Source organism: Ischnura elegans, chromosome 12, assembly GCF_921293095.1.
Source record: "Ischnura elegans chromosome 12, ioIscEleg1.1, whole genome shotgun sequence".
Lineage (NCBI taxonomy): Eukaryota > Metazoa > Arthropoda > Insecta > Odonata > Coenagrionidae > Ischnura > Ischnura elegans.
The window spans coordinates 28417815-29501055 of NC_060257.1; the positions used below are offsets into that span (position 1 = coordinate 28417815).

Genomic DNA, 1083241 nt, shown 5'->3' on the forward strand with positions numbered 1-1083241 from the left:
ATGAGGTAAATGGCAATGCGGAAATTTTAAAATGGAAGTGTTGGTCTGAAAGGTGCCGGATAAAATGAAAGTTCGAGAAAATGCTTTCCCCCGAAAACCCTTTTGTGATCCCGAAGTACATGTATAAATAAGGACCGCGTCCGCCGTATTGCAGGTCGTTCATTGGCTTCAGACTCCTGGATGGACCCCATAGCCTCGTCACTCATTCTACCTTCATTAGCGCCCAACCCTTTCCCCTCGCACCAAAATCCATCACGTTGGATGTACCCTCCGCATAAAATTTGGAGACTGAGGAAGACCGCTGTGTTCCATTCTATCCGATAGGGCTCCGAAAAGAGAAAGCATCTATGCCATTTATTTTTTTATCATCACCACGGCTCCCTTTTGTCTCTCGCCAGCCATATTAAAAGTAGTAGGTATGCTTTCTTTCCCTCCACCCACTTTTGCAGCGCTATCCTGTTGCTTGTACGGATAAAAATAACATTCGTGAGAAAAAGTGATACGTTATCAGCAGATCGCGTGGAAATTTTGCTTTTCCTGAGTGCGCTCCGCGAAATAACAATCGGGGAAATGGGGTGATGCAAGTATTAACGGCGTATTGTTGAAGAAAAAAATCGAGCTTGTAGTTTTCATTCTCATGCCGTTTTAATTCACAGCCGTTCCACATCAGCCACTTTGATCATTCTTATTACTATGTAATAACTATTCACCGCCTCACCAAACCATATCTGCAGGGATAAACCTTAAACAAAGTGTGTCAAACCCCACTGACTTTTCAACAACAACTATATGAAACTTTTTAATATTAATTCTACCAATGTTTTTATTTAAATATTTTATTTATTTTAATAAAAGCTGGTAGCACTTTTCAACAATATTTTAATGTGTAAGACGCGTTTCGGTTTTCACAGCCATCCTCTGGTACAAAACTTGTTGAACTTTTTATTAACGTTCACGTGAATTATGAGATTGGCCATATTCTCCTTGCACGAAATGCTTTTCTTAGGAGTCACGGACATGACTATTCATGGCAGGCTCTTTTTAATACTCAATTTTCCTTTTAGGAAAATACAGGCTGAAACTTACCATTAGATCTCGATGCTATTGGTGAACTGATCCTTAGTGTGATCGCGAAAATTCTCTTTGCGGTTTTTTTTACATCATTAATAAATTTCAATACGTGCGCCCTTAGTCATTCGACAAGAGAGAAACCCGGTGTCGAAATTACCCTTCTCCTAACGAAAGGCGCCAAAAGAACCACGGAATAACGTCCCATCCGACGGACAAAGTGCTGTACCATAGGTGGATCCAGGGGGGAGGGGGCACGGGGGCACGTGCCCCCCCCCCCCCCCACAGACCCTTAAAAATATGCAAGATTTTTAATACGGTCCCATTATCATTTCGTTCGTTTTGTATAACGAGGTATCCTTGTGCCCCCCCCTGAACAAAATCATGGATACGGCCTTTCTTGTGCCCCTCCCAGAAAGAAATCCTGGATCCGCCCCTGTGCTGTACTTTAAGTGTTCACCTCAAGACAATGAATCAGGGATCGGGCAGCATCTGATAAATCTCCGGCTTCGTTCAGATTACGATTGTTCCAGCAATAGTTGGAACTATCATGCATTCACACAACGATTGTTAAAACCTGTGCTGTCCTCCGTGCTGAAATCTTAAGTGAACGAGAAATTGACAATTAGCAAAGCTGTTGAGGTATGCAGTGTCAAGATATGTCAGACGAATAATTTTTCTTCCGCCTAAATTATTTCTTGTTTGGACAAATTCATGAAAAAAAGAGCGAAGGAGCTTCACGAACTTTTCGTCCTTCTATTGTCGCTTTATCTTCCGGTGCCGCAGCACCTAACCTTCTTAAAGTGGCAACGCTCGGAACTACAGTAACTATTATCAGGGCATGCATTCACACAGCTAGTTCGGCCAACTATCGTTAGGACGATCGCTCGGACGATCGTAATCTGATCGAGGCATCTGCGACCCTATCCCTACTAACTTCGTATGAATTACTGAAATGGCACCAGTCTTTTATGATAAACCTGTATCTTATTTCGGGCTATTATCGCACGAGAGATAAAGCGACAATTGGATCCCTGTCATCAGTTACGGAGGAGTCTTCCCGCATCTAACCTGGCTCAAATCTACAAATAAGTTGCGTGCACCGTGACAGTTCCGTCATAATGCGGGGAAGCTCCTACCCCACTCAAACCGTTCCCCGCGCACTGCAAAGTGAAATCCCGCGACACCCTGAGGGTAAAGTCAAGACCAACGCCACCTGGGAGCTGAAGACGGTTTCACAAAGTACAGCCAATCCCGGAAAAGCACATCACGTTCGCGGGATCCATCGCAGTCTACTAAACGAACAGTAGAGTGAAAGAAAGCCGACTCCAGCCGGCATTAGTCGAAGCAAGAGGAAGTTTAGTGATCAAGGGATGGATATTGCCGAGTATGATGGAGGTCATAGACGCTGATTGGAAATAGTACATCAACTCCAGGATATGTTTAATCTAAAGAGCCTCGAAAAATGAAGACCGAATATATTTAAAAATTCCCAGTAATTTCTGTCCAGCAAAACGCAATGAGTACAGCGTGATTCAGGAGGAATCTGCAATAGAAAGTTCAGTGATCACTGGATAAGTTTGCTGAGTATAAATTAGAACCTTCTAGCTGCGGATTGCTAGTACTACAGTATCTCGAATATAATCTGAGGTTTTAGGCGAGATGGAGTGGAAACGGAACATGATGAAGCAGGAGCAATTTCCACAATTTTAAATTTATTGGTACTACCGGTGTGATACATGATAGGTACCTGATGATGCTGTAAGCGAAACCGGTAGGTAGTACCAATGAATTGTGGAAATTGCTCCTGCTTCTTCATTACAGTATCTCGAGGCGGAATTAAGGTACAAGATCGAGACATATATGCTGGTTATATGGGGAAAATCCCCAACATTGAGAGAAATGTAATACAATTGCTAGGGTGAAATATGACATTCAGTAGGGTCGCTATAAAATACTTATTTTTAAAAAGGAAAAGCAGAATTGGTGATAAAAATATTTATTTAAACCATTGTATTCGAAGTTCCTTTTACCAAACGCAAAGGTAGTGAAAAAAAGATAGCAGACTTTGACATACAGAAAGCAAAGCCCTTAGTCGAGGGATGAGGAAATTTAACGATCACCGTATGCATATTGGCGAGTTTGAGGTGAAGGTCATAGTCGCGGATTGGCAATAAAGACACTAACTCAATAGGAAATCTATCCAAGCTTAAGATTTTGTCATATGTGCTATTGATATCGCAAAAGGTGATATGGCATGCAGTAGCATTCGTAAATGCAAAAATAGGAAATACCGATCATCTCGATTATATTTAAAATTTCCCATCTATTTTCCTCCAGCGGAACGCGAGTAAAATATTATTAATTAAATCTACTGAAATTCTGGGTGGCTCTCTCAGAACTAGAACTTTAAATATTAAAGGATAAATCAGATACTTCCAGAGAGAAGACGAAGATTATTCCAGGAAACAGGAAGATAGCGATCAAAGGTTAGGATGTTGATACGTATGACGGTAAATACCGAAGGCGCAAGATACGAATGAAATAGAATCATCTCCAGAGAGAGATTAAAATAACCGATAGGATAAAAAATACGTTTTATATAAATTACAGTGAAATACAATTAACTTTAGAAAAAATCAAAGTTGATGGAACAACTAAATCCAGATCCACCGCCCCAATCCAGGAAAATAACGTTCACGCGTAGTTCACGGGAATCGTCTTTCAATTGCATTTCCGAGTATTTACTGGAACGAAATGAACCCAAATCCAGGAAACATAGTGGAGACAAGGGGGCTTTTAGCACTACTCATATGCGTATATTGCTGAGTGTGGTGGGGAATATCCTAGTCCCCGATTGGTAATGAGAGGATCTATAACACAATCTCATAAGGAGAGTTCATGAGCTAGTGAAATTTACTCATCCCACAATTGTTTTTAATATGCCGCAGGTAAAAAGGTGAAGACTGATGCCTCACATTATTCAATACCAACACCTACAACAATAAATAGAATCTGACCAAATCCATAGCTCAATATTGGGCCTTGTGACTTTTATTACAATCATTTATGAAGTAAAATTCAGTCCATTTACTTTTACGAATGGACTTTATGAGATATCTATGGTAATAACTACAATAGGTAATTTCACACTTCGATATAAAACTCCACTACCAACCATGGCTTCGACATTCTACTTCATTTCCAAGGTCAATTTTTTGCCTTGAAAATGACATAGAATCTCGTAAACATAATCGGTAGTGGATTTGTAAATTTAAGTGCAGAAAGTACCATTCGCAGATTTTACCACGGTTGTATCGCATTTCCACCTAGTTAACCAATGAAACTATTCTATACGGTATTTTTAAAATTGTGTTACATTTATCGAAAGGTCTCGTCCAAAATTATATAAATATTTGAAATGTTTATTTCTAATTCACTACAATATGGAATCAAATCAATAGGCAAAATGAAACATTGAAACATTACTTTTTCGACTTCACCAGGAACTTTTAATGAACAAGCCCAAGTTCAAATAGGCAAACAGTCAGATGACCTTGCATATGGCTATTTAATAGTCAAAATTCGGGTAGGTTCATTAAAAGTTTTTGGAGCAACCCTCAAAAGTTTCATATTCAATTTCCGGTTCCGTATGACAATAACATCAATAGCGTAGCGTACCTTCCCGATTTCCCAAAAATAATAATGGATAAAATTTATCCAATGAGTCTCCATCAATAATTTTTTTTAAACTCCCTCAAAAAAGTGACAAACAGAAAATATGTCAATCAGTTTCTAATCCTACGCCAGAGAAAGTATCTCCGAAAGTGACCAATGATAACGACAATATTATATTTCATAACGTAGTAACGGGTTATACTTTCAAATGCAGGAGTAACATAAAGCAGGCACTACCAGAAGTCAGGCGGAAACAAAAGTTTAGCAACTAACGGATGCCGAGAATGTATAACCTGCTGAAGTAAAAATTCCCAGGCCAGGAGACTTCGTATTCATGTATGCTATGAGAAGATGGAGATGAAAGTTATACATCGCTAGAAAAGCATTGTAAATACTAAATACATACATACTAGATATACTCATAAGATAGTTTCCATTTTTTTCTATCATAGATGAAAGTATCCCATCTCATTGAAGACTTCATATGTAAATCACCGTCAAATAGCATCAAATCGAGGAAAGGGTTGCACGTAAATCGATTGAATAACGGAAAAAAATTCACTAAAACAAGGAAAAACTTATAACGGAAAACAAATTCACCCCGCCAATGTAGGAAACTTACATAATCCAATGTAATGCAATCCAAAACGGGCGATGTTAATGATATTATGTAGCGATCGGCGTCACCTGAGCACCCGTCACCTGGGCAGAAAAAATAAAGACCAAGGAGTACGGCGTCATATTCAAAACCCACGAATTGTATCAGAGTTCTACATTGGTATCTACACAATACCCTGCTACCCATCTGTTTGGTGCTCGGCGGAGGGTTATCAATCATCAGCATGTAAGACGATTCCCACATGCACACCACACGGTCATAAAAATGTTACGCATACTGATAAATTATACTTTCACATTCATGCAAAGCCAGAACTTGCCAGATACTGATAAAGGTAATCTGCCTAGGAGGCAAGAAAATGCTAAGCATGTTGTTAGGAATACTAGGAAAATATAGAAACATGTATTGAGGAATACAGAAGTCAGTAGGCTACACTGCAAGGTAACTAACAAATTTGTAAGTCATAGTGCTGCCGTTTAACAGTCTCTCATCCATCGCGGAAAAAATTATATTCTGAATGTATCTGTTAAATAACCACGTAGCTGCCGCGAAGAAAGCGCTACAACAGAGAGCCTATCACATTATTCTTCCTACTCACCAGAATTACTATAAACTGATAAAATGCAGAGTGCTTCATTTCGTACAAGAACTTCTTAGGGTAAAACATAGCATTAACTATCAGACAGACATCAAAGATATTTGCCTTTAAAGTAGGAATATTAATTTTGCAAAAAAAACGCTACTTATGTAAATAACCATCAAATAATACAGTTAAACGCCAGTTAAAAAATTTTCACAGTAAATTATACCTAAGTAGAATATAAACTGAGCAATGAACTGTTTAAACAGCCATCGACAGAATCACCCCGCTCATTTAGGAAATGCATGCCTCATTAAGGGTAAACGTAGGATTAAGCTACACTCCGGAGCACTGGAGTGAAGAAAATCTGACTGCTATCAGCCCAGGCAAGAGGAAGTTGAGCGATCAACGGGTAGATATCAAGGAGTTCTACGAAGAAGATACTAGACGAGGAGTGGTATCTACGCCTCCGCACCTCAGGAGGACATAATCTTTCTGGAATTTCAAAATATGCTAAATATATCCCGAATATTCTCGATCTATATATGGAATTAAGATTCTTGAAATAACAGAAATGTACCCAAAAAAAATTAGCGACGATGTTAATTATACTGCACAAAAAAATGTAGCATGCTACTCGTCCAATTCCCTTGGTAAAAGAAGGTAGACAACGGCAAAAAATATCACAGTAAGGGGGAAAAATGTTTTGAGTCAATGGATAGAAGACACAGATATGGTCCAAGTTTACGGGGGAGATGAGAATTGTGAAATTAAATAGCTTTCTTAAATAAGGAAGGAAGTACATAAGTGGTTATAAATTTCCAACCAAACCCAAAAGAAATATCCCAAATGAATCCGTAACATTTGCGTAGAAATGTAATTAATTCAGTACTATTTGCATATTAAACTTCCTCGGTAACAAAAAACTAAGGGGCACGTACATTCATCGCACATTGCCAGTGTATTTTTATTCCAGGGTTTAGACAAGAAATGGTCCACGGAGCCCTATTGCATTATCATAAATCCAGCTAAGCGCAAGATAAAACATTTTCAGAGTAAATTAGGCATAAGAACATGCTGTTATTTGACAGTTTTGTACATTATTAGGAGATATTTTCATACGAGTCTTCCTTAAAAGTTTACAATCGCGAACTAACCCATAAGATCCTAAAATAAAATAAATTGCCGTATAATACAATCCTGTGCAACAGAGAGCCAGTGAAAATCTTAAAGTAACAGCTTAGCTAATATACAGTAACAACCACGATCAGCTTTGATTTAAACCAAGGGTGAGATAACAGTTTGACAAACAATCAAGTGATGTATTATGGCCAAACACTGCAATAAATTATTGTAAATTTCTAACCAAAGAGTTTAAGAAAGCATTACCAGATTAAATCAAACATTCAGTAATTTCATAATTTGAAAGATTAAATGAGGACATTTTTCCTGATATTTTATACTTATAAGTTGGTTACCGAGAAGTTGTTCATTCAAAGGAAAAAAAAGATAAATTGTCATGTGAGAAAAATTGTTTCTTGAGAAATATAATAAAATCTCAAATTAGCATCTTAGATAACCCATATTGCGCAGTTATCTGTAATTAGAACGTGGAATATGAATCAATTTAAGCAAAAATGGAGAAAAGGAGCATGGCTGATTGAATTATTGTATATTATTAACCAAATTGTCTGAAGAAAAATTTCTCTATCGATCAGAAACGAAAACGTGTTTTTGTATCATAATATCGGACATTAATTCGGAGGATAATTTCCTTACGTTTATTTCTTAAAAATGACAACCGTAAATTAATAATGACAAATAAAAATGAAGACAACTAACAATGTTAGAAAAGTCTGAGAAACAACGGGCCACCATAAATCTCTAATTGATACCAGTGATTTCATAAATAGCCAATCACATGCATATGTGCATTTATTTCCAATTATTGAACTAGCCATCACAGAAAATATTTTCAGTGATTTGCTATAGAAAATTAGGTAATTTCATTATTTCGATCAATAAATGGCCATCTTTATTCAATTGTATAATTTTCTCAGAAGATAGTAGCCGTGAACTAATTTAATCGGCAGGAAAAATTAAGTAGCTTGTCATAAACTTATAATAGATATAACTTATCATAACTCATAATAACAAATCATAACATCGCATGCAATAGAGAGTCACTAAGAATAAAATCTACGATTACATTAACCTGTGATTTAAACGTTGGTACAGTAACGCTTCGATCACTAATCAAGTGAAGGATTATTTCTTTCCCAAACCCATTATTTCGCAATCATCGACTAAGTTTCAAAACCTGAGGGTAAGGAAGATTCATTGAACTAATGAACTACCTATCAAAGATTTGAAACCCTAGACACTATTCTAAGGACGAAATATGCGTCTGAAAAGCATACCTGTATGTCAGATTTCGATGCGTATGGAGTCACTCTTCAAACATTCCTCGGGAATTTCGTTATTAAACTCCATTTCCCGCGGCTAGAAATGAATCGAAAAACTTTTACAGCCTTTAGAGAAATACTTCATGAAAAAAACATCGCCAAAACCCACATCCGAGATAGTTATCAAAGACCTCAATCTGTGAAATTCTCATTTACGAGGCAAACTGCATTTCTGGGAATTCGTGAATACAACTTGGACGCGAACGTAGATAAGGTTACCACTCAAAGTGCTCACAAAGTTCAAAGGTGCGTTCGTAATTGGTGGGAACTACCAACAAGCGAGATAATCTGGACCACTAGGAAAGAGTGGGAGGTTATGACATGACTGTGCCGTAAAAGTACAAAGATAAATAAATAGGCGAGTAAATTAAGCCCCTACGTTCCTCCTGAACTATGAAATGACATTCAAAATAAATATCCTACTCTATCTTTTCTAAATTACAGTAGATTCCGATAATTTTGGCGATTGGATGTTTGTTTTAGACGCTGTTTTGGGAAAAAAAACTCCTAGAATTGAACCCAAATAGCTCGCTACATAATTTTTATTCTTTTCGTTTGTGAGAGTGTTTGAACGATAAAGAGATTCATGTATCTCGCATTTTTCGATCCGTCTCCTGCACATCGAGCGATTCGGGACGGAAGAGTCGACGGGCTTAACCTATAACGACAGGCAAGTTAATGACGTCACTGACTCTTGCCGAGCGGCTCACCGCTTTTCCTCGGCCTCGCGCATTCGTCTCACGTGGTTCCTTTTCACATAATAACCCAGCGAACGATTATTTCCTTCAAGGATCGGGTTTCTCTGAATATACTGAGCATACCAACATTTTTTATCATTTTATTTCCTTTCTTTCTATCTCTATGATTCTTGGTTTATTTGGGTTAATTTTAAGTTTCAGCTTTAATAAAGTGTAATGTAATATTAGAAGTATTTGACTTAATTCCCTCTCAAAGTCCGTCGCTAGAGCCTTTTCATCTACGAAGCGAATATCATGTATTTGTTTCCAATTTCTTTTCATTCAACTTGACTATTCTTTCATTTCAGACATTAAGCCTTCTATGTAAAGGGTTCCTATTTCAGTTTCCAATATTTCTAACCTAGAGTGGCTGAGAGGTAAAAACATTCTAAAAAGGTTTTCTGCAAGTAACTTAGAAGGATATATTTTCGAATGTGTTACTTTCCGTAAATGACAGATTTCACTGTCGTTAGTTTTGTATCAATCACTATATCCTTCCACCACGTCAGGCCGAACTCTGTTAACTTACCAGAGAGTTGAATTTCGACATTTCCAGGAATTCATCAAGGCTCTTTATCCACATGGCTTGGTGATTGGCAAGGGACTTTTCGGGCGAACGATCCGTAATTATCGCACACGTTGATCAGGAACAGGATCTGAGGGAGACGCAAGGAGGCGAGTTCCGGGAAACCATGGCAGCGAGAAGTGTGGTTAGAAGTGTCGACAAGTTCGCCAGGAACTGCTTAGCGGGAGCGATTGGTGCCAAAGCAACAAGAGATGAGAACAGCACTCCAACCGCTAACATACTCTATTGCCAACACTTTTTTGACTCATCTACGAGGGCATGTTGAAAAGTAAAATATTTTTCATGTTATGGAAAATAAATTTATTCTCAACTTAACGTCCTTCATTTAAAATGTTAGCATTTACCTATTTCTCCTACCATTCGCCTTGAGATTTGAGGAAGAGATTGGTGAAGTGCTATGTGTGGAGTTCATATACGGATCTGAGATTTGGACGATGGGGAGGAGAGACAAGGACAGGATTTGGATGTGAGATTTGGGTTTGAGATGTGGGTTTGGAGGATGATGGAGGGAATACGGTTGACGGATCAAGTAAGGAATGAGCAAGTATTGAATAGGATGGATGGGGAAAGAACATTGATGGATAAAATAAATAAAAGGAAGGGTAACAAGCTGGGAAATGTAATGAGAGGGGATGGCATTTTGAAGGTAGCCTTGGAGGGAACGGTGGGAGGGATCAGAAGAAGGGGAAGGAAAAGGCTGAAGTTTATAGATAACTTAAAAATAGGAAAATATATAGATTTCAAAGAAATGGCCGGTGATAGGAAAGAATGGAGACAGCATTGGCGGAAGGGACCTACCGGAAGATCACCAGAAGATGACAATGATTTGTCTTGACGATCAATTACTTTTTGCATTATTTTAACCAGCATTTTAATACCGGCGTCGTACCACTCTCCCGCCGCGTAGCGAAGCCAACTGACAACTGCTTCTTTCACTTCTTCATCTGGCGAGAATTTCTTTCACCCAAGGTGTTATTTGAAGGCGAGAACCAAGGGGTAGTCTCTGGGAGGAATCTTCGTGCTGTAAGGAGTGTATTCGATGATATCCCAACACAATTTATGGAGTAGGTTGGCCTTAAAATATTCAAACTTTCCTAACTGCAGAAACGGATGTAAATTTGAATGTTTTTTTACCAATGTAATGATACAATATTTCAAATTTTGGAAGCTAAAGGCCTGGTTAGACGATATTTTAACACGTACGGGTTAATGTATAAATGTATGAACGCGAGAATGAACGCCAAAATTCACTGTGTAACCATCCAACTAGTGCGAATGTATGCACAGAAAATAGAACCTGTTCTAATTTGGTTCATGCATTCGTACATGTTCCGTTCCGGTCCACCAAAATCATTCACGCAAACGTACATTAACCTGTACGAGTTAATGTACCGTGTAACCAGGCCTTTAGAATCGTAAAATAAAGTATGGTATGGCATTTGGAGAGGAGAGAAGAGAAGGAGAAGAAGAATTTGGAGATAGGAGGATATAACCTTTACCTGAAGATGTAACTATGTTAAGAAACCCGGGTCGTATGCCTTTTTAAATATACAAGTGAATTTAATTACAAAGAGAGAGGGCAATTTTCCACTAATTTATTTAATAATATACGACGGTTTTCGACCGTCAGGTCATTTTCAAGTATAATGCACTGGAATTATGGAAAGGTTTCACACAATTAAGTAGTTATCAACTAAATTCCATTTTTATTATCAAATCAGTGGCTTTCGCTTCAGCTGTCGACTTCGACGTGTAATCCAGGCTATAAAAGTTGCGATCAATCGACCCATCCCAGGAAGAGACCCAGTTCGGGAGGAACTGGAGTGTGAAACGATTAAGATCAAAGAAGAGCCTCATGTCTTGCGATCCTTCAGTTTCAAGTCTTCTCCTCTCCTTCGCTCCAATATTCTTGGCGGTTATCCTCCTCTCCTCTGCGGTAAACAGGTGAAGGAGAGAACTGGTAACGCACCGACCTTCGCAATAAAGTTGCTGGTTTTCGATACGAACAAGGAGACATTATTGAAAAACAGGTAGTAAAACAACTAGTTAAAATGAAGATGAAATTCGCCACGAAAATATCATGTGGCTTAGCCGTGATTCGAACCCAGACCTTCCGATTGCCAGTCAAGAATGCTACCAGTTTCACCACCAAGCCATCTTCAGGTTCGAATCCTGGATAAATCAAATCATTCTTACATGGCGAATTTCATCCCCAGTATATACCCAGGCCTATCAGGCCCATCCCTAGTATATACAGGGTACACGTAAAACTTTACACAAGAGATGGCAAGAGAAACGAAACGAAAATGTTTCGTTTCGAGCCGGAGCGAAACGAAAATTCAAGACCTGGGTTTAGTTTCGTTCCCACACGAAATTAAAATCACCAAGAAGTTTAGTTTCGACCCGGGACAGTGGCGCCGACTCCATGGGGCCTGAGGGGGCCCGAGCCCCCTCAAAGATTCGTTTGGGGGGGCGGAGCCCCCCTTCAAGAAAATAATTAAGGTATATTATGCTTTGTGAAATCACAAAAATATATTGGTAATTTTTTTTCCCATGTTTGACGATAGTTACCTTTTAAAATAAATTCAACAATGTGTTAAAACAAATAATTATAAGGTTAAGCAGGTTAACTGAATCAGGTGGTGTGAATTATGACAGCTTTTCGGCGCTGCGACACACTTTGAATTTAACCTCTTCCCGGGGAAAAACCTCCGATATGGGCCCCCCCAATATTTTTTATAAGTCGGCGCCCCTGACCCGGGACGAAACTTTACTCCCGGGAATGAAACTAAATTAATCTAAACTCCGTTGCTCATAGTTAGATTTAGATCCCAGAGATTTATTGGAGGGGGATAAGAGGGAATAGTTTTGACCCATTACGTTTGACATGCGTGCAGAGCGTGCGAGATTAAAAATCGAATGACCAGATTGCGTTCACCGTTATCCTGTTAGTAGTAAAAATATGAGTGCCCCATGCATCTAATGGCGGTAGGCCGAACCTCTACTCCATTCAACCATACTTCGTGCTCGGTGTGTGGGTCGAAACTAAACTGTTCGAAGGTGAAGCACGAGGTCCCTTCGGTGTGAAATATTTTTTTATAATAATAATAATAATAATATAATTTTATTCCACTCATATTCAAATCCACATATTGAGTGTTAAAAGATCACTTTGTATGTGTTCATATTGATCATCAACATTATTAACAGAATAACTTACCGTGAAAATGACACTTACGTGTTGAAACCATGGTCGGTTGCTGAGTTGTGACATTAAAAGTGTGGAAATTACCATTGTGTTCTTCTTTTTACCATGGATATAAAGAACTTCCACAAAATCGAGCCGGATACGATTTTATACGTCTATAGATTATATCAAAGCTAATTCAAGTTTTGAATAACTGCCTTAAAAATCACTTACTTCACGCGGAAATTCGGTCCACTCTGCCGTCGGCGATTTAAGTGTCATCTTCCATTATGAATTCTGTAATAATGAAATGCTCAATCCTTCCACAAGTATTGCGGTAAAACACACACCAATTGCCGTGGGAAAAGTTGCCCTGGAGCGGAAATCAAACCATATACCCTTGGGTTGGCAATTAATGTGAATTTTACCCTGGCAGGAATAATTACATCCGAGCGCGGCTTTAGCTCTTGACATTAAAATATTCTCCTTGTACGGATTGTGTTTATAAAGTTCCAATTAACCGCTTTTATCCATTTAGGTATTGCTCGTAAATGTTTTTATTAGTAGGCACTGTACACACTGACTTTTTACGCAGTCACGTGCATGGGTGGAAAGTAGGATGGCAAGTGAAACGAAATGAAAGTCAAAACCAGTAAAATTTAAATAATTCGTTCCCGAGAGCGATGTGTAGAAACGAAAAGAAATGGATTTAAATCCGGGGAGCTAAACTATGCGTCGAAACTAAATCGTAGTCAAAATTACTTCGGGTCGTAACTAAACTAAAACTCTGGGACGAACGAAACGCAGATAATGTTAGAAATTAGAATTATGTAAAAATTAGATCTAGTAATGGTGTCGTTGTCACTGAGTGCCAGGACATTGTAAACGCATTTAATTCACATTTTGGTAAAGTAATTCAAGCATTGACCCATAACAATTATTTTGAAAGTGATACGAATAAATACAAAGGAATGTTCCCAACCTCCAATTTAATTGACTCACTGTTTTTTGTTCCTACTGATGCGAAAGAGATAAGTAGCATTATTAAGGAATTAAAGTCTAAAAAATCGAAAGGTGTTGACAATATTTCTGCACAAATTATTAAAGCAGTAAATGCAAATATTCCGGAGGTCCTTGCCCATATTGCTAATTTAAGTATGTATACTAGAATATTTCCTAAACAATAAAAAACTGCAATAGTGATACCAATATTTAAAAAAGGTGATAAAATGAACGTCAATAATTACAGACCAATATCCTTATTAACTGTATTTGCTAAAATAATAGAAAAAGTTGCTATAGTCAGACTTCTTAAATTTCTGAATCAGCATAGTTTTTTCAATAAAATCCAATTTGGGTTTATGAGTGGTAAGAGCACAGAAGATGCATTATTAAAATTCTGTTCAGAGCTGAACGACGGACTGAATAAGAACTGTAGAGTTGATGGCTTGTTTGTAGACATTAGCAAAGCCTTCGACTCCATTAATCATAAGATTATAATGAATCGATTATGGGAAGCGGGTATACGTTGAACCGTAAATGGTTGGTTTCAAAGTTATCTTTGTGATCGAGATCAATGTGTACGTCTCAAAAATTGCTACAGTGAAAAGATCCGACTCATCTGTGGTGTGCCACAGGGTTCTGTGTTGGGACCCATACTGTTTTTAATATATGTAAACAATTTATGTGCTGGCAGGTTTAAAGGTCAATTAACGTCGTTCGTAGATGACACTGCACTAACAACTTGTTGACCAAAACCGTTTCCCCTCCCTCTCCCCCACACCTAATTCCATATGCCCCCACCTCCTATCTTGGCCGGGGTATATATACCGAGAGAGTACTGGGTTTTTTCACCTTGAAAATGACACGTGTTGAAACCATGGTCGGTTGCTGAGTTGTGACATTAAAAGTGTGGAAATTACTATTGTGTTCTTCTTTTTATCATGGATATTATCTATAGAATTGACCAATTTCCAATACTATGAAATTTTTAATTATCTTTGTTCCAGTTGATTAAAATTTTGTTATCTTGTAGTCAACGTCAAGCAGAAAAATGAAGGACTTGTTTTATTTGCACCTCGTCGGTTTCGAAGCTGAAAGCTTTGTGAAATCATCGAGGGCACTTTCCCAGGGAATAATACTTGATAGCAGAAACGATGGAGTCGAAGGATGAGCACTATTAATCCCACAGTATCTTATATACTCCTGCCTTATACTTCCATCTCTCCCTACAGTATCCCACGTTCTGTGAAGGAGGCGGTTAAGTTTCGAGAGGGCGTAGGTCATCGCCCAGGGAATCAATCTTCTGAAGCACACAGAGAGACACTTGCCCCGCGATTCCAGCCAGAAAAGGGAAAAAAGTTGTCAATGGAATATGGTTGTTTTATATTCAACACACGAAAATATGGCACATTAAAGAATTCACACGTTATATTACATATTTTTTGATTAAGTCTAATCATTATTTAATTACATGCCCAGCCACAATATTTGGTTTTAAAATCAATGCTGACCAGTGGCGTAACTAGAAATGTGCTTTGTGGGGGGGATGAGACGACCTGGGGCGGCGACCCCCCCCCCCCCCCCTCCCAGGCAACGGGAACGGGGTCCGGGAAAACTTTTGAATAGTCTGGAAATATAGTTTAAATCATTTTGACACTCAAAATATAACTTTAAGCAGATGCATTTATTGCATGTCAAAACTAAACAATAGTTGGCGCTGGGGGGGAGAATCTATCCCCAATAGTTACGCCACTGATGCTGACCCTCTGAGCTTTAAACGCGGATGCGAAGCTGATGGACGGAAGGAGAAATTTCTCGTGAGAATTTTACTCTTCCCCTACATATCCCAACGCCCCTCTTAAAATTTTTCATGGCTGTTTCTCACGTATACTCGGTATGTAGGGAGTCTATTTTGGTTTATGATACTCACCTGAGAATTATGCGGTCTATGTACAAACAATTCATGAAAATCTCTTTTGAAGAAAATTTACAAGTAATAAGCGCTATTAGTCACTCTTAATATTTCTGTTGATGGAAGTTGATGAGTGTGGTAGCCCAGTGGATTCGATACCTCCACTGCAAAAATGCTCAACAATCGCCCACCGAATCAAATCCGCTCATCTAGTAGCCCAACAATACGAATCCGCTAAGCTGGCAGTAGCCGGAGTATAAACGTTTACCTCCGATTCCCGGCCATTGTTAGCTGAGTGTATTCGTATTGTTGGGCTACTAGATGAGCGGATTTAATTAGGTGGGTGATTGTTGAGCGTTTGTGCGGTTGAGATATCGGATTGAGCCATTAGATGCTGATCGAAGGTTCCCAGATTGAAATCTAGGGTCTTCGAACGCCTACAAATAAAATCGTCCAATGGCCGTGTGGTCCAGGAAAAAGAACTTGTCTCTCTTCCCTGAATATTTGAAAATCACATACCTCTATCTAAATATGGGGTGAACCATTTCTATCCAAACCAGCTTTCAAGTTGGCTCAATGATTGAAAAATGAGAGCATTACTCTCACAAGTATACTTATTGTCATTATAATTCATTTTAAATAGTAAAATATTTAGTGAAATTGCTGTGGTTACGAGCGAAATTTTCTTTAAAATCAAGGCTCGCGTTTTTAACTCCGTAATGGTGTTTTTTCCTGATTTTTTATCTTCTCTTGGAAATTCTTTGAGGAATATCTTCCATGTCTGCTTTATAACGGCTTGTGAGTTTTGTTGTTTTAGCCAGGATTCATTTAAACATTCACAGTATGATGGATGATTCATCGCTGAATTAATTTCTTTTTTTTAAACGAAAAAAATTTGTTGCAACGGATAGCAGACATATGGTCTCGAAACAGTCCTAGAATTGGAGATTATTTTGAGAGTTTTTTTCCTCAGGCTAAGAAATTGAATGATTTATTATTATTTCATTTAAAAAATATTAAGTATCAAATAACTGACTATAATTCCACCGGAATAAGCGTGAAAAAACTATCATTAGGCATTGTGATGTGTCACTTAAAACTATCAACGAATATCTGATTGAGGTACAGATAGATTGGTATGCATATCCATTTGGTGCTGCCCTCAACGGAGTCCAAATGTACCACTGCGCGGTGTATAATCTAATCTCTTGTTGTCACAGTCGGAATTCCATCACGGTCTCGCGCAGAGACAAGAGCAAACTTTGGATGGCTGCGAGCGATAGAAACTTATCATCCATCATGGTTATTGGGCTATCGGTGCAGATAAACACATGTACGTGTGTAAACAACCTTTGGCTGGAGGTCTTCATTCGGATCGCGTTCCGATGGTCAGGATACTACTATCAATAGATGTCCAAAAGCGAGGACCAGCTGATCGCCATCTATTTATATTATCTAAGTCTATTTTTATTGCCTATGTTTGAGCCAGATCACAGCGTTCTGAAATGGCACAGAGGTGACTAACATAGAAATTATACCCCTAACGACGTGAAATTTTGTGCTTATTGTACTTTTAGGTCGCTGATTTTAAATACGAATTCAAAATTATTTGAAAAATTTCCCCAAAATAAAATTTCCTTTTAGCCTGAGGTCTTCAATATGAGTCTGACCACAGTGGTCTGATATGCCACAATGTTGGCTAACATATAAGTAATACCCCAATCTATATTAAATTTTATATATAAGGCTCTTTGAGGTCGCTGATTACAACTATGGAGTAAAAATAAATACTTCCCATAAATATAATGGTTGACTCACATTATTTAAATCCTAAATATTGAAAAGTTAATTAGTTTTCCGTCAGCTTGAAGAGTTATTTAGGGTTATTTCGGATTTATGAGGGAGAAGCGTAATACCGCAGAAAATTTTACGCCAAAAATATATTTATCCACTCATTAACCGTAAACAAGAAAGAAATTGCATACTCAGGTATGAGTTAATTACAGTTATTATTGCGTATTTGGCAAGAGGTACTACGTATACTGATGAAAGTTGGAGAAGGATATTAATAGGTAAATACAAATATTGACAGACAATTACTTCTCCATTAGCTAAAATGAGGATTAAAAGCCAGTTTAGAACTGTTTATGGTGAAATGTTTGATCTCAGACATAAAAATCTACGCAATTTTTTCCGGACGTTGTACGTATTGACTACGTATTTTTTGCTCCGGAAAGTACTGTCGGTCTATGAAAAGTAACAATGTTTGATTTGTAATAATGTTAACGCAAAAAATGATTCTCAAGAATTATTAAATTGTATTTTATTAAATAAAAATACACTAATTGAATATTATGAAATGTATGCAATATTATCATAGATTTCATAATTTAACCAAATGAAAACGTGTTGCTTGCCTATGCTTCACATGACTTAATACTTGAATATGGACGCAGACGTATACAATCAATCACTCCGCGATTCAGCTCACCACCGACTAAGTCACAGACGCGCCATTGGAACTTCCGGAACTTCTACGCCTGGAAGTGGAAGTTCCATAAATGCTGATCAATGGACCCAAAAATTGCTGCTTGGCCTGAGTCCGGTGAACAAGCCCGTAAATGATTAAGGGTGGGATTAGTGTTGCATACCTGTAGCCCGAGTCTTGAAATGTTCGTTACTCACCGAACATAAATCGATGTCTTCGTTATCACCAAAAACTTCTTTAGCGTCATAGTGAATTTCGGCATCAACGAATCGCGGAGCAAGTCCTTAATTTTTTCGTTATTAGCACACCGAATGATCTTCGTTCCGTTATTCCCGCTAGTTCTGCAGCGACGCCAGTGGATTTATACCAAACTAAAGCAAATGACTGCTGTTATGCAATCGTGCATGGTTACTTTTATTTCAAAAGGAATGCATGACCTTTGTGAAGAATGCATGTAAGGCCTTAGCTCTTCCACTAAACCCAAAGTTGCCTCTTTATTAAGGCGAAATATTTGGATTAAATAATCTTCGGGAAGATAGTACGGATTTTTCGGGTCCCTTAAATACCTCTCTCGCCTACACAAACGCCTTTCCTCTTCATAAGCTCCTAGCATCAAAATAACACGTCTCAAGGCTGCCATATTCTTGTTAACAAACGATATTATTTATTTCGTTAGGCTATGAACGATAACTCTTCGTTGTTCGTCGCGTAAACGAAGCAAAACATTCAATCAAAAACTTTCATTAGCAACGAAAATTTTAATGACTCGCGCGTTTGGGCTAACGAACAACTCATAACGAATGAGATCATCATAACGATGGATTTCATTCGTTTAGACGAAACGAAAGATTCAAGACTCAGGCAACTAGTGTGGTATCACACCGTGCCACACACCCTGGGGATGACATGCACGGTAGATGTACTTGAATTGTTCACATGACAAGAATTGAAAAATCTGATTCAAATCATAAAGTTCACGCACGTGTACCGCTCTCTTTGAACGATATGAATTGAAAACTGTGATTCAAATCATACAGTTCGTGCCCATTCCGCTCACCGCTCACTCTGAACGATGTGAGTTGAAAATTTTAATTCAAATCGTAGACTTCATGCTTACATCGCCTATGTCGTTCATTAATACAAAGGTGAATACAAAGTTGGACACACAATTACTTCTCAATTAGATAAGATGAGGGTTAAAATCCAATTATGATTGAGTACTGTTGATGTTGCGAAGAAAATTTTGATCTCAGAGACAAAAATCTGCTCTGTATTTGCACCAAAATATAAGGTATATGTGAGAAGTAACAATGTTTGAATTTGCGGGTTTCCACAGTGGATAAATCATCCGCCTTGACCAGGACAGAAAATGAATTGAAAACTGTGACTCAAATCATAAAATTCGTGCCCGTACAAGTCATGTCGTTCATGAATGAACCGTTCACTTTGAACGATTCATTCGTGAGGCGGACTAGCCTATCGTGGGAGGACGTTGGGCGGTAGAGGTCTTTTATTCGAGCGCTGCGTCCATAGCTCACAGGCAAGCCTTATCCCTTCCATTTTCCCTTCCCAGCCCTGCTATAAGCCCTCCCACATCCCAGGGCAACCCGGCGACCGCCAACAAAGGCCTTTGTCTCCCTGCGGAAATAGCGAATGTGTATCTTTCTCGCGTGCCTTCGCTTTAAACTCTCTCCCCACCTGCATTTTCCATAGCCTGTGAAACTCCAGGAAAAACCGTTTTTCCACACTCATATCGTCCTCCCCACGTTTCCACACTGTTTCTGGCCCGCTTTTAGTTGCGCGACTTCCTGCAAGAGCGTGCTTTCCTCCTTTTTACATCCAGAGCAAGGAGTAATTCGGCTTCACAATCCTACTGAGATTGGATCGATGTAGCCGCTTTCCTCTTAATCTCACAGCCTACTGAAAAGGTTACGAAAGAGGGGCACAGGATATAGATGACTAAGTTCTACTAACACGTAGGTATCTCAGAAATAGCAACTTTTCAGGAGAGCAAAAAAAAAACGAATTATTAAACTTTCTAATTGTGCGCTAAAATTAAAAACCCAAAAATTCATAAAACTGAAAAAGAAGCATACACTTGCCAACAAAGAGTAGTTTTTTGCTTGAATTTATTTTTAATGGTATTACACTTTGTTTAAGATGTTTACACCTGTGTCAAACCGGCCAACTTTTGAGATACGTGTTGTTAGAACTTAGCCATCGATATGTAGCAATCTATTAAATTATGGTCTTAACTTATTAGTATCCTAGGAGGAGAAACGATTAAGTGCTGTACATGGTGGGTGGGAAGACAGAGTTAGAGGGTAAAATGTTAGGTAAACGAGGGAGAGGAAGGAAAAGAAAAGGATCTTTAGATAGAATGAAAGGGAGTAGGCTTTATTGTAAATTGTAGAGGGAAGTGGTTTATGGGGAGAGAGGCTCCCAGAATCCTTCTCAAGTACTCCATGGAAACCTACCTTACTCGGTAGAATATTTTAATAATAATAATTAACTTATGGCATTAACTTAATAGTATCCTATTAACTTTTGGCCTTAACTTATGTGACTTATGGCCTTACTGAACAAGTTTGTTCTCTGAAGCCGACTCTGACCCCAGAGTATTGTAATCACATATTCACATACCAACCATAGCTCCGAAATTTCACCATAAGGGGTGTTAAGCCAGCTTCGTGCCATTGCGGGAAGAATATGTTGATGGGTTGACTTATCACGATGCGTTCCGGGTTATTTAAATGTATTGGAACTACGTAAATCGGTAGAGGTATTGAGATTGAAAATTTGAGTCAATTTGGGTGGGTTATGATTCCTGCCTGACAACTGCTCCCTTAACTTCAATTGTGATGCTTATTTCGTATATCATCTCTCCAAATAGTACCACAACACTAAGGGCAACACCTTTCGTAAGTATATATCTCTGTAAAGGCAATCATTCTAAGGTTTTCCTGCCCATCTTGTCTGATAGCAATAATTCATAGTAAGAGGAGTGACTCGCAGTGCTTTAAATAATACTTAGATTTTAGGTTTGTTTAAATGTAGAGGAAAGATGCAGCTGGGTAGAGGTGTTGATATTGAAAATGTGTGCCAATTTGGGTGAGTTGCCTTTGGTTTTAAACATCTTTAAAAATTTCATGTTTAAAATATTACTTTACCTAATCAAACACTACAATACGTTCATTCACATTAAGTAACGAACGGCAACTTAAATCATACTACCAAATGCCTATGGTAAAATTTGGAATGAAGATGTCGCGCCTAAATGTCGAGAATCTTCATCAACCGTCCTGAACGCTCTGAAAAAATTAAAAGAATTCTCGCCATTCGTCCTCGTGTTAGGGCGTTGACCGGCTGATTGAAAATTTGCTGATTATGGGTGGTTTAGAAAGTAAGTACATAGATAATGAATAAACACCTCCTAAGTCCACGAGATAGAAAGAATGGCATAATCTATAATAATAACTTAAGCAATTAATGCTAAAATAAGAACTGGTCATTTATTTCTAACTTTCTCCGCCAAAACTTCTATAACCACTTCCAAAAAATCCAAATTCAAGCTCAATAATTTACAGGCGCATTAAAATCAGCAAGAACTTATGCATTAAAAAAAGCACGAAATACTAAAGCCATGTGTAACATTACTAGTTTAACAATTCTTAAAAAAGCGGGGCAATCTATAGAAAACTCCCTTGAAATCGACCTATAACAGTGATCTAAATAGTGTGGGTCAGAACGACCTAAACTTTTGACATGGGCGTATAAAATCGTTTCAGGCTTGATTTGGTGGTAGTTCGATATATCCATGCTGAAAGAACACAAATGGTAATTTTTAAACTTTTTAATTCCAAAACTTAACTACCGATCCAGGTTTCAACCCAACGTTTGCCGTTACTTATTTATCCATTCCATTCAACGAATATTTTGAATATGTTGCCATTTTCGGTCTAATTGAACGACAAATGACATGATGTGTTGAAACCTGGGTCGGTTGTTGAGTTTTGGAATTAAAAAGTGTAGACAATACATTTGTGTTTTTTCATCACAGATATCTGACATGGGGACACATTTCTAAGGTCAAATTTGCATTTTTTTAAACTACGTTACTTATTTATCCGTTGCATCAGAAACAGAGTGAGAGAATGGCAAAAAGAAATATGCATCTTTCCCGACTGCTTTGAACTTCTTATATGAATGTTCATTAGACTGAAACTCGAGGAAAAACCTTTCTCTACCCGTCTGTCCTATGTTTCTAAACGCTATTTCTGATCCGCTTTTAGTTTCGCGACTTCCTGCAAGCACTTCCTTCACACACCTTTCGAATCCATCTACACCCGGAGAGCTAGAGGCGATTTCGTGCCATAATGTTATTTTCATAATTGATTTGGCGAAGCCATTTTCCTCCTAAATTCGCATCCAACTGTAAAACGTATTTCTACCCTTTTACAACATCAAAACTTATGTAACTCATTTCATTTATCGTTCTTCGCGTCATCTTGTCCTTCGTTGGTAAAATATTTCAAAATCCTAACGAAAAGATTGTTTCTCTATGGAAACGAGGCTTGCATGATGACAGCAACAGAGAAGTCAAGAATTGGAAATATTGGAAAAGTGGTTCCACCGAAGAATGATGAAAATAAAATGGATCGAGCAAGTTAACAATGAAGAAGTGCTAAGAAGAGTGGGAGAAAAGAGAGATCTTCTTAAAATCTTAATGAGAAGACACTAAGAATGAGGGATAACTTATTTGGCCACATTATTAGGCAAGATGACCTGCAGAAAACAATCGTAGAAGGACAGGTGGAATGAAAGACGGGCAAGGGACGGCCTCGACTGAGTTACATAGGACAGGTTATATAAGATGTAAAAGAGAAGAAATACGTAGCTATGAAAAGGCTAGCGGATAGGAGAAAGGAGAGCTGCGTCAAACCAATCTTAAGATTGTTGACTAATAATTATAATGAATGCAAAAATGTAAAATAGTGGTCATATTTGTATGAAGAGCTTTAATGTCGCGGGGGGTGGGTGGAGTGCAGTAACGGAACTCCTATGAAGTCATCGCGTCCGCCTGCACTCTTATCCCTCCCTGACACATCACTCTCTTGTTATCAATTTGTCCTTTGGACCCCCGTATTGATATAAATATGGGGTACCCAAAGGACAAGGCACCCCCTTCTTGCCATACCTCTCCCTGGGTCTGCGCCCTCGCAAGACCCGTATCATCCCCTGTTCCTAGCCGGTCTGCGCCCTCGCTAGACCCGCACCTTCCACTATTCCTTTCCGGTCTGCGCCCTCGCAAGACCCGAAGATCCTCCTCCCAACCACCGGGCTCAGACTTTGCTGTAAGATGTGAGTATGTGTAATAAACTTCGGCCAACAAATAAGTACTTATTATTTATTCCTTAATGTCACGACGACATTAAATTACCTTCTGAAAAAATTGCAGAACGACAGTTGAAAAACTTTTGTTCTCACATCGTCGCTTCCGTGAGACCTTATACCGCATTCCTTAGCTAACTTCTGAAAAAACCGGTGCTTGTGTATATTATTATTTTTCTTCCAACACTTCTACACGTAGTTTCCTTCCGTACCACTTTTCGTTCAGTGGCCGCCTTCCGGTACTTTCCCATTTTACTTCCACCTACATCTGCGGATAATGAGGTTAATTTCTCCTCACAGATTCCAACAAAGGACCTGTTTTCAGAATCTTTTTTCTTCGCGATCTCGCAGCCTACCGCAAAGTTTTAACCTGTATCTTACCTTGGCTACTTACTGTACTTACTCAGTCTATATTTCCTTGTATATCATTGCATGTATTTTATGCTCTTGAAGAAACTAAGTACATTTATCCTATTAAACTGGTTTTGCGTGATCCTCCGTAACTACTTCGTTATTGTGATCAAATGTTATTATTAAATTCCGGTCTGAACTACAGTCGAGTGCTATGGCTCTTGAAGGAGTGTATAACATAGATATTAATTAACTTCTTTGATAGCAGAAGTAGAGTACCAGAATTTATATGTCTATGATATGTAATAAAAATTTTCACATTCACTTTTTACGCGCCTTACATAATATAATTCATATGAAACCCGGAAAATAAGCACACAAATACTGCTTTACGCAATTAATAGAGTACCAAAATTACCACGTCGAATTTATCAGCACATAATGTAACGCTTTCCTTTAAAAATAATCGTGCAAGTGGCGGTTTTCTTTCGGACTACTACAGCTACCATGACGAATGTTTCCAACGTATTTTCCCATATCATTGGATGGTAGGTGCAGAATATAAGCCCGAGATATTATCTTAATTACAAGGTGATACCATTTAAAAAATTGTGGAATTTATACCCTCCATACAGTTATCGAAAGGCAGCAGGAAATTTGGAGTTATTAACTAAGGTAGTAAATAACTACCAATTTCTATTGACTCATATTTAGAAATTAAGCCATTCTTTAACACACTTGAAAATCCGTACGATGTTCAAATCCTGTGTTTCCACTTCAGGGTAACAGGGAACTTCCGCGTTCCCTAATGTATCTTGCTGCAAAGGAAGTAATGCGCCCAGGTGTAGCGGTCCATACTGTTTATTTTGAGAAAATAAAATACCGAGAAAGAGACTAACGTAGGTGTTAAGCCAGAGCTTTGAATGATCGCTAAAGGTTAATAAACGCCTCCCATAATAAGGAAGTATGTGTCGAAAACATGGGAATGAAATTTTTTATACCTACCTAACCAAGAGAGCCATGAGAGAAATTTAACCGTTTTTTCCAAGAACTAAAAAACGGGGGAGGAAATAGAAAATGGCGAATACCAGGAAAATATTATTATAACATACTTATTGTTAAATTCTCATCATCCTCACTGGTCAACAATCCTAATATTGGTTTGACGCAGCTCTCCACTCAAACCTCCTATCACCTAATCTTTTCACACCTAAGTATTTTTTCTCTTTCACATCCTTCTTTACCCGTTCCATATATTTTATTCGAGGTCTTCCTTTTCCGTTCTTGCCATCTACTTGTCCCTCGACGATTTTTTTCATCAGACCATCGTGTTTCATGGTGTCGCCTATAAGGTTGTTCCGTCTTCTTATTAAGGTTTTCATGAGGCTTCTCTTCTCTCCTGCTCTTCTTAGGATTTCCTCATTTCTAACCCGGTCGATCCCTTTCATCCTCATCATTCTTCTGTAGCACCACATTTCGAAAGCCTCTATCCTTGCTTTCTCCACTGCAGTCTCTGAACACTGAATAAACTCAGCACTTACCGCCACCATTTATTTCTATTTAACTTTTTCCGAGAGCTCCTAGGATAGTTTATTAAATGAGAAAATAAATAAATACGATCATAGAAATTTCCCCCTTTAAAAGAAAATATTTTGCTAAAGATTTTTCTGTATCTCCCCTGCTAAAGACATTTCCTTGTTCTATATACCGTGCTTGCACTATCGAAATATCCCAAAGGTAACCTTACCTACAGACTATTGCCTAAGACACCACCTAAACCTTCACAATGCGACTCACGTAGTGCTGTGAAAAATAAGATGAAGCAATGAAATAAAATAAAAAATATAGTAAAATCTGGTTTATTGGATTACATATATACCGGTGTACATTTCTCAAATCAAGCGCCTACATATTTCGTAATAATGCATGCTGGGCGTTGAAATATGTATAACAAAGAACATTATTTGGCAATTAATATAAAAGGTCGACTCTCATAAATTTGCTACACCATAAAACTATAAGGATACTAAGTATTTATCTGAAATAATAAGCGTACGTAATAAATTACACGTATTGCTCTTAACCTACACGCGTAAGAACGTGTGGTTATACGGGCAAGAGGTATATTCTTTTTCCTTGGGCCACTTCATCCTGCGAAATTGTCTCTGCTGGAGTATACGAAGTCTTCTTTTGGCTTTAAAATGGGAAAGCGTAATATTAGAAGCTAACTAATTGGTGTATAATATTTGGCTGAAATTAAAAAAGAAGAATACTTTAGAATTGATATACGATGTCAATTATCATAAATTTGCGACACAATTATTAGGGAATTGCAAGAATTTTCAGTATTAATCTGAAATTATAAGCCTGTATGTTAAATTATACATATTTCTCTTAACCCATAGCCCTGGGTGCGTATAAGAATGCTTTTTTATACGGGAAAAGGCGAAATTCGTTTTTACGAAGCCATTCTACCCTGCGAAATTGTCTTTTTTGGAGTGTTCGAAGTCTTCTTCTGGGTAATAAATCGGATATCATTTGACAGGAAGTAAAATACACAACATTCAATGCAATCACGCTCACTTTGTTTATTACTATCTCAATGATTCAAAACCGAAGAGCAGATTGTAAAGGTTAAGTTAGAGCTCGCCACAGACTAATCAACAGGCGTATGAAACGCACTAGCATATGATAGAGAGGAAAGTTCCTTTCTCAGAGCTACCTAGAATATTTTATTTCAGGAGTGTCAAAAGGCTTTACACGGGATTTGAACTGGGACACTTCGGTCGATAGCTAAATGCTCAACCCTTAGGGCTACCACCTTACTTTAATGAATATAAATGGTCAATTCAAAAATGAATATTTGGCAATAAACTAAAATTTGAAATGCATTGTGTATCTTCCGCATTGGGACAGCATCAACGGGTTAGAAGGGAAAGAAGAATCCTTCAGAGTTGCAGCAAAATTTTAAAACTCAATTTTCAACCGTATGAGATAACGGCTTTTTTTCGCCATTCGCAAGTTTCCTTGCTTACACAACGGTGATGTACTGAAGTGATAGCGTGTGAATAAGCAGCGAAGTGAGCAATGCTTGAACATGAAGGCGGCAAAACGAATTGCAAAGGAGAGCCGTACGGTAAGGTACACAGAGGAGAATCACGGCCAGCTCAGAGGAGGGAAAATAATAATTTTGCCGGCACAAGACGCTCTCAGAAGAGAAGTTTTTTAAAAAAATTCAAGAGACACATAAAAACTTTTTTTTCTTCTTCTTTAAACGTACGTGGGCTCTTCTTGATAAACGCCGCCCCTGAAAATTTTTCTCCGGGGACAGCGTCGTTTTTCGTCCAACAAAAGAGGAAGGAGTCGCTGGTGTTCCCGAAAGAAGAAGGCAGGACAAGCCTTTTCGTGCACCGCGGTTCCCATTCACGTTGCCAGAGGAACAAGGGACCTCTTTTCCTGCTTTCCCAAAAGAAATGCACATCGCTTGTGCGCAAATAATTCCGCCGGGTTGAAGTTACATTTTGTGGAGGAAAAAGGTGATTGGACAAGAACGCAGTAAACTCCATGCGACGAAAGGTTAAGCGTCAACTGCTCTCCGTGACCCTTTTTCTTTTAAGAAAACTGAAAATATTGCGGCTGGAGTAACAGTGGCGTTTTTAGAAAAATCGAGCGAAAATAATTTCATGACTTCATACCGACGAAAAAATAATGCTTTTAGTCCATTTTCTATTTGTTTATTTTCCGACCGAGGTTTCGGAAATTTAAATTGTAATTATCGAGGTACATACTTTATCCGCTCTTTTGGTAAAATATTCTTTGTTACTTTACCCAATTATCTTAAAAGAAAAAAGCTCATGGAAGCAAGTGACAGTGACCTTCCGTCGATTTGTAGATTACTTTTTGAGAGCAGACTTTGAAGCAGTTATTGGTTACCCTTTCTTTTCGTGGGTTTAATCTACTATTATCATGCCCATCAGATTATTTTATAAACAGTGCCTTTGTTTGGTGTAATAATTTGATACTTTTAGAAATATTAATTGAAGATGACTTTATTCTTTAACCTTTTTTTCCTTGACCTTTCCCCTTCCTTATCATTAATTATTTTTCGCTCACTTTTCCGAAAAAATAATCTTGTACATGTATCACCCTTTTATAGTAGCTCCAGAAGAATGCGAGTTACTTCAGTAATTGTTTTTCCTATCCCTCATGACCTTTCTTAAATCTTCTTACCCCTCTTTTTTAATTCTTTTATCCATCATCCTTCTCAAATTACCGCCACCATTGACTCGCCTTTAAGACCAGTTACTATATACGGCTGCTGCTCATATTTGTTTGTTCGTTAATAATCTAAATTTCCACCAAAAGTGTAGAGAAAAAGTAAACATATTCATATCACTTAGACATAGTGACCACCACGTGAATCTTAAAGAAGAAAGTAAAAATTCAGTATGGATGAAAGGAAAAATAACCGTCTGGTTAAAAGGTTAACAATTAACTGCCATTATGACCGACTTTCTCGAAGAAACAAAGATTTTTTTCAAGTAAACGGGTGAAAAATGATTTTGTAATGAACATGTAGGATAAATGTAAACTTCAAGGAATAAAATTATGTTCCTTTAAAATAATTTTTAAAAATCAAACCATTACACTAAAGCAAAGGTACATTTTATACAAAAAGGTTAAATGCATGAGAATAGTAGGTCAACCAAATGAAAACGGGGTAACCAGTGACTGCTTAAAATTCTGTTTTTCTCACATAGTAAACTACAAATTAGGGGATGGATTAACCGTGAACTCCATCCATGAGCCTTTTCCTTTAATATAAATGGATAATGTCACAAAGAATATTTTACCAAAAGAGCGGATTAAACATTTCCATAACTAACATTGAAAGAAAACTAAAATAATTTCAAGTAATTCAAATGATGGAAGGTGCACTTCTTCTGAAATCTTAAAGATTGACTGCATTTCTGACTACTTTTCTTATTTAAGATACACGGTAGAAAAGTGTTGATGGAGTGATAAAAATATTTTTCTCTAAAATATGATAGAAAATATTTTTATTGGAAATAATACTAATAATCCAATTATGATACCAAAGCCAAGTTATTTGCTGCACGGCAGTGTTATTGGTCATGGGAATGAAATAACTTAATAATACGAAAATTGATCACTAAAGAAACTTAAAAGACTACGGAGTAAAGTGTACACTGTACAGTTGTGAATAGAAAATTCAAAAAGAAGTCCAACTTATAACGCCACTGCAAGATGACACTATAAATGGAAGGTTAATTAATCATGTGAATAGCAGTTTTACTCAATAAGATGAAATAGTTTCCACCAATTGCGTAAAGTTCCGCTTTTCCCACGGAGTTAACTCCGAAGTGACTAAAGATCAACCGTCAACGTCTTTCATGCCACCATGTCTCATTAAAGGAATGCTAAAAATAAGTCTGGATATAATAACTAAGAATATCATTTTCAAAATAGCGAGTAAAAATATTCAATGAATGTAACTCCAAGAACGAAATTTACATTAAATTTAACGTGAAAATCGGGGAAAATCATTTTCTTAATAACTTGCATTAAAAAATATTAATCTGTCGCTGGTAAATATGATCATCTTTTACGTAACTCGATCCGACGTGATACACAAGAAGGAAATAGAGTGACGTCCAAGGTTTATTTGTAATGCTTACATAATTGGAAATTAGAAACAAATTACACGAGCATCGCTTACTTTAGCTGTAATGTGAATTAATATTCCAAAATTATGGGCTTCGATATTCAAACTGAAAACAAGTCTATTAATAGGCACTATGTAGAATATTATTTGATAATGATTTATTATCAAGCCTTTCGCTGCTCATAAGGCTCTTTCAAATCATCTGATAAACAGACTTTTTCATCGCCATCAAATTTCACGAACACAAAAATAATTTTGTAAGTCACACCACCCTAGGGATTCACCTTTATTTGTTTTTATAATTCCATGATCATCCATAGAAATGGCGAATAATATTCAAGGTGAATAAAATTAAATAAGTGGAAATCGGGAGGTCATGAGGAACAAGTACCGCTTTTTACACATGTGTCTATTCAATAAAGGAAAAGCAGTTGTCTCTCCTTTCATGTAAAATATTCAGTCATAGAGTAAATAACTATGTATGGTTTTCGAAATAATAAGGTGCTATATCAGTTGATCAATAGTCTTTCATTGCATATATTTTAATCTACAGAGCGAAAATTAGTCGTTCTACGTTAACCGAAATTAAACAAAAACCTCATTTGAGTAAGAGTGTCACCACAAAACACTTGGAAAAAAGGAATCTCCAGGTTTATTTCCTAATACGGACTAATAATAATCACTATATACTGCACTATACACTCTATACTACATACTCTATATACTACACACCATCTTTTATTATAACAGTTTGAATAAAACCTGTCTCATATATAACGGGAAAACTGTTATTTTTGTACGGAGGTATGCTGTATACTTCACAAATAATTTGTGAAAATCGACATTGTAATATCCTTAAAGTTTTCTTCGGTTTTCAACCGGGTTAGGGTATGAATGTTGTAGGCCGACGTTTCGTTAGGAGACTTTCCCAGCATCTTCAGGGATTTGTGATGTTCGGAAAGTGTCCCAGCGAAACGTCGACCTACAATATGCAGACCCTAATCCGATGGGTAAACTAGGAAGAATTCATTCACGTCATTCACCAAGAAAATTTCAGATCCCTAAATGCTGAGCTAAAATCAACCTTCATTCACCTCTTCACCTGTCTACCAGTAAGCATTATTTCCATGAAGATACAAGCCTGGAATCATACAATCACTAATCCTGCTCTCTAGATAAGTCTATACAGTTTAAGTATTCTATTTTGAAAAAATTCTCGGTTAAAAATTCAAAATTCTTGGGAGAAGAGCTACTTCCAGAAGTTCACCAAATTTAGGAGTCAATTCGATTGGTGGTTGCGATTGTTTTATCTCACTTCAAACTACGAGAAAAATTTTCCAAGTTATACTTCACATACGCTTCTTTCGCGACTGTGGGTTTTTTTTAATTAATGAAAAAAATCAACACTTAATCGAGGGAATAATGAGGCCAAATAAGTTTAGTATACTGATTAATGGCATGGAAATTTATTAGAAATTTCACTCTATAGCTTAATAATCACATTCTTCGTCCTAGTGATTAAGTTCTTGCTTTTACCTAAAGGAGAGCCCTTGTATTCCCTCGACTAATAATGAAGAGGGTGTATAATCATCTTCCGCTCTCAAGAGAATTCGCGCTACCTTCGACGGATAATTAAAATCCAAAAATTAATATCAAAAATGGCTCGTCCAACATATCAAAGAGTAATTAATTGGTGACATTTTACCGCCACAACGATTTTATTTTTGCTTCGAAATTGGAAATATGTAGATGCAAAAAAAATTAAACCAAATTTTTCCCATCTTTTCATATGAGATTTAAACATACATATTTTTTGCAAACACATGTAAATTGCCAACGACGTAGATGACATTTTTAGGAAACAAATATGTATTTGGTATCTGATTGGTAAAGACGAAGGAACTGGTTATTTGCAGCCGTAACTATTTAAAAGAAATCATGTCGCACAATGTTAAACTTCACACCGAGGGGAAGTGAAACACGTCTACAAATAACACTACAGGGAGAGCCATATTGGAAATGAAATTTCATTCTAAATATTGTAAAATTAGAATTATATATAGGACCTGAATAAAAATATCTTAAGAGGAGTAAATGAAAAGCAGTGGATTACATACGGCAGAACGGTTTTTACAACACGCTTAGTTCACGTAAAATATGACTGGTGAGGATATCAGGGGGAGAAAATTGAAGCTTAATTACAATAAGAAGCTTAATTAAATCGATTGTTGATAAAGAAACTTCCGGGAGACGCATTCTGACAACACGCTGACATATAAGTAATACGCGCCATGACAAAATTTCTAAATCTCCATAAAGTTGACTTTACCACGGCAAATAGGAGTCTCGTCAATCCACCTCTTCATGACCGTAAACAAGTGAATGCGAACATGCGTCAATTAATTACATTTTTGATCTCACCTGGCGCTAACTCCCACAGTTAATCGCTAATATGTTTATTTTAATGATATTATTGGGTTAGTATCGTGATAATCCATCATTAGGTTTCCCATTCAGCCCATTCATCACGTGTGATTAAGAAAAATTTATTAAATTTGCATGCTTAGCAGATATTACCAAGCTTGAAAATCAAATTTTGGTTGATTTTATTGGCTACTAAAGGCTTCATAATAAAATAACTCCATTAAAAGGCATGGTAGAGTAATGAATATGAATATTAAACGGTAACCACTAAATTGCTTATCCTTGCCTCATCAGATGGTTAATTAACCCTGGCCTTAAAAATAAACTATGATATATACTACAAGATAACTATCTTTCATTCGCTTAATGAAAAACGTATTCAAAAAGTTAATTTTATAATGCAACATACATCAATTACCAATAAATAGCTGTGAGCTTACATTCTTTTTTATCTCCTGATAGAGCATACAAGATTTCCACCTCCAACGTTTTATCATTAACAAACTCGTCGCAGATACAGAATAAATTGATTGTCAGGCAGCAACTTACAATCGCGTATATTACCCACTTTCACTCGTTCAATGGTATTAGGCTCGACTATGTGGAAGTTAATACTCGAAAATGAAAAGGAGATTTTGTTGATTTCCTCGAAACATGTTGGAACATGTCGTACGGACGAAATAAATCAGTGGAAACCCACTTTCACACTCCCGCAGTCTTCGTCTCTGAAGAAGAATTATCGAATTCTCAACCTTTTCTATCATAAATTAGCTGATAAATATTTTTGTATATATTTGACAATATCTGCAGAGGCAATCACGATTTGAGGATCAACTATGCTTCTACTAAACAAGTTTGACGAAAAACAATATTTATCAGTTCTTTATGAATAGTCATGCTCTTCAATATACGATTAACTAGTCCTTTATGGATTTTTTTCTGCCCCCGTTTAGTTTCAATGAAGAAAGAACCTGCCGTAGTATATTCCAAGTCTTTGTCTCGATAGTCCTCGCGCAAAATGCTTACAACTTTTTCCAATGCCTCGCTCTATGACACACGAAAAAAACAGACCGTAACTATCAAAGTTCCTCGAAAATTACCATCAATTTAGGTTATTACAAAAGAAATTCCACTAAAGAATATACACGGAACTCCATGGAACCACTTCCCTCCCGACTCGTTGGCCGTGTTAATTCTTTGAAAAGGACTTATACCGCGATGTGGAATTAAAATCGAATACTATCTTTAAGAATCCAAATATTCCTATTTCCATTCGTAATAAATACCCATATTTTGGGTAAAATAATTCTCCACAAATGTATTGTTTTGATAGAAGACAAATTCTAAAGGGTGAAAACAGGACGATATAGCTCATACACGAACACAAAATGTTTATTTACATAGGTATGGGAATAAGCTTATCCACGAAACAATGAAGGTTGAATTTTTTCTAGGCCTTCCTCAGACAATCAAATCTACTACAATTCCCATCTTATTTTTTTGGCATTCTCATACAAGCTGGTGAGTTTCCTTCCGCCAAACGCTTATTAAATCGCCGTGAATGGTAGCATTGAGATTCGGGAGATTATGGTCTCCGTTTTGATTAAACGCGATTAAATTCAATCTCCATCTTAGCCAGTCACCTTACATACATTTTGCCTGTCAGGAATCACCATAAGCAAACAAGAAATTGCTTCATTAGAGAACTGAAGCGACGTCGGAACACAGTTAATGGTTTTTAAAAATAATTTTCCCAAAAATAAAAGAAGGCTATTAAAGATTGAATGCGTGAGAATATATTTTCTGCAGACTTAACACCACGAACGCCTAATCAGATCGTCGTTTTTTTGTATTTCAAGTTTTCCAAAGCGTGACTAGTCACATTGAAAACGTTTTCCACGCTTAACGCCATTATGCAGATGATTCTCGCCCACCAGGAGATTGCTCAAGATAAGGGCACACTGAGCCCAATGGAGGAGAGTTGATAAAATTTTTCTCAAGGAACTCCCGGCGCGAGCATATTGCCCCAACGTCGATAAAGGAACGGAATCGCCTCTAAGTGGGAGAAGAAAAAGTTTCAGCCTTTTTTTTATTTTTCAAACCTTATAATCTCCGGAAATTTTCGGGCGGTATAAAATACTCTTATTGGGTCGAACGAGAACCGTTCTTTTTTGTGAAACTTGCGTGCTTTGCCCAAACGTTGGTATTAAGGAGATTGCCTCGTCACTTACGAAAGCACTCTTGAGCGATCAATTGGCTGAGTTCCACTCCTTACCGTTTCAATCATTCCACTTCCAACTCGTGATCCGTACCGCGGGTTACCAACGGATATTGACGAAATTTAAGACGCGGGGTTAAAAAGGTTTCTGCGCGAGACAAAAATTAGGGATGCAGGAGAGCTAAGCATAAACTCCTTGGGCAACCAGGCAACAGTGGGACTCATTTTGGAATACAATTTCTTGTGAAAATATTATAATTTGTTGCTATCCTTACTAGTCTTTACCCTTCTAAATTAATAGAAAATTCAACGAGAAATTATAACATGTGAGCACTGTGGATTGTAACATTTTCTGAACATATGGCGTTTTTCCCAATCCTCCCTCATTCCGGAAGGAAAGGGACGGTTATTTGGTAGGAATGGGACACTAATTTATGCGTGCAAAAATTGCAAGAAAAAATAAATGACTGATCCAAAATACATAAATAATAGATATTGTAGTTATTTCTGAACATTACACGATTGTAGCAGTGGTAAATTTAAACAAGGATTCCACTCTCTCCGTGGATTTAAACTAAATTGGAGAATTCAGAGTAAGACTAATATATTTTTCTCTATGAAACTAGGGTCTTCTTGCTGAGGGAGAAAAATTTTAAATTGGCTCCCCTTTTTCGCACGAATTTTACATCATATCCATCATCATACTCATTTATACAACCTTTCTTTGTGTAATACTAAAGAGGAAAAACCATTTCACATATCAGATTACTTTGAAAAATTACTAAGTCCCCGTTCTTGGAAGCAAATGCTATCATTTTACATCTTCATTATGCATATTTTGATGAATTCTTTACTCTTGCTATCTCCCTCGCTCTTTTGACTTCATCAAAAACCATCTTTACAGCTTCCAGAATGGTGCGATTTGGCACTGTTACCATGTCTGGATTTTTTCACCGGTACCATTTTGGGATCACCTATGAGGTATAATTACCTAATACTAAGAATTGAAATACCTTATAAAATAATACTTTGAAAAAATAGAAGTGCTTTGGAGGGGTGGGACACTGTCCAACTCAAAATTGGTGTGAAACCAATATCCTGTTCTTTACTCACATTATAAGAAGTAAGCCAGGAGCAATATTGGGATGAAATGCAGCTACTGCTTCCCATACATGTGAGAAAAGCAAGAGCTGAAAAACTCAAATCAAGAGAGAGACATTTGAACTGTCCCATATCTCCCTTGTTTCCCTAAATGTAATTCAAACAAGGACGAAACGAGTCATATAGACCCACGCGCCATCCTCAAAATCAAATTTATATGTATACGTATGAGTATACTCATTGATTACCCCGATCCTCTTACGCTTCGCGAATATGTGTATTATATTATTGTTAAATATAATTATATAAAATTTCGTAATTCTTCACGGAAAACTTTTAAATGGATGCTACACTTAGGAGAGCGATTTTGGCCCATTGCTACTTTCTAAATTGAGGTAATTTTTTCTCCCTATGTTCTTTTGTTCCCATTCCCAAACACTTATTTGCAAAAATAATAACAAAAATATATTAGAACGAGCGTGCTGCGCCCGCTCCCAGCGGGCTTCCCCCGCTCTTTTCAATGCAGGTCCACAGAGGGAGAGGCGCGTTTCTAATTTTAAAATGTAGAAAAAAAAGGCCGGGTCTTATGTAAAAATTTAATTGGAATGTTCATGTACAAATTGAGGTCAGAGGACTTCTTTAAACACAACATTGTAAGTAATTACACTATCCTCTGTTAATACTTGTTTAGCGTTTTCCTTAATATTTACAAAAATATTAAGGAAAGCGCTACATTTACAAAAATATTAGGGCCAGAAAAAGAGAGACAGAAAATGGTTCGCCATAGACTGAGTACGTGTTAAGTCCAAGACCTTTCTGTGTTAACTTGAAAAAATATGCCGAAAAGAAAGAAAGAAAAAGTAAATTGGTATCAAATAAATATCCTGAAATAAATGTTTGCTCTGCAACATGGAGCAAGTGCGTGACGTCAAGATGGCGGATAGCATCATCCCCTATGAGAAATATCAAGGGCCAATTTTTAAAACCAATTTTAGGAAACAAAAGCAATATTTAGGAAGTAAGATATGCCGTCGCACGTTCTCTGATAAATTCTGTGCATTTTGGTACCTCGTTTGTAGAGTTTGGTTGCGTATAAGTTGAGAAAAAGGTATCTATTCAGCAGAAATATATATACGGAGATGATAAATATTTGAAGCCTCTTTATTTCATTTGTGCAATGCAAGAAAGGAATACACAGAATGCTAAAAGGAAATCAGAAAATGGAGTACGTTTCAAGGATGAGCTGAGATAAGAATTACTTATGAGAGTTTTGAAGTTTGAAGCCTGAGTGTGGGAATATATTCCACGATTATGCTAGAAGTGTATATTACTCTATGAAAAAGCAAACAATATCAATTTTTGTGTACACAATAGATGTAGATCATGCAACTTTAATATGAATTACAGAATTCTTATTCTCTGCGATCTCATTTTCCATCGCATTAAAAAAAAGTTCAGTAGGTATTTTCTCGGTACCTCGTTCCCATATTCATCGCGGCAATGCACGCACAACTTTCCTCCAGATGATTTGAAACAAATAATTTCCCAAGCATCATCCTGATTCCGATTTCCTCCTTTCAGTCGCTTTTCAAAATAATTGGCATATTTTGAGCCGTTTTCCTCGTACGAATTACACACCCTCATACGTATTTTACGTATAACATGTTCTTTCTAAAATACACAAGAACAAATATTTATCACCGAAAAAATTTCCACCATCGGCATTTAAATTTTGTGAAAACACGCAATAATACGCAGAGTACCTATATTTTATCCATTAATTTCAAATTTTCGTTTGTTTTGATTGAAAAAAATCTTTAAAAATTCAAGATTTTTTACAGGTGGAAAATACACATCAATGCTAATTAGCACGTCTACTCTCAGTACTGCGAGACATTTTTGTACAATTCCTTCGATAGCCGATTTTATTTTTCAAATAATCATTGTTCCTCAGGCAAATATGCACATGGTAACTATGGATCTGGATTCAAAACGATAAAGTTCTAATTATCTACATTCACAACTATAGGCATATGCATCAGAAAGGTGAATTTTGCTCTATTCCATTGTTTGTCGCATGGTCACTTCATATTATTTTGCGCAAAAAAATAAAAAGCAATGGAATCAAATAACTGAAAATTTAATTACAGTCTTAGAATACTGTAGAATTATGAAAGAAACCTTCATCAAAGAAACAGAAAGGCATTCATTGCTATTCGTTACCCACCATTAGTGTATTTCTAATATACTAATTATTTGGTTTTAGAAATCCCAGTTTAGACGAATGTCAATGGTCAATTTTAACCTCGTATCAAAAAAGCCAGATTGGCGCCCATGCGATGCCACTCCACGTGACGTCACAGGGGCCCAGATGCTATAAGGGTGGTCAGGAGTTTTACATCGCCTGAGATTACCAATGCATGCATATGGCACAGAGCTCAGGGAAACCTCTCTTAATAATCACGTATTAAAATTCCCTACGGTCGGAAAGTTATCTTCGTTTGATAGGGCATTAATAATCCTTATTTAAGCCAAGCGCTGCTTGCAAGCAGCCTGCAACGTAGCGGCGCTCATAGCCTCGGATCAAGGCGGCCTCACACAGCGGCAGCCTAAACCAGAATTACGTCACACGGGCTTTTACCAGCATTCATACTTAACCGTTACGTTTTCGCGCGCTTAAATATTTTCACTCTTCATTTAATCGCGAAAAATATATATCGTCATTTAAAAATCTAAGCCAAGCGCTACCTGCTAGCAGGGTACGCTGCTACCGGCTAGCAGCCTGTATCTTGGCGGCGTTCATAGCCTCGCACCCAGGTGGCCTCACACAGCAGCAGCAAGACGTCACACGGGCTTTTCCCAGCATTCATACTTAGCCGTCGAGTTTTCGCGCGCTTGAAAATTTTCACTTTTCATTCAATAACGAAAAATAGATATCGTCATTTAAAAAGGTAAAAGCGTAAAATATCTACTCCGTGAGTAAAAATATTTCGATTTAGGCAATCACCCTAGGCAAATAATAGGAAACCACCCTATTAAGCGTTAGGATGCGTCGACGGCTGGGTCATTCTGCACCACTACTCAATCGTTTGATTAAAATAGTATAATAAAGGGATCGTCACTGCATAATTTATTAACATAAAATGGAAAGGAACATTTAAATTTTATTAATCAGACCTATTTCCTTGAGAAAAAAGTGGTATGGTATTTGGAGGAGGCGACCGACAGCTTAGGTCATTTGCGCCATGAGAGAAGGGTAGGTAAGGAAGAGTGGAGAGAAACCCGGCGTCGGCATTAGCCTGCTCTTAACGGAAGGCGCCAAGGGGACCACGGTTTACGTCCCATCCGACGGTCGGAGTGTTTACCTTGAAATGTTCTCCACGCTACATTAAGCAGGGATCGGGTAGTATCTGAAAAGACTCTGCCACCGCCGGGCTTTGAACCCGAGCCCACGGTGTGGGAAGCCAACACTCTAACCACCACACAACCCGATCCCCGAGAAAAAAGTTCTACTATTTAAATTCGTAGGGTTTTAACACAGTAGAATAGCGCAGGCGAAGAGGGCTTTCTACAAAAAGAAGAATCTTCTTACAGCTGAAAATACCAGCATAGAAGTAAGGAAACAATTCATCAGATGCTACATATGGAGTATGTTTCTCTATGGAAGCGAGGCTTGGACGTTGACAGCAGCAGACAGCATTCGAAATGTGGTGCTACCGAAGAATGATGAAGATAAAATGGATCGACCGTGTGAGTAACCAGGAAGTGCTAAGGAGAGTGGGAGAAAAGAGAAGCCTCCTAAAAACCTTATGCAGAAGAAGGGACAACTTAGTTGGCCACATTTTGAGGCACGATGGTCTGATGAAGACAATCGTTGGAGGACAAGTGGAAGGGAAAAAGGTCAAGGGACGGCCTCGAATGAGTTATATAGGACAGGTTATAAAGGATGTAAAAGAGAATAAATATGTAGCTATGAAGAGATTAGCGGATAGGAGAGAGAAATGGAGAGCTGCGTCAAACCAATCTTAGGATTGTTGACTAATGATGATGATGATGATGAGGGTTTTCTCCTAGAAGGGATTCAAGGTCTCCCCCTATATTTAACCGTATCCGCGCGAAACGATATTTTGTCACAATCCGTCAGGATATGTCGGATACTTGGAGGGCACCTACACTCATCACACTGAGGGGCTTGCTTCTCTCCTGTAAAGAGAAAGGCATGTGTCAAAGGGCTATTCTCTATTCTCAACCGTATGATTACTACTTCTCCCCTTCATTCATTTGATGGAAAATTTAAATACAATTTTTACTGTACTATGCATTGGTAAAGCAAATTGATCCAGAAAATAGCTGAATTAAAAGAGGTTGAGCATTTGAGGTTACTTTCACCTAACTCATATGTATAACTCTAAACAAAGACAATAGGAAAGTAAATACCAGTCACCCTACTAATTATAGCGAAGCATCATAGTGTAAGAAGTTAGAGGCCACGACGAATTGTCTCATTAAAATATGAAAATAGTTTAATAGAGAGTGATAGTGGATATTTAAACTTAGATAGTTTCATAAAAATACGAGTAAATTTGTAGCGCCCATTTTTGTTCTTATATTGCCAATTACCTATGATTGCGGATTTATTCTGAAAATTATAGTCTCCAACACATGCTTAGATTATGTACTTTGTCAGGGTGGTGGACGAAAATAGATCACTATCTAAGATACGTAAGCATGATATTTTCTTGCATAACAGAAAAATTGTCCCGGATATCAACTGTAAAAGCATCTTCTTCAAAATTTTAAGGATCCATCAAGTCAATAGCTTAAAATTATGATAAGTATGCAACTTAGGAAAATTTCAGCAAAAAAATAAGAGTAAATAGGTAGCGCTAGATAGGGTTCTTAATGTATCAATAAATACACCTTTGGTTGCGGTTTATTTTCAAAATTATCCTCACATCCTATTGCATAAATACTGGATATATCCATGGCGGTTGGCTAAATTTTGGATAACTCACCATTTCAAATAAGAAAGCAAGATATTTTCGTGGTCAGTGATAGAAATATCCTGAAAATCCATACACTAAAGTATCCTTATTGAAAGTTTAGCCAGCCACCCAGTCACCATCCTAAAATTCATAATCCACTCCGACATATTTGTCAGTAACTACCGAAAGCCAATCCGAAGTGCGACCCACGCTGATATTTTGGACTCATTTCACGTCAATTCTAACAACAATTGACCCTTGACCTCTCGGATTTTGAAACCAATCGTATGATATTTTGGTCCATGAAACAAAGCGATGTAAAATGAATAATTATGAGGAAATCCAAAATAAAATTCATAAAAAAGCGTTCTTTTTACTTTTGAGTTGGCATATAAAAAGCTGAAAATAATATTTTAGATATATTTTAACTGAGTTGGGTTATAAAAGTGCCTGATCACTCATGCGATATATGAGGAGGATTTTTAGTACCTGCCTGTAAAAAATGCATTGAATCCATTTCTTCGTGTTTGATTGAGTAGATGCAAAAAAACTGGATAAGAGGGAATTGATATCTTCGTGTAGTGTCAATTCTGATCACGAACACCAAAGTGAATCAACAGAGGGATCATTTTCAAATGAAATTTGAAAACGAATACTCAAGGTAACTTCACATTTTATTCAAAATGTATTTATTTAGTGACATACTTTTATTTCTAAAAGCAAAATTATTGAGGAAAGCGTGCACGCGAGTGATAAATGTTTAAAATTTTAAATTATACAAATGATGTGCTCTATTTTACACCAGCGCGTTTGAAAGAAAAGATACGGTTTGAATTTTTTGGGTGCGGCGGTAATTCAGACATGAGCGCTTAAAACTTGTCACACAAATACAATAATCTTGCATACTGTATGATTGTTATTGTGTACTATTGCAATCATGTACTGCAGAGTTAGAAAGCTTAGGCACTTTAGGTTGGTATGAGTAACAAAAGTAAGACGTTTTCGTGTAAATTTAAAACTATAATCTTTTTGTGATTAATTTAATAACGTGATTAATCCACAACTGGCCAGAAAAAAAGGACTTTTAGTACTGTTATTTCTTGAAATTAGTTCTGAAAATTAGCATTTCTTAATACTCTTACGCCCATGCAAGTAGCCACAAAATTGCTTCTGAAGTGCTTGGGGGTTTGCGTATTGCCAATATTGATGTTTTGTTGTAAATTCGTACGCATCAGGAAGCCATTAAGTTCATTAAATCAGCTATATATTTCGTTTGCACAATACTGAAAGATTAATTCATCATTACTATTGGGTAGAAATGATAAGGTTAAGCTGAATTGAAAAAAGCAGTGGGAGAAAATCGATGAAAGAGGTCTCCTTAACAGATGTATCGCAGGTAGTCGCCAAATGGGAAACTATTTTATGGGACTGAAGCCCATAAAGCCGTTGTACACGAGCATGCTTACGGCAGTACTTGTCTAAGCATGGAAAATGGTTTACTGCTACAGTACGTATGTCATATTGTCAAAGAAATTACCCTTTTAATTTTCATGATACGTACTATGAAAATCACAATAAAAGTACCATAAACTCTCGTCACCACACATTTTTTTTATTGTTGACAACTAAATGCTGTAACAGACGTTTGCTTTGATTCTGTGAAATTTAGCACAAGTGGAGTAATATAAATTGGAAAGTTTTTTTTATCTCTCCTTAGCTGGCCTCGGTGGCGGCGGGCTAGAATCCTCGCCTGACCAACAGAAGTCGTAAGTTCGAATCCCACTTGAGTAGGTCACTACCCCTTTCCAGGGCGTGAATGTTCTTGTACTTTTAAATTCTAAATATTTAGAAAACCCAGACATAAAGGATTTCTTTGTTTTCACTGTTTTCGATGACAAAGGAAAAAATTGAAATAAATAAATAATGTCAGCTGAAAAATATAACGATCTTATTTTCTTATTATGTTTTTGATATCTATGGTAGTAATATTTTGATATTTCCTTCGATTAATTATAACAATAATGACCAATCGATTCGGCGATCGAGTCGGCGAAGATAATGACTAATATCAAACTATCTCTTCATTCAAGAAGGTTTTCGCCAAGCTCCAACTTCCACGTACTGGGGATAATATAGGTATAACATGCACCTGAGTCTCTGGGATAAAGATCTCGAGTTTTCTCGAAGCAGAAGTGGACTCAAAAACTGGGAAAAGTGTCAGCTAAAAAATATTACGGGTTCATTATTCATATTCTCTCTACCCTATTTTTTCTAAACCTCTGCGAAAGGAGCCACTTGATAATTCTTTCATTTAATGATAGCAATAATATCCTATCGTGTAGAGTTGGCTGTGATCAGAAATAATGCCAAGCCGTCTCTTCCTTCAAGACAAGTTTGGGGGAGAATATAGGTCTATACTATGCACTCTTAGAGTCGCTGGGACAAAGATCTGGAGTTGTCCCGCACACCAAATCAAATGAACCCGCAAAAGAGAATATGAGATTGGGAGGCGGGAAAGTTCGAGACAGAACGTGTAAGGAGAGAAAGTTTCGGGGCAAGAAACTTTGATGACGGAAGGCAAGCCCCCAACTACGCCCACGCCAGGAAAAGTAAGCATCGCGAGCTGACCTATCCGGCAAGAGACCAATGAGGTGGGAGGAAGCTATAGAACGACCGACCATGACTCTACGATCGTATCAAGTCACTCCAGAATGAAACTCAATGGGCGAACCTTACTCAAACTTAGACCAAGGGCCACATGAATATCAAAACATGCGCCGGTAACAGCTCATTGAACTTAGACCATCTGATTTCCAGTCGATTCAAGCGTATAAAAATAAATATATACAAATTTTGGCGCTATATGATACATTAGTAAGGAGGATACGAGAATTTCTGAGAGATCGTAAACAAAAAATAGTTCTTGACAGAATTAACTCTGATGTTGTTAAAGTGACATCAGGTGTCCCACAAGGAAGCGTAATTGGCCCCCTCTTGTTCATTATATACATTAATGACCTCTACTTCCGATTTGACATTAAAATATATTTATTTGCTGAAGATAATGTCATCAATCGCGAAATTAGTGGTCATTATGTCTTTGAAATTATATTTGCACCACGTTCATGCGAGGAGCCAAGAGTGGGTACTACAACTTCATCTGAGCAAATGCACGGCGGTACATTTCTTCCAAAGATCGTCCAACTTTTCCCATTTATATGTTGTGAATGGTGTTAACATAATGGCGACGTATGAATTTATATAACTGGGTGTTGCGATAACTTCAAACCTATTAAGGGGAAGACATAAACGAAATATTTATGGCAGAGTCCGGAAAAGCTAGATTTGTCAAGAGTGTTGTGAAAAGGTGTTGTGATGAAGAAGACAGAGAGAGGTGCTATTTTGTACTCGTCAGGCCACACCTTGAACACGTAGTAAGCGTATGGAGTTCAACGCAGATAGACTTAACCCTTGAACTTATTAAAATACGAATAAAAGTTGTAGGATTCTTCAAAGCTGCTACGAGGAAACAGAATGCTTTCTCGCAGATTTAACGAATCAGGCTGAGGGAAATGTATAAATTCTCAACTCAATAATGCTTATTATGATTTTATTATATTATTATTATAAATGTTTATTATGATTTAAAGGTAAATTTTATTTTGGGGATAATAAGGTAAATATTTCCATGTTATATAATTACAGTATTTATTATTCTGAGTAGGAATATTTACGAAATAATTATTTAATGATATTTCTAACGTTAAAGGCTTATAAAAATATAAAAACAGAGTAATAAAATAAATATTTTCAAAAACGATAAAGGGGCTTTTAATATGACGCACCAACATGGTAATTGTGATAAAAATATGAGACCCTAAGAGACAAACGTTTGTTTCAGTGGGATTACAACGATGCCGTATCTAAAAATTTAGCACAAAGAACGATTCTTAATTTGAACCCGAACTATTCATCTTGAGCCAATAATTATTTTCATTCTCCTAAGATTTAAGATATCCAGCATAAATTGGCATTTGAACATATTTTTTGCAACAGTTTAGATAATTTACCAGAGAGATGAAAGTGGCTAGGCACAGTAAATAGTAAAAAATTCTTTCCTTACTATGAGATAAAGACTAAAACGTAAACCCAATGACTAAATAAACCTCCCTGATGCCCCAGAAAAATATTTTTATCATTCTTCCCTATAATATTAAATAAACATAAATAATTTTGAATGCTTCCCCTCCACTACTGGAAAAATAAAGATCACTGCGTGAAAGAAAGAGCTTTCATAATAACAATCGGGTCATTTCTTTCTAATACACTACCTCAACTTCCCTCGCTGCAGTATTGTGAAGCGTTTGATGTACCGTTCATCACGATTAGGGTTTCATTCATTCTATTACATTCTCTCAAATTTCATGGAAAATAGCACGTTTTAGACCGCATGTAACCAGTTAATTATACGTTTGGCATTCCTAAAGATACACCGATAACTTCACTATGCTAAATTTAGAAGATTATCTTTCGTCTTCCTCTTTGACACCTTACAGTCTTAAAAGGCCGTCCAGTCCAGTCCAGGGTGGTCATCAAACAACTTTTTTCGAAATTCAAAGTTCGACATACGTCAAAATGTAGACCGAGGTACCAAATGAACAGAGAAAAAATTTTGTTCCTCTAGGTTGACATCCTACGGTTGCACCAAGGTCATTTATATGGAGCGCAGGCAACCCGCAACACATGCCTTCTTTTTACGCTGCTTCGGTATAAATGTCGTGATTTTAATGGTTTTTTTCGGGCGATTCTGCACCATTCATGTCTGAAATTGTGGACATTAGCCACAAAGATCGAATAGTCACGTTTTTTATACAATAACTGGTCTTAAAATGCAAAGACACGTAAAAAACTTTGAAAACTACTTCATTAATAGCATATATTTTAATTTTCTGAACTTGCATGGGCATGATCGCACTAACATGACCCTTCCACTTAATAGAACAATATCTTTCCCCTCTCCCATCCTAAGGTAAGGATCTCCTCATCTCCCTATGTCCCATCCTCCTGTCTGTCCCATCCTATCTGTCTCATCCTTTGAACTAATCCTTCAAATTTGAACACCCTTCAAATCTTATGACTTACTAGCTAAGATGTAATCTTTTTTGGATCCAAACTTTGACATAATTTTCCTTGATTGTATTTTATGGCGTTTCCATCCCTTTCCTCCGCTGAGCTCGTGCTCTCTGAAGCCTCTGCGACCGTTTTCACGGGTCCAGGTATATTATTTTAAGATCAACTTAATTTATTCGGTTCAATAAGTACGTGAAAATTAATTTTTCAATAACTTGATAGATAGCGCTTTTCATTTATTATTTCATTAATTAAATATCCTTATCTTATTTTATTTTATTTACGTATCTTATTTTTAATACCGTCTATATTTAATCAGCCCTTTCTTCAGTTTCTTCATTAGTTTCTTAATAACGAGTTCTAAAGATAAAAGTGTTGAGCATGGGATTTTAAAGTAGCCACTCATTTCATTAAAAATACCTTTCGTAAATTTCTCACTATTTAAATATCAATATTTATGAGTAATGACATGTCCTTGGAAATGATAAAACATGCATGCAGATTTTCGGGAGTAATATTAAGTAAATACTGATACAATATGCCTATCAGGTGACACTTTAACACAAGAAAAATAAATAGAGAAAAGTGAAAAATGTCCACGAAGATCGTGAATATAACCCTCGAGTGGGCGCGCTGGCGTATACAGTAGTCATCGAAAACCAACGCTTTCAACGTTGTACGCACATTCTGGTCTAGAATGGCCTGGTGCATTATTATAATGCCATTTTGACTGTCTATAACGTGAGGTTTTCAAGCACAAAGTATTGTAGCAAATATTTTTAGAACGGCAAGAGGCAACCGTGGCGTTTAAATTACGCCGCGCGACCGGCCGTGTACCACCTGTACCACCTGTTTATTATATCGATATCGCCTATAAATGTACAAGCTTGAACTTATTTCGACGAATAAAGATAAATTTCAACGAAAATCGGGTATCATCATATAAATACATACATCGTGGAGTCCAATGGCAGATCTATGTGGTGGCTATGGGGGCTATTGTCACCCATGATAACACTCGATTTTGTTAAATTCTTCTTTTATTTTTATTTAAAAAAATATTTTTTATTGCATTTTTTTTACAAGTTTTCCCTTAACCCTTCCGTTTCTGAGCGTAGAAAACTTACGCATGACTGTGTTGGGTGTCTTAGGGACCCCATTTATAATTCATAAATTATATGTATTTTATGATCTTTCTTGGAGTTTAGGTCAATGTAAAACAAGACAACGTTTTGATTTATTTAAAATCATCCTCAGGGCTATGAAAGAGAAAACATGATATAAAATACAAAGATGACAACGATATACAATTTTTTACATAAAAATGTCACTATATATATTGTCGGAGTGACTCGCGGAACTTCGGTTTCGCGGAAAAGGGTATCACCATTATCGCGAGCCGGCTATTCTCCTCCCCCTGTGACGAGGCCGACTAGTCACTCACTCAACCCCTCCCCCACCCCGGGCAATGACCTTCCTATCAATTCGAGCGGTACCTGCAACCTTTGCTCCTCAGGATTTACTTATATTGAGGCGCCGTCCTCCGGCCAGGACCTTGTTCCTTCCTTCCCTTGCTCGGTCGCGGGTCGCTGTCCGACCTCCTCCGAGCATCCTCCCTTCCCCGGTCGCGGGTCGCTATACCGACCTCCTCCGAGCATCCTCCCTTCCCCGGTCGCGGGTCGCTGTCCGACCTCCTCCGGACTTCCTTCCTGCCTTCCCAGCCTCGCCAGGAGCCGTCGTACCGTCCGCACCCGAGTCGCCGTCCGTCCCAGGTCTCGTCTGCCGCCGAATTCATGTGAGTCCTCAATTCCCCCTTATCCGCTGTGCCTGATCGTCCAGTGTATCTGAATATTAAAAACTCCTGAATTAATCCACTGTCTAGTTATTGAGAATACGCTCCCCACCAATAATGTTGCGACCGCCAACCACGCGACAATATATATAAGAACAGAATAGAATACACAAAAAATTTTGACATACCTCTTAACTTTGTACATATTTATTGATGTTCTGTTACTAAGGTATTGCCACACCCAGTCAAGAATAGAAGAGGAAAAAAAATAATAATATAAATTAGATGTTGCATTTTAGTCAACGCGCCCGGTCGCGTACAAATATCAGGCGCGCCCGATCGAGGGTTAATACCATAATGTCATTTACTATCCACCGAGATCAATGACGTACACTGCTTAACCCTTCCATGACTGTGCGGGGTTCAGTTACCCCAAATTATGTAAATGTGCAACGATTTTCTGTTTTTTATTTGTCCCTTTGATATTTTCTGTATTTTAGCTCGACCGCTTTGTCGCTATTTCGGTGACGAATGATATTTTTACATTTAAATTGTTTTCAAAAACTTCAATTTTTATTGGTGGGGTGACTGAGTTATCCCGAAGGAATAAAAAAAACTTGTTTATTAAATGAGTGCAGGGATAACAGTTGAAACCAATAAATTTTATTGTACTATAATTTCAATAATGCTAATATTCTACATGATGGCACATTTTGCACTTGTTTTTTCATTTCAAGTTAGTCAATTTACAGCTACAATAGCAAAATATGAAAGATTGCTGCCATATCGCACAAAATCAATGTAAAAACCTAAATGTAGCCTACAATGTATTTATAAATTACACAAATCAAGATATTATATTATTAAAAAAAAAGCTATGGTGTTGAATATCAGGAAAGACTAAAATACAACATATAATTTATGAATTATAAATGGGGTACCTGAAATAACCTATATAGACTTTCGCGTAAGTTTTCCAGGCACAGTCACGGGAGGGTAAAGGGAAAATGAGTAAAAAATAAAATTTTAAAAATGTAAAAATATAACAACATAAAAATATTTTGAAGATACGGGTAATATCTTTCGGGTAATACACCGCGTGGGTCCATTGTTCTCGGACGACAGTTTCGCCGGCGTTACAGTCGGCTTCTTCAGGTCAGTGAAGTAATGATGCAGTGGATTGGCCGCCTTATATATCTGTCCGTAGAGGCTAGGTCATCTGTGATTGGCTGTCGCTGCTGTGTCTTTTTCCACGCAAAACTCGTTTCCAGGCATGCGGAAGGGGATAGCCGTCTTCCCTATTGAAATTATCTTGAGTCTTGCTTATTTCGATGGCTTCCCGTATCAGGCGTGGAAAATATCTCCTTTCTTCGGAAATAAGCTTCGCTTCGTCAAAATTGATGTTATGGGTAGGGCCTGTCCATATGTGCTCTGCTATGGCAGAAAGTCTGGCTGTACGGGCTCCCCAAGATCCACAAGGCGGGCGTCCCTCTTCGCCCCATTGTTAGTGCCGTGGACTCACCCACGCACAAATTGGCAAGATACCTCGCGAGTCTCCTGAAACCCTTCACCGGTACGACGTCGACCTTCGTAAGGAACTCACCGCATTTCGTGCAGATCTGCAAGGACACGGAGACCACAGAGACTGATCTCCTAGTGAGTTTCGACGTGGAGTCCCTTTTTACAAGCATACCAGTGGAAAAGGCGGTGCAGGCTGTGCGAGCACTCGTATCGGAAGGATTACCGCACGACATCCCGAAGATGGTGGAGTTTTGTTTAAAGAACTCATATTTCCTTTGGAATGGGAAATTTTATGAACAAAAGAAAGGTGCGGCCATGGGATCTCCTCTCTCGTCAGTCATCGCCAACCTCTATATGGAAAAGTTCGAGGAGCAGGCGCTGAGTACCTATAGGGTTGTACCTAAACTCTTCCTAAGATACGTAGACGACACTTTCGTCATTTGGCAGCACGGAGAGAAAGAGCTGTATCTATTCCTACAGCATTTAAACCAGCAAGACGACTCCATCAAGTTTACGATGGAGATAGAAAAAGACAATTGCCTACCATTCTTAGACGTCCTCGTGAAGAAGAATACCAACGGGAGACTAGGCCATGAGGTCTACAGGAAAAAGACCCATACGGAGCGGTACCTACAATATTCTTCACACCACCATCCATTGCAGAAGAGCTCTGTAATCAGGACCCTATTCCACCGAGCCCTAACTATTTGTGACGACAATTCCCTAGATAAGGAGAAAAAACACCTGAGGAAAGTAATGGAGAAAAATGGATACCACCGAGATATCATCCGGAGGGAAGAAAGGAAAGCGAATATGGCCCTTTTAAGGACCGGTGACCAACCTGCAGAAGAAAAATCGAAACCTGCCGCTTTCGCAATGATCCCCTATGTTGCAGGAACCACAGAGAGGATTTCACGCGTTCTCGGCAAACGCAATGTAATCACAAGGTTCAATTGCGTCTCCAAGACCAGAAGCCTTCTCGTCAGAGTAAAAGACCGAGTTCCTACGCAGTCGAGTGTATGAAGTCAAGTGCAGCTGTGGGAGTAGCTACATAGGCCAGACCTCCAGATCCCTCAAGTGCCGCCTAATGGAGCATCAAAGGGCAACTAGAAACAGACAATTTCGACTTTCTGCCATAGCAGAGCACATATGGACAGGCCCTACCCATAACATCAATTTTGACGAAGCGAAGCTTATTTCCGAAGAAAGGAGATATTTTCCACGCCTGATACGGGAAGCCATCGAAATAAGCAAGACTCAAGATAATTTCAATAGGGAAGACGGCTATCCCCTTCCGCATGCCTGGAAACGAGTTTTGCGTGGAAAAAGACACAGCAGCGACAGCCAATCACAGATGACCTAGCCTCTACGGACAGATATATAAGGCGGCCAATCCACTGTATCATTACTTCACTGACATGAAGAAGCCGACTGTAACGCCGGCGAAACTGTCGTCCGAGAACAATGGACCCACACGGTGTATTACCCGAAAGAGACGTATCTTCATACTCATCGACCCGCGGAAGCCTGCATAAGGGATAAAAATATTTTTTATGAAAAGAAAAGAAGAATTTAAGCAAAGAATGGCGTACGGCCCCTGATAAAAAAGTTAAAATAAGTTTTAAAAGAACAGTTGAGACATCAAAAACGAAAAACAAGGTGAGCATGTAAGGTGATATTTGCTTTCGCTAAGAAACAAGTCTAGTACATTTTGACCAGAAAGTATTATTTTGGTAATCATCTCATAAGCATATTGGCAAATCTATTACCTAGATTACATTTTACAACCGTTGAGCATTCACGCCCGATACTGTGTTAAACATTCGTCATCGTAACGAAAATGAAATCCCACGAAAAATAAGGCTTTTTTCAACGATAGGTATTAGGGCGCTGCTTTATACGCTGGAATACTTTTGCGATCCATGGATAGTACATGGGAACGTAAATATTGGATGGAGTAACGATACAAAATAAAAAGAGGAAAGAAAAGACACAAGAGTTAAATTTTTATAATATCCGAAACGTGCAGGCTTTGATTTATTGACAATAGTAAGTTTTATGTTGCTCTGCATATTAATGGAGCCCTTCTACTGTAAGCTTCGGGGATATAATTCCGGAATTTACATTAGAAATTACATATAACAGGGACGTTGTTCGAGGAATGAGATAACGTAACATATACGGAACAAAAATTTCATCGCAAACACGAAAATATTCCTCCTCGATGTAGTCTCCTTGCCTATCCCACACCCGTGTGCTCCCTGGTCACCGTCTGCGCTCTAATGGCTTACCCTGTCTTCACCCTCATTCCTTTCGCTTCAAATGCACCAATATGTACACTCTATCCTCCCTCCCTCTCCATATGCTAAACTCTTCTTCCCTCAGCCCTACCTCAGCTCAACCCTTTCACCCCGTGACCTTTGGGGAGTTTCGCATAGTTTAGTGCGTTTGACCTTTGGTCGAGATCTCGGCAGGGGGCCTTTGAAATTTCGCTGTTTGCTCGCTACCTGCGTCTGCATAAGGAGCATGGTATGGGTGATAAAAAAAATCTCGATTGTGACGGGACGACATTGAATTCTCTTTTAAAAAATTACTTAGTGACGCGATATTTTGAGCTCAAAGCGCATACAGTCAAACCTCGATACACGAGAACTGGATAAGGGAGAGACTCCAATATTATCATTATTATTATCACATATTGCTGCAAGTAGACTATTACCTGGTAGCAGCATTGGATTTGCACACATAATAAATCTACCTATCTAATAACAAAGTAAGAAACATAAAAGACACCTATAGTAAAAATAATACATTAATTCTAATATCATACAACCAGCAATTGAACATTGACCCAAATAACCCAATTTCAAACACTCCATAAAATAATTTAATCCTAATATCATCTCGACTTTGGTTTCGTATTTTGCAAAAATGTTTGGGCTTTCAACCATGACTTCCAATTTTCTCTAACTGGGGGCCAAAGCGTTTGGTTTCATAGCTAAAATTGTGATAAATTAAGCTAATTAATGGCTTATGGGATATCTTAAATAGTTTCCAACAACTTTTTTAAGATTCTTTTTACACTACAATTACATCCCTATGTCCTATTTTGAATCCTGCCGCTTGAACGGCGGTTTAATATACGTGAATTGCCATGAGAAAAAATTTCTTAGGACTGGAAATCAAACCAAGGTCCCTCAGCTTTTTGGGCCGCTGCGTAGATAGCTACGTTATCCAGAGCCCTGAACTCTGCGCTGTGGCCCGGAAAGCCAAAAGTCCGTGGTTCGATTCCCGGCATAGGGTTATTTTTTTCTCGAGACAATCCATATATATTACTACAATTTCATGGTTACGCATAATATACAACCTTGAGGGAAATTTATAGCATCATGTATTGACGTATTTTAAGAGAAGGACTTTAAATGCCAAATTCCTCGCCATCCACGAGCAGATTCTGGCCTGGACATTAATCTGAAGCCAAATCGAGGGTATGGGAGTAACACTCGTGGTAACAGAACGCCCGGCCGAAGTCTTTTTTACATCATTTGAGATTCTTCTGGCACACACAAGCGACGGAGAGGTTAGGAAGAGTGAGAGGTAACAGACGAGACTACTGTTTCCAATTTCCTCCACTTTGGCAGCACTCAAAGGGAGTTGGGGCTTCAGTTTTTAGCGGAGAAGGGTTGTCATTATTAAAGTATTCTACCGATCACGGTAGGTTTCCATGGAGTACTTGAGAAGAACTCTGGGAGCCTCCCTTTCCATTAAGCACTTCCCTCTCAACTCCACAATAAATCCTATCTCCATTTCATTCTATCTAAAAATCCTATTCTTTTCCTTCCTCGTTTTCCCTAGTTTACCTAACATTCTACCCTCGAACACTGTTTTCAACATCCCCTCCCCGCTAAGTACTCGCTCCATCCATACCTTATGTCTCCTCCGTATCTCTCTACAAGCTGCCTTTACTCATCCACCAATGCCAGCACTTCGTCGTTCCTCTTCCTCTCTATCCACTTCACGTCATCTATACTTCACCGCACCCACATCTCGAATGCCTCGAGTCTTCTCTCGTCCTCCTTCCTAAGTGACCACGCTTATGCACCGTAAAGCGCTACACAGCGTGATTTGGGTCACAGGTCCCAACATACCAATGACTAATTCCGTCATTGTCTTCAGGGGTTGAATGTCGGGACAAGTTCTTGCCGATATTTATACCCTTGAGAGCCGTTTAAGTGTACTTTTAGTAATCCGTTTTTGACCGGTGTAATTTATAGTGGTTGATGACACCCTTCCACGTATTACTGTATACTCCTGACAGCAGGGGCGCAGCTAATAATTAAGGCTCGGGGGAGTTTTAGGCGCAACTAATACTAGGGTGTCCAGGGTAAGCGGGAGGTGCGGGGGCCCTCACCAGAAAATTTTAGGATAAATAGTGAGTTTTACGGCTTTCTTAGGGATATTGTATAAATTCTTACTCTTTACTATAATTAATATTGTTGCAATTAAGTAAAATGGATTTAACTAAAATTTATATGAGATCTGGGGGGTTTATCCCCCAAAACCCCCACCCCCTCGCTGCGCCACTGCCTGACAGCATCCCACGTGAATGCCGCCACGTTTACATTGGGGAAACAGGCCGCACCATGGAAAAAAGACTGACGGAACATGAAAGATGAATACTCCTGTTCCACCCGCTAAAATCTCAGGCAGGCAGAGAGTTGCCTAGATCTCGGTCACAGAGTGGATTTCAAAAGCACGAAAGTTCTACGCCGCACGGACAATAATTGGGGCCGAATTGTCAGAGAAGAAATACATATCAACCTAGAAAAAAAGAACATCAACAGAGACTAAGGCTTCCCACTAAGGAATACGTGGAAGGGTGTCATCAACCACTATAAACCACACCGATCGAGAACGAAGTAATAAAGACACACTTAAACGGCTCTCAAGGGTATAAATACCGGCAAGAACTTGGCTCGACATTCAATCCCTAAAGAAGATGGCGGACTTTGTGATCGAAACGTTGAAACCTGTGACCCAAATCTACACCCGGTGATAAACCCGAGAACTATTCCTGCAGAGCGTGAAAATCGGGAAAATCTCAAATTCTACATCGGGTTAAATTGGTTTTAGGAGCGGGTAAGGGTTTGCGGATGAGTCTATAGAAATAAGGGAGGAGTCGGCAGGGATCGAATGTCGGTGGAAGGGTCGCAAAGGGGAAAGGATATTTTGAGAGGCGTCGCGGCCCAAGTGTCCTAAAGGACTCTTCTAAGGGCGGTCCAATGCATGAAGGACACTTCATCGCTTCCCCTTTTTCATTCCTCGCTCTTAGATGACTTTTTTTTACACTCAAAAAGTTTCCCCTTTCGTCGATTCCTTTCTTTTTCGATTTTTTCTTTCCCTTTGCGCTTCGATTGTGTCATTTTTTGTTGAGGAAACATGATAAATTCACATAGGAGACCTCATTCTATCCCCTGGAAGGATTATATCTGTCACACCTTCGGTCGCATTTTATAAGGTTTCCAAAAATGTCCGCTGCGCGGTGATGTGTGCAATGCGATCCACTTGCAAGTAATATTTTACAGTATATTGTTTTTAGTTGCGAGGAATAGCATTGAAAAGTATGGAATTTGATAGATCAAACCATCATGTGTATAAATTTTGGTCAATACCCCTCATTATAACTTATTACCCCGTGAAACGCGGATCTGCCCATCAGCGCTACGAGTGGCGACTTTTGTAAACTCATTTAAATGTGCGGTGGTTGACAACTTATTTAGAGGCCGACTTGAGGATCCTCTATTGTATTAATCGTAAGAGGAACGTACGTAGTTCTGCCTCTGTTTCCTCTCAGTTTCTTGTTTATTATTTTACTCATGATAACCTTGACAAAAAGACTGAACAACCTTATAGGCCACATCTTGAGACACGATGGCCTGATGAAGATAATCGTTGAGGGACAAGTAGAAGGAAAGAACGGAAAAGGAAGACCTCGAAAAAAATATATGGAACAGGTAAAGAAAGATACGAAAGAGAAGAAATACGTAGGTGTGGAAAGATTGGATAATAAAAGAATTGAGTGGAGAGCAGCTTCAAAATAGTTTAAGGATTGTGACCACTGGTGAAGACTTGATGATGATATTTGCAACTTGCAGTCTGTGATTTATTGAGCACAGACACAAGAAAAGTTTACTCTTACTATCTTATTAAAAAATAAAAATAATATATGCCTGTTGATGATGTTATTTCCAGGTGTGTCCCGTGTTCTTAATGGGTTTCGTTGCCGTTGTTGGTCACATTTTCTGAGAGAGTAAAAAGTGGCCACAACGGCCACGAAACGTCGGGCTAACGGCTATAAATGACCCGTGAAGGTTTCAATGAAGAAATTATACAGCTGGAGGCAGTGGCGTAGTCAGGAATTTCGTTCGGGGGGGGGTCCAAAACCAAGGGTGAAAATTTATGAAAAACAGGGTACTAAGTGGAGGGTTTTTAACTAAATTTAACACATTTTATATTCGAAAAAACTTCATTTGCTGAAGAAATATTTGTAAATTCATGATTTTTCAATATTTTTTCTTTCATGAAAGAAAATAACTGTTTTTAAATTTCTGGGGGAGGTCCGGACCCCCCGGCCCCCCTCGCTACGCCACTGGCTGGAGGTTTCCATCACATTTCAGTTTTGCGATGAGTATATTTGTTCCGTATATGTTACGCTATCCTTGAACGACAACTTACCAAAAGTTATTTCCAATAAATTCAACTAAATTCTCTCCCGGCAAGCTAACAACGGAAGGGCTCCATTCATGCATTGAAAACTGCACTGTACATGACGCTACTCAATGTGGGGGAAAATGAAATGTACAGTGCTCAATAAATCACAGATTACAAGTTGCAAATATCATCATCGGTGGCCAACAATCCTTAAGGTTGATATGATGCAGCTCTACACTCAATTCTCCTATCAGCTAATTCTTCACACCTACGTTTTTCTTCTCTTTCGCATCCTTCTTTACCCATTCCATATAATTTGTTCGTAATCTTCCTTTTCCGTTCGTGCCATCTTCTTGTCCTTCCGCGATTGCCTTCATAATGCTATCATATCTCAAAATATGGCCTATAAGCTCATTCCGTCTTCTTATCAAGATTTTTATGAAACTTCTCTCTGTCTACTCTTCTTAAGACTTCCTCGTTACTTACCTACTCGGTCAATAAATTTGATCCCCATCATTGTACCGTACCACAACATTTCGAATTCCATTGATTTCTCCTCGGCTGACATTGTCCATGTCCCACTTCCGTAGCAAAGCGAACTCAATATTTAAGTTCTGCAGCCGGTTATTTTCCGTCTTTCATTCATTTTCCGCCAAAATTTGCGCACACGTGGCTAAAATAAAATTAATAGCCTAACTCTAAAGTCACTGGACTTTTATGTTTTTCCTCTCATTAACTGCAGCAATGCGGTGCCGGAACGTTGATAGTATGATACCTACCTATTGCTCTGTTGCGAAGCAATACAATGAATGAGATAATAAAACAAAAGGATAAAAATAATAAAATTAGATTACGGTGTATTTACATCTGTTATTTTACAATTTGTACAACCCTATTATTACCTCATTTCATTAAAATCACTAATTTAATTCAATGATATTATGGTTTCGTTTCCCTACGCTACTTCATTGCCTTGTTAGTTAGCATAATTCAACCAAATTTTCGGTGCGAAATAAATCAATAAATAATTTACACATAAACTTTTATTATTTTGACCACGGGTTTCGACTAGAATATAATCGTAAGTAAAAATAGGTAGAGAAAGGTACATAAAATAGAATATTATAGGCTATCCCTGCTAGTGTGCAAAATAAATCACTAAGTAAGTAATATTTCACAAAAACTTTTATTGTTCCCACCCAGGGTTTCGACTATTGTATAGATATCATCAAGGATATTAATCATATAATCATTACTACCTTAATAATGACTGTATACCAGCCGAAACCCAGGGGTCGGAACAATAGAAGTTTTTGTGGAAAATTGCAAAGTGATTCATTTCGCACTATAGATATGTAGTTCCATCATGTGAAGCATCAGCACTTGATACATGCCAATTTCTAGTGACTGGTCTCACATCATGACGTGCTGCGAAAAATCGGCGAAAGTCAGATATTTTGGTCGCTAACACACACGGATGGAAATAATTGCGGAAGGTGGAAACTTTTTTGTTTTCAAAGATGCGAACTCAAGGTCAAAATCCCCACGGTGACATTGTGGTTTGGCCGCTGGGTTTTTTAATAATCTCCTACCGAAAACTTCAAGAGACTTCAGGCGAAAACAGGAGAAGGAACTAATATATTTTAAATTAAGATTCGCTGTCGTCATCATGAAAGAACAAATTTATTCGTGAAGCGATGGTACTAGTGGAAACATGATGAAAAACCCCAAAATGAGATATACGCTGAGAGCTCAATAATATTGCTTTCCAAATTATGTTTTTGAAAAAGAACACTTTCTGTGCAATTAATAGGAAGGATGCTGCTGATAAAATGTCATAACTCAAGCAGATAACCGAGGGAAATAGTTTTGTAGCTATATTCAAAAACTAAAGACGAGAGGCAAGTGTAGGCTGTAGAAAATAACACGCTAAACTGATGAATCTAGTACCAAGCATTTTAAATTTGTTAACTTATATCATTTCAAATGTTAAAAAATAAAAACAATAGGATATTACATTAAAGAAATTTGATTGGGATTATAGATCGTAAGCAAACTTTTGATCAAAATTAGCTCAAAATCAAGGCTTTGCGACCCCAACAGATAGACGAAGAGTCATAGAGCATTTAGAGATTCTTAGCACGCTTTATTGGCATAAACATAGAGGAACTGGCGGCCTCGGTGGCGGCGGGGTAACGTTCTCGCCTGCCAAACAAGAGGCCGCGGGTTCGAGTCCCGCCTGGGTAGGTTTCACGGGTCCAGGGCATGGTCGTTTGTGTCCGTTTACTCGTTACATTTGTTGAACACCCCGGTGTAAAATGGCCAATAAGAGCTGTATCCGGTGGTTTGAGAATAAAATGAAAAAATAAATAAAATTCGAATCAAGTGCATATAATCTTATTTCACAAAACGGTCTCCAAGAATTTATCTTGAGGTGACTATAACCTCGTACTGAAATTTTTGGAAAGAGAACGTTCAGAGAACATTGAAAATTGAATGTAAGAACCCATATTCTAATCACACTAAATCTACAATAGTGTTTGGCAGGGAGTATCTTTTCCCAGGATGTAACACAAGACATAAATCATTGGTCTACATAATATTGCACTAAATTTGAAAAGGAATGGATATAATGAAAATTATTTGATATAACAAGGAAATATTATGATATAAGAAGGAAAATATATCATTGTTATTTGAAAGAAGAATAAGTGGGATATGATGAAGGAACATTAAAAAGAAAGAAGGTGAAGAAGGATATAACGAAAAAGAACCACAGGAAATAAGAAGATTGGCAGAGAAAAGTATTAACTTGAGGACTTAAGTATAGCAATTATTTGGATTATAATCACTCACACAGATATTTTACCAGGTTATTTTTTACAATTGAAAGTAGAGCCCGTCCCATGATAAGTCACATCCGTACATACGTTCAGGGAAAGTGTTGCAGTACATATCCACGCGTGAGATCCATTCCGATACTAAGTGCAGCGTTTCCCATATATGTTAGGCGAGTTAGGATGGGAATCTTTACAGGAGGGTAGACCAAAATGGAGTCTAAATTTACCTTGTGAATTCGGTGAAGACATTTTCCCATACGGCGTTAAATATATCCTTCGTTTACCATCGTTCTATGGTGGATGTGGTAACGGGAATAAAATAAAAGAATTAGACTGAAAACAGAGAGATTTAAATTGGCATTCTTTCCTCAAAAATTCAAGAATAGCAAGGGTGTCTTGAATAAAAAAATTAATGGCGTCCTCGCTAGTAAAACTCATTGCCTATTTCTATTTTTCCATTGTTTTAACCTTTCTTAGATATCCTAGAGGAATAACTAACCGTTGCTTTGGTAAGTTTTGCCTTTTCTAGAACGTGATAGCATGTTTTGTTTAATGCGTAAATATTGTATGACCATGTGGAGTGCATGCGGGGATCATCTTGCCTGCTGCATAATGGTGAATTTCAAGAATTTCTGGTGAAACACTCTAGAGATGGCTCGCAAAGTATTATGTAAATTTAGGTGTTATTATAACAACATGTTGTCTAACTTAAAACCCAATTCTATTCCCTAGTACTCTCACAGCTTCTTCCTACTCCTTCACAGTTTCCATATCACCCTTAATACAACGCGTTATCTTCCTGCCCCTCTCTTACACCACCGTAGCCACCTAAACAACTTCATGTCATTATAAAAATATTCTATCGATTAACCCTTTCTCACCCAGAGCTGCTTCTAGAATAAATTAGATTTCAAGACTTCTCATTGTAAAGTTTTCTACTCAATCATTATTACTGTGGCAGCTAAATAGTTTGCCATCAAACTCTACAGAACAAAAGAACACTTATTGTTAGACTTATCTCCAGCCAAATTACGTAAAAGACAAAGGTTTGAACTCTTTCCGTGCATGATAAGCAAAGATATCGTTGTGCCCAATAACTTTATTTAAGAGCTTACAACATGTGTCCTGATTGCCTTGCAATCACAATCAGGTACTGGAGTACCTTATGATGACTGCAAGGCAATTAAGTACCACATGATGATTGATAGGCAATCGAAGCACTTGTTTTGAGCTCTTAACCCTCCAGGGGGAGCGCTGGCGTATAAAGTACGCCAATCTTCGAAACCAAAGGATTTTGACATTTAAGTTCTGTTCATTCTGGTCCAAAATTGCCTCATGTATTCTTAAAATGTACTTCAACTATCTATAGTGCGTGTTTTCAAAGCACTAAGTATTGTAGCTAATTTATTTTTAGATCCGTATGCGGAACGTCGGTGGCGTACAAAGTAAGGCGCGAGACCGGCCGTGTACCTCGTGCTTCGCTTTTCTTGAGTGGCCTCGTGTATTCTTACAATGCCATTTTTCCTCTCTACACCGTGAGATTTTAAAGCATGAGGTACTGTTGCAATTTTATTTTAGATCAGCAAGAGGAATCCGACACCCGTGGTGTACAAATTACGCCGCGCGACCAGCCGTGTACCACCTGTGTACCTTTATATCTGTATAACCTATAAATGTTCAAGCTTGGACTTATTTCTACAAATAAAGATAAATTTTAACAAAACTCGAGTGTTATCATATGCATGTATCGTGGACAAAGTACGCCACGCGCCCGGTCGTGTAAAAATATCAGGCGCGCCCGCTCGAGGATAAAATTTGTGGGCAGTACGCTACCTTTTTTTATCATTCGATATGCTGTTCCACGATATCGGACAAAGTTGACCTCTTTCCACTTACTTGGCAACACCAAACTGTTGCCAAGCAAAATTAACACTCCGTTTACTATACCTTTTCTGCCGTGGGACCGCTACACCCAAATTTCGCCGGCCGTGTCGCGAAATCATCGCGGAGACAAGCAGCTTAAAGCGTTTCGTCGGGAGAGTGGAGCGTATTCTTATCTCCGGAGGCAGCAGACTCATTAACGCCATCAGCCTAATGATTTCGTCGGAGTGGGGGAGGGTCAAAAACGCGTCCTTTTCAAAGCATAATCATCCCCGCCTCCCTTTACACCTCTCTGTATCCTTCTCAACTCCCTCGCCATGCTTCCTTTAAAACCTGTTTCGTCTGTTTATCGCAAAAAGGTTGGATTATCTCGAGGCGCCGTTCCCGTGTTTTTAGCGCGGTCAGAGTACCGCCATCTTAGCTTGACAATATTTGGACTTGAATAAGTTCAACAGATTCAGGCTTCAATTGGTGGAAGTTAGACATATTGAAACAAATGAAAGATCGTAGCACATATACCAGAACGTAGGACGTAAAGAACGTATGTCTTGTACCAGATGATGGCTCAGTGAGCCGAAACGCGTTGTACGCATTAAAACAATCTTGTGGAAAAAGCATTTTAAAATCTTTGAGATCTTTAATTCATTTAAATTTGGACCTGACTGATATTTTGAGTTGGCTAACTTTTGTCCTGCAAATGCGCTATGTTTAATGAAAATTCTTCCTTAATCACCAGTATTTAGCCTGTGATTTCCATCGGAGTTTTCTCATCATTCGTGGTAGTAGTATTAATGTATAAACTTTGTGTTGAGATAGTCACTTTACTGGAGGGGATATCCTTGAAAATATACTTTTGCGCTGTAATTTTTAGATTTTAATTTGCTATAATAATATTAAATACCAGAATAAATGCAGGGAAATGACACGTTTACTCTCGTAAAATTTTATTTTCAGCCAAGGTGGTGGCAGAATGTAGGTTACAGTGGTTAATGATAATAATTTTTCCTCAGGAAAATATGTTTAAGAAATAACTTCGCGAAGTCTACCAATAAAGTAATTGAAGAAGGTTTACTGTGGGTGTCCCATAGATTATTTTAATGTATTAACAAGTTATGACCAAAAACTTCACCCCGACGCGACGTACGCATGAACCCTACCCATTCCTACCCAAGCACCCTGCCACACTTCTCTCCACGATGGGAACCAGTTATGTCCCCTCCAATATAATTCAACCTCCTTTGTTTTTCGTCAGAAACGTGAAGATGAGATATTTCTTATACTTTTATTGCCGTTTCTTAAATTATTACTGCCATATTCCGACGACTATGGAAAACTCGCAACAATAAAGAAAAGTCTTTCGCACAAAGAAAGTGGTAGATTTCATTTTAGTGATAACCTCTTCAGCCACAGCTTGCACTTCTTAAACACGACCAAATACACAGGAGGTGTAAGGAATGCAATATTTCCACGCTGGATAAATATTTTCCATGAAAAACTAGGGGGGTATCTACCCAGATAGCACAACCATTTGTATACAAATGGTAAATCTTCTGTAACCTTACAAATTGTACCGATTTTTGTAATACAACTGTATTACAGTTGTATTCAAACGTCTTGTATACAGATGATTTGTAATACAAAGGCAAAATACAAGGGAATTTGTAATACGATTGTAATAGAGGACATTTGACACTGTATTACAATTGTAATACGATTGTAATAGAGGACATTTGACACTGTATTACAATTGTAATACAAATGTATTACCACAAATGTGCTGTCTGGGTATGTACTATAAAACCCACTCCCGACCACTGTCTGACTGGCTGATTTATACAAATATTTCGGGTGAAATAGACGAGATACGACAAAAGTTATAGGTTCGACCTCTTTAAAATCGTCTAAAAACCTCGATACTCCCAATTTGCCATCTATTACATGGTTACCAACTGCTTCTATGCCTCTACTTTTTTACAGGTGTTATGGGGGTCAATAAATCGATGGTAATGGGGAATTTGGACATCGCGGAGAAGCCTGTTAATGGCACCGAATGACATTGTGGCAGCCAGTAGAGCTCACACCTTGAAACAGTCAAAAAGCCTGCGCGCCAAGAACTTTGGTATTCCTAGACTCCAATTTCAGTAGATCAGATGTTATGGAAAACAACGATTCTTTAAGGCACAAACGGCAGACAAAATTTTTCAAAACTAGCAGAGTGACCATAAATGGCCGCGAGCGAAAGGGAGTTTTTACATAAGTATAAATATGTCTATATTTTTATAACATATATATTATTTTCGTACATATTATATATTTCATATTAAATGATAATATGTATGAATTTTCTCGTATGTCATAATTTGTCTATATTTTTTGCCGTTAAATTATTGGTAAATTTTTATGAACACCACAAATTCTTGAACTGAGTTTTGCAATAATTTTTGGGCCAATGAAGCTTTTCCTCCTTTTATTTATTTATGTGACTGCTATACGTATTTTCATGTGTTATTTGTTATAAACCGATATACCCTCCTGCTAATTCGATGGCTGAGTCTGCAACCTATCACAGCTATATCTCGGCAGCGCTTGAATATTCGTAGCAAAAAGGAAAGGATTTCCACGTGCCAATGAAGCTGCTAGCGGGGCAGTATATAAAGAGACATATATACACAGATCTGAGGTGTTGAAGTTGTTTCGGGTTTCCCACCGGGTGAGGTTCCTCATCTCTGCCGACGTTTTGATGGCCGTGTCGTCCATCGTCATCAGGGCTTGTCTTCGAGTTGAGTGCTTCGGTGAATCTCTTCCCCGTGGAGGCGTGTGAAGAAAGACCAAGGTTTTCCCGGCGTATGATGATGTTGAAGTTGTTTCGGGTTTCCCACCGGGTGAGGTTCTCCGTCTCTGCCGACAGCTGAGGTCACTTGCGCTATGAGGGACAAGTAGTGGAGGAACGTTGGAGAGAAACCCGGCGTCGGCTTAAGCCTGCTCTTTATGAAAGATGCCTAGAGGAACACAGCTTAACGTTCCACCTTACCGACGAATTATTGCACTTCAAGAATCCTCCACGCAACAACTTAGCAGGAACCATCTGAAATATCTCTGCCACCGCCAGGATAAGAACCAGAGCCCACTGCGTGGGAAGCCAGCCCTCAAGCTACCATACCAAGCCGAACCCATAAATTAACAATTAGTGACCGCAGTAAACAATTAAAGGCCCTGGTTAGCATTAGCATAGAGAAATGCTCACTGGGCCATAAAGCTTACCAGAGATATGATCCCGGGTCCCCAAGATGTGAAGCCGACACACTACGTACCACACTAACATGATTCCCAAGAGAAACATTTTTTGGAAATTTACCCGCAAAACGAAGTGATTCTGGATATTCATGCAATAAAATGCATTCATCCTTGGATTATAACTCTGAAAACGGCTTGAATCCAGCCAGTTTCAATCGCTTTAGTCGCTTCAGGGCTGAAAATGAGTCATAATTTTCCCAATTCCCGTTTTTGCGATCAAAATTTCAAGCCATCAAAAACGAAATTTGGTTTGTAATAACCAGAGGCAAAACTAATGAAGTTGATTTATCCACGAACGATTTTTTAAAGGCCTTGCGACGAAGAGACGAAAAGGGCATGCAAGCATAGATTTTGATTTCGCTTAACAGTGAGTATCACATCGTACGACCTTGAACTCGATTAGGGCCACGGAAAACGAGGGAAGGGGAGTTTTTTATTGCGAAAAAAATCCAGAAAACCGATCAAAGGAAAAAAATACAATTTCAGATTTGCATGGAGTTAAGAGTTTCGGGATCACACCTTTGATCTACGTTACTAGCAGACTTTTCACTTGATTTAATAACAATTCCGTTTCCGTACGCCTAATTTTAGAGTATTATCAAAAGATAATCTTGTCAAATAAAAAAATGCTTTTATAAAAAATAGATTTTCCTGAAAAATTCTACAGAAGAGTAAAAAATTTCGTACAGGATGTTCATGAAAATTTTTCTTTAAAAGAGATGATTTAAAATAGATGATGAGGCAAAAGCTGGGAATGCGTTCGGGGAAGATTGATGGCATGGCCAGATTTATGATAACTAGTTACCGTTATCCAGAACTTTCGTAAACTTAACTTGTTAATGATATAATTTTTGGTTTTTTCTTGGCTAACAATAAAGTTTTCTCTGGTTTCGCACCGGGTAAGTTCCTGCATGTATGATACTGATCTGAGCTTGTTAATGTCTGATATTTTAAGTAAAGCATTGTAGCTCTGAATAACGTTCAGTATGAAATTTCATTATGCAAAATTTCGTTAACAAGGGTTTCAATGTTTTGTAGAACTTAATTATACATTAAAGAACCAGCCTTTGGTGGGTTAATCAGGGTTGCTATACGACGAATTTCGTCTTCATTTCCACAAAATTAATCACAACATAAAATGCATTAGGTACCAGGCGGTATAGCGAGAACTTATGTAAAACTAAGTTCTCGCTGTTTATAAAATGAAAATAGAACGTAATTGTGAAAAAATGGTTATCAACGAATCATTCAAAGCATTGTCCATCGCTATCTAAAACTTTTGCCTATCATTGTGGCCGAGCTCGAATACCGTAACGCTAAAAGTGCACTTCTTTTAAGGCTACCCGTGAATCAAGCCATTTTTTTATTTCTTCAAATTAGCGCAAATGCTGAGCAGTCAGACTACGTGCCATGGAACGGAACAAGTAATTATTGGACTGCGCAACGACTGGGAAATGTAGCGGGTGGGTAATGACACCATTTGAGCGTTTCGAAATAGGTTTTAACGGGTTTGGTTTCGAGCGTTTTCATACTGTAAAATCACTTTGTCGAATCATAATGAACTCAAGTTCGTTGCTATTGCACAAAACGGCTTGGTGGGTAACTCCTAATTCACAAGCAAGCTCCTCTTGAGTTTAGCATGGATCTTTATCGAGTAATGCCTCCAATTCAGCGTCTTCCAATGTTTTTAGTCTTCCTTCAGACGGACGGTCGTCAACATTGAAATTACCACCTTTGGAGCGACGGAACCAATCACGGCACGTTGTTTCACTTTCATCACTTGCATCTTCGTAAACATTTTGGAGCTCTAGATGCGCTTCAGTCACCGTTTTCTTGGAGTAAAAGAAGAAAATAAACCGTTCCCGCAAATGACGGTTGCTTGGCATAAACTCAGACATATTCACGCAACATTTAGGATATGATGGTATTACAAACTCACCATTTTCGTATAGCGGCTTGTTTGCCTATTGTCTAAGTTTGGTTCATGACGTTTCCAGTATGTCAATATCGACCAGAAATTAATGCTAGAGTCATCTATTAAAAACAGCAGGAACTTAGTTGCGCTAATACCTAATATTTGTAGGTCACTTTTAACCCGCCGCGTTAAGAATGGGTGAGAAAAAACTACCCCGTATCGGGAATCGAACCATGGACACTAGGTTATCCGGGTCACTTCGCAGAAAAGCACGCTATGCAGGTTATTTAATTCCTATATCAATTTCACCGAGGTTGAACGGTGCTTGGTGTTAGGTCTTTGCGCTCCATCAACCATGTCAACGCGAGGGAATATGGGAGCGGAAAGCCGCGGTTCGATCCCCGTTCCAGGGGTATTTTTTTCTCATGTCAATTAATGCGAATGAAACGTAATCCCCTTTCTGAAATCTGTAAATCTATCCCCACCGATGTGTGACGTACTACATGATGAGTAACAATATCTTGAGTTCAGCAAACATAATTAATAATACACATGTTTGTTGATGACTGGTTTCCTGGTGACCTCCGCGTCGATTCATTTTTAATGGGCTACAGTTTTGGGCGCATCAAATTGCATCCTGCTAATAAAAATTATTAGCATACCGTAAGACCCGAAGACGGGAGCTGGAACGCGCCCGAAACTGTCGTCCTCCAAAAATTAGTCGACACGGAATTAACCTGGATACCAATCATAAATTTAATCACCGTTGAAGCCTCCGTAATGACAAATGCGTAGTTTTTTTATACTGCCATATATGTAGCCATAATTTACATGCAAGTCTACAATAGGCTATCTTCGTTTCGCAACCAAGCGATGGCATTGCTTTTTGCAGAATTATTAATAGAAACAATCTTTATTTACTTAAAATATTGTCAGCAAAAGCCAAGGAAGCTTCAAAGCATATTAAATCTAAAGAACCCCGTATTGACATTCGTTAAGAGGGATCTCGAAGGCATCATTTCCTTACGACCAATTGCATATCGCCTTTTTTCGAGACAAATAGTCGTTTGATACTCAAACCACCATTTTTTATATTATGAGAAGTAGGCTTTGCTAAAATATTTACCAGAACCTCAAATACGAATAAATAATTTTGATTGGCTCTAGGAAACTCCTTTAGAGCCAATATAAGTACATAGACACTAGGACTGTATCGTTACTGTATAAAAAAATCATATAATACTCGGTATAAATTTGATAAGCAGGAAAACGAAGATAAAAAATTATTGTTCCAATTCAAATACCATATTTCACCAAAATTGAATGAAAACAAACATTTGTTTAATATTTCAAATATCGTATAAATATAAAATATTTAGATATGAGAAAATATTTAGAAATATTTTCAATTTTCAGAGGTAAATGTCAAAAAGAAACTATGTACCTACTATGCATATGTATCCTGGTGATTTAATGATTATAGCATAAGCTATGCACGAGTAATACGTGCCGAAATAACACGATCCAGAGTGATGCGTCACCTTAAGAAAAGCCACCTTCTACTCTGTTTATCTTAACTCTGAGAACGAAGCCTATCGCCACCAATGTCAATCCACATGAAAAGGTGATAATTCCACATAAATATTGCTCTTTTCCTCACCCATAACGTCAATGAATGAAGTACCCACTACGTTGAAACTTCGTCCAACAATGCATGTTTACTTGGAGTTCGATGCATTGGAAACATTGCGTTGTTTACTCAACTCCTACCACGTGGCCCGACGCTAATGAACGTCTAATTGGTACCTTAATTTGAATGTTCCAGGCAATTACACATCTTCTTTTACGCAATTAGCAATGGAGAGTAATTTGGGAGAGTTTCCTCATCCATATCAGCATAAGATGTCCGTATTTACAATTTCTATGGAGCAGTTGGAAAATTTATGACTTGCAAATGATAATTGCAAATAAATTTTCGTTTTTCCAGATAGCAATGGAAAAACAAAAGGCAGTTTCATGCTGACGTGTGACTGAAGAATAATTAATTATATCATGCGTGTAAAACACTTGCCAAATGCTGCATACGTCGTCCTTTGTGTATCTCTTTACTCCAGTCATTAGGTATATAAAAGAAATCGAATTATGAGTAACTGTTCACATAAATTTCAAGTGCTTTCCGTAAAACGAATAGATATTACATTCCAAACCTACGTACCAGTCAATGAACTTAGTCGAGAACACTTTTTGTTATAACTTTCTGACCAGTATATATAATACTGTAGTTGATTTCATAGAAAATATGAGATTTTTTTAGCTAAAACCATTTTTTTTCAGGTAAAAACTAAGAGTAGACGAAAATCGATTAAAATAATTAGAAAATTTATTCATTCAGACACCCGATAAAAAAATCCCAGTATTTTAGATGAAACTACTTTTGAAAAGCAAAAAATCAACCTTTCCACCGAGCTCTACGCTTAGCACTTAGAACACTAGGATGTTCCTCCATAAGCCCTGAAATCTAGTTTCAACAAACTAGATCAAAAAAGCCTCTTGAGGTAATCCATTAATGTGCTAACTAATTTTAATATATATAAGACGATAAACTTGAAAACCATACACATATAGCCCATATTATCTTAGATTTAGTGGAAGGGTAATTAATGAATTTTTTCCAGATTTACGAATATGCAGTACTGACTCATTGTATGGTAAACAAAAAAAATTCTTTTCTAAAATAAATCATATTATTATGCTTGCGTCGCTCTTTGTAACATGATTTGAATTTTTGTAATGCGCGATATTAATGAAAAACATGACATCGTAGTTATAATTCTCTTTGGCATCCTCATTTTTTTAATGTTGCTTGAGGTATATCTGTATTTAGTGATTTTTTGCTTTTCAGCTAATGAATGTCATTGCTAAATATAAGGCCATGTATCCACACAGAGATAGCGTTTTTACTGGTTGTTCAAAACATGTATTTCATTATGAGTTACAAAGGTTTTATCGTATTTATATTGAAAATTGTTATAATTGCAACCTGGTTGTAAATATGTAAAAAAAATAATTACGTACCCTCCCATTTATTACAAGGTAATGAAAAGTATACTCAATTCACATTAGTTTGTACTTGAGTGTAATGTTATATTAAGGTTTTATTATGAGTTCAAATATTTTTATGTGGCCTAGCATGAAGATGGAACCCAAGGTGCGTATAATAGGATACGCACCTTGGATGGGACCTACTTTATTCAGACATGTTGGCTAAGAATAATAACTTTCTAAATGGACCTCTGCTATCAACCAAGAATAACATTATACAAATAAAAAGAAGACAGAAAATATTATTCTCTTCTTGACGTGTGTATGATTTTTCTAACACGATGTCGTTCTGCCTACCGTTCGAAGCTGTGAATTTAATTTTTCATTGCACTTATGCACTTCCGAACGATTCTATGAATATTTCGGAAAATTCAGAAAAATGCATGATAGAAATACGCACTAATAAAGTCACACCCATCATGAAAATTGTTGTCTCACGAAAATCATTAGGAGATAACACGTGTCATCTTCAGGATAAACAATATCTAAACTGACCGATTAACATGATAAGTAAAAGATAATAGATAGCAGTAATAATGAGTGCTGGCGATTAAAGTACCTACTTTATGGAAAGAATATGTTGAAAATAGATAAAATATTTTATGAAGCGTAGTATGTATATTTTGTATATTGTTGTATATTTGACTACTTACCGCGAATGAATTTCCTTAGAACTCGAGTACCATATATAGTTCAGGCATCCCTCCGTCGAAGCGTCGATGGTAGACATTACTTACATCTTCATGCTCATTACCGAAGAATAATGCTTGCAAAGCCGAAAACATGAAAACTGGTTACATGACAACCCGTCAGCAATCAACACTGATCAGACCTGAGGATTATAACGCATGAAATTGACATTCGATCTCATTGTATAAACGAGAAAATGGCGGAGGGTACAATGACAATTATGGCCACGGATGAGCTACTTAAACAACTGAAAGAATGGCATAAATATCTTCATTGATACTGCGGCAGAGAAAATATGCCTATCCAATAAAATTTATCATTCTGTATTTTATGCATATTTTAATTTTTTTCCCAATTTTTTTCTGAAAAAACGTGCTTTTAATCATTTAATTCTTTCCATTCCACCAAAATATTTTCGCATCTCCATGGTAAATGTATTATTTTAAATATGAGGCTTCTTGCGAAAGAATGTGTTTTGTATTCATTCAGAACCCTTTCTTATTGTGTACTGCTATTTTTAAATGTTTAAAAGAATTGATGATTAACATTTCTCAAATACTCCACAACAGAATTAGCCAAAAATTTTATTTCATAACCTATGAGATAACTGTATTACTACTTCAAAAATAAATTAAGTGGTACCTTATAAATTGATTTTTAGAAAATATTTGAACTTTCACTTTAATTTTTAAGGTGACAAAGATACTGAGAGCAATTAAAATGTTCATACTCATTTTATTGAATAAAACATTTCATGAGTCTGACGACTCAAACGTAACAACTTAAATTTTTTATAGTAGAGAAAAAATATCGTCGAAAAAACATTTTTTGTTGCACGACTAACTTTAAAATCTAAAAAGGGAACCCAATATTTGCTACTAATAGCTGCATATTATATTTCAACATTTACATACATTTTTATGGTTACAAAGAAACTGAAAACAATTAAAATTCTCATACTCATAGAACATAATATTTCATGAGTCTAGCGACTCGGCCGCAACAATTTACATTTCGTATAATAGAGGAAATATATCGTCTAAAAAAACATTTTTTGTTGCGCAATTAGCTTAAAAAGTTTTGAGGGAGCCCAATATTTGCTACTAATAGCTGCAGCGCGTGCTTGAGTTCAGCGCACGAATAGCATAGTTCATACAGGTAGGCTAATTTGCGTAGGAAACCTAATTTCAAGCATTATTGAGATAGTTCTGAGTATCGGTCCTTCTAACGCAGTGGTGGTACTGGAAATTGATCATAGAGGCGCGAGAAGGTCAAGGATGGATACAAACGTTATCCAGTGGTTTCGGCATTCACTTAAAATTAATATATATTTACTAGGTAACCCGTTTGAAAATTTCGAATTTTAACGCTATCAGAGAATAAGTTTGTTGAGGAAACGGTAAAATTGCGTTTTGAAATAGAAAAGGTGTACCATAAAGTACTTTATTTACGCTGATTTTTCTTGTAAAAATATACAAAGCATATGGAAATCTATAAGTTTTACTTGGGTCGATTTACCAGATGGAATTTTATATCAGGCAAGTCTCGATTTTGTTGATGGTGCACTTGAAAATAAGTACAAGTGATTGAAAATATTGCCTTCTTTAATCAAAGCCTTCTCAAATCATTGAAAATGAAGGAATATCTTAGAAAGTGGATAGAACACCCACTACTTTAAAGTTAGTCCCCTGAACAAACATTTTTCTAGGAATTTATTCTTCGAAAAATATTTTAATATTGTGACCAATCCGGTGTTCGCTCCGGCACTGCTAGCGCCAGCGGTCGGAATAGGAACAAGGAGCAGTTCACGAAACCTGGGGAAGACGAACGGCGGACAGAGAGGCAGACGGAGAAGGTGCACGCGGACGGACGGAGGAGAGGTTATTCACGGAGGAGTCGGGCACCTGAACGCCTCCCGGGATTTTGTTCTTTCCTCCTGTTGTTCAGGCTTATAAGAGTCTGGTTGCTTGTATTTAGTGTGGAATTTAATATAACCAAATTGAAAAGTGGAGTCTCTTTCATTCCACAATCTTTCTCACCAACGACCGCAGGCAACCCACGAACCCAACCCGAGAGAGAGAGAGAGGAGTCTGGTTACATTTGGCGCCCAACTCGCGGCCGAAACCGGTACGTTTCTAAATCTTTATTTTGTGAAATCTTCTTTAATTTACTGTGAAAACGGCACGAAATTTTGGCTCATCGGTGGTGTAGGCACCAATTAGCATAGGATTTGAATGTCCCATCCAAATGCTACCTTTTTCCACGGCCCAAACCCATAACCTGTAGTGAAGTCTCCCTGACGGGCCTCTGGGAGTGAAGTAATTGTTTTACCTATCCTTTTTATTTTGGTGGGGTAAATTAGATTAGGCTGAGATTCGTGCGTAGTCGTGCCGTTCCGTTAGTGTTATTCAGTGCTGGCAATGGCCACGTATCGGGGAAGAAGGGAGGAATCATCGGACGATGATACTTTTAGTTCACCGCACCAAATCAGTACGGCGTTAAAAAAGATGTCACTTGAAGACCACGTGTCTACCCCCGTGGTCACGGGCACGCGCGTCGAGGACGGGCAACAGGCCATCCACGCACAAGGCGTAGACCGCGAACTAAAAGATTTACTCGTAAGTATATTGAATAATCAGACCACATTAATCCGGGGTATCAGGGATGAAGTGATAAGAAGTTCTGATAGAGTCACGTCCGAAATGGTCTCGCAAAGTGAGAGGTTGCACGGTATTAGCATGCGATTGAATGAGACGGACCGTGGGAATGTAGTAGAGGGAGAGAATAGGAACGAGATAGGACGGAATTTGAATCAGCCCTTATTTGTGCCTCCACCGAACTGTCTCTCTAGACCCACGTTTCGAGCCCGGCATTTTGAGCATCCCGTAAGTTTTATTCGCAAAGTTGAGGAATATATATGTTTTTATTCCATTCCTACGCGGCAAAGTGTGATTCTGGCAACAAATATGCTTGAGGGAGCCGCGAAAGACTGGGTAGATACGCTATATCCTCCGCTAGAAGATTTTCATGATTTCAAAACGAGGTTTTTGGAACGATTTTGGAATCGGGAAGCTCAATTTCAGCATAAATTAAAGCTGTTAACTGGATCATTCGACATACATCGACATGGCCGAATGTCTGATTATTTTATGGAACAGGTTAGAGCTGCTAAACTTTGTGAACCGCCGATGGAGGACGACGAAATCATTTATTCTGTCGCAAGGAATTTCCACCCCACAATTCAAAATTTGATATACACGGCAGGAGAGTTGACCATTAATAAAATGAGGGATCTCTTAAGCTATTATGATACCACAAGTGCAATGCAACGCGAGGGGCCACGTGGGTCGGACGGCCATCAGCCATATCGTGGATCACTTCAAACGAGCGAGGCTCATTCAAATCCATCCCGCAATTGGTATAATACGCGAATGGGCGAGGGTGCGAGGGGAAACAACCGTTTCACCGCTCGCGAGGACGACCCAAACCGCCCGCGCGGTGAAACTGGGTGTGTTCCTCGGCAGAATGACATTTCAACACGGGGTAGGGGCGTGAGGGACCCTGTAGATTTAAACTTAACCCGTTTGGATTGCCCCGATCCCCAATGCCAAACGATGACTTAAAGGCGGATCTACCAACCGTGCTATCTTTTCAGCTGGAGGGAGACCCCTACAATGATTTAATATGGGAGAGAGAACGCGAACCTGAAGTGCTTAAATGTCCTACGATGGAAGTTGAATGCTATGGAACGAACGTAGAAGCTTTGTTAGACACGGGTAGTTCGATCTCCGCAATATCAGAGGAGTTATGGGTGGAACTCTCGTCAAAAAGAAACGACATTCCTCTCTTTCCCATGTGTAAGTCGCACATAATTTGCGCGAACGGTAAAAAATCGATGCCGATTCGAAAACAGGTGTTACTCCCATTGCGGATTGAAAACCGAGAAATCGAAGTTGTTTGTTTAGTAATCAATCACTTGATACGACCTTTAATTTTGGGAGTAGATTTTTTGTCCAAGTTTCGCGTTGGAATTGATTTCCAGGATAATGGGGTAGACATTAAAATCCCGTCTGACGAGTTCGCAGAAGCATGCGCCGTAAAAACTGCCGAATCATTTAAGGAAAAGCTCAACGTCATCCAAGACGAAGGGATGCCGCTGAATACGAAAAATCCGAAGCCTAGCGGGGACGACCGTGTTGAAGGAACGCTCAATGAACTCCTCGAGGAGTTCGAAAATCTATTTTCAGAAAAACCGGGGTTGGTTCCCAATGGTGAACGTGGAAATAAATTTGCATTTGTGGTAGTTGATGTTTTTTCGAAATATGTTCAGGTGTATCCCATCAACAAGCCCAATACCAACTCTTGTTTAAGGTGCCTTAAAGATAAGTACTTTGCATTGTGTGGTCGGCCTAAGTGTGTTCTTAGCGACCATGGGACGCAGTTCACAAGTGCCAAATGGAAGGACGAGTTGAAGGTCGTGGGAGTAGATGTTGCCTTTTCGTCTATACGCCACCCGATATCGAACCCGTGTGAGCGGATAATGAGGGAGCTGTCGAGAGTTTTTAGAACGTATTGCAGTGATAATCATGTGAATTGGCAAGCAGTGGTCCCGTTCATAAACAAATGGTTTAATGAAGTAACTCATGAGAGCACGGGTACAACCCCGTTTGCCTTGCATTTTGGCAGGCAACCGCGGCGCGATTTCAGCGAACTGTTAGTCATTCCAGAAACAAATGTTTTTACCCACGAGGCATTAGTCGCGTGTGCTTTCCGAAAATTGAAGGCCGCCGGTTCGAAAAGGAGAAACGCTCAAAGAGGGAGGACACACCGTTTTTGTGAGGGTGATCGCGTTTTATTGCGATGCCCAAGAGCCTCTGACACGAAGTTGAAGCTATTTCACAAGTTCTTTCACCTGTACACTGGGCTATACAGAATTGCGCGCATTGTTGGTGGGAATGCAAGTGAACTTACAAATGAAGAAGGGGATAAAATAGGGATTTTTAATTTTTACAATTTGAAACCGTACATCGTCGAGGAAAAATAAAACGAGAAGTTTATTTTTTTTGCTATTACCCTCATGTTAAAGCATTTTTTTTAATTCCAGTGATCAACAAAAGAGTAAATTTATTTTGGTCTAGAAATTTCCCTTTTGTTGAGGGAGCCATGTGACCAATTCGGTGTTCGCTCCGGCACTGCTAGCGCCAGCGGTCGGAATAGGAACAAGGAGCAGTTCACGAAACCTGGGGAAGACGAACGGCGGACAGAGAGGCAGACGGAGAAGGTGCACGCGGACGGACGGAGGAGAGGTTATTCACGGAGGAGTCGGGCACCTGAACGCCTCCCGGGATTTTGTTCTTTCCTCCTGTTGTTCAGGCTTATAAGAGTCTGGTTGCTTGTATTTAGTGTGGAATTTAATATAACCAAATTGAAAAGTGGAGTCTCTTTCATTCCACAATCTTTCTCACCAACGACCGCAGGCAACCCACGAACCCAACCCGAGAGAGAGAGAGAGGAGTCTGGTTACAATATACTCTCATACTTAACATAGAAATTCATAGCATCTGTTTTATTTATCACAATTACATCCGAAAACAGCACAATGAGGCCTTTACATAGGGATTTTTAACAATCGACAACAGACGATCACACACACCCATGTCCTGGAAGTGGCAGCGGAAACGAGACTCCAGGGCGGGCTCGCAGGTTACACTCCTGGGGCAGGGTCTATAAGCGCGAGCTTTTCACCTCTGCATCCTGAAGGGGGGAGGACGGGAAGGAGAAAGGAAGGAGGCGCCGCCGCGATAGGAGCCCGACAACGCCTCCTGGGAGTGGATAGGGAAGGAAGGGATGGGACGAGGAATCCCGCACCGTCACAAAGGCGAAATTTTTAAAACCATCAGCGAAACCAGGCAAAGCCATTAATATTCTAAGGACCTTGGAGGATTATTCTATGAGGAAGAATAATCCAACGATCAGATCGTTAGATTCCTGGAAATGGCAATCTGCCCAAACGGGACTCGAACCCGCGACCTTCGGGGTTGGTGAGGACTTATCCCTGCCGCCACCGAGGTCGACAAAAGTGCCGCCCGAACAGAGACTTGAACCCTGGACCCTTACATTAAAAGCCTAATGCTCTACGGTCTGAGCTATCCGGACCCTTGAAACTTCTTAAAACAATGTCATGATAAACTCCTACTCTTATGGATATAAAAATTTTGTACAATTCTCCCATGTACAATCACTATGTGCATTTCGTACAATTTTCATTTTTTGTAGTCAAATCCCGTTCATAATATTTTTCAATACTTTCAACGCGATATTTTTATTTATTCGCGATACAAGTTATCTTTTACGTTCCTTGGGAAAAAATAGGATTTAATTTATCAAAAATTTCTTCTAGAATTTCAAATCACACAGGCCCGTCTATCCTTCCATCTAGGAGTCTCCTCTTCAATTCACACTGAGGCCACACCCTTTCATTCTACGTAAAAATATTATTCTATTCCTTCCTCTCCCTCGTTTACCCAACACTCTACCCTCCAACACTGTTTACAACACCTCTTCCCTTCTCAAAACTTCTACCATCCAAAGCCTCTATTTTATAATCGCACATTTTCATCGATATGTTAATCGTTTCATTCGTCGATTCATAACAAATTAATCTCCTTAAAAATCCATAGATTTTAATAAAATTTCGACATTGCTGGATACATACAAAAACCGTTTTCGTGGTATCTGTAGAAAGCATTCTAAAAAATTGCGTTGTCATAGCTCAGTGACTTAGGAGGTTGGAGTACCTAAGGGAAAAATGCTTAGAATTGTCTCCCCTGCAACCTCCTGAAATATTAATGTTTCAGATTCCTCCCTAAACTCTGTAGAACTTAGATGTAGATAAAAATGAAAAACGGAATTTGCGAATGAAACAGATTAAATGGTTCTTCAATTTTGACACTTTGATGTATATCTTTTAAATTGTGCCACATAGACATGACAGAGACGTCAATCTCGTACTATCCGTATGGAAATGGATAATTCCCGAGTTGTCACCAGATGTCACCTCTGCTTTTCCCCTTAATGCAATGAATTCCACGGAAGTTCACACTCAATAACGCAACGACCGACGCCCGATTCGAGAACGAGCACAGTCATGCTGATAGGTGGTAGCTTCGTCCCCAAGCGTCACATATTGAGCACTATTTGAATCCACTCAAAGTGAATTTCCAGTCCAATTTAACACAAGAATCTACATAGTGAAAGAAATAAAAAGGTGTGATTCAAAGGGACAGCCGGGGTCGATCACGCCATACGTCAGTAAAAAAGTGTCTTACAGGATGAATGCGCAACACAAGTTATATAATTTATGTCAAAATATCAACGAAAAAAACTGCAGAATCTATGAAAACTAGGAATGGGTGATATTGAAAATTTAGTATCGGAAAACAAGAATTATTGAAATGCGATCACCATCATCACTGGTCATTGACCATTGGTCAACAATCCTAAGATTGGCTTGACGCAGCTCTCCACTCTATTCTCTTCTCAGCAAATCTTTTCACACCCGCGTGTTTTTTTTCTTTCGAATCCTTCTTTACCTGTTCCATATATTTTTTTCGAGGCGTTCCTTTTCCGTTCTTGCCATCCACTTTTACCCCGAAGATTGTCTTCTTTAGGCCATCATGTCTCAAGATATGGACAATAAGGTTGTTCCGTCTTCTTACAGCTCACAACAAAAAGGCTTTGTTAATGCATTGAAGAATGTATTATACATGGCTCTGCTCAATGCGGAGCAAAATATAACTTAACAGCGCTCAATAAATCACAGACTGCATGGCAATCTAGCTTGAAAATCACGTAGAACACGTCGAAACCAGTCGAAAAATATTGAAATTCTTTGGAAAGTACTAATTGATTTTATTTTATATTATTTTATCACAGACTACAAGTTGCAAATATCATCATCACCATTAAACAACCTTTAGATTGGTTTGACGCAACTCTCTCCTCAATTTTCTTCACAGCAAATCTTTTCAAACCTACGTATTTCTTCTTTTTCACATCCTTCTTTGCCTGTCCATATATTTTGTTCGAGGTCTTTCTTTTCCATTATTGCCATCCGTCGAGGATAGTCTTCCTTAGGCCATACTGTCTCAAGATGTGACCTATAAGGTTGTTCCGTCTTCTTTTTGTGGTTTTCATGAGGCTTCTCTTCTCTCTTACTCATCTTAGGACTTCCTCATTACTTACTCGGTAAGATTGATCGTCGTCATTGTTCTGTGGCACCCACTTCGAAGGCGTCTATCCTTGCTTTCTCCGGTACAATCGATAACCAGCGGAATGTGAAATTAATATCGTGACGATTAGCATTGACTAAATAGGCCCGTTAAAAATATCACATCCATATTACATCGAGATAAATCACCCAATAGGATCAACTGGCCATCTTACCTGTACCATTATTTTCATCAGAAAACTATACATTGCCACGGATGATAAATATTACCGAAAATATCACTGCAGGATCTAAGAAAACTAGGCCTGGGTGAAATTATTGAAATATCAATATTGGAAAACAAGAATTTTTTAGTATAATTAACAAGAAAAATATGAAATTAGTATCGTGACGATAACCTTTGCCTAAATAGGGCCAGTAAAAATTTCAGATCACATCCATATTATATCGAGATATATCACCACTGACCTGCTCAACTGTACCATGATTTGCATCAAGAAACGATGCATTAATACGAATCCAAACTCAATATCGGATCCCAGATATACTGCTATCATTCTTTCCGATATTTCGATTGATTTCCCAGGCCAAGCCGTGAACGGTCACATCAGACGTATACAAGCAAAATGTTTTTACCGCGAGCTCTCTGAGAGCCTTTTCGGAATTACCGCGACACAGAATGCTCTAGAAAAAATAATCGGTTCAAAAAATTTTCCCGTGGAATGATCGAGCATTAATATAACGAGTAAAGTGAAGAGGGACTTTGTATGAATGTCTCTGGTTGACCGTGAGATGCAATCGATGCGACTAAAGCCAGAGCTCTTATATACATGTATTTCCTGGCCCGGTGCCATAATTGCTCATCGTCCCAAGTCACGCGTCCGCGTCGGAGCTGCTATCGCCAGGAAAGTCGGATGATTTATGAAGAGAGCATCGGGAAACGACTTGAATGGCATTAAATGCATGTTTAGCCTACTTATAGAAAACGTGTCCCCGGTTTGATGTGAAAAAAAGGATTAAAATTGCTCAGTTCGATAAGTACCGGCAGGCTCTATTTCACTTACATCATTAGTTGAATGAAATTGAAAACCTCTAGTAATAAATTATTTATTTTGTGAGATAAATGTTGATATTGGAATAAAATTATGGTAAATAGATGATTTATTGCACTTGGAGCTTCAGGAGGAATCTGCAATACTTCAGGACGTTCTAGGGTAGACATTTGAAGAAATTTTTTTCATTAACATAGGGTCGCAACTCCTTAGTTACCGAGCTATGGCAATACAAACATTTTTTAAAATATACTCTGCAGTTACCATGCAAACTGTTTTTCTTACGTATCCAGCGTTTTCTACATTTTATTTAACACTCTGGATTTTATGGACATTGAATCATTTATGTTGGACGTAAATAATGCGATAATAACAGCATGAAAAAATTAATCACAAAACGGGTGAGATTGCGTAATTGATTTTTTGATACTCGCTCAAATTTCACGAGCAATTAAGCTCAAAGATTAATTGTTTCAGATAATCATAATCGCATATCTTCGTGATTTTTTCATGTTTCTCTTCACACTTAGTTTTGAATCACTCTGTCGCAAATTGGAGTAACATCCTCAAAGTAATCCATTATTCGTTTTGTAAATCTTATAGACGAATTGTAGTTTGTTTTGACTTAATTATCTTAATTCTGGAAGACCTTCCAATGACTAAGTTGTTCTTTTAGTAACAGATGGTTCCTAACATTATCAAACTGCGTCTTACAACCAAACCTCTAATACCACCTCTCGATCAATTGGTTGGGGAAATAAACCATGTGCAAAACTAAGACACAACATAGCAAGGAATATAAATAAAACGGAGCAAATAAAATTACGCTATAGTTCACCCACTCTGATTCACTCACGAAGGTTGATTTGGATAAGCTAGGTTAGAGCTCACCCCAGACTAATCCACAGGTGTTTGAATATCACACTTAGGATGGGAGAGCCACTTCCTGTCCCTTGGTCACCTCTCACTTGGAGCATTTTGTTCTGAGGTGTCCGAAGGCTTCACCAAGGACTTGAACCCCAAACCCTTCGGTAAGCATCCAAGCGTTCAACCCATTAGACTACTATTATCTCCACACTAAATTCAATACTGATAAAACTAACATTTCTAGCATTTTACAACTCTCTCTATGGTCCCTAGCCTTGCCACACCTCAAAAAAGGGCAGTTTACGAACGTCATCTGCTCAGGACATAAAAGAAAAGTTACTCAGGAATATCTGACTATCACACTACTGTCACAAGCTCGGCGGCACCAAACATAATCCGTTTAAATTTCATGGATCCATAACAATTATAATTACCGAGTTTGAAGACAAATATCGTTTGTTCATTTAACATTACACTTGGTGCTATTCAGTGATATTGACTGTCCTTAAATAATAATTCTCCACTCTTCGTAGTCTATACCGACATATCAAGGGTTTTTGTAACGTCATTATCCAAGGACACCCAATATTCGTACTCAAAAGCACTAACTGGACCTTTTAATAGAAATTAACTCGTATAGATGTGACGTGAAAAAATCAAGCATGATTTTATAGGATCTTTCTCGATAGAATTATTTCGACATAATACGTGAAAACTACTCCCGGACGTAAATATGTATTATTATGAGCGTATTTACAATATGATTACGCAAAATATTCGTAATTACATTGGACTGGGATCTATGAAGCGTATAGTAGCAAAGGCTTTCGGACGAAAAAGTTGCCACTTTATTCTAGTTATGCCGAACCTAGGGTAGGCGGTAAGAATTCCAGCTCCGGAGCTGCATGAAAAAATTTTAATTAATTAAATAGCAATAAAATAATGAAGTTGCTTAGTTGAACAGATTGGTATCACACAGGAATTAAAACCTAAGGTTGGTATGAGTAGGTAACAGTAGATTTAAAGCTAAACTAAGCCGTGGTGGAGGGAATGTCAAATATTCTGGGTAGGAGAGGCCAGTAACATCGCCTAAGAGATTATTTTCGCGAACCCTAATTGATGGCAAGAACTTTGCAGGGATAATTTCTCCCTTTATACAAGGTCTGCTAAAAATACGCAAACCTTTTGAATTGCATAGCCACAGCTAGTTTCTATCTTATCCACTGGGCGGGATCGTGTTTGTAGGTGTAGGCTCTTAGGTGGTGTAGGTATAACAGTGCAGCTCTTCGTAGATATCATAGTTGGTTTCTTAGCCACGTGGTTATTTGTGAATTGTATTTTTTTTTCTTGGGGAGGATTTTTCAAAATGACTGACTTTAACGAGCATAGAGTAAACATGAAAATTCGTATAAAACTATGTAAATCTGCTAGAGATACTTTTGATATACTCAAGACGGATTACGTCAAAGTTGCTTGGGACATTTTTAATTGCATATATACGTTTAAAAGCTTGTAGAAATTCGATTGAAAATAATGGGCGTCCGGGACTCGAACATGCACAGTTATCTTAAATAAAACTACGTTATAAATGCATGCATTACTCATTTAGTATCATCATGGATCGACATGAATCGATTTGCAGTTCGATATAAAAATATCGTGACCTTCATTTTCATTTGTATTCTTTGCAACACATCCCCTGCCAATTCCCTTTCTTCCATCCCTTCCATCTGGATGCGTCACCAAGGCAACGTTTTGCTCCACGCTGATAAGCCTCTTTAGACCCACCCATCCCTGCAACGAGAAGTGCGATATCGAGGGCTATTAAAAAGCTGAATGATGGCGAGAACCCATACCAGATCGCTCCAACATCTGGAGGCTGTTATTGTGGAAAAAAATATATGAATGAAAAAGCAAATGGGCGAGGAATATATGAAGTTCACCCTTTTTCCGTACAGGCGGCGTTGAAAAGCTCTAATGCTCTTGGGAGTGCAAAACGAGGTAGGATTTGCTATTCGCTCAAACGACCCCCGAAGATACGGAAATGTTTTCTCTTTTCGCTCCGCGCTATTCATTTTTTATTTTAAGTTTAACGAGGCGTTCTCAGATGTCACCACCATATAGGAGGCGACTTTATATTCGGAAAAGATATTTCGCATACTAGCGTGTCCCGTTTTCATTTGATTCGTCGTATTTTCGTAATGCTCAAAGGGCTGACGCCTTCGCAAGGACCATTTGCTCGGGGTTTTTTCAATTTTTTCGCTTTTCAATAATCTGAGCGGGAAAAACTGACTTAATTCGATTCAATGAACTGATTTACACTGGAAAGAACCTTTTCTCGAATGTTCGCTGGCTCTCAAAAACCAAGTATTCAGATAAGCCTTGTCATGAAAAAGATGACGGTTTTGGATAGGGGACTCATAACGGTTTCCCATTTTGATAACGTTTTGGTGCAAGCTTCATAGATGGCACCTTTGTCGGGAAAATTACTCTACTTATAATGCGATCGGATACGATCAGTTGTCACAATGACCAGCTAAAGATCATTGACTAATAACAGCGAAAAATCCAAAGAAAATAGTTTATTGATGAAATTTCTTATTCAACGTTACGATTCAAATCTAAAAAGAAAGGGAGAGAAATATTTTTGTTTTTTTTTTCTTAACATGAAGAGTAAATAAAAATGTCATTTGTAGTATAATCATGCATATTGTTTAATAATTCAGCTGAAATACATTGGATTTCTTACTATGGTTTTATTATCTGAATCATACTTCGCATGAATGAAACTACGAATAATTTGGGATGCAACCTCAATCAAATCTTTTTTTATTCTTTTGGCGTTCTGGGTACATAATTAATATTTTTAGGTTAGCTGCGTCGAAGTTGAGTTCTGATGACGTTTCGTGGCCTATGCTGGTCACATCTTCAGATCAGTCTGAGTGCCGATAGATATAAATATTCCACGGCATAACCGCGCCGAAGGCACGAATAAAAGCTGTACCGGTGAGCCTTGGCTCACCCCAACCAGTAAGTTTACAATAATATTTACAATGACGCACATGTTCCGTTTTTTAGTGTGTACTGATGTTTGTGAGTTAGAGAAGCTTAAAACTAGAATTTGATAATTCTTTATGCAATTAAAATTCAAGAGAGCATCCTGTATGATGTACATATTTTTTCCATTAATTGGAATAATTTTTAAAAAATATTTCCCCTTTTTTAGTCACTTTTTTGCCTTTTTAATATTTGCATTATTATTTACTGATATACAAGAATTAGCGACATTTTTTTTCTTTTTTTATCTAGTTTCATTTTATTATTTTTTTAGTTTTATAAAATTAATGTTATTAATTGAAACAAAATTCGATGGAGAAACCTATGATTAAAAGGAGGCAAAAGCATAGAAAAGACTGGCCCGCCATATATCCCATCCTCATGGTAGTCTAACGTCTTTAATTCGTGTAAGATTTCACTTTTTCCCGGCGTATGATGGCGGTGAATTCTTCTCGGGTTTCCATCCGGGTGAGCTCCATCCCCATCGCTGCCGACGTTTCGATAGAATCCTCTCTTTTCTTCGTCTTTTCTCTCGATCTTTCTCCGCCAATCAGAACGACCCAACATAACGACCGAGGATATATAAACCTGGCACTTTCCTACTGGCATCATCGGCCCTGATGACGATAGAAAAGGATTCTATCGAAACGTCGGCAGCGATGGAGATGGAGCTCACCCGGATGGAAACCCGAGAAGAATTCACCGTCTTTAATTCGTCTTTATTTTTCAAGTGAATTTAGGACAACATTGTCTTTTCTTGCAATTACCATTGTACCCTACCGGTGGCTCGACCAATCAGCGTCGAGGACCTCGATTTTTGGCGTTCTGTTTTGCGTATAATTCTTTTCCACGTAGTGCTTAAGGTGTGTCCATCATCTTTATTGATGTTTTCTGTTGATTTTTCGATCTACAATAGCTTCATGAATGATACGATGAAAATAAAATCGTTCTTTTGCCAGGACCTTTGATTCCTCCCTCAGGATTTTATGAGTTGCAAACGATTGCGATGATCCATATCATTGGAGTTGATTGGCGAGGAGAGGCAGCTTTTAGATGAGATACGGAGGAGACGGAAGGTATGGATGGAGGGAATACTTAGCGGGGAGGGGATGTTGAAAAAGGTGTTAGAGGGTAGAATGTTAGGGAAATGAGGGAAGGGAAGGAAAAGAATAGGATTTTTAGATAGATTAAAAGGGAGTAGGCCTTACAGCGAATTGAATAAGGTAGCGCTGGAAGGGAAGGGAGGCTCCCAGATCGCTTCTTTAGTACTCCACGGAAACCTATCTTAATCGGTAGAATACTATAATAATAATATCATTTCCATCTATCGGCACTCAGACCTGATCTGAAGATGTGACCAGCATAGGCCACGTAATGTCATCAGAACACAACTTCGACGCAGCTAACCAGAAAAGCAATGGAGAGAAATGCAATCCAGCGCTACGAAAACCTCAAGCAGAAATACAAAATTAAAGGTTGAAGACGTTGCCTTGGCTATCACTTGCACTTCTCGATAATCGTGTCCACCACTACCGTATTCTTCTTTTTTTATATACACCTCAAACTCCCCATCTAGAAATTTTTCAATATTTCAAATTTTCCTTATTACCTGCATGAAAGAGCTTCTACGTCCTTTTGAAAGGGTTTATCCTCGTAGGACGCGGCTAAAAATGTTTTTAATGGATAATAATGCGGAGATGTTCCTTTTCGTCCCTCGTAAAACCAGAGATACTAAGGCATAAGAAGAATGAATAATATGAGTGTCATAAGCTTTTAGTATGAAATAGGAACGCCCGTTAGGCCATAGAAAAATCGCGGCATGTGATACGTAGAAAAGGGCCGTAATTATAGAAAAGGTCAGAAGAAAAACCCGGGTAAGATCGATTTTCTACCGTAAGAAAAGTCGAAATACCATGCACATTACGCATGGAAACTATACATTAGAAGCTACAACTGGAGCATATATATTTACAGCAGAGAAGCATTGACGCTAACAATAACATTGGGTGACAGCCATTAGAAATGTGACTTGTTTTCGATCAACTTTCGGCCTTTGGATTAGAAAATATTAACGGTCGCCTTCTTAATCTCGTCACGGGAAAAATATTTGATTGGTGCACTTCATGGTTTTTTATAGAGAGAACAACATCATTACATTACAAATAGCTTTTTCAAATTAATATTTACCCATACATGCTCATTTGCCAATAGGGTAGTTTCCTTCATCAAAGAAAACGAAAGGCATTCATTTGCGATTCGTTACCAACAATTATTGCATTCATAATATATAAATTATTTGGTTTTAGAAATCCCAGTGAAGTGAAGACGAATGTTAATGGTCAATTTTAACCTCATTTGAAAAAGGCCAGATTGGAGGCCATACGATGCCACACCACGTGACGTCACAGGGATCTAGATTCTATACGAGTTGATAGGAGTTTTAAATCGTCTGAGATTACCAATGCATGCATTAGGCACAGAGCTCTGGGAAACATTTCTTAATAATGAACTATTAAAATTACCTTTGATAGGGTATTATTAATCCTTATTTAAGCCAAGCACTACCTGCTATATAGCAGGGTACTCTACGCTACCGCCATGCTCGGCAGCCAGCAGCCTGCATCGTAGCGGCGTTCATAGCCTCGCACCCAGGTGGCCTAGCACAGCAGCAGCCAGGCGCCACACGGTCTTTTCCCAGCATTCATTCTTAGCCGTCGGGTTTTCGCGCCCTTGAAAATATTCACTTTGCATTTAATCGCAAAAAATAGATATTGTCATTTAAAAATCTAAAATCGTGACATTACTCGAGGAGTAATGATCTTTCGGTTTAGGCAATAGAAAAATAATAGGAAACCACCCTATTCTTGGCATTTACTCATTCTCGTGAAAACATTAAAGTGGACATATACAGCATTCTTTACGTATTTCCTTCACATCATTATGTTCCTAAGCATCTCACCGTTGATTTAATCTAGTCTATCATTTTCCCTTCTCGCTCACCGTATCCATCACTACCTTATTAGTCTTCCTTTCTGTACAACTCAAAATCTCGGTCTAAAAAATCTTCATTACTTTAAATAAGGCCAGGAATAAAAATTTCCCCCACCCCCAAATAGTGACCGGCTCAAGGAAAGCCAGCAGACACGAGATATAAGGGAAGATAGAGAGTTTGGGTACGTTATTACTATAAATATTACGCACAGGATTCTCCACTCCCGCGATTCCATTGTCTCCCACCGGTCGCCGCAAATAATGACGCTCCAGTCGCTAGGATACTGGTCAATATACGTATTAGCCCGCAAGAAATATGCTACGCGGAGAATGTAATCGTTTATTGCTAAAAATTAAGCTAAATATGTATTCATTTAATCTCAATTAATTAATATTACGCCCAATTTTATAACTAATAGTTAAAAAACGCATTTTAGAATTTAAAAGTGAAATATATTTCCTCCAAAAATAGTGATTCTTTTGTCAAGTAGTTACGGTGCTCGATTAGCATGAAAAATTTTCAAGTGCGATTCTCACCTTTAGTACTTTTTTCATAATTTACTTTTACTTTTGCAGAAGCCTGCTTTCCACAATAACTTTCATGATTTTCACTGAAAATTTTAATGATGTGCGAGGATATATTTTTGTGAACATGAGGCATCTAATGCTTTTCCATTTCTTCGGTTTGAAGCTTCCTTTGATTTATTTTATTTTCGCATCGCAACACGACGCATTTTTCATAAACACACGCACTTGATTTTTCATTATGCTGCAATATGATATTATGGACTCATTCATACAATTCAAGCCTAATTTTGGAATAGGATTTCGTTATTGATTGAAATTTCAGTAAGTACTCAGCAGAGTACAAAAAAAACATAACCGGAAAGCTAGATGCTTTACCCACAAGAATTGATAATTATTCTTGAAACATGACCTCTCCCTGACAAGATGGTTGGCCATCACCAACTCCGGGGGAAGAGACCTTTCCCTCCCCGGCTGGACGTCTCTGGATTTCAACGGTTCTTTTCCACCGATTCGAAAATTGTAAGAATGAGTCCACAATACCGTATTGAAACATAAAGTGAAACAAGTACATGTGTCACTTAAAATGCGTCTCGCTGCGATACGGAAATAAAATATTTCAAAGAAAACTTCGGTGAGAAAAAAATGGGAAAAAAATCATATGCCGCATGAATACAAAAAGATTTTCCTCGCACAGGAATATAATTCTCGGTGAAAATCATTAAAATACTTGATAATGAGTAGAAATGGGTAAAATGTTTGTGAAAGGAAAGGTTATTTAGATAGAATGAAGGGGGTGGGACTTACTTAGAATTGATTAGGGAAATCCAAGTTGGAAGTGGAGAGGGCCGGTTCTATCAATTCTAAAAGGCTACGCATAAGCCTACCTTCATCATTATCATTAGTTAACAATCCATTTCTCTCTCCTATCCACTGGCTTTTTCATAGCGACGTATTTCTTTTCTTTGACATCCTATATAACCCTATGTAACTCATTCGGGGCCGTCCCTTACCCTTTTTCCCTTCCACATGCCCGTCTACGATTGTTTTCATCAGGCCATCATACCTAATACTGCAGCCGTAACATATTTATCCCGTCTGCTCGTTTTGGTTTTAGAAAAATTCTCTTTTCGCCTACTCTTCTTAGCGCGTCCTCGTCCCTCACTCGTTCGATCCTCTTTTTCTTCATCATTCTTCGGTAGCACCACATTTCGAATGCTTACACTCTTGACTTCTCGGGCCTTATTTAGAAATGATGAGGGAACTCCAAGATGGGAATGGATACGGTCGATGTACTTCTAAATTACTCTGTGCAAACCTACCTCAACCGGTAGAATACTTAAATAGTAATTCACGGTTCGCATCCAAGAACCCACCAGACACCAACAGAGTGGGCTAGTGGGAGAGACTATATGTTCAGACGTTGAGCCACGCATGGTATCTCCATATTGCAAAACAGAGGTTATGAGAATATTCTGGGTAGGGGAGGAAGGAACAATGGAATAGGAAGAGAATGCAGAGATGAATAGGATAGAAGGGAAGGCGAGCAAGTGCGTCTGGCGGCATATGCGCACTGGATTCGCAGGGGCGATATTGCCCAGCGGGACCCCGACATCCCGAAGACATATACGCGGCCATGAATTCGTAATCCTCCTGATATGACTACAACCACGAATTCCGCATATCACGTGATCCTCGAGGCCATGGCATAGAGGAAGGGAGCAAGCGGAGAGGTCAAACGGGAAGTTACCATTGTTACCGTGTATTGTTGATAATAAGCTATTATAGGGCCAATTGTTGATAAATAAGAACCGAAGTTTTGTTACTTCAAAGATAATTGATGTGCCCATACGCCAATGGTTGCGTTCAAAGAAAATAACGGCGCGGAACCAGATGATATTAGAGTAGAATATAACTTTATTGTCCTTAAATTCATTGGCCATGAATTTGTAATCCTCCCAATATGACTACAACCACGAAGCCCGCATTCCGCGGGACCCTTGAGGCCATGGCACAGAGGAAGGGAGCAAACATAGAGGGCAAAAAGGGGAAGTTACCATTGTTACCTTGTATTGTTGATAATAATCAATTATTGCACTCCTCAGGCTATTTTTAATTCTCATATGTGGCGGGGCACACCCAAAAAAAATCAACAAAAGTTGCAATGGCCTGCGAGAGCTTTAACCCATTATAATCCAATGCTCCTTCCAAGTAACATCAAAAATGTGTACATTTTCAGCTCCACCCAGGAAAGATTTGAACTACGTGTTCTTTTGTGCATGTGAAGTTTAATGCCAAAATATGCAGCTGCCACAATATGTGATGATTGAGTAGAAAATTTTCACATTTTTAAAACGAGAAGATTTGAAATTTTATTTCTTCCAGATGCAGCTCTGGGTTAGAAAGGGTTAACCAAGATATATTATCTTTCGTGAAATTTTGCGGGTTGAGCTAAAACATTACTCGAAAATATCCTGTTTGACCAATCTTATTTCGTGACATATTAATGCTTCAAAACATTCGCCATCATATTGAAATTTTCAAGTCCGGTAGAGTAGATCCTGATAAATATATGTGTTCATCTCAAATTTTAAAAGTTCTCCTTATGCACTATGCCACGAGCAGGACCGTATTTTCCTGTAGGCTATTTACACTTCAGCCAAGGTCGAGAGGGTACGAGATCAAGAGGGGCTTGCATTCGAATTTTTGCAAAATTAAAATTACGATATTCTAAAAAAACAGTTAACTCTATTATTTATTATTTATAATGGTTACAGACAATCACAACATTTAAAACATTGGTATACATTTATATATTCATGGCATTCATTCCTATACATGACTCATTTTATCATCACTCGTGTGATTTTGTTTCTCAATGGAAGCGAGGGTCGCACGTTGACAGCAGCAGAGAAGTCAAGAGTGGAAGCGTTCGAAATGTGGTGCTATCGAAGAATGACGAAGATAAAATGGATCGACCGTGTAAGTAATGAGGAAGTGTTAAGGAGTGTGGGAAAAAAGAGAGGCCTTCTAAAAACCTTAAGTAGAAGAATAGGTAACGCAGTTGGCCACATAATGAGGTCTGATGAAAACAATCGTAGAAGGACAGGTGAAAGGGAAGAAGGGCAATGGATTGAGTTACATGGCAGTGGTTATAAAGGATGTTGAAGAGAAGAAATTCGTCGCAATGAAAAGGCTAGCGCATAGGATAGAGGAATGGTGAGCTGCGTCAAACCAATCTTAAGCCTGAATCACACGATCATTTTTTTTCGTCGCGAAAGTGATCACTATAGCGATCACTGCGCAAAATGATCGTCGCCGGCAATTGTTTTTTGCGACCGCGATCGCAATGAGGATTCCCTTTGCTATTTTTCATCACTCGTCCGGTCGCTTTTTCCATAGCTAAAACCGTCACTAAAGCCCCATATCAGCCAATCGGAACGCATTCCCCTATGGAGCGATTGCAGCGCAACGTTTGACAATTGTGGGAACGACATAAATAAACAAACACGCTATATAATTTCGTGATGTGGGTCCTATGACAACGAGCTGTGATATTGGAAATGATGCGAAAAGCGACGGCGGGAGTGGCCGTGTGATTCAGAGAAATGATCACTAGAGCGATTGCTTTTCGCGACGGGAAAAGTGATCTCGATGGTGATCACTTTCGCGACGGAAAAAAATGATCGTGTGATCCAGGCTTTAGTATTGTTGATTAATAATGAATGATGATCAAGTAATTTACAAACTTAAAAATGGGAGGAGAAAGAGCCACATATGTGGAAAAGCCTATGGAGTCTTTTCATTTAAATCCGTCCTTGTCACAAGTTAAACTTTTCTATATGAGATGCAAGGAATTACCGACTGGGCTCTATATCATATTGGTCATTCCACCCAAATTTGTGATTGCCCCATGCTTAAACAAAAATTTGGCAAATCGCCTTCAATTGACTAGCAAAGAAAATCGTAAATCTTCAGGTTATCCTACGGTTAAAAAATGTTTGCAATGTTGTAAAAACGATTTTTTTCGAAAGCGTCTCCGCATTAGACGTGAAGAAAATATAAAGGAAAGCATTGGCTCCTTTTAAATATCTTGGATTGAGAACTATTATTAATGTAAAGTATCTTAAAAAACAAATTTTAAGCAATTTTATGAATTTCATAATGAATTCAAATTTTTTATTAATTTTTGCAATGTGGGGAAGTAAGCTACGCCTCCGATTTTTCTCATATTTTCATGGGCGTTAAACACAACCATCATCTACCACATGAAAATTTATTGATTGGGGTGATATTTCATTTTAGAAAGAAACACATGTATTCTTATAATTTCTAGGTAATAACGTAAGTTTGATGTAAGTTTTGCGTCACATTAAAGCATAATACGTATGGTAAGGCCAAAGTGATTCGTCATCTAAAACGCTTACATTGAGCACAATAAACACAAGTTGGAAATTCTTCTGCTTATTCAAGAAAAAAGGTTGGGATAACAATTGACCTTACTGACGAATAAAATAGTAATCATATTAGGATTTCAGACTAACTGAAAAGGAAATAAGACGAGGTTATTGCGTACAATTAGCCACAAACGGGTAATTTTCATCGGAAGAGCAATCTGATAGACCATCAAAGGCAGTGGACGTGTCGAATGCTTTTTGGCGATGGCTATCCGGGATTTGAATTTCGCCTTTTGTTTATTCCTTTTTGTGTACCTTTCACTTTTGTCAACTGGACCCACACAGCAGGAAAACTGCCTCCGAACTCATTAGATGCAAAGGTCTGATGATGTAAAAGTTCGCACAGAGCCACCAAACAAAGATTTAATGGCTCTAATGACTTCTATTTTTTAAGTTTGCGCGTTTAAATGTTCCTACCATTCTCTGTCACGTAACTAGTTGTGGTATTTGTTAGCCGGTGAAATTTATTTAATTATCATTCTATTCAGCCAGTATTACTCCATAACTCATAGAACTTTATCCATCACTCGTGTTTTTAGTGTACTCGTATTTACCGCTATTGCCAGCCTAAGGATGGACTGTTGATAGATAATAAAATAGGGTAGAGAAGATTTGGTTTTATTACCATGTACCAGTTTTGTTACTGTTACTGTTACTGCTGCTATTTATTGTTGGCATTACTTTTTTCACATTTGATTGGTTAAACAAGAACGGCCTTATAAATCGCGAAAATTTATTTAAATGGCAAAAACCTTGTTTTTAATTTCTAATATTTGTAAGCAATATTGGTGTGTTATATTTTATCTCTATTACTTTGGCCATTTGTGGTGAAAAGTATTGGTAACATGTTTGAATTTCAATGTAATTTCTCGAATCTGCATTTGATTCTTTGTGGACTTTTCGTATTTCTGTCATAAGAAGCAAAGGTGAAAGTTTTATGCATGAGAAATTATAGGCTTTAGATGCGCGGTAATAAATTCATGGAGCTTCTCGACTATTTGAAATAATAACGTTGAGAAATCAAAAAAAATCACGGGAAAATAGGGGGAGTATTAAGAATTTTTTGTGCTAGTTAACCTGTGCTTCGCGTGTTGTTTCTAACGCAAAGAGTGACCGTTAACGAAAGAGCCATCAAATGATTTAATCGGCGCTAATGTGAAAGTTTCCTGATGGTAGTACTTCCATCGTAAATCGTTGAACTCGCGTCCCGTTTTTGTTATCTGAAGCAGTTAAAACGAGGATATTTGCGCACTTTGCAGACGACGTCGGAAAAAAACGAAACAAAGTGAGTGAAAAATGTTTTACTTTCTCGATGGAGTTAGTGCTCTACTATCCGCTGGGCTCCCGCTGTTCTCCCCGTCGGCTACCTGCCGGTTTATTGAGATGGAATCCTCGATATTGAGTCTGGAACCGTAAACGATGGCTCGGTGAATGTGTCCGTTGCGTGCGGGACTTGAAATGCATTAGTACCGGTCGAATCGCACTATCCATTCCTTGAATAAGAGTGCAATTATCAAGTTTTCAATAAAACCCCTCGGCGCGTTGCAGAGCTTCCCTGAACCTCTCACAGCGGCGCTAGTGTCTCTTCGACGTATTGCCACGGTGCACGGATAATGGCTGCGTTTAATTGTCGTCTCCTGTTGGTTAGACCCGAATGCAATTGTTGCTTCCAATAAATTTCTATTCCATCTACTCCTTATTACCCTATACTACATACTTCACGTTTAACTATATAGTAATCCTATGTCAACGGAAACTTTTCGTAAGGTGCTGTTTGAAGTTGCCATGGAGATCGCAATATGTAACAAAATTCGTTGAACATTTAAGGAAGTGAAGTTCTTTTTTAAATGCAAACAATATCATTTATCTCACAATAAAAGATTCCATTTTCAATCACTGTTAAAATCTATGATGAACTAACCGATAATCGTACAATGCTACTTCAGAAAATACACCTTTACGCTATTACGAGACGTGATAATCATAATGGTGCCATTACAATCGTGTCATAATATTCTTATATTAACCTTAAGTCATAATTCAATCTCACTATCCCATCCTAGGCTACGTGTGCAATTACCAAGTTTTCAATAAAATCCCTCGGCGCGAAGCAGAGCTGTTCCGCTGAATCTCTCACGGCGGCGCTAGTGTCTCTTAAACGTAATTGCCATGGTGCACGGATAGTGGTTGCGTTCATTGTCGTCTCGTGTTGTGAGACTACAATGCAATTGTTGCTTCTATGACATTCCCATTGTATCTACATCTACATGGAGGAAGTATCTATTTATTAGGCATCAAATTGAAAATCTAAATTCGTCACAATTTATATTCATTAAAACAACGATTCATGATCAATTTATTAGAAAACTATAAAGGTACGAGTTAGAAATAAGTTGGAATTGAGTGACATTTTAACCGTATTCTACTTTTAATTGGAGCCTGTTTTATCCTTTTAACACTAGACCAAAGGAAACTACCTGGTTTATGAAAATTCTATTATTATCATCAAAACTACTTTTGTAGATGATCGTTCAATGTTAGGGTTTCGTGAGTTAGGGAAAATGATTTTCAGCATTTAGTCAGAATGTCTTAGCAACCGACGCATGGAACACATATATTTTTTCATAGCATAAAACTAAAATTAGGGAGATGTAGTAGGAAAAAAATTAATTGTTTCATTTTTGAAAGTCAAGTTTAAAGTGTAAATTCTAGTAAATAATTTTAGATTTTAGATAAATTTAGTAAATGTATTTTTCCAGCAATGAGGCCAGGAAATCAATTAGGTAGTTTAATAATAACAATAAAGTAATATACTCTAACAGAAAAATCCAAATTTAATATCACTATCCCTTTCTCAATTGCGATTCCAACTATCAAGTTTTCGATAAAATCCTCGAGAGTGTTTCAGAGATTTCCCGTGCCTCTCGCCGTGGCGCTGGATGTTGTCTGTTCACCATATTGCCACGGAGCGCGGAGAGTGGCGAACTTCATTGTCGACGTCTCCGGTTTGTTACTCTGGAATGCCATCGTTGCTTTCGATAAATTTCAAATGCATCTACGTTGAAACATGCTTGTTTCATCTACCTCTATATACTACCCCTCAAGCCGCCACGATAGGCATGTGGCGGGGAGTGTTAGGACACCAGCCGCTTGCAAATAAAAAGGATATTCTCCAACGAAAATCCGCTTAGTATAAATTTAAGCCCTTTGGAAATCTTCCAGAATAAATCAATACGTCATCTTTTACAAACTAGTCGCCTTGTCAGAATTTCCGGTATTTTATCTACGCACAAACTCCCCAACATAAATGACTTTGTTTCCCACTTAGTTACCAATTTCAAGTCTAGCCTGAAGGGCACCAAAAACACAGACAGACATCTGGAATCATGATCCAAATATTCCAACGACACATACACTGCCTCATCAAATTACTCTTCTATGAGTCTTTTCTATGACTTGACCTTCTTCTAATCTTAGGTTTCATTTTTCATGAATTCGATTCCAACGATCAATACTTGTTTGTAATTTAAAAAAATAAAGAACTAAAAACATATATATAATACAATGAAAATCTTTTGCTAAATAAAGCAATGTAGCAAAGATTAATATTTAAAAAATACATAAAAAAGATAAGGATATTGCAAAAAAATAATAAAATATTAAAAAATAATATCAAAAAATATATAATATTAATAAATAAACAAAAATATTTATATAATGTAATAACATCATTAATGTTGTATCAATGTAATGGCTACAATAAATGCCAATATATCTGTTTTTATATTTTTTTAAATAATTTTCTATTTCACACGAACAACACAATACACCAACAACAACACGTGCGCCATTTTTAAATTGATCATTGTAAACTGGCTGGTTGCGGTGAGCCAAGGCTCACCGTTACAGCTTTAAATCGCGCCTTCGTGACTACTTTCGGGGGAAAAATGAGTTCGTATACCTAACCGTTCGGCAAAATATCTCTCTTAATTTATCCTTTCTGTCGGACCTAGAAATATAGTGGGGTTCTAATATGAAGTTCTCCGTGTCGCCCTGAAAGATGTCTATTTCTCAAGCAATATAAGACTAGCGTGCAGCATCCGAATCTCTAGCGGTTCCCATCATAATTCGTTATCATTTGTGTAACGCTTTCAGGACGCAAACGTATGGTCAGTAATTGCTCGGCATTTTCTTATGTGAGAATTTTAAAAAATTGAGATCAAGGTAAAAATGATAACTCGGGCCTCCGGTATACACGCTAAATGTTTTATAATAATAATTTCATTTATTTTTGTGAGAACCAGGACCATGAGAAATTAATTGTACATCAATTTTGGCGGTTGCTTTCGGGAAATGCTGCGTTGGTAACATTATCTGCTCAACGTCTCACTCCTCCTACTGGGAGCGTTTTCAAGAGAATAAACAACATTGATAATGGAAGCTGTGAAAATCTTCATATAAAAAACTGTAGATCACTGTTTCAAGTTTAGAATCGATATATTCATAAAAGAAAAGAAAAAATACAAATTCAAACAAATGCATCCTGTGCCGTCCTCCGGTAGTATGAAGACAATTCGATATAACAATATAGTCAACAAAAGAGAAAGATCACACTGTCATATAAAAGAAATGATCCGCTTCATAGGCAATAAAGAAAAGAAATCGTTCAAATCCCAAACTCAATTACTCATTAATTCGCATTTGTAACAATAAAAAAATTATGCAAAGAATGAATACAAAAAAGAGGACATGATTCAACACGACGTTATTGAGGCATAAAATTTTAGATACAGGAAATAATTATGAAAAACTGTTCTCTCTTCGCTCTACTAATTTCAAGACGATTTTTTCAGTGTTAAGCTAATTATACTGTCACCAAAAAGGCAATGAGAATGGCTGTGAGGGAACGATCCGTCCTTTTAATATAAAGTTTCATTCTGAGTGTGACTATTTTCCATCTAGAGCTTACGATAAATTTAACAATCGCAGATTTACATCTCCATCTGCGTTACACCCTTTGAGCGGCCTCTAGGATGCTTGGCAGGAGATGATCAATCAATCACCACCACGCAGCAGGTAAGAGAATACCCACATGCAAAACACATGGTCATAAAACATTATTCATAATAACATAAAATACGTGAAAATTCATGCAAAAATGAAGTTCCCAACGGTTTTTAAATCCTATTTTAAAACTACACTACGTCCGAACAATAGAAAATTAAATACACGTAATGAGTCGTCTTAGTGAGTGATGACATTAATTTTATTAATCTAGACACCAGTGCTGACCCACGATATTACGAGCAAAGAATGACACCCTAAATCGCTTCGTTTTGTAGAATAAATCCTTTGTTTCAATTGCCTAAAACGTGAAGGAAGGAAAGTTGGAAGAAATTATATCACAATAGAAAAAAAATTGGAAAAAAAGGCTCGCAACGATTTTACAATAAACTTTTATGTGAACGAATGCATTTTTATGATTTTCTATCGTTACCCGACCTTATTACGATCGCAGCGCTTCCTTCGGATTTTGGTGTTCATTTTTTTAGCTTATCTCCATATTTTAAATTCTGATTAAAAATCGAGATATAGTTCTAAAAAATCGCAATAAAATTTTTTGAATAATGCATTGTCATCTGGTTCTAAGTTATCCTGAAATATTAAGTTTGATAGAATCGGAACTCGCGGCTGAGCTTAAAGCCACCGAGTGCGTCCACCGGGTTGCGGATGGTGGGTCGACCTTTAGATATAGAGGTTAGCTGCGAGATAAGCGAGTTCTCTCGTCGAATAAGCAGTCGTGGACAAAAAGCGGCGGTATTCTGAGGGGGTATTGGGCTACCCTTGGGTTAGGTAGGCCATTTAAAAGATACCAAAACCTGTGAAAATACCGTGACTTGGCGACTGGGGGCCGCCAATAATTATGCCTCTCATCACCCGGGGGAGAGGGCAGCAGCTCTTCTTCACATGTGCGAAGGTGGAGACCATACTGGTCGGTACAGCGACACACATTCCACTACGGGCGTGGTAACATTTACTTTAACGGCTGTAGTACTGCGATGTGGAAGGCAAGGGGAAACCACCACATTATCATCCCGAGGAGTCGCAGCTACTCCACTCAATTTATATAATGACATGATGGAATTCTCTCGGGTAAAATATTCCGGAGGTAAACTAGTCCCCCATTCGGATCTCCGGGCGGGGACTACTCGAGAGGGTACATCAGTCAAACGAGATAGAATGTTACGGATAGGAACATGGAACGTCAGATCACTTCGTACCTGCGGTAAGCTAGAGAACTTGAAGGTGGAGATGCGAAGAATGAACCTCGATGTATTAGGCAGCAGCGAAATGAAGTGGCCCCAGGAAGGAGACTTTTGGAGTGGAAGCTACAGAATGATACACACGGGATCGCTAAATGGTAATGCTTGAGTAGGCATAATGCTTAGAAAGAGCGCCGGGATGCGTATTAAAAGCTACCTGCAGTTTAATGAAAGGATAATGATGGTGAAGATAGATACTAAACCCGTAGCTACTGTAGTGGTACAGGTTTACATGCCTACGTCAGATTATGAAGACGAAGAAGTAGAAGATGTCTACCAAGATATAGCGGAAGTTATCAAGCAGGTAAGAGGGGAAGAAAATCTTATTATTTTAGGGGACTGGAACGCTGTCGTCGGCGAAGGTCAAGACGGAATAATAACTGGGAAATATGGGTTGGGTAACCGAAATGAAAGAGGAGAAAGGCTACTTGAATTCTGCAAGGAGCACAGGCTAGTGCTTGCCAACACTTTATTCAAAAATCCCCTGCGAAGAAGATACACGTGGAAGATGCCAGGAGACCGTAGAAGATTCCAAATCGACTACATTCTAGTGAAACAAAGATTCAGGAACCAGGTGAAGGACTGCAAAAGCTATCCAGGGGCAGATATCGATAGTGACCATAATTTAGTTATGATGAAATGCCACCTTAAATTTAAAAAGTTGAAGAAAGCCGTGAAAAACATATGGCAGGTTGAAAATTTGAGGGAGGTTCAGCATCAACTGGCTTTTAAAGAGGCTGTAGAAAATAAAATAGGGGAGGATCCGACCAACAAACCAATGGAAGAGAGTTGGAAAACCATTAGAAGTGGTCTGCAGGCGGCAGCTGAGGAAGTTCTTGGTAAAAGAAGAGTCGCTATGAAAAAACCATGGATCACGCAGGAAGTATTAGATCTCATTGAAGAAAGAAGAAAATACAAGGCTGCGAAAACAGAGGAAGGACAGAATCGTTACAAGAGGATAAAGAACGAAATATGTCGTAAAGCGCGGAAGGCTAGAGAAAAGTGGATGAAAAGCATTTGCGAAGACGTGCAAAACAATCTTAAACATGGAAAAGTAGAGGCCGCTTATAGGATAGTGAGGAGCCACTTTAAGGAAAGGGGCGTAAGATGTAATACCCTTAGGTTCAAAAACGGAGAACTATTGATTGAAAACGAAGAAAAAGGGAAGAGATGGAAGGAATATCTGGAAGATTTGTACAAAGAAAGTCGCCTCAGATCGAATGCTATCGAAAACGAGAGGGAAATGGATGCCGATGACATGGGAGCCCCAATTTTAAGATCGGAATTTGATGCGGCTATAAGAGACCTCAGGATAAATAAAGCGTCTGGCATTGATGACATTCCTGCAGAACTAATCAAAAATTCAGGAGAGAAGACGTTGAGCCAGCTATACAAAATCATTAGTGAAATGTATACGACAGGTGAGATACCAAAGGATTTCGAGAGGAACATTATAATCCCTATTCCTAAGAAGAAACGAGCGGAGAAGTGCGAAGATTTTAGGACCATAAGCCTTACTACACATGCATCAAAGATACTGACAAGGATCATCTATAGAAGAATAGAACGAAAAGCAGAAGAGTACTTGGATGAGGACCACTTTGGATTCAGGAAAAACAAAGGCACAGGGGAAGCAATATTGGCCCTAAGACTGCTCATAGAAAAGAGAATGGAAAAGAACAAGCCAACATTCGTTGCGTTTGTGGACTTAGAGAAAGCATTTGATAACGTGGATTGGAGCACAATGCTTGGAATCCTAAAGGAAATTGGGGTTCTTTATAATGACAGAAGAATCATCCACAGTTTATACAAGAACCAAATAGCCGTGATAAAATCAGGGCCCAGCTGTGAAGAAGCAAGAATTAAGAAAGGAGTGCGACAAGGCTGTACATTGTCACCCGTAATTTTCAACGTTTACATTGAAAAAGCCATTAAGGAAATCAAAGAAAAGGCATTGGGAGTGAATATCCATGGAGAAAAAATAAGCATGCTAAGATTTGCCGATGACATAGCCGTTATAGCAGAAACAGAGAAGGATTTGAAAAATATTCTGGTTAATATGGGTAGGGTAAAGAGTAGATATCAACTGAAAATAAGCACGAAGAAAACCAAGATCTTAGTGTGCAGCAGAAGAGAAGAAGTCAAGACCAACATTAAAATAGGGAGGCAAAAACTGATAGAAGTGGATGAATTCTGTTATTTGGGAAGCAAGATAACTAGTGACGGGAGAAGCGAGAAAGAAATTATCAGCAGAATAGCCCAGGCGAAGAGAGCATTCCACCAAAAGAGAGACCTGCTTACAGCGGGAAGCTTAAATATGGATGTAAAGAAACAATTTATAAGAACCTACATCTGGAGTATGCTCCTATACGGAAGTGAGGCATGGACAATGACCGCAGCGGAGAAAGCAAGGATAGAGGCCTTTGAAATGTGGTGCTACAGAAGAATGATGAAAATCAAATGGATCGACCGAGTTAGTAACGAGGGAGTGCTAAGAAGGGTAGGAGAGAAGAGAAGCCTCATGAAAGCCTTAATAAGAAGACAGAACAACCTTATAGGCCACATCTTGAGACATGATGGCCTGATGAAGACAATCGTCGAAGGACAGGTGGAAGGCAAGAATGGAAAAGGAAGACCTCGAACAAAATATATGGAACAAGTAAAGAGAGATGTGAAAGAGAAGAAATACGTAGGAGTGAAAAGATTAGCTGATAGGAGAACTGAGTGGAGAGCTGCGTCAAACCAATCCTAGGATTGTTGACCAGTGATGATGATGATGATGATGAGAATCGGAAAGCGATTAAAGTCGAAATTTTTCAATAAAAATTTATGTAAGCAAATTTATTGTTATGATTTTCTATCATTCTCCATCCTTTTTAACGATCGCAGCGCCGCCACCGCATTTTGGTGGTCATTTTTTAAACAAAATTCCATATTTAATGTAAAATTTTGATTAAAAATCGAGATACAGTTCAAAAAATCATAATAAAAGTGTTAACATAAAGCTTTGACATATAATTCTATGTTATCTTGAAATATTCAGGTTATTAGCTAATCGGAAAGTGGATAAAAGTTGAAATTTTTCAATAAACGTTGATGTAAACAAATTTTTATAATGATTTTATATCATTCTCGTTCCTTTAAACGATCGCATCGGTGCCATTGGATTAAGGCGGTCATTTTTTAAACTAATCTTCTCATTTAACTTTAAATTCTGAATAAAAATCAAGATAAAAAGTTATAAATAAAAACTAAAATTTGTAATACAAGTGCTAGACAGTTAGATTGTCACCTGGTTCTGAATTACCCTGAAATTTTCAGTTCTATAGCAAATTGGAAAGTGGTTAAAAATCAAATTGCAAGATTAGACGAACAAGACGACAAACAACAAAGAGAGTCTATAAAAACGGGATAATAATAAAGTAGGGTAAGTCGATGAGCAGTGAGGTATAATATAAACATGCCAAAATTCCCAAGCACTGAAAATAAATGCACATTTTAGGGAATATGGGTAAAATCTTTTTTCCCACTGGACGCATGCCATTTCCAATTTATGGCTTTGGAGAGGAATTCCTTTGCCTGCGGACACCATATTTAAAACTCCAGCTAGGGGCAATGACGACCTTGATCTATTATTCCCTCTCTCCCGTGCCAAAATGTCACGCGCCGTAATAAGTAACGGAAAATAGTACGCTGCCGACATATTTCTGGGCGTATCTGATCGCTTCAAAACATAACCCGAAGCTATGCAAAGCATATTGATACTGCAAACGCTGGCAATATGAAAAAAATAAAACCGGAATATTAATTCAAAAATACTGTATCATTACTGGAGGAAGCGTGTTGGCCCATTAGATAGAGCCATAGGCCTCGGGTTCAAAGGACCTCGGGTTCAAATTCCTTTCGACATACCCTCACAAAAAAACCTACAAGAATGTTAAAATACGAGGGATGTCCCGAAAATAGTACCCGTTAGTACCGAGTGAAGCGCTGGTGAGTGTAGTAGCCGCTGGACATGTTCTAAAGGCCTTTTTGCACGGGGCACGGAATTGCGCAGGTTTGAAGTGCATTAATTTCTAAAATGGCGTGGAATTGCGCGAATCCATGAAGGAAATTAGAATAGGGACTATTTTGCCATTTCACGTATACGCATTCTCGCACGTGTTCTGGAAATTCAACGCTTTACACGACGCAATTTCGACTGCGCCTTCGTACACACGTCGGACTGTGCAAGTGCGTGCCCCGTGTAAAACAGAGAAAACACGTTCAATTTCAGCTGCCTGTGTGCATAGTTACGCCTCACTGGTACTGACTGTATTCTCTCTGTGAGCGTTTATGGTGTTAAAAAAAAGAGAAAACACAACAAGTTGTGAAATTAGAGCTGTGATTAGATTCCTCAACGCAGGAAATTCTAAACCTTGCGATATTCATCGCCAACAGGGTGGTTTCCTATTTTTTTTTTATTGCCTAAATCGAAAGATGACTAAAGATTACTCCTGGAGTACGTATTTCAAGCTTTTAGATTTTAAATGACGATATCTATTTTTCGCGATGAAATGAAAAGTGAAAATTTTCAAGCGCGCGAAAACGTGACGGCCAAGTATGAATGCTGGGAAAAGCCCGTGAGACGTATTTCTGGTTCCAGCTGCCGCCGTGTGAGGCCACCTTGGTGCGTGGCTATGAGCACCGCTATGATGCAGGCTACTAGCAGGTAGCACAGTACCATGCTAGCAGGTAGCGCTTGGCTTGAATAAGGATTATTAATACCCTAACAAACGAAGGAAACTTCCCGACGTTAGGCAATTTTAATAGGTGATTATCAAGAAATGTTTCCCTGAGCTCTGTGCCACATGCATGTATTGGTAATCTCAGGCGATGTAAAACTCTTATCTACTCGTATGGAAACTAGGTCCCTGTGACGTCTCGTGGAGTGGCATTGCATGGTCGCCAAACTGGCGTTTTTCAAATGCGGTTAAAATTGACCGTTGCCATTCGTCTTAACTGGGATTTCTAAAACAAAGTAATTAGTATATTATGAATACACAAATGGTGGGTAACGAATCGCAATCAATGCCTTTCGTTTTCTTTGATGAAGGAAACTACCCTATTGAAGGAGGTGTATGGAGACACTGTGATGGATGAGTGATCTGGTCGGCGCTGGTATCGTGATTTCAGCTTGGGCAGAGGGAACACCCATGATGGCGGGCGTTCCGGACGGCCATCAGGCATTACGGACGAACTGGCTGGCTTCAATTGACGAATTCTTGAAGGCCGCGGAACAAGTGATGAGATCAGTGAAAATTTCCGTAATGATTCACGAACAATTTTTTTATAATAGTTTCAAAAGAAACTGTGACTGCATGCCTCAAAACTCTGGCGGCTGACTTGTACGAAACTGGGATACAAAAACTCGTCATACGTTAATACAGATACTTATATTTGCGTGGTGAATATGTGGAGAACTAGTTTAAAGTATTTTCTTCACAAATAAAAAATTAATATCAGGTAAAATGTACCATTTTTTTATTCCAACACGGTTACTACTTTACGGATGCCCCTAGAAGATAGTTTGAGGCGCGACTTCGTGAAATTTCTTCATTTTTAATTAAACGCCTGGTACATTTTCATATATATCTATATAGACACATTATCTATGTGAAATCTACAAGTTTTTTTTATTCCACTTCAAGCATGACGCAGCCCAGCGACTCACCCTTCGGTCAATAGCCCAATGCTCTACCCACTGAGCGGCTACGACGAAGGACTATTCCAATTTACGTAGATCAAGTGATGAAGGATGCAGATAGACGATAAAATACCTTTGATATAAAAATACTAGCACGGAAGTCCAAAATGGACGTGGTGCAGCAAAAACAGGCCCGTGCGGGGCCCCCGGGACACCGGGACGTATCCCGGTGGGCTCTGCGGCCTGGAAATCTTTGGCTGCCTCCTGTTTCGAAACTGACAAATTTTACTGTCAGAATATAAATATTGAACCACTAACCTGATTCCAGTGATGTCTTGTTTAACAGAATAATTAACAACGTCTTGAGTAAAGAAAATTATAATTTGAACTGATATGATTCAATCTCAAGATGGTAAGGATTAAAATTTCAAAATTAACTTATTATATTCCACACCCCCAGAACCCCTGGTAGTCCTCCCCCTGCAAAATGCTGGCGCCCTCTGGCCATGGCCGTCCACCGCACTAAGAAGGGGTCCAGCACGGGCCTGAGCAAAAATATGAAGTAAATCAAACGCACACACCATTTGACCAACGTATGCAAAAGTAATGAAAATGAGAAGAATGGTAAAAACATATGAGTGGGTGAGAAGCTAAGGGGTACAAGTGATTTATTTTTTATAAAAGTTAGGTACAGGAATTAGCTACAGAAAACAAACGAGATCAATTAGACGCTTCGTAGTGCATTTTATTTTCCACTCGATGTCAGCACAGATGAGAGACCCACTCGTATCCCTTGGCAACCAAGTTTTAGTGTATTTCTTCTGACAATTAACTTTACCTAATTTTGGTTTTAAGGTTTTCGCAGTGATTAGATGTACTATTACATTCCATTTTTCGGGTGTACGTCTGCGTGCTTAACATTGAACTCGACGTTTCGTTCCTCCTGCTTGGAACGTCGTCAGACGACGAAACGTCGAGTTCAATATTAAGCGCGCAGCAGTATACCCAAAAATGGAATGCAATAGTGTAAATTACCTAACTCTGTTGAGAAAAAAATCACTTGTACCCCTTCGCTTCTCACCCAATCATGCATTCTAAATATCATAATATCAATAGAGCACAATCTAAACAACCATACTGTGAGACATGCACACAATTATAAGAATATTGGGAGATAGAAACGTCTATGGATGGCCTTGATTGAGGCTCAGAGCAGGGGATGAAGGATATAAAAAAGAAATAAATCGAATGATAAGCTTATTGGAGAAACGATTGGAGAGCAGCATTATCTAGCACACTTCTATCAAGAGCTTATTATTAAAGCGACGCATTTATATGCAATTCTGATCCAAAACAAGAGTGCGTTAGTACAGATCTAAGTTAAGTAAACTAAAACTCAGATCCAGCACGGAACATAGATAAATTCACGGAATTAAGGTAAAATTAGTAATTTTACACTGCTCATTCGGGATAAATATTGAAGTTATTGAAATATTGAAAGCTACCGAAAATGTTTGGTCATTTCCAAATGCAGAATAATATTGAATTTTGCGAATAACACGTATGAAAGAGAATGCAAACATTTACCGAACATTAATGGAACCGATATCTCCACCGACGTGTAAAATAATTGCTTTTTGTAGTTTACTCAAATAGATGCAATTTTGATCAGAACAACAGTACTATGGTATAGATCCAGGGGCGGATCTAGGATTGGTACACGGGAGGTTGGGCTATGTGTGGAGCCTGGGGGTAACCTCCCATCAGTAGTGGGGGTCCGAAAAAAATTACCATAATATCTAATGTCAATTGGATACCAAAGGGGGGCTATTGGCCCCCTTAGCTCCTCTCAGTATCCGCCCCTGTATGAATCTAATTTAATAAAACTACAACATAGTTCAAGAACGTAATTTGGATAAATTCACGGAATTAATAATTTTACAGTCCTCACTAAAGATTAATATACAAATAATGACCTATTGAAATTATTTTGACATTATTAAAAGCAGAATATTATTTAATTTCGCTGAGCAACAGGCTTGAAGAGAGAGAGAAAATTTTCTGTGCGTCATAGTGATAGTTATTTCCACCGTTGTGTAAAATAATTGTTTATATAAACGGAATGATTTCACCTCGTTTTGGCTACTGAAACATTGAATGAACTCGATCACAATATTTTTACTGCTCACTCTAAACTCTATCCTGAATACCATAGAGAAAGTTCAATATGGAGGCTACTTGATTGAGGTTGAAAACTGGGAAAAGAATAATAAAAATAAGCCACGGCATCGTAAACGGAAATAATTCCATCAATATGCGTACCAATTTGAGGAAAAACGAAAAGAGAGGGAATACGTCCCCAGTATGAGACGAGAGATAAATCTCCCGTTGAATATCTGATTGGACCATTTCCAATTTCTTGCGTAAGTTGATAGTGAATACAGCGATTGATATTGGCTCAAAACGGATTGTCGTTCCATTATCCCGCTAATCAAGACAGTCCAATGCTATACAAATTAACAAACCCTCCAATTAATTTATTTGATACTCAATATCATGCACTTCATCTTTTCCAAAAATTTCTCCGTTTTTCGACGAGTACAATCAAAAGATGTATTTTAACAGGATTTTGGGCGTATTCTCAGGTTTTTTAACTCTCTTCCAACGTTTCTCCTTTCATTATAGAAAATATTTCAGGGTAAAAATAAAATAATAGTCCTAACTCCGGCGGAACCTCTAGCATGAGTAGGAGAAACTTAACCAAAACATGTATTTACCCTTATTATTTTATTGCCTGTTGGAAAATATGAATACATAAATTTGGTGATGTATGTATTTCCTATGTATTTGTGATACTGGGTGTATCGATACCTTTGATCGATACTATCGATTGTTGATTGTCGGTGCGGTCTGGTTGGTAACCAGTATATAAGTTGGTGTTCTTGGGGTTTAACTGTTTCTTTTCTCGCTTGTGTCACGTCGATGACTGTTTAACTAATAAACGCAAAGTCACGCAAAGTCTATATATAAATCATTCAACATAGCCAGATTCCGAAAACAGCTGCATTAAAGAGCTCTGAACCTGATTTTTTTTTAAAGAGAATCAAAATAACAAAAGTGGCTGATGATTCCAAAGCACAAACCTAATTATATTGCTTCTATTTTTAAAAACAAACGCAATTTTAATGGGTGAAGTTAATGTTAAAGGACAAGAATAGTCACCTGTTTGACGTGAAGTAATATTACAACATAAAACTTCGATACCAAAACAACGTTTTTTTCATCAAACTAAAAATAGTAAAATACATTTGAGCCTGACAAAGTCGCTAAATGATTTGCTTCATATGCGAAAAAAAACACTTGGCATTATGTTCCATTGTAGGTCATTACATTTTAATCGATATTAAATAAAAATAGTGGGCTAATATCAGGGATATAGTGGATCAAGAACGCAAATTTTTTAATTGTTCATACAGCAACTTGTATGGAGACTCAGTAAGACTCGTGGAATTATTTTTATTCACGAGAAAAACGATTTTTTTATTTAAAAAATGTATGATTCGATAGTATTTTCCTTCATTTAAGATATTGATAAAATCTTTTAATTGATCCATTTTTCATATAGAGAAGCACAATGTACGATGCCATTATCTGAAGTCTTTTGATAATTAAAGAAGAAATTTCAATGTAACAAACGAACTCCATTATCTCAATTATCGCAACGCCGCCATCGGATTTTGGAGGCAATTTTGTAAACTAATCTCTAGATGTAATTTTGAGTTGTGAATAAATCGAGTCAAAGTTCCAATCGTTGCAAAACTGTTAGAATATTACAATGTCATCTGGTTCTGAGTTACCCTGAAAATTTCACCTTGATTCACCCAGCTTATCGTAATCAGAAAATGGGCTAAAATTAAAGATATGATTTGACCCGGACAAGACGGCAAACAACAAAGTGAGTTTAGGGAAACGTTGTAAAAACAAACCTATTAATGCTATTTGTACTTCATTACCCTCAAGCGAGGAGCTTCCTCACACTTCTCGAGCGAGTACAAGGAAAACATTTTTTCATATCATTTACAGCTATGGCCTTGCATTCACGTTTTTTCCCCAACTGCAACGGATTCGCCCACCAATTTTTAATTGTTGGCATTTTATTACCGTTTTTATCGCGGTCGCCATATCTAAGAAATAAAGTAATTTCGCGACTTAGCGCGTGTTATTCATATATGTATATATATGGTATATATTCATATATTTATCCCATGGTTAATTACATTTTGTATCAAACTGCGAAGTTTCAACGGCATCTGATGATGAGCCTTGGGTACCTTCCCTTGTGAGATAAAGATTGAACTTATGGTAGTTAGAGCGACATCAAGCCAAGTGATGTACTCGAAACTGTACCAATTATTCACGCAAAAGGGCCACCGAAATTTTTTATGCAAAAGAAAGCAATTTTAGGAAAAGATATGAGTGCAATTTCGCACCTCAGCATAATATGAACCTCAAAATTGATTTTTTAAAAGGTATTTACACTAGCCAACTAAACTAGTTTCAACACTGCTTCGAACCTTTGCACACTGAACTCTTGACGGCACACCTTGACTTAATATTCACAATCTGTGGTAAATCAAAGTGATAAATCCTAAATAAATATATTTATTTATGAACAAAATATATGTAAGACGCATGTAGAAGCCGGGAAACTGAATATATTTGCGTAATAAAGGCGAAGTAGGTGTGTTGGTTTTCACTTTGCGATGTTGGTACCAGGAACTCCCAGCCGCCTTACATGTTTCAGACAGTTTTTCGCAAATATCTTTCTTGTTTTATGGTAAACTTATACTTTTTCGTGCACATTTAGATTTTTCACAAAATTTTGCTTTTAATGAGTGCCGTTTCAACAACTTCTTGTCGGAAAGGGCTTCACTAGCACGAAAAAAATCCATAAGAGCCCATGCTAAATTATCTTAATTTTACAATCAAATATCTCAAAAACGGCAAATTGGAATCCCTTTTTCTCTGGACCATAAAAAGTGCAACTTTAAAAAAATATGTGGCCAAAGTTTCATTAAATTCTTGCTACTTTTACCGAGGGGCCCTAACTACCTTAATAGTTTTCACCCTCGTGATCCTGTATTCGCATTTTTGGTATTGTGCGTGGTCAAGGATCCTATGAAACAAGCTTAAGGGATAGGTTTATCCTAATCCCCGGCTCGGTGTACCTTCGAACAGCAGCGTTATGACTCACCTCCTTACTCCACATTCTCCATTGATCGACGAGGGCTGATTTATCATTTCCGGGACAAGCAGGGAAAATTTCCCCATCCCTGTTTTTTTTTGCTTTTCGTTCATCTCACTTTTCACCATCCTCAGTCGTCCACGTTTTGGCCACTGTGTCTATATAAATCGTGCGCCACCCAAACGTTATTCTTTTTTATATTTTTTCTCTCTCTCTCTCGGCGACCACAAAGGAAACACGCCTCCTCGCCTTCGGCTAAACACTTCAATCCCGGAAGTCATCTCTCCACGGAACTGGCAGCCTTTCGATCGATTCCTCCGCCTGTACCACATGTACACGCTCTCATTCCGCTCGAGGCATGAGGGTGGGATGCTATTTTTTACACCTCAAAAGCGTCACTTCCACTTGGACACAACGCGGAAATCGACCGGTGCGAAAAATGATCATTTTTTTCTACACTCTTTTACCCATGTTTTCCTCTGAGTTACTTCATTTTCATCCTAGAAATGTGATGATGAAGTACAACTAGTGTGAGTTGGTACAATTTTTCTAATGTGTCCACCACTAAGTTCTTTTCTCCCAAGCTACCTTCCCATGTTTTCCTCTGAGTTACTTCAGGTTCATCCTTCTCACGAGACGATGAATTACAATTAGTATGAGTAGGTAACATTTTTAAAAAAGCGTCGACACTAAGTTAATTTTTCTCCAAACATTCTTCCCATGTTTTCTTTCGAGTTACTTCAGGTTCATCTTGGCCTTTTGGCGATGAAGTACGATAGATATGAGTAGGTTATATTTTTTCAATATCCTCAGTCCCATGGTCATATCGACATATTTCTGGTTAATTAGAGGTTAACAAACAACATTATCGATTTTAGTGATCATGCTTCTGTACGATGTTGTCATCTGTCAGGACGCACTGAACTAGTTGCAACAACGACATTTCACTTAGCCAAGCGTTCGACAAATTAAAATGTTGCTGAACTGTATCCAATACCCCAGGTCCGAGGGGTTTAAATGTGCCGACTCTTGAGCTAAATTTTTCCTCAAGCTATCAACGAAAGAAGATTGGAATGGTTTCAGCCTGGTACATAGTAACATAACTAATCTCATCAATATCCATGACAATAAGTGAACTATTCTAACCAATCATTACTCTAACCGAGTATAAATCATAAAATCAGCCTCGGAGACTTAGCCAGTCTTAAGTACTATCACTTATGGTCATGCTGAGTAGATTCTACCATTTTAAGTTGTAGCGAACTATCATTTGCTCTTCTAATGATCCAAACCCCAAAATTACGCCAATTTACGCCAAGCTAAGCTGTTTTGATTGACTTCACTTACGTTGAGGCCTACTCTTTTTCCTAATTCAACCATTTTTCGTCTCCCTAGCAACGGTTGTGTTCAACTGATATTATTTTTACCATATCCAAATTAAGGAAAAATGTAGAGATCACTAGTAGCAGAAAACCTTTTCAGGTTCCCCCTATTACAAGTATTTTATCCCGGACGAAATAAGACTCTCTGAATAAAATAAGAATAAGGAGGGCAATTCTTGCTCGGAGGCGATTGTGGGATTATTTTTTTTTTTACTTAAAAAGGTCACTTGCACTTGAACACAACGCACAAATCGAACGGTACGAAAAAATTAATCCTTTTTCTCTCTTTTACCAATGTTTTCCATCGAGCCACTTCCGTTTCATCTTTGCCACAAGGCGATGAAGTACAATTGAGATGAGAAGGTGACGTTTTTTCAAATGTATTGAAATAAAAACTTGAAATTTTCCACGTTTATTAAATTTCTTCGGACCAAGGTTTTGATATTACTACATCATCTTTAAGGTACAAAATGGTTTTTAGTGCGTGCAATTTATAAAATTTTTAACTGTAGTGGCGGAAATTAAGAGGAGGGAGGAGGTGGAGGAGATGAAATAACCTGAAGAAGAAAGTGAACGGAATTGAGAGGAGAGTTAGACAGAGGATTTTTTCAGTAAATTGCAAAACTCAAAATTTTCATCCATCAGGACCAAACTTAAAATTTATTGGAAAAATGGGGATTGAGCTTCTACGGCCTCGAGAGATTAAAGAGGAAAAGGAATTTCTCAATTGGCCGAATAATTCTCCCTGCTCGTCCACCTTGCAAGTCGAGAAAATTTTACTGCGTTGGTGTGCGGGAAGGGGGAGAAATTCCCCGCAGGGACCAAACACCAGCCTCTCAACCGGAAAGCCCAAAAAACACACACACTCACACAATCACTCACACAAACATACACAACAAGATCCTTTGTGGGGGCTGTAGGGACCTACGCTAAGGATTCTTGCTCCACAGAAAACCGGGAATCTTCACAGGATGGGCCTGTTAAAGTGATCCGTAGAAACACTTGCACTCAATTAGCAATCACTCACCTGTGGATGGCTTCAATGTTCCGGGAGAAAAAAGGTTTGCTCCAAAAGAGCGTCGTCGGGGGGGTTCGGCAAGGGGACGAGGAAAACACACGTATACGTATTTCGGCTACAAAGTAGCCCTCTTCAGCGTGCTGAAGGAAGAACCAAATGCACTTACAACACGAGGCTGAAAGTGAAGGGGACGGGAGGACAACCAATAAATATAACTAAGAATAAGAAGGGGGGAGGGTTGAAGATGGAGGGGCCAGTGGGGAGGATGAAAACAGTATTGGGTGTTAAACGGAAGATGGGAAAAAATCTTATCCTTTCCTTCCTTCTTTAAAATTTATTAATGTAAAATAAAACCAATCCTTCTCTACGGACCTGAACGATGGGTTATCGACAAAAGTGCGGAAAAAGATCGGGTCACCTTTTAAAAATAATGAGGTAAGGCCAACATTTTAACTCACAGCATACAATGGAACATGGAGAATAAAACATAATACGGTATCTTTTTAACTCACCAGCACATTAGAGGAAAACGGACACAAAAGTGATGACATTAAGAAGAGAATTGCTTAGGCAAAGGAGGCTTTCATGAACAGGAGGAATCTTATGAGAGGATCATCATGTAAGAGTTTAAAGAAAAGGTTACTGAAGAGTCTGATCTAGACTGTAGCGATTTGCGGTGCGGAGACATGGACACATAGGAAGGAGGGCGAGAGAAGATTGGAGGCATTCGAGATGTGTGTGCGGTGAAGAATGGAGAAGGTGAAGTGAACGGAGAGGAGGTGAAACGACGAAGTGCGGAGGTGAGGAGAGGCAGCTTATTGATGAGATACGGAGGAGACAGAAGGTATGGATGGAGGTAGTACTTAGCGGGGAGGGGATGTTGAAAACAGTGATATAAGGCAGAATTTTAGGTAAACAAGGGTGAGGAAGAAAGAGAATAGGATTCTTAGATACAATGAAAGGGAATGGGCTTTATTGTGAGTTGAAGAGGGAAAATCCATAAAAGCGATGGAGGCTCCCAGAAAGCTTCTTGGAAAGGACTTCTTGGAAACTTACCTTAATCAGTGGAATATTTTAATAATAAAACGTTGTAGCTGAATCAAAGAGACGGAGATTGCGGTGGTTAGGGCATGTCATGACACGAGAACAAGACACCATATTAAAACAAGTCTGGATAGGAAACCCTGATGTAGGACGACCTCTGGTAGGACCAAAAAAAGATGGAAAGAAGAAGTGATCATTTACATGAGGAGAATGAGAGTCAGCGAGGAGGAGGGTGAAGATCGGAAGAATTGGAGGCACAAGTTAGCAAGGGCAAATACCACCTTTTGTACAAATGGCCATGGGAGTAAGAGTAAGAAAGTAAGCACGGTAACATTATTTAAATAAACTCTTTAGTTCATTATCCCCATGCAATTAACGAAATAAAATTGGAATAAAGCCTTGATACACAGCAACTTAGCTAATCTTATCAAGATCCATGACAATAAGTTAAGGACTCCACCAATCATTACTCAAACAGAATATCCTATATAGGATCTCGAATTGAATTCGAAAAGAACTTTTATCACTGTATATGGTCCGTTAATACTGCGCTGTCAGCGATAAATGAGTTATGATTTTAAACTTTGAATCAACGGCTTTTGACAGAAAATACAATCTTAATCTCAAATTTCACTATTTACCCATTAATTTGACATAAAAGTTTCGATTATTCCATGCCGATTTCGTGCTCGAGGTATATCGACTCCACACATATTTTTATTTTAAACTTAAAAAAAATGTTTAAAGACCCATGAAATCCATAACCTAATCAAAGAAACGAAACATAAGCAGGCAAGGCATTAAAAATAAATCTAAGGAGTATGAAATACTATTAATATTGTCTTTAAAGAAGTTTCGTAAACTGCGTGCCATTATTCAGTACCAGACGTCATGATTGTTACAACTGGTAAAAAAAACTATCTTGCCTGAATTGTATTCATTTGTTTTGTATACTTTTGCAAGAAAACAAGAATCAATTTAGTACTTTATGAAATATCTTCTTCTCTATTTAAAACCAAATTACACCGTTTTCTTCACACATTTATTCCCTGATAGCGTGCAAGTTTGACATTTTCGCAGGGATTACCTAGTCAATTATAAAAGCGAGATACAGCGATTCAAAAAAATTACCTGCATGAAATTCAATCTCTCGACCTTAACTCTGTAAGGTTCAAGGATCATATTCTTAAACAGAGCAATTTTTCTTACTTTATGTGCAATGTAATCGTTTGTATTTTGTTTATTTATTTTTGTTGTTCCGTTGTGTGTATCTTTTTTTTCTTAACGTATTGTTGAAGTTGTTGATTGATGTTTTCCTTTATGAAGGACTTTCTCCATCTCGTTTCTGATTAAGTATTATTAAAAATGATCAACTTGAATATCCTGTCGTCTTAATAAACCTAAGAAAATCAAGACATATACGTCCCACATTTTTTTAAATCTCTCAAAATCAAAAGAAAAGGTTGTAATAATTAGTTGTATTGAAGAATAGACTTTTGGCTTCTAGTTTTACATTCTTATTGGATATCCTTTACATATTTTAGTTTCCACATTGTTAAAACCTTTCATTTGAAATTCTGTTATTGAAGTGGAAATTTGATACTTTATAATAAATAAATGAGGAGGTCAATTATAACAGGACTTTCGGTTTATATGTGTACCAAGCCTGGGGAGTTAGCACGAAAAACTCCACATTTTTGCTTTAATTTTCACAATATTAGTGTTTTTATGTCAAGGGATACATGCGTCCCTATGGAAGATAATGGAGCGAGAAATTGTATTATTTCATGCCCCAGACTATATCTCAGAAACAATTAGAGATATCGTTTTCATTATTTTTTTTTGGAATCTATAATTTATATATTACCCTAATTACGTATTATGTTATGCAATCTAAAGGCAGCAATCTTAATGGACCTTAAAAGGTTAAGTAACCGAGGATTCTTCGTTAAACGCCTGTTAGGTACACAAGTTATGCTGCCCCGCCCCGGGTGTCCGGTGAAAACCCAGTTCGAAAATGGGCAGAGAGAAGGCACAGTCGACGCGTCCCGTAACTCTGCTCTGGAGCCTAATGCGAGACCGGTCGGTCGCGCTCAAATTTACTCGGCTTGAAATGATTCCAGGGAAGAGAGAGAGAGGAAGAGAAACGTACGTAAAGGCCGAACACTCTCTGTGGGAACCGTCCCTAATGGAGCCCCAATATTCGCTCCATGAAATTTGCTGGGTCTAATCACGGAATCGGCCGAGGATTTAAACTCGTCCGTGGAGCGAATGATCACGCCCCGCGGCACGACTGGACAAACTCGCGTTGTTCTGCAGTCCTGGGACCGTTCTATCAGCAGCCTAACCTTCTAATTATCTCTCTCCCTACTCCCGAGATTCGCACTAAATTTCGCTATATAAGAGGTAGATAAATAAATGGAGAAAATATGCATTGTAATGGGGCATTGTCCCAAAAGTATAACCAGTAATATAAAACATTCAAATTGGTCACATTTCACGGGGAACACAACAAAAATACTTATTAACTATATAATTAAATACACTTCGTCTCCCAAAACAACTACCATAATCCCCTGCTCCTACTCTCAGCTCACAACCAGCCGAAACCGCATTTTTTGTCTTTTCGGCTAGTGTTTAGCTGAAATAACTTATTGAATAGCCCACCGCTATTCAAAAAGCCATTTTTATATTCATTTTCCTTTACACGGGGTGTTTCAGGAGGAATTTTCAATACTTCATGAATTGGCAAGAAAGACAATTTTAAGCATTATCTCTTTTTTAACATGGGAATGACACAGAGCTATGACAACGAAAACATTTCTTTGAATGCACTTTGCATTTACCATGAAACCGGTTTTTCTTGGGCATCTATTCTTTACGATATTTAATTTAATACTCTGAAATTTTAAGTATTAAAGATGGACGAAAATGTGCGATTATAATTTAAGGAAACAATTCATCAATAAATGGGTGAGATTGCCTAATTGTACTCGTTCAAAGCTATCACTTATTTTTTAGCTCAAAGATTATTTGTTTCAGAAAACTATAATCATACATTTTCGTCAACCCTCAATTATTTAATTTCCATAAAAATTCTAAGTATAAAATAAAATGTCGAAATGACTGGATACCAAAGAAAAACCGTTTTTATGGTAACTGCATAGTGCATCCAAAAACAATTTACGTAGCCTTAGCTCAATAACTAAGGAGTTGCTACCCCATTTTTATGGACAAAAGTGCTTAAAATTGTCTCCCCTACCACCTCCCGAAATATTTTAGATTCCTCCTGAAACCACCTGCGTAAATATATCACATTCTGACTCACAGTACCTATCATCGAGTAAAAACAAATCTAAAACGTACTGTGACAATATAAGAACCTAAAATTTCGCCTTATCATTAAACAAAAATTTGCCAATTTTCCAGCACTCAAAGATATCCTTATAGACTATTCGAACTCTGGTCTATAAGGCGACTCATTCTTATTCGCTCATACACCGTACTGATCGTGAAAGTGGCGTACTTTTAATATTTTTTTAAAACTGAAACGCTACGCCAAATTACGTTTGGGACTGAATATGATTTCAAAAGCCAACATCTCACTCGGAAAACCGTCTCGACCACCTTGGACTTCGGCCAATTGGGCAATGGAAAATGTGAAAGCACTTTCACGAGGTCATTAAAGACTGTTTTGGTCTTTTTACGAGCTCTAGTATATCAAAGGTGATTAAGCCCTTTCTCATTTTTTTACAATTTTTTCACGAAAATTATTGCGCAATCGTATTGAGTAGGCTTGGCTCGAGGGATTTTTTTCCATATCTCATAGTCACAATCCCAATTTAAACTCCGATTTACTAATATTGGCATAAAGTATTGATGGCTCGAAAAATGTGATATTATGAGTAGGCCATATTGTAAAATAATATTACATTGAGTTTTGTTTTTAGAATCTATGGAGAATATTTGCAAATGTAAGGCTTCCCACAACGACGGACCAAGTTTTTCAACCAAGTGAAGTTGATAAAATGAATTAAAATATCTGTACGGCCAGTCTTAAGTAGCGGTTTAATAAATGTAATGTAAGACTCCCCACAAAGACGGACATTTTTCGATCGGGTGAAGTTGATAAAATAAATTAAAATACCTGCACGGGTTGCCTGAAGTATCGATATAATAAACGTATTTATTTTACTTACTCTTACTCTCTTACTCCTGTGGCCATTGTAAACCTAAGTGGTCTTTGGCCTCACCAACCATGCGCCTCCATGCACTTCTGTCTTCTGCCAGCTCTATGTCTGCTCCCATTCTTCTCAAGTCCTTCGTCACCTCGTCAATCCATCGCATCCTTGGTCTTCCTAGCGGTCTCCTACCCTCTGGCTTGCCTCTTAACACTTGTCTTATCATTTCTCTCTCATTTCTGCGTTGAATGTGGCCCAGCCACCTCAACCTCCTACTTTTTACTACGCCCACAATATCTGGCTCCCTATACAATTCTTTCAATTCTCTATTCTTCCTTATTCTATATGTATCTCCTTCTTTTATCGATCCAAATATCCTTCTCAATATCTTATTTTCGAAAGTACTGAGGCTCTTCTGAGATTTTTTGGTGAATGCCTACGTTTCTGATCCATATATAACTACAGGTTGTACTATGGTTTTATACATTCTTATTTTAGTGGTTTTTGATAGAATTTTGCTTTTAAATAATTTGATTAGGCTCCAGTATGATCTTTCAGCAGCTGCGAGCCTGTTTCGAATTTCTATGTCTTCTCTATTATTGTTTGCTATTGTTACTCCTAGATATTTAAAGGTATCAGTTCTCTGGAACCTGTAGTTTAAGACTTCTAAGTAGTCTTCTTCATCGTCTTGTCTACTAATTTTCATGTAGTTGGTTTTACTTTCATTTATTTGTAAGCCTACTTTTCTTGCTTCCCTTATTAGTATTTCTGTCAGAGCTTGAAGATCATTTTTGTTTTCAGCTACAACGGCTACGTCATCTGCAAACGCTAGAAGGTTTATTTTATCAGGAATTCTTGCCCCTCCTTACTTGCCTTCGGAAATTACGAATATATTTTACATTCGTAATTTCCGAATGGTAATTTTTTGTTATTATTCTCATCCATTCCAGTTCATGGCGTATATTATAGTATGTCACTTGGCACTTCCAGGAATTTTATTTGTGTGCCATAAGGCTTCACCTGGGGTTTTGAATTCGGGACCCCTTGATGAGAATCCAAGCGCTCTACCCACTTTACCACTAAATACAGTAGATTCCGATTAATTGGGACATATCGGAACTTATGCACTTTGCCCCAATTAAGCGGATGCCGCGATTAGGCGAACTATCCTGTATAAGGGCATAAAAAAACGTTGAAATGATAGAAAGAAGGCTAAACAGTGTTTATAATGCAATGTGAGTTTATTAAACTATTAATTTGATTAATAAATCAGCGAGTTTAGTTTATGTATTATCATTTTTAAGAATTATAACAATTTAGTTAAAAATATTTTTCACAGCCTCGGGCGACGTTGAATGAATGTCTTTTACTAAGTCCTATTAAAGAAAAGTCCTATCCTCTTGCGAATAGTATAACAACAAGAGCTTTCAAAATAGGGCAAGAATAGGAACATTTGTGAAAAATAAGAGTAAATCATAGGAGGAAAATTTAAAAAAATTGTATTCTGAAAACAAAAATTTTAATTTCGTCGCGAGTTTAGAGTCTATGTCGCCGACTATGCCCCAATAAAACGGCATCCTGTCCCAATTAAGCGGAGAATACCGTGGGATATTCCTCTATTGAGTTCTGCTCTTCAAGATCTGCCCCAATTAAGCGGCTGCCCCAAGTAACCGGTGGGCCCATTAAATGGAATCTAGTGTACTAGATTACAGCGAAACCTCAGTAAGTGAACGCCTCTGACAACGAACAATTCGGATAACGGCCAAAATTTTCGCTAAAAATTTGCCTCGGATAGCGAACAAAATTTCGGCTTATCGAACAGATGTGTAGCGGCCATGTTTGTGTTCGGTGCTGTTCGATCTCGAATGGATACAACGTAATACAATGTCTACAATAGTAAGTCTACAAGTAATACAATGTAATAAAATACCTATATAGCCTGTAACTTTCATATAATAGCGAGTCACTGGAGCTAGGACCCAATTATTCCTATTTCCTTTCTTTCTTATGGGGAAAATTGTTTCGGATAGCGAACAGTTCGGATAACAACCAGCTTTCTGGAACGGATTGTGGTCGTTATCCGAGGTTGTACTGTATCATAATATAACGGTGCGGTTTCGGTGATTCATAGGTAGATAGTATGGATATGGTAGCAGATATTTTTCAGAGGCTGCCCGATCTCTGATTGAGAAACTTGACGAGGCCACCTTAAGTGCAGCATTCCGTCCGTCGGATGGGACGTTAAGCCGTGGTCCTCTTGGCGCCTCAGACAAGGAGAAGGCTACTGTCGACGCTGGGTTTCTCTCTTGCCGAGTGACTAATGGCGAGCATATTGAAATTTATTAATTACTGGATGACCCGGTGAGCCTCATATCATCTTTATCTATCCATGTATATAAAAATCAATTGCAATAAGTTCTTACCGTTAAACTCGAAAAGGGCTTAACTAATTTGGCCAATTTTTGTAATAAAATATTTGTGGAATTCAAAACACTTGATGCTCCTTCCGTCTTTCAACCACGTTCATCTGGTCATTAGGTTCCAGATAATTATGTCAACAAATAAGTACCTACCTACAATTTTTTCGGTCAGTACCGTTTGAAGCCTATCACTATTAAATGCGGTTATTAACTAGAACTTCCTTATAATTCAAATTAATAAAATATCTTCATTTACATTAAATACGACACAGTTACAATGCAGTTCATCAATTTAATGCTTTCTGATAAACTATTTTTTTCTCGGTGTTTCAATATACAAGGATGGCGAAGTAATTTGAAAACAACAGTTATATTTTTGAATATTGGCCAATAACGGTTACGAATCATTTCCCTTTCAAGAAACTAATAATCGTAATTGATCTAGTGGTGGCACCAATTGTGGAAATTTTACTTTTTCACCAGCACAACATAAGCCAACAGATATATCGTTGTATCTTAACGTCTTACAATAATGACAAACTGTTTTTATTTCCTCAATTGCTACTGATTTATCGGAACAATAATCTACAACCCGATCGTAGTTGAAAGCTACTCGTTCCAGGATAACGGGAGCATTGCGTCTTAATCGATTAATTTCATTATGTCGCGCTCGCCGTTGCTATCTTTAATGCTCACGAACTCGTTGCATTCTAAGACTATGCGCTTCATTTTCAGTCAATCTATAGCGTAATTCTGCCATACCAATACGACTATTATTATTATCTTTCTCTCCCTGGTCTTAAGTAGATACGGTTAGCACCTAAGGTAGCTCGTAGAACATTTGATTGAAGTTTGGTCGCCATCTCCGTAGCATTATAAATAATCAAAGAAAAGAAAGTTCTCGCACACTTAGCGGAAAATAGTGTCGCTATATCAAACTAGATACACGAATGACTATCTTAACATAAACAATAAACGGTTAGTAACAGAATTTGCCCTAAGTAAGTGAAAAAAATGTATTCGCGCACTAAATTTATGAATATATAATGTCAAATGAACTTCTTAACGACTAAATGAAACGATTTAATTTGTGAACAAACGTAGAAAGAGATGTCAAACTTCATTAACAACACTGCCGGCATCAAGGGTCGTAAGACGAAAATACTCAAATTTCAGCATTTTTATGATTTTTTTAATTCACCGTAATCCACGTGTAAAACGCGGAACCGCAACTATATCTGACCATTATCATTAATTTAAATGTCTAAAAGAAAAAAGATCTGCAGGTATACGTAAGGACCTTAACTTGTATTTCTTATGGAAATGGTTCATGGCCCACTCCTAGACCTCATGGGCTTTGCTTCATAATATTCTCACCTTTTAAACCTTTCCTGGACTTTCACGAATGTTTCAAACCAAAATTAGCCAAATCGGTCCAGCCGCACTCGAGTTTTAACGAGACTAATGCACAGCAATTCATTTTTATTATATAGAAGATGTAAAAAAAACTGTTTGAGACGACAAATTCGAAAAATAAAAAAACGTAAACTGCCAGAATTTTTTTTTTATTCTACACTACGCTTAAAACCGCACAATCCTTTGATGATAACCCTTTATATCGACATGAAAAAACACAATCCGCAATTCACTTCAGTTAAAGTACATAGTAATTTCCGAATAGTTCGAATTCAGTGCAATATCGCAGGAAACCAACGAATTTAGAAGATAAATATTTTCACCAAAACGACTTTCAATACGTTGCTCACTGGAGACCCCTAGCCTGAAGGACTAGTTTCTATTCCAAGAGCAGTTGGCTTAATTTCAGGCACCAAAATTCGTGAAGCGAAGTTGAAATAATTCAGAGATATTAAACGTGAAAAAATTTCCACGATGCACCAATGCTCAGCGGCCATTTACAGACAAAATAAAATCGATATAGGGGAAAAACGTGATCAGAAGTCTCGATATAAAATTCTTTTCCCCAGAAATGGCTCCTACTTGGGTGGCTTATGACACAAAAATATATATCTACTGTTTCACACGCAGAATAACAATGCCCAAGGTTGTATCTATGGCACGAGTCTGACCTTACCGACCCCAGCTCCCTTATTCAATTCCAGGCCCGACTGAAAACCCAGACAGAACGTTCCTTTCAATTCCATTCTCGCAACCCTATGTCGTCCCAATGCTGTCTTCCAAAAGCCACCCTCATCAACCTATCCCATACTCCACCAAGCCTCGCTCCCACAATAGTGTATTGCAGGGGTGTCAAAACGGCAAAAGGTTTTCAGGTTCGACAGAGATTCAGAATTTATGGGCTCTGGCACCGTGTCAGAGAATATGTGTAGCAGGACGACAGAATGGAAAAATATATATTCCTATGTGAGAAAGGCCGGTTTCTTAACTTGGGTATTTCTCGATCACAGATTCAGGGACATCAATGCGTGGAATGTATCCGAAATCATTATCTCCGTTGAGGATTTATAACACTAAATATCAGAAAAAGCGTCCCTATACGCCATAAAACATATTATCTGGTGAAAACTATTTATTACACGATTATAGCCCACTTATTACCCAAAATTTACAATTATTTCTTAACCCTTTGAGTGCCATGGGTTTTTTGATGGGTACTCCCAGAAGTGCCATGGGTATTTTGCTAATTTTGTAGACCTTTATTAAAAACTTAATAATTTGCTTATTTATTACTAATTTTGCACAATTCTTTTTGTATTTGGCAGACAATTCATTCATCTAAATCAAAATAAAAAAATATTGGCAGTTTTGTTTCGTAATGCTCAATTGTTGTTGTTAAATTTTAAATTTAACGAGATTGAATTATTTAATTTTTCACTTTTGACCCAAAAATGGACAAACAAAATCCTTTTAATATGAACCAAACAAAAATAAATATGAAATACCATTGTTTTTCTATAAAATAGTCACATAATCGCAAAGAAAATTGCTCAAATTTTCAGTAAATATCTTTTTTATTTTTCCAATGATAGTTGCATAAAATTCAGGGGTAATTGGGTATTTCTTGAAAACATCTTTCCAAACCAAGGGATTGAGCGAGAATTAGCGGACCAGCCCGAAAAAAATGTATGTCTTCTAGTGATTTGATTTCCATAAACACCGTAATAAAAGACCTCATTACCTCCACTCTAACTGGACACAATTTTTGCATTCTCGAATTCGGTGAGAGTCTATTATGTGAAGCCTAAACCTGTTTAGACCTAAAAGAGTACCTGTTGGCCTCCTTTACAACCATGTTCCAGAATGTGATGGCAAAGAAGAGGTTGAATTACACAATTGGAGGAGAGTTTGGTGGCGGTAGACGTTTGGGCCCCGGTTTTTCAAGAATTCAAAATTTGGAGTCTGGGGTAAATCACAATTGCCCTGAATTTCAACGAATTCTGGAGTGTGTTCACAGCTTCCACTTCCACTGTAAAGTTCATCAGAACTATTACTATCATCACTAAAGTCAATTATTACCGGTGTCTTCTTAGCAAAGAGTATCACACTTTCATCTGGGTCTGATAACATTCCCCTTCACTCTTGTTTCGACGAGAATGGGCGCTGTCCCCACTTCGCACAGAACTGTTGTCATGATCACTTAGCTAATTTATATATTCAACTAATCTGTCATCGTCAACACCAGACGCTAACTCAGTTCTCGATGTTGACGCTATTTACTAAACCATAAGGCTACTTCAATTTCGAAGAGGTAAATTGCGACTACAATCCCGCTCGTCGCAGGATGAAACTGGCCACGCAAACAAAACTGTGAGCTTTACATATGTGGGGTAATTTCATTGAGTAAATGACAGAAAAAGACGGCACTTAACGAATTCTTTTGAGCTTTACACATGTGGGGTAATTTCATTGAGTAAATGACAGCAAAAGACGGCACACAACGAATTCTTTAGAGCTTTACATATGTGGGGTAATTTCATTGAGTAAATGACAGCTAAAGACGGCACACAACGAATTCTTTTATGTTCACCGTCATCATATTTCAATTACTACTGCCTTTGATACCATGAAAACGAGGTTGGAAATCGGAGTCAAATTGACGACCCGGTGCACCGGGTCGACAATGTGACTCCGATTTCCAACCTCCGCGGTGCCCCAGTTGACCGGTACACAAGCTGTGATTGATTGCACGGTATCAATTACATACTTAGTACCTTACCTTCTCTCTTTCGGTGCTAAATATAAAAAACATGATTGAAATGGTACATTCAGCAACAAATTATATATTTCGAAGTAATAGAGCATAGATAAAAACCTCATGTCTTCCAGTAACGATCATATATCGCTCGCGCTCTGAAAAAAATAAGACGCGCTTCGCAGTGGATAAAATGTTTCAAATAAGTTAAAAGGAAATAGGAACTAGCCAAAAATAACACCACTGATAGATATACAAAGTACAAGGTATATTAAATGAAAGCCAGTTGATTTTAGGCGACAAACAATGCGGCTTATGAAGTGTAATACCAGGAAGCTGTTTCGTAAGAAACAAAAATGGCGCTCAGAAATTTCCATCCGTCATATGGTCACAAAAATTTACAAATATGGTGATAATTGCAATTAAAAATTCAAATTATAATGAAACATGGTAAAAAATAAACTGTTCTGGTGTTATATGCTATAAAAAGTATCAATTGAATGAAAAAAACATTGTTTTAACAGGGTTCATTGTCAACAACGATATATCGTCGTTGGCACTTCTGGCATATTCTGCAAACGACGATATATCGTTGCGTGGCACTCAAAGGGTTAAGGCAGGTATTAGAGCGAAATTAGGTCAAATATTTTCATTTCCGAAGTGGAGAAAGCGTTGTTTCACGCATATTATGGTTTTCTCTACTGTTCATAGCACTACTGATATTGTCTCTACTTTGACAATTAGTAATCAGGTAAATACTGTTAATTCTTGTAAGTTCTGAGGACTTCATGTCGATTGTAACCTGAAATGGAATGTTCATGTCACACTCATGATAAAAAAGCTAAATTCTGTGTTCTACCTGCTATCAATTTTAAGACATTCTGTAAGCCAAAAGATTTTGATAACCTTATACCATGGATTATTTTATTCAAGAGTTTCGTATGGTATTGTGTTGTGGGGACAGCCTACTCACCTTCACAGTGTACTGCTGAAAATACAAAAAAAGATGGTGAGAGTGATGTGTTGTAAAAGTTACTATGCCCATTGTCGCCCTCTATTTAAAAGTTTAAAATTATTATCCGCCCCTTTTGTTTATATTTATCATAGCGTATTACTTGTGAAACAAAATAGTTGCAGATTTGAATTGAATAGTAAAATACACATGTATGGCACAAGGCAATGTAACAACCTACATGTTAAGCCAAATAATTTGTCTATGGCATCCAATGGTCCAAGGTCTATGTGTGTGAAATTATACAATAACCTACCAGAACACATTAAAAAAGAAATGAGGATACCTGTTTAAAAAAAAAACGGTCCATGAATATCTGGTTGATAAATGTTTTTATAGCGTTAAAGAATACTTGGTGCCAAATTTGTAATATATACTTTCTTTTTGTAATTTATATAAGATTTCTTGCATATTGCCTTATTCTATGCATATACCAGTAGCCACTGTGTAATGTGTCTCTTGGATGAATAAATCTTATCTTATCTTATCTTATTATGTTTTTTTTCTTATTAGGATAATTACCCAATAAGCACTAAGTTAACTAAGATATAGTCTACAGTAAGGGCCAAGGCAAGGTAATCATTGGTACAAATCTCTAATAAATATAACCTTGGTGCTGTACTTTACTGCATTAGCGTAATAACATAAAGAAATCACTAGTAGGATTCACCATAGTTTCTTTTTTAGAAATACCTTTCCCAAAACCCATCTGGGCGACTTCATGCATAATCATATTGCTATTAGATGAAAGGCTTTATTTATTTTTAAATTAGAATACAATCAATTTTTACGGACATTAAGCACTAAGCAAGCAGCCAAAACTAGTTCCCAATGCCCAACCATTGTTTAAGTGAGGTATCTATTATTTTAAGTATAGCCAAAAATGTCAAAACAGGAATGTTCCGTAATAATTTATGACCTAAAACGTAAGTATATGATGTTTTCTAATCGCATCGACGTTCAATGAAGCAGAAAAGCCGAGTGGAATGACTCGAGCTTGATGTAGTACTTCCGAAGGGTTTTGGAGGTCTAATGGATTAATCGAGTAAGTAATGAGGATTAGCTAATAAGAGTGGGAGGAAAGAGAAGTCTACAAAAAACCCTAATAAAACGGGAAAATATTACTAGTTACTACACAGTTGACAACTCTTTCCTATAATGCAAGTAACCTTTTCTGTCTGCCGGGCATCAAATACCATATCATGCCTAAATGTTTGCATAATTTTGAAGAAAAAATTATTCCTTGACTACCCCTCCAGAAAAGAGAATTTTTTTTTTCATTTCACACACCACCGAAAACAGCACTGTTCGGCCCTTACATCGGGGTTGATAACAGTTAACAATCACAAACATCCATGCCCTGGATAAGGGTAACTTACCCAGGCGGGACTCGAAACCGCGACCTTCGGGTTGGCGGGCGAGGCGACTTTACCCCTTCGCCACCGAGGCCGGATCAGATTAGCTCAGTGGCGTAACTATGGGGGGATGAGGGGATAGATCCCACCCCCCAAAGCCTCAAAGGAATACAAAAATTATTTAAAACTATTGTCTACTTTTGACATGTTATAGCTGTATCTACTTGTAGTTAAATCTTTAGTGCCAAAATTACGTAAAATGTATTTCCACGTATGTCATTTTTCAAACATTTTCCCGAACCATGCCTGGAGGGGGGGTCAACAACCTAGTCCATCCCATTCCCCGCTAAGCATATTCCAAATTACGCCACTGACGTAATTGATAAGGGTGTGTTATATACTGTCCCACGACAATGTGCTCATAATTTGCTCCATCTCCACAGTTTCAAACCAAATGCGGCCTTGAACGATCTCCAAGTTCATTTTTTCGGCTAAATCCCAATTTCGTGTGCACCGTACCTCCTCTCGAATTGGTTCTGGTCCCACAAAACCAGAGTTAGACGCCCACCCACACCCAGGAGGCGACGGGGCAATCGCGTGGGAGGTGCGGTGCCCCATAGGACGGGCGTGGGAGTGTGAAGCTGATTCGAGACTGCCGCATCCAATTAGGCGCCACCGTGTACGCTCCGAATAACCGATATTTTCAAATTCACTCCCCGTGCGACCACCGATTCTACGACCTCGATCCGATCGAAAACCAGCTTCCTATTCTACATTCCCTACTCGAAGGTGGCGATGCGAGGCTTCGATGCTGCCAAATTGTAAGTCAAATTCGATAATATCGACAATCGATGTTCTAATCATATGCCCCGTTCAGATTGCGATTGTCCGAGGGATCGTCCTAACGATAGTTGGCAGAACTAGCTGTGCGGATGCATGTCCGGACAATAGTTCACGTAGCTCCTAACGTTGCCACTTTACGATGGTTAGGCGCTGGGAGACCGGAAGAGGCAGAGTCCTCTGGATGGCAGTTTGCTACACTACTCAATGGAGATGGAGGTACCCACGAATTCTTAGTAAACCGTTTTATAAGGAAACATGCATTTGTATACCGATGCTAAAGTTCTCAGAATCTTTTTCGGCATAGGATCGTCATGGTACAGCTTGGCGTTATTTTGGTTGGAATTCATTATACATTCACGGCATGAAATCGACAATCGACAGGTTTTATATCGATGGCTAAGCTCTAACAAAATGCATCTCAAATTCGGCCGGTTTGAGACAGCTTTCTAAAACATTTAAAAAAATTTAAAAAAACATTTAAAATAACATTTTTAAAAAAATTCTAGCAAAAAACAACTCTTTGTTATCAAATGAATGCTTCTTTTTCAGTTTTATGAACTTTTGGCTTTTAATTTCATTGTTCAAGTAAAAAAATAATCGTTTTTTTTTTGCTCTCCTGAAAAGTTGCAATTTTTGAGATACGTGTTGTTAAAACTTAGCCATCATTAACTTGGATGAGGCCTCAAAAGAATAAAATTTTAAAAAAATATTTCATGGATTCGTGAAAATTCTCAAATATCAAGTGACGGACAAGAGATTTTCCAAGCCCGCACGTATCAACGTGGGTGATAACAGCGTGGGCCGAGGATCTTGTCCGGAAAAGGATAGTGATAAAACTTGACATCCGCGATCAAAATTAAATGAATGATTGTATCTTCCATCAAAAAATTTGATTCTTCTCATGTTCGGTCTGTATGAGAAGATACATCGTAGGCGATTGATTAACGATGTACAAATACCGACACGTGAAAACAAGGGAAAAATTCCAATCTCTTCAAATCATAAATCCAATGTTCTTCCATACCTCTCCGCAACCGTTCCATAATTATCTTATACTAATTGGATTATCTGATTACAAGCGTTGATTTGAATGAGAAGTTATTCCCGAAAAGAAATGATCGACTAGCAGCCAAATTTTCTCTTCTAATAAATATTTTCTCCTCTTAAAAGTCAAGTGAGTCCACTAACAAAAAATATTGATAATCCTCGGAATAGGGTGGTTTCCTATTATTTTTTTATTGCCTAAATCAAAAGATTATTACTCCTGGAGTACGTATTTCACGCTTTTAGATTTTTAAATGACAACATCTATTTTTCGCGATTAAATGAAAAGTGAAAAATTTCAAGCGCGCGAAAACGCGAGGCATAAGTATGAATGCCGGGAAATCTCTCCGTACGTCGTATTTCTGGTTCCCCCTCCCGCCCGGTGAGGTGACCTTGAGGCGAGTTGAGCGCTGATACGTCGCAGGCTGCTAGCGGGTAGCTGAGTACCCTGCTGGCTGGTAGCGCTTGTCTTAAATAAGGATTATTAATACCTTATCAAACGAGGAAAACTTTCCGACCTTAGCCAGTTTTAATAAGTGATTATTAAGACATGTTTCCCTGAGCTCTGCGCCTCATGTATGCATTGGTAACCTCAGACGATGTATAACTCCTATCTTCTCCTATAGAAACTAGGTCCCTGTGACGTCACGTGGAGTGGCATCGCATGGGCGCCAATCTGGTCCTTTTCAAATGAGGATAAAAATGGACCAATGCCATTCGTTTAAACCGGCATTTCTAAAACGAAATAATTTGTATATTATGAATACACTAATGGTGAGTAACGAATCGCAATTATTGCCTTCTGTTTTCTTTGATGAAGGAAACTACCCTATTGCGGCACAAATGACAGTCATTCATTTATATCGCAACCTCTATAAAATTTTAAAAGAATGCGACACTGACTAGTCGCCATTAAATGCGCACGAACGGAAGCAGTAAATACGTTTGCCAGCAATCACATAATCGATATACGAGGGAGGATTTTTTTCAACCTCCGATAGTTGAGCAAAAACACTATACAAGCGAAAGGCGGATACTGCGAAGGCACGGCAATTGTGCCCAAGTCATTTCTGACCGTAAGTTGTTAGCTTAAGGTTAGTAGCGATCTCATTAACCACACTGTCTCAATTGATTCTCTCATCAAGGGTGCACTGCGGAGCGACAGCCAGAAAACTCGACGAATGGCTTCATCATTGACATGTCTTGACCTTCATGCGGATAAAAGAGAATTTTTCTTTAATGCAATGTGGATAGTGTGTGAAAAAAATTGAAAATTTACGTCCATTACTATTAAAAACAAACGGAGATACATGCTGTATTCTGGAAGTATTCTGATCCATGACAACGCCAGTCACCTCAGCGCTGATGCAGCCCAACTGCTCCTAGAGCAATTTCCATGGGACATATTCAATCACCCACCGTGAAAATCCGACCTAGTGGCGACTTCTATCTTTACGCTGAAATGAAGATGTGGCTAGATGGGAAGCGTTTTCAAACGGGCAATGAGCTTCAGGACAAAGGCATAATTTATTGCAAGTCATTTGCGACAACATCCTATGAAGAAGGTGTAGTAAAGCTTTTCCACAGGCACGACCATATCCTCAATCGCCGAGGCGAATATGTCGAAAGGATGCCACAAGTGTGCTCAACATTTAGCAATGAAATAAATTTTAATCAATCACTTCGTCTTCTGACTATGACCCATCGTAGGTTGAAAAAAACGGCCCTCGCAGTTTACCAAAATATCTCAGATTAATGTGGGAATGAGCAAAATAGCAATTAAAATAAAGAGACAAGCCTATGAGCATATGTAAATTACGTAGCATCAATTTCAAATTCGATCCGTTATAACGGCGTAACTGTCTTCATATTTATTGAAATTTATTTTCAGGTATTGCAGATGCATTCAGTGATTAATGTGTATCCATTTGACTTGATACGGTTGTGCAACCAGTGCGACTATTATATTCATTCTAAGAGACTTAAGGATGATTGCAGAGATAGACAGCCCTCATTAACCTTGTGCCTGAGCCTAAAACTCCATACATAAAGAAAGCTGAGATGCATTTAAGGTTTTGCTTGAAGTTCCACGCAGCAAAAAGAAGATAGCGTAACGTTTTCTTAAGCGTCCTCATGCATTCGGAAAACCGATAACCGACATAATCCAATACAAATGAGACAAACATGTCATGCCAATACACTTAAATTCAAAACCGCTTATGAGAAAGCACCCCTACCTCTCAACGGGTCGCATTGGGTCTCTTTTGGTGATGTATATACTCCTATTTCACCCTTGCTACAACATTGAAATTTTCGGATAAAATCGAGTGGTCTTTTTTTAATATTTTACCTTCTCTTACATATAAAAAAATTACATTTGAGAAAATAATGAAATAGCAATTTTCAAATGTTTGACATGGACAGATGTTGATCAGTGTCTACTCTAGATATCCTGAAAAATCCAAGAAAAGAGTATAATTTCAATGCCACCAATCCGTCGCTAAAATATTTCGGTCGAACAGGAAGCATGCCTCCTCTAACGAATAGAATGTATGTGAATTTTTTCGTACATAGATAGTGGCGACACATACATTGACAGGATATTTTTCCCACCACTGTCAATATAATACCTCAAAGAGACATTCGTTATTACAATGTGATTATATTCTTTTAATTAACCCCGTTAGCCGCTTAGAACTCATGCGAGTCATCTCCGGAAATCGTTTAGATGGGAATGATATTGGGCAAGAGAGCGTATTACTTGAATTTACGAACTGTCTTTTCCGCAATGCCCTGAGAGCTTCCCTTCTCTTTGAAGAATTTTCTTCGCTTGGGCTATTCTTTATTAGTTCATCGTGATCACTCATCCAAACAAGTAGCAGAACTTCTTCTCCTCTTCAAGTTAATATTTTCCTAGTTTCAGGTTGGTCTTTTCCTCTTCTCTTTTATTGCACACCTATACTAACTTGTATATATTTTCAGCATGCATCTAATGATTATGAATTACTTCAGCGTTTATCTGGTATGATTCTAACATAATAATAAAGTGGATATTTTTTAATACTTGCTTGTACCTCAAATTACAAAAATGTCAGTAATTTTTCTCAGGATGTTTGTACTTTAGATTCAGGTTAATTTTTTCAAACGTATATCCTACGTATCCTGGCAATTTCAAAATGATGACTTAAGTTTCCAGCTATCCCGAAGGCTGCGCGCTAGGCTTAGATTGCTGGAGCAAATGAGAATAGATATCAAAATGAATGACACAGAGAATATCGTATTAGAACCGTACTATACTTTCCAGGTCCCACATAAATTCCCGATAAATTAAGAGAGATATTTAGCCGAACGGATGGATAAGGGAAATAGTTTTTCTCACGAACAATAAAGGAGTTTAATAAATGCTAAGTGGAACTTTGTCATAGAAATTCCTTTAAATTTGTAAATGGCTGGTGTCCTAATACCATACGCTTGTTGAGGCGAATAGCAGGGTAGTATATGAATGAAGATGAAGTTTTTAAGAAGACATTCGTCGAGGAAAAATACGAAATAGTACCATTGGAGTAGAAGTTATTGCATCCTCTTAGCTCCGAGATTTTTTCTAAGTGTGTCTGTACGCCATCAGGAGTCAAAGATAAGCTTAACGGTTTACTAATACACTGCATAAAAAATTGAATTTATACGCAGTCACGTGCATGGGTTTAAATTTCTGCACAACAATGATGATGTTCACCATGAAAAAGTATTTTGCTTTAGGAGTTCACTCGCAGAAGATGGATTTGTGAAGTAATTAGCCTGCACGACTTACCGGCAATCGGGAGATCTGGGTTCGAAACCCTGCTAACCTAAATATTACTTCATCACGAACGTCATCCATGGTGTATTATCTACTATATAGCAGGCTACCCGGCCTTGCTCGGGAAGGACAGTACTAGTGGCGTAGCCAGGAATTTTTTTCGGGGGGGAGTCCAAAACCTGGACGAAATTTAAAAAAAAAACAGGGTACTAATTGTAGGCTGAGTGTTTTAAACTTATTTTAACAATTTTCATAATGAAAAAAAATTCATTTTTCAAAGAAATCTTTTGTAAATTCCTGATTTTTCAATGATTTATTTTCTTTTGCGATGCAAAGTAAGTGTGCTTTTATATTTTGGGGGTTGAGGGGTCCAGGCCCCCGCGCCTCGCTACGCCACTGGACAGAACCCAGAGAAGTGGGAAATATGGAACATGGGATTCATGATCACATTTCCTCAGGCTGGATTCTCAGGTAAAGGAACAAAGCATCTATAATGACGGTATCACTAAGTGTGTCCCTACGCGCGCAGTCCAAAAATGTCGTGTGAACCCCTACCCCGGCAAAAAGGTTTGCACCAAGAGGATTAATAGTTAAGTGTAGTATTTTTTGAGTTATGTTTACACTTTGAGGGTGTAAATAGGTGTGCATACACGGCAGGATGTCATATCAGAGTAAACGTATGACGTGACGTAACACACAGTAATGGGAAAACGACCCAAAGGACGCGTTGGAAGCAGCTAAAAGTAATACTACGGGCTTAATAAGTATGAGACGCACCTCTCCACTAACATTGGTTGCAATCCGTTCATCCGTAAGGAAACGTTTAACGGACAAACAAACAGATATCCTCTTTTACATACATAGAAGAAGACGATGTTCAACGGGCTGCTGATTTAATACAATACGAATTCAAATCTCATCTCCGGAAAACTCTCGGATCGGAATAATTATGGCCAATGGGGGGAGGGTGGAGCGCGGCACATCAATTCAAATGACGATCTGTCATTTCCGCTTTCCCGAAAAGCCAAAACATCACCGCTAATATTTTCGACGCTAACACGACCAAACCCTCCCCGCGAAACGCATACTCGACGGACTAAGCGTCCAGTCCCATTTCAATTAAAGGTTAATCCAGCGTGAGGAACGCGATCGGAGCGGGCCGGAACCGTGCATCGCGGTTCAACGGTCAATAATCCACAATCCACCCTAGTCTCCAATTGGACTCGCTCCATTTAATATTTCTCGGTAGCGATTGATCCGTCCTCGGTCCACTGAGACATTAAGACTTCCCCGAGGCAAGGGGGTCCCTGTAAGGGCGGCATCTAAACGGCCCGAATATGTCACAGTTCACGAAGGGAAGGGGTTTAACCCTGTCAGTCATATAATCCATTAAAATAGACGTGACTTTCAGGGGATTTAAGCCTCCCAATTTGCAAATAATTGGGTGGTTTCCTATTAATTTTTTATTGCATAAATCGAAATATTATTTGTACGTTTTTCACGCTTTTAGATTTTTAAATGACGATATCTAGTTTTCGCGATTAAATGAAAAGTGAAAAATTTCAAGCACGCAAAAACGCGACGGCTAAGTAGGAATGATGAGAAAACTCCGCGTGACGTCGTTCTGGTTCACGCTGCCGCAAGTGAGGTGACCTTGGGGCGAGGCTTTGAGCGCTGAAACGACGCAGGATGCTAGCAAGTAGCAGAGTACCCTGCTAGCTGGTACCGCTTGGCTTAAATAAGGATTATTAATACCTTAGTAAACGAAGAAAACTTTCCGACCTTAGCCAGTTTTAATAGGTGATTATTAAGACATGTTTCCCTGAGCTCTGTGCCTCATGCATGCATTGGTAATCTCAGACGATGTAAAACTCCTATCTACTCGTATAGAAACTACGTCCCTGTGACGTCACGTGGAGTGGCATCGCATGGGCGCCAATCTGGCCTTTTTCAAATGAGGATAAAATTGACCATTGCCATTCGTCTAAACCGGTATTTCTAAAACCAAATAATTTGTATATTATGAATACACTAATGGTGGGTAACGAATCGCAATCAATGCCTATCGTTTTCTTTGATGAAGGAAACTACCCTATTATGAACATAGACCATAAAATTTATTTCGCAAAAGATATCCAATCTTTCTTCGCAGTGTTCATGACACCACAATTTGCTGGCCTCGATGGCGTCAGGGTAAAGTCCTCGCCTGCCGAACAGAAGGTCGCGGGTTCGAGTACCGAGTAATTTTTTCACATCTACGTATTTCTTCTCTTTCACATCTTTCTTTACCCGTCACACACGTATGTATTTCATTCGAGGTCTTCATTTTCCGTTATTGCCATCTACTTGTTCCTCGACTATTGTCTATATTAGGCAAGTATGTCTCAAGATATGGCCTATAAGCCCGTTCTGTCTTCTTGTCAAGGTTTCTGTGAAGCTCCTCTTCTCTCTAACTCTTCTTCGGACTTCCTCAATACTCATTCGGACGATCCATTTCATCCTCATCAATATTCTGTAGCACTAAAATTTCAAAGGTCTCTCTACCCTTGATTTCTCCGCTGCTGCCATTGTCAATGCCTCACTTCCGTAGAGAAGCTTACTCCAAATGTAAGTTCTGATTCTTATTTTAAGGATAGAAAATAAAAAGTTTTTACCATCATCATAATCAACAGTCATCAGTCCTAAGATCGGTTTGACTCAGCTCTCCACTTAAGTCTCCTATCGGCTAATTTTTTAACATCTACATAATGCTTTTGCTAGATGTCTTTCGTCATCCTTGGCCACCTCTGCCTATCTTCCCTCTCATTTGCTCTTCAACGTATAGTTTCATTTGATCATGTTGTCTCATAATTTGGTAGATTAAATTGTCCCGTCATTTTCGATGTGTTTACAAAAGAACGTATAAAATCATTTCAGGCTTGATTTTTTGGAATATTGTTATATCCATGATAAAAGCACAAATTGTAATTTCCACACTTTTAATTAAACACTTAACGACCGACCATGGTTTCGACACTTGTGTCATTTTCAAGGCTTGAACCTTGGTTACCTTGAAAATGATATAAAGTATTGAAACCATGGTCGGTCTTTAAGTATTAAATTAAATACTGTATATGTCTGAATATAGTCCCCCCTTTTTTTCCAAAAATGCCCATGGTAAAAGTAAAGGGGGGGGACTATATTCAAAGGCATTTTTTTAACTTTTCCCGAAACTGAATCCTCAAAATTAGGGGGGGGACTATATTTAGAGGGGGACTATATTCGGAGAAATACGGTAGTGTGGAAATTACCATTATGTTTTATCATGGATTTACAGAAGACTTTTTTCCCTCCCACTCTTCTTAGAAACCTCAGCATTACTCACACGATCTATCAATTGTTTATCATTTTTCTGTAACCGTAAGTCTTTTCTATTTATCCGTGGCTTTCCTATCCTATTCCTCCCTTCCACCTTTCCTTCAACGATAATTTTCATAAGAAGAATGATCGCAGGCTTTCCCCGCGTATAGAATCGAGGAAGGTTACTCGGGAATTCCACCGGGTTAGGTTCTCCAGCGCCATCTCTGCCCAACTCCATCTGCATGACGCCCTGATGACGATTGACAACTCGCACATCGAAACGTCGGCAGAGATGGAGTTGGAGAACCCGACCCGGTGGAATTCCCGAGTAACCTTCCACGAATTTTCATTAGGTTATTGAGTTTCATGATATGACCGATAAAATGATCGCGCCTTCTACCTAAGGTTTTCAAAAGATTTGTCTTCAACTTTTCTCGGTATTTCCGCATTACTCATAAGTGCTATTCATTTTATTTTCACCATTCTTGTATGACACGACTTTTCGAAAAGTTACAACCTTGATTTTTTTGCTGCTCTCACCGTCCATACCTCACTATCACAAAGAAGCATGCTCCAATCGACAGTTAATGAACGCACGATTCGAAGCTGTACCGCCAGAGTCAAGAATCACCTCAATCAGCCAATTTGCATAAATAAATCAAAAAAGTTTACATGATTCCTGTTACTCAGTAGTAGTAAAATATTTTCGTGAAATAGAAAACTGGTAAAAACGATTTGCTTAAGAAATTAAGTGATTTTAGGTAGTCGTTTCATTCATGAGAAACATTAGAGCATTTTTATTATTTTTTCTTATTTCCGACTAATTAATTCCTTGTGATTTAAATGTCCAAGGAGCATCATTTTTTTTAATGGAAGTCTTACAACATCAAAGGGCATAAAACTACACACTTCACTATGGAAATTACAAAATTTTTAAAGTAAATAAATAATTATAATAATAAATAATAATTTTATCACGAAATTATAAGTCTTAAAATTATATTTATTAGTTATAAGTAACAACTTTAATTAATTTTAATCTTATTATTAGTAAACAGACATAAAAATAGACAAACAAATGATAACGCTACATACTATTTTTATAGTTTCAGCAATAACAATTTACGATTAATTTTCTAGTTCTTTAGCAATGTTATAGCGATTTTATTCGTTAATTAATACCGACAGATCTGTTCACCTCCAGAAGTTAGATTTAAACAAATGAAGAATTGCCTCTTATTGTGTCATACAGTGCAACATATCAGCTCAATTACCTGGTATGATGATGAATTAAACCCTGAATTATATCCTGTAACTTCGTTCTAGACATTCCCACCAAAATTCCAGGGGGCTGGTTGCAGGTTATTATGCAGATGTATGCATTTATCTCTCCACCAGACTAGTCTCCTGCATTGTTTCCAGCCTGCGAAAGTGCTACGCATATTGAATCACTTCCTCGAGCAAACTCCCGAGTTCAACTGGGTCCAAACGTCAGAGCCTCCTGCTTTCTCGGTCGCGAATTAGGTGCGCGTCCTAATGACGAGAAAGACGACCTCACCAACATAATGCGCTGCGTCAAGAAGCATCCAGTTTCCGCCGGGTAGTTAGAGGACAAGAACTTCTGGCGCGAGTCAAACAAACAGAAACTCGAGCGTGTAAATAGATAGTTCTTTTTTTACTCCATCCAAGAACGCAGAGTAGAATAAGAAGTCCGTAGGAGAAATGAGGGAAGGTATGGCAAATATAATGCTTCACTTTCAGCCTCATATGGTACTTATACTTTCACCTCCTCTTAAAACTGATTAAAAATTATCATACCACTAAATATGTCACCAAATTGGACAAATACAGGAAAAATTGAGGCATATATTCAAAAATTCAAGGACTGGATGGGCTTTAGAATGAGTATTCAGACAATGTATTTTAACCTAGTTTAAAGTATTGCGGGACTAGCCGCGGTGATAACTTTTACGGGAGTCACCCGCAATGAACAATCGTGCGAAAGATCCACAGAGAAAAAAAATCATCCACCTTGACCGGAAATGTCCACAAATATCCACAGGGAAGAATGACGCCTCGGTAGCTTAACTGGCTAAAGCACTATACCGGTCAAGGTGGATGATTTTTTCTCTGTGGACCTTTCGCAATATTTTAACCTTCCTAGCAGCAACTCCTAACATTTCTATCGTAATAATAAAATGCAATGAGTGTTAATGTGTAATTTTGGTGTATTTTTGATAAATTTGGCACATGGAGTTTAATTACTGTTTGAAATGCTTAAATCAAATCTTCAAAATACTTGAAATATTAGTTTCCCCTCCCATTTAAATGATAACCCTTTGACACAGTTTCCCAACAAATATGGTCAACCCCAGAATTATGACTCGGAGAAAAATCTTCACAAAAGGAGGACACAAAACTCCTTCCCATTTATACAAATAAAACAAGTTAATAAATAGCGTGTAAAAACAATATCATCGGGTGATTAATTGTTTAGCGCAACCACTTTAAGGGAAGGGAATCCCGGGAAGTGACAGTAGATAAAATATGAGTTAGTGATGCGATATTAACCCAAGCCTCCAAAAGGGCTGGTGCCGTAGACCACTCGTCCACGCTACATATTGTGATAATAAGCAAACTTAACTATTCTTGTATTAAGCGCTTACAGTGGAATATTTCAGTTGATTAAATGGAGCATGAGAGAAAAATAATTAAAATGCCTGATCATTGAATAATTTTTGCAAACAATACTTTGTTAGTTGCACCAATATTTCAAGCAGATACGACAAAAGGAAGTGTGTTAAAATCAATTGCAAGATTCCATCTTTGAAACACAAAAAGCAGACAAAGCAAGTTAATAAAAATCTTGTAGAAATAAGTGCGAATGAAAAAAACAAATCTTTCAAATTAAGCTTTTCTCTCGTAAATAAAAGAAAACCCAAAATTCTGCTGCCACTTTTCATGAGTTGGTGACGTCATTAGGATTTTGGTTCATATACATATTCAGGGAGAGTCTTTCATAACGGGACGATATTGCTCGGAAGACTGTTGAATGATGTAAATTATGTAGGTAAAATTATGTGATTCACTATCAGTGTTTTCGTGTCTTTACGTAGATAAGGTATTATTCAATCGAAAAAGAGTTAATAAGTGTAATAAATCAAAAGAGGATCACTTAGTCACTAAGGCGACCCGCAACGATTTTCGCTGGAGACCAGTGTTTACTCTAAAAATTGCTTGATTCGCGTGAAATTGGTAGTTTCCACATCAAATACATTTCAAAAACAAATGAGCAAGCGTTTAATAGGGTAGTTTCCTTCATCAAAGAAAACGAAAGGCATTGACTGCGATTCGTTACCCACCATTAGTGTATTCATAATACACAAATTATTTGGTTTTTGAAATACCGGTTTAGACGAATGGCAAGGGTCAAATTTTATCTCATTTGAAAAAGGCCAGATTGGCGCCCATGCGATTCCACTCCGCATGACGTCACAGGGACCTAGTTTCTACACGAGAGGATAGGAGTTATACATCGTCTGAGGTTACCAATGCATGCATGAGGCACAGAGCTCAGGGAAACATGTCTTAATAATCACCTATTAAAACTGGCTAGGTTCGGAAAGTTTTCTTCGTTTGATAAGGTATTAATAAACCTTTTTTAAGCCAAGCGCTACCATCCAGCAAGGTACTCAGCTATCCGCTAGCATCCTGCGACGTATCAGCGCTAAGCCTCGCCTCAAGGTCACCTCACCGGGCGGGAGGGGGAACCAGAAATACGACGTACGGAGATATTTCCCGGCATTCATACTTAAGCGTCGCGTTTTCGCGCGCTTGAAATTTTTCACTTTTCATTTAATCGCGAAAAATAGATGTTGTGATTTAAAAATCTAAAAGCGTGAAATACGTACTCCGGGAGTAATAATCTTTCGATTAAAGCAATAAAAAAATAATAGGAAACCACCCTATTGTGTCAAACCTGGCATATTTCCGACCCTAACTTAGGTTTATTACCCAATTTATCTCATTTTAAAATTTTAGCATTGCGTGGCATTTATCATTTCGAATGAGTAAAACGTTATCTAGCTATTAAATGCAAACGGATTTGCATTAAATTAAATACGTTGATAATGTTTTTTATGCATTCACATGCTAAATTTTACTATTTTTCCCAAGGAACTTGCGCTAGGACAACGAATTAAATTTAAAATCTTAATCTAAACTTCAAATTTCAAAACCAGTAACCTTTATTTAAAGAAGAGCTAAGTGTTTCACGATTTTAATCTAATTTTCAGGTTCATTGAATCCACATATCAGTGCTGCCCGTGAACCTGATATAATCAATTCTTCACCACCTCACCGGCTCAAGAGGTTTTAGTAATGGACTAAAGCATTAATTTTGGCGCCATCTGATGTTATAATAGTCGAGAGAAATCGCAACCATAGATTAAAGACGCGATCAAATCAGGAGTCCCTTGCAGAAATGAAAAGTTGGGCTCACGTTGACTTATCACCCAAGGTTCATCATGTATCGATTGCTCTTAACAAAGAAATGAATAATCCATTACGCCAACCACCTTGGCCAGAACGAAAAGAAAGTGAGAGAGACTGATATTCTTGATTGTTTACCAAAATTTACGTGGCCACAGATACTGATCTTCAAAAGTGAGAGAAAATTATTGTAAAATTGATTGATAACAGCCCGGAGGCGAAATTGATTGAAGGAAAATTTATGGGCGCTAGACCGACGTTAATGCTAATATCGCTCTAATTTTCCTGCCGCGAAATCTAATCTCGAGCTCACCTATTAAAATAATCTTCAGCTGAAGTTACTAAATCATTGGCTATAAATAAAAGCTAAAAAAAAGGAAATGGAGATTAGAAAATCCATAAGTTACGCCATGTCCACTTCAATCAAAAAGTAATGGGGCCCATGTATTACGTACACCAATATGCTGTTTCATACTCCATATTCATATTCATTTACTCTAAAATAAATTTAAATCGTCCAATTGTCACTAGATCATGATTATTTACGTACGGTAGCACTGTACCACTATATATACTCATGAAAAGAGCATGGTTATGTTCCAGTTCAAACTAATATTATAGAATCAAATTCTTCAAAGGAGGAATTTTAATTTGCTGAGCACTCATCGCAAGAAAAATTAAAATGTTACTACATTTAGACTCACAGCAATTGTTAATCACAGACAAAATAACTGATCATCATCGTTGGGGGTCGAGGAATTTTTATGCGTAGGGCTTTCTGGGAAGCTGTCTGTTCGCTCTCGTTGGACAACACAATATGTATTACCCACTTGATGACGAGTCACTTGATACTCTTCGGGATTCCTTTGGAACGGCATGATATATATACCAAACAGTAAAGTTGTGATGCACAGATTTAAATATAAATTCATTCCCTGAGTTTCAAGACCTTACATTCAACTTTACTTAATAACTATCACCAAAATTGGCTGAACCGGCTCATACAGCCTCCGGTATTTGATTGATATACAATGACCTGAAATGCACACATTGGGTCAAATTTACCAAGAAAAGGTTATTTGACTTAGCCGAGATTCGATCCCGGATTTCCCTAAGCTATGCAAATGATTTCTTACGACCAAATTAAGCCTTATTGTAAATTTAGACCCATGCGGGTGACTGCGTAGAGAAACCAGTTGTTAGGTACATACAGTAATTTGGACAATTATAAGAATTTCAAGTATTCTCAACCCGTTGTACTGAAATGGAAAAATTTTAATGCTATATTTATTCCGGAGCGCATATTTCAGACGAAGGTTTGAATGCGTGTGAGATGTTGGTGTGGCGAAGAATGGAGAAGGTGAGGTGGACGGAGAGGAGGAGGAACGACGAAGTGCTTTACATGGTGGGTGAGGAGAGGCAGCTTACAGATGAGATACGGAGGGGATAGAAGGAATGGATGCAGCGAGTACTTAGCGGGGAGGGGATGTTGAAGATGGTGTTGGCGGGTAGAATGTTGGGAGAACGATGGAGATGAAGGAAGAGAATAGGATTTTAAGATAGAATTAAATGCAAATGGAGTGGATCGCACTCTCAATAGAAGATATCTACCGATTCGATCGATGGATATTTCTTCCTCATAGGAAAATCCACTAGGATTGGTAGAAAATTAATTGCATATGTATGCTTGGTTTCGCTAATAGTAGGGCCTCCTTCGCTTCTATAGCGTTGGGGTGTTTTTCTCTCGTCCCCTCACTTCCGCTCCTATCCCTTCCCAGAGGCGTCGGCGGACTCCCATCGCGGCGGCGCACAGTGGTCCCAAATCGAAAAAAGCTGGCCAAAAGTCGTTTTTTCGAAAATTTTCAAGGAATTTTTGAACCTTATTTTCGGATTCTACAGGATATGGTCTACAAAATACACTACTAAGTTAGTATTTTTGTTCATCAGAGCGGCTGCAGTGATCCGTCAAACATGGAGCATTCACCGTAAAAATCACAGTTGCGTGAAATCGGTCGATTTTGAGGAAGTTCAGCGTCATGCAGGACAACCTTTACGCGATATATTTGGCCAAAAACATTTTTAACTACAAATATAAACATTATTACATAGTGGGACATAAATTTTATTCGGATTTTACTATGTTTACTATTTTATATATATGTAACTTTTGGTGTTTTTTACCCAAATTTTCAAATAAAATGTACAATATCGTTTAGAAAGGCACGTGAATGCACGGTGTCTTTTGCACCAATACAAAGGGAAAAGTATATGCAACGCAGTAGTGAAGAAAATTTTTGCTACTAGTTGCTACTCCGACCTCAGCATTGATTTAACTATAATGATGCAATGCGCTGACGCGGGCGGCGGCCTGGCTGGCGCGTGGTAGGGCTCGAGGAAATCCAGTATTTATGGGTGTTATTCAACATTGTTGGATATTTTATTTCTACAAAAAATATTTACCCTATGAATAAACATCTCTTGTCATACGTAGAACGTTTTATCATTAATAGTTTCCATTTGACCTTACCTTTTATTTACGCGTGCCCATGCTCTCATAAAAATTGCTTAAGGACTCGAGCGGAAGGATATATTTATGGAACGAAAGTTCACAGCTGTGCTTATAGTAATCCTCAAAAACATGAATGCATTCAAAACAAAAAAGAATCCCTCAAATGCTACTCCACCCTTTCCTCCGTTAGACGGGTTAGTTTTCGCCCTCACGCGGCACATTGTCCCTCTGTCGCCTCCTTAGCGGCCTCCTCAACCACATGCAGGGCAAACGACGGCCGAAAAGGCCTAGGCTATTGATTGCGCCCATCGGGAAAACGACACCACCGCTCTCCGTACATTTGTTATGAATTGCACTTTGGCCACCGGGGATGAGCGGAGTAAGCCTTTTCACCTTTCAAATGTGATATTTACTAGAAAATATAGATAATAGCATCGCGAACCTCACACTGTGGAACCCCTAAATTACTTCTAGACATCGCTTGCCCGAAATTTTCTCGCCAAAACTCAGTTTTACTCAGATTTTGCCAAACGAAAGACGTGAAAGTTAGTTTCCTCAAGCGTGAAGATCGAGTCTTGAAAAAGTCGAGTATCCTCGAACTTTTTAAAGAAGACTTGTGGGGTTAAAGAAGAGTGCCCATAGTGTTTTAGTTCGATAACTCTGAAAATTTTCACGCGTCTTGAGATGCATGAAAAATTTCTTGAAAGTGGAAAAGGGTCCGTATCGTTTAAAAACCAATACTTATTGGATTGCTGGAGCAACAAGATAGAGTTAGATGAGGACGTTAATTCAAAAGTTATCCTAAAAAAATTGCGGAGAAGTGTTTTTTCTCTCAAATTATCTTCGCCGGTGGAAGGAAAGAAAAAGAAATGACAGGTTTTTTAGAAGAAAGTTCGCTGACTGCCTAAATGAGAAGTTGAAATTTCCTCCGCCTTTATTTAAACAATTTGAGAAGTCCAGTGAAAGGGCCTAGAGATGGAAAACGGAGGATCTTAGAGCTAGCACATCGCCAGTAGAGCATCCATGAGTTATCGAAGCAAAGGTGATGAGTTCGTGGCGAAAATAATAAATGAGGTGACAACAACCACTCTATCAAGAGCGCGGCGAGTGTTATCAAAATGGAGAGCCAAGGATGTGAGGCAAAGTAAAATCTCCCACGAAGAAGCCCTTTCCATGATCGTTTCTGGTAATTTCACGAAACATCAGTACTTGCTCCTCCGACGGACATCTAAAGAAGCTGCCCTTCCTATTGTCCACTTGTCCGAGGAGGCAATGGAGGCGAGGAATAAGGACATAAGAAGATTCAGGGAGCACCATGCAAGGAAATTTTCCTGGATAGCAACGAATGAAGACCTGTTTAAAAGATTACTCCTAACTTCAGATGCAATGATATAAAGTATTTCTAAGGCTCAAAGAAGGAAATTACTTCAATTACTAGTCGAGGTAAAGAGTTTATTAATCCTGGAAGAATTGAGTGGATGACGACTGTGATGAGGATTTGTCGGATAGTGATCATGAATGTATTTAATTTTTTTTCGTAACAATGACTGAGAAAGATAAGGAGAAATGTTAACTTATTTTTTTGATAATTAAAGAAGCCCAAATTAATGGAAAATCTCATTTAATTTTTCGTACCAAATCATGTGCTCGTTAAATTGATGCCTCACTTCGTAAAGAGCTTATTGCAAGCGTATCAATAAATTTGGCGTTTAACTTGAGTTATTGGAGTTATGAAATATTGTTTATAACATTTTAATGATTGTAATAATGCCTCCGTTGAAACTTGTGAAATACGGAACCCCGTTTAAAATTGCTTCCAAATCCATTGGCACGTTACAAGGAACTATAAAATTGTCTACTTAATTAGAATTAGATATTATAATTTTTAAACAATTAATGCAGTACAATAATATTAATAATATACTTATAATATAAATTTCCAATTAATATTAACTTATTTTTCGTATCAAATACGATCAAACAAATGAGAAAGTAGAAAATGTTCTCTTGGTTCATTCAAAATAAGTTGTTCAAAATTTGGCCAAAAATAAACAATGCAGTCATTTTATATGCATTTATGTATGTTTTAAATAACTAATTCAGTTATATGATATGTATAATTTTAATTTACTATCACCAGTATAATCTCAAATTCCAATGTTAAAAAAATTAATTGTTTAAACAAAATGTGAAATAGCAATAAAATTATTGCAAATACATAAAAAATAGTTATAAATTCAGAATAAGCGGGTCAAAAACAATAATAATAGACCTTTAGGTCAAATATATACATAATAACAACGGCGTAATTAATTTTGGCCAGCTTTTTTCGATTTGGGACCACTGTGCGGCGCCTCTATCCTTTTTCCTTCCTCTCCAGCCCCTCCCCGGGTGATCGGGCGTATAAGCCACTGGCTTGGTTCCCGGCCCCGGTGTGTTGTATTCCTAAGAGGGTTCACCTAGAACCCTCATAGTCTCTGTCAATAGAAGATATCTACCGATTCGATCGATGGATTTTTCTTCCTCATAGGAAAATCCACTAGGTTTGGCAGTATATTAATTGCGTTACGCTTGGTTTCGCTGTTAGTAGGGCCCGCCCGCCTTGTGACGGTGCGGTATTCCTCGTCCCTTCCCTTCCTTCCCTATCCCCTCATCGGAGGCGTCGCGACGCGTCGGGCTCTCATCGCGGCGGCGCCTCCTTCCTTTTTCCTTCCCGTCCTTCCCCTCCTGCGGGCAGAGGAAAAAAGCTAGCGCTCAGAATCCCTGCCCCAGGAGTGTAACCCGCGAGACCGCCCTAGGGGTCTCGTTTCCATTGTCAATAGAAGATTGAAGTATATGAAGGAAGGTGAGGCTGCCAAAATGCTTCTTAAATACTCCATGGAAACCTACCTTAATAATTAGAATTGTATAATAATAGTATTTCAAAACTTATTTTCTATGAAAGTGACCTTTCATCCTTCTTAAAGCCTTGTACTGATAACCCTTCGTGAACGAATAAAAAATTTTCCATAGGAGTTTGATAAGTTCGCCACGGACTGAATAGACGACATAGACCAAGTCTCAACTTCCTTGAAAGATTGAAGACAATTTCAATAGTCAGAAGCATTATTCTCAATAAAAAATATGCAAGAATTTAGAAACACAATAACGTAAACGGATGAATAAAATGAGATTGACAGTTTTTATGCTGTTCATCGATGCCAATTATACCGTAAGTTCGTTTCATTTTCAACAGATGGATGCACCATTGATTAATTAATTTATTCATTGAGAATACTTGAAGTGATAGCCATGGTAGCTTTGGTAGTGGCTGGTTACAAAACTTTATTGAAAAGCCTTGTTTTTATGGCCATACGTCATTTGTTGCACCTTTTTATTTGTCAAAAACAGTAGGTTTTCATTATAAAAATATATGCTTTAAAGTTAGCAATAAATGTTATTCAACTCATTAATAAAGAAGAGCAAAGCCCATTTTTATTGAAATACACATCGATATAAATATATTTTTGATGCTAATGTTTTTAAAAAAAATTCGAATTTAGTAAAAATGGCTGGATTTTTCAGTAGGGCTTTAAAATTAGCGAGCACATAATATATTATAAGCACATAATATTATTGAATGCATCAAGATTTTTTCCCTATGCTAAATATATATTTAGAGCTTATGACCATAAATGGGTTTTATGATGGTATTTATGAGAGGGCAGCCAGTGAGGGCCGATATATCGGCAGTAAAAGGGTTTCCCTACAATAACTGCCTGCACACTTAAGGGATCGACGATATAAATACTGCCACGTAACTCAAATAGGTCCGTAGTTTTATTTTTGGTTAATTGTCAGAATTTTTCATTGTGAGTAAACTTGATTTAGCAACCGTGACAAATCAACACAATATCAAATAAGGTGCGGAAAAAATCATCTTTGCCAACTACCACTTATCTGGCAACTTCAGTCATATTTCCAAGCACATTTCGCGTAATTTCAAATACGCAAGTGCAATGCGCTGCTGAAAGATCATACTGGAGCCTAATCAAATTATTTAAAAGCGAAATTCTATCAAAAACCACTGAAATAAGAATGTATAAAACCATAGTACAACCTGTAGTTATACATGGATCAGAAACGTGGGCATTCACCAAAAAATCTCAGAAGATCCTCAGTACTTTCGAAAATAAGATATTGAGAAGGATATTTGGACCGATAAAAGAAGGAGATACATGGAGGATAAGGAAGAATAGAGAATTGAAAGAATTGTATAGGGAGCCAGATATTGTGGGCGTAGTAAAAAGTAGGAGGTTGAGGTGGCTGGGCCACATTCAACGCAGAAATTAGAGAGAAATGATAAGACAAGTGTTAAGAGGCAAGCCAGAGGGTAGGAGACCGCTAGGAAGACCAAGGATGCGATGGATTGACGAGGTGACGAAGGACTTGAGAAGAATGGGAGCAGACATAGAGCTGGCAGAAGACAGAAGTGCATGGAGGCGCATGGTTGGTGAGGCCAAAGACCACTTAGGTTTACAATGGCCACAGGAGTAAGAGTAAGTAAGTGCAATGCGCTGTTTGAATAGAAATGCCGATCATCATTTTAGTCTGTACCGAAATCTAATCTACTCTGAAAAAAGGTATTAATGCTTAGACCTATTCCTGAAAATCCTCCACGGGCATTAAAGGTGATATAGGATGATCATTGATCATAAAATTTATTATGAAAAAAAAATTGCAACCGTTCCCGGTAGTTAAAAATACGCAATAGTTTCATTAGGCAAGTCATAATGTATTTAATCTACCTCACTCACGACTGATTGTCACCAGATCATGATTATCGACGGATTGGGTGTCCCACCTTTTCGACATTTTTTCAATGCTCTGGATTTTTAAATAATTTAGGTTAGAATAAAACCAGTGATTACAATTTTCTTACACAATTAATCTTCGAACTTAATTAAACGAGAGATTTGAGCGAGTATCAACAATACTGTTGCATAATCTTACCCATTTTGAGAAAGTTTCACACAGTTATAATAGCACATTTTCTTCCAACCTAAATTATATAATGCCTTTTAATAATCCAGATTATTAAATGAAATGTCGAAAAGGCTAAAAATACCAAATATTCCCAAAATTCATGGTGCATCCAGAAAAGTTTTTTTCGTTGCTATAGCTCAGTAACTAAGGAAGTGCGGACCCCATGTTTATGGACACGAAAATTCTTAAAATAGTCTCTCCTGCCACCTGCTATAGTCTTGCATATTTCTCGTAAAACACCCAGTATACCCATGAAAAGAGAATAATTGTGCTCCAGTTTAAACTAATATTATGGGACCATATTTTTCATGGAAAAGGTGGAATAATATTGGCAAACTACGATGATTCTGCTTGTTATCCGACACTCCCATGGCGAATTACGCCTTTCCCGTAACGATCCTTCGTTTGAGGGGAGAGAACACATATCAAAACATATCGAGCGTGAAAAGTTTACCGAAAAAATAAATTTCCAAATTCCAGCTTGGTCGTCAACATGTTTTAGCGTCCAATGAAAGCCATGGGTCAAATTTGGGAAAAGATTTACTTATCAAAAATGATTACAGCGAGTACTCGCACAAAAATGAGGGAAGATTAATTTTACGGAAACGGAAAAAAGCGGAAAGCATTCCACTTCCCAGTTCGAAAATATTTTTCTTTCATTATGCGGAGCACATCAAAATAAACATTATGAAATAAAACCCTCTCTCACAGACAGCACTGCTAATATACTTTCGGTAAAGCGTGGGAACACTTGGCCTGTAGAATTTTTTTGTACCTCTCGGATCAAAGCGTTTATACAATAATATAATAAAGATCTAATTAATATGTTGCTGATTTAAATTTAGATACTGATGTACCAACAACCATGATCTGAATTGGCATTCCAAGGGCTCTACCAGTGGCTATAGCGTCTTATTTTAACTGCATTTATCCATAAGCTACATTAATTTCATTGCGTTTACTGTAACCCATAAAATATCAGAAGTCTAAGCAAATTACACCAGCTCATTTTCCCACAGAAATGCACTGCGAAAATTTAAAAAAAATTGTTCATGATTAATCACAAGCCTTAACTTAAATGTATAGATAAGCTTCTCATAGATACATATACGCTTTTTCCTGTATTCAACCAAATAGGGTAAGTTATTAGCCCCTTATCTTAACTACAACCTCCTAATTTTTACTAACTTCACTTCATCAACGATTTAACTGGAAGGCTGGTTTAAACAGAAGAGGTTAGAGCTCATTCCATATTTTTACTTTACATTTCTAGGAAAGAGAGGCAAATTCCTCTCCCAGAGTAACCCCCACCAAAAGAATAGTAATTTATAGTTTCAAAATTCTGATTTGAACCCAGTACCTTTTCCTCAAGTGAGCTACACGGTTTATACACTAGTCTCATCACCAACATGCACCAGAGGATTAAAATTTACTTCCATTAATATGCACTATGCAAAATGTACGCTACATATTACACATTCTACTATATCCTACGAATGACAGCAATTTACCTACAGACAGTGGCGGATACATATGGGGGGCGCAGGGGGCACGCCCCCCCCCCTTGCGGGGCCGTCTTTATTGCCGAATATTGCAGAACCACAATATTGACTTTTTCATATCATAAGTTGGCATTGTCTTGTATATGTGTGTAATCAGTTTAAATCTTACTTTCTTAATCTTTGCAAGTAACTTGATTATTTTTCATTAATATAAAAGTATAGGTAGCTCAAAGTACCTTTTCGCCACCCCCTTTAGTGTTTTCTGTATCCGCTACTGCCTGCGGACCTAGAAAATGCAAAAAATGCTGTTAGGAATAATAGAAAAATTCAGATGCATGTATTAAGGAAAATATAAATTATTAAGCTAAAATACTTGTCAACCAACCAATTTCTAAATAAAATCATAAAAAATCGCCACAATCATAATAAACCATTGGATGCAAGAGCTCCTCAGGTGAAAATGCATACGATGTGACGTCAGAGGCATAGCTAGATGTTAGGACCAACTGCGTCAATGGTAACGGGTAAAAAGGAACCTTCCTACGTGTTTACGTACACTATCAAAGCCTGCAGCCCTATGCATTAATTTATTATCACCATTCTGTGATTAACCACGCGTAATATTAAAATAAAAATCCAGGCAAGCAAATAAACCTACGACTGACTGAGTTAATGCATTTGGGTAATTCACGCTTCAACCGTCTACTTTACACTTTAAGTTCATTAACCGAATACGATCCCTCCCAATTAAGCTAAGCGTTAGCTACTTAAGGTCTACGGTTACCGTGGTTGACAGAATAATCCAGGCAGCCGGTTATTTTACCGTCATTCCCTTATTTATCCACGTTTAAATTTTTATTTTCGAAAGAAAACATGGTGACATCAAACCGATGCTACAAAAACGAACATGATACACATGATGAGTTTGACACGGCGTACTTGACTGAACGTTTCAAGCATGACTTGTCGTTTAATTGCAATCAAACACGGACGAATTAGCACCCCCGATCTACATTACAGGTCATCAACCTTGTTTTAGGTTTGACACACTTCTTATGCACTATATAACTGCCGAAAATTCACCGCATCGTATCACTCAATTTCTACATTCTGAGATGAGATCGAATATAATCTGCGATTCGAATTTGTCGATAATAATGTGCCAATTAAAATGAATATGCATAATTATCTTGTTAACACGCAGTTTTGATTAGTTTCGTTGGTCTCACGGCGGTTAATGAGGATAATAATTCAGGACTATTTGAAATACAAAAAAGGCCTTTTCCGACAGATTTTTGACGCTTCCATTTCTGGCACAAATATTTCAAAGAAAGATAAAATAATGCCTCTACTCCTTACGACCTTGCATACAATGGGCTCTAGATGACGTATAAGCTTCAATTCTTGGTATCTTCCCGCCTTGAAGGCTTGCATATAACTTGCATCAAGTCAATAATATCAATCTCACTATTATTTCTTTCAAATGCGCTATTTTAAAAAATATGTAACTTTTCCACTAGACCTCTATGGTCTTCATTATTTTTCTACGGATAGCTTTCATCTATTTCTTGCAAAAATAGTCTTTGATTGCAAATTTTCCTCCATTTTAGCTGTAACTCATATAAAAACTAGCACCGATCTGATAATATTTCATTTATTAATAATAATATGCGAAAAAACAGCAACGTTCCACAGATAATTAAATAACACCATCGATTTCGACGAAGTTCGTATCATCATGTTGAATCTTGTGAGGACAATTGTCAGGTTGTGTAATTAATATATCAGTCGACCAGAAAAAGCCATAATAATCTCAATAGTTATTTCATATGTTTTGAAAGGACCGGTTAAATTTGCAAGAAAAGTTAACTCTTCGTATTACAGTCACGAAAAGGTCACATCAATGCTACTCACATTCTGCTAAATAATGATAAGAAAATTACATCAGGGGCACAGATTACCGTGCACAGCAGGCAAACAAAAATGTCCTCAAGCTTCCGCGGTAAAAAATAAAAATAAACAATAAAAACAACAGCGATTTCTTTCGAATTTCCCGGAGAACATGAGTGCAAGGGCTGGAGTCCATTAATTCTGCATTATCTCCGACTCGGCTACACATCTGCAGCAAAAGTCTGCGACAACTTCCTCCTGGATATACGCGGCAGCTTGTTAAACAAGCCACATAGAAACTTTTTCAGGAGACCATATTCCATTTTTCATTGGCTTTAGAGCTGTATCTATATCCTGGGCAATTTTTATACCCAGAGAAGGACGCTTTATCCCTGTTTTTGTGAAAAGTGCAGCGTAGTAAGGTTCATTCTTAGAAAACCTTTTTTTATCTCCTCCATTATTTTTATTCTCATACAATTATTTGTTTACTCTTACATTGCGAGTTGCATCTTACTGCATACCTCCTAGAGAAATATAAGTATCCTTCCGTTTAATCTGATAATGATTTTTCATGCAAGAAAGTCGTTTTACTTTACTTCTACAGGAGAAAGCACTCGGATATTACGGCTGCTGAGAATTTTTTTTATTCATTCAGGGCTACCCAAAATAACATTAACGCTAATGGCTTATGTTAGGGAAGGTACATTTCTCGCATAGTCATATTTTGTCTTGAATCGGTGTTTAAAATAGCAGTATAATGCTCGACTGTGTAATGCCTGCATTATTATATTCTTCGGGGGTCTAAGGTTTAAAACTTCCAACCGAAAAGAATAAAGATGTAAATGTGTTCACAAATATTTACAGACAAATGTAGTTGCATTTTTCTACAATAATTTTAATGAGTACGACGCGTTTTAGCTCACAGAGCCATCAACTGGTACTAGGAGTGGCGTAGCCAGGAATTTCGTTCGTGGGGGTCCAAAACCAGGGGGGTGGGAATTTTTATATAAGAGGGTACTAAGTAGAGGATTTTGAACAAATTTTAACACTTTTCATAATCGAAAAAACTTCATTTTTTTGAAGAAATATTTCATAAATTCATGATTTTTCAATAATTTTTCTTTTATGACGGAAAATAATTGTGTTTTTATACTTCGGAGAGGGTTCCGGACCCCCCGGCTACGTCACTGCCTGATACAAGACACTATATTACATGACATTATCACATTTATACATTTGAGGAAGAATTGGGGTAAGATTTCACAGGTTCGAGAAAGGGGTGGGTAATAGGCTTACAGTGGGGAGACAGAATAAAATTAACTGAAGATAAACGGAAAAACCCTGGGGATGAAGGAGGACTCTAGTAATGGCTGTAGAAGAAGGACTCTGGGAACAGAACCACAGAAACGAGAAAACCAAGGGGGTGGAGAAGAATAGAAATGATATGAGACATTAAATACCATGATATAAAATTTTATAATGACATGCTTCTCTTTCACCCTACCCTGTCCTTGAAATACTTTCACGGTGGTAGAGTGTGGTATTTGGAGGAGGCGACCGACAGCAGAGGTTATTTGCGCCATGAGGAAAGGGTATGGAAGGAAGGGTGGAGAGAAACCCGGCGAGGGCATTATCCTGCTATTAACGAAAGGCGCCAAGGGGACCACGGCTTAACGTCCCATCCGGCGGACGGAGTGTTGCGCTTAAAATGTCCTCCACGCAACATTATAGCAGGGATCGGGCGTTCTCTAAAAATTCTCTGCCACCACCGGGATTGTCATGATGTGTCATAACTAGACAATATCTTTAAATATTTTTTTATTTCTCTGAGGCTTCGGGGAGGGTCTATCCCCTTTTCTCCCATAGTTACGCCTCTGCTCTGGTATACACTATATACCTGAACTGCCTACTTTTAACCATCTTTTGATGTAACCACAAAAATACTACAAAGAGTAAAGGTGGGATTTCATCTGCTGGGTGTGATATATTCTTGAATTAATTAAGTACGGATTATAATTTACTATCTCTGAGCAGAGCATCAAATCAGTGAAGAACATTACCATTCGGTACAGTTCAAGAACGCCTCACATCTAACTGTTAAGGCACGGCGTTCAATGCAATACGCTGATATAGGTAGCTCCGCATAAAAGAAACACTTCTTTAAGAAAATATCAAATCAGGGTTGAAGTTTTTCAAATTACTTTTTTTAATTTAATATACAAACGGAAAAAAACACGAAAAAAGAATTAACATTCCATTTTCATTTTGCGATTGAGATTTTTCTAAAACTCCACCCTAAAAAATCACTACCCTTACTTTATTCCTCACAAAGAAAAATTTGGTGCACAATATTTCAATTTGAGAGCTATTGCAGGTGCCAGTTCATAGAAAATATTACCGATAGTAACAATAAATGGACTTTTAGGAAAAGAAGATATGAAAGACATATCTTCTTTTGATATATCTAAGACATATCAAAGACATAATCATATGGAATTTGAAAGTAAAATCGTCGAATTAATCGTCGAAAACATTGTACATTTCGGATTTATGACACAACTCAATAATTCAGGTATTTCGTCAACGAAGTGATTTTTTTATAAAAACAAGAAAATACGGATTCATTATGTAACATAATTCATTCACATGATCAATACCGCTTTCTTAATAAGTGAGAAATTTAACGGGGACAAAAAGAGGCAAAGGTGATCTAATTAAGCTCGAAATGAAGATTGTGATGCGTCGAGAAAGATAGAAGCTGATGAAACAAATTACAAGGAGAATATGAAAGCGAAACGTTTGAATTCAAATTCCAATTTAAGCAATCAAAGCAGAGGAATAAGGAATTAGCAAAATGATCGGTACTTCCTCGACCGCCTTACAATCACTTAATGAGTAAATTCGAAATACTGAACGTTATATCTCACGTAAACCAAATATTCTCGTCCTCCTTCAGCCAAAACATTTGCTCATTCGAATTCTGGAACGACGATCGCCGTCTGATATCACATTTGAGGGAAGAACGGAAATTTAACTTCATGAAAATGACTGTTGATTCCTGGGATTTTCTCGACCGCAAAGAAAATGGTTGTCGACTTGAGGTGTATCCCGCAAGCGACTGAAAATTAACTGGATTGTCTCGAACGATTTCAACATCTTCGCGAGCGATTTGAGGCAATTGAAGAAAGTTTCTCTTCCCGTAAGAGACGAAATTAGAAGCACTTCACGCACGAAGACGAACAGTAATGAGATTTGGAAATGCTTAACTTGTTTAAAGGCTGCTAACGACCCTGCCGGAGCGCTAGATTTAATTTCATGGCTTTTGGATGCTACGAATTGTAACCCAATCACATTGTTTACTTCCTTGTTTTTCACATCAAACTTCCTTCGTCACAGTTCAACTACATACTTGAGATTCTACCCAGTTATTTTATTTTACTTTTATCGTAAAAAAGTGGTACCGAGGATATCGCAAATATGATATCGCGAATGTGATCAATCAAGTAAGCAATCAACTAAAATTTACCTGAAAGAGATTTCTTCGAGATTATATAAGGCGAAAATATTTTACATAGGTATGGCAGTCACATTTATTCTTCCTACTCATGGTCACCAAACTGTAAAAAAACCGGATCTAAGTTTCTACTATAATTTCATCCGGCAGCCATTTTTTTCCTATATCTTCCGCCAATTCAACTTACTTTTATTCGGTCTTCTTTCAATAAGTATTATTTGAAACTACGCAGAAATTTCTTACAGCAATTCTCCGTCGACTTATCAATCGAAAGATACAATTTAGAGAACTATTAACTCCTCTTTCCAAATAAAATTTAATTGCATAAAAATGGTTCAGGGTACGTTTCGGAGCAGTTTCACACAGAATACTATACATTTATTGTTTATTTAACTATCAATAATAATTTTTATCAATTTTTACAAGTAAAAAATATTTAAAATCATTAAGTCACCAAGCAACGACCCGTTTCTGTCTTTCAGAATAAGTGGAATTTATGTGAAACATTGGGACAATATACGAGGATAAAATATGACTTTCTGAAAACAAGAAAAAAATAGGTTTCGATGTGAATCTTGCCACAAAAATATTTAAAATGCTATTTTGAGAAAAACGATTATTTCTAATCTATAACAAAAAGAGAAGGAAACCAAAATATCTTCCAAAAAAAGTGAAATGCAAAATTGTCGTCAAAAAATGTAAATCACGCGGTGATAAATTATTTTACGACGTCCCAAAATGAAAGATTGGATGATGGATGATCCTCGCGTGACGTGAATTTCGAACCACATCGTTTAGTAACTTCAGAAAAGATTTTGTGGCTGCTACCCTTTAAAGAATGAGGTTCAAATATCGATAAGGCCTTACGCACAGAATAATAATTATTATTATTGTTAAAGTATTCTACCGATGAAGGTAGGTTTCCATGGAATATTTCATAAGCATTATGGCAGTCTCTCCTTCTTTCGTGTAATTCCCTCTTAAATTCTCAGCAAGGCCTCCTCCCTTTCATTATATTTAAAAATAAGATTTTTTTCCTACCCTATGCTTACCAAAAATTCTACCCTGTAACACTGTTGTCAGCATCCCCAACCCGCTCAGTACTCGCTCCATCCATACTTACTGTCTCCTTCGTATCTCATCCAGAAACTGCCGATCCTCACCCTCCATATCCAGCACTTCGTCCTTCCTCTTCCTCTCCGTCCACTTCACCTTCTCCACACCCACATTCGAACATCTCCAGTCTTCTCTCACCCTCCTCCTAAAGTGTAAACGTTTCCGCACCGTACAACGCTACACTCCACATCAAACTCTTCGCTAATCTTTTCTTTAAACTCTTAAAATACCATCCTCTCAAAAAGCAGCATAATAATTTCGGTATCTCAAACTTACGGTTAAAATATTTTAAGGTGAAACTTTCACAACCGCACGTTTCAAAACACATACTTTCGTATATGTTATCAAATGATATTTCGCCATTCACCAATTCTATCGAAGTGAATACTCCTGTATGTAATCAACTAATCACCTCACCTATTTTCTCCACATTGACTATTGCTCTCCTGTGCACCATAATATTACTGAAGAGCTTAATGTTGAGCTAAAGCGTCGACTGAACATGTATGTGAGGTTAATTTTTAGCCTCAAGAAAGATAGCCATATTTACCCCGATTTTGCCAGGCTTATATGGCTGAAGGCCAAAACCAAAAGAAAATATTTGCTTGGTTCATATATACTTTGTCTTTTTCAAAATCAGCAACCAGGTTATCTGAGGCAATTTATTTCCTCCTAGAGCAAAAGGGGCTAATGCTGTCACCCGAATAGCTCCTGATCACGAGATTCCCCCTCTACACAGTACTACTACTTACGAAAACTCCTCCTGTGTTACCAGAGCAAGGTTTTGGAATAGTATTACTAAAAATAAACTGCGCTCAATCAAGCCGGTAATCTCAGCGTGGCCCACGTGTGTCAGGAGGAATCGCAGGGAGGAGGTCGCAATCGCACGATTGAGAATTGGGCACTGCGCTCTCACCCACTCGTACCTCTTCACCGAAGAGAGAATTCCACCCCTATGTGATGTGTGCGACTCTCCCATTACTGTGAGACATCTCCTGACAGAATGTGAGAAATACCGCTCTGTGCGCCATCGGCTGAACATCGGAGGAGACCTAGGGCACATCCTAGGAGACGACCCTGATAGTGTCAGCCGAGTGATAAAGTTTTTCATAGAGACCGGGCTAATTAACAGTGTTTAAATTCCAACCTTTTTATAATCTGACAACCCCTTTATTTCAGAACTTTTATGAATGTTAAAATGTTTTTTTAATGCAATTTTTAAAAATTTTTGTTTTTATAGATTGTCAGAGGTGCAAATGACCTTTGTTGTCGAGGCACCCTAAACACATGTACTACTACTACTACTAAGTATGCAAAACCTCATTGACGGATTACTGTTATTGTTCATAATAATGTAACTGCAATGAGAATCGACGTACATCTACACCAACGTAATACAGTCTCTTTCCCGCCCCCCTTACCCAACTATTAGTAAGACTACCCCGATGGTGTTGAAGTACGTGAAGATGGTACTTTGCCGTGAAAACCGGGTCGTATATTAAAATTTTTTCTGCAGAATTACAGCGTTTCATTTATTCTACCTCTATGATGGATGAGAGGCAGCTTCTGGATGAGATACGGCGGAAGGTATGGATGGATGGAGTACTTAGCGGGGAGGGGATTTTGATGTGATGTAGGGAATGTTTTTGTTGGCTTGGAGGGTAGAATGTTGGGTAAACGAGAGAGAGGAAGGAAGGGAATAGGATTTTAGAGAGAATGAGAAAGGTAGGCCTTATTGCGAAATGAAGAGGGAATTACTACTACATGAAGGAAGGGGAGGCTAACAGAATGCTTCTTAAGTGCTCCATGGATTCCTACCTTGATCGATAGAGTACATTTTATAATAAAAATAATAACATGATGGAAAAATTCCATCGAGTAACTAAGAAAATCGATTCCTTGAACTTTACGAGTGAATCGATGGTAATTTATAAATAAACTACCTATGACGTGAGTTGCATGATTCGGTTTCTTTAAAAAACCAAGCGCCTGATTGGAGACGAAGGCCTTCCTAGTTACGTTACCACAAGCCGGAAGTCAATGATGGTCAGGGATGAACCCTGCTTCACCGTCCACGGAGTAGATTTCCAAGCGGTCCACGGAAATACATTGAAGTCCACACGGGGTACATAATGTGTTCGCAACAGAGTTGGCAATGGGCGTTGAGTATCGTGTCGAGGCTTTGAGAGAAGACACAGAGAACCTAATATGGAGTAGAACCCGAGAGACCCCCACCTATTCTGCAACCCGACCAATCTCGGCTTTTTCAGGGAATTTATTTGACCCGCCACCGCAGACGTTGGAAATTACATTTAGATAACAAACAAAAAGTAAATCAAATGGCCGCTTTCCACCAATAATTTTGAAAGCACATTAATCATTACTTATAAATCAGCTACCAATAACATATTATGTATAGCTCAGCTAGTTTTAAAAACATAACATCTTCATTACTGCCATTTTCACTAAGCTATTATGACTCTTATTCTTAGTGTCATATTTCTACTGACCATGGTATGTTATTAGGTAAAATGCATCGTTCAAATTATTGTTGTATTGTTTTTGTTGTTCTAAGGTATAATTTCCATGATGTATTTGTATATCTGAGTACCCATGAGCCATAATTTAAGTTTAAGTCATACACAGGTCCCCTTTTGATACCAATAATCATCTCCATATTTAAGAATGAAATATTAAGCCATTCAAATATGAAAACTTTTATGGATAATAAATTCAATTCAATTAAGTGCCCGACTGGAGGCGAAAAGCTTTCTAACTACTTTACCGCAAGCCAGAGGTCAATGACAGCCTGGGATGAACCCTACTTCACCAACCAGGGAATGGTTTTCCTCGTGGTCAACGGAGAGTCATTGAAGTCTACATGGGTACGTAATGTGTTTGCCTCGGAGTGCCAGAAAAGGCTTGAGCGTAAACAATGGCGAACAGACACAAAAGAAAGGGATCCAACGTACGAACGTGGGAAATGAAAAGACCTTGCGGCACCCACGGAATCCTTCTATCTGCTTACACCGGACGCTCCAATTAATTCTCCATGGAGTGGAAAGCTGGCCGACGAATTCAGAGAAGGTAAATAACTAATCGGTATCGAGGGAGGAAAGGAAAGCTTTACCCATACAGAGAGACCATTCGGCGAAAAGTGAAGGTTTCCCTGAAAGAGTGGCACGGTGGCGCCGCTAGGCGGCAGCGTCGTGTAACCGCTGGAGAACAAATGCCGGACGTAATCCGAAGTGAAAGTTGAGCTCAAGAATACTTAAATAGAGCGGAGGTCCGTCAAGTGGACAATATATACCGCAAAGGTTAAGAGTATTGAGGCAACGGGAGAGGGAATTAGCCTTAGTTTCAATTCTTTCTTAGAGGTCTTTCCTAAAAAACCAAAGAAAAAAAGGATTAATGTGAAGGTTGAGAAAAGCATGTAGGATAACTTATCGTATACACCATAAAACGTTGCATGGTGACTGAATTCGGGTGACCAAAAAAAAGTATCGAAATGATATCGGTTTTTTTGTTATTTTGTTTCAATCCGTTGATAAGGAGAGCAAAAAAACTTGTTATGCAATAAATTTGTATTATGTTTTCCTTAGGAATTGTTCGAGGGAGTTTACAAATTTATTAAGTATCGAAATTTTATCTGGCTTAATGTAATTTTGGTTCCAATTAGGTCTAATATAATTTATAGCTTCGGCTAAAAATAGCGACTTTCACGGGTAAAAAAACACACGTATGCCTACATTTAGGGTCATGACGCTTGGTTGGACGGAGTTTCCACTTGTAAGAGGATTCTACAATATTTAGGCTGTTTTGAGTCATCAAATAGGTCTTTTTCCGATGAAATATGTACTACTTACAGGAAGGTTTGATGGTTCCACGCGAATTATACGTAATTGCCTACTTTATAGAGACGTGGCCGTTGGGTGGATGTGTTCCACTCCAATCACAAAGTCTGATAACATTTCGACACCTCATGATATTTTAAATATCTCGGACTGACCCAAATGATCAGTACTTGCTTTCGCACACCAAAAACAATAAATTGAGTTCCTTAGCAAAAATGTTTGAGAATATTGAGTTTAAAGCGATTATAACAACATTTTTTCTACGTGGCATTGTTCGTTAGTAAACAAGCCATGATTAATTTGTCTTTTCACAATTTACATTGTACATTTGCTGCCTTATCTCTCTTCTCTTTACGTTTTAGGTGATTATTCTTCCTCCCCAAATTTTCCTTTCCCTATTTCAGTTCTGCTTTTTTGTTTGAAAATTTTAGTTCAATCAATTTTTCGATGCTCTTTGATGTAAAAAGATATATTGTTCATACTGAAACAAGCCATCGAGAAATTGACTTTTTTCAATCAAATTTAAAATTTCTTAGCTCATCTTCTAATCTTTTTGCTTTATCTTCTTCGTCTTCTTTTCCACTTTTCCTATTTCACTACTGCTTCTTTTGTTTGCAAAAACAAACTTGTTTTTACGATTTTCTATCATTTTTCTATCTATCAGTGATCGCAGCGCCGCAATCGGATTTTGGTTGCCATTGGTTTGAAATAATCCTTACCTATATTTAATATGACACGAATTGATATATAGGAAATAGAATTAAGTGTTCAGGCAAATTATTAGGGTTTCCAACAGTTTTAGTGGGGGTCCATTCTATGACTTTTTGTCAATCTCGTCCATTACCCCAAATATTTGTATGAGTTAGTCAGTGAGTGAATAGCCAGAAGTGGGTTCTATAGTACGCCAATATTTGAGAAAAAATATGTCTAATTTAAGTAACGGTTAATATTATTATGAAACGTTACCGACGTAATTTTCTTCCCCTTGACGACCATCTGTATTGTTTATGTTGTTTGACCTATCTTTCTAAGTTTAGTCACCAAATAAATTCTTTGTTATAGTCGTTAAAACGTTCAATAAGCTTCATCTCACCTCCTAAGTCCTCAATCTAAGTCCTAAGAAAGTCCTCAATCGTTTTCGGCCATTATTAATAATATAAAACTCATTACGTGCAAAATATTTGGGAATCATTTTCAATGAAAAGAGAAATATATCACATCATACCACATCCACATCCCCATGCACTTTCAATAAGCAAGTTATTTTTGATTTCACCATCAAAACATTCACTAGAAATACTTTATTTGGCAAAAACCAAAGTTTGCTGGGTCAGGTTTATCAATGGGTAGTTTTTACTCTGCACTCTTATAAATATAAACATCACTTGAATAATTTTGCTACTTTTTCTTGGATCCCCACCATTGCCGAAATCATAGCATAACGAACTCCGCAATAAACTGCATAAAAAGAAATGAATTTAGTTTTCGAAATCGTTTATAAAGACCCATTGCACGTAATCTCTAACATATGAGTGTTTGAAGTTAATGAGGTACACAAAAAAATTCTGCGCACCACGGAATAAAAAATTAATAAACACACATAATTATGTTCCGAGAATTATGGCTTTAAAAATCATCAACGATATTATTAATTATATTTCAGTAATTTTCATTACAATGTTCCCGTAATAATAGATGATGGGAAAATACATTACATAGAAAATGTAACATGTATGATAACAATAATGGGAGTTTGTTGCATATAAAGATTTTTTCGTCGATTCCACGTAGGTAGCATGAATTTGAAAGATTGAGCGGCGATATTGACTCCTCACTTTCGAACTGTGAAGGGTGGACTGAGGGAGAGAAGGAGAGACCGGATGTAAACTGCGACTAACCTCATCGGACGTCATCGGAAACGGACTTGCTAAGGGACTTGGAAACGGACTGGGTCGCCTGATAAGAGGGTCGAATCGCACGCGATGAAAGGCTTAGTGGTCGATCAGGATTCCCCAGAGACTAAACAACCACTGATTCCGCCCCTACTGTATACATACATGGACTTCATCGCCATTAAGGAAAACCACACAACTACAGATCACTCAATTACACAGCACCCTTAAGGTTGATTCTGATTGGAAAGGATATATCTCAACCCAGACTAAGCCACAGAGGTGAAAATTTCACACATTCAGGGTAGGATATCACACATTTCAAATTTCGGTAAAAATTTTCGTGAAATAAAACAAATTATTTTATATTATTCAATTTCAAAAATTGGAGGAAGTGTGAGGATTGACGGAGAGACAAAATACACATATCCTACAGTGGCTGCAACACCTTCAACTAAAAATGAAATTTCGTTATACCGAATACGTAAATTAAAACTTAGCAACAAGAAAAATTAATAATTTTGCCAAAAATCCAGGGCTGAATACATGGGAAATTTTCCTGTTGGTGCACGTGAAGGCCTGTAGGCTTGGCCCGGTGTGTATAACAACACAGGCCCCAACTAATTCAAAGTATTTCCATTTTGCGCCCTGAGTACTAACATCCTATACGGTTTTAGTTATGTTTGTTTAAGTAGCGTGGCAACCGTATGATAGATAAAACTCTCGCCATGCTCTTACGCTGCAAGGTGAATCTATTGTAACCTCAAAATAAAATAATGGATTACGTAAAATAAGTGAAAGTGCATGAAGAAAATGTTGATGCAATCCTTCAACTTGAGATCAACTATCCCTATGATGAAAAAAATATTGATACTCACAATCATCTCTAAAAATTGCCATAAAAATCTTCCTTCAATATGAACTTTGAATGCATTCAAGGAAAATGGGAAACCAAACAAGGAAAGTACTGCAACGAATTCTTCGGGAGGTAAAACTTACAAATCCATCAATGTCAAGAAGTCCCCGTATAATACAGGAAGAAAGACAAATATCGCGTTTCGGAAATTCTTACTTAAAATCTCCATCTACGACGAGCCTTAGAAGCACCCACAAACTTCCTCACAGCCTTCGAGCGTGAGGCGAAGGCAATATTGAGAGTGGTGGATTACGCTAGCCATAAAATTTCTCTTTACATACTCGCAGGAAATCTTTGGAAAATACGGAAAATATCTTTGGTTTCTTCGATTATCTTTCCATATAAGAATCGTGTTTTTTTACAACAGATAGAAATATAACTAACTGTGTTTCACACAGGTGTCCTACCGAATCCATTAGGCTAAAAATATTTTCAATTCTTTACTTAAGCTAAAAGCAGAATGTAGAGCGTATATACTTCTTATTCAAAGCTAGGCATACCTATAAAAATAAAAATTAAAGGTATTATCGTACACGCAATTCAATAGTCACTATATAAAATACAATAGTTTTTTAAATCATTACATCTCGATTTAATGTTCGATACCTTAAAATCGTTTTTATGAAGAGTGGCTGATTTTTCGATGCCTGTTAAGGTTGATTTATTTTCACGTGACAATTCACGTGTTCATTCTGACAGAAAAATATGACCGCGATTTTTTGGAGGCATTGTTGTCTAGTGGATGATGCACTTGGGTGTTAATCTAAGAGTCCCATGTTCATATCCCGTATTCTAGGCGTTCCTTAATTCACTGCCTGTTAAAAATAGAACCAGGAAAAACTATCCCCATCCCTCGCTAGCAAGCTACATCACCTCTATGCCAAATTGATATTTTTGGTGCTGGTTTTGGTGCGAGTACGTTGAATAATACGGCTATTGATACAACAACTGCACATTATAAAATGTGAAAATTAAACAAATTTAAAATTTAATAAGTTCGCAGGAAAGCAAAAATGAAATAGCCTCCTGGTCATGATGCCATTTCATTGCCACACGGATGGGAAATAAGGATGATCTTTAAATCGCGGAAAATGTTACAAACTTGCATGACCATTTTGATTATAAGCTCTCCATAACTGTCCTTGTTATTTTTTTTATCTTAACTCATTTATTGCTCTAGGAGTTTTAACTCCTTAGGAACAGAAATTGTTAAGGTGGTGAGCAATACAATTAACATAGTAAACTGGAATTAACATAGTAAAACTGGAAAATAATAATTTATTTTTCTAACAGAAAACGAACATTAAACATACCAAGAAATAAATAACAAAACCTTAAAAAAGGAAATTTAGCTTAACAAATGAAACAAGAACTAGATTACTACTTCTAACACAACAATAGGTATTAATCACATCATTGAGGAGATAAATGATTATTAAATTACATGATCAGTGTTCATGGGTAGCAAGGAAGTAGGTGGGTGACAATCTTTTTCTTAAATATTTCCAGTGATGCAATGTCTTTTACATGTTTCGGCAAACCGTTCCACAGCTTAGAGGCAACAACAGTAAATGACTTCTGAACTGTAGCTGTGCGGAACTGTGAGGCATACAAAAAACAGGGGTCTTGTCTTGTAACAACATTAGTGATTTTGCAACTGGGGAGAAAAAGATCCTTTAAATACAGAGGGCTACCATGTTTAAAGACATTAAATATAAAACAAGCCATGCTATATTTTCTCCTTGATTTAAGATCAAACCAGGATAGCTTTTTAAAATAAGGTGTAATGTGTTCATCTCGCCGTAAATTATAGATGAATCTCACACAGGAGTTCAACAGACGTTGTTGCTTGATATTCAACTCCTCAGTTAAGTCATTGTACACAAGACTACAGTAATCTAAGTGAGGGAGAATGAGTGCGGTGACTAGTTTCTTTTTTAGCTGAAGTGGCAGTAAATTTCTATGGATTTTTAATAGATGTAGAATTGCATTTATTTTGTTGGATATCCTCATCGTGTGTTCTTTCCAAGAAAGATTCATGGTTAATGTCAGCCCCAATTTTTTCACACTGTTCAGAACGCTATGCTTACTTCCTCGACCATTATCGTTGGCAGTTCTGTGAAATTTAAATTCGATACTATCTTGCTGTTGCCAATGATAATGGATTTAGTTTTTATAGAGTTAAACACGAGGAAATTTAGCTTAGAAATTTAAAAACTTGTTAAGGAGAGGCTCAGAACTGACCAATAATTTCTTATGCAAGCCTTTAACAATGCATACGTAGATCAACAGTATGATAGTTCAGTCTTTGGTTTGGATAGCTCAAAATTCCCCTATCCAAACCTAAAGGCCTGTTTACACGATACATTAGCACCCACGAGTTAATGTCTTGTTGCGTGAATGATTTTCGTGGACCGGAACGGAACATGTACAAATGCACGAACCAAATAAGAACAGGTTCCATTTTCCGTTCAGGCATTAGCACAAGTTGGTTGGTTACACGGTGCAATTTTCTTGTCCATAATCGCGTTCATACATTTAGGCAATAACTCGTGCAGGTTAGTGTACCGTGTAAACAGGCCTTATGATCCGGTTGAATCGCCTAATAAATGAGTTTTTATAGTCGAAATACTTACTCCTACATTCATTAGTTCTAAATGAAGCTAATAACTGGGAAAAAGTCAGCACTTTTCCAAATATTTATAAAGGTTGCTGTGAATTTCTCTCAGGCTTCAAACCGAGTGAGGCCCGCATCAACCAGCCCTGAGGACGATAAAAAGCATTCCATCAAAACGTCGTCAGAAATGGAGTGTCTAACCCGAAGGGAAGACCAAGATAGATTCACAGCTTCCATTCTCCGGGAAATAATTTAATCCTTCTTAATACAGGACCGCAACTTCCTCAGGGTACCAAGATTCGCTCCCAGAAAAGAGTGCTAGAACGAGGAACCTTAAATGCTCGTATCCCCAGAACACACGATCCACGGCAAGTGACGTCAATGACTGAAGCAAATGAATGTATCGGTTGTCGCATCAACGCACTTCAGAAACAAGCTGTGAGATGAATTCAGTGCTGACGCATGAAATCAATATTGTTGGAGTCGGCTTAAGTGTGAGCATATTGGATTACATAACTGTTGATACAAATCTGAACATTAAAAAATGTGAAAAAAAAACACGATTCACGTAGTTCAAACAAGTTCGTAAGGAAACAGAAATGAAATTGTTACCTGATGCACTATTGCATTCCATTTTCACCCCCATCGGTATAAAACCTCTTTATTAAATCGCGGACAATCAGAAAAAACGTCCATGGTCATTTCTGTTACACAGTTTTCAAAATATTTCTTTGTAATAATGGAGTCAAAAATGACAAATGCCGTGTTATACAAGCCTTCGACAACATAGATCAACAGCATAAAAGTCATTCTAAACAGTTAACTGAAAAGTCAATTGATTAAATTCTAATATGAAATTCAAATACCCGTGGTCTAGTACGTGGTGAACTCGAACCTAACCTACCAAACACCAACCACCTGGGAACTTGGAGCATTCGGTACATTGCCAATGTTGATACAGGTTTGTAACTTTTTCGGGTACCAAAGTTCACTCGCATAAATGCGCGTATCCCTAGAAGATGCGATCGGCGGGAAAATGACGTCATTGAGTGAAGTAAATGAATGCATCGGTCGTCGCGTCAACGCACTTCACAAACGAGCTATGAGGTGACTACAGTGCTGACGCATGAACGCCCAACGGGAAAACACGGTGTTGCGCCTCACAGATGGCGTTGGGGAGCCAGGCGGACAGTTCGAATTTGCATATTCCCATGGCCGGCCGATTTATTTATGAAGACAAGTTTTTTTTACCCTATCCACTCCCTCACGCCGCCGTTAATTCTGCAGCATCGCAGCTGTCGAAAATTTATGCACGAAAGAGATGAGAAAAGAGAAAGAGGAAAAAATTCGATAAGGAACTACCCTGGAATTATCCGCCATTTGTTTCGCAAAGGGGGGTCCCAAATACATCTCTCCAAATCCAGTGCGTAAATCCTCATTGACTGAAAGTGGTGAACCCACTAGCGTCGGAGAAATTTTCGCCGATTCCAAACATATAAAACTTGAGTAACGATGTTTTCATTTATCGTAAAATTTACTTCTCCGAAACCCCAAAAAATATAAGAAGTAAGCAAGTAAACAGTGATAAATAAAAGCGAACAAACTATGTATAAATCCACCAATTTATTTTTGTGGTACTACTAGTTTCGACGCAGCGGCGTCATCATCAGGTACTGATGCAGGTACCTGATGATGACGCCGCTGCGTCGAAACTAGTGGTACCACATAAATAAATTGGTGGATTTATACATAGTTTATTCGCTTTTATTTATTAGAATGAACCTCCACAAAGTTGAGCCTGTTACGATAGAGATTAAGTAAACAGTGCGTTAAATTCACTATAAAATCTACAATTTTCGCTACCCGTATCAAACAGCCGTAGCGCAGTTTTATCTTACTAAACATAGTCTATAACCGTATTTTACATCTCAACCAGTAGCCTGTGTTTCAGTTAATTCGACTTCAACAAGTATTTTCGATTTCAAAGAGTTTTATTCGTTCTCCATTGAAAAACAATACTCCTTATACATCCATATTCATTCCACCCATAGAGAAATGCAAATTTATGTTCTATTCGGAAAACAACAAGGAAAATGTGGAAACGAGGTAATTTTCCTAAGTCATCATTTTAGGATTAGAAACTCATTGACCAACTATCCTTGGTAACACCCGAAAGAGAACTTTGAAAAACCCTAAATTTTCCCGAAAAAAATGCTTACTTCGATAATTCATAGATAGTTTCAATAGTTTTTGATCACCTTTGGGATAAAACTTTCACTAACTCACTTCTACTGTACGGTATTCCATTTGGAGGTTTCATGGTTGGATAACTACACCTTATACCACTTCTTTCCTTAAATAGAGCTAAGTAAACTTTAATTTTAGAAAAGAAGTGGTATGGTTGTATTAGCTTATTTATCTAAACAAGCTTTATTTAAAAAAAAAGAAGTGGTATAATATAAGGTTATATAACAAAGAAACCTCCAAATATCTCCAACTCTTCCTTACTTCCTTATCTCCGAAAATTATTGAAAAATAATTTGAAGAGGTAGAAGACACGTCCGATTCCTCAGCACCCTCTAAGAAAGCCGAGAGCCACAAATTTCTGTTGTCTTTTGTTTGGTTCTTTGATTTGAGCGGTGACCGGAGGTGATTTGTGTTTTTCATTTTTTTGGAAAGATAACCAAGTTTTTTAGCACATCCTTCTTGACCAGTGTTTGTCAAAATACCTATTGCTATGAGTTGAACTGTAACAATAAAAGTTATCGTGCCACTAAAGTTCCACATTTTAATACATTAATCTTCAAACGAAGTTTGGTCATTTTTTTTAGGTTAATGCCTCCCATCTGCCCACTGAAATTGGTATGTCCCTAAAAATTTAAGAATGATAATTATGAAAAAACTATTGTATCTCCTACCTAACTCTGAGGAAGGTGGTAATGTGCCACCGAAAATTTAATACTGTGAGTGTTTTTTATCTTTTTCTGTGTCCTGTGACACTGCCCAACCTGGGGAATTTTTATGTTATTTACCTCTTCGTGGAACATTCCGAAGTAATTATAAAAAAACAATATTCAAAGTATTCAAAGTCCTCATATTTTCAAAGAAACTTGCTCCAACTGTTCCGGACGTTCTTACCTCTGAAAATTGAAGCGGTAGGTGACACGTTCAATCCTTCTCCGCTTTCATATTCCCACAAGGTACCCAACAAAACGTTAAGTTCTTCCGCAGAAGGTGACAAGATGGTTCGACGACTGTTTGGAATCTTTTCATTCACTGCACCGCACGGCACGAGGTTCAAAAGGCCGACTAGCGCGACTCAAAACTTTCAGGGGGGGGTCCTCAATCGAAAAGCCCCGGGAGAACCATTCCGCTTCCTTTAACACTAATCTTGGGAGCCGCAGTAAATCCAATCATATCTGATCCCGTGATTTAAGGAAGCAAGGGAAGCTGTCTCTCCGCAAGGGCCAATCCCGATGCAGTCGGAGAAAGATCGCGAGGTTTCCTTCAACATATCCCCCACGGGCGTCTACCGCGGATCCCGCAGAAGAAGAAAATGAGCTTTACGAGTCGTAAATCTCGAATTCCGTGCGTATTCCAACGTTCAGCCTTTGTCGGAAGAAAATAGAGTAAAAACTTTCGGATTGCCACGGATTGAAATGGAAAAAAAGAACATTAGTTTGGTGGAGCAGGCTTTAAAAGGGGGACTATTTATGACTGCGATACGTTGTCTCTGACATGAAAGTACAAATGCAGTCGAACCTAGATAAGTTGAAATTGCCTGGGGAAGCAAAAAAATCTTAAAGAATAACAGACATTTCGAATTAGGAAAAGTATCTACAAAAATGCCTAGATGCAGCAAAATACGCACGGAGAGTACTTTTCCTAGCTACCCATGTACTTCTGAGTGGTTAATTTTTCATGTTTTGCCTGTTTCTTAATATTTATTCTAATAATTCAACTAAAATAGCACAATAGCGGAATATTTTTTTAATAGAATCGGAAATGAATTCATGACTATATCTCAGCTTCCTCTGATTCATGTACCTACTTCTCGGAATATAAAAACTAGATGGTGAAGCATTGCCTGATATAGAAGAGTCATAAATGACACGAGGAATTAATAAATAAACACTTTTCAATAGGAACTCCTCACTGTATTAACTAACCCTGCTATATTCATTCCCCTTTCTTCTCTGTTCGACCATTATTCTTCCCTCTAACACGAATCTTGAAATACTCAGTGACAAAATTATTTTCAGAATTCTTCCGGATACCTCCTTCAACGTCAACGGTGATAAAACCATCACCACCCAAAGAAGCGAAAGCAAAACAATAAATGTTAAGAACATCAAATAAAATGGCATAGATTAATTTTACAAGCGTAAGTTTGGAAGCTTGGTAGCCTAGTGGGTAGAGCACCAGCCTACCGATCAAGGGATCTCGGAATCAAAAAGAAAGGAATTGGCCCCCCGAAGAAGTTCACACGCCCGTACCCGAGTCCGGGTGAGCTCTACCCCGACCTAATGAATCCAACTATCGGATTGAATCACTGAGTGGAATTTATTTTATCCCAACCGTTTTGCATACCGTCGCATAATTAAAGGTTAAAATTGACTTTAGGGATATAATTTTACTTTGTTATAACACGTTAAATTTTTGTTAGCACTCAAAATGTCCGAATTATCAGACCACGAGGGTATTCAGACAATTTCTTTTATAATGGCCAGTTTTCAATTTTCACCTTATTTAGCACATATTTAAGGGATAATCACGCGAATATTCATACTTTATCAGTATTTATCCCAGGCCGGTAATTTGCTTAGGCTGTTTTCGTGAATCCAAACACGAAGCCGTGTCTTCATTATTATCATTATAGTATTCTGCCGATTAAGGTAGGTTTCCATGGAGTACTAAAGAAGTGATCTGGGAGCCTCCCTTTCCTTCCAGCGCTACCTTCTTCTATTCACTGTAAGGCCTACTCCCTTTCAATCTATCTAAAAATCCTATTCTTTTCCTTCCCCTCCCTCGCTTCCCCAACATTCTACCCTCTAACACCATTTTCAACATCCCCTCACCGCTAAGGATTCGCTCCATCCATACATTCTGTCTCCTCCGTACCTCATCTAAAAGCTGCCTCTCCTCGACAACCATATCCAGCACTTCGTCGTTCCTTTTCCTCTCCGTCCATTTCACCTTCTCCATTCATTTCCATACCCACATCTCGAATGCCTCCAATCTTCTCTCGTCTTCTTTCCTCAGTGTCCACGTTTCCGCACCGTAGAGCGCTACACTCCAGATCAAACTCTTCACTAACCTTTTCTTTAAACTCTTACACAACGATCCTCTCAGAAGCTCCTTCCTGTTCATGAACGCCTCCTTCGCTAATGCAATTCTCTTCCTAATGTCCCTACTACTGTATCCGTTTGCCTCTAACGTACTGCCTAAATAGTTGAACTGCTCAACCTGCTCAAGTTTTTCACCACCCACTTTTATCTTACGTATCTTCATGACTCCTCAAAAAACTAGTCTCAAAAAACTTCCATAAGAAGAGACGAAGAGATCTCTTCTGCCTACCCTGAAATTTTCAAAAGGATAGCGTAAGTTTTACGCCACTGATTTGACACTGAAAATGACCGTTCCAGAGGACAGGTAAGTTTCCCTTAATGAGAATTGGAGACAAAGGAGGTATTTTGAAAACCTTGAAAAGAATATGGTGTAACTTAATCGGCCAGATCCTAGTACAGTAATGAAAATTATCACTATTGGACAAATGGAAGGGAAGAACGGTAAAGAAAGGCTTTTAATTAGATGCATAGAGAGAAGGTAATAAACGAATTATTTAAAAGCAGAAGAATTATTTGGGCGACGAAATATTAGCTGATTAGATAATTACGAGTGTATATTTGCGTAAAACCAATCTTCGTACTGTCGTACCTCTTTATGATGATGAGCATATGTTTCATGAAATTTTAAGTTTTCAAAGCTTTCCAAAGCTACTATGCATTTTTTAAGAAGTTATAACGTTTAAAGTTTTTTTAAAAAATTAACATGTTAATTTTCCATGTTTGCTAATAAATTCAAATCTTATTCACATTGATTACCATAAATCACAGTTCGGAAAGTTTCCCAGAAGTACTTAAATATGCTCAAACATTTCAATCAATACATTAAACCACACAAGAACTAACCTTACTTCAAATCTCAAAAAATATTAAAGAAATAACCTTTAACGACCAATATCACGGAGATCAAATTTCCAGTGTAGGGTTATAAAGAAAAAGGAATAAATGAAAACCTTAGTTTCCCGTAGTATTGGACTAGGTGGACAAAAACCTTCTATACTTTCGATAGCTACAGTGAAGTCATGTTTTCAACGTTGTAAACAAAATCAAATTGTATTTACATTTTATTTTACTGACATGTATTCATAAACCACGCTACGTGCAATTTTCCGGGCATACTTTTCTACAGTCAAGCATTTAAATCGATAAATGGAACCACACAAGGATAAATCCCACTCCACATCTCAAAAAAGATTTAAGAAATAATCTATGACGACCCAGGCCACGGAGATTAAGTCTTCAGTGTAACGCTATAAAGAAAAATGCCTTAATCCAACCCTATTTTCTCGTAACATTGGGCTGGGGTACAAAAGATTAGCTCCATTATTTTATTTCAAAGGACACCGCTGAAGAAATTGTAACATAGACTCGAAAAATAAGCACGGAATGGGGCTAAAAAAGAATAAAATGCGAGCCCGCGATACTCATAGGTTACCCTTTCTTGGAATAAATATGTACATATACCTCGGAACAGAATACCTTTACTAGCAGTTCACGTTCGTTCCTTTGATCATTTTGGAGTATATCCTAAGTACCACCGCAGGGGTTCCACGCTACTAAACAAATATAATAAATTTTAATTTTTGCCTCACAGAAGAAGTAACTGGATAAAATTTTAGACCCGACCAACACAAAACTGCGTCGACAGTAGCATTACAATCGCGGTTAAGAGCAGCCACGGGGCAAAAGATAGGGTATCCCTTGTCCTTTATGCCGACCACGAGTCACGTTCAAATTTCATTTGAACCACGGCGAGTCGCATAAGGATGGACAAACGGTTGCCCGGCGACCACGTGGAGTGGGAGCACCGACGGCGTAGACAGCGCCCCTAGCGCCTCGGGTCGGAGATAACTCGCTTTGCTTCCATTATGGAAGCTTCTTTCCGTTCCCACATGCTGGAGACATATTCGCAGGGTGAAATTTTTCCTAAAGTTTTTCTTTCTTTATTCAAAATAGAATGAAATACATTCTCCTGTTAATTAAATTGTTTTAAAAACGTACATGGATTTTTTTTTTATGTTACGACCAATACTTTCGACTCAAAAATAACGAAATTATAAACTAAGTATTGATTTTAAGTGTACCGGGACTAGTCACGGTGATAATTTTTACGGGAGTCACTCGCAATGCACAAATTGTGCGAAAAATCGACAGAGAAAAAATCATTCGCCTTGACCAGGATTCGAACCCGGATCCCCCCGATTTTGGATCGAGTACTTCAGCCAATTAAGCTACCGAGGCGTCACTCTTCCTGTGGATATTTGTGGACCGACCGGAAATCGGGGGATCCGGGTTCGAATCCTGGTCAAGGCGAATGATTTTTTTCTCTGTGGATTTTTCGCATAAAAACTAAGTATTGTTCAACCACTGCATTGACTGGCTTGAAAAGCTAACAGATGAATTTATATGATCTCAGGTCTCCAAATTTCGTATAAATGGACCAGTTGTTCAACTTCAGTGCAATTGAGATGCATTGACGGAACTATGCAACTAGACCCACCTAGCTGAGAATGATATCATGAACTGGCGGACTCAGGGAATTAAATTTATCCAAATGTATAGAAAAATAACTATAATATTGCGTATCCACGTATTTTACGTCTTTTTGCGTGTTTTAATCTAATGAAGACTTTAATCGAAGAAATTTTTTTCTGTAACGTTTCATTGTAATCCTGAACCATAGTGAAGGAAACTAAATATAGCTAGCAGTAAAGAATTAAAGCAAAGTCATTTGCTTCATGAACAAACAATTTTATAACTTTGCGGTTACCACATCAAAATAGAAAAGACCGTATTTTGTAATGACAATGTGGATTGAAAGGTCTAAAGTAATAAAACGGTGAGATTTTGTAAAACTGCTGGCACCACAAAATAAAAAATGAATCATGGGTTGGGCAGATCTCCCTCCCTCTCCAGCGAGCGAAAGCGAGTATATCATAGAAAATCTCTCCGTCGGAGGATTATTGATTAACGCATTCATGATTCTCCATCACTATTAGGCGGCTTTATTGAATCACAAGTGAAATACCTATATGTGAAGGGAACAAGCGTTTATACGCACCCCACGTTTCTATAACAACGCCTGGACTTATATAGACCACCAACTAAGAACAAATTTTACGGATCAATTGGCGGCCAAACAATCGCTAAAGCAACAATTGAAATAATGCTTCCATCCCAGCATGGGTTTATTTGAATTCCCCCACCTACTGCGCAGTCAAATGACTCCCTCATCGAATGGATTCATAAACGCTCCCTTTGACCGAAGCAAGGGACGATGAGAATGGGGGAAATGTGAGGTTTTGAATGGGTATATGAGAATCGAGAGAATAGCAGAAATAAGTATAAAGAGGGGAAAAGTGCGTGTGTAGCCTGAAGCACACAAACCTGACCTCTCCATAGTCCTCTCTCTCTCTATCTCATTGAACTCCACAGGATTTCGCCGCATACCGCCCAATTCGAAATTTCTCCCTTCCATTGTTTCTCTCGCTCTTCCAATGGGAGCCTTTTGTCCCATTTGACCGCCTCTGCGGTCGCGGCGCTTTCCTTCAGCGGTCGAAAAAGGCCCGGTCGAGGGGCTTTTCTAGGGCTCCATTCTGATAGCCGAGACCGGAGAGTTGGTCAGTTTCCCTCCTTGTCAACCCCATTTTACGCTTCGCCCCATTTGACCGAACGGAGTCGCCACAAACCTCGGCTTAGCCCTGGGTTATTCATCTTCGAGAGCCCCTTAAAACGGGCTCGACCTATGAATGAGACAATGGGCGCAAAAGAGGATGGGGGAATGAGATATGTAGGCATATAAAAGGAATCTACAATCCTTTTCCAAGGCGTGAAATTTTGTACGGAAAATCCATTCTCAAATCCGGCGTGTGGGGGGTGGGGGGGCAAAGCCATTCCGAGAGGTCTGAGAAAGATATCACCACACCGCCACACCTACGCGCGCATCACTAATGCGGTCATCCTGCTAACCACAATTGCTGCCGAGATGGTGGCCGCGTTTGCACAGAAATACAAGGATAAGCAGACAAGGAGGTCTCGCTAGACCGCATTGGGTCATATTTAATAGCCAAGGTAAACTCGGGCTTTGATGGGTCGAAATACTCTCTGGTCGAGAACGGATACAATAGGCGGGATAATACAACTCCGAGACAAATGAAGGAGGAAATCATCTGGAGGCATTCCTGTTTTCAGCAGTCGACTACGTCTGAGGTCTGAGGTGTGGTCTCTGCGGAGGATATTGTCCGGCTAGGCACAGAATGGCGAGCTTAGACTAGAGAGAGAACCGACTAAAACGAAGTCCACGGTATCTTAAATGATGACTCGTGTAATGATCTCAGAACATCACGATGATTACAATAAGGATTCTCCAGTCAGCCCCAAGATGTGTTATCATCCACCGTGATCCGAATATCACTTTTTTATGGAAAATAAAAAAAATTTCTAAGGTTTGCTAATATATTTGAAAAAGCAAGTCCCGGGTTTAATAACACGGTTACATCGTCAGGTCTGACGTCATCTTCATCTCACCTGACGAAGTAACCATGTTATGAAACCTGGGACGTGTTTTTTTAATATATTATTGAACCTTAGATAGTTTATTCTTTATATTTTCCATATGAACTCCACTCCATTTTATGCTAAAAAAACTGATATTCAGATTGCTCTACCCGTCAGAGACGCGAGGTGCGACTTTATAAAAACCCAATTTTGGGCGATGGGTGATAATAGGTAGAGGCTGCCTGGAGAACCCTCTATTGCAGTACTCGTGATGTTCTGAGACTCGAGTCACCATTATAGATACCGCGAACTTCGTTGTAGTCGATTCTCTCTCTAGCCCAAGCTCGCCGTTCATCAAAAGTATAAGCTCGAACGTGATGGAACGGCTCAATATTAGCAATTATAACACTTCGTGACGTCCACAATTTACGTAAAAAAATACGACCGGTTTTTGCTATCAAGCCATTATCAAGTACATAAACAACAATCTTGTTTTTTAACTTGATAATGTTTATGTACTTGATAATGGCTTGATAGCCATAATGGAAAGGTTTGACAAATTTAAGCTTGAAATCATCAGTGAACATTCAAGCAACATTTTTACAGTGTGGCAATGTTAAATTATAAAATGCACTCTATTTAATAAATTTAGCATTACGGTCCCGCTGAGCCACTCTTTGCTAATGAGCAGGAGCCTTTTTATCTGTATAAATTATCAGTATAGTTATAAAACATCTCTAGCGACATTATTTATGTGCATAGTAACCATTCCTTTGTCCCCCTCTTCACTTCCTTTATAGATTCTGTCTTTTTTAAATTACCATCTTATTGAATAGTTGGAGAATCGAAACACTTAAAACCTTATAGTCCTTGTGTGTATTCTATTTTAGAACTCGTAACAGGAGGCAGATAATGTCCGACTAGGCACAAAACGGCGAGCTTGGGCTAGAGAGAGAATCGACTACAACGAAGTTCGCGGTATCTATAATGGTGACTCGAGTCTCAGAACATCACGAGTACTGCAATAGAGGGTTCTCCAGGCAGCCTCTACCTATTATCACCCATCGCCCAAAATTGGGTTTTTATAAAGTCGCACCTCGCGTCTCTGACGGGTAGAGCAATCTGAATATCAGTTTTTTTAGCATAAAATAAAAAATTGTATAATGCAGCAAATTTTATAGCGTTTACATCAAAAGTATAAGCTCGAACGTGATGGAACGGCTCAATATTAGCAATTATAACACTTCGTGACGTCCACAATTTACGTAAAAAAATACGACCGGTTTTTGCTATCAAGCCATTATCAAGTACATAAACAACAATCTTGTTTTTTAACTTGATAATGTTTATGTACTTGATAATGGCTTGATAGCCGAAAGCGATTTCAACTCTTTAACCCTTTATCACCCAATGTTGCTTCTAAGCAACATCGAAAACGTTTAAACTTTTAGCTCTATTCAGGAAATATCTAAACTACCCATTATTTTGTAGAGTAAATTTTAACGATGAAAAGGTTAGCTGCCACGATAATAATCATTGAGAGTAAAATTCTCAAGTTTTCAAAATGATTTCTCCCAGAATCAGTTCTGGGTTATAAAGGGATGAATAGATTGTGGAAATAATAGAACTTTTCAATGACTCAAACAAATTACATTGATCAAAATTGCATGAGAACAACATTTTTTTATAATACGGCAGTTTAAAATTAAATTCACTCTATTTTATTAATTTAACGTTACGATATTGCTATGCTACTCTTGGTTTATCAGTAGGTGTCTTTTATCATTTACCAGTAGAAATATTACATATCTCTATGAACATTATTTATGTGCATAGCAACCATTCCTTCGTCCCTCTCTTAACTTCCCTTATAAATTCCATCATTTTTATATCACCATCTTATTGAATAGTTTGGGATTCTAAACACTTAAAACCTTAAATCCCTTGTGTGTGTAATATCTCAGAACTTGGAAAAGAAGGCAGATATTGTCCAGCTAGATACATAATGGCGAGCTTTAACTAGAGAGAGAACCCAAATCAACGAATTCCTTGATATCTTTAACGGTGGCTCGTGTATTGATCTCAGAACATCACGAACATTATAATAAAGGATTCCTCAGTCAGTCCCTAGATGTGTTATCATTCGCCGCGCATTTAAATGTGTTTACAAAAGTCGCCACTCGCGTCTCTAACGGGTAAAACGAACGACACTTTTTTATAATAATTTACGAGGGTGGTTTCATAATTCTGTGAATGTTTTAATAAAACATATTTTTTCGGCATAAAAGTGTTTTATTATTAAAGACGCCTTTTAGCCCGATAAAATTAGTCCAACGTTTTTCCAGTTCTTTCATTTCTTCTAAATCATAGAATTTATAAATGCCCTCAAAATTTGATTTCGGTTCAGTGATGTCCTCTTGGTTTGGTCCAACTCTCTCACCGCCAAGCCACTTTCTTCATATTTGGAAATATAAAGTAGTCGCAGCGACTTATATTTGGAGAATATTCTGAGTGGGTTGGCAGTTCGTAGCCTAATTTATGGATTTTTGCCATGGTGAATAAACACATGCGCACTCGTAGCTTATCTTCACGGAACAGCTCTTTCTTCGTATTTTATATCGCAAATCAATGATTATAGCATATTATGTCAATAACATTGAAATAAATTACACAATCAAACAACATTTTTTATAATACGGTTGTATTGCACATAGTTTGACAAGGTTGAAAAATATCGGACAAGAGTTGTAATTATCAGTGTTCCATTGTGACAGAATTGTAAACAGTGATTGTAAACAGAATTATAAATCACGCTATCGATAAATTATATCATACCTAAGTTAATCATGCCTCGTTTCCATGAAGCAACATATACTCCATGTCCGCATCTGATGAATTGTATTATTGCTTATGCTTGGTTTTTCTTGGTTTTGCTTATTACTTATTGAAACAAATTATGTTTATAACATTGAAATAAATTGCACGGTCAAACAAAAATTTTAATAATGTGGCAATTTTACATTAAATCCAACTATACAATTAACTTCACATCATGATTTTGCTGAGCCGCTCGGGGATTATTAGCAGTTCCCCAACATAATTGTCGGTAGAGTTATTGCGTATCTCTAGCAACATTAATTGTATGCATAGAAACTATTCGATCGAACTTCCATCGTAGAGTATATCTTTTTCAAATCATTACTTCTATAATGAATAGTTTGGGAACAAAACACTTAAACTTCTACAGCCCTATTGGGTGTAATTTCTGGGAAATATATATAACGATATACAAAAGTCGCCAATCACGTAGTGCGGTAGAGCAGTACGAATTTCATGGAGCAATAAGCTATAATCATGGCTGTTAGCCAAACTGTATGTTCGTGATAATTTGAGATATTATATTAAAAACTTTCCAATGCTATTTCCAGCGATTTTTAATATGATATAGTAAATATTTATGATAAATGGATCCAGTGGCTTAGCAAAGGGGGGGTTTGGGGGATAAACTCCCCCTCCCCCCCCCCCAGAGCTCAGAGAAATTTTTAAGTTTACTCCATTTTACATATTTGGATTAATATTATTTATAGAATAGTGTAAGGATTAATAAAATATACCTTCGAAAGCCGTAAAACTCACTATTTTAAACAATTTACCTTAAATTATTACGGAGGCTTCCGCGGTTATTTATTTGGTGATGGTCTTCCGGGTTTACACCGCGTTGATACATGTTTTGCGGACGACAGTTTCGGGCGCGTTCCAGCTCCCGTCTTCGGGTCCAAATGATTCTGCAAATCATTTGGACCCGAAGACGGGAGCTGGAACGCGCCCGAAACTGTCGTCCGCAAAACATGTATCAACGCGGTGTAAACCCGGAAAACCATCACCAATTTACCTTAAACATTTTCTGGAGGAGGACCCCTGCATCCCCTGCTTAACCTGACCTACTTACTCCATCACCCCCGACCCCCCAATATTTATTGCGACCAAACCCCCCCTAACCTGAATTCCTAACTGCACCCCTGAATGGAACCATATGCATTAATCACCGAACTTCGCAAATTTTTGAAAACCGATTAAAATGCACGCAAAATGACAAAATAAATCAAGCCACTTCTATATAGTCCCCATAAGGAGTATGCATACGCTAGACTAAGAGGCGAAAATTGCCACCGTCTACCCAGCGTGAGAGTATAAAAACAACCAAAATGTCAAACCAAAGCAGTACATGCAACATATAACTTTGTACGCAGTTACGCGCTCATTCAAACAGTTCGCCAATAATTTTCCTTCTTCTTCTTTTTCCTCTCTTTTTACTTATTTTTTCAATTAAAAATTTTTAATGGCGAATTTCGACCAAGGTATATAAAATTATCAGTCTCTACAGCCAATTCAATGCTATTTATAGAATAAATATATGGCTCTTTCGAGGTAAACTTTACATAAAAAATGCAATATCCTACGTGTCTAGAAACATGAACACAAAGTTTGTAGCCATCCATTCAGTCCTTAATTGGCTACTTCGAACAAAAAAAGTTCAATCGTTCCATGCAATAATAAACAGGCGTATGATTGTAACTATCTACTAAAGTAGTTAACAAAAACCTTCATTTTCCATGGCCAAAGCGTCTATATGCTTGATGAAAAGTCTTACCCGCTTATTAAGAAGATTTATACCATCCAACGCTCGTAGTGGAGTTCATTATGTGAGAATACTAGGAGGGGCAGGTGATTAAGAAATACGCGGCGTGTAAAGGCGTCTAGGACACTCCCCAACGTCATAATTTTCCCACATAGAGCAAGGATGCAGCGATGTGCGGGAAAGAGAGGAAAAAATGTTTGATTTGCATCTAAATTCGATTCGGGCCCCGCTGCCGCGACGATTTGACTGCTTTACGACTTCACTCCCGGGTCCGGAGTTAGCAGAGGCAAAGTTCTGCAGTTCCTCCGCCAGTCGAGGGATACGATTTATTCCGCAGAACGAAAACTTTCAGGGTCGCGCATAAACATTGGTAAGTTGCAGCGCTGGAAAAATTGCATAATTATCAGCCATGGCGCGAACAGCAGAGATTTTGTTCAATATTACGAGGGTGCTTACCTCTCTTTAGTCTGATCATTTTCGGTTGCGAATTATTGGCGTAAAACCTATACTATTTTTGCAGCACTAGAAATATTGAATGATTATGAGTCATATCACGACCTGCAGAGAATTTTGTTCCATATTTCGAGGGTGCTTACCTCTCTTTAGTCTGATCATTTTCGGTTGCGAATTATTGGCGTAAAACCTATACTATTTTTGCAGCACTAGAAATATTGAATGATTATGAGTCATATCACGACCTGCAGAGAATTTTGTTCCATATTTCGAGGGTGCATACCTCTCTTTAGTCAGGTCTTTTTCGGTGACGGATTATTAGCGTAAAACCTATATTATTGTTGCAGAACTGGGAAAATTGCATGATTATCAGCCATGGCGCGACCTGCAGAGAATTTTGTTCAATATTACGAGGGTGCTTGCCTCTCTTTAGTCAGGTCTTCTTCGGTGACGGATCATTTGCGCAAAAGCTATATTATTGTTGCAGCACTTAAACAATTGCATGATAATCAGCCATGGTGCGACCTGCAGAGAATTTTGTTCAATATTACGAGGGTGATTACCTCTCTTTAGTCGGGTATTTTTCGGTGACGGAATATTTGCGTAAAACCTATATTATTGTTGCACCACTGGAAAAATTGTATGATTATCAGCCATGTCGCGACCTGCAGAGAATTTGGTTCAATATTACGAGTGTGCTAATCTCTATCTAGCCAGGTTTTTATTTTGGAAAAATGTTTGAACATTAGTCATGAGATACCATTAAATTGAGTAAAAGAAGTAAATTTTCCTCGGGAGCCGGTAGGGTTAAAATATTAAGTAAGTTTGGGCCTTCTATAGAACTATATGACACATCATATTAACTAGTCGATATCAATATGACTTTTGGACTGACTCATATTGTGCACTGAAGAGAAGGTACCGGACTCTTTTTAAAGATAATTTCACACGCTCTGGGTAAAAAATATGCTATCATACGCCGCGGCGTATATTCATTAAATTAAAAATATAGTCATTAAATGCAATTGCATTGGGAAAAAGTAGAAATTTCTCTGTGTGAGATAGTCGGGTTAAAACATATTTCGCAAATTTGATGATAATGAAATTTATATTACACTAGCTGACCCGGCGAACTTCGTACCGCCTAACAATCAATGAACTTACAGTTTACTTACACCATTTATAAATCAAGAGCGACTGTATCGTTTTTAATCATGTTTAATTTATTATAATAAAATAAGGATACAAATTCAATAAAACTACGTAAATGAGTACCAAAATTGCTTGTCAGAAAGACATTTTCTTTATTGAATCTACAAAGGGTGAATCGGAGCACGTTTACGCGGATTTTTTTCAACAAATTTTCTTACGTTTTAGCTTAAGAAATTTTGGGCATTGTGGTTTAATAAATCAGTTCATGAAATAAAAAGTATACGCATTCAGTTGTTGGCTATTTGCGTTATTAGCTGTAAAAAAATGTTTTTAGGTCCAAGTCTGTTGCATACACTTGACCCATTCAGGGGGCAGGTTGACACGACCCCAGACCGACGCTTGACTGATGCTAAAAATCGTGCAAGAAAAGCCCCTATGAAGCAGCATTCGCATTAAATGACTTAAGGCGCGCCAGTTTTAGTATCTCTGTTTGGAAAAAATGCACTGCGTAAACGTACTGCATGCGTAAACGCACCGCGGTGAGCCCTACACATTCGGGTTTAATGTCTTGCGTCAAGCACCTTCTGAGAAACAACAGTTTTTGTTTTGTTATCAGGCGCAAGATGAAGCAGATGAAGCTAAATAAATATAGCGAAGCAAATTAGTGACGCAGCGACCCCCCCCCCCCAAGAGCTTAGAGAATTTTTTTATTAAAGATTTTGTTATTAATATTTGGGGGACGGATGACTAACAAACAAAACATATTTAACTATTCACACAGCCACAAAACCCAATATTTTGAACCATTTATCTTAAAAAATGTCTGGGGGAAGTGCCCCCACACTTCCCGCTTACCTTAGCGAGTTTTCTATACCCTACAGACCCGTGGTATTAGCTGAGCCCAAAACCCCCTATCCTAGCTACGCACTTGAAGCGAAGGAAGAAATACAGAGGATGGTTTATCGACTCGTGAATATAGCACGCTAAATTGACCATGAGAAAATCATGGGTTTTCATTAGCACATGAGCACAAACAACACAAAAACTGAAAGAATGACCATGCGATTTTTTAATCGTTATCACGAATGCAACACGAATTGGAAATTGAATACGTTTAAGCTCAAAAGGGCATATGAGTTGAGATCATGGAATCTACGGAATGAGGACTTCCTAACCTTTGAATTTTCCTTTGAGTAAAGTTGCGTGAATCACATTCATCACCAATTTTTTTAATGATCAAACACGTTCCGTTGGATAGTTATGGTTGGTTTAGGCTTCGAAAGATCATGAGCACAGAAACTACATTTTTCTGTAAATCGTGCCTTGGTAAGCCAGGTACGTCCAAGGACTTAAAATATTCAGATAGATAGTTGGTGATTTCGTCTTCGTTTGTTACACATTTAAAAGATTCGAATCCATGCAGAGTACGAACTATTTGAATTTACCTCGTTTTAGTCATCCACATCTTCGTTCTTGCTCGCTCAATCAACCATCTTTGATTCTTTTGGTGATCAATCATATTCTGGAACTCTTTGTTGATGAGCTCACCTTCCGCTGAAACTAATTTGCAATCATTCCAAGGAAATGAGTTAAAACTACTTGATTCCTCGACAGGAACACGGACATTACCGTTTGTCAACAATTGCTTGGAGATTTGTTTACAAACACGGTAGTGAAGTGTCAACTCGAGCTGGGCCACGGCTGGGCTTACAATCAGCTCGAATTAAATTTTTAAAATATAATTTCAATTTAATTAATATTTTGAATATATTTAGTAATTAAAATGTTATATTGTTACTAAATTCAGTTATTAAAGTGGTAAAAACAAAACAAATTATTTAATTTGTAGTTTTGACCGATTTATCAATTATTGTGTTACTATAACTCCTAAAGCATGCCCATAGGGAAGAGATGAATTTTTTTTTGAAATTATCCTTTTTTAATGGCCTATATGTTAATCCCGCCTGAGACGAATCCAAAGAACCAAATCTCATTGAAATCGGTGCAGCCGTTCTCGAGTTGTAAGTGTTCTAACTAACACGATTTTCGACTTTCTTTTAAATATATAATGACATTTTTTTTACTTTTACGTCCATAAGCCAAATACCCCCACCTATCACAGTTTAGGCTGCGAATTGTGATGAATCAGTCAGTCAGTGAGTGAAGTTGTAGCCTTATATATGCATTTAATTAGACTAACTACTCGATATTACGAATAGCAATAAGACAATTGGAATGACACATATTTTTTACCAATCACGTCTACTTAAGTATAGTTTATCTCCTTGAACCACTACCTGGCCGTCAGGATCACAATCTATCACTATCTCTTCTCATGATCTATTTGACTCTTCAGGCGACTGACTACCTGGCTCTCAGAATGAACTATTGCACTCCAGCCGGGCTGTCGGAAAAACATCAGTGCGTTGATTCCTCTCCGAGACCAAATAAGAAGGTTCGTTTATTTGCCGGCCACTTCGCCGAAAAATCCATATCAGCCTCACTCCCTCATCCTGAAGTGGCCAGCACTCGAAATGACCCCGGCTTCCCTAACGCCGCTTCAAGGGGGAAAAAACCGATGGACCCTGTTTACGAAACCAATCAGAAAGGCTCGCGAAGCGTACAGGTGAGAGGTCCGTGGACCAGCGCAAATGCAAGGGGAAAGAGTGTGGAACGAAAATACGATGAATAACTCCTTCTATATCTATCCGCACGGATTACCACTGCACATAGATCAAAGTATTCGCGAGATATTTGAAAATGTATCCTCAAAGTATGCAATACTTGGAAAACCTGAGTATGTAGTCCACATGCACAAAACAGGATAATTTTATGCCCAAGATCAATAGATCACGTTCGACCGATCATCATGAAATTTATCGCACTAGCGTTTTTTCCAAGCTTTTAATATCATTTATTTTTTTGTAACTGGTCCTCACTAACCTCAAAGGTCAATCATCATGGTTTTCACGCTAAGCACAGAGTTTGGTGCAGTGGATTTGTTTTTCATCTTTTACAAAGTAATCCCTTACAAGATAAAGAGAGATATCATGTTTTTATCGGATGGCTAAATAAATTCAGCCTTCAATTCTTCCAATCGATTTTTTTATGCTTCGTGTCTGTCTGAAACTGATGTTTCATTTTTTTTAATTGCTCGTTTTTCTTCGAAACCACTAATAACAGAGTTCTTCAGCAACCAATTTGAATAACAGTGATTGTGGCTTTTATTACCAGCTAATATCATTTTCATGCACTGAATTGTTGAGGCCTTTACTTTGAAGAATTCCATTATATGGTTGGAAGGAAATTACTTTGCTTTTCTACAAAACACACACTTTATTGCCGACTAGTTTCGGTTACACTCTACCATTTTCAAGACTGCATTTTCAATTTCCTTCCAACCAATATCATTTTCATTCGAATCTTGTTTTGTAATGTAGGTTTATATGAATAACTATTCTTTACTACCCAACCGATTAGTGTTATTTCATATATCCTGAGGTAGAGAAATATACACAAGCAGGATACACGTCTGTCGGTTTTTTTCAGAATTTATGTACATAAAAATAGTGCATATTAACATTATGTGTGAACATTATCCCTTTAAACACGTGTATATAAATAATTTATGTGGAAAATTACCCATATGCACGCAGTACTGCGTAACTGTATTGCGTGCTCCAAATTCAAGGGTTTTAAACTGTTCAACGCTTTACCCAAGGAATTTAAGAGTTTTTTTAAATCTAGGACATTACACTTCATTAAATCTATTTAAAATGTTTGATTTCATTAATGACAGAATTAAACATTTTTATAGTGTGTTTTTTGCTAGCTTGTGCTACACTTTGCTGATCCGTCCTTTTTCATGTACTAGATTGCTGGACCTATAGAATTATACCGTAATAATAATTACTAGGTAACCCTTGAGAAAATTGTTCACTTTCACGCTATCCATGCGTGCATTTCGTACTATTTTCATTTTTTTTCAATCCCATACATAATAATTCTTGAATACTTTAAACATGATATTTTTATTTGTTCGTGATCTTTTCAGTTACTTACCCACGATGTCTCTTTTAGAGAGCATTCAACATTCTTCACAATCTTAGATTTAATTTTTTAAATTTTTGCATGATTATGTTACGTTTCTTTGGTTTAGTTATGGATATATACCGGGTTTTAAACGGGTTTAGAATTAAAAAGATTTGTGGAGTAGATATATATACCTCGAGTGAGTCATCGACATGAAAAAATCGAAACTTTGAAGTGAAAATAATGGGTAAATAGTGAAATTTTAGATTGATATCGTGTTAACCGCCAAAGGCCGGTGATTCAACGCTTAAAATGAAACGTAATTTATCACTGTAGGTTCAGTATTACCTGAGTATATACGTAATGACAGAAAAAAACGTTTTTGTAATAATATATATGATTATTAATATTAAATACTAATCCCGGTTTGAAAATCCAATCAAGAAGCCACGTGGCGTAGGAGAAATGGAAGGCTTGACTGGGTCAGAGGCAGAGATGGACGAGGAAAAGAGAGTGGAGGTAGTGAAAACACGTTGGTGGCGCGGGAGATTGACTTTGACGGGAGACGTTAAGAGCAGGGCCGGTGTACATTTCCCCCACGCCAGATATATCGATTATTTGGCAAATTTCGCAGCGATGAAGCCCCCTTGCTGACGCCGATTCGTCAGGGGAAAAATAAAAAAGAAGACGGGATCCTTTTCAAGAGCCCCGAGATTTTAGGCGAATTGAAAGTTTTCGAGAAAAATAGAGACCGGAAAAATGCATTTCCGGGTTATCTAATGGCGCAATCAGGTAAAAATAAAAGCCAAAATAAAATTCGCATCGATAAAACTAAAATATTTTTAATAAACACGCTATTAATGCTTCCTTATTTCGCACTTCATGTAAGGAAGCATTTGGTAGTCCTTTAGCCCTCACTTTTAGAACATAAAATTATGAAAATAATGTTAAAATGGATTTAAAAAATTAATTTGAAATTCAAATTTTTATTGATACTAAAAATAAAATAACAAATTTAAAAATATCTTTTTTCCAAAAAAACAGTATGAATTGCACTAAAAAGTAAGCTTTTCATCACCCGGGGAATGAATCGTGCGTGCTGTTAAGGTTTATCAAAAATTAGTGTGGAAGATCCTAATATGCGAGTCTACGATTTTTACTGCATTTTACACTTAGTTTGGAAAATTGTGCATTTTAATCTTGATTAATTTACTTTATTTTATTCTTTTTTATTAGAGTACAAATGTGAATTTTAAATTTATTTTTTAATCCAATATTATTTCATTTTCATAATTTTATTTTTATGAATGCGAGACCAATAAAGATACTAAAAACTTCCTCATGTAAAGTGCGAAATAGCAAATCATAAAACGATGTAAGATGCGGGGAGTTAACTAGTAAACAACATTTAAAAAATACATAGTAAAAAATAAACTTTCCTATATTTCAAACCTGTCATCTTCCGGTCGAGAGACAGCCGCATTAACCAATTCACCAGATGACACATATTACGTTTGGGAAGAATGAAATAGTTATTACCCTGAACCTGAGCGATCAATACAAATGTAAGTAGTCAAAAAAGGTGGATCATACCCCTTCTGAAAACCTAGGAAAAAGGCGTAGTCATCTGGACCTGAATCGTGCATAAAATTTCAAGCCGAGCTAAGAATGAGAAGTGGATTAAAATTAAATAACAAGTTTCCATCGATTAAACAGACAAACAGACGAAGCAAGTTAAGAAATAGCGACTGAAATGGGGATGCAATAGTGGCGTGGAAATGAACCGATGATCAAAACCCTATGAAAAAAGTCTGCGTAGACTGGGAAATGACCACACACTTGCCGCTTACAAGACCTCGAGCTATTGGAAGACTTTTCGAAATATCTTACCGACGAATCTATTTCCAAGAAAAATTTTTGGAGGCGTACTTTTAAAAAATGCCAAACCAGAACGTCCGATGGAAGACTAAGTTTTGGCTAAGCACCAGCCTAACTCCCTCAACTAAAACTTCAGATTGAATCACTGGGTAAGTGTATAAACATTTATTTGGGATTTCCCCGCGCTGAAGTTTTAAGTGGACAAACATTTCTTTTCCTCCGCCCGGAAACCTCGTCTGGACATCTGATTCCATCCACAGTTGCCCGTTAGCGCATTCTTAAACTATATCAAGGGGGGGAATGAATCTGAAACAGAAGATGTATTGACGCTCAACTGAGGCAAGGAGAAGATGCCCAGTAATTTCCCGATAGGAGAGGAAACATTTGCAACTTAAAACTTTTACCAGGTGTGATATATCTAATCTCATGTTCTTATTAAAAACGGTGAATGGCATTATAGACAGCCTAAATCTTCTGGGTAAGGTTAGCATTGAGATACCTTGTGGAACACGTTACAGAACAATCTTTACCAGAAAATACAAACCTGTGTTCTATGCTTATAGCAGTGACTCCTCAAGACTCTGTCGTCTTAGCGGAGATGCAGCATCACATGTAAACGTTTTCGGAAATGGTGCTGTCAGGTTCGAGAGTGAAATTCTTAAATTATTGGCTTGATATTAATTTATTCAAACGATATAATAATTTTAGGATCGTTATGCATGACTGTTATTTTTTTAAACTATACATCGCATGCTGATTTCAGCTTTTTAGCATTTGTTGTGATCTACATAAAATTTCTGGGTATATTTTGACAGATTTTCATGTTAATTAGCATGTTAATTAATTAAAATAAAAATGGTGGATCCGTTGACTATAGATAAATTAAACCAAAACGCAGGAAAAATACAGGGAAACAAATACATAAAAAACGCAGGGAAACACCAAAAAAATAAAAATAGACATCAACCTTGAAAGTTTTAACAAACTTACTAAATAAATATGTGCTAACGAACTGAGGAAGGAGAGGTGTATTAAAAATGAGGAAAACCGTCTCATATGCAAAGAATGCTCGTAGGCTATCCCGGCGAATAGAATTGTGGAAGGTTACACGGGATTTCTATCGGCCATCTTAGGCCGAGATGGAGTTGGAGAACCTGACCCGGTGGAAATCCCGTGTAACCTTCCACAATTATATGCAAAGGTTTGAACAGTACAGACCGGCCGACGGGCACGAAATAATAAAGAATTTCAACGCCCCTGAAGCTAACGATCGATAAAGAAAAGCTATCGTAGGTTGCTGGGAAGTAGATTGTGAATACCCAATAGTCAGGGACCAAAAGTGGCCGGTGCATCAAGTGGAAGCCGTCCGCGTTGGTGCAGTTTTAATGACGGGCGCAACCCGTCAAGGCAGTAAAGCCATCGCTCAAGTCGGGATAGAGCCTGCAATGAGTGCAAGTAAAAAAATATTGGCTCCTTTCGCTGAAACTTTACGCATGAAAATAAATGTTAGCCCATATTTGAATCCCCGGTCATCCAAACAAACCGTCAGGTGGAAGCAATAAATACGTGAAACTTCTTTTGAGATTCTTCCAAGTCAAATTGGGCTAATATTTCTTCACCTTCTGCCAGAGAGCTCGTCAGAGCTCATGGTGATGGTGCATAATTCATAGTTAGAACTATATTGGTGCAAAACTAAGGCGATAATCATAAGCTTTGACTGGTTCTCCGGCATATTAAGTGAAAACGTAATTCAGTTCAAACCATGACACTGGGAATCCCTAAATAAGTTTTACACGTGGACAATAAGGGCGAATATTTTAAAGCTGAAGGCAGAACATGATTTTTCATGATATTTATGGGAACTACATTTTTGGGATAATCTTTGACACGCTTGAGTATCTAAGGAAACAGCAAGTTTTTCATTCACAAATCAGTATCTAAGGAAAGGTTGGAGAGCTTAAAATGGCTATAACGGTCTTATAATAAGGAGTGAACAGTCAATAACTGCCTATGGGCACGAATTATTAGGGAATTTCTAGACCCCTTGGAGGCACCGATCGATACAGAAAAGCTATCGCAGGACGCTTGGGCGTAGATCGTGTATCCCAGATATTCAGGTACCAAAAGCGGCTGGTGCTGCAAGAGGAATACCGTCTCCGATGGTGAAGTTTTAATGGGCACAACCCGTCAAGTTGCGAGCAGTGAGGCTGAGATGACCACGTGCTGGTATGACTGCCCCCTTACGATGAATTCAAACGCCTGCGAATTAATATAAGCTTACACCTAAATCCTCATTCATGCAAACCACCCTTTAGATCGAAGCACAGAGTAAGAATTTAAAACTTTTTTGGGATTTTTCCGCGTCTCAGTGGCCATATTTTTATTCTTTTTTATTAGAGATCTCGTCATAGCTCAGATTCATGGTGCATCTGTCATAGCTAGAACTATATTCACGAAAAACTTGGTGAGAATTAGAAGCTTTTACTGGTTTTCCGGAATAAAGAAAAACGTATTTCACTTCAAACATAGACGGGCTAATCTCATTATAAGTTTTACACGTGAGATAACTAGTGCCAGGGTTTTATGGTCGTAGCCAGGGCGTAATTTTTCATACTAACCATAGGAAATATATCATCGATCATTATTGACCAACTAAGAAAGGAATGGAGAGCTAAAAATGGCCATAATAGGTTAGTTTCCTTCATCAAAAAAACGAAAGGCATTGATTGCGATTGGTTATCCACCATTAGTGTATTCATAATATACAAATTATTTGGTTTTAGAAATCAGTTTAGACGAGTGTTAATGGTCAATTTTAACCTCATTTAAAAAAGTCAGATTGGCGGCCATGCAATGCCACTCCACGTGACGTCACAGAGACCCAGATGCTATACGAGTAGTCTGGAGTTTTACATCGTTTGAGATTTCCAATGCATGCATGAGGCACAGAGATCAGGGAGACATCTCTCAATAATCACTTATTAAAATTGCCTATGGTCGGAAAGTTTCCTTCGCTTGATAGGGTATTTATAATCCTTATTTAAGCCAAGCGCTACCTGCTAATAGCCTGAGCGTATCGGCGCTCATAGCCTCGCACCAAGGCGGTCTCACACAGCGGCATTCGACACCAGAATTACGTCACACGGGCTTTTCCCAGCATTCATGCTTAACCGTCGCGTTTTCGCGCACTCGAATATTTTCACTTTTCATTTAATCGCGAAAAACATACATCATTGTTTAAAAATCTAAAAGCGTGAAATACTTACTCCAGGAGTAATAATCTTTCGATATAGGCAATTACAAAAAATGGTAAATCACCCTATTACCTTATGCACAGGTCTGAACATCACACAACGGCCGATGGGCAGGAAATAATTGGGAATTTCAAGGCCCCTTGCAGCTAACGATCGATAGAAAAACCTAGACAGAGGACGCTGAGGCGTAGATCGTGGATCCCCGATATTCAGGGACCAAAAGTGGCCGGTGCAGCAAGTGGAAGCCGTCCGCGTTGGTGCAGTTTTAATGACGGGCGCAACCCGTCAAGGCAGCAAAGCCATCGCTCAAGTCGCGAGCAGCGAGGCTGCGATGACTGCGGAGCAAATATTTGCCTCGCCTCAACGAGGGTGTACTTGCGCAAGGCCCTTTGCGCCCTTGCTAAAAGGCGGGGGTTGGGGAGAGGAGCAGGGGAGAAACAGGAGGGGTTTAAGTCCCCTTAGGGTATATTTGCGGAACCCCCAGAGAAAGAGAGTTCCCCGAAAAGGGTGAGAAGGGTTTGGAAAAGATGGTGTGAAAAAAAATTGAGAATTGAAAAAAGTAGTTGGGCAGTTTTTTTGTATTTTTTGTTCTTTTTGTGGCAGGTCCAACAGGAAACTTTTCGAAAGGTTGGAGAGGGTAGGTTTTTTTTTCATTCCTGCGGGCAAGAGAGCAGGAGTAAAGAAGACCGATAAAAAAAAGAGAGACGAAATGCGATTGGCCTCATTTGATCGGAAAACGACACCTTTCGGGTTTTCTCTCGTAAGCCCCTTAACATCACGTTCCATTGCCGGGTTCTTTTTAAGATGAGAAACGCCAGGCGAAGAGGCGGAGGAAATCCTTTTCGAAGCTGGCGCAAAATGCAAAGCGAGTGGTACAAGTTTAGGGACATAGAAAAATCACCTATTCATAAAAAATTCAGTCCAAATGAGTTTAACCTTACAGTATGCCATACAGGGTGCGTTCACGTAAAACGCTGGTTACAAGCACCTGAAAACCGGCAGGTTGTTTCCGGCGCGGCGTTAACAAGCGCAGGCAATTATTGTCGCCTTGCACGCAAATAAACTGGAAACAAGTTCTAGTCCTCAGTTTTCGAGATGTCTTCGTCAAATGATGATGAGGTTTTTTTTATTAGAAAACATTGAATTTAAGCTAGTCAGCAAGATAGTACAGGTGCATGATATACTAGATATCGAACGAAAGAATTTAGACGAGTGCTCGTACCACCATCTCTTTCCTCAGTTGAAGCATGAAATAGCAAGATTCTTTGCATACACGAGAATAGAATCAGAGAAATTTTGCTACATTCTAGAAAGAATTAACGGAAGTTTTAAGAACTGGGGAAATTGAAAAGCAGCCAATATATATCCAGAGGAGTGCCTGGTTGTTTACTTTACCCTTTCTAACCCTGAGCTGCTTCTAATAGAAAAATCAAACATCAATATATTTCATTTTCAAAACTTCAAAATTTAGCACTCAATCGCAATTATCGTGCCCGCTAAATATTTCGTCATTAAAATTTTCGACAAAAAATTATGCGTGATTCAGATGTTTCCTGAATAAAGCAAAAAATTCAAACATTTTTGATGTTGCCTAGAAGCAACAGTGGGTTATGATAGGTTAACCTTCGGTCTGGCGAAATGGATCTAACAGGCGCAGCGTAAGTGTTTTTATCATTTCTCCGTGCCACTAGGGGGCGTAGACCCTTTATACACATAGTATTTGTTTGTTTTGACACTTTCTATGCAGCCCTTTGCTTTTCGCATTTATGCCGACGGATCAGTGCTGAGGAAAATAGACGCTCCGAAACGGCTTTGAAAGAAAATATGAAATCCTGAGAAATAAAAAATGAAATCCTGTGAAATATTCTTTCTTGCATCGGAGGATAGGGGATTCAAAATATCTGCCTAAAGTTCGTTTTTGAACCCTTCCCACGTTACCGAAAGACTTTCATGAGAAAGTTAGATACCATTGAATTGTAAGGATCTTCTTCATTTTGCATTTTTGCCACGTATTACTGTTTATGTCTTTCTCCATGTATACGTATATTTTTTCAATGCAACGTCATGCATTAACTTGGGTAAAACCTATCTATGTACCACCCGAGTGCATGGTCAACTTATAATTTTATTTTTAATAGAATAATTATAGTAATAATAATAACTGCATCTCGAAACCTGCATCGGCATAAGTTATGGGAGGAGATAAGATAAGGGAATTCGTTTTTCTCCCGAACCATTAAGGACTTTAAAAAATGCTATTCGTAATTTCCTTAGAGCACTTCCTTTTTATTCGTAAATTGCTGGTGTCCTAACACCCCCTTTTAGGCGGTTTGCGGGGTAATATATCGATGTAGATTTATTTAGCATGGTAAAACAAAATAATGACACTATAAAGCAAAATAAAACCATTATAGCTAAATAAGTTATAAAAAACACTGATCTTATAGAATTCGTATGCTAAAATTCATTTCATATCATAATAATTAATAGCCTAAAGAGCACGTTAAATTGCCCCTTGCTGGATCTGTCCGGGGCCGTAAGACGGTATGTGATGGGGTGTATTCATACAATGAAAGATGACAAGAAAGTGTTGGACTACACTAAAAATGGTGCTATAAACTTTAGGTGTACCAATGAGCCATGATAAGAGTATATAATGTTTTTTCAAATATGTGCCTGTCAGGCACATCGCGCCTGAACTCAGCAATTTCAATCTGGCGCCTGACGAAAGGTTGAGGTAACACTCATTCTAACACAGTTGGAGTCTGCCGTGGTTGTAGGCGCTGGAAATAATGTTTCAAATATTCTAGTTCAAGTCCGAACAAGCTTTGTCTCTGAACAGACTAATATGAAACAACGCAAGCTTTTACTATTCGCCTTTTACTACTAGCCTATTCGCGCTTTCCGGCGCCGGCAACTGGCGTTCTACGTAAACGCACCCGAAGTTGAGACGTCAAGGCATGGAATAAAGCACAAGTGAAGCGAGAACATTGAAATAATAAGCCAAACCTTTTCAATAAAAAGGTATCATCAGTAGCTCTCCTCAGTTGTCCTGTACACATTGAGAAACAGGCCATTGGCTTCGAGAGCATCGGAAACTATTTTTTCCTGGTTGAGTGGTTTTTCATGTTTTTCATTTCATGATAGTGGCTTGCAAATGTATTACTATATATATTTATACATAGATGCTTTACCATATTGGGATGGAAACATTTTTTTAAACTCATTAATATCTCGCTAACTTCAAAAATTGTTAAGTAGGTGTTTCCGCGACTAGGCCATTCACAAAAAATACTTTTCGTACGTGGTATTAAAACGTTTTGCGCATATTAGCAATATCTTCAAAAGTTACAGATAAATATAAGGGAGCAGAAAATATGGTTGCCAAAATCCTAGCTTTTGAAGGTAACTTATTCTCCTATTATTTGAAACGACCTCTGTAATATTCACACGTAACTAACGTGATTTGACTTTATTAATGGCATTGGTTAGGAAATAACTCAAAATTTTGTCTCGCTTGAGTTAACCACCCTTGAATTTAAGTTTTAAAAGCATTACATCAGTTTTAAGATTACACAGTCAAAATCAAAGTATGGTTAGATAAAATAATTTTAAATCACCGCATTATATTTTATAGTTAAAGTAAATATGAAGTTTGAGACAATTGAGTAAGTACAATAGTACCAGTCCATGGATAGGAAGATAATAATAATAATTTTTTTCACTCCTGCATTTTGATTTTACAGCTGAATAACAAGGTAACAATGAGAAGGAGGTTTAGATGGTCTCCAAGGTCATAGGACCAGAATTGAGCCACCATCAAATAACAAAATTGTATGCCGAAAAAAATGCAGTAAATATTACATAAGTGTTTTAAAGAAATAACATAAAAATTAAGGTTCAATCATTTCTTGTGAGAAAATCCAGTCTTTGGCAAGTCTTAACATATTACTTGAGCATTTAATTTTTTCATTTTAGCGGGAAGTAAATGAAATAACTTTGAAAATAACGTTTATATAATGTTAACCTCGGTCTGTTTGCTACTACAAATGACTCACTCCTTAAATTATATTTGTATTTATCACATCCACTCGGCATATCGCCACTTCTGGCATAAAACAATTTTAGGACTTTGAATAAATACTAATGCCTTCGTGGCAACAATTTTATGGCCACAAACAACGTAAATGAGTTTCATAAGAATTTTCGGACAATATTATCCGAATTATTTTTTTGAAAATTTATCTATAAGTAGCGAACGGTAATTAGATTAATTATTATCAAATCACTCTACCCATTAAGGTAGGTTTGCATGGAGTATTTAAGAAGTATCTTGGCCATCTCATTCCCTTCATGGACCTCCGTTTTCATGAACGCTAAAAATCGACCAGGATCATGAATTTCTACTACATTCGCACCAGGGAAACAGATATAGTAACGTTTATTCTAGAAAAAAAATATTTAGTAATAGTTTTATTAGGATGAAAGGTAGTAGACAGGATCATAAAATGGTTGCAGAACAGAAAGATTTACAATTTCATTTTTTCCACGAAATTCCATAGATCGAAAAAATTTCAAGACCCCAAAGGATGAAATAATTATTCTGGGCAGAAAAATTGCAGTTAATTTTCATTATGATTTATCGGCTTATATTTCGCTATCGGCTTATATTCAGCAGATATGCAGTTTCATGGATATGTCATTGCTCAAAGTAAACCGTTCAAAGACAAAACTTCTTAATATCCCTTTTTTTATAAAAATTAGCCATCTTATGATAACATAATAGACTTAGTACAGCATATTGCGCCTTCTAATTATCAAGTATGACCTGCCCGTGACGCTAACATGAACCGAATAACGGGTGTCGAAAAAGGGATAAAATCCTAAACCTGATATCCTTTTGTTAAAATGTTCACTGTTAATTGGCGTCACGGCTCTATGTGAAATATTACGCAAATAAATAAATAGGTTATGCTCTTCAAATCTTAACTCAAGGCTGGTTACCAGAAAACATTCTGAGTTACTTGCTAATATATTTTTTAGTGAAGTCATATCACGTCAGTAATATGAAAATAACACAGAGGTCGCTTAAAATAATTGGGGAAAAATTTACCTTAAAAACCTAAAAATGCATATACCACATTTTCTGCGCCATTATTTTGCTCTGAAACTTCTCAGGATATTGTTTATCAGGACAAAACTTCTTATTAACGGGTTTGAAAAGTATTTTTTTGGGAATGGCATAGTCGCGAAACTTCCCCCAGAACACCGTTAGAAGGCGCCTCGATATTTATATGTAAAAATTAATGTTATAATCCCTTCGTTAACCTACTTTTATTATATAAAACAACATGCTCAGGAGATGCACAATTGAGGAGAGTATGCGTTCTAAAAGACGATAATTTTGTTTCATCGAGGATTTTTTTCAACACAATTCTACTTATCGAACAATTAATTGAGCACGTTTGCCGATAAAGCGTAGCAAACATCATTTACACGCACAAACAATTTGGACGACATTACTATGATACTTTCATGTGTACACGCATTTATGTATGTATACTGCCGTGAGAATGATCCACACAGAAATTGGCATTTAGATAAAGAAATCTCCTTCCTGCAGGCCATCAACCACTTTCTTCTCTATTTATTATCCTTTGGAATAAAAACCTATTCTGGCGTAGAAATTGGAGTACTTCAGCAACGGGGCACTGTAAACGATTTATAAGGTTTTCGAACATTTTTCTTCATGCTGCTTCGTTGTATATAAATATTTCGATAAGTTTATTGCATTAAAAAATTGATATAGTGTTTAACGTACGCCACAAGAAACCTTATTTTGAACTAATTTATTTCTCATAGTCAATACAATCAACTTACTTACAAATAAATTTTTCCAAATTCCGCCGAACAATTCTTTCGTGCCCTTAGGCAACCCAATACTCGCACAATCTGTGCTCGGACGTTACAGCTGCAATTATTTTCGCAATGTATTCGTTTAAGCATCAATCAAGACTCATTTCCTATCCTCTTTCTCGCTCAATCCGCATCGATACAAGGTAACGCCACGCGCGGACGTCAGGCGCGGGCACAGATGACGTCGCGTTTTCAATCAACCGAAAAATAATTATATTTAAAGACTCACATGCAAGTTAAAAAAAAACATAATCCATCCGCGATATTTTCGATGAGTATATTTTTAGCTCGGGACCTTTTTATGCCGGCAGTTTGAAAATTGTTCCCCATTGGATACTATAGTTTTCTTGATACATCAAATCATACCTTTATGACCTTAGACCCCCATTATGACCTTTGGAGGACAAAGAAATCGACAATAATGATAAAGAACTGCAAAACTGAATTGTGCACCTTTTAAAACCTATGGTTCGACATGTTGGTTGTCAATATGACCCACCATTTACCTCTATGACCTTTGACCTCATTATTAGCCTTGGAGGTCAAATAGTGGATAAGACGAGTATTTGGACAATACCAATGACTTGGACACCCTTTAAAACCCATGGATCAATAACTGATGGTATCCAATTTTGACTGTGACCTTACTAGGTCAACAGTTGAATTTTCGTGAACAAAAGAGTTATTTTCAGTTTCCTCGTGTTCAAAAACCTAATAATTGACATCTTGGTCAATTAAAATCATACTTTTCCCATCTCCATTTTTTTAACATTGAAACCCTATAAGGCTAATTCAAAATTTTGGTATGGGCCCACATTATGGGGTCAAAAAATCAAAATTGTAAAATTTTGCTTGCACTCAACAAAACTTAGGATCCTTCCCCATAAGTATGCCAATTTTCAAGAATATTGCTGGAGGGAAAGTTACTAAAATTAGAGGTCAAAAATGACACACGACCCTTGGGACAGCATGTATACCTCCTAAATTTCACAACTGCAAAATGGAACGAGAACCAGCCAGCGCGTTGAGAGATATGTTGCAAATTTTCAAAAAAATATTTAAGGATATTACTGAGTATTGAGGGCTTATCTTTGGCTTGGGATTCAAAAAAATGTAGTGGTACACCTAGAACCATCTATTTACAAAGCACGTAAACTAACATTGAAATTTTAATGAGAATTGATCTTTTGAAGCGAAAATCAATTCCAGTGGCCTGATTCCAGTGAAAAATATCTCCACCTAAGAACTAAACATGTTCGTAGATTAAATTAAAAAAATCAATTAATAAAAAAATGCTGAAAAAATTACTAATGGCCATAAAACTGTGATGTAAAAGGCTCGACGTTGTATGAGCATCTATAAAGCTTCCACATGCCGAAATATTCTCTCGGGAGGAATATTTTAGAATAAACAGTTAAGAAACTATTGTATTGCAACAATTGCTACCCGAATAGATCTTCCAATTGGGTTTTTAAAAAATGAGGTAAAGAAATAACATTTTCTCCTACCGAGCTACGGAATATAATACTCAAAATCTCGGATAGTTACAGGGAATATAACTCCGTATTGTGGAGGAACTTCCGAATATCCCCGAGGGATGGATAATTGGAAAATGACATTTATACTTTATTAACCTCTTTCTTAATCTTCATAATCAGAATATTCTCCAATATATTTATTTAAAAATCTTAGAAAATTATACCTCGTAAACTTATTAGCATCAAAAATTATAAATCTACGCGAAAAGAAAACGGGATAAGCTCACCTTATAATATCTTTCATAGGCTTCATATCACCAATAATCCCAATGGCATCAGGAGCACAACCTTTGTCGAGCGCGGAGTACCTCAAAAAATAAAACAAAACATTGGACAACCTGCTTCCCGACTCTTTTTCTTTATTTTTAGATACCAACTCCTTTGGCAATTTGCAATGCTTCGAAACACCGCCGCTTGTAATCTTGGACGTTGAAATCACCTTTTGTACACATTATTCACAGGCTACCGGCTTATTTCACACGTGAAGTAACGACTACTCATCCGATAAATGGATCTCCTCCGGTCTCCAGGCCACAAAATGCGAAACGGCGGTAGAAAGATAGTAACAGGAGATTTGAATCAGTGACTAGATAAGCTAGAAACATAGAGAAAGTTGATGAAATTTGCTTTGCGGGTCTAGGTTCATAATTACACACCGTGAGATTCAGTCTTCTGGATGAACGGTGCTCTAAAGGAATGTGTGATTGGCTAGAATCCAACAATGAGCCGTAGTTTCAGAGAAGCTGTTTCCATGTTTTCAATTTGGTTCGCCTACTCATCAGCTTACTAAGCAGTTGTTTTGATGATTGGCTCGCTCAAAAATGCTTTATAATTGATGACTGCACTACAGTGTTAATGCTGTATGTTGTTATTTTTATTGGGCTCAGATTCATACAACTATCTTCCGAGAGATTATAAATAATGAATTTGATTTGAGAAGCCTCCTAAAAACATTAAGCAGAAGAAGGGACAACTTAGTTGGCCACATTTTGAGGCACGATGGTCTGATGAAGACAATCGTTGAAGGACAAGTGGAAGGGAAAAAGGGCAAGGGACGGCCCCGAATGAGTTATATCGGACAGGTTATAAAGGATGTAAAATAGAATAAATATGTAGCTATGAAGAGATTAGCGGATAGGAGAGAGAAATGGAGAGCTGCGTCAAACCAATCTTAGGATTGTTGACTAATGATGATGATGATGAACATGATTTGGATAAATGAATTTCCGAAGGATCGATTAGAATCATTTAAATAAGATATTGCATCATTTACATTTAATTTGGAATTTCTTACTTAACTAATATCAATTCCTATTCAATACCTTCCAAAAACATTTAGTATTTTTTGCTTTTCCTGACCTCTAAACTTAATATCTAAATTTGAATCTTGGAAAGTCGGTGCTTAAATTGAAATGCGTATTTTGCTGGCGTTTAGGTCAGGTTTAGGACATTAGCCCTATGGAGTTTAATTAGCAGAAATATAAAAAAAAGCACAAAGGTCCTATTATTGTTTTTTACGGCCACTACTGTCAGTTTCTTCTTAATTCTTTGAGGACACTGATTTAATTACACAGCAGTCAGGCTTCTCACTTACGTCAATACCTTTCTCCTCACTGAACTCCTTATAAGCAATCACAATTACAGAACTACTGGAAAAGGTTGTATTAGAATCTATGGATTGCATTACTACTACACATCCTTTTTGTCGTCATAATTCATCTTTTACATCAACCGAATTCTTTCAATAATATGCGATTCCGGGCCTGACTGAACGACACCATTAATTCATGCAAATGAATCACACTATACTAGGATATTTAAATTTCAGCCCTAGGAGACAGCCCAGAGTAAAACATTACGAGCGTATTTAAGTATAATTATAACATTTTCCGTATTTTTCACCAGAATCGATACTTAACGTGATATCGTCAACATTTTAGGAAGACATATATTACTGGCCAACCTGTGTTGCTAGACCTTATCACGAATACTACAAAAATAAGAGATTAAATTCCTTTCAGAAATCTTTCTCGGGTTCTCCATCAATTCAGGAAAGCTATTTAGGACCAAATAAGACATAAAGATTATATTTATATTCTTGTTTCTATTTATTTCCAAAATAATACGACTTATCGCCGAAGAAAATAGGATATATGTCACTTCCATTGGATACAATATTTCGGTAAAGGGATGGCACTGGAAATGACTGACCAAAAGCCGTGTTTTACCATTAGATGTTACGTGGTCAGTCGCCATGGAGGTACATACATTAAAGTCTGACGCATGTCGGGCAGTGTTGTAAGGGATTTAAAAGGATTAACTCGAAAATCACATAATATTTATACGGGATAGGTGTTCTCTACTCTAGTTCCTTCATCATAAACCTCAATAACCCTTAAAACACGAAATAAAACCTTTTTAAAGAGCCAACTGATCCCTTTCCCTTGATATTTTACTCAACGCTCTCTTTTTCTATGCATTGGATGATTTTTAGGTGCTAAATCCGCTAAATCTGTTGAAACAACAGAAGGCGATAAAAATCAATCAGAAGAGCTGTAAAATCTGAGCTATTAAATTGAACAGAACACTTTGAGGGTGAAACTTCTTCTGTGATCTACTGAAGAACATTTCTGCCACTTTATAACATTGTGCATTGCATAAGATATAGGTATATATCACAAAGAGACTCATTTAAACAAAAAAATAGTTTAATTCTCGCATGGTATCGGGAGAGAGAAATGTGAATAAAATATATTTTAATCGCACAAGGTTTTGCAAATAAAATATGCCAAATTCTTAAGGCCTGGTTACACGGTACATTAACACGTTAAAGTTAATGTACGTTTGCGTGATTGATTTTGGTGGACAGGAACGGAGCATGTACGAATGCATGAACCACATTAGATCAGATTCTATTTTCTGTGCATGCATTTGCACAAGTTAGGCGGTTATACGGTGCCTTTTGGCGTCCATTCTCGCGTTCATACATTTAGACATTAACCCGTAAGTGTTAATGTATCGTGTAACCAGGCCTTTACCCAAAAATAGGCTGAATTGCTATCAGTTTAAGTTAATTGCTATCAGGCTTAGATTCATTTTTAACGTGATTGTATTTTTCAACCATTTCCATCTTAATTCTGTTACACGGTCTAATTAATATCTTCAATGAGTTAATATTTACTTGCAAACTATCCACACGGGCTTCAACTAAGGATTCTAAACACTAAATCAATAACTAATTACGAAATTTTCGAGGTAAAAAATTAAGACTCAGGCATTGACTAATATTAAAACGTTGAAAAACAAGAAATTATCTGAATTTACAGTGATACAATGATATTCACATGAATCATTCTAATTATTAGTGCAAAACGTATTGAAAAACATAATCTAAAGGTTTTTAAGCGGCCTTAAATCGATATTTGGAAAGCATGTTATTTTTTCTTTTCGAAAAGGAGGTAAAACGGCCCAAGAAACACTTAGCGTACACCATTTTTATTCAGGGAAATTTAAATTCACGCGTCAAGTCACTCGCATCATAATTCATTTCGAGAAATGTTATCAGTGTTGGATGATACACACTTTTCACTTGCACGCCGGAGAAAAAAAACTCAACTTTATCCTTGACGCACAACTGAAACAGACTCTTTCCTTCTAAATTTCTTTTTCGATGATTTAAAAATGCAGAAGATTCCCTACATCCTCCGAAAATTCAATCGCATGGGCGGTTGTTCATTTTGACGAATTTATGAGCGGGTGATGACGTATTCGCTTATGATTTAGACGAACTCACTCCCGCTGTCTCATAATACAATAATATTAATTATCACATTTATAATATTCAGAAGGATTCAATTCTGCAAGGATATCGTAATCAGAGCTGAGAAGTAACCTCATATACTTGCCGCTAATACCAATGACAATAGCCGCTACATTTTTACTACACTGGCTATGAGCAGTGGTGAATCCAAGGATAGGGACAAGGGGGGCTAGGTGGTGGACCTGAGGCTAACTTCTCAGCAGTAGTACGGGTCCGGGAGGTTACGAAAATTTTCAGAATTTCGAGGCATGTAACAACATTTTAAGGTTGTCTCATTTCGCATTTTTCCAAAGAATTAAATTATTGATTTGTAATGGTGAGCTCATTCCCAACCAAGCCACATGCGTGTGAATTTCAGACACCCAAAGTAAAGGGTCCAGTCACTTTGCGTGATCAACCTCGCACATCGAAGAATATATTTGGGGCGGAGGAAGACTTCACTCGATTGAGGAACCTGGGAATATTTGGCCAGAAGCCCAATGCTCCACCCACGGCGCCATAATTCTCCACTATACAATAGATCAGCATTAACAAAATCTAATCAAAACGAAGACTTCTAATTTCATTTCTATAATTGAAGACTTATCAGCCAGCTTGCAAATCATTAAACCTCCCATTTGTCGAATGCATATAAATAAATAAGTGATTACATTAGTAATTTCTAGAGAAAATTATTATTCGTATTTTTTCCTATATTTAAATACGTATGCTTTTGTAGGTTATTACTTTTTTGCAAACCAAAAAAAAAACAAATTGTGAAAATGTGTACCTATGTATATAGTTTCGGAATGTGCATATAATGTATAATTTGGGTATGTTCACATTACTATACCCTTATTTGAATACCTAAGAATTTTTATATTGGCATGTAATATGCGTGGACGTGATAAAAATATTTTGTCCATTGTCTACAGCTCGTAAGAATACCTAACAAACATAATTGTAATCCTGTTTCATGGGATACTTCGAGCAATCAAATTTTTTTAAATCTGTTTTGTTATCTATACTTCTTTTCGCCCTACATATTCATGTTGATGTTCTATTACATTTTTAAGCAAGGCATACTCATTGAGTAATAAAATCTTATGAAAAGTTAAGGATTTGATGAGCTTTTGAGGGCCCTACACATAGGCGGATCTAGGGGGGGCACTCAATGAGTATAACTTGCTTAAAAAGGTAATAGTACATCAGCATGAATATGTAGGTTAAAAAAAATATGCTAGATTTTTAATACGGTCCCATTATCATTGCGTTCGTTTTGTATTACGAGGTATCCTTGTGCCCCCCCCCCCCAGAAATAAATCCTAGATCCGCCCCTGGCCCTACAGATGACATAGATTTCATAAAAAACCTACATCAACGGTAGATTGATTTCTATGGAGTATAAGGATATAATATTCCCAAAACGGATGGTAATAAAGAACCACCACGCCGGGTAAACTCATTCCACTAACAGCATCATTTTTCGACACCATCCATATTTGATCATTCATGAAGCGAATTTGTAAACCGGAAGCGGGGTGTCACGTTCCTACGTCATCGGGATCTACAGTCGCTTCAGTCTTATTTTCGACCGACGGGCCACTGACTCCGTACGACGTGCAAATGCATTCATCGAGGTAGATATCCAATCAATAGGAAGCGAAAAAATGGGGAAAAAATGCGATGAGATGAGGTCACTTCTCAAAAATTCAGCGTAGGTCGAACGATGTGAAAAAATTGGCTATATCATGCATTAAAAGACGTGTATGTATAGCGATTGGCATGAAAATTGCAGAACCTAATACGAAACATCAAAACAACTCACGAAAAGTACAAACAAATCCCAATAATGATAATATTTTACGCCAGAAAATATCAATATAAATAAAAAAATTTGTGCCATACGCAAACATTCAAACAATATTAGGACTGAATTTTTACTCGAATGTTTTTTTAAGATTACCTCAGCTTACATCGCACACTAATTTCTCAATTTTTCGTCACGTGAAAACATTCGTTGAGTCTGACGGAGATGAGGATAGCTTCTGGATCAATATTTAAATTTGGGTCAAAATATCGATTCAAGATCCGATTAATCGAACCGATTAAATTTTCCGAAATTATCGCAAATATTCATTCAGTTCCTAAATTGAAAAATAGATTCTTTCTGAAGTGCTGGATGTTGTCATCATCAATTAATATTCTAAGCAAGTATACCACTTTGATTGCATAGTAATTGCAGTTCTAAATTTTAAATGCATGTTTAGAAAATTTAATAGCACTTACGTTGATTTTTCACGAATTTAAAAATTTAATCTGAGAATTTAAAAAAATAAATGTGCCATTGAACACCTAAAAAACTGAGGAAGGGCGGAAATTCATACATAAAGTCGAAATTACATGGCTTCGGCGGGCTTGTAATACTTCTTTCACGGTTTTCCAGTAAATTGTAAGTAATTACGGAATATTTATCTCTGCAGATTAAATATGCCATTAATAGCTCTTAAATTAATTCTCAAGCAATTTCAAGAAAATAAGGGCCTGAAAATTATCTTATAACATGCCTGCCAGTTAGGAATGGCATGTTCAAATACTGACCACATACATCTGAGTAAGAGAAGTGGGAAAATCACCATTTGGCTCAAATTAAGATACTCACTGATTCATCCTGACTGTTAGCATGGATATCCAAGGGTAGTATTCACCCCTAGCATAACATACACGGGCGTGCAATAGGGTAGTTTCCTTCATCAAAGAAAACGAAAGGCATCGATTGCGATTCGTTACCCACCATTAGTGTATTCATAATATACAAATTATTTGGTTTTAGAAATCCCAGTTTAGACGAATGGCAATGGTCAATTTTAACCTCATTCGAAATAGGCCAGATTGGCGCCCATGCGATGCCACTCCACGTGACGTCACAGGGACCTAGTTTCTATACGAGTAAATGGGAGTTTTACGTCGTCTGACATTACCAATACATGCATATGCATGAGGCACAGAGCTCAGGGAAACATTTCTTAATAATCACCTATTAAAACTTCCTATGGTGGGAAAGTTTCCTTCTTTTTAATAAGGCATTAATAATCCTTATTTAAGCCAAGCGCTTCCTGTTAGCAGGGTTCTCTGCCACCTGCTAGCAGCCTGCATCGCAGCGGTGCACCTCGCCCCAAGGTCACCTTACAAGGCGACAGAGAGAACCATAATGACGTCACACTGGCTTTTCCCAGCATTCATACTTAGCCGTCGCGTTTTCGCGCGCTTGAAATTTTTCACTTTTCATTTAACCGCGAATAATAGATCACGTCAATTAAAAATCTAAAAGCTTGAAATGCGTACACCAGGAGAAATCATCTTTCGATTTAGGCAATAAAAAATAATAGGAAACCACCCTATTCCACATATTCAGGGTTGGTGGGCAAATTCCTCCACCTCGGCTACGATACACTTTGCCCTATTGATTGGGAGTGACTGGGACTGTTCTAACCAGGACTTGAACCAGTGACCATCCGATCAATAACATAACTCCCTACCCTTTGGGTCACCATGCTCTCCGATGGTGTAGATTAAAAACTTATGTATTCCTTAACGCATGTTTTTGAGTATTATTCCCTGAAATTTCCTCATATTTCTATCTTAACTTAATATCCTAATTCCAAATATTTCTAAGAGTAAATTTTCCAGATTCAAATTGCCTTCATTAGCAGGATATAATATATTATTTGTCATATGGGGTGTACATGACGCGTAGTGTATGTTGGTGGAAATAAATTTTAATCCTCTGTTTTATGCTGGTTATAGTTTACTCCCAGCCAAACACCTATTAAGGTGTTTGGTAGGGGGTGAACTATATTCAGACATATTCTGGCTTGCAGAGTAATATATCGATGAATATGGGTGCCGGAATCCCATGATAAGTGTTCCCAACGGTTTATTTATTGCTATTAATTTCTATAAACTAACTTTTGACGTGCATAACAATGTGAACCTGTATGTGTAATTGATATTTTATATATTGTCTACTGATCACACAAAAGCCTAAAAAACAGACTTGCAATCCAGTTCCGTATTGCACTAGTCCTCGAACAATTACTATTACTCAATTAATTACAAATGCATAAATAACAATTACAATTACTCGAATAATTTCTATGTTGTTCTATTAAAGCATCTATATCCTTCTTTTCGCCGTTTCATGGTCATTTGCCATTAAAATTTACGCTATTCATACCCAAATGAGTATGAATGGCTTAAAAATTTACAAAATCTCACCCGAAACGACGATTGCAAATTTCATTTCTAACAGCGTGGACCTGTCAGCCAACGTGTAAATCATTTAACCTCCCACATTTTTTGAATATATTCATCAATAATACGAGAGAAAGATTATAATTTATATTTTTCCTATGTTGAAATTCACATACTTATGTAATTGAATACCTTTTGTGAAAAGCAAAAACAAATTGTGCAATTTTGTATGTACGTAATCTCAAAACTTGTCCATAATTTACAATTTTTCCATTGGTATACTCTTGTATGAACACCAAAGAATGTTCCTATTGGCACATAATATACATCTCTTACGTGAAAATATTAATTTATCTTGTCTACTATTCGAACGAGCACCTATCAAAGCGACTTATTGTAATCTTCTCCAATAGGACACTGGACGTCGAGCTATCCCATTCAATTTCATTCTATTAAATAATCCATATCCTTCTTTTCGCCCTGCATATTCATGGTCATGTTCCATTAACTTTTTAAGCTATTCATACTCAAATGAGTAATAAAATCTTACGAAAAGTTAATGATTTTATAAGCTTTAGAGGCTCTGGATGCCACAGATTACATTAAAAAACTACCTCAACCGATAGATTGATTTATATCGAGTATAATTTTATAAAGTTCCCAAAACGATTCAGGACCTATACGTCACAACTTCGAGCATCACGCAAGAAGCAAGCCCAGGAGAGAGAAAAAATCGTCCGGTAACGGCACGCTGGCTCCAGATTATACCACCGGAATGATTCCCCGTTCATCCTCCCCGAGAGAACCGGTGCCGAAAAATAAATTGTAAAAAAAAAGAACAACTTTTTGGCGGAATAAGAGAGGGATAGAGAGAGGTAGAAAGGAAGCAAAATAAAAACTAAGGGAAAAAAATGCCAAGTCTCGGATGGTTACTGCTATAAAAAAAAGTATGAAACCTCTCGCAAATATGACCGAATAAAAAAATGTTACGAATATTCTTTTTCGATCCGAAAGAGGTGAAAAAAAATGCAGAAGACCACATCAAACGGCAAACGGTAGAGGAGGGGAGGGTTGGGAGTATTCCACCCGGAAGATAGGACTCGTAAGGTTAGGATGTGCACGACGGCCTGAGAGTGAGGGAGGAGGAATAAACAAAACAAATACGTAAAGCGAAGGGGGTACACGAAAATGAAACTAGAGCGCAACGAAATCAGAGGCTAGCGACCGGAGGAGATTCGAGGTTTTCCGGGAATGAATTATTTTTTGCCCTGCCGGAAGCATGAGACAAGGAGTGACACATCAACAAATTGAAAACAAAATACAACCAAAACTTTTGGCATGACCTCCGACATGCCAGGCCGGGATAAAAATAAGAAAAGATAGTCTCTACGTAGGTATCAGTCCCTTATTTGGGATTTTAAGATCATCCTGAGAATACCAATATTCCTTAAGTTTGAAATATAAAATAATGAATCTAATTTTCATTTCAGATACTAAAAAAATACTTCAAATACTCATTTTGTCATTCATTTGTGCCTGTTCAAACCACACGTTTAACCTGCACCAACACTAATTGACTTGTATACTGAAAAAAATACCGTTATCACATAAATATAAGTAAAAACTTTAGTCAGCTTCACATATGAACACAGGGGAGTCTGTATGGAAGGCAAGCGTATGCCTTGCCCCATGGCCTCGGGGGCAATAAGGAAGGAATGCAAGGACGTCAGGGTGGCCAACTCAATAAGCTGTTTATCTAAATTTCGCTCTCGGTCACGAGACTATTGAAATTTTACTGGTTTTGACTTTCGTTTAGTTTCGATTGCCATCCCTGGTTAAACCACATCCCGAAGTTCTATTTGAGAAGATGCTTGGTAGTATCACTGGATAACAGGCCTGACCGGTAATAGGGAAGTCCGGGTAGGAAACCCGGCTATACCAAATATTTTTTCATACCGAACTTCAACTTTGGTGATTATAAATGTAAATTCATAATCACATATTCATAAAATTTTGATTTATTCTTTATAGCTTATTACTTACTGCCTCATTATAACTTATTGGTTACATAAAGAAAATTGTATTCGTATCTCTTATATTTCTTTAGTAGTTTGTTCTTATCATCATATAACTTAACAAGATACAAAGGAAGGCTGCGCGTTTCGTCAAAAACCGCTACGGGCGTACAGACAGTGTTACCCAGATGTTAAGCGAATTAGGCTGGGAGCCGTTGGAGACTCGGAGGCTGCGCGCTAGGCTTAGATTGCTTGAGCAATTGAGAATGGATATATTTAAGAGCGACACAGAGAACATAATCTTAGAGCCACACTATATTTCCAGGTCCGACAGAAGCGATAAATTAAGAGAGATTTTTAGCCGAACGGATAGACATAAGAATTCGTTTTTCCCCCGAACAATAAAGGACTTTAATAAACGCTTGTCCCAACCTCGTTAGAGCACTTCTTCTTTTTTTTTAATAGCTGTAAACGGCTGGTGTCCTAACACCCCCTGCCACACGCCTTTTAGGCGGCTTGCGGGGTATTATGTAGATGTAGATGTAGATGAACACTAGAACCGCTGAACTTTCCGACCCCACCAAAACCGCGGCATGGGGCTTTTTTGTCCCATTGACAAAATACGTTGATCCTATCATGTTTAAGGATAATTGACGGTTTTTTGTGGTTTGTTTGAACAAAACACGTGTTTAGGTAGTGTTTAAAACGTTTTATTAAGTATGACTAGGAATACAGTAAACTTATTTTGACGTGTTGGTTTCAAGCTCAGACCTGCAGACGCGCCAGGCAGAGGTGACGCGGCAGGCGCTGCGTGAGTAGGCGGCCGGCGCAGTGCACAGATTATTCCCTTCTGCGCTTCTAACTGGCAGAATAACGGTATCTGTGCATCGATCCCCTTCGTAATAAACTGTCATTATGCTAAATAGAAAATAAGAGTACGAAAAAAGCTGAAATTGTATGTTTTCCCCATATGAGACAATAAAGTCCCATCCCGCGGTTCTAGGTAAATCGTCGTTTTCCTCGCGAACCAAACATTGCACAATACTTTCAATATAACCATTTGAAAGAGCATAAAAAATGAGTAAAAGTCAGTAAATTTCAAAGGGATCAAACCAGTAGTACATGAAATGCAAACATTTGCAAAGGGCGATTGGGCAAAAAAGCCCCGTCCGCGGTTTTAGTGTTAAAGCTATTCCTAAAACTTCTTTATCATTGGTTCTGCTCTCTGTGGTTAGACGCTTGGTAATTGATGGGCTGTGATGCTACGCATGGTTATTTTTCTGGAACTAATTATAATATTTTGTGCATATACACATGTAAAATTTGTGTATGATATGTTTTTTCCTTCTTCTATGTTTATATTTACTATATGATTTGGTACGAGTAAACTGTTTTTTGTTGTTAGAGGACATAAGTCCTAGAACAATAAATATCTTTCTAAACTCTAAATAAATTTTTCCATCCGTGCGCACGACTGCGTACAAATTTACTGATTTCATGCAGTGATTTACACAAAATGTAGACTACTCTGATAAATACTGGACGTAATATTCGTGCTTTGATTGCCAAAGAGCGTTATTCTTACTGTCCTTTCAGTTAAAGTTATAATTTCAAGAATTTTAACTGGTATTCCTTAGTTCAATTTATTCTCAGAATAAGTTTCACGAAGCTCTACAATCTGCTTAAAGCGTTTCACCGTGTCAGAGGAATACTCGTGGCTGGAAAAGGTATCAGAGGACTCCATAGAGGCGTGGTTGGGTAGTATATCGGGATCGGAGGATAGAGTTGGTGGGAAGAAAGGGCCAGCCCAACCCTAAAATAAAAGAGGCCCATAAAACGAAACGGACGAGGTAGGTGTGAAGGATGGGACACCGTGTGGAAGATCTAGGAGGTTGACGTGACGAAAGCTATCGTATAAAAAAGGGTTTAAAACACAACGGGAAAGAGAAGGGAACGATAGAAAAGTATCCCTGGGTTAAGGGGGCACACTTCCTTGGCGGAAAGCCTAGCGCTTGAAAAGTAAAAGAAACAATACTCTATTGGAATGTTATTACATTCTATTGGTATTATATTTATGCATTTGAACTGTGACTTTGCATTTATCATTTTAATATACACGAAAGAATTTTTCCACCCCCACCTTCTCAAGTGTTTGCAAGTGTGTAATTTTGTATTTATAATGGTACGGTTAATTTCTTGGTTTAGTCTTGATAATGCTGCAGTGCAGCGAAACATGTCGACTGTAGTTTAATAAAAAATTTTATGTGGAAAGTGCAAAGTGTTTCACTTCATATCTCAAGAAAGATCGCACTCACGCATATATTTAGATTTGCCGATAACGCCGCAAAAATATGAGAGAAAAATCCCGAAATTCCCATAAGTATTTTGAATGGAGCAGCTTTGAAATTATAAATGCATATTCCTTATTTTCGAAGACAAAATATCAATATTTATTTTTAGCTATTACGTAATACTTAGATTCTTAATGAGGAAACTGGAGTGTATGACAAAAAAGTGGAGGAAAACTTCATAGAGTTCAGCTTAATTTTTCTCAATGCTAACGTCAACGACAAATTCATCTCAACAGCTCAAAATCATTCTTATTTCATAATTAACTGATAAATTTAAGTGCACCGTTGCAAATATTAAGTAACGAAAAGGGAAATCATTATGTTCTTCGGCGATGCTTTTTCCCAAGTTGGTGAACTCTCTCGGGTATCACCAACAAGAAAAAAATTAAATTTTATAGAACCCAAGGCGTTAATCTCGGGATAAAAAGTATGAGGTTGAAATAGATATCTCCTATTTGGGTAGCCGAGTTACCAAAGAGGGCCGAAGCAAGATTGAAGGAGCAAGGAGGATAGCACAAACAAACATGGGATCCTTCATAAAAGGAGAATCCATTTCAATTCGGGCGTTTATTTTGGGTCATTTTTTTCTGGCTGTTGGTAGCGGTAGCTAACCAGAGTTAGCAAAGAAACTAGCAATCCTTGTAAGGACTGATATACTATCTTCATATGGCACGCTAATAGTAGCTGTATCTAAGCGTTAAAGACGAAAGAACAGGAAAAACACTGTTGGAAATATAAACTAGAAGTTGAATGAAGGATGCAGTTAATAAGGACCTACATGTGAACGATTCTTTTATTTAAAAAATGTGGCAAGAAACACGCAGACATCAGCAGAGAAGTCGGAGATGGACGTGGTGCTGAACAATGATAAAAATTAAATGAACTGATCTTGTCAGTGATGAGGAAATACTGAACTTTCTAAGAACGAGAAAAATGGGAATCCTAGTGAAAACCTTCGAGAGAATTCGGGATAGCCTAATGGACCACATGATGACACATGACGATGTGATGCGGACATTCAATTGAGGTCAAGTAGAAGGAAAGAAAGGCTAGGAAATGCATCTGAAGAGGCATTACGAAAAGGTTACTTGACTGAAGTTTATTTTACCTGAGTTGGGTGAGATAAGATAGCCCCATCTTCTCCCAACCCGGGGCTCTCAATACAAAGTTTTAGGCATACTACGGCACACCGAAATGGTGGCACTCAGTCCGGTAAAATTCTGGTTCATCCAGCGAATTACAGTAAAGCCTTTCGGGCATCGTGGTTTTTTGCTGTCGCCGGGAAACCCCGGTTTTGACCAAATGCTGATAAAGGATATAAGCGAGACAATAAAGAAATAATTATATAGATAAAAAAAGAAATTAATAAATTATTAGTTTAAACAAGATTTAAATTAGTTAAAAGAAAATGATAAAAAAGTGCGTAAAACTTTGAAAGATAATAAAAAGCTAAAATCTAAAGGTGCAGAAAGGCCTAAAAAAATAAGTGTTACGAAAAAGTCCAAATATTAGATGATAGGAAAATTGAGTGAAAAGATGTTCGAAAAATTCCAATATTGTAAACAGTTGATAATTAAGGCGCACTGACAGATTCATGCCCTCAAACACAAATGCTCTTCCCGGTATCTGAGTGCGTTTAAAATAATTAGATCATCACATTTTTTTACAAACAGCTTGAAAAAACTTTTCAATTAAGTTTCCTTAATTGTGAGAGTTTAAACAATTGTTCTAACTCAGGAGGCACGACGAAAAATTAACGCTTCCGATTCGCTTCATCAACATTTCTTAAAGCACATGTAGACGAGAATAATTTGCGAGAAACACGTTCACCTTAAGGTATCTGAGGGCAAAATGTATCATCATCGGATTTTACCGTATAACGTACCGTATCGTTCCCTATTTGAATATTCATGACTCTCCCTCAGTACCAGTCCATAAAAGTCTCAAACTCTTCCTCCCCTACCCCCTCCACCTCCCTCAGCCAACCCCTTAAGCATTATACCCTGCCGAACATTAGGGTCCAACCCTGACTTCTCCTATTGGGAGCCTTACATGGCGCAAACGGCTTTAACGACCCTGGTTACATACTGCGTTCCATTTTAGGGAGAGAGGAGTCGAGAGAGATTCCTTCCTGTCTGTTCTTCCATCCCGATGTCGTCTGAACCCTTCAATATCCCTACCTCTACATCCCCATATCCTTTCCGACAAACGATCCTAGCCCTAAATCCATCCTTGAACGTAAGGATTGCTCATGAACTAAGTTACCTGAAATTCGGTGATTTTTTTATTCCGTACCAACTTCTTCGTTTCCTTACCATATTTCAGCAAGCTTCGTAGCCTGTAGTAATTACGTATCAGTGTAAAAAATATGTTTCTCACCCCAGCGAGTTAGACTTTTCTTATGTTTCACCGTATCCTAATATCTTAGTTTTCTTAGTGCTAATTTTCAGCTGATATCTACCCTTTATTCTATTTATATTTCCCAGTGTTTTTCATTCCCTTCTGTCTCCGCCGATGACACAGTAGCAGTATAAAAAAAAAACTTGAAAAAGACTCTAGTAAAAATGTGTAGGATAACAGGAAGGCATGAGCTGAAAATTAGCACAGTGAAAATTAAGATATTAGTATGCTGCAAAAGAGATGCAGTCAAGGTCTACAATAAAATAGGCAAACAAAAACTGGTGGAGGATTTGGAATTGGGAAACAAAAACAGATGCGAGGGAATTCTGTCAATTGGAAAAGAAAATTACTAATGATAGAAGAAGCAAGAAAGTATTATCTGTAGTAGAGTCCAGACGAAGGGAGCATTCAACAATAGAAAGATCCACTAACAGATCGTATATTTAAACACAGAAGCAAGAAAATAATTCATCAGCACTTATTTCTGGAGTATGCCTATCTATATAAGTAAGGCATGAACAATAACAGCATCGGATAAATAAAGAATGAAGGCATATGGGAATCCAGTTGATGTAGTGGCTAGACTGTTGGCTTCCCACCCCGTGTGCTAGGGTTCAAATCCCGGCGGTGGCAGATAATTTTCAGAGACCTTCCTATCCATGTTTGAATGACCATGGAGGACATTTCAAGCGCGACAATCCTTCCGTCGCATGGGACGTTAAGCCTTGGTCCCCTAGGCGTCTTCCGTTAAGGCAGACTAAAGTCGACGCCGGGTTTCTCTCCACCCTTCATGCCATATCCTTCCATCATTGTACAAATGACCTAAACTGTCGGTCGTTCCTTTCCATTACCAAATTAAGACTTTTGAAATGTGGTCCACGTAAAGATAAATAAAGATGGTCCAGTAACGCATAAATGTGATAAAAATCAAATGGATTGACCGAATACGTAATGAGGAAGTCCTAAGAAGAGTTAAAGAGAGAATAGAATCCTCAAGAAAAGCTTGATAAGAAGACGGAGCAACATTATATGTCGTACCTTGAGACATGATAACCTGATGAAGACATTAGTCGAAGAACAATTGGATGGAGAGAATAGAAAAGGAATATCACGAATAAAATATTTGTAGTAGTTTTAAGAGGATGTGAAAGAGAAGAAATACGTAGGTGTGAGATGATAACCGAACCGAATGGAGAATTGAGCGGATAGCTGCGTCAAACCAGTCCAAGATTTGTCTACCAGTAATGATGATGAGAGAGTTTGGGCGAATCATGACATGTTTATTTCCATCTGCATATATTAAAGGAAGTCTAAAATCGTGTTAGTTACACCATTTATAACTCGAGAACGGCTGTACCGATTTTAGCTTAGTTTGCACTTTGGTTTTAGTTGTCATTCCTATCTTCTTTACGCAACGGACTTGGACTTGAAAATATTTTTTTTTACGGTTAAAAGCACAAATAAGCCAAAAGCTGAAAGCATGGGAGTTTGACAATTAACTGCATTATAAGGTCACAATATCTGAAATTTCCTAATTTTAAACATAAAAAATTGGAAAATTCATTGAAAAACTGTTTATTGATTATTAGGCGGTACGATGTTCGCCGGGTCAGCTAGTTACTTGGTATAAAAATAGATCACTTCACCAGAGATAAGGCGAATGATATATTTTCATTAAGGTCTTCAGCCAATAATTGTATAGCGTTAAAAAAGAATTCTCACTAATTTCGGCATATATTTCTAAGTTTTCATCGAAAATATTTTTGTGTAAAAAAAAAACACGTCTTAAGACGATTTCGGCAATTAAACGCTCAAAAGCCAACATTTGATTCCGACAATCTGGCTATTGAATACATCGTTGATAAACTTAACCACAAAAAGGCACACGCGTGTGCACATCGCGATTTTAAAGAAACACGTCTTTAGACTATGTCGACAATTAAACGCTCAAAAACCAACATTTGATTCCGACAATGTGGCTATTGAATACATCGTTGATAAACGTAACCACAAAAAGGCACACGATTTTAAAGAAACACGTCTTTAGACTATGTCGACAATTAAACGCTCAAAAACCAACATTTGATTACGACAATGTGGCTATTGAATACATCCTTGATAAACTTGACCACAAAAAAGGCACACGATTTTAAAGAAACACGTCTTTAGACTATGTGGACAATTAAACGCTCAAAAACCAACATTTGATTACGACCATGTGGCTATTGAATACACCCTTGATAAACTTGACTACAAAAAAGGCACACGTTTCTAAAATTTTGAGTTCACTTCTAGACGTAATTTGAATGAAAATAAATTTTACATGATTTACTCAACGTCTCAAACACGGGCAACTAGTACCATCTTGTCTGCTTTTCCCGTGACATGTGACCTGAATTCTTCGATGCTTCTCGACTTCCTCGAAAGTACGAAATTACTACGTGATGAGGGTTGCGATATCTTCTGGATACAATTTTCTAGTCGCACGTCAATGAGATTTCGCAACTCTCCTGCTCCTTAGCAGTCGAAGTTTCCCGGAGTTCTACCGCAATATTTTTGTCGCTTTTGTGGATGACGCTTGGATGCGTTTGGATCACCTATTTTCAAGTCTAAAATAACCCCGGGCTTCACCATCGAACATGAATCGAGCTCTGAAAATAACTGTTGCTAGTAGGCGTAACGTCGTCGACATTCTGACTTGTCGAGCCCTCAAAATCTGGATCACAGCAACTTTACTTCACTTGGTGTAACTATGGAGGTCAAAACTCATAAAAGAGCTACACAAGAATTGCCATAAGAAAATTTTCCTTTGAACCTTAGCCATTCTGGGCCCTGCTATCCAGGTTCCAGATATCACATTACAACTTCACCGAGGGTCAAAGTACTATGTGTTAATTATGGTTACGAGATGGTACTAGATGAAGCATTACACCTCAAAAAAGAGCGTCTGTTGCAACAAAACAGCTTATAATGGCGTACTTCCACCAAAGTTCGTTGAGAAAAGGTCAAGCAATTCTTATTAAAGGCATTAACACAAAGTAAGGGAACTGGTTTTGTCTAAATAGAGATATATAAACTGATTTAAGTCCTCTAAAACCGACTGATACACGGCTTGTGCTCCGAATTAAAATATGTACCATTAGCTGCTATGGCTGCTATAACTTAAGTTACGCCAAGTTAAGCTGTCGTATATCCCAGCTAGCTGAACCTCAGCAAATTTCCATTCTCTCACCAATCTCATGTAGGAGTTCATACGTGTAATAAACATCACATTACAGCACTCTGACTATAGGGAAAGAAGCTTAATGATATAAATTATGGCTATATGAAAATGGGTAAAAATTTTAAGCACCCGAAATTTGTAAACAAGTAATTTTCAATTAAAAATATAGTGGTTGCAATTTCATTTATCTCATAGCTAACCATATTATATTCAATAAAAAATAGTACACCCCTATGAAAAATAATTTCAAACTGTCGCTCCTATACGCAGAGTTGAAACCGTTTTCTGCGTTGCTAAGTGATGCATTAAGAAAGAGAATCATATTATAAGCCTTTACTCCTGCCGTCAAATTCCAATACGTAATAATATATTTGCTTATCCTTGTTGAGGATATATATTATATATAATTCGAACTAATTATGAATAATTCATCCTCGATAAGGATGAGTAAGGTTCTCTCTTTTTTGATGTGTTGTATTTTATCTAGTATCACTTAATTGCCCTAAAAAAACACCTAGTTCAAGGCCTTTACTCATACCGTCAAACTCGAATATGCAGTAATATCATTGCTTATCCTTGATGAGGATGAATTATTACACTCTCTGCAGTATTTGCCTATCTTCGAAAGGTTAACTGATTGTTATCAACATAGAAATTTGCGTGAGCCCATTTTGAACTCCTATTTCAAATCTCTTTATAAAAATATTATGTTGGACTTAATAAATTATGATCAAATAAACTAATTTGAAATAATTTCAGATAGAAAAGTAATTAATTATTATTATTATCGTCATATTATCTCGTGTTTGGCTAAATGATAGCAAAAGAGATGATAACACTGAATCTGAAAATGGTGACCCGCAATCAGAAATTCCTCGGAATACTTCTTTATATTGCAGCATGTACATTCAAGTTATAACGCCGCTATAATAACTAAATAATTAAAAATATTATTTGAGGGGCAATTTTATTAATAAAAATTTCATTGAAACAAATTTTCAATTCAAACCGGTAATTCGTTTTGAAAACGAAAAAAGCCGAGTAGCTGGGGAATGACGTCCTAGAATGAAGTTTACAAGAGCGTCACCCCACGCGTCCAGAAGTAAAAGACCTCATCAGCATGACAGAGGAAGGCGAATACCCTCTTGAGAGCCTCAATAAACCTGCCGGAGGGCCATAGACGGAAAATACTGGGACGAATGTCAAAGGTAGGCGTGGATGCAAGAGTTGCGCAGATGCACCTTGAACCTGTTTTAAAAACTAAAATTAAAATTTTCTTTCATATTAAACATTATTTAAAATTTATACATAGCAAGCAGAACCAAATCAATGGTCGTAATTCTGATTTATTTCCGTGCTGTTAATTTAGCACCACGGAAATAAATGCGGATGAAGCTAGAAAACGCACTCAAAACTTGTTTCTGTTACACCGAAATATCTTTCCGGAAAACTGTAATATACGACGCATTTCTTTTTTATAAATGCGATGTTAAAGAATCCAACCATATTACGTCCTCAAGAATCTTTTTCATTTTTCTTTAAATTAATGCTCTTTGTGAATCAGAAACTTTATTTTTAGTTTTCATCCTTTGTTTTCCAGGCTGAAGACCAGTTAGTATATTATTAAAATAGATTGCACGGCATTTGAAAACAATTGTTCATTTTGATCCAATAAAATGTAACAATTAACAAATTAACTGCATTTTTGCCAATACCATGTATTAATCAAAAAATTAACTGTCGCATAATATACACAGTAAAACGTACAATATCATCAATATATATTGCAATAGTATTTCAAAATAGATACGGGAAATAAAGCCAAAGATACGACAAAAAAACATACATGACATAAAAATAGTATTTAAACCGTGAAGTACACAAAATACAACAGGAAAAGTAATTCAGTTTTCACTCGCATAAATTGTTAACAAGCAAGCAATATATAAAAGTAGTAATAAAATTTAAAATAATAATCACCTGCTATCATCGGTTAAATGTATTCAATCAATGAAATTAAAGAAACAGGGAAACTATTGCAAACTAATACACGCGGCGTAATCAATTAATGCAATGCCATCAATTTAGATGAAAACTGATTGTGATTTGTAAATGGAGGCCAAGTTCTTCGAACACTGCTTAAATTTTGAGTTAAACCAAAATAATATGGAAGAAGGTAGCGAGGTAGGGAATTCATATACACTCCCATATTAAAGGGTAATGCCTTCTCCTTGCTAAAAAGAAAAGGTTTTCTTTAAACTTTTAGCTATAGTCGAAACTCAAAAAAACATAATACCTCCCTTAATATTCCCTTTACACTAGTTTATAAAAAATTATGACTGCAAATTCACTAGGCCGAGTAATTTAAAGTAAGGTCATTTTATTCCAATTAAGATAATTTCATACAAGGGAAACAAACTATCATTACAAAAGTCATGTGTGTCCATTAAACGGCGGGTGACGAAGGAAAATGTTCACAATTGTCGACATAAAAATCATTCCCATGGTAACTTGAGGTTAAAACTTGGATAGGTACCAAATAATAATTATGATTGGGAAAAAAACCCTGAACTGGAAATGGAGCTACGGACTTTTAGCTTTCATCCATATCTACTACTACTCAACCAGCCACCTCAAGGGTGTTTGGCAGGGGGTGGTCATTGATGATCAATCACCAACATGAAACATGCAAGAGGATATCCACATGCACTACACACATGTGTGCATAAGACACATAAGCTACTAAATACTGCTTATGAAGGCAATCTGCCTATGAATCTATGGCATACAAAATATACTGTTAGAAATATTCAGAAACACGAAACAAGGACAACATAAGTTAATAAGCAACACTACCATTCAAATAATCTATTTCTATAAGTCCTAACACTGCCGTTACATTCTTTTAGAGATGTGAAAAAAGTCTAAATTTATTTGTTTTACATTTCTCTAATTTTATTTTTATGATCTGATCTACCGTAGTATGTCGACCTCCGTAAGATATGGTTAACTTCGTGGGATAATTAACTGCTCTTGAATTTATATAATAGGTTTAGTCTGGTTTTCAATCGATTTTCAATTTTTTTACGGTCTGACAGTTTTCCCGTTTCGAGTTGGTTTAAGAGGTAAGTAACATTAATAGACTACCGTAACGGCTTTTCAAGTACCTAGCTGCTCTAGTGTATGTAGTTCTTACTCCGTTTTGAAGCCTGTTTTATGAATATCCCAAACACTGGCAGCTTATCTATCTCTCCAAATATTGGCATTTTTTCGGGCCATTGAGTAGACCACTACGTAATCCATGTCCAATCCGCTACGTAATTTTACCCTAGTCCTATTTCCGGTCAACAGAAGTTCATTTCCCTGGGAAAATAATGAGTATTTCACCGCCGTTTGCATAGCAGGATTCAAATACATAACATTACAGCCTTGCCTATATTTTCCCAAACATCGTATTTGATTTACCAAAATCACCATATTCTCGCGTGTAAAATTTGTATTTTTGAGTCGCTGAAACATTTCAACGAGGATCAACAATGCATAACCATTGATTTTCAAGACGAAAGAGCCAGTTTAAAATAATTCAAAAAATTACCAAAATGATCGCCGAACGGGATTCATGCGTCTCCGTGTTTGTTTTTGGAGAAATAGACACAAGTTCATTGAACTCCCTATAGCTTCATCGAGAAAAGGTTGAGAAAACAATGGATCTTTGTGTTAAATAATATAAAAATTACATTTAAATTTTGGACTGAATTAAAAGGAAATGAAATAAGGTCAACCCGAGCAATTTGCCGAAAAAGGCGATAATTTACATCAAAAGAGCAAACTGATAGAATAATAAACGCAGTGCACGTGTCGTATGCCGTTCGGGTAATGGCTGTCAGGGAGTTAACTCTCAGGTTGAGAAAGTACTTTTGTACACATTAGATCTTATATCTAATGAAATAATGGGTCGCAAGTTGTCAAGAAAAAAACGCGAGGCTCCAAATATTTCTACATTTCTCTAAATTTGCGCTTTTAATTTTTTATATTTTAATTAAATAAAAAATTGCCAAATGTCTACTGAATATACTACCTACCCCTCAACTAGTTAACGTACGTGATTTCGAGTAATTTATCTAGTAAAAGATCAAAATACGACCGAACGGCCGATGAAATCATAAGGATAGATTTGTTTTTTCCGCACATGCTTATTGAAAAACACCAATGCGATCATGGTTTTGAAATGGATAATAGCCTGATGATCCTCTTCAATATCGAGGTCAAAGTGGAGTTCTCCAATAAATATGGTAGGGAAAACAAAATTATTCTTATGATTTCATAATGATTATTAATATCGACGCAGGCAGCCCTATAATAACGCAATTAAATATGGCCGATACCAAAGGGATTGAAGCGAAATCTTTTGTATAGGATCATAGTCTGATAATGAAGATTCTCTTCAAAACCTAGGAGGCAGTGGATTTTCGTAATATGCATGTGCGAGAAAACAAATCTATTTTTATGACTTCATAATTCTCACGATTAAGATTCAATGCAGGTGACCCTGGAAGAAGGTAATGATATACGACGATTCTATAGGGATTTAAGCGCAATCCTTTGCAAAAGAGCATAGCCTGATGATGAATATTGTCTACAAAACATAGGTCGCAGTGGAGTTTTTTCTTAATTAATAGTAATATTTTTCATATCAAAAGAAAGTAAAATATATTAAATAATATTTTTCATAAGAAAATTAAATAAAGACAAAGGCCTACTCGATATAAATACCTTTCCCTAAACTTGCTAATTTTAGTATCATCGATCAATTGATCTGGAAAAAGATAATAAATACGAACGCCTTGAAATCATAAGAAAAGATTTGTTTTTCCACAAATGCATATGCTAATTTTAGCAAAAACAAATGTGGAAAAAAGCTTATGTTATGATTTCAGAATGATTAGTAAATAAGACGTAAAGCATACAGATTGAAGCGTAAACTTTTGCAATGAGTCATAGCCGTATGATGATGATACTATTCAAAATCTAGGTCGCAGTGAAGTTTTGCAATAAACAGGCGTGGAAAAATAGACTCATTCTCATGATTTCACAATGATTAGTGTCCTCTCCCCGGTCACCCTAAGAATAAGGCAATTAAATACGACCGATTACAGAGGGAATGAAGCCCAATCTTTTGCAAAGGAACATAGCCTGATGATGAGAATCGTCTTCAAAACATAGGCCGCAGGGTAGTTCTATTTGCACGTTAAATTTTTCATATTTGAAAAAAATAAAATCTAGGAAAAAATCCACTCAACATATGTACCTAACCCTAAAATTGTTTAATTAAGTAACATCGAGAAATTCATCTTGAAAAACACCAAAATACGAACGTTCTGAAATCATAAGAATAGATTTTTATTTTGACACATATGCTAAGTTTAGAAAAAAAATATATGTGGATAAACAAAGCTGTTCTTACGATTTCAGAATGATAAGTCAATATCAAAAAGTCACGCCTGGAATATCGAAATAAAATACTGCCCTTTCTAGAGGCAGAGAGTCGTAATCTGAAGTGTTGTGACACTCAGTTGCCGCAAAGAATAACCTACTTAGAGCACATCCCAATTTCTTTTCACCTTATTCGCACCCCTTTTCGGAGGTCGCCACCACACGGACAGAGTAGGGTACTGCACTTTTCGGCGCCACCGCCCATCCCCTGCAGGGGCCGGAAATCCCTGCGGAATTCCGCACCCTAATCCTAATCTCCTTAATTGGGTGGCGGCCCCCTCGCTCCGCCCTTATCTCCCCTCAAGCCCTCTTAGTCTCCCACCGCTTCGGCACGGATACCGACATTAGGGAGCATTAGTCCTCGTCGGATCGCGAGACCACCACCACCGAGACGAGTTCGCAGGTGAGGAGGCGTGGAGGAAGGCAATGAGGAACAAACCCGCGAATTTAGGTTAGCCGAGTTTCTCTCCTTGATTTGCGATCGTGGTTTTTGCAAAAAAAAAAAACGAAGGCCGACCAACCATTTGGGCTAATTACGAGTACAAGAAAGAAGGAACGGCTGAAACACTTACCACACTACTGCTGCCAAGGATTTTCGCGCACTGGGAAAACCCTTGCAAGAAAGTGGGAACCCTTGCAAGGGGGGATCCTTGCTTACACCTTTGGTGTATGATATTGTTGTAGTCTCAAAAAACTTAATCTGAAGAAACATATCTTTCGTTAGGAGGACGTTCTAAAATATAAATAAATGTAAGAAATCACTCTATAAGGAGCTGGATTGAATTGAAACAATTCTAAATGTGATGCAAAGAAAATAAAGTCGCTACTTTATCTCCATCATAATTTGTGTTTTGCATACTTGTTATTAACAGGATACATGCAGCGTAAATTCTTTAGCACAATTTCACATTTGATTTCGCAGATGAACAAAGGGCTAGTGTTGAATAAAACCCGCAAATTAAGGTTAGCCGAGTTTCTCTCCTTGATTTGCGACCGTGGTTTTTGCATAAAAATACGAAGACAGACCAACCATTTGGGCTAATTACGAGTACAAGAAAGAAGAAACGGCTGAAACACTTACCGCACTACCACTGCCAAGGATTTTCGCGCACTGAAGAAACCCTTGCAAGAAAAGTGGGAAACCTTGTAAGGAGGAATCCTTGCTTACACCTTTGGTGTATGATATTGTTGTAGTCTCAAAAAACTGCAACAGAAAAACATATCTTTCGTCAGGAGGACGTTCAAAAATATAAATGAATGTAAGATATCACTTTATTAGGAACTGGATTGAATTGAAACACAATTTATTTATTTATTTATTTATTTATTATGTTTAATGTTCGCCCAACATGTACATAATTATAGGGCGAACAATACATGATTATAACTACAAAAAATAGAAAATAAATTGGTCACAGCCACAAAAAAAGTAACAATCATGATAACAAATGGTAAAAATATTAACTAAATACTATCACAGTCGCGAAACATATTCTTAACATCTTTTAAAAAGCAGTTTTTCTTTTGATACAGGTCTAAATCATTGAAGGTTTTGTTATATAGTACACAGATCCTTCGTATTGGCGTATTGGAACAATAATTTGTTTTAACCTTAGATATGTAAAATGTTCTTTTGAACCGGCTATTAACATTTGGTACTATTATTTTTATTTCCTTAAGCAATTCATAACATTGACCCTTATTAATGACATCATGCAGAAATAGCAGGTCGTTTATGGTTCTTCTATTTTGCAGGGTATGGAGACCAAATACTCTTAACAAATCACTATAACAGACATAATTCTCGAAAAGCGGATACACATGATATAATACAAAATATAGAAATCTTAAAAATCTCTTTTGAACTTGCTCTAGCAGTACAATATGTTTCTTTAAATAGGGATTCCAAATAACTGACCCATATTCCAACTTACTTCTTACATAAGAGTAATACAATGTCTTAAGTACCATCTCAGAGTCAAAATATTTTGACATACGGTGTATAAAGCCCAAAAGTTTACATGCAGTTATGCTAATATTCAATATATGTGTGGTGAAATACATTTTGCTATCAAAGGTGACCCCTAGATCCTTCCATTCGTTAGTCCTATTCAATTTGGATTCTTCCATATGGTAATTGCATTTGATTACATTTTTTCTCCGTGAAAAAGATAAAACAAAACACTTATCAACATTAAAAAATAGACCATTTTCATGAGACCAGGTGACTAGACTGTTTAAATCTGACTGTATCTGGAGACAATGTTGTAAGTTGTTCACCTTTCTATATATTTTAACATCATCTGCAAACATTAGGCATCTTGAATGATGGATACATTGTGGCAAGTCATTAACAAATATCAAAAACAGAAGTGGACCCAGGTTCGAGCCTTGAGGCACACCAGATACAACAGAGTATTTGTCAGACACCACGTTTCGATACACTACGTATTGTTTTCTTTCATTTAGAAATGAACTCAAAAGAGTTAACAAAGAGCCTGCAATGCCAATACTTTTCAGTTTGCTTAGCAATATGTTATGTTGTACAGTATCAAAGGCTTTTTTAAAGTCTAGGTAGACTGCATCCACCTGAGAACCGCTATCCATGGAATTCATAACATAATCAGTTAAGATAGCTAGGTTGGTCGTTACTGACCTATTAGCTATAAAGCCGTGTTGTGTATCACTTATCCGATTTTTTAATAGAAAGTTAATACGCTTACATAAAATACCCTCAAATATTTTTGAAAAAACAGACAATATACTTATAGGCCTATAATTTTTTATGTCGTTTCGTTCTCCCTTTTTAAAAATAGGACACACCTTGGCACAATTCTAAATGTGATCGCGATTTCTTTCGCTATATTAAATTGAAGCTTGATTTTCAAAATTCCAGTTACCAACATGGTGTGAATAATGAATTATTTTCATACATTAGGGGCTTCTGGAGCAGTTGTTTCGATTTTTGTTCTGTAAATGGATATTACATAGAGAGGTGCATCTTTTCATTGGTAAAAATTGAAGCGATGGATTTTGTGTATCTGAAAAATTAGAGACAAAGCGATTCCTAACCAAACTTTGATGAATAGAATTGTGCCGTTTAATAAATCATGAATTCAATTGCACCTACCCTTAAAAATTATCATCAGGCAGCTTTTCGTAACAACTCAAGTTATTGTGAGGCAGGTGCAATCGCATTACAGAAGTATATATATAAAGCCATCGCCTAAGCATCACTAATTTTTGAGTGCATTAATCTTAGTATGAAATTTATACGTGATAAATTAAGAGCGAAACTTGTGGAATCACAATGAAGGAATACAATGAGGAACAAAATCCGCGAATTTAGATTACTCGGCTCTTATAATTGTGACTTTTTTTGCAGAGGGAAAAGAAGATACCACAACCACTTGGGCTAATTACGAGGGAAAAGGAAAAGGATAGGGTTGAGACACTTGTTATCACCACAACTTGCTATCAAATTTCACGCACTGAGGGAATTATTGAAAGAATATTCTCACTCTATATATATATATATATATGTATAATCTTGTTCAATACTCAGAAGCCTGGATTTTAAGGAACATTTCTTTCGACAGGAAGAAACGGACCTTCTGCCGGCTTCGGTGGCGGCGTGGCAAAGTCCTGGCCTGCAAACCAAGAGTTTGTGGGTCCGAGTCACGCCTGGGTAAGTTGTCCCTATCCATGGTTGTTCGATATTAAATATCAAAAATGCATAATGCTGAGCAGGATACAATCGCGTTTCATAATACGAAAAAAGGGAAATTCAGGGATAAAATACCTCTATAATACTTGAATACTTGATTCACTACTTAGTGAATACGTTACCTAGTACATGGTGCTGGAACGCCGTTCCGGTACTGTTTAAAAAAAAGACAGAATAGTCAAATAACACTTTGATCTATTTTGTTGCCCCAAAATTTCTAATAAATACATTCATAACCAAAACAAAAAATATTGTAACAAAATTTAAATGATAACTAGCATTAAAAAACGCACAAGGTAATATTTCACTTTTTAAAAAAGTCTAGAAAATTGCGTTGCGGCACTGCTAATTTTGATATGACGTCACCGACGCTAACCCTTGAGCGCTAACTTTGTGGTATTAGTTTACTCCTAATTTCACAAATAATAAGGAGGGAAATGAGGAAAAAACTGTGCATTTAAATCACTCTTATTGATTTCCCTCCTGGATTGCGACCCTAGGTTTATCAAAAAAAGAAGAGAGACTAAACATTTCGGCTAATTGCGACGGCAAGGAAAGGAATGGTTGAAACACTTACCACAACTGCCAATAATGTCGCGCACTCAGGGAATTCTTGCAAGAAAGACCCTCGTTTCCGTAGCTTGTCTTCTTTGAAGTTCAAAACAAAAGGGAAGGGAGAATATATCTTTCTTGAAGTAGAAACCTGCAAATGGAAATCACTAATTAATCTCAGAAAAAGCGTCATATTTAATTGCATCTCTTAATTAGCAAAGTAATTGTATTAACTGCGTATTTACAGACTAAGGAAGACTACTTGATTGAAGAGCATAGTTTCTATGAAAAGAATATAGGAAAGCAACTAAGGTCAATTGGGAAGATAGTTAAGGAAAGAACAGTTGAAATACCCCCTATGACGGATGGAAGGCCATTCAACAACTCATTAACGGCAGAGAATATCCAACACAAAACAAGCACCTCTGGGTGAGAAAACACGGCTACATTTCTTTGTGTCTCTGTTGATGGTAAGTGTAAAACCAAGTTGAATTCCAAATTTTGTAGTTTGATTCAGAGACGGCGCTGCGACGCCGTTTTTGGTAGTTATGTATGTTACTAAGGGAGTCCACAAAGAGGGAACCTATAAAAAAGAAAATACTAGCATCTGCAGCTAAAAAGGTTTATCGTAATGTTTATTAAATAAATTAATGTGATCAAGAATATTAATTTCAATAGTAAGATTCTTCCTCCATTATATTATCTTTCCAAAAAAATATTTCAAAATGATTTTGTACAATCAGATTGATAAACCATGCCCCAGTTAACCCCGAGCAACTTATAGCATAGTGAAAATTTTCCCAAAATCCAGCTCCTAAATTATTAATCCCCGAATCTGCCACAGGAAAACGTTAAAAATAATAATCCTAGCTTATTACTCTGGTTTAGTATATATTCTCATCCATCGCATTTGGATCCTCCGTTAAAAGAAAGGTTTAATTCACGATAAATTGGTGGTTTTGTTGATTTAAACTCATTTTTCGCGATGTCATTGACCCGTTGGGATCGTCTGACGAATAAAAAAATTGAAAAAGAATTCGACATGCGCTGGAATTCAATGAAAATACTATCGGAGAAGGGCTGTCATCGAATCAAGTGAGCACTGCTTATCCACTTCATCGCAGCGAAATATTTTGTACGCGCTCGACACACGGAACGTCATCAGGCTCGCATTATTACGTACGTATTTTTTTCTGCGGGCTACAAAGATTAAAGAAAAAATAACGCGGATTTCCGATCGGCGCTACTGAGCGGTTTGCACTCCAATGATTCGATTCGATGATAAATAAATATAAAAAAACAAATTCCGTGCAAAAATAAAATCCGCGCGGTTTAGATTCGAAATTTTCAAGTGCTTTCGGGGAATGTTTGTCGGTCGGATGATGGATCTCTCATTTTGTTGTTCATACTTATTGAACGGGATTTCCAATCCGAAAACGCGTGGTCCTCCTGATTTTTGACGGGACAATTTCGATAGCAGGGGGATGATGAAAATAATTCGGAATCTGCTTTGAATTCTCGTTTTTCACCAGAAAGATTTGCATTAATCTTTGCTAATTGCAGGATGCACTGAGTACCTCATTGAACATATCGTTCGCCCATGGTGGATTGGGCAAAAAAAAAGTTGATTCTGTACACTAGGTGTTAACGAATCACGAACATGTCATTGAAGCCATCAAGTTATTACGTTAATACGTATGTACACAAGTGAATTTATGTTTGCATCTATACTACCAGTCCATTATTTGTTTGGCACAGCCAAAAGGTTTTTACAACAAACAACGTTGCACAGTATAAACAAGATAACCAAAAAATTTCGCATAATCCGCTCAATCTCAGATTGTCATCGATTGAGCATCGAATGGCATTGGTATTTGCAGAGTGTCTGGATAAAAATGTAAATTCCTCACTATCAATTTAAAAAAGTAGACATACATTGGCCAGAAAGTAAATTTAAATTAGAATTATATTCCTTTTTGATGACAATGCGAAGGTGGCAAAACAAATTAAGGTTTTATTCAATTTTGCGGATAATACCAAATTTAATTTTTTTTACCATGTCCGCATAGGCGGATTTAGGGGGATAAGGGGGCACGTGCCCCTCCCCCCCCCCCAGACTCTTAAAAAAGGCATGATATTTTTAATACAAATATTAATAAATTTTATATTATGATACATAAGTTATATACATTTATATATTAATAACTTTTATGTTAAAATTAAGAGTATATTTCGAAGAGAAATTGTTTTAATGTCAAATATGAGAAGACCGTTTGCCAACCAGATCCCGGTCCCCCCCGAAAAAAATTCTGGATCCGTCCTTGTAAGCCTGCATTTCATAATGACAACTATCAAAACGGAGATACTTTCGATTATTTCAAACACAGCACCGCAAAGTCAAAAAAAATAAATTCAAAAATTTTAACTCTTCATTCCTAAATTATGTTCTCAACAGAATACAAAAGATTCTAAGTATGGAATAATTGGTACCATAAGTCTGAAGTAGTGAATATTCAAATTGACAAAATTTCACATTCATATTTTTTTTCTTAACATTTTAAACCTCATTCATGTGGTTACTATACCCTTCCTGTCCTTAAAAAAGTAAATGAGCATGTCATACATTTTAAAGCCTTATTTTTGAAAAAATATTTCCTATATTCAGAAGCCTAGAATTTTGTTTACAACAACTTCATTATTGAGAAGACATTAAGCTCATTTCAAAACTAGACTTTGCTTCGTATAAGTAGTAAATGTGCAGTATTCGGCATCCTGAAGATATATTATGAGATTAAATAATTGTTATAGAAATTAGTGAAAATATTATATCAAAACTCAAAAATAATACACCAAAAGACTTCATTAACAACATCTAACAACAGTATGCAAAAAATTGAAAGCTTCAAATAACGCCAGAAAAAAGTATTTGGATGTATTATTTTTATTTTCTACGAATGAAATTATTTTAAAAAACACATGTATAGAGTTCTAAACAGTGAGTGTACATTTCTGAGCTACTTGAAATTTCAGTATTTTAGCACTTCATCTAGATTTTTATTCAAACCGTGTTTATTTTAATATTTTCGGTAAGTAATTTTCCCGAAAAAGTTTTAAAGAAAAGCCCTCCATACAATTTCAAATTTCCTTTTCCATACTGGATTGATGACAGGTTTTTTTCTCCACAAGCGGAAAATTCACGCATTCGAACATATTCAACCAAACGTAATGACAATGTTTCGCTTCTGCTATCGTCGACGACATACATTGAGGTTAAAAAGCAAATAAGATTAGAGAATTTTGATAATTCCATAATTTAATATTTCAACTTACTATTTGTAATGTATTTTGAGCCGACCACAACGCCATTTTTAAGTAACTTCCGTAACGTTAAATTAATTTCAGTATCATTTGCTAATGGCTCAAAAAGTAGTACGGCAACGAATCTCAGTTTCAGTTTTAGAGCTATTCTTATAGTCTAACCATCATTATTAGTATTTAAATCAAATTCACATGCCTAGTCTAGCAGCAATATATATTTTTCTATTCAAATACAGCATTCACTTGCTAATAACTAATGTGGCTAAGAATATCAGCATCATTTTCAGAGCAATACTTATGATAAAAACAACATAATCAGTTTTTTTTATCGAAATAACATGCATATTCTATCAGCAATAAGCATTTTTCTACAATGAGACAAGTACTGCCATTAGTTCTTTCATAAAATTGGATGTTTCAATGTCAATTTCCAGAAAATATAACTTAGTAACCATATTCTTTGTATCCGACAAACGACGAAGAACAAATTGAAATTTACATAAAAATGGCATCTTCGTAGCTCGCAACAAACTCCCACAATCAAATTTTCATGTACTATAAGTATTTTGGCAGGGTATTTTCTCGATAATACTTCATAGAATATATCTCCAAAGCCACAAGTTAAAAACCCCATTCAACAAATACTTCGAAAAACTGGCTGCATTTTCAATTTTAATCCAGTTTTTTTTCCTTCGTTTTGCTCCTACACGGCAGGACGACTGGTCACTCAGCGGCATTGAAAGCTGGGCTTCGACAGTACAACGCAGGTACCGACTGACCTCGTGAGCGAAAGAAAAATAAAAAAAATTGAACGGTCAAAAGCGTAGCGATCCGATTCCTGTGGAGCGTCAAACAATGCAACCGGGTCACGTGACCCCGTCCCCGGAAAAACCCTTTGTTCACGGGGTAGGTAGTCATCCTAATCCATCAGGCATTAGTCCTCCTCCAACCTATCCGTCCATTCCTCTCACTCCTAACTCTTCTATTCGGCTGGAAAACGACACACAATCCACGCACCAATGCTCTCTATGGCCTTCACTTATCGACTTCTCTCCACGTCGCTCTTCAAGCCTCGATGACCTCATCTCCAGCGACCCCAGTCCTTGTGTGTAACTCCACGAACCAAAAATCTCGTAGGCTCACTGTGACAGCGATTTGGTCTCTCCGTATGGGCAACATCATCACAGATTCTTAAGATACTTTTATAACTAAAGCACGAATTATTTGTCCACAACTCAGAGAGAAAAAGACGCCACAATATTCTCTAATTTGTAGAGAAAAACTAATGAACTTCCAAGAATATTACTAATATCCTAGATATATATAGATCTCATTTAGAAATAGTTTTAAGTAAGACATTCGAAAGTCCATGGAATATTCGCAATATTCTACTAATTAATACATAGCTTTAATATATAGCTTTATTAAAGTACTTTAGAAATATTCTTAAATAAGGCATTCGAAAGGCCAGAGTTTTTTATTTGTTATATTAATTTGACATAATAATCTTTATTTACATTTTTTTAACAAATATTTATTAGTATTTCAAACAATTATTCAGTTTATGATTAGCATTTCAGAATAAAATGCAGTTGTTGATAACAATTACTTTTTAAATATTTCGACTTCTCTCCACGTCGCTCTTAAGCCCTGATGACCTTAATTCCAGCGACCCCCACCCTTTGCATGTAACTCCACGAACCAAAAGTCTCGTAGGCTCACTGTGACAGCAATTCCGTCGCCCAATACAGGCAATATCATCACCTATTCTTACGATTATTTTATACGTAAAGCACGGAAAATTAGTCCATAACTCAGAGAGAGAAAGTCGCCAAAATATTCTCTAATAATTAGAAAAAAAATCATATGAACTTCCAAGGATATTCGTAATATCCAAAGCCTAATTACATCTCATTCAGAAATATCTTAAATAACGCATTCGAAAGGCCATAGAATATTCGAAATATTCTACTTATTAATAGATATAATTAAGAAATTATCTGAAATAAGGCATTCGAAAGGCCAGAGTTTTTTAGTTGTGATATTAATTTGACATAATAATCTTTATTTACATTTTTTAATAAAAATCTATTATTATTTCAAGCAATTATTCAGTCTATGATTAGAATTTCAGAAGAAAATGCAGTTGTTTATTAAAATTATTTCTATAGTATATCGAGTTTTCTCTACGTCACTTTTCAATCCCCGATGACTATATCTTGACCTCCCACTCCGTGTGTGCCCACTCCACGAACCATAAGTCTAGCAAGCTCACTGTGACAGCGATTTTCTCTCTCAATAACGGACAACATCAATACCAATTCTTACGATTATTTTATACTTAAAGCAAGTAAAATCAGTCAACAACTCTGGGAGATAAATTCGCCGAAATAGTCGCTAATTTTTTTTAACCTCTCAAAATTCAGTCGTACTTCTGATAATATTCGCAATATTCTAGGCAGTGGTAAATCTTTAAACCTTCGAAAGGCCTGACTTATTGAGTTGTCATACGAATTTGGGAGAATAATCTTTATTATTATTTTTCAAAATTACATTACATTACTTCACCATCTAAAGTAGTCTTGCAGGCTCACTGTAATAGCGATTCGGTCGCTCCATATGGTCACCATCGCCACTGATTCTTAGGATAATTTTATAAACAAATCAAGGAAAATTACTCCACAACACAGGGAGAGAAAGTCACCAAAATATTCGCAACTATGTTGAAAAAAAAATTCTCGACATTTAAAGGCAAGTCTGAAAATATTCTCAATTTTCTATCTCTAAATATGTCTTAATTAGTAATATTCCAAAATGGGACCTTTTGCAATGAGTGTCGTAATGAATTTCAGAGAAGCTGTACTATCATTTTTTTAATCAAAACATTATTAGCATTATAATTAATTATTCAGATTTTTTACTAGTATTTCCGAGGAAAATGCAGTTTTTAATATGAATTTTTTTTTATATTTTACACAAACCTGATAAGCATAAATGTGCTGCGTCGAGAAAATCTTTGTTAAATATGAGTGTAAATTGTATGATTTCATTATCCACAAGCATCCTTATTTGCGTCATTAGATTACCCGTAGAGTATCTAGATTTGCCACCATAAGAGTTGCATCCTAACGGCAGCAAAAAGAGAAACGTAAGTTGAGAATGATGAATCTAAATAGAGTGTTATTCCTGTCTCCAAAGACGAACGATCCTAATGCGTCATCAAACTTGTGCCTTATTTCTGATACTAATCTACCAATTTGAAATGAGAAATGGGAACAATATTGGAATGCTGACCCCATTAAAATACAGTGACCTACTATTTTATGATCAAACAAAACAGGAACATGAGGATTAGTGTGACAAAGTAGCAATAAATATGCGATTCACTATGACGGAGCAATCTCCAAATGTGCTCCCGGAACCTCAAAACGGGATTTCCTCGAGAGTTCTAGAGTAAGCTACAAAATTTTGCTACAAACTACAAAAGCTACAAACAAAGCTACAAAAGTTTGCCATTCTACCATATCTCTATCACATATATTCAGTCTTAAGAGTTTCATTAAGCCATTGGACGGGAAATATTTCAACTGTATCGATAGCAAAGACGATAAAATGTTTAAAGTACAATTCGCAGGCTCAGTAGGTAAATAGATAATTAAAAATTTGACTAAAATTTTAATTATCTATTATGTTTACACGGATACGGACAGCGCTTAAATGTACCTGAAACCATGTATTCTCATTTTTTACGGTTCATGCCTTGCAGAAGAAATTATATGAATTTTTTAACCTCTTAACAATTTGAAATTAAAAATATACCAAAAAGTCATACCATATCGTAAAATTTCAGTTACCTAATTTAATTTTGTAGGAGGCGGAACCGTACTCCTAACTTTATTTCTGATATTAAGTGAACAAACGGTGTTTAGATGTACTTCAAGGAATTTAAGATTCCAAAAAATCTTTCAAAAGCTCAAAGAGCATACTACGTACGAAAGTTTGTAAATTTTCAATGGCTGATGAGGATGAAATTATGCAAATAATCCAAACAAATTCCTCAAGAAGAGCTAAGTTAAACTGTCAACTTATGAAATATAGCTAGCCATCATAACGCCCGAAATAATGACAAGATATTTTAAGTTGCACGTAAAATCTAAGATAACATGTATTCAAGAAAAACGTGATGGAGGGATCATAACACTAAAGGTAACAATAAATGGTCAAACTTTTCACTGCTATCTGTGCTATTTCGCAGAAGTTGCCAAAATCAACTCCTGGAATGGTATTTTCACCCTGGAAAAACTGTCTCTGTATAAAAGTACTCATAAGAAGTTATTCATATAATAAATTCATGAAAAAAATCGTAAAAATTTCGAACACTGAGAAAGGAAACTCTGGAAATGAGGAAACTTGAGGAAACTATAATTGCTGCCACCGGGGGAAGCATTTTCAATGAAGGAGAAAAGAAATCAGAAGTGATGAGGAAGTCACGGTATCAATAAAAGAAGGTAACTACCGGAGGAATCAGCACAAAGGACTCTGTGTAGAATCCCTAAAAAGGAAATTAAGAACTCTCTACAAGGAAATCAAAGGAATCATCAACTATCATTGAGATTAGAAAAAAAGGAAGGTCCAATTATAGGATTACGGATTTGTAAATACGGAAAATCGTGGATTTGTTACAAAAAAATATAAGAAAAATTCCCCGAGAGATCAGATAATACAGAAGGAAATATTAACGAAACCAAAATGTACAGCTACCTTATCCGAAATTCTGGAGAAAATAACCTGTAATATGAACGTATCATCTCAATACATTACTTCAGTTCGATATGGGAAAGACATTGTTGAGACGACATTGACAACGTAGTAAGTACAAAAGTCTTTTAAAGGTTACAGAATGAAAAACACGGGAAAATAGCATAGCTATTCATGTTTCAATAACTGTACGTTTACCTTGTTGCTATACTTATAAAATTATTGAAACCACATTTTAATGAGAATAGAGTATAATGGCCAGTAAAAATATCGCTGTATTCGAAAAATTTGATATGGAAAAAAGATTTCCAAGGCATCATTAACGACGAAGTAACTTCAATAGACTACAGAAGGAAAGACACGGGACTGTTACATAAGACTTCAATAATCAGTTCATCAGAATTCATCAGATTTCAATAATGCTATGTTTACTTTGTGGCTATACTTGGAAAATTATGGGATACGTATTTAGAACAGAGGGGGGGTAAAAAAGATGCAAAGTTGGATATAATCACTAGGATCACTAAATAATCTCTTAAAATCGTGAGCGTAAGTTCATTTACAAATTTTAAAAATATATAGTTCATTCATCTCTTATTCAGGATACATATCCTTCAATCGAGTATTTTATGATGATATCATAAACAGTGACAAAATTTACTTTGAGTGAAATTTGTTACAAGGAATATTTATCGGAATGGATTGAAGAATACATTGTACCCCTCTCCCCATTAGCAAGCAGGAATGACATAGCTGGACGACAATTAAAGCAATTGGTTTTAAAGGAACGTACACCCATCCCATCCACTTGTTTTTTCTCAGTAATGCTCCATACCCATAAAAACTATAGCCTAAATAATGATCTAGTTACCCTAAATAATACCCCACATACATAGAACCTAGATATATTAGATGGGAGATTAATATAAGATATTGTATGATACAAATATACAGATTTACCAAGAAAAAAGGAAAAAAATCAATATCTGGGAACGCGGAGTGTTGAATTTATTTAACCTTAACGAGCAAAAAAGGTATCATTAGAATGCGTCAGTTTTCGAATGCTTTTATATTTATCTTAGCTGATTAATGCAAGGAAAAACTTCCGGAGGGTGGGTTAGAAAAAAGTTCTCCATGCGTAAAAATTACTTGGCATTTACAAACGGAATTTATCATGATTTTTTGCAGAGAAAAAATATTAAAACGAACGCAAAGGGGTAGGAGATCAATTAAGCCACGAAGAAATTTCACAGAAAAATATATTGAGCATGTAACGTCTGTTTATCTTATCTTCTCCTCGGGTAATATGACAAAATATTTTGAACTACATGCACGATATCCCACTCACATGAAGCGCAGTAATTACACAAGATAGATTGAGATTAGATATCACATGAACAAAATTACATACATATACTAAGGCGAAAATAATAAATCAATGCTTGGTAATGCGGTAGCTCGATTACAATCAGAAAAATCAGCCGTGAAAATTCGATAATTTTTCTGGATCTATAGATAGTAAAAATATTACGGTAATATTCCGATCTCTTAGGACCATCGAAATGTCTCATCGACCAGCATGGAAATTTGACACCAGAGTATAAACCCAATTTGTATATTAATCAAGTCGTCTGATCAGACAGAATCATATATCATATCAGACCTGATTAGATTACCCCCTCACCGAGATGAAAATCAGCTCATTTCCTGATCAAAATTTTATATGAAGCCGGAACTAATTAGATCAGACTCAAATTTTTGGTCAGGCGTGAACTAGTCGGATCAGATATATGTACCAAATATTTCAGATTTATTTGCATATAAAATTACTCTTTTTTATCTCATTCGAAATACTTCGCTCACCCAAAAAATTTTAAATAAATCCCAGTTGAAATAATATTCAATAGTTTTGAATATATACTGACCAAATCAAATACATCCGTGTATACTGGGAGGTGGCCAGAAATTAGCTTTAGGGTGTGCTTGGGAGGTATGAGGTTGGCCTATACTCGTAATTTTTTGTCAATTCGTAGGCATCGGAAAACTTTTTACTAATTAAGCTGTTAATTTTCGAATGATGCTGAAATTTATGGCTTTCACCTTTAGTTTTTATCACTGTTTGTGATAGATTTTATCACTGTTTGCACTGAGCTCAAAGGGCCGGAAATAAGTGTAATCATGCAACTCTGTCTTTTCTTCGCCACAAAATAACTATGATTTTCATTCTCCAGTTTCATACTCTGATTCTCGCCCTTTGCCCTTTTCCAAAATAGTTTTTTTTTCAATGTGATTCGGTGGCAGAGTCTAGGAGATATAACTAGATGAAAATAAAAATGAAGTGCCAGAGACTAGTGAATTCCTCAGTGGATGCATTGTGGATGGTCGCCTCTTTAGGGATGATAGGGTATAAAGCCCTTATAGCCACCCCCCCTGGCGTTCGTGCGTGCATATGAATTTCATCGGGCAGACGTCTTCTCATATTGAAAAATGCCGAGTCTCCGTAACAATGTTTCCGATCATACCTACAAACAGTGGCGTAACTATGAGGGGGATAGATCCCCCCAAAGCCTCAGAGAAATAAAAAAAATATTTAAAACTATTGTCTAGTTTTGACATTTAATAACTGCGTCTCCTAAAAGTTAATTTTTAGTGCGAAAATGATGTGAAATTTATTTCCAGGCAGTGGCGCAGCGAGGGGGGGGTTTTTGGGGTTAACCCCCCCCCCCCCCAGAGCTCACAGAAATTTTTATGTTAAATCTATTTTTATTAATTGGATTAATATTGCTTATAGAATAGTGTGAGGATTAATAAAATATCCCTCAGATGGTCGAAAAATCAACATTTTGAACCATTTATCTTAATTTTTTCCGGAGGAAGCCCTCCGCAGTCCGCACCTCCCGCTTACCCTGGTGGGTATGCAATACCCCAAGCACCCCAGTGTTAGTTGCGCCTAAAACCCCCCCTAGCCTTAATTCCTAGCTGCGCCCCTGTTTCCAGGCATGTTATTTTTCAAAAATTTTCCCCAACGGGGGTGGGGGATCGCCACCCCAGGCTATCCCATTCCCCCCCCAAAGCATAGTCCTAGTTACACCACTGCCTGCAAACACACTCCAGTTTCCTTACAATTCTAGATTAGCGATACGTCTGCACATGAATTGTGAACTGCTCTTTTAGATTACGTGATTAAACCTGAAATCAGAATGAAGGAAGATTAGATATGTTTTTTATGAATCTTTAATGGAGCCCCAGACTCGTGCGACACTCAATGCCATTTTCAAATATCTCGAAAATGACACGGAGGGTCGCAACCATGGTCGGCAGCGGAGTTAGATATTGAAGAGAGAAAATTACCAATTTTTATTAATATTTTATCTTGGATACATCGCATTTCCACCACGTCCAGCCTGAAACGATTTCATAAAGTGGCATATTTAGTACTGCTATCGAAATTCTAGTGAAGGAACCACGTACTAAATCACGTAAAGAGAGATAGCTATATTCTTCAAGTCTATATTGCCTCTTAAAAGTCCGGAATGAATAACACGGCAAGGAGACAATTGAAGCAATTTATTTTGAAGGAATGTACAATTTACATCCTTCCAGACAAATAATATTTTCTAAAGAGCTCCTGTTGTTCATAAATTCTTTTCCGAGTCACCCACGGTGATGATGGTGGTGGTAAAGTCCATGCCTGACAGACTGGAGGTCACGGATTCGAATCCCACCTGGATAAGTTATCACTATCCAGGGCATGATTTTTGTTCGCTAAATTTTTAACATGTTAATAACCCCGATGTGAAGAGCCGTATAGAGCTGTTTTCGGTGGTATGGAAATTGACAAATAAATAAACTAAATACTGATCTAAATCAGCTACGCTAAGTAATATCCCAATTAAATGGATGTCAGTCCCTTGTACGAGGGACAATTTTATTAAAACCATGTTTCATTGGGTCTCCGAAAATAGGATCTGTTCCTGTGAAACAATGTGTCATGAAATGTTTAATTAAATCTATTTGAAAATTAATTTCATTGCATAAATTCATTTTTATATTTGCTATTTTCATTAATTTATTCATTACAAGGAATTTGTTCATGAAATATTATCGAAATTATTAAAAACTAGAAAATTAGACAGGCAAAATTGTTAAGCGCTTCCCAGAATAACCAACCTCAATCCAGTTACAACTGTGTCACTGACATAAATAAGCTATATTTTTCCAGTTATCCAATTATTATTTGGAATTCATTTCTAAATCAATTTAAAAACTTCCGAAAAACCAACGCTTGACCGTTCCTAGCCTAATTATTATTTCATCACTCATTCCGAAAATATTTTAATTTGATTAATTCACATTGATTAACGAGTCAATAACAGGATTAACCCAATAATGGTAAACCGCAGCCCGCAATAGGGTACCCTACGATCAAACACGCATCTACAAAATGCACATTGTATTTTATAATAAAATCAGTTGGTCATTTTCAAAAATAAGCCAATTTACCAATTTCCCGTTAGCTCTAAATTAAATCGTACAAAATGCATGAATTTTTTTTAATTCCATATGATCATTCATAATAAATAAAATTAACTTTCAACACCGATTGCATTTTCCTCGTCAATACAGTTTGAAACAAAAAGGGCATTAATTTATACTAGAGGAAAAAATAACGCTACCTAATCAGTTTAAAAAATATATTATTTGATTCATTCACAAACATAAAAATGATGAATGAAGACCATCAATGTTATTGTTGTATTTTTGATGACTTAGCAAATGTGCATACTTATAATCATCTCAGGTCAACCATATTTGAGGTAGTATTTTACCTTAATTTTTCCAAAAGCTGATAGTATCCATGCCGCGGAACATATATTTCCTTATTCCTTTACAACTTTCCACGCGGAACGCACCAAATCTATGTCCTCTTCTCAAGATCTATCCATTAATCTTTCTTTCAAAAGATGTATCAAATAATAAAACCTGGATATAAACAATCGGTAAATTGCCTCAAATTCTATACAGTATGTCCAGTATAGTTTAAATCAGTCTTATCATTAGCACTACATTTTCATTGGATACATGAAATATAGCCACTGAAAAGGCTTCTAAAAATTTTCTTTTCTACCGCATTTTATTACTCGTGTACCCATATCTCGATTAATGCACACGGTATACACTGTGATAAGATTTATACTCACTTTCACACCTTTTTACAAAACAGGTTTTGGATATTTTACAGAGAACATATACTTTTCGCTTCAATCACGCACTCTTTTTCTGTTTATATTCTCATTCTTGATTTATTGCATTATTCTTCATTAACTTATTATGACAAACTAAGGATACATAGCCTTTTTCTATACTTCGATCGCCATCAAAGAGTTGTTCCTTAATAGATAGAGGAGATGTGCAGAACGAAACAGATTTCAGAGCAACACAGTGACATCATATGACTAAATAAAAACACAATAATGTCAATCAGGAAATATCAGTTGATATTGTGGAGCCCCTCCTGGAGAAAACTTGTCGGCAACCATGGAAACATGCACAATGATAAGATTCAAATATATTGAAGAATTAAAGAGAATAATGACTCTTCGCACTCTAGAGTCGATCGATAAACCAATTCCCATCTGCATATCGGCGTGGCAAAGCTCAACTCCATACCTCTGATGATACAAGAAAAGAAATTTAATTTTAAAAACAGAAAGCTATCGAATTTTTTCCCAATGACCACGCCCACACACGTGATTAAACCTACGCGGACATCCAATATCACGTGAGGTGATACGGAAAGACATTAGCGAACTAAAGCAACAATAGCAGGCTGAAAGAGGAAAACTTTTTGCATCGTCTCTTTCATGTACATAGACGCAAGACTAATTGATCATCTGAAGCAGATCATCATCAATAGAAAATTGGCATGACGCAGTTCGCAAATTTTATTATAACATTTTGCTACACGTGTTTCCATTGTTATACAATCATAATCAGATATTATCTTTCGATTGAGTAACAATCGAAAAACGTGTTTTAATATGTTATAATAAAATTTGTAGGCATTAGGATATCTTAGTTGATCATTATATCGTGTTGTTCCACGACATCTCTCCGCAAAATGTTTACTTTATCTTTTATCAATTACCTAATAATTTAGCACGTATCTTATCCGATTCCTTCCTTTAATGTTCTTTCCTTCCCCCTATTCCTCAATTATAATTGATTTAGTTCACTCACGTATTTGATATTGTCTAATTTTATCAAGTATTCTTTACATTTATGATTATCAAAATAGACTACTTATTAGGTCAGGTTCAATATAGCATTTTGAGAATCATCCCGGCCTGTCCCCCACTCCCAAGATGAACTTCCCTCTTTAATTCTTTCTAAGTCCGGCCTCGGTGGCGGCGGGGTTAGGTCTTTTCCTGCTATTCTAGGGGACATTGGGTTCGAATCTCGTCTTAATGGATTTCCTCCCATTCAGGGCATGGATGAATGTGCGTATCCATATACTCAATTGTAAGAAAGAACTTTATTGCCCTAAATTCGGTAGAGAAATAAATACAACATATAGATAAAAATATTAATAATAATTTTTATTATCAGCACTATTATCATAGTTATTCATCATCATTAGTCAACAATCCTAAGATTGGTTTGACGCAGCTCTCTTTCCTCTCTCCTATCGAATAACCTTTTCATAGCTACGTATTTCTTCTCTTCAACATCCTTTATAACCACTGCTATGAAACTCATAACTCATTCCGTTGCCCTTCTTCCCTTACACCTGTCCTTCTACGATTGTTTTCATCAGGCCATCGAGTCCCATTATGTGGCCAACTACGTTGTCCGTCTTCTGCTTAAGGTTTTTAGAAGACTTCTCTTTTCTTCCATTATTCATAAAACTTCCTCGTGAATTATTATTATTACTAACGCCGTTTCAATCTATTTAATAATCCTTTCCTCATCCTCCTTTTTCCTTGCTTGGCTGATATTCTTCCTTTTTCAACACCCCACCTCCACTTAATAATCGCGTCATCCCAACCCCCAGTATCCACGGTATCTCCTCAGGAATTTCCTCTCCACGCCCACATTGCCCAGAACTTCCTCGTGCCTTAGCCTACCCGCCCACTTTACCGTCCCCATCTTCCTCCACATACATGTCCCGATTGACTCCATTTTTCCCTCGTCCTCCATCCTCAGCATCCAATCTTACGCAATGCAAAGCGTTACACATCAGATCAGGCTCTTCAATAGCTTTTTCTCAACACTCTCGTATTCTGATCATCTCCTAAGCCTTTCTTACACATAAGTGACTCCTCCGCTAACGTAAATCTCTTCCTGATATGTACACTATCTTCAATTAACCACCGAAGAATCTATCTATGTTACCCTCTTGTAAATAAATAGGCACGTTACCTATTCATGTAAAAGAGGATAACTACTATTATACTCTTACTATTATCTATAATAGGTACGTATGCTATTGATTATCAGTTAATGCATCATGGTATCAGTGACATACACCGCTATTAGGGTGAAAATAGGTTACTCAGAATTTGGATAATATAATGCATGTAATATAAATAGCCCTGGATTCTTAATACACACTTCTGAGCCAAAAGTAGCGCCATTTTCATGTAAGTAGCCTTATATTTATTTATTTATTTATTTATTTCACACACCACCGAAAACAGCACTGTACGGCCTTTACATCGGGGTTGCTAACATTTAACAATCACAACCAACCATGCCCTGGATAACGGTAACTTACCCAGGCGGGACTCGAACCCGCGACCTTCGGTTTGGCAGGCGAGGACTTTACCCCGCCGCCACCGAGGCCGGCATTATATGACTTCAACTAGGACAATAATTTTTAATTACTCAAAACTTGGAGAGGTGATAAGCGAAAATTTCATTGCTGTCACGATTAATACCGAACGACTCATCTAGTACAACTTTTTGTAAAATTCCAAATACATATTTCTCTACTAATCAGAATTCTTCCCGTGTGGGTGTCGTCATTAAAGCCTGTTTTAGTATTCTCAAAAGTATCCTCCGGAAAATCAATCTCGAAAACCTAGCTTTCGATCGTCAATAGATGAAGAACAATTAGATGAGCCCGTTATTCATGTACGTGAAAGGTACTTCATTTCTCAGTCAAATATATGAATAAATAATGAGGTGACTTCGTTTGATAGTGTATTAAACTGGGAAAATAATTAATGCAACTCCTGATCATTTAGTGTCACATACGCATATATTTTTACTTTTCTTGAATGCTAGTCAAATAATGACATCGGAGCTATAAATATCTATAATTTTAATTATAGATATTAATAGCTCCGTTGTCATGTGGACCAGCTAATTAACTTCTTCAGAACAGAGACTTTTATTTGAGAAACTGGGAAGTCAACCGTTGGCCTTGGAATATAAAATTATGTTATATTTTTCATGTTCAAAGGCCCATTCGCAGATTTTCCGTCAGATTCTTAATTAAAATTCCCTATCCTCTAGAAGGTAATAAGTTTGAAGCCATGAAGAGGACCAAAATTATTTTGTTGACAGGTATATTTAGATTTTTTAGAGGAGGGCTTTCTACAAAAAGAAGAATCTTCTTACAGCTGAGAAAACAAGCATAGAAGTAAGGAAACTATTCATCAGATGCTGCATATGGACATTTTTCTCTATGGGAGCGAGGTTTAGACGTTAACAGCAGTAGAAAAGTCAATGGCGGAAGCATTCGAATTGTGGTGCCACCGAAGAATGATGAAGATAAAATGAATCGACATGTAAGTAATGAGGAAGCATAATGAGACGAATGGGAGAATAGAAAAGTCTTCTGAATATCTTAAGGAGAAGATGCGACAACTTAGTGGGCCACATTATGAGGTATGATGGCCTAATGAAAACAATCGTAAAAGGACATGTGGAAGGGAAGAAGGGCAAAGGATGGCCCCGAATGAGTTACTTCGGGCAGGTTATATAGGATGTAAAAGAGAAGAAATACGTCACTATGAAAAGGCTAGCGGCTGAGAGAGAGAGGAATTGAGAGCTGCGTCAAACCAGCCTTAGGATTGTTGACTAATGATGATGATGATATATGTTCAGAGTTGAATTCATAAGTATAATAATTTGACCAACGCTCAAGAAAAAATATAAATAAATATGCCGTAAAGAATGATTTTCATTTAAAATGCTTTTCCCGTGGCGAAATCTATTCTTAGTTGGAATGGAAAGACTTTATTTTAAAGCGCCATCAAACAAGTAACTTTTTACTCAGTCGCATGCACACCAAGGATGAAATTCGCCATGAAAAATCATTTGGCTTAGGCGGGATTGGAACCCGAATTTCCTGGTTATCCTGATACTCCTGAATCGCTTACTAAACCACTGTCAGAGAAATAAACCCTATTTTGAGGCGATTCCGCGACGTACGTATTTCTAAGACCTGCATGAAATAAGTAAACCCGCACGGTGGAAGTCCATGATGTCATCAGCTTGTGTATGCGATAGGGTTAAAACCGCTGGAAAAAATGTTAAACCTTGAAAAAAAACGTGGGTCTCTGCATTTTTCAAACTCTATCACAGTTGCGTCAAACCCAATTGATAGTCGAGTCACCATCGATTGTCAAAAAAATTATTGCATTACCAAATTATAACTCATGGACTGGGGATAAACGTGAATATACGGACACCTTCCTTTCCTGAAATGTTGGCGTATTTGAAATTATCTGGGAAGGACTTGCTTGTTTGCCTTCGTGTTTACTCGATCTCGTAACAGCTCCTCCTAGCGCCACGATTCCTCGGGTGGTGGAAAGAGGAAGTACATATAACGAGAGCGCGGAGAGATGGAGCAGGAAAATCAGTCGATGGCGGTAATTGGGCTGATTCGAATCATTGCCTCATCCCCTGCCCCTACGCCTACACTCCAATCACCACCCTCCCCACCCCCATTCAATTTTCCTTTCACTCCTGGAAAAAAACTACGGGTTGATGGATGCATCTGTCTAGAGCGCACATTCTGCGCGTATTAGTCCAGTAAAGATGTCAAATTTGGCATCGGTGGGGACGGGGCTAAGTCCTCGCATAACATACCGAAGGTCGCGGGTTCGAGTCTCGGCTGGATAGGTTGCCCCTTCCAGGACATAGGTGTATGTGATCGTCTATTCTTGATTGTTTAAACTCCCAATGTAAAGGCCTTAATGTGCTGTTTCCGGGGGTAATTGAGATAAATAAATAAAAATGGCCTTGCTGGGTAAGTTTTGAGGCAGATTTGATTTCTTCTCCACCAGCTATTTTCTTAGGTACAGTATTCGAATCGAAGATTTTTCAACAAGATTTCGTGAACCACCATTTAGCACAAAAAAAAACAAAATTTGTAACTTAAATGCCCTTTTTAGAACTTGGAATCTGTTAACTTTTAAGGAAAATGTTCTTGGTTCAAAATTGAAGTAAATACATAAAATTTACCACAATTTTTATCACTAATATCTGCTTGTTTAATTATTAACGGAGAAGTTTACCTACTATCTTCTACTAAAAAATGCCCACTATCAAATCTGGTCTAAAGAGTTGGACGGAGAAAAAACTTCTAAGGTTCTTCTTTACATTACTTTATTTACAATTCTTCAATACATTACTTTTCGAAGGAAAATACTCCGTTGAAAACGTTCGTAACTCTGTTTAATACGTTCTGCGTTCATCGCCACGTTATGTCAATACTTGAAAATCGAGCTAATATCGCGCAAAGTGACGACATGAATCTATGGGACGGATCAGTGCCTCCTTCGGATAATCCCCATGGTTTAACCCACGGGAAATACAATCAGGAGGCCATAGTCCGTTCAATAGAAGCTTAATTCATATTACCACCTTGGGCGTATTTAAATCGGTATTCAAAAAGTCCGCAACAAGGTAATACCATGAATTACCATGAGAAAAAATTCCCCTGGACCGGGAATGGAACCATGGACCTTTGGCTTACGGAGGCCCATGCTCAGACCACTACGCTATCCAAGTTCCTTACTTCCCATGGCAATTGTACCGAGGCTCATGCTACTAGATGTTGGTAATACCTGTTTACAGATCCTTAATATTTTTTTCAATATTTGCATTTGAGGGCTTGTAATCACAATAAACATCATTCAAAACTTATGAATTTGATACGTTATCTCATCACGAATATAAACATCGGTTAACCAAATGATAGCTTATTTCCTCGTCCGTTTTTCCTACTAGAAGCTTGAATCACACGAGCATTTTTATCTATCCCTTTCGAGGGACAGCTCCAGAAATCGTTCCAATGATGGCGAAAAAATTATCGTTTCACGCGATGCTTCCAGGGATGGAAATCTTTTTCTAGCGCTGAAGCCACTGAGGTCATAACAGGAGGTACGAAGTTGCCATATATCATTATGAATATGAGCGGGTGAGAAGCTTAGGGGTACAAGTGATTTATTTTTTCTATACAGTGTTAGGTACATAAATTAGGGAAATAGAAAACAAACCAGATCAATAAGATGTTTAGTAGTGCATTTGATTCTCCACCCGATGTCAGCGCAAAACAGAGACTCGCTCGTATCCCTAGGCAACCAAGTTTTTGTGTATTTCTTCTAACTATTAATTTTACCTAACTCTGTTGAGAAAAATATCACTTGTGAACAGCCTTGCTGAAAGCTTATTTTCCCATCCGTTTTTCGGATCGCTCTGTTGTGCTTATGTGAAAGGTCGTTACATAGTCTGGTTAGTGTAACTGACCTCTTAGATAAACTCGGATGGGAATCCCTGTCGGACCGTAGATTGAAAAATAGACTAAACCTTTTAGATAAATTCAAGAGCAGTGTCTTTTCTGACGAAGTTAACCATATCTTGCGGACGCCAACGTACTACGGAAGATCAGATCATCATACAAATAAAATAAGAGAGATAGCTTGCAGAACAGACAGATTCCGAATGTCATTTTTTCCACGATCAATAAGAGATTATAACGGCAGCAATAGAACTCGTAAATAGATTGCATGACTTGTAGTGTAGCCTACTAACCTATGTAAAACTTAATGCATGTTTCTGAATTTCTATTCTATATTCTATTTCTAACAGCATATAGTAGTATAGTTTGTTATTATACGGGACGTTTCTTGGACGGTGTGGTGTGCATGTGGGAGTCCAAATGCATGCTGGTGATTGATCACCCCCTGCCAAACACCCTAGAGGTGGCTCGCAGGGTATTATGTAGATGTAGATGTAGATCGGTGGGGACGGGGTTAAGTCCTCGCATAACATACCGAAGGTCGCGGGTTCGAGTCTCGGCTGGATAGGTTGCCCCTTCCAGGACATAGGTGTATGTGATCGTCTATTCTTGATTGTTTAAACTCCCAATGTAAAGGCCTTAATGTGCTGTTTTCGGGGGTAATTGAGATAAATAAATAAAAAGGGCCTTGCTGGGTAAGTTTTGAGGCAATTTGATTTCTTCTCCAACATCTATTTTCTTAGGTATTCGAATCGCAGGTTTTTCAACAAGATTTCGTGAAGCACCATTTAGCAAAAAAAAGCCAAAATTTGTAACTCAACAGCCTTTTTTTATAACTTGGAACTTTTCAACATTTAAGGAAAACGTTCTTAGTTCAAAATTGAAGTACATAAAATTTCTCACAATTCGTATCACTAATATCTGCTTGTTTAATTATTAACGGAGAAATTTGCCTAACATCGCCTGCTAAAAAATGCCTTCCGTCAAATCTAGTCTAAAGAGTTGAACGGAGATAAAAATCCTAAGGTAAAACATTCTTCAATACATTACTTTGAAAAGGAAAATACTCCGTTTAAAACGTTCTGCGTTCATCGTCAAACTATGTCAATACTTGAAAATCTAGCTAAAATTCAAAGTGACGGTATGAATCTATGGGACGGATCAGGGCCTCCTTCAGATAATTATAATCCCCATGGTTTGGTCCACGGTAAATACAATCAAGAGGCCATAGTCCGTTCAATAGGAGCCTGATTCACATTACAACCGAGGGCGCATTTAAATCTATATTCAAAAACTACGCAACAAGGTAATACCTGTTTACAGATCCTTAATACTTATTTTCAATATTTGCATTTGAGGCCTTGTACTAACAATAAATATCATTCAAAACTTATTAATTTGATACGTTATCTCATCACGAATATAAATATCGGTTAGCCAAATGATAGCATATTTCCTCATCCGTTTTTATGATTAATTTACACTCATTTTTTTGTCCCTCCAGAGCGATAGCTTAAGCGATCCCTCCAATGATGGCGAAAAAAGTATCGTTTTACGCGATGCTTCCAGGGATGGAAAACCCATTCCTTCTTTTCCCACCACTCGGTGCGTATCTTTTTCCATCGCTGAAGCCACTGAGGTCATAACAGGAGGTACGAAGTTGCCATATATCATTATGAATATGAGCGGGTGAGAAGCTTATGGGTACGAGTGATTTCTTTTTTCTATACAGTGTTAGGTACAGAAATTAGGGAAACAGAAAACAAACCAGATCTATTAGATCTTTAGTAGTGCATTTGATTCTCCACCCGATGTCAGCGCAAAACAGAGACTCGCTCGTATCCCTAGGCAACCAAGTTTTTGTGTATTTCTTCCAACAATTAATTTTACCTAACTCTGTTGAGAAAAATATCATTTGTATCCCTTGGCTTCTCACCCTCTCATATAAATGGTAGTGAACAGCCTTGGTGATAGCTTAATTTCCCATCCGTTTCTCGGATCAATTTGTCGTCATCGACACGAGAGACGACTTTGGAAAAACCATTTAACTGCGCGATGGGTGGGTGACAACCAGGGACTTAGATGAGGCGAAAAAAACATTTGACTGACTAATATAGAATCCTCTATGGCTATATTCGTGATTTCTGAATCTCAACCAGTATCATCAATAAAAGAATAATTAAATTTCAACCAAGTTGCGCTTAAATCTTTCGTTATGGAGGAGAAATTAGGAGGTTATAGGAGTAGGGAGAGGACACTGAGATGCCACGATGGAAAGGGTTACAGAGAGGGAGATTGGGGTAAGGTCGTTGAACTGGCAGTCGATGAGGTAAAGGACGGGCCCGGGGAAAATTCGTTTCCCGGCTGGATATAATGAGGGCTGAGGGGGAAACCTCCTTTTCTTCCGCTTCCTCAACACACTCTCTCAGGGCCCACCAAATTGGTGGCTTTAAAAAAGAAAGTAGGGATCGAAAAGTAGGTTGGGGGGTTTTGCGTACCCAAAGTGTGATGCTGTGCTCTTTCGGCCAACGGGCTTCCCTGCGAGTGGCTCCGACTCTCTTTGTCTGTTCATCATCCCGGTTATTTTTCGCTCCTGGACTCGGCGGTGGATTGGTGGGTGCGATGACTTTAGCGCGGTCTGGTTCCCCGAAGTTGCAAAAGGGTCTTTTGTGCATCACGTCGCAATTAAGCTTCAAATCACTCCTTCTGATCTCCACCTTCATTATTGCTTTCCTTTCCTCAGTTCCTCATCGCCATTGTCGGCAGCGGCGATGATGTGCGTAGGAAAGAAATTATATTCATCATCGCTTGAAGCTAGTTGGTTTCTAGCACCAGTCCAACCACGAATATTGCTGCATTCCTTAAGCGGTACATAGACAAGTAACCCAGGCGAATCCATTTTCCCTTTTGGCTGGTTACATTCTAGCACCAGTCGAAACACGAATTTTACTGCGCTCCTTAAGCGGTAGATGTCACGTATCTTAGAAAATACCTAGTGAAATTATGGTGTCAGATTTTCTATCTTAAATGGAAATGTTTGTGTCTTTTTGTATTTGTTATTTAAATATCTGTATTTTACTCCAAACATATGTACAAAAGTATGGACTCCACGACTATTATAACGCTCCTCGGAGGCTGCGCGCTAGTCTTAGATTGTTAGAGCAATTTAGAATAGATATCTTAATGAGTGACGAAGAGCTAAATAATATTTCCAGGTCCGACGTAAGCGATAAACTAAGAGAGATGTTTTACCAAACGCATAGATATGGGGATAGATAGAAAATTTCAACAAAAAGAGATTGCAGCGCCACTATATTTTTCGGAATTTTTTAATCTATAGTGCATCACTATGTCTCTAATTATACATGTTTGCTTTGATTGCAAGAATTTCGCTTTCATATTGAATTAATTCTTGTATTGACGCAGAAATGTTTCAGATATTGCATTAATTTTCCTACACTCGAGTAAAGCAGATTTCAATATTAATTAAACACGTTTATGGAAAAAAATTTCATGGACTACTGAATAATTCTAATTAATTTTACCCTTTTAAAGAGCTTTATAAAAGCACTTGCGCCACCATAAAAGAGAGCGTTGTAATTTTGCGATAAATTTCATGCATTTTTCAATATTTCAGTAACTTCAAGTATTTTATTTATTTCATGCAAGGAGAAATCCCTCTGAGAATATTTTGACTTGCCTTCATTTGGCAGTAATTTTAATTTAAATGACATTTACACCGTAATCTTTCTAAAAATTACTAGTTAAACCATAATACAGAATGGAGATAAATTTTGACGACACTCCAACGCTGGTTTCGGGTGATTACCAGTGGTGCAATGGTGCTGAAACACCGTTCCGGCATTGGTTAAGGAAAGACATAATAGTCAAATAACACTTTTCTCAAATTCTTTCCCTCAAAATTTCTTATATATACATTTGTAAAAAAACAAAAACTTTTGAAATAAAATGTAAACAATAACTTGTAATAAAAAACACACACAGAGTAATATTTCTATTCTAAAAAAAGTTAAGGAAAGTCCGTTCCGGCACTGCTAATTTTGCCATGACGTCACTGGTGATTACTGATTTAGTATCATAGTTTTGCTCTACTTTGTTTGTTTATTAACCTCGGATTTTACTTACTATGGATGTTGAAATAAATAATTACATTGGAAAAAATTATCTCTGCTTTATATAGTAATCGAAACATACAAATGATGTACGATATGGATGGTAATTTGGTTCATGAACCACTACTATCACTCCTCCGCTATCTTACTGCGGTTAAAAATATTAAACTACTTTCGGAAAATTACCAGTAGCTTGAACTTGACTAATATGTTAGAATCCCACCACATTAGGCCTGAAACAATCATCTATATCTGTCGATGGATTAGGATTATAACGGCATATTTTAAAATGTTCGCGAATACGGCTATTTCTTCCATTTTCTGGTGAAATTGCCCGAGTTCAGTGACTGCATGCAATGAGTGAATGATTAACCTCTTATGATCGCTCCCTCCTTTTTTAATCAAAGCCGCCGGTAACAGGTTATTATGCGGGAAGAGGTTTCTCTGCACCGCGCGGGGTGATTTACTGAGGTCAAAGGCGAAGGAATAAAAAGAAAAGCGAGGAAACGAGGGAGTAGGTCGGGTTACTGGGCAGGAGGATTTTGGAGTGGATCGAAGCATTAAATTCGCCCATAAACAAGTGGTTGCATCGGGCGAAATTGAGGTCATCTGGCCCACATGAGCATACTGGAAAAGGGGTTTTATGAGGAGGTGGAGGAGGGTTGGAGGGGCAAAATTTTTTTTTAAGTACAGCTGCGAGGGATATGGAATGAGGATTAATCGTAAAAAGACAAAGGTTAGGCTGTTTTGTAAGGCATCGCTAGGTAGGAATGTAATACTCAAGGTAAAGGTAGGTGGGGAAAGCCTTAGATTGAAAGGAGCCATTACCTCATATTCAAAATTTAAATTCATCAAAAGAATACGGAAGGTTAGTTAAGGTCTATAAGGTTAGTTAAGACGAAAAGCAATTCTTCCTCTTTGAACCATTCTCACGTAAGCTCATACGCATAAAATGCGAAAGGAAAATTCATCCACATAGTATCATGATTTTTTGAGGTCATCATAGTCCCTAATCATTGACTCCATCAGGAAAAACAGCTCGTAGTGGGCATGAATCGTTTACAAGAGCATTGAAATCAACGAACCACGAGAGGCTAATGAGCGATGTTGAAGGACATCAGAGTGACGGGGCCCGCACGGTGGAAGTCCATGACGTCATCAGCTTATCTGCGATAGGGTTGACACCGTAGGAAAAAATTGTTGAACGTTGAAAAATACGTGAGTCTTTGCATTTTTCAAATTCTATCACAGTTGCATCAAATCAAATTGACAGTCGAGTCACCATCGATTGTCAAAAAACTTCGTGCATTAGCAAATTATGACTCATAGACTGGGGATGAATGTGAATATATGTGACTCATAGACGTACTGACTGGGCTAAGCATGAATAGGTAGAGAAATATCACGTGTGACAAAGACCCGCAGGTAGAGAAATTTAACTATTTGGGCAGCACATTAGAGCAGCGCTTCCCAACCGGTGGTACGCGTACCTCTTGGGAGTATGCGACGAAACAGTCGGGGGTTCGCCGAAAATAATGGGTAATGGCGGACGCTAAGAACAATGTATCTCTTAACCAAGAAATATGTATACATATTATATGGGGCATTTAAAACAAAGTTTCTATTTATACAATTATTCATGAAAGTGTCACCGGCCCGCTGCGTAATTATATAATAAAATGTGCACGTTACATTTTTGGGGGTACACTATTAGTTATATACATATAGAGGGGTACTATAGAGGAAGAGAATTTCATTAGCAAAGGAAGCGTTCATGAACAGGGTTGAGCTCATGAGAGGATCGTTATGTAACAGTTTAAAGAAAAGGTTAGTAAAAAGTTTGATCTGCAGTGTTGCGCTATAAGGTGCGGTTATTGGACACTCATGAAGAAGGACGAGAGAAGACTGGAGACGTTCGATATGTTGAGAAGGTGAAGTGGACGGAGAGTAGGAGGAACGACGAAGGGCTAGACATGGTGGGTGAGAAGTGGCAGCTTCTAGATGTGATACGTAAGAGACAGAAGGTATGGCTGGAGCGAGAGCTAAACGGGGAGGGGGTGTAGGAAACAGTGTTGAGAGGGTAAAATGTTGGATAAGCGAGGGAGACATAGGAAGAGAATAGGATTTTTTGATGGAATGAGAGCGAGTAGGCCGCATTATGAATTGAAGAAGGATGTCTATGAAAGGAGGGGTGGCAGCTAGAATACTTCTTATGGACTCCTTGCAAACCTACCTTAATCGGTGGAATACTTTAATAACAATTGCCTATCTAAACGAAAAAAAATTGTTAAAAACTAACAAGCTGGTATATTAGGAAGTAGTTTTGTTGAATATGCTTAAACTTTGATGCAAAGAATTCTTGCACCTACAATTCAAAAAGCACTTGAATAATTTTATCGGACGTTCTTGAAAAATGTTATCGAAAATTTCGACATTTCACAAATTGATTAATTGGTACGAAAGATTTTTGTAAAAAAATAACGGCATAAATACGATACGTTTCAGAGTTTGGTAACTTACATCAAAGTTTTGATTAATTTTACGGGAAAACTTGCTTGTTTGGCGACAATTATCAAATTTCATTGTTTGGTTTGATAGAATCTACTTATCGTTTTGCGCAATCTATGGAACGGACTATTGTTCCTGTTTTATTTATACCAATACACAATTGCAATTGAAAGATTCCTAAACAGACCTGACTTAAAATATGGTTGAATCAGGCGAAATTGAGGTCATCTGGCCCACATGAACATACTGGAAAATGGATTACAGGAGGAGTTGGGGGATAGTTTTTTTTAACAAGCCTATCGAGTAGGAACGGCTTGGATAGCAGGGGTGGGGATGTAGGATGGAAATCCTATCCGGTGCCAGACCGATTGCCGAGTTCACTAAAATGTGTGGGGTGAAGGCAGAGTACAATCCCTTTGGAATCCGCCTGCATTGCTGGATTTTGTTTTTATTCTTGGCCCGCCAACTTCGGCTTATCCAGACCAAAAATGCGAAGTAGTGTAGGTGTCAGTGTGAGGTAGAAGTGTGATGTCTCCGTGGTGATGGATAACGGTGCAGTAAAATTGGTGATTGTTCATATTGTTGAGATTTTGATAACAGTACTTAGATGTATTTCAGTGCTTACACTGCTAATATTGGTGTTGTCGTAAAACTTATCTGATCATTTAAGATAATTAATTAATTGGAAATAACTTTATTTCAAAATCACTGTGAAACAGCGGACTGCTTTCATAAAGCTTTATAAAAAATATTTTTATTGTAATAATTTAATTGGTTCTTTTTTCAGGTACATTTAATTGATATGCTGTATGATACTTTCTCAACTTAAGGCGAGGGAAATGAACTTTTAAATCAAACAAATAAACGTGACCATGAATCTTTCACGTTTGGGCAACGATACGAGATACGACAAATGTCCTAGAATTTTGATAAATGAAGAGAAAACTTAGTGCATGCCCACAGTAATTACTGTGCTTTTAATTGCTCTTAATTTATCATTGTATCATTATGTTCCACAACATCTCGCCGAACACCGTTGAATACATCCTAGAATTTTTGTTGCAACTTTTGGCCCAAATTTAATTGGTATCCAAAAATGCCCTTAGCGCGACGATGAATCCATTTTTTCTTAGCAATTTATTATTTCAAATCGATAGAAACAGCTTTTAAAATTATAGATCGGATTGATCACCCCATCAAAAATATAAAGTTAAATTAATAGTCCTTATTATAGCTTATCTATCCATAAAATTCGGATTGCTCTGCCTATCAGCGACGCAAGTGGTGACTTAAGTAAACCCATTTCAATGAGCGGCGGATGACGACATATCTAGTACCTTACAGGAGAATCCTATATTGTAATATTCGTGATTAGGTGGCTCACCTGATGCCTAATTCAATAAGGGCCCCACGTGTATCGAAATTTTCTAAGTGTGTCGCCACCTATTTGAATACCCTCTTATACTGTGAATTGCTACACAATTTTTGGTCTTAAAGTAAATTTTCAAGATTGCTATTGCTCGAAAATTACAACAGCCTACTGAATAGGCACCTGACTGCTACAACGTGCAACAACAAAAATAATTTTCCTCTCGATATTCACGATCGCTTTTGTAAATTTTAATTTAAATCATATTTAACTTCATTTTGATATTTAAACCTTTTTGTAGATTATTGTAGAATACTAAAAAAACTTGAACTTAATAAATTACCGCGAATTGACGCCTATTTTCATAGTTTATTTATGTTTATTATGAAATGCTAAAAAAAGTTAACGCAATAAGTACGTGGGTGCCAAAATCACTCTTTACAGTTTTCATGTTAGTAATTTCCTGTCTACTGCTTTCTAGTTCTTCTCATCTCTCTTCGCATGACTTCATCAAATGCTGGCCCCGATAACTTTCTCAATTTCGCAAAACACTAACATTTTTCTTGTATTCTATTGGAGGGTTAGGTACTACTGATGGGAAGGTATATGTCTATTTTTAGTATCTAACGATATGATCGTTGGATCCTTCTTCCTCATAGAATGGCCCTCCAAGAACGTTAGAATATTAATGGCTTTGCCTGGTTTCGATAGGGTAGGACCCGCCCGCCTTTGTGACGGTGCGGGATTCCTCGTCCCTTCCCTTCCTTCCCTATCCACTCCCAGGAGGCGTCGTCGGGCTCCTAACGCGGCGGCGCCTCCTTCCTTTCTCCTTCCTGTCCTCCCCCCTTCTGGGTGCAGAGGAGAAAAGCTCGCGCTTACAGTCCCTGCCCCAGGAGTGTAACCTGCGAGCCCGCCCTGGAGTCTCGTTTCCAATGTTTATTTTTAGTGAAGAATTCTCGGGATCGCCACCGAGATAGGAATTGCATAACTGCCGACGATTCGATACCCGAGTCGGCCATCGTCCTCAGGGCTGTGAGTGTCGAGTGAGAAATTTAACTTGCTTAGTGACTGTGTACTTAGTGACTTAGAACCCATACTTAAATTGCGTAGGCAACTGTTTCCGCACAGTTGAAGCTCTTCAAACGTTCTAAATGGCACACGATAATACCCATCCCAAACCTGACTCGTCCCGTTGATTATGTTCTAAGTTGTGCTGTATTCCATGATGTGGTTATTGAGCGTTCTATTTCGTTAGTTAACTTTCTAGTGTTGGGGTTATTAAATCGACGAATTTATTTTGAGGAGTTTCTCATCTTATTGTTGGTTTTATTTCCCTGAAAACTATGCCTGTTACTCACGGTGAAACCCGTTTTATAAAACTAGACACGATTTAAGGAGTTTTAAAACTGAGGCGATGGCAGAGGATCCTATGAAACAGTTAAGTTTCCATGGTGTCATAATCGAAAATAACGTAAACAAATGCACTTACAATTAGTAAAATCCCACACACTGCTACTGAAACCATTGCATAGGGCTTCAATTTTAGTCCTGGGGATGCCGAGGGGGATAATATATGGCGATTTGATTGAACGCGGGAGGAATTGAAGGTTAAAATTTTACATCAATGGTTTTAATAGGAAAGGAATGGAATTTGACTATGTGTTTTCCTTTACGTTATGAATATGTCATTCCACGAAGTCAATCTTAGTAATTCTAAATTCCTCCGGCTCCATCACCTCTCGCCAAATAGCGTTTGCTCAGGGACTTAAATCGGTCTTTCCTATTAACCTTCTAAATCCAAAATGGTTACTTCACGGAGTTTGGAAGTTTATTTCAAATATCCGTGGCTTAGGATCACAGAATCACTCATTGCTCTCCTAGATCTTCATCTGTCAACATAACTGTTTCCCGATATAGACCATCACGGCACTGAAGTGTAAACTTGGGAAATAAACACTCCAATGGCCGTAACAAGGTGTGTACCTACCTAACAAGGGTGTGTACCTAGTGTAGCTACCGCACCATCTTCAGATTAGACTAAGTGGAGTCACTTAAGTTAAGTCTTTAATGTCGACAAGGCAAAATGCCCACAAAAAGTAGAGGCATGATTTTTTGTCGAAATTTGTCGAACTCGTTCACCCCAAACATTTGTATGTGTGAACGAGTCAGTCGGTGAGTGGTCGTATATGGGTTTTATTGTCCATACTCATTCACCTTAATGGCCATTTATACCCTATATGGCATTCAGCCTCGCCACCCTCTGCCTCCAACTCTTTCTAATTTATGCATCCACCTCGCTGACTCCCATTTTCCCCATATCAATCAGCAACTCATCCTTCCATCTTCTTCTCTGTCTTCCTGGAGGTCGTCTTCCATCAGGGTTTTCTGCCCAGACTGTTTTACTCGGGCCTCTTGCTCTCTTCGTGTTATGTGCCCTGCCCATCGCAATCTTTACTTCAGCTACGACGTCTGGTGAGTCGAAAAGGTCCCTGATCTATAGATAATTTTATTATTTTTTATTTCTCCTTGACATTTGGATCACTCTCTCAATCAGCGACGCGGGTGGCGACTTTAAGAAAGCTCACTTAAATGCGCAGTGATGAAGGGGCGCAGCTAGGAATTAAGGCTGGGGGGGGGGGGTTTAGGTACAACTAATACCAGGGTGTGTGGGGTATGCACTAGGCTGGTGCGAAAAAACTCAAGTTACAAATTTCGTGTCGTAATAGCGCGGAAAAGTTGCGATACGTTAGTACAAGAAAAACAAAAAAAGAATTATTAAAATCGGACGTCATCTTCCGATCCCGCAAAGCACCTGAAAAAATGACGAAAATGAAAAAAAAATGTTTTTTTTTTTCGTTGTAAAAAAATGAAATAAAATTAATATCTTTTAACGCCACAGCAAAAAATGGTTACAAATAGCATAGGTTATTATTAATATATGCATATTTATGGTTTTAAACTGTTATTACCGATCGCACCAGATCATTAAAAATGTATAAATTTTGCAATTTTGCCGGTTTTTCAGAGTTTGTAATAATTACTTAAGGTAATATTTTAGGCTAAAATACATGTTTGATTATGCAGCTCTTCCTTTGTTTATATATGATTTAATTATATTTAAACAATCCAGAACTCACCGCGGAGAGGTGGCTGCACTTTGAGTTCTACCCACACCCTCCATCCATCCAACTAATGAGGGTTACTGCTATTTATAATAATAAAATCTTTTGTCCTTCTTTTAAATTTTAGCTTGTGAAAACTACTTTGTACTGCGATTTTGTGGTGAAGTCGGGCATAATGGACCTTGATTTGAATATAGCCCAAATAAATCCATTTCTGGATGGATAGCCACAAAGCTTAAGGAATGCCTCTGTTACCAATTTCACACACGGCTCCATTGCTTGCCTGTGATGTAGGAAGTTATAATATCCCAATCTTGTTTATCACCAGATTCAATGAAGGAAGCTATTTCTTCATTAGCAATTATTCTCATAAGAAGAAGTGGAGTAGATAGTTTGACTACATTGGGTGCTTTCCATTCATGTGACTCACGAGTCGACTTGTGTCGACTCACGGAAACTGTTTAAAACTCTCCTATTCCTGTGCGTTACCGTTTGTTGACTTGTGTCACAACAGTCGGCGACACACACAGAATGGAACACGAAAACCGCGACCCAAGTCGACTTGTGTCAATGAATGGAAAGCACCTATTCCAGGCAATCAATTCTATACAGTCATTTATTTCGAAGTTCATGGCAGGAGTAATGAAGTTTACGATAGGTTTGCTTTTATTTAAGTCTGTCTGGCCTTAAATACTCTTTTTAGCCCTAGCTCTCTAATGTGCCTTCTGTAATCAAAAACCATCGCCATCAATACGTTCTCTGCGTGGTCAAATTTAGAGTTCCATTCAATAACAGGGAAAACTACTTTCTTTTAATATTCAGGTATGTATCGAGAGGTTTCCATTGCTCTGTCCACACGAGTCATCGAGCATGTAAAATTGGTCCAGGATCATGGTTTGGTAAGTCATTTGGAAATTCAGCACTTGTGATTGCTTGTCTAATGTCAATAAGGTATCTTTTGTCCTTGCTCAAAATTTATCTATCAACTTGTAGAATTTCACATTGAATTGCTTGGAAATGCAGAATTGGAAGCTTTCCATTACCATTCAGATTAGTCCAATTGGCCCACTAAATGATTTTTGGCCACTTGTTTCACCATCTAAATACTGAAAAATATAACAAAAGTAATTCAATGAAATGAAGTAAACCAACTGCCCACTGCAGCGAAGGTCCAATGTTTCCTACGAGCTTTCTAATAGTGCACCTTTCCATCTAATGTTGATGTTCGTGCCATCACAGCAAACTAACCCTAAGTACTCTAATGATACTCCTTGATCAGAGAGATAAGATAATATGGAGATCACTATATCTTTAGCAGACCCGGAGCTTGGAGAAGCATGACTCAAATACACAAAATCCGGTTTTTTTATTAGAGACTGGTGATCCGCTTTAACTGTCCGGCAGTACTCTTTCAATTCAATAATTTCTATTACTATGGTATTGTATATCCTTCCGTCAAAGTATAGCCCGTGTAGCTCACCTAGATCAAGATGGATTTGCTGTATATCGCTAATAATATTTCTCTTTTCCCTTCTAATTCTACATCAGTCAATGAACTTAGAAGTATATTCTTCAGTTATAACACCATTGTCTACAAATACACTTGATGCTATAGCAGCAGCTGCACGGTGAGATACCCCGTATTGATCACAATGAAAAGCTGTAGTTTATAAATTTACCCTAATTTGCCATGGTGGTTTATATTTTTTTGGGTGTACTAGGCATGTGATCTTCCTGGTCAACAAATTTCTCCTTGATTGTTGAACTTTGCGTTGCGTCATTTAAAACCTCAACATCTTCACTTTCGGTTTCAATAGGGTTAACATGCTGCCTTTTTAAGGTGCAATTTTGCCTTTCAATTCTAGTGGCCAGTTTTATTGTCATTTTGATCTAAAGGACTATTTAAAACTTCGCAAAAATTATCCTTAAGTAATTATTACAAAACTCTGAAAAACCGGCAATATTGCAAAATGTATACATTTTTAATGATCTGGTGTGATCGGTAATAACAGTTTAAAACCATAAATATGCATATATTAATAATAAACTATGCTATTTGTAACCATTTTTTGCTGTTGCGTTAAAAGATATTAATTTTATTTCATTTTTTTACAACGAAAAAAAAAACATTTTTTTTTCATTTTCGTCATTTTTTCAGGTGCTTTGCGGGATCGGAAGATGACGCCCGATTTTAATAATTCTTTTTTTGTTTTTCTTGTACTAACGTATCGCAACTTTTCCGCGCTATTACGACACGAAATTTGTAACTTGAGTTTTTTTGCACCACCCTAGTATGCACTACCCACCAGGATAAGCGGTAAGTACGAGATTAATAAATTGCGGAATTTTAAGATAAACGGTTCAAAATGGTGAGTTTTACAGCTTTCTGAGGGATATTTTATTAATCCTGACACTATTCTATAAGTAATATCAATCCAATTAAGTAAAATGGATTAAAATTAAAAATTTCTCTGAGCTCTGGGAGGGGGGGGTTTAACCCCCAAACCCCCACCCCCCCTCGCTGCGCCACTGCAGTGATGGACATCACATTTAGTGGCCTATTAGAGAATCATCTATTGCAAAATGTGTGTTGTACGTATTGAAAATCGCACTCATAGAGTTCATATTTCTAGAGAGTGTAGAATATTTATGATCGCACTTAAAAGTTCTTTCACACATTTCTCTTCACGCTTTTTCGTTCATCTTCTTTTTCCTCGTTCGGACTTGATCTCGCGCCTGCCCCTTCACCTTTTCTTCCGACCTCCCTATCGCGCTGATACTCCACCACCACGTTAAAAAAAAGAAGTCCCCATCTCCTCTGACTCGACGGTAGTTTTCTCCTCTCGGTCGCCGGAATATCCGACCCAATTAGCGAAGGGCAGAAAGGCCGAGGTGAAGAGAGAGAGAAGCAGAGAGAATGCTCTCGATGCGATAAAAAGACGCATACAAATGGTTAATGAAACGGAGCAAATCGCTACGAAGTTTCCGAACACGTTGGTGCATTAATTAAGGAACCGACTCATATCGATGCACGTCGTCGAAGCGAACGGTCACGGAATTCGTTCCTCTTTTGTTTTTTTCTTAACTTTTTTCCCATTCGTTTCGTTCATTTTTTTTGCTTAATTCTCCCATCCATCAACTTCAAAAAAATTTAAACTCCAACTGCCTTCTATCTGCGATAAGCCGAGGCAATGAATGCGGTTGAAGATGTTGGAGGAATGCTAACGTAACACCAGCAACATTCCAGTCATCCAAAGTCTTTTAAGTCCTTGCTCTGTTTCAAGGGATAGAAACCTATCCCTTATTTATTAACCTTACTAGCGAAATATAATTGATGCCCGGTATTGTGATCGCAAAATACATACATATCGAGTTCATGACTCAAATAAATATCCAGGAATGGGTAAAAATTTTAGAAAATAAACCAGATCTTTGATATGGTTAATTTTCAAAATTTGTACTCAGTTTGGAATTATAGTCACTATTTAAAAATTAAAACTAGTTACGGTGACTAGTCCCGCCGGCCTCGGTTAAGGTAGGGTAAAGTCCTCGCCTGCCAAACCGTAGGTCGTGGGTTCGAATCCCACCTGGGTAGGTGGTCCCTATCAAGGGCATGGATGTTTATGTTATGTATTGTTAATCATCCGTTGTAATAGCCTTAAAGTGCTGTTGACGGGGAAGTTGGAAATAAATGAATAAAAATAAATAGTTCTGATACATATAATATCCTTATATTAATTTTTTAGGAATTTTGTTATTTCTTCTAATTTATGATATTATAAATAGGTAAATGTACATTAATTCATAGAATAGTGTTTTTCCTTCCTTCAACCTAATCAAATATTAGTACCCAGCGTTATCAAATAATAATTTTTTCTTACCTCTATTTCACGCGGTATGCTCCTATACGGAAGTGAGGCATGGACAATGACCGCAGCGGAGAAAGCAAGGATAGAGGCCTTCGAAATGTGGTGCTACAGAAGAATGATGAAAATCAAATGGATCGACCGAGTTAGTAACGAGGAAGTCCTAAGAAGGGTATGAGAGAAGAGAAGCCTCATGAAAACCTTAATAAGAAGACGGAACAACCTTATAGGCCACATCTTGAGACATGATGGCCTGATGAAGACAATCGTCGAAGGGCAAGTGGAAGGCAAGAATGGAAAAGGAAGACCTCGAACAAAATATATGGAACAAGTAAAGAGAGATGTGAAAGAGAAGAAATACGTAGGTGTGAAACGATTAGCTGATAGGAGAACTGAGTGGAGAGCTGCGTCAAACCAATCCTAGGATTGTTGACCAGTGATGATGATGAAGTAAATATAAAGCTGTCATTGGTGATCTCACGTGCTTTCACGAAGTGTTGGCCATGATATGCAGATTATTTATAATAGAGAAGGTAACGAACAACACCCGGTATTCATGAGTAGAGAATACAAGTAACATCTACAATTTTGAAAATGTAATGATAATATGATGTTGAATGTAATCGTAACTGGTGACTCCGTCATTTTTTTCTCTACCTACCAAGCCCCGTTTTTCAAGACACTACATGAAGCTCTAGGTGAAAGGTATTTCTATCATTCCAGGAAAATATTACCCAAATACTGTTACAAAACGAAATAATGGATTTCTGCACTGTCATTGAGCAAAACAGCGTGAGTAAATTTATTGCGAAAGGTTGAATTTACGATGAAATTACAAATTTTTATGAAAGCGGGTGTGCCTCAATATGAGTTAGTGGAAGTCCTATTTAGTCTAAACCATCCGACTGCTTTTATTACAGCAGTGAATTCAAATTTTTTACTTGCTTTGTAATAAAAAAGCACGGATTTTAGTGGTATTTCTCGGAAGATATGAATTTCTAAGCTTATTTTTGGAAATGAAACTGATACTTTATTGCTGCGTCGAGTCTCAAATATGAAATTAAAACTTAAGTTTATATAACACTTTATTTTAACTGTATAAATCTAAGTTATTACTTTCATTCCATACGCCTCTTCTCTTGGAAATATTTTCGTAAGTTAATATTTGACACCAACGCGTGGCTATGTAGCCTTTCTAGAATTGTTAATGAAATTCTTCATTTATTTGTTACGTATTACCCGCTCTTCACTGGTTATCTTTCCTAATGGGAAAAATCTAACCCGTAGCGTTGCTGCATAGATATTATTCCATACTCGAATTATTTATACATTTCTTGCAAATAGTTAAATCCTTTAATAATCATGTGTCACTTAAAAAAGCATATACACGATAGTCTGTCTCAAGCTTTATTTAAATGAAAGATGTTTTTAATCCATGATTTCATGGGAAAAATAATACCCAAGTTTATCACGGTTATTCCTGAAGCAGTTTCGCCTGAAACTAGCATTTTATGAGATATCTTTTGTCCAGCAACTCCTAAAAAAAAATTAAAACATTAATTATTCCATCCCGAAATATTTTGGTGAAATCTTTTCTATTATTTCTACGTTATAATTAAACACGGAAAAAAGTCTGCGATGCTCTATCAACCAATCAACGATTCAGAATTTTTGTTACCAAGGAAATGAAAGAGACGCCACAAAAAATTGTCGCTTTAATATTTCAACCAAACCTACCCTAAAAGCTGAGAGCACGATTTAACCCTTTCATAGCACAGGCTAAGCCATCCGTGCAGATGTAACTTGTCCAATAAAAGTCACAGTATCAATTGAATTATTTGGCGGAAAAGGATCCACATATTCCATGGTCATTGCAAATTGAAATAAAAGAGAGATTAAAAACACTTATAAAGTTTACAACCAGCCTTTTCCGCCATGTGTAATACCAGCTTTCCGCCCTTTTAGAGTGGTGTTTTTTAAAATCAAATGCATTTCGCGATTTCCATGCGTCAGTAACCTCCACAATATATAAATGAAAGTCTCGCACGTATTCAATTTATAGCGGATACTAACACAGTTGGCCACAACGGAAAGACGTGCAGCATGGGATAGAGGATAGATATATATATGTAGTTTTTTCATGGCGCTGGATGCATCAAATATTTTTTCCCCAATTCCATGTTTTCATTCACGCTTTTATCCTCGCGCTCCGGACGCCTGTAAAGCATACTGTCATGCACAACATTTTTGACGCGAAATCTATGCTCTTTTTTTTTTTAATAATATCATTCGTCTTTTTTTCCGACGAAAGGCACCGCCGGAACAGGACCCGTGAACGCTGTTTTAAACACACGCGCCGCTGCGGTCTGCTTCAGGGATCATGTGCCTATATTTTTTACGCGCAACCAGCGTCCGTGACACGGCCATTTTCAACAGGTTACCCCCGTGAAGTACGGTCATGAAACGCGAAACATATGCATGCTCACATGCAGTGAAGTCTCTCGCGGAGACTTATATATGGATATCAAACGCCCCCTCCCATGGTGGCCACCTCTGGAAACGACTGGATTATTCAAAAATTCTCTCCCTTTTTTAACCGGAAGGATATTGAGGGCTTCTTCACAGTGTTTCTCAGGATAAACCTCTCCATTATGCGTTTCAATTCCGTCACTAGGAAAATAGAGCACAAGACCATTTTCGCCATTTCATCTCACCTACAATAATCTATGGTTTCTAAACTGTACATGGTAATTACGTGATAGTTTAACTGCCATTTAAATTATCAATCCATATACCTTTTTCCGCCACTACTTTCAAACAAACTTTATCTCACCTGCAGTTATATGTAGCTGCAATAACTGTACATTTTAACTGCATATAAGGATATTTTAGTAAATAGTGAGTTTATGGTTTTTCTTTCCTCAAGTATATTAACTACTATCATCACATTTTACCACAAATGAGCTACTTAAAGAAAAATTTATCTGTGACCGAAAAATTTAAAAGGACAATAATTTAGTGTTCTAGTAATGGATTATAGGTCACTTAATATTAATACCGTAATACCGTCACTTCGTGGATAAATTGAAATAAAACGCTTATTAATCCCATAAAAAATCTATTAGGGCTCCAAGAATGATCACGATATCTAAAATTTTAGATAATTTGGTAACTGTACATTTTAATAATGTGATAGTCCAGTAGCCATCAAAATTATCAATCCATAGACGTTTATCGCAACTAATACTAATCTCAGGCAATTTTTATCCCATCTGCGATTATATGCCATTGGGATAACAATACATTTTAACTGTAAGATATTTTAATTGCTAGTGAATTTATGATTTTTCCGTCCTCAAGTATGTTAACAACTACCACTTTATTTTACCAGTAACGAGCTACTTAAAAATAACTTTGACCTAATTATTTTAACTACAATTAATTTTTGTTTTCTAGTTATCGATGACAGGTTGCTAAATATTAAGAATCACCGGTACTTTGCGGATAAATTCGAATGAAACACTTCTCAGTCCAATTTAAAATTCTTTCGCGCTCGTAGAACAATTACGACGCTCATATTTCTCGTTCATTCAACCGATATGATAGTGAGTGTATCTTATCAGTTTCACACGCGAAACTTCTCATAAAGCGTCTAAATTCGTTCACGAGGAAAATGGAGAACAAGACTTTTTCGGCCATTTAGCGTTCTTTTTTAAAAGTTACGTCATTTTTCTTTTGATTCTAAAAGTAAATTCAGGTCAATTATATCTCACCTGCAATTATATGTAGTTCCTGAACTGTACATTGCAATTAAGAGAATCAGTAACCATATAAATTTTTTATGTACATTAGTAAACAACTACCACTTTATTTACCAGTAATGAGCTACTTAAAACAAACACTAACTTAGACCGAAAATTTTAAAAGCACAATCAAATACTATTTAATTAATCGAGGTGTATTTGAATTTATACGGGAAGTAGCATAGTTACTTTCCGGATAAATTCAAATAAAATGCTTCTCACTCCCACTAAAAGTCTATCAAGACTCCAAGAACGATTACGATACCCAAAATTGAAGGTCATGAAATTGCGGTTTTTCCACCATCAAATATATGAACAACTACCATTACATTTTTCCAGTTATGAGCTCCTTAAAGAACCAAGTCACTGTGACTGAATATTTAAAAAGTGCCCTTAATTATTATATAATCGATCGATTACGGATAGATTAAAATTAAGTAAGCCAATTAAATAATTAATTAGCAAATAGCTTGAATAGAAACGATGCTTGCTCCCGTTACATTCCTTAAGCTCTCCAAGAACGGGAATGTTATTTCAAATTTTCTTATAGGAAGGATAATGAAGACTTCCTCAATGTGCTTCTCACGCTAAACCACCCTTATATAGAGCATAAAACGCTTATCAAGCTATTATTATCGTCAAAATTTTCAGTCCTTAATTTCGGCCACTTTAATTCTTACTTTCGACATCTCATTAACTATGTAGTTGAACGTTTAATGATTCTATTAATTGGCACACCTTAAATTCTATTTTCTCCTCCTAATTTAGTGACACAGAAAAGCAAGTTTCTCCTTGAAGAATCGCTGGCTGTTCCCCAAATTTTAATTTCAGCTTTCTATTTTCTTTAGCACTTGCTTAATTAATTTAAGTCAATATGTGTACCATTTTCTTCCTCACCATTCTATCGTTTTTTTCGGTGTTTAATCGGTAGATGATAGAAATCACGTAAATCGGCTTAATTAAAATTTCCAAGCCGATTTACGTGATTTCTATCATCTACCGCTTAAACACCGAAAAAAAACGATACCGTTTCCTATGGCTGATTGTTGATTGATTAATATAGTAATTAGTATATAATGATTTTAATACAGTGTCTTGAACCAGAGGATGGCTCTGTGAACCGAAACGCGTCGTACGCATTAAAATATTGTGGAAAAGTGCTACCAGCTTTTATTTAAATGAATTGAAGCTCAAATAAGAAAGATATAACGACTAAATCAAATCTCCTGGTTGGAAAAAAAACTCAAATACAATACGATGCTTCCAGAGCGGTAAAAGAGTTCAGACATACGTTTTAAGATTCTACACAAGTAAGTACCGAAGAGGTCAAGAGCAGATGAAACCAATATGAAACTGTTACAGGTACTCGATCTCTCTTATCGCTTAATTTTTTAACGCTTGAATTCATGAGGTGAGAGTCGGAGGTCAGAGGAAAGCAGCTCTTATTTCAATAGACGTGGGAAAGAGTTAATGTGAAACTTTGGCTAGTATTTCGTTAGAATAATGAAAGTTTTTGTGACAACGCAAATTAGATCTAATGTTAAAGTCCACGTCATGTTATCGCGTCAAAATGCATTATTATAGGCAAACGCGATCGGAAATGTCGCGTCAACATCCGTTACGCCATAAAATTGTAGTAAATTACGTAGGCACATACGTAACTAGAGAATAATAAGGAATGAAAAAACTCAAATGGCCGTACGATATGAAGAAAGGTTTCTCGGGTTTTCCACCGGGTAATAAGCTTCATGTCTCCCGAAGTTTCGAAAAGCGGCTTTCCTTCCATTCTCAGGGGATCTTTGAAACCCCCCCCCCCCCCCCAGAGGACGAAAGGCACAGTGGCGCAGCGAGGGGGGTTTTTGGGGGATAAACTCCCCCCCCAGAGCTCAGAGAAATTTTTAAGTTTAACCCATTTTACTTACTTGGATTGATATTACTAATATAATAGAGTAAGGATGAATAAAATATCCCTCAGAAAGCCGTAAAATTCACCATTTTGAACCATTTATCTTTAAAATTCCGCAATTTATTTATCTCACACCTACCGATTATCCTGGTTGGTATACCATACCCCCACACTACCCGGTGTTAGTTGCACCTAAAACCCCCAGCCTTAATTCCTAGATGCGCCCCTGGAAAGGAAAGTCGATTTTCGAAATTTCAGGAGACATTGAGCAAATTACCCGGAAGAAACCCCGAGAAACCGTTCTGCATTTGATACGCCGGGAGAATCTAAGGAGGGATAATACCTCCCAATACTCGTCCTTGGAAATATTTATCACTGTGTTCATCTACATCTACATCTACATAATACCCCGCAAGCCGCCTAAAAGGCGTATGGCAGGGGGTGTTAGGACACCAGCCGTTTACAGCTAAAAAAAATTAAGTGCTCAAACGAAGTTGGGACTAGCGTTTATTAAAGTCCTTTATGGTTCGGGGGAAAAACGAATTCGCATATCTATGCGTTCGGCAAAACATCTCTCTTAATTTATCACTTCTATCGGACCTGGAAATATAGTGTGGCTCTAATATTATGTTCTCTGTGTCGCTCTTAAAGATATCCATTCTCAATTGTTCAAGCAATCTAAGCCTAGCGCGCAGCCTCCGAGTCTCCAACGGCTCCCAGCCTAATTCGCTTAACATCTGGGTAACACTGTCTGTACGCCCGTAGCAGTTTTTGACGAAACGCGGAAACATGTTAGTGTGCGGGAAGGGGGATTAACATTCTACATTATAATACTGTTCTTATTATATACTTATACTTATTTATTAAACTGTAATTACACAATTTTGGTTCTCAATAAACAAAAATTATTATTTTTTTTTTTGCATGTAGAAAATGTACGTTTTTTGGAGATTGGTCCACGTACGTGGTTGACTGCTTCGCGGTTATTATATTTAGCGGGAAGAAAATATTTTTTCAGTTATCATTTCTGACCACTACCTTAAAATATGTTGTTATGAGGTCACCATTTACTCTAGTGCCACCTTATTCCTGGAAGCAGTAAGGAAATAACTTCTCCGTACATTTTGCGTGTGTTTTTCTATGAGTGAGAATACTTTAATCTTGTTGTCGCGAATTTCGGAGGTACTTTGCGAATGTAAATGGCTCTTATCTGCTTCGTTTACATTTTAAGTTTCTCAAGCATTCGCAAATCGCGCCAGTTTGATTCGCCCCTTTTGATTATCCTCTCCCCAGCGCCATCAATAATTCTCCTCGGGTACACTCTGGTGAGTGCCGTCGCCAAAGTGATTTCGTGAGCCCTTTTCGAAAGCGGATCAAATGAATTCCTCGGCCGTGAGTTTCCGTTCGTGCACTTCGTGCTTTCATTGGGATTTATTGGGAGAGGATTGAAGGTCGCAAGTAAATCAAAGGTCCATTTCTCTCTCGACTGGAGGTTTGAATGGATCGTAGTCGAAGCGAAACGAAATAGTATTAGAGCTCGCTCACCGATTTTATTTTATCGTCGGTTTTGATGTAGTTAGACAAATGGAGATACTTGCATTTGCTCGTTTTTTAATCCATCACCTTCTCCTCGAGCTACAGATAAAAAAATCATCGGCTTCGACCCTTTCCCAGATAAGTTGATGACGTCACGAACTCGTCGCTCGGTATAATTTCGTCACGTCATCAACATTTTAAGAACAATTATGAAAAAATTGTGTACTGTGGGTCAAAAAAGTTGCCCAACGAAAGGAGCAGCGCCACTTATGGAATTTCACAAATCTCAGCATGAGGCGATGACGTCACGAACTCATGCTCGGCACGAGTTCGTGACGTCATCGCCGTTTCTCCATTTCTCAGCCTCGCGCATCGTTATAAAAACTCGCAAATGTGACGAAAAAGGAGCTAACATCTTAAGATTCGCGGTGCGCGACTGTGTATTTTTTTTATGGAGATTTTTGGGATTTATAGAAAGCATTAGCATCGATGAAATAAATAACATCACGATAAAATAATCAAATTTGGTTTTTACATAGTTTCCGTTCGATTTTATCACTCTCTCGTGGTAGTAAAAGGTGTGCGAATTTCCAGAGAGTATTTTTAAGGAGGTACTTACATCAGCACCTTACGGGAACACTTTAATAAATCGCTAATGTAACGAATAAGACGCTAACACCTTAAGGTTCGATGTGCGCGACTTTCGATATTCCACAGAGCAAGCGTAAAGGTCGCGGTTACGTAGCATGCCCTTCATATCACTTGCAACGCATTTCTCTCACGTGCCCCTAATGGGTTAGCTCTCCTTTTTATGATTTCCTTCGTTTCGAGGAGGCCCTTCTACTACTCCACGCGTGCATAAATCTTGTTCTTTCCATCTTCGAAATATTACGACGCCTCTTTCGTACCGTTAGTAGAGTGTGCTGTTCTCCGTCATGTTATTTTTTTTCGCGTGCATTAAAAATTCTTCCTTCATCCTTCCTCTTACTTCCCATTCGCTCCCATGTTTGTTCCTTTGCCGCAGTGCCAAAAAAAATCGCAACGAACATTCATTCAGCCAGCGCGCAACTATGAAAGAGGAAATGAAGCATTCCGGTAGAGAGGAGGGGGCTTTGAGATTAACCAAGGATTTGTTTTTTTTTTACTTTTACGATCCGCGCGCAACCTGAGATTTTCCCCGGTTTAAATATGAAAAAAAAGAAGGAAAGGAAAATTGCGTCTCGTAGGAAAACAGTGCGTTGAAGAGGCCAATCTGGGAACGGAGAGGAAGCTTTTAGGTGGAGACACTTTTCCGCTCGGAGTAGAAAAATGAAATCGGAACAAGGTGATGCTCCGTCCTAATTAACCGCCGAAAATCCTTCCGGAGATGCAATACGTGTACACCAAATTCATTCGTCACCCTCATTACGCCACCGTACAATGAGTCGCGAAGAGATATTAATTTGCGTGCGTCTCTGATAACCTTCGGAAACGAATGGCTCGCTCGACAATATTTTGTTGTTGTCGGTTGCGATATAGTTTGAAAAAAGAAGGGACCCGCATTTTTCCTTCTATGCCTTCTAAAGAAAAATTGACGGCCTTGACCCTCTTGCAGATTGGTTGATGACGTCACGGACTCCTTCCGGGTAGATAGATCTCCATGGCTCAACTACTCCTCAGCTTCGCGTCGCTCATCCGTCTCCCACCTCGCGAGCTATTCACGGAGAAAAATAGACGGCCATGACCCTCTTACAGATAGGTTGATGACGTCATGAACTCATGCCGGGCAGATCACCATGGCTCATCTACCCCTCGGCTTCGCTTGGTCCGTTATTGCTCACGACAAAGATCACAATTGTGCATAAATGATGCGAGGGAAATTGTATATAGCTACTTCACTAAACCAGTACTCCAACCCAAAGATTGGTTGAAAATAGCAATGAAAAATGTCGGACACAATTGATTTTTAATCCAAACGGAAAGCTCGTAGCCTACTGCTCAAACAATTCGCGGCTAAAAATCAACGGATGCATTTCCTTCAGCAGATAGGTTGATGGCGTCATAAACTCGTACCGAGCTGATAACCGCGTCTAATGTACTCCTCGGCCTCGCTTGGCTCGTTGTTGTTCACATTCTTGTGAGCGATTCCTTCCCTCAACGAGCTGTTTTCCTTGAACTAAAATATGGTCTGATGACGTCACAAACTCGTAGAAAGTGGGCGGCAACTTCCGCACTTTTGCATCTTAAAATTAGGAGAGAACATCTGAATGTGGAAAATTTTTTCTTCTCAAATTTACCCTCTCTTGTACCAACCGAATTATTTTTATAAACTGCTATTTCGGGTCTGAATAGAGTTCTTTACCAGGCAGCACGAAACATTGGACCAAGGATTTTGATGAGCATTATGTTTAGCTTCTTCAGAGATATTGGCTATTGGACACCCCGAATATAAGTCGAAGATCAAGGTGGCCCGGGGAAAAGAACTGGCTCCTGTACCCTGAATTAAATGGGTGAAATTCTCACGCCTGTTGTTAAGTCTAGGGCGAACTCTACCATAACCTATCCAAATCAACCTTCGGATCAAATCACTCACAATCAGTGTTTTTCTGGGTATAGATGGACGAAGGTCTTAAACAATGGTAGTGCAGGAAGTAGGCCTGGTTTGTTGAAGCTTAATTTATGTTGCACCTTATGGCGCAGTTTATCGCTTTCAAGAAACCCCACAGCTCGGTAACGATTGCAGAGCGATCGATTTATTCTCAATATTTACAATATAATGTTTGTAGTCGTATAAATATCATTTGAAAGGTATTCGATATATCATGTCATCATAAGCATAATTTCGTTTAAAATCCGTAAAATCCGTAATTCGTGATATCTTCTTCGTCAGCGATCCGATTGGCGACTTAAAACTCATTTTAATGCGCGGCGGTTGACATCACATCTGGCGCTGCAATCAATGATCCTCTACTGTGATATTCGAGGTGTTGAACCTCTCCAAAAAAAACGAAAACATAGCAAATAGCCATAACGATACGCTTACGAATGCGCGGCTTTGAAATCGTAACTTAAGAAGTCAGTCGTTTGAGAGCCATTTTTAGTGCTGACGTTAGCGTGGTTCATAACGGCTTCTCTTAGCTTCAGACCCCTGAAGCATTATTATACAGAAGTTATTATCAGAGCTACTTTAAAAGCATTTTACAAATGTATTTTTTATTTTATTTTAATAAAATATCAAAAATCTGTGTTTAAAATAAAAAAAATACAAGATACATTCTGGACGTGTATTTTGAATACCAAATTCAAATTACAAATGTATTTGATGTGTCACCCAGGCTTACCTATAATGATTGGATTTTGGTGACTATTTTTTTAACTGAGCTATCCTGAAAATTTTAGTGCTGTAGCTAATAAGGAAGTAGTCGAAACTTGAGTTGCAAGATTTTGCCCGAAAGGAAAAAACAAAGAAGAGCGCGAGTACAGTAATAATAATAACGTGGTATAAATACCCGGTTTATCACCCGAAAATTATTTTGAAATGAAGCTGATGATGGAATGGATTCATTTAAATTCGTTCCTGTGAACGAGACACGCAGTAAATCGAAAAAACTGGGTTGATGGGCGTACTTACTTCCTTTCGCATTCTTCCCCATTGCATTCGCAATTTCCGTTATCCCATCTAAACTCCCTCCTATAACATGGGGTCCGAAATCACTAACCGACTTCACTTCGCATACGAAATGGAACGGGTGTGACGCGAGGAATATAAATTAGACGCCGCGCCATTTAAAACCGAACTGAATTGTGGGAATGCCCGACACGAATCAGCAGTCTTGTGGTTTCACATTGGAGTTATTTCTAGAAGGATTTGCTTTTCTCTCTCTCTTCTTATTTATACTCCATTTCGGAAAGGTAACAGTCCAAGATATCGACGATTTTCGAGTGATACATCGGGTAGTTTTACCACGTATTGTTATATTCTCGCTTTCTTCTGTTTTTCCTTTCGGGCAAAATCTTGCAACTCAAGTTTCGACCACTTTCTTATTAGATACAGCACTAAAATTTTCAAGATAAGTTATTCCCAAAAATAGTCACCAAAATCCAATCATCATTGGTGGAGCTGCGCATTATTTCAAATACATTCGTAATTTGTCTTTGGTATTTAAAATACACGTCCTGAATGTATCTTACATTTGCAAATACAGATTTTTGGTATTTACCCATTATAAAATAAAAAATACATTTAAAAATATTTTTGAAGTAGCTCTGATAACACTTTTGTAACGTAATGCTTCAGAGATTACTTTGTTTTTCCTTACAATCGTTTTCTTCATGTTTGCAACTATCCATAACCCATAACGTGCCAAGGCAGGATATATTTTTTTAAGATCTATCAGTTTCCAAACAAATGTATTCTGTATTTCCATTGGTATTTAAAATACTATTTGTAGTTTATTTTTCAAATACCCAAGTCAAAGGTAGTTTTTATTTTGCATTTCAAATAGATTTGGAGCGGTATTCTGCGATTCAAATAGTCCTCGGCCTTTAAATACAGGTTTAAAATTTCGTGACAAAATTTTTCTCCTCCCTACACATCCATAATAAAATATGAAAAACAAATAGTTATTTCCACACAGCTTTGACTTTCCATTACTAATATATTTGGAGCGGTGTTCTGTATTTCAAATATTCCTCGGCTTGTATGTTGCCCAGTCCTAATTATAGTTATGATAAAGTCTCTTCTTAACAAGTTACTGAAAATGTCTGCCACAGCCCAGTAAGATAGTGATCGACCTCTGCACAAGGGCTATTGTGTTGCCTTTTGTTGCTTATTTTTTGTCGAAATTTCGACACCTGGCCGAAATTAATAACTTTAACAATTTCCGATGAAAATGAAACATCAAGTGCTCCTATTTACGGATAATTTAGTAATCAACCGTGCTGTATGCATGCAAGTAAACATTTACTAGCCTCTTACATAAAACTGAATATCACTAAATAAACCAATAGAAGCAGAATCTGGGGTCAAATTGCTTTTACAAAATACAATTAAACGATCTTCAGGTTTAAACTTCATACACCTTTTAGACGTTAACACATTCGAAGAATGCTCCTTTGAATAAGATTGTAAATTATTCATTTGAATAGTTTTAAAACACAAAACATCAGATGTAGGAAAACTCTCCAAGCCACCAATGCTCATAGAAACATTATTAGGTATCCTTGCAAGGCAAATGGTGAGCCAATAAGACCCTTGTGCATCCAGCGGACTAACATACTCCCAGATAATTTAATAATCATCCGTGTTGTATACATACAAGTACACATTCACATTATATTTACCGCAAAAATAATCTTGGAAAAATCTCTCACCTAAATTTTGCATAATAAATGCCCACCACCAAATAATAACGACACTTTTACACCCTCACTCGGGAGTAAATGTATTATTCCCTTCCAAATGAAAAAGAAAATTGATAACAGCAGGTCAAGAAAAATAATTCCGTAACCAAAGTAGCAACCCGGAAATAAACGCGCGCATTAGACGGGTCATTTGGAGGAGAATCACAGTCGTGAAAGAGGAACGTAGATGCCTTGAGTGTACTTCCTAGAACGAGAATACAGATGAATGGCGTTCTTATGTAAAGAAGTTAAGTACAGACTGGTTATGAGCACAGTGTTTTACGACACTAGCACGTGGACCCTGAGGAAGGATGATGAGAATAGGCCCTCTGGAGTTTAAGATGCTGTCATTTAGGGAAATGGCGGAAGTGACGCGGAGGCAAACGAACGAGGAGGTGCTATGGTTCATATGAGCAGGGGCGACACTACTAAAGAACGTTATATAGCAGGCCCGCCTGTTGAAATAAGCAAATGTGGAGCTATTTCTGCAGAAAATTATGACGAACAGGAAACGTGCATTTCTCGTGCTCTTATTGATTTACAGGAAGCGTACACGAAGAATGCAGTATGAGATCACAAATGACAAAACGACCTCGCTTTCATCCACGGATTTATTTTCTTGGCACGACATGTTTCAACCTCAGGGGTCATTTTCAAGTACTTGAAAGGTGCTTTTTATACTCATATTTATATATCTTAAGGTGCCTTTTCAGGTAATGTTGGTGGTTGCTTTCGGGATATGCGGCGTAGGTAACATAATCTGCTCGACGTTTCACTCCTCCCACTGGGAGCGTTTTCAAGATAAGGGGCTCCCAGAAAAATCCATTGATAAAAGAAGCTGTGAAAATCTTCATACGAAAATTACATTTTCAGGTTCTTGAAAATGTCCTCTTGAGGCTGAAATATGTCGTACCAAGAAAATAAATCTGAGGAAGAAAACGAAGTCGTTCTGTCATTTGCGAACTTCGACTTCCACAAATTTGAGCCGGAAACCATTTAATGCAGTATGAGATATACAATCGTGAGCCATGAGAACGCGAAGGGTACACGAAACGTAAAGCAAATGCGCGAAACGTAGACAGGTTACTCTGGAACTAAACGTAATCATTCGTGGACAAGACGTAAAGGCGTGTCGTTCTTGGATTCGGAAGGAAATCTAAATCTACCTATTACCCTGCGAGCTACCTACAGAGGTGTTTGGCAGGGAGTGAACCATCACCAACATACACCAACCATAAAACCATCCATGGGGATTAAAGTTTACTTCCACGAACATGCACGCTACATATCTCTCCATTGATTTTCAACTTAGCTGCGTCGAAGAGGAGTTCTGATGACGTTTCTTCGTGGCCTATGCTGGTCACATCTTCAGATCAGGTTCGTGTGCCGAAGATAGAAATGGCCCGCTATATATATATATATATACCATCCTCAAGGTGACCTACGGGTGGCTCGATCAATCAGCGTCGAGGACCGTGATTTTTGGCCTTCTGTTTTGCGTTAAGCCTGAATCAAACGATCAGTTTATCCGTCATTCCCTAGTGATCACTATCGCGATCACTAGAGTGATCACTCGGAAACGATCGTCGCCGGCAATTGAATCTTCATCACGATCGCGATGAATATTCCCATCACTATTTTTCATCACTCAACCGGTCGCATTGTCCGTCACTAAAACCATTACTAAAACCCCATATCAGCCAATCGGAACGCATGCCCGTATGTAGCGATTGCAGCGCAACGTTTGACAATCGTGGGAACGACATACGTAAAAATAAATACGTTATATATATTTTCGTTATGCGGGTCCTATGACAACGAGCTGTGATATCGAAAGTGATGCGAAAGACGACGGCAGGAGGGATCGTGTGATTCAGAAAAATGATCTCTTGAGCGATCACAATTCCCGTCGCGAAAAGCGATCGCTCCAGTGATCACTTTTCGTGACGAAAGAAAATGATCGTGTGATTCAGGCTTAAGTCTTCTCCAGATAGTATTTAAGGTGTGTTCATCAACTCTATTGAAGTTTTCTGCTGATATTTCGACTTACAATAGCCTCACGAATGATGCAAGGAGAAAGCAATGGTTCTTTGGCCAGGACCTTTAATTCCTCAATCATGATCTTATGTCCGGGATTATTGATCGCATGTTCTGCTACTGCAGATTGCTCAAAATGTTTATTTTTAAGAGCCCTTCGGCGTTCGGTCGGTCGAGCGGAGATGGCTCTTTTAGTTTGCCCGACGTATTTTTGTCCCCAGCTGCGTGGGATCTCATACACTCCTTCATGTTTTAAATCAGGGATTGCGACTTTGCATTAAGGAGGAAGTTGGCCTATATCCATGATAAAATATGAAACATCAATAGTAAATTCCACACTTTAATACACAACTCCACTATCGAACATGGTCAGTGGCGGATCCAGGATAGGGACAAGGGGGGGGGGGCTAAATGGGGGATGACCTACCGACAGAAGTGGGGGACAGAACAAAATTACAATTCCCTCTAGTATAAATTGGATGCCCAAGGGGGGCCTACAGCCCCCTAGATCCGCCACTGAACATGGTTACGACATCTAAAGGTCATCCTCAAGATTGAAAAATAAACTCTCACGTGTATTTATACCATAGTCAAGGTAAGGGAAAGTGACATATGAAAGTGGCGTTACAGGCAAGGTAGGGGGTGCAGAAAGACTTAATCCGCGAACCGAATAAAATACAAAGGAAGGCTGCGCGTTTCGTCAAGAACTGCTACGGGCGTACAGACAGTGTTACCCAGATGTTAAGCGAATTAGGCTGGGAGCCGTTGGAGACTCGGAGGCTGCGCGCTAGGCTTAGATTGCTTGAACAATTGAGAATGGATATCTTTAAGAGAGACACAGAGAACATATTATTAGAACCACACTATATCTCCAGGTCCGATAGAAGCGATACATTAAGAGAGATGTTTTGCCGAACGGATAGATATGGGAATTCGTTTTTCCCCCGAACCATAAAGGACTTTAATAAACGCTAGTCCCAGCCTCGTTAGAGCACTTCTTTTTTTTATAGTTGTAAACGGCTGGTGTCCTAACACCCCCTGCCACACGCCTTTTAGGCGGCTCGCGGGGTGTTATGTAGATGTAGATGAATGGGTGCAAAAACGAAGGCCGATGACGTATTGAGAACAACAAAAAATGGGTTGGGGTGAAGTCCAAGGTTTATTCGTCATAGGGACATTTAACTTCAATGAAGATGAGTCAAGACAGAATAAAGCACCGGTTAAAAGTCCACCGGACTATCGACAATTACAAAGTTTTATATTTAATCACAAACCTCGAATACTTTGTAAGTGTATATTATCTGGCGCAGAAAGGTTTACCATGAAAAACAAAGGAAAGTGGTGCGATTTATCAAATGCTGATTAAAGTAAATACAGAGAGCGTCTCATGACTTTAACACGAATAAGTCTAGGGAGCCGTTAGAGGCTAGGAGGCAACGTGTTAGGCTTGTATTCCTTGAGCAATAAAGATCAGAGGCCAAAACGACTAGGGCAATATAATCTTTGAACCGCCCTATATTTTTAGGTACGACGAAAAATATGAAATTAGAGATATTTTCCGAGCGGATATGTAAATTTTGTATCTACTGTATTTATATCTAGGAGTTAGACTCAATAATGATCTATCGTGGAATAAACATATTCGAGAAATAACCTGTCAAGCTAATCGTAAAATGGGTTTTGTTAAAAGAATATTAGGAAAGTGCGACGACAAAGTGAGAGAAATTAGCTACTTTTCCCTCATTAGACCACATTTGGAATACGCTGCCAGTGTTTGGGACCCTCATGAAAAAGGCTTAATAACAGAGTTAGAACGCGTGCAAAGAAGAGCTGCCAGGTATGTGAAAGGTCGTTACGATAGTCTTGTTAGTGTAACTGACCTATTAGATAAACTCGGATGGGAATCTCTGTTGGACCGTAGATTGACAAATAGACTAAACCATTAAAATAAATTCAAAAGCAGTGTCTTTTCTGACGAAGTTAACCATATCTTACGGACGCCAACATACTACGGAAGATCAGATCATATAAATAAAATAAGAGAGATAGATTGTAGAACAGACAGATTCCGAATGTCATTTTTTCCACGATCAATAAGAGATTATAACGGCAGCAATAGAACGCGTAAATAGATTGCATGACTTGTAGTGTAGCCTACTAACCTATGTAAAACTTAATGCATTTTTCTTAATTCTATTATTATTTCTAACAGCATATAGTAGTATAGTTTGTTATTATACGGGACGTTTTTTGGACGATGTGGTATGCATGTGGGAGTCCAAATGCATGCTGCATGCTAGTGATTGATCACCCCCTGCCAAACACCCTAGAGGTGGCTCGCAGGGTATTATGTAGATGTAGATGTAAATTAAATCGTTGTTCTGCCAAAAGATAAAGGAATTAACGTTTTACTGGAACCTAGATCTATGTACATATGCTACCTACAGAGCTGTTTGACGAATTTGGAGCTTTTAGACCCAGTTAGTAGAGAATATTGGACTATATATTTAATGGTCTCGGGTTCTAATCCCAGGTAAATAATTCAGACCACCCCATTTCCTCCAAGCGCGTGATGGCAATGGGACTGGTGGGTTGGGTGTGTTTTTGAGAATAAATTCGACTAGTTGTATCACCTTGTATTTCAATTAAATTTCATGGTCGCCAAAAGTATAGCAATAAACTGGAATTAATTAATGAGATATAGGTCACTTGAGTATACGCAAGAGTTAAGGTAAAAAGTGGAATAAATGCTAGGTAAGTCACCACCTGCAAGACATGACCCCTGGTGTAACTAAATTAGGGTTAAAAATAAGCTCTTATAAAAAAAAAATTTTTAAAAACCAGCCTTTATATTTAGATTACAGGGGATGAGCAACGTTTATATATGACACAAAGCAAAAAAACTCAGTGACCCCGAAAAACCAAAAGTGACGTATTAAAAAAGTCACTATATTTATTAAATTTTCAGTGAATGGTAAGCCCCCTATGTTTCAAAATGCCACCCCTATGCTTTTAAATGCCTACCCTTATGTTAAAAATGCCACGAAACACGAAAATCGACCATTTGGAACTTCTTAGATCAAAAACATGTTTTGGGGGGGGTTGACTGGGGGGTGGTTAAAGGGGGGTTGGAGAGAAAAAGTTATATTTTCATGTATTGTCATCGGAAATGAAGAAGTGTGCAAAATTTCAGCATTTTTGCTTCACAGGAAGTGAGTCAAATTTGAGTTACAAGATTTGTACCAGACAAACAAACAGACAAACAAACAGACAGGTTGGTGAGTTGATATAAAGACTGTAATGACCAGAAATACCGATACATCACCAAGTTATCGTAAAGGAATTAAAATTTTCCGACAATCTTGAGTACTTAAAGTGACTACATTTGTCACGAGCATTTAACTACTTGTGTACTACTTGAGAAATAACGTCATATTTTCCATGCCCAATCGCTCATTCACTCAGTCGTTCAAAGTTAATTCCGAATAGGTGAGGTAGAGCTCGCCCAAAACTAAGCTAGAGGCGTGTGAAGTTCATGCACGACGAAAGCAGAGTAATAATCATGAATAAGAAAACTTTATGCGATGTTAATCACAATCTACAACAAATTACCCTAACCGAAACAAAATAAGGGTGTTTGGACACCTATCACGAATTGCAAGTAAACAGTGGTTTGTATTCTTTTTTCGTTTACTTTACCGGAGGCCATTCCGCAATTTCCTCTCGAATCCGTAAACGTTCACTTTTTCTTCCTTAAACGAAACCTTCCAACTCCCCTGACGCTGAAGCACCAGCTCTCCCTCCCAAATTTCCCATCATTCCGCGCGAACCGCGAATAGAGTGATGTGCCGCAGGGGTGGTGAAGGAGAGGGGTGTATGGCAGGGAGTGTGTTGTACGCGAACAGCAGATTCAGGGCCAGCAATCCATTTCGCGAAGCATTTTTCCCCGCAAGCAGTTTAGCAGTTTCCCTTCGCGAGTCAGCCGGGCGGAAGGATACAGATGGCTGGAATGGGATGAGGAATATAACGGAGAGTGGGGAATATAAAAAAAGGATGACGGCGTGTAGGCGGAAAATACAGGAATATTTTTAAAGAGAAAGGAAGTGTTGCGACTTCAATTGGTGGAACCACATACATACAGTGCTACATAACTCACTTTGTGATGTTTCACAAAACTTTACTATCATAGTATTATTAAGGTTTTATACAGCATTAGCAATACCTTTATAATGACTATCAGTAAATTAATACTTATGATACGAATAATTAGTATTACTTTATGACCTTGGTAATTACTATCTAGAAGATGAAACCAAGGATCGGAATAATAAAGTTTTTTGGAACATTACAAAGTGATTTATTTTGTACTAAAGAAAGTTATCTTGAGCATGCGAGATAAAACAACAAATCGCCACAATTTATAATTATTAATACACGACTATTTGACTGTATGATCTTAGGTTTTCCCGGCGTATCAGGTACAGAAAAGATTCTTGGGTATTCCACTGGACTGCATGTTTCCCAACATTTCGAAGAACGACTCGCTGTTTATCCTCGGGGGATCTTCTGATTGCTTGAAGGCATTGGGAGGCATGGAAAACATTAACCGGTGGAAAACCCGAGAAAATTTTCTGCAACTATTTGAATATTAGTGACATCTCAGAAATGACCGACGGAGACACTTTTAGGAGTTTTAATCAGTGATGCCAATAGATACTAAAAGAAAGTCAAAACCAGTAAAATTTCAATAGCTTCGTTCCAAGAAGCTAAATGCAGAAACGAAGCGAAATGTAGACTTGGAGATGTAGACTTGTCGTAAGCATATTAACGGCGTGGATCGGGTAGGAAACAATAAGAAATGGGCAGTACGATACGAAATGCAGAGAGGCATGCCCTGCCGTGAGGGACAGCCGGGGAGAGTTACACTGCATTAGCGATCCCTACAATAAGGGAGGTGTACTTAGGCTCTATCCGGGTAGCAATAAAAATGTTGAAAAATTTGTGTTGGTAGTCGAGGAATGACGAATGATGATGGTAAAGTAAACGAAAAAAAGAATACTAACCACTGTTTACTTGCAATTCGTGAAAGGTGTTCAAACACCCTTATTTTGTTTCGGTTAGGGTAATTTGTTTTAGATTGTGATTAACCTCGAGTTTAATTATTCATGATTATTACTCTGCTTTCGTCGTGCATGAACTTCACACGCCTCTAGCTTAGTTTTGGGCGAGCTCTACCTCACCTATTCGGAATTAACTTCGATCGACTGAGTGAATGAGCGATTGGGTATGGAAAATATGACGTTATTTTTTAAGTAGTACACAAGTAGTTAAATGCTCGTGACATATGTACACATTGTAAGTACTGAAGATTGTCGGATTATTTTAATTCCTTTACGATAACTTGGTGATGTATCTGTATTTCTGCCCATTTTTAACCCTAATTTAGTTTCACCAGGGGTCATGTCTTGCAGGTGGTGACTTACCTTGCATTTATTCCACTTTTTACCTTAACTTTTGCGCACACTCAATGACCAAAAGTTAAAAATCGTTTTTTTTTCGCAGTTGGCGTATAAAACGTTTAAAAACGTTCCCGCAGTCTAACGGTAAATCAGACACGAGCTCGTTTGCCGGACACAGGCCAGGCACAAAGGACAACGGCACATGGTCAGGCCAGAAACTGGAAGAGTGCTTAGAACACGAACGTGATAGCATGCAAATAAAACTATTATTAAGAAACAGAGAATTAGGGAAAGCAAAATACGAGGTCGGAAGGATACAGATGTAATAATAATATTTAATGGTTAAATAAAATCTAATTATGGATATCGAGGCGGAGCGTGGTAGACCATCGTAGAGAGAGCGTCCAGCTACTGATCTTGAGGTACCAGGTTCTGACGTTGGGATAGATACAGATTGCTGGAATGGGATGAGGAATATAACTGAGAGTGGGGAATACTTAAAAAAAAAAAAGGACGCCTGTGGAGAGACGGCGTGTAGGCGAAAAATGTAAGAATATAATAATAATATATAATTTATTCCATTTACAATCAAATATTACATTTTAGAACATACTTAAATATTTTGGAATATATAGGTACCCCTTTTAGTAGTTTTGGGGCTACCATCATAAACTTTTTACATAGGTCTGGTACTAGCACACATGAGAAGTAAAATTTCTTTGTATTCAGTTATTTGTTCTATTGCCGATTGCATTCATTATTACAAAACGTATTTCAAATATTTGGACAAGGATAACTATTTTTCTTATTTTTCTTATATAAACGCATAATTACATACATAGAATATACAATATACCTTTTATTGTAAACTTTTTAACCCACCTTTCTTAGTAGAAACTCTACTTCCTCACACATCATAAGCCATTTTTTAACTGCGGATTTAAATCCCCATCTTTTTTCCGAGTTTGCTACATTACTCGGCAACATGCTAAACAATTTAGGCCCTAAGTAATTGTATGACTGTCGATAAATTTCGGTCGTCGGCCTAGGTATATGGAAGTTTCTCCAAGCTCTAATGTCATAGTTTTGTGGTCGGGCCTTTTCACCACTACGGTTATAGAATATTCTAAGGACTTTATAAATGAATAAATGCCTTAGTGGGAGGACATCTAATTTTTTGAATAGAGGAAATGAGTGGCTTTTCCTATACGATCGTGTTATAACCCTGATAACCCTTTTTTGCGCCACTATCAATGGTTTAATGTTGATAAAATATGCTCCACCCCAGCAGGCTATTCCGTATTGCAATCTTGAATTAACGAGAGCATAATATACCATTTTTAACACTGATTCAGGGCATATGTATCTGAGGAAGTAGAATTTTCTTACAATACTAATCATTTCTGATTTTAATTTATTTATGTGAGACTTCCATTTACAATTTTGGTCAAAATATATACCTAAATATTTTATGTGACTAACCTGTTCGATCAAAATACATTTATCACAGGAAGTAACATTATCTTTTATACAATTTGCACATTGATAGTATAGTTTACTTTTGTTTGAGGTAGATTTACTCATGCTAAACATAATATATTTCGTTTTTTCACTTAACAACATATAATTAGCCGAAAACCACATATTGAGTGTTAATAGATCACTTTGTATGTGTTCATATAGATCATCAACACTATTAACAGAGTAACTTAGTGCAGTGTCATCTGCGAATGACGTTAATTGACCTTTAAACCTGCCAGCACATAAATTGTTTACATATATTAAAAACAGTATGGGTCCCAACACAGAACCCTGTGGGACACCACAGGTGAGTCGAATCTTTTCACTGTAGCAATTTTTGAGACGCACACATTGATCTCGATCACAAAGATAACTTTGAAACCAATCATATGCGGTTCCACGTATACCCGCTTCCCATAATCGATTCATTAGTATTTTATGATTAATGGAGTCGAAGGCTTTGGTAATGTCTACAAATAAGCCAGCAACTCTACAGTTCTTATTCAGTCCGTCGTTCAGCTCTGAACAGAATTTTAATAATGCATCCTCTGTACTCTTACCACTCATAAATCCAAATTGGTTTTTATTGAAAAAACTATGCTGATTTAGAAATTTAAGAAGTCTGACTTTAACAACTTTTTCTATTATTTTAGCAAATACAGATAATAGGGATATTGGTCTGTAATTATTTACGTTCATTTTATCACCTTTTTTAAAAATTGGTATCACTATTGCAGTTTTTAATTGTTTAGGAAATATTCCAGTATACATACTTAGATTAGCAATATGGGCAAGGACCTCCGAAATATTTGCATTTACTTCTTTTATAACTTGTGTGGAAATATTATCAACACCTTTAGATTTTTTAGACTTTAATTCCTTAATAATGCTGCTAATTTCTTTCGCATCAGTAGGAACAAAAAACAGTGAGTTAATTGAATTGGAGGTTGAGAATATTTCTTTGTATTTATTCGTATTACTTTCAAAATAATTGTTCTGGGTCAATTCTTGAATTAATTTACCATAATGTGAACTAAATTCGTTTACAATGTCCTGGCACTTAGTGACAACGATACCATTACTAGTTCTAATTTTTACACAATTCTCATTTCCTTGCTTTCCTCCCGTGAGTGAATCTAAAATGCGCCATTGTGCAGCGGTATTATTGACATTACTATCAAATAGGTCCCTGTAATACTTTTCTTTGCGCTTTTTAATATCATATTCTAATCTTTGCGTGTACGATACGTAGTACCTATTTAGCTTTTCATTTTCAGGGTGTTTCCTCATTTTTTTATACAGAAAATTTCGCCTAGAAATTCTCCCGCACAAAGCGTAAGTCATCCATGGCCTCTTCATTCCTCCCGATCTGTTACTGTCTGACACGTATTCAGCTTTTTCAATGCAGCATTTCAATTTATTTATAAATATTTCATAGGCTTCATTGACATTTTGTTGTGAATAAATATCATTCCAGTCACATCTTAGCAAACTATTATTTAGATGGTTAAAGTTTATCCGGCAATGGCTTCGATAAACTCGTTCGTATATATTAATGGGTACATTAATATTTAAAGAACATGATACAGCATGATGGTCTGTTAAACCCCAATCGTCCGCTCTTCCCTCATACTTATAGTTATCTCTACTTCTGCAAAAAATGTGATCTATACATGTACTACCCGTTTTGCTAATTCTAGTTGGTACTCGAATAAGCTGGTCCAGTCCATGACTAGCCATAAGGGTTTGATATTCAAAGGAAATATCGTTGGGTTGTAATATACATAAATTAATATCACCAATTACAATTAAATTCCTCTCACTAGAGATGGTTAATACATTCTCCAATTCACTCAAAAAATGTTCAACAGGATTAAAATTAAGTCTATATACACCAATAATGCTTATCCAAGAAGAATCATTTATCCCTACTGATATTTTAACCATATCAGCAGTTTTTAATTCACCCAGATCAATAGAAGAACACTCATAAGTATCTGCTACATATGCAATAACTCCTCCAGCCCTATAGTTATTGTTACACACATCAAAACTCCGATAGCCAGTTATTTGATACATAGATACTTCAGTGTCATTGACCCAAATTTCTGTCAAAACAATTACAGCGGGTTTTATATCGAGATTAATTAGTTGAAATACAAATTTATCAAAATTAGCTTAGACTTCTTATATTTTGATGCAAGACAAGGAACCTGCCACCATTAAATTCACTATCATTAACAGTACTCTGCATTTTGTTAGTAAAGATAGGTTGAAGACATACATAACTCACTCACAGAATGCTTACAGTTTCTCCAGGTCATCAGAGGATTTCAGAGTGATTACTTGATCATTCTCCTTCTTCCTCATGAGTATTGTTCCATGCCTTAGCCATAAATATTTGTATCCCTTTTCTTTCTTCGCAAGACGCGCAGCAGCGAAGAGTCTCCTCCGACCTGGACTCAGGCTCTCGTTTATGTACACCGGAGTATCGGTCGCCAAGCCCAGGTGCCGTGTGGAGAAGGTCCTTTTCACTCGCCTCTTTTGAAGAATTTCTTCTTTTGTATACCTACGGACGAATTTGACTATGATACCTCTCGTTCCGCCTTCGTGTCCCTTCTTTCCCAATCGGTGGCATGTGTTCACCATATCGTCGGTTATTTTAACACCAAGGGCGTCCCCCACACTTTTCACGATTTCTAAGGTATTTTCATTTGGTTGCTGGGGAATGCCGTGTATTTCAAGGTCATTAACGCGAGAATATTTTTTAAGGGAAAGGAGATATTGAGTATGTAAGATAAAAAAACGCATAACCACAATTTATAATTATCAATGCACAAATATTTGACACCGACTGCAATCTAAGATGGAACTGATGGAGACATTTTGCGGAGTTTTCATACCTTTCTACCCTTCTTTTAATACCCTTTGATTCTTACCAAGAAATAATGCTTTTAGACGATTACACACTTCAAATAACTTATATAGATATTAGATATTTTAGATTAGTTAGTCTCTTTTAGTACCCTAGGATGATTGTAAAACAATTGAAACACGTGTAGTAAGTACTCTGTAAATAAATTGTGGGCAATACCATATCTTTATTTGACTTTATTTACGCACTTGTTTATTTTACGACTTAGGTTTCTACAATTTAGCTAGTCATTATCAAGGTTAGACCGAGAATCTTGGAACTTGGCAGTAAAGGACCATGGGTCGAGTTTTGGGGCGGTTAGACCCCCTCAACTTAAATGGCAATTTTTCCGAAAAAAGTTCGTAACATATACATTCAAGTGCAATGTAAGCAAAAACATCAAAAATTTAAATAAGTTCAATACATCTCTGTGTTGTTTCTTCTTAGATAGTACTTAAATGCTGTTTTCAGAGGCTAATTTAAACTAATTTTCCAGGTGAGGACTACCCCCCCCCCCCGAATAACTCGGGGTATTCCATAGCCCCTGGACCCCCGACAGGTTTGCAGGCCTTCCCCCAAACAAAAACTCTTAACTCCGCAAATGTAAAGGACCTCAAGATAAAAACAACCTAAATTGTCGAAACCTACAGTCTAATAATATCAATCCAGAGCATATCAAATATTAGGAGTTCTCTTAAACCAATTTCTAGATTGATACACGGTCTGAGGTTTCACTGGTGGAATATTTCACCTACGTATCTGGATGATATTAAATCTCTTTACGCCAATATAAGTTTTAGTTAACGCAAGTCGTTTTTGAAAACTTTTATTTTATGCTTGCTTTAAAATTTCTAATACATTGTTCGGTGAATTAATTATCCCGCGTAGAAAGGACCAAAGGAATTGGAATACTGCTTGTACCTTTTTAACTCTCATCCACAAAAGAAGGGTAACTCCATGGGTTAAATGTCGCGGAGAATGAGTTGTTTTATATTGCAGGATTAACATCTTATATCCTCTCTATATACATGTTTTTCCTCATTTTCCGCCTTCACATCACATCGGATGCCATTTTATTTCCTCCTCTTTGGAAACGGAAAATGATCTTCTGAACTCTGAAGTAGACAGCCAATCATCCAAACCGGGAAATATTTAGTGAAATATGATACAAAAGCAGTCGACCATATACATGAAGTTGATGGCGCGTGAATTAAATTGTTGGAAGTTATGCGTGCGAAAATAAAATAAAGGCACTTTGTACTTTCCATCCTATTTTCATATTCTGCAACCGATTTCGACGTGTTCTGCGTCATTTTCAAGCTAGACTGCCGGGGCAGTCTAGCTTGAAAATTTTTTTAGCAATTTGAAAATACTTTCTTTTAAATCTTGAAAATACTTTTAGTCAATTCCAAGCTTTCTTATTTTCATGCATAGGTTTCGAAAATTTAGCTTGTTATTATCACGGCCCTTCACATGGGCGGAGTTTTATGTCGGGGCCTGCAAGCCAGACTGCCATGACAGTCTAGCTTGAAAATGACGCAGAACACGTTGAAACCGGTTGCAGAATATTAAAATAGTGTGGAAAGTACCACGTGGCTTAATTTTATTTTAGCCCATATGCATACATATTTTTTTCCGCTTTAGCTCACTTTTTCACGGAACTTAGCATTTCTATGCCTTCCATCTGTCATTATGTTTACAGTTACCACTATTTTGATGGAAAATGAACATCTGAAGAGGACCCAGAAAAACTTCACCGGGAAAAACCACATCCAAACTGAAAAACTTCGCGATGCCTTGTATATTACCATAATTTGCATTTCAAGCATTAAATATGTCTCGATGTGAGTTTGCTCTCGCTTGCTCTCACATTTTCCGCGAGATTCAACTCGCATTTTGGAACGCTGCTCCGGCGGGTATTGTACCACCATTACAGCAATCATGAGTGCGCCCTTAGCATGAGAATAGCATTGACAATATGGAATTAACTTGACTAAAGTATAAGGTACCAGTGTATACCTTTCCAATGTAAGTAAAGGATAAATTGAGGAGAGAAAGGCTGCTACTGAGCGTGTACATTGTTAAAAAAAATTAGGTAGAATAAAAATAAAACACATGAAAACAATCAGGTTACAACTGACCTCGGATAGAGTGTATATATACTGAAAAAGTTTCGAAGAACGGCATTCGGAAGATCCCCTGAGGATGATCAGCAAGTCGCGGATCGAAACGTCGGGAGACATGGACGACATCAACCGGTGGAAAACCCGAGAAACTTTTCTGCAACTTATACGCCGGGAAAACCTAAGATCATACACATGAAAAAAATTTCTCTAAAACATCAATTTCAACTAATTCTAGAAATTTCATAACAAATCGGCTTTGCATAGCTCCGGCACATGAATGCAACTTTACTCAACAGGCAATGCGCGATTATAACACGGTCTTAAATACTGACTGTGGAGTGCTTTGGCAGATCCAGGAATTTTTTCTGGGGAAGGCACAAGGGTCTCACAGATCTTTTCATATTTGAGATTAAAACAAAATATAACAAATACTGTAGAACATATATTCTTTATTTTGATATGAAATTTATGAATATGAAATTATATGATTGAGGCTCCATAAAAAACTGACTAAAACGAACGTAATGACAACCGCATTAAATCTTTTTCCTATTTTTAAGCGTTTCAGCAAACGCTATAGCTGCGCTGGCAGGATTAAATGTAAATTACTCGCAGTGGGGCCACCCATGCCAGATATGTCGAATCGTAGGAGCGGTAGGGCCACCCAAATAGATCGAAGGGTAGGAGCCAGAAGAAAGGTAGTCCAAGTGATGGTGTCACGCAACAATCACTGTTGGAATGGAAACGGGGAACCTTACCAACTATCTCTTCCCTGAAAACATGGAGTACAACCGAATGAGCCCCTGAAACTCATCGAACGGGACCCGTAAGCAAAAAGAAGGTGTCATTCACGGCAGCGAGGTCGGCAAGGTCCTCGGGGTCGTCAATATGCGAAACCCTTGCGGAGATTTATCATCAGCATCGTCCAAGAAAGAAGACCAAGAAAATGGAGAAAAAGAAGGCATCATTGTGAGTTTCAGAAGGAAGTCCATGAAGGGAGGGTATACTAACAGAATGCTTTTTAAAAACTCCATGGAAACCTACCGTAATCGGTTGAATACTTAAATAATAGATAATGATGATTCGGTGAGAATTAGGAAGCTGGAGCCCCATCACGCGAAAGGCAGACACGTAGCCAGGGAGGTTTGGGGGATTCAGCCCCTCCCAAATTTTTCCCCTGAAGCGACTGCCAGTCATACATGCCGTTATGACACAACTAGCCGAGGTACATTTATTCTTGGGCTATCTCTCCACTGTCAATGCTGTGAACCTAGGTGAGATGGTCTCAGACCCAAAATTTGCTCAAAATTGGAAAAAAATACTACCGAATCATATTGGCAAAATGGCGCATGTGTAGCATTGTCAGTGTAATGCGATGTTTGTGTGAAAGGAAACTTAAAAAATTATTCATTTTTTAACACATTGTAAACAGATAAAAATTTAATCATTAATGTAAAAAGTATTTTTTTATATTCTTTTTCCATTTAAATAATATTTTTAACCAATCTGGTTACTTCCTTTTGATTATTTACCAATGCATCAGTGTCCGCTGCTGCGAACTTTATTTAACTTTCATATATCTAATTAACTTTCACATTTTTTAATTAAAAACAGTACAATTCTAAATAATGAGCTATGATTAAAAGAAGGTAAAAACATACAAAATACTCAGAGAAGAGGAAATGATTAGGCAGCGTAGCATTATTTTGCAAGTGCCAGAATAATTTGGGTTTATGTTTGTGTATAAAATTTTTATGCACCCCCGTAACAAATTTCTGCGTGCGTGCCTGTGCGAAGGGGAGATGAAGCAGGGGCGGTCTAGAGTGAACAGGGGCCCTCGGCTGAGGCTCATGATGGGACCCCCCCCTTATAATTTTAGGAAATTGCACGCCCGGAAATGGATGGCTCTTTAAAATTAGATAATAGAAATAAAAATAGCAATTTCGTACAAAAATTTATGAAAAGTAAAAATGTCACAGCTTATAAAATTTAATAATGTATTAGGGTTCTATTGCCTATGTTGTGAATTTATTCCTTGAAACTTCACCAAAATATAAAAACTCTAAATTAACCTTTTCGAATAACCAACCCTTTCAAAAAAGCATCAGATTCTCTCTATATTTCTGACACCTTTATTTTATTTATTTTTCAAAGAAAGCTTTTCTAAAGAGTATAATGTAAATATAGCAATTAATGAAAACATAGATTTTTATAATTGAAAAATAACTTAGGTTATAGTAAACTGAGTCTTTTTATAATTATAAAGTTTTTATGAACTCGCTTTGTTGTTTGTTATCTTGCACGGGCCAAATCTTGCAAATCAATCTTAACCCACTTTCCGATTAGCTATCAAGCTGAAATGTTCAGGATAAGTAAGAATCAGATGAAAATGTAATAAACTAACACTTTTATTATGATTTTAACAATACATCGATTGCTATTCATACTTTAAATTTAAATATGGAAATTATTTTTAAAAAATGGCCACCAAAATCATATGGCGGCGCTACGACCATTTTAAGGACCGAGAATTGAAGTGAGCCATAACAACAAACTTGTTCACATCAAAGTTCACTGAAAAATTTATTGAACAAAATTTACTGATAAAATAAGGAGGAGGAGCTAAAATAACAATAGAAGACAGTAAAGGTAGGAAATTTGCAATGTAATTATAGAAAATTCAAATTCTTCATCGGTTGTGTACAAATGAACAATTTCGCGGTGAAAAATATGTTTTTGTAATCACTTTAAACTCAGTATTCCCTTTTTTCGCAATTACTACATAATGAAACTATACTCACGTATGCATTCCGCCGGCTTGTATCAAAATTAAGCAGGTGGATGGACCAATAATGTGTAATTCTGTGGATATTTATGATTCTGTATCGTTTCTTCCGTCACCAAATTTGAAATTTAATGTAATTTTTTAGTTACTTCGCGATAAAAACGGCGCTTTTTATGAAAATTTATATTTATTTTTATTATTTTATAATGACTAGTTCGCTTACAACGTTAGAGGCGAAGTTGCGGGGGGGGCCTAAAGTTCGGGGCCCTCGGCGATCGCCGACCAGCCGACCTGGACAGGCTCAGTGGCGCAGCGATATTTTAAAAATTATATTAAATATAATTTTAAAAAATATCGTTGGGGGGTTTTGGGGGATAAACCCCCTCCCCAGAGCTCAGAGAAATTTTTAAGTTTAATCCATTTTACTTAATTGGATTCATATTACTAATATAATAGTGTAAGGATTAATAAAATATCCCTCAGAAAACCGTAAAACTCACCATTTTGAACCATTTATCTTAAAATTCCGCAATTAATTAATCTCGCACCTACCGATTATCCTGGTGGGTATACCATACCCCCACACAACCCGGTGCTAGTTGCATCCAAACCACCCCCCCCCCCCCCCCCCCCCCCCCCCGCAGCCTTAATTTCTAGCTGCGCCCCTGGCCAGGCCGACCCGGAATGAGAGAGATGAGAGTCTATAGGGGATGTACGAAGCAAGAGGAGTAGGGTGGGAATCGTTTTGGGGTAGTAAATGAGTCCATTTGCCACTGGCAGCCCTTCCAGTAAAACCCTTCCACGTCGAGTGCGGGGCAGGTGTCAGAAAGGTGGCCCCAAAATGAGAAGGGAGCAATGGGTGGAGGGAAAGAAAAATGGCGGGATGTGCGGGAGAAAACGGCGGAACAGCTGAGAAGCGACCTGCGCGGATGGTTTTAGACATCGCGAACGATGGAGAGGAACGAAAGACGTCAAAAACATGTGATCGCCCGCCGGCCACCCGTGCGTCAAAATATTTCCTTCTTCTCCTTCCCCAATAGCATTACATACTTGGCATTGTTGTATCCGCCGAAGAATAAAAGATACAGTGTCCGGCGTGATACGGTGGAAATCTTTGATATTCAGCTTAGTAAAACCACTTGTCTATTTCCACACACTTTTATATGATAATGGCACGAGTTGCCGAAACCATGGTCGGTTTAAATAAAAGTGTGTGGAAACAGACAAGTGGTTATAATAAGCTGAACGCCTAAAAATAAGTGAATAATACGTGTCATCAGAAAATAACAGGAGTTTGATGTCTTTGAAAAAATATTAATTCATTTATTCGAGTATTTATAAATTTAGTTTAAAGTATACCGGGACTAGCCGCGGTGATAACTTTTTACGGGAGTCACCCGCAATGCACAATCGTGCGAAAGTTCCACAGAGAAAAAAATCATTCGCCTTGACCGGGATTCGAACCCGGATCCCCCGATTTCCGGTCGAGTGCTTTAGCCAGTTAAGCTACCGAGGCGTCATTCTTCCCTGAAGCTAAAGCACTCGACCGGAAATCGGGGGATCCGGGTTCGAATCCCGGTCAAGGCGAATGATTTTTTTTCTCTGTGGAACTTTCGCACGATATTTATATATTTATTTATTCATTTGTCTATTTGTGTACTTATTTTATTCGTCTACTTTAATGTTGTTGCATTCAAAATAGTCCCCTTTGTATACTATGCGCTTGTGCGAACGCTTGTTCCATTCCTCGAAACACTTTAGACTCTCAAATTAGACATTTCGGATAGCCTTTAGCTATGTCGGCGATTTCTTCCTAAAACGATGGGCCTTCAGTGTTCTCTTTAATCTTGCAACCAGGAAAGACATACACGAAGCCCTCTCTGGCGAATATGGACGCTGGAGCATCGTTACAGTGTTGTTTTTGGACAAAAATTCACGAACAAGCAATGAAGTGTGAGTTAAAAATCGCCGAGCTCATAAAAACAAGTCTAACCTTAGAAGGTACCACAAACAAAATAAACAATAAAAAGAGCTCCAGGGGCATGTATACCAACATAATTAATTAAAAATTTACCATCGTACTCTTCAAAATCGCGAGAAATTAAAATAAATTACGGGAACATTAATTATCCCGTTATTTTCTGAACACACCTTGTACAAGATCTCTCAGGGTGGATGCACCATGGCATAAAGGAAAGGACGATGTTAAAACTCCGAAGTAAAACAACAACTGGAAATTGAAACTGTTAACACTTATAAAATATTTATAAATAGGTGGATACATAATATTTAATTCCTAATACATCTCCGACATGAGTCATTGAAATTAATTGGAAAATGAATTTCTGTTCAAATTAAAAAACATGAAAACAAACGCAATCGTTGAGAAGAAAGAACTGGTAATTTCCCGGCGAATGGCCTTAATAAGGTTTCTCGGGTTTTCAGCCAGGTGAGAGTCTTCGTTTTTTTTCAATGTCTGAAACGTTCCTCATCATCAGGGAATAACGCTGGTTCCATGACCGTGGCACAGTGGGCTACAATCGAAAAAAGCTGGCCAAAAACTAAAAAATAATTTTTTTAGCTAAGAAGTTGAAACTTCGCCTACATTTTGTCAGTTAAATTGTGCGTAACTTTCCAGATTATATATTTCCTGAACCTTGACGATAAAAATATATTAGAGGTCAAAGTTGAAAAAATTTAGCGAAAAACAACCACACTCGATTTTTTCTGAAAGTAGCCAACTTTATCGTCGTGCAGTATTTCATGAATATTTTTATCGGCAAAAATGTCATACCATATTAATTAACACATCTTTTTCTTACACATGGCGGTTTTTTTTTAGATTTTTTTCATCATCAATCATACATATGTGACAAAATGGCGGAGCCTGTTTTCAGTCAAATGTTTACAAAACGTAGAGAAAAAGTAGATACTACCGCCAAGTGACTTATACCACGTCGTTCTATGAAGCTTTGTGAATCTAAAATAAAATCCTGCACCAACTTGTAACTCCGAATTTAACATCGTTTATCGAGCGTGTGGCCGACTCCGATCTTGGCCAGCGGCGCCGGAGTATGGCGATGCGGCAAGCGTGTGGATGCGATATGGCCACATTCACTTTTATACCTGGATAATAGTGATAGAAAATAATAACCAGAAAGTAAAATTAATGAATATTACTACGAATGACTCTTATTATGCAATCGCCGGGCATTGCAAGATGTACACTGAAAGGCTCCTTTGTTTGAGTGCATTCCTTATACTACTACGGAGAATGGACTTACATCGTGTGCTTAACGTAGGGAAACGGACTCTTTAATTCACAAACAAACTCTCATATAGGCAAGAGCCGTCCATGATCCATGGCCTCCAATTCCCAGCCTCCCATACCTATTTAAAGGCCTACCAACAAGGGTCGCATTATAGCACTGCCGCAAACGTTTTTCGATTCTAGCCCACTGTGCGTGGTCTGAATTTATAAGTACTTGCATCGCAGTTGTGGTCTCTTCCTTCAGTTTGGCGCCGATTTTAGTCTTCCGGCGACTTAACAGTTACCAGGAATATCGCCCAAGTGATGCTCAGCGGGTACCCGGTTTCAGGGGCACAGCTAGGAATTAAGGCTGGGGGGGAGGGTTAAGGTGCAACTAATACCGGGGTGTGTGGGGTATGAAATACCCACCAGGATATGCGGTAGGTGCGAGTTAACAAATTGCGCAATTTTAAGATAAATGGTTCAAAATGGTGAGTTTTACGGCTTTCTGATGGACATTTTATTAATCCTTACGCTATTCTATTAGTAATATCAATCCAATTAAGTAAAATGGATTAAACTTAAAAATTTCTCTGAGCTCTGGGGGGGGGGGAGGGGGGTTTATCCCCCAAAACCCCCCCTCGCTGCGCCACTGCCCGGTTTATCTGTTGAAATGCCTGTTTTCTAATCGGAATACGATTTCATCTTTAGATAATTTCCCAATGATTGAATCTTCGGCAGAGTATTTCTGCTTCATCAATACGGATGTCTATTTTGCGTGCCATTCAACTCTCGGCAATGCCCAACTTGGTGGGTTGGGCTAGACGTAAGTGGTGATTATGTTCCTTGAGTCGCGGTTGTTGTTGTGGCCAGTCACACCAATACCACAGGGCACGCTGTAGACTATAGGTGCCTTGAGCCCGATTGGCTCCTCTGCTCGTGTGAGCAAGTTTTAAATTTTATTAACCGAACTTATTAAATTAGCTTGTGGATATCGTCGGCTATGCAATGGAAACTTGAAGCTTATACGTAGTGGAAGGGCTCCATATTATCAATAATAGACACTTCGTTACTTCCACAATATATTAGTAAAAATTTTAATTTATTAATATTTTAATTTCTATTTTGTATCTGGTTTAGGCTGTTACATCATTTTCAAATACAGAAAATATTTTTTATGTATAAAAAAACCTGACGTGACCCACCTTGACCCTGAAAAGCCTGACCCTACCTTATTTTTTTATTTTCTGTAATTAATAATGGTGTAAAAGCCGAAACCGGTCACAAAATAGAATTTTTATAAATATTTGGTGGAAGTAACAAAGTGTCTGCTATTTATAGTATCGACTATCGTCGAATATAGTAAATCGGACCATCACGTAGAATAGGATTTTACCTCATGCCAAATACTAGTCTCTTGCGTTGCGCTCTTTCGCCCATTTTCTTCAAATGTGGAACTAAATTATATAAATTCTGCTTCGTGTTCAATTAAGAAACCAAACGTACGTATAGAGCGTCGAGTTCCTTGCTCAAGAAGCTTAGGTAAACCGCATTCAGAAATTTGTCCACTGATTTAAAAGGAATAGATCTCAGGGTATAATTTTGAATAAACAGTAATGGCCGGTAACTGATTTCCGTAATTTTTTATCTAACAGGTTAAAGTTTACATGTAAGCACATAACGTTTAATTCTAGCATAAATTATTTTAACATTCACTCATTATGGCCGAATTGAACTTCCCCTAGTTAATTCAAATCTGCAATACCTTCCACTCTCACACTTATCTCTTAAAGCGCTCGGTATCTAATTTTATTGCCTCCGTCCTTTAATTTCTTTCGCCATCACTGGATTTAAAATCTCATTAAGTTGTGAGAAAAATAAAAAAAAACACTGCTTTGACTCAGCCGTTTATTAAAACAAGGTTTCCAAGCCAAAAAATCTCGATTGTCACGGCTACCATTTTTTGCCGATCCTGAGAGGGATTGAAATACATAAAGATCCTTCCTTTTCTTTAATTGATTCGTCGTAATTTTTCGGCCAGAAGACATTAAACCTTCCTTGATGTGGGGCGTGGCAATCTCATGACGTCACTCGCACATCGTCATGGAGATTTGCAGTATTACCCTTCCTCTCCCTTTTCCATGCAGGTAATTGGAGGTCAAATTGGGTCACTGATGGCGTCACGAAAAACTCGAGTGAGTTGAAACTTTCGTTTTTAATTTACGACTCGACGATCGTTAGTGAAAGAATATTTTTGGATAATAATATGAATGTCGATTTTTCTAATAAAAAAATGGGGACGTGCTGAAGCCTACTAAAAAAATAGAATGATGGGTATAGTGATGTGCAAATCGAAGAGACTCACACGTTATCAAGTTCACAATCTGGCGAAGTCTGCGAACACCCAATATAAAAATTCTCAAAAGACGAGGTGGCTCAGGGAAAGGGACGGAAAACCTCTTCCTGAATGTGCGAAATACACGCATCTGCGACTTAGTCCGTGGCGAATTATACCCTCACCCACCCAAACCGGCCTTCGGGTTGAATCATTGAGTGAGCAAATGAATTCCTGAATATAACTAATGATTTCAGGCTTAACTTTGTGAAACCTTTACATCATGGAAAATGAAAGAATAACTTTTTCAGGTTCACTACTATAATTGAAAAAGAACGATCCGGTTTTCATAACTTGGTTTTGGTGCCACCTGACAACATTACCATGTTATGAAACGCGGGTCGTTCTTTTTCGTATTCATCAGTGAACGTAACAAAGTTTATTCTTTCGTTCCCCATCTTTCAGGTGAGGAAATGCATTCCTGAATCATCGATAAAATTGCGTAATAGGCACGTTAATTCTGAAAATAAATTGATCACCGTAAAATCACTGAAATGGAATGAAAACTCAATTTTTAAATCTTTTACTTCACGTAAGTATAGGAACCCGTGTCCCTAACGGCCCTGGGTAGTTTGCAACTGAATATTTGTGGTTGTGGATGAAGATAGGGGAAACTTCCGTGTAATTTGCGAGAGTAAAACCCACTATTATATAGATATCATGGCAGGGTGAATTGAATGGGGCGGGTTAAAAGATAGCCGACCGTCATTTTTCGACCCAACAGGATTGGTAAAAATTTTCAGGAACCATATCAGTTTAACTAGAGTTATACTTATGATGTGATTTAACATTTAAATACATAGACTTAATAGGTACTCATATGATGAAACTGGTTGTTAAACAATTACAAATACTTATGGATCTAATCACGCTTTAAAATGTGACATCTTAACTTTGTGACACTTTCAACTATGGAAAATTAAAGAATTAACATTTTTAGGTTCACTAATATACTTATCTACCTATCAAAGTTTATTATTTCGTTTTCCAGAATACCCGAATCATCAACAAAATTATGCAATACTCACGTTAATTCTAGAAATAAATTGGTCACGAAACAATCACGGAAATGGAAAGGAAACTCAATAGTTAAATTTAGGGATGGTCGGATCGGATACCTCGGATCCAAAGATCCGCGGATATTGCCCTTCATCGGATACATCGGATCCACAGTCGCGGAAGACATAGGATCTGGATCCGAAATTTTTAATGATAGCTTCAGTGAATGTAACGCGCAATGAGGGTGGAAAGAGTTCCGATTCTATCTTTGATTGCGCCGTCGCATGCGATTCTTGTCCTACTCATATACCGTTTTGTTTGAAAGCTCTCGCAGAGGTTACAGAGGAAAATAAAGTTAGCAAAATAAGACTGGCACATAGTATGAATCTTCCCAAGAGATTGAACAACCATCGGGGGAATCTCAGCGACAGGAATTTGAAAATGCATTTGGATCCGAAAATATCCGATCCTAAAGATTCGGCCCCGAAAGTCTAGGATGCGATCCGAATCCGGATCCGATAAAAATCCTGGATCCGTCCATCCCTAGTTAAATCTTTTACTTCACTCAAACACAGGGAGCACATGTACCTCCCGGCAGGGGTACTTCTCAACGAAACATCGTGGTTTTGAGTGAAGACAGGGAGCACTTCAATGTAACACGCAAAAGTACAACCCACTATGTAGGTATCGTTTGTGTCATGAGTATTCGTACAGGTAAATACAAGTGTTTGGTAAATACAATATCATTGTTAAAGTATTCTACCGATAAGATAGGTCTCCATGGAGTACTTGAGAGGCATTCTGGGAAAATCCCCTCTCTTTAAGCACTTTCCTTCAGAATAAGGCCTACTCCCTTTCATCCTACCAAATAATCATCATTGTTCTCACATTTCACGTTCCTACATTTATTGCTGCCTTCTTGTTCTCCATATTCTTGGTCTTTTTTGCTTCTTTCTTGATTGCTGCTTCTGGTAATGATAATTCTCTGCAAGGATTTCGCATTTTGACGGCCCCGACGACTTTGCCGACCTCGCTACCGTGAACGACACCCCCCGGGTAGGTTTCTCATATCCAAGACATAGTTGTTCATGTACGTTTAATTGTTAAAATTTGTTGAAAACTCCGATATACAATGTCCAATATGAGCTGTTACTGGTGGTTTAGGAGTAAAATAAAATTAAAAAATACAAAAAATAAAATGAAGAGAACTGACAGTGTTTTGTTGTGTTACGGGTTGCATACATGCAGGCACATCTTTGAAGTTGAGAGAAAGGTGGTGAATACATAAGGTTGGGTTGTAATAAAATATGGATAAAAACTTTCCATGATTTTGAAATGTTATTGTAAAGGGTCTGTATACTGTATAAATTTTGCCCTAATGAAACAATAATATAATGGCTTTAGGTATCGTTTCATGCATCATATGAGGATGAATAGCACCTCTGCAACAGTCATCTGATACACAAGTGGAAGAGGAAGTTATTAAAAGACGAGGTGAATGTACTGGAGGTCATGAGGAATATGATTTCTCCGTTTTATTCCCTTCCTCTTCCTCCTACGACAAGAGTCCCAGCAGTCGTATGATTACGACGTGAAGGATGTCGCCCCGGGTCCGTCCCTAATGTCACCAGGGGTCTTTATCCACCCCCACTCTTCCCCAAAGTGCGTGTCCTTTTTACGTTGCGCAGCTGCTCGCTCATTTGGATAATGTCTCCCGTCATCCCTTGCGTCTGGAGTGGGAAGATCCAACAGTCCTCTCTTCAAGCAACGGTCGTAAACTTACTTCCACAACCCCTTAGTCCGCATCTCCTCGTTCTCGTACTACGCCACGGAGATGTTACGATTTCGCGCACGAAACACGAAATGCGCAACAATGAATTACCCTCCCACACATCTTACAAGGGAAATCCCTCAAGTGTCACCGCCATATCTAGTTCAAATTTAGCTAGGTAATAGAAAATGGATACCCATCATATACAGTTTTTGTTTCGGCTGCCTATGCTCAATATTTTGCGAGATTTTAGCGACGGAAAGTAAATTAAAACGCCTGAATAGATGCAACCCGTAACAAAACACTGTCAGTTCTCTTCATTTTATTTTAATATATTTTTTTATTTTATTTTAATATATTTATTTATTCTATTTTACTCTCAAACCACCAAACACAGCTCATATTGGCCATTTTATATCAGATTTTTCAACAAATTTTAACAATTAAACGTGCGTGAATAACTATGTCCCGGATAGGAGAAACCTACCCGGGGGGGACTCGAACTCGCAACCTCTAGTTTTCAGGTGAGGAATTTAACCCCGCCGCCACCAAGAAACGGAGTATAAGCAGCCATTGTTGCGCTGTTGCATACAACTAGGCGTTTCCCTGGTAATTTCCATCGCTGATATCTCGAAGAGCATTGAGCGTTGGCACCTGAAATAAAAACTACACCTCATGGAAATCCATTTCCTAACACCTATAAAAATTTTAACTAAATCTGGCGGTGGCATTTGAGGAACTTCTCTAGTTAGACAAAAATTTCACACCGCATTTTTAAATGTAGAATTATGTTAAAGTTTTTAGATAAGGCTTCAGGTGCCAATACCCACTTAAAAAGAACTAGTACACCGCTATTTACGATAAAGCAGTACAAGCAGAGACGGAGACTGATTTTAAGAAGACATGATGAATATGGCAAATACAGAGGTCAAACCACGACCACGGCATCCCTACGAAATAGATTGACAAACCGAATTTTTATTGCGTAAAATGGTTTTTATGCGCAAAAGGACAACTCAACTATATTTCAGCGCTAAATGAACTCGGTAACTTGCTTTAACTTCAATGAAGAGTTTTCACCATCCGTGCACTCAATAGAAATCAGGGCTGATTAATAGGCTCAGGGCTTTAAAGAAGGAGGCTTCACGAAAGGAACATGGGACACAGCAGGCTGGCATAAAAAGTTACGGCGGGCTGGTGGGCAGACATTAGCTAAAAATCTAAGAAAACTAAGATAATAGTATGAAAAAAGAGAGAAAAATGAGACTAACATCATTCTAGAAAAACAAAAGTTTGAAGATACAAAAGAGTTTTGCTGCCTAGGAAGCCGAAAGCACGGCGGTGAACGAAGCAAGAAATGAATAGTCAGTAGAACATAACAGATGAAGCGACCATTCTATAAAAAAGAATCCAATTACAGCTGAGAATATAAGCACATATACGTAAGGAAGCAATTTATCAGTTGCTAGGAATGGAGCATGTTTCTGAATGAGAGCGAGGCTTGGATGTTGACAGTAGCAAAGAAGTCAAGAGTTGACTCATTCAAAACTTGTGCAACCGAAGAATGATGATGATTTAATATATCAACTCAGTAACTAATGACAAAGTGCTAAGAAGAGTTGGAGGAAAGAGATGTCTTCCAAAAACTCTAAGAATAAGATGGGACAACGTAGTTGGCTACATCATGAGGCATGGACGTACCCAGCGGGGGGGAAGAGGGGGCAGCTGCCCCACCCCCCCTAGAAGCAAAAGTAAATTTCGTTCAAAACGAAATTTTTGGACAAATTTTCTTTGGATCAAAGAAAAGTGATATTTGTATAAAACATTTAATTAAAATAAAAATATTTTTCCGAGCAAATTATTTTAAAAATAATAAAGTGCTGATTTGGTTTCATAACCTTTTCTGTGTTACAATTTTAACGACCACGGCTTGCCCCCTTCTAGGTTTGAGCCTGAGTACACCTTTGTAATTAGGAGTGATGAACTGATTAAACCAATCGTCGAAGGACAGGAGGGACGATGAACGGCCCTGAATGTGATACACAGGACAGGACAGTAAATGATTCTAACAATAGTAACAATAATAATAATAGGGTGGTTTCCTATTATTTTTTTATTGCCTAAATCGAAAGATTATTACATCTGGAGTACGTATTTGACGCTTTTAGAATTTTAAATGACGATATCTATTTTTCGCGATTAAATGAAAAGTGAAAATTTTCAAGCGCGCGAAAACGCGACGCGTAAGTATGAATGCCGGGAAATCTCTCCGTGTGACATATTTCTGGTTCCCGCTGCCCCCCTGTGAGGTGACCTTGAGGCGAGGCTTAGCGCTGATACGACGCCGGCTGCTAGCGGGTAGCTGAGTACCCTGCTGGCTGGTAGCGCTTGGCTTACATAAGGATTATTAATACCTTATCAAATGAAGAAAACTTTCTGACCTTAGCCAGTTTTAATAAGTGATTATTAAGACGTGTTTCTCTGAGCTCTTCGCCTCATGCATGCATTGGTAACCTCAGACGATGTATAACTCCTATCTGCTCGTATAGAAACTAGGTCCCTGTGACGTCACGTGGAGTGGCATCGCATGGACGCCAATCTGGCCCTTTTCAAATGAGGATATATTTGATCCTTGCCATTCGTCTAAACCGGTATTTCTAAAACGAAATAATTTGTATATTATGAACACAGTAATGGTGGGTAACGAATCGCAATCAATGCCTTTCGTTTCCTTTGATGAAGGAAACCACCCTATTTCGTCTTTATTTTTCAAGCGAATTTAGGACAACATTGTCCTCTCTCACAATTTACTTGACAATCACAATCATCCATGCCCTGGATGGTGGTAAATCCACCCAGGCGGGATTCGAACGCGCGACCTCTAGGTTAGCAGTCGGGGACCCCGGCGCCACCGAGGCCGGCAAAGAGAAATTCTAAAGAGAAAAGAAAGACGTACGTTACTGTGGAAAGGCTAGCACAATTGAGAGCAGAGTGGAAAGCTGCGTCAAACTAGCCTAAAGATTGGTGACTAATGATTATGATGGTTTAAGATTTACTATACCCTAAAACGATTTTATACTTATGTAATATTATGAATAGAGACAACCTTTAATACATACTATGCCGGTGTTAATCACTCCGTGCTTCATCATCCGAACACTGATTTGGACAGGTGAGAGTAGAGCTCACCCTAACCTAACCTAATAGTCTGTGAATATCAAAAATGTCATTGCTCCTGAATTCCTTCCCCTGTGCCACCACGCAGCCCGAGGATTTATAATGGGAAGTGTACAAAGGTTTAACACGAGATTTGAACCGGGGACGTTTCGCTCAATGGACGAACATTATCCACAAAGCCACCAAGTGAAATAAGTAATTGTGAAATAAGTGTTGGGAACAAATATTTTCAACGAACGGTCGTCATCATACTTCCACATCCCGAAACTCGAAATACGCAACAATGAATAACACAGCTCACATGACAACAGAGTGATCTAGATAGCCAATATCTGTAAACAAAAGAACAGCATGGACTTACAAGTGGGATGTCTTGTGAAACTCAGCTCTTTAAATGATATCTTAGCCGCGGGTGACAGGTATGCTCAAGTTGACGCTATATTTTTAGACTTCAAAAAGGTATTCAAGAAGATTCCGCATTTAGCCTCGCACCAAGGTGGCCTCACACGCCGGCAGCCGGAACCAGAATGACTTCACACTGGCTTTACCCAGCATTCTGACTTAGCCAGCGCGTTTGAAAATGGTCACTTTTCATTTAACCGCGAAAAAAATATTTCGTCATTTAAAAATCTAAAAGCATGAGATACGTACTCCAGGTGTAATAATCTTTCGATTTAGGCAATTTAAAAAAAAATAGAAAACCACCCTATCCTCTATGACAACGAGAGTAAACTAAAAAGAGAATCGTGTAATGCATATAGAAAGGTCGTAAGCGTCTTCGCTCCCGCTTTTTCTTCCTGAATACTTGTGTTTGCAAAATGTGTCTAATTGATTTTTGAAGTAATGGTACCTGTCGTTTCTCCCGATTTATCTTCGTAAGTACTTATCCGGGACAATTGTGTTTATTATTTACGTGTTAAATTGATATGTGAATTAAAAGTGGATGTTTCACTATCTTTCCCTCAAGGAGACCATTCTCTTCAACCTGCAGACCTTCCCTCAAATTCCTCCAAGAGAGACGAGGAATGGCGAAGAAAGAAAAATATCGTCAAGTTCCTTTTTCCTCTCACTACCCCTTCCCTCGTAAATCCTTACAACGGCGTATCTCATTCGCGAAAGGAGGAAAAAACCCTTAATTTTATCAAAGGAGGAAAAAGGCTCGGAAAGACTGCTTCATAGAACCCAACCCGCTCCCTCATCTCCTTCCCTTAATTCTTTTCTTCTCCTTTCCCTCCACCTCCCATCGCCGAAGCAGCAATTGGCAAAAGATGGCCCCCACCAATTCCATCCCCCTTCTTGAATATTCACGAAATTTAAATGAGCAGAATAAAATGCGGAAAAATTAATTTAGACTCACCCTCTCTCTTTCATCCTGCGAAAAAAAATCCCTTCCTACAGAGGGATTGGCTTTCCAAGGGGAAGCGAGGCATTATGGGGAGGATATGTTAGAGCCATTCCTCTTGAGAAGGTGCAGGAGAATTTTACTAATTAACTATGTTATTAATGCGTCAAGGCTTGGCGTTCCTCCTTTCTCTCCTTCAATTGGAACAAATTTGTGGTCATACCCTTGACGAAGGCTCGTTACTCATTTAGATTTCAGCTCAAGGACGGACTGAGCCAGATATTTGTTTCAACACTACATCATTGGGTTCATCACCTCAGAACCTCACCAAATTTCCGGGTCAGAAAGAAACGATAAAATTAGAGAGATATTTTGCGTGCGCAATTCTGCGCGATCGCCAAAACCGGCTAATAGCAAACAGGAAGAGTAACATTCTGTACCACGAATTATTCTGAGAGCCATAGTGACTCGGAGGCTACTTTCTAGGCTCAGATTTCTTGAACTATTACGAACAGATAGACTATTTCATGCAGCGACACAGAAAGCATTATCTTAGATCATCACTATGCTTCTAAGTACTACATAACCGATAAAATAAATAAAGAAACTATGCCCATTGGATAGGTAAACGAATTCGTTTTTTCCCCAAACGATAAAAGACTTGGATAAATTTCGAGGTGAGACTCAGGCAGTCAAATCACCTTCACACGCACCCTTTCATATGTAAACGTTAGGTGTCCCAATAGGGTAAATCTTATTTTTCTAATTTCTTTCAGGAAACCCTTTCATTTTATGCCAACTGGTTTAAAAGAATATGCTGTAAAATATTATTGCAAATGGATAACGGGAAGACGTGCTGCATCGCACTCAAAGTTGAGAAATTTTGGAATATTTGGCTGTTTTTCGGATATGAATGGCGATTAGAAGGCGCTGGTATTTTTCAACTGATTTTCTATGGTAATCAACGATACATTGGATATTAAATATGCTGCACCGACAATATTTTCCAATTGTGACGTGCGGTTGCATAGATAAGGTCCCAAGAGTGAGCGACTACCATCCCAGGCAGACATTTTGGGTGTCGCGCGGGTTGCATACGCTCAATATTTGTTCATCGTTCTCAATCATCGTGAAACCATAAAACTCTTTAGAAAAACTTTAAACTTCATCAATATAACCTTGAATGCTATACTTATCACTGTTTATTGCCCAAACGGGCTGGTATTTGGGCTTAGTGATTTATTCTCCAAAGGTTTTGAAATATTTAAAAGAGGAACATTAGTGCCCGAAGATTTCCCGAAGTTTTCGTCGAAGACACTATTTAAACTATTCAGGCTGCACGCATATTGAGGCGGCTTGCGGCTTATTAAGTAGATTTAAATTCTTACTGAACGCAATACGAACCAAGGTACGGGTTTTTTCTAATCTTCGGGAGCAAGGAATTTGAAAATACGTGTTAATTAATTGAAATTCTATGGTGTCGCACATAAAACTCATACGATTATTTTCACCGCTTCGCATATTTACAAGTAATTAACAATATAAACTTTGATAAATATTATTTAAATTAACTATATAATCTTTCAAGCTATTGTATAAAAAATAGCTATATACTATATTAACTCTTAGGCTTGCAAAACTTCAAACTTAATGATTAATTTATTTAACTTAAAATAAACATTTTTGGTGTCGGACGTAGAGCGCACAAACTTCACTTTGACTAGAGTCACTTCATCATTAGATACCTATTTATATTGTTGAGTTTTACACCAAAAATAGAAATCTGAGATAGATACCAGGAAATTATAGTTTATATGAAATCAAATTTATTTTCACAATTACATATTTTTATTCCTGAAAATAGTTTTGTACGGTATCAGACGTTATTCGTGCCAATATTTTTCAGTTTAATAAGGTATAACGTGAAAATTCTCATTTCAATGATGATTCCACTTTATATTTACGATAATATTCAGGATATATAATTCTTTATATTCTGATATATAGATCCTTATTTTGGCTTGAACAAAGCATTTACTCGATTTTCATTAATGTGTTATTTCATTATAATTTATTTTTAATGAGTTATTTTCAAAGTCAACTTTAAGCACTTAAATTTGTGCGACTCTGATGAAATTTGGCACCAATGCCGAAGACGGTTGTAAGTTATCTTGAGTATGAACCATATTTTTTAATTTTACCTTTTCGACCAATAATTTGAATCGAACAGCAAATTTCGATTTGGCCTATCGGAGTTTCCATGCTAAATAATTCAGGAAGTGTGATTTTCTAGGTGAAAATGTCATTTTCTAGGTTTTGGGGCATGGGAAAAACAGTAAAAATCTTTTTTTACGCGAAAAATGCAACGATGATCCTTATAAGGCCATGTGGGTGGTCACCCACACAGTCACTGGAGTTTTAAGAAGAGAAGAGAAACAAATAGGGTGTCCAACTATAAATTTGGAAGTGTGACCACCATTTTTGCTATTTTTACAGCTGTAATTTCATTAAAAATCAACTTAGAAAGTAAAAGGAAGGCATTTTGTGTTACATGTTTCATTTAAATATTTATTTTTGCCATCACTTGTGCGAGCGGGATGAAATTGCTTCAGTGGCCACGAGAGGCCCGCTGGTTTCCGAACCACCCCTGCTTCACAAGGAAGGTGAAGCGTTCTTTATCTGTGAAACACATCTATCCCCATCAATGGCGCAAGGAGAGTTTGATCGCATTTCTAGGGCAGAAAAAGAAACAACTTTATGTCGAAGAGCACTTCCTGCAAGGACATAAAAATGGAGGATCGATACGGAGAGATGGGGAAAAAATTAAAAAGAGCGCGAGCGAATGAGGAAGTGAGGAACGAGTCTGAAAAAAAAACACGCACGCGTGCGCGAGTTTATGCATGCATACACGTCCGAGTGTTTCGCGTACGCTACCGATTTCTATCGCACGAGAATAACGCTGCTCTCTTTTTTTTGCTGCTTTCGTCATAGTTGAATATTCCGCCGGAAGAGGCGCTCACTCGCGAGCGAACACACGTGTTGACTTTGCTCGGTAGTGTGCAAATGACGTGTAGGGGTGAAAAGAAATCTAAAGAGGAGTGAGGTAGAGAAAGAAATAGAGGTTTTGGACTGAAACTGGCTTGCGACGAGGTATGAGAGTGACTTGAGTGACGTCCTCTGACGGCCGCGCATTAAAATATGAGCGGAATCCGATAGCGAAGCGATAAGGTAATCTCGTATGAATAAAGCCAGATGGAAGCTGGATTATATCACCAGGACATGTTCACAATGGATCAGCTTCGCTTTGGAGCAAGAAATTAGTTCCAGACTGCTAAAAAAAATTTCATCAAGCACTGCAGCCAAGCGTGAAAATGTATGCACTTATTTGGATGAGTACTTCATGTAGGTTCATTTTGGAAGCAAAAATTAACAAGTTTAATGTATATTTAAGGTCATTAAGGGCATTTAAAAGTGTATGATGATAGCGAAATAAAAGGTGACACACGAAAGTGGAAATATTCGAAACGTGGTCCCTCTAAGGCATGATGAAAACCAAATAGCCTGATAGATTGAATAGTGAGTAAATCCTAAGGCCCCTTTCAGACGCAACGGCTTTTCGCCGGCCGCCGTCCACGGCACCGCGCCGTGAAATTCAGGCAGCTTTCAGACGAGACGACTTTCCGCCGGTCGCCGTTCACGGCGCGGCGCGCTTTTAAATACAGAGAACAGTACGGCAAGCAATCGGCACGGCCATCAGCGACATTTATTCAATAGTTCTTGAGTCGTTATCATGAATAGGAGCGAATTTTAAAATAATAATATAAATTATTATTTTAATTGTTTATCTATACTGCTGATATAAATTTTATCTATGCTGCTTATATATAAAATTTAGTTTAGGGAACCTCGATACAAATATGAAATCTGTAACTAGCCAATGAGTAACTCATTTGATTGGTTATTATTATTTAATTTCTTTTTAAAATTATTTATTTAAGCATTATTTTTCATAAAATTGCTTTTAGACAAAGGAAACATAAAATTTCATTACTAAAGAAAGATAATGTATTGGATCCTAACACTTTCATGTGAGCTGGGGAGTGCATCATAGTGATTTTTTCATTCAGTCCGATTTTAGAATTTTTTATTGTTTACTTCTCAAAACAATATCTATCAGAAATTCTTTCCAGTACTTTCAAATGATTAAAAAAATCAATCAGGAAGAAAAAAAATACAAAGAATTTTTACAAAATACATAAAATATTGATAAAGTTGAAACCTTTCGCTGCATCCCAAATCCCAAAACACTATACCACTTCTCTCACAGAATAAGTTGACTGGTTTGACGGCGTAGAATTAAGTGATGTCGGAGAATGAATTGATCCTGCTAGAGGAGAAGAAACTGCTCGCAACTGCTGTATCCTCTCCAGAATGTTCAATACCTCGATTTGGTAGTTAACTGTTTCCGCATCCTTGAGGTTATGCATGCTTGGTAGAGTTCCTTTAAAAAAGTTTAAATTACTAGGCTCCTCTTTTCCTCAGGCTCCACTTTTATGTCCATGTAGGATTATAAAAAAAGGATCACCGAGTTACCTCGAGATATTTACACCACATATGCAACAAAACCTATAGAGAGTGATACCAAAAGGAGAAAGCGACCACCCGCGACGCCACAGTTCGGAGCTTTCAGCTGTCCACGGGGAATACCGTGCTCGACGGACGTTGGAAAGTGAAATTTTTGCAAGTTAATTACGTATAAGATATAGTTTAATTTGCCACCTTCAATTTACATTTCATATAACCTAATTTCTTCGTTATAATTATCGATATTTATCGTCGATACGATACAAATTGTAGGACTGTTTTTCGTCGAAATTTTGTGTTTATTTGGGATTATAAAAAAAGGATCACCGTTCTATCTCAAGATATATACATTAAATTACATCAAACGTTTTAGAGTGTCCATCAAGAGAAATTAAAATTCGACCATTAGAATCAACTAACAATAAAAATCGATGTTTTTGCCGCGCGCGCAGGCCGCGGCAGCTCCCCGATCGTATGGAATGTCTAGACTCGGTGTAATTTACAATTGATATGTACATAAAGTCATATAGACTATTTTTGCGTACATCGTTAGTCTTATTATTTACTTAATAGAATACACATATTTTAGCCTTTTTTCTCTATTTCTCCATTTAAATGAATGATTAGCTCTAGATAGGTTGATAGCTGTTGGACATATCGCACACGTAATTGCATGACTTGGATTTGGTAGAAAAGCGTCAACGTCCACTATAAAATCTCCCATCTCGCTCAAAAACACAATTTAAAATATGGGAACGATGAAATATTATTCATGTCCGCATTTCTTCGCCGATCACGCTACTCTGAATTCTATAGAACTACGCGGCGGACGGCATAAGTCGACGCGTCTGAACAGTCCAATACACCACAGTGTTTATTTCACGCCGTGGACGGCGTACGCCGGGCCGGATTGAAATGGGAGCCGTGGATACCACGGCGGCCGTCCACGGCGGCCGTCCACGGCGTCGTGTCGTCCACGGCGTGATTCGACTCGTCTGAAGACACCCATTGCTCACTATGGTTATTTAAAGGCATTGTGCCGTGCCGTGGACGGCAGCCGGCGAAAAGCCGTCACGTCTGAAAGGGGCCTAAGAAGAGTGGGATAAGACGGAATCCTTTCAAAAAAATATAAAATATTATGCACTAAAGGATTTTAATTTCTCCTGGTGAATTATATTGATGAATTCTTCTCGGAATTGTGAAATTGGAATTTCAATGACAATGAGTAACAATGAAAGTTGAAAATTAAACTTGAAAATGGGAGACAAGTCGTCTTCCGAAACGTCGGTCTATACGACTTAGTTAGCCTGGTTGAAAACCCGAGAAGAATTCATTAATATGTATTATACACTATATTGGGCTCACCTTGAGAAGTGGTGGTCTGACGACGACAATCCTTGAAGAAGAAGTCGAAAAGAAAAAGGCATATAAAGGGCTTATGAGATGAACAGATCAAGTAATTGAGGACTGAAGTACAATAAAAGCTTCAACATGAAAGCATTGGTTGGAATAAGAATTGAGAACTTTGTCATAACGATCTGAACATATTAAAAAAATCATGATAACCATTATTCTGCTCAAGCCAATCGTAAAATTCGAGTTTATGACGACCAGTATCGGTTCTTCAATAGATTAAAAAATAAATATAGATTTATTTACGCTTTTCATACTTACCTTAAATGGTTTGTGAGATATATATATCGTATAAAAGACGGGTTTAAGGTAGAAACAACATCTAATTTTAAAAAATACTATTACGTTCCAACGAGTACAAAATATTTATTTATCGCTGAAATTTGAATGGAGAAAATAAATTGGTTGCTGTTAACTTTAAACTATATTTTTATATCCTATGATTTCATAAAAGTAGTGTAATCAAAGATTTTGAACTCAAATGTTATGCAATAAAAGTACAATTCGCGCAACGCACCAAAAGATTCGACTTCCAGCTATGAACAGCGACAGCGATTCGTAAATTCAGAAATTCCGGAAAGCAATAAAAAAGGAGATAATAAGTGGACGAGATGGGGAAACACCAAAAGATAATACTACCCCAACAGATGCGCAAAAACCCTTAAAGTACAGTGCAGTGCTTGGGAGCCCAAACGCTATAGAACAGCATAGGATACCGTCGAAACATTCGCCTCGCAAAATCAAAACGTGGCGTAGTCATATTTTACGAACAAGCAAGGAACAGCAGCCAGATATGGTGGGGAAAAAACAGAAGCGATAGCGAAGCGATCTTTCTGTTGGAAGCTTAGGGGAGCGAATGAAATACCAGAATACGGAAAAAACAAGCTGTTTGAGATGAATTAGAAAAACAAGTAGTGCGTCAGGCAAGCACGTATTTTCCGGGAGACATTAACAATTCAATGTTAGTAAACCCAACGGTAGTATGGTAAACTACTACGGCATAACAGGTGACCTCGGTCTCCTGGGCCAACATGGAACGTGCGCTATATTGATCCATGAAAAAATTTTGCCTAAATTGGTTTATAACCGGATAAATAAATTTAATATAATGATCAATGCAGCATTCAATAGTCACGACTTAACATTTCTTCACTTCATTTCATAGTTTAAATTTTCTTTCTGGCACTGAAAGACTTAATCCGCGAACTTAATATAACACAAAGGTATGCTCATAGATTCGTGTAAACTGCTTGGAAATTAGTTTAGGAGCCCCTAGAGACTTGTAGGCTGCGTGCTATGCTCAGATTGCTCGAGCTATTGAGAACATATATCTTTCAAAGCTACTTGCTAACATACTTAATTAAATACGCATGATCCCTAACTTAATTTTTTAGATTTTGGTACTTCGTTATCTATATACTCTCTTAAGCCTGAATCACACGATCATTTTTTTTCGTCGCGAAATTAATCACTATCGAGATCACTTTTCCCGTCGCGAAAAGCAATCGCTCTAGTGATCATTTTTCTGAATCACACGGTCACTCCCGCCGTCGCTTTTTGCATCATTTCCAATATCACAGCTCGTTGTCATAGGACCCTCATTACGAAATTATATAGCGTGTTTGTTTATTTATGCCGTTCCCACATTTGTCAAACGTGGCGCTGCAATCACACCATACGGTCATGCGATCTGATTGGCTGATATGGGGTTTTAGTGACGGTTTTAGCGGCGGAAAAAGCGACCGGACGAGTGATGAAAAATAGCGATGGGAATCCACATCGCGATCGCGAAAAACAATTGCCGCCGACGATCATTTTGCGCAGTGCTCGCGATAGTGATCACTTTCGCGACGAAAAAAAATGATCGTGTGATTCAGGCTTTATATGCAAATTATTGATATAATATCCTCTCGAAAATAGCTATCCAGCCAGTGGCCCATGTAAATATAGTACGCATGCACACAAAGGGTCTAAATCCAAATGGTGGCCAAACTTGTACACCCCTTGCCATCGCCTACTCTGATATTGAACTCCCTCTCCTTCTTCACAGGTAGCTCAAGTCAAGAATCGAAGGAGTGGATGAGCGGCACCGTGTTTTGTAAAGTGAAACTGTATGCTTGCGTATGAGTGATAATTACCTTCGTAAATGTGCGTAATTAAAATTGAGGTAAGCTGATTCAAGAAATTTATCTATTTCGTATCCAATTTCGTTGGAACACTGCAACGCCAGCTATTTACTAATGATTTTTGTTATTATGACCACAATAGGCTTGTTAGTACAAACTTGCCGGCACCAAAATGCTGCGCACAGTCACAGTTTTAGGTTAGGCGAAGACCTGCCAATAAAATGCATATACTATCCGATTGTGAAGATATTTAGGTATGTTGCTCCTATGGTTGTCTTTAGTAACCCAGGGAAATATTTTGATGACACATAAAGTTGTTTCTTCATAGTGATCCTTAGCCATATAGCTACTCTGGGTGGTAACGAGGCCAGAATCTAAAGTTGTTCAATTTCTACGAGTGACCTCAATAAAAAGGAAGAATCCTCGGGCAAACGCATATTTATGGATGTGAGAACGTTTAAATAATCTATACAATAACATTTCCTAATTACTTTTATGATATTTCATGTAATTTACAGAAAGTAGGCGTCCATATTGAATTTCCGATTGCCACTCGTCTGATTCCGTCATTGGGCTTATTCCGACCGGCTTCAAAAATAAACGAATACGTCGATTAAATTTTAACAAGCTTAAACTACATATTTTTGACGATTCGACAGCAAAAAGGAGTGCGGGTTCCCTGCAAGAGAGACCTTTATGATTAAGAATGACCCTTGATTAAGAATGTGACGTTTTTTATTAAGAATATCGTTTTTTCAACGATCGATAATAGACGGTAGCGTTAGGACTTGCAATTAGTAATATGTTTGTTGACTTGAAGTGTAGCCTACTAACTTATGTATTCCTTAAAGCATGTTTCTGAATTTTCCTAGTATATCTAACACCATGTATTGCCTTTTATAGCTTCATAGGTTGCCTTCATGAGTAGTTAACAAGTTTTAACTTTGCATGAATGCGAAAGTATAATTTGTTAGAATGTGTAACACATTTATGACCGTGTGGTGTGCATGTGGGAATCCTCCTGCTATTGGCATGCTGGCGATCTATCACCCCCTGCCAAACACCCTACAGGTGGCTCGGAGGGTATCATGTAGATGCAGATATGCTCAGAATGTTAGTGTGTAGCCATATTGGCAAAGGTGTGCGGAAATCGGTTTGCCAAAAATTTCTATCCGGTTTATTTTCTGACATCTTCCTTTTTTCCAAGGGAAGCATCCTGGTTCAACATCATCATTAACATGATAATTGAAAACGAAGAAAACAAAACACTGGCGAGCAATGGGCAATGCGGGAATTTCTATGATCGGTACGCGTTCGATGAACGTAACAATCATTGAAAATTATCCCAACAAAGTACCATGAGCAAAAATAATACCAGCCAACATACACGGGCGAGCTTTTATCCTATAGTCTCATGCAATTTCCTGCCTGTCCACCTATGCGCCATTTGATCTTTCATTAATTGATGAATTATAGATGACTCGCCGAAACGTAAAGCAGGCATTGAATAATGGATCGATAAAGCAGATTTTATTCCAAATAATGGAAGTGAAATAAAAAATAAACGCGGAATATCCATTCCGTGAAGGGAGAAGTCAAAAAAAGACAACACGAGGTGCATCGCATGGCCTTAGTAGCGATGTCAAACGACCCTGACGTAATGGAGCAATCCATAGAGTTCTCCCGCTCGACTCTTGCTTACGTTTTTTTAAATTCCTTTGTTTTAAGTAAAGGCTCATCAAAACTCAAAAATAAAAAATGTGAATTTTTTACGGCAGCATTAAATTTCGTGAAAGGGTGTTTATTGGTACCCTAGGGGTCGTATCGTTAACAATTGAGCGAATCGATAATACTACCGACCGTGGCCATAGAATGTATGGCTGAACTGAAACTGTTATATTTTGACGAAAATTTTCACAAGAGGCCAAGATATAACGAAACCCCAATTAATTCCCGTTTTTACCACCCCAATAGACTGCCAAAAAAGAGAGACCGAATTCGTCCACATAACCATTTTTCTGCGGTGGAATTTAAAAAAAACCGCGAGTGGATGCAATTACGCGATGATAAAATAATAAAATATTTCATCGACGAGATGAGATATCTCTTTTGTTTTATGGGCAGACCAAAAATGTTTAAGGGATCATATTTCGTGGTCATAAGTACCAATAATGCATTCAAGAGGGCACTTAGCCGGCCATTATTAGAATAAACGAACATGCATAGGTTCTAAACCAAAAATTAAATCTATTGCAATGACTAAGCGCGCTTCATAATGGATGGTACCAAATCCATTTCGATATGTTGACGGTGATCTATTTATTTTTTCATAAATACGCACCAATGAGCCCCATTCTTACCAATTTCCTACCGGCCTCGGTGGCGGAGGGGTAACGTCCTCGCCTGCCAAACTAAAGGTCGCGGGTTTGAGTCCCGCCTGGGTAGGTTTCCCCTGTCCAGGGCATGGTTGTTCGTGTACGTTTACTTGTTAAAGTTGTTGAAGACCCCGATTTATGGCCAATATGAGCTGTATTCGGTGGATTGAGAATAAAATAAAATTAAAATAAAAAATTTCATACTTCCACTTAAGTTGACTCTCATTAATATATTTCCTATGGTGTTTCACGAAGATTTTGCATTTTTCAAACAGCCCTTCTTATGTTTCATCTCGTAAAAAATGAATCAGAGTAGGTGCATGGATATTTTCTTCATAAAAATTTTGAAACTACCATTCTCATCATATTCATAATATTTCAAAGATTTCACAAAATTAAATCATAATAAAGATTATAATCGCAACAAGGATATTTTTAATCGACCATTGCAGTCGTGAGTTTCTGAGTATGTCACTGCTGATTTCTGCCACAACCCTAGGCAAACAACTTCACAAATGTTCACTTCATCTCTTAAAGAAAATTGTACGATAACAGGATCAACATACATAAGTATATCGATGGTTAAGTTCTAACAACACGTATCTCAAATTCGACCGGTTTGAGATAGGTATCTTAAAAAAGTGTAGTTACATTTAAAAAAATAAAATAAAAGCAAAAAACAACTATTTGTTCGCAAATGAATGCTCCTTGTTCATTTTTATAAACTTCTGTTTTTTAATTTCAGTGTACAAGTTAATGAAATTAGTCGTTTTATTTATCTCCTGAAAAGTTGCTATTTTTTGATACGTGCTGTTAGAACTTCCCCCCCCCCTTTTCCCTTTTCCAACAAACTCCTTCCCCACTCATTTTCTCCTCTGCGGCACTACCACCTTCTCATGTTCTTGCCAAAGCAAAGCGAGTTTTCTGTGCAATAACCCCAGCCGAAATCATTATAAAACTAAGCGTCCTGATAGCGCAAATGGTAATGCACCCGACCGGCAACAAGAAGGTTCTGGGTTCGAGCCCCAGTCAGGCCGCATTTTTACCCTCTGATTTTTGGCTTCTTCCATCTACCACATCACCGACTATGTATGTTAACCTGTTGAGGAGAGTAGTATTCACAATATATAAAAAATGTGTAAGATTGATGGTTCATAAACGGTTTGAAAATTTTAATTCATTATAAGCTTAATTAATTATTTTAATTTCATATAAAAAGCAGAGTCGATATACATGAACTTTTCTAAATTAAGTTATCATCTCCCCGTTTCCATCAACGATTCCCGTAGGGTAAGATTGAAAGACAATGAAGAAGATGATACACGAGAATCATTAGTTATTCGAATGCTTTGTTGACCGACTTGATTTTTTTTGCGTCTACAATGACAGAATGTTCACGTCACGGCTATGAAAATAATTCCAATGAAGCCATTCAAAACGCGTGATTTTGGTTAGCCATGATGTCGTGCCTCAGGCATTTTTCATATTCGACGAGATATACCGGAATCCTACCAAATACAGAAAATTATTTTTTTGAATGCTGGACTTAATTGGGGATTTCGTGACTTTTGTTAATCATCCCATTGTTTAGAAGACCATTAAAAATGCATTTTTTTTATTTATCTCGTCTGTATTCCGCTAATTACCGGAGACACTGAAGCCAAAATTTTGGCGGCCTCAAAATAACGGCTTTCGCTGGTCAGGGCGAATTTTTACGTCATTTTAAGTATAGCTCTAGCAGAAAATAAATTGGGAAATATTGTAACGATTGATCGTCAAGACCATAGCAACGATTTATGAAATAGTGTCACCACAACTAATAGGGGGAGACAGGTAATTTCCATTTTTATTAGGTTCAATCGTAAACTTATTGGAAAAAAGAAAAAGTTTTTTCAAAACCGTTGGGTAAGAGTGCTGAGGAAAGACGTGGATTCCTATTTGAATAGGGTAGTTTCCTTAATCAAAGAAAGCTAAAGGCATTGATTGCGATCCTTTACCCACCATTAGTGTATTTATAATATACTAATTATTTGGTTTTAGAAATCCCAGTATAGACTAATGTTATAGGTAAATCTTAACCTCACATGAATAAAGCCATATTGGCGCCCATACGATGCCACTCCACGTGACGTCACAGAGACCTATATGTTATATGAGTAGTCAAGAGTTTTACATCGTCTGAGATTACCAATGCATGCAAGAGACACAGAGCTCAGGGAAACATCTCTTAATAATCATCCATTAAAAGTGCATAAGGGGGAAAGTTTCCTTCGTTTGATAGCGTATTAATAATCCTTATTTAAGCCAAGCGCTACCTGCTAGCAGCCTGCATCGTAGCGGTGGCCATAGCCTTGCACCAAGGTGGCCTAACACAGCGGCAGACGGGCACAAGTCACACGGGCTTTTCCCAGCATTCGCACTTAGCCGTCGCGTTTTGGCGCGCTCGAAAATTTTCACTTTTCATTCAATCGCGAAAAATAGACATCGTCATTTAAAAATCTAAAAGCGTGAAATGCGTACTCCAGGAGAATGCGTACTTGCCTAATCTTTCGATTTAGGCAATTTAAAAATACACAATAAAAATTTATGGCACTTTTTCTCACAATTTATTTAATACGACCCGTTAAACACCAATTATATCCACTGCTGGTACAGGTACGTTGACGATGTGTTTGCCGTATGGACTGGCACTATGAGGCAACTGGACATATTTTTGAATAAACTGAATACACAAACCAAAAACATGAAGTTCTCACGTGAAAAAGAATCCGACCATAGTATCAACTTTCTAGATATCACTATTTCAACCACGGAGAAAGGCTACGACTTCAAAATCTACAGGAAAGAGAGTACCACCGACCATGTCATTCCCTCCGACTCCCGCCATCACCCCTCTCATAATTTAGCCGCCTTTCATTCCACGTTAAACAGAGCACTCAACATCCCCCTCTCTGCCGAGAACCTCGCCATGGAAATAAAAACCATCAAACACATTGCAGTAAAAAACGGATACGAAGAAAGTGTCATCGATAAATTGTTCAGGAATAAATGCTCCCTCCGGGCACAGAAACTTCCATTCTACCATCCAAAAATCTACCATTCATCCAATCATAATGAGCCTAAAAAATGCTGGTGCAAACTCAGTTACTACGGACATATTTCACAGGCAACCTCTTTCCCAGAAAATAATTTAAAATTGCTTGTTTTAACACATCTAATTTTAGGGCGTTATTATGCAATGCGAAAGATAAAATTGAAATAAATGATAGAAGTGGCATTTACAGACTCAAGTGCAGTGACTGTGAGACCTGTTACATAGGCCAGACTGGACGTTCGTTCCGAGTAAGAACAGAGGAACACCGAAGGCATTTAAGAAACGGGGAGATAGACAAATCGCATTACGCGAAACACCTATGTGAGAGTGACCACAGGAGCGATTTTGTTCCGGAAATTCTCCACCATGAGGAAAAGGGAAGAAGGATGGACTGCTTGGAGGAGTTGGAGATTAGGAAACACATCAGGAATGGAATTTTAGCAAATGAAAATATTTTTGTCAACTATTTCCCCCTCTTGGAAATACCCCTGAAGTTGGATAACGCTCCAACCCCATCGCAACCCTACCCTACCAACACGTAATAGCAACGAATAAACAACAAAATAACTATAGAAATATCGATTTCTGTACCTGAAGATGTCACCTCTGCGACGAAACCGGTCGTCTTAAATAAATTGTATGACTAAGTACCATAACTTTGTATTGTGTACAATGGATTTTCACAAAGTAAATCCTGAAACAATCGAGTTTCATTTAAAAATAATAGGAAACCACCCTATTGTAGCGCTAAACGATGCGTATACGTGGATGCCTGGGAAGGAGGACGAGAAAAGTTAGGAAGCTTTCTAGATTTGGGTTTGGAGAAGAATGGAAAGGGTGAAGTGGTACTAGAGGAAGAGGAACAACAAAGTGCTATACATGGTGGGTTAGAAAGCCTATATATGAAATACGAAGGAGACTATGGTTTTGGATCGAGCGAGTACTACGGTGGGATAGGATGTTATAATTCGTGTTCAAGAAGGAAGAATATTAAGATATACAATTAGTAGGGGTGAAGATTTATAGATATAATAAAAGGCATGCCTTATTACATATTGAAGAGGGATTAGCAATGTGATAATGGGGACAGGCAAGGCAGATTCGCAAAATACATACTTAAAACTACCTTAACCTCTATATTTAATAAAAAAAATATTAACCCTTTTCCATATCAATTCAAAATCATTGGATATTAAAAATATCGACGAGAATAATGACTGTTATTACTGATGGGAAAAAATGCCGTAAATATTTTTCGCGGAAATTTTCCATTGTGATGAAAGCCGATTTTCAGATATTGTAAAAATTATGTGGTAGAAAAGAAAGCCCTTGAGAATGCACAAAACGATGACCTAGATCTGGAATTAAGTCAAAATATTTCGGATATTTAAGCCTGCTTTCCGTGTGGGATCGCATTTCTAGAAATAAAAAAATGACTCAAATCGTGTCTCTTTTATGGCTTGACAATATTTTCTCTGAGGATTTTCCGTAAATTTTGCCATTAAAAAAAAATATTGCAAAACACAGATCGCACGTCAATCTACACTCAAATAAACTAGTATTTTCCTGCCGAACCCAACACACCAAAGGATTTCCACGTTCAGCAACTTAATACGCACTACTTTGAAGTCTCCAGGAATTCTTTTCATACGAATTTCAATTTTTTTATCATTTTTAAACGGAGACTCTCTAGACGAAGTGCAGCCCACGTACCTATGTCACGTATGGAACCCTTGGAACTCTATAAAACTAGAAAAAAAATGAAATAGTTCTCGACTGGATCGAAACTGATCAAAAGCGGCAGGTAGGAGGAATAAAAATGAAACTCGAAAGAGGTACAAGAGGGTCGTGATTGCAAGGATTTTATTTGATGAACACGACGACGAGGAGAATTTTAAAAAAATATAAAAATAAGGTAAAAAAACACACGGACGACAGTGGGGAGGTAAAAACACCCAAAGAGAAGATGGGCGATTCGATGCGTTGCCGAAATCGGTGGATAGGTGGAGAATTATCGACAGAAAAGGGGTAGAAAAAAATAGGAAGGTAAGTTAAGGTCAAATCGAGAGGTCGGCCTCCACAGAGAGACCCAATCAAGTTTCGAAAAAAATGATTCGGATAAAATATAAAGAAGAAGTCCGGCGAGATAAAAAAAATACTCGCGAAAAAAAATGAGACCAGGGTTGACCTCTGCGACACTTAATCGTACGAAATTAACCGAAGTTCCAGCGGGCGACGCCAGGTGGCACAAAGGGAAACCGACGCAAAAGGAGACCACTTCAATCACTTGATGACGCCGCCCCGGAGGTCAAACCTTCGACAAAAGACGCGGACTTCGTCAGAGGTGGGCACAAAGGTTTGACGTTAGGGGTTAGAGGGACTTGCGCGACGAGGGCAGAGCTCAGAAGTCAAGTGCAAACAGACCATGGGTAGCCACCCAAGCATCAGGCTGAAGTTCCTTGACTTTTTTTCTGATTTTGAAGACTATTTACACAGTCTTCCAGACTGTACCATTATATTGATTAAACGTCATCTAAATTTCATCTCGAGGCTATCGCAGCGCTAGATTGCAATTGTCTCCATGATTTTCGGGTTAGCTGCGTCGAAGGTATCTCCAAGATGACGTTTCGTGGCCTATTTTATTTATTCAAAAAGACCACATACAGCAATATTGCCAATTTATAGTGGCCCAACGACAAGAAAATATATAAAAAGAAAAGAAAATACATATAATGTAACGGGAATCAGATACATAAAATATGCCGAGAATTAAATCCTTGAAACTAAAGAATACTAGTACGTAAAGGTAAAGGGAATCGGAGCAGTGGTAAGAAATGGGAAATGTTGCAATTGATGTTCAGTGAGGTAAGGTAGAGCCAAGTTAGAAAAGACATTCGGGGATAGGGAAAAGGGATACATACTCGGAGGAAGGGAATTAAGAAGTGAGGGTAGGCGGAAAAATAGTGAGCAATGAATGAGTGATAAACTGGGAACTGGTTTGTGGAGCAGTGAGTGGGTGCGCGCAGGGCAGGAGGGTACTCGGAAATTAAGAAAAGAAAGGAGTTCAGGACAGTCTGTGATTGAGTTTAGGATATTGTAGATAAATTTAAGGTCACTTTTAAGGCGTAGAAAAGGAAGATTGTGAATGGAGAGAGAAGTTAGAATGGTGTTAGTGGGCATATTACACATGGGAGACACTCTATATTTTACTATATTTGAGAAGAAGTTGGTAAGAGATTGAAAGAGACATTTGACAGAGCTGACATCGCCCAAATAGGAGAACAATGGGTTATCACAGGAAGGAAAATCGTTGAAAAATAACAACGAGGAGCTAGTGGTTCTTTAATTTCCGAGTATCTGTACAATAGGCCTAAAAGGGTCATGGCTTTAGATTTGACTGTTTGTATTTGCTCGGAGAAATTTGGTTTAGTATCAATTAGTACGCCCAGATCCTTATGGATATGCTAGCCACATCTTCAGATCAGGTGCGAGAGCCGACAGATGGAAATGGCCGTTTATACACATTGTTTCAGTGGGAATCCGTAATACTTCAGGAGGTGGTAGGTGAGACAATTTTAAGAATTTTTTGTCTTAAAAACATGGAGTCGCAATTCCTTAGTTACTGAGCTAAGGCGACGCAAACATTTTTTGGATGCACTTTGTAGTAACCATGATAACGGTTTTTCTTGGGTACCCAGCTCTTTGAAAATTTTATTTAACATACTGGATTTTTTAGGTAATCAAATAATTAAGATTGGACGGAAATTTCGCAATTGTAATTGCCTGAAAATAATAATCTCAAAATGGGTGGTATCGCGGAATCGTATTTTTGATACTCGCTCAAAATCTCAAATCTTAATTTTTTAGACAACTATAATTGAAAATTTTCGTCCAAACTTAATTATTTAATGTGCTTAAGGATATAGAGTTATAAATAAAATTTCAAAAGGGCTGAGTATCCAAGAAAAACCGTTTTCATGGTAACTGCAATGTGCATCCAAAAAAAATGTTTGAACTGCTATAGCTTAGTAACTGAGGAGTTGCGACCTCATTTTTGTGGACAAAAATGATTGAAATTGTCTCCCCTGCCACCTCTTGAAATATTGCAGTTTCCATCTTAAACACCCTGTGCATACCGTCCTCAGAGTGGCCAACCAGTGGAAGGGACCAATCACCGTAGAAGACCCCGATTTTGGCGTGCTTTGGCGTCTTTTCCAAGTGGTATTCAGTCTATTACAATCATCTCTATTGAAATTGTCAGCTACTTTTTCAATTTCAGTAGCAGTATCAGTAGCCTTCCGGGTGATGAGAGAGAAATAATGCTTTTCTTTGGCTAGAAATTTTGCTTTGTCAATCATAATCTGATGGCTAGTATAAGTGTACGCATGTTCCGACACTGCTGGTTGTTCAAACTGCTTCTTTTTTAGTGCCTTATGTTAATCAGACCTGATGTCATGAAGATGAGGCCAGCATTAGGCACGAAACGTCATCTTGGAAATAACTTCGATGCAGCTAACACTGAAGCCTTGAAGAGAACTACACTTCGTCTTTTAACAAAAGTATAACTGACGCCCAATGGGCTGGAAGGCGAGAAACCTGGCGCAAACCCCAAAACTATTTCTTTGCAAAGAATATTTTTTGGTTTATATTAATGATAAATGTCCAGAGAATATGTCTGACCAATAATTGTTAACTTACATGCATTTGTATTCATAAATCGCATCGGAAATAACTGTTAAGACTTTAATGACGGATGAAGTTTCGGAACACAATGAATAGAAAAGTACCTATCACCATAAGCGGATTTATGGAGATCTCGGGGGTGCGTGCCTACCTCCAGTCACTTCAAAAATAGACAAAACTTTTTATACGGTTATCATTGCGTACGTTTTATTTTGGGTATTACAGAGCCTCAATCATTTAATTTAATATTAATAACTTTCATATAAAAATAAATACAATATTTTCTACAGTAATTGTTGTATTTTGTTTTTTAATCTCAAATATGAGAAGACCTGCCAGAACCCCCCTCCACCCAGAAAAAATCCTGGATTCGCCCCTGCCTATAGCGACACTTTAAAAGTAAATTTTTACCCGGAAATTGATTAGTGCATATCATAGAAGCCCTATAATGGCCTCGGTCACCTGTTTTTTGTCATTTCCGATTGTGATAGAGTTTGAATAAATTAGAAATAAATTTCGCAGAACGGATAGATACAGGCATTCGTTATTTCCCCAATCAATTATGGACTAGAATAAATACTACGTGGAACTCAGTAGTCAGTATTTCCCTCGCGCTGATCCTTTTCGTTTAATTATTTTTGTAAACGTTTGGTGACCCAAAACCCGCTAACAAACGCCTACTAAGATGGCTTGGGGGTAGTCTGTAAATAATTCTGCAAGGGGGCGTTAATCACTAGTAAAATTATAAAAACCTGTACAATTCATTCAATAATAAATTATATGTATTCCTGTGAAGTGTCAAGCTAGTTGTATTCCTCATATTTATTATGCGACACTATGGGAGAATAAGCCTCTTCGTTTTCCTGAAAATGTTATTCTTGCCCTCCAATCCCGTCTCCCTTTTAATATTTTCCTAAAACTACGGTTTTTTCTCAACTTTCTTCACTTAGTTAACTCATTTACTCCTAATTTTACGACAAAATTTAATTGATCATTATTTTATAATGGTTATTAAATAAGCATGATTTTTAAAGTAAACCATAATTACCAAATATAAAAATTAGTACTGATACCGATAAGGATGGTATCGTAACGAAAATCAGATCGTCGGCGAATGCAATACCTCGAATATACCGAGTTATATACCGGACAGAATACCTGTAATATACCAAAGTTGGTTAGATTGCTTCCGACAAAGGGGGTGAGATCTGATTTCTTGATTTTTGCAACACAAGAAAATCAAATGATTGAATTAAAAGTCAAGTCTTCCGAAAGATCTTGATCAAAAGACGGAACGTCATGAGGCTACGGAGGTGACAGAAGGTATTGATGGAGCGAGTACTCAGCGGGGAGGGTAGGTTGAAAACAGTGATAGAGGGTAGAATGTTAGGTAAGCGAGGGAGAGAAAGGAAGAGAATAGGATTTCTAAGTAAATGAAAGGAAGTAGGTCTTTCAAGCTAGATCTAAGGTTTCCGCGACGTTTCTCCATGTGAGTCTCAGCTTCCGGGCATTCCTCCGGGTTGTGTTGTCCACATTTGACGACGGTTTCTCCAGCCATCCTGCTAGCATCAAAGCAGGCTGGAGAAACTGTCGTCACCTATGGACAACTCAACGCGGAAGAACGCCCGAAAGTCGAGACTCACAGGTAGTAGGTCTTATTGTGAATTGAATAGGGGAAGTCCACAAAGGGAGGGGAGACAGACAGAATACTTCTTAACTGCTCCATGCAAACCAACCTTAATCGTGAGAATATTTTTTTAATAACGCTTGAATCTTCGGATTTTTAATCAAATGATTCAATTAAAAGTGAAGTCTTCAGGAAAAAAATCTTGAGCAGAAGGCGGAACGTCATGATTGGTCAGATCGTGAGACAAGAATCTTATATTATTGGGCTGGGGTTTAGGCACACCCCACCTTCACACGCTCAGCCTGGCAACGGGGAACAGAGGCTGCCCGGAGGCGAGGACGCTGATGAAATTTGAATATCACACGGTGCCACCGCCTTTTGCTCCCATGCTCCGCGTCGCAGGGAGTGAGAGGGGTGCAAACACAGCGGGGGAGGGTTTTTCGGAGCCCGCATGGCCTCGGGAACGTTAATGGGAATTGCGGATATGGGCTTCCCTCCCTCCCGTCTCCACGGCAACCATGAGACCGTGAAACAAACGCACAGCGCCGCCCGATTCACGCCACAACGGATGGCGGGAAAAGAGGGTTTCTGGTCGGTAGATGGCGGGAAAAAATAATAATAAGGGAAAAAGAGAGAGGAGGACGCAAAAAAAATAACAAGTCGCCCCTAGATATTACGAAGTTAGCGGAACCAAATAATCGGAGGGGAGAGAAGAATGTTTTGTCATTCGTTCCCACGGAAAAAAGGAAGGATGGTATGGTAACGAAAAACACGTCGTCATCGAATGTAATACCTCCGAAGTTCGAGGCAGATTGCTTCCGAGACAAAATGTGAGGAATGGATTTATTAGTTTTACGAGAAAAGGAAATTCTATGATTAAATTAAAAAGTAGATCTTTGAAAACCCTCCAGCAGACGACGGAATACTAGAATTTGTCAAAACATGAGATAAGACAGTCTGATGAAGACGGGGTTGTTCACTCGTATCTCAAATAGTATACTATATTTTAAAAATTCGGAATACGAATGGAAAGATGAGATATTACGAAAGTTAACTTAGCCATTCATTTAGATATACTTAGTCTAATAAACTATAAATTAAAACCGAAAAAGTTTATGTCTATTTTTTTCTGAATTGGTGACGTCATTAGAGTTCTGTTTCTATAATGAAAAGGTTTCACAAAGTTAAGGCTGAAGTTATCAGGCAAATAAATTTATTACTTTTTGGATACGAAATCTTATGGCTAAATTAAAAGGTAGATATCCTGAATAAACCTCAAGTAGAAGACGGAATATCAAAATTTGTCAAAACATGAGACAAGACAACACTGATGAAGACATAGTTCTGTCCGTCGAATCTCAAATCCTCTCGCATTAAAACAATTCGGTATATTAGTAAAAAGATTAGCTATTACAAGAAATAACTCAGCCATTCATTCTGTTAGGGTCTAATAAATTAAATATAAAAATCGCTTAAGTATCTGTTCACTTTTTTTTAGTTGGTTATGTTATCAGTTCTCAGGTTCATTTACCCGTTCAGAGAAAAATCTTTCGTTAAGGGAATAGTAACAAAAAGAGTATGGTAACAAAAAACACATCTTCATCGAATGTAATGCCTCCGAAGTTGGGCAGATTGCTTCCGAGACAAAACGTGAGGCATGAATTTATTAGTTTTACGAGACAAGGAAATTGTATGACTAAATTAAAAGGCAGGTCTTCTGAAAACCCTCGAGCAGAAGACGGAATATCAGAATTTGTCAAAACATGAGACACCATAGCCTGATGAAGACATTGGGGTCTCTCCCTCAAATCTCAAAACTTATCCCATTAAAATAATTCGGTATATGAATGGAAAGATTAGCCACTACGAAAAATAACTGAGCCATTCATTATGCTTTGGTCTAATAAATTAAGAATAAAAATCGCGAATGTTGCAGCCCACTTTTTGTGAGTTGGTGACGTCATTAAGGTTAAAATTCATTTACGCGATCAGGGAGAACCTTCAGGGTACATAGGGTCTTTAGGGAAGAGAACTATAAAATATCACATTGATCGGCCGAGAGAATAATTAGGACGTTATCTTATAAGAGAAAGAAAGTTATCAGAAAAGAAGTGTTCTGAAAACGCCAGGCGGAAGACGAGACATTTAAATCACATAATCCATAGCGTACTGTGGTCTGATGACTTCAAATAATCGGCTCAAGAGAATTAGGTGAGACTTCATCTCAGAGGGGTAAGGGTAAAAAAGACTGAAGAGGATGTTTCATATTCCCTGGGTCCCGTTCGTCAACGGCTATCCTATTGCTATACTCGTAATGATCGGGCCACAAAGATTGTTCAGAAGGCCCACGCCCCTCGAGGCTCCCCCTTCTGAGTTGCGGCCTCACCAAATTCTCCTTCACATCAATCATCGAAAGGCAAAAGAACGCCAATTACGGCGAAGACTGGTCTCCATTTACAAATTGCATACGTAAATAGGAAATATTAGCTTTTACGAGAGTTGAGTGGATAATAGCATGAAAATTTTTCAATATTTTTAAGCGATGATGATGCATGGGGATAAATTGATTAAATATTTGAAAAAAAAACTTCCATGATTAAGGTAGGGTAGAGTCAACTTTTTACCTGCAGAATTAAAGAAAAATACACAAATATTTTGGGCAATAATACGTAACTACAGTATTCAAAAAAGTACATCATAAGTAACATCAACCTCTTCACTTCCACAAAAAAGAATTAACCAATTATAAAGTGCGCACTATCACCTATTTTCTTCACCCGATCGCGCTGAACGTCAGCTACAGCCGACGAGCATTTTCATACGCAAAATACCTAATGTCGGGCATAGCCGAACGGCCGAATGTCGTTTGCGTAGAAGAATTCGCGCCGGAAGGTCAAGACGCGGTAAAGGGAAGTGACCACGGATGAGGCAATGGTCGGAAGTTCTCTCAACTTTCTAGATTTTTACCAGCTTACCAGCATCTCCTGCTATTGGTTCTTAAACCATTAACAGGAGGGATGATCTCTGCATTCTCTGCGGGTTTTCACCGCGTCCGTTGGGTTTTGGTGACAACAGTTTCGCTGAAATTACAGTCAGCGTCATCAGGTCGAAGGTGAAGTAACTCGGAAAATTTCCGCCTTATATAGGCCTCTTCATCCCGCTGCTGCTCTCTCATTGGTCGGTGGTTGTCCATCTCTCATTGCTGGTCTCCCATTGGTTGGTGGTCGGAGAATCCTTTAAGTTTTCTGGGAACAATTTATCGATGTAACAGCAAAAAAAATTAATAGAGGCTTCAAGTAATCAACAAATACCGCTTCAAATGGGTACCTTAATTGAAATCAAATCTCTGGGATTTGGTCTGGGATGAATTCAGAATGACGACAAGAACGTAAAGGATTTTTTTTTACTTTGGACATCCATTGTTCCACTTCTCCAAGCACATTATGCATCGGTAGCGCAGTGACAGAGGCTGTCTCTCATCCCCGTTCATAGATGGCAGGCAGGGCGTGATGCTCTCGAAAAATGTCAGATATGCAAACTGAAAATCAATGTCATCAACCCCCCCACCGGAGGTTATACACGTGTTACCAGCCATCTAATGCGTGCGAAGCCCGAGGCATGCGACAAGAACGCGCGGAATGTGAGCAAAATGTATGTATGTATCGCTGACGGGAGGAATTCCGGCTTGCCATGAAAGTTATGAAGTCTTGAAATTACATAGCATCGATCGAATTTCCACATTTCGGGTGGCGAGAACATTTTATATGGAGTGAACCAGTCTTACTTCGGGCGCAAAAAATTCGAGGTGCATTAAATTAGGAAAAACTCTTTTTATTGTGTTCGCCAAGTAAAATACATTCATTCACAGCAGGCACGTGACCATGGGGGTATTTAGGGGCTTGAAAAAGACCCCACTCCCGAAATTTTTCCTCTTGTAATAAATCTGCTACCTGCGATGCATCTACTGAGGACACCACTAATCTAGAGATGTAGAATGTATAATGTTTAATGTACATGTATTTTTGATGGCCTGCAAACATCTGTGAACAAAGTTATGCATTGTTTGTGTTTTTTACAAGCGCAACTGACTGTCAAGTTATATTTCTTGGTGCAACTACACCTCAGAACTTGCCTTAAGACAATAAATTATTTTATATAACTATTATACGATACATAACCTCGTACATATTTTTCAAAGGATTAATTTACAAATGAGATTCATTCAAGCATCATACAATCCAAACCCAAATTCGCATGATCATTCACCGTGTATGACGGAACAATTCGCGAATGAACCTTCATGCGCATGATAATTCAGTGAAAATTAGAAAATGTTCTATTTTGCTCGCATGATCCTGTGAATGATCACGTGATCATTCAGCATGATCATTCGCATGATCATTCACCGTGTATAGCGACCTTACTGATTGAAGGCTCCCGGCTTCACATCCCGGCTGAAGCGTTAGCACTACCCCTCACAAACATTCACGAATTGCGGTGGACTGGTGAAAGGAACTGTCCCTTATCCTGAATTTGTCCCCGTATGAGTGATAACGCATACCTATGGTTTCATCTGATTAAGCTCTATCCTCACCTAACTAACTAAGAATTCCAGTTGAATCACTAATAAGAGAGAGAGTGAAGAAATTTAATTGGCTATATAATCTCTGACGTTATTCACTCCATTGGTTGAGAGCAGATTTTTCATTAAAATGGCTGGCCAATAGACCGTTCAAATGACAGTTACGTTGAGACTAACCACATCAGTGAAATGTTATCAAGACTTGAAATAATATATCCTCGACCAAATTTCCCGCTTTCGATCACGAACAGAATGTGGATAAAAAGGTTGAGAAACCATTGAAAGACTCATTAATATTTATACATCATTTAAAAATTATAGAAATGGAAATTGAATAATGTTGCTAAAGATATGTAGCAACTCTGCAGATAAATTATAAAAGGCCCCTGCTGATTAGCCAAGAATGGCTTAGCAGGACTATAATGTTAAATAAATTGAATAGTGTACGTTTAATATTAAACTGCCACATTATAAAAAAGTTGTTATACTTTGCAATTTTTATCAATGCTACATAATTTGTTAAAATCATTAATTTTCTGTGTTATACATTAAATAAATAACAACAACGCCGACACAGTCCAAATGTGATTAAAACAACGCACGTTACCATCTCTTGAAATGAAGACACCACAACGTCAACACCGATGTCATCAATCCAAAGTACAGTGCTGAATACTTTAAGCTCAATTACAGAATTACATTCCAATAATTATAACTTTGGGGACATTCTATGAAAAAATTCGGAGAAGGATAATTCTATTAGGAACGAAAAAAATACATTTTTCAATTCTCAATTATAGAATAATGTTCGGATAAGTATAACCTTACGAAAATTCCGTTAAAAAAGTTTCAAAAAATAATAACATTTCATTTATAAACGAAAAATAACGTTGGAAAAATTGATAATCCCTTACGTGTGAATTGGATCGTTTTTTAATCTTCGCGTTCCTCTTCATCGATATTTCAATTTAGTGAGGGAAAATAAAAAATTATAATTATACACAAAATATTTCCTTTCATCGCACGATACGAAATTCCAAAATGACCTCCACCTGAAAGGGCGAGGATATTGGGAAATTTCACGACGCTGTCATCAGCCGTTTTTTTCATAACCTTCCGTAGTTTTATCCATATAGATATTGCCGAGTACCAAATAGTTCTGACTGAAAGTCGTAGGACTCAGAATAAGGATCTCTATCGTCAGGGTTGATTCACCCAAAGAATACACTCTGAGTCTTAATAACTGTCATTTAATAAAAGTACTTGTAGCCGAATTAGGACAATCTCAAAGGCAGACTGTTTAAGTGAAGAATGCGGGGGTGGTTGCACGGTCAGATAAGATGATGATATGGATGGACCCGAACTTGCATCGTCTTTTAGTCAGTTTTATAGATGGAATCTAGTTATTGATTTTTCACCCACTTCCCATTGTCAGATCGGCTTGAAATCTTTCACATTCGGTTGCTTTTCATGACAACGTAATATTTAATAATCAGGAATTTTAAATGTTTTTCTATTGTGTTCTAATTAATTAACTCAATTCCCATATGGAAAATAGTTTTAAACTTTCTCAATAGATGGTATTAATGATAAACTTTTGGGCAGAAATTTCTTAAACAGCTCTGGCTAAATCTATTGCATGATTTAGCACTTAAAAAATGGTAAGTAATAACTGGTCAATATTAGACAGCACAAATATTGGCCTCACGCCTTCGAGTTTTTTTATTATATTGTTCATATTGTTCCACGCGCTTCGGTAAATTTCCAATTGGAGTTAAGGAAACTCAATAGAGAATTGGTCACCATATTTACCAGAAAAGAAAATTAGGTGTAATTAAAAGAAGACCAAGGTTATGCGACTTTGTAAACCAACGCGAGCTGGGATTGAGAGACTCAAGATAAAAGTAGGTGGGCAGCTAGAGCAGATAGAGCCATTCAACTATTTGGCCCACACTTTAAAAGAAAACGAATACAGCAGTAAGGACATCAGGAATTCAATTAATCGTTAGAAAAGTGGGAGCTACGAAAAAAATAGCTGAGAAAATTGATGTGTAAGAGTTAAATAAAAGTTTAGTGAAGAATTTGAACTGGTTAAATTGATTGCGTGATACGCCACTAAAAGTAAAAAATAAAATACAACAATTTTTTTTAAACCGTATAAAATACACTAAAAAGTCTTTTTTAAACCCAAAGATGGTGAAAGAGTTCAAGACTCGGACATGGGTGCTAATTAGGTTTAGATATCAATATTCTAATCCAATAATTACTCGCCTATTAGGCTCTTGCATATTATCATTTCTGATAAACCTAATCAACGCCCACCCGTTATTCTCCGAGTGACGAAAAGCTTATTTTTCACTTGTAAGTACCTCCTATAATACGTCTGACAAATTCGCGCTCATTTTATATTTTTTATTCTATTTTTAATTATTGAAGCTATTGGGGAATGCGCTTCATTAAGTTACAAGGATATTTCCGCGCATTCCCAATTTTAAAAAATAAAAAATATACCATAAAGAGACAAAAGGTGATGAAAATTCTCCCATCACAAACCAGGGTGGCTGATTTTCGGCTAATATCCCATGCAAAATGCCACGAGGGGTTGGGTAAGCGATAAACGCACGGTATTAAAGCAAGAAAACAGAAAGCGAAAGGTATAGTAGCAAGGAATAGAAAGTAGCATGGGATGTTGTTTACGGTGAAATTAGCACGGCTCTATCGCCAAAATGACAACATATGCGCAAAACCGCCATACACTACAACGGATGAGTGAAAGGCATGCCTACGTTTAATGGGATACTTAAAGACGGGGAAGGAAAGGAGAATCTTATCCAGGATGCGATGGCGGGAAGGCGATAAGAATTTTATTCAACACTGTGAAATGGGGGATGAAATATGCAAAGCACGGAAGTGGATTCGCCTTGTACACAAGAGCATAAATATTTAACAGTATTTAATAACAGGAGGAACCTGCAATACATCAGGAAGTGGTAGCGGAGAAATTTTTAAGCACTGTTCATACTGCCATTAATGGAACAATGACACAGGGGAGATATCAGTAATGCCCTGAAAGTAAATGTATTGAAGAGCGCTCAAGGCCGGGAAGAAACTAATGCCAGCATTGAAACCCTAACATCAACATTATTACGGGAAAAAGAAAAATTTGGCACATGCATAGTTTCCCGCCTATCCAAGGAAAAAAATTCATGCATAATAGGTTAGTTTCCTTCATCAAAGAAAACGAAAGGTATTGATTGCGATTCGTTACCCAACAGTAGTGTATTCATAATATACTAATTATTTGGTTTTAGAAATCCTAGTTAAGACGAATGTTAATGGTCAATTTTAACCTCATTTGAAAAAGGCTATATTGGCGCCCATGCGATGCCACTCCACGTGATTTCACATGGACCTAAATGCTATACGAGTGGTCAGGAGTTTTACATCGCCTGAGATTACCAATGCATGAATGAGGCACAGAGCTCAGGGAAACATCTCTTAATAATCACTTATTAAAATATCCTTTTGCCGGAAAGTTTTCTTCGTTTGATAGGGTATTAATAGTCCTTATTTAAGCCAAGCGCTACCTGCTAGCAGGGTACTCTGCTACCTGCTAGCAAGCAGCCTGCATCGTAGCGCCACTCACAGCCTCGCACCAAGGTGGCCTCACACGGCGGCAGCCGGAATCAGAATTTCACACGGGCTTTTCCCAGAATTCATACCTAGCCGTCGCGTTTTCGCCCGTTTGAAATCTTTCACTTTTCATTTAATCGCGAAAAATAGATATTGTCATTAAAAAATCTAAAAGCGTGAGATTCTTACTCCAGGAGGAATTATCTTTCGATTTAATAAAAAAGAAAGAAGAAACTACCTTATTCCCGATTTTCCAGGAAAATATTTTCAAATTCCAGGATAATCTTAGGTGATTACTGCGATTGATAAGAACTCTCAGCTTGCTCCTCCATCAAATCCAAATTATTTTCATGAAGGATATATAATCGATGTCATGAACAATTTTGAGACGGAATAGAAGATCACCATAAACCTATCCTCATCTTTCACAGGGAAAGACTAATAACAGGGAAAAAACAAAAATGTAAAATATCGTCTTACGTAATGGCACATTTTATTATTTCGCTATTCATGCAGACACGATTTTCTATTGAATATGTCAGACGTTATCGGTTCGGCGTACTAAAATTTTCCATTCGACCTACGACTGCGGTGATAAATCGTGAACGTCTCTATATTCGACATTCACTCCGCAAAAAATCCAGAAATCGGCTGAGTAAACACGCCATATAATCTAATCAGTCCATTATCGACCAAAAAGTCGCCAAGATTAAGACTGCGATTCGTCCATCAACAGAAAGGTCGTAGAACTCTAAGCCCAGATCCTGATCTACCGCACGTAAATTTCATCTTGTTAACAACGACTCAAAACAACAGAACGAAAAGTAATATGGTGATGGAAAAGATAAGACTGCGGAGAATTGGGGTTAAAATTCAATAGGGAAGTATGATATCTTATTTTATCGACCAAAGAGCAGTGGCGAAGCTTGAAAGGTTATCTGAAAGGCGGTGACTGCCCAATACGAATTCGATAAAACATTTATTGTGAAAATACGCTTATCCGTCTATTTTATGCTGTACTCGACGGATAAGAAACAATGACCATTGGAAATGCTGACCATAGCTGACTCTACAGGGTGTCCCATTTATCTTGACCACCTGAAATAACTTTTTGTCCAGATGAAAATTCAAAAATGTGTCAAGCAAATGTTCATTAGCCGTCAGGGGGACATTAATCAGCATGATTGCCTTCCTTCTAGCTTTGTTATTTACAAAGATATGAACAGCGGCATGCCTTTCAATTCATTTCATCTTCTATAGACTTATTCAAAAATGTAGCACAGTGAACCATTTACATAAACACAACGTTATGAAAACATAAGAAACTCGTCCACTTACCGGAGTTAGCAAGAAACTATGAGAGCTCAAGGGGAGCTCTTCGAGGATACAACCACCGGGGCCGGGAACCCAAGGCCGAGCCTTGATCACCCGGGGAGGGGCTGGATGGGAAGGAAAAAGGATAGAGGCGCCGTCGCGATCGGAGCCCGCCGACGCCTCCGGGGAAAGGATAGGAATGGAAGGGAGAGGACGAGGGAAAAACACCCCAGCGCTATAGAAGCGAAGGGGGCCCTACCTAGCGAAACCAAGCATACGCAATTTCTCTACCACCATCCCGGGGAGATTTTCCTATGAGGAAGACCGGAGTTAGCAGTAAACAAATGGCAAGCAAGTCTTTAGGAGGTGAAATGAATTGCCGAATAAAAAATATAGGCTGCCATTTAAAAATGACATACCGCTGTTCATATCTTTGTAAATAACAAAGCTACAAGGAAGGCAATCATGCTGATTAATGTCCCGCAGACGGCTAATGAGCATTTGCTTGACACATTTTTGAATTTGCGTCTGGACAAAAAGTTATTTCAGGTGGTCAAGATAAATGGGACACCCGGTATATAACTATAGCTGGCCTATACAAATTTAGTTCTACTAACCTTAGAGTACGCATCTCTTGTTTGGGAGCCACATTATAAAGGAGAGGTGACGAACTTGGAGAAAGTGCAGAGAAATGCTGACAGATACACTAAGGGCCGCTTTTATAATGTCTGGTTAACGCTAACCATGAGATGACACAACCTTCAACTTGACCAACGTAGGAAGTAGAAAGTTCCTTCTAGTTTCTCCGTAATCTCAGACTTCATGCTAACCGAAACTTTCTACAATCGCCAGGCAAACAAGGAAGGCAGTACCATCTGATGATTAGGGCTAACCAGGCATTATAAAACCGGCTATAAGTATTTCGACCAGAAAGTTATCATGTTAAGGTGTACGTAGAGCTAACCACGCCCTAATCCACAGGTGGATCAGACACACTGACCGTTTGAAAAGCTGACCAGAAAAAAATAACACGCTTTTAGTTATTCTACCCGAATATCGGTATATTTAGGTGAAGGTAGAGCTTGCCCCTCATTACCCCCCAGAGGACATTCCGCAGTTTTAGGGCAAGGGGTCCACCTCTTTCCCCTGCACTATCTCGCAGTTCGAGGATTTTGTGTTTTGGGGATTTCCGAAGGCTTCGCACCAGGGACCTGAGCCTGGGACCCTTCGATAAGCTGCCAAACGCTCTACCCACTAGCCCGCAACGCTCCCACGATACATATTTAATACTCTTCTAATGTAAGCAGTTGGCGTAATTAGCCGTGTTGATACAATCCCGGCCAACAAATATCATTATTAGCAAGCGGCCTTTCTACTAACTTGGCTTTGATGGCACTTTTAGAGCTGGAATTAGAAAATAAAATAGAACGCTCCCCAGGAAATAAAATATCACTTATCTTTGTGGATGCGAACTGTTAGCTAATCACCCAAGCGATAAAAGCGTACAAACTCAGTATCTTTAACTCTTCGTGGAGGAATGCAAGGAAGTGGAAGTAACAATATTGAAGCAGTGGTTATAAATCTCAGAGGAATATTCAGAGAATTTGACTTTGGTAGCTGGAAACATGGAGAAAAAGCAACACTTAAATGCACTGTGGCCCTCTTAACGAGCATGAAGGCCCCGCGATTCCTTAAAATAAAAACTGCGTTCTTACCGCAAGCCAAGATAACATAACTAATGTGGCAACTTAGTGGCAATGTTCATGTTCTTGAGTTATCATCAAACGCTCACATAAGCTCTTTGTCCATTTAAATGGATTAAATGAAGTGTCATTGCTACACTCGACGGAAAAGAAACAATTACCATTGGAACTGCTAACCATAGAATATGACACATTCACTAAGGCTCGGTTTTATAATGTCTGGTTAACGCTTACCATGAGATGATACAATCGTCAACTTGACCTATTGAGGAAGTTGAAAGTTCCTTATAGCTTCTCCATAAGATCAGACTCCATGCTAACCAGAACTTTCTACAACCGCCAGACAAATTGGAAGGCAGTATATTTATTGAAATGTATTATTTATAATTGATATATAATATATTAGAAACATTTTGAAAAATATAAATGAGATTGTTGGAAACGCTTCCACTAGTTCAAATATTCGTATTAAAAACAATTAATTTTACACGGTAGTTATCGGTATGGCCTAAGGAGTAAGCATAAGAACCCATGTATCACTCTTCAACAGGGCCGGATCCAGGATTTTTCTGGGGGGTTGGGCAAAAGGGTCTGAAAGGTCTTCACATATTTGACTTTAAAAACAAAATACCTCAATTAGTATAGAAAATATTCTCTTTATTTTTATATGAAAGTATTTAATATTTATTTATATAATAGAGGCTCCATAATACACAAAATAAAACGAACGTAATGATAGCCGTACTAAATATTTTGACTTGGCGGGTTAATTTCGAATGATCACGGCGACTGCAGTAAGACAGCGCCACCGCAGGTTACTCATCTCATAGGAAGAGCACTAGACAAAAATGAATCTCGATGCTCGCGCCATCTCTCAGGGAAAGAATAAACTACATGGAATAGTGGCGGGTTTCAAAAGCGACTCCGCAGTACAGATACTTTTTCTAGTTTCATTAAAGTTCCATTTTAGCTTTTTTTGGCTTCATATTTAAATTCCACTTCAACAAGCAGTCTGACGGAAACGTGAATAACTTCTTTAAAATAAGATCATTTGTGTAAAGTTGAAATTGTAGGAACATTCTCGTTCTTTCAGAGCATTATAAATATCCTTACACATTACGACAAATATAATACAAGAAATAAAACTCAAGATATTTATTTAGATTCATTATCATAGATTTTTTTGGACGGCAAGGATTTAAGGACATTGACCCACAGTGCAGCGTAACGTATAAATCACACCCACAATTTCAGCATTGAAGTAGCCATTGATGACGACAATTTTTCGCATAGTTCAATCGGATTATGCAGTGAAGATGATATAGTGGTTAGAGGATAGTGGAAGATGATATAGGTGGTTCAGAAAATTCCCTACAGCAGCTCATCTTCTAGACAGCACGCTTCCGGAAAAAAATGATCTAGATATTCATTTTTTCTGCCTCCTCACAGCGAGCAGAATGAATTATTCCTTACTAAGGCGGCACATGACTTACGAAAATACTGTCCATTTTTCCACGCAAACAATGCCTACGGGTGATATCTGTACTCCATTAATCATGCTCCAGCCAATTCGACGCGAGAGACTTCGACCGCAGGGGCTCAGATGATGTATTTGAACCCATTACGCAAGCAGTAGGATTGCCCCCAGTGTACTCATGCCAAATGGCGAAAGAGGGACATCTTCCCAACCTACTGGAGACTAACATCCGACACAAAACTAAGTACACTGGAGTCTGAAGATCGATAAAAAAACGACCCACTTCTCTAACTACAAAACAAATAGCATCTAACAATCATTTGCATATTCTAACTTTTAAAAATATTGCGTTAATTGTGTATAAGAATAATATTATAATGATTGGTTACCTTCTAAGGGAGACAAAGTAGTCAACGTCAATTTCAGACAATTTAAATATTTTACCAAAATTGTATTCTCAATATGGAATGAAAAAAAGGCCTGTTCAAATACAAACCCTGTTGAACCAATTATCTTAAGATATTCGAAATGTCAAAAGTATAAATGAAGTGAAAAAATAAAGGAATAGCTGTTGAAATAAATTATCAGATGAAACAAGTGTATATTATACGATACATTTTTAAAAAATGATGTAATAATAAACTTAATCAATTTGACTAGGGACATCAAAATGACAGTTCAACACAGCAGATGAGCTTTGTAAAAACTGGCATTCGCTAACAAATCCTAACGAACTTGTCGGACGGCAAAAATTTTAACGATTATTTATAAAGGATTCATCATTAATGAATACACGAAATTCATTTGTTTATACATAGAGTTTGTAATATGTTATTCTGCATCGATCATGTATTGTTTGATGTTAAATGTCAAATGTCAGTAAAAATATCTTTATTAATATTCATTATTTGCAAAATATGCGAACTACTCCACGATTTGTTTGACGAAGCACTCCGCTTAGTTATCCCATCAGTTAGCCTTTTCATACTTACGTAAAGATATTATGATTTTTGCGATGTGATGAAGTGTTTCCAAGCTTTAATAAAATAATAGGTATTTTTATTCGAGTCAGAAAGTAAAAAAGTTACTGATTTTAGGAAAACTTCAAGAAACATAAGATACCAAGCTTTTTACACATTCTAAGACAACAATCAAGCAAATTATTGGTAATCATAAGCACCAGATAAGTACATTCATACTGTCTTGATAATCAAAACGTATAACTTATAATATCCTATCTAATAATTAAAATTTCTCAGCGCTGAATCCAAAAATGCCCTTAACGCTCCTCTGCCATTTCCTGAATGTATTTGCCAATCGCAAATTCGTAATTTGTAAATAGTCAAACAGTTTTCTCGCTCTTTAAGTTTATTGTACCGTCAATTGTGATAGAATTTGAAAATTATTTTGTTTCTTTAAATAATTTTTTAGCCACGTATTTTCCGTCTTCCGACAAATTGCCGACCTTTCAGGCCATCCGCGATGAGAAATCGACGACCTCTAAGCAGATAAGTGGATGACATCACATGATCCTGCCCAGATGGTCATCGCTTATCAGCTACTCGTATCGTCCTCGCTTGGTTCAACTCTCGCGTTTTATATCATAAGCATTTCCTTAACTTGCTCCGTCGCCTATTTCAATGGTAGAATATTGTAATTGACTTTTAATCTACTTCCCATTGTAGGATTGGCTTGAGATTTTGCACGTTAGCTTGCTTCTGATGCCAAAACAATATTTATATACAAATGATTATATATAAATTTGAAATTTTGTTTCAATGCGCTCAAATTAAATAAATATTAATTATATTCCCACATGGAAAATTAATTAAAACTTTTCTCAAAAGATGGCGTTAAGTTTCTTCTAAAAATTTTGACATTCAAAGTTGTCGGAGGAAACGAGTTCACTCCCAGTCAATTCTGAATTTTTCTTTTTCACCGTTCTGCTGGCTCTTTAAACACTCATTTCTAGTAAACATAATCAGTAACCTTAATTTATTTTCTTTTTTTCGCTTTATTCTCCGGGTGATAAAAGCTTATTTTTTACTTTTTGTACTGTTTTTTTTAAACTGTTATTTCAATCTTTTTCATTATAATTTTAAACGCAACAAGTAATGGGTGACTGGGAGAGTATTTTTTTCGTCATGACTTATCCTTATCCTGTAATCTAGCAAATCTACAAATGAATGTAATTTCTGACCTGAGTTAACGTACCCATTCCTAAATTATTAAAATTTTGCATTTCGAAACTTTGTGATCAAGCTTAAAATTACGATTTTAATCATTAAAAAAACATATAGAGAGGAAGATTTTAAATCTATCCCGGATTTTGCTATGTAAAACTACATTTGGGATGGATTATTTCCTTTCCAACCGCATGACGCATTCCATTTTTAAGCCGGAGCGAGGTCGGGCAAAAGTGTTGCCTCTTTACGAAGACGAATGGCCAGATGGAAGGGGTCATATGTTCCATAGTCCTGACCCTAGGGGGCGCTCCTGCCCTTCTCATCCTCCATGCACCTCACCCCTAAACCCCAAGGCACTCCATCCCGAAATTTCGGTACATTATGGAGATTCGGTCCAAGTGATTTGGCTCATTGCGATGAACCGGTTCTTTCAATCGATCTTCAGGCGGTTGGTACACAAAACGACGCACATAAATGTAATAACAATATAACCCAAAACATGGTCTTATAACTGATTCCTAATAATGTAAAGTGGCATTCTTAATTTTGCTTAGCAAGTATCTTCATCTATTTGTCATACCGAGCAATATATTGGAGTTAGTCCCTATACCGTCTACGTCTACATGATATCCTGCGAGCCACGTCAATGGTATTTGGCAGGGGGTGAGTATATACCAACATGCAGCATGCAATATGCTACGTCTAAGAATGTAAAAACAGACCACAATACAATGGCAAATACAGATCATCAGACCTTCTTTCTCTGTTCCCGCTTCGTAGTCCTTCGCGCACGACGAGGTCGAGTGATCTTTTTCATTGTTTCACCCCCCGCCTTTCTGTTTCTAAACGTTCTTTTCTATTCAGACTTCCTTCTTCCATTAACTCCTATGCCAATTGTGTTCCAAATTTTGATCCTTTTTTTCATCCCTCATCCAACTTGCACCTTCACTATCGTAATTTTCCCCCTATTCCTCGCACCACTCGATGACTATTCTTTGTTATATATTTGTAAATGCTGTTAAATATTTTTGTTATTGTTGTTTACGTTGCTTAATATTATGAAATTGTTTATCCAGTCCTCTGTAATTGGCCTCGTGCTGTTTTTGGATTACCTAAATAAATAAATACAGCAGGCGGTGTGAGCTACATCAAGAAGGGACTATAGGAAATAGCGGGTTGAAAATTTTGTAGTAAATCCTTTTAAGTCGATGGGCTTGGATAATACATATTAAAGTTAATAACCAAAAAATAATAAAATGGAACCTACACCCATATGTATTAAATAATTCTTCAATTATACTTAATCGCCAAATTAATCGCAATTAGTTGTCTTGCCGCACACTCTTTTCTGGTTTTTACATTTGAAAATTCTCATTTTAAGATTTTAATCTACTTCCCATGGAAAGGGTAACCTCGCCATTTCAGATCAGATTAGCAATTTGCACATCCTTGTTCCTGACGACAATACAGTACTCCATAAACAGACATTTGAAATTTTTTCCATTGCGCTCAAATTAATTAACTAGATATACATATGGAAAATACTTTTAAATTTTCTCAATAGATAGCGTTAGTTTCTTCTAGATCTTTTGACACTCAAATTTTTCATAGGAAACCCACCTAGACCTGGACATTGGGAGCCCACTCCCCACATTTAGAGTGAGGATATCCTTTTTTATGTATCCCGAGACATTTTAAAAGAGATGAAGATTTGAAAAATATTATGAGGTTTCAAGGAGAAACGAAAGAAGTCCAATTTCTGTGAAAATTTCAAAATATCCTCCTCAAATCGTAAATCATCAACTGACGGGGATCGGGTTGGCGTGGTGGCTGCCCGATCCTTTCTTGAATGCTATGTGGAGGATATTTCAAGCGCAACACTCCGTCCGTCGGATGGGACGTTAAGCCGTGGTCCCCTTGGTGCCTTTTGTTAGTAGAAGGCTAATGCCGACGCCGGGTTTCTCTCCACCCCTTTTTACCTACCATTCCCTCGTGGCGCAAATGACCTTTGCTGTCGGTCGCTTCCTCCAAGTACCATACCATCGACTGACTTAAAATTACTTGGTCTACATGACTACGCTAGTGACAATGAAATTCGACATTTATTTTGAGCCTCACACACTTAGCTTAAGATGCTTCGCAAAAACCTTTTATTTATTTTATTTTTATTTATTTTATTTTCATCGCCTCGAAAACATCTCGCTTAAGGCCTTTTATATCGGAGGAAATTACATGAAACAACGACTAACACACACAGCCATTTCCTGGGAAGGGGCCTACCCAGGCGGGACTCGAACCCGCGACCTTCGGTTTGGCAGGCGAGGACTTAACCCCGCCGCCTCTGAGGCCGGAAAATAATTTTACTTTTTCTAATTGCCAAATTCCTCGCACAGTTAGTGCATTCATCACATCGTGCTTATATTTGTTTAATTGAAAATTATGATTCGATTCATTGGGTTTTTGTTCATGATTCGATCATTTTTAAGGATTCTTTCATTTTTATCATGATTCGTTCATGAACGACTCAAATCCACCCTACGCCTTATAACCCTCTTATCCTTCCTCGCCCGAGAGAAAAATTAGTCCTGCCCTTCCACCTCACATATCCCTCTGCCCCTGGCTCCCATATTCTGCCCTGCTGTATCCCTGGCAACCTTGCTAATGGGATCCTCTGACCACCATTTTGGTCGACCTTGACCCTACACCCTCTTAATTCTGTTAAATCCCTGTAAATACACAGTCGTCGACTTCTGAAGCTAAGCTAATGGAAATAACGTAGTTAAGCTTGCAGGATCATGTGGCTGGGTTGGGAATGGATAATACGTAAAGTAAAAATAGGTAAGTGCCAATATTAAGTACTAAAGTAATACTGATAAAATACAAAAATAAGCAAAGAGGAAATTTATATTCAGAACTTTTTCCCACGGTTATTCCAGCAGCAACCTCAGTGTAATCGTAAAAATTACTCTTTATTGTGAAAAACAAATGAAAACTTTATTAAAAACTACTAATTATTTTTTTTCTTCCTTCACAGGAAATACCGCACGATAATACAACACTATTTTAAATGCCAATTGATGGAGTACGATTAGAAGGGGATATTTCGAAAATTTCAACGAAATGACACTTCCTTCGCCTCCCGTTAAAACCTCAAAAAATTGTCCAACTGTTGCTCACTTTTAGAATATTCTAGGATTCATAAAATAGGACGTGCTTATACAAATGAAAAGAGTTTGGGAACTTCCAACGTATGACGGGATAAGCTGGGTAAAAATCTCGAAAACTTTGCTTTCTCTATTGCTTCTACTCACCTTAATACAAATATTTTTTCATATTTTGCAAAAAAAAAAAGTGTTACGGTCATGAAGGCATCCATTTACGGTCAATAATAGTCAATGACATGATGCACAATGTCAAAATTTATACTTCAATGGATTTATTCAAACTGATGCATAATCAAGCTTTATGAGTCAACCGTGGCGTGATTTTCAAGTAGATTACTCTATTTGAGTTAAATTACAGCGTTCATCGTCAAATAACTTAAAAATAATGGTTATGTTTTATATTAATTGTTATTCTTTTGGTATGGTGAACTTGATGGTGCAACGAAACAGGAGTAGATACATATTAGCCAACTTTAACATTTCCAAACAGCAATAAATTAAAAAATAAATCAACTTGTTAAAAGGGTTGTTAAACTTGAAATTGCTTAGGCTACGTACATAGTGAGCAGTCAATATGCAGTAAACTCTTGCTCTCATCTAGAATGCCCTAGAATAAAGAGTCCAAAACAGGTTCGGCTTTTGAGGAAAGGGTGAGACTTAAGTTTATGATTTCATACATCCTTTGCACAAAAGAAGATTTTTTTACGATTGGCTAGCATTATTTCTCCCAAGATGTAAGATGCGTCTCATTACGCAGTCAAATTGAGTAGTTAAAATAGAAATTAGGTTAGGTTAGGTCCAAATTACGTACTTAATACGCAGTAAAAACTTGCTCTAAACAATGAAGGGTATAGATGGAGGAGAGGTGTGGAAGAACTCCATGGGGAATGGGTGGAGAAAACCCCGAGGAGTGACGTCAAAACTTGGGTAAAAATCCCGTAAACTTTGCTGAAGGGGTCGTTTTGAAGGAGGAAGGGATGATGTTTGCAGTCACCCATCCCCCATGAGAGTCGTGAGGGGTTGTCCTGGGGACAAAATTGAGTGTAAGGGTCTCACCCCACACACCCTCGTCTCCCCATTACCCTAACCAACCGCACCTGAAGGGGAGGGGGATGAAGAGAACGAACGTGGTACGGCAATAAGGGGAGAAGACTAAGGTCGTCGTCGTGGTCAGGCGCCCATTAGCGAGGTTACAAGGGGTTATGCGACGCGTAAGCAGGGCAAGGGGGCTCATCTGCATGTTAGCCAGTGAGCCGCCGCGAAGAAGGGGGAGTAGCAAAGGTTGTCACGACAACCGATAAATATGTGTCGCTGCCGACCCCAAAATAAGCATTAACAGGACGCATACCTCCGTGTCGACCGGTCGAATTATGTCAATTCTGGTGACGAATTGCTTAGCCAAACCTCACACCATCTTATTACGCTTTTCTCCAAACACTTTTCATACCTAATATCCAAAATCTAATTCTCAAAGCCGATTTAAAACTAATGCACAGTATTTACAACTCTGCCATAGACTATCCTGAACTTATCTCCAATTTTTAATCAGTAAGAGGATGCACGCATCCCGATCTAGCAGTCGCATTTCGTCAAATCTGGTAACTCAATACTTGATCAAAACTCACACCATCTTATCACACTGTTTTGTCTACCCTTTCCATAGTTAAAATCCCAATTCTCACCATCAAAACCGATTAGAAACCAATACACAGCATTCTTAACTCTGCTAATGACTGTACTCAACTAATCTCCAATTTAAACTTTTAAGTTCCACGTAGACCCACTCGCGCGCACTCTTTACTATGTATGCCTATTCCCTGATTGTCCCTGTATGGGCGTACTTAGAGAGGGGCAGCTGCCCCCCCCCCTCCCCCCCCCCCCACCCCCCGAAAGCAAAAATCGCAAATGTCTTTAAGGAAAATAATATGTTTTCAAGCAAATAATTTCAAAAACTAATAAAGAGCTGTTACAGTTTCCTTAAAATTTTGATTTCATTCACCTTTTCGGTGCTTAAATCTTACCTACAACTTAAACAACTATGGCTTGCCCCCCCCCCCCTAGTTTTGATCCTGGATACGTCCTTGTATACCTGTCCAAACTTTCTTTCCTCCTCCACCTCTCTTCCCGCATAAATTCTCTTCCAGACCACATTTATCCGTTCTCACTTTTACCGACCGGGCTCATTCCCATCCGAATGGAAATTCTTAAAATTATAATCATTTTCCTTAAATGTATTTCTATTAATGAAACTTTATTTTGTTCGGATGTATTTGCATTTTTAATGTTTATTTTATCGTGCAACTGTATACTGACAAGTAAGATGTGTGTGGGTTATTTACTAAATAAAAAAGTTAGTGTTACTGACCTATTATAACAACTCTGATGGGAATCACTGACAGAATGTAGATTGACAACTAAACTAAACTTATTATGTAAATTCAAAAGCAGTTTTATTTTCCGACGCAGTTAGTCATGTCTTACGAACGCCAACATAGGGAAAGTTGCCTAAATCGTACCATTTCCCAAATCGTACTACCACCCTAGAAATTAATGTATTAGACTTATATGAAAATAAATGGCTGTATTTTGAACTTCCTGCATTCCTAAGCACATCACACTTCAGTTGTTACCACCGGTGTAGTAGCAAGTCTGAGCTGAGGAAATTAATGTCTCTCTTCTGCTATTTATTTCGTCTTTTCACAATAATATTGGAAACAGATAAGTCGTATTCACATAGCTTTAGTTACAATTTATATTCCTGGTGTCTATTGTGTTTCATTTAGCGGCACTACCATCTACATCTACATCTACATAATACCCTGCGAGCCACCTCTAGGGTGTTTGGCAGGGGGTGATCAATCACCAACATGCAGCATGCATTTGGACTCCCACATGCACACCACACCGTCTAAAAAAAAAATGTCCCGTACTCTAACAAACTATACTACTATATGCTGTTAGAAATAATAATTGAATTAAGAAACATGCCTTAATTTTTACATATGTTAGTAAGCAACACTACAAGTCATGCAATCTACTTACGAGTTCTATTGCTGCCGTTAAGGCCTGGTTACACGGTGCATTAACCCGTACGGGTTAATGTATGAATGCGTGTCTGTTTGCATGTCTGAATTCATGGACGTTTGCGTGAACGAGGAGCATGAATGAGCGGTTACACGGTACATGCGTTCGCACAAGTTTTCACACATTTTCTCGTAACGCGAAGCGTTTAGTTTTTATTTATTCCCTTTACAGTGCGCAAAATTTAAATGTGAAAACAGTATCATTAGGTAGGAAGCAGACGATACCTACCAGAAAATAATTCCCTTTTCGTTGTTTCCTATAGGACCAGGAAATTTCACATACTGGTAATATATTTGCGCTGCCGTGTAAACAGTGGTTTTCATTGTAGTTGCCGAACATATGTTTCATTTCGTGACAGTAATATTTATTTATATTTAATATTTATCGTTATCGCTCGCTTAATGCTATATCTCAATAGCACTCTATTTATTTCAAACCGTTATCAAAGTTAATACTTAGGCTGAAAATTTGTAGTCGCATCTTGTTTTTAAGCCGTGTTTACTAGACATTTTTCTGTCATCTGTTTCACTGAGTGTAGATGATGTATGAGAGTAGATATTTTTAATAGTTTGTTCTACTTTTGTCTGGGACGGTTATAAAGTTAAGAAGATATTTGCTGTTGATGGAAAAGATGTTAGTTTAGAGGTCTTGTCGATTTATGAACTTGCGTAATGTGAGTCGTATTTTTGTGGTGGGCCAGCGCATTCCTACCTCGGGCGTAAAAAATGTAGAATTGTCGTTAATTCGTATGGTATAAATTATGTTTAAATGTGTTCTATAAGTCGTATGATAGCCGTTGTATTTCACAAATGTCGTGTTGAAAACTCTGTGACAACCTCATTGATAGTTTTGTTCCGGCATAATACAACCAATAAGATACCATAGGCATAAACTTGGTATGTCCGGCATACATAGAGGGATAATCTATACGAATATTAGTGTTGATGCAAATGGTGAGTTTGTGGTAGGATTCAAGCACTTACGATACAGTACAAATGAACAAATACGCGTAAAGAGTTACTGAATAGCCAAGACGGCCGTGGAATAGCCCTGCAGATGACAACTAAATGTGTCGTTTCCCACCAGGTGGCTCTGTTATCAACTTGTGCGAATGCATGAACGAAATTAGAACAGGTTCTATTTTCCGTTCACGCGTTCATGCATTTGTACATTTTGGGGTGGTTACACGGTGAATTTTTCCGTTCATTCTCGCGTTCATACATTTAGACATTAACCCGTACGGGTTAATGCACCGTGTAACCAGGCCTTTATAATCTCTTATTGATCGTGGTAAAAATGACATTCGGAATCTGTCTGTTCTACAATCTATCTCTCTTATTATATTCATATGATCTAATCTTCCGATACCGTACTGCCGATTTTCATCATAAAATATATACGAAAATAATACGAAATCATCATCAAAAAAGATCATACGAAATATTCACCTAACGGTTTGAATATAAAATATGTTTTAAATGCCGACGGGATTTTAATGATTGCCTCTTATCAATTCCTTTACCATATATAATTTACTTGACTATCATGATCAGAAATATACCCTCAAAAAAATTATTTTGCTAAAATTTCCAATTTTAAATAAGTAGATTCGTTCATTTTGCGGAGAGCTCAGTTATTGGAATTGGACAAAGTACCAGGAATAGCAGCACCACAAATCACTGCTCACTTTAATGAATGATTCTCCTCGGTGATCGCAATCACAGTTAAGAACCGTCACTGATGAGTAGCGGTCACAGGTTAACGAAGTGATTGGAATATCACAGTTCCGATCATCACTAAAATCAAGTCCTACAACCTTCACTATGACAGTGACTTTAATGTAAGCGAGAATATTATTCAAGCTAGAAGTGAATACCGATTATTTGGCCCAACAGACACTGCTGGGCGCAGTCAAAAATTGTCTTAATAGACAAATGAACTCCCGCCACGGAAATCTTTAGTAAAAGGCGAAAGATTTTTTCGAACTGACTAGAGTTCTGTCTTTCTTAATTTTAAAACAAGAAAAATTGAAGTCCGCTTTCTAATTGACGACAAAAGTCATAGCGAGAGTTAGTAAATTCTTGCAGTTATTCCAAAGAGGCTTGATAAATGAGACATTTAGGTTACATACATGGATAACGGTCTAACGGAACATCAAAACTGATGTTATACAGTGGGAATAATATCATATCAACAGTAATACATTGGATGATTAGCAATAATATGTCAAAGTTTTCTTGACAGCCATCTGTCGTCGAAAAAGGTAAGCAGCCTTTCCCAAACCACTCACAAGGAGAAAGCGTTTACGATAGGGAAAGAGGGCCGGTAGACAGGTATGGTGGCAGGCATACCCCCGGGGTGAAGGATATGCTACTGCAACAATGGACGTTGAAAGGAGAGGGGAAGAACCAATACTCGATGTCTGCACGCAGTTGGCGACCATTTTGTACTTTGAGCCACAAATACGTGATAACCTACGTGCCAACACTAAGGTACATCTACATCTACACAATACCCTGCGAACCACATCTAGGGTATTTGGCAGGAGGTGATCAATCACCAGCATGTAGCATGCAATTGGACTCCCACATGCACACCACACGGTCCAAAAAACGTCACGCATACTAACAAATTATACTACCATATGGTGTTAGAAATAATAATAAAAGTAAGAAACATGCATTAAGTTTTACATAGGTTAGTAGGCTACACTACTAGTCATGCAATCTATTTATGAGTTCTATCGCCGCCGTTATAATCTCTTATTGATCGTGGAAAAAAAGACGCTCTGAACCCGTCTGCTCCACAATCCATCTCTCCCACCTTATTCATATGATCTGATCTTCCGTATCTACTATGGTACATGGCAGAGGGTGAGTATTAGAGTACTCATTTCCTCCCAAGTTAAAAATTACTCAAGCAAAAAATATTTCTATTCTCCATGAACATAGAACTTTAAGGATATAACATCCCTTAAAATTGTATTACATTTTCTATAAAAGCTTGTCTTTGTGATCATACCAGTGTGGTATGATCACGTGTTTAGGCAGTGGAAATGATTTCATATAAAATGGCGGTCGCTCCCTAAACACACCACGTCTCTCTCTACGCTATGGCTTTTCTTTTATCGAGAGTCGAGAGAAATGAAGGAAGGGAAGATAAAAGAAAAGGTGAAAAGGATTTTTTTGTAAATTGACCCCTTGAGGACATGAAATGTGCCTTGAATAAAATACAGGGAAGGAAAAATTAGATTAAATGAACATTGTAGGAAATACAAAATTCCAAAAAATATATTTCTGCGCTAGTGCCGAGGAGAAGTTGGTAGGAGTTTGCTTCGTGGTGTTAATATTGCAGTTGATGGAAGAGAGGCGTCTTTATCGATGGAAGCAGAGCACGAATTAGTGCATGTTATTTTGCAATTTCAAGCTTCATTGCTTGGTTTAACGCCAATAGATGTTAGGTTGCAAGCCTTTCAAATACTTGAAGCCAACACTCAATCCAACAACCCTTCCAATAAAGGGAAGAGAATGGTCAGTAAAAAGTGGTGCTATGGAACAGGGGCGCAGCTAGGAATCAAGTCTGGGGGGGGTTAGGTGCAACTAATACCGGGGTATGTGGGTTATGGAATACCCATCAGGATAAGCTGTAAGTGCAAAATTAATGAATTGCGGAATTTTAAAGATAAATTGTTCAAAATGGTGAGTTTTTACGGCTTTCTAATGGATATTTCATTCATCCTTACACTATTCTATTAGAAATAAATCTAATTAAGTAAAATGGATTAAACTTTAAAATTTCTCTGAGCTCTGGGGGGGGTTTTATCCCCCAAAACCCTCGCTACGCCACTGCTATGGATTTCTTACATGCAGCCCAAGACTAAGTCTACGGCAGCCCGAGAATATATCGTTTCGTAGAGTCATAGGATTCACCAAAGTGATTGTATACCATTTTTGACGCCCTTGGGACAATTGTTAATGACAATATTAGCTAAACGGTTTCCGTATTAAATATGGATGAAACAGACTTTCAAACTGTTCAAAGGATATAAGTAAAAGTTTTTGTCGAAAAGGGAAAGCGAAAGGTTGGTGCGATTTCCAGCGCAGAAAAAGGTGTCAACACCACTGTTGTATGCTGCACGAACACCAATTGATTTTATGTGAGAAATATTAATAAAAGCTTCATTGAAAAGACTATTCCAAAGCATAAACACATCTCCAAAAGACTTTAAATTTTGTTTCAAGTATTACAGATTTTTTTTAATCTAGCGGAAAAACTGCATCTTTTATTTATGTCAAAGATATGCCTTATTTTTTTCGCCTCATTCCCTAAGTTCCACGTATTTTAAAGGATCTAAAAATAACCTAGAAAACTTGCCTCTCTGTCTCTCATTGACGTTGAAGCATTATGTCCTAATTTTGGCTTCCGGTGGTGCTATTTGGGAAACTTGTTGCCTAAATCGCACTGTTTGCGAAGGTTTGAAAATTAATTTTTATACATGTATTCAATTTGGAATTAATTGTCCCCAAAAATTGTGGGATAAGTATAAATACCTCCCTATATGAATCAGCATTAAAAACTTCTATTGCGTCACTTATTTTCCAGTAAAATCTTTTTTTTCCATAACTGGAGCGATTTATACAACTTTCCCCTACTACATTTGTTCATATCATAAAAATGAAATATCTCATGTATCTGTTCTGAGTGTTTCTATAGTGTGAAGAGGGGATCGGGTTGGTGTGGTGGCTAGAGTGTTGACTTCCCACCCGGCGGGCTCGGGGATAAATCCCGGCAGTGGCAGAGAATTTTCAGAGACTGCCCGATCCCTGCTTGCGTGTTGTGTGGAGGACATTTCAAGCGCAACACTCCGTCCGTCGGATGGGACGTTAAGCCGTGGTCCCCTTGGCGCCTTTTGTTAAGAGCAGGCTAACGCCGACGCCGGGTTTCTCTCCACCCTTCCTTCCACACCCTTCCCTCATGGCGAAAATGACCTCAGCTGTCGGTCGCCTCCTCCAAATACCATACCATACCTATAGTGTGAAGAACAGATACATTCAGAATTTCATTATTTCCGCGATCGATAAGAGACTCTAACGGCATTTAAGGACTTAAAAATAGAATAGTTGTCTGGTAGCGTATCTTACTAACTTATGTACTCCTTAACGTATGTTTCTGAATTTCCCTAATATTTCTAATAACATGTTTTGCTTTCTCTAGCTTCATAGGCAGAGTGCCCTCATAAGTAGGGTATAGATTAGTCCCATAGCTTATGATTCATATGAAGCGTATATGCTGCACAGTGCATTTTCCTGGAAGTCAATTTAAATCATCTGGTGCATGTTGCGATTTCACTTAGTCATACCACAAACTATTGATTTTTGATGAAAAATATCGAAATACATATCGGAGAAAAAGACTACCAGTTGAATCCAAGAAGAACAGAAGGGGCCGAAGGAAAACAGCATGAAGAAGATGCGACAGAGAGAAAGATCTGTGGAGACAGAATATTGGAATTGGAGGAGTACCACGGTGGAAGAGAAGAAAAAAAAACCAAGTAGTTCTTCGAAAGGAAAATGGTCTATCCTGAAGATATAGAAGTGAACTGGAGGAAAAGAAGAGGGAATTAAAATTGATTCGCGGTTTCTTTATTGCCTTAACGGAGGCAAGGATGAGAAATTTCATGCAATTATTACTTCAAGTGGAATATTATTTCATGGACTAGAAGTAGCAAAGCAGTCGATATGCTTACAATTAGTAACAAGTTGGAAAGGGCTTTTTCAATTCGTGAGCCAAGAGAAATAATGTTAAAGCACATGCTTCCGCTTGGGTAGAAAATAAATTAAATACGTCAGTACTTGCACTCACGAATCGGGAGCAGTGACATCGTGGCAAAATTAGCAGTGCCGGAAAGCACTTTCCTTAACTTTTTAGGCGTGTGTGTCTGTGTTTTTATAGCTAGTTATTATTTACGTTTTATTACGATTTTTTATTTTGGTTGCGAATGTATATATTAGAAATTTTTCAGGCACCAAAATTTATAAAAGTGTTATTTGAGTATTATGCCTTTTGTTAACCAGTGCCGGAACGGCATTCCTGCGCGCTCCAGCACCATCACACTACTGATTGAAATAGAAAAACTAATATACTTAGTATGAGATATACATACAAATAACAACTTCATTTATGTGCTATATGTGCCAAAAACGATTTATCAAGCCAATTGAATCGGATGTGAGCCATTAATGATGAATTAATTCCTACTGGGTTCAGCTTCCGCAACTATCTACCAACCTCGTACGCAAAAATTAATATGAAATACACCATTAAAGTCTGTCTCAATGGTAGAATGACACACAAGGGGAGTGCGATATTAAGGAAAAGATAAAAATATGCAATTATGTTCCAAGGATAATTATAAAGATTAAATAAACTAATGCATGATCAATAAAGAGCTAATACAGATGAGCGGTGAAAAGAATGAGACAATGCCTTAAATGGCAAGTTCCGATCCTCAGAAATGCTGCCTTTCTTTTCACTCCACATTCCCACCCGCTCCTTCCGTAATAACCACCTACTACACCAACCTGAATTCCGTCTTTCTCTCTCTCAAAGATCACTTTTTTACAGACTTCCTACCTCTTTCGATACCATTTCGACTACTCACCCTTCCCTGGATCTTTCCATGCCCATCAGATCATTCAAGAGGCAGCTTCGAAAAGCCTTCCCTTCTCCTGAATCCCTTTTTTTTCTTTTGCATATCCTTTTTATAGTTTTTTTTAATGGTTTATATTTGTTAAAGCTACAGATTTTATGTTGTCTATTCAATGTAAAGGCCATTTTGGCTGTTTTGAATAATTCAATAAATAAATAAAAGTAGATATAAATCTCCAATAAATCCTGCTATATGTTGAGACCAATTACTTTCCATAGTGAAAAAGTACTCTTTTGCAACCAGCCAATTTTTATCATTTACACGTAATATACGTAATGCTCGGTTATCAGCAATCTGTGACCCATAAATCTCACCAGTAATCATTCACATATGAAATAATTATATAAGTTACTGGCCGGTTTTCACCTTTAACTAGCAATATTTTTAAATTGATTAGCAGCTCATTACTTCTTGCCGGTTGACTCAGCAATTAACTAGTTTAATTATATAACCAGTTTTACATTTTACCACTTACTAGAGAAAACTGACCATAAAGTAATGAATTTTACCAGTAAACAAAGGAACTCAAATATTTTCCAACCAGTTCCGTTCATTAATTAGGCGCACATTTTTATACGTAAGTAGAGATGTAAATACCATTACCAGATGATAGGTTTTCACTTTCATGGGTAAGAAATTTCATAATTTCTAGAGTAGTACGAAAAGGCTTTTTAATAGAGACTTTCACCACGCTTTTTAATGAGTTGAGTGGGTTGGGATGGCAGTAAAAACGGGGAGAACTCCAAATTTCCATCCAGGGGCGTCATCAAACTCACGTTTTACGACTCTTTCAAGGACTCTGCTTTCGAAAATTCCACTCGGCTCGGAAGAATTACTTTCTGCTCAAGCATCTCTCGCAAGCATCGTCAAGATGGCATTTGAGAACGCATTATTCCGTCCTTATCCGAGTAAGTAGAGACCTTCGGACGCGTAAAGGTGAGTTCACGTGAAAGCAAGAACGCAGATCTTCACACTCATCATTCCTACCCGTAGTTGGTACTGCGGGCGTGGTAAATCATAACACCCCTTGATGAAAAAGGCATTATAGAGACAATTTTCACAATTATTGGCCTTTTACAATTACATCCGATGGCATATCACAATTTTAAGGGAAGGGAGGGCAGTTCCTTTCTCTGGGCTACCTCGCACTTCGAGTATTACGTTTGGGGGACTTCCACACAGATTGATTTCCTTGATTGCAAGGAGTAAACGGTGTCTACGTGGGGCATACACGAAGAAGCTTCGAAGTCGGGAAGAAAGAACACTTAAGTGCTTACCGAAATAACAAATATGATAAAAGTAATTTTGCTAAACACTTAATATGTAACTGCCAAAGGAGTCATTTTAAAAAGAATATTTTAAGATCATACAATGACCTTGTAAATTAGATACTAGAGAGCAATTGGAAAATTTATAAAAATTATTGAAAACCAGGACAACGCACTGATAAATGAATATCTTTACCCCCATCCTTTTCCCCTATCCTGGCGTCCGTTTCAAAATACCTCTTTTCCTCCGTTAGGTAACTAGGTTAAAATATCTTGTATGATGTTTGGCACGATGCGTTGGAAGTTCTTACTATTAGTAAAATTAGTCATTGCAATATTTACCCTGAGTTTTATTATGACACAACGCGTTTCGTCGTTACAAACTACATTTTCAAGTGTAACAAGTCTTAAGACCAGTCCCAAGACATATATTAAAGGAGGAACTCTAAAGACTTGTTACACTTGATAATGTTGTTTGTAACGACGAAATGCATTGTGTCATGATAAAACTCAGTGGAAATATTGCAATGTTTAATATTACTAATAGGTTACAATAATAAAATAAGTAATACATAATAATTTACGCCTGATGATAACGATTACTCATCGAAACCCGGGTCACACTATGTCAAAAAGTAGTGGTATAAGTAAAAGTTTACTATTCAAGATAACTTATAATGGAAATAATAATAAAAAAATAATAAAAACAATTATTCAAAGAAATGAATAATAAAAAAGAGAAAAATTAATAATAATAAAAATAACCATAAAAAAGAGAAAACATTAAAAACCATAATAAAAATAGCAAAGTATCTTCTATGTAATCTTAACATATATTTCTATGTAGCCTAAACTTATTATTACATCTACATCTACATAATACCCTGCGAGCCACCTCTAGGGTGTTTGGCACGGGGTGATCAATCACCAGCGTGGAGCATGCATTGGACTCCCACATGCACACCACACGGTCCAAAAAACGTCACGTATACTAACAAATTATACTACCACATGCTGTTAGAAATAAAAATAAAGTTAAGAAACATGCATTATTATATGTATTCAAAATTATTCTTCAATGTAATCATTTCAAAGTATTGTTAATGCACCTCAATTATTATAGTTATAAGTTTCTGCTCACACAAACAGAACACTACCGCCGCAACATAAACACTTGCGCACAAAATTATTCCATTGTCAGCTGGCTGGTTAGGGTGAACTGGTTCATCGGGACAGCGGCGCATCATTTAATGCGTGGTTAAGAAAGATATAGTGAATTTATTTCCTGACGAGCCAGATCCGTTATTTCAGCGCAAGAGGTTAAAGAAAGCCGTATCAAAACGGAGAGCGACCCCCTTCGTGTCCTGACCTCTTGACTCCATTTCGGGGCGTGGGTATCGAACTGATTGGCCGCGTCGATTCGGCCAAGTCAGCCCCCCGGCAGTTACCGGATACCCTTGTCTGACTAATGGCGCCCAAGATTTCTGCTCCTCCGGATCTTCGCCTCCCGATCGCCCCGGAATTCCATGGAAATCCTGAATGCGTTACAGGGGACTCCCGAGGCGGATGATTAGGCTTCGAGGGTGGGTAAGGGTACCAACATTGGGGGGGGAGTGCCTTCCGACCCCATATATGTAGGTGGATTCACTGCCCTATTCCGTGGGCGAGGGTGAGAGGTCTGGGCTCAATGTCTTGACCCCCACGAGTGTACTTGTGACCGAATGCTTATCTCCCTTGTTAACACCGTCCTCACCTCAAGCCAATACTGTCTTAAGCCATTTCCGCCTAGAAAACTTTCTACTTTCCATTGAGAATATATTTAGGCACGTTGCTCCAATGGTATTCTTAAGTAATCCAGTGAAACATTCAGGTGATACATCAACTTGTTTCTTCAGAATGACCCATAGCCATATATCTACACTAGGTGGTAACGAGGTCAGAATCTAATATAGTTCAATTTCTACGAGTGACCTTGATATAGAGGATGAATCAAGCATATTTTCTAATGAATGATAGTTAACATAATCTATGCAATGCCATTTCCTGTTTACTATGATACTTACAGGGGCGGATCCAGGATTTTTTCTGGGGGAGGGGGCACAGGGATATTATTAATAGATTTAAAACAAAATACAATTACTGTAGAAAATATTCTCTTTATTTTTATATGAAAGTTATTAATATTAAATTAAATGATTGATGCTCCGTTAAACACTAAATAAAACGAACGTAATGACAACTTTATTAAAAATCTTTTCTATTTTTTAAGCGTCTGGGGGGGCAAGTGCCCCGATACTTGCCCTTAATTTACTGACAGTAGTCGTAAATTAAGACTCTTTCCGTAAGAGACCTTATTTCTACCGGCTTCAGAAAGAAAATAATAAAAGATTAATGTTTTTGCAAGCTTCAGCAACATATTTGTGACAATTCGACAGCAGAAAGGAGAGCATTATATGCTCAGAATGGTAGTATGTAGCCATATGGCTACGATGAGCTGAAATGGGTTAAGGAGGTAGGTTTATGACTACTCGATACAAAACAAATACTTTTCGCATACAAATATTGGCGGCGTCATTACTTGATAATTGAAAATTCAAGCTCCAATTACGATGGTCGGGAGCACTATCCACAACCAGAGATTTTTATCATAAGCCGTAAATATTTCTAATGGGGAGTCGGAACTCCACCCGGGAGAAAAAAGTAAATGTTTCTGAAATATTAAGAAAGATATGTCGAGATGGTAAATTAAAACTTTGGGCCGATTCTGATGTGAAGGTTATATTAAAAGTTATTTACCAATTTTTAAAAACATTTCAACATAACAACAAAATAAAAGGACATTTCGTTTTATTTTTAGATATTTATTTACATAAAGTACTAGCTACAAAATAACCAGAAATCAAGTCTCTATGACTAGTTGGTGGGGAGATAAAAAGGCATGATATGATTTAATACACGCGGTTTTGGCAAAAATTCAAATCAACAATTTAATGCGCGCAAAAAAATATTATTTTACATTATTTTTGCAAAAAGGTCTCAGGGTAGTTATTTTGATATGAATATAGACACATGCAGAAATTTTCACCAAAATATTGGCGGCGTGTCCCTTAGGGACAAATTGAGGGGTAAATTGACGTGAAATGACCCACGTATTATTTCAGAAATATTTAGCCATCAAGAAAACGGATACAGAAGTAGGGGCATCATAAAGAGAAATGCGTTAGCTAAGGAAGCATTCATGAAAACGAACGCTTATGGGAGGAACGCTTTGCAAGAGTTTAAAGAAATGGTTGGTGAAGAGGTTGATCTGGAGCGCACAGTAGGCTGAAATCGAAAAAAGACGGCCAAAAATATTTTTTTTTCACTTCTAAATTTAGAAAAAACGATTATATTTACTAATGATAATATCAGATATAGAATTATCAGTGACCACAATGCTGAAATAATTTTATTTCTATGTAAGAAATGCCATGTGTCGCGCTCATTCTGCGCATCCTAATGTACATTTTACTTATTGTAATCCAAGTAAGAGCCTACATTTGGAGTATGCTGGGGCTATGCTAGGACTATGGATGTGAGGCATGGACAATGACCGCATCGGAGAAAGCAAGGATAGAGGCCTTTGAAATGTGGTGCTACAGAAGAATGATGAGGATCAAATGGATCGACCGAGTTAGTAATGAGGAAGTCCTAAGAAGAGTAGGAGAGAAGAGAAACCTCGTGAAAACCTCAATAAGAAGACGGAACAACCTTGTAGGCCACATCTTGAGACACGGTGGCCTGATGAAGACAATCGTCGACATGTGGATGGCAAGAACGGAAAAGGAAGACCTCGAACAAAATATATGGAACAGGTAAAGAAAGATGCGAAAGAGAAGAAATACGAGGGTCTGAAAAGATTAGCTGATAGGAAAATTGAGTGGAGAGCTGCGTCAAACCAATCTCGGGATAGTTGACCAGTGATGATGGTGATGATGACGAAGTATACAGCGAAAGAGAGGAGGCTTGGACAAATGTTAAAGTAGGAAAACAGAATATTTAAAAGGTTAAAGAGTTTTGTTACCTATGAAGACGAATTACCAACGATGGACGAGTAGATAACAAGAACGGAAAAGGAAGACCTCGAATGAAATATATGGAACAGGTAAAGAAAGATGTGAAAGAGAATAAATACGTAGGTGCGAAAAGATGAGCTGATAGGAGAATTGAGTGGAGAGCTGCGTCAAACCAATATTAGGATTGTTGAATGGTGATGATGATAATCCAAATGCCTTGCATGAAATAAGACCATGTAGGAAAGAACAATACTGGGTCATAATAAGGGGCACTATAACAACCCTATTTAAACGACCCTACAGTGGTTATATGGAAATTATTTTGCTGTGGGCAGCTTTTAATTACTAATATGCCTAAAATATATTAAAGTGTATTTAAATAGCGCGTTTATCTCTACTTAAAAACTATATTCTTTCTTCGGTCACAGTTTCTCTTCACCAGCCTCCCGCTTATAAAACCAACGTTTAGCACCTGATGGATCTGAAATTTTCATATAAAATATACTACAGCATAAAAAGTATAATCGTGACTCGAGAATAACGGTTTGGCGACGAAACGCGTCGTACCAAAATAACCAGTGAAAATTTATAAAGGTAGTTTTTTTTCCAAACCACCGAATACAGCTCATATCGGCCATTTTATATCGGGGTATTCAACAAATTTAACAATTTAACGTACACGAATAACCTTTTCCTGGATAGGGGAAACCTACCCAGGCGGGACTCGAACCCGCGACTTCTTGTTTGGCAGGCGAGGAATTTGCCCCGCCGCCACCGATTTTTCATTCTGCATGAATTTTCACTAAGTGAAAGCCGAATCTATCGATTTAAGCAATGTTCTCCAATTTTGGATTAAAAAGGCCCGGCGACCATGCGATTTCTTAAAAGGTACCCCTAAACACATAACACATAGATCGATGAGAATTGATGGGATGAGAAACACATAGATCGATGCACAGAATTATTTAGTTTTCTTTTTTCTCTTAAAATGTTTTAGTAGAGATTTGCGCTTTAAATTAAACTCAATATTGGAAAATATTATGAAGTTTATAGCAACATAATTAACATAGCGCTTGCCGTCATGAGAACTGTCCTAGGGTAGTCTCAGGCGTTATTCCAACATGAAAAACACAGAAGTCCGTTCAGAGGATTTTTAAGTTTAATACTGTTAGCAAGTATGCTACTGAGAGAAGATCCCAGCCTCGTCCGCAGAAGTTCGCTCAGTGCAGGATTATTCATTAATTTTCAAAATATGAAATCAGTTTTCCTCAATCACGAGGAATAGCATTGAAAAGTTATGAATTCGATTGATAATATAATCGCAAATAATGATGCCTGGTAACAGCCCTAATTATAAGTTTATTTCCTCAAGAAGTTCCGATCGCTAAACCGTTAGCGTCACGAGTGGCAGAACCTGTAAACTCATTTAAATGCATAGTGGGTAACAGCGCATCTATCGGCTGGCCGAAGGATCCTCTAATGAATGTACGAAGACAAGAGAGTCGACAAATTTCATTGAGAGAAAAAACAATCGACTTAGTGAGATCATGATCGCGTGCGAACGTACGGAGGACATTATAGGCGGAAAAATGATTTTTCTGAGAGAGAGAAAAAGGTTTTTTCCAAACTTTTATTTTTGAACAAAAAGTACATTGATGTCAGGATAATCCCTCGGTATCAGACCAGATCACTTCCGGATTACCGAGAAAGCCGAATTACTGGAAATTATTAATGATGGAGCAATTAAACGGCAGGAGCTGTGTTTTATTGCATAAATAAATGTAGAGAATATATTGTATTGTTCACTACTTCAGTGAATGCTCGCAATTGAAGTGTTAACGTAAAGTAAAATTACATTGATCACTTTACCCCTCCCTTTCCATCGCGAGAAAACTGTTCATGCATATCTCCCCTCTCAGTAATCGCTACTTCCCCTATTTTCTGAGTTAGACTAGGCTCACCTGCGAAGTAGACTACATCTGCAATTACACTGCGAATCACCTCAAGGGTGTTTGGCAGGGGGTGATCAGTCACCAACGTGCGACAGGATTCCCACATGCACACTACACGGTCAAAAAAAAGTGACGTATACTATGAAATTATACTACCACATTCGTGCTAAGGCAAACCTTCCCGACAACTCATTAAGGTAATCCGCCAATAAAGCTCGAACATACAAAACATGCTGTTAGAAATAATAATAATAAAATTCAGAAACATGCATTAAGGAGTACATAAGTTGATAGGCTGCGCTACAAGTCATCTAATCTCTTTGCTAGTTTTAACGCTTTTGTTTTAGTCTCTTATATATCGTGGAAAAAAGGACATTCTGAATCTATCTGTTCTACAGTCTATCATATAAATTATTACAGAAAGGCCTCTTTCTGTCATTCCGTATATTCTCCATTATTACTGCACCCAGAGATAAACAATGTATCATTTTAAAAGTTGAATCACCGGCTTTGAACGAAAAATACAATCTCTATCTCAAATTTCACTATTTACCCATTTATTTGACTTAAATTTTTCGATTTTTCCATGTCGATTACTCGCTCGAGATACATCGACTTCGCACATTTTTTTATTCTAAACTTAAAAAAAAAAAGTTTAAAAACCCATTAAAATCATAACTAAATCAAAGAAACATTATGTAAGGATGCAAAAAAATCAACAATAAATATAAGTGAAAGTATGAAATTATCGCACGGATTACCTATATTATTTTATTTGTGTGTTCTGATCTACCGCAGTATATTGGCAGGGGTGCTGACTTACAAACAATATTGGGGGGGCCCAAACCGGGGATCTTGCCCCGGGAAATATTATAAGTAGTGAGTTTTAACTTTTTTAGGCATTTTAGAAGAGTCATAAGATCAACATTAGAGCCCTGATAACTCGAATCTCGATATCTAGACACTCCGAGGAAAATCAGCAAGCCTGACACATTTTTTCCTCACACCCATAACGAATTTTTGAGGGGGCTCGGGCCCCCTCAAGCCCCATGGAGTCGGCGCCACTGTATATTGGCGTTCGTAAGATATTACTCGAAATTACCGAGCTACCCGCTTGGTAGCTGCCTGTATAAAACTCCGGATTACTGGTAGGACCGGAGAAGTGACGTGCCGGATTATAGAGGAAGTACTTTACTCAATTCAAGAGATTACGCGCACGTGCGAATGGATGCCGGGATTAAAATAGAAAGCAAGAGGGCGATAGGCGATAATCTCAAGGACGAAGCTCACGAGAGGTGAAGATAGGAATTCCAGCGTTTGAAGGCGACGGAGCAACGTAATGAATGCTTGCCCAATGCAAGGTCACACGGCCTGCCATGCCGATGAAATCAATTATGAATTCTTATGAACGGCGTGTTGAAAGCTTTTGCGATTCGCAAACGACAAACCAACCACCACTAAAATCGAAGCAGTGGATTGATGATTTCTCTCCCGTATACTATACTTAATATCAAGTTGGTCTTTTTTCGAGGAGTACAGCGTATTTGAAACCATTCAAATTCGATAGATGTATTTTGACTCCACGAATTACTCGATCAAAATCTACAAGCCAGGGCATCGACGTGATAAAGTGCCCACGTTCCATTACATCATTTTTTAATTGTGGGGCATCGTTTATCAATATTAAGGCAAAGTCTACAATATGTTCTATTCAGAAAGTCATGCTTGAAAAAATATCTATTTCAAGTTTTTTTTCAATCACGAGGAATTGCATTGAAACGTTAAAAATTCGATAGATTATATCATAGCGAAAAATAATTCTTGGTAGCAACCCTAACTATGAGTTTATTTCCTCGTGAAATTCGGATCGTCGTCAGCGTTATGGGATGAAAAATTAGTAATTGTACAGCATTACGTTACTAAAGGAGCGGCAGTAACCATTCAGACTTATTTAGAAATACTGCAAAATCACCTTCGCCCTGCAATCAGGAGTAAACGAAGAATGTTTCTGACTTCCGGAATATTGCTATGGCATGGCAAAGCCTGACCGTATACAATACCATTCAGCGGTTGACGATTCGAGCTACCCTAGTTACCAAATTTTGATGTCTTATTCATCAACCTCATTCACCACGCCTCGCTCTTAGAGATTGAGATTTGTGGGTATGCATTTACAGCAATTTACAATGGTGTAAACACTATAAACTGCGACAAAAAGGGCATATTTTTGTCAACTAAGCGGCGCGATTGATTTTGATTCCGGAGCAGTGGCGGATCCAGGATAGGGACTAGGGATAAGAGGGTCCTCAAGAGTAACTTACCAGCAGAAGAGGGGTCCGAACAAAATTACCATTTTATCTAGTGTAAGTTGGATACCTATCCAAGAGGGGGAGCTATAGCCCACCCTATCCCCTCTCCGCCACTGGTTCGAGGGTAGGAGCTTGATGGAGATAACTTCATCTTCCATGGAAGGTCTGTAAATATTGTATTTTTATAAGCGGAAACTGTTCATCGTTGGCTTGAACAGAAAATAAAAATAATAATGACTAATCCTCTTTCACGTTTCCTAGTCTCTACGAATGAATCCAATACGGCGATACGGTGCGGATAAGGCCGTAACGAGCGATGCGGGAGAGTTCTGGAGGTTCAAACACCCTAAAATGCTTGGGAGATAGTCTTATATGCTCCCTATTCAACCAAACCCCCCCGAAATATACTCGCTAACCAAGAGAACCTCTCCCCCGAAAAATATTTTCAGCTACGGCCTTGGGGACGGAGAAAAAATAGGCTGATACATACTCGAAAAAAACTTGATTAGTTATCAATAATGGTGAATTTATTTTTTTATCAATCATAATGTACCTACGCACATACGTTTATTATTTTACACACGTATGATAAGGTACACTCATTCTTCAAAAAGACCCAATGGGTTAGAATGCTCAGTTAGATTCCTATCGCTTAGCCACTAGAGAATACATCGACTGATTAAAGCTAACTACAGTCTGATGGCTTAATCGTGAAACCACGATGAGGGATCTTGCCCTTGTTCAAAGAGAGGTAAAGATAATTCCGGCTAGATGGCGATAAAGCGACTTAACTGAGAGGATAATAAAGAATGGTTTTAGAAATTATTATCAGTTTTCGAGGAAGAGTCTCAACATTTGTGGCAACATCGCGAGAACGAATGGAATGAGATAAGGAAAATCACACACTTCTCAAGAGACACAAGACCTTAGCGCAGATATCACCAGACGCATTCAAAACAATCGATGTTATTCCGCGAAATATATTATCTGCGTTGACTTCCGTCCATTGCAATTTTGACGCAATCAGCAACGCCACATTACCAACCAAGGACCTTACCTCAGAATATAATCGCTATTACCCGAGAATAAAATTTCGCAGGCCAGAGTTTTGACGAATATTATTCTAAATTGAACCGATCTTGGCGAATAGACAGTGCCAGTGTTCAAAAATTTCTTGAAGTTGTGTGAAAAATGAAAGGAAGATCCATAATGAGTCCTGATAGTCAAAGAAGCGTGGTCATTCTAATTGGACACCATCGTATAATAATACGAGCTATTGCAAGGCCATAGACAAAAATTTCACGGGGGGTCATTTAAGAAACATAATTCACTATTTTCTCCTAGTGACTCAAACGAAACAGGCAAAAAAATTAGGAATAGGTTTCGAAAATAGTAGTGGCGGCGGGGATAATTACTCGCTTATCATACAGAAGGTCGAGGGTTCGAATCCCGCCAGGATAGGCTAGGCTATGGATGTGTATGATCGTCTGTTGCTATTTGTTGAAACCCACCGGAGTAAAAGCCTCATTGCATTGTTTTCGAGGGTAATTAAGATAAATAAGAATTAAATAAAACATACAAAAGACATTTGAGTGTCAAAAATTCTCCCCAACCCCAATAAAGCACGAACGATTAAAGTCTACTTTTCATGATAGAGAAAGCAACAGCTGATGAGCTTGAGAAAGTAAGAAAGACCTTACGTCGTCTATTTTTTTCGAGAACTTGCATCCATAACAACTTTGAAGATACTTCGAAATTCCCATCAAGGTTGTCGGCTGCGAGAGGTGGAGGTCGAGCTATGCATAATGACGCCATAATGTCTCAAAGACAAACTACCTCACCTAAGACGCGTGTCGTGCAAATGCATACGAAACTCTACATTATCTCTACAAGCGGAGGGAATGCGCTGCATCATGGAGGGTAAAGGCCGTTTTGCTCGGTGCACGTAATTTCGTAGGTTAGAAGTGCATTAATTTCTCATTATGGCGTGAAATTGCGCGAATGCATGAACGAAATTAGAACAGGGCTAATTTTGCCATATCACGCCCAAGCATTCTCGCATGCGTTCCAGCAATTCACCGTTTTACACGACGCAATTTTGACTGCGACTTCGTACACACGTCAGATTGCGCAATTACGTGCCACGTGTAAAACGACCTTAAAGCCTTCTTAACAACAACTTAACTTTGCGTAACTACCCTAGAGGCACCAAAAGGATTATATCTGTATATCTTTAAGATTTCGAAATACATCTGTATACAGCTTTGCAAATCTGTATGTTATACATATTTTATACATGCCTGATGATCCATGGTCCTTGTTGAGTATCAGAATCTTTAAAATACACATAATATCCTTACGGCGTAACCAGGGATCATCATACATGTATAAGATATGTTTAATATACAGATTTACGACGAGATACACGTATTTATAAATTATAATCTATTTAAAATCCATATTATGGCAGCAGATATGATACGTATAATATCTAGATACTATCTGCGAAGTAGAGGACATTTTCATGTATTTTATGCAGATATAATAGGTATACAGTGTCTACTATGATACGTATTAAATCTAGATATAATCCTTTTGGTGCCACTAGGGTATGTAGTTGTAAACTTCTGGTGAGGGTCTGATAGTTCAAGACAACTTCAATCGGCTTCACTTGACTCGAATTTAAATATCCCGGGAGTAGCCTTTCAAACTTCCACAAAGGGATCCACTCGGTAGCTCGTCTGGCTAAAGCACTCGGAAATTATTTTATTAACTTAATTCAATTCCTAGGCAAGAAATATTTTCACCCTTCATGTAATTAACCCATTAGTGCACAGCGTCCGATATATAGGACGCGCGTATTTAATTTTTTCTGGGCTCTAATTGACTTGCGCTACATTTTGACACTATATTAAGTTCAAATGGATGGATCTGCCTTCACCGCCCCGCTAATATTTTAGTTGACTCCTTGAATTTATCGACTTGAGAAGCATTTATGTGACACATGGCATTGAAAGAATTTTCAGTCACCCGCACGGGGTAAGTAAATTATTTGTTACTGTAGTATTTTGCTCAATATGTTGATAACTTTTATCTCATTTTTCTTCTAAAGGTTGATCTTTTTATTTTCTGTATTATCAAGTTTTTCCGTACTATTTTGAATCTGTAATCAACACTGAAAACTGACCGTTCGATATATCGGCAGGGCTGTATTAATTAAACTATTGATTTTAAAAATTTTAAAACTGCAGAAATAAGTTAAAATGAACCTTATTAACCGGAATAATCACTTTTGAAATGAATATTTGACAAAAATAGCGTTATGCACTAATGGGTTAAAGTAAACGAGAGTACGTTCTGTGTTCGGGTATACATATTTCTAACATTAAATATTTTCACATATGCATGTTGATAAATTATTTCATCTGGGGGGGAGTAGAGCAGGGGCGGATTCAGCATCAAATTTGAGGGGGGGGGGTCATGACCTGGGTCCGGGCAGCATGGCATACCCCCGTGGGAAGAGAGGGGCGTTCTCCCGAGTAATTTTTTCAATAAGTACTCTTTTACGCATTTTGAAGCCTAAAATTTCACTTTTATTCTTAACTACAGATGAAATTGAACAATTGTGGACATTTAGCGATACAAAAACTAAATTCATAAAAATTTAGACAAAATTTAGGGAGGTCATGTTTTTTAACGTTGGGTCAGAAAGGATCAGGCCCTTCCAAAATCCGCTATTGGATTAGAGGAGACAAGAATCGATTTAACAGCTCTTACCCTTCGAAAGAGTATTCCCTTCACAAGTTTTTGCCTTTGCGCGAATGTGGGAGTATAAATTGTCAGTATGCGTAATGTTTTTTGGACCGTGTGGCGTGCATGTGGAAATACAATAGCATGCTGCATGCTGATGATTGATCACCCCCTGCCAAGCACCCTAGAGGTGGCCACAAGGTATGATATAGATGCAGATGAAGATGTGAAAAAAATTGATGGCTGGATCCGCCCCAAGAGTGGCATACTTCAAGAACATTTCGCGGCTAGTGCGACCGAGCAGAAAACTCCACCGCTTCAAGCTATTTTCAACTTTATTTAATATCTAACGTGAAAATGAGTAGACATAACAGAGGCACGAGTGAAAAACTGGAAAGAATTCACTTCCCACCAGCCGTTCGAACCACTTTGGAAACATGGCATTTTAATTGTCGCAAAGTTCATTGGTTGCTACGACTCGTAAATAATTTGTTTACACAGCAACAATCCTGCGTATTTTCCGGCGGAGCGAAGAAAAACATTGTCACACGAGCAAACCAAGGCATTTGAAGTTGGAAATTAAAAAGAGGTAGGTGTAATTTTTATACATCTAATAATTATGTTCAATTTGAATGATTACCATACTAGAAAAAGTCCCACCGCGCAACGACAGCAGTGCGAGAATCAAAGAGTGGTAATGGCAAGGTGACGGGACGAGGAAAACGTGGCACGACATAGGCCGATTCCCACTGAATAGTGCATACCTGACCAAAACGTATGATTTGATATCCACAGTAGAGATATTGCTTGCGCTTAAGTTACTAGTAACATACGGGTACTTCGACAAAAGAAAAATAAGCGAAGGGAACACAACTTTAGCTGACACATGCTTATTAGCTTTATATAATACGCTATAAGACTGCTCATAAAACGGACATACAATTAACAAGAGATAAATGTAGATTATCTACATACCGTTATGGTAAGAAATATTTTTTTGATGCTTAGTAAAAGTTTCATAAAAACCATGTTCTGTTTATTTGGGTTTCAACTGTCAGTCTGTTACAAACAGAAAAATAGTTTCAGTCAAATTCATGAGCAATGGTCACTTTCCACGGATAAATTTAGTTGTAATGAACGTCAGCGGATATTCTAATATTTTACTTCTACTACACCGATAATTAGCAATGCAATCAGAAAATATAACATGTGTTTGTAGCTTCAAAACAGAGCGTTAAAATTGTTTTGAACATTTTGTCATTAGCACTAAGCCGTTCTGTTCACAACAATAACATTTCATCAATGTTAACAAATGTTCAAATATCTAACATGAGATTTGTTGAAAGAACATAACCAGTGTACGTAGCCAACGCATTTCTTATGCATCGAAAGTATCATCACGTATTCACTTGTAAGGTCTGGTTACACTATATATTAACCCAACGAGTTAATGTCTAATTTTAAGAACGGAATTGGAGTACCGATACTTAACATTTATGGAAGCATAAACTAAAAAAGAATGGGTTTTTTCTGTAAGCATTCGAATTAGTAGGGTGGTAAGGCGTAGAATGTTTTCGTTTATTCACGCGTTCATACATTTACGTGTTACTTCGTACGAGACAATGTACCTTGTAATCGGGCCTTTAAGGAATCATGCGAAATATTCTCTCCACCCTATTGAGCTAAAAACGTAGTTTCTCATATTTATTTTCAAACATTGAATCTCAAATAAAAAATCATAGCGATTTCAACATGTCTACCAATTAACGTGAAATCGCAAAAGATAATAATTCCATCCAATTGTTATAGAAACTTACGCCTAAGATTACTCAATGATTCAACACAAAAGTTGCTAGGTTCGGTGGGTATCGAATAAGCCCATAAAAAATGCAAAAGCGAGTAAAATTCACTTAATCAGGGAGGGTGTCCAATTCCTTCCCCTGGAACACTTCGAGGATTTAAATTCAGCGATGTTCGGAGGCTTCATCCGGTAATCGATCCCGGGGCCCTTCGATCAGTAGCCTTACCCTAAAGACTACCACGCTCCCTGGTACGCCTACTAGACGATAAATAAATATCATAATCGCCTTTCAACGGTTATTTCTGTATCAACAATTATGAAATGCTAGTTCAGCAAATATGGGAAATCGTGACAATAATTTTGATAGAGAAAATACAAAAATTAACGTACCATCACTCTTGGCAGCTGACCGATGTATGGACCGGGTTCAAGCGCAGGAACCCCCTAAACAAAAAATATTCGTTGCGAGGGCATACCCAAGACCAGAACGAGGGGGGGGTGGCAAGCCATAGTTGTTCAGTAGTAATATTTAAGTACGGGAAAGATGAATAAAACTAACATTTTTTTAGAAAACTATAACAGCGATTTATTATTTTTTAAATTATTTGCTAGATAAAATATATTTTATTTACATTTCTAATGCTAATGTCATTTTTCGTGGATTAAAAGAAAATTTGTTAAAATCTTTCGTTCCAATCCACTCCTGATTTTCCTTAAAGACTTTTGCAATTTTTGCTTCCAGGCTGGGGCGGGGGGCAGCTGCCCCCTCTTGCCCCTCGCTGGGTACGCCCATGCCTCGTTGAGCGAGGCAACACATAGGAATTACCCGGTCCCCTTCACTCTGAACTTGTGAAATTTACTCGCCCCTGCCTTAGTTTGGGGTGAGCTTTACTATCATCTACCCTAACCAACCTACGGGTTAAATTACTAGAAGAATGAAAAGAGTCAGGGGAAAGAGGGCAATACTTTTTGAACCCCAGATACAGGGTTGTAGCCAGGTTTATAGGCTAGGGGGTTGTCAGGTCGGGCAACAAGTATACGTTACTGGGGGGGGATGTAAAATGAATACAATTGTTATATGCTTGCAGTTCAAGTTGATCAGGTCGGCCGAAAATTCTCCCAGAAATATTCACGGCAAGCATGACTTCCTATCAGAGGCACAAATTCAAGGAAAATCCCCAAACGAAGTATAACACTATAGAGTGCCCTCCAGAAGTAGCCATTCATGGGCACGCGGTAATATTTGCTTCCCCCCTCAAGTCTCCTATTTACCTTTAAAAACGCTGAGAATATTTCTGGGGGACCGTGGACCCTAACCATGGACCTGCGTGCCAGATTGGATGGAAGTAGGTAGTTTCTCTTATGATAGAAACTACAAATGTTTATTTACATACTTCAATATATAACTCAACTACCGAATATGGTTTCGACATGATATGCCATTTTTCCTTGAAAATAGCATAGCTAGTCGAAACTATGGTCGATAGTTGAGTTTTGCATTAACGTGTGGAAATTACAATTCGTAGTTTTTATGATGGATATATCGCACTTCCACCAAGTTAAGCCTGAATCGATTTTATAGTTTCTCCCAGGCGAACTACCTACCTACTTTCCTCTTATATGGCGACCCGACACAACCGCCTCGCACCGAAATGAAGTTTATTATCAACGCCACCCTCTACATTACTACAGCCGTCTCTCACATCACATTTCCGTGACATTTCACGAAAGAAATTCGCAAACATTCGCAAGAACGCAAGCAACTTCTAATTGTATTTTCACAAGCTTCGTCACGCTGTAGAGCATGCCTAGAGTAGTTTGACCCACTACTGTAAGCGGAAAAACAACCGCCGCAAACGTAACAGACATAACTGATTAATCGCCATCGCGTAGGCAAAACAGGAACTGAACATAATTTTGTCACTGCATTCAACATGTTTATATAAATATAAGGCAAGGAAATAGCGCAGTTAGAAAATAAGGGTGGAAGGAGAGTTCCTGAAATTTCGCATTTCACCTAGCGCGATTTTTTGGAAGCATCCATTATCATGCAGACAACTAAAAACATTACTGCCGCGTACACGTGTTGTTTTATTAACTTTACATTAAAGCAATGACAGAGATTCGGGAAAAGATGGCATGGAAGCCAAAGATTTTGCAAGTAAGGCAGGGGAATCATAAATCTGTGATCAAGTTACATTTTTAAAGTCCTTCCATCATCGTCACTGATTTCTTTCTGGGGGGGGCTCAAGCAAGGTCGTATCCAGGATTTTGTTCTGGGGGGGATACCAAGGATACCTCGTAATACAAAACGAACGCAATGATAATGGGACCGTATTAAAAATTTTGTGCATTTTCTAGGGGTGTGGGGGGGGCACGTTCCCCCGTGCCCCCTCCCCTAGATCCGTCTGTGTTTACATCCGTTGCAAAATGAGTTCTAAAATGTTTTTCGGCAACGTGTAATAACCTTTTTCGATACAGAGTGAGGAATCACTTCGCTGTGAATGTCTCACGGTCTTTCCACCGGGTTAGGCACTCCCATGGCAACAAATCAGCGCCGGTGGGAAGCCCGACAGACATTCATAGCCACAATTCCTCAGGAAAGAATCAAAGCATTGTCTCACATTAAAGCAGGAAATCAGAAAACCAATTCAAAGTACACCAGTGAAAAAATGTATAGCGACAGAGACGACAGGAGTCCCATGGTCATAAAAGGGACAAAGCTAGCACCCACAAGCTTCAAATAACAAAAACCCCATGAGGTCTCCCAAGCACTAACAATAAGCTGTAAAAACAAACCTGGGAAGCGGGAAGTAAGGGACTCCCCACAGTGCGAGGAAGACAATGTGAAAGGTAATACTTTAAGGGGGGGATTACCCTTTCTCCTGCGCAAGACAGTAGGCAGAACTTTTTCGGGGGTGTTTGTTTAGTGGTAGTGGAGAAGAATAAGAGAAGAAAGAGAATTGTGGAACACTTCAGGCCATAGAATTGCACAGTGGATATGCCATGTTATTTGACAAAGCCTTTAAGTGAGGAATACAATTAAGAGAAAGGTAGCTGGCAAAGTACCCGAGAAAGGTCCGGCGATAAGTACTTGGGACAGATAAAGAAAGAAATAAGAAAAAACAACATCAAGGAACTAGTTTGGGAAATGAATATATGGAGGGCTGCTGTATACCAATTAAAGGATTTATAATTATTTTTTAAGTATTCTACCGATTAAGGTAGGTTTCCATGGAGTACTTAGGAGGCATCCATCCTTCCTATCCTGCATGTACTTCCCTCTTCAATTCACAAATAAGGCCTTCTCCCTCTCATTCTATCTAAAAATTCCTATTATCTTCCTTCCTCTCCCTCGTTTACCTAACATTCTACCCTCTGACAATGTTTCCAACATCCCCTCCCCGCTAAGTACTACCCCCATCCATACCTTCTGTCTCTTCCGTATCCAGAAGCCGCCTCTACTCACCCACCATGCCCAGCACTTCGTCGTTCCTCCTCTCCGTCCATCTTCACCAGTCTTCGGAGAAGGCTGGAGAAGGGCCGAAAATTACAATTTATATACGTGGAGTAGGTACAGAGTACCGGTGTTACAATTTATATACGTGGAGTAGGTACAGAGTACCGGTGTACCAAATGCTGTATTTCTCGAAAATTAAGGGAGGGTCGAACCTCTTGACAACCCCGGGGGAAAAAGGGGAGCTCAAGCAACAAGGCCAGGGGCATACTTCCACCGTAGGTTAGGAGAAAGGTCTACAATGAGAATACCAACCCCGGCCGTGGAGTGACGCAAGCCACTTCAAACGAATTATTAGGGACACACTTAATCGTAACTTACTTCTGGCACGATAGCCATAAGCAAATTTCGCGTTAAGGGTAAGGGTTTTGGAAGGGGCACTTTCAAGGTGGATTAATCTGGCGAGGGTTAACGAAAGACAGTATCTCCGAAACATTTTAGAAGGGTACCAACCCCTGCTCACTACGGCCTGCTCCTCTGTAACCACATACAATGAAACTATGCAAAACAGGACAGGCCTATTTTCTTGATAATCAGGCAACTCTGTGAAACCATTACAAGTCTAATTGAAAGCTTCATTTTTATCTCAAAAATCACGCATACAGGTGGATATTGAATTGGCTAACGAAATACGATATTACTAAATATACCTATATCAATATAGAAAAACCTATTTCATCGAGATATGTGTGTAATCTTTTTTCCACATAGATAATTCAAAAAAGTAATTTTAATTCAATTTAATGTTGGTTACTCTATTTTTTTAGTGAGCCTGGGAGCTCCAATTTCCAAGGTTTTAGGCCATTCCAGGAACTCATCGGCATACCATATGCGCTTTTTATTCAATGACACAAAATCTAGGAGTTACAATCAAGTAAATGTCACGACTACACCACTTCAGAAATTCTAGCTTCCACAAACATATTAGGTACTTTTACTGCTAAGAAACCACAATGAACTCACACTTCTCCAATTTGCTATCAAGCGTTACGAAATCGATCCCATACCATACAAATGTAGCCGTTTGCTAATGAATTAATGGCCACTTGAAAATGTTGAAACAAGGAGGGGGGGCTTTAAATAGTTTGGAAAAGTACTGTAGTTTATTGAACAAATGTCTTTGTGAACTCCCTCGCGGTTAGTTCAGCCATCATAAATTCGTAACAATATAATTCCTAACTCCTATCTAGCAATAAGCGGGGATCTACGAATTTATATCCCAAAATTAACATAAAATTACCCTCATGTTTGTACATTCAAACAAGATCTCAATTGCAACTGATGCCGGGGTAACGTACACAGCACCAGTCATGAAAAAATGGCACGGGATTACACTGGGAAAATTGTTGGTAGATGACACAAATTGACTTAAGGACAATTTGAATCTCAAACAGAAATTAAGAACAGATGCAAAACAAGCTTTTAATTTTGTCCAACCGATACACGCCATGAAATCAGTAACTTTACACATCAATCAGCTCTCATCAGCGGCGGTTTCAGCATCAAATTTGGGGGGGATCATTACCTTGGTCCGGGGAGTATGGAATAGGTACCCCCACGAGAGAAGGGCGTTTTTAGAAAGTGCTACGATCTATATAATTGGATCTTGCTCTACGATAAATACGAATAAAACTTCTCTCGCGATTTTAACTTGTACCTTTGCAATTGCCTATACATTCCCTTTACTCCTTTAAGGGATATAAAAACGATTCAAAATTAAAGAACTTTGATAATTTTTGGGAGGTCACGACCCCTCTGTCTTCCGTCTGAATCCGCCCCTCGCATTCAGTTAATTCATAACATTAATACGATATTTAGGGAATTCGCAACTAGAAATACATCCACTAAAGATAGAACTCACTTAAAGTTATAATAATTTTCCGCTTCCTCCTCATGTTGGTCCAACCATTTTTTTCCAAAGTGAACGATTAATATCGTCATCTGCGATTATAACGATATAACTTTTTATGAACCACCAAGAGCTTTTTATGATGCACCCGTAATATTTTTATAGATAATATATTGAATCGGCAGTGCAATAATTAAACTTCAAAAATTCGAAAGCAATTTTCATCATTAAATGAAAACCTACTATCGAAATAGTAATCTCGTAAGAAGATCGAGTCTCGCCTGTCCCAGGAACATCAGTCATTGCCATTTACCGTCGACGGATCGTTGAGCGATTTATTAGTAGATTTCGGAAAGGACACATTCTTCCCCTGCATTATCGTCATTCTTAACTGTGAGATAACCAAGTTCTGTTTCATCGTCAATAAAATCCTACACGGATTTAACAAGGACCATGGTAAGAGTATTTCTGCGATTGAAGGGTGTGAACTTAGTTACAATTTTTACAACTCATTTTGACTTCGTGAAATTCATCCTTAATTTATGTCATCTGCTTCTGTTTATTGGTAATCCACGTGCTCGTGCATATGTTATCAGGATTCTCTTTACGTTACTTTCATCAGTGATTAGTTGGTTACAACAGTCGTAACTTTGTTAAAGGCGAATCCGGCGAAAAGATAAGCGCGGCATGTGTTCGCAAAGACATTCCTTCGGAGGCTTGATGACTGGCGACAGCTACAGGCTTTTGTCTCAACTAAGTAGACTTCTCTGTGACGTTACCTTGTGGCGCACCGTGCAGCGTACAAAGGTTTGCCGGCGACAGGTAAGGTAATTCGTAATCGGACGTGTGTAGTGGTCGCAATTCCGTCGCTCGTCGTGCCAGCGGCAGCAACCTTGAGAAACAGGTGAGAGTGATAAATTGAAGAGAGTATGGCCTTAGGAGGTAAGATTCTGCGTGCAAATGGGAAAGGAATTTGGTCGAGAAGCGTTTTTCCGAGAGTAGTAGTGCTGAAAACATTTTTCAGTGCTGATAACCACTCTATTCCACACGTTGCATGTTTGTGTGCAGTACGGGATCCCCACGCGCTTCTCGGGTAATAGTTTTTTGTGAATTTTTAAAGTAGATTTCTCACTGACATTGTTCAATTGCTAGAGGGTACACGTTGTGGTGAAGTGCTTCCTTTTCTCGTATTAACGCAACATGGAAGGGAGGGCAAAGGTCGTTCTTAGCTGTTGATCCCTCGCGAGTATCTGAGAGAGCCGTAGAGTTCGTAACTAGTGCGATAAGTTGCGATGTTAGCATTTCGGAACGCGCTCCTTCCCATCGGGGCCGTTTCTGTTTAATATTCTCTGATTTAACTGGTTCGCATGGCGAGAAGAAATATATAAGGAGCTGCGTTGATCATATTTGTTGTAAAAGCACTGTCATTGCCATCACTGGAATGTCGTTCACGCTTTAAATTCTGCAAACTCATCTTTTTGAATGAGAATGCTTTATCTGCTGTTTTTCGCCTGTCATTCTATTTCGTTCCAAAACTGCCGTTTCTCTTGCAAAGAGAACGATCTTGATATGCAGAAGATTGAAGGATGTACTTTCTGTAAATTCACTCATTTCTATTATCTTTCCTTTGTAGGATAACATGGTGTCGTCCAATACTACTGAAGAGAGTGATGGGAAGGTGGAGAATACGAAGCCAACAGAGTTGCCTGCGGGAAACTATACCTTGGTTTCGTGGGACTTGGACACCACTGGCAGCAGGCTGGTGGATGAGATATGCCAGATAGGAGCGTACACGCCCACCTCCTCTTTCTCTCAGTATGTGATGCCGTATCGGGATCTGACTCAAGCTGCACGTCGCCGACACAACATCCGTATCATTACTATTGGACGCTTTCGTATGCTGAAGGACGTCAAAAGAGGGAGAGTGTTGAAGACGAAGAGTGAGGTGTCAGCCCTTACAGATTTCATCCAGTGGTTGAGCGAGGCGAAAGGTGATAAAGATGGGGTTGTGCTCCTCAAGCATGAAAATAGGAAAATCATGACTCCTCTTTTACTTGAAGCCCTGGGTAAATATAATTTGATGGATGATTTCCGTAAGGTTGTGGTTGGGTTTGCCGATGGATATGCTTTCGCTGAGAACAAGTGTGCCAAGAGCGTGCGTTACTTTACGCTCCGCACTCTCACCAGCATTCTTCTGCACCGAGATGATCAGGAGTTAGATCATGCGCATAACCGTGCCCAGGCAATTTATGAAGTTGCTACCAATGTCGCGGGGCTAGAAAACTTGGACGCTATCAAAGATCCGGAGAAAGGGCCGAAAAACCTAGCAATTTTGGTCGATGCATTGCGTCCATTCACGTTGACTGTATCAGAGGAAGAAAATTCTTTGGTTAACCTAAGGGCTACGGTAGTTCGTCAAGATTCTTTTCGTCCAGTATTCGCAGCAATGCTCAGTCGGAATAGTAGGGAGAGGCAGCGAGCTTTTAACCTTCGCAACATTCTTGTTGGAGCGGGATTGAACTATGAATCTACTCGACTAGCTCACGAGAAAAGCGGGGTAGAGGGTGTGAAAACGTTAGTGTCAGAAGCTGTTCAGGCCAAAGTGAAGGACCTGGATGACCTTGTCAGGATTTTGATGGAGCACTTTGCACCCGAGGATTATCCTAAATCAGTGCCCACTGAGAAAATTGTGAGGAATGGTAACCGGAGGGATAGCTCAGGTAAAAGGGTTCGGGTGAAGAGTGAATCAAAGGGGAAGAAAATTCAGAATGGGGAGGTAACAGTGGGATCGATTGGTGAAATAGGAGCTGGAGATGCACCTTCAGACACCACCTTGGATACAACCGCCAGTTCCCCTTGCAAACTTGTTACCAGTTCCACACAAAGCGGAGATAGTTCACCTCCACCATTAGAAAATGAAGTAGCCTCTGCTGATTCAAGTACTCATTAAGATTTTTTGTTTCCCAGTGGACATTTTTGTTTTCTTTGGCAAGATCAATGATACACTTGTGCCAATTTTGTTTATTTTGTAAAGATGTTGAGTTTTCGTTTGCTGGTGCTGTTTTGTTGATTTTTTCCTCAGAATATGCTTAAAGTACTGTATTATTTCTCTGCAATATTATCTACATTACCTGGCATAAGCACACTTGTGGTTACATTTCTATTGGAAGCTGACTGATAAACCACATTGTAAGTTTGTTAAATAAACTTGTCAAATAAGATTTGCGTTGTTGTAACTTCACTTTCTCTCGCCGTGCCTTAACCTTGTAATATATAAATTTCAATTGAGTTACGTGCAAATCTTTGGTGAAGCTGGATGGTTCTGTTGGGGTCGTTGGAGTTACTATCGGTGCGTTGCTGTCGTGTTCGTGAAGGAAGGGTAAGCATGGGAAAGGTTATCATGACTTTAAGTACTTGGAGAACATAGCCTCATATTTTTTTACTTAAGGTTGATTTCTCCCTGGTAAGTTCGGGTGAGATATTGAGTACGATTGCGAGGAAGAATTTCATTGAAACATTCGAGTGCAGCGCCTAGGAAATTTTCATTTAGAAACAAATGAGTCGTGGTCGCCGTCGGTTTGAAGAGAGAAAAACAGCTGTGAATTATCTGCGTTGGGGGTTCAGAAATATGTTTCTTTCATTCTTCAAGAAATCCAAGAGTATCATTAGTGGCTTGGGTTCAGATGACGTGAATGAAACTGCGGTTCCTACTGTTCAAAATACAGAAGGTGATACCCCGCCGTTAGATGTGAAGTTACAAGATCTGAAAGACACTATTTATGGTAAGCATGTCGAGGAAGCCAGTGACTTCCAATGCTCTGTGGTGTTAATCATGTGTCTTTTTTTATTTCTACCAGATTTTATTAGAAATATTCGAGACCCTGAAAAGCCAGCCACTCTTGAAGACTTACACGTTGTTAGTGAAGATTGTGTTCAGGTATGTCATCAGATCTGCCATAGATCATTATAAAATCAATGCCGTTAATGAGTATTTTCAATTTCCTTTGCTTATATTTTTATAGATTTCTAAAGTTATGGACAGCAATGCAGTTTACGTCCGGATTGAATTTAATCCAACTGTACCACACTGTTCTTTGGCAACATTAATTGGCCTCTGCATAAGGGTCAAACTCTTTCGAAATTTGACTGAACGCTATAAACTGGACATCTACATTAAGAAAGGAACTCATTCTACTGAGGAAGAAAGTGGGTATTAGATAAATTATGAATTAGCTCGACTGTTTTTATGATGTGTATCTTTAACTAGAATGCAGAGCACAATTTTCGGAGTGCATATAAGTAATTTCAGTCGTTTTTATTTCCAGTCAACAAGCAAATCAATGATAAAGAGCGAATTGCTGCTGCAATGGAGAACCCAAATTTGAGAGATCTGGTGGAGGGCTGCATTAAAGAAGAAGAATGAAGAGATCGATGAATCAGTTGTGTTTATTATGGTATTTGGCTTTGCTGTGTAACTTATGAGTTTCAAAGAGAGAGCTTTATATCAAACCTAAACAATTATGATGATACACGGTGAAATGGTGATTTCATTAACTAAGGCAATATTTATATATTATGTTGGATAGCTTGAAGTCATAAATCGTATTCTTCTCTTGCATTCCAGGTTTATTGGGCCTTTTTGGTGGGCATTGGAGATTTCTCCGTCCTGAGTGTTTAGTGTTAATGATGGTGAAGAAGTTGAATTTTGGGAGCTTTTTCAAAAGCAGTCTCAACTGTGGATTAAATAATCTGTGCCCGCAGACTGATTCTATTCTGCAGCAGTCAACCGGAAAAACGGGAAGAGAATGCTGTGAACCTTTTGAGACTGATGAAAAAAATCGCTCTTATTCATGCACAAGGCGAGGAGGTATTATTTGGGAATGTGTTCGTCATTAGTTGTCGACGTATTTACCATTCATTTTCATGCATGCGGTCCAAACTGTGAGGTGATGTGTTAACTTCATCGGTTCCCATTATTTTCACAGACATGGTAGAGTATTTTTTTACTTAGTACTAGTCCTCTGAGATTTTCGTTGATTGTTTTAAAGTCTATTCTGTATTAGTTAATTTCTCCGTGTTATTGCAATGATATCATTTTTATGGTCAAATCGTTGGGGTTAGTTTTCAAGCCTCATGATGAAGCCTCAATTCCGACTACTGGTTCGATAACTCATCAAGATCACTAATGCATCTTAAGTCGTTCATTCACTTTTGCCCTATGTCCCTTGCCTTTGGTTTAGTTTTTCCTCTCATAATTCTACAAACATTTATGTTTTAAGTTAACATCTTGGAATGAAATGAAAAAATAAATGCTCTGTAAATATCTTTTAACTATTCATTATTGGGTTTATCATATGTTTCATTTCATAGAACTTATTCTATGCTGCACTCCATGTGGCAATAAACTTGTACATAATGGCGGTGGTTCTTTGAAAAATGTCATCTTCACCTGTTAATTAAATCAGCATAAAAGACATCAGTCGTTATTTAGGCTAACTACTTAAATAGCTGAAGTAATGATAGCAGACTCGATCTCTACTTCCATGTTTATTTCCTCAGGACATGATCTTAGAATAATCCATTATCTACATTGTATTTTATAGACAGGCAGTTCTGGTAAGTTATATTCATCTGAACATTTTAATCTTATATTGTATGCATTCAGAGGAGCCAATTTTTTTTCTGAGTTTTTGCTAACTTTTGGAGGCTCATGTGAACTTTACACCGAATAATGTGTTTGGATTTTAAGGTCGTATGAAAATTCAAATTATAGTTCATGATACATATATAAAAAATTAATTGGTGGGTATTGAAGGATCACATGATTGTGAGATGAGAATTATGATCAAATACGCCAATTGTTCTGCTGAGAGAGGGTGATGAATTGAAGTAAGAATTGATGTTGCTCTAATATGGTGCTGTTGGTTGTGGCAAGCTTTCCTCAAATTGTCTGACCAGCTATCATTTTGCTAAATCAGATGTGCAAAGTTTTTAATTATTGTGTGAATTTAATGATAGCTGGCTTTAAGATTTATTCCATTTATTGTGATCAATTGAATGCCTTTCCCTCCCTAGGACAAACCTTATATACTCCACTCATCCAATTTTTCATCACTCAAATTTGTACTGAAATTAGATACTCTTCAAAAGTAGAATATTTATTTTTTTAATAAAAATATGGTGTATTTGTTAAAAGAACATTACCATCATCAGTGTATATATTTGAATAAAGTCAATGGCTTGTCAGTTGTATTTAATTATTTTGTTTATTTTCCTATGAAGAATAAATTACCTAAAATAATGGTGAAATTTGAATCTCATTTTAGGGTTAATAGGGAAGTAACTTGAAAAGAGCTTTTTGTATTGCTATTAGATGCCCCACTTACATCCAATGCGATGAATATCCCACTCATCACATACAAGCAGGCCACCCAGCATTGCTTAGCAAGGATAGTACTCGGAGAAGTGGGTAACTTGGGATTCATGGTCACATAGCAGGATTTTCGTTTTCCCTTTGAGCTTGTCAAGAGGTGTGCCTTCCTGGCAGGATGTCCAACCACAGAAGTTGTATGATGTGAAAACAAATGGTAATGAGAAAAGAAAGTGTCAGATGTAACTGAAAGTAGCACATTGGGGTTCTATAGCATAAGATTCACCTATGTGCTAACTTTGGTTGAAATCCTTGCAGCCGTATGGAACTGTGTGGCCGACAGACAGACATCCTCTTTTATAAATAGATAATGGGGGCTCCATGTTTGTAAATGCATAAGTGTGTAATTGTATATGATTTGTGATTTTGGCACTTGAGGTAGGCCTACAGTGAACTGTTTAAATCAAGGCTTATTTTAAGCAACCTGTCCCCACCCTTATGGTTTAATGAAACCTGATTCTTCTATTCATCTCTGCTAGGCTGGAATATATTCATTCTATTAAAATGTGTACAATGAGGTTTTTTCTACATGTATGCCAAAGAATCATGCAAGTTGTGTTTCTTGACTTCAATTCCAGGAAAGTGCACGTGGGGTGTATAATACCCTATGGTTCTTCTTTATTTAATAAGAACCTTATTAGTATTAATTTAATTCAGTGAGCCTATTTAAAGAAGAACAGCATAACTGTATTGTTCCAAGGAAAGAGAAAAAAAATATTTGCTTTTGGGTGTCAATGACAATCCACGTTCCTTCTAATTTTGCATTTTGCCACGTGCCGTCTCCTGGGTTAAGAAGTCCTCTGTCTTCTTTTTTTTCAAAATATGTAGTTGTTAAGAGGTTCCTCTCTAAGTTCCTAGTCCCTCTCCAGTTTAATGCATGGGGCACACAGTTTTGTAACGTAGGGTCAATGTCTTCTTTTATGCATGTTCTATCAGTTCTGCAGAATATGATTTCCAGATGCTTTATCATGTAAATTTTCCAAACTGCCCATCAAAATTTTGATTTTAAAAATGAGATTTCCAAATCTTTTTTATTTCAATTTTCTCTTTTATTATTTACTAATTTCTGTGATTTTTAGTGTTCTACAACTCTTCAAGATATTCTATTCATCTCTGTGACCCTTATGACGTTGCATCTGACATCCTGTTCCTTGATGTGGTCCTTCACTATTCCAGAGTCAATTTCTATTTTTGGTGCGGCTGATAAAATTGTCTCATGGTTTTCAAAAGACTTCTCTTCTACTCTTATTAGAACTTCCATGTTTCTCACGCAATCTATCCCTTTAATGTTCTACAGCATCACATATCAAAAGCTTTTTACCTTGACTTCTCTCCTGCTGTCATCATCCATGCCTCACTATTATGAAGACTGTCTTACTAAATGCCTCCTGTCTTCAGCACATTTTCAGCTGTATGAAGACTCGCATATTTTAAGAATGTCCTCTTCACTCAGGCTTTTCTTCTGACTATTTCCTTCTTGCTTTTTCCATGATTATTCACTCGGCTACTCTGTTAACAGAACTCCTTAACCTACTCAAGTAAATGGTTTTCTAATTTTATGTTGGTCTTTGCCTCTTCTCTTTTACTGCAGACTTTTCTTTTTTTTGCATTGATTTTCACCTTATATATGGTCATTTTGTTTCTTTGGTCCATAGAATCTTCTTCAGGTCTGTCTTTGCTTGGACTGCTATGTCATAGACAAATCGCTGTATGCTATAGTATTTTTTACTGTAGATGTCCACTCATGGCACTTTCTCTTTTATTTCATTGATAGCTTTCTCAATGGAGACATTGAAAATTGTTGGAGACAGAGCACACCCCTTGTCTCACTCCTTTCCTTTTTCTTGCTTCTTCATAGCTGAATTGAGATTCAATCACAGCTACTAAGTTTTTACATTAAGTATGGATAATCTCCGTTATAAAACACTCCAATTTGTTTCAGGATTATGAGCATTGAATTCCAATGATATTTGGCCATCACTAAATTATGGTCACAGCTACTTTAAGGACCATGGTAACTTGTATTCATTGATTTTTTTTTTGCTTTGCCTCTCATCTAAGTTTTGACCAGGCAGTCCATCACTTGGATCCTAAATCCTATATGGTCCATCTAATCAAAAGACATTTATTGTATAGTTATTTCATCTGTTGCTTACTTCTCAACTATCCTGCAACATATGTTATGTACTAGATATCTGGTTTCTGAACCTTCACACAGAAAGGGTCTTGGAAAGTAGCTGATGTCACCAGGGGCGGATCCAGGATTTTTTTCTGGGAGGGGCACAAGGATACCTCGTAATACAAAACGAACGCAATGATAATGGGACCGTATTAAACATCTTGCATATTTTTGAGGGTCTGGGGGGGGCACGTGCCCCTGTGCCCCCCCTGGATCCGCCTATGGATGTCACCATAAGCCACTCCTGTCCTGTGACCTTGGGCACATAACAGCAATCTTTTTCCCCCTCTATCCAGTAGAGGATACAGAAAAAACTCAAAGAGGGGTGCAAAATATATTTTGAGTTACTTCAACTTTTATCGTCATGAAACTTAAGTCACATGCAAATTTTAAGAAAGTTTTATTTAAACTGATACACATTTATACAAGACAGTGCCAATGCAGGCAGCCCCACAAGGGAGGGGGGTGCACCCCTTACATGTATCTGCCTATAACCTACAAGCTTATTGTTTATTTAGCCGGATACTTGATGACATCAGCAATTGAATTTTTTTTGCTTTGCTTCTCATCCAAGTTTTGACCAGGCGGTACAAACCAAATAAGCCGACTCCTTCACCCATTGGTTTCTTGACATCCAAATGGTAAGCATGAAATTTAATGGATCACATGATTTAAGCAGTTTTTCTAGTTTTTTTTTCAATCTATATTTTGAAACTTCAACATTAATTTATGTTAGCATAAAAAAGCTATTTTAACTTAAATGAACACTGGATATCGAATATATTTTTAAATATCAATAAATTTCCTCGTAAAATTCTACCTGGAAAATTATTGAAAAAAATCTTTATGACATACTCGCCAAAGGTATGTTTATAGTAATTATATATTCATAATTTCAAATATACTCGGAATGTCTCATTGCCGTCAAATTATACTGTCGCAGGATAGAGAATATGGGAACTTATATTTCACAGGGCTCTCTTATCTTCCCTAAATTTCAAGATTCTACGCTTACCTCCTATTTTAAGTGTTTTTTGCATTTTTAGCTAAGATAATCTACGACTAAACGAAGTTATGAAATATTTCGCAACCTTTCACACATGATAGTGACTCGTATATCGCGCGTCGCTCTCAGAATCGTCTCTGATGACAATCGCAATCCGCAGTCATCGTAAGCTTAGCCAGCTGTAAACATACTGCCTAGTGAATTTGAGGGGTTGTCAAAGTTTGGATCAACTGCGCAGTGTCAACCGCTCCTATAATTATTAGTATCCTAGTCCATCATTAAAAATTGTCCTCCCAATAATTCTACCGTACTTCGTGGAATGCAATTGTGGTAGTAATGCTACCTAGATGAGGTGAGAATCACTCTTCACACCACTGCCCTGCATATCTGAAGACCCGTGAAGTTGTTTGTTTTATCTAATTTTTACGGTTACAGGACTGTTTAAGTTTGAATAACGGCCAAATATGGACTATTTACTGCCTTTTCACGCGTAATTTTTACATATCTCATCGTTGTACCATGTTTCGCAAGAAACCGAATATTCCTCCTAGGCCTCTTCCCCCTACAACAGATCAAATAGAAGAGGATTTGGATAAAGTGTCTGTCGATGATGTCGTATTTGCCCTTTTTGAACAGGTGAAATCAAAAGGTAATCGTTTGATTTACTACTATGGTGTCATATGTCAAGGATATCTATAAAAATGTTGGTAAATATCTTCAATGAACATTCCCAGATGCACGAGGCAGTGAGGAGGTGAAAGAAGAAATTGCTGATATCCAGATAAAGAGTACGGATGCGGACACGGTTTATCGTCAAGTGAAACGTCTGGTGGAAGCTAATAAAGACTTAAAGAATCTGCTTGTGGTGCTGACTGATAAAAGTGCCGCTTTGCAATCTAGTAAGATAAGTCTTAAAGAAATGGAAGACGAGATAAGGCATCAATCTTTGGAAGCTTTGAAATAAATGGTCGATCACATGCTCAGTGGTTAACGTTGTTTTCATGTTATCATCATTTACTGACAATGCAAAAGAAATCCTGAGAAAGGTATGGAAAACTTACGCTGGAAAACAAAGAATCGACTGGATAGAAAGGTCTGTACCATGGACGTGGGGTTATCCTTCCAGAACAGGAGGTATTTCCTTGTTTGATCCATATCGTTATTATTGGAAACGAGAAAATGATCTTAGTCTATGGAGACAACCTTCCTCCTTGTTGCATACTTGCAGTGAGACCAAATTTTGCTCTTTTTTTCCAATATTTAAAATACCCAAAAGCATAATATGCAATACTTCAGGCTCGTCTTTTCTGCATCTCCCCAGGCCCTTCATTCTCTGCACTACTGAAACCCTTCGAGTGCTACCTATGCTAAGGTAACTAAAACATTTTCTCAAAAATGAGGCACTGAATGGACCATATTACCAGTTTATCCATGGTTCCAGATCTGAAGATTTGTTTTGCTTGGGAAGTAGTCTGCAATTCTAGTCTGAGACCCAAGGGTTTTTAAATATAAAATATTTATGAATAGGAGGGCCCAGAAGACCACTGCCAGCTTGATCCAGAATTCTTATTTCCACATAAGGATGTAGTGGCAGAAGGGCCTGCAAGGCATTAGAAATGGAAACTTCCAAAGTAAAACATGCTTTGAACCTAACACCTGAATAGAGAGCCAAGGTATTCAAATTTGAATACTGGCCGACTGATAGACTTTCGGTAGAGAAGGCACGAGCTACCCAAGTAAGATACGCATAAGGTCGGATCTCATCTCTCTGGCCTGCTGGGTGTATTTACCCAAGCAGCAGACAGCGTCCATTGGGTAGCTAAATAAGGTAGATATATCCTAAATATGTAGTTGTTACACAACAATATTTTGGCAATGTCACACAAATATCCTATTTTTAACATCCATGACAAGTTGTAAAAATAACATCGCAAAGATATTCAAACTATAATACCTGTTATATTAAAGAAAAATTATTCCAAACAGTATCCATATGTAGCATATGTTCTGTTTCGAATTGAAGAGCACGAATGTTTTGCTTGTCTGCCTGGGGATTACCAAAATTCATTATAAGCAAACCCATTATGTACACATTAGAAGTTGTGAAGATATCTAAGAGAAGTCTTAACCCTCTTAGTGCTATCCTTCTTCCTGGGGTACTGGCGAGAAATGCGGAGTGTATTTTCATAAAATGTGGCAACTAGGAAAAAAAACAATACAAAGCTATTTTATTACATATCCATAAGCAGTTTTATTATTATTGGGGTTAAACTGGTTAATATGGGAAAAATATTCTTGTGTTTACTGAAATAAATATAGCTATGTAATAAGTAATAGCAAATTAAATAATGTGTAAGTAATAAATTAAATAATATGTAAGAGCCGATACGTCGGCCCACTGCACTTTTCGCCTGAGCAGCAAAAGTCGATATATCGGCCCGCCGCACTAAAAGGGTTAGTACGAACCTCTATGTCCTCTGTTGGACATTGCTGCAGCGTTTTTTGGCAGAACCTTTGGACATTTGATGGATATCCATATGTTAATTGGATTAACATCAATATTGCATGGATGTCATTCGATAACGCCGACAATGTTGTCTGGATATTGATTGCTGCTTGGGTAGTTCAAGTGAGCTTTTTGGTGCCTTCGCTGGTCTTAGACCTGTTATCATCACATTTTCCAGTTTGAAGAGCCAATTCCCTTGAAACCAATGGTGGATCAATCATCAACCAATGGGAGAAGCTAAGGGGGCTATAGCTGCTCCCTTGGTCATCCAATTTACATTAGATAGAATGGACATTTTCTTCAGACTCCCACTACTACTGGGTAATTACTCAATTACTACACACACTCAATTACACAATTAATACACACATCAAAAAATCTATTAGTTGAGGAGTAACGCATCCTCTTATTAAATGATAAGCTTTCATTGATAATTACTCCCAAGAGATGGGGAATAACAGGATTCAAGGAATATGAAATTGGTCATGGAAGATTCCAAGGATAGTAACTATGGTATCAGAGAAAATTTTTATCACGACCAGCTAATCAAAATAACCACCATGCCGTCAGCTGGTCGAGGGCTTGCCTGTTTGACATTGAAGATGGCAGTAAAATTGTCCTAGGATATACATCGGTTCCATATAAAATTATTTTAATAATTGTTACGAGAAAATTAAGGTACTGAGATCACACTGCACGTAACTTAATCACCATGTTTTCTTACCTCCGTTAAATTAGCTTCTGAGGCGGTATGTGGCATTGTTTGTGATGCACAGGGTGTAATTGGTTTTTATTTTTTGTATCCACTTCACTGTGCTACCAGAAATACTTGAATCCCATTAAAATTGAATTATGTATGTGTTTGAGCTAGTAGTGGAGAATAGATCATCATTAACCCTTATGCGTCGGACGTCAGGTGGAGCCGACGGGCATTTTCATATGCAGGACACCTGACGTCAGGTATGGCTGTCGCAGGTTTTTCAACGCAAATGACCAGATGTTGGCCCTGGCCGAATGTAGGGAAGGGAAGTGACCGCTTAGGTAGCTATTGTCAGATGCATGCAGGCCTGGCCTGAGACCTAGCTTAGCGAGTCCTTAGGGCCACTCCTCGGCAATTAAGCCCAACCCTTCCACTCATTTATGATCATCCTCAGCATAGGAATGCATTGCGAAGTGGTTGTATTTTCGATAGTATTTTGTTGCATACTACAATTTTTTTATACTTAGAAATGGATTCTTCATTTTGTTCAGTGCGTGAGCAATTTTTAAGCAAAATTTTAGTGTTAAAAATAACGGACCTCCGGACTTATAGCCTTTTTACCTTGCATTTACTAACTTTTTTGTAATTAACGCTAGAAATCTATTAAAAATCCTGCAATGCTTGAGGAATGCTAGTAATTCTTTTAGAAGAGTAAATTATTGAAATTCAAATATAACGTTTGGATGAAAAATACACTGGTAACGTAATGAGTTGACCGCAGATTCGTGCTATGATAGAGTAAGAGGGTCTAGTCCAGTGACCGGCGTAAGGGACGGGCACACGTTGAGCTGGTTCCCAAATCTGAGGGACGAAAATACCAGGATAACACCATCCCAAAAAAGAGCTCCATACAGAGAAGTTTAAAATATTCTCATTCTACACATAGCACGGAAAACGTTTTCCAATTGTAGGCATCGGCAGGAAAGAGTTAAGACCCATTTACTAAGCTTCCCTTTCCTTTTCCCTTTGAATGCAAAGCTATAATTAATTCATCAAATGGCAGTGTTCACACATTAGCATACACTGTTTGTTCATCCACAACCTTCTTTTCATGAATAATATTAAATCAGATGAAGCAGATACAAACAAAATGGCATTAATAATCGACTGAACAAGGTCTTTCACGATCAAAAAATATTTATTATGCTTGGTAAAATTTTCCGCAACAATAAATGATCAAAAATAATAAAATGGAATGTAAATCTGCACATAATATAAGTGTATAACACAAATATAAAAATTCAATATAATTCAGTATTTCAATGATTTGATGCGTCACAACATGACAAACTTAATACTAAAGGAATTAAACTTTTGAAGCCAAAATGGCATTTTAGCTGCAATTAATACTGTGAAAATTTGATCAAATTTTTGCATTTGATGCTAAAAATATCAATTTCCTGGCATTTAATCTCTCATGAAGTCACAATAAAACAAAAATAATGCATCAGGTAAGAAACTTGGAAGCCCAAATGAAATGTGATGCATTAAATACAGTGAAAAATAAATACATATTCCGTAAATAAAAATCTAGACCAAATATTATTTCTGGCGTATTGTTCGATAAAATACAGTAAAACCCTCATCCACCTAGAAGTACATTTGTTGTTCTTGCTGTAAGATAGCACCCAGCATTACAATGCTGTTAATACACTAATACATTGGAGCTTGCATAAAGTAGGGATCTCTCATTAGGTCACAAAGTGCACATGGAGCTGTAATAAAAATAAAGTGTTTCAATTAAACAAAAGCATATGACATAACAATTAAAAATTTATCGAGAGCCTTTTGTTATGAGACAGGGCGGGGTATATGTCAATGAATGGAAATTATTGATAAATGACAGACTTCATGTTCATGTATTGGCCTTGGTATAAGATTACAATAGCAGAAACTGCATATGATAGAGTGCTTAACTTCCTAAAAGTTATTATATTCCAATCTCAACTTTCTAGGGGGAACCCTTATCTCTTGCGAGCCTGCGGTGTTGCCTTAGCTGCCCTATCGTGGCTATGCATGCCAAGATTCTGAATTTAGCTGGTTGCTTAAGTTCTATATCTAAAATACTGCACAAAAATATTATTTATTTCTGATAAGTATGACATTTAGGGGAGACGACCCACATCTAAGGTCATTGGCAAAAGAAAGAGCGGGGAGAGAGCTGAAAAGAGCTTACGCGTGCTCTTATAAATGGCTGCCAAGTAGAGTAGCATAGCTTACCATCCCATTAGATAAAAAGAATGACATACTTAATTCAGCATTCAACTAGGAATATTTGACTCCTCCAGAAAATATCCAACGCAAACAAGTTTTGAACATAGACAACACAGACAATATACAAGAATTGCCATGAGAAAAAATTCCCCTGGACTGGGAATCGAACCACGGACCTTTGGCATTCCGGGCCACTGCGCAGACCACTACGCTATCCAGGTTCTTTAATTCTAATGGCAATTATACCGAGGCTCAAGACTTGAGGGCCTAACAGCTAGTACCATGAGCCTCGGTATAATTGCCATGAGAATTAAAGAACCTGGATAGCGTAGTGGTCTGCGCAGTGGCCCGGAAAGCTAAAGGTCCGTGGTTCGATTCCCGGTCCAAGGGAATTTTTTCTCATGGCAATTCTTGTATATTTCTCCGCCATTCACGCGGCTGGTTTAGAAATATTACAAACACAGACAAGTTGAGAATGATTGGAAGCAAATGCCAAACCCACCATATCAACTCTCGTCAAGGTTGCACAATTATCAATTTTTCCAGGAAAAAAATTTGGAATTATAAATAGAGGATTAGGAAGAATAGAGGAATAATGGAGGCATTACCATGCCTGAGACTACTGGTTGATAAAATGATCCAGATATGCAAGCCATTTTATGTAACCTTCATGGACTTAGAAAAGGCATTCGATAATGTCAAATGGAATAAAATTTTGAACATGATGGAGAAACTTGGACTAGACTATATCAACAGAAGAGACCATGTGGTCAATATATAAGCACACTAGGAGGAAGAAATATAGAGGCTAAAAGAAATGAAGGGTTCCCACAAGAATGTAATCTCTCACCATTCAATATGTACACGGAGGAAGTGATGAAAGACATGGAGGAACAAGGAATCATGAGGATCAAGGTTAATGGAAAAGAAATATACATGCAGCGATTTGCAGATAACATCACAGGCAACGAGGAATACCTTAACGACTTGATGATTAAAATTGAATAAAGCATGAAAATAAAAAGGAAGAAAACAAAGATACTTCTGTGCAGAAGAAAGAAAACTTTAGCCAACATTCGCCTCAAAGGAAAGATATTTGAGCAAGTGGAGTCATTCACCTAACTTGCACCATTACCTGGGGCAGTAGAAGTATGACACACGTCAAGGAGGAATGGCTAAGCTAAGGTGACTTTCATTGCAAAGAGGTCCCTACTATACTAAAAAGAGTATCAGACTGGAGATCAAGAAGCAGTATGTGAAAACATTCATGTGGGCAATGGCACTCTTTGGTTCAGAAGCTTGGACCATCAGAAAAAGTGATCACAAAGGATTAGAGGACTTTGAGACCTGGAGCAGGATCCTGAAGATAAAATTGACGGATAGGGAGAGAAATGAGGAGGTACATATATAGAAGAATAGGATACTATAGATAACTGTACACCACAGAAGAACATGGTGGATTGGTCACGTAATAAGACACAGCAGTTACGTAGAAAACATGATGGAAAAGTCCCAAGAGGAAGACCAAGGGACAAGTACCTAGGAGAGTTCAAGGAGGACAAAGGGAAGAGCTTAAGAGGACGTTAAGCAACTAGCTTGGAATAGGGAGAAATGGAGGGTTAGGATTGCAATACTATGTAAGCATGCATGTATGGTATGGGCTCACCAAGGCAACCACCTTTCCTTACACCCATGTGCCCCAATTAGGGGACATCTTTCCTAACAATGGCTCACAACATCAAATTCAATCCATAAATTGAAAATGCATTGAAATTCAATGCATCAAATTCTAAACATAAAAATAGAGAGAAACCCACAAAAAAGGAAGTAAGATGGTTATGAGATTAGAATTAACACCCTGATTTGGATCTCAAATATCCTTACATGAGAAGGATCTCCAGAAAATATAGCAGGACTACAATACCAAGCTTCGTCATCACCACTAATGATACCTTAAGTCAAAGAAAAATCATTTAACAATTCAAGTCACGAAGCCTTACTTTTTCATGAATGTTTTTCAATGACATGCCAACTGCTTCATCATAAGAGTTTATGAAGTAGTTAAAGCAAGTTGAAGTAAGTTAAAGCAAGGGGTTATCAGGTTTTGGAATTGAAGAAGCTAATTTAAAACCTTGGAAATGATGGGATAAGATGGAATATAATTTTTCATTCAGTATTTTCCTGGAGGGATTAGTCTAAAAAGAAGCATACATAAAAAAGTTGTATTATGGGAGTGGGGACTAATGGGGAGTCAATCGATGTGTGTTTCAATGATTACAGAATGAATATACTTTTGATGATATCTAATATGTGATCGATAATTGACAGTCATTCAGCCATAGTTTAATAAATATGCATACATACCCAGCCTTACAGCTTTATTATTCTCCTTATACCAGGATTCCTTCTTAAAAGCCAACTGAGCTGAATAAAACTGATTGTTTTAGGTGAGGTGTGGATGAACAGGAATGCATTTTGATCATCATGAAGTAGTTCTGATAACAGTTTTTGTTCATGAATTAATAGTGGGATGCCTACCTCTACAGATCACGTTTCCCAGAGATGACACTTTCCACTGCACTGTGGCTTTTAATTCCAACAGCACAATATGGTCAAGTAAAGCATTATATTTCAGTGAGTTGGAAGCCACGGGGCACAAGTGATTTCTCTTTTCTATACAGAGTTAGGTATAGAAAACGAACGGGATTAATTAGATACTTAGTAGTGCATTTGATTTTCCACTCAATGTCAGCACAGAACAGAGACTCACTTGTTTCCCTCGGCAACCAGGTTTTTGTGTATTTATTCTAACAATTAACCCTTAACCAGTGACGTGCAATTCTTGTTACACTACCAGTGACCGCAATAAATCAAAAATTCATAAAATATTGCTACGCCATTTTTATCGTTTTGTTTAATTTTTCTTTGAATGCCCAACTATTTTAAAACTCGTATTAAAATTTTTACACTCCCGATTCCAACCAATTTGTCATAAAAAATTGCTATTTGAAGCAGGATCAAAAAACTGATGCCAAAAACACTTGAGTTATACATTTATGTATCAATATTTTGCCAGATTCAAAAAAGGCCTTAAATGTTAAAGTTGGAAGGCTAAGTAGTAAGTAGCCATGAAATTTATCCCACTTATTCCTTTTCTTGATGCATTCTTAGTAAGTGACGTGCGGTCTCACAGACCGCTAATCGAGTTCAATTGCAAATTTACAGAAATTAATAGAAGGAATGTTAAATTTTAAGAGTGGGATGTCCTTGTTATGCAAAAATATGAAGCTAACGAGAATTGTAGATATTTTGAAATCTTAATTTTGAAAATATTCATAATTTTAGAAACGCAGCTCAATCTCAGACCCCACGTCACCAGTTAAGGGTTAATTTTACCTAACTCTGTTGAGAAAAAAATCACTTGTACCCTTCTGGCTTCCAACCCACTCATTTAGAACATTATTTTTTTTGCTATACTAGCATATACAAGATTGTGCACTCGGGAGGATTTTCATTGCCCGAGTTCAAAATTGTTAGTTTAGGGGGCTAGTGAAAATGCATTTTTTGGGGAGTATCACAATATAAGAAATAAAATAAAATATGAAAAAGAATGGACAAGGAGAGGCACCTCTTATTATGCATACAAAATTAAAATAAATATGTGATAGCCAGTAAGTCCAACAAAAAAGCTGCCTAATAGTGAAGATAGATTTAAAGGACATTCCCAGTTAAAAGTTAAAGCAGGGGTCTGGAACGGTGAAAGCCATTAAATTAAAAGGAAATGGGCAAATCACATAGTCAATCAATCTTATTTCCAGCAATGAATTTTGATTCCACCTTTACCTTTGACCTCAGACTAATTTTTAGAAACTCACAGCCTGCAGTGTAGCCACTAGTAAGTACACTGTAGCATGAGCATTCATATAGTAGGGGTTTAAGTTGAAATCGCCCCAGACCAAGAAACATAATTGGAAATAAGGAACTAAATGAGTAAATTACACTATTAAAAATCAAAATATAATGCCTACACCTAAATTTAACATTTCATTAAGGACTGAATATGCTTGTACTGAAGCAAACAAATTTCACAAGCAGGGGTCAAATCAATTCTCCCATTTTCATTTTCCCTGATTTCAATTCTAAATATTATCTTTAATTCATCTCACTTTATAATATCATTAGCAAACAGTGATACCGTGAGATTTCATAAAAAAAACTGCAGCAAGGTACATATATTGTAACGATGTCAAGCGGTGGTAGAAATTAAGTTTAGTAGCACAAAATCTATTACAAGTAGTCCCAGAGTTGTAGACAGCCAAACTTTTTTCATTCCATACTTAAGTTGGACTCCTTTGTCTACAGTAAATGATATAGTTAAAAATTAATGGGAAAATAACAAGCAGCATCGGAAGAAAGAAATGGGGATCTTGACAAAACATTGGATTGACTGCTTTAGTCATTTTAAAATAAGGAACATTAGGAATAAATGTAAGCAATACGTGAGACATCTAGTGATAATAGAGCTGCATAATTTATAAAATACTGTTAGTGCTTAAGTTATGGAAAAATCCAACATGAGGTAATTTTCAGAGACCAATCTCGTTCATGACTAAGGGATTAGATGCAGTTTCTCCAGGAAAAATGTTGAGCATAATTTCTTTTCTCACGTCTACAAGGAAGCACACTCATTTCAGTGATTTTAATTAACAATTCACAGGAAAAGTAATTACTATAGAACAAAAAAATTATATTCAAATAAAGGGTCTAATGCCCGTGACGGGAAAAACTGACAGGTATGTTGGACCTAAATTTGCAAACGTGAATCCCACGAAGTCCTAATTAAAGGAAATCTCTGTACAAAAAGATACTGCATTAAACATTGGCAAACTATTCAATGACGCAGACTTGGCTGAAATTCTCCCAGAAAATAAAACTAGAAATTTTACTGAGATGCACGTATGAAAAAGCAAATTCCTAGAAGTTTAAAATAAAGTCTTGTAACCAAATGAAAGATTTTCCTCGAAAAATCAATGCAGACCAATCTTGACCATAGAGAAAAGGAAAAAGAAGGCAAACAATACTTCACTACTCTTCATATATCTTTACATGTATTTAAAATGAGTTTCCATCATTACATTGAAAGATATATAGATATATATAACAAAGCAACACTGAGTACATATATGTATCATAATAAGGCACTGAGTTGTATATTCTTTACCATCAAAACACTATTACACGTAAAAGTAATAGGGTATCAACATGACAGTTCACTAACAAAACTTTGAGTAAAAGTAAATGGACGGACAACTACATACACTTAAGGTTTACTAAAAATGAGAGGTTAAACGGACTAGTCCTTTCATTTTGTGTATACAAATATTCACAATTATTGACAGTTAGTATCAAATTACTCATACATACTCATAAGAGTAAATAATTTACATAATATTTCCATCACCTCACCTCAAGACTGGTAAATAATCCAAGAAAAATTAATTAAACCACCACCAAAAACATTGGCAAGAAAATAGGTACATAACAGTCTAGAAAATAGAGAAATTGTGTGAGATGATGACGGAAAGACCACAACCAATTATAGCAGCTATTCAAGCAATATGTGCGTTCACAAGGTTAGTGTAGATAATACCAATTATAATGATCCAAAGCCTACTTTTTAAAAAAGACTGCTAAATAGTACGTTGAATAAAAATAGTGCGCACAGCATATTTTATATCACATGATGAGTCTCATAAAACAATAACTGTTCTTTAGAGCAGAAATGTATAGCATTGTATATACTAAATAAATGCTAGAAGAATATATCAAGTATTGTGATATGAAAAACCGTGATACCTAAAAAAATTCCATTTTTACACTCAGTAAAATGTTTTTGAAAATAGGGAATTTTTTTAAAAGATATTTATGTCAAAGTTGGCCATAAATCTCATAAAAGTATGAATTTAAAAAAAATTGGTACACACTCTTTTCCTCTTTCTGTCATAAAGCCTTCATAACATCTTGAAATCAAACTCCCAATAAGGCCATCTTTAATCCATATGGAAAACCAATTACTATTTCCCAGAGTAAAATTAAGTACTGTTTGATTGCTGTTAGAGTGAGCATATTCCCATGTGTAGGCATGAGTTTGAGAATTTTAACGCCAGAATACAATTTTCAGTAAGCTATCTCATGGTTTCTCTTTATGATCTGCATGTAAGGAAAAGGTGTTGATTTCGCTTAAGAAATTAACTATACGTCACAAAAAATTTTAATACTGTTTAAATGATATTTTTAATCATTTCATCCGAGGATATTTAATTCGCATATCATTTCACCTATCTCTACATTATTTGCAACTGAAACATCTAGCAATTATGAAAAAACCATTTCCTTGTCTGATACAACATCACATTGTTCACTTAACGAGTGGTGTCATTTGTAGCATTAGGTTAATATGAATGAACATACAACTGAATAAAACAAAATCTTCAAGAAGAATAACTGACCAAATGATGACTCAAAATTGTCAACATCCAAGTATTAGAGATCTCACTGATTGTGCTTTTGTAGCACGTATAAGCAAACTAACTTCTATGACAATTGACTGATATCAAATCTGTACTAGAATTAATGCATTAATTATTTTAACTTATTTCTGTGATACCGGCATAACAGATACTGGTTTAATCCCTGAGTCACAACCATCTTAGTAAAATGAATACTCTGAAAATCTGGATAGTATAACAGTCATGCCTTTAACAGTGCTTGGGGCACCTTGGTCATTCTATTTAATTTTCCACATTTAGTCGTCCTGTATATGTGCGATCCTAAACAACGGGTATATGGTATTTGGAGGAGGCGACCGACAGCTGAGGGCCATTTGAGAGTAGGGGTAGGTAAGGAAGGGTGGAGAGAAACCCGGCATCGGCATTAGCCTGCTCTTAACGAAAGGTGCCAAGGGGACGACGGCTTAACGTCCCATCTGACGGACGGAGTGTTGCACTTGAAGTGTCCTCCACACAACATTCAAGCAGGGATCGGGCAGTCTCTGAAAATTCTCTGCCACTGCCGGGATTTGAACCCGAGCCCGCCGGGTGGGAAGCCAACACTCTAGCCACCACACCAACACGATCCCCCTCCTAAACAACAACCTGAAAATTATATCATTAACACCTTCCTCAGAGGAAATGAAAACAAAACAACATAAGTGGTGAGGTTGATGTTGGCAAAAAAATCTCATCGACTGCAAAATACAATGGCATATCTGTTTACACACTAAATATACTGTTTTCTTTTTCATTTGCCCGCAAAAAGAATAGGGGACTATTTTTTAACCAACAAAAATAGCAGCCAATACAAGCAGTGGTGTCGTTCCATTCAGAACCATATAGCAATAACTTTCAACTGATCAGTGGGAAAAAGTGATTCCCTATTAAAACACACAAATATAATGATGATAAAATAATTAAATTGAGCAACAAATTGGCTGAAGTGATTGGCCAGAGACAAGAATAGAATTGTCAATTTAAGTTATAAGGGAGTATATCTCCTAAACCAGTTTTTAAATAGATTAACAGGGAGGAGAATACATGTTAAAGTGCCAAGACCTAAGCTAAGAGTGAAGGACGTTCGTATGATGAATGCTTAAGTGAACCAAACCGTTCCCTCTTGGCCTATACCCTGACAGTATAATACCTTGCTTCTCTCCATTGATAATTGCGTAAATAATCAAAAAGCCCGCATTGGAGATATATTTCCTTCCCACTTTATTTGGTATTTGAATTTCCTGTATTTGGATAAAATAATAATGCCTCTTCTTCTCTGACCTCCAGCCAGGACTAAAGTATGCCTGATATTGCCCACAAATTCATGCCTGATACGGTTAAAAATATTTCATAATTAAAAGATTACCCAAGGTAGCGGAGTGTAAAAAAATAGGGTTGCTAACAATAAGAAATTAAAACTTAGCAATCTGAAGACAATACTATCTCAATATTCCAAATACTTATTATAAAAGAAATAACTTCATTTAAGCTGACCCACAGAAAACTTGCACAAAAAAGGCATGACTGTAATTATAATTTACTCTATGAGAATTTTAACATAACTTGATGCCTGAAGTAATGAATCCAAGGGTGGAAAGTGTGCAAGCCATCAATTAGCAACCAGCAACTGTAACAAAGAATTTCTAGAAGTAATTACGTTCATTTTCTTTTGATTTTATTCAATAAGGTAATGTGATTATTGCTTCCAAATGACGAATAAAAATTCTTTTGTAATGCCAAAATCCCATGGAAGGCCAATACATTCCATTTTAAGTCACCTCTCTTTGTGATCCCAGAAGTTAATTAATAAGGGATATTAATCAAATTTAAATTACTGCCTATCTTTGAATTTCAGCGTGAGTAGAAAATTTTTTGAGCAGCAGTCCTAGTGATGTAAGAATAGAGCAATAGCAGTTTCACCCGTACTACAATAGAAACTTGTGCCAAACACTCTGACTTACTGAGTGAAAGAAATTCTTTCATATTCAAACAAAAATCTTTCTTCTAGACAAATTATCTGCTTGAGGGGTTTATTTTCAAAATAGGAAATATTTCACTTCAAGAGAAGCACATGAAAAAAAAACCTATTGCAATAGACTTCTGGAAAGATTTTCCATCGGTATTAGGAATACCAAAAATTGCAGAAATACATATACAATTTGGGAATTGTACATATAATTCTCACAGTTACCTAAATAAGTTATCCTGAATAATATAATACCCCCAGTATAAAGTGAAAAGAGAGTGATAATTCATTTGTAACTGGACCCAAAATCAGTGGACAGGGCACCTCATTGAAATTACAAGTACGGCAATGATCTGTAAGTCATATTAGTCAGATGCAGCCAATATGTACTGTCATGTCTAACTTATTTTCTATGCTTAAATCCTGGTTCTCAAAATACTCTTGAAAATATGAGATTAGGATAGCTCATGGATGTCCTGAATTACCTAAGGCAGTCAGATACTAAAGAAGTTTAGTGAAAAGGAAAAAAATGGCAACGTGTGTATAAATGTTTACATCAATATGATGAATTTGAGATTTAAATGTGTTCCTGAAAAATAGCACCAAAAGAACCACTTCCCTGAAGAATAATAATTATTACTTCTATTTTTAAAAATAGACCTTCAGACTATGAAATTTGAAATAACTACTATTAGAAAAGTCCATTTAAAAAACACCTTACTAAAAATATTCAGTTGTAACAATTACAATTGGTTAATCATTAATTAAATATTAGCAAAATGAAACTTAAAAAAGCAACAAACATGATATGCAAAAAACGATGTACCAACGTTACCCCAAAAGAAGTATTATCAATACACCAGAGACCCTGCCATAAAAAATTTTAGGCCGTGTTCCAATACAGATAGGTCATCTCGGCATGTGCTTCAATCATTAAAACTGGAACTAGTAATAACAGCACTTGCAAAGCAAACTAAAAAACTACCACTTGCATGTCTATTCAATAGCATATATCACATGATAGTGACACTCATGCAGCAAATGAATGGCGATACTCATAGCCATTGAAGCTGATGCCATAAGTATGGAAAATGTGAACTGCATGAAAGATCAAATCTGTTTGCCGAGGACATTTCAGCCAGCGCTCAACAGAAGAGAGCAGAAAGCTTTTTGCGTGAATGGCACATCCAACTCCCATTTAGCCACAACATCATTCATAACACTCCAAGCTACTTTACTTCACTATTATTGCCATTACCATCGAAGGTTTGGTTCCCATTAATTTGAGTCTTATGGCTGCCAAACTTTACAATTTTTGAGACCAATAAATCTCAAGATCCAAGCATGGAATAATTACAACTCCTCAAAAAGAGAAAAATCTTCAAAATGTCATGATGTATGACACACATAGCGATTCAATAAAATTCTATGATAATTTGGAACACGGCCTCAATAGGGAGTAACTCGTGAGAGGAGTTACTTCACAGTAGAAAGAAGACATCTTCATGATGTGACACAAAATTATAACAGTGTCAAAAATTAAATATTTCATTAAAATTCCATGATGAATTGGAACACGGCCTCAGTATGAAGTACAGAAGAACTTTGATTGCCCGTCGTAGTAGAGGGAAAGGCCCAAAAAGGATATTTAAAAAATACTGAAAATCCATTCTTGATCATTACCTTAGGATATTTTTTACTTTGATGCTTGTGCCATGCTTTCTCTGCATCTTCAGTATAAGTCGTTTTGAGCTGGGTAAGGGTATGAAAGGGAGAAGGTTGTTACAAGATACCAAAATTCAATTTCCCTGAAGATAGTCTTCATTTCCCTTGACGTTTTCACATTCTCCTTTCAAAAATTGTATTAAATTTTTTCAGGGTAGGAGCCAATATTATGTACGCAAAATTCTTTTCAATGCATGAGAAAATTCTTTGTAGAACTTACTTCTTTCTAATGAACACATAATAAAGCATTAACTTGTTAACTTAATATCAGTCAAATAAGGCTCACAAGCAAGAGGAGCATAGCAGTCTAACAGATAGTGTGCGCGGCTCCTGATTGAAGGGTCCCAGGTTATAAACCCGGGTGAAGACTTTAGACAACCCCACATTAAATCCTCAAAGTGCAAGGTGACCCTGGGAAAAGAACTGGGCTCCTTACTTGAATGGTGAGATATTCACATGCCTCAGGCTTAGTCTGGGATGAGCTCTAACCTCACTTTCCGAAAACCACCTTTGGGTTGAGTCACTGAGTGAGTGGTAGTGCAAAATTCACAAAAGGAAGGCCCTCAGCCAGCCGACACCACTCTAGCTTCTTACGATATTACAATTTGAGCATCAAGATATAGGTTTTCCCTGACAGCATGGATGAAATTCCCTCACTTTTCCCTCATAACCTGACCTGTAACAACCCTGGAGAATGGAGGTGGGCAGGTAAGGCAGACAAGGGTAGAGTTTTGGAGGATATTGGCCAAGGAAGTGATACACAAATAACCCGGTGAACGGTCGATCAAATGATGGACAATCTAAGTTCTAATGTACCATGTGAGAGGTGTTAATACACAGCAGAGAGAAGACATCTTCGTGTGATGTAACACTCATAGCAACTGCGTCCCAAATACTGTTAGTGCACCACGACACTGAAGAGGACCTCAGTCGAAGGAGAAATCTGGCAGGAAGCAGAAGCTTCGGATTCGGGAGCATAACTTGCCTCGGGGCGGTTTGTATTTGAGGTGTTCCTCCACCATCTGGCACGGGCAGCGTGCCACGAGGCAGTGCCTGGGCGCTATTGGGGGGAATTGCTCATTGGGAGGGGCAGTGGAAGATTGGCCGGACGAGGATGGATTGGGATTCCGCCCCGTCTTGATGACATCGCCTCCCGGCACCGGCACAGCCACCGGCTCAGCTCGCGGCTTGCACCTTATGCCAAGATCCAGCTGGTTGCGGAGGAAAGCCTTGGACCATCTTTGAGAGTACCTGAGCAGCAACATTTCCGCCCGCTCCTGTATCGGAAGAGGAAGATGCACGCGTGGTGGCAGATGGGGAACGGAATGGATTTTGATGGTGAGGAACGGGTGGCCGAGGATTTCGGAAACGAAAAAAGCGGATGGACAGAGAGTTACCAATCGAATACCGACATAACATACCAATCAAAATGCATTAATGATTAATGAGTGAACGCAACAATTGGAATTTCTATTGCATCTGTGTATGAAGGCCTGGTTACGCAGTACATCAACCTGTACGAGTTAATATCTCAATGCATGACCGGATGAATGAACGCAAAGATACACAGTGTACTTGTGCGTATGCACAAACAGAAAACAGAACCTGCTCTAATTTGGTAAATGCATTCGCACATGTTCAGTTCCAGCAAAATCATTCATGCATACAGTCAATAACTTGTACGGGCTGATGTATCACATAATAGGAGATCATGAGAACCCTTAGCACATTCAATGTGGGATGTTGTTTTTGAAATTGCCTTAAAATCTGGTCCAATGTTTTTATTATTCCATAAACACCGCACAAAATGAACAGAGTAAATTAACTGAAGGATGAACCTGGAAAAAGGATCCAGATATGAGATTCTTCGATGGAGAGAACATATATATGTACCCATATGAATGAATGTCAAGTGACACAGTTTATGTGTTGAAATAGACACAGATCATGTAAATAGATGTGGTTGGTATTGAATGTGTTAAAAGTTTTCTCAGAAGATTCACATCTTAGCAAACTACTTGATATTTAATAAATCTAAATGAATAAGATTCATATCCTTTCCAACATATTTTGTCTATAGAAAATAGATCCAACTATTTACATTGCTGATGAATGGCCAATGCCAATCATCACTCAACATAATAAACTTGAGTTGCCATCACAGCACAGAAAAATATATTATTTGCAGGCCTTAGTATTTAAAAGTTATAGAAAATTCATCAATAAGCCCATAATAAACCACAAAGACTGAGGATAAAATGAACAGCATGCATTTGAGAGCAAAAGTATATCCAAGCCAACATCTTAAATGCAGAAAAGCAAGCAAAAAATTGAAAAATCAGCAAAATGTATTCTACATGCAACAGGCAAAGCAAAAGAAAAACTTAGGTATGCAGGAAATAAATTAACGCATAATATATATACAAGCCAAATAGTGTGTCCAAAAGGGTGCCTTGCAGACTATTAAAAATGCACTAAATCAACATTTTCCTTTGATTATGTACAAAAAACTAAGTATCAACAAAGGAAGGTCACTAACATATTTCTAATAAATGTATGTATATGTACTATGATAACCATAAAATCTTTTCAAACTCAGTGCTGACAACAATTTCACCTCATTAACCCTATAAAAACTTATAACAATGAGGAATTCTTAAACATTAACAGTTACCAGCATTATACCATTATATAAATAATTGCATAAAATGCTGGATCCAATATTACAACCAACACTGATACATTTGCAAAATGAACACATTTCAATCACTTGGTTGATATTTTGAAAACACTGAAGTCCAAAAGTCAATTCACAGAAGTTGGGCGCACAGCATGTCCAAATTAAAATTTCACTTTTTTCAGAATCCAGAAAAAAATTGTTTAAAAAAATGTTGATCACAATAACTGATATTTACCAACCAGTTTAAGATAATTTACGTCAACTCACTATCGTTAATTTTACTACGTAATTACAGAACAATTTAATCACATTGGTGAATGAATAACATGTTCAAATCGAAGAGGTATGGGTAAGATAGTCCCAAAGATATATTTTAGTAGTTTTGAAATACCATTAGAAAATTTCAGTAGATTAATAATTATTATGCATAAAACTTATGATAATAGCAAAAACCATTGGAGCCTAACAACAACAAATTAACGCACTGGGAAGATATAAAATTTTAAAAATGTAAGACTCTCATATTAAATACCACAAAAAAACAAACAGAAAAATATCAATCCAACCCCTTCAATTGAACCACAAAAAACTTAGGCTATCCATCACAATAAGCATTTAAACCCACGTTACAAGTGCACACGTAACAAGATCAAACAGATGGCACATAAGTTGAAGAATTAAATATTTTAATCAATTATGAGGAACAAATTCTCATAAATTAATACCCACATTCAAGGAAACATGAGCATAGGAAAACATAAAAAACTGAACCTATTTAAAAGTGAAAATCAGATTGCTTCTACTACATTACATCACGTTTACAATTACATACCTCCTACACATTCAACAAACCTTATTGCAATTTTACCAACCATATGCCATACAGTGTAGGATAATAGAAACTTATATGATACCAACGAATAATTTACTCTCCACAAATAGAAATTTTTCGGAAAAAGTTCATCATATTTCACATAAATTGCCATTTTCAAATAATAATATAACAGCTTTTGCAGAAAAATGTTACACTAAAACATTAAGGCACACATTTTCATTCATTATGAGAGACTGTCATAAGCAAGTCCTAAAATACTCACGAATCGATGAAAATATTTCAATGAACCAATTAAAGTATTTTTTATTACTTTCAAAACGTAACATCACTTAATGAATGAGAGTTTAATGAAGGGATTTCAATGCTGAAAATGGTTCACAGAGAAATTAAGAGAATTTTGATGCTGTAAAAAGGAAATCAACATGACATCCAAGAGTAACATACTAAGTAGTTCACACTGGTATCAGTAAAACAGAAACCAACATAATTAAAAATAAACACTAGTTGGAGTTGATAAAATGGTTAGCTCTACAGCAATGAACTGAATTGACATTTGTTACCACACGATATTTCCAAAATTTAACATTTACTTGACATTTAAAATGCACACCAAGGTTTCTCTACCTTTCACTACAATAAACAGTTCAGTGGAATGCTTCTGTTCAGCCATCTAAACCACAGACCATTCTTAATATAAAATAATCAGATCTAATCTAATGAGTTACTATAATCAATGCACTGAATATAAAACTGGCTAGGCATTTCCTAAATTTAAAATGCATGTTAGATAGTATTGTCAGCAGATCAGGAATTAATTGTGCATATGATTACACATTTCACGATAATTTCATCTAATTAACGAGAATTGTACATCAAACTTCTATAAAAATGTGTATCAAATAACAAAACTGTTAGAAGAAAAATATAGAATGGTGCTGAGGAATGCAGACTAACTGTGAAATATTTTTAACTCTCCTGAGAATCAATGTATTGGAAAATAGTAAGGATAAAGTAAAAAAATAGCAGGAAATAATCATCTAGTGTTAAGTCTGAAGCATGCTTCTCTATTGTAATGAGGCAATTCCTCATAAAGTAAAAATGGATCAAAAAATTCAGAAAAATGGGTTTATTGATTTTTCATTCTATGACAATAGACAATTAAAAAAAGAAGAGAATGAGCTCATTGCTTACGAATAAGGTTCAGGGAAACACAGGAAAGGAAGACTTGGGACAAAATACATGGAGCAGATGATAAAGGATATAGAAGGGAAGAATCATGAATTTGTTCAAGATTAGCCACTAGGAAAGCTTGGAATGTAGGCTTTCACAGTGAGATTCATTGATGTCAATGGCTTTCGGGAGCAGCTGCGTATTGCGCTTTGTCACGCAAGCCAGACGTGAAAGACAATCAATAGCCAATAGGAAAACTAAAAGGAGAGCTATGTCAAACCAATCTTTGGATTGCTGACTGGTAATGACTGATGATATAATTCACTTCTTTGGAGCAGAAAAATTTTTTACAGGAACAGAATGAGAAATTACCTTTTGGGCAGGCAATTTATAGCAATTTGGTAGACTTGAACATGACTGCAATCTGCAGGAGGATACAGAGTGGCAGCACTTGGGTAAAGAAGAAGGGTTAGAAACAGAGATTAGCTAGGGAGTGAGGTTAATGAGGATTAGCGCAAGGAATAATGAAAATCAGTGGATAGATAATCGCATAATGCAAATCTACTGCACAAAATGAAAAAGCAACTCCATAACAAAATACAATAGATGAAAAATTAAGAAAAGAAAATCAGCTCCTATTAAAACTGTGACAGCTACATATTGATGCAAAAGGTAACAAAATTTGTGTCGGATGGAAAATGCGTAGTGAGAATTACAGATAGACCAATCTCCGAAAGGCTGTCATAATATCTATTTAGCACTCAGTCATTCAGTAAATTAGATGCCTTACACGATAGTACACCATGAGAATACCAATCAATAGAGGCTAAATAACTCTTATTTGGGATAAAAACATTGAAAAGGCAGATACAAACATGCTAAAAAAGTCTTATTTGGAATTCTTTCTTCGTGCTCTTAGACGATGTTAGCAGAGAAGCTGAGAAAACAAATCATGTAGTTAAAGGAAGTAAATAAACGGTAATTCATCCTGTACACCTATAATTGCCAACCCTTACTCTTATCACTACTAGATCCTTAGAATACAAATGCAGTACGAATTATCACTGCAGTACCTCCAAATCTGAAAGCATCATCTAAACTAAGTTTCAACAATAATACTGAGTATATCATTGATTTTCAATCGAAAAATATGTTTCAAAATGGTAGTAATAGTGTATATGAGTATCTCTGCTCTTCTATACCTAAATGAATGCTTAGAAAGATTTTACAATAGATTGAACTCATTACATGCCTCTGTTAACTGAACTATTATATGCTGATCAATATTATATTTTCATTATATACCACAGCACCAAACCTTATTTTTTTCTTTTTAATCAAGGAAATATAAATGTATAAATTGTAATTGCCTCATTTAGCTACATCATTAGTAATATGAACTTCAAGGGAAAAACAACTACAACTAATATTGCTATTACAACCTTTAACTTCACAATTTATGCTTTTTTTTATGCCTTGTAACTATGAGGTAAAATGACATGAATTGGTTAGCACCATTATGTAACAAATAGCAGTAAGTTGCCAGAAATATAGAAGTTGCCACGGCATATTTCACAAAAGTTTACACATCACAATTTCACTTCAACAACCAACAATCATACGGAAGATAAACAAATCATGTCCGATAAATATGAAGAATAAGGACAAATTAATATTCCGAAGAAGATATTTCTGCTGCTGAAACCCTAATTAATATAAATTATGTAAAAATACAAAGCTTATTTATCTCCTGACAAAGATATGTGCAGAAGTCCTTGGCATATGAACAAGATACATTCTAAGACCTTGTTTGCTAGTTCCAAAATGTAAGCAAGGCAACAAGCTCAAAAAGTAAGTTCCTCGACACCACACCGCATTGCTTCAGCCAACCTCAACGCAGTGGTGTAGCCAGGAATTTCCTTTGGAAGGGGCTCCAAAATTAGTGGAAATTTTTTTGAAAAATGGAATACTAAATAGAGGGTTTTAAACTAATTTTTAACACTTTTCATAGTAAAAAAAAACTTCATCTGTCAAAGATATCTTTTGAAAATTCATGATTTTTCAATATTGTTTTCTTTTATGGAGCAAAGTAATGTAGTCTTTTTATATTTCGGAGGAGGGGGGGGGGGGGTAGGGAGGGGGGATCCGGACCTCCCCCCTGGCTACACCACTGCCTCAAAGGCACCAAAATCCGAAATTTCAGGCACGCTGCCATTTTTTTCACGTTCATATCCCATAAAGTTCCTAAGTTGAATGTTTGTTATTAGAGGACTTAATGTATTCATGAAATAAAATCATTCCTCAAGCACTTACATACATAACTCAATGGATTGTAATAATTTTGCCACAATAGGTGGTGCTATCATTTAAATCTATCAATTAGTATGAATCCAACAGACAGTTAGGTCAAATCAGTGCAGCGGATATACTCGCTAACGAAAGAAGAATAATGGCAACTCTGCACTTTTCTGAGCAGGAACATGAAATCATGTGCTAGTATAAATTGAAGCCAAAGAGCTTCCTTTTACTTTTAACTCAGCTGCAGATTATAGAAGAACACACAAACTTTTGTATTTTCTTTCTTCCATCATCATGATTTGATAATTTAACCAAATTACACCTGAGTCTATTCATAATATTTATCAGCTACAGAATTGATCATCTCAGACAATTATAAAAATATCTACATGGCACCTTCAATCCAGTATCAAAAAAGAAAGAGGAAAATGCAAGTTTTTGAAATTCTTGAATCTAGAAGTTGAACATCCACATGTGCAACCGTAAAACATGTCCCTCCAACACTCATCAAATACCAAAGGCATAGTGAAAAATCAGCATTCTAACTTATGTCGACTCATCATGTTAAAAGCAGTCACTATCCTAAAGATAGTATTAATTATATCCCTCACTTAAAATATCATAAGTAAATAGTAAAAATTTAAGGACTGTTTATATGAATTGATGTTAAATCTAGATTATTGAGGAATAGGAATGTGATTTAGAAAGTTAAAATAAAACTTATAACATAATATCAAAACCTTCTGAAACAAAGGTTTTTTTACCTAATGCAGAAGCTCACACAACATACCATTGTTAATGACACAAAATTTAAGACTAGATGTTAAGAGTTATCTCAACCCCAAAAGAACTATTTTACACAGATTTTGGCCAACATTCCTTACTTTAGGCAAGGAAAAAATCTGGCTGAGGGGCTCAGAATAATAGCATATTTGTAGAATTAATATCTGAATACTTAGCCTCATAAGGCACCTTATTATTACAGGCTACCTGCTACATAGAATATAATAAAAAATGAGAGCTTAGAACAAGCTTGAACGACCCCATTTATAATGGCAACAGATGTTATTGTTGACAAAAAATGAGTCCCCATGAAACACACGTTAAGAGATAAGTTGGTACCAATGGTCAAGGTTTAATTTTTTTTTAATGATACTAAATTGATCCAAGACAAAAATCATTTGGAAGGAATCTGAGATCATCTGCTCGCAGTTGATCTTTGTATTTTTTGGTACAACTGTACAACATATTGGACAAATATCCTACACGAATAACATTTCAGGCTATTACCAAACAATACAGAGATCACACGAGGAAAGACACAGAAACCAACGAACAAATGCGGACTTTGGTCACGATGGTCTTGAGCAAAAAATCTATCCCATGCATCATTTCAACTACTCCAAGCAAGAGCCCTTCTTCTATGGCGTACTAATGGGTGAAATTATTTTTAGGACGGGAGGCACAAAACCACAACATGTACACAGCATCGCAACTCATTCCAGAGATGGATAGACCTCTAGGAGGGGAGGAGCATGCAAGCGATGCTAAGGACGGAAGAAAGAAGAGGATTTCACGGCCACGAGGTACAGCAGGGACAAACTGCCGCGGCCAAAGCACCATGCGGTCCTCCCGTGCCACGGCTGTGGGAGGGAGACTTCTGCTTGAACTGTAACAAGCCCTCAATATACTGGCAGGGACAGAGTGCCGAGGAGAGGTGGCGAACACGAGGTGGATTACCAGGGCCGAGCCAATCGGTTCCCACGCCTCCTCCTCCGCCTCCTACGAGCTCGCCAGCGTCCAACGTCCAGTCAAGGCGTCTCCGGAGGAAGTCCTTGGCCCACCTCTGGGAGTAGCGCAGCAAGAGACGTTCGCCTCGCTCCTAAGGTGTGCGACAGTCCCAATGACCGATTGGGGGCGGGGTACTCCATTCAGAGGGGACGTACCACCGCAATACCACCCAAAATCAACTTACAACACTATAGAGTTACAAAAATTCTGCAGAGCGGAAAAATTCATGAGAAACAACATATGCTCTTTCTAAAGACCTGGTGACATGGCACACTGACACACAATCGTTCACAATTTCAATGCTGACCATGTAAAAGTCCAAACTATCCCCAGGTGCGGCTTAAATTTTTTAAATGCAAAACGCATGCATGGATGCCAAAAGAGCTGGGAAAAATAATGAAAAATTTTCATTGCTGTAATTCGTTAGCTATGCAATTTTTTATTTATGACGAGATATCACGTCATCAGCACCGGGGTACAGTGCACCATGACGTCATATCATGTCATGCCACACTAAAGGTGTTAATCTGAGAATGCATGAACGATTTTGGTAGACCAGAACGGAATATGTACGAATGCAGTAACCGAATTAGAACAGATTCTATTTTGAATTAACACAAGTAGGGTGGTTACACAGTACATTTTTTTGTTCATTCTTGAATTCACACATTTAGACGTCAATCCCTTTGAATTCTCAAAAAGGTCCAACCATTCTGTATTCATGGACACCTTCAGGCTTTCACAGGGATGACACTCCAAATTAAAAATAAAATTTACTAAATTCGTCAGACTACTTCAATAATTTCTCCGACTTTTTAAAGTCATCTGATGTGGAATATTGATCAAAATGCAAAATATCATCCCGAGAGATATAAAAAATGAACCCTAGAGCAAATATATGGCACATCATGAACTTCAACACTAATCAAGAATCATTTGAACCACCTTTCGGGCATGGCAAGCTCATATATTGAAAGTATACTAAGGGATAAGTTGATGGGAGAAAACACTCCAATTGCCTCAAACATCAAAGATGACTTTTCCAGATTTACCTTTTATTGGCAACTGAAAAAATAAGTATTATGCGGGTTAAAGTCTTGATTCAGTGGTAGGCCACTTAAAGTTTATTCAAGGGTCATACATGAGTGAGGTAGCTTTATCTGCAATATTTTCAATGGAGAAGTAGAGGCAAGTTAAAAAAAAAACCTATAAACCTATATTTGAGTGTCCATAATGATAAATGTTAAGGATGCTCAAAAAGTTTCACCAAATAGGAAATCATCAAGAAAGTAGAAAATTTTGAATTCTAACAGAATACCTATCAGTCTGCATCAATTGCTTGTTTCCCCAAGAAAACGTAAATGAATAAGTTTTACGAAATGTGGCTCCCAAAGAATGGACGTACGACAAGAAGGTCAAAAACACATGCACATTGATTTTTTTGAGCAGGGATAAAGGCAATAAATGATAATTTAGAGCCATTTGAAGCTTCAACATGTGAAAACAGATGGAATATGGATCTGATAAAACACATCGGAATTTACCAAGAAAAGCATTTAAAAATAATGATTCTGCAGGTTTTATTAGATGAACATAATTGATTCCTAGCCATTACTGAATTTTTACGGCTTCCAAGCTCCTCTGAGAATGATATAAACAAACTGGAAACATCTTTACAGCCAAACACACCAGGCCCTGAAGATTGGGGATCAGTGATCCATATCTGTAGGTCAACTAAAGAATTTCTCACTGAGGAAATTCATTTAAGCATGATACGAAAAGCAAGGTGAATTGCATTCCCTCTGCAGAATGTTCAAACTTCAGTAACATTATAGGAGATGTAAGTGAACCAATACAGAAAATAAGCTTTATACAGGCATGCCCCGAGTTACGTAAGAGATGCGTTCCGGCAGACTATGCGTAAGTCGAAATTTACGTAAGTCGAACCTTTGCGTTGGCGCTTCAGAGATTGCTGTATAACACGTTGTATCGTACAGGAATGAGCGCAACCACATACGCCACCACATCCATCGCTAGAACTGCAAATTTTCACGTTGATTGCTGACTTGGGATTTATAAGCGATTTTTCTACAGAAATTAATGAAATTTCCTTCGAGGAATGACAAAAATGGGTCACTTTGTTATTTTTAGCACGTAAAAAACTCTATAACTATTCGATATTTTTTCTACCATAGGTTGTACGAGCGAATATCTACTTCTTCGCGCTCGCATTCGAAAATTAACGTAATCATTTGAAATACGGTTATCGCTTACGTAAGTACGGATTTACGTAAGTCGAGACATACGTAACTCGGGGGATGCCTGTACTAGAAATAAACATTGAGCTAACTTAACTTTGACCGCACCTTAAAGCTATAGGTGCTTGGAACATGCGTGATTGGAATTAGTGACAGTGTGGTAAGGTTGACTTTTGTAAAGCATTGAATGATTTTTCAGTCATTATTGGAGTCAAACCAGATCAATTTCATGATCATATATACAATTTGTGCCACCATTATTTCCTAACACCTCTTCCAGACATTCTACCATCCAATTGTCATCCACAATAAGAAGAGACAGTTTGAAATAAACACTAGCCATCATTATGGTTAATATCAAGATAGTAGGATTCATTTTATTTTTCTGGTTTTTAACGCAATGATATGCACTCATGAAACTTCATAACTACAAATACCACTAAAAAATATCAAGGCTGTAATGAGCTGGGGGGGAGTGGGGTAGGAGTTCAAAACCCCAACAAAATGCTAGAAATATAGTTTAACATGAACTGCTTCCCACTAAACCTTCCCCAAAATGTATCCTTTCTCCGCATAATACCCTTGAAAAAAATGTCTGGCCACAGCCTAGCAAAAAATCACATTTACTTTTTGCATTATATCAATATACATTCAAAAGTTGGTTGAAAAACATAGGACTTAAAATTTTCCCAAGAAATTTTTGGCTAAAATAAAAGGACAGTAAAGGGCAATAAAAGGCAATTGAAAAAAATTGAAATGAAAAGGAAAAATTTATAAATCTTAGCAGTGAAAAAAATTATGAATACCCCTTGATTGAGTTATTTTTAATGTTAAATGAAGAACTGGCCAAAATGAAGAAATAAATGAAGGTTGCCCGAGACTTCAACACAGGGAAAGCCTAGCCAATGAGGTAGTTCACTCAGACCAGATATCACGATGCATTAGAAGATTTTGGCAGATTGAGAGAAAGATGTGTTATGATGGAAAAGTTCTACCCAAATCAGCAATACTTTCAGCAAAGTTTGAATTTAAAAAATATACGAGAAGCTACTAACTTTTCATGAGTTAATGACCTCATAAAAGTTCCATTTCATCAACAAATTCAAGGAGAGCCACTTGGCAAGGGAAGGAATTTCTGTGTACAGCAATGAACCATATGAGGGCAATGAGCTGAGAAACAGCAGAGAAGTGGTGACCCCATCGGCATGAGCAAGTGACATCATCAACTTATCTTCTAAAGGATTAATGCCATAAACTTTGGCTCTGTGAATAGGCTAGAAGGATGACATTTGAAAAATGGAAAAATATGGGACACCTCATTTTTAAATTCTGTCACAATTGAATTTTTAAAATAATAGGTGAACAAACCAAATTTTCGGAGAATTTTGTTCTCTAAAATAAAAAATTGTTGTGTTTTGAATGGAATGATTCCGGTCTATCCTCCTTTCCCATCACTGCCATTCCCTACCCACCCCCACACTGCAAAAATGGTGTATGCAATGCCCAGAAACCTAACCCCTATTCAGACCAGTCATTCACTCACCTCCCAGTTGTTTCTTCCACTTCCTCATCCTTCCCACCCCCTCCACATTTTGCATTATTGTCATCTTGATAATATATTCTCGGGTTTAGAACCGGGTAAGGTTATTTAAGGCCAACATTTCGATAAGAAATTCCCTCATCATCATCAGGGCTATGACTCACTGCAGAGTTTCTGATAAAAACATTGGCCTTTAACCTTACCTGGTGCCAAACCTAACAAGATTTTATCAATAGCATTAGCTGGGAAAGCCTACAATCTTTTATATTGTCATCTTGATAATGACTCTTGAAGTCAAAACCCAGGGCAGTAATAAAGAAATATCTATGGAGCTCAACTAAGTGATTTTGTTCAATAAATGTATCATGACGTGGTTCCACACAGTAAAGCCTTAGAATATGATACAGTAGACTCTCATTACTATGAAGTTCATGGGACCAAAAAACCGGAGGTTTGTAAAAAAATTTCTTTTCGGAATCATCGCAAAAAACATACCTCACCAAAATTTCTTGTCTCATCAATCTCTCATACTTATAGTCGCATTGTGGCATAGCTTTAGAGTCATGTGTATGATAAACTCAATTAAATCACGCACAAATATATATAAAAAAACATTCGTTTGTTTTTAACAATAGAAGAATTTGTTGGAATGAGGGTGATTGTCATTAATCCCAGCACTTCCTCAATCATAACATATCATTTATAAACAACTAAATAACATTTTACTGTGATTAAACTGTGTTTAAGTTGAGTGACTTAAACGTAACGCAATGATTACAACATCACACAGAGTATATCTAACTAAATGCAGTTCCTTATCCATGGAACTTCATAATAAAGTTCTTTTTGTAACTGCTGGGATCGGGACTGAAGTTCGTAATTTCGTAGTAACAAAATTTTCGTAATAACATTTCTTTTACTATAGATTGGATTAGACTTTTCATCAGGGCCAACAATTTGCTCCATAAAAACGAGGAATTCGTAATACCATTGTTCATATTAACAAGAGTCTACTATATAAGGGCAGATTATTTTTTAGAGTTCCCAAAGAGCCCGTTAAAAGGTCTTAAAAATCTGTACAACAAGAAATAAGCCATTCTCTTTAGGAAAAAATTATACCTATTTTCGTGGAAGATAACCTACCACCAGGCAGGAATTTAAATTAGTAAAATGCAACCATTAGATCACTAACTCCAATATGCCCACACTTAAAAATAATCCTTACACTTAGCGTATTATGAATCACTGGGTGTTGCATCTGATGTCATACTGCTACAAATGATGAACAATGAAGGATTAGATTGTCTGAAAGAGTTGTTAAAGATTGAAAATTCTACACTTATTTGGTCTATCCATTGAGCTTGGTTCGAATGCCTGGTCCATGGTAAACTAAAAAAAGGTGAGTCGTTGTGCATATGGTGATGAAGTCATTGGAGTATATTTACAATCTGGTATCCATGAGTGTGTACCAACGGTTTCATAGCCAAGGAGTGCTATTTACTTTCAAAAGAAAATAGAGTTCATTTATTTTTCCTTCAGATTCCTGCATTATATTAGATTCAGAACTGATAGTGAAAGCTACTTTGCAAACGCAGAATGTGCTCGAGGAAAGTAACACTTGAATTGAAAAAAAACATGTTTATGCCTCCTTAGTCTAGACTTGAAACAGGATAAGAGAATGTAGTGATGAAATTTTCTCTAAATATTGTCTATTACAACAAATAACATCCGGAAATAATAAATCAAGAAATTGCTATGTAAATTACATTATATTGAAGAATAATATGCCTACAGTGAACATAAAGTGAATAACATTCTAATGGTTATTTGTTAAATTTTTCATGGTGCAGGTTGTGGTTGCACATATGAATAAGGGACCTCCTTTGATCAGCATTTTAATTCTTGTTAAATTTATTACATATATTGAATTTTTTTGCAGAGAAAAAATTAGAATACATATTTCATTTTAGTTTTACTTAAAGGGGTCTTATTTTAACCACACGAACGACCAACCTTAAATTATTAGTACCATGGCCTGGTATATCAAGAAATAACAAGCCTACGTAACTCTTGTGAAAATAATGCAGTGTAAAACCAAAAAAGGGTAAATTGATCAATTAAGCCAAGTGTTGATCATTATGCGTTTTAAGAGCAGAGTGTCTTGGTGCATATTAATAGAATCGCTAAGCATAAGCTTAGTTTTAAAAACCTATGAACAGAAGTTGAAGAAAAATCACAGAGCTTAATTGTTGAAGCAAAATTAGGTATTACATACTATGTGGAAGCAAAAAGTTTAGGAAGCTTCTGACACATAACCCTCATTCGTAACATGACATACAACCTTCAGTCAAATTATATAAAGAAAATTTTGCAAAGGGCACTTACATTAGAAATTTTAACCGAAAGAAAACAGAATTTTTAATTCTTAAATTGGTGTATCAAGATACTGATATTCTTCTTATAATTAAATGTCTCCTAATGCTAAAGCATTAGAAAAGACAGGCAAAACAAATAGACAAAGAAAATGAGCTCATAATATAAACTAACTCCCAAAAGAATACAAATAGAATATCTATTTTTAAATACTTTTGATATCCATGGTGTCCAGCAATATAGTTTTTGGATAAACCCACATCACAGTTTGAAATATACATCAACATTTTATCCTACTATTAGATTCTATACAACTTCTACCCCAATGATGGTCACAATGGCCTATTTAAGGAACAACTCTTCTTTCTCTCTTATATATCAACAACATACGTTTTCAACAGTGGCTCTGTGTTCCTCTATGCTATGAGACTTTTTAGACTGCAATAATGGGCCATAAGAATATTTAAGAAAACACTCCAGGGTGAAGCAGCTGACGGCCACATTTCAAATCCCATGGAATCCTAACCCTACCAAGACAATATATTTTTTTAACTACAATTCCAGAGTGTCAGTATAGAAGCTTTATTGGCATATAAATCAATGATAATGTGCATAGTTATAACCTCAAAGCCTCAAAATATTTTAGGCAGGTTTACCATAGTCTCACCCTATACAGCAATAATCCTGCAAAAGTTGGTGTGAGACTGTTTAACTACCTGGCACAATGGTTGAGAGAAACTTATTCATAGTAAATAATGAATTAAAATTATATTGAATAAAAAAATTGCATTTAAATATGAATGAACCAATATCTGGCAAAATATTCGCTCTATTGCACTGATGAATTATGTCTTCAAAATGTGATATCTGACAGCTATTTGTGTGTTTACTTAAGTATTGGTAACTATTATTGTGCAAGCATAAATATGACTTGTTCTATACATGCCACGATATAAATATTATTACATGCTATAATAAAATATTATTACTATACTGCAAGAGAGAAAGAGAAATTCACTAATTCCAAGAAGAAATCTCCAGTAGAGGAAATGAAACTTTTAGAATGTTTTTTTTTTTAATGTGATGTGGGTTTACCATTGAAAACATCAGTGGACAAGGGAACAATTGAATTAATTTAAGGCTAATTAAAGATTCAGCCAGTCAATTGTCTATAACCATAGAAAAAAGTTGAGACAGCTACCCCCACCTGACACGATGCGTGGCAATTAACAATAATCAAAGGCAATGAAAGTACTCATTAAAAATAAAGGATATAAACATAGTAACCAACCAAATAGGCTGTTTCCAATTCACTTTTTGTTTGAGATGTTGTCAATGGATTAACATTTAACAAATAAAACCATAAAATGACATCATTTAAATAAATTTAACAATTGCCATGGCAATGTATAAGATTGTATAAAATTTTGAAACAGGTTTATACAATTTTTTCATAGGGGTTATGATTCTTTGAGCACATATACTCCTGAATCCTTAATTTTCTCAAATGAATGCTTTCAAAGCCATAGGTCACCTCAGTGGGGCTTTAGATGGTTATTCATTTACAGTTTTTGGCCAAGGTCCCATACACCCAATAAGGCAATACCATTACTGGGGGTATTGTATAGAAAATTTAGTTCCTTGAAGCATTGTTTTTCCTATTAGCCCTCAAAGGCATGAGAAAATGATGTATGTAGTCAGAAACCCAAACTATACAGAGCAGAGTTGAGTAAAATAAACACGGCTAAATGTTAAGTCTAGAGCAAATTATTCAGCTTCTCTTATTATGCATCAGCAATCATGCAAGTTTGGCTATGCTAGTGCCCAGTGGCGTAACTAGGCATATGCTTTAGGGGGGGTGGGATGGCCTGGGGTGGCCACCCCTCCCCCCCTCAGGCAAAATCTGGTAAAAGTTTTGAAAAACGACATGCCTGGAAATACATTTTACATCATTTTGGCACTTAAAATTTAACTTTAAGCAGATGCAGTTATTATACGTCAAAACTAGACAATAGTTTTAAATATTTTTTTAACTTGTCTAGTAATACTAGGCTTTGAGGGGGGGATGTATCATCTCATCCCCCCCATAGTTACACCACTGCTAGTGCCAGTGCTTTACTCATGAGTTTTCCATATGAAGACCCACTGAGAACTAAAACTTGGTTTAATAGCTTAATGAAGCTAAAAATTAATGGGGAATTTGCAAGGTTTTTCTACAGCCTATTTAACCCACACATGTTATTGATAAACAATATTTTTCCTTATGAATGATTTTCTTTCCAACGAGCGACCTGTATTAATTGATCAGAGGTATATAAAAAGCACAACATAGTTTCAAACACAGCTTTCCACATGCCACATTGAAATACAGGTGTGTGACATCAGAGCTGCCAATGGGTTCCTTCCTGGTTCACAGCAACGCATTCTGAGTGAAGGGTACCAGAGTTCTAAGAGCTGTGCAAGACTTTTCTATTGTTCCACCGCTAAGTCAAAAACAGATAATGCCAACAAATTGGCCACAATTGCAAAAAATATTTTTGATTTAATCTGTCCAGTGTAAAATAAGACGAACTTCATATAGATGCTTGTTCTGTCATCATGTAACTTGTAACTAAGATGTAAGCTTTCAAAGTCAAGTCACTTGAACACTGAAACTGACAGAGAGTCATATGTGAGAGAGCAACATGGAAAATATTCAACTGAAGATTTGTCATTTGATAAAGATAGTGAACTGGTCACCTATAAATACTGACAAAGCCAACGTGTTAAACTCCCACTTTGAAAACACTACAGTATATACTCCGAGTAATTTAGACATTCCATACAATTTAATGCAAGAAATAACTATTCAACGTGATAGGATTACTAAACAATTACAATCAATAAAAATAATAAATCTCACGAGTCCAGAGGGAAACCCACATGCGTCCTTGAGGAGGTGTCTGAGATCGTGCTGTTCACAGAGATAATATCGATAAAGTCATTTTCTGAAGGAAAGATACTACACCCTGGAAAATTGAAAACGTTGTACTCATATTCAAAAAGGAAAACAGACATGACTCGGGGAACTATTGATACATTTCATTAACATCGATTATAGGCAAGATTCTTGAACATATCAGTGTGTGTTGGAATTTCCCAGAGAGTGGTAAATTCCAACATGGCTGTCAGCACAGCTTCTGGAAAGCTAGAAGATGCAAAATACAGCTCGCACTCTTTATTTATGATATTCCTAAATCTAGTGATTCCAAAAGACAAGTTGATGCATTATTCCAAGATTTTCAGAAATACAATTGAACACACATTGAGCATTTGGAATCAGGCACAGAAAGACTTAATTCGTGAGCTTGATATCATTCAAAGGAAAGTTTCACGATACATTAAAGCTGTCGACAGAAAGCTGCTACAGAAAGCATTATAAAGATTTTAAACTAATAAGGCAGGGAGCCACTCCAATCAGAGGCTATGCTCTAGGCTTAGATTGGTTTAGTAATTAAGAATAGACGACTTTCAGAGCAACACAGAGAAAATCATATTAGAACCTCACTATGCTTCCAGGTCTGACAGAAACAATAAATTAAGAGAAATATTTTACCCAATAGATAGGTATAGGATTTTATTTTTGCCCAAAAAACAATTAAGGACTTTAACCTTTCGTCAGGCACAATATTGGAATTCCTGAGTTCAGACGCAATGTGCCTGACAGGCACAGATGTGTAAAAACATCATTAACTCTTAGTACGGCTCAGTAGTACACATTTAAAGTTTAAAGCACCTTAATTAGTGTAGTCAAACACTTACATGATGCCTTATTTGCTATGTATTTACCCATTACTATACCGTCATACGGCCCCGGACCAATCCAGCAAGATGCGATTAAACGTGCTCTTTTGGCTATTAAGTATTACTACATGTAAGGCATTTTAGCATGTGAATCCTATAAGATCGGTGTTTTTTATTTTGATATCTTATTTATCTAATAATGCCTTTATTTTGCTTTACCGTGTCATTATTTTGCTTAATTATGCTGAATAATCCACTATTGATTTGTCGGCATAAATACGAAATGCAAATGGATGCATAAAGTATGTCAAAACAAACAGCTATTATAAGTACCACGAGTCTATGCTGCCTAGTGACACCAAGAAATGAGAGAACACTCTTATTGAGCCTGTCAGATCCATTGCGCTCGACTAGGGTTAATACATTCTAAGAGGAACTTCATAAATGGATTTCCTTTCAATCTGTAATTGCTGATGATCTAATACCCCTGGCCACACACCCATAGAGGCATCTTGCATGGTAACATGTAAATAAAGTTTTTAACTGCACATGAAATCTGCTTTACTTGAAGAATCCCTCATGACAAGATGCTATAATGCATAATCAATGACATTCTTCAGTGGCATGAAATAAAAATTTCTATTACAACTCTCTATACCTTTATACTAGAGATGTGCGAATAGTATCCGCGAATACTCGAATACCTCGAATACTAGAAAGTATTCGATATTCGAGATCTCGAATAGTTATGCCAAAGGTACCGTCTCGAATACCTCGAATACTTTGAATTTCGCGTCATACACTGTCGCTCGCACGTCGTTGGTAGTTGACTCGGAAAAATGAGAACTCTAGTCGTTTAGTGCATGAAGCGCCGTTTTAGGAAAGCTGACGAAATACATCAAATTCGCGGGTTTGAGCGGTGATAAGAGATCGACGTGGGGAACCGAAATTGATCGGATGAAAAAAAATCCGAAAATCCTAGGTTTCCCCCATCAGGAGAGCCTCAGTTCCGTGGGATAGCAACATTGGCGCATTTCCCACGATCCGCTATCCCCCTCCATTCAGCGTTCGCCCCACCCTCTCCGACGATTTCCTCTTCCCCATAATCAAACAAAAGGTCCCGGCTCGTGCAGGGATCGTATTACGAAGACCTCAGCTTTGAAAAAAATATCAAGTTACCGGAAAATAATAGAATCGCGTTTCACCATTCCCTCTTTCTCCCCACTGACCATTTTCCCGCATCCATCATTTGATAAAATGAGAAAATGTGTTTGCCATGTGTCCTTTGTGGCTAATAACGACAGGCACTTATTTTGAATCTTCCCCAGGAGATGAAACTACCATAGGGAGGAACTCAGTGCCGTGGGATAGTGACATTGGCGCATTTCCCACGATCTGCTATCTCCCTCCATTCAGCATTCGCCTCACCCACTCGTGAGGATTGCCTCTTCTCCGAGCTCGCGCAGGGATTGTATTACAAAGACCTTAGCTTCGAAAAAATATCAAGTTACGCGAGAAAAATAAAACCGTGTCTCGCGCCCACCCCCTTTTCTCACCCACTGACCTTTTTCTACCTACCTGCTTCGAATTTCCCCCTTTCTGGAGGTCAACTGCTGCATGAGTCATCTACTAGCCCGAAAGGTGTCTAACAATGACTTTCGGCAATTATTATTACACCTTTATTGGATTGAAATATTAGTAATGTGCGCGTAATTTAAAAAAGTATAAGACCAAACACGACATATTTCTGACTTTATTTAAGCATTTTACGCAGGAAAATAAATACCGGGAAGAAGAAGAAATACGACGGAGGCTTAGCATTTTGGCGTAATGCTCAAATAGGGTGGTTTCCTATTATTTTTTTATTGCCTTAATCGAAATATTAATACTCCTGAAGTACGTATTTAACGCTTTTAGAGTTTTATAAGACGATATCTATTTTTCGCGATTAAATTAAAAGTGAAAATTTTCAAGCGCGCGAAAACGCGACGGGTAAGTATGGATGCCGGGAAAAACTCCGCGTGACGTCGTTCTGGTTCACGCTGCCGCAAGTGAGGTGACCTTGGGGCGAGGCTCTGAGCGCTATTACGACGCAGGATGCTAGCAGGTAGCCGAGTACCATGCTAGCTGGTAGCGCTTGGCTTAAATAATGATTATTAATACCTTATCAAACAGACTGTGTGATTATTAAGACATGTTTCCCTGAGCTCTGTGCCTCATGCATGCATTGGTAACCTCAGACGATGTAAAACTCCGATCCTCTCGTGTAGAAACTAAGTCCCTGTGATGTCACGTGGAGTGGCATCGCATAGGCGCCAATCTGGCCTTTTTCAAATGAGGTAAAATTGACCATTGCCATTGGTCTAAACCGGTATTTCTAGAACAAAATAATTTGTATATTTTGAATACAGTAATGGTGGGTAACGAATCACAATCAATGCCTTTCGTTTTCTTTAATGAAGGAAACTACCCTATTGTTTACATAAAATTAAAATATTCCATTAATCAGCTAAATTCCTGTTTGAATCCTTTAACGGCAATCACAATTACTCGCCAAAATCTTGGGTTTCCTGCTGCATAGGCGACCTAGTCAAACATTTTCACATTCATCGTTTAGTATTCGAGGTATTCGAATATTCGAGCAATGATTTGATATTCGAATTCGATATTCGAATTCGAGAAATCTACTATTCGACCCATCCCTACTTTATACATTATGAGAGGATAAGTGATTGTAGTCCGTCACAACAATAACAAGGCATTAAGAAATGCCAGTTAATAAAAAACTGAAAACATAACAGGCCAAAAGTAAGTTAATTAAAATCATGCTTCCAGCACAAAATATTAATGACTTCACTTCATTAAACTTCAATGACTAACATACCTAACCTTTTTTCCACACTAGTAAAGCATAATTACAGAATTATGTACCTGTTTTCTGGAAATTCTTGTAGTCCTGCTCCCTTGAATAATGATGTCGTGATCTTCAATATCCATTCTTGTCTGAAAATCTCGTTGTTGTTGGTGCCTTTGTTGCTCTGCAGTCTCCTCCTGCTGTGCTCTGCTACCTGATTCGCCACCATCCCCTTCCTCAGAGGCAATCACTTCCTGCAACTTCCTCTGTTGGTGCACCAAATAATAAGGAGAGCATTACAGAAAAGTCACAATGAAGAGCCTCTTGATGAACAAACACAATAACTTTCCCCTAACTTCTCACATGAGATTGTACAAAACGCAAATCTTTAGAGTAAACACATTGGTCGCGCTCAGCAGATACTCACCGGGATCAAGAGATCCCTCACCGGTGAGCGACTGGTCGTTGCGATCTGCTGAACGGTTGCTGAGCAGTGATCACGTCACGTGACCACATAGCAGAAACATTCAAAATGGGCCGTAATGCGATTCCTGTAGAAGCGCAGGCGATTTTCATTGCAGGAGACTATGATACTGTGAACAATTTGTTCAGTTTAATTCAACGCGAGACGAGAATCTTTAGAAGAAATCCCTAAGCCGTACGCCTCAGAAGAAATAAGCCGCGGAATGAAAATTATCACGAAAGGATAGTCCCTCATTTTCAGGATGATAGCTTACATGACAAACCTGAAGCCAGTTTTACTTGTTTTTCTTCAGTATCCTGAATTTCATATGTCATTCCTCCGTACGCATATCTTTTTGCAACTATAGCACCAGAAGACGTGCTAGTACTGGGCGCGGCCATATTGATTCTCAACATGTTCAAATCAGTGATCGGTGATTTTTCTCGCGTGGAAAAAATGGCGTCTGATCAGTAAAACCGGTGACCTACCAGAGGGGGTTCAGCAGGAATTGTCTCACCGGTTCCACAACTGTTGAGTCTGCTGAACGCGACCATTGATTTGTGCTTGATTGCATTGGATCAGTTGCAAAAAATAACACGCTTAATTATTTTTACTTAAGACTAGCAGAAAAATAGCCTAGAATTACAGTGAAACAATAAAATCCTTAAATACTACCAGCAATTAAACTACACCTTGCTGAATAAACATTACATTATATTCATCCTTTTAAACAAAAAATAAACCTACAGATGAAAGGGAAAGAAAATTTATATAAGAATAAATAAACATTCCCATCCATTCTCCCATAATATCAAAATTAAAAAATGGGAAAGTTGCCAAATACTTATCATGAGCTGGCAACGTGCTTGGAACAACAATTCAATTACTCCTTGAAAGGCTACTTAGGTCTCCTAATGGGTGATTGTTGACATTGCTGCCTAAATTTTGAGAATGGTTCCCACCCTTAAGATGGGAATCGATTCGGTTCTTTAAACGTTAGCAGCAATGTCACCAGCAAAGAAACGTTGGCAGCAACAGGTGGGAAACCCAAGTAGCCTTCCATGCGATTGGAAAACACAAGAAAATGGTTCAATTACCTGTTCAGGGAGAACTGCTCATTTAGGAAAGAAATCGGTCACAAGAGTGTAAACAATAATGGACCATATGAGATTAAGGCAGAGGAGTAGCAGAGAAGAGACAGCTTGATTGACAAGAGTTTGTAAAGCCATCACCATATCTAGGAAAGGGCTAAGGCAGAAGATGTTAGACCAAAAATAGCTTGAGAAGTAGGCAACGAATCGAGAAATGGAAAAAATAAGGTTCTCTTGATATTTTAAACTAGGGTGTCCACTGTGTAGCAGTAAAAAAATTCCATGAGAGTTCCAGGTCATCCAAGGGAATGGCTTTGTTTTTCACGGTACTATTCATTCCTAAACATATGTAGGCATTTTTGGGTAAGCAATGCTAGTGGGGTAGAAAAAAACAGCAGGAATAGTTGCCAAGTCATTTCAATGCTGTAAGTAACACCTTGAGATGATAGAAACACATGAGAACATGCAAGTGAACACAATTAGATGAGGCTCAATAAATCGTCAACATATTCTTTAAAACTTTCAACTCAATTTTAACACTTGAGGAAAAAACAGCTCGGGCATTGTCACACTGTCCTGAGGGGCTTAATGGGAATTTCAATGCGTGAAATTTTCGTCATAAAAATTTTGATACTTCCCCATATGATAACAGAGGTTGCCATAAATTTTCTGCCTCCAGTTCATCATTTAGTGACATGCTCAAAATGATGACAAAATCAAGCTTCCACTCTGACCATTATTTTGCTGTCGCAAGGCAAACCAGTTGCAAGTTAAGGAAAAAGAAGGAACAATCTTATTCCTCCATTAAATAGCACCATTACGAAATAAAAGTGGTACCTAAAGTTGAATATGGAAATTAAGGGGCTTAATCCTCATCCCTCGCACATAACGAGCACCCCATACGGCGAATGATTTTCCTGGAATTATGAGCACTCACTTGCTTTCATTGTATGAGCAGTAAGTATATGATAAAGAGAAGAATATTAAGTAAGCGACTATGCAACATAAAATTCTTGAAATAGAAAGTCAATAGAAGAAGAGATCCCATTGAAGGGATTTAAATTTCTGGGATAATCAGAACAAATATCGAATAAAAATAATATTATTTTTTGCTTTGAGTGCACCGCAAGAATTCAACACATTAGTTTTCGCTGGAAATAATATGCATCAAAAATTGATTAATCCAGGATGTTTGCAGAGTTCCCTGACACTTTCCAGAAGGCCAAAATTCCCTGAGTATACCAGGTTTACCCAGTTTTAAGGCCTGGTTACACGATGCATTAACCCGTACGGGTTAATGTCTAAATGTATGAACGCGAGAATGAACGGAAAAATTCACCGTGTAACCACCCCAAAATGTACAAATGCATGAACGCGTGAACGGAAAATAGAACCTGTTCTAATTTCGTTCATGCATTCGCACAAGTTGATAACAGAGCCACCTGGTGGGAAACAAAGGAAACGACACAATCAGTAGTCATCTGCAGGGCTATTCAGTATGATTCAGTAACTCTTTTCGCGTATTTGTACTGTATCGTACGTGCTTGAATCCTACCACAAACTCACCATTTGCATCTACACTAATATTCACACAGAATATCCCTGTATGTATGCCGGACATACCAAGATTATGTCTATGGTAACTCATTGGTAGTATTATGCCGGAACAAAACAATCGATGAGGTTATAACAGAGTTTTCAACACGACATTTGTGAAATACAACGGCTATCATACGACTAATAGAACACATTTAAACATAATTTATATCATACGAATAAACGACAATTCTACCTTTTATACGTCCGGGGTGGGAATGCACTGGACCACCACAAAAACACGACTAACATTAGCAAATTCATAAATCGACCAGATCTCTAAACCAACATCTTTTCCATCAACAGGAAATATCTTCTTAACTTTATAACCATCCCCGACAAAAGTAGAACAAAGTATTAAAAATATCTACTCTCATACATCATCTACACTCAGTGAAACAGATGACAGAAAAATGTCTAGTAAACACGACTTAAAAACAAGATGCGTCTACAAATTTTCAGCCTAAGCATTAACTTTGATAACGGTTTGAAATAAATAGAGTACTATTGAGATATAGCATTAAGCGAGCGATAACGATAAATATTAAATATAAATAAATATTACTGGCACGAAATGAAACAACTTCGGCAACTACAATGAACACCACTGTTTACACAGCAGCGCAAATATATTACCAGTATGTGAAGTTTCCTGGTCCTACAGGAAACAACGAAAAGGGAATTATTTTCTGGTAGGTATCGTCTGATTCCTACCTAATGATACTGTTTACACATTTAAATTTTGCGCACTGTAAAGGGAATAAACAAAAAGTAAACGCCTCGCGATACGAGAAAATGTGTGAAAACTTGTGCGAACGCACATACCGTGTAACCGCTCATTCATGCTTCTTGTTCACGCAAACGTCCATGAATTCAGACATGCAAACAGACACGCATTCATACATTAACCCGTACGGGTTAATGAACCGTGTAACCAGGCCTTTATAGTTTAGCGGACACCCACTAAACAATCACAATGGACAATAAAAAAAAATCTTGGATGAATTAGCTCATTGCAAATGAAATAAAAATGACCTTGAGAGTGGTAAAGCATACAGAGACCATGGCCCAAGAGTGAGCCAAGAGTACAATTGCCTCAACACGCATATCCCTAAGTTCCACTTATTAGCCCAAAAGTTTTGGAACCAAGAATAGTAAATAAATGTACTTACTATACATTCAGCTGTATCAAAATAGATGAAGCACAAGTTTACTTTATGGCATGAGAGTTTCCCACGGTCATCTAGTCCCAGCAGGATTTTGTGCCGGAGTAATTGCTTGTTGACTTGTGCTAAGCACCGCTCCAAATTGTGATTGAGCTGAGAAAAGAAAAATTATAATAAGTGTAACAATATTTGTTATCCACAATACAATGATTATTAATAAAAATAAATCAAAGTCAACAAGTACAAATTACCTAGACAATATTATATATTAATGAATTAAATAAGCTATTAATACATATGACTTAACAGAACATTAACCTGTTTCTATTTCACTAGAAAAAACCTATTTTTTAATTAACCTAAATTTTCTCAAATTAAAAAATAAATATCATTGGCTTGATACAAATCACTAAAGGAGATGTATTAGCCACAAAATTCTCAAAATACCAAATAAGGCTTCTAATGACTTACAATTGTTGAATGCTGAATGATAACTATAAATAAGTTGCATTACGATTAATGATTTATATGCTGACTCCATTAAGTTCTTTATAGCTTCATAAGGCATCAGGAAGAAAATTTAAACAACCAGTTTAAAGTCTGATAGAATGCTGCATTCAGCTCAAGTTTCACTTGCAAACAATCATGTAAAAACAACATGATTAGGGGATAAAAATTAATTTATCTTGAGGAAGCGTAGGAAGTTATTTCCATTTATACATTACATAAGTAACCCAAATATATTCTGATGGCATATACTTGCCCCACAGTATAAAAATAAATTTATAGATTTATAAGTAACCCAATACCTTTTGTAACCATGAAAATTATTTAAGGTAATAAGACAGAGCCAATATTTACACTGTCACCCCCAAGGAGACAGAGAAGACACAAAGCCTGGGCAATTTAAGATCATTATAATGCAGAATTTGGTTGATTTCTGATATATGATAACCTACAACAAAACGGGTGTAGAAAGATCTCCACAAGAAATTAAAAAGGCATGATAAAAATATAAGCAAATCATAAACAATTCACTGGGCCAGTAACACAAAAGCTGGAGAATCATGTTAATGACTACCATTTTTTCTCAGCCAGAATGAATAGGTCTAAAGAGTCGTTTCATACTTAATCTGGTGGAATCCTAAACATATTAGTACATTAAAGGTTACTGGCAATCTTTAACTTCACTTAATGATTGGTTTCAACATAGAGTACATTATTTTAAGGTGACTTCTTCCCAAAACATTTTGTTTAAATACTCTGAAGGGCATGGGTCCCCAAATTTTTTTGTACCACGCCCCCCCCCCCACTACCCATATCAGCTTTCCATTTTGCAATACCCTATTTCCACGGTGCCGTACATACCAACCCCTACTTGTACAAGTACTTGTACTCGTACAAGTATGTTCCTACTTGATACGGTGAGTAGGTAGATTTTTTTGTTCACTGTTGAATGCGGTAACGCAGAATGGAAAGATTCAATAATTGTACGTATGATGAAAATTAAAACAAGTATTACATGAAAAACTGACTGACCGTTGCGTCTGACAGTAACTGCTATGGAGGGGGACGGTTTTGAGAACCTTGAACTATTGTGTGTTTTGTAGTTTTAAAAACCGTAACCTTCTTTGATAAAGTTTACAACTTTATTGAAACTTTACAAAAACAATTATGAAAACTTAGAAAGACTTTATTTCAAAGATCTGTGGAAATTATTTTTGTAATTTTTTAATTTATTTCATTTGGGTGTTACCCCCCCCCCCCCCCCCCCCGGACTTTCTCCACGCCCCCCAGTTTGGGAACCCCTGCTGTAGGGGAAAAGACTGAGGGCATAAAGGGAAGGAGGGGGATGAGAAGTTCTCCGTCCCTCCTCTTTTCCCTCAGGCTCTTCCCCTCAACAGCATTTAAACAAAATGCTATGAGAATAAGAGATGTGAAATTAATACTAAATGTATAGAAACCATCCACATATTAAAGTACATATTTGCAGGAAATTTCGAGAAGATTTTAACTTACTACAATTACTAGGGCCACTCAAACCCGAAATATCAATTCATAAAAAGAATTTAGTGGATGGAAGAGAAAAATAAAATACAACAAAAAAAAAGAATTTTCCCTATCAAGCCATGCACTCTAAGTGTAAAGTAAAAGAAGTTGCCACCCATTTTTCAGGAGTTGGTGACACCATGAGAGTTCTGGTTCACTTTCTTGCTGAGAGTGAACCTTTCATTGAGAAACGGAATCATTCGCACAATTGAAAACAACAACAAACCACCCAAGACCTTCAATCATTTTTAAACTTGAATCACACGATCACTTACTCCATCCCTTCTGAGGGACAGCTTCAGCGATCACTCCACTGATGGCAGAAAAAAATGACCGTTTCACGTGATAATTTTCAGCGATGGCTCGAGGTATGGAAATTCCAACCCTTTTTTCCATCACTCCGCACATCACTTTTTCCATCAATGAAACAATCACTGGCACAGTCTTTCAAACAATCAGAATGTATGGCCGCTAAAAGGCATTGTAACACCATTCATGGCTTTTAATTGAATGCATTGCAAATAGAGATGGGTCGAATAGCAGATTTCTCGAACTCAAATATGGAATTCGAATATAAAATCATAGCTCGAATATTCGAATATGTACTAGAATTGTGCAAAGCCTATTAAACGTACGTTACTTCTTCTATTTCACTTGATGAATGTATAAATAAAAAGGTACACAGTGGAACCTCGATCCATCGTTTTTCAAGGGGAAGGACGAAAAAAACGATGAATGCGGGAATGTTTGACTAGGTTGCCTATGCAGCAGGAAACCCAAGATTTTGGCGAGTAATTGTGATTTCCTTTTAAGGATTCAAACCGGAATTTAGCTGATTAATGGAATATTTATTTTTATGGAAACAATTTGGGCATATAGTTGATTCAACTAACATCTCCTTCAAATTTCCCAAGTGGACACACCACCTCACGAAAAAATAATTGCATGCGATCTCGGCATTTACACTGCTACAATGTATTTCTGTCTGATGTATGCATTCATATCAACCAAACGCCATTTCAGCGGCACGCCCATCTGATACTCGGCTTCATCCAACTTCTAATTTCAACTGTTTAGGCTGCTTTACCCCCACTCCTACTGTTATGTGCTAGCGGACAATCCGAGGCGTTTCGCAACATACACGCACTTCTCCACCAGATTTTCTTCTTCTTCAATCATTTTCAGTCCATCTTTGGATGTTCTCACGAGATAAGCAGATGAATTCGAATTGCTAGCAGGGAGAAACCAAATATCCTAAGAAAATATCCCTTCGTCTGTGACAAGAGAGATTTATAGCATAGCTCATAAATTTTGACTTGATAGATGTTTTCGGAAAAAAATACTGCATCAACTTCCGAGAATCTCAGCTGCGAGGATATCGAGTTTCGCTAAGTCTCCGTCGTATTTTGATATTTTTTCCTTGCGTAAAATGCTTAAATAAAGTCAGAAATACGTTATGTTTCGTCTTATTCTTTTTTAAATTACACGCGCATTACTGATATTTCCATCCAATAAAGGTGTAATATCAATTGCCGAAAGTCATTGTTAGACACCTTTTGGGCTAATAGATGACTTATGCAGCAGTTGACCTCCAGAAATGGGGAACTTCGAAGCAGGTAGGCAGAAAAGGTCAGTGGGGGATAAAGAGGGAAGGGTGAAACACGATTCTATTATTCTCCTGTAACTTGATATTTTCTTTGAGCTTTTGATTTATGGTCTTCGTAATACAAACCCTGCGCAAGCTGGGGCCTTTTATTTGATTTCGGATAGGAGGAAAGCGTGGGAGGAGGGGCCGAAGGCTGATAGATGGATGGGGTCGCGGATTTTGGGAATTGTGCTACGTAGTTACTATCCCGCGGCACTGAGGTTGTCTTGGTGGGGGAAAACGGGGATTTTTGGATTTTTTCACCTCATCATTTTTGGTTCCCCACGTAGAACTCTTTTCACCGCTCTGATCCGCGAATTTGATGTGGTTTGTCAACTTGCTTAAAACAGTGTATGACGCAAAATTCAAAGTATTCGAGGTATTCAAGATTATTAATTAAACATAATTATTTGAGATCTCGAATATCGAATACTTTCTAGTATTCGAGGTATTCAAGTATTCACCGATATTATTCACACATCTCGAGTTGCAAATAAGGAGAGTGAAAGAATAAGCAATGAAAAAAGTGATGGTAGTAATGACCACATGATTCAGAAAATGATGGAACAAGGGTCACTTTTTGGTCCCTAAAACCCATCGCTAGAGCTATCATTTGGAAAAAATGATCGTATGATTCAGGCTTTGGAGAGGATTTAAGTTCCAAAGCACTAGTTTTTTGGAACTTAATGACTCAAATGACAGTTTCAAGTAGTGTGCTTTCTACAGAATGAATTAATTCGAAGCATTAATTCAAATTTGGGTATATTTCTAAAGGTAGATTCATCTTTGAGCTTTCCTTATTACAGATGCATACCCTCAGCCTTCTGGTATCATGGCGATTTTTTAGCTTTATGTATCATGATATAAAATATTTCCGATGCCATGGATGAGATATTTCTCATTCTTTTCCCTGACCCCTTCACATAAATATGGTCATAGCTCATTTACCTTGTCAATATCTCTGGAGCTGTAACGTGTTCCCTGTTTATCAGGGCAACTAGATGGAAAATACATACATATTCCAAAATATTTGCCAGCAATTACATGATGCAATGAAACAATGTAATACTCGGTATCTCGGTAATAACTTGAGAAAATTTGGATATGACTCGTCTCCTCCCACTGTCCCAATACACATACAAATCATCACACATCATACAATAGAGATGATTTGGATTCAAGCTGAGCCAATTTGAAAACATGTCATTCAAGGCTGCTCACATCATCTGCTTATGAAATATGCCGTAAATGGGTTGAACTAAGACTTGTGAATCTAATGTAGAAGTGACACGAAGGGATGAACGCTAGGAATAAAATAATTATGGAGCATGTATGAAGTATTTTTTTAATAAGAAAGATTTACAAACATTCATTTTTCATTGTGAATAACTCATGCTCCCATTCATCATAAAAAATTAATAAGACTTAATAACAGCAAGTTTTCACTTATCCAGGTTAACCAATATTACAAAGAGTTTCAAAAGAAAATGGCTTCCCTACCTTTATTTTCAGCCACATGCACAGGAAAATAGCAGCAGCATTCAGCAAAAGCCAAAGTATCCCAAGACCAAATAATGTGAGGCCGGTGATTCCAGAAAAAAGCAATGCTAATAGAACAGCAAACGCAAAACATATCCAAGCAACCAGCACACGTTTGTAACATGCGTTGTATGCATGGAAACGAACATCATTTGTGAGGGTCTCCATAGCACTAACATAGTCCTCAACCGTGAGCTGTAAAATAAAAATGTTAAATTTTCACATATCCTTCGTAAAATTAACAAAAATGTTGCATTCAAATTATTAAAATGACAAATTTATAACAAAATAGGGGTAAAACAAATATTTTCAAAACAAGTTATAAGTTATTTCTGCAAATTATAAATCCTGTTTCTTTCAAGAAGATAAGAAAAAAGCATAAAATTTAGTTATTTTTTAATGCTGTGAACCATTATTCCTAGAGCCACATGACACACTAATTTACGGAAAATGAATTTGAAAATAAACATACAACCAGTATCTGAATAAAAAATATTACTATCCTCTATATTATTTCTACTGTATAGATACCTTTTTCTCAACTTATACGCAACCGAACTACAAATTAGGTACCAAAATGCACAGAATTTATCAGAGAGCATGCAACGGCATTTCTTACTTCCTAAATATTGCTATTGTTTCCTAAAATTGGTTTTTAAATAATTAAAAAAAAAACAAAATAAAAACAAAACCAGTAAATATTCCTGACCTTAACGGCGCACAAACTGACACATTTGTTCATTTGCAACAATATCTCGCATTCTTTTAATAACTTTTATCAAAATGCGGCTGATTCCACATTCAAGTCTCCTGTTGATATGTAAGTATGAGTCATCATGTGCGTTTAATAGAGGATAGTTTGGCTTGTTTTCATCTTTTTACAATGTTCCTTTTGCAACAATGGTAACAATTGCCATTGCATCTTTACTTAAATTTAATTTCTGACCTTTTCTTAAGTATTCTTCATATTTATCATTTTGGTTTAATCAATGGCAAATCCAGAGATGATCGGATGCTTCACCACTGTTCATGTTACTTTATGAAACGACTAAGAGGTGTAACAGCTACAGCAAATTCCCATCAACTCATTTCTAAGGGACTAAGAAATTCTGATATCTTAAACCTTCCTGGGAAGGTGGAGCAACTGAAAAAACTAAGGCAAAGCTCATTGAAGTCAGAAGGGAGCTACCTCTGGAACTATAAGAGGATGTCCATCTTCCATACTTTCGTCCACAAATTGCTGTCATGAACCCAGAAATTCTGAACCAGGGAAATTCTTCAATGCTTCTATTTTTCCAGCATCAAAATTCAATTTCTTACTAAAATGAAAGGTTAACAACAGTTAACCCATTGAAGTATTAATGTGAGGGATACCTTTGGAATATGTATAAAACAAAAATAAATAATGCCGTCATAGATTTCATTTACACTCTTAATGATAAATCCACTGAATGTTAATATACTTACCGTTAACCCTTGAGCCATTAATTCTTCGGGGACTAATTCTGGGCGAAATTGTGCAGGTGTTATCCATGGCCACTTGGTATTAACAGGCAACAAGGTGACAATTATATCTCCATTAACTGTGAATTTAAAAAAATAATAATCTTTATTTTAAACAAATAATTTAACTTTTTAAACCAGGTTCCCAATGGATGATAAATGTTCCTAATGAGAAATTAAAAACTACGAAATCAAACTTGAATAATGAGGAATTTCAATGCAGAAATCAAAATTTAATTTAGTCCTACATAGTTATAATAGTTTCCACTTGAATTAGGCTTCAGGTTGCCAATACTGGATGACATCCAAACCATAGCAGTAAGTCTTTTCTGCTAATGAGCAAAGTTTAAGTACGAAACTCATTAAGTTCCCAGCTCAGCTCAACAATGATTACCTCAAATTTTAATAAAGAGGATAGGTATAAAATTAAAAAAAAAAAACAGGAAGTATTTTATCAAGCTGAATATGGAAAAACTTGTCAATCAAAAAGAATTCAAGGAACAACATATTCTTCTTGCAATGAGAGCTTTAATCAAAACGGTAATCAACCTAAGTAGAGAAGTCAGGGATAACAAGATACATTTAAGATAAAATTTACATTGAATAGACAAAATAATTTTTTACGATCATTAAACTCAAACCTATTTGCAGAGGCATATCTAGGGGGACGATAAAATGTAAATAGCATATGATTTTCTGAAATATTAAGAAATTATTAACATACATTATTTCATCTCATTAACACTTATTTATCGTAGAAATCTAAAAGTGTATGTTCTCATAGACATTATCATGTAAACTCTTCACAGTTCAGTGTAATTGACATTGATATAGACAGGAGAGAGGCTACAATGCAGCATGAAACTAAACCTCATAACACCACTGCCCATTACAATTTTTTTTGGTTATACTCACGGGATTCTCAACCACAATTTAGAGATTAAATCAGAATAGAAAGGGACTAAAAAAAGTGGCTAGCAAAATTTATGATTGGTGTTTAACAACCTATAAGTGCAAAACTATGATGGTCAGACGATGATTAATTTTCTGGCTAATAAATGTTTGAAAGAGGATTTTTGATACCTGCGGCGGTAATAGCGGCATAAGAGGGAGTAGAAAGAGTTCCGATCCTCTCTTCGCACACGCCGTTGCTCTACGATGCTAGTCCTACACACAAATAATTTTGTTTAAGAGCTCTCGCTGAAGTATTGCAATAGAATTGCAGCCGTGGAAAATTTTAAGGCAAAACACGACAGGCACATAGCATGAACCTTCCCAAGAGATTGGACAACAATCGGAGCAATCTCAGCGCCGTAGGATAATAATCATGTCGTAGATTTAATGGAACCACACTAGGCCCTCCATCAGCCAATGCCTCTGCTGTTTTTTTTTCCTTTCCGAGACCCCACTGGAAAATAGGAAAATATCAAGTTACAGGAGAACAATGGAAACGTGTTTCATCCCTACCCCATCTCACCAACTGACCTTTTTCGGTCTACCAGGTTAAATTCTCCTAGTTTCTGGGGGCCAAACGCTAGGTGAGTCACATGCTGAGCTCGAAGATATCTTGATATCTTTCAGAAATTGTATGACACGCACGAGATTCTAAAAAGAATGAGACCTAACACGACGTATATCTGACAGAATTAAAATTTTTTAAGCTCTAATTGATTGACACAAAGATTTCTTGTTAAAACAAGGATACTAATATTCAACATAGTCCAAACAGCACAATTTCGGAAGAAACAAGCGTAGCATAAGCGCATTCAAACAAGACGAGACGGACTGGGAACTTCAGGCAACGCAAAATGCGTATATCACATTGCTGCGCCTTCGCTTTGAAGACAACGACGTCACATGCAAGATCGGACGTGTTCTTCCTGTGCTCCTTCGCTCATAGTCTTGTTGCTTGAAATACGGAGGGGAGGGAGCGCGCTCCTTCCCGTCGACCTCTCCTTCAGCGCTCTTCCCTTATAAGCATTTCCGATTTCTTCTTTCCACCATTTAGTCCAACAATGAACACACTCGTTCGAATTTTTTAAACCGTAGGTTTTGACACCAATATAATTTTCAGTTGCAAAAATCCTCATATTAGCGATTGAAAATGACTTTTGAAAAATCAGGTCCTCAGCGTAATGGAAATTGCTCGTCAAAACAGATGTTGACTATTAACCAGGTATGTCCTTCAAAACTACGCGTTACTCTACGTTTGATGAGCGATAACTATATGCAGTATAAATGCCGCGGGATGCCCACTCATGGCAGTAAATTTAGCGCGCCCTCCGGAGCATAAAACCCTGCGCGATCTTTTCCATGCTCATCTCTGGAGTACCGACGTGACGGCGCGATGCTTACAAGAAAAGCAAACAGGCGCATTTAAAAAATACGTCACTAAGGGAGAAACTCCTCCCTGCTGCTTGTTTTTGACCCAGGGTTTCATATGACTGACTCATGCTGAAAACCAAGGCCACTCAGTTCCCCTTGGACTTGCGACCGGTGAAGGGGAGGGGGAAGACAAAAAGTTTGTGTAAGAGGCGCACCCCCATTTTCAGCTGCAATTTCTGGGAAAAAAGGTGCGCCTCTTACACGTGCTTATACGGTATTCGAGAAACTATCTCTAAAATGGATGACAGATAGCAACTTCAAAGAAAAGGCATTTAAAAAATATATTATTCTTATTTAATTGGCGTAAAATTAAGGTAGCAATATTTTTCATTGTTTTGTAAACTTTCCTGAGATAATGTGGGTTTCAGTAATTAAGAGATATAAACTCCATCTCCCAGATACTCATTATAACTGGATTTTACACTATATACGATATATCCTTTACCCATAATACTGCAAGAGAGGGTCGAGAAAACATGGTAATGTACTGAATAGGCTACAGAAGCTCGGAACCCCATACCCTATCAGTATCCAGGCTCCGCTTAAACATGGAAATTTGACTACATAAATACATTAGCATGGCTCAGGCATTGAGCAGGAAGTGTTAAATATTAAAAGAACTGGATAGAGCAATAACATTAACGAATAAAATAATTAAAAATCTAACCAAATCCTTCACGGATTGTAGATCCAGCTATTCCCAGCGATGTGACACCAGACCCTGGCACAGAAGATCCTGACACAGCCGTGCTCTCCCTGCCTGATGCACCATTACTTGAGGAAAGGTCCACTGTACTCAAAGTCTGCAGAGGTGGTAATCTACTGGATGTGACACCAGCAGAAGGAGATTCTACCCCGGCAGCAGCAATTCGATTGAGACTTCTGTCTAAATTCACATGGACTGTCTCAGCAGATATGATGGCAGGTGTTCCACCATCTGCAGGAGTCATTTTATCTTTTTTCACATCAACATTTTCAGTCTTCCGACTCCTCTTTGGCGGAATTTGAGAACTTTCCAGATCACTTTTTCTATCTTGCAATGGAGGTCCATCTTTCGGAGGTGATGCATCAGGTATAGCTGCCTGTTCAGAGGCTAAACTGGGTCCCGCTTCTTTAGATTTAGAATTGACGTCCTCATCCTCAAAACTAACCCACTCGCCCCCTGTTTTTTTGGGTGCCACCGCTGATCCTGATGTGTCACTTCCATCCATGTCGGGATTCATTTTTCTGCCACTGAAAAATTGAACTGAGTGAATCAAAATTTTAACTCAAACAAAGTATATCTAATACACACAAAGCCACTACGACACAATACTCACTGACTGTAAAAAAAATCAAGACACCAGAGTCTGAGGAGCTCAATCCTCTAAATGAGGAAATCCATTTCAATGCGACAAAAAGCAAAAGATGACGAATTTATTTTTGCAGAGATTTGAGTTGTTTAAAACAAATCCATTAATTTTTGTGGTATAAACAATACGTTTTCTGCAAATTGTCAATAATAGATCTGGCTTTCTTATACCAAAATTCCAAGTTATTGGAACAAAACCTACAGGAACACCAAGTGCTCAAAGTTGGGCAACTTGATTTTAAGCGCAAAAAAACTGGCATTTTTTTTAGAAAAAGTTAACTACTTACAGGAAATCTATGGAGTACTAATCTATGAATTTTTTTAAGTAAATGAACCAACATAGATATAAATTCACTATCGTTTGCTTTTTTTGCATTGAAATTGATTACCTCGTTTAGACGATCGAGCCCCTCAAACTCGGGAGTCTTGCTTCTTTTACAGACAGTAGTGTATGTTAAATGAAGTGAAAGAGAGGAGCCACTTCACACTCGTCAGGCTACACCTTACATATTCTGCAAGCATATGGGATCTGGTGCAGAAAGAATTAATCCATGAACTTAATAGTATCCACAGGAAAGCTGCATAATTCATCAAAAACTGCTACTAGAAAAGCTACGCTGGTAGCAGATAGAAAGTCAAGACACTTGGTGCTTAGCTTACAACCCTCAAGCAAAACAAGACAGACATCTTTCACAGCGGCACAAAGAATATCATCTGGGAACTTCACTGTTTCCACGTCCGACAGAAAAGATGAAATAAGAGAGATATAAGCCTAAGAGAGAGGCATAGGAATTCATTTCCCTTGACCAATAATGGACTAATATCAGAGTTCCCACTCTAACTAAATTACAGTGGAACCTCGTTAAAGCGAGTACGGGCTATAGCGACACCCCCGCTATTACGAGAGATAGCCGATGCACCGTCAATTTACCCTACAATAAGCGTGTTAAAAAAATTCGTTTTTACGAGACGCTTTTGGTGTTGGCTCTCGCCATAGTGAGGGTTTCACCGCCGGAAGACTTTCATCAAGACTCCTTAACCTCTGTAATTGCTAGCGATCTGTTAGAAATGAAGTTAATGGAGTGCTCAGTCTCAAATGTATGTGGTAAACTGTCGTTCGATAAATATAATGATGACGAAACAATGCTTTGCATGATTTTTATTCAGTGCGGCGCTCATAAATTGTTTGAATAGTTAGTCGTTATTTGAGTAAGGAAATTTAGTGATGCAAAAAAACATCGCCTTTCGTCTGGATTTATGCTTACGTTTATCGGATAGATGTTTATCTGTCGCAGCACCACTCCTGGGGGTCTATTCTGGTTCTTTCTGGCTATAGCAACAGCGATTTGTCGAAAAAATTGGCGTACGGTGACTGAACTCATATTCTCGTTTGCATTCGTTAGCTATTTCGCCAGATAAGCTTCGCTTAGTTCCTCTAGCGACGAAAAAGTTATTCTCGTTCTGTCTGGCGAGCAATTATCGAATGTAAACATTCGCCAAGAGCGAATTTTGCTAGCGACGACAATGAACTCGCTCTAGCGACTCGGCGAAGGAATTGGTGAGAGAACGACTCGTGATTTAATTTCAGCCATACACCATTATTATGTAATATTTTTGATCCCAATTAGTTTAATTGTTATTCAAATGCTCGGCATACAGCCTTTGTGTTGTTTAACCCGTCTTGTCGTTCTACGTAATTCAATAAATGGGATATTAAGTGGGTTATACCGTATCGGTGGCTACGGTCATACGCTACTAGATCCTTACAAGCCTCTCAACTTTGATAATAATCACCATCCAATAAATAATTGCCTATTTTGTGGACTGCAGTCGGAGATCGTGTGCTCAACCCCTGAAAATGTTGAAGTTATGCAATATTTGTGCCGAAGGAGGCGTTTGTTATGATTTGTGCCAGCCGAGAGGAAAGCTAGGAGGTGAAACAGGAGTGTAGGTTTATAAATCTATTATTACTTGGTTTTGCTGACTTCATCAATGAATTCAAAATGTGACGGTGTTTACGAAGACAGTTTGAATTAGAAGAACAGCCAAGTTTCGTATTGGCAATCGAAAGTGAGAAAAAGATCGTACCCACTATTTGCATTCTGATTTACTAGAATGAGATGTAACTATAGAATTCATAATTAATTGTGAGTATATATATTATGAAGTGAAAGGGGGTAAGATGTTGAATGTTTTCGTTATGCCTTTTCCGAAGGATATGTTTGTCAAAGTACTAAAATAAAAATTACAGGTCCATAACAATAATCCAATAGCAATATGTGGCGTACGGCTTGGTATTTCTCGGTGATAAATATATGGGAATGAGTGGGGCTAGTGAAAGATTGCGTGAAAAAGAAAGGAATTTGCACATTTCGTACGTAGTTTATAGTAGATACTGTTTGAGTTTTCCTTGGAAGTTGAGAAATGGAAATTGATGCAGTCAATACAGCTCGTGTGGGTAAAAAAAGTAAGAATGACTGATTTGCTCACAAGATGGTTTGACATATTAATTATAAATGAACTCGTTTGGCAAATGAGCATTTAGAGTGTGGAAGTTTACTAATTATTGTAATTTTTGTGACTAAGTAATGACCTCTCATCCTTTTGATGAACCTTAAGCAAAAGAAGTCTTCCCTTCTATGCAAATTTTCTGTTCCAATGCATTGCCTTCAACGGAAAAATAGTAAATTCATAACCTAAGTGTTGTTCGTAGCCAAACACAGGTTATGTACTACGGTTAAAATCTCCTAGCAAATTATCTACCATGAAAAGTAGCTTCCGAGTCATAGAATCAGTGGTGCCTATCTAGATACCTCAGATTAATAAATAAGAGTGCCAGTTTGGTTACCAATACTTAGTTATCTTATTTCAGGTTTGAATGTTTTAATATAGTGAAAGTAAACAAAATGATACTTTATCCTGAAAAAGTTTGATTTTATTCCACATAATGAGGAACTTGCATGGGTCGTAGATTGCTCTAAAAACTATTTTGAATAAGTCAAATGGATACATTAGCTCGCAAAAATACCTTCAGTTTCTCCATTCAACATCAAAAGAATTAAAAAAATTGCATTTAAAATCGAGAAAAATTTCTCTGAGCCGACCACTGCGCGAAGACACCCGAACGTTGCCGAGGCCAGGCGTGACGTCATAGGTGCCTAAACAACCGTAGGGAGTAGGGAAATACGCTGAGCGCATGGTGTAAAATTTGTTTTGAGGGAGTATTTAGCCGCTCATCGTCACTTTATTTTGTTCTGTTATTCTTGGGCAAGTTTTCCTATTGCTATTGTGCCTAGATTATTACTTGGGACATTAATAATGCGGCATCGGGATGATGAAGTACAAGCGTTTCAATTCGTATGTTTTAGTTATCAGAAAAATGGATGATAACGTTGCCACTCGTTCGATTAGTACACCTGAAACTCATCTACATCTACATAATACCCCGCAAGCCGCATAAAAGGCGTGTGGCATGGGGTGTTAGGACACCAACCTTTTTTTAGGACACCAAAAATTGATGCCACGACCCTCATGGAATTTGTTAAGACAAATTATTGCTATACGTCGGCGGCAAATCGAGTTGTAAAAGAAACTTGTAAGTAATACTGGAGGATAACGATCGTATGCTGTGCTGTTGACATTAGAGTAAGCTGTGCTGTTGAATTTGGCAACGCCGAATTAGCGGAGAAGGTAGTCCTATCCGTCCTACGGTACGAATTCACAGCAAAACAGTCTGCACACTATCCACATGTGAAATCGCGAATCGGTTCCGCTGCCAACACACACACAAGCTAAAACCTATTTCAATAATACAGGTAAATCCATAAACAATATACTAGCATATACCATAAAATTATAGTGGGAAATAGGCAAATACTCTTATCAAAAACTGGATGTCACTGTCACATTCTTATATTCATCACGTACAACTTACAATAACAGAACTCGTTATGATGAAAACAACTATTTATTCACTGATTTAAACCCTTAAATTAGCCCACACAAGTGATACAGGTGACTTTTCTCACTACTATTCGTTGAAATAATGGAATAACAAACTTCACACACAGTTTTTATTTTAATAGCGTGATCGTGAAATGTCATGTCTACGGTGAGCAACGGAGATTAGCACGCCACTAACAATTTTTACACCACTGTTAGACATTTATCGATAGCGTAATAGCACTTTTTACAATTCAATCACGATGGAGCACTGATAACTCTTGGCCGATATTTTTCAACCGTGTCAAACTTTGTGCATTACAACCACTGGCACTGTGATTTTTAGCAGTAGCGTCACGTTGAAAATAACACTATTTTGGCACAAAAATGTTGCTAGATGTCTCCAATCAGCGAGCAAAAGTTGCATTGACTGGAATTCACCCCATAATACAAGCACAGACAGTCCTAAACGACGAATTCTCCGGTACCTACGAATAAACGGATAAAGTTATTGTATATAAAAGCTAAGCGGACATTAGTAAACATCAAAATCGTTCTAATTACATACTTAAATGAATGATATGCCGTCGATAACATCAACTTACAATTAACGTATCCCCCTTCCAATGGCCGTGGCTCAGACTCCTGCAACGATGTTATTTAGGTATTATAAAATTTTTGGTTTAACTGCTCCAGTTTTATATTTTATGCCCTTACTCAGATATTAATATTATAAATAATGCAAAATATGAGGGCTTCCAAGCCTCTATCGTCGGATATTTATCTTTAAATATAAAATAATCAACACGTCTAACAAACGAAGCTCTCACAACTGCTGGTAACTATTACAAACTATCACAACAATAGCTTCGCGTGATGTTTAGGCACCTTTGACGTCATCGAGGCTTCGTCGGCAGTGGCTTGGGGGGTGAGGGAGTTTTTCCCGCGCTTTAAAATTCGTTATATTTATCATTAAATATCTCGCGAAGGAAAACTCAGATATACATGCGGTTTTCTTTGTTGTATTCAGAAAATAATTTTCTGTCCGCCTGTGAAATAAAAAAAATTCATGCAAGTTCCCCATTGAGCCTTAATTCAAGGAGAGCTGAAGAATCATAGAACATCAAAGCCAGATTAATCAAAGAAATACTATATTAAGGTTCTCAATCCTTGTCTGCTAATGGAATGTTTGAAACAATCAGAGTCAGTTGTATTTCTTATAATATTGAGCCAGCTGGGCAATTGGGGGAAGCTGTTGTCCGTATACCTATGTATTTGCTAATGAGGCTGAATTTACAGGAAATGACTGCATTCACCACCCATTATTTTCCATGCTCATCAGTGACCACTGAAAATTTTTCATCGATAAGCTCTTTCAAAGTATGTTGTATGGCGTTGGGCAAGATATGGTGGAAGTTCTTCATATTAGTAAAATTAGAGTTTGCAATATTTCTACTGAGTTTTAGCATAATAAACTCATTGTCAGTGGAAATATTGCAATTTCTAATTTTACTAATAACTCTTTCAAAGTCTTGAATGGAATTCTTGGCGTTGTTTTTTCCTAAAATATTAACCTTTACCACTACTTGTCGACATTTTACTAATTAATATGTTTAATAAGTTTCAAAAGGATAAGTGAAGACATATTCCTATAAGTCATTTTACATCACATATCTGGTACACATGTTAGTTTCTTGGGATTTCAATCCCATACATAGCTTTTATTAATTTTTTTCATTTTCCATCCATTGGACTATCACTAATGAGTGAAAAATTTCAAAAATCCATTAGGTATAATATCTTCAACACTTATAACAATGTATGACAAGATATCTCATTCCATTACATACTGTTAGAAGTGATCTACTCATTAAGGTTGACATAGTTCTTTGTAACATACATAGTTCTTCCATTAATTCCAGAACTATTGTCTCCCTGCCCTTGCTTGTTACTCAAAATCTTTACCTTAATCACTTTTGTCTGCATTTCAAGCTTGATGCACACTTCATCTACATCATTTATATCTAATTTATCTCCTGCAATTATTCCCTTTCCTCACTTATCAGGTTTCCTACTATCACTTCCTACTTTCTTTTCCTATGTCAATGTTATCTATACATTCCTGTATACCTCTATTCTTATCCTTCTTCTGGGTCAAAAGTACCAGTTTCATACTAAACCGTACTCCATATCTCTTAATCAACTTCTTTTTGCACTTTGGTGCTGTTATTTTCCCTGTGATTCTCCTCTTTTTATTTATTCCCTATCTGTCTCGCCCCGATCTGCATTGCTGGAGATATATTTTAACATGATAGCTGTAACGAATGTAATGAGAATAAGTCTATGATCATGTCACAAAGGCAAATTGCCTTAATAGATCTATGAAAGTGGAGTGGATGTGAGGGAAATTGCTTCTATAATCACTTCATAAATAGAACATGTTGCGATAAAATTGTTTGAGGAATTCATATTATCGCTTTTATGATAATGGAGGCACATACATTAATTATAAGTGAGTGATGTCAATGTGATGCATTCAGAGATTACTTGGTGCAGCATTTGAAAGAATGACCCCAGAAGGGAAGGGTAGTAAAAAAAATTATTTACTGTAACACCAGGTAACAACATAATTCCTTTGAAAACCCATATCCCAAAAGGACAGGTGCAATGGAGTCATCATGATGGAATCCTTATGCTTTACATTTGATACGAATAAATTCTTCAAATGCTATATAAATAACTGTATCCTTGTACAGAGGCGGATCTATGGGGGGAGGGGGGGGGGCTATCCAATTTACTCCACTTGGGTATCCAATTTGCACTAGAGGGAATGGTGATTTTTTCTGACCCCCGCTACAGCTGGATTTTAACCTCACCTAGACCCTCCCCCTGTTGTCCCTATCCTGGATCCACTACTGTCTTTGTATAATTTAGTACTCAGCTAAATATTTCAAACATGCTCAATGAAAGCTTCATATATTTGGGCTGAGAATAAAAGAAAATATGGATCACATGTATAGTATAGTATCCATAAACACCACTGAGAGTTGAAATTTCATGCTTTCATTATGATTAGATATGTTTTTCAACAGATTTTTTAATAAATTGAACCCAGCAACTTTAATATCTTATAGTATAAATTAAATAACTTTGTTTTATTCCACACTTTATTTTAAATAGCACCATTCGGGTTCCAGCATCTCATGCTATCATCAGATGAAAGCAGGTACTTTCACCTGATGATAACATTAGATGCTGGAACCGGGGCATGCTATTTAAAATAAAGTGTGGAATAAAACAAAGTTATTTAATTTATTCTGCAATGAAGCAATTCCACAAAATAACACCAGAGACCGTGTCTTATTTTTAATATCTTTGCACCCCATCTCTTTTCCTTAAATCTTTAATAGAATACAAGCCTTTGCTGTTGATAAGATATGAAGTCTAGTTACGATAGCACTTAAAACATATTCTAACACAAGGTTTGCAAAAATAGTTTTTACATAAACAATAGATCCCCCATCCCAAGCTATGAGCCAAAAAGAGTAGCAATATTTTGTTACAGAAGCATATTGTTGTAACAACATGCAGCCTACTTGTTAAGTATGAAAGGTTTGTTGCAAAATTTACATTTATTTAATAATTGGATGGCAAGTTTACTAGGCCATAAGCCCTTGAAGTAACTGCTGTAGGGTTATGCATAAGTATTCAAACTATATTCAATCTTCTCTAATTTTAATTTTAGACTGTGAAATTATGTTCATAATCAGTGATTTCTGAACATCAATTCAATTTTATGATGGCAATGAATACATTCTCAATGGCATTACCATTAAGACTCACTGTCCTCCCTATTACAATATCAACTACACGTTCTCCTGGACTCAGCAAGTAAACCCACTGACCTTGAGGAACCTATTTCCTCGTTAGCTCTTCCCCCTCCCACCATCACCACCTCCTCCCTGTCTTAACCCCCACCCTTTCCTAAGGTATATATAAGCTCGCAAGTCTTGTGTATATTCACCTTGATAATGACATAGTGTACTGTCGAAACCTGGGTCAGTATTAAAACTCTTGTGGAACATACAAAAGTGTATCTTCATAGTTTCCTATCAACTACACTATTGACAGCCAGTATCAAAATATATTTCACCTTATATTTCAATGGTAAGGGCTACTTGGTGTCATATTTCACATTTTATTAATTAAGGGGCCAAGGCCCAATTACAAAGCATAAAATTCTTCGTAAAATATCATAACAGTGACAAAAATATACATATTGTAATAGTTAATTATGTAATAGGTAACATCTTATCTGGTATTCCTTTCAGGTACCTCAATATAGAAGGTAAAGAATCAAAAAATAGGTCCACCTTGAGACATAAATTGCCGTCACGCATTATTTGCTGCAATGGGGAAAAGTAGGTGTAGTTGTGTGAGTGATGGCTAATGTCAAAAAGAGTGTCACATCTAGTGGAGTAAGAAGGGACTTTCATGAATATTTCTCTTAATAGGACAGGGGAATCAACTAGGTTATTTAACAGCTTATAAAGGAAAATAATATTAGAGCACTGTCTCCGCTTAAACATGGATGGAACATTAAACAAAGGCAATATGGCAGAATAGCTATAGTCCTTATAAAATAGTCGAAACTTTATCGAAACCATTCAAACAAACTTCCTTTGGATGGACTCTAAGGTATTAATGTGAGAGACATAGAAAGGAGACCATACAACAGAGCTGTACTCACAGTTTGATCTGACTAAAGATGTATACAGCACTTTGTAAATTTCAATACTATTAAAGTTTTTAACAAATCTTGAAATAAGGCATAGAGCTCTAAACGATTTTGCTTGAATATAATTCAGGTGTTGCAGAAAGTTAAGCTTGAAATCAAATACATATTACCCGTAAGTCTTTTATATGGGATTGTTGTGAAAGAGCAATTCCATTTAATTTGTATTGAAATTGAAATGGCTTTTTTTTATATGGAAGGAAACAGTATAGCACTTTTTAATATTCAAATTCAGATAGTTGAGACTACACCATTTTTCAAGCCTTTGTAGACTGTTTTGTAAATACACAGAGTCCATTTCAGAATGAATGGTTTGGAAAATCTTTAGGTCATCTGCATAGAGTAGAGAAGAAACAGGGTCAAGGACATCCTTGATATCATTTATAAAAACATTGAAAAGCAACAAACCAAATGAGAGCCTTGTGGAACTCCAGAAGTACCATAAAAAAATCTTCAGTTTCACCAGGAGAACTTTTTGATTGACCGAGTCAAATGCTTTAGAAAATCGGTATAGATTACATCTGTTTGAGTACCATTTTCCATAGCTTTCAGCAAATGTTTTGAAAAGTAAGAAGATTAGTCAAAGTAGAGCGACCTTTAATGAAACCATGTTCTCCTGGAATGATTATGCTGTTAATAGTAGAACTAAGTTTATCTACAACCAGTGATTCATAAACTTTGGCCAATGCTGATAGTTTGGCAAATAGGGCGATAATTAGAGATAACATTTCTTTTACCCTCTTTATGCACAGGTATTATGTAAGTGGATTTTAGGGAGTCAGGGAAGATGCCACTACTGAGGGATTTATTAAAAAGTATGATTAGTGGATACAGTAATGGGGTTAGACACATCTTCAAAAATAGGGGAGGAAGCTCATCAGAACCAGAGCCTTTGTTTAGATCAAGATTACCAAGTTAATGTTCAATTTCGTTAACTGAAATCATTAACGATGCTATAGTAAAAAAAGAATGTAATGAGTAGCCTGGAATAGGAGCATTATCATGTTTCCTATACACAGTGAAAAATATTTAGCAAATAAATTGGCTATCCCTTCACTCGAGTCAACAATTTGATCTTGAAAACACATTAAATTTGGTAATCTACCCGTACGTCTTATTGCATTTACATGACTCCAAAAGCGCTTAATATTACCAGTAATTGATGCCTCCAATTGAGACATATAACTATTGTGACAGATTTTTATCAATTTGGCACATTCAGACCTAATTTCTGAAAATCTAACATAATCACGATGTAAACCAGTTTGTTTATAAAGTGACTTTTTTACACTAATCATTTTTCTTAGTTCATAGCTAAACCAATGGGGATAGTTGCTGGACTTAATAGTTGTAATTGGAGTAAACTGTTGTAGACCTTGATATATTATTGAGTAAAAATGATCAAAGGCCTCATTAGTAGAGAGCTTTTCAAGTTTATTGCACCAATTAACTTTCAGTAAATAATTGTTCAATGAGACAAAATCACATTTCTTGAAGTTATATTAGACACTACAAAGTCCGTATACTTCATGTGACTCTTAAGAGTGCAGGAAATATTAAGTGCAGGATGATAGACGTCACAACTAAGAAGAGAGCAGCATTCCTGGGAAGTTGTCACTGAACATGTGTTGGTAAAAATTAAATCAAGTAGTTTATCAAATACCTTCTAATACTATCTACAGCTTAAGCAGGTGAATGATATCCGCAACACATATGGTAGAGTTCTAACAGGTGGAGTTATTAATGTTCTAGTCATTAAATCATTAGATTCCAAAAAATCCCAGGACACAATCTGCGGTAAGTTAAAATCACCCAGTAACAATATTTCAGAATATTTATCAGAATCATTGATATTTTCTAACGTTTCACAGTATGTGCAACAGTTTCAACAGGTTTTTGTCTCTCTAATGAAGAAATTTAAACTTAGTTCTGTCCCTTATTTAAATTTTATTTGCCAGATATTATGGATTTCATGAAATGTATTGCTTCTCAACAGTATATATATATATAGTCATAAATAAGATGAGATAATTTAAAGTTATGAAATATCTGCTGCTAGCTGACTATTATATGGCTCAATTCTCTTCGTGTCTTACATGAGTGGCATATGCCTAAAGATACCTCCTTATTGTGAACATTTTAATAAAACTGACAATTTTTCTATAAAAACACAAAATAATCAAAGGAATTACAATGAATTATTTATGAATTAATTGTTCATAACAATGACATCTTCAGTGTGACAGAAGTCATTCTGCACGTTATCATTTATAATGAACACAGATTAATTTGTCTATTAGACGGTGGTTGGTTATAAATTCTGTTATTGAAATTATGGCCATGGTGAGTACTTTGAAAACAGGAAAGGCTTTGATTATTCACAACTTGCAAGGTATTCTTAATTCCGTAAGGAACGCAGAGATGATGATATGATAGCGTAGGGGCCAAACTTACGCTAAGAAGATATATCTTACTGCAAAAGTATGATTAAAATTTATCGTAATTATGATTACATTGTAGCCACAAAATGTTCCTAAAATCGCTCGGGTGGTCTACTCAATAGAAAGCCATTTCAATTGGTTTCACAATACAAATGAGAATCTTCGTTCCCGTGTAATAAGCACAAACAGGGTTAATTTATCACTATTTCTTGCAAAGGAACTCCAATTTCATTCGATCCACAAATAGTCATTCATTATCTCCGTGTAATTTATGGTATCGCAGCACTCATAAAATTAACACTTTTACTTACTAAATATTCACAAATCGACGCGAGTACTTTTATTTAACGACACACAGATGATTGACCATATTAATCGTCAACGATTAAAACCGAAAATATTGGCTTCATCTTCGTTTTTAAGGCTAACCATCACTTCAAAACAAACGTAAACAAACCTTTCATCATACTCCACACTCGATTTTCCAATTCCGACTTTCGTTTGTTTCACTTTTCGCGTTCAATTGTTGGTATGAGAATTATCCACTTACGGGTATTCTTTATTACCTACATCACAGTATTTCGCTAAGAGAACGAAGTTACCCGAACTGTAGCGATAGGAGGAGCGAAAAGAACGAGAATAATCGCGGAGAAAATTTTCGCTACGCTTCGAGTTGCCGTAGCGAAGCGGGGACCCGAGCGAAAGGAGAACGAGAATCACCGCCCTGTTCCTGTATATCTGTTCGCAACAGGTATATTGGCTATTATTTGCTCCACCTCCGGTAAAGCGACAATTCGCTATAGCGAGTGTTTATTAGTGCACCGTGGGGTGTCGTTATATCGAGGTTTCACTGTATAAAATTCACGGTTTTTTCCAGTTTTTCACAGTTCAAATTGCATCAAATTCACGGTCTGTTGATAAGCCATTTTAGGAAGAAATATTGATCTCATAAAAATCACTGGCCGCACGTTAAATAAAAATATAGCAAACGCGATAAACGCCGGGAACGCAAAATGCAGCAATGAGAGTGCTCTTATGACGTCGCCTATTATTGTTAGCAAATTTTAGGGCCGGCTAAAGGTTGTGAGTGAGAAAATGGAGGGTGACAGGGAAGTGACGAGGTCGTCCAATCACAGCCTTAAGGTCTGCATGTCGTCATGAGACATGGACCAATATTTGCACTTCGAATATACGTGTGCAGGTAAATGCATGGACAGTATCTGCGAGTTGACTGACCTATTTTTCTTTTGATCCGTCAATCGTAGATCTAAAATCAAGTTTGAGAGGTTTTTAAGGTTTCACGACGAATATCACGGCTATTTCCAGGCTATTTCACGGTGGACGAAATTCACGGCTTATTCACTGTTTTAAGGTTTTCACGGTTGAGTGGGAACCCTGTAATATATGCTAGGTGCGACTCATCTGTCAAGTATCTCCATTGCTCACTTTTTTTAAATGCCATTTCATTTCTATTAACGGATGGTGTCCTAAAAGCCCCTACCTCGGAGCAACTTTGTGGGGAAGAATGTAAACGTGCTTTAACTTGCACAGGAGCAAGAATTGAGGGGAAAACAGGAATTTCATACTCAAAACTCTAATTATAAAACACAGCAGCACAATAAAAACAGCAGTGTGGGGTACTGGAGTAAATCAATGCTGTTTTTGATAAATTTAGTTATTTTATAAGATAATTTTAACAAAAATGGTATTGGATAAATCCAGTACCCCACACTGCTGATTTTGGAAGATTTCAGGGCACAGCCATTACCATTGGCTTCGCTGGTATCCATGCCTTATCAAATGCCATTTTATTTTCAGAAAATAACACATCTTTGCATCATTAATAAACAGATAACGAGATTTGATTTAGGAACACCAGTACAGTGAGTGATAAATAGTACAGATGAAGCAACAGATCAAAATATAATAAATATTCTTTTCTTCCCCAATTTTCATGAACATATGCATACAGGCAACAAAAGCTGGTAATATTATCATCAGTTGAATGATTTATTGGCCAGTAAAAGAAAATTAAATTATGCATATATTAGAAGAATTTCCTTTTCCTGCCACATGAAGAGTTTGCTTATGATGAATGCACATCCATGGACAGGAATCAATAGTTCAAATGAAAAAATATATAGACCAAATCCACAAATTCAAATCAGTGATAAGATCATCATGAACTTAGGCCGCTATTTTTACGGTGAAAAAATTATTCCCTCGATGATTAGTTAGGTTCATAGCACCTGCTCGCAATAAACTTAAATTGGGTACACAGGTGGTAATCATAACTGAGAAAAAAAATTCCTTTACTATTTACGAAATATGGGGATATTTTAAAGCATCATGAATCAGTGTGTTATAATTTGGGATTGTTTTCATTTTTAACTATGTCTTTGAGTATAACGTTTAGGTTGTATTAAACTAGCAGAAATTATAATTCCGTCTGATCAAGAAAAATAAGTGCCTCGTTGGCGGTATTACTCCACTACTTAAATTCGGAGGAAACGAACACAAACCAACCTGAAGTAACAAATTTCGAAGGATGGTTGCCGAGGGGGCAAGACAAACGAAAAAGGCTATAAATGAACTCTTCCCTCACAATGAAGTCAAAATAAACTTTTAAACGCCCTATCATCCAAAGCAATAGGTCCTGAACTGCAGCATATTTTTAAGAGAACTTGACCCAACAAGTTGAACTTCACGAAACTGAGACATATTTATCTTAGCCGCGAGTTCCACATAAAAAGAAAAACGAACTCAGCAGGCTAACTAAAAATTTGAGATAGGTACAGGCATCCTACAATAATTTAGAGCAAGCAAGATAAATAACAAGGTGACTGACCAAGTAATCGTCAATACAGAAAAATATCAATGAAGCGCTAGTCGAGTCACCTCAAAGACATTCAATGTCATTCGAATTAAGCTCATAAGAAAGTTACGATAAGCTAATACAGGATCATTGACACATCACACAAAAGAATGTCATTTACAACCGGGCGTATCCTTAGCAAGCGTAAACACGTTACTCCCAGGTCGAGTACACACGCCCCTTTGCCCTTGCGGAAAAAATGTGAACACTTTACAGAAGGGTTCACAAAAAATATAATGTATTACCTAGTTTTCTTTTCCAAGAACCAATATACCACCGTGTTATATCAATAAGGCTCTCAACCTTCCACAAGTTGAGCCACCTCAATATGAACCATAATGGAAACATTCCTGCGCCAATTTCTCGACATAACACAAAAGTAAACTGTCAATAGTGTCTTACCTCAGGATAGGCGACGTAGTGTTCGAATGTACAGCAATTTACTCGATAGAAAGATTCACAGCCTGTTTGACATTATCCCACCTGACAAATTCCACATTACGCCCAAGGCCCAAATTGAGAACGCTAGTTCCGATGAATCCCATGAAGATGTCGTTGAGCGTGAAAGCTACGCAACAGGGGTGCGTTCCGAATCACGCATCATGCGCATCAACGCATGACCTTGATGCAGCCGTTCCGAAATTGCATCAAGGCATTGATGCGCTTATGCTGATGCGTGATTCGGAACGGCTTGATGCGATATGAGCGGGAGGTATTCCCCCGTTCAAAATACCCGCAGGCAGCAGTGCTGGAAGATAGTTCGGGTTAAGCGATAACACAATGATTGATATGCCGAAATTTAATATGCATAGTACTCATGATGACGAACAACGTTTATTGATGCGTATATTAAAACTGAATTATATTCATTACGGTCGTTCGAAAGTTCCAAGCCGTAACTTGCAACTCATATTTACGTAAAATATAGTGATAGACTGAGCGAATTGACGGGAATTTGTGCAGCTAACTCGAAAAACGGTCAATAAGGAAGCGTAGTGTATAGTATATCTCAGCCATCATTGAGTTTTACGGGTCAAATTGTTTTGAAGATAAGATTTTTACGATCAATAGTACGTAGATTTAGCTGCTAGACATCAATTTATGGCTTTCCGATAAGATATACGACTTGAAAACATTTTTTTTTCATAAAAATCGGGAATGAATACTCGATAAAATTTTCACAATTACTTTTTCATACTGCATATATAATGCTTAAAAATAAACTCCAAGACATTTTTATTTAAGTATTCTACCGCTTGGTATTAAGGTAGGTTTGCATGGAGCATTCCAAAAGTCCCTCTTGCCCCCATGGACTTCCCTCCTGAATTCACAACTTCACCCTTTTCATGCTATCTAAAAATCCTATTCTCTCCTTTGTTTACCCAACATTCTATGCCCTAATAGTGAATTCAACATCCACTCCCAGCTCAGTACTTGCCTAATCCATATCTCCTGTCTCCTTTGAATGCTATCCAGAAGCTGTCTCTCCTCACTCAACATGTCTCGCACTTGACCTTCTTTCTTCTCTCAGTCCACTTCACTTTCTCCTTACCCACATCTCGAACACCTCCAGCCTCTCCCATTCTCCTCCCTAAGTGCCCATGTTCCCACACTGTGAAGTGCTATATTCCTGATCAAAATGTTACAAATTTATCAACCAATGTACTGTCTGTAAGCAAGCTAGTTAAAAAGACACAGCTGTCTTGTGTAATGAATTTAGGTACAGCTTACTTGATGCCAGATCTTTGGAAGTAATAGGAGTGATTTAGCCACTAGTTTTGAAGAAAATGGCATATGTTGTCAAGATTTGAAAAAATATTATTCAGAAAGTAAAAGTAATGCAACTTGTTATGTAGGATTGACTGTCAAAGCAGTAGAGGACTGTTTACTAAGTCTGTGGCACAAGAGTAGCAGACTTGTGACAGAGTAACATGCAGGTTATAATGTGGTTGACAGTGGTGTGGATTGTCCCCCTAATAATAAATTTCAGCCTTGTATAGCATATGTTGATGGCAAGTTAGCAAAGAAATGATTCGAGATAAGCGCTAGAATGGAAGCTGTATGTAATAAATTAAGTCTGATCCCCTCAGAATTGTGTGGTCTGATGGTATTATAGGTGAAAATATATTTATGTTATTTATGTAAAATATGCATATAAATTCAGGGGTAAGGAAAGAAAGGGATAGGAACATGGAATAGAAAAAGGACGAGGACAATGTATGCTCACCTTCACTGATGTCTGCACAAGAAAGGTTTTTGTTTTCTTTATTAAAATTAAGAAGTCTCATTTAGTCCTACAATGCTATACAATTTTTAAGGCAAGCATGGAGAATGAGACAGGGAACAATATGAAATGCCTGCACACAAATTATGGGGGTGAATATATGGGTCAGGCATAACAGGGGAGGTTAAGGGCATGTGTGCTAAAATATTTAACTACAAAATCTTATAATCTTCAAGCAGAAATGATTAGCTGAGCCAATAGAAAGCTAGGTACAAACTCTCTGGCATCAATTCACTAAAATATTATTGGGTTGAAGCTTGTTGAGAAGCTGTATATCTCGAAACAGTACCATCCAAAGCAGGAGGGAATGCATTACCTGAGGAGAGATGGTTTGAACGAAAATTTAATCGAAGACATCTAAAAGTATTTGGATGTATTTTCTATGCTTATGTGGCTAAAGAGCAATGAAAGATGCTGGATGCCAAATGCAAAAAGTATTGGCAAAGGTGAGGAGTCAAAAATGGTATTTTTTGACTGACCCTGATATTGCGGGAAGATTCATCGAAGCAAGTGATGTAGTATCCTTTGTAAATATGTTTGGGGAGCTCAAACCAGTCCAAATATCTCTTGGTAACTCTTTAGTTCTACCTAGGCTCTTAGGGGGATAAGGGATAATTAGTTACTAGCCTCAACCTGACAGTAGAGAGAATGGCAGTGAGGGCAAAGGTAGTGAGGGGAATATCAGAATATCAAGTAATGAAGACTCCATCCCTGAATCAAGTTGTGAGGGTAATGACAAAGTTCCAACTAATGTAGACAGTAGTTTTGAGAGTAATCAAGAAAATGAGTCAGTGTTTGGAAGCGAGGGAGGAGAAGCAGAAGAGACGTTTTCTTTAAAAAATTAAGTGGCTCGAAAACTACCAGATCACATAATCTCCTTGTCATCTACTAACTTGACCTGCAATCAACCTTTGTCTCATAGACGCAGGTTTGAATGTAGCTCCTGCAGTGACCCAAAAACTTTTCCTGATGTTCCATTTCTAGTTTTGATTGGTTGTCTTATGTATGCAATGATTTTTACAAGGCCAGATCGTGTCTTTGCAGTGTCAAAGTTAAGAAGGTTTATTGATGATTTTACAATGCAATACTGGGCATATGCAAAGAGTATATTAAGATATTTGATGGGAACTATAAATCATCTTATGTCTTATTCTTAGTCAGGAACATTTCTGGAGGGATACAAAAATGCTGACTTTGCCATTGACAAAATAGATTGAGTGTCCTGTACTGGATACATGACAAGTTAGTTAATGGAGCAGTGGCTTGGGAAAACAAAAAGCAGTGCTGTGCAGTGGCTATGTATACAATAGAATGCGAGTATGTAAGTTAGGCAACTGGAGCAAAAAATGGTATTTTACTCTCCAGAATTGTAAAAGAAATCATTGGAAAGAACTGCATTAAAAACTTGGTACTGGTGTGGTGCATGGAAGGTCAAAGAACAGAGGTTGGACATCATTTTGTTAAAAACTCTGTTGCCAAAGGAAAAAATAATTGCTGATTACATGTCAACAAAATATGGTAGCAAATGTGCTTCCAAATGGGCTTAACAATGGCAAGCATTTGAACTGCATTAATGAATAGAATTTTGTAGCTGATGGAAGCAACTAGTTGAAGGGAGGTTGTTGTGCTTGTAACCTAGTTGCAAAGTTAAGAAATAAATAGCTACAACATGTTAAAATAGTTCTTGGAGTGTAGGTCAATGTCTCATTTTTCAACATAGGTACATATTTTACTGTTCCGAGTCCATAAAAAAGCCTTAATCACAATAAAATTAGGTACATTTTGTGGATTGGATAGTTGGAAATTGTCCATTATTACTTAGAGTGGCATTCATCAAATAGAATTTAGCATTTCCTTCTGATCTTACAAAATTTTATATGGTGTAATTATGACTTAAAGTTGAACGTAAACATTGAAAACCGGTAATCACTATAGTTATGGCGATTTCCGATTTTCAATGTTTTTGTTTACTTTTCAATGTTTGATATCATATACGTAATGCAGCTTCTTAAGACGAATACCCAAGTTCAACTGAGAACCATTTTGGAAACCCATTACTTTTGATAACATTGATAGAAGTGTGCCTTTACTTGGATAGCATTTAGGAGGACACTGAAAGTAAGTTGGCCGCGTCATCAATGCGTCGATTAAAGAGTATTTGGAGCCAATTTATAAACTAACTGCAGTACTGCAATACGTATTTATCCGGGCTTACCAAATCACACGCTATGAATAAAATAATAGCACTGAATATATAAACACACTGAATACTCAATCAACTCGATGGGGTTCTTCAAGCACACATCACTGCAGTGTACATGTAAATCAAGCACATATCCATGATCCTTGTATAAATAAATTAATTGATGATGTTATTTATCACGGCATCACTACCCTGATTGTCCCTTTACTTGTGGTACCATAACGTGAACTAATCTCTGTGGCAGGGGAAAATAATTTTAGTACCTACCGAAGAAATTCACTCGCAATGAATGTATAATTTCGCACATTAAATAGCTAATAAACGTTTGGCAAAATGGCAATAATTTGCAACATATATGCCTTCAAATGATAGACCATGAGATTATGCAAAGCGTAAGCAATTGTAATATTCCGACGAACAAAGTCTTATATTGTTATTTTGAAGAATCTATTATACTATAAACCACAGTCTCTGTGTTATGAACACTCCCTGATGTAGCTTTTCAACTTATCTTTTCACAATATAACGTTAAAGTGTCGAACATTTCCACAAGTTAGTGTACAGAAGCAACATTACGGTTAAAACTACCACACCAGCATATCAATGTGTGAAATTATAGATCGTATTTTGCATTTTTACCACCAATGAAATTAATAACGGTTGTAAACAAGTTACATACACGCACACTTCAACGCAACGAATATACATTTTCCCATTTTCAATTTTATATGGACTAATTATTTCAAAAACTAATATCTATAACTCCTTAAACTCTTTCCTACGATAGTAGAAGCAAAATACAGTCGTGTAAACACCCTATGCAAACACAAAACACCAGTCACATTTTTAAAGGTTGCGCCCATTTTCGCCTTCGCATCAACTGCATCAAGAATTTCTGATGCGAGCCGATGCGAGTTGATGCTTCCGAAACCTCGAAATATGCTCGATGCAGGGCCGCATCAATGCGCATCAATGCTTGATTCGGAACGGCCTGATGCGCATCGATGCACATGATGCGTGATTCGGAACGCACCCCTGGGGTTTTTGAAGTGGGTCTTGATGGTGGGATGTTTGAACGAGGGAAAATTATTAAATCTAGCACTTTTCATGTCTTCCCGAATCATAAAACTCTGAATTCGGTGGAATAACAATACTTTTGTCTAATTATTTTCAACGCTATGTAAATACCGAATCATACTCGACTGATTTCAACGGACTACTGCCCATCGGAACAGAAATAATCTGAAATGCGCCTGTGAAAAACGATTTTACCATTATATCACATCGCCATAAATTAAAACGGTGCGTTATTTCCCCACCATCCGACCGCGATTAAGATTTCGTTACAATGCAATTTTCCTGACATCGAAGGAAGTCGGCATTGGAGAAAACGACGATGCTTCCGTAACTCCTGGCATGATCTCTCCTTTGTCCTCGTAATGAAATGCCGCCTTCATTTTTAATAGCCGCAATTCTACAATCCTTGTCGACAACATTCGAATGATTCCAATCAACAAACAAACTGCGTATGACGTGTCGCGGTGCATTCGCAAAGTTAGAATTAATTGCTTACTCTGTGGGTGCATTAATCCGTACATCGCGTATCCAACAATCGCGAATCTTATGTCGAGGCTACATCACTACAAGTTGGAAACATACCCGCGATTTCTAGTGATTGATGCGTATGCTACACTATTATTTTGGATAATCGTTTTATTCTTCAGGCTATGAATTACCGCAACAAGGAAAATTTCCTTCCCCAACAATAGTTTCCCATGACCTGGGTTCACAGACCTGCTGAAAGCCTGAGGATGGCGCAAAGCGCGGAAAGGCCCCCAGCCAATCCTCAACAGAGGAATTGAGATTGGGTAAATTGGATTGCTTTTACGCATGTTTTGTTGATTCCGCCTCAAAGAAAGCCTTACCGCCTTACAGCGCTAGTCGTGTCCGCCACGTGCAATTGACCGGTTGTGACACGGTGTTGTAATCGTTGTAATGACCATGGCCACGGGAGGAAACGATGTAATAGCTTATAGTGAAGATTCTCTCGATCATGACCTTTATAAGTCTAAGCTTCAGTTTAGTAAAATTGTCAAGGTATTTTTTTCTCTTTCATTCTTTGAGTTGTATCATATCATGACTTCTCGCGTGCTATTCTTCGTATGGCTTTTATAATGGTGGCCATTTCTCGCTCCCTTCCTTGCAGACGCATGTTTCGGTATGGGTCCAGCTCTACGAGCAACAAAAAAACCAAGCTCTCATTTCGGTTGTGGCTTTGGTTTTTCGAGCATGCAAGTGCCCAGTCATTGTCGAAAGCGTAATTCCAAGTGATTCAACAGGATGGCAATGTTATCTTGAGAATGTGGAACAGACGTTGGAAGCACTCGTAAGTATCATATTACTCATTTCCTGCACTATCTTTGTTTTGGCCGGTAAGTATTTGTAGGAGATTCATTTTTGTGGAGGAATTAAATTTATTTTTGATTTTACTGCTGATTTACATCGAAATTCTGGCGTTAGATATTGCAGATGAAGCAGTGAAATCATTCGCTTTGCACATCTACTTGAAGCTTTTTATTCAATGTTGCTGTGTAAGGAAGCAATTCGTATTCATTTCCTTTTCACCCCCTTTGGTGGTACCTGTGACTATATCGACGTTTCCTTGATTGTCCTCCCTGCACATGGCATGGAGGACAGTAAAGGGAACCTGCCCCTCATCGCACTGGTGGACCAGGGCAAGTCTCCTTGTCAGGAACCCTTATGCCCATCCTGCCAGTTTTTGAGGGGGCATTTGGTATTCTTGAAACTTTTTTTATGCTTCCATTAAGCGTTGCAAAATTTTTGGCCATTGGAGGATTTGGTATTCAAAAAACAAAATTTGAATGATTTAGACATTTTGTATTTGTTCCTTAAATATTCTAAAAGGTTCCCTAGCATTCTCTGAATGCATTTTATCTTGTTGGGTTTCCTTGTGAGGATTCGTTGAATGTTCTCCAGAATGGCTATTTAACCATTTCTTGGGCATTCGCTGTGCAATATTAATGCTTAGAGGAACCAGGAGGTATGGATTTACGTAGTAATCTGTGGGCTTTTCATAGGCGCTTAACATAAGGGACTTTTTGATTTTGCCTGCGCTATCATAAGTGTTTGTGTAGCCTCTCTGTTGGAGTCCAATACAAGAAGCTATGTCCATGAGAAAAGTCCAACTAGAAGTTATCATTACTCTGTGAATGCTCAAAACTATATACCTAAGTGTTGTCATTGAATTTCAGGATGCAAGTTGCGATCCAGTTGTACCTCTGATCGAAGACAAGATGTATTTTTACGCCAAAAATTTGAGTCTATTCTTGAATTGCATTCTGGAGAGTCGGTGTGGCATATTGCTGGACAACTTCTTTACTGAGAACCTCACTGCACTGCTCAATGTTTTGTGCCGATCACCGTACAGAAATTTTCGACATGGATCTACTTTAATTGGTGAGTTACTCGAGATTTCATGTAAATGGAAGCATGGACGTACTCAGCGAGGGGCAGGAGGGGGCAGCTGCCCCCCCTTGAAGCAAAAATCGCGAATGTCTTTAAGAAAAATAATATTTATTCAAGCAAATAATTTTAAAAGCTAATAAAGAGCTGTTACAGTTTCCTTAAAATGTTGATTTCATTCACATTTTCCATGCTTAAGTCTTACCTTGAACAACCATGGCTTTGCCCCCCCCCCTCCTAGTTTTGATCCTGGGTACGCCCTTGGACTGGAGAAAGCATATGTTTGCAGTACAGGGACGAAGGAAGAGTGGAAATATGGAGGGGGGAAAAAGTTGACAGGAAGTGGTGCTATAGTGAGCACAGATGATCTGTGGAGCAGAAAACGTACGAATGCACCCTTTGCTCGTAGTCCTTAGGGCCGTATTCTTAGTCGACCCCACATATCTATCCATACGTAACAAAAGGCCCCTACATGCGTTTCTCAGTCGACCCTACATAAGTGGTGGGGGGTGATTCCGTCGTCAAGTTCTCTGAGATATCGTAGATGATGGCGCAGCACCAATTTTCCTCTCTGGTGGCGTAATGGGAACTAACTATGAAACTAAGAAAAGACGTCTGATAATTTTCGGGCTTATTGTTAGGGCAATGGCTCAAGGTAAATAAACAATCGGTGTCGTCCACCAGGTCGTGTCGGCACCTTTATTATCGCAACAAATACTCTCATATCGAGCCTAAAGTAGAACCTTATTGTCTTTAAATTAATTCAAAATCGGTCTGTATAAGATAGTAATAAGTACAGAGCATATATGATCATTGACATGGGAACTTACGTTGCATGTCAAGGTTTGTCATTTGCTTTCACCTTCCGTAGTTAAGTTTATTATGTGGCAAATAGTGGCATGAAAATATGTATTCTATGGTTATACGTAAACGAAGTATTGGTTTCCCAAAAGTATACCAAGTTCCAAACGTGAAAAATATTATTATATATTTGTAGAAACAAGGTGCATGTATACCGCGATATTGTTCTTATGAGTTCAGTCAATTTTTTTAATTATTTAACTTGGTGGCTTTAAAGTGGTAGTATTATTACCTTTCCGCTGTGTTACGGTACATTTAAAATGGTTTATGTGAGCTCGTCTCCCTTAATATGTAACATAGATTCTTTAATCGAAGTGATCAGCAGACGATATTTGGCCGCCATGTTTTTGTAGGGTGTAGGGTAGGGCGGATCGGAAAAATCGATTTTTTTCAAATCCATCTGGCCCAATGAAAAAAAGTTGTGGGACCGATCAAAAATAAGGCCTGAAAAATTTGAGACCTCTAGGTGAACCCCTGACCCTCGCTCAAATGCAATTTCGGGGGGGATGGTCGAAATTCGAAAAATATGGTATTTTATGGTCATTTCCTATAGATTTTGCCGAGTTACTGCCCTTTAGGGCAAAAATTTCGTGCATTTTGATGTATCTGCCACCGTTTCGCCACAAAATGCCTAATTTTAGTCCGCGTCCGCGAAGAAAATACTCCAATGCCCACGCAGCGTCGCGGATACAAGAACCGCAGGCCGATCCCCTCCCCTCCTTGCTCGCTTCTACCCCTCCCACGCCTCCAATACAGCAAAATTCATCCCGCGTATGCTGCTAGGAGGTCATTTATCTTTGATAACATAAATCGGAAGATGGTAGAAGGTAATAAAGAAAGCTTAGTGAGACGACTTGTCCCTTATTAGGCGCCCCGTCGGGGTTAAACAAATCGATGTTACCAACTTTTAGAGAAGTGATGAAATAGTTTTAGATCCGAGAACGCAGGAAAGGAGCCTACGGTCCATGAAAAGGCCTCTCGAGTGGCTAAAAAGGAGTGCGAACTTCGGATATGAGCTCCAATTTCGGCATTGTCCGACAGATGTGATTAAATGGATTTTGTGCGAAAGCCGCTCGCGTGCCCTCCCCGTAATCCTCTCCCACGCGCCAAATGGACCAAAATTTACACCAAGTGTGTCTTTATTCGTTAGTCTAACTAATATTTAATGTTTCATCATCGTCTGTGGAGGAACAATCACGAAAGAATTACTCAATTACCTGCTTTCCAATATGTATTTCTTATGTCGGTGTCATTCCTCGTTTCCGCTGTTGTCAACAAAGTTTTGGTGAATTTCTTCACGAATCTCTCGACCGTAAGTATGTATAATAAAAAGAAATATTTAACTTCAAATTTGAACGTTCATCTAGAAATTTTTGAAAATCTGCAGCACTAAGGTCAGATATAGCCGGAGGTACTGTGGTCTCCCTCCAATATGTCATCAGCGAGTAGTCCTTAAAGTTGATATTAAAATCCAGCAGTTTAAAAAATCTCGGATCGGCCGCCAAACACATCCTTGCAACAACGCAAATTCGGTCCTTAGATTGCCCTCCCAATGTTTATGTCGCAAATCAAAGTCAACTTAGTGCAATTAGCAAATAGACCTCTGTAAGGGATGAAATATGATGTGATGCTTTCCCGGCGAATGATATGGGTAAACTCTTCTCGGGATTCATCGAAATTTATCCCTGATGATGAGCCCCGAGTCGGAGCTTGAAACGTTTGCCATTATGGAAAAATTAACCCGGTGGGAATCCCGAGAAGAGTTTACTCACATAGCAAGGGATGTTGGAATTATGCTTGTAGCATAGGGTTCATGCCTCCTTTTTGGGCGGTATTCACTTGGTACCATAGCATTCAAATCCTTTTTAATTTTGTGTATCTAATTTTTACTCGGAAAAGAATCGAGAATCGCAGATTTTATAACTTTTGCTAATCCTCCGACGGGGGAGGCAAAACCCCAAAAGTGGGACACTGTTTCTTCAACGAACATCACACATTCCCCTCTAAGCTTGAATTGATAAGTCCTCTTGCCTTTTTTCATCAGACAAATGTATGGTCTTTCACTCCATCAAAATGTAACCCTTTGATGACACCCTTTGATACCTCTCTTTTCGTATTCACAATAATTAGCATCTTTTTCTGTCTACGTAAGTAATCTTGCAAACCACCTTGGATGTTTCTTACGAAGTCATGATTTTTGCGTCAACTAAAGTTGCGGGGACGATCATTGCTGTTTCTTGGTTCTTGCATATACCTCTATCACATTTGGCGGACGCATTTTCCACGCAGAAGTTCCAGTTTGAGTTTAGTCCTGAATTTTTATTTGATGAGGAACGTAGAGATAAAAATCGGATGATTTCTCTTCAGTTTAATTTTCTTCGGATGAATTGATGAAGAACATTTTTGATACTATTTTCCCATACAAGAATTGACGATGTCGACTCAACGCTCTTCGATGATTCCCTTTTTTTCTCTGTTGTCGAGTTTCTTTAGGACTCAATCCAGCAGCTATCATCTTTAGTTTCGTCCGCTGGTATCTCAATATACTTATTCATTAGGGGGAATCTTATGCTTCTTCTTGCACTTACACGCAAAAGTATAGCATGATTTCAAATGTTCCTTCAAATGTGCTTGAGTTTTGTACTTCAACAAAAACCCTACTTTTGGCCTATTCGCATTTTCCGTAAGTTTTAGTACTTTCTGTTGTACCGCTAAATCCATTTAGTCACACACATAATGGAAGGGAAGCGTCACCATAGTTCGCACTCCTTTTTAGCCACTCGAGAGGCCTTTTCATGGACCGTAGGCTCCTTTCCTGCGTTCTCGGATCTAAAACTATTTCATCACTTCTCTAAAAGTTGGTAACATCGATTTGTTTAACCCCGACGGGGCGCCTAATAAGGGACAAGTCGTCTCACTAAGCTTTCTTTATTACCTTCTACCATCTTCCGATTTATGTTATCAAAGATAAATGACCTCCTAGCAGCATACGCGGGATGAATTTTGCTGTATTGGAGGCGTGGGAGGGGTAGAAGCGAGCAAGGAGGGGAGGGGATCGGCCTGCGGTTCTTGTATCCGCGACGCTGCGTGGGCATTGGAGTATTTTCTTCGCGGACGCGGACTAAAATTAGGCATTTTGTGGCGAAACGGTGGCAGATACATCAAAATGCACGAAATTTTTGCCCTAAAGGGCAGTAACTCGGCAAAATCTATAGGAAATGACCATAAAATACCATATTTTTCGAATTTCGACCATCCCCCCCGAAATTGCATTTGAGCGAGGGTCAGGGGTTCACCTAGAGGTCTCAAATTTTTCAGGCCTTATTTTTGATCGGTCCCACAACTTTTTTTCATTGGGCCAGATGGATTTGAAAAAAATCGATTTTTCCGATCCGCCCTAGTGTAGGGCTGGTTAGGGTACCCTACATCAAGTAGGGCCCGTTTTGTTCTAAAAACGGCCATATGTAGGGCGAGATCGGCTTATGTAGGGGCTAATGACGCATCCAGGGTCGGTTGGCCCTACAGGGTCGACTAAGAATACGGGCCTTAACCCTTTCAAGACAGCATAGTTTTCGGAATCGGATTTACAAGCTATAATTTCAACCCTAGCTAACAAAAACTTTTCGGGCCCTGATCACATCCCAGGGAGAATATTATATCTCTCTTATAGATGCATAAAGGAACCTCTTCTATTTCTGATTAATGAATCCCTTACTCAAGGGATTTTCCCATCTTCTCTCAAGCATTCCATTATTAACCCTTTATATAAAAATAAAGGCTGCCCCAATAATTTGGATAACTTTAGGCCAATTGCTAAACAAAATGTCTTATCTAAAGTATTTGAAAAAGTATTCTACAACCAATTAATGTCTTTTCTGGATAAATATGCCTTAATCTCCTCAAATCAACACGGCTTCCGTAAAAATCGCTCTACTACATCTGCTCTATTCCATGCCACTGACTTTATTTTGTCATCACTTGACAACAATCAAAAAACTGTAGGAATCTTTTATGATTTCTCCAAGGCATTCGATTTTGTGGATCACTCTCGGCTACTTCGTAAACTTAATTATTTTGGAGTGAGAGGCATTGCCAATAAATGGCTTCAGTCATACCTCAGCAATCGGACACAGGCTGTCTCACTGTCTGTAAATGGCAGTATATACTCCTCCAAAAGTACTTCTACCACCGTAGGAGTTCCTCAGGGTTCAATCTTAGGCCCAATCTTATTTTTAATCTACATAGATGATTTAGCTCATTCCCTCAGTAATATTCCAGCTTCTAAAGTCATATTATATGCTGATGATACGAATATTTTACTTTCTTCTCCAACTCAAAATGACATTATTATGAGCTCTAAAAATGCAAATGATAGTATTTTAAGCTGGTGTACAGCTAACAAATTGATTTTAAACACACAAAAGACACACACTGTTCAATTTTGTGGTAATAGCAATGTTCTCGAGAGCATCCTAATTAGATTGGATAAAAAGTCTATTGAGAATGTGTCCCACACAAAATTCCTTGGTGCATACTTATGTAGTAATATGTCCTATGAGATGAACATTGACTTCTTAGCCAACAAACTAAGTTCAATCTGCTATCTATTAAGACACCTTAGGAACTCTGTTGATTTAAATATTCTTCTTACATTGTATTACGGTATCTTTTATTCTCGAATGTCATACAATATAATTTTTTGGGGCTCATCCCCTCATGCCTCCAAGGTGTTCACATTACAAAAACGTGCAATTAGAATCATTGCAAAAAAACCTTTTGATGCTCCCTCCAAGCCTATTTTTAAAGCACTTAACATTCTTCCACTCCCGTGTGTATATTTATTATCAATTTTAATTTTTGTACGTTATAATCTTGATTTGTTTATGCTCAATTGTGATGTTCACAAATATGAAACTAGGAATTGTAATAACCTTCATTATCATTCCATTAGGACTAACAGATCAAAGCTGGGCCCACGCGAGCTGGGCCTCAGAATTTATAATAAACTTCCTGCGCATTTGAAATCAATTCAGTCGATGGAGTCATTCAAAAGGAAGTTAAAATCTTTTCTTCACGAGAAGAATTATTATTCTGTTAACGAATACCTATTTCATTCCTCCTATTAAGCATTAATATCCTGTGAACATACAATTATTTATAATCTATTATATATATATATATGCATTTTTTTCCTTTTATGACGTGTCTTATATCTTTTGCTGTAAGGTCTCTAGACAAAATAAATTATTATTATTATTATTATTATGAGAAATGAACAAATATTTATTTCGATACCTGACTGGATAAACAATTGTATGTCCGCTGTCCGCTGTATTTTGATAGAGGTTTGGTTGTTTTAAAGATGCTACCCTGATTTTACGGACTTTTGAAGACAAGTGAAGGGCATTTTAGGAAAAAAATAACTATAAAAATAATGATTTCTGTACTTGAAGATGTCGCCTCTGCGACGAAACCGGTCGTCTTAAATAAATTGTGTGAAAAAGTACCATAACTTTTTATTGTGTACAACGGATTTTCACAAAGTTAAGCCTGAAACAATAGAGTTTATTTTAGGAAGTATTTGGAAGTGGTAGCATTGTCTGAAAGGAGGGAGAAAAGGCCTACCAGCATGTTTAGTAATGTGCCAATGCGGGGAAAAAGGTTGTGCAGAGGGAGAGTGTGTAAAGTGGTCCTTGCTTTTCTGTACATATTTGGACGTACAGCATCTTTCAATTTTTTTATGGAACTACTTTTTGAGGTATGCGTCAGTCAATGCATCCTGTGAAAGAAGTCAAATATCATCAGTGGCGCCGACTCCATGGGGCTTGAGGGGGCCCGAGCCCCCCCAAAAATTCGTTACAGATGTGAGGAAAAAATGTGTAACGCTTGTCAATTTTCCCCGGAGTGTCCAGATATCGAGATTCGAGTGATCAGGGTTCTAATGTTGATCATATGACTCTTCTAAAGTGCTTAAAAACTTAGAATTCACTACTTATAAAATTTACCGGGGCAAGGTCCCCGGTTTGGGCCCCCCCAATATTTTTTGTAAGTCAGCACCCCTGAATATCATAAGCGATGAGGAAGTTGGGTATTATTCAATTTAGAAGCCTAAAGCACTAGTTTATAATATAAAAATTTAATTTTTCTGTATTACCTTTTCATTAATGAATGTTGTCGGTGAAAGAAATAATTTTAACGAAATATGCAGGAAGTATGTTTTTATTGCTATTCATCACTATATTTATCCTTTCTTGTGACAATGAGCCAGTATTATTTGCTTTTAGCCTTGAAAATGATCACCAAACTTTCTGAAATGATGAAGAACAATTTGCGTCAGCTGTCTGTATGCCAGCGACAATTGACTGCAGAAACATCCAAGAGTTCTTCTCAAAGGTCAACTGAAAGGATTGAAAATTTGGAAGGGGTTTTAAATGAAGCAGAAATGGAATGTCGTGTGGTTGAGAATATTATCAACACATTATATAAGGGAGGCGTTAATGAAAGATTCAGGTAAGTAATTGATTATATAAGGTCTGATGTCTGTAAAGGTTGTGTGGTAGCCTAATAGAGTATTTGCCTTATTCACGGAAGGTAACACAGTCTTATTCCAGGTGAAATCTTTGGGTACCTTCAGCAATAAATTCTCACTGTGCTAGGTTTAAGATGGTTAAGGTAGAAATCAGTAAGTATAAATGTGACTTGAACTGCACTCAAACCTATTGTTCATGGTGAATTGTGCATGGAATAACACACATTCTTACTTCAACAAGGTTGACTTTAATCTGGACTTCCGAAAAAACACTCTTACATGTCATACACAACCAGCAGGGAGAAGACGTTAAAAAAAAAGAAGAACAAAATGCACCGCGGCGATTGGCCAAGATGATGTCACAGAAAAAACAAACATTACAACACTCCCTCCTTTGCTGTGACATCATTTACACAATACAAACAATCATAAACAACAAAAAAATGGTCCACACTAAAAAAAATTCTTTCAATATTCCACTCTTGAATATTGTTGTAACTTCATAACAAATTCATCTTTTCCCTGAATTTTTGCATCTTTGGTCCATTAGATGGCTTAGTGAATACATCTGCCACGTTATCATTACTACATATATATTCATATCTTAAAATACCCTTTTTAACATAATCTCTACGTAAGTTATACTTTATATCCAAATGCTTAGACAACTCTGTATCCCCATCATGCTTAGCAAGCCACATTGCACTCATGTTATCAGCTTTGATAACAAATGGGTTGGCTAAATGCCTCTCTTGACCTAATTCTGTTAATATGTACCTGAGCCACAATGCTTCTTTGGCTCCCTCAAACATAGATACATACTCTGCTTCGCAAGTAGATGCTGATACCCTCATGATATCATGTCAACTGCTTTGCCAATGGCGGATCCAGGACCCCTGCATGGTGTTGGTATGCTATGAATTTTTTGCTAATTTCGAAGTGTTTTGTAAGTTTCCAAGAGTACCAAGGGTAGTATTAATTATGTAAATTTTCGTATGAATCTTTCAGATGGATCAAAAAGATAAATATTTGAATTATCTAATGTCTGAATGGTAAAGTGAGAAAACAAGCCCCCACCATCAAATATCTATCTAAATGGCATTAGGAATTATTTTTGGGAAGAGAGGTGTAAACATCCCGCTGTTTAAAATTTCAGTTGAAGTACTTTGAATTGTCTCCTCTCTATCAAAATTCAAATTTCAAACTTAATTATTGGTGGTATAAAAAGTTGTTTAATAAAGTGTTTATCATGTTGTGTACCCATAGGAGAGTTTAGTCTCCAGCAAAATTTTCAGGACGGAGTTTCAAATTTGGCAGGTTTTTGCAGAGGCATCATGGGGCCCATGGAATTGAGAAGCACATATTCTGAAATTATTCTACATTTCCTGACTTTTTAAGTAGTATAGCATTTAAAAATTCTCTAATACTCAAGGAGCTGTAGCATGCCAAGTGCAGATACTCAGGAAGGTAAATGGTAGCAAAATTGTCAGGCAAAGGCTTTAATTTGATGATTTCTTTTATGGCATTGCAAGTTTGGAAGAAATCGCTTAATTTTCCTCTGATCACTTTTGGCAGACCAACTTTGTATAAATTTCTGTTCTCTGGCTCTTCTGGTAGTATTCAAGAGATAGGGTTGTTTTCTTAGCTGTTACACTTAAATTAAATATCCAAATTAGTAAATCATTTTCACTTGAAACTGATATATACTTATTACAGAGGCTTCTGCGGTGATTAAATTGATGATTGGTTTCCGGTATAATTCTGCGTAGACTCATTTTTGGCGGACGACAGTTTCAGGCACGTTCCAGCTACTGTCTCTTAGTCTCCTAAGACGGGAGCGGAAACGTACCCGAAACTGTCGTCTGCCAAAAATGAGTGTGCGGAATTAACCCGTAAACCAATCATATGTGTGTGTACAGTGAAACCCCGATCTATCGTTCCCGCATTCATCGTTTGCCGTTCCTGGTCCCAAATAAAGTTCTATGAGGATAATGTAATATTTTCCCGCATCTATCATTCCCCGAAGTATCATTTTCCCGCATTGATCATTCGAAGATCGCAGTCCCGTCGTATAATTTTCCCGCATCCATCGTTTGACGAAAATGAAAGGAAGTGTTTACAACATGTTATTTGTGGCTAATGAGGACAGACACACAGTTTGAATCTTCTCCAGGAGATTGAACTACCATAGGGAGAAGCTGAGTACCGTGGGAAAATAATATTAGCGGATTTCCCAATATCCACTATGCCCCTCCATTCAGCACTTGCCTCCCCCCCTCTAAACTTTCCTTTTCTCCAAAATCAAACAAAAGATTGCAGCTTGCGCATGGAACGTATTATGAAGACCTTAGCTTCGAAAGAAAATATAAAGTTACACGAGAACAAAAGAAACCTTTTTTCATGCCTCCCCTTTTCACGCCCGCTGACCTTTTTCAGCTTACCCACTTCAAAGTTCCCAGTTTCTGCAGGTCAACTGCTGCATGAATCACCTATATCCCAAAGGTGTTTGACAATGAATTTCGGCAATTACAATTATACTTTTATTAGATTGAAATGTTAGTAATTTGCACGTAATTCAAAAAAGAACGAGACCAAACATGACGTATTTATAAAGTTAAATAAGCATTTATAGCAAGGAAATAGTTGGAAAAATACGATGTTGATTTCTTGCAAAACTCGATATCCTCGTAGCTGAGCTTCTCAGCAGTTAATGCAGCATTTTTTTCCAAAAACAGGATATCAGGTTATTATCAGCTATCAATTTACGAGCTATTCTACAAGTCTCACTTGTCAGAGTTACTGACGAAGGGATATCTTCTCACGATATTTTGTTTCTCCCTACTAACAATCGACATTCATCTGCTCATCTGGCGCTATGCTAATTAGAAAAGAATGGGTAAGTTGCCTTATCTATAGGACAAAAAATTTCAAGGCACGGTGGTTTTAATATAGTCAGGTTTCATTTTTGTAAGTTTTATTTTTATCTGTCTTCAGACCGTGGCCCTTCCAAATAAACAAGTGAGAACTTAAAAGATGGACTGAAAATAATTGAAGATGAAGGAAAGAATCTGGGCTAGAAGCACGTGAATATTGCAGAACGCCTCGGGTTGTCTGCTAGCACATTACGGTAGGGGTGAGGGTAGAGCGAGCCACCTGGTGTAAACAAGAAGTGAGATGAAGCCGAGGATCAGGTGGGCGTGCCGCTGACGATTAGCGCAACATTGTTCATGCTTTACACACTGTGTCAATTATATTAAAAATATATTTATTAGACAGGAACATTTCAAATAATACACTATATTTGGCCTTTGTGATCCATCTCACAACCAGTCACTGCGCCGACGAAAGCGGTTGTTTTAGGGATAAAATGCACATTGCTCTCATGAATACGTGTACTGGAAATGGCGTTTAATGGATAAAAAATTTTACATTAGACAGAAATCCGTAATAGCAGCGTAAATGCCAAGTATAGAGAGCAAACATTTTTTAGCATGGTGGCATCCCAGTAAACACGTATGACTCATGCATGAGGTCATAAAGAAGTCTGACGAATATGTAGGACTCCTACAAAAGAGTCCCAAATGGCCTCATAATGATGTCTCCGTGAGGTCATATGCACTCGTATAGGAATTCTTTTCGCGGTCTCACACGACTCTGAAGGAGCTCATACAAGAGGTCTTATAGGACTCCTATAACAGTTCCAATATGATGTAGGCGCAAATGTGGCGCCTCCACGTGTGAGATAATGGAACTACCTGGAGAACCAAAAAAATTACCCCCTTCGTAATAATTCCGATAGATGGCTTTGAAATAGCCTACAAAAACGCCGGGGCCCCTACCAGCCCATTAATTAAGATTTCAAAATACTTTACGCACCTTTATTTAAGAATACTCTCCGATGACATAAGTACCCGACGTATCCAATTAAAATAAAGCAAAATAATACATCTAATGAGAACCATAGGTGGAAATAAGGCAGAAAAACAAAATGGAATAGACAACTTCATGATATTTATAAATTTATTCTTCATAATATTAAGTCAATAAACAAACATAACGAGTTTTTGAATTCTTCCTCTCTGCATACTTTACGCGGTCTCCGCTTGATACAGCCACTGCCTCTCCACTCTCTCCAAGGCGACACTACTTGCTGATGTCGGATTCCATTTCATAACAGAGGCTGAAAAAAAAACATTGAACTTAAGTTTGTTGAGAGTTATAATTGATAACATGATAACATCAAATAAACCAGTTAAAGACTATTTATCTCATTAGCAGTCCCTAAATACTCCCAGGGCCGGTTTTAGCACCGAAGATGACCGTTTTAACTTGGTTACCCCTATGAAAAAATTGTATAAACTTGTTTCAAAATTTTATACAATTTATACAATTGCCATGGCAATGTATAAGATTGTATAAAATTTTGAAACAGGTTTATACAATTTTTTCATAGGGGTAATTTTAGGAGTAACCGAATTAGTGAACTACTTTTGATTAACTCTTACACTTAATTACATTCCTATTGCATTAGAATGCACTTAGAAGTTAACTAAAATACATGGTGAACGTTATTTTCATGCTTTATCGTTCCATAAGTTACAGTACGAAGTGAAATCAAGCAAATTATAAATCGGTTAGCACTTTTGTTTGTTTACGTCATGATTTTGAGAACTGAGAAGTTTATAAACTTCAATGATCTTGTTTGTGAACCCGAGATAATAAAAACACTGCTTGAACATGTACTAGATATGATCGAGATAGTGTATATTAGCGGAGATAATTTAAAATGCGATAACAGCAAATTTATAAGGATACGATGAATGGATGAAATGAAACATGAACAACAACAAAGGCACGTTACAAAACGTGTTCCATCTAAAAATTTTACATGAATAATTACCGATACTCAATGATAAGCATGAACTTAACCAGCTTGGAAAATATTATAATTAATGGATTTTCTCATTAACAAGTGGATAAAGAATCGTACACATAAAATCATTGAAACTTACCTTCCAAGTCTCCGTGCACGTAACACATCATGATGTCCACAACCTTGCAAGGTTCGTGCCGATCTCAGATCCGATGGAATCCTGATTCACGTTCGTAGACACAAGGAAAAACACGAGCAAGAACTAGACCATGGAGTACACACGATATTAATCATAAACTAGACGTCTGAGCTCAAGGCAGTAGAATAACACGACAACACAATGGCGGACCTAGCGGAAAGTGGAAGTGTCAGCTTATTTAATAGAATCGGAGGGAGAAGTTTACGAACCCATCTCTTAATATAAAGAGTTAATTGAAGGAAGAAAAAATATTATACACGCAGAAATATATAATTACGATTGAAATTATAATTCATTAACATATACATGACTTGATTTTTCAGGCCTCATGTGTGTGTGATCTTGAAGACCCCATGAAGTGTGAGGTCTTCAAGACTTCATGAAGTATGCAGTCTTTAAGACATCATTCATGTGACCTCATGAAGTGTGAGGTCTTAAAGGCCATTTCATGACTCTTAATGTGGAATCTTAAAGGAGTCCAACGTATGAGTTCATATAAGACCTCATTACGAATACTGTGTTGACTGGGATGTTCCTTTAGGATATTTGAAAGATATATGTATTAGTCGAATCAACAATGTGACCTCAGTGTCTCCATAAAGTAATGTTATACTTTTAATTAGCTAAAATCTTGTTTGAATCCTTTCACAATTATCATAATTACATGCCAAAGATGATCCGTTTCCTGGGACATAGGCAACCAAGCCAAACATTCCCGCATTGATTGTTGTCCCGCATTCATCGTTTTTTTCGTCCATCCCCCTGAAAAATGATAGATCGAGGTGCCACTGTACTTCTTATTTACTTTCATTAAAGGGTGATTTACACATTTTTACCAAAATGTCCTTATTTTTTTAGCTTTCTCACCAAATACATATAGCCAGATTGTTTATAGGGATCAATTGTCTGGAATACCTTCATAGGTTCGGATTGCATCTGAACGACTTGATGGTAGTCTACTGAGTGAATTGTTTGCCCCCTTAACCTTTGTCACATATATATTGGCTCAACTATATTTGCTGTGTAACTGGATATACTCAGAATTACTACTCAGCATTAATGTGTGCTGGCCACAAAAACATTGGATCTCTACCTATGTTGCATTCATTTGTCTGATGTCTTATTGTATGTTGATCAATAGTATTTTATTTTTAACTATACAGTAAATGCTTTATTCAGGTAGAGATAGAACAAAGGTGCCTGATTTGAAACTTTGTTATGTGTGTGTGAAAACAGTAGAAATTGCAGTCACACCGATCATAAAATTACACCATGGAAGGACAATCCTAACTTTAGTCGTTTGGGCTGATTTTCTTTCCATCAGTGTTGATACTGCAATTTGTGATTTATTGGTTCTATCTTTTTTTGCCAATTTTTTGGTATACCATTTTATCCACAGATTTTGCATTATCTCTCTATTTTTTAGGGATGTTTCCAGTGATATTTGTTTAATGTGCTTGGATGAATTAGCCATATGGATAAATCACCACAGCAGATTTTATGTACGACCAAAGTACCTGGAGCACCTAAGGCACTCCCTTATTGACTCCAAAACAAGGATACTTACGCGTACTCTAAAGGTGAACTTTGATGACTGAAGATACAGTAATCTCTTCATTATCTGGGCTAATGATGGGAAGGAGCAGTTTGAATAATACTGGGGAACAGCCATATTGTTGTCTTAGATCTGTGTCTTGTTTTTGACTAACTTTTCCAAGTAAAAATAAAAAAATTACCTCTAAAAGCCTGTAAATAAGAAAGTTTCCTAGGTTTTTATCTTCAATTCAACTTTTCTAGCTACAGGATATCCTCTTTTTGTCTCTTACGTCATAAAAAATTTGCAGATGAAGGAATGTGAAGGGAAATCTTACCTTATATACTGTCTGTGCAGGAAATTTGTGGGTAATCTATTAAAAGGCATGGTTTGCCAATGCATGTGAAATAATAACAAAAAAAAATAAAAATTTAATTTTCCCGTGTATGCAACCTGCACTACACCAAAGCTCCATACAAGAAGCAAGTCTCGCTATACATAGTATGTTCTGCGTAATCAGACTGTTATGCACCCATCGCTGGGTTCCAGTAGCAGATACAAAGAACACTCAAGGGGGGTGCAAAGGATATCTTGAGTTACCTTTACTTTTATCGTAATAAAAAATAATAAAGTCACACGCAGACCTTCAGAAATTTTTAATTAAAGCGATTATACACATATTCAAGACATTGCCATCGTACGATATAAAAGTTACAATTGTGGATTTTTTAGCATTCAAAACAACAAAGTTAATAAACTCAAGATACTAACAATAAGGTTTTACTCCAGAAATCTGTTATTAATAACACTAAAATTTTGTTTTTTTATTTATAATTGCTTCTGAACAGTGCAAAACAAAGCAATCATTTCAAATATTAACATTTTGCATACGGATGGCGAGAATTCTCGTCATTTTTTTCCCGAACGTTCCGGACGGATGAGGAAGATTCTCGTCATTTAGGCGCGTCAACCTAAACAATTTTAAAGCGTACAATACGTATTTGTTAGTACGTTTTCTGTTGTTGTTCATTATTCATAATTAATTGATGCATCATAATGTTTGAATGGGTAAAGTTATGTTCTAAACATTAGCTTACCCCGGTACGCAATGTGTTAAAAAATGCAGTATGCAACAAATTTTATCTTAGCAAAAATCATTGACAGTTCAATTAGTTTACCATGGATTCCTGCTGTTGGGAAGATAGTAAACGAGTAGGACGGTCAGGCCCAATTGCAAGATTGGCACTAAGGTCTGGCTAAGCTGGATCTCAGGTAGTCTGAATACCTCTGACCATTACTACCCCAGCGGTCACTTCCCTTCCCCCCCGTTGACTACAGCCAATGTTCAGTCATTTGCATGAAAAAATTCATTAATGCCTGGGTAAGAAAAAAATCTCCGGTTCCCTTTGGCTGTATTCAACCCAATGTGAGGACACGGCAAAAATTGTTTTTTCACACTCTGAGGATGTGCAACAACAGTTTGATGTACAATCTGTGTACTTGACTGTACTTGCCATCCCTTACACTACCTAAACCGTAAGATATGTATTCGTGATGCATTTACATGCATGGATAGATGTGCACATACATTCTGTCTGCACAATTGCATATTGTGATAACTTCATCAATTTTGTTCACAGGTGGTGAAAAGTGTTTATTTGAATGGTGATTTTCCTGAGATGGAAGCATTTTCCTCAGTCATTCGCGGAAGTATTCTGAGGCTATCAGTCAGCGAAAATGCAGTTGTTTCGTGTTTGGCTGTCCAAGTGGCTTCTGCTATGATAAAGTATGTTCTAATTTTACTATTAAAATTATGCAATCATTCATATTCTGGAGCAAAGCTGTATAGCTAAACATAACTTTTTCTCAGGAATTGTGTAGCACCTAGGGAGGGAGTTTGCTTGAAGGGTGTCTTTGGATATTCATTTTGTGCTTGATAGTCTAGAAAAGTTCATTAAACCATATGGAGACCTTCCCTTCTCCCAGGTCAGTGTACCTGGAGCACAAGCCATTCTATGCTGCAATCTGTAGGCCATTGTATGAATTTCTTCACATGCCACTCTCCTGGTAAACTTGATGTTGTGGATGTATTTGGATACGCCATAATTCTTGAATGAAATAACTGTTGGCTATAGACTTCTAATTATTTTTTCAATCAGGGAATTCATTAAACACTGGCAATTTTCTGTGGAAAGGTCAAATTAACTCTTGTTGCGGTAAAATTTGTATAATCATACAGTACAAATCTACAAAACAATAGCACAGCAAACTCCTGATTACCCGAGCTAATGATGGGGAGAGGCAGTACGAATAATTGGAAAACATGAATAATCCAATCTTTCACTTTAATTTCATGCCATTTTCATAGTTTTCTTAAATCGAGCAATCTATATTATTTACGGACATAGTCTGTTATTTTACATTGCTTTCTGGACTCAATGAGAGCTTTTTTTCCCGACTGCTATCTTTTTAGCAGCAATAGCATGATTTTATTCATATTCCTACTGCTCCACTTAATACCTTGTTTCTGTAAAAACCACGCATTCGTGGCTGCAAGATCACGGATTCAAAAAAGTGGTTTGTACGAATGCTTTCAAACCACTGCACGACGTCAGAGACTACTCTGTCAGGCACCAACCCGCATAATCACATCTCGCACAAGTTGCCCAGGATGCAACTGATGTGGGATGTGGATCTGTGATAACTGAGCAAGATAGTGCACTGCATTGATTGGATAACCATTACACAGAGCTGCAGTGAAGGCAACTGGTACACGATCACACCATCTCTCTATTTCCATTTCCCCTGCTGCCTTCTACTATTCTCTCTTCATTTTGGCCTAGACCATATACGGCGTAAACATGTCAGCGTGCGAATCTTCTTACATTAATGGAGAGTTTTTTTTACCGCCCCTCATCATCTTCTGCAATGCTAGAGTGGGCGTCCTAGTAAACTTGAAACATTCCTTGTCTGCAAGTAAATAAAATTATTCCATTTTACAAAGGGCATTCTAATAAGGGATATAATAAGCCCGGCAAAGCCTTGCTTTAAAATGCAATTATCATGGTTCTTTTTTTGTGTCCGAATTTATTTTTTTATAAAGACGGTGGAAAACATGGGAGTGTGAACTCATGACGGATAATCTGCAACATGGATAAACCGCAGTCGGATAATCGGAAGTCTGCTGTGCCTTTATGTGAAAAATTGTCAGCCTGATGTATTAATATGTTAGATGAAGGGGTTGATTACGGTCATTATTTCACATTCATCTCTTCATCACATCATCGTTCTGTGATACCTTAGTGATACGCAATACCTCTCAGCAACAATCAGTCTGACATCTGATGTGCACAGACAAGTGGCCATATATATTCGTCATATCAATAATGAAAAACACTTTGTTACTTCCACAAAATTCACAGTTTCTAATTATTACCGGTTTCGGCCATTACAACATTTTCAAATACATGTATCAGCAACCCACACGTAAACAGCTCCAGAATGATTGGCCTTCAAACAGTACAATCCTACAACAGTACAATCTCGGCTATTACACCATTTTCAAATACTTGCATTTGAACTGGTGTAATAGCCGAAACTGGTAATAAATAGAAACTCGGTGAATTTTGTGGAAGTAACAAAGTGTTTTTCATTATTAATATGTAGCCCTTCCACCACGTAAAAGCTTCAAGTTTTGATTTAAGATATTCGTCAGTTTTTTTTACTAACATTGTTTATTAATCTGGTTAAATGAAAACTTTCATTGGAGAGCCACCTTAAGGCTCTTCTCCATTTTTCAGATTTTAAAGGGAGGTGGCACTGTCCCCTCTGGTTTGGTGACCACCAGATTAAGCTTGAGAACATGCGCTTTAAAAATTTAGGGTGTTTGTTTAGCCATAAAATTTGCTCTGTTGCTTTGCTCTTAAATGCTTTTTCCCTTTTTTAACGTGGCTGCAGGTGTGATTCAGAGTCTCTGAAGGAAGATGAAAAATTAGTCCTGATGCTATGTGTTTTTTCTCCTGTCATGCAAACCTCTTGTGAAGCTGCTTTATTTATTCATGGCATAATCATGGAAACTTTGAAAGATCATGCTGGAATAAATCCAAACTTTGCCTCCCTGTACTTGATTGAGTTGAAGGATTTTATAGTCAAAACTGACGTAAGTGGAAAGTATTCTCTTTTTGTGTAGACAATTTGCTGCTTTTAATATGACTCCTCAGGGTTCCTGAAATATTTTCTCATAATAATGTGAATGATGACAATTCTCTTGGACAGTTATTTCATAAGCACAGTTTTATATCCATGGCCTCCATTAGGAGTTAACAGAATTCTTTGTGAAGTTTTTTCAGTGGGGTTCAGTAATTTCTAAATAAGCAAGCTGTTGAATATTAAGGGAAACAAAATTCATTTTGTGCATACCACTCTGACAATTTTTTAGCACCCACCATTGTTCTGACACTTAATCTCAATATCGAGGTCTTGATAATGAGACAAGTTGATTTTGTTTCCAGGTGAAACTTTTTGGAATCTGCCTAATATTTTGAATAAATGAAAGCAAAATAATTTGATATTCCATGCTGAAATTACCTGCTTTGGGTTTCTACTAATGAGGCCATCCTCTTGTGCAATTCATAGATATCCAATGGAAGGTATCTCAATGCATGATTACCCCCTGCTGGATAATCCCTTTCTCTTTTAGTACCTTTACCACACCAATCACCCTGTCAACCTCCTCACAAACTCTCCCCTCCCCTAATGATGCACAAGCACCAGCCCTAGCTTCCCAACTCCTACCCCAAGCAGCAGACGATATCCATCGGTAACTCAAATAAGGCTGATATATCCAAAACACGTTATTAATATATGATAAATATTTTGACAGCATTAGGTAGATATCCTCCCTGTAACATCCACGACAAGTTGTAAAAATAACGTCACGTAGATACACAATTTGTTATAACGGTGATATTAAAAAATTGATGTTCCAAACAGTATCCATAAGCAGTATATGATCTGTATAGAATTGAAGAATACAAATGTTTTGTCTGTATGTCTGGAGATTATCAAAAATCATTATAAACACACTCATTATCTAGTCATTAGCTTTGTGAAGATTTCTAAGAAATGTTGCAATATGGACCTTCGTGTCAACTGTTGGACATCCCTGCGATTTTGCTTGGCATGTCCTTTGGATATTTGTCAGATATCCGTGCAATGTTAATTGGATTAACATAAATGTTGCATCGATTTCATACGTTAATGCCAACAATGCTGTCTGGATGTTGTTGGGATCAGTTTTATCATATCCCTCCTTCTATTTTTCGGGCCTATAAATTCGTGAAAATCTTGTCATGCCCGAGGATAACCTTTTAAGTCGAAATGTGTGGCAAATAAATTTTATGTGGGTTACCAAAGCTTTTACATTACATTACTTAAAATGAGGTAAGTGTCAAAATCATGGTTAGTGTTAACAAATTGTCAGTGTGGTATCTACAAAGTGAAATTTACATACTTCCTTTAGTTTTATATTGTGATTCCACTAAGTTATCCTGGAAATGTTAAACAGTGTTGAATGGCTTAAAGTAGCCAGCAGAGCGTTCAGATTAGTTAATTATTACACAGGGTTCCCACTCAACCGTGAAAACCTTAAAACCGTGAATTTCGTCTACCTTGGAAAAACCTGGAAAAAGCCGTGAATTACGTCATAAAACCTTAAAAATCTCTCATACTTGAATGTAGAGCTATGATTGACAGATCGAAAGAAAAATTGATATGTCGATCATGTTTCAAGGTCAGTCACGCACAGACACTGTCCACGAATTTATCTCCACACGTGTATTCGAAGTGCAATTATTGATCCGAGTGCCATGACGACGCATTGATCTCGAGCCTGTGCACAGGCTCGAGATCAATGCGTCATCATGATTGGTTGATTGCAAAACTTAAGTGTTCATTAACTCTGGTGCGAAATCAGACACTTCTTCACTTCCCTACCACCCTGCTCCCCCCATTTTCCCACTCACAACCTTTAGCCAGGCCTGAATTTTGATATCATTAGGTAATGTCATGACAGAGAGCACTTTCATTGTTGCGTTTGCATTCACGGCCTTTAGTGGTTGATAAATTTTTAGTTGACGTGCGGCCGGTGATTGTTACATCATCAATATTTTGCTTAAAATGGCTTATTTGAATGAAGGTGAATTTGACGACATTAAGACCGCCAAAACCTGGAAAAAAACGTGAATTTTATAATTTAGTTAGAGTGGGAACCATGATGACATTGTCTATATCTATCAAGGGTTAAGAAGTTTTGTCATCATACATGGTCTGCCTAGAGTATTCTTGGAATATTTTGGTGGGCGACTGGCCTTTCGAAAATATACCCAGTAAACACGCATGACTCATGCATGAGGTCATAAAGAAGTCTGACGAATTTGCAGGACTCCTACAAAAGAGTCCCAAATGGCTTCATAATGATGTCTCCGTGAGGTCATATGCACTCGTACAGGAATTCTTTTCGCGGTCTCACACGACTCTGAAGGAGCTCATACAAGAGGTCTTATAGGACTCATATAACAGTTCCAATATGATATAGGCGCAAATGTGGCGCCTCCACATGTGTGATAATGGAACTACCTGGAGAACCAGAAAAATTACCCACTTCGTAATAATTCCGATAGATGGCTTTGAAATAGCCTACAAAAACGCCGGGGCCCCTACCAGCCCATTAATTAAGATTTCAAAATACTTTACGCACCTTTATTTTAAAAAACTCTCCGATGACATAAGTACCCGACGTATCCAATTAAAATGAAGCAAAATAATACACTGAATGAGAACCATAGGTGGAAATAAGGCAGAAAAACAAAATGGAATAGACAACTTCATGATATTTATAAATTTATTCTTCATAATATTAAGTCAATAAACAAACATAACGAGTTTTTGAATTCTTCCTCTCTGCATACTTTACGCGGTCTCCGCTTGATACAGCCACTGCCTCTCCACTCTCTCCAAGGCGACACTACTTGCTGATGTCGGGTTCCATTTCATAACAGATGCTGAAAAAAACATTGAACTTAAGCTTGTTGAGAGTCATAATTGATAACATGATAACATCAAATAAACCAGATAAAGACTATTTATCTCATTAGCAGTCCCTAAATACTCCCAGGGCCGGTTTTAGCACCGAAGATGACCGTTTTAACTTGGTTAATTTTAGGAGTAACCGAATTAGTGAACTACTTTTGATTAACTCTTGCACTTAATTACATTCCTATTGCATTAGAATGCACTTAGAAGTAAACTTAAATACATGGCGAACGTTATTTCCATGCTTTATCGTTCCATAAGTTACATTACGAAGTGAAATCAAGCAAATTATAAATCGGTTAGCACTTTTGTTTGTTTACGTCATGATTTTGAGAACTGAGAAGTTTATAAACTTCAATTATCTTAGGGAAAACTGTTGGAAAATGCATAAATACCAAACTGTTTTGTGAACCCGAGATAATAAAAACACTGCTTGAACACGTACTAGATATGATCGAGATAGTGTATATTAGCGGAGATAATTTAAAATGCGATAACAGCAAATTTATAAGCAAGTTTATAAGGATACGATGAATGGATGAAATGAAACATGAACAACAACAAAGGCACGTTACAAAACGTGTTCCATCTAAAAATTTTACATGAATATTTACCGATACTCAATGATAAGCATGAACTTAACCAGCTTGGAAAATAGCATAATTAATGGATTTTCTCATTAACAAGTGGATAAAGAATCGTACACATAAAATCATTGAAACTTACCTTCCAAGTCTCCGTGCACGTAACACATCATGATGTCCACAAGGTTCGTGCCGATCTCAGATCCGATGGAATCCTGATTCACGTTCGTAGACACAAGGAAAAACACGAGCAAGAACTAGACCATGGAGTACACACGATATTAATCATAAACTAGACGTCTGAGCTCAAGGCCGTAGAATAGCACGACAACACAATGGCGGACCTAGCGGAAAGTGGAAGTGTCAGCTTATTTAATAGAATCGGAGGGAGAAGTTTACGAACCCATCTCTTAATATAAAGAGTTAATTGAAGGAAGAAAAAATATTATACACGCAGAAATATATAATTACGATTGAAATTATAATTCATTAACATATATATGACTTGATTTTTCAGGCCTCATGTGTGTGAGATCTTGAAGACCCCATGAAGTGTGAGGTCTTCAAGATTTCATGAAGTATGCGGTCTTTAAGACATCATTCATGTGACCTCATGAAGTGTGAGGTCTTAAAGGCCCTTTCATGTCTCTTAATGTGGAATCTTAAAGGAGTCCAACGTATGAGTTCATATAAGACCTCATTACGAATACTGTGTTGACTGGGTATTTGCTTATCAAGACTTTTCTCATCTTGGAATTAATAATTTCTCATTGAATTTTTCTGAAATTGCCGAGGCGGAATTACTGGTGATGAAAGCTTGTTGGTAATGAAAAACATAGCCTGGGTCAAAATCATTGTTGAAATACAGGCTGTTGTTGGCTTTGTAGTTGTTAATATTTCTTTTAGTCTGAAATATATGTATTAGCTCTTGACAGTTTTTTTCCTTTACAGTCATACCATACAAACTTTACTGGCCACTTAATTTATACTTTGCTTACCGAGGTATTTATATGAAGAGGAATGGATAGAGGTGTTGTGATTTAAAGTACGTGGCAATTTGGGTGAATTGCCTTTAGTTTAAACATGGTTAAAAACTAATGTTTAAAATATAAATTTACCTAATCAAACGCTTCGATACATCCATTTATAATTAGCACAACAACTGAAACGAACTAGTGAAACCATACTACCAAATGCTTATAGTTTGCATTAAAATCATGTTGACGCATCTAAATGATCCATCCAAAATTCTCAGGGTAAAAACAGAAAGAATTTTCACCATCCGTACAGAATGTTTCCATCTAACCCTCCTTGATTTCTTTAGAATTTGCCACGTAGAGTAATCCTTGTTGGTAATGTTGAAATGCCAATTTGTAGAAGTTTACAGCCATATGTAAAAAGGTTACAGGACTTTGAAATTGGAAAATGTTGTGAATTTTGAGGATTTATAAACCATTAAAACTATATTTATATTAAATGTGGACTTGTCTTACCTTTTTTGCATGATTTTTATTTCCAGACTCCAGGAAAGGTTGGTCTTTTAGTTGAGTCAATGCTCAGCACTGCAGACCTTTATTTGCTAAATTGGAAATCCTATGTTGCTCTTTTGCTCATGGATGAACTAAATACTGCTGCTCCACACCTCCTCAGGGGTCTTCCTAATGATTTGAGTTCATCTTTAAAATCTGATGATGAAAATATAATCATCTCTTTGATGCTTAACTGTTTAAAACAGCTTAGCACCCAAGAAAGCCCACGTCATGGAAAGAAAGCCAAGAATCAGTATTCATCCAAGGTAAACATATTTTATTGTGCTCTTATTTTTCAGCATTTGAAATTAGTGAATTTTGTCAAAGTTTGTGTCATCATCGTCAGTATTCATCAATCCTAAGATTGGTTTGTATCAAATACATAATTTTTATACTTATATTCTGGCACATGGATACAGTAGACTCTCGTTAATATGAACAACGTTATTACGAAGATCTTGTTTTTACGAAATAAATCGTTGGTCCCGAGGAAAAGGCCCATCCAAGCTATAGAAAATTAAATTTAATACGAAATTTCCGTTTTTACGAAATTACGAATCTCAGTCCCAGTCCCGGCGGTGACAAAATGAACTTTATTACGAAGTTCCACACATAAGCAATGGTTTTCAGGTGGATATTCACTGCGCTCAGTTTTGATAATCATGCCATGTTTAAGTCCTCTTCGTGTACTGTGATGAAGAGCATAAATGATGGTTCTTTCTCCACCATACACGCAACGTCATGTAATAAGCTTCATTCCTGAGGAATCATGGTGACTGACTCATTACAGCTCGAAAATTTGATGTACAGTTAGTCCTCTTCCTATGCACATTTGATTTACGAACTTTCAGAGATCAGCATTCAAAAGTGTCAAAATTTGAATTTGGCGCCTTTTCATTTGGCCGTTCGTCCGCAGTGCTGCATAGAGGAACTCGCACTCTGGGCATAATCTGAACAAAGTATCATTGAATCCGGTGTGAAGTTAGGAACTGTTCAACCTTTCGCCCGTTCTTCCTTGCCGCGGAGAGTGATTTTTTCGGCTCCGGCTTCGTTACACTCTAAGCTAGATTAGCTCGTCACAATCGTGAGGTAGTGCACGATTGTTACGCAGTGTTGCATTCTGCAGGATAACCGTGCTCCTCGATGCCTCCATACAGTCCGGCCGGCGAGAGTTGCCCGATGACGGCATGATAGGAGTGGCGGATAACCCTGCGCCAGCACTGTTTACGGCCAATTGTTGTCCCCCAAACGCACCTCACACCATCGCCTAATCACACAATGTTGTCAAATGCATAAAGACCACCGAAATAAGCCTGATCCACAGAACATGTCCTTTCTTTGAATCACCAAAAGAAGTGGTTCTTCCTCTGGGCCCTTCACGCTCTTCTTCCCTCCCGGCTCCTTTCTTCACGGAACTCTTTGTAGGCGTTTCCCTTTCTTACCTGCGGGGTTACCATGTAAATTCGAGACCGTCTTCGGATTCGCCTTCGGCACGGAATTCGACTTCGAGTCCGCTTCCGAAGGCTTGCCGAAGACGAAACCGAAGGTGCTTCGGCACGACCACGTAACAACCTTCGACTCGCCGGCTTCGAATTCGAAAAGCTTTTCGAAGAGACGCAATAACTCACGGATGAAACAATGACGTAATCATATGCAGCCAATGAAGAACGTGTGCCGCATTGGGTGTGTCTGCTTCACAAATACACAAAATAAGAGGTAAGTATTTCCATTTGAGGTAAGTAACTCGGATAGTTGCTCGTATTGTAGTAAATATCCATCATTACTTTTAAGGCGCAAGAAGCTGTTGTTTTCTCATGAACTTAATTCTTTCGATTTTAATGGTGAATAAAGAGATAATGATGAATGATAATGAATACACAAGTCAGCGAAATCGAGGCCTACGATGTTGGAATGGCAAACAACAGATGTTTCATCATATTGAGGCTTTTATTTTTGCTCCAACAATAGATAAACAACCTTTTAAAATGTTCAACACAGTATGTCTCTCATAATATGTTAATCGTATTACAACAAAGCAAACGTTACATGCCGCCTAATTCATTCGCTCATCCACTGTTGGAACTCATGGCTTTAATGAATGGGTAATCGAGCGACAATTAGATTAAGGCATCAAGAAATAACCCATCAATTGCATGTGTTATCTGACCATAGCGTTGATTCTTTAATATCCATTCAGTCATCAGTCACCGTTGCGGCTGCATCTATTTACCAGCTCTACTTATAGATACCTACTGATTTTTTACTTTCTTTTAGATTATTTACAGAGAAAGTTAAGAAGGTTGGAGAGATGGAACGACAACTGGGACAACTACATAAAGGTGAACTACGATGTTTGTTAAGCTTTTTCTTTTGGTGTAGCACATACTTGATCATTTTTTAATTCCTGTAATAACCGTGTGCATTGATAATTCCATGAATAATGAGGGGATAACCGAGAAGGCAAGTGGTATACAAATTAAGGTATAACATGATTATTTGGTGCATTTTATGAGTTAAATACGCTGTATCATTTGCGATATGGTATGCTTTGCAATCACTTAAATTTATGTCTTCCTTTACCAACGAAATGGAAGTCTTATCCTGGAGAGGTATGTTGTGTGTTTATTTGGTTATATATATGGTGGTGGAAATATTTATTTATGAGTTGTGAATATCATAGGTACAGCTGAGAATTGAGTGCTTATTGGGTTATAAAATTAGTTACATTGAGGTCATGTGGTAAATGAATTTGCATTAGGTTTTTGTACCCACGAAAGGCATACTGGATACCATGAATGCAGGGGCGCAGCTAGGAATTAAGGCTAGGGGGGGTTTTAGACGCAACTTATACTTGGGGCTTAGGGGTACTGCATACCCGCCAGGGCAAGCGGGAGGTGCGGAGGCCCTCCGCCGGAGAAATTATAATAAAAGATACAAAATGGTGATTTTTACGGCCTTCTGAGGGATATTTTATTAATCCTTACACTATTCTATTAGCAATATTGATCAAATTAAGTAAAATAGATTTAACATAAAATTTCTATGAGGTATGGGGGGGGGTTATCCCCCAAAACCCCCCCCTCGTTGCCCCACTACATGAAGGAAGGTATTTACCAGAGAAAGCAACGTTTATTGGATATTAGTAACTTTGGATGTAATAATACTTGCATTGAATTGAAATGGTTGTTAAAACATGCTTCTAATTCTGTAGTAAAAGCATAGATAGTGACATGAATGGTGGCAATCTTCCAGAAATATTAATTATGTGCATCTTTAGTTTGTGTGTCAGTACCATTAATTCCTTTCCATGATTAGATGCCATCATTCATGTGAGGCTCTTTCTATTGTGTCTTTTTTACTGTGTTTTACCCAACCTGGGTTATACTTTTGGTAAATACCTCATCAAGGAATAACAAGAAGTATGTACCTACATATATATATATATATATATTTCAATATATCATTTGAAGGCCTTTCTATGTAATGTTTAAAATATGTTCAATTTCAATCAGATCTTAAAGCTACTCTCATGACATTCAGATGTTCCACTGTAACAAATGTCACTGATTTTTACATTAATGGAAGGTATATTTGTGTGTCTGAAAGGTAAGATTTTTTGCAGTATGTAATAGTGTTATTTCTATTGCTTCATTATGTTTTCAAATCTATGCTTATGGTTATTTACCATCAAAGATTACATGTTGTTAATTGGTGCATGAAAGGAAGGGGTACTTATACCAAAAAGGAAAAACTGTAACCTTAAAATATGTTTTTTAAAACAATTTTACTTAAAAAAAACATATGTTAGGTAATAATATTTTTCCAGCATTCACATGTCTTCTAATCCATAATGATGTTCCATGATGATATAATGTAAGTAGTCAACAGTTTTGTTGTGATTGATTATTCATAATTCATCATTTTAGAGTACTTCTATTTTCAATTTCAGAGCATGACGCAGGCAAAGGAGCCAATGTCAGGGTGTCTCCTGAGCAGCGAGCCATGATGCTCCAATTTATGGAGGAGCACCCTGCATTGGCTCGCAACCAGCTATGCGGGCCACAAGGGGCTGCATTGAGGCACAAGCTCTGGAAAGAACTGGGAGATAGTCTCAATGCTTGTCCCACAGGGGCCAGTAAAACGGTGGAGAAGTGGATTAAGGTCACTATCAATATGCATTATTGCAAATGTTTTCAGTGGGAATTCATGAATTCAAAGCTGTTTCATCTCCAAGTATTCCATGTCTGTTCTCAGTGCTGGCAGGATTGGAAGTCGGACACAAAGTGTAAGGGACAGAAGGTGAGGAGGCATGCTGGGGGTACAGGGGCAGGACCTCCATTGCCTCCCCTCTCAGACATTGAGGAGCGGCTGCTGCAAGTCATGGGGCAGACAGCATCTGTGGGCATGGAGGTCTTAAAAGACCCCATTCAGGTAAGCACAAGAAACATTTTGCCTGGTTTATGGCAGAAAATGTGCCATGTTCTATGCTGCAGTAATGTATAATACCTACTGTACTATGGCTTAACTTAACTGGCTGTAACACTTATCTCTCTCATGGTCAAATAGAAATGGCTGCCTGGCATAAAAAGCTGATGCTGTTATAAGGACATTGCAGTTGACTCTATTCAATGTAATTTTTCTATTCAGAAATTCCTTCTTTCAGGTCCAACTTGAATGTCCACATCAACCTGCCACATCCAGTATTCCTCAGGAAAACGAATTAACATTCGTGTTTCCTGAGGTTTGCACATCACCCAGCCCCACTCCTCCTGCCTCACCTCCTGTTCCTTCTACATCGCATGACCCTCCCAGTTCAACCCCCAAACCTGCAGGCGAAGCCTCTAAGGGAAGGGGGAAAAAAAGGAAGAGGGAAAGAAGTGGTGAGTTTTCTTGCTATGTGATGATAACTGCTTGTCAATTACTTAGTCTGAAATGGAGTGGCATCTTAAAATATAGTAACTGAAAGTATCTGGCTCATTGGATACAATATGCATAAAGTAAGGGATATTCAAATAATGCTGTGATTTGTAATAATCATATTAGTCTTCACTATTTTCATTTAGTTTGTTAAAAAAGTATATCTCCATAGGGTATTTGGGTTATCTTTGTCTCCATACCAGCCAGCACTGAAACATCTTTAATACAGATGGCATCATTGGAAACTACTCCCAAGGAGCAATATAATGTGTTTATGGTTGTTAAACACTTTTATCTTTGAATGGAATGAAAGTAATACCTGACATTATTTGTAATGAAACTTCAATTAAGATCATTCATGTGTAATTTCCACAGTCAGAACAAACATTTTGATGCTCATGACTAAGTGAGTATATGCTTAGTGAAATGCAGGTAGTCATTTGATTGAAAATCTTAGAGCAATATTCACTTTTTGATGGGGAGCAATCACAAAGTTACTATTAGAAGGGCAGAGGCACTTTCTGCATAGTTTGCTAACATGAAAATTACCATTCAATGCAATTTTCCATTATTTTCTCTGTAAGGTATGGATATCTAAAATATTTTCAATGTAACATTTCATGCCATCTCAAAGTATTTATTTATTGGCTTTAATCTTCTATATAAATATTTGGTTCATAAGCATACATCAATTTCAATTTTTTGGGAAGACTAATGCATCATGAATAAATTTACTTCAGATGATAACTCCACTATGCTAGATGAGCGAATGGTCAGTGCAGTTGAAGAGATAAGTGCTGCCATGGTCCAAATGGCGGAGACCTTCCAGGCTGTTGGAAATGAGTAAGTTAAATTGAAAGAGGACAAAGGTATCCATATATCTCTCAAAATTTTGAGGGATTAGAGGCTAAGTTTAAATTTTTTTATTATTTCACATTAAAATTTTCCACTGGCTGATGCCCACATTGACAAAACATTAAATAAAGTGGGTAAAAAGGAAAAAGGTCAAATTTCACAATGTAAGAACAGACAAATTATATACATATATAATTGAAATAATTTTCAATGATAACTTTTCGAAATGCCTGTGTTAATTGGTAGAGAATTCTGTCCATTTCCTTGCCATAAACTCTTTGTGCACCTTAGTATATTCTTTGCTTGGGATGTATAAAAAATATTTTTAAATATAAAAATATGCTGACCGTGTTTCTCCTTATAATGCATATGTCCAATCTCATATTCAGTCTACTTCCATCACCATCGTTGTATTTATATCTACACTACAACTTCTTCATATTATTCATTCCTTTACAATCATCATCACTGGTCAACAATCCTAGGATTGGTTTGACGTAGCTCTCCTCTCCTCCACTCCTATCAGCTAATCTTTTCACACCTACGTATTTCTTCTCTTTCACATCTCTCTTTACTTGCTCCATATATTTTGTTCGAGGTCTTCCTTTTCCATTCTTGCCTTCCACCTGTCCTTCGACGATTGTCTTCATCAGGCCATCATGTCTCAAGATGTGGCCTATAAGGTTGTTCCGTCTTCTTGTTAAGGTTTTCATGAGGCTTCTCTTCTCTCCTATCCTTTTTAGGACTTCCTCGTTACTAACTCGGTCGATCCATTTGATTTTCATCATTCGTCTGTAGCACCAAATTTCAAAGGCCTCTATCCTTGCTTTCTCCGCTGCTCCTTTACAATACCTCCTGATATTCATAAACATTAGAAAACAATCCTAAGATTGGTTTGATGCAACTCTCCCTCTCTCACTCCTATCCGCTTAACTTTTTATAGTGATGTATTTCTTCTCTTTTGCATCCTTTATAACCCTTTGTCCTATGTAATTCATTCGGGGCCGTCCCTTGCTCTTCTTTCACTTCACCTGTCCTTCTATGATTGTTTTCATCTGGTCATCCTTCCTGAAAATGTGGCCAACTAAGTTGCCCCATCTTCTGCTTAAGGTATTTAGGACGCTCTTTTCTCTCACTCTTCTTAGCTTCTTGTTATAGTATCCCAATTAAAACTGAGAACCTTTCAATGATTCCAGAATTATAGAATTTTTATTAGGCCTTAAGAGGATGGATGTTCATAAATTCAGGGTATGAAATCCAGTCCCTGGGTCACCTTGCATTTTGAAAAAGTTTCTTTTAGTGTGTATGAAGGCTTCATATGGGATTTGAATTTAGGAATTTCCCATCAGTGGTGTTCCAGCCACTGCCTTACCACACTCCATCATATAACCTTGTACTTAAAAATACATTAACTCATAGATGAACACATATTAATGAAATAATCAAACGAAACACCTCAAAACAAAATATTAAAACATTTGCAACAGACAGGAACAAAAAAAATCAGGAAATTATTTTGGACTAAAAACTATTTAGGCTAGCAGCTAGACTAAAATGCAGTCAAACTCTCATTGATTGGCTAGCCGGTTAATGATGTGCTGCCTAACAGCCCTAGCTTGTTGGAGTAGGGCCATTTGTGGCATCTGCTCCAATGGAAGTCTTTCCGGAGGTAAATTTACCTCCTCTTCCACCTCTATGACCTCATGATTCAACCCTCCTCTGAGGCACATATTGTGCAGTACTACACAGGCGTTGACTATTCTCCCTGCCTTCAGTGGAGTGTAGTCCAGCACCCGATGCCTTAGTAGACAGCGGAATCTAGATTTCAATATACCTATGCATCGCTCCACTCTATTCCTTGCCCTGATGTGCAGGTGAGTATACCGGGCTTCTGGGGACCCATCAGGCGCATTTAAAATGGGAGTGTGGAGCCATGGCTGGTGAGGATATCCAGAATCTCCTACAAAATCAAAATAACCTCTTTCATGTAAATACAATTACGTTAAATGCACAAATTCTGCAGTAATTACTGTGGAAAATATCATGGTACATGCCAAGAAGCCAGCAATGTTCACCAGTTCCCCATATCTGCCTTAGAAAATTCTTTATTGTGGATTCATTCCAGATGTAGGAATCATGGGTGCTTCCCCCAAACCGCCCAAAACAATTTAAAATAATCAGGTCACTATCACATACCTGCAAAAAGATATTCATGAAAAAATATATTACTTTTGCCTAACATTCGAATAATTACAGTCATCAAATGGATAGCTTTATTTTTTATTGGATTGATTGGAAAAATACTATGTTACTAGATATCCACTTACTATCATGACATTGATTGAATGATATGATTTCCTATTTAAAAATAAATGTTCCTGTTCTTTTGGGGCTTTGATGGCTACATGTGTTCCATCAACATACCCTATCGTTCCAGGTATTTGTGTGGCAAGATAATTCCTGGGTGAAGAGAAAGTATATATGTATGTTATTATTAATACTCGATTTCTCTTTTATAGATTCATCGAGTTCCTTAGAAGACAATAACTTCGATACTTTAATTCTAATCATATGATTTCATGTAAACCAAATTGTTTTTTTCAATAAGGTAAATTTATATTTTAATTTATTAAATTGTTAAATGAATCAATAACTTTGTAATGTTAATGATAAATAAATCAAGAATTAAAAATATACTGATTCCATACTTGCGAATCACCCTGCTCCTTTCCTCTCTCTGCAATGGAAAGTGGATCCATTTTGTTAGGATATCATTGGTGTTAAGAGCTTCAGTTACTTCTTCGATGGCATTGGACACGCTGCTTTGGCAGAGTCCAAGATTGCTATCACTGCCGGTACTTTTTTGATAGCTCCCCTGACCATAAAAATGAAGTGCACAGAGGACCTAAGTAAGTAATTGGAATAAGTCATTAGCGTGTAAGTCACACACGGAGATCATTTTATTAGCCGTAATTTATTTTAACTTACTTTTAGCTCAATTGGTATGGCAGTGCTCCTCCGTGCTACTGCCATGTGTGGTCTCAACTCTGCCACAAGTCCACGCACCATATCCTTTGACAGGCGGTAGATCCCCTTGAAGACTACCTCGTCCACCGCAAAAGGGTCTGATGAATCTCTTAAACCACGCAACCTAGCGCGATTGATTGCAATATTTTGCTCTCTCTCTCTTTGCCGTCGCCTTCTTCTCAAAAAGTTAAGTCCCCATATCGCATCCATAGCTTTAGTTCAGAGTTTCATCATGCATCACAGATCAATCGATGGTAAGATTTTTATGTTCAAAGAAATAACATGAAGATTAAAATATCATAATTATTCTAAATGGCAATGACGACAAATCCGTTTCACCATTCGAATTGTAGCTCTTATTATGTTATATTAGCCTCAAATATGAAAGTTAGTGAAGCATCACTTCTGCCACAGCCAAAATTGCAATATTTCGGAAATAAATTAACGAATTCATCGAAAATTTTTAGTGACATTATGTTTTCGTGACAGTAATATTCCAACCTAACTTCATCAATGTGTGTTGATTGTCCATATTGGACTTTTATTGAGATGATTAATTGGCTATGGCATTATGGAAACGTTAGTAATGACGATGATTACTTACCGATGCAGCTTAAAAACTCCATATTTAATTAATCGTGAAGATGCCGGCCCAAACAACGTGAATGTATTAGTTGCATACCAACTTGCATGAAGTAAATTCGAACGATAACATAACTTGGGCATTTTAATTTGAAAACTTGACTATTTCATGACTTCAAAGAAAGCTTCAGAAATATTAGATATATTCAATTTCTTACTCATACCTCAACGTAACTATAATCAACATAACACGATACACGATATTATCATCTTGGCCAAAACACAACCGGGGATTGATTCAAATGTCTACAATTCGAAGCCTGTGAACGGATTTTGTTATTGTGCCATGTTTAAAAGTAATTAAATTAAATAGTAACATAATTTAAGCAACGTGGTTAACCTCAGAGGAAACAGAAATCACGATATACGAAAGATCGCCAAGCCTTGAACAAGAATCCGTATTCGGCACTGAGTATTCGAAGCCTCAAACCCCTTCGAATTCGCATGCCGAAGTTCGATACGAAGGTCGTGCCGAAGTTCGGAGTGAAAAGCTTACGTGGTCGCAACAATCGGGAACCGCTTCGAGTGTGACGTAACTTCGGCTCAGCTTGCCGAAGTCGAAGTCGAAAGTTCGGATTCGGCGTTTACGTGGTAACCCTGCTGGCAACCTCTCCCCCTTCCCGGCCTAGACTTCGGACAACTCTCGGCACCTGGACTGAACCCAGTGAGAAATGGGTGGTGGAACCCACGTGGAGAATTAACGTGGATACCACGTGTTTTTGGTCGTGGAATCAACGTGGAACCCACGTGGAAATTTGGTGGAAAAATTAAAACAGCAGTTGGTGCTGTCCTAAAACCATTAAAACCTCAACCACTCTATATCTAAACCTTCTATATATGTGTCTACGATTTTTCATGTGCTCTCATGGCTGCCTTTCCACGAATTATATAAAAATAGAATGTGCGATACATTTTCACATAACTAGCGTGGTTTCAGGATGATAAATAACGCAATGTCACCAGAGAGTTAAGTTCCACAAATTAGAAATTCTGTTTAACATTTTATGATAATCACCACAAATCCACTTGAGATCAACGTGGATTCCACGTGGGTCCAACCACTCAATATCCACCACCACCAAATATCCACCACTCAACGTGGATTCCACGTGGGTTCCACGTGGATTCCACCACCCATTTCTCACTGGGAAGGTTTATAAACTTATGAACAAGGTATTGGAATGCACTAAGTTCATATATCGGACTTACTGTATTCGGGAAGGTATCAACCTTTGCGTACGTCATACTACATTTTTCTGTTGAGACACGGAAACAAATTTTCCTGTTTATTAATATTTCCGCATAATTCAATCGCGTTTATCATATATGGTTTATTTTCGACGATTTCTAAAAGAAACGTTTATACGAACTTCGTCATTACGAACCTCCGGTTTTATGGTCCCGTGAACTTCGTAATAACGAAAGTCTACTGTAGTCCCTAGCCACCACATGGTGTGGTATAAGTACTATTTCAGTACAGATTCCATAAAGAAAACTTGCTCTTCATTCCCCATTACTCTGCTGCTAGTCTATCCTTGAATACTGGGCTTACAATTGGGTGGAACGATTAGGGAAACAGAACGAAAATTAAAGAAATTTCCACATAACCTGGGATATTTTCATCTCCCTCAGTTCCATCTGAACAAACAAAGTGGTGATCAATGTATTTGAGCATACAATCTCATATCGTGAACAAGATTAGCTTGGATGTCTGCTCTGGTATTGCAGAAGATGATGTGCGGCGAGAAAAAACTCTTGATTTATTTTGGAAGATTTCTTCTATGGATAACCAATTACCTATTAATGGAGAAGAATGAATTAGAATTATGTTGAATTGAAGAATGTTATGTATGACCTTTAAAAGTATTGGTCTTGATGCAAATGTGCAATTACAGCTGTAGAGATACATGCAGTTGAATACTGCTGAAGGGCACTGGAGATTTCGTTGCACTCAGGAAGTAAAGCTTGCATGAGTCACTGATGAGTGCTCACCTGCATTGACAGTTTGCTGGAGCATATGGAGCAATGGGTATACAATTATATTATCACTGATAAAAGAAATCACGGTCAGGTGAAGAAACTCTCAATGAGTCATGGAAGCAATCTAAAATAATAGACTATGTACAGGCATCCCCCGAGTTACATTTGTCTCGACTTACGTAAATCCGTACTTACGTAAGCGATAACCGTATTTCAAATGATTACGTTAATTCTCGAATGCGAGCGCGAAGAAGTAGATATTCGCTCGTACAACCTATGCTAGAAAAAATATCGAATAGTTATCGAGTTTTTTACGTGCTAAAAATAACATAGTGACCCATTTTTGTCATTCCTCGAAGGAATTTTCATTAATTTCTGTGAAAAAATCGCTAATAAATCCCAAGTCAGCAATCAACGTGAAAATTTGCAGTTCTAGCGATGGATGTGGTTGCGCTCATTCCTGTACGATACAACTTATTATACAGCATGCACACCCGAACTCCGACTTTCGAGTATTTAAAAATTGTATCCTTAAGTTTGGACATTTCCATCTATGGAATTAAAAGAAAATGAAGTTGGAGCAGAAATCTTTATTGCGGAAAAGAATTGTTTAGTACCCACGTAACGGCATTGAAATTATAAGTGTTGGCAATGAACGCCGCGAAAAAGTTGGCACACGATATTAATTGCGTAATTGTTTACATGTTTCTGGCGTAAAATTTTATTAAGCTGCATTTTCTCGTTCTCTTCATATTGTGTGCAACTGTAAATGAATATTGCGTCATTGAAAGCTTTTCCCCACTAACTTTGTTGCACGTTAATGACGGAGTTGGCTGAATAAAAGCTCACTTTTAATTAGCTTCGTGCTTTGGAAATACTCTTCGATGTTTCCAGCGAATTAAATATTCAAATGATTAAAATTTCAAGTTATTTTATTGAGATATGAGAGAATGAAAGTATGTTTTCGTGCGTGAAAGATTGAGTGTATGTGCGTGTGAATGTATCTAAGAATGTAGTAATTTACTGGTATTTTTTTGTGTGTTATTTGCTCGTAATCCTAGACACTCCTCCTACGTGTATTAACTGTTACAGTGAAACCACCTGATTCATCGATCAACGTAATATGTATATAAAAGGCAGAAGATATAATGATTATACGTAGGTAGACGATGCATTCTTTGAGCCCTTAGATTGCAGTATAACATAATGAATCGATTTAAGTATTCAGTTTAGTAATGTAACGTTGAGATACTGTACTTTCCCGAATCCACGCGCTTGGTCAACTCTGGGAATAATATTACGCATTTTGATTAGTAATGCTCGAGATGCAACTCTCAGACTATATTAATGTTTATCGATTTTGTATCTAATAACGTAAGAATACGCAGTAGAGTTCATGAATATCGCAGTGAATTGAATGAAACTTCACCGAGAATTTACCGCGCATTTCTCCGCTGAGCATTTCACCACGCTGATCGCAATCTCTGAAGCACTAACGCAAAGGTTCGACTTACGTAAATTTCGACTTACGCAGAGTCTGCCGGAACGCATCTCTTACGTAACTCGGGGGATGCCTGTATTTGCATAAATAACAATATATTGTTGATTTATGTAAGTTATGAACATTTTAAGACATTAAAGTTTAAGTTTGGATTATCAGTGTTTTCTGATTTTTTTTGCTTTGCCACTCCCTATCATTGGACCAGATAATTCGGAAATTACTTTACATGTTTGAATGTGTATAATAACTATTTATGTGACATTTATTTGGGAAAGAGGACTTAGCAAAATAATAATGCGCTGATCGTGAGGAGAGCAATGGCCATTGTTGGTATGCTTTATAGACTAACAGACCTTCACGACCCTACCGCATTAAGAACAGTTTTTTTCGGTTGTATTCTCCCCATACTTGAATACTGCTCACCAGTCTGGTCTACCGCCTGCCCCACTACTCTAAGCTTGCTCAACCGTCCTTTAAACTTCTTTCTTGCAGTAGTCCGCCATCGAATCCCCACACTCAGATATTACGCCCGTGACGCTATCCTTTTCTCCCTCAGGATACCTAACATAACAAGCCGCCGTTTCTTATCAGATCTCATGTTTCTACATAAAGTCTTTAGTGGTTCTCTACGGACAAACGAAATTCTCCCTCTTTTCCGATTTCATATTCCTCCTCGCCCCTTACGAAACAACTCTCTGCTTCACATTCCGCGATTCCGTCTCTCCATCTCTCAATGCTCTCTGTTCTTCCGAATCCCCTCCTTGTTTAACTCCATCGCTTCGAAAATCCCTTCCCTGGACCTATTTTCCTCTGCTACTAGTTACAAAGCCACCTTAAAATACCATCTCAATAATTCACCATTGTCTAATCAATAGTGCCCCTTCTCACGTTTAAAAATTTTGTTTACTGTTACTTTTCATTTACTGTGCTATTGTTTGTTATCTTTTATATATTATTTATTTAGGAACAGCCAATGTAAAGGCCTTTGTGCCGTTTTTGGTGATGAAATAAATAAATAAATATATTACTAAGGTGTCTCCATTGTAGAATGAAATGATCCTGTTTTATTCATAATTGTGCTTATACTTTTTTTGCAGATTGATGAAGATAAGAGACAAGAATTATTACAAGATGCTGGAAACATAATGGCATTTATTCCCAGAATGATAACTAAGTTCATGGCTGATATTTCAAAAATTAATGATTTGCTGTCCATATGTTCCATGGTTGATGTCAGTGGCTTTACTGGGAGTGAGGTAATCTATCATCATACTTAGATCATCAATGCAATGGCTTATTTACCTACCTCTAATTAATTATCTATTGAAATTTAATGCATTTCAAACCTGCCGTATAAAAATTTGTGGAAATGGCATTAATAATTAAGGAAAAAATTCCCCTAGATCAAAGATGGAATGTGGACTTTTTCCAGACCTCTGTGCAAACCACTATGTTATCCAGATTCCATAAAGTTGTTACTGGAATCAGAGAACACAGATGGCACAGAGGGCTGCCCAAAAGGGAAAGCAAAGGTGTATGGTTTGATGCTTGGTCCAGGAGAATATTTCCTGGGGTAATTAACATATTTGTCAGAATATAGTCCCCCCTTGGATTTCTGAGGCTTGATTTTTGGAAATATTTCTTTAGTTCAAAACAAGCCTGAAAGCTTTATGCATTCAACGTACTAGGTTCTCATGGTTGTATAAAAATTAATTTTCTTATTGTCAGATCAACAATTAAGGTGCCATATAAGTTAATTTTTGATTTAAAATGTGTACTATTTTACAAAAATCGTTTGAGATAATTTTATAGTTCCTTACCCTGGTATATTTTTGAAACGAGAGGAGAAAAATTACCCACTCTTTTGCTAACAACTTGCCATCTTGTGGCTGATATCCTTGAAAACCAGAAGTTCTTTTTACCTTCCCATTTTCATATGTTTAATTATGATGAGTTAAAGTATACTGGGACTAGCCTCGGTGATAACTTATTGGGAGTACCCACAACGCACAAATTGTGCGAAAGATCCGCAAGAAGCGAATATGGTGGACCTGTGTATTTAAATAGATTTTAAAAAGGAAATTGTAGAATTAATTTTGAAATCCACGTTGTGTTTGAGTGATTCCAAAAGATTAATAAGTATGTAGCAAGAAGAAATTCTAAAGAATTAAGTACTTCACAGGAAGAAATTCTGAAGAATTACTGAAATAAAATTATTGTCTTGATTGCAACGCATGCATTTCAAATTTGTGCAGTAATTCTTTCAAAATCGGTGGATGGCAAACTGAAAGTGACTGTGAAGTTACTAGCATTTGGTCTCCAATTTTCAACAAAATTACAGTAAATCAATACAAATCTTAAGTTACCTTCGAAATCAATGAATTGTAAGTAATTACATATGTCCATCTCACTGTAATTTATACCTTTGACAATGATGTCCTGGCTGCATAATTAGGGACTTAAGTACTTTTTCTGGAATAGAAGCCCCCTTATTGACTTTAAATCCCAGAAACTTCAATGCTGTGGGATTGTTAATATGGACATTAAGTAATTAATTCTCAATTCTTTCCTACTAGGAAATCAGACGTTTTGGTGATGCCTTCAAGAAACTTATGACAATGAATGTTGATCAAGAAATTCATGTCAAGGGTGCAAAATTATTGGCGCATTTGTGTGGGGACAACCATTTGTTTGACTTGTATGTGGTGAAACCATTCCTGAACCATGCTGCTGATAAGTGGAGGAATACACTGAAGTCTTACCTTCAAGTTTGTCATATGGTAAGGTTAATTGTTTCAAGTTTTGCATTTAGACCTTCTATTTGTAGCATTTTCAATCTTTGTTACTAACAAGTATATTATGAAAAAGGAGTTGCACTCTTCTTGTGTGAACTGGGAGTTTTATGCAGCCTTCACACAACTCAGATTGGGAGCGAATTATAATAATATTTATTGCACTGTTTGCATTGTCATGCATGGTTTCATCAAAAACATAGAGAAAATATAGAAGCACGAAGATACTCCAAAATATTTAATATTATATTGTGCAGCACAATCACTTAGAAAGTTTTTTGATCTTGATAACATCTATTAATTAGGAACTCTTTGACTCTCCTTTTGAAATTACCTGGACAGTTAATAGTTTTAATATTGTCTGGCAGAAATGAAATGTGAGATACCTTTAGCCAAACAGGTGTAGGAGTTTTGTTTTCCCTGATCAATAAGTGACATAAATTAAAGCTAGGTGAGAATCAGTTGTCAAATACCTCCAATGCACACCTGGTGTCCCCTAACATCCCCTGCCATATTAATGCTTAACCTTTTCCATACTGTACACGTATATATACGTGTGGACGTTTCCTGACCCGGGAGACCACGGGCGTATATGTACGTGTGAGATTTTCCCGGTCAAGAAAACGAAACCCGTATATAAACGTTTTCTAGCTCTCCCCCTTTCAGGACGGTCGTGGGTTTAGGTCGCCTTTGTCTCGGGACCCAACGCTTCGGGGTTTAGGATTAACCCTCCGAATCCGGGAGCAGGTACCCGAACCCTTCGTCTTTTATAACCCCTCTCAGCGGTAAGGGACAGCGGTCATACAATTGTTTATAGAGTCAATTTTCGAAATAAATATTTGTTCATTTCTCAAGAAATATAAACTAAGAATTGAATTGTTTGTCTTTTGAGCAACGTTCAGAATTTTTAAACGAAATTCTACGACAAATATTAACTTATATTTCGAGTTATGTATAAACATCAACATGGAAATTGTTGCTGCGTTAAATGCTTTGATAATGGCCTTTGAACTTCGTTTAAAATTTGACAATGCTCAGATAAAAATGAGGAATTATATTCTATGTCTGTAATTTACGTGCAAGCAACAATTATTCATTTGCTAAATACATATAAGCAATACATAAGTTGACCGCGAACCAATGCCGCAGGTATGGTCGTAAACCCGGAAAGGAGGGAGCACAACTACTCTCAGAGTCCAAGATAATGCGGAGTCCCACCGTGGAGGGGTCGAAAAAGGTTCAGTGAGACCCTTCTTAACGAATGCCCTCCAAAAATGCTCCGTACCACGAGAAAGAAGAGTCTCTTGGGGCTCGGTACAGCAGTCAAGCTAAGACGAAAACTCCGTGGTCTCGAAAGGGTTAAGGCCAGGGGCGCAGCTAGGAATTAAGGCTGGGGGGGGTTTAGGCGCAACTAATACCAGGGTGTGTGGGGGTATGGACTACCCACCAGGATAAGCAGTTAGTACGAGATTAATATTTTGCGAAATTTTAAGATAAACGGATCAAAATGGTGTGTTTTACGACTTTCTGAGGGATATTTTATTAATTCTTACACTATTATATTAGTAATATCAATCCAATTAAGTAAAATGGATTAAACTTAAAAATTTCTCTGAGCTCTGGGAGGGGTTTTAACCCCCAAAACCCCCCCTCGCTGCGCCACTGCTTAAGGCCATAGAGGTTCCATCCTTGTACTATTATATCTTATCTTACAACTCATAACAGAATAATGTTTATAAAATTTGTCTGGATTACCATTAAGTTAATGTTATTGAGTGATTTTTATCATTAGGTATTGGTCTGTTCAGTTCTTTGGTTCTCAGTTCCACCAGTTCTCGAGGTTGGAACCAGGGTGGAAACTGGTGCGAAAGCAATGAATGGTACTGAAAAAAAGGTGGGAAAACCTGTTTGAACCCTGTTCACTTGTTGAAAGTACAGGGCTTGCAAAAAAATCATGAAACAACATACAGTAGGCTCTCGTTTATGTAAATAATTGGTCTGACATAAAGGCTTATCCAATATACGGTAAAAGAAACATTATTCATACAAACTACGTTGCTACAAACCCCTGGTTTTTCAGTCCTGTGAACTTCGTAAGAACAAAGTCTACTGTAGTTATTAAAGCTGCGACAGGAACCGGTACCAAAAAGAACTACTACCCATGTTAGTAAAGCCTATTTGATCACTCATTGAAATTACAGGGATTGCAAAACAAATGGTGAAGTGACGTGCAGTTTAAGAATCTAATTGCAGAAATGTAAATTAGATACTGCAGAAGTATCCAATTGTTCTCCATGTGATCGTGATGATTCCCTTATTTTGTTTTTATCAATATGGAAAGGATTCGTCCTCAAAATGAAATTAATATTCTCCTAGATGTGCATGCTATTTAATTAGAAAAAAACTTTGAAATTACAAATTGAGATATTTTAGGGCTAAATTAAGAATCAAAAACAATAAAAGTTTAACCAACCCATCCCTAGTTATCATCCTCTCTTTAATCTGAATTTGCTCAGTATTGAGTGTCTCCTTTCGGCTAACATTATATTTTTATCATTAATGCTTACAGAAACTTCAGAGCCAGTCATCTCCTAGTGGTGAAGAGGAGAAGGATGAGGAAAATATAATTTTTGCTTTAAATAAGTATTGTTCCATACTTTGGAGCATCAGCTGTCACTTTTCAATGGATGAATATGTTGATTACGATGAGCTATTTCAACTTAGCCTTGGAAAAATTAAAGACTGTAGAGTTCCTGATAAGGTGAGCATCTTGTTAAATTGCATCCTATACCATGTAGAAAAATGACCCTTTGAACTATGGATATTTTAGTGGGGAATAAAAAAGTCATTTTTATGAAAATTCCCATTTACGCTCTATTTTCATTGTACTTATTGAATGGTGATGAGAAAAAGTGAGATTTTCATCGTGTTTTTAGAAATAGCTAAGTTGGCGCTACTCACTTCATTTCTGCTACCACTACTATCGCTTGGCTTTATCTCAGAATCCACCTTTCTACATTGTTTCATAAAATCCATAAATACCTCTTCTTTGCAATAATATAAAGTCTGGACAAATTTTCGACATTAAGCCTGGAAGTCAGGGCAATTAAAAATGGAAAATTGGTATGAATCCTGTAATGGTATGATTCTTATTATTGTTCATTCTGAGAAAACCTTCAATGTTAACTGGATCCAGAAAGAGAACATTTTACATAGGAAGCTAATAATCCAGCCATCGACCAACCAATTCAATTACGTCATAGTTCTTTGAATTTTTATGACACATTTTATGTTTTTGTTACATTTTTTAAATTTATACATGATTAAGTTCAAATTATGATTGCTTTATTATTTTTACTAGGTGATGGAATACTGCTATAAAATTCTGCATGCCATCATTTTGAGAGAAGCGAAGGAAGTGGAAAATGAGGAATTTTTCAAATCCTTGGTGGAGCAATTCTGTAATGTTGGTAAAAAAATTCTCGAAAAATTCAAAATCTCTACAAAATTTTCGGTGAGTATGATAAACCTTAGAAAGTTGTGGCCCTTATTAAACTACCCAGCTAGCACATTATAAGTCATTGAGATAAGGTGAAAGGAAGAAATAAGGAAGTCGCTTCTCAAGTAAGCTTGTTATGGGTTTCTTACGGCCAGGGCGACAAACATCCAGAGTAATGGCAAAATGGATGCCAAACTTTCAGCACTTCCGTAGATGCTGTTATTATCCCATCGTTACAGAGTGTTAATTAGGGCCTTTATGCATTAAAACAATGTTTTTATTATTGGCGCTTCTATATTATGAGGAGAAATAACATCATACCGCCATAATTTGAAAATCATTCACATTTATGAACTGATAGCTTAACGAAGGTCGTAAGAAAAACACAATTTCACAAGAATACCAACGTAGAATAATATAAAAATGCCGGAAGGAACATCTAATATACGTATTGCAGTCGTCGGGTTATCAAACCATAATTTAAAATTCATAAATGTTAAAATGTATGGACCTTGAATAAATTCAGTTTTTCATGCATATGCCAAACAAGTTTTTTTTTACATAATTGGATATTTAATTAGTAACTACGCCTCCTGTTCTCAACAACTGCCGTGGTGCAGTGGTCAGCGAGTAGTGCTTTGGTTCCGAGGGTCGCACGTTCGGATCCATGCTGACGTTATTTTTTTTCTTTCCGCCGCATGGATAGAGTACTTGTACTATGCTTTATATCTTCACTAGCCGGTTGCTTGCAGTTATTAATTTTTTTCTATTTACGGGAAAATCTGTTATCAGTTGTTCAGCCCTTCTAAAAACTCGCTAAATTTCCCCAATAGCCTTTAAATTCATGTCAAGATGAGCCGCGTAGCATGTGTAGTACGCTGTTCAGCCGCCTTTGGCGCTCCAACAGAAGTGACTTACATTGCCTGAGGATATTTGACGGCATTCCTTACCTAAACGCCCCTAACGTCTTACCCTTGCCTTATATAAGTCCCTTAGCTTACGATAAGCTGCTTATCAATTTTTTCCGTAAGAAAACCATAAGAAACGGTTAACTCACTTACTTTGTGCTATCTGGGTAATGACAAATTTGTCATTGTAGTCTTGAAGTGACTTACTAAGAGCTTACCCAGGAAAATATTTTTGTGAGATAATCTAAGAACTCAACAGAAAATCACTTCAAAAAAGTAAGGGATGTTTCAGCAAGAGTTAAGATTATTTTTTAGATAGCGGACATGTTAGTGTTGATTCTTTCCTGGCAAAAGGTGGCAATGAATGTTTCTCGGGCTTTCCAAGGGGTTATGATGCACTCCAAATCTGCAAGGTTTCAACGAAATATGTGCTTTTTCATCATTCTCAGGGTTGGTTGATGCACGGTGCTCAGGCGGCGGGCTATTATGCAGTCTGGGTCAGTTTAGCCCTGTTCCGATTGGAGGAGCCAGAATTGTTTTTTTCCTCAATTTTTATGATTGGATTCCAGGTGTTGCTAATGTTTAGCCCTTTGTCTCTATTGAAGTTGTTACTGGCTAATCGTACTTATTTGTATCGCCTCCTATCCAAGAATGCTTTGGAGTGGGAGAGTAGAGAGAGGATTGTCTCGTCCCATCTTATGGCATGAACAAGGTCAATGGAATGTTCAGTGACTGCCAACTTAGTTGTCCCAGCCAGAAGTGGCATCGATGTTCTTTAACTCTCATTCTCTCATTTCCGCTGTCCATCTTGTTTCTCAAATGCACACCTTTCCACATTCGTACGGTATCTGATCAACTCCTAGGGTCTTAGTCCGAAGGGATCTTCCGCGTGACCTAGGCTCCAATGGAGTTTCTTTGGTGGCATGTGGATGGTGTGCATATTGTGTCTTGCAAGTATTATTCCCAATTCTCCAGAGATGGAGGAGATATAAGGTAGAAATGCCTTGCCAATTGATAATAAAATATTGGTGTAGGCAACGAGCATACCACGCAAGTTCCCCCGAAGCAGATGTGTGCAGCACCCTATGTTATGCACCCTAATTGGATGGCTGGCTGGAGTAGGTTCTCTTGGTTTGAATGCCTGTGGGAGATTTCTCTGAGTCTACATGCATATGGTTGGGAGGGTCTGGGGAGATGGTTAAGGCCGTATTAATTAGAAGTGATTTTATGCGACTGCATTTTACTTCATTGTTATTGGTATCTATAGCTTATTTGTGCTGGTGTAATTTTTCTGTGTGATTGCTCTTGAAGGCAAATTTTTATTTCTGCTGCAAAAAATCAGTATTGTTGCTACATCCATATGTTAAATAATGTGTCAACTCATCATTTTTCAGACCTATATGTGCCTTGCAGAGCATATATGCATGTTACGGAGCTTGATGAATGACCATTCATCTTGGATGACCAATTGCTGGAGAGATACCACCATGTCACTTGTGAAGTTTTTCATCAGTACAATGACAAGAGAAGGTAAAATTTGTGCCATATCATGTATTCATTGAATAACCTTTTTACTACCTATTATAGGCCACTTATTGTAACTTCCCTTTTGTCGGTATTATAGCTTTCTTATTTGAATGTGCTACTGTCATTCTCTATCATGATGAGTCAATTTTTTGTGATAGTTGAAAATTACTACATGGCATTTTAATAATAATTAATTTTAATAATAATTAAGCGCTGTCATTGGTTCAAATTCATTCAATGTATGATATGTCGTAAAGCCACAAAGTTAACTTCCTTGTTTAAAATGAACCTTCTCTCAAAAAACCAGATTATAAAGCTCATGATGCCTGTTTTTCAAAATCCTGACATTTTCATAAGCTAAAGTAGGGATTGTATGAGGATCAGGGTGGTGATGGTGAAAAGACTCTAATAAAATATTCCTGGTGTGTAAAGGCCTGTTTACACGATACATTAACACGTACGAGTTAATGTACGTTTGCGTGAATGATTTTTGTGGACCGGAACGGAACATGTACGAATGCATGAACCAAATTAGAACAGGTTCTATTTTCCGTTCATGCATTCGCACAAGTTGGGTGGTTACATGGTGCATTTTGGCGTTCATTCTCACGTTCATACATTTAGACATTATCCCGTACGTGTTAATGTACCATGTAAACAGGCCTTAAGTCAGAAATGTAATACAGTACACTCCCGATTATCTGGGTTGATGATTGGGAAAGGCGGCTTGAATAATCGGAAAACATGGATAATCCAAACTTTAATTTCTTGTAATTTTCATGATTTACGTAAATCAAACAATCTTTTATTACTTACGCACATTGTCTATTATTTTAGATTGCTTTCCGGAATCGTCAAGAGTTTCCTCTTCCCGACCACGATCTTGTTTGCAGTGATACCATGATTCTACTCGTATTTCTACTGTTATATGTAATACCTGGTTTCTGAAAACCATGTACCCGTGGCTGCGTGGTCACGGATTCAGAAAAGTGGTTTGCACCAATTCTTCGAAACCATTGCGCGACGTCAGAAACTACACTGCTAGGCACCATACCAAGTGGTCGCATCTCACGCTAGTTTTCCAGGATGCAACTGCTGCGGGACGTGGATTTGTAACCATTGAGCCCGATCCCGCACCGCCATGTTTCGAAAAGAGGAGTATCTCTTAGCGAAAAAACTGTTGAAATTTCAACAGTTAATTGGGACCACTGTTGAATCCAACAGTAAATGCTGAATCCAACAGTAACTTCTGAATTCATCAATAAATTTTGTATTTATCAGTTACTGTCAGAGTTTACAGTTATGGTTAGTTTTAATAGTTACTGTTAGTTTTAATAGTTACTTTTAGTTTTAACAGTTACTGTTGGATTCAACAATGGTCCCAATTTACTGTTGAAATTTCAAGAGTTTTTCCGCTAAGGGATGGAACTCCCATAAAGGCAACGGGCGTGCAATTATGCCATCGCGCAGTAGCTGTTATAGGTAACCAGGACTTAATGCAAATTGTCTACACAGGCGAGTGCCTCGCTATGACTCATGCTATCTCTACTTCCACTTCCCCCACTGCTTTCACTTCACTATTTCCTGTCTCCAGTTTGGCCTCGACTGGTAATGGTGTAAAAATGCCCGAGTGTGACGAAATCTCCGGTTCCCTTGGGCCGTATTCAACCGCATGTGAAGTCACGGCAATAATTGTATATTTGCGATATAAAATATACAATTAAAGATCGTAGGCAACATTTCTCTGAATTTACATATGAATTAACCATTGAAAAATCTTCCAAAATTAATCTAGAGGTTTTTCCCTCTACGTATTGTTGTCTACAATGCTAGAGCAGACGTCCAAGTAAACTTGTAACATTCTGTATTAGCAAGTAGATAAAATAATTCTCCTTTAAAAAGGGGATTCTAATGGAAATAATTATCACGGTGTAGCATTGTTTTTAGAAAATGCAAATCAGTGACGGCGCTAGCAGGTGCGGGGCTGGGGGCGAACCTTCAGTGCGGGGCCCTTCACTTAAAATATTAAACTCTATACCCCATCTACAAACTCGAGCATTTTGAATCCCCACCACTCTCTGGCTAAGTATGTGTTCCCCTCCCAAATTCAGACTTCGTAATTACGCCGTTATGATACCATCACGCCTTTGAGTTCAAAATAGTATATTACAAATTAAATTTATAATTATATTTATTCATAAAATTATAACGTTAAATAAACATAAAAAGCGCGCTTTTTACTTTAAATTACTGCATTATTATTCCTTTTTCATAATATTATTTTTTGTCTAGCACGGACTTAACAATACAGTAATAGTTGAAATTGCGTTTTCAAACTATCGTATATTTTAATTTTTTTTCACGAACGCGGGGCCCCCCAAAGCGCGGTGCCCGGGGCAGTCGCCCCGCCCTAAGGCCGGCTCTGATGCAAATACATATCTTGGTGCTTTTGCATCCGATTTTATTTTTTTATAAAGATCGCAGTAAACTTCGAAGGAATGTGAACTCATGCATGGATGATCCACAACCCGGATAAACCACAGCCAGATAATCGGGAGTCTGCTGTAGATAAATAAAAGATGAAATGGATCATGAATGAAAAGAATGGTTGATGAAATTGGATAATAGTCAATGCAAGAATAAATGTAAAGCTTTCTTATAATCCAGTCCAGCAGCTCAAGCATACAAATTATGTTTTCCTATGGAGTGCCAAAAGATCAGACAGGCTCTGTGTTAGCCTACTACAGTGCAACCTCGATAAAACGACACCCCACGGTGCACCAATAAACACTCGTTATAGCGAATTGTCGCTCTACCGGAGGTGGAGCAAATAATAGCCAATATGTATACCTGTTGCGAACAGTTATACAGGAACAGAGTGGTGCGGTGACAGATAAATTTCTATCTGATAAACGTAAGCATAAATCCAGACGAAAGGTGATGTTTATTTGCATCACTAAATTTCCTTACTCAAACAACGACTAATTGTTTCGTGTTTTCTTGGTCATGGTGCCTGCCATCAAATGCTTTCTATTCATGCAACTCATGGACGTGCGGGTATGCTGACGACTGCTTTCTGCCGCCCGAGGAACAAAAGAAGATCAAGCATTCGCCAATGCTAATGCCACAATATTTTCACCAAAATTAACTACTTATTTATCAAACGACAGTTTACCACATAAATTTGAGGCTGAGCACTCCATTAACTTCATTTCTAACAGATTGCTAGCAATTACAGAGATTAAGGAGTCTTGATATAAGTTTTTCCGGCGGTGAAACCCTCGCTAAGGCGAGAGCCAACACCAAAAGGGCCTCGTAAAAACGAATTTTTTTACACGCTTATTATTGGGTCAATTGACGGTGCATTGGCTATCTCTCGTAATAGCGGGGGTCTCGCTATAGCCCGTACTCACTTTAACGAGGTTCCACTGTACCATGCTAACAGTTTTTTTTCTCAAGAATTGAAATGAATGTTGATACTCTTTGTTAATGCTTGTTGGTACTCAGAAGTCTAATTACTATGACACTTATCTCATTTTGGGGGTACCTGTGGCCATTAGAGATATGATATATTTTGCCTTGAATCCTTACGTGTGATATGAATTTGCCATTAATCTTAATTCAGGGAAATTTAAAAAATTTATAGTGTAAATCAAGGAAAATTTAGGGACATTGAAATGTTGGTATAAACGCTATTATGTCTCATAGTGGACCAGCATTCGCTCATACATCTTTCACGATCCTTGATTAACCAGGCATTCATCTTGCTGTTATCCTTGGTTTACTCTTGTGGAATTTTCACTGGATCCTTCCTTCTGGGACGGTGACACCATATTTTGGGTGTTTATCTTTGTATCAATATTCTGGAATTTTTGACTATCTGTGTTGACTGGCCAATCCCACCGTATACCATATATGCCTGAATATAGTCCCCCCTTTTTTACCAAAAATGCCCAAGGTAAAATCAAAGGGGGGGGACAATATTCATAAACATTTTTTTAACTTTTCCCGAAACTGAAGCCTCAAAATTGGGGGGGGGGGACTATATTAGGAGAAATACGGTACTGTATGGAAATAAATTGTTACATGTTTATATATAAATCCAAATTAGGTTTACTTAGTTAATGAGAGTAAATTTGATGGCCGAATCATAATTTTCTTTGGATTAAATAGGTGAATTTGAACATTTGAGCAAGAAGGAGGAAGAAGATACCATTTTAACATTCTTGATGCTGATCAAGAAAAGAGTTTTACCCCTGGAAGCTGTTGCTTATCCTCTAGCTTATTACAATGCGAAGGTGAGATGGAGTGATACTTTATGATGTGTATAAATGAGGTAAAATAGAATATGTCATTATGTCATGATTTACATTTTAACTTCCTTTCCTCATTTCTACTCCTTACCTCTCATGCAACCTCCTATTACTCATGTTTGTCTTTAGAAATTAATTTTGTGCAGAATATAATGAAGTAAAGATGGGTTAGTTACACTTTTTGAGCTTACTTATGTGTCGCTTCTGGCATCGGTTCCAGTTTTTAATAGAGTGTTTCATTTTATTCGCTTCATTTAAGAAAATATTGATGATAATTGTTATGGCATAATGAAAACTTCGTAAAATAATTCATCAATACATTTTAAAAGTGATTGGTTACATGTTGAGGTGGGTGCCACCACTCTATAGAAAAATACCCTTTGTTGTGGTGCCTCCACTGACTCTACTGAAAATACGATGTGTATCTCCCAGAATATAATTATAATAATGTTTATTTGCCCCATTGGTTTGTGTACATACACAAATCAAGTCAATTAAAAGTAGCATGACAGAAGTTAACAGGTTTAAGTATGAATTAAGTATGAGTTTATTATTCTGAATATAAAGTCAGTAACAGAATAAATACTCAATATTTAATCTTACTACTACGATTAAATGTGGAGTATTTATTGAAAAAAAATAGTTGGATAACATTATATATAATTGTTCCATAACATTATACACTTCTTAATCCTTGTGACTCAATTTTTTATCATTAATGGCTAATTCTTGATTTAGAGACCATTGGTGCAGATGCTGGAGTGCACTGCAGGCTGCAAAATGAACCCAGACATCAAATTTTTATTGTCTGCCCCTATATCCAGTTCCAAAACATCTTTTTAAAGTTATATTTTGTAAAAGTTAAGTTATATTATGCTTGAGAAAAGTTTTCAAAACTGGGTTTTCATCAAATTATTTCTGCACTTTTTTTTGTATCAGCTCAAATTCCTGTTCTAAACTACAATAATGGTCTTAATGAGAACCAAATAACCAAACTGATCCATTCATAACAGGGTTCCCACTCAACCGTGAAAACCTTAGAGCCGTGAATAAGCCGTGAATTTCGTCTACCGTGAAAAAACCTGGAAATAGCAGTGAACCCAGTGAGAAATGGGTGGTGGAATCCACGTGGAACCCACGTGGAAATTTGGTGGAAAAATTAAAACAGCAGTAGGTGCTGTCCTAAAACCATTAAAACCTCAACCACTCTATAGCTAAGCCTTCTATATATGTGTCTACGATTTTTCATGTGCTCTCATGGCTGCCTTTCCAAGAATTATATAAAAACAGAATGTGCGATACATTTTCACATAACTAGCGTGGTTTCAGGATGATAAATGACGCAATGTCACACCAGAGAGTTAAGGTCCACAATTAGAAATTCTGTTCACCATTTTATGCTAATCACCACAAATCCACTTGAAATCAACGTGGATTCCACGTGGGTCCAACCACTCAATATCCACCACCACCAAATATCCACCACTCAACGTGGATTCCACGTGGGTTCCACGTGGACTCCACCACCCATTTCTCACTGGGAATTTCATCATAAAACCTTAATTATCTCTCAAACTTATAGAAAAAGAACTTCAATGGACAAATCAAAAGAAAAAAAGATATTTAAATCATGTTTCAAGGCCGAGTCACATAGAGACACATTTATCTCCACAAGTATATTCGAAGTGCAATTATTGGTGCCTTGTGCCATGACGACACATTGATCTTGAGCCTGTGATTGGAAGACCAGCAAACAAAGTGTTCATTAACCCTGGCGAAAAATCAGACACATCTTTACTTCCCTACCTCACTGCTCCCTCCATTTTGCCACACACAACCTTAAGATTCACCTAAATTTTGATATCGATAGGTGACGTATTGAAAAGTAGCACTTTCATTGCTACGTTTGAATTCACGGCGCCTGTCGCGGTTGATAAATTTTTAGTTAACGTGCGGGCGGTGATTGTTACGTCGTCAATATTTCTGCCTAAAATGGCTTGTCAACAGACCGTGAATTTGATGATATTCAGACCGTGAAAATCTGGAAAAAAACGTGAATTTTATAATTTAGTTACGGTGGGAACCCTGCATAAGTATAATTGAAGAATTCTATTCGTCTCATGAATTTCTGTTTGAAACTTGAGGCATTGCATTTTATTTCTAGCCCATGAAAAAATATTCACATGCGTTGAAGGATACCATGTCGGTTGCTCAATCATGGGGTATGGAAGATTTTGTGCAATGCTTGCACGATGCCCTCTCCTACTGCTTCCACTTACTCTTGGATTGTGATGCTGCTGATGATGAAATGAAAGGAAAAATGTTCAAGGAGATTCAGGTGAATATTTCAAGTTTTTTTAGCATTAATTACTTATTTTGGAGGCTTGTTTACAATCAACAAAAATATTTCATCTAAAATAAATGGATCCTGAAAATTATTGGTCATTAAGGTAATGGTGTTATGGCAAACTTATTTTTACAGAAATGAATATTCTTCCAATCCATTGAACTTTGGGGCCACTCACCATCCACTATTAGTTAATTTAGATTGCAAAAAAAGGCAGTAAAGATAATCTCATTTTCTCACCTAAGGGATAACTGCTAACCTGTATTCTGCAAGCTTGGTATTATGACTCTCTACAGCCTGTTCATATATAAATGCCTTTGCAATGTCAAAGAAAGTCTGTGCTCCTTGGAAAAAAGGTCAAACTTTCATAGTCATTAAACAAGGAACAGTGATACCCTAGACGTTCCTTATTGCAGATAAAGCAAATATAGTAATTCATTAAATATATTAAAAATTCATCTTTTTAACAGATTGCCTCCAGAGTCTAAAGATGTGAGCGTGCCAGTTTAAAAAAGTGATACATAACTGGCTAATAAAAAAAAAACCTTTTACTCCATAAATGAGTTTTTTGACTGTGAAATTGAGTTGTCCTTTGTAGATTAATAATCCTATTGATTTGCCATATGTATTTTGTGTATTTGTTCATTTACTGGCATTATTTCAACAATGTGTAAAAAAAATTAAGACTCGCTCAATCTTGCATCCCTATGCATATGACGAAGACTATTGCAAATTCAAATTTGTTTAATGTCCAATAAAACTATTATTATTATTGCACCTACTTGCTACTTGTTATTTATGTGAAAAATAGCCTGAAAATTTTCAATACAAAGAGTGATATCCATTAAAGATGTCTGCAAACTTAAGTAACCATAATGGGCCCTAGAGAAATAGGCATCAAGTTATTCAATGTATTGCCTGCAGGTATCAAAACTGTAAATGACATTAATTTGTTTAAAGTGAAACTGAAAAGACTTACTTCTCAAGGTGTATTATGTAGTCCTTATTCGTTCTATTGTCACGAGATTCTTAGGCAAATAAAATTGTGATAATTTATTTGTTTCACTGCAACTAAAACTCTTCTACTCAATTTCATTACAGGAATTGGCTAAGCTTTTGAAGAAGGAATTTGGACCTTCACTCTCTGAAAACAGAATGGCTACGTTAAAGCTTCACAAATTGGGCCTTTACTTGGCAACGACTTCAAATTTTAAATTCGATGATCCTTTATACGCTGCTCCTTTTCTAATGATCCTAAAGGAATTTCAAGATCTCCTCCATCCTACAGATAAAATAGATGTGTAAGTATTGAGTATGAAGCCTCCGTAGAATATTTTCTAGTAATAATTATAATTCTTTATTAATAGGGTAGTTTCCTTCATCAAAGAAAACGAAAGGCATTGATTGCGATTCGTTAGCAACCATTAGTGTATTCTTAATATACAAATTATTTGGTTTTTGAAATACCGGTTTAGACGAATGGCAAGGGTCAATTTTATCCTCATTTGAAAAAGGCCAGAATGGCGCCCATGCGATGCCACTCCACGTGACGTCACAGGGACCTAGTTTCTATATGAGTAGATAGGAGTTTTACATCCTCTATGGTTACCAATGCATGCATGAGGTACAGAGATCAGGGAAACATGTCTTAATAATCACCTATTAAAACTGGCTAAGGTTGGAAAGTTTCCCTCGTTTGATAAGGTATTAATAATCCTTATTTAAGCCAAGCGCTACCAGCTAGCATGGTACTCTGCTACCTGCTAGCATCCTGCGTCATATCAGCACTCAGAGCCTCGCCCCAAGGTCACCTCACTTGCGGCAGCGGGAGCCGGAACGACGTCACACGGGAGTTTTCCCGGCATTCCTACTTACCTGTCGCGTTTTCGCGTGCTTGAAAATTTTCACTTTTCATTTAATAGCGAAAAATAGATATTGTCATTTAAAAATCTAAAAGCGTGAAATACGTACTCCAGGAGTAATAATCTTTCGATTTAGGCAATAAAAAAATAATAGGAAACCACCCTATTCCAGGGCATGTGGTCAACATGTATACAACAGGTCAAGTAGGTACACAAAACAAACATAGACAATAAAAGTAAAATTAGATATTCAGATGTAATGACATAAATTCGTCAATAGAATAGCAAGGACTGCTCACCAGATGCTGGTAGAGTTGATTCTTAAAGTTACATATAGAACATATTTTCCTTAATTCTTTAGGTAATGCATTGAAGAATCTCATACCAGCTTAAACAGGGTTTTTACTATGTATGGTAAGATTTTGGGAGACAACCCTGAAGTCTTTAGAAGCTCTAGTATTTTAATCATGTACATCACCATTAACTCCGATATCAAACATGCTTCTGTATTGAAGGACAAAAAAATAGATGAAAATATACATACATAGACAAGGTAATGTAAGAATACCCAGAGATTTAAAATGCTCCAGGCAGCTACTTCTGCCGGAAATACCTTGAATATTCCTAATGGCCATTTCTGGAGTCTAAAAAGCCTAATACTGTGTTGAGAGTGGCCCCAAACCCTAATGCCATACTTCAGCCTACTATGAATATAAGCATGGTAGGCAGAAAGGGCCGTGTTGGTGTCAGTGAGAGCTTTGATCCTTCAAAGGAGATAACATCCAGATGCCACTTTGGCACAAAGGATATCAATATGAATTTCCCAGGATAATGATAGTTATAAAGAATCACTGAATGAATGTAGCAGACGAGTAGCAAGGGGTCTTTGAGAGTTTTAACCCCCCTCAAATTTTTACCTTATATCGACTGCCCACCATACATTCTCTTAGAGTCAACCAACTTAGACACACTTATCCTCCTACTTTCTGTTGTTATTCATTAAAAGTTTTGAACCAATATTAAGAGTCTCATATCCTAAATGTTCTCAAAATCAAATAATATTAACTACTACCACAAGTGTAGTAAAGTTTACATTTTATAAAAATATCTGGTGGATATTGAAAATATAATTGCCTATGGAGACCAAGCCATAAGAATAATTACTGTTTCCATAAAAAAACAACAGTGACACCAAATTTCACCATTAAAATGAAATACATATATGGCTGATAATAAAATTTATACATAGTTTTCCAATGCGCGGGCATTGACAAAATATTACCAAAACTCTTCCTGTCCTTGTAATGGTTTCATATTTTCCTCCAATCTTAGGTGTCTCTGTTCTTCTTTATATAAGTCCACATATGATATTTGTCTTGATTATTATTGCCTCATTAATTTCTTACAACAGGGCTAATCAACTGATTCACCGATTGACTGTGATGGAGGTCACTTCAGATGCATGTAGTAAGGGAATATACAATCACTACATGCAATGCATCTCCAGAGGAGTATCTTTGTCAAAGGAGGGAAATAGCAGATCTCTTCGAAGCAGGGGGGAAAACTCAATGGATGAAACAAATGGAGAAATGTCTATTTAAAGCTGATAAGAATTACTGCTTTGAAAAACTAATGGAATAAATTTATGCATTTCCCAGTTCCAGTATAGAACGAATGCTTGAACTGACGAATTCAGGGATTGAAATGCTTAGTTCTTGGGAGTGGACATAGTTACAGGTTAGGAGTGAAATTGGCTCTTAATTTCTGCTAAGTCTTTTTACTTTCATAAAGCACGTTAGTGGTTGTATGCCATGAAGAATGTTCGGCATTTTATTTACTTTTACTGTTGAATTAATATCATTTGATGACAGTATATATTTATCGCTATCATTTTGATTATATTTATAAGGAAATAATGTTTTTTTATGTTATCAAACTCTCTTTGTGTTAATGGTGGTTTAATATTTTCTGCCAATTGTAAGGGTCTCAGTTGCAAATAAAATATGATGGAATAAAAAGTAATAATGCATATTAATTTTACTATTTATTCCAAATTATTCTCATACTGTCCATATTTACAGGTAGGTACTTATATATGTAATTACATATTTGGACATTACAGAAATCATTAATATACAGTACACTTCCGATTATGCGGGCTGATGATGGGGAGAGACAGCAAAAATAATTGGAAAACACGGATAACCCAAAATTTCAATGAAATTCTTGCAATGTTCATAATTTACCTAAAAAAACTATATATTATAATTTATGCAGTTATTCTGCTATTTTAGAGTGCTTCCCGGACTCAATGAGAGCTTTCTTCGCCAGTTCGCGATCTTTTTAGTGGTAACAACTCATGGTTGTACTCTTATTATTAATGCTTCATGTAAGGCCTGGTTTCAAAAACCACATATCGGTGGCTGTGTGATCATAGATACAGAAAATTGCACGAATGCTTCAAAACCACTGCTTGACATCGGAAATTACACTGTTAGACACCACTCCACGTAGTTGCATCTCGCACAAGTTGCCCGGTTGGCAAATGCTGTGGGAGTATATCCGTGATCATGGAGCGCGGTCGTGTACTGCGAGGCTTGGAAAACAGGTACACGGTGCTCCCGTGATATAGCTAGCACACGATGGCTTGCGTTTTACGAAGGGGATTATAATGGAAATAAAAGCCCAGTGTATCCTAGCATTAATGCAGTAATTCCGATGATTTTGCATCCGATTTTATTTCTTTTATGAAGATCGCGAAAAAAATTGAGCGAGAATGAAAATCGTGCACAGATAATCTGCAACCCGGATAAACCGCAGCCGAATAATCGAGAGTCTGCTGTATATTGGCAGTTATATACTGTACGTATATAACTGTGGTTTATGAAATATGCACCTTCCAAGAGATTGTTTCATTATCACTGTTTTAGAAAATGCAATTATTCAGTCAGCGCCAGGGATAGCCATTCAAATCTAGGAAATTTCATCTTTTTATTGAAAGTCAAGGAATATCAAAACTGAATGTGTCCCCAGCCTGAGTATGCAGTAAATAAAATAATATATACAGTGTATTAGATGGAATTCAAAGATTATCTTGTGAAAGATAAAATAGATTACCTATATTGGCATTTATTTTCTTCTTTGCTTTAACCATGCACTGACATGACAAACTCATTTGAAGGCTTGTGCAATATCAAAAATATTTTGAGGGGCAAGTGACGTGTAATCAACAAGGTAATCCAAATAAGTAATGTTCTCAAATTTAGATGCACAAAGTTGAAGTTTTAGCACTGATTTATTTATCACACGATGCTCTATTAATCAGTTGGCAATACATAGGTAAGATGAAATCAAAACTTATAGCACAACCAAGGAAGTGCATTAATCATTTATCTCCCTTGTCAAATCACAATGTCTTAGGATGTAACTCTTCCTGCACTTCAAAATGAAGAGTCCTCACTAGAGATTAGTTTAATAGAAAATAATGAATACGTTTTTTTCATTCAAGAAAAATTGGTTGCGCCATCGGAAATATTTATAAAAGAAAAATCACTTAAAAAAGAGAAAGTCTGCCTAGTCTTCAGTCTTAGGAGGACATCTGGATGCACCAGCTCGAGCAAGGGCATCGGCTTGATCATTTTCATAATTCCCAGAATGTCCTTTTACATGAATCTGGAAAAGTGACAAGTGATTTTTATTAGAGATTCATCCAGAAAAAACACGATTATTTCTCATTGAGAAGTATTCAAACTTGAAACTTTCAACAGATTCGGATCCAAATTACAAAAAGGAAACTGTGCACACAACTACAAAATCATATCAACTAAGGGACACAAAGGAAAGTTAGCACATTAGTCCAAAGGTTTTAGAACACTAAGAATTGAGATATGAAAATAACAAGAGCTTTGATTAGCTGTCCTGAAGGAGGGGGGAGAGCCCAAACAGATAACAAAAAGAGATTCAAAATTCTGACCTAACCTTATTTTACATTCATTCATTTCTTTTTTAAAGCATAAAGTGGTCTAAACAACAATAGCTTTATTTGTCCTGTAGATATGTTGGTAAATACATTAGACCCACAAAAAAGAGTTTGTAGAATACCTAGCACAACAACAATAGTTGATGGATTATTGGTTTCCGGGTTAATTCCGTGTCAACTTCGTGTTCCGTGTCGTGAAAGTGGAAATATTGCTTATACCTAATCAAGCAAACTTAAAAGTAAACGATCCTTAAGTAACAAGCGGCAAAAAAAAGTGTAAGACCTCCCACAGTGACCATCCTTTTTCGGGGGGTCTGGGGGGGCAGAGCCCCCCCAGCGAGCAAAGCGAGTATTAAACATAAACTTATGACTGTCTCCACAACAACTATAGCAGTTAAAATATTGGCTGTTACCTAAATTTATATTTCAATACATTAATATTATATATTTTAAACCTATAATATTATATTATCATTATTATTATTTTAGACCTGAAGACGAGAGCTGGAAAGTGCCCGAAACTGTTGTCCACCAAAAATGAGTTGATGCGGAATTAACCCGGAAAACAATTATCAATTTAATCACCGTGAAAGCCTCCGTAATAATTTTATACCATTAGTTGATGCTTCGATACAATAGAGCATCAATGATGCATCTAAACTAATGGGAATGCTAGAGAAATAATTTTAAAATTTTAATAATCCAGTCATAATAAATTCCTTGCCAATTTTTAATTACATATCCCTACTTATTATTCAAAGGTGGTCGAAACTAATGTTGACTCTAGATTATCTGGCTCCCAATCATCCGTTTAGTGTATTATCCAGGGTATTTTCTGCTCTGTACCCTTTAAAGTCAAAATTAGTCCATTATACATCATATATTCTCGGTTTACCGCGATTTTTGATTATCCAGGCCTTGCCTTACATCTATGCACTCATAAGTTGACTAAATATTAACACAAAATTTAACAATTACCCGTGATTACCATTGATTTTGTTTTAATGCATCTAAGAGATAGTCCATTAACATTCAAAAGCCTATTGGGAATATTATAGGTTCAGAATGAAATCCTGCAGTAATGGGGGACAATTCAATTGGACATTTAAATACAGCAGCTAAAGGTTAATATAAATCAATTAATCATTCACAAGAAAAAGTCCACTTCCCGATGGCATTAAAATTGGCAGAATAAAATGCAGGATTATTACAATACGTAGCAAACAAAGACTTTTCTTCGATCAAAAACTGAATTTTATACTCACAAACTGTACATCCAATAGGTTTCTTGCCTCGTTAAGAAGAAGAAGCTCTTCTTTATTTTTAACTGGCTGTCCATCACCTGTTTTCCAGCCATTGCGTTTCCATTTCTTAATCCATTGCGTTATACAAGAAATAAGGAAATTTGAGTCGGTATATACCTTCAGTTTTTTAACACCTAAAAAGAAAATGAGTCATCATAAGTCACAAGATGAACAGTGTAAAGAAAAAAGTGTAATTCAAATTACCAGTTCTTTCCCATGAAATCCGTCTGTCAATTACACCCAAAAATATATTTGGTTCAAATCAAAGAGATATCTCTTTCAACATTGGCCACATAATACCAAGTATCCTTAAGTAAAGGCTTCACATCAGCCTCTGATCGGAAGCCATTTGTGATGCCAACTTTTACTTTCTTAGCTTAAAATAGGAAGTTTCACCAACTGAGATAATTCATGATATATGTTAATGAGAACATCAACTATGTTTTAATCCACAAAGTTTTTATTTGGTGCTACCAGTATTGACGGCACTGCATCTAACTGCGTACCAGTGTGGTAACTAGGAATATGCTTTGGGAGGGGATGGAGGACCCCATGCCCACGCCAGGCAACGAGTGTTCCGGGAAATTTTTTGAAAAATTAAATCCTGGAAATACATTTTACATCATTTTGGCACTTGAAATTTAAATTTAAACCGATGCAGTTATTATACGTCAAAAATAGACAATACTATTGAATATTTTTTTTATTTGTCTAAGGCTTTGGGTGGTTGGGGATCTATCCCCTCACCTCCCCCATTGTTACGCCACTGCAGCTTACTTTTACATGAGTTAGCTGTAAACACGCAATGTATTTACAAAACATAATGGGTAGTTAGAAGTATCAAATAAAAACTATGTAGATTAAAGTTGTAGTTATCACTATCTCATAATGATCTTCCACTATGTTACACCTGAAAATATTGAATTCGATGCATGACACATTAAGTAAGTTAATAGTGCAGGCCTGCACATATCCTAATATTTATTTTATTTATTTAAGGAGTTGCTCACATACAGCATTTCTGCCAATTTAAAGTGACGCAGTAACAAACATAAAATTTTAACATAAAAAATTTGAACAGAGAGCAGTGGCATAAGATAGTAAAGAACAAAATAGAAGGCACGAGGAAAGGAAGGTGGAGAGGGAGGTTTATTTATTAGCCGAGGAATGGGACATGGCAAGTTTGATATATGAGTTTAAGGGCAGAAAAAACGGGTCAATATTGTCGGGTAATGAATTGAGCAAGGAGCAAAGGCGGTGTTGGAGTGAGCGCTTAACGAGGGATAGGCGTATGGAGTAAGGAATGTGTATGAGTGGGTCGGCAAGGCACTCCGAAATTAATGGATGAAAGCAAATCAGGACAATCAATGTGTGAATTTAGAATACATATTGTGAATAAGTTTTAAGTCTGTTTTGATCCTTTGTTGGGAGAGATCAGTCATTAATAGGGAAGACAAGAGTGATCTGGTAATATGAATGTGATACAGAGTGAACATGGAGAGAACATACATTGGACAGTGGTAACAAGACTTCAGGGCAGGCTCGCGGAGTTACACTCCCGGGGCAGGGTCTGTAAGCTCTCGCTTGTTACCCTCACCATGGAAGGGGAAGGACATGGAAGGAGAAAGGAAGGAGGCACCGCCCGATAGGAGCCTGATGACGCCTCCAAGGAGTGGAAGGGAAGAAGGAAGGGATGAGGAATCCTGCACCGTTACAGAGGCGGGCGGGTCCTACTACTAGCAAAACCATGACTTACTGTATTAACTAAAAAGAAAAAAATTCCATATGAGGAAGGAAATTTCTACAAATCTTCGTAGATACATACATATATGTATTGGACAGTAAGACCTTCATCAGTAGAAGTCAACATGCAATGAAGGCCGTTTTACACGGTACACGGAATTGCGCAATCTGACGTGCATGCGAAGGTGCAATCAAAATTGCGTCGTGTAAAGCGGTGAATTGCTAGAATACATGCATGGATGGGAGACTGCAAAATAGCCCCTGTTCTAATTTCGTTCAAGCATTTGCAAAATTCCGTGCCATTTTAGAAATTAATGCAGCTCTAACCTGCGCAATTCCGTGCCCTGTGTAAAACGGCCTTTAGAGTAAGTATTATACCAAAACTGGCAAAGCTGGGTATGAAGATGTTAACCCCGTAAATTATTAACTGCATTACTGGAATATTAATTTTTTTAATTTTTCCAAAATTTTCAATTTGAAATTTACATTGGCCATGTATGTATTCATAAAAAGACAAAATCTTATGAAAATTATGGATTTAAATACTATTATCTTACCTGCAGCATGTGCTGCTTCAATGGCTGCAGTTGCTGCTTCTATCTCTGCACAATTATTTGTGATTCTTCCTTTTACTGGTTCTGAAATATTCCTGAAATTTAATCACAGAAAAATTTTACATAACATCTGATGACAAGTTGAAGATTGCTGTAGTAAATATTTACAGAGGGAGTATAAGAAAACTAGGAATCAGAATTCAATAAACTTTATCGACTTGCTGCCAATGGATCACCTGCCATATTCTAAACAAAAAAAGCATCCCAACAATTACAGCTCTGATGTATTTCTAGAAGGGATTCTTCACGGAAGTTGGTGTTCTTGTGAATACAATGCCAGACTATCAGGTAGTGGGCCCACATTTGAGTCTCGTCGGAGGCATGTTTTTCTTAATCTCTTCGTCATATATCTTCTATGGAAAGCCAAGGGTTCTCCTCTCTTTCACTGACTTTTCCTCAACACATTTTTTGTGAGGAAAATTTTTTTCTTGAACCCTTACGGGATTCAACATTTTCTGTTTTTTTTTCTCACTGAGGCAGCCTTTGAATGATGAAGTCCACATCATAACAAGGTCTACTACTAATACCTAATGTCTGCTTTTGATTTTCCTATTCAGTTACAATATTATATCATCCTTTGAATTTCTACTATTTCAATGTAAAGGGAGATCTGAGGATGGAAATGTTTCTTCCTCTGGAGGTGAAGGAGCTCATTCAAGGGGACCAGGTTGATGTGGTGGTTAAAGTGTTGGCTTTCCACCCCATGAGCTCAGGTTCAAATCCTGGCAGTGGCAGGGTATTTTCAAAGATTGCCCAATCCGTGCTTGAATGTTATGTGGAGGATATTTCAGGTGCAACACTCTGTCCATTGGATTGTACGTAAAGCCGTGGTCCCCTTGGGGGCTTTCGCTAAGGCCAGGCTAATGCCTACACTGGGTTTCTCTCCACCCTTCCATCCATACCCTTCACTCATGTTGCAACTGACCTCAGCTGTCAGTCAGCTCCTCCTAATACCATACCAGGAGCTCATGTGTCCATTCACCAAGGGGTCACTATGTAAAAATGAAAAGAGTAAAATTAATTCGAACTTGAACCTCACCAGAACTTCACCACAACCACTGCATACATTAGACCTACTCGGCTACATGGCCGCGTGTTGATGAAATACAAACGGTGAGTCCAAATATAAATCTAAAATGAGGAAAAACCTTGCCACGGAGCCTGAAAGAAAACTTTGACGGCCTAACTTGTGTGTGGACGTGAGTTTCCACAGTGCATTCCATCCGCAAATCTTAATTCCACTTAACTCCTGCCTCGCTGGCTTGGTGGTGTCTGTGTCCATCCTTGTCTACTCTTGGTGCCGTGAAGGCAAAGGATGCAGGTTGCTTCGTGTGCCAACTCTCAGTTTTCACCAATCCAACCCCATCAGTTAGGTGTGACTCGTGGGTGTCTTATTATGTGTGTCTTATTTTTAAAACAATAGTACCCTTTGGATAAAAATCATGCTTTCAATTTGGTGCTAAGGATAACTTTGACGTTCATCTTAGCACACCACACCACAAGGAAAATGATGTTTCATAAAAGCCACCAATCACACCTAACCTGACACGGAAGAATTGTGAACCGGGAACACTGATGTAATATTTTTTCAGACTTAAGTCTGACAAAATACTATATCAATGTTTCCGTGGAAGTGATGAAATTCCCTTGAGCGATGGCAACATATAACCCAACAATGGTCCTTATATATAAGGACCATGAACCCAACAACTATGGACGGATACAGGGAAACCAAAAAACCAGTGACCTTAACTTCGAAACTTCATGTGAATCAATGGTACACTTCCAAAGCATAAGAACCAGGAAAATTCAAACACTAATGACATGAAATGAAAATGTGGATTCTAAAAGAGAAAGCCATTCACATGAAGTTTGTGAGAACAACCTTTAGTCAGCACCATTTCTTATTTAATATTCATCCCTCGCAGACTCAAGGGATAAAATTCTATACATTGATGAGACACGGTGAAGTCCAGTTAATTCCATTAGTTATGCACAGTTGAAAAACACCTTTTCACAGGCAATACAGGGAGAGCATATATGATCAACACTAAGGGTACAATCAAGGAACAAGGTTGAATGAATGAATCCAAGACCAGCATCAGATCAGTGAAGAGAAAAGGGGGGCTATCTAGGAGGAGGGTCTGGGAGGTAACCTCCCAGCAGCAAAGGGGGTCCGAAAAAAATTACATTTAATCTCGAGTAAATTGGATACCCATGGGGGACGGTTAGCCCCTCTCTGGATACACCACTGTCCAAGACATAAAAAGCATATAACGCGCATCGATAGCAGGCACAGTTCCCATTTAAATGAATGGTTCAACATATAGTAGTGGCCGCAAGTAAATTAAAAAACAGTACCTCACCTAAAGAGTAAGCATATAATACCGAGTTAAAGTCGCTGTAAACTCACAAATTATGTCCATCTCCAAACCATACGCCTATTCCAGCTTGAGATCCTCTTCGGCCATTCTTTGAGCAAGCCCCATCCGTGTACACTAGTACGTAGCCATCATTATCCACCATGAATTTGTCAGGGCTATTCCCAAAGATTTCCAATCTAGCCTGGGTGAAGAATAATTTTTAATTAATCTGATAAATTAACTCTCATAAATAAAGTACAACATATGGAATACACTAACTCTCTTTGCAGGATTGGCATCAGATTCTACAGCTGAAAGATTCGTCCGTGAAATCGAAGGTGGTGCAGGAGCATCTTTCACATCTATAAATGCTATTTTCATAGATGATTTTGCAGGCGGCAAGAGGCATGCTTCTTTTATCGAATTGAGTTCTATCAGAATATTTTCATGAGATTTCTTAATTTGGTGTTCTAATCTTTGCAACCGTTCTAAAAGACCAACTTTAAAGCTGGGACCACTAGCACTCGGTTCCAGTTCTGAAAGACTAACTTTAGAACAAGGACCACTGGTGCTGGGTTCCACATCGACTACTTTAGTCTTCGCTGGGCTAGAACCAGCAGATAACTTCATATTAGGGCAGTGTTCTTTCACGAAATCCCAGGCTTGTTTCTCGACACCAAATTTCTTGTATGCTGCATTGGGCCATCCCTTGGTTTCCCTCTGACACTCTTCCCTGCAATCGCGAGTGTGCCACAGATAAAAAAATTTAAACAAGAAGGAGATATTTTTCTCGTCTGAAGTTAATTCACGAATACCATGTGAAATAAACACCCGGATTCCTTCCACAAGCCACTGCATAATACTTGCCGCCAGACATCATTCCATAATTTTACACACTTGAGCCTGATAAATATATATTTACATATAACACATTATGACACAGAGATTAATACTCGCATTTATTCAATAACGAAATGCCAAACGGTGCCACACATGAATAACCTCTACATACATACGTGAAGACCGCTTTTTAAAAAAATTGAAACTTCTCAAGCGCTTAATAAAATAATTGACTGATGTTAATCAGTTGATCAGCAGCGTTCCTCGTTACAAACATGGAACAGGAACAGAAGGATGAAAGTGAAGAAAATAAACCGAATTTCGAAGGGGATCAATCATGTTATACTTATCAGGGAAGTACTTGCATATATACTGATCCAAATACCCACCTTCAGTACGAGTGGTGCGCTGAAAAGGAGACATGGAAAGAGCGAACCTCGGACGAAGGCACGGTACCAGAAGATTCGTCTTCTGCCCCTACCAAATTCTCTGACGAAGATACAGGATCAGATTATGTGTATGATGGTGAAACCTACGTTTACATTGATAAAAAGGAAGGCATTAAGTATAGCTGGAATTCTGCAAAGAATGAATGGGTCAAAGTGTCACAGGACGACGAGACAAGTCGCAAGACTGAAGATACTTCCTCCCTTGTGGCAGATTTGAAAAAGGGTGCTTACAATTTCACTGAAGACAAGCATTACTACACCGATCCTAGTGATGGTACTGTCTTTGAATGGGATAGTGAAAAAAAGGCATGGTTTCCGAAGGTATGTAACATCAAGAGTGAAACATTTTTTAACTAGTTTGCAAATATTTTATGGCTTGTCAGTATTATCATATAAGAAATTGATAACTTGCCGATATTCTTATTATTTTATTTTATTACTACCCGCTACTCAGTATGTCATCCGAGATATTTTATTTCACTAGATGATGTTGCCCACAGCTATTAAGGATGATTGCATTGATGTAACTTTTGGTTGGGTTATCCGAACCTTTATTTAATATGAATAAACTTTATTTATAATGAACGAGTATGATCAGTCCATATTTTTATAATTATTCCAACATTTATTTTCAGGTTGATGAAGATTTTATTGCGCACTATCAGATGAGTTACGGATTCAATCAAGCGACCGATAATTCAAAAACAGAAGAAAAGCCTAGTGATAAACCTCTTCCTGAAAGTGATAATTCACAGAGTCAGCTCAAAAGAAAAGAGCCACCTCCTCCCCCTGGTAATTTTTTTACTTCCATTATTATTTTTTATTAATCTTGCTCAAATATATGACCTAGTGATCAGTTTTACGAATGAAAGAAAAAAGAAAGATGTAGCATAAGTCCAAAAACTTCGAAATAATACTGAATTTGAGTGGCTTCTGACAGCTTATGATTGATGACATCACCTATGATTTTAAATGGGGGGACTTGTGCTTGATATTTTGTGGTAAAACCCAAAACATAACCAAGGACTCGCCTACTAATGAAATATTGAGTGTTTGGATTATTCTTTTTTGGAATCAATATTTGGCGATTATGCTATATCCCCTTCGAGCTTCCAAGTAGAGTAATTTTTCATTAATTGGGACACATTAGCACTAGTTAACTTTATCTCAACGTACTACTACATAGCTACTTCCCCATTTACCTGAACAGTCCGTAAGTATGCATTTATGAACTTTGAACTGCAATAAAGACTAATTCAGAATTCATAGGCAAAATTGTTCAATAAAGTATTAGTTTAACTATGTCTTTGAAAATATAGTGAGAGGTGAAAACATTTTTGGAAACATTGTGCAATGGTTAATAATTCTCAACATTTCTCTTAGCCTCCATCAGATTGATGCAACTTCTTGTACTATCTCCTATGGGAAAAATGGACAGGCATATGTGATGGGAATAATCATATGCATTCTCAATAGTAATTTGACAGGAATAATGAAACTAATCAATTTATAATAATTATATGCATCAAACAGACAGTGTACTGTTACAGATCAAACAAAAGAAAAAGATTTCTTATTTTCATCAACAGCATTTTTTAATACATTCACTCTGTGATTCAACCTGAAGGTTGGTTTGGAAAGATGAGGTTTCAGACTTTGCCTCTGGCTTTTGGAGTCGGCAAACAATTGGAGTTGGGTGGGCCTGTTCCTTTCCCTGGCCCATCTCCTACAGTCCGGCCGCCGAGAGTTGTCCATTGACAGCTAGAAGGGGTAGGGGGCAAGGTTGACAGGTAAGAAAGGGAAACGCCCACCCCATGTGTAAACAAAAGGGTTCCGTGAAGAAAGCAGCCAGAAGGGACGACGAGCGTGAAGGATTCAAAGGAAGAATCTTTTGTTTAGGTGATTAGAAGAAAGGGCTTTTTTTGGTGGTTCAGGCTTATTTCGGTGCTTCATATGCATGTGACAACGTTGTATGTCTAGGGGAGGGTGTGAGGTGCGTTTGGAGGAAAGCAATTGGCTGCAAACCATGTTGGTGCAGGGTTCTCCGCCCCTCGTTTTGAACTTCCATCGGACAACTCTCGTCGGCCGGACTGTAGGAGATGGGCCAGGGAAAGGAACAGGCCCACCCAATTCCAATTGTTTGAATGTCAAAAGCCAGAGGCAAAGTCTGAAACCTCATCTTTCCAAACCAACCTTCAGGTTGAATCACAGAGTGAATGTATTTAAAAATGCTGTTGATGAAAATAAGAAATCTTTTTCTTTTGTTTGATCTGTAACAGTACACTTTCTGTTTGATGCATATAATTATTATAAATTGATTAGTTTCATTATTCCTGTCAAATTACAATAGAGAATACATATGATTATTCCCATCACAAATGCCTGTCCATTTTTCCCATAGGAGATAGTACAAGAAGTTGCATCAATCTGATGGAAGCTAAGAGAAATGTTGAGAATTATTATCCATTGCACAGTGTTTCCAAAAATGTTTTCACCTTTCACTATATGTATTTTCTTACTACTATAGAGATGAGGTTTCAGACTTTGCCTCTGGATTTTGACATTCAAACAATTGGAGTTGGGGGGCCTGTTCCTTTCCCTGGCCCATCTCCTACTCTGAGGATTTGTGTTGGGGGTCTCCTGAAAGCTTCATCTGGGATTTTAACCCAGGACCCTATCGTTGGCATCCAAGGGATTTACCCTGTGGGCTACCGCACTCCCTTGTATCAACTGTAGAAAAATACATTTTATTTTCTATTAATTATGAGGAAAAAAATAATTTTGAAAGTGCCATGCACCTTTTTCACTGCCCTTAAGGCTAAAGAAGTACAAGTAGTTTTTACTTTTGGATTTGAAAATGATTGATTTTGAGAAGTTTATCAACTGAATTATTTTCTGTTTTTACAGCTTGGTTTGAAGTTGATGACGAGCACAACACTAAGGTTTACGTTTCAAATCTACCGTGTGAACTAACTGAGACAGAATTTGTGGAATTCATGCAGAAATGTGGCTTGGTAATGAAGGACCCCGATAACAACCGGATGAAGGTGAAATTGTATACAGACTCTGAGGGAAGATTCAAGGGCGACGCACTTTGTACATACATCAAGGTAAGTGCACTTTTGAATCCTCTTGGGATCTTATTTATGCTTATTCCATGAAGTTTACTCCAAATTGTGTATGTATTTATGTAAATACCCAATTGCACATTCATTTTGAACGGTATCAATTTAAAAAAGCTGATCTTTTCGCTTCCACAACCTTGGAGGATAGGGAGAACTTGGGGAAAATTAAAGCCTTGGGGAAATTTAATTATTTTACCTTATTTTATTTCCACACCACCAAAAACAGTGCTATTCGGCCTTCGGCCATTCGGGGTTGTTAATAACATATTATAATCAAATGAGCACTAACATCCATGCTCTGGATAAGGTTAACTTACCCAGGCGGGACTTACCCAGACTGGAACTCGCGACCTTTGGTTAAGTAGGTGAGGAATTTACCCCACCGCCACTATGGCCATCAGGGAGGGAGATCAAAAATTATTCTGAAAAGGTTTTCAGACAGGAGTGGATCCAGGATTTTTTTATTGGAGGGTTACAAGGGTCTGATCTTAACGATCTTCTCATACTTGACATTAAAGACAAGATACAACAATTACTCTAGACAAAATATTCCATTTATTTTAATATGGAATTAAATGATTGAGGCTCTGTAATACACAAAACAAAATGAACGTAATGATAACAGTATAAAAAATTTTGTCTATTTTTGAAGCACCTAGGGAGATCCCCCTTCCCCCCCCCCCCCCCAAATCCACCTGTGTGTGCAGTTATTCCAGCATATGACATGGTGGCAAGCATCAGGGAAAACCTGGAATTGATGGGGAATTTGGATATTCTGGAAAATTCAGAGAATTCTCATTAAAGTGAGATTGAGACTTGGATAGGAAATCATCCTTATTTTACTACTGATACGCAATTCTGTTAATTTTTCACCAACTATAACTAAACTTTGGTTGAATGTTATGGCATTTATAATTTTACCTATTTTTATGAATTCTTATCATCATAAGTATTCGGTATTCCTACATTATTGAAAGTAAAAATGAAAAGTATTGTAATTTGGAAGTTAGTTTAACTTATCAAGGATTATCATGTTTTTTCATAAGGATGTACTCATAGTCTTTAATGCATTGATTTCAAATTTTAACCTTTTCTGTGTTTTACGAGGATTCTATTATGGAGAAAGAAATTATTCCAATACTGGACAATCTTTTGGTGATCAGTCAGGGGAGTTGCTAATTTATCTGGAAATATTCAGGGAATTTAAAAATTGAGTATCACTAGTCTCCCTAGCTGGGCATATAAAGCAACATGCAGTACTCAGTAAGAAAACTTTGCATAGGAACATAATGCAGTACAAAGGACTTTGTTGACATGCACGAAAATTTGAAAATGGGCATCATCAGACCAAACCCAGCCTATAAAATGAACCCCAACTTTTGAGAAGATTTTTCAGGGTTTAAAAACTTCATTTTATATGTCATATCAAATGTTAGTTGTCTTCTATACTATAATCTTTAGTCAGGAAAAAAGATTTTGGGAGGCTTTTGGAAGGGAAAATTCATTTTGGACAGCTCATAAGGAGGGGTACTCATATAATGTATCCCCCAATCATTTCACAGGGGATTTGAACCCCTTGACCCCCCTGTTCGAAATGCCATAGTGCTCTGTTGATCCATTTATACATTGTAGTCTTTATCTATCTTGTTCTACATCAGTGGATGTTTTATGACCTTGGTAAAATAATTTTAATACACATTTTTGCAAAAAAAATGTAAGTTCGGACCTGTGTCACATCAATGATTTGAGCACAACTGTGTGAATTTTCCTCTTAGATTTTTTTTTTGCAATTAAGTTAGTCTATGTATTGGCATATATACTGCAAACATATCCTTGATTCATTACAGAAAAAGATGCAAGTTAATAAAATTCTCATGGAAAGTAGTAAATTTTCATCTTAAAATCAGGGTAAATTTAGGGCATTTCAGATTCTAAATTTGTGGAAACCCTGCTCATTGTTTGGTCATATTCATAATTGGCTAGAAAAGACCTCTCATTATCAATTGCATGGAAATGCATCTCCTAATATGGTACGAAACAAGCACAATGTAACAGAGCAAGGCATTTGTCCTGACAGGCCAGATGCAAGTAAACTTAATTGTGATCTCAGCTTTCCTTCTGGAGAAGGAATCTGGGACTTTTGCAAAACGAGTGGTCTGTATTGACCAAACAACACAAGATTGACTTGGAAAGGGGTCATTCCATGTCAGTTCATCCAGGCATGACACCCACCGACTCGGATTTTGATGAAACTTGCCAATTTTCATCCTTCCATGCTGGAATGAAACAGTGTAAAATATTTCTTGGCTATCTCTAATAGTTTTTTTTTCACGACCATTTGAAGTTTGGGTGAAACTGCAGTTTTTCAATGAATGTGGTCTCCAGAGGCACTTGTACCTCCAGAGGGAAATAATTTGTCTCAGCCATAGTTTTCATCCGATTCTTATGAAAATTTGCAGGTTTACTATAGAAGTCATGAGGATTCCAAAAACTAATTGAAAAATATCCTAAGGAATATTGGAAATTCTCTAAACTCGTATGTTTCATAAGATTTTAGAAAATTTTGCGTCAAACACATGGTTCTATAAAACATCAAATTTTTACCTGAGGCAATATCTGAATCAAGCTAAATTATTTTTTCTAATATTCTTTAAGGTATGACCCACCACCTGTAAAAATAAAATTCATGGCTTTTTGCTTGCTTTGTTATTAAAAAAAATGTTATGCAAAAAAAATCCCTTTTCACGACTCTGGTCGTCAGTGTTGGGTCCTCCTTCAAGTGTGATGAAATGCTTGTGTTAACTGTTTTCTATATCTAAGAAAATATTTACAACATATATCTAGTGCAAAATACATTCAAAAATTAAAACATTTTTTTATGTGCAGGTTGTTTTTCTCCCAATAAGAAAAATATATTTTTGAAATAGAATATTTTAAGGAATTCATAGCACTTACCCATCATTGCTGGGGAAAACTTGATTGTTGCTATATAAAACACATCAAATACAGGATGAGTGTTAATACAAGTTAACTTTCTCCATTTTGTATTGACAAAAACCTCACGAATGTGTTTTACTTCATTAATGTTGCACAACTTATAAATGAACTATCACAATATATAGTCACTTTTGTCTGTGCATCAGTTTGTAGTTAAATAGGATAGTATTAAAGGTCTTCAATGGGGCCTATCTCTGAGAAAGCTAATATTTCAGTTACACTAGAGTTTCATTTCTTTCCCAGTAGTGGTAATTCCAAGTTTTCCTTTTAAATCCAACAGCCGTCGGTTCACACGTTCAATGTCATTCTCCGATAAGTAATGCATTCGTCCTGAGCCTCTTGTGGTAGGAGTTTCCACATAACAAATAACATTATTTACAGGAACATTGCAAATATCTTCTTTCTCTTTTGGCCAGTAAAATGATAAAGAATTTCACTTTTATATCACCTGCATCAACATCCTTTGACATAAGTAGCCCAAAAAACCAGTGATTGTCATACAAGCAGGCCACAAAAGAATTACCGTATAGGCGTGTGTAAGAGGCGCACCTTTTTTCCCAGAAATTGCAGCCGAAAATGAGGGTGCGCCTCTTACACAAACTTATAAGTGAAGAGTGCGGAAGGAGAGGTCGAGGGGAAGGAGCGCGATCCCTCCATCTTCGAAGCAACGAGGCTACGAGCGAAGGAGCAAGGGACGAACACGTTCGATCTAGCATGTGACGTCGTTGCCTTCAAAGCGAAGGGGCGAAGGCGCAGCAATGTGATATATGCAGTTTGCATAGCCTAAAGTTTCCAGTCCGTCTCGTCTTGTTTGAATGCGCTTATGCTACGCTTGTTTCTTCCGAAATTGTCCTGTTTGGACTATTTTGAATATTAGTAGCCTTGTTGTAACTATAAACCTTTGTGTCAAACAATTAGAGCTTAAAAAACTTAAATTCTGTCAGGTATGCGTCGCGTTAGATCTCTTTCTTTTTTTTGAACCTCGTGCTTGTCATACAATTACTGAAGGCTATCGAGATATCTTCGGGCTCAGTAGATGACTCGCCAAGCATTTGGCCTCCAGAAACTGGGAGATCGATCAAGGTCAGTTGGTGAGACGGGGTAGGGGTGAAACACGTTTCCATTGTTCCCCTGTAACTCGATATTATCCTGTGGGGTCTCGGAAAGGAAAAAAAAATGGCCGAGGCATTGGCTGATGGAGGGCCGAGTGTGACTCCATTAAATCTACGAAGTGGTTATTATCCTACGGCGCTGAGATTGCCCCTATTGTTGTCCAAGCTCTTGGGAAGGTTCATGCTATGTGCCTGTCGTGTTTTGCCTTAAAATTTTACAGGGCTGCAATTCTATTGCAATACTCCTGCGAGAGCATTTAGACAAAATTGTTCGTGAATAGGACAAGCATCGTAGAGCAACGGTGTATGCGAAGAGAGGATCGGAACTCTTTGTACTCCCTCTTATGCCGCTATTACCGCCGCAGTTATCAAAATTTCCTATTTCAATTAGTATTAAAAGAGGGAATTTCGATAACTTTTGAAATTCCAGTCATACATCTGCAACACCGCGCCATAGTATAAAAAAATGCCGCAAATTTTTTTCTTCATAGCTTCGATGCTCAAAATAAGGGTGCACCTCTAACACGTGTGCGCCTCTTACACACGCTTATACGGTAGTACAAGTTTTTGTCAAAATTTCTTCCCAACTTGGCTTTATCAAGAAATTGTGGACAGAACTGTATGTGGTATCAAACCTAATTTTTTTTGTCGCAATAATGTATAGAAGAATGGTAGCTACGAGTACCTGGGATTGTTTTTACAAGGTACCAGTGAGTTTCTAATTGTTGCCGAATCATTGATCATTGTTCTTTTTTTAAAACGTAAAATGAAATTTTATCCACTTTGTACTTGCAGAACTCACACACCTTTTCAATGGAAGTCATTGTATTACCCAGATCCCGCTGAAGGCTTTCTCTTGTAAGAATGCACTTAACTGTTCCACCTATCCCGTCACATGGAGATATCCCATGACTAGTTGAAAAAAAAGACCAAGAAGCATGCAAGTCAAAGTCCAGGTGATGATGGCACAGGTTTATAAAGTTTTTACAGTTCTTATATTGGCCAGCTCAACCATTACTGAAATATTGCACTTTCTTTACTTCAAGGAACTTTTCCTTTAAAAACTGAGTGACTATTTTTTGCATTTCAAATACGAAAGCTACATCATGTTCTAGATGGTCACAAAATGCACACAAACTTGACACACAGAGATCTTTCTTCAGCTGCCCACGAGTATAAATTACCGCTGGATGTAGGGAACAACCATCCTCATTCCAGTGATGACCCTGAACCTCATCTTGTATTACATAATGGTAGTTTTCACTGAAATCCAGCAAAACAATGGCTTCATCTGGCTGTAGGTTATTTTTTAGTTCTTTTAGGTATCTCGTCTGGGATTTGTTTATGAAGGAATGTGGGAGAAGTTTTTCCAGATTGTTCACCAGACTATTGATGTATTCATCCAGAGTCACTGTTAACCTAATTTATTGGGTCCGATCTGTTGTCACCCATTGTATGTCACTTCATCTTCAGGGTCCCATTCCTCAAATTTACTTTTCAGATGCTCCTTCAGTTTGTCAGACATACATTCTGAACAGTGCCGTAACATGCAATCCCTGTTATCTTTGGAACATACCAAGTAGTCAAATAGGTTGTTGTAGGTCTCCTCTATAGAGCATCCGTGGAGAAGAAGTGATGCATTCTGATGGATAGCACAGACACACACAGAATGGGTTGCAGAGGAGCCTGCCAACACGCACCATTTAGGCCACGACCGACAGAATTTTGAAAATGCTATTTTTACATGTGGGAATTCAAATTAAAAAGCTGCACACAGCTCATTTAGGTTACTTTAGAAGTAACCTCTTTTGCTTGTGGACATTTTTGGACACACTCACCTTATCTTTCATTCCTGGCATAAGGCGTGAATACTCGTAATTTTGGTAGAATGTCGGAATTAAGTCCCCTGCAGTTTGTTCTATGTTTTTGCCCCTCCTTGGATCTGGTATGGCTATGATGCCTTTCATTCCTAGAATTCCCTAGCATGCCGAATTGTATATTCACTAGCATTAATTTCGGTGGCTACTTTTTTCAAATCCACGAAGTCGGAGCTGGTGTTAGTAGCTGAATTATCTCTTGCTGACTGCCTGCTGCCACCAGTTTTTCTTTTAGTAACCCAACTAGCATATCCATATCACTCGCTTAATCAAGAACTTCTGAATCATACTCTGGAAGGAAATCTTTATCCAGTACTTTGAAAACCTTTTTGTTCAAAGTAGAACAACATTCATGAGGTAAAAAACATTCGTGAAGTTTTTTGTCAATACAAAATGGAGAAAGTTAACTTGTATTGACGTGCATCCTGTATTTTGATGTGCTTTATATAGCAACAATCAAGTTTTCCCCAGCAATGATGGGTAAGTGCTATGAATTCCTTAAAATATTCTATTTCAAAAATATATTTTTCTTATTGGGAGAAAAACAACCTGCACATAAAAAAATGTTTTAATTTTTGAATGTATTTTGCACTAGATGTATGTTGTAAATATTTTCTTAGATATAGAAAACAGTTAACACAAGCATTTCATCACACTTGAAGGAGGACCCAACACTGACGACCAGAGTCGTGAAAAGGGATTTTTTTTGCATAACATTTTTTTTAATAACAAAGCAAGCAAAAAGCCATGAATTTTATTTTTACAGGTGGTGGGTCATACCTTAAAGAATATTAGAAAAAATAATTTAGCTTGATTCAGATATTGCCTCAGGTAAAAATTTGATGTTTTATAGAACCATGTGTTTGACGCAAAATTTTCTAAAATCTTATGAAACATACGAGTTTAGAGAATTTCCAATATTCCTTAGGATATTTTTCAATTAGTTTTTGGAATCCTCATGACTTCTATAGTAAACCTGCAAATTTTCATAAGAATCGGATGAAAACTATGGCTGAGACAAATTATTTCCCTCTGGAGGTACAAGTGCCTCTGGAGACCACATTCATTGAAAAACTGCAGTTTCACCCAAACTTCAAATGGTCGTGAAAAAAAAACTATTAGAGATAGCCAAGAAATATTTTACACTGTTTCATTCCAGCATGGAAGGATGAAAATTGGCAAGTTTCATCAAAATCCGAGTCGGTGGGTGTCATGCCTGGATGAACTGACATGGAATTACCCAAAGGCTAGATATTAATAATGAAAGAGACTTTGTTTCTTCCACAAGTTTATGAAAATTTCTATTTTATTACCGGTTTTGGCTATTACACCATTATTAGTATTAGTATGGAGCCCTTCCACCACGTACAAGCGTCAAGTTTTGATTTAAGACTAGATGTTGTCAGGCCAGTCTACAAACCTTTATTTTCCAAACTGTCCATTTAAATTTATATTTGAATGCACAGACCACACCAATGTATATGTTATTTCTTCTTGTGAGATTTGATTGTTTCCATTCCTAATGGTCTTGAACTTTCTTTACTAGATCCTGTCCATGAAAGTTCCCTTCAGTTAGCTTCGTTCTTTCATTGAGTGCAGACCATTTTGTGTCCTTTTTTGGACCCATTTTAAACTTCAAATAATAATTTGACATCATTTTGGTGGTTATTAATGAAATGCATCATGCATTATAGCACGGTGCAGAGCTACACAAGTTTTTAGTTTGAAATTGAAATAGATTGAGTGAATAACAATGCAGAGTAGGAGTTCAATGTAACAAGTCCTCTGAATGCTTGTTACATTGGGTACTTCTTATAGCCTACGGTGAAGCATGAAGTCCTACAATTCCCGTGTACATCCTTCCATTTTTTTTCTTTTGTAACTGTACTATTTAACAGAGATAGAATATCTGTTTTTGTTGCATATTTATATATGATTATGCTGTGGAATTATCACAAAACAATTTTGGCTAATTTCCAAAAACCATAGCATCCATGGCAACATGATACATTATGTTATGCATTGTAATCACTGGCCGGGGTCATCTACAATAGGGAAGATGTGACAAATTGCTATGCGGGAATAGAAATCCAGGCACCTTGCTAAACAGTCATATTGTGCCCAGTTGCCTGAGAAACTGTCATAGCTGTTCCTTGGGCACGTGGTGGAATGGACATGAGAGATGGATGGAGACAAGGTTTGAATGGATGGCTATTAAGCATTCGTATCTCACCCATGGTGCTCTTCCATGTTTGCAAGTGACAAATGGGTCAAACATTTGGTTGGTATGCATCAGGAAAGGTACACATGAGTCACCACCATATCACATTCAAAATTTTCAGTGTGAAAGAAGATGTTTTAAGGGACAGGTTTTTTTGATCAAGCATCCAATGGGCCTTCATTTTTGAAATATTATGGATTGATGGTTGGTTTGCACCATGGTGTCGTGGTTAATTCGGTTAACTTCAGCCGCACGTTCAAGTCTTGGAGCCTCCAGAAAATTATTTTTTGAATTTTATTTAAAGAAATCAAGAAGACTTTTTCGAGTAATTTTGAGAGGCAACAAGCCTATTTACTCCACCTTTATGGTGAGAGGCAGCAATTTCAAGAGAAGGCACTGATGGCAAAGATCCAGAGGATCAGTCAGTTATCAAGTTTATAGAATCGGTGTGAGTACTGCAATGTGGATGGCAATGGGAAACTGCCATATTACCTTTCCTAGAAGATGTAGTCTTGCATTCTATATGACGTGATGGCATCCTTCCCAGTAAAATATTGTCGTGTGCCAAGCAACTCAGAAAAAGGGTTAGCAATGCGTAGCTCAGATAGTCGGGAATCTTCATTCCTCAGGGGCAGTCACCATAAAGAAATACACACCCATTCTTAAGTAAAGTCCATTTTATGCCAATATCAGCAATACATAATAGAGGTTTTTGGCTTACTCCTCGAAGTACATGTAATTACGGTAAGAAGGCTAAGTCTTATGAAGTCTGCGTCGGATGGGAGTCCGCGATGGGCGTTGGCCAAGCTAGAGCATCGTTCGGAGTGTCGTGGACAATGGCAGCGAGTGCGAAGAACTAGATAGCAAGGGTATAAGAGAGCGTGAATCTGAAGATTCGGGTTTATATGTCCTCCATGCCCGTGGATCCTTCTAGAATGTTCTGCGGGCGTCTGGGGCAGTGGAAAGGGAAAATCTGCATTGTTCTCATGACCTTTTGAAAGTTAACCATCTTTTAATATAAATACATTTCTCAAGATTAGCAAGGCAAGCTGACGTCAGAAGCGGCCGCCTCCTTGTCACGAGCCGGAACTTGTGTGCTCATCAAGGCGGATAGCGTCGGCCACATCAAAGAAGATAGCGAAAAGTAATAAGCGTTAAGGCGGAGAAAACGGCAAGGCAAATATCATGGAATAGCATGGACAGCAGGTGGTCCATCTATTGGTGGGAACGGCTGCTCCAAAATACGGACAGTCCGATAAATTAGAAAGTGTGGGAAAATCGTGACTCCGATAGTGGCTGAAGGTTGGAAAAGAATATGTGGATTGGTTTAAGACCAATAGTAACTAGTCGGCACATGACAATATTCTACTACTGGTAAGGATACAACAATCGAAGGATTGGGACGAACTCTGCCAAGCAAGTTGCCAGTATTGTGCTACTCCTCAGTTTTTTGCTTTTTACATTCCCGTAAGCCAATCTTTCCCACAGTGACAGATTATCCATGAAAAAGTTAATGAACCAGAACTCTAATGATGCCGCCAACTCATGAAATTTAGGTGGGACCTTTTGCGTTTTCATATTTTAAAATTTCAATGAATGGCTGAAGATTCTTTTTTCGTTATAACTTTCCTTACCCTCTGCTGAATTCTTTCAGTGAATTGCAGTTTTGACTCTGAGTGAATGACCATATTACTTTCCCATAATCCTATCTGTTCAGTTGACTCATATCTCTTTTACTAATAATTCGTATGAGACCTGGAAATATTTTGCATGATATATTTGTAAATTTTCATTACATAATTGCCATGGGAAATATATCTCCTAGAATGTGAAAGAAACAACATATTTCAGGCTCTCCAGCCAATGGTACACGTTATTGTTTATGATATTATTATGTATTATTACATATTGCAACTCTTTTTAAGGCTAGGTAATGTTAATTTTGCATTTAGCGGTTTTATATTTTGCGGTCGAATAAAAATATGGCCTGCAACATATCTTAAGTAGCAAATTCATTATTGCATGCCTAATGTAGAGACTGATGAAATTGGTTGGAAAAGTATTTAGCCGCTATTAAGCAGTTGTGATTTTTCAGTCTCGGAAAGTGAAGTTCGTAATCACTAGTAAAGACCAGCTATCTGGAATGTTCGGTATCCGTAACAATTTTCCCCAAAAGAAATAAAGGTAATGGGAAGAACTGGTTCCTAGTTCCTGTTGACTCGCTATTATATGAAAGTTACAGGGTATATAGGTATTGTATTACATTGTATTACTTGTGGACTTACTACTGTAGACATTGTAGTACTTTGTATCCATTTGGGATCGCACAGCACCCAACACAATAATGGCCGCTACGCATCTGTTCGCTAACCGAAATTTTGTTCGCTATTTGAGGCAAATTTTTAGCAAAATATTCGGCCATTATCCCAATTGTTCGTTATCAGAGGCATTCGCTAACCGAGGTTTCAGTGTATTTTCCCCTACCAGTGACTGTAATACTAGATGATATAGCAAGTGTTTCAAGCAAGCAAATTTAATCATAAATATTGCTATGTTTATTGAAAACAATATCTTGAAATAATTAATTGAAGGCTCAACTTCTTTTATCATCACTTAGTGAAAAGCAAAGCAAGGAGACTTTCTTATTGTTAGAATTTTTGCTCTAGCAGTTTATAGTTATTATATAGCAAAATGCATATACCACTGTGAAACAAGCATTAGTGAACTGTAATATCTCATGAATGCATGCCAATCTTAGAACTCAAAATCAGTTCTTTTTGCTTGCTACTCATTTAGAGCTTTTTTATGTCTTGCACCCTTGTTGGCAAGGAGGCTTGGGCCTCCGGATAATGATGTAATGGAATTTCAATCCATCCACCCTCAACCCTTGTGTCTCATGCCATCAGTAATTACTCTTCATTCTTGTAGCACATGAAATCACAGAAAACACCTTACTATCACAGGAGATACCTTAAGTTTGTTAAAAAAAACTTTATTCAGTAAAGATTGTGTACAGTTTTTCTGGTATTCCAGATGATTCTTAAAATAATATATTTTACAACCCTCGGGGATGATTGGAAATGTTTAGCATTTCATGGAAACAATTTGAATTGTGACCACATAGTGAATGTGATGGAAGGGACTAATTGTCTAAGACGTCTCCCACCTATTTCCATTTCTGTAACCATGATTTTTATGGTTATTATTACTGTGGTGGCCATTGTTAGCATTTAAACCATTACCATTGTAACCATTATCACCGTTATGTCCATTTTTACCATTTTCACCATTATAGCCATTGTAACCATTATGACCATTGTTGCCATGATAACCATTGTAACTGTTATGGCCGTTGTTGCCATCATGGCCATTGTTGCCATTATGGCCATTGTTGTCATTGTGACCATTGTAACCATTGTGACCATTATGATCATTGTTGCCATTATGGCCATTGTAACCATTATGGCCGTTGTTACCATTGTGGCCATTGTTGCCATTATGACCATTGTAACCATTATGGCCATTGTTACCATTGTGGCCATTGTTGCCATTATGGCCATTGTGGTGATTGCGGACTCTTGATAGTGGAGCTTCGCAGATGTAATGCCTCTTTATTAGGCAGGAATCATGAATCCATCGATAGCGACGAACAGGGTCCATGAAGGTACACTCCCAGTGTGGGTTAGACACAGATCTTCGTGAGAAGCCGTGGTACGTAAACGGCTGGCCAGAGCGACCCCATACCCACATCCCTCTCTTCCAGTCATAGATTCCACCAATCCAACGCTCCAGTGATGCTAGAATGAGAAATTTATTGTTACTCCTTTGTTAGATGGAATTTGAGGGTAGCGTTTGGTAGATAAGGCCTTTTGCACTTAGGGAGGGTCGTAAGAAAGTTTGAAATGAACGTTGGATCAGTATTTTCCAACTAAATGAGAGGCACCAAAGGGACTACATTTGAGCCCATTTACTACCAGCATATTTTAGAGGTCTTTTTTGAAGTTTGCTGATTTTATTTTCTTATAGACTGCTAGAAATTCTGCAATTGTTGATTTTGAAGTGAGAATTCAAAACCTGGGTCCCATAACCCATTCAGTGTGGGTGTAAATTTTGAGTTCATATTTAATGGCAGATCTATTATTTCGCTAATTTCATGTTTAAAAGACTGATTGCCATACAATTATTGTCATATAATCATATTTCCTCAGATAAAAGAAGCATTTTTCTAAAAAAAATTCTTGACATCTTAAGCAATCATTTGCCATAGCTTATATTATGTTATAAATACTTATATATTCAACGAAGAAAGACTGCAATGCAAGGGGTTCATTTAATGACAACGGCCCGAAAAGATAACCCAACCCAGCGGTGACAGGTTGGGGAATCAAAAGAACTGTCACAGGCCCTGTGACGGTACAACTGTACAAGCAGTCATTCACTGTTGGCTGGGAGGCTGTAAGACTGCTTAAGAAGTCATCCGCATGGAAAGTGTTAATTAAAGATTTTATGTGGAACATCTAATACAGTATTGTCATTTACATGATGAATTGGTTTCATGAAGTTACACCGGAGACCCTTAATTATAAAATACCTAGTAATGTTAAAATGAAGAGGAGCACAGCAGCTCCCCTCTTTTAGTAAAAGATACAAATAGCTTTATTACCGTCCTCAGCACTCTTTATGGGTTATATTTTGAGATATGGTATACTCTTACCCGATTCTGGTCGGTTTAGGTGTGCTCTGATGTTTCTGTCCTCCCACGCTGTCTCGAGGCTTGCCAGATGACTGGAAGGGTCAAGGTCATTGCAGGCAAAGTGTGCATCCTGCCAGTTGGCCATCATGCTACTGAAGTGGTAGCAGCCATTTCCGAGGCGAATAAAACCTTTATTTGGGCAGATGTAGCGGGGTGCGGGCTTTGTCTGGAGATTGTATGCATTTGCTGCTTCTCTCCTATTATGGTTGAAATACCTCCAGCGTGCGTGAGCACTACCTAGTGGATGTCCTTGTGGAACTGGTTTCTCTTCATCTGTAATGAGAAAAATAGAGATACGGATGAGCTGCTGATACTCCTCATTCCAGCCCCTTCCATTAAACACAATGAAATCCTGTAGAAACTTATATGTTTTCGGTATATTTTTATGTGTACTGTTTTACATTTATATATTTTTTTTAATTCATATTTCATGATTTTTATTCTGTTCAAAATTTAGGCAATATTCAGCAATATGTGGAGCTTAGAATAATTGCTGATGCCACTCCGATAATATAACAGTTGACATCTTTAAAAACCAGAGGTTTCTGTTTGGAGGCCATTACTATTACTTACAGTGCAACTCAAAGTGGTAAAAAGTTTTGGAGAGGAATTTGTTTCGCTCGATATTGTTTAATGCTGGGTGCTGGGTTGGTCCGATGAATTACTTGTCAGTAGATATCCTCCGTAATGTAATAAATGTCTTTTAAATTGCCAGTTGGTCATGTCGATTTAAATATGCCTGTGTGAATGCAAACATCGTCCAAGAGTCAATAGTAAGCCTGTCTAATTATGTAACGGTGAACTTCATTTTATTGTGATGGGGCGAATGGTATTGGGTCGGTTCAGTGTGAGGAGGGTTGCGTTCATGCAGGATACGTCAATGTCCCTATTTATTATGAGAGATTTCTAAGAGTGAAGGTAGTTTTACGTAGGGAAATTTTGCGAATCACCTTGTCTGTCTCTCCTTTCAAAATTGAATAACCTCCTCCAATTATTCCTGATTAATCCTATTCCCTAACTCGCGAATTTTTAAATTTTCATAATTTACCAAATTTCTTGTGTATCTTAACCCTTCACTGCATTTTGTATAATATATGATACACTATACTCATTGCCGGTTATTTCTGAGGGGCACAGTTCTTCCTCTCTAACACACAGTGTATTATATATGATTCACCCCGTCGTTATACTATGTGGTTCTCGAAGCAGTCAGTAGGTGCCAAAGGTGATCAGCTTCTAATTATGTTGAAGGAAGTCAGCACCCCGGATGAGAAATGAGTGAGGGGATTCACCCGAGCTGTATCTGTATATGTAATTAGTAGAGGTACGGGCGCCAATGATAAGTTTTTAATGAGTACCTGGGTGAAATCAAAACCTTTTGTTGAAAATTGCTAAATCTGTGATACATATCCATTTAATGTAACATTAATGTAATATAATAATTAATGTAAGGAATAAAAAAGGAATGTGTCTTAGGTTTTCCACCGGTTGGAAGACATGAAGAACATTAGCCGGTGGAAAACCCGGGAAACCTGCACCTGATACGCCGGGAAAAGCTAAGATAGTACAATTAAAAAAGTAAGTTTACGAGGATATAATGTCAAGATTCTTGGCGTTGTCAGTTAAATGCGGAGCTTTAATCACACTTTTCTCGTGAATCACGTGATTTTTAAAATTGAAGCTACTGTTGATTCAGTGTCTTGGAGTATAGGATTCAAGGCATAGAAAAAACTTAATTTATTGTAATTACTTACTGAATTGCCAACTTTATATATTATTGAAATAAAGTATGGAACATTTGTCATTTTTAATTGAACATGATCGTGAAATGACGTCACGAGCGAGTAATTTTTTTCCCGAATTACCAACTTAATTCGTTATTTTTTTTTTGAGAAATCTATGTTAGGTGTACGTTTTTCATTTTTAACAGATGATGAAATGGCGACACTAAAAGAAGGATTTTCGTAAACAGGAGGATTTATTAAGTTTAATTGTTTATCGATTGTTTCCCGAATTGCCAAGTTTATTCGTCTTTTTTAAAAAGAAATCTATGTTAAGTGTACGTTTTTCATTTTAAATTGATCATGAAATGGCAACACCAAGAGAAGGATTTTCGTAAACCTGAGAATTTATCGATTATCCTCCTAATCTTATAATAATATGGTAAAGTGTGTTTTTTATTTTCATTATAACTTCCTGTAGCAACGAAATTTTTTCGAAAATGTAAGGTAGCGTTTTTGGCGTAGTCAGTTGATTGCGCTTGTTTTTATTGTGCTCTCTTCGCGAATGCACATGTTTGTCCTTTGAATGGTAACCGATTGCATTTGACTTTGAGAAATCCCAAGACGCATTTATTCTCCTCTTGGCGCCAACCCGAATCTCAAAGCTGATGTCGGCGTCGGATTTCTTCTATTCTAAAATAATTCGGGCGTCTCATTTAAACCGCGTTAAAAGGAGTGCCAGCGGAGCTTGGTTTCCAACGGATTTGGCTGAGATAGTCGTAGGTTAGGAAGGATACGGAAATAAAGATTATTTTTGTGCTTCGTTCCCAGGGTCAAGTGCAAGGGCCTCCCTAAACTTCCGTTTTTTATCAATCCTAATGCGGTGATTCCCGAGCGGTGGTCCTCAACAGCCTTGGAAGCGGTCAGTGGAGCATGAGAAAGTCACGTGTGATTGTAATCTTGGAAGCGCTGAAACGTAAAGGCAAATTTCTAGAAAAAAGTTTCAATTAGTGAGATCGCATTGAATACCTACCAAACATTTAAATTTTCAGCTTTGGTGCGTTATATAAATATCAATTATGTTACCTATCGTCGCGGCTTATGGTAGTATTTCATATGAATATTCGTAGTAAATAAAATAATGGTATTTACTTGAATTCCAAGATCATCGCATGTAGGGGAGGTTCACTTGGGAACTCCTCCCCAAATGTTTGAGAGATAAGGTCGTAATTGTTTCCCCGCTTAAAAAAAACGATTTTTTTCCTCTAGGCTGTTTTGAATTATACGGCTTAAGTATGGTTTCGATTATGAAAAGATGTAACGAGTACTGGACACTATCTATCTTTTGAGAACTAGCGGCAATGCGATGCACAGACGATTAAAATTGAGTTTTTTTTGTTCCTTTGCTGTACTTATGCTTTGTTAGTATCGTATTTTTTCCGGTATTCTTCTTCATTTCAATCGAGATGTCTTCTTCTTTCATTCACGGTTTGAATTATTAAAATCGAAGTGACTTGCTGGAAGAAAATTGAGTACGTAACTGCGTTTAAAAAAAGCGGCGAAAAACTTCACGAAAATTCAGAGTCGACCAAGCCTTTACGCTAATTTAATTATTTTTCGAGAGTGGTTTATTCTTTATCACATTGTGATGTAAAGCTAGCTGAAACACTTGTAATTATCATGCTAGTTCGAGTTGATAAGAAGTAATTGTTTGAGGGCGCGTTTACACAATTCCTGCGAGGCATGCTTGTTCAGTTGACAAAATATTCTAATATAGTGTAACACGATATGACCATATTTAGAGCCTACAGGTGAAAATTTCCATAATTCTATTGTAATTACAGACGATAGTTCTATTATACATAGTTCTATTTTAATTACTGATGATAATCTTCCTTTTCGTTGCGTATTGGCGACTTAACGATTGCCATAGTGTAATCAGCGTCATTTGAAATGTAATTTTTGGTATCGCCTTTGGACCAGCATCGAAGTTTTAATGTCCATATTCGTGCATTAACTCTTGACACCTCCGCGCAAAATTTTCGCCGGACGATTTTCGGAAATTCTTTTTTTTGCGTGGGAATTAGCAGTTGGCCCTGAGATATAACTCGCTCTCCTACGCGTGGATGTAGCACTAACTTTTTCAGCGCGTGGTGAACTCTGGCCTCAAGCATTATTACCAACATTCTGGATGAACCCATAGAGTAACTAGAAACAAGGGCCTAGATCTCGTGATTGGTTTGTTTGGCTGACCACGACATAGCATTTGTTTTCATAGACTTTATTACGATTGGAAATTTTATTTTAATTTTCAATAAATATCAGGAGTTTAATAAAATCTATTTTTAAGTTAATCCTTGGTGTTTATTTTTCCATTTCCTATATTAATACCGTTACTGGGGTCCCTATGTCGGCTTTAGCTTTTGGTGACTGTTCAGCCGCCTTGAGCGCGCTTGTTATTACTTCTGTAGGTAAGCGATCATTAGTTTTATTTTCATTTCATTTTTTTCGGCTGTCATTGCGCGGACTTTCAGTTTAGTTCCTTGTTCGCGTAGTTGGCTGAGTGAATGGTGTTTGGATTAAGTAGTTTTAATGTTTTATACAATCGCGATAATATATTTTTGTCAACAGCCCTAATTATAGCTTATTTCTCCGTGAATTCTGGATTGCTTTCCCCTTCGGAAACGCGACTGGCGACTCATGTAAACCATTTAAATACGTGGTGGGTGACAAAAAAATGCAATGGCTGACTGGAGAATCCTGATTGTCATATTCACGAATACAACAAAGAGGATCCTCTGCAGGGGCGGATCCAGGATTTTTTTCTGGGGGGGGCACAAGCAAGGCCGTATCCAGGATTTTGTTCTGGTTGGGGCACAAGGATACCTCGTAATACAAAACGAATGCAATGATAATGGGACCGTATTAAAAACCTTGCATATTTTTGAGGGTCTGGGGGGGGGCACGTGCCCCCGTGCCCCCCCCCCTGGATCCGCCTATGATCCTCTGGTTAGTCTCCAGTTGTCACCCGCTGCGTCTTTAAATGGGATTACAATAGTCGCCACTCGCGTCGCTGACGGATAAAGCGATCCGGATTTCACGGAGGAAAAGATATAATCGGGGCTGTTAACAGAAATTTACATCCTTGATGTTGTGATGTATCAAAGTTATAAATTTTCAATGCCATTCCTCGTATTTGCAAATAATACTCCGCAAAATATTGGAAAAAAGTGGATCGCGCGCTACCCTGCTAACATTTCATAAAAGCGAATAAAAAGCGACCGAAGTGGTAGCAGATATCAACTCCTTATGGAATATAATGGAGCCTAGTTTATGTAGTCCCCTACTATATGTATTCAAGGGAACTATAGTAAAGAAGGCCCAGGAACATGGCGGTTATGCGCTATATCTGTTTCCGTTTCGCGCGAATTTTATACGGCGACGTCACTCGTTCAGTGTAACTCTCGCCATTTACCGCTGTGGAAGTGGTTTTTTTTAAAAATGGCAATCGTCTTGCATGCGTTAAATGAGTTGTTTATATGAGTTATAGACTCTGTTACGTATTACTGCCGTATATTTTCTCGTGGAAAGTGGATATAGATGACTGGCAGCCCCGCTAGTGGCGATTTTTGAAATCTGATTTTAACGCGGGCTGAGCGACGACTAATCTAGTGGCCGACTGGAACAGGGCTCCCACGCAACCGTGAAAACCTTAAACCGTGAATCAGCCGTGAATTTTGTGTACCGTGAAATCATCATCATCATCATCACTGGTCAACAATCCTAGGATTGGTTTGACGCAGCTCTCCACTCAGTTCTCCTATCAGCTAATCTTTTCACTCCTACGTATTTCTTCTCTTTCACATCTCTCTTTACTTGTTCCATATATTTTGTTCGAGGTCTTCCTTTTCCATTCTTGCCTTCCACCTGTCCTTCGACGATTGTCTTCATCAGGCCATCATGTCTCAAGATGTGGCCCATAAGGTTGTTCCGTCTTCTTATTAAGGTTTTCATGAGGCTTCTCTTCTCTCCTACCCTTCTTAGGACTTCCTCGTTACTAACTCGGTCGATCCATTTGATTTTCATCATTCTTCTGTAGCACCACATTTCAAAGGCCTCTATCCTTGCTTTCTCCGCTGCGGTCATTGTCCATGCCTCACTTCCGTATAGGAGCATACTCCAGATGTAGGTTCTTATAAATTGTTTCTTTACTTCCATATTCAAGTTTCCCGCTGTAAGCAGGTCTCTCTTTTGGTGGAATGCTCTCTTCGCCTGGGCTATTCTGCTGATAATTTCTTTCTTGCTTCTCCCGTCACTAGTTATCTTGCTTCCCAAATAACAGAATTCATCCACCTCTATCAGTTTTTGTCTCCCTATTTTAATGTAAATAACCGGGAAAAATCCGTGAATTTCGTAATGAAACCTTAAAAAATCTCTCAAACTTGATTTTAGATCTACGGTTGGCAGATCTAAAGAAAAATCGGTTTTTCGATCATATTTCAAAGTCAGTCACGACACTCTGTCCACGCATTTATCTGCACACGTATATTCTAAGCGCAATAGGGTGGTTTCCTATTATTTTTTTATTGCCTAAATCGAAAGATTATTACTCCTGGAGTACGTATTTCGCGCTTTTAGATTTTTAAATGACGATATCTATTTTTCGCGATTAAATGAATAGTGAAAATTTTCAAGCGCGCGAAAACACGACGCGTAAGTAGGAATGATGGGAAATCTCTCCGTACGTCGTATTTCTGGTTCCCCCTCCGCCCGGTGAGGTGACCTTGAGGCGAGGCTTAGCGCTGATACGTCGCAGGCTGCCAGCGGGTAGCCTAGTACCCTGCTGGCTGGTAGCGCTTTGCTTAAATAAGGATTATTAATACCTTATCAAACGAGGAAAACTTTCCGACCTTAGCCAGTTTTAATAAGTGATTATTAAGACATGTTTCCCTGAGCTCTGCGCCACATGCATGCATTGGTAACCTCAGACGATGTATAACTCCTATCTTCTCCTGTAGAAACTAGGTCCCTGTGACGTCACGTGAAGTGGCATCGCATGGGCGCCAATCTGGCCGTTTTCAAATGAGGATAAAAATGGACCATTGCCATTCGTCTAAACCGGCATTTATAAAACGACATAATTTGTATATTATGAATACACTAATGGTGGGTAACGAATCGCAATTATTGCCTTCTGTTTTCTTTGATGAAGGAAACTACCCTATTATTGATCCGTGTGCCATGATGACACATTGACCTCAAGCCTGTGCCAAAGCCATGAGACTGGTAACCAAGAGTGTTCATTAACCCTGGTGAAAATTCAGACACTTATTAAATTCCCTGGCACCCTGGTCCCTCCATTTTTCCACTCGCAACCTTTAGCCGGAGCTGAATTTCGCAAACGAGATGTGACGTCAGGAGAGATAGCACTTTCATTGCTGCGTTTGCATTCAAGGCGTCTGTCGCATTTCTAAAATTTTTAGCTGACGTGCGGCCGATGATTGATCAGTATTTCTGCCTAAGATGGTTTATCTACAAACCGTGAATTTGACGGCATGTAGACCGTGAAAACCTGGAAAAACCGTGAATTTTATAATTTAGTTTGGGTGGAAGCCGCGTTGAAAATCCTCATAGTAATATATCCTGGAAGTTATGCTCAGTTTTGTGTGGAGCCCAGTTTTTGTGCTTTCCGATAGAGATTTTATGGTGTCGCGCGTGCAGTGAACTTCGCAATATCTCGATCGCGTCATTTACTCCGTTTGACTTTCGAATGGGGCGATGCGTTTCTGTAGTACGCTTCGCTTGAATCTGAGGGCGTATTGTTAGTCTCTCTCTCTCTGCCTGGGGTGATGCATTGGTGGGGGCAACTCTTCGCTTGGCTGAGTTGGCAAATGAGCGTGAATTGGCCTTTGGACCCCGCCTTTCGCCTCGCCCGATGACTTCTTTAGCGAAGGATGGGGAGAAAATAAAGAAAGAAAAATTAGGGCGGAGGACCTAATGCCAGATCGGATGCAACCCGATGCCGATTCTTCCTGTTTAGGCTTCCCGATACCGATATTTTGAAAACAAAACTTTTTTGCTAAAACTTTTACTGCTCTTCACATTGTGGTTAAAGTATAAGTTTTATTTAAGTGAAGGTAATACATTTGGTATTGTATTCAATCAAAGATAACTCATATTACATTGATTTTTATTTAATTTAATAAAAGATTTTAAAAAATTGGTAAAAAGAAATTACATACAAAATTGCACCATCTTTAATTAAATAAAAACTTTTAATTTACTATTATCCGAAGAGCAGTACAAATTTGCGGTTCTATGATGATGTGTTCCGCGTCGTTTTGATTGTTGTTGTTCTTAATTGCTCAAGCAATCTAATCCTAGCACGTATCCTCCGAATATCTAGAGTTTCCTATCCTCATTCATATTTAGGCTTTGTAACGCTCTTAGATCGCTCGTGGCAGTTTTTAACAAATCGCGCCGCTTTCCTTTGTATTTTATTTCGTTCACGGATTAAATCTTTGCGTGCCGAATTCTTAATGATTGTCGTGTTGTTGGCTTGCAGGCATCGGATTCTAGTTGGATGGACCCATTTTGGGAATTAGTTACCGTCAAAAGAAGAAGGTTTGATCAAATAAGTATCAACTGGTGCGTCTTGAAGTACCCTATTGTTGTTGAAATGAAAACTTAAAACTTAAGGGTATCACGATAATACATTGCTAGTTGACGTTCTTCGAAATAGCGTTGACACCTGACGGTGGTTTACGCGACTTTGAAATTCCAAATATATAGATTAACTAGTGGTAATTATATTTATTCATAGTAACCTAAGCATCTTTGGACTTCGTAGCTACTCTTTGTGGTTTGTCAAGTGTTTGTTTTTTTTTGGAAAGTTAAAGGCGGAGGGTGTCATTTTATGAATTTAATATTCTTCAAAGTATTTGATTGGCATGAAAAATATTAATCCTTCTGATCCGCTCTGTCATGCTTTTCCATAATTCATTGGCAAAGATATCGCTATGAAAATTAAATAGAAAATTAAATTGCAAATACATATATATACAAGTAATAGATTGGGAAATATATTTATTCATAGTAACTAAAGCATCTTTGGCGTACGTAGTTACTATTTTTAGTTTGTCAAATTTCAACGTATTTAGGAAGGTTTAAGTCAGAGGATATATTTTTTTCAATTTAATATTAGTCAAAATATTTTAATAACTGGGAAATTTTAATCCATTTATTCCGATTTTTCATTACTATCCATAATTCGTTGTCCAAAAAATAACTTATAAGTTATTTTGGTATATTTTTTCTTAAATTTCCGTTGTAATTGCTTAATTTGAGCGAAGCCCTTTGTTAGGAAAATCGGAAACGCTTAACTATATGTGTTAGAAATTGTATTCTCGGTCGAGTGTCATGCGATTATAACACGAGTGTCGATCCACCGATACAGGGAGTTACTGAATGCGTCTTTATGCGGAATTGCGCGTCTTGTTTGACCTACTGAGAAAAGAAAACACTTCTCTTTCGCCCGTACGCATCTTGCGACTCTGTCGAACTCTTTTTTTTTTTCGTTCAACGCAAATTCGAGGCCACGCCTCTTCTTCGCCGAGGAAAATTGCGTTCCCTTTCCAGGTCAGAGGCGGAGTGAGTGGCATTTTTTTAATGCCAGGGTGTGGGACCTTCCCGGCTCTAAGACGGTTCGTCGTAATATATGAGAAAGTAATAAAAGTTTCTTCACGGAATTCCTACAGCACTGGAAACTGTTTTCTTTCCAGATCTCTGTTTTTTATACGATTTTTCTGTTGCTCAGTCCATCTGGCCAAAGGATATTAATGCTCTTACGAATACAATTTCATGTTCAGCATTTTTTTTACATTGTCGACTGTAATGGTGTTTTAAACAATTTTCGCCAATCTTATCCATATGGCTATATCCTATCATTCTGAGAATATGAATGAAGTATAAGTATGGCTCCAGAATTTCAATGAATGAGGATTGACAACACTGGGAAACAAGTTTTTTTTTCCAACTTTCTATTGGATGATATGGCATTTGGAGGAGGCGACCCACAGCTAAGGTCATGAGGGAAGGGTGGAGAGAAACCCGGCGTCGACATTAGCATACTCCTATCAAAATGCTCTGAGGAGACCACGGCGTAACTAGTTATGGAAAAATCGCCTGTTTGTTTACCTGCTTGCCTATAATATTTATTTCCATTTCTTTGCGAGGCGCTAAACGTCTTGAGTTACAACTCTGCCATTCCTCACATTGCCGCGTATATGATGTCCGTTTAACTCGAGGCAAGTTATTCCACAATCTGACGTGTGTACGAAGGCGCAGTTAAAATTGCGTCGTGTAAAGTGGTGAATTGTTAGAACGCATGCGAGAATTCATGGACGTGAGTTGGAAAAGTAGCCCCTGTTTTAATTTCGTTCTTGCGTTCACGTAATTTCACACCATTATGTGCAATAAATGCAGTTTTAACGTGTACAATTACGTGCAAAGCGTCCTCAATAGTCAGCTAGGAGACAAGTGAATCGTATCCTGAGTGTATCGCAACCATCATGACTCTCATGAACATTTCCTCGATTGTATTTTGTTTCGGGGGTTATGCATTCATGATTGGTGTCAGCATTCGAAAAGTCGAATAAATGAAACCCGGCTTCGGTTATCTCCCCAGCGCACTGAACTCAAAACAGTGGAATGGCAGTCGCTATGCACCGACCATGGGATCGGCTGAAGCCATCCCGGGTCTTCCAAACATTATCGACCACCATTTACCTCAAACGAGAAAAATTCACAAAATTATACGTGAGGATTTTGAATTTGGACTTGCAAAACTTTTCATTGGATCCCATCAATGTATCTTTCTAAGTAGCAATGTCGTCCAAATTATATGAACCAAGAAGGAATTACAATAGTCGGATGGTTATGCAGAAAAATGATTACATTGTTCGAGATGGATCATACCTTAAATCCAGATCAGTGCTAGAATATACGTACATGTCATATGGCAGAGAGCTGATGTAATCTTCGTTGTGTCTTGAGAATTGTGATAAAAATCAATTTTTGGCTTGTCTCCTAACAATTTTAAGAGTTATTAGCAAATAAATGCTCTAATTAAAGTCAAATCACGTTAACTTTTTATTTATTTATTTAATTCAGTCCAAAAACAACACGAGGCCAATTACAGAGGAAAGTGAATAACAAGAGAATACGTTACTAATATTGAGCAAAACGTAATCAACAACGAACAAAATAACATTCAACGGTATTTACAAATAAATAACTAAGAATGGTGGATTTCATCGGGTGGTGCGAGGAGCAGGGGGAAAATTACGATAAAGATGGTGCAAAATGGATTAGGGATGATAAAAAGGTTCAAAATCTGGAACACATTTGGAATAGGAGTTCATGGAAGATGGAAGTCAGAATAGAAAAGAAGCTTCGTTAAAATAACCGTAAAGTCGCCTCATATAGCTGGAAATTTTTTTAAATTAACAATATGGGGAATGAATTTTCCGCAGTCTCTGTACACACTCGTCGTTTATACCGGTAAATACCTTTTTTCACTCATCCGAAAGGTATTGTTTGCATTGCGCATTTGCGAACCTACCTGGTTTAAATATTGTAGGCTATCTGCAAGTCTGGTATTTGAGCAAGTGTGTGTGGGTGTTCTAGTTTACTTTTTGTAATTTTATCGTACGAATGTGGTCCCTCGTACTCATCACAAACCTGAGTGCGTGTGTGCCTGAGACCTCCGCGGAAACTAGTTCTTCGTTGAAAATCTGCTTGGTGAGTGAGATAGTGCGTATCTTTTTCCTCTCCTGTCACTTTGGTTTTTCTTCCCCTTCTTCAGAACCTTTTCTTCTTCGTATTTCACTGATAAATTCCGGATTAACTGCGTGAAACCTCTCCACTATGGAAGATGGCGGTATAAAAATTTATTATGTTCGCTTGTATTTTTATATAGGCATGACCCGTGTTTCATAATATAGTCACATATTACCCAAAGATGTAACTATGTTATGGATCTTTATAAATCAAGAAGAAAGAAGTGGAATCGCCTTCGTTAAATTTTTACTTATATTCTCACTGAGAAGGTCATTCATTCGCTATCGATTTTACATATTTATATTTAAGCTATAATCTGCAATTTACCTATTTAAAACCAGCATTGCTCTACGAGCCAATTGAAACTCTTTTTGTTTTACATGCAACAATCAACAAATGTAGCATGCAAATAAGAGAGCATATGTTGACATATCCATTAAAATATCACTTAGCGTGGTAGCCTATAGGGATGAGATTTCAGTTACGTACCAGTTAAATACATTGTTAAATATACAAGTGAACCTAGCAAGTCTTTTATCGTCCTATTTCAATCGCTGTTTGCGTTTTCCTACTCAATCTTTCTCTATAACCATTCCCTTTTCCTCGCCCTCTCATCATATATTTTATTACAGTAAGGTATTTTTCACTCGTTCCGTATATGCTCCGCTAATACTTCACGTGCATTGATAAATGAGGTATCATTTTTAACGTTGCATCACCGGCTTCTGACGAAAAATAGTCTCAATCTCAAATTTCTCTATTTACACATTCATTTGACTTAAAAGTTTCGATTTTTCCATGTCGATTACTCGCTCGAGGTATATCGACTCCACGCATTTATTTTATTTTAAACTTTAAAAAAAGTTTAAACCCCGTTAAATGTAGTACTAAACCAAAGAAACATAAGCAGGCAAAAATATTAAAAAATAAAACGAAAGAAGTATGGAGAATGTTGAACGTTCTCTAAAAGAGACATCGTGTGTAAGGAAGTTTAAAGAAAACGTATATCACGAATAAATAAAGATATCGTGTTTAAAGTAATCAATAGTTATTAACAACGGGAATTGACAACAAATGATGAAAATAGTTTTAAATGCACGTATTGATTGTACATGGGTGAATGGTATAAAATTTGTTGTGTAAATGAGTGAGAGTTTATTATGAAATTCTTTAAAGAATTAGAGAATATATTATGAATTTGTGTGTGAATTATGAGAGTATGGTAAAATATTTTTCTAAGACTAAATTCCTTAAAAAAATAGTTGATGAGGGGACTAACTGTAACGTAGTGTGTGTTCTATGACATTAGATATTCCTTGATTTTCAATGATTTGAGGATTTCCTTAATATACTCATTCCCTGATAGCGCGAAAGTGCGAATTATTCGCACGAGTTTCCTAGTGGGGAATTATTTCTCTCAAATTATCTGTTCCTCTTCTCTGGTGATAAATGCCAATAACGTCAAGTTTCGTCAATTTGCTAGTTTTGGGGACGGTGTTAATGAGATACTTTCGCGTTTCTCCAAACTCCCTTAAAAAGGCGCGAACATAATTATGGGATTTCTCAAGTCGAGTTGACTCACGCTGCTGTCGCGAGCGAGTCACATTATTATTCATGTTTACTTTCTCTCTTGGCTATTTTTCATCCTGTCCCCCTCTTCTTGTTTCAATCTCTCGCCTCGGTCCATTTATTGCTGCGGCCGTCGTCGGCTGTTATCGGGTGCGCTGCATATTTGTCGACTGGGCGGCTGTTAGCTGACACGGTCTAAATTTTTCGTCAGTCGTTGTCTTTGCTCTACGTCCCAAAGCGAGATGAATTCGCGCCATCGGGGATGCACCATTTTCGCTAATTAACCTGACGGGCAGGCACGCAGCCAGAGGTAGCACTATGGGGGCTTCTGCCATCCCCCAACCCGCTTTAATAATTTATTTACTCCTACAGTTTGATTTTACAGCTGAATACAAGATAACAAAGAGAGGGAGGTTTAGGTGGTCTCCAAGGTCATAGGGCCAGAATTGAGCCGCCATCAAATAACAAAAATGTATGTCAATAAAAGAAAATAATAATGCAGTAAATAATACATGAGTGTTTTAAAGAAATAACATCGAAGTAAATGTGTAATTATTTCTTGTGAGAAAAGGCAGTCTTTGGCAAGTCTTAAAATTTTATTTGGTGATTTAATTTTTTTCATTTTAGCGGGCATTAAATGAAATAACTTTTAAATAATGAATAAAATGAAATAACTTTGGCCCCATGTAAAGGAAACAACGTTTATATAATGTTAACCTTGGTCTGTCTGTTACTAAACATAACTCACTCCTTAAATTCTTTTTATATTTATCACACCCATTCGGCATGTTGCCACTTCTGGCGTAAAACAATTTGAGGACTTTGAATAAATACAAATGCCTTAGTGGTAACAATTTTAGGGCCAGAAGCAACGGAAATGAGTGCTCATAAGATTTTTTGGAAAATATTGCCCGAATTATTTTTTTTTTATAAACGAGTGCACACTAGAATGTGTTCATGTATGCACTGCCCCAGCAGGTTATACCATAAGAGAGTTGGGAATGAACCAGAGCATGGCAAATGGTTTTTTTAACCGGAAGTGGACATTTGTTTCGTAAATAGCAAAATTTGGACAAGGCACTTCTAAGGCATTTGTTCACAATAAGTAAATGTTTATCCCAGCGTAGATTACTGTCCAATAAGTATTTCATTTCATTCACTCTATCAATAGCTGGACAGTTACAGACACAATTGACACAATTTGTAGTATGAAATGCAAGAAAGATATCATTAATCAAAAAGAAAGAAGGTGACGTATCTTCGTTGAATTTTCCCTCGAGTATCAGTGAAAAGACCAATAATTCGCTATCAAAACCACGTATATATTCTAGCTGAAACCTACAAATTACCTTTGTAAAACCAGCATTGCTCTCAGAATCAGTAAAAACGCTTCACTTTTTAAATTCAAAATCCAAAAACATTAGCATGCAAGTATGAAAGTAAATTCTGGCATATCCATGTATATACCACGTAGCGAGTTAGCCTAGAGGGAAGAACGCTCAGCTACTAACCAGAATCCCAGTTCAAGTCCCTAGTGAAGCCTTTAATTTTTTTCCTTTAAATGACTACCCACTGTGCATCAAAATCTATAGGTCACTTGTGAAATTTGTGGTTTTCTGATGCTTGTGAATTGATAACAAACACCATTATAGGCAACCCGTACACCACTGTGGAACAAATGGAGTAGAACTTTGTTGACATTTTTCCGAAACTCAAATATAAAAAATGGAAATCTGAACCAGAACTGAGGGTATCCGGTTAGTGTGGTGGCGAAAGTGTTGGCTTCCCACCCCGTGGGCTCGGGTTCAAATCCCGGCGAAGGCCGAGAATTTTCAGGGACAGCCCGATCCCTGCTTGAATGTTATGTGGAGGACATTTCAAGCGCAATGCACCGTCCGTCGAATGGGACGTTAAGCCGTGGACCCCTTGGCACCTTTCGTTAAGAGCAGGCTAATGCCAACGCCGAGTATCTCTCCACCCTTCCCTCATGGCGCAAATGACCTCAGCTGTCGGTCGCCTCCCCCAAATACCATACCATACCATGCCAAGAATTACTGAGGTTAATTTTTTTAAGTACCGGCAAAATTTTTGTTGACAAAATTTTTCTCTCAATACCCTGAAAATGTGAAGATGATATGATAGTTCAAAACTCATAGTCGTCGTCAACAGTCATCCGAAGATTGGTTTGACATAGCTCTCCACTCAATTCTCGCTTGAGCTTATCTTTTAATCCCTGCGTTACTCCTCTGCTTTACATCCTTCGTCACCTGCTCCATACACCTCATCCGAAGACTACCTCAAACGTCCTTCACTTCCGCCTTTCCTCCAACGGCAATTTGCATCAGACTATCTTGTCTCATTATGTGGCCGAATTAATGGTCCCATCTTCGACCCTAGATTTTCTAAAGACTTCTCTCCTGCTCATCTGAGAACTTCCACAGTACTCGTACCATCTATCAATTTGATCTTTGTCATTCTTCTGTAACATCACATTTCGAAATCTTCCAGTCTCGATCTTTCCTCTCATGTTTTTGTCCATGCTTCACTACCGTAAATAAGCATTATCCGAATTTGATACTTTCGTTTCGATATTTCAAAACAGATTTTTTTGTAGCTGAACTTTTTTATATTTCTCCAGCTCGATATTTCTGAAGTGCAATTTATGCTTTCACCCTTTCAGTCATAGTGTCCATTGAAATGGCTATGACTTTTAGGGGACTTTAACCTCCCGATCTGCATAGTTGCCCATAATTACGGACGTAGATCATAAAATTTACTTCGCAAAACGTATTCAATTTTTTTGGCCAAGTGTTCACGGCACCATAATTAAGGTTAAATAGAAAATAGAATTATTTTCATCTATGTAGAGAAAAAAATATCTGACTGAATAGGTTAAGCTATCACTCATTCACACTGTGATTGAACTCGGAGGTTGCTTTTGATAGGTGAGGGTAGAGCTCGCTCCAGATATGGTCAAATGCGTGTGAATATTTCATATTCAGGGTAGGGGCGGTTCCTCTCCCTAAATTTTCATTTCGGCGAAGATAAAAGCCCTTCTATAGACTATTGAAATGGAAGGTAGTTGCGCTTTTCCACTATCATTAACCCATCATGACCCAATGTTGCTTCTACCCGTCTTCTACCCTAGATTTTCTAAAGGCTTCTCTTCTACTCGTCTTATAACTCCCACAGTACTCGCACGATTTATCAATTTGATCTTTGTCATTCTTCTGTAACATCACATTTCGAAATCTTCCAGTCTTGATCTTTCCTCTCATGTTATTGACCATGCTTCACTATCGTAAATTAGCATAATCCAAATTCAATTCCTAATGAATTTCTTCCTTACTTCATCGCTTATATTCCCGGGTGTAAATAGACTCCTCTTTCGAGGAATTCCCTCGTCAGTATTCGCTAAAATAGTGGTGGAGCGGTAGTGGTATATCCTCTTCAACCCATCATAACCCAATGTTGCTTCTAAGTAACATTAAAATGTATACGTTTTCAGCTCTATTCAAGAAATATTTAAACTATGTGTTCTTTTGTGATGTAAATTTTGATGCTGAAATATGTAGCTGCCACAATAATTATGATCGAGGGGAAAATTCTCACTTTAAAAAAATGGGAAGTCTTGATTTTGAATGAGTATTAAACTATGTGTTTCCTGATGAAATATTTATTAGATCACTACGATGGTTTCGACTAAGGATGACGCGGAGCGTCAAAACCATGGTAGTTATTTAATAAATATTTTATGTGGACATACATTGCTTAATTTTCATTCAATATGAATAAATTCGATAAAGTTACGCCTCAAACCATCAACTTCGAGAAGTCTTGAGATTTAATTTCTCCCAGAAGCAGCTCTGGTTTAGAAAGAGTTACTGTAAGTTTAACTGTAGGTTTAGAAAAAGTATACTGTATTTCAAGTATGCCTTGCTTACACTTTGGTTGTTCATCCTTTGCATTGCATTTGCTTAACGATTCTTCTCGATACTCTTGGTGGTTGGGTATATGAATAGCCTTTTTCACGCTGTCTCGTGTCTGACGACCAAATTTTTAAGAGCTAAGTGGCTTAATTTATTCGAGATGACGTCAGATTTTCCTCTCCTCCGCTAACATTCATTTAACCCTAATTTTAGTTTCTTTTTCGTTTAAAGTCTTACTTGTATCCTTTTTTTGTTTTGGTCGCAGAGAGGTCCTATAAAATAAAAATGGGGTAGAGATTTTTCGGGCTTCCATTAAGTTTCATAATGGGATGAATAGACTTAGGCTGTAGGACTACCTCCATAATGAAATATTTTGAGCTGATAATGGCTCGCAGCTGTTGACGGAGACTAAAAAGCTTTTATTTTTGTCCTTAAAACATGCCTGAATGTGTATCTTAATTCGTTACCTGTCAACGTATATTCTCCGCCCAAGAGATGATTTCGGAGTGAATCGGAAAGCAGGTTTTTTGGGGGCGTTCAAAGGGTCCAGACGGGCTTCAGCTTGGTGACTTCTACCTCTCCTTTGGCGGTGAATGGCGACTAAAATTCCAATATTTTCAATTCGGTCGGTGTTTCATCGTTGAACTCGAGGGAGCTACATGAAGGAGGCTCTATTCCATCCCATAAGAGGTTGACTTCTGTTGTCTTTTCGCTCGCTTTTTAATCTGTTTCCAAAAATGTCCGCAGGGCGGCGATGAGTGCGCCGCGGTTCACTTTTTTCAAATATTTTTCTGTATATTATTTGCTGTTGCGAGGAACAGCGTTGAAATGTTATGACTTTTATGGATGACATAATCAGGGTTGTAAGGCGGGGTTAAATCCCTCCCTACCACACGAGGTCGCGGGTTCGTTGTCCCTATTCAGGGCATGGATGTTTGTGTGCGTTTAATCTATGTATATTAAGTTTGTAGCGTGTCAGTCAGTCTGCATTTTGCGTAGTCACACTTTAGGGTCTATCTCAGTCGTACCAAGTGATACAGGGATGGGATAGCACATTTTAGACTTGTTCTCAGCGCTGTCGCTCGACATTACGTAAAGTTGTGGGAAAAAAACGTGAAAAAAGGGCCAAAAACAGCGTGCCCACTAAACATGAGACAAACAGTGGCAAGCCACAATTAATTCCTGTATTCCCACTGCAGTGGGTCTCCTTTGTAAAACTATAGCAACTAGCAACGGATGCAAAACTATGACAGGCAACTGCGCCACAACGATAGGCGACAAGTCGACTGGTAGCGCAGCAGAGTCAGCCGTTTAAGAGTTAACCGGTTTTTAACGTAACTGTTAGTTGTTACGTTAAAACCCCCGATGTAAAAGGCCAGTGGTGCTGTTTTCGGTGGTACAGGATTAAATTTTATTGAAGTATTGTACCAATTAAGGTAGGTTTCCATGGAGTACTTGAGAAGAATTCTGGGATCCTCCCTCCCTATCAACCACTGCCCTCTTCAATTCACAATAAGGCCTACTCCCTTTCATTCTATCTGAAAATCCTATCCTTTTCCTTCCTCTGCTTCGTTTACCAAACATTCTACCCTCCAACACTGTTATCAACATCCCCTCCCCGCTAAATACTCGCACCATCCATACCTTCTGTCTCCTCCATATCTCACAGGAATAAATAAAATGGATAAGTCAATAGATTCGTACTCTCATCGCAGTGTTTCGCAGTGGCTGTCCACGCGTACGATTCGATCGTAATAGTCGACTGTTGTCAACTTCGTCGTGTAAACAAGGCTGAAGACTCGACTCGACCCTGGTTCCACTGGGCGGCTTCTCCCTCGAGCGATCTCTTGGTAGGTGCGCCGCCCGATTTTCCGGTCGTGAAAGTGTCGCGTGGCCCCGCCCCGTGCCGTAGGGGCGGTGCAAATATAGGCCCCAGGTGCAGGCACCTGCGACCCAGGAATTTCGAGACGGGCGTGACTCCACCGTCTCCCACTCTTGGTCCAAAACGGGAAGGTTTTCTCGCACTGCTTCGCTCAACACGTGCGGATCGCGCGCTTCCTCTCCTCCTACAAACGGATCAATCTTATACAGGGCTCCCACTCGACCGTTAAATCCTTAAAACCGTGAAAAAAAACCTGGAAAAGGCCGTGAATTTCGTCGTATAACCTTAAAAATGTCTTAAGCTTGCTTTCAGAACTACGATTGAAAGAGCGAAGAAAGAAGAAAGAAAGAGAGAAGAAAAGAAAAATTGATATGTCGATCATGTTTCAAGGTCAGTCATTCGCAGACACTGTCCATGCATTTATCTGCACAAGTATATTCTCAGCGCAATAATTGGTCCGTATGCCATGATGACACATTGACCTCAAGGCTGTACCAAATCCGGAAGCCGGAAAGTGTTCATTAACCCTGGCGAAAATTCAGACACATCTTAACTTCCCTGGCACCCTGGTCCCTCCATTTTGTCACTCACAACCTTTAGCGGGAGCTGAATTGAATTTTGCAAACGATATGTGACGTCAGGAGAGAGAGCACTTTCATTGCTGCGTTTGCATTCACGGCGTCTTTCGCGTTCGTTAAATTTTTAGTTAACCTGCCGCCGATGATCGTTGCGCGATCAATATTTCTGCCTAAAACGGTTTATCTAAAAACCGTGAATTTGACGACATCTAGACACTGAAAACCTGGAAAAAACCGTGAATTTTATATTTTAGTTTGAGTGGGAACCATGCAGGTATAGCAAATGAATTTCTGTCATTATTTGGCGCATTAAAAGCTGCCCCAATAAACCATGTTCACCCCAACCAGCCAGTAAACATTATAAAAATTTAGAGCGCATTTGCTTGGGTAGTGAGAGTATTTATATTAGCATTGAGAACATTGATCTGAAAAACTTTTTATGATAATTTTATATAAAAATTAATAATTAAATAAGTATTTTTTGCAAAATTCCATTATTTTGTCATTTTTCACTTTAATTTAATTTGTATGATTTGTTTTCCATTCCTAGTTTTATCGGCGGTTACATTTATATAAGATTTTGAGGGGCAAAAACCAGATCACGTGATCCATGATAAGTAGGAATCCTGAGTTAATGCATAAATGCTCCAAATGACCTTCCAAAATGTTCGAACTCAAGGGCGGAATATAGAACCTGTTCTCATTTGGTTCATTCATTCCTACATGTTCCGTTCCGATCCACCAAAGTCGTTCATTTGTTCACAAATTATCTCGTTCGTGTAACCAGGTTTTTGCAATAAATACGGAATATTTAATTCAATTTTACCACGTTTTATTATTCCCGCTTCCTTGTTTATTTGTCCTTCCGCCGCAACCCAGCTGTCAAAGTCGGTGCTCGGATCGAGGCTCCTGGGGGGCTATTTTTTCTCCTGTTGCCGTGTTAAATAATATTACAGTATAAAAATAATAATTTTGTGATAAAAGACCACGTTTTATCGAAAAGAAGAAAAAGCTGCCAACGTCCCCTTAAATTATTAAAAATTTCAAATATTATTAATGAGAAAGTTTCAATAAGTTCACCTGTCAAAAAACGACAAACTTGGTTCTCCTGTTAGATTATAAAATTAATGCACACTTTCTGGAGATGCTTACGTTGGTGATATCTGAAGTGGTCTTCTAAAAGTTATTTTAACTTTATCATCAAACACATTTTTATAAAATCAATTTCATGCGGGGCCGTATGCCGTTATTTTATTCTATTTAATAAAATGTTTATTTTTTTAATTATATTTTTTACTTTTTAATATTGTTTATTTGAACCGCGCGTTCGCGGCGTAACCTGCTTAAGGACTGGATAAATTACCGCTCCGCTCAGCCGACACCCTCAAGGCGTGGCGTGGATGGAGTTCAGTCATCAGTGGAGAGAGCTCAGTGAATCGAAGACGACGGACTTTTCGCTCCGGCTCCGAGGATGTCAATTAACGCAGAAGAGGGGGGGAGAGAGGCAGGCATGAGGGGGGAAAGGACGGGGAAGATTAAGTAATGGAGGGGAGGATGGACCACAGGAGTCGGTGGAAAGACGTGACTGAAGACCCCCGTAGGTCTCTCTCTCTCTAGTGTGTGGGCGTTGTTGTGGCTTGGGGGCCGGAATGCGCGTGTCGGGATGAATGGGAGACCTTCTTCGGGGAAGTGGTACGGTCGAGGGTTTGCCCTCCCGGAAGGGAAGAAAGTGAATGTAATGGTGTGACGTATTTTTTGACGGAAGGCATATTCCACGCCGATGGTATCTTGTGAAGTAAATTTGTGCGAAGGTCGATGGTACGAATTTAACGTAACCAATCAAATCGTTAAACGTCAAGGAGGGAATTTTCGGTATAATTCTGTTTAATATATGAATAAAAGTAAAATTAAAAAAGATATAAAGCACGCTTTTCCAAGAAACAGTATAAAATGCACTCCATATAATCAGGGAAGGGATAGTTGGTAGGGTTTCTCACTTCGACTCTGACAGTGTTTTTTGCGTGGAATACCTTTTGTCTGGCTCCATCTGTAAAGGGTCCCTACCAGGAATAATTCAGAATTAATCCCGCCAGTGCAGCTCTAGGGGTCATAGGAACGCGCAAGCCTTTCCACCGCGGCAACGTTCTAGCCCAAGGAAAGGATGAAATGCACTAAAAGTAAAAGATAACTTTTTCATCACCCGGATATTAAAGCGTGAGTACTGATTAGGTTTATGATAAATGGGTGTAGAACAGGCTGATACATAAGGATTGGCGCTCAATATTAATCTAAACCTAATCAGTACCCACACTTTATTCTCTGAGCGATGAAAAGCTTGCTTAAGATATTAATGTTGCGCGTGTCGGGATGAATGGAAGACCTTCTTCGAGGGTTACCTCCTCGGAAGTGATGAAAGTGAATGAAATGATGTGGAGTATTTTTTGACGGAAGGCATTATTCCACGCCGATGATATCTTGTGAAGAGAATTTGTGCGAAAGTCGATGGTACGAATTTCTCCGAATCAATTAGATCGTGGAAGGCCAAGGATGAAATTCTCTATGTAAAAACATTTTTCCATGACCGATATTCCGGCCCGGTTCTCCCAATTGTCGGTCAGATATTCTACCTGTTACGACACCAAGCAACCGGGACGAAAATCATGATTATCAAGCCACTGTCGGAGGGTCCGTCTCTTGTGCCGCAGCGTGGGTTTGAGGTATCTACATCTTATTCGGTAAATCCAGTCTTAAATACGCTTTTAGAAGTTTGGTGGTGTAAATGGTAGCATACCTCATAGATACACAATTTGTATCAACTGTATTTGACCGTTTCTGAATGTGCCAAAGCAGTTATCTTCTGAATGGGTTCTGACTCCTCATTGCGCCAAAATCGCGTCAAAGAGATCAAGGTTTAAGTTTTGTTTTAGCATACCTATCTTATATGTAACAACATCCAGATTTGAGACACAGTTTGATGGCCGCGTGAAAATATAATGGTTCAATTATCCACAGTATTGGTGACCTAATTTTTCTTTCTAATATTAAAACTGAACCCGGTTCAGGTATCATCTCACACCCTCGACAAATATCCTCACGGTGGTCCTGGAAAAGGAACTGCCTCCCCATTATTATTGTGTGAAATTTACCCGCCTGTGGGCTAGCACGGGTTGACCTCTACCCTCACCTATGAAAACCTACCTACAGGTTGAAGCGTTGAGTGATAGAGGGGCAAATATCGAACGTATCGGCCCTGGTTCTGGGACGGCTGATCTCGAGTGATACTGCTGATATGATCGACCTGGGTTTAACACGTCGAAGATGACAGTAATATCAGTCATCTTCGACGACTCTATTTACGCTCAATTCTCAGTATTGATAGCGACTGCGAAGAGATTACAAATCGATTGAGTACGTGATTGATGTTGATTCGACCTATTGGCGAAGTTGAAGAAATTTTTACTTTGAACGCAGTAGGAATCGATGTTCAGGGATCCTGGGTATATCCCAAGCCCATAGTTTTTCTGACTACGTCTCAGACATTACAGGACGAAAAGGACGAACTAGATTGATATGAGCCCTGCAATGCGGTGATGAACGGTTGAAATTATAGCCTACTTTTCGAGATGTCCAAGGGAGGCAAGAGCAGCCATTCAATATCATCTCCGATGGCGCAATTTTAAACGCAGTTTCAACTATGCTTCAGGATGGGTAGAAATAGTACGACTAATATTTAACTGTCGCGTGTGCAAATTGCCCAAGGGCGAGAGGAATCAGTCGTGAATTGGAGCGAGGGGTTATGTGGTTGTATACGGATGTGTGGGGTGTGATTACTGTCTAATGCCTTCGAGATGATGCTAAAAGCCTGGTCAAACGATAAATTTACGGGGACTATTTATTGTGAGGATGCATGAACGATTTAACTGATCCGGAATGGGAGATATGCGTATATAACTAATAACTTCAGGCTTTACTTTGTGAAACCTCTCCATATTGTATCTCCATACCCCCCCCTCTCCCTATTTCAGTCCGTGTTTAACCCTCACCCCCGCTCTTTCAACCAGTCCTTTTCCTTTCCAATAGATGTCCTCACAGTTACTTGTGTACTTTGTGTATAAATGTATGATGCATGCAAGATCAGTCACCTGACGATGTAACCAAGTTACGAAACCCGGGTCGTGCCCATAATTAAATAACAGGGAGATATGCGAATGCTTTAACCAAATTGGAACCTCTTTTATTTTTACTACACACCCTTTTCTTAACCGTTTAGAATTCAATGTTCCCATTTGCGAACTGATTTGTAAAAATTCATGAAAATTATATTTCGTATCTGTGATTACTTTTATAGCTTTTGTTATGTAAATTTAGTATCGAAGTATTTTTTAAAGTGAATCGCAAGACGTGTGCATACATTGGTCGTTAGTTAAGCCTTTTCAAAATTGGTTATTTCCATCACCTCTGTAGTGATTATACGGCATATTCGATATTTTCCCCTACACTTGCTATCCAGTGACAAATTCTCTTTTATTCAAAAGATCAGAACATATTACATTGTTAAACTTACAATTAGTTTTTTGGTCAAGTGTATATTTATTTTTCAAGTAATAGCAAAATTTCGTAGTGAGTTCCCATTTGGGAACATGCTTGAAAACGCATTTTAAAAATTTTGTTCGGGTTTACTTCTATAATATCTCTTAATTAGTTGTGAAATAAATAGGGTACGCAAAAACAATAAAAATCAGTTGGTAAGTTAGGTCGACCTTTAAATGGTTAACTTGCTTCTTCTGTTTGTTTCATCGATGGAATCTTGTAATTGATTTTGAACTCACTTCCCATTGTCGGATCGTCTTGAAATTCTGCTCACTTCTTTGGTTCTGATGGAGATATAATACACATTAATAAGAGCTTTGAAATTTCTTTCCATTGTGCTCTAACTAAATAACTGAATTTTCGTGTGGAAAAATAGTTTTAAATTTTCTCAATAAATGGCTATAGTTACGATTTTTTGACATAAATTTCCTTGCGTGGATCGCTGCTAAAAAGGAGAAAATAAAATAAAATGATCAAAAACACACTCTTGGCTTTTAATTGAATAACAGTTACATATAAACAGAAAATAACGGAGCAAGCGATGGAAAAAGGAACAGTGGGAATGGCCCTGTGATTCAGAAAATGATGGGTCAAGCGATCACTTTTTTCTTCCCGGAAAGCCTATCGCTGGAGCTATCATTCTGAGGGACGGAAAAAAAATGATCGTGTGATTCAGGCTTTAGGAGCTGAATTTCAATGTATTGCTATTTTTCCCACAATCGGTCTTAAGGATACGCTGAAAATTTTAAGTGCACCATGGACAAGGTTAAGTAAAGATATTCCAAATAGTACGGTGTGCAGCTTCGCTTTTCGCCGAGGTAGTGAGTCCACTTAATGGATTGCAGTTTTTCCGGGTGGAGTCCTTTCATTACTCCTGCCTGATTGAGGATGTCACGGTCGACTGGTATTGCAGATGGTATGGGCAATCTTGGAACTGTGACAGCTTCATTAGTTCGTGGGTGGTTAGTGCCTCATTGCAGTGGAGGCTGAGGATTGTCGCAGACCTTGAGTCGCCTCATGGGTGTTTTTCGCGTCTAGCCATAAAATCCTAGAAATAGGAAAGCGTTTATTTTTTTTCAACTTCGTTCCTCTTCGGTTTTCCTTCCTCAGGAAATGTGTCACCAGCCTGTTTTCGTCCGGCAAAAGTCTTTGCGCGGTATCTTCAGCATTTCGCGAAATATGTATATGAGACTAGGTTACCCGCGCGAATATTTCGCACTTTCTAATTCTTTAAATAATTTCATAAAAACTCTCACTCTTATTCGTAACAATTTTTTACCACACCCATGCACAATCACTTTTTGTATTTGGTACTATTTTAATTTTTTGCTGTCAATTCCCGTTGATAATTAATCTTCAATACTCTCAACACGATATCTTTATTTATTCGTAATATACGTTATCTTTTAAATTCCTTACACACGATGCATCTTTTAGAGAACGTTTAACATTCTTCATATTTGTTCGATTTTATTTTTTAATATTTTTGCCTGCTTATGTTACGTTTCTTTGGTTTAGTAATGGATTTAACGGGTTTTTAAACTTTTTTTTTCACTTGACAAAAAAAAATGTTCGGAGTCGATATACTTCGAGCGATTAGTCGTCATGGAAAAATCGAAAATTTTGATTCAAATTAATGGCTTAGTAGTGAAATTTGAGACTGAGATTTTATTTGTCGTCAGAATCCGGTGATAAAAATTTTAAAATGATACCTCATTTATCACTGCATGTGTAGCATTAGCGGAGCATATACGGAATGACAGAAAAAGACTTTTCTGTAATAATATATATAGTAAGTGATTTTTACGCTCCATTAACTGTTACGTCCTGGCGCGTGGCCAGTCGTAGTTGAGTAATTTTCTGCACCTCTCTCAAGGAATTATCAGAAGAGTTTTTCGCTCCTTATGAAACTCAAACCTTACGCTAGGTACTTCATTATGAAATCTGGACAACTTGTCTATGTAAAGGTGCTCCCACATTCGATATACCAACGTAATGAGACTTTTCTTTAAGGCATGTTTTGTTTAACAATATCTTCCCGAGGCTTTTACTCTCAATGCTGGGTTCAATGGAATAGGGTGGTTTCCTATTATTTTTTTATTGACTAAATCGAAAGATTATTACTCCTGGAGTACGTATTTCTCGCTTTTAGATTTTTAAATGACGATATCTATTTTTCGCGATTGAATGAAAAGTGAAAATTTTCAAGCGCGCGAAAACGCGACGCGTAAGTATGAATGCCGGGAAATCTCTCCGTGTGACGTATTTCTGGTTCCCGCTGCCGCCCTGTGAGGTGACCTTGAGGCGAGTTGAGCGCTGATACGACGCAGGCTGCTAGCAGGTAGCTGAGTACCCTGCTGGCTGGTAGCGCTTGGCTTAAATAAGGATTATTAATACCTTATCAAACGAAGAAAACTTTCCGACCTTAGCCAGTTTTAATAATTGATTATTAAGACATGTTTCCCTGAGCTCTGCGCCTCATGCATGCATTGGTAACCTCAGACGATGTATGACTCCTATCTTCTCCTATAGAAACTAGGTCCCTGTGACGTCACGTGGAGTGGCATCGCATGGGCGCCAATCTGGCCCTTTTCAAATGAGGGTAAAAATTACCATTGCCATTCGTCTAAACCGGTATTTCTAAAACGAAATAATTTGTATATTATGAATACACTAATGGTGGGTAACGAATCGCAATCAATGCTTTTCGTTTTCTTTGATGAAGGAAACTACCTTATTGTTATTTAGTTTTCGCTAAGTTAAATGTTTCGCCTAATAAATTATACCCTATTCGTCTGCAACAACTTCAGTTGCCGTTACAGGATTTTTAAAATGTTTTCTTTAAAAATTTGGAATCCTTGGAAATCCAGATTAACGTTTATCATCGGGAAATTTTAATTCTCTTTTTGTGGAGGCATGAACTGATGTATACATGGAATTCAGCATACTTTCTATATCCTCTTTCTAGCCGAAAATTATGCATTTCAATTCTTAGCATTTTATTCCTTGAGTGTGAAAAAGTAAACATGGCATTACTAAGCAACGGTCAAATTGTATGATCATGTTAGAGTGCCGTTTGCGGTTTTAATAAAAAAATCTTCTTGCACCTTTCCTGATACCGCAACGACTCTTTCCATCTCCCTTATCGTCTTATTCCTAATCTTATCTCTTCTTATTTTTCCCATCATCCATCCCGACAGTCTCATCTCAGCCACACCATTTTCATTTCGAGGGCTTTCTTAGCAGGCCATGTTTCACCTCCATATTTCGGTGCTGGCCGCACAACGGTTTTATATACTTTGTATACTTCGAGCTATTTCGTCTATATTTCTCTCATGCATTTCCTTTCATCTTTCCCTTGAGTATTCCCTTTGCCAATTCTTTTCCTGGCGGTAATTTACGGCGTGATAATTGATGACTCTTGTCTTCTGCCTATTGGAGACAGAATGTGTGTCAAATTCCTTGAATAAATTACATGTTTTCATTCGCCTTGATGAAGTCACTGGCAGAGACCGATGGTAAATAGAGAAGTTTCTCTCGTCTTGGCTAGAAAATAAAAAATGTGCGTGAATATTCGTGTGATAGATAAGGGGGATTCTTTCGCAACTATTTTGAATGCCAAGAGGCGAGACGAGACCTAAAAATCACGCGTGCGCTATGCAGGACTCGTGTTTGGACATTTAGAAAAAAAATAGAGGAGTAGTAACCGCCCCAAACATTTATTCGAACTCACGCTAGTCATTTGCGCAAGGTCTAGTCCTTGGGCCAGGTTTTCCTTTTCCTCCGCGAGCAAACCTGTAAAATTCCACGGGAATGGTCTGTTTTGCATTTTGATGCGTCATGTCCGACGCCGGTGACTTTTCGTGGCATATAAAAATGCAGAAGTGATGTTTCCCATGATAATTCGGGCATTTGTAATACCGTGTACGTACAATCGACCTGGATTCGCGGTAATTTCCAACGTCATTGAGCAACTATCTTCATGTCATGACGACGGAATTGATTGCGCACTTAGCCTATTAGGTTCGCTAGGCTGAGTGTCACTTTGTTTTCCTCCGATGCCACGTTTCGTTCGAACGGGTACGGGGATAGACCGCACCTTCTTGTCCTCGTAGACGTCCGGTCTTCTTGTGGGGAAATGCTCAGGGTCGCTGATGATCTAAGCTAGTGACGACCGCCCATTTTTTTAAGGTGACTGGAACTGAGGAGATAAGGAGGTAAAGGCGAGGGAGGGATTCGCAGAAGAGTGACTAGATGAGGCCGAATATATGTTATGAATGACAGCATCTTTTGGTTTAATTTAAGAATACCGGGACTAGCCACAAGCATCTTCTGGGATTTCCAACCTTTTTCGTTGTGTATAGTTAAGATAGTTTCATAAAATAAAAAACGTATCAGTTTAAACGACGTACACCGTTGGAACACCGAGAAGATGCTTTGTTTTCATTCATAACGCAACACCGTGGAAGCCTTCGTACTTATGAGTTAATATTGTAGGGATACTAGGACCGTAATCCCAAGTGTATGAAAGTGGTTTGTTGTTGGTGCCCTTCAGTCTGGACTTAAAATTATGAATCAGATGGGATATGAAGTCAGTTTATGCTGGGATTTTTTGGGCATTGCGGACAGTGAAATATACATGATATTTCGCAGCTTCGATCAATCACGACGAACCTCACCTATGACTTATTTCACGCCTCATATTTTTTATATAGTACGTGACCACTGCCATAGTTTCTCGTAAGAATCGGGAGTTGGTATGGTGGCTAGAGTGCTGGCTCCCCATCCAGATGATCCGGGTTCTTCTTATGGGAAATACTCAGGGTCGCTGATGATTTAAGCTAGTGACGACCTCCCTTTTTGAAGGTGGCTGGAACTGAGAAGATAAGACGTAGTGCAGGGATTCGTAGAAGAAAGTGTTAGCCGCGTTTATGCTGTTAGGATACATGGACCGTAATCCCAACTGTCTGAAAATAGTGTGTTATTGGTGTCTTTCATTCTGGACGTCAATTATTAATCAGAAGCATGGGCGGATTTAGGGGGGCACGTCCCCCCCCCCCTTAGGCGCTTAAAAAATAAACAAGATTTTTAATACGGCTATCATTACATTCATTTTTTGGTGTATAACGGAGGCTCAATCATTTAAGCTTTGATTTCAAGTCAAGAAGAGAGGTTTGCCCGTCATTGGTCATTCGCTAGTCAGCGCTCGAAAAATAGCATCACCCTGGTGGAAAGGCGCTCGAAAACTGTCGTTTTTATATATGTAACTTATTAATATTTTCACATTAAAATTAACAGTATATTTCGTGCAGCAATTGTTTTATGTTTTTTTATGCCAAATATGAGAAGACCCTTTGCGTGTCAGACCCTTGTGCCCCCCATAGAAAATCCTGGATCTGCCCTTGATCAGAAGATATATGAATCCATTTGTGTTAGTGGGAGTTTGTGGGCATTAAAGAAGGTAAAAAAATACGCGATATTTGGAAGCTTCCACTAATCATGACGCACCTCATCTATAACTCATTTCACTCCTCATATTATCTTTTTAATATGTGACCATTGTCTAAGGTTTTCGCGTACTTTCAGGGAACGGAGTTATTTTATCACTTGTCCAGCAAAAGGGCATAGATTTGCATTTGAATCGAGTGCGTGTGGTATTGTATTCATGGATTAGTATCCGCGGAAATTTATTGTTCCTGGAAGTATTGCGTTCTTCGCGAAGAGCGGACGGGGCGAATATTTCATCCCCTTCCTGGAATGATGTTTGGATATTTTTTTCGGCATCTCTTCCTCCACCAATCTTCTCATGTAACTCAAGGATTAGTTCCTTCGATTGAAGTTGAAAATACGTTGGTCCCACTGTTACAGGACAATTACTTAACAAGTCTTCAGAAAACGTTATTTCGTTAATCACATCCTTACAATTTTATAATCATAAGTTGGAGACATAATTTGCATGTGCATTTATTTTAAAATAGCACATCTCTAGCTATTTGAGCTGGCCATAATGCAAAATTTCACTCTGTTAATTTTTTTACCAAACGTGAGCGGGAACAGTAACAACTCGATGGCCATCTAGCATTCGCTTTCTGTTAGCTAACAAATTAGTCCAGCGACGTACCGATTTTTTAATGTCATAGAGCTCTTGTCATGACGCGGTTTAATCAGTAATCAAACGCAATTTATATTCTTGGTGTGGTTTAAATTTTTTTCTACGCATTGAAAAACATCTCCTGCGCATTTTAAAACGCATTCCCATGGAATCTAACTCGGAGAAATCCCAACGGCAGATAAGTAAGTCCAGTAAGAAGATTATATTTTTAATTTTACAGGAACATGGCATTTATTTCGCTTATAATTGGTATCTCATTTACATATGTCTTCAAACTCCATCATTTAATTTACTTACGTGGGGAATTTTTTTTCGAATGTGAGAAAAGTTTCCCTCATTAAATTCTCTTGGGCATCTCGCAAGGGCTTCGTTAGTCTCTTTTTGCGTTGGCTCCTCCGAGAATCTTTATTAGTGTCACTTTCATGAAGGTAATTAATTTGTCACCTTTATTGCACTGTACGGTATCTCGTTAAAATAAAAGTCTTTCCTATATTTCTTTGTAATTTGTGTGTAAAAATCCTGAAATGTCTGAATTATTTGCTCTATGGCCCAAGTGCTAGTTAGCCTCTTTGCTGAAAATTTAGGTGAAATATTAATTGAAATCAGAATTAAAATGTTTGTTTTGACGAATGTTTTGATGTAAAACCCACTATACTTATAGTCCCGTTAGCGTTTGGTGTTGATACCTCGCTGCACTAATTGTAAGGTTACAACAAAGAAATTAATTTCGGAGACGAGGCAAAATACTCGTACGTCAGTTGAATGGAAATGGCATTGAAGTCGGCTGCTGTCGCTGAAAAAGTTTGGTTTATTTCTTGACTTATATCAAAAATGTATAAATTCCTTTTACAATTTTATATATATTTTGAAGTGCGTATGAGAATGAGGTTTTTTACATTCGCGGCGGGTTTAGAATAATCTTTCTTGCAAATCTGTAATTAAATTTTTTATTCTATTTTTTTTGTTCTCGGAGAGCATTAAATTTCGCAGTGCGATGAATCTCTTTTCCCCTCGACCTCTTATCAGTCATAGTCATTCATCGTTTTACAAATTTGGGATGGAAGTAATTAATTATTGCAAGTAATATTTCGCGAGAAGGCCCAGGAGGATAATACTCATTGTTGATCTCGGATATCATTTTCGACTGTGGCTCCACGCAGCAGAATTGATGGAGGGAGTAGCGTAATGAATGCATGAATCTCTGCAGGAAAGTTATGGCTTTCTTGGGTGGCCCTTTTTACTGCCCGGGGAGTAAGTTATGTGCGTATACGAGCGGTCAAGGTCAATGCTATCTGCACCGCAGCCAGGAAAAAAAATTGCTTCTGAGGAAGACTCGGGTGCGAGCCATTCGTATATTTTTGCGGGAAGAAATTTGGCCTTTTTTTTAATCCCCTAAGCTAAATCATGGTTCATTGGGTTGCTTTGCCACTGTAGTGATCAGAAGTTTACAATAGACGCATCACTGTCAGTCGAAAGGTAGTATTTTCCCATCAAATTACTTGTTTAGAAGTGTTATCATCTTTAAATTATCAGATGTACGAGGTGTGTTCGGAAAATATTATAAATTTGAGGAATTTCTGGCATCGGCTTAAATGATTGTGTTGTCGCCTTCATAATAGTCCCCATTAGATATTATACACTTGTGCCAGTGCTTCTTTCTATCCTTGAATCGCTAATCAAACTCGATATTTGGTATAGCCTTTAGCTCTGTCAGCGGTTTCTTTTAATTCCATCTATGCTTGTTATACCACGGCCCTTAAAGGTTCTCTTTCTTTTTGGAAATAGAAAAAAGTCACACGGAACCATGTCTGACAAATAATAAAAAAATGGTTGGTGAGTAAATGGTTTTTTTTTTTTCAATGAGAATCATGGTAAAAATTAAACGGTTGTGCGTCACCTTCATGCTTTTTGATTTATTTTTAGTGAACGCTGTAATTAATGTACAAACAGATTAGTCGGTAAAATGTAAAAACGGGCTGTTCAAACGGCTTTTAATGTTCATTAAAATGTATGAATTGAAATTACATTCTTCATTAACCTATTATTAAAGCAAAAGCTGGAGTCAATTTTCCACTAATACTTCTCCAACTGATTATAATAAAAAGGTATTGAAACCGGTCATTAAGTAAAATTAAAGTACTTGTGTAAAAGTTACCTGTGACTTTTAATTTCGTAATACTTGAAAATTCCGTCAGATTAAGCCAGAAAGAACTCTAAATGCTCTATGAACTCATTGTTTTTTTGTGAAAAGATTATCTGAAATAAAAAATTAACATTATCTTTGATGAATGTATTAAATGCTTACCGAAGGCAGATCCTCCGTAAGCGACTCGGTGGATATTGCGATAGGATTCTTCTCGCTGTGATTTCTGTAATTTTTTTTGGCAGTAAAAGGGTTAGTTTTGATCTCCGTTTTAATTTCGGAGCGCCTTGAAAATCTTTAGCAAGTGAAATGCAATCCGACTGCGTTTATGTCATCTTCTGTGGCCAAGTAATAAGGCTTGACTTCACATTCCTCAGTATCTTGGCAGACCTCACTCCTGCTTAGAAGAGGCTGTCTTAGATGGACGTATGGCTCCCGCTTGACCAGTCATATTTTGTCATGAATGTCTGACGCATAGCTTTTTTAAACCTTACGCTATCATCTTGAGATATTTAGAGTATCTCGTGTATCTTACTGGCATGCATGTAAACTTCCCAGCATGCTTTTCTTTATTTACAGTCAACTATAATTAATTTAATCACTTAATAACTAACGAATACACGAAGGCAGTTGTGTTTAATACGTTGTCCACTGATGTAATCAGTGCTTATACAAAGTAGTTACGATGCATCATTACAGGTGGCATATAAAGGCAGAATTTAGAAAACACGAGTAAACTCGTAACCCGTCCGCAATGTGAGGTACAGGCTAACGTAATTCACAGGGTTGTACCCTTTGTACCCTGAAAATTCGAAAGTTATAGCTAAAAAATCACGAAAAAGACCAATTTTTAAATATCGCGATCATCATTTTTTTAATATATCAGTTTCTTTTTCATGAGATCTATTATATAACGTCTTTAAGTATAAGTCTGCAGCATCACCTAAATAATATTTTAGGTGTTATAAATAGACCCTGGTCAATAATCATATGCATATCGAATATCAAAATTTACCTCAATACCTGTATTGAGATATGTAAAAACTTTTCTCGGGATACCGCATGGGTAAGATTATTATTATTATTAATTATTTTATTATTATACCGGCCCCTCCTAATGCTGAGCTTCAACGGTCACTTCAAAATTTCTGTCAGTAGCCGTGAGAATGGGTAGCGAGTCGGTACCCGAAACGTCGGCGCTCTCTTATAATCTTACCCGCGCGGTATCCCGAGAAGGGTTTATACATGTTGTTCGTCAGGAAAGTGTTAAATCATATATTGAGAAAATTTGCGTATTTTAAATTCAGGTGATTTTTGATAAGGGTCCACGGTATGTACCCTTACGTATTTGTGTATATCATGGCATGTATTTTAAACAATCTACGCGATAGGAATAGAGCAAGAGACGCATTACAAAATGTCCGACGCAGACTGGCTTACTAATCATTGTCGAGAAAAATAAGTATTATAAAATATAGCGATGGATAATGGAATAAAAATGCCAAAAAAGTAAGTAAAATTGGAGACAAGAATTTAAAATGAAAACTATGAATTGATAAAATAGAAAATATACGGGAGACATTTGAGGTACCTTCATTGAGAGCTAATTGTAACTCGAAAAATCATCAAAATTATTCTTCAGGGACAGTTTACCCTTTAGTTGTCTCGTGCGATAAAATTACGTTAATTATCGCGTCATGCCGTGTTGACCGAGACCTTGAACTAATAAATGTGACATGATTGGAAGTAAAACTTGGTGTTGGAAATAAGAAACAAAATATTTACAGCATTTGATATAGTTTGTCCATGAGATTCAGTGGTCTATTACATAGTTTTACAGGTAACTTGCAAACACTGTCTTCGAACATCCAATTTTAAATTAAAAATTCGTAGTCACAAGTGCACGAGTCGTAGAATGGAATTTTTTAAGACGCAAGCCCTCGCGTCGGGTCGAAACTTTGAATTATGATGCATAACGTATATACCCGGACACAAAAATGGCATGGAAAGTAAGAGAAAAATACTACGTTATGAGATTACATGGGACGAAAATTGCGAAAATGTTTAACTTGTTAATTGCGAATGTGAGTTTTATTCATAAAGCTCAGACCTTTCCATACGTACCGATATATGAGATAATGTTCCAGCAGGAGTGATGCGTCGCGTCATCTTAAACTGAGGCGTCGTGATAAAAAAATAAAATGATGATGACGGTTTTTTTCGCGTTGAGGCGTTTCAAGCGTTCTCCAGGTTCAATAGGGTGGTTTCCTATTATTTTTTTATTGCCTAAATCGAAAGATTATTACTCCTGGAGTACGCATTTCACGCTTGTAGATTTTTTAATGACAATACCTATTTTTCGCGATTAAATGAAAAGTGAAAAATTTCAAGCGCGCGAAAACGCGACGCGTCAGCAGGAAAGATGGGGAAAAGTCCGTGCGACGCATTTCTGGTTCCCCCTCTCGCCTTGTGAGGTGACCTTGATCGAGGCTCTGAGCGCTGATAGGACGCAGGATGCTAGCGGGTAGCTGAGTACCTTGCTGGCTGGTAGCGATTGGCTTAAAAAAGGTTTATTAATACCTTATCAAACGAAGAAAACTTTCCGACCTTAGCCAGTTTTAATAGGTTATTATTAAGACATGTTTCCCTGAGCTCTGTGCCTCTTGCATGCATTGGTAACCTCAGACGATGTATAACTCCTATCCTCTCGTGTAGAAACTAGGTCCCTGTGACGTCACCTGGAGTGGAATCGCATGGGCGCCAATCTGGCCTTTTTCGAATGAGGATAAAATTTGACCCTTGCCATTCGTCTAAACTGGGATTTATAAAACCAAATAATTTGTAATGGTGGGTAACGAATCGCAATCAATGCCTTTCGTTTTCTTTGCTGAAGGAAACTACCCTATTGCTATGTTTAGGAAGCGGAAGCGGTTGGTTTTCGTCGGAAATAGGCCAACCAAAGCGGCCGTGGAGTATTTAGTCGGTCATCAAGTACAATCGCAACGACGGATTTGTGTCTCAGCCGCAAGACACGGGTGAAGTTCTTCTCGAAGTGCAGGAACCGCTGTTGAGCCAAGAATATTGGGTTCGAAGCAGTTAAGGGTGGGTTTGCCACTACGCGGTTCAAAAGAGTAACTTTTCGCCATCGTAATCAAAATAAGGTTTTAGACGTAATTGAGGGTTTGACCTCTTGAAATTCGCTGTGGATATTTCATCTTTTTCTTCAACAAAGTTCTTCCTCGGACTTCGGTAATCAAAACATAAATTTAGGGAGTTTCCACTGAATATCATATAAATTCCCCTTTTCATAAAATAATTAAAAAAATTGTTACTCTTGTTATTTTTCTACGGTTGAGTAGGAAAAAATTGGGCTTTCCGTTTTATATTATATAGAAAATGAGTTTTTAATGTATTAATTTTTACTGTATATATGGTGGTTCTGCTCTCAGTATAGGAACGGTGTTGATTAAAACTAGAACAGAAATAACGTTGTGACAAATAACTGGTGCTAAGGTCGTCATACTCTAAAAATCGTGATAATATGGGGCATGGGAGTGTAAGCATACGTTTTCAGTAATTAGCAGATGAATAAATAGTGTAAATTCAGTCAAATCACATTAGTTACGTGACGATGTATTCTTCAGTTGGTTCATAGGCATTTAAAAAGCTTAACTCAGAATTATATCTGTTTCAAAATTGAAAATCTGTTTCGCATTACTTGTGAAATGGAATTTGGGATTAAATTCAGTTCAAAATAGTTAAAAACCAGTGGAGGATTAGTTTAATAATCCAATGCAAAAAATCTAATACTTAACCATATTAAATTTTCGTTAATCGCGATGGAAGTCGTCTATGATGGTAATTTTATTTTAAAATAATCCTCTTTCGACCTTTTTCTTATCTATCCTAGAAATAATATCGAGTATAAATCTGTGTTTTAATAAAAAAAATTATCCTTAATGAATGTTTTTGAGATTAATGTACGCGATAATTAGAACTACAAAGAGAATTACCAGGGTACGACAATGTTTCAACACTTCTTCACTAATGTCTGTTACAAAGGAGTATCTATCTATGAATGTTTTACGCAATAGTGATTAATCATCAGCAATAGTTATTTCCACAGAACCTGATACAGTTCTATCGCTTTAAATAAAAACAGTAATAAGAGTTAACGTATATCATTTTGCTTAACCTTGCCATTAAAGTCAGTTTTAGGATAAGTGGTCTCTAAAATTAGACTCTCCTGACAATGAACAGCACCGGATGTTATTTTGTCTATAATTGCTGTTTTTATTTAAAGTGCTAGAATATAGTGGGTTTAATGGCAATTATTCCTATTGCTGATTATTTAGCAACAATTTGTAAAACAGTCTACGTTAATTATCCCTTGTTAATGGTTTTGATATAGATTTGCTGTAATATTTTTGCACCCTCGTATTTTTCATTTTAGCTCTCGTTAAAGAATTCATTTAACTCCGAACGTTGGCGAAAGATAATTTTTATTAACTAACACTGAAGTATACTCAATAAGTTCCATGTGTAAGTGAAATTCATAATTGTTGGAATTGAGCTAATGGAGATATATTTTTTGCAGTTAGTAATAAAGTTAATTTATCTAGCTCATATTGCTCCACCAATATCAACAGTCAAGAAAATCAGGTCAAATATTATTTTGTCTCTCTTCAGGACCTCTTTAATTAAAAAATGCCCCTATTACCGTTTTCCCCAAGTTTAAATTCGCCTCAGCGCAGAGTCAAGAACGTGCATATTAACCTAAATGCTCTCCTGCTCTTAAGCAAAGACAAAAATAGAAGGGACTTGACGGGACACGATAAATATCTTTACGGCTTGTCCCGCTACTCCATGAAGATCTGGTTACGCGACGAGAGTACTCGTAAGACGACAAGCTTTGATGCACCAGGGTATTCTAAATTCCAGGGCACTGAATTCTAGATTTTCATCTAATCCAGTCAAAAATTGGTGTCATTAAATTGGTAATGGTGTCATTAAATATTTTCACCGAGTTGAAAAAGTTTTAATTATAGTTGATTACTTAGATACCTACCCAGGACATTTCTCACGTGTTAAGTCACTAAAATACAGACATTATAATCATTAGAATATCCCTTAATCGAATATCGAATAATTTTTATCACCTCGTACATAAGGTTGCAATTTCAATGTGATAACCGAGATTGAGACGAATTTTCTATTTGGGGTTCCATTTTTATTTTTACAATATATTTTTAATTTTAATGAAATCTTTCTAGTGAAAACTTTTTAATGTTTCTTTTTCATTCTAATACTGTCATTAAATGACCCCATTACATGACGCCGGCCTAGGTTGCGCCGGGGCAAAGTCCCCGGCTGCTATTCTAGAGGTCGCAGGTTCGAATCCCGCCTGGGTGGTTTTATCACCAATCATGGCATGGTCGTATGTCGTTGTGGTCCTAAATTGACTTGTGAAATAAAGACAACGTTAGTATTATTTGGTTAGGACATTCAGTGTGAATTGACTGCGTTAAAGGGGATCATTAAGAAATAGCTCTCATCAATACGTTGAAATGGCGTTCGTTTTCTAGAGTAGAATATCTTGTCTTTATTGCACAAGAGTTTAATGTCCTCATCCTTCCTCAATTTCACTAATTTTTAGCGCTACCTTGTTAACAGCAAAATGCAGCGTTTTTTTACACGTTTCGTTTACACGTCACAGCACCGTAACAATAGCTGCTCTGACCTAATGCTCATGGCATAAAAATGCTTGAACTTTACTAATACTTCGAATAGCACTTCTGAAGTATTGAGCATAAGTTCAGAATCATCGTGTGTGATGAAGGCTCATTACTTGCAGCTTATGCGACGAGTGAACTCGTAAGACCACAAGCAAAGATGTGGCAGGTTATACCATTCTAGCTTTTCCATTTTATCCCGTCTAAATAGTTAAAATTCGCGGTGTTTTGTAGAATTTTGCGTAATAATTGCATGATTACGTTGTTACTCACTCACCATATTCAACACGTGTATTATTAATGAAATTGAGTCCTGAAATATCGAACATATATTCTGAATCATCTTGTTTAATGAAAAGTCATTACTTTCTGGTTGCGCGATGTGTTTACTATTAAGACGTCAATTGTATTTTTGTCACGAATGAATCATTATTCGACTGTATTACGGCTGTTCCGTCTGATTTAGGCCAAAGAATACTCTTTCATGTGGTACAGGGAAATTTTGCATAATAATTATAAGATGGCGTATATACTTCTGAGGAGCTTCATACATCTCGGTAACTAGGGAGCTTGAACCCCACATTCGTGGCTTAAAATGCCTAAAAATCACCTCCCCCCAATATTGAACATAAGTTGCGAATCATCGCGTGTAATGAAGGCTCGTCACGTACTCACTGGTCCGAATAAGTGGCGGACGAATCAGATAAAGAGTTGTTGTGACGGTTTTTTTTTCCTTCCCGTGCGTATGACATCACAGAATAATGATATGAAAAAGCGGCTTTTGGCTTCTGAGCATGTGGCCACGGTTGAAGAATAAAATAACGGAACTCAAGTGATCTCTCGCTCTTCCACTCGACTTTTCCGTGACAGGTAAACCGTTGATTTCCTAATTCTGTCGAGATTATTGTTTCATTGTCGAGAGTATTGTAATAGATTGGTTTCCTATTTTTGTTAATTGCCTGAATCGAAAGAAAACTCCTGGAGTACGTATTCCACACTTTTAGATTTTGAAATGACGAGACTTATCTTTCGCGATTAAATTAATACTGAAAATTTTCAAACGCACGAAAACGCGATAGCTAAGTATGAATGCTGGGAAAAGCCCACGTTACGTCATTCCGGTTCCGGCGTGTGTGAGGCCACCTTGGTGCGAGGTTATGGTCGCCTCTACGATGCAGGCTGCTAGCAGGTAGCAGAGTACCCTGGTAGCAGGTAGCGCTTGATTTAAATAAGGATTATTAATACCCTATCAAACGAAGGACACTTTCCGAGCATAGGTAGTTTTAATAAGTGATTATTAAGAGATGTTTCCCTGAGCTCTGTGCCTCATGCATTCATTTGTAATCTCAGACGATGTCATACTCCTCGACTACTAGTATAGAATCTAGGTCCCTGTGACGTCACGTGGAGTGGCATCGCATGGGCGCCAATCTGGTCTTTTTCAAATGAGGTTAAAATTAACCATTAACATTCGTCTAAACTGGGATTTCTAAGACCAAATAATTTGTATATTATGAATACACTAATGGTGGGTAACGAATCTAAATCAATGCCTTTCGTTTTCTTTAATGAAGGAAACCACCCTATTGTGAAAAAGTGTAACTGCCTTTAATTTCAATTGTATTGTTTACGTTTGAGCCCCAATTTGTTTATTACGAGTAAAAATTTTTTAACTCTCTCTCTTTCTCTTTGAAGGGACGTATTTGAATAGAATCAATTGTTTAAATTTTAAAATTTTAGAACCGCACGATTATGCGACGATTATTTGCATCATCGATTAATTTGACACGATATTTTCCAAATCTATTGTGTCTTAAATTTGTCATAGTATGCGCTTAATCTATTTTTGATAATTTTTTGCGCATTGCTAATGCACAGCCACGCTGTACGCTGTATTTTTATTTACTCCTTTGGTTTCCAACCCTATGTCCTTGGGACAAAAAGTGCTTCAAGTGTGTATCCTCAACTCACCACCGCCTATGGTACTGGTCTGTCGTCGCGAGTCACTCTGTCTAATGAAGACTCATTAGTTGCTCACTTGTCCGTTTCATATTCGGGCGAATCATTTAAAGGGTTATTGCGGTGATTTGTTTGCTGTTCGTACGTATGACATCTGTTCGGTTGCCGGGCCAAATGTTCCCCGCAGTCACGTAACATCTGACAATGAGTAAGCGTCTTCAAGTCCGATCCAAAAAATTTCGTTTAATCTGCAGCCAGTGTTTACTGCACGCATTAATATTGCGCAACTGTGAGTCGTTCTTGCCAGATAACTCCTTCTCATTCAGGGGTTCCGCTGAGAAAGAAATGAATATATATTTTTATTGAATTATCCTCTTGTTTCAACCCGAGGGTTGGTTTTGAGTAGAGCTCATCCCAGAATAAGCCGTAGGATTGGAAATTTTAGTTTATTGGACTGTACACAGGTATTAGAAATCCAAGAAGCATACGTGGATTTTCAGAACCGGGAATTCATGATAACAGTCAGGAGCATAATCTAATATTTTACATTTATAGTTTTATTCTGCTGAGATGGGTGTCTCTTAATATGCATAAGATGATGAGTGAAAATCTCCATATGTCATAGGGGTACTATTATCTCCTTCTCCTCCGGAGTTTTTGGTGACAGATTACGTGCTTAGAGCTTACACTGGTATCTGGAAATTTTCTGAGTATATAAAGAAGACCCTGGTCTTGTATCTCAAATTTGAAACCTTTCTTCGGTATTTTCTCGGATGTAATTATTTAATTGATACTTGATAATGTTACGCAGTAACGAAACCATGGTCGGTCACAATATATTACTATGTGGAAATAGCCAAATATTTATTTCTTCTATTCGCATGATAAAGGATTTTCACAAAGTTACACCCGCCACTATTAAGTATAATTATTTAATGTTTAAAAAAGAGGAAAATTTTAAAAAGGTGTTCTTTATACTCTCTGAAATGTTCAAGATATTACCTTATGTTTTCAATGTGTTATACATCTTCTAAAGGCCAAAATAGAGATGCTCTGGAGGAATGGATGCGTTCTCTATGATTGGTAAGATGATTTTCCCATATTTATTTGTAATTACCGCTGATATTCCATGAGGTTCATGACAAAATGTAATTCCACGATGGGCCTATTTTTGTTTGGGGGTGTCCGGAAAGCTTCATCGGATCTACTCTATATACGCTGAAAATGTCGAGATTTCCTTACGTCCTGAACGAGTAGAACGTCACCGAAAAATGTTGGCCGTGCGGGACTGATGCATTTTAACATGTTGCTTACTGGGAACTATTTAGATGTGATGGAACGATGTACCTGGGTACAGATTTTGAGATTGAAAATATTTGCCTGTTTGGTCGAACTTCCTGTGGTTTAAACATGGTTAAAAAGTGGATGTTTAAAATATTCACCTAACTTTACGTATTCTAACACTTTGATACGTCCATTCTTCGTAAATAGCACACAATAAGTAAAAACGCAGTATGTAATATTTATAGTAATTTTTATAGTGAAATGAAAAAAAACTTTGTTTTATTCCAGTAATTTATTTAAAGCATGACTAAATTCGACACCAAGGCGTCATCGTCATGTACTTATAGGTATCTAATGATGACGCCGCTGCGTCGAAACCAGTCATACCTTCTAATAAATTGGTGGGAGATAACAAAGTTATTTTTCATTTCATTATTGAAATGAACTTCCACAAAGTTGAGCCCGTTACGATAGAGATATGCATGATTCCTCGTTAAAACTTTCGCGGGTACTCGTCATGTTGAGTTAAAACTTAAGGGCTATGTCGCCGCGTCAATTTTTTTGGGTGGCCCCATCGTTTCCCGACCGATGCTGGTCGCTTTCTCAAACATTCAACATGAGATATGCATGCTTGAAAATTGTTAAAGTTGACGCGCCGAAATGGCGAGAATCTTCATCAACCGTACGCAGCGTGTCAAAAGTCTGGCCCAAAAAGTTTCGTTTAGACTGCGTCCCCTTGTGTTTACCGCCCGCGTTAATTTTGCGCAACTGTCTGTCGGAGAACTCCCTAGCTCATTCATTCCCCCTTCTCTTCCTTCGTCTCACGGCACTAAATCTGAGGAGTGGCTTATAAGACGGCAGGAGAATTGTGCGGAGGTCAAATAGCGGCGTCTTTTGTACGAGCGAGATAAATACATTCCCGCTTCGTTCATTCATTGGCTCATGAAACATCTGCGGCCGAGTTCGAGGCAAATAATGCGCGTCGGAGTGTACACCAAGGAGCTTGTGAAAAAAACTCATCTCCGGGATATTATTCCATGCAAATTTGATGACTTGAGGCTATGGTTCGCGGTGGCGGATTTTATTTATGCTTCTATTACAGCAGCGTATCCAGGAGAATATATTGAGGGGGCGGGTGGTTTGAATGTTGTTCTGCCATGATCATCGGATTTCAGAGGAAGTTTATGCTCTGCTATGATAAAACTTAATCGGGAAAATTAATAGGTCTGGAATTATTTTTAATGGTTACTCCAATGGGAATGTAGATGTGGTGTAACTACGAAATTAGATTGATGAGGAGGTGATTTGAAAGTTGCTCCGTCATGATCGGACTTCACAGGAAGTTTATATCCTACTATAATGAAATTTTATCTAGGAAATTAATAGTAGTGGAATTATTTTTAATGGTTATTCCTATTTTAATGTAGGAGTAGCGTATCCAGGAAACTCTATCGTGGAGGAGAGAGTTTGAAAGTTGTTCTATCGTGATCTTCGAACTTCAAAGGAAATTTATTTTTAGCGATAGTGAAAATTTATCAAGAAATTTTAATGTTGCGGAATTATTTTAGTGATTATTCTAATGGTTATGTAGACATTTAATTCTATCAACCCCCTATAAGAACTCCGTCGACAGCCCATTTTGACTGTGAAGGAATTTTAACGTTAATTAAAACCATAAATATTGTAAACAGGTTTCTCCACTCCCGCGACTTCATTTATTCCCGCCGGTCGCCGTAAATAGTGGCGCTCCATTCGCTAGGATACTTGTCAATATACGTATAAACCCCCAAGAGATACGCTACGCAGCGAATTTAATAGTTTATTGCTAAAAATTAAGCTCATGTCAACTATCTATACGAACATATTATCATAACCGTGAGTTTATGTACAGTTTCCGGGTTATGAATATGATGCACAACCACAAAACCGTTACGCAAATTCAGAACCAGAACAGTTAATTGGTACGAATAATATCGCTCTCTGGCTCTCATTTAATAAATATATAGTTATACCATAAAAATTGTAACCAAGCGCCATTTTATTAAAGCATTACCAACATGACGAAACCTAAGTATGTGCATCACCATGTAACTCACTAACATTAGGCTCCTGTTTGTTGTAGCGAAGTTCTAATATTGCCCTAAGTCGCCTTTTTTTAATTTATCTGAACATTTAGTGTTTTTTCTGCCATGAATTAATTCTGCTGTGTTGTATGGAGTCGGTACCACGTATTAATTGGGATTAATCTCAGATTTTTCATTCAACCGTAATTTTCAACGCTTAGAATGAAAGTAAATTGTAATCAGACCATAATAATAATTCATATGACTTAATGATCTTTTGTAGAACGTAGATTCGTTTGTGCACCGCCGTTTGACTTCCAAGTGATTATACTTGGGAAATAAATTGGAAAAAAAACAAGTTTTCAGCGAGCATATAAGTTAAATTATGGCGCTTCATTATGTAGTGAAAAAATTATTTATCTGGGTGGATTAAGTTTTTTAATTAATTTATCCAGTTCTTTACGGTTATCATATCCGGGATGTTTGCATTCGAATCAATCGCGATAACCTTGGTACGAAATGAATGTAGGTTCGCTCGAGACAATATATGCTTTGATCGGAAGTCAAACTACGGACATTGAAGGAATTTGTAGTTATAATTTGAGTTTGTGGCTTAAGAGAGGGAAGCTTATAAGATCTATCATATTAATTAATGTTTGATGACTATTTCTTTATTTGTTGGTTAAGGGTAAAGATTCCCATAAAATATTTGCTGGGAAATAATTCCTGTTCCGCTTTCCACACGAAATAATGAATTACGTAGTTGTTGAAAAACCGAAAGACGTGAAATAGGTCTATTATATTTATTCCAGAATAGATCTAATAGATTGAAAAGGTAAATAATAATGTAGTTCTTAGAACTTGTAGTTATATATACTATGTGTATAACTCTCATATATAATTGAAAGTACTAAATTGTTACTCAATATTAAAAACGGCTGTCGCATTTTTAGGCTGGAATATCTCAATGCCAGACTGTATTCCTCCGTTATCATGCAAAAATTGAATTCTACGCCCCAGATTGCATGCGGAACCTCATCGTTCCCTCAAGGTGTTACTATTTTACTTTGAAAACTCGTTATACCAAATAAAAAACTCACAAAATACTAATTCTCGTAAGGTATTTCGTAGAGAAAATGTTATTAATTAAAAAATAAACATATGTAATTAACCAACGTGAAATGATGTTTTAAATGCCAGTAGTGGCACTGGTTGCTAACGTGTTATTGATCGAGTAGGTGTGTTTATTAACCATTGGAGTAACAATAAATGGATAAAAAATTAATGACAAAAGTAATTACAAATATGACTGGCAAATTTATTGAATGGAATCCATTTAAAAGGGAAAACTTTACGACATAGTGATTACAAAAAGCATCACCTCGGATGGTATTAATCAGTCATTGGTTACACCTTAGCTTTTTATTCATACACGCATCTACTAGGTTCATCACGTTCCCCAGTGCTAATCACGGATCGCGGTTTGAACCGTGGGAAATGAAATATCGTCGGCGAAGGAGTGGCCTCATAGTTAATGCTGGATGTGGATCTCGTCTTATCTAATGTGATCGACGTTTTTGATTGGCCCGTGTCTCTGTGGCACGCAAGAGATTAAAAAAATAACCCTCCGTGGAATTTTTCTAAATTCGAGAGGTTGACGAACTCTTCCGTCAATGTCGCTGGTTTCCGAAGCATTTCTTTCTTTTTTCTTTTCTTTCTCTCATCCCTGACGTGCCCTGCTTCTCTTACGCCCGTCGTGGTAAAGAGAGCGATGTCGTCCCCATTTCAAATAAAGACTGGGCATTTTGAGGATGGAAAGGCCGAAGAAGATTTTTTACACGCTCCTCTGGACCGCGGGCATCGCAAAATGGCGAACGGTCCCGAAATTCGCGATCTATTATTAATGGTGATCTCCGCGCTATTTTACTGGTTTACGCCAGTCTTGCGATCGCCTGGTTGGCGCTCCTTTTAAAGACCGCCTCTTGGGGACACAGTGGTGAATGAAACTGCGTAAATTCCACCATATACGTATCTTATGTTAGAGGTAGATGGCTTTGCTTCTGAACGAAAGGTCCCTGGTTCAAGTCCCGGTTGAAGTCTTGTGACACCATGCAAAAGTACTGGGTGGTCCAGGGAAGGGGTCTGCCCCCTGTCGTATATTAGCGATTGAATTAATTTTCCATGCCACTACTTACGATTTATTACGTTTCTTTTCTTCATTTTCTTCGGAAGATTTTACGTGCAAAATCGCTAACTTGTGTGTCCTTTTCCTTTCACTGTCAAAATCAACTGCTCTCATTTTTTTGTTTTCTCCATGGCAACTTCGAGACTAAAAGGTATTGAGGGTTTTCTTCATCATTGAGACCAGATGTCACCCTTACTCCTATCGTTCTAATTTCTCACACCTGTATTTTAGTACTACATGAGCTCTACCCTCACTTATCTGCTCTAACATACGGTATGAACCATTGATGAAAAAATGATCGTGTGATTCAGGCTTTAATAATATTTTACATCCTGCTATGTCCATATTTACTCTTATGTGGATTTATCCGTGTAAAATGAGCGTAGTACAAATAAGGCTTCCAGTGTTCTTGCAGGTCGTACCTAGTTCACAGTGGTGCATCTCCGTTTGCACCTCATATCAAGGAGAGGAAAATGCGATTTTAAGCTTCTGCTCATGCTTTCAAGGTTAAATTCCCCTAAACTACGCGATACACCCCGCCCTTTTAACTTTATATTGCAGGGAATACCTCTCTGATTCATCCTGGTGTTCATGATTATTACGAAAATTACATTTCCCTGAAAAATAGCGCTCAAGTTCGAGAAAGTGTATCAGGATGTAATTGGAAACCCTTTTTAGGGTTTATTGTGACAATTTTTCTCATTTTCCTCAATAATTTCGGAATTTCTCATAGTGACAGTCTCAGTAATGATCCCAACTTTCTGCTACCTTGTTCTCTGGTGGCATAGCAACGTACGTTTATCTCATGTTAGTATCTCTGTGGTCTTCCAACTACGGTCATGTACGTGAACAGACTTGCATCTTTATCCTGTTTACCATGGAGGCAGTTGATTGTTACGTCTTACCGAACCACTGACTGTTTTACCACTGTTTATATTTTCACCTGAGGACCCCATTAATAACGTGTTTTCAGCTACTTGTTTCAGGTTGTGCATTCTCAGAGCGAGTCAATGGACGTGTAATGTTAGTGACTCCTTGCGATTCCTCCTCTAAGTGTTAATTTGTTGATACCAAAATGTTGCCCTAGCCACGCATCTAGTGTTTATTTGATTGAAGAACGGAAATGTTTCGAAGGTAAAAATCAATGTTTCTGAGTCTCATAATTCAATTTATTTCTTCCCAATTGTATGTTAATTGGGTTATACAGTGCTTTTTTATTCCCATACCAACGAAAACAGCACATATTGGGCTTGTATATCGAAGTTTTCAATATGATGACTGTAAACTTGTTACACGTGCGCGGATAACCATGCCCTGGATAGGGACAATCTACCTCGCGACCTCTTGTTTGGCAGGCGAGGACTTTACCCCGCCACCACCGATGCCGGCGAGTGTAGATTTAACTTTGTTTCTTTCTATCCTGTACAATCTTACCTTTACTTTGAAAAGGCTGTAACATAAAATTATCTAGAAAATTACCACATTCTACTACTTTAATTTACCATAAGTGGAAATTACGGCAATTAACCCACTTCTGAGCAATGCAATCCATGGTGCCGACTTGAAAATATTCCGCTGAACTAACTAAACTGACTCTGCAAAAACTAATATTATGAATAGTATCTCGATATTTTTCCAAGTGTTCCAACAAAAAAAAATTATTAAAATGAGCATGAATCAGCATTACGTCATGGTGTACGCGACCGAGACTCCTCGCCTTCGAAGCGTATCTTCACGCACTCCTGTGGATATTTTAATATTTTTATTTTACGTCAAAACGACCTGTTTATTTCTGGTGCTGGGAAAGCACGGTATTCGTCTAGGCGCACATACCGTGGTATCCCTAGAGCATTCTCGACCTGCCCTTCCAATGCATATAGGTGTCGGAAGTCATAAATCCGAACTGAGGTCGCTTAAGCCGCCAGATCCAAAACGGAACGAGGATAACGTTTTAAAATACCAGTGCTGCGAAGTGCTGACTGATCTCGGAGGTGAAGGGGAACTCTCCGTAGTCGTAGTGGCAATAGAGTTGTCATTTTACGTTCTCGTTGATTGCTGGAGTCGTTTTGCACCATTCACGTGCATGTTTTAAATGCGCCGTAACAAACTGAAAACTTTTCTCGCCGGGAGGAATAACTGAATGGAAATAAGGCTTCTTATATACCGCCGTGATGAAGTTGTAAATAACGTATCATAATTTATTTTTTAATCCAGTTTATTTTACGTCACATACGGGACATTTATTTATCTGGGCAAATAAATGTAATTGCGAAAGTGCAGAAAAATATTTAGGTTAAAAGTAGTGCTTGGAGTATCAAGGTTTGTAATCTCATCTGAAATGAACAATCCGACTGGTTTGACGCTGCTATCCATTCCTCTCTCTTATCCGCTAGCCTTTTCTTTGCGACGTATTAATTCTCTTTTTCCTCTAAAAACCTAAAGGAGAAGACGGAACAAATTAGCTGGTCACATTAAGAGTCATGAAGGCCTGATGAAAACAATCGTAGAAGGACTGGTGGAAGGGAAGAAGGGCAAGGGACGACACCGAATGAGTTACATATGGCAGGTTTAAAAAAAGAGAAGTTTCTGCTGATATTCTTAATAATAATAATAATAATTCTTAAGTAAATGCTGATATTCTTAATTCTCGTTTTGTTAATTAATATTTACTTACCTTCACTTAGACGATTCTCATTAGAAAACTATTCTTCAAAGCATGTACCATAGTCAGGTGGCGTGTATTTTCACTTTTCGCATTTATTTCAACAGGAATCACTACCTTGATTAATCCCTCTTCACTTCAGACCTTGTTACTCCATTTAATCATTTAAATTTTCCTTTTAGGTGGTACACATTTAAAATTCTCCTCGTCTTTCTTCCTTATGGGGATTGCATCAGCATTCAGCATCATGCAAAATCATATTCCGACAAAACAGTGGACAAAACTTAACCATAATTCTCATTGGCATGCCCGATGTGAAAACATTAGTGTACAGCGATTTGAGCCCAAAAATATGTTAGTTTTTCTCATGAATAAATTCGCCCTTCTGATTGAATCACTTGAGTTATTATGAAGTGATAATGATGCTTAAAACTTATATTGTGGGTATTTTTCAACTTTCGAATAAATAGATGTTTCATAAATTCGATTGTTTTTCATTCTTCATTAAGCGGCATTTTAGACCGTGTTTGGCCTTCTACGTTACTGATCAATTGGATTTGACTAATAGCTATTGACTTATCCAAATGCTTCCTTCGAACGGGCGTCTACTGCATCAAAAATCTGGCACCCAGGATATCAGCCTGGCTGGACAAGGTTTCACCTTGGCGTATTTATTTCTTGGCAAACGGGTGTATATAATGGGACGGAGAAGAATGCTTGCTACATCCCAGACCAAGATCATTAATAGGAATTTAGAAAGTAAATTAAGTGAGGAGATCATAATGGACCACATTAAGAAGACGAGAGCCAGATGGCAACGTCACTTACGTCTGCATGACGAATTCACAAATAGCATTTCAGTCTAGAAATCTCAATAAAATTACCAAAATACAATAACATGGGCCGTTTCCGGAGGTGCCATGAATTATCATCATAGAGAAATTCTTCATTACGTCAAAATCAAGTCACCAATAACAATTTTGGTGGGAAAGTAGTCATCGATGACGTCATTTTGGCGTATAGAACGTGTGTAGTGGGAAATGACACTTTTCAGTATGTTTCGGGAATGGTCTTATTGCTGATTAAAAATAACTCACATACGGGTGTATGCCGCGTGTCGTACTGGAGATTGCCCCGACGTTTCGCGACCGACTGCTGCTCACTTTTTCAAGGGAATAATGTTGGAATTGGTTTTTGCTGCCTTATTATATATAGGTCTTATTGTTAGTTAATCAGGTGAAACGGAAGTTGGAAACGAACGACCGTGAGTGCGTGAAGGAATTAGTAGAGGAATGGGTATACCTTCGATTTGAAACCAGGAAATTTTCGAATTACATGATCAATTAATGAATAATAGATTAACTAGTATTTAAAATATTAATCAACCAATACCCTTCGCCCACATTGGTATCTTAAATTCAAGGCGGCTAATGGGAGTGTATAAAATAATTTTTAATCCTTCGGGGAAAAAACGTGACTTATATGTTTAACCAAAAAAAAGGTGGTTGATGTAAAAATTCGTAAGTTCATGTAAAATATACTATTTTGGAAGGTTTTTGTAGCTTGTAGTAAGTTTATCTGAAAGAATAAAGTGTAATGCGCCACCAGTTTGTGTGACTGTTTATTGTGTTATATAATTATTACTGTGACATCCAGGCATCAGACAATTTCACCGTGCCGCGAATCATTCGCGTGGACGTAGGGGTTAAAAGATTGCTATTGTTAATCTTTCTGCTCTGTCAGGGTAGATTCTGAGAAAAGTGTCCAGAAATCGAGATTCGAGTTATCAGGGTGCAATGTTGATCATATGACTCTTCTAAAATGCTTAAAAAAACTTAAAACTCAATACTTATAAAATTTCTCGGGGCAAGATCCCGGTTTGGGCCCCCCCAATATTTTTTGTAAGTCGGCGTCCCTGGTCGGCTGAATTAGAAAACATCAGCCTGTGCGAGAAATGTTTTTGCTTTCAATTCACCGGGGAAAGTCTGAAATCATGTGCAATTGTGAACATGTCAACTGCTACCCTGTTTGGCAAATAGTGTGAAAATCAACGAAGGAATAAAACGGGCCGGCCACGTGGTGATTTGCGCGGAAGACTTTTGAAGGAACTGAAGAAAATATGTTCCCGTCGGAAGAAACGGAAGACAGCTGCAGCCAGCCGATAATAAGGTTAATGATGGCTGCCGATTGGGACGCGGGGGTAAATAAAAGAATTAATTTGCTTTGTAGGTCGCGCCAACCGGACACTAGTATCTAATTAATGGGGAAAAATAGCTAGGATATCAGAGATATTCGCGTTGGTAAAAATGTTGGCTCGATTTTCACCTACGCAGGTTGGAACACCGGTAGCATCACCTGCTTTGGATGTAATTATTGCATTTGGAATAGGTCGGTGGTTATATGTGGTAGGGCAGGTGGCGTTCGTATAGTAAATGTATACAAGATTGTCTACGCGTGATAACTGCGCAGTGACCAAAAGCCGGGACCATCATTGAAACCCCAACTTCCGTACTTCTATTAATAATTGAAACTCTCATCGTAGGATTTACTTATAAAAATATTTTATTAAACCTGATTAGGCTTGTCTTTCTTCCTGAGTATTGAGTTCGATGGAAATAAAAATTCTAATCGAAAAAAAAACAATGAAAGTAACTGACGCAAGCGAGATGTAGTGGAATGGCATCATGATTTAAAGAAAATAACTAGTACTTGCACATTGTACTTGAGAATGACCTGACTGCTCATTCTCAAGTACAATGTCAGTCTAGTATCGTCATGACGGTCGAAACGTTTCATAAATTGTTAAATAAATTTGTGAAAAATTGCCGTTTATCTTTTTTCGTCAAATAGGGAAAAAAGATGGTATGAAAACAAACGCTATCGTCGTAGTCAGCCTATCAGATTCGTCATGTGACTGGATTTTACCATTTTAATCTTGATCCCATGAACAGATGCTGATGTGCACTCTTTTAAATATTTCTTCCGGGATAGAGTTTACGGTTAATGAAAGGTGGTAGTAAATAGAAAAGTCGAGATCATCCCACGTGTCACCTCGAGGCAAGCATAAACAAAGGAGGGAGTCCTTCCGTACGCGAAGGTAACGAGCGAAGCTAAATATAGAAGAACCTCTCGTATGTGTTAAACGTATGGTTACACCTACTGTTCCATGTCGTTGACAAGCACGCGATTTAAGTGTCATAATAACGTCGACTGTGAAAGTCGCGTTACACGATAATGAACGTTACATTAAGTTTTTGGAATGTTTCAACTCTTCCGCGTGGACTGCGGTCAAATCCCAATGCGCCATGCGAAAAATTTAACCTGGACCGGGAATCGAACCATGAGACCTTTGGTTTTCCGCGCCGTTTCGCTGCTAAAGAAAGGCCAAAGGTTTGTGGTTGGATCTCCGGAGTAGGGGATTTTATTTCCCATGGCAATCAATTGAATTACGGTAGATTCTTCCAGAATCAATGCTCGAATTACCATTACTTATTAGTTGGAAAATGATAGCGTGCAATGGTCATTTTTTCCGATATCATCGGAGCGATCGCTGGAGGAGTCCCTCAAAAGGAATGGAAAAATGATCGTGTTATTATTATTCGTACAGTATGAAAATGACTCAATTATTTCTATGTTAAGTAATTTCACTCAAAAATGCTAATGTTTAGGATTGGAAAACTCCCGATAAAAAAAGCAATTCCTCTGTAAAACCTGGAATTGGATTATTGTAATCCGTGGAAAGGGATTTTTTTAACCCATTCGGGTAAATAGACGGCGATTCGCCGGTTTGATACGATTTTCCTTAAGGTAAAGAGTAGGCGAACTACCGGTAGCGTCATTGTTGTTGTTGCATTTGAAAACTTTTTATTAAATGAATATTATCTTAAAACTAAATATCATGCCCAAAAAAGAACAGCTAAAATTATTCCATAAAAATTCTATGCATCTTGACTCAAAATTTTATTTTCTATAAAATAATAGGTAAATGAAAACCCTTGGAAAAATATGATGGGCATTCATTTTAGAAATTTCCATGAAAAATTAAGATGCGAATGGGTTAAATAGCTACGCCGTGGACACCCTGTCTATCCAACCATCCTAATCCAACCCGTTTTCTCATAGCTTCTTTGTGATTTTTTTTTCTTTCCGTTAACTATCATCAGGACAAGAATATGAATCGTTACCCTATTAAACTTGGTGGCGATTTCTTTACACGCTCCCCTAATTAATATCGAGCGTTTTCTATCGTCGAGTCACTTTCTTATTCTTGGCATGCTCCAAAGGTCAGACGTAGACAATGGCAGATTTCACGAATCCTCCCCTGGAGATAACGTTTTGAGAGGAAGGATTTCAAGGGTGAAAACATTTTTTACACTCGTTCCTTTGTCAGTTTAAAATAGTCTTAACTTAAAATTAAAATATCCCCTTAGCGCTGGCATCACTCCACGACGAAGTATGCGGGAAATTCCACTTCCTTGCTGAAAATTAATTTAAAACACTCAAAAGGGTGTTCCTTTTTGTTTTTTGTTTTTGTTAAAAAAAAACAATAAACGATAGCGCTTGGAGAAAGGGCTGTTTTCGTTTGTGTTGCGAGTCACTCGCCCGGAGCGCCGGCATTAAAAAAGGAATCTAAAATCGCCCACCCGTCGTGAAGTCGGAAGTTTTTAGAATCTAATTCCCCGGAAGACCCCAGCCATCAAATCGAAAACCATCCTCTAAATGCCTTTTCCCGAGCACGCTAAACTAAACTTAAGTATAGTAAAACTTGCGTTTAATTTTCTGGGTTAGATCTGTACCTCGGAGGTATACTATGTTTTCGTTATATGGACGTTTTCTTAATTTGCTAGGAGAGCAGTTTTAAGATTTTTTAAAAATTTAACCAGTAATTACTGAAAGGTTATAGTTTACTATGCCGAGGATCTTCAACCCGCGCCCGCTGCATTATTTCTTGCGGCCCATAGAGGCCAAATAAAATATTGTATTGCGCCGCGCCCGCGAAGGACACTCCGAGGACGCTAGCCACACCTAGTTAGAAAGCTTTGCAACTAAAAAAATGAAACCAAATATCGACTCACTCGTCAAAAATACACATAGTCAAAAATCGTATGGATTGATTGAACTTTTTAACCGATAAAGAGTATTGCATTTTAACCGATAAAGAGTATTGCACATTGAATTTTTTTTATTTTATTGGTGTGGTGGTGAAGTGACTTGGAGTATTGTGATCCTCCGGACGATGTGACTCAAACTCCAATTCAAACTTAACTTGAGTTCGAGATCTGAGCCTTCTAGATCGAGTGAGGACTCAAGATTGAGTCAGATTCTGGAATAAGGGCCCAAGGCCACCTTCCTTTGAACCTTCCCTCTGCATTCCTAAAGGGACCAGATGCCTCCTTCCATGACATCAGTTGTCCACTCCTTCCTGCTTCCTTGAATTCAGTCCGCCGACTCATCCGCTATAAGTTGGTTCCGTAATGCGCCTGCGAATCCCTTATAGGTTTTCCCAGAAGGCGCGCGAGCGACACGTTATAAATCAAACTGCCGGCCTCAAAAATATCCGCCCAAGTGTGCGGGGGCAAAAAATATATATTTCCAACGAATCGAGGCAGAGACACGAACCACAACCAATGTTTGCCCCGGGCTATTACTCACGACGCTTCCCCTTACGAAGACTTTTTCCATCCGGCGATCGAAGCGGGGGAGTAGGTATGGGATGGGGTCATATTTATACACGCTCGTTTCGATATTTCAAAACAGATTTTTTGTAGATCTTTTTTTATATTTTTTCGCCTCGATATTTCTGAAGTGCATTGAATGCTTTTACCCTTTCAGTCATAGTGTCCATTGAAACGGTTATGACTTTTTAACGGGGACTTAAGCCTCCTGATATGCGTAGTTGTCCATAAGTACGGACATTGATCATAAAATTTACTTCGCAAAAAATATCCAATTTTTTTTGGCAAATTGTTCATGACCTCATAATCAAGGTCGAATAGAAAAAAGAATTTTCATCTATATAGAGGAAAATAAATATCTGACTGAATAGGTTAAGCTTTCATTCACTCACTTAGTGATTGAACTCGGAGGTTTCAACTAGGGTAGGTGAGGGTAGAGCAGACCCCAGACTGGGCCATAGGGGCGTGAATATCACATATTCAGGGTAGGGGCGGGGCGGTTCGTTTTCCTAAATTTTCATTTCGACGAAGATAAAAAGCCCTTCTGCAGACTATTGAAATGAAAGTTAGTTGAGCTTTTCCACAATTATTTAACCCATTATAAACCAATGTTGCTTCTAAGTAACACCAAAAATGCAAACATTGAGTTCTTTAAAGTTTAATGGAGAAATACGTAACTGCTAGAACAATTATAATTGTCCAGAAATTCCACAGAGGAAAAAACATTCGCCTTGACCGGGAATCGAACCCGGATCCCGATATGATACATTCCGATTCGGCGCAATGCTCATTTTCAGATATCTGGGAGATGCGTCTAAAATTACAATCCACTGGATATTGAAATGTTACCCTGGCGGGATTCGAATCCGAGACCTTCAATTACGCTAAAACCCAACTCAAATTGTGTCGCCAATTTCCAAGATGTCCGCCACCATCGCCTCACGTTTTTCAAATAAAATTACTCTCGCACAAACATTCCACGTTTTATATTGTGCTACATTAATTTTAGCTAAAATGCGAGTTTAATTATGTTTACCATCAAATTATTACACAAATTCGTGTTTGGCAATGATATTTTGATTCTTTAGCAAATTAGTGCTGTAGTTGGTGTTAAATCACGTTAGTTACGTATAAATGGCGGTTTGAACTGCTCAAATAGTTGGAAAAAAGTTTTAACTTAAGAATATAAGGATTTAATAACCCACCATCTCTGTAACCTTATTTTGTTCTTAGACCTCCATGGACTTGCTCAGTGATTACTCTAACATGTCCACTCCGAGCGTGACCTATCTTATCCATTAACCTAATTTATTTTTATTTATCGTCCTGATCCATAACCGCTTTTAGAACACTGAAGCCTATTCCTATCATCTACGTTTCGCACGATGCAACTCTGCCCACTAAAAAAGGCTTCTCGCTAGCAGTTTTTCCTTTACGCGCTTACCCAACGCTTCCATCGGCATAACTCCTGCTCTGAAGTCCTCCCTCTCATGAAATGCAAATTTTCCCAAGATGATTCACTGTTTAGGTTCAGAACCACTCGGGCGATGCGTTATCTTTTACGCAAATATCTCGGCCATATTTCGCGCGTCAATCATATCCTTCCAGGAATACGTGAACCACGTGATTCGTGACGAAGGGAGTTGCCTCTAGAATTGGGAAAAGGTGACATCAGCGGGACACATGGCGGATTCTTTTCAACTGGGTTGGTTCAGGATTCTATTGCTTCCTGTTTATTCTCAGCAGCTTAAGGACTGACTTCATCGTTAGGGTGTGTCAAAAATATTTCACGATCAACAGGTCGCATACTTCCTCTCGTCTGGTCTCTTTCGGTGATGAATTACTAGCGTTAAACTTGTGTACATCATCCGCAGTCATTAATGCTAAGATTGGTTTGACGCAGGTCTTCACTGAATTTTTCTGTAGGATACTTACGGATTTGAGCATTTGCTTTTTATGTGACGGCTGGTCAGGGACGCCGACTTACAAAAAATATTGGGGGGGCCCAAACCGGGATCTTGCCCCGAGAAATTTTATAAGTAGTGAGTTTTAAGTTTTTTAAGCATTTCAGAAGAGTCATATGATCAACATTAGAACCCTGATAACTCGAATCTCGATTTCTGGACACTCCGGGGAAAATCAACAAGCCTGACATTTTTTGCTCACACCTATAACGAATTTTTGAGGGGGCTCAGGCCCCCTCAGGCCCCATGGAGTCGGCGGCACTGCGGCTGGTGTCCTTACCTCCTGCTACACGCCTTTTTAGGCGGTTTGCGCGGTATTATGTAGATGTAGATGGGTCGCCGGACCCTATTCTAGGAAGATAGAAGGAGTGTACTGAAGTCATGGAAGGAGATCTGATTCCTTGTGGAATTCAGTCCGAAGGCCCAAGGAAAGGTGACCATGGTCTCTCAAAGACTCGAAATATCTACTGTCTTCCCTTAGTGACTACTTTTTTTGATAAATGATTGTCGGGGTAAAAATCCTAGCCTTCCTAAGTGAAGATCTTGGGTTTGGGGCCCGTAAGGGTAATATTTCCATACCCAGGGAATGGGGTTTTGTCTTTCCCTTTATTATTTGTTGCTAGCCTCGTTTTAAGTGGTCATAGAGGCTGTTATCGCGGGCAAGGATAAAAATAAATATTTATTAAATGTATTGCTTTCGTGCACTGCGTTCCTCTTTATTCAACAGATTTTGATTGAAAATATTTTTTGATTGAAAAAATAAATTTAAAAAACACTTTTACCAAAAGCAGTATAAAATGCATTAAAAAGTAAAAAAAAAAAGCTTTTCATCAATAGGATACAAAAAGCGTGGATGCTGTTCAGGTTTATATGTTAATATTGCGTAATTAGGTACTTTCTCGCCTATCAGGAAATACTCAATTCTTCCTTCACTTCTAATACGTACTCTTTTACACTCAAATCTAGTAAACTTAATCATCGCCCACGCTTTTTTTCCGAGTGACGAAAATCTCATTTTTTTTTTACTTTTTAGTGCATTTTATACTGTTTTTTAACCGTGTTTTTTTAATATTATTGTATTCCGTTCCTGTTTACATGCATAAATTTAATAAATAAACTTGAAGTTATTGAAATATGACTTAAATTATCTTGAGTGATGTGGCTATTCGATTAACAAAAATTACAGCAAGTACCAATTGAGGTGAATTATTGAATCGTTATGGCTAATTTCACATGCATCGTGAAGTATTTGAAAATCTGGCCTCGTCCTAAGTCGTCCTAACGCCGGCTCAGATTCTCAACATGCCGCTATGGCACGTGAAGGTTTGGTAAAAGTGCCTGTTGCACGCCTCTTACGAATCACACACGATATCAGAGAAAGCAAACAGCATTTTTTTTTCAAAGTGGCTGGATTTCTCTCGCCAACGCATATCGTATTCAGGACATGGTTACAATGAACAAGGATTACGTTGCCTTTTCTGGCCCGTGACTCTTGTTCGTGCTTTCTTGGAGAAATCGTCCGCATAAAGCATGAGCCATCTGTGCTCAAAATGTCTAAAAAGATTTTTCAAGCGTATTCCATTCATTATTCTAGAAGCGATGGAGTTATTTTTGGTTTTTATTCAACTGATTTTTTTTTCTCCATCGCATTTACTTTAAAGGAGATGAATTTCCATTCATTGTGGTGGAATATTTATCACAAAGTTATTTCATAAATGATGGAAAAATATGAAAGGATGATGGCAAAAATCTTCGATGTACGTGGTGTACCAAGATAACGAACTGGCCATCCTACCCTGAATGCAAATATTTAAATGCCTTTGTTTAGTGTGGGGCGAGCTCTACCTTCGCCCTAAGTTACTAATCTTCAAGGGGAATCACTGAGGGATAGAAAGTGTGTCCAAGATGTACAAATATGAATTTACGGCGATAGAGCCATGTGAATCACTAATTCAAACCGTTAACGTCATGTATTCACCTGCTTGAGAAACCCGTTCCTGCCCGTGTTGCTGTTTCTTTCATCGTTCCTATTGCTTCCCAATCATCCCCTGCTAATGGTACGAGATAGCGACTTAGGATCAATCATCTATCACCAAACAGTATAAACTGCACTAAAAAGTAAAAAAACATTTTTTGAATTCAAATGAGGAAAATTGAAAATGTGGGTTTTGAAGGGCCTTCTAAAATTTCGAATAATTTCCAAAAAAATTACGTTCTATTCAAGGTTTTATTTACTAAAACTAAGGAACATATTTGCTTGGATTGATTATATAATGTCGTATTTAACCGTAGTATTTAAAAATTAATATACTTATCATTTATTTATTAAGAGCGTTTGATTATCTATTCCATTCATTGAAACTACATTTTTACCTTTTGGAAAAACATTACACTTAGTTAGCATCTTCCCCAATAATGATGTCAGTAAATGTGGAGATTAATATTTGGGAAGATTGCTTTGTAAATGGAGGAAGATAGAATTATAGCTGGTGGCAGCTGTGGTGTCTGACCCCTTGAAATTAGTGTACCCTCCTTACGTTCAGGTAATGAAAGTTTGCCACATGATTGAAGTTCAATTTCCATGGCGTACTGTTTTTCTGCGTCAGCGTTGTCATAAGTATTGTTTCCGCTTACCGCCGTGATTTCTAAATACCTATATTTTTGTGTGGCACAATTTTCGTGCATTAAATATGTTTTTATTTTAATTTTGATGTTTTTTTCCTTAATTTTATTGTTGATAGGTATATTACAATCGTACAAATAGATTATTAGCCGCAGATAGTGCAGCGTAATAATGTCTTGTTTATATAATAAGTTTGTGACATAATACCCGTAGTAAAGACTTAAATTTGAGGTATGGCTTTAATAAATTAATATTCAGCGTGAATTTAGTGTTGTGACTCAAGGAGGTAGGTTCGCGACTTCACAATTCAAATCATTTCACACACACACGCACAAAAAACAAAACTTATAGCATATTTTTACTTATTTTGCTATTAAAAACGACATCCATGGAGACGGAAAATCAGAATAAGGGTTTCGGATACTTTAATACTTATAATTTAAATGGACACTTTTCGGAGCTCTTTGAGCCGACCGTGATATATTTCGGATCATATTTAGTTTTAGTCACTTTAAACTCTGAATTAGTTAGTCCTTTGCATAAGATGTTGGGTGAATGAATGTATTTCACATTGTGAATACAACAATAAGAGATAGTTTGACGATGCAATGTACACACAATGATTGTGAAAAGTTTCTAGTGATAGCTGGTACACCGTGGTTGTCTAAGGTTATTATGTGATTGATGAAGATGCTTTTCGGAGATATATGACCTAATAGGTCATATATTGCCGAAATAGGTCATTGACCTATATTGTAGTGAATAGATGCGTCAATATAGTACTCCGCCCATAATATGGGACGCTAAGCCGTCCTACAATTGCTGTCTTTCGTTAAGAGACTCCTTATAGTCGGCGGATATGTTTTCCGACTGCAGCGGAAGGGTCCACCAGAAGTGGTTTTCACGATTCTTTTCATCTTGGGCCAAGAATACAATTAGAGGGGGAGATTATAAGCTTCTGGCCAAGCTTCAGAGGCTGGATTTCCTTAAGGAAACCATTGTTTGTGTGTTTTCCCTCATTTCCGGGTAACGTTTGCCCACCGCTTAAAAACGACCACATTCAAAATCGTTCTTTGCTTCAAAAATCATGAGGGAGGAACAACCTCAGCTTCGGATCTGGATAGCATTTTCGGCTATTTCACAGAAGCTACTGCAACGTAAGCTATTTCCATTGACGCGATACTTGTCTGACCAGATTTATTCCATCTTCTGAAACATTTCATCCACAGGTACATGCTCATTTGAACAGTTTCCTGTTTTTATTTTCTTTTATTTATTACATTAAACTGAATGAATGATGCAAAAAATTGGCGAAAAAAGGATTGTAAGCTCTATGAACTAATTTTTTATTTTCCTTACAATTTTCAAAATAATTTTTAATTATATTGGTTTCATCAATTTTGTAAAATGTTACTTTTCCTGTTGTAGTGGCATCATACGAAAGCTATTTCGGATCTAAATTAACGATTTTCAACCAAATCGAAAAGGTTTATAAACCACATTATTTTTAAAGTCCACGATGCATCATTGAACCCCAATATTTGCCTGTAATTAAGTATCTATTAAAACATTTTTTACATTATTGTTAAACCATTTTATGAAGAAATAATTTCCAAATACCCCGGTTTTTCCATTCTATCTATCTTCGAACTACTTCTCTTTATTAATATTTATCTTGGGATTCGCTAATTTGATATTAATTCATAATTTTAATAAATTACATTATTATTTATATGCAGCGGTATGATTTTTCTTTATACTAATGCAATCTGCACGTCAGGAATTTCTAAATATAATTCTTGACCTGCGGAAAGCCTATTTTAGACGCGATGTTGGAAAAAGGCAGTTTACTTGCTGGGAGTGAAGGATGTGAAGCAAACGGAGAATTGGAAGTGAATCTGTTGGCCCTTCGGATAGGGGATGAACAAATGTAGGACCTTTGCCAAGTTAAAGTATCTATTCTGTTTGGAAGGCACGTGTATCTGAAAGCGTCGTTGAATTCTACTTCTATCAAAACCAACTGAGACCTCTGAATGAAACATCAATTCTGATTTTTATAATTACAACCTATGTTTTACAAATCTTTTACAATTATAAGGAGCTTTGTAATGTTGTTGGTGGTACACATTGCTACTGACCAAATGGGTGCTGGTTCAAGTCACGGGTGAAGGTTCAATTCCCCAATGCAAATATCCTTAAAAAGCTAGATGGCCCAGGGAAAGGAACTGGCCCTCCTACCCAAAATTAAGTACGTATTTTCCAGACACAGCAGATGTAATTTCTCTGCAGACTAAATTTTCTTTCCGTGTTTATTAAATACTAGCTGTCCACCCGCCGTTACTCGGGGAGGATAGTACCCAGTGATGTGGGAACATGGATTTCATGATCATATAGGATTTTTAAGTTTCCTCCTTGGGCGTGTCAAGAGGTGTGCCTACCTGACAGGATGTCCAATCACAGAAGCTGTATGACGCAACGAACTGTAATGAGAAAACGGGGCATGGGACGCTACCAAAAGTAGAACTACGAGGTTTAGGAGCATGAGATTCACCCATGTACTACCTAAGGTCGCAATGCGTGCAGTCATATAGAAGCGCATAGCGGACAGACAAACAGACATCCTCTTTTATATATATGTCATGGTAAATCTAAGCGTCGTGATAGCGCAATTGGTAGAGCACCCGGCCGGCAACCGAGAGGCTCTGGGTTCGCATCCCAGTCAGGCCCTCTGATTTTCTGGCTTTTCTGGCTTCCACAGCACCGTTGTCCTCGTCCTTTTTCTATAATATGTTCCTATCCCTTGCTTTCCTTACCTGTGAATTTATTTGTTAGTAAAATAAGATAGATATTCAATAAATTTAATTCCACGCTTGTGTTCATTTTCGCAAATTATGATGGCTAATTGAGTGAGCCAAAGCTTTATTGCAGTGTATGCTTCCTTGCCCCGAGTGGAAGTATTATATTTGGAAGAATAGACAAAATCGTGTATATCTGAGCATCTGTAAGCGTTGTTTAAAGGTGGGTAGGTTTGGATTGGTGTCTAAATAGAGTGTAAGCTTCACACCCCGCGGGCGCGGGTTCAAAATTCAAATCCCGGTGGTGGCAGAAAAATTTCGGAGGTCACTCCATTCCTGCATGAGTGTTGTGTGGTCATGACTTTAAGCAATGCACTCTGAATTCGCGAAGGGATGTTAAGTTGTGGTTCCCATGGTTCCTTACGTAAAGAGCAGGCTAATGCCGACGCCGGGTTTCTCTCCACCCTTCCTTCTCTCATGGCACACCTCAATAGGGTGGTTTCCTATTATTTTTTTATTGCCTAAATCGAAATATTATTACTCCTGGAGTACGTATTTCGCGCTTTTAGATTTTAAAATGACGATATCTATTTTTCGCGATCAAATGAAAAGTGAAAAATTTCAAGCGCGCAAAAACGCGACGCGTAAGTAGGAAAGTCCGTGCGACGCATTTCTGGTTCCCCCTCTCTCCTTGTGAAGTGACCTTGATCGAGGCTCTGAGCGCTGATAGGACGCAGGATGCTAGCGGATAGCAGAGTACCTTGCTGAATGGTAGCGCTTGGCTTAAAAAAGGTTTATTAATACCTTATCAAACGAAGAAAACTTTCCGACCTTAGCCAGTTTTAATAGGTGATTATTAAGACATGTTTCCCTGAGCTCTGTGCCTCATGAATGCATTGGTAACCTCAGACGATGTATAACTCCTATCCTCTCGTGTAGAAACTAGGTCCCTGTGACGTCACGCGGAGAGGAATCGCATGGGCGCCAATCTGGCCTTTTTCAAATTAGGATAAAATTTGACCCTTGCCATTCGTCTAAACCGGTATTTCAAAAACCAAATAATTTGTGTATTATGAATACACTAATGGTGGGTAACGAATCGCAATCAATGCCTATCGTTTTCTTTGATGAAGGAAACTACCCTATTGTCGGTTGCCTCCTCCAAATACCATAGAATCCAATCTATCATGCTAGCACTCAATACATGCATCAACGTGCAGGCTGCACGCAACGGGATGTATCTCATATGGCTATAGCCTTGGGAAAGAGCTCTGGCCCGTCCAGTGATAAAAAAATCAAATCTGACCTGTAAATTGATCTTGAAATGTTTTTTTTGAAACTGTAGATTCTCTTTTGAAGGTTATTTATGATAATGTGACCCTACAAATAGGCAGTGATTTTTTAAAAATATTCATCTGCGATAAATTGATTGATTTAGAAGTGATTTTGTAAGAGTGATTGATGTGGTGGCGAGAGTTGGCTTCCCATCTTGTGGGTCCGGGTTTGAATCCCGGCTGTGGCGGATTTTTTTCATATACTACCAGAACTCTGCTTGAGTGCTTCGTGGAGGGTACCTCAAGCGCAGCACTCCGTCCGTCGGATGGGACGTTAAGCCGAGATCCCCTTGGCCAGGGGCGCAGCTAAGAATTAAGGCTGGGGGGGGGGGGAGGGGTTTAGGCGCAACTAATGCTGGAGAGACTGGGGGTATGGAATACCAGCTAGGGTAAGCGGTAGGTGCTGGGGCCCTCCCCCCAGAAATATTTAAGATAAATTGTTCAGAATGGTAAGTTTTACGGCTGTGTGAATAGTCTGATGTTTTGTTTTTGAGTCATCAGTCTCTCAAATACAAGTTACAAAATTTGTCACATTAAAATATTTTTTTTTTTTTATCTCTGAGCTCTGGGGTGGGGGTTTATCCCCTATACCCCCTCCCCCCTCGCTGCGCCACTGCCCATGGCGTCCGTCGATAAGTGTAGGCTAAAGCCGACGCCGGGTTTTTCTCCATCCTCCTTTCCCTGACCTCCCCACATGACGCAAATGACCTTGACTATCGGTTTACTCCTCCAAGTGCTTTAAATACCAACTGCGTACAGCTTCTTTGACCAGTTGTGATTCACGCGTAATTTAAGATGAATCTCATTCTGGTTTATAGCAATCGCGTTCATGAGCAAGCTGTTGGTAAATTCTCTATAAAGATTCAGAGAGATATTTGAGAATTCGCGCCAACATTGACCGCGTGTTCTTAGAGGATATGGGAACTCGGTATTAAATCCTGGGGGTTATCGCACTTCCGTTTCGGGTCATGTTGTGCTTTTATTTTTCTTCTTTCAAGAGTGGCTTTCATGAATGATCTAACGGTGCAGAATGACTGTACCCGATGATGAAGGATGAAAATAATGAATTATGCAGAGCCTTGTCATCCTCGTTAAAATACCGTCCACACATGCTGGCGTCGCATTTGAATGACGTGGCATTACAATGGGGAACACCGAGTATAAATAAACATAAGTTTTTATTGTGAACTTTATCTTTAATTTACTCTACGATTTCAGAAAAATACATAGAATTTTACTGTTACCTACTCTGTATTCATCATGGTGAACCGATACTTGTTTGTACTATAGTTGAAGTCGCAATGTCTGTTCCATAATATTAAAATAAGAGCATTGATTCTGAAGTCTCGGTGGAGTACCATATGGTTTAGTGGAGAGCTTCGGCCGTCACATTATGGAAGTCCATTGTACTTGAGTTACGTACAATTAAATTAATGAATGGAATAGCCTGGGGCTACAAAGACTGATTTTTTTTAACTGCCCGGGCGAACGTGGCATAGTGACCAAATTTAGGTTCGGGCGAGTTGCGCCCTTGATTTCCTGCGCTGTCTTACCAGCGCGGTGTTCAAACGTCTCTTTTCAACCCGGAAAGGTAATATTTTCGCCATCAAAACGTGTTCGTTACGATTTCTTAAAATTTAACTTTTTGTGTTATTTATCTAAAAAATTTTGTTGTGTTGTTTCCAAAACATTTTTTTTGTGAAGCATCGCTGTGATTTCTATAAATCCTTTTTTCGACCGAATATCGACCAGTGAAAAAGGATGCGAAAGAGAGGCAATATGTGGGAGGGAAATGATAAACTGATTGGTGAATAGAATGGAGAGATTCGTCAAACCAACGAAAGCCTGGTCACACGATCATTTTTTCCATCCCTCAGAATGATAGCTCCAACGATAGGTTTTCAGTACCCAAAAGATTGATCACTCGACCCATCATTTTCTGAATCAAACTGTCATTTCCGTCGTACCTTGTACCATCTCCTTCACTTTCCTTACTTATAACTGTCATTCAATCATAAGATTATCGTGGCGTTACAAACGCTGGAAGTGGCCATGCGTTCTGATTGGCCAAAGGACGGTGCCAGCGATGGTTTCAGCGACGGGAAAAGGGACGTGCCGAGCGATGGAAAAAGGGATGGGATTGCCATCTCTCGAGCCATCGCGGAAAATGATCGCGTGATTCAGGTTTTAGTATCTTTTATACCTTTAACGTGTACTGCGATTAGCGGTTGTTACTTTTCATGGAGGAAGAACGAAGTAGGAGAAGAAAATCCGCACGGTACCTTCCACAATGACACTTCATATCCAACCATGGTTTCGACACTTCTACGTCGCTATCAAGACCTTGACGTTTACTTTCCCATCTTTCACGTGGTTTCATAATTTTTCCTAAAAGGTTGGAGCAATCGCCGGAGCTGTCCCTCGAAAAGGATGGAAAAAATCATAGCGTGATTCAGGCTTTAGGATTTTTGGAAGCCTGAATCACACGATCATTTGTTCCGTCCCTCTTAGTGATCACTCGAGCGATCGCTTTTCGAGACCGGAAAAATGATCGCTCGAGTGATCATTTTTCTGAATCGCACGGTCCCTACCCCGCCACTGCTTTTCGCATCATTTCCGATATCGCAGCTCGTTGTAATAGGAACGCTTCACGAAAATATATAGCGTGTTTATGTTTACCTATGTCGTTCCCACGATTATCAAACGTTGCGCTGCAATCGCTCCATATGGGCATGCGTGCTGATTGGCTGATATGGGGTTTCAGTGACGGTTCCTGCAACGGGAAAAGCGACCGGACGAGTGATGAAAAAGTTATGGGTATCCTCATCGTCGGAGTGATCGCGAAAAACAATTGCACCCGACGATCATTTCCGAGTGATTGGTGTCATTGCTCGAAAATTGCGAAAGAATGATCGTGTGATTCAGTCTTTTCTTAAACTGAAGATCATTATCGTCCTGGCCAGCCAATCAAATCCATAGCGCGATCTCTGATTTTGTAATTTCAATCTTGGTTCAATTCGTCCAAGCCAAGAAGCGCGCTCTGGTTTATTATCTCCTCTTGAGAATGGATCGGAATTCACTGCCGAACTTGGTGCTTCTTTTGCGTTCGCAAGCCAAATCATCGCCTGCTTGTTTTCGAATGCCCTACGGCGACGCGATGCTGGGGGATGCGGCGGCCTGCGGCAATGGGATCGCCGGGGTAGCCGAGGAGGGTCGTTGAGCGCGCCTGGAATTCGTAGAGGGGTGATCGTTCAATTCGTCACGGGCCGTCAGACTCACTCCCGCCGAGACACAATGGCCACTCGGGCTGATCTTGACCAGAAGCGGCGGCTTAAGGGGCCGCCGGCATGCGAGCAGACCGCCGCTGCCCCTGGACTAGTTGGACAGTATTGTACAACTTGTTTTTCGCTGCATCAAGCAATACAAGTTATAATTTCTCGAATAATAACAATACTTCAGTAAAAATTTCACGAATTTTGCCGTAATTGATTCGCTTAAGAGCTTTTCCGATAAACTGTGTTAATAATAATACTTCAGTAATACTGGTAATATTTTCGCGAATTTAACCATGGATGATTCGCCTTAAAGCTGTCCCTGTAAACCCTGTTCACCCCAGCTAGCCAGTTAACAGTACAATTATTGGGCGCATTTGTACGTGTTGTGTGAGTAGTGTTTTGTTTGTGTTCGCAGAAACCTTAAAAATTGGCATTTGGACATGAATAATAACAGCAATTTTTTATGACAACTTAAGAAAGTATTATAGTAATAATAAATTAAGTATTTTCTTTTTTTTTACTTTTTACTGTGAATATTTATATTTTTTAATTAATTTTATTACCGTCTTTTTTATTGCAAGTGGCAAATTTTATAATTTTGTATATTTTTTCTTTATCCGGTCGGCATCTATATGCGTTATGACTTATGAACCACTGCGAATTTTAACGGGCTCACACGAGTCGCCGTTGCCCTGTCGTTTTTTGGTTACTTATTTCTCATTCAAAACCTACGCTATAACCTTGAAATTTTCATTAATTGTAGAGATAAGCTTTTTCAACCCTTCCTCTATCTCAAATATTAAAAAATACATCAAAGAAAATTATGAAGGAAGCCTTAAAAATTTTTGATACAGGAAAATGTTGACTAGGGTCTACTTTTTATGACTTGAAAATTTCGGTTGGCTAACTAAAGTTTTAAGCGAGTAATTCGACACCAGAAAAGACCGTTTGCGTTGGGGGAACTCGTACTCTTGCGGCAGTAGGTTCGCGTCTGCGCAATTCAAAACAAATACTTTTCTTTATTGCAAAAAAATGTTCATCTATAACCAGGGTGGTTGTAAAATCACGCAATTCAATTCCCTTGAAAAAAGTCTTCATTTCCCCTTCAATATAGCCTTTCGATCTTTTTCTTAAAATTTCCGGAGTGCGAAATTCAATAAAATACATTTTTTTAAATATTCAAATTCTTTTCGAGTGTAGTACTTTAATATAAGCACATGGAAAAATAGTAAGTAGTAAACTTAATTAATGTCAAATGAAATTCAACATACGGTGTCAATTTTGAATTGACGCGTTACAAAGGAAAACTAACAATGAGCACCTTAGCAACAATAACTTGAAAATCTTTGGTAGCTTAACCATAGTCCTAGAACTAACCGATGGTCTTAATAAATAAAAGGGAAGTTTAAAAAAAGGAGTCAATTACGGTTTTACGGGTTCGGTTTAATGTATCATTGGGAAAAAATACCTCTTCTTTCCGTATTAATGACAAAAGTCCTCAGCCAGCCGTAGCGCGGTGGTTCTTTTGATTCGTGGATCATGACATAAATCTTCCCGGACATCATGAAAAATTCCTGGTATTTTCGGCCTTACCTTTAAAAATCTGACAGGATTCAACATCCATCGAGGTTAAAAATCAAAATATGGCTTCAAAAAATGTGGATTATTCAGTCCAGAAAACAACCCGTTCGTACGGCTCAATAGAATTCAAAAAGATTTTGTTAAAATAAAAAAAAATCTTCAATTATTACTCAGTCTTTACTCCATCTTTTTGATTTTTGACATCACTGATGAGCGCGGTAAACCAGCGGATCAAACGTTAGACTACTGATTACGCGTTTTCGAAGCTTTCGGACTCCCTACACAATAATACACCGGAGTCTGATGTGGCTCAGGTAGAAGAACTTGCCCCCACTTCCCTGAATGTTTGTAAGTTTCACGCCTGTGGTTTAGTTTGGGGTGAGCTCTTCCCTCGCTGATCTAAAATAACCTACAATTTGAATCTAAGTGAGTAAGATCAATGTATGACAATTTTGAAATAAAAATGTAAGTAAAATAAGCGTAGGGTATTTGCTTTTACTGGCTCTAGCCCTTGACTCCAAGAACCGCTCATGATCAAATTCGACAGACAGTCTAATGTTTACTGGGATCTACTTTGTGTATCTTGAAAATTTCGTGATGATGGAATAAGTAATTCGTCGCGAAAAAAAAGAACGACGTAGCTGGAGTGACACGCCTTCTTAAAAGCTCTAAGTAAAACCGGAAAATATTCGGAACACTGCAAAAGCCTTCATCACGCTCCGTTTACCATATACATGGGTGAATTGTCCGCAAAATGCTCATAAACGATATGGGAAAAAGTGAAAGTAGTTTGGGAATAATAGTTCATGCGGCCTCACAGCCTATTATATCAGAGTTGTTATTGATAATCGCAGCTGCTGAATAAGCACACTACGGGAATGGCAGTTGTGCATTGGTTCTTCGCACATCCCCCGAAAAACAGTCGCTATAAAAGGAAGATTATTTAAATTTGTCGTCAATCGGAAAACGTGAAGAAAAGTTCGAAACGTGTTATGCTGCTATCACGTTTGTTTTGTGAAGGTGGTTCCCTTGGCAACGTTTACACTCGTGGTATGCTCTTTTGACCTTGTGGAGGGATAAATATTGTGCTGGCGGGGAAGGGGGATAAATAGTATCGGGTTTGCGGATAGAATAACATAAAAATTAGGCCGAATTGTGAATTAATGATGGAATCAAGCAGTACAGGTCAGGGTGAAACGCAAAATCCTAAGTGTCAACCCACCTCAACCAGTGGAATATCAAATTTAAAAATGGAGAAATCCCATGATACGCATCCCTGAGATGCATTTATACCTATAAAAATCGAAACCCCCAGAAAAATTGCCTATTCTCGGCCTTCTAGAATTATGGTATAATCCTATAAATGGAATGCGATGGTTTCATGCTCAACTTTGTGAGATTTCTTCGTCGCAATCAAAGAAAACATTGTAATAATTGCACCGAATTTCATTGCACACGGCCTTTTTCAGTCCTACTCGGTTTATCAGGTCATGTACCATAATTTTTCTTCGAAATTGTTACAATATATACAATATATATTATACTATATACAATGAATTCTTCTTTTTAAAAAAACTCCCTAAAGTAAACCCGGAAACCGTAAGGCTTTTTTGTAAGTGCACGAAATCGTAACAACATTCCGTAGATGAAATTCCGTAGAAAAAAAGACTCAATTCCGTAGCTGACAGCGAAATATAAGTTACAACGAAAAAAAGAAACAAATATACCTCATTCAACAATTATTACGCGTGTTTAAAATTAAAAAAGAGCGCGGAAGTTGCCGCCCTCTTTTCATGAGTTGGTGACGTCGTTGTTATTATTATAGTTAATCAACACTATCTGGAAGAAAGTCTCACTGTGGAAGGTATTGCTAGCAAAAATAGTGTAAACAGCAATATATCCCACGATGCCCTTGGTAAAGGAGAGAAGATGACGGATCCAAAACAATACTCTTTCCTTTATTTTTCTAACTCTTTCGCTATCAACGCTGAAAGAAAATCGGAGAACCAGCCCATTGTTGGATAGAGCACTGCGTGAGTCTTACCTTGTCTGGGATCTCCGTGCGTTCCTACGACGGATGCGGCGAGGACCACGAGGAGAAAGCGGCCGGTTGCGCACATGTTAATGGCACGTCTGGGCGGTGTCTGCAGCCGTCGACGACTCCTTGTCGACTGAAATGTGCTCTGGGCGGTGCGTGTGTTTCAAGTGTTGTCTTCCCCCTCCACTTGTCTTCCGCCCCCCCTTCTCCCGCTCCCACCTCCTCGCGTGGGGTGGGGGGTGGGTTTAGGAAGTCTCTAGGGCACACTACCTCGGCAGAAAGCGGAATAGTAATTACAGCGATCGCGTCTTCGACTTTGTATGGAAACAATTTGTATTGCTTACTCTATTTATACTTATAGCAGACATTATTGGAGGGGCGCAGTTAGGGAGGCATTTCTGGGTGTAATTCGGCCGAGCCAAAGTTGCTCTTGGGAAATATATGTTTTTATTGACTTTAAATATTATGAAATATGGTCATTTGTCGTTTTTTATAGGTATTTTTATTTTCAATCTATTTCTTTTTCATGACTTCAATTTATGAAACAATTGATATAGTCTTGGAGTTTAGGTCAGGCAAAAATGAAATGTAAAATTTATGAATTCTTCTCCGGTATTATTTTGCGTTCGTTTTGGTTGTGTTTTGCACTGAATTGACGATTTTTTCTCTGGCGTAAACGCCTTGAAAATGCGAGACAAGTCGTCTTCCGAAACGTGGGCCTATACGACTGAGTTAACCTGGTTGAAAACCCGAGAAGAATTTATCAATATAATTCACCTGGAGAAATTAAATTCGTTTATTAAATGCAGAAATGTTTGCCGACGTTTCTATATTTTCTTGTATCTTCATCAGGGCTATAAATAATGGTTGTGACATGAAGGAATAAACGATTTTCACATTTTTACAATAATAAAATAAAATGTAAAAATATTTCCATCGTACATAAATTGAAAAAGAAAAACAAGAATTTTGACGTAATTAATTTAATTTTTATATCAAAATCGTTGTCTTTTTTCATTTATGTACAATAGAATTCTTTTTATATTTTTTTATTTTATTGCTGTGAAAAGCATTGTAAAAATCGTTCATTCCTTCGTGTATTTACTTATTGTAACCATTATTCGCAGCCTTGATATGTAATATCGAAACGTCGGCAAACATTTGTGATTTTCATTTCCCAGACCTATGCTCCAAGACTATATGAAATATTTTAGTTCTGATGTTATCTGGATGTATAGCAATGGGCTGTGGCGTAGCGAGGGGGTTTCAGTCTCTCCCCTCCCCGCGAATATATAAACACAGTCACCTTGCTTCATAAGAGACAACAAAATGTTGAAAAATCAGGAATTTATAAAAGATTTCTTTGAAAAATGAAAATTTTCTATTATGAAAAGTATTAAAATTAGTTTAAACCCCCTTTACTTAGGACCTTGTTTTTTAAAAAATTTTCCCCCTGGTTTTGGATCCCCCCCTCCGAACAAAGTTCCTGGCTACGCCACTGGCAATGGATGTTTCCCCGAAATCAATAGACTCCGACCGTCACACCGATCACCATGAAAGGTGGCAATTATGTGTGTATTTTCAAGGAGAAGGGTTATTTTACTGCCTATTTTTCTGTAACCTTGTGATCTTGCAACGACCTAAAACTGCCATTGCAGGTGTTTCGGCGACAGTTGTGCATGCAATATCTTTCTGCAGCCTTCATTTTCGTTCTGCGACGCAGCTGGGGATTTTCCCCAGCATCGAATGTAAAATGACGGCACAGATCTTTCTCTTCGTACGAATTTAATTGAAACTAAAATTTTCCTGCGCCAAACTTACGCTACGAAAAGAGACAATGTTATGGCCAGTAGCGGCATTTTCCTTTGATCGACGCCGTAGAAAACATTGTTTACTTTTCGTGGTCGCAAAAGGGTCTATGTGCTCTCTAATAGATATATTTGGGGAATATCTTTCATGAATATCTCGTTGTATGCCGGGATATAAAAATAGCAGTCCTAATCGGTAAAAAAACAGTATCCGACATTAGTTACAGATGCAAGCTAAATACCGCACACTTAGAATAAAAATTAGTCGGTATTAAAGCTAATGAATTGAATATCATATTACAGCAATCATTATCTACTTAAAATTACCACTAAAGCAACTGCAACTACTTTCGACTATCTTTGATAAACTGCGTTTAAACTTCTCAGTTTTCATAGATAATCGAAAAAAGATGATCTTTGCAAAAATGTCTTACGTGAATTTGCAAATCAACGAAAATAAGAGAATGCTACCCCGAGTAGAGAAAGTAATAATCTGTGATCGAGCTAAATTTCATCATCCAGCTCGTATAGAATAATGTTAAGGTGCGTTTACATTGTATAACATGTTATATAAAACAATTTACGTATAACATGTTTTACGAAAAAGTTACAAATCCGTGTAACATGTTACATGTGACATTGTGTTATAAAACAAAATATCATGTTAGGGTATACAAGTTTTGGTTTCCCATACGAATCGGGACTTCTAATGGTAATGGGTTCGTTCACCAATTTTTTATTTATTTTCGATTGTGATTTAGTTGGAAAATGAGTAGGCTGTTAATTTTTCGTTTTTATATCCGTCGCCTAATAAAAAAACGACTGTGTAGACAAACGAGTTGATGACGTCACCGACTCTTGCCGAACGGGTCACCGCGTCCTAGCTAATCCTAGGCCTCGTGCGTCGACCTCACGGGACTCTTTTTTATTTTCCCTATTGTGAGCGATTTCATCCTTCACCGCGCGTTTCTCTAGGAACGAAATAATTAACAGAAACTGTAATGGCGTCAAACAATTAGAAAACTGTGCAGCAGAAACGTATTTTGCTTTTAAAGTTTTCTCCCTATTGTTTTTATGCTGGGCATGTGACAGTAGTATTAAGAATAATATTCTTTTGCATTTGTAAAGCTGGGTTAAAATTTATCTTTAAATGATTTTATCATTAATAAATTCAAAGTTGACTATTAAGGAAGTATCTGTGGCCTTAGGCAGGGCTCCCCAAGGGGAGTTTTGTGTTTTAAATTTTTTGGTGCTTAGGGCTTACAAACTTATACAAAAAACCATGGTATGTCAAAAATTAAAAGTATTTCTGTCATTAAGTAAAAGAAATCAATTTATGTGTGGCTATAAATTCTGTCTTCTATCCAAATGTACCAGATGATGACGATGTGATCTTGACATTGAATAGCGTCTTATATTCGCAACCCGCTTTGCAGATATTCATAGCAGTAAGAATATTTTCTTAAACTCAACAAGTTTCAAAGTTTCTGTCTCCGATTGTTGAATGACATTCTATCAAACGCTATCAATTAAGAAGTTCCTCTAAAATCTATAATCAGTGTTAGATACCGCGTTATGACTACTTCGCTCAATTTTGGAAAAATTTTTATCGCTGTAGGAATAGCACTCGCTACATATGGTAATTAAGAGAAATATACGTAAAAAGAATTTTGGTTGGGGGAAGGGGTTGAACCGTTGTACTAGGGAGGGTGGTCTCCCGAGACTAATGTACCGTATTAATTTGTGTGAGAGGCGATAACGTGTTCCCTGTCCCTAATCGGAGCCAGAAAGCATGATCTGCTTGAAATGATCTAATGATCTGTGCCCAAAATGACCGTAAAAATCTATAGTTTTAATAATAATATATTTTTTTCCAAAGCTGTGAAGCTAATTTTTCGTTAAGTGCAAAATTGAAAGGTTTTTTTTTTTCAATAAAATTTACCAGTAGCGTAGCCAAGAATTTCGTTCAGGGGGGGGGGGTCCAAAACCAGGGGGGAAATTTTTGAAAAACAGGGTTTTTAACTAATTTCAACACATTTAATGACCGAAAAAAGAAAAAATTTGTTAAAGAAATATTTTGTAAATTCATGATTTTTCAATATTTTTTTTTCTTTTATTGAGGAAAATAATTGTTTTTGTATATTTTCATAGTAAGTATTAAAATTAGAACTTGTAAACATTTGCCTGTATCTCAAATATAAAAAATTACCTCTTTATATTCTCGTATGTTATTTTTTTTGTTCAAATGCAGATAATTTTGCAAATAATTCTACTCAATAAGCCCTTATAATTTAAAAATTAAAACGTTAGTTTTAAACGAGTTATTCTTGGCGAGTTGAGACGAAAAAATCTACTCAATAAGCCCTTATAATTTAAAAATTAATACGTTAGTTTTAAACGAGTTATTCTTGGCGAGTTGAGACGAAATACGACCGGCGGAGGGGGTGTGCTGTGAACTCTTTGAAGACAAATGCTCCCCGTAGCGAGTTTCAGCGGTAATTATTTCCATCCCTATTTATTCTTGGTCAATTATAAAACACTCCTTTATTCCTAAAGATTATCGAAATATTTCGTAAATTTCAAATCATCATCATCATGAGTGATCGCAGCGGAGATTAGTTAAACGCGGTTCTCCTCTCAATCCTCTTTTCGGCTGATTTTTAAGCACCTCCATATTTCTTCTGTTTCACCTCCTTCACCGTCGGCTTCATATATTTTATCCTAGGCTTCCCTATGCAGTTCTTTCCTTCCAGTAGTTTAGGGGCTGATTAAGGTCGTTGTTTTTGGAAGGAGGGCTCATCAATTTCCCCGGCGCCTAGGTGATATCTAGTACCTACCTCTCATCAATAATGCGTCTGTAGTCTGTTATGCGTAGACAAGTGGCTTTTATGTATACACGGTTGCGAAAAATTGCGTCTCGAAATTTTAACCCTGGATACCTGATGCTGGTAGGAACCAAAATGTTTTATGATGTTTAGGTTGAAAACGCACCATTTTTAATGTACAGAAATCATGAGCCAAGCGCTGCGATTGGCCGCGAGTTTGCCATGTTGCCGGATGCTCTGGGCAGTTCATGGCTTCGAATGCTATACCCGTAGCTTTACCTACCGGAGAGCGCGATGTATCCAAGGACAGGGGCGCAGCTAGGAATTAAGGCTGGTGGGGTTGAGGAGCAACTAATACTGGGGGAGGTGTAGGTGCCCTCCCCAAATTTTTGACAAAGACAATTTTTGAGACAAAAGGTTCAAAATGGTGGGCTTTACGGTTTTCTGAGGGATATTCTATCAATCCTTACACTATTCTATAAGTAACATTCATCCAGTTAAGTAAAATGGATTAAATTTTAAAATTACTCTGTGGTCTGGGGGGGTTTATCCCCCACAAACCCTCCCCCCCTCGCTGCCCCACTGTCCAAGACATCCGGCAACAAATCTAAATCGCGGCCATTCGGAGCGATTGGCTCAAAGTTTCTGTCATTTAAAAATGATGCGTATTCGACCGAAACATATCAGTAATTATGGTTGTTACTGGCATCAGCTTTCAAGGGTCAAAATTTCGTGGCACGATTTTTCCCCACCATTTATTCACTTAGGATGAAATACACCATGAAAAAACATTTGGCTTAGCAAGGATTCGAACCCGGATCTCTCGAGCATACCTGACCGGCAATCGGAAGATCCGTGTTGGAATTCCGGCTGAGCCAAATCTTTTTTCATTGTAAATTTCACCCTTTGTTGTATATAACTTTGCACCTGTGAGCGTAACTGCGTGCAAAGTCACTTCGATGGCTAAGTTCTAACAACACGTATCTCAAAATTTGGGCGGTCTGGGTCAATATTGCTAATACTGTTAATAAAAATAAATAAAATTCAAGCAAAAAACAACTCTTTGTTTGCAAATGTATGCTTCTTTTTCAGTTGTATGTATTTTTTGTTTTAATTTCAATTAAAATTGTATACAATTAAAAAAATTACTCGTTTTTTCCTGAAAAGTTGCTCTTTGGAGATACGTGATGTTAGAACTTAGCATTCTACTTCTCCCATGGAGTGCTTTGGCCTCCATATATTCATCTTTCATCATATTCATCAATGAATTTAAACACCTTTCGTTTAGCTGGTGAAATAAAAACTCTCATCCGAGAACAAACCTAGACTATTTGTATAATTTTGTAGTGTGTCAGTCAATCTGCATTTTGCGTAGTCACACGTTAGAGTCTATCTCAATCGTACCAAGTGATACAGGGATGGGGTATATTGCGTTCGACGCAGAATCTCTGTAAGCATATTTTATAATTGGTCCCAGCGCTGAAGGTCAACATTACGTAAAGTTGCGGGCAAAAAAAAGTACAAAAACGGACCAAAAACAGCCTGCCCACAAAACGGGAGACAAACAGCGGCAAGCTACAATTAATTCCTGTCTCCCCATTGCAAAGGTTTCAAAATTTTCACGGTTTTCAAGTCTCAAAAAGTTTCCACAGAAGAATGCCCCTCTCTCGTGGGGGGGGGAGTATTCCATATTTCCCGGACTCAATTCATGACCCTCCTCCACCAACTTGATGCTAAATCCGCCCCTGCCACTACAGAAATTTCTGAAAACCGATTAAAAAGCAACCGAAGTGACACAGAAATCAACCTCTTATGGAATGGAGCCTCCCTTTTGTAGTCCCCACGAATATTACAAAAGAGGATTCTCAAGTCGGACTCTAAATGTGTTGTCACCCACCGCGCGTTTAAATTGGTTTACAAAAGTCGCCACTCGCGTCGCTGATGACAAATTGATACGAGTTTCACGGGAAAATACGGTAAAATTTGGGGTATTAATGGAAATTTATATACGTAATGATTAGAGATGCGTGAAAATCTCAAGTGCGATATAAATGCGATGTGTGCTAATAAATGCGACATAGATGCGATGACTGGACTTTTATGATATTTTTACGCAAATTTGCCTTTTCGACGGCAAAATTCGTACATGTTGTGCCGAGCGCAGTTTAAATGCTCCACCGTCACTCACCGCATGAAGCATGTGAGCGATTGGCCAGCTGCTAGTTGGCTGGGACTCTACGTGGCCGCGAACTACAAGTGGGCGCGGGCAAGCTACGCCTCCGCCACTATATGTCTTATTCCTTAATTTATTATTGTTCTACAACATAATTATTTAAAATATTCTGTATTTTGTCATATAAATGTGTTTCACTACATTTTATCGTCATCTACCTCATTATGAAAATAAAAAATAGACGCTATAAAATGCGATAAACTGTTATTGAAAGTGCGATAAAATAAAAATGAAAGTGCGATTTTCATGTATCTCTAGTAAGTATGTGATAAATCAAATTCATAACTTTGCAATGCTAATCCTTGGTATTGCAAACATTTTTCCCACAGCAAAATATTTGAAAAAGTGGATCGTATTGCACTCATCACCGCACCGCGGACATTTTTGAAAACTGATTAAAATGCGACCGAAGTGGCAACAGAAATCAGCCTTCTAAGGGATGGAATTGGGCCTTCTCTATGCAGTCCCCATTGAAAATTATAATGTCACGCTAAATTACGAAAATTGCCGTGTTATTTTTCAAAGAGGTCCATCTCTATCGCTGCCGGTTCGTTCTCGCCGCTCTCGACTCTCCTCAAAGGGCTCTGTCTCCATTTGCATGAAATAGTCTCGGCGAGTGTGTCGGAGTGGTTTGGCTATTTCCGTAGGCGGGAGGCGGAGGGCTTTCGAGACGGTGACTAATCCCGCGGGGATGAAGCGACGAGTCTACGCAATTGGTAATGTCCGACAGAAGTGTGCATTCGAAGCTTCCCGATGCTCAAGCTTAGGTGGCAAAGGATAAAGTCAACACGATACCAGTTGCTTGCCTCGGCGTAAATAGAAACAGATCCTTTATTACCATAAGAATAAAGTCCGCTGAATCGGGAATCGTACCACGGACTTTTGGCTTTCCGGGCCAATGCGCATACCACTACGCTATCCAGGTTCCTGATTTTTTTATGGCATAGGTCCGTGGTTCGATTCCCAGTCCAGGGGAATTTTTTCTCGTGGCAATTCATGTATATTTCACCGCCGTTCACGTGGGAGACTTCGAAGTATTACATGTAAACAGATCGTTTATTGCCATAAGAATAATTTCCCCTGAACTGGGAATTGAACCACGGACCTTAGCCTTTCCGAGCCACTGCTCATACCACTACGCCATCCGGGTTATTTTATTCCCACGGCAATTTTACCGAAGTTCACGGCGTTGGATGTTTCTCGTAGCAATAAATGTGAATCTCACCGCCGTTCACGCGACAGGCTTGAAATAAAACACCAAGGATGGCATTAGCGCAGGTGAGGGGCCTGCATAGAGGAGGCCCAATTCCATCCCATAGAAGGCTGACTTCTGTTGCCACTTCGGTCGCATTTTAATCGGTTTTCGAACATGTCCGCGGCGTGGTGATGAGTGTAATGCGAGCCACTTTTTTTTCAATATTTTGCATTGTAATGTTTGTAATTCGAGGAATGTCATTGAAAAGTTATGAATTTGATAGACCACACCATCATATCGATGTCTAAGTTCTAACAACACGTATCTCAAAATTTGGCCTGTCTGAGTTATTACTGTTAATAAACAATAAAATTCAAGCAAAGAACAACTATTTATTTGCAAATGAATGCTTCTTTTTTAGTTTTATGAATTTTTTTGTTTTTAATTTCAGTGTGCTAGTAAAATAAATTAGTCGTTTTGTTTGCTCTCCGGAAAAGTTGCTATTTTTGAGTTACGTGTTGTCAGAACTTAGCCATCGATATGTATAAATTTCGGTTTAGACCCCTGATTATACCTTATTTCTCCGTGAAGCTCGGATCACTTTCTCCACCAGCGACGCGAGTGGTGACTTTCGTAAACGCTTTTAAGTGCGCGGTGGGTGATAACACATTTAGAGGCCGGCCTGAGGATCCTCTTTTGTAATGTTCACGGGGGACTACAAAAAGGATGAAAAGGATGCATTCCGTAAGAGGTTGATTTTTGTGTCACTTCGGTTGCTTTTTAATCGGTTTTCAGAAGTTTCCGTAGGGCAGATGCAGATTCAAAATCAAATTTGGTGGGGAAGGTCATGACCTGGGTCCGGGGAGTATGGAATACTCCCCGGCGGGAAAAGAGAATTCTCCCGTGTAAATTTTTTTAAATACCCATTTATTACGTATTCGGAGCCTAAAATTTCAATTTTATTCTAAAAACAGATGAAATTGAAAATTTTTAGACATTTAAGGATACAAACACTATTAAAGTAATATGAATAAAAAACTTTTGATAAAATTTGGGGGGTCATGACCCCTGTGATCTCCCCTAAATCCATCCCAGCTGAAGGTGGCAATAAGTGCACTGCGATCCATTTTTTTCCAATATTTTTTTTAATGAATATCAATGAAAAGTTATGATTTATAGAGGTCACATTATCAGAAATGTAAATATTGGTTATCAGCCCTGATTTTAGCTTATTTCTCCGTGAAATCTAGATCATTTTGCCCATCAGCAATACGAGTGGCGATTTTTGTAATCCTAAATGAGGAAGTCAACGTGGGCTGTTGACCGTAATTTACACATAAGTGGCAACATATCTGGAGGATAACATGAGGATCCTGTAGAATGTACATATCCGTGGCTTAAGCATAGGGGGCTGATAAAGTAAACATGATACCACGTGCTTTCTTCTGAGTAAATAGAAATAGATCGCTCAAGGTGACTGCAAAGTTGCCGAAAGCTTAGGACATTTGATCCCGTAACCTCAATGTTATTGTTGTCATCAAGACCGGATTTCGATGACAATATGCCCTTAGATATTCCACTTATTAGGTCCTTAAACCTTTCATTTTGAAGTTTGTTAATTACACGAGATATGATAAAATACGTAATTACTGTGGTGTATAACAATATGTGAAATGAAACATGCTGTGATTGGTACTAACCTTTATAAAAAATAAATGATAGTGTTTACTGTGTTTCGAATAGCGAATTTTTTTCTAGCAATTTAAATGTAGGCCCCTCTTGCTCTTTAGGCCATAGGCTGAAGCCTAGTTAGCCTCCAGGAAAATCAGGCCTGTTTACCATCAAGGTCTCATTCAAAGATTGGTTTAATGCGACTGTGAACTCAATTGTCCTTTCAGCTTTGTATTTTAATTGATTTAATCACTGTATTTTTCTCTTTTATAGAAAAATCTTCCGAAATCATTGGCACAGTAAATAATGGTTTCGCTAATAGTGGGCGCTCGTCGCTTTCATAGCGGCGAGAGTTTTCACTATCCCTCCCTTCCAGTCCTAACTTTACCCTGGAGGCATCAACGGGCTCCTATCGCAGCAGTGCCTCCACCCTTTTTCCTTCCCGTTCCAATCCCCTCCCTGGATGCGTGGGTCTATCAGTTTTGTTATTGGGTGCCGGCCCTGGTTTATTGTTACCTTTCTCATTCTCTGTCATCACAGCGAATCTTTTAACACATACATAATTCTTCTTTACATACTTAATCACCTGCTCTCTGTATCTGATCCGTAGCCTACCTCCGTCGTTCTTTCCTTCCACCTTCCTCATGATATGGCTGATTAAATTGTCCCTCATTATACCCAGGATTTTCAAAAGACTACTCCTCTCTCCTACCCTTCTTGGAACTTCAACGTTACTCACACGATCTATCTATTTGAGTGTCAATATTACTAATGTGAATGGAAAAAAATTACTAAATTAAGTGCTTGTTGATATATTTTATCAGAGTCATAAACCTCTCCATATGAGTGGGTGTACATTATAATGGAAACAGAGTTTTTGAATGCATTGCTTAACCCATTTTCATCCACAAGCGTGCAAGTACACGGCCTGAAGCTGGCCACAAACACAACAAGCGTACCGGTACACAGAATACATAGTGATATCTATCAGTTGATCTTGCTGCTATCTTATGAGTTTTTTGAAAGTTTTTGTCTAGATAGTGTACCTGATAGTAGCTGCCATCTGGTGGCTATTTAGAAAATTTTTTCCATTGTAAATCGCCTAATAAATATTTATTTATACTTCAACCAAATGTAAGAGCAGCTAACTCTTAACAACATACCAAAATTTGGTCAAAATTAGTCAACAAATACTGTATTAAATGTCTTACTTAAACCAACTCCACAAATGTGTTCAAATTCTTTAAAAGTCAGGTCGACTTAAATCTCAGGAGATGGATGCGAATCGGTTGAATTGAAGCAGAGAAAGTAATTGTTTCAGGAGAAAATGTTATTCCCATAAAAATTAAGGGCTCTTGAGAAAGATTGGGTGTCAGACTTTGAATGCAATCTATTGAAAAATTAAATCATTTTTCCATCCTTTTCAAACTGTCTGTCAATTAAAATCAGTCAATCACAGCAATTGTTAACTAATTACCCATTAAACTGTGTGATGCATCCATATTTATTTAGGTCATATCCCTCATGTTATGACTCAATTTATATATGCTTGTCCAAAAAACACATGTCTTCCGGTAGTATGTACTCACAGGAAAAGGCATCTCTAAATATGTATTTGAAAATAATGGATTAATAAATAATTTTCCGTATAGTATAACATGGAAATCAGTTTAAAATGAGAATTAATATTATTAGATTCATTTTTCTTATTCTCGTATATACCTCATTTTACAGTCATACTGGATCAAACCCAGGAATTCATTTTTAGGGCTAGAGATTATCGTTAAAGCATCATCGTATTGCCAAAAAATGTGAAATTTATCATATTTGAAAATTGCATTGCAGTCTGCCTATTTTTAATGCCACGATAGATCCCATTCTCAAACCAAACTCTCCCTTACTAATTTTCTTCTCAAACTATTTATGCATTATGATTTCTCTAACTGTAGTTATGTGCTCATTGAGGAAGTTAGTGAAGGTAAATTAACAGAGTGATTATTTGTTTTTGGTCCTTCAGTATCACCATAGACTATGTATATACTTACTCTATGGTATCACTTTGTTATTGTAGATATTTTACTCTGGTATGATATAGATTTTATATTACCAAGTGCTCTTTCTCTTTAAAGATCGAGTCTGTGGAATTGGCCTTGAAGTTGCTCGATGGCTCAGATTTGAAAGGACAGAAAGTTCATGTGGAACGTGCAAGATTCCAAATGAAGGGTGACAAATATGATGCCAATCTTAAACCTCGGAAAAAACGTAAGAAGGACAAGGAAAAGCTGAAGAAGATGCAAGAAAAGTGAGTTATCTCCCTCAAATTTGCATTATCTTACCATTTGTAGTTTTACATAGGTCCTTTTTGGTGGAAATTCAAGATTAGTCCTTTAAAGAGTGGCTTTTTTGTTGCTTTATCCATAAAATATTAGGTGTTTCATTTTTTATTATAATTATAGGTATTCACCAGGTTTTATGTGTTTGTAGTGAACAGGTGTAATTGATGAGATATTTTATGTAGATTCTGAAAATGATGTTAAAAATTCTGTCATACTACAGGTTATTATTTTGAAAAATCGCAAAATAGTGAATTTGAAAGAATAGTAATTTTTTATTACTTTTCTCAATAGCAGCACTTGCAGGTAGTGAAAATATTTTCATGGAGGATGGAATGAAAGTGTCAGGGAACTATCAGTAATAGATAAATATAGCTGTGCGAAAAATCCACAGAGAAAAAATCATTCGCCTTGACCGGGATTCGAACCCGGATCCCTCGATTTCCGGCCGAGTGCTTTAGCCAGTTCAGCTACCGAGGCGTCATTCTTCTCGGTAGCTTAACTGGCTAAAGCACTCGGCCGGAAATCGAGGGATCCGGGTTCGAATCCCGGTCAAGGCGAATGATTTTTTCTCTGTGGATTTTTCGCACAATTGTGCATTGCGGGTGACTCCCGTAAAAGTTATCACCGTGGCTAGTCCCGGTATACTTAAATTAATATAGCTACATATTTAACAGGAAATATACTCTGAATGTATACTTGCAAAAACATCCACTTTTGGAGTGTGTTTGGGTGTAAGCATTCATTGTAGTCAGCCATCATATTTATTCTCCACTTTCCTTTGTATCTATTTTCCATCAAAATAATTTTCTGTTGAAAGCTCTCACCATATTTTCATGTAATATTAACCAGGTTGTGAGTAAAGTATCATAGATGGGCGTGAGGTAAGTGAATTTTAAAGTTATGACCATGAATTTTTTAGGATTCCCAAGTGATATTAGTATGTGGCAGAAATCCTTTTACACCTGATTTTATTGTATAAATGAACACCCTTCTCTCTCTTGGTTGCATGCCTGAGAATTTCATAGATGCTGTAATTGTCTTGACAACACACCTATTTCCTAAGTAATTAACAGAACAAAATCAGCTTTTTGTTGTCTCTACCAGGAGAATCTCATGTTAAAACTTTGTATATTCTTTTCATGAAGGTCTGATCCTTAAGTTATCAATGTGTTTCAGACACATTCAGATCTGGAATCAAATCATTCAGTGCATGATGGATGAGGGAATCCTCAGTAACTGTTGGTACACCTTACTCCTTGCTAACTTTGAAACCAATAGGGTAGTTTCCTTCATCAAAGAAAATGAAAGGCATTGATTGCGATTCGTTACTCTTCATTAGTGTATTCATAATATACAAATTATTTGGTTTTAGAAATCCCAATTTAGACGTATGTTAATGATCAATTTTATCATCATATGAAAAAGGCCAGATTGGCGCCCATGCGATTCCACTCCAGGTGACGTCACAGGGACCTAGTTTCTACACGAGAGGATAGGAGTTATACATCGTCTGAGGTTGCCAATGCATGCATGAGGCACAGAGCTCAGGGAAACATGTCTTAATAATCACCTATTAAAACTGGCTAAGGTCGGAAAGTTTTCTTCGTTTGATAAGGTATTAATAAACCTTTTTTAAGCCAAGCGCTACCATTCAGCAAGGTACTCAGCTACCCGCTGGCATCCTGCGTCCTATCAGCGCTCAGAGCCTCGATCAAGGTCACCTCAAAAGGCAGGAGGGGGAACCAGAAATGCGTTCCTACTTACGCGTCGCGTTTTTGCGCGCTTGAAATTTTTCACTTTTAATTTAATCGCGAAAAATAGATATCGTCATTTAAAAATCTAAAAGCCTGAAATACGTACTCCAGGAGTAATAATCTTTCGATTTAGGCAATAAAAAAATAATAGGAAACCACCCTATTGTGCAATTGAAAATTTCTTGGTACTGTTGTGCACCTTAGATATAGCTTTCTTATATGCATAATTACTGGAGTTATGGGAGTGAACACTATGGGAAAATCAAGCACTTAAAGTTGGGCAACGTGAATTTAATCATAAAAAAGGGTATAAAATTCGAGGAATCAAGCGAGATGGAGTGGAATTGATTCATAATGAAACACTGACTTGAAATTTTCCACAAATATAAAATTTAATTTGACTCGAGTTTCAATGTTACTACATCATTTGTACGTTGTACGTTACGTTGTACCTTGAAAATGATGTAGTAACATCGAAACTCGAGTCGAATTAAATTTTATATTTGTGGAAAATTGCAAGTCAGTGTTTCATTATAAAAAAGGGTAGTTTTTTGAGAAAAAACTAAGTACAAGAAATACGGTAGGTTTGTTAAAACGACATGATCCAATATGGATATAGGCAGTCTCTCAATTCCTTTTTCTTGCATTGAAATTGGTTTCTTTGTTTAAACTATAGAGCACCTCAAACTCTGTTGTCTTGCTTTTTATTACAGACAGTAGTTGATCTTTTAGACTAATTGAATTCTACTAAGCAACACCTATCAATATTATGGCTATGGCATTTATAATTTTTACCAATAAAATGAATTAGGAATGGTGTCAGGCATAGGGTGGTAGAACTCCATTCAGCAGTAATGAATTCTTTGTATAAATTAATCAAATGCGCAGCTGCATTTTAAGTAAATATTTATTCCTCACCGTAGGCTCTGAATGTGTTAATTATTGCATTTAAAAGGTGCCTTTGCTTTTTTCCTTGCATTTTATAGTATGACCTCCACACATCAGTTATTCTTCTGAAGCATTTCAATCAGGGTACTATTGAATTCTGTCGTCTCTCTCCCTTAGGCTGTTCGACTGGCGACCAGACAAGATGAGAGGTGAGCGTCCTGGAAACGAGCGTTGTGTTGTTATCAAGAATCTTTTTGAACCTGGGATCTTTGATAAGAATGCTGCGCTTCTTTTGGAGTACAGAGAAGACCTTCGGGAGGAGTGTTCCAAGTGTGGGCAACTGAAGAAGGTTGTCATTCACGATGTAAGTACAATTTAGGAAAGTTCAAGTTATTTCCTTCAAACAAATTCCTACGTTGAATGATAGACCAACATTTTTGTGCATCAATGCCTTTAAAGACTCCACCATCTACCAGGTTGTGAATGGTGGGTCAAGCTCTAAATCTAGTGGTTCGCTGCAATAAAAGTAAGTTTACTTGTCAAATAGGCAGTCGTTGACAAAAAGCATTGGCATTCCGCTGTGGTGTGGGTCAGTGCTTGGATGAGATAGGCCATTTAAATGATACCCAAAGCATGGGAAGATGCCGTGACTTGGCAATGGGAGGCCGCCAACAATTATGCTTCCCATTTTCATATAGAGAGGGGAGCAGTTCTTCTGCTTATGAGTGATGGTGGAGACCAAAGTGGTCAGTACAGCGGCACTCATTTTACTGCTCCGGGTGGTAAAATTTACTTTATCAGCTGTTATTCTGCGATTTAGAATGCAAGGGAAACAACCACATTTTTATCTAGGAATCGCATATACTCCACCCAATATTTTAAGACCTGATGTGAGTAAGAAGAAATGTGTCACTATGTAAAGGGTAGCTGACGTGATAGCGGAATGGGGAGCCTGCACTGAGCATGAGACCTGCATGTAACCAATCTTATGATTGTTGACTTATGATGATGAAGGAATGAGAATTTTACTATGAATGGACTTTGGACAATAGTGTCTAAGTATCGGTACATAATGGCATTTTCCCTGACCAATTCAAATCTGCTACTGTTACCCTAATGCATAAAAAAGTATATCTCTCTAACACAGATAATTACAGACAAATATCCGTGCTCTCAGCCTTTTCCCAGATACATATTTGAGAAACTATTTTACCAGTGCATACTCTGCTACCTGAAACCCTACAACATACTGCAAAATGCTCAGCATGGATTTCAGGAATACTACTCAACAAATACCACAATATTCCAATTTTAAAACCAAGGCTGCTGATATGTATCCACCATTTCAGGGAAATTGTCTTGCATTCTCAGAAAACGTAACATTGAGATGATTCACAAGCCGCCAGAAAAACTAAAGGGCCAACTTGTGAAGATTAAATATAAAATTGGACTCAAGACCTCAGGCGTCTATCACATAGCCTGTGAATCCAGAGATAGCTACAATGGCGTAACAGGAAGAACAATTGAAACCATGATATCGGAGCACAAACACTGCATTAGACTTGATACCCGGAGAAATCTGCCATACCCAACTAATGCATTAAATACAATAATGCCATTCAGTTCAATCAAACCAAAATCTTCTGCAAGGCAAATGGATATTGGGATCAGCTTACCAAAGAGGCAATTGAAATAAGACTCACAAATAATACAATGAATAGAGGTGCGGGTTTCAACCTGAGCAAAACTTGGAATCTCATCATCAAATAAATATAAAATTCAAGGAATCAAGCGAGATGGAGTGGAATTGATTCATAATGAAAGATGATTTGCAATTTTCCACAAAAATAAATTTAATCCAACCCGAGTTTCGATGTTACTACATCATTTTCAAATGGTGGTACAAATGGTGGTAAGTGCAGTTAATTTATACACATTTAGGAAGCAGGAGTGGGAGAACTCACTCACCAACATTTGTACCTTGAAAATGATGTAGTAACATCGAAACTCGGGTCAGATTAAATTTATTTTTGTGGAAAATTGCAAATCATCTTTCATTATCAAATAAATACGTTGAGAGGAAGTAGGACACCAAAAAACTGACCAATCAGAGGAGACTTGACTGCCCCAACTGTGTATATAAACCTGGCACTAACCAGGTCTGTCGTTCACTCTGATGAAGATGGCAGAGAAGGCTATCGAAACGTTGGCACCAATGTCCATCCTGACCCAGCTGGTTTCCCGAGAAGTCTTCATCAGCAAGATTCACCGAGAAAGCAACAAATCCTTCATCAATTTCAAAACCTTAAAATTTTTAAGTGATACCTCAATACCGTAAGATGGCTGCAGGTGTTTTCTTTAACCAGAGCAAATCCTTTGACCATATAAATCATTCTATTTTGTTTACCAAACTCCAATCTATGGGAATATCAAGTAAAGTTCTTTCATGGATGCAATCATGCCTTACGCATCGCCCACAATGAGTAAAATATGTATTTCCATGGAACTAAGGATAGCATTGTAATTGTAAACTTACTTCCCAAAGTCATCTAAGTGGGAGTTCCCCTGGGCTCTATTCTAGGATCACTTTTCATCATTTTATAAATGATTTGCCCAACACTGCCTCCTTAAACAGTGAAATTTCATACATTCAAGACACCTTTATTCTCACAGCTGGTGATAATATGAATGGAGTAGTAGCGAGCACCTGAGCATTAGTCTACTCAATGCTTGATTGTTGCAAACTGAATGATTTGCAACTTAACAATGAAAATTCTACCTCCGATTCCATAACAACCTTTCCCCTAACCTCTCCAGTTTGCTGCTGAAATTTGGTACACAAAACCATTCACCATACTCCATCAATAAAATTGCTGGACATTCAGCTATGTGAAGATCTTTAGGGGGCATCTCACATTTGTGTTGTGATTTAGATAATTTTATCTGGTAATTTTTTTATCAGAAAATTGTCTGTTAGGTATTCATCAATTATTTGTATTCCTTATTTTTTAAGCAGGCAAAATAAAAACTTTCATTTGAGTGCCATTATTAAGATTACCATCTTTAAATTTTTTCGAGAAATAACTCTGCAGTTGCTTCTCCCTTAATCAATGTTTGACTAAGCATTTTATTTGAAATGTATCAGATACTTTTTGCATGGATGTTTTCTTACCTTCCTATATTACTGAAGTTGGTAAATGCTTGTTCCTCATTGTATATTTGCTGAGAAGGTAAGCAAGTACATGTTTGAATGATGAAAAACTCCTGACTATTTTTATTTATTATTTAGCGCCACCCTGAAGGCATTGCCCAAGTGTTTTTCCAAGATGCTGAGGAAGCAGACATATGCGTGAAACTTCTAAATGGGAGATGGTTTGGCCAGCGCCGACTGGTTGCTGAAACTTGGGATGGGAAAACAAAATATAGGTTAGTTATTATGTATAAGTATCCCGGGATGAGACGGCTAATTATTGTATGTTCATTTCAAATACATTTCAGTAACATAGAGTTCAATTTCACTTGAAAGTGCTTGGCCCATGTTATTCAGAGCTTAACATGTAGATTAGTGCAGTAATAATTATTGTTGGATAAGCTGTATTAAGATAAGTTAATTTTTGTCTTGGAGAAAAAATTTAATTCATGAATTTGTAAAAATATGAATCAAAGACATCATTTGGCATTTTCTCCAGATAAATTGGTGAAGAATGCCAGTTAAAACTTAGTCAGTTCTTTGAATGTATTGCACTGTAATGGTTAATTAATTTTTTATATTTACTAATGAATTCGAAGCTTTATCATGCTGCAAAAAGCATCATTTTTCAAACTAAACCTATCAATTTCTTTGCATTAAAGCCAAGTGATTCTTTCTATACTAAAGTTCATCACCCTACATTTTCCCAAATTGTCTGAAATGCCAGTAACTACTAAGATTGTCAGTTTTATTGATGATTTGAGCCATAGACAGATTAAGGGGGGAGCACGGGGGCACATGTCCCCCCCCCCCCCCCCCAAGATGCTTATATAATAGACGAGATTTGTAGTACGAATTTTAATATATTTTATATTTTAATATAAAATTTATTAATACTTACATATCTATAACTTTTATATTAAAATTAAAAATATTTTTTGTAGAGTAATTGTTACATGTAGTTTTTAATCCCATATATGAGAAGACTGTTTACCAGTCAGACCCCTTGTGCCCCACCCCCCCAGAAAAATATCCTGGATCCACCCTTGATATGAGTGTTACTTGTTGTTCTGCAATCTTAACACGTTGCATACCGAGGTATTTAAATTCCTAGGAACGCCGAGATTGGAAATATGTGCCTATTAGGGCATAATGCCTTTGGTTTAAACATGGTTAAAAAGCTAATGTTTAGAATATAACTTTATCCAATCAAACGTTATGATGCATCAATTCATTATGAATAACGAACAACAACTGAAAACGTACTAACAAATACGTATTGTACGCTTTAAAATTGTTTAGGTTGACGTGCCTAAATGACGAGAATCTTCGTCATCCGTCCGGAACGTTCGGGAAAAAAATGACTAGAATTCTTGCCATCCATACGCAACGTGTAAAATTGGAGTGCTATAGCCCTGAATTTCTCCCTTTCCCTAGCTAGTTCTTTCAATACCCTGGTGTTCTTCTTCCTTGTATCCTTTGTGCCAGCCATTTATCTCTTGGTTTTTTGCGTTGGACTAGGGGGTGGTATGGCCAGGTCGGCTGGTCGGCAATCGCTGTGGGCCCCAAGCTTAGGAGGCCCCCACAACATTTGAGTGTATCGTGAAGCATGTATGAAAGGTGTAATAAAAAGGACTCGGATTACTTGAACCATAGCTTATTTGCAAGTATAAAATCTGCTATTCTGTTATAAAAACATGACGAGCGTGATGCGCCCGCTCCCAGCGGGCTTCCCCCACTCTTTTCAATGCAGGTCAACAGAGGGATAGGCGCGTTTCTAATTTTAAAATGTAGAAAAAAAGGCAGGGTCTTATATACAAATTTAATTGGAATGTTCATGTACAAATTGAGGTCAGAGGACCTCTTTAAACACAACATTGCAAGTAATTACACTATCCTCTGTTAAACGCACATGATGACTCATACTTACGTATCAACAGGAGACTTGAATGTGGAATCAGCCGCATTTTGATAAAAGTTATTTAAAGAATGCGAGATATTGTTGCAAATGAACAAATGTATCAGTTTGTGTGCCGTTAACGTCAGGAATATATACCATTTTTTTTTTGTTTTTTTTTTATTTTTTGTTGTTTTTTAAATCATTTAAAAACCAATTTTAGGAAACAATAGCAATATTTAGGAAGTAAGATATGCCGTCGCATGTTGTGTGATAAGTTCTGTGCATTTTGGTACCTCATTTGTAGAGTTTGGTTGCGTATAAGTTGAGAAAAAGGTATCTATACAGTAGAAATAATATAGAAGATATACAGAAATTTATTTCAGAAAATAGCTCTCATTTTAGAAAATATATAGTTGAAATCAAAATGGAACCTATTAAAATTTATCAAATGGTTTTGCAAAGTACAGCACAAAAATTAGAATTTTTTCTGAAACTGAATTATATATTCTGAAATGCATACAATTCATCTTATAGCAGGTAGGTAGAATTTTTTAGACTCTTTAGTGATGCCAAAAGATGCTGAAGTTTATTAATTTTTACAGAATATTAATTAGTTCCTTAAAAAAAAACTTTTACATGATACTGTTCTCATAACTAGTTTTGTCACACACTTAGTAAACGGCCTTAGGCCTGGTTACATGATACATTAACACAACAATGAGTTAATGTCTAAATGTATGAATGCGAGAATAAACGCCAAAATGCACCGTGTAACCACCCAACTTGGGCAAATGCATACACAGAAAATAGAACCTGTTCTAATTTGGTTCATGCATTGGTACATATTCTGTTCTGGTCCACCAAAATCATTCACGCAACCGTACATTAGCTTGTACGTGTCAATGTACCGTGTAACCAGGCCTTTAGACCAGTAAGAGCAGCTCCCGAAGAATATTTGTGGGCATGTGCACTAGGCACACATACCAATGTACAATGTAATTGGATTATATAGGTAATCCCAACAATAATTATTATTGAGTAGAAAATTTTCACATTTTTTAAAATGAGAAGAGTAGAAATTGAATTTCTCCCAGAAGCAGCTGTGGTTTAGAAAGGCTCAAACTTAGATTGTGTACCAAACCCATCACAAGTTGGGCCCATTTTAAAGAGGGGGTCTTCTTTGATATTTTTTTTTTGATCCTTTATAATGAAAACTTTTTATTTTTTGCACCGTCAGAATTGAAGAAACAGAAGAGGAAAGAGAGAAGAGATTGCAGAACTGGGCCAAGTTCTTGGAGACAGGGGAAGGTGGACCTGGAGGGGTTGATGATGGTGCTTCTGCCACTACCATTAGCAATAAACCAGCTGAAGTCAAGAGTACCACAACCGTTTCTGCCTCCTCTGAAGTAGCTGCTGTAGATAAGGATGTACTTTCAGGGGGTAGGGAAGGATATCCAAAAGAAGGAAGTGATGATAGTGTTGCTCCAAGTTCTGGGGGGAAAATTTTGGGCTCTGCCCCTCTGAGTGACTCCGGAAGTGGTATGGAAGCAAACCATGGTTCTGGTGATGATCATTCCAAGGGTAGTGGAGATGGTAATGATGACCGCACTGGTGCCAAAGACGATGGGGAGGATGAAGAAGTACCTGAGGGTGATGGAGAAACTGATAGCAATCCTGAAGGTGATTCCGATTAATTCTGCAAAGTTTGTGGCTATCAAGTAGAATGGATGTAGTTAAATCCCTAGGGATGAAGTTGACATCAACGTGAAGATATTTGTATCCAGGGAAAATCAATTATGATATTTCATGTATCTTGCCCTGAGAAAAAAATCAGACTGTGTCTGTAATCTTAAAGCAGTGCTAAGTTTGTCTCTTTTCATACTGTTCCCGTATCATTTTTTATTCTCGCATTCAATTTCCAACAGTTAACGTTAAATTTTCTCATCACGTATATTGGTAATTATTGCTTATCAAAACAACCGTCAGCTACCAATTTAAAAAATTTACCTCAATAGCAGTTGGTCTCCTCAAATATCTAATCAGTTAGCAATAAAAATGGTCAAGTCAATATTCAGAATGCACCAATGTTCAATTTTCTCACACAATATGTCATTTTCTGTTCATTTTTCAAGAGTAACTGGTAAATGTTGAATCAAAATGATCAGCTGCTCTCCTGCTGCTTGCATGTTAATTCATGAGTTATTGATGAGCTGTTTTATTATGTACTAGTTGCTGGTGAAAACTGGCCTTATGTTGTGATATTTAACTGGTATCAAGTGGAAAATCCACTGGTGCATTTCTCTTATAGCTAATTTAACTTGACCATTTTAATTCTAATATGTAGTTTGTTTGATGGAGTTAATTACCAGATAAAATATTCTTTCAGTCCTTAGGACAATGGCAAAGCACTGTTCTTACTTGGCAAATTCAGGGGATTTCTTTCAAAAGGTTATTTCCTCAATTATTATTCATAAGTTATTTCTTTATTGAATGAATCATTGAGTTGATTGTGCCTGTTTTCATTATCTGTGGTATGCCTTAAACAAACCATTTGCTAATTGTGATAAAAATAAAAGAATTCTGCCAGAGCAAGTCATTATAATATCATAAATTTTATGCTGCTATTTTGAATACCTATTACCATATGATTCCTCACTTAATGGTAATCCTTATTGATGAGTTCCTTTTTTAAACTGATCAATTTATGTTTGTTTATTTGATCTCTTGGTTCAATTTTTTACGAAAGTATGCTCATTTAAATGAGTGTACTTTATGGTTGAACGTACTGCTTCAAATGCCATTTATTCTAAATTACTGGCCTAATAAGTGCCAATTTCCAATTCAAGTTCATATTATTTAAATAGTGACTTAAGTGTATTTTTAATGAGTTTAAATGTGACCTTGTAGAATATGTTTTGGCTGTTCAAGATAGTCATTGAGCTGATGCTATCTTATTATACTTAAATAAGCCTTACACTGTATGTTAATGATGACAAAGATTCTAAAAGGGTGTTCTGTGGTCCATCTAGGTATTTTCATTAAGTCTAACAGTTTTTTCGTGCTTGCTGTATCCTAGTGAGTGTTAAGCATAACCTACTCATCTGGTATGTAATGATAAGAATTGATCTGGAAATTATTGTTGGCTGCTATGAAGAAACATTTAAAGTTATGTTTCTTTCAGAGTTCATTTTAATTCAAGCATTTTATTTTTTTTTTACTACCCAAGATGGTTATGATTCATGTAATAAGTAAAAGCCTGTTAACAGTGGTTAAGTAGATAAACTGACTGATGAAGCTCTTACAAATAAATATGCTGCAACTTTTAATGATAATGAATACCGACCCATCTGCATTGGATGTGTATCTATTTACCATTCAGCAGTTAGCATTCACTTGTTGTATTGAATGTACAACTGTTTGACCATTTTAAAGTTACGAAATGCCTTCTATTTTTAAACAATAGAGCTACATATATGTCTGTACTAAATATATATCCTGTGGAAAACAACTGTTAAGTCCACTCCGAATGATAAAAAATTGCAAAATAATTGACAGAAGTTTTTGTTGGTGTTATTTTATTGTGTGCTAAGAATGCATTTCTTTGATTTTACTAGATTGTTTTGGTGAATTCGTCTTATCTAAGAATGTGTGATTGGTTTTCTGAATGTTGTAATTATTAAAAAAAATCATGAATTTTCAGTTTAAAAAGTTTTTTTCTGAAAATCACATGCCTGCCTAGGTGTGTTTGTATCAATTTTTTTGTATCTGAGAGATATTCTGTTGATTTTGCATGTTCTTATGTTTTCCACTGGTCTTTTGAAATACATTTTCAACAACATTATTTGTGAACATTTTTTAAAACTCATTTGCTTCCTTTTATGATAGAAAAAATGCCTGGTTTTAGCATTCTTTATTCATGGGTAGTTCAAGCAAAAGGTTATTCTCCAATGAAGGGGAAATGATGTTATCCTAGTTTATTTTGGGACAGCAAAGAGGGGTCTAGGTTTTATACTTTATTTTCTTTGGTCTACGATTCTCTTCTGCATTTACTACATCTTTATATATCACATTTACATAATTTTATCAGTCTGTAGGTTATAATGGTTGAATGAAAAAAAAATTTCTTGATAAATGCACTATGTACAGACCAGTAACCCCATGAAAAATATTGCATGGGGTTACTATCCTCTGCAATGCGAGACCAAGCACTCTTTCAAACAAACAAGAAATGACATAGTGTACAAATACACTTCTCGAGCTTATTGTGGTGAAAAATAAAAGGCCTTTCTTTCACAGATAAATTGCTAATATCACAAGGACATTATCACCGCTCTTCTCCTACTCTAAAGACTTGGGCATAGGCCTCTCATAGTTTATTGGAGTTTACTCTCTGTTAAGTGATTCCTTCCCTCAATGACAAGTTCCCCTTGAACAAGTTAATGAACCAGAACTCTTGTAACGTCACTTACTCTTGACAAGTGGGAGGCAACGTTTGCATTTCCTCATTTTTAACTTCAGAGAGAATTATTATAATAATATTTTATTTAATAAATAATGAAAAATAAAATAATGTCATGTCAGTAAATAATTACACATACTTTTATGAAACAAAGTACCTATGTAAAATATCAAAAGGGGTTACCATCCTCTGGAATACCTTACCTAGCACTTGTTCAACTAAACAAGAAATGATATTATGTATAAATACATTAATATTCATTGAGAATGGCTTCATAGGGAATATTTTTTTTACTGGAACGTATCTATCCCTTGAATATACAAATTCCAATTAATGGCAATTTTGGGTCTGAGTGGACAGTAGTTCCGTGCGAGAGCTTTGTCTCGGCAGTGGAGACGAGACATTTTCATCATTTCTCAGCATTGTCAGGATGGGACTCTTGGGGCAGCGAGAGTCTCGCCTGGGTCGGGAGTCTTGACAGGATTCAAAACGTCTCGTCCCTTCGAGACTTCTTGACATCCATCAAAACTCCGAGGCAAGGCAGGAATTTCCCAATGAACATCACCATCAGTCAACAATAGAGTTTTCTATGGTATGCTTAATGACATTTATTGACAATAAAAATATTTCATTAATGAATTATCCTCTACGTCCAATTTTTTTATGTAAGTATGATGTTAATAGAGCACCCTACAACAGATTTGAAAAAGTTATTGAGTTTATTTTCTTTTTACTGAACTCAATATTTGAATTTGGAGTGTAGGCTATAAGTTAAAAGGTTTTCCAACATTTTGGTTTATTTATAAACCATTTTCAGGTCTTGAAATAAAAATGAGGATAGAGCATATAAACAAAATAAAGGGTTACAATGTTTTTCTGCTGTGATACTAATAAAAAAAGAAACTTATAGTTGTAAATTAACAAAAAAGAATAGACTGGTATTTTAATATATGTACCTTTTTGCAATGTTTAAAGTAATGATGGTTTTGATGATATGATTTTGATGGTAACTAAACTATACAATTCATGGATACCTGTCAATTTTGATTAAATTAAAATACATTTTTCTTGAATTGTCTGTCTTATCTTTTATTACAACTATTTGTTGTTGGAAATATGAACTGTTTCTTTAAATTATCTTTTTATTAAATTATTTTAAGTACCTAAAATAAAGGACTAAACAAGAAATCATTTTATTTTTTTGAATACCCAAGAGTTTGGAGTCTCCACCTTGCCCGGTAGTTTCGACAGATGTCAATCACTCACAAAGGGGCAAGACTCTCACCGTGTCGAGATTTCCGTTCTGAGAAATGGAAGCCTTTTCTCGACCGATGAGACTCTTGGGTGGTTGAGTCTTGCACTGCCCTAATGATCAGCCCCATTAAATAGAATATGCTTGGTTTCCATAGATACACTCCCTCTTGAAATAGCATGCACTGCAAAAGGGAGATTTTACATTGGCATTGGATATTTTATCTCTAAACCAATGATGGAGTTTGTTTTCCGGAATAGGGTGGTTTCCTATTATTTTTTTATTGCCTAAATCGAAAGATTATTACTCCTGGAGTACGTATTTCACGCTTTTAGATTTTTAAATGACAATATCTATTTTTCGCGATTAAATGAAAAGTGAAAATTTTCAAGCGCGCGAAAACGCGACGCGTAAGTATGAATGCCGGGAAATCTCTCCGTACGTCGTATTTCTGGTTCCCCCTCCCGCCCGGTGAGGTGACCTTGAGGCGAGGCTTAGCGCTGAAACTAGGTCCCTGTGACGTCACGTGGAGTGGCATCGCATGGGCGCCAATCTGGCCCTTTTCAAATGAGGATAAAAATGGACCATTGCCATTCGTCTAAACCGGCATTTCTAAAACGAAATAATTTGTATATTATGAATACACTAATGGTGGGTAACGAATCGCAATTATTGCCTTTTGTTTTCTTTGATGAAGGAAACTACCCTATTGCTGTGTAGGTAACATTTTCTTACTCAACATTTCACTCCTCCTACTGGGAGCGTTATCAAGAGAATGGGAGGGAAACCGTTCTCGTCCCGAGCTTATATAGGTTTCGTTAACCCATTGTTGACCCGATTTTGAATTTCCGCGGAAGGCGATAGCTGTTAGTCATTATATTGGGCCAGGAACCCTCTCCATATGCGGCTGAACCTACCTGCATGTTACCTACACAGCAATTCCCGAAAACAAACTCCATCATTGATAAAAGAAGCTGTGAAAATCTTCATACGAAAATTATCTCTAAACCCTTACGCTGCTGCTCAATCCCCAAAAACCAATCCCTCACATGCAGTGAAATGGCATTGAGGAAGAAAAGGTACGTTCACAGAAGCCTGCCATGCGAACATACCTCGTACGTTCACAGCAAGGAAAGGGTTAAGAGGGATACTATCCATGAAATCTAAGTATATCCTATGTGTATGCAATCATTAATACTAGCTTGTGTCAAAATTGAGGGGGAAGCTGGTAGAAGGTTTCCTCCCAAAAATGCAGCTGAGGTTCCACGGCAAGGGCCTTAGCCATTAAGTGACAGATAAAAACTTCAAATCGACGAGTAGTATACTTTGGTAGGCAAAGATCTATAAGGTAATTATATTATTGCGTTTTTCATAATTTTTATTTTGATTTAATACCAAAAACCAAGGATCCTTTTAGGTACAGGCACACTCTAGTTAGGAAATCAAGATTGAACATAACTCAACCCCTTGGGTCTCTCAAAAAATTAGGCAAGCTATGAGTCATAGAGATTCTTTACACAGGCAGTGCCGACAACTCAGTTTTTTTCTAAATACAACGAATCTAGATAAAGTCATAACAAGGTGAAAACAAGGCAGTGAAATGCAAAAGTAAGCTATTTCTATTCATGCCTTTTGGATAAGTATGACGCTCGCTCTATCTGACTGGAAATAAAAATATTAGGTTTGGGAAATTCCTGCAATGAGCCTACAAATATTAATTTTCCCCTTGATGAACCTGATAAGTTTTTCCTTGATAATTCTGTTTTGTTCGACAAAACAGATGAGGAAGTGATCCTTGGCATTTCTAATAAAAGTTTCCTTGAATTCAGCTGTGGCATTTTTTAGTGTACCCCCCCAAAAATTTCTGGTGCCCCCCCCCAGAACTTCCTCCGGACTTATCCGCAGAACTTCTCCCGCTAAGGACTTTTCGCGCTAAGGTTTTTCGCACAAAGGATTTTCGTGCAAAGGCCCTTCAAGTCAAAGGCTCGGAGACTCTTAAGTCTCGGAACTCTTGTCTCCGAACTCTGTCCTACGAACGCTGTCCTACGATGCTGCCCTAAGACACTAGCCCTCCGACGCCAGCCCTCCAACCCCAGCCCACCTGGAGATCAAGACTTATATAGGTAGTACGGCGGAGGAATACCTGCTCCTTGGCAATCAAAGGGAAATGGGTGCTGAGGCATAAGTATACAGTTTGGAGTGAGAAGTACTCCACTTGTCCTATCACAATTCTCTCTCCCTCCAACACCCAATTTTGAATATTTCTACTTCTAATAGATATTGATTGAAAATAACTCGTAAATTTGTGATAATTGTTTCTTGAGTGCTGATTTCTTGTTTGTGGAGTCTTTCCCTGAACCAGCTTGTGACAGACGATTGGAGTTCCCTGTGTCTGGGGCTTATGTGCACAATCTCGAAGATTTAACGGCGTAACGCCACACAGCAATGATAAATTCAAATTTCCACATTTTACTCCTGACTTATTATGAAAATATACATCTATGGCCAGCTGAAATTCAATGGGAATAGATGAAATCAGTATTAAGTTGATGGGAAAGATCCTCAATTAATCACTTCCAATCTTTAATTGCTTGTTCAAATACTCTAAAATCCCAACAGTATGGAAATATTCTCGCATTCAACCCATCAAGAAGTTAAATACCCCTGAAAAGGTTTTTGAGATACATGATTCAAGGTGTATCACCTTCAAATTTACCTCTTCCTCAAACCGTGTGCACAATCTCCCCCCCCCCCCCCCCCTCCATAAACCCCTCGAAAATGCATTTTCCCTCCACCTATATTTCCACAAATAATTTCTGGTGATAGCCTTTTTTATTCTCCCACTTTCCTGCTCTTATCCATGTTGAAACAACTACTTTTTTAATGGCATGGGTATATAATTTATGAAGCAAGCATGACATGGGTTGGTATCAGAGTTAAAATAGCTATGAAAAAGGGCACATTCAGGGGAAATGAGCACTCATAGCACTTCCATAACAGCTCTAGAATTTCTCCCTGAATGCGACGGCCAAGTACCCACACAGCAGAAATACGTCTCTGAGACGTCTCGAATATCGCATGTTACGACTCAGAGACATTCTGAGAGCTTCAGAGACATCTCTGAGACTTCTCTGAGGTGTCACTATGTCCAAAAAAATGGTCTATGAGATGTCTCATGAGACGTCTCAGATAAGTCTCTGAGATGTCTCACAAGAGTTTGTACTCTGGTATGCTTTAAAAATGTAGGCAAAAAATAATTAAATGTAAATTATACAGTTGTGACCTACTTATCTCGATCATTTTTAGCGACGAATTTTTGATGGATGACCTTTTGAAAATAAGAAACCCATATTAAATGTCGTGATTTTAATAATCAAAACTGCGCAATTGCACCGAAAAATATATATGGAAGGCATTGATAGCGTTTAAATAAGTTTTTTTTTTAATTTCCTGAACGGCTCACGATTACATCTCTGAGACATTTGCGATATTCGAGACATTCGAGATCATAGTGAGACGTCTCTGAGAGGTTCGTTGCTATGTGGGTAGCAGCTTGGTATGAACACACAGTCTTTTCTTGGAGTGGTATGTTCAGCCACTACTTGCTTGAGCACTCGACATTGATTGGTGGAAGCTCACACATTAGTTCAAGGAATGCCCTGAACCAGGGTTGGGCAGAGGGAGCACGTGCCCTTGGACTTCCAATTTCAGGTGGCAGCAAAAACATGGCTTTATTAAAAAATTAATATAATTTTTGTAATGAAAATTTTCGATGATAATTATTAATTTATAATTTATTACACAATTATATTTATAAAACTTCTTAATAGCAAACGTTTGGAGTGCAATTTCAACTACGGCATCTCAAAAAATAGCTTACATATGCATCATATTTTAGGGGGGGGGGAGGGAGTGAGGGGGATGAGGGAAGAGGGGGTGGAAAACTGATCTTTGTCCCCCCTGACAAAACTCCCAGTTCAAGCCCTGGTTCTAGGTGGCCAATTGTGAGTCGCTGGATGATTGAAAAGTCCCTGTGTGGTGCCTATTTAACTTTTTTCATTCAGTGAGGCTGAGAATATGCAAGGTAGAGGTCTGCTTGTGTGTTTAGAGTGTAAATTGTCTTAAAATTGATAATGAACCAAATTCTTCTAAAAAGTAGCAGAATTATCAGCTAAAATAAAATTAGGTCTCAGTTAAATTAGAAGAAGGCTGCAATATTTTCTTATAGATGGGATTGAACCATGAAATCTTTTTCGTTATTTCAAACCATTAGATTATTGAACCCATTTTCTCTGCCATGTTAACTGTCTAGTAATAGGTTTTGACTGAGGAAATTAATAAAGAGACAGGCATAAAAAGAGTAAAAAACTGTCTTATAGCGAATAATGTGCAGTAAAATGTCTTCTACAAAAATGTACTCCTGCGAATTTTCGAAAGGTCTTCACTTGCATTATTCATATATTATTGAGTTTTGGCATTACCTCGATCTTCTCTCAGGTGGAATAATTAACTGAGTGTAAAATAATACCTAGGAATTTTCATTTTCAATAATGAATGATTTTTGTCGAGAACTGATAATGTATAAGGAGTAAAATAGAGCGATACTTTAATTTCAAATTCAAATTTTAATTGGTATCGCGGGAGTTTTGTGATGTTGGTGGCACTGTTTTCTCCTTTTCTGTATCGTGCTGCCATCACGTGTCGATAAGATGAAGCTTAGCTCTCTGCGCAGTAATATTAATTTATTGTTATTATTTAAAATTGTGAGAAACAGTTCAACCGAAAGGTAAAATAAAATTAATTTAATCATTTACAGTAATTTTTAAACATTTATAATGATATTCATTCGTATATTCTCATGTTTTTGTGATGCAGACGAGAAACTATATTTTTAGCAGCAGAATACTGTCTGGCACGGCCGTAAAGTGGCAACATGTCGTCTCAAGTTGTCGGATAAGTTGTGGCGAAAGACTGATGATGTCTGTTGATACTTGAGAGGAGCTGAATCTTTTAGATGAGGCACGTTGTGTTAATAATAGAGTAGACTTCCAAGTCCGTAAGACTGGCGATTCATGTAGCTATGACGTCTATGCTTCCGTTTACACCCCCGATCGTGAAACGACTGCTAGGTTGGAAGAAAGGTGAGGGCGAAGACAAGTGGAGTGAAAAAGCTGTGAAAAGCTTAGTGAAAAAATTGAAGAAAACCGGCGGATTAGATGAACTAGAAAAGGCCATCACTACTCAAGATTCCAGTACCAAGTGTATTACTATTCCAAGGTTAGTTTTCTTTCCCGCTATGCTTATAGTGGGTGGTGTAAATTGTGTTTTGCCATTTATTTGCAAAAAACAAAGGTGCCGATATATGTTTGGAAGATTTGCTATATTTTGTGCTCTTTGGTGTACACGCCCTCCCTTTTTCTGTCCCCTGAATATGCAACCCAATGTTGTGAAAACTGAAGCGTAATTTTCTAAGCGATTTAGGATTAGCCATTTAAATGTGTGTATTAGTACTAAAATATCTGTGAATTCGGTATTATGCGGCTATGTGATTTCCTGTATTTCAATGTCATTCGTGTACTATATTGGAGCGGTGATCAAAACAGGAAGATAGTGGTGCACGTGCGGTTTATTGTGTACATATACCGAGATGGAGAGATCTTCGATGAGTTCATGGGGTCAAGGACAGGTTTTATAATAGATGTTGGATGAGTGAATACGTATGACAATTATCTCATTGGAAAATGTGCGAAATTTGCAGTACGTCTAAGCGGATGCCATTTGTTTTGGTTACCATCATCGTCTTGTACGGGTAAATATGTTGAACGCCATTCCCGTGTTCCGTGAATTCCGCACGGCGATTCGCCAATTGCGAACCCATGCGAAATCAACGATTTCCTTTCCTCGGTCGCATTTTTTTTCACGGGCGCGTGTGTATGCGGATTTCTGGTAATGGAGGTCGGGGTACGGAGTGCACGTCTACTTTGGAGGAAGGGCAGGTTTCGTGCTTCGGAGTAGGAGGCGGTAGACAGGGAGGGGAATTGAGGGGCGGCGGAAGCGACCCTTTGCGAATCTCAGGGCCGACCGGTCTCCTTCCGTCCGGCTGCAGGGTGGGGAAAATATTTACGCAGATCGAGGCAGCCAGTAGTTTCGCACATTGGCGATCCTGCACCCTTGCATATCAACCCCTATCTGCACACGCGATAGGTATTTACAGACCAATGGACCTCAAGCGTTTGTGACTGGCCGATTCGATAACATCTTCCGCTGTGACCTATCGTAACATACTGTTATTGCTATTTTTGAATTAATGCTGTGGTCCATCACGTTTAATTTATATTCGGACCGTTTGTTATTCCACATCTTGGTAGTCGTTTGATTCCACCTCTATCGTCTTATTTCGCAATTCCTTCATCCCCTATTAACTGAAAGTTATCCCTTTTAAATGGTCTCACAAATGAGGATAGGGTCATATCATACATTTCGTGTTCGTTTGCGGGACATTTTTCCATCGTCTCACATAACTCGCGCATTCCAAGCTCCGACCTTGCTACCATAACCGCAAATATTTCTCCGGTTGCCCCATTCAAGTAATTTAACCGTAATATGAATTTTTATTACACATCCCCTTCCCAAAAATGATTAGGGACGTATCGCAATGAGGGACATTAATTTATTTAATTATTTGAAGAGGCGAAGTTCGTTTCTCTAGTCGAAATTAATGTATTCCTTTCCTTCCGGATCGAATTCCTTATATTTTCTCTTCCCTCTTACGCAAACATTCTTCAAATATTCCCAAGCTTTACCCCACAGTAATCACCACTATGTTCGTCTGGTTAACACGACTTTTTCTCCGACCCAAGTAATTATTTATTCAATTTCTTACGTTGCTTCAAAGAACTAAGTAATTATCCTCTAATGCTCTTTTGGATTTAGGGGATGAATGCATTTATTATTATTCCACTTGGATAGCAGTATATTAATAGTTCTAATTCATTGTCAAATGTTTTTTCTGTTTTTTTACTACATATGAACTTAGATACTACCTTCCGATTGTTTTTTTTCAATTATTTATCCATCCTGGAATGGAAGAAGGGTTGTATTCAATATTATAACGTGAAATTGCCTGTAAATTTTCGTAAGCACTGCGTTCTAATTTAAATGAAATTTTTAATTAAATAGACGTTATAATTCCTTAATTTTTGCGACTCGAAACTTTCGAGGACTTAACGAATAAGGAATGTAAGTCTACTTCGGTCCAATAAGTCGACCATGGCGTATTTCTTAATGTTCCTTTGAACTTGCGGGCAATGTTGGGAATATTTGTGGTAGAAAATGTCCAGCTTCGCATTTTTCAGTCATAAGTTTCCCTCTTCCTGTTTTGGCGCACCTGCCACTCACCTCGGCGTGCTCTTCCAATTTTTTCCCCTCTAAGATCCGGCCGAGCGTTAGAAAATTCCGCGTCCGCTCACACCCCCGTCGGCTACAGAATTCTGAACGGAACGGGTCGCATTCTACATTGACCGTTCCCTCCTCTCCGATTCCTCGTCGTGTTTCGCACCATAACGTGTAACGGTGGTAGGAGGGAGGAATCCGTTGGAAGAGCCATAGAATTATTCAGGCCGATTTACATGAATTATGAAATAGGTACTAAGGTTTATGTTACTCTGATTTTGCGATTTTTCTTCAGCGATTCATAATGTTTTCCGTTAAGTTATGACTTTGATTTAAGTCGGGTGCGTGATTTGAGGTGGGTAAATGGTGAATTTTTAGTCTCAAACTCTCTCGTGAATGATCTGAAAAGTTTGATAGGTTATGGGTTTTCGATTAGATTTTCGTTTTGTATTCCCATACAGTGCATTCCCATTCTGTTTGGACATCAAATCGCGTTTTGCACATTCATATTTTTCATGCACCTTTATTGGGGATTTTAAGGATATATGGATGGAACAAAAGTCTGAAGAAAATATGCAAAGGGTAGATATTTCACTCAGAAAAGAACTAGTTTCACGAGTAATACCGGCAGTCTTTAGCACTGAATGGATCGTACGCAGCAGTAGGTAGGGCTGTAAATATGCGAATAGTTACAGCGCCATTGACGAGCTCTGTCATGGAAGGAACCAGTTATTTAGAATTTCACTGCGATTATCGTGCGACATTGACCATGCCTGATGGGTTAAGGATTTATTAACTTAAGGAAATAGGATTTATCTATACAATTGTTGTATCTTACACAAGTTTCTTTACACGAATTTAATGTGCCTTATTGAGAGTAAATGAATCTAAGTATTGTGTAAACGTTTGATGTGTGTGAATAAAGTCATTGCTCTCGGGATTGAATTTCATTTGAATGTTCTTGGCAGTCTTTGTAAAAGTTGAAACTGCATTTCCTACACAAGGATCGGGTTACAGTGCATCAATTAATTGCCAAACTAGTTCATGAAACCTAATTTTTTAAATGAACATAATTGGTAATATTGTAACGTACCGTATTTTTCACAGGAATTCACGTTCAAATCAGTGGAATTCAATGAAAAGAATTTTTATACTTTTTGCATTAAAAAAGGACTCGAATTTTGTCCATTTGTTTTCTGTTGAGGTCCTGAATGAGGCAAAGTAGTTACTGATCGATGCGCTGATGTTTCAAAAAAGCAGATATATTTTTAAATCAATTAAGTTTAATGTTATTGCCGCTGGCATTAATATAATGGCAGGTTCTGCAATTAATCCACCGCCTTTTAGGGCTCATTAATGTTTAAAATTAAAATAGAATTTTTTGTCGAAATCACCCGGTGCAAATTTTGAGACATAAGTTAAAAATGAAAAGCAGGAAATTGGGCTACTCTATTATTGTTGAAGTCTCGCTGTGTCGAAATCGGTAGTCCAGCAGTAATTTTCGATATTCACAATTTAAAAAAATTCAATTTTGTTTATTTGTTTATTTTCGAATTAATTCGACTTGATATTTTGTTTCTAGAAGGTAACCATCAAAGGTAGCGGGTGTACTGATGCGAAGTGGAATCATCAATGTTTAGTGATTTATAGTATAGTGTTATAGCACAGCTATAGTGATTTAATTTTCCTTTCAATAATTTTTTTCTGGTCTCTCGATGACCTTACCCACCGATAAATGGTTCAAATTCCTGAGAGATCTTTCCGTTCTCAAAATGAAACATTAAGTTTTAGCCAACTTCACCTCCAATATTTAGGTTTGCAACAATAGGCGGATGTAGGGGGGGGGGCATGTGGGCAAGTGCCCCCCAAAAACGCTCGATAGGTAGACGAGGTTTTTTACCCTTAACCAGTGACGTGAAAAATTTGTTACACTACAAGTGACGTGCGGTCTTGGAGACCGCAATAAATCAAAAATTCATAAAATGTTGCAACGCCATTGTTATTGTTTTGTTTAATTTTTGTTTGAATGCTTAACTATTCTTAAACTCATATTAAAATTTTTACACTCCCAATACGAACCAATTTGTCATTAAAAATTGTGATTTGAAGCAGGCTCAAAAAACTGATGCCCAAAACACTTGAGTTATAATTATTCTATTTATGCATCAATATGTCGCCAGATTAAAAAAAAGCCTTAAATGTTAAAGTTGGAAGGCTAAGTAGTAAGTAGCTATGAAATTTATCCAGCTTATTCCTTTCTTGATGCTTTCTTATGCTAGTGACGTACGGTCTCACAGACCGCTAATCGAATTGAAATTCAAATTTCCAAAATTTAATAAAAGGAACATTAATTTTTAAGAGTGGAATGTCCTTGTTATGCAAAAATATGAAGCTAACGAGAATGATAGATATTTTGAAAATATTCATAATTTTAGAAACGCAGCGGCCTCTTAGACCGCACGTCACCGGTTAAGGGTTAATACAAATTTTAATAAATGTTATATTTTGATATCAAAGTTAAAAATATATACATATTAATAACTTAAATATTAATTTTAAGAGTATATTTCGTAGAGTAATTGTTTCATATTGTGTTCAATACCAAATATGAGAAGACCGTTTGCCTATTAGACCCTGGTGCCCCCCTCCCCTTCACCCCCCAGAAAAATCCTGGATCCATCCTTGGTTGCAAACACTCTTTCACGAAGCGTGAGAATTAAACAGAACAGGTGAGACGAAACGATTGAAACAGTATTATTTTTGCAATCTATTTATTTTATCGTTTTTAATAGTTGCAATAGTATCTGGTGAAACCGGTTAAAAATAAGGTAAAAGTATATGTCACAATGCAGATTTTTATTCAATTTGCTAAATATTATCTTTTGAATTATTATATCGCTATTTATAATCGGTTTAATAATATGCCCAGCTAATTTTCTCCCATGTCTAAACGGAACAATTACGGATTACTAAGAGAGTGGATGAAACCTTGTAGATTTCTAGTAAAATATGGCGAACTTTTTGGCTTATATCGGTTTCTTAAACAAATGAATAAATTGTATGTCGTTTTATATATTTTCATTGATGTCGAACTTATTTAAAAAGTTTTGTTTAAAATTTTACATTTCAATGCATGAAATGGGGTAAAAATCTCCGAAAAGGTGAAACAAGTATTTGAGATAAAAAATGTCGAAATATTAGAAAAGCTTATGCTAATATGAGTCCTATCTCAGTAAATAGAGATAGACCTTGATAATTCCAATAAGCATTAGTAAACCCGCCACCTCTGAAAGCTAACCTCGCGGAAATAGTAATATCAATTATTTCATGAAATATAAATAGAAAATAAAAAAAGATCGAATGATTTAGCAAATTCTCTACAATTACTCGTTGATGGAGAAGACGTCACGATGTCGAGTATAATTTTGATAATGGTCGGCCAATACTCAATATTTTATTTTTGAAACATTTGCTAAATTTTATTTTTTTCTCTCTCAAATCATTAAAAAAATTTGTTAATGACTTATAGTGAATTGCGTTAAAGGTGTATTTTAATCCGTATAATAAACACTGTTAAAGGCAGCTTTTAGATGAGATACGGAGGAGACAGAAGGTATGGATGGAGCGAGTACTTAGCGGGGAGGGGATGTTGAAAATGGTGTTAGAGGGTAGAATATTAGGGAAACGAGGGAGGGGAAGGAAAAGGATAGGATTTTTGAATAGATTGAAAGAGAGTGGGCCTTACAGTGAATTATAGAAGGCAATGCTGGAAGGAAAGGGAGGCTCCCAGATCACTTCTTGAATACTCCATGGAAACCTACCTTAATCGGTAGAATACTATAATAATAGTAATTATCTGTTTCGTTAAATTTTCTTCAGTTTTCATAGTTTTTATGTAAAGAGTACGGGTTCTCATGAAAGTAACTCCTTAATGTTGTATTGGGTAGAGAAAATTTCTCGTAATTTGGCAGATTATGATTATCATGGCCTTTTGCAGTTTGAAATATGTATTTTTTAAAGATTGAGTGTTGTAAAACTATTTTGTATGTGTTTTGGTACGATACTGGTAGCGGAGATAACAATAGGCGCTATGAAAACCTATTATTTTTTTGCATTTCTATAGCCAATTCTTGGCACTTGTTTATTTTTTACGACTATCGTCTTGTTGATGTTATGTGAGAGTTTTACTTCAATATCACCTTCATGATTAGTTTAAAAAAATTGATATTGTTATTTTTATTATAATAGTCATAAAGGTGAAACGTATTAATTTAATGGTTAATGTTCCGCTATCATTCCCTCCCACGAAGGTTGTTAGTTCTTGAACGGAACGCTTCGCATAGTTTCGAGATCCCCTCCCATTTCCCCATCCGTTTTCATTCCATTAGATTTTCGCTCTAAAACATAACGGATTCTTCGTCGAGCAATGGACCCGGCGCGCCTCCGAGGGAAGCTATGCATGCATCGGTGTTACGGGATGGACAGGAGTGGGAGGAAGAGAGGAATAGAGGAGGAGGAAGAAGAAGAGAGGAGGAACGGTGAGGGGGAGAAAGGAGTCGAAAAAGTAGGGGAAGGGAATGGAGGAGGGAGGGGTACTTCCAAGAGCAGACGAGGGGAAGGGCCTGAGGAAACAGACTGGACCGGGGAGGTGGGGGGCGAAGTGTTGGGAGGAGAGGAAGGCCGACGAGTGTATACACGTTTCGAGGAAGCTCCTATGTCTCTGTTTGCTAGTTCGATCTATCGAAAAGGTCCTCGACAGTTTCGCGAAAGGGGTCGTTCGATACCCGATTGATTAAAATAATTCGTTTGATGGAAGGGTATATTCGATAAACTTCGCCATCAAGAAGTTCTCGTAAGTTTTAACGATGAGAAAACGCGGAAGTTGTAGCCCACTTTTCACGAGTTTTTGACGTCATTACAGTTATGTTGGATGTAATCGCTAGGGGTAGAACCATTTATTTAGTGGCGGAATCACTCGCATACGTGTGTGAACAACGACGAACTACGCGAGCACCTTTCACAACGACGCGAAGTAGCTGAGAAACGGCGACCCGCTTGACATGAGTTCGTGACGTAATCGACCTATCTGCACTTGAGTTAAGCCGTCGTTATTTCTTCGCGAATTAAATAGGGAACGCTTGCGTATCGGGGCGTACGAAAAATGGTCTTAATTTTTTATCGAACTCCATTACAATCGGCAATAAAATAAAATCGACGAGGAATCCTTTTTCGAATTAAGGCGTGGATATTCTTATTCCAATGGAGAAGTCGTTTCATACTTAATTTGGTCGAAAATCAGCGCTGTTAGAGAAATAATTGCCACTTTTAGAGCCGTTGTGGATGGTTTACGAATTTCCATGTCAGGCATCTAAATTATTAATTCGATAAAGGTGGTCGTTTCAGGTGTTATCGCAATTCGTAGCATGCGTCCATACCATCGTAATTCAGATAAAAAAATCTCAATTTTTCGAAGTTAACTATTTATATATATTTCTAACTATATATTTTTAATCTGGTCGGATTCAAAGCTTGGTTACTAAAAACCATGTCAGATCTTTTCCTCTGGACCCCCCGAAATATCTCATATTGGTCTTGAAATGAGATTAGTCTAGCTTCAGTTCAACGTCATCTCTTGCCGCAATGAGGGTGAAGTTAGGAATTGTGTTAGATCCTTAGACCAAGTTGTGCTAGACTGTGTAACTCTGTGTACCTACTCCGGAAGACTGTGTACTCTGTGTAACAATTCTCTTCTGATCTGATGTTAATTAAATGAAGTGTCTTGAGTTGGAATCATATTTTTCACTTTCACCAAACCAATGTCTTGTTCAACTTCGCGTTAAGAATCTAACAAATAATATCTCCTTTAGCAACATCTAAAGTTTTTCATCTCTACGGTTGGAAATATTTGTGGCAGATACTTAATAATCGTATCTTTCATGGGAAAGTATTATACTCTAAAGTGTAATGGTGAAAAATCTGGCTGAATTAGCATATTCATGCCAGTAAGTGGTGCAGATTCTCCAGGATGTGTTAGTTTTTGGACCTAAAATATTCTCAAGTTTCATTTACTACTAACGGTTAAATTTCATTTAACGGTTTGTTTATGTGTTTTCATTGATTATTTGCGTGCAATTTTTGAAGTGTCCGTGGTATGCAGTGTATTTTTCGGGTCGGCTGACCCGTATCCTCTTTTAAGCTCTTTTTTTAGATTGGGCAGTCGATGGAAAATCAATCTTCAAACTTGCAGAAAGTAAAAATTTAGGCTTCACTTCGTTGGGATGCGTTAGAAAAAGTGTATTTTACTGCGATGATGGCCTTGATTCCTTCAATATTGAACATGGATTAGATTAATAATTACGCTGTCATCGGGACGGTGAATACATATGTAATATCAACATCAATCCCATTATATCAAGAAGATATCTTATAAAAGTCGCAGTTTGCTAACCACATAGCGTATTTGGCCTAGCATCACGTCCAATAAATACTAAAATCATCTGTTGAGTATAGGAACTTGACAAAGAAGCTGCTGACTCAGCAATCCTGAAATTATTAACTATCTATATTAAATACACTCATAGTAAGTGTTATTTATCATTATCGTGTTACCGCATCGTTTTAAACAAGCATGGCTAGGAATGAAAATGTTTGGACAGCATGAGACGTCGTGTCAGTAATGACGGAGTTTTAAAATATTTTTTCTTCCCCGAGTTAGTCTTTGTATGTAATAATGTAATGCACTGTTTTGTCGGTAAAATTAAAAAAGTCAAAGTTTAAAAATTATAAGTAGGAAAATGTACACAATCCTACATTTTGGTGGATACGTTGTTCAGCCATTCTCCAAAAAGAGCTATTTTTCAAAAAGAGCATTCAGGAGGATATAGTCCTCCCCACCTGAAAAATCTAAATACCGCTGACAGTTCTATAATCAGAAATATATAAATATATAGCAACATACGAAATGTTACCCTTTAAAACGAATTTCGAAAAATAAAAAGGAAAATAGATGACTGAAATAAGTTTTTAATGAATTTTGAAATGTTTTTGGACCCAATAATTTTAAATTGCATAATCTCGACGACTTCACCTCTTCCTACTGTAAAGGTGTGGCGTGATCATACTACAAATAATACTAGAATTCCAATTACGATTATGTCGTAAAGCATTCCTAATACTCCAAACGCTGCCTTTTTACCCCTTCTTTGAGCAATAATATGTGAAATAATACCAAATCCTGGTAGAAATATAACAGTAATTTCTGGATGACCACAAAATCAAGATAGATTTTAATATAAAGTTGGGTCTCCTCCCTCTGTTACGTCGAAGAATAATCCATTATTGCATCGGTCTGTCAATAATATTGTAATTGCGCCTGCTAATACAGGTAACGATAAGCCTTTAACATAATGAAAGGACTTTTCTCTTTACAGACTTCGTTACTTCCACCAGATTTCGGCACATATTTCCTATTCAATATCATACTAATAATCAATAATTCTTGAAAATGGCATTATGTGCCGAAACCTGGTTCGGTAGAAATAAAAAAGTGTGCAAATATACAATTGCTTTCATTATGTTAAATATCAATGATTTCCCCCGAATTACGTCGGATACTTTATTTTTTGACGGTAAACCTATTTAAACAGGGTCAAACGTATCTGAAGATGTCCATAAAAGGAGGTCTGACACATTTTTTTCCTGTGTACGCGCTTTTGTGAAAGACTTGCAGAAATAATGAAATGAGGATGACTGACTGAAGAAGTGAGGAACCGGTTTTTGCGGTCTCCCCGCCTGAATCTGCACGCCGCGCGCCACGGCGCTCGTCTTTTTTTTTCTTTTCCCCTCTCTTCCCTCGTACTCGCCACCTTCTTTTCTCTGAGCTCGCCGATTTTTTTTCCACCACCTCCCTCCAACATCATGGGCAGCTTCACGCCCTTCCAGAAGCCGGCTGAAGATTATACGTCCGCTTAGGTCTGCATGCTGTGCGGCGGGGCATGTAATGGGTGCTTGGCAGGGGGTGATAAAAATGTCTTCGCCAGTGTGCAGGGCGCGGTATGGTACTGCAGTGGAATCTCAGTTGAACAACCATCAGTTGTACGGCTCTCTTGGTTGTACAACGAAAGTTGGCTTGCCCGGCGTATATATTGCATTTCTTTGGGGAGACTCGCGCAATTTTACTACATTCAACAATAAATGGGTAATGTAATGGGTGCCTGACACGTGGTGATAATGATATCTTTGCCAGAGTGCAGGGCGTTGCATGGTACTGCAGTGGAACCTTTTGAACAACCTTCAGTTTTACGACTCTCTCGGTTGTAGGACGTAAGTTGGTTTGCTCGGCGAATATACATACATTTTTGTAGGAAGTCTCTCGCAATTGTACGACCTACGGCTGTACGAATTTCCCAGTTGTACGGCGCTAAAAGCCTAACTACGCTAATATATTTACATGTAAATCAATCTTAGTTGTACGGCGACGCCAATCTAGTGACAGAAATGTCGCACGTCCCATGAAGTAGGCCTCGGGTGAACTTTCTCTAGTGTCATTTTAAGGATTTATTATAATTTTTTTATCCTTCAGATTTATTTCCTAGCCCAAGACATCTTAAAACGGTATAATTTCCTTTTTCATTTGAATTTATATTTAAATTATGCTAAAAAGAGCTTTCAAAACAAGTATTCTCGCTTTAGAATAGTAGAGAATGTGTCAAAAAACATAAATTACGTAGTGCCGATGGACGCTTCCTCCCTGGGGGTGGCTGCCACCCCTTCTCGGGTGTGGACATTATTCACTCGAAATAATTCCGGAAATATGAGGAGGTTCCGTCGATATTTCATTGTAAATAAATATTGCAATCCTAATGTTGGCGTAGTTCTGTCCTCCTTTCTTTCTCTTTTCCAACCAGTTTCTTCAATTCCGCGCTATTATTCTAGTTGAGTCTTTCTTTATCTGCTCCGAGCACTTGAATATTTTGGTCTGGCTTTTCCTTCAATGTACCCTCCATTACATCCCTCACAATATCTTTATGTTTTTTTAAACAGTAATATAATTTATCGTTCCCAGATTTCATCACCCGATTGGAACATTATTTTTAAACATTTTAAAGCTTAACAATCAGTGTAAGTATAATAATTTGAAATCATTTGCGTGTAAATATATGAAACACAGGAAAATAAGCATAAAAAATGCAAAACTTACATAGGTACATGATCATACAATGTTGAAAGGGCCAATAAGATTTGGATAGTTAGGAATAAGTGGAATTTTTCCCTGATTTTTGCAGGGATGAATAATCTTTGATCGGTATTGGAAGGTCATTACCTCGGGATTGAAGTCAATGATGTACTGTAGTTCATTTTTTTAGAGAAAGGAATGCATGAAAAAGGCCAATGTAAATTTTCTTCTTGTTTTGATGCCCATCCAGGAGAGCTCTTTGAAGTGAATGAAAAAAGAAAATGTGTTCATATTTCTGCGAATAATATATGAATCTTACTGAGGAATTCGTCAGGTGTGAAGCTTAATGTTAAGTTCTGCTGTAAGATCATAAAATACTAGGCATACTATGTCCATGTGTGGAAGTATTAATGAGGAGACAAGTTGACTTCGTACATGACATGGCCTATCCCATGAATACTATATGGTGCTCTTCGCTAGCTTACGGTGCTCCACACTTCCCTTTCTTCTCCAATTCTTCGACGCCCATTTGATCTTCAGAACCCGCCGATGGCACCAGATCCCGAAGGTTTCACTTTTTTCTGCCCAGGTTTTCCAATAGTCGTGTTTCTGAGGCATAGGATGACTCTGCGCGAAAGCTTGACTTGACACGCATTCGAATTTGTTTTTATATTTTAATGTGTTTTTATTTCTGTCGTATTGATGAATGTATCATTATATCTTTTGGAATATATTTCTTCTTATTAAGTACACTAGATTAAATGTTTTTTTACTGTTTAAATTCCCTTACGTTGGTAGATTGGTCACCTACGTCAATTCGCCGCTGTACACGTGTAAACATATCTTGTTGATATGATTTACTTATAGTCTTGGAAATTAGAAGTGCATTTACTTATTAATGTACAGCGAGAAATAGCTTTCATTCTTTGGAACGGTAATTTTAAATTGTCTCACCGTTGATGAATTAAGCTGGAAGTGAAGGAGGGAGGTCCCTGCATTGATTCATTGAGGGTTATGAGGGTGAATTTGGCTACCGTATTTTTTACTTTGTTATGGTCATCGTGAGATGTAAAATTTTGTTAATCATTGGAAATTAATGCAATATTATTCACATTTCATTGAACTACTTGGACACGTAGATTGTTGGATATATAACCTATCTTAACGTATGGATTTCATTTTAAAATCTAGTCTTATTGGTGCCTTCAAGCGAATGGTTTTTGCCTCATAAACACTTGTATTACTGGAATAGTTATTTTCCTCGATTTTCCCCTGATATAAACATGTAATGGCCATATCTGTATTCGTGGAATACTTCGATTTAATGTGCTAACTAAATTTCCGAATGATGAGATATTGTCATAAAATTCCTACGGCTGTGATCATCCTCTCATGTGTCACAGGCGCTCAATGTTCTCTATCTGTTTTCCTCGACTTTTTCCTTGATCGCTTGGCTTCGTATCACGTGTCTACCATATAATATTCTTATAAAATCGTGCTATAGGACACGTATGCGTTCTAGGCTGTGAAAACATGTCGCTTAGAGTGAATCGTATATGATCTAACATTCAAGAAAAAAAACTGTCCTACAGAACGTGCGCGGTTAGACCGATCACGTAATTACCAGCATGTTACAGTTACGAAAGTACACTGGCTGACGCAATGGGCTGTACCGTGAACTTTCACCTACGAATGGTCTATACTATACCTACTATTTGAGCTGGTTGTATAATTTATGCGTAAGCAATTTCTTAGTATGATAAGCGGGATTTCTCATTTCTTGTGCTGATAAACACAACGTCAACTAGTCGTCAGTCTGATGTAATATGCACGATCAGATTTTTCAAAGGCATGAAATTGAGTTTTACGCTATGCTATCTAGTCTTATCTCTATCTCCACCATGTGTGATTGTTGCGCTTTTCGTTCTTGAAGGCGTACGTGAAATCTCTACGAAAAATCAATGGTTATCTTCTAATATGAATTGTATTACCTGTGTTATAATAAATGTTTATGCTTTTCAATAAAAATTAAAATCGATTAATTTTAATCTCAGGTCCGGCAATTTTGTACCCAGTAAGGATATAAATATGTCCGTTATGTAATTTGTAATTATATTTCTTATAGATATTTTTTCATGGAATTGCTTTTTTCTCTTTTATTGAAAATTGTTGCTAAATGTTATTTAAAGCATGTTTTATATGGTGGTCCTTTGACGGCGTCATGGTGGAATTTGAATGGTAGGTCGTCAAAGGGGATTCATTTTTAGAATCCTGGTGAAACACACAACGTGTGTGAAGCAGTTGCATGAATATTGCCTGTAGGGCAAGTTCTAAAATGGATGGAGTAACCTTTCGTATTTTAATTGGACGATTTACTTTATAACTATTGACAGTTAACTGACGTGAGTTTGTTCCTTTTTGGATTTCTAAATTAGGTAAATAAGTCTAATTCGAGGTCAGTGCTAACCGCTATATTTTCCATTGAAAATAATCATTCTTTCCGACCACACCGATGGCAATACCGGCTATCAGATGACTTTCCCTCGAATAAAATTCTCTTTAATGTCGTAACTCTTGTGCCAATTTCTAGTTTATTCGTAACAAGCTCTATCTTCACTTTTTAGGTGGTCATCCACGTATCGTCGTTATCGAATGATTTATCTTAGAATATATATATTTTATCAATGTTCTATGGGAAAGGTTGCCTTTTGGCTGAAGACTTAACTTACAAGACTGAGCTTTCATGATACGGAGAGAAGTAAATTTTCCTCCATAATAGTATTCACCTCTTGGACCACAAGCGGATGAAAAATGAAATCTATTGATACATAATAGATATCAATTTTCCTATTTTTACCGTAATCATTGAAAATATATATTTTCTTCAAGAACAAATCGTGAATATTGATTTATTCGCGGCAGATTAAAATAAATATGAGGGTACTCCTTAGCACTACATATAAATTTCGATGTATTTGATATTAATAGATCATGCCGATGTTTGGAGAGTTATTTCGGTTCGGTCAGAAGATTAATGATAAAAGTAGTTATATGGAGAAAATCATTTTTAAATCTCACTATATATCAAGTCTGACAGAAACGATAAAACAAGAGACATTTTTGTCCAGGGTTAAGGTATAGAAATTCGTTTTTGAGCAAAGAAGGGCTTCAAACATGGTGAGTTCAACTGAGGCTACAAATATCCCAAAAGCGCATATACCATGTTTTACATTTTCATAAAGGTTAACGGCTGGTATCCTTACATCTCCTGCCACACCCCTATTGAGACGACTTATGCAGTAAATATCGACCCGCGCGCTGTAGCTGACACCGGATGGTAACTTTGATGGAAACATCAAAAGATATTTTTGCTGTAATAGTTAATTATTGACTTTTCTTTGTCCTAATAAGCATAAGTATTTATATTTGGTGTGTATCATTGGCTATGCGTTTAACCATTGTGATGCCTATGCGTACCCGCGCAATCGCTGTACTTTCATGGATAAAATTGTGCTCACATAGAGATAGTGTAATCTCTCGGAATAAAATCGATTTTACTTCTAAGGCTATTAGCGAATTTCTGAAAAGTTATCGAATATCCTTGAATACTGTAAAAAACACTTCAAACGCGCCCAACCAAAGAGCGGTTTCGGTATTGACGTAGGCCTCACCCCTGAGTCGTGACATTACGTTGTTACACCTAGTATGAAAAACCATAAGATGAAAGTTAGTTAGAGGTGCATAAAGGAGAATTTCTTGATTACATCGTTGAAATGATCGGTAAGCAAAGCGATCATGATTATTTCTTCTGAATGTGGTTAATATAAAAACTTGAGTAACATGGAAACCCTATAACTTTCGCACCGAAAAAATATTTAAGATTATTTTATTAACTCCCATTTAAGTGGATCGCGGACGATAACTTAAGCCATAAAGTATTTTTTAAACTGTAGTTTGCGAAATTTTATAGTAAAATTTAGTTGTAGAGGTTTCTTCTTTGTTTATCAAGAACTTTCTGCAATTTCGCGGATTGCCTTGAACGTAGGCATATACCTACTCCGACCCTTAAAATCCGCGCTATAATCGGACTTTAGTGTAATTCGATGTAATTTCATGTAGGTGTTCTTTTGATATCTTTCGCAATTGATAATTTCTCTTTACTTCACTTGAGGTATTTTTTGAAACGCTCTTAGCCATGCATTGCAAAGCCTCTTTTAATTCGTGTAACGGTTTAAAAAAATTCGAAAACAATCTGCAAAGGGCAGCGAATTTCAGCTTGATTTTTCTTTGGTCAGCCAGCTTGCCCTTCCGATGATGCGTTTTTGTTTTGATCGAAGTTTTCCCCTTTGTGTAGCAGCTGGTTGCCCCCCCCCCCCCGCCTCTTTGGGTCAGTTGTGAACAACATTTCCATTCGAAGCGCTGCGGAGAACAGAAGCAATCAGTCTTCCTGTTGTTTACCTATTCCCTTTTGTCTGTTGTGCTGGTTTTCGAGGGCCTGGCAACTGTGCCGTTAAATATAAATTTGAACCTAACGTCCGTTATTTAGTTCATCAGGAATCGCTCCTCGGAATCTAATGGGAAGTTTTATTTTTCTTTGCTGCATAATATTTTACTCTTAAGACTCATAATACCCTACTGACTATCATTATTATAGACACCAGCTCTACTGTATTAAATTCAAATCTATTTTTTTAACTGCTATATCGTCAGTTGGATTAAATTTTATTTCGTTCACATTGATTCCTCATTGAAACATTCACCTTCTATGACATTTTAACTATAAAATCTTGTTTCCAAATGATATTTTGCGTTTTATAACTTAAAATTATCTAGATTTAATTGCAATAAAACGATGAAATTGGAAAAGTAGTGTTTATATCAATCTTGAAATTAGAAAAATGTGTCTATAAAACTAGAAAATGGCAAAATATACAGGCGTTGGAAGCATCACCATTTATTGGCTGTATTTTCCCCATTCATTCAAATTTTTGGCAACGCAGAATGGTATTTGTGGAAGCAAACCTTTTTGGATCGACAAAAGCGACATTGTGATATTTGTTAATTACTGCGGAATCCCACTTTATACCCCAATGACTGTCATTTCTTACCATCGCATGCATGTTTCCGTTTTGTTAATGATCCTGAATGCCACATAAAATATTTATTTATCCCGCGATTATCCTTTCACCACCTCAACCTGTCATATTTCCTTCTCGATTCACGTTAGTGTCTCCCCTCCTCCTGAGGTGCGAAGAAAAGATAACTATATCGAAAAAGCTTCAAAGAAATGCAAAATATGCTCTTGTAATTGCACTCCGTAGATATTAGTACACCACATACTTTTGGATATTATATTTTTAAATGTATTAATTGATATGGTGACTATTTTAGCAATGAAAGGCGCTTGTATACTTACACAATTTATGTATAAAATTACTACCGGTTTCGGCTGTTACGCCGTTATCAAGTGCAACTCTTTTAAAACTCATTCACTCCACCTTGTACATGCTTCAAGTTTCGATTTAATTACTATTGGTGACTATTGTTTTGGCTCAGAATAACTTTGATTAAAGCTCAACCAGCATCGACAAAGCACTTCTTTAATATCCGTCATGAAATAAAAATGTTGGTAGACGTCAAACGTTGGCATGTCTGATTACCATTATTTGAATCAGTCGTTAAGAAATTAGAAAGAGTGACGCCCTAGTGACGGGAGGGATTGGTTGCCGACCGAAGGGTCTCGGGTTCATATCCAGACTGAGGCCTAAGGGGTATTCCAACGGAAAACCTCGTGTTGCTAAGTGGTCCAAAGGAGGCGGCTAGTCCCCCTACCAGCAATGTGTGAGATTATCTTTCCGGTGGTTGAGTCTGGCGTGGTATCAACTCTCAGCAATTAAAGCAAACCTTTTGGTTGTAGTAATTATTGATTGAGCTTAATAAATTCTGTAAATAGGCAAGACTAGTCACGACAGTGAATTCAGAATTTATGCGCACTGGTTTCAAAAATCTTGAAAAGATGCGAATTTAAAATGCATGAAATTTAAAAATCTCTTGTCGCTTGTTCTTTTTAACATCACAAGATGTCTTTTATGATAGTAATATTTTTTAACAACGTAGTCGACAAGTATTTGCGTGCGTAGTAGCGGCAGAAGCCTCATAAGTATACATTTCAATCCAACGGCCGTTATTTGGATCCAGGGCATTCGTCTCAATTTGGTATACGATTCTGTTAACCATTGTGAACATTTATCTTAACGTCCAACATCATTTTTTTAACTTTCAAGCAATCAAATTTTTGTTTACTCAAAAGTCTTTTCTGCTCACCACTACTGATCCGTGTGAAGATGCGGGTACATTATTTTTTCGCCAGTTGAATTTGCTGTGCGGTTCCAAAATGAAGGCCATAAAGGTGCATTATAACAAAATTACTGAATCACGCCACCGCACTGCTTTTTTTTTATTTATCACATCCCCCGTAAACAGCACATAACGGCCTTTTACAACAATTTCCAATATGAACGAAGTACAACACAAACATCCATTTTTGATTTATCGGCGTATGAAATGCATTCAAAATGTAGTTGCATAATAAAAATGTCTACGTGTTGAGCTAAAAAATCTCGAAGAAATTCTTCTACTTATACGAATATTATTATGCAATATAAAACTCGTGAATAGTAATTGAAAATGAAAATTTTTGTTTTGAATTTCGCATCCTCAGCTGAACCTTAACTTTTTTATTTTTTTTTGCATCTGAAGACCCCTATTTAGCCTGCAATTCTTTAGGTCGATGACCGTGTAGAATACCATTTATTTAATTCATAAGATCTTAATCTTTTCATATTTCTCTCAGAATTCAAATCCCTTTCCCCGGGTAAAGTACGGGGATACGATTTCGCCAGATATCGTCGCAAATGGAATGCCAAAAATTACGTTATTGCACAAAAATGTTGGTACCTTAGCTCATGTACTCTATTTGGGGTATTATTGAATGAATTATGAAATTGTATTAGAAACCCGTCCGTCGAATGAAAATGTAGCCTGAGTGGAAAAAAATATTGCCAATTTAAATGTTTAGTTTTTTTATTAGTCGCTTAGTGTGTACCCTAATTTTCGTATTTCCACCGTGGGCCCTGCCATCACCGGTACCCTGTCAAGAGCAGCCGCCGATTAATGGTAGTTAACGGTATTAACGAATTATAATCGAAGTTCGACGTAGTGAGCTGTGTTATCCAATAAATAATTATTATCTATGTTGTGATTTTTTTAAATTATGCCCTTGAGCGTACAGTCGGCCCCCAAACTGGTATTTGATAGTCAATGACTCGAGCTGAAAAGTTTAGAGACCCCTCATTTGGATCAACAACGTTCGTCTCCGTTTTGTCAATGGTTCTCTTTTCTGGTGTGGTTGCAATAATCCTACGCTTTACGATATTAAGTTTATTCCGAAGGACCAATCTTCGAACGAATTCCATCGTTGTGAAAAAAATTGTGAACGAGCCCATTCCTGTACTGTCTGCAGAAGTTTGTCCGCGATACTTTTTCTCTAAGTACCCCAGAACTGTGAAGCTAATTTTTCGTTTTGCGCTAATTTAAATTTATAAATATCATTTTTCTAATAACCTGCTTTTAATAAGTCAACGCTACGTTAAGCGGTGGCTTAACGTAGCGTTCGACTTCGAGCGTGGCTAAACCGCTTATAACGCGCTCCATTGAACTGCGGTTTCGGTATTACCGCGGGTCTCATCTTATACCACGGATTCGTGACATGATCATATTCATCTTATTTTTTTCCATAGTGTAAAAACTTATGTTATTCAGTAATCCTTTCAACGGTGGCACCGAAAGATTCTTTCAGATTATTTTATTTCGTAACTCCCGTTCATGTGGATCGCGGATGATAAAATAAACCATAAAATATTTTTATAATGTACTATGCAAACAGAGTTTTGGTAAAGTAGTAGAGGTTACATCTTTGTTTATCAAGAAGTTTCCTTAATTACGCGGGTTGCCTTGAATGCGGGTGTATACTACGTTCCCCGAGACCCGCCTTATATTCGAGTATTACTATTTTTTTCGCCATTATGTATATCCTTCCCTTCAACCGATCATAATTGGGCGATGATAATGTAATACCTTCTTCAGTGGCACTTGAAACTCATTTACGCACGTCGTTAAGCCATGTGAAAATGCAAGTGTAAGATTGCGGAAAAGTTTCTCGGGTTTTCCACCGGTTGATGTCGTCCATGTCTCCCGACGTTTCGATCCGCGACTTGCTGATCATCCTCAGGGGATCTTCCGAATGCCGTTGAGGATGTTCCCCTGAGGATGATCAGCAAGTCGCGGATCGAAATGTCGGGAGACATGGACGACATCAACCGGTGGAAAACCCGAGAAACTTTTCTGCAACTGATACGCCGGGAAAACCTAAGATCATACAAGTGTAAGATTATTTTCGCGGGTCTGGGTTGCTACGCGGTTCTTTACGTAAAGCGGTGGTTTACGTTATTATTATTCATTCCTTCAACGGATCGTGGTCGGGCACGATAATATAGTACCTTCTTCAGGCGCACTTGGAACTCATTTACGCGCATCGTTAAGCCATGCGAAAATGCGAGTGTAAGATTTTTTTTCGCTGGTCCGGATTGCTGTGCGGTTCTCAAAGGAATGCCATTCTGCGCTGGACCATTGAAAGAGTGCGGTGGGAGGGGGATGGAAAAAAAGGACGTCTGGAGGGGAAGGGGGGGAAAGGGTGGGTTGACGGATGGGGTTTTCCGCTCCCCTTCGTAGATCGTCTGGCCGCCTCCCCTTCCATCGCCTTCCCTCCCCTCTCTCGCCTCCTCTCTGTCTGTGGGCGTTCGTGAAAGTCGAGCTCCTACATCTGCGACGTGCGCACATGACCTGCGTGACGTCGGCGGAGGAGGCGCATGGCAGGAGATGCTCGGAAAGAGACTATGCTTTGGGGAGACCCCTCGGTGTGCGCGCATTTTAACGGGTCTCGCCGCTCGCGTCGCTGACCGTTTAGCGATCCCATTTCCGCAATGCAATAAGCTATAATTTGGGCTGCTGTTATAGACTTAAATTCATGATGATGTAATCGAATTCAAATTTTGTGAAACTCTATCAAATGTAATTAATTGACTTCGATGACTGAATTTATGTGCAGTAGCACCTCGTTTATCCGTACCTCAATTATCCGGCTCTCCGTTTAAACCGGATCGAAGATCTGGGCCAATAATCTACGAAAAGTGTCGTTTAAGATTAAACTTTTCAATGCAAACGTCACACAAAATTAACTCAGAGGCCGATAGACGATTTCCTTTTTAAAAAATACATGCATTTCTCCTTCGCATGTAGTTTATTTTGTTGTGAGTTGTGCTTATGGTCGACATCATGATTAATAAATGCTATGTTTCTTTAATTTCTTCGCAATACATATTGTTTTAATTGATATTATTATTGCTTTCTGTTTATCTGGAAATTTCTTTTATCTGGTTCATGTACGGTGCTAGTTTATCCGAATATACGAGATTTTATTGCAATTGATAGTTTATAATGGATCTGTCGGTGTATATCCACATGCGTATCTGTATTATTTACGTATAATTATGCATTTGGCCATTATTACAGTAAAAAAATAGTAATTTATCAATGCCATTCCTCGCGAGTTCCAATACTTAAGTGCAATATTCAGGATAATTTTATTTCACTGAGCTCTTCATCGCGCTGATGACATTTATGACAACTCGTTAAAAGCGCGCGAAGCGGCAGCACTAAGCAAGCTTCAACGGGAACTTCCTACATGCATTCCCCTTGATCGAAGTTCACGTGATCACTGTTGAGTGTGATGGGCTGATTCCGGCGGTAGCGTTTATTTTTATAATTTTTATTTTGATTGAAATTTTATTTGTATCAAAGTACATTCTCACGAAGTTGGATGAGAGTTAGAATTTCAATAATTTTTAGTTTTAAGTATGTCACTTGCTGAGTAACTCCATTTTCCGTAATAACCTTCTAGTTGGGGTTTTCAATGCTCTTCTCGGCTATATCGCAGATCTCATGGTACTGCTATGAGGTAGTGGTACCTTGAGACTACTACTGAGTAAGATACGACCTCATATTAGTACCATGAGAGTAGTACTAACTTATAGTGGTACCAAAAACGATATATTAAACTACCACTATAATGGTGTTAGGTCGTTGTCAGACTGTTGGAATAATTGTTGCCATCGCGGGATATCTCGATTTTATCGCGCACGATACGAAGCGATATTTTTATTAAAGTATTATACCGATTAAGGTAGTTTCCCAAGAGGTATTTATGAAGTATTCTCTCAGCCTCTCCTACCTGCATGGACTTCCCTTTCAACTCACTTAAAGGACTGCTTTTCATTCCTTCTAATTCTTTCCGACCCTTTCATTCTATCTAAAAATTGTATTCTCTTCCTTCTTCTCCCTCGTTCACCCAGCATTCTACCCTCTAACACTGTTTTCAAAATCCTCACCCCGCTAAATTCTCGCTCTATCCATGCCTCCTCCGTATTGCATCATATCTCCATATAGTAAGTAATCATATCAAGATATCAGTTTGGAGATCTTTGTGTGAGGGTTTGTGTTGTTGCGCTAAGGTGTAAAGAATTTAAATGCATTAACCTTAATTCCTTCTAATCTTGATCATTTATATGCATTATACGTTACATTTTCTTTATTTAACTGCTATATCAATAGTTAAATATTGTTTTTTTTCTTCAATATTTTCGCTAATTTTTTCTTAAAGTCTTTAAGACCTACAGCAAATTCTATTCAATATTTAAAGTAAATCGTAATTAATAATCTCTTAGTTCACTAATTATAAGTCATTTATGGTTGGTTCATTTCTTCAGTCAAATTTTTTTGTTTTTTTTCTTTGACAGGCGATGTTTAAATTTTTATTAAAGATTGTGTGTACAATATTCGCCAATATGTTTGCTTTATTAGGTTACTAGAGCTTATTAATTTATAATGTAATTTTTTCGAACTCGATCGATTTCCCGCTTGTAATTTTTACGCTTGTGCCAGCTATGGAAGGTAGTATATTCTCCATTGATGCATTGGTGACTGTTTTACTGTATTTTTTTCGACTTCGCAATAAAATCTATCGTAATCATCCAGGAAGTTGAGAAAGCTAGTCTGTGCGCCATTGATTGTATTTTTTCTAGTGCGAAATTAAATCTACCTTACTCCTCCAGGAGGTAGTGAGTATCAATCGCATTCAAATCGGAGATTATTTTCATTTATTTTTGGAGTAAGAGTTGTCGTAATTTATCTTCACCCTCAGGTTTGTCCTTAAACATTTCCACTCGCGTTGGTTATTGCGCTGTAAATCTTCGGTGGAACGCTAGGCATTAATTAAAGCCGGAAAGTTCGAAGGACAGTCAAGATATTTCACCATGCTGACTACGATTCCTAGTACTGTTTCTCATTTTATTACTCCTGGTGTTGGCATGAATCAGGGATCTTATTTACTACACACTTCGAAAAAAAATTATCACGTGCTCCTCGCATAGTACTTCGCATTTCGAGGACGTAGCCATTATAGGTAAACATCTGTGACGCCTTAATATCTATCCTTGTTCTTTTCATAATGCTTGCTCGGACAGATTTCGAAACTTATGTCCATTTTTAAGGAAGATAGTTCTTGCTTAAATATTGACATTTTTAGATGGTTTAGGTGGTGGGGAAATAGTTAAAACTTGCTCATTTACTCCATAAAAATGGCTCAACACTTATTTTCGCTTTGTCATGCCTCTTACTTGTTTATTTTGTCGTGTATTATGTTTAAAGGTTACTTTTTTATTTGATCGGTCGTGTTACTACTATTAGTCGGTGCTAATCTCATAGTATTACCAAGTAGTAGTACCATGGGATCAGGTTTGTTGAAATAAAGTTTTCCCTGATAATTATTTTCATTGTTATTTCTTCATTTTTCTTTGAGCGATGTCTTCCAAAATGCTCTAATAATTTCAGATGATTAAAACTCGCCCATCCCTCGCAATGTGTTATAGCTATCTTTGATGTTAAACTTACATGTTCCGCCGTTGTCACCTTCTTAAAATGAGTTCGCTAGTATTCTTGATTTCTCAATTCAAAACATTTGCACATTATTAACGTGGATACGAGCGGAAATTAATTTATTCTAATGTCTTGGGTACAGTACATTGTCCTATTTGCTATATTAGCTGTGGGGTCTTCTAGAATTTTTGGGTTTATTTCCTTACAGATTATTCAACCATATGTGATACCTCATCTGGCTTTGTCTATCTTTTATCATTATCCTTTTGCTATCGGCTGAATTTTACATGAGAAGCGGTTAAGAATAAGTGGACAAATATTTATAGCTGGTCTAAATTCGTGTTTTCAGGTTGTACACTAGAATCTTATTATCGTAGTTCTAAATAATGCTTTCTTCATTTTACTACCGCTGTTGTTTTCTTTCTGTTTCAAAGGTTGCCTTTTCATTTCACTGACATACGTCACTGTTCTAGAAATACGTCAAGGAGCCTAATGTTTTCTTATTTGCTTCCTGAATCACTCTACACACCGTTGGACACTGACCCTACGACCTCATTTGTCGTATCTGTTGTATGATGCTAACGCGATTAGAGTGAAAGGGAATCAATATTTTTCTTTTCTAGGCCTTTATAAAAAAACTGTTTACACCTTGCGTGTAGAACCCAGAAACTTATGATGTTTTGGAAATACAAATGTAAGAAATTGTTTTAGTTCTTATTTTTTTGTAAATTTTGTTTACCTTCATTTTGAAACACGATAAGAAACTCTTTAATTTGATGACGACCAATGAGGATTTCGGTATCTTTGTGCCATATTCTAGGTGTCTACAGTAAAAAAAATATAATGTCATTCAATTATGTTTATTTTACTGTTGTTTCACTTTAATAGAACCTAGGAAATACGTTTAGGGAGGTAGTTTCGAGAAATAAAATATTTGTAACTTTTATGTTAATTTTAAAATATGCTTTTATACTACAGCGTCCTCAAATACGACCGTAACGGTCTTTCCGCTGTATATTTGATGGAAACTGCGTTTGGAAATCCGCATTTTTATACAGGCTGTTGTGGAACAACTATTTATTCCATAGGAAAATATATATCACTGCTATTGTAGTTGTGAGTGTAAAGATACCCCCGGAATTCGAACTCGGGACCTTTAGTCAGTGATCAATCGATCTTTGTTATTTATTTGTAAATACTGTTGAATATTTTTTGTTCATTATTGGTTACGTTGCTTAGTATTATTAAATTGTTTTTCCTGTTATTGTAGTCCTCTGTAATTGGCCTCGTGCTGTTTTTGGACTGGATTAAATAAATAAATAATTCATCAATGCAACATTACTCCTGATTATATAGTGATCCCTGAAAATCGTTTTGAAAACTCGGATATCGCGTGGTTATTCAGTCTCGTTATATTTGGTGCATTCAATAAGTGGTAAAATATAATTTCCTGAGATTCCGATTGATATCTATGTTATTCTTGATTCATCCTCTGTTTTTTCTAAATCTCAAACGTAATGAATATTCTTTAAAATACGGTAATCCAGTTCTCATTATTTACTAATTTTACAACCACCCGATGAGCGCTGTGTTTATTTCTGCGGTTTTTATCGTAAAACGTGGGTGTTCTACAAGTTCTATTTGTTTTGGAAGATGCTCAATCAGTATTTTCCCGCTCAATCAGTATTTTCACCAAAAATTACTCGTTTAAAACTTAATGTTTCAAATTGAAAATTCCAGATATGTAGAGTAAAACCTTGACAACATTTGACTTTAACTCAAACTTGAAAATTTTATCTCTGTATTTATAATAAATGTAAACAATTTTTTAAATTGTTCGTTGCTGGCAAATGTTGAATTAGTTGAACTTAAATATATGTAGATATCCTCAGTATTGTGAACTTATGTAAAATTGTGTGCATATTGTAGTTACTTGTCTTTCTTTAATATTGATTTATAGCCATAAGTCACTTAAGATCACTTTGTAAACTGGGGTTTCTTATGCAATGGCTAATTAACATCGTATATCCATCAAGTATCACGTCAAGCAATCATTTTTGCTTGTAGGGAGGTGAGACGAATGGCGTTACCGATACGTATTTTTAAAAGCATTTCGATGAATCATTCGATTCGAGTTTTTGTGGCGAAAGTGTTGTTTTTCAACCGCTCTTGATCTGATTCAAATCCCGTGGATGCCAGAGCTTTTTCAGAGAAGGCCAGACTCCTGATTGAATGCTGCTTTGGGGCACTTCGAGTGCAGCATTCCTTCCATCGGATAGGACGTTAAGCTGTGGTGTTTTAGGTGTCTGTTGTTAAGAGCAGGCTAATACCAACACTGGGTTTCTCTCCATCCTTCCCTTCGTATCCTTCTCAATGGTGCATTAGACTTAAGCTGTTGGCCGTCTCCTCCTAATACCTAATCTATACGTCGAAGAAACCTGAGATTGGTTTGAAGCTACTGTCCACTCTTTCTATCGCTAATCTTCTCATGTCTACGCATTAATTTTCATATCCTTAATCACTCAATCCATGAGTATAATTCAATACCTGACTCCGCTGTCCACTAACCCTTCGATTCCTTGCTTCATCAGACATCGTGTCACGATGTGGCCGACTTACTTTTGCTGCCTTTTTATCACGGTTTCAGGACAGTCCTTTCTTCCGCATTTTACTTCTTCGGTACTCAATTGGTTTTATATGTTCATGGTGAAACAAAACCCAGTACTGGGCTTTGTTTCACCATGTGTGCTGTGTTTATTTCCACCAAGTATCGCCCAGATCAGTTGATTTTATTTAGTTTTATATGCGTTCGTCTTTTTTCTTTTTTGTAACCAGCATTTCAAATTCTTCACCTTTTTACCTCCCCATCGCTGTCATCGTCTATGCCTGCGTGTCTGATAAAGAACAATGAGGCGTCTTTTCAACAAAGATATTAGCCAAGTATCCCAAGTCAAATTTCTTGCGCCTTAGTTCTGACTTTGATTTTGTTGCAAGTTGACTTAATTAGTGTAACTGTGCCGAGAAGATATTTTACGCGGAACTTCATTTAGTTTGAGGACTTCTTCCTTTCCTCGAAGGCTTTCGAAATCATATTTTTCGCCCTCTTGCGCAAAACAGCCTCTACTAGTATCCTTATCTTCTTGGTGAAAATATGTATCTTGGGTAAAATCAGTCATGTGATGACGCGCGGGATCGTGGTCGTTTTAATAATCGCTAGGGCTCTGTCGCAATCTCCTCGTGGCGACAGGCGCCCGCTGCGCTAATTTTGCAATCGTTGTGTAGGGTTGCTTTTATCTTCGGGCCCGTTCGAAGAGATTCGGCGGATGTCTCTCGACCACGTGACTTTTTGGAGGTATGATATCAAAGGAATGTTTATGAGGCTTGCTTTTCAAGTTTCCAAGTATCCATTTAGCTCGCGATATATGTCTTTTCCCATTTAGAGTAAATTGGTATGCTCCTCTAATATTGCTTCAGTGACTCCAAATTAAAATTTTTCTCAGTGGCGTGGTCTCAAGAACCTGACTTTTAGTGTAGATTCTACGTTTTCGCTCTGTCAATTAACAAGTTGGAGAAAATTAGGGCACTGGCATACAGGCGTCACTGTTAGTCAACAATCCTAAAATTGGTTAGACGAAGCTCTCCACTCCGCTCTCCTGTCAGCTAACTTTTTATATTTGCGTTATACCATAATGTCCTTTTCTATCACATTTGACCGATATACCCTCATGCAACCTTATAGGTCTTATCTTGAGATATGAAGGCCTGACGGAGACAATAGTCGAGGGAGTTGTAGAATACCGGAAAAGGAAGACCTCGAACAAAATATGTGGAAGAGGTAAAAAAGGACGTTAAAGAGTAGAAATACGTAAGTGTGAAAAGGTTAGCCGATAGGAGAATTAAGTGAAGAGCTGCGTCCAACCAAACTTATGGTTGTTGACCAGTGATGATAATGATGAAGAATGACCTGTTCCATGTAGCTAATTCTTGGATTTCCTTTTTCCTTCTCCCCATCCATTATCCATCCACGAATTTCTTCATGAGGAAATCTTGCCTTATAATGTGTCCGATTGACTTGATCTGCCTTAATCATAGGTTTTTAGGAGGCTTCTCTTTTCTCCCACTCTTCTTAGCAGCTTCTCATTACTTACTAGGTCGACCCATTCGATCTTCAACATTCTCCTTAGCACCGCATTTCGAATGCCACTACTGATTACTAGTCTCCTACTGTCAACGTCCATGTTTCGCTGCCGTAAAGAATCATGCTCTACATGTTGGATTGGAGTAGTTTTGTTATACAAGTGTGACTACTCAGGAAAATGCAGGAAGAGCAATAGACGGTAGGAATGAAAGAGGAAGAGTAATACGGGGGGCGAAAGCGGTAGAAGTTTAGAGGAATATAAATCGGAAACGGAGGTTATGGTTATTGGATTAGCGAGGAAATGTTGATATCGCTTAACGAAGGAAGAATGTTAGAAAAGCTGTCTCATAAATAAAACCAATTTCTTCCCGTTAGTAATTATTTGTTTTTGTGTTTTACGATGGCACAACAGCATATGTCAAAATCAATACAGTAGGCAAAAATATATATTGCAGCAATAAGCATAAACATTGTAATCTTAAATTACTATCATACAAATACAATTCAAACTTTATGTTTCACGACCCCTTATTATATATATATATATATATTTTTTTTTTTTTAGATCACGAGATGTGGGTCAATTGTAAATATTATTTATTTTTTCCAAACTTTGCCAACGTTTCGGACATTATATTTGTCCATCCTCAGGGCTATAAAAATGATAATTTATGATACAAAATTAGTTAAATACAGGCAATTTTACAGTTGTTATACATTAAAATACATGGAAATACATATTCAAAATTTACCTTTAAGTCTGATGTTGTTTTTATTTATTTATTTACAATTTGGTTGCTTGGATTTCTTTCTTTGTTGGTTATGTCATTTATTAAATTATGATAAATTTTGCTAAGGTAAGTAATGTCTGTTCTTTTATTGCAAAGTTTGGAAAAAATAAATAATATTTACAATTGACCCACATCTCGTGATCTAAAAAAAAAAAAAATATATATATATACAAATACAATTGTTAATCATTAGGTATACCTTAATATATATCTAGACATGAAAGAATTTATGCCGTGTTATTATTAAAATATTGACCTTTAGACACCGATAAGTTCCGTTATTAGTGGAATTACAGTTAACTATTCTCTCAAAAATCATTTCTGGAAAAACTAGTTTGTCATACAAAAAGTATCAGTTTTTAAATAAAATCTAATTAGCCTAAAATTCAATACCATGAATAAATTGCACAGCCATATTGGTTTTACGTTTAAATTAATTTAATAAAAACAATGATGAAATACATGTCACTTTAGAAAATACAAATTAAAAATCTCAGTCATAGGAACATTTGAGGGTGGTAAATTCATTGAAAACATAAGAAGGAGAAAAACATTTTTTTACAGAGAACTGATTCTTGATAGCGTCTCAAAAGCGAAATTTGTTGCTATCCACGCATTTATGGAAAGATTTCGGCCCGAGAAGAGCAGGCGCCCTTTTCTAATGAGTGGATTTCACATGCCGTTGGGCTCAGTCAAGGCCGTCTCGTTCCACAGGGCTGTCAGCGTGCTCTGTCTCGGTCGTCAGTGGTTCGACGACTCAGAGCGGTCGAAGTAGATCGACCCCGTCTCTAGCGGTACCGGTGGCATTCGCTCCCAAGAAGGTGTTTTCATACAAGCCCCAGACGAATTACTCAATTGCCTAAATTCCAAATTGCTATTCCGATTAGAGTGTACCTCGTATCTTAAGCCTGAATCATACGATCATTTTTTCCGTTCCTCAGAATGATAGCTCAAGCGATAATCCCTTTTTCTAACAACTGTCATTCTATTAAATACAAGCGTGGCGTTACAATAGATGTAAGCGGCCGTGCGATCTCATTGGTTGAAAGAAGGTATCAGCCATGGTTTCAGCGACGAACACGAGCTATATAGTACTGAGAGCCTTTTCTTTCTCTCGCTGAATTACTTTTACAACGACAGTGACATAAAGATAAAAACAATAGCAAAAACTGCTGTGTCAGGAAGGAACCCTTTTTTGTTGAAAATTGAAACCCGTAAACGTACATCTTTAATTATTGGTCATTGAAATTTAATTTTTCAGCTTCTTAAATGATACAAAAATATATATAATTTATCGTTTTAGGGTCGATAGTAATTGAGCATTGAATCTAGTCGTGTCATATATTTTATTAAGTTTAAAATTGTGTTACAATAGGCAGTTAGTGATGGACCAGCTTCTCCACATCGGTGTACCGTGCAGTACCTTGCATCTTCACGATTAGCCTTCAATTTTTCTCATCCTACGTTCTGCATATCGGTTGAGTCCGCTGCCCATTGAGTTACTTGGTCTCAACCGGGTCACGACAGTTTTGACCAGTTTTATGTTGCTTCTTTTCCTTATTTTGTGATGAAGGAACGTTACAATCTGGCTCTCTGTTGGATGCTCTTTTTCACTGGATTTATCCGGTTAAACTGTCATTTTAACCCAAAAAAAGCTGTGCGACTAAGTGAAACTCGGGTAAATATTTTTATGTTTCTATTCTTTACGACTTTGGTTCACTGTACGATTATTCGCGCGAATTGTGTAAACACCAGAACGCCAAAATGGAACGCATTAGAACACTGTATAACTAAACAATTTCTCAATCAATTGACGATATTTAAAGGCACCTGAAACCTCCTTTTACTGTCTTAAAATTGTTACTAGTCGCAACAGATGGTAAAATTTAGAGTAAAGAGTTCAATTTTCGTTTAGAAACTAGTAATATTTCTCCTTACGCCTCGTCTTGCTCTGGGGTGGGTAGGTATATTGTAATGTATCCTCTTAAATTAATAATTATGTATAACCTTGGAAAATTTACCCTGACTATTTCGTTTGTTTCCAAGACTTGATGTACGTACAATGGACGAGGTACTGCGGAAATGGAGCTTACGTGGAAAGTGTACGACTGGTAGAGGGTAAATGGGGTGGATATCGTCCAGGAACCCTGTAATTAGCATTGCTAGCAAGCGATGGCGAAATAATACTATTTCCATTTTTCCATTGGCTAGAATGTCTATTTTATGCGTGATGAACACTCGTTCCCATAGGGTTTTGCTGAACTGCAATTATATCCGGCTTGTGGAGGCGCCGCTTTGCAGGTGGACGGTACTTACATTAAAAAAAAGAATCCATACTAAAATTTGCAGTTTTCCGCGCTTAATTTTTTTAACTTCGTGACCGAGTTCGAAGTCAATTCCGTGACAGTCAAGTATATAGGTAAAAATGGAAGAGGTACCCATAAAATGGGAACGTAATAGTTTTCAGGCGTAGTCTAGTGACAAGACTGAAATTGCAAAACCCAATATTGCGTGATGATATAATTGGATGACTACGACGGTAGCCTTTCTTTTCAAGTTGTGTATTTCGATGGGTAATTTTACCTCCATTGATTATAATTATTGAATTCTCATGAACGATGAGGAATACCAGTATTTTTTATGTATCTGTAGTGTTTACTATGCTTTTCCTATTTACCATGATGTTAAAATTTGAAGTTTGGGCTTCGATGTTGGCCTTAAACTTTGGTTGGTCTGTTAAGTATTTCCTTTAAGGTATTGGTAAATGGAAAAATCCTTGGCAAAGTTTGCTGAGTCGTTTCTCTTCGATAAGTTATGGAGGTCCACCGAAAAGTGAAGTGACTGTCATTTTCATAGCTATTTAGAATTATCCCCTTACTAACTATTTTTAAATTGTTTCGCTTTCGCCTGCGGCATTTTGTGATCATTCTGCTAGTTCTTACAATTTTTGTAGGACCCTATAACGCAACACAGTATCTCCCTCCATTTATGAGATAATAATTCACAGAGCAATGAAATTGCACGATTTGGCCAAAATTAAAATCGCTCCAATCGGCCAGAAAATTGCCTTCTCGACGTATCACGTGGTATAGGTTCGCAAAATGACATGTTAAAAAACGATTTTTTGACCCCTAAGGCAGTAGTAGTAATAAGTAGAGTCATATAGGCAGTTGGCAATACTGTATGTATGTAATATGTAGAAAATTGAGTGTTTCGGAAATTTTTCCTCGCAGTTCAGACGATTTTCAGAGGGTAGATTCTATGAGTTTTTGTCGTATCTCGTCTCGTTCACCCCAAACATCTGCACGAATCAGTCGGTCAGTAAGTGGTCGGATGTGGGTTTTATAGTATAGTGGTTACGGTACACTATCGGCATTCAATGAAAACAAATTAAGGTATTTTTGCCTTTTTTGGGTTTCGACTTTAAAGATTGCAGGAAATTTCTTTGACCACGTTGGCCAAGAAAGCATCTTTTTTCCTTTCATTGTAACTGGAAAAATAAATGGTCACATAAAATAAGATTCACAATAAAACGAAACTGCTCTTCATCATGTTAATTACTGAGTTATTGTCCATAAATCCCTGTAAGTGAGGTCATTTATTTAGTAGAATGAAAATGACTAAAGGCCTAATCCAGTTGCTGGATATAGTGTTATGGAAATACTACTCACATTAATTAGACTTGATATGCAGCAAAATTTTTATTATTAAAATAGAACGATGTCGTTAGTGAAAACATTAATTTTATAGAAATATTGTGGAAAATTTGAAATTAAGTATTTGTATTGAATCTTATTTTCACGTTGGAACTTCCTCACGAAGGCAGTTGGGGTAGAGTCATGATAAGATGAATCGTCCTTCTCACTTCCGTCACAATATGCTTACGGTGTTGAAAGTAAGCAGAAAAAGGCAATTTTTACGTTACTTAATAGCAAGATGAAATCAAAAAGCAAGCACTTTTAGCTTAGGTAAGAAGATTTCAAAATATACTTTTGCGAAATTGCGAATTGAGGTAATCCAGGTGAATTATTTCCTCTGCAACAATGGATTTCATTTGTGTTTGTTTGTATTAGGTATATTTCAACGGAGCTCTCCTATTTGCGTCACGGCAGAGTTGCCAAGTCTGGTAGAAGACTCATTCTTCTTCTCTTTTGTGTGACATTGGTGGATTATGACTTGCTGACTCTTCTCACGTAATTCTTGGTCTTGAGAAGTGATCTACGGGATAAATTAATTTAGAAGATCGCAGACTCACTCAAGTTTCTTATATAATTAAAATATATCGTGTTTATGTCATGTTCGTCATCACAGATTGCTTGCTTGCGTAAATATTTCAAGGTTAAGGGTGCTATTTAAAAGGTGAACTGACCACCAGAACTAAGACTGAAGAAATCACATTTTAGTACCGCTATTTATGCTAGTACGATGTGAAATCAACCTATTTCGGTTAAAATAGAAACTAAATTCCATCTTTTGGAACTTAAAAATGTTGATGCTTTTTTTTTTAAAATCAAATGGGTGATAACCATACGAGTATTTTAATGATTTTCAGCTGCAAGTGGCCGAGTAAGGTTCTCGAAACGATATTTTTTAAATCTACGTTAAAGAGTAAGGAGTATAGGGTTGGTCGTAGGAGTAAAAATTTAGGCTGATGAACGTCAACAATTAAGGCATTGAATCAGAAAACATAAATCACAAGTCCATTCAACTGTTTGGAAACGAAACTCTTCCTCTGTACGTTCCAAAGCTGCTGAAATCTTCATATTTTCCTCGTCCATAGATACGTTACGCTATGCAATATCCTTTTATAAATGAAAATCGGACCATCAGATTGAGTAATACGTAATATATGGATGAAAACTATAATTTAGAAATCGGAGCCAAGTGTACTTGTATCGTTACGGATTTCGCGGGTTCAATTGCTATTGTAATAATTTTTCAAGAATTATCCGTCGACATAAGATTAGCCAATGCATTAATTTTGTCCTTATCATATGTGAGATAAAACGTTCATGTTTATTTATCACGTTTCTTTATTCTTATTTTTCTGGTTTCTCGTGTCTGATCATGATCATTAAATAACCGTATTAAAATTGCAAGCGCAATTTTCAATCACTGGAAGTGAATTTGCGGAGGACGTGACTTGTATGAATGGAGTTCGTTATCTTGTTCCTTATTCTCCCTAACTATTTCATTCTTCAGCTCGCCTTGTGTCTTAATTATTTTCATCTCTTCCAAAACATACTTCCCTTCCTCTCCCAGTTACTTAGTATCCCTCCACCGATCACCTATTGAGGCCTTTGTTTGGAAAACAACAGCACTCAATGCCTCCTTCGTTGTTAATTCATAAAAAATCCATCCACCTTCCGATCCATCTCGCCTTCACTTAATTAACCCAAAATTTCCATAGCCTATAACTAGGGTCAGGAGACCGAGTACGGGCCCAAAAATTGCATTTGGCCCACCCACCTTAGATTCTCACTAATTTTTTGCGGACAGTTTTTAGGATCGCGTCCTTCGGAGACGCGTAAATTTTCAAGGTCGAACTTTGATACAGCAGATATGAGTGAGAACGCGTACAGAAGATGATTGACAAGTCTTATGTCAAAATGTCTCCGTTAGTAGGAAACAACCCGGTGCGAAGGCTGAGAAACGATTTTGCACTCAATTCACCCGGAAAATATTAAATGAATTAAAAATTGAGAATATTTCGTTCCCTCTCAACTGTCTTTGAAGATCTATTTCATTGTTCCAATGTCGCGTATGTTATATTATGACAAGTGTACGGATGTTTTTTGTTTCATACCTGTAAATGATTTCGTGTTTTTTTTGCAATATTGGCAATCGTGTCGAAAGTTTTCTCCCTATGCGGTGCACTTTGGCTGTTTGTGGCACCGGCAAATGGATTTTCGGAATTCGACCCGAATATTGCGTGAACTTTTATCGGGTGTCCCTCTTGGAGATTAACCCCATCTTCGTTGACGTTTTGATTACCAACTCGGTAATTATCCTCAGGACTTGCCGTGTTGCTGACTTCTCCGTCATCAGTACTTTCCGTATAGATTCAGAAGGCGCCTGATTCTGGACGAAGCATTTAGCTTAATGGTATACGGAAGTCCTCATAATGATTACGTGGGCGATAATAAAAACGCCAACGAAAATTTATTTACCCGGTGGGAGACCCGAGGAAAGTTCGGGCGACTCGAACATAGTTTTCGTGCATCCGATATCTCTTCGGGCTCGGCAGTAAATCACGCACGAGGTCACCAACCTACGCTGCGTTCCGTCAGCGAGTCTATACGACGGACGTTGTAATTCACACCCTCGCCGCTGTCTCTAATCTCCTTAGCGACTGACCCCACGTTGTGGAGTCCATTCCCAGTAAACTAGACTAGTTTAAAAGGACGCATTGCATCTAATTGAGATATGTCGAAATTTTCAGAGTGTATAATTTATATCCTTTCTCAAGTGTGAAAATGCAGCCTTCGTATTTTCTCTTATGTAAACTTTTCATATTTTAAAGTAAGGCAAATGTTGAATACCTATCTCTTTTATACTCGGAATGAGTAAACGTTGCTATCCCTGATAATACAAGAAAAGAATGACTTATTAAATGTCACGGTTTTACGACATGTTTCCTTCATTTTCTTCTCGTGATCATGTCTATTACGACTGTAAACGAAGAATATTTTTCACGTCGTCTGAGAAAAACTTCTCCGAATTTACGTAGTAAATTTAGTCTCTAGTTTGCACTACGCTCCTGCAAGGATTCCCATCCCAACTTGCCTAAAAAATTGGAAACGCTGCACTTTTTATCGTGGCTACTCATCAAGAATCCGTCCGCCCGGTTCTGTACTCTATTTATTTCAGCTATAAGGTGTACCTCATTCCAAACCCAAGTTCTTGCTGCATACTCCAAGTGAGGCTATACTAGAGTAGCTCATCTTACCTTTCTGTGGCATTTACCGAGAATTCCCGTATGCGTTTACCCCACGAAATATCCCGAGTAATTATGAATATTTACGTATTTTAGAAAACTCGGAATTCAATAGAAGGATTCCTTTAGCGGTGTAACTTCTTATTAAAGAGATATTCGTCCAATAAAAATTCATGACCATATCAAGATTTAATAGTGTAAAGATTTAATTATAACTCCCAAGTACTGTACCATTCATTTATGGCAGCGAGGTCCTTTTCTAATGCTAATATATCGCAATGGTTGTAAATTTCTCTGTATACAACTACATCATCTGCGAAGAGGAGGATTTTGTACGTCACCGCGGTGGTGATGTAATTAATGTTGAGGAGGAACATAAGAGGACCTATTACACTTCCTTGGGGCACACCGGAGGTAACTTGTATAGTATCTTAGATAACTGCATTGGAAACTAACCCTCTACTGGTGATCATTTAAGACATCTTTGATCCAACCTATTACATGCTTATCCATACCTTATGCTTCCAACTTATAAAAAAGTATTAGAAATCATTTCCTTTTTTAAGGGTACGGCAAATCATTACCACGACCGATAAAATTTGATTTTTAGGCTGTTTTGTACTATTTGCATTCTACTTATCTGCCCCTCTATGTTACATTGACAATATTTTATGGACAAAATCATTAATTTGGACACTCATGGACCAGCGATTACTGTTTAAACCGCCGTAATCCATTCTCAAGTTCATAACCCTCAGCATGCCGTGAAAATTTCTATTTTTCATCGTTGTGGTAATGTGAAGCGAATGTTGGTTGAATTATTTCCTTTTGCTTAGCGGGCCTAATAATCACACTTTCCCATATTTTTAGAAATATTATGACGTCAGCGTGTCTGGTTTCACAATGGTGGGAGGGAAGAGTATCACCTTGTTAAAAGTCCTTCCAACTTGTCACAAATAGTTTAGCCCAATAGAGTTTAATTGTGGAAGGTGAGGTGTGGGGGCAACATTGCGATAAGGTTAGATTTTCTTATTAATGTCCAGTTTATTATGTGAATGTGACTCAAGTTCTTTTCAAATATCTTTGCGACAGAGAGGCAGGGCCAAGTTTTTTTGTGGGAGTGAGGGCGGAGGGCACGTGACTGCCTGAAAACCGACCAAAATGCGATAGGCGCAGCTCAGACTCCGGGAATTTCAGTCGCTTTCAGCCCTCCGTGGTGTACGCTCCGTAAGTTAGGTGTGTTGCTAAATATTGAGAGTTTTTTTTAGACAGTATTTCGTTTCCATTGAGTGACAAAGTAGAAAACATGGCAATGTCTGCATACCTCTCTCACCATCCCACATCCAGTGTCGCAGGTCCCACCTTTTGCCACGACGCTGCTCGAAACATTCCGAGCTTGCACGACTGGGTCAGTCTCAATGATATTTGAAAAATGATCATATTGATGACTCATTCGCGTCAAGGAAAATCTCTTATTAAAAAGAAGGCATTGTATTTTCTGTTTAATTTGGTATTAATGAAACAGTCACTCGTAGTTTCCTGGAGATCCTCTTGGAGTGAATTCAGTCGTAAAAGGGTTTGTGACCACTTCGGGGGTTGACGTGAAATTTTGTTAAAGCATGACAAAACGGGCTATATTGGCGACGCTCCTTCCTGCTCTAATATCGGATGCATGATAATGTAGCTTAACTGTTTTACTTGTTGGCGCATCCGTCTCCCATGCCTGTACCTTTTTAATCTATCCATCTACTCCACAACACCCTGACTATGATGGTGAACATAGTCATGAATTTTGAGTTACGCTTAGGTGAAGAAATCCTCATGTTCGCTTAGAATTTAATTGCCATTTGCTGAAGCGTGAGCCTTGAAGTCATTGCATATCTCTTAGTTCATAATTTGGGAATTAACTGGTAAGGTTAACAGTTTTATAACTTCATTTATGAATAAAAAGTGCATTATTGTAAATACTGTCAGATATTATGAGATTTTTCACCTATTTCTGCCTGGTGTAATAGAAATCAACTCAAAGTATGCCAAGGTTGTTACTGGTCAGGGAAAGGTTAGTGGAGTTGGAATGGAGCATAGATATCAGGGGGGGTCATGGTATTCTGCCCTTAGCGTCAGGGTAAATGCATGTCTGACGAGCCATTCTAAATAACCGTCACGTTGTTGGCCAGCTTGCTTCTTCGACATGGAAAGGTGCCGTAATTTTCATTTGGAAATATGTACATTAATTCTGTCTAAAACCGTCTAATATTTTTTTATAAAAATTAAATGTCTTACAGCATCGATTTGCATTGAAGGTTTATACTTATCGCCTAATGTTTCTTTTGTTATCTTATCTTCAAGAATTTCTTGAAAAAAAATCTTCTTCGCCCTCAGCTTCGGCATATTTCTCTCAAAGACAATTAAACCGATAAGCAAACTACTCAATTCGTATTTTCTGGAAAACTTGAATCACTACTGAAGTTGACTTAGCTAAGGGAAAAGTTGGTTAATGAGTCAGAAATTAGAGTTACAAAAAGGCGAGGGTAATGAAGATTTTTTGTGAAAGAAAATGCAGAGAATTAAAATTCTGGAATCTTTTAACAGCCGTATATGCGTTTATTTTAAATTGAATATTTAGAAAATTATAATTACTAGGCTTGTTCATTCAAAAGTAAATGATCAATCGCTGATATTAATTTCGGGGTATGGCGTTTTCCCGCGAGGTTATGTGTTCACTTAGTTTAACATTATAAAAAGCACTTGTCTATGTGCACACTTAATTTATTCCAACCGACCTAGGTTTCGGCACATGATGCCATTTTCAAGTAACATTCACCTTGAAAATGGCATTATGTGCCGAAACATGGGCCATTTGGAATACATGACTGTGGAAATAGACAAATACTTTTCATAATGTTAAATATCAAAGATTTCCACCGAAGTAGTATCGCCAGAAACTGTATCAAAACAGAAACACGCCAGAAACTGTATCATTTTACCGTTCACTTTATTCACACGTATCTTTCCATTCCTGACGTCTGTCGATGACGGAGCAATCAATCATTATCTATCATTGTTTTTCGATGAGATTCAAAATGGAAATCATCCCTTTCCTTTCCACTTCTTAGAACGGGAATGGGAAGGCAAAAACTAATCTCTGATTATTTATTTACGGGTTAGGAATAAATATACTGAAATTCGTAGATAAATACGTAGATGAGGCGTGATAAAATATTCATGGCTCTGGTCACCATGGCCCCTACCCTACCATAATAACCATGCGGTCTTCGTTGTAATAATAATAATAATAACAATCACCCCTACGCCAAAAATTACCCCTCACCCCTTAGTGATGTAATCCCCCCTTAAGCCCGTCACTGTGTATGTCTCTCCCTGCCCTAACTCACATGCCTTTGTCTCTCTTCTCTCTCTTCCGACGGTGCAGCTTGCGTCCAAGTGCCCTCGACAGGACTCGAGGGCTTCCTGGGTCACCCAACGACGGGACACTCGGCAACAGGTAGATATCGGCCTTGGGCCTCCTCAAATCTGTACCGACGATAGCTCTCCCCTGTGCCACGCTATTCTATCTCCCTCTGGTAGAGAAAATCTTGCCCATGATACTGCTGCACAAGGTAGGTCGCACCAGTGTCCTTTCAAAAAGCGCGCATTTTCTTTTGTGACGTCATCTGTTTACCTATGTGAGGAGTTTTTTCGCTCCTCTCTCCGTTGGTTGGACAAGTTTCTGATGACAACCGCAGTTGTTTAGGGAAAATAATTGAGTCTGAACTGTTAAAGCTGTTTTTTTCCATCGTCTAACTTTGAAATGTTTTTCAACTGTTAAAACAGATTGTTATTTATCTTGCATTGTCGTCAAATTTTGTATCACAGGTTTAACTCCTTGATTTTCGCGAATGCGAGTTTTTTTAATCTCATCATTGCTTGCAGTTTTTGAATGCCGGGGTTAATTCCTAACTTTATCCAAAATCTTAGAAAATTGTAAATAACACCACCACCATTTTTGTTTCATAAAATCAAGGGGCCGTAATCATTGGATTACCCGGTCCTTATTAACTACTGTAATATAAAAAAACGTTTGTTTTCCCATGCATATCCAGTTGCAAATTAAATTTTTACCCATGAATGATAAAAATAATTTTGTAGTCTTCTTGATATCTTGTCAAATTGAGAACCATGCCAATAACTTTTAGCTGTTAAATTGTCGCATAATTGTCTACTAATGAGCAATTTTTCCGGGAATCCGAAATCCTCTGCTTTTTATTTTTTGTATTATACAACTTTGGAAACTGCCGAGTGGCACTCTGTATCCACGGCCCTGTTTCGGGAGGTGTTCTTTTTTCCTTATTACCAGATGACGTCACAATATTAATCAATCCACTTACCTAGCGACCTACCTTACGCGCTAGTGTCATGAAATCTACTCTTCATTGTCCGTCACATTGCCTTTGGTGTTTTTTCTGAGTGGGTTAAAGGACAACCTGGGGCCTTATTCGCATCATATTTGCTTAATTAAGTCACGGTAATTTTGTCCGACGTTGTCATGACCAAAAAACAACGATAAAATATCAGGTACATAATAATGTTTCATTTGCAATGAAAAATATACAATTGACTTTCGATAAGTTTCGCACTTCAAGTGAACCCTTTTGCACGATAATTGGGAATTACAATCGATTCGTTTCAATTTTTGGCCATACTCTCAGGAATATATTGTTCCTCGATTCAAGATTAAGTTTTTGAATTCAACGAGAAACCCTTTTTGTCCTAATGACTACCGTGGCTTAATAAGGTTGGTTACCACGGGTCTTGGAAATTATTTTTTTCGCTGACAGGCGATGACTTAAGCCTTGCGAAAAAGGCCCCATGAACTATTTCGCTAGTTTATTTCCGACGCACAGTGTATTTTTCCAACTATTGTGTTATTTTGTTGCCAATTTCTTATTCGCCAATGTTAAAATCTCATGGAGTGAGTTTGAATTGATTATGACGCACTTGTTGTAGCCCGGGTCGTGAAAAAAATATAGCTTTATTTAGCTAGTAGCATTGAAATTATATTTGTATGACATAGTCGTGCATTTAATTTTTATCTATAATGATTGTAAAAGCTGATTTTTTTGTCACCGATGATAAAAGATTGAAAATGCTCTGCTTTTCATGCACTAATATTTCTTTCCTTTTGTCCCATGTAAAAGTGAGTGTGTGCAAATCGGTCGAGGTTTACCAAGTAAAAAGTAGGGTGTGATTTTTGAATTTTCGATTGGCCACGAAACCGATCTAGTAATATTGTTGAAATGCATAGGATTTTGCAATTTCGTCTGTTATTTCAGACACTCAATTATTTCTCCTAATTCTCGTGTTATGTTTGTGAAAAATGCGACGAGGGTGACGGATGTTGTTGTTGTTTTTACCAAATGTCCAATTCACGGTCGGGAAGCCACGCTAGGAGGTCGCTTCTGGAGAAGTGATCCCTTCTTATCAATGGCTTTAATCCAATGTGACATGCCATCGGCGGGGAACAGCGCAGCCCCTTTGCCGCCGAGCGAGAATTTATAGGTTTTCCCAGTGGTTGCATCGCGATAGAAACAAATTAAGCGAGGATACGAAGAGAAACACGTGTACCTTATGCACCACAAAACCATCATGTCATCTCGTGCAATGAAATAGTCCACGCTCGTATTATTGTCTGGATTTTTTGCGCTTGGGCGTTCATCTCCTACATGAATTATTGCATTTTGGTAGGGAGGGACCGTGGATTTGAACGCTTAGAAGTATAATGTAATAATATAATAAACTAATGTATCCTCGGAATAAAAATTACCTGAATATTTTACATTTCAAATAAAGAAGATAAATTTGGAATCCCTTTCAGGCATTATCTTTATACCTCAAGACAAATTACAGGATAATTGAAAAAAATAAGTAAATAGAGACCAGATACCAAACTTAATAATGCATGAAAAGATAAAAGTTTATTTATATAATCTCAACCTGTCGTGTATACTATATATATCGACTATTAATATTGCTATTAACAAAAAATGAATACGTATTTTTTCCATCAAGTAACCATTTTTTTATTCTTTTGAAAAAAGATGTTATACTATTTCAACCTCTTATACTATCCGACAATCTAGGAAATAATTTTGGCGCATCCTATGCATAAATGTGCGTTCGAACAGAGCCAAATTTGGATTGGACAAAATACCATTTTTGCAAACGGCTGGTGTCATAACACCGACGTCACACGCCTATCGAAGCTGATAGCGGGGTAGCATGTAGATGTAGTTGGAGAATAAAAAGTTATTTAATTTTTCTGAATAAATTATTGAAAAATAATTATTAATTTAAAAATATGTTAAACAATAGTATTAATGAAACATCTAAATTGTAAACATACGGTGTGTAATTTCAACTACCCCATCTTAAAAAATCTTAATCTTACGTATGCATTATGTGTTAGTGTTGACGGGAGGTAGGTAAAGGGGTTAGTGGAGGGGCCGCAGACTGATCTTTGTCCTTCCTGACAAAGCTCCTACTTATGGCCCTGGTCGGAGATACCCACGGGCGATTTAAAAAATAAAATATTGGCAGTTCTGTGATCGTCAATGTAATAATTATACAATGTAAAACTAAATTTCTGTAAAAAAACGTGTTTATCTTTAACTAAAAAGGAATAGAAGTAAATTTTAGTTCAGTCAAATTTTCAGTGAATTTTGCGGCAATCAAAAATGTTGTTATGACTCAATCAGTCTCTTTTCTTGAAATGATCGCAGTGCCGCCATCGGATTTTAGTAGCAATTTTTGAAGTAATCTCCATATTTAATTTTAAATCCTGAATAATAATTGAGTGACTATTAAAATAATAATGAAAGTACAATAATATTGCATTGCCATCTGGTTCTGAGGTATTCTGAAAATTTCAGATTCATAGCTAACCGGAAAGAGGGTTAAAATTACATTGCAAGATTTTACCCGGACAAGATTACAATCAACAAAGCGAGTTTATAAAAACGTAAAATTTGGAAGTTTCGGCATCTCGAATGTGCAGGCGTCAACATTTCAGCGTCTATATTGGTGGCTCTGGGGGCTGAGCTTGTTTCTCGCGTCGTTGCATTGGTCGCTCGGTCGAAGATCAGAGTTCCGGGAAGAGGGCTTTTCACATTCCAGCTGGAAGGTATTTTCGTTCTTCTGGTCCCAATGCGCTCGGCCACTTCATGCGTGGGGTTTTTGCTTATCACGCGCTGTCGTCGAAACTGAAGCCGCTCTTCTGAGTACATGTTTACCGATTGGCAAGCTTTGCGGAGCAGATACGGAGGTTGCAATGCATGAATGTGTGGCTCAATTGGAACTCTCCAAGAATGGCGCGAGTCGGATAATCCAGTTCACGATACTGATCTCACGGCTGTGGTACTAGTTCAGCGGTCCCCAACCTTCGTTTACTCCCGTAGCCATCTACATGTATATAGTTAATATTGTGCCCCCAAAAATGTAACGTACACATTTTATGACATAATTTCACCACGGGTAGGTTTTTTTACATAAATTATTGTATAGATGATGTCTCCATATTCCTGGGTTTCACTGGGTCATGATGTCTCCATGTTCCTGGGTTTCACCGCGTGGATTTTCTTTGAGACGACAGCTTCGACCTGAAGACGCCGGTTGGAATACCGGCGAAACTGTCGTCACAAAGAAAATCCACGCGGTGAAACCCAGGAACATGGAGACATCATCTAGACAACGCCGCGGAAAACTACGCATCAAATTATTGTATAAATAGAAAATATGTTTTAAATACCCTATACAATATGTAGACATATTTCCTGGTTAAGACTTTATTTTTCCCTATTTTAAACTTTAGATTTTTTAGTTTCCAAGTTATAATTTAGTTTGCTTAATAAGTTATTTTTGTATTTTATTTTCATCTACTTCTACTGTAAGTGTACGTACTTAATATATTTTAACTGGAAGACTAAGTATTGATTGGGATCTCACTTTTGTTTATTTGTGCACATGAAGATGCATAGTTGATTAACTGCCATTGTTGCCAGGCTACTATTAGGGAACGTAAATCCCGCCATTACCGATTGTTTTCGGCGTACCCTGACTGGTTCGTCACGTACCCCTTAGGGGTACTCGCACCACCGGTTGGGAACCACTGTACTAGTTAATTAATTGAAGGGGTCGAGTTAAACGAGTGCTAACCATCATTTCTAGTGTTTTTAGATATTCATATTTTTAAATTTGGTAAAATCTATAAATGTCTCAAATTTTTTATACAATCAATACCAATACTCAAACTCATAACTATCAAGTCTTTGTATTTAAATGTTGAATTACATAATAAGTTGGAGCTCGTAGTTCATACTTTTCCTCAAAATAGCGTGAGCAGCTCAGTTGGCCAAAAATGATAGTTGTCTCTCATTTAACCCGACCCCTATAATTATAAGTAATATTATATATTCTCGTCTTATATATTTTTATATAATTCTTTCGGAATTTTGACATATATGACCCCTACTTTCATTTCCCTTGGGGCTAACTTGGGCGTTTGCAGTTATTACCGTTTTCGTTTGCAATTTTCTGCAAATCGATTTCGGCAAAGTAATATAATGGTAGCAGGTGGGTTTTAAAATTTGATATTGAATAATCCATGTTAATTTTTTCAAGTAACTATGTGATGTAGTGTGCAGCCTACGGTGGCTCTCGTATGAGTGAATGAATGATAAACGGTATTTTATGTTCTACTCTCGTCTTATTGTTAGATTTAATGGCAAGTCTGTCTGTGTGAAATGAAGTCTGGCAAAAATGACTTCTACTTTCATTTCCCTTGGGGATAATTTGGGGCGCGCTTGCAGTTATTGCCTCTTTTGTGCGCAATTTTATTCCAGTCGATTTCAGCAGAGAAATATAATGAGAACGTACCCGTTTTAAAATTTGATGTTGACTAATCCAGCGAAGCGATAAATTAAAAGAGATATTTTGCCGAACGGAGAGATGTGGGAGTTCGTTTTTCCCCCGAACCATTAGGGACAATAAATGCTAGTAGTAATTTTGTTTGAGCATTTGCTTTTTCATGCAAATGGCTGGTGTCATAACACCACCTGCCACACGCCTTTTTAGACGGCTTACATGGTAGTATGCAACGTCAATGAATCTAATAATTTTCTCAAGTGACTGTGTGTTGCACTATCCAGCCTACGGTAATGAATTCTCATTATAAGCTGTTTTTTATATTTTCTTATTACATTTAATAGAATTATTTCGGAATTTTAGCATAAACGACTCGTACTTTCATTTTCCTTGGGGCTAACGTGGGGTGCTTTGCAGAAAATTTCCGCTTTCGCTCGCAATTTTCTGCTTATCGATTTCGGCAAAGATATTTAATAAAAACGTTATCGGTTTTAAAATTTTATACTGACGAATCCAAAATAATTTTGTTAATTTAATGAGTGTTGTACCACCCGGCTTACTGTAGTGGTCTCCGGCTGAGTTGCTAGTCCATCAATAATGGTCTCCCCTAGTCTTAGATTTCTTAGAAGCCTTTTGGAATTATTTTTCGGAAATTCGTTTTTTTTACTCTTGGGACATCCTTAATCTTTTAGGCAATTTCTCTTTAGGCACATCCTCTTTAGATGTTTGAATTGCTGTTGTTTGTCATATGTTAGTGGAGTGGTTCTTTGCTTGGTGCTGCGATAAGTATTTTTATTTTAATTTATATAATATATATTCTTTTACTAATGCCTATTCTCTTCCGTTTAGCAGAGGTTTTGTGTTGTCAAATAATACCACCTGTTAAGTCGTTATGAGTATTCAAATTAACTACTTTCCTATTTCGTTCTTATGCAATTTATTATCGTAAATACAAAGGATGAATTTCGCCATGAAAAAATATTTGACTTACCTCGGTTGACTAGGTTCGAATCCCGACTAACAATAAGTCAAATATTTTTTCACGGCGAACTTCATCCTTTGGTGTTTTTAACTCTGCTCACGTGCGCGTGACTGCGTAGCATGTCACTTGTTTCATGCAGTGCTTATTAACGTAAGTCTTAGGGCCGTATCCAGAAACCATGCTTCAGCTTGTAGCGGCGCGCACCGCTGAATGCTGTATCCAGAAACCTCACTACTCCAAAACGCTCCAAATGGGTGGGGGCAGTGTTGCCACATTTATTTTGGGCTGGATTGATGACGTAGACGAATTTAGCGACATTTTGAGTCCCTACTATGCGGGCTTTGAGAGGAACTAAGGGCGACAATTGAATAACGAATATCGCAACGCGACTTTGTTTGTAAGCAAAATGGAAACGGGTTGGAAGAAGAATCTCGGCGTAGAAGAAGAGTTTGATTTTAAAACTAATTATTGATAGGAAAGTTGTATTGGAGTGCAAGAAAACCAATGCTGTGAGTCTTTCTTTAAAGTCTATGGCATGGAAGAAGGTGGAGGTTGAATTTTAATCGGCACGATGGCGTAACGAAGGTAAGCACATTATTAGGCCGTGATTTGTGAAATTTCAGCGGAGAATCTTTTGTCTTGTTCTTAAAATCTGAATGGAAATTATTGATATAATTTCTCTTTTTTAGTGGTGTTCGTGGAAATAAGATGTCTTAGGAGATGCGGTATCTCACACGGAATTTATTCTCGGTTCCATGGGATTTTCTTGGTTCTTCAAGTTTCTTCTGTGAATCTGGTTCCGTTCATTATGTGAAAAGTGTCCCTTTAAATCGGCAAAGTTATCATTGAGAACCAGCTGGTACATGCTGATAAATCTTCGTGTTCAGAAATCTCGCGACGTGTACCAAGTGTCTCGACTAGTGTCGATCGCCGGTGATTGCCGGCTGGCCTCGGCGGCTCTGCCGCCGGGGAAAGCCGGCCGATGCCCCAGACCCCGCTCCCCGAAAATGCACCAATCTGGGCGGAAAAGAGTAACCTCATCAAGTTTTGTTCAGGACACCCTAGTTTCGGTGCTGACTTTATTGATGATTTTTTAAATAAAATGTTTCATCTGTTACAATTATTGTTGACAATGCGAAATGAAAGGAAAGTGAGCATTTTTTAAAAATAGTGCCGTTATTAAGTTGTACGGGTCGTCGCTGCCGATGTTTCGCTCTAATTACCGACTTCTTGTGTCCGCAATGTATGTGTAATTTGATTTGTGAAGTTACAGTTAGTGTATTCGCTCCCGATTTTCTTCGTGTGAACATTTCCTGGACAATTTTATTTGCAATTTGTGTTAATTAGATTTGTGAAGTAACAGTACGTGTCGTGTTGATGTTGATTTTCTTCGTGAGTACTTTTTTTTGGACAAGTGTTCTTGTAAAGTGTGATCATTTTATTTGTTGAATTGAAAGTGAGTTTTACGACGTTAATAAATACAAGTTTGTGAACTCAGTAATTCTTGTGGTGGTATTTATTGCTGAATAATCCTTGGTGTCACTTGCGCAATTCGTCATTGTGGTTGACAAATATACTCGTACAACTGTCGATTGCATTGGTATAGTTGGATATTTTAGACTTTGAGGTAATATAATAGATACATGTATTGTATTGCAACGTCCAAAGATTTACGTGACATTCATTATGAGATGAATATCATGTGCTATTGTAAACGGACTGAGAAGCAATATGCCATTTCCATCGACCCTTCCCTTAAACTTTAACTCATTATTTTTGTGACGGCATAAATCATTATAGGTAAGTTTTCACGTAATTGAACATGGTTTTCAATGGCTCGGAACTGAAATTATTCAAACTAGCAGTAACTGAGAATGGACGTAGCTGACTGGAAGACGACTTTGTCGCTTTGAGTATTTTACGCAAATTTTGGATATCAGAGACACAAAGCTGGTGATTGCAACTTTATTTGGGCACTTATATATATATAGTATTAATGGTTTTCAAGGAAAGCCACGGTCTATACCAAAGTTAATAGCTATTAGAATGGCAAAGTCGACGAGGTTTCAGCATAGTTGCGTTGACAATGGTTATTTTTCGTAAAAAAGTATTTCAAAAGCATCAAGGCGAGACATTCCTGTGTCCCTAATTTATTTGTATTTAATTATAAATGGTTTTCAAGGCATGACAGGGCCCGTTTAGAAGTTAATTGCAAATAAAACGGTGAATCCTAAGAGGTTTCATCGCGGTATTGTTGACAGTATTTATTGGTAGTTAAATTAGGTAAAATATTTACTCATTAGGATAAAATATGGTTATTGAAGCATTCTTACTATCTTTTTAAGTAATAATAAATAATTATCATGAGCTTATAGCCCTTTAAACATCAATAATTATTAATAATAAATGCGAGACGATAAGCAGACGAAACCCGGCGGCCATATTACTTGTAGCGAGTAGTGTGCCATGGACCTCACTAGACTTTTGCAGCGGTGCCCGTAGCGGTGCTCGGCCGCTACAGCGGCTACGTCATCATCTGATGACGTATCTAGCAGTAGTGAGGTTTCTGGATACGGGCCTTACTCTCATAATTTCGCGTTCAGTTTTATCTTGTTTTCGTATAGTTTTCATGATCGAAATCTAAATCTAATAGTTTTGTTTTAAATTCCTTGATCAATTTTACTTATCGCCAAGCTTGTTAGACATTTCTTATTTACGTTCGGTAAGTGGTAGCGATATTTATTTCTTCGGTTTTTTTTAATCAAGTTCACTTATCTATAATTCCTAGCTTTCTTTAGGCTTGCTTATTTGAATTCTTATGTTGAGGTAGTGATAGGATGTCTTCGATTAGGTCATCCGTTGCCGGATTCGAAGATCTATCTAAGTGCGACGCTCTCTGAGCTCGCATTGCCGCGTTTGAGGGGATGGTGCGGGAACTTCGGGCTCGGTTTGAAAGTGTGGCTTATGCCCCTGAGAGGAATGGTTCTTCGGATGGATTTTCAAAGGTCGCCGTGCCTAATGGGCTGCATGGGCTCGCCCGATTGCAAACAGCGGCTGGTCGATCGAGAGCCTTCCTCGAGGTCCATCTCTAGATCACGAGGGGTCACGCCACCCCGTAATCCTGAGGTTAAGAGGGTCGTGCCTCGGAGGCGCGGTTTTAGAGTCATTCTAAAGGTCCTTTTACACGGAGAACGTAATGGCGCAGGTTAGTACTAAGTAATTTCTCTTTAAGGCGTGCAATTGCGCGAATTCACGAACGAAATTATAAAGGGCTATTTTGACATCTCACATCCATGTATTTTCGCATGCTTTCTAGCAATTCTCCGCTTTACATGGCGTAATTTTGGGTGCGCCTTCGTGCACACGTCAGGTTGTGCAATTACATGCCCCGTGTAAAACGGTCTTCAAACGACGTTTGGGGGATTCTGAGGCAAATTCCATCCCCGTCTCTAATAGATACCAATTGCTGTCAGTGGGGAAATACGAGGTATCTGATGTGCCTATTCTCACCTCGAGACCGGCACCTGAGAAAAAGATGTAGGGGAAGGGAATGGGATTGTAGTGATAAGGATTAGTAACGTCCGCCGTGTGATGGTTCCTTGGCGTGGAAGGGCACGCCACGAGGGTGTGAGCCAGCGCGTGACGTCTTGGTGCATCCCGGGTGGCGGCGTTCCGCAGGTGACGAAGGGAGTGGTGCAGCGGTTGTGGACACGAAGTGCTCCAGACTGCGGGTTGTAGGTCATGTCGGCGTCAATGATGCCACCTTCCGTAGATCTGACGTTATTCTAGATTCCCTCGGGCATATGTATGCCGATATGAAGAGGGTGGGTGGGATCATGGGGGTCGTCATAGAGCTTTTGATCTTTTGTCTTGTCCCGAGGATCGATCGTGGACCCCTGATTTAGGGGTCACCGAGTGGAAGCTATAAAAATGATGCTACGTCAGTTCTGCAATGATATTGGATCTTCCTTCGTTGATCTGTGGCCGGCGATCCGATCGTGTCGGAAACCCGTAGACCGTTATGAAGTTCCTTACTTGGCTGAGTCAGATTGGAATAGAAATTCGCTGGCTACTGCCGAATATTCGAATGTTGTAGGCCTTCTTTTGTTTGAGAGTTGGGCAGAATTTAGGGTTGATATGGGGATAGTAAATCATGGGCTTATAGGTCCGTTCAAACAACAAAAAGAGTTGAGAACGCCGAAATAGCCATGGTGAAAATAGTGACAGTATATCAGAAAAATCAAATTCAGAATGCACTAAGAAACTTTTTCAGAAAAGGTTACAAAACCGCGTATGAAATTAATCCTCTTGGGTTATAATATAATATTGAAAAATGTATGGTGATGAATTTTTGGGAAAAGGATATGTCTTCAAGAAGAAGTTACAGCGCTAACGGGATTCAACTACTGACTGCCGAGTTAGTAAAATACCTAGGGGTCACCATTACTACCGATCTCTCGTGGAGTAAACACACGAATTAGGATTTGTAAAAAGAATTCTGGGTAAATTCCATAGAAAGGTGAAATTGATAATCTGTACAGGGCAAAGAGTGCCGGGCAAGGCGGCCAGATTCGTGATGAGTTGCTATGTTAAAAAATGTATTGTGTCCAATATAATAGGCGAGTTGGGATAGGAATGTTTTCAGGAGCGTAGAGCGAAAAATAGGCTAACTTTACTTCGTACATTCAGAGAAGAGCGTTTCTCAGACGACGTGAAAAATATCCTTCGTTTACTGTCGCACCATGGTAGACTGGGTCATGGGGAGAGCATGCAAGGTGTTTGCTGAAAAACAGAAAGATTTGAAATGTTATTCCTTGTTCTGTCAGGAATAGCAACGGTGTCTCTATCAATAAAATTGATGGCGGCTCTCGCTAGGGGGACTCATTTTATGTCTATCCTTTTTCATTGTTCTAACCTTGCATGGATTTACTCTCGGAATTACTAACCGTTGTCAAATATTGTTTATGCATGAATGTGTTTGTATTTTTTGTTACTATGCGTTCTCTTTTATGACCGTGAATTGTGCATGAGAGGATCGCCTAGCATGCTAGTGATGAGTCACCCCCTGCCAAACACCCAAGAGGTGGCTCGCAGGGTATTTTGTAGTTTTAAATATATTCGGCACCCGAGCCCGAGGCGAAAGCCTTGTGTGTGAAAACGGCCTCGTACTAATTACCACTATTGCCGATATTGTTATTTGTTCTGCGCTATTCTGCGCTCTCCCATTTCACTTGCAGTCTCTAGGAAGGTGAGTACCAACGGAACTTGATTGAAGAATTCTTATAGGACTCCGTAGGACCGAGCTGTGGATTATTTATGCTTGAATAATTATTTTTTAAAGTACTGCGTGGAACAGTAAGCATTGAAACATTAACCCTCGCGAGATTCGGGTTTGAATCCCGGCTAAGCCAAATGATTTTTTCACGGCGCATTTTTTATAGTCAATGAAAATTAGAATCAGGATGAACAATTTTCATGCATGCTCCCCAATTCATCATTGTTGTATTCAGGGTGGAGAAACATTGTCTAGTTTGCGCTGTTGCCGAATGCTCCGGACAACTCATGAATTCGAATGCTGATTTGAATGATGATTCGATTTGATCTTAATGATGATTCGAATGCCTGGATTTGCTTTTGTCTCAACCTAATTTCGATCTAAACATCATCCGAAATTGTTAGAGCGTAGGTTTCCGCGGCGATGGTTTGATCTCTGCATTTCTCCAGGGTTTTCTTCCGCGTCAGATTGTTGGTTGACAACAGTTTCGCTGGCTGGCTAATTGAAAACCAGAGTGATGACGTTGGAGAAGAAGAATCGTCAAGGAAGCTATACGTCACCATCCCTTTCATTGCTGGAACGTCAGAGAGGATCGCCAGAATATTAAAAAAGCACGACGTGGTCACCAGATATAACTGTGTGACCAAGATAAGAGACTTCCTCCCCGGACCCAAGGATATCATTCCTCAAGAACTGCATGAGGGGGTATACAAGGTGCCCTGCTCCTGCGGAAAATCCTACATAGGGGAAACTTGCCGCTCCATGCATGTGAGGATTAAAGAACATCAGAGGGCGACCAAGAACAAGCAGTTTCAACTCTCTGCCATCGCCGAACATGCATGGTCGGAACCCGGCCATGACATTAAATTTGACGAGAAGAAACTATTAGTTAAGGAGTGCCGATACTTCCCTAGACAAATCAGGGAAGCAATTGAAATTCAAAAAACACCTTTGAATTTCAATAGAGAAGATGGATACTTCCTTCACAGCGCCTGGAAAAGAGTGATCAAAGAGAGAGCCAACCAGAGAGAAGCACCCAGTCAGACAGCCAATCACAGTGCAGCTCCCATCCAGCCTACAGTATATAAGCGAGGCAGAAACCAACGAGTTAACATTTCGTGACACAATTTTTCTCTGCCATTTATAACGATATTTAAAATTTTATCTTGAAAAAAATGCCTTCAATCCTGTTAGTATCCAAGTTTTTAGCATATTCGTTTTGTACTGTTAAAGTTTTAGTTCAATTAGTTTAGATCTGTTGTTGGATATAATTACGTGGATATTAAATTTTTATAATGCATTATCCCGGTAGATTTTCTCATGCTAAAGTTTTGGAATATATCATTAAAATAGGCCGGTTTCATGTGATTTGGAATAATTCGTAAAGATGTGATAAAATAAATACGTCAATAAATTATGTATGTGTTTTAAAGTATTTATTGTTAATAAATAATGCTAGAACCAGTCTAGTAGGATATGCCACATTCTTTCGCTTTCAATCTAAACAACAATGCTGTCAAATGTGGGTGTTGCTCATAAGAAACGGACCCACGGGTTTTTTCTAGTGCTCTTGTATTTCATTATTTTGTCTCGTAAGGCTTTTCGACTTATCACTGGACCATTGATGGTTAGAGGCATTAATGTAATTTGCACTAATGTGTTCCATTGCGTGGAAAGTTGAGCCAAAGTGTGGATCTAATTTACAGAAGTGAAACTGTCTAATTAATGTTAATTCTCTGTGAGCTCTTTCCGCTCATGCCGTCGATAGTCAGATTTCCGGTAGTCCATTCATGAGTCTCAGACTGACTTACGCATTCAATTTTTTGGGAGTTGAACTTATATCGGAGGTCGTGTAGGGTAGGAATACTTCCACGTCTTATTTCAGTAACCGAAGTTAGCATCGTAAAAGGTTTTTACACTTTTTTTCTTAACATGCTTTTTCTTATTATTTTCATGATGGACTCTTGGAATTGATATTTAAATCTCTTCCCATTTTCCGATCGGCTATTGAAATTTTGCACTTTGGCTTGCTTATGACGGCAACACAATATTCAGTAATCAGGAGCTCGAAAACTTGTTTCATTGTGCTCTTGTTAGTTTACTAAATTTTCACGAGGAAAATAGTTTTAAATTTTCTCACTAGATGGCTCCAGATATATATTTTTTGCCAGAGATTTCTTTTACAGCTTTGCATTGCCACTAAAAAGTGGAAAATAAAAATAAAGTTAAAAAAATCGAAAATCATGCTTTTTCCAAGCATAGTATAAAATGCACTGAAAAGTAAAAAAATAAGCTTTTCATCACTCGGAGAGTAAAGCGTGGGTGCCAATCGTTACTCACGTATCGGGCTCTTCTACACTCAATCGAGATATTTAAGTACCTATTATCTACCGTGTAAACTCCGAAGACCCGCAGCTTACTTCAAAAGTATCGGCACGTTTCGGTTGAGAGGGAACGGCTGAATGCGTTCCTGGAAAAAGACGTCCCGGCTGTAATTGGCGTTTGGAATGCAGCGATGGCGGGCGAAGGGAAGGGCGACTCCGGGATCGGGTTCATTTAGTGTAGTTTAGGAATGGAGTGTGAATGACCTTCTGCGTGAAAACGACAGAGGTGACGCTAATACTTTGCAAAGGAATTTAAACTGGTGGGGAGAAATTCCTAAAATATATTGCAAGGTAGAATTTTAAGTATACTTAATATACGAGGCGCGTAAGTACCGTTTTGAAATATTAAAAAAACTGTAAATTTTTGTTATTTTATTTTTTACTAAAGCCCCGACTTGAAACAAAATTTCCGTTAATTATAAGGCACCTATCATATCGAACAAGAAGCTTTTTTATACCGTCGTCATAGACAGTTCCCGCTTGAGTTGTCTATGACCACGTTGTACAAATGCTTGTTGTTCGATTAGATAAGTGCCTTAATATTAACGGATATTATGTGGAAATGTATTTTAAAGTGTGGGCTTTTGTAAAAAACAAATAAAAAATTACAGGTTTTTTTAAATTTATAAACGGTACTTATTTTTAAAAAATGCGCCTAGTAGAAATATAACTCTTGAATATAACGTATATTTTTACCACCGTAGAATGCCTTTGTGATATTAAATTAACACTGCATATGTTTTCATGTAAGCATAACCTAGTATTTGTAGAACGTCCTTTTCGCCGGGACTGTCCTTCTGGTTATTTCTATTTTTTTTAGGTCGCTTGCTTGTTTCTCGGCCTTTCAGGCAACAGAATTCATTCCCCTCTTATAAGTTTTGTTTTTAAAATTTAAATGTTAAGCTGAAGCATTTTTTCGAATTTTTTTACTTTTTATGCTCTAGGTTCTTTTGTAGTTTCCTTATTTGATTTAGTTTATATTCGCTTTCAAAGATCAATTCATTTTCGACATTTTTCTTTGATTAACTAAAATAATTTTCAAAAATATATTTTTTCGTGGGGAAATTTGTAATTTTATATTTGACTCGTGTAAATCTTAATGCGAATTCATTTTTGTGTTTTGAATATGACATGATGTGTCGAAACCAAGGTTGTTTTAACAAGCGTTAGTGTGGAGTTAGAGATTCTCATTGATCCGAAAACATTAGTCATCTTTGCTTCAGTTTCTAAAAATCCTCGAAAAAGAAATGGAACGCATGAAAGAAATCGCCCTTAAAAACACGGCAAAAATGATTTATGCAAGTTTTTATCTATTTGAAATCAGTAGGGCTTAAAAAAGCCCTACTCATTGCATTTTTAGAATGCACTGAAGTATTTGCCCTTGGCCTTTTATACATATTTGACGTCTAACGCCTTTGTGATTTTTATTTTCGGTTTTTCCTGGTGTATTCGGTATCATTTGTATTTGATTAAACTTAAGTAATGTGCCTGATATATTTTAACTGTCTGACCTGGCATTTGTGAAGGATTTTAGGCTTGCAGGGAAAAGATTGACCCCAAGGGAAAATTTGAATTCATTCTGGTATTATAATTTTGATTTTTTTCCTTGGATTCTGTTTTTTTTTGTTTAAGCTTTCGTAATTAAAAGAAATGTAATCGTAACTCTGCAGGTCATTGGTGTATCTAAAACCAAAGCGTAACGTTAGAGTTAGATAGTGTGTTCCTCCGTCATATGATGTAATAAAAGAATGTTACAAGCATTATGAAATCGTTTTGAAAAAAGATTGGAGATGATATGCTTATCATTAGCCTGTTATCTTTTATGTTTGCTAAGTAATTGAGAATCGCATATTTTACTTATCAGCTTCATTCGTGTAATCTTTATTTACGATTTAGTAATCAACACATCCATGTTTGATAGTTCTGGAATGGAACTTCAGGCCTTTTGTGCTTCAATCATGGGAATTATAATTAATTTTGGTTCCACGATCACTCTCAACAACCATCGGTTGAGTTTTTTTATTTATATGGCACGGTTTTTTTTGGGTTTATGACTAATAAAAAAGACTTCAACGTTATCCTAACGATTCTTTAGTTCACATCATTGTGTACTAGGATATTACATTTGATCATCACCTGCGTACACCGTGTAGCTTGTGCAAGTACCTATTACTAATACAGCTATACCTTGTTTGGAAATATTTCACAAATAATGGCGGTTGTACAAATAAATCAGCTGTGGAGAAAATTGTCGGGTCTTTCCTTTGTTCGTCGTCTTAGTATTTGTTTCATTGCCAAATTATGTTTTCCGTTTACTCTTCGTTATACTCCTAAAAGAACTCCAACGCAAAATTCTAAATGTGCATAAGTTGCAAAGTGGTCTACGCTGACGCAATTCGACAATACTCTTACACTTTTTCTCTCCACAGCAATAGCTTCGTAATAATCTTCCCCTGCCAGCTTTTCTGCCCGCGAGTGTTTTTTTTTCATCCCTGGAAAGCTTAGTCTATTAGTCCTACTTCGCGGACTTGACGTAATTCTCTCTTTATTACGTTAGGCTTTCTGTGTCCTTGGTTTTTATAATATCTCTCTTGCGTCACATGATCTCTATGAATCAGATCAACTTGATGTATACGCGTTCCTACGTTCATAATCTGCGTGCCGTTGGAGGGATAAAGGCGTTATCAATTGAAATGGATAACCATTATCTTCCAGAGTACGTAAAATCGTTTTGAATTTATTACCAGTCACCTTTGGTGGAAACATGTTCGTTATCAAGGTCGTTGCTCAACTGTTCTCGATTTGTTCTGTTTATTTTACTTATTGTAGCATGTTATTGTTTTCTGCACTTGACGTGTATTCGTCTGATAAATTTTAAAAGCGTAACTGTTCTACATTCAAAGAGATTATTATTTCGTCCATACTTATGTTTTTTCATACGAATTCATTTTTGATAAAATTATTGACTGACCTCTTTGCTTGAGCTTGTTTACGTTAAGAGTCCTTCGTTATTTTTTTCATGGACAATTTTTCCGTTTGAGCAACAGAAGCAGTGTCTAGTGTCTAACCTGGACGTTTCCACGAAGATTCAAGGAATTTCTTATGAGATTAACGCAATAAATTTGCGAAAATAGTACAGAGAAGTCATAGAATATCCATTTGGTATTAGAACGAAATGTCAATCAATCGCTTCGTTGTCCTCTTTGGATCTAAAAAGAACTTCAATATACTTCATCGTTTTCAATTTAGGGATGTTTCGAATGAAATGCATTGTTAAATAACCAAATGTGGTGCAATCAAAGTTGCATGAAGGTATTTCAATAGATAAAATGTGTAGGAGTGGCTTATTTTTCAGCAAACTAATCGCAAAAGAAAATTCTGCGATGTAATTTTAATCAACCTCATGCGAGTATTATCGATTGTCATAATTGGAAGCAGTAAAATTTAACCTTTATGCAATAAGTAATATCTTCATAAGTAGCGGAATACATTGTACCTACGAAAGTGTTTCTTACCATCGCCATGAATCGTAGTAACGTAATCCTTGTGTCACGAACGGAAGTACGTGACGGGGATAACGTAACATCCCACCGGTTTCCACGCCGAGAACGACAGTAAGCTTTTCAGAACTCTCCGAGAGGAATTATTTTTCTTTACGACGGTCGAGGTATTCAGTGGTCAACGTTTCGAAGGCTGGCTCCCAAATCGTGTAAGTTATTCACTCCCCGAAGATCCAAACGTTTAACAGGCTTTGGTAAACTTATAATCGAGGAACATTATTGTATTCACTCAGTTGTGGCATGATGCTTTAAGCACCGTTCATGACAACTTTACGTGGTGTAACTTCACTAATTATGAACCACCTATTAACATTTCATTCACGGCAAAAACCATGCATCAATCGTGAAATCGAAGTTTGAGAACTTATCTTAATAACTTTAAGTTTTTATGTCCCTATATGGAATATGAAAACTTTAAAATATAAATATTTCTTGCTACTGGTGAATTTCGTGAGGAATTTGGGCTCTCCAAACCGATGACTATCCTTGGTCGAGGTACGGCCTTTTTGAGTTTTCAACTTCGCAGTTGCGCCAAGTTAATTCAAGTCGCGCTTACGTGAACAAGGCTTTAGAATAATCTGTGTTGCTTGTGCATAATGTTTTAAGTCCAAAAACCCCAAAAATGGGACTATCTCAACTAACCATCAAATGAATCATATAGAATCGTTTGTGCATAGCGTGGTAATAATAACAGCACATGAGGAGGTCGCTAATGAGCTATTTATCTCACAATAATTCATACGCTTGGATTTATGATGGGCGAGTGAATTTTCAAATGCAATTATCTCTAAACTATGATTGAGCGACTTAACACATTATGCACAAGCAACACAGAATTACTCATTACTAATAGCGAAATATGGCCGCCGATATCCTCCATTCAATATGTAATTAGTTAAGTGCCTGTTTTGGCGTGATATTGCCGTATTACGGTCTTACCTGGTGATTGGGCTGGAACGAGACGATATTCGTACGTGGTTATGAAATTGCATGGACCGAGCATTTCCTATCGGTTTTTTTTCCTGTTTAACCTCTTATCATGGCAGTATTAAAAGGAAAGATAAATACCTAATTCTTCTGGAGCACTTGCCATACGTTCTGACTCTTGGACAAACCAATTACGCTTCTTTTTAATTAGCAACAATTTTGTACCCATTCATGATAGTAATGTGTGTATTACTTATTTATTATTGTCTTGTCTACAATCCATCTCGCTTCAGGATCATTTAAATTTTAATGATAATCGTCGATTTCAATAATTTCAGTAATTTACGGATTTCCCATGTTAAACGGTTGCCAATGTAATGACTTCATTTCGTTTCCATTGAATTCAATGACTTTTTTACGAGTTCATTCCTTGTTCGAGCTAGTTGTAAAAAATTGTGGAAAACCATGCTTTCTGTTTTTACGTCGATTTTTACAATAAGGGAAAGCTTTTTCGTCGTCCTGTTTCAAGGTTAGGTTTTTAGAGAAATATTCGACTATATTTTATAAAATTTTAGTTTTTTTATGATTTTGGATCGCTTGTTTCTTCAATAAACCTCTTCATACGAATGGATTTAAAAGTGTACCCTTGCATAATGTTTTTGGAATCTTAAGCGAAACTCAGGCGTGATCATTCGTAGAATGTTTTTCTGATTTGAGTTTCTCATCCTTTCCTACGCTCTATTTATTCTGTCTGAGAATTTCGAAAGTCAATATAAGGCTTTCTTGATGTGTTGACGACGTCTTCCTTCAAATTTATTAAATTTCAAAAGTATTACATTAATTCAGTATATCGTCGTCGCTAACGTTGCGTGAGAGCTCTGAACGCATACGACTGCCTCTCGTAAGAGGGTGGTGGATAATTCTAGCGTTGCTTTGGAACTATTGGTTCTGTAGGGCTTTTCCCAGAGTACAGTTAGTGATGTAAAAATTACGGTAGAAATCGATTTTTGATCGAAAAGGAAAACTCGACTTTAAATTAACGAGAAATTAAAGCCAAAAGGTCGATCGATCAAAAAACTCAGCAGTTCTTTAAAAAAGTGTAAAAAATAAGTTTTTTATTCATTATAAAAATCCTCAAAATACACGTTTGAGTAGCAGAAAAAAATTACTTATGTTAGTATTCATGCTTGAATTATTGGTAGTAAAAATTTACACTTGCACACCGAATTTAGAATCACCGCTTGGAACTATCGACTTCACTAAAATTTTTAAGAAAAAATAACTGATTGAGATGCTTTCTTCTCAAGATGGAGATTCTTTCTTTCTGCTTTGATAAAGAAAGAGAAGAAATTCGTAGGTGTGAAAATATCAGCTGGAAGGAGAATTGAGTGGAGAGCTGCGTCAATCCAATCTTATTTAGGATTGTTGACCAGTTACAATGATTATTTGAGTTTTCTTAGCCACTGTCACTCTTTTCTTTAACATTTTTTTGGCTCAGTAAGTCATTCATTAATCTTGAAATTGCTTAATTTAGCTTTCCCCCACGTTATTATAACTTCATACTTTTCAAGAAACTTATCTCTGGAGCTTCACCTTCATTCAGAAATATGTCGAGGATAGGCTAGTCAAGATGCATTACTGACTGAATTAGTGCTCAATTGTTCAGAAACGTAGCGTTATTATTGCTCCTTTGTCACTGTCTTGAGGTGTTAAAATTGAGTTTTAATTAGGTTTTAATCGTTGACGATCGAAACTGGGTAGTCATGGGGCTATTTTTTTCTACGAATCGTCCTCTGATGAATCGCTAGTTCAGCTTCTTAAAACCAGCTGTCATTGGCATGGCTACTTGAAAACTCCGAATATTTTTTTGCTAACGAGCCAGTTTTCGAAAAAAAATGACGCTTTTTACCTTACTGCTGGTGTTGGTGTACCTTCATTTTAATGTTCAACGATCCATCTTTATTTTTGCTTGAAAAACTCGTCGAACCCCTCAAGCGTTAACGAGAACTGCGTTTTACATTCCGAGTGGCTGGATTCAACGGCGTTGATTTTTATCGTCGTATCCTCTACCGACCTCGCTACCCTGAGTCGAAACCAAAGTACGAGGGGAGTTAAATAAGTAATGCAGCACATTTTTTTTCAGAAACGGGGGTTGTTTCATTGAGTACTTAAATATACTAAGTTATTCCCCAATGGTTTATCTACACGGCAATATTTTTCAATGTAATCTCCATTCAAATCTCCGGCTTGATGCCACCTTGAATTGAGGGCCAGTATGTCTGCACGGTATTTCATTGGTCAATGTGGGAGCCGATGTCGTTCTGAATTTATAACTTCCTATCATCCCCGTAGCGGCGATGATTAAAAACGCGTTACCCAACGACCTACCGTGATTTTTTTCAACTGCCAACTGGCAGTTGAAAAAAATCACGCCCCCCCCCCCCCCCCCCCTAGGAGTAAAAATCGCAAATGTCTTTAAGTAAATTAATATGTTTTCAAGCAAATAATTTTAAAAACTAATAAAGAGCTGTTACAGTTTCCTAAAAATGTTGATTTTATTCACCTTTTCCATGCTTAAATCTTACATACAACTTGAACAACCATGGCTTGCCCCCCCCCCCCCCCCTAGTTTTTTGATCCTGGGTACGACCTTGTGCCAGATCACTGTAGACATGCTGCAAGCGCCTATGAATGTATGAGATACCCTGATTTTCCGCTGAAAGAAACTGAATCACTGCCTGATGTTTGGAACGCAGCTGCGTTACAGACGCCATTTTAACAGCTCCGTATAGTGCGATCAGCCATCGGATGTCAATGCAACTATACGAGACGAAGCAGATGTTTAAAAATGTTACACTAGAAATGCCATGTTTTTTCAGCCGAAATTGGCCGTGAAAAAGATATGTTGCATTAATTATTGAAATCACGTCGCATGTGAGAGGATGTAGAAGGAGCTGCTTTTATTTGACTATGAACTCGAATTGGATGCCTGAATGCGTAGGTACTGTAGTCAGGATGTTATGTGAGACAATATGAATTTCACGGAGAAATGTGGTAAATTATGGGCTGTTATAAGAAAATCATATAAACGTCTTGAAAAATTATATAAATTCGTACATTTTATTCGCTATTGCTCAAGATTGTAAATATTATATAAAAAATATGCAATAGGAATAATTGGATCGCTCTCTCTCTCTTAATCTCTGTTTAGAATGCACTTTAAGTGGTACCAACAATCAGTCTTCAACGGAAAGGATCTGGTGCTTATTCTGTGTAGTCCTCTTGCCACCAGCAATGGTAGTTTTCCATTTCATATTTTGCCAAACGCCCCTGTCTTTTCCGCTTAACTTTTTAATTATCAGTAAGATTAGTCAATTGTCACTCAATCCATGGTTCCAGTTCCTTCCCCTTGCCCGATTACCTAGCATTCGTTGTATTCCAATTTTCTTCAATTGCTGCTACCATTTTGAATGTGACTTATTTTTGTGTCAGTTCAAGATTTATTTTGGTTTATAATTACATTAAGGGATTGTTTGAGAGCGAAAGCCCGCTAGTGAATTCCCACGACACCTCGTGCGAAACAGTTTTATCAGAGAAAATTTTAAGATTATTTCAGACCGTTATCTGCCGATATCACCCGATCTATCGCAATTGGAGGAGTCTCGAAAATGGAAGTCAAGGTCTTGGAGCATGCATACGTAAGTTACTTCATGCTGCTCTAAGGTCAAGGCCAGGCAAACGGGGTGGCCCTCCCAGTCGATCTTGACTGGGAAGTAACTGGTAGACGTTCTTCCGCTATTTTCTTTTTTGCTTCTTGAGCAACGATGTTAAAATGAAATTTAGTTACGAGAAGGCTTGCAGAAGTTTTGGATTTTTTGTTGCCATCGTATTTTTGGGTTTATCATTTAAAAATTTAAAAAAATATATTATTTAATCCATTTTTTATTAGAGAAAACGTTCTTAAAAACTTAAACAATGGGATGTCAAAATTAATAGGATTTATCAGGATAGCAATAAATAACGGGGGCTCTCTACATCCCATTTTTACGGGTCTTGATCGGTTATTAAATATTTAACTCAGTGTAGCCTGCTATTTTTCTAGATGACAGCGTAAGTTTCAAACAACTTGCACGTTACAAAAAAAGGCAAAATAGTTTATGTGATATGTTTTTTACTCATTATAAACCCATTTTTAATTCTAGCTTGTACACGAATTATGTTAGGAGCGTCTGAAGACTCGAAAACTAAGTGCCTAGCTTAGATTGCTTTAGATATCAAGAACAGGTACTTTTTCAGGGCGATGCAGAGAACATCTTTGAACATAACTATGTTTCCAGGTCCGACAGAATCATTGAAATAACAACGAGAGATATTTTGCCATACGAACGGATTTAAATTTTCCCCGTAACAAGAGACTTAAATGCTCGGCCCTCGTCGTATCTGCCTTACATTAAAAAACTCAAAATTACCATTTAATGACCATCTCAGACCCATATGTTGGAAAATACAAAGTATGAATGATTTTTTAGTAAAAAAGTTATTGAATACATACAATCCGAAGACCAACTGTAAAAGACCATAAAAACTATGAAAGTCGCAAATTAAATTCATTGTGTACCAAACATATTTGGCAAGTTTTAAGTGTGACGATAGAACGAGGAATTTCAAGGAGGAAGTCCTTAATTTAGACTTGGTCATCCCAGACAAAATATAATCAATCAACAAACCAGTGTCACAGCCACTTCACTGACTTAAACTGATAAAAAAAATGCACCACTTTCGGCCAAAGTGGTCCATTTTGCTCATGAGCCGCTGAGATTAAAAAAAAGAGAAATAGCCAGCTCGAGCCAATACATTATGCATATCGTTTTAGAGTACACACAGAAACAAGTGTAAAATTTAAGTCTAGATTTGAAAGTTTGAAGACCTCTCAATATTGATATACGTAAATATTTTGTCTCGAAAAGTAAATTTAAGGAAAAACTGTTTTTCTTCCTAACAAAGAAATATATTTGTGTTAATAAACATTCAAGTATCAGGTATAAATAACGCAATTAACACACTTCTCTATTAACACACTTCTCTATTTATATCGACCCAGGTTTCCTATGGCATTTTATGACAAAACCTGGGTCGGTATAAATTAAGAAGTGTGGAAATATACAAGTACTTTCATTATTTTAAGTTTCAAAGATTTCCACCAAATTACGCCGGAAACTGCATAATTTATCTGGTATAAATCCAATTATTATGTTTATCAACCAAATGAAATATCTCCTGCGATAATTAATCAACCTCCGCCTCTCCAAAAAGGACGACTTCAATCCGCCGCTATCTCCCGCTGATATCGGCGTGGGAGGAGCAGCGGCAAGGAAGGAAGTTAGCAGACACACAGACGGGGGAAGGCAGCCGCTTACTCTTAAAGCGTCGGGTCGCGCTATCCCCCGCTCGATTCCCGCCAGGGCCTTTTTTAAAGTCACTCCTTGTGCCTCGCGCACTCTCGAGTCGGGCGCGGCCACGGCGAAAATCGATATGGCGGGAGTCGAAACGAAGGCAGAGGGGATGGGGAGGGGGGTTAAAGTGCCCCCTACTTGTCTCTCCCCCCCCTCTCCGGGTCCCTCTGCAATAAAGGGCGGTGTATAGAAAAAATAAATTAGCAATAAATTATCCCTTGGGAGCACTTGCCGTGAGATTCCTGTGCCCCTTACGTCAATGTCGGTGTTCATAAGAGAATATAGCTCGGAACTAAGTGACATTTGCGCGAAAATTAGCGTACCTTTTGGAGTAACGGGAAAATTAGCGTAAATTTTGCTTAACTTTGAAGTAATGGGAAATTTAGTGTGAAACTGTCATACGCGCAATGTCGTTGTCAATTTTTTTCGTGAGCTTTGGATCTGTGTTTTGTTTGTTTATAAATTTGAATTATTTAAAAAGACGCCTCGGAGGTGAAAAATAATAGGGATACAATATTAAATTGGGAAGTACTCTGGTGAAGATATCGGTGCGGTTAGGAAACACTCAATATCATGGGCCCATTAAGGCTTTCGGGTTGTCCTTGTCGTCGATACATCTTCGTGACGGCAGTTTCGCCGGCGTCCCAGCCGGCTTCTTCAGGCTTGAAGTAAACCTGAAGACGCCTTCTGCAACGCCGGCGAAACGGTTGGACAAAGATGAATCGACGCAGAGGACAACCCGGAAGTCCTACTGTACTCCGCGGAATCCTCCATCAATACCTCAATTTTAATGCATAGCGTACGGCAGTTTGTCGTTGTAATTCTGCGGAAGAATAATAGATGGCAACCAATCCACGCTAATGTTTTTCTATGGACGAACGCCCGTAAGCTGTAAAGCTATTTTTTTTTTCGTTAAGGGTTGATTTGTATTAATGCTATTTTTTCCTGGCTAACGGGCCTTAAGGCTCGCGGACCGATCCCTCGGCGATCCGTTTAAAACGTCCTTCCGTGTAACTCATTCTCCTCCCCTCCGCTGTCTGAGTTCCCCTCTTTGATCATATTTACCGACCGCCTCCTCCAGACTAATGAATGGATGCTCACAAGGTGGCTGGACCATTTCGTGGCGAAGGGACCGTTGTTCAGCTTTAAGATGACGCATACCTTCTTTATTACCGGGCGTTTTTCATCTATTTTGGTGACAAAATAATTATTTCAAACTCACGCGATATTCTTGAAATTGTCATAGAATATATATTAAATCCTTGTCAACATTTTCCTGTGTCTTAAATTTCGAAAGTTTACCTCACTATTTCTTAAGATGCCAACATTTTATATTTGAGGAACAGTAAAATATTGAAAGAGGTTTTACTGAAAATATTATTATTATTAATAATAATAATGATTTGTTTTATTACTCGAAAGAATGGAAAAAGATACCGTATGGGAACTTGATTACATACATACTATGGTAACTTTAGGTAGCCATGAAGAAGAACCTATTTTATGGCTACCATCATTTACAAAAAGATCCTGCGAATATAAAAATTTTTACACTCAGCATTTGAATTTACGGTACATGCATATATAACATGGCGTGACATTAAAGGAATATTCCTCCATGCTTCGTCTTGTAAACAAGCAAGACTGTATATTTTTCATTATTTAGTAATAATTAGTTCCCATTTTCGGATCGGCTTGAAATTTTACATGCTTGCTTCTGATGACAATGCATCACTAATCAAGCATATGATTTTTTTTCTATTGTGCTCTAATAGATTTACTATATTTCTAAATGGAAAAATAGTTTAATATTTGCTCAATAGATGGCGTTAGTTACAATATTTTTGGCAGAATGTCTCTTTGAGCTCTGATTTAATCGATGACATGATTCACCACGGAAAAGAAGAAAATAAAATGAAAATGCTATTTTTAAAGCACACTTTTTCCAAAACCAGTATGAAATACACTAAAAAGTTTAAAAAAAATAAGCTTTTCATCTCTCGGAGAATAAAGCGTGTGTTCTGATTAGGTTTAAATATTATTATTGCGTGCAAATCCTTGCTCGCATATCATGCTGTCCTACTCATTTATAATAGACCTAAACATAATCCACGCTTTATTTTCTACGAAAAACTTAACTTTTACTTAGAAGTGCATTTTATGCTATTTTTGAAAAGGGCGTTCCTCTTAAAAATCTTTTATGTTTTATTTTTTCGGCTATTTTCTATCCCATCTTATTTTCCCTTGATTTCTGCGTTCAAACTCCCGTTCATTCTCAATACATGCACATCCATTTTCCTCTCCGTTTCTGGATCACATTTAGAAGTTCTGTGGATGAATATTCGTCGGCTTATTTGAATTGATAATTGCCTCCAATTTATGGGAAATGTTTGACCTCTATGTATTCTTTAATTGACCAATTCTCTTGTCAATATTTCGTTTCTTTATTTTTGCGTCATCAGAACCAAATAATTCTTAAATATTTACCCAACAGTTGTCGAGTTCAAGTTGGAGGAGTCGAAGTTGGCAAGAGAATTGGTTAATATAGAAAATATATTAATCTACCCAACTAAAAAAAAATGTGTAACAGTTTTACCCGGAAAAAGAGCTGGGATACTTTCGATCTGCTGATTAACTCTCATACCACTGGGGTACTTCGATCCCCTTAAAATAACGTAGAAGTTCTCTCACGAAGTGATTCAATTCGTTGGTTGATTTGGATAAGCTAGGGTAGAGCTCACCCCAGACTAAGACAGTGGCCTGTTGAGTTCAAAAATGTTCCTTGGCCCGGGGCCACACCGAATTTCGAGGTTTTTGGTGTATGTTTTAAGAGTTTTAAGAATATAAAACTTCCATGCGAGCTATGTCATTTATGATATGCAGTACATCGTCCACCTCCTGGTTTACAATGTTGTCGAAATTGAACTTCAGTAACCGAGCAGATAACATATGTTCTTTGTCAAGTAAATTGGCTTCCTAATGTTATGCTGATCGTGAAGAAGTGAAAAATTTATCAACTGTACCCGTCATCGCCTTTTAAAATGTGAAAATTCCTTTGCCGTCGCACCATGATTCAGCGTAAATGTATTTGAAATCCCTGATAATTGGAAGATAGCCTACAAGTCGTCATGATAATATTTCCGCTGACCCCACACGTAACATTTAAATCGTCTAACACTCCCTTCGGAATGTGTTTACGAGTTTTTCATTTCCCATCGTCTTTTTACGAATAGAATCTATCGCACATAATAAGATGACTAAACGCCAGAGTCTTTAAATTATCATTAGCATGCAAAAACGGCGACGGAACCTGTGCGGAATTTATCGACTTGAATGCGACACACGATGTTGCGTAGTTAGAACTTATGGAGGACATGGCTCTCGACGGCTGCTCAGCTTCGTAAAATGACCATTTATTGGTTACAGGGAAATGAATGTACGCATTTCCTACTCTGAATTTCATTTTAATCAGAATTCATCGGGAATAACAGTAGCCACGCTTATATTCCAAGATATTAAGATGCATCGTCACTGAAGATAATCTATTAGTGTTAAGTTTTTTGACGTGGCTGTGTGCTATTGTAAAATTCATTTTCTAAAGCGGTGAAAAGTATGTTTCACTGCAAAGTAATTAAAGTACGGAATATATTTAGATTATCTCTCAATGCAGTGGCTTAGCCAGGGGGACCCGGGGGGTTCGGACCTCCCTCACCCTCCCCCCCGAAATATAAAAACACAATTATTGTCCTTCGTAAAAGAAAACAAAATATTGAAAAATCAGGAATTTGCAAAATGTTTCTTTAACAAATTAATTTTTTCCGATCATGAAAAATGTTAAAATTAGTTTAAAACCCATTACTTAGTGTCCAGTTTTTCAAAACTTTCCCCCCCTGGTTCTGAACCCCCCTCCCCCGAACGAAGCGCTACGCCGCTTCCTGGCTACGCCATTATCTCAATGGCATTGTTTTCGCTCTTTCTTTGTAAAGCTGAAATTCAGCTCGATTATGTTTGATTTTTATTTATTTTAATTAGTGTTTTCGCAGACGATTCCGTATTAGGTGAACTTAGACCTGTTAGTAATGCTGAAAGCAGGGAATACTTTGAAAGAATATGTATACTTAGCCGAAAGTGAAAGTACAGAATTAACATTAAATTTCAATTGCATCCTATTAACGATGTAGTGAGTTCCATTCTTCTGCCGTCCCGGCAGGGGCGAATTGAGGCCGTTGTGTTTTAGGTGGCCGGATGGCGGATCATTACTGCCGCGGCGCAGGGGTGGTATGCAATACCTATCAGCGGTAATGCTGCGACAAGTGGCTTTTAGGTATTCACCAATAATTTTTAAGCAGTGTTCCTTAAGCTGGCAAAACAAAATCTTTCGTTGGAGAACCATCATTATGATTAGCATATTTTCCATTTTTATAAATGCCAAGAATAAAATTCGCCTCGAAAAAAAATTTGGCTTTGCTTGGATTGTAACCCGGATCTTACGATTGTCAGTCAAGAGTGCTACCAGTTAACGCTATTAAGCCATCTTTTTCTAGGGCAAATCTCAGATAGGGTTAACCGAAAATTAGATTCGCCTTGGAAAAAGATGAATTATTCATGGCGAATTTAATCCTTGGTGTGTATAACTTTGCACCGGTGCACGTGAATGCGTACAAAGTAACTTATTCTATAAGCAGAGCTTTTCAATTTTTCCAAAAACTACGGGAGGGCGGCTGCCTCCCCCTGTCTCCCTGTTAATACGTCACTGCGTCACGATCCGTAGCTACTTTTGCATCATTTACGTTCGCTTATCGCATAAGATACTTGTCCTCAAAGAGGTTTTTTAGTACACTTTTCATGGCCTACTCTGCGGTCCCCCATATAATTCGTTTCTACAATAATCCATCTCCCAAGTTAACACCTCTTCCATTATTTCCGTGCGTCTGAAGTCGTCCAGGACGTGATTTTTGCCAAAGACGTAGTTGAATATAATATCGTAATTGAATCCCTCTATTTTCTCCAGGGCAATGGGTACCTACCACTTCATGAAGAAAGACTCAGGATCGTTCATTAAAATCGTGGAATTGATTTTCATGCGTACAAGTTCGTATCGTAAATGGTAGTAATGTCCGTAAAATACCTTTGTAAGGAGCGGCGGGGTAACTTCTCCCTCAATTAGCCCGGGGTCAAGTTCGAGAATAACCGGTATAGAGGAATGCTCTCCGATGCGCTGGTTTGAACTAGAAGATTACTTCAACCTGAGGTCTTCGCGGTATTTCATTTTAAGGAGGTATATTCCCAACTGCGCGATTATTAAAAAATTTTCACAAATGTTAAAAACAAAAATTCTTTGCCATGGTGTACGACATCAATCGAGTTTGAAAATCAAAATGTGGAGAGAATGTGGGTATTTCAGTCCGAATATTTTTAAGTTGAAACTTTTTCAAGCTATTTGCGCCGACCCTGGCGTCAATTCTGGCGAAACTGCTGTCTACAAAGATGGACACATATCCCGTACACCTCACCGCTGAAATCAACAATTAATCCGGAGCTTGCCTTTTATTTAGGCTCTTAGGGGTGTTATCATTCCATTGTTATTATATTCCATCTTTCTCATTTTCCATTCCATCGTTTGTATTCCATGTTTTGGCACTACGTATGTGCTTGGATTGAAAATCCAATGGTCGTTATATAAGTCTTGTTTGTACGTCGACTGCTAAACCTCTCTCGACTGTTACGCTAGACTCATACGTTTAGACAGTGGCTGCGAAGAGAGTATGAACCAATTAATTTAGGAGGTGGTCGAAACATTACTACTCACAGAGCCTATATTTCCTTCCTAGGTTTCGACGAGCTACGCGCTAATCGCCTTAAGGGATCCAGGAATCCAAGTGATGATCCAAGAAATCCAATGGATTCTGGATCCCTAATTCCGTAGAAAAGTTGGAAGGAAAGATGAAAATTACGTCTCATGGCTAACTACCCAAAATTACTTCTCTGATGAATAAACTCAAGCTTATCGGGTAAAATAATTGAATTAATAAACAATTATCTATTTATCAAAACCTCGCTGGGTATGAAACCCGAGAGATATTCACAAATATTTTTCGCTAGGAAAGCAGCAGATATTACTAATTCTCTCGTGCTTCCTAAATTATATTCTGGCTAATATGGGCAGGGAAATAGGTTAATATTAGCTGAAAAGCACAAAGAAAATCATGATACTCGTATACAGCGGAAGAGAAGACGTCAAGACTAGCATTGAGATTGGAAAGCAAAAACGGGAAGAGGTGGATGAATTCTGTTCCTTGGGAAGCAAGATAACTAGCGATGGGAGAAGCAAGGAAGAAGTCATCAGCAATATAGCACAGGTGAAGAGAGCATTCCACCAAAAGAAAACTACAGCGGAGAATTTAAACGGAGGAGTAGAGAGACAGTTTATCGGAACTGACATTTGTAGAAATTTGTAGAAATCTGCAGAAATGAGGCATGGAAAATGACAGCCACGGAGAAATTAACGGAAGAGGACTTCGAAATGGGGTGGTACAGAAGAATGATGAGGATCGAATGGATAGACCGAGTCAGTAACGAGGTAGTCCTAAGAAGAGTAGGAGAGAAGAGAACCCCCCTGAAAACCTAGATTAGAAGACCTAAAAGGCCTTGAGATATGATGGCTTGATGAAGACGATCGTCGAGGAACAAATACATGGCAATAAGGGAAAAGGAAGACCTCGAATGAAATATATGGAACAGATAAAGAATGGGTGTGTGTGAAAAGATTTTCTGATAGGAGAATTAAATGAAGAGTTGCGTCTAATTAATCCTAAGATTGTTTACCTGTGATGATGATGATTTCGTTGACAAAAATGTTTGCAAAAATTTTACAGTTAACTGGAGAGAGAAAAAATGAAAATGTTTTCACTGTTTCATAAATCATATACTGATTATTAGCCGACCATAATTCAAACTGTACATGACATCGTCACGTCTTCTTCAACAAAGAGTAACTGTATTGAAGAGGTAAAGGAGAAGAAATACGTAGGCGTGAAAAGATAAGCTGATAGGAGAATTGAGAGGAGAGATGCGCCTAACTAATCTAGTATTCAGTGATACTGATGATCAAAATTTGTGTTTGTTGCAATTTTTTCTGTCAACCGGGCTTAATGTTCGTGATGCGATAATGCGCCGCGGTTCTCTCCGCGCGTTTGTGCGGCCGGCATCCCTCCGCTGCCGCCGCTGCGGTATGGTCTTCTTCTCCCCCCTTCGGATGCCTTTCGTTCGACAGGACTTCTGCAGAGGGGAGGGTGGCGCCACGCCCCGGGTGTCCTCCGCGAGGATTCCTTGAGGTAGGGCGGGAGATGCATGCGGAAGGGGAATGCGGGGAGGGAGGAAGTGGGTGTATCAGAGTGTAAAGTGAAGGGCTGGTGGTGGTGGTATCGGAGGGGAAGGTATTTGGGGGCTCAGCGCAATGGGAGGGTGTACGCACCGCGGTCTCCGTGCGTGAGGCATTGCCGGCTTTTCTCACGTCTATAGTGATGGAAATGCAAGCATTTGGGCATCACGCTAGAGGAAAACGGGTGCAACGGGAAGGACATCAGGAAGAGAATCGCGTTAGCAAAGGAAGCGTTCACGAACAGGAGGGGGCTTATGAGGGTATCGTAATCTAAGAGTTTACGGTAACGTTTAGTGAAGTCTCTGATCTGGAGTGTAGCGCTTTACCGTGCGGAAACTTGGACTCCTAGGCAGGGGCGGATACATGCGGGGGGCGCGTCCCCACCTTGTGGGACCGCTCACATAGCAGAACCACAATTGTAACTTTTTTACATCATAAGATGGCATTGTCTTGTGTATGGTTAAAATCACGTTAAATAAAACTTTCTTTAACTTAGCAAGTGACCTGATTATATTTTTATAACGATAATAGTAAAGGTAGCTCAAGATATCTTTTGCTGATATCTTGCTTTATCTACGCTCTCTTGGGCGGGGTTACTCTTAGGATAACTCTTTTATGCAGCAGAAAAACTAATCGAACTTTCGTTGTAGTTACGTTCGCATGCATACGATCAACCAGTAATATATAACAACTGACTTCTTTGGGAATCAGCCTAAACCCTACTATTTTTCCCCATAAAAAACAATTCTCCTTAAAAACGCATTTTTAGGTGAAATTGAAATCCTGGAAGGACGTTTGGTATCGAAGTTATGTCTTGAATCACTTTGTCTTCGTTTGTAGCGCTATAACTGTCGTCAGAGACAGTGGATCCATATCTCTCAAGGAAGTTGTACTGACATCTGTTTTGGCTGCGTCTTTGAGAAATGTCTTGTGCGGCGAAGACATCATCAGCGAGCAGGAGGCAGATATCGCTTTTGTTTTCGCAGAATCAGCGGTAAAGTTGTGTGCATAGCTTTCTGACAAAATCTAATACTGCCTACGATAGCTGAAATAAATTTTATCTGACCAAAAACAGTTTACAAGAAATGAAACCGTCGATTGTCGAAGTTGACAAGAAAAAAATTAAATTTCTATTGGCATTATCTTCCCTTCCCGGAGCAGCGTGGTGGTTTATTTCTCCCTGTGTAAGCTATGATCCCTTCATATCGTCTTCTTGTTTTATCAAGGACTAAAATCTCCAGGTAGTGATTAACACCCACGCCTTGAGCCAACGTAGGCTCAAGTGGGGCTCGAACTCGCCCCCTTGGGATAGTAGGCAAGGCTGCGTGCAACACTGCCGCCTCTTTAGTCCGACAATACTCAAGATCTCATCTTTTTTTTTAAGTTAACGAAATCAATGTTTTTAGTTCTTTAGTCTCGTATAATTTTTCAAAGTAGTAAGAGCACCTGGGCGTAGTTCGGGGGTCCTGATTGGAATCGCTTTAAAGGATAATGATTTCACCGTGTGGAATCAGGCCAATTTATTTACTATCATTCGTGGAACTAGCTAGAATAGGTCGACCAAGAAAAGAATACCTGGAAGGGATCCCTGCGGGGAGAAGATACACGAATATAAAGAGACAGGCCTTGGAAATAAAGAGTATGAATACGCAGCATCCGGATGGTTCAGGAGAAGAAGAAGCGTACTCTGCCGTGATAGGCTGCGCTGCCCCTTGAGAGGTTACATACCTCCATTTCGACGATTATCTAGGTGACGGATTACTCGCGTAAAACTTGTGGCCATCGTCTTAAAATTTTCTGGGTATATAGAGAAGACCATTGTTAACATTTTCTAGCATCTCAAATGTTTAAAAACAATTATTTGCGAAAAAATTGAAATGTAAAAGTTAAAATTATCAAATTTGACGTGCATGCAATTGCTGACATCTTTATATGCCCTGAAATTTTCAAGATGATCGCTTAGGCCTAGTTTTAAGGACTGGTTACACCATTGTACTTTATCATTATCATAAGTCAACAATTCTGAGATTGGTTTAACGCTGTCCTTCATTCCGCTTCATTAACTAAATCTTTTAATTAAATCTTTTCATATTGACGTATTTCTCCTCTTTTACAGCCTTAATAACCTGTCCTATGCAACTAAATCGGTCCCTTTCTTCCCGTTCTCCTGTCCTGCGATTCTTTTCGTCAGGCCATCATGCCTCATGCTGTGGTCTTCTAAGTTGCCCTGTCTTCTCTCTAGGGTTTTTAGAATACTCTTCTCTTTTCTCCCACACTTTCCTCATTACTTACTTGCTTTCAAATGCATGGACATGGGGAGTATTGAACTCTAAAATGCACCGTGTAAGTTCCCAAATTGTACGAATGCATGAACAGAAAATAGACCCCGTTTTAATTAACTTCAGGCATTCGTACATGTTCCGTTCCAGTCCTCCAAAATCGCTCATGTATGTAGACGTAAACTCGTGCGGCATACTGTGTCGTTTGGCCAGGCCTAAATGCGAGTAACTCTTCACCAAAATAGACCGGTAGAGCGGGGAGCCATGCTTCCTCTCAACAGTTTCATCCACTATTTCCTGGCGATTACACTTTTCTTCTTAAATTTAAATGTAGCCGCACCAATCCATGCTGTCTTTTCTCGGGACGGAAGGGTTGAATCGTAACGGATGTTGTGGGGAGCGTGGGGAAGTTAAAAGAGCGACTTGAAGACAGATGGATTGTGGTGCGCGTGGGCCTCCTAATCTTTTTCTCATCTCCTTCCGTCTTCCCCTCTGTCCATAGCTTTTAAGTCCTTCTTCTCTCCGCAGGGGTGCTGAGAATACATCCGGTAGCATTTAAGCTGGGTAATTTGGGAAGGGTTTGGTCTCCCTCATTAATTTTTTTGTGTGTTCCTCGAACGTATTCATCCCGAGTGCGATGGAGAAACACTACCGTTGGAGCTTTACTCCAGATTTCATGAAAATTACTGGATAATGAGGAGGTAATATTTTTGTTGTTGAGGCACAGATAAAAATCTATTTCGTTTGAATTCCGGGAATAATTACCATTGTTTGTACTTCATCATTTTCACTAGTCAACAATCGTTCGATTTTAAGAGAACACTTTCCCGGCGAATGGAATGAATGAACTTCTCTCGCGTTTACAGTTCGGGTTCTTTGGTTTTTAATTGTTCTTACCAGTGAGAAGATTGTTAATCCTTGCGTTGGTTTGACGCAGCCCCTTATCCCGCTTAACTAACTGCTTATCTTTTCGTAGTGACGTATTTCTTCTCATTTACATCCTTAATAATCTGTCAGAAGTAATTCATTCGGGGGCCACCCTAACCCTTCTATCCTTCCACCTGTCCTTCTACGATTGTTTCCATCGGGCATCATATTGTGGCCAACCTTTTGTTGTCCCGTGTTCTTCTCAGGGTTTTTAGAAGACTTCTCTTTTCTCCCACTCCTTACTTCCGTTCGTTCGATCCGTTTTATTTTCATCATTCTGTGATGGTACCATATTTGGAATGCTTCCACTCGTCTACTTAACATTGTAAAAATCCATAATTTATATCATAACTGCTTTTGATACCCGTGTATCTTCTCCCCGCACTGAAGTGGTATTAAAAATATCATTGTGATTAACATTATAAAAAATGTGTGGAAATTTTTTTGGTGACAACCGCTCAATAGCCAATCGGTAAACCTTTACGGAGTCCCCCGCTGGAGCTCACGAAATGTAGAGGTTCCACCGAGGTATGTAAAGATATAATTTGATGATTTTCCTTAAATTTATTTAATAATGTGCGTCGCGTTTCGACCGTCATTTTCTAGTACAATGTGCACTTGATATTTTATATGTATAATAAGTACCTGTACTTAATTTTAATTTATAAATTTGTGGAAAATTCCCACCTCTATTTTTCATTAAAGCAGGATGGCATTTGCCTGCCTGAGTTACTTTTAATAGGTAAAGGTAGCTGTTAATATGAGCATGAGATCAGCCATCAAGCCGGCTTCATCCACTTGAATCAATTATGTTGAAAACTCGTGTGTTAAGTGACATGCGAACTGGTAGATGGACTATATCACGAGGCAATAATTATGTGAGAGATGTTATGCCGAAGAAAATCGAGGGAAAATTCAAATGAGGAATACCAACTGGTACGTACTTGGGGCAGATTAAGGACAGCACCAGAAGGAAGGACATTGAATAACCGAAGGAACTGGCTTGGGATGGGAAGAAATGAAGGGATGCCGTGTAAAAAGCATACGATTGCAGTACTCAGAATTAAAGGCCTGTTTACACGATACATTAACACGTACGAGTTAATGTACGTTTGCGTGAATGATTTTTGTGGAACGGAACGGAACATGTACGAATGCATGAACCAAATTAGAACAGGTTCTATTTTCTGTGCATGCATTCGCACAAGTTGGGTGGTTACACGGTGCATTTTGGCGTTCATTCTCGCGTTCATACATTAAGACATTAACCCGTACGTGTTAATGTACCGTGTAAACAGGCCTTAAGGAGAGAATTTCGCGACTGCGCGATCAAAATCAAATACTAGTATGATGCTTTATTTAAATAAAGGTTTCACCATGATGGATGCTATGTTTTGCTTTTTAACCTCGTTATATATCGAGGTTAAAAAGCGAAATTGGGGTACAGGAAATGTGGAAATTTCAATAAATGCCTTTTATGTTATCTGGTATTTTCCCTGTTTTTTAAGCCAACCTTTACTACGTCTGACAAAAATTGCTAATCGTATGCTAAACGAAAAAAAGCTCGGGTTGCGAGCCTTAATTTTATTTTTATGGTACGACTCTCGAGGTTAAACGAGATGCACATCAGTTATCCTTCAGGGCCTCACAACCCTTGGCCCAGACCCGAAAAATGGCCAATCCCAGTCCCCATCTAATCCGTTCCAATCCTCCAGATACCTCTACTTCGAACGCCGAAACCAATTTCCTCTCCAAGGAAAGCGTTACGATACGCGGCCTACGAAAACATTGATACAGCATTGATATTGCAGGTATCGCTGCTGTATTTTATGCAATCATAATTAATTAGCTATCATATGGTACGATGGTGGTCTTGTTATAGTCGTGAGAAAATACAGCAAAGCATCGTCAATTCGTTAGTCATTATAGTCGATGGCATGAGAGAGATGGATTATTTACTTTATTCTGAATGCCAATGTAAAAATGACATCACAATGACATTACGTTTTACTCGGGGCACGTACTTGCACAATCTGACGTGTGTACGAATTAGCTAATGTATGGTACGATGGTGGTCTTGTTATAGTCGTGAGAAAATACCACGTACTTGCACAATCTGACGTGTGTACGAAGGCGCAGTCAAAATTGCGTCGTGTAAAGCGGTGAAGTGCTGGAACACATGCGAGAATTCGTGGACGTGAGGTGACAAAATAGCCCCTGTTTTAATGTCGTTCATGCAATTCGCGCAATTTCACGCCTTTTTAGAAATTAATGCAGTTTTAACCTGCGCAATTCTGTTCCCCGTGTAAAACGGCCTTAATTTTCTCGAACCAGACTTTTTCATAAGGTGTATCGTTTCCGTACGGTTTGATTTCGCTACAAAATTCATTTGTTTTTCACTCTATAGTACGAAATAACTCACTTTGTAATGTTCCACAAAACTCCGACCCTTGGTTTCAACTACTAGAGAGTCATTAAGAAGGTTTGATAATTAACCTTTGTGGAACATTACAAAGTGAGTTATTACGCACCATAGATATTCGGTTCCACCAAATGAAGCCTGAACACTAATGTATATTTTTCACTCGCATAGACGCACATTCCTTAACCCATTATAACCCAATTTTCCTTCTGCGAGCAACATCGAAAATTTTAACATTTTCATGAGAGAGATGGATTATTTATTTACTTTATTCTGAATACTTCGTAAAAATGACGTCTACTTATTTTCTCGAACCAATCTTTTTTTAAGGTGTACATAAAGTATGGATTGAGGAGTAGTTAGCGGAGAGGGGATGTTGAAAATGGTGTTAGAGGGTAGAATGTTAGGTAAACGAGGTAGAGGGAGGAAGAGAATAGGATTTTTGAAGATAGAAAAAAGGGAGTAGGCCTTAGAGTGAATCGAAGAAGGAAGTACATGAAGGGAGGTGAGGCTGGCAGATTGCCTCTTAAGTACTCCATGGAAACCTAACGTCAACGGTACAATACTTTAATAGAATAGAATCGTTTGCGTAAGTTTTGTTTATTATTACAGTATTCTACCGATTAAGGTAGGTTTCCATGGAGTGTGCAAGAAGTGATCTGGAAGCCTCACTTTCCTTCCAGCACTGCCTTCTTTAATTCATTGTAAGGCCTAATCCCTTTCAATCTATCTAAAAATCCTATTCTTTTCTTCCCCTCCCTCGCTTCCCTAACATTCTACCCTCTAACACCATTTTCAACATCCCCTCCCCGCTAAGCACTAACTCCATCCATACCTTCTGTCTCCTCCGTATCTCATCTAAAAGCTGCCTCTCCTCACCCACCATGTCCAGCACTTCGTCGTTCCTTTTCCTCTCCGTCCATTTCACCCTCTCCATTCTTCTCCATACCCACATCTCGAATGCCTCCAATCTTCTCTCGTCTTCTTTTCACAACAAAATTCAGTTTTATTTTCTCTGGGATGTACGCACACTCCTTAATGAAGTGAGCAGAAAAGAATGGGGTTCATGAAGGCCGGGATGCCCGAATGGACCAGGAAACGATCTCTGGGAAGACGACTTAGGGTACTCGCATAGTGAGGAGGTAAGAGGTGGAGGTGGAGATAGAGGTAGAGGTCGCAGTACCTCGCGGTAACACAAATACATTGTGTGTTACGGGCGCGCGCATAGTGAGCAGGTCGAGGTAGAGGTGTACCTCGCGGATCACCAGGAGGTCGTGCGGGACCGCTTTCAAAGGCAAAAGAGTTTGTCTTTCGGGCGGTGTGTCGCGAGGTATATCGGGAGGCTTCTTCCTGATTGGTGCGTTCAAGGCCCGTTTCATGTGACATCCTAATGTTTTCCCGAAATTTGTCTGGGTAATACTTGAGTTGCAAATGCAGATGGTGATATTCTCCCAGATCTTGTGGCGCTTGATTTATGGGATGAGCACGGAATTCGCGATTACTTAACGACCAGTCAGCCACCACTTACATGCTGATAACATGTCGTCACCATCACCACTACCATCGCTTAACATTGTAAAAATGTTATAACTAAGCAAATAACTGTTGTACTTGATGCCACACCAGTGGCGCCGACTCCATGGGGCCTGAGGGGGCCCGAGCCCCCCAAAAAATTCGTTACAGATGTGAGGAAGAAATGTGTCAGGCTAGTCAATTTTCCCCGGAGTGTCCAGATATCGAGATTCGAGTGATCAGGGTTCTAATGTTGATCATATGACTCTTCTAAAATGCTTAAAAAACTTAAAATTCTCTGCTTAAAAAATTTACCGGGTAAGGTCCTCGGTTTGGGCCCCCCCATTTTTTTTTGTAAGTCGGCACCCCTGTGCCACACGGTGAAAGACTGGCACGTGATCGAGGCTATGGGAAAGCTGCGTGCGTAAACTGCGTGCGTAAACCTCTTTACTCTGCGATACTACCTCTACCTCCACCTCAATATCCATCTCTACCTATATCTCCACCTCCATCTTTACTTCCTCACTATGCGAGTACCCTTAGGGTTAGGCGTGGGCGTGAGGGCCTGGAGCGGGGGAGTCTGCCTCCGCCCTTTTAGTGGCGAGAGGCCGTCGAGTCTGTTTGCTTCAGGGATGCGGCTGGCGCGCGTCTCGGGTTCCGGGATCGATTACCGGCCGATCGAGTGAGTGCGGAGGAGGAGGAGGCCGTCTGCGGCACCCCCCGCACCCCTCGGCCAATCGACGGCATCCACGGCTGCAGCGGAGTATGCAGGGTCGACACTTCGAGATTTATTTTTTTTCCGCGCTAGCGCAGGGGCTCGCGAAGGGGGATACGCAGTACGTCGGGTGCTCAAGTCGCACCGAAAGTCGCGGAGTCGGTGGTTTTTGGATGACTGAATTAATATTCATCTCCTAATCGCGTCTCCTGAAGAAATTTCGGGGGAGGGGATAATGAGTCGTGAAATCAGGGTGGTCACTCTTCTGCTTACCCTGAGAATATATCTGAAGACAGGAAATCTAATATGTACCAATCAGATTTGGGAAAAGTTAGTATCTCCAATTCGCCGAGTCTGTCTATTAGGATGATTAAGTTAATTTTTAATTTAGTTATTAGGATTTAGGTTATTTAATATTCATCACCGAAGCTTGTCTCCTGAATAAATTTGGGGGGGAGGAGTGGATTTGAAGTCGTAAAATTAGGGTGGCCACTCTTCTGATAAACCCGCAAAGTCAGTTTGTCTGAAGACAGAAAATTCTAATGCCAGTTAAAGTTGGAAAAATTTAATATATCCGATGCTGATTTTTCAATTGACTTTGGGTATCATTGACAGGGAAGAGATTAAGTTATGGCTCTCAGAGGCTTACACTTAAAGCACTCTTGGAACTCCCTCTTAGCCTGGGAGTCGGCAGATTAATACCCTTCCCGTTGATGATCATCTGTCAGTTAAAACCCCATATTTTGGTTATTTTTATCTTTTCCAAATCTAATTGGATTTCATCTCTTCAAGCTCATGCCAATTATTAGCTCACCTTAATTATTCTGGAAATTCGTGGCATTTCATTAACGCCCCTATATTGTCTTTAAAGTTGAAAAAATTCTGGAGAAATATAATTTACTGAAAAAGTCATATTTTTCTTTATTCCCTTAGGTTTAGGTATCCTTCGTACTTAAACATTCTAATCCAACGTGTCATTCTGGTAGTACTCCATAATTGTTTACATTTATTCATTTATAAATTGCAAAAATACTTAATTTGTTTAAGATAAGTCATTTTCTACCCTTTCATTTTTATCTCTCATGGGATAAATAAGTATTTACATTCGTAGTAAAATGCATATTAGCAAATTGCCTATTTTTTCTGGAAAAGTGAGGGAATATTAGGTTGGCATTTGAGTGCTACCATGTAAATTTAAAAAAAAACTGAATCGTGTAAACATTTATGAAATATTGTTAATTACCGTATTGATCTGAATTTAGTCCCCCCTTTTTTTTCAAAAATGTCCGTTTAAAAAAGTAAAGAGGGGGCTATATTCAAGCATATTTTTTAAATTTTTTTCCAAAACTGAGGCCTCGAAATTAGGGGGGGGGGGGACTATATTCAGAGAAATATGGTAATTTGTAAAAATAATGTGAATTTTACTATCATGGAAGTTTTTCATTTTTATCTTCGAGAATTATCGTTTACGAGGTGGGTGCCATTATTATGGATAATGTGTTGCATCGGTAATAATGGGTTCGTAAATCTTGACATTTGCATATTTTTGTTGGTAAATTCGTTTTTCCTTAGAAAACTGCAGAAGGTCTTGATTTTTAGTATGGAAGTAATGATAATCCTCTACTGGCTCTGCAAATTTGAATTTTATGAGTGACCTGATGGTTATGTAATCTCCTGTTTATGCAATAGGAGAATCAAGAAGGACTAATCTCCCCTTCAATCACCAAGGTGTATAGTTGGAAATAAGAAAGATAATGTTTTACCTGCTTTTTGATGGTGGAAGAAAAACTTTTCTTTAGTAATTTACCACAAATCGCTAATTTCTCCACATAATTACAATTTTTAACCAAGCACATACCATCCCAGGCTTGCACAGGTGATCGCAATTTTCAAGGAGCCAAACACTAGCAGTGCACTGATGAATATATTTCTCAGTTTGAGTGGACAATAAAAATTCGGGGTTCGGGTACTGGTGATAAAGGATAAGCATGGAGGGTTCTGTATATAAAACAAACCAAGCTATCCAGGTACTGAATTGTCAACTTAAACCAAACTCAGCAGCATGGTAAATGGAATACAAAGTCAGAAAAGTTGCGCATACTGGAAGGTAATGGTTGAGCACTCGCAAATTATTTCTTTGAGGAGGATTATCAAACATTAACGAAGAACAGTTGTCAAAGACGTGCTCATTTAGTGAAAGATTTTTTTTTTTTGCATTGGTAATTTTTGTATGTATTTCCAAGAAATCCAATTTATTCCCTTATTTTCTAAGTATAGCTCAAGGTGTACTTAGGTATACCTTTCTAAGGATAGCTTAATATTGTTATAAAGCAGATAGCATCTGGCATAAATTTGCAGGATCAATAATTCATGTTGAATCACCAAGAAAGAAACTTATTATGAATGTCCACATAACGAAACCATGGTCATGCAATGAATCATCCAGTGGAAATTTACAAGGTTTTTTTCTTGTTGGTTCCACATCATTATGGCGATGCTACGAGATTCTCTTATCTTTTCCGTTCCTATCCTATCCCTACTCCAGAGGCATTTTTGGGCTAATAATTGTGGTATAATCTCCTTCCTTTTTCCCACCCTTTCTTTGCCCTTCCAGTAGTAGGGTGTAAAAGTCAAAGACTTACGAACTCTGCCTCGAAGGTGCGTCCTCATGGGTTCCCTGCAGGATCTCTATCCACCTATGCACATTATCTGTCTAGGTTGGACACCATGTAGATAGATACGTTAAAGTCTGAAGAGTATAGGCAAGCCCCACAAGAAAGCTACCTCCCAGAATTTGCCTCTTGAAGTACTGATTTGTAGAAAAGTGCTCCAGCTCAGCATTAGAGTCATTGACTCTGAACTCTCAATTTCATATCATGTGTGGTGTGAGTGGAGATTCTGTCTAACATTCCAAAAACTGACAACTTGATGTTACTACACCCCAGAAGTAATTGTACGAAAATTGTACAAAATAGTATAAGATGATTTGAATTTAGAGATAAATGACATTTTGAATCCAATCTGTAAATTTATCCAATGAATACGGTAGTTATATTTTTTTCCGTGTTGTTGGGGATAATTAAATTTTAATGCTTCTCTGATATTGTGTTGTCTCTCCCCTCTTGCTTCCCCAAAAGATTTTTGTGGCAGAGGTCCCTCCAGGCATATTGCTTTGTGGTGGAAAGTTTAAAATGCTGCTTATTAGTCTTTCTTGTGTGCTCGCAGAGGCGTATTCCCATTGCTCTACCGTGAATATTCAAGTGTACTTGATCCAGCCTCCCTGGTGTATTATGTTGTGTTATTAGTGTTGTGGAATTCATGTTTTTGGTCCAAGCAAAAAAATCGTTTTTTTTCATTTCTATTTTTTTAAGCTTTATTAGTTGTTGATTAAAATTGGATAAATTTTAAATATTTCCCTTTCATTTTTACAGGTCTTTGGACGGTCGTTTGCAAGTATCACATCGTAAAGGCCTTCCTCACGTTATATATTGCCGCCTTTGGCGCTGGCCAGAACTCCAGTCTCATCACGAACTCAGGGCCATTGACACCTGTGAGTTTGCGTACAACCTGAAGCGGGACGAGGTCTGCGTAAACCCTTACCATTACACAAGGGTAGAGACACCAGGTATTGTTTACATTCAGATCTAATCAATGATAGTCTAAAAAGTGTCTATCTTGTCAGTTGTGTTACCCGTTGTGATATAACACTTGTATGGTTATAGTTCTATCTTCATAATTTACACATCTGTAATCTTAAAAATATTTAGTGTTATTTTCCCATTGTTTTGGAACGTGCTAAAAATTTTCCTTTGACCTATAAGCTGAAGTGTTGCTCTAAAATTCCATTCAGGAAAACTCATTTGTCTTGACAGGGATTTAAATCCATATATCCCGAATTCACCTCTGGTGTTTTACCACTTGAGCCGCTTACCACTTCATCATCTTCAGGCTTAGTCAAATGAGAGCTTTGAGCTGTATCTACGATACAATTGAGCAATCTCACCCATTTTGAGATAAATTGTTTCAGACAATTATAATTACACATTTTCGTCCAACCTCAATTATTTAATGTCCTTAAAAATCCAGAGTATTAAATAAAATGGGGAAAAGGCGGATAGTCAAGCAAAACTATTTTCATGGTAAAAACTCTTCTCGGGATACCACGCGGGTTAGATTATATGAGAGCGCAGATGTTTCGGGTACCGACTCGCTATTCATTCTCACGGCTACTGACACTAAGCCGTATGCCAGACCATCTGGTGGACAACGTTAATGGGTCAGTCCGGTAATTGTAATTTTCATGGTAACTGCAAAGTGCATCCAAAAAAATGTTTGCATTGCCATAGCTCGGTAACTAAGGAGTCGCGACCCCATTTTTATGGACAATAATATGATTAAAATTGTCTCCCCTACCAACTCCTGAAATATTGCAGATTCCTCGTGAAACAACCTGTATGTACTTCTCTGAGTGAATCTACGTTAGTTGGCGCAGTAACGTTTTATGCTATATTTTGCAATAATTCTTTATTTTAGCTTATTGATGATTTGAACATGATATGAATACCTGTACATAAATATCATTTCTGACGTGCGATTTATCCGACCTGCAACCAAGTATGTATTCTGAACATATCGTGTTTGTAAGTCTGGGAGATTGGGGCTATCTGGAGGAGTACCTGCCCCTATGAAAAAATTGTATGAACCTGTTTCAAAATTTTATACAATTTATACAATTGCCATGGCAATGTATAAGATTGTATAAAATTTTGAAACAGGTTTATACAATTTTTTCATAGGGGTGTGCATGTTCAACAAATATAGGGTTGTTTCCTATTATTTTTATTGCCTAAATCGAAGGATTATTACTGCTGGAGTACATCTTTCACGCTTTCAGATTTTTAAATGACGAAATCCATTTTTCGCGATTCAATAAATAGTGAAAATTTTCAAGCTCGTGAAAACACGACAGCTAAGTATGAATGCTGAGAATAGTCCGTGTGATGTCATTATGGTTCCCGCTGCCGCTGTGTGAGGTGACCTTGGGGCGAGGATATGAACACCGCTACGATGCAGGTTGCTTACTGCCGAGCATGGCGGTAGGGTAGAATACCCCACTGGCAGGTAGCGCTTGGCTTTAATAAGGATTGTTAATATCCTATCAAATGAAGGAAACTTTCCGACCATAGGCAATTTTAATAGGTGATTATTAAGAAATGTTTCCCTGAGCTCTGTGCCTCATCCATGCATTGGTAATCTTAGACAATATAAAACTCCTATCTACTCGTATAGAATCTAGTATAGAATCCCCTGTGACGTCACGTGGAGTGGCATCGCATGGGCGCCAATCTGGCCTTTTTCAAATGCAGTTAAAGTTGACCATTAACATTCGTCTAAACTGGGATTTCTAAAACCAAATAATTTGCATATTATAAATACACTAATGGTGGGTGACGAATCGCAATCAATGCCTTTCTTTTTCCTTGATGAAGGAAACCATCCTATTGAAGTCCTGTTTCCTTTCCATGTCTTTCGTTTCATTGAGATCGGCAAGTGTCAAGTGTTGGTTTCTTGTTGCAGCCCTGCCTCCAGTGTTGGTGCCGAGGAACTTGCCCGGAGACTCGCCCACCGAGTTCCCGTCGCTTGACGACTTCTCGTCGTCCGTGCCCGAGAACACGAGTTTCCCCGGGGGTGGCGGTGGGGGAGGCGAGACGGTGGGAGGAGGGGGCACGGGGGGCGGTGGGGGGCTCCCGCAGGTGGGGGTGGGCCTTGGGGGAGGCGGCGGCATCGCGCTGGACTCCGGGCTCATCCCCACCACGGAGACCCCGCCGCCGGGATACATGTCGGAGGACGGGGACAATCAGGATCAGAATGACAACATGAGTGAGTGCCACCAAGACTTATGTACTTACCGTATTTGACATAATATAAGGTGTACGTTTTTTTCTAAATAATCACCTATGTCTTATATGTGCAGGTTTTGCCTCCATGGGTTAATATTAAATACTGTCTCCATTATATTTTCAAATATATGTATATATTATTTTAATTTTTTTATTTTTATTCAAGATCAACGGGCAACTGCCCTTTTTAGTTCATTGTATACAAAATAGTAGTATAAAAAGTACATAAAACCATTCAAATTTAAACTAAATTAATGATTAACATTAAAAATTAGATTTCATAGTCATTAAGGCATGTCAATGGTAATTTATACACTCCATCCAAATCTCAAGGCATCACTGAAAGACTTCCGACTCGGCAGTAACAGAGCACCTTTTCCGCAGTGTGTGAAATATGTATGCAAAATTATCCCTGGTGGAAAGAAGGCACTAAGCCGTATGCCAGACCATCTGGTGGACCACATTAATGGGTCAGTCCAGTAATTGTAAGATCGCTGAGGCTGAGAGCAATCTGACAATCCCCTTGATATTGAGGTATTAGTTCCTAGTTGAGGTTCTTAGGAGGAGACCCAAAATCCCATCATAATATTAATGATGTCCGATTGTACCTCATGTAATTCTTTGCTGTTGATTTTCACAGCAATTGCTCAAGAACTAGGCGGCAGATTGAAAAATAGAAAAATAGGGGTCTCTATACTTTTCAAGCTCTGTCCTAATAGGTAGAAAAAAAATGGTGGACAAGCCCATCATTTAAATAGAAGGTAGTACCTACACATCTTTTGTTTACTTGGGCTGGTACATAACGTTTGCTAGACTAGCTTGTTCTCCAGTTCTTTAAATATTTTCATCATATTATTATATGATATTTGGTGTATGTATTTATTGTGATTATTTTTGTATTTCTAGGCCTAACAAGAATTACACCCAGTCCCCCTATTGACGCTCAACCAGTTATGTACTGTGAGCCGGCATTTTGGTGCTCCATAAGCTACTATGAGCTTAACACACGGGTTGGAGAAACCTTCCATGCATCTCAACCATCAATCACTGTTGATGGGTTCACAGGTAGGGTTTCGTACTCCATTAATATTATTTTATGCAAAACCTTAAGGTATTACTTACATTGTAGCATGGTTGTATTTCTTTATTCAATGCAAATGATTTTTTAAAAACATGCTATAAATGGAGGTATTGATAGATATAGGCATTGTAAAAGGTAAAAACTCCTTGCTACATACATCATGCATTAATAGGATAAATATATCTATATATATAAAAGAAAGTCGAAAATCGTGTTAGTTAGAACACTTATAACTCGAGAACGGCTGCACCGATTTTAGTGACATTAGGCTCTTTGGATTCGTCTCAGCTCCGGATAACATATTGGACATTAAAAAATAGGAAAAGTTCACAAAAAAAATTCAACTTTATCTTAGAGATATGTTTTTAAGAGTTGATTGTTAAGACGGTCACAAGAAATAAGATTTTTTTTCGTTTTTACTAATGTATTGACTGATCTTTTTAACAATATTCAAAAAAATTTAAATGTTCAAACATGTTAAAAATATTAAAATAGTATTAAAATAATTGAATTAGAGGTAAGCTCAGCTCGAATTGAGTTGTCAACAAACACATAAATTTGTGTGTGTGTAAACAAATCTCCAAGCAATTGTTGATTATCAGTAATGTCCGTGTACTATGCATGAATTCAAATCTTTTAACTTTGTAATAAACGAAGACGAAGTCACCAAGTATCTATCTGAATATTTAAAGTCCTTGGACGCACCTGGCTTACCACGGCACGATTTACAGCTAAAGGTAGGCTCTGTGTTCATGATCTTTCGAAACCTAAACCAACCAAAACTATCCAACGGAACGTGTTTGGTTATTGAAAAAACTGATAATGAAAATGATTCACGCCACTATACTCAAAGGAAAATTCAAAGATGAGGAAGTTCTCAATCCGAAGATTCCATGATCCCAACTTATATGCCCTTTTGAGCTTAAACGTATTCAATTTCCAATTCGTGTTGCATTCGTGATAACGATTAACAAATCGCATGGTCAGTCTTTCAGTTTTTGTGATGTTTGTTCTCATGTGTCAGTGAAAACCCATGGTTTTCTCATGGTAAATATATGTGGACGAGTCGGTAAACCATCCGCTGTATTTCTTCCTTTGCTTCAAGGGCGCAGCTAGGAATAAAGGATAGGCGCAGCTAATACTGGCGGGTCTGTAGGGTATAGAAAACTCGCCAAGGTAAGCGAGAGGTGTGGGGGCCCTCCCCAGACATTTTTTAGGATAAAAGGTTCAAAATGGTAGGTTTTGCGGCTGAGTGAACAGTTAAATATTTTGTGACTCATCCGTCCCCCTAATATTAATAACCAATTGTTTTATAGAAATATTCTCTGAGCTTTTGCGGGGGTTTTAACCCCCAAAAACCCCCCTCGCTGCGTCCCTGCTTTGCTTCGCTATTTTTATTTAGCTTCATTCGCTTTATCTTGTGCCTGATAACAAAACAAAAACTGTTGTTTATCAGAAGGCGCTTGACGAAAGACATTTAACCCGAATGTTTAGGGCACACCGTGGTGCGTTTACGCATGCAGCACGTTTACGCAGTGCATTTTTTCCAAACAGAGATACTATAACTGGCGCGCCTAAAGTCATTTGATACGAATGCTGCTTCATAGGGGCTTTTCTTACACTATTTTGAGCATCAGTCAAGCGTCGGTCTAGTGTTGCGTTAACCTGCCCCGTGAACGAGCCAAGTTTACGCTACGGTCTTAGACCTAAAAACATTTTTTACGGTTAATAACACAAATAGCCAACAACTGAATGCGTATAAGTTTTATTTCATCAATATTTTCTCATTTAATTTATAATAAATGAAATATGATTAAAACGATACAGCCGCTCTTTATTTATAAATGGTGCAACTAAACTATAAGTTCATTGAATGTTAGGCGGTACGGAGTTCGCCGTGTCAGCTAGTATATATATATATTCATAAGACCTCTTCATGGTCGCACATTATTTCTACAGCTCTCTTGTGTTCTGTTATAAATAGAATTAAGTATTAAAATTGCCAAGGGTATGGCTGTCAAAAATTCCTTTTCATCATTGTATGATGATTTTTTTCATGTCCTTTTAATGTTTGTGGTTTGGGGCGTATTGTGATTGTAGTCAAATAATTTGTGATGACTGAGTGTGAAGTTTACCTCATGGTTAAGGTGAATACACTACTATGCTAGTACACAGTTATTTATACACTTAAACAGTGAGTTCCTACTGTTCTATATCCACTGTATGTTATTTATGGGGATGTAGGGAACAAGAATGGATAAGAGAAGGATAAGGGCACTGAGGATATAATATTTGAATACAATTTTAAAAACTCAATAAAACCACCCTTCCTTTGCCGTTGGTCTGCATAGAGGAGGTTGAAACAGGTTGTCAGCTTGGGGCTTACTATCAGGCCCGGACTACCCCAAAATATGGTCAATTATTTGTATTGAAACTGTCTACCACCCATCACTGTAAGGAATCATAGTACTTCCTGTAATGAATGAATTAACAATTTATCAAACATTCCCTAACAATCGTACATCACATGTTTAGTGGTTGATGGAACTGAAATTTAAGCAGCAAATAGTTTGTCACTATGCAATTTAACATGTTGAACACCACTCCAGTGATAGTAATCGACAATGAAAGTTCCCATGCGAGCCATATTTGCTGGCCATAGAGTGACTAAATCTCCATGGATTTCTAACACCAATGGTGTATGGGATCAATTGTTTACACATGGATCGTGACGAAAATGGTTGTTATCATTATACATATTAGATTCATTTGCAAGGACATTTCTGTGTGTTATGAACCAATAGTATGCATCTGATTAAAAAAAAATACAGATGGCTTCACAGGAAATGTGTGCAAAAAATTATGGAAGTCAGCATTATAGTAAGGTCTTCGAGTAAAATAATACTGCACTTCCTATCAGTCCACGAGTTTTACTATGCTTCAATCATTTTTTTATTGCTCAATTATTTGAAATATGTAACATTAAAGAGTGTCCTCCTGTTTGTACAATCCGGCCCGTGGTGGCTCAGAAGATGTGCGCGCAGGGACGTGTGCCCCGGGTTATGATTAATAAAGGGCGAGGACACCTTTGATGGAATTTGCTTTATTTCGCGTGCGACTTACAGGGAAGCGCACGCCAAAACTACGCGTCCACACGTTCCCGGCTTTCGTTAAACCCTGAATGACACCCACGCCGACGGCAAGGGCATGGCTGATAGGGTCAGAGGGTTGCTAACCCTCAAGTAACGGCACTACCCTCACTCCAAAAGGGTGCGAGTCAAGTCCCCTTGGCGGAGACCACGAGGAAGGAGAGAAAGGGGGCCGAAAAAACTTGAACCTTAGAAAACCCCGAGCTGGCAGCACTCGCCAAAGGGGAGGGGGGGAAATACCCAACACCTCCTTTAAAATTTCGTGACGAAACCGTGCATTGATCTTGGCTCGCCCCCCTCCCAAAGATATAATCTATGAAGACTACTGGTGTCAGCAGAATGGGTTAGATAGGGAGAAAGTTGAGAACATAATGAACTGTTGATGAACACCAAATTTGAATTCCCTATAGCGTGAACAAGAGTTAGTGTTCTCTCTTCTTATCTTCGGATAGATTATGCATACATAGTTAGGTGGCTTAGTTGGCCTATAGTCACTTGTGGGAAGTTGGGGTAAAGATCTGAACAATGTAGGAGTAAAGAGAGCCTCATTAATGACTTGGGTAAGTACTGTTTCCACAGATGGTTGGTTAGCATCCGCAAAAATTCCTGAGTGGACTACTCAAGTTCTGTCTACAACCACTCATTTCTCAGGACCAACAACGTTTGGGTCTTTGGTTGACCCAACATTCTTCCATCTATTAGTGTTTTTAACATCCCCTTCCCGCTCATTACTCACTCCAGTCAAACCATCTGTCTCATTAGTATCTCATCAAGAAGCTTTCCCTACTCTCCCACCTTTTCCAGCACTTCATTGTTCCTCCTCTCCATCCACTTCACCTTCTCCATACACACATCTTGAAGGCCACCAGTCTTTTCTCATCCTCCTTCCTAAGTGTCCATGTTTCCGCACTAGCTTCTTCTCTAAACTCTTACATATGATTCTCTCTTCAGCTCTTTCCTCTTCATGAACGCCTCCTTCGCTAATGCAAGTCTTCTCCAGATTTTCTTACTGTTGTATCTGTTTTAATGTGCTGCTGAAATAGATGAATTCCTCTTCCTGCTCAAGTTTTTGCCCACTTACATCACTACTTTTATCTCAAGTCTTACATTCCTGGATCTTTGATTCTTTGCAAAACCGTATAACTTAGGTCTTCTGGTGATTACACCTCTTGCCATATTCCTTGCTATGCTTGTCTAACGCATCCTCTAGAGCCTGCAGTCCTCTTGCTGACTGGGTAATCAACACCTGCAAACAACATACAAAAATGGGTGTAGGAGCCCATTATGGCTGTTTAGTCTCCCATGCCTTCATATATACTGGTGAACTTCTTTGTGAGATAAAGATGAACTTATTGAAATTGTGGGGAAGTATGGTGGCGCAGTAAGTACAACATTGGGCTACTGATCGAAGGGTCCTGGGTTCATATCTGGATTGAAGCCTTACGATGCCCTGAACCAAAGTCCTCTAAGTGCTAGGTGGTGTAGGGAAAGGAATCGGCCCTCTTACCCATAATGTGTGCAATCACACTTATGTAACTTAGTTTGGGGTGAGCTGTACCCTTACCCATCTGAACTAACTTATGAGTTGAATGACAGAGTGAGTGAGTGACACAAATTGTACATCATGTATTAATAAAATATTAATTGTCTGTAAAATGTAGTATCTTTTTGGCATTCAACATTTTAAAAACAATTACATATTTCCGATTTTTCAGATCCAAGTAATAGTGAACGCTTTTGCCTGGGCCTACTGTCAAATGTAAATCGGAACACAGTAGTGGAGCAGACAAGAAGGCACATTGGCAAAGGAGTGAGGCTATATTATATTGGTGGAGAGGTGTTTGCTGAATGTCTCTCTGATTCATCAATTTTTGTGCAGTCGCCAAATTGTAATCAGCGTTATGGGTGGCATCCTGCAACTGTTTGCAAAATACCACCTGGTAAGTTGAGACACTGTGTAAGATGAACTTGAAGAATGTATTTTCAATTCTATTCTTTCTGTATCATTCATTATCACTTTTGCTTAGTAATATTAATAGAGTAATCATGGTTCTTCACTGTAATATGTTAAAGAAAAATTATAAATAACCCATAGTTGAGGGACCTTGTACATTTCTTGAAATTTTCCAGCTTGAAGAAAATAGTTTTGTCCATCAATAGAAATGTAAACAGTCAGTAGTCCTCTTTAATCAATTTCAAGATTGGTTTGTGGTTAGTACTAGGATTGAAGGAATATATCATTAATTGGTTTAGTCTATAATAAGTCATGTTACACCTGATCAAGTTACAATAATTCAGGTACATGTGGGCCAGGAAACATAACGGTCCTGATGCCTTGCATCCAAACCATCTGCATATTAGGCTAGCAGGGGATGCCTTCAATTCAAGGCTTCTGCATTATGTGTGTTAAATAAATGAAGTTCTCCTGGAACATTATTTGCTATCATTTCTCCAAACCTGTAAATATTTTGGAAGATTGTCCGGGATGTACTTTTTCCAGTGGCTTAATACATAAAGCCGTGGAAAGGGTTTCCTATAGACATGGAAGATGACTTTTTTATTTATTTATTGAATAATTTCAAAACAGCCAAAGCAGCCTCTACATTGAATAGACAACGATAGAATGACAATAGAAAAATGGATGATAAGTAGGAAAACTGAGTCATGGGACTGATATTTTGAATTTTGATAGTCCTTTGCTAAATTGCACGTTATGCTATTTTGTTTTCTGGAGAGGGGAGTTTGCTGTGTAATCATTGGCTATGAGGGGAGATGGACGTGTTTAGGCAAGTTGATTTTATTTTAATGTTCTACTTCACAGTTCTTTGCTATCATTTTTCACAACCCACATTATTATTGAGATGATATCAGATGTAAAAGGAATCATTCTGTGTTTGTATTTTTTTTATTTTCTCTGAATATGTGTGTGAATTGATACAAATCTTTCATTTATTATTTCCAGGTTGTAATTTGAAAATATTTAACAATCAAGAGTTTGCAGCTCTGTTATCTCAGTCAGTAAGCCAGGGTTTCGAAGCTGTGTACCAACTTACTCGGATGTGCACCATACGAATGAGTTTTGTCAAGGGATGGGGTGCTGAATATAGGTAAGTGATGAGGTGTAAGAAATCTAAATGTTATGTCCAAAACACTGCATTTTTACCTGTGTCTTAGTATCTTGTCACGTGCTCAGGGATAAAGGTAAAGTAGAAGCTCATTTAGTTATGTACAGCATAGAGCGATAATAGTGTTAAAACGAGTTATTGGCTATGTACTGTTAAAAGTAGAGATGTGCGAATAGTATCCGCAAATACTCGAATACTAGAAAGTATTCGCTATTTGAGATCTCGAATAACTATGTATTTCACTTTAAAGTATGTAAATCGTTTCCAAGGACATGCATTACTTGCCTTTGCAAGAGCAGTATACATATTTATCACTTCCAAGTGTCATGGATGGCACAATTTCACCGCTTGCTCCCACTACATCTGCCTTTCTTGCAACTTCGTGTGATGCTTACTCTTTGGCGTGGTTCCTAGAATGTGGTTTCTACCATCATTCAGGGATGCGATGCATCTTACCAATTCAAGTGTGCAATATTGGTGCTATTTTCCTAAGTTTATGAGCACGTTAAATAATGAAATTATTTAATAAGTGTATTTCAGTCTTTGGAATATAGTTGTATGAGTAGTGCTGTGCAAGAGTCCCATCTTGACGGTTAAGACAAGACTTTCACTTCTCGGCATTGTCGGCATGGCGAGAGTCTTACCTGGGCCAAGAGTCTTGACGAGACTCGAGAAGTCTCTCCCCTTCGAGACTTCTTGACACTTGTCGAGAGTCCTGGGAAAGGCAGGAATTTCTGATGAAAACCGCAATCAGTCGATAATAGAGTTTGCTAAGGTATCCCTTGCAACTTTTATGGATTTATTCACACTATAAAAAATACTTTATTTAATAATTTACCATCTGCATCCAATTTTTATAATGTGTTTGCATGATGCTGAGAGAGTTTTCAACAAAAGATTTGGAATTTTTTTTTTATTTCCTTTTCTTGATCTTTATATTTGATATCAAATTTGGAGTGTAGGTTTTTAAATTGACATGAAAATTTTGCCAACGTTTCTGTTTATTTGCAAACCATTATCAGCTCTTAAAATGAAAATGAGCATATAATTTTGATACATAGACATATTAAAGGGTAACATCAATGTTTCTTATTATAGTAATATGATAAAAAGAAACTTTCAGTTGTAAATTAACAAAAAAGTAAAGACTATATTATATCTTATTAAGACTAAGACTATACTTTATTTATCTTTTTACAATGAGTATTTAAGGTAACTAAGGTTCATGGTTGCATGTCAATTTTGTTTGATTAATTAATAATGGATGTTTAAATTGTCAATGTATATCTTTTATTGCAACTATTTTTTGTTTTGGAAATATATACCATGTCTTGAATCAATTTTTTGTTGAATTATTTTCAGTGTCTGAAATAGAAAGTGTTTTATTTTTTTGTGAGGACCCGGTAGTCTTGATGGGTGTCGAGAAATCTTGAAGGGGTGAGACTTCTCGAGGCTCTTCAAGACTCTCGACCCGACAATGCCGAGAAATGAAATTCTATAAAATTCGAGGAATCAAGCGAGATGGAGTGGAATTGATTCATAATGAAAGATGATTTGCAATTTTCCACAAAAATAAATTTAATCCGACCCGAGTTTCGATGTTACTACATCATTTTCAAGGTACAAATGGTGGTAAGTGCAGTTAATTTATACATATTTAGGAAGCGGGAGTGGGAGAACTGAGGGGAGAAATGGGATGGAAAATCCTCAAGGAGGTGGCTGGAATGGATAGAAGTAGAAAGCATGGGGGGGGGAGGGAAGAGTGGAGAGGTGTTGCTTGGAAAAACCGGAGGAGGTAAAAAGGGTGGAAATGAAAGGGTTTTTTCCAGGGTTAACAAACTTTGAACATAGAAACGAAAGCATTTAAATATATGTGGCAGTCTTCTTGTCTTCGGGTGTTGTTTCCGAGGACCATCGGTGAATGGTGTGGAAGGGGGAAGACGTCTTCTGTGCCGGTGGGCTGCCGTACGGATTAGCAGGACACTCAAGGACGCGTTCTTCTGAGGGCGGGTAGGTGGGGAGCGGGGAGTCGGCGGCTAGGATTCACTGTATGGTGCCTGCGGGATCCCACTCCCGTCTCCTAAATATGTATGAATTAACTGTACTTACCGCCATTTTTACCTTGAAAATGATGTAGTAACATCAAAATTTGGTTCAGATTAAATTTATTTTTGTGGAAAATTGCAAATCATCTTTCCTTCAAAATGAAATTCTCGTCTCGACCATAGAGACTATTAGGTGGTTGAGAGCCTCTCACTGCCCCATGTATGAGGGCTTGGGGGTAAAATAACTGATGGCATGCAGAGGCTGTCCGTGTAGCTTAGGCTTAGCGTTCAACATGGGAATGGCAGTGAAAGGGTTAACTTGAACATTTGTTTTTTTATTGTCTTTTATCAGGCGGCAGACAGTGACGTCCACACCATGCTGGATCGAGCTCCATTTGAACGGGCCCCTGCAATGGCTGGACCGCGTCCTCACCCAAATGGGCTCGCCCCGTTTGCCGTGCTCCTCCATGTCATGAGATAGTTCCCCACGCGTGAAAGACATCAAGGCCTATCTCAAAGTATGGCTTAAAGGATTCTTTTTAAGTTTGAACTTCCAGTGAAGGGCCTGTATTTGTATATTTTGCACAAATATTGTGCACGTAGTAGCAGACAGAAAAGGATTTTCTTGCAGTCGCTTGGAGTTGCATCCAAGGATTTTTTTAAACCCTCATCATGAGTTAATTTCTCCGCAGCGAGTCATTCGGTCATGAAAAGGGTTTTGTGTATAGGAGTGCTCACGTAATGGACGGCAGTGGAGCCCTCATGTAGGAGAGTGATTATTTTGTGTGGGATTCATTTCAACGCAGCGGTAGTCGAGGTTTTATCCTTGAAGTGTCACTGTGATGTGTGTGATGTCCTTCTTCACGAGATTCATTGTATTGGCTTGACTTGAAGAGAGGGACACCCTATTTGGTGCTAAAAAAAGGAAGCCACCTATCACGTCTCCGTAGTCAAAACACATCACCTTTCCAAACCCTCAAAAAGGAAGGTGGGAGACCCCAGAATGATGAATATTTCAATCATTTTGTCCCGACAAGTGAGCTGTTAGCTTTGAGATTTTTTGCGTGTGTGAGTGTGTGTGCTTGTGAGTGTGCAAGTTATCTTATGTTTTTTTTTTTTTTTGTCAGCCTCCCCCCCAAAGCTGACAATACGTTTCTTTTTTTAAATTAGGTACAAAAAATGATGACTGTCATGATTTAGCCATCACAGGAGTGTGTAGAGTTCCTTTCTCGACTGGAAAATTTTGCGTTAGGTTTGGTGATTGTGACGTGTGATACTGCTCGTTAGGATGGGATTGGTGTTTTGTCCACATTGAGCAGTGTGCTCTTCTGCTGCATATCATATTTTGATTACATTTTCAAATGCTTCTTTACCTTTTTGATCACAGTACATCCAGTTCAACTCAATTTCATTGGCTGCATCTGATATCTACAGGCTTGAATGTTATGTGTCTTTCTGTCATCAAATGGTGATGGAAGTATTCTGTTTGCTAGTAACTATCTTTTGTTTTTGAAGCATGATAAATTGAGCCAAGCCATTTAAACCTTATTCAGTAATGATCAGTTTTGGGCTGATTATGTTCTATGAAGTCAATGTCAAAGTATCTCTTGGGCCGTGGAAAAATATATATTTTTTGTCCTTCTTGGTGACGTAGGGTATGGTGCTTTTTCAAGTCTCTTTTGTTAACTAATTTAGGCAGATTAAGTCTGATTAAAAGTCTTCCCTGGTACCGAATTAGTTCCCTCATGTCACCCTGAAGATTGATTTTGGGTTATTTAATCAAAAAGGGGAAATGGTGCTGTGCAGTCAACAGTTGAAAGAATGAATTGGAATAGTTGTTGCAAAATGAAGGAACTCAATTTTGGGTCTATTGAGATATTTTGAAAATCATTTTATCAAACAATTGATGAAGTTGTCTCCAATTTAATTTGAAGAATAAAGGTTGGAGATATTTTATTTGGTTGGTAAACATAATATTTGTTTTTATACCAGATACTTGAATGTTTATTACCAAAAATTTTATCTTTGTTAGGAAAAATAATAGTTTTGCCTTACATTTACTTTTCAAGGCAAAAAATTTACGTGAATAAATATTGAGAGGATTTTTAACTTTCAAATCTAGAATGTTGTACCAAATTTTCTATTTGTTTCTGTGTGTACTCCAAAACTATATACATAGTAATGTATTGGCTCTTGCTGGCTACTGTTATTTTTTGAAATCTTAGCGGCTCATAATCAAAATCACTACCACTTAAGCCCTAAGTGGTGCATTCTTACATCAGTTTAGTTCAGTGACAGTGGTTGTGACATAAGGGTGTAGATAGATTATGTTTTGTCTGGGGTGGCCAAGTCTAAATTAAAAATTCTTCCTTGACATTCCCAGTTTTATCATCACACTTAACACTTACCGAATGTTCTTGATAGATAATGAACTTTATTTTGTGGCTCTAGTTGTGTTTATGGTATTGAACAATTAATTTTCTGATGGTATGTATTCAATAACTTTCCCAATCAATAATCGTTCATCCTTTGAATGTTTTTTAATTTTTATTTATTTTGTTTCTTTTTCAACAAATTGGTCTGAGGTGGTCATTATATAACATTCTTGAGGTTTTTTCATGTAAGGCAGATACAATGAGGGCTGATAATAGGACTAAGTTGAGTACCCTGCCATGTAGGCCATCAAACAAAGGAAGTCCTTTAGGTATCTACCCTAACTAATCTTAAGAGTTAGGCATCCAAATATTTTCAAAATGTTTGGCACAATCATGAGAGGATGAAATGCACAATGCAGGCACAGTAAAACCTCTTTACATCGTAATGGAGGGGACCAAAATTTGGGCAATTTGATGTATGGAGGTTCACTATAGAGAGGTTTTAGTGATAGGCACCATTTTATCGTATCCTTTGGAAATGAAAGGCACTACTGTCTTTATAAACCATTATATTTATATGTTTAAACACACATGCATGCATCAGTGAACATATATTTATTATTTAATAATTACAGAAAGCAACCCCTATCACATGATTTTCACCTTGATTCAAGAGAAAATGATGTGATCTCTCTCAATTCAACAGTTACTTAAAATGATTGAGATAGTTGGATATCTTTTTTCTTATTTACTGTTAGGTATGCTCTCATATTGAACAAAATGGCCACAACTAATGATTAACGTGAAAATTACAGCATAATAAGGTATATAATAAAAAAAGAGCAAAACATTTATTGCTGAAAATGTCATTCCTTGTACGTAATCGCGGCTACATTAATGGTCTCTTGTTGTCTCGGTATGATTTGCAGAGGTAGTTTGGCCGTCTCGGGGGTATCTCCTTGGTATGATAAGTGGAGGTTTTATGATATGAAGAGGTTTTATGATATGAAGAGGTTTGCCTATAAATTTACATGTAAATCAGATGGGACTGTAGGGGTGGTATGATGTATGGAGGTTTATGATGTAAAGAGGTTCACTACAAGAGGTTTTACTGTACTAATTAATGCTCTTGGATAGCAACATGTAGTCACCAAATGACACACTTCTTTCATTTTAAGTTTTTCAGATGTACCCCACGTACAATATCACTTGTTGCTTGGCATTTTGTGGCTGTTGCTAGTCACTTAAACTGAGGAAATAATGCAGCTTCTCGGCGGAGGGTACTGATAACTATTCATGGCGTGGAAGATGTTGAAATTGGAGGGTTATAAGAGTTTTTAATGTATTTTGAAATTATTCAAAGCTGTAATCTTAATAAGGAATGTCGACCTTAAAATCAGGCACAACATGAGATCTCACTTTGAATTCTAGTAAAATAAGAACTCCTTCTGATCCTTCCTTTCTGAACTCTCCCTCTGCATGAATGGATATAAGTACCGTTACTGAAAATTTGACTGATTCCCTCAGAATAATTGACCGGCTACGGTCACAAAATGTCGGACAACAATGATTATATATTGTGTGAGGTAGACCTGAAAACTTAATATACAGCCGTAATGACCCTTGATTCTTAATTTTTTTTTCCGAGCACCAAGGTCTGCTGGTAAATCAAATACTATCCACATATCTTGGTCGTTAATCTTGGCTGTTGCAAACACTTTATTGCTCCCTTACTTTCCTTGTTTTTTTTATTTTTTTAAAATAAATATCATTGGTCAGTGCATACTTCATCATTATGTCATCTATTAAAAAAAGCTGATATAGTCCATATTTCACATTTGCTAATTACTCAAAATATTTAAGTGTGCAAAAATAAGCGCTGTGGTTATGTTCTTATTTCGTAGCAAGAGAAATTTGTCACTTATGTAGTATGCACTTCAATTTATTTAACAGCTATGTTTGTATTTTACCTCTTACTGGGTGATTTAGCTTCTGGAGGAATTGCGAAGTCTCTGCGTTGCCCTCATTTTGAGGAATGTAAAGACGTACACATAACACAACCTAGAATGTCATTTAGAAGCCTTAATTTTCCATTTTTTCTTAACTGGTCATGCTTTTGTTTTGATTTTATGTTGATTTATGGTGGCTAGAGTGTAATCTTTCCATCCAATGGGTCCGGATTCAAACCTTAGTGTTGGCAGATTTTTTTCTGAGGTTGCCCGATCACTGCTTGATTGTTACGTGGAGGGTACTTCAAGTGCAACACACTGTCCGTCAGATGGGATGTTAAGCTATGGTCTCCTTGGCAACTTAACTTTGAAGCAGTCTACTGCTGATGCCTGGTCTCTCTCTGCCCTCCTCTCATGGCAAAAATGACCTAAGGTATTGGTTTTCTCCTTCAAATAATATAACATTCATTTTGCTGTGGAGGTGTCAAAATAGTTTTTGCTCATACATACTTGGAAAATGTCTAAGACCAGCCCTTATCACAAAATGTACAGATTTTTTAAAAAATACATTCTTATTTTTCGAAATATTAGAAGACAGAAGACTAATGCTTATGCTGGGTTTCTATATTTTCCTACCCTTCCCTCATGGCAAAAATTTCCTCAGTTGTCAATCACTCCATTTACCATACCATTGCCAAAGGCCAATCCACTAAAATATCTTTCTAAGGTGCTAAGTATGCATTATTAGGCTTGTCCAATATAGTGAATCCATTTACTTTGTTAATCACTTTTACACTACATGATAATTCAATTGGCAAGTGAACCAGTACAATGCTGAACTAAGGACTATACATTGTATTCGAGCATTTGTTCTCTCATATTTTAATTAGGAAGGCAATTTTGCACTGCACAGCATCAATGCAATCAATTTCAATGTACCACATCATCATGATCTAGCAACTAGATCATAATGGAGTGTATTGAAAGTAGTTGCATTAAAGGCGTACCATAGAAAGATGCCAGGTTTCATTAATTCTTCTTTATTCCAGTGGCAATGACTTTTTATTCTACTTCTTTCAGTGACAAAAACCAGAGATAGGAATAAAATTATTTTTACAGTGTACATATACTGTTGTAAATGAAAACTTTCAAAATCATGTGGTACTCTCTTTCACACACTTGCTTTCATTGTAAATTGATATTGCAAACTTAAGGTGTAAATAATGATAAATCAATACCAGGTGATACTAAGAACACTTTACATACTATTTCAAAGCGATTGGCATATAACTACCGCATTTTATCATGTATAACTTCAGTCAAAGTTTTAAATTCTTGTGATGCAGATCATAAAGAGATTTCATCACATGGTGAAAAACAGTAAAGTGGGATTCTTCTGTGTTTGAAACTTTACACACTCTTTATTTTATGTGAAATCACTATTCCTCTCTCTATTCAAATGATTAGAAAGGAATGCCATCTCTTGGAAGAATTTTGACCCACATCCGTAATCAATACCATCTTATCGTTATAAATCTGAAAATACACTGAATTCGCATTGTATGGGAATGTAGAAATATAGTGGCCACCCTATTTAGACATTTCGTTAGTTCATTTGAGGCGTAAGATTTATTTGGCTATGATGGGATTTTTGGGAGTGTTTAATGGATGATTTCATAATTTAACTGATACCCCTAGGACAGAGGATAATTTCTGTTAGTCCTTTTCGTGAAGCATTCAGGTCGAAGGATGTCGTACACATTAGCCATATGCTAAGGAATCTTAGAAGAAAAGTTATTTTTTTTTTAGGAAAAATTTGATGTAGATTTTCATGCTGACACTCTGTGAAGCTCTTGTGTTTTTGAGGGAAATAAACACAATAATTTTCTTTTTTAGATTTAATCCTGAAAATGTCAAAATTCATTCTGGAATTTGATATCCAACGAAGGTCTGAAAGGCATTGAATTTTCAATGCAACATGATTCCATGAAAAGTTAAATCATGGAACATTTTTGGAGTTTGGATGGAGTGCTGCCAAAGTTTACGAAACTTTAAAGGTAAAAAAGCATTCTAATAGAGCTTTCATTTGTAGGTAATGAAACTTTTCCTTAGGTGAATCACTTGAAAAAAATTGATAGCATTATTTTCTTAATTGTAATGACAGCAACTAGGTCAGCAGTGAAGAATTTTCATGTACTAGTCTGCTTAGAAGTATTTACTACAGCTAAGGCTGGCCGGTACAGAAGTTGAAGCAAAAAAAATCAGTCATTTAGTTTGGGATCATTCATTTTAAATTCAGAATATGTTGGAAAATATTTTTGTAGCCAATGGTTGCAACGAAATGTAAACATATATGGTTCGCAAATGAACCACTCGGTGTTAACCTTTTTCTATTGCCAAGAATATTTTTACTATCCCACCCACTCAATGTTTCCTATGCTAAAACTTTTGAAGAATGTCAGTGTTTGGCGGGTAAAACTGGCTGTGTTGGATCGCATCACAAATACATAATAGAATAGCAAATGTGGAATGCATATATAGAGTCACTTCAGGTGTGTGTTGAAAGCTTGCAACTGAAATGTATGTCAAAAATGTGTAAATCCTACCGCAATTGAAAGCATTTTGGTGACTATGTTATTTGCTAAGTTTCCCCCGCCCCCGTATTATTTCCGAGATTTTAACACCTCTTAACGTACATTCTAGTAATGTTTTGGGAGTGTTAAATTTAAGAAATGTTAAGAACTGCATGCATAAGTGATCCTATGGATCCTTATTGAGCTCATCTCTTTTATTTTGCTGCTATAATACTCTTGCCGTGCTAGTGGTTTATAAAATTACTGTAGAACTCCTGCCATGCAGCTCTTTGTGTATTTGGAACTGTGCTTTGTGATGTGATGGCATTACCATCTTATGTACTACATACCTATAATAGTGATGAACATTTCCATGGCAGAGACCATTTGGAACTGCAAGCTGTAAGTGTAGTATTTCAAGCATATGCACCAAAATTTTATTAGAGTGCTTCTTTGAACGATTGCCTCTGATGGATGTACATGACTGCAGCACGGTGAATACTGTTGCTTGAGAAAATGATGGACAAGACAACATGCGTACCACAATGCTCCTGATATAATTGGTGGCCATTAATCTCTGTGAGTAACTTAATCATGTTCAGACTCCTAAATGATCATATACCAACCCTAATTCAACCCCAGTTTGTATCAGAAACCTCAATTCTATGTACATGCAGCCTCTAAAACTATGTACAAAGTTCAGGTGTGCCAAGTCCTATTTGTGTATTAATTTCATCCTTATGTTTGGTGCCATTATCTTCACTTATAAGGTTTTGTGTGGAAGCTTTGGAAGAAGAAGATATGTGATTTTTTCTAGGACTCAATCAGGCCACTTTGTTTCATTTTTCTACAGTTTCCTGTTTAATCATTTCATAATTATGAAATCATTTCTATTATCTTATTTGTGAGATGAAAATGAGTTACTCTTTGTATCGATACCAATGCGATTTCTCTTTGTACTTTATGTGGTTGCTTCTGAATTGCCATAATTTGAGTTATTTTATCTATCCAACAAACTGATCTTACCTCTATTACAAGACTGGTTGTGTCACATGTCACCATAAGTATGTGAGACTAAGATTTCTAAAATTAAACATGACCATGCATTTAAAATCTCATTGATCAAATACTGTAATGATTGTGTGGTAGATTGTTTTATTTTCTAGATGGACTTCATATGGTAAATGTTTGATCATGGGAAGATGGAAAAACAATAGTTGCATGTTGATCTTGTTTTGTAATTGGTCGAAGATGATTTTGCTTATTTGAATGAGGGGTATGATGCTGACAGTTAAAAAAAAAATATATTCTTGAGTCTTTGCTGCCTTAGTAACTTCTTGGGTTCGAAAGCTGTAAGTCTTGTTGTTTGTTATTATTGATTTCTCTTTAAGTACATACTGTGTGTGAAGTAATATTTCTAAACTCATTTGAAGTGATCAATTGTCCATAAATGCTCGTCTCTACCTAACTTTTTTAAATGCAATATTTGCAGTTACTGAAATACTCTTGGAAAATAATGATAAATATATATATATATATATGCTTGTACATTTTATCAAGTAAATTTTTAACATTTTACTGGCCATAATTCATTTTTGAACATTTGTAATCAATAATGTGATGCTTTGCTCAAGTATTTATCTCACGAATGGTTGGCATAAAAGTGCCATTCAACCTCAATATTTATTGTCATCATACAAAAGACCTTGAACACAAAATTTAATTGTTCAAATGCAACCTGAGTTTGCAATATTTTTAAAAAGTTGCATGCACATTTATGCATGCTAATTCTACAAGCAAATATTAAACTCAAAACATCAAGTGCTCGACTGGAAAGCTTTCTTCTTCTTTGTTCATTACTGAATACCCCTTTTGGTGCTAGAAAAGAAATTTAACATTTCCGTTATTTTTAGTGAGGAAGCTATTATATTTTCCCATGCACCTATAGCACCAATTTTTCCTTTTTAGCAGTGTCAGAAATGGGTATATGTGGGTCACCTGAGTATTTCCGTTTTAAATGGTGTTGATGAGAGGACACATAAGGGCACTGCAATCGACTAACTCCAGGATATATGTGCTTGGCACAGAATAATTCCGATTTGTGTTCATTCCAAACAGTTGATTCCTGTTGGTTGCAATTCAATCAGAATTTTTAGTTTGAAATTTTTTTCACCAACCACACACTATGAGGGCTCATATGGTCATCAGAAATTTTCAAATGCAACTAATTCCGATGTTGTAACTAACTAATCAGAATTAATTATTTGGAATGAAAAACAAACAGAATAATTCCAAATTCGTTTCAAACAAACCTTCAGCTGAGGACTTACTTAGTATCTTAAATCCCTGCTGATTGAGGTGTCTGAAGGTAGCTCACCACTGTCACAGTCTTCACTGTTTATCTCGTGTGCATGGTGCTGTAATAAGTTTCTGGACTCCGATTGTTAAAGCAAAGTGGTTGTTTTTTGTTTTGGAAACAGTAGAATATTGTTCAATTAAAAATACAAATGCTGTTGTTTTTCCATGTTATTGTACACGATCTTATGCCGAATTTTTTGTTGTTATTATTTTCCTAAATTCATTGCCTGAAAAACAAGGTTCTCATCTTTCACCAAGTTGAGTGGTTCATGAGATTATACATTATTGTTATAAATTTGTTTTCTGCTTCTCCTTCTTCCATTTTTTTGACCTGATCATTCTCAGTTTGGAATATCAATTCCATTGTTTTAGAGTGAATCTCACTTTCCTGAGTTACATAATCACAATAAGACTAAGGTTATGCAGTTTTGAAAAGCGTCGTGAGATGGGTATGTGAGACGTGAGGTCAAAGTTGGTGGGGCAAAAACTTTAGCAGGTAGAGCAATTCTTCTATTTTGGTAGTGCATTGGATGAAAATGGATACAACAGTAAGGACTTCGGGAAGAGAATATCGTTAGTGAAAGAGACATTCATGAACAGGGTGGAGCTCATGAGAGGATTGTTTGTGTAAGAGTTTAAATAAAAGGATAGTGAATAATGTGATCAGGAGTGTAGCACTCTGTGGTGCGGAAACACAGTGGCGCAGCGATTGGGGGGGGGGGGAGTTTGGGGCTTAAACCCTCCCTGAGACGGCCTTAGGGCGGGGCGACTGCCCCGGGCCCTGCGTTCGTGAAAAAAAATTAAAATGTACGATAGTTTGAAAACGCAATTTCAACTATTACTGTATTGTTAAGTCCGTGCTAGACAAAAAATAATATTATGAAAAAGGAATAATAATGCAGTAATTTAAAGTAAAAAGCACGCTTTTTATGTTTATTTTACGTTATAATTTCATGAATAAATATAATTATAAATTTAATTTGTATTATACTATTTTGAACTCAACTGCGTGATGGTATCATAACGGCGTAATTGCGAAGTCTGAATTTGGGAGGGGAACACATACTTAGCCAGAGAGTGGTAGGGACTCAAAATGCTCGAGTTTGTAGATGGGGTATAGAGTTTAATATTTTAAGTGAAGGGCCCCGCACTGAAGGTTCGCCCCTAGCCCCGCACCTGCTAGCACCGTCACTGAACCCTCCCCCCCCAGAGCTCAGAGAAATATTTAAGTTTAACCCATTTTACTTAATTTGATTGATATTACTAATAGAATAGTGTAAGGATAAATAAAATATACCTCAGAAAGCCATAAAACTCACAATTTTGAACCGTTTATCTCAAAATTCCACAATTCATTAATCTCGCACCCACCCACCGCTTATCCTGGTAGGTATTCCATACCCCCACACACCCCGGTATTAGTTGCACCCAAACCCCCCCCCCCCCCCCAGCCTTAATTCCTGGCTGCTCCCCTGCAGAAACATGAACACTTAGGAAGGAGTACATGAAAAGAGGGGCCTATGAGATGTTGGTATGGAGAAGGTGAAGCGGACAGAGAGGAGGAGGAATGATGAAGTGCTGGATATGGTGGGTGAGGAGAGATGACTTCTTGAATACATACTAAGGAGACAGAAGATTTGGCTGGAGTAAACATTGAGTGGGGATGGGATGTTGAAAACACTAATAGGTGGGAAAACGTTGGGTAAATGAAGGAGAGGAAGGAAGGGAATAGGAATATTAGGAAGAATGCAAGGAGTAGACCATGTTGTGAATTGAAGTGGGAAGGAATACTATCAAAATGCACTATAAGTAACTCATACTAACCTGCCTTAATGAGTAGATTACCTACTTTAATAATGATAGTTATATGTAGGACTTTAGACACGACCTGAAGCTACTTTGTAAGGAGGTTTTCATAAAATTGATCTATGTGGAGGTTTATGATGCAAGGCTTTAGTGTGGTTGAGTAAAATAGCTGTACTTCCTTTTAATTCTTGAATTGAGTGTCCAGTCCATTTCTTACCACTCCATAGGGCATACAAGAAAGGGGAAAAACTGTTGAATCACTGTTCCCTAACCTCACAAGTAGCCAAAAATGTTTAGAGAGCAGCTTAAAGTTAAAATATATTAATTTTTAGTGAAGTTATCTGGATGAAAAGAACCCCATATTTTTGTCATACCTTTTAAACAACTGTTACTCTGCCCACTTTAGTCAGTTGCAAATCATGTGTAATAAGTTTTTGATTGAGTCCCTCCTCTGGGTCTTATTTATTTTTCTGGTTTCGTAATCCTAAATGGTATATAATCAGTGGATAGCATGCAACCTAAATTGTATTGTGAAAGTCATTTTTTCAGTTCGAATAGTTTTTGGCTCCCTTGGCATTAAAGCTCATTTGTCATTTAAGAGAGACTCACTACCCAAGAGAATTAAATGGTCCAGGAATTGTGAGGGTAATTTGTATCAGTCTTCTTGTGGAAATGTTATGTCTAGGGTGGGAAGCTCCTCTATTGTTTAACATTACAATAATGTATTATTATTTCTCCCCTATATTATTGCATATTCTGTTGAACTGTCACTCAGCATAATGTTGTATCCTGATAATTGAGGTATTGCTTTTTAAGTGCTTTCATTGCATTAATTCTCTTTTGAGTGTCATATTTTGTTTGCCTTCGGATAAAATATCAGTGGTGGCTGGTGCAGAAGATCAGCACTGGGCTGTCCCTCCTCCCTTCACTGTCCCCTCATCGCCTCCACAATACATATATAATGTGGAAATTGAAAATTTATTCAAAAGCTGTGTTTTGCCAAAAGTCTAGTGCAATAACCTCTGTCACCCTGTTGTCAAAATTAACATGTCCCCACCCAGACGTAATGGGGGGAGTAGCACTGACTGATGCACAGTACACAGTTTACATTGCGAGCTCGGATGCAAAACTGCTACTACTACAGGGTGAGGAAAATCCCTGCAGGAGCTTGCTGGCTGATAACTCGACAGCACATGCTGTGTTGCACAGCGTACTGCCTCTCAGTCAGAGAAGTCCAAAGGCTTGATATGTGTGTAGTCGATCCATTCAGAGAAATCGTTTGAATTGTATACATCAAGACTCCTGCTGTAAAATATATGGAACAGCCATTGTACGATGTGAAAGAGAGAAACTTCACAAATATGAAAACAATAGTTTATCAGTGAACCAATGGGAGAGCTGCATCAAAACAGTCTAGGATTGTTGACCTGTTGCAATGATTTTGTTTGGCTATTAAAATTCTGTGATCATTTATTTGTCCAGTATTCATGCTTAAGTTTTGAGCTACATATCTCATTCATCATTCTGCACACAGCTTCAGCTCTTTCTATAAATGTGGCTTGGTAGGGAGAAATATGTGTGCATAATTGATTCTGCAATGTTCGCTCAAGCAGAATTCAGATAAAATTACATTCCATCATGAGAGCCAGTCTCATGATAACTGATACAAATTGGGACGGACTTTTGGCATCAAAATGTGGAGTATAAAAAAATGAATCACCTTGAAGTGGTTGGATAAGGTCGGTAGTCAACCTCGCTTCAATGAAATAAAGAAAGTTAAGTCTGACAGTGGTTATTCAATGGTGAGTGGTACATTCTTTATGCACTGCCAGTCATCTCACACTGAATGAAGTTCTCTCTCTCGGTTGCTGCTTGTAAATCTCTGTGGTGCCTTCCTGGCACTAGGCTTCCCCTACCATGGCATGCTAGGGACCTAAGGCAGCCACCTCTGCCAGAAGGCGATCCGTGGTGAAAGCTTTGCCACAACCTTTGTGTGGTGAAAGGCAGAACTTCTCCCAGAAAGTGTGCCTCAGAGGAAGTCACTCTCTGCCCACTCTATTTTACCTAGGTGCATTCTGCTTTGGTAATAAATGACCCTTTACAGGACATTGAGCCCTTGAAGATGGACTAGCTCCAAGCATGAGAGGAAAATCATATATCTGCTTGTCTTCCTTTCATGTTTCCATTGCTGTGTTTTTGTATGGCTCTCTTAAGTATGAGAAATTGCTTTTACTGATTGTGGAACTTTGATCAATAACCAGAGTAATCATCATTCGATGAGGTTTGTGATGAAAGCCGTGATTAACTTCTACGTTATGTGGTCATGGAAGGCTTGAGTATATGGATTTTAAGGTAACCACCAGCTGACTTCAGGTTGGTCTCCACAATGATCTCTTACCAGCAAAATTGTTGGAAATAAACTGCAGAAAATTATTCTTACCAGAAATATTACGTATAAGAAAGAATTTCTAGTCAGAGCATAAATGGTGAATTTCCTCTTAAATTGATCTTGTGATTCAGCGGCTGAGTTAAGTTGCAGTTGGATTAAATATACCAGTCATAGTTCTTTCATTTACTGATGCTTGTATGTGTAATTTAATCTAAACCTCTATTCAAAAAAAAAGATTTACTTATTGTTAGTTGGTATATTCTAAATTTAAAGTGCGTGGAAAAGGAATGTGAAAACAGTGGCAAATAATTTGTGACGGATCCTGCGTAAAAAGATGCTTGAGTTTCTGGAATGTTGCTAATGTCTTCTTCCACAAGTCATTTTCACATACTTGGTTTTCCCTCTAAAAGGGTGATCCTCTAATCCGACAGCAAGCCATTGGCTCCACCTTTTTCAATGCTGTATTTTTTATGGCATTCGGAATGGAAAACACACATCTGAACTGATAGTGGTTCCATTGATTGGGACTTAGTTCAGTTGTATTTAATTCATTTTCATTACAGCCAAACTAACGCCCGTTCGATTGAACCACTGCGTTCACCTGTTCAGAGATGTGTTCACCATTCCGAATGCCATAAGAAAATGCGGCATTGAAAAAGGTGGAGCAAGGTACGTGGTCTCCCCTTGTATGTTTGCCTTTCACCAGTGGTGCCTCATTCTGTGCAGTAGCTGATAATGTCATAGGGTTCTTAATACCTTCCAAATGAGTAGGTACATTGTCTTGGCACTGGGGCCAAAATACCCATGGCTACCCATGACCTACACGTTTTCAGTGACAAAGTAGGGTGGCTATGTACATCTGCCAATGTTAAGTTCACTCCTCCTCTCTCTCTTGGTACTACCCCTCCCTCTAATGAAGCCCTCTGAGAGTGTCCAGGCTCTTACCAAAGCTCACCCTCAAGCATAAAGTGAATAGAATTTAGTGAAGGATTGAACCAAACTAACAGGAGAGACCCTACTCCTCCGTCAACCCACCTCTCCATGTGAGTATGATAGCCATGAGCCATTTAACTCTGCCTAACCACCATTAACCTCCTATATGAACTTAAATGCAGCTAATGATGCTTAGTGGAATTTATTAATCTCACCAGTATAAAAACACTGCCTAGCATTTCACACAAGTATCGAAATACTTTGTGCTGTTTAGCAGCAAGCATAATGGATCTGGTACAGAAAGACTTAATTCACAAACATAGTAAAATACAAATGAAAGTGGTGCAATTCACCAATTACTGCTACAAGCAAGTAAAAAGAATTACATAGCTTTTAAACAAGAGTACGCTGGGAGCTGCTAAAGAGCACATGCTAGGCTTAGATTGCTTGTCCTATTAAAGATAGCTATGTATCTTTCAGAGTGGATGAGAGTATCGTCTTAGAACCTCACTTTATATCTATGTCTGACAGAAAGGACAAATTAAAAGAGATATATTTCCAAACAGTTTGTCACAGAAATTCATATTTCCTCCGAGCAATGAAGGAAATCAATGCTAGGTGGAACTCAGTCGGCACACTGGTGTCCCAACACCAGACGTAATACCACACACCTATTGAGGCAAGCAGCAAGGTAGTATGCTGATGTATGTAATAATTTTAACATGGTACAACCTAGGTTTTTACCACCAATCAGCAGAGTCGAGTAGGAGAATGTGAGGGATAAGTTGCACCTCGGAAAAATTTTGGAGGGAATAAAATGTTGAATAATCCAGCATCTGGAAAATTAACCCACCAAGACTAATGACTAATGATCAAGACTTATGTTCACTGATGACTCCTTTATTATGGGGAGCAGCAGCTGACCCTGACACCATTCTATATGCCTGTACTTGGTGTGCCAAGATAAGTCAAATTCACAAAAAAGTCCTTAGACCACTTGACCTATGAAGGCTATCATATATTGACGTCACAGCTCAAGCGTTAGTGGTTTTGGCATTTTGGGGGATCCTTGTTTAAGACCAGGTGAAGAGAAATGATTTCCAAGTGAGGAATACTTAAATGAATCACATACACATGTCAATTGGAGGAATGCTTGTTTTCTATTGTCTCACAGTCCATTTGTTTCCCTCTCAAAAATACCATTGAGGAACTGAGAGGCTGGATTAATCCAAAGGGTCTCTTATGAATCCATAGTTTTAATGGTTTTAACCTCCTTACCTCTAATAAGCATCAATATGCAGGCTGAATTAAAGATCATGGAATTTTAATATTCCAATATAATTTTTGATGTAAAGAAATAAATATTATATGTGAGCATATTTTTAAATAACACGAACTTCTGTTGCTGGCTCGGTGAAAGTGATATACCTTTTTGCATAAAAACTGAAGAGCTGTCAAGCTCTTCCTGCTGATGATATGTAACTGACCAGACGAATTTTCCCAAACTATATGCTATAGAGTACTACTTATTGGGGGATAATGAGAAATTAGGTGTTCAGCGAAAGGTAATTATTTTTTTAATAAATTCATTTGGTAAGACCGGCATTTAAAACTGAGGGCTATACGTGGGTAGTTTATTGAAACGGCATGAACAAGAATACTGTATTTAATTCAAGACGTCGTATTTGGCAGGCGATTGTGAATAAGCATTCTAAAAGCTGACGCGAAAACCGCAATAAAAAGCCAACACTGCTTATGGTGAATCATTGTTAGAATCTTACACTCACTCAGGTGACGATTACAAGTATAAGCTGTAAAATCGAAGATTATGTAAATGGTCCTTACATAAGGACCATGATTATGTACACAAGCGAAAATCAACATTCTGTTTTGGGGTGGGGAAGCCTGTCAAAGCGAGGAGGGAGATTTCAGCATCAAGGTCGACCGCTGATAACATCTTGGGCATCGGTGCAATTTGACAACGAGTACTGACTTTCGTAGTCAGAAGATAGATTTCGGTGCCGACGTAGACTCGCCCTAGGTTTGAATCATGCAGAAAGTTACTTCTAATGTGATATACAAAGTATTTGTATACGGAACACTCAAATCTGGGCAGCCGAATAATAACTTGTTATCCGATCCAAGAAATGGAAAGGGAACTTTCATTGGCAGTGGGAAAACTGTGACGAAGTATCCTCTAATAATTGGAACGAGATACAACATCCCATTCTTACTGTATAAGCCCGGGACTGGACACGTAAGTTGAATCAGTACTTAGCTATACGGAAGGGAAATTGATAACCAGCGTATAGGACCATGAACCTTTCTTCATTACAAAAACAAAGTTAGGAGTACGATGTAAAATAAAATACGCGTTGTTCTGGAAGCATGTAGGCACGGTTTCCTCTCACATAGGAAGGAAAGCACTGTGATAACAAAAGAGATAAAAACTGTTAATCGATTACAAGGAAGAGAAGTACATTTAAAAGCCTGATAACATGAGATAAAGAACTCATACAAGTAAGCTATCTCTGTTATCTATTTACCGAAGGCTGCCAGAATTATTATCGTTGTTCATCTATTTTCAATATCCACCGGCGAACCGCGCCATTTAAACTTTGAGACCTCGAACGGAAAAATTTTATTTTGTACATTTTTTTTGTGGCGGTAATACGATTTTAAGTGTGGCGCATAGCCATTATGTTATAAATTTGTTTACTTACGACAACTTTGTTATATTTTCTTTAATGATGGCTATTCACAGAGTTTATTTGTCGATGAAATATGGAGAAATGGGTGAAAAGTTACATTGGTTACAAGAATTGTAGTAATTTTTTATCATCAGTTTCTAATTGAGGTAGAGTTAAAATCTATGCTAATTGTATATATAGCATATTGTGGAGGAAGTTAAAGAGCAATTTTATTTATTGCAGAATGTGTTTGGGGAAATATACGAAGTTGATCAAGCGATGCTGGAAAAACTTGATGAATTGGAAGATCATCCAAATTGGTATATTCGTGAAATAGACGATATTCAAATTCTCAATAGTGATTTAAGTGACTCTTCAGCTCAGTCAACCATGAAATGCTGGGTATATTTCCTGAAAACATTCAGACCTGATTTGTTAGAACTACCTACATTTCCATGTTATGATTCTGGTGGTGACCATGGATTACGCTATTGTGAAAGGTATTCCAGAGATCCTAATATTTCGCCCAAAGATGAGACATAAATACTGGGTCAAATGTGTAATTTTATATGTAAATAGTCACAGGGATGTTGGTGAATGCATACAGTAGAAGAGTTTTGCATGCTATGAATTTTAGTTATTGGTATATGGGCAATCAAAAAGTACTTAACCTTGAAATTTTGCTCTATGTATCATAATAAAATATACTAAATTAACTAATTCTTATCTATTTTTAATGCATGATTAAAATGATTTCTGTACTTCAAGATGTGCTGGTTATATTTTTTTGAGCGCATGATCATGTAACCCTTTCAATAAAGCATGAACAATGTGTGTTGTTTTACAGGCAATGTAAAACATTTTGATACCTCCACTGCACAAGCACTCAATCAAATCCGCTCATCTAGGAGCCCAACAATACGGATTCGCTCAGCTCATGGGCTTACCCAGCGAGGAGTAGGAGGGGGGGGGGGCAGCTACCCCCACACCCCCCTAGAAGCAAAAATTGCAAAATTCTTTGAGCAAAATCAGTACTGAATTAAAACAAAAGTAATCAACTAATTTCATTTACACCCACTAAAAATGATATGTATTAGTGAAAGATATTTAACTAAAATAAACCTTTTTTTCAAGGAAAAAATCTCATAAACTATAAATGAAGCGCTGTTATAATTTCCTTTAAATGTTGGTTCCACTCACCTTGTCCATGCTTAAATGTCACAACTTGGCTTGCCTTCCCCCCTAGTTACGATCCTGGGTACGCCCTTGGCTCGGGTGGTAGTAGCCAGAGCAGAAGTGCTCACCTCCAATTCTTCAAGCTTCGGATGTGAGTATTAGTGCTCTGGCTACTGCTATCTGAGCGTATGCATATTGTTAGGCTCCTAGATGAGCGGATTTGATTGTTTGTAATTGTTGACTGCTTTGTTGTGATTGTTGAGCGCTTGTGCAGTGGAGGTATTGATTTATCATACCGCAAGACTTTAGTTATCAAGCGTCCCAGTGCTACATTACAGTTGACACTAGAAAGAATTATCTTCCTGCAGTTGACTGAACTTCTATGAAATCATATTTACTGTATGGTCTACTAATTGATAGTATCAGAAATCCCAACCACAACCAAGAGATTTACTATAGGCAAATGATCTCATTCTTCAACTAAGAGTACATTAAGCTTCTCTTTATTCAGTCCTCCTCAACCCTAAATTTTCTTCTTCTCCTTTGGAATTTCATCAGATTACACTTCTCCAGTATAGAAATAAATATGTAGGTATAATAAATATATATGTAATCATTCATTAAACAGCATACTTTGTCATGTGCTTGAGGAATCACACCATCAAAGGAATTTTTCTCATCAAAGTACATTATTTGAATGAACATAATGTAATACAGACATACCCATTTCCCGTACTTTTGCATAAGGCCCAGCGGGAGAAATGGTTCCTTTTAACAATTTTTCATGGATTACTGTTCTCCCAGCCAGTACACAGGAGCAAATTTTGGTACTTCACTTATCAGTTTTGGTGTGGAAACGAGTTGAAAATTTCTTCACCTTTCAAAGGTGAGACAAAATTTTTAAGTGGCTATAGCAATACAAGGGGATTTCGCAACTAAAGGGTTCACCTGATGGATGGAAGTAGCTATTACACAGAAAGTAAGAAAATAATGATCACTAGCACTAGGATGTACATGCTGCATTCATTGGCATTAGAAATTGTACAAGTATCTTGTTTGCTCAAATGGCAGGAATTTGATAGAAATAGTAATTGAGCTAAAGATGCAATGACATTCAATTTTTTAAATGAAATATATAATTTAAAATTACAAAATTGACTGTCAGCTGGTTCCTTATCATCACTTTCAATATTCGATAATGCAATTAAAAGCTAGAAAAATGTAGTGTTATCGTAATAATAAGTCAGGGAACAATTGGAATGTTTGCTTTTTTCCTTTTCCTAATTCTATATACCTCACACAATGCTTATTTTGCTGAAACCTTTAAAATGATGGCCCATATTTCAATAACATTTCCATTAACTGCCAAAAATTAACTTAGTATCAAAGTCTCCAAGAATTTTTATCACTGTTTTTTCTTATGCATGCTATAATGGCTGCCTCAAGCTTATATAAACCCATTCAAAAACTGTCTTGGTGATAAAAGGAAAAGCTGATTAATGCTCCAACAGATAAAAACATTTGCTAGCATAAACCATGATTTTTGCATTGTCTACCACAATTACTTCTTACTGCTACTAATGTTAAATGCTTTTCATTGCAATCCACCATTCCCATTTAAAGGAAAAGCTGGAAAGCAAGAATATTTTAAGAGAAATGAAGATCTCATTGTAGTGCATGCAGCATCTGCAATAGATAGACCAGTATCTTAGAACTTTATGGGTTATTAAATAAAATACACAGCATAGTACGCCTCATTAATTATATTAAACAAATTACAGATAACATTGTACGGGATATTCACCTCAATTAAACCAATATTTTTTCACAGTAATAATGAAGCCACACCCGATGACCTTTGAGAATATATCTCATCGACAGCCACCAGGGAGCAATGAAAATCTGTAAGTTTATACTGCATTGACATCCATAAAAATTGAATTTTGATTTCATTAATTTAAATACCTCGTGACTTCTATAATTACTCCCTTGAATATAAATAGAAAACTCCAATCAACCATAGCACAGTAGCTTATGCACCTTGGCAGCAATTTCTGTGATTCTGCACAAGCATCCCTTACCTTGAAAAATATATGGCCTCTTCAGCTTTTACGTCAAATCAAAAAACAAAGGAGAATACATTTGGAACAACAAACCATTACCTACAATGCTCAATAATTGAGCAGCATTAAGTCAATTGATTCAAAAAATTGCAACGGTGCAGAAATCGGACTCTGTGGCCCTCACACTTTATTCAGATTGTTATTGATGTCCTGGGATGGCACACAGGTAAAAGAAATAACGCCCCCCCCTCCCTCCCCCCAATAGCTCCATAACTTGGGTATCTATAAGCAATGAAAGGAGATATCTTTAGAGGATCTCTAATAATAATAAGTATGTTCATAACAAGGACTTCCAGTGATTGATTGAAAAATAAAGTGAAGCATTTTTTAAATGTACACACTCGCGCACTCACACTCCTCTCAAAAATTAAAATAGCATGTAGTCCAGCACTTTCTCCATTTTATATGCTCCCTCTACCAGCATTATAAACGAAATTAATTGGATAACTTTAATAACCACTCTTCAAAATATTGATTACTATCACTCGGTATCATTTTTCGTGACGAAATCTGAAGCAATTTGATGTGACTTCAAATTTTTTCGACTAATAATTTCAATCCTATTTTCACAACAGCCAAATGAGGGGACTTCTTAGATGATGATGCACAATGGCTAATGTCATTTAGCAAAAGAAGCATGCCAGTTACACCAATGCTAGCTTCAATGGTAACCATTAACTCCTCAGGTTGCAAGTTTCTGATGCCGTCACTGGCCACGTATGTCAACGGAACTGCCAAGAATGTCTTCTCTTCATGATGGGATACAGGCACGTCTTGAACACCTGACTTTCTTCCTGTTTCCAGCGAACGGAGCTTGCCTGCTTCACTCACAACCTCCTCTGTGACGACTTTCCCATCCGATGGCTTTAATCCCCTCATAAGGCCACAGCATACAACCTGCTGCTGTCATCAGCTCTGGTCAAGTGCTCCATATTTATTGCCAAGGGTTAATCGTGACCCATTACCACGACCCAGGTCAGATGAAATTCCTCCTGGGCCTCGGCTGGAGTGGGACTTGCTGTTTCGCACCTCTTCAAATCCCCGTTCATTATCACGTCTACTGGAAAGAATAATGAAATTTCAGATCACCAAATTGAAAGCAATAAGTAGCATGTAATCCAACCCTTCTTTAAAAAATAAGGGATATAACACAATTTTCACTTAAGCTACATGCGGTTTGTAATTTAAACAATAAAGCAAGCGGAAAGAAACTATGCCTTGTGCATTTCATACTATAATCATACACACACACTTGCACCAATCTCATCTCGAACATAGGAATGAAATTATCTTAGCTTTATCAATATTTAAGCATTGAAACTTTTACTGGCACTGACAAAGTATGTATGTGTGGAATGTTAAATACCAAGTCTCTTTTCCAAGCTCAGGGTTCTAACAAGGGAAGTCTAAAATGCTAAATTGATACCAAAGCAAGTGACAAAAATTTTATAAGAGCCCAAGGATATATTAAAGTATTTCAGATTGAATCTGCAACACATATCAAAAGATATAGGAGGCAATTTTAAACATTTTTTGTCTCGCAAATGTGGGATTGAAACTCCTTTGTCACCAAGCTGCAGCAACCCAAACATGGCCTCATGAGGGAATAATTCTCTGTTGTCTTCCCGGGTGAGGTTATGGGTAACTGGTCAGTTTGTGAAACCAGTTACCCAAAAACACATTGGGTGGGAAACCTGAGAATTATTCATTCAGACTATACACCAGGTAAAAATTCAAATTCTACATGGTGTCATATGCACTTATCATAATTTACCTATACAGGATTTCATTTGAGAAAAACAGTAAAATTAAACTTAGCTGAACTGAAAATAACATTTTTTATAATTCTGGCCAAATTATTTTGCTCATTGGTAGCAAATTATAAAATGGTTAACAACACAGAACAAAATTATCCAAAGAATGATACATTGATTGATGAAAATATTTTTGAGCAAAGTTTTTAGAGAATTTTGTACGTATTATAACCTTGATATCTCACTATTTCATACAGATGTCTGATGTGAATTGATAATATTTCATTAGTTTGTCCAACCAACCCAACCCAACCCAATCACCAAGTACCAATCACCAAGAATTGAAATTGGAGACATTATTATCATCTTATTTTCAACAAGGAAAAATTAAATGCCATTTTCTTACCGAATTTCACACCTTTTTATCATTTCCATGGTAGCAACACAATGAATCTTTTATCTTTTCCCCATCACCAAAATTACAAAAATTCTAAAAAAACATAGTGATGTATTTAAGGTTAGAGAGAGAGGACCATTTTATCATTTGTGATAGAAAGAACCTCCCGCAGGGGTCCTTGGGTGCATTTTGCTAGCCCAACTTTCTTGCGGAATCTACACTAGGCAACCTATGATGTAAGGTGAGGAAAGTACTTCTCTCACAAATAGCAGCAGGAGCAACAGCTTGATAGGTAATTTCGTGAGCAGAGTGATGGATAATGTAAACATGGAATGACCATAAAAGAGAAAAATGAGCATTCATTTCTTAGCTAAGAACTTACAAGTACAGTCTGTATTATAAGCAATCTTTGCTTCGAGTAATAGATGTATTTTATTTTACCTAACTTGGGTACAATAAATCTATATTGGTTAAAATTATAAAAAAAGAATCAGACATTTCATGAAAACTAGCAAAATAAAAATATTGCAGGAATTAGACAATTTCAATGAAAATGTATACAAACTTCTGACAAAGGTTTTTGGGCTTCGTCAGCATTTTGCATATGGTGGTGGTGGCGACGTTTGTACTACTAAGCTATACACATTATCAGGCAAAGGAGAAGTGGAATATCCCCTTGAATCTTCTAGTAGACAGGGTGGCGAAAAATTATGTCACAACATTTTAACCCTGAATAGCTGATGCCAGTAGGAACCAAAGTTAATAATAATAATGCAGATTGAAAAGCACCATTTTTAAAGTACAGGCGGTCCTCGACTTTCGTACAATTCGCACTTTCAAAATTGACACCTTTCACTTGACTTTCGTACGCTAAATTCGGACTTTCGGACGTTGGTCTTTAATTTTTTTAAAATTCCCGCGGTGTTTATTGCACATCCCAACATTCAATTGTTTCAAATGGCAGTATATGCGAACAATACGAACGTATATAATGAAGGGAATTGTTGGTAGTTGACTCTAATCTAGGTGATTTATTTGGGAGAGAGACTGCCTGCTATAGGCTCCTTTATCAAGAAAAGAAGAAAGCCTTCATTAAAGATATTTTTCAAAAGAAGTTGACTAGACATCATCAAATAGCTTTCAATAAAACTAGTAAGATCTTCTTTCTAATTGTGCTTTTTCGTTTGAGTGCTGTTTAATTCATGCACACCTTCAGCAACGATATTGTACGAAATATCACCCGAATTCCGTTTGTCTTTTGTCTTTTTTGAATAGCATGCGAAATATACACGATCACGAATGTCACCTGCCAAATGTCGAATTTTGGTGTAAAAATTAAAAGGTATCCAGAGTGCGGGTTCAACAACTACATTTTATTATACTTCTTGATATGTCTTTTTATTTATAGTGGACGTAATAAGTGGAATGTCAACTTAAACGCCAAGAGGAAGTTTCACTCGATAGCCAACGGAGTTCTTGTTTTTTAAACTTTTATTTGCATTTTCTGCGTATATTTTCGAAAGAAATTAGATGATTTGAGGAATTTTATTAACATATTATTAAAATTAAGTCAATTGAAATTAATTCCGTGAAAAAAAAAAAGGTTTTAGTACGTATATTCCGCTCTTTTGGAACGTAACCCCTAATTAGTATGGAAGTCAATGGTTCCACTTTCGTACAAGTTTTCAGGAACGCATTGTGTACGAAAGTCGGGGACCGCCTGTACATAAATATTGTGCCAAGAACTCAGATAGGCCATGACTTTGTCCTGCTGCCATATGGCCTGGACTCGAATGATTCATGACCTCGATTGCTGTATCTGCGGGAGATCACTTGTTTGTTTGTGTGAACTTGGAACCATAGCTCTGCTGGTCAACCGACGAACCATTAAATGCATTTGCAAGGCCAAGCATTTTCAGCAATAAAATTTCCTTGCGAATGAAATTCAAACTCAAATGTCGAGACCCCAGTGGATTCAAACCCAAGCCCCCAGATTGAAAGGCAGGCACGCTACCACTGAGCTAGTGAGCTGATCTCGCAATCTCCGGCAGGCAAAGCATTTGAGGCCATGAGTTGTCCAGAGCATACAGCAACAAGGCAAACTCATGGCCAATTGGAGCGCTCGAAACTTTCTGTAGTTTGAAAATGGAACATTTTCAACCAAAATATCATTTGCAATTTTGGTTCCTATTGGCATCAGCTATCCTGAGTTAAAATTTTGTGACACAATTTCCCTCCAACCTGCATATATGTAGTTCAGATCTTGGGTGATTGTGGGTCTGCTCATTCCGAAGAAACAGTGCTCGTTTCTGAAGGCACTTTCACAAGAGCTTGAAAGCCATCCTCCCATTGATGTGGTTGGGCCTCAGTATAATTTCCACTGCTTCTAAGATTAGTCTGGGAAAATATCTTTTTTCATTTGCCAGGATGTAAGGATTACCAAAATCTATGCCATGTCCAGGTCACATAAATGCATACTCAACAATGGCCAACTTATTATCCTCGCCTTTCAAAAGAGCACCAGCATATTCTTTCAATCACCATTACACAGTTCTCTTGGCATTTCTGATGCAATTGTTGCTGCAGCTTCAAATGACTTCAAAGGCTCCTCCATACATCGCTTATGGCCGGGGTCTTTGGCACAGTTGAGTATTACACGTTTTCAAACAGAACTTTGGAGAGTGTGTCACATTTTGCAAGGATCCTTCATGTTATCTTTCTCATCGCGCAACTGGCAAATGAGATGAATTCATGAGCAACTGGGTTAGGCATCTTGTCCTTGGGTGATACACAGCTTTGATTCTTCAAGTGGTCGCCCCTTTCCAAGGCCTTTTGAGTCCCTATCTTTCATAGGGGGATCAATATGCATTTCCTTTCTTGAGGCATTAATCCTTGGTGGGAGATGGACTCTATTTCAGCTTGGCCACAGGATGCCTAGAGCATAGTATCTGAAACTTCACCAACACCATGTACAGAATATGCACAGAACTCAAAAAACAACCCAGTGATTACAATTACAAGAAATTAATTGCCAGAGATCCCATAGAATTTTGCCTTAAAGTTGTGGCATCAGATTTTTGTGAACCATACAGTAGTGATTTTTGCTCGCTCTCTCTCTCTCTCTCATAGGACCACTATCAAAGCATTTTGAAATCAATTTAAAACCATTTGCCTCTTGAGGTGGGTAAAAAAGAACTTAAGAGCCAAAACAAACTGTTCACCAAAATGAACATTCTATAAACCTCCCTGTTCACTGTTCATGTCTGCACGGCACTCATGCGGTGTATTCACTCCAACAGGCATTTTGAACTGCAGCTTAATCCAGCGAGTGCATTATGGCTACAACAGATGGCGGCTACTATGCAAACCATCCAGGGCTGCTGAAGTGTACCATGGACGCTTGAGCCTCTCCCCATATTTCTCTACCATTCCCCGTCCATAAAAACGAAGTTTCACCGCTGAACGGTTCGAATGCCCTGACATTTTGAACGGGTGTTCATTTTTCTCGGAGGGCATTTGTTCCTCTGGCTGTTCATTTGGGATCTCGCGTTCAATTGAACATTTGCATTTGATGAACAGGGAGCTACATGGTTCAGTTTTGCGGTCAATTCGTAGGCCTGTAATCTTTTCGTAATTTTTGCAATGGTTCAAAGTTAATTAACACATTAGGTAAAAAATTTATTATGATTAGCTATATTAACGCAAAAAATCTGTTTCGGCAAACAGAAAAGTTACACAGAAATTAATAAATTATGTTATATCCACAACCTATTTTGTTATTAGATTATTAGTTATGATATTAACTTTTAACTGGGTTAATCTACATTTTACCCAGTGTTGCTTTACGAGGTCTGAACTGATGCTTTTTAGGAAACACAAATTTGGCTCAAACTTTCCTCAATTTACTTGTTTGTATTATATTCAGTAAACTGACTTAGGCTGTAACGAGGAGAAAAAATTAATATCTTACAGAGATGTCTAACAGAGATATTCACATATGATGTTTATTCTCAAAATATTAATTAAGAACAGTTAGCTGTACATGAAAGTCTAAGTTGCTCAAAATTGGAGCATTGAAAAACTTTTCTGGTACCAAATACACAAATAACACCAGAAGCTGAGTTGATAAATATTAATTCTGGCTTATTCAACGAGTGGGCAGCAGATATTCTTCTGCACACAGATAACTAATTAAATTCCCAGGAAAAAATTTGCTAGAAACTACAATAACTTCACAAATCATATGATACCACACTAAGATTTCATATACTCTCATCGCCCGATAAACAGCATTTTCTACCCGAATGACTCCAACTGTTCGCCAGGAACAGATGTTTTGAATTGTTCTTTCTACTTAACAGATTCAGAGTCTACGGTTCATCAAAATGAACTGTTTAACCCACCTCTAGCATCCTCACACTGCACCAGTTATGGTATGGCCAAGTGGTGTTTTTATGAAACTTGGTAAGATACATACGAGATCTGATTTACCCGACACAGCTTACTGTGTGCTGGGTGAATATTGATGAAAGAAGGGGAAGTGCATGCAAATTATGGTACAAGTATTGGAGAAATTGTGGGTGACACTGTAAAGTTATAAGGCTAGATAATCTACATTAATTTACCTAAAAATTGGGTATACTTATAAGTTAACTTATAAAGTAGAAATCTTTTGTAAAATTGGTCAATACACGCCATGTACAACCGAACAAATTTGAGCAAAGGATAAAAAAGAGGGATGCTACAAAATGAATGCACCTATTACAGACATGGTGTTCCAGACATAAGAACAAACAAATTTCAGTGATAAGAATACTAAAAAATTACCCCTCTAAATATTTTTAATGGAATAAGGTAATTGCATAATTAAGTAAGTTTTTTTTTATGGTGCCAACAAATTCAGGTGACCAACTTTAGATCCGACAATCAGGAACTAGTTACTAGCTAGAACTAGAACGGAAATCTTTGATGCGGCTGTTTTTCATCTGCATATTTTGAACAGAAATTAAAAAAAAACTTTCTTGCCACACTCCACCAGCTATTTTAACAGAACTCTGTCTGCACAACAATTGAACCAACCTTTTTCCCCAGGCTCCTGCAGGTTCTGCAGTTTTGGAAGCTGATAACGTAGGGAAATATTCCTCATTATTAATATCCGGTGCAGTTTTAGGTTTACCCCTTCCCATCTTCATGGGAGCCAATGGCTGCTGCTGTGCAAAACGGATATGAGGAGGTATGTAACTGGAACCTCCTGTTTCATCTGAACCAGCAGGCTTATCATCCTTTTTCTCTTCATTTCCTAAGTCAATAGAAAAATCCTTCAAAATAACATACACAATCATGAAATCAGTGTGAAACATTCACTTTGTCCATTTGAAGGGGAAAATGTCATCATAACCGTTATCGGGGACATTAAAAAACCATGCCCATAAGGGAATGTTAAAAATACAACAATGGAACAAACTAAATGATAAACATATTTCCAAATTCAATAACACAATGAAGTTACAACCTTAAGGGCAATAAGGATCCTAAACGGCAAAATTCAACAAAAAAAAGAAACTCTAATCCTACACTCAATACGAATTATTATAATAAAAACATGGAAATACCACCTTAACACTGAGTCTCAACAACAATACGTGAAAATAGTAAAAGAGGTCAAGCATCCTCACAAAATTGTTTCCTTCCAATTTCATGTATTTGACATTTCAGTATATACCACGGCTATTATATAAAAAATCACGCTACCTTTTTCCTCGTCCTTATCTTCCTCTGATACTTCTTCGGGCTTCTCTGGTTGTGGCATTTTCCAAGGGCCCGCAGGGACCTTCTTCCGCATAACCTTTTCACCGGCTTCATTCTCATGCTCCTCTTCCTCCTCATCATCTTCTCCTTCTTCTTCTGGATCGCTAAGTTGCAGGTTCTGAATTTTTAATCCCGAATAATCCTTTTTCTCTTCTTCAAATTCCTTCCACTCGTCGTCCTCCTGCTAGACAAAGAAACCAAAACCATTGTAGAATTGCAATTCAATCTAAAACATAACCAAAGCTTGTATTACACCTTTACTCGAGCCTAAAGCACGATGGGAATAGTAGAAGCATTGCTATAATAGCTATGACGAACTTGTGTAGCACACAGCTGTTAATCACTTGGCACTGTGGCAGCAGACCATTTCCCCAATATGGCGGTTATTAAACCGTATTAATCTAAAATAGATAAGAAAATAAAGAAAAACCTGGGGTTGCTGCACAGGCTCTTCATTCTCTTGTCCAGGAGTAGATACGGGAAGACTGATTTTCTCCTTTTCTTTCTTGGTGTCCTTAGTTTTCTTCCCCGTTTCCTCCAACTTCTTGGCTATTTCGTCGGCAGTGGTAAACTTTTTTCCTTTAGCTTTCCGTTTATCCTTCTTGGCAAAGAAATCATCTAGATCCGCCATAGTTAATATTTGATTATAATAACAATTTATCTAGGTTAATAATCAAGTTACAGGCAAAAAATCACTAGATGTATGACTTATAGACCACCACATGGGTACGATTCTACTATCACTTTAGTGTCATATCCGGCATATTTTGTTGAGGAATATAGGAAAAGCTTGTAAAGGATGAAGCTCTCTTAAAATTTTATTTTATGAATTTTAAAATATATTAAGCTACAACGGATGGTGCCTGTAGTTGTAATGAATAATGTAAAGCACACATTTGACTAAGCGTACTGGCTAGCGGTTAAATGACAGGTATTTATTTATTTTTAAGTATTAATTTATTCCAGCATATGGTTTAGCCTGCTAATTTTTGACGATTTGGAATAATATGTTGTCTCTTATCTCCAATGTTGGAAATTTCCTTAGGAAAAATTGTTTAATACGTTTTTTTTGCAGAATACTAATTTGAGTTGGTATTGGTTTTGAATCACTTTTCAGATTGGGTCAAAGATAGTAACCTAATAACTTTTATTAACTCGAAAACCGTGGTAAATTGAAAATTGAGTTATTTTTAAAAATTTATTTGAAAATGTTCTTTTATCGATGCTTAAAGTTCTACTATTTAGCGATAATCGTCGTGTTGTTGATCGTATTTTGATTTCGGGCGTGCCACTCCCCGCACTGGCACCGGGTATGAAGTGCCATATCTGCTTTATTTTGAGAAAAATTTCTATTGAAAAGGTGAATGTTAAGTGAAGTGTTCAATGACTCCTTTCATTTGGGGTTTAAGATGGTCGTCTTTTGCTGCCTTCGAGACGAATGAGTGATTTTTTCACATTAGCTGGCCCCATATGTTTACTGTCTGCAGGTTTCTTAAACTTATTGAGTATTTTGTGATCGCTCGCGGTGAATTACTTCCCATCAAAAGTATTTTGGTGAAATAGGATGCATCGTCTAATTGTAAAATTGAGATTTTTTCCTTGTGAATGTAGCAGTTTGAAGTTTTTTTTGTGAACTGGCTCCCTTCTGTGCTTATTCATTGAAAAAGAGTAGCCTCGGTTCCAGATGTTGAGCTACGGTTACTCTTGGAATTGCATTGACTCGCTTAATCCAAAATTTTTCCACACTTTGCTAACGATAATGTAGGTTCTTTTCTTGATGATGAATATAAATGGCTTGCTGGTGTATGTATCAGTGTTAAGTTTAAAGGGGAGCAGTATTCGATGAGAGTACATTTTGACGATAATGCTTTATTCATTATTGCTAAATTGGGGTTAAGCTTATGTGGAATTCAGAGGAATTAAGTAATGGTGATGTAAATAATGCCTGGTGTATGACTGACCTATAATTTCCGAGTATGGGACAAGTACTCGGTCTCTGGATCTCGTTTATAACTTTTAGTACCGATTTTTTTCGACATTATAAGCGGCAGGAAATACAACTCTGAGTTAATTGAATATCAGATAAGACCAAGATGTGGAAAATAGAATGCTCTACCATGGTGATTTTCAAATCCCTTGCATCTTCAAGGAATGTACTGTTATTTAGGCCTGGGTAAACGATACATTTAAATACTAAGAGTTCATGTACATGTGCGTGAATGGCATTAGCAGTTGATGATTTAAACATTTCTTTTTCAGTTTGGAACGTTTCGTTAAAATTGAAAGAGTTTATTTTTCGTTAGGGTTTTATTGAGATTTTGTCTGATTGTTTTTAATCGTAAGCTGTGTCATCTTCATGTTTCAATGTTCGATCTTAGTATTCCATAGCATACCTAATTTCTGTGTATACCTATTCGTTGTATTACATATCCTTTCATAATGTTATGACTGTTATAACCACCAGATTAAAGAGCAGTGGAGAAAGCACTCTTCTTCACCACTGATTTGCTCAGCCAATTCATGAGTTTTGATTTAAGGCCCCAGGGCCTTCCAGCACATCCGTGGAGAAGCACAAGGTTACTCCAGGTTTGTGCCTGTGTGCTCTCCCCATATTAATTTTGAGTCCAAAATGACCCCCATGTACTAGTGGGTTCCATGTCTCTCAGCTGCAGTGCAGTTCTGTTCAATGGATGAATAATTGAAGGCCCCCTCAATATCAAGGAATAGCCCAAGCGCATACAAACCACAGTTTAACACATTCTCAAGTCTTGAGACAAGGTTTAGGTGGGCAGTTTCCACTGACTTGCTCTTCGGATATGATGTAGGTGAGAGTGCTGAGGATAGTCCATCCCTTAAATTACATGTACTCTCTTATCCAAGGTTTTTATTAGAAAAGACATTAGACTAATTTCTTTAAAAGAGTTGGCTTTAGTGTAGTCTGACTTCCCTGATTTCGGTGTAAAGATTATTTTGCAATTCTCTGCTGTTTAGGGATGTATCCATATGCTAGGCAGGAGTGATACATTCTCAACAGAGGTTGCAATAAAGGTGCTGCCCTTTTTGAAGAAGTGCCCAGAGGATACTGTATTCACTGGCCGGTTTATATGGTAAAGAACTCACGATAGCCCATTGGGTAATTGTATTTGTAACTATGCTGGAGACCAATCTCCATTCCATCCAAGCCGGACTAGTGGGAGGTCACCTTACCTGCCTAGCCTATTCTGACACTCTGAAGCATGGGAAGTGGCTCTCCAATATAGGTTTTAATGCTTCCATGTCAGAAATATTGTATGTAGTCCCCTGAGAGTAGCAAAAGGGATCCCACTGCCTTATGGTCTTTTACTTTAATTTCATGAAATGTGGAAAGTTGTGACAGGTTTTCTACTCTCTCAAATAAATTCTTCTATGATTTTTTAATGGCATTTTATTGTCATTTTGTGAGGTACATTGCGTTGAGCATTCTTGTAGTTGTTCTTGAGGTAAGGTGGTTTGCTTTATTTTGAAGTAGTTTCTAGTTTCCTTTCGAAGCCTTTCTAATTCTGTCCCCTAACAGGGCAGCTTGCAGCTTTCTCTTGTAATTAAGGGACAACTGAATTTTTAGGATGAGATGATGCTCTTCTGAAGATGTCCCATCAATCTCATCAGTTATGTTAAACCTAATGTGAAGTGTCTCTAATTGGCATTCTCCTAGAAATTCCCTCAACAGTACCTAATAAGTATTCTTTGGGTTGTCATAATTAGTTTGCCATTCCCTGGCTTCTTACACCGCGAAGTTTGTCTCTATGGTCGGACATGGAGACTTCTTTAGACACACTCTCTTTGTTCTGTTAGGTGCAGCTCTGCTGAAGCCTCCATCAACATTCCCAATTCTTTTTACCAAATTGCCATTGCAAAAGGTAATGTTGATCACCTCTTCTCTAATGCTATTGTAGGCGGTAGGTTGTGAGCCCTTGTTAAGGATCTCTAGACATGATATACTCCACAAGAGCCTGGCCTCTCTGTAGGAGGGCTTCACCCACTTTTTCTTCTGCTACACAGGAATATCACCTGGAGTGCAGCCCTGCTTTGCCACAGTCTTCAAGGTCCCTTGCAAATCCACTGCCCACTCAGAGTCCTTGTCGGTTCCAATGGCCCCAGCCCTTCTGGAGGGAAGGCTCGGAGCTCCCATTGGCATTGGTAGCCCACATCCTCTTCCTTCCTCTCCTGTCCTTAATGGGGCTTATATTCTGTTTGGACTTCGTGGACAGCTTCCTCCTCCCAGATGTGATGCTTCCCAAAGGAACTTTGCAGGCGTCTGGGCCTGACTCCACTTCCATGGGTGTCCTCTGTGCTTCCTTAGGGGTGAACCTCAAAGAGTTCAAGATATTACCATCCTCCTTCCCGCGAAGGTTGGAGGAAAGACTTGTAGTGCTGCAAATGGCCTACCCACTGGCAAGGTCATTGAGGTACACCTGTTGGACTATCCTTTCTAGCCTACGGAGGATGCCATGTTTTCCGGCAGGGTATCCTTCGCAGACCTAGAAATAGGGCTACAAGACCATGGGTCTCGGGTCAGCCTTGCAGTCTTTCTCGAATAAAAGATTTCGTCCATTACAAAATCCCACAAGTATCTATGGAAAAGATGGTCCTCCCGCACATGCCCCATATGCAAGGGTAAGTCTGAAATAAAACTGGAGGTCGCATGGTATCCAGAATCTCCCATTTTGAGACATCTCACCCTCTGTCCTGCAGATGGAGTCTTCTTGACACAGGGGCCCACCGTAATGAAGGGGGCAGTTTATCGACTGCTAGGTCTGGATTCGTCATGTTCAGCAAAACCAGGAGCACCTCGTGAGGGATGTGGGTCCTCACCTCGGATGACGGTCTTGATTGGTTATGGATCCTGTGAGGGCCTCACTGATATACTCAGGATAACTGATCCCTCACCCCCAATCCCAAGTAAGAAAAAACCAGTAGTGGTGGGTGACTGCAGCACTTCAGTGGAGTATGGGAAGGATGGAAACCAAATGGGAGACTTAAGGTTAGGAATGAGAAATTATTGGGAGGGGGGGGGGTGAAAAAGGAGAAGAATTTTGCAGGAGGGATAAGTTAATCATCATAAAAACATGGTTTATGCCATAAATAGTAACATAAACTCTATGGTTTATGCATCATAATGGGTGGAGGTGAGATTAGAAAGGTGCTACCATAGCAACACTAAATTCTGAGCGTAATACAGGATGTAGAGGGTCTTTATGACAGCGGGAAGAGGCTAGAGAGATTGAGCATAGAGGAGGAAGAATTGGAGAAGGATAATCTTAGATGCAAAAATCAAGAGAGCCCTTTGTGGCATGAAGGCTAGAAAAACAGGGTGAGGACAAAATCCCATGTGAGCTTTTCAAAGAATCTAGGGAAGGGGAGAAGGTTTTCCAAACTGGTACACAGGATCTAGAGATTGGGCCTTGGCCAGAGGCATTTGTGAAAACAGTTCCAATTCCACTCCTGAGAAAGAAGAAAGCCAAGACTAAGGAACTAGTAGCCTAAAATTGCATGCAACGGAAGTGTCACAGAGAATTTAAAATGATCAATAGAGGTCAGGACAAAAAAGTATTTGGGCAACGATTAGTTTGGTTTCAGGAAAGGAGAGTCGACCTGTGGTGCATTGTTGGTAAAAAGGGACCTTGTTGAGAGGAACTTAGTATGTAACCAGGAAGTTTATGCCTGGTTGGCAGATTTTGAAAATTATTCGATAGAGTGGACAGGGTAATGTTAATGGGCATTCGTAAGAAAATAGGCGTAGGTTGATGCATCAAGAAAAGAGGATAGGTGACTGGCTCATTCCTAATATGTATGTGGTCCAGACTGCACAAAAGTGAATGTAGTCTGGGAAGAATCTGGGTGAGCATGCATTTGTGGAGTTGTGAGACAAGGCTACCCACCATCACCATTACATTTTACATTTATTCCGAGGAGATGTTGTGGGATGCGTTAAGTAGTAGGAGTTAAACTGGAGGTTAGTGTAGGGTGGTAGTGTTAAAATCAGTGAACTTCACGGATGATTTAGCATTGATTAGCCAGGTGGCAAAAGGACTGCAGGCTGTAGTGGATATGCTAGACAATCATTGAGAGGAATATGGCACCAGTATTAATCAAAAGAAAACCAAAGTTATGCATTGTTGTTAAATCCATAACAACATTAAAAAAATGGCTGGTGAAGAGTCTGATGTGGAATGTAGTGCTTTACGGTGTGGAAACAGAGGGTGAAGTGGATGGATGAGAAGAGGAATCAGGAAGTGCTAGAAGCGAGGAGAGGAATAGTGACGTCATTGGCAAAATTAGCAGTGCGGGAACACACTTTCCTTGTATACAACAATTGCCATGAGAAAAAAATCCCCTGTACCGGGAATTGAACCACCGACCTTTGGCTTTCCGGGCTAATGCGCAGACCACTACGCTATCCAGGTCCTTTAATTCTCATGGCAATTATACCGAGGCTCATGGTACAAGGTGTTAGGCCCTCGCGGTCCATCAAGGATGGCAACGCGAGGGAGAAAGGACTTCCAAGAAGCCACAACCGGGGTTGAGAGCCTCAAACCTCAAGCCTGAGAGAGATTTTTTCTTATGGCAATTGTTGTATATTTCACCGCCATTCACGCGGCAGGGTTAGAAATATTACACATACCGCTTTGCGAGGCTTTAGCGCAGGTTTGGGGCTCTCAATCGGTTGTGGCTTCTTGGAAGTCCTTTCTCCCTCGCATTGTCATCCTTGATGGACCACGAGGGCCTAACACCTAGTACCATGAGCCTCGGTTTAATTGCCATGAGAATTAAAGGACCTTTATAGCGTAGTGGTCTGCGCATTAGCCCGGAAAGCCAAAGGTGGGTGGTTCAATTCCCGGTACAGGGGATTTTTTTCTCATGGCAATTGTTGTATATTTCACCGCCGTTCATGCGGCAGGGTTAGAAATATTACACATTTTCCTTGACTTTTTTATAAGTAAAATATTACTCTGTGTATTTTTATTGCAAGTTATTTTTACATTTCATTACAATTTTTTTGTTCTAAATACGAATACATATGTATTAGAAATTTTGTGGCAGCAAAATTGATAAAAATTTTATTTGACTATTATGTCTTTTGTTAACCAGTGCTGGAATGGCGTTCCGGCACCATGACACCTCTAGAGAGGAAACTTATGTTAGATACAGAGACAAGTTTTGAATGGTGAAAGTTTTGAGCTGGAAGGGAATGTAAAAATCCATTTTTGAGGGAAGAATTGTTAGTGATGGAAGGGAAGGAAGATAATAGGATTCATAGATTGAATGAAACGGAGCGTGCCTTATAAGCAACACCAATATTTAGAGCTCCTCAGTCTCCTACCCAATTACTTCCTGGATTCTCCATAAATTACTGGTTCTTCTTTATTCACCTTGATACCACCTAGTCTCTTCTTCCTGCCATCTTTATTTCATGACTTTTGTCCTCCTTTTTCCTCTTTGAATGCCTTTTTTTTCTCTACTCCTCCACATATCTCTCTGGAATTTTTTGTCATTTATTGTTACTTGTTACTGCATCTCTAGTTATCTATTGTTATATGCTATTTAAATATGATTTATCTAATATTAAGTTGAATTGAGATTTTATTTATGGTAGTTTAGTTACAACCTTTTTCTGTTAACATTGGTCATAACATCTCTCTAGGTCTTCTTGACTTTTGCCAGGGTAGCAGTGTTAACTACACATCTTATCATGATTATTTTTTCTCCATGCATCAGTAATTATTTGTACTTGCGTTACTGAGGGTCTGTGCAGACTGCAATCGGAGCAACCAGTCTTCTGAAACGTCACTTCATCTGTACTCAATGTCTCACTCGAGTGGCCTCTATATACTTTTTTTCTATCTCACTTTACAGTGTCCTAAAATAACTATTTTAAAACTACCTTCTTATATTTTGTTGCTTACCTGCCCTAGTTATTTTTCTAATATTCCATCTCTGTATATTTGCCCTGGCCATTGGTGGGTTTAGGGGGGTGTGAGGGCAGTTTCCTCCCCCAGACACTTAAAAAATAGACAAGATTTTTAATATTTTATCATTATGTTTGTTTTCTCGAGGCTGAGCTTAAAGCCACCGAGTGCGTCCACAGGGTTGCGGATGGTGGGTCGATCTTTAGATATAGAGGTTAGCTGCGAAATAAGCGAGTTCTCTCGTCGAATAAGCAGTCGTGGACAAAAAGCGGCAGTATTCTGAGGGGGTATTGGGCTACAATTGGTTAAGGTAGACCATTTAAAAGATACCAAAACCTGTGAAGACACCGTGACTTGGCGGCTGGGGGCCGCCAACAATTATGCCTCTCATCACCCGGGGGAGAGGGCAGCAGCTCTTCTTCACATGTGCGAAGGTGGAGACCATACTTGTCGGTACAGCGACACACATTCCACTACGGGCGTGGTAACATTTACTTTAACGGCTGTAGTACTGCGATGTGGAAGGCAAGGGGAAACCACCACATTATCATCCCGAGGAGTCACAGCTACTCCACTCAATTTATATAATGACATGATGGAATTCTCTCGGGTAAAATATTCCGGAGGTAAACTAGTCCCCCATTCGGATCTCCGGGCGGGGACTACTCGAGAGGGTACATCGGTCAAACGAGATAGAATGTTACGGATAGGAACATGGAACGTCAGATCACTTCGTACCTGCGGTAAGCTAGAGAACTTGAAGGTGGAGATGCGAAGAATGAACCTCGATGTATTAGGCATCAGCGAAATGAAGTGGCCCCAGGAAGGAGACTTTTGGAGTGGAAGCTACAGAATGATACACACGGGATCGCTAAATGGTAATGCTGGAGTAGGCATAATGCTTAGAAAGAGCGCCGGGATGCGTGTTAAAAGCTACCTGCAGTTTAATGAAAGGATAGTAATGGTGAAGATAGATACTAAACCTGTACCTACGTCAGATTATGAAGACGAAGAAGTAGAAGATGTCTACCAAGATATAGCGGAAGTTATCAAGCAGGTAAGAGGGGAAGAAACTCTTATTATTTTAGGGGACTGGAACGCTGTCGTCGGCGAAGGTCAAGACGGAATAATAAGTGGGAAATATGGGTTGGGTAACCGAAATGAAAGAGGAGAAAGGCTACTTGAATTCTGCACGAAGCACAGGCTAGTGGTTGTCAACACTTTATTCAAAAATCCCCTGCGAAGAAGGTACACGTGGAAGATGCCAGGAGACCGTAGAAGATTCCAAATCGACTACATTCTAGTGAAACAAAGATTCAGGAACCAGGTGAAGGACTGCAAAAGTTATCCAGGGGCAGATATCGATAGTGACCATAACTTAGTTATGATGAAATGCCACCTTAAATTTAAAAAGTTGAAGAAAGCCGTGAAAAACATATGGCAGGTTGAAAAATTGAGGGAGGTTCAGCATCAACTGGCTTTTAAAGAGGCTGTAGAAAATAAAATAGGGGAGGATACGACCAACAAACCAATGGAAGAGAGTTGTAAAATCATTAGAAGTGGTCTGCAGGCGGCAGCTGAGGAAGTTCTTGGTAAAAGAAGAGTCGTTATGAAAAAACCATGGATCACGCAGGAAGTATTAGATCTCATTGAAGAACGAAGAAAATACAAGGCTGCGAAAACAGAGGAAGGACAGAATCGTTACAAGAGGATAAGGAACGAAATATGTCGTAAAGCGCGGAAGGCTCGAGAAACGTGGATGAAAAGCATTTGTGAAGACGTGCAAAACAATCTTAAACATGGAAAAGTAGAGGCCGCTTATAGGATAGTGAGGAACCACTTTAAGGAAAGGGGCGTAAGATGTAATACCCTTAGGGACAAAAATGGAGAACTAATGATTGAAAACGAAGAAAAAGGGAAAAGATGGAAGGAATATCTGGAAGATTTGTACAAAGGAAGTCGCCTCAGAACGAATGCTATCGAAAACGAGAGGGAAGTGGATGCCGATGACATGGGAGCCCCAATTTTAAGATCGGAATTTGATGCGGCTGTAAGAGACCTCAGGATAAAGAAAGCGTCTGGCATTGATGACATTCCTGCAGAACTAATTAAAAATTCAGGAGAGAAGACGTTGAACCAGCTATACAAAATCATTAGTGAAATGTATACGACAGGTAGATACCAAAGGATTTCGAGGGGAACATTATAATCCCTATTCCTAAGAAGAAAAGAGCGGAGAAGTGCGAAGATTTTAGGACCATAAGCCTTACTACTCATGCGTCAAAGATACTGACAAGGATCATCTATAGAAGAATAGAACGAAAAGCAGAAGAGTACTTGGATGAGGACCAATTTGGATTCAGAAAAAACAAAGGCACAAGGGAAGCAATATTGGCCCTAAGACTGCTCATAGAGAAGAGAATGGAAAAGAACAAGCCAACATTCGTTGCGTTTGTGGACTTAGAGAAAGCATTTGACAAAGTGGATTGGAGCACAATGCTTGGAATCGTAAAGGAAATTGGGGTTCTTTATAATGACAGAAGAATCATCCACAGTTTATACAAAAACCAAGTAGCGGTGATAAAATCAGGGCCCAGCTGTGAAGAAGCAAGAATTAGGAAAGGAGTGCGACAAGGCTGTACACTGTCAACCGTAATTTTCAACGTTTACATTGAAAAAGCCATTAATAAAATCAAAGAAAAGGAATTGGGAGTGAATATCCATGGAGAAAAAATTAGCATGCTAAGATTTGCCGATGACATAGCCGTTATAGCAGAAACAGAGAAGGATTTGAAAAATATTCTGGTTAATATGGATAGGGTAATGGGTAGATATCAACTGAAAATAAGCACGAAGAAAACCAAGATCTTAGTATGCAGCAGAAGAGAAGAAGTCAAGACCAACATTAAAATAGGGAGGCAAAAACTGATAAGAGGTGGATGAATTCTGTTATTTGGGAAGCAAGATAACTAGTGACGGGAGAAGCAAGAAAGAAATTATCAGCAGAATAGCCCAGGCGAAGAGAGCATTCCACCAAAAGAGAGACCTGCTTACAGTGGGAAACTTAAATATGGAAGTAAAGAAACAATTTATAAGAACCTACATCTGGAGTATGCTCCTATACGGAAGTGAGGCATGGACAATGACCGCAGCGGAGAAACCAAGGATAGAGGCCTTTGAAATGTGGTGCTACAGAAGAATGATGAAAATCAAATGGATCGACCGAGTTAGTAACGAGGAAGTCCTAAGAAGGGTAGGAGAGAAGAAAAGCCTCATGAAAACCTTAATAAGAAGACGGAACAACCTTATAGGCCACATCTTGAGACATGATGGCCTGATGAAGACAATCGTCGAAGGACAAGTGGAAGGCAAGAATGGAAAAGGAAGACCCAGAACAAAATATATGGAACAAGTAAAGAGAGATGTGAAAGAGAAGAAATACGTAGGTGTGAAAAGATTAGCTGATAGAGAACTGAGTGGAGAGCTGCGTCAAACCAGTCCTAGAATTGTTGACCAGTGATGATGATGATAATGTTTGTTTTATGTTGTGTATAATGTAGCTTCAATCATTTAATTTATTATTAATAACTTTCGTATCACGGTAAAGAGAGTGTTTTCTATCGTAATTGTTGTATTTTGTTTTTAATCTTAAATATGGGAAGACCTGTAAGACCATTGTGCCCCACCGAGAAAAAAATCCTGGATCTGCCTCTGGTCCTGGCTGCTTCTCCTCAATTCCCTCAATTTTTTTTCTCTTCTTAAGTGGATGCTGCTGCTTATAAGTTTCTGCAAGGGTTTTGTATGCTGATAATGTTGATGACCTAGCCGACATCACTGCCAGGAAGTTTGCTTGCCTTTAGGGCTTGTTTCTTCAGACATAAGTAATTCGGAATTACTCCCTCAATTGCACCTTATGGGGTTATTGGAATGCCCAAGTTTAGGGTGGCAAGAGTGGAGAGAAACCCAGTGATGGCATTAGCCTGCTCTAAACCCTTTCGAGATGTGGAGTTCTCTCCTTAGCATGACTGCTTGACTGTGCCCCAAGAGACTCTTTGGTCCCCTCTGTTCGGAGCATTTTTCCTGGACATTAGTTAAGAAGGGTATCTCAGATAATCCCACACTATCAGCACCAACGTTTTTCAATAATTCCTAGTGGGAACTCCACATTATCTCGGACTCCGAGGGTAGTTGGGCTACCTCCTTTCTGGATTTATAACCCTACCAGCACCATTGGTTTGTGGTCAACTTATGATTTGTCATTATTATGGTCTTTTTGTATTATGGTTTGTGTTATGATGGCAATATTAAAAATTTAATGCATCAACGATTTCCATGTTGATGTTTATATTGAAATCGAGATATTAGTTAATATTTATGGCCGAATTTCATTTAAAAATTGAATGAAAATTTTCGGCTTTTGTCTCCCAGGTCAAGAAACATCTTCCGAAAAATATCTGTCTTTTGTAGTGAAATGGTTAAAGAAAGGCACCAGTGAGACAACGGCTTAACGTGCCGTTCAACGGACAGAGCACTGTACTTAAAAACCCCTTCACAGAGCATTCAAGCAGGGATTAGGAAGTCTCTGCCATTGCCAAATTTGAACGTGGATTGACGGGGTGGGAAGCCAAAACTCCAGCCACCACTCGGATCTGATCCACTATTAAATTGTACAAAAATAATCTAATATACATTTTGAGTTTTCTCAATAATGCAATGGAAACAATGATAGATACTCCGGGAGCTTGTGTTTATGTTTGAAATTCCTATATGAATGTTATTCATTTTGTGACTGACTGATATGGGTGGATAATAGTGTAATTCGTTACCTGGAAAGAGGGAAGAGAGTGCAGAAGAAAAAGGAATAAATCAACTGTATTACACTATTGAGAGAATTTATTTCACAGTAGCCTCGTAAAGGGAGTGCCATATAACAGGAGATAAGTGGGTGGGTCTTCTCTTGGAAGTCTAATGTAAATATTAACTGTACCTATTGGGTAATTACTTAATGTAAAATAGGTACGCAAAACCAAGAATGGTAATAATATTAATGCTTAGGTAATACTTAGACTTGTCACTATAAGATCTTTAACTCAATGTAAAAGCAAATTTTCTATTAAGTTTTCAAGTTATGCTTTTCCCATGACATATTAGTGAATCTTATCCCTTTTGCGTCGGATGACTTATTCTGTTTCGAGTCCAAGTACCTCCATTAAGGATTCCTGTTAGGTTATACCCATAAAGGTGATACCTCAAACACTGTTGTAAATAATTCATGATAGACTTATTATAGGTGACAGTGGCGTAACTAAGGGGGAGATGAGGGTGTAGATCCCTCCCAAAGCCTCAGAGAAATAAAAAAAAATATTTAAAACTACTGCCTAGTTTTGACGTGCAAAAACTGCATCTGCTTAAAACTAAAATTTTAATTACAAAATTATGAGAAATGTATTTCTAGGCATTTTTTTTCCCGGACCTGCCTGGGGGGTCTGGGATCGATTTCTTCCTAATTATTGGAGTTGAGTTTTTTGCTACAGCTTTTTTCAATGCAATCAAATTATGATTATCGAGAATTTGCTCTGAAAAGGAAATTGTACCTCCCGCTTTCATTTCATTGGACAACGAAAAGCCAAGATGGCGGATCGGATTTCATCTTTTCATATCAAAATCTCTTGTACGGATGCCATTATCATTCCACCATTGTAAAATGCAGTTAATAATTATGAAATGGTTTAATAAATATATTACTATTCTTACAGGCTCGTTTTCATTGTTTCGTGCCGGTGGACGTTCTTGTTATGGCCTCCGCGTCGCCGGGAATTCTGGGTCTCGGTCTCTCGCGGAGATATGCGGGAGGCGCAGTGGAGGCCGATCGTTGAACGAGTTCGTATGTGTTGATGAGGGGCGTGAGGTTTACATACAGTTCTATCGCAACTGAACCCGAGAAGTTGTTGCAGAAGTTGCCACCATGAAGATCACCGGTACTCTGAGGGGCATGTCGAAGATGATAGACTTCTACTCGCAGTTCAACCCATCACCACTGTCAATAAAGAAATTCATCGATTTTGGTGAGTCCAAAATTACCGTGTTGCATCTTTCCGAGCGTAGTTTTCGCTTCTGTTGTTCCGTGCAATACTGGTCTGATCGAAATGGTATTTTAACCGATTAAATCTTCTCTGAGCGTCAGTACGATTCGCTTTTCATGTGTCGTTACTTTCAGATAGCATTTTTAATTATTTGACGAAAAATCAAAGTCCTGTTGGCTTTGTTTTGTTTGACATGACAGGGTGTAGGATTGTTGTCACGTCTGTTGTGATGCTGGCGGTATGAGATGGGATAGGCATTGTACCGACTCCGTGGCTTTTTCAAGGCACATTCTTTGTTATTACTTTATTTATTTGACCTATTTTTGGAAAGTCAGAAAATTTTTTGTCTCTTATGCAATTTAAATTGATTTAAGAATTTCAGTATTATTCAGTGAAAGAATGTGCGTATTTTTTTCGGTGAATATTGGTGGTAGTGGAGTCGCTTCCGATGTTTGAAAAATATGTTTTTAAATGCAAAATGAATATTATTATTTAAGCTAATAATCTCTTTAAGGTGACTTCTATTTTTTGTCCCGAAAATCGTATGTATATTTTCTCTTCGAACTAAGGGCTGCACCATCGATGTTGGAAAAATCGTATTATATTCTGATATCGAAAAGGGGGATTTTAATTGTCTATTGATCGTGAAATTCTTTAATTCGTCGAATAAAATATTGCATCGATAGAATCGCAGAAATTTTTATAGTGAGCTGGGTACCGTCGGCGAGAATTTATTATTTTCAGTCAAACCTTTCTCAGGAAGAGTCCACATACAGTGGTGCAGCTTTCCTTATGCGGCGGTGAAATTTATTTCAATGGATCCACCTCTGTTCTGTCTTTGATTATTTAGGTATAAGCCTTCAATTTGAGCGCTCGTAATTTTCTCCGATTGATTCATCCGTATTGATTGCACGCTATTTTTCCGACGGGTTGATCGCTCTCTTCCTCATGATTTTTTGGTTGTTCCATCCTTCGGCTTTGAGTTGTATTTTAGGAAAAAATTATAATTATGCAATTCGTTCGGCATTCTTGTTTTGCATTGCGGCCAATGAAATACCAGCCGTACCAATGATTTTTCCCTGTTTCCAGGGTAATTTTCAAACGATTATTACCTCTTTCCGCGATTGTTGAATTTCTAATATTTACCTTCTATCAAAAAAAAGGTAAATTTCATTTTTAAACGTTGCCGGCGTTTTAAGTAAATATCAGGTGATGGGTAGCTGTTAGGTGAAATTCACGTAGTTTATCGATTGGTGACTTTTGATTGTCGGGTATAACATTGACCCTGGGAAGGACACATGTTGGGAGATGGTGGAGGTTTCCCTTACCCTTAATTTCAGGGACATGCCACTTCCGTAAGTCTCACTGTCCAGCTGATAGCGACAACTAACCATATACTACCTTTCGTTGCTCATATACCGGCATCTTGGTCTCAAGCAATTTCTATGAGAGCTCTGCTTGCCTTTCGAGGTCATGCGCGCGCTTTTAATGTTTTGAAATACGTGCGAATTTTGAAGCCGGATATAATTTCAGCCTATTTACTATGTTTAATAATTACGCTTCAGATTTTTTGCATGAAAAAAGCATAGATGATTTTTAGAAAAATAAAAGGATTATTATACTTTGGAGACGTCTCTCTAAAATGCTTACGTTCAAAATAATATTGATGGAGTCAATCAGATATGCGTTGGAGTTATCCGGGAGTTACGATATTGTATTCTAACCTTGTGTGATCCGTGTTATAGTCTTGAATGTGGTAGTCGCTCCTACTCCACACGCGTTGATGTTTTTGTACGATATAAAGAATGCAATGCCGGCAAAATAGTTTTTATTGAGTACGCCGTAAGAATTGGAACCGGAAAATCTAAAATAAACTCCTAAATTGACTACTGGCGAAACTAAAAATTAGTTATATCGTAACTTGCATTTAAAATACATATATCGCTATAAGGAAAATATGCTACTTTTTATGTTTTGCTAGGGGGTCGGCTTCTGTGGGCTAAATGTTACTGTATTTCTTGAATCATTATTGTTATGAAAATGATCTACCGATTGTGGTAAAATCTAATGGAAACTGGTGCACATTTAATTAGCCATATTAATTGAACAGGAATTGTTATATGGATGGAGTTTTAAAATGTTAACTTCCTGCATGGGTGACATTGTCTGGGGTACTAATGAAGTAATATGGGTTGCTATTGTCGGGAGGGGCTGTTGTGTTTTTTTCGGCTCGCTGTCTCTAAAACGTAATATTTTTAGGATAGAATAGTTAAAATCCCGAATGATATTAGATTGCATTGTGTACAAGAAAAGGTCGGGGACTGTTCTCTTGCGGATTGACCGCAGGCCGAAGAAAATATGACGCATTTCGAAAATCGTGGCTGTCATGAACCGTACCGAATGACACGAATTTTCAAGACAATAGGATTAGGCCGAAGTTTTGCAGAACTTAGTATTTATTTTTTTGTTGTATTGTGCATACCACTCCTTCGGTCAAACACGTTTTGTTTGCTGCCTAGTGGATGCTTCATCTTGTTTTAAAGAATGAAAAATTCATGCAAAATGAATTATAATTTGTTTTAATTGTAATTTATTTTAAAATATCGATTGCATTAGATCAGTTTTGATCCAAGAGGAGAGATAATACCTTGCCAAATTCAATTGGAAAAACACTCGCCCCCAGTGAGATTCGAATCTAGGCACCTTAAATGCACACATAAATTCTTTACCTATTTTTTGTTGCCTTTTTCATCAAAGCTGACTCTGCGAAAATCTTTTATATTTTTTAATCGAGATAAATTTCGCACGTTAGAATCATTTTATCTTCTGGTCAGAGTTCATTAATCTGTTGAAATTTATGAGTCGATCCAACTCCAACCGGAATCGATTAACTGAGAAATGATGAACTTTTTTATTGGCCTCCAGCTGTTTTTAAGCGTTATTTAAGAGGTCTTACGTAAGATTACTGTGGGTGACGGGTTGGGCATAACGACGATTATGTAAACATATCGTCATCAGTCTCCTAAAACCTCTTTTCACGGACCTATCTGCTGTATTCTAGTCCACGTAGAAAGGCTTAGAATTATTTTGGGCGGGAAATTTTTCCCGGAAGTGGGAATCTAATCTAGGATCATAGGTTTACCCGGCCTGTATGTTATCGAGGACCTTTATTGTTGTGTGACCTTTTTAATACATGGTATAAGGGATACTGTGTTGTGAATCGGTATTTAATTGCTAAATTGAACCACTGTTTACTAATAGGGAAACGAAAAGTTAGCGTAGTGAGTGATTCATGCATATGAGTTATGACATGCCAAATAATGCATGCAAATCGTTCTTATTTATAAAGATACTAAGCTATTATTTATTATACTTTTCCCGAGTGAGGCTATCCTACAGCTAAATTATCGCAGGTATCATGGTTTCTTATTGTACGCGGAAGAAACTGCATCTAAAAATATTTCGGTTCTGCAGTCTTATTTCCCTAATCTTATCATTGTGATCGTTTTCACCGTCACCCAATCAGGCTCTCTCAAAATACTATCTTGAAAATTTGGCGAAAATTATTCTACTTGAAATTTCTGCAAAGGATTTAATCTTAATTTTTCCCTTCGATCGGTTAGACTTTCCCATTCTAAAATCCTAATTAATTCAGCTAACTTACTTTCTTTATTGTAGCAATTTTTAACAACGGTCATAAGAAGTAATGAAGCGCAGTTTGTATTAAATTATGTTCTATGCATATTTGTTAGGATATTAGTTTGAATGCATCCTAGTCACGTCGTGAATCAAACGCTTTCGTTCTCAATTTCATCTTGGGGGCTTGAATTTGGGTCGCTTCGAGATCGCTATGGAAAGAGCATAGCGTACAGCTGTCCCTTCAGGGCGTGTAGACGGTTTCCTCGGCTGGCTTTTTCCAGTTAGGTCTGCCTCCGTAATTGCTTGGCTCTTTTGAAATACCGGTCAGTATTCTTTAAAGACTGATATCCTGGTCTTCAATGTCTCTCAGTTGATTTTTTTTATATTGCGAGATTTTTCGATCTCTTCATTTGTCTTCCACGTGTGCTATCTTCCATTTATGCATTAATTAAATGAAACTCGTAAGTACGGTAATTATGTAGAAAGATTTTTTGCTCGATATCACACGATATTTTTTTAGTCCCTTTTCCATTGCCTCTTCCGTTGCTTATGTTTATTTTAGCGATCTCAACAAGAATTGTTGTCCATTATTATTTCATACCCATTGTTTTCTCCCGTCGTCAAGGAGAATTGTTACACTACAAACGAAAGTTAGCTTTATAAACTATAGGCGCATATAAGTTGTGCAGCTACTTCAAGTGTTCAGTGCCTGTGTATACGAGTTCCTTCATTGGTACTAAATGGACCTGCAAATGGTTATGTGAGATTTTTCCGCCCTCAGAATGTATGTTTTGCCATCACTTAAAATATCAATCTCGTTAGTTCTCATTGGACTTAATTTTCATCCTTCATTGAGTTTGGAGTAAGCACCGCTTAAAGATTAGCCATTATATAGTTAGCCATTATATTAGCCATTGACAACCACTCGTAAAATTTCATACACATTTTAGGGATTATTTACTTGACTTGTCGGTTCTACCATGTATGTTTGCTCCGATCTATTTGTGTGGGGATAGCTCTGATGTCTTTTGCATCGAATTAAATGCATTGCTTGTAGATCATTTTCACCGACCTTATTTTTAGCTTATAAATGTATTAAATTTAATTAGCCCACCTTATTTGTTAACGGCAAAAATTGCTTGTGTTCTTTTTAACTCTTATTTTGTCGAATTATCCGTTTGTTGAAAAATATGTTATATTATTAACTGCACGAAATAACTAGGCCGATAAATTCAAGGGTGACTGGAATAGTAAAAATGCGTACGTATTAGTAAAATCGAAGAAGTAGATAAAGCGGGTGAAGCAATAGCCATTGACTCTTGACTTACGAAAGAGAGGGTTGGGCTGCTAAAGGAGAATGTTATGGTAACTAGGCTAGCTTTATCAAGAATGATATTTCTTAAGAATTAATAATTTATATCCTTACAATTTGATCTGATTTTGTCTTATGTTTTTTAGATAAAGATTGATTTTTCTCTGAGTTTTAAATTAGCTCGTACAAGTTAATGTCTGAATTCATGAACGCGAAAATGAAAACCAGAGTGGACCGAGTAACCACCCAACTTGTGCGAATGCATAAACAGAAAATAAAACCTGTTCTAATTTGATTTATGCATTTGTACATGTTACCTTCCGGTCCAAAAGAAGTCGTTCATGCAATCAGATATTAACTCGTACGTGTTAATGTTTCGTGTAAACAGGCCGTTTCATTAGATTTCTGTGGATTATGGGTTGGGAATAACGACGATATAATAATCATACCGTCATCAATCTCATAAAACGTCTTTTCACGAACATAATCTGCTATATTATTGAAAGTGCATTTTTAATCACTGATTCAGCGCACATTCAGCGTGAAGTGTAGAGCTGTATTCACTTTTATTTGTTTCAGTTCATTAAACATGACTTCACCGCGACTTCCTCCTCGTCAACTACGATTGCGTCATTTTTGTGCGCGCAAAAAATGTTTGAAGCTGCTGTCACCGAAGGTCATGCATCTCGTCGCGCTAACGTCAAGAGCGTAATTTTTTTGCCGTGGAAACTAGGGCGCTGGTTTAGACGAGTAATCCTTTAGAAAAGTGAATATCTTTTTATCTGCAGGCAGAGGTGCGGTATTTTGACTTGATGATTTGGTTTGTTCGCCATGTCATCTGATAGAATAGTTGTCGAAATTGACGCGCGGAGCATGTTAAAATTCGTCCATATCGCTGAGGTCCCCCGGAACATCGAAATTTCAGTGCCTGGCGAAAATAATCCGGATTTATTTGAAATTGCTTTCTGTGAGACATAGGTGTGGCGGGGAGTATAATTAATGTTGAGAGAAAGTAGAATCGAAGTGAGCCGGATTGCACGCTGGAGGAAGAAAATTGGCGGAAATTATTTTAGCGGTCGACAAAAAAAGGTTCAAGCCGATTCACTTGATGTCATAATGGAACAGATTGCGGTAACGTCATGGGTTTGACGTCTGTTTGTTCATTCATGACTGTAGCAGCTTCATCATCATTAGTCAACAATCCTAAGATTGGTTTGACGCAGCTCTCCATTTCTCTCTCATATCCGCTAATCTCTTCATAGCTACATATTTATTCTCTTTTACATCCTTTATAACCTATCCTAAATAACTCATTCAGGGCCGTCCCTTGCCCTTTTTCCCTTCCACTTGTCCTTCAACGATTGTCTTCATCAGACCATCGTGCCTCAAAATGTGGCCAACTAAGTTGTCCCTTCTTCTGCTTAATGTTTTTAGGAGGCTTCTCTTTTCTCCTACTCTCCTTAGCACTTCCTGGTTACTCACACGGTCAATCCATTTTATCTTCATCATTCTTCGGTAGCACCACATTTCGAATTCTTCCACTCTTGACTTCTCTGCTGCTGTCAACGTCCAAGCCTCGCTTCCATAAAGAAACATACTCCATATGTAGCATCTGATGAATTGTAGCAGCTTATGCAATAAAATATGTGCATGTACGGAGTATTGATTGTATCCCAGTTGCTGATTATAATTATTTATATGTTGTTATGAATTAATTTTCATGTGTAAGGAATGGATTGAGATGGGGCTCTTAATATTCAAATTATAGCCGAATTAGTTGAAATGATCAGTAATGAGTTTTAATGTAATGTCTATTGGGGCCAATTGTTCAGTCAAGGACTGATTTAAAAAGAATGTTCAGGATACGATTTACGTGTTAATCATCGCGCGTAAGTAAGGAAGGTTATTCGCGGAATTGTTGGATTTTAAAAATTAAATCCCATATTTTCATTACTGATGGAAATGTAGGAATAAAACTTTGTGTGGGTATAAGGTAATTACATTGGGTGGATAAAACATCTTTTTCCAAATATTTACGCCGGCACAACGGGCGCCCATGAGTTAAAATGATTTGATTTGAATTTGAATGAATTTATTTCAGGAGAGCTTTTAAAATTTTGATGAGATTCAACATTTTTAGGGTTTCAGGGTCGCTAAGAGTGTTTTAATTTTGGAAAGCTTTCAGTGGATATCCGTTTCCATCTTTGGATATTTTTTTGGTGCAGAAATAAATATTCAAGGGCTCATGGGTTCACACGGCAAAATAAATTGTCTCCTTGCTCGAGGAAAGCGATGTCATGACCCCTTTTGTCGATGTTGAAGTGGTTTTTTGCCTCTCTAATTGTTTTCGGCCAAGATGAACGCGGCAAGTTTAAACTTATCACTCGCTTTTTATCTCAGAAGATATAGTCTTAATATTAATTCCTCATGATAAAAATAATAATTGAAATATGTATATACATAGATTTGATAAATTTCGTGACTTTTGCCTCGCTTTAAGGTTGCTGACTCATTCATTTACGAATTAATACCAAGTTTCAGATTTTAATTTGGCCCGAGCTGCGTGCATTTTTTTTTTTTACATTCACCCAACTGCTGAAGTGCGAAATCAAAGAATGCGAAACAGTAAAAAAAAACAAGCAGAGAAAATAAGTATACAGAGAAAGAAAATAACAAAATATTAAAAAACTTCGCAACATACCTGAATCACTTCTCGTGTATTGGCGGCAGCTTCTATTCCAAAGAGAGGAGCAAAAACTCAACCTCAGATTTATTACGTTTTTTATTAATTCAAACATTAATAATGTTAAATTTAATTTTCCCTAAGTATCCTTTCGCACGCTCTAACCTAACTCTGTGTGCAATCGAAATTTAATGAAGTCGTGTCAAGACACTTCCGATAGAGAATATGTTGCTCAGTCTATTTGCGAATCATAGCCTGTATCCTTGGTAACGAAATTTAAAGTACTGGAAACATATTTTCATTATTCTCTGTGATGTCTTGTTAGTTACGTGAAAAAATTACAGAAAAAATGTTATACCTATTCAAGGTGTGATGGTGTAACATTTTTGATGACGGATTGTCTAGAGAAACTTTTTTTTATGAGAGGAGAGAAATTTTTTGTTTCAAGTTGTGCTTCTGTCATTTCAAATTGCTTTAATATTTTTCTCTCATGCCTCATTTGAATGTTTTGGGATGGCGAAATGCTCTTTTTCACGTGATGTAATGAATTGACGCACGAAAAATAGTCATTGTTTCACTGTGATTACGGGTGGAAACTCCCAGGTACCATTACTTTTTATCGAGGACGTCAATGCCAAATGACTTTCCTTTCGTTTCTTCCGTAAGGTGACTTTTAAATTTTCCTCTGAGTACAGCAGAGATTGTTCGTTTTGGAGAGGGCTTATAAAAGATTTAGGACAGTCGTAATTGAAATTGAAATGTAATTGAAATTCTTTAAGCCTTTCCCTCTCCTATCTGTCACCTAACTAGCTTGTAACTACTGACTCTCGTTGTCTTTTTTGTAAATTTTATTGTTGTTTCCTCTTGTTATATGGCTTTTATGTTCTCAAATTTATGTATTGTTACACGACTACTATAAAATGGCAACGCTGTTTGTATGTGTTAGTATGTGTATCTATCTTTAAAATAAATAAATAACCTGTTTCCTTAGGACTTTTTAGGTGAATATAACGCCACAATCTTTCGAAGTTAACTTAACATTTTTTGAGACAGAGTTATGATAAGATCTCTCCACCCGAAATTTATGTTTGCTGAAAGAATTGTCCCATGGTAGGAAGAATGAGATATTAGCATTGGCAAAACTTTGGGAGACTTCAAATACAAAAGATGTATACTCCGTACGAAAAAATATTACTCGTTTGCAGCTAAGATTTAAATACGTATCGGGTGTTTACAATCATAAATGATTGAGAACGTGAAGTTTCGTGTGCATGGTAAATCCGTTGGGACACGTTTTTTTAATTTTAGTCCAAAGCTTATATTAGTTATTTGTCGTTGGGTGTCGTGATTTTTGATAAAAATGCCTGCATGGGCAATCCTATGGAAACCAAACGATACATTTAATAAATATAAATTTCAATATCTTTCCCGGTTCTTCAACCGGTAGGTTGGTTTCAGAAATGTGAGGGTGTAGTTGCTCCTACCACTTGTAAGCTGCACACGTGTGAACTTAACACAGTCAAGGTAGGGGGGCCAGTTTCAGGGCCACCTCGCATCGCTAGGATATCATTTGAGGCGTCCGAAGGCTTAATCGAGGATTTGGATTCGAACGCCCCTGCCATATGTCAGAAACTGTCAAATTAGTAGATTATTTTCCCCGGTATTAAAAAAAAAACTCCATGGCTTGTGATTGCATTTTTTTCAAGCTTAAGGATTTTTGACGTTAATAGCGACCAATATTTTTCACTGTATGCAGCAATAAATGCAATATTTAATGCAGTAACTGTAATATTCTACTTAAAATAATACCTGTTACTTATAGGAAATTACAATTCTTTTTCAACATTTCATACTTCATTATTCACAACCATGGCTTCGATTATTATCTGTCATTGTTAGTCGGAAATATGTAATCGGAATTAAAGTATTGGTGTTCAGTATTCGAAGTCAATTTTCCATTCCTAGTTCGTGGTTCCAAAAAATAAACCTGCAAACGGTAAATTGCACTTATATTTTCTGTATTTATATCGGCGGGTAGAATATTTTTTATAGGAAGCATGGAGGTAGCCTGAGCAGTCCAATGTTCTGTACCGTGATAGGTCACCACGCCCTCATTGAAGAAAATTCCGATCAACCTGACGAAAAACTTCCTCGGAAACTTTCTTTGGGACGTTGCGGCTCATTGTCTCGGATGGCTCGTCTTCCCGCGGTCGACGGCGAGAGTTTACCCCGCGCTATAATAGTTGCGACTCCTCGCTCGAAGTCTCTAGAGAAGTCCAGCAACCTGTGGATTCGGGCAGCACCAAAATAAAACCGGATCGGCGGCCGCGCGGGAATTTTCCGTGCAGCTGCGTTGGGGACTTTCCGCGGCGTCTTGGCTTCTGGCGGGATCACACACGGTGACGCTTTGCTCGCGCATGATTTGCGCCCCTAATAGGGTAGTTTCCTTCATCAAAGAAAACGAAAGGCATTGATTGCGATTCGTTACCCACCATTACTGTATTCATAATACACAAATTATTTGGTTTTTGAAATACCGGTTTAGACGAATGGCAAGGGTCAAATTTTATCCTCATTTGAAAAAGGCCAGATTGGCGCCCATGCGATTCCACTCCACATGACGTCACAGGGACCTAGTTTCTACACTAGAGGATATGAGTTATACATCGTCTGAGGTTACCATTGCATGCATGAGGCACAGAGCTCAGGGAAACATATCTTAATAATCACCTATTAAAACTGGCTAAGGTCGGAAAGTTTTCTTCGTTTGATAAGGTATTAATAAACCTTTTTTAAGCCAAGCCGTACCATCCAGCAAGGTACTCAGCTACCCCCTAGCAGCCTGCGACGTATCACCGTTAAGCCTCGCCTCAAGGTCACCTCACCGGGCGGGAAGGGGAACCAGAAATACGTCTCACGGAGATATTTCCCGGCATTCATACTTAAGCGTCGCGTTTTCGCGCGCTTGAAAATTTTCACTTTTCATTTAATCGCGAAAAATAGATATTGTCATTAAAAAATCTGAAAGCGTGAAATACGTACTCCAGGAGTAATAATCTTTCGATTAAGGCAATAAAAAAATAATAGGAAACCACCCTATTGTGGTCATCGACCATTGTCTTACGAGTCCGTCCCTCTGGAGTGCAGCATTCATGCTGGTATGGGAGAATTTTTGGGGGATAGTGGAAGGGAAGGAAGGTAGATTCTCATTGTTCTTTGCGAAAGAGCCCCTGGTGTAAGCCTTCGACCGTGCACATACATCTACATCTACATAATACTCTGCGAGTCACCTATAGGGTGTTTGGCAGGGGGTGATCAATCACCAGCATGCAGCATGCAATTGGACTCCCACATGCACACCACACTGTCCAAAAAACGTCACGTATACCAACAAATTATACTACCATATGCTGTTAGAAATAAGAATAAAATTAAGAAACAATCATTAAGTTTTACATAGGTTAGTAGGCTACACTACAAGTCATGCAATCTATTTAGGTGCTGCACGCAGTAGGTGTGTTGTTCGTGCAAAATATTAATCCATGATAAAAAATTAATTAATAAGTGAATTAGTATTTAAAAAATATAAATATTGATTCGTTTTGGATGCTATGATACAATTATTTTTGGAAATTGCTGGTGAATAGTCTGATCTGGCGTGTGGCGCTTCGCGGTGAGGAAACATGGAAACTGAGGAAGGAGGACAAGAGAAGCCTGGAGGCGTTCGAAATGTGGATTTAGAGAAGAATGGAGAATGTTAGATGGACGGAAAAGAGGAGGAACAACTAAGTGCTGGACATGGTGGGTGGAGGCTGCTTCTGGTTGAGATACGGAGGGGACAGAAGGCATGGATGGAGCGAGCACTGAGGGGGAGGGGATGTTGAAAACAGTGTTAAAGGATATAATGTTGGGCAAAAGAGGGTGAGGAAGGAAGAGAATAAGATTTTTCGATAGACTAAAAGGGAGTAGGCCTAATTTTGAATTGAAGAGGGAAGTTCACGAGAGGACCGGAGACTGCCGGAATACTTCTTAAAATACTCCAAGCAAACCTAACTTAATCGGTAGAATACTTTAATTGTAATAGTGGAAGGAAGGGTTTTAGATCCTCATAGATGGGAGTTCTTTGCGATAGACCCCATGGGCTGTTGCCTTCGCTCGTGCATATACACAGTAGATACGTTTCTAGTGGAAAATATTTGTCCCAACCTCGGAGGAAATATTTAATAAGACTCTCAGGGTGACTGCGCAGTAACAGAAGGCCGAGGTCAGCATGGAAACCCCAATGTATTTTTTCTGAGAACCGTATTATCGTGTGTCGTCGTGTGTGTAGTGGACGTAATATTTAGCGTAGCGACTTTTAAAAATCTGAATTCGTATCGGATGGTACAATATTATTTTTTGAGAGCTATGAACTATAAAAGAAGTCTTTGGAAGAATTAATTTATTTTCTTTCCTACGTGCGCTTGCTGTGGAACTTAATGACTTGAGAATCTGGAAAAACCCTCTCGTCCTTATCCTTGTGAACCCTATGAACAGAATAGCATATCTAGTCAATTGCTCGTCTTCCTTTCTATAATTGTCTTTATGTAGAGTGAGGCATTAAGTTCGTCCAAGTATAGAGTAAGCTAAGGATGCCACGTCGTACGGAAAATACCCGCGAGTAATTACCTAATGTCTGAATTATTGCTGAACTAATTGTCATATCGATGGCTAAGATCTAACAACACGTATCTAAAATTCGGCCGGTTTGAGACAGGTATCTTAAACAAAGTGTAATAACATTAAAAAATAAAATACAAGCAAAGAACAACTCTTCATTTGCAAATGAATGATTCTTTCTCAGTTTTATGAACTTATGGTTTTTAATTTCATGTGCAAGTAAAAGAAATTAATCGTATTTTTTTGCTCTCCCGGAAAGATGCTATTTTTGAGATACGTGTTGTTAGAACTTAGCCATCGATATCTTCAATCAACGAGAAATATCATGTGAAAATTAATTGCTTGGGATAATTCTGTTTCAAGGAATCGATCGTAATTCCTTAAAGTTATTCTTACTATATTAATTTTTCTTTCTAGATGATAAATTCGATATATTTCTCAGTCACTTCAGTTTATAAGTTTGTTTTGAAATGCTGTTCTTACTCCCGTTTTATTTGGATGCATTTCATCGGGTGAACTTTTTATCTTAAGAATAGATCTTATGGTCCTGAAAGCGCCCATTAAATGAAGACGACTTAATTATTATAATGTTGAACTCTGGGTTTTATATAGATGCAAATACGTATTTTTCGCCGTTAACTTGCCAGAATCGAAATTTTAGTTCAAATAAGGTTTAATGGCATCTATTATGGTAACACACATTATCATTAATTAAATACGACATTATTGTATTCTGGGGCACTGGTTATCCTATCCTTTTGGTAGTTTGTTGAACTATGCGTTTCATGTAGACACATAAATGTTTTCTTCGCTGTCAACTCGCCAGAATCTAAATTTTTGTTCAAGTTAGGCTTGCTGGTGAAATTTTATGTGGTAATACATCTTTTTAATCAAATTTGACATTTTTATAATCTGGGGCACACGGTATCCTGTGCTGTAGGTGTATTGTAGAACCCTTGGTTTCATGTAGGCGTATAAATGTTTTTATTCGACGATAACTCGCTAGTATGTAAAATGTGATCCTAACAAGTTTTATTGAATTTTAATAAGGAAATACATCTTATTAATCAAATTTTATATACTGGGGCGCACGGTATGCTATCCTGTAAGTGTATTAATTATGTAATTCATCACCGTTTACTCTCTCCCATCGTAATTGCCGCCTAACTTCCCAGGGTGGTAACAAGTACGTGCATTTAGGAACGTCCTCCGAGCCTTGCACTGCTCATTACTTCCCGAGAACAGCTGATGTCATCAATGGATGTGAAGGATGTGTCGTCCGTCGGCCCTCGCTAGTTCCTTGGCCGCCCGCGCGCCACTACTATTTTCGACGCCTTATTGCCATTTGAGTTTATTTTTTAAAGGGGTCACCTTGGATAGTAGGAGCCTGCTTTGCTCACGTGGTTAAGGATTGGGGTTCGCGGAATCCCCTTGCTTTCTCCTCGTCTTCGATTTTTCGGCGGATCTGCTGCTACGGTGAGAATACCCTTCCTCGCTTCTCCGTTCTTTTCGCTGACGTCACACCGCTAGTTGAAGGGATTGAGGTTTTTTTTACGTTTATTTTAACAAGATTCTGTTAGCGCGTTCTGTATCGTTTTGTCGCCTTCCTTCCATCGAGCTTGTTTTATCTAACAATAAGCTGAAGAAGGGGTAACAGGGTGTCCAAGCGACCGGGAAAATCGGGAATTGTGCGTGAATTTTTAATGCCTGGTTACACGATACATTAACACGTACAAGCTAATATCTAAACGTATGAATGCGTGAAAGAACACGAAAATGCACCGTGTAACCACCCAACTTTTGCGAACGCATGACCGAAAAATAGAATCTGTTCTAATTTGGTTCATGCATTCGTACATGTTCCGTTCCGGTCCACGAAAGTCATTCATGCAAACAGACATTAACTGGTGCATGTTAACAGTGGCGTATCTAGGAATATGCTTTGGGGGGGGGGGGGGGTGAGATGGCCTGGGGCGGGAAATGTTTTGAAAAATGACATGCCTGAATTTACATTTTACATAATTTTGTCAATAAAAATTTGAATTTAAGCAGATGCAGTTCTTATAATTCAAAACTAGGCAATATTTTTAAATAACTTTTTTATTTATCTTATGCGTAGGAGGGCGGTCTATCCCCTCATCCCCCCCATAGTTACGGTACTGCATGTTAATGTCCTTGTAATTATGCATGAATGATTCATGAATTTTTACTCACACCTATAATTTCAAAATATTTTATTTCAAATAAAATTTTACCAGTTCTACACCCAATTTCTGGCCTAAAATGTGTTTGTCGTACTTTTAAGTGCAATATCTTAGTAGAATGTTTACAGCCGCATCGAAACGTGGAATTTCAAACAAGACAATAGAATCGAAATGTCTAGCAGTTTTGAATCAATTAAGATTTTAAAAACACGAAGAAAAGAATGCCAGGTGACGTCAGTATCTACTTATGAGGTCGGAGCAGCTTCTCGGCTTGCATTGAATACATTTAAATTTTAAATACAATCGTGCTAAAAAATCCTATTCCTTGTCCTGGTAAACACACAAATATAATGTTAATTACAAGTATTGAAGTAATTTTGTCTGTATTAGAATTGTTAACTTTCGCAGTAATCGCGAAAGTTTAACTTGGAATCATGTAAAAATTTTCCTGGTAACCCGGGAATTATGCATGAATTTTGCTGCTCTGATTGGCTGGAAACCGTGGGTAATAGTTGTTGCCTAAGGAGATGGTTAACCCCTATCCCCTGTATTGATCCCTTAATGTTCTTTCGTAATAGGGAATTCCTGGAAAGAATATCAGAAGTGATCTTTTGTAATATTTTGTTATATGTCTTGTGTAATCTGATGCTTACATGTTCTAAGCACGCAAACGTGGTAAATTGATTCCCCTTTTATGGTTCACACTATTTATCTAGTAAATGAAGCTAAATGAAAATGAGCTCAATGAAATATTCTGATCAGATAGACTGTGTTATTACGTTTGTGTAATTGACGACAAAGGTAATTATTTATTTCTCTTTCTGCTTTTTATAAGTCATCATTTTAACTGCATTTAAACTATGCTGTTATCAACTGGTTCTCTACTTTTTTATCTAGTTACGCTGTCAATTCTTAAGGTTTTATTTGGTCATTTATATTTTATGCTATTTTTTAAATTACCATGAAAAAACAAAGTGGTAAGTTCTGGCCTAGTATAGATAAATGAAATAAGCTGTAGAATTTTGTTTTTAAGAATCGGTAAAAATCTCAATGTTTTCCTCGATTGAACTCCAATTTAATTAGATCTCATTGGAAAATATTTTGGCTTTGGTAAAGAATTAATTACCATTAGCCAGCAATGACACTGCGTATATGTAGAAGTGAGAATCGCCTTGATATGTTTATAAGGAGATTGCTTTTTGTTTGCGGTCGAGTATCTCGTAATCAACACAAAAAGGGAAGGAGAAGATTATCTTTTTCTGTGCGTCTTCTTATCTTCTTCACGTGAATTATTTTGTATAGGTGTGCTGTGTTTGATAGCTATTTTGATAGTTCCTTTTACGTCGCATGCGGTTATCAGTCGATTGAAGCAATTCAAGTATGAATGTATTTTGAAGTGAGGCTAAAATTTAATCGCTGGGTATTTAATGAGTCGATTTTATTATCAAGGTCAAAGCCAGCTTAGATCTCCGGAGATAATCGTTCACGTCAATATGAATATCTTTCGAAACTTCTAGAAGCAAGCTCGAACAGAATAGTTGATGAATCAAAGTGCCATAACCGATAATATTTTGACGTAATCGATTGCTGCTTGAGTTGTTGTGCAAATAGTGTTCTTCATCGGTTAATAAACTGTCAGACAATGTATCTTCTACGCCTCCATTATAAGTTATATCTGTGATACTCTTCGATCATTGAAAATTCTGTTGTTATGTATTTCGTTCTGTTCCCTATGGAAATACGTAATTTAATTGAATAGAATTGGTCTTTCTTTTAATTTATCGTTTAAAAATTGTGTTCCGTATAACTTTTGGTTGCACACGAGAATTAGTTGAAGCTACGAAATATCGTTGAACATGCAAATTTATCAATGAAGTTTAATTCTTGACATTTACAAAACAAAGATAGGAAATTCTCCCCAAGGAATTCTTTATTTAAGTGATTTTCTCGCTACGTAACGTTTTTTTCTGCGTAATCAGCCGAGTAGTAAATCTATCCTAGCTTACATTTTTTGAGCATGTTTCTATTTTCACTTGCCTATTGCCATCTACTCCATCTGTTTTTGATTATTCATATAACTTTTTTACTCCTGGTGGGGAGAATAGGCATTTTTTTACTCTAAAGGCAATTTTATTTATAATTTTCTTTGAATAGGTATAAGACCCAACACAGACCGACATAACTTCATACTACATCATCGCTTTAGTCTAAAAATAAACTGCTAAAATGCCCATTTTGTTTTGCAGTTTTACCAGTAGGTAATAAAGTGGCAACCTCAGCTCTCCAGTATAAATTCATGGTCTTAGCATTCTTAGAAACTCCTCCGAAGGAGCTCTTTCTCTCGCTGGGCATTCAGCCCTGTGCAATAGGCACGTGAATAAAACTCCCACGGCGTGTATTATTATTAAATATTATCTGTCTACACATATTGAATAGAAAAAACTAGTGATGCTTATATAACAGAACGTTGATATTATATTTCCTACTAGCTCAATATTTTACTTACCATTCTCGGCTTCCAAGCAGTTGGTTGCGGTTTCATTGGAATGGAAGGAATTAAATTTTATATTTGTTCTGAGTCTCACGCTTAAATATTTCTATCTATTTTTATATTTTATCAAAAATTTCAGCACATATTGGGATATCATCAATGCCTTAAAATGACTTTTGACGTGTCATTTTTGAAATATTGCTTATTGCTCTCTTGCTTAACGCTATCGATTATTGTCGACCTTCATTTCCTCTGATCTGCCATATTCCCTGCAATAATTTTATCATCTACTGTCGTTTCTTAGGTATTTTTTTTGTACTTTCTTTAACCTTGAGTGTCCTACACAAATGTTGCACTCTCATGGCTGGCATTATTACAGATCATCCATAAATACTTCTATTGCAATTTCTCGCACCTGTACTGTGTGGTAATATATACTCGTCTAATAATTGCCAGCGTTTCTCTCGACGAGAAAGTGTGTATGAATGTCGCTGTTCACATAGTCCAGCGTATGACCTTTCTCCTCAATTTCCTCTCCAGAATTCATTTCCGTGGATTAGGGATGAATCATGAATTTTATTGTATATTTATTCGTTCTACCATCTATCTTCGTTGGTACTTTTGCCTCTTTTTGAAAATCCATTTGGCCATTATCATCGTAACTTTGGAACAAAATATGACATTTTATGCTATTATTTTGTGCTTGTAATCGCCATATCGTTTGTTGTTATATTCATAAATACGTCAGACCGCATTTAATTTCAAATGAAGAATGTTGATCGAAATATGCCGTCTACCCGGAGAGTTATAGGCAGTGGCGTAGCCAGGGGAGGGGTCTAGGGGGTCCGGATCCCCCTCCCGAAATGTAAAAACAAAATTATTTTCCTTCTTAAAAGAAAACAAAATACTGAAAAATCATGATTTTACATGAAACTACATTTAAGAGATGAAGATTTCGATTATGAAAAGCGTTAAAATTAGTTACTTAGTACTATCCTGTTTTTAAAAAATTTCCCCCCCTGGTTTTGGACCCCCCCCCCCCCCCGAACGAAATTCCTGGCTAAGCCACTGGATTGTCTACTTTCTTTTTACTTAATAAACTTTCTTATTTTTACTTATTAAACTTTAGGAAGTAGACAAACATATATTCTTGTGGGGGAAATTTATTTTAATTCCGTATTCAAATTGAGTAAACCTTTTATTTTATTTAAAATTTCGAAAGGATTTCCAATAGCGGTACCATCTGGTATAACTCGTCTAACCAAAACCAGAATACCCTCCTGTTGTAGTTTACGGGAATATTACTTCCTCGCCAGGGAATACCATAGCCGCATACTTACGCACCAACCGAACGATTTGACGAGTTGTAGCAAATTTTTTCGGCCGTTGGATAACCTTTTTTAATTGTTAATTAATAAGGACCGTAGAGATCATTTCACTTTATCTTTTATCCTAATGCATTTATCCAATAGTCAACTCAAAAACAAAAAAAATATCGGTTGACTGTAAATGTTTTTTCTACGGTGTACGTTAGCTCAGGATTACCAAGTGATGTAACTTATATCATTTCCGGGTATTGAAGGAATATCCCGGTGCTTAGGTGCTCCACTTTATATTAAATGTTCTTACTTGTGAGCCGTCACGTCGCTAGTCCGCTTAAAAGAATAATGCCGTGACAGGTTAATGCGTTTTGGCACACCCTGCGGCTGCTTTTGTGGGACGCCTTCGTCATCCCCTCGCTATTAAGATATAAGTCCAGTTGAATCTGGGCCAATATCAAAGAAATACATAGAACTTTCTGTCCGGATCATTGACTCTACCTTCTCTCCCAGTCCTTGGCTGGAGGTGGCCCTCGAAAGTTTGACCTTCTGGTCGTTGGTGTCCATGCAATATTTTTGGGAGATGCAGCAAGGCGCTTTAGAAGTTGGAGGAATTTGTTTCCTTCTCACGGGATTTTGTGTAAATTTTGAGCAAAAGAAGTTTATTTTGGGCATAAGAAGTACATTTTGTGCACAAGAAGTACTTTTTAGACCGTCTGAAGTGAATCTTCTTGATAGTCTCTGACCTTACCTTTAATTTTAAACTGAAATAAATATGTCTTTGCCACAAATCTGCCGTTGGTTTGCAATTAATTTAAGTTTTTGATGTCAGTGTCAAATAGAATCAACTTAAAGTTTGAGACGTAGAATCCAATATTTTTCATATCAAAAGATACAGTACATTCATTCGAATTTAAGGATGTTTCAAATTGTGAAATTGAAACGTTTCAAAATATGTAATTTAGGTTTTGTGAGTATTATGAGAATTATATGTCGCAATTCTTAATAGATTCTTACTTATCAATTAAACACTTGTGGAGCAGAATGTAAGAAAAAGAACATAATGTGACATCATTATTTGTCACTGACTTTTATAAGACACGAAAAACATAGTTACACTTGGATATATGCATGACATAAAAAACCGACCAAAATCCAAAGCGAATTTCGTGGGCAGCTGTACTTTTGGAACGAAAGAAGGCGGTAACCTAAATACTTAATTTATATCTGATATCAATATGAATGCGGTAACGTAAAAATCACGCACACTAACACAATCTCTTGATTTTTATTTAATTAAACAAATCATCTGCTCTAACTTTTATGGTCCCCATTTAGCAAATATTAAACAACGCGAGCAAAGTGATGTCGTACCATGACGATCCTCAAAGCAAAAAAGCTTACTTGATTGATGGAATCTGATTAGACGTGTATAAACATTATAACAATGTTATGTCGCATCTCATTGCTTCCGTGTTTTTTAGCCAACCCTCCCGTCTGTTTTGTCGTCTCGTACTACAATATATTTGATAACGAGCGATCTCTCGCGTAAAATTGGCACGTCGGGTGTTGAAAAAAGGGAAAAAAATAGTTGCTTTGCCATCGGTCGTTGACTCCCTCTATTTTTTTCGATAGGAGCTAGTATTAGGTATGGTTGGCTAGAGGTCGCCCGGGTTCAATGTCGGGTGTTTTCTCAGAGGGGGCCTTTTTCGAAATAGAACGATAATAGGCTTTACGTCCGAACGTAAGGACGAGGTCACCGAATGATCTGGAACAATTGGGGTGTTTTTCTGATAGAAATCATCATCATCAACTGTCTGCAATCCGGAGACTGGTTTGACGCAGCTCTCCGCTCAATTCTCCTTATGCCTAACCTTTTGCCAGTTACATTATTCTTTTGTTTTACATCCTTCATACATACTCCATGTATTTCATCCTAGGCGAACGATCTATACAAACAGTTGAAAAAAGTGTTAGTTTAAGCCTACATTCCTTGTAACTAGTTTTTTAACAGTTCAGGGGCAAGGATTTTTGTTCTCGGGGCACAAGGGTCTACCAGGAAAACTATCTTCTCCTACTTGAGATTAAAAACAAGGTACAACCATTACTGTACGAAATATTCTCTTTATTTGAATATGAAATTTATAAATATGAAATTAAATGATTGAGGATCCGTAATACACAAAACAAAACGAACGTAATGACAACCGTATAGAAAATGTTGTCCATTATTTAAGAGGGGAGGGGCACGTGCTCCCGTGCTCCCCCCCCCCAAAAATCCGTCTATGGTAACATAGTTCTTTTGTTTTAAATCCTTCATCAACAGCTCCTTGTATTTTAACCTAGGCCTACGATCTATAAAAAAAGGCTGAAAAAGTGTTAATTTAAGCCTACATTCCTTGCTACTAGTCTTTTAAAATTGACATAATTCTTTTGTTTAACATCCATCTTCTCCATGTATTTTACCCTAGGACTACGATCTACAGAAAAGACTGAAAAAGTGTTAATTTAACCCTACATCCTTTACAATTTGTCTTTTAACACTATCATCCTTCTTTTGTTTTTCATCATTCATAACATAATCCAATCTATATTCTATCCTGGGCCAAAAATCTGTGAAAAACGGCTGAAAAAGTGTTTATTTTAGCCTACATCCGTAAAGAAATTCCTTGCCTCACATCCTAATTATGTTTAATGAGAGCGATGGAAATCATTTATCAGTGCAGCTATGTGTAAAATGTAATACTTTTTTATTCATTTTGATACTCCCGAGCATTGCAGTTCAGTGTCTTCAGCGGAATTGTCTCTCCACCGGAATGATTTCGATCTGTGCATACATAACCGTCCATTTGATTCTCGTGGCATTCTCATCCTTCACCTCGAGGGGAATAACAGCATGTTGCCTTGAGGTTTCATTAGAGGGCGCTCGTAATTAATAAGGCTAACTTCAGTCGGCTCACTTTTGATTGTATGCGTACGCTAACACGTGCTATATCCCCCGAGGCATTCACCCAGGATTTGTTGGCTAGGTACTGCTGTAGCTAGACATCTTTATTTTCCAATCAATTGGGTTAAAGGCACTAAGTGAATGAATTTAAAGGTATGATGTTACGTTGGTTGTGTATTGAAAATATGAAATTTTAATAGTCTACTTTAGAGGTTGGTATATGGGCGTTTCCATTCAAATTCATTCAGGTGACCATTGTGGATAGATAATTCTCAAAAAATATACATATTGCAAAAAACTCACAATGAATTTTGAATTGGCCTTAGATTAACTTTATTATTTTGTATTTCATGAAGTTAAAAACATTTAAAACGATTAAAAATAACCATTGTGATGCAGATGGGTAAACGGTCAATTTTCGAATGTGTATAATTTGAACTTTAATGAAGTCATAATTTTGAAATTTGCTTTATTTTTAAGTGATTTATTATTACTTATACTAATTTAATTAAAAAATACGTTTTAAGTGCAATGGGAAGTTAAAGTTCGGCAATCGTACAATCCAAAACCTTTGTCTCTTCGGTTTTCTTATCTAAAATCTTTCTTTCCTCGCCCACCACGTCTAGCACTTCGTCATTCACCTTCTTTTCAGTCCACTTCACCTTCACCATTCTTATCCACTCCTACGAGTGGAACGCGTCTAGTCTCATCTCGTCCTCCTTTGTCAACGTCCATGTTTCGGCTCCATAAAGCTCTCACTCCTTATCAGACTTTTAACCTTTTAACTATGTGTAATATTTCTAGCCTACCGCATGAACGGCGGTGATATATGAATTGCTATGAGAAAAATTTCTCCTTGACCGGGAATGGAACCACGGACCTTTGGCTTCCCCTGCCACTGCGAAAACCACTACGCTATCTAGGCTCCTTAATATCCGGAAAGCTAAAGGTCCGTGGTTCGATTCCCGGTCCAGGAATATTTTTCCCATGCCAATTCATGTATAAGAATCTTCTTTAGTCTATTTTGCAAAATTTCACCTAATGATCCTCTTAACAAATCCATCCATTTCATGAAAACCTCCATCGCTAGTGCAATTCTTTTCCTGCGGGTGTGTCCTTTTTCCTTTAACTTGCTGCCCAAATAGTTGTACTGATTCACCTTCTCGAGTTTATGACCCTCCTACTTTTATCTTGAGTCTCACGTTCCCAGCTTGCAATGCTTTACAAGGAAAAAGAGTAGGTCCTGAAAATCGTGATTGCCCTGGTTATCCGGGTCGACTCTACCCACGCACGTAAGCACTCACCCCCAGATTACAAGGGTATGCCCTCGGCCTCGAACAGCTGCTCCGGACATGTTTAGGATATATTGATCGGAGGGTGCTGCTAGGGTTTTGATGGACCCTTCGGGAGTGGCGAATGGGCGGGAAGGGTCCAGTATTTTAGAGCGAAAGGGGTACTAGAACAGGGGACTCGTGATTAAATCGATTGTGCTTATCATTAGCGGTGAAAGGGGTTTGTGAGTGGGAGTATTAAGAGTCTGTGAATGCTTCCTTATGGCCTAGAATATTAAGAAAGCAAATGAAGGCATAACAATCGTTTGAAAATTCCGAAATATTTTTTCTCTTCATCATTATTAGGATTTTTGTTGCGAATTTTCCATATTATCGTTTTTCTCTTGTATATTTCATGAGAAAAATACCTACTGCTCTACCGATCTTTTTTGGTGACGAATAAATGTAAATTTTCTAGTTCCTAAGCCTAATCTTTCTTTATTTAAAAGATCATTTCTTTATTTGGGGCCGAGGATTTTTAATAAATTACCTTGTTCGATCAAAGAGTTAAAGAGTATAAATAAATTTTGTAAAAAAGCCAAAGATTGGTTGTTGTCCCATGGTGATATGGATGATCTTTTTGATGTTTGTGAATAATATACATATTATTATATATTATATTTATATTGTTGTGAAAGGAGGAAAAAGAAATTAATTTTGTTCTGTCCACATATCATACTTTATTCTTGCTTGTTGTAAGTTATTGTATCACATATATGTTTCATAGTGATAATGTTTCAAAAAAATTATATATATACTTTCTTTTTGTTTCTGGTCTGCCGTGAAATTAATTTTTAAGATGGTAGCTCCCATGCTGGTTTTTAACCATTGGAGCTACCTAAAGCTCCATTTGTGTTGTCCTGTTAAAAAAAGTGTACATTTAAGCTTGGAGTATTAAATTCAATTCAATTCAAATTAAGGTTTCCAAATATGTTCCTCTTATATGTAAGCATTTTCATCTCCTAAATTTAATAGTTTACTTAGATGTGAAGAATGAATGAAAATTGGAAAAAGAGGCAGGTGTCTTTTCTCCTCATAGTTTCCGTTCTCCTGAATATCTGACAGTGCCATGGTTACTCGAATCAATTAACGCAGATGACTGTCTACTCTGCATTCGCACTTAACAATTATCACATTACGAGAATTCTGTTATTGTTGTTTGCAACGCTTTTTCACTTTGCCTGAAACCATGGCAATAATAGAAGAGAGAAGTCGGCACCAGTATTTCGGAGTGGGTTTCCAAGAAAATTTGGAATCAATGTCGTATGCATTTTTCTGGGCAAAATGCCGAAATTTTTCCCGAAAATCTCAGTTTTAATTCCACTAAAACATTTTAAGCAAAGTATACCTCGGATTCAAATGTTAAGTGCGGATGCAGAATAGACGTACCACAATTTAATCTCAAAATAACAATAAATTGAAAAATAAACAGGATGAGTCCTTCATGGGCGTACTATTAATTATAATACGCGTGCCCAGCAACGAGCTATTTACGGGTATATCTTACATGAAAGCTGGAGGACGTGTTTTTGTTCTTGTGCTCACAGAAATTGTGAAAATTCAACAATGGGAGATGGCAAGAAACCGGAATAAAGTCTTTCCGGATAAATCTGCTATTGGTGAGATACTGTGACGAGAGTTGATACTGAGGTAACCGTACAGGAATCGGTGAAATTAAAGTAATGTCATTTTTTTTGGATTAATGAGACTATATTTTTTAGCATTCATTATCTCTAAACTTAGGGTAGTGAAATTAATCAACTACGCTGTCCTCACCACGTGTTCGTACCGAGGGTACCAACATATACGGAATAAAACACATTTGCTTCCGTACAATTTTTATTCTTTCTTTTCCCCATTATAATGAATTTTGACTTCCCCGGCTGCTGTAGAGACTTCGGTTAGTATTGCATTCTCTTTGTAGCTCGTTATTTTAAATGGCCATGTGGAAAGCAGTTTACCCTTGAACCTCGCTCCCTTTTCTGTCCTTGAATGTCACCTTGGCCTATTCCTCATTACCCTTGGTTAGATTTTCCCATGAACTCTCTTGCCTCCCGTGTTTCTTCACTGAGACTCCTTACATATTGTCATCGTGTCCTAAAGGATTTTCTCACGCCTGTACGTCGGTTTGGTAATATGTATTCACTCAAAATACGCTTCATAATGGTAATCGGTTTTGGAACAGAAACGCAATCAAAAATATACCTACGTATCGACCGCCAAATCCACAGAAACATATATGTAGGAATCAAATGTCAATATGGATTCACAGTGATTGCCGTGGAAATTAATACCCCTGAATTAATTGAACCACTGACCTTTGGCCCTCCCCGAAAACTAAAGGCCCTGGGTTCGATTCCCGGTCGAGGGTAATTTTTCACATTGGATTTAATGTGAAGTTCACCTCCGTTCACGCGGCAAGACTAAAACATAGCACGCTGAATAAGGAGGCAGCATTACTAATGTCGCATTTTTATTCGCATAACAGACTGAGGTAGCCTTCGAGGCGTAATTTTCTGAATTTCAGTTATTATTTGGATGTTGCTGTTACTTCAGCGAATAGAATTATCCTATGTACGGTGCATTAATATTTAATGAAAATATCAATTTCTATGATGAAGAAAATTATGAGAAATAAGCTTCTCGGTAGCGGAAATCACCTCTATGTCTAATATTTTCGTTCTAATTCATGTCAAAATCACTTATTTAAAAAAGTTTGGTTGATAGTACCTCATTTGGGTTGAGTACTGTTAAAGCGGCGTATTTACTTAATTAAAAGGTTAGCGCAAAACCTAGATATCATTGCCTCTTTTAATTTTAGTTTTTCGTTAAAAGATTACGCAATAATGGAAATTTTTGTTCAGAATTATTCCTTCCTTCCTCTATTAACACGCAATAGCTTATGTTAGCTAAGTCAAACCATTGCTAGCAAATAACATTGTTTTTACCGCATGAAAACGAATGGAAGCTATTAGTTTCGTAATGCTTGATATCGAGTCCCCTGTCGGCCTTTACTGTTAGTTGAGCTGGTTGAATTTTCCGTTGTATTTATTGGGGATTTTTCATGATCTTAGTAATTACTTCATCGTTTAGAGGACGCTTAAAATGTTCATTTCCAAAATATTTTACAATCAGTAGAATTCTGATTGCCTGAAATATTCAAACCTGCCTTCATTTCCCTCTCCACTTCTTCCGGGAAAGAGTGGGGACAGACCCTCTGGAGCCATAGCAACGGTGAGAAAGATGACGTCAGCGGCGAATAGGGTACTTTTTGCTTGAAGGTGAATTTATTTGTTTTTTTTAAGCTTTAATTTCATTGGAAATTATTTAAACGAAATTTAATTGTGTGCTATCTCTATTTGTAGAATGGTCGCTATTTATGAAATAAAATGAAATTTAAAAAATTGGAATAAATTTCATGACAAAGCCCCATTTTCGGAAATAATTAATGCAATTTTTCAAAATCGTTTCGTGTTGTTTTTTCGTTTTTTAGCGAGTGATTTAAATTTTTATGTTATTTACATTCTTCGGGGTAAAATTGCATGTAAAGCCGAACGAAATTGAGAGGATTATTTCTACCTTGTAGGCGGTCGGGGGACAGCTTTATGCGTTCCTGAGTTAAGCTCCTACGGTGACCTTAGCTCGCATCGTCGCCTGTTGAGGGGTTGAGGCCACTGGGTCAAGGCAATTGCTCCCCAACCCTTGCCTCTCTCGAAGTAAAATTAACTCTCTTAGAGCCTTTGGCCGATATATCGGTTCGAGCTTAGATCGGATTTCAAATCATAATAAGTTAAGACATTTTTTATATCCCTCATCCAATGTATTATAAAATTATAACCAGCAAATAATTCCTTTTTATTATAAAAAACATTATATTAATATATAATTTAGTAACTTTCTATTGTGTTTTTTAATATACTTCTACAATATTCTTAAATTTACGTTGGTAATTTTCGCTAGGACCACCAAATTTCGGTGGCGTTCAAGAGGGTTAAACCTATTAAGTTACCACCAGATCTTTGTAATACCTGCCTTCCACGTTACCATTCCCATTTTCTTTTCCCTTTCAAGGTACTTCGACACTCCTAAGTGCGTACAAGAAGAGAGATTACTTTCCCTCGGCCGGTCATATTTTTTTTGATTCCATGACGTATTAAGTGATGGCCATTCGGTTGGAACGCTTGGCTGCTGAATGGGTCCGGGTTCAAATCTCTAGAAAAGCCTTGGCGACCTCGGTTGCGGCGGGGTACTTAGGCGTATACGTAGGCGTGAAATGATTAGCTGACAGGAGAATTGTGTGGAGAGCTGCGTCAAACCAATCTTAGGATTGTTGACCGATGAGGATGATGTGAAAACGACCAGACGAGAAAGAATTTTTTTAGTTACCAATTATCTTTCCCTTCCGTCTACCGAATATTTTTCGTGAATTGAGATTTTTATCCTTAATGAACGTCCCCATTGTAAGTTCATACATTTTCGTTCTCCTCAGAGCTCTGAGGTGAGGGTTAGATCACATGTACAAATTTTCTTCCCGTGACTTTGAATGCAGGCTCGAATATCCGTTTTGCACGGCTTTAAAAGTCACCTTGATAGTGTTGGTAATGTAACTAAAATTTTTGTGCTCTATAATTTTTCCTTCTTTTGTCACCATAACTTTAGATGTCGCCGATTATTGTTTTAATCGTTGATCTTTGTGTTTGTCCGTTTTGAAATATTTTAAGCGTCATGGTTTATTTTTTAAAGTTTTTTTTTCCGATGTTGCGGAGATACGTCACATTTATTTTTAGGATCATTTTTTTTCGCGCCAGAAATGGGAGATAGTTCTTATCTTCAAAGGGAAGCGCCACTTTGCAGTTTTCAGTTTTAGGTCAAGGATTTGAACGTGATAATCGGAAATCTATTGTCATCAATCGTCGACGTATGCCCACCTATTGTGCCAGTGGCCCAGTCAGTATTCTTCATTTATTGGATTAGATGTATATAGAAATGCACCCTAAATAAAAAAACGTACAAGTTTAATTTTAGATTATATTCACGTTCAATAGAAACGAAGCAAAGGATTTTATGTATGAAAGCTTAAAAGTATGTTTGTGTGCTAATTGCGCAGACGACATACTGATTCATGACAGGTTACTAATAATTTAATTCTCTAATCCATACTCTTGAACCTTAAATAAATATTATTTTTTTATCGCCAAGTAGTTTTAAAATTATTATTTAGATTGGAATAGAATTGATTATTTTATACCACTTAAGATCCAACGGCGAAAGAGAAATTGGAATTATTAGTCCTTATCAATATCGTGGATGGATATTTGGAGCAACATCCAATCACTATTCCTGAAAATAGACAAAATATGATGATAGCTGTTGAAATTGTACACGTCAAGTCGATCACTACAGAGATCGCAGTTTGCGGTGTATTTGAAGTACATGAAGGAAAAAAGAGTCCGCTAAAATTTTTGCAATATTATTGTATAACTTATTCTTATGATCATGAAATCCTCGTTATTTCATGGCCATAAGAATTTTTCTAGGTATGCAGATTTTTTCCGTTTCTATAGCGTTATGCATTCCCTATATTTTGTTTTACTCGAAGTTTAAAAATTATTCTTAGCAGAAAGTCACGATTAATGTTTACGGAAAGATTTGGTTTCGCAAGGCGTTTCTAAAATTTTGTGTTATGCATTGGAACCTCCTTTTGATTCGTCTAATTATATTTTATAATCGTGTTTTACAGCCTAAAGGAAGCATTTGAAAAAAAATTATCGATTTATGGACCTTGGTGTCAAATTTTTTTTTGTTGTGATTTTTCGTTGGATATCAAAGCTTTTTCAGGGACCGAGTTGGTGTAGTGGCTAGAGTTTTGACTTTCCACCCCGTGGACTCGGGTTCAAATCCCGGCGGTGGCTGTGAATTTTCAGAGACGGCTCTGCCGCAACACTCCGTCCGTCGGATGGGACGTTAAGCCGTGCCTTTCGTCAAGAGCAGGCTAATGCTGACTCTGGTTTTCTCTTCTTTCCATATCCTTCTATCACGGCACAAATGGCCTCAGCTGTCGGTCGCCTACTCAAAATACATTAAATCTTTTCCTCGCTCGAACCTTATCAAATACCCGCTCCGCTACTGGGCGTCGTCTTTAAGGTCATTGCTAAAACGACCAAAGAGTTGAATTTTTCATCCGCATTCTCTTTCTAAATATTCTGTAAGTGTTTTTCACCATTCATAGGAACCTCATCTGATCTCTTGTTGCTAATTTAAAAAAAAATGTATTTCATGAATTGTCTTCTAATTCATATTTTCTTTTTTTATGGTGAAAAGGTGAGGTAGCGTAGTGTCGTGGGGGTAACTCTATTTAAAATTAGACTCTCCACGATCTAATTTGACGAAACAGCCCCAGGCCGTTGACCCAATGGCAGGCTTAGAATCTATTTTATAACTCTGAATATAGACTAGGGATGGGTTAGTTTCGTCCCACCTGCACTTATCACCTGCTACTTCTGGCAGTAATTAACGCCAGCGGTGGCTATCGTCATAATTTTGGAAAATCTAGCCAAATTGGAACGGAATGTATCTCGTGAAAATAGTTATGACCATAACCAGTTTCGGTTGGACAGTTGGAATGATATTTTTATCCATACCTTAATTTTTTTTTCATCGCATTCTAAAAATGTGTTTTTTATGAACTATGCCTGAAAACAATTGAATAAGCAATACCAGGTGGAAATCAAATTGGACAGGTTGAGTAATTGTTTTCTAGATTGCCTCTATTGTTATCATAAAACCTGCGATACATTTGCGGTATAGCACTTAAAAGTTTATCCCGGCAGTTAATTGGTTGTAGCCATCTTTATCAATTAAATCGAGGTAATCAAATGTTTAATATTTTAAGTACTTTTTGCTAAAGCAGGGTAGATAGACTAATGTTGTGGTCGTGATTACCTTTTTTTTTGATAGTCGTGCTCCTTCGGACTCATTTAATGTTACACCATTTGCATCAGTAGTTTTTTATCTAATGAAAGACCTCGTCTTTTCAATGCTGAGTTTACTGAATGAATTTTTCTCTGGTCTTTAATAGGTTGAGATAGTTCATGATAACTGATGTTTCGAGGTCTGTATCTTATATCGTATTCATTTTTTTTTAACCTAATGAGGGGGAACGATTTGGGCCTCTTAAAGTCGGTCATCTTGTGCTGATTCACCCGGTTGATAGCTCGAGAAAATATCAGCCACTCATTTGCTCACGCAAGAATCGCAGCTGGTGTACGCATGCAACACAAGCAATCTATAGAGAAAATATCATTTATATATCAAATGTTAAGGCTTTACGGTGGAACCACATGTCTATAGCGCGAAATAACTCACTTTGTAATGTTCCACCTAACTTAGTCAATCCTTAAATAGCATGCCTTAATTTTATGTTGATCACATTCTAAAAAAGTATTTTTATAAACTATGCCTGAAAATCATTGAATAACCAAGACCAAGTAGAATTAAAATTGGACACCTCGAGTAAAATTAAGGGATTAATGAAGTTTAGTGGAGCATTCCAAAGTGAGTTATGTCGTGATGTAGGAATATCATTTGCCTAGTTGGAAATCGCAGGATCTGGGTTCGAATTCCGGGCGAAACAAACGATATTTCCCCTTTGTGATTTTCGCACATTGTGTGCAGTTGCGGGTGACATTGTAAAGGTACGTACCTGGCTAATATTCGGTTATTTCCTGGAAAAATGTAGATGCATAATTTTTAATATTCCTACGCTCATATCCTTTAGCTGAATTCCGGCATACGGTCGCAGTCGGCGGAGCCAGCCGACTAGGTCACCCCTGAAGGGCATTGCCGTCCACTGGAAAATTAAAGGGTTCCCTCACGTGATACACTGGTGTTAGTCGTCCCATCTCGATTCGGTTCATCCAAAGAACTCGTCACAATATGGAACGCGGCACAAACAGCGCACCGTGGTCCGGAAAACTACTATTTTAGAATATGAAAGGGAACTTCAATGTTTTAAAGTGACCTATCCTGCCGAGTCTACATGGAATTACGTGATTTACTTTGAAATACGGAATAGTCGAGAATTGTTTCGCTGTTTGACTTGTTGAGCTTTAAAGTTGGTGGATCTCAAAAAAGGCCGATGATAAGGTATTTCGGTGCATTGACTTATGTTGAAGGGAGGGATTTTATTACGCTGAGGTGGTGTTCTTTGGACTTAAATTAATTAGTTTTATTTCATTTTTAGTGTATGAGTGCAAAATCATCCATTTATTTCCACGAAAGGGTGCCAATTGCTTGAAAATATATTTTTATAACTTTTCATATTGATTGATCCATTTTTTATTATACTTAAAGTGTCAGCGATCGCAAACTCTAAGTAGCGTATAAATTAGTGTCTCTCGCTGGAATTACTATATTATTTTCCTATGATTAACTGAAGTCTGCTGTAGCTTGCCCAGGTATGGAAGAACTGGAAAGAATACCTTAGAACTCTATCCCATATCCTTCTTAATGGTCAGTGCCACATGATACTACACGGTATACCAGGATCTTCGCAATCGTTTTACTTTATTACACCATGCGTTATTTGTGCACTCTTCCGTGTTGATTTAAGCCTCCTTGAATAGCATGATACTCTTCCAGATATCCTTAATATTATGGTCCATTGATTCTGGGGTCTAATAGTCTTATTTATTCACCTTATCAGGTGTTCACCCTCTAATATTCAACCACACCTTCACAAAATTCAAATCTATCGAAAACCTCATTATAGTTCTTACTCTGTTTATTATCGTACCGAGTATTCTAAGGCTTAGTTAGGCGTCAGTCTTATATTAACACTAGACTATTACACTAACTAGCACGAGGCTATCTAATCAATTTTTATCAAACTCTTAAACGCCTTAATAGATATCTCTCTTTTTTCTGGAGTCACATTTTCTGATTTAATCCAGTTTATTTATTTATTTTTAAACAATTACACGTGATCGATGTATTTTACGCCCAAGTATTTTATCTATATTTACTCCCGTCGTTCTTGAAGACGGCGAATATCTTTCCTTCATTTCCCTGGAATTAAATTCTAAATAAACAATCCTTGAAGATCGAAAAACATCTCTGGGGCTTATTCTGATTATGACTCATTCGCTCAATTTTTTTGTACAGGTGATGCGTAAGTGATAGAGAAGATTTTGGCTCGAGATGTGAATTTTTACAATTTTTCACAGCTTCAACGATGTAATGACGGTAGCGTGCGACATGGATATTTATCTTTTAACTCCTTTTATGCCGAGATTTTTAATCGTTGGTTTCAGGCATTACCTGATGAAATTTATTCATATAAAATAAAATAATTTTTTTTTATTTCACATATTAATGAAATTAACAAAGTTATCGTGACAATTTTCCATGGTAGTTTTTATATCTGCCGACTAACTTAACAGGACCGCAAGATTAACGCAAAACTCAAGTTTTCTGACTCGGAATTTCATTGTGCATCAAATAATCTTTTCGTGAATAATGGCTCTAATGTCTCTGGCCATCATCTAATTGAAAACTTTAATAAACAAATTAATAAATGACACCACACCAACAAAAATCTCTATTCGTTCTTTCCAGCTTTGGAAAGTTAGGGAATTGCAGGTTGATATTTGATTGGCCTCCCATTTTATGCTTGTTCGACTTGATGTTACATAGAGGTACTTTTACCTCGGTATTACATATTTAGTCTGAGTCAAGCTATTCTAGAGCTTAACTATCGCAGGTATTGGCGCGTTTCAGCTGTCCCGGTAAATCATGTTAACCACAACCAGCGAGTTAAGAATACTATAAATATTGTGCACATCCGTTTGCTTTGTGTGTTGTTTGTGATAGCAAAAACTTAAATACCAAACTGAAAACATGTTTAAATTCACATTATTATCAGAAAGATTATTTTTTTACAGGTATTATGATATTTTAGCCCTTTTTTGTTCTTAAATAGTTGTATTATTATATTTTCATTGCAAGCTGATATTTTTATTTTAATAGTTTTTGTATTTTCTTTTGATTATTTTTTAATTTGATTAGATTTTATGGTTCGAACTATCCCAACCAAAATAAATCAACTCAATAAATGTAATCAATTCAAACATTAAAATTAGAAGGAGGAAAGACATACCGTAGAATGGACTCATAGAATAGTTGCTTGAAGAGGCAGAGTATATGTAGTTGGAATTGAAGGATCATATTCCCAAATTTCTGTTAGTAATGCGTTGTTAGTTGCCCCGAGACTAGACTTAACTATTCACTAGCTGGGAGATGATTTCATTCACACTTCCGAGACTATGGGCGGAAAGTACGTATTCAATTCCGTTCATATTTGGAAGGTTCCTCGTGTTAATTCCATTTGCATCTGTACCTATGGCAATTGCGAACGATACCCAGTGTGCGATGCGCGCCCTGTGTCAAATCGACCTTGGGTCTCGGAGGTCGCGGAAAATTTTTTATCGGAGATCGCACTGCAAACATCCTGCCTAGCGATAGGCCTGGTTTCCAAATGACGTAGGCGTTTATTACCCATCCCTTCTCGGTGACGCGGGACTTCGCTCTCGACCAACCCGCGGGAGATAAACGGTGACACTCCCCAGTCTGCGCCTTGTGGTCCGGTTGGCCGTGGGGGAGGGGCACTTTCGGTGTTGACACGAGTTTTTACGTGACGTGGTCTGGGAGGCAACTGGCGAGGAGGAGGAAAGCATGCGAGTGAATTAGTGTCCTCTTGTTTGGGATTCTTGGAACGACCTTCGTACGACTCTGCACGATACGCGCTCTTGCCAAGGAAATGGACCACCGATGCGCATATTGCCACCGACGCGGTTTTGCGTCTCACGTTGGCGATTTCCTGGTCACTCCCAGGTTTTCGAAGGTTTTCCCTGCGGATCTTATGACTGACGAAGGAGGGGAGTTGTTTTTTATTAATGAAAACCTTCCCCATGCTACGTTTTTCTTTCAGGAATGAAAAGGATAAGGGAAAATGTTAATTGTTATTTATAACGCAATTTTAGTTGATGATTTGATAGTAATTAATAGAGTAGTTGAATCGAGTAGAATACATGAGAGCGTCATCATCAGTGGTCAACAATCCTGAGAATGGTTTGACGCAGCTCTCCACTCATGTCAGCTAATCACTTCACGCCTACGTATTTCTTCTCTTTCGCATCCTTCTGTACCTGTTCCATGTACTTCATTCGTGGTATACCTTTTCCGTTCTTGCCATCTACGTGTCCCTCGATGATTGTCTTCATCAGGCCATCGTGTCTCAAGATATGGCCTATCAGGTTGTTCCGTCTTCTTGCCAAGGTATTCATGAGGCTTCTCTTCTCTCCTACACTTCTTAGGACTTCCTGATTACATACTCGGTGGACCCATTTGATCCTAATCATTCTTCTCTAGCATCACATTTCGAAGACCTTTACCAGTGATTTCTCCGCGGCTGTCATTGTCCATGCAAACCTTAGTCGTGTCTTTATCACAATCTCCTTGGCTTATTTTCGTGGGGGCTGTAGAATTCATTTGCTGTAGGATATTACAATGATGAGGATTTCGCATTTATGCATGGCCCATATCACGGTTTCCATGTCTGTAGGTGTTCAAGGTGGTACTAAAATAGCCCGTCAGCAGCAATTGGGTGGATAGCGGAGTAATGTCCTTCAGAAAGATGTGAAAAAAACGTATTTCAACTCGTACATATTCCTCATCTCGGCCTGTTGATAAAATTTTTAAGAAATTCTGTTGAAATATTACCCATGCCTATGATAACGAGAGATTACATTTAGTTTGAGCTGGTTTTCCTTGTTTTTATTCCTTATAATCAGAATCGTCTGTTAATTGATATCGGTAGGGGAGGTAAAATTGGTAAATAATTTTTTTAGATAGAATTGATTTCCAAATGAGTTGGTTTTCCTCATGATCTTTGCCAAAGGTTTTCCCAGTGGATCTTATGATTGTCAAAAGAGGTAAGGTGTTTTTTTAAATAAAAAACCTTCCCTATGAAACGTTTTTCTATGATATTTTTTCCGTTACTATCATACACTTTGCTTACCTTTTGACCGATATGTACGAATCTTCAAATTCTGATTCGGCCGTTGGAGTTGAAATTAGGCTCATACGCGATTCGGAACAACCAGGTGTCTTACTCTAAAGCTAAGTATTTTATTCAAGACACTATTGTCGAAATAACCACATGACCCGGATTAATTAATGAAAATGACGATTTGTATTTGAAACTGGAGGCGCGAATTTAGTTAAACGGTGTCATTTGCAAAAATTTCTCGAGTAATGAAGGTTTACTTAGAATACCACTTAATGAACAAAAATTCACAATGTTGTGAACATTTATAATAAATATTTAGCTTCTGCGGTAGTTATTTCGGGGCTGAAGCTTTGTGTTACGTGTGAAATATGGATAGCGAGATAATGCTTCGTTGCTGGGTACTTCTTTGTAAGGGGAGAAATTATGTATTCCTACGGTATTTCGCCTTGTTGATGGCCATTGGCCCAGAAATTCACGAAAGTAAATCTTTCTTTCACTTGTGTGTTTTTAAATCTTGCTTCCTCTGTCTTCCACGTAACACTTGTTGCCGAATTGCTTCTTCTTCGAATTAAACTGTTTTCTCGTAGTATACTTTATATAAACCTACTAATGCTGTCATCGATTAAAATAACCTAAAGTCCATTCAGGAAGTGGTTGCTGCGGCAGTGCGGTTTCTTCCGGATACCCATTTAGAGATTTCCGTCGTGGTCACTTGAATGCTGGTTCGTCGAAGAAAATCCCTCCATTTCGAATAATTTTATTTTTAATGCGTAACGCCAAGGATGAGTTTCAAGGATGTCGGGCTAGGAGTAGCGAATGAGCAAAATTATCCCATGCATAAGAGATATGCGAAATTATTCCAATTATTTGAAGTTGAGTAATCGAGTGTATTGTGATACGCTGATGTGATGTATTTTCTGAAATGGCTGTGCAGGTTTTTGTGAGACGATAACTTGGGTTTTTTGAGTATAGAAGGATTCCTTGCACCCCCGAAAAACTCTTTAAATAAACGATTCCCGAGTATAGAGTTATATGCGCGTTGAAATGAATCGTATATTTTTTTAGGACATGGGAAGCGGGTAGAATACTCTTAGAAGGTACATACGAATATTACGTATTACATTACGTATTATACTTCAAAACATAATAATCACCGGTGACCTTATTGTGCCCGTTGATTTTCTTTCTTATTCGCTTGTCCCGCGGTTTTCATGGTAGAAATCCTTCATTGATTTAAATAGCTACTACGGATGTGTACATCTGCATAATACTCTGCGAGCCACCTCTAGGGTGCGTGGCTGGGAGTAGCCAATCACCAGCAAGCAAGACGATCCCCACACGCGCACTGTACGGTCATAAAAATGTTACGCAGAATAATGAAAAATAGTGCACATTCATGCAAATGCAATGTTTGCCGGCGGTTAGTAATTCCTAGTAAATCCACGCAAGGTTAGAATAATAGGAAAAAATTAACATGCAGTGAGTCGTCATATCGAGTGACACACTTAATTCAAGACACCGTTGCTATAGTTATAGTTTCCCTGATGAGTAGTAAGAGGAAAGAATGGCATTTTAAATCTCTTAAAATTTTCAATCGATTTCCCTTATTTTTTTATTGTGATGACGTATACCTAATGTTTGCATATACGGATGTGCTTGTGATAGCCTTCGCGCTACACATATTGGAGGAATTTGGGCATCACATAGTAGCAGCTTGAAGCAGGGTCGACTGGACCGTTTCGCAAATATTTCAAGGTGGCTGGCGGAAGCGATTTTTCCCGTTTCTCTTCTTTATCTTTCAAGGTTGTTCCAATATGAGCTCTTAACCTTTTATATTTTCGCTTTGCGTGAAATTTTGATGCCGTGTGTTAATGTATATTGTGATAGATCACGGGTCTATACAATAATATCGTGGAAGTTCTGCGGCGCGCGTTCGCGATAAAGGTATCTAAATACTGGGGATGGATTGACCTCAGTGCAGAGCACAGCACAAGATAGAAACGACCTCTTACAAAATGATCGGGTTTACACATTTATTTGCAAAAATTGACCGTACAAAAAAAACAAAAATCAGAGAAATACCCTTTCCTAGTTCTAATGAGGGATGAATGATTTGCTTTTGTGATGAAACATAAATGAAAAAAAAATAAATCAAAAGACGAAGAACACTACCCCACCAAAATTACTTAATTCTAATACAAAAAATAATAGGATGAATGGATGAATGATGAATTTACAAATGCCAAAGAATGTACAGGCTCCTCGTCCAGTTCTGCGAAATGTCCAGCACTATCGCTTTGAATATGCAAACCTCGTGGACGGGAGATTAGTGATACAACTTTTCTCTTTGAATGTTGGAAAAGCTTGGCAAAGGGTTGCGTGATATCGTTCCACAAATCACTAATTTCGAGTGAACAGCACTCGGGGTCTCTTCTTGAGGAATTATGTTGGATCGAGCAGGGAGAGTGGATAATGCACTATCCGGGGAGATGGGTCTGAGTATTTTACCGCGTCAATGGTGTGGTTCTCTGTCGAATCACCGTCTCGGCTGGTTGAGCCCAACAGGCTACTCTCCGCCTGCGGCTTCGAAGCACAGCGGGTGGTTCCCACGTTGAGTCGTGAACTCCGACTGACTCCTTATCTCCCGTTGACTCTCGTTCTCTTGTGCGCTGGCCTTATCTCGGCTCGGAAGGTCTCTCTGCTTCCGCGCACTTCCAAACACAAATGTCCTCCCGTCTCCTCGTGAACACCCGTTATATAGCGGCGTTCACGTGACATAACAAAAAAATGACACTCGAAAAACCCTTGTACTTGATGGGGACGCCGCTCTAACAGTGCTGTGCCCGCTAAATTTAAATGAGCGATGGCTCACACCTGGAACCTATCGCGATGAAATCATTGAAAAAAAACGACGGTGCTAGTCGTACCGTCACATCGCCCCCCAGCACGAACGAATTTTTCCTTTTTCTTGCTGGATGAAAGATGAATGCAAGAAAAATGAAAAATGAGTTCGAGCTTCTGCACGAAAAAAAAAATCAAGAAACAATTTACTTTAGTGATTCCTTATCCCCTATAAGGAACCAAGGAAAATGCATTATAAATGCCTAATTCGGATCCATCCTCCCTTGACAACAAGTAAGCATTAGGACCAACCCTCTTCCCATCTGTCTCGGCTGGGGACTGGAGGTGAGTCACACAGCCGACGCGAGTTTAACGCGAAGTCTTGACCTTCTACTCGAGGTGCGCTGGGAGGAGGCGGACTGGGGGATTTCTCCTTGTGTCGCTCCTTCCCAACCTTGCGTCCTCGCTCAAACGTGACGGAATTTATACGATAACCCTTATCAGCTGCTCGCGGCCTCGTATTTTCGGAACCTTGCAATGCACCTGGATGGAACGAATTTTGAGTAGCCAGCGTGCCTGTCTGATAAGACTGGTCATACAATCCTAGTAATACAATCAGTCGTTCAACCGTTAAATGATCAATTGACTTTAACATATTCTGAATCTGAATGGAAAACTGTCTAATTAGGACTTGAATAATTTCTTCTTCACTCATCGGTGGGGAACACAATCGCGCTTGCGCTACTTTTTCAATCGCAAACTGTTTCATCGTGTTCGACTTTCCCCGCACATACCTGTCTGTAATGATTTGCATGCGGAAATTATACTGGGTGTCAGTATCCCAAAAGTTAGCCAAAAATTTTTCCTTAAATTCCGCAAGTGTTGACGGAACTGGCCATAGCGAGTTACTCCATATCTTGGCATCACCGCTCAACATTTGAAAAAACACTTGTGGTTGCAACGCCTCTGGCACAGAGACTATGGAAAAATAATTATTAACTTCCTTTAGGAAGGCAATAGGGTGCTCGTTGCTAAGGGCAGAAAAGGTGGGTTTTGTGAGAGAGTGGGTTGATACGGCCGCTGATTGCGTGGTCGTGCCCCTATCTTTTAAAGCGGTCACTTCAGACTCAAGGGAGTTGATTCTAACGTCGCAGTGTACTTTCACTTCCTTCTGCGTCGCGATCACTGCATCGTAAGCCTGTTCCAACGCACTGGTACGAACCTTTACATCGCCAATCTCCGCACTTACCATTCCTCTACATTCTTCGCGAACGGCCCTTCCTATCGTTTTTACACCGTCTGCACACCGTGTTTCTACCTCATTAATTTTCCTTTTTACTTGGGAAATCTCCTGCGAAAAACCTTCGTTCCACCTATTCATCTCAGCTTTGATTTCAAGAAACATGGCTTGATTACTTTCCTTACTCTCACGTATTTCCTGTCGCATGATTTCATTACTCTCATTACATTTATCAATGCCTTTTTTCATCTCCTGACGCATTGAATGCATTAAGGAAAGGAGGGTATTAAGCGGGTCTTCACGGGACTCCGTTTGACTGACATTGAGACTACCGGGTTCGCCGGGTTGCTCGGATAAAGATCCAACCTCCTTCCTTTCGGGGGTCTCTAACACCATACCCGCTAGTCCAAGCGCCAACCCCTCGGTATCTGAATGAACGCTCTGGTCGTCCGTATCGACCTCGTCATCCTTTTTCTCCCGATACTGTCTAAACGCTGCCATCTGATCCTCCTTGTCTGCCATTATTTAAATTAAACTTGCAAAACCCAATGATACGGAATCTGAAAATTTTGATTCGACGTAACCCTTTTGACAAAATGAATCGCGTATTCATACGAAATATGACCGCGCGTTCATGGACGTCAATTGCGACCATTGGTCATTAAATTCAATCTCAAAAAAGTGGTGCTGACTGAAGGTCACTTTCAACTGAAAGGAATTTTCCATGCCAGTACGAACTATTCGAGCGGCCCCACGTTGGGCGCCAATTGTGATAGATCACGGGTCTATACAATAATATCGTGGAAGTTCTGCGGCGCGCGTTCGCGATAAAGGTATCTAAATACTGGGGATGGATTGACCTCAGTGCAGAGCACAGCACAAGATAGAAACGACCTCTTACAAAATGATCGGGTTTACACATTTATTTGCAAAAATTGACCGTACAAAAAAAACAAAAATCAGAGAAATACCCTTTCCTAGTTCTAATGAGGTGTGGCATTTTTTAGTGTCCCCCCCCCCCCCCAAAATTTCTGGTACCCCCCCCCAGAAATTCCTCGAACTTCCTCGAACTTCCTCCGAACTTATCCGCAGAACTTCTCCCGCCAAGAACTTTTCGCGCTAAGGTTTTTTCGCGCAAAGGATTTTTTGCGCAAAGGGTCCCTGTAGCAAAGTGCCCTGTCTCGCAAAATCCTGTCTCTGGAAAATCCTGTCTCTGGAAACAGTCTCTGAAACAGCCTCCGAAGCAGCCTCCGAACCAGCCTCCGAACCAGCCTACCTGCAATGCAAGACTTATATAGGACTACTGCGGAGAAATACTTCTCCTTGGCAAGCAAGGGGAAATCGGTGCTAAGGCCTTAGTATTGCACTTGGAGTGAGAAGTTTTACCATTGTCCTATCACAAACTCTCTCTCCCTCCAACACCTCACCCCAGTATCTCCTTCCCCTCCATGTGTTCCAATGAACGATTCCTCTGATGTCTCAACCCAGAAGTTGAGGGGAAAATTCTGGGTGCTGGCTGTTGTCTCAAAACCAGGGAATGGTGTTTTGTGGAGCGGCCGTTTCTGCAGGGGCAGTGACGCATCAGTGGGCGGTTGTTGAATTCGCCTGGCTACCCCTCCACTCCCTGGAAGAAGCCCTCCCCTCAAATGCTGTCTCGCCTTGCATAGGCAAGCCCTCTTCTGGTCGAGACCTGCTGGGAGTCACATGTCTTGTGAGCCATGAGATTTTTAGAGCAATTTTCTGCTGGTAATGTTTCCTCTGGGATCATGAATTACTATCATTGTTTTCTGTAATACTTCTGATTTTTGAATACTCTACTTTGAATAGATATCGTACGGTAATAACTCGTAAATTATTTTTGGCTACCTTTTTCTTGTGAGCTGTTTTTCTTGTTTGTGGAGTCTTTTCCCTGATCCAGCATGTGACCGACGGTTGGAGTATTTGCCCTGTCTGGACTTACGTGAAAAATCAACCTGATTTTACGACGTAACGTTACATTTTGGTAGCAGAGTTGAGGTTCGATTTCCTATCCTTTCGTCGAGGTCTCCCGAGTGCTGGACAATGGTGACATTTCTCCACTATTTCTCCACTTTTTGCAGTTTCTGGTTGTTTCTTCTCTTAAAAGTGAGTTATTTTATGTTCCATTAAGTGCTTTTTGGTTCGTGTGGGATTACGTGACTAGTGTTGCCGACTTTTCCTCGTGGTCATATGCCATTTGACATTAATGTTCGTAATGCTCGTAATGTTCTTGATAATTTGGATAGCAGCTCGTTATTTTCGCACTATTTTTGGTGATTGGACTCTTCCAGCAGAGATAGATAGTTTTAAATCTCGCTCTTTCTCTCTCTTTTTCTCGTTGTCGTCACTTCACTTTTCAAAATGCCTGGAGGTATTGACAACCCGTACGAAAAAACTTATTTAACCACGGGCGAGGATCGTAAGGCCAGGGGTACGGCTAATGTGTCCGTAGGAAGTGAAGTTTCTAATAATGAACGGGAATCTTCTTTAGAAGTGGTTCCACCTCGCCCAACGCACGAGGAAAGCTGTGATGTTCACGTCTCTCACGAAATGTCTGCTTCTCAGACATTGCCAGTTTCTGAAGGGTTAGTGATTGTCAAACAATTACTCAGTGATTTTCCGCCATTTGAAGTGTCAAACAGTGAGAATTGGTTTAATTTCATGTTAAAAGTTAATGAAATCGTTTCTTTGTCCTTGGTTCCTCTGTCAACGTTATTGTACCTTGTAGTATCTAAACTACCTGCCAGCTCTCGTCATTTTTGGTTGTCTATGTTAAACTTGAATCTCGCATGGTCTCAAATCACAGAAAAAGTTTGGGCTAGAATTGTTAGTGACAGAGAGTTTGATCGTTTGATCACTACGAAAGTTAAAAGATTTCAGTTCCCTCGCGAAACGCCCCACGATTTCGTGTGTTCTGTGCGTAATGCCACTCAGGTGCTGGGTTTGCAGTATTCCGAGTCTTCTATTGTGCGACTCATTATTCAAGGGTTAAATCCTTTAACAAAATCTGCAATTATGTTCTCAAATCAGCCTAACACATTTGTAGAATTGGACTCTGTTATCACGCAGGCTTCTAAACATTTAATGGACTGTGCTGAATATTCCAACACTTTCCATCGTATCTCTAGGAATCCGTCTTCTGTTGCCTCTTCCAGTGCGCCTAGGGAAGTTTCTTTTCCTATTAATTGTTCTTACTGTCATAAACCTGGCCACAAAGTGAACGAGTGTCGCAAAAGACGACGATTTACTCAGCCTGCCGTGAGTTTGATGAGCGTCCGTGACAAGTGTTCGACTCGATTGCCAATATTATCTATTAATCTTCATTCTATGCCATGCCAGGCTTTAATTGACACTGGGTGTTCAGTTTCACTGTGTGATGAAGATTTCTTTGCTTCTCTGAAATGTTGCCGGAGAAAGGTTATTCGTAAGAATGTTGACGTCGATTTAATCACTGTGTCGGGGCAGCCTTTTCATATTAATTCCTCTGTCTCACTCAAGGTTCAAATAGGCAAGTTTTCTTGGAACCACGTGTTTTATCTAGCTAAAATCCCGTTTCCCGTGTTACTGGGTGTGGATTTCATTTGTAATTCAAAGATGATTATTCGTCCGGCGAACGTCAGTTTTGAAATTGCCCCGAATTCTCTTTTTTCTTTTACGGACAATTGCGAAGCGTTTAAATCGGCGCCAGTTAGTAACTCGTCCGAATCTCATGTTCTGTCGTCCACTGAAATCACGTTGTGTGATAAGTTGAAGGGCTTATTGTCAAAATTTCCTGATGTGATTTCTCAAGAATTGGGGGTCACATCTGTTATGACATACGAAATTGAACTGCTAGATTCAACTCCGATTCGATCCCATCCTTATTCGTTGTCACCTCCAAAGGCTAATTTAATGAAGAAGCACATCCAATCTTTACTTGATAAGAAAGTGATTGAGGTTTCCAATTCAAACTGGTGTTCGCCAGCTTTTCTAGTGCCTAAAAAGGATGGATCTGAAAGATTAGTGGTTGATTACCGTAAGTTGAACAAAGTTGTTAAATCAGACGGTTATCCAACACCTTCTGTTGAACATGCATTCCAATATCTTGCTGATGCTAAATATTTCACTGTTCTTGATCTCAATTCTGCCTTTCATCAAATACCATTATCTGAGAATTCTAAGAAATTAACTGCTTTTGTGACGCCGTTCGGAGTGTACCAGTATAATAGATTGCCATTTGGTTTTGTAAATTCTCCTCAAATATTCACTCGTCTCATTAATGAAGTATTGGGCGATTTGAAATATTCATGTGTCTATCCATATATTGATGACTTGTGTATCTATTCCAAGTCTGCTGAAGACCATGTATCTCATGTTAATGCTGTCCTCAACAAACTACGCAGTGCCGGTTTGACGGTGTGCGAGGACAAGGTTAAGCTTGGTGTGGAATCACTCACTTTTCTGGGCCATCTCATCACAAATGGAACCTTGCAAGTTGATCCTGAGAGAGTGAGACCAATTGAACAATTCCCAGTTCCCAGAAATGTGAAGGAAGTGGCCAGATTCATTGGACTTTGTGGGTTTTACTGCAAGTTTATTCCAAGGTATTCTGAAATTTCTATGCCACTGAATCGCTTGAAACGTAAAAATGTTCCTTTTCAATGGACAGCCGTTGAAAATGAGGCTTTCTGTCAGTTGAAGAAAGCTCTCACCAATCCACCAGTATTATCTTTCCCTCGATTTGACGAGGAATTTCATTTATTTGTCGATGCCAGTAATTTGGCGGTTGGTGCCGTTCTGAATCACAAAGTAAATGGTGATTTTGTCCCTGTGGCTTTCGCTAGTAAGGCACTCTTGGAACATGAACGTAAATTTTCTTCTTATGAATTGGAGTGTCACGCAATTCATTTTGGAATTCAAAAATTCAGTGTTTACTTACAAGTAAAACCATTTCACTTGTACACTGATAATGGTGCCTTGACATGGCTTTTCTCTCATCCTAAGCAGTTGGGCAAATTAGGCCGGATGGTTCTTAAATTATCCTCTTATAAATTCACTGTGCATCATGTTCGAGGATCAGCTAATTCTGTCGCAGATTGTCTTTCTCGCATTGAGCCATCCTCATCTACAAATAGTCATTTAGATGTGGAATCTAACACTCATAAGGAGTCAGCTGTTCCTTATTCTTGTGTGTTACATAAATTGCCTTTGTCATTTGTCGACATTCGAAAACACCAAGAAACTGATCTCGTTCTAAAGGATATTTTCAATCAGATTAATAATAATTCCTTGAACGACAAAAACTATTTTCTGAAGGGACAGCTATTATGTTATGGGAATTCTAAAATTAAGCGAGGAAGAGCTGTTTTGCCTACGGTCTTGAGGCCTATGATTTTTCAATATTTTCACTGCTCTAGTATGTCTGCTCACTTGGGCATGGCTAAAACTTATGATAAGATTAGCAGACACTTTTGGTGGAAGGATATGAAAAGAGAGGTTTATGACATGGTCAGAAAATGCCATCTGTGTCAAACTTGTAAACCCAGAAATGCTCCACCTCCTGGCATGCTATCGTCGCACAATCCTTCTGAAGTTTGGGAAAGACTTTATATTGACTTTGTGGGTCCTTTACCTCTGACTAAAGGTGGACACCAATATGTACTTTCTCTTATTGATGGATTTTCTAAGTTTTGTTTTCTTGAGCCAGTTCGCAAGGCTACGGCCGGTTCGGTTGTTTCAATACTCACTCAAAGAGTGTTTCCAAAATTCGGTTTTCCAAAATATTTGGTTTCTGATAATGCACAAGTTTTCAAATCTCATGCCGTTAAGGAGATGTGTTTGCAACTGGGGGTTAAGCAAATTTTTGTTTCTCCATACTATCCCTGTTCTAATCAGGTAGAGAGATTGCATAGAAATCTAAAATCTGCACTTGCTATTTTGTGCAATAATGCTCACCATATGTGGGACTCTATGCTTGCTGACTTAAATTTTGCCTTGAACACTGCCTCTCATGAGAGCAGTGGTTATTCTCCTGCCAAAATAATTTTCGGCAGAGAACTTAAGCATCCTTTAATTAATCAGTGGGACATTCCAAAATCTTTATTCGAGAATGATCTCAGCGATAATGACAGACAAGCCTGCCTGAATCATGTTATTGCTAATTTAAAAAAGGCCAGAAACAGGTATAAAGAATCCTATAATAAATCTCACTCCCAAATCACTTTCTGTGTGGGAGATCTTGTTCTCTGCAAAAACCATCCTGTCAGTTCTAAAGGTGAACAGAAAATGGCAAAACTGGAACCTCTGTGGAAAGGACCTTTCGTCCTTAAAAAGTATCTCTCTCCTGTAACAGTTATTCTCGAAGTTTCTCCTGGGAAAGAGAAAATTTGTCATGTTTCTCATTTAAAGGCATATCATGGTGGCATTGCTAATTCCAGTAATTAAAAGGAGAGAAATATCATTGATTTTTTTTTATTCTTTTTTTTTCAATGAATGCTAATGTTTGCTCTCTCAAATACTATTTGATGCTTGATTTCGGTGTTGTATTTCTATTGATTCCTAATAATATTGTTTTGATTAATGAATAATAAGTCTATTTCTATGCTTGTAATTGAAATTGTTCTGAAATATTGTATTGTACTTGCTTATTCTCATCTGCTTAATTCACTCATGTAATTTAGTGTTGGTCTACTGTGATTGTGAGATGGGGTAAGGTGGAGGAATTATGGGTGCTTGGAGGGAGAGGACGGGAGATTAACTTGGGGGGAAATCCCCGAGATGGCTCGTTTCCAGATAAGCTGTGGAGGTGGCCCCAGTTATTAAGATTCAATTGTGTTTTGTGTCACCTTTCCTCCACCAAGACTTTATGGACATTCTCACAATTCTGGACAGTGATAAGTGTCGTGATTTTGCAGTGTTCAATATTCTATCGATGGCTGAGTGATTGAATTGATCAGCTGATCTTAAGACTGCCTACTGTGTTTTAGTGTGGCTTTGGCGTTGAGTTGCGACCTTCATCGCCCGACAAGTATGAACTTTCATCTTGTCGCAACCAGCATGTAGCTCTCATTTCTATTGTTAATTGAAGAGTGAAATTTAGAGTGATTTCTTTTGTTGATGCAATATGCAGTTCTCATTTTGTTAGCATCGCCTATGATTCTTTTTTGACTTGTTTAATTAATACTGAGAGATATATATACACATCTTGATTAAATTTAGTCAGTACTTGTTCAATAGCTGACATGAATACCATATGCCTTATAAATTGTTAATAATTATTGGAAAATCGAGGAATTTAGTGCAATCTATTTGTCATTTACGTAATCTTGTTGAATTTTGGAGGATTCTTTATTGATAATTAATTATGGACTGATAATATTTACAAACATGGAGGGTTTAAATGGGAGAAATACTAATGCCAATGTATATTAATTAAGTGAGACACATATTATGCTGAATATTTTTGCTGGTATTTTGATAACTAATAATTATTTAGTGAATAACCGTATTTTTGAATAAACTTGTACTTAATGATTATATAATATGGGGTATATATTTTGTTGGTCGACCCTAACTTTCTCTTGGGTTGCAATATGAATTTTGGGTAGAAGTTATAACCCATTTTTGTCAATCGTTGATTTTTGATAAGGTGGTTGAACCCAACTAATGGGACAACCCAGGGTTCCCATGAACCCAACTGCTTCACCAACCCAATCTTGCCCATTTACTAAGTGGTTGGTTATTGTATTGCTTTACTTGGTTTTTTAAAAAAAAAAAACCACAAAATATCTCTGATGAGAGAAGGAACATTTGAGTTTTGGTAAAGATATCCTGGTGTTATACCAATAAAAATCTTCCCAGTTTCCTTCTGGTCGCTGATGATAATTATTTGTAATTTTGATTCACTGTTCACCGAAACAAGCATCACATTATGACATATTGATTGTTAATTTCATTTTCTTGCTATGTAATACTAAATAATCTACTCTATTTCAATTCAGCAATTATTTCTTGTCTCACTCTTGTAATTATGTCATGTTACTCACGTAAGAATTCTGTTGAATTCCAAACATCACTTCTGAGGTTATTATTTACAGAGTGATAAAAATGTATGTTCTTGTCAAAACTATTTTTGAGTGATATTTCTTGAATACTATTGTCTCAATCAATAAACTTTTTATATTCAGTTCAATTCTAACCACTGAATAATGGTTTTTGTGAAATTCATGGGGGTTAAACAGTGGGGGTTCATCCAGTGAAAACCAGTGGACCTGTGATGCCTCGATAAGTTTTCTAGGCATTAATCAGTTCTTGGTGGACGTGTCTTGGTCCCCAAGTTCAAGCAATTTTTGTGGTCATTTTCCCACAGAGGATGTGGCATTTTTTAGTGTCCCCCCCCCCCCCCAAAATTTCTGGTACCCCCCCCCAGAAATTCCTCGAACTTCCTCGAACTTCCTCCGAACTTATCCGCAGAACTTCTCCCGCCAAGAACTTTTCGCGCTAAGGTTTTTTCGCGCAAAGGATTTTTTGCGCAAAGGGTCCCTGTAGCAAAGTGCCCTGTCTCGCAAAATCCTGTCTCTGGAAAATCCTGTCTCTGGAAACAGTCTCTGAAACAGCCTCCGAAGCAGCCTCCGAACCAGCCTCCGAACCAGCCTACCTGCAATGCAAGACTTATATAGGACTACTGCGGAGAAATACTTCTCCTTGGCAAGCAAGGGGAAATCGGTGCTAAGGCCTTAGTATTGCACTTGGAGTGAGAAGTTTTACCATTGTCCTATCACAAACTCTCTCTCCCTCCAACACCTCACCCCAGTATCTCCTTCCCCTCCATGTGTTCCAATGAACGATTCCTCTGATGTCTCAACCCAGAAGTTGAGGGGAAAATTCTGGGTGCTGGCTGTTGTCTCAAAACCAGGGAATGGTGTTTTGTGGAGCGGCCGTTTCTGCAGGGGCAGTGACGCATCAGTGGGCGGTTGTTGAATTCGCCTGGCTACCCCTCCACTCCCTGGAAGAAGCCCTCCCCTCAAATGCTGTCTCGCCTTGCATAGGCAAGCCCTCTTCTGGTCGAGACCTGCTGGGAGTCACATGTCTTGTGAGCCATGAGATTTTTAGAGCAATTTTCTGCTGGTAATGTTTCCTCTGGGATCATGAATTACTATCATTGTTTTCTGTAATACTTCTGATTTTTGAATACTCTACTTTGAATAGATATCGTACGGTAATAACTCGTAAATTATTTTTGGCTACCTTTTTCTTGTGAGCTGTTTTTCTTGTTTGTGGAGTCTTTTCCCTGATCCAGCATGTGACCGACGGTTGGAGTATTTGCCCTGTCTGGACTTACGTGAAAAATCAACCTGATTTTACGACGTAACGTTACAGAGGGATGAATGATTTGCTTTTGTGATGAAACATAAATGAAAAAAAAATAAATCAAAAGACGAAGAACACTACCCCACCAAAATTACTTAATTCTAATACAAAAAATAATAGGATGAATGGATGAATGATGAATTTACAAATGCCAAAGAATGTACAGGCTCCTCGTCCAGTTCTGCGAAATGTCCAGCACTATCGCTTTGAATATGCAAACCTCGTGGACGGGAGATTAGTGATACAACTTTTCTCTTTGAATGTTGGAAAAGCTTGGCAAAGGGTTGCGTGATATCGTTCCACAAATCACTAATTTCGAGTGAACAGCACTCGGGGTCTCTTCTTGAGGAATTATGTTGGATCGAGCAGGGAGAGTGGATAATGCACTATCCGGGGAGATGGGTCTGAGTATTTTACCGCGTCAATGGTGTGGTTCTCTGTCGAATCACCGTCTCGGCTGGTTGAGCCCAACAGGCTACTCTCCGCCTGCGGCTTCGAAGCACAGCGGGTGGTTCCCACGTTGAGTCGTGAACTCCGACTGACTCCTTATCTCCCGTTGACTCTCGTTCTCTTGTGCGCTGGCCTTATCTCGGCTCGGAAGGTCTCTCTGCTTCCGCGCACTTCCAAACACAAATGTCCTCCCGTCTCCTCGTGAACACCCGTTATATAGCGGCGTTCACGTGACATAACAAAAAAATGACACTCGAAAAACCCTTGTACTTGATGGGGACGCCGCTCTAACAGTGCTGTGCCCGCTAAATTTAAATGAGCGATGGCTCACACCTGGAACCTATCGCGATGAAATCATTGAAAAAAAACGACGGTGCTAGTCGTACCGTCACAATATATATAAACCCTAGCACTGATTTTCTTCTAGATCTTTCCCATTTCATTCTCACCCACAATGCCTTCTCTTTTAACAATAATTACTATCTGCAAATATCCGGCTGCGCCATGGGAAGTAGGTTTAGCCCTTCTTATGCAAATCTTTTCCTTGGCCTGTTTGAAGAAAATTTCCTCACTAATTACCCCCTAAAACCTCTTCTTTGGCTCAGATACATTGATGACATTTTCATTCTCTGGCCTCATGACATCGACTCTCTCAATACCTTTGTTTCTTCACTTAACGCTTCTGCCTCAGTCTCTTTCACCTCTTCCATCTCCAAAACCAATATCAACTTCTTAGATGTGGACATACACCTTTCAGATAATAACAAATTCAAAACATCGGTTCACATCAAAGCTACTAACAAACAACAATACCTTCACTACAGCAGTTGCCATCCACCACACACCAAACGTTCCATCCCTTATTCCCTCTCTGTCCGGGGTCACAGAATCTGTAATAACCCCGAAGACCTTCAAAAATTCCTCTCCAAACTCCACACCTCTCTTCTTCACCGCGGCTACCCCGAAAAACTCTTGATGAACAAAATAAGAAAAAAACCGGCTATTCACAATAAACCCCGCGCAGACAAACATTGCTCTCCTTCTCTGCTCACAACCTACTTCCCTGGTGCTCATTTGCTACAAAACTTATTGAAGGACCTGTACCCCATCCTTTCCAAACACAAGTCCACCTCTCAGATTTTCCCGTCCACTCCTCGGATAACATTTAAGAGACCACCGAATTTAAACACCATATTTAAAGCCACCCGCCCTCTCCAAAAGTCGCAGTCAGTCACTATCTCCACACCCTCACCTTGCAATCGTCCCAGGTGTAAAACCTGCAAGATATTCTCTCCACCCCCTGCCTCTTTTCTCCCCAAGCTCAAATGCCTACCGATTTTCCCCTCCACTACTTGTACTTCCACCAACATCATCTACCTTCTTCATTGTAATTTCTGCCCTGCTTTCTATATTGGCCTATGCATTACCCCTCTCAATCTCAGAATTAACAATCATCGCGCCTCCTGTTGTCCATCTTCCCCCCACTCCTCTCTACCAGTTCCTACACATTGTCTTTCACATGATTCCATTTTCAATCATTGCTACAAAGTATCCATTATTGCCTCCCTCCCTCCCACCGACTCCGCCCTCAACCTCCACACCCTCGAATTGGCGTGCATTTGGCACTTTCAAGCCAATAGCTCTCCGGGTCTGAACGTTGCATCCTAACCCCTATTCCTAACTCCCCCTCCCCATACACCTCTCCCCTTACCCCTCTTTTCCCTTTTCCAACCCTCTCCTTTCCTCACCATTCATTCTTCAGCTGACGAAGAAGCCTGAAGTGCTTCGATAGCTTCAAGTTTATTTATTCAATGTGAACGATATTATTTATTCCTCGTGTCTGGAATCGTCCTACACTTCCCCTCATTCATGTGGCTTATTCTACGTTTGCCTAACACCTTTTATTAGGCAGTTTACTGTTCACATTTCAGATCAATGTTGTAGATTATGTAGTTTATTGTTATTTGGGCCACCGGAGAATGGGAGCAGTTGCTTATCTGGGAAATATCTTGAAAAGAACCCCATTGAGATTTTTTGAGGGCATTGAGAATTACCTTGAGGTTTCGCCAGTTTAAACTGGCCACTCATCAGTGGAATTTTCCGAATACTTGCGGGAAGATATGCAACTTTTTAAACGTCAGAAACAGATTTTCTTGATTCTCCTTCTATATTGACGTAGTGCTGTCTCTGTGTTCTCTTTCGTGTACGAGTATTACCGGTGCTCAAGCTATGAACCTACTTCCTTGAATGTGGAGGCTTATAAGAGAAATATGTATTTATAATCTTCTCTTATAATTTTAGGAAAATATTTACGGTTTTATTATTTTTTTATAGTTATTGGTTACATCCCAGTGATGGCAGAAAATTTTTATTCTCAGTCTTTCGTTTTTACCTTTAAGCGTCCATGTATGCATATTTACGGAATGCTGCGGGTAAATGGGGAACACGCTTATGTAGTTTCCGAAAAGACCAAATATCTGTAGTCCTTGGTTTCGGAATAACTTGAGACTCGAACTTCACTTATTGGGAGTCCATTGCACTTGAAAAATAGACTTTGTATAGTTACACAATTATTTATCTACCCAACCTGTTACCAGCACTTAAGTGTCATTTTTAAGGGACTGACAAGTCTGAGCATGGGTTAAACTTTTATAGCTCCCCGTATTGAAAAGGAGATTTTAACATAGAAGTTATGTATTTTGGAGTTTGAAATAGTGTGTTAAATCATCAGTGAATGCCATCGTAAAACAAATTAAAAATAAGCTCTTATAAAATTTTTTTTTTTTAAACCAGCCTTTATATTTAGATTACAGGGGATGAGCAACGTTTATATATGACACAAAGCAAAAAAACTCAGTGACCCCGAAAAACCAAAAGTGACGTATTAAAAAAGTCACTATATTTATTAAATTTTCAGTGAATGGTAAGCCCCCTATGTTTCAAAATGCCACCCCTATGCTTTTAAATGCCTACCCCTATGTTAAAAATGCCACGAAACACGAAAATCGACCATTTGGAACTTCTTAGATCAAAAACATGTTTTGGGGGGCTATAGGTTGACTGGGGGGTGGTTAAAGGGGGGTTGGAGAGAAAAAGTTATATTTTCATGTATTGTCATCGGAAATGAAGAAGTGTGCAAAATTTCAGCGTTTTTGCTTCACAGGAAGTGAAGTCAAATTTGAGTTACAAGATTTGTACCAGACAAACAGACAGGTTGGTGAGTTGATATAAAGGCTGGAAAAAACAGTTGGGGTTATCAAGTTGGGGCGTTTTCAAGTAAACGCGACGACAAACACATAATGTCTCTTCCGCTAAAGGTGGCTAATTCGAGAGTTTCATATTCGACAGTTTCATGAGATTTGTTGGATATTAAAATATTATCGTATTGACAGACCTCACGTGTTATTGTGCATTAAAATAGTGTCGATGGCGCGGATCATTGTCAGGACTGCGAAAGATTTTCTGCATCTGGTTGTTGTCAACAGATGCTGTGACTCAGGGAGAAAAAAGTTGATCTGTTTCTCAATCAATCGTGTCATCCTTTACTCAGCGAGCCGCTAATCATGTTTTGACTGAATTACTGTCGTTTTTCGAATGCATGCTAGTCGGCTAATGACTTTGAGAAACTGGGATCACGCCACGTTTGTAGCGGATATCGCATTAACTGTTTCATTAGGAAGGTAAACTCCCTCTTAATGAATAGTGTATCATCTGCCTCTTCGCCTCGCTGGTTTCAAGGGATATATTTTCCTCATTTCGTTGCGGACTTAGGAGTTGTTACCCCTCCTTGAAGAATTCCTCTTCCCTAATTAAATCAGGATGTGGAAGTCGTGTTTAACCGATACCTAATCCCGAATCTAATTTTGTATTTTGTTGTTTTCTCGAATATTTGGCTTTTAAAAGTGCAATTTGAAAGTATAAGTTTTGAATTATCCACATTGCTTGTATTTTTATGCCAAAATTTTAGTTACTGAGAATAATTTAACAAAAATTTTATTCAAGGAAATGGTAGCTACATAATTCCGAAACCAAAAATAGTTGTAATCAAAGATCGGGCATAGACAATTTAAGCGAATTAAAAAATATATTATTGTAAAAAATATTTTTATTGCTTTATTTTGTTTATTTATCAAAATTTTATACTCATTCGTAACATGCATTACTTACTGCCAGAAATACTAGGAATACACATAAACATGCATTAAGCAATGCATAAGTCAGTTAACTACCATACCTGTCAACTAACATATTTCCTAGCCTAACACTGCCGTTGTAATAAAGCGTTATCGTCTCATAACGATCGCGGAAAGAACGGCGTTTTAAATCTATTCGTTTTCCAGTTTATTTCTCTTTTTTATTTTTATGATCTACCGTTCTATGTTGGCGATCGTGAGATATGGTTAACTTCGTCGAAAAATAGGCTGCTATTGAATTTACGTAACAGGTTTAGTCTAGTTTTGAATTTACGGTCAGGGATTCTCATCCGAATTGTTTTTAGAGGTCAGTAACTGTAACAAGAGTATCGTACCGGCTTTTCACGTACCTGGCTGCTCTTCTCTGTAAACATTATAACCATTTTTCGGTGACGGGGAAGACGCTGTTCAGATTCTTCATGGGCGTTAGGGACGCTCCAGCTTACAGCTGGGTACCCTCGAAGTGTTATTATGAAGGAAGGCGGGAAATATTTATGGGATTATGGAGTGATGACAGAACTTGCGGGAGGTAGAGGAAAGCTAGCGTGCGGATTGTGGAAAACTGATAAACATGGTGAAGGATAAATAGGAGGGGTAATGGGTTGTTGAAAACTGTTAAGTGAGGCAGAAGTTGTTGGTTTAAGATGAAGATAAGAGGATAGGCTGTTCACACTTCGCATGAGAGAGGTGTTGCCAAGAAACAAAAGTAAATTCTATTTCGGTGAAAATGACAAAAATGTCCTTTCCCTTGTATACATCCGATTATCATGAAAAAATAAACGTTCTGGATGTACCTTTATTTTAATTCTTTTGCGCTCTTAAGGTTGTGTTTGCATTTTTGAATTTAGAGATGGATGGATGACTTTAATTAGTATACAAGGTTATCCCAAAAGAGTGATGCAGTTTCAGTGATTCATACGAAGTTGTTAGTTGGGAAATTTAGATATCACACCTTGTGATTTTTTTTCTTGTGGAGGTACAACAAAAGCGTTGTTTATGGACAAAGAAGTCGCGGGGTACTCCACTCACTGAATTGGAATGATGAAGCAGAGACAATCATTGACGAAGAAGTGTTAACTAATGTGTGGGTGGAAGTTGAGTATCGTTTGGACATTTGTCGAGCGTCTTAGGGCGCACGTATTGAAATTGATTAAATGTATAAAATAACTGTTCGAAACGACAAGTTCGAAAAGTAAAAAAACATGCTAGCTGTAAGTAATACTGTTTTAATTTAAATCATGTTCAAACCCGCACCCTTATTTCATGATAACTTTTTTATGCCTTTCGTTGTATCATAAAATTGATTTTTAAATACCCAATTATATATGTATCTTCATGGAAAATACCTAGATGAAGGAACCTCACCATTTTGGCATTATTTTAATGCCTTTTACTCAGGTTTAAGTTTTCGATAAGAAATATTGGAATAAAAATAATATTTTCATTCACATTAGTTACATTTTCTTTTAAATTTTCTACTCAATCGATGACGTAATGCATATCAAAACGCAGTAGGTACATCTGTACCGTACCTTGCGAGCCACCTCTAGGATGTTTGGTAGGGAGTAGGTTGTATATGCTAATACCACCGTACTCAAGGATTATTTTTCTAGAAAATTATTTATAAATACATATGACGCACAGCATGCAGTGAAGAAATCAACTTTAAATATTATTTATTTATGGTATTATCCATTTGCCATGAAAACAGCAAAAATGTGGCTTCGTGTGTGACAATATGACGACGGGGAATATTCAACAATTAACAATGAACGATCACTGTAGTTGAGAAAGAGAGACGAAGATTTACCGTGAGTAACTGGCATGTGGTGGATTTCACATCCACCCGTTAAAGAGCTTTGAAGTCCATCTCGCATGTAAATCCCTTTGAATCGGAGTTAGAATGGAAATTGACTCAGAAACCAATCTTCTCCAGACGGTGTCGAAAAGAATGTCTCCTAGACGCATGCACATCTGCTATTTACGCTCCGTATCATGTGCCTGCGAGGGCTCGGTGAACGAATCGAACCAAAATGGAACGACCAGCACAAGTGAATCCCGTGGCGGAACCCTTCAATTTTCCAGTGGATGGCAACGCCCTTCAGGGGTAACCTGGTGGGCGGGCGTCGTGTTGAATAAATGGCCGCTATGTACCACGAAAGCCGAGAACGAGACGCCTTTCTCGCTGGGCAAAATTAGCTTTTCCGAACCTCTTGAAAACCCATCGCACGCGAAGCGAGGGTCGTTTGAAAATGATTTGCGTCTTGAGCCTTGTTTCGTAGTTTGGAGTTACGCGGACTATGAAGGAACATACCGCTGGTGCCACTGCAATCCGGAGAGGTTAGGGTGAATGTGCGATAAGTTCATAGCAGGAGAGGTGAGTGAAAATTTAAGGCATTATGAATGGATGGATGTCTGATAGCAATTTAAATGACCTTTTATTTTCTTACATCAGTAAAGACAATATGGGATAAATCACTGTATTGAACAGAAAATACTTGCTAATCGGAAATTAGAGGGAAAAATTGAAGATAATTAAAAAGTATGCAAGAAATAGTGGCATGTTGTCGTTATTTACTAAACATTTGATAGGAGTTGACCATAAAAGTTATTCAAGGAAATAATCTCACAGAGTCCCGTACTAAGTAACCTAGACGGAGTTAACCGCAAGTGCACTTTAATGCGAAAATCCATACCGAAAATGTCATTTGTGTTGACTTGGATTTGAACCCATATCCCTCCAATGCGTACCAGGTGTTCTCTACAAAAGTCCGTATGGGAGGAAGATGTTTTGCTGCTGCACCCGGTGGAACAACTCGAAAAAATTCGGAAGATCCGGGTATGATTTTTCTTCTGTGGAATTTTCGTGCCATAAAAGTTATTTCGAACCTGTGCTCTTACTCTTGGAAAAGGAAGTAAAAATTCTAGAATGCACTAGATCAATGAGAGGTTGTACTGATTATTTTTTTCTTTTTTATTCCCCTATTTCGGAACTACCTCCCAGGCTAACTTAACCCATCTCTGCCCACCGTAGCCATATGGCTGCATCCTACCATTCTGAGAATATGAGGTTCTTGAAGAAACCCCGCACTCCTTCTTGCTTTCGAATTGTCAAAAGAATGTTGTTGGAGCTTGCAATAACTTAACCCACTTATTACTTTACTTTTTAAGCCGGTCGAAATATGATTCATTGCATGTTATTTTTTCCCATTTTTCTAACCTTTCATGTATTTTCTATAGGAATTACTAACCATTGCAAGTTTTGTCTTTGCATGAATATGCACGTCTTTTTTGATAGTATGCGTAATATCTCTATGACCGTGCGATGTGAATTTGGCGGTTCTCTTGCGTACTGCATGTTGGTGATTGGTCACCCCTTGTCAAACACCCTAGTGGTGGATCGCAGGGTATTATGTAGGTGTTGAAGTAAGTCCACTGACGGAAAGAGACGGGATTACTAAAGACGACTATGGGAGCAACGTACTTACGCGCATAGAAACATCTAGATAAATAATAAGTGATATTGACGTTATTATTGATATTTAATATACATTTCATATGTGCTTGCATTACTAACATTCTACGGAAGACAACAGTACCAATCAATTTTCAATTGACTCACTAGTTTCGAGGTTAGCAGAGTTTTGCGTTGTTTACAACAACTCCGTTAATTTTTGTGGTATAAACAATTTGTTTTCGGAAAACTGCTAGTAATAGATGTGGCTTCTTTATATCAAAATTGCAAGTTATAGGAACGAAAACTACGGGATTGCCAAGCGCTCAAAGTTGGGCACCTTGATTTTACGCGCAAAGAACGGGTACTTTTTCGAGAAAAAATAAAGTACAGGAAATAATATTATGCCGGAGAATTTTTAAAGTACATGATATAACGTAGAACTAAATTCTCTTTCGTATGCTTTTTATTGCATTGAAATAGATTGCTTCGTTTAGACGGTAGAGCTCCTCAAACTCGAGTATCTTGCTTTTTTTACAGACAGTAAATATCTTCACAGTCGTTGAAGGAAAATTTTCAGGGCGGAAATGGGTTTAGTTCCAAATTGCCTGGCACAAATATGGAAATTTCCACCGATCCTTTTTGAAGCTCCCTTCCCCAACCCAACTTTTGTCAGTGTGTCGCATAGTCACTGACTTTCTATTCTATTCCCAGCTGAACCCTCTTCCTTCACAAAGGATATTATCTTTCCCACTCCCTAAGTTCTAAGTCAAATTCCCTCCTCCTATCATCCTATCGTTCGTCATTCAAATGAAAACGAAAATGTGTCGGTGGTGGACAATACATTTTAAACGAGTATATTAATGAAAAAAAGACAAAATGCGAAAGGGTAAGGGGAAGTGATCCGTGCACTTAAAGTTTTAGGTTTTCATGATTAAAGGAGTATTTTAAAACGAATATTTACGAAAAGTTGGATAGAAGTATTTATTTCGATTCGCAGGGTCAAGGTGGAACAATCTTCATACCAATGATACATACGCAGTATTTCCTTTCTTGCCTTACATTAGAGTAAATATATACATAAGTGGCCAATGTGGCTGCGCAGTACTCATAGCAGAGGCCACATTTGAAACCCCATATGCATTATTACCATGGGAAATTGGTAAAAGCTAGAAAATCAAATGAGAAATACTTATAAAAAGATCGAGTTCTTATTCGTCTTAGGTATGGAATTTAATGAACATTAACGCTAACTTCGTAGTCAGTAAATCAGACCTATCACTAGATTTCGGAATTTGCCATCTCAATCTTGGACGCATGCCCAGAAGCCGAAAAGTCGCTCTTTTGTTTGTTTTTCCGCTCGCCGTTGTGCCGCGCCACGTGGTGAATATGCATTGTTGGCGGCCATGTTTGGTCTCGTGCGCCAGGATGCGGGTGTGATGACATCCGGGTACGTGCCAAGGACTGCATTCGTTGGGTGGTATTTGTGAGACAGACTGCCTTGCGCGTTTCTCAAGGGTCGGTGATGAGCCGAGCGAAAGAAGTGTTGCGCATCGCGGATTTCAAAACGTAATTGAATCTGTACCAGTTGTTTAGGACTCATTTGAAGCTCTGTCTTTGTCAATAGGCCAAGATACGATTAATCATTTTCACTCTGTCATCGCCATCTCAGTCCTCTTAGCAATAAATCAATTTTATGTTTCATACAGTGTTGTTAGTGGTAGTCTCAATGACCAGTGATGTAGGTATACATTTGGAACGGGAAGAATCAACTCCGAACATGGTTGCAGTTTATTTTCACGATTGGTTTTGCCTTTAAGGAAGCATCTTTGGACTTGAGATGGGTGAACTAATGATGTCTGCGTTCCAAAATTGACCCTCCACCGGATTCTGGCATTTTTCAAGCGCTTACATGCAGCGTTTATACATACAGTTACAGCAGTATTTTATCCATATTGGCTTTAACCTTGGCATTCAATCCACTAAATGTCGTTTTATTGATAGGTACATGCTAAGTATATTTTAAATCTCTCTGAGTCGCCTTGACTCTGCATCGTGTTTCCCAAAATAGGTTAGTCTTTGTTGGTGATTTTATCCCGCCTTATCGTCTTTGATCGTTGAAAAAATGCATATACCCTGTACTGTAATTGAATTGATGGCGATCGGTAACTATTTCATGGAAAACTGATTATCTGATGGAATACTGAAAATCACGTCATACGCCCAATAAAAAGTGAAAAGATTGACGTTACGTGACATAACTAGTGCGTTGTGGATGAAATGCTCGGAAGAAATAAAAATAAAAATTGAGATTCAAGGACAGCGGGTAAAGGCGTTATACTGGTTACTTATGTATTCTGTTTGCGGAGCATTTATGGTTTACTTATGTAGAATACAACCTTGAAGGTCAGCATTGTACTAGTCTCGTCATCGTAAACAATTTGTCTACATAAATTCTAATCCGTATTTTGTAAATATGACCGCTGCAAGTCATTAATAGGGATGCCTTAAAGCAGTATATTTTCGTCTTTTAATGACTGTAAAATGTAGAATAACAGTATAATGATATTTTAGTATTTAAAATGCCGAAATAACAAATGCCTTGTGGAAAAACAAAGCAGTTTTGAAATATTTCCCTCTAATTCAGCAGATTATTTAATTAATTATAAATATTCCGGCGGAAAATTTTAAAGATGTTTGAAACAGTGCATATTAGTTCCATAATAACCTGGTGGGAATATTATAGGACAAATGCTGAAAAAAATAGTTAACATGAATGGGGGATAAGAATCTTTTCGTCACATCGGCGTACCCAGCGAGGGACAGGAAGGGACAGATACCTCCCCCCCTCCCCAATAGAAGCAAAAATCGCAAACGTCTTTAAGGAAAAGTACTATTTTTTGACGCAAATAATAAAAAATAATAATAAAGAGCTGTTACAGTTTCCTTAAAATGTTGATTTCATTCACCTTTTCCATGCTTAAATCTTACTTACAACTTGAACAACCATGGCTTGCCCCCCCCCCCCTAGTTTTGATCCTGAGCACGCCCTTGTTTCATCAAAACAGGAAGAGGAATGGGTTTTATTAATATGTAGTCACATTAATCTGGGATATTTTTCTCTGCTAATTGTAAGTAAAAGCAGTCGAAATCGATAGATTCGGCTTTCACTTGGTGAAAATTCTTGCTGAATGAAGATAAAAAACCTTTGTAAATTTTCACTTTTTATTGGTCGAATTATTTTTGTTGCAAAAAAAGTCGAATTATTTTTTGTTTGAAAGTAAGCAGAACAGAAATATCACTGGGAAAAGTTCAATGGATTCATGCTGATCACGTATTGAAATATCAAAGAAGTACAATTCCTGTCGTAAAATACGAATACACTGAAAAAGCGAAAATCTCGTTGGAGCTAGGGAAAGTTACCGCTAAGCGCTCTAGATGGCGAATGAGACGTAGTTGCAAACAATCACACCTGCAGGCTTTCTCTTCTCTCAATTCTTGATCGTAAAATTTCGTGCATAAAAAACACAAAAAATATAAGGAAAGGACAAAAACCTTCATCCCCTTCTCTTTGAGTGCAATGGGCGTTTTTTCGAGTGATTTACCTACTGCTTCTGTTACCGACTTCAAATTAAGTGGTTATTGAAGGTTGTGTTATTCTATAGCTTTTGTTTCAATAGTTATAATATAAGAGGTATAGCGCTCAGATCGTAGTAGTCAAATGTTCGTGAAATGTTATTCTATGTCCTTTATTTCTATTTGCATCGAGTTCATCGTACTATACGAAAAAATCTTTCATTTCATTAGATACCTTATTGAGTTTCTCCAGCAAATTATGACAAAATTCATCACCTCGTCTGTTATTAACCTAATTAAGATGGATTATATATGTCATGGTGTAGATTATCAAGTCAAGTCGATTATGGATTGTTCCACCTCATTACGACAATGTCATGCGTAAAACCTTAGCAACGCCGCGCCGTAATATAGAAGTGGGGACTTCTATTGACCATAATTCACGTTGCTATGACACAATCGTCGTAGTTAATTCTAAACAAGCATAATAACGAGCGCCCTTCAGTAATACGCGGGAAAAAACACACCAGCGAGTCGCTTGAATGTGATAGCGTGAGAGAGAAGTTCCATGGATTTACAAGAGCGTACTTGCTGGGGTAGAACTGTGAAATTTTATTGATATTTCCTCTTTTAGATGATGTAACGCTGTTAAATTAATTACGATAATCGACTTGTTGCTATTCCCGTTTTCATTATGCGCTTGGCTCAGATATTCTACGAGTAGGTTCGTTATGGGGGTGAAGGGTAGAGCTCCCCCCGGACTAATAGTATGCCCCGGCGTTTGATTTTCACATTTAGGTTGTGATGGGCCATATCGTTTCCCTGGAGCTTCTTCACCTCGAGGATTTTTGTGTGGGGGTTATCAAGGGCTTCTCCCGGGGCTTGAACTGGGAACGTTATGATCAAAGAGCTCTATCTACCACGTTTCTCTGTTATGCATTTAAAGCGCCGAAGATAAATTAAATGAATACAATATGTTTTGTGAATTGTAAAAGTATGATAGGCTAAGCTTCTAGATGACAGCGAGAACAGAAATTCGTGCTTTTTTATGTATGGAACTGCGAAGATTATTGTACTGTTCATAGATACCTAGGTACAAAGAGCTAACAGCACAAATGTAACAATATTCTGTTTCTTTTAGGGTTAGGTAGAAGAAAATCACCTAAAAATCACTTTTTAATTATGTAACTCGCTGGTGTTTTGCCCGCGTTTCACTGAAGGTCGATCATTATTATGCTTGTATAGAATTAGCTGCAATGAATTTCTCATAGCAACGTGAATTATGGTCATTTTAGGTTTCCACGTCTGCCGCATGGCGTTACCAAGGTTCTTAACATCGCATTGTCGTGATGAGATGGAAAAATCCTTATTTAACTTGTGAAGCAATTGTCCTTGGTATTGGCTATACGTCTTCTAATTTCGTTTTGCGAACTAGGCTACCTCAGGAACCTTGTGTCCAATTAATACTTTCAAAATTTAGTGCTCGTCATCGTGGTCTACTGGTGCATCTTGTGTGGAATGTGCCTTGCTTCGCTTGCGATAAGAGTTAACGCTGAAGATGAGATTTTTTCTTCTCTACGGCCACTACTGCATGCAGCTACTTACACGTGCAATAAAATTGTATCAGTCTCGTTCACGACTTTCAAACTGCTTTTAACCTTGATAGTGATATTGTATCACTCAATGGAATTTTACTTCTTTATATCGTACAATCAAGAATACATGACATTTTAATAGTTTTGATTAGCTGATAAGAGATGAATCACGTAGGTAATGAAAGAAACTGTTAAATGAGTATTTATCATTATTACCTACACTGAGGGGGCTCTCTTAGATATACCATTTGATATTGATATAATTTTATATTTTTACAAGGATTATCCATTATGAACCTTAGCTTCAATATCTCTTTCTCTTGTTGTTGAGGTATTCGATTGTAGACGTCATTTAATATTATAAGTAAAATAGTATGTATCGGTGTCCACCATTGTATTAATGCCCTTTCAAAACTTGAAACAATATCGTAAGAACTTTCACATTTCAAAGAAGTATTTTTAAATTTTTTCCTACCAGTTACAATATTTATATTTTCTTATTGTCTCGTTGGTTGCAACTCTGGATGGAATAAACCAAACTGTTCCCCTTCTGTACCTGCAAATAAAGTTCATGAATCCAATAGGTCGTAAGAATTGGGGCAAAATTCATTTCAATATAATCACCGTCCATACTTGAGTTGAATGGTTGCGAAGAAACCTCATGTTGACGCTGTGAAATAAATATTCTGAATCAATTTTCACGAAATTTTAGGGAATAGAACTATTTTAGTGTAATTTCTCATTGCTAAAATTCCAATCTTTCACAATTTAAGTGTATGCGACTTCATGAGGTCCCATAGCTATCTATTGTACTACTGATAATTTACATACCTCTAGTTCTGCTACCCTTTTTAATGTAATTACCGGTCGGTGCATGCATCCACCACGTCTCCTTAGCATTAGAAGCGCGAACGTTTTACCATTCCTAAAAGCTCTGACAAGGGTAATTTTATCCGGCAACATGCCTCCCTTGTTTTTGCTTAAAAATTATAAATTCAAGAATTTTTTGCTTAATAATTTCAACCAAGAGCATTTTGTATCCAACCTGAATATATTACAATTTCAAATAATTTTTATGAATATTTTCATAACTGGCATTAGCCACATAATCTGGGACGCCCGAAGGTATCACGAATCGTGCGATGTACGATTATAGATATATTTTTAGCTAAAGAACTGAGGTAACATTGAACAGAATATATATGTATTTCATTTAGCTGGCATCTAGCTATCTTAGAGAATTTTATGTTCGTATGAATTTTATATTCATCGCCGTGCATTTTTGCTCATGCCACGAGTCACACTTTTCATTATAGGTACATAATTAATGGTCCTGGTCTAAATGATAGCACTTGTCAATTTTAGGTATATCAGAGAATATTTGGTTAATTAAACGGCCAAAAAAAAGCTTATATTTGGCTGGTGATCGTATGACAAAAATTCCTTAAAGCTCACAAAAACTATTTTACCTTTCAGGGGTAAAGTATGACCATTTGAAACATTCAAAATGGCCGCTTTGGCGTTTCTATAGCTAAAGTATGTACAGGCCGTCCACGGTATCTTAACCTTCACTGAAGGTCAGTGACAGCATATTTTGATTGCATTATTGTCTCTCGGTGTTTACCCAGCGTGTTCGCATGATGAATTACTCTCAGGCCAAATACGAATGGAGGTTACGTCAGTTAATTTCATGCTACGTTGTGGAATTTTATACTCCTCACGTGGGAGTTCATTAACCGTTCGTTTTGATTCATAAAAGTTGGCACAGCTTCGTTGTTTTGCTTGAAGTTGTGTTTATTTTTTTCGGGGAGACTGTGTTGATGTGAGTTTGTCATCGAAGTGAGAGCTTATTTTTTTAATACCTTTTGTCGGTCTCATGAAAGTTTCGCTGTGATCTCACGAGTAAAATAATCAATTAAGCGGTCGTCTTTTTCGTGCGAGAAATTTTTTTTTTCACTTTGGATACTCAAATAGTAGCAAATTTAGGGAGTATTTGACGAATACCTTTCCAAAAGAGAATAATAATCACGGAAAGGTATATGCTGTTAGTAATTTTAAGAATTAAATGATTACCTGATCCTCTTGAAACTCGAATTTCCCCATTTAACGAATTTATAGTGCACCTTAAGTATTTCGCCCACATAAACCGCAGGTTATGGTCGGTCTGGGAAGATTTGAGGGTTGCGGTATGTGTAGGATACATTTCAATTGTGTACTCTCTAGAACTCTAGGATGTGATGTCCATTAAAAAGGCCTATTTTTTTGCCTCTATTTACTGTTTTTTCTGTTAGTATATGAATTAGGTTTACTTTTGGGATACTAGGGCTACCTGCCACGAAGCACGTAGGCACTCCTGTCTCCCAAAAATCATTGCCATGGCCGTTAGCCATCAGCTGCTTTTAGATGTTTCTAAATTCCGTCTTGGAAAACGGAAAATATTCTCTTGGTCTTTTTAGCAATATAAAGACGTATCTTTGGTACCACGTTGTGGAATCAGTTTACTTAAGAACTAGGTTTATGATTTATTAAATGTAGTATACCGCTAATTTTCTTAACGAAGTACAGGTAAATGTTAGGTTGTCACTCCTAGTAATTATAATTCGATCGCTGGGAATGATATTGATTGCCAGAAGTAAAATTGCGGATAGCTGTCATATTTTTTAATCCTGATTCTTGTGCAGTGACGCACATTCTATTAGTTTTTTGCCCGCCGTTTTTGTGTATTATAGCTATACTTGCTTTACTTTTTCTACTTTAAGCTAATCAATGCTAGTTTACCCCATTGAAAATTTCAAGTTTTAAAATGTACTCCGGTGGAAATAAATCATGGTAATCCCAGTTGTTTTGAATGTTACTTGGTATAGGATTGTGACAAGGCAATATTTTGAATGGTTCACGGCAATGCCTTTAATTGCGCATCAAGGTGGAGTTTCCTTTACAAGGTTGGTCCGAGATTCGAAATACATTTTCAAGGAAGTGCCAAAAATCTGCTCTTCTAATTATATTTCATCGACTGAAGGCCAGAAGATAGGCTTGCTCGATATATTTCTGCAAGCTACATTTGAATATTCTGACTCGCGAAATTATGGAGATACTTAAAAATAGATGTTATTGAAACCATAAGTCTTATCCTCTTACACGAGAACTCAATTTAATGAAAAAAATAATAATAATAATTAACAAAATAAAAAAGCTATCATAGTAGTGAGTCCATCAGACTCATCACATGATCTCAGATTTGCCCATTTCAATCTTGGTCCGGTGCGCAAGATCGCAAGGTTTTTTTTTGTGTTGGCATGCAATAAAATGTTTACTTACGCTAGCATGTTAATGTAATTTTGTCTGAAATGTGGTATAATTTTCTTTTTGATAGTAAATTTTGTGAAAAATGAAAAATGATGCGCACGTTTCCGGTTTACTGTTATCTTTTTTATGAAATGAATTCAATACATGACGTGTACCAAGTAAATTACATGAAATATTATCGTAAATTATCTCAATTATCTTGAAAAAGTGTTAAATAAAAACATGAGGAATTACCTACGTTTTGTATAGTATAATTTTTCTTTTCATCCTACATGTCTCTTCCTTTAATAGCAAAACCTGTTTAATAGCGTTGGATAAGTTTTTTTTTAGGTCGCCCAGTTTGCCCAGATTCGTTCATTACTCAGAGTTAATATAAGTAAGTGCGCTCATTAGATCTTGCGCACTGGACCAAGATTGAAATGGGCAAATTTGAGATCATGTGGTGAGTCTGATAGACTCATTACTATTATAGTATTTTTTATTTTGTTTATTTTTAATATTAATTTTTTTCATTAAATTGAGTTCTCGTGTAAGAGGATAAGTCTCAGGATTTTAGTAACATCTATTTTTAAGTATTTTATATTCAATTTATTCCATTTTCAATAGTAATGCGTAGGGTGGGGTTTCAATGCTGGCCTCGGCTTTTAATTTTTTTCATTAAATTGAGTTCTCGTGTAAGAGGATAAGTCTCAGGATTTTAGTAACATCTATTTTTAAGTATTTTATATTCAATTTATTCCATTTTCACGCAGCCATTGTGCGCAATCTCGTCTAGATATTTCCTCTGAGTGCGTTCCCTCTTTGAGCTCAGTAATGACTGGAAGGTACGAGTCGTTTATTTACCTCGATGCTGCCACGCGTCGTCAAGGTGCGCGCTTCCACGCTCTCCGTCGGCCGCCACGCGTGACCTCACGTTGACGTAGGTCACGTCCGACAGAAGAGTGCTGGAAGCGTTGGTGTTTTTTTTAATCCCTCCAACTCCTCCTCCTCTTTTCCTCTCCTACGTCCTTCGACTACCAGCCGCGAATAAACCTCGGTAGAGAGATAGGGAGGAAGTCGCCAAAAGCTTTCCAATCGCGACGAAGGACGAGGAAGTTTTCCTTAGAGCCATGTCGTTAATAAGCGAACCGTTATAAGTGAACGAATCGTTCATGGTCAAGAACCGAAGGAATTAATTCATAGTTAATAATATCATTACTCCTTAAAAAATTGAACTCATAAATATCATACATACGCAGTGGCGTAACCTGGGGTGGGGGTTGCCTGGGGGGTCCGGACCCCCGCCCCCCGGAATAGGAGAACACAATTCTTTTTCTTCATGAAAGAAAATAAAATATTGAAAAAAACATTTATTATTTTATCTATTACCAACATCCCCGAAAACAGCACATAACGGCCTTTTACAAAGAGGATTTCCAACATTAACGTAGTACAACACAAACATCCATGCCCTGGATAGGGATCACCTACCTCGGTGGGATTCGAACCCACGGCCTACGGTTTGGCAGGCGAGGACGTTACCCCACCGCCACTGAGGCCGGCAAAGATGATTACCAAATGAATATACAACAGATTTCTTTGATAAATGAAGTTTTTTCGATTATGAAAAGTGTTAAAATTAGTTTAAAACCTTCTACTTATTACCCTGTTTTTAAAAAATTCCCCCCCCCCCCCCTGGTTTTGTACCCCCTCCACGAACGAAATTCCTGGCTACCCCACTGTACATACGAAACCAATTTTGGACCATTAGGTGACCCCAAAGGATATTTATTGGAGGGATCATCTTCAGAAATATTATCGTCTTACTGATCATATCGTTACATAACAAATAATGTCTTCCAGGTGGACTTTTGTTGCATAAGTGATATACTGCAATAAAGATACACTTAAGAAAAAGAATGGAATTGAAATCAAATTAATTAAATTAAAAATCGAACATGGTTTTGAAATACTTCTATCAGATATCCCCTATAATTCCACGAGGTCCTACGCTGAACCTTGGTTAGCCTATACGAAAATCTGGCCCTGGTGTAGAACGCATGTGAACTTACGCTTGTGAAGAACGATTTGAAAAGCCGAATTATTATTATTATTGTGAACTAATACTAGAGAACTGATTCATTGCAATAAATCAAATGTTATGAAGCGGATCATCAAAGTGACCCAAAATTGGCAACTTTAGCTCTTATTAGCCACTCATTATGAACCAAAACTGGAAAACCTAATCATTATAATGATCAAATCTTATGAACCGGATCACTGAAGTGAGCCGATATTCCCACCTCTCGTTCTTACTGCCCAACAAGACGAGCCCACCCACTCCCCCAGCAAAGTCGTGCCGGGCCCCCAGGAATGCTCGCGCCTGATTGGTCGTTGCGCAAGCGACACCGCCGCCCCGCCCACAACTCTCTCGATATTTCGCGCCGTCATCGTAGAGGGAGAAGCAGTTATCCCCGCCAGGAAATTACATACATACGTGCATGTACTGTAGCGCACGAGGCAGTTGCATTCATGGGACTCGATCCAAACACTTTGTACATATATATGAGTGTATATTTGACTGCCCCAGAATGTGTAAGACGACGCGTCACTCCCACTGGACCAGTTTTTTTTCCCCTACGAATTAATCACTTGCTCACCATTTCTGATTAATTTTTTTATCATTTTCTGCAAGCGAATGATATTTCGCGGATACGAAAACTATTCTAATGGATTGCAAATGATTGTTATGGAATTAAAAGAGCATTATTGAAGCATAATATATCATCAGTAAAATCATCTCCGGCACTAACTAGGGAATAAAATATAGTTTATTGCTATTCAGGAGGGTTTTTTATGTGAAATTTACTTTTCCTTAAAGACAAAATAATTGTAGAAAAATGTAGGTTCTTATAAAAAATATTGCTAGACCTTATGCATAAATACTTAATCCATTCGTTTTCATTTTTATCAACAAATAGATATAGAAGTGGTGCTGTGCTTATAGTGGGTAAACTGTGTCAAATAATCTTAATGAAACTCCGCGAGTCGTTAACTTCCCTATGGCGCAATTATTTTGCGATTTATAATGTCTAAAGGCGGTGAATTAACACTCAAAATTGGTACTTACTGTAATTGCTTCCATTTCCAAGTAGGCCCACGTATTGTAGCTGGGCCCATTTAAATGACCGTTCGTGCTACTGCATAAATTCTAAATTTGCTCGTTAAATAACAATTTTTTAATACTTGTTTTCTAAAGATAGGGTAGAATGCCCTTTAAAAATTGTTAGTCATCAATACATCAGGTAGTGGATGTATTCGTATTCATGTAGCATTGGATAATTGCCCGAACGGCATAGATATACGGGCGTACAGAAAGAGTTACACCAGTTACACCGACTTTAAACGAATTTGCTTGGGAGCCGCTAGAGATTCGGAGGCTGCGCGCTAGGCCTAGATTGCTTGAGCAATTGAGAGTAGATACCTTTCTTAGCGCAAGGTGATTATGATGTCAGAACCCCACTATATTTCCTGTCCGACGGAAACGTTGCATTAAGAGGGATATTTTGCCGAACGGATAGGTATGGAAAATAGTAGTTCCCCGCACGATAAAGGGCTATAATAAATGCTTGTCATTATTTCGCTTGAGCATCTCCTTTTTATTTGTAAACGGCTGGTGTCCCGTTACACGCCTATTTTGTCGCATTGCTGGATATTATATAGATTTAATGAGATATGCCCTCCAGACAGTGGCGGATTCATATGCGGGCGTGGGCCCCTCTCTTCTGGGGCCGCCCGCATTGCCTAAAATGCTGAACCACAATAGTAACTTTTTTATATCATTAGATGGCATTTGCTTGTACGTGTGTGTAATCATTTAAAATTAAACTTTCTTTATCTTTGCATGTGACCTGATATTTTTTTTATTACGATAAAAGTAAAGGCAGCTCAATACACCTTTTCTGTTCCGCCCCCTCTTGAGTTTTTTCTGTATCCGCCACTGCCTCTAGACTTCACGAGATGCGATAACTAAAAAACCTTGGAGCAAACGCGAAATGGTCGGCATGAGTTACTTCGTGGGAGATCTGATCTTGACGTCATTCCCCCCGTATTTGATGGTGAAAAAATAGTTATTGCGCCTCGGAGTCGATTTGGAACTCAGCCCAAGGCTCCCCCAACTTATGTGTGTGTACACTTATCTTTTCAGCGAACCTCTAGAAGTGCTCGGAGTTCGTTTTTCGCCCACTGCTGCCGCGAACGCGGTTAATGCCGACCAAAAGAGATCAAGGTGGCGTTTCATTTGGCTTCTTCGCGCCCTCTGCGAGATGCTCGATCGTTCGTTACGGATTTTTGGCGCGCCCGAAGTGACCTGCATTCAAGCGAACCGTTTGGGGGCGCGTGTAAAAATATAAGTGTACCCAGGTGGAGCCACCTCCACTATAGTGAGGTGAAGATGTCGTCAAATAGGGCCTATACTGGAAAGTTTGTGGGGGTAGTTTTGATTCCTTTCTTATCCATGTTTTTTTGGGTTATGAATTCGAATCTGAGGTTTGTTTACGAAATGTCTAGATGCAGAATTGCGAAAAATGGCGACAAAGAACAAAAATGTTATTTTTTTATAACTTAGTCTGTTTCGTTGATGGAATCTTGTAATTGATTTTTAGCTCACTTCCCTTTGTCGGATCCCCTTAAAATTGTGTACACGTGCTTTCTTTTGATAAAATTACAATATTCAGTAATCAAACATGAAATTTTGCTCCATTTTCCCCTAATTAATTAACTGAATGCCATATGGAAAAAATACTTTTAGATTTCTTTTATAGATGGGGGTTAGTTTCTTAAAGAACTTTTGGCGCTGAAAGTTGTCGTAGGAAACAAGTCCCTTTCATTTCGAAATTTTGTTTTTAAATTTTAATTTATTTATTATTCATCTTGTTTTGCCAATATCGATGAAAAGGAAAAAAAACATGACAAACAGTCCATGAGTAAATAATCCTTCAAATGAAAGAATTTTTTCGCTCAAAAGTACCAACTGGAAACAAAAACAATAGCTAAACAGGGAAGTAGAATGGTCACACATCTCAATTTTCTTCCGCCACTACGACGTGGTTGAAGTGAATGTTTTTTTTCCATGCCTCGTAATTGTATTAATGTACTACACTCGTCGAAATTTGCAGGTTAAATGAAATTCGTTTCACAAATAACATAATTTGCAAATCTCAATTACTTTGTACGACAATTGTGGAGTAAGTAATTGAGTAATTATTACGTTCCACTAAAGCGACGCTAACTTGGTTGATCATTCTGATCAAATACTTGAACTGTAATCCTTTTATTACATCGTTGTCTTGGTCTTAAAAAAAATTACTTCATCTCATCATCCTATCCATATTCCTCACGACCGCTCTGCTCTCCGCCTGCCCTCCTTTCCGAATGATTTTCCCCTTGTTTATACGAGCTCTCGCGAATTTTATGTTTCCCCGAAACTCATGTGGTCACGCGACCAGAGACATGTTTATCTTCCTACATTCACCAGGTCAACAGCGAGGCTTACGTCCGGAGCCCAAATAGATTCATCCATCGGGGACAACTTGACTCTTCACCTGTTAGTTTCTTTCAACTTAGACGGCAGCTGGGGACATTTAGTAACATTCTCGACGCCCTCTTTTAATTAACCTAGTTTTAATCACCTTGATATATATAGATAATATTATTTATGGCCACTACAGTGGTGTAACTATGTGGGGAATGATAGATGCCCTCCAAAGCCTCATAGAAATAAAAAAAATATTCAAAACCATTGTCTAGCTTTGACGTATAATAACTCAATCTGCTTAAATTTAATATTGAATGATGATGTAAAATGTATTTCCTGGCATGTCATTTTTTTTTTATTTTCCCCAACTCCCCAAGGGGGAGGGGGAAGTCTCCACCCCAGGCCATCTCATTCCCCCCAAAGCATATTCCTAGTTACGCCACTGGGCCACCATATGTATGTATTATATTTATGGTGGCCAAGATGCCCATATAAACATTCATAGATGGATACAAAGATAGATGTCTATCTCTTGAGTATTGGTCCAAAATGTGAAGTCAATTTATTCTCTGATGTTTTTTCCCCAATATTGCCTACTTCAAAACAAATGGTGAAAATCTAACTAGCAATTTAGTTATTTTAAATTTCTTACTCGTTAAATATAAAATTCCAAATTCTGCTGTTATTTGATTAATTTTTTGTTTCAGAAAAGAGAAAAAATTCGATACCCTTCAATATTGCTAATTGTAATTTTGTTTTTAAGTAATTACCCCAGAAGATGAATCAATTAATTTTTCTAAACGTCAGCAGCGGAGTGAATTGACTTCTCCTTTTGGAGCAAAACTATAGAGAAAGGCTAGATGTATCCGGTATAGATAGAATAACCAATCAAGACGTAATTTATTCTAGTCGACAGATATGCTCTATTCTATATTCAGGATTCAAAACGTAAAAATGTAAGTCACCCACTTGAGTGAAAATCGTCGGGTGGAATGAATCAATTAATGTTTTACAATGTATGGATGAACATTTCCACCGTTTTTGCTTTGATCAACGTGAAGACAATAATTATCTCATGGTTAAGTTGTATCAATTTCTCCTTCGCTTGTTCTTATATGTATGTATTACCGCTTTTATGTTTCTGACGAGCATATGTTGGCATGTTTAATTAATACGTGCTTCGTAATTATTAAACTTTGTTCTATATGATTTTTCACAACAGAATTTACAGGTATTAAATCTATTGGTAAGCCTCATTACAACAACTTTATTGGTGAATGCTAGGACAAATAACGCCACCTAGCAACAGGGGCGCAGCTAAGAATTTAGGCTGGAGGGGGTTTTAGGCACAGCTAATACATAGGGGTGTGGGGTATTGCCTACCCTCGAGGGTAAGCTGGAGTTGCGGGGGCTTTTTAGAAAAATTTTAAGAATAAATGTTCAAAATGGCGAGTTTTACGGCCTTCTGAGGGATATTTGATCAATCCTAACACTATTCTATAAGTAGTACTGATACAAATAAGTAAAATGGATTAAACTTAAAAATTGTAGGGGTTTTATCCTCCAAAACCCCCCCTCGCTGCGCCACTGCCTAGCAAAATTTTCGAGCGGCGTAATATCATCATCACTGGTCAACAATCCTAGGATTGGTTTGACGCAGCTCTCCACTCAGTTCTCCTATCAGCTAATCTTTTCACACCTACGTATTTCTTCTCTTTCACATCTCTCTTTACTTGTTCCATATATTTTGTTCGGGGTCTTCCTTTTCCATTCTTGCCTTCCACTTGTCCTTCGACGATTGTCTTCATCGGGCCATCATGTCTCAAGATGTGGCCTATAAGGTTGTTCCGTCTTCTTATTAAGGTTTTCATGAGGCTGCTCTTCTCTCCTACCCTTCTTAGGACTTCCTCGTTACTAACTCAGTCGATCCATTTGATTTTCATCATTCTTCTGTAGCACCACATTTCAAAGGCCTCTATCCTTGCTTTCTCCGCTGCGGTCATTGTCCATGCCTCACTTCCGTATAGGAGCATACTCCAGATGTAGGTTCATTCGAAGATTATCTTGTTGAGTGGTAGACAGGACTACATTTGCGTCATAAAATTTGCGAGTTGTATTGCAAAATGAAAACGTACATGATCTTGGGCATAGTTACAAATTGAGCCGCTTGAGTCAAGTATTTTTCCTGTAGATCCCCTTTCCCCTCCTTCATTGACCCATAAAATGTTTACAGTGCGGTCGCAATAGACCATTCCTGTCACAGTGCCAACTCGGAAGTTCGAGGAGGCAAAGTTTAGAACTGCTTGGAAAAACTATTGTTTCTAAGAACTTGTTCGCCTCGACTCTCACTAACAAGGAGTGTATATATTATTCGGAATCTAATAAACGTTCTCCCTGTCTGCGAAAGTTGAAGGCTTTTCTGAAACGCAAATGAGGATAGAAAAGTAACTCAGTAGCCTTCGCGTTTTATCTCTTCGCAGTTCTGCTGTCTTCTTTACCTTGGCCTGGAAAAGGATGAAAAATTATGCGCGATCCAGATGGGGCGGTATGGTGTGATTTGGAATAAAAATAAGGTTTTATTCTTGGCTCCTGTAATGCTTCGAATACTTCCGCATTCAATCTTATTTCAAGATTATTTTTTATCGTAAATGGCATGCTTTTTAGAGTTCCTTATCATCAAAATTTGTCCTTTGTATTGTTACACGAAAATCGTTCCGTTTAAAGAATTCCTTGAATATTTTTTGCTGAGTTTATTCATACCTTAATCGTTGGTGAAGTAAAAAGATATTCCTTGGTATGACTGCCAATATTTTCCGATAAGTGAGGCCTAAATAAAAAACTAGTTTTTTAGGTTCCTGATTCTTTTCACACATTTCTAATGATTTTCTGAATTGTTTGATAAATGTAGTGGCCATTTTTAAAGTTTTTCTTTTTTTGAAACTCGTATACATATTTATGTGGGCATGTTAACGTGAGTGAAATTGATTTAATGACTAGACTCATCACATTTTACGAGGTTGTGTAACTATTAGGTCACATAAAAGTTTCGATATATTGCTGAGGTTCACTGCGCTATTGGGGCACTATTTAAATGCTCAATGTGTTATTACTTATGGCTGATAGTGTTTTGTGGCTTAGCTTATAACATCTGATTAAAGTTTTCATCGTAAAATCTTTACCCATACTAAAAAATTAGTATGGGTAAAGATTTTACCAAAAGACATAAGGGCCGACTGATTACCATCGCATTAATGTGTCCGTCATATTCTCGAAATAAAAAATAACTGCGTTCAGAAACCGGCGTTGGTCCTGGCCTGTAAAGGAATCGAGGGTAAGCTTTAATTACTATCGATTCTATTTAGCGCATCGATTCTAACGGCTTCAGAGGAGATACTTATGAAGTGGAAAGCTTTTTAGCTTAAGGTCACTTGAAAATCGTGGAATTCGATTCCCAGAAAATCAGTTCCGTATTGATTGTCGTATAACCGTGCCCGCGCCCAAAAATTTCTGAATGTGAAATTCTACCCACTGCGGTGTGAACCAACTCCGAACTAGTTCGTATTCTTTGAAATAATGTCCACAATTACTTTTAGTATGCGTATTTATGCATGCTTCACAACAGTGGCGTACCTAGGAATGTGCTTTGGGGGGGATGAGGGGTCTAGGGGGCGACTACCCCCAAGCAATCGGGGTTCGAGGAAATTTTTGAAAAATGAAATTCCTGGATATGCATTTTACATCATTTTGGTACTTAAAATTTGGCTTTAAGTAGATGCAGTTATTATATATCAAAACTAGGAAATAGTTTTGTAATTTTTTTTTCTCTGAGGCCTTTGGGGGGGGGGGGGATCTATCCCCCTCATACAACCATAGTTACTCCACTGCTTCATAAACAGATTCGAATGACAAATAATCGTAAACACGAACCACAGCGTCTACTCAAATTTAAAAATGGATTTGCCGCCAAAATGATGAAAGAACGATCGTCTTTGCGTTGATTTACCTACTTAAATATTTTATGAGCTGTTTCATTTTGAGAGCATGAAGGCGATACACTCGTAGCAATCCACAGATACCGCGATCGCTCAGTTGATGGCGGAATAAATGACCCTTTCACGCGATCATTTTCCGTTTAAAAATTTAATCGTTTTTGGATACTGATGGCGTTATTGACCGTTCGGTAGCGGATACAGAAAAAACTCGTGAGAAGTGATATCTTGAGCTACCTCTTCTTTTTTCGTAAGTACAATTAATTAAGTCACATGCAAAGTTTAACAAAGTTTTATTTGAACTGATAATACGCATATACAAGACAGTGCCATCTTAGCAGGGATGCCGACTTACAAAAAATATTGGGGGGCCCAAACCGGGGATCTTGCCCCGGGAAATTTTATAAGTTGTGAGTTTTAAGTTTTTTAAGCATTTTTGAAGGGTCATATGATCAACATTAGAACCCTGATAACACGAATCTCGATATCTGGACACTCCGGGGAAAATCGACAAGCCTCACACTCAAACCCATAACGAACTTTTGAGGGGGCTCGGGCCCCATGGAGTTGGCGCCACTGCATCTTAGTATAAAAAAGTTACTATCGTGGTTCTGCAATGTTAGGCAATGCGAGCGGCCCCGCAAGGGGGAGCGCGCGCCCCCCGAGTCCCCCATATGTATCAGCCACTGTGACCGTGGCGGTGCGAATGGTGCGAACGCATCAATTAGATGAGCCGACGAAATCCCCTCGCCAGAAGCTTGAGGTTTGGAAATGTCGGGGTGCTTATGGCTTACGCAACCGATGGGCGTCATCGCAGGCCGTTGCATCGGGAGGAAGAAAAAAAAAATTAATAACACCAACAAAGCGATGCACGTGTCACTTTCCTCTCTAAAGTACGCCCTGCCATCTGGCGGTTATTGACCCGAAACTTCTGAGGAGCGCTCGTCTGCATAGCAGGGGACGGGAAAATATCCGCGCCGGAACGTTTTCGTGGGCATTGGACTCCCCCAGGTGCTTCTAGACACCGTTGCGGACATCCACACTTTCGCTTTCACCCCTCGTGTTGTGAAAACTGCGCAGTGACCTCAATATGCGTTAGATTCGCATTGGCGATCGGTAATACCGACGGAATTACCTACTTGACCTTAGATAAAGCTCTCATCTAGGACACTGGCAAGATTTACTCGTTTGTATTTTTTTGTCTTTAATTTGAAATTATTCTACCGATTTAATTAAGTTTGTCTTTCGGAAGTATTCTGGCAGTCTCCCCTTCCATCATGGCCTTCCCTCTTCCATTAAGTCCAATTCCATAGGTTCCAATGGTAAGGCCCACTCCCTTTCATTCAGTGGCGCCGCACAGTGGTTCAAAATCGAAAAAAGGTGGTCGAAATTATTACCGCTTTTATTCGTAGTCACTGTTGTATTATGAAGAAGCCATTTATAAGAATTTTGTCCGCTGAATACGAATTTGAAGTTGTTTCTGTTGTATCTTTGATATTATTGTTTTTAAATGGCCTATTATTTAAACAATTAAATGTTAAAAATAGATAATGAATTCAATTTTTCATTCAAGGTGTAGATTGATACGCATCAAAAAAATCGAGGTATTTTTTCAGATCTGTGACTGTTATTTGTTAAATTTAATATTATTTATAAATTATATAAACAATTAAAGTTACCGTTTTTAAAGCAACGGTAAAATGTATACGTGTATACTTTTTATCTGTTCAGCCTAAGTTAAATTTTTTATGCATAATCTACGATGCTTTCATTTTTTAAATGAATTTGCTTAACAATTCAAAATATAATACAATATGGTCAATACCCTCAAGGTGTGGATGAAATTCGCATCAGTGACCTTCAAGTTGTTTGGTGAGGTAAGTACAAGGATTGAAAGCAAACATTTAGGCATTCTAACTTTTTCTCTCAATATTTTTTTCCAGTTCAATTATATTACTCAATATTGTGACTAAGGCTATGGGATATCACATAAATAAGGATATATATGTTCGTCCCTTTTATCCCTTCCATCGATCACGTAGTTCGACTAATTTCCGATTGAACTCAATATTACTCAAAGCGAAAAATCCACGAAGGATATCTCAAAATAACTCGCACACACTCAAATTTTGTCCTCACTCTTGAATCTTTGACTGTAGCAAATGCGTTGTTAACGGCTTAGGCGTGACTTTAAATGCCCGTGGTCCTTCTCTCAGCGAATGCGATGCACCGTCGGAGTCCTCTGAGTCCATGCGTCGAGCGTGCGCGGGCGAGACATATCTGCCTGCTTTCTTTCTGTGCTTCTTAATTGCCTTTGCTGTATGCTCGTATTTTGCGAATATTTTTCCAGCTGCGCTGATGCCAGGATGTCTGAGCAGCGTCTGACGGACGCTCATGAAAGATATTCTTCCACTCACGCCCCGATTTATGTACTTTCTTGGCGATTGTGAGTTCTGTGTGAGTGACGCTGAATACTTTTCTCTGTGTATCATTATCATCTGCTTTTCTGGCTCATCGTTTCCTTTCTCTTTCATCGCGGCAATGATAGAGAAGGCATGGACCGTCCAGGCATTGCCACTCATTGGTTTTCGGAACCTCGAAGACCTGCCAGGATCTGATATCTTATTTACGACGTTTGACTCTTAGGGTTAGGGTTTTTTTCACGCCTACGTTCCTTTGGTGGTTTTATTTTTTTCGGCCTTGGGTCCCTTCCGTATCTGAATTCCTCCTTAGTTGACCATTCATATTGGTAGATGGTATGCGGCGACATTGAGGGTAGTCAGAGAGAAAAATATTCCTAGCACACTTTAAACACTTAAGCTTCCACTTTAGCAAACGTAAAGGACAAAGATGAGATCAGGTAAACCTCGTTGAAGAGCAATAAAACTGCGGCCGGGCGCTACCCTTTTTTTTTGCCATAATAATCATTTTCGGCGGCTTCCAGTGAATTAGCGTACAATGAAATACATTTGAAGAGTCCGCTTTCCCAACGGGTGACGACGAAAGGGTATTCTGCATATTGTGAAAGTTAAAAATCCATAAATTCTTGAAACATATGTTGCACAGGCCATAAGTTCGATTATATTCGTCACTATTGCTGTTCTAAATATTATTTCTGATGAATGTCGAGCCTCACTAAATATCATACGCTGGGGCTACTATAAATCCCTAAACGCACTAAAGGAATTAAAAATCTGTTATAAATAGATCCCGTATTGCAAACCAAGTAGCACTATAACATGAAAGAAACCTGGCACCTTTCCTCGGAAAACTTTTCGTGCTAGCAATACCGCCACCGGGCGGCGCGCCGCCCGGTCGGCCTGGCGGCTGTCGCCGCAGCGCTTTGCACCGTTCAACATAAAACCATCTTGAGGCCAAAGTAGCAAATAGTAGCAAGATTTTTCTTTTGATATAGAATCTATAGACTATATACTTTTAATTCGCGTCAAAATTTCCGGGGGGCTCAGAGGTGCCCAAAACGATTTTGCTATTTATATTTAAAAATTGAAGTAAAAATAGCATAAAGTTTAAACATTTTTATTTCCAACTATAAAACTATGGAAATAAAAGAAATCACCAGTGGTTGTACATGAAGGTACCAATTTATGCTCTGTATTTTTTTTAAGTTCATAAATTGTCTAAAACCTTTTTTTTATGAAGGTGAACTTCTCTAAAAATGAGTGATTTTACGCGTCAGGCGTTTTTATCCCGGATGACTCATGTTTGACCATTTATACAAACTACAATGAGCCACAAAATAGTCGTAGTACTAGCCAGTATCATGGATTATATAGTGTAGAATACGAATAGTACCTTCAAAAATTCCTCCAAAAAAGTTGAAAAAATGACTTTCGACCAGCTTTTTCCGATTTTGAACCACTGTGCGCCGACTCCAAGGGGCCTGAGGGGGCTCGAGACCCCTCAAAATTCGTTATGGGTGTGAGGAATATATGTGTCAGGCTTTCCGATTTTCCCCGGAGTGTCCAGATATCGAGATTCGAGTTATTAAGGTTCTAATGTTGATACTATGACGTCTAAAATGCTTAAAAAACTTAAAACTCAAAACTTATAAAATTTCCCGGGGCAAGATCCTCGGTTTGGGCCCCCCCAATATTGTTAGTCGGCATCCCTGATTTCATTCTATCTAAAAATCCTATTCTCTTCCTTCCTCTCCCTCGTTTACACAACATTCTGCCTTCTAACACTGCTTTTAAGGCCTACTCCCTTTCATTCTACCTAAAAATCCTATTCATTCCTCTTCTTCTTTTACCCAATATTCTACCCTCTAAAACCGCTTTCAACATCCCCTCCCTGCTCAGTACTCGCTCATCGTACTCGTATTCCATTTAGATGCTGCCTCTCCTTATCCACCTTGTCCAGCACTTCGTATAGCTCGTATATAGTCGTAGCTGGTCGTATCAAATTGTTTATCTATAATTGTATGAAGCAGGTTAATGAGCATTATAGTAACAACGCAAGGTGTGTAATACGACAATGGTTAAGGATTTACTAGTCAAAATAATAATAAAAATACCGATATTTTAGGTTACCTTGGAGATTTCTCTTTACATTGTTTAGTGACGGAGAAGTTTTAATATCTTGGGGAAATTTTTCATGTGTCACAACATGTCTATATCTGTCACTGATTTTTGTCACGCTGTGGAATGGATACACATTTAAGTGATTGTGAAAGGCTGGAAACGTGTATAATTATTGTGTATTTATTTTATTTATTTTTCAATTTTACCCCAAAATTTGTGATTTCCTCTAATTATTTTCTCAATTGTGTAACCTCTTCTTTACATTCCCCTGCGGGCGGCCCGCTCATAGAATCATATCACATGAATGACTACTGTGAGTCTTCATGGTACAGAGTGTATCATTTGCATTTTTGAGGGGGAATGTTTAAATATATTTTGGGGAGTGGGTACTAAAATAAAACAAATAAACTTATTCTCGGTGAAACGATCAGGAACCACAATGAGAATTACTCGTTTTTAAGTGATATATATGCGAGGAGTAATCAAGAAAACGAAAAACTGATTGCTTATCAGCCCTGAATATAGAAGTAGGGTCGGTTGCGTAACTGTTCTGATTCAAGGGTGTATTGGGGAATTGAGTCATCTGTTTTATGGGTGTCAGGGTCCGAGCATGAGTAGAGTGGACAATCATATGTAATTTTTAATTTAGCACTATGTATTCATTGTCATCAGCATCTTCGTCAGCCATGGATGAAAGTTGTGGAGAGCGTGAAATAATCATTCCTATAAAACTACTACCCTAGTTTACTAACCAATACAATTAAACGTAGGGTAGAGAACGTGGCGAACCGAAAGGAATCATGCCTAGAAGAAATTTTGACGTTTAAAATTATCCTTGGTATTTATTCCAGCGGTTCGTGTTGCTATTGATTAATAAATAAACTGTATTTTCTCATAATTTATTGAGGAAAAAAAAGAACAAGCTCCACGCTGATAAGCTAAATGATCGATTACGGATTAATCTTCTGATGCCGGCGCCTACGGGTTGTTTTTATTCATCTTCTCTTCTTGCCGGATATCTCAGTCAGCTCAAGATTACCATCTTTTGGTTATCGCCTACGAACCGGTGAGAACCTACCAGAAATTAGGCTAATTTTTTTATATAGGTTGTTAAGTATTGAAAAAAATTGTGCTTCAGTGGTATTATTGCTTAATGCTACGAAAGTAATTCTTTATGTAAAGTGAACATCCAGCAATTTTACGTGAATAACAGTTCTTGAAAGAAGAATGCGAGCAATAGTTATATAGCGAGTCCGAATAAAAGTACGATTTCTATACTCACGCAAAGAGACATGTTCATATTCGAAAGTGTATTACGATCGCGGAATGCCGTATACCTCATTCCATAATGCGTACGTGATTGATGAATCGAGTGGCTAAGATTACAGTGCTAATAGCTTTCGCGTCGTCGAATTTCAAAATGACTTAAAACTGTAAGGAAACGTAACGTGCTTTTATGACACAGTGATTAATTTTCCCTCAGAATACTTGACAAAAATTGACTTGAAAATTCTTGCGCTCGAACATTTTTTATAGCGAAGAGGTGATTCAGCCTCGTAAAGTGTGGTGAATATCCTCATAAAATCAATTAAGTGCGAGTTCACACCCGCCCGTAATTCGCTGTACTGGTGTTATAAAAAGCACTCATACCGTTACACCTTTTTTACATCATAACCACCACCGTGAGAGAATGGGTGTATTTGTATAATCGATTTTTCCCTTGTACGCTGAATGTAAAATAATTTTAACAAGTTTTTGCGGAAGTATTCGGGCATAATATCGGTAGAAGTAAAAAGCATACGTTAATGGTGTCAATTCTAAACAAAATTAACAAAAGCTATGCGATTTTTTAAGGTTGTTCTCACCGCTGGCTGATATCACGGCTTGAAAAACTTCTACAGTTGGCGCCGATTTATACAGTATGCGAAAGGAAATATTTAATATATGAATTCTAAAAAAAAAAAAAAACATTTATGTAGGATTCAAAGGAATGTGCTTCAGGTTGAATTATTTTATTTAGATGAATCAAATACCTAAGAAAATTGAAATTTGAGAATTAATTTAATTCTGTAGGTAAATGGCGGACATAACAGGAGCCTAGTGTGAGTGATGATACAAAAGTTACTTCACTCGGTACGTTACAGTTTTCCTGGGTCTGTTCGGAGTTTTTTTCAACCCCTAGTGACCCACCTTCAAAATACTTCTTTATGAGTTTTTTTTGTTTTTTTTTTACTACAGCGACTACAGCTAATTGTCCGACACCTCTCGAAAATGAAATAAATTGGTGCGTTACGTTGATAGGCCTAACAAAAATCGAATTTACGGATGAGATAAAAAAGCAAGTTTTGCAATCGGAGTGAAAAATTCGTTGGATGGAAAAGAAGAAATGAGAATAAATCGGTATGAATATTAATTCATGATTGGCTTTTTTTGGGTGACTGTGAGATGTAATTGACGTATCTGCCGATTCAGTTACCTGCCGAATGACGCATGATGATGATGTGAGCTTTTAAAACGTGAACGAATGCAGTAAGAAAATACTAACAATATTATAAAAAGGAAAATTTCGTTGGATAGATATGCTTTAAAACATTTTAGTGATAGACAAGAAAAATAGACGTCGAAATCCTCTGTAAAAGACCAGAATATAAGTACACTCATCTTGTAAAATGGGAAAGTAAACCACGAAGAACTAGGCATGAAAAACCTAGTGACAGATGCTTACAGACATTTTTCTCGGTAAAGAATAGAAATACTGCTGTGGCCAGCAAATCTTAAAAAGTACACTACGAACACAAACACTTTCCGAAATATCGGTGATAATGTGAAAAACAAGCCTTATTTTGGTCAGTTGGGACTATCTGCTTTGGAGCACGTAGACACTAGATTTTCGGAATTCCCTGTCGACGTTCGACACGAACTACTCTCCTGTGATTATAGATTCCTCCAAATAATCGGAAAAATAACGTGTTTAAGCTGTGCGGATATATTTATCCTGGCCTTGAGCAGATTTTCCGTTAGCACCGAATAGCGGATTTATTTTTCTTGTGTGATTTCAAATTTGGAGACCAGTCTTTGATCGGATTACAATCCTTCTCATTATTACGCAAATAACAATATTGATATTGTAGGTGTTTGTAATACGTGATAAAGGAGAAAACAAAACACAGGGAAGTTTTTACTTTCAATACTTTTTTTTACGACAGTGGTAAGTAGTTCTCAAAATCTATCGTATCGGGAGATGAATGCTTCGAATGATCTTGTTCAGTGGCGCCGACTCCATGGGGCCTGAGGGGGCCCGAGCCCCCTCAAAAATTCGTTATGGGTGTGAGGAAAAAATGTGTAAGGCACGTCAATTTTCCCCGGAGTGTCCAGATATCGAGATTCGAATTATCGGGGTTCTAATGTTGATCATATGAGTCTTCTAAAATGCTTTAAAAAACTTAAAACTCACTACTTACAAAATTTCCCGGAGCAAGATCCCCGGTTTGGGCTCCCCCCCAATATTTTTTGTAAGTCGGCATCCTTGATCTTTTTCCTGGAACCATTATATGATAGCGTAGTTTAAAATGAGTAATAAGTTTTAAACAAACTCGTAGAGCGGGAGGGAGTATTGCGTCCTAATAAGTTCAACAGATTCAGGCTTCAATTGGTGGAAGTTAGACGTATTTAGATAAATAAAAGATCGTAGCAATTTCCTACAAGAATTTTTAATGTTTAGTTTTTCAATGGTTCTTCCCCACGTGTCGCCATTTTACAGTTATGACTAAAGTCATCCTTCCAACGTGGGTTCCCCACATCCCGTAGTTGTATCTTTTCCCATTGTCTCTACTCTGTACGCCCGTTCCCACCCCCCTCCTCAAAGATGTCAAATCCTCCCCTAACCCCCCTCCTTTCTCAAGGGTATAAAAGGGATTTTCAAATGTTTTGAAGTGTCTTGTACGAGAAGATGGCTCAGTAAGCCGAAACGCGTTGTACGCATTAAAAATTCTTGTGGGAAAGTGCTACGATCTTTTATTTATTTAAATATTGCGTCCTCTTAATAGTATTAGTTATTCACCAGGAGAATACTACTGCGTGTTCATCTATTGTCGCATTCATATCGATTGGTTCTAGTGAAAGGTTGAATGACCGCGAGAATCCCTTTTTTGGATAGCAATGACCCCGTCCGCGCGTCATAGTTCTAGTAGGCGGCGAGACGGGGGTCCGTCGATCGATGCCAGGGCGGGGGCGAAGGGAGAGATTTTTTGTCTCGGCATGCGGCCGGTCGGGCAACAGGTGACGGCCTTAGTGCGACGGGAGGTCGCGCGAAGGTCGAGTGCACTGATAATAGGGAGGTCGCCCCCAAGTGATATGGGGCGTGAGCGATGACGAACGGCGGTTCAAAGCTCAGATGAGCGCTTTTTTATTTATGCCGGGTAAGTAAACAAAGATGCGGTCGACAATCGGTGACGGAGGAAAATAATGTGTTCCCGTCGTAGACATGCTCGAAAACGGATCCAGGATTTTTTTCTGGGGGGAAAGGGTAAGGAGGAAGCAAGGGTGTGACCGGCAAACGGTTTTCTTATTTTTGATATTAAAAACAACTTGCACGTATCTTGCGACAATAACTGTACGAAATGTACTCTTAATTTTAATATAAAATTTATGAATATAAATATTGATTACTATTATTATATTATTCTACCGATTAAGGTAGGTTTCCATGGAGTACTAAAGAAGTAATGTGGGAGCTTCCCTTTCCTTCCAGCAGTGCCCTCTTCAATTCACTGTTAGGCCTAATCCCTTTCAATCTATCTAAAAATCCTATTCTTTTCCGTCCCCTCCCTCGTTTCCCTAACATTCTACCCTCTAACACCTTTTTCAACATCCCCTCCCCGCTAAGCACTAACTCCATCCATACCTTCTGTCTCCTCCTTGATATATAATAAGTTGAATAATATGAATAATATGAGTGAAAATAATATGAAATATTGATAAGTTTCATATCATCATCATCATCATCATCATTGGTCAACAATCCTAGGATTGGTTTGACGCAGCTCTCCACTCAGTTCTCCTATCAGCTAATCTTTTCACACCTACGTATTTCTTCTCTTTCACATCTCTCTTTACTTGTTCCATATATTTTGTTCGGAGTCTTCCTTTTCCATTCTTGCCTTCCACTTGTCCTTCGACGATTGTCTTCATCAGGCCATCATGTCTCAAGATGTGGCCTATAAGGATGTTCCGTCTTCTTATTAAGGTTTTCATGAGGCTTCTCTTCTCTCCTACCCTTCTTAGGACTTCCTCGTTACTAACTCGGTCGATCCATTTGATTTTCATCATTCTTCTGTAGCACCACATTTCAAAGGCCTCTATCCTTGCTTTCTCCGCTGCGGTCATTGTCCATGCCTCACTTCCGTACAGGAGCATACTCCAGATGTATACAATAACGAAATTTTTCAAGCCCCTTTCCCACATGGGCGATGTTTTTTTTCGAGTGCTGACAAGCGAATGACCGATGACCTGGAAATCTGTCTTCTTGACTTGAGCAGCTCAAGCTTTAATGATTGAGGCTCCGCAAAACGAAAATGATGATAACGGACCGTATTCAAATTCTTGCCTATTTTTTAAGCGTCTGAGGGGGTCACTTTCCCCCGTCCCCCTCCCTAAATCCGCCGATCGACATGGAAAAAATTTGACAATATCGACTCGACCTTCTCGATCAGTCTTTTTGATGAGGAATTTCTCGCGTTAAAGTTATGGTCCTATCATGAAATTTTCAGGGAATATAGAGTACACCGAAACACGAAAAAGACAGAAGGTATGGATGGAGCCGACTTATGGATTTAATCACTGTGTGAAGAGAAAAACTCGAAAAAAAAAGCAAACAAAATTGTCTTTGCTCAAGGTGCGGAGGAATCTGTAACGCCGTACTCTAATTTAAATTCTGAATCATTATTTTCTAGCAAGTTTCGGCAGGTTGCGATCGAATCTCGCAAAATCATTCGCGAATATTGTTTGAATGTGGGAAATTTTTAGTGTTACCCAATGTTACCCAAGTTTCGTCGAAAATTCAATCACCATTTCTTAAAATAATGCCAAATATACCCTATATTAAATCTCTGCATTAGCGAATTTCGCTTCAGGAAAACCTCTTGTAACAAAGTAACATGAATTTACGTTGACGAAGGCGCGATATTTGAAAATCGTGGGGTAGTTAGCCTACAACTATCTGAAATACTATTAAGTTATTATTCGTCGCTAATGGCGTAAGTGTGGCTCGACGTAAGGATTAAATCACTGAGATAGATAATCTCTAAGATCGAGAGTGGTTTTTCTTTGGAATATGTACCTTTTTAACCCCGGATGAAATGGATGGAACATTGGTCGGCCTTCGGTCACGGAGGGTAGAATGTCAACGTGTTCTGAATGTTTTATCCATTTTATATCGTTGAATAAGTGCACAGACATGCTGCTGTGTACCAAAACGTTTATTATGAATGCGGCTTCACATCACGTTAATCAAAAGATGACTTCATCGACTGAGGGCAATCATCCCTTCAGCGAGTTTCCACGGAACTAGCGACTTCTTGTTTTGCTTGCACTTAGCGTACCTACTGTAAGAAAAAAGAGAATTTCATTATCAATTCTTAAAGATTGGGAGTGGTTTTCGGCGCTATACGGTGGAAATTCTTAATATTCATTAGGAGAAATTGCTCAATTTTCTACTTAAATTATTGGCATTCATTTATTTATTTACTTATCGCTCCAGTAAATTTCGTGGCAAATTTTTACAAAACTAGCGAATAAATTTTTACAAAAAAAAAAACTTTCAAGTTAATAATTCCAACTTGTTTTCTCGACAGCGAGATAGCATTAGTACATCAAACTATCACGTCTTTTTTGCTCATTTTTTCCATTGATTATTATTTTTATTTATTGTCTTTATTATTATGTGTTATTTATTTCATTTAATCTGGCATCTCTAATTTACATAAGCACAGTAGCCATAAAATGGTGAAAAACTCATTCTGTTTGATAAGTAATTAAATTATACTGTTGGACATAACTTTACCTCTTGTTCATTTAGCTTTTTTACTCCTATGGTAATGTCCGCTATGTAAATATTTTCTCATTTTGGAATATTTTTTATGTGCTGTTTTTTATTGAGCTTGATGTGGTAAAATGTTCAATTATATCTTTTTTTAATTTCAGGAAGGAATGCCTCCGAAAGGAGATCATTTGTTTTCCTGAGAAAGGAACTTCCAGTGAGGTTGGCCAACATAATGAAGGAAATTCATCTTCTCCCGGAAAACTTACTGCGGATGCCTTCAGTCGCCCTGGTGAACGATTGGTACATGCAGAGTTTCAGTGAGATTCTTCAGTTTGAGAAAGGGAACAGTGAAGAGGACAAAACCTTGGAGAGGTATGTTGGCACCTATTGGGATGATAGCTTGGGTAAATATTTTTGTGTGTTTAATCTCCTCCACTATCATCGATAGATATCATCGATCATCAACTCTTCCATTGCTACATATTTACATTTAGATAAGGCCATTGGAGTGTTATGAGAGTTGCTGAGGATTTTTTTTAGTAATTGCCTTATCGGTTTGGTAGGACTGTAGGTGGGGAAATACCACAAGGTAATAATGCTTATAGCACAGTAATTACACATTTTAAGAAATCTTGGTTTAATAAACACCTTTATATTTGATCTAATCAAATGTTGTAGGTGAAATTTGGTGCATCAGCTCTTTAAAGAATCATAAATTCCTATGAAAAGTGTAATTATTTATTTTAAGATATAATCGATCAAAAAAATGGTAATAGAAAACTTTATTTTCAACTTTGAATATGGAGATTATAGCATTGTTGGTTTCCTAGTGGCTTGAATGAAGCCTTCTCCATTATCAGTTGTCCACCACATAGATGGCAATATTAATAAGTAACTATGTAAAAAATCTATTTTATTTCCTCCAAGCATCTTCAGGTGAAGTATTAGAGTTGAAGATGCTTAGAGAACCTGGTGGAACTCTTGTTCTATTGCAGGGATGAACGCTTTGGGAACTAAAAAGATTGGGAGGTGTTCCTCGAATAGAGATCCAATTTATCTGATTGAATATAGAATTTTTGGTGGAATATTGAATTGTTAGAGCTTGGATTGCATTCTCCTCAGATTTAATGCAATGATGATTTTTTATGACCTCATTTTAAAACAAATAATATTTATAAGTTGATTCACAGTAACTTAGTTTACAGCATTAATAATAATAATAATAAATGCTAGTTTTTAGCTCAGGGAGAGTTTCAGTGAAGTGAAGTTGGATGCTATTGATTGGTAAACCATGAAGGGAAAGTTTGGTAGTGATTACCTAGGTTTAAGGCTATCAGAACATGTTTTGGAAATGCAGTTTCTTCCTAGACCTAAATGGAAAGTTGATGGGCAAACAGTGATTTTACTTGAAAGGATGATAAGGGCAAAGGAGAAGTCCTCGTAAGTTATGTGGGGTCTGATGATATATCGACTTTATATAGTTGCATTATCATGTGATTAGTTATCTTAGAATATCCTCTCCTTACCTATCATCTTCAGTGTAACCCGAATTTTTTGTACTCAGGCATGCAAAGATTATGGTAATAAAAACCATCTTAAGCATTTAAGTACTAGGCTCTCAACAAATTTTAGAGGGAAAAATATACCAATATAAGTGTACAAATAGTATCTTTCTGTATCAATCCCTGGCATATTTTACATGCACAAAGGGAAAGAGCTGGCAATATATTAAAAAATATATTAAATTTGACTCAAGTTGTGCTATGCAGTGGCATAATCAGGTAGCAATGGACTATGCTATTTCATATTTAAATTAACCCTAAGTAGTTTCACTCATTAAATCTTTTTAATAGATCTGAGTGAATTGATGCTTCATCATTCCATTGAAATATTTTATTAGAAATCAACAAACAAATCCTCAATCTTGTCAGCAATGATTTGTTACTTTCCATTATTAGTGGTGCAGAGATACAATAAGTTTTGGCTTAAAAATATGATTGGTTATGATTAGGCTCTTCTGAAAAGTGATTGCAACTCTTTTGCATTGCACAGATTCTGTGAAATGCTGGTGAAGATTAGGAACCGGCACTCCAACGTGGTACAGACGATGGCTCAAGGAGTCCTAGAGCTCAAGGAGTCCCACGAAGTTGACCAACAGACTGAGAACAGCATCCAGTATTTCCTGGATAGGTTCTACATGTCACGCATCAGCATTCGTATGCTCATCAACCAACACAGTGAGTGGTGGTCAAGCAAAAGGGCCACTTCGAGAATATGAGGGTAGGGTCTGATGCTTTCCAATACGTAGAGATCTGGGCAAGAGCCTGAAAAAAGTGTCCAAAAAAGGGTACATTTTACGCTAAAGCTGTGCGCTTTTATGTTTCAAATGATTAATCGGGAATTTCCTATTTTTTATTTTGGTGTAAAATGCTGAGGATCTTTAAAACTATCGGAGCACTAAGTGGAGTAATGATTACACAATTGTAGATCCATTATGAGATTACTCCTTTGATGTTTGCCCTCCATTCAGAAGGAAATTCATGTTGAAATATTGATTTTGCCATTTTTTCTTGAGGGTAATTGCAAGAGGTACTAAAAATAAATGTTATCAATTTTTTCCATGAGTGTGTTACATAATTTACGGCAAGGTTACCTGAAGCTATAAAAATTTGAGTGAAAAAATGTATTGATTTTAAGTGAAGACAGTGTGCTACTATTTGTGGATGTCTCAGTGAAGAACCAATTTGCTGTTGAAAGATAAAGGGGAGTAGGAATCGTAATTAGCTATTACTTTCCATTTAATGCTAATGGAATATGTAATTTAGGGTACCAATTCCTTTTGCTCTGGTGAATACAATTTCAAATCAATTTGGATTCCAATTCAGCTAAATTAATTGTCTTTTAGAAGAGATTGGTGATTTGAGTAGGCACTTTTTTGTCTAAAATAAACAGATGGACACAAGTTAAAGACTCATGAATCAGGCAATATTTAATTTACTTTTTGGGATTCACATTATGTGTACTAATGGAGAAAATCCTAATTTCCTTGTTCAAGCCTTTTTTTCTTCAATTATGCTCTCTTTTGTAAGGTAGCTGAATTAAACATGCATGGATTAATTTTTCTAAATTTCAGCCTTGAAAGTGACGATTTTCATGTGATTGTTTGCATTGAGCATCGTCAAAGCTCCTTATTTGTCCATATTTTTCTTGATATTTCATGTGCTAGACTGAAGTTGATTGAATCATAATTTTTTTAGCTTAAAGTCATATGTTTATTTTTGATAATTTCAATCTTTAATGCTCTCTCATTCACAATTCATTTGATTACTATGATTTGTATTGGCATTCATACTTTATTCAAGATATTGAAATTCTCAGTCTTGTATTTTCATTTTTTTGAGTGCTAATTGCATTCATTCCTGTTTTAAAGTGATATCAAATAGAGGTTGACCTTTTCTGTAAATAATGCGTGTGCTAGCACCTTATGAATTTCAGTTTTTTTTCAACTGGATGACTTAAGAAAATTGTTACCTCATAGTGTCTCTTCTTTTGTTAAAATTTAGCCCTACTGTTTGGCTCAGAACTGAATGGACACAACAGGCATATCGGCTGTATAGATCCCCACTGTGACTTGAGCTCCGTAGTGCGTGATGCATACGAGAACGCTCGATTTCTCTGTGACCAATACTACCTCGCCTCTCCTGAGCTTAGACTGAAAGAGCACAATGGTAAGTCATTTAATGAAATTCAATACTTTGACTTTGGTTCATAATTATGAAAAATATCAGTAAAAATCTTTAGTACAAATTTGTAGGGCTACTTCAAAATGTTGAGGTACACGACAAGCTCATTTGTAATCAAAATTGACCACTTCATGCCGTCAGTTTAAAATATATTTCAATATATCATTTCAAAGGTGAATCATCATGAACATGTTCCATGACACCATACTCAGTTTTCAGTCATTGTTATCTCTGATTCATTCATTCATTGAATGTGCTCTACAAATATGCATTCATTTTGCATTCTACTTTGTTTGAAAATCATTTGAAATTTTGACATCTTTCATCATCAATTTTAATGACACTAGAGGTGGAAACAGAAAATGCGGATGAAAAATTGAATCATTTCATATTTTAGTTCTCTTTTTTTTTCTTTTCACTGAGGAACCTCAAAATAGAATTGGTCTGCTATAAAATAATTTCCTTCTAAAAAAATCTAATGAAGGATACATCTATCGCAGTCAGAATTGCTGCGCTGGTGAAGTAATTTATATTCATGAAAATATTTTCACGAGAAAAGTTTTCATTATAAAAGGTCTGATATCAAGGATTGTAGTTGCTCAGCAATCCTGTTGGGAAGGAAAGAAATCAGCATAGAAACATATTACAATAAATTAGTTGTAAATATTAAATAATTAGACTACATTTGTAAAATTCTGTCTTTTGGCAATCAATGTCGACAAGTGGAAAAAGACTGAACAATCCAATTCTAACTCGGAGAAGCTGGAAAACTCAGGAAATAACATGTATGTCAAAAATTGTGATAAAAAGAATGATATTATACCAGTATTTTATCTCAGTGCCGGCTAGTTGATATTCTGGCATCAGCAGCTCCATCAAACCCGGTTGTAAATTTGGATCAATGTTTATAAAAAATAATTTGAGGTTCCTTTGTGTCTGAAAAGATTACATGTATTAAGATGAATTAATTGTTATAGAACTTTTGTCACAAATTATGTACGTTTCTTTTTCTAGGAGTGCGTGACAGCACAGACCCCTGTGAGTTTTTTCATATTGTGTTTTATTTGTGCTTTTATATTATTTTCCGAGGTGATGCACCTGACTCAGTCTTAGTTAGAACTTTAGTTTTAGAGCAGTTGTCCTGTTTTTATCAGCTTGGTTATATTCCTTTTGTATGTTGCTAACTGTCATTTATTGCATTGCTATGATTTAAAACTCTTCTCGATAAGCTAGATAATGTCACGTGTTGAAATGCTTGATTTTGAGGAAAATTGTGTTGCATACATATTGACCTGAACAAAAACTTTGGACTCTTTTGCTTCACACATGAATTTGATATACAGGTTGTTGTACAGTGTTTTTATGGGTCCTGTTGTCTTGTTATATGTATATGTATTAGAACATGTGATTCTAATTTCACGCAATCGTCATCTTCACTGGGATTTTGTCATATTTTCACCATGCACCTTGTATTTTGTTCACGTTGCTGTCATTTCATAGCTGAAAACTTATAAGGGTTGTTCTCATCTTGTCCGCGTAGTTTTGCTGCATCATTGTACTGTTATACCTTGAAAAATGAGTTTAATTTGTTCCATAACCTTGCTCATATGTCAATTGGCCGGTATCTCTAAACAATTTTCCCCATTGAAATTAATTGAAATGCCATTAATCTGTTCCATCTCCAAAATTGCTACCAATTGTTTTTGTTAACTGATTCTATACAAGGACGTTTCCCGATGTTTTAACTTAAACATAGATGTATAATAATAATAAAGTAAGCACTGGAGTATCTCTGCATTCTGTGGCCATGACCTTGCTTATGATTCACGAAACTAATTCAGACACTATTGTACTACATTTTTACACATTTAGGGGGGCCCGAAGCCCCCATCCCTTGATGCATCCCCGTGATACATATCATCCCAGAGGCCCTCTGATTGAGTGGCCAGTCAGCGTTGGGAATGTTGGTTTTAGCTTTATTCCTCTGAGGAGTCTGTTCTAGATATTGCGTAGTCTGTGGCCATCATCCCATTGAAATGACCTCTGTACATGCTTATGTTGGAAAATTTTATTTGAAGAATGCACATAATGTGTTTAACATGAAAAAAAGTCACTGGATGTAAAGACTAAAAAAGAAAGAGGAATAAACAATAAATCACCCATAAATGGATATCAGATGCGAGCTTTCAACTAGCAATCATCAACTCAATTAGGAATGGAAAATAAGTTTATAAAATAAAAAATCTGGAAGACCAGTTCTTTGAATTAAAATAATCTCTAGAAGCCTCACAAAGACATTACAGAGAAAATATTGCTTATTTATTCCATCTGTGATCAAATTTTAACTCATGCCTTTTTAAGCTGAAAATTTTTGCACCTTTTGAAAAACTAGTTTTGTCAACTAGCACATTGCTTCATATTTACCCTTAATATTTAATCCTTCAGCCTATTTGTGACTGATCTTCTATTTATGTAGGTCAGTGTTTTTCTTACTTAAGTCAGCAACTGTGTCCATGGTTTGAAAATTTATACCTAGCATCCTAATCAAGCAGCATTGAAAGTATACATATTTCAATTTTCAGCTTCAAAATTCTATTATATGCGGCTGTGTTAGGATTATTGTAAAGATAATTTTGGCAATGATTATATCAGTGTTGACTTAAATTGGGGTACTCAGTAATCTGTATAAGATATATTGTTCATAAGGGTGAATAATGGTGGAACAGGAATGAAGGACTAAATGGAAAAATACTATTTGTCATGGAATGTAAGAATTAAATTTGGTCATGCTAGTTATATTATTCTTTCATGCATCGTTCAAATTTGAAATATCTGGTCTGCATGTACAGAAATACTGAATGGTCATCGATTCAGTTTATCGAAAAATCAGAAATGATCGATGCTATCTTATGTAGTACATTCTGTATGTCTGCTAATCTGCATTGCATTTTGTTGACTTCTACATTGCTGTGGTGAGTATATTTGCTGATAGATATTCGCTACCTTCACTGCACAAACGCTTAACAATTGCCCACTGAATCAAATCCGCTCATCTAGTACTTCAAAGGCTACTAGATGAGTGTATTTGATTTTGTGGGCAAATTGTTGAGCATTTGTGCAGTGGAGGTGTCGTAGTGGTATGAAAACTTGCGGTTAATGTTGAGAGCAATTTCTTTGTTTTAAATATTTAAGGCAGTGTAAAACTTTGTTGTGATGTGCCAAGAATTAGAATGTTGATTTTTGCGTACTGTACTCTCTGCAGAAAATTGATTGGAGACTAAGGGAGCCTCTCCCGATAATTTCCTTTGTACTTTTCAGCATCCGTAACATGCAAATACATAAAAAAGACTCAAACTAATGAACTCATATATTGCCTTTATTTTGATAAATGCTTTCCTTGTTTGCGTTTAATTCATTTTAAAGGACAACAGTTTCGGGCATATTCTGACTCCCATCTTTTGGTCCCAATGAACTGTTGAGCTATGATTGCCTCGTATAAAAACTGAGTCAGGCGTGTGCTGATTTGTTTGTTTTGAATCCGATCATTGGAAAAGCCATTTGGATGATAAATGGTTTCAATGGCACCCTTACTTCCTCTTAATTCTACCTTCCTGCACTTTCTTTTACTTTGTGCGTTCACTTGTTGTACGTTTATTCACTATGTATGTATATTATTCTTTGGAGAAGGTGTGGGCATTATGGAAATTTTTGTTGCTTTCTACTTCACCAAATGCTATCTTATATAAAATATAAATAAACTTCCATCAGAGGAGACTAAAATACCTACCTTGAAAAAATATTTCATTTTTTGTAAGGTTGTAGCCAGAAAGTTTTTATAGGGGGACTTCAATTTATTTTTTAATATAATTAATGATTTTTAAAAGTATACTGGGACTAGCCACAGTGATAACTTTTACGGACACAGGGATCCGGGTTCGAATCCTGGTCAGTGCGAATGATTTTTTCTCTGTGGATTTTTGCATAATTAATGATTGTAGTAGACTGCCAAAGTGTCTTTACTCAAGCAGCAGGCCAAACAGCCTTACATCTATGTAGTAGCTATTGAAAAATAACATTATTCATCATGAAAAGTATTCTGAAACTGTCATTTCATTCATCCCATTGATGGCAAAATAGCATAATTGAAAATGGGACCACAATTACAATTTGTCCATTCAAGCCTTTGAACATAGAAACAGAAAAGAAAAATTGTACTTTAATTGAATTTTTGAGGATTTTTCAGGAGCACTTGAAGAAAATGTAGCTTGATACTGATTTTATGATTTGTACACTCTTAGACTGCATTATTAATGCAAAAAATGTATGCCTTTTGATTTGATTTAATGCCTATTATTATAACTATTTAATGGTTGACTTGAATGCTACTTTAACGAAACCACAATTGTTCACTGATAATATTATTCTACACTGTCACATTCATTTTTGAAATCACCATTGTATATTCATATTTTACACCTGCAAGCAATAAAAAATAGAAATTGCTTGGTAAAATATTTTGGTCACTTTCGACTGAAATTTCTCCAAAAATTTGACCTACATACTTATTTTTTTCTCCTTTATATTATTTCCTGGAAAATAGTGCTCGAGGCTGGAGTACCTATTCAGACTGTTTACGTGCCATCGCACCTGTATCACATGCTGTTTGAGCTGTTCAAGAATGCAATGCGTGCAGTGCTGGAACACCATGCGAGTGAAGATGAGGATGACATTCCTTCACCGGACGAGCTTCCACCGTTGGAAGTGACTGTTGTGCGTGGGCGTGAGGACATATCATTGAAGGTGGGTGTCTGTGTGCCGTGAGACGTGAATGGCCAGCTTTAATGAATATTGCTGGAGCTGCATTTGTTATTGTTTTCCAGAAAAACGTTTTTCCCATTCTTAGCATACCCAAGTGGCACAAGTTGATCTTTTGGTGCTAATTGTGATTGTCCACTCAGGCCTGGAATCGCAAACCATTAAAAGAATTCGGTAGATGGAAGGGATATAGAGTCTTTTCTGGCTTAATCTAGTGGATTTCTTGTATATTAAGGCCCTGCGCACACGGAGCAACTATTTTGTGACCACAGTTGGGAATCAGTTGCGTCTGCAACCAGTTTGCAACTGAAACGAAACTTCTGTCCGCACACGGGTGTAATGACAAAGGCTGGTTGTAAATCAGTTTCGTCCATTGTGCAATCAGTGAAGTGTTTTTTTTGTGCGGTATGTGTTGTTTTTTAGCCCTTGCCTTGGTCGTCAGCGCTTACCATCACTGAGTCAGGTGAAGAAGATGCTGTGAACTATTATCAATACCAAAGGCGTTTGATAGTTTGTGTTTGTTCAGGACTTCATGCTTCTCTACTGCTCCAACGAGCTTCATGTTGAGTTCTTGATCATTCATTTTGGGATCGATAATGTACGGCCGTCAACATACCACCAAAACACCACGTGGTCTCGTGCTACTGAAGTCTGCAACGCAACTGCAACCGCGGGCCCACGGTTGTATGTGACTGGTTTCAGACTGGTTTGAGATCGTCAGAAACCAGTCGGGTCGTGTGCACCTTCCCACTCAAATACATTGTCGAGGTCACAAAACAGTTGCGTGTGCAACTGGTTTGCAACGGTGGTTGTAAAACAGTCACACCGTGTGCGCTGGGCCTAATATGCTGCATACAAGGGTATTTAAATGTAGAGGATGGGTGTACCTGGATATAAGTGTTGAGATTGAAAACTGTGCCAATTTGGGCGAATTGCCTTTGGTTTATTTTAAATTTACGAGACACTGATTGGCTGGGCAACATTTCTTTATTGTTCAAACTTGTCTTTCTCTATCTACCAAATTCTTTATACATAAATGAAATTTGATTTTAGGTATCTGTGATAGACCTCATTGCAATCCTATCTCCAGCTTATGGTGCATAACTGCATATATAAATGCATGGAACCATTAACCCATTGTATCTCTCTGGCAAAAGCTTTTTCAGCATTCAAGGCCATCACTACCCATCCTATGCTGTTTTCTCCTCTCAACAAGTCCATATGCACATGCTGTGTATGTGCAGTTTGTTTGGTAATGCCAGGAGCGGATCTGTACCTGGATGGCATGTTAGGCTGCTGAACCATATTTGAATCATGTAGTTGCTGCTTCTTCTATTGTATCTATAATTTTTGATTATCTGAGACCATCTGAAAAGCGGAATTTTTCATGATTAGGATTTGCTTTGCATTTTAATAGTGATAAAAAAATGTAAAATCATAATGCTATTACTTTTCAGATTGCTCAAAATCATTAATTTGGCTGTGTGATTTCACCATAGTGGTTTTTATTATTTAAAGTTTTCTATTAGTGGGATAAATTTAATTCAAGAACTCTACAAGTGTCTGTGAGGCATCTGATGTGTCACAAACTCTTGGTAGAGCTTTTATTTTAGGCAGATATTGACTAAGTGCAATCGTACCTTCATTTTGTACACCAACAACTGGAGAGAATGTCTTATAAGTGAGATTGGTGACTACTTTCTACGTCAATGAAAAATTCATAAAACTAACTGGTTGTAACTGAAATAAACTTATATTACACTGTAAAATTATGCTAGAATTCCACCTCATTTTGTATTTTAGGATGTGGAAGATGACATAAATTCATAAAGTGCCATGGCATTTATATTGTGATTAATTGTTTGACTGAAGAGTGTCTAAAATTTTCTACAATGCTGTAATTAAAATGAATTAACGAGAGATGATCATATAATTGAAAAACATATCAATCATCTATCATGTTTTTAGGTGTCCGATCTTGGTGGTGGAATACCTCGTAGTGAAATTGACCTACTCTTCAATTATATGTATTCAACAGCCCCTCAGCCATCTAAGTCTGGATCTCATACTGTACCACTTGCAGGTAAGGTGTATTGGCCATGCTTTCAAAGTAAGTTTAGCTCGTAATTTTTTTTTGTTAGGTTTCTTTATGGTGTATTTTCTGCCATTACCTAGGAGTTATTCAGCTCATTGTAGCATATGTTATAACTACCTTGAACTTGGCAAAAAATCAATGTGGGACAATAAAAATGCCATTATTATGCATCTGTTACTTACCATACATTATTCATATATGTACATATAATATAATCATGAATAAATAAAAGTATAAATTAGTGATGGGTCGATTCCAAAATTTTATCGATTCCGATTCTGACATTTCGATTCCGATTCTACCGATACCGATTCCATCGATTCTGATGCCATAGGCTCCAAGAAAAATATCACTTAATTGCAGGCAACAAGAAAACCACTTTTAAAAATATACTACTCTATGAAAGAATATATATCCAAACTACAAGGGAGCCCTGAGTTCAGAAATTTTCATATCTGTAATAAAGATTGCTTACTACGTACATGAATCATGTAATATTTGGCCCTTTCAAATTCTCAAGCAGAAAAACCAATTATTCTACATGCTCACCCAGCAGGTTTTGATGTCTCCATGTTACAGTATTGCTGCCTGCAGAAAATTGCCTTTTGCTACACATGTGTGTTATTGGGCAAGTACTTTCCCACCAAAATTGCAAGATTTCGGAGACTTTGGAATTTTTATTAAAAATTATATCAACGATTTTTTTGGATCTTGAATCTTCATGGAATTCAAGTGGACGAAGCGAACAACTATAGAACTAAACTTTAATTTTGTAGAGCCAAAAAAAATGCTATACTTCTCACGTCATTTAATCAACCTTAAAATCTCTTGCTTTTTTTAAGTTCAAGAAAGAAACTAAACTCTACAAATGAATATCACATCGGACGGACGCAGTAATAAAATAGGCTAAAAGAGCCTTGTGGTGTGAAAACTCCCCCTACCGCGCGACTCACCTCGGCGAAGGTGGAAAGGGAAAAAGGGTATCGGTTGTTGCCTTTCACGGAAGCAGTTCATTTTTCTCTCTCAAGCATGCTGACTTAATCTCTTCACTTTACTTCAATACCCGAGACATATTTCTTACACGTTTGATGGTTTCGAAAAATATCCAATCATTAGTATTTTCACTCGAGTAATGCGCTAAATTGTCCAGTCGATCTATACATAATCCTTTTTTACATTCTCAGTTTAGTGCTTTAAGTCAATGAAGACGATTATCCATGCTTTAAATGACGATTTTCAAGACAAATCTTTTAAAAAACTTGAAAAATCGGCCTCAGTTACAGAGCCTTAAAGTTCCGCAGCGTGTAGCTCAACCTTGACGCGCGATTGAAAAATCTCTCTTATTTCCTTCGTCACAAACTTTTTTTTCAAGATTTCTGCCTAGTACTCTTTAGAAATCTCTAATTTATATTGTGGTTCAAATTTTCCGAGTTATATTTTTCGTAAACGAAAGATAATGTCTACTTTATGTCAAATTTCACGTGAAAAACGGGTCGGCCATTTTGCGTTGTAAAACCAGACAGATGAGAGCCAAAATCTTCAAAAGTCATTGTAAGTATAGGCAAAGCACCAGATCAAAGGAATATTGCGTTTTTTATTCCACAAAACTCATACCAACGCAAAACCACTTGGATAAATTCAAAGATTTTTTGAGGAAAAACGATATCTCGCGTGGCATTGAAAAATTGGTCATGTTTGGGCCTCTGTACCTCACTAAAGGTCCGTATTTATGTAAAATGGCATATAAATCAATATTTGGTAATGATTTATGAGTATTTACGCTGAGTTTCAAGTCTCTATCCCCAAAAAGGTCATTTTGGACTTTATCCCAGCTTTTTCCGATTTCGGACCAGTGTGCGCGGGGTAGGAAGACGATCGGCCGTCGGGGCTGGCGTAAAGGTATTCGGCGCCCACGTCGACAACTATAGTGTATTCGGCAAGCTGAAACTACCAGGCCAAGGCATTAAAATGACTTATCGGCTTTAAAAACTGCATTATTACATGAGTTTCATGATAGCGCTTCCTGTCGGCAGATTGCTGGACCTACCAGTGGCGGATACAGATGGGGGGCGCAGGGGGCGCGCGCCCCCCCCTTGCGGGTCCGCATGTATTGCCGAACATTGCAAAACCACAATTGTAACTTTTTTATATCATAAGATGGCATTGTCTTTTACATGTTTATAATCACTTTAAATAAAATTTTCATATACTCGGCCAGTGACTTGATAATCTTTTATTACGATAAAATTAAAGACAATTCAAGATATGTTGCGCCCCCCCCCTTGAGTTTTTTCTGTATCCGCCACTGGGACCTACTAGCCTCGAAAGCTATGTAACCTTAACTACTCGACTCGACATTCGTAATGCTACTCGAAACGCTCGAGTCGAATACCAACTACTCGATCGACTTGAATTTTCGAGTACTCGCACATCCCAAAAAGATATGTGTTTTGTTATTACGATTACGTGGCACGAAAATTCAAATGACTATTGGAAACGCGGTCGTATATTTTGTTGTTTGAAGTACTACTGGAATCGGAATCGATTTTTCGCCTTGGCAAGTACTCGTTTTCGATTCCGGTTCTTGGCTGAGAATCGAGGAATCGAACCGACCCATCACTAGTATAAATTAATATCTATATAAGTAATACGGCTTTCAGAAAATGATACCCTTGTATAGTGTCTCTGGGAGAATGATTGATGAAAAATATGTTCAGGGTTAAATTTAGTCAGTATTTTCATAGGTGTTTGCATATAAAATTTTCTGCTTGTTAAATTTAATGGATTTAAATGTTCAATAAATCAATCGTTATTCTATTAATAAAGATTAAATAAAGAATGATAAGAATATAATTTATTCAAATAGTGAGCAATCAAAGTCTGAATGCATTTGTAATAAATTTCATTGAGATTTTCTGTTGGCAATGCACTGAAATTATAATTTGTCGCGCATTAACATTGCATATCTTACAAAATAAGGTTAAGACAGAGAACTATCAGAGAAGCATATTTCCTGGATATTTGTATTAAAATGCCCTGTGATTTTTCAGGTTAAAATTTATATAAAAAAACTTGAAAGAGAGAGAAAAGGATGAAAAAAATTATTGTCCAAGTATTACTCATTACAGTTTATGGGTAATTTTATGATTTACTATTAATGTTTTGAAGGAATACCTGTCACAGATATAGTAGAGCCCTTTTACTTTGTACTGGCTGAAAACAGAGTTATTTTTGATAATTGTTACAAAGACAACCATATTCTCGGCAAAGCAGCTTGTGTTAGTAGAGGATAAAGTTATACCCATGACTTGTAAAAGACTGGCTGATTTTGGGCACATTTCGTTTGTCAAAAAATTGAGTCTTGTGGGCCAGTAAATAAAATTATTGATAACATCATTAAAATTGGGGTAAATTGTTCTTGTTGAAAATATTTTGTGGGCATGAAATAAATAGCATTTTTACCTTTCATGAATTTTCTAAAAACTACCTTTTCTAGGCTATGGATATGGGCTACCCATCTCTCGCCTATATGCCAGGTACTTCCATGGAGATTTAATTCTAACCTCATGTGAGGGATATGGCACAGATGCTGTCATATACATGAAGGTAAGAGTCTTGAGAGAAAAATATGATGCAAGTATGCTACTATCAGACTTGATGTACTTTGTACCACTCGATAGGGGGCTCCAGTGGAGTAAAAATTTCTCTAAACTTCCCCCCAGAAATTAGAGAAATTTTTAAATTTAATTAATCCATTACACTTTATTGGATTAATATTACTTATAGAATAGCATAAGGATTAATAAAATATACTTCAGAAAGCCGTAAAACTTACCATTTTGATACATTTATCTTAAAACTTTTCTGAGGGAAGGCCCCTGCTCCCTCCGCTTCCCCTGGCAAGTATTCTATACCCCCAGCCCCCCCAGTATTAGTTGTGCCTAAAACTCCCCCTAGCCTCAATTCATAGCTGCGCCCCTGGGAGGCTCTACCCTATTGAAACCATATGGACAGCTACTCTGTCCAACATGAGGAAAGGGCATTGCTGTTTTGTGTCAATTGAGTTTCAGAGTTGTAGAAAGTTCTGTTGGTAAAGTTTTGGAAAATTTTAGTTTAAAAATTTGAAATGCCAAGGATGTTCATGTGGCTATATTCCTACTAAGTTTTAGCCTTTTGCTTCATATTGAAGTACGCGATAGAAATTTGCTATGTCGGTGAATAAAGGGTTGCATACCAAATGAAAACCATACCAAATGTTTCACCTATTGAAATCTTTGGCAGAATGTGTGACCAAATCTTCTACTGTCCGGCCTCCAAGAGTTGTCCGTTGACAGCTAGAAGGGGTAGGGGGCAAGGTTGCCAGGTAAGAAAGGGAAACGCCCACATCACATTTAAACAAAAGGCTTCAGTGAAGAAAGGAGCCAGAAGGGACGACGAGCGTGAAGGATTCAAAGGAAGAATCCTTTGTTTTGGCGATTCGCTGTAAGGGCTTGTTTTGGTGGTTCAGGCTTGTTTCAGAGCTTCATATGCACGTGACAACATTGTATGACTAGGCAAGGGTGTGAGGTGCATTTGGGGGACAGCGATTGGTTGCAAACCATGTTGGCGCAGGGTTCTCCGCCCCTCCTTCTTAAGTGCCATCGGACAACTCTCGCCAGCTGGACTGTAATTTGAGAGTTATTGCTCAAGCATCATGGCATTTTTTAGGAAAATAAAAAGTGCAGCATATGATTGGTATATCTACTAGCTTTTCAAATAATTAAAAATATTTTGAATCGTTTAAAAGGAAAGGAGTAAGAGCCTGTCAAGTGCTGACATCTACCCTGAAAGTTTTGAAATCCTTTTTTTATGAGAAGTTGCTGTTTTCATAATTTTTCCATCTATCCTTTTTGGCCAGCTACCTTGTTAAAAAATAAAGTTCTCTAGCTCTATTGGAAGTAGTTTAGAATATGTGTACCTGGGTGAGTGAGTCTGTTAAATAATGGGTCTTATGTATCATAGATGTACCCTAAATCTCTAGTATGGCCTGTGGTTTATACATTTTTTTTGCAAAGTTGTCGAAGCACATTTTACATAAGGTGAATGAGTGCATATTATGCATAAAGAATGCTATGTAGGTGCTTCAGTAAGAATGCATTGTTAAATTTAGTGAGTATTTTCATAGGTGTTTGCACATCAAATTGTCTGCTTGTTAAATTTAATGGATTTAAATGTTCAATAAATCAATCTTTATTCTATTTATAAAGAATAAAATGAATGATAAGAATATAATTCATTCAAAAAAATAAATCAATGAAAAGATCAGTGACAATGCATAATGTTCAAGTTTAGTCATCACATGCATGGTGGGTGGCCCGTGTTCAGGATCACATTTTTTTTCAAGAAATTTACTTGGGTGAATAAAACAGTTCAGTCATCGGGGGATCCAGAGATGATCAGATGCTTCAGCACTGGGTATGATGATTTGTTTGCAAGTGCCAATGCTTCTGAGAATATGAATTTCAGTAGTCAAGGTTCTGTGGATGACTGCTATCTATGCATAAAATGTATAGATAGCAGTCACCCACAGAAGTGATAGATGGAATATATGAATCATATGATGGAAAGATAGATGGAATGGATAGTGGTAGAAGACTGGCCAAAAAGAATAGATGGAAAAATTTTGATAACAGCAACTTCTCATAAAAAAAAGGATTTCAAAACTTACAGGGTAAATGTCAGCACTTGACAGGCTCTTACTCCTTTCCTTTTAAACGATTCAAAATATTTTAAATTATTTGAAAAGCTAGTAGATGTACCAATCATATGCTGCAATTTGTATTTTCCAAAAAATTCCATGATGCTTGAGCAATAAATAACTCTCAAATTAGAAGATTTGGCCACACATTTTGCCAAAGATTTCAACTAGTGACACACTCTCCCGTGGGTATGCAAACCTTTATACACTGATATTGCAAATTTCTATCGGCTATTTCAAATGTATATGTAAAAGAGGATGTCTGTTTGTCTCCCCACTATACGTTTCCATACGGTGACACGAATTGCGACCAAAGCTGGTACATAGGTGCATCTCATGCTCCTGAACATCATAGTGGTAGTTTCGGTTACACCCGATACGTCTTTTGTATCGTTACCTCATTACCATTTGTAACATCACATCATGTGACTTCTGCAATTGGACATCCTGCTGGGTAGGCACACCTCTCGACACACTCAAAGTGGAAAAATTAAAATCCTACATGATCATGAAATCCAAGCTCCAAGTGTCACACTTCTTCGTGTTCTTTACTTCCCTCCCGCATAGCAACAAACCTCTCAGAGACGTCTCACTATGGTCTCGAATGACTCGAATATCACGTATGTCTCACAGATGTCTCGGAGATGTAATCGTGAGACGTTCAGGAATTAAAAAAAAAAAACGTATTTAAACGCTACAATGCCTTCCATATATATTTTTCGGTGCAAATCTGCAGTTTTGATTATTAAAATCACAACATTTAATATGGGTTTCTTATTTTCAAAAGGTGATCCATCACAAAATTTTTCGCTAAAAAGGATCGAGAAAATTAAGCCATAACTGTATAATTTAAATTTAATTATTTTTTTGCCTAAATTTAAAGCATACCATAGTACAAAGTCTAATGAGACATCTCAGAGACTTACGTGAGACGTCTCAAGAGATGTCACATAGACCATTTTTTGGACATAGTGACATCTCAGAGAAGTCTCAGAGATGCCTCTGAAGCTCTCAGAATGTCTCTGAGACATAATATGTGATATTCGAGACGTCTCAGAGACGTATCCAAGACGTATTTCTGCTATGTGGGCTAGCAACCCTGGATGGTCTGCCAGTTACTAATGAGTGCACGTTTTACGTAGGAATTTAGGTTATTTGCTTACATCGAAACTTGAAGCACATACGTGGTGGAAGGGCTCCATATTTATAATGAAAGACGCTTTGTTTCTTCCACAAGTTTATAAAATTTTTTCTATTTTGTTACCGGTTTCGGCTATTTTGGTATTCAGCTATTTGATAATGGTGTAATAGCGGAAACCGGTAATAAAATGGAAAAAAAATTATGAACTTGTGGAAGAAACTAAGTGTCTTTCATAATTAATTATTTACTTACATATTTGGTAATTTTCGTTAACTTTGCAGGCTTTATCCAATGAAGCAAATGAACTGCTGCCAGTATTTAACAAGGCTTCTAGTCGTCACTACCGAACAACGATCCCCACCGGAGACTGGAGCAACCAGAATGCAGGAGGTCTTCACGGGAGGCAGATGTCTGTTCCGTCCACCTCAGGGCATGGCAAGAGACCCCTCCACCAGCAACCTCTGGCTTCTTCCAACGGATCCCCCAAGAAGAAGGCTCCCACTCAGATATCTAGTCAAGTGGGGATTTGATGTCCGGAAAAGGATGTCTTAGATGCACCGTTTTTGCCTGAAAAGTCTCCATGAGAGTATCAACCTATCAGAAAGGTTATTGACGTTGGACGGGCACACTGACTGCATTTCCTAGCAAAGTAAACTTTGCCACAAGAACTAGACATAATTACCACAATTTTTTTACCAGTTTAACCATGATTTTTAAAGAGTGTTTACTTGACTTCTGTCAAATTCTAACACTATCATTGATGATATTTTTGGAGATGGCAATTTAAAAAGAGAAAATATCAGTCTACAACATGCACCTTGTCCATAAATCATATTCCAGTCAAGAAAATGTAAAATTGACATGGTTCCCTTAGTGTAAGTTGTAATTAATGTGTGAATGTTATTTATATATATTTTTTCCTTGTGTTTGTGATCAAATCAGGACTAAAAAAGGAATAGGCTCAATGTTCATATTTGATCCTCTTTGTACATAGTGATCATTTTTATTATTGGGAGATAGTACAAATGATAGGAAATATTTTAAAAAGTTTTAGATCTATTATTTTGGCATAAGAATTTGTGAGTGTGGTGTTTTTAATGCTGTTGTGTTTTATTATTATATGAGAAAAGAGTAGCTTTCATGTGTAAATATTAACCTGATTGAATGTCGTGTGTTTGTGAGCACTATTAGATGAGGATCACTCTGGTATCCAAAGATTTTTTTGTCAAATTGTTCACCATGCTTTTGTAGCAGGTTGTGACCTTGGTCCCTGACCAACTAATTGTATGATGTATTAGATTATTTCTTTGGTGGACGTGAACTACTTCTGCCTCCGGAGTGATCCCACTGAAATCGTTTTCTTTCTTATGTGAAATATTTGTTATAAGCATGACTCATAGGAGTGCCTCTTACATCCAGTTATAAATCTAAAAAATTGAACTTTGCTGATCAGGATTATTGCTACTGTGAACAAATAAAAAGTTATGATTTATTGAAATTTCTCTTTTAACCTTTTCCCTACTGAGGACGTTTCTTGACCTGGGAGACGAGAGCCATATATTTTCGTCAGAGATTTTCTAACACAAGGTAACGAATGCTGAATATTTACGTTTCCTAGCTCTCCTCCTTTTATGATGGCCACGGGTGTAGGATGTCTTCGTTTCGGGACCCAACACTGCTAGGTTTAGGCTATACCCTCGGAATCCGGGAGCGGGTACACTGACCCCTCGTCTTTAATGCCCCTCTTAGCGGTAAGGGACCACTGTCATGCAATTGTTTATCCAGTCATTTTTCGAAATAAATATTAGTTCTTTTCTCAAGAATTATAAACTAAGAATTGAATTCTTTGTCTTTTGTGCAGCATTTACAACTTTAAAACAAAATTCTATGATAAATATTAACTTATATCTCGTGTTCTGTATAAACATCAACATGGAAATTGTTGCTGCATTAAATGTGTTAATATTGACCCTAGAACTTCGTTTAAAATTTGACAATGCTCAGAAAAAAATAAGGAATTCAATTCAAAGTCTACAATTTACGTGCAAGCAACAATTATCCATGTGCCAAATACATATAAGCAATCCATAAGTTTACTGCGAACCAATGCTGCAGGTAGGGTCGTAAACCCAGAAAGGAGGGAGCACAACTAGGTACCCTCGAGTCCGAGATAATGCGGAGTCGATGCTGGGAGGGGTTGAAAAAGGTTGGAGCTGAGAAATGAAACAACCTTAGCTCATGACAGCATTATCAACAATAATTATGTTCCACCTTTTCTTGTTGGCACCGCGTGGGTAACATCGGTCGACTATTGACCAACAAGGAAGATTCTTAAATTATGGAGTCTTGCACTTTTTGGCATAGAAATGAGAGCATGTGATTATCTGCGAGACCCTTATTAACAAATGTCCTTCAAAAATGCTCCGTACCACGAGAAAGAAGTCTCTTGGGGCTTAGTACAGCAGTCATGCTAAGATGAAAACTCCGCCGTCTCGAAAGGGTTAATAGCTTGTGATTCAACTAAAGTCACATCAACCTTTCTTACCAAGGACTTTTTCCCATTATTGATGCATCTGTTGCTTATACCACTTGACAAAGATGTGATAGGACAAGCATTAAAAAGTTAGTATTCATACTAGGGGTTAGGAACACAGCATTGGCTTGTATAGGAGTTTTTTCAGGGTGGTACATTTAGTCTTCTTAGAAATAGGAATCTTAAGTGAAAAAAATTGTTTATGTACTTAGCATCGTAGGTTTCCATGGGGTTTGAGAGAGGGTCTTAATTACTTGGGTTCCAGCCACATTCATTGTTAGAATAGTTATATTGCCTAGTTTTCTGTGTCTTCAGGTCAATGTGCCTGGACAAAAATTTTGTTGAATTCTATACTGGATTATTTCCCTTCAATTTTACAGATGGTTCTTGTCTTCCCACAAAATTATCTCCCAATCGGCCTGCTAGTTGGTGTTTCTCTCCTATCATACTGGGATAATCTATATATATTAAGTACCTATGCAGCGTGCCAGAGTGTCTGCGTCGAGCGTAAACTTTGTGACCCCCTGCCTTGCACCCAGGGTGATGAGTGTCAAGAGCGGCAGGAAGAGAATTCATGGATTCGAGTCAAAGTGGTCCGCTCACATTGAATGAAAAAATAAAATGCTGTCTGCCAAATTAAGATTGAGCGAAGCTTGGGCGACTGACGTTCACTATATAACAGAGGCAGGAAGGTAATTCATGGCTGAAGTCAAAAGTGGTCTGGTGGCATTGAATGCAAAGAAAAAAATTCTCGCCCTTAAGTGCATGTCGTGAGATGAGTAAATTTGTGCTCACATGACTCATGCTTTTGAAAATACTTCGCATAGTTTGCTTTTGATGCAGAATCTCTGCATGCACATTTTAGACTTAGGGCCAGTGCTGTTGCTTGACATTGTGTTAAGTTGCAGGTGTCGTATCCCGCTCGTCTTCGAATGAGATATTAGCGACAGTAAGCGTCTTCTCAAATGGAAGGATCAGGTTCCGGAAATAAGGAGTCACTCTGACCCAAAATTAGTGACATTTATTAATGTAATCATACGTTCCTCAGCCATAGGCTATGACCACACCAGGCAGTCGCTTCCAGTTACTCAGCACCAGCCAAGCTAGGCATGCCCTTTTAATCTCCCCCAGGGGAAGGCCCAAAAAACCCACTTACCAACCTCTGGACCGAGATCCGCTGATCACGTGCGGGTCATCTTGCGGACTTGCACTTTGGATTAGCACGCCAACATGGCAGCTCACGCGTAGCAATGGCTGCTGGATGCTACACCGGCAAAACACGTGCAAAATTGGACCGAAAACAGCCTGCCCACAAAACTGGAGACAAACCACAATTAATTTTTACCCACTGCAGTGGTTATCTTCCTGAACTAAAGGAGAGCCAGGCACTGGCATTCCACCATTAATTCCATGTCTTCCAAACCTCTGAGACCGTTTCTCACTATTGGCCCATGATTCTTGCAATTGGGCCATGACGAGCAACAAGATAACAATTGGTAGCCCAGAAATGCCAACCTAGGTGGAGAGCATGCAGGTGAACACTGCTAATTCACTAATTTTTATTTTACTGTCTATCACAATAGTTTTAAAAATAAAGAGACCCATAATGCCTCTATGTTATATCCATCAAATACTTCTCGAGCTATTTATGGTAAAAAAAATCCAGGGCCTTAACCTTTTTGCAGATATGTTGATTACGTCGCCAGCTCATGAATTATGAGTCACAGCTCCTCAGCTAGTTCTGTCCTACTCATGGGTATTGCGTGAGTTGTCATTATTTACACTCCTGAGACCGATTCCTTCCTTCAACGAAAGGTTCTCCCTCAACATGTAAATGAACTGGAACTCTAATGAATCTGGAACTGTGATGACTTCGCCAATTCATGAAAAGCATGTGGCACTTCCACATACATGTACTGTAAAAACCACTCATAACGAGCTCCACTAAACCGTGGTTTCTGATATGCCGCAGGTCTAACAATACATATCCCCAAAAATCAGAACTTAACAATATTGATTGCTGCTCTTGGGTGACATTTTGGAAAAATTCGTCCCATCAACTGCCATGCCAAAATGAAATATCAGATTATTATACTATATCCTGCTAAAATAGTGAGCGGACGATACCTGGAATAACAAAATAACATTTTAAAACAAATTCCCACGGACAAGGAATCGAACACAGACGTTTGGCATTCCAGGCCACAGCACCATCAAGATTCTCCATTTCCCATGGCAGTTGTACCCAGGCTCATGGTACTAGATGTTGTGGAACAAATTTTTGGCAAAATTTGACTTTAGTGGCATTTTTTTAGTTCCCCAAAAAGTTTCACATAATGATGTGGGTTGCCTAATACGCTGGTATAAACTCCATCCCCCAAGATGCACTTTAATATGACCGTATTTTTCTGTACCTAAATATTTTAAACTCACAAAAGAATGGCTGAATGGAGGAAATTTTTCTATCACAGCTTTTACTTCCCTTCCATCACCAAATTCTTTAATTGAATTATTATTTCACGTCAATGCTAACTTGCTTTTTTAGAGAATCTGTATGACATTTTTGCGGTTCCTCTGGGCCAAAATAAAAAAAAATTACCAATGCTTATATCATCTGCTGTAAATCCATCGGGGTTAATGATTTCACCCAAATTTGCATAAGCATTTTTCCTCCAGTTAAGACAGAAATGCTTTCCAAAATATTCTACATTGGTCGACCCATACTCGTTGCCCCCAGTTCAGAGAGAAATTAATAAAAACGGTCTTATATCAAAGAATTGCTTTTTATTCACCCAAAAGCTTCTAAACAATATGCATATATTGGATCAATTCCATTAAACATGGTCTTATAATAGAAAACACACCAGTCATAACAAAAGGGTAAAATAAGTCACATGTTGATAAATCAATTATTAGATTCAGTACAAGGCATTCAAGAGCTAATGTATTTCTTTAAATGCATTTAAAATATTCATTGCTGTTATTGCATAAGCCTATATAATTAATGAGTTATGATTACAAACCACAATTGAACAACCCAATGAGGGCTTTATTGGTTATTAAATGATAGGGTCAGTCATCTGTAAAATATATTCAAATCCAACATAATAATTCTTTCAATAAAAATAGATTCCAATGCATTTCCTACATAAGCATTCATGAGTGCGAGAAGTGACTAGTAACAATCAATATATGTATGTATAATGCCACTTTAAGGCATTTGAAAATTCATGCGTTATATGAAATTAACAATAACAACACCATCTTTGAGTACCAACTCAAAATATTCAAGGAATGTGTAGAAAAAGATTAACAAAAGAAATCAAAACCAAGAAGGCCTTTCAGAGTGTCTTCAATAAAAAAAGAGGCTAAAAATCTAGTATAATGAATTATTTACTTCTATAGCAATGAAGAAGGAAATACCCACAAATCTGACTAAAAAATAAAGGTAAAGGACAAGTACAGTTACACATTGGTACCATGTATAAATCATTAAGTATGATTACAATTTCAACTCATCAGAAATTTCGACGGTCTTAAGACAGTGGATTTGAATTAAGGCATGTGTTAATCTCACCTCTGAATTAAAATAAATATGAGCCTTAACCCACCAGCTGTTTCTAGTATTTAGGGTGTGAATTAATGCATGAAAAAATAGATAATTTCAACTCTTACTAAAGCTAGGAAATAGAAGGCCATAAGAACAAGAAATGGTTTAAAATTTATGTATTCATTTCATGGATATATTTCAACTTCATTGAGTAGTATTCACATTACTGATTACTTTCTGTATCATGTGGACATCAAAGTCCATGAACTTGTAACGCATCAGGCATATATAAGGATGACTGACCAGAACCAAAAAAATCTAATTCTCAAAAATATTTAGTAAAGAGGAGATTTTTATTGTATTATCCATAATTATGTGGTCAAATGCAGACAGTTTCGGCAAGATATGGTAAATTATTATTTGTTTGAGACATTTGTTTAACCTCCAGCTTTTTCAAAAGTTCACAAAACAGAAGCCTCAATAAGATGTTGCAGTTTGTCTAATGAATAGACAGAAGAAAATTCCAAAGCCACCCCTGGACCAGTGTCTTCCAAAATAAAAGAAAGGCCAATGTAGCTTTTCAGAAAACAAACCATTTTCCGATTGCCAAAGTCATTAAAGCTTTCGAATGTATTTATAAACTTGAAAACTCATAACAGCAGCAGGCTCTACTTTAATGACTACAGCTGAGAACTCTTCCCCCTAATTTTGAGCGTTTTCACTGTCAAGTATTACCTAGTAGGCAAACCATTTCCATCACTTATTAATCCATTCATTGTGGCTGAACTTAGTTATACCTTGCAAGTAAGAAGATGAATTTGCCATCAATGAGTTCCAAAAAAAAAAAACAAAGTTGAAGCCAAATGGAATGTTCCAGTAAATAGTACGTTACCTAATTTAAACCTTTTCTAAAAGGTATGAAGGAAAATAAACACGAAGAGAAACATGAAAATGGATGATACCCTTTACCACAGCTGATGGATTGAGGCTACTTTTGATTATATTGATCAGTCGATAACTCTCGCTAGAGCTTAATTTTTACTACCATGCAAAAAATATTTTCATCTATCCTGTGTGATTGTCCTAAAAACAGTATGTAATAAGGGACTGCATATATAGATATACGTAAGCAGGTAACAAGTTGAAACATTGTGATCCTACCAATACAAACAGTATGTGCAGTACATCAGACTTGTTTTTATCAATTAGGTACCTATTTCAGCAAATTACATAGGTACATTCATCATCCAAAAATTAATCGCGAGTTGAAACATTAAATAAAGGCAAGACGCATTGAGTTCTTGGTGACCTACTCCTAAAGAATTGGCAACATATTAAATGAGCTCAAAAAAAAACCTGCTACGATTTTCAATAAAAATACATAGATAAAATAAATAATGCAGAAATAAATTTGTATAAACACAGCCATTAGCACAAACTGCCAAAAAGGTATACTAACAAATATTCAAACCATAATATCCTAGTAAGGCTAAATTGTCCTGACTAACAGGCTCATATCCTGTTTCGTTGATGGAACCGAATCAACAATTTTCTGCGGTCAAAATCGCTTCTTCTTTGAGCATTTTTTATATTAATGCTCAAGGTGTTCAAAATAAAGTGCTGTTGCTTGAGCAATTTGCTCATGACCGCGGTGTGGATGTACTCATCCTCAGTGAACACTGGCTGTCTGAAAACAACATTAGTGTGTTTTGTATTGATGGCTTTAACCTCATAACCTCCTTTTGTCGCCATGTTTATAAATGTGGAGGGGTAGCTATCTATGCTAAAGCTGATATTAATATTAAAAAACTGAAAATTAATAATTGTAGTGAAAAGACTTTTGAATGTGTTGCCTCATTGGTTAAAGTTAACCTCTCTGTTTTTGCTCTGATTGCTGTTTATCGTTCTCCGTGCAGTAATATCCAGGATTTTTTTAATGCTTTAATTGATGCTTTGCTGCATGCATGTGGTGTAAATGCAGATGGAATACTCTTGTTTGGTGATATGAATATTGATTTTTTGGTAGAATCCTCCATCAAAACTGATTTTGTGAATTTGTTATCCTCTTTTGGTTTATATGTAGCTAATTCACAGCCAACCAGAGTAACTACCAAATCAAGTACTTTGATTGACTATTTTATTACGAATGCCTCTTCATGTATCTCCTGTGATACCATATGTCCAGGTTTCTCAGATCACCTAGGTATTAATGTTTTGCTGAGGTATACCTCAACCTGTAATAAGCCTGCTCAATTCTTCCCCAGACGATTTTTCTCTGCTGATGCCATCCAGGAGTTTGCTTGTGAGTTATCAAGTGAGTCTTGGGAGGATGTATCACAGACTTCTGATGTTGATGCTAAATTTAAGGCCTTTTTAAATATATTCATGTCATATTTTGAAGCTTGTTTTCCCATTAGAAAAGTTAGAAAAAAACACCCTCACGGTGGATTCAAGCTCAATTCCCCTGAGCTGAAAGCCTTATCTGCTCATGTACGTGAACTTCATTACAGGAGTAAATTTGTTGACAACGCATTTCGCAGTGCATATCTTGATGCTCTAAAGCAACTCAAGTCCCGTGTTATTGGCGAGAAGAAGGCTGCCATTAATAACTTTCTAAGTAAATCAACTAACATTATTAGAGATACTTGGAAAGTAATTAAGGAGAATACTAACTCCCCTAACTGCCCTGGCAGCACTAGCATTGATTTTGGAGGTATATTGGAAGATAACCCTGAAAATATTGCTGATAATTTTAACCAGCAATTTTGTTATTTGCCTCTTTCCAATCGGTCTACTCGACCTATTTTGCAGTGGAGGACTTCTCCTCACTCTTTTTTTCTACATCCCACTGACCCTCATGAGGTTCAAAGAACCATCATCTCCCTGGGTAATTCCTCACCCGGGCCTGATGGCATTCCTCCTAGTATTATAATAGCTTCATCAAACTTAATTGCTCCTCCATTGACTGATATCATCAATCTCTCATTCAGCTCTGGTGTCTTTCCCTCTGCCCTAAAGCTGGCCAGGGTAATTCCAATTCCCAAGAAAGGCTGCCCTTCAGAGTCTATTAATTACAGACCTATTTCCATTCTATCAACATTTTCAAAGATCTTTGAAAAACTCTTCCATCATAGATTAATTAAGTACCTCCAGAGATTTAATTTAATTTCTGACTCTCAGCATGGTTTTAGAGCTGGCCGGTCCACTAATTCTGCTATTTTTGAGTTCCTAAATAATGTTATTCTTGGACTGAACAATAAACATCACATTTTAGGCATCTCTTTTGACTTCAAAAACGCTTTTAACAGTGTGGATCATGAAGTTCTCAAGTCCAAACTTCAGTGCTTGGGAATCACTAATAACTCTTATAATTGGATATCATCATTCCTTAGTGACAGATCGCAGTTTGTGAGTTACACTCATCAATCACTTGCAGGAGTGGTGGAAATTAAATCCAGTCCCTTGAAAGTACCGGTTGGAGTACCTCAAGGTTCTATCCTTGGTCCTCTACTGTTTCTCCTCTTCATTAATGATCTTCCTAAACACTTCTCATATTGCTCCACTGTTATGTATGCTGACGATACTTCTAATCTCTTATCCGCTAGTACTTTACCTCTCTTGGATCATTTGGCCTCGACTACAAAAGATGAGATGTTGCAGTGGTGCCACCTTAACAGAATGGTTCTGAATGAGGCTAAAACCACTTGTATTCTCTTTCGCAACAAGTTCTCTCATGAGATTCCTACTCTGCCTCCTCATTCGGATTTCACCACCTCGTCCACCGTGAAATTATTAGGTCTACAGCTTGATGACACTCTTGACTGGTCAACTCATGTTTTTGAAATTAATAAGAAACTTTCAGTAGGTATTTATATGATAAGGAAACTCTCTCCTCTTGTTTCTATATATGTTCTAAAAGCTGTGTACTTTGCCAAAGTACACTCACTATTGTCATATGGTATCATGTTTTGGGGTAACTCCCCTACTGCAGCTAAAGCCTTCTCTTTACAGAAACAAGCCATTAAGGCCATCTGTAAAGTTCCAATACGAACAAGTGGTCGGCCACTGTTTGTGTCCCTCAAGATCCTCACACTTCCATGTGTTTACATTCTCTCATGTGCCATGTTTGTGAAGTGCTATCCGTATTACTTCCGTGTTAACTCTGATTTTCACAGTCACAACACTAGATCAAAAAGTGACATTCACAGTTATCTGTATTCATTTAGACAATGCCAGAAGGGACCATATCACTCTATTGCTGCAATCTACAATAGGCTTCCCTCTGATATGAAATCCCTTTCCTCAAAAAAGGTTTTTAAGAATAGATTGAGAAACTTGCTATGTAACAAAGGTTATTATAGTGTCCAAGAATTTTTTAATGATATTTTATAAATGTTATTAGTGTTCAAGAATTTTTTTTTGATATTTTGTAAGCTGTGTTTTGTGATTCTTTTATGTCTCTCTGTATCTTGACGAAACCCATGGATAATTGTATCCCGACGGAGTTAATAAATATATTATTATTATTATTATATTATTATATTAATCAAAACCTTCTATCTGCTCATCGAAAAAGGCTTACAAAACCCAGTAAACATATTTCCTTCCAATTCTTTCAATGTAAACTTTGACAATTTTAGCAAAAGCCTTACCAATTATTGAGTGTACCCTTTAGCAAAAATGAATCATGGCCACAAAGGTAAAAAGAGGCATAAAACCACTATTACCACCCTAAGAAATTGCACTATGGTCCACACACAGGCTATAAAACAATTATAGGAATATTCTCAAGGAATGGTGCCACAGTTTTAAACATAAACTTCAAAAGAAGAGTAGGGGTCTTCACTGAATAACCTCTGCAATTTCTACATCCAATAACAAAGGCATTTTTGTGCCATGGATGGCAACAGTGACACTTACAAAAGCTATCTCATTGCAGTACTTCCTCAACCAAAATATGGCCCCCAAAACTGTTCATGGTATCAGTCAAGTTTTAATTGTTAACATTCCTCACCATATCCCACTTACCAAAGCAGCAAAAAATTCATTAATGAACAATGGACTCAAACACTTTCAATGAATCATATAAAGACATTTAACAAACCATTTTATACTCAACAGAAATAGGACGAAGATGAATGATGGAGACATAAAAAAAAACTCTCTACAGACTCACCCCACTTCATAAAAACATACTGACTTCATGATAACATACCAACACACACAAGCATTCCTAACAAACACGGGCCTAACACACAATGACAACACAATAAAGAAGAGGACGGTTAGCTTCTCCTGGAAGGTCCGGGCTTTGCAATTAACATTTGTTCCCTTTGCAATTGCTCCTCCTTCCTCTGCTCCCTCATCAGGGCCTCTTTCTGGCATACCTGCTGCAGCTTCAAAGCCCGCTTCTGTAAATTCCCAATGAAAAAAAATGTTTTATTTCAACCCTTTCACAGCAGACAGGGTTCATACCAAATTTCAAGTTTCAATTTCTCTCACTTTGTCCCGATTTCCAGTCCGAATTTTTTAATGTTCACTGACATTAGCACAAAAAATTACAAACTATTTTATACTTTAGTTCACACAATGGAGATATGATGAGGGTGAATCGCAGAGAAATAAAAACTAAAAAAAACCTCTTCATACAAACCATATATATCAGTGGCATAGCAGACATACATAATTAATAGGCATAAATAGGCAGACAGGCATAAAACCACTATTGCCACCCAAGAAATTGCACTATGGTCCACAAAGACTATAAAACAATTATAGGAATATGTATTCTCATGGAGCAAAGTACATACAGGCACTAGTATAAAAATGTCAAGCAGCAGTAGTAGTAGCACAGAAAGAAGTCAAGCAGTGCCAATTCAGCACTAACTGCCCAACGTGGTATGCAACAAAACACCCACCTCGCCGCTAACACACAGTGCTCCACATGTCAACGTCAATTTTAATCTCCTTACTGCACAAGATCATAATATAATTTCACTGACTTCCTTTACCTTTCCTGCCAACTCATTGTTCAGGAAAACACTTTCTCAGTAATGAAAATCATTGTTCCCATTTGCAATAAGTCTTTTTTAGTTTATTGATAAATCAAAGAACATGGACTTATCATAATCCTAAATTTCATTCCAGCATAACGAAACGGATCTCACCAAACTAAGCGTTAGTTCCTACATTAACAAACATCCATCAAGTTGAGTTGCAGCTTGGTATGGTTAAGTGAGGGTGAAGCTCACCCTAAACAAAAACATAGACATGTGAATTTCACACATCCAGGGTAGGTAGAAGATTTCCTTTCTTGGGCCACCTTGCATTTGGGTATTTGCGGTATTGATTACACCATAATCAATACACTAACAATGCACACATAAATCTCATCACGATCAACTGTTGATCTTCCATCACCCTCTGCCCCACGCCTATTGAGTTATAGCATGGGGTAGCACCTGGGCATCATATTTTAATACAAAGAGAACCTCACAAATACACTTTGAGGTAGTAGGGATCGTTAAAATATCATTTCATGCAATTTTTTAGTCAGGGCTGACTGCATTGAGCCTTGACAACAAATTATACGATGGTGTCACAAAAATGCACATGTTTTGTAAACAGGCAAATTTCCTTTCTTAAAAGCTTAATTATAGGATCATCAGAGTAAATACTCAGGAAAACAATTTCTGGATAGCTGGAAATAACCCATTAACTAGGAATAGCTCAAAGTAACATCAATCTCCGATATTCTATATTCTTACATAATAAAAAGGGGTAACTGTATTCCATATTAATCCTTCGTTCCACTATTTTTGACAACCAGTTCCTATTCGTAAAATCCTAATCTACCTCTCTTCAGTCTCAGATCACTTAAAATCTTATTCAGTTTAATACATACCTTTGGCACTAACTTACTACCTACCCTACCTACGAAAAGCAAAATCCAGGAAATACCATTTAATACCATGATAAATTAGCATAAAGGAATGAACACCCAAACATTTCTCGAATGGCAAAGAATGACGCAAGAAGAAGGCTGAGCGTATGAGCAAAGGGAAACATTATTATGGGGTAGGTTATGTGAAATCACACACCAGCAATAAAATACACTATCAATTATAGAAATTTGATTCACTCACACATCTCAAATGTAAGTATTTACCTTAACTTTAGCAGTTCTTTCATGGATGTGCGACATTTCCTTCTTGATTAGGATTAACTTGTTTTGGTAGAGTTTCAATTTTGTGAACTACATAAGGAAAACAAAATATTCAGTTAAACATCGGAAAAAAGTAAAAAGTGCATCCATGTATTCCAACAAACTATCCTTACCACATCTTGCACATTATACGTTTCTTGGCATGCTGTCAACCTGTTATTCTCTACAGCCAACTTCTCTATCAAGCTTACTTGTTTCTTTCTGCAACGAAAAGACTCACTCTGATTTTCTGGACAGCTGGAATTAACCCATTGATCAGAAATAGGAAAAGAAAAATATACTCAGCGACCATAGGCTTACGTTAATTCATCCAATTTGCTCTTCACTCTCGTTAAATCTGGCTGGTAGTGGGATAATAGTCCTACAGTTAATTTTTCTGTCGTGTGCTCCGAGGTGAAGGGGCATTCCGATGATTCGCTGCAAGTACGATATTTGTAATCAGTAATTTGTAATTGAAAATTAAAACAGACTTTGACAGTGGCTTTCCCATAAACTTACCTGTTTTGAACATCAGCACCACTCAAAGGCAAAGCATCCGTCATAGTAAAACCTGCAGTAGTTTCCAAAACTCACAAAAAAATGTATAAACATTTGGCTTTCAAGCAGAACGTTTTACATTTCACATCTAATTGAAGCCTACTACCATATCAAGCAATCACAACACAACATATAGTCCATGTTACGAAACAGATACAACTCTCAAAATGAAAACAACTAACAAAAGACCTACGATTTGGATCACATGGTTCAAAATTATTTGAAGACAGCGTATCAGAAGAAAACACGCAATCGGCGCTTTCGTTTATTCAAGTGTTGCTTGTTGTAGTGTTGCGCCCAGCGCCTGGCAGTACAGGTTGTCGGTATTCTGTGAAAATGGCGGCGGAAGTGAGGTGGCTAACGTTCCTCGTACTCGCTTTTCAAGCAATTCATTCAATTGTGGGTGATATTCCTCACAAAAGATTTGAATATAAGTACAGTTTCAAGCCACCTTACCTTGCCCAGAGAGATGCTACCGTTCCGTTCTGGGAGTATGGAGGAAGTGAGTTATTGGTGATGCTGGCCTGCACTGCCAGGTGGCAAAATCTGATCAAATGTCATAAACAGCTAAGGAACTAATTGTCTTATCTGGGTGCTTTGAGTGTTCTGATATACCGAGAGGAAATGTATCTCATTCATTTTACCGGTTGAATTCAACTTTGCTGATCAATATCTGTTTTGTGTCACAATGACCCCCCGGTGTCGCTGCCTTGGCTGTGTACGTATAGTTTAAATAATTTTGTGCCAAAATTAATTTGTACCCTCATTTTTGTGAACAGATGCCATCGCTAGTGAGGAGAATGTGAGAGTTGCACCGTCTTTAAGGAGTCAAAAAGGTAACTTAGGAATTGCGGTGTGTCAATGTGTCACAGCTGGTTTTGGAATCAAATGATTACAGCGTTTTCTTGAATTTTAGGTGGAATATGGACAAAGAGCACTACAAACTTCGATTGGTGGGAGGTTGAGCTTGTGTTCAGAGTCACCGGACGAGGGAGAATCGGTGCAGATGGCTTGGTAAGAAAATTCATATATTTGGCTAAACATTCAGCTCCTTAGTGGAGGTTTACCGTTTTAGTGGTAATTTTAATCCCCATTTACCCTTACTCATTTAATTTATTAAGAATTTTAAAATCTTCTCTTTTTCTCGACGAGATCAAGGAGAAGTATAACCGCTCATGATCTTTACTTAAAATTCTGCCCCCTGCTCTTTATTCTGTCAGTGTCTTCTGATAAATTAATGAGCGGGACAGTTTCTTTGTGCTTCCTTTTATTTACTCTTTGCTTATCAGTTCAGTTCTAATTTATGTTCTAAATCTCTTAACTGGGAAGAGAAGAATAAAATGGTAAATTATTCTCCAAAGGTGGTTAGATTTTTATGGGTTGAACTTTTGGATCATTTCTTCATGTTGAAAATGGTTGATTTAATTTCAAAAATGTTCATCAGTGGAACACAAGGTTGGAGTAGAACTGGGTATTCTTCATGTTGAGCATTTCAAATGTCACAAGCACTTTGAGTGGGGCCCAAAATTAGTGGGGATGGAGGAGCAAAGTCTTTCATCGAAATAAATTCTTTTTAACCAGCAAGAATGCAGTGGGTGGGGCTTTGACTAGTGAAAATAAATATTCTGTAAAATATGTGTAATTCGTTCATTTTTTAATGCATCAAGTTTCCAGAGGTACTAACTTGTAGCCCCTTGTAAGGAGTGCGTTGACTTCACATGCACATACAGGTGTCACGTTTTACACAGTTACACACAGACATGTGTCATATTTTACACAGTTACAGTATAGAGCTATCACATATTGATGAGAATAATTCACTTTTAGCTCTTAGTATCATTTGTCATAGTTTTATCTGTGTAGCTTTAGTTGTAATTTTTATACACAAGGATGAAGTTAGCTGTGAAAAAAATATTTGGCTTACAAGTTTGTTAACCAGTTACACCACCAAGCCATCTTCTCAGAACAAATCTCAGTATAGGTTTTACTGAATAAGGTGTTGCCATCACAGGTCTTCTCTGTGGCACACATGCGATGAAGGTCCTGCTTTCTAAGCCACGGTGAGTGAAAGAAACCCTATCCTGTCGCTATTAGGTGACAACAAATTTCAAAGCACTGCATGAAACAAGTGACTTTAATTCTTGTTTGGTTGAACCCATCCTGAAGTTTGCTCTGGGAAGATGGCTTGATGGTGTAACTGGCTAACCTCAAGTGACAAGAAAGATAAGCATTTTAGTCCTGGGAGAGATATTGGTAACATTTGGGAGAAGTATGAAGATGGTCTCAAATCGAATTTGTTAGTGGTTGCCATGAGATTTTTATTTTCAATTCATATACTTATCACCTTGCATGGTAGTTAATTTGCTGTAAGGTATTGTTTGTAGTTGTTTCACGTTTCCTAGGTTCCATAATATTTTCTTACGGGATTCTTATACTCTAGAGTAATTAACATGAAAATACTATACACCTGGTATTCTTGAAACCAGTGTTTTAGTAGCCTAATCTGTGAAATATCATACCTGTTGTACCATGTATTTGCCCGTGATAATTTTTGTTATTTCACCTTGTGAAAACAAAGTACATATTATAATACAGTTGTTATTGTAATGTTTAAATATTTTATAAATTATTCAATTTCCAATCTTTAAAACAGTTGCATATATTTTTCTTTTGTGTTTGTGGTATTTATTGATTCCTCACAGGTAAATTCTATTTCATCTTTTAGGCCTTTTGGTATACAGCTGATAAAGGTAACTACGACGGAAAAGTTTTTGGAAGTTCAGACAAATGGGTTGGCTTGGGAATATTCTTCGACTCTTTTGATAATGATAACAAGCACAATAATCCCCATATTAGTGCAATTTTAAATGACGGAACTAGGGAGTTTGATCATCAGAAGTAAGTGAAATGAGAATTATTTATTCTACTTCACAATATGATCGTCATAATTTCTACTGTGATGTTGACTCTGTCCTTGTCATATTGCAGTGATGGATCCACACAATTACTTGCTGGCTGTCTTAGAGACTTCCGAAACAAACCATTCCCTACAAGAGCCAAAATTGAGTACTATCACAATACCTTAATGGTGAGTATAATTGAGAACGAGCATAGTGTGGCCTTAAAGGGGTAGCACACGGCTGTGACTAAAATTGTCAGCATATGGACTAAGCAAGTTTATTGCCTTAAAAATGTACTTGTTAATTCTTTTTATTAGGTCCTTTTCCACAATGGGATGACTAACAATGAACAAGACTTTGAGGTCTGTTTCCGTTCTGAAAATGTCTTCCTACCAAAAAATGGGTTCTTCGGAGTGACAGCTGCAACAGGTGGATTGGCTGGTTAGTATTATCTTTTTTTTTTAATTTGCATTGCATAATCCTTCATCCATTTTACATTGAAAAATCGCATTATGTCCTAACTATTTCATGTAAAACCTCAGGATGTGGATGTGAAATTTTTTGGCATGAGATGTGTCGTTACAGTCTAGTTTGACAAATGTTTCATTAGTGTTTGAGCAATGTCTAAAAACACTTCTGTTCTAATTACCTTGAGTAGATCTTCTAATAAATCTTCAAAATTAGCATGCATGTACTGTATATTTTGCTTGCCTTAATTTCTTTTGAATATATGTTGACCATTGTTCTATGCTCTATATTTTCTTCCAGATGATCATGATGTTTTGAAGTTCTTGACGTACAGTTTGCATTCGAAAGAGGAAATGGCACAGTCACCTCCACAATCAGGGGAGGAAGATGAACAGCGGAAACTAACACAGGAGTACCAAGATTATCAAAAGAAGCTTGAGCTTCAGAAAGAAAAGTAAGTAGCCAAAGCATCTGTCTTAGTTTGATTAGTTGTAAATTTGTATAACTTAAATCTCAACCCAGCAGGAGCACACTATGGAGCTGCAAAAAGTTAGGTATGATCCCTCAGGTGGCTGGGCAAATATGACTATACTCGACGATTCGATCACAGTTTTCTGATTACTCTACTGTGGTGCACCCATTTCTTTGTCCAAAGTCATGAGAATGGCTAGTTTAGCTAAGCATCTTGCCTTATGCCTGGTCTACAATGAGATGTATATCCTAAGGGAGCTGAAATGCTATTCCACACTGGATGTAAACCACATAAATTGCTAAGTTCATTAGAATCAAGTTCATTTTTATGGATTATGGCTTATGTCTAGGCGATATTAGGGTAGGGCCCTGCCAAATGCCTCCCAACCATGCCAACTTTTACTTGGCTGATAGTGGAATTGGTTGTATGCACTCAAGCCTGGAGTTAGCTGACAATAACTGTGCCCTGCTGCTCAGTCACCTAAAGTCAGGACTGGAACTAGGAGTTTTGTCAAGGATAGGGTAGTTTCTTTCATCAAAGAAAACGAAATGCATTGATTGCAATTCCTTACCCATCATTAGTGTATTCATTATATACAAATTATTTGGTTTTAGAAATTCAGTTTAGACGAACGGCAGTGGTCAATTTTAACCTCATTTGAAAAAGGCTAGATTGACGTCCATGCGATTCCATTCCACGTGACGTCACAGGGACCTAGTTTCTACATGAGAGGATAGGAGTTTTACATCGTCTGAGATTACCAATGCATGCATGAGGCACAGAGCTCAGGGAAACATCTCTTAATAATCACCTATTAAAACTGTCTAAGGTCGGAAAGTTTCCTTCGTTTGATAAGGTAGTAATAATCCATATTTAAGCCAAGCACTACCTGCTAGCAGGGTACTCTGCTACCTGCTAGCAGCCTGCGTCGTATCAGCGCTCAAGCCTCGCCTCACGGTCACCTCACAGGGCGGCAGCGGGAACCAGAAATACGTCACACGGACTTTTCCCATCATTCCTACTTAGCCGTAGCATTTTCGCGGGCTTGAAAATTTTCGCTTTTCATATAATAGCGAAAAATAGATATCGTCATTTAAAAATCTAAAAGAGTGAACTACGTAATCCAGGAGTAATAATCTTTCGATTTAGGCAATAAAAAAATAATAGGAAACCACCCTATTGAATCGACTAGTCGTTTACTTCATGAATCTCATATTAATGACCTCCTATTGGAGGAAATTCTGACCCTTATGTTAGCATGCTCCAACCAAAACTATTTTGTGTTTAATGGTGGTTTTTATCACCCGGCGGAAAGTGGAAATGGGTTGTCCCCTTTCTCCGTTACCAGCTGAATTTTAATGGAAAATTTTGAGTACAAAGTTTTTAATTTCGGCAAATCAACTTTTAAGGAATGAAACATATTGGTATATATAGGTCGATGATATTATTTGCTGGTGGTTGGGTATCCTTGCCAATTGAACTGCATTTTGGGGGAGTGATTCAGGAATCATGTCATCCTCAGCGTGAATGATTCATCACAGTATTCAATGCTCTTTTTTCACGGCCACCAAGGATAAATCGTGGCCTCTGTAGTGAGCTATGTAAATGAAAATGGCAACTTCTTACTCACCTCTTGCGCATCCATTCCCAACACTAGTCGTGACTGTCCCTCCGCATCGCCATGTGAGTTTGAAAGAGATATGCACCAGCTCCAGATGAAGCTGTTAAAGAAGGAGCTGGAGTTTGAGGAAGAGAAGAAGAAAATGATTGATCAAGAAATGATTTTAAAGAGGAAGCTGCTCCTAAGGCAGATTGCGTGGGAGGAGGAACGTGCACAGCTTCAGGCGAAGATGCTACAGCTACAAGCACATTGGGAAAATGAAGTGGGAAAATTTAAGATGTAACTGCAGAAAGAGAAGCTGCGTCAAATTAAGCCTAGAGTAAATCAACCATAAACTGAGATGGGTGATCGGAACACCCATTCAGACTCTGGTCATGCCACTTTGAAACCATTTCAGGCCTTAAATGTAAATGAAATAAATACATGATCTATTGAAAACATTTGATCTTTTTCATAATATTATAAGGTAACCTTATTGACGTAATTAGCTAGCTGTTAATCTAAGAAACATAGTATCAAATCTTGTCTTGAAGCAATCAAATATTTTTTCTGACACATGTTAGGTGATGAATTGACACAATAGGTTCAGGTGAACATTTAGAAAAAATAATAAGGCTAAGTTGAAGTTATTTCCTTTTCAAAACTGTTCCTTCTCTAATGATAATTGGATTAAAAAATTCAATCCCAAATTCATTTAATTTACTTTTCATAACTTTTACTAAATTGTCAAACTGTGGAGTATCTGTGTATGAGTTTCAACTTCTGTCAATGTCTTCCACGATTTTTACAAAAAATGAATCAGAATGCACAAACAGCAGGATTATCATATTTTAATGCAAGGATACACTGCGGTTATAATTTCCTCAACAATTGCCTTCGTAAAATTAATTTTTAAAGTTTACTTCGATGGATAACATATTGTAAAATTAAGGAAATGTTGTCTATGATCTTAAATGTATTTCTATGTCCCAAATGCACAATTATTGCAACCAAATTGTATGCAGTTGAATACATCCCAAGGGAACCGGAGATATTGCTGTACAAGCATGTTTACTTTGCTACCAGTTAAGGTCAAACGGAAGAGGAGGGTAGTTGTGGAAGTGGAGGATGTCTAACCCAGGAATCCAGTTACCTAGGAGTAAATTATAGGACAACATTCCCCTTCAATGCAACTATGAATATACAAATTTATGAGGATAGGGGTCACTCGATGAACTGAGGACTTGCTGGTTAGGACTAAGAACCTGGGCCTACATTGTTATGTTCCATCAATGAAGTGCATTGTAAATAGTTTGAAAGAATACTTCAATGGATTAGTAGATCAACAAATTAAAGCGCAGTAGGTTCTGATACCTGAATTTATGATCCAACATGAGCTGCACAATTTTACAAATACTTAAACCAATTCCCAATAGCCGTGCTGTTCAGATGGAATACTCTTCGCTGATATCTATATTCATTCAATAGCCAGAAGACAGAACTTGTAAAACAGTATGAAATCTCTGAAGAAGCTCCAAATTGAGGCCTGTTATATTGGCGGAAAGTTCAGAGTCCTCGAGCTGTGTTGCCGTCATACACCTGCTTTGGCTGGTCAACTATTAAACTAAGCTCCCAAACTAAACTAAGGCTCCCGGATACCTCGACCATTTTTGAAACGTGGGTCCTTCCCTCTTCCACTGAAAAAGTCGCACATCTGGCTGGTGACCTAGTGGAAGGGGGAGAGGTGTTGGAGGGAGAGCATGTGGGGTGGGGGGCTGTGGTTACACATTCATTGCGGGCCAGATTTTTATGGAAGTCATCAGATTCGGCCAATAAAATAAGAAAGAAAAATAGAGATTTTCACGCCATAACTTCTGTTCAAATACTGCTATTTACAAACGGCCCACACGGTTCGAAAGAGGGAAGCTTGCTCAAGGCCATGCATACAATCAGAAGACTCGGAAGTGGATAATAGTCACGTACGGAGGCGGAGAAAGGCTCCCGGCCCAACCGGCAGAGCACGCCAATTGACGTGCTCCGTGCTGAATGTGTTGAATGACACAGTAAATACAATGTTGAGGCAAAAAAGATTGTTGTTCAAATTTTCCTTATTGCAAGACTAGAAGATGTAAATTCCATATTTGAGCGGCAGTGAAATTACGAGTCCAATTGATTGCAATACTTTTGGATGCAAGTGTACTATGTATCAATGACTTCTATTGTTCTTTCTTTCAGGTACAAGCAGGAGCACCCAGATGAAGTGCACAGAAAAGACAGCCAAGAATTTGATGAATGGTTTGAGACTGATCAGCAGAGAGAATTGAGCCAGATTTTTGCTGGCCAGAGTAAAATGTTTGACGTGATGAGGGATTTGAACAGGAAATTGGATGAAGTTGTAGGACGTCAGGAGAGGACTCTAAGCCTACTCTCTTCAGGGCAGGCAATGCAACCAGGTAATAATTTATCGACTTCTGTTGAGAATGGTCTATCATTTTAAACATTTTTTGATTGAATTTTATTGGAAGTTGCTTAAGCCATGTTGTAGAAAGCGACCCTTAAATGTGTTGGAACAATGGTCAAATTCCAATCCATGCATACCAATTTATTGCGTATATTTACAATGTACTAACTAAATAATGTCCTCGGCATGTACAAATGAACCAGAATACACCTACCTATTACCATTGCGCTCATACACGAATCCATGAACTGTTGTCCCAAACATATTTCTTAGGGCTGCATTGTACTGAATTATATGCCTCAAATTTATGGGTAAATAATGATCTACATATAACTGACCATCTTCATAGTTTTAAGCATTGCTTAGAGAATCATTTTGTTTCAAGTAATGGTGGAGGAATTAATTTGGCAACAGAATGATGAAATGTTTCGAAGAAGAGCTTCAATATAATTAACAGTCAGGGTTCCCACTCAACCGTGAAAACCTTAAAACTGTGAATTAGCCGTGAATTTCGTCTACCGTGAAAAAACCTGGAAATAGCCGTGAATTTCATCATAAAACCTAAAAATCTCTCAAACTTGATTGTAGAAAACGATAGACGGGTTTAAAAAAAAAAACGATATTGCTATCATGTTTCAAGGTCATTCACGTGCAGGCAATGTCCACACATTTACCTGCACACGTGCACTCGAAAGCGCAACTATTAATTGGTCCGTGTGCCATGACAGCACATTGACCTTAAGCCTGCGATTGGAAGACGTTAATCCTGGCAAAAAATCAGGCTCTTCTTCACTTCCCTGCCACCCTGCTCTCTCCGTTTTCCCACTCACATCCTTTTAGCCGGACATGAATTTTGCTAACGATAGGTGACGTCATGAGAGATAGCACTGTCATTGCTGCGTTTGCATTCAAGGCATTCGTTGCGTTTGTTACATTTTTAGTTTACGTGCGGCCGATGATTGTTACGCAATCAATATTTCTGCCTAAAATGCCCAATCTACAAACCGTGAATTTGATGATATTTAGACCGTGAAAACCTGAAAAAAAACGTGAATTTTATAATGTAGTTAGAGTGGCAACCCTGACAGTGCCCGGTGATACCTTGTGGAAATGTTTGATCTCCTTGAGAATAAACTATGAATGGTAAACATCCACACAATTGTATTTAATTTAAATACAAATTTAATTTGGTATTTAAATAAAATTGTGTGGATGTTTACCATTCATAGTTTATTCTCTTGAAGAGCTTCAATGTTGATGTAGTATATTACATTCAATGCATTATTGCATTAAAACCAAAATACTGAAAGAGGCTTTCCTTCCTTTCATGTTGAGTTACTATTTTAAATGATCAGTTGTGTGTGAGCGTAGAAAGTGTTTGAAATTCAAGCCAAACATCACGATTATGGTAGATAATTTTGGAAGCTCACAATCTAACCAATTGAACGCAGAAGTTGCAAAGCTGGTGAAAAGTTTTATGATTGAGGCCTTTTAAAATTAGTTTTGGGTGTATATTAAATTGAGAATTAAATGTGCATTGACATTTGAGTTTCAAAAATAAATTACCTCAAATGGTATGTTAATTTGATAAAAAATTGTTTTATGATCGAATTAAATGGCTGTGTTATTTTAGGAAGGCTGCTAAGCTATGCTATTAAGCCTTCTGCTGTGCTAGTATTGTTTTGGAAGCTTGAAAAAGCTTGTAATGAAAAATTGAAAAACATGATTTCACCTCCGAAATCTGAGGAAATTTGAATACCTCCTATACTCTGTTCATTTTGTCTTTGCGGGTGAGCTGCAGGGGCGCCGACTTATAAAAAATATTGGGGGGGCCCATATCGGAGGTCTTGCCCCGGGAAGAGGTTAAATTCAAAGTGTGTCGCAGCAACGAAATACTATCATGATTCACACCTCTTGATTCAGTTAACCTGCTTAGCCTTATAATTATTTGTTTTAACACATCGTTGAATTTATTTTAAAAGGTAACTATCGTGAAACATGGGAAATAAAAATTACCAATATATTTTTGTGATTTCACAAAGCATTATATAACTTAATTATTTTCTTGAATTATTGAGGGGGCTCCGCCCCCCCAAATGAATCTTTGAGGGGGCTCGGGCCCCCTCAGGCCCCATGGAGTCGGCGCCACTGGTGAGCTGGTGTGGCTGAAGCATGTGGAGATGAGGGGAGGGAAAGTTTCTGGACATGTGACTTTTCCTTGGCCAATCAGCAAACAGTAGGCGTGGCCTCAGTCAGTCACTCTCAGACCTCCGTCAAGTGAACGTCGTGAATCTGCTCGTGGAGCAGTGTTGCCAGACCTCACGCGTTCTCCTTTAACCCTTTCGCTGCTACAAGCGGGAATACCCGCAAAAAACATTATGGTTATTGCCTGCGACATGCGGGGATATTCCACGACTTTCAAAAAACTTTTCCTTTCAACACGACATGCGGGTAAATATCTACGTTTTCGAAAAACCCTCCCTTCGGTCGTAGGTGCTGTCATCTGCTCGAAATTCTAGCGGAACTACGTCCATTCGTGCGGCGACATTCAGCGACGTCAAATGAATGATTCAATTCATTTTTTTCTGGATAATAGGCAAAATAATGGAACCAATGAAAAATCTATTGAAGCAGCAAAAGGGTTAATGTCTTTAAGTATGTATGCCTTTCACCAGTGGTACCTCATTCAGCGTAGTAGCTGACAATGTCATTTGCTTCCTCAATACCTTCCAAATGAGTAGGGATATTGTCTCGTCGCTGGGGCCAAAATATCTGTGGCTACCCATGACTCATGCGTTTTCAGTAGTACGGCCCAGAACGTGAAGTTGTGGGTCGCACATTTTAAATGTGTGGGTTCTTGCCCTTGGTCCCAGGAAGTGAATAATCACACTCAACTATTGAATAGTTTTTCACCTGAAGTTTATTTCCATGTAAAATCCTAATTGCCAAATCAGTTCAGTGAAAATTCATAAAGTAATGATGAACTTGTGCATCTAGAATAGCCAAAATTTAGGATATTACCAATGTCTTGGGAAGGAGAGGAGCAGCCAGTGATGGCACGGGTGGATAGCGAGGCACTTAGGTCGCACGGGCCGCACTTCGATTCCTGCTGACGGTTACATTGTGACTGACTTCTGACTAAGGACAAGTGACCTGGGACTAAATATGAGTAACTGAGTCAAGTAAGTGAGTGACACTAACATCTCCACCGTACCATTATATAGGGAAGGCGAAACAAGGGTGTTTTCGGCAAAGAGGTATAGTAAAAGAAAGGTTTAGTCGTTTTCAAAAGTGGAAGGTACAAATCCTGAGGCATAGTTTGACCAAGCAGGCTATTCCGAGACGACACACAACAACACATTTATGCATATTTTTTAGAAATGGAAATCTTCCATTACCGTGTCACTACACGTTTTCAGAGACAAACTAGGGTGGCTATATATCTTTGGCAACATTAGTTCACTCCTCCTCTCTCTCTCGGTATTACTCCTCTCTCAAAAGCTCACCCGCAAACATAAAGCGAATAGATTATAGGTTTGAGAGGAAACATCACAAATGACAATGAAAATAAACAATTTTTTGTCACTTTCAAATGCAGTCTTCATGTAACTATTTTGTGTTTTTCCTAATTAAAAAAAAAATTTGATGTGCTCGATCCCTCTTCTTCAGACCAATGAAATCTAAAATTACTCCAATACAAGTACATATCCGTTTCCAAGTACTAAATTGTTAGGAAAAGCCCATTGTGATATATTAGCACATTGGAAAATTATGAATGTTTCCTGGAAAATCCCTGAAGCTTCAACTGATAGTTGAGTGGCTGTCTAATTTCCCTCGTCATTTGCCGGCTTCGGTAGCAGCGGGGTAACGTCCTCGCCTGCCAAATAAGAGGTCGTGGGTTCGAGCCCCACCTGGGTAGGTTTACCCTGTCCATTGAATGGTTGTTTGTGTACGGTGTACATTTACTTGTTAAGTTTGTTGAATTTTGTTAAGTTTGTTGTGCCTACTTGTAACAATTTTAATAATAATAATAATAATACCCTGTTGTTAAATGGCCAATATGAGCTGTATTCAGTGGTTTGGGAACAAAATAAAATAAATAAAAATAAATCATTTGTAGCTTGACCTATTGTTATATTTACTTTAAGTTCAAGGAGGACACCCGCCACCTCCTGGGGGACAAATACCAATGGTTGACACCATAAGACGCCATGAAGTGGATGCTGTCCTTGCCAATCAGCGAGAAATGGTTGCCACCATCAGAGAAGTGAAGTAAGAAATTTTTCAAATTCTATTTTAAGTCCCCTGGCATATGAAAAATCCTGGATATATACTACAAATGTAACTTCTATCCAGCATAATAGAGGAATTTCTTTGAAATACAAACAGCCTATAATATAAAATTGAAACATTCAATGGCGATTTGTGCTAAAGAAATATTTTGAAACTTCAAATTTCTTTATTCTGAGGCTATAGTCAACTGTTCTTTATTGTTGGATAAATTGGTTTTTATGAAATTCGAATATCGACTATCTGTGGTGTTTTGAAAATTACTGTATTCATTGATGTATTGATTATTTAGCTTTGCCAGTAAAACATTTCATTTATATACTTCCAAAGTACTGTACAAATACTGCTGGCCTCGTTGGCGCCGGGGTAAAGTCCCCAACTGCTAACCCAGAGGTCGCAGGTTCGAATCCAGCCTGGGTGGATTGACCACCATCCAGGGCATGGATGTATGTGATTGTCAAACAAGTTCATTGTAAGAGAGGACTATCTAGTCCTAAATTCGCTTGTGAAATAAAGGCGACATTATTATTATTATTATTACAAATAAGTAAATTTGGTGCATCTACTGATGGGTTATTCTAATGAGTCTTTCTTTATTTGAAAGCAAAGTAAGCAGGGAAATTCAATAATCGTGGAATTTTAAATTATTTGAGTTTAATTATGTCCTCAGGAATTTAATCTAATAGCATTTTTTTTGTATTACGATATCTTTCAGGGCTTTTGTGGGTGAGGTGCATCAGAGAACTGCCTCTATATTGCAAAATCAGGGGAAACCCGTGGCTCACGTGCAACCAGTTGGGGCTGGTGGGTCGTTTGACTTCCAGCAGCTCTCCAATGAATTCAGGGACAGCTTGAATTCATTGAAGAGGGATATGAGTGTGGTAGCCAATGCTCAGAAAGGCGGATGCCCGACTCAACAGCCCTGCCTCAGCACAACAGTCTTCCTTATTTTCTTAGGCATCCAGCTCGTAATTCTCATTGGATACTACATGTACAGGTAAATTTTTTTCCCACCTTTGTCATTACGGACTTATCAATTTTTTTTTTACTATGACAGAACTCCCAGCTGTCAGGATTTTTTCTGGCATGAAAAATGCATAATCTTTAGAAAAGTAAAAAGTCAGCCTTTTTCATTATTAGTGAAACAGGCTATATAGGCATGGTTGAATGGTACATTAACCTGTCCCAGTTAATGTCTAAATGCATGAATGAACAGGAAAATGCCCCTGTAACCATCCTCTTTGTATAGAACCTGTTCTAATTTGGTTCATGAATTCACTCATTAACTTTTACGTGTTAATGTACCGTGTGACCAGGCCTAATGAAAGAGTAAGTCATTTGCTGTGACTATTTGGGAATGAAGAGACTTTGTGATTTTCATAGTTATTACAGAATGACTGGTTTTGACTGGCGACATCTTCAGGTGAAAAACAGAGAGAAGACAAATTTATTCATATATACTCTGGGAAGTTGCTATGGGAGCGGGGGCTTAAGGAGGTGAGGTTGGTAGATAAGGGAATGGATCAAAGTATGTATTGTAACTAGGAGAAAGGGTGGGGGGGTTAATCACTCGGGTTTAGTGATGGAAAAATGTCCCTAAAAATCAATATTTAATCAAAATGAAAAGCTCGACTTTTCAACAAAAATGGAAATTCAACCCGAAAGATGGATTAATCTAAAAAATCTTTTTTATACAACTTGTATCAAAATATGATTATTATACTCTTGAAAAGCACTCAAAATACACATTTGATATGTAGGTGGATGACGTTACAATAGGCCGGTAGTGACACTGCTCACATCACACGAAATGGCCAAGATCAAAGTAAAAAAATCGAGTTTGGCTCGAAACTCAAAGATCAAGGCTCAATCTCACAAATTTCTGTGGCATCCATTCTCCTTCCTTTCCTGGTAAAATTCGGGATTTCTGGCTCAAAGTTACTTTGGTGTTCCATCTCTGAAAGGGGTTGGACAAAGGTTTACCAATCGTCCTGATTCTTGACACTAGCGATGTCTCTTCATTGCTTTTATGGCACCCTTCCACCGTGTCATAGCTTCCAATTTCGATTCAATGTGAGTATTTGAGTGGTGGCATTTGATGTAGGTATCAAGAACATTTGTGAGCACTTTGTAGGGCCAACATTGCTTTAGGTATTGTGTATTGATTAAATTTTATACAGGTATTTCGTTTTGGGCAATGTAAATAGATAGTAAAAATTTTGGAATTTTTTTCTCGCATATTCCTGTTCTTTTTCTGTCAGACTTTTACTCAGCTTATAATGAGTCAATATTTTGAAATGAAAATGACTAACTTCCTCTTTTCTTCAGTTTTTGAATATTTGATGATCAACAATATCTTATGGATATGTAACCTTGGTAACACGCTTTAAGAAAAAGTTTTTCCTTTGACTTCATCATGGCCCATAGGACAAAGAGAGAGATTATACCGATGAGGTGTGGAAGCAACTTCATTTCCAAGAGGATGCAACCGACTGAATTATTTTTGGGCCTCGTCAATTTTTCTATTAGCGGACTCAATTTTGTGCAGTTATATTTTATCCCCATATCTGGGATCCCTTTTTATGCAAATGAATATCATAGTGTAAAAAGATGGAAATGTAAAATGAATCATGAATGCGAAATATTTATGAATTTGTGTTTGCCTTTTAAATTAATAATAAGATGAACAGCAATGGTGCTGCGGCTACAACATTGCATACCTTGTGGGGCAAGAATACATACATTTATTTCAAGCAAAATCTGTATTCTTGTCCCCTTTATCATGTTCAGTGTTTAGTTTTTGGTGGTATTTTCTCAAAATGGTTTTGAACATCATTATGAATTGCTTAATGGGGGATGGTACGGTTTTATCGATTCCGCATTTTTCCACCGATCTTCGCCAAATTTAGGATTTATGACTTATTTAACATTATAAACAATCTTAGGCATGGAAAAAAGCTGTAGCATAATTATTTAATTGTGATAAATATGGTACATATCTTGATTAGGAAGTGGTTACTTTTACGAGGAGGCAGCCATCTTGTTTGAGGAAAGACGATCGAAAACAAATTATAGTAGTAGGTAGTGGCAGGGAATGAGAGGGAAATTTGGATATTTTAATCAGTGTTGAACAAGGTAACGGGCCTGTGGAGTGAAACAGGGGGGCTGGGGTGGGACGGAACTCAGGCGGGGATGAGCAATTATGAGGGGAAATCTTCCGGTGCAGGCCACTCCTACGAAAAGTCATTCTGGAAACCATTGATGAAACGATTGATAAATCACTTTCTGGGCACATGTACGGGCTGGTCAACTAGAAAAAAATATCCTTCGAGCTGGTCCAGTTGGTAAAGTGGGTAAATCACTTTCTGGGCACATGTACGGGCTGGTCAACTAGAAAAAAATATCCTTCGAGCTGGTCCAGTTGATAAAGTGGGTAAATCACTTTCCGGGCACATGTAAGAGTGGGTCAACTAGAAAAAAATATCCTTCGAGCTGGTCCAGTTGGTAGGGTGGGAGGTAGAAGTGGGTAAAATGTGCTTACCTTTCAGTGTTTACATTACTTTGATTTTCTTCTATTTAACGAGTAATTTTATATTGCTGAACTCCATCGTTTTAAGTTCAATCAAAGTTTGAACAGCCTCGCCGATCGTCTTTTGTCAAACAAGATGGCTGCCTCCTCGTAAAAGTAACCACTTCCTAATCAAGATATGTACCATATTTATAACAATTAAATAATTATGCTACAGCTTTTTTCCATGCCTAAGATTGTTTATAATGTTAAATAAGTCATAAATCCTAAATTTGGCAAAGATCGGTGGAAAAATGCGGAATCGATAAAACCGTACCGTAGCTGCTTAATGTCCTAGTACTTTATTGTATAAATCAAGAAACCATCATTGAATTGATATTGAGTCGAGTAGTTTCCTTACTGTATTTGTATCTTTTCGGGATTTAACACTTTTTTGGCTAATAGAATGAATTACTTTCTCTCGGGTTTGTGTGTGGGCATGAAAAATTAAGGCAGCGGACGTCTCGGGTTCTGTCTCGTTACCTATTCTCAAGGCTACTGAGAATGAGTAAAGAGTAGCCTTGAGAATGGGTAACAAGAAGGAACCGGAAACGTCGGCCGCCTTAATTTTTCTTACCCACACCCAAACTCGAGAGTAGTTAATTCAATCTTTTCGGGATATTTCTTCTCAATTCCTTTGTGTATTCATGTTATTTTACATCCAGAGATGAGTTCTTTCGTGATTCACAGTTTGAGCTTACGAAACATGGATGAATTGTACACAAATAAAATGACTAAATCACTGTGCACTCCAAAGTTGCACAGTAATTTTCCCAATTATTCATAATCAATCCAATTCCACACTTATTTTCCCGTTAATTTCATCAGGTTTAATTCTAATTTTGTCTATAAATGCTACCTTTGATGCGTGGGTACTGGAGTCTCACATAAAGTGCTCTTTGACGATAATTCAATGTCAATTTTCTCTATAAACTCTCCTCAATATACCGTATTTCTTCGAATATAGTCTCCCTCTGAATATATTCCCCCCTTCATTTTGAGGCTTCAGCTTCAGGTAAATTTTAAGAAATGCATTTGAATATGGTGCTACCTTTACTTTTACCACAGGCATTTTTGGAAAAAAGGGGGGACTATAATCAGATGAATATGGTACATAGGCTTGAGTTAATCTCATTAACCAACTTTTCTCTTACAGAGACAGCAAGGAAGCACAAGCCAAGAAATTCTTCTGATTTGGATAATGTAGTTGAAATGATGACTGGAGGTAATTTTTTACAAGGCATTTGAAGACTGCAAAAAATTCCACTTATCATGTGTTGGAAACGTGTTGAATCATTGGTGATCAGGGCCTTGACTCACAGAATTCTCACTCTCGAAAGGCAACTGTGACAATTTTGACTCATTGCGCTGGTGATCACCATAAGGCATCTCGAGTTTCTCATTTTTGAGGTCTCGAATTGTTTCTGGAAAGTGGTCACTCTTTGCCGGAGGTTGTGAGATCGGGCATCATTGGAGATTTGTGCGTAATATTTTGAACGACCTGAATAATTTAAGTATGCTGGATTCACAGCATTTTGTCGTCCGCATGACAATTAGCCGTGAAGGACAGATCGGTGGGTTTTGGTGTTAAAAAAATGTGTGATGTTGTCCATCTATGTAAAACTTGTTGGAAAAAAACTGAATATAGTGCATGACTTCATTTTGTTATTGTGGGTGTACCCATTGTTTTATGTGTTCAAAGTTTAACGAAGGGAAATCATTTTTTCAAGATAAAATATTTTTTGCTGTCATGGATGGTGAATTTTCTTCAGTAGTTTTTTTTATTTTATCTACAATCGAATATTGCTTCTTGTTTATGTGAATTGTCTGTATGTGCAAACCAAGAATATTTTTCTGTTGATCTTGGCCTTCCCTGCCTTATGTACTTAGTTCCCCTATTTTTCCCTCTGGTAAATTATTTGCCAACTTCTTTATGAATTGCTCTTCAAAAAGTGATTGATTGTCAATTGTTCACTGTTCATTATTTTAAGTGGAATGATGGAAGTCCAGGAATGATTTGTAAAATCTATTTGTTATCAGTAAACATTCCGAAAAAATCAATTATGGATTAGTTAATTAAATGACCTTGTTTTCTTATGTTTTCCTGGCATGCTTTAAACTTTATTTGTGGCTTCTTTCATAATTGGTTGTGAAATTGTAATGTACGTAAGCTCCAATTTTATGTTAATGTTAAATTTATGTCTTCCTCATTAGAAATATCCTTTATCTGTGCTATGCCTAACTTAGCATCGCTCATTGTGTCAAGTACCATGTTCCAGTGCACATTTTTTCTATGATACATGAAGAATATGATACAATCACTTGTGCTTAATTTCATCTATGTTTTCTGTGGTATAAGTTATTGTTGGATGAAATAATTTCTTTCATCGAATTAGAGGTTGTGAATGCAAGGGATGGCTTAGGAAAGGTTTTTTCCCCAACATCCTAAACCTAACAGTGGAGTGAGTTAGATAGAGTATCTGTATTGTTGCACATGTTTGAGAATACCTATTTTAATAAAATCTTTCGAAGTAGGATTGTGTGGATGAAGCAGTCAAATTTTGCTTAAACATTAATGTGCATCCATTTTTCCCTTGCACACCTAAAATACTCAGTTATTGAAAAAAGCTTTACATTTCCTCTATGAAACTTGTTGAAATCCTTCCTTGTGAATTTGTTGAAGCTAATATCCACGTGTAACAAGTTTGGTGTGGGTGGCTGGAAGCCACGTGGAAATTTTAACTAAAACCAAAGCACGTAGCATCATGGCAATAAAACTAAGTTTAAGATTACAGCTGTAAATGAAAGTTTTATGGCAATCATGGATTTAATGAAGGATTCTACTGAAATTTTATTGATAGGCATTAGGAACATTTTTTCACTGAAATTTTTTGGATAAGCCTGGACACTCCTGAAAATATTTTGGTATAGCCTGACCCTAATTCCTTAAGCCATCCCTGGCTAGTTCTCTGTTGTTATGAGTTCACATTTGTCTTTAATGGGTGTTCAAAGTACAAGGGCAAATATTGTTACAGTACCAGAGGAATGTTGAGGAACTTCTGTTTTGTGAACAAAGATGATGATTGTTGCCTCTTTTGATAGGATACAGCATTTATCAATTCAATACCTCTCTTTGAGTGGCTCAAGAGTCTCTTATGGTAACTGTCTAACTTTTGAAAAAAATAGCACGTATAAAGTTCTATGATGTAATATGGTCGCATGATATCCTTCCTACATTTTAAATGTTTTTCATAGACACAGGAGAATGATATGGGAAAATGTGCAACTGGATATGGCTTGTGTTGGGCTAAAGGAAGCCATGTGTTTGACGTTTAAACTGGAATATTTGTTAATATAATGCAGCTGTGAAGTTTATGTGAGGAAGGGTCCCTTGATAGATGATGTGTTTTATGTACTCAGATTTTGCATGATAACTGTTGCACTGAAGTTCAATGTTAAATATATTTTATTTTGGGACATAAGTTAATTTACATTTATAAGACATTTCATTCTTGATTTTGTTTGATAGAGGTTTTCTAAGTGTACCATTACAACTCAAACTTTAATTATGTTGAGGCTTTGAGTGGAAAAAAGTTAAAACTATTATTTTTAATTGGATCACCCCTTCCTCTCTATTTTGCATTAATTGTTGAAGTATGTCGTATGCTGCAGATATATGTATAATATTTTTCAAGCTTGGCTAAATTTGGAAATGATCGCACAAATTTGTCACAAAATGTGACTATATTTTGTAATTTTCTCTAAATTAGTTAGGGTGACTTAATTATTGAATAGAGGTGACAAATTCCACCAATGGATGATTTTGCCTGGGTTCCATATGAAGATATTGCTTACCCTGAATTCTCTGCTGGTCCAGAATTTTGTTTTTTTCTTGTTGAGAGGAGTATGGAAATTCAGGTGTGATGTTATTTATTAAGTGTAGAAAACTCATTGTCCAAGGAAATCAGTATGTCATTTTCCATGATAATGCTGTCTGTCATGTGGATAGGTAAATTTTAAGTGAGAGTAAAAACAAGGGTAAAATATATTGGTATATTTCGGTTCATACAATAAATCATGTAAATTGTGACACAATGAAGAGACATATCAATGTTATTTCCTTGATCAGTTATTTTTAGGGACTTTTGATTATTTCCTCAGATTATACAACCTTATTTCATCATCCTCATCACCCTAGGTCAATAACCCTGAAATTGGTTTGGTGCAGCTCTTCTCTCAATTCTCCTTTACATATCTCCAACTAATATTTTCATGTTAACATATTTCTTTCTGTTTTCATCCTTAGTAATTTTGTCTGTATATTTCTTAGCTGTTCTTTCATTCACCTAGTTCTTATATGATTGTCTTCATTTAATCATCATGTGTTATGATGCAGCCGATTCACGTAATTTGTGTGAGGCCAAACGGTTATGGCATGTGCTCTTGCAAGAAGTGGTTTTCATTTTTAAATTGGAAATTGATCACTATAAGCAATAAGAAAAATTTACATTCTAGCACACACCAACCCTTACTAAATTAATCATCAAATCTCCGCGTTCGAAATGACAGCGATTAAGTAACCCCATTATGAATATAAAAAACTTCTTGCATGCTTGCTGCGAGTAAAATTAATGAAATACTTGTTACCTTATGATCAAAATGAAGACTACAAAATATAATGTTGTGACGAAACCCTGAACCCAGGCCCCCTGCATTGGAGTCGACGACACTAACCATTACACCAACTGACACATCTCTGAGGAGAGGCTCTATTTTGAAATTAAATAGGTAAGGCTTGTTAAAAGTACCGCATGAAAATAATTAAATACAGCCATAATAAGGCCCATTCAATGGAACCACTACCAGTTCAGCTATGTGTGGCATTGAAAAAAGCAGAGCAAGGTTCGTGGTCTCCCCTTGTTAGAAGAGAAAGTCCTGGGGAATAAGGTGATGCAGCAGCAGTAGATACTGATAAGCAGCTGTTAATCCTCTATTCCGGGCTTATGACAGTATAAAAATTAACTGACAAGGGCTTGAATGTAGTGTTCTGTAGAGAGAAGGGAGTGGTTGATAAACAACGGAGCAACAGCCAGAAAACTCGTCAAATGGCTTCAGAATTGACATGTCTTGAAAAGAGAATTTGTTAATGCATTATGGCTACAGATGAGCCATTAAATACGGCACTCATGAATCAAGGCAAAAATCTCTACAATGGATGCACCAATAATCACTAGACAAAGAAAGAAAATTCAGGCGATCCTTTCAACAATTGAACAAGTTATGCTTCCATGTTTTGGTTCAAAAAGGTGCATTGATTGTGGGTTTCATGCAGCTAGTGACAACTGCTGCAATGCAGCTGCTCCCTGTGAAACATTATGTACCCATTCAAAACAAAAGAAGAGACATGCTGACTTATGAAAGTGTTTTGATCCATGACAACATCCGTCTTCTCAGTGCTGATTCAGCCAAACTGCTCCTTGAGCAATTTTTAATGGGATATTTGCGATTACCCACTGTACAATGCCGACCTAGACCGTGTGACTTCCATCTTTACACTGAAATAAAGATATGGCTAGGTGAGAAGCGTTTTCAAACGGGCGATGGCTTCAGGACAAGGGCAACATTCATTGGAAGTCATTGGCAGCAACATCCTATGAAGAAGGTATAATGAAGCTTGTACACTCATGACCAATTCCTCAATCGCCGAGGCCATTATGTCAAAAGGACACCATTAGCATGCTCAATATTTAGCAATAAAATAATTTTTTATCAATCGTTTAGTCTTCTGTTCATGGCCCATCGGAGCTTGAAAAAAAACGGCCCTCATATGTTTAACTGGTAGAAAACACTACATACAGCAGACTCCCAATTATCCGGCTGTGGCACATCCATGTTGCGGATTATTTGTGCATGATTTTCACTCTCATTCAATGTTTTCCAAGATCTTTATAAAAAAAAGTCAGATGCAAAATACCGGAATTACTGCATTTTAAAGCTAGGATACACCGTGCAACCCCTTCATAAAAGGGAAGCGATCGCACACTGGAGCGCACACGTGCATTCACTGGAGCTCCGTGTTCCTTTTTTGCAAGCATCGCAGTGCGTGACCACACACTGTGATCATGGATACACGTCCCACAGCAGTTGCAACCAGGGCAGCTTGTGCGAGACGGGACTACACGGCATGGTGCCTGACAGTGTAGTTTCTGACGTTGCGTAGTGGTTTTGAAGCATTTGTGCGAGCCAATTCTCAGACAAGGGTCAGGTGTCAATTGCCATACACACTGTAGTATAAAATAAAAAGAACTTCACTTTAAACATCATTTTATTAAAGTATGAGAACTTTAAGGGGAGAATTAGATCTTTGTTTTTCTCCTTGTTGGGGAAAAATTACCACCAATTATGAGGACAGGAATGTACAGTGAAAATGTATAAGAAAAGATAAGCTTTAGTGAATAACCAATGATTGCCTTGGTTTCTCTTGATTGATTGCAACAGATATTCCACTCTGACCTAAAACTTTAAGTCCTTGATAGCCTGGGGTAGATCAGGGAGTTTCATGTCCTTAATCTGTTGCGGGATGTTCATATTCTTCACAGCTGACACGGCCCTGGCCGGAGCTGCAGCAAGACCCGCCTAAAGCACAATGAAAAAAAAATACAATTTTTTTTATTTCTTGGATGAAAGTGACAAATATCACATTTCCTAGTACCTTCACAGAGAGCTTTCCACTAGGCATTTAGGCATAAGTACAGCACTGCTAACTTCATGCACTCATGATCAAATAGACTGAGATATCGGACATGCATTAACATTGTAGCTAATTGTATTCCAAACTTCAGGCATTCAGGAACATTTTTAATCACTTCAATTCCATCACTTCATATTACACAGGTATCAAAGGTAATTTGAAAGGGTATATAACATGCTGGAGATAACTGGATCTTTACATCTATGATGATAAAAGTAGGATGCCCCATGGGTATTTAAATTGTTGTTTTTTTTTTGACATGTGAATATTAGTTATTGAGCAGTCCAATGTAATATTACCATATCCAATGATTTGTTCTTTGAATTCAGTAATTGATAACAGAAGCTATATTGTTCATTTATGTCACTTCAGCAGAATAATCTTTAAAAAAACCTCTACCCTCCACTGGTGGACAACGTGACAATAATGTCTATAGGTAACCTTTATACTGAAATTGAAGGACAAAATATTTTGTGGTCTCATTCATGTAAATTTGTGGGTTATGTGTTCAGTAATTATCTATATTATGCATCAGAAAAGACATATTGAATGCTACAAATTATAAAATAATATTTATCTTTTCCTCATCGCGATTTCCAAGATAGACAATTATCACTGTGACTTGTTAATGTTCTTAAGGTTATGTGCATCTCGATGTTTTAATAGAGCTAAATTTCTTCTGCCTAACTAGAGATCTCTCAGGTAAGGAAGAAGAAACATCAGCTCTATTTTTAACACTGAGATGTGTGGCGCCTCAATAAAATTACATGTCATATGTGGACTACATAATAAATAACAACTTCACTATGAATATCACAATTATGAAATTGATGTAGATTTCAGGTTTTTATTCAGCTTGAAAATTCTTGGTGAAGCTGAACCACACTGCAACTTTGCAGCTATTAAAAACATTATCTTTAAAAACTGAAAATAGTTGAAATTAAAGCCCTACACAGGGCACTACTTCATTTTCCTCAATAGTACTGAATTGAAGATTCAATGTTAATCTAATTAGTTTCACCTGAAATTTCTCACCAAATCACTACGTATTCATCGAAAACAACTTCATTACCGTATCATATACTTTCTTAGAGCAATCTTCTGGATTCTAATTAGGATGTCCAAAAATTTCCTCCTCGTATTTATATATAAGTAGTGGTTGATGGAAAATTATTAAAAATACTTTCATTGTCAAAATGTCTTCAAAAAAGAACGGCATTATTTCTTTGCTTCAGGTTCATTAAAACTGGAATGATAAAGGTGAACTCTTTCATTGTAACTGCTAGTTTCTATTGAAATTTGTACAAATATAATTCAAATTTTCATGAAAATAAACCCCATTGAGTATAAAATTAAACGATCCAACCAGGAGCACTTCACTGCTCATGGAACACCCAAAAATTTCCAGGTCAATTTAACCTCAAATTCTAACTTTACTACAGCAATTACATCCCCTAATGCAAATCATTCTTGTAAGCACTTATTCTAACACCTTTCCATTCTCCATGACAATAAGGGTAAAATAACACTTTCCGAACATAGGGCTTTGATGTCAATCTCCTGATCTATGTAGAACTTTTCACATAACATTTTATTCACGTGCTAGGTGATTGTCATCCAAGAAGAGCAAAAAACAATAATTACTTTCAGCAAAATATGATAAACCAGTAGCTTTCAAAAGGGAAAAATGACAATACGAGCAGAAACAAAGTTTCAAGACATCAATTACCTGATGGAGGATGTTTAATGATGAAATATAAAAACGTTTCCAAGCGTGCAGAAAATATGATAATGGAACATTTCCATAAAGTGCCATTCATATGGTGAAGATTAGGGTCAGTGAATTTCTCTGACAAATACACCATTCCCAGATAAAACCTCATCGTTCGACAGTGGTGGTATACTTCAAGCCTGCCATGTGAATTGTGAATTTCGACAGTTGGACAAGAATGCACGTCATAGGAACTATGAGCCTCTTCTACACATGATTTCTCCAATTATTCTCTATTCTCCATTATTTTTTGTCACATCTCAAACGCAAGTATGCATTGAGAATCAACATATCCACTGAGATGAACCAGAATCATAGCTTAGCTTCCAAAAGGAAATTTTTTGCAAAACAAAATTATATGTACATTCAAATAACTCATTTAAAAGGAAATGGTGAACACCACAGGTCTCACTTTCGCATTTGTCAATAGCATAGTGCACTGAAAAGTAAAATGTGACATCGGAAGGAAATTCAATTCGCCATGAAGGAGTAGTATGTAAAAATTTGCAAGTGCTACTTGGCTTGACCAGTAAAACTGTGGTGTGATTTTCAGCACGTTGAACTCTACCCTTCTCAGCCAGGAAGAGTAACAGATAGTTCTCTTACAATTTTGACTTAGATGAAAAGTTTGACCCTTAGAGTGCAGGAGCGTGTTTATACCTTTTGCACGCTGACTGCAGCATTTAGCCAAAATGTTTATCGCTACCTGGATATCTTGCACTTGGGCACTTTCCCTCTCCATTAGGATTGCTAAGAGGCTTAATTCTACCAGACCAGCCATCGTGGCAGGGGTGCCCCCTGCACAGGGGTGCCTCCTGCACAGGGGGACCTTCTGCACTGGCTAGCAGCTAAAATCGCAAACTCCCACAGCCCAAGGGTTAATAGCTTGGAGACAGATTTCCTTCGTCCTCCAACTATGGCAATTATTTAAACATTAAATAATTTCTACTATGCGTACAACTATCGCTGACAAAAAAACAAAAAAAAAAAACACATTGATACGATAAAAAAGACATCAGACTTAGATCCTGCAAACATTTGTCTCAGCTCAAATCATTAAAAAATTTACAGATTAAAGAAATTCAGCCAGCAATACGTCCATATCCACCACAAAAGCTACATATACTATTATTATTATAGTTATAATCTGGGAATGGTATATTTTAAGGAAATACTGTTCATTAAGTAATGTTTTTCCTTCAACCTAGCACATCTATCCATTTCCCATCAAATTCATGGTGTATGCAGACTAATTCTTGGGGAATAATGAGATCTAGGTTCAGAAACTAAACGTATGTACAATGAACACTATCATGGAATGACTTTAGCTGGGTGTGGAACATCTGTACATACAGCTCAGATTCAAAAGCAGAAAGACTCATACTACAACAAAATTAGATAAAGTACTTAACACGATGATATTTGAAGAGGCGTTAAAATGAACAACACTATCCTGAAAAAACAATTTTATATTAGAAGTTAAGAAAAGTTCATATGTATATGAAATAAAACCTAAGCTAAAATCCTATAAGTATAAAATTACTTCACTTTGTAAGTTGGTGGATTGAATGAGAACTGCATACATAATAATGTTCACCTGAATTCCATAAAAGATATGTTTAAAATTTCATACGTTAAGAGCCACAGTGAAGAAATATGTAACAACATGTTTGTATTGCTTGAACAGAGATTGCTAATAAATTGTCCATGAAAACCATAATTAAAGACAAAAATGTTTATTTTGAAGCATCACAGGCAATCAATGCAGCCCCCATTCCTCTAATGAATATATAATTTAAAAGATAGGAATTCTTGATGTATGAAAATGTACAACAGCTTATTTATAAATCACATCCAAATTCCATAGGATATAGATCACAGATTCAAGTTATAGAAAAAATATGCACCCAGAATACGTCACTGAAGGATACTTTTCAAGACATGAGATAAGTGATTAACTAAGATCAAATGCACCTGTTTGTATTCATGCAAGTATTTAGTGAATCATTATGTAATGTCAAGTTAAAATATTTTGCAAACAAACTGTGAAGGAATCTCAGTCCAAACATAACACCGAAAAAAAAATTCATAGATACGATTGTTTCACGAGAAATCATGTTACCATAAACTTGTCAAAGGATTAGTTAACATTTAATAAATCATCTCTCCAGCCTCATATACCACAGTTTTTGCAGGTTACACAATAGGCAATGCCTTTTTTTAAAACCACATATTGCAGTTACATTCCTTTTTCTTTAAGGTCTTTACTTGGGTTCCTTCAAACCAAACTCTACCAATATCAAATAGATTTCAAAAATAATGGATCAGGAGAGTTAACTATGTATGTACTGTGAGAATCATCATTAACCAAAAATATCTTGGAATCAAGGTACAGAAACCTCACAGGTTAATTTTCATAGCAATTTTAATTCACTGAATAGGGTGGTTTCCTTCATCAAAGAAAACGAAAGGCATTGATTGCGATTCGTTACCCACCATTAGTGTATTCATAATACACAAATTATTTTGTTTTAGAAATACCGGGTTAGACGAATGGCAATGGTCCATTTTTATCCTCATTTGAAAAGGGCCAGATTGGCGCCCATGCAATGCCACTCCACGTGACGTCACAGGGACCTAGTTTCTATACGAGAAGATAGGAGTTATACGTCGTCTGAGGTTACCATTGCATGCATGAGGTGCAGAGCTCAGGGAAACATGTCTTAACAATCACTTATTAAAACTGGCTAAGGTCGGAAAGTTTTCCTCGTTTGATAAGTTATTAATAATCCTTATTTAAGCCAAGCGCTACCAGCCAGCAGGGTACTAGGCTAGCCGCTAGCAGCCTGCGTCGTATCAGCACTAAGCCTCGCCTCAAGGTCACCTCGCAGGGCGGGAGGGGGAACCAGAAATACGTCAAACGGAGAGACTTCCCGACATTCATACTTAAGCGTCGCGTTTTCGCGCGCTTGAAAATTTTCACTTTTCATTTAATCGCGAAAAATAGATATCGTCATTTAAAAATCTAAAAGCGTGAAATACATACTCCAGGAGTAATAATCTTTCGATTTAGGCAATAAAAAAATAATAGGAAACCACCCTATTTGGTACCTATCAGTTATTTGTTGGCTGCTCTTTCTTTCATAAAGCCCATTTACTATCCCAGAAAGTTATGCTCAGAGAAGACTAGCTACAACATTTCAGTTCAATATGAGTCGCACTTAGTGAGGAATATATTTTATTTCTTCAATGTAAAACTATGCATTTTATTTATGTAAGGTCTCAACTATGCCCAGTGAGCATAAAGTGAAAACCTATGCTCTTAAGGCAAGAAGTCTATAACTTCCATGAGGTCACCTGAAGAGCTGAGGCACAGTTTTCTTCCAAGCATGCGAAAGCAAGAGGTTAATAATGAAAAATAACTATTTTTCATCACTAACAACTATACTCTAAATAATAATGAGTTTAATGAGTTTTTTCTTAGCTGCAGAGGTTGAATTGATTACGTAGGCACAAATAATTCTATTTAGTCCATTGAAAATTAAGTTCCAGCTTTAAACACTTGATAAACCCATTTTTTGTTTGGCAACCAAGCAAATAGTTATTTTCACCTCAAACAATTTACAGTCACCATACTACAACAGCATACTATTAGTTACATTACTTTACACATGACCAACTTCTAGTCTGAATCATTAGTAGCACCAACAATCAGCCATTAAAATATAATTTATTTTCCTAAAAGCCTTTCTATCTATACTAATGCAAAGCAACAGTAAATAAATTTCCTCGTGGGGCTATTTGGGAATTTGGACATGTGAAGTTTTCACCATCAATTTTTATTAAATTTCCCCATACAACATCACAGCTTGTCAAAAATTCTCCACCTCTGAAGGTTCTTCATTAGCTCAAAGCTGACTAGCTCAAAATGTTGATAAAATCAATTCCATTCTGATCATAAATTTGTTCTCCGATGTAAGAAAATACCCCTTCCCCACTGATGCAACCAGTTTTGCCAGTGCTTTGTTCAAAGTGGCTAAGACGGGTGGGGCAAGTACAAGTTGTATACTCCTATATAAATATTTTTAATGGATGGTGATCTTTGTTATACTTAGAGGGTAGACTGTAATTATCTTTAGATATTAACTACCTGATGCTTTCATAATTGTCTACCATATTAACTTTTTGTGTTTGAGAAAATGACTGAAATAGTGATGAGCAACCATCTTAATTTCATTTCTTTTCCATCCTTCTGGATCTGCTTTTATTCCATTCATAGCCATCGGAATGATATTCATTTAAGGCAATGAGAGGGTAAATCCATTTTTATTCATGTGGGATGGCCACAACGTATCTTTTGCAGTGCCAAATGGTGGATATAAATTGATATACACCTACTGTAAATGCATATTAATTCATAATTTCTATGCATTCAGGGTTTAAAACACAGTTTAAACCCTCTTCCATACACATAATTAGGTTTTAATTCACATAAAGAATGCATGATTTAAAATCTTTACGATATCACTCACCGTTTTCTGAGATGTACATGCTACAAGTTTTGTCTTTTTCAATGTGTTTCCGTCCCAAATTGCAAGGAAAACAAATGCGAAACACATGACACGGCACGACACAAGAGAAGAAATGGAACAAAAAACTGAGCCAACATCTCATACACTGGATCATAGATTAGTTCAATTCATCTACCTGAATCTCCTTGCTGTACATTGAACGACTCAATGAATGATGTCAGATCTCAAGAAGTACATGTGACCCATTAAATTCCCAAATAGCCCTCCTTAGCATTTATTAGCATAGCACTTTTAGCTTAGGCAGTACACCCATCCAAAAATTTTCCATTTTGTCAAAACCCAACAAGGCAACTTCAGATATTTCACCTGAAAGGTTATAAGCAGACACCTTGAAGGCCTGGAATAAAATTGCTATGTATACACAATTTTAGATATTATTTCAGACTTTAAATGCAAAACTACACATCATGTAGATCTTTGTGTGTTCTGGGGTTTTCTCTGTTTTGAAACTTGCTTATAGATTTAATTTTTGCTAGCATTCCAACCAGTGTACTTAAGCCAAGGGCTAACTTCTAATGTTGGCTGTATTTATCACGGATTTTTGCAACCAATGAAAAAGAGTGTTTGATGGATAGTTTCAGGCACTACCCGGTGAAATTGCTTCACATAAAATAAAATAACTTTGTTATCAGTTTCAACTTAATATGTATATGTGAAATTTACAAAGTTATTATATTTAATCAGAGGGTGTTTTGGTGCCTAATGATTTCTTTGAGAACCCTCTCCCATGAGACATGGAGATGGTATCTACTCTCTGTAACAATGTTTTTGGGCATATTATTAACTATGCTCACTGCTTTTATCAGCCTTCGGTCATATTTTATTTAACACATTAACCACCATGATGCTTTAGTTTAACAGCTTTTCTATCAGAAGCTGTATGTGAAGCACAGAAATATCACTGCAAATGAATCTAAAATGAATTTGACTCTATTTTGAAAGACTCTTACAAGGGGAATACACGACCTTCGCATCGCCGATCGAGCTCAAATTTTGCGAATCGGTAGTTTATGGGTACAAATGTAATATGCCGAAGCGAGACGACGCACTTCTCGTAAAATTCCGAGAAAAAAGCAATTAAAAATCGTTAAAAATGAAGATACGCTATATAAGCTGTTTTGAACGCCCATGTTAAACAATAGGGCGACAGCCCAGTGGACGGTGTCCGATTGTGGAGGTGAAGGTAGCGAGATCGATGCCCGCTCAGGGAACTTTTTTTTGTGTTAATTTTTAAGAATTTTATTGTTTAAATTTTTAAAGTTCGTTTTCTTATCTTCGTTACTACTATGGAATATATTTTTAAAAGAGTTTTTTTTAAATATGTATTTAAATCAGGAATGGATCAGCTTGGGATTAGGAACTGAGGATGAAGGGTGGATAGAAACCCGGCGTCGGCATTAGCCTGCTCTTAACGAAAGGCGCCAAGGGGACCACGGCTTAACGTCCCATCCGACGGACGGTGTACTGCACAACTAGTGTAATCCACATTACACGCAGGGATTGAATTTAGGAATGCCCCTTAATTCTTTACCGAGATTTGGATGTGGAAGGCCAGTACACTGCCTCACCACTCCAGTTAATCCTTTATTTGCAATTTTCAGGATGGAACTCATCATAAAGACATGTAAAGCAAAGTGATTTGCGGCACCACGAACAAGTAGAAAAGGCGTTTTTTCCACAACTGCAACGACTGTCCATAATTTTTGAAGGAAAACACACGTAAATATGCCTGAGGCATATTTACGTGTGTTTACGTGTGTTGTGTTTACGTGTGTATAATTTGTCTGTGGCAGAATGGAGGGAGACCACCCGGCTGGAAGCCCGAATAGCCTTTTTTGAACATATTCGCCGGGAAAGCATCAGATTTTACTACACGTCATTTACATTTACGAAAAATTGTCTCGTGCCAGCGAGCTTCGAAGCAAACATGCATGTTCAATTATTTTCCCGGAAACATATAATGTTATGTGGGTACTTGATTAACCTGTAATAGAAGAATCGAATAATTGGGGAAAGTTTTGCAAATTTTTTCCCTTTTTCGCGGCCGACAGGCATGTGCGGAAAGGGGTGATGTATGTGTATTTATGACCGGAATCACTTTTGTATGTGTTTGGTTTGTTTTCTGTTTTTGAGTTTATTTGTTGTGTTTTATTTGTCTGTGAGCATGTTTGTTTTTGTTTTGATTTTTTTTGCTGATTTGATACTATGGTGAGGAGAGATAAATAGTAGATTGTTAGGCAGAGAGCCATCTTGGAGTGAATGTACATAAGATACAGTGTGTCAAGTGATATTTTCCTTTGGATTAATCGCTTTGATACGTTAGGGGTACACACTTCTTTTGAACATAGAGACTCTATCCTTGGATATTCCTACGGATGAGTTAACGTGTGCGTGGCACTATTGCTGGGAGCTGCTCATCGATAAAAATTATATTAGCTGCGAACCACACGTTCAACATTCCGATAGATCAGCCTTTTCTGCTTGTTCGTGGAGCCGCAAATCACTTTCCTTTGCATGTCTTTATGATGAGTTCCATCCTGAAAATTGCAAATAAAGGATTAACTGGAGTGGTGAGGCAGTGTACTGGTCTTCCACATCCAAATCTCGGTAAAGAATTAAGGGGCATTCCTAAATTCAATCCCTGCGTGTAATGTGGATTACACTAGTTGTGCAGTACACCGTCCATCGGATGGGACGTTAAGCCGTGGTCCCCTTGGCGCCTTTCGTTAAGAGCAGGCTAATGCCGACGCCGGGTTTCTATCCACCCTTCATCCTCAGTTCCTAATCCCAAGCTGATCCATTCCTGATTTAAATATTTAAAAAAACTCTTTTAAAAATATATTCCATAGTAGTAACGAAGATAAGAAAACGAACTTTAAAAATTTAAACAATAAAATTCTTAAAAATTAACACAAAAAAAAGTTCCCTGAGCAAGCATCGATCTCGCTACCTTCACCTCCACAATCGGACACCGTCCACTGGGCTGTCGCCCTATTGTTTAACATGGGCGTTCAAAACAGCTTATATAGCGTATCTTCATTTTTAACGATTTTTAATTGCTTTTTTCTCGGAATTTTACGAGAAGTGCGTCGTCTCGCTTCGGCATATTACATTTGTACCCATAAACTACCGATTCGCAAAATTTGAGCTCGATCGGCGATGCGAAGGTCGTGTATTCCCCTTGTTAGTTATACTGACTGCTTCCATCACGTTCTGCGCTTGGTCACTATGACCTGGCTTTCAATGTGTCCATTATAACTATTGCTTAGTCATGTTGTTGGCATGTCATCAATGAAGAAGTTTCAATGCAGTGAAAACCCAAAAACCATGTAAAGATCAACTGATCAACGCAGTGGAAACCTAACTGCTACACTACACACCATTTCATGAAATCAATAATGGACGATTGATGTAATTTTAAGATTCTTTTCAAGGCAGAATTGAAAATTTTAGACACATTTGGAAGGAGTCAATGGTGAGTGTGAGTGTCATTAGAGAGTTGAGTCATGTGAAGAAGATGAGTATGGTGAAAAATAAAGTATAGTGATGAATAGGTGCTAAGTACATGCTTCATGGACTCAACGAAACTTCAGCCCCACAACACTTAAGCCAGACAACTGTATCTCGTGCACATTGTGATTTCGGGAGTTCAAGCAAACACAGTGATCAAACATTTATATAGTCACACTCAAGACACAAACGTGAATTAACAGATGATTGACAACGAACCCCAAAGCAACAGCTAGCCAGCGAAGTAAGCACCCGTTACAATGATGCTGTGTTGACCAGGCTACTGAATGAAAGAAAGAGGACAAATAGCTTTGAAGAGAGAAGGCCTCACTAAAAGGGATTTCCAGATTAAAACACTAACTTTTACTTCGCAGAGAAAACTAAATTAGAACCAATTTTCAAGTATAACTGTCCTACAGCACATAAAAATGATGAAGTATGAAACTGGAGTTGAGGACTACTTTCAGTCTAGTTTTGCGATGATGAGTAAATCCTAGCATGAAGCTTTTCTTTTTTACGCAGCTTATAAAGCCAATAATAATGTTCTTAACAGATACTACAAATACGTATTCATCAAAATGAAGAAGGGACTTATGTTTTAGAATTTGTAAGATGACATTCTTGACAAGTTTGGTACTACTGCAGATTCCAGAGACAAAAACATTGCCATGAATGTCAATACATACAAAGAAACTTGAAAGAAAATATCCCATTTCAATTTAAGATCATAAAGACCAAAAATTTTAACCAATTTAAAACCTACGACCACATACATATATTTAAACTGACGGAGGCAACTGAGGAGCGACCTTCAATTACCCCTCCCTTATCGCACAGCTTCAATGCCATATCCATATTACTGCTAGTAATTTAACTTTATTTTCTTCAAAAATATATCGTAGGAGTAAGGTATGTGAGATGATTAGGAAGTGAGAACTAATACATAGAGGTGTCAATGGCATAACTGGCCAAAAAGCTTCTATCTGATATACCTAACAACACAACACACAGAACAAAACTGAACCCAACACAGAAGTCACGTTATTTTTAATCAAACTAAATGGTGTGAAACAAAAATGGGTGTGTATCTTGGAATAATGTAACTTCTACACGGGAGGATGTACAAATTGTCTGAATACATTTGAAGGATAAAAGTAATAGTTTTGAAGAACCAATACCAAAAACAGAGTCACAATGAGCAATGGTCTGATGCCGTTTGTAACATGCACTTGAAAAACTATCCTACCAATGACCACAAAACTTAAGGAGTGACAACTACCATGGATTAAATTAGACACTTTCTATGAGGAAGGAACCCTCGACACAATGTAACACATAGATGGACCTACTGATGATATTTCAGATCACCACTTGATTGAATGAACAAGAGAAACGATGGTGAAAACAAATATGTACAAAAAAGTCACAGTATTCCATGCATTTTATGATGACGGGTAAATATTTTAGAAGTAAATCTCAAGGATCATGAGGAAGAATGGTGTTGTCTTAAGAATGATGAGTTTGAAAATTTAGAGTAGTAATTCTATAAATTATTCAACCTATGCAGCTAGAGGCTTTGATGATGTGACTACTGAAAAGTCAGATATAATTCGATGAAAATGAGAAAATTACCCAGCTATCAAGATAATCAGAATTTTAATAGAGAGAGGATAATTTACAATGGAGAGTAGGTACCAATAATATGATGAAGTATGGACACAAGTGTTGAGAAGTACGAACTGGATGAAGGTAATTTACTCGATGCAGAAGAAGGCTAAACAAGGTGTTTACTAAAGACAGGATGAATAAAATACGAAAATTCAAGGCAACACGACACATGGAATACATATTAACAGAGAAAGTGCCTACATTTACTAGAGATAGATTTTATAGAGGAATTTGCTCTAAAAACGATTAATACACGTTTATCATTGCGTTAACATTAACATGAGACAGATATAGACTATATAAGAAAATTGAAATCGAAGTTAGACAACTTTCATTTTCAGACAAATTTCAAGAGGTTGGGAATAAATAACCAGAAGAGGGGTATAACAAGGTGTGAAATTTTTTAGAACTACTGCTCATTAAATAATGCTCTTGATTGATTATCCTTAAAAAATTAACATTGGTGAACAAAAAAACAAAATAAATCTCGGTTGGAACCGGGGGCATTTTAATATAACAGTTTTAAACATTACCTCTTGCTTTTCAAGCTTATTTTGCTCCTCTATTCGGGTCAGAATCTCTGTCATATTGGTCTCCAAAACCATACCTCCCATGACGAGTTCATTGAGAATGTAATGAACCTGAAAAATATCAACAGGTTAACATATGGTAGAAATAAAGATGGGATAAAAGGGAAAAATAAAATTGAATAACTCACCTTATCTACGTGAAAAATAAGATCAAGTTCGCAGACATTTTCAAAGCATTTATCTAGAGTTTCAACAAAGACTTGAATTAAATCAAGTATTCCTAATTCAGACTCAGAAGAATCTACACAAAAAACGAAGTATAAAGTAGCGTAGTGACGGTAAATTAATTTATAGTCGGAACCACCAATCAAGCTGCAATGATACGAAGAGAGACAATTTTCATTGAAACTAATAAACAAGGGATATTACATAACACAATTATGTGCTTAGAACAATTAAGAGACTGAGAACATACCTCCCTCCTTCAAGAAAGTTACACACATTATCGTCTCTCTTTGAAACGAGTTGAAATGTTTCTTTTATTATCTGCTGTTGCATATCTTCCGTCTGCAAAAAGAAAAAAGATACACAGCATTAACTACTATACACGCCTAAGTTCCGCTTACCTTATTTCCGACCCCTAAGCAATATACTTACAAAGTATTGATAGAATTTCGATAACCTAGGCTTCCCATGGTTATTGAAAACTAAAATTGCTTTAATCATCTTGTATCCGAGAGGAGATTAGTCACTAACGTAGTGTTGATATCCATGAATGTACAAAGTGACCACCAACGAAAACATTGACAGACATTTACGTAAACGGTGACCAATCGATTGAAGTTGCTGCTGGGGTGGCAAGGGGTCATTTACCATTCACAAAGCGAACAATTGATAGTGGATTGAAGTTCAAAATTAATTTTTACTACCAAATGAAATATTTATTGGGTTACGCTAATGATAAAAGCATAATTTTAGTTCACTATATTTATTCGTATAATATACTACTGATATCATGCTTAAAAAGATAGTAAATTGGGTTTAATTGCCAGTGTCAATAAGTGAAGTTGGCTCTACGCGATACATTCGGTTGGCGATTGTCAGCGATTGTTGGCGATGCATTTGTCAACGAGACTATCGAATTGCGATAACCGGCGCGAGAGCGAATTGTAATGTGATATGTGCTATCCAAGATAAAAAATTATTAACATTAACTGTGGTGAATTACGCAGTTTTGATGTGAATTCTTTAATATAAATGTAAATAGTGTATCTTAAATTATTTCTGAGTTAGTCTGGTGAGCATGCGGTAAACATCGTGAAGAATGAAGCCAAACAAACATGAATGAGATGTAGAGTAAGTTTTAACTTTCAACTATATTTTATAGTTATGCAATAAAGTTGTTATGATGAACTTTCGTACTTAAAGTGCTAGAATTTTATTATTGGAAAATTCATGCTTTCATGCGTCATGTAACACTGAAAAAATGTAACTCTCCATTAACGTGTTGAGCGTGTGTGAAAGGCATTCAAGATTTGGGTGAACCCGTGAACCGGAGTTGGAGCCCCTTATTCGCCATTTGGCGGATTGGCGGCGGTTTCTAGCGTTTTTCCCCGCGCGTTATGGTCACTAAATTTTTATCAACAAATCGGATTTATTATCGAAGTTACCATTTCATAAAACGTTCGAACATGACTTTGATGGAAGTGGATTACAAAAAGAATTTGGATGAATGTTTTTCAAGAGAGGTTAAATATTCTAGCGGATATTTTGCTTTAGTGCCTGTTTACGGACAAAAGTGTGTGTTAAATTGGTGTATGAATGAAGGTTTGATTGCGTCAAGTTATGAATGTCCTAAGTGTGAAAGGCAAATGAAATTAACTAGGAGACCAAAGAAGACTGATTGGTATGAATGGGTATGTAAAAATCAAACTCAAAATAATCCGCATGAATGTTCACGATCTGTAAAAAACGGTTCTTGGTTTTTCAATTGTCATCTAAGTATATGTCAAATTTTAAAATTGACATAGTCAATGGTTAGGGCAGTGTATGCATAAGTACAAAATGGCAGTTTTGAAAGTGAAGGATAAAACAGTGACTGATTGGTATAGTTTTTGTAGAGAAGTGAGTGAGACCGTATTGATTGAAGAAAGTACTCAAATTGGAGGAGTGGGAATGACTGTCGAAATTGATGAAAGTAAATTTGGAAAAATGAAGTGTGGAAGAGGAAGGTATGTGAAGGGGGAATGGGTGGTTGGTGGAATTGAAAGGGGGACAAAAAAATGTTTTTTCCAAGTGGTTCCTACTAGGTCAATGGTTCCTAATAGAGGAATTACTTGGTGTTATTAAGAAATGGGTATTGCCTGGTAAATTTAGTAACCATAACACACGGGGAAAATGGTTCTATAACTGACCACCAATTGGCGAATAAGGGGCTCCAACTCCGGTCGCACCCAAGATTTTCATCACATATTGGTATCCTCATTTCCTCAAGTTATTCCATGTTTACCTATTGTGAAAGCAACGTTGGATGCGATTTTCACGGTTGAAATTTTGTTGAGAGATGTCAAAATATTTCTCAGGTACAGACAGCTATGCTACAAGTGGCATGCAGTATCAGTTGTTGTTTTTGCTGCATTTTGGTTCACAGATTATCGGATTAACTGCGGTGTTCTGTGTCCTCATCCTCCCTGCATAAATCGAAACACAGAATTCCTGTTGATAATCAATTTTATATTTGTAGACTAATTTGGACTCCAAAATAAATAACTTCTCCAAGAAGCATCACCTTTTAAATCAAACAATATGGAAATGAAAATATTAGTCCACAAAAGAACAAAATTTGCAATTATTTATGATCATATGTCAGTATTGTATCTTCTTCCGAATTTCTGCTCAAATATTGTATACACTCGCATACTGTTTTCTACTTGAATGAAAAATTGTTTAGGCATTAAAGGTCTTGCTGGCATCCAAAATTTGATGCTCCACTAATATTAATTTATATCAGCCTAATCACAATAGCTTTTTTTTTTAGGGCCTTTCAGGTTATCGAGGAGTGAAATAACCACGCCATATATATTAAGGTATCCGTTTATTGAAGAATAAAATACAGAATGTGTGACTCATCAAACTGAGTAAAATAGCGGTTGGCCTACCATAAAATAGTCGATGGCGGCCTCCCTAATATTGGCTATGCCTATGCCTAAGCCTAGGATAAGCTCTACCTCCATCTCTCCTCAGCTGTGAATCACTGACAGTGACTGTAGCCAGTGGCGTAGCTAGGAATTTCGTTTGGGGGGGATCCAAAACCAGAGGGAAAATTTTTTGAAAAACAGGGTGCTAAGTAATGGGTTTTAAACTAATTTTAACACTTTTCATAATCGAAAAAACTTCATTTGTTATAGAAATATTCTATAAAGTCATGATTTTTCAATATGCTGTTTTATTTTTTTTTAAGGAAAATAATTGTGTTTTTATATTTTGGGGGGGTCCAGACCTCCTGGATCCCCCCTGGCTATGTCACTGAATGTTGCCTCCCATTGAAGACTGGGACTTCCTCATGCAGACTTCCCTCTTAGCCTCTGTTGGAGGTATATCTTGGATTCTCTGGAGAGCCCTGGATTCCTCCACTTTGGCCAACTCCATCTGCGCCTACACTTGATGACCCTCCTTGGAGTCGTTGGACCTTCACCTAAGACTCTCCCAGGGGAATTTCCCATTGAAGCTTCTTCATTAATGCCTCCCCTTTTTGCCTACTCTTGCACCCTATTCTTAGAAATTTGAGTTTAAGCCTCCCCTTGAAGATATCCCTTCTAGCCTCCTTGGAATCTTCGATTTGAGCTTCCCACATGGAGCCTCTTCTTAGAGCCTCCCCTTCAAGCCTTCCCCTGCATTATCTTCTGGGATCCGTCCCTCAGAAATTTCCTTGCTCTCGTTATAGCCTTCACCTGGAGTATCCTGAAAAACCCTCTGCTGGGGTTTCCAATGATGGGTACATGTAGCTGACTTAAATAGGAGCAGCTCTGGAGCATTAAGGCTGAATAAAGACTCTTGAATTAAGGCTCTAAAGATTCTTGTGTTGGGAAAGTAAAGCCTATGCTTACTCCACAAAATCAATGGCTTTTTTTGAGGTTTCCTCATGCAGCCACTCTATGGAGCCTCTCATTTTAACATAGGAACATCCACTCTTAGTCCCATGACCCTAGTTAGCCTTGCCTTCCAGTATCTGCTTGATCTTCTCCTTAATCCTCGAGTGCGGTGGACACTTAATTAAATCCCATCTCAGCAGCAGGATGAGATTTAAATAATTTCACCTTTTTAGCATGCTATCATTCAATAATTTATAACTTTCATGATGAACTATCAGTATTGTTGAACATTTTTCTAAACCTGAATTAAATAATGCATTACTATATGCTAATTTTTCCTAATTATATGCTATTTAGTTTTAATTTAAAATGCAATATCTGATGGAGAGAAAGTTTTAGATACAGAAGGGCAGGAAGCATACTTAGTAAGCATGATGAAGCCATATGAAATTTAAATTGTACGTACTGGGTACACATGGTGGCGTTGAGGGGTTAAATATTCCTGTTGGACCCTATTCTTAGAGCCTCAATTTTAGTCTTCCTTTTGAATCTTCCCTGTATACCGGCCGGCCTCTGTGGCGGTGGGGTAACGTACTAGCCTGCCAAACTAGAGGTCGCGGGTTCGAGTCCCGCCTGGGTAGATTTCCCCTGTCCAGGGCATGGTTGTTTGTGAACGTTTACATGTTATATTTGTTGAATACCCCGATGTAAAATGGCCAAAATGAGCTGTATTCGGTGGTTTGAGAATAAAATATAAAAGTACACGTCCTCTTAATTTCACCTAGCAGGACCTCCCAGGGCGGGAACTAGGAGTTTTATCAAGGGGGGCAAAGATTATTTTGCCGACCCTGTCTCCCCTCATCCCCCTCACTCCCTCCCCCACCACTAAAATATAATACATCCCTACACTATTTTTTTATGCATAGTTGTATATATTGTTTTTATGATTATAAATTACACACCATATGTTTCCTATGAAGTTTTATCAATGGTATTGTTTAATAATTTATAAATTAATGATTATCATTAAAAAATTTTATTTGAAAAATTAAATAACTTTTCAAAATTTTTTTGTTTATTTTTTATATATTTTATTTTTATTAAATTAAGGGACACAAAGATTTCTGTTAGACTGATTTGCCATGGTTACATGCATTCCAAACTTCCACTTTTTTGTTTTATTTTTAAATTCTTTTGATGTAATCAATACTCTTTGGGATACTTGTGAAAAGAAAATGCAGTTTAACTTCATTAGAATTTATTTCTCTTACATGAAATGCGTTATGGTGATGAAATCTGTACAAAAATACAAACATTTGTGAAATAGATTTTTTTCTTTTACGCGATGGCAACTTCAACATGAAGATGTCATCTTTAATAAGAAGTACAAAACAAATTGATATGCAAATGACAATATTCATGGGCACAGATAAATTACATATGCTTTAGTGAGTAAATTGTGGCTGTCGAAGCTCATTCCAGCTCCAATTAGTTGGTGTTTTTGAACATGATATGATGGTTCTCTAATGCGCACAAATTTTTTTCATTCATATTATAATTTTTTTACCCAAGACAATCACTTCTTTGGTATCAAGAGTGTTCCCTATCACTAGGTAGTATAAAAAATGTCCAAAAATATTTGCACCACGGGCCTGAAATGAGTTATCTTCTTCAGAAAACTCACTCCACTCCATTCAGTGTCCCTTTCTCATATATTTCATCATTTTCACTAGTCTCAAAACACAGTCACTTGAATCACATGTCAGTTGTCTTCTGGCTGTCTGGCCGCAACCTTTTCCTATGGAAAGGAAGGATAATGTGATATTAATTTACATTTATTATATGAAAAGAATATGTAATAGTTCGTTTGCATTCAGACGGGACAACTGAGTTGGCCACATTTTGAGGCATGATGGCCTGATGAAGACTCGTTTTAGGACAAGTGGAAGGGAAAAAGGGCAAGGGACAGCCCCGAATGAGTTACAGGTTATAAAGGATGTAAAAAAGAATAAGTACGTCACTATAAAAAGGTTAGCGGATACGAGAGAGGAATGGAGAGCTGCTTCAAACCAATCTTAGGATTATTGACTAATGATGATGAGTTCCTTTGCTTTTGAATGCCAAAATGAGGTATTCAAATGGGAATTAGCTGGTAAAAGCTATTGATTGCTCAAACATGTAATACTGAAGATTTATAAGCTGTGTAATACTCCTCTCTGGTTGTATGTAATATGGTACAGCTCCGTTTTTCACCGCACGAAATGTACGAGGATATGAAATAATGTTATTTCATTTGTAACTTCTAGGGTAAGTGATGAGAAATTATGGTCAGTGATAACTGGCTATTTACTACTAAGTAGCATGAGCCTATTAAAAAAATGAGGAATTCAAGCTTTATATTTGAATTCAAATGACATAAATATTAAATATGTAGTAATAATTTTAAAGCCATAGAAATGTTTCTCATTTGGCAGAATATCCTTTGTGATGAAGTGTGTGATTAAGTTTCTTTCATAGACTGTCTGCTTTCTTACCTCTCCGCTGGTTCTTTCTCCATACTTTGACCAGAATGTCACTTTTGCCACTGACTTGCGTCCGGTTTGTTGATTGAATACTCTGCACTCATCAAAAGGTGGACAGTAAAGGTGAAGGCTGACGGCTGCCTCAGTGTGGCTCGGATTCTCCACACGGTGAAGTCCCAAAGAATCTGTGGAGTTTGCAAAAAAATCTTTTAAGTATGTAATGCAGGATGGTAGTGCTGATAAGTCAGTTCTTTCTGTCAAGTTGATTCCATAATTATATGGGGTCTGTCTGGATTTTTAAGAAATGCAAATATAAATTTTCATTTGAAGATTTTTGTAGCTTCTTTCTTGTGAGCTCCTTTCAGAAAATGCTGCGTTGAAAACAATTTTTGCTCAAAATTTCACTCCTCCTATTGGAGTGTTTTCAGAGAAAAAAAATTCTGTTGAAAATGCTCCCAGTAGCAGGAGAGAAACATTGAACAAAAAATATTTTTGAACGCAGCATTTCTCGAAAGGGAGTTACAAGATAAAGGCAAATATATTTTTTAGAAAAGCTTATTCAAGGCTAATTACAACCTTTTAAAATTCCTCAAAGTAGTTCCCTTTGCTGTGTGCGTATTGTTTCAGGTGACTCTGCCATGCCCAATATACATCCATTTTCTTTGGGTACACAGAGATTTGTGTGGGCAGCTTAGTCAATGGAGTTCAAAATCATAATTACTTTTTACTCCTTTCTTCCATAACAATGTGAAAATATGAAGTGATTATATACTTGCTCTAAATTCAGAATAATGGTTGAGTGCATGAAATAATTTTTACCCAACAGTCACTTATTTGTTCATCTCATTTTATCTTCTAATATATATTGGTCCAGGGATGGGATTATATGCCTAAAGCCATAGTTATTTCTCTTTAGAGTAGTGATTTATTTCTTAAAGCTGTCAATATCTATTATATGAACATTGTAAATAACGAAACTAATTCACTGTGAACATTTGCAGGGTCACCCATCAATGCTCTTGCATACGTCAATGGAATAGGTTAATTAATATGCTACTTTCTTTTTAAATGCTAGCCATATGTATTAAATATTTCCTTGAAGAGATATTTCAGTAGTATGCAAGTCTTTGTTTAACCCTTTCGCTGCTGTTCAATCTCCGAGAATCTTCTCCTCACATGCGGTGAAAATGTTAAAATGTGTTTCGTGGGCCCATGGAGCAGGTACTTCCAGGATGGGTGTGGTACACACTCCGAAGGGTCGCTAATCCGTGGCCCTATCCTCGTCGAGCTCATCCACGCAGGACCGTCTCTTCGAGCCTACCTCCTGAAAAGTGACCACTCTGACTGCGATTTCAAATTCAATCACTCAATCTGATCATCAAAAAATAATTGTTTTCATAGCACTCCTGCCAATCAAGCAATCAAGCACGTCCTTGAACCGTGTTTCTACGATGAAAAATAACGATTTTGTTAACTTTTCTAGAAACGTGGTTGCGGACAACCGGAAAAATGGCCATTTTAGCAAAGTTAACAAAATTGTTATTTTTCATCGCAGAAACATGGTTCAAAGACGTACTTGGTTGCATGATTGGCGGGAGTGCGATGAAAACAATCATTCTTTGATGATCGGATTGAGTGATTGATTTTCAACTTGCAGTTGGAGAGGTCACTTTTCGGGAGGTAGGCTGCCTGCTCGTAGGGTCGAGGAGACAGTCCTGCGTGGGTGAGCTGGTCGAGGATAGGGTCGCGGATTAGTGACCCTTCGAAGTGCTTCGGCAAAAGTGCTGACTGCATGGCAGGGAGGAAGAAAAAGTACGTCCACAGCAGTGAAAGGGTTAAGCATGCCCTTTCAGTCATGTATTATCAGAGAAGTATCATGATTTGGTTGGGATACTATTATTATCATTATTGTTGTTGAGGATGGCTTTATGGTCATTTAGCCTAGTAGTAAAAGAAAAAAGGAAGTAAAAGGGTTTTCAAAAGACAAACCATATCCTTATGCCTTCTTAAACCTTTCTTCAAATATTTAAATGTTTTGGGAAAGGTTTCAAAAATTTTTTTGGTATATCTTTCCAGTCAAGTGTGGCACTCATAAAGTGCATAAACTTGTTTACATTTGACCAGCTCTGTGTCTTGAACTGGTGATAATTTTTTCTCCTTGAAGTTTGCTTTCACATTGTCGTTCCCAATTTCCCATGCCCTTTCCCCAGAGGCCTGTAATTCCTCAAAGTCTTTCCTTTTTCTCCTTAGTTTTAATACATCCCATACTAGTTCGTTAAATATATGTGTTGCAATCATGTCTTCTTGTGTTTCCCTCACTCTTGTCTTAGTGCTTTTCTTTGCTCTTACTCCAAGTTACTAATATGCCCTTTCATGGTTGGTTGCCATAAAAGTGCCACATACTCTAGGATTAAGTTAACCAGGGTTTATAGGCAATAATTTTAGTAGTCTTGCTGTTCTTATTGACAGTTTCCAGTAGTGTCTTGAATGCCTTTTTGGAAATACTTAGTATGTCTAAACCAAATTATGAATTTTAAGTCCAGCGGACACCTAAATGGTTTGTATGTTGTCATTTAAGTCACATTTAATTGATATACTGGTCAGAGCAAGTGTGTTTTGATTGAATTCAGTGCTTACCATTGATATAGCATACATCATTGAGCATGATTTGACTCCTTCCAGTTTCTTTAAGGCCATCTCCGTCCTTAGGTCCATGTCCAGCAATGTCTGCATCATCATGCTCATGCTCATCATGTTCAGGCCAAGCAAACCTTATTTCACTCAATGTTCCTTGCAGCATCTGGAATGTATATGAACTTATATTTAATTTTGTTGGTGATTTAGCTGGTGGTGAATTAGCGTATGTCTAACTAGTACAAGAATGTTTTAGAATGGAACCCAAAGGCCTTCAGTTCTGAGCCCTAGTATGCATATGAAAAGTTGTCAGAAGAGATGGAGTGGAGATTTGAAGTTTCATTTGATTCTGAGGATTCAAGATTAGAGCAATTACTAGATTTAGGTTTTATCATCAAGTAATGGTCAATGATGATTTCCAGGAAATTTGTATTGATTTGTCAAAGAATTAATTTTTTAGGGAAAAAGTTGGAAGTGATTCCATATCTTTTGAACTGCTGAAAATTTAATTCTATTGGGCCTTCCAGTTATGATTATTCTCAACTTCTTTTTGATGATTACACCAAACCATTGAAACTGAAACAAAACAAAAAATCAATCCTGACAATTTAAGAACTTTGTCTCCTTGGTTTATGACTGTTGTAGGTGTTCATAAATGTTAGTAAATAAGCTACGGATTTGGATAGTCAATTAATGTACTGAAGAGCAAAGTAAGTTGCACTTGTGAGAGTGAACAATTTCAGGGTTACAGTTTCCATTGAAATCTGATTTAGAAAAGATGTGAATTTGTGAAGTTTAACAGTCATGTCGCTTTGGCTTATGAACTGTGGTGCACTACGATTTTACACTTTCCCTATGAATTACAAGGATGAAATTTTCTTCCATTAGTCAGGTTCTGACTTGGATTACATGAGTGACCGTAGCCTGGTGACAAGTGAGAGCACAAAACATTGGCTGGCTTTGAATTTCTTATCCTGTGGCAAGCCCAAGAAAATTTCTTCATACTGCAATGCCAATGACGAACTTAGTGCATATTCCATGATAAATAGTGAGTTGGAAATTACAGATAGGAGTCTTACCTTCATGAAACAATGTGCATCTGAGTGATCATGTATAGCGGATCCATGACCCTCTCCCCAGCATAAAATCATGAGGTTGAACTTCCCATTTCCGGCATCAACAAGGTTGCGAGTGTACCTGAGAAAAACAAATATAATAATAGTTAAACTTGGCATAATTCAAAGTCATTTAAATTGGCATAATAATAGTTAAACTTGGCATCCAATATAGCAGTTTAAAAGTTGGTTTGATGGGTTAGAATAGAGTGCACCCCCGGCTAAGTTTATGGCATATGAAAATTAAAGTCAAAACTTGGGAACCGGTTACTTTCCCACAGAGATTCTTTGCTGAATTGCAACCTCCCACCATGAATATTTTGGTTTACAAGAATATTTTTTAGGGCCCTTCAGTTCAAGGCCCCACTAGGCATGTGAAAATCACACATTTTGGCAGGGCCCAGTTACTTTTTGCTGAGGTCCGTGGGATTCTTAGCAGACTCACAACCTCCCAAAACAAGGATTTTACTTTGCAAGGATACTTTAGATTTCAACCTGGAACCATTCACTTCACAACCCTATTTAGCATGAGAAAGCTATGAAATTTTGTCCCATCAAAATTAGAAAGAAGATGTCAATATTAACAAAAAAATTTAGGGCTCAGGACCATCTCCCATAACTGTGGGGAATTTCTTCCCCAAGCAGCAATAAATATCCCAACAACATTGTCGACTTTAATCTGACATTTAATGACAATGTGCAGCATCCATGTTAATTCAATTAACGTTGTATGAATATCTGTCAAATATCCATGGTGCCTGTCAAAGAACATCGTAAAAACCCAAGTAGCCATTAATGTCAGCTGAATATTGGCCCAATATTGGCTTCAGATTGTCACATCGGACCCTCATTGCTGTCATTCTGCCAATGTTGGCCCAATATTGGCAGCCTACCTATGAGCGACATTATCTGCTGATGTTATGTTATGAGTCAAAAATCTAAGTTCCTAAAGCATGTTTTTAAATGCAATTCATGAAGTATGTAAAGTATTAAACATTAGGTCAGGAAATTTTTTACCCACTTTGGACTTACCCATTTTCGTGGCGGGGTGAGAAATTTTTGAAACAAACATTGATGAAGCGCTGAAGTATCTTTTGTTATCTACTTATGAGTGCTACAGATGGATACTATTTGGTATAACAATTTTTTAATGTAATGGATATCACAACTTGGTTGTCTATGTAACGTTATTTTTACAACTTGTAGTGGATGTTACAAATAGGATATCTTTGTAATGTTGTCAAAATATCTATCGTGTAATAATTTCACGTTTTGGATGTATCAATCTTTTTTAGATATCCGATGGATATCATTTGCTCCTTCGGTTCACTCTTAAAGACCCCTCAGTTCGTTTAATTTTCCAAGCAGACTCCCATAACCACACATTTTATAAATCTGTCGCGTCAAGCACCAATTTTTATTATATTTATGGGATTAATTCTGAGGCCAAATTTTTTTACTTATTGTGACAATAACTCATATCTTTTTTACATAATTCATGTGACATAATCTCTTAGCTTCCCGTGATTTCTTTCCAAGAAATGAAACGAGATAAAGGGAATTTCCAATTTGAATGGGATCGAAATATCTATTAGTGAACGGCCTTTTCATCATGTCGGAATTTGTGGAGAAAGGACGCCCGGGTTACTGATAAGTATGACCACTTCCAACCATCCCGAGTTCGGGGAGATAGTCTTATCAGCCAGAACTATTGTATCAATGAGAAGTTTCATGTTCTTTTTTGGAATGCCGCCCAAGTCGACATGCGTCACGTTTACCATAAAGTTGGATACTCCTATACTTCCAAGCCGCCTCACAGGCGCTTTTGTCAGTATGAGACGTATGTCGTATGGGACGATTCGTTCGGAAAAGAAGTGAAACAGTGGCGCAAGGGTCCACGATAGTTGTTGTCGGCGTGACCTAACTGCTGAATGCGATAGCCTCCAGTGATCCACCAGTAAAAATTATTGGGTCACATTTCCGATTTTCGTGTTATCTCTCCTTGGGTACAGGCCTGTGGTTTGCACTCTGAATACCCCAGGAACGTGACCGTAAAATCACATGCCTTCTTCCCTTTTAGTTCTTGGCGTGGTCAAATTTGTCTTTTGAGTCAATTCTGACGTCAAATAGCATCTGATGGGTCCTTTATCTAAAATCGTGATGAACTCGCTTTCAAAATTTTTTATTGGAGAATTTTTTTCGCTATAAGGCTCGAATATTTATATTTAAAAAATTCATTACGTACTCTCCCAGTAATTAATGATTTAAAAAAATCTAGGCTTGTAACCCTTTCTGGGAGAGGGTCTTCGATAGCTGGTGGCGTCAGTGGCCGCTCTCTTCCAATCAGCATGAGCTATCTTTATCATCGTCCCTGTGTGGACAGCAATTTCCTGGTAAAACGTATGCCAAAGATATATTAGCGTCACCAAAATTTCATCTACCTAACCGATACCAGTGTTTTCTATAACTAACGGCTGAATTTAGTAGGATTTGTCTCATCGTCAGTGGTAACCAGGCATGGTCTAGCAGGGTCGGCAATCGCCGAGGGCCCCGAGCTTAGGTGGCCCCCATAATGCCCGCGTCTATCGTGAAGCGTATATGAAAGATGTAATAAAAAATTTGGATTACTGGAACTAAAGTTTTTTTGCAATTATAAAATTCCATGTTTTCATCATTTGATTTATTTGCTGCATACTGTAGGTAAAAAGATAATACAAAAAATAATGAAATGAAACATATCAGAAAATAAAAGATATTCTGATGCTTTTTTGAAAGGGCTATTCGAAAAGGATAGGTATTTTTAAGTTTTTTTTTGGGAAATTCCCTTTGTGACGAAATTACCTTGAGAGAAAACTATGCCATGGGATATTTCGATAAAATTGTAAAGTACAAAATAATTGTAACACTTCTGTGCATAATCAAAAAACATTTATGAAGCTGATGTTCATTTACATAAACAAAATTAATTATTTAAATACCTTCGAAATGTGCCCAAAATTAATATGTGACGGAATTACTGCCAAGTCAACCTCCTAAATGCAATGATTTCAAACATGTACAAAACTGTGTTTCGAAGTATAATTTGAAAACTTTCAACAAGGCTCTGAATAATGTTTCAAAGACCGATTTCATAAAATTCAATCATTTAGCTGTTGATATATCTTGATAAAATATTTCCAGCCTAAATTTTAATTTGAGAGAAAAAGTTGACATTTTCATGGAAATGCCCTTCTCAGAGAAAATTCACAAAATATTAAACTGAACAATTGTACATAGTTACATTTTTTAATACGTGAATTTCTGACTTCTCACAGTATTTTTTCTTGCGAAATTACTATTTTGATCAACTTTTATCTAGTTTTAAGAGCCAGAAGAGCGTCAAAATCCGGGCATGCAATTTTTAAACATTTTCCGGGGGAGAACCCTCGAATCTCCCGGTAAGGAGGGCCATGCGATTCCCAGCCGAAGTTCCCCTATCACCCCAGACCGCCCCATGGTGGTAACCAACTTTCCCTCGTCTTCGGAATGCGTGAAATTAGAGGTCCGAGTGAACGACTTCGTTTCATTCACAATTTGGTATCGAATAAGGCCCAAGGATACAACACACCGGGGCCGGGACCCAGTAATTCAACTGATACGCCCGATCTTCCAGGGAGTGGAATGGATGGGAAAGAGAAAGAAGGGAAGCGCCGCGGCGCCGCCGCGATAGAAGCCCGTCGACGCCTCCAGGGAGAGGATAGGGATGGAAGGTAGGGGTTACGGATAAACTCGCGTTGCAATTGGGACAACAGAGCCCACTACTAGGGAAACCATTTCTTAATTTACCAACGAAATTGGTAGGTTTTTCTATGAGGAACAAAATCCAAAGATCATTTCGTTGGATTCACAATTTAGTATATGTATGTGAATAATGGGGTCTCAATAAAATGATTATTTTAAAGTCACCCTCTTACCTCAAACAAAAAAATAATACGTGAAAGTTGCCGTCCGTGTCAAATATTAGAAAAATATAGGTTGTTTTCATTTATTAAGGCCTGTTTACACGGTGCATTAGCTCGTACAAGTTAATGTCAAAATGTATGAACGCCACAATGCACCATGTGACCACCCAACTTGTGAGAATGCATGAACAGAAAATATAACCTGTTCTAATTTGATTCATACATTTGTACATGTTCCGTTACGGTCCACAAAAATCGTTCATGCGATCACACATCAACTCGTACGTGTTAAAGAATCGTGCAAATAGGCCTTAAATTATGACAATGGATTAGTACAAAAACGAGACTATTTCGAAAAAAATGTTGCGTAAATAAAAGGCAGAAAATTTAATTCTTTATAAGTCGAACCAAAATTATTTTATTATGAAACGATACTTTACTTGTTAACAAACATTTGAAAATGTTTGTTTTTGCCTCAATAAAATAATTTCACTTCTCCTGACGATTCAGGTACGTTTTTAATGTTTTTAAAATATTTTTTTCAGAAATATTCTCCTAACACTTGTAGCACATGTTTAATCCCTTATTTGTTCATCATATTACGTTTAAAATTTTGGTGAGGAGAGCGCCTCTGTTTGCGTTTTGTCTGGAGTTCTATGCCTTCGTATTACGGTAATCTATCAATAAACTATTAACTCCAATGAGGAAGCAATCTAAATTTGGTAGCGTCCATTTTGTATTCATTCAAAGATCATAGACGTGTTCTTAAATTATTCGATGAATATCAATAAAATAATCTCTTTCAACCTCATGGTCAGCCACTGTGAACTTCATACATCTTATAAATGTCTAAATTGTACAGAAATCAATGACCGCATGATCGCGATTGTAATAAGTATCCTTGAACAGAATTCCAGATTATTAGTGTCGTGAATCAACGTTTTCTTTTGTTATGAAAAGCGTAATTCATAGAATTATCAGACTTATTTTTGGAAATCTTTGCAATGAAGAAGATCGTTTACTCCTCACGCGCTCGCAAATCATGAATGTTTATGACAATATGACATATCTCCACCGCATCGAAGTCCAGAGGTTAAATCCTGTAACTCATGCCATCAAGACAATTACGACTGTGATTAAAGCTCATTATTTTTCATTTATCCTTCGAATTGGAATGAATGTTTCAGTAGTTCCCTGTAGCACATTTGAAAATATTTTTGCCCTCGGCAACTATCTGAATGTTTTTCTTTTACTACAGTCACCCGCAAACTGTGATTTTACGGGATGTGTCGCTTTTTATTTTATATGTTTCTGCAGATTATTTTTGCTAAAATCTTTGACGCAGCTCTCTCTTCTTTTATCCGCTAGTTTTTTCATGGTGACGTATTTCTTCTCTATCACATCCTTCGTAACCCGACCAGCGAAACTCATTCGGGGCCGTTCCTTGCCCTTGTTCCCTTCCACCTGTCCTATGATTGTCTTTATCAGGCAATAATGCCTCGTAATGTGGCCAACTAAGTTGTCCCTTAATGTTTTTAGAAGACTTCTCTTTTCTCCCTCTCTTCTAAGCTCTTCCTTATTACTTACGTGGTCGATCCATTTTATCTTCATCATTCTTCGGTAGCACCACATTTCGAATGATTTCTCTTCTAGTCTCTATAATTGAAGTTATGTAGTTGTGAACTTGGCTATAGGCTCATAGTTACGATCACATAACAATGATTTATGTATTATTTTCACCTTTTAGTGTGGAGGAAAGGTGCCTCATTGAAAATGATTGTCATCAAGGTGATAACTTAATTTTTAAATGAGTAATTCGCTGAAAACAAAGACAAAATACGACCGTTAGTCATGCCACGTTCGGAAAGCCACGCTCCTTACTTCTTGAGCAATGAAATGCCTGAATAGGCTGTCCACTTCCAAAGAGAAATTCTAGAGCGCTATCCGGATTTTTCCTGATGTATACTTGTTTTCGCGGGTTTATGGACGGGCATGCGACACGAGTGAGCAATTTATTAGTCACCGGTAACAGGAGAACGGACTCTTGTTGATGTCGGAGAAATTAGGAGGAAGCTCTATTTACCCGAAACCAGAGAGGAATGGGATACTGGAGTGCGTGACGAAGAATATTGGTAGGAGGCGTGAAACACGAGGGAAAATTAATGGAGGTGTTTATCCGGGAAGCAGTGACGTAGCTAGGGATTGTTTTTTTTTGGGGGGGGGGGGGGATCAGATTGAATAGCCCAGCACATCGGGGATAATAACCTGGAAAAGCGAGGCCTAGTCATATTAAACAAATAAAAATTTTAATGATTGAAATGATGATTTCGGAGAGTGATTGAATGATTGAATCTTTTTAATGATTAATACTTGATAATTTGGTAATTTTATGTTGATGTCTGATTTCGGCTTTCATGTTTACGGGAGTGGATAGGTAAAAATCAATGACTTCAGCGGCTTCACCCGCTTTTTGAAGGCTAATTCGTTGGAGAATTTTCGTTAGAAAATCTGCGTGAAAAGTTTTTAGGCGTCATATTAGGGACCTGTTACATCATTAGTTCCATAATAACTCCAAGTTTATAAAATAAAATCGTATTCTAAAGCTACATTTACGAACTCGTACGGCATGGAAGGCTCAGTTTTTTAGTTGTCTGTCGATAAAGTACTATTTTGGAATTTCTATGAAGCTAACATTTTATTCGTTTCTTTGTGAATGGTTTCAATGCGCCTGGACGATAGGAAACACTTCTTACATGCTCTGTTGCACTTGATGACAGGGGCAACAAATGGAAGAAAATGTAGGAACTACCCTTTCCCATATTCTCAAACAGTCGAATCGAGCTCAACTATAGACATTCTAAAAATATATGGATCTTTTGAGGGATCCTTCAGTTAATTATAATGAGTAAACTTGAATTTTAAGTCATAATAGCTGGTTGTCAAGAGCAAATCTTCAGTTCAGCTCTCGTATAAGGCTAGTCAAAAGCATTTTGTTAATAATTTATACAACAAATATTGGTAAGTTTTTAAATTAACATTGAAGCTACAGGTCACATTACAAAGATCTGGAGCAATTATTAAATCCATAGCATAGACTTGTATTACCCAGGAATTTAATTTTTTTTCTCATCTGACGTCTTTCCCTGTGTCACAGATAAATGAGCCGTACAGGCTGGATATCATGGCCCTATGGCAACTTGATGGAGAAAAGAAGGCATTATATGATTCAAGGCAAAAAAAGTGCTAAAACTTAAAATTCGAATAAAATGCAACACTCCTTTTCCAAAGCGTTCTCAGAGGTGAAATTAGACCCTTACAGAACGGTTAACCCTTTTCATCAAAATCTGAGACCTTATCATACAAACCTTTATTGATTTGAGATGGAATTCCCCTTATAGCCATTAGATAAAATATATTCGGGGCGAAACATTTGCCTCTTACCATTTTGAGATTTTTTTCAGACAATTATAATAGCAAATTTCCGTTAAGCCTTAATGCTCTTAAAAATCCAGAGTGTTAAATAAAATGTCGAAAAGGCCTGGAACCCAAGAAAAACCATTTTCATGGTAACTGCTAAGTGCACCCATAAAAATGTTTTGCATTGCCTTAGCTCAGTAACTAAGTAGTTGCGACCCCATGTTTAGGTACAACAAAATGCAAAAAAAATTGTCTCCCCTACCACCTCTTGAAGAATTGCAGATTCCTCCTGAAAAACTCTGTATGACAACATTTGCAGTTCAAATAAAAATTGACCTTTTTGGTAAGTAGAAGTTACCATAATTTTTCCACACATAGTCTATATATGTTAGGAGTATTGATAAAAATATATTTCCTATGTATTGGTATAGCCCACATTAGACCGTGAGACTTCCTTGGGGGCTCTCAGTTCATTTAGCGCGTGGAAACGTTGCTCACGCTACGAGTTTAACCGAAATGAACCTCAGAGCACTGAAAGGAAAATCCTGGTAAACAAGTAGGAATGCGTTGAAAATTACGCTTTCAGTCCCAAAAAAATAGTCGTTTCCTGGAATCGTCTTTTTCACTTTCACCGTTTGACGTTTGTCATTTGAGCTTCCCTGATCAAGTTTCCTCTTTCTTTTTCCTTGTGTGCCTAGGAGGATGATGTCGATATCCTCATTTTACAAATTTCAACGGAAAAATCAACCGCATTATATTGAAAACGATTTTCGTATGCTTGGGGAAGTGGATACCGTCAAAAGGAAGATTACGAAAGATAAATATCAATAATTACGCTATCCAAACGTTAATATTGACCTATTAAATGAATGCTTTGCTATCATGGCAGGAAAGCTTATCAAAAATCTCAGTGAAACAGTAATTTTTACTTGTTATTGCGTTCGCTGCCTATCAGCTAAGTTTTGAATGAAGAAAGATAAGTAAAAATAAAAAGCGTGAAATAAAGAATACCTCATCTCCTCGCTATTTAATGAAAGAATACATATTTAAATTACCTCTATATTCTTGTAAGTGAATCTGTTGATTAACATTTGTGTTTTTTTTCTCCTAATGGTTAGTCATAAAAATATTGCAGCTAATTTTACGATGATTACCATTCTCATCTGCGTGTCAAGGAAAATTATCTATTATGCCTGGGAAATACGTATATTATATTGTTTTTTAAAACTGCAAAATAAACTAGCTGTCGGCGGAATGCTTACCGTCGAAAATGAAATCGAAGAATCTACGGGCTTCGCGGTTTCACATGTACGTATAAGTTTGTTACCTCCAAGTGTGTTCTCACTATGGGTTAATTTGTACATGCTTATTGTGTCAGTATTAAGTAATGATAATGGCTTCGGAAGCAAGAAAATGTCTTTATTACAAGCCCGAAAAAGTTGGCAGTATATGATGGAAAAACTGCAAAAGAATATAAAATAATTACTAATAGAATGAAAAGCTTGAATGACGAGAGACATGCTGAGCGCTTATTTAAAAAAAGCGCGTAAAATTTTTTTCCATCCAAGGTATGCCCTTTGATTTTCCAGGTCCACAGGTGCCTCTCGCTTTGTCTTCGCATTATGAAGGCTATTCGAAGCGTTGATGAAAGCAGTGCTGGCAAGCTGGTAAATTACGAAAGCCGATTTTGAAAAAAGAATCAGCGTTACCTTAGGAACAAAAGCTTGACGGTCTTGATCTGGAATGTAGTCTAGGCGATTGTTTACATCTCTGCAGCTCTCTCATTGTGGGGAATAATCGCTCTAATTGCTTCAACCTGGTTTTTTTCACAGGTCTTGCTCACCTACGGTCCGTCAAAGTGCAGTGAAAGGATGTACAATTTATCGTCCCTTGGAGAAACTTCCTTTTCGTTTCAAGGTTAAAAAAGCGATCTTTCTTGTTCTACGCTTGATAAGTAATAGATGAGTGGGTGGAGAACAAAATGTTGTTTCAACTTGATAGCTTTGGACGGTAAACCTTTTGCATGGGCATGAAAACAACACCCTTAAGGAAACCTACTTTAATATTTTTAATTCCACCCATTATTTTAATTATCTTTCATTTAACCTATTTTATTACAGACGTATAGTATTTTCAATAAATGAAGTGTGAGGTTGCACATGCAAGGAACTTAGCAAACGTTTCAAAAATCCGAGTGAATGGTGTTTCTATCATACACAAATGTGTATATATTTCGGTTAATACCCCTAATTATAGGGGAGAGTGGGGTAATAGCGTACACTTAAGCATTTTTATTTTTATTTTCAATTGAAAACTTCAGCGAAATAAGCAATCATATTATTTTGAAGGAAATTCGATTGCTCACCAATTATTTGCTTCATATTTGGAAAATTCAACTTACTTTGAAAGTTACACCTATTTTACAAAACCCTTACACTGCTCGGTATTGTCCCGAGTGCCGGGGCAATACCGCTCTGTGCGGTATTACCCCAACTGATTGCCGCTGTTTGTCCCCCGTTTTGTGGGAAGGCTGTTTTTGGTCCGTTTTTGTTCGTAACTTGACGAAATGTCGAGCTACAACGCAGAGACCAAGTCTAAAATGTGTGTGCAGAGATTCTGCGTTGAACGAACCAAACCCCATCCCCGTAGCACTTGCTGAGACTGAGATAGACTCTGAAGTGTGACTGCGCAAAATTCAGAGAGACATGCTACAGACTTAATGTATGTAGATAATGGTTTCGTACCACAGAAGTTATGTCAAGCTACAGTGATGGGCGTATAGAGTTCACGAAGAGGTCGAGTTTAGACGTCGTGCACTCATAATTGGGCGCCCGGTTCGAACTGGTTCTTCGGACATTTGATTTCCTTTTTTCAAATTATGTCATCCAGTGTTCAACAGCTGCGACGGCACCGCCCCCTGTGACGCACGTGGTTTTTCCTTTCAGAAGGAAGAACGTTTCGAAAGTGGGTCTAAGAGATTAAATGAGACCAGAGATTATGTTCTTATTTGGCGAGAGACGGGGCTGAAAAATATGATTCGCGAACACGACTTAATATCAAGGATGCGTGTCGTATGAAATGCTGCTCGGATCAAGCTGAATGGCATTTGATTGATTGGGTACCGATCAGCGCCTGATTATGGTAGATTTTTCGACAAAACCGTATTTGAGTTTTTGGGCAGTAATAATTCAACCCATATGTTAGTTTTAGTAGGTGAGGGTAAAGCTCATCTAAGACTGAGCTCAGGCGTATGATTTCACCCATTGATGATAGGATGGAGAAATATCTGTCGAAATCGATTTATCGAACAGTCGATTTTTAATCGAAATGAAAAGCTTGACTTTTCAACAAAAATGTACATTTGAACCAAATGATCGATTAATGGAAAAAATCAAGGTTCTTCTTAGCAAAAATTCATTTTGTACGAAAATTGTATCATCATTCGAAAAACGTACAAAACACACTGTTGAGTAGTAGAAAAATCTACTTAGAATGCATACTTTAATTATTAATAGTATAAATTTACCAAGGCACGCACATTAGAGTTTTGGAATCATCGCTTGGAACCATTCGGCCTCGGTAAAATTTTTAAGAAAGATCAACTAATTGACATTCTTTGTTGATGATCGACGGGCGCGCCTTCCAATCGTACCGACCTTAGAAGTTTTTAGCTTGGGATGGTTGACGTTATCATAGGCAAGTACTGACGCTGCTTATATCAAACGAAATTGTCAAGATCCAAGTTGACAAATCGAGTTTCGATCGAACCTCGAAGATAATGGCTCAATGTCGATTTCCTCTATCTTTGATTATTAAAATCCGATGTTCGGTTTTCATCGAAATCGATATTTCCATCACTATTTGAGGGTTGGAGGGCCGTTTTCTTTGCACTTTCAGGGTTATTTATGGTGATGCCCCAAGGTTTCACTCGGTATTTGAACCGTGGACCCATCGATCGGCATCCCAAAGCTTCAAACGGGACCATCACTGGCCCCTTGTTAGCTCATTAGCCCAGGAAAATAATTTTCCCTCGAATTTGGGGGGCGGTGATGGCACGTAGCCAGGGGATGGCTTTTGTGGTATCAGCCACCCCCGAATTTTCTTCTTGTAGCGACTACCTTCGGTATATTACATCTACATAATACCCCGCGAGCCGCCTAAAAGGCGTGTGGCAGGGGGTGTTAGGACACCAGCCGTTTACAACTATAAAAAAAAGAAGTGCTCTAACGAGGTTGGGACTAGTCCTTTATGGTTCGGAGGAAAAACGAATTCCCATATCTATACGTTCGGCAAAACATCTCTCTTAATTTATCGCTTCTATCGGACCAAGAGATATAGTGTGGCTCTAATAATATGTTCTCTGTGTCTCTCTTAAAGATATCCATTCTCAATTGTTCAAGCAATCTAAGCCTAGCGCGCAGCCTCCGAGTCTCCAACGGCTCCCAGCCTAATTCGCTTAACATCTGGGTAGCACTGTCTGTACGCCCGTAGCAGTTTTTGACGAAACGCGCAGCCTCCCTTTGTATTTTATTCAGTTCGCGGATTAAGTCTTTCTGCACCGGAGTTTCATGTTAACGCAGTCACACCTATTCTCTAACACTCCATCCGTTTTTTTATGCTTTTCATTTATTTTTTTAAGTGACGCGCGACAGAATCACTTTACTTGAGCGCGAGAAATGCCAAATTAACAATAGAACATCAACTTGCGGGGTACTGACAGTTATCCTTTTTTTTTGTATTTTAGGCAGGTTTACATGAGTGACGCGCGACAGAATCACTATATTTCAGTGCAAGGAATGCGAAATGGACAGGGATGCGAATGCAAAGAGACATTTATTTTCTCGCACTCCTTTTTTTGTAGAGTTACGTTTCATAATGTCTGCCGAATAATCAACTATGAATTTAGCATCCAGCAGTATTCAAACGAAGTATACAGCTGATTTAATTAATTATATGGTTTTCCGATGCATGCGAATTAACAATAAAATATCAGTAGGTATGGGCAACCCGCGTACCAATTAAGCTTCCCCGAAGTAAATATCTGGCTACGAGCCCACATTCCGGTTGAATCTTCTAATATCGTCTAATCAGGCCAAACAAAAAGATAAGATAAAATATCGTGATCTAATACCCGATAAAAATTCGGCTCCCCGTAAAATATCACGATGTATCACCCGTTAACAATCCCTAGCACCGAAAAATGTAACGATTTATCATAACATATCGTATGATATATCGTGTTTTGGAGTATCTTTCGTATCATATATCGTGATATTTTAACCTGGAGCGTTATTATATTTTTTGTTATCGCTTGATTCACCGAGACTACTTGAGATATGGCCCCAGAAAATGCACCTTAGCCGAATCTTCCCTTTTCTTCCTCAAGATCCGCCTCTGGCGAAGATAGTACCTCTTTGTCGAGAAAATGACGATGTGTGGAGGTTATGAAATACGGAGACATCATTATTCTCTCCACCCTCGACCCCGGTAATTTTCCTATAGTCCATAGGACGCGTAAGAATCAGTGGTGTGAGGGGTCAGAAGTCGAATGCTAATTTAGAAAACTGTTTGGAAGAGATAATTACGGAAATGAAACATCGGCGAACTCTTGCGAGCATATATATCCAGCGAGGACGCGAACTTTTCCGAAGAGATAAAAAGTCCGGATTGACCCTAGCGATTACGCAGAAACATCCTCGATATTCCTCGACCCCTGTTGCTAAGGAACTTCAACATGTGTCTCTGCGAGCGATAGCAAAAAAATGTGCGAATTCTGTTTATTTTTTTTAACCCCATCGAATGCAACCACGTCCGATCCAACGGAGTGACCCATGGCGTGGGTCAAGTTCGGATAAGCTGGGGCAACTCGTCCGAAAATTGCAACGCTCTGTAAGAAAATTGCGTCTAGTCTATCCTGACCGGCGTCAAAGACTGACAGTATGACCCATGGTACACGTATCGGAGGATCTGAGGTTAAAAAAATAGAGAAGTGAAAGTATAACTAATGGACTTCGATTATGCATGGATGATATTGAAAATTAAATAATGGAATATCATATTTTTTGTCGATTATATAGCGAGTACGATAGCTTATATCGGACAGATAACTATCGTGTAATCGGGCCCGATCAAAATGTAGCGCTAAAATATCTTAATAACACCGGATAAAAAATCGCCTCCCCTAAAAGTATCCCGATATATCACCCATTTAAAATATAGCTTATCGAAAATATAACGATTGATCAAAGTACATCTTGTTTTGGAATATCTATTGGATCACATATCACGATGTTTTTACCTGGAGCGACATTATAATTTTTGCTATCGGTTGATACACCAAGATTTTTTTCGGACAACCGTGCATTTCTAACGCTAAAAATTAGCATCGGATTCAATACATATAAATATTGTGATATTTTACGATATTTCGTTGTATCGCCCAGGCGTTGTTACTAAGAAATCAATATTCGATTGAATACAATGAGTCGCATGCGAAAAATCACCAGCTGCATCCCTGCGTTGATCTCAATAAAATATTGGGGCCCTAGTTCATTTATTAGGCAATTGATTCCACCTCTGAAATCCTCGCAATCTATTGACGAAACCCAGTCTCCCTTGCTAGAAAATTGTCAACCAAACTCTAGGGTATCTTTTCCAAGTGTCTCCCACGCTAAAACAAGCAATTCACTAATATTCGATTAATTATACTAATTGTTTCGTTGAGTGGGTCAGTTATGATCAACAAATTGCTTATAATTTCATCACGATATTTCAGAAAGAGCATTTGACCAATGACCGAATAATTCTTGCTTCAAATCTAGCTGATGCCCTTAGGCACCTTAAAATGAAATCCTTGCAGCACGGATAGAAAATTTCACGGTAAAGTAACGATTAGTGATAAAGCGTGACAAGAATTATTATTTTTGATTCACAGAGCATACTCTGAATCACTGACAATCATTTGAGCATTAAGAGGAGCTTATTCCTAAATTTTCACTAGAGTAAAGTTTACTTTGTTATTCTCATTGTTGAATTGAGCTCACTCAAGTAGATTGCGAGAAACCTCAACTATGTAGATAGTACGGCGAGGATTTTATTAGCATTAGGTATACTCTTTAACCCTGATCGCGTTACGCACGTATAAACGCTAGGATTTTTATGACGCCGAAGTCCTGAGTCTACGATATAATGCCCATGAAAGTATAACTGATCCTCCACCGACTATTAAGTAATATTACGGAACGCATTACCCAATACGGTTAATATTATTCAATAAATACAGCCTTGTGCCGTATTAAATCTGGCAACTTTCCAAACGCTCAGAAGCGCAGAAAATAGATTTAGAATGGGACATTAATCAGTATATGGTGGGCATATTTGTCAATGCATCGAAATATCGCCAGTAAATATTTTTTATGATTCTTTAGTGGGAATGAAGATGTATCTTTATCATTATGAACGATCGTTTCCGTTACATACTCGATATTTTATGCATCCACGCCTCATCTTGCGGCATTCTGCGCGTATAGAATCCTGCTGCCCGATGATTTATAACCAAGGATAAAGAAGAACTCACTGTTGAAGAAAATCACTTTTTACGGTATTTCAAAGCGTTCTAAGGTGCGAAATTACATTTTTGCAACCGAACGATGAATATACACGAGAGCGGTAACCTGAGGGATTGTACCACCCCAAACCATATTATTACATCCCCTAAAAGTTATTGTAGATACGAAATTAACAAGAATTTTCATGTACATCATCCTATTCTCTGTAAAAAAAACCGGTATCAGGCGTTACGTCGAGGAAGTATTTAATCTTCATTAAGAAACTATAGTAAATTTCAAACTTAATTCAACGTTGACTGATTCTAATTTCGGCAGCTCTGTAATTGGCACTGAGGTGCCCAAAACTCGGATCGGTTAATTTTTAATTAAGTGTGGGCATTATTGTGTTTCATCATGATCCATATCCTTTCTCCACGTCATCATTTTTGTGGGACTAACGAGCAATAATTTACCTATAATTTGATTCATTCCATCAAATATTTGTACATATTAATGGTGGGGTCTCTATTTGTCCGCTTTTACTGATTTTTTTATTGAAATTATTCACAGTTAACACATGTTAGAGAACACATTTTCACTGTAATCGATGAATTTACTGACATGCACAAATCCTCACGAAGAGTGGAACCATAGATTGTATTAACTATGTTCTTACTCAATTTGTGATCACGGAGAGGTATTGAAATGGGTTTCGACAAGGCACAGAATATTCATATGTATTTGGATAATCCCTTAATCAATACATGGGTGAGATTGCGCAATCATATTGTTGATACTTTCTCAAAGTTCTCGTGTAATTAAGCTCCAAGTTTAATTTTTTTCAGACAGTTACAATCGCACATTTTGGTCCAGCCTTAATAATTTAATGTCCTTAAAAATCTGTGGTATTTAATGAAATGTCTAATAGACTGGATACCCAAAAAAATACCTTTTCCGTGGTAACTGCAAAGTGCATCCAAAAAAGTGTTTGCGTTGCCATAGCTCAGTAACTAAGGAGTTGCGACCCCTTGTTTGTGGACAAAGAAATGCTTAAAATTGTCTCCCAAACCACCTCCTGAAATATTGCAGATTCCTCCTTTATATCCACGTCCTGATCGCGCCCAGCCTCAGCTCACCCCAACCAGCCAGTTAACAATCAGTTAATTAAAAAATGGCGCACGTGTACTGTTGTGGGTATATTGTGTTGTCTGTGTGAAATAGAAACTTATAATTAATATTTACAACAGGAAAATTGGCTTTTTGATGGCCATCACATTGGTAACAATCAGTGTTAATAAATTCTAAATATTTATTTTTTATTATAAATTTTGTTATTTATTAGCATGTATTATTTATTTTTTATATTAATTTCTTCACAAATATTGTATTATTTTTTTGCCAATTCTTTTTGGTCTTTTTTAAGTATTTTTCATTTTTTATCTTTGCTACATAGCATTAGCAAAGAGATTTTTATTTTTTTAAATTAAATCTTTTATTCAAACAAATATATACCTTTGAAAATTGAATTTGTGAATATTGAAACCTATGATTAGAAGGAGGTCAAGACATAGTAAAGACTCATAGAAGAGTAACTTGATGGGGCAGTGTATGTGTCGTTGGAATATGAGGATCATAATTCCAGATGTCTGTAAGTAATGTATTTTTGGTGCCCTTAAGCCTGGACTTAAAATTATTGACTAAATGGGAAATAAAATCGTTAATGGTGGGGAGTTTGTGCAAAGTTAAGATGTCTGAGATTCTTACAAGACGGCTAGTTTGAAGAAGATGGCGAATTGACTTGTTCTGAAAGATTTCTAATTTTCGGCGGATTGATCTATTTTTGGCGAAAATTTCGCATGCGTACAGTACTACCGGTCGGATGATGCAGATTCCTCCTGAAGCACCCTGTATAGATATCCGCAGAGCTTCAACTGATCTGTGCGCGACGTATAGGCAAAATATTCCATTGTTTTGAGTTCAGATTGAGCTTTCAACTCGTGCATAGCGATCGGGTCAACCGTCGAGGAACGTTCTACTTTTTTTAAGTGTCGAAGGCTGTAGTCTACGGCGTACTACTACGGGCGAAAGAAAAACTCGTCTCCATTACACAACCGTCCCTGAGCCGTGCGAGGAAGTCTGAAGGACTGAAATACTACGTCGCACTAGAGACTTAGGTTCACTCGCACGGAGCGACGCGTGTTGTTCACGCGCGTTAACAGTCCGTGACGACGCCGCAGAATGAATGAACGGTTGACTGCCGCAATTCGCCACATATGCGGTCGATCGTATTTTTTTTGTCTTGATGCCCTCAAGACGTACTATTCTGGTGCGTATGCGCTCGTGTTAGCGGTTCGCACCGTGCATTAGCGACGTAATTGGTATCTCTTCTCAGATCTAAAGTAAACTTCATTTAACGGCTTCTGTGCATGCCCATTGAATGAAATGGCTAAATCCGACGCCTGTGCAGATATGTCGCAGATTTTAAGCCGAATCTGTTATCATCCATGTAATCAGGCTTTAGAAAGTGGAAGTTTTCGACATTTATCATAATTATTTACTTGGCATTAATCCACTCTTTTTTTAGAGTTGTATAGCAATAACTCTAATAAGTATTTTTATTTAGTTAAAACACGCTGGCTTCAAAACAACTGCGCCACAATCCAGATGAGGTTTATAATTAATAGAAGCGTCGATTTAAACCAACTCAATTTTTATTATGAATTTAATCATGTTCAATTTTAATGACAAACTAATCAGCCCCATCGTGAGACACCACGGTCTGATTAAAACAATCGCTGATGGTACAGTGGAATGGCAAAGGAAGCCCTAGGACGAGATGAATGGAGCTCATTATGAAGGAATGAAAAAGAGAAGTTTTAACTACCTAAGTATCCTTATTTTGGGATTAGTGTACTGTAGACCTCCATTTCTCCTTTACCCCAATAAGATCCTGATATTCTTGCTCCTAGCTTCCTTCATCTGTCCCAAGTCCTATCACTAGGCTCTTTCCTCTGGGGATTTTGGCTTTTTCCTTTATAATATTACTCACGTAATCGCTATGTCTTATTACATGGCCTATCTGCCGGGTCTGTCTCTGGTATATTGTTCCTCTCAGTTCTCTTTCTTCGCTTAATCTTCCGTTAGAAGTAGAAATATTGGTGTTGAGAGATAAGCTGACAGGAGAGTGGCTGGTTCAAAAATGTTCTTTTTTTTTATTGTTGTAGAGCTTGACAAATAAAGATATCCGTATTTTTCCGTTAGTGAAATGCGACACCCACTTTTCAAACATTTTATCCCAAAAATTGGCGGCCTTTGGCTGATAAGTTGATGAAGTCACGAACTCACGCTAAGCCTGTCACCGCGTTTCTGCTACTCCTCGATCCTGTGCGTGAGTCTCCTGTGGTTCGTTTTTTTTAACACTCATGTGAGCAATTTCTTTCCTGAAGGAAAGTTTCTCCTTGAACTAGTACTTATGTGAAACATAACTCCAATCACGTCACCAACTCATGAAAAGGGAGTGGCATATATCGCGCATATTTTAAACTTACGAGGGAATGACTGAATGATGAAGAAGTTGTCATTTTGACTGGGCACGTAACCTGCAATTTGCTTCGAGGGGTGCTTTGGTGGTATGGGAGTTGCGCATTCTGGTCATTCATTGCCGATTCGCACACGTCGGAAAACCATAAATTTCATGAAATAAGAACTACATGGAATTAGCAAGTTTGTACGCAGTCACGCGCACGGGTGTAAAGTTATATACACCAAGGATGTAATTCGCGATGAAAAAATTATTTGTTTCAGCCAGAATTTGAATCCAGATCTCCCGATTGCCGATCCAGGTAAGCTATCAGTTACATCACGATGTCAAGATGGAAAAGATGGTTTGGCAGTGTAATTGGCATTTGAGAGACCCGGGTTCGAATCCCAGCGAAGCCAAATGATTTTTTCGTGGCGAATTTCATCCTTGGTGTACATACATTCCTACAATAAGCTATAAATTTCGTCTCTAGTGTGCTGAATGATTCGTTTGATTTTCCCGAAATGGACGTCCTTGCTACGATTGGTCTCCAAATGCATTTGTTCCCGAAATCCGCCCGATTTGTCGAAAAAATGTCCAATATTTGGGCCAGATATGTTTCTCAAAGTAATTTGGTGGGGGATATAATGAAATTTATTCGTACGCAGGTTTCCGCGGTGATTACTTGAGTTCAGCATTCTTTCGGGCTGCATCCGCGTCCGTTGTTGAAGAACCACAACAGTTTCGCCAGCTCTCCTGCCAGCGTCCTCAGGTGAGGGATGAAGTGAAGCTTTTGGCGCCAAAAATTGACTGTATAAGAGAGGACTAAAAGCTTCACTTCATCCTTCACCTGAGGACGCTGGCAGGAGAGCTGGCGAAACTGTTGTGGTTCTTCGACAACGGACGCGGATGCAGCCCGAAAGAATGCTGAACTCATGATGAAATTTATTTCAAAAGAGTGTCAGAGGAGAGGTGCCCTTGGGGTAGTGGCCTCCTTAACATATCTACCATAGCGGGCAGTCGCCACAAGTGGTCAAAACGAATTTCGGGGGTGGCTATAGCCCGCTAAGCTTCCCCTGGTTACGAGCCTTGTCGTAAATTATCAGTAAACATAATTGCTTTTGAGTTTGATTAATCATTCCCTTTCATTCAGGGTGGAGAAAAATTGGATAGCTGGAAACACCCTGGATAGCTGATGCCAGTATGAACTAAATCAATAATTATTACTGATGCGTGGAAATCGCGAATGCGATAAATGCGATATAGACGCGATGTGCGCAAATAAATGCGACATAGATGCGATGACTGGACTTATATGACATTTTTACGCGAATTTGCCTTTCCGACGGCAAAACTCGTACATTTTCTGCAGAGCGCGGTTTAAATGCTCCGCTGACACTCACCGTATGTGAGCAACTGGCCAGCTGCTAGTTGGCTGGGACTCTACGTGGCCGCGAACTACAAGTGGGCGTGGGCAAGCTACACCTCCGCCACTATACGTCTTATTCCCTAATTTATTATTGTTCTACAAACATAATTATTTAAAATATTCTGTATTTTGTTATACAACTGTGTTTCACTACATTTTATCGTCATCTACCTCATTATGAAAATAAAAAAATAGACGCTACAAAATGCGATTAACTGTTATTGAAAGTGCGATAAGATAAAAATGAAAGTGCGATTTTCACGTATCTCTACTAATGATGTTCTGTTCGAAAACGCACCATTTTTAAGCTACAGAATCTTTGAACCAAGCGCTGCAATTGGCCGCCAGTCATCATGTTGCTAGATGCCTAGGATTCACCGCTATCTCCAGAAGGCAAACCATTCAAAGTCATGAGTTGTCCAGAGCATCCGTCAACAGGGAAAACTCGCGGTCAATCGGAGCCCTTGGCTCAAAGTTTCTATTGTTTAAAAATGGTGCATTTTCGACCTTAACATCGTAAGTAATTTCCACTCGAGTCCACGTGGTGAGAAGTCAACACTACAAAAACTGTGCGTTTTCGGCCAGAAAATCATTAGTAATTTTGGTTCCTACGAGCATCAGCTATCCAGGGTTAAAATTTAGTGTAACATTTTTATCCACCCCGGATTTTGCATTATTTTCCTGATTTACGATTTTGGGCCTCAGTAAGCGAATGCACAGAGTGGAGAGATGCGTCTAAGCAATCGTCGGATTGCTTACTCTCGATGATGACAACTTCCTTACTCTTGTGTTTTTGCTCCTCACATTCATTATTCTCACCCCCGGAACACGCTGGTCTTCCTCAGCAGCATTCCAGGCATAGCTGACTGCACTAAATGCTTTCTGCCTCCGAGGCACAGCTTCCAGCCTCCCTCCCAGCGTCTCCTCTAAAGGTCTCAAATGCGTCATGCCGTGTACACGGGGTTTTCGCAAGATAAGAGAACGACGCGCTCCGTATCTCCGTTTCAATGCGGAAGCGATCTTGTTTTTGTTCGGAATCAAATGTATGAACAGAGCCAGATTACGTCGGGTATTTCAACCTCTCCACGACTGTCAACAAATCGGTAATCCTTGAATAGCTTAGGCTCTGTTAGGGTATAATACGAGTCTCGACTTCCGGGCGTTCCTCCGCGTTGAGTCCTCCACAGGTGACGACAGTTACTCCAGCCATTCTGCTGGTGTATTCTGACGTGACTTATGCACAACTCAACGCGGAGGAACGCCCGGAAGCCGAGACTCATATGAAGAAACGCCGCGGAAGCCTCAGATCAACCATGTTAGTGTATTGCTATTTCGCCAGTTTTTGTCCGATGGTCATCACATTTAAGTTACCTCACTACTTTGAGGTCTCTAATCTAATAAAACCAATCCTATTCCAGGCTTTTCCTCTCTTTACATTCAAATTTGAACCACCGTTTATATCTTACAAGACGTGCCACCGTGGTCGAGTTGGTTTATTCCATGCGCGGCATGTATGATGAAATTTTGGGGGGTTTCGTATCCGTAGTAATTGCACTGTTTTCATTTTGTAAAAGATGTATCCTTAGCATCAAAATAATTGATTCTGTGGACTCAAGGAAAAGTTAACGCTGAATTACTTAAAACGACTAGATTTACTAAAATGATGACTATCTACGTTAAAACATTTATTTCTAAGCATATGTATTCGTAGAGAAGACATAAACAGGGAAAAATTATATTCTTAAATTCATGCAAACTCATTCCGTGGATAGTAGGGGTTTTATGGGCGCATTTGTTTTCGTTTATGGTCGAAGGTTTTATTTTATGGTCATTGGAAATGTTATTGTTATTAAATTTAAGCTTTTACCATTTCCAAAAATATTGTGGATGGGAGTATCAATGTTCAACCTCGGCTTTTGACTGCTCGTATTTTACGATTTCTCAATATTTTTAGATAGTACTCTACTAGGCACTAGCGTTCGGTGAGCGGATAAATTTGAACTCAAGCCACGGTTGTTCTATATTGTCTTCTTATGGCTTGCTAATATCTAGCTGTAGCTAATACTTAATGTTAGTTGTAGCTAACACTTTAAGACAAAAAAAATCGGAATAAATTCCCTGCACCACTACGATATCTGTATTTTTGATCTTATCCGTCGTTACCTCTCATTATTACGCAGGAAGCTTTTTTCCCGCATTCCAGCACTCTTTATCTGCATTATCCTCATTCCAGTAGTGCCATTTATAGATCCTGTGTATAAAAATAATCCTCTTCTTCCGTTCCAAGGTCTCTATCTTTCGCACATTAAATTTCATTGATTCATAGTACGTCCAGGTTCATTCCTATCATTTCCTCCTTCTGGTTCTCCATTTTTTGTATGTCCGGAGCTATGTTGCAATCCATGTCCTTCCACTGAAGATTAATTACCATTAATATATGTCGGGTGTCCCGCATTTCTATGATACTACCATAAAGGTAAGTCGTGGTACATCCCGGGCGATAGATATGGCGGCCAATAGGGTGAAAACGTTTATTCCCGCGGAATATTTTACAATTCAATTTGCGATCACCCGACACCTTGAACTAAAACGTAATCATGCAGTCAAAAATATTGCGAACTTTCCACTGCTAGCCGTCCTCTGCTTCCAATAATAACTTGTTTTCTATTGCTGAGAATTGTGCATCGGTTTTTTCGTGCAAATTTTATCTTCATGTTTAATTACATCTTTAGAGGAACCGATTTTCGTTTTCCTTCAGCAATAATCGTTCGTTCGCGGACAAGACTTCTTTTTTACCGTTAATGCTACTAGACTACTACATGCAGTAACAGTGATTTGTTTAATTGACTATATTTACATGTACATGAACAGGAACATGACACCATAAAATACTTATAAAGCCGTCATGAGGCTTATAAAAATAATTATATCATTTTATAGATATAGGCTTGAATGCCGTCAATTAATTGGAATTTTATCGGTGAAAAGATAGGCCAACCTGATAGTGATAAATATAAACATTTTCATCCTGTTAAGGAATTGAACTTTGAATCAAAGCAGGTGCACAAGTACCAAAATGAGATAGAAGATACTGAACTTTATACGATTTTCCGTAGTGAATCGCTTTGTGACTCCTTTTACTTCTAAAGAACAACGTATGAGGCTTACAGTTATGCTACTATCCTTGTACTTTTATGTAAGACTTCTTCACGTAAATAGAAAGGTAATTTTCTCCCGCCAGGGGGTCACCGGTTTAATTTGTATAGTTTTAATGAATTCAAACAGGAATTAAATTAATAAATTATTTTCAAGTCTGGCTATTTTGTCCCAACTTTGATTATATTGCATAGACCGTTTGCACGCACAGATGGCAATGGAATATAAATTTTCATTCATATTGTCAGAAATAGTAGTTAGGTCAAAATTTCTTATTAATAGAACGGTATAAATGATATATATTGGAGATGTTGTAATTTTTTTGTTAGCCGTTCCCCTGAAGACGTGTTGCGAGGGTACTGTTGAGAAAGCACCACTTTTTGAAAAGGAGTCGCCGCTAAGGTGTATTGATGGAAAATTTGAGTTGAATGATATTGTTCAAATCGAAATGGTCGGGATTAGGAAATTTATCCAAACACGTAAAGACCACTGTCACGACTATGTAAAAATTAAGAAAAAAACTTTACAGTTTCTGTTTTATTTATTGTTGAGAGATAATATTCCGCCAAACGCTTAGTAAATTCTGGAAAATAGCCGGCATCTCGCTTGTTAGTACCATGCCTTCCATTAACCTAAAACCGACTCCACGGACTTAAAATTGTTTTTCTAAGGCTCTTCTTGTAATAAAAATTCATTTCCAACATTTTTATTGTTAATGATCTATGTTTTTGGTGCATATATTAATGTGAAAATAGAGTATAATTAAGAAAATAGAATAAAAAACTGTCGAGTAGATTATTACGACACATCAATTGTCGCACCAATAATTTTACTTTCATCAAAGTGACGCGTCTTGAATGCCAGTGCAGTATAGTCTCCTGGAACCCACTGATACAATGGTGTTAATAGTGAATTGCTATTTCCTACTTCAGGGTTCCACAAAGCAAAACATCAAGCATTAAAAAATACCTGAACAACTTTTCAATGGCAGATGAAAAACATTCATGAGTCCCTGGAGAAATAATCAGAATCGTGAGTGAAATGACAAACAAAATTCTATTCCACGATTTTTATCCTATTTTTCTTATCTACACACTGTTTTCAGATGATTATATGCATCAGAACCGTCGATCATTAACTGGAAAACTGTTGACAATAAATGTTTATTGCAAGATGACTTTCGAAAAACAATTTGGAGTACATGGAGTCAGCTTTAAGTTAACGGAATCCGTGATTCTAACACAAGATATACCGGATATCTCTCCAGAATTGACCGTAAATTAAAAGGAAACTTCATTGATTTCCACTAATTTGTTTTGTCTGTACGAAATGTTTCGCACCATAGAGGTCATTATCAAGTATCGAGGTCATTATTAGACTTGATAATGACCTCTTTGGTTCGAAACATGTCGTATGGACAAAATAAATCAGTGGAAATCAACGAATTTTCCTTTTCATTTTCGAGTAACTTCCACATAGTTGAGCCTAATACTATTGAAAGAATTTACCGTTTTGCTCATATCTATATCATATCCCCCAAGATCTTGTTATGGTTTCGTCTTTTAACCATCTCCATGTCTGGTGAAGTATCTATAGCCCCCGCCGCATTTTCATACAATAGTCTCAATAATACAGGTAGAAAGGCCATTTGTGAAATGGAACTGTATTGTAACCGAATGAATTACATTCCATGGAAAAATGCTCTCGAGTTTTGAAGACTTTGGCTTCTTCTTTATCTCCGACAAACAGGATAGTCGAACACGCGTTACGCAACGGAGTTATATCTAAACCGTCAAGCCCGCTCGAAAGATATCGTAAAATTATCTATATCGTGAATTAATCAAAACAACCCACAAACGGACAGGTGCTTGATAGTATTTTGCTATTCAAAAGCTACGCATCTGACCTATCTCGCTTATTGCTCGATTTTATCGTGATATTAATTAGCTTTACATATCTTGCCTTTGATTCATTGAAGCTTATAAGGTACCTATATAATGTATGGACACCTGTAGATAAGGATTTTCCGTATTTTTTTTTTGCTCAAGCACAGCTCCAATCATGCTATCTTGGTGAAACAAAAACATGCTTTTCTGCTTCTATTAATTAACCTAGACGGAAGTCAAATTTTATATAATGATCTGCTTCATCGAAATTGCAAATTTTTCCGTATTCAGTTCCAAATCGGTTAGTTATATGCTTCATTCAACGCGACGTAGGTAGTGAGTATATTGCATGGATTTTGATCATAGGGCCCGTGGTTCATAATCATGAGGAAGTCTATGTAGTTATTAACCGAAATCCTCTTCGTGTTAAGTGGACTTGCCCATCTATCCTGGCAGTTTGAAAATCAAAATTTACCCGTCTCTTAGGGCAGCTCAATTATCTCCTGACTATGCTTGATGCACTGAATGAGTGAGTTACAGGCCATAATACCTTTTGTATACCATGCAAAATGCCCCTTCAGAAGTGTTTGTCAACAGGTGGCTTATATGCATAGCTACCTTGGCCAACACTTCCTTGGAACCTACCCTAACAAATTTTACGGCGCCAATAGCGGCTTTATTTGAGGAAGACTTCTTGTGTTATCTTATCATTTCTACCTGCTCAAACGCTTTGACAGTAGTCAGTGGGGCACGGAGCTGTAGGTGGTGCATTAGATTTTGGTCGCGCATTCGCTTTCTTACCTTTATAGTTTGGATTCCACAACCTTGACCATTTCCTTTCGTTAAATGGAAATTCAGTTTTCGGAGCTGTTGTGTTTCACACCTTAGCGGTTTGCGATATGTTTTTGTCACTCAAGTGTCGTTAGGGTTTTCAACATATATTCTTTCCTATGTTCCATTGGTAAGGATAAGATGCGTATAATATGTTATGTTTGACAGTCATCGACTGATGGCTGGTAGTCGACATTTTCCTGGTGGTAAACATGGTCCGTGTACTCATTGAACTTCGTCTTCTTCCCGTCGCGAGTAAACAACGATTTGAAAAGTATCTATCTGTTTGGGATATAACTGATATAACTTCCTTTTTCCTAAAGGGGGCTCTTCACTACCACTACCACACGGTCTTTTCTCCCGACGAAGTACTTATCTGAAAATTTTCAGAGTATATAAAGTAGATCGTATATAACATTTACTCTTATCTCAATTTTGTAAATCTTGCCGCGAGGTTTAATTTTTCGACGAAAGAAAGAAACAAATTTCCATCTAAAGTAGGAAATAAAATATCTTATATTAAGTGGGATATTTTATTTGCGATTCCAATATGCTTTTGGATATTTCACCTAGGAATGATAATTTGCATTCACCAAGATTATAACCCAGGAATCTCGAATTTTCCAATGCTGTATCACTTAAATTAATGCTGGTACCTTCTTCCTGTGAGAAGTTTTGTTTAACGACGATGTTTTAATGATGCCTTGGTGTTTTAAATGGTAGAATGGCTGGCGCGAATTTATAGTATATGATTTTTCCCAAGTAAATGATTTTCCTTTGTGGAATTTTCGCACGTGTACCATTGCAGGTGACTCCGTAAATTAACGCCCCAGCCCAGTGTGCATTTATCAATCGAATGATTTCATTTGGATATTCTCTCTCCTTCCGAAACCTTATACGTACGATGGGTATTCGATTCTTTAACATTTGATTCAAATCTAAAGTCCATGGAGTCAGTAAGATCGAATAGTCGAATCTCTGCTACATCTCAAAGAGCGGAGAATGGGGTTGCTGTGGAAACTAGTGTTGGTTTCTCACCCTGTAGGTCCGGGTTCTAATCTTGAATCCCTAGAGAATTTCCAGGAGGTACCCGACCCAGGTTTGAGTGGGTCGTTGAGGGAACTTCAAGCACAGCATTTCGTCTGTCGGATGGGACGTTAAGCCGTGAGCCCGTTGAGGCCTTGCGTAAAGAGATGGCGAATGCCTACGCGACTAATTGTTCAATAAAAAGTAGTTAAAACTATTAATAATAAAAAATCACTACAACTTATTCTAAAAATGTTCTTTTTTACTATGGAATACTTTTAATTTTAGCATTTTGAAGCAAAACGCTCTGCTGCAAAATACGTCAGACAATTTTCTCAAAAAGTGAGGAAAAATTTTGATATAATTTAATATCAATTTCACAGACGTCTCTTGATCTAAAAATTGACTAAGAAATAAAACTACTTCATCGTTGTATTCACCGATTATTCTATAATTAGAAAATATAATAGTTTTTTCCTAAAAAGTGAAAAAAATCATTTTTGGCTAGTTTATTCGATTTCAGCCCACTATACGTCATTATTATTATACCTTCCTTTTCCTATGGCACAAATATCCAAAGCTGTCGGTACCCCCTCCCAAATACCTACCTACTTCTAAGCACCTCGCTCTCATGATATAATGAACGATGTCTGGCGTAACTTTATAGAACCGATTCGTCATATGAATGACTGCCCTGAATTTGCAATGGTTTGAGGCGTTACTTGATGGAACTCCTTCATGACTATCGGGAAAGAGTAAGCCTTCGCTTGTTCCACTATAATTTATTCACTCGGGACCGGTTTCGACGCGGTGTATCTTCTGACCAGAAGATGATACATTGTTTGAATCTTCTCGGGTTTTCCACCGGGTGAGTAACTTGTAGGCCGACGTATCGATAGTTATCTCTGCTATCGTCCTCAGTATCGAAACCGGTCCCCAGTGAATAAATTATTGTGGAACTTGCGAAGTTTTATTCTTTCCTGATAGTACATGGATTTTTCTCCATTTAAAAAATTATAAAAGCGACGTTGGTGTTGAAGCATCAGACGAAGTGCCTGACGATGAAGTGATATTTTGACTCCCGGGTCGCATGATTTAAGTTTTCTTTATGTGGAACAACATTTTCATTTGCCTCACATCACGACAAAAAAACATTGCCCTGCCGAATCCTGGGATGGCGCGCGTCCACTTGGCTGGAATGTTTTGCTTGGAATCCGAATCACGGGCGGGCAAAACATCTGTGCTCCCACCCTTCAATGAGAAGGGCAGGACACCAATTATTGCGTCACAAGTCGCCTGACTACGCCACGTCCAATCCCAGAGGGGGCGTTGCCTCCGCTGATGACGTCGTGCTTTCTTCGCGAACGACCAGAAACTTCTCCGCATTTCAATGCCTTCTAGAGGAAAAAGCTCACGTTCGCTAAGGAGCGACAGCTGCTCAGCCTCCGCACGGATGTATTGTCTTCACACGGCCCGATGTATGTGAATGACAAATGTTGGAGCGATACCGCTTATTTAAACACAAATTCAACGCAAAGGTTTACTAGGAATATGACTGGATAATATCAATTATACGACGTTACTGCTTGCTTTAAGCTAAAGAGGAAAACATCGATTATTCGGCAGATAATGATATTTTTTCATAAATTGTGATATTTTTTACGATAAGTGTAATTTGTGTTCTATCATATCCTAAGAGACCAGAAATTTCGTAGATTTTACAATGAGATTCTAATTAGGAAAACTGGATTCATATTTTCTTATCAAGAAAAATAAATAGATTCGCGAAATAAAATTCTGCACCAGACGTAACCTACTCATAACCATGTCAGAAGTGGATCAATTCATTTTGTCTCTCCCACTGAAATTTCCCTGTTTTATGCCCACAACAAGAACTGTTCGTATATGGCTACTGAATGCCTCTATTTCTTACTGCATTTGGTCTTTCAACAGATGCTGTAGCCAAGTAATCTAACCCATCGACCCAAGTACATCATACTTTAATTAATTTTCAATTAATAAATTAACCCGTTCCAGGCATCAAAGCTAGGACGTTTGGTTTTCGAGGCCACTGCGCAGACTTATACGCTATTAGACAGAAGAAAAATTGCCATGTTCAACAGTGGTCATGGTCACTTTAGTGATCCGCATGAAGGCATGAAAAGCCAAGGGCCTGCGGCTAGATTCCCCGTCCAGGTGAATTTTTCAAAGCTCAGTCAAATTAATTTTTATCCCCGTTCTCGCAGTAGATTCGCAATATTGCTGTGGACTAAATCCTTGCCTGCACGTGCCGAAATACGAAAGTTTTAAGGTTTTTTATATTATCTCTGAAGGACTGCATTCTCGGTAATACCGTTATTTTGCTATAATGGAAAACATGATGCTGATGCTATGTGGAAGATCTGTATTCTCTTGATTATTAATAGAAAATTTCCGATAAAAGTGCAGAAATGCAAGATACAGATTGAATTGATTAATTGAAAATTAAACCAGCCAACTATAAAAAAAAACTCACTGTGCATTACGAACTCTTAAATTCAAAATTTTTTGCTGTTCAGTAGGAGAGGAGAGTTGATTTCTGGATAAACAGAGGAGACTGATGAATTGGATGGAGCGAATAGTGAGCAAGGAGGGGATGCTGAAAGCCGTGATAGAAGGAAGAATATTTGGTAATCGAAGGAGGCGAAGGAAGAATTTAAGATTTATATATATAAAATATAGACCTGGAAATTTTAGAGAGAAGTTCAATTTTAGGATGAGGACATGTTCAGTGATTCGCAAAATGCTCCATCTTAACCGTATCACTCAATTGTCGATGAAAAGTTCATGAAATCTTCATTATATTCATTTTAGATTGAATCTTTTTTGCTCTTTCATAGGTCGCTAGCATGGACTTTCGAATTTACGTTTCTGACATTATGTATAATAAACTGCCGCTCAAATCAACTCCTTAATAACTGACTAAAAGGATGGAAACTGTCCCGCATATGGAATGTGGGTATTACACTTCAATTTTCTCGGTGATTTCAGGTAAAATATTCTCGGGTTTCCAATCGGGTCAGATTTGGCTCCGTACCGTTGAAACATCTTAAATAACTTGTGATTGGGTCGATTAACGCGTTTCAACCGTCTCGGTGAACCAAGTTCACCGCTACCAGCGAGTTAACGTAACAATAAATGTTGTGCGCATCTTTTTGCGTTGCGTGTGTAGTGTGTTGCTTGAGATAGCAGAAACGTAACACTAAATGGAAAACATTAGTAAATTCACTTTTATATCAGAAAGATTATATAATTTTTTTTTACAGATTTCAAGATATTTTGTCCATTTTATCAAATAGTTTTATTATTTTTTTTACGTTGAAAGTAGAAAGTTTTAGTATTTTGATTTTTTCCTTTCCTTTAGATTCTTTTTAAGGCATGTATTATTTTTTAAATAGTTGGACTTATTCAGCAGAATTATCGCTTCTATTTATACCTAATATGATTATATAGTTTCCGTGCAATAAATTGTTTTTCAATTTTCTATTATTTTTTTGTGGCGCATGAAGCAATCAATGGTTGGCGAGAGCTTTCGTCTTCAGCCGCAAATACGTCCGCGTGTTTGTGTAATACATATGGATGAGCATCTTTTCCGTCACGCTCACCTCGTCCGCTTTTCACGTCAAACAGAGCTTCATAGTTTTTTAAAACTGATTTCTCAGACTTCAAAATTAGTGAAATGCTGTAAAACATCCGATGTCGTCGGAATCCTTCCTTATGTTTATCTTTTTTATAAGTATCGTTTTTTTCGGATCTCTTCTTCCTTATATTTCATGTGACTGTTGTTGAAAATTCCATGAGATATATGATTGAGGAATACCTTCGGAGTAAATACTCTGGATGTCTGCCCGATTGATACTCAATATTCACAAACATGGGTAACTTTTGATAGTTAAGTTAAAAATACGATGTACAATATGGCGTGTAAAAAGCGATGCGGGTTGCATTTCTAGGGAATATCAAACGAGCATATTTTCATTCATGAATGAAATTTTTATTCTAAAAGTGATTAATGGCCTAATATCCTCTTTTATTATATTACCCAGTTTATTCCCAGTGCTTTTCAGGCTCTGAATCCTTAAATAGGATACACCCCTTACTTCTATAACTCAAGAAAGCATGAATACCCTCATTTAGGGAGGGGTTTTACTCTGGCTATTGTGAAAAATTTGATGAATTCTTTAATCAGTGAGTGCTCACCGTGCACCCACAACCAATTGATACATGAAAACCTTGCATTTTAAATCCCGCCTGAAGTGCGCAGGATAAATCGGGTGATTTCTCGACAGATATTCCAAATTTTTGGGAGGAATACGGAGATGTAGACTTAAAGCATACATTGCCCCTTTTGAATGACTCGGGGAACTTCTTAATTGCTGAACGAAGGCAACATAAAAATTCTACGATACATTTCGTACAGACCATGAAAACGCTGTAAAATTATCGATAAGCAAGCATAATTAAAAATTCGATTCTTGCGCTTTCACTGGTCGCTAACAATGACTTTCCAACCTACGTTAATGATACAACTTATTAAAAACTGCCACTCCAATCAGCTCCATAAAAACTGACTAAAAAGGTGTGAATTGTCCCGAATATGGCATGTGGATAATAGGCTTCAGGTTTTCCGGGTAAGTTGGATAAAATACCGTCTGGTTTCCAACCAGATCGGATTTAGCTCTCTGCCGATTATTATACCAACGAAATTTTGTCAAGGCGCTCATTCCCTTAAAACCAAAGCAGAGTAAGCTGTCGAAACGTCGGCATTGTATCTGTCACAGCTGAAAGCACGCGAATATTTCGCCCATCTGCCATATGGATCAGTGGCGCAGCGAGGGGAGGTTTTGGGGAATAAAACAGCCCCTCCCCCCAGAGCTCAGAGAAATTTTTAAGTTTAATCCATTTTACTTAATTGGATCAGTATTACTAATAGAATAGTGTTAGGATTAATCAAACATCCCTCAGAAAGCCGTAAAACTCGCCATTTTGAACCATTAATCTTAAAAAAAAATTCCGGAGGAGGGCTCCCGCAACTCCTGCTTACCCTGGCGGGTATGCAATAGCCCCACACATCTAAGTATTAGCTGCGCCTAAAACCTCCCCTAGCATTAATTCTTAGCTGCGCCCCTGATGTGGATAGTTTCGCGGAGACGCAAGGATGCTTTAAAGATATCCCGCCCTCTCGCAATCGAACTGAGGTTGCGCGCTGCAGCATCATCTGGTGCCCGCCCTCATGTATATACACATAACCGCACATATATATATATATACGTATGTATTTACCTGTATCGATCGAACTTGGCGAAGCGTCTCCAGTCCGCCGGCCGGCTGCGGTATGATTCCATGAGGCGGCGAACTTGATCCACGTCCACGCGGTCCGATGCGAAGATCTCGTGCAGCTCCTTGATGAGCCCGTCCAAGGTGAGGCCACCTCCGGATGCGTCCTCGACCTTCCCCACCGGCGACGCGGACATCGCCGGGGAAGCGGTGGGCTGATGTTCCGTCTCCAGCATGGCCGAACTCTTATTTATCTTCTGTTTTGGCGCCAGAAACTGCGGTTACACCACGTGGAGAACTCCACGAGCCTGCAGTGGAACTCGAACTTTCCTGATTCGGAGCTGAAAACTGTGGTCACTCCCTCTCTGCGAGTATAAATGACTCGATCGGTCCCGTTTTTGTGCTCGAGACCTCTTTTCTCACCTGCTGAGGTGCTTAAAACTGCGGTTACAACACGTGCGCCTTGAGAGGAACCCGAACTGTTCAGTTTTGCCGCTAAAAACTGCGGTCACGCCCCCCGAAGAGTCTGTAGAGTGTCAAATCGTCCGTTTCTGGAGCGTAATACCTCCAGTCACACCTCTGGGTGGGGTTCTGGAGGCTGAGAGCCTCCTGGAGAACTTGGCTGGAAAGCCGGCCGGCCTTCTCTCCTCGCGGTACTGGAAGGGGAGCGATGGAGTTGTCTTGTCAAGCGCGGGACACGGACTGCGTTGTTTTTCGGGCCGGCCTGGGGGAATGGATGTAGGGAGGGCGACTTGAACGGCCGGTGGCGCGGAGGGAATCGATATCTCGAACGGGACTGGTGGAATGCAGCTGGGATAGGTCCGGAGTGCGCCGAGAAAGAGGGGAAGTTAGCCGAGAGCCGCGTTTTGGATTTGTCGGCCGATCTATTGTCAGGATTTTGGGTCCTCTTCGTGTTTACCTGGGCGGACAATGGGAAATCTCCGGAATGTGGGGTAGAGAAACTCTATCTTCTGGGGAGTAAACAGAGAATGCCTTTTGTGTCTTGGCCTGAGCTGATCCTTCCTCAACTTCCCTCAGATTTTGTGACCAAATGAAAAAAAAACCTCCTCTCTGTTGCCCCTGGAAACCTCACTAGTCAACGATCCACGGCAAGAATCACTCCGCCTCCTCTGAATGGTCGATATATTAGTCGCTTCCAGCACTTGAACCAACTAACAAGTGGTCCACGTTTACCCCGTGGCACATATATATAAGCGTTTAGCGCGCGGGTGCAGGGGCAGGAGGGGTGGGGGAGTAACTCAGTCCAATAGGGGTGGTGGAGGGGGAGAAGCGCTGTGCGCGCGCTCTGGGAGTGTTTTGTTGTCTTTTATTTCTTATCCGTTCCTCCGAAACTACGTCTGTGTTGAAGCTAAGGAGATGTACGCGACTGCGCGATTTAAAGCAAATACTTCTCGCAGATGTCATTAAAAATGTTTTTCCAACAAAGACGACGTCCATTAAGTTTAGAAAGTAAAGTAGGGGTGCTGAAAATGGAGAGAATTTATTGAATTTCTCGATAATTTTATGTTAATTGAGATAAAATATGCATCAGCCACAGGTTTTGCTATAAAACCCTGTCATGGAGAATATTTCAGTCCCAAGTTAACAATCTTGGCCTCCATGGCAACTCTCATTACTACTTTTTTTCCTTTTTAATTTACTAATTTTACTTTTTTAATAATTTACTGATCCAACAGAATTTATTCAGCACAGTTTTAAGTTTACACTTTCTCTAGCTTATTGGACGAGATAATAATAATGATGTAGATGACGAAAAGTTATATTTTAGCAATGATAATTTCGGTGAAACGAAATTTATATCAGTGTTTATTCTAAACGACAATTAAATGCTAGAAGTATTCAACATTTTTTCGTGGGCGTTTATCAGTATTGCTACAAGAAATTTATGAAATTTAGTTTTTTTAACATTATTTTAGGAAATTTTTAGATTTTCTAATGTGCTTTTTCCGTATTTTTTAATCATTACCTATCTTCGAGGCATAACGAACACTTAACCAGCTTTTTTTGAAACAACTTATATACTATAGAATTTATTAGTATTTATCATATTCGTAGACATGCTACGCCGTAAAAATGTTTGTGAAGATGTGTATTTTTAAATGAAAGTTTATTAAGGAAAGCGTATTATTTTGCGGCTATCAGTCGATGAGGTACGATATACTATAATTTAAAAAGAACTTCCAGTAAATACAGCACGGAAAGTATTTTTTGTGGCCGTTAGTAGATGAGCTGTAATTAATTGAGAATTCATTAGGTACATAATAGTAAACTCCATACTTATATTAGCATCAACTAATCCTTTACCATAAATTGACAGTGAGCTCCCGTATTCTGGGTCGGTAAATATATAACGATGTGCGTAATTTACTATTGTGTTTCGTTCTGAAGGTAAACAGCTTACCATAGGGTAGTTTCCTTCATAAAAGAAAACGAAATGCATTGATTGCTATTCGTTACCCACCATTAGTGCATTCACAATATACATATTATTTGCTTTTAGAAATCCCAGTTTAGATGAAAGGCAATGGTCAATTTTAACCTCATTTGAAAAAGGCCAGATTGGCGCCCTTGCAATTCCACTCCCCGTGACGTCACAGGGACCTAGTTTCTACACGAGAGGATAGGAGTTTTACATCGTCTGAGATTACCAATGCGTGCATGAGTCACAGAGCTCAGGGAAACATGTCTTAATAATCACTTATTAAAATTGTATAAGGTCGGAAAGTTTCCTTCGTTCGATAAGGTAGTAATAATCCATATTTAAGCCAAGCGCTACCTGTTAGCAGGGTACTCAGCTACCTTCTAGCATCCTGCGTCGTATCAGCGCTCAAGCCTCGCCTCAAGGTCACCTCACAGGGCGGCAGCGGGAACCAGAAATACGTCACACGGACTTTTCCCATCATTCCTACTTAGCCGTCGCGTTTTCGCGCGCTTGAAAATTTTCACATTTCGATTAATCGCGAAAAATAGATATCGTCATTCGAAAATCTAAAAGCGTGAAATGCGTACTCCAGGAGTAATAATCTTTCGATTTAGGCAGTAAAAAATAATAGGAAACCACCCTATTATTGGAAGGAACGCCTGAAACTATTTCTAACATCGGTTAGCCTAGTGGGTTTAGCGCTTAAGTGGTGGTCCCGTGTTCAAATCCCGGGTGAAGCTTTCGAAACCCCAGTAATAAAATCCGCGAAATATAATGTGGCCACGGAAAAGGAATCGATTCCCCTCATTACTCGTAATGGGTGATATTCTCACGCCTGTGGCTAAGTCTGGGGTGATTTTCGATCACCTATCCAAATCATCCTTCATGTTAATTCACTGAGTAAGCAATATTTATGATGCCAGTATAATTGAACGTATTATGAAATTGAAAACGACGAATGTCGAATGTCGACGCCGGGTTTCTCTCTTGTCGAGCGATTAAGGACGCACTTATTCTTACACAAAATGTGAAGAGAGGAAAAGAGAAAAAATGTGGGGGTGGCTGATACCCCCAAAACCCTCCCTCCCACCCCGGTCACGTGCCTGATACTTCGTTTCTCGCATTGAACTCCATCTCTCAAGCCGGGGGAAAGGCTGGGTGGAGGCTGAAGGAGTCTAGATGGGATTGGCTTTTCCGACGAAGTAAAGAAGAGTTCGAGGAAGAATGGAGTGGGGGAATGTTTTTGTGGTGAGGAGGGTGTGTTGGGATTGAGAGTCGGGGGATTTTTAAACGAGAGGGAGAGGCAGGAAGTAGGGGTGGTAGTTATGAAGATAAGTGAGGGAGTGGAAAGGGTACTGCCGGAAGGAGTAAAGGTAGGTAGAACGATCATTTTAAAATATCTTTGCTGCTGGCCCACTCGCGCAAGTTCGGAATGTTTCGAGTGCCGTCGTGGCAGGAGGTGGGACCTGCGACACCAGGGACGTTGGATGGGGAAGTAGAGAGGCGCGCGTGGCCATGTTATCTCAAAAGACTGTGCCAGTGATTGGAAACGAAAGACTTTCTCAAAAACCCTCTTCCCACTTGGCAACACAGATAACTTAATTCTTCGTTAAAACTTTCTCGGGTACTCGTCATGTTAGTTTTAAAAAACTTTTTGGGCAATGTCGCCGCCTCATTTTTCTGTTACTCGAAAATTGACGTGGCGACCAGGGGCGGAATCAGCATCAAATTGATCATGACCTTTGTCCCGAGAGTATGGAATAGAAAGAGAGGGGCGTTATCCTGTGTACATTTTTTAGGGAGTGCTACGCTCTACCATAAATACAACTCAAACTTCTCTCGCGTTTGGGACTTGTAGCCATTAATTTGCATACACACTCCCTTAACTCCTTTACAAAGACACAAAAACTATGAAATTCATAAAAATTAAAATCTTTTGATAAAAATTTGGGGGGAAGTCATTACCCCTTTGACCCCAACTAAATCCACCCCTGGCAGCGACAGAGCCCAAAAAGTTTTTTTTTACTAGGATGGCAGCTAACTTACTTACTCACGAAGCGTATACCACGGAGGTCTGAAAGCGACTGAATTTCCCGGCTCCGTCTATCGCATTTTGGTTGGGTTTCAGGCAGTCACGCGACCTCCTCCCTCACCCCCCTAACAGCTTGGCCCTGCCTCTCCGTCGCAAAGATATTTGAAATGAACTCTAGTGGCTGTTTTCATGTCACTGACCGTGGACATTTGCTGCGAAAGATCATATTGATAACTGTTGGATCTACTAGGCTTTGCCTTCAATAATTAAGAGGGCACATACCACCTTCTCGACTCGAAATCATCCGCGCACTCTATAAAATAAAAATTATCTAAAGTAATTAAGAGGACGCATCACTTCCTCTCGACGGATCGTATTTTTAAAAATCTTCTTATGGCCTCAAATTGCTCGTTTAATACTTACGTTAAGAGGACGTTCACCAACCTCAAGACCGTTGGAATTTTATCTTTTTTTAGGCGCCGGAGAACCCGCTAAACACTTTTCTCACGCCGTAATGTTTTCATGCTATATAAAGTAGTAATTTTTCCAACATTTCACTGTTTCTCAAATATAAGAAAATGCGTCAACGTTAACATTGTAGTAAAATGCTCAAATTTTTTATGCAAATTAATGTTGATCTGAGTTCATTTTCTATACCTGTTCTGAAATTTTCAAGATGATTTTTCAAGCGGAAGTTTTTTTACTACTTCACAAAAAAGACCGGTGGAGTTGGAGGTATAAGTCCTTTTAAGTATACCTTTGTCAAAATTCGACTTTATCTCCAAGATAAAATTTTTACTTCCGAGAAAATACCGAGGTAAAATATTCAAATTTAGAATACAGGAAAATATTGACTTGATGTTTGGTAGGTACTTTGATTTTATTTTCCTCTACATATTCCGTGTTGAAAATGTACTCTGTGCAATTTAAACTTTCGCCCTGATTTTGATGTTTGAGAATTAGAGAAGAGTCACTCAGAGCCTAGGTTTAAATATATCCGGCGTACCCAGCTAAGTTCCTGGGAATTAGTTTTGTATTCGTCAAAATTAAGAGTCTGCGGTATCTTTCCCCTTAAATATGTTTTCTATTTTGGTGGTGTTGTTCTAAGAATAGACCCGAATGATTTCTTACCTTGACCTATTTTTTGAACCGGTCTATCAAAACAAGAATAAAAAACTAACTCAAATTTCGTGCTCTATGGCTACTTTTCTTAAAAATCGATGTTTCACAGACTTCATGAATTTCCTTAGTTTTCCAGGGAATTTCTTTTTTCAAAATCAAGCGACATTTCATGTCATTTCTTATTGTTTTCATTTTAGAGTACATTTTTGTATTGTTCTCTTAATTATTCACGAGGTAAGGCCAACTATTCCGATATCCATTGCTATCTGACCGTTTCTCATGTTTACCATTGGGTGTGTTAATTCATGAGTTTGAAATGAAATTTCTCCGTGTGGAAATCTATCTCCTTTAAGAAAGACCCATTAATGTATCCATTTGTTCTGGAAGGGAAGGTTCTTTTCTTTGATTGATGAATACCTCCGTAATGCTGACATGAGGCGAATCCAATTTTCTTTCTCGTGGATACGAGTTTCTTTTATCTTCCTTAAATTAAGCTAGTGGCGAAATAAACTTCAGTTCAATCACCATTTGGAGATATAAGAATTGCGTATGTAGCTCTAAGCCTTGAGGGAGAAGCGCAGTCGAAATGTCAGCGTAAAAGGATCATTCCTCTGGCAATATGCCTATCTCTCAGAAAATAAAAAATAAATTTGGAACTCCAAATATCAGTACGTTGTCTTAGAGAAATGGATTTAGTAATTGCATTTTCAATATCCAATTGGAAAAGTTCTTAGGTTTGATGGTAGTTCTTATGGTAGGCGTTAGTGCCGTTGGCTCATCTATATCAAGAGTTTAGATAATTAAAACCGTGGGTGCGGGGGAAGTTTATGCTTTAGATATGTTGTAAAATTTGAATATTGAATGTTCACTTGTTTAACTAAAATATGTGTTTGATAGGTATACATAGCTATTCATTATCTAAATTAATAAAGGAAAAGTCATTTTTGTTATTAACATTAAAATTGGTTCCTCTGAAGAGTCAGGGTTCAGACACACTATGACTCCTCAAAATCTACTTTCCTGACCTAAAAATACTCGCTCCTACGACTCTATCTAAATTAAAATCGACTCATGTTTGATTCTCAAGTCAAATATCTTTATAGCCACCAGTTTAAATAATGACAATTAAAACATGGATCAATCAATATTGAATGTTCACTTGTTTAACTAAAATATGTGTTAGATAGGTATATTTAGCAATTTATTGTCTAAATTAATAAAGGAAAAGTCATTTTTGTTATTACATTAAAATTGGACTGCCATATGTATCCGCAATACTCTTGTTACTTCGATTGATATTTTCCATTCTTAATTATACACGATTATAAATACTCGTCCACTTCCTTATCTCAGCGTACCTGTTTTCTTCCAAATGACCTCTAGCATACTAGATCCATTAATTACTTTATTCTCCGGTAATATTTGTGCATGTAGGTTTCGTTGGGTACTATAAGCGCTGTCATAAGTCAAGCATTCCCATGAAATCGTGATGCCAGCATCCCTTCAGAGCACCTCATCCTTGGAGAGCTATAATCTCTCCGAAGGTAAAGGCACCTTCAATACGTTAAACCCTATTGCCCTAGATTTTCAGTCGCATAGTCGCGTAGTAACTATCTATTGCTGATCATTCACAAATTAGCTCTCTAGCCTTCTGCTGATGAGTGTTTCTAAGTGAAAAAAGTTTCTTACGCCGGCCTCGGTGGCGGTGGGGTAAAGTCCTCGCCTGCTAAACCGTAGGTCGTGGGTTCGAATCCCGCCTGGGTAGGTGATCCCTATCCAGGGCATGGATGTTTGTGTTGTACTTTGTTAATATTGGAAACCCTCGTTGTAAAAGGCCGTCATGTGCTGTTTACGGGGAAATTGATAATAAATAAATTTAAAAAAAATAAATGAAATACGCATGAACTTTATTGTTCACTCTTTCGTCATAGGGAAATATTAATTATAAGTCATTGTAAGAGTCAGTCAGTGTAAATCTATGAAAGTAAATATAAATGAAGCACCGTGAATCCCGAAGTGCAAAGTTGTTGATGGCTTAATTCTTCTAACTTTTTCTGATGGAAAATGGCTGCTGTGAAGGTTTTACTGAATTATCATTTGACGGCATCGGTGACCATTGAGTATATTCTCTAGTAAACCGATGGTCGCGTGCTTGAGGCTCGCCCAGATTGATGAACATTCTGAGTGTTCTTAGATCATTGTATGTCGTTGTACGAAGAAATAGTTATAAGTGTAATGAAAGCATATGCAGTGGCGGATACATATGGCAGGCGCAGGAGGCCCGCTTCCCTTGCGGGGCTGCTCGCAGTACCGAACATAGAAGAACCACAATATTTATATAATATAATATATTATATATTTTCTTTTATGTGTGTATAATCAGTTTATAAAACTCTCTTAAACTTTGTATGTTGCTTGATTATTTTTTATTGCGATAAAAGTAGAGGTAGCTAAAGATATATTTCGGTCCCCCCCCCCCCCCTTTGAGTTTTTTCTGTATCCACCGCTGAGCATATGGGACAACGTCGTAACAAAGATTATATTGAAATATAATTTTCACAAATTAAAAATAACATCTATATGGGTACGGATGAAGAAATACTGATTACAAGCCACGGAAGCGCGGATATGTTTTTACAAATCCTATCTGATTAGAGGGCTCTTCGGATGATCCTCAGGACTTAAGAGCCTCTGGATTGAAAAAGATATATTTCCTAACGATATTCCAAAATATTTTGTGGTAGTAATGGTCTGGAGTTTGTCGTTTAACGATAGACCGGTGTCCAAAAATTATATGGCCATAATATTGAAGAGAGTGGCCACTTATGAGAGGTGAAATTTACATTGCACCCTTGAACGCATTGTGTATATTTATTGTGAGACCTACATCGCCACTAAGTCACCTCTGAGGCAGTGATCTTTAGAACTGCCAATGGAGGAAGTGGTAGGATATGAATGGTTTGGTGGCGAAAGTCAGGGGATTCCATGCATGCGATAATGAGGCGCATCATATCATCCGCTTACAACGAGGAGGTCATGATGTCTATTCATTGCTAAAAAAATCTCTTCGTAATAGCCGTATCCAGAATATGCCTCATAGCTAGAAAAGGTTCGTTTGGGGAAGGGGTGATAATTTGATTGACACCCCTCCAAGTAAGGAAGGGTGTGGTCCTTTTCGGGAGGCTGGGATTATCCGTAAAAAATTATAACAATGATGATAAACTTTTATTTTACTTGAAAATTAAATGGCCTTTCAGATATCTTGTACAATTCCAAACTGCATTATGCAGTAGTAAAAACTAAAATAAAAAAAATACTGTATTGATACATTAGAAAATAGACAAAAAATGAAATTCCCACATTATACAAAACTTTTCTTTTGCCTTGTTCCCGATCAATTCTTCACTATTGTGATTAGAACAAATTATGATAAATGTGAAAAAGATGTTGCATGAAAAGGCGAGTTAAGCTTGAATTACGGAATACATACCACAAAAGATATTTACGATAAGCCAATCATTTCTAAAAAATCCAAGAAAGTAGTTGGTGTCGATTCTAAAACAATTTCTGTTAATCGTCAAACAATCAAATTTCTGCCACATTTCGATTTAGAGGGCAACATATTGTTGAGTTGAAAAACAAATACCAGAAATGAAATATATTCAGGTATTCTTCTCGGGCTGTGCACCAGGTTATTGCAGTCATATCGGCCGTCATTTCGGAAAACGACCTGTTTATCACGACGTTTAACTGTCTCAATGTAGGATTTCACACCAAACTGATTTGACCGTTTGACGAGTACACAAATAAGCTCAGGTGTCGTCTTATTGGCTGATGTTATTTTAAATATATTCTGTACTTTCCTTACGTTCTTCATGCAATGGAAAATTATCAGAATCCGAGAATAATACCCGAATATTATTCATCAGGAAACATTAAAATAGTTTATTATGAAATATATTGCTTATGAACAGTGGCGGATTTGTGGGGGGGGCCTAAAGGGCTATATTCCCCCCCCCCTTGGGTATCCAATTTACACTAGATAGGATGATAATATTTTTCCGACCCCCACTACTGCTGGAATTTTAACCCCCACTTAGCCCAGCCCCCCCCCCTTGTCCTATCCTGGATCCGCCGCTGCTAATGAGCACCCATACGCGTTTTTTGCTTAGGATATCGCAAAAAAAGACAAAATATTATCGAGGGTAAGTTATTTTTCGTACGCAAACATATGCCTGGGTGTAATTCCCGCGGATAGAGGGCGTTGTGACGGGGTTCGGAGAAGGGGTGAGGCGCTAACAGGTTGCTCAGTAGGGTGAGGGCCCGGCCGGGGGCAAAATCGGTGACGCAGTTGGGACGGAACGTCCTTTCCTCTTTAGTCAGCTCCGTCAAAAACGGGATCCAGATACTGCGTATCTTATTGAAAACTGGGGCAAATACCTGGAAAATTCCCTCTCTACGCGAGTGAATTCTCTCTCAGCGATTTAACTCGAAGGTTGGTTATGATAAGTGAAGGTAGATCTCAACCCGAACTAAGACACAGGTGTTTAAATTTCATACGTTCGGATAGGGGGGTAAATAATTGGGATATTCCCCCAAAACGCGAGTGAATTATCTCTCAGTATTTCAACCAGAAGGTTTTTTTAATGATAGGTGAGGGTTGAGCTCACCACGGACTAAGCCAAAGACATTAAAATTTCTATCATTCAAGGTTATGGGGGTCAGTTCTTCTCCCTGCGTCACGTGGCACTTGGAGGGTGTAATCTTGCTAGGGATTGTCCGTAGCCTTCAACTGGGATTTGAAATCGAAACCCCTCGATCAACAGCCTAGTGCTTTATCCATTAGGTTACCACGTTCCCCTTCACGACTGAGATATCTTGCAAAATGATAGCATTGGTTGCTAGAGGGAAACTTCTATCGACCTAGTGTCTATGGCCGCAGGCATCTCCAGGAAACTATTGCGCGTCTACCCTCAAGGCCAAGGCTATGTTAGGTTTTACTCAAACTTCATAGCGAGGCTATAATAGATTTAAGTGGCAGTGCTAAGACATTCCTAAAGGCAATTTATCATATAAACTGCATGAATGCATTGCAGTTAAAGGTGCTTCTTCCGTCCTTTCAAATCTTTGTAATCAGATCCGGTATCGAATGACAGTGGTCATTTTTTCTAGCGTTCGATTGTTTAGATTAGAGAATGGACTACCAAAGGAGATTCTCCAGCAATGAATGTTGATGAATATTCCGATAACTCTATGAAATCTAACGAAAACCAATGAGCACGTCAATAGGTGGATGCTATGAGAAACAAATGCAGATGCACCTTTATCGCTTGTCAAAAATTCTGTGATTGATTTAAAGCAGCTATCAAATAATTTTTCTAATCGCCTAATTTTTTCAAGCTAAGGTATGTTGTTCTTTTTAAATCTTAAAAAACTACATGTACATAGGTATTTCATACAATACCTTTCGTCCTGTTCCACTTTTTTATCGTAATAGCGCACTGTTTTCTGGAGATCCCTTGATAATGGCGCAAAATATTGCAATCGGCCATTATTATTAAAGTATTCTACCGATTAAGATAGGCTTCAATCGAGTCTTTAAGAATTATTTTGGCAGTCTCCGCTCCCTTCATGGACGTCCCTTTTAAATTCATTGTAAGGCCTACTCCCTTTCATTCTATCTAAAAATCCTATTCTCTTCCTTCCTCTACCTCAGTTACCCAACATTCTATCCTGTAACACTGTTTTCAGCATCCCCTCCCCACTCAAAACTGGCTCCATCTTCAACTCCAGTCTCCTCCGTATCTCATCAAGAAGCTGTCTCTCCTCACCCACCATATTCAGCACTTCGTCTTTCTTCCTCCTGTCCATCCACTTCACCCTCTCCATTTCAAACGTCTCCAATCATTTCTCGTCCTAAGCGTCTACGTTTCCTCACAGTAACGCCCTACACTCCCGATCATCTTCTCTAGCCTTTTCTTTAAACTATTACGTAACGATCCTCTCATAAAAATAGATAGGGTGATCATGAAGTACTCTTCCTTGGTACACGGTAGGCGTGGCCAATACTTACTAGCGCATCAAAATCAATTCCACGAGCATCCCTGGCCGTGAGGGGTGGATGGCTCACAAGCAGGGGAGTAACGCAGGGCTATAATGAAGGTTAGGAGAGTGCTTCATCAATCAACTTGCTCATATCGAGCACACGTGGTTATGCACAATATTTTGCTGGTAATTATCGTGTGCACTTGCCATTTGCTCTGCTATTAAGATTGTCGTGCTGGAGGAGACTGTAAGAATTACATCGAATATGGGCTACTCATGAAAATTAGTCTCTTCATTGCATCTACAGGTATTATTATGAAAGTATTCCTCTGTTTTAGATATGTTTCCATGGAGTACTTGAGAATTATTCTGGTAGTCTCCTCTTCCTTCTTCATCTTCAATTCACAGTAAGGACTACTTCTTTGTGTTCGGATATGGAAAGAATATAAGGGCACATTTAGGAGTTCTATGGTTAGATTTATCTAGATTGGAATAGTTCAAAAGGTTTTCTAATTGTTTGCTTACTAGTTTTGGCAAAAGAGTTAGCAAATTTATTGAGTGCACATTTCATAGTCGTTGAAATGGGAGTACCTAACTTTAAGGTTTTTTCGAATATGCAGGTTGCTGATATACCTAGGAGCTCCTAATATTTTCCGCACGAGTTACGTTTCACAGAAACCTCCGCTCCTTGCCCAGCGCTAGTCGAGCTGGAGTAATCTACATCTACATACCCGGAAGCCGCCTACAAGGCGTGTGGCAGGGGATGTTTGGATACCAGCCATTTGCACGTATAAAGAAAATGCTCTAACGAAATTACGACTGGCATTTATTAAAGTCCTTTATGGTTCGGGGGAAATAGGAATTCGCATATCTATCCGTTCGGCAAAATATCTCTCTTAACTTATGGCTTCTGTCAGACCTGGAAATATAGTGGGGCTCTAATATTATGTTCTCCGTGTCGCTCTTAAAGATATCCATTCTCAATTGTTCAAGCAATCTAAGCCTAGCGCGCAGCCTCAGAGTCTCCAGCGGCTCCCAGCCTAATTCGCTTAACATCTAGGTAACGCTGGCAGTACACCTGTGACGTATTGAGACAGCATCCCTGTTATCATTTAGACGTAGATAAGTTGGTATAATTGAACAGACTTCGAGTGTACAGGGAAGTGCTCTACGACGTCTATCCTTACGCGAGATATCGCATGGTACATGGCGTGATCTTATCTATATTTATGGCCCCGTTCCAAAATTAGGACTGTGTTGAGCGATGGGGAGGTGAAGGTTATACGTATTTTGCGTGCTGAAATGCGAATTCCGAGGACAGCGCAGTGATTTTCATTGAAAGCTGCCGCTGACGAAAATGCAGTGTGACCTAGCAATCCGAAGGACAAATATGAAGGCTGGTTATTGATAAGGGTTCATAAAATTGTACTCGCTTTCATCAATCTGCCACTTCGTACAATTTTCGACTTTCATTTGTTCCTTAATGATCGTTTTTTGTCGGTGTTATCTAACCTACTTAAATTGAATCCTAGAAATACCAAACAATTCTTGGCTTCCAGGCTTTCTGATTGTTGCAAGGTTTGGTCTATTGGCTGCCACATTGACTTTGTTGCCATTAATAAAGCTCACCGCGATGTAAAAATTCCTCATTACAATCGATTTTTTGACCCCCAAATGTTCCCAAAAAGTAGAGGCATAGATGCCGTTGGCAACGTTGTAAAAGATAGAAAATTTAGTTTTTCGACAATTTTTCGTAGGGTTTCAGGTGATTTTAGAAGGGATCAATTTTATGAATTTCTGTCGTATATCGTCTCGTTAACCACAAAAGTTGAAGGAATCAGTCAGACAGTGCTCGGAAGTAGTAACACATGCAGAAAAAACTCAAGGGGAGGCTCAAAAGATATTTTGAGCCGTCTTTACTTTTATCGTAATGAAAAATAATCAAGTTACATGCAACATTTTAGATAGTTTTCTTTAAACTGATTATACCCATCTACAAGATAATGCTATATTACGATATAAAAAAGTTACAATTGTGGTTCTGTAATGTGCGGCGATGCGGGCAGTCCCGCAAAGGGGGGCGCCCCCCCCCCATGCGCCCCCATATGCATCTGCCTCTGCTCGGAAGTGGGTTTTATGATGTATAGATTCCTTCGAACACAATTTCTCAATAAATAGTTTCAAAGTTTCAATTCGATAATATCGAATATGGAAATGATCCATGGGATGCAACGAGAGATATATAGCAACAACCATTAATTAAAATTGAATCCAAGACTTATTTCATATATTCGTGATAATCATATAAATTTGATGACTCATTACTTATTCTCTGGGTTTATAGCGTTATTCATTTCAACATTTAACTCTATCTCAAATGTAAAAACTTTGCCTTCGGGAAAAATACTGTGTTGAAATTTTATTATTTGAGGGACTACCAAATGTTGAGTAAGGTCTCCTTTGTACATCCGGGCAAATTCAAGATATTAGCTCAAGTTTCAAGTATTTAATTTGTCACGAACAACGACTGGTCCATAGGGAGTGATGTGTCCTCTTAAGTAATCTTTAATTTTATGCTTCATATTTGACATAAAGACAAATGTGGACCAGGAACTATTCTATGCACCCTAAATTGCTTTAGATCATAACTCAATTTTTCAAGAGACGCCGAAACGAAAATTATCTTCGTACGAGCGTGATGCGTCCTCGTAACAGTAAGATCACCTTCAATAGTTCTTGAGATAAGAGGATAAGAATTTTTTACTTCATAGCGGCGTTCTTGTCTCCAGAGATCGGTTTCCAAGCGGCGACACGTTGTTTTCTTTTGATTAGCGGCGGGGAGTAGACGGAGGGGGGCTCGGCCGTGACGTCATTCGTCCTGGGCCAATGGCGTCGAGGGGGAGCCGGTGTCCAGCCAATGAGAGAGCGTCCTTGCGTCGAGCCCCTGTGATGACGTCAGATATGGCTTATTGCGCGTCTCCTTCTCGGAATGTCTAGCATTCTTGTCATCATCTTCGCTTCACCGTGTGATACAAGTGTGACAAAGATACCTGACTAAAGTTATTCAGCTACATGCGTGATACTCTGGTACCTAACGTAACAATCGTATGATATATTGGAATGCATATATTTGTAGCTACCTTTGAATAATGACCTTGTTGTGGCTCAATTGTATGCACAAAAAAAGCCAATAATTGTATTATTATCCATATAACCTGCATTGTTTATGCTTCTGTTTGCATGATATCAAAGAACTTATTCCTTATATGAGAAGGCTCGGCTTGGCTTCCGGGTTGTACTACGCGTCGATTAATCTTCACACCTCGAAGAGACTCTTCCACATACCGACAAATCAGGGCGCACCTGGCCAAAAACAAGGCCTATATAAGACGGGCAACAACTTGCATCCGACACTTCACACCTGAAGACCGCTGGTGCCACGCCGGAGAATTGATAGGTCTCCAACACCCATGTATTCGGTTCTGGGCACTCGAACTTACATCACTTCGGGAAGTATTTGTCTACCCCTCTGGGGTACTCACCTGTTCGTGTGGGTATTCGAGTGCTTAAAGATGTTCTCTTACGAGGAGTTCGCTCTTTTATACTGTTCAAGCAGGTGCAGAAATATGTAAGTTATATGCTTACCACACTATGGTCATTTATTGCGAATGTAATTGGGCCCGTAACAAGATCACTGTCGTAAGGTAGCTACAAATATATTCAGCCAATGTATTCATTCCAATATGCCGTGAAACTCTTTCTGTTAGCTCTTCTGGCTGTCCTATGTGGACATTCTCAGTTCCCGGGTTTGCTGAATAGCTTCTTGAGGTTCTTATTATATTAAATTGTGCTGCAGACTTGATTCTTCCTCGGGAAATGCACCTTTGTACTAATGCGCTCTCCAATCTGTTTCTCTAATTTTGTGAACTCCGTCCTTTCGATAATTATGAGTAGACTCTCAAATCGTCTCAAGAAGATATTGACTGGAAATTGTTAAAAATAAAGTTACAAGTTGACCATTTGGTCAATGGTTTTACCCAAGTTAATACATGACTTACCATGAAAAAAAACACATTCTTGAAGAGGCACACAAACAAGGAATAAAATATAAACTTTACCCTAAAAATAGAACGCGTACAAAAAAGTAAAAAGGCCCTTTAAATCCGATTCTATTTAACCTTAAAAAAAATAGTTCAATATTATTTAGCCTAAAGTATGGTTCACCCTGAAAATTATTTTACGTTTTCCATTGCCAATTTATGTGGCGCTCCGTGGCTGTTTTCCTTCGTGAACTGTAAGGCAAAAACCTTTTTAGTTGCCAAAACCCCGAATTGCATAATATCCATTGATGTAGTACAAATTTGAAGCTAGTATAATTACGAACCAATGAAAACTGGAGAGATATTTTGATTCCTTAACATTTTTATCGAAAGTAAGACTGCAAATATGGCCTGTGCCGACATGCATTTTCAGCGCTTGGGGAGGTAGCATTTATGCCGCAAGTTTTTCGTTCTAAATGCTGAATGATGAATATTGAAACAATTAAAAGGGATTTTTCTATTCTGGTAATTCGATAAACTGATTCGTGGTGCCGCCGATCAGGCAAAACCAAAATTACCTTTCCTAGAGAAAATCAATTTCCTAATAAAAATGGATCAGAGAATTTTCTCTTCAGTTAGTGGAAGGTATCGACATTGAGGGCTTCGAACTCTACGAATATGCTCTTCAGAGGCTGAGATTTTTAAAATCATGTGTCCTCAGAATGAGTTCGAGTAGGGAGAGCACTGACAAGGATTGGTTGTGATATGCACGAAAAAGCCCCTGGATTAAAAAAGGTTTGGAATGGAAGAGTTTCTCGCCTTCTTAGAGGCGGCGTATATTACCGCTAGCGAAACCTGATATTTTTTCCAATAAAGAAGAAAGTCAATATACTTAGGTTTTTCCCACGTTTGCTTACATCTTTTTACACTTGGTAAATGGTAACTTTGTTAACTTATAATTTTGTATTTGCAATTTGACAATGTATTTAACTGCAATGATTTAATATTTGACGAGGGGTTTGATGGAAGATGGGACTTTCTAATCCCAATCTCGCACAATAAAGACGTATTATTATTATTATGTTTTTTCCTTGTGAAATTTAACTCCAAAAATATGTTCGCTCTAAATCTCATTTCCTACATCTGTTCCCTCTTCAGGATGATGGAGTTGACCGATGCTGCGAAGGGTTTGCAACACGAGAACACCGCAACATTCAATCAATTGTCAGACACGCCATCTAAGGACTGCAGGCGGTACTTTCCTTAGTATTTATTATTTCTCTATCCATGAGAAATGCTCATGCATGTCTAATTCGCCAATTTTCATGTTCCGAAGGGTATATTTTGCTTTGGATAGCGTTTAATACTTCCCGGATTATGTGTCTGTAGGAATGAGGGTACTAATTATAAAGTAAGTGAGGCATTTTTGTGGTTGAGAAATAAATTATGTTGAAAATTTGCCGTAGAACAAAGAGATATGCACACCACCGTTACATTCTAAAATGATGGCACTCCCATGATCTCGCACGGAGTGTATTCAGGAAGGTGTATTTACCTCAAATACACCTTAACGAATACGAACAAAGGATGATGAAACTAGCGATAGAATGAATAAATAGCCTATTTTATTTATTAAATAGTATATATTGCTAAAAGTAGGCTATTGTCTGGTGGTAGTATGAGATTGAAATTAAATAAACGAAAAACCTACCTTCCTCAGAGGAAATTCAAGGGACAGAAAATACACCCAACGGTTAAAAAAATTCATTAATTCGAATAAATTACAACTAACAAATAAATTTTGAACCAAATAACCCAATTTTCAACTCTCCCTAATGAATCACAATGATATTAACCAGGAATCGAGTAATACATACTCTTAAAAAATTTTAAGGCAGAGGGAAGGTTGCTCTGTACTAATGGTGGCCCGGATATTTTTCTGTGAGTTGTACCAGATATTTTTCTCTCTAGATTGGTTTTTGACCGAAAGGTGCTCATCTTGCATAGCGCCTTGGCAACTCTTCAAGTCCTTTTACTTCTATCGTGTCATTATCGTGAGCTTCTCGGCCTCTTAGCAACTCGCTTTTGTGGAGAGATGGCTCTTCGCATCAACCTTGGACGTAATGGCTTCTCTCTCGTTAAATTTTATTGATTGATAATAAGTGAAATCGCTCGCGAAATTTTCGTCTGAGTCAGCTGTATCCCAATTTGAAAGCAATATTTCATTTCAAAACAACGCGGGTTATATTGGAGCTGATAGTTGAGGAATGAATGCGCATAGCTGACTTTCTGACTACATATTTCATAGAATTATATTTTATACAGTTTGGAAACACGAAACAAATTATAGAAGTGAATTGTGGGTTCGATAAATGAAGCAGATTTGACGCATCTAGCTTTTTATTTATTTTCATAATTATATATGAATCTCATCTACGTTTTTTGGTCGGATATCCTTTTTAAATGAAATTGTTGTATTTTAAATAAATTATATGGAAGTATACGTTCTCATTTGGCTTAATTTTCGCACTTCTCCGGATCTATTTTTTCTAAATTATTCTTTTCGTTGTAGAAACAGCAGTAGGCTCCGATATAAATCAAGTTGACGTGGCCAAGATGAACGGCCTATATGTAGACAGTTGTAGGCATTAATTGCGGTAGCACGGCCCTACTTCGGAACAGAAATTGCGTGCTCCCTCTGGGATGCGATTTCCCAAATAACAAGACATAATTTCCTCTTATTTTTGTTGCTTCCTCAACCAAACGTTTACTTTTTCACCGATGCTGAATTCAAGGAGTTCATCATTATGATTGAATGAATGTTTGTCGTTTCATTGTAATTATTGTTTTAAATACTGAATTAATTACATTAAATATACTACACCATCGTACTCTCTTACCTCAACCAGTTTTTTAATATAGGAGTCTTTATGTCGAAGTGCCGATATTGGCATTTTCGCCGCCTTTACATAGCCCTACCAAAATGCCGATACGGCACTTCGACCTGAAGGCGTCTGGTAGAATCCCGGCGAAACTGTCGTCAACCTGTGACAAACAACGCGGCGAAAACCCAGAAAATAGGGAGATCAACGAATCAACAACACCACGGAAAGCTACGAGACATCAAGACTGCGTCGCGTCCATTTAAAAACATACCAAAAATTATTTAACGGCGATGATTTCAGTTGCTATGTATGGTTATGGAAAAACTTATCCCCTTCTTGTTTCGTAATCTTTGTTTGTCTCAAACGACGCTTCAGCACTGTTAATATGCCTTGTCCTGTAAGGGGCCTGAGATACTTAGGGCAGGTGGGTAGGACGAGTTCGTCGTAGAGTGAGCTCAGCTACGGCGGCCAAGGACGCGTACTGGGTCCTTGATAGGCGGAGGGAACTTTCCTTAGGGCGGTACCTGTTCCTCTAGTTTCGAAAGACCTGCCACTTACATCGGAGAAACCGGATCTCGCCAAAAGTGAACAAACAAAAAAATCCTTCGCCGAAAATTTGTCATCATCACTGGTCAACAATCCTAGGATTGGTTTGACGCAGCTCTCCACTCAGTTCTCCTATCAGCTAATCGTTTCACACCTTCGTATTTCTTCTCTTTCACATCTCTCTTTACTTGTTCCATATATTTTGTTCGAGGTCTTCCTTTTCCATTCTTGCCTTCCACCTGTCCTTCGACGATTGTCTTCATCAGGCCATCATGTCTCAAGATGTGGCCTATAAGGTTGTTCCGTCTTCTTATTAAGGTTTTCATGAGGCTGCTCTTCTCTCCTACCCTTCTTAGGACTTCCTCGTTACTAACTCGGTCGATCCATTTGATTTTCATCATTCTTCTGTAGCACCACATTTCAAAGGCCTCTATCCTTGCTTTCTCCGCTGCGGTCATTGTCCATGCCTCACTTCCGTATAGGAGCATACTCCAGATGTAGGTTCTTATAAATTGTTTCTTTACCGAAAATTTGTAAAGACGTAAAATTGGACGTTCCGTGTGCTTTCGTGCGTATTTTCAGGAATCTGGAGCCGATTTTCGGTGTATCCAGAATGTTGAGAATTACGATTGACGCATTGATGTTTATTTTTTTACCCTGAGTGCGGAGAAGTTGGTAGGGATTATAAATTTTATAGCCGTCGGTAGATTTCTTCCTTTTCCATTTCATGTATCACACTTTTAAAGTAAGATATGAATTAATGTTCTTTTAGATATTTCTGTTATTCATACGTAGGTAAGCATGTATATGAATTATTTATCTAGTTTTGCTTTAAATAATGTCACCGTGATTGATTGTATGTATTGATACTGTTAAAACCATCCATGGTCCGGTATACTTTACTTGCATACTGTCTTGGAATACTTATATCACAATTCAGTTCTTTTGGATTAACCAAAGCTGCTCACGGCATTAGAATCCCATCGGAGATAGAGGGGGAGTTGATCGTAGGACAATTTTTTGTATGTATATATTGTATGATTTTTTAAGTGTGTTTTTATCCAGATCTGGGTGAAAATATGTATACACAATCCGTTTCCTGGGGTGGGAAGAAGCTACCCCTCCAACGCCCATAAACCAGCAAACTTTGTTTTAAAGGTTATGGAAGTAAGCAGTGTTTATCTGTCATTAAACACCCTTTGATAATACCCTCATACGTTCAAGTGTTTTAGGTGAGATATCGTGGAGCAGCATCATAAATTCAAGTCCATAAAAATTTGTATTTATTTATTTGTATTGTAAAAATTTATCTGAATTTTATACAGTACACATTGAATTATACACTTCAAATAAATATTATAATAAATTGTTTGTTTATTACTCCAAAAAATATATATAAAAAGTACAGAATAGAATCAATTACATAAAATGGAGTAACATTAGGTAGCCATTAAGGACAACCTGTTTTTTGGCTACCATCATTTACATGATTTTCCTTACATATTCCTGGAATACTACACATCACATTAGTCCGTCGTAGTGAGGGATGCTCGGTTGCCCCTCCGGGTAATCTCACCTAGCAGTATTCATTACCAGCATACGACGGAAAAGCATCAGATCATTTTTTATTCGCCCCTAGGTTCACGGAAAATTCTTAAAAAATGGTTAAAAATATGTCCATAACTGAATGGGAAGGCATCAGTCTGAGAGGCCGGCAGTTGGAGGAGGCGGCAGTTACATAGAAGGTGATGAGTCGGGAAGAACGCTTGGTAACGGAGGATCTGGGGGATGAGCTCTCCGAAAGGCAGTTGGGTGGGGTAAGGAGAAGAATTTCCAGTGGGATGAGATTGCCGGGGAGGGGATAATTGTGGTGTCTGGTCCAGGGACGGGTGGGAAAAGTTGTCCCTTCATCCATCCGCTCGAGTAGCTACTCGACTTTCGCTCGTTTTATACCTCACTCCCTGGCAACAAACTCGGTTTTACCCGATGCAATTATCCCCTCTCGTAATTTCAGCTCCTCCCATGCTATGATTGGGGAAAGCCGCTTCCCTGACAAGTTGTGAAAATTTTAGTCTTTTCGCAAAAACTCGTGTCATGGTTGCCACTATTATAGAGATCAGGGAAAAAGAACCATTACGGATGGTCAGGAAATGCTTCGTAAAGACTTGGTGATCGTATTACTATGTCACTATTGTGACTTACCTGCTGAGGAATTTTCAATTATTGATGAGAAATCTCACACTTCACACCTCGTTGGGATTTCAGTATTGATTGTTCAATTCACGGTAGAACAAAGTAAAAACGAAGTAATGTTCCTCAAATATGTAATGCCGTCTCCTAGATTCAAGAGCTAAAGATTCCTTACAATATTTTTCGGTTTGTCGTGATAATGACGCTTAGCGGTTGAAACTAGTTGACAGCATTTAATTATTTGTGGAACAATCCTTTTTTTGTTCCATCATGAATATCCACCTAGTAACGCCAAAACCATTTGATATGACTGTTCAGTTCATTTTTTCCACCTTTTTTGGCTTCTAACACATCGTTAATGCGATGTTTTGGAGTCGAAATTAATACAATTGGACATTTTTACAAATAAATGGATACATTTTCTTAAGGAAATAGGATTATCAGCCAGCTCTATAAAGTTTTTCATGGTTATCTGTCTGACCTAACATAGGCTGTTAAAGACGAGAATGGTTCAGCATTGAATGTGGTTTTTTTATACTGCATCGGATGCGCGGCCCAAAAATTGGTCGCAAAGTTGTAAAAGTCAAAGATTTACCTAGAGCCTCATATCTGGAAATAATAGGTATTTTAGAAAAAGGAAATACATACCTTAAGTCAGCATAAGTAAATAAAGATCTGGCAGATATAATTTATTAATGTTTTATATAAATTTATCTAAACTTATTAAAAATATTATTAAATTATTTCTTACAGATATGAAATAAATTTATCTGAATTGGAAATGTTCTGGGGATCTCTTGTTTTATTTTCGACAAGAAGTAATTGTAATGCAATTTTGAAATAAATGTACTTTGAAGATCATGTAGTGACAGAGAAACCTACAGGTTGTCAGGTTGTTGAAACCTGTAGGGTGACAAAAATTTTATAATAGTGGATAATTGTATGTATTTATCTCACCGGGTACTGCTGTGTGATTTTACTCCTGGAGTACGTATTTCACGATTTTAGATTTTTAAATGACGATATCTACTTTTCGCGATTAAATGAAAAAATAAAATTTTCAAGCGCGCGAAAACGCGACGGCTAAGTATGAATGCCGGGAAATCTCCGTGTGACGTCGTTCTGGTTCCCGCTGCCGCGAGTGAGGTGACCTTGGGGCGAGGCTTTGAGAGCTGATACGACGCAGAATGCTAGCAGGTAGCCGAGTACTCTGCTAGCTGGTAGCACTTGGCTTAAATAAGGATTATTAATACCTTATTAAACGAAGAAAACTTTCCGACCTTTCCGGCCAGTTTTCATAGGTGATTATTAAGACATGTTTCCCTGAGCTCTGTGCCTCATGCATGCATTGGTAATCTCAGACGATGTAAAACTCCTATCTACTCGTAAAGAAACTAGGTCCCTGTGACGTCACGTGGAGTGGCATCGCATGGGCGTCAATCTGGCCTTTTTCGAATGAGGTTAAAATTTACCATTAAAATTCGTCTAAACTGGGATTTGTAAAACCAAATAATTTGTATATTATGAATACACTAATGCTGGGTAACGAATCGCAATCAATGCCTTTCGTTTTCTTTGATGAAGGAAACTACCCTATTCCTAGAAATTTCATCAGACCTCAGCTGATATCACCAATATGGTTTGAATCTTTGGTAAAATGAGCAATCCTAGTTTTCTTTTCCTCCACACGTCAGCCTTTTCTAATGCAATCGAACTTCTAGCGATTAATCACAGCACGTCAGCTGTCTAACTTCTCTCAGTTACGGGTGAAGGAAAAAAAATTACCTCGAATGCGCCAGAACTGTATGATAACCTCTGCACTCGGATGGGAATTCCAGTGGTTATGAAATATCCTCATGCGATTTCAAGTGGTCTTATGAGGGAAACGTCATTTTTTTCTCTCAGCAGAATCTCTCAGAACGTGCGTTAAATAAAGAAATATGTAGGACTCACGAAGAGTCATTCATTTAAAACACTCATTCAGTTCACTCAACGAACTAAAATTACGTTTCAGGGAATTTTAGGAGTAATTCTTTAATGTAATTTCTCTCAAGATATATTTTTAATGGGCGAAGGAACTCTGCTTCCTAAACTCTTAAATAAGATAACAGTATACTTTTTGTACCGGATGTGAAATTTATACTCTTTCTAGCTTTAAATTCATGCTTGAAAAATGTTTGTATTTCCGGATATTTTGTTGGATAGCATAAGACTCAACCTTCTCTAACTACTACTAAATTTTGAACTGTGTGTAAATGTGATAACTATAAAAACTTCTAACAGGTTTAGATGAAATCCATTTCCTGGTATTTTGATACCCTTGTTTGAATATGCCTTATAACTGGGTTGAGTGAAAAATCTAACAAAAATGTAGTAAACTTCTACGATGGTGTCGTCACAGTTCATACTTTAGTATTTTTATATAAATTCGATATTTATTATTTTGAAACCAAATTAAATTATTTATATTGATGCGACACTGAGGTGTAATCCTGTATTTCAACTATTAAATGGCATTTTGGCAAAGAGAGTTTCGTAAAATTGGTTAATTGGCTATAAAGGAAACCAAATTAAAAGTATGTAGGTTGATTTTTTTCACAGAAAATATGCATTTTTCGCATTAAATTACCGTTTAAAATTAACAACTTTTGTAATTTACTGGAGCATGAAGGTCCTTCCGTTCATGACAAGTTTTTCAGTTCCCTATCTATAATGACAATTTTATTCAAGTTTATTCAATAAAATTTCAATGCCGTTTGCCAAAAAATTCCCATGTAGGCTATTAACAGAGATGAGGAAAACTAATACCTATCTTTATCCACAAGAATTTTATAGGCTAGACAATTTATGAATGACAGTGTTTTCAGGATATTTACTGCTAGGGAACAATAGCTTCATTTGCAAATAACAAAATGTATATTTGAATTGCGTTATTCTTCCATCATTCTCATCTACATCTACATTAAACCCTGCGAGCCACCTCTAGGATGATTGGCAGGGGGTGATCAATCACCAGAATGCATTTGGAATCCCACATGCATACCACACGGTCCAAAAAACATCACGCATACTGACAAATAATACTACCACATGCTGTTAGAAATAATAATAAAATTTAGAAACATGCATTAAGTTATACATAAGTTAGTATGCTACACTAAAAGTCATTTAATCTATTTATAAGTTCTTACGCTGACGTTATAATCTCTTATTGATCGTGGAAAAAAGACATTCTGAATCTGTCTTTCCTACAGTCTATCTCTCATATCGATGGCTAAGTTCTAACAATATGTATATCAAAAATAGCAACTTTTCATGAGAGCAAAAGAAACAATTTATATTTTAATTGTACACTGAAATAAAAAACCAAAATTTTGAGATACGTGTTGGTGGAACTTAGCCATCGATATTTTATGTATATGATCTGATCTTCCGTAGTATTTCGGCTTTCGTAAGATATGGGTAACTTCATTAGAATAGACACTTCTCTTGAATTTATCTAACAGGTTTAGTCTATTTTTACACGCTTTTATTTAACCCATTCTGTCTGTTTTTTTGTATGTTTAGTTCAAATCTTGCAATCGAAAATTCGACCACTTTCCGACTTCCAATCGATCTGAAACTTTACAGGAAGTCGTATTCCCGGTGACAATACAATATTTTACCACTTTCGAACATCTAAAGTGTGTATTTTGATCTTTATAAACATATTAATTATAAATATGGAATTTTCAACATGGCGGATTTTTTCGAAAAAAATGTAGCATTATTGCTATACTTTGAAGAAATTATAGCAATAATGCTACATTTGGGTCTAAAAAGATGTTGATGCGTCATATAAGCAGCATTGCTGCTCAAAGCCTCTCACATCACGTGCCAAACCTCACCTTCTCGCAGGTGGACCTGTTAACTGATAAATCAGTAACTAACGAGGTGGGCTTTTAAAGTTAAACAAAACTTATGACAGTGGTCAGTTATACGATTGCAAGATGTGAAGACTAAAAAGTAGAAAATAAAAACTTCTTTTTAAAAAAAACGTTTTTAAAAACACGCTTTTATTTCGCTTGGAACAAGTAATAAAAAAAATATTTCCAAAAATGGACTAAAAAGTAAAAAATTAATTTTTATATGAATAGTTCAAAGAACCTGAGTAATCCATAATATTTTCTCTAATAAATTTTTGAAATGATAATTCAAAGAACCTGGGTAATCTATAATGTTTTCACTAAAAATAAAAGCGTGGGGGCCTCACCATAACATATTACTCCACCCCCACGCTTTTATTTTTAGTGAAAACATTATAGATTACCCAGGTTCTTTGAATTATCATTTCAAACATTTATTAGTGAAAATATTATGGATGACCCAGGATCCTTGAACTATTCATATAAAAATTTATTTTTTACTTTTTAGTCCATTTTTTTAAATATTTTTTATTACTTGTTCCAAGCGAAATAAAAGCGTGTTTTTTAAAAAGTTTTTTTATAAAGAAGTATTTATTCAATCTACGGTCTGACGGAGATCCCCATCCGAGTTTATTTAAGAGGTCAGTTACATTTACATGGCTATCGTAACGACTTTTCACGTACCTAGCAGCTCCTATTTGCACGCGTTCTAACTCTTGTAATAAGCCGTTTCCAGAAGGGTCCTAAACACAGGCCTATTTCCTATTCTAAATGTGATCTAACGAGGGAGAAGTAGCTAATTTCTCTCCCTTTGTCGTCGCACTTTTGTGGTGCCTGAAAAGCTATCGCTGGAGCTCTCATGCTGAGGGACGGAAAAAATGATCGAGTGATTAAGGCTTTGGTTAAATAATTATGGGATTTGATGGCAGACGGCACGAAGGTATTCGTATCTTTTTTAAATTTTAAAATGAAAATAAGTGTCAAAGCACAATTGCTTTTGAAAGCCTGTAACAACATGTTACCTCGGCACTACCGCTACTAGCGATTGAAACGCCAGGCTTTGCTTTTAATGCAATAGGGTAGTTTCCTTTATCTACATCTACATAATACCCTGCGAGCCACCTCTAGGGTGTTTGGCAGGGGGTGATCAATCACCAGCATGCAGCATGCATTTGGACTCCCACATGCACACCACACCGTCCAAAAACGTCCCGTATAACAACAAACTATACTACCATATGCTGTTAGAAATAGAATATAGAATAGAAATTCAGAAACATGCATTAAGTTTTACATAGGTTAGTAGGCTACACTACAAGTCATGCAATCTATTTACGGGTTCTATTGCTGCCGTTATAATCTCTTATTGATCGTGGAAAAAATGACATTCGGAATCTGTCTGTTCTGCAATCTATCTCTCTTATTTTATTTATATGATCTGATCTTCCGTAGTACGTTGGCGTCCGCAAGATATGTTAACTTCGTCAGAAAAGACACTGCTCTTGAATTTATCTAAAAGTTTAGTCTATTTTTCAATCTACGGTCCGACAGAGATTCCCATCCGAGTTTATCTAAGAGGTCAGTTACACTAATAAGACTATCGTAACGACCTTTCACATACCTGGCAGCTCTTCTTTGCACGCATTCTAACTCTGTTATTAAGCCTTTTTCATGAGGGTCCCAAAGAATGATCATTTATCCCATCATCCCAAGATCATTCCCATTTATCAAAGAAAACGAAATGCATTGATTGCGATTCCTTACCCACCATTAGCGTATTCATAATATACAAATTATTTGGTTTTACTAATCCCAGTTTAGACGAATGGCCACGGTCAATTTTAACCTCATTTGAAAAAGGCCAGATTGGCGCCCATGCGATTCCACTCCACATGACGTCACAGGGACCTAGTTTCTATACGAGTTGATAGGAGTTTTACATGGTCTGAGATTACTAATGCATGCATGAGGCACAGAGCTCAGGGAAACATCTCATAATAATCATACATTAAAAATACCTAAGTTCGGAAAGTTTCCTTCAATTGATAGGGGAATAATAATCCTTATTTAAGCCAAGCGCTACCTGCTATCAGGGGACTCAGCTACCTGCTAGCAGCCTGTGTCGTATCAGCGCTCAAGCCTCGCCCCAAGGTCACTTCACACGCCGACAGCTGGAACCAGAAATACGTCACACGGACTTTTCCCATCATTCCTACTTACAATTAGCCGTCGCGTTTTCGCGCGCTTGAAAATTTTCACTTTTCATTTAATCGCAAAAAATAAATATCGTCATTCGCAAATCTAAGAGCGTGAAATGCGCACTCCAGGAGTTTAGGCAATAAAAAAATAATAGGAAACAGAATTACAGTTGTAAGTACGGAAAGTGAGGGAGTGAGCGATGGAAAAAGGGACGCCTGGAATGATCGTGTGATTCGGAGAATGATGGGTCTATTGGGATTCAGGCTTTAGCTGCGTCAAGTCACGGAGCCGATGGGGGTGGGAGAGAGAATGCGTAGGTGGAGGGGGTTAGGGGCAAGTGATCGGGGTTATGAGGGACATTTAGGGGTGGGGGAATTGGGGATGTTTAGGTGATGATGGTGGGTACCTGCTTGGTGAGGAGTGATCGGGGTTATGAGGGACATTTAGGGGTGGGGGAATTTGGGATGTTTAGGTGATGATGGTGGGTACCTGCTCGGTGAGGAGGTCGTGGAGGAAACGTTGGGAAAACCATCTCATCGGTATTCCGCACGTATTACCTGGCTCGGTAGATAACGAGGACCGTTTTCCGCACAGTGCCCAAAGCTGCCTTGGCCGCTACCGTCTATATTCAGCACTTAACTCCTAACCAAACCTTCGTGACCGGGAGCGTCCAAACTTCGCATATTGCTAGGCAATAGATCGTCTCTCGAATCTTAAGAAGGTATACAGGCATACAGGGCATTTAAGGAGGAATCTGAAATACTTCAGGAGGTGGCAGATGGGCAATTTTAAGCATTTTCGTCATGGGAACATAGGGTTGCAACTCCTTTGTTACTGAGCTTTGGTAACTCAAACATTTTCTCGGATAAACTGTACTGTTTCCTTGAAAACGGTTTATCTTTGGTATCCAGCTTTTTCCAGATTTTATTTAATGCTCCGGATTTATAAAGACGTTGAATAATGAAGGTTGGACGAAATGTGCGATTATAATTTTCTGAAAAAATCTTAAAACAGGTGATATAGCGCAGTCGTATTGTTTCTCAAAGCTCTCGTTCAATTAAGCTAAAATATTAATGGTTTAAAAGAATTTTAATAGCACATTTTTGTCTAACCTTAGTTATTTTATGTCCTTAAAATCCAGTGTATTAAATACAAAACTAGGGGGCTGGATACTCAAGGTAAACCGTTTTCATGGTAACTGCAAAGTGTATCCAAGGAAATGTTTCATAAAAATGTAAAAATGTCCCCCTTACCACCTCCTAAAGTATTGCAGATTCCTCCCAAAGTAACCTATATAATTATAATTAATCGTAGCGGGCGTAACTTGGTGGAAATCCATAATCGCAGGAATAGAAGGATCAACAAATTTGCTATTTCCACATCGTATTTTATTGACACCGACCGTGGTTTCGTAACAGAGTAACATTATCCAGGTGGTCAAGACCTTGATAATGTTACTCTGTAACGAAACCATGGTCGGTGTCAATAAAATACGATGCGGAAATAGCAAAGTTGTTGATCCTTCTATTCCTGCTATATAATTATGTATTTCTGGTACCTATAGGCAGAAAACTATTTCATTCGTTGTTAAAAAAAAGTTGTTTGTTAACTGTTCGAGGCATATATTTAGATATAAGTGACGAATCCAAAAACCAGCTGCTCACGCTCCAGCTCGTTGATTAAGTCAATATTCTGAGTATCCCACGTGTTAGCAGCTTATTCAGAATGAGATATCATGAGGGAAATGCAGCCGACACGACGGCATAGTTGAGACAAATAGGAAAATCCTCCCATTTGATAACTGTATGACCTAAGTACCGCAATACCCTTCTTCCTAGCTTCCCCACCATGGCTAACCCTACTGACTCAATGTACATAAGGCCTGATAAGGCCATACTGTCTCAGTATTTGAACCTGACGATGTCGCACAGCGACGAAACTGGTCGTTAGTAAAATCACATGGGAAATTTACTAAGTTTTTCACTTGAAACAAAGTTTTTTAATTAAAATAGGAAAATGAGGTTTCCATTGGTCGTATTTTTATACCAAGAATTAGTTTTTTTAGCAGATTCATTAATCAGATTTAATAGCAGTAAATGTATTTTTATTTTTCTCACTCGGTAGCAGTTCATTCGGAATGACCTATAACGTGAATATAATATCATTTAATAATATTATAATATCATTTAATAACATTATATAATATCATTTAATAACATGAATATCATAATAATTTAACTGTGTACATTGAAGATAGCTCTACCGCTAAGCGAATGCCATAAGAAATTATGCTCGCATTTTGATCAGTCATAGATTATTGTTATCTATCTTCAACTGAAATAGGGAACAACATCCTTCACTTCAACGCTTTAGATTTGTTCGCTGAAGTAACATGAATATTTTTGCTGTAATGTAGGAGAATGCTATGAACTAGAGGAAAAACTATATGCCTTGCCAGTGTAACACTGCTGACCCCGTGCTCGGGAAATCTTCAGTAAAAGTTAAGATAAATAACAGAAAAATCAGGCAAACGACCTTCATTTTCACACCAGTGATATTTTTTATATTTTTAATCCTGCCGCGTGAACGACGGTGAAATATACAAGAATTTCTATGAGAAATAAATCCCCTGGACCGGGAATCGAACCACGGACCTTTGGCTTTGCCTTTCCAGCAAAAGGTCCGTGGTTCCATTACCGGTCCAGGGGAATTTTTTCTCATGGCAATTCTAGTATATTTCACCGCCGTTCACGCGGCAGGATTAGAAACATATTATAGACACATACTGCTTTGCGCGGCTTTAGCGCAGGTTTGAGGCTCTCAACCGGTTGTGGTTTCTTGGAAGTCCTTTCTCCCTCGCGTTGCCATCCTTGATGGACTGCGAGGGCCCAACACTTACAATTAGTACCATGAGCATCGGTAAAATTGCAATGAGAATTAAAGAAACTGGATAGCGCAGTGGCCAGGAAAGCCAAAGATCCGTGGTTTGATTCTCGGTCCAGGGGATTTTTCTCATGGCAATTCTTGTATATACCAGTGAAATTGTTGTGATCTGTAATCGTATTTCAAGAAAAATGTATTAAGGCTTCTTCTATCTGTCGTTAAGTTTCACAATTTTATAATTGTCATTAGGTCTAACGAAGTCACTCGAAGCTCATTACCGTTCAAGTACCGTGGGTAGGAAGATAAACAGTCGAAGAGTAGTAATTTTAAGAAATATGCGTGTTCATTGGAAAATAGTGATGATATCAATCATTGAGAAAATTCTTTGATTAGGGATGAACTGAATTAATGCCGTATCAAAAAACCCAGGGTATTCAACATCGGTTTTATGCTCTGTTTGTTTTGAGACAAAGGCATTCCCCTATATTTAACGGTACTCTATTGTGGACAGTTCGTCCAAAATGATAAGGCTAAAAAAAACTATCCAAACGTGTGGTTGTTGGAGATAAAGTGCGCGCCACCAATGGTGCTGGCCTGACTTAGTGAATGCATCTAAAATGCATACTCTGATTATAAATCATATATAAAAATTGTATATAATGGGTATAAATTGTTATGCAGTGAAGTTTTATTAGGAACATAAAATTTATTATCGTAGCGAGAGAATTGTTTTTTTTCAAATTGTATTTATTTTACGTTAAATTGTATTTTGTATAGGTAGCAAAAACTTGATATTGAATGATCCAAGAGAGGCGCTTATTACTGATAAAATCCTAGAAGAGACTTATTTTGAGAGGATCAGTGAACTAATTAAATGTATTCAATCGAGGTTTGCAATCCCCTTTTTCCCCATTCCTAAGGTTTGTCGTAACGCCGATTAGAGGTGAGCTAGCTGGGAGGCATATTGCGAAACGCATATGGGGAAAAAGGGAATCAATGTTACCATCGGAACAAAAGCGTGCTGGACGTGATCTGGAATGCTATCTTGGTGATTGTGTTTACTCGGTACTTTGCAGCTCTCGTCCTATAGAACGGCTGCTTTAGCCATATCTGGCTGAGTGATAATTCACAGTTCTTGTTCCACTGGGATAGTCCTAGAGGCAATCGAGTGAAAATTCATTATTATCCACAAATTATCCACTCCTGAGAGAAACGTCCATTAGTCAAATCAATTCGAAGCTAACCTCTGCCGACGATAAAAATGAATTAGTGGAGACGGTTTGCACTAATGAAGCACTTAAGCCTGAATCACACGATATTTTTTTCCGTCACTCAGAAGTTTTATTTGCGCATAGTTTTATTCGTCTATCAATTAAGTATGTAACTTTGCTTACCAAGGCTTCGGGAGGTCTAAAATAAACTATTAGCACATCGCACTTTTGACACAGTATGGCAACACTGACGACCAAAGTTTTATACCCTTTGAGCTAGAGGTCCACGTAAAATATCTAATTACACCATTTTATATTTTATGTTTGATATTTGCATAAATAATGGTTGTATTTCCATTCCCTTTATTTGACCATCATATTTATTATTTTGTCTGGTTGAAAGTCCTTTTTGTGAGGTTCCTTTTTTTGTGAGATTTTTTTCGGATTCAATATCCGTGGAGGTTTTTTGTAATTCCATGACGACATTTTGCCCGTTTCTTCATTTACATCCACTGAAATTCTCTATTATTCCACGAATGTCCATCGCTCATTCTTGCTACGTTCATATTCCCTTACCTTTCCTTGTAGTCAGAATGTCTTTTTTCCACGATAAATAAGAGATTATAATGGCAGCGATGGAACTCATAAATAGATTAGATGACTTGTAGTGTAGCCTACTAACCTATGTAAAACTTAATGCATGTTTCTTAATTTTATTACTATTTCTAACAGCATATGGTAGTATAATTTTGTTAGTATACGTGACATTTTTTTGACTGTGTGGTGTGCATGTGGGAGTCCTATTGCATGCTGCATGCTGGTGTTTGATAACCCCCTGCCAAACACCCAAGAGGTGGCTCGCAGGGTATTATGTAGATGTAGTCAATCGCGTGGTGTGTCAGTACCTTTGCCTCAGCCCTAATTCACTTTTCTAATTTTTTTGCCGAGGTAATGTCAACCGGAAAAGGGTAATGGGTGTAGTAAGAACATTTTAATTAATTGGTTTGAAGCCTCTTCAACTCTGGGGATCGGAGATTGCTTCTTTGATTCTAGAAATAAGACTTGAAAGAACGAGCATCCTCGTTTAGTAGATAGAATCAATCGGGAACAATCACGACACCCGCGACTATTTGGTGAGACTAGCTCTATTTTTTACATGCCTTTATCAGAATGACGACGAAAACACTGATAGTTATTGTGGAGATAGGTTATAAATTCCGTTTTTAAGCCCATTTCACTTATCAGTCAGTGGATGAAAATGGTGAATAATAGGAAGTGATGTCGTAAATAGAAGTTTGTTTGTGCTTTTTTGTGTTCGTTAAGGGACAGAAGACGAGGTCATTGCTTGTTGTGCTCGTGTCCTATATCATTAATGGCCGAAGTTTAGTGAACTATCATTAATTCATCTTCATTAGTATCAATTCACATTCGCAGATTTTCAATATCATACCCATTGATTTGACCTACAAGCTGTGTAAGTTCTTTGAAATCCAAAGATCCTCAACGGTAGAAGGAATGAAGATTAATGAATCGAAAATATCTTCACTTATTGTAAAATTTCAACAGATATTGGAAAATATATAAAAGTTTCCGTCTCCCAAATGTGTAACTTTACTGTTTTACTTGCGTTTTAAAATCGTTTTTGAAGTTATTGTACATTATTATGAAAGAAACTTCAATTTATGAACCTAAATCAGTCGTTTATATTTTCACATATTAAGCGCCACCAGATACTGGAACAGAAATGGAGGTTATCGTTTCCCAAGCGTTTAACCTCGCTGTTTTATTCTTATTAAAAGTAATTTTTGTAGTTATTGTGACTTCTTTTGAAAGAAACTTCAATTATGACGATATTCTTCTGATTTTCAATTAAAGACGTAAATTTAGGCTTGTGCACTTTTAGTGGAAAGCCATCGGCGACGGTGTTCAACTATGTGTTTGACGACGTGTGGCGGCAATCCGGTCTTGACCATCAGATATTATCTGCATATTCATTGTACTACCCCGAAAGCTGCCTCAATAGGTGTGCGTCGATGGTGTTGGAGTACATCCGTTTACAATAACACCAAAATCTTATGCTCGTCAATAGATATTTGACTGCCTGGTATCGGGTTAGCATTTATTAAATCCCTTAATTATTCTGAAGAAAAATGAATTCCCATGCGTAATAGGGTAGTTTCCGTCATCGAAGAAAACGAAAGGCATTGATTGCGATTCGTTACCCAGCATTAGTGTATTCATAATATAAAAATTATTTGGTTTTAAAAATCCCAGTTTAGACGAATTTTAATGGTCAATTTTATTCTCATTTGAAAAAGGCCAGATTGGCGCCCATGCGATTCCACTCCACGTGACGTCACAGGGACCTAGTTTCTTTACGAGTAGATAGGAGTTTTACATCGTCTGAGATCACCAATGCATGCATGATGCACAGAGCACAGGGAAACATGTCTTAATAATCACCTATTAAAACTGGCTAAAGTCGGAAAGTTTTCTTCGTTTGATAAGGTATTAATAATCCTTATTTAAGACAAGTGCTACTAGCTACCAGGGTACTCGGCTACCTGCTAGCATTATGCGTCGTATCAGCGCTCAAAGCCTCGCCCCAAGGTCACCTCACTTGCGGCAGCGGGAACTAGAACGACGTCACACGGAGATTTCCCGGCATTCATACTTAGCCGTCGCGTTTTCGCGCGCTTGAAAGTTTTCACTTTTCATTTAATCGCGAAAATAGATATGGTCATTTAAAAATCTGAAAGCGTGAAATACGTACTCCAGGAGTAATAATCTTTCGATTTAGGCAATTAAAAAAATAATAGGAAGCCACCCAATTGGCTGCCTGGGTGGGAGCCTGCAAAACCGGAGGTCACGGGTTCGAGTCCCCCCTGGGTATCCAGGGAATTATTGATATTAAATGTGTCGTCTATATTATCAAAATGGTTGAAGGCGTGCCTTATGATTGCCTTCTGTCGATCGCATGGAAAGTCAGTACCTTTTCTGAGGCGCTAATTCGCTTTTCTAATTGGCCGAAATACTGTCAACCAGAAAAGTTTAATGGGTGTAGTATGAAAGTTTTACTTAGTTGGTTCGAATCCTTCGTCTATGCTTGTTCAGTATTGCTCTTGAAATCTAAGCCTAGTACGTTGCCTCAGAGTCTTTACTGGTTCTCCACCTAATTCGTTTTGAAGCTGGGTTTTATTATTTAATTCGCTTAGTGAACCGTATTTAGAGGGGTTCGCGGAATAGTAATCGGTGGTGCCTGTTATCATTAGAGGAATTGTTATCATTTACAGTTCGGCTGAATATTTCTCCTTTTTATCATTTTTGCACTTCCCGGAAATAAAGTGTGGTACTAAAGGTGATATCATTATTAAATATACCTGTTCTTAATTCCTCTGGCAATCGAAGCCTAGCACGTTGCCTCATGGTATTCACCGTATCTTCAACTAATTCTCTTTGATGATGTGTGTGTTTTGACGCTTTTCTTTGTACATATTATTAAGTTCGCGGATTGAATCTTTCTGCACTGGATCGACACATCTTTCGCATATCGCATTTGACGGAGTTAATCCTATGTATTGTCATTTCTTTCTATTTTGAGCAGTTCATTGTTGCGACTTCTCAGAAATATTTCACTGAAGAAAATTTTTGCTCACGCAGGAAGTAAAAATTCATTGTAAGCTTCAAAAACACGTTTAATGCGCCGAAAATAAGATGAGGATGTCTCGAATCTGATAATAAGCCAGGGAGCAAGATTTTCAGTTGGAATTAATTATCATCCTTTCACGGAAAAAGAGATTTTCAGCACTAAGATCTTCTTAGAATTCTCAATAATGTCGCACTTTCAACGTTAGGCATAAATAAGGAAGTTCTAACCTGGAAGGTGATATTACAAATTTTTTCTTGTTGATTGTGGCTTGAAATATGACCTCATTGGTTAATGAGAAGTATTTCTCACAAAGGCAATTGAAATAAATCCTGTTGTGATTTGAACCGCGAGCAATCGGGTATAATTGAAGTGATCTTTTACTTCTACCGTGGACCCTCGTCCAGAAAGAAAAAAAATACTAGAGCATTGTCCTCACTGTGTAAACTTGTCATATCAACTTTATGATTGAGTGAGAGCAAAGTTGGTTTACCTTATGCCCTGTAGAACCGTTGTTTTCCGGTACATTGAAGGTCACGGGCTTATTATCTGAATGTTATTTTAATTAAATCAATAAAGATTGGTGGATATTACTTCAGTTAAATAAATAAATGTTCTATAATCGCAATTACCATTTCTAGGAAACCTTGTGATGAACCGGTAAAGATGGAACCTTTTTGGTAATTGTAGTGATGATTAAACTCTGAGTAAGTGCTATTGAAATATTAGCGTATATATTACTAAATGATACCCGAAGATATGGTAATGTCATCTTCATTTTAATTTCACAAAGTCACTACACGGGTGGCAGAGTTAATGAAATTAATATTAAGCGAATAGCACGATATCTTTGTTTGTAGTATGATATGCTTTTCCACCATGTCTCTCCTGAATAAGTTGACTTATTCGTATATTTTACTTTGTATAAGCATTGGAAAAGTCAATCATCATATTCTTACTTAATGGCACTTGTGTCATAAACCGGCGGTGGTTTCGTAAGAATTATATCATGCAAAGTCTTCCAGAAACGTGCCTTTGTTTGCTTGGCATCTGGCGGGAACAAATCTTCTTCAAAAAATAGTGATCGAAGATTTAGATCCAAAAATTTTTTACGATGAACCTGTTTACCAATCTGTTATCGATTCGGAGCCGACAGTCAACAGTGGTCACGCATAATTAAGGATTCGGGGCTCCAGAGGTCATTTTGGACCAACTGGATATTCTCGTTTGAACCGGATTCTGAGGGACTCGCCGTAAAAACATCGCTTCCAACTACTAAAGCGTTTTTTTCTATCTGAGGAGATAATTTATGGCATAGTTTGGAAAGAGTTTGAAAAAATCCATTCTGCTTCTTGGATACAGTCGATAATTCGTGCCTGAATATTTTGAGAACACTGTGGAAATACTTCAAACGTATCTTTATTTCATAATTTAAGAAAAAGCTTAATGATCTAGGCCGTAATAAGTCTTGGATGTCCTGGAGGTGTTATTGGCTGTCCACTACCTTTCTTCCTTGATCAGGAAAACTCTTTTCCTCAGCCACGGAGATAATTCGTAATAAACATTAATATTTCTAACTTAAGGAAAAAATCAGTTATCAAAACTTCGTAATTTATTTATTATAGTATTCTACCGTTTAAGGTAGGTTTCCATGGAGTACGCAAGAAGTGATCTGGGAGCCTCCCTTTCCTTCCAGCACTGACTTCTTTAACTCACAGTAAGGCCTACTCTCTTTCAATCTATCTAAAAATCCTATTCTTTTCCTTCCCCTCCCTCGTTTCCCTAACATTCTACCCTCTAACACCATTTTCAACATCCCCTCACCGCTAAGCACTAACTCCATCCATACCTTCTGTCTCCTCCGTATCTCATCTAAAAGCTGTCTCTCCTCGCCAACCATATCCAGCACTTCGTCATTCCTTTTCCTCTCCGTCCATTTCACCCTCTCCATTCTTCTCCATACCCACATCTCGAATGCCTCCAATATTCTCTCGTCTTCCTTCCTCAGTGTCCACGTTTCCGCACCGTAGAGAGCTACACTCCAGATCAAAGTCTTCACTAACCTTTTCTTTAAACTCTTACATAACGATCCTCTTAGAAGCTCCTTCCTGTTCATGAACGCCTTCTTCGCTAATGCAATTCTCTTCCTGATGTCCTTACTACTGTATCCGTTTTCCTCTAACGTACTGCCTAAATAGTTGAATTGTTCAACCTGCTCAAGTTTTTCATCACCCACCTTTATCTTGAGTCTCACATTCCTCGCTCGTGATGCTTTACAAAACCGCATAACCTTAGTTTTCTTGTGATTGATCCTCATCCCATACTCCTCGCAGCGCTCGTATAACGCATCCACTAGAGCCTGAAGCCCCCTCGCTGACTGGCTAATCAGCGCCTGATCATCCGCGAATCTCACTGATTTGAACATCATTCCTCCCACTTATATTCCAGCTTCTAACTCATCCCACGCTTCCCTTACCATCTCCTCAGCGTACACGTTAAAGAGCAGCGGCGATAGAGGACAGCCTTGCCTCACACCTCGGCCAATGCTTGCCCACCCAGATTCTCCGTCCGCTACCCTCACTTGTGCAGTCTGGGCCATATACAGATTACGAATCAGTCGTCTATCCCTCCAATCTACACCTATTCTCTTCAGAATATCCATTAACTTTACCCAGTTCACCCTATCAAACGCTTTCTCAAAATCCACGAAACACGCATATACGTCCTGGTCATATTCTACGTTCCTCTCGACGAGGGACCTCATTATTGCTATTGCATCACGAGTTGACTTCCCTTTTCTGAAACCAAATTGATCTTCGCCCAAATATTCGTTTGCCCTCGCCTCCATTCGTCTGTTCAATATCCTCAGCACCACTTTCGCCGCATGCGATATTAAGCTGATAGTCCTATAATCTCCGCATTCCACAGCTTTCTTCTTTTTCGGAAGCGGAATTAAAACAGTCTTCACGAAATCTTCCGGCCAATATCCCTCCTCATAGATCCTGCACACTAGTTCGAAAAACCTTTTCTTGCCTTCCCTCCCTAGATTCTTCAGAAGCTCACACGGGATATTGTCCACGCCTACTGCTTTCATAGGCCCGTATCATAAAAGTGCCCTCGAAGCCGGCCTCCACCTCATTGTCGTCAGGAGGAGGAGATGCGATATCATAAAACCGACCTCAACCTCAAAAACGTCGAATTTTGAAGCCAGCCTCGACTCAAACTTTGAGGTTAGATTGTTGTCGGCTCAAAGCGTTTGAGGTGTCTTCCGCCATTGCGAGAAGATGGATGCTTTCCCGAATGTGAAGGATTAATATGATCTGGAAAAGTTTTTGGGTCATATTGAGGAAGATGCCTTCGTATATGCACCCAGAATCCGTCTAGCGGATGGAGACAATCCACTAGATTGGTACACGAACGAGGAATTCTTCGTCAGGTACAGGTTTCAAAAAGTAAATATAACCGACGTGTTACTTATTCCGATGTTACGGCCGGGATAACGCCGACTTGAGAGGCGTTCCTGACCCAAGGTTATTATAATTGCTTGCTTTCCTAAGGTTTTATTCCACGGACAGTTTTCAGGTGAGTGATTTAAATACTTTTCCTAACATATTTGTAGTGGTATAGTAGTGCATTGATATTTTTTGTTACGTACATCATTGCTTTTATTCTTCTTGCGGTCACTGTATAACTAATAATCATGAAACACCAGTCGCAAATTATATTAGTTGACGAAAGCATTTATATATTAACTTATTATAAGCTAAAGGTGTTACATACGTGCAACTCTCTACGAATTTCAGATAAATGTTTACATAGTATATCATTTATATTCTTCGAAACGCCATAGATAATTATCATGTGTTTCTGTCATTGTTGTAGATAGTCTCTGGCGATTTCCACGAACTGGCCCAGTCGACAATGTCGAAGTTAATTAAGGCATGCGGTTTTGTTTATTTAAGCTCAATCATGGGCGTACCCAGCGAGGGGCAGCTGCCCCCCCCCCCCCAGAAGCAAAAATCGCAAGTCTTTAAGCAAAATCTATTCTGAATTGAAACGAAAGCATTCAACAAATTTTATTTAAACCGGTGAAAAATTATACGCACAATACATGTAACTAAAGTAAAACTATTTTTTCATGGAAATAATCCCATAAACTAATATTACAACTTGGTTCCCCCCATTTAGACCATGGCTTGCCCCCCTAGTCATAATCCTGGGTACGCCCTTGTGCGCAAATCTGAATTATCTCTCTACATTTATCTTTTGCCTTGGTTAAAGAGAACAAAAGAGTTGGAAACCTACTTACATTTAACTTGTGTTACTACCTCGTAAATGTAATGATTAATACTTCTTTAAAAATATACAATACATTGGTTTGATGATTTGATCCAATTAAATTGCAGGTTATTAGTACAGAAATTACTGGGAAGCTGCCCAAGGTAGTGAAGATTCTTCAATCACACGAGGAATTAGCCACTGCCAGAAGACTTTTGTATCGAGTGGCACACTTTCCTGGGGTTGATTTGATAAAGATATGATTATTTACCTTAGTATTAGAACACATACAAGTGATATTTGCTTTACTCTGCATTTAATAGGTGGTTGTTGGTCCCAGGCTGGAGATTTTGGATATTGTTTGTTGATGGCCTGGGTCTACACATGACGCTAGGATCTTCCACAACAGCTGACTGTGTCTCCGTTTCGACAGAGATGAAGTCAATGGCTTATTGCTGGGAGATAGCGGGTATCCACAGCTAAGATACCATTACACACCAGTGCGCAACCCAGCCTCACCAGCTGAGCACAGGTTGGTTAGAGGAAGAAATAAATTGTATAACTTTTATTGAAAAGGGTGATGTGCAGTGACAAAATGATTTCATGGAAATGATAGCGGTTGTATACATATCATTTATTTTTTTCAGGTACAATGCATCAAACATTGCAACCAGATCTGCAGTGGAGAGGGCATTTGGGATATAGAAGAGGCGATTTCCCTGCCTCTCAATGAAAATGAGAACAGCCACTCAAACATCAGCTAAAGTAATACTGGCTTTAGCTGTGCTCCACAACATGGCCATCAGCCAGAGGGAGCCAGTACCAGAGCACATACAATTGCAAGATCCCCATGCTGATGTTCCAATACCTGCCGTGCAAAATAGAAATCTCAGTGCCATAGTTGAAAGAAGGGCTTTCACTTATCGCTACTTTACCTTCATCCAAGGATAACTGCATGCTGTAAGGTGAAAGAGGGAGGTGGGGAAACTTCTCACAACATGATTGAAAATAGGAGAATGGGATGTCTGGGCTCTGAATAGAAAATGAAATTGTCAGGAGGGTAATGAAGCAATGCAATGTATGTATGTAATGCTAGACATCAAGAGGCCGCAAAAGCATAGCATAGAGTGCACAATGTCACGCCATGATCATTTTGTTACATACATACATGAAAACAGAGATAAATCAGGTTTTAAATTATGACAAATAATGATTGGCTGCTGATAGTGGTAAATGATATTTTTGAGGGGTTAAACAATATTAGCATGTCTATATTGTAGTGCATGTAAACTTTTGAGATCCAGTTTCAAATTAAATTGGCTTTTGGTAGCATAATCACTGATATACTATATCATGTTCCACAAAACCTTATAATAGTCTGACCTAGGTTTCGACTTGGTACAACATGTCATTCTCAAAAGATAAAATACATGTTTGATGATCTTATACTGTTTTGGAAAGGTGAAGGGGGGTAAAGACAAGTCATTTGAAGGTATAATATCAAACAGTATAAGGTATAAGAAAACAGTATAAGATCACCAAACATATTTTAACTTTTGAGAATGACATATTGTACCAAGTCGAAACCTATAGGTCAGATTATTAAAAGGTTTTGTGGGACATGAAATAGTGTATCAGTGATAATGTTTCAGCTGTCACACACCTCCACCACCCACCCTTTGATTGGACATTGGTTTTTACTTAAAATACTCCCAAGTACAGTGTTTGTTTAAATAAATGTTGTGACTAATTACAGCTTTTCTTCTTATAACTAGGTGATGCTGCCGTTGACATTAGTGGACATGCTGCACCGTCTGCTCCTTGGCTCATAATAATTATCACTGGATATTAACTGATTAGATTATGTAATTATTTTAACAAAAGCTAATTCTCTAATATCATATGCTTTCCTACCACCTATAACTGTGTATCACATCATATTACATTATTTTCTTTTCCAGATAATATGTTATTGTTAACTTGTCATACCTGCTATAGTATACGATTACTGAGGTTTCTGTCAAAATTTATGTATTTTATCCCTGCCGTTGCAATTATTAAAAAAATATCAAGCAGCTGATGTTTTTTTTCTAATATATTATTGACTAAAATCTTAGGTGATTACTTTCCAGATAAATTTAAATTCTAGCCAATAAATAATTTTATTACTACCTATATTGTAAAAATCAAGGAGTGCAGATAGTGATGCAAACAATGATTTAGATAGATAATGATTCAAAATATCCTATTTAGCTTTGCATGAAAATGTATATTTTTTCCAAGGTCACTACTTGACAATGTTTATTGTGGTTTTTACCAACTAATGACAAATAAATTGATTGAATGACCCAGAGGAAAATTCTGCAAATTCCATACCCCCGAAATTAATACCTTTCTTAAATGAATACAGTTAAAAGAAATAACACCAATTGACCAGCATGCATATTAAGGGATAAGCAGGCATTCTAAAGAAAACAATTTCATGCCATATCAGATAAATATATTTCAGGCCATGCAGGCAGAAGCAGATTATTTTGTGTAATTTGGTAGTACAAGGACATAATTGAGTGTATGCAGTCCGTCATAAGCAATGCAAGATGTTGGCAGAAATAATCATGGACATGCAGCAATTGAGGAAGGCGTGGGAGTGAGGAAAAGGGTGCTTGGAGCGAAAGCAAGCGACAAGCACCACCCAGAGCTATAGGCACATGGAGTGAATCACAGCAGTGGAGGTAAACCAACAGCACCAAGGGCACTCAGGAGAGATGGATGCAAGGTTGTAGCACTCGAGGAATTGCAAGTAGAATATAAGCAGCACCTTTCACTTACTATATTGTTGCTAGAAAGAAAAGAAAATTCACAATTAATAATCTGAAATTCCAAGGTACTCTTCCACTATGCCCCTGCAAATACAAATTGTCATTATTAAATGTAACTAAAAATGCAGCTCCTGTTATTTATATTATTCAAGTATTATCATGAATTTGTTTAGGGACATGAATGCCATTTTATGAATTATAAGTTACTCAGGAATCAGTCATATCCACATAGAAGACAGGAGAGATAAACAACATAATATTATTTAAATGATGCAAGTAAGATATAAAAACAAATAAGCATACATTAACATAGGAATTCCTTAAGTGACTAAGTTACATAAGGATCTACACGCAGAGATACCATACCCGCTTATATTCTACTTCCATTGCATGCAATGTTCTTTGATGCTCCAATTGCTCGAGTGCTGCCTGAATCCTTATCTGCCGCAGAAGAGCTTCGTCCTCTGCGGCAGCCTGCCTCATCTTTGCTTCATCATCTGAGGCAGCGTGGATTCTGGCTAACCTTGCATCCAACTCCCTTCGATGAGCTTCAGCTCTTGTGAGAGCCCTTGGTGCTGTGGTGTTTCTGGTTCCCCCCACACAGTCTGTTGGCTGCTGTGGAGAGGGACCAGGCCCCATAGGGGACTGTAGGGTATCCACAGCCTGCCTTGGCTCCGAAGCAGAGCCAGAGACAACAGCTGTGGATCCCACAGCTTCCACTATGGGTGTCTCCTCCAACTGGTGGGGTTCACTCCATGACCCAGCGGCATCTTCATTTTGAAACATAAAATGGATAAACGAATTTAATTTTTCGTGGTGAATACTTCTGATGAATATTTCTCAGGTTTGCAACCAGGTTAAAGCTTAAAATTGGACTTCCATTAAATAACACAGCCTTGAGGATGGGAGACAAATAGTCTTCCGAAACGTCGGCTTGCATAAAAGCTTTAATCTGGTTGCAAACGTGAGAAATAATTATCATAAAATGGATACTTTCAGATATGACTACATGGAATTATTACTTATGAAAGTTATGTTACAAGTTTCATAGTATCATGGAAAATCTTTGACAATCAATAACTGATTATTTTAAAGGCCATTGCACAGCACAGCACCCAAGATCCCCGGCAAAAATATTCATTGACCTAGGCAGTGGCAGCCTGTGACTTAGCCAGAGATTCTTGATTTTAAAACAAATCACTGGTCATGTTGCCGGGAAGTTAATTTCCGCTAAATTTACAAAAAAATATAAAAGTTAAAATATGGCGAGATAAACTATTCTTAAATTGACTGATTTGTTCAATTTTTGACTTAATATATCTTATGTTTTAACTTAAAATATCAATTACATATTGATCACTGTCAAGCCCACTGGTTATGCCACTGGGAAAATCACGGTCTCATTTCACTGGGAAACTCACTGAGTAGTCACTGAATTCACTGTGTACATCACTGAGAAGTCACTGTACATTTTTGCCAGGGATAAGCGAAATAGTGCATGGGTATCCTTGAACATTACTTCCACTCATTAGTGCAATCTTATTATGTCTTGATAAACTTTGAGGTGTACAGTTGACAGAATTTTGTTCGACAAAAATATTAAATAAGTAATCAAGATTATTTATTAATAAATTTCAACGACCCGTTGACCTTACCTTCTCCTCCGAAGTCTCCATCAATGACAACAAAATCTTCAGGGCCGCTGGGTGCTTCCATCAATCGATCACTATCCCCAACTGACAACAGATAGTGATCGATCGATGGAATTGCCACTTCCAACTCTGGGATGGTGCTGTCTTTCGACGTGGATGGGCAAGGTCCTCCGCCTGTACCCATCCGACGTCGTGCTTCCTCTGCTAGTACCCTTTTCCTCCTCATCTTGATATTATCCCACGCCTTCCTCAATTGTCTACAGTTTCGCTAAATAAATGGAAAACAAAGAAACATTTCGTGAATGATATAATGGCTAAGTAATAACAAATTTTAAGTTACACGAATAAAATAAAACCGAAATACATCATAAGATAAGCACATTTGAACTGATTTACATATATATTCCAGAACCGATCTCGAAAGCGTTATATAGCAAAAACTATTCGATTATTAGATCATCCTGTATGATGTCGACTTACCTGGCTTACACATCCATGATTATTAAAATCTTCAGTTAATTTCTGCCAACATCTTGCCTTGCTTAAAACGGACTCCGCATCCGAGCGCTTACACTCAATTACGTCCTTGTACTTGACCACCAAATTGCACAAAATCTCCTGCTCCTGCCTGGCCATTCGCTCCGACTTCGCCATATTTCTGTTTCTATTGTTGATATTGGCGGGTATATCCCCGGTCGCTTTCGGTATATCGCTACTGCGCATGTCTGCGCAAATACGATTCGAAAAAATTACCATGGAACAATGCTGGAAGACTGTCAACTCTGAAACCAGAAACATCGTCGACAACAATGCGTCATTTCCGCTGCCTCAAACCCCTCCTCCTATGAGCCGAGCTGGAGGAGGATTTTATGATACGATGCGGTCGAGGGATCTCCTCGTCGAGCTAGGCCGGCTTCAAACGAGGCACTCCTCAGCTCAAACTTCGAGGGCACTTTTATGATACGGGCCCTAGCCTTCATATCACGAAGTGCTCTCTCTATTTCCGAATCTAATATCTCCGGCCCAAGATTATCCTCCTCCACTGCACTTTCCTCCTCTAGAGTCAGTCTCTCTGGTCTGTTTATTCCGTCATACAGGTCCTCCACGTATTCCTTCCATCTACTCTGTACCTCTTCTCGCTCGGTTAGTAATAAACATTAATATTTCTAACTTAAGGAAAAAATCAGTTATCAAAACTTATTCAACAAGTTATTTTAATAACCTATTCTTGCCGTAATTTTTAGGAATTTCAGAGCATTCAAAAGTGACTTTGTACGCAGTAAGGCGCATCGGTGCAAAGTTATACGCACCAAGTATTAAATTCACGTTAAAAAATATGTATTGAGTAGGGGTTATTTCTCTCTCTCTGGCAAGCTCGACCTCCATCACTAGCGCCACTGTGCGGACTCGTGACGTCAACGCCTTGTTCGGTAAAACCCAGCCTGAGATACGCTCTGAAATGATGGCTTGGCGGTGTAATTGATTAGCATATCTGACCAGCAATCGTCAGATCCGGGTTTGAATCCCGTCTAAGCCCAATATGTTTCCTGTCGAATTTCATCCTTAGTGTATATAACCATAGCTTACTCTTCACAACCCGTAAAATATAATGGGAAGAAATATTTTTACATTAATGGGATATGAACAACCCCAACACATTACTTCTCACGAAAATAATTTCGTTTTACGCCTATAGATTGCATCAGGTATATATTTTAACCATTTCGTGGCTTTATTTTCAGTAGTTAGAGCTGTGCGGTGTTTTGTAAGGGAATCCATTAGTCATTGCTTTTTGAAAGAGATTAACTACTTTTTCTTAAAACAACTCTCATAAACAATGAAAAGGTTACAGCAAAAATATCCTGTTCTATCAGAGTAATTATTTTAATTTTAAGAAATGGTAACGATAGGAATTACTTTTCAAGTTACATAGGTAGAATGTGTTGTAGGTATTAGTAACAGCTGCTGCATGTAAACAGTTTGTATGTTATTTTTGCCGTTATCGGCAATTTTATAAGGAGTGAAATAAAGCTGTGAGCAAAAGGCGCTGTGTATTCTATATTTATACTGCCCAATTCCAATAGAATATTGTCAAAGCAGATGTTTTATGGGGATACTTGCTGTATCTTCATACTCTAATTGATGACCAATGGTATTTTCCACATTACGATTCATCTGTGAGAAAAATGATATAATTACTAATATTACTGAAATAAAATGTTCGTGAACTGTTTCTAAATATCTAAATAGAATGAAACCTCTACAAACAACTTGCTTATTCTTGCTCGAGTTTCGTAGCTGCAGTTTGGAATTTCAAACGCTGCTAGCTTGCAGAGTTGCAGTCACAATCCATCGTCTTTGGCTCATCAGCAGAAGTTCGCGTCAATTTAGTCTCACCGGGCGAGTTTCTCTTGTGAGGGCGATTTTTCTCGGTAGCCTAGAGGTGGCCGTTATTCTGAAGGTCAGAGCTTTCATTAGCTATAAGGCGAAGGACGTTCGTAGGACGTGCGCAGGTGGCCCTAAATATTTCAGAATGTACATATACATCTACATAATACCCCGCTAGCCGCCTAAAAGGCGTGTGGCAGGGGGTGTTAGGACACCAGACGTCTACGAATAAAAAATGAAGTGCTCTTCGAAGTTGGGACTAGTATTTATTAAAGTCCTTTATGGTTCGGGGGAAAAACAAATTCCCATATCTATCCGTTCGGCAAAACATCTCTCTTAATTTATCGCTTCTATCGGACCTGGAAATATAGTGTTGCTCTGATAATATGTTCTCCGTGTCGCTCTTGAAGATATCCATTCTCAATCGTTCAAGCAATCTAAGCCTAGCGCGCAGCCTCCGAGTCTCCTGCGGCTCCCAGCCTAATTCGCTTAACATATGGGTAACGCTGTCTGTACGCCCGTAGCAGTTTTTGAAGAAACGCTGGAGCTGGAGAATCGAGGAGCTTCTATTGAGAAACGAAGGAATTACGATTTCCGTGAAGTTAAAAATATATTTTTGTTATTGTATTTTATTAATCAATTTTTTTAAATAGATCATCTGCGTGCCGGAGGTATTCCCATATATTTTATTACAATGGGTGATTTGTGATTTCAAATGGACTCCATGACATTCAGATATATTTTTAGCCTGGTTAATTTTTTAAATTTGCATTTCTTTTCGCATCGATATAATTGGTGCTCAAACGCCCGGTCATTTTTTCTTCGCATTATGTCGTCAACTTGCACACGAATTAAATCATAAATTAAGATACTGTTCTCGGGTCTGAACGATCTTCACAACAGTACAAATACGACAACGAAGTGCTTACCTCGAGAAGAAGTAATTTTTCGGGCAAATCAGTCCTTTCCTTCTAGAAGGTTTAGTATAAAAGCCTGCGTTGAAAATGGTAAGAGAACTGTGTAAATCGCTAGTTTACAAACAAAAAGTACCAATGCCTTACTCCTTGTTATATGCAAGGTCTATGGTTTTGTGTGCAAGATGACGTCGCATATCGTAAAAACATGTTCCGTGTGTTTCAGCGCACATGCGATGTCGTGGATTCTAATTAATTTGTGATAATAAATTTGCGTTGTCCTTTATGGACGTAATATTTGAAATTTAGCATTTTTGGACGATGCAGAATTTCGCGATTTAGTTTACATAAATGAGCAAATACTTTATTTCGACATCCCATGATGCATCTCCTGGAAATCATGAATTTTACGCGGGATCCAATGGCGTAGTTGGCTTAAGTCCTGGTTGGTGGCTGATGTAGTAAGTAAATGAAACCACGAGTGACCATACGAATTATGCAGTCTTCCTAATGAGTAGTAGGAGCAGAAATTCGGACATATTTTTTATGTAGTCGTGTGATAAGATGTTTTGTGTTTGGTAATTACTCATTGTACAGAACAGCATTGAGCGTTTCTTTTATAGAAACAACCAAAAACCTTCCTTTATCAAATACCTCTCACACATGGGCGTACCCAGCGAGGGGCAGGAGGGGGCAGCTGCCCCCCCTAGAAGCAAAAATCGCGAATGTGTTTAAGGAAAATTATATTTTTTCAAGCAAATTAGTTTAAAAACGTATAAAGAACTGTTACAGTTTCCTTAAAATGTTGGCTTCATTCACCTTTTCCATGCTTAAATCTTACCTACAACTTGAAAAACCATGGCTTCCCCCCCCCCCCCCTAGTTTTGATTCTGGGTACGCCCTTGCTCCCACATAGTACACGCAACCACAAATACCACACCACAAATAATAAGTAATAATAGAGGTATGGACCATCTATATAGCTGCCATTTAGCATATATAATATGACCAATATATTGAAAAAAAATTCAAATTAATATATCTTCTATGAATGGAAGATATTTCGTTAAAAACATATGCCAAATCTGTGTATTTTCCACGCATGGAAAATATATTGGTAAAACAAGTATTTCCCACGTAGATAACGTACACGATAGTGAAAAATATCTCGATCCTATGGATAGGAAACGTATAGCCACATGTTTCCCATATATCCCATACATGAAACTCGGTCTGGGTCGAGCCTGCCGCGTGAAACCAGCTGGCTCTAAAGGTGTGAACAACTTTAGCAAACTGATTCCATTGGCGCGCAGTTGGCGTCAATATTTGCCGACACCTATGCACCCACCTGTGGGAATAAAATTACGTCTTTGTTATTCAACCGTTAGCAGTTTTGATTCCTTATCAGTTACGCTTTGTTTCTTCCGGTAGCTTTACCTATTACACCGACGCCGCGGGGGCGAAGTCCCAACTTGTTTGCTTCGCTGTTCACGTCCAGTTACATTTCGCTATCTAGTGTCACGTTTCAAGTGGACACATGCGTCACTTAAGCCATCAAATTGGTCGAAAAATTATCGCAGCAACGCCGCGATTTTACGATTTAACCTCCACAGCATATAAAAATAATGAAATATCAAACGCAACGCAGTCGAGAAAAATTCGTCACATATGTGTCTTTGATAATAGAGTTTAAATCATATTTGTTGCCAATAAATTTTGTATGATAATAAAGTCATTTAGGAAAAAAAAAATTGGCCACTCGGCTGGGTATCGACTGATAAAGAGTAAGATGATTTTTTAAGCTGCTCTTAATCTGAGCACTCGTATCTTCAGGCCCGATTCGAATTAAGGTATTTCATTCTGGGGGCGCCAGTAGGATATACAGTACCTCTCAACGACTCATGCATGGAGGTTCTCTTTCGAAAAATTAATTGATAGAAGATCGAATGAAGTCAGCTTTTACCCGAAAGATATCGTGAAACAGCATATTAAATGATGGGCAAAGATAGTGTTCTGCCCTCTTATTTTAATTTCACAAATTCTTCTACACGTGTTTCGATTGGCTTGCAATCATCATCAGCTACTAACATATTTAAATCTATGACAGTTATATATATCTCCCAAAAGTAGTAGGAGGAGAAGGATCAGAAGAGAGAATGATAGGAAAGGTGGGGAGGGAAGAAGCACATGAATTTAGTTGAAAAGATTACGTTTTATAGACCATTCAGTTTGTACCTGATGATGATTGAAATCCAATCGAAACACGTGTAGTAGCGTTTGTTAAATGAAAATTAAGTGGGAATTTCGATATTTTCGTGTATCATTTAGAAAATCAAAAGCATAAGATTTATAAATCGATATTCTAAAATAAAAAAATGCGTCGGTATGACGCGTTCAACATTACAACTTATAATTTTTCAGGAATAGGGTGGTTTTCTTTTATTTTTTTATTGTCTAAATCGAAAGATTATTTCTCCTGGAGTACGTATTTCACGTTTTTAGATTTTTAAATGACGATATCTATTTTTCGTGATTAAATGAAAAGTGAAAATTTTCAAGCGCGAAAACACAACGGCTAATTATGAATGCTGGGAAAACCCCGTGTGACGTCATTCTGGTTCCCGCTACCGCCGTGAGAGTTGACCTTGGGGCGAGGATGTGTGCGCCGCTGCAAGGCAGGCTGCTAGCAGGTAGCGCTTGGCTTAAATATGGATTATTACTACCTTATCAAACGAAGGAAAATTTCCGACCTTAGGCAGTTTTAATAGGTGATTATTAAGAGATGTTTCCCTGAGCTCTGTGACTCATGCATGCATTGGTAATCTCAGACGATGTAAAATTCCTATCCTCTCGTGTAGAAACTAGGTCCCTGTGACGTCACGTGGAGTGGCATCGCATGGGCGCCAATCTGGCCTTTTTCAATTGAGGTTAAAATTGACCATTGCCATTCAAACTGGGATTTCTAAAACCAAATAATTTGTATATTATGAAAACCCTAATGGTGGGTAACGAATAGCAATCAATTCATTTAGTTTTCTTTGATGAAGGAAACCACCCTATTGCGGGGTGTGGCCAAAGACTCTGCTGCCTTTAAGGTGTGTGTGAACCGCTCGAGATTATTCAGAGTGCGGAAAACTCGATCGGAGGACTCAACCAATTTTTTAAGCGCAAAAATATCCTTAACGTCGAGGTTTACTCCTCTTAGACCGGGTTTTTTCGCACTCGGGACAGTCTTTTACTTGAATAACGACTTGGTGAGGGATGAATCTTAGTTAAAACCGGTCTTCGTTTTGTCACAAGCACGATACCAATTAATGAAACATTCCCTGGAAGTTAATTCGCAAATCTGACTGTTATAATTTTTAAGTGTGACATATTATTAAAAACGTGGACTCCCTCCTTACTTGGAAGTCATCGTAGCGTAAGTATGAAGAAAGAATTTCATCAAATTGAAACATGAGCTTTGAGTTTTACAATTTGTTCAATCATAGCTTAAAATCCTGTGTAGATTTCAAAATATAAATTTTTTGAGGCTAAAAAACTAGCCTTAGGACAAGCCTTGTATCAGGAAATTCTTCCCACAATTTTATTTGATGGATGTAGGTTTCAGCATATCATTGCGAATTCTCGATTATTGCTTCCATTGCCAATATTGTCATCCCCCGTTTTTTACAGAGGAGATTACGTGTTAGTGCTATACCATTTTTCCGAACTGATGGCGGCTGGGTGGAAAATAGAAACTAGCCAATGAGAAGCGCTGCCCCTTCCACCTCTCCGTTCCCCTCCATCCCCTTCCCTTTTCCAGTCCACTCCCCTCCATCCGGCCGATCGGCGTTGCCAGCCTTGGGAATAACGGTACTTTCGGGGGCGACAGAGCGAGAGCTGTGCGATCTCCAAAGATTCGGCTTGGCATCACTGCTATCTGGAGAGCGATGTGCACTACACGGAGTTCGGAGGGAGACTGCGGGCTCTTCAAAACTTTCTACTGTCGCTCTTCTGTGATTGGCTATAAGAGTGGGTGGGTTTCGTGCACGCTCAAGGTCAGCCGCCATCAGCTCAGAAAAATGGTATAGTCACACATTTCCGGAAGTTATTTGCAGGCATATACTTTTATGTGTATAATTATAAAGACTATTGGGTAGTATAGTGGTCTACGCAGTGGCCTGGAGAGGTCCGATGTTTCATTCCCGGTCCATGGCAAATTTTTCCTATGGTAATTACTGTGAAATTAACATGAAGAACATTCAAACTCGAGAACAGTATTTTATCTCATCATTTAATTCGTGTGTAAGTCGACGACACGATGCGAAGAAAAAATGGCTGGGCGTTTGAGCATCAATTATATCGACGCGAAAATAAATGCAAATTAAAAAAATTGACCAGGCTAAAAATAAATCTGAATGTCATGGAGTCCATTTGAAATCACATATCACCCATTGTAATAAAATATATGGAAAACCTCGCGCGCGCAAATGATCTATTTTTTATAATTGATTAATAAAGTACAATAACAAAAATATATTTCTAACTTCACGGAAATCGTAATTCGTTCTTACCGCCGTTAAAGCGGTAGGTCACAAATATGTTACAGTTACTCTAGTATGCAAGCATATAGCTCTTTCGCGGTCAATTGTTCCGCCTTTTATTCTCCTTTCAATCTATTGGAATCATTTCTTTTCTCCATATTCCAAAACCAGACTCCTCCATACTTGTGTGAACTATTCTTCCCCCGCAAAAGAGTTACCGCGATGTATATATATTTCAACTCTTTTTAAATTACCGCTTCTAGATACAGGAATTCCCTTCCGCTAAATATCGAATCATCGCAGTCACTTAAATCGTTCAGAGAAAGATTAATCGGCTATTTCTGAAAATTATGTTTTTGTATTGCTGTTTCTGAATAATTTGTTGTGTTGTAGCAAAAAAATATTGTAAAGCCTCGCTATGATTTCTTCAAATCCTAAAAATATAATTTTGGTATCGCTGATATGGAATAAAATGAATTTGTTTGATAATTATTTAGAACAGAACATGATGAGTATTTTTATTTGTACTTACAGGGTATCTTAGAGCATAATAGACATTCATTCATTGTGATAATACGCACCACCTAGTGCGCAGAGGCGCGTCAATTGTTATGTCATGGTTGCGTCGTTTCTCAGGCTAGGCTTTAAATGAAATTTCGAATCGGTGTTTGCTTCCTATGGCCGGCCGCTAGCATCTGTGCTCATCATGAGCGTGGCCTTAATATTGGCAGTCAACCCGAATCGTCATCCTCTAGCAGCTGCTGCTGGTTGGACCACGCTGGCGGAGGCTTGGCGGAAGTGCGTAGTATTGCGCCTCGCCCATGACGTCGTCAGCTTCCAACGGGAGTCGCCGTGTCGCTATCGTCGGTCGTGAACCCCGGCGACCGCGTGGTCAACATTCTTTCGGGTGTGTAAACGGGGGAGAGAAAAAATGAACGTGAGTGTCGAATTGACGCCTCTGAGGTTCAATGTACGGAAAGTAAAGCGGTCAAACTCGCGAGGGCTGTTAAGGAGATAAATTCGCAAAGGGCCTTCTCGAATGAAACGAATTAAGTTTTTGACATTTCCCCTTTCACGTTTCTGCTTGTCTGGTCAGCATGAGGTTTCACACTGTGGGACTGTTTATGTGTTTATTTACGATGTGATTATTGTTGCCCGGGGGAAGTGAAGACCTTTACGCTGTCCAGGATATTTAATTCTCCTGGAATGGTTATGGAGTTTCATAGTGGTCGGTATTGCGTCATTTTTGTCAATGAATGTTAATTATCCTCAGGGTAGTTATCTCACTGGTCAAAATCGTCGAAGATGGTTTTCATGTATTAGGAAACTTTCCGACCTTAGCCAGTTTTAATAGGTGATTATTAAGACATGTTTCCCTGAACTCTGTGCCTCATGCATGCATTAATAATCTCAGACTATGTAAAACTCCTATCTACTTGTATAGAAACTAGGTCCCTGTGACGTCATGTTGAGAGGCATCGCATCGGCGCCAATCTGGCCTTTTTCAAATGAGGTTAAAATTGACCATTGCCATTCGTCTAAACTGGGATTTCTAAAACAAATAATTTATATATTATGAATACACTAATGTTGGGTAACGAATCGCAATCAATGCATTTCGTTTTCTTTGATGAAGAAAACTACCCTATTGGGTTATTACAAGCCACTTCGCACCAGAGTTGATCTTCTCAGACTTCGATGAAATTAGCTATGAATTTTTTTCTTATCTTAGGGTTATCTTAGGGTTTTTCGGCTTGCAGTTTTGATAGGTTATTCGAATGCAGAACGGAGATTTTCAACGATCGAAAATTTTGGGATTTTTATTTTTACGAGTGACTTGACCTCTTACAAGTATCGAAAACATATGTTGAAGTAAACTTCATGGACGGTCTCCACCTCTTCGTAAAAAAATCAAGTTTAAACAAGATGGAAATATAATTGTTTTCTCACTTTCATTTCTTCGCCATTAATTGTCGGCATTCAGTTCGGATGGAGAATAGATTTTCGCCAGTAGACTGTTTGAACATTAAGTTCTTATTTTTATGTGTTACTATAGCTATCATAAATATCGAAAAAAAATGTTGAAATATCATTTATGACGATTTCACGGGCAAGTTGTGAGTCAAATTAAGTTTATGAGAGATAAAAATGCGATTCTTTCGTGGCTTCCATTGCAGGTAAGTTCTTCGTCGCCAGTAAGCTAAATTTATCCTAAACGTACCGCAACCAGCATTTACCTTTTGCTCTCCCTCAACGTTGTGACGCAGTTATTGGGGTAGGGAAGAAATAGGTATGTAACTTCCAAGTGCGATATAGAGTTGAATTGGTGTTCCCTTCTGAAGCATTATCATCTTGGTGATCAAATATTTGAAAGCCTACCATTCTGAGCATTCTCTTGAAGAAACCTGAAATCCTTTTCGCTATAGAATTGTCACAAGTATATTGTTGAAGCTTGCAATAACTTAATCCACTCATTAGTTTGCTTTTGAAGCCGGTCGAAATAAGCCCACTAACAGAGACTGGTGCCAAACGAAAAAATCAGAATGGACGCTTACTGTCTCTGAATTACATGCAAGCATCGTATAAGTAAACAGGAAATAACATTGCATTGATTATTTTAACTTTCCTTCGCCCAAAAATATGATTGCTCTGAAGATTCATCCTTTCCATCAAGGTCGCTCGTAGCGATGAAACAACATTAGATTCTGACCTCGTTACCTCCTATTAAGTGCAGGTATTTGGCTGCGGGTCGTTCTGAAGAAATAAGTTGGTGTAGAACCAAAAAATTTCACTGAATTACTCTGAATACCATTGGAGCAATATACCTAAATATCTTCGCAAACGCAAGCAGAAAGTTTTGTGGGTGGAGATGAGTTAAGGCCTTTATAGCCGGGGAATCCAGGGAGCGACAATGTAGTGCGAACAGAAACACCTATAGGATAGGGACAATCTACCCAGGCGGGACTCGAATCTAAGATCTTCGGTTAGGCAGGCGAGGACTATACCCCGCCGCTACCGACGCCAAATTACTACAGTAATGGAGAAAATTCCTTTTCTACGTATTGATGAATGAGTATTCCTGATACCGAAGGAAAAAAACTGCATAGCCAAAGCTAAGAGCTATGTCATAATGCGGGGATGGAGTGTTTCCATATTATACGTCTATAAAGAACATTATCTTAGTGCGGAGAAAAGCAGGGAGATAGCTTTAGTGTAAGGTGCGCTCTCTGAAAATCCAGAGTTTTTGTAAACAAGAGCAAGCAATAGTGACGTCTTTGTACTCAGATGCAATCAATTCGGGTTTTCTTGTCGAGATATAAATTTTATCTCCTATAATTCCTATTGATGAATTAATTTGTATTATGATGCTAAATGGTGGGTATTATCTTTCAAGACAGAGAAAAGTTATGCTTCCTACTCCAAAAACCAAGAGACTGGAGTGTTTATTTGTATTTTAAAATCTGTTTTCTTCAGTAGGCTCGTTTACCAAATTTTGTTTGCTATCGTTTTTTATTAATATTAATGTATTATACCGATTAAGATAGGTTTCCATGAAGTACTTGAGAAGCATACTGGGAGCCTACCCTTCCCTCAAGCACTTCTCTCTTCAATTCACTATAAGGCCTACTCCCCTTAATTTTATCTAAAAATCTTATTCTCTTCCTTCCTCTCCCTGGGTTACTTCTCATTTTACCATATAACACCGTTTTTAGCACCCCCCTCTCCACTAAGTACTCCTTCCATCCATACCTTCTGTCTCCTCCATATCTCATCTAAAAGCTAATTCTCCTCGTCCATCATGTTGAGCACTTCGTTGATTCTCTTCCTCTCAGTCCATTTCAACTTGTCCATTCTTCTCTACAACCACATCTCAAAATCCTCTGTCGTTTATAATAGTGTTTAAAAATTGTTTTCTTTCCCTACTTTTTGTGACCCTACTTTTTCCATTCGTGGCCTAATTCTCAAGCTATTCGCGATGAAGAATCGGCTGATAAGTTGCCTTTGGCAGATGAGTTGATGACGTCACAAGCTCACGCCGAGCGGATCAACGCTTCTCAGCATTTCCTATGCCTCACGTGGCTCGTTGCTGTTCACTCACGTGTGAGTGACTGTTTCCCTCATTGAAAGGTTGTCCCTCAGGGAGTAAATGAACTAGGGTGTTTATTGTGTACATACGAAATTTTGTTCAAATTCGGACACCGTCACAGATTTACACAAATGCGGGCGTTGTTTGGAGGTTCAATAAGGAGGACCGCCTATTGCGCGCGAGTGGCGGATCACTTCAAGGGCTCGCTTACACGGCAACGGTTCATTTTCATTGTGAAATTGTTGTTTCCGCCATTAATAAATGGCTCATTGAACGGTTTATTTGAAGAACCAACAGCTCTTTGAATGTGATCATTTTCATTCAACAACATCATCTGGTTGTCTGCCCACTGGAAGGTCCCAAACACCAAATTTGTCTCCACCTCCTCCTTGATTTCCTTGTACCATCTTGTTAACACCACTTCGTCTGTAATCTTCAGCCCTATTCCTCCTCTTCTCTTTTCTCCTTTCACTGTTCACTCGCATGTTGTATTTAAAATCCCTTTTCCCCTTAAAATATATCCGATCCAATTCCCCTTTCTCTTTGGCACAATAGGGTGGATTCCATTTTTTTAAAGTGCCTAAATCGAAAGATTATTACTACTGGAGTACGTATTTCACGATTTTAGATTTTCAAATGGCGATATCTATTTTTCGCGATAAAATGAAAAGTGAAAATTTTCAAGCGCGCAAAAACGCGACGGCTAAGTACGAATGCTGGGAAAAGCCTGTGTGACGTAATTCTGGTTCCAGTTGCCGCCGTGTGAGGCCACCTTAGTGCGAGGCTATGAGCGCCGCTACGATGCAGGGTGCTAGCAGGTAGCGCTTGGCTTAAATAAGGATTATTAATAATCTATCAAACGAAGGAAACTTTCCGACCGTAGGCAATTTTAATAAGTGATTATTAAGAAATGTTTCCCTGAGCTCTGAGCCGCATGAACGCATTGGTAATCTCAGGCGATGTAAAACATCTATCTACCCGTACAGAAACTAGGTCCCTGTGACGTCATGTGGAGTGGCATCGCATGGGCGCCAATCCGGCCTTTTTCAAATGAGGTTAAAATTGACCATTAACATTCGTCTACACTGGTGTTTCTAAAACCAAATAATTTGTATGTTATGAGTACTCTAATTGTAGTTAACGAATCTCAATAAACGCCTTTCGTTTTTTTGACGAAGGAAACTAATTTATTCTCAATAATGTTATTTTCTCCCCAACTCCTTCCAGCACCTCATCATTCCTCACTTTATCTACTCACTTCACTCTCACCAGCCTTCTTCACACCCACATTACAAAAGTATTGGTCCAATCATTTCCTCTCCTTACCAAGGTATGCGTTTCGTATCCACGCATCATGGCCCTCCGCACATAGCATTTCGCCAGTCTCTTCCTCAGCTCTAGGTATGGATGTCTAAGTTCTAACAACACGTATCTCAAACTCGGCCGGTTTGAGACAGATATCTTAAACAAAGTGTAATAACGTATAAATACGAATTGTAGCTTATCAAACATTTAAGTTTAAAAACATGGTACCTGTTAGAATAAAATTAATAATTTATTTTACAATGGTGTAGAGTATATTAAGATATGGGATCACTGTGTGGGGAATGGGGTCAAATACTCTGTTAAACACAATTTTAAAGAACCAAAAGAGAATATTGAAGTTAATTGATACAGATGGTTTGAACTATTTTTGTGATTCTGCCCTAAAATCACTTTGTACTAAATATAATATATTAACTGTGAATAAAATGCTGAATTTGCTCATTATTATAGAGAACTATTTCAAAAACATGAGCACAAAATTAAATGTAATAATACACATTCTATGGACAAACGCAACAGTCTTTTGTTGAAAACTTATCTTTATAATAACATGTACGGTAAAGGTTGCTGATGTATGTTGTACCTCAATACCTTTAATTGTATGCCAAAGGCTTTCTGTAATCTCAAATCTTTGGCAGACATTAAAAGAAAAGTGAAAGATTGGTTAATAAGTGATATTGAAAACTTGTAATTTCTTTTTTTTAATCTGAAATGTACAAAATATATTAAATTATCATAGTTTTGTTTAAAAGCCCCTAAAGCTGAAGTTGAAACTTGTAATATAAATGCTATGCCGTCAATGTGCCACATGTTGTATTGAATAACTTGAACCTTCTGACAAGGCATATGGCTTAGAAGGACCAAGTTTGTATATGCAAATAAAGGCAATTATTATTATTTAAAAAAACATTTTAAAAAATAAAATAAAAGCAAAAAACAACTCTTTCTTTGCAAATGAATGCTTCTTTTTCATTTTTATGAACTTTTGGTTTTTAATTTCAGTCTACCATCAAAAATATTAATCGTTTTTTTTGCTCTCCTGAAAGTTTGCTATTTTGGAGATCCGTGTTGTTAGAACTTAGCTATCGATATATACTGCTACAGAACGCCTTTCTATTATTATGCACGCTACCAAAACGACGATTTTCAATTTGTGGTTTATGTTAAGTAAGAGGAACAATATAATCATTTACTTATATGAAAAGTTTGGAAATATTTTTATCGTAGAGCATGCGTAGAAAGTTGAAATCTACCTTTCGGCTATTTAAAAAAATTAAAGAATGGGTAAAATTTTATTTTAAAAAGCTATTTATAATGCAAAGATGTTGTTCTCTCTATAAAAATACAATGAAATGTACCAATCGAATAATTAGTCCGTGAAGGCAGTGGCGTAGTCAGGAATTTTGTTCGGGGGGGTCCAAAACCAGGAGGGAAAATGTTTGAAAAACAGGGCACTAACAAGGAGACTTTGCGAAAGTGATGTCAAGAAAGAAGATGAAACCTTTTTTATTTGAAAGTAGACACTTAGATAGGATTTTGCGGCGATAGTAAGTCATGAGTTATCGAGATCATCCGGCAATTTGGCAAACTAGCGGCCAATCGGAGCGCTTGGCTAAAAGTTTCTGTGGTTTAAAAATGCGTTTTCGACGTGAATATGATTAGTAATTTTGGTTCCTTCTGGCATTAGCTATCCGAATAAAATTTCGCGACACAATTTTTCTTCCCCCTGTATTTTTAATATGTTAATAAATAAAAGCGACCGAAGAGGCAACAGGTATCAACGTTTTATGGATTGGAACCTCTTCTGTGTATTTCCCTTGACCATACCTTACCAAGGCTTCCGTTTAAGCTTAATGGCGTGTGACGTATCCAGTCTCCTTTGCTTATTACGGCAATAGTCGTTTCATAACGGTTCAAGGAGAGTAATTAGCCGCCGAAGCTGTGAAAGGTCATGCGGTCGTTTGTATCTTCCGCCGCGAAGGTCACAGACGATTTTATGATAACTTTTATCTCAAGTCGATGACTGTAGTATCGCATTAGCGCTCCCCATGTCTCTATGGGAACTGAAAGGAATCAATGGACACGCTTTTATCGAAACAACACCTGCTAGACGATGCTCGGTAGTGATTATTTTTTAGATTTTAATTTAAAGTTAATTAAAGGACAAGGACGGTATACCCGTCCCTGAGGCGAAGCATTTACCTGTCCCCAATCTCACGTTGAAATTCCTTCTTTGAATAAAAACAATTGACTCTGGTTTTAAATCGTGGAATTTCATGTAATGGAGATAGAAGAAAATATTTCTTTTGTAATTATGCAAAAACCATAAAATTCTTCAGATAAACTGTTAACTTCGTAAATATAATGCTGAAAGCCATATTCATCATTGGCATTTGCCTAATTGGGGTTAAACCTTAGTCACACGATCATTTTTCCCATCCCTCAGAGCGATAAGTTTTCAGGGACCAAAAGAGAGATGGCTCAAGCCATCATTTTCGGAATCACAAGGTCATTCCAACCGTTCTTTTTTCCATCGCCTTTCCTTTCACTTTCTTTATTCACTATCGTCACTCAATTAAAAGTCAAGTGTGGCGTTTGAATCGCTGTTCTACGTTCTGATTGGCCGAAGGACGAAGCCAGCGATGGTTTCAGCGACGGAAAAAGAGACGTGCCGTGTGATGGGAAAAGGGATGGAAAATCATAATTTGCGCCCGAAGATGATGATAATTCATTGAAATCCGGGTCGCGCTCTGTAAAAAATATCCAGGAAAACTTAAAGGGATGGAATTTCCATCCCTTTAAGCGTTAAGCTCTCATTTTTCTGCCATCATTGGAGCGCTCGCTGGTGCTGTCCCTCTAAAGGGATAGAAAAAAATGATCGTGTGATTCAGGCTTTAGTTGCAGAAATTTCTTTTCCATAAATTTTTGTCTCGAAATTCAGCCTGAATATTCGCAAAATATTTAACTTTAGACCTCGGGCGGCAGTGGTTATTACAATCCGATTTATAAAAAAATTAGTATCGAAGACCCTGGAATAAGTAGACAACTTTCCCGCATAGGAAAACTTTGCTCGCGAAATGATGTTATTTTTCGGCCCTCCCTATAGTCTCGATAATGAGGGGAATCATTACGCTTGCTTAATCTATTAATGGTATGAATGGCCAAGTTCTGAATCAAGTGCCGTATCTTGGTGAAATCACGCGGTAAAAAGAGGCGTGACCGCACGGTGATGCATTTATTGGTGGTGGGATCTGGCGCCGGAATTCCCATGACAGTGATACCAATCAAAAAGATTCTAATCACGATTTTGATCCCGAAAGAGATAAAAATTCGTCCATGATCGATGACCCGAACTTCATTCAGCATTCTGAGAAGGAATTAACAGATAAGGAAACATACGTAAATTTTATCGCGCAAGTATAGAATTTCCCGCCACAATTGAGTTCAGGTGGTACAGTTGCACCTGATTATTGCCCCGTTAGTCGCCTCAATGTTAAGACTTTGAATGTGCTTTCCCATGCTAAAGCAAAGGTGGCGTGCGAATCACGTGCTGGGTGATAAAATAGTGAACTGGCCCCACTCGCCATTTTTAGGATGATATGGTATGGTAGAGTATTTGGAGGAAGAATTTAAGTTTATGGTACGGTGTATGGAGGAAGTGACCGGCAGCTGAGGTCATTTTCTCCATGAGAGAAGGGTAGGGAGGGTTAGGTGGAAAAAAAACCGGCGTCGGCATTTGCTCGAGCATTTTAATATAAGGCACCAAGTGGACCGCGTCTTAATATCCCATCCGACGGACGGAGTGCTGAACTTGAAGTGCCCTTCTCAAAGCACTCAAGTAGGGAATCGGACTGCCTCTGTAAAGTCTCCGCCACCGCCAGGATTTGAACCCGGGCGCACGGGGTGGGAAGCCGGTATTATAGCTACCACATCAACCCTAGCCCTATGTATTAAGCGTCTGAGTATATCACTAGTCCACCAACTCGTATTCCGCAACCATAATCCAAAATCTTGTTATTGGAATTGTATCTTCCACCTATTTTTATTTACTATCGATTCTGATAAAGGTTTAAAATTGAATTGAATCGTATTTTTCAGTTTTTGATCCATCTACTTCTCGAGCTTTTTGTGGAGTAATATTAAAGACCTTAACCCTTCTTAGCTAAGTTGATTACGTCACGAACTCATGACGAGTGGCTCGCCGCATTTCCGCTTCTTTTCGGCCTCATGTATGGCCTCGCGTTGATAGTTGTTGTTTACACCGTTGTGAGCGATTGTTTCTCTCTCCTAAGGTTCTCCGAAGAACGTGTGAATGAACCAGTGTGTTTAATGACATAACTGACCCATGAAAGGCTAAAAACCTATCGAGTATTCTTATTTTAAACTTACCAGAGACTGGCTGAATGTGAAAGGTATTTTTTTCGTCGTAACTTTGCTTTCCTTTCCTGATAAACCGAATTCTTTTTATTAATTGTGTTTTCGGACCTGTTGGGATCTGACCCGCGTCACATGATCCTTCTCTTCCAAAATGTTATGCTCCGTGTAATGTATCCAAAAATACACTAATTTTTTCATCGTCTGTGGGTGAATAAAATTCAATTTTCCACTTTATTAGCAATAATTTAACTAGATGACTTGAGGACGTAAGGAAAAGATTTGCCTCCGCAAACGAGACTTTCATGATTATGAAATAACTGATTGCTGCTGATTAAAAAGTCTACTCTCTCCCATATCAATTCGTTAACACCTTAAAGCTCGTATGTGGTGTAAGAGCTCCATATTAGCAATGAAAAACAATTCGTTACTTCCACAATTTATTTTAAAATTAGTACCGGTTTCGGCAGTTACGCCATTATAAAGTACATGAATTCCTTTTCAGGCATTTATGTATTTGATAATTGCGTACCTGCCGTAACCGGAAGTAATTTTAAAACGAACGCAACTTTATTTTAACTTACCTAACTTTAACGTAAGTTTATTTTTTAACGTAACATTAACGTAAATGTTTATTAGCGTAACTTTAATTTAAATTATGTAAAATTTAAATTAAAGTAACGACATATTTTTCATTGCTAACGTTAACAGCTTTGTGGCTACTAATTTTCACCATTGGTTTTGCGTGTGAAGGGAAAGCTACCCTGTTCTTACTCCTCACAAATGGTTACGAAGGAAAACTTCAAATGCTTGCGGATGTGATGAACATGTGATTTAATTTATACAGAAATAGTCAAGAGTCTATGGAATTAGATAATCATCTCATGTGCTTTTAAAACGGAGAATTGAGATTATGAAACTGTTGAGTTGCCTGGACGATGAGTGCATAACGCCTCGTGCTTTAAGATGACGGACGTCACGTTCGTGCGTCATCTTAAAGCATGTTGGTAACTGTCTGTGCTTCTTGTGTATTTTTAGTTATTCTGTGCATGGGTCGATGAAGGGTGGTGTGTGGAGTTCAATGATTAATCATCGGGTAATAAAATCAAATAATTCAATTAGTTTTTGCTATGAATTTTACCGTCTTGTATTGAGAGTTTTCAGTAAAATAAAAGAATATACATCTACATGCTACTCCGTAAATCGCCTATAAGGCGTGTGGCGGGGGGTTTTGTGACACCAGCCGTTTACACATCAAATGCTCAAACGAATAAACGACTAGCATTTATTGAAGTCCTTTGTGGTTCTTGGGAAAACATATTTCCCATACCTATCCGTTCGGCTACATATCTCTCTTAATTCATCGCTTCTGTCGGACCTGGAAATATTGTTGGCCTCTATTCTGATGTTCTCTGTGTCGCTCTTCAAGATATCCATTCCCAATTGCTCAAGCAATCTAAGTCCAGCGCGCTAATGGCTCCCTACCTAATTCTCTGAACATCTATTTAACACTTTCTGAACCTCAGTACGAATCGCGCAGTAGGGCGGATCGCAAAAATCGATTTTTTTCAAATCCATCTGGCCCAATGAAAAAAAGTTGTGGGACCGATCAAAAATAAGGCCTGAAAAATTTGAGACCTCTACGTGAACCCCTGACCCTCGCTCAAATGCGATTTAGGGGGGGAAGGTCAAAATTCGAAAAATATAAAATTTTATGGTCATTTCCTATAGATTTTGCCGAGTTACTGCCCTTCTAGGGCAAAAATTTCGTGCATTTTGACGTATCTGCCACCGTTTAGCCACAAAATGCCTAATTTGAGTCCGCGCCCGCAAAGAAAATATTACAACGCCCGCGCAGCGTCGCGGATACAAGAGCTGCTAGCCGATCCCGTCCCCTCCCCGCTCGCTTCTCCCCCTCCCATGCCTCGAATGCAGCAAAATGCATCTCGCGTGTGCTGCTAGGAGGGCGTTTATCTTTGATAATATAAATCGGAAGATGGTAGAAGGTAAAAAACGGTGCGTAGTGAGACGACTTGTCCCTTATTTGGAGCCTCGTCGGCGTTAAACAAATCGATGTTACCAACTTATAGAGAAGTGATGAAATATTTTTAGATCTGCGAACGCAGGAAAGGAGCCTGCGGTCTACGAAGCGGCCTCTCGAGTGGCTATAAAGGTGTGCGAACTATGGTGACGCGCTTCTCTTCCATTGTGAATGTGACTAAATGGATTTAGCGGTACCACAGGAAGTACTATAACTTACGGAAAATTAGAATAGACAAAAAGTAGGGTTTTATTGAAGTATAAAGCTCAAACAATTTTAAAGGAACATGTTTAATTATGCGATATTTTTGCGTGTAAGTGCAAGGAGGAGCATAAGTTTCCCCCAATGAAGAAGTAGTTTGAAAGACAAGCTGACGAAAAGAAAGATGATAGCTGCTGGATTGAATCCTAAAGAAACTCGACAACTGAGGAAAAAAGGGAATAATCGGTGATCGATGAGTCAACATCGTCAATTCTTGTACGGGAAAATAGTATCAAAAATTTTCTTCATCAATTCATTCGAAGAAAATGAAATTAGCCGATTTGTATCTCTACTTTCCTCATAAAATAAACATTAAGGACTATAAACTCAAATTGGAACTTCTTCGGGGAAAATGCGTCTGCCAACTGTGATAGAGGTATATGCAAGAACCAAACAACAGCAATGATCGTTCCCGCAACTTTAGCCGACGCAAAAGTCATAACTTAGTAAGATACATCAAAGCTAGTGTACCAGAATCACTTACGTACACAGAAAAAGATGCTACATACTGACAAATCGCTGTCGAGTTTACAAAATTATCCGAATATTAAGAAAATGTTCATCAGATTTAATACAAGCCTATGCTCATCTTCACCAGTGGAAAGACTTATTTTCACTTGCTGGGTTTATCCATTTCCCTGTGAGGGGAGCTCTGTCAGACAAACTTTTTGAAAAACTTGTATTCCTCAAGGGGAATAATTCATTCATAGAGAGCAACATTTGATAATTTTTATTTTGAAAAATCTCAAATGTATATGTGTATGTTAGAATTTTTATGTTTATTTATGTGTTAGAACTTTTTAAAAGATGTCTTAGTTTCCTTACAAGTGTATTTTGTATTTTAAAAAGTATTTAAAATACTATTTTGTATTTTGTATTTCAAATACCGAAGTCCAAAGTATTTGGTATTTTGCATTTCAAATACATTTTGTGCAGTATTTTGTATTTCAAATACTCCTCGGCCTGTATTTTGCCCAGCCCTGCCTACTGTGGATAAGAAAAGAGAGATTTCATCAAAGGGCTCCATTTTATTGGAACGAAAGACTATACTCTTGTCTGATGAAAAAAGGCAAGAGGACTTATCAATACAAGTTTAGAGGGGAATGTGTGGTGTTAATTGAAGAAACAGGGTACCACTTTTGGAGGTTTGCTTCGCCCGTCAGAGGATTAGCAAAAGTTATAAAATTATTATTATGCGATTATCGATTCCTTTCGGAGTGAAAAGTAGATACACAAAATTAAAAAAGGAGGCATCATCCCTTTGCTATAAGCATAATTCCAACATCCCTTAAAGAGTAAACTCAACTCGGGATTCCCACCGGGTTAATTTTTCCATAATGGCCAACATTTCAATCTCCGACTCGGGGCTCATCATAAGAGATAAATTTTGTTGAATCCCGAAAAGAGTTAACCCACATCATTCGTCGGGAAAGCATTAAATCCGTGTTTCATCCCTTACTGTGGTCTATTTGATAATTGCACTATGCTGACTTGGATTTGCGACATAAACATTGGGAGGGTAATCTTGGGACCCAATTTGCGTTGCTGCAAGGATGCGTTTGGCTACAAATCCGAGATTTTTTTAATTGCTGGGTTTTAATATCGACGTAAAGGACTACACGCTGATGATATATTGGAGAGAGACTCCGGTTCCTTCGGCTATATCTGAGATTAGCGCTGTGGAAATGAAAAATCTATTAGTGAACGTTCAAATTTGAAGTTAAATATTCTTTTTATTATACATGTGGACGAGATATTCGTGAAAGAATTCACCAAAACTTTGTTGACAGCAGCGAAAGACGAGGAATGACACTGATATAAGAAATATAGAGTGGAAAGAAGATAATTGAGTAATTCTTTCGTGATTGTTCCTCACCGGACGATGCTGAAACATCAAATATTAGTAAGACCAACGAAGAAAGACGCACTTGGTGTGAAATTTGGTGCATTTTGGGCGTGGAAGAGGCGAGCGGGGAGGGGACGCGAGCGGCCTTCACCCAAAATCCATTTAGACACAGCTGTCTGACAATACCGGAATAGAAGTGTATATCCTAAGTTCGCACACCTTTATAGCCACTCGAGAGGCCGCTTCGTAGACCGCAGGCTCCTTTCCTGCGTTCGCAGATCTAAAAATATTTCATCACTTCTCTATAAGTTGGTAACATCGATTTGTTTAACGCCGACGAGGCTCCAAATAAGGGACAAGTCGTCTCACTACGCACCGTTTTTTACCTTCTACCATCTTCGGATTTATATTATCAAAGATAAACGCCCTCCTAGCAGCACACGCGAGATGAATTTTGCTGCATTCGAGGCATGGGAGGGGGAGAAGCGAGCGGGGAGGGGACGGGATCGGCTAGCAGCTCTTGTATCCGCGACGCTGCGCGGGCGTTGTAATATTTTCTTCGCGGGCGCGGACTCAAATTAGGCATTTTGTGGCTAAACGGTGGCAGATACGTCAAAATGCACGAAATTTTTGCCCTAGAAGGGCAGTAACTCGGCAAAATCTATAGGAAATGACCATAAAATTTTATATTTTTCGAATTTTGACCTTCCCCCCCTAAATCGCATTTGAGCGAGGGTCAGGGGTTCACGTAGAGGTCTCAAATTTTTCAGGCCTTATTTTTGATCGGTCCCACAACTTTTTTTCATTGGGCCAGATGGATTTGAAAAAAATCGATTTTTGCGATCCGCCCTAATGTACACTGTACTGGCGCCAAATAAGGGACAAGTCGTCTCACTACGCATCGTTTTTTACCTTCTACCATCTTCTGATTTATATTATCAAAGATAAACGACCTCCTAGCAGCATGCGCGGGATGAATTTTTCTGCATTTGTGGCGTGGGAGGGGGAGAAGCGAGCGTGGAGGGGAAGGGATCGGCCTGCGGCTCTGGTATCCGCGACGCTGCGTGGGCGTTGGAATATTTTCTTCGCGGACGCGGACTCAAATTAGGCATTTTGTGGCTAAACGGTGGCAGATACGTCAAAATGCACGAAATTTTTGCCCTAGAAGGGCAGTAACTCGGCAAAATCTATAGGAAATGACCATAAAATATTATATTTTTCGAATTTTGACCCACCCCCCCTAAATTGCATTTGAGCGAGGGTCAGGGGTTCACGTACAGGTCTCAAATTTTTCAGGCCTTATTTTTGATCGGTCCCACAACTTTTTTTCATTGGGCCAGATGGATTTGAAAAAAATCGATTTTTGCGATCCGGCCTATCGCGCAGCTTTGCTTTGTATTTATTCAATTCACGGATTAAGTCTTTCTGCACCGAATACCATACGCTAGCTGCATATTCAAGATGTGGTCAGAAGAGTGCGAAATAGCATCTCTCTTTTACTTTCTCATCCGAAAATCTTCCCACAATACTCTTGATGGATCCTAATTTCTTCAGGAGAATGTATACACTTACAAGCGGGTTTCGGATTTTGATGAACAAATTCACGAAGAGTAGTTGAAAGACTGGTTTTACTCGTCATTGCATACGGCAGGCCTTGAAAATTTTCCCTGTTGCCCCTGGATGTATCGCGGAAGTTTACATCGGGAAACAGGACTAACTATGGAAACAAGAATCAAAACACACCTATGCTTTACGTGGTACGTGGATTATAATATGCGTGGACTCGTATTCTGTCACACGATTTTACTGACGAAATTTCAAATACGATTATATGGCTCAGGTTTTACGCATACTATTTTTTGGACAAGGAATTCAAGATACGCTTGAATGGAATAATTAGCTTGGGATTTCGATAAGGGGTTAAGTCACAGAAAAAAATACACGTAGCAACTAAAAAAGAGGGGTCACTCAATTTTTTTAGTAAAAACTACATATGCAAGAATCTGTTTTCACTGAGAAATCAGCTTGTATAAAAATGTTTGCATAAAATACTATTAAAACCAACGTGAATAACATTCCAACAAGGAAAAAACTATAATTTTCGATAAGGGGTTACGTCACAACAAAAAAACACATGTAATCACTAAAAAAAGGTGTGATTCAATTTTTTAGTATGTACTGCACAAACAAAAATCTATATATTTAGGGAAATAAGCTTAAATAAAATATATGCATAAAATATTATTTAGAACAACGTGAATAACCTCCTGACAAGGAAAATAACATATTTATTACATAACAATACAATACATATTTTCGATAAGGGAAACGTTACGTCATGCTATGCATGTAGCAACCAAAACAAAGGGGTCATTAAATATTTTTAGTAAAATCCACATGTATAAAAATAAATTTTATTAGGAAAATCTAATTTTATATTAATAATTAATTATTTAGCGGTCGATTTTCAAATACCGAATATTATGCGTCCGAAGAGGCAACGAGAATCAAGCTGACATGTGAGGGGCAAGGGGTCTTCTCTATGTAGTCTCCTTTGATTACGTGTTGAATGATTTATTTTAAGCGCTTAAGCACTGAGGATGTTCTCGTCTAGATAGTGACTTAGTTTGCGGTCTCAAAATGCATTATCGCCCGGAAGTTGAACGCGACCGTTCGGCTGTTGCTGCGGTTGTCCGCCCTCGTGTTCGGGGAGTCACCGACTTTAACCGCTGCCTATTAATCTAGATATCCGTTACATCATGTGGTGAGACTATTTTCGCGCTGCGGTAGACCCCCTGTTTTTATTCGCCGAGTTTAACCCATATTTAGGAGGTTATGCGAGAATTGAAACATGTTATTTTTACGAACAATTCAAACATAGGAGAGAGTTGCCTATATTGTACCACTTTTCACATTTTATTTTATGTAGCTCAAATAATAAGTTAGAAAGTGATTAACATTATTTTATCACATTCAGTGCGATGTAATGCATAGAATTCTATGGTAAAACGCTAAAAGTCACGCCGTTGGAAACAAAATATTTCTGTCATTATGATTAAAAACTTTTGGGTTATATCGCCGCGCCGCGCTGGGGCCATCCAAGAATTGACGCGGCGACATAGACCTAAAGTTTTTAATCATAATGACGAGCACCCGCGAGTTTTAACGAAAAAAAATATTTCTGAATTTATAAATATCTGCAAGTGGTACAAATTAGGAAACTGGTCTCCTAATTTGTACCATTGGTTTCCTAAATTGGACCACGCATTTACTCTAATCAATTATGTGGCTGAAGCTAAATAAATCCATCGCATTTTTGATCAGTATTATTAATATAAGCATTTAACTGTACCTTGCTTGTCGATATATCTATTTATACACTTTACAGAAAATTTTTAAAAACTCTTTTCCCACCTCCGCGCTTTTAGCATGCATTCATATTTTTCATTACGTACACCTTATCATATCTTCTATTTTATCTTCCTCGCACAGTTCAATATATCCTTCTCCTGCAGCTCCATCTCTTGGTTTCTTTGTTGATTTCACTGCAGTGTCACCAAAACATTTCCTTTTTACGGGTAAATTTGCAGGTTTGGCCTTCTCCTCCTTTGCCCAACTGAGCTTTTCCTTACATAGACTACTCATCAGCCCACAGGCTCGCATTCCAGGTATTGGGGCTCTAGGGGAAGCTACTCTTGCTTTTACCTTGGGAATTGGAAATATCCCCATTTAAATATACTGCTACGGCTAAATGGACTTCATCTACGCTCCACTGTCATTATTTTCTTTTGGGACCCATACGGTAATGCAAATTACTTACGAATAAATAGCACATAAATAATGAATAAAATTAATGATAGCATATAAGCTAAAAATATATTTCCTTATAAAAAGCAGCTAAATTATCATATAATAGCACAACGGTGTTCTGGCAATAAGTGGTACCGGTACAATATAAAAAAAACTGCTTGTGGTACATTATAGGCAACTCCATCATTTTGTCTTCGTTACTTCCTTCCAAAATAAAAGAATAATATATTCGTGAGAATCGAGGTGTATGAATGCATGTTCAGCTAATAAGTAAAACAGTTTGTTTCCGCTTTCCTTATTATTGTTATTCCCTTAGCCACGTGAGGAAAAATTTCTCTAAAACTACAATATATTTTATTCTCTCACACTCAGGCTGTTCTCGAACGCACTAAGGCTGGTATTTTGGCGTCTAGTACGGCCTAGTTGATGCTGCGCATGACAGAAGTCTTTTTGATGTATTTGGATAAAAAATTGATGCATTTTTTTAGTTAATTTGAGCTAGTACCAAACACCGATTTTAAAAATCCGAAAATGGAAGCGAAAATTATTAAACAGTTTATTGTGAAAAATTAGAAATTTAAATGTTGCAATTATTGACATTCTTGATATTTTTACCTATCGTTCCATGTGCAATTGATACTATTGAGTTATAGGTATTTCCGCAATTTTTAACGAAAATATTATAAAAATAAGGTATAAAAAATTTGCTCAAGTTGATTCCTTCCCGTAACGTTTGAGTGTTAATGTTACCACGAGAATCGTGACAAACATTAAATTTTGTCTCGTCAATGTACCTCCATTTGAGTTCATTTATCTATTGAATCCTGTAAAATTTATTGAAGCGCGTTTGTAGCAGAGTGATATGTCGTTGCTTTTGCCTCAAAAGGATGCTTTTGATTGGGTTACTTGGACGCGTCCTAATCAGACAAATTTATACCACGGTGGTTTAAATTATAACTTGAGTTTGAAGTTAGTAATGGCTCGCCAAAAAAGACTAAATACGATCGGTCTAGTGGGAGTGCATCCTTTAAAACCGGTCATTTTTATTTTTGTCACCGTTAAGAAAACATTTCTTTGCGTAATTGTGAAGGTTGTTCAAATATTGATTCAGACGAACATACGTCGCTAGCACTTTCGAAAAGTTCAAGATCAAGGCCAGAGCACTTGTAAGGTAACTAAGTCGTTAATGGATGGAGTCGGTTACTCTTTCATCCAGGCGATAGCTAGCGTAATGAAGATATCATGACTGTGCAAAAACCGTCAACACATACAGGATCAATCCATTCTCTTGAGTGTTTTTGTATGTGAAAAATCAGAAGAGGCCGGTTGGTTATTATCGTTATTGAGTCATTTTTAACTGGAATCTACAATCCATGCCTCTTAATAATCCATGTCTCCAGGTGAAAATAAGTTTAAATGTTTGCCTACGCCGATGAAAAATAAAATTTGAACCACGAAATTTGTGAAAAAAGTGAAACATAGATAAATAAGTTTTTTCAAAATGGCACGAATGTGGAACTTTCGACGTTACGGAAAGGAATCAACTTGAAAAAATTTTTCGCGTGTAATTTTTATGCTATTTTCATTGAAAATGGGAAAATATATTTAATACAATGGTATTAACTGTACAGTGTGCATGGTACGATAGGTAAGCATAGAAATTAGAATGTAAAAATAGCATACATTAAAATGTTTAAACTTGTATTTTTTCATAATATATTTTTTTAAACTTTCTGTTGGATTGTCGGATTTTTGTCGGCGTGTAGTACTAACACAAATATCTAACGTGTGTTTACGTTTATTCATTCCCGGTAAATGTGAGTTTAGAAATTTCGTGACCTCGATTTTAATTATAACAGCCATTTTGATTACTTCTGTCATTTATCTATCATTCGTTTTTTTTCATATCATTTCAAAAGATACTTTTTATTTGGAGGGAAAAAAAATTCATAGCTAATTTCATCGAAGTCTGAGAACTCTGGTGCGAAGTGGCTTGTAATAACCCAATAGGGTAGTTTTCTTCATCAAAGAAAACGAAAGGCATTGAATGCGATTCGTTACCCAACATTAGTGTATTCATAATATAAAAATTATTTGGTTTTAGAAATCCCAGTTTAGACGAATGTTAATGGTCATTTTTAACCTCATATGAAAAAGGCCAGATTGGCGCTCATGCGATGCCTCTCAACATGACGTCACAGGGACCTAGATGCTATACGAGTAGATAGGAGTTTTACATCGTCTGAGATTATTAATGCATGCATGAGGCACAGGGTTCAGGGAAACATGTCTTAATAATCACCTATTAAAATTGGCTAAGGTCGGAAAGTTTCCTTCGTTTGATAAGGTATTAATAATCCTAATTTAAGTCAAGCGCTACCTGCTAGCAGGGTACTCTGCTACCTGCTAGCAGCCTGCATCGCAGCGGCGCACATATCCTCGCCCCATGGTCACCTCACACGGCGACAGCGGGAACCAGAATGACGTCACACTTCCCTTTTCCCAGCATTCATACTTAGCCGTCGCGCTTGAAAATTTTCACTTTTCTTTTAATCGCGAAAAATAGATATCGTCATTTAAAAATCTATAAGCGTAAAATACATACTCCAGGAATAATGATCTTTCGATTTAGGCAATAAAAAATAATGGGAAACCACCCTATAGGCATGGAATATTTCTAGCAAGTGGCTTATTTCTCAATTTTTTTCTCGCTTCATATGATTCGTGTCATCAACTCTTTCCTGAGCTAAGCGCCTGCTCAACCGATTATTGTTATCTACGATGCACTTACAAAGAATATATCTTTACGTAATTGTGAAGGCTCTTGAAAAATTGATTCAGACAAACTTCGATCGCTTCACTTTCAGAATCGTCGAGGGCAAGTGCAAGAGTACTTGACGGATATTAATGTGTTTACAGATGGAGACGTGTACCCATTTATACAGGTGATAGCGTCATCGAGACAACACGAATCGTGGGGAACGTAAACACGTTTTCGCTCTGATAAAATTATAAGAGGCAGTGTGTCGTTTCTCTTGGGATATTCCATATTTCTTATATCCGTATTCCTCAACCTTTTGAAAATCGCTTGTATTAGGAAAAGGTGTTGGAATTCTGTTTCGACCGTAAACGTTGTATAGATTTTTGCCTGGTTTACAATGCAGCCCAAGCCTTATGGAAGCCAAAATAGCATTTCACAGCGGGCGCAAATCGTATGTATTTCGCAACCGTTCAAAGCTCTTTGCACACTTACCGATTTTGGACGGTCGGTAAAAAATCGGTTGTCCACATTCTAATAGTAAACCGTCGGAGGGTATGGGACCTTGCACACTGACCGAACACGACCCAGTACCGATAAAAAGTTGGTTTATCACGAAAACGAGGTAAGTTATCGTTTCGCTAATTAAAATCCGGCGTATGTGCAACCAGCCCTCCACCAATAATATATGGGTCGGTTTTTTACCCGCCGTCCAAAATCAGTGCATGAATGCAAGGAGCCTAAGGAAAATGTTGGAAAATGGCCGTTTTCATTGAGACCACATAAAGGAGGCCCATTTCCATCCCGTAAGAGATTGACTGCTGTTACTACTTCGGGCGCTTTTCAATAGGTTTTCAATGATATCCACGGGGCGGCGAGTAGTGCACCGCGACCCGCCTTTTTCCAATGTCATTACTACCCACGAGACCCACGAACGACGAAAGGAATCAAGGGGGCTTCATGAGGGAGGCCCAATTCCATCCCTTTGAAGGCTGATTTCTGTTTCCACTTCGGTCGCATTTTAATCGGTTTCCAAAAAATGTCCGCGGCGCGGTGGAGCGTAATGTTTGTCATTGCGAAGAATAGCTTTTAAAAGTAATGAATTTGATAGATCACGTCAAAATGTATATACATTTCGGTTAATATCCCTAATTATGCCTTATTTCCCCGTGAAACTCAGATCAATTTATCCGTCAGCGACGCGACTGGCGATTTTTGTAAACCCATTTAAATGAGCGTTGGGTGACAACACGTTTAGAGGCCAACTCAAGGATCCCCTTCTGTAATATTCGTGTGCTCCCTCTTAAAAGGGGAAATTATTTACGCATTTTTTTCTATTCGCATTTTTTTTTGTTTTCGCCATGTCGCGACGCGCGCGAACGTTCGAGTGAGTTCCGGAGAATTGCGTCAGTGCTATTTTTTTCACCGTCGGGCAGATGTTTAAAAAGGCGGGCGGGGGGACACGAGTTTCTTTGACTACGTGACTTGAAGCAAGGAGTGCCCAAAGATTCAGATGGAAGCGGGGAGGAGGAGGAGGAAAGGGGGGATTGCTTTGGAGGAGACGCGGAGGACATCTAGGAGAAAATAACAGATTGGAGAGACTCCGTGACATTTACCGAATGTTGATGTAATCCACGTCAATCGGCTCCTTAAATGATATACGGCGGATATGATAACACCTAAAAGATTGAACCCGGTTCAATACCCTCCATCATTTCACGGAAGCGCCTCAGGTTTCTACGAGTGATTAGCTGTAGCCAAAATTGATTGATACATACAGTGGCGTATGTGCATGGTGGAGCCTATTTTTAGCCAATATTTTTAAATGTACTTATAGAAAAAATAAATATCTCTACCTAATTACGCCAAGTAAATTACACCACGCCATTCTTCTAAGCTTCATTGTTGCATATCTATAAAAATTGGGCAAGTTATTTGATAATGTTATGTAATAAATTGAGATTAAGTTATGTATTAATTTAAAAATGTTTGTGCCAAGTTTCAACTTCATTTTTTTAATTTCCATGCCACGGAAAACAGCTCTATACGGCCTTTGACATCGGGGTTATTAACACGGTAACAGTTTAACGCGCACAAATTTCCATTCCCTATTCCCATGCATAAAAAGTCGATATTTCCTCCTAATTCCGTATTCTCATATTTATATTACTATTGTTATTATTGTTCCCTGAATAGGGGTAACTTACCCAGGCGGGACTTGAACCCGCGACATTCTGTTTGGCCGGCGAGAACTTCATCCCGCCGCGTTCCTAGATAAAAAAAAACGTTTTTAAGGTTTTTCCAGCTTTTTTTTCAATTTCAGCCCACTTGTGCGACGTTTCGGTGCTTGAGTTGAAAGCAATGGCAGCACAGACCCGTTGTAAAACCCAAGCAGCCGTCCACAAAGTTTCATCATTCGTTGAGTGAGTAAGAATATTATCATGTTTCATAATCTAGCATCTCTATGACTTACGACGCGGTGAGGCGTAGGGGATATTACAGGGTTATTGAAATTAAAGGTTGTTGCACTTTTCCACAGTTATTTTAATGCGTACGACGCGTTTCGGCCCACAGAGCCATATTCTGGTATAAGGTACGTCTCAAACCTTAGCGATAAAAATCACCATGATTTCGGCTTTTTGAGTCGAAACGTGTTGTACGCATTAAAATAATTTAGTGCTGCTGCCTTTTATTGTAATGGATCGATTTTCCACTATTTTACACCTGAATCAGTTGAAGATATTATTGGATTTGCAGCGTTTGCTTACTCGTGAAATTCTCCGTGATTTGTCTCATCTATTGATCTTCCACCGTAGCCTTCATCTTTACTCCCTCGTATCGTAAGCGGGGCAGTCTTGATCGCTATGTTTCCTGCGAACCGCAATGCATTTGGAGGGGAAAATGCCACATCCGTTTAGCCGTGACCGTTGCGAATTGCAGGTCGTCCTCATATCGACAAACGTCTCATCGTTCGATTCGAACGCCATTTTCGGAGTTTGATCCCATGGTTTAATCAACGCCTTCTGGCTAAGTCAAGTGTTACACTCAGCCGTTTTGTCATTCAGATTCTCATTATGTCCTAGCCATGAAAACTTAACGCAGTGGTATCCTTCTAGCTCTCGACCCTTTTTTGAAGTATATATATTAATTTTCCTAAAGATAGGTAATTTTTAATGTGTACTTCTAATATCTATGTAAGTACAGAAAGAGGATGAAAATACCTAAAAATTTATCAAAGAGATATTAATTTAACTAAAAAAAAAGTTAGTGTGAAAACAAATCAAGCGGTTGTATTACTGAGTGGAGAGATGCATCAAACTAATATTATTTCGTTTACCGGTAATGGTAATGAGAATGAAGATTAATTCATAAGGTGGGAATTAAAAACACGCAGAAACGTTTTATTTTATCAAAAATTAGTCATAAGCTAATGATAATTGATAATTAGTACATAAAGTGCCAAAAATACCATAGCTTCAACTAATCTCTTTAAAATTTCCCTATGTTTACTTTCAACAATATAAAATAAATAGAAAGAGAATAAATGGGAAAAAGAGAAAATGATAGTGGAATAATTTTTAAAACCAATAGATAGAGGATCATAAAATTTATTAAAAAATTTTGCTTCTCTTTAACTTCATTTATTATGTGATTTTTGATTGTTTAAGTAAGATAATCCTCAAATAATAATAAAAAATAAGGTATGATATGCTACTCGCGTTTCCAATCAGAGAAGACACCACCTGGCGATGAACCCCGTTAAGAGAAGAAATATTGTTTTTGCCTGGCAAAACTATGGGTAACCTATATAGGCTCCCTTATTATGAAGATCGTTGTGCTTAACTAATTTATCGACTTTTTGTGGGGTGATACCTTTTATTTTCAGTTACAGAGAGATGAATTAACGTAATTCAATGTGTTTTAGTATCTACGATTTTCAATGGTATAAACAGCGGATGTAGCAAATATTTTTATTAATAACCCAGACGGCACAGAATCCTCCGTATCTAATTCGTATGCAGATAGTATCCATTGACTACCGCTCCGTCGCTTTTTGTCAATGGATTCTATCTGCATACGAATTAGATACGGAGGATTCCGTGCCGTCTGGGAAGGCGACCCGACGGCTATTAATTCCGTAGGTAGCAGCATGATTTCCTTGTTAAGGACCAATTTAATGGAAATACCTCGGTCTATGGTGTTGGTCCTGTGAATTTTAATATATTGGAAAACTGCTCATGGTTTTGCGTACGTAGGACAAAAGTATACGAAAAGGTAATATCCTACGCATCAAGGTATACTATTTTTCCATCGTGTTTTCATAATTGTAATGCATATTATATTCCAGACTTTCATTATTATTATTAACTATAGAATAGTATTGGATAAATCCTGAATGTCCTTGTTCACACGTAATCAGTCCGTGTCATTATAATGTGAATTAATTGTGTTGGTTGTGCGCGGTAGAATAAGAAAATTTTACCTGAAGATACTAAATATTCTTCAAGATTGACGATAGGTATAATGTATTAGTATGAATGGACTCGAACCATAGATCCCAAAATTCCAGCTCCACGATACAAAAAACGCATTCGACGTATTTCTTATTTTGAATGGAAAACTGCCACCAAGTTACCAACCAAAATGCTTTGTTGCTAATATTATCAAAGCACGAACGGCACATGACCTTTTTTAAAAATATTTTTGTTTATTTCGATAGGTATTTCAGAAATCACTTGATCTTGTTTATATGATCTGTCAATGTGAACATTCCTTAACATACCCATTGTGAAGTAATCTGGAAAATTCTTAATTTAGATTGAAAAAACTGCAGAAATAATAGATTTCAGCTTATATTTCTGTCGCTACCTTTACTGATGTAACCGTTCATAAAAATGTGTCTGCAATATGCACGTAAACCCGCACTTAAACCTGAATCAAGCGATCATTTTTTCCATCCCTTCCGTGGGACAGCTCCACCAATGGCGGAAAAATGATCGTTTCACGCGATCAATTTCCGCGGTGGCTATACTCTGTTCATTTTATCTCTACGGGTGAGCTGGTGTGGCCAAAGCAAGTGGAGATGAGGGAGGGGGAAGTATCTCGACATGTGACTTGCCTTTGCCAATCAGCAAACAGTAGGCGTGGCCTCAATGGGTCGCTCTATGACCTCCGCCGAGTGAACATTGTGAATCTGCTCGTGGAGCAGTGTTGCCAAACCTCATGCGTTCTCCTAGAAGTAACCAAGTAAGGGAGTGAGGGGCAAGAGTCCGCAAGGGGGAAGATTCCTTTTCCGAAATATTTATCTAACTCCCGGGATGATACCACTTGTAGTCAATCAGTTTCATTGACGTAACCGAATGTCACGCAGGGGTATGTTCAATGGAAGACAACGAATGACAGAACGTGAGTTTTTCTTATTTTTCATTTATACGCAACGTTTTTTCTAATTTGTAGGACCGCGTAATTTTTATCAGTGGTTTGGGCGTTTATTGAACTACCATTTTTGTCTAACGTTTCTGTATGTGCATTCTTTGCCTCAAAATTCATGTAGTTAGTTGGTTTGCAGCTCACCATGTGATTGTGTTACGGCGTTATAGGTGTACCAAGTGCCTTTGGGGTTAGAGTCCTGGGGAAAGTTTCCGCATAGGACCCTTGCCCCACGGGCGCTGAGTCACGCCCCACTTTATACTATTGCTTTTTTATGACCTCAGAGTTTCTGCCATAAATATCACATGTACTTTGTTGATAATAGGGTGGTTTCCTATTATTTTTTTATTGCCAGCATCGAAAGATTATTACTCCTGGAGTGCGTATTTCACGCTTTTAGATTTTTAAATGACGATATCTATTTTTCGCGATTAAATGAAAAGTGAAAAATTTCAAGCGCGCGAAAACGCGACGCGTAAGTATGAATGCCGGGAAATCTCTCCATGTGGCGTATTTCTGGTTCCCGCTGCCGTCCTGTGAGGTGACCTTGAGGCGAGTTGAGCGCTGATACGACGCAGGCTGCTAGCGGGTAGCTGAGTACCCTGCTGGCTGGTGGCGCTTGGCTTGAATAAGGATTATTAATACCTTATCAAATGAAGAAAACTTTCCGACCTTAGCCAGTTTTAATAAGTGATTATTAAGGCATTTTTCCCTGAGCTCTGCGCCTCATGCATGCATTGGTAACCTCAGACGATGTATAACTCCTATCCTCTCGTATAGAAACTAGGTCCCTGTGACGTCACGTGGAGTGGCATCGCATGGGCGCCAATCTGGCCCTTTTCAAATGAAGATAAAAATGGACCATAGCCATTCGTGTAAACCGGTATTTCTAAAACGAAATAATTTGTATATTATGAATACAGTAATGGTGGGTAACGAATCGCAATAAATGCCTTTCGTTTTCTTTGATGAAGGAAACTACGCTATTTTATTGAAAGAAAATGCAGATATGTTACAGAAAAACTGATTGAAAATCATTAGGATAACAGATTTAGGGGGTGGCTACACTGAGAAGGAGCAGTGGAGAATCCATACGTTCTATTGCAGCTAGTCTAGAAATTGATGAATTTTTCTGCGTAAGTCTTGAGGCGGTATTTGCAAAACGAAATATGTCATTTAATGATTGGAAATTCGGAAAATATTTATTTATTACTGATTCTTAGACGAGCTTTATTGGTCTAAAAATAGGCGTAAAAATGGCGTAGGCGTGAAAAATCGGCGTAAAAACTCTAAGCGGTCTGAATTCTTACGAGTTTATCCAACAGCCTGAAACTAAATGTGAAGATATCTAAAAACAGGGATAGGGATCGCAGTACTAATCGGCGATTCGTAGATATGCATCATACTCTCTGTTGTCGTTCAAACCCGTGCACAGGCATGGGTGAATATTCCGCCAGCCCTTATTCTATCGAGAAATCGTTTGAAAAATAAGTTTGCAAATGTAGAACCTCTAGGAACTCTATTTCTAACGAGTGATTTGGGATACATCAATTAAAACATTTATATTGACCGGCCGAAACATGTTAAGGAAAATGAAAACCCTCTGTTGATGATCCAGTCTTGCTCACTTTAGAAAACCATATCTCCCATGTTGTTGAAGTTATTTCGGGTTTCCCACCGGATGAGGTTCTCCATCTCTGCCGACGTTTCGATGGTCGTGTCGTCCATCGTCATCAGGGCTTGTCTTTGCGTTGAGTGATCCCACTGATATAGTATTCGAGAATCCAGACAAGGGAGACGCCAACTATCGGCCGAATTCGAAAGTAGAGCTTCGAGGGAACCTTTGGTGGCTAGGCATTTACCGCAGTAAGCCACGTTGATCAAGCATTGGAATTGTTCGGTATTCTCTGATTTCTGTAGTTATTTTGTTGACATGAAGCTATCATTACGTCGTAAGCAATATATTTTATCCATTGATATTGTGCTTGAGGCTTTTAGTTTGGTTTTATTGCTACCATTCGTCACTTAACTACACAACGTTGGTAATATAGAAACACGTTGCGAAATCATAGGCATTGTAGGGTAGGTAGGGTAGGTAGTCAGTTTTCTCTGGATAAATTGTTAGTGTTAAGCTTCGATAACTTCGTTAGTAATGTATTTTATGCATTTATATAAATGTGTTTGAGGTCTTTTAATTGATTTGATCACTGCAATTCATCATTCCCCTTGACGGTAAACCCCGACGGTGGGAAACCACGTTGAGAAATCTTTGGCATTGTTGGGTATATTGTGTTTTCTGTAATTACACTCGACGGCAAAAACAATTTTTTGAGACCTGATACCATTCCTGCTAATTATTATGCAAAATGACCTCCTGAATCCGAACATGACATCCGCTTTCATCCATCACCTACCATTTTCAGGGGAAAGCCCCCACTCTAATTTTCATCACTTTCATATGTCTTGGAGGAATGAAAATGATTATATTAGAATTTATATTTCTTATTAGGTTTTTTAGAGGTGAAAAGTTCTAAAACATGATAATTAATGGTAAGGTTGTAGATTTGGGGGGATTGATTTCCGTTAATGATTTAAAAAACCCATTAAAATGATGAACCTTTCCTTTTTTCGCAATTTTTTACTTATTTTCTTCATTTTTCAGCTCCTATTTTATTTTCCCCTACCCCTAATATCCTACAATGATGGAAAAATATACATATCAACAGATTATATCAGCAATAATAAAAATATTTAGGTACACGGCATAGAAAAAATAATAAAAATGTGTGCCAACAGTTGAGAAGGTACGCTACCATGCTGGTGCCCTCAATACCACACGCGCATCGACAAAGAAAAAAATAACCAGTGTGAAGTGAAGTAGAAGTTTCTCATGCAAAAACAGCAGTAGGCCTAATATATCAACATACCCGCATTCAATTTCCCTGAAAATCTCCTCACAAATTTGATGATGTCTTTATAGAACCTTTCCCTGTGTTAATCTGAAACTGCTCCTAAATATTCTATGAAAATATCCAGGTGTGAATGAAGGAAATGCATTTTTAGTGACACGTTAAACCCCGTGGCCTAATACGCTGACAGCAGTTCACACGTTTCTGAGCTCATTCTCACAGCTAACACACGTTTCAGAATCCAAGCCAAGCTCGATTTTATTTATAATTCAGGTGTTTCATGTACGTCGAATCTTTGAAAAGTTTCCTAATCTGGGGGTCCACGAGTTCCTTCCTTGGTTTTAGCCTCACTAATTGTAAGACGAGGAAATTAAGTTAGAAATTGAAATTCAGCTCCTGTCTTTTCGATTGCCTTCACAAAGTATTTCATCTGTCTTAATTTGATGTGCAATGGTGGCAAGTGAATATTTTCTGTCGAAACCAGGGAAACATAAGCAACATTTTTATAACCATGAGTAAAGCTTTCTCGCAGAGGCCAATTCCGTACTATGTAATGAATTTTCACGGGCGCGGCTGTTGTATTCACAAAGAAAGCAGCACTATTTCGTGAAGCCTGATTGCAGTCCCATGAGTAGAGCGACAACTTTCAGATCAGCGCAAACTTATACCAATTATAATCACGATAATTAATTCTTTCAAGGATTCAACAGAAATATCTGTACGTCTCCTTCATATCAGCAGAGTATGCAGACAGGACAGAAGGTAACTCATTCCCATTGGCCAACAGGTCCACTTTAAAGCTTGTCTTTGACGAATCCATAAACAGTCTCCATTTTTTGGGTCACATGGCATCATCAGTTCTATCAATAATGCATTTAATTACAGAAAAAAACAAGCCTTTACCTTCCATAAAAAGTAATTTCAGTGCTGACTAACAGGAAAAGATTTTTATGCCCTATTCTAAGGGATTGTCATTCATTTACGCGAAACTATGTGCCATATGCTACAGTGGTTTGACCAAATATTTGTTTAAATTACTGTAACAAGTGGTGCAACAAACACTTGGAGCTTAATTCTAGTCCTGACCGCCAACTTGACCGCTAAGTAAAATTTATAAGCAGTTTTAAAAATTATAAGAAGAGGTAATTGTTGCGATGCTTAAGTCAATTCACCGCAAACATAGTAGAAGCGATGAGGATGATTTTTACACATTTAATCTCGGTAATGATCACAACCCAAGCCCATATACTGACATTCACTTGGAAAAAGCCGGAGTGAAACAACTTCTACTGTAATCCTTGTGTAGGCTTTCGCGGTGTGGTGAGGATTCAGCGTGGAGGTTTTCGGGGTTACTACCGCGTAGATTCTGTAGATTGATTTGCGATCAGATTTGTCTGCAGAGATGAATCTATGTAACCCCGAAAACCTCCACGCTGAACTTCTACTGTTTCGCACAATTTTAACTACTTGGAAAAAAAGGATCATCCTTGTCCGAAACAGCGAAAAATGTTGACTCTGCGATTGCTAGAGATACCGAGGGAAGATTACGACAACTTCAATACACACAATTGATTAGAGAGGCTGATACTTTGTGCAACTCCATTCTTATGGAGAAAGAATACTTTTTAACTGAAATGAGAATATAAAATCTTAGTCTTATATTTTTCGTGGAATAAGGAAGTATTACTTTTCCTTTTTGGCTGCGAAAGCTAAGAGTATTGCCGTCCAAGGCTAAGCGGGCGAGGCATTGTGAGGGCCAGCGTAGTAAAGTGAACCTTCCGAGGTATTGATACAAATTTTAACCATTGTTGCTATGCAGCAAAATATTTTTATTATTGCTGCTGTTTCTTGTTTTATATATTTTTTTATCATTCGGTGGAGGAAGACGTGAAATGGCAGCTGGAAAATTTAAAAAATACGTGAAAATTTGCGAAAAAATGGCAAAATTGATAATTCTTAATGCGTTTTCACACAATTTACGGAGACTTATTCCCCCCGAATCTACCTCCTTGCCATATTTGCACCCATCAAAACCCTTAGAAAAAATTTAAATGCTAAAGTAATCGTTTTAATTCCTCCAAATGACTGAAAAGTGGTAAAAAATGGAGGGGGAGCTCCCCGAAAATGGTGGGTGATGGGAAAAAACGGAGTTCATATTCGGATCTAGGAGGTCATTTTACAGTAGAAGCAGCAGGAATGGTGTCAGGGCCGATAATCATGCCGTCCAGTGTTATTTTGTTAGTATTGTGATAACGTTGTAAGTAATATATGTTATGCGTTACCAATAGCCAATACTTTCCAAAGCCAATACTTTCAATTCACCGCCTTGCTGGCTTAGGCAACCAACGGAAATTAACAATTCCCTAATTTAAAATACACTCTCCCTGCGTGGCACAGCCGCCATTCTTTGTTGCCCCTAGGTATCTATATACCTCTTCATAACCAAGAAAAATCTTCCTCGACATATTTCAATTGATACAGCGGGATGCCTCGACGATACTTAATACCACAGAGTTGTGCTCCTACTACGCCTATGCTATTATCAGAACCCTAACCTCGCTGCGTCGGCCATATTGTCAGCGCCTGCAGCGCCGCCATCGGTGATTTGAGTCTCGAATGGGCTCCAGGTCAGGTGACTTGTGATTGGTCCGCCTTTTCCCGCCTTTTTTCCCGGGCCTCGCTGACGTATTTAAGCACCGGTTTCCAGGAATTGCTTAGGGCGTAACCAGCATCACGGTTCATGGTGTTAGTCGTCGTTCGAATTAAAATAGCTTCCTTGGTCAGCCTTTCCCAGAATCTGTCCACACGGCACAGGACCTTCGTGTTCTCCCAGCGAATGGCATGGTCGCGTGATATGCTGTGCTCAGCCACGGCGGAATTTTCAGCGGATGCTGAGCACAGCACAGCATAGCAAGAACGATGTATTTATAGTTAATTAACGCCTCCCGTTGCCTTTATAGGTACTTACTGAGGTGATAGACGAATAAAATTATTTGCATATAAAACTTCAGACTCATGAGAGTATGGGTTTCTCTCACAGAGTTTTGCATCGACATAGGGATACAAACACTTATAATAATCAAAATCAATCTACTACTCTTTTATTGTTTTTATAATGCCATCCACTAATTTATCTGGGAGCCAATTCTATCGTGATTGTTAACTAGAGAATATCATCAACGTGATAAATATGATCTACGCTAGATATCTGGTTATCATGTCCTTTTCGCAACCGCCTCTCCGTTGTAAATCCAAAGCTTATCGTCTCGTTTATTCAAACTTCCACCAAATGAATCATTACAGATAGATGGGAATGTCAACTAAGTATTTGCAGACATAGATGAACTATCAAGAGTAGATATCAAAGCTGTTGACATGCTTGAAGACCAGGAACTCAACAGCCCGTAATGAATGGTCACATCTATTCTTTATATATCTAATTCTATTATCAGCAAAACCTTAGAATTCGTGTAGAATGTCTATACGGTGAAGCTCAGAGATAGATACTTAAAAGCAATCCCAGTTAACGAAAATGGATGATAAATTGCACTGGCCTCACTCCACTCGGCCTTATGATTTTGCTTTAGCAGTAATAATTTATTCCTCCAAAAAAAACAATGGATTCGTGCATTATATTCGCATATTCTAAAAATTACTATGAGCACTCTTTTCCGTTGTTTGTGGCCCTAAATTTGTTGTCACTAAGGCATTTGTATTTATTCAAAGTGCTTAAATTGTTTTTTGCCAGAAGTGGAAATATGCCGAGTGCAAGTGACAAATATAAATATAATTTAAGTAATGAGTCATTTATAGTTGCAAATAGACCCAAGTTCACTGTATATAAACGCTGTTTTATTTACATGGGGCCAAAATTATTTTATCTACTGCCCGCCAGAATTAAAAAAATTAAAACCACAAATGTCATGTTGAGACTTGCAAAATGACTGGATCTTCTCGCAAGAAAAAGTTGAAAATTTATTTTGATGTTATTTGCATAAAACTTAAATGTATCATGTACTGCATTATTATGTTATTGGCATACATTTTGTTAATTGATGGTGGCTCAATTCTGGCCCTATGACCTTCGAGAACACCTAAAGCTCCTTCTCTTTTTTCATTGTATTAAGATGTAAAAAACAAATGTAGGAGTAATAAATTATTATTATTATTATTATTATATTTGAAAGATAGGTGCCCTGATAGGAATCAGGCCTGTTTCGAACATTCGCATTCATTGCTAAAATAAAAAACGGGGTACGATATATACATAAAACGTTGTATAAGGGTAAATATAATACTTAAAACATTTTAACTAAAAAGCCAAGCTTTCTACAACGGACAACTTGAGGATAACCACTAACTAAGACAATTTTCGCCTGGCAGCAAAGTAAAGACATTCAATCTGAGCACAGTTTTTATGTTTTTACGTGAAATTAACCATTGTTTCATCAACCTGAGAATGGTACCACAATATGCTTCCTCTTTCAATTTTTTCGATCGGCGACTATCTAATTTAGGTTCCTTGAACAAAAAAAGGCATTTAAATAGCTTTAGATACACTTTAAGCTGAGGAAACCAGTCATCTGTACGCCGATTTAACATAATGTGTCTGTGCATTTCTTCAGACACATTGCCGCCTCTTTAATGAAATACGTTTTATACCTTATAGTAGTATATATTTCTTCTATAACTATTTAATGCATCCGATAACCACTGTCTAAATTTAATCCAGCTGCAGGTTGAAACTTGCTTCATCACATGAATTCCAATTATCGGAAGGGAAATCCAACGAAGGATTTCCAGATGCAGAAAAGCTCAAAAATAGGTAACAAATCCGTTGACATTGTCTAGGACTAGGTTCTCCAAGAGATGCTTCATAAATCTGAATTAACCCAATTTATTCTGTCATTCTGTGCACAATTACATCATAATTCCCTATGTCTGGACGTCGTATAGGGCTGGAGTAGAATATCAATCACGCTAATCTCATCCACCTATCGTCTTTACGCCATAGTTAGGGACATCATAATAGTTAAGGCTAAAGTTTAACGGATAAAAGGATTAGATGTAAAGAATAGATTGTGGTCATTCATTACGGGTTGCTGAGTTTCTGGTTTCTGAGTTTAAGGATGTCATCTGTTATGTATGTTCTTGATAGTTCATCTATGCCTGTAAATCGTTAGTTGGCATTCCCTTCTATTTGCAACAAATTTCTTTTCAATCCATTCATGAACATGATTTTGTTTGAAACATTCTGCATTCCGGCATTTTGAGCTCCGTGATACGGGGAAGGCTTGGGTTGTCGATCTCTTCTCTCTCTCGAAAATAACCTCGACCCAGTCATTGATAATGCGTCTAATACTTCATTCATCCTCGTTCAAAATCTCGAGATTAGAGCTGCTTTTGTTTTTTCACCGTCACCGGGTTTATCTTTCATTGGCGGTATTAAAATAAACCCACGCCCGCCATTCTTATCTGCGGTGTCACTGTCACAAATGCTGGGTCAATTTTATTTTTCGTTCCGCGTAATTTATGGATCACCCGACTCTTGTTTACGTCCGTCACATCCTCGAAGGCTATTATTTCACTATCTTTGTGACCTTCTTTCTCTCCTTGGACATCTCCAGTATTTGCGCGAAGCCTTCCATCTGATTCGTTGCGGTGGAATTTTACGCCGCCCATGTCTCGTGCAATTTTCTATGGAAGAGTAAATCATGTGAATAGTTTTGTGATTTATTGAGAGCTTTCCTAACCTGTACTAAGGATGCATTTGGTTACTTACATGCGACAATCTTGCCTTTTCATCTCCATAAATAAGGTATGCTCCTTTGTCCATTCCACGAATATTACAAGGATTAACGTCTCGAAGCAAATACAGATTGGAGAGAAACGAAGAGTACACAGACATACTTAAGCAAATATGTATTTATCAAAACGGAATTTGAGTACCCGAGTTTGTTCTAGTATTTATTAAAATCCTCTACTTTTTTTGGAAAACGGATTCCTTTATCTATTCCTTCGGCTAATTAGTGGATAACTATTTCTCTTATTTTATTGTTTCTACAGAACCTGAGAATATGGTACGGTTATAAAATAATGTCCCCTTCATCACTCTTAAAGATTTCTGTTCTCATTTTTAATCAAGCAATCTAAGCATGGCACGTAGCCTGCGAGTCTCTAGGGGTCCAAGTATAAACTTTGTAAAAGCTTACAATTAGTAACTCTGATGCTCTCAGCTGAGAAGCTTTTTACAGTTTTTAACCAATCTCGCCTCATTCTTTTTTATTTTATTTTGTTCATGTTTTGAATCATTAGTGATTGAATCATGAATTTTCGAGGCGAAAAATGTACCCAAAACGAATTTTGCGCAATCTTCTACTGATTTTTCTGGAATATTCTACATTTTAATCCGTGGAAAATCTGCCGTACGTCTGATCTCTGAATCAGCGCCTCGTTTCGTGGTATAGCGAAATTTATTCGCTGTGCGGAAGTTTGTCTGGCGTAACTAGGGACATCGTCATATAAACATCACTATGACGTGCGACTGCAGATAACGGGGTTCTGATGAGCTTTGATTTTATTTGAAATATTCTCTTACAGTCGCAATCCTATTCATCTTCGCCGCGTTAGCTGCTCGGAGGCCGTCACAGTTCATAAACCTCGTGCCAATATTTCGCTTTCCGCTCTTCATCTGGCCACCCGACTTATCGTCATGCGATGGTAGCAATGAGGAAGCTCCAAGAATTGTGGGATTAACCAGAAATCTTGGAAAATTTGTAGAAATCTTATAAAATTCAAAGAGGAAGCATCACTCCTCCTCTACCGGGTGCATTTTAACTTCGTTCGTGACGTGATACTAATTAGAACTTAACGTCCCAACCGACGTACTAAGTGCTGTTGTAGAAGTGGCCAGCACAAACTTTTCTGGTAGGGATCTGACTATCTGTTAATAGTTTCCGCGACCGCTGGGATATAATTCCAGGCCCACGGAGAGGGAAGTCAACACTCTAGCTACCTCACCAATAACTTACGTTAATATCTAGAAAATTCTTCGTGGTATCAAGAGTTCACCCTAGTCAATATTTGAGTGCACCTTAAATAAAAAAAGTTTACTTCTCAGAAATCGTTGAGGTAGTAATCTCTGAGAGGCAGAGGTTTTTGATGGAGCGAGTACCTTGCGGGGTAATTATTAAAGTATTCTACTGATTAAGGTAGGTTTTCATGGAGTACTTAACAAGCATTCTGGCAGCCCCCCCTCCCTTCGTGAACTTCTCTCTTCAATTCTTGCTAAGGCCTACTCCCTTTCATTTTATCTAAAAACCCAATGCACTTCCTTCCTCTCCCACTTTTACCCAACATTCTACCCTCTAAAACCGTTTTCAAATATCTCTGCCCGAGTTACACCTGTTGCCCAGGGTAGAAAGTTGTAGCAAAATGTGAATATTGTTCACTGAACAATGAAGTGATTTGACTAAAACGAGCTTTATTGCGATAGTTATTTATTAAATGTATTCTACCAATTAAGATAGGTTACCGAGGAGTACTTTAAAAGCATTCTGGCAACCCCCATCCAACTTTCTTTCATTTGTTTCGAATTCTTTTCCGGACGCAGTGTTATAATTAAATTATTCTACCGATTAAGGTAGGTTTCCATGGAGTACTTGAGAAGCATTCTGGCAGTCTACCCTCCCTTCATGTTCTTCCCTCTTCAATTCGCTACTAGGCCAACCCCCTTTCATTCTATCTAAAACTCCTATTCTCTTCCTTCCTCTCCCTCGTTTAGGTACCTAATATTCTACCCTCTAACGTAGTTTTCAACAATCCCTGCCCGAGTTACGCCTCTTGTCCAGGGTAAAAAGTTGTAGCAAAATGTGAATATTGTTATTAATAAGTACTTCCTCCATTCGTACCTTCTGTCTCCTCAGTATCTCACCTAGAAGCTACCTCTCCTTACCCACCATGTCCTGCACTTCGTGTCGTTCCTCCTCCTTTCCGTCCTCTTCACCTTCTCTATCCTTCGCCACACCCACATATCGGATGGGGAAATCTCGCTTAGCGTGTAGTAGAGGTTAAAAGACAGTGGTAGGAATGTTAGGTAAGTGGAGAAGGTTGAGGAAGAGAACATTATTATAACGAGTACGAAAGGGGACTGGCCCTTCTGGGGCTTTAAGAGTGAAGTTCAATTTGGAGGAGGGTTAGTTCGGGTGTACGCGAGAGATGCTCCATGTAAACCTACCTAACTTGTAGATTACCAACAGTAGAACCTCGTTAATTCGGATCTCATTGATCCGGGTTTCTGATTTATCCTAATCAAAGATCTGGGCTAATATTTCACGAAATGTACCGCATAAGATTACAGCTATTGTATTTGCAACATTTACAGCCTGAAATTGACGTGGCTTTACTTTTGGATATCAAGCGATTACGGAATGGTGAGGCGATTGAAAGTCAAACAAAATTAAAACAAAGAAAGATGGACGATTTCTTGGTAAATAAAAACTAAGTAAATTTTTCCTTTGTATGTAGTTTATTGTATAGTGAGTTCTGCTTATCATCAATATCATGATAAAGAAATGGTAAATGTTTCTGTTACAATACCGAACTAATTACTTTATGATATACCAATTGCTTGTGTTTTACTCTGATTTTCAGTTATCCGCATCATGGCCAGTCCCAATTATCCGGACGAACGAGCTTCTACTGCATTTATTAAAAAATATCCTGGAAACGATGCAATCACCTTTACTTACCAGGAATGAGACACTTTCGTTTTGGGAATAGGGCAGATGTTTTGCGGATGACAATTGATTGATTCATCACTGACATTATCCTATACAATTACGCTCTAGCTTTTATAACGTTTTCTAAATTTTTTATAAGGCCTAAAGCAAGGTATTTTTAAGCCAGAGCGTAATTCTCAGGTTTCATAGCGAGATGATCACTAGGTAGAATATTTTAATACTTAGCCATTGGTAGAAATTCAAGATTAATGAAAATCGCATTAATGAGTATCTGCTGAATTTTATTTTTGGATATTGTTGAAATATGTCTAAATTATGGATTTTTTCGGCTGATTGTGAGGTGGAGTATTTGAGAAAATCAATCAACACTTTTTAAACAATTCTATTTAGCTAAATTAATGGGAATAAAACATTTTGTTGTTACTTAATGCCTGAAGAAAATTCTTTTATTTAAAATGATCAAAAATCGTGCCTGTACGGCAATTAGATGGACAGATATATGTATGTGTGGAAATTTATAATTCAATGCACCTTTTTCAATGTATCGCAATTTTTTTCGCGGAACGATCGTGGAGTATTTAAAGTGAGGTGAATATCACCCTTACTGAAATATTGATCAAAACCTGAGGCTCAAATGGACAATCATATTTTTGATATGAGATGGAATACCCCATAGCAATTAACAGCCCTCCTAAAGTAACCTTGTGTATGTACTAGTAATTAAATGCTGTTAGGAATGATATATTCGTGTTCAAACTGAAAGGGATCCTCTGGATTTGGGACGCGTTGTTACTTAAGTTTTAATGAATTACCCAGCTTATTAAAACATCTAATTATTTACATCGATCACGAGAGTCGTTAAATTCATTGGAATATGTCCTCTGTGAAACTATTTGGGCAGATTGGACGAACATATTTCAGAAGCAGGGGCGCAGCTAGGAATTAAGGCTGGGGGGGGGGTTTAAGATACCACTAATACCTGGGTGTGTGGGGGTATGGAATACCCACCAGGATAAGCGGTAGGTGCTAGATTAGTAAATTGCGGAATTTCAAGATGGATGGTTCAAAATGTGAGTTTTACGGCTTTCTGAGGGATGTTTTATTAATCCTTACACTATTCTATTTGTAATATCAATCCAATTTAGTAAAATGGATTAAACTTAAAAATTTCTCTGAGCTCTGGGAGGGGGGTTTATCCCCCAAAACCTCCCCCTCGCTGCGCCACTGTTCAGAAGTACCATTATTTAATCAACAAGCTTCAAGTATGAAATCTCTCTTATTAGAATATACTGCGTAAGATATCGTGGTGTCACATTAAACTGCAGTGCATGTGATTGATGTCGAATGCTGTCGATAAATCGTGGAAGTCCTTTTTAGCACAACCATTATCTCGCTGTGGAGCGATTTGCGTCCTTTCTCCAATTAAAATTGAACTCAGAGCATAATTCTGAGGGAATATTGAGTATCATTATATTTTCCCGTGATATTTAATAATAGTGGTGTAGTTCTTCTATTGTTAACTTTAAGAAAACATTATGCAGATGATTTTGTTGTCTAATGTGATTTCCAAAATACTTTTCGTTCAGCATTTTAATAGTGAAGATGGCATTAATTTATTTTCTATTTATTTTTGTTCCAAAAGTGTTGATTTTTCTCTGTATGTTGCTAAAAAAATGTATTTACTCATTGCTCTTTTCCTTAAGGGGTATAACCTCAGGATAATTATTAATTATTATTCATTCATATTTATTTTGAAAATAGAACTTTCCTTTCTCGCCCTTGCTCCGCATCTCTACGATGAGTGAGAAGCTGATGAGGGCTTGCAGAAAATAAATACCGGAGCGATAATAGAGCAAAGTTCTTTTGAAGGTGTTTTCGTTTGAGCTATTGGTTTCATGAAAGATGTATAATAATAATTTCATTCCATGTAATACAAGTAATATTTGAATAATTCAGAGTTAAGAATATTGCATCCTTTGAGACTTTCGTCTCCCTTTATGGTTCTCAACTCACTTATTCACATTAGCATTTTAAATTGGCCTCTGCTGCATTCATAGTTTTTTGTTTTACTGGCACTTGACTGCTGAAGTACAAAAACAAAATATGCAAAATAGAGGCATAAAATACATGCAGACTATGCAATTTCCAATAAAGATCAATTGTACAAGTATGGACAAAATAGTAGTACAATAATTCATATCATCCCTGCATCACTCTTGGAATATTGGGGACAGCTCTTATTATACGTCAATGAGTAAAAAAAAATCAGGCCCCCAAGTTTTAAGCTACCAATAGGGCTAATCTATGAACCTATTCCCGAAGAAATTCACGTCTGACAGGTTCGAACGAATCTTCAGTTGTCTCGCCCCTAATTAGATGTCTGTCTCACCGCCAAATACCGTATCAAATTTCTGATTTGATTGTGCTCATCCTTTTGTCGTTGGATTCCGCTCCTAGTCAGTTATTTAGGTATGGTGAACTAACATCCATATAAATATAGCATAGAGCAACAACTAACCTATTTAATCCTCTCCGACGCTTCTCTTGGGCTTAAAACTTAGTTATATAAGAGTCAGATTTCTACTCGCTATTGCGGGTTTTTCTGGTTACTCTGCCAATTCTTGCAATATTTGCCTGACTTTATATCGCAACAAGGTTTCTTCCTACGTTTTTGAGACATTAATTCACGAAACAATGAAATTACACGATTTGGCCAAAATCAAAAGTGCTCCGATCGGTCTGGAAATTGCTTTCCCTGCGTATCACGAAAATGATATTTTTGAAAAACCGATTTTTGACCCCCAAATGCCTCCAAAAAGTGGTGGCATATAGGCAGTTAGCTACACTGTAAAAGATTTTCCTTCTTTCCTCGTGAAACTCGGATCAATTTGCCCATCAGCGACGCGAGTGGCGACTTTTGCAAACCCATATAAATACGCGATGAGTGACAACACTTTTTGAGACCGTCTTGAGGATCTTTTTTTTGTGATATTCGTGGCATTTGGATTATGTTTGGGTTTTTCAAAGGGCGTCAAGTTCTAGGTAAACACACGACAACGTCCTCCGAAACAAAGTAAGCACAGAATCCGATGATTAAAGATTGCCAGTGGCTTTATCTTTGTGTGTACACTGGGAGTAGATGGATACCCTTGGTGAAGAATTGTTGGGCAAATCCTCACTGAAGGCTTAAGTATGCGCATGTGCGCGTCGAGGAAATTGATATAGAGGCGGTCAACCGCACTCTGTCAACAGTCCCCTTGTAATAGGCAACCATGCAGTCAAATGCGGTATAGAGGTTTGCTGGAAAAGGTCTTCCATTCCTGTGATGCGCCACGTTTCGCATTTGTCACGTTCCCAGACACCCGAGGAACCTGTTACGGAGGCAAATACATGTGTAGCAATTCTCCGTTCTCGCTTATAGCATTTACTCCTTCGATTTTATCGCTATAATAGTTTTCAAATAACTTCTGCTCCCGTTGGCGGGCCGAATATAATATGATGATATAACTTTATTCCACTCGTACATAATTACAGTATACCCTTTACAAAAGCAGTGGAATATATAGGTATCCCACAACTTTTTCGATCAATGTATAATATTAATTTTCTTTAATTCAAAACAGTGATTATTTTTATTTTGTTATCGTTTGTGGCTTCAGTTTTAAGAATCCAGTTGCTATACATGCATAGAAAAGTAATACACATGATAAACAACTTGCTTTCAGAAATGCACAGCAATTTCATACGTACAAAATACCTTAAATTAATAAAATTTAAATTTTAATATTTTTCGGGGTTGTGATTCTCGTGAAGCCCCGTAGTAGTTTGCACTATATCACACCTATTGCAGAATAGTTTGCTCTACGACCAAATATCTAGTTTTGTATCGGTTAAGAATTATTGCCATGAAATAAAAACTTACATAAGGAAAAAACGATGTGTCTTGCCCAGCAACTCCAAGACAAGGCCACGCCAGGAATTATCTTCAGTTGAATTTTCTAATGGTGCGCGCACTTGCGAGAAATTTCGTAAATTTTTAAGTTTATAGCTATCGATGAATAGCTCGAGGTTATCCTAAAAACAAAATCATGGATAGAAGATAGATTTCCTGGCGTATTATGCATTTAAAATGTATGCTTTCATCTTCGAATATCCTGAGTGTATAGAGCAGAGTAGAAATGTGGAACTACCGTAGAAAGATGAAGATAAAATGAATATAACTGTAATGGGAGAGGAAGAGAATAGGATTAATTGATAAAATCAAAGGAAATTGGCCTTATTGGAAATTGGAGGTTGAAGTTCAATTTGGGGATGGAGGTAAATGGGAGTGATTCGCAAAAAGTTCCTTGTAACCCTACCTCGACCGGAATAATACCTTTAATAATAACAGCAATTATAAACGAATTATGAAATTAAATTTCCATACTTTGAGGCACAAGGATACCGCCTGTTTTTTTACTTGGCTTTTTTAAATTCCATATGCCTTTAAAATTTCAGGATAATTGGGTATTTCTTTAATTAGAAATACACCAGGAAATCAAGATTAGCTAAATCAGCCAAAAAACAGATTTAGCAATTTTATTTCGTGGTTTTATTCATGTTCGGGCAGTCCTAGTTCAGAAATGTTAAAAAAGTTGAGATTTAGTTATAGTTGAGAGTTAGATTATAAGTTGAGACATTACGCTCACGGAAATCTCGAGTGAAATCCTTGATGAATACAGTCCAAAAATCAATCCAAGTTTCCAGTCCAAAAATCTTCGTCCCCATCACTTCTTGTGTCGGGTCTTGTTCAAAGCGCATTTCGTAGAATTTTCCTTTCCGCGAATTGAAATAAAATGGCTTGTGAGACTATGTTTTTTCACTGCATCCGTTCTGCACCGAAAACCAAGGAAAACATCTGGAATCAATAAATTACCACCGTCATCTGCCAAAACATGCATGCTATCTGTCTCTGTGAACCTCTTCGCAAAGTTTCACTGAATTCTCTTTGTTTTCGGGAGTGTAACCACTACTAAGATTTACGAAAGCGCGGTAAACTTTCGACCGTTTGGGTCCTTGCTTCGTGGAACTTTGATTGCTCGTAAAAGAAGGGAAGGGTAAACCTTCTTTGTGCACGAATCCTATGAATTTCAGGTGGCATTGACGACTTGCAACATATAAATTTTCTTTACCGTTTCCTGGGAAGGATGGAAAACTACGCAATTCCTGAAAAGTCTCCTTTGAAACCTATTTTTAACCATTAGAGAACTGCTGGTGTATCTCTAGAGTAAAACGGTGAATGACTCACGCATGAGCTTAGTCTGTGGGAAATTTTCACGGATGATACAGCGAGATAGCTAAAACAAGACGTAGAAGTGTTGATATTTGCCTTTTAGACAACCTTTTGACCTTCCCATTTTAAATCACAATTTCTTACTCCAAAGATCGGCTATATTTAATAAATTTGTGTGCCAGATTTTGCTACCTTAAGAGGACGCAACTCCTTCTCGACCGGTCGTATTTCGTGACAAATTGTGACAAAAACGTTTAATACTTTCGTCAATATGTTGGAATTTCCTGAGCCGATAGAGTAGACCTTTTTCAACATTTTTCTTTATCTAAATCGCAACTAAGTATTTTAAGTATTTAAAAATTTCCGGAGTTAAGTTTTTAAATATAAGTTACTGATAAAAGCTGACAAGGCCAATGTTAACTTTACCTGTCGTGAAAATTTCAAGTTGATAGCATAAGTTTTTAATAAATGATAATTTGGGCTAATAAAGATTTTCACGAATGCAATTTTCGCGATATACTATATTTTAATTTTTTTCACCATTTTCATGTCTCATTTACGATGTTTTTCACGATCTGTGAAGGTTTAAAGACCTCACAATCTCATATTAAAACCATCGATAATAATGAAGTGAAAATTTATATTCGCGGAAATCAAGGAGCCTGAATAATTGGTCTCGAAAAAAGACCATTATATAGATTAGATGGCGCATTCCAATTCTGGAGCATAAGTGGTCAGTGAACTTGAGGAATGCCAACATGAGAAATGTGACAAAATTATGTGCCCTTCAAAACATTTAATCTGCCTTGTTCGGTTTAATATTGGCCCGTGGAGATCTACATCACAATAGCACTCGTTTCGCGACGTAACTCCATTTTTACAAGCATCATTAAAGATATTTTATGCAGGATGCGTTCCGAAAGAATTGAATGCATTTGAATTTCCCGCACCGCTGTTATTAGAATGGGATGAAAGTACTTTGAGTAGGTAAAGGAAACCTTAAGCTTTGTTGCAAAACCAAACACAACACTCTCGCAGCTATGGAAGCGACAGGACGTCAATTATTGCAAACCTCTGCGCGTCACCTGTGTCACAGAATAATGGAATCGACGATCGAGCGAAGTTCAAGTTTTGTGCTAAGCTGAAGAAATCTTTTGGGAAGACTAGAAAAATAATTAGGGAGGCCTGCGGGGACTTTGCTCTATCTTATTCACAAATATTGAAGTGGTTAAAGGCCTTAAAAGAGGGCCGGGAAGAGGTTCACGCCCAAAAGGCTAGATTGAGCAAATAAAAAATGAAATCAATGTTCATTGCCTTCTGCGACAACGAAGGAGTGGTCCAAACGGAATTTTTTCCTCGATGACAAACAGTCAACGCTGCCTATTACATGGAGGGTCTGGTAAGACTCCGAAAAAGTGTCCTCAGGGCGTGGGCAGACATCTCTGCCACTTGGCTTCTCCATCTCGACAACGCGCCTTGCGACAACGTGCTGCGAGTCCGCGAGTTCCTGGCCAAACACCAGGTTCAAACGCTGACCCACCCCCTCTGTAGTCCTGAAGTAACCCCAGCAGACTTCTTTTTGCTCCCTCGGATTAAGGCAACCCTGAAATTTGGGTAAAAAAATTAATGGATTAATAGGTAAGTGTAGAATTTTGAGTTATGTTTTCCCTTTGAGCATGTCAAGAGGTGTGCATACGCGGCAGGATGTCCAACCACTGTAGTTGTATGACGTGACGTAACAAACGGTAATGAGAAAATGACGTACAGGTCGCGTCGGACGCAACCTGAAGTAACACTACAGGCTTTGAGAGCACACTGTTCTGCAAAAAAAAGTTCAAAAAATGCCCGGCTACAATTTAGGGTGTTTCTGGCTAATTTCGGATCGCTGATTCTCATTCGAATGACATCCGTTTTTTTCTATCATCCACCATTTTTGCGAGCAACTCCTAAATTAGGGAAAATAACCCCGTATCTAAAATTATCGCTTTCAAGGGACTTTTACTAATGTTATCAACATCTGATTGAAAAAACTGACGTTTTAAGGCTATCAGGGTCACGAGAGAGACAAACTTGACTTGGTTGAAAAGATTTAGGGGGTGAAAATTGAAAAAAAACTTTAAAAAACATTGAAATAACCATTTTTCTTCGCTTTTTATTGAATATGATATGGTAGCTAATGGAGAAATTTTTGAAGATGCGTCTACGCACTGACTTTGGTAGCAATCCGTGCAGCGGTACGGAATGCATAGCTGACAGATTCCTTTATATACACAGTAGATTACTGCCATGCGCGGCTTTAGTGCAGATTTGTGGCTCTCAACCGGTTTTGGTTTCTTTTAAGCTCTTTCTATCTCGCACTGCCATCCATGATGGATCGTGAGGATCTGACATGTGGTAGCATGAGCTCGGTACAATTGCCATGAGAATTTTGTAACTTGGTTAGCGTAATGGTCTGCACAGTTGCCCGGAAAGCCTAAGGCCCGAGGTTCGATTCCAGTTCTAGGGGAATTCTTTTCATAGCAAGTTAGTCAGGTGTAATGTCAAACACTTAGTTATCAAATTGACATGTGATTATTTTTGATCATTTAATGTGAAAAGCAGTGAAATTCACATTAATTGGCATGGGAACATTTCCCCTGCCGGAAATCGAATCACGGACCTCCGGCTTCACTGGTCCCGGCCATATAACCCCTTTTCTATGCAGATTAATTAATTCTTAATTGGTATAATTTCTAAGGAAAATAATGAATCAGGAAAATGTTGTGATCTTATCAGTGATGTGTAAGCCAAAGTTCGAGGTTCGATCCGTTGTCAAGGGAAAGTTTTTTCCCTGGCAGTTAATGTGAAATGAGGTTGACTAAGATTACTCGCTTGCCTCACGAATTTATGCCCCTTTAGATGATGCAGCAGCTGAAAATACTCATTTAAAGCTTGACCCGTCTTTGGAAAATTGAGCATAACGTGTTGGAAATAATTAAAATTTTATCTTGCACGCACTTTGCTAAAATTTTCCGGCGGGGGAAGGAAGAGCCCGGGATGAGGAGGAGGGCCCCATTATGAGTCCCAGCCGAGGGCCCCCAATCACCCCAGACCGCCCCTGACCGTGCCATCAATCGTTGAAAAACTTGAGTAAATTGTATTATTAAAAAATACTAACCACTTTTTGATGACATTCCTGGTGGCAATACATAAAAACATAGGGTGAAGACGAAAACTACTTTGCTTATATAAGTTAAATAATCTTGGTGGTAAGAATGATTTTATATTAAATATAAAATATGATTAAAACCTCAAATGTAATGCTAAGGCTTGCTAAAGACTGGTTCTTCTCTCAAGAAATAGTTGAAAATTTATTTTGTTGTTATTTATCGAAAAAACTCATGTATCATAACTGCATTTTATGTTTATTGGCATACATTTTGTATTTGATGGTGGCTCAATTCTGGTCCTATGACCTTGGAGACCACCTAAAGCTCCTTCTCTTGGTTTTTTGTTTAAAGATGTAATAACAAAATGTAGGAGTAATAAATTATTATTATTATTATTATTATGCTTTTTCTTAAATTTTCTTCAGTTTTCACTGAGTAGCTTAAGTGTTAAGAGCACGGGTTTTCACCAAGGTAACTCTTCACTATTGAATTGCGTTGAGAAATTTTCTCGTGATATGACAGGTTGAAATTATTACAGCCTTTTGCAGTTTGATGTAAGTATTTGGATGGAGGTTGAGTATTTTGAAACTATTTTGTATGTGTTTTGGGATGATACCGGTAGCTGAGATGACAATTGGAGCTATATAAACCTGTTCCATATTCCATATTCTTTTTATTTCTATTGCCAGATCTTGGTACTTGTTAATTTTTCCTGTAATTGTCTTTTCGATGTTATGCGACAGTGGCACGGCAATATCAACTATGTAGCAAGTTCTATATTTCTTGTCAATCAACACTATATCCGGTCTATTATTAACTATAGTTTTATCTGTTTGAATAGGCAGATCGTAATATATTTTAAATTCGCCGTTTTCAAGCACTGTTTCAGGGTGGTACACATAATATGGGGTCTTAGTATCTATTAACTTGTGTTGGTAGGCCAGTTTTTGGTGGATAATTTTTGCAACTTGATTATGTCTACTTAAATATTCTGTATTAGCTAGCATCTTACAGCCAGATATAATGTGCTGGATTGTTTCAGGTACTTGAAAACACCTTCTACATGTGTCATCTGTTATGCTTTTATCACCAAGGATGTACTTTGCATAATTTTTAGTGCGGATGACCTGGTCTTGTATTGCAAGCATGAACCCTTCGGTTTCTCCATAAAGATCACCCAATGACAACCATTTGTTTGATGAGATTTTATCAACATATGGTTGATTGAGGTCATTGATGTGTCGTCCATGCAGTTCCTTCTGGGCCCATACTTCTACCTTTCTATTTAATAGAACAGCTCCTGTGTTGGTTGCTTCATCGGTCGTGCCATTTTTTAGATTTAATGGTGTTAATTTGTTGTCGGCATATACTATTGATTTGTGAAGCTTCGAACTGTTTGATTTATCGTAGAAGAAATGTTTTAGTCCATGAATTTGGTTTTTGAGGAGCTGTTGTAAATCTATTAACCCTCTACCTCCCATATAGCGGGGTAGCGTTAGCCTTTCTATTGCAGCCTTTGGGTGGTGTAAATTAAATTTTGTGAATGTTGTACGTATTGATCTTTCTATGCCTGCTATTTCGGTTTTGGTCCAGTCAATCACTCCAAATGTATATGTCAACACGGGTACCGCAAACGTATTGATGGCTTTGATTACATTTCGTGCATTTAATTCTGTTTTAAGGATGGATGTTAGTCTTTTATGGAATTCAGTTGTTAATTCCTTCTTGATCTGTTTATGTTGTATTGATTTTGCTTGCAGGAATCCGAGGTATTTGTAGTTCTCATTTGCTTCCATAGATATTATTGACTCGTCATCTGTAACATTGAAGTTACCATGCTTGATTTTCCCTTTTTCTATGTGAAGCAATCTGCATTTATCCAATCCGAATTGCATTTTTATATCCGCGGAGAACCTACTTGTGACATCCAAAAGGTACTTGAGCTGTATTTCATTTGAGGCATAGATTTTAATATCGTCCATATATAGAAGGTGAGACAAAGTAAAACTGGTGTTTGTACTATTTTTTATTTTGTATCCATATTTAGTGCTATTGAGGGCATTTGATAATGGGTTCAACGCCAGGCAAAACCAAAGTGGACTCAATGAGTCTCCTTGGAATAAACCCCGTTGTATGTCAATGGTTGGTGTTATAAAGCCTTTACCCGATATATTGACCATTAGGGCTGTTTTCCACTTTGCCATAGTTGCTTCTAAAAACTTAATGATGGTGCCGTGGATTTTGTATGTAGTCAGAACTTTTAAGAGCCAATTATGTGGGACACTGTCAAACGCCTTACGGTAGTCAATATAAGCAACATGAAGGTTTCTGTTATTTTTGCGTGATTGTTGTAATACTACAGAATCAATTGTCAATTGCTCCTTGCATCCCATATGGAACTTTCGGCATCCTTTTTGCTCTTCTGCAAGTATATTATTCTGGTCAATATGGCTATATATTTTATTTGTAATACAAGACGTGAGTATTTTGTATATAGTAGGTAGACATGTTATGGGTCGATATTGTGTTGGATCTTCCGTATTCATTGTTTTGGGCTTCATGTGTGTTATCCCTGTTGTGAAGAAATCAGGGAGGATTGTTGGGTTATTAATAATATCATTAAAACATTTGGCTATGGCTCCATGTAGAGACGTAAACTGTTTATACCAGAAGTTTTGAATTCCATCAGGACCTGGTGATTTCCAATTATGTGCCTTTCTTAAAACTATTTTGATGTCCTCGGTTGAGATTTTAGTAAACTGCATTTCAACTAAATTGAGGTGTAAGTTTTCTTCGTTTCCAATCCAGCTTGCACTCGAATTGCTTTCTGTTGGGGTCGACCATATTGAGGACCAGAAGTTGTACACTCCATCCTGATCTGGCAATTTACCTTCGATGTCAGTTGTTGCAGATGATCTCAGCTTCTTGTAAAATGATTTTTCGGAAGTTTTAAATTCCCGGTTTTGTTCCTTTCTATTGAAAGACTTATTGTATCTTTTAAGGCGCCCAACTTTAACTGCTAGTTTTTGTTTATTAAGTTCGAGCAACTCTTTGACATACCTGCTGTGGTTTTCATTAGCTGCATCTATGTCGAAATTTTTGAAAACACATTTAAGTGATGATACTAACTTTCTTGATCTATTTCCATGTTGATATTGGGTCAATTTACCAATTTGCTGCCTTAGATGTTTTATATCGCTCTCTAAGCGTTTTCTCCATGGTGGAATTGTTTCTTTTCTTACTGGCACTGTTTCAGATCGGGAATTCGGTTTGATTTTGAAGCCTAAGTGTTTACTAATGGTGATAGAAGCAGCATAAATCAATGTATGGATGTCGGAAATATTGCTTAAATACTGGGTTAGCTGTGGTAGGATATTATTGACCATAGCGACGGTTTGCATAAACTTCGTTGATGTATTTATTTTTGGAATTTTCGGTCGCTGGCTGGGATCTGAACCGTAATATTCTATTACCGTTTTGGTTAGCAATTCTGATATTTCAGTCTCTTCAAGATTTGTCGTTTTGGACTGATTGGTGTCAATATGTTCTTCTTGGCATTGGCTATTGATGATTCCTGAGTTTCCTGTTTTAAAAGTTTCGTTCCTAGATTCCTCTGCGGGACGTGGGGTTGTTGACGGTTCAGCTTCGCTAGATGTAGGTCCAACATTTAAACTGATTTCCTCCTCATTTATTGGAGGGTCTATAAGGCTACTTCTGGACAATTCTTTGCTTACTTGATGTTTTATTTCTTCAAGTATTGGAACTGGTAAAAGGTTTTTTAATACAATTGCACGTCTCTGGTCAGCTACTCTTTGTTCGGTGACTACACATTCTGGGTAATGCTCTTTAAATTTCTCAAAAATGTATTTTCTATAACTAGTTTTATCTATTTCAAGCCGGGTTATGGTGTAATACGCATGCATGACACATTTATTCATTTCGGGAGTCCATTTCATACGTACACGATTTTTTCCTGCTTTAGTGGTCCCTCGATTTTCTACAGATGTAGATTGGGAAGCATCTAAAGCAGGTGTTTGCAGGTGTTTGGTGGTATTCATTCTATTATCATCGGCTGTGTTTCTTTCGGGTTCCCCGATGGGTGTCCGCCTGTTCAACCTCCCATCACTGACGGCTTGCATGCTGTCACGTCCAGCGTCAGCTCCAGACGTGCCCTGGCGAACCCCAGGCAGCGACCTTTCTCCGAGGCATCTCATACTCCGAGTCTCCATCTTTGATGGGGGATTTGCATTTTATACCTACTGCCAGGTCTTTAGAACAGCCGCCCCTGACATGGGGACAGACGCTGACCAGGACGCCGCCCAATGTGGGAACAGACACGCCTGGATTTCGGTTTCCGTTTTGGTCCGCGGGTGGTATTTTATTTCCCACCTACCCTGCATATCTGCCGAGCATTCCCCTATCCGCCACCTGGGGACGCGCCCGATGGGGGACGGAAAACCCCACACGAGTTATTATTATTATTATTATTATTATATTTTTTTTCCCTTGATCCTGTTCCCAACCCAGCGATGGTCTCAGGTATATTCTACACACTACTTGCATCGAGGGAATGATGCGTCCTCTTAAGACTTCAGAGTAGCCTAACGCTGATGTCTGATTTTTCTCCACCCTTACTTTTTCTCCCTTTCTCCACTTATGCAAATGACCATGGTTGTAGGAAGCCTCCCTCAAATACCTCAGGATAACCTCGACTATTTCAAACATTTCAGCTTCATGGTATTGTAGGCAGCATTGAAATGATATGGAATTTTCCAATCCTGTTCGTGGTGAAATTCGTATTAATTGCCATGGGAAAGATGTTCCCTGGAGTGGGAATTAAACCTCTGCCCTTTGGCTCTTTATCCTTGGGTATCAATGTGAATTTCATCGCCATTCCCTCAGCAGGACTGAATTATTCCTAAAATATAGCCGTTACCCAAGCAGCTATCAATATCCAAACAATATCCAATGACAACTGTGCAATATCCGTGTTAATCCAAATAACGTTGCATGGATATCTGTGAAAAATCCAAAGGGATCGCCAAACAACGTTGCAGCTACGTCCAATAGTGGACGTAGAGGTCCATATTACAACATCTCTTATATATTTTAGTTTTAAGGTTTTCGCAGCGATTAGATGCACTATTATAATCCATTTTCGGGTGTACGTCTGCGTGCTTAATATTTGTCTTAATGTTTCATTCCGCTTACTGGGATACACCCGAAAATGTATTATAGTAGTGCATCTCTTATATTTCTTCACAACATCTAATGAGTAGATAATGGGTGTGCTTATTATGGTTTTTGGTATTCCCTGGATAAACAAACGAAACATTTGTGCTCTTCAATTCTATACAGAACATGTGCTAACTATGGATACTGTTTGGAACAACAAATTGTTAATATCACGGATATTACAACTTGGATATCTATGTAACGTTATTTTTACTACTAGTGGTATATGTTAGGTATGTATAGGATATCTATGTTACATTTTCTAACTATTATTCGTGTTATAACAATATGTTTTGGATATATCAACCTTATTTAGATATCCGATGGATATTGTCTGCTACTTGGGTATGAATATTAGAAAGGCAAGGAAATGGAATTAGAAGCTCTGAAGATGACTATAAGGATAGAAAACGAAGAACTAGTGGAAAAGTAGTATCTATGAAATTGAATGTACACAGACTGAAGAGGAATATAAGAATAACTGGAATAATCTATAACTAATGGTTGTGCGTGTCACTGATTGGAATTATTCCATAAGGGCTTGATTCATTGATCACTTATTGAGGACTCATTGATGGTTTATTACATGTTTGTAAACATGATATTTTCCAATTTGTGCAAAATATCCAGTTCCATGGTGACAGTTTGTAATTAACTAACAAAAGGGCCTATGAAGGTAATGCCTCAGGGAAAAATTTCTGCTGTGTAAGTCATTTGGAACTGTCATCTATCTGCTTTGTACCACTGATTTGTATGTGCTTTTGAACTACTGTGGAATTTAAACACGGTACACAGCAGTTCATGACGTCATAGCGTCCTACCATGTCATCAACTCATTTGTAGCATATTTTGAACTGCCTTGGATTTCCATTGGAAACTGCTATGGTACTCATTTGGATTTAATTTTGGAACTCGTTTGTACCACTCGTTCATCCGTTTTGAAACTGATTTGTACCAGTTGGACACCCATTTGGAACTCATTTGTACACCATGCATGCCACCTGCTTTGTAGCAGTTCAAGATGGCGTACTCAATTTTCTTGAAGTTTATTTTAGTATGTCTCGGATATATAGGCAAGATGAATATTACGAATTGAAGTGCGGCAGTGCCGCCATTTCGCAAAAGCTCCATTACTTTGCAAAACGTTAGTCATAAACGAAAGACCTTTAAGCTCAACAAGCTTGACACAAGTTTCATGTTTTCATGATGCGGAGTGAGGGGTAAGTCACTTTGGTGGTCAAGAAAGTCCTTATCGAGAGCTTAATTCCGATCTTACGTGGTTGATGTGGATCATTCAGTGTCCATTTTTTAGTGAAATGCCTTCGTTTCTGGATATTTTTTCTTGAAAACTGTCATGTTAAATATCTGAAAATGCAATGGGAAATGCGAAAAAAGGCCTTTCCGGGTAATCGAACTTGTCAACCTCGACATTGAAATATATTTTCGAAGGAGGGATTCATGGCGAAAAAATTCAGCCCTTAAATACGGATCCAAATATGGACATAAACCATTTTCAAGGGATTGCGAAGACAATACATCGGTATGTTTTATCATAGAGTGAGTATATTATATACTTACTCTATGGTTTTATGTATATTAATCTATGCAAAATACTACTTTTCCGGTAATATCAAAGAACGAAAAGGTTGCAAATATGCCGTAAAATTCGCAATATTTATAATTGCGAAGTATACTTTGAAAGTATAGACATTGAATTTTTACGATAATAATATACTTGGAAACGCAAAAAAACGCGAGCGCTATGAATTTGTTATTGAATACCTTTATTATACGCAACCAAAATTCTCGGTACGTAGTGAAGATAATCTTGTCGCATTTCAAATCGGACCCAAAAATACGATTTAAGCCACAAGGAAAATAGAATAATTTTTAAACTAATTCGAGTGATTATTTGGGAGTTCCGTTTCTATTAACTGACTTGCGATTATTTCTTATTAAACCACTAATGCATTTTTATTGCATATATATTAAAGAATTTTCGTTTTCTCGACCAAACGTATCAGACTGAACCTGGCCATGGTATGTTGGCGCGTAGAAGACAGTTCCAAAACAAATGATGACGTATATAAATCGCATGGATTTGTTCACAAAGAATTACAAACGTATGGAAAGCCGTTATACATGAATCTTCTCAGTACACAACAGTTACAATACGAATGATGACGCCCGGAAATCCTGTCATCTCGTTTAAAGGGAGTTCCAAATGAATTTTCTCCGTACACAGCAGTTACAATACGAATGATGACGTCTGGAAATCCTGCCGAATCGTTCAAAAGTAGTTCCAAATGAGTAGAAAGCAGTTCCAAACGAACATACTCTGTACAAAGGCGATCACAAATGAGTTAAAAACGTCTTCATATTTCTAATTTTTGGTACAAATGAGTGAAAATGAGTTTCACACCAGTTCCAATGCAGATTTTGGTGTTCCAAAGCAGTTTCAAAAGGGTTCCAAAGCAGTTGCAAAGCAAAAAATTTTTCCCTGAGGGTCAACTGTAAGGAAAGGGGTACTGCAGTTTGCTCATTGGAATGCTTTGTATCTAGTTTTAGCATGATGTCAGAATATGTGGGTCTTACGATCACGTTTTGCCCTTTCAATTAGTGACTGCAAGCCAATATTGGAGGTTTGGTATTGGTACAAAAGCATTGCTGCCATTTAATCGTGGGTATATTTTCACACACAGCAAAACTTCATGAAAACAAAGTAACTAGACACATTCGAAGAGTGCTTACACCACTGCTCTGTAACCCTGAAATATACCTTATGGCCCTGGAGTTTGTAGGAGTATGTAGGCAGGCAGGGTGCATTGCATCATGGAAAATGACAATGTTTGAGGAGTCAGGGAAGCATGGTACAAAAGTCTTGCTTCCATCAAAACCTATATTGTTCTTGTTATTTTTTTCAGATTTTGTTTGAGCACCATGCTTGGTTAGAATATGGCAACCCTGTCGATTTCTGTAACAATAAAGTCTGTTCATTGTCTGTCAGTTGGCTGTTCGTTCCTTGTTCCCTGACCAAGAGAGAACAGGCAGGCGACTGTTCGCAGAATGTAAATTGGAACGCCTTGTCTGTTCCTTGTCTGTGAGAAAAGGGTTACTTGTCTGTTCCCTCCCTGTTAAGAAAGCGGCATTCTCTGTTCCTTACCTGTTGGACCACAGACAATGAACAGGCAGGGGACTGTGCGCTGCCAGTTCATTGCCTGTTTTCTTAGGTTGTTTGTTCCCTGTTCCTTGACCAAGAGAGAACAGGCAGGCGACTGTTCTTAGAATGTAAATTGGAACGCCTTGTCTGTTCCTTGTCTGTGACAATGTGGGAAGATGGTTATTTGTCTGTTCTCTCCCTATGCGCATACTTTGTTCCTTAACTGTTCGCTGTTGCTAAGTTGGACATAATAGACAAGAGATAATTTATGTTAAAATAGAATTAAAAGTTGAAATTCATTTGAATGATTGTAAGAAAAACTTTTATTGTGCTTTTCCACATATTCCATTAGTTATAAAAATCTTGAATTGTTGCAGAAAAGCAAGCTTTGTCATCATTAACAGAACAACCACTACACCAACAAATATTTCACATGCCTTCATCAAAGAAATATGTACTTCCTTAAATTAATACAACTCGGATTCTGCACTATGTCAATATAATACGTGTGATTTTAAAAGAGAAACACGCCTTTAAAGAATATTTATGAACACGATGATTTCACTTCTCACAAACAAACCTACAAGAAAGACAGTCCTCTGACAATGTTTGTCGGTTCTTATTGGCGACGTAACGCACATACGCATAATACAAATACAATACAAATCTCAGTACTTGCTCAAAAACTTAAGAGACACAATAAATTATTAAATAAACACACTCAAGAACAAATATCACTTCACGACTTTAACTATCACTGAATGGATGCACGAATTACTTAATTCGTCACTGCGGGCATTTAGCACAGGTTAAATAATAATCAAATAAATAACTGTTTTCTCCGCAACCAACAACTTCACCACAACACAGTTGACCATGTGCTCGTAAACTGTCCGGATAACGGTATCGGTTATTGGTTATATCTTCTATAGGTAGGTAGCAGCACCACGCTATCTTTCCGTCCTTGTTGAGAACCTGTTCACTAGCTGTTCACTGTTTTCTGTTCGTACCCTGTACCGTGAAACGGACTATGAACCGGCCCTTGCCTGTTGACTGTCCGTTCACTGTTGTCTGTTCGTTCCCAGTCCGCTGAAACAACAGAGTACATACTCTTTGGCTGAAACATACGGCCCCTGCCTGTAATTGGCGAAGTAAAGTATTTAACGTGCGTAAGCCGAGCAGATAGCTAATATAATTTGCGTGCTCACTTCAATAACCGTCATCCGTGGTTGATGGTAATCGTGATAATGAATTCAACCGTATATAATTACTGTTTGAGTAGATGATATTTTCTTTGGATTCAATCAAACTTCCTTGTACTCAATTAAATTTGGATTAATCCAAATTGTTGTCCAAATTCCGAAACTTAAAACAATTGTTCGTACGTTGTTCATAATCTGTTCTCAAAATCTCCAAAAGGTTCCAAACTGACAGCGAACAGGCATTATTTTTACGTAAATCGATAGGGTGTTTAGTGTTTGTTCACTGTTGTCTGTTCATTCCCTGTTCGGTGAAACATACTACCAACCGGCCCCTGCCTGTTAAAAGCTTGTTCACTATTGTTCCCGAAATGCTTGTTGCCTGCCTGGTAAGGAACAAGCTGCAAACAGAGTACATACTGTTGGTAGGCTGTTCGTAAGTTGTTCCTACTTGTGAGTGCCCCGAGATTGTTCGTTGGCTGTTTGTACTCTGTTCACTAATCTCCAACAGGCTATCAACAGACTTCAAACGGACAGCGAACAGGCATTGTTGTTTCAGAAATCGACAGGGAAGGAAGTGGAGTCAACTCCTCTCTATTGACTGCATATCATAGGTAATTTTTTTTCATAATGAAATATTATTGACTTTATCCTTTTAAAAAATTTATTAAATACTATCATTTCCAGAGTCAATATTTTAGAATCTAAGAAATGTTGCTGAAAACTTTTATGTGACTGACATTTTTAAATTCCATGCTTTTACTGTGCAAAAGTCCAGAGAATAACATAGTGTTGATTAAGTGTCATAGGGCCTGACCTAACCTTGCTAATAAAAATAATGTAAAGGTATTGAAAGTGATTGAGATGTTGAGCCATGAAGTTAAGGTATTTTTTAAGCTTGCTCTCTCAAAATTATCCTGATTTGTAATGTAACAAAATGGGTGTCTACATGATTACCTCAAAATATGTCATGTTTTTTTGTTGTCTTGAATATTTTTTATCCTTTGATTTTTAAAATGGCCAGTAGTGGCGCTCAAGTAACACTCATGTAGAATGGAACTCCATTAAGTACAATGTTTTTTACATTTATGGGTAGTACAGACTTCTTTCATACCAGGTGAAAGAACTCACCCTGTCGATTTCTGTAACAATAAAGTCTGTTCATTGTCTGTCAGTTGGCTGTTCGCTCCCTGTTCCCTGACCAAGAGAGAACAGGCAGGCGACTGTTCGTAGAATGTAAATTGGAACGCCTTGTCTGTTCCTTGTCTGTGAGAAAAGGGTTACTTGTCTGTTCCCTCCCTGTTAAGAAAGCGGCATTCTCTGTTCCTTACCTGTTGGACCACAGACAATGAACAGGCAGGGGACTGTGCGCTGTCAGTTCATTGCCTGTTTTCTTCGGCTGTTAGTTCCCTGTACCTTGACCAAGAGAGAACAGGCAGGCGACTGTTCGTAGAATGTAAATTGGAACGCCTTGTCTGTTCCTTGTCTGTGAGAAGACTGTTATTTGTCTGTTCTCTCCCTATGCGCATACTTTGTTCCTTAACTGTTCACTGTTGCTAAGTTGGGCATAATAGACAAGAGATAATTTATGTTAAAATAGAATTAAAAGTTGAAATTCATTTGAATGATTGTAAGAAAAACTTTTATTGTGCTTTTCCACATATTCCATTATAGTTATAAACATCTTGAATAGTTGTAGAAAAGCAAGCTTTGTCATCATTAACAGAACAACCACTACACCAACAAAATATTTCACATGCCTTCATCAAAGAAATATGTACTTCCTTAAATTAATACAACTCGGATTCTGCACTATGTCAACATAATACGTGTGATTTTTAAAGAGAAACACGCCTTTAAAGAATATTTTTGAACACGATGATTTCACTTCTCACAAACAAACCTACAAGAAAGACAGTCCTCTGACAATGTTTGTCGGTTCTTATTGGCGACGTAACGCACATACGCATAATACAAATCTCAGTACTTGCTCAAAAACTTAAGAGACACAATAAATTATTAAATAAACACACTCAAGAACAAATATCACTTCACGACTTTCACTATCACTGAATGGATGCCCGAATTACTTAATTCGTCACTGCGGGCATTTAGCACAGGTTAAATAATACTCAAATAAATAACTGTTTTCTCCGCAACCAACAACTTCACCACAACACAGTCGACCATGTGCTCGTAAACTGTCCGGATAACGGTATCGGTTATTGGCGTCATTGTTTGCGTTTGCTATCTTCTATAGGTAGGTAGCAGCACCCGGCAGCACCACGCTATCTTTCCGTCCTTGTTGAGAACCTGTTCACTAGCTGTTCACTGTTTTCTGTTCGTACCCTGTACCGTGAAACGGACAATGAACCGGCCCTTGCCTGTTGAGTGTCCGTTCACTGTTGTCTGTTCGTTCCCAGTCCGCTGAAACCACAGAGTACATACTCCTTGGCTGAAACATACGGCCCCTGCCTGTAATTGGCGAAGTAAAGTATTTAACGTGCGTAAGCCGAGCGGATAGCTAATATAATTTGCGTGCTCACTTCAATAACCGTCATCCGTGGTTGATGGTAATCGTGATAATGAATTCAACCGTGTATAATTACTGTTTAAGTAGATATGATATTTTCTTTGGATTCAATCAAACTTCCTTGTACTCAATTAAATTTGGATTAATCCAAATTGTTGTCCAAATTCCGAAACTTGAAACAATTGTTCGTGCGTTGTTCATAATCTGTTCTCAAAATCTCCAAAAGGTTCCAAACGACAGCGAACAGGCATTATTTTTACGTAAATCGATAGGGTGTTTAGTGTTTGTTCACTGTTGTCTGTTCATTCCCTGTTCGGTGAAACATAATACCAACCGGCCCCTGCCTGTTCAAAGCTTGTTCACTATTGTTCCCGAAATGCTTGTTTCCTGCCTGTTAAGGAACAAGCTGCAAACAGAGTACAAACTGTTGGTAGGCTGTTCGTAAGTTGTTCCTACTTGTGAGTGACCCGAGATTGTTCGTTGGCTGTTTATACCCTGTTCACTAATCTCGAACAGGCTATCAACAGACTTCAAACGGACAGCGAACAGGCATTGTTGTTTCAGAAATCGACAGGGCAGTTTGTTCACCACAAACAAAAACCACTCTACATCATTTAAAAAAGGAGCATGGTTGCCTCATGGCTAGAGCATTGTGCTACTCATTGGAGGGTCTTGGGTTCAAATCCTTAGAATTCCATGCAACAAAAGGAAACAATTCTGCGCAGCACAAATTTTTCACACAATATAGTCCTCTCTTCTACTATTTGCTCTTTCTAATAAATGTTAGGTTTATATTTCAACCTGTCACCAACCAAGAGATCCTTTTTTGATGTGAATACAAAAAATTCTCTGTGTTATGGGGCTCAGGGAAGGAAGGAAGCACACCCACCACACACCCCGGTATTAGTTGTACCTAAACCCCTGCCAGCCTTAATTCCTGCTGTGCCCCTGCATCAAATCACTTTGTGACTTGTAGAACCACATTGTCATACTCCTCACCATGCAGTTATGTGTAGTGTTCTTTTAATTATAAAACACCAACTCCGGGTTCAACAATTTATTGTCACTCCGTTACATCGAGGCTTGACGTCGAGTTGTATACTGCCCCCGTCATGCCGGGCCACGGCCTTTTATGCGAACGGCAGGTGATGACGCACAGGCTCTGCGTTAGTCAGCCGCCTCCGGTAGTCAGCCGCCTCAGTTGGTTGTCTCGGCCGGCACCTGGATCCCAACACCCTCCCTTCTCTGCAAGAAAGAAAAGTGTTAGCCTCTTATCTCTCACACATGCATATTGGTTTTCTCACCACCCGCCCGCTTCTTGTCATTATTTCACCCCGATGGAATTCCCCCGCTCCGGACCCGCTGCTCTGCGCCACCGATTTGGCCGCTACGAGGAATGCTCGATTTCTCCGAACAACGCCGCCGTCAACTTCCACATCGTATGACCTCGGCTCGTTGCGTCTATTGACGATTTTCCCGTAGTGTTTCCTATCAGTCACCCAAACTCGGTCTCGTGGTTTCAGCTCGGGCAGCGGTAGAGCTCGATGTCTTCTATTGTACTTCTCGGCAGCCTTTGCTTTCTTTATTCCCATCTTTTCCCGGTGCTCCCTCAGGTTCGGCCACGATGGCTGCAATGAGTATGAAGAAATGGGAAGGTTTGTGCGTAATTTTCTTCCCATTAACAGCTCTGCTGGGCTATATCCGGTTTCCAGGGGTGTTGACCTGTAGACAAGTAATCCTAAATTTGGGTCTTTCTCCTTCAGTAAAATGTTTTTAACTATTTTTACTGCTGACTCTGCTTGGCCATTGCTTCTCGCTAATAATGGACTGCTCGTTATTAGCCGGAATCTGTATTCTTTGGCTAATTCCAACATTTCTCCTCTAAACTGTGGCCCATTATCGGATCTAACAACTTCTGGGATCCCAAACCTAGCGAACATCGCTTTGATTTTTCCGATGACTGCTGCTGCGGTAGTGCTTGTTAACCTCGCCACCTCCGGATATCTGGAAAAATAATCTACAACAGCTAAAAAGTTTTGATTGCGGACGGTTACGATATCCATTCCTACCATCATCCAGGGTCTTTCCGGAACTGCAGTTGGCATCAGGGGTTCAACGGGCTGTGGACGCCTCTCCAGACATTCTTCGCATTTTTCAACTGCATTTTGTATGTCTGCCGATATTCCTGGCCACCAAATTGCATCTCGTGCTCTTTCCCTACATTTCCCTATTCCTAGATAACCTTTATGTAACCTATCGAGCATCTCCTTCCTTAACTCCTTCGGAATAACAACTCTGTGTCCATGCATAAGCAATCCTTCTCCCTCATTGAGATACCTATCCTCTTTCTTCATAATATCTCCGCAGGGGCAGCTCAAGGTCTTCTTTGTGCGCAGGCCAGCCATTACGAACGTATTGCTTTATCTCTTTTAAGACGTCGTCTCTTTCTTGCTTTTCTCTGACTTCTTCCAGCCTGGTGTTTGACATTGGTAGAGCCTTTATTACTTCTTTCACCATCGCTTCATCCTTTTCTGCCATAATTATGTCCTCATCCCGTGGTCTCCTGGCCAGTGGTGCTCTGGAAAGCATATCTGGGGTATAAAACAATTTACCAGGAACGTGCTCGATAGTGTACTGGTAGCCCAGAAGTCTCATGCGAAATCTTTGCAATCTCGCGGATAAATCACTTAATGGTTTGGTACTCAATAAGGGCACTAATGGTTTATGATCCGTCCTTAAAATGAAATGGGATCCTTGGATGTATGAGGTGAATTTCTCACACGCCCAAGTCAAAGCCAACGCTTCTTTTTCTATCTGCGCGTACCTTTGTTCCGTGTCCGTTAGGGATCGGGACGCAAAACTTACGGCTTTCCACACCCCGTTTTGGTTCTGCTCTAGAACGGCCCCCAAACCATACGATGACGAATCTGCCGACACTCTGCATTTTCTGTTTGGATCATAAATCCCCAATGCGGGCGCTTCAGTGAGCCTCTTCTTGATCGCTGCAAATGCCTTATCGTGAACTTCAGTCCAAGGAAGTTTCCCCTTGCAAGATAATAATTCTCGTAATGGTTGTGTCATGTCTGCCAGGTGATCCAAAAATTTTAAGTGGTAATGAACCATACCCAGAAAACGCCGCACCGCTTCTGTTGTCTTGGGTCTTTCCATCTCGCGGATAGCTTCTATCTTCTCCGGGTCAGGAAGTAATCCTTCTTCTGCCGAGATTACATGTCCTAAAAATCGACATTTGTTTACTCTCCATTTGCATTTATTATAATTCAGGGTGATTCCTGCTTCCTGAAGCCTTCTCAACACGGCTTCCAGGCGCTCGTCGTGCTGCTCCCTCGTTTCACCAAACACTAGGACATCATCGAGCAAATTGGCAACACCTTCTAAACCTGCTAATGTTTCCGACATTCGTTTCTGAAAATGTTCTCCCGATGACGCCAACCCCATTGGGACGCGGTTGAAGAAATATCTTCCGAATGGCGTGATGAATGTCGTCATTTTCTTGCTCTTTTCTTCTAACGGCATTTGAAAATACCCTCTGCAGGCGTCGAGTTTACTCATTACTTTAGTTTGACCTAGACGGGCTAAAATTTCATCCACTGCTGGTAGCATGTGTCGTTCTCGGCGTACCTACTCCTTCATTTAACTTCGTGTAATCGACACATATCCCTACTTTTCCATCTGACTTGGGAACGACGACCATCGGTGCACACCACTCTGTTGGTTCGTCAACCGGGGATATGACGCCTTCTTCTTCCATTTGTTTCAGCTCTTCCTTTACCTTTTCCCATAGCTGAATTGGCACTCTTCTCGGAGTAGTCACTGCAAATGGTCTTGCATTATCTTCCAATCGAATTTCATACCGCTTCTCCATTTTTCCTAGTCCATTAAATAACGCAGGGAATGTTTTCTCCGGTGCCCCGTTACGTAAGGAAGTCACCCCGACCCATTTTAATATTCCTAACTTCTGAATAGCTGGCCTCCCTAGCAATACCTCTCTGCCCCCGGGAGTTACGTAAATTGTTTCTTCACACAATTTTTCCTTCCACTGCAGCTTAGCCTCGAAACTTCCCTTCGCACAAAAGTTCGTCCCTCCTATGCCTGCCAGTCGTTTAGACGTAGGGGTTAATTTAATTCCTTGCAATTTATCTTCAACCACGAGGGACCCTATCACTGTTACGTCTGCCCCCGTGTCTATTTTGAATTTAATATCGACACCATTCAGCGTGACTGTGACCCACCATGGCTCTACATTAGTATCTACAATTCCCAAGAAATAAATATCTTCTTCGTCGTCTTCTTCCCGGACTACGACGGTCCCCACGGATTTCCGCAATCTACACATTTTTCTCCAATGACCCTTCTTACTGCACGCGTGGCACGTTGACTGTCTCGCGGGGCAAGTTGCGAACGCGTGTTGAGGACTACGCCCGCATCTGCCGCATCTCTGGTGCTGGCTCTGTCCGCTGCATCCCCCTGGTGATGCTCGCTTGCCGCTAATTGGTTTAGTCCTCTTCTTTACTTCACTAACCTCATAGTCTGATGCCACTCCGCGATGCGTTGACCCTTGGGTGCCTCTCAGCAGCCCCTGTTGGCGCTGCACCTCTTCCGCCTGACGTGCCTTCCGTAGAGCCACTTCCAGTGTTAGGCCCGGATCCATCTGCAACGCTTGCGACAGCTTCGCGTCGTAGACTCCGACCACAATTCGATCTCGGAGAAGATCGTCCTGGAGTGACCCATATTCGCAATATTGTATGAGGCGATACAGGTCTGAGATGAATTCATCCACTGCTTCTCCCTCCTTCTGGCAGCGTTGGTTAAATTTCGCCCTCATGTATACGACGTTTACCCGTCCCATGTAGTGATTCTTGAATTCTTCGTATACCTTCTTGTATTTCTTCTTATCCGCTGCTGACAGCTGTAGGCTAAGCAGTACGTCTTCCGCCTTTTCGCCCATCACGTACACCAGCATGTTGAGTTGCTCCTCGTCGCTCTGCTTCTTCAGCCCAGACGCAACCCAGTATCTCTCCCAACGTTGCGCCCATCGCGGCCAATCCTCCGCCACGAAAGAAAATTGGGAGGGCGCCGTCACGCCTGCTGTTAGCACGAACGTGCTGTTGCCTTCCGCCATGTGGATCTCGCCGCTGCGTTCTTGGCACCGCTGCCACCATGTAGTGTTCTTTTAATTATAAAACACCAACTCCAGGTTCAACAATTTATTGTCACTCCGTTACATCGAGGCTTGACGTCGAGTTGTATACTGCCCCCGTCATGCCGGGCCACGGCCTTTTATGCGAACGGCAGGTGATGACGCACAGGCTCTGCGTTAGTCAGCCGCCTCCGTTAGTCAGCCGCCTCAGTTGGTTGTCTCGGCCGGCACCTGGATCCCAAGTATTCAAGTTACCAAAGAGTCAATGGCTGCATGATGTGGTTCATTGATCACTTATAATCATACTTTCACACCGTCCACAGTGCTTGGAAAACAATGGGCGATTATAGCATCACACATTGTGCTGGTATGGGTTTGTGGTAGGGTGGATCAGAAAAATTGATTTTCTCTAAATCCAACTGGCTCAGTGAAAAAAAGTTGTGGGACTGATCAAAAATAAGGCCTGAAAATTTTGAGACCTCTTGGTGAACCCCAGACCCTTGCTCAAATGCCATTTATGAGGGGGAGGGTCAAAAATCGAAAAATTTAATATTTTATGGTCATTCCCTATAGATTTTGACGAGTTACATGCATTTAGGTAAAAAATTACGTGCATTTGACACTGTTAAGCAACAAAATGCCAAATTTGAATGTGCGCCTGCAAATAAAATATTCCAACAACCATGCAGCATCGTGGATAGATGAGCGGCAACCCCTCCTTGTCCTCCTCCCATGCGGCAACCCCTCCTGTCTCCTCCTCCCATGCCCTGATGCACCAACATTCATCCTGCGTGTGCTGCTTGGAGGGCACTCATCTTTGATAATATAAATCTGCAGCGGTAGAAGATAAAAAAGAATGCGTAGTTAGATGTTGTAGACCTTCCTAATCTGAATCGTTCCAAATTACTCCTCTGGTTGCTTTTCTTGTATTTCTTTTTCATTGAAATTTTTTAATATACTGGAGTACATATATTCTTACAATTTTGGTTATTGCTGTTATTTCCTGCTAATGCTTTAGACCTCTCATGGAATCTCCTTTAAATATAGATATTATGCAATAGTTCCTCCATTCCATAGGAATAGCACCTTTTAAATAACTGTCTTAGCATTACTTTTAATGGGGTAAGCCAGATGTGATGAATACCAGATTTATATTGAATGACCCAGGTGATTTTCTGTTTTTTTGTTTTGCAGATGGCATTTTTTTGCTTCATTTCCATCTTTACAGTCTCTTCCCTATGTATTTTTAATCTGGCTTTTACATTAATTGTGGTATTTTTTCTTCCAAAAGCTCTTAAAATTCTGTTAACCATTTTTTAGGTGTCATATGTCATATTATCCCTAGTCTTGGTATTTTCTTTCAACCCCTAAAGGTTTTCTAAGCCTCTGAACTTCGACCTCCTTCCGCATGTATTACTGCTCCACGTATTGGTATCATTTATTCCACAATTAATTTTCTTTACCTGTGACCTCCCTGTTAATTTGTCTATTTATAGCACTGTACTCTCCCTTACTATCATTACCTTTCATTTTAAATGTTAATGGTATCAGTGTATTATCTATTTCATAAACAATTCTTTCTCATTTTTTCAGAAATTTTTTCTCATTATCAAATTTTGGTCTTTTTTTCTATTTTAGCCTTTTTGCTGTATTTACTCAGGGTGTATATGTTAGCTTGTACAAGGTGATGGTAGCTATCACCCCTTTAAACTCTTACATAATGGTTTTTTAATTGAGAATTACATCTCAAAATATAATAATCAATGATGGTCTTCTATTTTCTGGCCTCTTTTTGCCATATATATTTATAGATGCTTATATGTGCAAAATTGTGTCCATTATTTGTAACTTCTACTCTATTCATTTCTTCTCCATGTGGAACCAAAATTGGTTTTTTCTTCTGCTTGATCAGGTCTCCCGCTTATTTTATCTTATGTCTATCTGGAATTTTTCCCTAAAATTTCTCATGGTCTATTTCCGTATTTCTGTGTTTTTTGTAAGTTCCCTACTTTTGTCATAGTTATTATAGACTTTTATTATAGTTATTAGGTGGCCCAATAGGGTAGCCAGGAATTTTGTTCAGGGGGGTCCAAAACCAGGGTGGGAAAGTTTTGAAAAACAGGTAACTAATGAGAGGGAGTTAAACCTATTTTAACACTTTTCATTATCGAAAAAACTTCATTTGTCTAAGAAATCTTTTGTAAATTCATGATTTTTCATGTTTTGTTATATTTTATGAAGAAAAGAAATTGTGTTTTTATATTTCTGGGCATCCGGACCCCACAGACCTCCCCCCTCGCTATGCCATTGAGGTGGCCTCTGTTTTTCATTGCCATTGTTAATACATGTTCATTAATTGCTTCCCACGATAATATTTTCCTATTTCTTTATTTCATTCATAAGAGTATGGATATACTATCTGTATCCCTTTCACTATTAGTAGCCTTGCTATAGCCCTGTATGAATTCTTTTAAGTTTTTGGTTCCCTTCTTCATTCTGATAACATTACATTTTTATGTTTCTACTCATCATTGCGATGATAACTTCCTGATGCTTTTGTTAATATCCAATTTTCCCTCTGGCTTATTTGGGGGCTATGTGCTGATTTTTTTATCTGGTGATTCAGTGGCATAGACAGAGGGGGTCCGGATCCCCACAAAATATAAAAACACAATTATTCTCCTCCATAAAAGAAAACAAAATATTGAAAAAATCATGAATTTACATAATATTTCTTTAACAAATGATGTTTTTTCGATTAATAAAAGTGTTAAAATTAGTTTAAATCCCATTACTTAGTACCATGTTTTTCAAAAATTTTTTCCCCTGGTTTTGGACCCCCCTGAATGAAATTCCTGGCAATGCCACTGTGGTGATTGTGTTAAATAAGTGGAGTGCAAGTCTAATTAATAACCCCCTTTTTAGCGGACCTTCTCCTCCTTTCATATTTACCCTGCTACTGATTCCCTCTGTGGCCAAATTATACATTTCAATGATAAATATTTTTAATGCTCAAATTCTTCTTTATTACATTAATGCATATTTAAGTAATGCTTCAGATGCTTGTGGCTAAGCTGAAAGCAAACAAGGGAATTCATCAGGTTGCAGATGTTGGGTTGACCTCTAGGTATAATAATACCGTAATTACTCGTGTAAGCCACCTTATCGTGTATCCCATGCACCCCCATTTTTGGGTCAGCTCGTGAGGAAAAAAACTTCTCTGCACTTTTAGCGGTTTTATATAATTTTGAGGATTCGTGTAAGCTGTGCATCCCACTTTTTTCACTGGCATTTCCGGAAAAAAAGGTGTGTGTCTTCTCTGAGTAAATATGGTATATAGACTTCTAGATATATGGGGTAGGTGACTTATGGTGCGGTCCGTTGAACACTACCAATGCTTCAGAGCACCACCAAGCGTTATTCACTATGGAGCGCTACAGGTTAGTCTGTGACATCACGGCAAACGTCATACACCTGTTTCCTGTCTCGCTTCAGATGCTCCTGTGAAAACTAGGGTCAGAGGAGGAGCAAGTCATTTTTTGGTGGAAATTCGAAGGGAGTGCACTGAGGCAATGGAGAAATTACTCACGCTGCAGTTTTGGATGCTGAATCTGGATGCCTTTTTTCAATAAAGGTGACTAGGTCACCCAAGTAGTGGTCTAGGCGTGCACAATAAATAAATGTAAATTTAACTGTGATTTAAATAAATATATAGCAAGCACTGTCTATCCATAGACATTCTCGTATCTCCCCCAAAATGAATTTTAATGTGTCTGGAAGCAGCCTTTACATTCAGAAGGCAACTGAAATTATTAAAAGGGGTATGTAGAATAAGAAGCATTGTAAGAACATATATCAACACATCAATTCTCATGTCATAAATTAGAATCTGAGGAAAAGTAGGATATAAAAATGATTGGAATGGATTAATGCTTAATAATAGTCGTTAACCATTATAAGTGAATATGTTTCAAGTGAGTAAACAGTAGAATAGCTACTTTTTACTTTACTAGGGTAATGAGATTCATTTAGAAGGAGTATGCAGGGGTAGGTGTGAGAAATACAGCCCAAAGTTTCTTGGTTTACTTTGTGGAACCTCGATATTGGAAAATACAATTCATTTTAATGATATTCGAACATAATCATTAATATTGAATGACGATAATTGCCTCAATTCGCAATTAAAACCATCTCTACGATCTTATAATCCCAGTTAGCCCACCGTCGTTCATTTCCGCCCTTTTGGCTTTGCTCCTGACCAGTCTGAGAAGAAATTCTTGTAGCAAACGTAGCCTTATGGACCGGTGTGTTGGAGCACTTCCGTCCATAGCGTCTGATAGCGAATGTAGTGTATTTTGGATTGCACCCTTAGAGGTTAGCGTGTTTACATGATGAAAAAGCTATCTGAGGAGTGTTAGTCTATCATGGGGTGTGGGCCATTTGAATGATACCAAAACCTGTGACGTGGCCATGACTTGGCAACTGTAGGCCACCAAAAATTATGCTTACCAACTCCTGGAGGAGAGAGCAGTACATAGCTCTTCCGGGTGAGAGGGAAAGTGGTCAGTACAGGGACACCCATATCAATGCAGGCAAGGTAAAATTTACTTTGATGGCTGCAGTACTGTGATGCTGAAGACATGGGGAAACCACCACATTATTATCCCAAGCTGTCACAGCTACTCCACCCAATAATTTACTAAAGATTTATTGCCATTCGATTGGAGTAGTGGACGACATTATGAAATACGTACAATGGTCTGATGAAAATTATTATGTACATATATTTTTAAAATGTATTCAATGTTTTATTAAAAGCCTCTAAAATGTTGAAATAAAGGATATCTCAAAACAAAATGCTTTGGCAGTTTGCCATTGAAAGTGAAAAAGGAACATTCTCACCTTATTTTCTTGTTTTTGAGGTATTCAAGTATTGAACTATGTATTTGAGAGGCCAATC

General features: G+C 37.8%; 18 protein-coding genes and 1 pseudogene across 31 annotated transcripts; 10 read left to right on the forward strand and 9 right to left on the reverse strand.

Moving 5' to 3' along the window:
• Nucleotides 1–343405: 343405 nt before the first annotated feature.
• LOC124169875 lies at nt 343406–343518 on the reverse strand (annotated as a pseudogene).
• Nucleotides 343519–362052: 18534 nt separating this feature from the next.
• On the forward strand, nt 362053–371944 carry LOC124168817 (maternal protein exuperantia-like). Of its 4 annotated transcripts, none has more exons than XM_046547141.1 (2): nt 362053–362145; nt 370357–371944. In XM_046547141.1, exon 2 carries the CDS (start codon nt 370363–370365, stop codon nt 371671–371673), a length of 1311 nt encoding a protein of 436 aa, XP_046403097.1. In that variant the 5' UTR covers nt 362053–362145; nt 370357–370362; the 3' UTR covers nt 371674–371944. The 4 variants fall into 4 exon arrangements, with proteins under 4 accessions (XP_046403097.1, XP_046403095.1, XP_046403096.1 ...); XM_046547139.1 differs by lacking the exon at nt 362053–362145 and adding an exon at nt 369024–369179; XM_046547140.1 differs by lacking the exon at nt 362053–362145 and adding an exon at nt 369503–369627.
• Nucleotides 371945–372029: 85 nt separating this feature from the next.
• Nucleotides 372030–374977, forward strand: LOC124168819 (cytosolic iron-sulfur assembly component 2A). The gene is made up of 5 exons (XM_046547142.1): nt 372030–372505; nt 372581–372660; nt 372746–372929; nt 373049–373177; nt 373348–374977. Exons 1-4 carry the CDS (start codon nt 372280–372282, stop codon nt 373144–373146), a joined length of 588 nt encoding a protein of 195 aa, XP_046403098.1. The 5' UTR covers nt 372030–372279; the 3' UTR covers nt 373147–373177; nt 373348–374977.
• A 3501-nt stretch (nt 374978–378478) lies between these two features.
• LOC124169471 lies at nt 378479–379315 on the forward strand. Its single transcript, XM_046548090.1, has 3 exons — nt 378479–378690; nt 378774–378987; nt 379073–379315. Exons 2-3 carry the CDS (start codon nt 378858–378860, stop codon nt 379300–379302), a joined length of 360 nt encoding a protein of 119 aa, XP_046404046.1. The 5' UTR covers nt 378479–378690; nt 378774–378857; the 3' UTR covers nt 379303–379315.
• Nucleotides 379316–383144: 3829 nt separating this feature from the next.
• On the reverse strand, nt 383145–445030 carry LOC124169817. Of its 3 annotated transcripts, none has more exons than XM_046548593.1 (8): nt 444883–445029; nt 429744–430309; nt 426656–426771; nt 425150–425383; nt 419962–420108; nt 415717–415905; nt 395043–395334; nt 383145–383319 (listed from the first exon to the last, which is right to left on the reverse strand). In XM_046548593.1, exons 2-8 carry the CDS (start codon nt 430297–430299, stop codon nt 383258–383260), a joined length of 1596 nt encoding a protein of 531 aa, XP_046404549.1. In that variant the 5' UTR covers nt 430300–430309; nt 444883–445029; the 3' UTR covers nt 383145–383257. The 3 variants fall into 3 exon arrangements, with proteins under 3 accessions (XP_046404549.1, XP_046404551.1, XP_046404550.1); XM_046548594.1 differs by lacking the exon at nt 383145–383319 and adding an exon at nt 402781–402922 and having other exon boundaries at nt 395142–395334; nt 444883–445030; XM_046548595.1 differs by lacking the exon at nt 395043–395334.
• A 4992-nt stretch (nt 445031–450022) lies between these two features.
• On the forward strand, nt 450023–508273 carry LOC124169339 (cohesin subunit SA-1-like). The gene is made up of 17 exons (XM_046547921.1): nt 450023–451064; nt 451174–451353; nt 452240–452444; nt 459596–459821; nt 466339–466492; nt 468087–468232; nt 470404–470605; nt 475642–475917; nt 489671–489829; nt 491150–491353; nt 493935–494126; nt 494727–494879; nt 497167–497302; nt 501473–501597; nt 503777–503950; nt 505061–505260; nt 507233–508273. Exons 1-17 carry the CDS (start codon nt 450963–450965, stop codon nt 507420–507422), a joined length of 3024 nt encoding a protein of 1007 aa, XP_046403877.1. The 5' UTR covers nt 450023–450962; the 3' UTR covers nt 507423–508273.
• LOC124169340 lies at nt 477005–484017 on the forward strand. Its single transcript, XM_046547922.1, has 6 exons — nt 477005–477990; nt 479601–479812; nt 479906–480082; nt 480315–480531; nt 481309–481411; nt 483943–484017. Exons 1-6 carry the CDS (start codon nt 477960–477962, stop codon nt 483968–483970), a joined length of 768 nt encoding a protein of 255 aa, XP_046403878.1. The 5' UTR covers nt 477005–477959; the 3' UTR covers nt 483971–484017.
• On the reverse strand, nt 482468–485689 carry LOC124169341 (putative nuclease HARBI1). The gene is made up of 3 exons (XM_046547923.1): nt 484412–485689; nt 484132–484328; nt 482468–483883 (listed from the first exon to the last, which is right to left on the reverse strand). Exons 1-3 carry the CDS (start codon nt 484658–484660, stop codon nt 483727–483729), a joined length of 603 nt encoding a protein of 200 aa, XP_046403879.1. The 5' UTR covers nt 484661–485689; the 3' UTR covers nt 482468–483726.
• Nucleotides 508274–509097: 824 nt separating the features above from the next.
• On the reverse strand, nt 509098–516859 carry LOC124169343 (ribonuclease H1-like). Of its 5 annotated transcripts, none has more exons than XM_046547927.1 (7): nt 516841–516859; nt 516640–516727; nt 516104–516557; nt 515875–516026; nt 513405–513496; nt 511066–511238; nt 509098–509493 (listed from the first exon to the last, which is right to left on the reverse strand). In XM_046547927.1, exons 2-7 carry the CDS (start codon nt 516702–516704, stop codon nt 509395–509397), a joined length of 1035 nt encoding a protein of 344 aa, XP_046403883.1. In that variant the 5' UTR covers nt 516705–516727; nt 516841–516859; the 3' UTR covers nt 509098–509394. The 5 variants fall into 5 exon arrangements, with proteins under 5 accessions (XP_046403883.1, XP_046403884.1, XP_046403885.1 ...); XM_046547928.1 differs by having other exon boundaries at nt 516837–516855; XM_046547929.1 differs by having other exon boundaries at nt 516692–516727; nt 516841–516854.
• Nucleotides 516860–516891: 32 nt separating this feature from the next.
• Nucleotides 516892–626370, forward strand: LOC124169342 (HIV Tat-specific factor 1 homolog). The gene is made up of 7 exons (XM_046547924.1): nt 516892–517434; nt 517749–517905; nt 520021–520223; nt 614594–614766; nt 617620–617806; nt 620732–620868; nt 623770–626370. Exons 1-7 carry the CDS (start codon nt 516940–516942, stop codon nt 624224–624226), a joined length of 1809 nt encoding a protein of 602 aa, XP_046403880.1. The 5' UTR covers nt 516892–516939; the 3' UTR covers nt 624227–626370.
• LOC124169345 lies at nt 531422–602875 on the reverse strand. Its single transcript, XM_046547931.1, has 3 exons — nt 602739–602875; nt 533160–533471; nt 531422–532242 (listed from the first exon to the last, which is right to left on the reverse strand). The coding sequence occupies exons 1-3, from the start codon at nt 602812–602814 to the stop codon at nt 531596–531598; spliced, it is 1035 nt and encodes a 344-aa protein (XP_046403887.1). The 5' UTR covers nt 602815–602875; the 3' UTR covers nt 531422–531595.
• Nucleotides 626371–633096: 6726 nt separating the features above from the next.
• LOC124168651 (mothers against decapentaplegic homolog 3) lies at nt 633097–729574 on the forward strand. Its single transcript, XM_046546914.1, has 7 exons — nt 633097–633520; nt 714895–715088; nt 717041–717343; nt 718270–718428; nt 723309–723533; nt 724556–724700; nt 727116–729574. Exons 1-7 carry the CDS (start codon nt 633324–633326, stop codon nt 727237–727239), a joined length of 1347 nt encoding a protein of 448 aa, XP_046402870.1. The 5' UTR covers nt 633097–633323; the 3' UTR covers nt 727240–729574.
• A 13521-nt stretch (nt 729575–743095) lies between these two features.
• Nucleotides 743096–747124, forward strand: LOC124168875 (gamma-glutamylaminecyclotransferase). The gene is made up of 3 exons (XM_046547240.1): nt 743096–743403; nt 744080–744336; nt 746844–747124. The coding sequence occupies exons 1-3, from the start codon at nt 743197–743199 to the stop codon at nt 746872–746874; spliced, it is 495 nt and encodes a 164-aa protein (XP_046403196.1). The 5' UTR covers nt 743096–743196; the 3' UTR covers nt 746875–747124.
• On the reverse strand, nt 746761–756001 carry LOC124168874 (protein CDV3 homolog). Of its 3 annotated transcripts, none has more exons than XM_046547238.1 (4): nt 755525–756001; nt 755038–755275; nt 754366–754585; nt 746761–748195 (listed from the first exon to the last, which is right to left on the reverse strand). In XM_046547238.1, exons 1-4 carry the CDS (start codon nt 755723–755725, stop codon nt 748045–748047), a joined length of 810 nt encoding a protein of 269 aa, XP_046403194.1. In that variant the 5' UTR covers nt 755726–756001; the 3' UTR covers nt 746761–748044. The 3 variants fall into 3 exon arrangements, with proteins under 3 accessions (XP_046403194.1, XP_046403193.1, XP_046403192.1); XM_046547237.1 differs by having other exon boundaries at nt 746761–748192; nt 755038–755278; nt 755525–755982; XM_046547236.1 differs by having other exon boundaries at nt 755038–755278; nt 755525–755981.
• Nucleotides 756002–768869: 12868 nt separating this feature from the next.
• LOC124169816 (pyruvate dehydrogenase (acetyl-transferring) kinase, mitochondrial) lies at nt 768870–873903 on the forward strand. 2 transcript variants are annotated; one of them, XM_046548590.1, is made up of 9 exons: nt 768870–769105; nt 855042–855252; nt 856933–857117; nt 858444–858608; nt 859638–859661; nt 863224–863423; nt 865407–865521; nt 869030–869139; nt 872693–873903. In XM_046548590.1, the coding sequence occupies exons 1-9, from the start codon at nt 769006–769008 to the stop codon at nt 872939–872941; spliced, it is 1359 nt and encodes a 452-aa protein (XP_046404546.1). In that variant the 5' UTR covers nt 768870–769005; the 3' UTR covers nt 872942–873903. The 2 variants fall into 2 exon arrangements, with proteins under 2 accessions (XP_046404546.1, XP_046404547.1); XM_046548591.1 differs by lacking the exon at nt 859638–859661.
• A 9391-nt stretch (nt 873904–883294) lies between these two features.
• On the reverse strand, nt 883295–886457 carry LOC124169029 (biogenesis of lysosome-related organelles complex 1 subunit 6-like). Its single transcript, XM_046547493.1, has 5 exons — nt 886218–886457; nt 886020–886136; nt 885833–885920; nt 885663–885749; nt 883295–883905 (listed from the first exon to the last, which is right to left on the reverse strand). Exons 1-5 carry the CDS (start codon nt 886259–886261, stop codon nt 883780–883782), a joined length of 462 nt encoding a protein of 153 aa, XP_046403449.1. The 5' UTR covers nt 886262–886457; the 3' UTR covers nt 883295–883779.
• Nucleotides 886458–886541: 84 nt separating this feature from the next.
• LOC124169025 (protein ERGIC-53) lies at nt 886542–906131 on the forward strand. The gene is made up of 11 exons (XM_046547490.1): nt 886542–886758; nt 887036–887092; nt 887173–887270; nt 888982–889154; nt 889245–889344; nt 889474–889597; nt 889925–890078; nt 893932–894149; nt 898306–898429; nt 899163–899444; nt 903172–906131. The coding sequence occupies exons 1-11, from the start codon at nt 886593–886595 to the stop codon at nt 903206–903208; spliced, it is 1533 nt and encodes a 510-aa protein (XP_046403446.1). The 5' UTR covers nt 886542–886592; the 3' UTR covers nt 903209–906131.
• Nucleotides 906132–908322: 2191 nt separating this feature from the next.
• On the reverse strand, nt 908323–921781 carry LOC124169026 (AP-3 complex subunit sigma-1). 2 transcript variants are annotated; one of them, XM_046547491.1, is made up of 6 exons: nt 921495–921781; nt 921313–921404; nt 921026–921209; nt 920841–920948; nt 911949–911990; nt 908323–908651 (listed from the first exon to the last, which is right to left on the reverse strand). In XM_046547491.1, exons 1-6 carry the CDS (start codon nt 921561–921563, stop codon nt 908529–908531), a joined length of 618 nt encoding a protein of 205 aa, XP_046403447.1. In that variant the 5' UTR covers nt 921564–921781; the 3' UTR covers nt 908323–908528. The 2 variants fall into 2 exon arrangements, with proteins under 2 accessions (XP_046403447.1, XP_046403448.1); XM_046547492.1 differs by lacking the exon at nt 911949–911990 and having other exon boundaries at nt 921495–921758.
• Nucleotides 921782–926169: 4388 nt separating this feature from the next.
• Nucleotides 926170–964462, reverse strand: LOC124168884 (cysteine dioxygenase type 1). Its single transcript, XM_046547257.1, has 5 exons — nt 963275–964462; nt 931164–931281; nt 930088–930250; nt 927463–927635; nt 926170–926726 (listed from the first exon to the last, which is right to left on the reverse strand). The coding sequence occupies exons 1-5, from the start codon at nt 963502–963504 to the stop codon at nt 926691–926693; spliced, it is 720 nt and encodes a 239-aa protein (XP_046403213.1). The 5' UTR covers nt 963505–964462; the 3' UTR covers nt 926170–926690.
• Nucleotides 964463–1083241: the final 118779 nt, after the last annotated feature.

Bases quoted from the DNA above. Each gene is read 5' to 3' on its own strand.
- LOC124169340 (XM_046547922.1), top strand. From the start codon at position 477,960: ATGGAACGACAACTGGGACAACTACATAAAG. The intron at 477,991-479,600 runs GTGAACTACGAT...TTTCAATTTCAG, and splicing joins ACTGGGACAACTACATAAAG to AGCATGACGCAGGCAAAGGA. The intron at 480,532-481,308 runs GTGAGTTTTCTT...AATTTACTTCAG, and splicing joins AAGGAAGAGGGAAAGAAGTG to ATGATAACTCCACTATGCTA.
- LOC124168819 (XM_046547142.1), top strand. From the start codon at position 372,280: ATGAGTCGTGGTCGCCGTCGGTTTGAAGAGAGAAAAACAGCTGTGAAT. The intron at 372,506-372,580 runs GTAAGCATGTCG...TATTTCTACCAG, and splicing joins TCTGAAAGACACTATTTATG to ATTTTATTAGAAATATTCGA. The intron at 372,661-372,745 runs GTATGTCATCAG...ATATTTTTATAG, and splicing joins TTAGTGAAGATTGTGTTCAG to ATTTCTAAAGTTATGGACAG.
- LOC124169471 (XM_046548090.1), top strand. From the start codon at position 378,858: ATGTTTCGCAAGAAACCGAATATTCCTCCTAGGCCTCTTCCCCCTACA. The intron at 378,988-379,072 runs GTAATCGTTTGA...GAACATTCCCAG, and splicing joins TGAACAGGTGAAATCAAAAG to ATGCACGAGGCAGTGAGGAG.
- LOC124168884 (XM_046547257.1), bottom strand. From the start codon at position 963,504: ATGCTGGAGACGGAACATCAGCCCACCGCTTCCCCGGCGATGTCCGCG. The intron at 927,636-930,087 runs GTAAGCACTGAA...CAAACTCCACAG, and splicing joins TGATGTATGCTATATCAATG to ATTCTTTGGGACTTCACCGT. The intron at 926,727-927,462 runs GTAAGAAAGCAG...TCCTTTCCATAG, and splicing joins GAGAAAGAACCAGCGGAGAG to GAAAAGGTTGCGGCCAGACA.
- LOC124169339 (XM_046547921.1), top strand. From the start codon at position 450,963: ATGACCATGGCCACGGGAGGAAACGATGTAATAGCTTATAGTGAAGAT. The intron at 451,065-451,173 runs GTATTTTTTTCT...CCTTCCTTGCAG, and splicing joins AGTTTAGTAAAATTGTCAAG to ACGCATGTTTCGGTATGGGT. The intron at 501,598-503,776 runs GTGAGATGGAGT...TTTTATTTCTAG, and splicing joins TAGCTTATTACAATGCGAAG to CCCATGAAAAAATATTCACA.
- LOC124169026 (XM_046547491.1), bottom strand. From the start codon at position 921,563: ATGATTAAAGCAATTTTAGTTTTCAATAACCATGGGAAGCCTAGGTTA. The intron at 921,405-921,494 runs GTAAGTATATTG...TTCTTTTTGCAG, and splicing joins CGAAATTCTATCAATACTTT to ACGGAAGATATGCAACAGCA. The intron at 921,210-921,312 runs GTATGTTCTCAG...GTATCATTGCAG, and splicing joins AACTTTCTTGAAGGAGGGAG to CTTGATTGGTGGTTCCGACT.
- LOC124169025 (XM_046547490.1), top strand. From the start codon at position 886,593: ATGGCGGCGGAAGTGAGGTGGCTAACGTTCCTCGTACTCGCTTTTCAA. The intron at 887,271-888,981 runs GTAAGAAAATTC...TTCATCTTTTAG, and splicing joins GAATCGGTGCAGATGGCTTG to GCCTTTTGGTATACAGCTGA. The intron at 889,598-889,924 runs GTTAGTATTATC...ATTTTCTTCCAG, and splicing joins TGCAACAGGTGGATTGGCTG to ATGATCATGATGTTTTGAAG.
- LOC124168875 (XM_046547240.1), top strand. From the start codon at position 743,197: ATGCAGAAAGTTACTTCTAATGTGATATACAAAGTATTTGTATACGGA. The intron at 743,404-744,079 runs GTAAGTTGAATC...TATTTATTGCAG, and splicing joins ATAAGCCCGGGACTGGACAC to AATGTGTTTGGGGAAATATA. The intron at 744,337-746,843 runs GTATTCCAGAGA...ATTTTTTCACAG, and splicing joins GGATTACGCTATTGTGAAAG to TAATAATGAAGCCACACCCG.
- LOC124169029 (XM_046547493.1), bottom strand. From the start codon at position 886,261: ATGACGGATGCTTTGCCTTTGAGTGGTGCTGATGTTCAAAACAG. The intron at 886,137-886,217 runs GTAAGTTTATGG...TCGTACTTGCAG, and splicing joins GGTGCTGATGTTCAAAACAG to CGAATCATCGGAATGCCCCT. The intron at 885,750-885,832 runs GTAAGGATAGTT...TTCCTTATGTAG, and splicing joins CGTATAATGTGCAAGATGTG to TTCACAAAATTGAAACTCTA.
- LOC124169816 (XM_046548590.1), top strand. From the start codon at position 769,006: ATGAAGATCACCGGTACTCTGAGGGGCATGTCGAAGATGATAGACTTC. The intron at 858,609-859,637 runs GTAAGTCATTTA...TTCTTTTTCTAG, and splicing joins TAGACTGAAAGAGCACAATG to GAGTGCGTGACAGCACAGAC. The intron at 863,424-865,406 runs GTGGGTGTCTGT...TCATGTTTTTAG, and splicing joins GTGAGGACATATCATTGAAG to GTGTCCGATCTTGGTGGTGG.
- LOC124169345 (XM_046547931.1), bottom strand. From the start codon at position 602,814: ATGTGCGCAACCGGCCGCTTTCTCCTCGTGGTCCTCGCCGCATCCGTC. The intron at 533,472-602,738 runs GTAAGACTCACG...TTCTCATTACAG, and splicing joins GCACGGAGATCCCAGACAAG to ATGAAGAGAAACCAGTTCCA. The intron at 532,243-533,159 runs GTAAGAGTATAC...TTCTCATTCTAG, and splicing joins CCTAAACCGACCAGAATCGG to CATCACTGGAGCGTTGGATT.
- LOC124169341 (XM_046547923.1), bottom strand. From the start codon at position 484,660: ATGGATGCGATATGGGGACTTAACTTTTTGAGAAGAAGGCGACGGCAA. The intron at 484,329-484,411 runs GTAAGTTAAAAT...TTACTTACTTAG, and splicing joins CCATACCAATTGAGCTAAAA to GTCCTCTGTGCACTTCATTT. The intron at 483,884-484,131 runs GTATGGAATCAG...CTCTTCACCCAG, and splicing joins AGGAGCAGGGTGATTCGCAA to GAATTATCTTGCCACACAAA.
- LOC124169342 (XM_046547924.1), top strand. From the start codon at position 516,940: ATGGAACAGGAACAGAAGGATGAAAGTGAAGAAAATAAACCGAATTTC. The intron at 520,224-614,593 runs GTAAGTGCACTT...TTCTCTTTAAAG, and splicing joins CACTTTGTACATACATCAAG to ATCGAGTCTGTGGAATTGGC. The intron at 620,869-623,769 runs GTTAGTTATTAT...TTGCACCGTCAG, and splicing joins GATGGGAAAACAAAATATAG to AATTGAAGAAACAGAAGAGG.
- LOC124168817 (XM_046547138.1), top strand. From the start codon at position 369,778: ATGTTTGTGTGCAGTACGGGATCCCCACGCGCTTCTCGG. The intron at 369,817-370,356 runs GTAATAGTTTTT...TTTCCTTTGTAG, and splicing joins GATCCCCACGCGCTTCTCGG to GATAACATGGTGTCGTCCAA.
- LOC124169817 (XM_046548593.1), bottom strand. From the start codon at position 430,299: ATGAATCCCGACATGGATGGAAGTGACACATCAGGATCAGCGGTGGCA. The intron at 425,384-426,655 runs GTAAGTATATTA...TTTATTTTACAG, and splicing joins TAATGGCTCAAGGGTTAACG to CTCACGGTTGAGGACTATGT. The intron at 395,335-415,716 runs GTACATAATTCT...CTTCCGATACAG, and splicing joins CAAGAATTTCCAGAAAACAG to GAGCGGGCGGAAATGTTGCT.
- LOC124168874 (XM_046547236.1), bottom strand. From the start codon at position 755,725: ATGGCGGATCTAGATGATTTCTTTGCCAAGAAGGATAAACGGAAAGCT. The intron at 754,586-755,037 runs GTAGCGTGATTT...CTATTGACTTAG, and splicing joins AGATAAGGACGAGGAAAAAG to GAAATGAAGAGAAAAAGGAT. The intron at 748,196-754,365 runs GTTGGTTCAATT...TATTCTTTCCAG, and splicing joins GCAGGAGCCTGGGGAAAAAG to TAGACGTGATAATGAACGGG.
- LOC124169343 (XM_046547925.1), bottom strand. From the start codon at position 516,682: ATGCAGTGGCTTGTGGAAGGAATCCGGGTGTTTATTTCACATGGTATT. The intron at 513,497-515,874 runs GTGAGTTTACAG...ATTAAATTTCAG, and splicing joins TTTGGAGATGGACATAATTT to GAATATTTCAGAACCAGTAA. The intron at 511,239-513,404 runs GTAAGATAATAG...TTTTCTTTTTAG, and splicing joins TGAAGCAGCACATGCTGCAG to GTGTTAAAAAACTGAAGGTA.
- LOC124168651 (XM_046546914.1), top strand. From the start codon at position 633,324: ATGACGTCTATGCTTCCGTTTACACCCCCGATCGTGAAACGACTGCTA. The intron at 715,089-717,040 runs GTATTGTTTACA...TTCTTGTTGCAG, and splicing joins CACAAGGGTAGAGACACCAG to CCCTGCCTCCAGTGTTGGTG. The intron at 723,534-724,555 runs GTAAGTTGAGAC...TATTATTTCCAG, and splicing joins TGTTTGCAAAATACCACCTG to GTTGTAATTTGAAAATATTT.